The following is an 812,500-nucleotide window of genomic DNA, read 5'->3' on the forward strand; positions in this document are numbered from 1 at the left end:
CTCTGTGAGTTGCCACATCAAACAGAATTTAAAAAATGTGTCCCCATTTCCTCAGGCTTCTGCTCAAGATGAGCTGTAGTATTCCCAGGCCATGGTTGAGCAGAGAGAGGCAGAGGAGACCCAGGGTGTCTTGTGCAGCATGCTTGGTTTCCACTGATGGAGAGGAATGAGCATCTCCCCAGCCCCTGCAACTTCTGTCTTAATGAGCATGAACATCAGGCATGGTGGCCCTGATTCTGTGTCTGGGCTACATGAGACCCATGTCCCTAGGCCTGGGACACCCTGGTATGGCGACTGTACATCCCAGAATTTCCAAGACAATCTTAATTTTAAACAGAGTACTGGGTTGGGAGACCATGTGTCAGACTAGTGCCAGACAAATGTGCCCTGATTTCTGTTTCGGAAACTATGGTCAGCAAAATTGAAAAGAGTATAATTGGAAAGGACAGTAACTGGAGCCTAGGCTTGGGTAGGAGGAGGAAGCCACAGGGAACCTTCTTTCAATTTGGGTAAGTAGCAGTAGCTACTGAAGTCTCCAGAGCAGAAGAGCTGCCAAGCGCTTGCTATAACCCTGGTCTTTTCATAAACATCCTGGCCATGAAGCTAGGTTCAGGTTTGAGCCTCAGCCGCCCACAGCCTATCAGTAACCCTTAAACTAGTGGCTTCACTCTATCTCTGCAATTTGTGAACATGGAGCATGAACAAAACAAAGGTACCAATGCCTCCATAGATTGTTTTTAAAGTTAGGCAAGCAAGTGAGTTAAAGCCAGTCAACTCAGACTCTGGCTCACCCCCAGTCTTCAATAGTGGTCACTGTCCTCTTCCTCCTCTTCCTTTCCTCATCCTCTTTCTCCTCCTACTTTTTATTTTTAACCATAGAACACACTGTTCATTGTTGTTCTGTGTTCAATATGTTTTTCTGGTTCTCTGCTTGCTCCCCAATAAATCATGGGTTTATTTGATATCTTTCTAAAAATTATATTTTCATTTTTTTTGTATCTGATAGAGATGATCATATGATAGGGTTTGGACCAACATGATACAGATGAAAGCCACTGAGCCGATTCCAGTGAGATTCTTCAAAAGTTGATGCTAGAGGTGACAGTGGTGGGACAAGTAGGGTGCTAAAAGCCATGTGCTAAGACAGAATAAGGGATCTGGTGAGATGGCTCAGTGGTTAAGAGCATTGGCTGCTCTTCCAGAGTAGTCTTTAATTCCCAGCACCCACATAGCAGCTCACCGCTGCCATAACTCCAGTTCCAAGAGTTCTGACACCTTCACACAGACACACATGCAAGTGTAATACCAATGCACATGAAATAAAAGTAAATAAGTCATCCTACATGATAGGAGGTGACAAAATAGACCTGATAAGGCAAATCTAGTCTGTTGTTTTGTCCAGTGAAATTTTGTGACATAGTGTAGGTCCCTAAGCAGAAATTCAGTGATATAGACTTTTCAGAAAACAAAACAGAACAAAACAAAACAAAGCAACCTGCCAACAATTTAAAAAATCCAACTCATTCAAGCTCTCTCTGTGAGACCTGTGCCAACTGTGGCTTTCTTGTCCTAAAGTGTGATAGTGAAATAGATTAAGTCCTGCTCAAGGTATTTAACTGAGCTTTGGGATTTCTGGTTGTTCAGATAAGCACTGAAATGTGTGTTGCCCTTGGCCTAGATGGCTTTTAATCTACCAAGAGGTTGAATGCTTTGGCCTGAAGATTCAAGAGAGGGGATTTACCATGGGAGGTCCTAGGCTGTAAGTCACAGGGACTTCCTATCTCAGCAGGAAGGAAGGTTTATGTATAAAAGGAAAGTTTAAGTAGTCTGAGAAAGGGCATGGATAAGAATGGAATCAAGACAACTGGAACAGGTTTCTCTAGGGTTGGGGGGGTAGAATGGACAACAGGGCCCTTGGATGTGAGGAAGCTTCACTGGGCAGCTGATTCTACAGGAGAAATGTTTAGTCCCCAGAAGAGATCTGCTAAGAAAACTTAGCTCCTAGGGTTGACCAGATGGCTCAGTGGGTAAAGGTGTTTGACATCGAGTTCAATTACCTGTGAGTTCAATCCCCAGGACCCACAAAGTGGAAAGAGAGAACCAATTCCTCAAACTTGTGCTTGCTCCCAACCTCAGCCCACAGAAAATAGTAAAAGTTAAGAATAAAAGGACATTTAGTTCTTGGAATGACAAAACGGCACTTTAAAAACCATTGCCTGGGTTAGCTATTGTACTTTTTTCTTTTCTATAAGGATATCAGATGTCAGGATGGCAAGTCCCAGATGGGATATCTCCTTCAGTTTGGGCTCTTGTGAATAGGTATGTGGTACAAAACCCCATCTGTTGGTACAGAAGGTGTGAGTAAGAAGGAAACTGTGACACTTTTAGTCACTGAGATTTGAGTTGCTATCACACACGCAAGGAGACAGAACACAACACTGAGCCCACGGTGCCTCCTGTGAATGCGAGCATGCTGGGTGAGCCTGTCATTGTGGGGGACACTCTTCTTGTTGTCTGTGTGTTTGCTGAGGCTTCAAGGCAGACAGAAGGGAGGCAAAAGTTTGAGTTTATAAGAAATAAAAGATTTTTTAAAATGGGCTGTTTAGCAATTGAAAAGGAGACCACTCTGCTTTCTAACAGGGGAAAAATAAGTTGTGGCCTGGGGTCCAGGAGCCTGTGAAAATGGTGGCAGAGAGGAAACCTGATTCTTCCTATTTAGTGGTGCCATAGTGGTGATAGGCCCAGTTCACATACCATTTCCACATTTTACAAACATTTCTCAGTCACAGAGAAGACACAGGGAAGTGCAGCTGTGGTCCTGGTTCACAAGTACTTACTCCCAGGGATGGGAACATTGCTTCTGGACAGACACTTGGACACTTTCGACACTGGAGGCTGTAGTGAGGAGGTGCCATCAGTGAGAAAATGAACCTGGATGTCAGCTTGTCTGTGCCTGATCTCAGTGTCCCAGACTCTGGAGGTGTGGATGATTTCTGCCACTTATAAGCTAGAAAGAGAAAGAAAAAAAGAAGCAGGGATATGAGAAAGAAAGGGCTATAGAGCTACTTTATGCTACAAATACAGAAATCAGGGGGACTGGCAAGATGGCTCCACAGGTAAAGACACTTTGGTTCCAAGCTTACTGATCTCACTTCAGCCCCTGGAACACACATGGAAGAAGAAAAGAACAAACACCTAGAAGGCTGCCCTATGACTTCCACATGCATGCATGCCAGGACACCACACACACACACACACACACACACACACACACACAAACGTAAAAACCAAACAAAACAAATAAAGGATAGAGAGATGGTTGAAATTTTTTAGTTCTCTACTTACTCTGGATCTTAGGGATTTGATTTCCAAGTGGACCTAGAGATGGCAAGAAATGGCCAATCCAGTTACCCTACCACATAAAGGGTACATGGACATGACCCTTTGATCCTCTTGCCTTAATTGATTCCTCAAGGCCATTGTATCCATGGTGAACTGACAAAATGAAGGTATAATTTTTACTACACCTTAAAATTGTGTGTGCCTCTGAAAGAAGCTGTTAAGACACCAAGAAGGGCTAACTGCAGTAGGGGTTGGTTATAGGCCTCAGAGCTGACGTTGACTTCTTAGTTTGGCTCTGTTGTGTCTGATCTTCCAGCCTTCCTGCTTTACTTCCATGGATACTCAGCATCCCAAAGAATGCTGAAGTAGGCAAGAGAGGCACTGCTGTCCAATACCAGCCTCGGCGGACCCTCTTGAGCAACTTTTCTCACTGTATTATGTTGCAGAGATGTAAATTCTAAGGATGAAGGACACCCTGGGGAAGACACGTCACATAGATAGTCACCGTTGGTAATTTCTGGTATCAGCCCCTCTCAGTCATCTACTTATCATTCTCACAAGGTCAACTCAACCTTACCAGGACTGAGAATTGGAATTATCTAGGTCCTCAGGAGGGTATTATCAAGTTGCCCAATTTGTCTATTCTCTGTTAAGAGTTTTTAGTCAGTCATCTTGTGGAGAGTAAGTGCAGATGAGGTATGTCAGCAGTTATCCTTGGTACTGTGAACTTCTGCATTTGTGCTGATCCACTCTGTGATTCCATCCTGCAAGTGTGGATACATGTGACTTAGTGTCCAGATAAAGTCTATGGACAAGGTTGGGGCTCTCACACATTCAGCCCACAGGAAGTGGTCGGTAACCCCAGCCCACTGGCTTGCTCCTGAATGGGAGTGGAAACCCAAGACCTCAAGATGGGGACAGGGCCTGCTCCCTCAGGACCAGAGGGCATTGATGATGGTAGAGGGACCCAACCCAGCTGTTTCCTCTACTTTTGGTTCCTCCATTTAGAAGCACTGTGTTTGTGGCTTCAAATATATCCAGAACTTTGAGCCCCCAAAATAGGCAATTTGGCCAGGTTTCAAACCCACCAAAAAGCCCAGCTCTAAAAGTAACTGTGATCTGAGGACTTGAATTTCAAGTTCCCCCTTAACTTGGCAAAGGCTGACTCTCGGTTTATCTGCTTTCATCTTTTTGACTTCCCTAAACACCTTCCTTCTTTCTTCAACTCGTTATCCCAGCTGCCGTCTTCCACATGGTCATTGTTGAGGCATCTCCATCATGCTTGCCTGAAGTTATTGTGGTAGAGCCCTTATTGGTGTTGTATACTTCCATCTTGTGTCTTGGGATGGACTGCAGGTTTTGTGGTAGCCAGGGCTGTCCTTAGGTCTCTGTCCTTCCCCTACTGATATTTTCCCTAGAACCAATATTCATGGATCAAGATCAGGTTCAAGGTGGCTTAATTATAGAGTTAGGCACTGGCGAAGGTATGTCCAGCCAGAGTTCCAGTACTCTGGCTTTAGATTTGGTTAAATATACCTTGGAAGGAAATAAGTTAATAAGCAATGTAAACCCATGGAGAACAGTAGTTTAAGTTAAGGAGCTTTGTATAAAATACAAGGAAAGTTTATAGAAACCAACCAGGTGTTGGCCAGCACACACTAGGTATAGGCTTCGATTTTTCAAAACCTACTTTAATAAGGCTTCTTAAAAACTTAAACCTCCTTCTAGCCTACCACCCACCAGAGGTAGTGGGAAAGAATAGTTAACAGGGCAGAGGGGGATGTGGACCTGTTTAGAAATAGCTCTTTGGGGGCAAATTTTAATCATCACTGTCAGGATATCAGCAGTTTAGTTCACACGACTCAGCAGCCATAGCTCAACCCACTTACAAACACCATTCGTGAATCAGTAATGGCAGTTCAAATCAGTAGAAACATCAAGGCTCTGCCAACCAGCCCAAGTCCAAGGAAGTGCTAAGAAGCTGCTAGAATACATTGAGAAGTTTTTTGTTTGTTTGTTTGTCTGTTTTTTGGTGTGTTTCTCTCTACGAAGTCATAAAGAAATGATGATCAGCAAAGAAGGGAAAGCAAACCAGTGTCACAGTGTCATTTACTATCTGCTGGGTTATACTTATATCTTTTCTAAGCATCATGTGTTCTCATAATTGTAAGCACTAGCAAAACATCACATGTCCTTTTTCTAGGCAGCTTCCAGATAAAACACCATGGGTCTGAATCAGCAAAACATCCTCTCATAAGACAATTTCCAGAAAAACATCACATGACACAACTGAATCTCCAAAGAAACCAGAAATTTTCCACTTCAACCAAGTCTCCTGCCATTCATGTACCTCTTGACTTGTGGGTCTCTGTTTTGGATACCCAAAGAAGTTAAAGGTTGGACTTGGATACAAAGGGGCAGATTTAGAGTTCAGTTTACATGTACCTTTCACCTCTTGTTTCTGGAAGAAAAGAGAATGTCTATTAGCTGGGTATCTGTTACTGAAGACTGCAAGGCTGTTGGCTTCATCATAGACAGCAGCTTATGACATAGTTCTGGAGGCTGGAGAGACAAGGTCAAGGTGTTGGCAGAGCTGGCTGAGGTACAGAATGGATCTGCACAGATGCAAAGTTTGTGTGTGTGTGTGAATCCCTTATCATTAGTACACTAATCTTACTGCATTAGGGGTTGATCTTAACTGGCTTTATCTGTACTGACTTCATTTATGGCTAAATAGGATGCTATACTGGGTGCTCTGGATGGAGTACAGAATCACAGTTCCATCCATAAGAGAGAAGATAGTTGTTCTGAATTTACTGTTCTCCAGATCAGGATCTGCCAATGAGATTCAGTGTGGGACATTAACTGGCACAGAAAATAAACATCCAGGGGAATCTGAAGGCAGAGATTTTCCTTCAGCTTCTACCATTTAGCCATTAATATGTTCACCTACTGTCCACCCACCCACCCATTCATCGATCCATTGATTGATCCATCCATCCATCCATCCATCCATCCATCCATCCATCCATCCATCCATCCTCTTTTTTCATTTTTCCTCTATCTCCCAGTCTTTCTCCTTTAGGGTTTTCTAATTAGAAGCCCCAGCTATGTCAGACACACCACTAAAGTCCTATTCATGTATGATCCATGAGCCACTGAAGAGGAAGTATAGAAACACCAAAATGAGGTGTTGGGTATAAACCCTAGCCCTGCTCTTGTAAGCTTTGTGACCTGGAGAAACCTTCTCTGAACCTTGGGTTCTTCATTCAATATATAGAATAGTATATGGCCTGAATCAAGGGATTCTTGGCAATTTCTGACATTTTTATCGTTGACAGAGTAGAGCAGAACCAATTTTTAGGACTTCAATAGGCAATTTCCCTCAGATGGAAATCCAAAGCATACTCACAAGGATCAGCTCATCTGAACTGTCCCCACAATATGTCCAGACATGTGGTTCTCTTTCTGGATTTTGATAAAAGCTGTAGACTCTTCCTTGATTAACAAATGTACCTGGATGATCCTCACAGATGAGTGTCTGACTGAGGTGGATTGGTGGCTCCTTTCCAGCCTATCGGTGGAAGCCAACCTGATAAAACAGGTTCTTAAGAGAACCAATCCAAGGAGTTTGTTCACCCGCCTGTCTGTTCATTCACCAGACAGTTGTGCACCACGTGGGAGCAGGAGGAGTCTGGAGTAAGGCAGGATGATTTTCCTCAAGATGGGTGGGGGACACTCTGGTCACAAGAGCAGTATGACTTGCTGTTATGGAGAAGTAAGGTCATCTTTCTTGGGCAGGTCAGAGTAAGAACTAATTTATTTTTTAACCATGGGAATGAGTGGGCTCAGTGGAAGGGAGGATCTTTGAGTTGTAAAATGACAGATGAACTAAAGTGTGGGCTCAAATTATATGTTGATGTTTCTAGGTAGCACCCCAAGTGTTGACAGTTTATTGGTGTCTGCTTAACTCGACTGTAAGTAGTTAGAAGAATCTAAAATCCTATCTTCTGTGATAAGAGAAAGAATGAAAAAATTTTCCAAGGTGTTTCTTCAAAGTTATTATTCAACACCTTATACCAAACACATGACATTATCTGTCTGTTGTCACCCTTGTCACGAGGGGCCCATTGAGATGTCTGATACGTAGAGGTCAGTGCTGTGGAACCTAGGCCTAGCTTGGGTCTCTGTGTTCCACATCCACAGGGTCTCAGATGCCCTGGTAGGGCTTCCAGTGGAGGGACACATGTCCATGTGCAGTGAGTGAGGTCTCCTTCCCAATCCACCTTTTCTGTTTCCCACCATACTCCCTTGGAGGCCAAGAGCAGAGAGCCCCCGGAGTAAGAATGTGATAGTCTGTGGGGCCCATTCAGCTTCAGCTTTGTGGAAACCATATCTGTTTGGTTCTGGTTCCAAGTGTTTCAAAAGAAATTTTTTTTCTCAAAGACTTCAATTTCATCGTGGTTGGGCAGAATGGCTGGTATCTGAGTAGGGTGTAGATTCCGGTTAGCCCAGGGCTGAGGTCTGTTCTGATTTGAATTTTACAGGGAGGCTGTTTTCTGGCCTCTTATCTCAATCCACCCCAGATGGAGGTGGTAGGGGTCATGGCCTGGGGAACCCACAGTGAGGAGAAGAAGGAGGAGGAGGAGGAGGAGGAGGAGGAGGAGTAATAGGAGGAAGAGGAGGTTAGAACAGAATATGAGAAGTGTGTTCCTTTCTGGGCAGAAACATCAGGCAGGCTTTGGAAGATAAACAAAACTTTACTCTGCCCAGGGCAGTTTTTCCTTCTGTGAGTCAGAGAGGCTTGATCTAGTATGGGGTTCAAAACAGTGATTTTCCTGGTTCAGGCTGCGCCACAAGCTAACAGTGTGACCCTGAGTAAATCAGTTCACTTTCCTGGTACTTGGGGCTTTCTGTGAAAACCCTCGACCTTTATGGTGTCCCAAGCCTTCATAGATTAGGGCTAAGCTTTCTCATTACAGTCTCCCAGAGATATAAAAGCAGCACTGGATTAGAAAAAACAAATAGTGAAATAATAGTAATTACTGTTTTAGCTGCCGGTTGATTATCTGGAGACAGACTGAGGGGAGCGTGGCTCAAGTAGAAAGAACAATTGGCTGTTCCAAAAAATGGCCCTGAGGCTGGGCGCCGCCATTTTGATTTCTGGGGGAGGGAATCCAGTAGTTTCTCTTCCCCTGCCTCCTGACCAGCCACATACTGGCCTGCACCTGGCTTTGCCTCCCTCCTCTCTCTCTTCCTCTTTCCTTATTTATCCCTTTGAAATTTACATGAAGATTTCATTAGGAAACGTTCATTAGGAAAAAACAATTCAGAAAAAGGAAACAAGTGCAGTGCCCCTAACTTTAACCTCAAGGTGAGCACGTACCGACAGAGCTGGTCCCCTCACTCCCGCCCGTGCTTTATTTCAATTGAAAAGAGATCCAAGAACAAACAAAGAGGACAGAAGGGGAGCAAAGGCGGCAGGATAGCTGAGGAGGGAGGCTGCCTCTGGTCCAGTGACCAGTCTCTCAAGGCTCCTGAGAACTGCCTGGGTTGGGTCAGGAGTAGCAGGATGTGAGATCTAATGCATAAAGAAGGCAGAGGTGGGCTGGAGAGATGGCTCTGTGGTTAAGAGCACTGACTGCTCTTCCAGAGGTCCTGAGTTCAAATCCCAGCAACCACATGGTGGCTCACAACCATCTGTAATGGAATCAGATGTCCTCTTCTGGTGTGTCTGAAGACAGCGACAGTGTACTCATATATAATAAATAAATACCTTAAAAAATAAAGAACATATTAAAAAAAAAAAAAAAAAGAAGGCAGAAGCTATGGCTCACTCTCTCCTCAGGAGTCCCAGTCCTTCCAAGGAGGAACACAGCCTGCAAAATACAGCCTTGAGTTTTCTAAAAGAAAAGGAAAAGGAAGGAAGGAAGGAAGGAAGGAGGGAAGGAAGGTCTAATTAAAGAATGTACAGGTTTTCATTCAAGACTTACAGCCCAGTTGCATTCTGGTAATGAAAGAAAAATTAAAAATATGAGCAGGAAATAAAATTAATTTCAAAAAAAAACCAAACAAACCTGAAAGCGTGGATTGGGGTTCTCCATCCCCCGACCCCACCCTGGCCTGAGTTGACTGGTGCTCATTTCTCTGGGTCGTGGTGATTAACAGGACAGGAATGAGGAGGTGTGAATTGATTTTGGACCTGTGTGGGGAGCAGGGAGAGGTTGGCATTAGCCCGCTGGGCTGTGTTTGCATTTTAAGTTCTCCAGGGTGGCCACTTCCTGGACATCTCTGGAGGTGGGAAGTTGGAAGAACTGAGTACCTTCCCAGGGAGCTTCCAAAAGCAGTTTGTTTTCTCCTTTGCAGTGGGTGCGGGTTCAAACAGCCGCCAAGAGTCTCAGGGACACAGAGGCGCGCTGCAGAACTCAGAGGACCCTGCTGGTTGTCAAGTCCCAAATGCTTCCGGGAAGATGCGGAAGGAGCCGAGCTCTGAGGAGCTATATAAATTCTTCCCCTGGGCTGTTTTCTCCACTCAGTACAAAGAATCATTTAGCAGCAAAGACGGCTGCAAAGAAAGCAATAAATAATCTTCAAACGGGGAAAGGCCGCCGTCTGGGAGGTAGAGCGAAGGCCACGGTGCAAAGCATTTGTTTTATCTGAATTTCGAACTTGAGGCAGAGGCTGATTTCACTGTCATCTAAGACATGGATAATTAAAAACAAAGACATTTTTAAGAGGGATCTGAGGCGGCTCGCCCCTCCCCCTCCAGATCCTTCATCTCCATCCCCATCTCCCTTTCCCAGAAAAGGCTGGGAACACTCTTAAAAGTTAACATCATCCTAACAAGAGAAGACACGTTCTTGTAGAAAATTTGACTTATACTTTACAGCTTTGTAAGCATTTCAGTCAAAAGATGTCCCGGGTTCAGGCAGTAAGTCAAGACTGAATAGTTTCAACACTAACTTGGTATTCGGTGTAATTTTTTTTTTTTTTACATTTGCAATTAAATGCAGATTTTATGTTGCTTCATCTGACTGGACCAGAGGCTTTGGGACTTCTGGAAGCCGTGGTCCACAGGCGTGTCCATGTGCTGGTGTCAGGAACATCACGCCCAGACATGCTAGCTTGTGGAGCACTTCCCAGGACCCTTGAGGGCTCGAGAAGAACTGCTGTCCCCAAATCTTGGTCCCTGGAAATTGTTCTTCTGTGACTGTGTTACTCCTTTGTGATGGTTGTCTCAAGCAGAAGTTTTCGGGAGTGACCACTTCTGTGCGCATGTGTGGTCCCCGGCCTTGCACATGCCTGGCAAGTGTTCAGCCACTGAGCTACACGCCAGCCCTTGATATGTTTTTAGACTTCAGAAATCTAGAAGGACATATGATTTCATATGCTCCTGTATTTTGGTTTGGAAAGGAGCTGCTCTCTCTGGGTACATGTATGTCTGCAGTGATGTGGTGCGTGTGTGCATGTGTGTGTGCGTGTGTGTGTGTGTGTGTGTGTGTGTGTATGTGTGTGTGTGTGTGCATTTTGCATCTTGTTGAGTAGGGATCCTGGGAACAGAGGAAGGGAATATTGGTAAGATGGGTACCAGCCATGGGTCTGACAGGCTGTAGGATGTGGCAGTGACTGTACCAGAGAGAGATGATGGGAAAGTAGGAACGCAGGTGCTCTAACAACCCCTGTGAGCTTAGGGACCCAGCAGTTTTCAAGAAAACCTCATATGGCTCTTCCTCCTGGCAGATGCTGCGTAACCCTGCCTGTTACCAGAGGATTTGCACCCCTTGCACCTCCAGGTCTGTTTCAGAGGTGGTGACGTCACCCATGTAAGATCTGAACCTCCCTTCCCTCAGCAGGCCAGCAGGGTAGGGGACAGACTAAGCCAGGCCTAGAGTGACCAAGGGACTCAGTCTGGAATCCGGCTGGTCTTTGATGTGGGACCATGAGGATCTTGTTCTGCAGCGTCCCCAAAGGCTCTGAGGTGACAACAGTTCACTAGTGTTGGGGTCTGTGTCCTCCTGCCCACACCTCCTGCAAACCTCTGCTTCTGAATATACTAGAAAGTCAATGCCCAAAGCCCCATTCATCCCCTCCTGGAGATGTCCCAGACCTCCCTCAGCCCTTGCAGCTGCAGTCTGTCCCTTAGGCCTAGAAAGTGTCACTTGGGAGTAAAGGGAAGAAGAGTAAAGTCCCATCCTGGAGGCAAGAGGCTTTGGGCCAGGCCAAGTAGTGGACCAAGATATCGTTAGCCTTCAGCATCCCCATGTGTCAGTGTGTGTGTCCTCTGAAGTGGTCAGTTCAGTGCATTCTGAGCTTCTCTTTGATTGCCCCAGCAGCCTTATGAGAATAGCTGTAACATTTGGCATTCTCAAGCACCCCCATTTCATTTCTCTCCTGGCACACTTTTCTGCACCATCCCTAATTTATCCTAGAGCCAATCTCCTGCCCCATTCAGCTACATGTTTAATCATGCCAGCTAGGAAGGAAGCCAGGAGTAAGATTTACAGCCCAGTGACCAGCAGAGTATCACATACATTGATGCTCAGGCGGGGTCTTCTTGGAGAAGTTGAAAGCAGGACCTTTGGACAGTGAAAGTTAATTCTATTGTCAAGTATTTCTAACCCCTCTTTCTTCACAGAAAACAATATTAAAACACCGCCACCACCCCAGTCCTTGCCCTGACTTCTTTCAAGTTGGGCTTTTGATGTCGATTTTCCCCATTTCAAAATTGATACAGAATCCCCAAAGATAACCAAACTGCTATTTAGACATTTAAAAGATGCAGTTTGAGTTCCAGGCAAGAGAAAGGGGTGGATAAAAGAGATTATATGATAATGATATGGCTGTGGGAAGCCTGTCAGATAAAATGCGTTTTCTCTGGTGGGCAGGCTATTTCTGGAGTCTTTCTGGGTCCCTCCGCTGAGGGATGTGTTTATCCTAATGGGAAGCAGGACCAAGTTAGGCCGCAGGGCCATGCAATGCTTTTAACATCTTAAGACACCACAAGAGACGTTTGTGGTGGTCAGAGGATGCATTTAGTGTGCTCTTGGCCCTTTCGATGTGCGCTGACTTGGCTCTGACAGGATCTGACCGAGGGAGAGAAGTCTGAAGGCTGAAGTGGGGGAAAGTGTGTCTATCCAGATGTTCCTGTGAGAAACTTCTAGGTACAGGGAAAAGGTCTTGCACAATAAAGAGATGTTTGGTCTCAAGGCTTCAAGTGGAGCATGATCTATGTGCCGGCTGTTTTCCTGCTCTGTTCTATCAGTCACCTTGTGTTGACTTCTCTTACTGTCACAAGATGGCTACCAGTAGCACTTCCAATGGTGGAACCTGTTCCTTCAGCTTAAATGAGCTATTTTAAGCCACCAGCCTAACTAGCAGCAGCTAACTAGTTGCAAACACTAGACTCCCATTGTATGCTCAATGGTCTACCCAGAGTTCTAACACAACACAAGGAAGGAGCTTGGAATCACTCTTTCTCCTTAGGCTGAGGCTGGGGTGCTTAGGGGCCAGGCCTTGACTAGATTCTTCCAGGAGTTAGTTAGTTAGCTAGTTAGTTAGTTAGTCAGTTAGTTAGTATAGTTGGAAATGAAAGGTGTTAAGTGATCAACAAGTATTACAGATGGAAACTCAGAAGTGGACATCTAGCAGAGCCTGCCAAGGCTGAGAGACTGACCCTTCTGGTTCAGAGAGTTGATGGGGATTCAGACATTAATAGAATAATAAAAACACACATGTATACAACACACACACACACACACACACACACACACACACACACACATTACATTTCATCTTTTTTTCCTGTTGAATTGACACATTAATATAGACATATACTTTGCAAAGAATTATTGCTTCATGAATGAACTCCAGAAGCCATGTGTATGTTGTATGACTAGCCAACCTGGGCTCTGCCTCCTTCACAGTGGAAAAAAAATACCTACCTGCAGCTCCTTGCTCCTTCTTTGCTCCCCAGTTGCATTCTGACTTAAGTAGGCCTTGATGATATTCCCTATGAAAAATATGAAGGCTGACTTCTCTAGAGCTGTCAATCACTGCTCTGCTTAGCACAACAAAGTATGAACCTCCTGGACCCAAAAGATGGAGTTGAACTCTTGAACAGGAACTCATCTTAACTCATGACCCAGATCTGTCCAGGAGTTCTGGAGAATGAGCGGGGACAGTGCTAAGGCTAGAGCCCGTGTGCCTGAGATAGCTGAGACTGGGATGGAGAGACCCTGGTGGAAGGCAGACAGGGGAGAGATATTCTGGAGAATGGGGGGAGAAAGGAGGAAGAGAATGTTCTGGAAGATTGGTGGGCTTCAGTATCTTGGGTTAGACATTCTGCTGTGGTTCACAAATCTCACACTAGAGCAACCATGAGAATGAGGTGGAAGTTCTGAGGGTCACCATGGGAGGCAGAGGGATCACTTCTTAGGCCTTCTAGGCCCGCTTTCCCTATTCATAGAATAAAAGCCTTGCTATTTCCCCTGGCCCAGGAGTTCCTCAATCTTCTTCTCCAGGTCTTGTCTGAAGTGTGTCTTTTATTGTGTGAGAAAGATACTAAACCATGCATACCCAGAAAAAAACCTCTCTCTCTCTCTCTCTCTCTCTCTCTCTCTCTCTCATTCTCTCTCTCTCTCTCTCTCACCCCTATACAAAATAGTCAATCTCAAACTCTCATTCTCTGACACACACTGCCCCCTACCCCCACAGGATTTTTTTTCTAGTTCTGGTCTACATATTCCCACTGGGCTCTGTATGTACAGACTGTTCTTGACCTTGCATGTGAAAACAGCCACCATCCTCCAGCATCCCCCAGATGTTAAATGCTTTGGGCAGGAGAAGCAACTCCTTATTGCTCCCTACTCTTGTCTCTTCTTTCTGGTCTTAGAATAAAATAAAGACTTCATAAACCGCATCTCAGAGAGGAGTTTGGGGTTTGTGAGGTATAATTTGGATGATCCTGAAGTGTTAGGAAGGAGGCTCAGGGCATAGGTCCATCTCTTTTCTGGGCATGTAGTTTATCTCTCAGAAGCTGTCTCCCAGTGGAGGTGTTTGGCACCAACAGCCTGAGGATGTGGACTCCAGAGGAGAGTGAAGCAGTTAGCCACCTCCATTGACCACAAGATGGCAACAGAGCTTTGTCCTAACCCCATGCTTGAGGGTAGAGGTGGGTCCCGTTCTCTGAGCACTGGACTTCCTCCCCTTAACCCCAAGGTTGGAGTATCCTGAGTGTCTTCAGAGTGATCTGGGCAGTAATTGAATGTCCCTGGGTTTACCTTTCCTTCCATTTTCATTGAACTCTAGCCAGTCATTGCCGTAGCTATGCCTTAACTCTACAGGAGGTGGGAGACAGAAGGAGAGGTCTACAGGGTGTTTAGACCATGCCTAGATGTGCTGGTGATGTGGAATTTACACAGCCCATCTTAGAAGTTCTTAGTGACTTCCCATCTAGAAACCTCATCGCCCGAACTGAATAGCTCTCAGCAGCCTCACCAACTCTCTCTGGTTGGTGGTCTTTAATCATCTTTCTCATGGCAGCACATCTGACTCTTCTAGATGTCGTGGTTGGCAGCTTTTGGAAATTTTTGGAAATTGGGTTGGAGAATGGGGCCTTTAAAACACCCAGCACTGCCAGAATCCCACTTAAGCAGCTTGTTTCACTGACAGGGTACTTTTGTGGATGGCTTGTCAGGATGTCCACTCAGGAATTCATTCCCATGTGGTCATTGCTCCATCTTGGCCATGGAAAATAATGCCAGTGGGGAGAGAAGGTCAAAACAGAGTAAGACACCAGGCATCTTTAAGTTGCTCTGATGAAAGTTCATCACAAAGGAGAGAATGACTGCACTGATTTCAGGAACGGATGGTGCAGATAAAAGAATGATGTGAATGAATGGATAGTATGACTGAAATAAGGACAGGGATGAATGGATGATATGCACAAGAGAAGGGTTTGAATGAATGGATGATATGAATAAAGGAAGGATGTCAATGAATGGGTTTTGTCAATGAGAGAAGGGTTTGAATGAATGAGCAATCTGGTAAAGTGAATAAGGACATTTGTGACTGAATTGATATGAAGAGAAGTGTTTGATGGATGGGTAGGTGGGTGGATGGATGGGTGGGTAGGTGGATGGATGGATGATGGGTAGGTGGATGGATGGATGGATGGATGGATAAGAGGAGAATTTAAAGAAATGAGAAAAGATGGTGTTGAAAAGGGAATATGCATGAATGAATAAGTGGTGGAAATAAAAAAAATTGTGGGAATGATGTTGGGATGTGTGAATGAGTAAAGGATGGTGTGAGTAGAGGAAGAGGTTGGGTGAATGAATGGATGGTGTGAATGAATGAATGAATAAAGAAATGAAAGTTGGACTGAGGAAAATATAATCTTTCACCATGCACTTCTGACCACTCTGTGTAATGTGTATGTTGTTTTGCTGAGGGTCATGTGGCCTTACCAGTCCCCAGGGAACAGCAGTGTATAGACACAAAGAAGTATACCCTCCCACTGCTAGAAATGGCAGTGGGGAAGCCTCAGTGTGTTCTTTGCTTGCTGCAGTCTCTCTGCCTTATTGCAGGGAAGCTGTTGAAAGGTTGGTGCATTTCAGTAACAACGGATGTTTTACTTTTTAGTGTTCCCTAAGCCTTAGAGAGGGCAATATAAATGTTTTGTTTATTGCTGGCCCTGAATTATCACTTATTCTTGGCATCTTGGTCAGCTCCAGTCTCTGTATTTACCTCAATTCACTGTAAAGACTTCTTGAGTAAGGTTAGAATAGCTTCTGTGGTAGAATGTGGTGGTTTGAATATGCTTGGCCCAGGAAATGGCAGTATTTGGAAATGTGGCCTTATTGGAGTAGGTGTGGTTTTGTTGGAGAAAGTGTGCTGCTGTGGGGGTGGGCAATGAGACTCTCCTCCTAACCATATGGGAACCAGTCTTCTACTAGCAGCCTTCAGATGAAGATGTAGAACTCTCAGCTCCTCCTGCACCATGCCTGCCTGGATGCTGCCATGATAATGCCCACCTTAATAATAATGAACTGAATCTCTGAACCTGTAAGCCAGCCCCAGTTAAATGTTGTCCTTATTAGAGTTGCTTTGGTCATGGTGTCTGTTCACAGCAGTAAAACCTTAACTAAGATAGCTTCTGTTCATGGGTATAAACAGAGATATTTAGAAGGCGGTTTGATGTTATATCTACAGTTAATTATTTTACTTCGGCTATGACCTTTCCAGACATGGGTTTAGTTGACTTACAAGTACCAGGCATAGAGTCCCTCCTATGAAATAGGAGTCAAATCCACTGAGACAGTGGTTGGTTGCCTCCCTTAACGATTATGCCACTATTGCATAGGGGGTCATACTATGTTTGTTAATTTTTTTAATTTTTAAGGTTCATAGCTGCATAAGACTACTGATACCTTTCCTTTATCTGTTGTCTGGAACATACCTGATGGCATTTGAAAGTCAGTAGGGGATTTTCCTGCGCAGTTCAAGCTTGCTTTCTCTGTATTTTGCAGCCAGGCTGTGTGATGTCTTCAGTTATAGGGTTTTATCCTTTAGTTCTAGTTGGCAACTAAAAGAACTGACAAAAGCCCACAGTGTTTTGGAGGGCTCTATTTTGGGGCATTCTAGACCAACAACTCCTATGGAGGTGTCCCACACTGGCACTGGAGATTCTGTGGAGAACCCACTGCTTTGAGGAGCAGTATTATCTAGGCATGCAGTTTGGCTCACATTAGTCTTACTTTTATATTTTTAATTGGGTTACAACATACTAAGTTTCCACATGGCTCTTTGGACACCATTTTGGTTAACACCTTCCATGCTTAAACCCTTTGCCTGTTGTATTTTTTTCTCTCTTTTTCTTTAAGCTATGCCCACTATCCCCACTCCCTTAAGGCATCTCCCCCAATATCTTTAAGCAGAAACACAGCAAAGTAAGGCTATGTATTGATCAATTAACATAAATGTGATGGCTTAAGGCTCACAGTAACAAGCACTTGCATTTCATAGGAAGCAGACAATGTTTTTGTTTTTTAATGTAATAGTTTTTACTGATTCTTTGGATGAAGTGAACATTTTTGGTTTCTTTGGAGACTCAGTTGTGTCATGTGAAAGGATGCTTTTGCTGAGAACAGGGACATAGTGTTTTTCTAGAAGCTTCCTGGAAAAAGGGCATGTGATGTTTTGCAGAACATATGCTTGGGAGGACATGGGATGTTTGAAGAGGGTATATAAGTTTTACCCAACAGATAGTGGACTATGCTGTGACATTGGTTTGCCTTGCTACTCTTTGCTGGTCTTTACTTGGCTTTGCCAATGCTGGTCTTTGCTGACGAAGCCGTGGCATTGGTTAGCCTTGTTTTCTTTGCTGATCATCATTTGTAGTAACTTGGTAGAGAGAAGTACACCAAAGAACTTTGCGTGATACTCCTGTGGCTTCTTACAGCTTCCATGTGGGCTGATTAGAAGAGCCTTATGGTTTCTTCTGAATTGAACAGCCATTGCTGATTTGTGAGTGGTGTTTGTGAGTGAATAAAGCTACTGCTGTTGATTCATGTGAACTAAGCTGCTGAAACTGTGAAAACAAAAATTAGAATTGTCCCAAAGAACTATTTCTAAACAGGTCCATATCCCCCTCTTCTCTATTAACCTTTCTTTCTTCTCTCATAGGTGGTGGGCTAGAAGGGAGATTGAGACATTTCAGAACCCTTATTAAAGTAGGTTTTGAAAAATCTTAGCCTGCATCTGAAAAATTTACGCCATGTACCAGATCATGTTTATTTTTCAGCCCTTCCATTTCTGACCCCATCTCTTTGTGAACCCCCCACCCCCAAAGTAAAAATAAAAATAGAAATTTAAAAAGTTTGGTTATAGTTATCTATATACTCATTGGGGCATAGCTAAATTCTCAGTGGCCTGTCTCTTAAGTAGAACTGAATCCTTCCTTTCCCACACCCTTGCCAGAGCTGTTAATTATGGAGGGCATCTTCAGCATTCCCATCACACTTCATAAGATTTTCTTTGGTAACTTCCTGTATAGGATGTTACCTTTGGGAGTGGAGTGGGGTAGGGTGGAGGTTGTCACAGAAGCCTTCTGTGTCCTTCCCTCTCAACTCTGCCACACAGCCGCCGATATCACAGGAAAAGTGGCCTTCTTGCTCTTCACAGTCAACAGGAACATCAATCATGGTATGGTTTCAAATGACAGAAAAGAACAGAAATGGGCTGGAGAGATGGCTCAGTGGTTAAGAGCACCGACTGCTCTTCCAGAGGTCCTGAGTTCAAATTCCAGCAACCACATGGTGGCTCACAACCATCTGTAATGAGATCTGATGCCCTCTTCTGGTGTGTATGAAGACAGCTACAGTGTACTCATATATAATAAATAAATAAATCTTAAAAAAGAAAAGAAAAGAAATGACCAGAAACATGCCCTACCTCCCATTACAATAGGACCATGAACCCAGACATGGCCCTCACTGGCGGTCTAGCCTGGAACATCAACTCAGATAGCAGTGCAGGGCGCTCACATCAATTTGGCCCTCAGTTGTAACACTGGCAATGAATATCAACATGGCTTCCACTGAAGGCCATGTCTGGGGCCTATGGACTGTGTTACCACCAAAGGGTGTGTGGATGTCCTTGGTCTGTGCTGAAGTCTGAGGCCATGTTGATGTCTGCAGACAATGTTTCCTGTCCCATGACTTTATAGACTATAACCACTGAAAATAACAGCAACAGATGTAAGCTTGGCACAAAGATTAAAGACTAGAGCTGTAAATAATGAAATGTACTATCTCCTTTAATTTAGCTTTCTTTCCAATTGTCTCTCTTATAGGCAACCATTGTTAACAGTGTGGGTGCGGTATACCCTTCCACATATTTTTCTATTATTTTGCATAGTTACTATAAACAAAATAACACATTTTGGGAGAATTAGCTATAAAAGATAAAGGTAATCTGTGGTGTATTGCTTAGATTGCAGGTAAAAAACTTTTTCAATATGTCTTTCCTTTAGAGTTGTTATTTCTGGAGGCAGAGGCCCAAGATCCTGTTCTGGTGGATTTTTTTTTTTTTTTTAAGAATAAATCTCCCAAGATACAGAGCAGAAAAGCTGGCAAGCATTTTCTGTAAAAGTCTGATCAATGAAAGATATGGCCCTTATCACATGACCTTAGTTCTTGCTGATGAGGTATGTTGGTGGCCACAGGCCCTGTGCGAGCAAACAGCATTTCTAGGTTCCAAAAAAGCTTTGTTCCATTGCAGGAATTTAGTTTGGTTTCTATAATCATCCACTGGTGGATAGAACGGATGTTCTTAGGATTTCACTAGCACAGACTATCACATGAGCACGTGTGTGCATATGAGTCCTGTGCATAGAATCCTGTGGAGTAGCATTCTAGCTTTGGAATAGCTGATGAAAAGGTCAAAGGCCATAGACACTGAAGGTTGACCTATGACTTAGAAGGCAAGTGGATAACAAGGGCTTCTGGGAAAGGTCAGGACTTTTAAATCTAGACTTAACTTTCTATAAGTAAGTTACTTATTTTTCTTACTAGACTGAGAAATCTACCAATGTCTTCTCTCTCCCAGACAAGGGTGCTAGCATGTATGGGTCTGCTAAATAAAACCCCCCTTTAAGCCCCCTCTGCTGTACTGATGCCCAGTTGTCTTTACCACCAGATTAGAAGGGAGAGCCCAACAGCGCACAGCCTTTGAGAGACTGAGGAAGCAGTCTGGAATCAGGGATGGCTGTGTTAAAGTAGGATCGAGGAGAGGCGTAGGTGAGCATGGCCTTTGTAGAGACCCTAGACGCTCTGTTCTCAGGGTGGGAAAACCAGAGGAGATTGCTACAAGGCCATGCAGAAACTGGCGTGAATGCTGGATGCTTACCTCAGGGCCGCAGCAGATATAGGGAGATTGAGCTGGGCACAGGGGACCAAGCAAAAGGCAAGAATTTAGCCTAGTGTCTAGCTTGTAAGGGCCACTCGGGGAGAGTCTATTTCACGAGTGAGTCCAAGGAGATGAGGTAGCTTGGGCATCAGGTCGAGATGATCAGGATCAAGAGAAGGTATGAGTTGTGTGTGGCCGAATGTCGGCTAGTTGGCAGGGACCTTGAATGGTGGTGCCAGAGAAACTGGCCAGTGTTGGGACAAGGGACTATGTCAACAATAGGTATGACAGCTGAGCCTGAGAGCTTACTTTTAATTCTGCGTAGACTAAAGGTTAATAGCGTAAGTGGTACACACTGAGTTAAGAGGGGAAAGGCCGTCTGGTGTGTGCAGACATACTCAGTAGTGCCAAGCCATTCGTAAACGTGCAGAACACCGGGCACCTAGGAGTGAGTTTGTCGTGGTCCCCGTTATCTGGACTCTTGTTGGACTAGTAGTTAAGGCAGGTGAACCTGGAAGTTTATCCCATTGCTGAAGATTCTCAGAGACTTTGGGCTGAAATAAACCATCCCTCCCCCCAGTAGTTGTCTTTGTCAGCGATTTTGCCGCAGCAATGAAAAGACTAACCAGGGCTGAGATAGACCCTTTTGTGAAGCCTTCAGTGGAGCGAGTTATTAAGGACTTACCCCCAGGAACTGAGGGAGAAGCCTTCCGAACACATGGCCATGGGTCCCACCCCCCATTTTCCAACATCTCCATGCCTAGCCTGGCTTTCCGATTGCACAGGCCTGTTTCTACTGCCTGCACATTTGCTAAAACAACCCCTCCACACACTCCTTAAAAGAAATTCAACACTAAAATAATTTTCACAGCCTGTCCTGGCAGCTGCCAAGAATATATATCCCCAATTTTCAGTGCTAGCTCAAACGTACATTTGTAATGAACCAGTGTCTAGGCACTAAGTTTCAGGGGCTACATACATATCAGGTATATACTCTCCCTAAAAGGACTGAGTGCCCAGCTGCCCAGAGGGGTGGTGAGGAGTCACAGGGGTGTAGAAAGCAGCCGTGAGCCTGAAGCCTAAGGGGTCTTAGTGTCCATTTTGGGCTGCAACCCAGGGATAAGAGAAATAAAAATCCAGAGAAATCCTAGTTGGCTTGTTCCTAGCCCAGATGGAGTTGAAATAGAACAAACTCCTAAAAGGCTCCAAAGATAACACATGGTAGGTGTTTGTTGCCAGCAAATTCAAGGTATGTTGGCTCATGCAGCAGAAGAGAAATGTGTTCGTCCCCTTGGGAAGCGGGGAAGACAAGAAGACGGACGGCTGTTGAGCAAGAGAGCTCCCTGCCAACCATGAGTCGCCAGCTCTGTGAGGCATGGCTTCCCTGAGCCAGGAGGAAGGGGCCCAGACAGCCAGGCGACAGGCATTTTGTGATGTAGGGCTTGTGGCAGGCCAGTCTGCCTGGACTCTGCCATACCTTCTGCTACTCTGCCTGCCTTTCCACACCAGCCAGTCAGGCTCTGTCCCCAGTTCGAGCCTCCCCTTCACACTCACTGCCTCACCCGAAATGGCTTCTTCTCGCCCTCCTCCTGCTCACTCTCTACAGATCTCTGGAGGTCACCAAGTGGTCCATCTCTGCATCCGCCCCCTACGAGTTTGATGTTTCCTTAGCGGTGAACCCTATAGTTCGAGGAGACAAGCTAGCGAACACATCTCTAGACTCACCTGTCATATCCAGTGGATGACAAGGGTTTGCAGAAGCAGGATCCGGGTGGGATGGATGAGGGGTCAGTCATTCTGCTGGGGGAAGAAACACCTGCAGCTGTTTTCTGGGCACTGGGTGGTTTGAGCCCCTGTTTGATGTGCAGAGGCACCCAGGTACTTCCCAGAGTTGGGGGAGTCCTAAAAACATCAGAATCCTCCACTTGGCTATCGGTTGAGACTGTAAGCCCAAATAAATCCTTTCCTTTGGGCAAGCTGATTTATATCAGGCATTTGTCATAGCAGTGAAAAACTGCCTAATATAAGACCACCTTGACTAGCATTCTAATTCCTTTTTTTCTAATCAAAATATAATTGCATCCTTTTCCCCTTCCCTTTCCTCCCTCCTGCTCCTCTCACACTCCCCTCTCCTCTCGAATTCACCATCTCTCATTCTTTGACTCATGGCAGGAGCTACTCATCACATGCAGGAAGGGAAAAGACCTATATTTTCCTTTAGGGACACACCCAGTGACCTAAAACCTTCCACTATATGCCGCCTCTTTGTCTCACCACCTCCCAATAATAGCATGGCCCAGGCAACAGAGCCTCTAATACCTTTGAGGAACGCCAAGATCCATTTCTGGCACCCTGATTGCTCTGCCCTGCTGCACCAGCACATCGGATGTTCCATCTGAAGAGCCTGTGTGAGGAGATTTGCTTCTTTTTCCAAGTCTTCTCTATTATGGACTCCTAGGCAATGTTCATAGGGAGATACACACCAGGTGACTCACCTCAGCCTTGGCTGCTGCCGCTGAGCGAGAACAGGGTTTCCCATGGTTAACAGGTACCACAGACGTCTTGAAGCTCAGCCTTGCTAGTTCATAGATTTGGAAGCCAGGGCAGAGGAGGCTGGTGGGACATGGCTCTCAGGTCCTTTGATGAGCCAGGAGAAAGGTTGCATTAAAATCTAGCTGTACTGATATAAACTCTAATCTGTCTTTTCTTGAGATCCAGTGTATTTCTGAAACAAAAAGAGAACTGACTTTGAAAAAAAAAATGGCTCGGATTTAGTCACTTTCTGCACAGCCCTGGGAGGGATTATTACATTAGGCAACTTCCCAAACAGTCAGCAAGCAATTATCGAGCACCCTCTATTTGCCTAGAGTTATGGACTGAGTATACAACCTGGCTTATATCAAGAGTGTGGCGATGTCTCCTGGCTTCAAACAACGTTGTGAATCAAACCACAGAGAACATGACATCTGACCAAATATTGATCACATACCAGTCCAATTTCATAAAACTCACACACATTAACTAGTCCTTTCTAGGAAAAACAAATAATACTCTTGTGTTTTTATATAAAACAAAGCATACACATACATGACAGCCATTAACTCAAGCATGACTGGAAAATCTCAAGTATGTGGCAGCCGTCTAATTAAAAAGATTATTTCTTGCAAACCCGAATGGAATCTCCTTCTCCTGCTTCTTCCCCTCCCCTCCCCTCCCCTTCCCTCCCCCTCCCCCTCCCATTCCCTTTCCCCTTCTTCTTCTTCTTCTTCTTCTTCTTCTTCTTCTTCTTCTTCTTCTTCTTCTTCTTCTTCTTCTTCTTCTTCTTCTTCTTCTTCTTCTTCAGTCTACCATAAACAAACTCTACAAGGAACGTGAAGTTTGTTGTAAGACTGAGCATGTTAAGTTTCCAAACATTGCAGTCAGTCTCAGGATACGAGGCAATGGAAGCGTTGAAAACAGCTTCCCATCCACAGCTCCTGTCATTGTGTCACATCCACAGCTCCTGTTACACGTGTCAAAGACCCATTCATTACCGCAGACCCCCAGCTGCCCTCATGCAGAATCTGATAGCAGGGGAGAGTCTGGTGAGTCAGAGCCATGTATGTTAAAATCACCTAGTGGGTCTTCTGGTCCCACCACCAGACTAATCCAAACTCCAGCTTTGTCTCTTTTACATCCTCCACGGCTTTTCCCAGCCAAGGTTTCAATGAGTCAGGTTGTACCACGTTCCCTTGAGGAGTTACGAGGCAGCCAAAGAGAAGAAATTTTTCTCTTTTATTGAATCTAACTTTCCCTTTTCATCTTTTTCTGCTGCCATGTTCTTGCTGGGGCCCTTCAGACCACCCACGGTGCCTCTCCTCCCATGTGTGAGAGCAGTTATTTCCCAGTGTTATTTGGTCTGTGAAATGCTTTTGAATTGTGACTGTTATGGTTGTGGACATGTGGGGAAATGGCCCCTGTAGATCCAGGCATATTTTAGGGTCAGGTGTTTTGGTGTTATGGTACTTTTGGCGTGTGTGCGTGTGTGCGTGCAAACACACACACACACACACACACACACACACACACACACGTGCACACACTAATAAACACACTCCATCACACAACTTCCCACCTTCTCTACTCAACCCTTAAGCCAAACCTGGAGTAAGGGAAACCTCAAAGTGGAAATAGAGAGAGCATGTCTTTGATAGGAAAAGTTAGATTGTCCCTACGTTACCTTCCATTGTGGAAGTGGAAAAACAGGCGTAGAGACATCAAGTGACTTATCAAAGTCTGGCTCAGGGCACCCCAGGGCTGATGCTATGTCCCATTCTTCCAACTCAAGCATCTTGGAATGACCAAGATAATAGTGGAGGGTCAGGGACTAGACTTTTTGGCCCTGCTGGGTTCTATCACTATTTTAAATACAGGACAGCATGCATCAGCCACGTTTTTAGTTTCCAAATTTACACATGTGCATGTCACTTACCCAGATGCCCCAGTATCTAAGTCCGTCGGAGTCATCGGGTATAGACAGTCACAGTTAGCCGGGTTACCAGGGCTTTGCTTATGGGGAAGGATGTTGATCTGAGTCTCAGAGAGATCACATAGCTCCATCTTTATGGTTTTCTTTTGCTTTGGATAAAGAGTCCTTCCATTGTTGACAGTGATGTGTTTGGTACACCAGAATATCTGTGTTGGTCACCCAGAGACTGTCAGAAAGAGCCATGACCTGCTGCCATAATTAAGGTTCTCTCTAGAACTGTCACCTCAACTCACTCAATGGATCCAGCTGTGGCCCTTCTCTCCCTTCCCAAGGTGCTTCCTTCACTGAAGAGCCTGCCTTCTTGTTCCTGCTCTGCTTTATATGAGGGAGGGACAGCTCAGCTCTCTGCCACACACCCCCATTCTCCCAATTCCCTATAGACTTTGAGTTGGGTGGTTTGGGTGGTCCTCCAGCAGGCTTCACAGCCCCTTGCTCCCCAGAGAACTCATTGAGAGCTTCCCGGGGTTATAATCTCAGCACTTGAGAGGTGAAACAAGAGAATCAGGAATTCAAGGTCATCCTCTCAGGGTGAGGTTTGAGTTTGAGGTCAGCCTGGGAATGTGCGAGATGCTGAGTCAGGGAAAAGAAAGACAGTATTAGAATGTGTGTTAAATATGCTATCTTTACCTAAACCTTCACAGCACACATTCAATGGCTCTGTGGACTGCCCCCAGTCCCAAGTTCTCTATTGTTACACCTTTAAAGCTCGAAGTTGCTTTTGCCGTATTTCCTCTTTCCTCACTCTTTATGTGTGTGTGTGTGTGTGTGTGTGTGTGTGTGCACTATAGTGCATTTCTCCATGTGGTTTTGCCTGACCCAAACTCCTGTTCTCATCCGTACACAGCAGGTGCTTTATTAGCCAAGCCATTTCCCAGCCTTGCTTCATTTTTGAAACTCTTGCAAAACCCAGTGGGCTTTCTTAGTCCATCAGCCATAGCTCCTGGCCTCTTATATTTTCTTCCTCACTGTCTCTCTGGCTGCATTCAGCATAAATTCTCCCGTTCTTTCCACAGTCCTCTGAGTCTCTGGTGAACAGTTTTCAGTCAAGCATATCCACTGAAGTCTCAATTTCCGTTTTATTTTACTCCCAGGGTTTCAGAGGCTGCAGACGGAGCTCAGCTGGTAGAGAACCCTTCGAACATATAGGAGAGCCCCAAGCTTGTTCGCCAGCATCACATAAGCTGGGTGAGGTGCTGTGTGCGGGTAATCTCAGCACTCAGAGGGTGGGTACAGGACAACGGGTTCAAGCTTACCTTCCTGCACTTGGTAAATTCAAGGTTGGCCTGAGATGTTTGATACCCTGTGTCAGAAAAACAAAAGCAGCCAAACAACCAGACAATCCAACTAACCTACCAACCAACCAAACAAACAAACAACCAAACAACTAAACAACCAAACAACCAACCAAAAAACCCTACCAAAACCAACAACAAAGAAAAGCAAGGGCTCAAAGATTTAGTTTATTATGCATTCTTTGTACTCCTATCTTAATACCCTCCTACTTACAGGAAGCAGATTTATCTGTAGTTGATAATTCAAAGAATTGGTTGTCTTTGCAGAATCTACTGTCCATTGTTTTTACCCTAAGTCCACATCTATGACATGGAAATGATGTCACCTTTTAAAATACCATTCCTATAAGAACTGTGCATAAAGCCAGCAAAGTACCCATCCAAGGAGCTGGCTTGAACAAGGAGTTGTCTAATAAGCAGCCACCATTCTCCGAGTTGAAGTTAGTAGCATGGTTGGAGGATTCTACCATGAAACTCCTATCAGGACCAGAGTCTACAAATTAAGAATGAGAGAATTTAAAAAAAAAGGGGGGGGGGGAGCTGGGCATAAAATATGGGACATTGTCCCATGGGGTTTTGCAGTTACCTGCTGTCCTGTGAGACAGGCATTCATCCTATGCATGCCTGTCTTGTTAGAGTCTTGTAATTCTATTGTTGGTGAAGCCTCAAGTTAAACTCACTAAAAGCCATATGGGGAGATACAGCCAAGGCTTGCAGGTCCTGGTTCCTCAGGGGCCTCCATCCCCTGTTGCATGAGCTCCCTTTTCTCCGTAGACACTGGGTGGATCTGGAAGATTATTTTCTTCTCTATACTGAGTGTGGGGGCTTTGGGCCTATCCTGGGACTTTGGTCTTCTGAACCAGGCTTCCTGTGACCAGGAGTGGGAAGTGGGGTAGCCGGGCTGGACCCGGAAACCTTTCAAGGCCCCAGGAAAGAAGAGGAAGAAGGCTATGCTTCATGGAAACTTCCCAGTGAAGGGCAGTAGAGAGAAGGCAGGCTTCTGAGAGACTCTCATCACACCTGGCTGGTGCCAGCAGGCATTCCCAGAGCGATGACAGCCTAAGAAGTCAGGGCAAAGGAGGGCACCTGATGGGACAATTGAAATGACCCAAGGTGACAAAGGCCGTTCACTTTGCTGAAGGTCAGATTTATGCCAGTATGAATTGGTCCTCTAAGGTCTATTTAAAAATGTATTGAAGGGCTGTCTTTACTGTCTGTGTGTGCATCTATTCATGTGTGTGTGTGTTCACATGCTTGTGGATGCTAAAGGACAGCTTTAATATTGTTCTTCTACATGCTTCCCCCCCCCCCCCGCTTTTGTTTTGGAGACAGAGTCTTTCATTGGCCACAGACTTGCCAAGTAGGCTAAGCTGACTCACCAGTGAACTCTGGGGGTTTACTTCTCTCCGGGACCGGCAGTGGGATTACAGGTTCATACCTGTACATGCAGCACCTGGTTATGTGGGTTCTGGGCATCGAACTCAGGTCTTTATACTTTCAAGGCAGATACATTACTAACTGAACCATCTCCTCTCCCTCTCCCTCTCTGTCTCCCTCTTCTCCCCATTCCCCTTTCCCTTTCCCCTCCCCCTCTCTCTTTCTCTACCTTCCTGGGTCCCTTTCCTGGTCAGTGTGGCTGCCACCCTGGCTGAAGCTAGCAGGTACCCTGTGAATGGCAGCGCTGAAGCTTAGCCACACCATGGTTTCCAACACTGCGATTCCCTGAGCCAGACTTGCCTCCTAAAGATGTACCTCCAGGTCCCATGGAGGCCTTGACCCAGCTTGCTGGTGGACAACGTTCAGTCCATATAGGTTGCCTATTGCCCATCTGGCATGGGGACATAAGTTCTTCATGTTCTTCCTCTACCAGGGAGCTCAGCAGAAAAAGCCCCTCCCACCCAGGACTGCCAGGGCCGGTCCTTCCCAATCTCACGTCACCATGGTGGTTTCCGGAGCTGGTCTGTGGACAGTGTGCTTTTATCACAGCCTCTTCTGGGACTTTCTCTCCCCTCCCCCCTTTTCCTCTGATGGTCTGAGTCCCAGGATCCACATCTGGTTCATTTTGGTATTCTAAAAAGCTTTTCTGGCTAGAGGTTTCCACTTCCAGGAAGGCTGACCCAGAAGCGTGGGAGTCAGGCTGACCAGGGGGCCTGTGGCTGGTCATCTGCTGCTCTATTCCGGCCTCCCCCGCTCCAGGACACTTTTCTCTTGACTCACCTCTTCTTCCAGTATGGGCTGTGTTTGTCCTGACCAGCTAGACCACGTAGGGAGACATCTTGGAGAAACCCCTAACTCCTAGCCAGCTGGAAGGAGCCTCATGAGGAGTTAGGCATGATCTGGCCCAGGAACCCCTTATTCCAAACTCAGCTTTCTTATTCGCCTAAATCCCAATCTCTACTGTGATCCTTGAGAAAATGGTGGGCCCCAGTGTTACTTACTTTCTTAACTACACCATGACCTCAATTTCCCCAGGATTTTACAGATTAGAAGTGACTTGAAACTGAGCATCCTTGTTCCCATATGGTTGGTGCCCTCCTGAGGGCCCCGAATGCAGGGCTTCTTGACTCTGAGCCACTGCTGAGAAAGTTGCTAGTCTTGCACAAGGTAGCTTAATATTATATATATTAGGATATAAGTGTCTAGCCATGTGAGTGAACTTTGTTCTGGGCGCAGGCATGAGCATGTTTCTAGAGTTTGACATTCAACTGCATGAACTGAGTGGAGAAAGTTGCCCTCCCTAGCACAGTGGGTCTCATCCCATCAGCTGAAGGCTTGGGGAGAACAAGGCAGACATGAGGGAGTTTGTTCCCCCTTCCTTTCTGCACCTTTCAGACACGGAAACACTGATTCTTCCTGGGTCTCACATTTTCTGGCTTTTAAACTGTTATGAAAGTCTGAAATGCCCCTTATAGACTTATGCTGCCTGTGTATATGTGTGCTCGTGCTGTGTGTGTGTGTGCACACCCACACATGTGCCCATGGTGTGTGTGTGTGTGGGGGGGCAGAGGACAGCCTAAGCTGTTGTTCCTCAGGTGTCATCTATCTGAGGCTCCAGAGCTCCATTTGTTTCTCCTTCCCTAGTGTGTCACCACACTTGATTTATCTACACGAGTCAGGGAATCAAACTTAGGTCCTCATAATTTCAAGGCAAGGACTTTACTGCCTGAGCCCCAGGCTCATGTTTTGTACCTCAGCTGCTAGAAGAATTCCAGGAGCTTGTGTTACTTTCAGGACCTGGGGTCTGGCTGGCAGAGGTAGGGATAGAGCTTGAATGTAATGGCCTCCAGTTGCTCTAACCTTGTTCTTCACTTCCGGTCTAGCCTTGGTGTGAGCGATCCTCACCACACACTCCTGCCGCAGCTGCCTTCCCTGCCATGATAGATTGAAACCGTGGTCCTAAATTGACCTTTCCTCCTTTGGGGTGTATTATGGTCACCCTAAGGCCAAGGAAGCTTAGAGGTGGGAACTTAAAACATCATCTTGTCTGGGGCTTGCTGGCTGCAGAGCTGGGGCCTTCTCTCCCCACACCCACACTTGTTAGCTCTGTGTCTTGGGAGATTCTGTTCTATGATCCTCAGCCTAGCCTCCACTTCTCCCCTTTTGCCTGGGACTTTAATGTACAGATTCCTAGTCTCTGCACCTTTCATATAGCCACATAGCTCTGTTCTTTTTGCTTACTGTTCCCCCACATTGTGGCATGTGCGACCAACTGAAAACCACCAAACCCCAAGCTTCTTGTTCCCTTTTCTGTGCCAAAAATCAGCCCCTCCTAGTCCAGGACCTATTCACTAATCAAAATGAAAACCTAGAATAGGTTGTCTGAGTAGCAAAGGCCTTGGGTCCTCATGTGGTCTACAATGTGCATGGCCCCAATGGCTGTATCAATAAATGACAAGTCTCCATGGTGGTATCAATAAATGGCTGATCAGATGAATGAAGGACAAAACTGCCAAGAATTTTAACGTCCTATGCACACCCTCTGCTGGGGAGCGAGCTGTGTCTCTTCGGCATGGAAGGAGTGGGATCACTTGTCATGGAGAAATCTGCAAGCCCTCCCATGGCTGGGGTGATGTCACCAGCAATAAGTCACTCCTATAGCAAAGGTTCCCTGGCAGGAAGCCAAGAAAGAGATACTTCATCTCTGAGGTTTCCCTCAAACCCAAAGCCCCAAACCCGTAGCCCTGGTCTGATTCTGAGAAAACATCACATCCAATCGAGGGGTGTTCTATAAAAAATACCTGGCTGTGACCCCTCAGAAGTGTCAAGGTCATAAAAACAAAGGAAGACAGAGTAGCTGCCCCAGCCAAGGAGCCTAGGGAGCCCACATAAAGCACTGAAAGGTGATACTGAGCTTTGGCCTCTGGGGTGGGGTGAAGGCTCTGGAACTTAGTTAACAGAGATGTAGCAATGCTTTTTTCTTTTGACAATCGCACCACAGAAATGCAAGACAGTAACGTAGGGGAAATGAATTGGCTAGGAGGAGACCAGGACAACTGCTGAACTATCTTTACATATTCTTAGTGAGCCTAAAATAATCCCCAGTTTGCTTAAAAAGAGGAAGCAGGCTAACCCTGAATCTGTCTTCTCCCCCAACTCATCTCCTCTGCCTTCTCCCCTCCTCTCCACCCTTCTCTGTTTGTAGTGTACTTGTATTTGTGTGTGTGTGTGTGGGGGGGGGCACTGCACATGTGCAGAGGTATACATACAAAAGTCATTCTTCACGCTTGTGTGACAAGCCTTCCTAGCTGAGCCTTCTTTCCAGTCTCCTCTTGATTCATAAATAGTGGATACATACAATCTCCTTTCAGTAAGATTCACTGAAACATAAAGAACACTCTCAGAGTTAAAAAAGATGGCTATTAGGACCCAAACCTCAGAATCACCCACTATTTGCCAGGCTTGTCCAGAAGTACTTTAATGCTAGTGTTAAACATTATGGTTTGACTCTGAAGTGTCCCCTTGGGCTCAGATTTTGATAGTCTGTTCTTCAGCTGGTGGCTCTGTTTCAGAACCTTTAAGCAGGTGTGGCTTAGTTGGAGGAAGATCATTGGGGACAAATTCTCAGGGATGTGTTGTCCCTGCCTTCTTCCTCTCTGGATCTCTGATGCTGTGTCTGTCATGATGTGAAGAGGCTTAATGCTCCCAGAAGAGAAGATGCTGTGCCTCTCCGCTGTCACAGAACGCAACCTAAAGTGCTGAGACAAAATATACATTCCTTTAAGGAGTTTCTGTCAGGGACTATGGTCATAGTTGGGCAAAAGAGGAATAATACTCTGGGTGATCGAAGACCTTCATGATGGGGGCCTCGTCAGACACTTTTAACACATGGAGGGACTGAGGCATATGAAGATTTTTTAAAGGGTGTTGGCCAGGGCAGAGAGTAGCTGACAGGGTTAAAAAGTCCAAGAAACTACTTTAAATATCTGTAACACATGCACAAACTGATCTTCTTGTTGGGACAAACACCCGCGCTTGTGTGCAGCTGACCTCTTATTCTTACCGGAATGTATTGGTGTTGCTTTTGTGTTAGCTCTGCGGATCCATAGCCGATTTTCTTAATTGGTCTATGCCGCCACTCTCAACCAAGTGTGACTTTGCCCCCAGGGGACATTTAGCAAAATCTGGAGGCATTTTTGGTTGTCACAGTTGGGAAGCAGGTCGGGAATACCCAGGGCATCTGGTGGGTAGAAGTCAGGGAAGCTTCGACACACCCTATTATGCACAGGGCAGCCCCCATGGCACAACATTGTTGACTGTAAATTTTAATAGCATTGAGTTGAACCCCTCTTGTAAAGTACTCTCTAGCAAAATAGCAGATTCCTAAAGCAGCTCTGACATGTGGCACCGATGTGTCACTCAAACCTGTCCTTTCTCTCTTTTACTCAGTTCTTTCCAGCTCTTCTCACTTCTTGTTGGGCACCACCCTAGTTTCATTTCTGTTGCTGTGGTAAAATTCCCAGAAAAAGGCAACTTAAGAGAGAAAGGGTTTATTTTAGCTCATAATTCCAGCTTATAGTCTGTTATAGCTTGGAAGTCAAGGTGTCCAGTCACATCCAACAAAACAGAGAAGTAAATGCAAGTGTGGTTAATATTCAGCTAACCTCCTCTAGTTAGTGCAGGTCCTTACACAGTACGGGAACCCTTGCCTAGGGAATGATGCTGCCCGGAGTGGGCTGGGATTTCCCACATCAACAGTAATCAAGGCAATGTCACAGCTCTGCTCACAGACCAATCTGATCTGTAAATTCCTTCATTAATTTTTTTTTTTTTTTGAGCTCAAGTTGATAGTTAGAGCTAACTATCACAGGTCTTTACCCTTCCATTCTTCTCACAGGACACTGCAGCTCCCCAAAAGCACATTTTGTCATCTTCCTCTGTATACAGCTTACTTCACCTGCTTGTAGTACCTCATGCTTTCTGACTGAATTGTGTGTGCCTGGAGTGTCATGGGGAGATCCATTTGTGTATTGCCCTTGTCCTGTGTATGAGGGCAGAGACTGGAAAGCCACATCCCCAAAGCTCATGTCTAGTGCATCCTCTCTAATCTGAGGCCTCTCTTCTGTAGTCTGTCTACAGATCGCTGGGGGTTGGGTTAAAATGCAGATTTGGATTCGGTGGTTCTGGCAGTGAGACTTGAAATGCTAGGGGCTGGCTCAGCCATAAGAGCACTTGCTGCTCTTGCAGACAACTTAACTTTGGTGCTCAGCAGTCATGATGGGTGGCTCACAACTCCTGTAACTTCAGCCCTTGGAGATCTATCACCTTCTTCCGGCCACTGTGGACACTGCATTCATGAGCATGTACCCCCTTCCCCCACATATATACACAACTAAAAATAAACCCTAAAACACATTAAATAGACTTGAACTGCTGCCTCAGTAGCTGGGGCCTCCACCCTTTCCCCCTAACTTCCGCTTGGTAATTTTCCTCCATCGAGCATCTCATCGTCTTCTCAGAAGACTTGGCTCAAATACAGTTGCAGTGAAACACAGGCTCAGAATAGAAATGGTGAGCATCTACCGGGAGTCAGGTAGCAAACAAACAGGCGCATGCAAACCCCAAGGAACAAAGATGAAGAGTCAGAAGCCAACTATAGGTTCAAAGCCAAAGGCCCAGCCCCAGGAACTTCAGGCTAGTCAGGTTTAAAGGTCTTGATGGAATGTCCATTAGAAAGTCAGCTAAGCACCATCAGGGGTGTCATTTCCTCTCACAGACCAGGGACCCCATTTTGCTGCTCCGTCTCTGCTCTGTTCTCCGTCAGTGGGATTTACACACCTGGAACCGTGTGTGGAACTGGTCCCATTACAGTTCACTTCCTATACCTGACATATTTAATGCTTAGCTTTCAAGTAAGTGAGACCCCTGTTTAATGCAGGCTTGGAAAGATGCAGTTGGCTTAGGGATCCCCACCCCCACGGCATGGGTAGTATTGCCTATAGGAGGTGACTTGTCAAACCTAGCAGTCTCCTGAAGAGGGTGGAGTGGCCAGGGACCCCCAGGAGCTAAGGGTATATAATAAAGAAACTTTAACAACAAATGTATACAGTAGTTGTTCTTTTCTGGTTGCTTTGATACCCAATTAAAAAAAATACCCTGATCAAAGAAAATGGTTGGAAAGGATGTAGTTCATCATGAAGAAGAAGTCATGGTGGTGGGATGGTGGCTGGTCATAGTCAGGAAGCAGAGAGATGAATGCCAGCACCAGCTCACTGTCACCCAAGTCCATTGGTTGGTGGCACTCACAGTCAGTGTAGATCTTCTTCCCTTGTGAGATACCATCAGACACATCCAGACGTGTGCCTTCTAGGTGACTCTAATTCTGTCAAGTTGAGAATGAAGACACACCCTCATTGTGAACAGATACAGTTTTATTGTTTTTTTGTTTAAAAGGCTAGTGTCAAGAATAGCATGTGTGTAGTCAGAAATGTGTTCCAGAATCAAGGGAGGAGAAATTTTAGAAGGCACAGGATCTGCATGGCTAATGTTATCATGCATGACGGGGGAAGAGTCTGTGGGGCTTGACTTTGTAGGGTGCAAGGAGCCACCTGGCTGAGTGTGAGGCAGGCACACCCCATGGCTCTTAGGTAGGACCAGAGCTAAAGCTCCAGGGATTGGAGCTGCTGGGGAGAACAGTGAGGAAAACCCATTCTGATCTCCATGGTGGGTGCCCATCTGTGGGATAAGTGGGCTCTCGAACTTTCAGCACACAGGTTGGGGAAGCCTCTGAGCATGAGGGAGACCATGTTCGAAGAATCCTGCTCTCTGCTTCATGGGACCTTCCTTTGCTATTTGGCTAATCCCAGCACTCACCAGTGCTGCAAAGAGTCCAATACTTAGAAAAGTAAACAAAGAAACCCAAAGAAATCATCATAATTTTTTTGGGGGGGGGAGATTGTTTTCAAGATCTCAGTTCAAACTCAAGAGATCAGGACCCTGGTTCACCTAGGCTGGCTCTTTTAGCCTCATGCCAGGGTCACCAGGAAGTCAGCACTGAGTGGTTGGCCTGTCTTTGTCCCCTCTGAAACTACCTGAGCAGCTGCTGATTGGAGGACAGAGTAGAGGGGGCTCCTCAGAATTCCTGCTCCCCCCGCAACGGACACAACAGTGAACCCTGTGAAAAGCACTTACATTCACGATCTGTTTATAAATTTACTGACATTGATTTATGACCCTTGGTTGGTTCCAGTGTTAGTTTCTTTGTGGTATTTCTTTCTTTGGGGGCGTAAAAAAAGTGTTAATGTTATGGTTCATGTTCTTAATATAGCCACATGCCAGGAGCTACCCGGAAGACATCTGGGAACCCAATCAATGATCCACCGGCAGGAATCCAGACTCCGTTTACTCTGGGGGCTGCAGCTGATGTGGAGTTAATTCTGGTTGGGTCTGAGACAGCTCAGAAGAAGCTACTTGTGGCATCCTCAGCTCCGGCAAGGGGATGTTGATAGTGGTAGGATTTGGATTCCATCTTCTGCCCCTTCTGCCCCTTAGGGATACGTCTGAGACACGTCAGCCTGGTGTCTTCTCTGAGACATGGGCCACTGCCAATGGCTTGGAGTGGTCATCTTTGTGGGGTCCTATAGGCTGAGACTCCACCATAGTGGGTGTCTGTCACCTTGGATGAAAACTGCCTCACTCTGGGCATGCCTGGCTTATGGCACTTTCCAAGTGCACACAGAAATGGTTCCCCATCCCCCCGGCTTATCAGCCAGTTCAGCAGAAGGTTGAAAATAGAAACATGTAGGCTTCTTTAATAAGAGTGAGGGTTCAGGATCACCACTCAGAGCCCTATGCAAACATGATAAGGGAAGTAAGAAGAGAAAGTACCTTTCTCAGTCATCCTCTGTGTCCTTACACACACCAAGGAGAAGAGATGCTACTGGTCTCTAGCTCATCACCGCTATCATCTGTCTCCTTGCGTCTGCTATAGAAGAAAGCGGTCAATTATTAAATGTCCTCAGTGGTCAGGAACTTGAAGGGACCTACTTCATGGTAAGCAAATATTGTTCCTATATCACAAATTAAAAAAAAAAAACTGAGGCTTGGAGAGATAAAAGTAGCCTCTCCTTGGCTGCACAACCAATCCAGTAAAGGCAGAAACCTAGCCTGACTTTTATCCAGTCCCTTATCCCTGACCTTCCTGTTTATCCATTTGTCTGTCTTTCATTTATCAGCCATACGTCACACATATGTTATCTACCGTCCATTTGTCCTTCCAGCAAAGTCCTACAACACTGGCTGGGAGCCCTCAGAGCTCAGAACAGCCTTACAGCTGTAAGACCAGGCAGGCAGGGAGACAGACAGACTCCATCTCACCCCCCCCCCCCAATAGTCCTTCCTGAATCCTGCCAGGAGTCTTCCTTCATGGACCCCTGTAAACAGCAGGTGGCGCTCGAGTCGGGCGTAAGGCTGGGTCGAACGGAGCCTGATTTCTGAGTGGGCACAGAGGGCCACATCAACCACTCCAAAGGGTAACCTTGGCGACCAGCGCTGAGCAGGGAGCTTGCTGCTTGCTGTAGGTGGCCTTTTGGCGGGAGACAACGTGAGGACGCCGGTCTACACACTGTGGCCGCGGGCCAACAGGACAAGAAGGGGTGGGGCAGACTCCTGTCCCCGCTTTGCCTCCAAGGTGCACACTGCTCCTTGGAATGTGGGAAAGGCAAAGACTGGTGGTCAGAGCCAGGCCGTCTGTCCCTTCAGCTCCCTGGGAGAAAGATGTGTTGATCCGTTTTCTTCCCTTTCTCCACCTTCACTGACCAGAGCCATCTCAGTCTTCCTAGGAATAGTCAACTGTATGTATCCTACTTGTCCCCAGAAGTCCCTCCAAATACAGGGCGTTTCCGTTCTGGATACAGCATCCTCTAGATGGGTCCTCTCAGCCACAAGCCAGACAAAGCTGTGTTGGGTTAACTCTGCTGGGGTTGGCTTCAGATCCTAGAACCACCTTGACATGTCTTATCTCCTTCCTACACTGGGCTGCCCAGGGAAGGAAACCGTCTACAGTCTGAACTTTCTCTCATTCTTAACCTTCCAATGTCCTCCCCATCTCTACACCATGGATTCCAGAACCCAGATCTTGTAGATCTGTAGACAGAAGCCAGCTTCATCTAGAAACTACTGCATTACTCAACTAAGGGAAGGAAGAAGCTTGGGGGTGGGGAGGAAACACAAGAAATGCCATTTAAAGTTAATTACTGCCGGCACTGCTACTAATTGAAACGGCTCAGTTGCTTTCCACGTGTGTACCTGTGTGTGCGTGTTTCAAATGGGATATTGCTCAGTTTCAGCCGAGCTCCATCACGACTTAACGATCTGGAAAATCTCAGTCTAATAAACAAAGTTGGCTTTAAGTTCTATAGAAGAAACAAGCCTTACCCGTGTCTGCACATGCGTGTAGCCCACACGCCTGTGCAAGCACACACGTGTGTACACACAGACACACCAGAGCAAAACCACCAGAGCTTCAGCCCTCCTGTCCTTGCCTTGCCCTTCATAGCTCAAATTAAAATAGTCTCTGCCTTAAGCTGTCTTTTCCATTTTTTTTGAAAAATTAAATTTATTTTTAACAGTGACTCAAAAAATAAAATAAAATAAACACACCCCTCTGTGCCACTCCGAGGCCAGGTGCAGCCAGGGGCAAATTTTTACAGCTGAATTACATGACCCGAGAGGCGCAGGGCACATAATGAGGACATTGAGAGACTCCTGTGTCCAGTGTGTGACCGGTGCTGGTGTAATAACATCCCTGGAGATGGCGGTGGCCCCAGCCGCAGCGGGTGGGGCCTGGAGCCTTTACCCAGCAGGAGAACTCCTATATACTTTGGAACTCTTTCCTGAACCTAAACATTATTGCTAAGACAGGGATAACAGTGTGAGTCCATTGCTTCCAGCTGGGCTCACACATTTCTACATATGTGAGTTTCCACCGGGGCTGCAGAGAACACGCCAGATCCTATGCCGCCTGGGTTGGGGAAAGACCCAGAGCTCAAGCTCTGGAAACCTTCGGTTCTGGAGTGGAGCTGGTACACCATGGCTGAACGGACGTCGGCCGGGAGACAGGCGTTGAGAGACTAGTGGGCCCAGTTTCCTTGTAACTGTCCTGGAAAGCCTCAGTGTTGGGGGCCCCAGATCAGAGTCCCCCCAACCTCACCTGTTTGTAACCGAATTAGGAGCTAGGAGAGAAGGCAAGGCTGTTTACCATAGTAACTGAGATGGTTCTAGAAGGAGAGTCCTTCTTAGAGAATATTTTTGTGGGTAAAATTTACATAGCATGAAATTGTCACTATAAATATCAACAATTATTACTTCTATTAATTATTATGTTTGTTAAGGATAGTTTCTAGGGAATATCTTTTTTTTCCTTTTTTTTTTTTTTTTTTTTTTTTTTTTAGTATAGAATAGAGTTTATTCAGGGCATGGGGAGGGGAGTTAAGAGGGTAGTAGAGGCAGAGAGAGAGGAGAGAGAGAAGGGAGGAGTAGAGAAGTAGAGGCCGGTCCTGATCATGTGGAGAGGGTGGGGGGAGGAAATGAGCGGTGGAGGGCAAGAACTCTAGGGAATATCTTAATAACGGTTATTAGTGATATAGAAATGACTTATCACATCAGATAGCAATCAAGAAAATGTCCTACAGACACTCACAGACTAATCTGAAGGTATCTCAGATTCACAGCCAGGATTAACCAGTTCCATCCCCAGCACCCGCAGCCTGGCTGGTCACCCATTGCCTTTGAGCAGTACCTGGCTTGTTTGTATGCGTCCTTAGATTCTTCTCTCCCTGCACGAATCACAAGCCCCTCAAGTCACGTGAGCGGGGGATGGGGTGGAGGTGGAGGATGGGGTGGAGTGGGGGATGGGGTGGAGTGGGGGATGGGGTGGAGTGGGGGATGGGGTGGAGTGGGTCTGTTAGGTTCTGGATCTTTTGCCTCAGTCTCAGCTGGTGCCATAGCTCCACTGAGTGTTTCCCCTGCTGTTGCTGCTGTTCCTCCTCCTCTTCCTCCTCTTCCTCCTTCTGCTTCACTTCCTTCACCATCCCCATCTCCTTTTAAGACAATGTCTTACTATGTAGCCTAGGCTGGTCTTGAACTTAAAATTCTTTTGCTTCAGCTTCCCTATTTTGGGATAGAGATGTGCCTAGGTTGATCTCTCTCTCTCTCTCTCTCTCTCTCTCTCTCTCTCTCTCTCTCTCTCTCTCTCTGTGTGTGTGTGTGTGTGTGTGTGTATTCACATTTCTGCATGTGTCACGTTCTGCATTTGCATATACACGGAGCCCTGAGGTTAATGTTCTTTCACCTTACTCATTGAAGCAGGGTCTCTCTCCATCCCCCAGAGCCTAGTCTTGCCATAGTTCTGGGGGATCTCCTGTGTTCCCTTTCCAAGGTGTTAGTAACAGTCAGGCTTCATACGCACGTAGGCTTCTGAATATCTGAATCAGGTTCTCGTGGTTGCACCGCGAAGACTTTAGCCACCGAGATGTCTTTCAGAAGTTCTTTTAATGCACCAAGCTCTGGGGTGATACATAGGTTCGGGGCAACTCTCAGTCTCTTTTGATGGATTGTAGGTGCTGGAGTTCTCAGGGCATGCTGGGTAAGGGCGCCCAAATCATTAGCTGTGTCTGCTGTGGGCTCGGAGTAGCAAAAAGCAGTGAAGTGGGCGGGGCACAGACTTGCAGTGTTAGAGTGTATCCAACTGCCTCATCTTACAGTGGAGGAGACTAGGTGCAGAGAGGGGAAGTGACTTGATCCAAGGAAAATCAATTTCCTACCAGGACTTCCCGCCCGGGGCGATGAGCTAACACGTTGGCACCCGTCACCACAGCAGTGTGGAGCACGGGCTCCTTAAGACCGTCTTCCGCTTCCCTTTGAGGTGGTGGATTTTGACATGGGAGGACATTAAAGGGGAGGCGTGACTCAGAGCGTCTGAAGCCGCTAAAGAGCGTATTAAGTCATCGGCAGCTTTTTCTGATTTTTTTGGTTTTCTTGCAGTAGTTCGACATTTTACCCCCCTTTTAAATGTAAACAGAACAGATTTTTCCCCTTTGGAGAGAGCCAAGTCCCCAGTGTGAAGCAGGGAGGGTTTGTTCCCCCTTTCTTTTGACTTTACAACGGAAAGAATAGAGCCAAGCAACTGAATGTCATGAGGATTCGTGCTGCCGTTTCTGAAATCAGTCCCCGGGGTCTTAGCTGGTGCTCAGCCCTCATCATCCTTGGAAGTCGGCCACGCCCTGTCACTTTGCTTAGAGTCTTCTAAGTTTTGACTTCATTCTGAATTATTCCCCGGTCAGTTACTTAAACCTCAGGAGCACCCAGGAGACAGCCAGCTTCCCTGGGCTGGGACCATGACTTATTCATGGTGACCTTGAACTCTGCCCATTCACGGGTGCTCCAGTTCACATATGCCTGCACGCCAAAGCCATTTGTGGTGCGCCTCCCCTGCCATGCCAGAACATATTACAGGAGAGGACTGTGTGAGCCAGATGGGCCACACAGATAACGTGTGTAATGGAAATTCTCACGGAACGATGAGTCAGCCGGATTAGCCCGGTGGGACTTTTCTTTGTACAGCTTGAGGTTATTAGGGTGACAAATGGCTACCGACACAGGGTTCCCTCAGTGAGAAGGGGATGCTGGAGAGAAACGTCACCAGCTTTAATGTCATATTCCTTTCTTTTGCTTTTATTTCCCCATCTTAAATGTAAAACATTACAAATATCTGTGCAAACGGGAATTCTAAGAGAAGTGAGCCCCATCTTGCCCCAATATCCAAGACTGTTCTTACCTTTTTAAAAAAAGCTTTACTTAATTCAGAGGTGGGGGGGGGGAGGGAGAGAATGCATATGTGGAGGTCAGAGGTCAGCTTTTCTAGCAGCAGTTGTCTCTCTCTAATGTTTCTGCCACTTTGCTGTGTGAGCCCCTCCAGGAGACTCTCACCCGCCATCAGCCCACGGGGGGGGGGGGGGGGGGTTACAAGTGCTCACCATCCCGTGTTTTGCGTGGGTTCCTGGGATGTCACATAGAAACCAGGTTTTCAGGGCCAATGCCTTTCCTTGCAGAGCCTTCTTTCCAGCCCAAGATCACCCATGATCCTCCTCACCTCACTCTCTGTCGCTGGCCCGGAGGAATTGGAAGCAAAGCCTGGCTGTCACACCAGGTTATCACATATGTGAATATACAATAGCTCTGAAAGATAAGGAGTGTTAAGAAGATACTTATCCATCATTGTGCCTTTAAACACTTCACAATTTATTTATTTACTTTTTATTTTATTTTATTTTATTTTATTTTGCTTAAGACAGGGCTTAGTGTGACCCAGTCCATCCCCAAAGTCACTATGGAGCCAAAGATGACATCCTGTTGGTTCTACTTTTCAGATGCTGAGATTTCAGGAGTGTGCCACCATGTTTAGCTTCATCACATGCTGGGGACCGAACACAGGGTCTTCATGCTAAACCAACACTCCACCAACTGAGTTCACACTCGTCTCCAGGGATTCTTAAGTAGGGACAGTTTTACTCACAAGGGGATCATTGTCACACTGGGACAAGGTAGCTAACAGTGACCAGAGATCTTGCTATCAATATACCACTGCGCCTAGAACAGCCTCCCTCAGCCTAGCCCTAAAGACGAGAAAGCCAGAGTGTGCCAGGGTCTGTGGAGAAGGTGACTAGAGGTTTTACATGATTGGTGTGGGACAGTGACTTTGCTGAGTCCCATGGAGCCTGTCTTGCTCGGCAGCTTTCTCCTTTCAAGCCCTCTCCTCTGAACTTGGCCAGTCCCTAGAATTTGGGGATTGGATGGCTCATACTTCCTCAGCATGGATCCTGGGTATCTCCCAGCCAGAGGCGTTCTCATCAGGGGACCATCCACTGCCTTCTGCTGGAGCTGGCGTTAAAGGGCTCGTGGGCAAGAGGAAATCGTGTAACACAGGACCGTACCACAGTTGGCCTCTCTGCATGGCCTTTGTACATATCTACTGGGCACCTGATGTTTAAGCAAAATTCCCATTCCTTTGGTAATTTTAATTGGACACCAAGAAACTCGACATTTCCACAGATGCAAGCTCTCGAAGCTCGAACAGAAGTGATGAAATGACCCTTTGAAACGACAAACAAAACCAAAACCAAAAAATCCTCCTGTTTCTGGAGTCTGCCTGCTATCTGCTCACCTAGCTCCTTGCACCTAGCTCGTAGCACACCCCTCACATAGCACCTTGGGCCCCTTTCTCATCAACCATTGGGTTGGTGACAAAGCCACAGAGACAAAAGTAGGGGGCGAGACTCCTGCATGTGCAAGAAAGCAGTCCGGAGTTCTGAACCTTGGCTTTTAAGACAGGGAGCCCTTCACACAAAGGCCTGTTGAAAATAAGACACAGCCAGTAGCCAGACATGGGACGGACTTCAGAATAAGCAAAAGGAGTTGCAGGAGGCTCCAGCAGCTCCTGGGTTGTCCCTACCTATGCCATCAGGAGCTAGGAAAGGGGACGATGGCATGGCAGTGAGGGAGAGCTGTCTGCCGTCCCTCCTGCTCTTTGTACTGAAGGAACCCGGCGAGGTGAGCTGGGGAACAGATAAGCCCAGCTTTACAAGGTTAATGTGAACCAACAGGAAGGATTTATGGGGTGACACTACTTCCATGAATGAGGGCACATAGTGCAGGTGGAGCTAATGCAGTCTGGGAAAGTTTCCAGGAGGAGCCCATAGCTGGATGGAGCCCAAGAGGAACCGAAAGGAGCCAAGGAGACTGGGGACACAGGACGCGGCTGTTCTGACCTGCCAGGGTAAGGCCTGGGGCGTGGTGGGAAGGGAATACAGGTGGTAGGGGAGGGAGGGGGTGTGGGGAGAGAGAGAGCTCTGTGCCACAAACCAAGCTCTCAACACCCATCCTTGAGCCACAGGAAGCCCCAAAGACTGAGCAGGAGACAGCCATAATCAAATTTGCATTTTGAAAAGGTAATTCTGGCCAAAAGTGTCAGGAGGGGGTCACGGAGCAGAGTGAAGTGAGATTTGTTTCGAGGCTGGCAGAGACTCAGAGCCTGAGGTAGTGCAGACAACAAGGAAGGGAAAGGGGCCACAGGGTTTCCACATCCCAGAAGGCCCAAGGCAACTCTCTGTGAAGTGAGAACTGCTAACGTTGTCCAGGTCTCTGCTGGGTAAGCGTCTCTGCTGGGTAAGCCGTGCCCCGCGGCTCTGGGCTGTGGCTCTCCCATGTTCCCAGGGTGCCTTGCGGTTTACTCTGGTCTTTTGCCCAGAGCTCCATTTTTAGGGCAGGAAAGCCTCATATGTTTTAGGAAGATTTTTATAAAGCAGTTATAATGGCTGAGGTATGGCTCAGTAGCAATGTTCTTGCCTAACACATAGAAGGACCTGGGCTCTGTTCTCAGCACCACAAAAAGCAGTAGAATGGTCAAAACCCCTGTTCTCTGGGGGAGGACCTGGGACAGCAAAGCCAGTGTCCTGATTCTAAGTGGGAATCATAAAGTTTACATTCCAGCCACTGGAGACAAGGGCTCAAAGAAGGGTGGGGGTTCTCACTATATTTGAGGAAAATGTGTGTGTGTGTGTGTGTGTGTGTGTGTGTGTGTGTGTAGTATCTCTAATTACCCTGCATCTAACCTGATGATCCATGGTTAAAAGCTTTGAGATAGGACAGGGTAGGTGGCCTCAATTGATAATAGCTCAGACACACCGGCAATGGGATCTTTGCTAACATAATTTGGTGACAGCAGACACCCTAGCCAGTGTATGGACAAGTGTCATGGTCCCCTCGAGCAGGGAGGGGCCTGGAGACACTGCTCAGTGGTTAAAAGTGTGTCCTGCTCTTGCCGAGGATCCAAGTTCTGTTCTCCATATCCATGTCAGGAAGCTGTAACTCCAACTCCAGATGTTCCAACTCCAGATGTTCCAACACCCTCTTTTGGCCTCCTGAAACACCTGTACTTCTGAGCACCGAACCACTCACAGACGCAAATGCATGTGCATAATTTTAAAAAAATAATAAAAATTCTAAACCTTTAAAAAGCTTTATTTTAAACTTTATTACTGAATATAGCAAAGAAATAAATTAACCAGACTATAATTAATTGTAATTATTATAATTAATAAGGCTATAAAATTTTTGTTAAAGAAAGGAAGAGTGAGCTCTCTCTCATACACCATAAGTACACACTCTTTTAAAAATCTAGTGAGCAAAAGGAAAATGTCTATTTGCACATCTGGCTTGTTCTTTAAATAGCTCATTCCAAGAAAGGAATATATTTGCCATGTCTTAATTTATGTTTCTACCTTTTTCTTCCAGCAGGCCTGCAGGAGGGAGGAGGGAGGGGCTGGGCCTCGCAGGGATTCGGCAATGGCCTTGGTATGCCGCTGCCTACACAGCGGTATTTAACCCAATTACAGGATAATAAGGGCTCAGACAAATTGTCTGCAAACAGATATGTCTATGTGTAAACCCTTGACTTTGGGAACATGTGTCTGGAGCCAGAGAAAAGGGGTGTGCTTAGCCAGAGAGAGCTTCAGCTCAGAAACCCTCCCCACTAAACATGGACACTCTTGAGTTCAAGACAAAATGGTCCCCAGGTCCAAACTGTATGTTTATCCTAAAATCACACACACACACACACACACACACACACACACACACACACACACACACTTATGAACATTTTAGTATAAGGTGGAAGAATCTGTATCTTAGATTGTCCTGCGCGGGGGGGGGGGAGAGGATGCTGTACCCACTCTGAGACACTGGGGAACCCTGGTTGACTCAGTGTGACCCTCAGGCAGACTGTCACACCCGAGGGTTACCCAGCGGCTCTCCTCCCCTTCCTTCTCAGAGAGACCTCCTAATGTGATGCCTATTTCAAACCATTCATAAAGGCAGTGGGCCAGGCTGGGCAGGGAGAGGTCAGGGAGGGGTCAATTACAAAGGAACTGAAGCTTGTATCTGAGTAGGATTCTCTATTAGGCAGTAGATGAAGAAGAGCTCTGAAGATTAACAGACTTTGCCCTCTGTCTACGGCAAAGCAGGATGCAGGTCAGGAAGCTGGGAGCTGAGACAGAAGTATGTGTCCCACAGTATTTGCAGGGTCCCTTGGGGGAGTAATAGAGAACATGGCTTGTGGATCAGAAGTCTGTTCCTAGTGACAGGGAACTTTTCTGAAAATGAAGGTGACTGGAGTTTATTTTCCCTAGCCATTCACACCTAGAAGAAAACACCAACCAACAACCAACCAACCAACCAACCAACCAATCAACCAACCAACCAACCAAACAAACAAACACACATACACACTCAATCAAAGCACAAAGCTTGCCGTGGCAATGACCTGGCAGTTCGCTTGTGTGGGTGTGTGCATGTGTTCAACTGTGCTTGTGTGCTTGTGTGCATGCACAGGCGTGGGCTGATCTCCTCTCCCACCTAGCACAACTTTCTAGGGGTCTTTTCAGCTTTTTAAAGGATTGTTTCTGTTTGGTTTATGTCTGTATGGTACACATGTGAGGAAGGAGATTACAGGCAGTTGAGAGGCACTCGGTCTGGGTGCCCTAACCAGCAAACCATCTCTCCCGCTCCCCTGAGTTCTGCTTACTCAGGGTTACCTGGGTCATGCTTGCTCTGCTGGTTTTCTCCATCCCGTCATCTTCTGCTTCTCAAGAACTATCTTCTCTCCACAACGCGTCTGTCAGTTTATCAGCCATGGCTGAGAGTTGGCGCACATGCAGGTTGTGGAAGGCTGCTTGCATTTCCAGAGAGAGGAGTTCTGCCAACTTCAAGGGACTTCTGAGGCCTGAGGGAAGGGAGTCCTTTCTGGTGGGGACTGTTAATGACACAGTAGCAATATCCCCTGCCGTTTCCATGGGCATCTTAAATCAGGATGTCTCAGCAGGGCCTGGAGCAGGCCGGAGAAGAGTTCCAGAGAACAGGTCTGTCACTTCGTCTCAGAATTCACCACCTGGTTGGGAACACAGTGCAGCCTGCAGAGTTGGCGTAACAGGCATGCGTAGGGCCCTGGATCTGATATTCCAGTATTGTCTAAGCCGAGCGTGCTGGCACATGGGTAATCCCAGTACTTAGGAGGTAGAGGCAGGAGGATTGGGATTTCAAAGTTGCAGCAAGTTCAAGGCCAGCTAGGGCTAACATAAGACCTTTTTCCCCAACAAAAACAGAAATAGAAACCTAAAAACAATTCCCATCTGGTTTTATCAGAGTATATTATATACAGGAACGAGAACATCATAATGAGAGCTGTTATTTTTCATGATTAATATATGCAAACGAATCTCAAATTTTGACTCTCCATCTGAACTCTCCCAAGGTGTTCCCACCTCCTTCTGCCTGCTTCTACCATTTGGTTTAAGGTGGTTTGAGGTGGTACTGAAGTTTTAAATTGATTTCTAGATTTGAAGGAGCAGAGATGGCCTAGGAAGATGGGGCAGAGGGAAGCTATGTAGCTATGCTTTCCGGCAGGTGGTCTGTCTTTCCTCAGGTGTGAGGGCGTTGCTGGCCTGGGTGTCTCTATGCAGCCTTTGCTGACTGCTGTCGATTTCAAACTATGCTTACTACAAATGTCAGATGTACACTTCTCCTATAGGACAAAGCAAGCATTTAGGGGAGAGAGATGTGGAAGGGCCTAGAGTGGGAGGAAAAGATAGTGCTTCAAAAAAACGGAAGGACAAAAGCAGAGCTCACCTTCACAACACCCCAGCCTGGCTGTTTCCAAGGGATGGATTAAGCTATGTACAAAGCGAGATGTTCCATGCTGCCCAGGGACATGGAGCTTTGTGGGACAAGGGAAGGAGCTGTGAGCCTAGGGTCTCCAACTCCTCCAGGGAAACCCAGAGACAGAGAAGAAAGTACAAGGGAGAGAGAGTTTTACAAGGAAAGGAATAAGGCCAGAAAGAGGATACAGGGGAAGAGGAGCCCGGGTAGGAAGGCAGAACAAGGACAAGCCTTCTGATGCTGGGGTCTCGAGAGGTTCACCAGATGAGGGGCCAGGCTCATTGGGCTTGGGGACCTGGGGGGGCAGTTGCCTGTCTGTGCCTCAATGCCCCCATCCATAAGCCATTTTGCTGCCTGCTCCTTCACGGCAGGGCTCAGCATTCTTTCCACTAATCACTCATGAAAGCATAAAATTAAGACATTCTGGGAAGCCGAAAGAATCTGGTGTAAAATGTGTGTTTGGGGAATGGAAGGCATTAGAGGAATGCTCCAGCCCACTGCTGATCTGCTGGTTTCATCTCGCTTTCTCTCCAAATTAATGAATGAGTCACGGTTGTCTTTAGGCCTGTAAAATGCCTCTGAGAGGGAGGAGGGAGAGGAGAGAGGAGGGGAGGAGGGAGGAAGGGAGGAGAGAAGAAGGGAGGAAGGGAGGAGGGAGAAGGGAGGAAGGGAGGAGGGAGAAGGGAGGAAGGGAGGAGGGAGGAAGGGAGGAGGGAATAAAGGGAGGAAGGGAGGAGGAAAGAAGGGAGGAAGGGAGGAGGGAGAAGGGAGGAAGGGAGGATGGAGAGCTGTGCTCTGACAGCCTCATGTTCTCTGCTTTGTCAGACTTTTCTGATTTGTTGCTCTTTGCCTCTTCTTTCTGTCTGTCCTCAGAGAAAGACCTTCTCCTGTTAATAAGCAGCTGACTTGGTGCTGAGGAGATGAGTTAACTGGTCAAGTGTCGTCCTGGTGTCAGCATGAGAACAGGAGTTCAGATTCCCCAGAAAAAGAAAATTGCACATGGCGACTCCCTGTAATCCTGGCCCATGGGAGGTGGGGACAGAAGCCTTAGAGTAAGGTGGCTAACCAGACTAGCCAGACTACCAGAACTGGGGAGCCCTGGGTTCAGTGAGAGACCCTGACTCAGCATACAAGGTAGGGAGTGTTAGAGGAAGGCAGCCGACATCAACCTTGAGCCTGAGAGTACATGCATACACACATGCATCCACATACATGCATTCACACTACATATATGTAAACATGCATGCATGACACTCATATACTAGGAAAAAGCAGCTTGCTTGAATGTGTATCCCGTGTCCTCCTCCCACTAGGATGAGACTGTCCATCTGAGTAAACTCAGCTAAGTGGTACCAGTTCCCAGGGCCTCTGGCCATGAAGAAGTTGGAGGACATCCCACACACCTATCTACCTCCTCAATACAACTAAAAAACCAAAGACTTTCCTCAGTACCTCAATTGCTTCATGCCCAGGCATTCCTCACCCTGCCATGCCTGTTCTAGGTCCAAAGTGTCATTTGGCCTCTGGAAACTTTGCAAAGAGGCCATGCTATCTTGCTATTTCTGAAAACATCTCACCTTTCCCTGCTGCCTTTATGAAACCACACTTGCCATCCTCCTCTGACAGAGGGGGTGGAGAAGACGCAAGGTCTCCAATTTGAACAGTTTTGCATAGGACTGTGTCCTCTTCATGGACTTGCAGCCTCCCTGTGACCCTGAATGGTTCCTGCCTTCAGATGCCAGAGTGATAATGTCCTGGTCCTGCTCCTGTCTGGTCCCCTTGGATTTCTGTGACCTCTCAGCTCTCTGGGAACAGGGAAGAGAAAGGACCAAACTTTGATAAAATAAGAAGACTTATTTTACACAACACCTACTGTGCACTCAAGTTACACATTGTGCCCCCACTGTTGGGTCTCATTCACAGGGCGTCCTGAGGCTCCCAGAGGTTAATAAGCAGGCAGAAGAGGAGGAGACACTGCCCACATGGTTTGGCTAGCATGCAAAGCAGGAGCCAGCCACCCCCTGGGCTCCAGAAGCCCTTTCCCAAAACCTAGCTCATTTTTCTTCTTCCAGAAGGCAGAAGCTGGCAGCTCAGTCCTGGTCCGTGGCTCCGAATTAGAAGAACATTAGAGCTGGAGTCATGGGCAGCACTGAGAGCCAGGAGGAGACCTGCTGGGCCGGAGCGTCCAAGAGGAGAGGATTGGAGAGCAAACCCTCCTTCCAGTCCTCTTTCTCTTCTTAGCCAGTGGCTAAAGCGAATAAGATGACTGAGCCAAAATTCAGAGAGAACATTTGTGCCTTGCTAGCACACAGCCACAGGGCAACAACTTTGCAGGTGGTTAAATACGCATCCGATGAACTTCGCTGCAAACTCGACTTAATGAAAACATCTACCCTCTATGTACGTGCATTCTGTCTTTAGAGGTGCTTGCCTGTTGAGTATGGTCATTTTCTCAAAATAAACTGAGGGAGCACTGTTTATATACTGCAGTTTCAAAGCCAGGAGAGAAACGCTGATGTTTTAGGCAGGACGTGATTATAAAATAATGACGGTGTTTTTTCAGCAAACAGTAAGGACTCCAAAGACATTCCACGGGGAAGCTCCAGCCTGGCCCAGTAGAGCTGCCATGGTGCTCAAGTACCTTGCGGCATCTCTTTTGGAATGGCCTCCAAGTCCATTTGTGTGGGCCATGTGGAAAAAAAAATAAACCAAACGAAACTGCTCCATCCCACCTAATTATTAACCAAAAAATTTTATTAGCCAGTTATATTACTTGCCTAATTCACTGGGATCAGTTTCAAATGGTTTTTAGTTGCTTCAAAAATATCAGATCGACCCTTCGGCGAGGAGAACTCGCCATCTTTGAAGGCTCTTTCCAACAGCGCTGAGCAGACTTGAGCATAACTCTGATGTGGTTGGAATCCTGCAGGTGGGAAAGCCAGGCAGAGGTGGCAGGTGAGGTCACTGTGGTAGTGCTGAGCCTCGCAGGGTGGGGCCGCTCTGAGTGGTGGGAAAGCACTTTCCCAATTATCAAGTATTTCTACCCAGACCTTCTCTTGGAGTCTCACGACAGTGGGGAGGGTGTCAGTGATGGTCTTTGGATGAGTGGGAGGCTCAGGGCCCAGAGGAAGGTCCTGCATCCTCATTATTGAAACATCAGCTTGGGGACCCCTATGTACCACACCAGTAGGCAGAAGCTAGCCTTCTATAGGTAGTAAGGGAAAAGGGAGTGCGTATGGAGAAAAGAGAGGGCCTATGAAGAAAACCACACACTAATCACACTTGTTAAAAAGAAGATTAAGAGTGAAAATGGCTGAACCTGGAACATCAGGGAAGGTGGACAAGAGGGTTTGTGGGTAGGCATGACAACATTAGAGAAATGGCAAAGATTAGAGAAAGGACAGGGCTCGGCTAGTGAGGGCGGGCTGGATGCCCCTCCACCTCTAAAACCTCTGAGGAACATGAGTGAGGTGCGTCTGTTCCCTCATCCATCCTTGCTTTGAGTCCAGCTCATTGATACAGGCTAAGCTGTAAGCATGGCTTCCTGCAAGCCGCACCTGCTGCACCTGGTCTGGACCAGACTGCCCCACTGATGAGGAGCTGTGTCTGAGGTGATGAGGGGAGACCGCAGCTACACCTTTGACTCCCGTAGGAAAGCTGCAAGCTGCTCCTGTAATGTGAGGTGAAAGAGGGCTGGGTGTGAGCAACAGCACTTGAGAGACCTGCAAGGCCAGAGCGCAGTAATACTAGTTACGTCAGAAGACCGTCACGTCAAAACCGCAATCAGAGATGGACAAAGGTTTCAGTTATCCGTGACTGGATGGGTAGCACATGAACAGTGCATACCTCTGTCCCTAGTTGGGGTAGGGGGACATACACAGAGTGTGAGCCATTCACTGGCCCATCATCAAAGCCCACACAGGACTAACTGATCCCAGAGATAACCTTAGCCGTTGTCCAGTTTCTACCATTGCTAAAACCCTGAGACAAGGGAAATTTGATAGCTTTATTTTTCTCCTCCCAACTTTGGGGAGTTTCTCTTACTATTCTTTAATTTATCAAATTAAAAATGTTTCTCTTTTTTTTTCTGTAATAATTTTCTTACTTTAAGAAATCTTTACTTTTTGTATGGGTGGTTTTCCTGAGTATGTGCACCATATGCATGCAATACCCATGAAGGCCAGTAGAGGGCATCGGATCCCCAGAAACTGGAGTTACAGGTAGTTGAGAAACACCCTGTGGGTGCTGGGAATTGAACCCTGGTCCTCTGGAAGAACATCCAGTGCACACTGACCCATTGCTCTAGCTCTTGTATTAAATCCCAATGAAGGCTGCTTTTACTTGGCATACTCCCACGGGACCCCACATCTTTAATTTTTTTTTTTTTTTTTTTTTTTTTTTTTTTTTTTTGGTATGAGACAGGAACGTCAAAGCCATTGTCTCAGATTGATTTTTCAATGACCATAAGCATCTGGCATCTCGGGCCTATGGACATACACAACTGATCTGTGGAAGACTCCATCACAGTAAGATCAGCTGCATTTTTCACATTTTGCAGATAACCCCCAGGGGCTCTGAAGGCAGGAGGAGGTGAGCAGGCTGGGCTGAATGGAAGGAAGGGGTCCCACAAATAACTGTCAGAAGGTTAGGTTAGAGCACCAGGTCAGTCGGATTCTGGCCAGTCCTGATTCCAGGTGAAGAATGTGGCAAAGACTGAGTGTGGTAGTACTGGCCACTGACCAGAGCTGGGGCTAGAAGTATGCTTGGCTCTTCTGGACTTGGGACTCTGGAGGCTGGTGCAGCAAACATCTCCTAACTACATTCTTTGGCCCTCAGAGGGAAGGCTGATTGGTGGCCAGAGCACTGAGAGGTTCTTGTGGTACTAACACAGGTAGATTCTTTAAAAGGAGCCTGTACTGCAGCTGGTGGGGTGGCTCAGTGGTTAAGAGCACTGGCTACTTTTGAAGAGGATCCAGGTTCCACTCCCAGCACCCACATAGTGGCTCACAATTATCTTTAACCCTAGTTCTAGGGGGGATAAGACACCTTCTGGCCTGTGTGGTCACCAGGCACACATGTGGTTTGTATACAGTCAGTTTTCTCCTTCCCCTATCCAGATCCTGGGGGCAGGTTTCAGCTCGTCAGGTTTGGTGGCAGATCGCTTTATCTGGTGAGCCCTCTGACCCTGGGACCTTGTTTTAAAGACAGTCAGATCTTCTCTATGTCTGGAACTGCCACAGAACCTACTTTGTTACTGGCAGGAGCCTTTACTGACATAGTTCTGTTCTCAGGGTTCTTTAACTGTATATTATACAAGCCCCCAATCCCCACACAGACAGGACCTTTTCCTTCCAAAGTTCTGGATGCCCTGTACCAAAGGCTAAGATGTGAATGCTTTAACAGAGAAAAGGCTCCTCCTTTCTGAGAAAGGTCGAATCTTCCTGTGTCAAGCTCCCAGGGAAATATATTAAAGGAAACTATTTCAGTCAGTGGGCACTGCCCTCTCCCTGTGGCGCTCAGTGGTTCTGGGCCCTTGACTGGCCGCCTCTCCTAGGAAGGAGCAGCTTGGCTGACAGCCGAGGGCCAGCAATGGAAGCTCTGAGCAGGAGCACTCTGCCTCCTTCATTTCCTCTGCTCCTGTCCCTCTCTCTCTCCCCTCCCCATTTCCTCATCTCTTGCTCTTGCTCTTCACAGGTCTGGACCTCACCCTCACCCCTCCGACTCTCACTTCCATTATCACTGCCACTCACACCTCCCCCACCCTCCCCTCCCCCTCCCCCATTGCTCACTCCTCTCATTCTTCACCCCCTTTACCTCCCCCTGCCTCACTCCTGCCTCCCCCCACCCCCCAGGTCTCAATCCCTCACCCTTCACCAGCATCTATTCCTCATCTCCACTCAAATGGCCCTGGGATTATACAAATGAAATCCCAGGCTAGACTATGAGATGCTTGTGGTTGGAGGAGAACGGGTCACAGAGGCATCATGGGAGTGTGAGGCCTTCTCGAACTGTTGTGGAAGAAAAAAAAAAAGGGCATGACAACTCAACAGAAAAAACAGGGATGGACAGGAGAAGCCAGGGTGCATTCTGGAACAGGAGAAGGCCAGTGCAAACTCCAGCCTTCCTGCCTTCAGCCCAGGCTGTTTGCTAAACCTCACAGTTCCATGTCTGCAGACACTTAAATACAGTTGTAAAAGGCAGGTGTGGGAGTGGGGGTGAGGAAGATTGAGGGGACAGAAGCCTAGTGTCTCCCCAGTGCAGAGGATGCTTTTTCATAAATGGGGATAGGGCCAGCCACACCTTTCTCTTTAGACAAGGAGGTGACTTTCAGCATGAGGGGACAGAAAGCCTGTTACTTGAAACACCGTGGGGCAGCAGTCCTGAAAACCTTCCCAAGGCCCTGGGAAGATGAACCCAGGGCAGCAACAGAATCCTGGGAGCATCAAGCAGCCCCAGAAAGGCACCTGTTGAAACAGGTCTGCAGACTTCTAAAATGCCCTTCTCAGCCTATGGAGCCACACCTGCCTCTGTGCAGATCTGTCCAATCTGGACCAAGGTGCCATGAGTCACTCAGATGGCCCCCAGCTTTCAATCTACTTCCTATGCAGCGGGGGCCTCTGAGGACAAAGGTCATGGGAAGATCATCTCTCTGGCTTCAAGACATTGTTGCCCTGGGGCCAGGCAGACAAGGCTGTCTCCTTTCACGTATACCCAACCACTCTCCAGGCTTCTGTGGTGCTTACTGTGAACACAGTCTTTGGGGTTATATTTACAAGGTTGCTATGCTCTGGGGTGGGGGGAGCATTACTGCAGGGTCAGCATCAAACGCAAAAGGCAAGAGATGTGAGCTTCCATCAGACAAGGCCAGATCATTCTTCTGAGTGAGTCTCAACTTCCAAATTGCAGCAATTGCTTGTGTCTTGAGTATGCAGGCAATATGTGGGAGCTAATTGTCTCCTTCTACCACACGGGCTCTGGGGAATCGAACTCAAGTACTCAGGCTTGGTGGCAAGAGCCATTACAGCTGAGATCTCACTGGCCCATGTGGTTTCCTATTCTATCCTTCATTTCCATCCTCGAGTGGAGGTCTTAGAACCCAGAGACAAGGAGTAGCATAATTCATGGAGCTCCTGGGTGCTCTGCTGGGCCTCAGTTTATCTCTGCCAAGGTCAAGACAGCTCATCATCCACACTGGCCTCATTTTATCATGGTTCCCAGCCTTGCTTGACAAATGGTAGCATTTTTGTTTATTTTTAAAATAACCTCCACGTCCTTTAGCACAGCCTCAGCTGCCCAGTAGGAAGGTGGGGCACACGCTGGATATTTTCATGCCAGAAACAGCCACTTTGAAGTTCTACTTTATAATTTATTGAATAACAGTGACTTTTTAGTTTCTTAGACTGTAATTCACCATGTAATCCCGATTTCATGTGCTGTGTTATTGGTGGTAATTGTGAGTTCCTTTAATATAATCCAAGTTAGAAATATTAACGCCCAACTTGCTGCTCTTCTAGAGGACCTGCATCAGTTTACAGCACACTGGGCTCCTTATGACCACCTTAACTCTAGCTCCAGAGGGCATGATGCCCTTTTCTGGTCCCGAAGGTACCCGAATGCATGTATGAACACTCACTTGCATAGACACACACACAAACACATACATCATACACCCATATACCACATGGACACACACCACATACACATAAAACACACATCACATACATACACATAAACATACACATTCATACACACACCACATACATATACACATAAACACACCATATACACATGTATAGAACATACATATTACATATATATACACACTATAAATATATACATCACATGCACACACTGCACACATACTACACACACATATACACACACTATGTTCACACATACACACATACCACACATATACCACACATACCCAACACATACATATACCACACACACCATATACATGCTAACACACACATACTATGTATATATACACCACATGCACACACACACACACACACACACACACACACACACACACGTACCACAATACACCTCATACTTACACACATAAAACAACACACACACACACTATACCCCCACCACCACACAAATAAAAAATAGATATTTTAACCTTACAACTTCATTTTAAAAGACAGAGATACATGTACAGATTTTTAAAAGCATTTTAGCATAAAACCATATGAATATATTTTTGTCAGTACTTGATTTTTTAAAGGTTTGATAGTATGCATTGAAATATTACTAGTTACCATAAGCATAAAGTACATGTAAAACAAAATGTAACATGGAAATATTCAAAGTTTTCTTGGTGAGTACAGATTAAACATAATGATTTTTAAATACCAAAAATTGTCACAAGGCTATCTTCTTAGCTTTTGAGTTATTAATGATTTAAGGTCTAGGTTTACCCCACTCTGAGTGGGTGCTATACACTTGTTATTGTTTTTGTTTTGTTTTGTTTTCTAAGAATAACTGAGACTTCCACTTTGGCCTTTCATTTTTTGAGCTTCATATGATCTGCGAGTTGTTTCTTGGGTGTTCAGAACTTTCTGGGGCTAGTATCCAATTATCAGTGACTGCATATTATATCTGTTCTTTTGTGACTGAGTTACCTCACTCAGGATGATATTCTCTAGATACATCCATTTTCCTAGGAATTTTGTAAAGTCATTGTTTCTAGTAACTGAGTAGTACTCCATTGTGTAAATATACCACAATTTTTGTATCCATTCATCTACTGAAGGACATATGGGTTTTTTTTCCAGTTTCTGGCTATTATAAATAAGGCTGCTATGAACATGGTGGAACATATGTCATCATTGTATGTTGGAGCATCTCTGGGGTATATGCCCAGAAGTGGAATAACTGGGTCTTCAGGTAGCACTATGTCCAATTTTCTGAGGAACATCCAGACTGATTTCCAGAGTGGTTGTACCAGCTTACAACACCACCAACAGTGGAAAAGTGTTCCTCTTTCTCTGCATCCTCGCCAGCATCTGCTGTCATCTGAGTTTTTGATCTCAGCCATTCTGACTAGTGTGAGGTGGAATCTCAGGGTTGTTTTGATTTGCATTTCCCTGATGACTAGGAATGTTGAGCACTTCCTTAGATGCTTCTCAGACATTCAATATTCCTCAATTGAGAATTCCTTGTTTAGCTCTGTACCCAATTTTTAATAGGATTGTTTGATTCTCTGGAGTCTTACTTCTTGAGTTCTTTGTATTTATTGGATATTAGATCTCTATCAGAAGTGGGATTGGTAAAGATCTTTTTCCAATCTGTTGGCTGCCGTTTTGTTTTCTTGACAGTGTCCTTAGCCTTACAGAAACTTTGCAATCTCATTAAATCCCACTTCTCGATCCTTGGTCTTAGAGCACAAGCTATTGGTGTTCTGTTCAGGAAATTTCCCCCTGTGCCCATGTGTTCTAAGCTTCCCCACTTTCTCTTCTAATAGTTCTTCTGCCTCAGCACTCTGTTCTTCAAATAGAGCCAATGGCTTTGTAGATGGTGTCACCCGGGCAAGGAGCAGCCTGAAAGCCTTTGTTCCATGCCACAGAAAATGAGTAGAGCACTCTCCAGGAACGTTCAGCCAAAAGAGGCAGCCATCTTGATCATGAGCCCTGCAGACTGTTCTAGAAGGGATTATTGAGGTGAGGACTTTTAATGCAAGTAGGAAAGAAATGAATAACGTGTGAGCTGTACATGATCCATTGAGATCCCCTCCCAATCCCGTAAGTCTGTGATGGAGAGGGATTTGTTTATGGCTCCAGCTCTCAGTTGATGGGAAGGGACAGACAGTTACTTAATGACCTCAGGTATGCACAGGCTGGAGGTTGCAGGACCTAGATTCCCACCTGCCTGGCGCCTTGCCAGTGAGTGTCCTGGGGGAACAATGCCCCTGTGTTCTTGGGGAAGGGTGCCCTGTCAGGACCAGCCCAGAGGGTACAGAAAGAAAGTCTGGGCTCCTGGAAGAGGCTGAAGAACTAGCCATGTGGAGAAGATGGGCACAGCCAAAGGCTGATCCTAGACTTCCTGGGCGATCCTAGACTCAGGCTCTAAGATGCCTAGAATGCTGGAACTGGAAGCTTCCACATTGCTTCCAAAGCTCTTCAGTCAGTGACCAGGGTGCATGGACACCCCAGAACACCATCTTCCAAGTGTGTGTGTGGGTTCTTAGTGGATGGATAAAGCCAAGGAGTGGCTTCAAGGAGACAAAAGCCACTGTCCCTAACATAGGCAGGACCTGGGTGGAACTGGCGGGGAGGCTGGTTTGTGGTCTCTTGCCCTGGCCCTAGACTTTCTGGAGCCTCAGCTTCAAATCCCATAAGACCCCAAGCTGAGTCAGAGGCAGCTCAGCCTTCAGGCCATTTTCTGCAACTGGCTCTATCCTCAATGACTGTAGAAGTGAGACTTGCAAGCCTGGTTGAGTCAAGGTCCGGGTCAGTCATGTTCTCTCTGTCTGGGTGGTGTCCTGACCCCCATAAGCCACCAGAGAGTCTCCTGGAAAATCTACTCCAGAGCCTCAGCCTCTGCTATTTGCATACTAACAAGAAACTAGGCTGGCAGGGCAAGGCCCAAGAAGCTCTGAGGAAGGACAACATTTTTCTTAAGGTAGTGAGGGGAAGGAGCCATCCAGACCATGGACCATAGTGTCCAGGGGCAAAACCAGGTAACTGCGTTATCACACTCCAGCACAGTATGAACTGGGGAGGTGGCTCAATCAGTAAAGTGTATGCTTTGCAAACAGAGGACCTGAGTTTGATTCCTAGAACTCACCTAAAAGTACAAGGTATGGTGGTGGGTGTTTATCATTCCAGAACAGAGGAAGCAGAGCCATATAGATCCTTGGGACTCACAGGCCAGCAATACCTTAACCTACTGGGAAAGCTTCAGGCCAGGGAGAAACTGCCTCAAGACCTAAGGGCCTTTCTCCTTGTCTTGTAGGATACAACCCAGATACTGCCTGGTCTAGGCTTATTCCTAGAGACTCTAGGTACCTGTCTGTGCCTCTGAGGTCACCCAGGTTTGAGCAGAGTATAGGTCTTCATTGTGGATTCAAGAGAGCCCTTTAGCCATTGCCTTCTTCTAGGGCTTTTCTGCCTTACACAGCACCATGGACCAAGGCCATTGATGCTGGGATCTCTTTTCCAACCCAGGAGCTACATCCCCCAGTGTCTAGCACATGAAGGTCTCTGTCTTTCTAGTCTCCTGTGGAGTTTTTAATACACATGTGACTTTTTTTCTTTTCTAGGAACTTTAGTTAATAGTAACAGGACACCTACTTTAAAAACAAAAACAAACCTTAATCTACAGAGACATTAAGTTCCTTTACAGAATGAGAAGCTCAGAATGTGGTCCTAAGATGTCACAAGACCCAGGCTTTCCCCAGTATCCTGCAACGTCATCTATAGCTTGACTACATTGGGTTCCTCATTGTCGCAAGATGGTAGTCACAACTCCACACATTGCAACCTCACCCCAGAGCAGTCAAGAATGATAATGCAGGGTATTGTTTCAAAAGGCTGCTGCTTTAGGTATGAATCAGTGACATACGACTGAATATTCTATAAACTCATTGTTCCCATGCTGGGAAGCTCAAAACGACAGCTGATTAAACACAGCTCATCGACTTGTTCTCCCAGTAGTGCTTGTGACCTTTGCCTCTCCTGCTTCTATGTCTACAGCCCCTTTCTGCCCACATATTTATGTGGTATCTCAAAGAGTCAGACAATGTCACCCAAAGATTGTAGGTCCCAGAGATGGGAGTCAAAGGGACCCTGCCAAGCAAAACTTTTATCAGATTTAGAAAGAATGTTTGTAAATGGCTTTTCCTTCGTTTGATGATTATAAGACTTGGGAATGAGACTAAGTTGATAGAGTGCTTGCCTAGTGTGTTAGTTATTTTTTGTTTCTGTGATAAGACACTGGGATCAAAGACAATTTAAGGAATTACATTTTGTTTGCTTGTTTTGTTTTGTTTACAGTTCTAGAAGGATAAGAGTTCATCATAGCAGCATGTAGATATGGTGTCCAGAGCAGGATGCTGTGAGATTATGTCTTTAACTTCAAGGGAGAAACAGAGAATAAATGGGAAGTGGGATGAGGCTTTAAAAGCTCAAAGCCCACCCTTAGCGATATACTTTCTCATATAGCAAGACTGTACCTCTTTCCCACAACCTCTCCAAACTGAGCCACCAACTAGACACCAAGTGTTCAAATATCTGAGCATATAGAGGCTAGTTATCATTCAAACTACCATACTTAGTCTGCACAAAACTTTGAGGTCAAAAAGCAAGCAAGCAAACAAACAAACAAAAAAACCAAATAACCCTTGAGGTAAATCCTCAGTGTTGCATAAATTGTACACAGTGGCACCAGCAATCCGAACATCAGGGTAACAGAGGTAGAAGTATTGGAATTTCAAGGTCATCCTCAACTACATAGCAGGATCTAAGCTAGCCTGAGGTACCCTGTCTCAAAAAAAACAGAAAAGAAAAAGAAAACATAATTGTATGCCAAGCTTGTATCAGTGTCAGCCACTGTGTTTGAGGTTAACAGATACATCCCTGCCTTCACGAAGCTTATAATGCGGGAAGAGGTGGATAGGACCAGAGGGTCATGTGGATGTGTGTGTCTTCACTCTGCCATTGGTCCTGTGGGCTAGAAAGGTTTTGCTCTCAGTGGGTAGCAATGAATACTGGAGAGAAGAAAATGTTAGAGTCCTGCTAGTGTGAGCCCAGCAGGTGGTAGTAGCCTGCCAGAGACTGATGCCAACTATTTACTTGGGGCCAACAACTGCTCATCACAAAAGTGGGCCACTGCCATTGCAGGGCTCTTCCAGGTTGAGCTGGGCAAAGGGGGAAGGCTGAATTGATGTTAAAGCTGGAGCCCACCATCTTTGTTCAGTGTCACATGAGCACAGGATTCACCTTTCTGTCTCACCCTTCAAGTATACCAGGAAGCAATAGCTCTGACTCTCTTCTTGCAAGAGGGTCCTGGGGTCTGTGCACCGTTGAAAAACAGCCTGCATCTCACACAGGGACATGTGACAGCATCAGATGTCAGAGCAAATGACACAGCCAAGCCAAATTTAACTCAGCCGCTACAACATGTTTCCCAAGGGCAAACAAATGTCTCAGTTCCTAGTTGATGTCCCCCTTCTAACCTTTGGTTCCCTAGATCCATCTTTCCTTTACGTCCAATTCATACTTCCTCGGGAGGCAGGTGTCTGATGTATGCAACAACTGAGTATTCTGAAGCTCCCCAAATTCTTTTCCAAGCACTCCTCCTACCAAAGAAGTTTTCCACGATTTCCCTCCACCTGCAAGGCTGTCCAGTGCTTTAATCACCAGGTCCACTTACAGCACCAGGCTTGCCCCTTAAGCTGGGAGACTCTCAATTTTACTGTCAGTATCTTACAGACACCACACACACACACACACACACACACACACACACACACACACACACACACACACTCCAGCAAGTTATGATCAAGAAATAGCAAGGCCTTCTGGAAAGGAAGCTCCAACTGGTTCCTACTCTCCAATCCCAGGAACCTGTGTGTGTGTGTGTGTGTGTGTGTGTGTGTGTGTGTGTGTGTGTGTGTGTGTGAGCCTGTGTCTGTGTGTGTTTAGGGGGAGTGAAACAGTTTTTCACATTCCTGCTCCAAGCTAGACAGGGTCCTGCCTTTGCCCTTGGCCAGCTGGGAGACTGGGGTACTTTCTAGCTTTCTTCTCTGCCTCTCACTTTCTTCATACCCCAAGGAGGATATGTTTGCCCTGCAGCATAGAGGGGTATCTCTATACAGATGGGCCAGGTGCTCATTGGCCTTCCTGCTGATTCTGTTGCTACTGCTGCTTTGCCTATCATGGCCCACTGCTCTGCACACAGTAGGTGTGTGTATATGTGACAACAGCCCAGTGGAGAGGCCAGCAGCTGTCTGAAACCCATCCCTTATCTTTAGCAGCAGCATGTCCCCCACCCTTGCTTTGGTGCTGCAGCAACCATGATCATCTGGGCCCTATTATTCATCCGCCGACTCCTGTTCCCTGCTCTGGAAACGCCTTGTGAATCCTCAGCTGGATTTACACTCCGCCACTGCAACCCCCTCCACCCCAACTCAAGTCTGGGGGAGAGTACCCAGTGTGACATACTCTTTCAAGCCCAGCAGCTGCTTTGGTGCAGCTTGTCCCTGTATCCACTTCTCAGACCTGGGTCACCCTGTGGTTTGCTGAGGGTTAACCCTGTTTTCTCAAGTGCAATTCAGCCCCCCCCCCCCACCGCTGTGGAGCTCAGGACTGAGAGTGGTGCCTCGGGTGGGTTCCAGTCGCACTCTGGAGGACACTGCTTGAAAGAAGTCCCTTTCTGTTTTGCATCTATGCCCTCATTCTGCTCCATCTCAGTCATTCAGACTTGATCCCAGGCACAGGCCCATTAGGTCCCGACCTTTCCTGGAAAAGCCCGACCCTTTTTGGTGTTTCCAGATAGAAGGGCCTTGCCTCACAGTTGGCATGCTTTTTGGGGTAGCTGCTAGCAAACCCCACATCAGCGACATGAGGTTTCCGGTCTCAGATTCAGACTCCTGAGCGTGGCTCCTAACCCTTCCTGTTTCTGATGGCTGCTCTCATCCCTCCCTTTTCTTTGCAACTCTGAAGCTGCAGGCCACGCTATGATCCACGCCGCAGGTCTGAACTGTGACAGAATGACCCTGGTGTGCAAGGCTGAGCCTTGCTTGGTTATGATATCACCCTCCAAAGTCATGCACTTCCTTTGTCTCGGCTGGAAGTTTCACAGCCCTGTTAGTGCTTGGCTGCAAAGCTGCTGTCCTTACTCCACATTTCCCTAAAGGTGTTTCTGATGCCTGCAGACTTTTAAAGATGGCCACCTGGGCTTAGGTCCCATCCATGGGAGGTCTGTGCTTCTCCACCCCAGCTCTGAGGCCAGCTGCAGCTGAGGGATCAAGGGAGTTCCAGAGGCCGAGGCCCAGGATGCCTTTGGCTCATTGACATGCTTCTGTGGAAATCCCTGCAACCACTGAGCTAGTGTTCTTCAAATCCCCTTTAAATATGTTCAAGGTTTCAAAACATAGAAGGCAGCAGTGCAGCCCAGCCGTTCTCAAGCCCTTAGGAGGGAAGGAGCTGAGGTCCATCCACGCTTCACCAGCCTTCGCATCCCGGAGCTAGCGCCCTGTGAGTTCATACGTTGCAGCTTTCTGGAATGATGTCCTTGTCTTTGAGAGGGGACACAGAGGCCATACTAGCCACACAGCATCTGTAATTTGAGACTACTTTTTAATTTGTGCATGTGTGCACTTGGTCATGAGTGCACATGTGCATAGGATGCACCCCCCACCCCCCACGTGTGTGTGTGTGTGTGTGTGTGTGTGTGTGTGTGTGTAAGAGGGGCTGAGGTGGCATAAGATGGTCACCTTACTCTTTAAACATGTGTTTGTTTTGTGCATGTGTGGGAACAGGGATGCCCACAGAAACTCTGTGGGGTGGGTTTTCTCCTGCCACTATGTGGGTCCCAAGGATCCAACTCAAGTCGACAGGCTCAGCAGCAAGTAAGTTCCTTTATCCTCTGAGCCATCTCCCTGACCCTCCATCTTATTTTTTGAGACAGGCTTTCTCATTGAACATGGAACTCATCATTTCAGCCAGACAAACTGACCAGTGAGCCCCTGGGATCCTCCTGTCTCCACTTCAGGTTTTTTTCATGTGGGTGCTGGGGTTTTCTACTGAGATGTTTTCCAGCCTTGGCATGTTCCACCCTGGATCCTTTGGTCATCCTCTTCCTTCACCTGGCTCCTTCACATCCTCCAGGGTTCTGGCCACAAGATCTCTGTCTCTGTGGCTAATACTGAGGGTAGAGGATATGGTGACAAAGTGGTTCTTCCATTGAGACCCTCCCCCTGCTGTCTCTGGCCATGTAGTTCCGAGGTCACCTCAGCTTTGAACACATTCACAGCTGTGTCCCCATGAAACCATGGTGTTGGCACCTGGGGTACCAATCTGATAAGCAGCCCTGCCTACTAGACAACCCTACAGGGACACGACCCCACAGGGACACGAATCCCACGTGCTTACTGGAGACAGTGGTACCCCACTGAACACCTGCAGTGACTGTCCTTGTCCTGGAGACTCCGCTGAGCCACAGAGGGCTTCTGTCTTGTAGAAGCTGCTGATCCATCTAATAAACCAGGGACAGGCCAATGGGAGGTGTGAGGAGGTGGGAGGCATTGGAGGGCAGCACAGTATTACCATCTGGGCACAGCTGAGTTGCCTATAGGCCTTGGCATGGGCAGGGTGAGAGAGCTACTCTGCAGGTGTGCTCTCATGACACAGGCTTCACTGGTTCCATTCATGGCGAAGGATTTCTGAGAAGAAAGCTCTCCCCAGCCAGGAGTAAGCAATACGAAGGTCTCTAAGGAGCCTTCCCTCACTGAGCCCTCCCATCCGCTATGAGGCTCTCTCTGGAGGATGGAGGGATGGGTTAGATATATTTTGGAGCTTAGATATGCACACAGACACTCAAAACAGTCATGTAACCGTCACGCTCTAGCTTTGAAAATGTCATTTGCAAAAAAAAAATTTTTTTTTAAATGTGGCTGCAATGATGACATCCTCGTACACTAGAGGGAATCCTCCCGAAAGATGTGGCTGGAGGGGTAATGAGAGGCAGCAGACAGCCCTAAGCCTCTGGAACACCCTCCCTCTCGAAAGCCATGGGATAATTCATCAGCCATTGAGGAACCACAGTGTCAGCCGTGGCTGCCCCACGAGGAGGCTCAGAGACAGTTCGAACTGCAGAGTGAAGCCTGTGGTTTGCAGATGTCTCTCTGCTAAGCCAGCTGTCAGCACTCTACCCTGAGCATCCAGCCCCATTGGAAGGTGGGACCAGAGCTACCAATGGACTTCTCCAATTACTAACCCTAATCGCTCCTCAGGAGACAAAGGCAGGACATGCTCCTGGAGGCCAGAGCCACCTGGTGTGACTTCTCTTTCAGGGAAGGCTTAGGAAAAATGCAGTTGTCTGGAGACTTGAGCATGGACATGGGGCCTTGGCTGATGGGTAGACAGGATTGGCCTATAGCAGAAGAAAACAATCATCTTCCCCAGTTGATTCATCCCTAGCCTGGAAAGAATGGTCTTCTACTTTGAACTATGAAGTCCTCTGAGTGTCTGTATGTACGTGCATGCGTGTGTGCATGCGTGCATGTGTGTGTGCATGCGTGCATGCATGTATTCTGGGACTCAAAATCAGGTGGATGGCAAGGGGCAAGCAATTTATATACTTTGCTATCTCCTAGACCCAGAGCCTATTTCTGCACCATTCGCCACCATCTCTGTAATGAATCATGATTTCTGCATCTTTATGAGTGTGGCCCGTGAGTAGACACATGTGACTTCTAAATGCTGTAGACCTGGGCTGGAGAGATGGCTGGCTCAGAAGTTAAGAGTGATCGCTGCTCTTAGATAGGATTGGAGTTTCTGTTCCAGCACCCATGTTGGGCACCTCACAACTATTTGTAGTTCCAGCTCCAGGAAGTTGGACACCCTCTTCTGGCTTTCACTGGCACCTGCATGCACATACGTATACACATACATGTACACATACAGGCACACATACAGGCACACACACATGCATAGCAATCAATGTGTTAAATACTTAGTGTAGCAGATATGTGTGACTGACGAACACCTCGGCCTGTTACAATGTTTAAACAATGCTTTAATAATGTAAACAATGTTGCAATTGCAGTCTTAGGAGACCATTCAGGTAAAACACAGGTAGCCTGGAAACACCAGGCCTAAACACAAGTTCCCTTCCCCCATCTCCATCTTTTTTCCTCCTTCTCTCAGTCTTTCTTGGACCAAAGGTAGGTTGAGAATTTACAAACCACAGACCAGATTACTGTCACATACATACGTTCCCTGTTCATGTCCCTGATGCCTGGTGTGGCCCCTGCTTGTTTGCAAGAATATTTGCTGAGTGAATAAACATATGGTCACTCTCCCTGCCCTCGGGGATCATCAGCTGATAGGGTCCCTGAGGACAACGAGATTGGTGACAGTTAAGGGGGGGCGGGATGGTTCAGAAGCCCTGTGAGTACGTAGGGTAGATGTTCATGGAGTCAGATCAACCTTACTTGGGGTGATTGAAGGCTTATATGGGAGACTGAGGGTAGAAACATCCAGGATGGGCAACGGTCATTGGCTGAAGGCTTAGGGCACTGAAATGCCTCCTTAGGGGAAGCATTTCAGGGATCTCTGGTGCTAGATAGATGGGTTGAACCTGAAGAATAAAAGGACGAGCCTGTAATCTAACTAAGGTTATGTGGTATTCTGCAGGTAAAGGGTTTGTATTCCCAAGACAGGGGCGGAGGAGGAGATGTCCCACTAAGGAAAGGAGTCTCCCTTTATTCATTAAGCCCAGAGGCTATCGGATTAAAGATAGACTTCAACCTTAATTAGCAGAGTTTCCCACATTCCCAAACATCCCATCATATTCTCTGTGAAAATGGATGGGAGCTGGATAATTAGACAGATCCATGGATAAGCAGATGATAGGAAGGCGGGCTGAGCCTCTCTTGTAGTGCGGCCACAGAACTCTACAAACAGAGCTGAACTGTGAACTTTCTCATCGTTTGTCTAAGTGAAATGAACTTTCAGTGCCTACCGTGACCCCAGCAAGGAGGCATGCTGAGACGAGCCTGTGGGAGGGAACTCTCTAGATTCTAGAAGTCTAGACGATGACAAGGTGAACGGAGCCTGTGTGTTGAATGGCCTGGTGACAGAGCTGCTGGCCCGAGTCCCTCACCTCCAGACCCCTCTGTGAGGAAGCAATTGATGTCAATTGAATGGTGTGTACTGCAGGAACATGCAACCCTGGGATACACTCCCCCATTGTGTCACCTTTAAGAGGTGCCATATTCTGTTTAACAGAGAGATTCTCACTGATTTCAATGTCAGTCAGGGTGATATGTCTGATATGTAAAAGCCGGGAGGGAGTATTAGTATACTCTCTTGTGCAGAAGTTCAGGGTCATGTGGACAAAGAGTCAGCATGTGGTGAGACAGGAAGAAGAAGGAGGCACTCTTGGGGATGCTGAGGAAAGGCACCTAAGACCTTCTGTAAACCATAGCTTTGACCTTTCTCCCTCAGGCCACTATGTTTTTAACTTAGCAGGGTGAAGCAGACCTCTTATTCAAGACCTTCATCTGACCCAAACCTCCACATCTTTCTTCTTTACCTGGTGCATGTGTGCACTTGTATGCAAATGTATAGATGCGTGCTACTGTCTGCACATCTGTGTGTGTGTGTGTGTGTGTGAGCACTGATGTCATGCATATATGTGCATGTGTGTACACCTGTGTCTTGTCAGGACTTGGTAGGGACAGTAGAGGCTGAGAAAGTAAACGAGGCTGATAATTTGGACGGCATGGGCTCTAAGCTCCTTTCTGTACACTGGGCCGGTTGTCCAGTTGTGGTGGATTGGGACACTCAGACAATCTGAGGCTTCAGTGCAGCCATTACTCAGTTACATCTACTAGAAATGAGAGTCCCCCCCCCCAGGGCAGGCAGCTCCTTCTGGGCCCAGGCCTTCTGTCTTTTGTTTCTGGGTGCAAATGCCAGGAGTCTGTCTGTAGCATGGCTGGCCCGCAGCTCCTCTGGGTTGCTCACTTCCAAGGGCCTTTTGATCTTGCTGATTCTGACACAAAACCCCAGGATTCAGTTCTGGGGCTTTGATCTGCATAATAGAATCAGGCAGGGGGAGACTGACATATATGGAGAAGCCTTTTTGGCTGCCTTGGGCTCGGGGATAAGGAAAGCACAGACTTGGATATTTCGTGAGGGCGAATTCTGGAAATAAAAACTGGGACTTGGGAAATAAAAACTGAAGGATGTAAAGCAGGGAGAGATGATTGCTGAATCCCTGTCATTGTCTTACTGGCTCCTTTGGAGGGACAGACAGTGACTAAGATGGGCCTCTGCCATGGGATGACGACTTGACTTGCCTGCAGAGGTGCGGTTTCTGGTCAGGTCTGAATGAATGAAGCTCAAGGTTCCAAATCAGATTTATTTTTTCCCAACATTAGTTTGTTGGTGGTGGTGGTCTTTTGTTGTTGTTGCTGTTGCTGCAGCTGTTTTATTTTTGTTTTATTTTCTTTCTCTGGCCCCTTCCTCAAAACATGTTAGCAAGAGTCAGGCAGAAGATGCCCCGGATCTGGGGAAGTAGGCTGTCTCTCTCTCTTCTTCCATTAAACTTCGGAGGAACTGGATTGGTCCCAGCTCTCCCCTGAGCAGTTTCTTGAAGGATGGAGGTAGCTTTCTGCTTCTGCAGCCCTGTTCCTCAGTAAGAGTGCATCCAGTTGTATTCTCCTGTGAGCAGACCACGAAGAGCTGCCTTCATCTTCGCCTGAAATGTGTGTCTGTCCTTGGTTGCTGACACCTGACTAGGGTGCCCTGAAGACCTCAGGAGGCCAGAGAGTGCAGTGGAGATGTGGAAGCTGAACACTGGTGGCCTAGTGCATGATGCTCAGTGGGACTTCTCACATTAATGACTTTAGTCTTTTCCAACTTCTCTGCTGGGAAAAGGTCTGGGCCGCCAGGCTCTTCAGCATCTCCTTGGACTCTCAGGCTAAAGGTGTGAGCTTTGTTGAGCTTTGTGATCCACTCCTGGGGGAAAAGCATACCTCTGGGAAGTTTTTCTTTGCAACCAGGAGGACATTATCGTAGTCATCATGAAGACTATTTTCATTTCTTTCAACACTTCTACAGGTGAGCTGCACTTTCTTCATTTGAAAGGAGACTTATCTGTGAGAGCCGAATTAACCAAGGTTGTACATCAAGGAGCCAGGCTCTGAATCATGTGGGCCTGGTACCAGAGCCCAGGAAGTACCGTGTGTTTTGCTGCCATTCTGTGAGAACCAGGTGACCCTCCCAACATCTCCTGTGCTCAGAATCACTAAGCACGCATAGTGGTTGGCTTGGCTCAAGTGCAAAGCGTGCTGCCTCTGAGTTGGTCATGTGACTCTGGCTACATCTCCCCCGATGGTTGGAGCAGTCCAAGGCTCACTTTGGAACAAGAAATAAAGCCACACCAGGGGTCCTCACTCACAGGCTTGCTAAGTGAGAATGGAGGACGGAGAAGATGGAATTTGGAGTTTGGACAAAGATTGAGAAAGAACTGTGGGCTTCCATCTGGAAGGAAAGAAGTCAGCTGACTAGAAAGGGAATACGGTAAAAACGGCTTACCATCAAATCCTGTGCAATTTAATAAATATTTTATGTACTTACTGGGTGCCAGAGATCTGTCCGTTCTTTTCAGAGGGACTTCTCAGGCCAGTCATACTGTACATAGACACCCATCCACACACCACACCACAACACAGAACACATAAAACACAGTGAAAATCCAGGTCTGCTTGTGATGAAGAGAAAGAGAAACTGGGTTTGACAAAGTCCAGAAAACTTAAGATTCAACTGTTTGTTATCAGAAACCCATTCGTTCTAGAACACATCTGTCTTACTTACTGTCCCACTGCTGTGAAGAGAGACCATGGCCAACCATGGCAACTTTTATTAAAAAAGGCATTTTGTTGGGTTTGGCTTACAGTTTCAGAGGTTCAGTCCATTATCATCATGGCAGCATGGTGCTGGAGAAGGAGCTGATAGTTCTACATCTGGATCTACAAGCAGCAGGAAGACAGAGACACTGGGGCCTATCTTGAGCTTTTGAAACCTCAAAGCCCACCCCTAGTAACACACTTACTGTGGGGCAGTGGGCCTGGTCGAGATAATTTGAAGCCCCAGGGACCCTAAAAGATGGCAGGTAGCTTCCTAGTCTCTGGGAAGATCAGGCCCCTCTCATGCAACTACAGCCCCCCCACAGCCCCTTGTAGAGAGGTTTGAGTCACGTAGGTCATGCCCCAAGTCCCTTTTCTACAGATGAGGATATAACCACATGTCATGTAAGCTCAAGACAGAATCAGGACCACACCCCCAAATATGAAGATGAGGTATTTTCAAGATCTCAGCCCAAGCCAATAGGAAGTACCTGTTTTCAGACTATGAACCACCCCAAAACTGTATATATGAAGCCTGTCTGGAATTAAAGGTGTGCAGGAATTATTCCATCATCTGAGAGCTTCTGTCATAAGAGTTGTAACACCACCTCTTTGGAAGAGATCTGCTCTCCCGAAATTGCCACCGCCAGAGCTCTCCTGCATCCCCCCACCAGAGTCTCCCATTGCTGGTTCAGCCTGGCCCTGAACCCACACACCTAGCCTGACCAGAGATCTCTATGTGAGGTCTCTGGAGCCCAGCTCCACATTCTCCAACCAGGCCATACCTCCTAATCCTTCCCAAAGAGTGCCACTTCTTGATAACTAAGCATTCAAATACATGAGCGGCGGGGGTGGGGAGGTATTTTTATTAAAATCACCACAATGTTTTACTTGTAAAGTTTAACTATGGATTGAAAACATCCTCATATACTATGAATGTAGATTCTCAAAGGTTTCTAATTGTGCTTGCTTTCATTTTGGTTTTCACTTGGGAGCAAGATATGTACAAGGCTATCGTTGAACTCACAATCCTTCTGCTTCAGCCCCCTAACTGCTGGCATTGCAGAATTGAGCCAACATACCCAGCTTCTTTATCCTTGTAAATGTCTTTTAAAGCAGTCTCATATAGTTTGGTCTGACCTTGAACTCTTGAATCTCTGTCTCTCTAGTGCTGGGATTATAGACACACATCACCATGACAACCACCTTCCACTTTGTCAGCCTCAGTGAGTCTATTGTCTGAACACTGGGATGAGCAGTTTCCTCACTCTGGAACTTAGGTTGCATTTGGTTCAAATTCATCTGTACCCGAGTCTAAGTTGTCACAGCTTTTCTGCCATCAGTGGGGAAGGTACATGTTCTCACATTTCCCAGAACATTTGTGCAAAAACCATACTGGACAAACGTGGGAACTCTGGTGCAATGACTCATGGTTCTGGTCAGATGGAGGGTGTGTGGACTGACACCCTAGGAGGGGGATCCAGACCATGGACTTGTCAGCTTGAACTTGGACAGGGCCGGAAAGGAAAAATGTGGGGTTGAAGGTGTTAGTCACGAAAGAGAAAAGCACAGAATCAGGAAAAAGCTCAACAGGCAGATCTAGGCTGAGGCTTTGGTTCCATGTAAGGGTCTATTTTGATGACAGGATGTTGTATCCATGGGATGTGGGTTACCAGTGATTGCTCTCGGTGGTCACTCCCCCTGGTCACTGAGCCCCATGCCGCTGGTTGCTCGTGACCCCTCTCTCAGACTGCATGGTCTCCTTGAGAGGTGCTCCAAACCCAAGGAGGCCGAGTCAGCAGGGCCAGGAAGCATGGAGAAACCCTTGGGGAAAATCCAAATCCCAGATCTTATTCTGAGAACCTCCCACACGGGAAGGAAGAGGAGACCACGGAACTCAGCATTTCCAACCTCCATTCCCATCCACTGTGGTGGACAGCCAGGGTTGGTGTGTCTGAAGCTATATTTACCCTCTTATTTCCGGGATGGCTGACTTATGTGACACTGCAGTCAACTCAGCCCCCTCTGTGGCAATCACCAGGAAGCTAAGCCACAGCTGCAATCTGCTTACATTCAGCACCACCCCCAACACACCAGTCCCCAGCAACAAAGCTTCTGAACCAGCTCCAGGAAGGGTCACCCTGGGGCTTTCTAGGGTCAGGCCAGATATCCATCCTAATAGCCACGGCCTACAGAAGAGCTCCGAGGTCCATGGCTTCTGGGCCACTTCTTCCCCTTGCCTCTGAGTTGCCTGTCCCTGTGGTCTGTGGTAAAAATCAGTTCAGAACAGTGTTTCACAGCTACAAAGACCTACTTTGTCGAAGGCCGTCTCGCCCAACACTGTTTGGTGAACACCCACTCAGCACTTCCACCTGAGCGCCTCCAGGAATCATCTCTGCATTTTTCTGTCCACTTACAATGTTCTTCCAGAGGGTTCAGATGCCATGTGGTAAGAACAGTATGAATCCTCATGGTCCGAACAGGGAGATAATGGCGTTGAGGAAAGTCGATTCCTCACAGGCTGACTTTCTCCTTCTGCCTGTGTTGAACACTCCTGTGACACCCACGGCTCCGTTCATGACTGCTGTGAAGGGCAGGGGTGGGGTGGTAAAAAAAAAAAAAGTGGCAAAAACCTGAGTCCAGAGAAGTAGCTCAGCACACTGCCTTTGCAGAAGACCTGAGTTTGGTCACAAGCACCTCCATTAGGCAGCTCACAATCACCTGCAACTAGCTCCTGTGGACCCAACATGTCTTCCACGGGTACAGACAAGTATTTAAATACAAAATAAATCTTTTAAAAAAAAATTCGGAAAATTACTAGTGGTTTCTTTCGTGGGTGGTGAAGGGCTCCACATTTGTCTGGGCTGTGGGGAACATTCCCTTGATGATCCCTTGATTAAAGGGAATCCTGTTTACAGGCCAAAGGCTAGCCCACTAGGTACCCTTACCCCAAGCAAGAGGGCCTCCCTTGCATGGTGACCAATATGCCCTCAACTGAAAGTAACCATCTATCCAGGCTACTTTTTTCTTTTGTAGATGAAATGTTTTCAACACCCCCGAATACCACTAACTCAGAAGCCCCACCCTCACCCCCATTTAGACTGCCCTCAGAAAATTAACTGGGATCAAGAAGGATTCGGTGTGAGTCGAATGTTAAATCTGCCTGGCTCAGGGAGCTCAGGAGTTGGCCTGCAGCCCTTGGTTCACAGGCTGGGGCTTCCGGTGACCGTTCATCTGGGATTTGTAGCTACAGGTATTTGTTTCCCCCAAAAGAGCTGAGCGGAGCGGTGACTCACACACAGCTGAGGGAACAGGGCCAGCCACAGGTAAGGGCACCGCAGGGCTCAGGAGGCCTGGGGTGGGAGTGGCAGGGGGGTGAGGTGAGGCAGGAAGAAGAGAAGAGAAAGCTACAAAAATAGCAGACTCAAGGCTCACGGTTTTCATCCTGCAATAGTCAAATATTAGACCCTGTCCCAAAATAGCTCCCTTTGTGCTGGCTCCAAGAAACACGAAGCGAGAGGGAGCCGAACACAACGCTCTATTCATGAGAGCCTGGCAGATGCAGGCGGGTTCGCCACTCTATAATCCCTGACAGCCCTCACTAAATCACTGTGCTGCAGGTGCAAAGACTGCCGGGAGTGTGGCCTATGTCCTTCTCAGAGGGTACACTGTCCCCTCTCTGTAAGGCAGAGCTCTCTGTACCGGAGCTTCCCAAGTATAGCAGGGTTTGAGTAGCGCTGGCTGAGTCCCGGGTACCCACACACCGGCAAGCTGGGTCGAACTCTTGCCACAACAGTAGGCCAGCTGTTTACTGGACACTTGAGTAAATCCCCCTCCTAAGCTGAGCAGGTGGTGCAGTACCTCTGTCCCCCCTCCCCCCAAGGAAAGTGACAGTGTGGCCAGAGTGATTTTCTGACTAGAAGTGGAAGGCTTGGTGGGGTGGTTCAGGGAGTGCGTGGGGGGGTGGCCCGGTCAGATGTCCACCCCTCATTGTGCATTTCAGGAAGGCACATGGGGGACTAACCGCTCCGCTGCTGCACAGGGTGCCCTGAACATGTGAACTACCATGCTGGTGTGCTGGGTTCTCTGGAAGAACAGCCAGTGCTCTTAACTTCTGAGGCATCTCTCCAGCTCCCCCCCACCCCGTTTCATTTTGTTGAGATTGGATCTCATTGTTTAGCCCTGATGACCTGGAACTTATCACACAGCCCAGGCCGGCCTCCTGCCTCTGACTCTTGGGTGCTGAAGTTCTAGGTGTGCGCCATGACACTCAGCAAAATCTTTCTAAGGCACAAATGCCACTGAGAATCATAAGACGCTGGCACTGTCTCTGTGATGAAAAGGCACCCAGGGGAGACACCAAGAAACCAGAGCACCCAAAGCCTTCTCCCTGGGACTCCATCAGCAAGTCTTGATTGGCAGGTCATGAACAGATGCAAAGGAATTATGGTGTGGGGGAGACCTGTGGGAAGGGAAACTGCAGCATGAATGTATGAGGACAAAATTAAACTAAAACAAAGGACTTACATATGAGGCAGTTCTCAGTCTCCCCTGAGTACCTCAGTTTCTTTGTCTGTATAATGGAGAAGAGGAAAACAAAGCCAAACAAAACCACACCCAAGTCCATAAGATGGTTAGGAAGAAGGAATGAAGCCTGGAAATCCCGTCTGAGTCTCTGAAGTTTACTCGGAAGCTGACACTTCCTTATTACGACTTTTGGCTGCAGACAGCATCCATTAGGTGAAACTCTGCCAGGCTCTTCCAGGTAGTTTTGGTGTTTTGGTTACTGACTCAGTCCTAGGTGTGGTTCTTCAGGGTCATGGCAGGGGCCCCAAGGCCCTGGCTCTGTGAGGTCCTGGAGTTGTTTGCGGTGAGGAGATGTTGGTGGCCTGGTCTCTTGGTGCACAGTTGGTATTTGGACCTATGGCGAAGCCAGGTTTTCAGCTTCCCTAAACCCATTCAAGTCTTACACATTGAAAAACACCTGTTTAATGGGGAAGTACTTCAAGAAGTCACTTAGATAGCAACCATTTGAGGAGTCAGAAACAAAAACACAGAAGTCGTTCAAAACCACTCAAACCATTGACATTCAACCACCATGTTAACACACTTTGCAGGCAGACTGAAGGGGAAAATATGTAAAACTGAAGCTATTTCTAATGAATGTAGTTAAAATAAACGAAGAGGGGAAATAAAATTATTTCTCCCAACTAGAGGTTTTATAAAAGTAGAAAAAAAATCAAATGCTCTGCTTAAATTCTATAAAACAAACAAAACTTTTCAAAAGTCAATGCAAAATGGCAGGTATGTAGGTGGTTAGGTGTGAGTGGATGTGTAAGAAATGTTTTTGGAAAGAAGCCAGGACAGAGCTGGTTAGGACCAACAGGAGTTGATAGTTTTAGAAATGATGGTTTTAAAAGTCTGGAGCCACAAAGTTGAAACCAAGGACTTCAAACTGAATCCATCTAGACCCTCCCTTCCTTCCCTTCCCCTCCCCTTTCCTCCCTTCTCCTCCCCTTTCCTCCCTTCCCCTCCCTTCCCCTCCCTTCCCCTCCCCTCCCTCCTTCTCCCCTTTCCTCCCTTCCCTTCCTCTTTTCTCCCTCCCCCTCCCCTTCCCTCCCTTCCCCTTCCCTCCCTCCCTTCCCCTCCCCTTCTCTTCCCTCCCTTTTCCTCCCCTTCTCCCCCCCCCCCCCCCCCCCGCAAACAAGATCCCTAAGATCTTTAGGGAGCTTCTACCTTTCATAAATAGAAGGCAAGGGTTTTGGAGTTGTTCTAATTTCCCAGGACTTCTGTCTCTGTTTTGCAAACTGGCGGTCCTCTGTGTATTAGTCAGCCCTGGCTATCATGACAAAATGCCACAGACTGGGTGGCTTAAGCCACAGAAATTTATTTTCTCACATACCTCGAGGTTAGAAGTTCAAAATGAAGGTGTCAGCAGGGCAGGCCCGATTTCTCCCACAGCCTCACTCCTGCTTGAGGAGGACCACCCTCGTCAGTGTGTGGCAGCTCCCGTTCCCAGCATCCCTGGCACTGTTCTTTGTCTGACACTGGTCAGAGCACACAGGGGCCACCTTAACAGCCTCATTTTTAATCACTTTTGCTAAGCCCCATCACTCTGATGCTTCCGTTGCAAATTCCCGAGAACCAGGATTTCTACTCGGGGGCGTTAAGAGCACGCCCCACCCGGGACCCCATTCTTACTCTCTGCCCCTTCGCACTGGAGCTATCTGGGCTGTTTGCTCATCTGGTCCCTGTGCCATGGTGACTTCCATCTCTATAAACTTTGTGCTTTCTGGCTTGCCGTAGCATCGGTCTTCATGAAAGTCCTCTGTGTCAATTCAGCTCCTCCGCCCCAGTCTTCTGGTTTTCCTTACACATACATTCTAAGTTCTGTGAGCCCGTTATAAGGGACGGCAACACAGAAATGTCTTCTCTGACCCTGTGAAACCTTCATCTAGTCGAGAACAGGGGAGATTTGTCCATAATGCAAAGGTAGCTTTGCAGTCAACACCACCGGAGACTAGAGGTCAGCAGCAAACCTCAGCCTGGGGCCAAACCTGCCCCACCACCTGCTTCTATAATGAAGTTTTACTGGGACATCTCTGCAGATGTTATTTATGGATGCTTTTTCACATCTGCATAGTAGTGACAGAGACCATACACCACAGTATGAAAATGTTCCCCCCAAGTATAATTTAAGATGGGTTTTGAGGAATGAGTAAGAGCTGGTAAGAAGAAGGTGGAAAGGGGGCTGTAATATGTACAGCGTGCCAAATGGACAAGGCTACAAAAATTCAAGGCAAATTCAGGTCCTATTTTAGATCCACTTCTATTGTTCTGATAGAGTGAAGAGATTATTTTCGTGGACAGTTCCAGGTTGTAGTCTGTCCATCATTGCTAGTCACCCAGTCCTGGAGAGCAGCCAGTGCTTTTGAGTGCTGAACCATTCTGGCCCCTTATTTTCCTCTTTGTAAAGGTTACTTTATCATCATCACCATCATCATCATCGTCATCAGTGTGTGTGCATGTATGTATGCATGTATGTATGTGAAATGTGTGTTAAGGGTGTGGACATGCTACAGCTTATATATGGAGATTAAGGAGACAATGTGTGGAGTGAATTCTCTCCTATCTTTATGTGGGTCCCAGGGACTGAGCCCAGATCCCCAGTTTTGCACCTTCAAACTTTTTATAACCAACTAGCCAACCCAAGAGCTCCTGCCAACACTGTGTTTGTTTTACATTGTGATCAAACTGGGGGCTCACTGACATTGAGAACTGCCGCATCTAGGTGATGCAGAGAAGGCATAAGGGTGAAGCTGGCCTGGCTTTCTCAGTCTTCTCCCATGCAGCTCTGCCAAGCCTCTTGGAGATGCCCAAGAGGCTTTACTGTGCTTAGAAGCAGAGCAGGGGCTCTGGTACATTAAGGAGACAGCCTTGGGCAATGAGTCTTGCAAGAATAGCAGGTGCTGAGTGAGTCCTGACAGGCCATGGGAGCAGCAGAGCTCCTGACTATCAAACTCCCTTGGGTCCCTGACGGCAGGATGGAAACTGCTACTTAGGGAGGCTTTGAAGACACAAGGGGTTCAGTAGAAAAATCCCGTGCTCTTGGATCTCACCCTCCCTACTTCTTGGGGTTCCCCACATACCGAATAGGTCCCAAATGACAAGCTGCAATTGCAGTTGGAGTTGCTGAAGTTACAAGTTGTCCGAAACACTCCGCAACAAAGCGCATTTGGTGCAAAGGCGCCCCCAGGCACTTACAGACCTTCCCCCTCCCCCCGCCCCCCTCTCCTAAGCTGCATCCATACGGTTTGCATCCAAGAACGTGTTGTCTGTTTGAGGCTGGCCTTTATTCTTTACTGGCGGGTGCCAGTGGCATGCATCTCAAATGAGCAGTTGTCTGTGGCCCGGGCTGTGGCTGAGGCATATCTAATCAGGTTAAGCAGCTGTCATCCCAGCTGTCAGCTCCCGGGAAATCACGGCCTTGTCTGGAACCACACACAATCCAAATAGAAGGTTGGCCCTCAGCGGTCTCAGTTTCCAACAACTCCCCCTGACCTTGCTGTGGTGGTCCCTGCTTTCCTCTTTTCCCAAGTGACAATGTACAATGGGTGGCAGGGCTGTCTGAGGGACTAAAACAGCTAATTGCAGATTAACATCGTGGCCAAGCCACTCTGTTACAGGTTTGGAGAGTGTGCTGGCGGGCTTGGTCTGTGGGGGGCGGGTTTGGTCCCATGCCCTGTGATGTTTTGCTCATCTACACCCTGGGCTCCACAAAGCTGTTAATTTGGGGCTCTTCCATGTGGGTCACTGGGTTCTGGGCAGGAGGAATTTGATGGAATTTAGTGTGATGTTTTCTTGGCCCCAAAAGCCAGCAGGTCCTTTCAAAGTCATCTAATGTGCTTGCTCTCCTGGAGAGATGAAGAAAAGGAAACCAGGGCTCAGAGCAAGTGACGGGAAGTAAGCAGAGGCAGTAGTGAGGTGACACCTCTGTGTCCTGACCGCCTTTCTGAGCCACTCTTATGAGATGTCCATATACATCAATTGTTCGCAAGACAGAAAAAGCATAAAGGTTGGCTGGGAGATTGCCAGGCCCATGAAATTCAAGGACCAGAGTTCTAGTCTCAGAATCAACACTTTGAAAAAGGTGGCCATGGTAGCCTGTGCTATATATAATTCCAGTGCTGGGGAGGTGGGTCCACGAGACCCAGTGGCCAGGTAGCCTCACCAGGTCAACAAGAGACTCTGTCTCAAAGTTGGCATCAAGGAGGGAACACACAGATAGAGAGGAACACAACTAAGAAGGAGTTCAGGTTCTCTGGTTACTGTGTAAATCACACACACACACACACACACACACACACACACACACACACACACTCTACATGCACATGTGAAGAATAGAGAGGCAGGCTCAAAGACACGCTATGAACCTTGGCAAGCTATTCAACTCTGCTGGCCTCTGGTTGACTCATTTGTACAGTGAGAATTACAAGACCTGCCTATCAGGCAGGGTAAAGAATTAAACGATGCCATGACTTAATGCTCTGCTGTTCTGGTTTTTATTGTCAATTTGAAGGGTCCTCAGTTGAGGAATTGCCTGTATCAGATTTGTTTGTTGCCATGCCTATGAAAACTTGCCTTGACTGTGTGGGAGGGCTCAGCCCACTATGGGCAGCACCACCCCTAGGCAGATGGCCCTAAACTGTGTATGAAGGCAACCAAGAGACTGAGGTAGTAAGCAGCGTTTCTCCTTGATTTCTGCTCTGGATTTCTGCCTGTAGCTCCTGCCTTGATTTTCCTCAATGATGAATTGTCACCAGGAAGGACAAGAGAAAATAATCCCTTTCCTCACCAAGTTGCCTTTGGTTGTCGTGTTTATCACAGCATCAGAAAGCAAATCTGAATGCAGTCCTTATGATGCCTAGTGTTGAGTTTAATGTCCCTTCCTTACTGAGGGAATTTTCCATGTATCTCAGCATGTTCTGATGTCGGTAACAAAGGTACTGCAGACCAGTTGGCATGGAAACAGCAAACATGTATTACCAACAGTTCTAGAGGTCTGCCATGAGCTTGCTGGCAGAATCCATGTCTGGCAAAAGCCCCATAGTGTCAGAACCTCTTCTGTGTCCTCCTGTGTTGGAGAAGTTGAGGGTACCATCTGGGCTCTTTGTAAGCCACTGGCTGAGTCACTTCATGAGGTCCCCAGGTTGTGCTCACCTCACAAACACTTCTCCCAATGCCTTTCCTTTGGACTTATTTAGGATTTCAACAGATGAATTTTCAGAGATCATGAATACTGCAGGGCTCCTTGAATGTTGAGAAGAGCAATTCCTTGTATTGAGGGACAGTCTCCAAATGATTTATCAGTGGGGATAGATTCTGGAAATTGGTATGTAGGGTATGTGTGTGTGTGTGTGTTTGTGTGTGTGTGTGTGTGTGTGGTGAGTGTGCATGTGTATATATGTGTGGTATGTCTGATAGTGTGTGAGTATGTATGTATGTGTGGCATATGTATATGTATATGTATATGTATGTGTATGTGTATGTGTATGTGTATATGTATACATATACGTATATGTATATGTAGTATGGTGTTCTTGTGTGTGGTGTGTGTGTGAATGTTTTTGTGGTGTGCCTTGTGTGTGTGGGTGGTATGTATATATATATGTATGGTGTATATGTTTGTGTTGTGTGGTTTATGGTGTGTGTGTGTGTGTGTGTGTGTGTGTGTATGTATGGTGTATATGTTTGTGTTGTGTGGTTTGTGGAGTATGTGTGTGTATGTTTGGCTTGTGTGTGTGTTTGGTTGTGTATGGTAAGTTTTGTGTGTGGTGTGTAAGCATGTGAGTGTGAGTGCATATGTGATGTGTTTTGTGTGGTGTGTATAGTGTTTAGTTGTGAGTTTGTTTGCACGCATGTATGTGTGTGTGTATGAGATGTGTCTTGTGTGGTGTGTGTGTTTATGCATGTGTGTGATATGTCTTGTGTGGTATGTGTATATATGTGTGAGTATGTTTAAATGTGTGTGTGTGTGTGTGTTTGTGTATACATGGACATGTGGAGGCCAGAGGTCAATATCTGCTGTCTTTCTGTCTTACTTCACTTTATCATTGGAACACATTCTCTCACTAAATTTGGGGTTTGTCTTATTATCTAGACTGAAGGATGCGTTAGAAGCCCCAGGAGTCTGCTTGCCAGTATCTCCCCAGAAATGGAATGAAAACTGGCCCTAAACCATTGTTACTTTAAGACAATACTTTCTTAAAACACCGAGTTTCCCTTCTTGTTTCAGGTTCTACACAGAGGTGTGGGAAGAGAATGACATGGACCCACTTTACCAGAGAAGGAAGCCGCCTGGGAGGGCGTATGGCTTCCCTGCTCTCAGAGACAGGGTCAAAGGTTTATATGACCATAGGGAGGGGCCTTGTGAGTTTTAGAACTAGTTGAGCTTCCTGAGCCTAGTGAGTCTGCCTCCCAACCATATCCTCCTGGTCAATCTAAAGTACCAGCTTATTCAATGGCTGTGTGCTAAGACATTTGAGCTTAGCTGTGTGTAAGGAAAGGTTTTCAATATTATTACATGGTGTGCAGGATTTGGGATATGCAGACAGACTCACTACACAGAAAGGATAGAAAGGAATTTTATGCTGTGAACTTGCTTGCAAAATCAATGTTTTCATCCCTGAGAACTGAAACACAAAGGCATGGAAGGTAGCGGCCATCCAAGAAACTGGAGCTAGAGAGAAAGAGCATAGACAGTGAAGGGGGTGTCTGGAGATAATTGTTAAAATATGTACAAAGTTTATTCAAGGTCCGTATATCCAAAGTTCCAAGCGGGCTAGAATAAGAATAAATCAACCTCACACCACCAGTGACAAGGAATTTACACTTTTGGTGTAATGATAAAGAAGTCGGACGACCCCCTGAAGTTAAAAGCTTGTGGCAGACTTCCTGTCTGCAGCGGGAAAGGCCAGAAAAAGCACAGTGCTATCCCAGTTGAACAGAGGGGGAACCCGTTCATCTGAACTTCTTTGCCTAGTTAAAGTACAGTTCCAGAGAATTAGACCTTACAGTAGGTCAAAGACCAAAGAGAATGTATAGCTCACAGACCCTCACTCAAAGATCCGAAACACTTTGATTGGCTGGGGGAATCAGGAAGTGCGAAATAATTTATCGAGTAAAGGCAATAACAGTTAGGCAGAAGGGAAGAAACTAAGAAATATATTTACTTTTCTTCATATATGTGATATATAAACATGTATAGTGTTTACATACATATACACATACATATGTATATGTGAAAGTGAAACTTATATACCCATTTGTTTATGTCATGTATACATACATATATACTTACATGTACATTATGTATATACATTATATGTGTATATACACAATTTCCATATGACTATATATATGTGTGTAATAAAGAAATATAAATGTGTACTATAAAATAGTAGCATAGGAGATGAAGATGGTCATCAGTCAGCATCATATTCAAGATGCTTGTCTTGTTAGGAGGGAAGGGATATTCATTAGTTTCACACTTTTCTGGATTTGTTATGGAATATTGTTTGCAGTTAAGGATAGCTTAAAAATATTAATTACAACAATTCTCTGTTCCTTTTCCCCCTTCCAAATTCTCCCATGTATCCCTCCCGCTCTCCTTCAAAATTCATGTCCTCTTTTATTATTATTATTACTTTTTAGTTTTTAAATGATAGAAGCAAAATTTTATTAGGAAACTCTAGGAATCGTTGCCACTTATCTCTGAGGGAGGGGAAGAGATGGGTAGGGAAGGGTGCTAGTCTGTGATGTTGTCTCAGAGAGGAGGAAAAGTACAGCATTTTAAAAATAGAAATAGGGCTGAAGAGGAAGCTTAGAGGTTACTAGCACTTACTGCTTTGCAGGCCTGGAGTTCAGTTCCCAGTCTCTATATTGTGACTCACAACTTCCTATAACTCCAGTTCCAGGGGATCCAACCCCTCTTCTGGCCAACAAGGGCACCTGCATGCAAGTGTGGCACACAGTCTCGCTCAAGCATACATGCGCACACAGAAAAAGACTGAGGGGAGATGGGTGTTTTGTCATTGCAGAAGACTTGGGAACTCAGCCTTGGAGTGTGTCATTACAGGCACTTGTCTGAGTCCCAGGGCATCTGCTAAAGTCTCCAGGAACTTGAGTCCCGGAGCAAAGAAACGGTAATGAAGATGCTTTACTAAAAAATGAAAGATGGCTCGGTGGTTCAAAGTGCTGGCTTCTCTTCCAGAGGACTGTGGTTCGATCCACAGCTCGACAGTGCTTAAAAACATTTTGTAACTCCAGTTTCAGGGTAAAGGGCTTGGAGAGAGGGCTCCCTAGGCTGTGGGGAAGCCCTTCAACGGTGACTGTATTTGTTAGAGATGGCTCCAGAAAACTATCAGGTCTGAGTTTCTCAAACTTTTTCCAATCACACTGCAGACCAGCCAACATTTTTCACATTAAGGACAAATCAAAAGTGATTCCCCTTACCCCCTGCCCCAGGAAGGTTGAGTTGGTGGACATGAATAAAAGCCAATCAGATTCATGGAAAAAAAAAAGAAAGAAAATAGAGGAAATTAATTTTTAAAGAGCCTAACCAAACACCCTGTAATTTCTAGTGATTTCCTTTCAGGGAACCTGTAACTGCTGTCACTATAAACAAAGCAGAGGATAAATAAATAAAAAGGGAGAGTTGTGTTTTCCCCCCTGCCTTTCTGATGGATGGTTTACAGAGGCCCCGGATACAAGTCAGTCTCTAATCATTCCCAGATGGAGTCTGCCAGGCCCCAGCACTGGTGTTTCCCCAACACGCTTCTGCCAGAAGCACTGATGGTGGCAGGGGCTGGACCCTCATCCCTGGGCTTCTGCCACAGCCAGATGCAACAAACAGTCAGGCTTATTGACCTCATGACTACCGTGGAGTGAACCACTGGACTGTGCGTCCTCTTCCCTTCACGGCATGGCTGGGCTCCTGGTGACTGGCTTGGCCTCTCCCTGGGACCACCAAGGCATAAGTGCCTCTCTCCCAAGATAACCTTTGTCAGCAGTGCCCACATCCATGCCCCTGAGGCTTGCTGATGCTTGCTTTCGAGGTGGTGAGGCCTAGCTGGTCATATACACTCTCAACTGGAGAGAGGTCTTTTGCCTTTCCTGTGCTATGCCTGTGGGCATCTGGACCTGATACGGAGCCCCAAGATCTTCCTGGCTCAAGATGGGAAATCCACTCTGAAGCAACTATTTCAGAAAGACTTTTAGAAGATGGATTGAGTGTCCCTGCGGATTGCTCTCAGCTGGTATCATTGACCCATCTGCCAAGACTGTCCTCAACCTGTGTCACCATCCCACATGGCTCCAGATAACCACCTGGGTAGTGTCTTCTGTCTCCTTTCCCTAATGGATCGAAGCCTACAATGTCTGGTTCCACATGAGGACTTGGCAGAACCGGAGAGGGGGAGGTCCTGTCCTAACACAGAGGTAGAGGTTCCAAAAATCCTCCTCCTCTCCCAGCCTTCTTCTCCTTTTATCCAGTCTTGTGTAGTCCAGGCTAGCCTCAAATTCACTATTTAGCTGAGGATGACCCTGAACTTCTGATCGAGATTCTGAGCAATGGGTTTACAGATGTGAGTGACCACACTAATTTATGTAGTGCTGGGGAACAAACCCAGGGCTTGAGGAATGTTAGGCGGTCACTTTACCTAGCGAGCTACATTCCCAACCCTCTACATTCCAATTTCCATCCCCACGGTCTTAGCATCTCATTTGACTAGCATTTGATTATTTTAGGTGCCTGAGTCTCTTTTCCAGCATGGATGATCTGCTGGTACACCAGGAGACGGGAGCCTTTCTCTTTAAGGACCTTCAAAAACAATTTTGTTCTTGTTGAATCTCTCTTTTACAAAACAAATATCATGATGAGGTGAACTAAACGAATCTGAAACAGATGGGTAAAATTTCCCTGAAATACACAGAATTTCAACCCAGAGGGGAAGGGTGGGGGCCCAACAGGGAGGAGCTGGACTGCCACCAGGGACACGGTTGTCCTGAGCCTGGTGCTGCTATCAGGTTTCTAAAGCGCAGCTTCTGAAAGAAAACAAGCCATTCTAATTGACATAAGTGTATCGTCTCCCAACCACTCCTTTGGAGCATATGTCCCTGTGGAAGATGGAAATTATTTTGGAGATAAGCAGTTGCTGGAGTTGCTGGCTTTGGCATCCACTTGGTAACAGCTTGATGTGTGTGTGTGTGTGTGTGTGTGTGTGTGTGTGTGTGTGTGTGTGTGTGCAGAGGCCCTGATTGGTGGGCAGGAACGTGCTGAGCCCGGGAGGCAGACACATCAGTGGTTTCAACAAGAATGTGAAAATACAGTACTTTGTGACAAAGTTGCTTCGGGGCAGGCAGATCTCCCAAATCTGTTACAGATTTCTCTGAAATATGCAGGACTTTCATGCAGATGAGAGCGGTGTGTATTCCAAAGGCATATGGGACTTTACTAGGCTCAAACTATGGAAATGGAGGAATTGGGGGTATTGATAGGTTCCAGTAGTGGGCTCTGGGCTAGTTCTTGCTCTCCCTCTGAACTGGTGGCCCTGTACCACTCACACACATTGGCAGCTGGCTGTGAAGAGGTCTCCGGAGGGAGTCTCTGATTTCTTATACCCCAGAATCCCTGAAGTGTCAATCTCAACATTTATCCAGGACTTCACTCCCCCAGGGCTTCTTCTACCTCAGCAGAAGTTAAAATCAGAGTGTTTGGGGCTCACCCGTATGCTTGTCCAACCTGTAAGCCATGGGCCATATGCTTTGCAGGATAGCTACACATGTAACATGGCCCTAACACATTTGTAAATGATAAGTTGTGTCTGGGTGTCAAAGGGCTGGACACCCCTGACTCAGTATGTCTTAAGTTTAATGCTACATGGTGGCTTATCAGATACTTCACCGCAGACTCAACAATAGGCTTCTATTAAAACAAATCTAAAACATTAATTCATACTGAACACATCTCAAAAGAGATCTGGTCGTCTCGTCTCAGCCATTTCCCCAGGATGCAAGTTTCCCACATCTCCACAGAAGTTCTGTGTACTGAGGGGCCATAGTCAACCCAGCGGCATTGGTGTCTTCAGTGTGGAAGGGTTATCATCATATCCTAGCTGTATAGCTACTCCAGCATCTCACCTCACTATCCTCTCTGCCTTCCCACCACCCATCCCTCCACACAGATTCTCTGGGGCTCAAGATGCAATTCAAATAATGTCATTTTCTGCTTCCGAGTGTCTGGTGGCCTCTCATGGTTGATAGAATCCAACTCAAACGTCCCACTGTTGACCTTCTTCCTCAGCTCCTTCCCAGCTTCCTCCCTATACCACCAAGTGACTTTCCCAGCATCCAGCTCTCTGTCTACCTCCCAGACACTCAAGCCAGTCTCAAGCATATCATCAATGCGCATCACCAAAATTTTCTTTTAAAAAAATCCTTGGATAATTGGGAATTGGATCAGTGGACTTTATAAACAGCTGCCCAGGGCTTTTAAGTGAGGGAGAAATAAATATTATGAATTTAATACTCTTGATGTGTATTACTTCAAGGCACCTGCTGTAACATTTAGGCTTGCCTTCATAGTATGCAAATGAGGCCAAGAAACCTCAGCCTGCAGCTCTTGATACCCTTGGGCCCTAACTAGCATGCACACTACATCTTGTCATGCCCAGACATTCTTGGGTTCCTGGATATCCACCCCACTCCCCTTCGTTCCATGGGATCATTGTCATCCTTGGGGGTACAGGAAGCACAGTTGATTTTGCCCACACCTGGTGAGCAGACATCAGAGACCTCGCTGTTTGTTTCTATCAGAGGCTCTCCCTGCCAAAGATTTCAGACACCTTTTTCAAGCTGCCTCACTGGCGATGGGAGAGCTCATAGCTGTTGGAAGTAGCTGAGAAGACGTGAATGGTATTCCTCAAGGTGAGGGCAAGGTAAAAACAAAACAAACAAACAAACAAAACAGAACCCACAGTCCTCTTGATGCCTTCTTCCCAGACAGATGGACGGCGGTGTTAGGGATGCAGGCAGAGAGAACAGATGGGGCAGAGGTGGGCAGCACAGCTTGAAGACTTTTAGGTTCTCCAAGAGAGGGGACATGGCCTTGCTCATGGAGCTAAGAGATCTCTCAAAGATGCCAATCCATCTAAACATGTGTCATGAAGTCATAAGGTGCCATCTCCTGGGGTTCCTAACTTATAAATCCCCACCAGTGACTTGGCAATGAAAATGCCATTCCACAGTTCTGACACAGGAAACGGTCCCTGAGTGCCCATGTTTCTACTAAGGACCCTCTTACCCCAAGTCAGACTACAAGCTGCCACTATGCCACTGTTCAAAGAAGAGGTACCACATGGATGTCAAGTCCCAGTCCCTCTGACCCTGCTGGCAAGGACAAATTCCCTACCCCCTCCCTTAATTTTCTCATCTATAGGATGAAGGAGACAAAGATAAAAATATACCCAGAGGACCAAAAGTCACATGACAGGTTGGGACGTAATCATTCTTACAAACAGTAGATCTGTGCAGGTTGAATCTTGCACCTCAGACACAGACTAGAGTCTTCTCTTTACCAGATACATGAACTAAAACAGCCATCTAACACAGGGAGGGGAGGGTCTTCATGTTTGTTTCTTCTTCCAGGCCCAGGTTTTCATTTTCATTAATTTTCCCCCAATATTTTGTTTGCTGGACTTTTGGAAAAATCTTTGGTTTAGTGAATGGCAACCTTCAAAAACGAAACAGCGCTTGGGGTTTGTTTTGGCTCTTAGCTGAAGGGAGCAGCTTGGGCTAGGTCAGAACTTATAGTCTGGCTCTGTTCAAAGCCATGCCTTCTGCGTTGCTCATCGGGTTGTGCATGGCAGGAACAGTAGCACTGACCCTCAGCCCACTTACGGAGAGGGGCTTGGCCTTGGGCTCTGTGCCAAAAAGTGACTTGAAAATGGTGGGCTGCAAGCATCCCAAAACATTGCAGGATTTGAGTTCTGTCTCATGCTGTAGGACCATGTTTATAATTTTTGGGTCATTTTTACATGGTTCAGGGACATATTAAATATTGTGCTTTATATGTAAGCAGTGTAACAGCCACAAGCACAGAAGCCTGCAGCAGAACCCGGTCTCCACCTGAGAGTTTAGCATGTGTCTGCTCTATGCATATGTCCACTGAGGACTCTTACTTTCCAGCCTTGTGCTGTTTCAGGACCATGGAGCATGTGGGAAATGCTGGCCTTGCCCACTACAGTATTACATCAGTTAGTAAATATTACTTCAGAAAATGTAGCATTCACTCACTGGAATATTACTTACTTACAAATATCACTTCAGAACATGTTGGACTTACCTAACATCAGAAAACACTGGACTCATCCGGTACAGCATTTCTTAATGCAGTATTAATTAAAAAATGTTGGGCTCATTCTCTACAATATCGCTTGAGGCTTGTCTCAGCTATCATAGACTAAGAGAGTGTCTACTTTTTCAGTCACCTGATGGAACCTTGCAGACTCTCTTGACTTCTGATGCCCTACTCCAAACTCCAGAACTCCTCCCACCATGACTAGGTAGGCATGCCATTTAATGGCATCCCTAAGGTCCCTGGTAAATTAATGGAAACCCTTCACTCAAACAGTCGTTTTTGTATATCAAATACTGAATGGAAATTTAGGTTCCCAACCCTAAACACTTAGTAAATAAATGTGGAGTGATTTTCTTTACAGTGCTAAATTAGGCTCTCTTGGCCTCCTAGATACCCCATTTAGCACCAGGGAAATCCCCGTGAATGGTAAGAACCCACCTTCTCCTGCTCTAACATTCACACTCCTGCTGATCTCCCACAACTGTTTCTTGGATTTGTCCCTGCACATAGAGCCCACAGCCTAGGGAAATGTGGGTCCTCATTCATATTTTCAGGCTGCTGAACTCCCCCCAGTGGTCTCTTCCAGACCTTGCTAGGGAAGTGTCTCTTCCCTCTTCCTGGCTGTCTTTTCACTCCTTAAGTCACAGGAATGAATCTGTACACTTCATAGGTGACAAGCCCACTGTGGTTACCCTCTGACCCCTGCGTGTGCCTTCCTGATTAGTATCTGCCTTGGTATCCCTCTGTCTGCAACTTGGCCCCTCATGCATCTGTGATGCCCTCAACGTATGAATCTGATGCTCTCACACAAGCTCAAACTGCAAATGAGGGATCCTTTGTGATACCTGAGAATACCATACCAACGCCTGAACCACCATGATCTGAACTTTCAACATGATCTTAAGCCAGACACACGGACAAGGCACTTCAGCAGTCAACAGACTGATTTGCCAAAAGACACCAAATAATCATCACATCATCTACTTGCTGCTGTTTCCTAAGCTGCAGTCCTGTCTTCTCCGGCTGAAAACTGACCAAACTTGTATTTCTATTAACTAGGAGCAGACAGTGGTTCACATAGCATGAGGAGGCTTCCATGGCCTTTGATGAGGAGGCTTCCACAGCTTTTGAGGGTTTTCTTATCTTCATCTTTGTATGAAGGTCTGGCCTGAGATGGGACTCCACAAACTCTTACACATAGCAGTATCTTCCTTTGTGTCTCATCTTGCCACAAACTTGTCCCAGTGTCCTGCCATAATAAAGTTGTTAGCAAGCCTTCCACACTATCTCTTGAAGCCTGCTTGTGCCAGATTGTGCAGGGGTTAAGACTAGACTGTCTTCGAAGGTGTAACTCTTTCCATCCTGATTGGCATGGAGAGAAGTCTTCTCCTCCCTTCATACAGGCTGACCTTGTAGAAAGTGACATTCTGAACTTCTTAGCCCATATTTCAGAGGACTGGAGGTTTCACTATTGTGGAGCCCTGGAATGCCCCATGTTCAGTCAGACCACTCCACTAGAGTCATAAATCCCCAAAGCTCTTGTCTGTTTCCGCCATCACAGCCCAAAGATGAAGGGTTTGAAGGAGACATTAAAGCTATTCCACCTTGGTCCAACCTTCAGACTGAGGACTCATGAACACTTATTTAAGTGGTTCTTGCTTTGTGTGACAGTATTGTTACTCAGCCATCGGTAACCGCCAAAGCCATCAGCAGCAGGTACCATTCTCTGGTGGTTTGCATCCTTGACTTGAAAAGTGCTGAAGAAGTCAACAAACCTGCATAAGGAACTCTGTAGTCTTCGGGAGAAATCAGAATGGAAACCTCAACTTTGCTTGCCGGGGTGTCAAGAGACCATTAGGAGAAGTGCAAAGCCCAGGTTACAATCAACAGACAGGTGTGTGCGGTGGGTCTCCGGAAATAAAGACAACAGGGTGCAGAGATTAGGCTGGGGATCACTGAAGACCACCAAGCTTCCTGTACAAAGGCAGGAACTCCTAATTTCCTACTGAGTTAGGAGAGCAGCCAGAGGAACCCTACTCGGGTTCCTGACACAAGAAAACGGAGGTAAAGGGAAGGGTGGACTGCAAGAGAAACTCACTAGACAGCAACCTTAAAAAGTCTGATCTAACACAGTCTGGGGTAGAGACACTTCAACTCCTTAACTGAAAAGTCAGCTAACCTGGGTCTATTGATATCACTGTTTCCATTTCTGTCTTAAAAAGTTGATATTTCATCTTGAGGAGATTAAGCAACAGCACAATTGCCCCCAAATTGAACAGTACTAGAAGCCATAAAAAATATACCCCCCCGCCCCATTCATAGGCAGCACGGTTCTCTCTTTTCAAGCCCATACGGTGTGTGGCAACAGCACAGGGAAATAATTTTTAGCATATGAGGAAAATTGTCCTAGCGTCTCCCACAACCTAGTGTTTGAAAACAACCCTTGCCCTTACCGAATACATGAATGGCTAAACTATGGGTTTTCCTGAGATACAAAGCCTCCAAACGAAAATTGATTTCATTTTCTTTTTCTCTCGAAAACCAACAAATCAGAACACAAGTCCACCTTGCTGAACTTGAACTCCAAATGTGTGCTTAGGGGAAGCAGAGTTGACAGCCCAGAGACTTGAAGGTCCCATTAGCAGTCACCCACGCCCATAACCTTGTCTCTCTGGATTTCCTTCCATGACATTGCTCCAACACTCTTTGCAAAGAGAACTGACAGATGGATTCTGAGATTTGCATGCAGATCCTTCTTGATAGTCAAAATACTTCAAGATGTGCCTGGGAGGCCTGAGTGGTAGATTTAAGGGGTACTGAAGAGCCCGGGGAGTTTGGCCTCTCTTTGTTCCCCACCGTGGTGTGGTACCTGTAGGCAAGCCTGATGTCAGTGACCCCTCCCTCCTTTGAAGCAAGATTCCCAGCAAGGGACCATGGGAGATGGCTTTCTGGAGCATTTGGATGCCGAGACTCTAAGGAGTGAGTTAGGAAGAGTGTGTATCACAGTGAGTTTGCTTGTCTTGTTCTGTGACTCATGGCATGGCTAGACTTCATGTCATGACTAAGAAAGAGAATAAAGTAAAGTAAAGCCATTTATTCATGGGGTCATTCTGCCTTGTCATGATCACACAGTGAGCTTCTCACTTCAACCTTTCTCTTCAGCAGTCTGTCCTCCTGACGACAACTCTTTAATATAAACTTTAACAAACAAACATACAATCAAATAAATAAGGTGAAGATATCAGAAGTTCTATAAGTTAGGCTGTAAATTTTTTATTCCTCATCTCAAGTTGAAATTTCATGTTCCTTTCAAGTATACGTGCCTATGTCTGTGGAGGTCAGAAGAAGGTGCTAGATCCCTCCAAGCTGAAGTTATGAGCTTGCAACATGGTTCTCCACAAGAACAGTAAGGGCTCTTAACTGCTGAGCCATCTCTCCAGTTCCTCAAGCACAGTCTTTATCGTTTATAATACAGTGCAGATTTTTTACATTATATTTGCTTATGTGGAATTACAAGTTATAGATACGTTCATTCTGTGGGGTATTGTGGTAGCTGCTTTTCTGTTGCTATGATAAAATAGTGTGACCAAAGGCAGCTTAAGGAAGAAAGGGTTTATACTACCTTATGGTTCCAGAGGGAAGGAGTCCATAAAAGCAGGGAAATCGTGGCGGCAGCTACAGAAGGCAGAAAGATCACATTTCATTCACATTCAGGGTAGAAAGAAGGGGAGGAGTGAGAGGAAGAGATAGATAGATAGATAAATAGATAGATAGATAGATAGATAGATAGATAGAGAGAGAGAGAGAGAGAGAGAGAGATCTTGTTAATTCAACTGGCAGAGACACAGCTGGTGGCAACACCTAGAATTTATACTCTAAACAACACCGTCCGAAGGGTAGAGAATACCATCCTACCCACTTACAGTGACCTGGCAAATAAGTCTAAAAATTTACACACGTGGCCATAAGCCAAAAGATCTCCAAGAAATGAAGAGCCATAGTTTCTTGCTTCTCTGTCAACGGCTCTTGTTTGGGGCATTTCGTAATGAACGGGTGTTGATTGGATGAAGCCCCTCCAGCTAATGTTTGATCTGTAAAGCCTCCATCTCTACAATCTGGTGGTTCTGGTGTGTGCACCTCCAAGTGCACATGAGTTTGGACAATCCACCCAAGAGGAACTGCCCCAAGAACTTGACAAGAAGTTTGTCAGGTCTCCTTCTCTAGAGTCAAGATCACAGGTTTCTCTACTGTCAGAACAATGTCACCTCTGTGGAGTAGCAAGTCTGGTCTTCCCATGTGGAAAGCCAACCTGGTCTGTTACAAACTCTACTCCATGGAACGTATTTGGTTCTATGGCGGATTAGTGATTTGTCTTGTTTCTGCAACAAAATATCTGACAGGAAGCAAACTTAAGAGAGGGCTCATGTTACCTCTATTTATGATACCAAACTACTGATGCTGTGGACTCCATCTCTTGATACACATATGCAATGGCTTGAATGAGAAAAAGTCCAACACAGGCTGCTGTGCTTGGACACTCGGTCCCCCAGTTCTTGGCACTGCTTGGGGGAAGTTGAGGAACTTTTATGATGAGGTAGAGTCTTGCTGGAGTCTCTCTCTCTCTCTCTCTCTCTCTCTCTCTCTCTCTCTCTCTCTCTCTCTCTCTCTCTCTCCTCTCTGTCTGTGTGTTCTGTCTCTCTGTCTGTCTCTCGCCTCCTTCTCTCTCTCTATTCTCTCTCCCTTTTCTCACTCTCTCTTCCTCTCTCTGTCCTCCCTTATATGTGCACATGTTAAGGCCAGAGTTTGACTTTGGGTGTCTGACCCCATTAGTTTTCATCCTATTTTGTTTTAAATACAGTCTTTCCTACTAACCCAGGGCTTCTTTCTGGTTTAAGCTAGACCACGTAGCTGGCAAGGCCCTGGGTCTCTTGTCTCTCCTCTTCCAACCTCAGTGCTGGGATTCCAGGCATGCATTATTTCACCCTCCTTTACTTGAGTATTGGGGATTTGAACTCAGGTCCTAATGCTTTCACAGCAGGTTTCTTTCAGTGCACCTCTAGTGATGGAAACTTTAACTGAGAAAAAAATGTACCTAGTTTGGTACCCTCAGAACTCGGTGGGCAGGAGAGTAACTGTAAATACTGGGTAGAGCTCTTTCCACTTTTCAAATAGCAAGTTCTTGGGAGATTCCCTTTGCAAGAGCCAAGTAGGATGAGTCTCTTCAGTGGACAAGATAAAGCTGTCACCATAGCTCGTCTAGGGGTACAGTATAGCTCTCATTTTCCTGCATCATTTCCTGGATATAGCTAAAGGAAAGTTTATTATGTTAGTGCTTGCTTAGGTTCCTTATTTAACAGAAAATCTACAGGGGTAGTTTGAGTATGTTTGGCCCAGGGAGTGGCACTATTAGGGGGTGTGCCTTTTAGAGGAGGTGTGACCTTGTTGGGGGAAGTATGTCACTGAGAGGGTGGTCTTTGAGACTCTCCCCTTCTAGCCATATGACAGTCAAGTCTGCTAGCAGCCCTCAGATGAAAATGTAGAACTCTTAGCTCCTCTTGCACCATGTCTGCCTGGACACTGCCAAGCTTCTGCCTTGATGATAATGGACTGAACCTCTGAACATGTAAGTCAGCCCCAGTTAAATGTTGTTCTTTATATGAGTTGTCTTGGTCATGGTGTCTGTTCACAGCAGTAAAACCCTAACTAAGATAGAAGTTGGAACTAGGAACTGGGGTATTGCTGTGATAGGCTTGACCATGTTTTGTTTGGAGAAATGTGGATTTGGGAACTTAAAAGCAGCAGAATGTTTTAAGTGTGTTTTAATGAGCCATACTAGTAGAAGTATGGAAGACAGTGTTCCTGAGTATGTTTTGAACTGTGGGCCTAGCTCAAGAGGTTGCAGAGGAGAAGACTTGTAGTGTGTGACCTGGAGACTGTTTTTGTGGTATTTTCATGAAGAATGTGGCTGCTTTTTGCAGTTGTCAGAAGAGTCAGCCTGAGGCAAAGGTGAAAAGATTTAAATTAATTGCTTTGACAAGGAATGTCTCAAAATAGCCTGGTGTAAATTTTGTTGTATGATTACTAAAGTTCATTCTTATGAAGAGCATTTTAATAAAAGTAGCAAGCATAGAAAGGAAAAAATGCAAAATGTATGGTTCAAAGAGTAAAGGGGCATCAGGAAGTGAAATTAAGCTAAATCCTGTACTCAAGGGTATTAGGTGGAATTAAGAGAGTGGTAACTGTGGGGCAAGGTTCACCCAGCTAAACTAACTCTTTTGCAATTGCAGATGGGATAGCTATATCTAAGCATTATTAAGACCTGGGTATTGTTTTCATCTGGACTTTTAATCTGGAATGAAGCACAATCCAGAAATGAAGGGCACACCTGTGATACAGATCTTGAGGATGGAAGACATAGGCTATTGATCCAAATCTTGGGGAATCAAGGCCATGAAAAGCTTAGGCCCAGGCATGATGGCACACATCTTTAATCCCAGGAGACAGAGGCAAGCAGTTCTCTGAGTTCAAGGCCAGCCTAGGAAAGGTCAAGTTTCAAGTAGAAAAAGTTTAGGTCTAGGTGTGGGGGTACATGCTTTTAATCCCAGAATTCAGGAGACAGAACCATGCAGATCTCTGAGTTCAAGGTCAGTCTACAGAGCAAGTTCCAGGACAGCCAAGCTTAGGCAGTGAAGGAGTTGGAAACAGAAAATTGGTGGTAATGAAATAGAACATGGGAGCTATGTTCTAGCCCCAGTAAGCAGCAGAATCCAGTAGCTTCAGTCATGTGACTCTGGCTTTAGAGTGAAAAAATAGAAGGGACTACTGGGACAATTGATCCTGGTTAGTTGGAGGTAAGAAATTATTGGTGATTAAGAAGAGATCAGCATCACTGAGGGGAAAGCTTCTGAGAAGTATATTCTGAGAGCACAAAGAAGCTGTGTTCCAGAGATAACCAAATTTGTACCTCATGCTAGTAGCAGGACTTGGTAGTATGTAAGAATCACCCATATGGTGTTGGTTTTGAAGGTATAAAGGGGTCATAGAGAGCAGATGAGGCTTGGCACTGTGAGAGGCCAGGGAAGGCCATTGTTTAAAGTACAGCTTCAGTTGCAGTTGATGGCTCAGGACTGAAGGAGTCTTGCAAAGATGCTGAGTTTTGGCATCATGAAGGGAGCCTATAAGAGGCTATTGGTGAAGCCCAGTTGCAGCAGAAGATCCTAAGGTATTGAAGATGTCAGTACCTTGGGATGACCACAAAGAACAGCAGCAGCAGTGGAGTAGATCAACCTGAGCTTAGAGTGCCACAGAAGGCAGAGCTGGAGAGATGATCTAAGTCTTTTGGAGGAGCCCAAGAAGATCATGTGTAGATCCCAGACACTGAAATAAAAAGATGTAACATTGAAGTTTGCTTGTAGATGACAAGATGTTCAAAATGCCAGAGCCATGGGTTATGTGCTGAGGAAAATTGCTAACAGGGAGTAGAACCAGCCAAAGAGAATTGTGCTGCAGTCAACAAACCAGAAAGAAGTTGGATATTCAGACATCAGTTTGGAGTTTGCCCAGCTGTCTTTTGGTCTTGCTTTGGTCCAGTATTTCCTCACTATGTCATTTGGAATGGTGATGTATATCCTGTGATATTGGAGGTATGTGATCTGATCTTTGATTTTCATTTTATGAGAGATTATAATCAAGAGATTGCATGAATCTCAGAAGAGACTTTGAACTTTGGACTTTTAACATTGTTGATACTGTGATAGACTGCTAGCATTTTGAAGTTGGACTAAACATATTTTGCATTATGCTATGCCTTGTTATGGCCCTATAGACACACGTGTTTGAGCAAGACTATGGGGAGTCAAGGAGTGGAACATGTGGTGGTTTGAATATGTTTGGCTCAGGGAGTAGCCCTTTTAGGAAGTGTGGCCTTGTTGGAAGAAGTATGTCACTGTGGGGGTTGCCTTTCAGACCCTACTCCTAGCTGCCTGAGAACAGTCTACTCCTGGTTTTTGGATGCTGCCATGCTCCCACTTTGATGATGATGGGCTGAATCTCTGAAACTGTAAGCCAGCCCCAATTAAATGTCCTTTGTAAGAGTTGCTTTGGTCACAATGTCTGTTCACAGCAGTAAAACCCTAACTAAGACCCCCACACACAATATTTCGACCCTAACCCCATTCACACCAGTCTTTCAAAAGTGAAGGGACCGATCACAGCAGTCTCTCAAGCAAATGAGAGTCTGTCTGTGTTTGTACCAGTCATGGGCCTTCTGCCAGGACAGCAGGGGATGTGCTCACCTCCAGCCTCAGCATACAGAGCTGCATGCAGGGTGTCTAGAGTTTCCACGTGTAATGACATAGTTTTACACAACTTTTTAGAATGGACATGGGCTGGCATAGTATGTTCCAGAGCCAGACTGCATGTTAGCAGCAAGCGGCTATTGTTGGTATGCAGCTTCCTCAAGGTATACTGAGAACATTCAAGACAACCAATGCTGGTATGAAGCTCATATAAATGGATGTTTGGCTTATATTCCTTCACCCAAGGCAGATGGAATGACAGAAAGGACCTCAGAGTTATCAACTAGAGAGTGAAATTGTCCCATTTCTCATCTTTCCTTTTTTTTTTTTAAGCATTAAGAAGGATGTTTTCAATAAAGACTTACAACTAACATTAACAATGACTCAACACAGGCTATGTGGTGACTCTTTCACTAAAGGAACATGTAGACATTGGGTCAAGTTCAGAGCTCCAGAACCTATGTAAGAAGTTGGGCTGATGGCGTGACTGTGACCCCAGTGCAGAGGACACAGTCACAGGCAGGTCTGTGGAGCTGGATGGCCCACTAGTCAAGTTGGATAGATGAATTCTGTTTTTAGTGAGAGACCCTGTCTCAAAAAATAGATGGAGTTGGGTGTGGTGGCTCACACCTTTAACCCCTGCACTAAAGAGGCAGAGGCAGGCAGGTCTTTGGGAGTTCCATGTCAGCCTGGTCTACACAGTGTGCTCATGCACACACACAAACATACAGACACACACAGACAGACAGACAGAAACACACACAGCCCTCCTGCCTCAGTATCCCTGGAAGAGGTAGAGGTTCCTTCTAATCTGTCTTAGAAATTAAGATTCTTTAAACTATTAGCTATATTTTGGTATAGGTCCCTTCCCTTACAGTCCCTTATAGTCTTATTGTGTTTGGCATTTAAAATATTATTCTGGAGTAGGGTCTCTGTACTTCTGTGGGTAACTTGAAGGGTGCGTGGTGAGGACACTTGAGACCCCACAATCCAAGACTGTGCTCCCTGGAGACAGAGTCAAGGCTCGGTAGGCAGGATGGTCTGGGGGAAACATGTTACTCCAGTGTTACACTGTTCAATTCCTTTAGGAAGGAAAAGATGTTTGTGTTTACAGGGAGGCTTCAGGGCAAAATGTTAAATGCTTCTGGGGGCATGTAGATCTGTAACTCTAGGGGTCACCGTTGGTGTTATTCTCTGCTAAGAATAGATCTGTCCCAGATCTGTCCCTTGAGAAGTGAGACTTTGCTGAGCAAGGTCTGTGCCTACCCTCAGGGCTGCTGCACAGCAAAGCCCCGCTTCCCCCTTTAAATGGGAGCGCTGTGTAGGGAGGGTAAGAGGAGGAAAACCTGAGTTCAAACCTGAATTCTGCTGAGTAACAGCAGCTTCAAATTTATCACCAAACTAGGAGCTCCTGGAAGGAGGCAGCCATCGGGGATGAGGGAAACAGAGGGGGGTCCACTCCTTCACCCATGGAGACAAACCAAAGGAGGCCTGGAGGCCTTCACCCCGTCTTCCTTTTCAAATGAAGTTAGGAGGAGGAGCTGAGGTAAGAGCTGGAACTCTGTAATGATGGTCCCAGAGACATCATTGTTAATCTCAAAGATTCGAGGAGAAATATCATCTACTCAAATCATCATGGTCGATTAATTTAAAGCTAACTCTTTTATTCATGAACAAGGATCCTCTGTCTCCCCAAAAGCAGCATTCAAGGTCAGCATTGGATGTGATAAGACAAGGGTTTTATAGATCAGGGGTTTCAAATGGAGGATTTGGTGGGCAGAAGAGGTGATGAAAAAGAACATAAGCAGAACAAGTTAGTCACAATGGCCTCCTGAAACAAAGACATAACTCCAAGGTGGTCATAACAACCTTTTTAAACAAAGGTAGGGTTGCAAGATGATTATAATAATTTTTTGAAACAAAGACATGGTTGAAAGATGGAACAGGCAGTAGAGAGCCATTGTAGTTAAGGTTACAGGTGGGGCATAGCCTGATCCTTGAGAAACAGACATTTAATCACAAACAGGAATGAGCCTGACTTGTCTATACTATACAATGGCTTTCAAGGCTAAGACGGAAGCAGACTGGTTAATCGGAATGTCCACACGCAGACAAGAGGTTGTTTTTTCTGTTTGGCAACTAAATTGTGCTGACCTTTTGCTCTATACACGTTGCGAGGCAGGCTCTGCTGTCTTTCTTTTACAGATGGGGAAACTGAGACCCTGGGTGGGTAACTCACACAGCTTACAACCTTTAAAGGTGGGGTCTACTAGGAGGAAGTAGGTCGCTAGGGGGCGGGTGTTTGTAGCACAGCCCCACTTCCTGGCCTGCCCGGATGTAGCCAACAGTGTTGCTTTTCTGTGGCTGTGATAAAATCCCATGACCAGAGGCACCTTGGGGAAGGGGCTGTGTTTAGCTTAGCTCATGGTTTCAGAAGGCTTGAGTCTGCTGATGGGCACACCATGGCAGCAAGGAGCTTGGCAGGAAGCTGTCATTGACATTTCATCAGCATACTAGAAACAGAGACAGTGAACTGGAAGTGGGGTGCGGGTATAAACCTTAAAGCCATACCCCATGACTTCCTTTCTTCAGCAAATGTCCAGCTCCTGAAGGTTCTATAACCTTCCCCAAAAGTGTCACCCACTGAAGAGCAAGTGTTCAAGTATGCACGGGGGGGGCATTTTTCATTCAAACCATCACACAAGCAGCACCACAACTTCTGCCCCTACCATAGATGGAGCTCATTATACATTTCCACCACGATTAGAGGGTTGTATCCTCTCCGACTGTGAGCCCCAATAAGTCCTTCCTCCTTTAAGTTGCTTGGATGGTGCATTTGGTTAGCTCAGTGAGAAAAGATAACAAAATAAGTAAAACACACTGTTTCTCAGAACACATCCTGGTGCTTGTTGTGAATGATATCGTGGCTCCTGGTTCTCATGAAACACTGAGTGAGTTAGAGATGAGGGAACGAATGGATTGAGCATTGCACACCCCCCCCAAGTTTGTTTCCCCATCAGTTTCAATGGCTTCACTTTCTATGATACAGGAACTGTGTCTGAAAGTAGACTTCAGTGGGGATCAGCTTGGATACTTCTGTGGCTTCCCATTCTTAAAGCTGCTCCTCGGGGGGAGAGAGAGAGAGAGAGAGAGAGAGAGAGAGAGAGAGAGAGAGAGAGAGAGAGAGAGAGAGAGAGAGAGAGAGAGAGAGTGAGAGAAAACACTGGCATGTTCCCTTTGGGCATTTCAACTGTGTATGTTGTCCTCTTTCCTCCCCACTGAGTCCCCTGTGAGCTCACAGTTCTAGTCCCATGACCTATATACACTCTTCCTACTGGGTCTGGAGAGCCCTGTCCTATCTACTTCCTGACTGCCCACTGTAGGAGGGCAGACAGAGAACTCTCTGTCTCTGTGGAATGTAGCAGCAATTCTGAGTAGTGCGCTGGCCGAGAAGTCAGATCCCCTATAAACGTTTTACAGTTCAGGAAAGTAAACACGTGGTTAAGGTCTCTGTATAGGCAGTACCCATAGGTTCAGCTTGCTTTATAGAAATTCGAGAAAAAGAAATGTTGGTAGAGCCAATACCCTTGGGAGCCAGTTAAGGGGGCGTGATCCAGAATCCTCAGGGAGACCTTGGTGACTTGGGAAATAAAAAGAGGAGATCTATAGGAGCTGACTTCTTATTCTTGCTCAGAATCTGTCTGACTGGGTGATATAACCAGGCTTTCCAAGTTCAGGAAATCAGTTCCTGCATGGGACAGTCACAGAGTTTCCTAGCAACAAGGGATTTTACAAGTGAGGAGATAAGTCCCAGGAAGCTGCACCGTATTAGGGTTGGGGATCCATGTACGGTTGAGTTGAGTAACTCTCCAAGACTCTACTGTGTGCTGGCAGATGAGGAGAAAGCTGAATAACCACTTGATGAATGTGTACAAAGGAACATGGCTGTGAGCGAGAGGGGTCCAGGGTCCACTTCTAAGGTTTGCATGCTAGCAGAGAGGGAGTCACTGGGGTTACCAGTTGGAGTCCTGGTGCGTGGAGAATAAGCAGGAATACCCACAACCATCTATCTAGTAGGTGAATTCACAGCCAGTGCTGAGCACCTGCAGTTCCTAAGTACAGGTATAGCCAGCCAATGATGAGGAAGAATTGGTCAGGGCTACATGTGAACAACCTTGGGATGGAACAGCAGAGACCATAGTCCAGCCATTGGAGCAGCGTACTTGGATGGGAGTGCCTGCTAGAGATGGGGTGAGCTAAATCCTGGGGGTAGGAGAAGCAGGAAGAAGTGTAGAAGACACAGGTGGAAATCAGGAGTTGCAGTAATAGGAAGCTACCTGGATTCTGAGAGTGACTCTAGCTTTGATCATTGTGGAGAGGTTACAGTTGGGGTCCTGCAGGGGGTATTCATTACAGCTTTACCTAAAACCTCCCCACAGTAAGAGATGAGGTACGCGTGTCTACGCAGATAGCAAAGTCAAACTAGAGGAATAATGTCAGCATTCATAACCCTCTTGACAAACAAATTGTTGTCACTAGAAGGTCACAGTGTTGATAGGCTGAGGTTTCTTTTGCAAAGCAAAGGATGGGCATGTGTGTAGATTTCAGAGTAAAATACTATACCTGTCAGGCAGTTGGAATACTTTTGGCACTGTGGGATCTTGAGAGGGAGTTTATTTTATTTTATTTTTATATACTGCAAGTTGCTTTGCTATTTATTGCATAGTTCATGTTAGTTTTAATATCTGAAAAAACAAAACTCTTTAAAAGTACTTACAATAATTTTGTTTATTGTATGTGTGCACACGTGTGCCCTAGTGTGTCTGTGAAGGCCAAAGGATAACCTAGGGGACTCAAGTTCTTTTTTTGTTTGTTTGTTTGTTTTTTTATTGAAAAACTTTTTTTAAAAAACAAAGATAAATGTACAAATTTTTAAGCATTTTGCATAAAAGTATATGAATACATTTTAACGTTGTAATTAAGTATTTGTGGGTACATACGCATACACATATGTATATATGTAACAGTAATATAGGAAAAGAGGCCATTAATTTGAGGGGATAGGAGAGAAACTGGGAGGTGCTGTAGGAAGGAAAGGGGGATGTGATACAGTTCTATTTTAATTAAAATACATTCTTTTTTTTCCTTGAACTTCACAGTGTCTGTGAGTTGTTTCTGGGGTGTTCAAGTTCTTACCTTCTATCATATGGATCTCATGGGCTGAACTCCGGCTGTCGGACTTGGTGGCAAGTGGCCTTGATAGCTGAGCCATCTTGCTGCCCCCTCCCAAAGTTGTTGTTTTTAATCTAAGGATTCACCATGAGTAACCCTAGCCACGTGTTCCTGGTGCTTAGTCCACACCAGGCTCTGTTCCGTGTCTTTCCCATGGATGAACTGATGCCTTTCTCAGGGGAACTGGGACAGTGGAAGCAAGCTCAAGAAGGCTGGCAGGCGCCTGTGTCCGCAGAACTGCTGTGCTGAGGCCAAGCCACCTGCTTTCCGAGTCTTAATCACTGTGGGGCTTTGTGGCTTCCCTGGGAGGAAAGGGCATTCTCTGTGGCTGAAGCACATAGGAGAGGAGACACTTGCATTTTTAAAAAGTTTTTTTTTTTTTTATTGGATAGTTTTTGTATCTACATTTCAGATGTTATTACCTTTCCCTATTTCCTCTTTTCCCTGTTCCCTCCTCTCCCATCCCACCTCCCTCTGTTTCTATGAGGATGTTCCTCCCCCCACCCACCCACTCCCACCTCAACACCCTGGCATTCCCCTACACTGGGGCATCAAGCCTTCACAGGACCAAGGGCTTCTCCTCCTATTGATGTTGTCAGACAAGGTCATCCTCTGCTACATATGCGGCTGGAGCCAAGGGTCACCCAATGTGTACTCTTTAGTTAGTGGTTTGATCACTGGTAGCTTTGGGGGTGAGATCTGGTTAATTGATATTGTTGTTCTTCCTATGAGGTTGCAAACTCTTTCAGCTCTTTCAGTCCTTTCTCTAATTTCCCAATTGGGGGCCCTGTGCTCAGTCCAATGGCTAGCTGCAAACATCTTAGTCTGTATCAGTAAGGCTCTTGCAAAGCCTCTGACAAGACATCCATATCAGGTTCCTGTCAGCAAGCACTTGTTGGCATCAGCCATAGTGACTGGGTTGACACTTGGGTTTTTATAGTTGGTTATAAGGGTTGCCTAACACTTACCTACCTTTAGTAGATGAATGAAGGCACAGAAGGAAAAAAAAATCTCTCCTTTGTCTCTAGGATCTGAAACAACTTGAATGTTTCCCAGGACAAAGCTGCTTCTTCAAACTGAAGGTTGACGAATTGACTAATAGAACATCAGTGACTGGGTAGAGGTTAGAATGTTGCAAGTCTATACCCAAATTATTGTGGGTCATCTTTAGCCCTCTTATTAGCCTCTGATAGCCTTCCTCTGTACCTGAGCCAACGGGGTTGTGGGCATTTGATGTACAAACAGAACACTAGTTTTGCTGTTGTTTCTGTTCAAAGGTATTAACTTAGCGGAGAGCTAACTTCCACCAACCCAAATGTTAGTGTCACCAAACAGCATGTAACAGAGGTTTGCCCCACTTGCCTGTAAAGTGCCTCTCTGATGTTTCCCCCAGAGTGTTAGAAAAGCATATTGACTTAAGACTCTCTCTGCTCCTGCTGCCAGAACTTCAGAGCTCTGCTTCCACGCAGGAACACCGAGCTATCGAGTTTGGGGCCACCTAAATCTCTGTTCCCAGGCCATGGCCACCTTTACTTGACCCTAGAATAAATGATTTCTTAACCTCTTCGAGTTGAGAGCTCTGTTTTGGGGTTGACATTATGAAGGGGCCTGAGAAGCTTCCCCCAATGGCTTGACTTCCATCTCCTCTAGGAGATGCTGAAGAAGAGGCAGCTCCTTTGGGGGATGCTATCTGCTGAAAAAGCTGTCCTATCTTCCATATCCCCAGGAGCATGAAGGGTGGCCCAGGATATCCAAACTCTTCTCCAGCAACTATGATGGATATTTGTGGCGTTCAATGAGAACCAGAGCCCCCAGGATTCATGCTTTCCTGTGGCCCCTCCCACATTGGCTGGACGCTTAGTTTTCTTTAGCCAATGGGATGTTAGCAAGCCTGAAACAAGCAGGATCTTGGTAAGTGCTTACAGGATAGGCTTGTCTTAGAACCCGTCCATTAAGCTTGATCACTAGATAATGTAGGGCTCTGGAAGGAGGCCCTGAAGTTGTTGTCTATTTTGGATATTTCTCCCCTTTCAATCAAACTCTCAAATGGAGGGTAGCCGCCAAATGAGCCCAACTAGGCCACTCAGTGAAGTCCAGTCTACTTCCAGTTTCATGAGAAAGAGCGCGTCTTTGTTTTGAGTCAATATGTTCTGCGTGGCTTACTTGGAAGACACAAGTCTGGACACAGGATGGCCACAGTGGAAATAAAGGCTGACCATCCCAGCTGAGCCAGACATATGGGTCTTCTCTGTTTCTCTCCACCTTCTTGCCTTGGCACAAGGTGTTTCAGTGAACCCAAAGCTTACCCTTTGACTAGGATGACTGGCTAGCGGACATTGAGGATCTGCCTGTGTATTCAGTGCTAGGGTTACAGGCACAAGTCTTCTGATGGCAACAGCGGGCTGGGGACCTCTTGCCCCCGTGGATCCTATCCCTGGAGACCGGTTGAAGCCTGGAATGACGCAAGGGTGAACCTGAGGGCCAGCTACATCCAATCTAATGAGAGGGTACATCTCCCAAGGTTCCTCTTCGATGCTAAGACCCTGACTGGAGAGCTGAATCTGGCGGTTGACAGCAGAGAGTGGGGTTGGGGGATAGGGTGGGGGTGGGGCCTCAAGGGCCTGGGCACCCTTCTTGTAATGATCACCTCCTGAAATGACATCCAAATGAGGAGGAATCTTGTCTCAAAACAAGGTAGAAGGTGATAATTGACACCCAAGGTTGACCTCTGACCTCCACACATGCCATGGCACATGAAAACCCACACTTAAATACACACACACACACACACACATGCATGAACACACATGCACGAACACACACACACCTTATGCACACAGACATTGAAAATAAAAACTCAATATCCATTCTTTGTATCACGTCCATGAAGAGATGAACCACATCTTGTGCATTTGTCTTCTAAGCTCTGTCAGCACACCATGAACCAGTCTCTGCTGATACTGCACTCTCAGATCTGACACCCGGCTTTCCTCCTGGATGTGATGGTCTGACCAGTGATGTCTGTGTTTCCAGGGAGACGGAACAGGGAGAAGCTGGGACAAAGACAGTGAAGGGTGCACAAGGTACCCCAGACATGCCCCGGGAGAAGAGTCCCGCCACTTCTCCATAGCCTTCAGTCTCAGACAGGAATCCCTAATGCAAGAATTGGTTTTTGGGAGGGCTTTGGGCAGGGACCCTAGCCTACTTCCTCTTGTGTAAGCGTAAGGAGTCTGCATGCCCTTCTTAGATTCTTATCTGTGTTCCTATCACTTTGTGCTTGATCCAGATAAGTAAGACATTTTACAGTGTAACACAGAGACAGATGTATGAACTTAACCTTTTTATTTTCAATCTCTGTGTGCATAAGGTGTGTGTGTGTTCGTGCATGTGTGCATGTGTGTATGTGTATTTAAGTGTGGGTACAATTTAGTGGGCTGAGCTGTCAAAACATAGCAGGGCCGTTCAAACCATGTGCCACCCATCTCACTGTGGCCTTAAGAATGCTTTCTGTTTAGAAGGAAAGACCCTTGGGCATTCTCTTAGCCTGTTAGCATTGATGTCCTGGGGAAGGATGCTTGGATCTGGGGAGGGAAGAGCAGACAGGGAGAAAAACATTGTCAGCTTGTACTTGGTAGCTGTCGGGAGGGAGGCATTCTTCACATGTGTGATCCACAAGGGCTCCGAGGAGAGAATCTAAGAGCAAAGAAAGACAGCACCACAGAGAAGAGTGTGGCATGGTGCTGATGAAGGTGCCTGTCTATCTCCCTCTCCCGACTCTGCCCCCAGGGCTGCCCTGTCGCATATGAACCATAGAGTGAAATCTCGCGTCACTCTGGGTAGAAGTTACCACGCTAGGTACCGAAATCTTTACTGTTGCAGATTTCACAAGGAAGAAGGAGAGAAAGAAACCAACCCTTCAAATGTGATAAGAGCAGCATGCTAATAGAGATGCATTTTCCCACAGCAGAACTGGATGAGGCTGATTTGTAAGTAAGGCTCCAGCAGCTGGTCCCTGGGGCAAGGTGGCTGTGTGTGTGTGTGTGTGTGTGTGTGTGTGTGTGTGTGTGTGTGTGTGTGTGTGTGTGTACAGGGGGACTCGGTCAGAGGGATAAGAATCTAGTGGGCTGAGCTGTCAAAACATTTCAGGGCTGTGCAGACCATGTGCCTCTGCAGAGAAAATTCCATAATTGTGCTATGAAATGTGCTGTATTTTTTTTTCTACAAACCCCAAACTTTACACCCACAGAAAAGCTACATAGTCACTTGACATGCGCAAGGGGGCAGACAAGCTGCCTGACCGTGCATTGCAGAAGCTTAACAAGCATTTGATTTTGTATTTCATTGATTCCCCCAGCGTCCCTGAAGAATAAACTGAATAAATAGCCAAGTCCACAAGATAGAAGAGACCGGTCAGTGAATGAAGATGTGGAGATCCAAATGGACTCAGGAGCCTTCAGTCCCTGTCTCCTGTCTGGGCTTGTCCTGAGGCCCCCACACTGTAGGCTCAACCCTGAGATTTCCTTCCACTTTGTGACGAGGCTTTGGCCATATGAAACTGTGACCCTAATATAATTTCTTCTTCTCCCTCTTCTCCTCCTCCTCTTCTTTCTTCTCTTCCCTATCTTTTTCCTCCTCTTCCACTTCCTCCTCCTTAAATTAGTCTTTGTGGTTGGGGATGGTTCATTTTATAAACAAACAAGTCACAATAAATAAACAAATAACAATGATTTTATGTGTATGTGTGTTTTGCCTACATGTATGTCTGTGTACCACATGCATGCCTGGTACTCTTGGAGGCCAGAAGAGGGCATGGGATCTCCTAGAACTGGAGTTATAGGTGCTTATGAGCTGACACACAGGTGCTGGGACTTAAACCCTGGTCTTCTGGAAGAGAAGTCTTAACCTCTGAGCTGTCTCTTTAGTCCCTTACCCTGACATTTTCATAGAGCAGAACTGTTTTTGTTTCCCTGAAGACTATCTGCCCATAAGTGGGGCTGAGGGGTGGGAGAGTAGTAGTAGGTCACAGAAGGAATTCTTGGATGATGTTGGGGTGAAGGACCTCATGGGGTAAGGTCAGAGCATGCTAAGGTACTGTGATGGTTTGAATAAAAATGGCTTCCACAGTTCATAGAGAATAGCACTATCAGGAGGTGTGACCTTATTGTAGTGGAGGATGCGTTTTGAGGTTCCAGAACCTCAAGTCAGGCCTGGTTGCTTGCAGTCACTTCTTGCTGCCTGTGGATCCAGATGTACAACTCTCAACTTCTTATCCAGCACCATGTCTGCCTGCATGCCACCATCCTTCCCACCATGACAATAGTAGATGAAACCGAGGGTTTTATGGCTGTGAAGAGACACCATGACCATGACAACTCTTATAAAGAAAAGCATTTAATTGAGGCTGGTTTACAGTTGATGGTGGGAAGCATGGTGGTGTGCAGGCTGACTTAGTGCTGGAGAAGCCAAGAGTTCTACATTTTGACATGAAGTTAGCTAGAAGACTATCTTCTGCAGGTGGCATGGAAAAATCTTTGATTCCACACAGGGTGGAGCTTAAGCCTAGGAAAACTCAGGCTCACCTTCACAGGGATACATTTCCTCCAACAAGGCCACACCTACTTCAAGGCCACCTCTTCTAATTAGTGCCCTTCCCTCTGGGCCAAGCATTCAAACACAAGACTCTTATGGAGGCCAAACCTACTCAAACCACCACAGAGACCTACCAGTGGATTAAGAAGATCTCTTGTGAATCGCCAGCCAGCTGGCTGGTTAAGATATGGTGCCTCCACAGGGGCTGGACTCCCTCCTAGGGCACAGTCACAGACATTATCCCCCTTGGAATTGGGGATGAACCCCAAGGGTTTTCCTCCCCTGGTCCTGCTCGCAGGTGTGTTGCTAGCAATCCATGTCTGAATGTCTAAAGAATTGCTGTGGGTGAATGTCTCATTGTAGAGCTGAGGCACTTGGTTCCTCTCTTTAACCCTTCTGACAGCCTGTGAGTGACAGACCTAACCTCCAAAACAAGGGGCAGGTAAGGCCTCCAGACCTGCCAGTTATCTGGGGGAGGGTCAGAGCTGGCCAGAAATCCTCCTCCTGTTTGTGAGCCTTGACCCCTGGTTGTGAGGATACAGCTGGTGTGGAAGACTAGGGAAGGGGGTCCCAACCCTAGTAACGAGACCAACAAGACACTTGACCCAGTGGGGCAGAGCAAGCTGGTGAGTCAAGGAAGGGCTGTGGCCCTCGAGGGAAGAGGCAGAGTTTGTCAAACTGAGGGGCGAAGCTTATGGAAGACCCGAGACATTTCTTGGGTCCATTAGGAGGCTTCTTTAGTGTTCAAAAATGAATCTGGCACTGGCTGAAAGGAGGCAGAATCTATAGACATATCATTATAGTCCATCTCTAATGACACACAATCTGGGACATGTCATGACCCAGTAAGTGCTTGCCTGGCAAGCATAAGGGCCTGACTTTGGTCCCCAGAATACATGTAAGGATGCAGGTGTGGGGTTGGGGATGGTGGCAGAGGCAGACAGGTCTTTGTGAGTTTGAGGTCAGGCTAGGCTATATAGAGAGTTCCAGGACAGGAAGGACTATATTGTGCAGATGTTGTCTCTAAAAGCAAATTAAAACCACACACACACACACAAACACACACACACACACATTCGTGACCACACAATTATACTCATTCACACACACAAACATATACGTGAGCACACAATCACACTCATACATACACACATTATACACAGTCACACACACACACACACACACACACACACACACACACACACCTCCCCCTGCAGTTAAAAAAAATAAACATACATATTGCATTCTCCATCTGAGAACAGAGCCTAAGGCCGCTGGCAAGCAGACATTTGAGTCTTCCTTTGAAACAACTTGAAGAATTAGGCAGAATTAGCTTAGTAATTGGGTACAGGTAAAAGGCAGAGCCAGGAGTGTGAAAACCACTTGTTTTCCTGAGCGAATGAAGCATCCCAGATCTATCTCCTACCTCAGTCATCACACCTCTTGCTGGCCACTGGCCAGGTCACTGTGCCTATGGAATGTCCCCCAGCAGAGGCTCCAGGCTGCAGGAAATAAGCATCATTTTATCAAGGCTGACGTCTGCTCCTGCCCAGTGCTGTCTTAAATCACAGATTGCTCGTGCCATCTGCAGCAAATGCGCCGATCTGAGGCTCCTGCAAGTGAATTGTTAGAAACACTTAAATCATCACTATGTTTTTGAAGGGGAAACCCTTTCTGTTTGGACGAAGGGAGTGCTGTTCAATGCTGAGACACCAAGCGAGGGCTTCTTAACAAACCTTAAAGTCTTAGGTTCAAGGAGCCATCCTCCCACTGCAGGTAAAGCCCTCAGTAGACCTTCACTGTGCACCAGCCTTATCTGTCCAGGTCATTTGAAGTGACCCCCAGACTGCAGGGAGATCCATGAGGACAGACTGAAGCTAGAAGTTCTGTTACAAGTGGAAACCTCCAGGTTTCTGCTCCTCTAAAGCTCTTGGGGTGCAGGCTGAGGGCAAAATCAACCCAGAGACAATTCGTTTCCCAATCTTTACTGTCCCAAAACCAGAACAAAGGGATTCCTGGTATGGAGCAGGGGCAAAGGCAGGAGAAGAGCACCATAGAGAGGAGCCTGTGGCTACCCTGGTGATAAGGGTTAGTTCCCTGTCCCTTCGACACCCTCATCTCTACTCCAAGGGCAACTCTGCCACTGGATGGACTCAGGTGGTGCAAGATCAGAGTAGGACCAGCAGTCGAGGGTGGCTCAGGAGGACTGCCCAGGATGCAGGGCCTGAAGTACTAAGACTGGAGCACGTACTCACCCTCCACGGGGCAGAGGAGGAGCAGAAGGTAAGTTTGCCCATGTGTCTGCTCCATCAATCCTGGTTCCCGGGTCTAACTGGATTGGGGCTCCAGACAGAGTGGAGGCTGAAACCAAGGCCAGATTTCTGTGGCCTCTGTATTGTGCTTCAGACACATGCTTCAGATCTCTTCCTTCCTTCCTTCCTTCCTTCCTTCCTTCCTTCCTTCCTTCCTTCCTTCCTCCCTCCCTCCCTCCCTCTCTTCCTCCCTTCCTTCCTTCCTTCCTTCCTTCCTTCCTTCCTCTTCCTTCCTTCCTTCTCCTTCCTTCCTTCCTTCCTTCCTTCCTTCCTCTTCCTTCCTTCCTTCCTTCCTCTTCCTTCCTTCCTTCTCCTTCCTTCCTTTCTTCTTTTATTCCCCTCTCTCCTTCTCCCCTTCCCTCTCTCCCTCAGTTGTTGGGACTTTGTGGGGTAGGTCACTGCAGTGGCTCTTCCTGGTTGTCAACTTAACTGTATCTGGAATGAACCAGAACCCAGAACTGGAAGGCTCACCAGTGAGCCTGATCTTGAGGCTGGGAGATACCGGTTTCTGACCAGGATCTTGTCATGGGAACAGCTTCTTCGATTGTTCGTTAAACAGGAGGGGAAGATGTCAGAATGGAAAGTTTTTTTTTTTTTTTTTTAATATTTATCTACTTTATGTATGAGTTCTGTAGCTGTCTTCAAACATACCAGAAGACAACATTATAGATGGTTATGAGCCACCATGTTGAACTCAGGACCTCTGGAAGAGCAGTCAGTGCTCTTAACCACTGAGCCATTTCTCCAACCCCCAGAATGGAAAGTTTCAAACAAATACTACCCACTTGACTTAGACCCATCGAAGATCTCAAAACACAAGCTACCCAAGGACCGGAAGTATGTGGTGCGGCTGATGGCCCCCTTCAACTTGAGGTGTAAGACATCATCTACAAGGGGAGAAAGCTCAATACATGAAAGAAAAGTCTAGAACGAGGCCCACCTGGGCCTGCCAATCTTCTGATTCTACATCCAGTGCACGCGCTGCTTGGTCAAGATCACCTTCAAGATAGACCCAGAGAACACAGACTATACCATGGAGTATGGGGCCATGCGCAACTTCCAGGTTGAGAAGCTTCTGGAGGAGGAGAAGCACATGCAGAAGGAGCAAGAGGATGAGGAACTGAACAACCCCATGAATGTCCTAGAGAACCGTGCAAAGGACTCTAAGCTGGAGATGGACGTGCTGGAAAACCAACAAGAGCTAAAAGACCTGAACCAATGGCAGGCACAAGTAGACGTCAATGACTGCAACACTGCCTGTCTCAGGAGCAGTGGCAACAGCAGCAGGAGGAAGAAGACGAGGTTCGCCATTGACGGCTGGCATACTCCCAACTCTGAGGATGATGCTCCACCTTCCAGAGCACAGGCAGCCCCACAGCAATCCTTACAAGGTACCAAAGTCCAAGAATAAGGCAGAGGCCCTGTGCAGCAAAGCACAGTTGGCAGGCTTGGTTGTACCAATGAAGGTAAAGACATAGGCCAACAGGGATTTAGAGCATGTCTGGGTGCCCACTGCTGGTGCCTCCGAGAGCAGGAAGGTGGCCAACCCTACACCTCAGACATCTGGTAACTTCTGCCTGAGCCAGCTGGCTGCATATGGGGACAGCAAGGACAGTGACAGCTGAACATTAGTGATGCCCACAGTGGCATCATAGACCCAAGGAATGAGGAGATGGGATCAAGCGATCACTTTCAGCAAAGGCCTCAGGACCATTTCTGCTATGGGTTTTGGTAGGGTGTGGAGAAGCAATGTCCCCAGTCACCCAAGGACAGACAGCCTACTTCACTCCTTCAGTCCTTGAGTTATGTGGAGCTTGTTGGCTGGTCCCTTCCTGCCACAGACCTGAACACTCTCTGACATAGGACAGGAGGCAGGGACCCTGGATACCACCGCCCAATTATATACAAGGCCTGGGGCTCCACCCACATGCAACACAGTAGTACTGTAAAAAAACAAAAAAGAATAGAAAATCAATCAAAAAACAAACAAACAAAAGGAAGCAGAGTTACCCATTGTAAAGGTTTGTTTATGCTCGGCCCAGGGAGTGGCACTGTTAGGAGGTGTGGCCTTGTTGGAGCAGGTGTTGTCACTGTGAGTGTGGGCCTTAAGACCCTATTTCTATCATGCCTGGAAGTCAGTATTTTGTTAGAAACCTTCAGATGAAGATATAGAACTCTCATATCTGCCTGCACCATGCCTGCCTGGATGATGCCATGTTCCCACCTTAAAGATAATAGACTGAACCTCTGAAACTCTAAACCAGCCCCAATTAAATTTTGTCCTTTTATAAGACTTGCATTGGTCATGGTGTCTGTTCACAGCAGTAAAACCTAAACTAAGACAGCCCACCCCCACCAAAAAAAAAAAAAAAAAAAAAAAAAAAACTACAAACAAACAGATAAAACAAACCCATGGTCTCACACTGTCGTTGTAGTTGGTATAAAACTCACTGTAGCTTAGGTTATCCTTAAATGTACAGCAATTCTCTTGCCTCAGCCTCCTGGGTACTAGGATTATAGACATGAGTCAGTCCTTGTTTGTCTAATTTCTCTTTGGCAAGTTTTCAACTTTTCCTGGCTGTTCCATGGGGGAATGAAATCTGGTGGCCTAGTGGTTTGCTGAGCCTCTGGCTTACCTCCAAGCCTCAGACTCACACCTAGATATTTGTGTCAAATGAAGACCTTCCTTTCCCATAACCCCTACATGCTTTCCAAGGACCAGGGTTGGGAGGCTGTCTCTGGGTTCCTTCCTCCCCAGAAATGTGTATATTCAGGCACTCTCACCTTTCTTCCACCTCCTGCAATCTCAGAGTACCTCTGATTCATCATAAAAGGAAGCACCTTGGGGAGACTGGCCTGACCCACCTACCAAGCAGGGTAATTATCCTTACCCTAGTTTCTTGTGTATGCTTCTAGGAATTTAATACACAGCTATATATAAATATACTTTTAAATTTCCCCTGGTTTTTGAAAATAGAACACTAGAGTTGTTTTTTATTAATAATGTTCCATTTTTAAAAATTGTGCTATAAAGTGTCATGGTTTATATTTGTAATTGGGCAACTCTTGTTATTTGAAATAATGCTGTAAAGATGACCCTGAACTGAGAAGTCTAGGCTGCTTCCATGACAGGCTTCAAATTGACAGTTAAGAGTTAAGTTCTGTTTCCAAGAACTGGACAAGTCCAGGCAAGTCCAGGCCTTAGAAGCTGCCTACCACCTGGCCTGAGGCAAGGACAATGAGTCAACAGCAGTTTCCAGACTTCCTCAGCAACAGTTTCCAGACCTCCCCAGCAAGTTCCTAGTCCCCAACCTACCCCTGTAATGGAATGTCTGTAGAGAGTGATCCAACGTTTTAATATAGAGGTTCATAAGAATGCCATACCTGGGAATTCCCAAATGTGCTTTAAATGGGGCCTGCAAGCTCCCTTGGGCGTCTCTCTACCTTGGTAACAGGGAGACCCCAGCGTGCTGGGTTTCTGCAGAATAAAACACTCTTTGTGTTTACATGTATTTGAGTCTGAGGTGTCATTCTTCAGTGGGTTATGGACCCTTACAAACAAGTGCCATTTGAAATGAGGAGGACCCAGTTACTAGGCCAAATGTTAAGTTTACTATTAATTAGATTTTACTTTTTTTTTTCTGGTGCTTTCAATTTTCCCAATGTTGTCAGTGACAAGAAGCACCTTCTCAAGGACAAGCAGGAAGCAGATGGACAGAAAGCAAAGGAGGAAAGAGGGAGTCCCACTTCCTCCCCTGCCTCCTGTCTCATGACCTCTGTTGTCGCCCCCTACTGGCAGATTACAACGGAAGCCAGTGGCAAAGCTTAGGTTTATCTAGAAAATCAGAAGAGAGGAGAGTGGGGCTGGAATGAGTCAGTCATTAATAATTGGCCTGCTAATGACATCATAACGACACTTGAATTTGTCACTAAACATTTGGAGTTTGGCCGCCTGGACAGTTGATGGCAGAGAAACAAAATGCATCTTAAAGAGGCTTTGCCGTGCATTCATCAGACCATGAAGGAGGCCAACCATTTCTTTGTGTTTAGGCCACATTTCTATACATTGTTTGGGTTTTTTTTCCTGCGGCTGTTTGCATCCTTTCCAGCAATATCTGCATGAAAGTGAGCACAATAAAACCACCCAAGGGGCCAACAAGCGCAGTCTAAACATTTGAAAGAGCAAATGCAAAAGTACCCTAAGGTACATAAAAATTAAAGAAAAGACACTCAAGGTGGCTGACAAGTTATACCTCCATCTCCAAGATGCTCATGAGGTGGGTCAGGAGATAAAAAGTGTTTGCTGGACAAGTGTGAAGAAATGCCTTTCATGCCCATTTCACAGGTGGGAAGACCTGAGGCATCAATGACTTACCTGGGTTATCTGAATACTGAGTTTTACCTCAGTCTTTTGGCCATACTGTTGTTGATTTTAAATAACTCTCTTTATTATATATTGTTTTTTCATTTGCCAACATAAGATACCTGTGTTCCTACATTACAGTATATTCTCTTATACTTGCCTTGAAAGCACAAGAACCCAAGTTCAACTCCAAGAACCCATCAAACATGGTAGCACAGGCTTGAAATCCCATCATTAGGAAGACAGACTGGCAGATGCCTGCACTTAGTGGGCAGCCTAGCTAGTGGAGAGTTAGTAATTCCAGGCCATTGTGAGACCCTGTCTCGAATTTAAAATTGATGGGAGCCGAGGAAATGGCTCAGAGGGTAAAGGGCTTGTGAGTATGGGAACCTGGCTTTGAATCTCTAGAGCCCATGTAAAGCTGAGTGTGGTAGAATGCATCTGCAGCCTCAGTGCTCCTATGCAGAGATAGGAGGCAGAGATGGGAGAATCCCAGAAAGCACCACGGCCAGCTAGCCTGCTGTGTACTGCAGCAAACCAGCAAGAGACCCTGTCTCAGACAAGGCGGGAGGAGAGGACTGACACCTGAGATGGTCCTGTCTTCCACACGTGTAGAATGGCAATGCACACTCAAATACGCACCACACACGCACGCACGCGCAAAGAGTTTCGAGCTGGTAGCCATCCCGTCCTTCTCCTGCCCATCATGGGACCTGTGTTTCATCAGATCATCATGGATGCCAACTTTGTTACTTCAAAACAACCTGGCTAACTTGCCTCCCCCCAACCCCCACTCTATGTAAGGTTGGACTTTGCCCCACAGAAATTTTGTGTCTCAGAGTCCCAAAGTCTGTGGTCCTCAGACCTGTTTGTTGTTGGTTAGAACCTGTCTTTGAATCTCTTCTGAGTTTTGTATTGGTAATGAAACCAGTGCTGACATCCACCGGGGCCCCCAACACTTCTCATTGTCAGGTTCTGTGAGCCAAAGTCTCCCTAAAGATGGCTACAGTATTCCTTGGGCTCTCCTTTACATCATTTTCCTCTAACGTAAGACAAAATAAGTCACTGTTTCAGGGGTGGAGGGGCACTCACAAGATCCTTTCCCACAGCAAAAGAGAAGAAAATAAAGAGAAAAGAAGGAAACGGTCTCGCCTTCTTACCCTGTAAAAGACTGCTCAAGCGAGGGAGAACAGAGAGACCATCCTCCGAAGAGAGTCCCTCCCTCCCTAGGGTAGTCACACAAATTTTACTCCTCAGGACCTGGAATGTAGCTTAGGGGCAGGGGTGGGGGTGGGGATGGAATCACAGAAAAAGCAGAAAACATTAGAAGCGAGTGGCTTCTAAAGGAATCCAGACGGGGAAATGCTGAACTCTGTCGCCCTGGGCAGTCCAGATGTGGGTAGCTCCAACAATGGCTGTCCCAGGGGCCCTGGCTTCATGCTTCAGACTCCTGCTGTTGGCATCACAGACAACAAAGCCGGTTTTGCTGGCCCATGTGGTGGTGTTAACATTAGCCAGCTGGAAAGCAGGCGATCCGGTGGCATGTGGGGGACAGGTTTCCCTGACTTCTACCTTCTCCATGGACTATTTGGTGTATTTGAGTTTCATCAGTGACCCACAAGGGCTCTAGACCCTCATCAGAGACCTATGGGGGGTCAGTGACCTAGAGAATGAGCACCAGAAGCCCATATAGTAGGAAAGAGTGTACCCTCAGAAACCCTGCCCCTAACAAATGAGCCAACCATCTGGAAGCAACCCAGCTCTCTGCCGGTAGCTTCAGCAAAGGGTGTTGACAACACATTCTGTCTAGTACTCTCCTTAGTTCAACAGACAACAGAGCACAGTAGTCAAAGACCTGTCACATCACATACTATCCTGGAGACCTCCAGCAAATTATTTAAGCATTCAAAAAAAAATATCTTACTCTCCTCCCTTGTAAAATACTGTCGGATGGTGGTCGTCTAGGTGAGTAGTGATTTTGTTCTCCAGGTTGTTCAGGTCAAAACCAAGTTGTTGTGGCTGGGCTGCAACGCAATGGCATAGCACTGATCTTTCATGGGCTAGTTCCTGGGTTCAATTCCCAGCATGCCACAAAACAATACCATACTTGGATCAAGGGGCTTTGATACAGTCAGTCACTAAGGTGCTGGCTTTGTAAATATGGACACCTAAGTGCACGGTCCCCGCACTCAGGCAGAGAGCTGGGCCTGGTGCCACGCAGTCTGCTAGCAAGCTAGTCTTGCCAAATTCCTAAGCTCGGTGGAAAACCCTGTGTCAAAAAACAAGGGGCTAGGGGAAGGGCTGAGGAAGATACAGGACATCAACCTTTGGCCTCTACATTCATGTACATAAGCACAGATACATCCATGTACCATGCGTGCATCATACACATTCATGTACCATACACACCATGTGCCATAAATGCATCTTTCATTTCATAAAATATAGGTTAGATTTCTTTTCAGTGTTACCCTTCTTGGTTTTTCTGAGAGAAGATAAATACTGTCTTTATCAGCAAATCTTACCAGCTCTTGTCTTCTTGATGCATATCCACAATCTCAACATTTCTCTGGATTTTTGCTGTTTTCTCTCTGGTCTAAGCCCCCATCATCTGGTGCTTACAAGTTTCTGTCTCCTTGATCTCCTGCAGCCTGTTATTAATATAGCAACCAGAATAATCCTCACTAGGATATAATGTTAGGTCCCCTTTATCACATGCTCAGCTCAGCCTTGGGTCAACCTCTCAGCTAAGACTGAACCTTCAGAACTGATAAGTGTTTAGGGATAAATTATTACAAAACACTCAACAAATACACAGATTTTGTTTTTGGGTATCTTACTTGACAAATACCTCCAAATATAGAGATGTAACAAAAGCTTCAGTGTCAGAACCTCAATGCTAGCAGGTCTAACAGACTACGCTTAACCACCTGTCCCAACATACCATGCTAAGAATGAAACACATTGCTAACTCATATATAATCAACTCATTTGGAAGAAGAATAAAGAAAGGGATTCCAATAATCTCTAATTCATCTTTGGGGTGCTGATGTGAGTTTTAAGTAAAGGAATAATTAGGACCAGGGCAAGAGGTATTAAGTGGTCCTTGTCAAGCTGTGGTCCCATCTTTTATGGTCTCAGCCATAGTACTGTAGGGTGGCCCTATAAATTATTACTTTACTCATTACTGACATTGTCCAATGTGGTTCCTGCAAGATGATCTATTCTAGAATATAACCATATATAATTGCTCACATCTGAGGCAGGGAGGTCTGTCCTGTAGGACTTGATGCTTCCGGACTCCAAGGTAATCCCAAGGACACAAGTGTGGGACAGTGACTTATTTTTGATAGACAAACACTCCTTGGAGATAACCATGCAGAACCAAGCAGAAGGTTGTGCCAAAGTCAAGGAGATAGCACATAGAAAAGGCCGAGATGCTGGGCCTTCATCTTGCTCTTACTCTGAGGCCTCAACAGAAATTAGCTCTTTTGCATAAGTGACATCATCCTAGATTTTGTTACAAGAGTAGCTTTGGATGACGAAAGTAGGTAGCAGCTAAAAAGGCATCTGAGGGTGTGTTCCAGAGCGTTCTAGGAGTCTTGGATAGTCTGCATGAGGCTAGACGAGGGGCTTAGTGGGAAATAAGGAACATGTTCTTGGAAGCAGATCAAGGAAATCCCACAGTGCATTGGCAGGAAGTTTAGCCTTAGGCTCACCAGTAGTTCTACGGAAAGAAAAAGTACCTGAGGAGCTGTGTGAGCTTGCCAGCTGAATGTACTCAAAGCTATCCCCGCCTCCCACCTTGCCCAGCTTTTCATTCCTATCCCAGAATGCACCAGGAGGGACACAAGGTAAAGGAAAAATCGTTGAACACAGGAAGAAGCCAAGTTTGCTGATTCAGACATTTCTCTATATCCTCAGATGCCAAGTGATGGTAAAATCAAACTCCTGCTAGGAAGAGGAGCTTCAAAATGAGACCAAGGGTGTGGCAGTCACGCTCTTGGTTAAAACCAGAGAAAGACCCAGTGGAGAGCCTTAGAGAGCTATTCGGTTAGATAAAAGTTGATGAAATGTTTGAGAAGGTGTCTCCAGGGTCTCACAACCATACAGTAGGGTTTCTGAAAAGTGCTGGTTAATGTCCCCCATTGCAGAAGAAGTCCAAGACAGACAAAGACTTATCTCAAGAACATCTGAGTGTGTTGCTTTTGTCTAATGGGCAGAATGCCAATGACACTCATAGGAAAACCACGCAGTCCTAAAGATGACATAACAGATTTACTTTTAGCTGGGGCTGAGAGGGACAGAGGCAGGACAGATGGATCTGGACTTCCAAAATTCTGCTGACAAGTAGGACGGAAAACAGAACAGAACAGGACTCACAGTCTCACAGTCTGGCAGAAATGGCATTGTTGTTCTAAAGGGACTCTTGTGTCTCTCAGTCTGGCTCTTAGACTATGAAACAGTGGACCCTCCCCCGCCTCCAAACTGGGAATTTTCCTAGGAATCTCTTACAGAGACATCTTCCAGAAGTCTTATAAAGGTATTTCATACAGTTCTAGTGACTTTCAAACCACCTCACATGAGAGGACTGAACCCCAGAAAATAATGGGTCAATGGTGGGAAGGACCACACCTCACCAGGATGGCTTGGATGTGCATATCTCAGGGGAGCTACAGGACAGACTCTGAAAACCAGTCTCGAAGATGTCCCCTTATTCAGAGTCCCTCACTGAGAAATGCTTGGATTGTTCTATTTACCTTGCATGTGAGCTGTAGGACCCCGGACTGACCCAGAGACGCATTCTTAGACCTGTTCTTGGTGTCACTTCAAACTCCAGACTCCCCGTGGGATGAAATGAGGCTCTAGGCTTCAGTCTTCTTCCCCATTCCTCACTCAGTAAGACCTTCACATCCAATCTTTGTCGCAGATCTGCCTTTAAGAAATGCAACTGAAACACCCATTAACTATAAAGTGGTGCTTTAATTTTTTTAAAAAAGATGTATGTTTATCAGTTGCTTTCAATTTTATTTAGGTGTACTGCGTTTACATTATTCCTCTCTTCCCCCTCCAACTCATTCCCATTCCTCCTCTCAAATTCACAGTCTCTTTCTCTTTAGTTATTACTGTTGCATATATAAATAGAACTGTCTGGGTCTATTTAGTGATAGTTTTACGTGCATGTTTTAGGACTGATCACTTAATATTGGACAACCAATCAAGGGGCTTATCCCTTAGACAGTCTAATTTCTCCTTCTCGGTGTGGCTCTTTACCCAGGGGTAGAAACTAGTGACACTTCCCCTGACTGCGTTGGCATGTCAACTGGTGGTATTATTACCATCATTTTTAGACAGCCATATGGAGATTTCATGGATGCAACTTCCCTGTTATATATAAAGAGACTATCTCACAGCAGATGCCCTGGTCCTCTGGCTCTTACAATCTTCCCATCATCTCTCCTGTAATGTTCCTCAGCCTTAGGTGCAGGCTTTGTGTTATAGATGTATCAGTTGGAACTGGGTATCCCGTGGTCAGTTGCTCTCTGTAATTTGATAGGTTGCGGCTTTCTGTAATGGCCTCTGTCTGCAGCAAAACGTTTCGTTGGCTCCACTTGGTGAACTGGATCGGGCACAGAATGAGCCCCTCAGTTAGCCTGGGTGTGGTCTAATAAGATTTAGCACCTCAATGGGAAAATACTGATATCTCTATAACTATGGACAGCCAAGAGCCTGTATTAAAGTTAATTAGGTCCAATAAATCAATCAGGTCTCTCTGTATCTCTCTGTGTATAATCATAATGTTATCTACAGAGGACTGAGAGCTCTGGCAGATTTATCTCTGGAGGTATGTCCTTTGTTCTGTAAGTGGCATTAAAGAACTAAACTGCTTAACTGATTACTCTTGGTGTATAAAAAGGGAGTTGCTTTGTATTCTTTGAAATCTGTTGCATTAATGATAAAATATGGCTAATTTAGATTATTTTTAGCTTTTAGCCAAAAGCCAAAACCACCTGCAAATAATGAAAAACAGTGTTTAAACTCAACTCTGACCCCCTATGTTCCTTCTTGTCCCTGGGAGATGAACCATGGCCATCCATAGGAGCTGTGTATACACAGGTTTTGGATTTCAAAAAAGACATCTACTGTAGAGTAGCTGCTACATCTCTTCTAGACACCCTATCAGATTCAGGAACATTCTTACTGTCTTGTTCTGCAAACATCTTTTGTCTTCCCACTTTAGAACTTTAAAATTTCATCACTTTTTTGCCCTTTTATGTATTTTGAATCTATTTGTTGCTGTTGTTTGACAGCTCTGTACATTTGTTTGATGACTTTTGGTCATCACCCCTCTTCCACCTCAGCCCTGAGTATTCTCTCTTCTCCCCATGTTTCTCCCTTGGGCATTCTTCTTCTCAAGTCTCTTATTTTCATATCGGTTTTGTGTGTGGTCCATTGAGTTCCCTATGAGTTTCTTGCCTAAGCTTGGATGGGAGATTACAGCCTGAAGCAAAGGCAGCTTTCCTCTGGTTATACCACTGAAGAACAACCCCCACCCATCTCCACCCCAGCAACATTTAATTGCCAGTAGTCCCTCTGGGAGAGCCCTGGTGGATTTTAAGTAATCTGTTGCTTTGAGAAGCAATAAAATGATCATAACAGGTCTTCTTCTCTACTTGGTTAATGAGATCATGTGACCAAGAGCTTCCTACTTGATAATAATGTGTTGTGTTTTTCAGTTTGCTTCTAATAAGAAATCTGTGGTAGTTTGAATAGAAATGACCCCTTCTAGACTCATGGGTGTGAATGCTTTACCCATAGGGAGTGGAACTATTAGGAGGTATGGCCTTGTTGGAGGAAGTATCTCACTATGGGTAGTCTTTGAGGTCTCATATGCTTAAGCTATGCCCAGTGTAGCACACAGTCTTTTTATGCAGCCTGTGGACCAAGAAGTAGAACTCTCAGCTCCTTCTCCAATACAATATCTGCACGGATGCTACCATGCTCCCTGTTATGATGATAATGGACTAAACCTCTAAAACTGTAAGCCAGCCCCAATTAAATGCTGTCCTTTATATGAGTTGCCATGGTCATAGTGTCTTTTTGCAACAACAGAAACTGTAAGATCATTTATATTGTTGTTCCGACTCTAGGCATTTATGCTTAGGGATGAGGCTGACCTAGAATTCTCTTCCTTGGGCTGCCCTATCCAGATTTGGTGCCTATATGACTTTTGATTATTTTCTATTGCTGTACAGACACCATGATCAAGGCAAGTTATAGAAGGAAGGGTGTATTGGGGGATTACAGTTTCAGAGGGTTGGGGTCCATGACCATCATGATAGAGAACATGGCAGCAGGCAGGTGTTGGGGTGTTGGGGCAGTAGTTGAGAATTCACATCTTCATCCACAAGCAGAAGGCGGGGGTGGGGAGACATAAACTTTTGCAACATCAAAGCCCATCCCTAGTGACACACTTCCTCCAACAAGGCTACACCTCTTAATCCTTCCCAAACAGTTCCACCAGCTGTGGACCAAGTGATCAAATATATGGATATATGGGACCATTCTAATTCAAACCACCACAGTGACTTCTTTTGTTTTCTTAGAGAGAAGGAAATACTCCCTTTTCATCTTCTCTCCCCCTCCTCTCTCTCTCTCTCTCTCTCTCTCTCTCTCTCTCTCTCTGTGTGTGTGTGTGTGTGTGTGTGTGTGTGCGTGTGTGTGTCTGTGTGTCTGTGTGTGTCTTTCCTCATCCCATGTAGCCCAGGCTACCCTCAATCTTTTTATGTCACTGAGGCTGGCCCTCTGCATCTACCTCCTGGGTTCTGGAATCACTGGCACCTACCACCATTGCTTGGCTACTGTAAAGTCCCCTGGGTGGTGTCATTTCCTTTTAATATCTGACTGATGATACTTAGTAGTTATGTCAGGACCTAGCTATCCTGTGCTTGTGGTACTAGTGGAAGCTATGCTTTCCTTAGAATACCATTTTCATTTCTCTCTGTTCTGAAGTGTGTCACTGTAAGGTTGTCCATGATGTCATTCTCTGTCTGCACTGTGGACAGTTCCCCATTCTTCAGTACCTTCTCCATGGTTCACATGGCTTCCCCTCTTCAAAGGACTGGCTTTTCTCTCTAAGACTAGTAACTAATTTATGCCTTTACTTTTATTTTCCTCTTTTTTTCTTTCTCTGAGTTTATTATTTTTCAACTTAAAATAATTTAACGACTGCTTCAAACTCTCAAGTGCTAGGACATGTTGGGTGTATCACTGAGGATTCTTTTCCAACTTTTTTTCATTGTGTACTTGTGTGTGTGTGTGTGTATGTGTGTGTGTGTGTGTGTGTGTATGTGTGTGTGTGTGTGTGTGTGTGTGTGTGTGCACGCGCACTCGTGTGTTTGCTCCCACATATGAAGATCAGGGGCTAACACTGTTTCCCTCAACCGTGCTTCACCTTGTCTTTTGAGACAGGGTCTCTCTCTGAACCTATCACTCACTGACTGGCTCATTGCTGGTTAGCTAGCAAGCTCCAGGAGTCAGTATGTAACCCCACCATGTTGCACTCACAGGATCATCTGGCCATGCCCATCCGTGTAAGTTCTGGGGATCCCAATGCAGTTCGTTGTGCTTGCCCAGTAGGCACTTTACCATCTGCACCCTCTCCTCTGACCTCTAGCTTTTTAAGCTGAATGGCTGTCCTATTCATTTCAATAATTTCTCATTTTCTGAAGTAAACATGCAAAGCCATCCAGGTCCTCCAATTGCCTCTCAGCTGCACCTCATGAGGTCTGACTAATGGCTGCCCAGCTGGGCACACTCATCTCCTCTCACATTCAAATCCTTTGGCACATATCCCCTTACCAAATTGTATAGGGAGCATTGCCAGCACTTGGAGGAACTTATGCTACTCTCCCTTTAAATAGTGCTGGCTATGTGTTGCTGTGGTGATACCAGTTCACACCGTCCTTAGCAATCCTCATCTACACCAGTTCACACCGTCCTTAGCAATCCTCGGCTGCACCAGTTCACACCATCCCTAGAAATCCTTGGCTGCACCAGTTCACACTATCCCTAGCAATCCTCATTCACACAAGTTCACACCATCCCTGCAATCCTCGGTTGTACCAGTTCACACCATCCCTAGCAATCCTCGGCTGCACCAGTTCACACCCTCCCCAGCAGTCCTTGTCTACCCCAGTTCACACCATCCCTAGCAAACCACGGCTGCACCAGTTCACATCCTCCCCAGCAGTCCTTGTCTACCCCAGTTCACACCATCCCTAGCAAACCACGGCTGCACCAGTTCACATCCTCCCCAGCAGTCCTTGTCTACCCCAGTTCACACCATCCCTAGCAATCCTCGGCTGCACCAGTTCACACCCTCCCCAGCAGTCCTTGTCTACCCCAGTTCATACCATCCCTAGCAATCCTCCTCTACACACTCCTGAACAAGACCAGGTGAGCCGGGAAGGCAATGGTATATCTCCCAGCTCCTTTCACTGTTCTAGTGGCATCAGGAGAGAGTGTCCAAGCCCCAACTCACCATGTAGCTGACTGCCAACCTGTGTCAGGATGTGTGAAGACAAAGAAGGAAGAATGGCCTCCACTACGCCTGCTGCAGTCAAAGAGCTTTGAGTCCTGGGTTGTAATGACTCGAATGTTCTTCCCTAGCCTTGATGGTGGCGAATGGGTTCCAGGGACATAGCTGGCTGGTGCTCTGGGCTCCTTTCCCTTGTCTAGTGGTACCCAAACTCTGAAGAGCTCTGTTTCTCCCATCTCACAATCCCTCCTCATATATTAATGACCCTAAACTATGGCCTCTTATGTTCCCACCCTCCCAACCTGTTCATGACAACACAGATGTGCATGCCACTTAAGGTCCCGCTAGCAGGGGGCCATGCCATGACAGGGTTGCCCTTGGGGCAGTTTCCTGGAAGATATTTTAAAGACAGAGCCCACACCCAGAGCTCAGAGTCTTGTGATCTTAATTTGTGGCTTTGTCTGATGGGACCTGCTTCCCTTTGCAGCATCCTCAGGCTGTTTATTTGGGGAAAGGATATTCCCTGCCTTTCATGTCTGAGTTGTTTCCTTCTGAGAGTTGCCTGTGAGGTCTTCAGTAGACCCTGGCTCCAAGCAGGAGGGGTGGGCTCTTTTGGGAAGCAAGCCCTCCCTCGGGATAAGGAGTCCCACGGGCTCTTTCTTAAAGCTGTCCTTAGGGACCATCTCAGCCTCGGTTGGTGGGCAACCTCTCCGGACCTGCTTGAGAGCCTCAGCAGATCTCTTTGGACTTGGGCTAATAAGATTTTTTTTTCCTTTAAAAGGAACTTTCCATTGTTTGTTTAAAAAGTGAAATGAGCAATTTTTCCAACCGCAGGGGCGATGCTGGAAGAGGCTGTAATTTCTAGGATCCAAGTCAGAACTTAAAAACATGAAGGAGAAAATGGAAGGGAAAACCTTCCAATTAAAACAGGTCTCTTTATACGTCCCTCCAGGCTCTCTTGGGTGAGTCTTCATCGAGGGGTGTCAGCAGGATCCTTCTGCTTTTCCCCTCTGCCCCAAGCTCTAATGAGCAAATTCTTCCATTCTTTTTCACCAATAATGAGATAGATACCTACATCTCATTAGATACCAAGGGTTGTGAAGGAGATGAAGGTGCAGGTAGAGTTTCAGGGCTGCCCAGCCTAGCCCATACATACATACAGCATGCCACCCACGAACCACTGAGCCCTTGAACACAGGATGGTGCCTGCCCCAAGAACATGCAGACCAGCCTGGAGACAGCCAGGGAATCATCATCCCTTATGACCTGCTAAGGGAGAGAGAGGGTTGGATGGTCTGCAAAGTCAACCCTCGGAACTGTTGCTGAGCTGCTGTTTGTTTGCCTTTCTTCCTCCCGGAATCAAACAGTGGGTACACACCAGGTAGGGTACCAAGGTGAGGAAAATGGAATCTCTTGTTCTGGGGACCATGGATGGACCTTGGCAGGAGCCTCTTGCAAGTCTGGATCTAGGATGGCAGACTAGGATTTGTGGTGCAGGGGTGACCACGTCACAGGCTCTAAAGAAGCAGGGGGAAAAAGATTTCAGACTAGAAGCACCCTCTGAAATAAAAATCTCAGGAGAAGATTCCATGAAGCCTGGGGCAGGCCTGTGGCACAGAGCTTTGAGACAGAGAAGAGGCATCTGTGTGGTAAAGAGGGGAACTTGAGAGGGGGACGAGGGTCACCAGTCACTGTCCACAGACAGTGTTGCCTGAGCACTCTGGTTCATTTCCAGTCCTGATCCTACCTGCCAGAGCCTGCAACCTTTGGCTGGAAGGTTTATGAGTGCTGGCTTATTCTCTTGTGTCTTGGCTCTTGGCACTTTCCTTCATGTCCTGATTGGAACCAGGGAGGCTGTAAGTGCACGCTTCTTTTTTTTTTTTTTTTTTTTTTTTTGTACCTTGGAGTAAATTATACCTGCGTTCCCAGAGCAGGCTGCGGTGAAAGTGTCTCTTGTTTCCAGTGGCCCTACTCTACCCTCAGGAGACCCGAATTCCAAGCCGGCGCTACTATAAAGTTGATGAATGCGTGCCAGGCCCTAATCCAATATGCAATCACCCTTCTCTCTCCTCTTCTTTCTGCAGGGGGAAAGGAAGCTGGAGTTTTTAATAAGGTAATAGCGCCTCTTTTATATTTTCCTTTCATAAATTATAAGGAATTGAGAGCAGAATGCAGCAGCAGCTTGGCACGGCAGGGAAAGTCGCTGAGCCTGATGGGGTGTAAATTGGTGCACGCACGTTCAGAGAGCAAATTGGCAATGTCTAGTAAAGCTGCAGCCTAGTGGCTCCGGTCCCCAGGCCAGCTCACCAGAGATGCTAGAAGACACAGCAGTGTTGTCAAAGACAGCAACACACTGGGGGCGAAATGAGCCCATTGATGGGGGACCGAGCATGAGGCTGTGTCCCCCAAACCCATCAGTGCTGTGACAGTGAAAACCATAGAGAGAAAAGTAGCCACTGGTAAAGAGAAATGAATGGTGACATCTGAGATGTTACAGTGAATTGGTAAGAAGCAACCGGGCACTTACCAATGGGGCACAGCCTCAAGGATGCAGTGGCGACTTGCAGGGCCAGGAGGACACAATGGTGTTTATATCTGGTTTGAAAAACCAAATGCACACATGCATTGTAATGGTGTAAAACCTCGAGGATAGTACAGTGGGTAAAGGTGATTGCTGTCAGCCTGACACCAGTTTGAACCAAGGACGCACATGGCAGGAGAGAAACCTACTTTCATGAGCTGTCCTCTGATCTCTACACAAACATGCACGCATATGTGCATACGTGCACAGATACACAAACAAACAAACAAACAAACAAAAAGGCGTTGGAGAGATGTGGCTAGGAGCCCCTGCTTGCTCCTTCAGAAGAGCAGAGCTTGGATTTCAGTAGCCACACTATGCTCCCAACTGCTGGTAACTGAAGCTCTGAGAGATCTACTGCCCTCTTCTGGCCTCCATGGTCACCTGCACACAGGTACACACACACACACACACACACACACACACACACACACACATTTAAAACTTTTTTTTTTTATGTAGATACCAAATTCACAGTGGCGGTCCTCTCAAACGATATGAAGAGACATTCACAGGGGCCTGGGAGAATCTGGGGAATATCCAACCTGGTCTCATATTTTATGTAGCAGGAGGTATGAGCACTGTCTCACAAATTGCGAAGCAAAAACTAGTAGCCGGTATTTACCAAATGCCAGAGTGTGTTGGTACAGGACAGGTCTGCAGTCCCAACCCTGGGGAGTGGAAGCTACAGAGGCAGGAGTTCAAGTTCATCTCGGGGCACTGTACGTCGCCTGGACTCGTGAGAGCCCGCCTCAAACAAACGCATGAACACATCAGGTTAAGAAGCACAATGTGGATTATTATTGTGTTTTCCAATGTTGAGGGTTCCTGGTCGTTCTTCAGCCCTGTCACCGTGTGACTTTGAGCATGTCACACTCATGTTTGTTTCTCGGTTTCCTCCTCTGTGAGATAGAAGGGTAGCTATGAATGCAGCCAAAGGGATGGATATGTAGATGGCAAGGTCGCATACCTCTGATCAGCAGGGTCACTTTGTGGCTGGGAGCTCTGGTAATAGTGAAGGAAGCTTGGGGGTATTGTGGAATATGTGAACACACTGTGAACCCCGAGACTGTTATTTACTGAACAAACCTTTTTATTTTTTTAGTTGTGGTGTGACTCAGCCTTAGCCCACGCCTTTAATCCAAGAGCTTTCTGCTGGAATGTTGTAAACAGGAATAAATAAAGTCAACCATAGGTAAAGAGTCGGAGCAAGCAACCTGTTGACAGGAAGTGAACATAGGATTATCAAGAAAAACCATAGCGAATAAGAGGGAGTCAGGAGGATGGATAGAGAGACACACAGGAAGTAGAAAGGAGGGACATTCAGTCAGAAGGAGGTTTATTTGAGGCAGTGTGTGAGAGGGCCGTTGTTGCTGGCACATCAGTTGAAGAGGAAGGGCAACTGGTGCTTTCTCTGCCCCTCGGAGCTATTAGGTTTGTACCCCAGCATCGTGCTCCCGAGCCTTCACTGGTAATTGAACAAATAGAGTTTTGTTTAAAAACAAGGGGGTGATGATATTATGAACTCTCTGAGCACATGTCCAATGAGGTTGAAGGAAGGCACATAAGAAAAGGACACCCTGGCAAAAGGGCCTGTCTGTCATCTCTCCCAAGCCTGCTGCTCAAGTCTGCAAGACGGGGGCCTTTGTGGAGCATGGGCTCTCTTCTATGTATCAGAACACTGACAATTTGCTTACTGATGAGAAAGCTCTGGAGTCTGTACTTTTCTCTAGGAGGGGCTTTGTGACAACCCAAGAGATGGTGCCTGTAAACGTGCCATTTGCTGAGCCTAGGGCATTTTGGTTTCATCCTCTGTAAAGTCCTTAGGTTGAGCTGTCCAAATAAGCAGTTTTCTTACCCAGCCAGCTCTGTGCCTTCTCCCTTCCCATCTCCCATGTTTTCCGTGGGAACAGAGGCGCTTACTCTTCTAGCGATGCCTATATGTGAATCTTAATCATTCTGTATTTCTGAGTTACCGATTCTGTGGTAGGTATTGAGGGGCACAAAAGTCTTTCTCTTATAGTTTATATACTACTGGGGAGTAGTACAAATGAAAGACCAATTCATTAATAAGAGGATTTAAAAGGCTGTGAAGTGAGGGGTTAGTCCAGCGGGTCAGCAGAGGGGGACTACTGGACGCAGGAAGCCCTCTCCGAGGGAGTGAGGAGCCAACAACAGGAAGGAGCTGCACTCTGAAGGGTGGTGAGTAGAGGTGTAAGGAGTTCATGAGATGATTTTAGGAGCTTAGCTCACCAGTCTTGGGTTGGGGGGCAGCTGTAGTGATGCAGAGGTAAGTAGGGTGCTGTTTGTGCTTGATGTGGGGGTTGGGGGCAAGGCTGATTACAGATGAGTCTTTTCATTCTAAAACATTATTTTTAAGATATAATGATATCATTTTCCCCTTCCTTTTCTTCCTCAAACCATCCTATATTCCTGTCTTTGCTATCTCTCAAACTCAAGGGCTCCTTTAACTGTTGTTATATACATATATCTATGTGCATAGTACATACATTCATTTATATTCCTAAATATAAATGCTCAGTCTGTATAGTGTTACTTTGAAGTCTATTTCTAGGCTTAACATTGGTATTAGATAAGCAACTGGTGTGCTCAGTCCTGGGGAAGACCGTGTCTCTGACTCAGCATTTCTTAGATGCCTGTGTAGAGCTGAGACCTCATGGCCTTTCTGCCATCCACACTGTAATGTTGTTGTCCTTGTTCAGATCATGTTTATGTGGTCATGTTGGTGAGACTTTCTGAGTGTAGCTTCTCATACTACTAGAAGGCAAAGCCTCACAGCAAAACCATTTATTTTTTGGTTCTTACAGCCTTTATGACCCCTTTCCATCCTATTCCCAAGCCTTGGGTTCAGGAATTCTTTAGTGGATGTATCCATTGGGGCTGGTTTCCACAATTCTGCATTTGATTGGTTGTGGTTTTCTGTAATAGTCTCTATCTGTTGAAAGAAGATGTTTTCTTAATGAGGGGTGAAGCATACACTTATCTGTGGGTGTAAGGACAAATATTTACAGTGTAGCTAAGGATTATGCTGTCTTAGTAAAGTGGGTGTTGAAGGTTCTTCTCCAAGATGACTTCACTAGCCCTGGGTAGGTGACTACCGGGTTTCCAGCATTAGACATAGCTTCCCTCTTGCTGACTCGATTCAAGTCCAATTAGAGAACTGATGGTTACTGCCAAGGTATGTGTGCCACTACTGCACCTCGAGGGTTATTGTGCCATGCTGATCATTGTTGTTGATGATGGTTGTCAAGTTGTTGATATTTGATAGCTGGGTAAGGCTGTTGGTTGCTTCCCTCTTTGGAATCTTGCATGGCACCTTCAGGTTCCAGGAGCTAGTTCTCAGGGAAGGAACACTCAGGCTTGAGCACTGTGTCAGAAGTTGTATGACATCTTCAGCAACAGGGACTTACCTTCCACCCCTAGAGGGAAACCAGGGGCAACAGCAATGGTCTGTAATGTTTGGGGAGTCTCTTGGATAGTCACAACCAATAATAGAATCAAATAGAATCAAATAGAAACAAATAATAGAACCAAAAGAATCAAGAGACGGATTCTTATGTCTCGTATTGGGGTTTTTGTTAGCTTCTTTGGCCTTCAGAGAGAGCATTGTCAGCCTAGGCACCCTTGCATTTTGAGTTCCTACCTTTGGGTGAATGTTGGGTTTTTCATTTACTGCACTTGGGAGAAAAAGTATATGGCAGAAGATGAAGTCGTCTTCTGGCCACGTGGTGTTTGGATTAGATGTAGAAATGAAGCTGTTGTGGAAACAACTGGGTTTATCAGTGTGACACTGTTGACGTCAGGATTTGTAGATGTTCTGTTGAGAGTCCTGGAAGCAAAGACCTTGAACTAAGTCTCAGTATTAAATGCTTGCTTGGCAGAAGGGGAGCAGAGAAAGGGAAGGAAGAATGTGTGGGAAAGCCAGTCAAGGGTGATGGCACAGGACTGGAGCAGGAAGAAAGGCAGGTCAGTGCTCTGGAAAGGGAGGGAAGAAAGAGCAAAGTGGCAGCCATATTTGGAAGTGGTGACTTCAACAAGCAATGAGGAAGCTTCTGGAAATGGGACCCAGAGTGGGTGGAATTAGGCACATATCCAATAATCCTTAGGGAGGAGACCACATGGCTTTACTTTGCCACGTACGAAGGCACAAGGGCATCCTCCATTTGAGCTGAGCTGTGTGGTCAGGGTCTCTGAGGCTGCTCTGTGCTGAATATCAGTGGGCAGAGATACCTGTCACTTCTTCATCACTGAAACAACATATCTACTAAATACAAGTTAAGGAAGGAAGAAATGGGTTGTTTTGGCTCGGCTTGAGAACAGAGCCCACCATGGCAGTGAAGGCATGGCAACAGAAGCTTTAGATGGCCGGTCACATTTCATCTGCAGCCTGGCAACAGAGAGAGAACAGGCACTCAGCTTTCTCTCATTCATTGTCTGGGATCTGAGCCCACGGAATTGTGCCACCCATGGTCAGGGTGGGCAGTCCACCCCAATGAACCCAAATCTACAAAGCCTTTCCTAGGCACGCCCGGAGACTTGTCTCCTAGGTGATTCTAGAGCCTGTCCTATTGGTGACCTATAGTAGCCATAACAACCACTGCCTTCATTTCTTCCTATGTAAAGGCAGGTCCCGGGGTCAGGGCTGGTACTCTCTTACATACTGTTTTCTGTTCTGTGTTCTGATTCTGCTGTGTGTGTGTGTGTGTGTGTGTGTGTGTGTGTCTGTGTGTGTGTGTGTGTGTGTGTGTCTGTGTCTCTGTGTGTGTGTGTGTCTGTGTGTGTGTGTCTGTGTGTGTGTGTGTGTCTGTGTCTGTGTGTGTGTGTCTGTGTGTGTGTGTGTGTGTCTGTGTCTGTGTCTGTGTGTGTGTGTGTGTGTGTCTGTGTGTGTCTGTGTCTGTGTGTGTGTGTGTGTCTGTGTGTCTGTGTGTGTGTGTGTATGTGTGTGTCTGTGTGTGTGTGTATGTGTGTGTGTGTGTGTGTGTGTGTGTGTGTGTGTGTGTGTGTGTGTATTGTGAGGTGTATGGTTGTCCCATGTCTCTGCAATGGATGTCGTATCTTGAGGCATCACTGGCTGCAGCAATCACCAGGCTGTGTGTAGGCTGCTGCCGTAGTTGACCTGCAATGAGATTTCCAGCTGGGGTCCAGTGGCACATGGGGCCCAGGAGGCTGACTTAGCCGCCTCCAGAGCACATTGCTGCCTCGATTCATGGGCCATGCTTGTCCCTGCATGAGACCCTTCTGTGCTGTCTATTGCCCAGCCAACGAAATCACTGATTTCTGGGCTCTGGTGGTCTCTTTCCTCTTCTCTTCATCCTAGGATCATGGCATGAAGCCTGTCAGATGTTGGTCTTCTGTGTTTTCCTAGCTGGTTTTAAGAACTCAACAGTCTGTTTGCCTCCACACAGCTTGACTGTTGGGGCTTTGGAGTCTTGAGATTTTGTTGTTAGTGCCAGAGTGCATGATCATTTTTTTTTGATTCTCTTCCTTTATTAGGGAGGGGGAGACAGGTGGACTCCCAGGGCTTTCTGGCCAGCCAGCCTAGCCCATTCAGTGAGCTCCAGGGTAGCAAAGAGACCTTGTTTCACAAACCAAAGTGGGCAATGCCTGAGGAATGTCACTCCAAAATTGTCCTCTGGCTGCTCCATGTATGTATATGAACACACATGCCCACCCACAGAAATGCTCATGCATGTATACACACATATACACTAAGAAAATGGCAAAATATAATTATGCATTTGTACTGGCTGGTTTTGTGTCAACTTGACACAAGCTGGAGTTATCACAAAGAAAGGAGCCTCCCTTGAGGAAATGCCTCCATGAGATCCAGCTGTAAGGCATTTTCTCAATTAGTGATCAAGGGGTGAGGGCCCAGCCCATTGTGGGTGATGCCATCCCTGGGCCGGTAGACCTGGGTTCTATAAGAAAGCAGGCTGAGCAAGCCAGGGGAAGCAAGCCAGTAAGTGACATTCCTCTATGGCCTCTGCATCAGTTCCTGCTTCCTGACCTGCTTGGGTTCCAGTCCTGACTTCCTTTGGTGATGAACAGCAATGTAGAAGTGTAAGCTGAATGAACCCTTTTCTCCCCAACTTGCTTCTTGGTCATGATGTTTGTTCAGGAATAGAAACCCTGACTGAGACAACATTTAATAGTGGATCTACAGAGCTGAGCTTTTCCTCAGCTGAGGAAGCACAAAGAACCTGCCTCTGCCCTGTGCTTTTCTGTGGCTGAGGACCAGGCAGACGGAGACTGTCAACAACAGGAAGAAGAAAGCCCACTTCAAAACTTGTCTTGTGTGAGCTCAGAGACGTGGCAGGATTGCCGTGATTCCTTAAGAGGCTTAAAAGCCAGGTCTGGGGTCAAAGGTTCCATGGCCTCTGCATCTGAAAACAACTCAGAGTTTCAGAGAAAAACAACCTCCCAGGTAAGTCAGATGAGAGATGCCTGGAACCCTCAGCAAGCAACACAGCAGCAAATACTGCCATTTTATCCCTTCCTAGAACAAATGCTAATTCTCGTAGGTGCCGTGGCCTGCTTTCCTGAGCGTGGGACCAATAATTGGAAGGCTCGTTCCAGGTTTGGCTTCAGCACCAATTTCTGACGTGCATATAGACACCGCAAGCCCGTGGAGCTCACCCTTGAGCACTTCTGAGCTTCCCAAGAAGCGTCTAGAACTTCATCATCTCCTAGTATTTGCTTATCTTGTTGTCATGGCAAAGTAGACAGAAGTTACTGTATGTTTGTGTGTGCCTGTATGTGTGTGTGTGTGTTCCTGGGTGCTTGTATAGGAGTACATGCTTGTGTGGTTGTACATGTATGTGTAAATGGAAACCAAAGGACAATCTCTGTGTCATTTCTCAGACACTGTTTCCCTTTATTGAACAAGATTTCTTGCAGGCCTATAATCTGTTAAATAGGCCAATGAGCCCCAAAGATCCTTGGCTCTCCGCCTTTCCAGTGATAGGTTATGTGCCGTTATGTGTGGTGTGCTGGGCATTGAACTCAGGTACTGCATGGCACGTACTTCACCCAATGAGCTATCCAGGGGAACTGTTTGCAACTATGTACCATTGCTTCTAGACAAGTCTCACTTCTGTCTAGAACTCACGGAACTCTGTCTTTCTCCATGGCTCCATCTGTGTGGCCTTAACCACACTCCCTCACATTCCCATCTGTAAAACAGGAGCAGCCCCATCAGTCAGCTGAGGCTGCAGCAAAGATCAAATGAACTGTAAAGACATATGCATATGCTATACGTATGAGCTTAAGTCATTTTAAACACCATTCCTTTCCCTTTTCCACTACAGAAGGTTTTAGCCCATTTTCTGGTTTCCTTCGCTGTTCAGTCATCATAACGCAATGACAGGACACAGTCAGAACCAGGAACTTCTAAGTCCTTGAATCTTAACACAGCGAGAGGAAAATGATATTTCCTCTGGCTTGGGAGAGAACAAAAAGAGGATGATGAATGTAAACTGTCGGGGTTTAATTATAACATATAATTATATATTTATGACATATTAATACTGTTGTTACTTTTATTTTGCCCTAGAGAGGTATAAATGACCTAATTCTCTTTCCATTCTTCTCCTGGTTGGAGTTTTTGCTGGGTTGACTTCTCAGCTCATTTTTTGTCTTGTAAAACATCTCAGGTGATGAAACCTTGGCGTCTGGTGAACCACCTGAGGAAATTCTGACCTTCTGTGGAAAACAAGCAGTCGCTAGGGCGGTTGGGGACTGTATTTGTTTAACATCCGTATTCCTGCCTCGTGGAGCCCAGCGGCCTGTTATTTCCACTGGGCCTGAGCCAGTGCCTCCTTCCTCCCCACTGTGTTCAGCCTTGAACATTTCTCTGCGATTATGTTTCGCCGGAGGATTAGCAAAATGCAGAGGGGGAAAAACCGGAGAAGGTGCTTGGTCAGGGGCTCAGTGCTGTGTTCGCACAATGTGCCACTGAGCTAGGCTGATTAGCAAGCAGGCCAGGGGCTCAAGAGAGCAGGCTAGCTCTTCATCTTGGGGCTCAGGAACTATCAAGGTCCAGGCTTGTTCCTTTCTAAGCCCCAAGCAAAGCCAAACCAACAAGTGGTTCTCTAGCCTTACCAAGCTGTCAGAGAGCCGGGGACCAGGGCGTTAGACGCTGTGATGCCCTCTTTCAGAACTAGCCAGGCCTATTGTTGGGACCATCTTGAATAAGTCTTGAAGATGCACATTCCCCCCACCCCCTCACACAAGGAGAGACATTACCTCAGCTGCTAGAAGCAGAAGACAGTTTTATCGAATCCAGATTGATAAAACTGTCATACCTGAGCTCAGCTTTGAGAAGCAGAGAATGGGCAAGGGGAAGTTCTGAGTCAGGTTTTCTCTGTCCACCACCATGCTAAGGACTTCAGCTTGGAGCCTGGCTGTGTATAGCCAGGGGCGAGGCACTGGCTCACGACAACTTTGGAGCCACCCCACTGGTTCCCTTCACATCTGGCCCTTTCTGCCCCCAATTCAGTAAACCCTTGTAGAGGGTTTTTCTCAAGAGAGCGTCTTTAACCAAGGTTGGCCTCAAACATCAAATTTACCTAGTGTCTAAGAATAACAGGGACTTCTGATGCTTCCGGCTCTACTTCCTCAGTTAAGGGATGACAGGTAGAGGCACCATGCCCAGTTTATGCAGTGATGGGGATTGGTATTTTCCTCCTGTATTTATTCCTTCATTTATTTTGTGTTTGTGTGTTCGTGCACACCATGGTGTGGGGTTTGATTCTCTCCCTCCACCATGTGGGTTCTGGGGCGAGGATTCAGGTTATCAACTGTGGTGGCAGCAGGCACTGTCACCTATGGAGTCATTTTACAGGCCTACACGGCTCTTTTGTGAGGCCAGAGGGAAGCCACACTTTAGCAGGCATGGAAAAGTCACTGAGCCACTATGGAAGCAGAAACTCTAGGATCAAAGTTTTATTTATTTATTTTTTTTGAGAAGAAACTCTGAGCTGCTGGTTGCCTTATCTGCTCTGCAGCAGTCAGGAGGGTATGAGGTCCCCATCTGATTTGGTAAAATCTGGCTGATGGAAGAACCCTAGCAACCTGAGACGTCCGGAAGCCACCGGGAGGAGGGAGACACTGATCCAAAACTCACTGGAGGCTGAAGCAGGGCCCTATAAGGAGAGAGAAGGTTGGAGATGAGGCGATGGCGGAGGCCAGACTTTCTGAGAAGCTGTAGGGTGGGACAAGGGTTTGAGGGTGTTGATGAACAGTGTATATTTGACCACTGTGTGTGTGTGTGTGTGTGTGTGTGTGTGTGTGTGTGTGTGTGGTTTTAACACTGTGCCAAGGAGCTGAGATAACAAGAAGTGGGGACCCCGTTCCATTAGGATCATTTGGAGGCCTACCTCTGCCTCTACCACAAAGTACTCCCTCCCTCTTCTTTGAAACACTGTATTTTTATTAATTTCTTGAGATTTTCATACATGCATAGAATGTGTTTCGGTCACATGCACTCTCACTCCTCCCCATAACTCCTCTCAGATCCACTGTACTCCCTCCTCACCCCCGTGTCTCACCCTGCTCCTTCTCCCAGCCTGCTCAATTCCAATCTGTGCTGCCTATATAGTCACGGGTGTGAGGTCATCTGCTAGCATATAGGTGACCAACACAGGGCCATACCCTTAGGGAAAACTGACCCCCTTCCCCCAGAAGATTTTAGGAGCCAAGAGCTCCTTGGGGAAGGGTAGGGGCTCATAAGCTCTTCCCCATTCAATAAGGGAATGCTGACCTGCCTGGTCCTGAGCAGGTGTCTGCTGTGGGTTCCTGAGAGCATCAGTCAGTCATTTTAGGTACAGTCCGCCAGCATCCTAAAGGGCCAGCATTCACCTGAGCACAGAGCTCTGGGAACAGCTGTGAACTCAGTGTCAGAAGACCCTGATGATGATCCTGATGCTATTCTATCACTAGATCTGGGGAAGCATTGGCTTTCCTTACCTGGAAAGCAAGTGGGATTTGAATATGTGGAAAAAATGATGTAAGACCTATTAATAGTGTCCTGGTGGTTAATTTACATCAGCGTCCTCACCTCTGAACTCTGGGAAGATCCCTGATTTGTTTGAACTGTAACAGTGTGGCAGAAATTAACCCAATAGAAACAAAAAGAACCATTCAAAGAATCAACAAAACCAAGAGCTGGTTCTTTGAGAAAATTAACAAGATTGATAAACCCTTAGCCAGACTAACTAGAGGGCAAAGAGAGAGTATCCAGATTAACAAAATCAGAAAGGAAAGTGGAGACATAACAACTGAAACTGAGGAAATTCAAGAAATCATCAGATCCTACTACAAAAACCTATACTCAACAAAACTGGAAAATCTGGAGGAAATGGATGAATTCCTAGACAAATACCAGATCGTAAAGTTAAACCAGGACCAGATAAACCATCTAAATAATCCCATAACACCTAAAGAAATAGAAGAAGTCATCAAAAGCCTCCCAAGCAAAAAAAAAAAAAAAAAAAAAGCCCAGAACCAGATGGGTTCAGTGCAGAATTCTACCGGACATTTATTGATGACCTAATACCAATACTCTCCAAACTATTCCACAAAATAGAGTCAGATGGAACACTACCCAAATCATTTTTCGAGGCCACAATAACCCTCATTCCCAAACCACTCAAAGACCCTACAAGGAAAGAGAACTTCAGACCATTCTCCCTTATGAACATAGATGCAAAAATACTCAATAAAATCCTTGCAAACTGAATCCAAGAACACATCAAAATGATCATTCACCATGATTAAGTAGGCTTCATTCCTGGGATGCAGGGATGGTTTACTATATGGAAATCCATCAACATTATCCACCATATAAACAAACTCAAAGAAAAAAACCACATGGTCATCTCACTAGATGCTGAAAAAGCACTTGACAAAATTCAACACCCCTTCATGTTAAAAGTCTTGGAAAGAACAGGAATCCAAGGCCCATACCTAAACATAATAAAAGCAATATACAGCAAACCAACAGCCAACATCAAACTTAACGGTGAGAAACTTGAAGCAATCCCACTAAAATCAGGGACTAGACAAGGCTGCCCACTCTCCCCCTATGTATTCAACATAGTATTGGAAGTCCTGGCCGGAACAATGAGACAGCAAAAAGAAATCAAATGTATACAAATCAGAAAGGAAGAAGTAAAAATATCAGTATTTGCAGATGACATGATAGTATGCATAAGTGACCCCAAAAATTCCACCAGAGAACTTTTATAGCTAATAAACAACTTCAGCAAAGTGGCTGGATATAAAATTAACTCAAACAAATCAGTAGCCTTCCTCTACTCAAAGGACAAACATGGGGAGAAAGAAAGGTACACCTGGACCTTAAATCATTAATAATCCAATAGCTAAGAATATAGCCTTGTGGCAATTTTTGGTATTTAAAGATCATTATGCTTAATCTATACTCACCAAGAAAACTGTTTCCATGTTACGTTCTGTCCTACATGTACTTTATGCTTATTGTAGCTAGTGGGATTTCAATGCATGCTATCAAACCTCTAAAAGAATTAAGTACTGACAAAAAATATTCATATAGTGTTATGCCAAAATGCCTTTAAAATATGTATATGTATCCCTCTTTTTTTAAATATAAAGTTGTAAGAGAGAGAGAAAAAAAGAGCTGGAATTGGCCAACTGGAGATAAAGAGTTAGTGGCTTTGTACATTTAGCTTTTGAACATGACACTCACCACTCCCTGAGTTACCTTCCCTGGAACTTTTTTACATGCCGAAGTACATCACTAAACAGACATTTTCCTCTGGAGGCTGAGGCAGTCAGGTAGATAGGGATTAAGTCTCTACTTCCCCCAGGCTTGAAGAATTATTTTGACCCAAATGCTTAAGTCATGGGTTTCATGTAGACACAGCTTAACTGAGTCATTAAGAATTTTATTGGCTAAAGTAGGCATATATTTTTCCTAGTAGACGTCATGACATAAGCATAATAAAAATGTAATATCCAAGTAATCACTGTAATGTAATTACAGTTTGGTCATAAAGTAAAATTAGAGGTCTGAGATGGCTGTTTGTGGGGTGTGCACGCTAACGTCTGACTGCTGTCTGTGCTCGTCCAGTTCATCACAAAACCAGGTGGCTGCGGGCCCAGCTGAGCCAGCATTATCTGGGTCCCCTGTTTAGTTCATCTGCCCTCTCTGACTCCCATCCTGCCTGCTTTAGATGCCTAAGTGTGTAGCCACTAAACCGTGTTCCAGTTGTGTGTGGACGATGAGAGTGAATGTAAGAAAGATCTTGTGCTTTGCGGGAGGAGGGGCTAGAGTTTGGTGGATTCTGCAATAGTTATTTCTTCCTTCATAGTGTCACAAGCCTCAGCCACCTTCTGATGGAAGAGCCTGGCTCTGTGTCCCTTTGCATCTTAATGTGCTACAGTGGTAGCTATTCTAGTTTTTGGAGGGAAGAAAATTCCCCAACAACAACAAAAACCCATTTTACTCATTAGACCAAAATGTTACTTTAAAAAGTCTAAAGAGTTTGCCATCACTGGGAACCGTCTTTGGACTATAGTAGATGAGATTCTACTCTCTGCTGTTTCTTGGTATCGTGAATTATAACAGGCAAAATAGAAGAAAAACAAACAAACAAAACAACAAACAACAACAACAACAACCTCATTTGAGTCCAATTAAGGAAGACAGTGGATGGGGTATGTTTATCTAGCTTTACTTTCTATAATGTCGTTTTCTCATCACTAACAAGGCTTGAAATACATTAAATGGAAAATGAATCTCCCACCACCGCACCCGGACAAGACTTGTTATGCACCATCACGTTTTCAGTGTGACCATGCTGACAGACACCTGCTACTTGGCCACTCAGTAAGCTGTCTTGATTGTCAACCCCACTGTCAGGGTCATGGGTGGGTCTTTTCAAGTTTACTCCCTGATGTGGATTTTCTGACAGCATGCTAGCATTGCTCCATTTTATTATGTCACACATGCCTCATTGTGCCCCGTCTAGAAATTAACTGTCAGTGTGTGCCCCAGTTCTGCTTGAGTTGTGCTAAAACACCATATAGTAAATCTAACTTAGGAGAAAGGGTTTGCTAATCTTACAGTTCCAGGCTACAGTCTGTCATTTTAGGGAACTTGAGTCAGAAACTTAGAGCCTGCTGGTTGAAAGCAGAGAGAGACGGATGCCCGTGTGCTTGGCTCACTTTCTTAACTCTTACAAAACTCAGGACCCCAGAAGGGACAGGTATTCATATTTAGCATGGGTCACCTCAACTCAGTTAACTCAGTTAAGAAGAGACTGACCTCATCTGGTGATCTCTCACTGACATTGTGTCAATCTGGCAACAGTTAAAATGAACCATGACAGCACTTATGTGCAGGGAAGAGCGCTGGGCCAGACGATGTATGGAGGGAGACCTTATGTGCACGGAAGACTCTGACTCCAACCTGATATATGGGATCAGGAATGAGGAGCTTTCATATAGGCTGATCTGGGTTGCTGGCTCTTACTTGGCGTCTACTCTTAGGCTGCTGAAGAAATGTTATTTTTTTTCCTTAAACGTCGTTCTCATTAATCTTGTGTTAAGAGGGGTCTAACCCTGTTGGGCACGCAGGTCGTTTCAGTTCCAATTAGCATATATTTCTGGAGGTGTTGAGTGGGTGAAGGGAAGGGAGCCCCAACATCTCTAAACTGCTGACCTCTAGGGACTTGTAAGAAGGGTGTCTCTGACATGCACATAATACAACTGACTCTCAGAAAGCTCTAGTCAATGGGAAGTTATGGTTGGCCCCGATGATTTATGCTAAACAGAATAAACTATGATGGAAAACATAAAGTATTACTAAGCTTACACTTCGCTCACTCAATACAGATGAAACTCAATCTTTTTACTTCAGTAGTAGGCATTTAGAGTCTCTATAGGAAATTGGGTGTGTGTGGGGACCCTGCTTGCTGTGGGGACCCTGGTTAGGACCTGAAACACCCTGAGGTCTCAGGTCAATGTTTACCTTGTGATCTCCTCATGTAAAGAGCACATGATAAGAACCTTGGTGTTCTAATGGTTCTAAGGTAACTGAGGGGCTCTCCTGTTCCTGAGAAGCTGAGCAAGAACGTCAGAGATGGTCTTCAGGAGCCAAGCTGATTGACCCAGCATCAGCAGTCTGGCCCCCTAACTGCACACCAAGAGAATAAAAGAAGTTTATTTTGGGAGCAGATGGGTCACCACCTAGACCCGTGACAAGGACAGAAGCAGAAACTATTGAATTGGCTTCATTTTCTCTGACAGACACACAGAAATAACTTGTGTTTACCAACTGGAAAAGCACACAGTTGGCAGAGAAGGGGAGGGGCTATTTTCAAGCTCCTGAAAGCATATAACAACACGAAGTTTCAAAACTATAATTAAAAGGTATTTTTAAAAAGTTTTGATTGGGCTTCCTTCAAAAACAAGGCACTGAGGGCTAAAATAAAATCCTGACAGTTCTGACTTATACCCATGGCTTCCTCTTACTCCATATTGTGTAAGTGCCCCCTATAGCAATATCAACAATGAGCAATGTGTCTTAAGGTCACCAAGTAGGTCATGAGTGTTTAGTGGATGGGGAATCCAAGGCCCAAAGATAAAGCTACCACACACAGCTTTCTGGGGGTAGGACAGGACGTATGGCTAGATTGAATTTGTGTATGTGCCTGTGTGTACTGTGCATTCACTTGTGTGTGTATGTGTGTGTGTGGGGGGGTGGGTGTGTGAGCGCAGATGCTGAGATTTTGTGTAAAGGTCAGAGGTTGATATCAGGTAACTTTCTCATTTTCCCCCACTTTATTTTGAGACAGTTTCTCTCACTGAACCCAGTACTTGCCAACTATATAGACAGGCTGGCCAGTGATTTCCAGGGATGTACCTGGCTCTCTTCTGTCCTCAGCTAGTGTTATAGGTATAAGTGATCATGATTAGATTTTTATATGGGTGCTGGGAATCCAAACTCAGGCCCTCATACTTACATGGAAGACTCTTAACCAAGCGAGCAATCTCCCCAGTTAATTAGCCTGAATCTCACAGAGTTAGAGGACCCAGACTTGTAAAGTAGCCAACTGCCCTGTTGGTGCAGAGCTGCCCTAGAGGTTCACACAAGCATCACTGTGAGCATCAGCACCACTGTGTTCCTCAGTCTTTCTTCTATTAGTGTCAGTGGCTTCACCTGAAGACTAATGTCATCTGCAGTTTCAAACACTGTGAGAGCGAACTGAAAAAGGTGTTGTGGTCTAGAGAAATCAAGAATACATGAGTGTAAAAAAAGAATAATTTATTCTAGACCAGCATAATTCATAATATTCTAAAAAACAAGAATAACTCATAATACATAAAAAAACCTGTCGGGGTTGTCTGAGGTTAATTAAACTTTAATGACCCAGATTTCATAAGAACAGCAACATTCAAACAAGGAACAATCCAAGAGGAGAATGGGCAAAGGCCATGATTAAGCAATTCAGAAAGGAACATGGACTCTGGGCCAATGAACACATCAGACATGGTCTACTTTGGTGGTACTCAAAAATACAAACGAAGGCAGGCTCCTGCACTGAACTGGAAATGATCAAAAGGCTAACACAACATCAAGGACTGGTAAAGACACAGCAGGGCTGGTTTCCAAGCACTACTTATTAACATGCAGAGTATTAAGATCTGAAGAGAGCTACTTGGATAACTGAGATAGAGCACTTCCAAACCCGGGAATTAAAGTTTCAAACCCAGAGGAACGTTTCTAGTTCATTTGTCAGTGCGACAAACATGACAAAAAGCAACTTAGCAGAGTAAAGGGTTTATTTTAGCTTCTAGGTCATAGTTCAAGTCTTGGACAAGGCAGGAACTCAAAGCAAGAACTTGAAGGGAGGCCTGCTTGCTATTCCACCCAGCATTGTCTCTGAACAAAAAATGAATTCACAGCCAAAGAAAAGCAGCACGAACCATGCAGGAAGCCTGTTTGCTTGTTAGCCAAGGGCTGGCTGCTTATTCTTAACTAGCATAACTAATCTTAACTATATCTGTATAGGGAATGGAGTTGCCCACAGTGGGCTGGGCCCTCTGGTATTAACAGTCAAGACAGCCTCCCACAGACTTGTCCACAGGCCAATCTGATCGCCCAATTCCTCAATGGAGACTCTCTTTGCAGCTGACTCAAAGCTGTGTCAAGTTGATAGTTAAAGCAAATTTGGGCAGGAAGCAGAGATTTTTACAGCCTTCACTGTGAATCAAAGATGTTTGCCAACTCTGCTGTTCATATCATCCACAGCTTCTTTACTTCTATTCTCCTTAATCTGAATTGGTTTATAACTAGCTCTATGTTTGCAAAATATAACAGAAGAGAGGTTGTGAAGCACCCGAGACAAGTCTAAAGAGGCATGGCGCTGTTTCCTGTTCTTGGAAGGCAGTTGAATTTGAAGTCAGTTAATTTGAGTTCACTATACTGAGAGGAAGCAAAGGTTGACAAAAGCTAGGAGAAAGGCCATGTTGAGGGGCCACCAAGTCACCATTTGAATAAGGACAGCCTTTTTGGTCCACCTAGGCTGTCTGCTAGTTGAGTCATTATCCAATGAAGGCAAGTAGAACAGAACTATCTAGTCAAGACCTATAGAAATCCTGACTCCAGAATTAGGAGAAGCCACTGCTAATCATGTGTTAACTAAATGAATCACGTGTTAACTAAATGTGTTAAATAAATTTTGGGGATAGTTTCCCAAGTGTCTTACTTAGTTTGGGTCTCTATTGCTGTGGCAGAACACCATGAACAAAAAGTAAGTTGGGGAGGAAAGGGTTATTTGGCTTATGCTTCTACACTGCTGTTTATCACCAAAGGAAGCCAGGACAGGAACTCAAACAAACAGGAATCTGGAGGCAGGAGCTGATGCAGAGGCCATGGAGGAGTGCTGCTTTACTGGCTTGCTTCTCATGGTTTTTTGAGCTTGCTTTCTTGTAGGACAGAGGACCACCAACCAAAGGATGGAACCACCCACAATGGCTAGTCCCTCCCCCATCAATCACTAATTAAGAAAATGACTTACAGCTGAATCTTATGGAAGCATTTTTCTCAACGGAGGTTCCCTAACTCCAGTTTATGTCCCCTAACTCTAGTTTGTTTGTCAAGCTAATAGAAGACTAGCCAGCACACCAAGGAAGTCAGAAGAGGGTACTAGATACCCTGAATCTTGAGCTATAGACAGTTGTAAGCCATTGGACATAGGTGCTGGAAATTGGCAGTTTCTTAATCAGAAAAAATAATACTCACTATAAAAGATAACTATAGTGTAAATAGGCAGCTTTGCCCTCCAGGCAAGAAACCATGGCAGGCAAAGGCAATATGGGTTGGCTTGTGGGCTGATCAGTACTAGTGGTGGCCATTGGATCAATCAATGGTTGCTGGTGGTAGAGCTTACAAGTATCTCTTCTTCACTAAGATTCAGCATATTTACTTAAATGTGGAACAATTTACACTTTTGATTTTCTCCCCTTTCCCATTTCTTTACTGTTAACATGAGTTAATTAATTATTACTGGTTACAGGGTATTACAGGGGGAGTGAAATTCACAGAAAAGACAAAAATATCACACAAATAGATTTTTCATTGAGTTGTGTAACAGCTTTATTTTTATTGAAACCTGTGTCCAGTATACAATTCCTGTACCTCCGAAACCATTCTTTGTGACCTATATAACTGTGGCCAGTTTACATTTCCCGTATCTCCGAAACCATTCTTCTTTGTGACCTATATCTTCACTGTACCAGCAACTTTGAATGGACCAATGTGGTTATCACTTATGTGCAGCGATTCAACCAACATAGATGCTTTGCTTAGATCTTACTAACTTTTCTCAAATTTCCTTCTTCCATCCAAGACACCACATCACACTCCTTCTGTGTTTCTTTTGGTTCTTGTTGGCTCTGATGATTCCTTAGACTCTCTCTCCATCTCTCTTCTTTTAGTGTTTATTGGCATGAGTTCAGGTGTGTACATGTCATGACGCACGGGTGGCGGTCAGAGAATGAGTTTAGTCATGGAACCTCTCTTTCCAACCCCTGTGTCGTTTGTCGATGTGCATGTCAGGAAAATGGGTCAGCAAGCTTCTGGGGTCTCTTGTCCTCAGCCCTCATTGATGCTGGAGGAACACCGAGACTGCAGATGTGTGCCATTGCTCCCCACTTCCCACGGGTTTGGGGGATCCAGACGCAGATCCCCATGACGGCACCGCTGCTCTGTCCCTTGAGTAAAGGGTCTAATTTGGATTAGAGATAAGAGTTCATCTTTGGGAGAAGTTCGTACCTGAAGTAGCAACTAGAAGGCAGACCACCTTGCTATTGCACCTAGCATTGCCTCTGACGGAGGAGCTCATTTCACAGCCAAAGAAGTAGGGCACAAATAATGGAGGAACACGGCTTGCTGACGAGGGCTGCTTTACCCTTAATTGGCTTCCTTATGTATCCACACGAAGATCTGTCTGTCCTCAGCTATCATAACTTTAATCCCAACAACAACAACAACAACAACAACAACAACAACAACAACAAAAAGAGAAACAATCTAAACTTGGTGAACAGAAAAACAAACAGCAGATGATGGAATATTTCCTGTCCAAAGCAAGGCGCTGCTAATACGCAAGGCGAGGGGCAAAGCCTCAGAAGCATTGTGCTAAGTATAAGAAGTCTGACGTCTTGAACACCAACCTCATAGGGAATCGCTGGGTTTTTGTTTTGTTTCTGTGCCTTTTCCCCCCCATTCTGGAAATGATAAAAGCCACTGGGACAGAAAACGGGAGCAGTTGCCAGAAGCCAGTGACAGGATAGCAGATCAATTACAAAGGGACCCGAAAGAAGGCTTTTGGAATCTTGTCTCTTGATTGTGGTGGTGATTATACAACTGTGCTCATTTGTTAGAATTCATGGAAGGTACCTTTCATCCGAAAGTGTTTACTGCTACGTGTAAATGATACTACTTTGAACTGATCCCTTTTCAGATTGTATGCCTGATGCCCCATCTAAGGAACTTTGCAGCCTGTGACTTGACAGATGCTAGCCTGGCACGTCATACAATGAAAATGTGAATAAGCAGCGAGACGGTATGGCCATAAAGTCTGATGTAACGTTGTTGGAAACCCAACCACACGCAACTGTTTGCACTGGCCTTATGTCTTACTGTTGGAGATGCAATGTGAGTTATGAAGCATCAGAACTGTGGGTTTCCCTTATTAATGTAAATTCTTATAGTTTTTCAATTTTGTGTGTGTGCCTGCCTGCCTCTCTGTATGCACCATGGGCATGCAGGGTCCTGAGGAGGCCAGAAGAGGGTGTCACATCACTAAGAGTAGGAGTTTAAGGTGCCTGAGCTATCTAATGTAGAACTGAACCTGGGTCCTCTGCAAGAACAGCAAATGATCTTAAGTGCTGAGCCCTCTCTCCAGCCCCTCAGTGTAAAACTTAAAACAAGAAAACAAGTAATGATTATTGTGCATATATGTGTTACTCACACATACATGAGTATGTTCACTCCACATGTATGGAAGTTAGAGGGCTTTGGGAATCTGTTCTCCCCTCTCATTGAGGTCTGGGGATTGAACCCAGATTGTCAGGCTTTTGTGACACATGGTCTTGTCTACCTAGACATCTGGGTTCCAAAATATAAAAGGTTTTTTTAAAAAGTCATCTTGACAAACATAGTTGAAGAAGGTCAGGGGTCTTGGGGGAGGGCTCCTGTCGGGAGCTGAGACAGAATGGTGATAGATTTGCTGGGCTTTGCAGAAGTAATGAAATTCTCTCATTTGTTTAGCAAATGCTGACCGGACACTACTATGGTGCCAGGTAGTTCTGCATAGCTGGATACAGAGATGGATGGAGCAGACTTTGGATGTTGATTGCAGAGTGCACATTCTATATGAAGGTGACTGGAAAATAAATTGACGAAAATGGTTTGCTATAAGATTGTCAGGGTTAGAGTGCAGAGGGGACTGGTATGGGGAAGTGGCATTCTGGGCCAGACTTTGGCATTTCAGTATCTTAAAGGGTGGCCAGAGTGGTCTTTCGGAAGAAGTGTTCCTTGGTCTAAAACATGAAGCTGTGGGAGCCATGAGGGAGCTTTTACGGGTGAATGCTTTCAAACCACGAAGACCGTGGTGTGCTAACATCATCTGGTTTGCTGAGATTCATTTTGCTTCACAATAATGATGTAAGAGTGCCATTGACTAGGATAACTGGTTATGACAGATCATAAAAATGATTTATAGAATAAATATAATCTTCATTTCAACTGAACAAGAAAAACGGAGACTGGTCAGGAAGAAAACCACACACCTCCGTAGTCTTCTATCCTGGCCTTCATCTCTCTCCCCCGTTGCCCTTCCTCTTCCACTGTCTGTGACTCTGGGAAAGCTGTTACTAATAAACTTTTAGTATCATAAGCTGGGAAAAGGGGGGTTAGAAAATTCAGGAGGAAATAGCCTGTTCATACGAAAACAATAATCACATAATATTTATCGTCTGGGGTTGAAATGTTTCAAACATGTAAAGTAATAAAATACCAGGAAAAACAAAACTTCCTAAAGTTAAAAATGTCATAAATTTCTTCCAAAATAAGACATGAAAAAAGTTCAGGTGATACTTTATGTCAATAAAATATAAATTACTCTTGTGTCTAAATTAAGATCATCCAAAGCTTTTGGGGGACAAACACTAATCAGAAGACACCGGCAGGCACCACAGACACGCAAAGCAATGACTGTTTGCCTGTGTGTCGATGAACCATTTGTTAAGGAAATGCTTGGCTCACAGTTCTCTCTTTCTCAGACATGGCCACGAGTAGCCCAGGGTTGCCTAGAATGCATAGAGTGCGTTTGGAATTGGAGGTCCCCTCCCGCCCCAGGACAACCTAGGGTGTTCTTTCTTTCCACCATAAACAAATCAAGGAATCTTGTTTGCCACCATGTATGCCAAGCTAGCTGGCCTGCGTGCTTTGGGGAATTCTGTTTCTGTCTCCCTATTACTGTAGAAGCACAGGGAGTACAGATATATTACTACATCTGGCTTTAAAAACTATTATTTTTCTGTGAATGAGCATTTCGTCTGCATATATATCTGTGCATCACATGCATGCCGGATACCCATGGGGGTCCGAAGAGGGCTTTGGTTCCCCCAGAACTAGAGTTACAGATGGTGGTGAGCTGCCATGCATGGTCTGCAAACTGCGTTTTTAATGGGGGGCTTTGGGGGATTCAAATCCAAGTCATCCAGTTTGCAGACTGAATACTTTTCCACGGAGTCAGGTCCTCAGCTCACATCTGTGGTATTTACAGTCTCTTGAGTGCTGGGGTTTGGGGCATGTATCATCACACCCAACAGGCTCACCCCCTCCCTCTGACTACCATGATCTCAGTGAGTGTCCTCTTTGCCCATTAGGCTGGAGAAGGGACCTGGAGGCTTTAGAATGGTTCACATACTGTTACCAATGAGGTGATCCCCTACCTCACAAGGACCTTTAAATAAATGTATATTACATGAAACACAGTGGCACATATGGCTTTATTTAAAATAAGACGACCTGTCTGGACAGAACACGTTTCTATTTATTCTATAGAGACGTTGATCTAAGTGGTACTATGACTCTGTTTCTACAATTCCACAAGTCAGCTTACATCCTGGACTTCTAGTTTAGAGTAACACTCCATATTGCTTGGCTTGCTTAAGTGAATGAATGTAGACACTTTCAAGACACTGGCAAGTAACTCTTTTAAAGATTTATTTATTAGGTATGCAGCATTCTGCATCGGATCCCATCACAGATGGTTGTGAGCCACCATGTGGTTACTGGGAATTGAACTCAGGACCTTGGGAAGAGCAACCAGTGCTCTTAACCTCTGAGCCATCTCTCCAGCCCCTGGCAAGTTACTCTTTAGTGGCAAACTATTGCTTCTGGTCTCAAAATTTCCACTTTAAGCCCTACATTTGAATATTTGGTTAAGTTCAGTGGATATGGTCTTATCACTGCTAGTAAATGGAATCTCATCCTAAATACTCATTGTCTTTATAGTAAATTGTTGGGAGAAGTGAGACTGTACTGAGGTGCACCGTCTGTAAATGAAGATGTCTTAGGAGTGTGAAATTCGTCTTTAAGCATGTGCAGATTCAGATAGTACACAAAGTTCTGCAGCCTGCAGCAGTGCAGTGTTCATGACACTCTCCCTTTATGAAGAAGGCCTTACCCTCAGCAAACAGGATTCAAGTCACAGGGACCTACTCACAAAGGTCACGAGAAACCTGATGCATGGGACCTGGACTCGTTCATCTCCACTGGCAACCTGACTGGACTTAGAAACACCTAGGACACAAGCACCCACTGTGCTGGCTAACATTGTGTCACCTTGACACAAGCTAGTTATTGGAGGAAGACTCAGTTAAGGACCCATAAGGAGGAGTTGTAGGCAAGCCTGTTGGTCATTTTCTTAATTGGTGATTGATGAGGGGCCCAACCCGTTGTGGATGGTGCCACTTCTGGGCAGGTGAGCCTGGATTCTATATGAAAGCAGGGTGAGCAAGTCATAAGGAGATAGCCAGGAAGCAGCACTGTGAATTCTTATCGGCTCTTGGTTGAGTTCCTGTCCTGACTTCCTTTAGTAGTGATGAACAATGCTGTGGAAGTGTAAGCCACGTAGACCAAATAGACCCTTTTCTCCCCAAGTTGTTTTTGGGTGTGGTGTTTCAATGCAGCAATAGAAACCCATATATATATAAAATTATGTTTATGAAAAGCTGTTTTCAGAGGGGATCTGTCACCAGTGGTTGGAGTCTGGGACAGGTGCTTCTAGGTTTTCATAAGACTGAAATAAGAAATCACAGACTTCCACAAGTAGCATAAAGCGAACTGTATTCCATGCAAACACACTGTACACAGAAATACTGTCAAGACTGACAGCAGTCCACATGAGTGAGTGTGCTCGAGGATACTGATTATCATCTGGAGTGTCCTTTTATGGGGTTCAAGAAAAGAGCTGCTTGGTTGATAAGAAATATAGCTTGGATGGGTCTTTATTTTGACTGGCAGTTTTTGTGTTATATACCCATTTCTGTGCTGTATATATACTGTCCTATAATGTATCTGATTTTAATCATATACATACTAATTATGTAAAGGCATATGATGGGAAATACATCCTTCCAAAAAGCACTCAGAGGACAGTTTACTATATTATGCATGCACCCAAACCAGTTCAGGCTGGATTTGCTGTCCTATCCTTTACTCCATATATTGGAAATAGAGTTGAATATAAACCATCCTGCCTTGTTTAGGGGAAGAGACATTCATCCAGTTATTTGAAAGGAGGAGTTGTGTGCATCTTAAGGAAGGTAGAGGTCCTAGGTTGCTAGCAGGTTGTTAGGTGCAATGTCCAGGGAGAGATACGCACATGGTACATGAAGGTAAGAGTCCTAGGCTGCCAAGTGCATTGTGAGAAGAGGAGTTTATGTACACAAAGCCAAGTAGAGTTCCAGGTCACTACTCTATTCCCTATGCTAACCTGCCTAGATTTGAGGAAGACATAAATGTCTTCCCCAATACTCCATAGGACTGGGGTCCTGACTAAATAAGAAAAGAAAAAAGAGAAATCCAGCTGAGAACTGGCATTCATCTATCTGTTTTCTGACTTTGGACAGTGTGACCAGCTGTTTTATAATGCTGTCACTGTGCATTCTGGGTATGAATGTGAACTAAGTTCTTTCCTTAAGTTGCTTTTTCAGGTGCTGTATTACAGCATCAAGACAATAAGGAGGCCAGGGCATGCTGGTCTCTGATGTCTTGTACTTGTCTTTAAGGAAAAAGGAGTGTGATCCTGCAGTCAATGAGATTTCCGGCAACTAAGTTAAGCAAGCAGTAACAGTAGGTTAAGCAAATCTTTTTTCAAAGGTTTCTAAGCTTGGTGTAAGTGAATTTCTATCAGCAAGCATCAGATATTTATTAAATGAACAATCTGTGCACATGGGGATAAAAGAGAAGTGTTAGTTTAAGATTTGCCCACAAGAAATTAGTTATTAGGAGCAGGCTAAAGGCATGTGAAGAGATGACTGTAACATTACCCAGGAGGACCGGGAAGAAATTGGTTCAAAGAGTTTGTGGAAACAAAAGATGCCATTGCCAAGCTCAGGAAGAAATAAGGGGAGGAGCTAGGAAGGAGAGCAGGGCACCACACTGACAACCCAGGGACAAAGAGACAGTAGAATTCCCCGTTGTTCCCTCATACATGTGGGGAACTTTTGAGACTTTGCTCAGTTCCACACCAAGTGCAGAAGAGAGGCTCACCCGGAGCCCGTGACCCTCAGAACCATCTGTGGGTGCCAAAGACTGTGTGATCCACCTCACCTTTCTGAGGTGTTTTTAAAAACACATTCCGGTTAGCATACACAATGAGGGGTTTGGTAGAGCATTTTCTCTCATAGATACTATTGGACTTGGCTCACATTTGCTCCCTCCTTTATTCATGGATACATATGTGCATGCATTTTGTATATAAGGGAAGAGGTGATATATTTTTCTTCACATCATCCTATCTTGCCCACCCCTTTCTCTTTAGACAATTCTTCCCTTTATAGTACCTCTTACTTGTACTCTCTGTCTATCATCTATTTATCTGTCTGTCTGTCTATCTACCTACCTACCTATCTATCATCTATGTACTTAGAGAAAACTTGCTATTTTGAACATGGCTTATTTTGCTTATGATGATCTTTGTTTCCACCCATTTTCCTGCAAATGATAGAATTTCACTATCCTCACTGCTTAGTAAAATCTCACCATGTGTTTGTCTCCTCTGACATTTGTTTGTTGATGGGTGTATGTGATGGTCCCATAGCTTGGCTTTGTGAATAATACAACAGGAAGCGTGGTGGGCAAGCAACTCCATGGTAGGCTGCCTTGTTTCCCTTGGGATATTACCAGAAGCTGTACAGCTAGGTCAGGTTGTAGTTTCATTTTAGGGTTTCCATTTTTTAAATCTCTATATTGACTTCTAGAGTGAGACCCAGAACATTCTACCCACCCATTGAGTGTGGCTACGACTACTTGGCTATAGTTTAGAGTTGTCTCCTAACTCTTTGACGTGGAATCCCACACACACTCAGGTCTTCTGTCTGCATATTCCTGTGGTATCATGAACATGGATGTTGACAGCCATGCAGATCCTGCTCATGCTGTGCTAAACTGCTTAGAGGGAACAGGGCTCCTTGACTCTTTACAGGTCCTGTGGAGGCATCACAAGCCACACATTTGCTGATGGTTGGGGACTTCCTGGATGAGTTACACACATACAGGCCAGTGGGGAGTTATCTGTGGTCAGTGAACACATAGGAAGCTGACATAATCCTTGAAAATGAGGTGGCTGAAGGAAGCCAGTCCAAGGCCTCTTTGCATCATATGCATGCTGCTTGTCTGTGGAGGCCACAAGAGGGCACTGGACACCCTGGAACTGGAGTGACAGATGGCTGTGAGCTACCATGTGGGTGCTGGGAACCCAGTTCCTCTGGAAGATTGGCTGGTGTTAAACACTTCTCCAGTCCCTGGGGTTGCTAAGTATAGATGAGAGATGAAAAAGATTTGTTATGCAAATTGCACTCAGCCACTTTCTTTCCATTTTCCTGTTTATCACTGTACATTAAATCCTTCACACACACACACACACACACACACACACACACACACCCTGGTATTGACCCCTGCCTGCACGTGAACAACCTGGAGCTTACTCTGGGACATGGATAATTTGTGTGAAAACATACATGAGCAGCCTTTATAATCCGTCTTTTGGACACCACTAGCAGTTAGAGGTTTTCTTTGTCACAGTTTATGTGAGGATCCTCTGTGGCATGTTTATTCATGTACATGTATGTGTGCAGGGATGTGTGCCTGGGACAGGGGTCAGAGGATGCCTGGGCATACTGCTCTGTCATTCTCTGCCTTACTAAGGCAGGTCTCTCTTGGTTTGGCTGGCAGTCAGCAAAGCTCAGGATTCTTCCTGTCCCCAGCCTTCACTCCTGGTTATTGGACTTTTTCTGAAGGTGTTGGAGATCTGAATTTAGGTCCTCTTGCTTGCTTACCAATGCCTCAGCATCCATGCCCCCACTTCTGCTAGACCTTAATACACATTGCACTATTCATAGTATTTACCCTAGGGTTTACAACACTAAAGAGGAATTGGCATTCTATATAATTACTTTATGATATACATTTTTATGTTGCTTACATAATGCATAAAGACTGTTTTGAGCTGCAAAAGACATTTTCTTGTAATCAAGTATTTCTGGTATGAGAAAGGTTTTTCTCTTCATTGTGTTCCCAGAAGTTTCTAGTATATTCCACACTGCTTAACAGTGATATCAAAGCACTGGGTACAAATGTCAGTTCCATTCTAGATCAATCTTTGTGAAGCACTTAACTTGCTAAGTTCCTGAGTCTGCTTTCCTGCCTGTGGGCCACACTGTGTGCACTTCAGACTGTGGTGGACCTTTGAGAAGGGTCTCATGAAGCACTGCTCACAGGGCCTTGCTCTGATTAATATGCTGCACCAATGAACCTGCTGACATGGTCTCTTCAAATTTTAATGTTTTTATGTGCTTGTGTGCATTGTGTGAGCATATTGGTATGTGTGCACTGGTATGCGTGTGTGCATGTGTGTGTATGGGTGTCTACAGAGGCCAGAAGAGGACATAGGATGTCTTGCAGCTGGAGTTACAGGCACCTGAGAGCCACCCCACTGGGGACCTCCTGATAAACATGACATTTATTTTCAGGCCCACATATCATAGCTTTTGGTAGCAAGCAGATATGGTCCTTCCCACCCATCCTCCTATGTCCTTTCCTAGTTTTACTTCTCAGTGTCATTATGAATAGTGACACTACTCTATTTTACTTCTTCGTGTCACTGAGACTAGAGACCGGGCGCTTAGGAGCAGGTGAGGGAGCATGAACATTGGCTCTCCGTAGAGCCACAGCCATTTATATGTGATGTTCTTGGTCCAAAATTCCCAAGACTTAGGACAGCTCGAATGCTTGATACTTTGACTCATTCTTTAAATCCTAGCTCGCCCCCCCCCCCACCCCATGGTATTGCTGTCCTACTCACAACACTTGAGACTCACTGAAGAGATATGACTTTGATATTTGTGTTTCCCAGGGCATCTGGCCCTATTTAACCATCACATCAACATCCACCTCCCACAGCATGGCTTTGTTGCTTAGGCTTGGCCAGATGTCCTTGTAGAGGACCTTTCCTTTAATGAACACAAGGCCAGGAAACTGCTGGAGTCCCTGCTGCTCACCACTGAGCTTGGATTCCAAACAAGATAGAGTATTGCTGGGGACCCGGATTCATGGAGGGTGCTGCTCTGACACACACTGTTCGCTGCCCTTAGACTATTTGTAGAAGTGTTTATGTACTATGAAATGCTCAGCCAGAGCATACAGGAAACCATAAAAGAGTTTATGGGACGTATACATGGTTGATGGGAGAACTTGAATGTGACCTGGGAAGGTTCTATCTGAGTTGCAGGAGGCAGATGAGAACGCATATGCTCTGTGCTGATATGTCTCATGAGGCGTTATATGAGACTGAAAGCAATGCCTAATTTGGGCATTATATTGAAAAAAATTAGTAAGTTTGAACTTTATAATTTCTAGACAAATAAAATTTTTTTTTCAGAGCACAGATCTCCAGTTATGTTTACTTATTTTCCACATGGTAAAACATTGAATTTGGTTTGTTTACTATTTTTAAAAACTAAGAATAGACAGTATCACAGGAGCTATACATGTTGATTGAAAATATTTGCACTTCTGATGGCTTTTAAATAAAAACCTAAAACTAGAACTATCATGTGTGAAGGCACACCCTTCAGACACAACCCTAAATGGGCATTTCCAGAAAGTCACGCTTCTGAGTTTAGGCAGTAGGTTTCTGCTTCCTTTACCCTTACCTATGGGGCAACATCAATTTTCCAGAACAGAAGCAATTTACTACCTGTGGGTTTATTTACTTTCACATTTGATTTCTAAAACATGAGGGATTAACAGCAGCAACAAGAACCCACGCAGGGACTGTTTGTGCATTCCTACCTGATGCAGAGTTGAGCTCCATGTGTAGGAAGGGTGTTCACTGGCACAGTCCTTCAAAGATTTCACGATGATGCTTCCACACATATACTTTAGCTGTATCTATAATTATAATGAGTACCATTAAGAAGTAAGCAGGAGAGCCCTGGCGTGTCTTGCTAACAATCTAGTGAATCCAGGGTGGTGAAGTGTGTGCTGAGGCTGAGGCATCACAGGGTCTCATGCATGCTCTCTTCCTGTCCTTGTGTGATCCAGGATGGTCATGTTGCCTGTCTAGGCCAGGTTTGTTTGCATCTACAAGTGTGTGACAATTCCCAATGGCCCTCCCAATGCCTCCTCTAAAGTGATATGTGACACTTTAATCTGAGGGTATGGTTTATGGAAGTCTCATTTGTGAGATTATTATTTTTCCTTCTGCTAAATTTTATCTTATCACTGCTCACAAAATGTTGTCTTATTTTGATTTGAGTCTTGTTTAAAGGGCTATGGAAAGAGTCTATGTATAGGAAAGAGAAAAAATTAAAAGTATTAATGTTGACTGATTATGGACATATGTTGGCTTGTTCAGGACAGACACAAAAGACCTTGTTTCATTCTACCTTCAGCTTTCTGGCTGATGACGAAAAGCAAAAGTGATTATGTGAGCTCAGTGGGCAAAAGCAGATTTTATAAATAATTGCCTGTCAGACGATTCAAGATAGACAAACACACCGCAGACCAACACAAACACGGAGCTGTCGTGTTCCTGAGAGAAATGTATGCTGTCTTCCTTCTCCGGGACTGTGAGGAGAGTAGGTAGAATAACATGAAGGGGAGAACAAAACCTTGCATTTTATACCTCGTGCAATTTTCAAATATATAATGTGGGGCAGAGAAGGGTTTTCAACAGGAAAAATCGGCCCCTGAAAATGTTAGATCTTTTATAAGCCTGGCAGATGGAAACCAAATACAGGAAGTGCTGCCATTTCCAGAGTAAGGATGTTTAGTGCAGGGTTGTAATTTTCCATGATTAGGGACGCCAAGGGGAATAAGAGTGACGATAAAAAGAAAAAGCATAATCATACTTTTTGATAGGCACGGGTGGAACAGCAAAACCCTTAGGCAAATTTTGATATTAAATATCTGCATTTTTATAACATGTACATTCTTTTTTTCCCATTTTTTTTGTTGGATATTTTCTGTATTTACATTTCAGATGTTATCCCCTTCCCCCAATCCCATCCCCCCTTCCTGTTCCATTGCCTCCATGGGGTGCTCCCTCTCTTAACCACTCCCACCTCAGCACACTGCATTTGCCTACACTGGAAAAATGAGCCTTCACTGGACCAAAGGCCTCTCCTCCCATTGATGCCAGAGAATGCTATCCTCTGCTTCATATACAACTGGAGCCCTGGGTCTCTCTGTGCAAACTGATTGGTTGGTGTTTTGGTCCCTGGGTGCTGTGGTGGGTTTAGTTAGTTGGTAATTTTGTTTTTCCCATGCGGTTGCAAACCCTTTCAGCTCCTTCAGTCCTTTCTCTAGTCCTTCATTGGGGTCCTTGCGTTCAGTCTGCAAGCATCCTTCTCTGTATCAGTATTGTTATGGCAGTGTCTCTGAGGAGGCATCCATATCATGTTCCTGTAGTAAGCACTACTTGGCGTCAGCAATAGTGCATGGGTTTAGTGGCTGCATATAGAGTGGATTTCCTGGTGAGGCAGTCTCTGGATGATCTTTTCTCCAATCCCTGCTCCTCTATTTGGCCTTTTATTTCCTTCCATGAGTGTTTTGTTCTCCCTTCTAAGAAGGACTCAGGCATCCTTCTGGTGTTCCTTCTCTTTGAGCTTCATAAGTTGTGTGAGTTGTTTCCAGGGTATTCAAGCTTTCTGTGTTAGTATCTGCTTATAAGTAAATACATACCATGAGTGTTCTTTTGTGACTGGGTTACCTCATTCAGGACGATAGCTTCAAGTTCCATCCATTTGCCTAGGAATTTCATGATTGCATTGTTTTTAATAGCTGAGTACTACTCCATTGTGTGTATGTGCCACACTTTCTGAATCCATTCCTCTGTTGAGGGACATCTGGGTTCTTTCCAGCCTCTGGCTATTATAAATAAGGCTACTATAAACATTGTTGAGCATGTGTCCTTGTTAGATATTGGAACTACTTTTGGGTATATGTCCAGGAGTGGTATAGATGGGTTCTTAGGTAGCACTATGTCCAATTTTCTGAGGAACCACCAGACTGATTTCCAGAGTGGTTGTATCAGTTTACAACCCCACCAACAGTGGAGAAGTGTTCCTCTTTCTCCACATCCTCACCAGCATCTGCTGTCACCCGAGTTCTTGATCTTAGCCATTCTGACTGGTGTGAGGTGGAATCTTAGAGTTGTTTTGATTTGCATTTCCCTGATGACTAAGGATATTTCTCAGCCATTCAGCATTCCTCTGTTGAGAAGTCTCTGTACCCCATTTTTTAATAGGATTCTTTGATTCTCTAGGGTATAGATTCTTGAGTTCTTTGTATATATTAGACACTAGCACTCTATCAGATGTAGAATTGGTAAAAATCTTTCCCAATCTGTCGGTTGCCATTTTGTCCTTTTGACAGTGTCCTTGGTCTTACAGAAGCTTTGCAATTTCATGAGGTTCCATTTAACATGTACATTCTTTTTCCTGAAAATGGTTACTACACATCAGAATAACCACAGTGGTGAATAGCATGGTGCAGCAGGGCATGGTCCACCGAGGCTCAAAACGGTTTGTTCACACAAAATACTTCCTTCTTGTTTCTCTAATCCAGAACACTCACAGAATTAAAGATATAACTTCCTCCTTTACAATTCATATTTAACCAGAAACTGTACTGTTGCATCTGCTGTACTTTAGTTTATGCCCAAGAGCCACGCTTCCTCTTTTACTAGAGAAACTACAGATGTCAGACGGCACCCCAGCAGTTCCCAAGTAGAGAGAACTCTGAAGGGATTGAGATCTTTGTGCTACTAATTTTTAACTGTGCTATGAAAGCGCATGGAAGCTGTGTGTGTGTGTGTGTGTGTGTGTGTGTGTGCACGAGTGTATATGTGTGTGTGTGTGTGTGTGTGTGTGTGTGTGTGTACATGAGCGTGCATGAAGACGGTCTCTTCAGTGACTGAGGTGATGGAAGAGGAGGGGAACCGGTAGCTTGTCCCACCAGTAGAATCTCTGATATGTGTGTGTTTGTAAAATAACTGTCTCTAAAACACAGAGACAATCAACAATATAGAAAACACAGTCGGTAGGTCAGTGGGAAGGGTACACTGACTCATTTGAATTTTGTCTCTTTTGTCCCAAATCTGAATCATAAAAATGCATCATATAAAAGGCAGACTAAACACTGGAGGAAAAAAAAAAGCACAACACTGCTTTTAAGATTTATGAGCTGAGGGCAGCAAATCCATGCCAAATTCAAAATTCAAAGTTGTGTGTGATGTACATTCTTGTCCACCTACACACCATCCCCAACATCCTGCCATTAATTAGCAATGGCCCATTCAGTAAACAAGGCTGAGGAGGCTGGGGAAGAGCTGGAGTCACACAGTGGAGAGTCAGAAACAAAGCAGGCCACTCCCGAGGGCAGGAGAAGGTAAAATCGATTTTATTTTCAGGCAGGACAGGGAAGAATGACTCGGGTGAGCCACTCCCTCGTCGTCAAGGCAGGTACAGCCATGGTCCCTCAGCAGGCCAGGAATGCCATCCCACTCCTTCGGTAGGCACTCTGTCAAAGACAAAGGAATCTGCAATGAATTATCGAATCAAGTCGAACAAGGAGAGGAAGCAGAGGCTTTCTTCCTGTTTGTAGACTGCTGGCTCCGAGCAAACAGGGAGCTTAATATAAGTATTTCTGGTGGCACAGCTACGGCCGCCATTCTGTCTGTTAAAGTCAGTGTGGTTAACAAGTGGTTAGGGAGGCTATTTTGGGGAAGTGGGTGATACGCAAAATAAGGCATCCCATTTTGTCCTGTTAATGAATTGGGGTTGGTTTAGCCAAGGAAGATGTACTGGGTCTGTTTGTCTTTTGGAAACATGTGTTCTCTATTCAACGTGTTCCACAGTCTGTTCTAACTAAGCATTGTAATAGTCTATAAATTACTGACTCATTACTGTCTTCCCAGGCCTAATTTATAGTCTGGAGTGGAAGGCTGTGGGAACAGACACTAAGGGAACCTTTCCTCCTCTTTGCAGTACGGCAGACTCAGGCATACTGCACAGTACCGTGGCATGGAGAACCCCTCTCTGTAGACGCACATGGAGGCAGACATACGGATGATCATGGCAGGTAAACTGTCGCTTTCAGCACTGGACACTGGTACAGTGACACAATGCATTCTAGGTAAAGAAAGCAACACCCCACCTTTCATCTCCTGCTGAGGATTCTGCATTGTGGAGAGGGAAGACCTGACCAATGGTGGCCTTTCCTGACTGTGGAGTTTTACTTTGTGAAAAAGTGAATCATGGCTAAAAGCCAGGACTGAGAACGAAAACCCCTCCCTGGCATGCTGCACATTATTTAACTGGCAACAGTCACGTTTGTATTTTTAATTCATACCTTCAGGTTTTTTTTTTTTTTTTACGTATTTTTAGAAAAATGTACAAGTGTAAAAACCCTATCAGGACCTCTTGCTCCTCTCAAGCTAGCAACCCTGGGCTAGTCTGGAGCTGGTCACTTCTAGCTCAGTATCTTTACTGCAGCAGTCACTTCGAATCACTGTGAATGGAGGGCATTCACAGAGGCAGACAACCAAGACAGCTGAGTGGGCTTCCCACACCTGTCTCCTCAACCTAAACTGCCACAGCAGCATACTGCTAGATGCTCTTGTGCCTTGGGGCCAGGAGCCAGGCCCCATAAGAGGACTTGGGCTGCTGTGTCCTTTACTGGGTGGGAGATAGTCCTTGCAGGTTTTGTGGCTTCAGGGGCCATAGCCACTGACAATCACAAGGCTGAGCCCATGTTTGCTTACGTCATGACATCCAGTTGAGGTCTTCTTTTCAACCAATAGCATTGGGACTGAGGCTGTTGGTGCAAACTCCCAGTGTTGTCTGCACCTGTCCATTGAGATTTAGGAAGGTTCTAGCTCACTGTATAGCTCCAGGAATGCAGCTGCCAGTGGCCCAACCTCTAGCACTCTGTGTATACCCAGATGAAACTAGGGCAATACACATTCCCAGCCCCTAGCTACCATGGGCAGGTCACATCATGTCTTACAGGTACAGTGTTGTGGCTATTAATGTTTCCAGTCTTGTCCCTAGCTGAGCATTCTCCATGTAATCTGAGGACAAGCCCATCTATGTTATGCTTCAGTAGGGCAGACACCAAGAATACAAGACTACTGTGCTCAGCCTGAGGGGTCTAGTGAAAGTCTCCTTCCTGTCTCATGCCTCCAGACATGTAGATATATGTGCTATAATCCCAAATGTTACCTGCACATGCCATGGGAGACCCAGGGGCAATTTCTTCCACAACCCATGAACTTGGGGCCATATCTAGTGACAAAGTCTGTGATGTTATGTATGTCCTTTAGGACCAGGAGGTGGTCCATGGCTCTGTGAGACTGGATAACAGTGCTACTAGTAATATTCTCCAGTCACGCAGGACGTAGGGTAGGTCTTGTTTGTGTTGTACAATTTTGAACCTATAGATGCCAGCATTACTTGTAGTTATCCTATGAGATGTGGGGAAAGTCACAAGCTCTGGCATCTCCCACACCCATACTGAGAGCCTTTCACATACTATGACTTGGGGACTCTGGATATTGACATCCTAAACATTGATGTCTCTCGTGATTCCTCAGTACATACTCTATACTATTACAGCTATGCCAACAGCCACAAGCCCTGTACTAGACATGTTTGATTCTGCAAAGGCTGAAGACACACATCACTGGAAGCCCAAGTTTATTGCTATGTCTTACAACCATGTTCCTGAAATGTTTTATGAACAGTTACAGTTTAGACTATAGATGACAGAAAGACAAAGAAATGACCCAGATGTTTTGAGCTCCATTAAAACTAGTCTCATAGTTCTTGTTATAAATAACCACCTAAGTACCAATCTAACTGGCATCTGAGAACCTATTTAAATGAGAAACAAAGCACAACCCAATTTCAAAACTTCCTACAACAGCTACTTCATAAAACTGTAAAGCCAGACACAAAGACGTCAATATACAATGCTGATAACACAATAGGAAACAAGATTCTTCACAACAGATTCCAGTTTAAAGAAAATCTACAAGTCTCTAAAATATTCAAATTTAATACCCCTAAGTAAATTCATTGGGAAAATGAATACTGATAAATACTATGATGAGAAATTCACCAAGGCATAGAAGTTAAGAGAACTGCTGGAAATTTTGGAGCTAAAACTTTAATTAGTGAAATTAAAGCTAAAGCAGAAAACTTACATAAAAGAATAAGCAGAAGAAAGGATTTCTGAATTTTAGAATTAACTTAGCTCAAAAAACAAAAACAAAGCAAAACCCACAGAAAGAAAGCCCACAGAACTTATAGAACACACTTAATGAACTGTGTATTGCACTATGAACTATATACTACAGACTATGAACTATGAATTGTATTTTTATAAAGTGAGGAACACGAAAAACCATGAAAACCTATCACCAAGGAATAGCTGGAAAGAACCCAAATCTTCAAAGAGATATAGTCCTCTACATATAAGAAGCTCAAAGGACCCTGACTGCATTTAAAGAAAACCGATTTTCAATCAAAACTTATATATCAGGCAGAAGGCTAAAAAGTTTATGACCAAGAGAAACCTGACATTCAGCAGAAAAAAAGCATCAAGCTACATCAAAGTTTCAAGCTCATTACGCTTGTAGCAGATCACAACAGAGCCACTGTAGCTCAGAAGAGGGTAGGATGCCATACATAAAACACTGAGGGAGAAAATGGACACCCTGCCAAATTAAGAATATTATATCCACCAAAATTACCTGCAGAAAGAATTGACCATTACCAGCTCAGCCTTACAAGACACACTTAAGGATCCAGGATGACAGAGTGCCAAGACTACCACACAGACCTACTAATGTCCCAGGCTGGAGAGCCGGCTCAGTGATTCCAGCTCTCACAGGCCTGCATTCAGTTCCGAGTCAGACAGCTCACAGTAACCCGTGACTCCACCTCCAGGGATCAGATGCCCTTCTCTGGCCTCCAGGAGAGCTGCATGCACATAGAAGGGCAGAGAATCAAGCCAGTGTGACAGAAACCACCCAACCATAAATAACTAGAAAGAGGTTAGAAAAGAACAATTTACAACCTTCCCTCACACCCTGAATACAACAACAACAACAACAACAACAAAGCAAATAAAAGGAGAAATTTCATGCTCACCAGTAATATTCATGATGATAAATGGGTTAAGTTCACCAACCAAAAGTCAGGGAATAATGAATGGATTAAAAAAATACAAGAGCCAACTCTACACCACCTACAGGAAATTTACTTCTCTGGTAAAGATTAAGGATTGGAAAAAGATATACCAAAACTATGAAACAAGTTGGCAAGAGTTGCTATACCATTAGAACAAAGCAGACTTTAAATCATTAAAAATGTACTGCCAAAAGTTAAAAAAGGTTCTGATATATTGGTAAAAGGATCAATTCAGCCATTTAAATACATATGGACCGAATCTGGCATTTCTCAAATATATAAGAAAAATATTAATAATAAAAGAAGAGATAGATTCTAGTACAGTACTAGTTGGGGAATCCATCAGTCCACTGTTGTCAATGGGCAGAGGATGAAAGCTTAAAAACTTAAACAAAATTTATGTGTATGGATGTTTTGCCTGTTTGTATGTATTTGCACTTTGTATGTGTTTTCTGCCCTCGGAGTCTAGGAGAAAGTGTTAAACACTCTGAACTGGAGTTATAGATGGTTATGAGCTGCCATAGGAGCTGAGAACTGAGCCCCAGGCCTTCTGCACAGGCGGAAGGTGCTCTCTCCTGCTCCTCCACAAGGAGGCATGCTAGTTGGATCATATTGTAAAGTACAAGGACCTAACAGACATTTACAGAACATTTTACGGAGGAGGCAGAATCCACATTCTTCTCATCAGTACTTGGAAATAAGTAAAAAACAAAACACAACAACAACAAAACCCTGGAATCACACTATCTGTTTAGATTCCAGTAGACCAGAACTATGAACCACCAAGAAGAAAGTATACAGTAGATGCTAACAGATGAATGTACTGAAAGAGCCACAGGAAACGGACACATCTGAAGCACATGAACATGCTAACATCACGGGTGGGAGATGAGATGAGATTAGGAAGTCCAGAGCAAATTCCTATGTCAGAACAAACAGAGATGCCTCAGAGATAGATCCCAACATCCACCTCAAGGTCTCTGAGAAACAAGAATATAAAAACTCCAACCTTAGGAGGAACGAAGAAGGAAAGAGCAGAGTAAAAACTGAGACTGTTGTTCATGGAGAAGAACATTGCTACCCGGAGTGCTATACAGCTTTCGAACAGTTCCTACCAAATCCTCAACAACTTTCTTCATAGAAAGGGAAAGGAAACTATTCTAAGCTTCATTCCTCACTCTCTTCATGAGCTCCTTCAACTCTATCTGTGCTGGAGGCAGAACATTTCTGGATTGAACAGACTGAACACTGAATCTGCCTTCTAAGGCTGGTGGAGATGTGCTCACTAACTCTGTGGGGAGCCACCCGGAGACTGCAGAGAGAATTGTCCTATATTACACGTCAGCGGCTCAACCTTGACAGCCCTCAGCTATGATGCCTCCAAGAGGCTTATGGGAGAGTGACACTTTCAGCTCTGACATTTTACAAGCGCAATTGGCAGCTCTTTATGTAACTGCATACTTGAAATGTAGAGGGAGGTATGTGGATCTGTGAGGGAAGAGAAGCAGGTTTTTCCTACAGGAATGGCTGGAATGGTCTCTGCTTGGGAAGGGAGGCTCAGTGGGAGACAGAGCCTTGGCTAGTTTATCTGAGAGATGCCCAAGTTTAACTTTCCCAGGAGGGTGTGATGGTCTCTCAGTACTGCAAAGGAGCCTTTTCAGAGATCAACCAACTTTCACAGCTGGCTTATCACCACCCCTTACAGTTCACAGGCTTTAGGAAAAACACCTCCAGGAGCCACAGCTTAGGGGAAAGAGTTAAGAGCTGAGCCTGGCTTCTGTGAGTTCTTTTCTAGTTCAAGGAGACAAAGGAGCCTGTGGACTCAGCAAAGGGTAAGTCAGTCATCCAGTTCCCCAGGGTCCCCTGCCCAGAACCACCACTCTGGCCTTTTGATGTGTAATGGACGGGTGCAGCCTGTGGCGGGGAAGCATGGGAACATCCCAGATTTGGCATCTTTTCCTGTAAAGGAAGCAACTCTACAGGAAGAGGGAGGAAGACAGAGGAAGACAGCGCATCTCCGTGCCATCTGTGAATTTCAAGTATTTGTGCTGTGAATGTAGAAACTAAATTTAAACACGGCTGGTGAAGCCTTCCAATACACACATTCTCATGGATGGCTTTGTGGGCCTCTTTCTTCTGCTGAACCTAGGAATAAATGCCAGGCCCACATCTTTCCTGGTTACACGGGAAGCCCACCCACACCATTAGACCTTCCAGCCCCAGCCAGCTTGCTGCTACTGCTCTGCCCTGTGGGCCCCGCTTCTATCAAGCTGCTCCGGCTACTTTGTTTCTCTGTTGAGAAGCTCCATATTTTAGCATCTCTCAGAGCTCGCTGCAAAGATGGCAATGAAAAGCTGTGCTTTTGCATTTCTGGTTGTTTCTGTACCTTTTCAGATTGAGAATGCCGCTGATTCCCAGTGTTTGACAATGTCTTTCACCTGCACTCAATGAACAGTCCCTGGATGTTAATCTAGAGAGGCACACAGACTCCACAAACTGCCACGGGGGCTATACTTTCAGAATAGTACCTTGTTTAGTTATCTACATGGATAAGCCAGTGAAAACACTATTTCCAAATTGGTTTACCTCCATTTTTCATAGGTTATACCAAAAACACGTACCCCACATTCCAGTACACACTGCTGAATATGTTCTGTATGCTGCATTTCCTAAATCTGCATCTTCAGATCAGAGTTCTCCCTCCCCCTCCTTCGATCAGACTCTAATTTAATTTTACCCTCACTTTCCCTGATTTCTTCTTTTTCAAACTTTTCATACAAAAGAAAATAATTCTAGTGTCCCAGGCCTCACCCCCACAAATACGTCACTGCGCACAAACCTACCAATGGTGGCTTGGGTTCTACTGAGTTTCTATACATTTGCTTGCTCTGATTTTAGCTGATCTTTACTGAGCTCTGCTCTGTGTAAACACAGTGTGCTATGGTGTAAGGACACAGAGGCAGAGCCCTGTTTCCAAATGCACATCAATGCTTTCACTACCACAGAGAAAAATGTCTGAAAAAGAGCCATTCTCAAAGGAGAAAACAAAGTGGCCTTTTGTTTGCTTCTAATCTAAACAATATTTAATTTTAGATACAAACATGAAAAAACATGAGTTTTTTATATTTCTTAAAAAGTGGGAGGGAAAAAAGTGGCAATATATGGTTTGTGAAGCACTTTTAAGTCCATATCTAGTTTGAGTCTTACCACAAACAAGTTGAAAGGGTCTCATATTTTAAATCTGTATGTCTAGTGAGTGGTAGATTTAGGATTTAAAGCATGGGGCCCACATCCTTTTTCTATTCCATATTCTTACATTAAAACAAAATATCCCCTCCCCTAATCTGGCATAATTTATTCTATCTGGATTACTCTTGAAGCATAGCAAACTTAATTCTTGCTAAACATGACTCAGGGAATAAATTAAGATTTAAAGTCCATTAGGCTAAGAGATATTTCAGTGTGCAGGGATGGTTCGTGGAGGTCAACTACTGTTCGCTTGGAGGTATTCATGACCAGAGCATACTTTTCAGTCTATGCTGAAGAATACCATGTAAAAAACTACAAGGGGCACTTAAGGAATGAACAAACAAATAAGCAAGCAAACAAGCAAAGAGACCTTCAAAGTTGGACAACATATGGGTTGGAGGGAGGACTTGGTTAGTAAAAAACCTGGGCCTGGTAGTGGGTTCTTGTAACTTTAGTGCTGCGGAATCAGACAAGCAGACAGATCCCTGTGGTCTCATCTCCTTGATGAATTCTCAGCTACAGCCTGAGCTCCAGGCTAGTGATAAACCTGTCTCAAAACACACACCCACACCCACACACCCACCCACACACACACACACACACACACACACACACACACACACATACACAGAGAGAGAGAGAGAGAGAGAGAGAGAGAGAGAGAGAGAGAGAGAGAGAGAGAGAGAGAGAAACTACTTTAGAGGTAAAGTGAGGGCTGCAGAAGTTGAAGCATGGCTACATCACTAATAGGACCTTACGACTTTTGTCCTTAAATAGCTACTTGAAAACTCTGTTGTGACCATACAGCAAACAGTATTTCTCAGTGGATAACCTAGTATGAACATCTGATGAACTTAGTGTCCAGGGAACAGCTTCTCTCCAGACAATTGGTGGTTCCTTCTGTGTAATGTTTCTCATATAAAGCTGTCTACAGACTACTTGCTGTGTTTTCCTTCCCAGATGCTGAGATGCCACCCTGAAGGGACCCAGCTAGATCACTAGCCACAACATGTTTAATACCATAGACAAAGGCATTTGGAAAATCAGTCCATGAAACTCAGTTGAATAAACCCTTTGCAAACAGCTAGAATGAAGGCACAATAGTTGGCATTAAATTATATCTTTGTGAACTTCTATAGCCCAGTTTTTAACAGATGAAGACAGTAATGCTCAAAGGAACCCATCCATGGTGCTGTAGGGAGAGCCTGGGGGACCCTGACCCAGACTGGGGCTCTTCATAGACACTTCTGACTCTGCCTAGGGCTATGTATTTGTCCTTAACAGGGAAAACAGATGTAGGGAAAGAAGTATTTTTTTTTGTTTTGTTTCTTGTTTTTTTGTTTAAGAGCTCTTGGGAGTAGAACAAAAGCAGAGGGAGTAGGGATGGTACTTGATGCCCCAAACAGTACAGCAAGGTAGTTGGAAGCTTCTGTCCCATTTCTAACTCTTGAATAAGATAGATTCACAATGCTTGGAGGGCATTCCATCCCCGAGTACTACAAGAAATAATTTTGATAAATAAATGAAATATCCAAACATCTATCATTGAGTAGGGAGTTGTTCAGTTTCTATGGGCATGTGGGTTTTCTGTTGTTGAAGTCTAGCCTTAGTCTGTGGTGATCTGATAGGGATGCATGGAATTATTTCAATCTCCTTGTATCTGTTGAGGCTTGTTTTGTGACAAATTATGTGCTAATTTTGGAGAAGGTACCATGAGATGCTGAGAAGAAGGTATATTCTTTTGTTTTAGGGTGAAATACTATATATATATATATATATATAAAATCCACTTAGTTTATAACCTTTATCAGTTTTACTGTGTCTCTGTTTAGTTTTTGTTTTAATGACTGGTCTATTGGTGAGAGTTGGGTGTTGAAGTCTCCCACTATTATTGTGTGATGTTCAATGTGTGTTTTGAGTTTTAGTAACATTTCTTTTATGAATGTGGGTGCCCTTGCATTTGGGGGACAGATGTTCAGAATTGAGTTTCTCATGTTGAATTTTTCCTTTGATGAATATGAAGTATCCTTCCTCTTATCATTTGATAACTTTTGGTTGAAAGTCTATTTTATTGGATATTAGAATGACAACTCCTGCTTGTTTCTTGGGACTATTTGCTTGGATGATTTTTTTTCAGGCTTTTACTCTGAGGTAGTATCTTCTTTGTTATTGAGGTGTGTTTCTTATTTGCAGCAAAATGCTGGATCCTGCTTGTGCAACCAGTCTGTTAGCTTATGTCTTTTTATTGGGGAATTGAGTCTGTTGATGCTGAGAGATATTAAGGACAGATCATTGTTGGTTTCTGTTATGTTTGTTGTTGTAGGTGGTATTATGGGTATGTGATTCTCTCCTTTTGGTTTTGTTACGAGATGATTAATTTCTTGTTTTTTCTTTGGTGTAGGTACCCCCCTTGTGTTGGAGTTTTTCTTCTAGAATCTGCTGTAGGGCTGGATTGGTAGATAGATATTGTTTAAATTTGGTTTGTCCTGGAATATTTGGTTTTTCCATCTATGATAATTGAGAGATTTGCAGGGTATAGTAGCCTGGGCTGGCATTTGTGTTCTCTTTGTGTCTGCATGACCTCTGTCTATAGGCTCTTCTGGTTTTAGGGTCTCTGTTGAGAAGTCTGCTTTTATATGTTACTTGGCCTAAGATAAAATTGGATGAGGTTTCTGCAGTCAGTGTATATATCTTTAGGACATTTGAGTCATCCACATGCTTCTTGTCAAGTCTTATCAGGACTGTGCCTGGAACCTGACTCAAGGTTAGATATGTATCATAGCCTGCCTGGATCTGTTTGGAGTTGGCCAGTTGGGTTGAATGCAAGTGACAATAAAAAGGTTTGGATTATATTCCCACTAAATGTAGGATAACTATGCCACAGAAAGCTGCCATGGGCAGTCCACTGAGCACTTCCCTCCACAGGGGTGAGACTGGCTATACAGCCTTGCACAGCTCTGCTGGAAGGGAACATTAGGGATGCAGTGGTTTGAGCTGGGGCTATGAAGGTGGGTACATTCCTGAGTTTTACAAGTAGATGTGTCACGGGTCAACTGAACTGGCTTCCTCTCTGCTTCCCGGTACTCCCACTCTCTACACTAAGCACCAGCCTTCTCCTTTAAAACACCCCTTTCATTCAGCTTTTAGTATTTACACTAATGGTTTAGTAAGCCTAGAAAATGTGTGTTTATGATGTTTCCATAGAGACCCTTGCTCATACTTGCCCCCATTGCCTTCCCTCTGTCCCTCATTTTGGTCCTCTCACCCGCCCCCACATTTATATATTACCTAGACTTTGTATATGAGAGATAAACATATACTGTTTGTCTAGGACTAGTTTCTTTTACTTAGCAGGACCTTCAGAATTCCACCCAGTTTCACACAATTGACAGATGTCTGAACAAAACTACATTGTGCATATACAGCCTTTTTTCTATCTTTCTTCTGGCAGCAATACTGGGAGATTATATCAAATTGTGTCAAACTCTAGAAAGATTGCCTCAAATCCTCAGCACCCCTATATACTCAGACTCAGTCATGTCCCTGTGGGTTTGCTGCATTTAACCTCTGAGCCCCTTTCCAGTCCCTACATTTGCCTAAGATGACTGTCCTGACAGCATATTTCTTTGCTTTAATACAAAAATCTTGAAGCTCTGGGACTTTGTCTCAAAGCAATGTAATAGTTTCTTAAAAGATAAAGCGTGCTTCCTTTCCTTGCTGCTCTGGGTCTGTGTGTGGCCAAGAGATGTAATTATAATGAATGAAACTGAATGGTGGCCCGAGACACTTAAAATCAAAGTAGAAATTATGGCTGAACTTCATTAGCAAGCCTGAATATGAATAGGCACAGCTTGTTTGTAACACTGCCATGTGACTTTTCTCCTTTGATAACTTTATTCCAATTCTGATATTTCAGAAAATCTAACCTGAACCATATGATGGATAGTTTTGTAAATATGCAAAGCTCTTCATTAAATGTTTTCCCCTTCTAGATTTCCCTCATGTTTTAGATACACTGTGAAAAATCATAGTGGCAATCGGTCAGATAGCACAGCTTTGATTTAAGAGCAGCAAAGGAACGTGCCCTTTAAAGAAGAGGTCTTCTTCAGCTGGCAGTATGGAGGAAAAAGCTATAGCATTAAAACCTATTCTATTGCAAGTACTCAGGGGCTTATAAACCTAGAAGGACTTGTCTGCTTGCCTGCCTCTGGAGATAAGTCTCACTATATAACCCAGGTTGGCCTCAGACTATTCTTCTGTGTCAGCCTCCCAAGCAGGGATTACCAGTGAGTATTACCATATGCTGACATTTTGTGAAGGTTGTGTTCTAACTGTGTCTTAGATTCTTACTTTATTAAATGCTTGAGATACTGCCAAGTTAGTTTTGTCTTCTAAATACAAAATTTGCTAAAAGTAGTTATTAGAAGTTATCATCGCTAATTGCCCAAGTCATTTCAAATAACCTAAGAGATGTGTTAGTTCTTTTGTTATTTTTCTTATTAAGCAAAATAATTAAATGGCTGATATAACCCATATTGTCTTTTAAAACAAAAAAATTTTTTTTTGTAAATGTCAACTTGAGCAATTTCATGGGTGAAGAAGTATATAATTCCCATGTAAACACTATTACTTCCATAATATAGTATAAACCTAAATACACTAAAAGTTAGTAATTAATGCCAGTAATATGAAGCTTTATTCAGATAATTTTTAAATAATCAAAATACAGAGGTCTATCGTTATCCCAAGTAGCACACACATCTATATGTAAAAAGTACCAAACTGGCAGGAGTTATTAACAGAAACAACAACAGGAGTGGGCTAAGCTGAACCAACCATGAGTTCTCATTTCTCTTAACTGAACAATTTGCTCCCCTGAAGGCATAGAATTGCTATTTGATTTATCTTTTGAGTTCTGGGTATAGGCAATGCTTAGGGGTTAATCAAATGCAGCAGCCCATCAGAAAGATCACACCCTCCAATGGAGATGGTGTCAGCCCAGTGCAGAGCTACTAGGCACACATAACCAACATATGTAACACTTTACCTTAAAAGAATGAAGATAAAAATAATCATCTTTCTCTTCTATTAGTTTTAGTGTATCTGGTTTTATGTGGAGGTCTTTGATCCACTTGCATTTGAGCCTTGTCCAAGGAGATAAGAATGGATCAATTTGCATTCTTCTACCTGCTGACCAGCAGTTGGACCAGGACCATTTGTTGAAGATGCTGTCTTTTTTCCACCGGATGGTTTTAGCTCCTTTGTCAAAGATCAAGTGACCATAGGTGTGTGGGTTCATTTCTGGGTTTTCTATTCTTTTTTTTTTAAATTGAACAACTTTATTTTAAAAAACAAAGATAAATGTACAGATTTTAAGCATTTTTGCATAAAAGTATATGAATACATTTTTGTCAGTACTTGATTTTTTTTAAAGGTTTGATAGAATGCATTAAAATCTTACTAGTTACAATGAACATAAAGTAAACTGGAAATAGTCAAAGTTTTCTTGGTGTGTAAAGATTAAGCATAATGGTTTTTCATTTTCTTTCTTTTTTTTTTGGCCTTTGTTTTTTCTTGAACTTCACACAGTCTGTGAGTTGTTTCTGGGGTGTTCAGAGCTTTCTGGGGTTAGTATCCAATTATCAGTAACTGCATATTATGTCTGTTCTTTTGTGACTGGGTTACCTCACTCAGGATGATATTCTCTAGATGCATTCATTTTCTTAAGAATTTCATAAAGTCATTGTTTCTGATAGCTGAGTAGTACTCCATTGTGTAAATATACCACAATTTTTGTATCCATTCATCTACTGAAGGACATCTGGGTTCTTTCCAGCTTCTGGATATTATAAATAGGGATGCTATGAACATTGTGGTGCATGTGTCTTGTTGTATGTTGGAACTTCTCTGGGGTATATGCCTAGAAGTGGAATAACTGGGTCTTCAGGTAATACTATGTCCAATTTTCTGAGAAATCGTGGGTTTTCAATTCTATTCTATTGATCTACCTGCCTCTCTCTGTACCAATACCAGGCAGTTTTTTTTTTTTTTTTTTTTTTCTTTTTTCTTTTTATCACGAGTGCAGGTTGAGGTCAGGGATAATGATTCCCCCAGAAGTTCTTTTATTGTTGAGAATAGTTTTTTCTATCCTGAGTTTTTTGTTATTACAAATGAATTTGCAAATTGTTCTTTCTAACTCTATGAAGAATTGAGTTGGAATTTTGATGGGGATTACATTGAATCTTTTGGCAAGATGGCCATTTTTACTATATTAATCCTGCCAATCCATGAGTATGGGAGATCTTTCCATCTTCTGAGATCTTCTTTCATTTCTTTCTTCACAGACACAAACTGAAAGTGGGGGAAGAGCTTCAAACACATAGGCACAGGAGAACATTTCCTGAACAGAACACCAATTGTCAAGAATTGACAAATGGAACCTCATAAAATTGCAAAGCTTATGTAAGGCAAAGGACTGTCAATAGGACAAAACAGATTGGGAAAAGATCTTTACCAAGCCTATATTTGACAGAGAGCTAGTACCCAATATATATATATAAACTCAAGAAGTTAGACTCCAGAGAACCAAATAACCCTATTAAAAATGGGGTATGGAGCTAAACAAAGAATTCCCAACTGAGGAATATCGAATGGCTTGAGCACCTAAAGAAATGTTCAACATCCTTAGTCATCAGGGAAATGCAAATCAAAGCAACCCTAAAATTTCATCTCACACCAGTCAGAATGGCTAAAACTCAGGTGACAGCAGATGCTGGGGAGGTTGTGGAGAAAGAGGAACACTCCTCCACTGTTGGTGGGATTGTAAACTGGTGCAGTCACTCTGGAAATCAGTCTGGCGGTTCCTCAGAGAGTGGACATAGTGCTACCTGACGACCCAGCTATACCACTCCTGGGCATATACCCAAAGGATGCTCCAACATATAATAAGGACACATGCTCCACTATGTTCATAGCGGCCTTATTTATAATATCTATGAAGAAGCTGGAAAGAACTCAGATGTCCCTCTACAGAGTAATGGATACAGAAAATGTGGTACATTTATACAATGGAGTATTACTCAGCTATTAAAAACAATGACTTCATGAAATTCTTAAGCAAATTGACAGAATTAGAAAATATTATCTTGAGTGAGGTAATCTAGACACAAAAGAGCACACATGGTATGTACTCACTGATAAGTGGATATTAGTCTAAAAGTTCAGAACACCCAAGATATAATTTATAAGCCATATGAAGCTCAAGAAGGAAGAGCAAAATGTGGATGCTTCAGTCCTTCTTAGATAAGGAGCAAAATATTCATGGGAGGAAACAGAGGGACAAAGAGTAGAACAGAGACTGAAGGAAAGGCCATCCAGACACTGCCCCACCTGAGGATCCATTCCGTATGCAGCCACTAAACCCAGTCACTACTGCTGATGTTGACAAGTGCTTGCTGACAGGAGCATAATATGGGTGTGTCCTGAGAGGCTCTGCCAGAGCCATACTGATAAAGATTAAGATGCTTGCAGCTACCCATCAGACCGAGCACTGGGATCCCAATGAAGGAGTTAGAGAAAGGACTGAAGGAACTGAAGGGGTCTGCAATCTCATAGGAAGAACAACAGTATCAACCAACTAACCTCTCCGCCCCCAGAGCTCCCAGGGACTAAATCACCAACCAAAGAGCACACATGGGCTTGGGGCATGGCTCCAGCTGCATATGCAATAGAGAGTGGCCTTGTCTGGCATCAGTAGGAGAAAAAGCCCTTGGTCCTGTAAAGGCTCGATTCCTCAGTGTAGGGGAATGCCAGGGTATTGAGGGAGGAATGGGTGGGTGGGAGGGGGAGCATCCTCATAGAAGCATGGGTAAGAGGGATGGGAGAAAGAGGAACTGGGAAACAGATAACATTTGAAATGTAAATATATAAACTATCCAATAAAGTGCAAAACGTTATCTTGTTAAATACAGAAAAAAAAAATGATAAAATTTAACATCCTTCCATGGTAAGGAGAAAGGAAGCATAGAAGTGTCATAATTCATCAAATAAGGTCTGAATAGGACAGGGCAACAGCCCATACCATGCATCAGAAGCCAGACAAGGATGTGTAGCCACAGAACTCACAAAGTGCACTTCTACAGGGTTTAGCAATTAGGAAGAAAAACATATTAAAGGCGTACAAATAGGAAAGGATGATGTTAAATGGGATGCTTACAGATGGCATGATACTGTATATACATGAACCTAAAAATGTCACAAAACTTTTGAATTGACAAATTCATTAGAATAGCAAGATGCAAAATGAGAATCTAAAAATAACTTTTCTAATGAGTTTCTGGGTAAGAAATCTTGAAAGCAATTCCATTCACAGACTAGAATTTAAAAAGTCTTATTTATAATAGCCAGAAGCTAGAAAGAACCCAGATGTCCCTCAACAAAGGAATGGATTCAGAAATTGTGGTACATACACACAATGGAGTACTACTCAGCTATTAAAAACAATGCAATCATGAAATTCCTGGGCAAATGAATGGAACTTGAAACTATCATCCTGAGTGAGGTAATGTAGTCACAAAAGAACACTCATGGTATATACTCACTTATAAGCAGATACTAGCCCCCCCCCCCCCAAAAAAAAAGCTCGGAATGGAATACCCAAGAAACCATCCACAGAACTTATGAAGCTCAAAAAGAAGGAAGACCAGAATGTGGATGCTTCAGTCCTTCTTAGAAGGGAGAACAAAACAGGGAGGAAATACAAGGTCAAATAGAAGAGCAGGGATTGAAGAAAAGATCTACAGAGACTGTCTCACCTGGAGAACCACCCCATATGCAGCCACTAAACCTAAGAACTATTGCTGATGCCAAGAAGTGTTTACTGGCAGGAACCAGACATGAATGTCTCCTCAGAGGCTCTGCCAGAGTCATACAGATACAGATGAGGATGCTTGCAGGTAAACATCAGACTGCACACGGGACCCCAATGAAAGAGCTAGAGAAAGGACTGAAATAGCTGAAAGATTTGCACCCTCATGGGAAGAACATCATCATTATCAGCCAAGGCACTGAGGTGGAGAGGGAACACTTTCATGGAAACAAGTTGAGGGGGAGGAGGGAGGGAAGTGGGGAGGGAAGGGTATAACATTTGAAATGTAAATACAGAGAATATCCAATAAAACTTTTAAAAAGTGAAAGAAAAAAATCCTAAAATTCATATGCAAACACCAAAGATACTAAAGAGCCCAAGGAAGCTTGAGAAAAATATAACATCTGATTTCAAGGTATACTGCAGAGTCAAAGTATGCAAAACAGCATGAAACTGGCCTAAAACATCAGACAGTAATGGAAAACCTAGAAACAAATTTGCACATCTATGCCAACAGATTCTTGACAAAGGTGTCCAAAACATACACTGGAGGAGAGGTTGCTTATTTAGCAAGCGGTCCTGGAAAAATGGAGTAGCCACATGCAGAAGAATGAAACTTGATCTTAATCGTTCACCTCATATTGAAATGAACTCAAAATATATCTAAACTCTTAATGAAAATGAAATCTAGCTAGTTCCAGCAAGATGGGTAGAGTGGAAAGGCACCATTTTAGCAAGATAAGACAGGCCTGGCATGCTTCTGCTGACATCTGAGAGACAGTAAAAAGGAGGAATATTATTTTGGCTGGTGCTTTGAGAAGCTTTGGTCCATCATGGCAGAGGGTCCTCAAGGACTGCGGTCCTTATCTCAGCTTTAGCTGGCTTTTTCCACTTCCTTCTTTTATTCCAACTGAACATTCCTAGTGGGACTGTGTTGCCTACGTTCAAGGAGCCCCTCAGATAGTCAATCCCAGACATACTCTGAGTCTCTTAAAATACTTAATGAGTATATCTATAGGAATACCTGCTTGCCAACAGTTGATATTAACTTCACTGTACAGAAAATGAATTATAATCCAGGTTCTTAAAAAGGTTATAGATAATGAACACAAAACCTGATGTGAGATTAGGATACAGTAGTTACCAGCATATTTGGTAGCCATATAAAAAGGCATGTTTTTGTGTGAACCTGCTGTCAACCATCCATCCATCCATCCATCCAACCAACCATCCATCCATCCATCCATCCATCCATCCATCCATCCATCCAATGAATAGTGTAACATATAGCAGGGAGAGCAGGGTCATAGGGGTGTTTCTTCTGTGGGAGGCAGTCTGATGGGAGAAGACACACCGAGCAAGAGCTGACAATCATGATGAAGGTCAGACTAGAGTATAGCAGATATCAGATTAGACAGCAGAGGTGGATGGTGCTGGCTAAGGAAGCTTCTAGAAGGAAGCAACAGAGCTGATCCCCGAGCTTCGGGTGTAAGGTAATGAATAGGGAAACAAGAATGCTCTAGGTTAAACTCCAAGGACAAGCTTGGTTTACTCTTCTTAAATAATTATCCATGGTGAATACACATTAAATCTAAGACTCCAACACAGAATGTTTGCACTGGAAGGCTATGAAAGTCACCTAAAACACAGTCACGTTATACAAGCAGTCTACTAATTGTGCTGAAACACTGTTGTAGAGCCCAGCATACTTCTGTATATTGATTTAAACTATTTCCTCGCATGTATTTGAGAACTGAATGAAGAAACAGCTGTGGACTGACAATGGAGGGCATGCTTCCATGCCTTCGCATCCTCTCTGCCCAGTCAGATGTTCTGGAAGCACTGGGAACATATTCTTTTAACCTGCAAATATCACACCCTTATGCTTCTCTGACACATTTGGACCAATAGAATTCACCATTGGCATTTACAATTTGCCTTAGCCATTTTGAAGTTTTACCTCTAAAAAATCATAAAGTTTCCTATGGTATGAAAGCTTACTTAGAATAAATCTATCATGCTAAGTGACTAAATATTCTGACATATATACCATCTCAAGACAGATATGGCATCTGTGGGAACCTACAACACGGTACAGTAGGAAAGTGCTCACTTCATTAGGTTCTGTGTAAATTCTACAGGTAGGTTTGGGACCCACAGGCCTAGATCCCCTTGTCATGAAATAATCTCAGCTAACTGTTTACCAATAACATTATTTTAAAGATAACAAGGAGGTTTAGATTTATAAAGAATAACTGCTCAGGTACACTTGCATTTTTAATAGAGCTAACTCTAATTAAGAGTAATTTCAAAGTAATGTAATTTTATTAGTTAACAACAGTTTGTTAAAAGGCCTAGGCAAAATCTGACAATTCTAGAGAGAGTCGGCCAAAGCTAAGATCAGAGTTATGCTTATAAAGGGCCATGCCTGACATTTCATGGAATCTATGGTCTTGGAAGACGGGAAGAATTCTCCCTTTCTGTATTCTGCTTGTGCAGCCTTTAAACAAAGCAGAAACAGTTTTCCACAAAGTGCCCTCAGGCTGGATAGTCTCCACCCTGGAGTGACTCAAGGAGCAACTTCAACCAGGTTGCCAGAGAAGTTTTACAAAAGAGCATGTCTGTGCCTCTCCAGAGCATTTATCGGTGGCAGTGATGGGCAGACAAGTCCTACTACTCACAGGACCACCTGGCCTCCTGTGACTGAAGCCAGCATCCTGTCACCAGAGCTGTGGGAGGTGAGAGGAGGTGAGGGAAACTCTCAGGCACACACAGCTGCCAGGAGAAAAGATGGAAGAAAAGGAAAACAAACGTAAAGAAGTATAGTATTTCAATCAAAGTCTGAAAATTTATAAAAGTGGTTTTGGTCTCTATATAATAAAAATATTTATCCAAGAAACTCCTAGTCGGGTGTGAACATCCTACTTCTTGTGAGATTTTGTTTGGCAAAGGGCTGCAGAAAAGTGGAGTCTAATACAGAGCATGTCTATAAACAAATTTATTTAGTTAGTACAGACACACACTCACTAGAGAATTTCAGCAATTACGTGTGTAAAACTATTTCCTATCGTGGTTTCCTTTGGTGATTCTGCTAATTTACTCAATCCAGGCCATTTTCATGCACTAACTGTTCTATCTTTAGCAATTCATGTGGAAATGAACATACAGAGACTCTGCCTTCTTTCCAATTCAGATAAGCATAATTATATGGAGACATTAAAAGTCAGGCTTTTAGTGAAAAAAAAAAGATTGTAATATCTTAAAACAAAATATAATTTAACTCTGGAGCAATTTAGGTCTGGATATGGAAATATTTAGTAAAATTCAAGTCTGAGTAAGCATCAAGTATGCACATTTGCACTTCACATTTGTAGTTATGATTAAAATTATAATAAGATACAATACAATTTAAAGCAGTTACGAATCACATTGGCCATGGCCCAGAGCATGGGTGGGCCTTGCTGGGAGAGTATGTGAGGACTCTGCTATTCAAAGGTGACCTAAACTCGGGTGAGCTAGTGTTGACCTGCAAGCTTCTAAAGTCTCCAGAATGGGGTCTCATCATGGGCATCTCGAAGTGGGATGATGCCAAAGATCTTCTTCCTGATCCCTGCTCCATCTCATCTACCATCAGTTCCACTGTAGAGACAAGCCAGATGCAAAGGAGCAGGCAGACGGAAGGGCCCTACAGGTTTCCCCAGCTAGTGATTTTTCAAAGACGCTGATAACAAAGAGGTAAGGAGGGCAAGTCTGTGAACGTGTCGCTGACCAGTGTCATGGTGAACTGCTTCCCTTGTTCTTTCCAGTTTGTTTCAACACAATAGCTCAACATGAGAAAATGACTCAACAAGGCCATTTGTATGGTCCATACAGTGCTGCTAACCTTCTAATGTTTTTATAAGCACAAGTTAATTAGATATAATAGGGAGTTTTGTTCTGACATCTCCATATAAGTCCATCATGTATTTTGAGCACATCACCCATCCCATTACCTATTTTTTGCCCCCCTCCCGCCTCTCATTAATACCTATCCTTATCCTATGTAGGCTCCTCTTTAACTTTTATGTCTTTTTCGGGTGTGTGTGATCCAATGAGTTCTCATTATGACTGTGGCACTTTGAAAATACACAGAGACTAAAGCCAGTACCAATTTTTGGCCTTGAAAGAAAAAGGCCTGTAGAGTTTTAAAAGCTATTTCTTTTTGAGGCCAGGACTCATGTAGGTGCAGGGTGGTCTTGACCTCTTTGATCCCAGTTGAACTGCCCAAGTGTTGGAATTTCGTGTCTAAATCACATAGCTGGCTTTACGCCATGTTGGGGATCATACCCAGGGCTTCATGCCTGAGAGGCAAAGTACCAACTAGGCTGCATCCCTAGCTCCAAAGCAAGGTTCTTGATAAAGGAGTTAACAACAGTCAGTAGGATTAAGTCCTTTTATTTCTGGCCTATTATTCCTTAGGATCAGTGACTACATCTTTGTATAAGAGGGTATTAAAATACACTATAATTCAAATGCAATATGCATTTATGATGTCTTAGGACAAAAATTTCTACCCATTCATTTAATTTTTTTGGTAGTATTTTTAAGCTTTTGCCTTTGTCTCTCAGTGTTGATAGTGCCTGAGTTAGTGTTTAAATATCAGCTATACAGCATCACTCTTTCCCCTAAGGTCACTTACTCTTTTATTACTTGTTTCATTTCACAGGCAGGATCTTAATTCATTTCGTGATTTAATTCTTTTCTATGTATACTCCACTCAGCTTGAGTAGAGTAGGGTTACTTCTGGTAGCCAAACAGAAAGTAGGCATTGATAAGTCTTCAGTGACAAGATTAACTGGATTTTATTAATTAGCTTTTCTATACCACTGGAAAATATTCAAGACACGTTTTCCCTTTGTAGACAGAATTCAGTGTATGTTTAGGCTCCTGGGGAGCTAACATGGGGCTCAGGCTCATATGCTTCCTGGCTGATATCTACTTATAAATGTGTATCTGCTTATAAATTTCTTCATTAACTTGCAATTATTTATTAAGTGCTATTGGCAGCCATAAAAGAGTGGGGATACATTATGAATATGTTTATGTATTCATGTATGGGAAGATATACACATGTGTGAATGCAGGATAGATGCTATGAAGATAAATACAGTTGTGTGAAGGGACTGAGATGGGGCAGACATTGCCGCCTCTCTCATAATATGACACTCAAAATGGTACTTGCCTGGAGTCCCAGTCCAGAGGAAGAGGCAGGGAGATTTCTGTGAGTTATAGGTCTGGCTGGTCTACACAGTGAATTATAGGACAGCCATGGCTACATAGAGGCTATGTATCTCAAACAGACAGACAGGCAGGCAGGCAGGCAGGCAGGCAGGCAGGCAGGCAGGCAGGCAGGCAGACAGGCAGGCAGGCAGGGAAACAAGCAGGCAGACAGACAGGCAGACAGACAGGTAGGGAAACAAGCAGACAGATAGGTAGGCAGACAGGTAGGGAAACAAGCAGGCAAACAGACAGGCAGGCAGACAGGTAGGGAAACAAGCAGGCAGACAGACAGGTAGGCAGACAGGCAGGCAGACAGGCAGGGAAACAAGCAGGCAGACAGGCAGGGAAACAAGCAGGCAGGCAGATACACAAGAAGAAAGAAAACCCACAAAGTGAATAAAGTAAGAAGAGAGGCCATGCAGACACCAAAGTTAGACACCTGTGGTTCTGGCATACAAATGCAACGACAGAACATGGGTGAAAAACTCAAATTATATCTAAGTAAAAGCAAACCTTTGTAAGTGTGACAGGAGCATCAAGAGTTCTGCTTTCTGGAACTTTCACTTTCCTATATATATTGTCTATGTGAGAGACACTTGGCTTTGGAGAATTAGTGAAACAGTCATGGTTTTTATTACACAGAAGCCTTGGGGTATTAATTTTTTTTGGTGTGAGGGCAATGTAATAGGGAAAGGTAGAAGACATTTGGATAGATATGTGTTTGCTAAGTTTACAGTGCACATGTATGAGCATATGTGTAATTATGCATATGTAAAGCCTCAAAGGAAACAGTTTTAAGAATTATGTTACAGCCCCACTAAGACTCAAATGAGTACCAGACATGCCTTCAAGTCCAAAGCAGAGGATTTTCTAATAGTCAGAGATCTGTGCAGATTGGCAAGGGCTGAGTTGAGCCTAACCCATTTATATTTGAAAGTAAGAAATGAACCACTTCAATAACTCTTCCATTTTCTCTTTTTAACCCCTGAATATGGTCAAAGTGGTTAAATTCTCTTTCCACAGGTTTGATGCATTTCAAAAAGTCCTTTAAGCCATCAGTGCCTCCCTAAGAATCTGACTGTCCCAAAGTCAACAGGGGAAAAGGTATGACATATATGACTTTACATAGTCACCTGGGAGGGCAAGATGTGCACTGTATATCTGGGACATTAATTCTCACTACTGGCCTCGATGTAGCACTGTACAATAGTACCTTTAAGGGAGTCTCTGTCCTTTACATATTATGTGTCACTTACACCTTCTTTGTGTGTGTGTGTGTATGGTGTACGTGTGTACAGACATGTATGTGAGTACAGAGGCTGAAGTCAGCATCAGGTGTCTTTCTCCATCACTTTCCACCTGCTTGTAGACAAGTTCACTCACTGAACCTGGAGGTTTGGCTAGACTGACTGGTCAGCAAGCTCTTGGGATTCTCCTGTCTCTGCCTCCCCAGCGTTGAGATTACAGGCTCATGCTAATACGCCCAGCTTTTAGGTAGGTGCTGGGGATCCAAGCTCAGGTCCTCTTGCTTACACGCTTTACCTGCCAGGCTGTCCTCCTAGTCTCTTTGCACTTTTAAAATTCTGGGATCCTATTTAGAGCTCTATTAGCCAAGGGTACTGATCAACTTTTTCAGTGAGAAACATCGAGGGCGTTAGGAACTTCGGGAACAACAGACATTGAGTCAAGTCTTATGAAAACAACTTGGGTTAAGGAAGAATGCCAAAGTAGTTCCATGGAGATAAGTCCCTGGCATTAGTTTACTGATGAGCTTGTCAGGCTGTGAGGCCATGCAATGGATCTGAGATTATTCTATGCAAGGGGAGGAATGGAGGAGGGCAAGAAAGAGCCATTGAAAAGTAGGCAGTGACCCAGTAAATAACCTTCCACCATGTTCATGCAAGAAACTCCAGTTAAACTCACTGTGTGTGTCTCTCTCATACGCAGACATGAACATGTGGGAACTTACTGGAAAGAAGGTTTTCAGTGGAAAGGGGAGAGAAGATGAAAGAGGATAAGAGGGTGAGAGGCCAAAATCCCCAATACACATGCATGAAACTGGAAATAAGTAAATACATGTCCACTAACTTTAGGAAAGAAACACATCATTTGGCAGAAGAGAACTGTTAATTAGGTATATTGTGGCCATCCAAATGACAGGTGGGTGAGGTAAAATAAAAAATATTCATACTGCTAGCAATATTTATAGATATTAAGAAATAAAAGCCTAATCATGTGACAGATACAGCAGTGAGTTCTTTTAGAAAGACACGAGTTGGGGTTACAGAGATAGCTTAGTGGTTAAGAGTACTTGCTGTTCTTATACATACACATAAACAAAATAATAAATCTTAAACAGGCATTCTCGGTGGCATCAAATTATAATTTGTTTAATCAGGGCTCTAAGTGATATATTTGAAGAAGCCAAAATGAAAACACCAGACAGACAAAAACAATAATGTCTTCATTCTGGTGAAAGGAAGATGCTTCAAAAACCCCACAAGTAACATCAATCTCAGTAGTGAAAGTCTGAACGTTTCCTCAAAAGATTAAAGTAAGGATACCCACTCTCACCTCTCCCAATTCACCATCAACACAGGATACCCCGTGTCACATCTCCGAGTTCACCATCAATTCAAAGAAATCCACTCTTACCTCTCCAACTTCAACATCAACACTAGTGAAAGAAGACAAACAGAATGAATCCATGGAAATTCTAAATGTTGAAACAAAGTTGCTTCAGTTTACAAATACAATTGTCTATGTCAAAGAATCCACCAAGACTTAGTTATAATTAGTTAGAACTAATGAGTTTAGCAAGGTTATAGGGTACAAAGTCAACAGAAGAAAAAGAACATTTAAAATACTATGCTAGAAAAGAAATGAAAATGTATAAATCACAAGGGCACGGGAAACACAACTTAGGGAGATTTCACTGCAGCATGTGTAAGATTTACACCGTGAGAGTCCTCAAGCCAAGGCTGAGAGACTGACGATAAACAGAGGGGATGCTCGTCACAACCGTTCCTTTCTACATCTCAGCAGCTTTTCTGAAACAGGGAGGACAGATGGCTGACTCTGAAGGAGAGTGACAGCAGGACTAAGACTGAGACAGAGACCGAGCAAAGAGTAAAATGGAAAGGACGACAGGATCTGATTGGAAGGATAATAAAGTATTAACACATGAAGTACATGTATGGTTGCCCTATAGACAGGACAGTAGGTTAGTGGACTATGTCCACAAAGGTGAGGTCACAACTCATGAGAAATTACAGTCTTTCAAAAACCTGACGGTGCGACACTTGGACACGCATATGCACAGATGAGCCTTTTTCATAACCATATACTGTATACGAATAGAAATGAATAGTAGACCCAAACATGAGCACAAAGTTTCTAGAAGATAACAGTTTTCTAGGAGAAAAGCTCTGTGAACAACAGTAAGTAGTTTCATCGCTAACACACCTACAGAAAACAAGATAAATTGAACTGCTTTCACACAGAGAATTTAAGAGCTAGGGTGACCAGTAGCCAAGGACCTACATGCCATGTGTGAAGCCCTGGGTAGACACACAGCACTGAAAACAAACAAAAACAAACAAGAGAAATCAAAGTGTATCTGCATGAAGATTTGTATATAAATGGGCACATGATTTATGCAAATTTCACTTATAATTGACAATTCCTGGATATACTTCAAAATGCACATTATGGAAACAAAATGTTGCCTATCCCAGAATGGAATACTTTTATAATAAACCTAAACGGTATGTGTAAGAGACGGTGAGTTACAATGGGTTGTGCTAGTGAAGGAAGTCAGGATCAGAGGAGCACACACATGTGGTTCCATCTGGATGGCATTCTAGCAAAGGGAGCACAGTAAGATCAGACAATGGATCAGTGGCTCACAGGGGTGGAGCTGATGTGGGGTAGACAGACATGCAGCAAGGGAAACACCCAGTGTCGACTGTGACAGCGGTTTTAGCTGTCACTGCAAATTTATACATTTGTCAATGCACTGTCAAATAAACATTTGTCAAAACATCAAATTATATACTTAACTTAAAAGAGTGACTTGTATTGAATGTAAATTACACCTTAGTAAAGTGAGACAAAAATAACGTGGGTTTGGGGGATGGCCAGCATTTACACATTACAAGCAGAGTGTTGGGACTTGATGAGTCCTAGAAAGTGGAAAACAATACTTAGTGTCTAAGGTGTTGGTCATCTACCTGACAGTACATTGTGTTTTTATTCAAAGGATCTACTTGAATAAAAAATATAAGGAAAGAGCTTTTTCTAAAGACTTGGGTAAATGTGTATGTAATCACACCATCAGTCTAATTAATTTTGCCATGCACTTACTGAATGTCATTTTCTAGGCACTATGGTGGAAAACAGATACCCTAGGCATAAGATAGGGTGTCCTGGGACTCACAGCATACTAAGTCACATGTGAGCACAGAATGAAATCAATGGTTTCTCTCTCTCTCTTTCTCCCTCCCCCCAGCCCCCATTTATTTATTTTGAGACAGGGTCTCACTATATAGTTCTGGCTATCCTGGAATTTGCTATGAAGACAAAGCTGGCCTTGAACGCACAGAGAGCCCCCTAAGTGCTGGGATTACAGGCATGTGGCTCTCCACCTGGCTGGGATCAACTATCTTTGAACTGTCTTATGTAGTGTTTGAAATCAAATCCTAGGGGACTGCTGCTTGAGAGGCCAAGTGAGAGGTGTGCTATGGAGTTCCATCTTTGACCTCTGGTCCCCTTTCTTATCACTTCCTAGCTCTGCTCTTTCTGAAAACCTGGTCACCACCATCAAAGCTTCAGTGCATCGAAAGCAATCAGCTTACTGGTTACAACAACCCAGATTAGCATCACAGAAATACTCCAGGAAATAAGAGTTGTGAAAAGCACACCTGCACTCTGGTTTACAAATGTCCGGTGGCAGATATCTCAGTCTACAGCTATTCCTGTAGCTGAAACTGACTTCTAAATAGAAACTTCATACTTATGGAATATTTGAAATACCTGTTATATTTCTTCGATCTATTCTGATGAGCCAAAGGTCAAAGCTCCATTGTTCCGCTGGGTCTCAGTCATTTTCAGTGCCACTTTATTAGATACACATCAAGCACTGGCTGCCACTTTGTGCCACACAGTTCATCTTTACAGACTCCTAGAGGTCTTTTTAAAAATCCCCCTGGCTAAGTGAGTTATCCCAACTATGGCTGGTGAGACATTAGAGCCACTTGGGGAATTCAAAAATACCCTAAGGCCCACATGGCATCCTACACGAATGCTTGGGCAGGGAGCCACCAATTTTAGTTAAAAATATCATTTATCTTTCAGGTCCATTCCCAGGCTTAATTCTTTGTTGGCTTTATTTCTTATGATAAGTAAAATATGTTAGTAATATTCTGTGTGCATTTGTGTGATCTCTGCAATTGCTGTTTGGTTTTCTTTGTCCAGGGTTGGGGATAGAACCTATGGCTTCAAGAATGCTTGGCAAGTGCCCTACCATTAGGCTTCACCTCTAGCTTGCAAACAGCTTTTGCAAACTAGGGCTTTCTTGTGAGCTTTCTTATAAATGAGCCCCCCTTTTCAAGGACTGGGAGATATTAAAGGTGTTCTGACTGCTTGGCTTTTGAAACACTTGGGCTGACACCAACAGCCACATACTTGGGTACTTCTTACAGTGGTTTGCTGACAAGGCTCCTCCACAGGCTCATCCCATATAAAACCTGGTGTAAGTCTGGCGAGCAGGTGAGGCTACTACATTGATTCTAAGTGAACAAAGTGTGACTCAGGAATGGTAGCTGACTTATGTAAATCTCACAGCCCCAGTCTCCCTAATGCCCAAGCCTACTGTCCCCATTGCTTCAGTCCTCATGCCTGTGTCCTCAGGGATGTTCAGACAAAGGAACTCAGGATGCTGATTGGTTTACTTTTGTTTTCCTGAGACAGGACTATACCATGTAGTCCAGGTTGCACTGGAGATCACAATTCTTCTGTCTCAGACTCTCCAATGCTTCAATTATAGGCATGTGTTTGCATGCCTGGCTTTCTTTAAAAGGTCATTTTAGTGTAAACAACTGAAACGAATAATACCTTGTGACTAGCTTCAACTCAAACTAAGTTGTAGCTGACACCCTGGATATCACACATGGGGAGGGTTTAATGTACTTTAATGAGGTGCCTGGGAAATGGCATGTGGCCAGAAGGCACTTGTTGAATGAATCAGTGCAAAATTGTACTGTACTTGTTTCATTCCAGTATGCATGAGCCCTCAAAATGAACCGAAATTGCTACCCTGGTTTGACCCACCTCTAACTGGAATAATCTAGAGAAACGGCTAGAGAATGTAACTAAGTGTTCAAGGTGAATTCATCTTCAAATAAGACAAGAATAGACTCATGGACAAGACACACAGACACTGTCCTCTGTTCTTCCTGTCTGGCAGAATCATCTTAGGCAGTAACCGTATATGCTGGAGAAAATATTAACTGAAAACAGCTAACAGGACCTCTGTATGAAATGAACAACACCGGCCAAGAAGAAATAAAGGCGAGGGGCCTGAGCAGAGCTGGATGCTGCACAGTGGTACATGCATGAAAGCCAGAGTGCATTGTGATGGGGAGGTGTTTAGCTGGGGAGAAGATGTGTCTGTACATGTGTAATGATGCTCTTAGCAGGCCTGGCCCAGAGCCCCATTGGCTGACATCTGGAACAATGCATAGATGCTTCTTCTTGGACTGTGGAGTCTGGGAAGTTGCAGAGTGGATCTGAGGCCAAGGGTTGGTCAGAGAGGACGAATGGAGTCTGGGAACCAAAGTGCTAGTTAGTGGAAGGCCAACTTCCAAGAAACAGAATTTTAAAGTTAAAAATTGCTCAAGTAAGAATACACTTGGGCTCAGATTAAATTTTAACCAATAAATGATTTAAAGAGGCCTAGGGGATAGTCTCATTACTGAAAAATAAAAACTTAAATAAAATAAACAGAAAATTGCTTGACTCATAGCCTCTTCCCTCTCCCCCCCCCTTTTTTTTTCCTTTCTGATTTGTTCAGTTTCTTTAAGTCTCTCAGAAAGTCCCTGGGGAGATTTTAGAGGGACACACACATCTTGACATATATTAGGCAGGTCAAATCCAGATGTATGTTTTTTAAATTAAGATGGCTTATTTAAAGCAATAAGAAGCTGCCACAGAATAGCCAAAATTATAGATATTAGAGATGGGAAAGGCCCATTAGATCATCAAGTCTGTCCCTCAGGGCTAGTGCTGGAGAAGCAATCGAAATAAAATGATCCACCCTCTCTGACGGCTCTCTGTGGCTGGAAGACATAAAGCTCTTGAGAAAGCAGAAATGAATTTTGGAAGGTATGACTAAATACTGAACTTCTTTTTTCAGTTATTTGGCTCTTTGTCAGGAGAATCTGGGGCTATTTTGTTCTGGGTCTTACATGTTCTTTATCTAGATATGAATCAGTCAGTCAATTAATGGACCTTTATGAGTATAAAGATACAGATGCTAGATCTATCTATATCTGTATCTATAGATTACATTCTCGTATGTGCAGTGAGTTCTATTTCATGGCTTTCCATTCCTTCAATTGTAAGTGATTGTATTTATATTCACAGTAAGTTATTGGCTTCTGCAGAGACACTTTCAGGTTATGGTTAACAGTTGTTGGTGTGGAAACTGCACCCTTGAGACCAAGTCTTTTGTGGAAACTCAAGACAGTGTGACTGTTGATGACACACAGGTAATACATATAGGTATGAACTTAGCTCATGTGAAGAAAGTTTAAACACACATTCCATGTGGAGACCAGAGGAAGAGGATTGTCTTTAGCTTTACCTGACATAAATAATTTCAATAATTTAAAATACCTGTAAATAATGCTTTTTAGGCAAATGCTAAGAAACATCTGTAGATGACATTTACCTAAATACAGGAGCGAAATAGAGCCAAATCACTAAAGAACTAATCGCTAAAGAACTCTGAACTGGCTGAATGAGCTGGAAGTGGATTTGCTCACTAGGAAACACTCTTAGAACACTGTTTCAACCTGTGGGTCTTGACCCTTTGGGGGTCCCATATCAGAGATCCTGCATATCAGATATTCACATTATGATTCATAACAGTAGCAAAATTATGAAGTAGCAATGAAATAATTTTATGGTTGAGGGTAAGCACTCCATGAAGAATTGTCTTAAAGGGTTGCAGCATCAGGAAGGATGAGAACAGCTGTCTTGTCTTGTGACTGACAATATCAACCAGCCTTGGGCCACTGCATGTATGGCTGACAGTGCAGCCAGGCACACAGTTATGGGGGAAATTAATCTCAAATTGACTGATGAAGGTGCTCATTCTCTGAGAAAAAGAAATGTGACTTCTTTATCAAAGAGCCATCATTCTACAGAACAAGGTCTCCTTGAAGGAATTAGGGAAAATATTCCCCCTAATGCCTTCTAAGTAGATTTTTATTTCCTACTATTTGAATTAACATTTTGAGAAATGGGTTAGAATGATGGCTCAGCTGTTAAAGACTAAGGCTCACACACAAGATGTGACAGAATGAACCCACATGGCTTATTATAACCCCGGAGTAAAAATACACTTGAAGCTCAGGCTACGAAACAGTATAGTTCCTTCTTTGATTTAGTTCACAAAATGTACCTAGAATTACTCCTACAAAAAGGCTGTTCCTTGAGCCCTACATGGACTCAACTAGCACTGACTGTCTGCTGTTCTCCAGCAAGTTTCTATGAGACAAACAACTTGCTTAAATGAGGCCCTAATGAATTTCCTCTGAGTTTGGATGCCAAGTAAAAGGGAAAAGCCATTGCTCTCAGACATTGTTTCACGGTATAGACACCATGTCTTGCCTTTCTCAGTTGTGGCAAGGATTTTGTTATGGTTGTCAGTGCTTCCTGGTGAGGGAGAAAGGCTTGGAAGAAACAGACAAGATTGGAGGAAAAACAATTACTGGGGTGACACTAGACAAACCCTGTCACCATCATCTTTTCCAGCTTGCTTTCTTCTCCTTTCAGATGCCCTCTTCTGCTAAGTCTCCTCCTCCCTTCCCTACCCCAATTATTCTTTGGGCCAGAATCTCCTGCCCTTAAGTTGCCTGTGGACCCAGCTCTATTCAGTGTTCCCTTCAATGCACATGTCCTTATGTTCTTCTAGTCTCTATTCAGGACCACAAACACATAAAAGCAAAAACATAAGCATTTCAAATACATCTGACATGGGATTTTAGCTATTCCTTACAATGAAAGGCACATAGAAACAACTCCATTAGATAAGTGTTTCAACTCAAAGAATTTTGTATAGGATCTAGAAACAAGACTTGTCTTCAAATATCTTGGAGACAATCTTACAATCTCTACCCCTTGAATTCTAAGATCTCCATAGAGAAAACATAGTATTTCCCACTCTAAAGGACAGAAGAAAGAGGACATAAAAATATGTCCATGGGGCAATGACCTGGCTCAGTGGGCAAAGCACTTGCCACAAAGTTTGATGAGCTGAGTTCAATCCACAAGATTCACATGGTAGGAGGAGGAAACTGATTCCCCCAAGTTGTCCTCTGACTTCCACACATGTGCTGTGACAAGCTGAGTGTGCATGGGTGAGCACACCCACACACAATACAAATTAAATCTTATTTTAACATGTGCCTGTCAATGTACCTGCTAGAATGACAGCCACTGACTAACTATCCTATTGTAGCAGCTGCTGTCCATGTGATGTCTGGAAAGGACCAGAGGAGAAATGCATGCTTTCTGACTTTACAGCTCTTCTTACCACAAAGACTTTGCTCAACTGTCTACTCTTTCTGAGGACAGTCACTAAAGCACACTCACTGGTTCTGCTCCCTTTTCAAGAGGCTGCTGTGGAGGGCCATCTCTTGAGCTGGCCTGAATGGACTGACAGATGCTTCATTCAAAGCAGCAGGTTTTGAAGTCTATATGTTCCCCATGGAAACAGATATGTGCTGGCAGACAGCATGTCCCCAGTGTACTCAGAAACAAACATAAGCAGGCACAGCGAGACACAGAAGGCATGGTCTGTCTTCATTTGCTCTCCTAATGAGACTACCTTCTTTATTGGTAGAATGTTTTTTTTTTTTTTGCACATGCCCCCCCCCCCCCCCAATGCTGACCTGAAATGTGCCATGTTTGATCATCAGGTAATTCAGATTTTTATATACTGCAGTGACTCAAGCATTACCCCATAGCAAAGGCTACTGTGATGGAGAGGGTACATATGTGATTGGGGAGAAGCTATAAGGCATCAAATACACCCACAGGACTCACACTGTGCTGGCTAGCTTATGTCTAGTTGACACAGGCTGTCCTCAACTGAGGAAATGCTTCCATCAGATTGGCCTATTGGCAAAGCTATGGGACACTGTCTTGATTAATGATTGGTTGGGGAGGGTCCAGCCGACTGTGGGCAGTATCCTCCCTAGGCAGGTGGTCCTGAGATATAAAAGAAAGCAAACAGAGCAAGTCATGGGAAACACATTAGTAAGCAGCACTCCTTTGTGCCCCCTGCTTCAGTTTCTGCCTGGACTTCCCTCAGTGACAGAGTGTGACATGGAAGTTGTAAGCTGAAATAAAACCCTTTCCTATCCAAGTTGGGCTTTTGGTCATGATGTTTGATTATGTTACTAGAAACCCTAACACACACAGACACACAGACACACAGACACACACACACACACACACACACACACACACACACACACACACACACACACACACTCATTACAGTGGGCACATGTGGGTTTAGTTTTTCCTGTTTTGGTTCAAGGACAGCTGTTGGTTCCCCTTCCTTCTGATCTATCTAAAAGGCAGCCAACCATTTATCCTCTCATTATTCTTGTTTAATAACAAGACTGAGAAGCCCGTACCGCCCGCCACGAAGCCTACACAAACTGTCTTTAACAGTGGCTGACAGCCGTGTAAGGAAGTCTAGTCCATGCTTTCAGGTCCCCAGGGAGGAAATGGCTGTTCTCAGAAGAGAGCGAGTCTTTGATGATGTGCCACCTTATGAGGAGAATGGCAGGTTGGGTGTCTTTTACTGTATCTTCTGCCTTTTTGAAAAGTTGCCCAAAGAGTTCCACACAGAGTTGAAACGAAGCTACTGGTGTCAAGAAGCTAAGATCTTTCTCATGCTTTGCTCGATGAGGAAGGAAGCTGTTTGTACTTAGCTCCCCTCACTTCTCCAGCCTGAGCCAAGGCAGTGAGGAAAGGGGAGTGTTTATCCCTGAACAAAACTCCCAGTGCTCTGCCCTAAGCTCTGGCAGTCAAATGTGGCTATCACAGCTCTAAGACAGATAGTCTCTTCTCTGGGAGACTACACACTAATTATAATGCTTCTGCCCGAGGGAGCTCACACATGCAAACCATTATGTAAGTAGAACTGCCTTTTCTTTAAGAATATTCAGGATCATTCGACATGGTTTCTTCAATGCTACAAAATCGGGCCAAAAATGAAAATAAACAGTTTCAAGTATTTGCAACCTAACTCCCTCATGCATTTATGGAAATGCAGTCACGGTGCCCTGAGTGGTGGCCGGAGCCTTCGGGAGCACGGTCTCTCTTGTTTCCAGTTCTCTAGTACTTGTATTCTAGCCTATAGCAGGCCAGCTTCACTGGGCTATCACAGGACAGCAGCCCCCGCTATAACTAAATAGTCGGGCTTTGAGAGACCCAATGCACAACAGGAAGCAGCCAGCAGCTCCTTGTAAATTAAACAAACTCCCTATAAATTAAACATGGAAACACATGAGCACAAATGTGGGGCACGGCAACATGACATGACTTTTCAAAGCAGCCATTAAATGTACGGTGCTGCTTTTCCTAATGACATGCTGCGATAATTTAAGGCTAAGGCGATGATTCTGTTGATTTAACAGTTTAACATGGAACTCATAAATGAGAATAAAATCTGCAATAAAGAAGTCACGGTCGCTTTAACATTCATGAGTGGAGAACTAGGTGTGTTATTATATGAGAGAAAGGTATATATTTCAATTCTGTCAACATTTTAATGCCATAAACTAGCCCAAAACATTTGGGTTGAACAGTAAAGCCATTTCAGGTTCAAAGAAGCATCTTTGTATTAAAAATCCCAGCATTTGGTGGAGCACCCTTGTTTCGTTTTCGCTTCCATCGTCTGAGCATCCTTTCTCATACCATTTCCTTTATGTGATGTTCTGACAAAACGAGAGACAGAACACACTGATGCTCCCTTATGGAGCACAGACAACGACCATGCAGGGGGTCTAATCTAGGAAGAGGATGAAGGCAGAAGAGAGGAGACTCTCCCTGATCCATGTGGGGTGTGAGGTGAATGGCTGTTAACCGGGGTGAGCAGCCTCCATGGAGAGATCTGGCTACTCTGTTCCTCTTCATTCTCTTTTGTGAGACAACATCTCACGTACCCCAAACTGCCCTTGAATGTGCTACAGAACTGAGTATGACCTTGCTCTTCTGTTCATCTTGCTCCTCACCCCCAGTACTGAGTGAGACTCCAGGTATGCATCACACCCAGCTGTGCAGTGCTGAGAACTGGAGCCAGGTCTTCATGCACTGGGCAAGCAACTGAGCCACAATTCTGGGGCTGCTGTCAACTGTTTGCATTCACTGACTTGTTTTCTACTAGGGAAAAAAGGATCCATATCAACTCTGTGTGTGTGTGTGTGTGTGTGTGTGTGTGTTCTGATTTTGCTCCTGTTTTTCTGTGTCCCCCAAACTCCACTAGTCCTTTAGGACAGAAGAGATGACACTTTTCTTAGGCTTATCTGGATTAAAACAGACAAAGCTAGGCTTTACCTAAGTGTGCTCAGTCCACAGTACCCATTAAGCCTACTCACTGCACTAGAGCTGTCCCCATCCTTGCCCAGAGCCTCCTTAGATAAGGGGAAAGCCTTTCTGAAACATGACACTAACACCTGACACCCTGTCACGAGGCCAATAAATATTCACTAGAAAACTTAGTAACACACTGATACTGGCAACACTACCCGTAAAGGCTAAATTGATTAATTACTTGTTATGTGCTAAGCACTACTCTAAGTCCTTGTTGGGGCTCATCAAAATGATAGCCCAAAGTATGACACTCTGAATGAAGGGAATCTGAAGCAGAAGGCCTTATGAAAAGCCTTAGAATTAAGTTGTTTTAGCCTTCACTGTTGATGATGAAGGGGCTCATGCTGATGTTTCCTTATATCTGAGGGTCTGTTCTCTAGAAAGCATGTATTACCTTAAACTTCCTCCTCAGAAATCTCAAAGTATCAGACAAGAGAGATAAAGGTCTCTGTACCCACAGAGAGACTTGGCTCACAGTGAGGCCCACTGTCTCCATCCCACAGCTTGCTGTAACTTCACTCAGAACATTTTCCCCTAGGGCCCATCTCTTCTTTGAGATTATTAATTTCTCTTAAAAATCTTTTGCCATCCTCATTGTTCTTCTGAAATTGTGCATATCCAGGCTTATGTACATCAGCACAAATACCTTTTCTCTGTCTACTGTCAGTCATCTCAGCAAGCCCCCAGAGGGCTCAGGGGACATTTATTCCACCCCACATCCTTCACAACAACCCTATAAGGTAGGTACCATTTATTATTGACTTTACCACATATCAGAGAAGAAGGAGGTAAATACAGAGAACCTCTTGGGTCTTTTGACTTTCTTTGTTTTGATAATCACTTTTAAACTTAGCTGAACTTATGTGCTAGAAAAAGGTAACCTGGAGAATAAATGCTAGTCAATAGACAAATAAAAATAGGTCAATCCATCCATACACACCACACATATATACACCACACTACATATATACCATATACATGTACATACATATATACCACACATATATACACCATACACACCACACACACACATATACACACCACACTACATATATGCCATATACATGTACATACATATACACCACACATATATACACCATACACACACACACACACACACACACACACACACACACACACACTCCCACAGTATTTTTATATGGTTCCAGCTCATGCCCTGAACTGTTCTGTAAGTTAGTTCATCCAGATGCTAACCCACAACTGGAATGAAAAGTAAAGTTTTATATTTTGTCTATTGTCATGATGGAGTGACAGTCACCCAGTCACATACGAAGGCACCAAGGTCACTTTTCTTTAACTATGTGAATAAAACCTGCTTCTATTGCTGTTGAGACTTAATGATTGAGATCTTTGCTTTCTTTGCTTTATATATTGCTGTATATAACCCCTCTCTACACAGTGACAATGGCTGTGAGGTACATTCTGTTTGGATAGACCATGATAAGGGTCCTCAAAGAAAATCTGTAATATTATCATTATTTTTATTAGCTTGATAACATGAAGCTAAAGGTAAAAGGGAAAAACAATATGGAGCTGAACAGGATTTCAATTTGTGAGTTTCCAGCTCTTCTGGACACTGCCATGGTGAATTTGGATTGGGCCTCTAAGACTTTCATGATTCTAATCCAATGCAGCTTCAAGGACAGACTGATCTAAAGAGAAACAGGAGCCAGTCCCACTAAGTGTAAGTGAGTCTGTTCTCAGCATACTAGCCTAGGCCAGGATGTTTTGTTTTTTCCCCTCCAGAAGAGGGTGATTCTGAGCCTCTTCCTGAAAGGTATTTATGATGAAGGAAGGATGATTGCTCCAGAGCTCTGTGAGGTGAATCCTCATGGAAGTGAACAGAGTTTAATTTTCAGGTGGGAACATTTTTAGAGTTTGCTGGAGATTTTTATTTCCAAATCTCCAAATTCAACAATTCTTCAGCCTCTGTAAACCTTCAGATGGAAGGTCCAATATTTAGAGTAAACAGCGTCCCAGCCTCTCCTTCTGAGAAGCTTTCTTTTTCTCCCCTGTCACAAAAGTGTTAAGTCCTGGCAACTGGAATACAGAACCTCTTTGTGGTAAAGCTTCATACTAAACCATGCTGACTGTGTTGCTAATGAGGTTACTGCTTAACAGAACCCTAGAAGGACATTGAAAAACGAAAATACCCTGACAAACGTGTTGACCAAAGGATGCCAACAACTCTCCCAGGGTCCTATCCGAAATTTAAGGATTAAAAAAAGTAAAAATAAACTGTAGTGTATGTGAAAAATCATAACATTGAAACATAAGTCCATTTATCTTCTAACTATTTTTCTAGTTCTCGTCCAAAATTTTGCTGGTTATTAAAACAAGCCTGTGTAAATATGAATGTTCTGCTTTATAACTTAACTCCTGTTTCTTGTCCTTACGATATAATAATGTCATTGTTTGTTATATCACACTTATTCTTAAAATGGTAGGGCTTGATTTCCAGGGTTGTTTGACACAGCGAGGAAGGGTTTTGCTGAAGTACGAGATGGGAAAATGAAAGGCCAATTGGGAATCTAGGAAGGCTCAGGAGCCCCGAGGATGCTACAAGAGTGCATACTGGCACTGTGGAGCTCTTCACAGTGGTTTCCTTAGTGCTCTGTGGACTCTGCATGGTTGTGCTATCCACAGATAAGACGATGGGGCACATAACTGCACGGACATCAGTGAAGTCATTCAAAGTCCCAGACTGGGGCTGGTAATGGGCAAACAACATATCCCATGAGCATTTTCCCTCTGCCCTGGGTAGAAAACACCCACTCCTGCATCTCTTTGGAGCTCTCCATAGTCAACTACTTTGTGTACCTAACACTCCTCAGTCATGAGGACCACCAAAAATGAGAGCTAACAGCAGCCTATTAAATGCCACAGTGCTCACAGATAAAGCACAACGTACACTGTGATTGGAATTACAGACTGTAGGAGCCAGAGTGGGCCTGAGGGATAATTTAGTTTAACTTTCTCATTGTACAGCTGAGCCTGAGTGACTTTTCCAAATGTTATTCAGCTACTTAATGGCTGGGCTGGGAGCATAACCAGGTCTCCACACTGCAATTCTGCTGCTTTTGCCATTAGAACAGGATCCAGCCTTGACACACTATTTAACAGGGTCAGTCACCCAGGCACCATCAAGCCTTAATGGGAATGGATTCCATTAACAAGAGGTCCTAGCAGAGAACTCTCTGTACTGAGTTCTCTAAACTTCAGGCTGAGGGATAACTCAGCAGTGGCATGAGAAGGCCCAGGGAACAGGATGAACTAAGAAGAGAAGAGTATGTTAAAAAAAAAAAAAAAAAAAAAAACTCCATTAATAAGATTGATGAGTATATAGGGAATGAAGAATGTCTTTTTAGTATTTTCTTTTATATACTATATTTGTGAAAGGGGAAATTTCTCTTTTTCTCTTTCTCCAATATCATATATTTAAAAACTACTAGATTGGAAATTAAGGGACAGAGTTCTAGTTTGGGTTTTACCATTAATTCATGACTACATTCTAGCCTTCAACCTTAGGTTTCTAATCTACAAGGGGAAGGGATTGGCCTAGTTTACTGCTTTTTATTGATAGGATAAACACCATGACCAAAAGCAACTTGAGGTGGTCTATTGGGCTCACACTTAATGATCACGGTCTACTATGAAGAAAACCAGAGTAGGGACTCAAGGTTGAACCCTGCCACAGAGGCCATGCTTATAGGAGTCAGCTGTCAGGGGCTGGCACCATCCTGTGGCCTGGGCCCTCCCATATCAATCATTAATCAAGAAAATTCCCAAAGACTTGCCTGAAGTCCAATATGACAGAGACAATTTCTCAGTGAGGTCCCCTTTTCTAGATGACTCTCGGCTGTGTCACATTGACAACAAAACCAAACCAAACAAAAAACAAACAAAAACCCCAAACCAAAAACCAGAAACAGCAACAAAAAACCCCAGCATGGGGTTGTTTTTCCAAGGTGGGCTGAGAAAAGCCCTGGGTGTGGCAATGTCCTAGCTGGTGAGCCAAGGGGAACATAGAACAGTAAGGAGAAGCCATACTGGAAAGTCTGAGTTTCCGGTTCTACTACTGCTAACATGGTAGTTTTGCTCTGATCTGATCTTAGAGCAGCATGTGAGCTCTTATCTGGAGAACAGGCTGTGTATCTGGAGTTAACTAGGCCCCTCCCATCTCTGCTTGCCTTATCACCTCCTCCTTCACACACACACACACATACACACACACACACACACACACACACGCACGTTAGTACTTTCCAGTGCTGGAGGACTTCCTGGTCTCACTCTGTTCACACCTCCTTGGAACTTGATATCTGTGCATGCTTCCTGACTATTAAGCCCCTCCTGTCTGGCTAACCAATTCTGGCTTTTAAATTCAACCAAGGCAACCTCCTTTTCTCGAAGCCTTCACTAATTTAGAACTGTTCATTATTTTTTCTTTATCTCACCATTTGCACCTGTGTAACAGGAGTGATAAATTTCTGTATGAAAGTAAATTTCCTTCCTCCAATGATAGAACCTCTGCATGCTCTCATTTCGCCCATAAAGATTACTATGGCCACTGATCATTATAAAGAAATAATAAAATTCTATACTGTGTCTTTCTTCTAGGCCATCATTGTCTTTTATAAAAGTTAAAATATTAGTAGTGCAAAGTCCATTAAAGACTTGATGAAGAAATACAATAGAAATTCCTTGAATGTGACAAAATATTTAATTTCAAAAATCCTGAGAAAGTTGGAATTATGCACAACTTAAACTTCTCAAGGTTTAATCTTTAAATGAATATCTTAATTGCAAGGCAAGTTGGGAAATGAATCTCAACAAGGTTTGACTATATGGAGAGAGGAAGAGAGGGAGGGAGGGAGGGAGGGAGGGAGAAAGGGAGAGAGGGAGGGAGGGAGAAAGGGGGAGGGAGAAAGGGAGGGAGAAAGGGGGAGGGAGAAAGGGGGAGGGAGAAAGGGGGAGGGAGAAAGGGGGAGGGAGGGGAGGGAGAAAGGGGGAGGGAGGGAGGGAGGGAGAAAGGGGGAGGGAGAAAGGGAGGGAGGGAGGGAAGGAGAAAGGGAGAGGGAGAAAGGGAGGGAGAAAGGGGGAGGGAGAAAGGGAGAGGGAGGGAGAAAGGGGGAGGGAGAAAGGGGGAGGGAGAAAGGGGGAGGGAGGGAGAAAGAAAGGGGGAGGGAGAAAGGGGGAGGGAGGGAGGGAGAAAGGGGGAGGGAGAAAGGGAGGGAGGGAGGGAGGGAGGGAGAAAGGGGGAGGGAGAAAGGGGGAGGGAGAAAGGGGGAGGGAGGGAGGGGGAGGGAGAAAAGGGGAGGGAGGGAGAGGGAGGGAGGGAGGGAAGGAGGGAGGGAGAAAGGGAGGGAGAAAGGGAGAGAGAGAGGGAGGGAGGGAGAAAGGGGGAGGGAGAAAGGGAGAGGGAGAAAGGGAGAGGGAGGGAGGGAGAAAGGAGGAGGGAGAAAGGGAGAGGGAGGGAAGGAGGGAGAAAGGGGGAGGGAGAAAGGGAGAGGGAGAAAGGGAGAGGGAGGGAGGGAGAAAGGAGGAGGGAGAAAGGGAGAGGGAGGGAAGGAGGGAGAAAGGGGGAGGGAGAAAGGGAGAGGGAGGGAGGGAGAAAGGGAGGGAGAGAGGGGGAGGGAGGGAGAGAGCAGGAGAGCACAATATGCTACTTGAAAGTACTTATAAAAACTTTAAAAAAGAACTGAAAAAACTATTAGTTAAGGAGAAAATGAAGTAATAAAAGTTACTAAGACACAGAAGCAACACAAACTTGTAGGATATATTCATGTTATTTCTTTCTTTTCCCATTTACTACATCTTTATTCCATACACATTATTTACTTCTTATTATTGTCAGGAAGATCCTTGTGAGCACAACAGATACAATGCTTCACAGCAGATGGCAGACAATTACACAGCAAGGACAGCACATGCTCCATGGAAGGGTCAACAAGGCCTGTCCAGAAAGAGGACATCTGAGGCTGTGCAGGGCAAGATCATCTACGCTGTATCCTACAGACACAGAGAACATGCAGAATGTTCTCTAACCTTCTAAGGTGTTCTGCTGCAAAAGATTTTTCCACAGTGTTGGTATGAAAAGCAACTTTTGTATAGCTCCTGTGAGGTGTGTGTGTGTGTGTGTGTGTGTGTGTGTGTGTGTGTGTATGCTTGCTTGCTAATAAAGAAACCCCTTGCTTTTATTACTTCCTGTGTTCTTGGCTTGAAGGAGGGATGCCCCAGAAGGACTGCATGAATCGTGGTCACTGTTGAATTAGGGGAGGAAAGGAGAGATGAAAACTGGTGAGGGTAGAGAGCTTTACTATGTGTTTACTGGGGTTTGGCCCTTTCTGTGCCAGTTGGTGTCATGATTCCTTTTCTGGTTCGGGGTCAGTACAAAAGCTAAAACCATTTGCATCAAATTATATCCTGAGAAACCTTTGGGGCACATTTATTATTCTCCAGTTTCCAGTGGCTGAGAAGTAGTTCTAAATGATTCTTCAGCTGGTAAAAAGGTAGCTTTCAGAAAGGCAGGTCTGAAGGAGCAATTCAAATCAGCACAAACACAAATCATTAACACGAACTTCTCAGTCAGAGGAAAGAGGCATTTTTTTTCAGACATACATAGTATGTCTGAATCCCTTGTGAAGTCCTTGTCTCAAAGCTAAGGCATGAGCTCCGGTGTGGGAGGCACCTCCTGTAATCACACTCATTTAAATGGTATCTTAGGGGCTTAAGGATGGCTCAGTGGTTAAGAGCACCTACAAAGGACCAGAGTTCCGACCTAAGCACTCATTCTAAACGGCACACATACCACCTGTAACCCAGCTCTTGGGGATCAATGCCCTCTTCTGGTCTGCATGGGCACTATACTACATGGGCACTACACTACATGCACACTACACTACATGCACACTACACTACATACGCACTACACTACATACGCACTACACTACATGGGCACTACACTACATACGCACTACACTACATACGCACTACACTACATGGGCACTACACTACATGCACACTACACTACATGCACACTATACTACATGGGCACTATACTACATGGGCACTACACTACATGCACACTACACTACATGGGCACTATACTACATGGGCACTACACTACATACACACTACACTACATGCACACTATACTACATGGGCACTACACTACATACACATTTCCCCACTCAAAGCCCAGATACACATAATAAAAGCAGCCACAGGAAAAGAACCATTATCATTATGAAATGTGGGCCCAGAATAATGAAATAAATCAACAACTTTTCACACATTTGCTTATAAAGATGCTTTTATTTTTAATAAAATTCATATCACAATAAAAGGCACTAAATAGCTAGCCTTCAATTCAGAAAATGTAAAAGTGAGTATCTTCTATTCACTAAAGTAAGTAGAATTCACTGTATCTGCAGAAGATGAAGCTAGTGAGAATTCCAACATCCTTTGCTCTTTGTGGTACATTTTTGCTTTTTTTTTTTCTTTTTAAAAAGCTGTAATAAGCAATCTCACTCCTGATTCTGATTTGCAATCACAGCGTCCATAACAAATGTGCATGACACACGGTAGAATCTCATTGGTTTACACCCCTGTGCAAACCACAACCCCCCAGCTTTCAATCAGGCAAAGGCCTCTTTGCCCAAGTGCACATTAGCTGCTGGCTCAGGAGGGCCTATGGCATGGCCGCCTCCCCAGCAGCAGGCACCGCAGCAAGGCGCTCATTAAGCTATTGGGTTTCATTCCAGTAACCGTTCAAATACATTCTTCATTGTACCATAAAGTATGCTTGTTTCATGCTAGAACTTTGATTTTCCTCCTCCCCCTTCCTCTCTACCCTCGTTACCCCAACTTCCACGCTCCCATTTTGGTATTTTTTTTCCCATGCTAACACACTCACAGAAATTCAGCTAATTCTCAATGGGTCTCTTGGTCATTAGTGCAAATTAGTGAGGTTTTGCTGAATATGGTCAGACTTGATTTGCCAAGTTCTTTTCCCGTTAAGGTTTTAAGCCCATGTGTATTTCAAGGGAAATCTAATTTGTAGGTTTCGGATTCATTTACACTCAGCTCACAAACGTGGTTCTGTGAGGCCTCCATCGCTGGTGTACAAGAAGCCACAGGGGCTGGTTTCTCTTCCTTTTAACAAGTTCTTGTTAGAATGTTTGCTTTGAAGTAGGTATTTAGGCCATGCTGGAAGCAAACAGAACTAAACCCCAGGAAAATGTAAAGTAAGATTTAAAAACCAAGTTCAAAAACTTTCTTGCCCCAATAATTATAGCTTAAAAAAATCTCTAAGGATGGAGCCTTCCATTTAGTGTTTTAAGGATGATGTCACCACTAGCCAGCTTGGATGGGGCTGTGGCACACAGTGCTTTGCTAGGTGACAAGGTGGACCTCTGCTTGGCCCTGCCCTGGGTCTGAGTGCTGAGCAGGAGGACCACCCATGGTGTCTGCCACTGGCCAGGGATCTGCAGCCACTGTGTCCACAAGTGGTCCCCTCACTCCCAGTCCCCTCTTTGGAGTGTCTGCTGTTGGAATCAGCACTGCACATCCATCCCTCTTGCATTCTCAGCCCCAACAGGAGGTTGCTCATCAGTTCCCAATGCCTGTTCTGGGCTGGAGCCAAAACCACACCCCTCTTGCAGTCTTTGGAACCCGTGCTGTTGCACTGGTCATTTCCTCGGGATCTGTATGTTCCCTTTGACTCCTGTTTGTCACCTGTACTGCTCTGAATGGAAGAAGGTAAAAGTTACCAGGGCTCACTTGGCCCATTCTGTTGTGCCCCGAAGCAGGAAAGTGCTGCTGGGTCCTTCTGCCCACAGGTGCACCACAAAATTCATTAAATGGCAGAGACTCTCACCAGCTATTCAGAGAATCTGAGGAACCAACTCTCAACACTACAAGAGGCTGCTGTGTCCTTTACCTTCAATAATAGCCCCTCGAAAGGCAAACAGGTATCACCCCACAAGGAGAGTGGTGCTACCACAAGAGCTATCTTTGCAAGTAATTTTCTCCAGAGGTAACCCCTTCCAGTACCCTGGAGTTCTTATCTGGGGATTCTAGGAAGATATCCATAAATATGACTCAATGCGGTGACTCTGCTGCATGTAGAATTCTAAGCAGTAAACAGTGTCTGAGCTAGAAACCAGCAGTAATAAGGAGCCAGAGGACTCAGCCAGACTTTCTATTGCACTTGCTTTGAGAAATTGGCAAATTATTCTGGGATTAGCAGGAGTGGCCTGTGGGCAAATACTCTTATTATATTCAGAAAACTTGTGTGTTTGTCCATCCATCCATCCATCCATCCATCCATCCTCTGTGTAAATGCAGAGAATTCTAAAAAGTTATCATACCCATAAATAGAAATGTCTCTTTTCAACTTGCAAGCACACGGCTGCAATCCATGAGGAAATAACTCCCTTATAACCACTAGTCAGGAAATGCTTACATGCACTATTACCTACCAGTCTTTAACGCGGTGTCAATCATATGGCAGGGCCTAAAGTTTTCTCTACCACACGGGAAAGCAGAGGCGAGAAATGCCTCTTTTCCATCTCATCTTCAAACTTATACAACAAAGATGGAGAGCAAAGTGCAGTAGGAGGTGCTGTGTGGCACTGTGATGTCCACAGCCCACCTCCGGCCCAGCCTGTCACCCTCTTACGGATCACTGTGGTCTTCTTAGTGAATTAATTTTATCTGCTAAACAATGCTCAAAGAAATAACTCAGTTTCTGCTGATAGAACAGTATCACCTGCATCTGCCACACAGATCTTTCAACCAGGGACAAAGACCAAAGAGATTTTCCTAGGAATGGCATGCTCAAGATTTGAACATCACATTATAATAAGGTAATTTGGAGAAGAGAAAACTCAGTTACCAAATAAAAGTAGTAAAGTGTAAATATATATATATTGATGCCTGCAACTCTGGAGTGCACATAGTGGGGCAGTTTATCCCTTAATAAAACTAGAAAAAAACCCTAAACATGTGGTTCTGATTTATACATATGGATTGTGCGTACTTCAGATTTTGCTGTGTGTTAAGTCACTTATTCACTGTAACATGTTGATCATGAAGACGGATACATTTTTGAAAATATTAGTAACTACATAATCTGCCAGTGCGTAGCTATACTATACTTCCTATGTATTGGGATGAAGACAGTTGCAGATTTTGACTATTGTAATAGCATGGCAGATGCTAGTAACTCTGGCTCGAAGGGATCGATAACCTTCTGGTCTCTGTGTGTACAGGTATGTGCATGTACTCATACAGACATATACATGAACACATAAATAAAGTTTGGCTGGCAAGATGCTCAATCAGGTAAAGGGCCTTGCTGCCAAGGCTGATGACTTTAGTTTGAGTCCTAAAAGCTGCATAGTGGAAGGACAGAAGTGGGTTTTACAGCTCATGAAATTTAGTTACTACTTCTGTCTAACTCCCAAAAAGGAGCATGCTGGGAGGAAGATATAGTTCTGGAGGAAAGCACCTAAGGTAACTAAGGTAACCCCTAAGGTGACCATATTTGGACGTGGAGCTTAAGGGTCCTAACATGACAGGCATGGTGGCCTAAAAAGAGGGAGCCGTCCATACAAACAGAGAGAGATCAGGCCACTGCAGACACAGTGAGAAATGGGTGGGTCAACTGCAGTTCACTGACTTAGCATCTTGACCTTGGACTTTTCAGCCTGTAGCACTGTGAGAACTGAAGGGGAAGTCATCTCATGCGTGGCCATAGTATTTATTAGGGTGAGCGCACAATTAATACAGCGTGCAATTTACACATCTAGGGTATGAAGTTAGAAGCCGACTGCTCGAGCCAAGGTCATTGATCAAGCTGTCAAGCCTCCTTTCACACTTGAGCAGGCAGACATCCACAGGTCATGTGACTGGTCCGAGGTCCTTTAGAAAGACTTGTGGCAGAGACAAGGACCAAGTGTCTAGGCCTCTTGACTTCTGTATTTTTCAGTACACTGCATGGCTTTAGCAAGTCAAATCCCTGATCAGGTAATTAGCAGCTAACATATTAACTTGTTCCCCTTAATAAAAGATCTTTCAGAGGTTCAGCTCTATTTTTCTGAATAAATTGTTTTTCTCATATTTTAAAAGCATAAATCAATCTATCCATATAGGAAGAAATTAGAGAAATCTTTTGAGTGAGCACAAAATGTAGGTAAGATACAAAAGGAAAGTGCAGAGCCCACGCTGGGACATACGTTTAGGCAAATGTTGGCTCAATTGTTCCTTTAGAGCAGAGGCCTGTGTGTCCAAAGACACTGCTCATGTAGGTGACTTGATTCCTAATGGCTGCCTATTTATAACAGAGGCACTCTAGAAAAATAACTAAAATGCATTTGCTTTCCAAATTAATCATTTATAGTCTAATTTAGCAAAGCATTACATCTTTATAATATTTAAAATATCAATTTTGATAAAACATCCTTATAAATAGACAAAGAAAACCAGATTAATAAGCATATGTGCCTTTACAGGGCAATAAAATAATACATTTTCATAACATTTAAAAATAATATGAAGTATAAAAATTGAACAATATTTTGTTTTAAGCAGTTCTTATAGCCATTTTTATTTTACTTTTCCATTAGGTAAAGCTAACAGGCCTGAAGATAAACACTGTTAATGATGCTGGCAATGTGGACGCATGCCAATGACAGGCACAGTGCTAGACCTACTCCCAGCAAGCATTTCTTAAACGTTCTCCCTCAGTTAGACTCACAGAACCCTATCACTGGATGGAAGGTCCATCAAAGAACTCCATTCTGTCATTTTTCCGTTTTGTATTTCGGTCAGTTATAGGTTGAGCCTGTCGCTATATGATATGACAAAGAAGTAATGAAGCTATTTGTCACCAGTCTTTTTCAAGAGTGTGCTGCAAGTTCAGCGGTAATTCAGGATGAGTTTCAAGTGTTTTCGGCAGAGGTGGCAGCACACTTGGGAGAGCGAGCTCATTCCTTATTCACTCACTCGAGGCAGACCTACGACCAGGGAACAAGAATCTATTCCAAAACCAAACCATTGTTTTATGGCTCTCACAGGTGCCATCCAACCTAAAGTGAAATTCATCATATTTATCCATGTAAGTGGGAACACGGCCATGCTAGCAAGGTAATGCAGAATGGATGAGCTATGGCAAGTCTCCTGGGTAAAGCAGGAACAGTTGTTTTTGTGGGACTGACTTAGTTCTGAAGAAGGCTAATTATCACAGTCCCATGAATGCTTAGGGGCTCAGGGACAGGCCATGTGCAACTTTTCACTCCTTCCTCCTTTCTAGAATACACCCTATAGAAACACTAGCATTCTGTGATTGAGAGTCTTGCTGTTCTGAAGCTTTGATAGTCATTACTTTAAAGGCAGCTAACACATTTTCAAAAGACACTGTGCAAATGATGTATTTTAGTGACTCCTAAGCTGGGAACTCAAGTTCTAGCTCTATCACTGTCTGTCCTGAGAAAAATAGCTTTTGTGACTCTCGGCTACTTCTGCAAAAAAGCTTCACCTTCCTCCTTTCCTCCACCTAACTTACATAAATAATGTAATGAATACTATTACACTACATTATATTACAAAGAGCTTCACCAAACTTAACTCATTCAACCCAGACAGCTCCACAGAAAGGCCTATATTTGCCAATACTTTCACACAAGGAAAGTGAAGCCAGAGAGACTGAGTAGCTTGCTCAAGGATAACAGCAGGTCAGAGGGTTAAGCAGAGAATCAGTAAGATGACTGGTAATTTTGGCTGTGGCAGGACGGCAGGCACATCACAGTGGAGCACACATGGCCATCTTCACATTGGGACACAGAAAGAGAAGAGGCCACAATCTTCTTGAAGCACAGGCTTTTAGTGACATGAGACCAGAACGTCCACTACAGTCTAAGAGTGCCCTTGAGACTGAGGCTTCAATGCACAAATCCCTGGGGGTCATTCCAGATCTAAACTATAGCAGAAAGGACCTTTCACATCACACAGCCCAGGCTCTAACTACAAACAGGAGTTCTCCAACAAGCACCAAAGACTCCATGAAGTGTAGACATCAAACTAGGCCTTCCACTTATTTCAAGGTAAAATGTAATGACACCTCTGTCCTATTTTGCTTTTATCATGTTTTATCACTGTGTGTGAGTGTGAATGTGACATTCCTCTTAGATAAAAAGAAGGGAAAAGACATGTACAATTCCCACATTTAAACAAGATATTAGAACACATCAAACAGATTAGTATTTCAGAGATAGTAGGCAGAGCAGCTAGAAAGATGGCTCCCACCAGCTGTGTGGGTCCCAAATGAGGGCACAAGGACATGGTGGGACCATTTCATGTACTGTATGAATCTCTTTAGGTCACAGGGTCAGAGCACCTTTTATACCTATTTCACATAGTGCTAATTTCATCAGTGAGTACATGATTTAAAATGCCATTAGTCTGAAAATCAGACTGGGTAAGCCTGAGGCTCAGAGAAGGCAGACTTCCTGGAGTCAGGACTGCAAAGCCTAGCTGTGATGATTCACCCCAAGGTCTTACTAAAGGACTAGTTGAAGGTCAAGGATTAGGGAGCGAGCCTGGCTAGACAGAGAATTGCAGGCCTCTCTCTATGGTGAGCATATATACTCAGTAGCTTTGGGAAGAGCTGGGTTTAACCTCAATTCTTTCAGCAGTCTCAGGTTTATTTGTCCAAGTGGATTAAAAGAAAAAAGTCTGAATTGCCCTACGGTACATTAGTCATCCTATAGAAATGAACTGTTAGAAAAATGTTCACTTAATGTTGGGTGTGAACAGAAAGTCAACTATGCCCAGGACTCTATGGCTGTGGTCCCTATTAAACAGAGATCTCTTGTAGAATGACCCGTTAGTACAATGATAAAGCCTGACACCCAGCATCTGTAGCCATGGAGAAAGGATGACACTGCAGGCAATGTTTTCTGGGGCTGCTCTGGTATGTATTGGGACATCATTTAAAGCAAAATCGTGAAACACTGTCATGAAGATAAATGTCAACCTTGTGGCTCCCTTTGCACAGTCTCCATGCCCAGGAGCCCTGGATCCAGCCTCAGCACTCGGCAGTAGAAAGTCAGCCTCGACGACACTGTGTAGTGAGCCTGGCACAGCTCATCTTCAAACCCTTATGCAACAGGTGCCTTTGTCAGGCTTTTCTGTGGGCTCAGCTCAGTCACTCTTGCCTTGGGTAGCCACTGTCCATTCCAAGTTTCTTTCCTGGACTGTTTCTTTTGGGATAAGCCAGCTTCCATGCAATGGGAACACTTCATCAGTGCCTGTGCAGAACTGAGGCCAGTAGACAAGGCCCAGAACTAACTTGTCAGCCATGTAACTGAGCCACCTTAGGGGGAATTGTCCACCTTAAGGAACACATGGCTAAACATTATGGTAAACTCCATGCCAGAACTGCCCAGCCAAGATGGTCCCAAGTGCTTGGCTCCCAGAGATCACGAGACAATAAATAATCACCCTGTCTTAACAGACTATGTTCTGTGTTATCTTACTACAGATGAAATCAACATAATGCAATACTATACACAAGGCTTATGACAGCCAACCACAAGAGCTTGTGACAGTTTACTGTGATTCTCCTACAGTTAGCCAGCTATCAGGTTTTACAGACTAGACTATGCCACTAACGATCAGAGATGACAAAAGCTAAGGGTCACATCACTGTATTCTGAGTTGCCGACCTTTCGCTGTACTGGTATTTTTATTTTGGGAGGTGACGTCTTTCAAGATGATCACATACACAACATGGTGACTGTTGTTTGTAAAATGCTGATGTCACTGGCTTGCAAAACCCATGATTTGCTTAAAAAAGCAATGTATATTTATTTATATTTTCTCAACAAAGTTATTAAAGAGCAAGCTTGCCCACTTTTGAAAGAAAGTTAGATGTTATGGCTGTGAAGAAACTGGGCAGAGTGCGGTGGTCTAAAACAAGGCAGATTTGACAGAGCAGCAAGAAAACAAATATCTTTGCCAAAATCCATTTCAGGGACTTTCTTAAGAAGGGAATCTTAATAATTTTCCATATGTGCAAAGGGCTTATTTTCAACCAGTACAAAAACACAGCAAGATTTTGAGAAAGATCATTTTTTTCCCCTCAGAAAGCACTAGGTACTGGGCACCGAATCTCAGTTACACACAGAAGAGAAACAGTCCACATGAATTCACGGAGCTTGTCTGCTTGCCAAAAGCTGCTATTTCACACTGGTCTAGGAGGAAAGTATTTAAGAAGACTGCCAACTGTGTAGTCCTGCTTCCTAAATTAGACCCATTCCATGAAAAAGGAACCTTCCCTTTACACCTCACAGTCTTCACTGCAGGCCAATTCTGAGTCCAGGTCTCTGCACAAGACTGGGGAAGGGTCAGTTTACACAGCTCTTGATACACCATGTGTGTAAGACTTCAAAACAGCTGAGGTAAAGATTTCAGAAAAATCATCAAGATTCTTGGTAGACGGAACTATCCTTTGGCTCAGCCTTCCTGTGATCTGATACTTTCTTTAAAATAATAAAAAGAGAGATTGAATTAGTGTGGGGGGCTGGAAGAGGGTATGTGTCCTCTGAGAAGTATGTACAACAATGAGCTGTGTCTATACCTGGGTCCTCTGGAAGAGCTGGAAGGGTTCCTAACTGCTAAGTCATCTCTCTTATCTGTTTACATATCCTGAAGCATAGCAATGAGAATATTAAATGATAAGCCTCTCATCTCTGAACATTTATCTTCTTATTTCTAGCTATGAGGAAAAGTAATATATGATTTATTGCAAGCCCATTGAAGTCCCCATATTCTTTATATAACAGAAAAGCAAAATAGCCGAAACCCAAACCAATCCCAAATGCACAGAAGGCTCCAAACAGCCAAAGCGCCCGTGAGCAAACGGCAGGAGGCTCACAGTTCTCCTGCAGAGCCACAGCAGCACAAGCAGTACGGTGCTAGCATCAAACATTCACCCGTGGAAAAACAACGGTGGACGGAGAGACAAACCCACACAACAATGGCTACTTGAATCTTGACAAAGGTGTCGAACACTGTAAAGAAAAAAAAAAGACCATTTTTTTCTTTAGCAAATGGGGCAGAAAAGCTGAATACTAAAACTGATTTAAAAAAAAAAAAAACTGGATAGAAGGACTAAATACCAACCTCCCACACTGCACAAAACAGACAAAAAACAAATTAACAGCAAACAATCAAACAAAAAACTACTCAAACTGGAGCAGACACCTTAGTGCAAGACCTGAAACTCTGAAAATAGTAGAGGAGAACAAGAAGAAATAGGCAAAGGGTTCTAAGAAGTCCTCTATAGCTCAAGAGAGAGGAGAAGGGTGACAAATGAGACCATGGATTAAAAAGCATCACCAGTAAAGGGAGCAACCGAGCAGATGAAGAGCAAGTCTCTGTCAGGAACTAATCCAGCAGGATAGTAATATCCAAACTATACAAAGAACTAACAGTAAATGGCCAAGCAAATTGGACAGCTCCCGAAAGACATATAAATGACCAGTAGATATATGAAGGATATTCAGTAGCCTTAGCCATTAGAAACTGCAAATTGAGACTACATGGAGACATCCTCTTATCCAGTCAGAATGGCTACCATGTAGGAAATAGCCAACACAAATGGTGGGGAGGGTGTGGGGGACACGGGATCCTGATATACTATTGATGGGTCCAACCACTATGGACTTATGTACATATACATGGATACAAACCACTCAATGATTTAATTATTTTTTCTTTCAATTTTAGGATGATGAAAGAAATGATAAATGCCCTGTAGAAACTATAGTTGAAACTGAACTTTAGTCTTTTCTTAGGCTGGTTTGAATATGGCACAATGTTCTCTCATGCTACTTGGCATGGCTGCATGCTTACATGATCAATTTACTTACAATTTTACAAGTTATGGTGGCAGTTCACTCATTTTCTCCCCCTTTTTTTACTTACTTGAGGGGTAACCAGTTAGATACTGGCTTTTCCATATTGCAGATAAGCAGAGAATCATAGACTTGTACTTAAAAACTAGACACGGGCTGGGAAGAAGGCTCACCTGATAGAATGCTTGCCTTGCAAACATGGTGATGTGATACTTGTGATATCTACAATGGGAGGAAGAGACAGATCCCTTAGGCTTGCTGGCCAGCAAAGGTAGCCTACGTGCAAAGCTCCAGGCCAATGAGAGATTCTTTCCATCTACCCATCGCCCATAAAAATCACCTCAAACCAGGTGGATGGCTACTAAGGAGTCTCTAAGGTTCATGTTCAAAGAGTTGGGTAATTTAGTTTTACAATAGGGCTACATGACAGAAATATCTGTAGGCTATGAAATGATTAACTCTTTGGAGTGTAAGTACCATGGTTAAGTTCAAAACATGGTAACACTGAACTAAACAGTGAAATTTGGACCTTCAAACTTCTGGTAGAAAAATTAGTAAGGGCTTTTTAGAATGCATACTGGTAGCTTATGCTGAAGGCCACAAGGTGTTCTCCAGGAAGAAGGCTGCTGCCTGCATTCTGTGGCTGAGCAGACACTTCCCTATGTCTCTTCTAACTCACTGTCCTGGGCAATCACAGGTCAGTTCTCTGTCTCCCTGGAAAGCCTTACTTCCTCCCCATTCTTTCCCACAGCCCAAACCTATAGCTGTGCTTCTCACCCTCCCATGTTAGGCTGTGGTTTGTTCTGGTCAGACTATCTTCCCAGCCTCCTATCTTTCCTCCGAGGTTCCTCTACTGTGTATGGGGTTAGTGTCAACTATGATTTCTAGAGCTTTCATATACCCCTGTGTGTGTGTGTGTGTGTGTGTGTGTGTGTGCCTGAGTGCAGTGTGAGTGTGTCTTGCTAAGGAATGAATTCCCAGCACCATGCATGCTATGTAGGCATTCTACCACAGGCCTCCATTACAGGATCCTTTACTGCTTATAGTTTGTATTTCAAAATCAGTAAGCACTACTTTAATGTCCCAACTAAGCTCTGATGACAAAACGGAAACCGTTCAAACATGTATATCCTCTAACTCACTTCATAGAACTTAAGTGAAATATCAAGAAACAACAACAAAGCTCCCTGCATCCCAACACTGCTTTTCTAGCAACAGCGTACTCTGACTTATAAGACAGGAAATATTCTCTGTAGACACAGGCTTTAAGAATATTGTGAGCTTTCTCTTTCACAGTTGGGCAAATACTGTAATTTCCTTGTTCAAGTTATTTTTTAAAATTTCATTTAGAAAAGACATTTTCTTCTAAATGAAGAAGGAAACTGTTTATTTCTTTTGTAAGTGAAATAGCCAAGCAGAGAGATGATTGTGGTAAGCTTCCTGTTTGTTTGTGTTGTAAGCGATTGCTAACATTATTGGTTAGTTTTTGTTAACAATATTTACACCAACTATTGACAGTGTGATTCAAAACTGATTTCAGTGCCCCACAGACACAGTTTACTGTTAATCTGAGGATCCACTGCTGTTGGACCTCTTCTACTGTATTTTCCAGTCCTTAAAATTAAATCTCTTAAGCTGATTTTAGTCAACAGTCTCATACTAGGGGTTTGACTGGTTGCAAAGTTAAATTTGTTCTTTGGCCAGACCCAGAAAACAAGATAATTAATTTTCAGATGACTCCAAAGGACATCATTACTGGCCAAGTTTTGACCTTAACAAGTTCAAAAGTCTACACTACTCTGAGGCACTTGATAGACGATACTATGATTTTGCTTTCTTTTTCTCAGCTCTGTTGATGGCATTATGGTGGCTTTGCTGTTGTGATATTTTATTATTATAAATAAAGCTGATTTTAAATTCTCGTTTTTGAAAGTTTAATAGGATATTATTTTTTTATAAAGATTTATTTTTAGGAGTATGTTTGCTTGCATGTATGTATGTGAACCATGTGTATGCCTGGTACCTGTGTAGGACAGAAGAGCATTTGGATTCCTTGGAACTGAAGTTAAAGACAGTTGTGAATCATGTAGTTTCTGAGAACAAAACATTGGTCCTTTGCAAGAGCAGCAAGAGCTCTAAGTGGCTGAACTACCTCTCTAGCCTCTAGGAGTCTAGTATCATTTTTAATAAGAGCAGGTTGAATGACTAGCCAGCTGCTCACAAAGAATCCTGATATTCTACTTTACATAGAGACCTACAAATAGATAAATTTAAGAGTGGCATGAGCTCTTAATGATATCACATCCACGTGAGTATACCTGGAAACCAGAATGGGAATATGAAGCTAAAAACCAGCTTGGCACTGTACACTTCAAAGCTGTTTCCCGCTACACTGCATTACCTTTCACTTAGGGGCAGGCCAAGCTACAGACCTCCAGGACATACAGAAACAGCAGTCTTTTCTTGGTGGATGGGATATGGTATAGCATTTCAAACATGAAAATGGTCATCTTAACCATTTATAATGAATTATATTATATTTTGGGCAGGGTCTTGCTGTGTAGCTCAGGTTGGCCTTCAACTCATCCTCCCTCATGCAGCGATCACAGGTGTGCTGTGCCCCCTTGTCAGGCTATTTCATTTCAAGTGTAATTTCAATAGTTACTTTTAAAATATCATCACAACCAGGACTACTATTTTCTATAACTTTTCCTTTACCCCTGACCAAACAATCTCTATTAATAAAGGAATTTTTCCTTGCTGCCCCATGTCTAAAAACTTATGATCTGCTCTCTGATGCTCTGAATTTGTCTGTCTAGAAACTGCATGCACGTAGGACCACGTGGCAGTTGTCCATGTGTGTCTGAATAATTGCATTCATCCTCATGTTTCCACGGTTCTTCTGTACTGACGCTGATCTCCCTGGCCAGCAAGAACTAACCCTGCCTCTCGAGAAAGTCAGACTCTGAGAACTAGGCTTCCTGTGGTGGAGGCTGTGGGAAGAGGCTTCTTCTCTTGTCTTCGTCTGCCTATGGGGGATGGCATTCTTGCAGCAGCTGGAGCATACAGGGGTACACTCCTTTACCCTGTGTTTCCCTGGACTGAGACCTTGAGACTCACCCTTCCACCCCATTTCCTTCACAGTAGGTAAAGTGTCAGCATCTCTGGAGATAGCTGCTTTTCTTTGGCATAAAAAGGTTAATTTTCCTCCAGTGAAGGAACATGTGGTGTCCCATCTTCAACCTGCTGCTGTCTGGTTTTTGGTTTTGCCACATGGCAAAAAAAAAAAATCCTACAAGGTGGGAATTTCTTAACAGAGGCAAAAAGAGAAATGCTTCACTCAGAATATGGACAACCTGTGTGTGTAGGGACCTGAGATATTTTGTAGCAGCATGTGGGGTAATTTTCCAAGAAGAGTTTGAAAACAAGATGTCTAGACTTTTCTCCTAATTGATGGCTATGCATAAAAATGCATCATAAAAATGTGTCTGAGGCTGTACAGGGTCATACCACTAACAAAGGCACTTTTATCAGAAAAGCAGGGCTGTCTATGATCTGCAACACATCTGTGCTAGTATGAAAATGCTTTTGCTAGTTGGAGTTCTTCAGATCCTGTCAGCTGGCTGCTTCTAGAACGGATTATGTTGCTTCGGTCCCCTGCCACAGCACGGCACAGCTTCCTTCCTAAAACTGTGGCTTCAATACTGACTGGTAGTTAAACACAACTCCAGTTCCTACTGGAAGTTTTCAGTTTAAAAGTTATGGCCATGCGAACAAAACATTACTTCATTAAGTACATTGCAAAGAACAATATTCTAATCCCAAACTACTTTCACTCCCAAGATGAAAAATGCTCCCAAGAACATCTGTGGAAATAAGATTAGTTTTGTGTTAAAGTTAAAAGCACGGAGATCAGATGTTTTGTTTTTACTCTGCATAATACCACGGGCAAAATGATAATCTCCTTAGTGAAGTTCAAAGATTTGTCCTGGAGTCTTGGAGTATAGCCCTCCCCTCTATCTTAGTACTGAATGAGGTGCTGAGTACCAAGTCAGCCCACAGGTGGTTAGCTCCAGCTAAGACTGCAGCCTGATGGGAGGAGCAGAGGCTGGGTCCATTTCCTTCAATATGACTGACACAAACATTTCACTTTTACACGGCCAGAACTCCTGAAGAGGCCCACAGATGGATGGCAATGCAGTCACTCATTCTTCTGGCGGCCCCGAGGGTCTCTGTAAACTACTGAGAGGTCATAGACCATTCACTTATATAGGCCAGGGAGATTGAAACTGGATTATGCCATTCCCACCATTGTTCTATAAATCTGTGCATCTATTTGCTTGTCTTTTATATGATGCTCAAAGTAAGCAAAATGAAACAAAGTATTGTTTGTTTCTGGGAGGCTCTATATGCTTAGTGCACTCCCTTCATCTCACCAGGACTGATGAGGAACAAGTTTCAATCTGACTGGGAAATATGAAATATCTTGGAGGGAATTGGTTGGAGACTAGTACTGGATCAGGGAGAGATAGTCTATAATCTGAGAAATATAAGGGATGGGATCTGCATTGTTCCTGTATAACCAACATTACCAAGAACTCCCAGGGTCAGCAGACCTGCAAGTCTTCAAAGGAAAATTTCTCTAGAACTTGATTTTTAAAGAAAGTAACAACACTTAAAAGTGGTGTTCAGATTCATGTTAAGATAGTGGCAGAATTCTCTCAACCAAAGATGCAAGAAATGCTGGATTCCTGTCAGGAAGAACAGCCTCAGAGAGTTTGTTCATGTAACAGTACAGTATTTCTCTTTCCACCAAGGGAACTGGAGAATACCTTTCAGTTTCATATGACAGCAGAGTACATAAATGCCAGACACTGGGAGCAACCGATAGCAGAGATTTCCCATCATTCTCAGATTGGGAGTGGTATCCACACCTGTCTTGAGTAACAAGATCCTTCTTCAATAGACTAACTCAGTTGACTAAAGGTCATCTTAGTCACTAGCTTAAGTATTATCAGTGGACAACTCTGAAACTACATTTTCCCAGGTACACAGAACAGTTTAAGACTGGATGATGACACTCCACCAGGAACAACCCCAGGCTCAGTGACAGTGCCAGTAGGAGTAGCTTCCAGGTAAGGAGCCTTTTGCACCCCAAGTTGGAAACCTACAATTAAAGCAAGTTGACAATGCATTTCCAACATTCAGTTTTTCCTTCCAACCTAAAGTTTCCAACTCCTCTAAGCTCTCGTTCCTGGAAAAGCTTCTGGCAGTGACTTTTTGGAAGCCACAGTTTCTGCAGCTTTTCATCTTTTTACCATACCCTTCTGCCTCTAAGCTTCCCTCCCCACATGTGGTTAGTAATGCCACCACGGCCGGAAGTGAAACTTTGCTCAGCATGGACATGCTTGCCCACACAAAGGCAAACATGCAGAGCAGGGAAGGAGTCTAGCATTCAGGGATCTCAAGAGACTGTGTTTCTGGCTTAACCACATTATCATCATTCTATGTATGCTAAAAAGACACAGAAACAGAAATTTTCTCATCAGTCATAGGAAGGCTATCCAGTGGCCTGGGTCTCCACCTCCTGCTCATGTTACGCCAGGGCCTCCCCTCTATGCTGCTCTGGAGGGTATCACCGACAAGCTATTACTATAATCTGTACTTTTGAATTTTGATGATCTTCAAGGAAAATGCTCATTAGTACTTTTTTTTCTAGAACACTCTATACATTGGGATTGTGCTGGATACTTTCAAAGGTTCCTAATACTCATAATTTTTACAAATGATAAATAAAACTGTGACTCAAGCAAGTTGACTCAAAATACTGAAAATCCATTAAAGACAGTAGAATGTAAAACAGTAACTCATACGAAATAGCATTAATAAAGACTTGGAGGCTAAACTCGCAGGAATACATGCACACATGAGCTCTACATCTCCTTTAGGGATCTCAGTTGGAAAGCTAGGGCTTGCATCTCTGTGCTCAGTTTCTAACAACAGAAGCCCTGCTGGTGCTGCCTTTCTGAAGAGCACGCTGCAGGCCTGACTGACAGCTTCACCTGGGCAGAGCACTGGTGCTCCATGTAAATTTCCAGGACTTTAAATGAGTCTGGGGAGTCCTTTGGAATAAATACCTCCAGGCTTGGTGGGACCACTGCCAACCAGTCTCATTGTGTGCTTTGCCTGCAATCATTTGTGAACTAGGATGCTGGGGTTTGTGGAGTCAAAGTATTTTAAAATGCTTCCACTACATTTTATGCACAACCACGAAGTTTAACATTTCCCTCTACTATTGTACGAAATGGGGAAGAGCAGATAGATGTGAAGTTTCTGAAGTGAGATACGAGCACATAAGTCAGATTTAAAAAACTGCATTGGTGGTGCCAAGTTTTAGCATCTAAGTTGGTTTCCTTACCAGCAAACTCACTTGTTAGGTAAGTGAACTAGGGTGACTCAATGGTACAGTTGGTAATCTACATCAGTTTAGGTGGCATGTTCAATAATGGATGAGCTTTTAGAAAACAGGCTTAAAGTGCTGCATCATTTTGTCCTGCTGAAGAATTGGCTCTTAAGAAATGGGAAATACTTTGAACCCACCACAAACAGCCACCTTCAGCCACCTCAAGCCACTAGCATTGCTCCAGGGAACATCCAGGTCAGGGCCTCAAAAGCTTGGCCCTTCTGATAAAACTTTTTTGCTTGCTTTATTTCTATTATTTTAATGTGAAGGGCCTTGTTTTTCTCTGAGAAATGAAAAGATGCCTTCATATCAGATTCAGCTCAAGATGTAGCCATATCTGCAGAAGAAGGGATCCCAGCATCAGTGGATGCCAAAGATCCCTTTTCTCTTGCTTTGGTCTTAACTTGGCACAGTGCTTCAGATGGTATTCATTTGGAATCAGGAGATCGATGACATAGCCTGTCCAATCCTCCACTGTAAGTGGCTTTGCTAGGAGTGGGTATGGGCAGAAAATATAAATTCTTCTGTCTGTAGGCAACCAAAAGCATACCAACTCATCTTGGAGTAATTTAACCAATAAGATGATTTAGAGGACAGTTCAGTGGCACCATTTTTGGAAGGCAAAAGCTTAGCAGAAGGAACATAAATCAAAGGTGACTGGCAGGTAAAGGATATATGCAGCAATCAGCCAAGCCATGTGCACACTGGCTCAAATTCAATAAGATCATTTATAACATTTTTAAGGCAGAAGTACACAAAAGGGGGTCTGGTGCTAACTAAATCCACAGATAGCTTACATGCCACCGAAATAAACACTTCCAGATGCGGGTGTACAAAAACCTTTTACAGAAAGAAATGTTTTCTTTCATAAATCTGAAGGAGGGACTTTTAGCAGAAAGGGCAAGAAAAAAAAAAATCTAAAACTGAGACGAAGCCTCTCAGGGCTGGAAGTGCTCGCTGAGCGCTGACTTGGAGCTGACGGTGGGCTCTGCAGCAGTCTCCAGCCAGATGCACTGAGCTAGGATGACACAGGTTCCAGAAAACCCAGGGACAGAGGGCTCCCACAGCCATAGGTGCTAATCCCAGACTAGGGTAGGAAGCTGTTGCACATATGCCTTCTACACTGGAGCAACACTCAGACCCCGGCTACATTACAGTTATCTTTGAAGAATGCAAGACCAAATCCATCAGTGGATTAGAAAGTCTATTTGTTTATCAAACCAGCATAATACGTGGGACTTTTGGGTCAGAAAGGAATATCTCCATAAAAATCAAACAGAAAGCTAGAGTATCTATTTTTGTGTTTAGGTCATTTATGCATTAAGCACTGTTCATGCTCCTTAGCAAGCAAGCCTCCAGGGCACCAACCAGGAATCCTCTGGAAATCAGTCTCTGTGTTGAGTCTTTAAACTCGAGTTCTCAGCAGGCTGCTGCACACCGACTTTAATCCTAAGAGCATGCTAACTGTGTGCATGGTGGCACACATTGTACTGGCCACACTTTGTTCTCTCATGAAGAGTGCTGCTCCACTTATCCTGTAGGACAAATAGTTCCTGAACACAGTCTGTCTTCTTCATTTTCATTATTCTGACCCCAGGAGAGACTCTTCTGGCTTCCTATTGCTACACTGTGCAGTGGCCACCTCTTTGGTGTTTATCTCGGGAACTCTCCCTATTGCCATCTGAATTATATTCTCTAATACAGGACTGTTCAAATCCACTCCTTGCCCCCCCCCCCCCCAACTAAAATATCTCCTTGATGACATCAGCTATCTAAACTTTTAAGATAAGCCTAGGTAATCTTGCTTTGAATTAGAATCCTTCTGGGGCTGGGGAAATAGCTCCCTTGGCAGAATGCTTGTTGAGTATGCTCAAGTCTCAGATTTCATACCCAGCACAGACATGCACTGGCATGCTGGAGAAGCATCCCCAGCACTTGATGAGGAGGTGGAAAGAGGATCAGAAGTTCAAAGTCATCCCTGGCTACATAGGGAGTTTGTGGGGCTCTTGGAAACTTGAGCTTCTCTGATTCCTGTCTAGGCTGACTCTCACATGTGCCTGAGCAGCCATACTGCCTTCCTGAGTCTTCCTAGATTTCTGTTCTTCCAGCCTTTTAAAAACTGTCACTCATTTGCCTTTGCCTGGCAAATTTGGTTCAAATGTAAATGACCCTCTAAATGCTTCCTGGTTTGCTCAGGCATGTTGAAGCTTTTTCTGATTCCTAGACACTCTGCCTTTTAGTAACAGGAGCAAGCAGGAGCACAGTCCCCCTTTACATCAGCCACATCAGCCCCACATATTTTTAACATGATTTGTAGCAAGTATTTCCTGAATCAAGTGGAGACACAGTAGCTATAGGGAGGTTCAGGATATGGATGATGCTAACATTGACCTTTTATACTGTGTCATGAAGTAGAAGTACCAACACTGTCAAGAGGACCACTACCATACTCAGAAATCAAGTGCTGCCTTTAGAAATACATGAAATGAGCTTCATTCTGTCATTTTAAGTGTGGCTTTGAATTGCACCAGTTCTGGTAAGTGATGAAGAGTAAGCTCACAGCAGCACACAGAGAGGCTTTGCCTCTTTTCTTAGCCATTTGTGAGTGCACTGTGTGGGTGAGACATCCCTTGCCTAATCGTTAACACTGAAGTGAGATTGGTTCAGTGCAAGCAGGGACCCTGTCTTTAGCTAATGGTCTCCCAGAGACAATACAGACTCTAGGATGGCTTTCTTTTCTCTTTTTTTCCTCTCACCACAGACAGCATGCCTAGATGAGAAAGGCTTATCAGGTATAAGTATTTCCTTATTAAATGCTTACCTAATTTTAATGATCATCTGTGTTTGGGGTGGGACCTGGAACATAGAATATGAGTCAAAGCCAGAAACAGAGTCCCTAACTTCTCTACTGGAAACCCCGAAGTCTGTGTAAGTGGTTAAATTGGAATTGACAGCAACCTATACACAAGACTGAACTTCTGGAGCCAGAGAAGGAACTCAAAACCACCTCCCTGGTGCCCACCAGGGGCCAGGGCCCCAAAATCACCTTGAATGCACCTGGGCAAATTCAGAGTCTGACACCGGGCTCTCTCATGACCTCTGCCAATAATCAGTCAAGATGTTTCCAGAACTGGAGCCTACTCCACATGCTGGGCCCATGCCCAGAATAGCAAGTGACTCCAACCAGTAGGAAAGCCTACCCAGGTGCCAGGGAGACTTCACATCTGACTGACACATGGGTTCTGAATTTTCTCTTCTCACAGCTTGAGGTCATGCAGAGGCAGCATGTGGGGGTGTAATGTTCAATTCCTGAATACACAGCCTAGGGGACTTGGTCTAAATCAAACCATAATTGCAGCACCAGTCAGGAAACCAAGGCATGCTTTTTCCTCTGAACATTTTTCGTACTTTGCATATGACCTTAAATATATGCTGGGTATTGTAAGAGCACCTATCAGTCTTGGTGTTGTAAATTCTAAATTTAAAACAGTTCATTTTTGTTGTAAAATTAACAATGCAACTAAATTAGTAAGTTAAATACTAGTTTAACAGTTCATATTTGTTGAGCAAAGCATGTAATACTGTATTAGAAAAAAACTAAGTTTCCTTCTCTGAAGTTATTTTGATAATTCTAGCATTCTGTGGAATGTTCCTGTGTTTGATTGACTATCACTTTTGTGCTGCCCCAAATGTCCTGTTGCTGAAAACACACACACACACACACACACACACACACACACACACACACACCCCTTTAAAGCAGCCCAGCTACATTGGGTGATTAAATTAATATGAGATGCTGACTACCACCACAAAATAAAGGTCCAGAAAAAGCAAATCACTGTAAATGTTAGAGGAAAGTACTAGTTTCTGGTAACACCAGAAGGTTTCCAAATGGGCCCAAATACTTTTTTGTTAACAAACTCCCTGGTTTCTCCAGGTAAGGTAGTACTGCAGGGGCCAGGTAAAATGAGAGTTCTCTCTTTCTCCTCTCAATCTTGCTGAAGACACCATCGGAACAGAATTATGAAGCACTGGCTCCATTTGGAAATACAAAATCCTGCTGTTAGGCTTCCAAGAGCAGAAAAAAGTATGAGTAATGAAGTCATCTAAATACTGGCTGTGGGGTGGAGTATGAAGGTGACATTTAAGTGTAACAACCAAGAAACCTGAGGATCAGCAAGTAGAAATGAGATTTCAGAGGTGCCCCAAACATGATACCTAAAGTCATACAACAAATTCCACGAAGAAAAACTAATCAAATGCAAAATGCAAGGGAAAGAACTGACAATGACTCAGAATGGCTGAAGTGAAGGCCTACCTGCTTCGTTAATTGACGTTTTGGGTGTTAGACATGCACAGCTGCAGATGGCTGTTACAAAGCCATTGCTCATGAACCTTCGTGGTTGGTGATGTTATGTGTGGGGTCTTCATGTCCAAACCGGGACTTTGTGTTACTGCTTTTATAATCTCGGAGTGCAGCAGGTTGTTACAAATGTTCTTTAGGTTGATCCCGAATGAACTGATAGAGACTGTGCAGCAGGCATAAGACCTGCACAAGTTCCAACCAGACACAAGCCCAGTGGGGAGTGTACGTGGACAGAGCACCCCTACCTGAGAAGTGCTTTGTGACTGATGCCTGCTAGGAGAAGGAAAGTCAGTGTTTTCCAATGGAGGGAGTGTCACCGGGCGTATTAGCCACACTCCCAGAAAGGCCCCATGCCCAGGAGTAGTTGGCCAATAGAAAATAGACTCCGTAAATTTGGGGTGTGATTTTTTTATTTTTCGTCTTACTCACTATATTTGTTTTGATTTTAATTTTTTGTACTATCTCCCTCCCGCTTCTGAGAGAAAGGAGGGGAGCAAAAGAATATGATCAAAATATATTGTATGGAAAAAATTCAATAAAAATTAAAAAAAGAATATACTTTACTCTAGGTTCAGATCTAGCTCAAAGCAATTTTTATCTAATAAACACACAACTAATCCTCCCTTTAACACTAATGATGCCATATGGAAATGCTTAATTACAACACATCTGGAAAAGAGAACAAGTAACCCATGGCCTGGGGTGTCTACTCCCAGCCAATATCAGAACAGATGAGGAACTTCACAGACAGCAAAGACCCCACTGTACCCCAGAGGGTAACCTCAGCTGCAAGTCTGTTCTCTCCCACAGTCTAAGGAACGGCCCAGTCTGAGTCACAGGATCGGGCAGACGGTTTCATGGTATAATTATAACATAAGTCTCCCTTTTAAAATGAAAACCTATCTCCTTAAATTGAGCCGATGTGTAGGCTATGTATATTAGCACTGTGGACATCCTGGCACACGTACTTCCTATACTTACAGGTATTTTAACTTGCTGGAGTATTGACACTTGAAGCTGAAGCAGCTCCCACGTGGCTAGGCAACGGGTGGTTAGCCTCCTCAACACCGTAGGCTGTGTCCTAAATCTCCATGCAGAGGCTGGGACGGTTTACCTCCACGGTCACCTAGCTTCAAGCTCAAGCACAGCTCACAGAAGCAAAGGCTGAAAATGGTTCATATAACACCAGCCGCAGCTTTGACAGCCAGAGAAGCTGTCCACTGGGTGTTGATGACCAATTCCCATGTGTGATGCCTACATCTGTTTCAGCTTCTCCTGATAGCCGAGTAGAAAAATACATTATCCCCCTGAGTTTGTATAGGATCAGGTAACTTTCTGTGGAGCTAGAGAATGAGAGAATAAAGTTCCACATGTAAGCATGATTATAACCTATGTAACTAACTGTACCCCTAGACGCAAGCCCCTTTAGTTGTCTTAAATGCTGAGGCAGAGTCACAGCTCTCAGAGAGTGTAGGCCACAAAAGGCTTTCCAGCCTTGCAAGTGCATGACAGAGCTCATCCTGTGATGGCTGCAAATATATTTTATTTTGTCATTTCAAATGTGCGCACGCACACACACACACACACACACACACACACACACACACACACACACACCTGAATATATATATCAGAGTTTTGGGGATGGTATATTATTCAGCTTTATAAAAGAATAAAATCTCAACACACTATAATATAGATGAATCTTCAAAATACTATGCAAACAGAGCCCCCTTTCTGAAGGTCAAACCCCATTTCTTGGAAGCAGAGAGGGAGCTGGACACACTTCCATGAATATTAGTAAAGATATAGGCAAAGGCTATAGGATGAGCACTTAGAACTCTCACACACACACACTCACTCTTGAGGCTACTGAAATGTCAAGTCTTCAGCTCTCCATTAAAAACAAGCCCTGATTATAAGCCTTCAAATTATTTAAAGATGTGAAAGCCTGTCTGCAGTTGAGCCCTGTTCAAAGCCAGCACAGAAATCATTTCTTCTTCTTCCAACTCAAAGTATGTTTAGGAAAAGGACATCTGATAGAAGTGGCTGTGCCAGTCTAACCGACTCTAAATACAAAACGCTTCTAGCAACGTTCGGATACATATAATTTGACAAAAAGTTTTGTAAACTTAAGCTTTGAAAAAAATAGAAACTATAAGCTCCAACAAAAAGCTTAATATGTAATTGAAAGAAAATAATATTTTGTAGAAAAAAGTTGCCCTTCCAAAAAGAGACAAAAATGACTGACTTATTTCCCAAGAGAATTATGCTACTTTTATACAACAAAATTACAGCCGCCACAAATTGCTTTCAACAATTCCATCGCTTCATTTGACCACTTGAAAATCAAGATTCCTTCAGATTATAAATATAACTTTTTATAACTCTGTTATTACGCACCGTGAATGGGGAGAGAGGGCCAATCTTGTGGCCGTAGCGTCGAACCGCCTCTCTGATGTGGCCAGGCTGGATGGCATCGCTGTGAGCCTCGACACCACAGGCCGCAGTGCTCTGGGACAGAAAAACACATAAATTGTTACTAAATCAAAAACATACAACAGAACTACAGTGTATAAAATATGAAAATAAACCTTTATAAAATGGACCATTTTCCCTTAGGATGCACATCACTGTCACCATGTACTTCATCTAAAAAGAAAGTTCCATTAACAAATCAAAGATGACCTTTCCATGACCCTGTCAGAGCAGACACACCAAATGCAGTTTTTATGCCTCTAATATTTCACCCAAGCTTACATGTCAGGTAGGAAAGCACAGCCACTTGTGTGCTGGCAGAAAGTGTCACAGGGACTTGTTGCAAGACCCACAGGAAGCTCTTTAAAGAAAAAAAACTCAAACATTTATTATTATAAATGTTTCTTGGGAGATTCTTGGGCATATTTTTGAAATGATTTGAGTCGTGAATTTAAAATGAAAAATGCAAACTGGCCACATATTTGTCATATTGGCAACTGTCATAGAAGACCATTTAATTTGATTCCCAATATTTAAGGTGTCTGTGTGATAAAGAGAAAACCTTTGTATTTTATCCCTTCTATGAAAGGCATATTTGAAATCACAAAGACATAAGAAAGAGAAATACTATGAACAAACTTAAGAAACTATGTGTGTGTGTGTGTGTGTGTACACACATCCTCATATGTGTGATATAGTTTTAAACAATTAAGATGCTTTGTGAACTCTCCTAGTTGGTGTAGGGCCCAACTACTTGGGTCCAGACCATAGCCTATCTCTTACCAGCTTTGTCAGTATCTCTGGGTATTAGACATTTTTTTCCCCATCTGTAAATTAGGACACTGTAAATTAGTAATTCTGGGCACTTTATAGTATGGCTGTGGAAATGAAATGAATTGAAATGCAAACCTCATAAAGTTACAGTGACATGCTAGAATGCTATTATTGGGATCAGATCACATTTTAAGGATAAAAAATGACACAATATGCACTGAAAGCTAACGGAAGCAGCAGGCATCAGCCCATCAACTGTACTAAGAGAAAGAACTATTCAGTCAGTCTCCGTGTTACTGTAAATGTGTTCTAGAACCCATTCATAGAAACCCAGTTAACATTATTTGTTTTCCTGACCTAAAACTACTGCAACATTTAGAATAAGTTTTACAAGTTTGGCACCATAATTCTTCATAGGAAATGGAATTCTGTGTGTAGACCCTCTGAGGATCAGTGTCAAGTACAAAATCCTACATATAAACACACACATGAAGAGTTAATCTATTGCTGTTTGGGTTGATAACCAGTAGGATTGGACAAAGGAAATATGACACAGGCATTCAAGCAACAGAGATGACACCCTTTATGGAGCCCTTCTGGAACCACTCTCACAGTGCAATTCCTAAGATATGTCCTATGAAAAATGATAAGATGCTGTGTTGCTGCTTATCGAAAAGAAAGACTGAATAGTGTTTATCCAATTAAGCATGGGCCATCTCTGTGAGGGTTTTGAACACAAGACCTCGGTTCTCCCACGGGGTGAAGGGCTGGCTAGAAGACAGGCCAGAGGAAGACTTATTTTCATTATCAGTCTTCCCTGAAATTTGAAAACATACTTTTAGTCTACATACAAATTAGCAAAACAATAAACGTTCCTGCCAAACAAGGATATCGGCTAGTTCTCCAAGCTGAACCTAACAAAGACTATTTTGTAACAGAGTTCAAACAAGCCCATCGGAAGCCACAGAGAGCTTCTACCTCTCCTGTGTCCACATCAACATGGACTAAGATAACTTCTTAACCTCAATTTGATAATGATATAAAAGAATACAGTATTTCTTCGAGTTGAGTCCATTTCACACTTGGAATAGATATAAATAGAATGCAACTGCGAATCCCAGATGAAGGCAAAGCCTCTTCAGTGTGTCTGTCCTGCTTTGTCCTTCACCCATCTGCCTGAAAAGCTGACGCCTGTCAAGGAGGGGAATGTGTGTGAGCACTGAGCTGAATTTAGATGATAGAGGGAAAATCTTCCAGGTGGAAGTCAAGAGGAAGAAACAGACACCAAGGTCAGCATCCTATGTGCTAAGTGAAGTCCTAAGCCTTCCTAAGTATAATTCCCCTGTGGTATTCCCCTAAATTCACCGTTTCCTGTTTGCAAATTGGATTTAGTTTTTATTTCTTAACTCGTGGTAAAGGCAAGAGTTCTGCTAAGTTCACCAACAAATTTGGTTCTGTTTGTATAAGATTTTGCCTTGAACCTCTTAACTTAGCAATGGCCATGAGATAGGACCTGGGAACACTCAAGTAGCAGAATATATGGCCTGAATATACCGGTCTGCTCCAGATTTCTATGCTGAGATCTTAATGTCCAATGGCTTAGGAGGTAATATGAGGGTGGAATCCTCACTCCTACCCCCATGTGAGGTTAGATGACTGTGCACAAACCTATATTCATACAATCACTAGTCAATGAATTTGTCAGCACCTTAAATTTGGATTCTCTAGTCTTTGGAATGTGAAGAACACATTTCTCTTGCTTTATGCCAAAAGGTTTATAGAATTTTGTTCTAGTAGTCTAAACGGACTATGGCAGAACATAGGTTAAAAATGACCTCTCCTTGCTAATTAAAAAAAATTTACTTATTTATTTTTTGCATATAGGTCTTTTGTTTGAGGAGTCAGTGCCTCACAAGAATGAAGTGCCAGAAGAAGCCAGAAGGGGGTGCTAGATGTCTGGAACTGGAGTTAACAGAGGGCTGTTAGTGGCCATGTGGTTGCTGAGGATTGAACCTGGTCCTCTGCAAGACTAGCCAGTGCTCTTAACCACTGAGCCATCTCCAAACCTTCCGACTCCTGTTTGTAAATGTGGAGATGACATACACTGAATCACGCTATCCTTAAAAAAATGAAGTCAACTTTGCCTTTATAAAAACTGGAAGCATGCATTTTTGTGAAAATGCCATTCAATTTTCCATTTTATGAAGTGTGTGCTCACCTGCCATTATCAATGCCTGCTAGCATTAACATGAATAAAGTTACCACGTGCATTTCAACATTGCCTTGGTTTGCCATTGAGTTCATTGAAAGAGACACTTGGGACTTAAGGGTTATAGTCCTCGTAATATTTTCCCATTTCAATATGGACCTTATATCAATACCCAGCTTCTTACCAAGGTGCTTAGGGTCTGTTGGCATTAAAGATTTATTCCATGTTTAGAAATTGTAACTCAGTAGTGTTTCCAATATTTTCTATTCTTCTTCAAAGTTGTTTAGGAAGAATAACACTGAAGGTATTTGTTTTTTGTTACCAAGAATTGTGTATATGCCACAAACACACAACGAGTCTTAGATTTATTTATCAGTTATTTGTCCATTCTTACTGCCTCCATATTTTAACTATTGCCCATTTCTGAAAGAAAAGCCAGCGTACTTTGACCAATAAGGGTACTGTTGCCTATAGCGCATTAGCAGAGGTGTCTGTGGGTCAACACTGAGATTACCTCCTTCAGGGCTGTGGTAAAAGCCACATGTCAGGTCTTCTTCCTCTTGGCTGCATTCATATGCCAACTGTGTATTTTTTCATGTCTTATGTTTCTTTGCTCAGGGACTGATGCCAAACAGTGGATGTTCAAGCCTTAGAGGGAGTCCTCCCCATTCCTCAACTGCTACTGCACAAATCCCTTAGCAACTTGAACTCTCAACTGTGGTAGATGGAAATCATGAATATATAATATACAAACTTCTATTGGCCCTGGATCTCTAGAGGTGTCTGTGTCTGTGCCTGTGTTTGCTATGATTCTTCTAAGATGAAAAATTCTGGACAAGGTAAAGAATGTTTTTCAATCTTCCTCTTCTTAAGAGTAACTCAAGGTTTAAGGGCTTTGAGCCTCAGGCAACTGTTTCTTATCCTCTCTCCATCTACACTGGTCCATTAGATCTTATGCTACATTTGAAAACTCTCCTAAAGAGAAGCATGGTGAAAGCATAAGGTCCCTGTGCCAGCCACCATGTTGTCTGCATCAGGCGCTTTCCCTGGGCTGCTGTGCTCATGACCCTCTCAGATTCTCATCCTGTTGAGATTTGAGGCCAAGGTGGATACACTTTGACCCAAAGTCATAGTATACATAGCATCATTTTCTCATCTCAGTTTTGGGGAGATGGTTTTGCCTAAATTAATAACCCTACATAATTAGAAAACATTTATCTTAAATTATGGATATTGAAACTGGAACTTAATCAACTCAAAGATAGGAAGGAATCACTAAATCTAAAAATTCGAATATTTTAAACATCATCTTTAAAAAAAAACTTTTCCAATGTTTACTCCGTTTAATAAATAGGAGTAAAGACAGAATATCTTCAAGGTTAAATAAACCACAGAGACGGCTAAATATCCAACCTTTTGATTTCTGATATACAATGCTTAGGGTATACCCTATCTTTTGTAATTTATCCACTGGACATGACACTATATATTTTGTTTTAACACAAGACATCTTGTGAAAGATACACACATTATGAAATGTTAAATGAAGTGTAAACAGATGTGCTGTCTCACTAACATTAGTTATTATTTTTCAGTAAGCATGCAGCTTTCACATTTTACATTTTTCAAGAATCTTTAACTATAGTCAATTTGCTGTACAACTGACCCTTGAAAGTTATTCTTCTTATGTGGTAATTCCATATCTCTAAGAGAATATATTGTTTTCCATAAAAAGAATTGTACAATTATGCCCACATAACTGACTGTGAGAAATTTTCAGTGAGGAAATGACAACACAGACAAGCAGCTGACTATAGAAAGTTGTGTGTAGATATATAAAGAAAATTAATTAATGTTCTTAACATGAAAAATTATCAGTTCTAATATGAATGATTTCCAATTTAGGAGAAATCAGATACAGAATAGAAAACCTAGACTGTGAAATACTCCGAATTTAATAGTTTTAATAAGATCAAGAAAGAAGTGCTTAAATGTTCAAGTAAAAAAAAATTCCTAGAGTTTCCGAAATGTATAAAGAACTATTCTGCATATGCACATTATGAGGTTAATTATGGCACATTCTCACATACTTTGGAAAGCACGCAGAGAACTGTGCAGCACAGGAGAGCAATAATACATGCATGTTGATTTTGAATATAAAACAGTGACAGTGGAATGAAAAATTCAAATATTGAAAGACAAACCTATCAACCTAGAGTCTATAGTGAAATATGTTTCAGGCATAAAGAAACAGATACTTTCAGGAAAATGGAAACCAAACACACCATTACCTGGTAGTCTGCACACAGCCTGAGTTGAACTGACTGATGCCATTCGACTGAGAAGGGCACCTGACTTTAAGGCAGTAGTAATCAAGATGGAAAGACTGACAGAGTCCTCACGGAGAAATCACTGAAACAGCTGGAGGCCCTGAAGAAAACCATCTAGATATGCAGCCCCCTGACTTAGAACAAAGCTGCAGTGGTTCTGAGTGACTAGAAATCCATGTATCAAAACAGAGTGTGGGGGCTGGGGAGGCTGCTCAGTGCTTAGGAGCACTGGACGCTCCTCTCGAGGACCCAGGTTGGAGTCCCAGTGCCCATATGGCAGCCCATAAAGACCTGCAACTACAGTTCCTGGGGATCCTGCACCTACGTCTGGCCTTCAATGGCACTGCATGCATGTGATGCACAGACATACACATAAAACAATTTTAAAAGTCTTGCATAGGCCCTCAGCTTATACAGTATATTGTGTCCGTTGCTTTGCCCACATTGATAGAACTACAATCTACATCCATAAAGCCTACAGGAAATGATACTATCATCATGACCCAGGAGGTGGAAAGTTAGGAGTTAGACTTCATCAGAAATTCAACTTATCTTCATTAAAAGACATTGTAAAGGGGCAGGCAGGTATGGTAGCACACACATAGCACTTGAGAGGCTGAGGCAGGGGCATCATGAGGTCAGCATGGGAGTCAAAGTGAAGCCCGACCTTTAAAAAGGTACCATAACGACAATCAGCAGTAAGCCAAAAGCGGAGAAAATGCATGAAAAGCAGCAACCAGACATTGCCTAGGATGCATTCAGAACTCTTCAAGTTGGTGCTACCCTCGCCCCACACACAAAATTCCTCACCAGTGCACGTGTATTACAACTGCTATGGTAAAGCTGCTGATAACAGCACACAGGGAGAGTTGGGGATCAGGATTTGGGGCCATGGGTGGGGAAGGCAGAGAGAGGTGGGAGAGAAAGAACTGTGGGATGGGTAAAGGAATGGCCGGATGGATAGAATACATGCTGGCATAGTAGTTACAATAAAATGTCTACTGTGTCTATAGAGTGTAGGTGTAGTGTTCACACTAGAATTCTCTTAACTTCTCTTTTTATAATAGAAAAAATCTTGTTTTATGCATAGTGATGGAATGCAGTTCAAAAATGGAGTCATGTGAGATTTCTGAGTGTAAGAAAACACCAAGAAATGAAGACAAGTCATGTGACCTCAGTTATTCACAAACATGAAACTGTTCCTTGATTATGCTTTTGTGCCCCTACCAGGTGAAGAGGACAGGTGTGAGTTTACGTCACATATTCATTAGCACGGCCTATCATTATTTGTTTATGTGCCTCAGAAAAGCATGCTTCTGCCATGTGTGACTTCCCCACCACAGGCAGCTTGTCCCCGTGGTTAACCCTCCCGTGATAAATTGTCTGATATTCTGAAGAAAGGTGGCTATTGTGAGAGACTGGTTTATCTCATTTATCAGATTCATTCTACCAGGTCCCACCACCACCTTTAGAGAGGTACACAGCACATAAAAGTTCTTTCAGGTCTGACTAGAATCCATTGACTATGGGTATCTATAAGCTGTGAAAGAAAAAAAAACCAAAAACACCACAGCACATTCTTCATATATCTAAAAACATATTTCTGAGCCTCTCCATTCTTTCTTAAAAAAGAAAGAAAGAAAGCCAGAAATACAGATAGAAAGAAAGGCACTGACCTTTTTCCTCTTCCTCTGCTTGGTTTTGGCAGAATCTTGTCCTGTGCTCCCGTTCCCCAGGGAACCAGATGCAGCTCTACCTGAATGCTGAGACCCAGAAGAGGGAGCTGTTGGTGTAGGAGGAGGTGTGTTCTCAGGAGAGTCTGGGCTGGACTTCAAACAGGAGGACCCCTGTACAAAGACATAGGGCTTTGAGATAAACTGACCAGACCTCCTAGCAACAGAGAACTACCATTTGTATTAATACTATTTATAGTTTAAAACATTTATTCTTATTTATTCCATAGAAATGGATGTCTTTCCCCTAAAGTTCTAGTCACAATTGTTTTAATCTAATTATTCAGACAAAAATAAAAATTCTTAAGTCACTGCTTCTGACAATTCTGCTAACATTGTTGGATACTTGTATTTCTACGTGAACTTTTCCTGAAGAGTCATTTTCCTGAATAGTCTCATCTACATGTTCCTCATTCTACTAATCACACTAACCATAACTCTCTTTATGGGTCAACTGTTCTCTATAATGAATGCAGTGAAAGACTTTGCAGACCCTTTGATCAGTTCAGGTATGGGTCTCAACAGTGTTTCCATGATTGGACTGTATAGACACACCATCAAACAAAAAGAATAAAGCAATTTTGGTTGAGTATCTTTTGCCCAAAATGCTTGGGATTAGTTTTGTTTCAGATCTTGGAGTTTTGAAAATTTATTTTGGAATATCTGTGTAACTCACAGGGATCCTGTCTACATATGCTGAAAAAAAGATCTAGAACATGTAAGTCTTACCACTGCCCTCACATTACATTTGCTAGTCTGGTGTCAGGAAGCCAAGCATAGCCAGCTCAGTTCCATAGGCAGTTAGTGTTTAAGGACGAAGCCTCTTTAGATAAGATAGTCTGACAAATACAGAGACGAATGCTCGCAGCCAACCACTGGACTGAGCATGGGGGCCGCAATGGAGGAGTTAGAGAAAGGACTGAAGGAGCTGAAGGGTTTGCAACCCCATGGGAAGCACAACAATATCAACCAACCAGAGCTCCCAGAGTTCCCAGGGACTAAACTACCAGTCAAACAGCACACATGGAGGGACACATGGCTCCAGCCACATATGTAGCAGAGGATGGCCTTGTTCTGTATCAATGGGAGAAGAGGCCCTTGGTCGTGTGAAGGCTTGATGGCCCAGTATAGGGAGAGAAATGCCAGGTCAGGGAAGCAGGAGAGGGAGTGGGTGGATGGGGGGACCCTCACAGAAGCAGGGAAGGGGGAGAAGGGATAGGGGTTTCTGGAGGGGAAACCAGGAAATGGGATAACGTTTGAAATGTAAATAAAGAAAATATCCAATAAAGGAAAAGAAAAAAAAAAAGATGAACCCAAACAACCTGGTGACTGATTCCAATATATTGGCACTAATGTGGGATTTTCCAAAATTATCTCTTTGAACATGTCCTGTGGCTAAGAACCCTGAGCTAGTCTTTGATATTTCTAAGTTGTCTGTACAATCCCAGGTTTATAGTTCTTTTAAAATAGAGCTTCCTAATAGCTTTCTTTAATGAGTTTCTTAGTTTCATCAGTTACCTACTTCCATCCCTCATTCAACTGTTCTTTCAATGCCTCCAAGGTCCAGAACATTCTTTCTCCTTCTCCCTCACCAGTTCTCATACCTTCAGTACTCTGATTCTGACTAGCGTATTCACATGCACACAACACAGAGGTTTATTTTAATTCTCTCTGTTGCTCATTTGGAAGTCAGTGTACACTAACTTGACTTCTATGCTTGTTCACATACTTGCTTGTTTGTTTTACAAATCATTTGATCTCCCTGGACCCAGCTCCTATCATTCTCCAGATGCCCTGCTGGCCCATATTTGGCATAATCCTTCATGTTAGCTGCTGATTTGCAATGCTGATGAGTGAGAATTCTGCTTTAGCAGGGCATTATCTCTGTGTTTTATCAGGTAATAAAGGGCAGGAAGGAAGACAGTCTCTATGAATGTGTACTTTGACTACCAGTCACAGGGGAGAGGGGGTGGATGCCAGGCCAGGAAAAAGCTTGAGGCTGACACTGACAGTCTGTTAGGATGCTCTCTGAGACTCACGCTCTAACCTCCCAGAGAGCCCAGGAAATCCAGTACACATAGGACATTTTTTTTTCTCAACTGCTCTTTAGTTGGGAAGAGCGCCTGTGGTTGTTGAGCAGTTGCCCAGGGCGGCTCGGCCACCCTGGAGAATCAAGCAAGAGGGATGGGGATGTTGGGGGTGTTTTCTGAGACTTGCAAGCAATCACTTGAATGTTAAGGGAAAACTAGGTTGTTATGTTCACAGTAAATTTCCTCAATTAGAAATGTTACAACAAATTTGTCTGATGTTAATGGAAAGCACACTATACACATACTCATAAAGCATCAAAGACATTGCAAAGGGCACTCTTTGACATCATAATTGGGGTTTGAAACATAAAGAAAATAAAGAGTGTTTAATCAACTAAGTAAGCTTTAGGAACTTTTAAAAGCATGGTGACTGATAATGATGTATGACCTTTTTAATGGGTATAAACATTTCAATCCCTGCTTGGATTTCAAGCCAATATGATTCTCCAAAGGCTATGAAAAGAAGTTGGGTTGACTTCTGGCTTGTTCATAAGATGCTATATGGGCGTATGTCATAGTGTAGTCCTACACATTGTAGCAAAGAATTCATAACTTGGGGTCCATGGTGAGTCCTTAGACTAACACAATGGTCCTAAAAACACAAGAGTTTAAAGGGATTTACAAAATTTCCCAGACACAATAGGTCCTTGGCATAAAACACATCCCAAGTACATCTTAGAAACTACTTGAGCTACTATCCTCACGCAGGGAGAGTAACAGAGAGTAGATTGCACTATTACATGAGCTTTGCCATGTTCAGGTTATACATTTCAGCCAGCTAGTGCTAAACTCACTCCATAATTATACATGCAGATGTGAGTCTAACGTGTCTTCTTTCTTCTCCATGGACATTATTGTGAATGATAGGAAAGTACCGTTTTTGTTATTAAGAAACTCAAATACTGAAAATGTATTCAACATATTCCGTTTCATTTTTGATTGTCAGGCACATGGTGTTAGTAGAGAATATTTTAGAAACTGAGAGTGGTGCACAGTTATGCAAAAGGTCATACCTGGAGATTTTCCGTCCCTACAGAAAGTGTTCTAGCAGTACAAAACAGATCTGACAAGAGGAGACAATCTTCAAACTAAACGTATATGGAGCTATAGCAATATAAACTGTTGAAATAAATTGGCAAATGAAATGGAAAGTTATAAACTACAGATAGGGATTATTACATGATAAGAATCTCCCCTCTGTTCTCTCTAGGGTCTCTGTACCTCTTTTCGCATGCTGAACAAGAACTATACCACTGAACTACACCCCCATCCCACTCTCACTGTTTGAGATACAAAGAAATGACTTTCTCCATCTTTATGTAATTACATAGACCAGTTCTTCACATGTCTCAAAGTAAGACATGTTCTGCAACCATCCATTTGTCACCTAAGGATTAGGAAAGACAGTGAGGCCTAAGGGTGAAAAAAAGGTCATCATATCAAGTGAATACTCAGGGCTTGGCATGACAAATACTCAATGATTATTTGTGTAAATGATTAATATATTAAGGGTCTCCAAGTAAAGCTTATGCAATTCTACATAATCTTTTGAAAGTACTAATGTAAACATGTAACAAAAGCACAGATACTCACCTCAGCAGAGTTGTGGTACTGAATGAAGGTTGCAGAAACGGCATGGCTGAAGGGGTCCCCCGCTTTGGATACCATATCTTGCCTCACAAGAAGAGCCAGATCCACCAACTGAAGAACAACGTAACAGATATAAAGTCACACAGCTAGAAATAATCATTAATGTCACAGAAGAGGCACTCAGTAACATGCTCACGACAGTACTGATTTTAATAGTGTCTCTCATCCATTTTGGACATGAACACAGCCTCTCACTGACTGGTAATTGAACTTACAATCACAAATGACATGTTTGATTTTCTTAGAGAGCAGTTTTCAAACTTCATTTTGTTATCAAAAGTAGTATTTTAAATATGGAATTCTGGGCTGTGAGCACTGAGATTCTAGGCTAGTCTAGGGATGTCCCCTCTCAAAAGGGGCTAACATGAGGCTGATTCTGTGATCCAGAGACCAAACCCAGAGTGAGCTATACCTGGGGTGCCAGGATCCTATACCTGCCTATCTCCAGAGATCAGAAGGCTTCGTAGACTTTGAAAGTCACCTGTTTCAAAGCTCAAAATAAGTTCTTAAACACATCCATCAAGGATTAAGAGTTCAACATGAATATCATAACTAGTTAGAATAAATTTGAAGGAACAGATGTTTTAAATACATCTGTATTAATTCAGTGAGAATTTCATACATGCAAACAATATATTTAGTTCACGTTCACCCCCAACTCTTCTAACTTCTCCCAGATTTAGTCTCATCTCCCCCCCACTTTGTTGTAGTAACCCCAGTCTCCTGGGAGTGGGGACACCCACTGGCACATGCTTAACCTACTAGGATCATAACCTTAAATAAAACTGATTCTCCTTTCCTTAGAAGCCATCAATTGTCAATAACTCTTCATGGAAGGGTGGGGTATGTGAGTCCCTCCACACCTCAAGCTGGGATGTAAACTAGATTAGGTCTGTGCAGGTCTAGACACAGTCCTAAAAAAAAGCAAAATTACAAAACAAATTAAAAGCTTATGGCCCGGAGAGCTAGCGAGGCAAAGGAGCATAACTGGGTTAGATTCTAGAACTTATGATGTGTCTCAGGAGCAAATGTTTGGGGTTCTCACTCCAGCTGTGGAGTCAAACAGTTGCCATGGCAGCGGGTAGAGATCAGTGGGAGCAGGCTCGTACCTGGGCCACCGTCTCATATGCCAGATATGCCAGGATCTCCATAGCGATAACATTGGGCTTGATCTCCATGCTGCTGCAGTCCAGCCAGTCTCGAAATTTGGAAGCTTTTTTGGCTATTTATTAAAGAGAGAACGGAGAGTTTTAATTTTTAATATATTTTCACCTTCACATGACTGTCAGAAATTGGAAATATTCCTCCTAAAAACTGCATATGAAAAAAATAACACTGACAGAAGTAATGTTTAGAAAGTTTGTTTAACATCTGAATTTTTTAGTCCCAAGAAATCCAAGTTGGAAGCCTTAGTTATGAAGCACTGCAATGGTTTCTTTGCACAAGTCCCTCACACACTTGGATCTTCTCTCTGTGGGGGACGGCACGGTTGGTACGTCACACCTTCGAACCGTGCTGTCTCCCTGTTTAGCCGTACCTTTCATCATCACAAGTCTTATAGTGCTTCAGAAAATGCTACCATTGGCCAAGTTTTAGTTACCATCATAGAGAAGCAGCTTTCTTCACGCAACCTTTTCTTGTTGAAATAAAATTCTGGAAGAAAAAGTTGTGATGAAGGAAGACAGAGAAAGAAACTGTATTTCCAATCCTTCTCAAAATGTTACTACTACTAAAAGAGGCTCAAAATTGTGAAGTGAGAATTAAACAAACCATGGCTACCCTGAGATAACCCCGGCTGATGTCTGCTGACTATGGAGATGTCCAAATTCTTAGGCCTGACTTTGCAAACCAAACTTACTCCCTCTGGCCCCAGAGGCTGTGAGTGTCTTCAGTCTGTGTGTGGTTCTCCTCTGCTCCCCACCAGTCCTCTTCACACCCATCCTGAGAATCCATGGAAAAGGTACACTTCTCATATCATTTATGGAAACAGCCACAGGTATTTCATGTGTGCACAGATTTCTCAGACCATGGTGTAAGTTTTTGTTAGCAGAGAACATGCCTCAAATCTTTAGACACCTAATCGGACCATGCACATATGGAACCAAGCAGCACACAGTCCTTTTGTGAAAGGCCTGCAGCTGCCCCAAAGTTAGGCAGAGTATGACTGGACTTGCTTAGACATTACTATGTTAACTAGTAATGTAGAGGGAGAAGGACAGATAGTATAGATTTTTATCAGAAGTGTAAGGGAATCATAAAAACAAAACATTGATTATCCTGTGACAATGGGGTCTTGCTGGTCTGTAACAGTCTCACCAATTCAGAGCATGGTGTTTGGTTCTATGCATTCCACATACAGGAGAGTTTTCTTCTAAATAAATCATGAGGACATGAAGCCCTGCTATTGATGCTCATGTCCTAAGCTGTCAAATGTGGCAGAATTATGATAATCCCCCTTAAAGCTATCTCTCTAAGTCTTCAGTACTCTGACATGCAACATTCCATCTTGCCAGAAAGCTGGAACGGCTCACAAACGCTTGTTCAACATCTGTGGAATACTTCTGAAGTTCAGGTTAAAAGGCAGCAATTTGGCAAGATCAATAAAATGGACCTTATGCCTCCATTGCCTGTGACAGAGCATTAGGAACACAGAGGCACACAGTGACTACTTTAAGCAACCTGCTTTTAAGGTAAGAAAAGGATCATTATTAGTTTTCAGTCCCACCCTATAAGTGAGAGTATTAGTAATGTCTTTGTAAGAGTGTGATCGCTCAGACTGTAGATGTAAGTACCCACTGTTTTCCCCCCAAATAAAATGCCTTCTCTTAATAGACTCACCATATCTATAGCAAATTAACAAATAACTAAAAAAAAAATACATCTTTAGTGAAATGCCAGAGTCTATTTACAGTTGTAAACACCGTGTGTCTGTGCGGGATATGTCGGCGTGTGTACATGTGCCCTAGTGCACATGTGGAGGTCACCCGGTGTGCGCAGTAGCACTGACCTCAGGGACTGCTATGAACACATACTGAAGAAGGCGGCTCCCAGCAGTGTCCTGGGAATTCATCGAAGAGCCGCACATTCCACCTGCACAGGGATGTTTGCCGTGGCAGAAAACAGATACCCCCACTCAGCCTCCATAACGAAGCTTCCAGGGATGCTATACGAGCAAATGTTCTTAAGTGACACAATCATTCTTCCCCACAGAAAATAAAATTATGCATAATATGCTACTTATTCTGTAATTTTATCAGAAGGAGAAACTATTAAGTTTCATCCACTAGGATTTTTGTGTGTGTGTGTGTGATTAACACACCAGAAAAGAAATAACAAACCCAGTTTTCAAGCAAAAGATGCACAAGACCAGACCATCAATTTCAGTGTGTGATAGCACTTCCATTTTTCTTGTGAATTCTGTTTAAAATATGATTTAAAAAATAGTTCAACTGCACTAAATGCTACTTTATGAGCTGGAGATTTATGCTTATAAAATACTTGAATGCCGTATTTAAACTCCAAAATTACCATACAAAACCCTCTCATTTGCTGAAATTGCCATGATCTGAAGTGTCATTTACTTAATGCTTCACAGATGTCCCATGCCAAGTTGTTAGTCAGATTGGAAAATATATTTTGTTAGAAAAAAAACTTCCAAAACATGTTTTCTTATATTTTACTGATGCTGGCATGGGGCAGTACGGTTTGAAATGTGTCATTTATCTGCACTTCATGATCTAAGAAGCTGGTCTCATTCTTTGCCTCCAAATCAAATACATGGTTATCGTGACCACACAACTGCTTTCATTTAAAGACATCATTGTTTCTATAACTTTTCAGATCAGGGTCATGTGTAACTGTGTCATAGCTTTAAATGAACTCTTCATTGCGCTTTCTCTTTGACCTTCACCCCAAGAGCCCTAGTCATCACAGGGCTGATGCAGACTCCCACTGTTAGGGTCTCAAGTGCTTTTCCCCAGCTGCTGTTCAGTGACGGGAAGACCCTGGTTTAGTGGCGAGGTCACTCCCGTGGCAAAAAGCAATGACTCATGGCTCTGGCTAGCACTTAGCACATGCTGCAGTAGGAGGCTAACAGCAAAGTGAAGCACATGACAGAGATGTCACTGTATGATAACCCGAGTGTGCATAAAGGGAGTATGGGGCTTATAATTAATATTGGGGGCTTTTGAATGTCATGACTATTTATGGTCTCTATGGGTCAAGTGCAGTCAGCAATAGTGTATTTCAGTAAGCATGACTAAGAAATGGGGAACTAAAGTAAGAATAGTAAGAAAAAAGTAACTGTTCTGACTAGAGAGGCCATAAGAATAGTTCCATGACTGTCCCTGTGTGCAGATGCTTTACCTCTCTGACCACTGTTAATTGTATAACAGGACAGTACAGCAAAATCTTCAGGCTTCCCCCAGCATAGACACTGTTTCTGTAATGACTGTAAGGATGCATGCACTGAATGCTCCAGTTTCTTAGAAACAGAAAGCATGTCACAATCTAGCATACCTGTAACACAACTCACATATCTGTTAGTGAAGTTAAATGTGTACTTACAGAAACTTAGCTGTCGGCTTTCACAGAATTCTGCATATTGAGCTGAATCCATAGTTCGAGTCTGTCTTTCTGCTCTCTAATGAACGAAAAGAAATAAATAAGTAAATAAACCCCAAGTTTTTAAAGAAACAGACTCTTAGCATACATTTCCAGAGTAGATATTTAGGCTTTTTGTATCATTTTCCAGACCTTGATCTAAGGAAGCAGTTAAGTATGGTGACAGACATGGAATATGTTATATAATCATGACAAACAATCAGAGCTGTGGAAACATGAGTCTATAGTAGACAGTGCACTGCCCTTCCGGAGGACCTGAATTTGGTTCCCAGTGCTCATATCCGGTCAATCCCAACCAACTGTAATCCCAGCTCCAAGGGGTCTGAGGCCCTCTTCTGGCCTCTGCTGGCTCTATGTTATTAAATTAAAACTCAATACTTGCTTACTTAGCCGTCACACATCTGATGCTTTCTATTTATCCCATGCTTTAAAAACAAAAGCGAATACTGCAGGGAGGAGAAGGCAGACATCAACACCATTGTTAACTATCACAGTCTATCTGTTTTACACTTGTGGTGTGGCGACATAGAACAGGAGTCAATGCCTGAGATCCATATATCCCCCCTCAGAACAGTGCCAGAGTTAACAGTCAGTCTTCTCAGTTACAGAGAAAACAAGGGGAAAGGTAAACACAACACAGCTCCTCTAATCTGCGTCCACGGATGATTCACAGCTTGAGCTAGCTGCACTCGTGGCTTTCGTGACCCGGTCCAGCAGATGTTTGCTCCGACACTGTCTCACAGAGGTAGCATAATTATACTTCACCCATGGTTTGGTGGCAAAGGCTATGACCGCTTCCGCTTCCTTAGTAAGGGAAACAGCTTGAGATGAGACAGCCTGGTACTTCTTGGAAGGGGATTCTGACCAGTACCAAATATCCCTGAGATTTTAATTTTTTTCTGCAGTGGAAGGACTTTCTGTAATGTTTTCTCACAGCTGTGAATGGCCTCAATATAGTGTTTCTAATGGCTGCGTCATTTTTTCTTTCTTGTCTGATGTGGAATGGTCAGGTTACAGGTTTGTTACCTGATATGCTTCTCAGTGCAGAAAAGACAGATGAGGTGGGGCAAGCAAAATGGGAGCACCTACTGGTTGGGTTCCTTAAGAGCACTGTTCTTCTTGACTCCTCCTCCTCTTTTCTACTTTCTGACCCCCTTCTCTCCCTTCTTCATTTCTCTCCAACAATATATCCTTATTAACACAAATCTAGACTTGATCATTTGCCTGCTTGGTTAAAGTGTCATTTCTGAGTACACTAACATAGGTCACACACACACACACTGATGTGTAATTTAGTTTCTTTTATCTGCCTATTTATTCACATGTAGTGTATGTATGGGGTGTGTACCGGCACATACATGTCTGTAGCCATCAGCTGACAACTTTGGGTGCTGGTCTCAGGTATCTTCCACCTTTAACTTGGGAGAATTATCTTCCAGAACTTCAGGAGCTTGCAGGGACTTGCCTGTTGCTACCTTCATCCTCCCATCCTGTGCTTGTTGGGATTACTGGCATACTCAACCAGGCCCAGCTTTTCTCTGGGTACTGGGGATTTGAATGCAGGTCCTCAGACTTGCATGGCTGTAACTTGCCAAATAAGCCATTTCCCTAGCCACTGGTCTCTTGTTTTACTGTGACTCAATCAATAACTATTTGCTGATGAAAAATAAAAAAAAAACAAACAAACAAGTGTTTGTGTTCTGAACAAAGAAAGTAGGTTACCAACATGCTTATTTAAAACTCTTTATACTGATAACACTATACAATTCTAATGTATTTATGTAAGCATGTGCATGTGCACCTCTGTGCGTGATTATAGTGAGAACTTCTCAAGTTTAAATTTCTAAGTCTTAGAAACATATCTGGCACATACCAGATAAGCAGTGAGCAGTCTGAATGAGCAAATGCTACACTACTATTCAGTAGGTCAGGTGTGTGCCCTGCCCTCAGTAATAGGACTCCTACCCTCTCTGCTTTGCTAGCCTGGAACCAGCCACCACATTCCCTCAACACACGACTAGACAGAAAGCACTTAGACAAAGACATGACAGTCCTAAAGGAATTACTCAGACTTTTCCTCTACCTAATACTTTTCTTCTTGCCCACAATCAAGATTTGGCTGCAGTATATATGCTAAGATAGTTGGTGTGTCTGCAATTAGGACTTCTAGCCTTTTAAAGTAAGGAGAACTTATCCTAGGAGATTAAGGTTGCTAGGGTGGCCAGCTTTAACTAAATGAAGTGTGTGGCAGTTGGGAGATTTTGTCCTTGCAAAGCCTATCATCCCAGGCCATTTTAAAGATACTCACAGACATGTGAAGGGCCTTATGTTATTACAGCTTGTCGTCTTACTTCCTGACACCCTCTCCAGTACCCTTTCCTTTTGTGAAGCTCATCTCAGTTCTTTCCAGTTCCTTTAGCACATAAACTCTCAGCTGTGGAGCATCAGGAAGCTGGCCCTAGAGTACTCACAGGAAGCCTTTATCCAGTGCCTAGGACACAAACTACTTATGCAGGGTGGCCGACTCCAGGAAAGATTCATTGGCATGGTATGGTAGAGCCACTGGCAGCTTAATGGTAGAGTTGAAGAGCTTGTTCAAGCCTCTTCATTTTAAAGATAAGGAAATCGAGGTTGGAAGAGATGTGATTTGACAGAAGCACTTGATATTTATGTTATCAGAGCTCTTTGTAGATTGTACTAAAATTTTAATTCAGTGCCCTTGTGGGATGATCTATGACCAGGAATTTCAAGAATTATGACCAAATCATATGACTTCTAGAACAGGGTAAGCAAATTTTTAAATAAAGTTCTACTTAAAAGAATCAAGAGACTGTCCATATATTAAATAGTCATAGCTTTTTTTTCTTTTTTGTGGTGCCAAAATTCATCTTCCCCCTCTGCCTTCCTTCAGCACATTCTGCAGTGTATGCTGATGGATTTTTTTCTAATCCTGGTAACAAAGAACTCTCTAGGGGGGAAAAATCATTTAATTCGTACAACATGATTGAAATAACAGTGTCTACTCTACACAGAAAACACAACCTCTTAGATAAAAAAACAAAACAAAACTCAAAAAAAAAAAAAAAAAAAGAAAGAAAAGAGTAAACCCAACAGTCTAATAATCCCTCCTACAAATAAAGTTAATAGCTAATAGAGACAGAGTTAGGAGTGACGCTTGGTTCTTAAAGTGTTGACTCAGGCACATGACGTTTCCTAGAGAAACTGACCTGTGTGCACCGTGAGAACCATAGCAGGAACTCCCTCCATGTTCTGGCTTCTTCTGAACAAAATGCCAAACAGTAAGCTTAATTTTAAAAGTGTCTCTTTAAAGGGGAGTTATCAAGTTTACCTGATTATTCATTATGGTTACAAACTGGAATTTTAAAAAAGCCTATTTTGTCTGGGTATGCTCACAAGTATCTGTGATCCAAGTGCTTGTGAGTCTAAGGCAGGAGAAACATGAACTGAATATATAGTAAGATCCTCTCTCAAAAACTGAAGCAAGTAAGCAAGTACCCACTCCAAACTAAACCAACCCAACCCAACCCAACCAAACCAACCAGCCTAATTCAACCCAACCCAACACCACCTTTGTGTTCTTTAGAATATGAGAGGGGCAAATCCCTGATGAGCATGGATGAACAATGGTTAGTGGCTCAGCTCGGCGTTTATCCACGTGGGCATTCTTTTGAGCTGAGAGCCAAATGAGCACAAGGTCATCTGCAGATGACTCAAGTTGTGTATCCTCAAGGCCAGGTCCATATATGACTTTATTTCCTTGAGTATAATTGACAACATTGATCCCCAACATTCAGAAAAATACACAACACAGTGACTTTTTCTTCCATTAAAGCTTGTGGGTATTCTTATATAACAAAGAGCCTATTTGGAAAGCATTGCCTTTGAAGTTATTATTGCTAGAATCTTCTAAATATCTGACAATATTTTAACAACTGGTATAGGTTTCGTAATTTTAATTTTTTTTAAAGGTAGAAGGGAATGGTTATGTTACTAGCCACCCATTTTATTACCAAGGAGTTTTGGCTTGTCCTGGTTACTGTATAATGAACTGTGAAGGAAGATTCCCATGTCAGATGGGATCATTTTTTGGATCCTACATAAATGAAAACAGGAAAGCATAATGTCTGCAGTTAATCAGTTTTATGTAGAGTTTGTTGTTGTTTTCAGTATCTTGAACACCAGACTCTCAGTACTTAGCTGTTAATTTGAGTTTTAGTAAGGATTGATTTCAGAGCAGAGTTAGTTGCCTGTGTCTTTGAAGTGCACCTTTGCAGTGGCAGCATCCAGCATCTGGGTGACTTATGCAGCACACAGCTCTCACATTCTCCACGTGCTTTCACTGGGGCGTGCTCAGAGGTTACAGAAGCTATGTGCTGGCATATTTCCTGGAAGCTTCTCAACACACATATCATCTATTTCTCTTGAGTAACTCAGAATCACAGAACACAACTTTCAAACACAAACAAAAGTTTATCTGCTCTCACTTCTACCCCTCAAAACAAGCTTAAAACAAAAAACAAAAAACAAACAAACAAATAAAAAAAACCCTCCTATTTTGATTGCTCTTAGGACTTTCATAACGGAAAGGGGAGCCCTTACCAAATGGAAAGAATCATGTTCACAATAATCTCCTTACATTGGATCAGAACAAGATAATGAATTTGAAAACCCCACTTGAGTGGCTGGTGTGGGGAGTATTTAACATGACAATATGTGAACTATGGGACAATTGCAAAAAGACTGTAGTAAAGCACACCCAATTATGAAGAAATGTCCCTTACATCATCTTTTAAAGAGATGTCTAACAGGCAGGCTTGTATATCAGCTACAGAGAAACCTCAGAAGCCTAGTGTGTGTGCCCATGAGCACCCCACCCCCACTGCGCACACATATTCTGCCTGCTGTGACAGCTTGTGATTGAGTAGGCTCCCTACCATATCAGATCAGACTTTCTCCAAACACATGGCCAGAGTTCCTTCTCTGTTTCAAAGAACACTCATCTTTTTGCAGTAAATGGGTTGTTCAACCCACAACCTATCCTGGGGATGACTACATTGTATAAAAACATAACAAAAAGACTCTGGTATACAGAATGCCCTGGAGTAGACCTTCCTTCATCCTTAGACTGAGTTCATAGCTCTGCTTCTTAAGTTAAAATGAGTACAAATGGCTACCCACAACCCCTCCCCAAAATAAACTTGATCTGGCTCTGGACCACCCCTACTTAGGTACACACTTCTTGAATTTCAACCAGAAAAAATGTTGGGATTTTTGTTGTTTGTTTATACTAGCCTGGAATATCTGTCTGTGTTCTAGAGCATAAGGATTATAGTTATGTACCACTATGCCTAGTAATCAAAAAATAGATAGATTAAATAAATAAGTAAAATAAATAAAAACAAGTTTAGAAAGAAATATTTGCTTTTGAGGTAATTTTGCTTGGCTTACAGAAGTCATAAAATGTACATCTATGCACACACACACACACACACACACACACACACACACACACACACACATGTAACACTTAGAAAACTAACTTACAGTATTGAAAGATAGTCTTAAAACCAAAAGTTGACTCTATTTTGATGAACAGTTTTCATGGAATAATAAAAATACAGCGCATTTTTAATTTCATGGCCTTTTTTTTTTTTTTTTTTTAAAGCAATGGTTTCTAGTGGTATTAATTTGTTCACCAAGAATGGCTTTTATAATATAGCAATTTTCTGTGTCACAGGCATTAGGAATGAATTAGAGCATGTATGCAGTTTCCCGAAGGAGCAGCTGTGGACTCCGGGGCATCGGCAGATTCAGAAGGACGCAGTAATGGGAGGGAGGGAGTGAGCACAGAGCAGCGCTGACACAGAGAGCATTTGTCACTCAGCCACAACTGAGTCCTTTCAGCTAGACGCTCTTTTTCTTTTTTTAGTCCATACCTGTGGATTGAAAAATATTAATCCATCTGACTAAAGAATCTTTATTTTCTCTATGTATTTTAACCTATGAAGAATGAACATAAATTGGTTATATAATAAAAACAGACATAAATATTAAAAGTTTGTATTGAAAATGTCTGCTTAAGTTCTTTCATTTGTGCTTATTAGGTAGGCAAGTAGTGAAGAAAATTAGATACAAAGTAAAGGATTTCTTTTCTGGGACAAAATGTCCTCTTTAATGAAAAGTTATTATTAAAACAAAACACAGCTTAAGTCCACCCATACTTCGATGTAAATCCACATTTAGTGTTAGTACTAATTTTATTACTGCCCCTGAAGTTGTAACATGATGTGAAATAATCAAGCTGACAAAATAAAATTCATGTAAATGTCTGTCCAGCTCTTTAAGGTAGTAATAGGAGAAGGGTCCCTTTACTGAATGAAGATGCTGTAACATCTATTTGTGGTTTTTCTTTTCTCAGGAGGAGGTGTTTGCATCAAAAAAGTATGAATCCTGGCTAAATTATGGGAGGTCTTTTCTGGTAACATTACTGAAGAGTTTCAGAGGTTTACAGCCTATCCACATAGGCTGTCATGGTTAGTTCTTGGAAGGCAAATATGAAAAGGATACCATTAGGTCCTGTATGCTTGCAGCCTGGATGATATGCAGAGAGATTGCTGCATGGTGTGTAGCTCTGGCCTTCCCCCTAACTGTGTAAGGTAACTTTTTCTGAACTGAGTTGACCGAGATCAAGCTTTTCAACAGAACTACGTGCACATTTGGTTGAGTTGGGTGGGCTACTGCTGTAGTCTGAAAAGCGAACAACCTTTCAAACCTTTCGAAGAGGAAAGGGTGTGTCCATTCAGCACTCACCTCAAAGAGAAACCTTGAAAAACTGGGGCTATCAGACCACTGAGCAACAAATCTGAAGCACACGTGCTTTAAACAATCAAAGAGAAGCCTGGGCATGATGGCTTATGCCTACAATTCTAGCATGCAGGCTGCTAAAGCAGAAACCCTGTAGTAAATGTGTGCCTGTCCTGGGCTACAGAGAGTCTCAAGCCAACCTGGCAATAGAATAAGACCCTGCCCAACAAAACAAAACAAATAAACAATGCAAAATTAACAATACAAACAAAATAAACCCCCAAATCCAGAATAAAATGGCTCACAGCCCTGCCCTCTCCACAAATGACCAACTATAAATAGAAGGCTGACAAAGTCTACTACACTGTATTCTGCTGAAGAAATGACATCACCAGAACAGGGGAATTTTCCAGGCAATGGATCATGGAGGACACAGAGACCTTACAGCCCTGATAGCACTTGAGAACAGAAGCAAACCACACCAGGCTAAACTGTTTACTCCCTGGCGGGAACACTTACAGCCATTGTGAAGCTAACCTTTCTCTCAGTCAACTGAGCTGTTGCCCTGAGTCAGAGAGGACCAAGCTCACCAGCCAGAGCATGAGGCACAGCTGGCTGCAAACAAGAACAAAAGAGAGAAAGTGATTTTCTGATACATCGAGACTTAGTCATAGAAACTAAGAGAAAATGATGGTTTTCACCAAACATGACTGCCCTGAGAACACAGCAGTAAGCACAGGATCAAAAGTACTTTTGTGCCAAATACAAGAAAAAATTTTCTAAATATTAACAGGAAAAGCAGAGTCATTCACATGATCAGAAAAGTTGGTACTTTTAATACTATTTAACATACTTTTCTTAAAAATTCACTAATACGTTTTAAAATACTGGTGTGTGTGTGTATTCCTGTGTGCACATACATGTGCACATACACACAGAGGTTCAAGCATATAACCCTTGGTATTCTTCCTCAGGCAACATCTACCATTTTCTTTTTTGAGACAAGGTCTCTTACTAGACAGGAGTTCAACAAGTAGGCTAGCCTGGCTGGTGGAAAGCCCCAGGGATTTCCCTGTCTCTGCATCAGGATTATAAACTTCCTCTCTTTTTATGTGAGCTCTAGAGATCAAACTCGATCCTCCGGGTCCTCTTGCTTCGAGACAAGGTCTTTATAAATTAAGCTGTCTCCTCAGAAGTAAGGACAGTTTTCAGAATGCAGAAGCCATGCCTGGATACACGGGAGTGTAAAGCCTTTGGATGGGCAAGTCTGCTGGGGAGTGATGCTGTACAGAAGCCCTGGCTCTGCTTTTCGATCCTCTCTAGGTACTTCCAGAGACCCAAGTACAATGACCGCCTCTGAGGCTTCAAAGAATGCAGAGCAGCAAAATCCTCTGGAATCATAAATGCAAAACCCATAATTATGGTTATTTAACAAAATGGGTTCTGTTAAGATAGTTGATGATGAAATCCCCATTCTCTTAGATGTCAGTGCCCAAATTTTATTCAACTTTTACTTATGAGTAAATGTATTCTAACTGTTATTTGATTAAATGTCAGTGGCCATTAGGCCCAACTCTTAGGTAAGAAGGCTTAACCACTGCATGCCCAGAGGGTGTAGAGTGAATTACAAAGAGAAATAAAGAAGAGTGGATTGTTTTAGTAGCTTGGCAACTGTGAGGCAACATTTCACCTTAAATAAAGTAACCACAAAAGCTTTACAAAAAGCTAGAACAACTTTGGCAGGAAGAGGAAGAGCTCAGAGGTGGGAAGAGGGGTGAAGTCAAAAGAGAAGTGTCAAACGGGAAACAGCAGCTGAACTGATTTGCAACCTCATGTTCATCCCCTCAACAACAATCCCAGCAAGGATGAGCAGCCATTGTTATTCTGCCACACGTGGAGAAACTAGCACTCTTTATGGCTTACAGTATGAAACTATTTTGAAGTAATTTTAGTTTTACAGAATAATTATAAAGTAGCACAGAGTTCCTCCAGACTGCAGGCCCAGTATGATGACTCCAAATACATTGTATTACTTTTCAGTTGCTGTGATAAAACATCAGAACCAAAGCTATGTCAGGAAGAAAAGGTTTATTCTGGCTCATGGTTCCAGAGGGCTAGAGTCCATAATAGTGGAAATGGCTTGGTATGTTGGCAGGAGAAGGAAGCGGGCTGGCTGCATCTCATCTGTACAAAGGGAGCAGACAGAAAGCACTGTAAATGGGCAAGGTTAACCTCAAGGGCTGCGCCTAGTCAGGTACTTCCTCCAACAAGGCCTTGCCTCCTAAACCCTACCTCTCTAAACAGTGTCACTAATGGGGGAACAAGGGTTCAAATGCTCTGCCCCAGTGACCTGACATTATAAAAGGGGCTGCTTGACTCCTCCTCTCTCTTTTGCCTCTTGGAGACTTGCTCTCCCTCACTTACCCCTGCTCTTCCCTTCTCTTCCCCCTTTCTCTTCATGTGCTCATCCCCCCCTTCCCCCTTCTGTTCCCCTTCCCTTCCCCTGTCTCCCTCCATGTGCTCTCCTCTTCTCCTCTACTCCTCTCTTCTCTCTCTCTCTCTCTCTCTCTCTCTCTCTCTCTCTCTCTCTCTGTCTCTCTCTCTCTCTCTCTCTGTCTGTCTCTCTGTCTCTCTCTTTCTCTCTCTCTCTCTCTCTCTCTCCCTCTACTACCCTCTTAACTCTCCCATGACTTGAATAAACTCTATTCTGTACAATACTCTCATGTGGCTGATCCTTCATGGGGAAGGGATTCCCAACATGGGCCCCCCAGAGGCACCTCCATGGGCCACATCCCCCCTATTCTCTTCATCCTTTTCCTAACATATGGGGGGCATTCTCATTCAAACACACATACCTTAGCTGATCATGTGACTTATAGAGAATAAAATCTGCTTGGTGCTTTCACAAAGTTTCTTTGTATCAAGACGTACTGCTAGAAAGAATTAAATCCTACAGTATAGCAAGTGATGAAGCTACAAGGCTATCAGATCCTAGAATATTCTTTCTTCAGACAAGATGTGTTTTTTCTGATCAACCAAAATCACCCAGAGTCTACTGCAAATTAATATTCTATGTTGCAACTGTAGAGGCTTAAAAGACTTGAAATAATCTTAGAAAATTACACCTGAAATGTTATTTAATGGTTTCAAGAAGAAACTGGCTTTTGTTTCTGCAGAATGGAAGACCTTCCCAAACCTAAGCCACAGATAATTTTAATAAGACCTAGAAATGTATTTGTAAATGAGCATAGAGTTTAATAAAAAAGAAGAAGTGCTGTAGAATTATCACAAAGGAGTACACACATTATACGCCTACACACACTCTGTCACCTATGGAAAGCAGAGGTTATACTTTCTGAGTCATTTTCTGAAGGGATGGCAATCAGTAAGTTGATGCCGCACACACTGGAAGTTGTGTTTCTGGTCCTAGCACTCTGCTGTGAGGATTATCTACTGTATCACATCAGGCATCCCAGGCATAGAGCAAAGTGGGCATGTCCCAGTGCATTGCATGCTCTCCTTTGCAGTGTTATCTAGAGAAAAATCCAGCCCAGATGGTACTTATTTTCTATAGCACAGATTTTAATTTCACAAGTAGCAGGGTGGATATTTTAATTAACAAAAAATTCAATAAAAATAAAGACCTAAAATCAAATCCTTTCCTCTGTTTTCTTCCGGAACTTAAGAGGCAGGAAGCCCTGTAATAAATACTGGATGATTTCTTCAGTCTTTTGATGTCAGTGAGTCTTCAGGAACAAAACTTCTCAAATTAACATCTCTTAGGCAGAGATACGTTAAGACATTAACACTTGTCCTGTGGTTATGACTATCCTTTGAAAATCAGAGCCCATGAAGAGGTATTCCTTCAGAATAAAAATAGATTTAATTTGTCAATTATCTGAGACAGTACTAAACTAAAGGGGGGAAATCACTGTCCTGGAGGAAGGGTGAAGTGGGGCTCAGCAATGGGCAGTGAGAACATAAGAGGCTCCAGGGGCTGCTGTGAGCCCTTTCTCCAGCTTCCTCCACAAGAGTCATGATGGGACTGCCTGACAGCTAAGTATCTGCATCTAGATGTCAGAACAGAAAGGTGTGTTTCATATTTGACAACCCATGAGTTTGCTTCCTGCATAAATTAGAAACAGTATGAGACAGAATCCCAATTCTCTGGTATCAGGCAACATGGGTTTTGAACATTTTGGAACAATTTACCTTCGCCAAGTATATACTTTTATTTTAAAACTAAACCAGGTTTACTTGAAAACATGACTTATTTTCTAATAGTAGATATATTCTAACTTACCCAGATAGGGTTTTTCTAGCTGAGAGTATTAGAAAAACAATGTACATTTAAAGTAAGCCTAACTAATAGTTGCTTAAGCAAGAGAGAAGTTCATCTTTCCTCACATAAATGAACACTGGTAATAGTCTTCAGATTTGACCCAGCCACACACTAAGGTCATCAAAGCCTCTGCCAATGCTGGCTTTGAAGGTTTAGGCTATAGCCTTGTCTTTGAGATTCATAATGGCTTTCCAGTCTTCACACTCAAATAGTCAAAGGTAAGAAGGAGAGAGACTGGACTCCCCATCTTTAAAGAGACTACTATGAAGTCCCACGGTGTCTTTGTATTAATTTTTCATAGGTCATGACTAAACCCAGATGGAGGAAAGAAGAGAAATGTGGTAGCTCATCTGAATGGCAGTGTCCAGCTACAAGCTAGATGTTTGGTCCCAGGAAAAAGAACATGAATTCTGGGTAGCAGGCATCTGTATCTGCCATGGTGGGTGGCAATTGAGGAACAAATCCATTAATTTTATGTGTCCCAACTCACTGATTCCATAACAGATTTTTGCAGTCATAAAGATTTCTAGTAAGTCTCAAATGAAACATTGCTCATCAACTTTTAACAATTTAAGTCTACATATTTTTAAACTTCATGAAGTTTTCCGAGGAAATAAGGAAAGGGGACCAGAGACAAGCTGCTATCAGCACTGTCCTAACTTTAGAAGATTAAGACACATAAGTAAAGGAAGGCACAGACTTATTAATGTTTACTGCCTTCATATTTTAGGTTGGCTAGGACAACTCAAGGAAGTGAGTGATATAAAAAGGAGTGAGCAACCCACAGACACTTAAATTTCTGTCTCTTCCTGTATGCACTTTTGCATGAATGCCATCTGGTAGGAGGAACCATTACTCTTGACCTGTTCTATTCAAGCTCTTTACTGGAAGCCTAGACAGAGCAAAAGGAATCCCAGCAGTTTCCAATTTCACCTAAGAGACTTTTATTTTGAGTCTATAAAGAAAAAGCGTAAATAAAGGAGTTTAAGACATATCTGCAGAAGACTAGACAGTGTTACACAGGCTGACACCATTCTAGTCCAATCTATATGTACTGTGAAACAGGGTCACTGAATGTGACTACTTCTAGATTTCTATGCTATTAGAGAAAGAAAAGAGAGTTAGATGAGAAAGCCAAAGCCCCCTATGAAAGGTTTTTGTCTGTCATATGATGAGAATGCTCAGGTAAGTCACCTCACCTTGACACTTATGCCTAAGTTCTTTATTCCTTGGTACAGCTCTTAAGATTCCTGGTTCCACCTGTATCCTATCTATTACTCCAATTATTCATGATTATGGGTTCTAAGAGTAAGATGTAAAAGATTAGGTAGTCTACTCAGGTCCACACTGGAAATCAGCCTCAATCTATTTCTACCAATTTTTTGTATAGAAAGAATTTCAATGAAAGCATCTATCAGATTCCTAAAGATTTATTTTCATTTTATGTGTATGGTGTTTTGTCTGTATGAACATATGTATATATGCATGAACATATATATGAATTTATGTATGTAGGTAGGTATATAGGTATGAATGTATGTACACCATGCATATGCAGTTCCCAGAGGCCAGAAGAGGGCACTGAATCACCTGGAGGTAGAGATGCAGATGTGAGCCAGTTTGGGAGTTGGAACCTGAACCTGAATGTTCTGCAAGAGAAGTAAGTGTTCTTACCTGCTGAGCTTCTCTCCACCTCTATATTTGCTTCTTAGAATCTGGGGAATCCATATCTCAAGTATGATGTGAATAAGCATTTCTGTATGACACTGTATGTGCCACGTCAGTTCTGTATTAGTTTTCCTTTCTCTTAACTGGACCTCAGAAGGCAAGCTTCTTTTTGTGCTTCTAATTTAAGGTATCAAGAGGTCTGTGGCATTTGTAAAGGAAGAGAGCTTGTGACATTAAGAATCTGCATTTCAGAGCTAGAGAGATGCTCAGTGGTTAAGAGCACTGGCCATTCTTCCAGAGGACCTGGGTTCTATTCCTTGTGCCTACACAACAGCTCATAGCTGTCTTGTAACGCAATCCCCAGGGGATCCAAAGTACTTGTCTAGCTTCTAAAGGGGTACACAAACAGGTAATCACCACACACACAAAAATAAACCAACAATTAAAAAATAATCTGAGTTTTCACAATAGAAAGAGAAAGGAGAGAACACAGGTAGCTTTGTAAGTGGGAATTCAACAGAGCCAGTTACCGACATGGCTTCAAGTGGCTCCTTCTCCAGAAGGTGCCTGTTGGAGTAAATGTGGTCCAATGTGAAAAGTGAACAGTATGGGAGATATACACTACCATGTGAATCATACAGAGGCCAGACAATGCAGTTGGCCTTTCCAAGTAAGCAAAAATTACATTGAAGCTTTTTTAGGAAATAATTTCATTTGAGAAAAGTTTGTCTAGACTATTCAAGGGGACGTTAATGTTCTTTGCAAACAAGTGTGAAAAAGCTTGAAACAGATGTTTGTGTCACATAAGCACATTAAGAGAAACCCTTGGCAACCAAGTAAGCACTGATGTTTGTCAATCCCATCAGCTTCTCTCAGAGCAGTGCACCCTCAGGGACGTCAGGTAGGGTCGAGGTTGGAGAGTATTAAGAGAAACCTTGGCTTCCTGATTTTACAAACATGATAATGAGAAAAAAAGGAAAATAAATAAAACAAAATAATAAACAGCCCCCCCCCCCGGCTCCTCTGAGAAAAGTACACTATGTCTGGTATGTCCGTAACACTTCAGAAAACAAGCTGTAAGAAAATGAAATATTTCCGCTGACAAAAGAAGATGAATTTAAGGGTTCAGTCTCTTGGCTAACAGGAAAATTAAATTTAAGTCTGCAGAGAAACCAGTACAGCATTTAAATATTTGCTAGAATAGCACAGTATTTAGTACATTTGATGAAACATTTTCCTTAAGATGTGGTATAGTTCTTACATGGAATAATTTTTAAGAGAAAAAACTCAACGGAAGCACGTTTTACTTTCTTCATATTCTGTGGACTTTAGTGGGAGTTTTATTTATGCTCACAAGCTATACTATTAAGGTTAACAGAGCCATATCCTACTCCTTCAAATTTTCAAAGTAGATTGCAGTTATAATATAAAATTTATACCCTGTGTGCATGCTTGTGTGTTGGTTGGTTGTAGTAAGCAGCTCAGGCCTCCCATTCTGAAGCTTATAATACAGTCACTGAGGTCTACGTGATATAGCGTGACCTTGCCTTCCACCCACACTGCCGGGTCAAACAGAGGCCATTTCCTGAGCCTTTAGACTGAATGCAGAGTTGGCCTGCTTCTCTCAAGGTGATGACACTGAGGACTTGAACTGCTTGTGGTTTGTTATCTAGCCTCCACATCAAACAACAAAAACACATGGCTCATTAGGTGAGCAATAGGAGGCCAGCCAACATAGAGAGAAAACCAGAGTTTTGGGGTTTTATATTCCTTTTCTTTTCAAGTGTTGTTAAAATTATTCCATTGGTGTTTCAGATTCCAAGGCCCCAACACCTCTATTTCCATCTTTAGGATGCATAGAAGCCATCTTCCAACATGAGAAAGTAGTCTGTGGAATTTAGAAGTTTTCTAAACAATGTATCAACTAATGCTTTGCATGGAAGTGGAATAGGTAGTTAAAGCTTTATGGGACCTGCAGCCTCTAACAGAGACCCGTGCCTCTGCTTACACAGTCTTACACCACCCACATTCTCTGCATCCTGCACTTGTATAATGATATAATGTATATCGTATTAGCTAATGGCAACACAACTGACACTTACCTTTTAATTAGCACATGATAGCTGCCATCTGGACACTGTCAGAACACTGGATATAAATGATACGACTGCTTAAATATTATGGCCAAATTCTTTACTCAGGGGGAAATCCAATCTCTCAAATAACCTTATAAGCAATCAGCAGGAGGTGTCAGATTTTATTTAATAAAATTACCTCTAATACCAGAAGTGTTCTGTTTCTGAATAAAATATGCTTGATAATGGTAGACTTCTACTTACTCCATAAAGAGCTAATCAATTTGTATGACCTCAGACTATACCTAGTATCTGCAGGCACCGGAAAGACTATGATTAATTAAGACAATTTTGGTGCTGGAGAGATGACTCAGTCAGCAAAGTGCCCAATCAGCAAGCATGAGGACATGGGTTCAGGTCTCCACACCTACAGAAAATCACTACTATTCCTGAGGTACACATGGCTGTAATCCCATTGCTGGGGGACAAGAGTGAGACCTGGTCAGATACATGAAGCGCATTGACCAGTCAGTCAAGATAGTGAGCTTCAGGCTAAGTGAGGGATTCCATCTCAAAAACACAAGGTGGAAAGCAACTAAGGAAGGAGTCAGAGGATGCCAGTTCCTGCCCTTCACGTGCACATTCACACACGTGCACGTACAAGTGGTTGCTTTTCCAAAGGACGCAGGTTCTATTCCCAGAAACTACATGGTAGCTTACAACCAACTATGTACTCTAGCACCAGGGAAGCTAGTACCCTCCTCATGGTTCCTCATACAGCTTCATACATGTGTCACACACACAGAGGCATGTACATGAGTAAATATGAACTTTAAAAATGTTGACTATTTTTTTTTTTACATGTGTGAGTTCTTGGGCCAGTTTTACAGTTCTAGGCTCACAGTTCCTCCTTTGGAGCAGGCCTTACATTCAACCATAAAGCCGGTAGTTACCACACTCATGCCAGCATTGTACTCCCGAGTGAGGGAGTGAGGGAGTGAGGGAGGGAGTGTGGGGAGTATTTTGACATTCTATGACAAGGACTAGCATTAGGCAAACTTTCTGAAAACATCATTTGTCCTTGTAATAGTTTCAGCTTTCTGTTCCTGAACTGCTAGGATGAGTTCTATAGACAGGAGATACGTACAGCATGAATTTTGGTAAAGGCCTATGTTCAGTTATTGAAAGGAACACTGGTGACCTGGTATAGTTTTCTTTCAATGTGAAAACAACCTCTGAGCAACACTGCATTCTGACTTCTGTTTCTCCATACTCAAGAGCAGGCCAGTGAGCTCATTTAAATCATCCCTGCCTTCTACTCCTTGGGGACAAGAAATAAAGTTCGCTCTTTAAGGTAGATATTAGAAAGTAAGAGCTCATAACATTTTAATAAAAAAAGATGAACACTAAAACTGTTAATATGCACATGCTAATTATTGAGAATTTCAATGTAAGAGTACACTTAGATCAGCACATATTAATTACATATAGTAATGATTGTATTATGACACTTTTATAACTGTATATAATATATTTTGATCATATTCAGTCCTATTGCTTTTTCGCCTCTTCTCATGCCCACTGAGAGCCCTCTCTCTTCCTAGCAGTCCCCTTGCTAGTTTCTGTTTCATGGCTACAGTAATGGTATAAGCATACAAGTTTCAGGATTTCTACAAATGGCAAAAACACTGCCCCAGTAACTAATCATAATGACTATATTAGTAATGGGAACAATGATGGAAGCAATATGGCTTTTAATCATAATTAATTCTCATGGTCTGTTAGTGCAGTGCATGAGGCAAATAAATTAAATAAATACTCTTTATTGCCAACTATTCAGAGTAGTTTCCTGGGCAAAAACAACCACAGTCAGCATATTGCTCCATCTGAAAAAATGGAATCTACTAATTAAAGCTGGAATTGGTGCCTGGCATTGCCAACAGACATATTTGGGCCAGGGCAAGTCAACAACTAAGTGGTGTTGGGAGGTAAATTGATGGCACCTTTAACTAAGCAAACAGTACTACCAAGACTCCAACAGGAAGTCAGCCAAATAATGATAGCCTTTCACAACTGCACAGTAGGCAGAGATGGTGAGAAGAGACCCACGACCAAGCTCACAAGGGTGTGTGCCTTGTAGCCTCAGCCTTTTATAACCTTGTGTTATTCAGAAGGGACTGGCCTTTTATAGTTGGAAAGTACATTTTAAAAAGCTGAGCAAAGAGATAACAGTATCTGCATAGCCAACTGTTGTAGCTCAGTGTGACAAATCCTCAGTCTGGTGTGGCTGAACATGTAGTCTTCAAATGGGAATGCTGTTTAGGGAGGCTGTGGTACTGTTAGGAGGTAAGGTCTAGGTGAAGTAACTGGGCCACAGTGGGACAGATTTCCAGTAGAGCCGGGATCTATTTCTAGGCAAACTCTTTGTGTCCCTCGCCCACCAGCATATTATTAAGTGATCTTGTTCTCAGAGCCATGGACAGAAGCTGGTCTAGCCACCATGTCATTTGTGATGCAACTGGGAGCCCAAGGAAGTCCTTCCCATTGGGCATTCTATTGCAGTGATGAGAAAATAATTAATAACCTAGCTAAAAGTATAGCTATGTTACTCATGATGTAAGGACTAAGACTGAAGGCTTCCAGTGTTTGAATGTGTGCATGCTCACAGGAAGCGTGTTTAGCAAGTTAACTGGTGGAACACTAGGGCTACACTGGAATTCATCACATACTAAAATATCTGAGCAGATGTTGCCAGATGAATGCATGTGTGCTGGATCACATGTTGTGCAAGTGTATGTGAGAGAGAAGGGTAATGAAGGTAGGGGATGAAGATGGAAAGGTTGCCTGAGCAAGTTCTTTTTGCATGCTAAAAGGCTTTCCTGTAGAAAAGGGAGACTGACAAAATGCTGTGGCAGACAGGTTCTCACCTGCTTTTAAGTCAACGCCATGAAAAGTGTCAGACATATCCATTAACACAACAGAACACTTTAGTCACTAACACACTCCACTGAACCCAATGTGATTAATTTTAAGTGAGGGATGTGATGGTCTGGAAATAAGCTGATGTCTACTCTCAGGTTGCTCTGTGTGATTTACCAGAAGTAGTGGTAAGAACTGGACTGAAGGTAGGCCCTCAGCATAGAGTCAAAGAAAAGGGTGGTCTGTACTGAAAAAGCAATGATTTGCTAATTCCACTAAACAAACCGAGGCACTAAGGAGATAGAAAACTTGCCACAAAATGGACTTACTTTCATATTTAGAAATACTAACTCAGAGATTAAACCAGTGAAGATAAATAAAAGCCAGACTATATAACAACAATCTGCCCACCTACTGTGGGGAATGTAGGTCAAGGAGAAAGAATAGGGGAAATATAATCCACAAAATATTCAAGGCAAAAATATGCTGGTTATTACAGCAACCACAATCTGAGAACTATAAACACTAAATGTAAATTAGTGGTAAATCCTGTGGCGTTCTTAAATTCAATGATATTTTAAAACTCTTCTCTGCCAAGGTGTTTTATAAACAAGTTGGTGGACTGATCTCTAAGAGAAGCATTTCATTTAAAAAAACAAATTAAAATTACTTGAGACAGAAAATATTGGTTCTAAAAATTGTAATTGAACAGTGTAATAGGTTATGTGCTTAGCAAACACTGATGCAGAAGTCAGCCCAACAGCCAGCAAGGCCTGACATGCACGTGTGCCCTGCACGATGAGATACTTATAGTGGGGGAGTGCTGGCATCTGTCTGTACCCTGACACGTGACTGTGTCTCTTCTGTGATGTGGAAAAAGGAGAAGGAACAGCCAGCCTGTCTCTGTATGTTGCTAAGTCCAAACTTTAGAAAGCATTCTTTCACCAAGATCAAGGACCCTTGCACTGCCACGTGCCTTCTGACTTTGTTAGGAAACAGAAGTTACACACGTTCAGTCTCAAGACTGCTGTCTTTCATTTTGCTCCCTGGAGGACTTAGTAAAGAGGCAGGAAGGGAAATTCCATTCAAAACTAGTAAAGAAGATTCTGAATGCCCTAAAGGCAGGAGACACTGGGAGTGGTATTGAACTCTCCAGTCAGAACCAGAGTCTTTTCTTCAGCTTAGGCATTTCATTTAAAAATCGAATTTATATTATCATATTATTATTATTAATTATTATTATCATTAGATATATGTGTTCATTCATGTGCTACACTGCATATGTGGTGGCAGAGGACAACTTGGGGAGTCCATTGTCGCCTGGGTGAGGCAGCAGACATGCTTACTCCTCTACCCATCACGCTGGCCTCAGCCCCAGATTCATTTTGACAGATATAGCACCAACAACAAAATTTAATAGTCACTTCTTTTGTGATTTCTCTCTTTTCCAAATTGAAATCAGCATCTTTACAGAAAACTTTTAATAGAGTCTATTTCTTTTGAAAAATTCACATTATATGTCAACATTGAAAAAAACCTTTGCAGAATCTCAAAAGAGAAGACCCTAAGATCTTATTCCTATCTTATAACTGTATTTGGAGACAGCAGTTTCTCCCCTTCCACATGTCCACTGCAACTGTTGACATCTTGAGCCACAGAATTTTTCAGAAAGCCTGTTTGAAAAACAAAAGCCTTAAAAAATCCTTTCATACCCCTAAATTGATATTTAGATTTAACTCTATTTTTAAAATGTTCTTATTTTATAGTAAATTATACAACATTCCTTGGGATTCTTTATTAAAATGCACCTGTAAAGTCAAAAGACACCTGAACTGTTTTATTCTAGATAATGGCCTGTCTTAGCACCTGTGCCATGATCCCTGACCTGTGTTACACACATAGGACTTTAGCGGGTAAGGAGATGTTAACATACCTGGTAGAGCAAACTGAATTCTGTCTTCTGCTTTTCTTTAATAGAACCTTTATAGTTTTATATTCTTTTTATCATGTAAGACAAGTTCAATGTTATCTTATCAAGTTTTTAAAATTCCTAGCGGTGTTCCTACCAAGACCACAGGAATTGCATTAACCTGATGAATCACACTGGAAGCCAGTGGGACAGTTACAAGGCTGAGAGTTCACAGCCAGGAGCACAGAATGCTGTTCTTCTTGCTCCTCACATTTGGGACACTTCATGTCTCTCTCTGCTTCTTGCTAACAGGAAGTCTGCTGCACATAAAATTTTCTTTCAGCATTTGCAGACTGTCTTTGTACTCACCGCTATATTCTGACAGTTAACTAGGAGACGGTACTATTGCTTTTTAAATCAGTATCTACCTTTATTAGTTTTGATTTTTTAAAATTTTAATATCAAGGCTTACGTAAACAAAAAGTTGACATTCCCTAAAGATGATGGTAAATTTTTAAGCCCATTGTTTAATCTTGAAGGTATTTTTCCTTCAATCCTTTTTCCTACAATGCTAGCCACTGGTTCTGTCTCATGTACCTCAGATAGTTCTTTAAGACAACAAATAAAATATATCTCTAGTCCTACAAACATGACAAATGGATATTAACATAATACACATGTATGCATACATAAACATGCATGCATTTATACATACAGACTAGAAATGCAGATTTCTAGGATTGCAGTCTTTGTCTCTGACATTCTAAAGGCTGAGCCCAAGGCCTTGACACATGCAAGGCAAACTGTTGACCTTGGAGTCACCTATCTTCATTGCCAAACCCAAACCCACTGCCATTTTAAGCATGTTTGTAGTGTTTTTAAAAAATTGTTTTAATTGAGGGTTTAATTGTCTTTGTAAATGCTTATCTTACCACACCAATCTTTTGTCTTTTATGTTAAATTTTATTAGAGGTGTTTACAGACTCTTAGTTTTAAAGGACATTTATTTTCATTTATAATGAAAACAAATCATGCTGAGACTGTTAGAAAGAATGCACTTTACAAACAGAAGACAGAAGTCCTCTGAGCTCTCTAGCTCCTTTTTAGTGAGGTTGCCTCTAGAAAGTATGGCCTCAGGAAGCTCCTGGAGACATCTGATTTCTCACATTATTCAGCCTTAATGAGACACTGCTTCCTGGAAAACCCATGGGCAGTTCATTTCTCCATAAGCAAATGAGTGGCCACCTGCAGTCTCATACAATTTAAAACTTACTTAAAAATCTTTACACTGCCTTATATTTTATGTATACAACCTTGCTTTCTAAGTATATCCTACTGGATGAAAGCTTTTAGGGACGCCTCCCTGGCTTCTGGTTTACTTAGCCACACCTACCTAACCAGAATGAAAAAGATTCAATACACAAATCATTATCAAGGCTAAAACACATCTGCCTTTCTTAGAAGTGGCTATCTGAAAAGGGCACTGTTATTTATATGAACATATGCTTAACGTTTCTCCCCCTTTGTGCTTCATTTCTCTAACATACTAAAAACAACACAGAGGAATATCTATGTCTCTATCCATTTATTGATTGATTGATTGATTGATTGATTGCTAAATTGGAGGGAACATCACAGGCCACTTCAATAGTGACCTCTCCGTGCTACACAGATAGGCAAATGTTGGGAATTTTGTTAAGGAGAGCAAACAGGTTGAGATGGTTAACTATGATGAAGGTGGACTGCCAAGGTAAAATGAATGTGAAATTTCAGTTTTCTTGTTTCTGGCCCCATTATACTTAGTGGCAATGAAGTAAATTCCAAGGAACTCAGGACCAGGCATGCATATATTATCAGCTCAAAACCATGGCAAAGAACATGCTTACACATGCCCACTTGAGAACATACACCCACTCATATGATATTTTCAGAAGCAGTGAGGGTCCCAAGCGAGTCTTTACGTTTGTAAAAGTTTGCTCTACAGCACTTCATTTATATTAGAACAACTAAGAGAGGGAGGGAGGGAAGAAAAGGGAGAGGGAGCTGGAGGGGGGAGAGAGAGAAGGGGTGGGGGAGGGCAATGGGGGGGGGAGGCAAGAAAGCTTGTAATGGTGCAGCTCTATTGGTGGGTCTGTACCATTTCTTCCATTCTAGGAGAGAAGGTAGGGCTCAGTTTCTGCAAGCATAAGTGATGCTTAGAGGGAAATTAAATCACAGAATGATGCCAAGGCTGATTATTCGACTCAGTTTAAAAGCCAGAGATTGCAGTCTGTGAGTCCAAAGTGGTTTCATATGGACTGCCACAGCTGCGGTTTACTCTTGAAACTATAACCTGTCAAATTAGAAGCAGGCAAGGCCTCTGCTCTTAATGGTTCCCCTTTCTACTTGTACTGTCTGCAGTTATGTCTACAAGTCTATCATTTTTTATTCATTTCAACTATGCCATGTGGATGAGTAAAATATGGAAACTACTTGTCATCTTGGCAGAAGAGGATTCTAGGATGTTGCGGGCTTAAAGAGACTGTCAACCTCAGCCTTGCTGTACAGATAAGGCTGACTTGTACTCTACATGTCCTTGCCATGTTTTGCTGCTATTTTATTATCCTCTTCAACACTGTGCAGTGAGTAAGACAATACCGGACAGTGGTTCAGATGTGTGAGCACTGGCATTGTTCCTCTTTCTGGAGACCAGGCGGAACTTACTGCTTCAATGCACTTCCTGCTCTACTCTGCTGCTGCAAGCCTGGTGTTTCAGCACCTTGATTCTCTTCCTCAGCTGTGGGCTGACTTGTTCAGTGGCGATCTACTCCAGTGAAACTGAAAAGTCGGGTGGTCAGATTTTACATATAATGTTGTAGAGCTCTTCCTTACAGGCTCCCTCCACACACATCTCATGATGTGAAATATTAAAGACTAAGTGCAAACATGTCCCTCCCGAAGCAACACCATAAGTGAAACCATGCCCTTCAAAATCATATCCTGTTGGGGACATAATGACATCAGAAATATATGCTTATCATCTGCTTTAGACAACTTAGCGTACTTTTGGCCCCTGGCAAAGTTGAAGTAAAACATTTGCAGTTGCCTCAAAGCAAGATAACCACACTTTTCTAAGGTAATTGATACCTCAGAGACTACTGCCTTCAGATCACAGTTCAGGATCTAGGCATGCTAATTCTTTAAAGAATGTTGTTAAAATTTACAATGCATAGATGTCAACTGGGATCCTTCCAAACTTTAATGTGAAATAATTACCCGGTTTAGCATGTGTAGAGACCAGGATGCGATGGGCATTTAGAAACTCCCTTGGAATTCTGGAATTAGCTCTTGCCCAATTTAAAGGGAGGGGGAAGTGAGACTCCTTTCTGAATGCAGAAGTAGAACAGTTGCAGTAAGAACTACAGACACTGCCGAGTATGCTAGAAGGCACTCAGGTGAAGTCAATCATTACTTTCAGTTTGTCCTGGAGTGTATTGAAAGGAAAAGTGATCTAAAGTACAGATAGCTAAAGTAAACACAACACATGCAATTTTCATACTCATTGTGAGAACATGTGTAGGAAACGCAAATATGTCACGTGCGTTCTGTGACAGTGATATAAAGCTTATAGCTTCCCTGGACCACCTTAGCCGGAGACGCTGACCGCAAGCTGCCAACAGCAATCTGAAAGGCAGCTTTTCACTCTGTGTGCCAAGAAAAAAGCTCTAAGAATTACCTTTGCCCCAGAGGCAACTGGATAATTTGGAACAAAAAACAAATTAAGTAAATATTTAATCTAAAGTGGCCTGAATAGAATAAAGTGCATCAGCCAGTGTCAGATCCAGAGTAAGGAAGGCTCGTCATTTCCAAAGAAGAAAACAGACTCAAAACGCAAGATGTTTCTCCAAGTCAAGTCCCTTCCCAGCTTGCTCCTGAGTGTGCTGCAGACAAAGGCACTGACGTGGGCACGTCAGGATACAGTCAAGGACACTGGACAAGAAGCCAGAGCACTGGCACAGTGCTGGGCAGGGAACCGCTAGGAAATACAAGAATGCTGTACCTCCATTCTTTCCTGTTTCACATCATCGAGTTCGTTGTCTTCAAACATTGCCAGAAGCTCTCCTGTCTGGTCGATGGAGTTGATCAAGTCCTGAGCAATCTTTTGTCTCTTGTTTGTGCTGCTGCTGCCACTCAGTTTTTCTTCGGAGGATTGGGAAAGAGAAAAAGAACAAATGCACTGAGCAGGGTTCATCAGCACCAACCAGCACGGCATACCCTGCACGTGAAAATCACGCAAAGCCATCTTTACAGAGAAAACTCTTTCTCTAAAGTAAGTCACACAGAAATCAATCACCCATATGACAAAATAAAAAGCACACTCAAAACACCGTATTAATTACCACAGTGAGTGTGAAAGGGCCGACTGAATCCCGTAGGAAAGGAAGAGAGGCTCTCAGGTCTAATAAGGAATACTGTTCCATAGAACTTACAAGAGAAAGAAAACATAAGCAGGAAAAAGCGGGTCCACTAGGTAAATGCAAGCAAAGAAGGAAGATCTGACAGCTCCTAGTGTTAGAGAACACAGTCCACAACCAGAACTGCCACACAAGACAGCATGGAATATTATCTGATTGAAGCAGGAAGACTAAGAGGGATATTCTATAGACTCAAGATAAAAATAAACCAATACAAAGAATGGAAACTTATTAAGAAATGTAATCAATAAAAGATACTTGAATACATCTATTTCTGGGTACAAGTTTCCCAGAGTGAAATGTTACAGGGGCTTCAAGTTCCATCAAAAAAATTCTGAACCTGTTTTCTCCACATTTCTCCTCAGAATTCCAGGGAAAAGTCAATGACTCTAAAGTGAAGTATTATACAGTGAACATCATAGCCAACAGGAAGTCCAGCATCTTCTCATGTCTGCCAGCTACCCTGGGTGCCTTTCTGTTTTATTTTCTATTACCCTGTTGCTGTCTGTCTGTCCACTGCAAAGCATGTTTTGCCATAATTTAATGTTATATTAAATTATTTTACCTTCTGACTTCTCTCTACTTCCACAAGTTTTTTTTTCAGAATTACTGTTTCCTTCCTTTTGTTTTTCAAATTCATGTGCCAAAATTTTATTTTGTATACAGTAAATTTTACATTTAGTGTCTTTAAAATGTATGTATATCAACACTAATAACTACGTTCTCCTGCTACATTGGATTGTGTCAGACCTTGAATCTCTGGCTCTGATTCTGTTCTTGGACTTCCTAGCTTGTGTCAGTCACCAATATACAAAGTCCTCAGTGACACCACAGGACTGATGCATACATTAATTCTTTGATTCCATCCTTTCTCAAGCTGAACATGGATATTCCTTGCCCCATAGGGAAGCTATGATATTCTGTATGATTCCAAGAAAACATTATTGGAATGATACCCAAAACACCATGAAATCAGTAATTTTGATATATTTAATACGTTTTGATTCCATTGTCCTTTCTTGTATTTACTCCTTTCCTGTAGTTAATATTGATAAAATGATCGCTACTCTAATTCCAAGGACCCTTTTCCTGGAGCCCTGCAAATAACTATGCAAAGGACTGTGATAGTCATCACAGTTCTAGGGTGTTTATGTTGACCCCACAGATTTAGTAATATGCTTCCTAAGTAGTTAGGATGGGGGTTATTACTTATTTAAAGTGAAAGATTAATGAAATGGACCCTATAAACTACCCACTGTTAGTTCAAGTGTAAAAGTGAACTTGTTTTTTTTTTTTTTTTTAAGTATTCTGTGGACATAGTAAAAAAGCAGAAGCTACCCTTGACAGTCCACTCTAAGGAAATAAGATCTAAGCACACATACTCTGGTATTTTGATAGTTTATTGTTTAGTTGTTACAGCTGTGCTACACTAAACCAGTGGTTCTCAACCTACCCAATGCTGTGACCCTTTGATAGAATTCCTCACGTGGAGGTGCCCCAAACAATAAAATCATTTTGTTGGTACATCATAACTGTAATTTTGCTACTGTGCAACCCTTTTGAAGGGGTTATTTGCCCCTGCAAAGGGGCTGTGACCCACAGGCTGAGAACCACTGTAATGAACAGTATACAATCTTCTTTATAACTTTTAGGTGTTTTAATACAGAATTCTATGAATAATACGAGTATTATCTTGTTTTCTTCACATTTATATAAACATCCACCGAACACTGGCTAGGCAGTTGATTTTGTGACCTGACCTTCTCATTAATCTTTTTGTTCACATTTGCGATCTTTCTTTATTTTTTAATTAAGTCATATGTTGATAAACTTACCATTTCTTCTCTCTGTCAATTTGAAATTATAATGTTCTTTTCTAGTCTGTTATTGCTTTATTCTTTTCTGTTTCTATTACTTAAACTCCTGCTTTTCTTTTCTTTTAGGGGTATGTATTACATGTGCACATGGTGTGCTATGCACGTGTGCTGGCGTGACTGCTTGGCTATCTGTGCACATGTCAAAGGCATCAATGTCCTCCCCTACTACTCTCTGCTGTACTCCTTTAAGGAATGGCTTTTTTCTTTTCTCTAAAGATAAAACCCTAAGGGCTGGGGACATGGCTATGTGGGTAAGGTGTTCACCATGTAAGTCTCATGGCTTGAAGTTGGATTCCCAGAACCCACATTGAAGCTGGAGGTAGTAGTTTGAGCATCTGAAGTCGCAGTGCTCAGCACTGCTCTACCAGGAGATGGGAGGTGGGGGCAGGAGAGGCTCCAGAAATGCAGAGACCAGCTAGTCTAAAGCAGCAGCAGTGAATAAGCTGGGACTAGGGAAAGGACTGATACTCAGTGTTGTCTTTTGACCACACATGTGCCATGACATGTAGGTGCCTGTATGCAACACACACATGTACACACACCCACACAGAAGACAAAACTATCACGATATGTATTAATATTATTTGCTTAGTTGTATTGAGGTTGGAATAAGCTAAGGCCCTGGCACAGTAACATGAGCTCTACAATAGAGCTACACCCCTAGCTGATTTAAAAGCAAAATATAATCCAGAAAGTTACTGCAAAGAATCATAAAGGAGTTGTTAAATGTTAGTTAGCAGTTAGTAGCTAATACAGATTAATGAACAAAATATCAGTGAGACTTGGGGAGTGAGAAAGAACTAAAATGTTTTTCATTGAATGATGATAGTTATACCAAATAAAGATGACTCAAGTATTATATGATGATCTGTGGTTTGCTATAAATATGTCAATAAATTCTTAGAATGAAAAATATGGTTCTAGTAAAAAATAATTATAGAAAACTTTTTCATAATTATGTACCTGCTAATTTATAGCATAGTTTTTACATTTAATGAAGATAGGAATAAAATTTAAGTCCATCTTTGTCCAAATTATGCAGTTTTAAACAAGGGATTGCTAAGAAATTAATACATTATCACTTCAGGTTAGAGTCTGGATATGTATCTTAATATAGCAGCTAGCTCTTTAGATAAAAGATACAAGCTGAAGCCAGAAGCTGATGAAATCAACGTTGAAGTTTTTAGAAGTAAAGTCATAGAAAATCATAAATTTGTTTAAACATTGTGTGTGCATGTGTGCATACAGGCATGAGTTTCCTTTTGGTTTTAGTGTGATAGTTTGGTCTCGGACACAGTAACTGTTGCAGATGATAATGTCATACAACAACCTTAAGAGGTTTGACAGAATACTTTGGATGATTCCCTAGTGCAACCCTCTGTTTCCAGCTCCAGGAAAACACTACTGTCTGTTCTTCCTCTCTTGCTACTTGTCAATCTGAGATCTGTGGTGGGCTTCTTCTCCTTAATTCACATGTGAGCATGACAGTAGTGAATTCCAATTCATTGCCCTAGATACTTCTTGCATTAATACAAGATACAAAAAAATTATCTATGTCTTTATGCATTGGCAGATATTGGGCTGGCTCTAGCTTTCTGTTATGAAAGATGCTGCTTTTCATGTTCACATGAAGTTTTTTTGTGTGAACATCTCTCTTCATTTGGCTTTACTGGGTGTTGAATGGCTGGTTCATTTTGGCTGTTAATCATTCTGGGATGTGTTCTGAAGTGCCTGTACCATTTTATCTTCTTCCTAGCAACATAAGCTCTATCTTCCTACATCCGCTGCAACATTTGCCTTCATCTGTCTAATCACAGACATCCTGGTAGGTAGGCACAGCCTGCTACTGTGGTTTTGATTTGCATCTGTCCTACAGCCCAGCTACTGGTCATCTTTTCTGGCATCTCATGGCTGGTGTTTAGCTCTGCTGGAAGGCTGTCTCTGATTGTTTGTGCACTGTGAACCTGCTGCATTATCGTCTTTATGTGGAATTGAAGAGTTTGTTAAACATTTAGGTTACAAATTCCATGACAAAATATATACATGAGGATTTTCCAGTTCTGTTATTGTTGCCCATTCTTTGACACATAACAGCTTTAAACTTGACCAATGCGAACTCAACATCAGCTTCATTTGCTGCTGTGCTTCTGGTGTCCTGTGCTTACAATACTGTCCTCACATAGGCTACAACACTCACTCCTGCTTCCTTTTATTCTGAAGGCCAGAGAGATGGCTTAGTAGGTTAAAATGCCTGCTGTCACAATTGATGACCTACAATCAACCCAGGACCCACATGGTGGAGGGAAGAACCTATTCCTGCAAACTACCTCTGTCTTCTATACACTCAGTACACTTCGATACATGAATACACCATGGAATACACCCCACACATGCATACAGAAAACAAGTAAATAAAGATATAGTAAAAATGGGAAAAAAAGATGTATTTTGTGCTGTTATAGTGAGCGCCTAATGATCTTTACTTAGGTTTTTTTTATTCTTTGTTATTTTGGGGGGAGCATAATGAAGTACGGAGGGAGGGGTCGAATTATTTCTTTTCTATGTAGATTTCTAAATTTCACCATGTCTCTAGTTGAAGGAGATGCTTGTTCCAGATGAAACTGCTCTGCAAGCCCTGTCAAGCATCACTGAGTCTCTTTGCGAGCCTTACTTGTGCACTCAGTCGTGATCACCCACTGACTAGCATGTGTCTGCCCTTCAGTTCACCATATCTTGTGCATACTGTAGTGATTTACAGCAGTTTTGCTGAGATGGTTCCAACTCTTCTGGGTCATGTACAATAAAAAGTGGATCTTTTTTCCTTTAGCATCTCACATCTCCACATGAATAACAGAATCAGTCTGTTCATTTCAATAAAAAGCTGGTATGATCTATAGTTCCACGTGAGGCTGGCTATTAACAGTGCCATGGGTTCCAGCTATGAACACTGGCTGCCTTTCTATTTCTCCGTCCTCTCTCTCTCAAGAGGTAGTTTCTGTGTAGAAATCTTGCAAGTCATTGGTAAAATTCATTGTAAAGTTGTTTATTTTACATGTTGTTCTGTAAGTCTTCCTCACATAACTTTGGGTTGTCTGTCTTGAGTATAAGAGAAGTCTACCTGTTTACATATTTATCTTGTAATTATCTGAAGATTCACTAAAGTGTCTACTAACTGCAGCACTAAGTGCATTAAGATAATTTGAGGCTAGAGAGAGGATTTTAAATCATACAAAGCTTTATGCTGTCTTTCCTAAGTCAAATACATACATATGATCCTTTCTAATCTAACACTTTCACTTTTTTCTGCCTAACACCATGCTAAAACCCTTTGTGCAATACTGCACAGAAGAGGAACAAGTCATATTCTCACCGACTTCTTGATTCTAGGGAAGGAAGACTCCAACCTTTCACTGTAAGTATGCTTCTTTCTGGGTTTTCTTGGTCAGTGTAAGCAAATATAAAACACACTGCAGACCGGGAGGATTAAACAACACACACTTACTTCTTTGAGTTCTACAGGCTGGGTCATCCCAAGTCAAGGTTTTCTGGGATCTAATAAAGGCCTCTTTGAATAGTAGGATGTGAGGTTTTGGTGTCTCTTTTTAGAAGTACACTGATCCTGTCCATGAAGATTCTCTTTCTCTGACCTAACAACTCCCAAAGATCCACAAATACCGTCTCTGATGGCTCACATAATTATCTGTCTATATTACAATGTGTAACTGTATAGATAATTTTGAGTTTATCCTAATGGAATTCATTAATTTGTTAAGGTACTTGGACACGTATTTACAATCTTCTCAAATCAGATATGTTTTCATCCACTATTTCTTTGAATATTCTGATTCCCTTATCTTTCTCCCTCTCCTTCTCTTTGATACATTACACTGATGGAGTATACACACCTTCTCTTCTGAGTTATGAAGATGCTCATATACATAGTGGAACCCTAAACTTCTTTGAAGCACTGTCTACTTTCTTACTCTTCATCATTCTTTAGATTATATAATCTTGAATGTAATTTCATCAGGTCTTCTGCCAATTTAAAGTTTCTGTTGTGCTAGCTTTTATCTTCCTTGTTGTTCTTGGGTAATTAATTGTGTGTGTGTGTGTGTGTGTGTGTGTGTATAAAATGTCACAGAATTTTTGTTAGAGGACAACTGCCACAAGTCTGTTCTCTCTTTCTATGTAGGTCCAGCAATGGCACTTGAGTCATGAGGTTTGGTAGTGCTGCCTTCCGAGCATATGTACATTTAAACTCCAGTATTATACACTTAAAATTTAATGTTTCTTGATAATGTATATTTTGTGAGGCATGGTTTTCATACTTACCTGTTCTTTTCTGAATATTATTTCCTTTATCTCTACATGTTTAGAGTTTTGTTTTTATTGCAAATGGACATTTTAAATGACATGCCACAGTAACTCTGGCAAACATTTTTTCCTTTTGGTGGGATTGGCTTGCTTGCTTCTTTGTTCAGTGCACTGGCTAGACTGAGCCATCAGATATCTTTATGCTGAGCAGATGTCTCATCAGATGTCTCTGATGTCTCTTACCCCTCCACGGTGCAGGCTTACATGTGCATTCTCGTCTATCTCCAGCTTTACGTTGCCTTTGGCTTCCACTCTTCAAGCTTTCCAGCAAGCTTCTAGCTGGTCTGACTCTCAGTACCAAGCATGGCTACAAACTTCCACAAGCTGGCTGTGCTCCCGTTTTGTTTTGTTTTTAAAGATTTAGTTTTATTATTTTAAATTATATGTAGGTTTGCATGTGTCTGCATGTGGGTATGTGCATGTGAACACGGGTGGCCACGGAGGGCAGAGGCAATAGATTCACTGGATCTGGAGTTATGAATGCTGGGAACCAAACTCAGGTCCTCTGCAACAGCAGTAAATGCTGTTAGCCCATGAGCTACTGTTTTCATAATATTCTTGGCAATAAAATGCTCCACATTTTAGTGTACTAATGTTGACCCTTTTGTTTTGCTGCAGCCTCAGAAGGGCTGTTCTTAGCTATTTCTCTGTCTCCTCTCTTAAACATCAAGCTGGCTACTCTTTGCTTAATGGATCTCCCAGCCTTCAGTTTGTTGCCAGGATTGCCGCTTCTTTTTAAATAAGGTCCTAGGTATTAAAGTCCACATGTTCTGCTCCAAATAACTTCCTCAAGGAACTGCAGAGTTCTCAGTCTTAAGGTCTGCCTCTCTCTGTGCTGAACCTTGGCACTATATTGACCTGGCAGAAAGCAGTTCACACTATGCAAAAATGGACCTGAGAGTTTTGTGCCCTATGAGGTCCCGGAAGAGAATATGACACAGTTAAATTGCCAACAAGGAAGTACTTGAGTCACTGCCAGACTGTAGTGACAACATACAGGTAGACTGTCCTGACATGGTTCGGTACTGGTGCTCCCACCTTCAGGTGAGCAACTTGTCTACTTACCTTCCAGGAGGTCGTCCTCGTCAATTCCTTTGATAATCTTTGACTTGTAGTCTCGAATAAACATGTACTTTAGAAGTCTTCTAAGTTTTTTCTATTGAAATATAAAGTAAGAGGTTTATAATACATTTTTCTTTACTGATAAAGAATTGCTTTAAAAATTAAATTCAATAGACTAGTGCCTGACGTTCACTGGGGAAACACAATTCTCATGAGTTTGATAGTATAAGTGGAAAATATGGCCCTGCAGTCACAGCTAAAATGTGTGTATAAATGCATTTTCACATGAGTTCATCCAGGCCTGCCAGAATCAAAATAACAGTTTTGTATATTTTAAAAAACATCTTAAATTCCTTTTGATGATTTCAATAAATACCATATTGCCTTTGGTGAGCCAAGTGTACTTATACTTTGGAATTTTGTATATATTTGGAGGCAAAAATTATGTAAAATAGGCTTATAAACATCTAGACTTGGGGTTTTCAACAATTTATTTTTATGTTTCATGTTTGATACAAAACTTTGCTGTGTAGCACAGGGTAAACCTGAACGTATGATCCTGTTGCCTCTGTATGCCCAGTGCTAAAGTCAAGGGCGTGCACTACCACACCTGGCCTGAGCACCTTTTCATAGGATAGTTATGGAAAATATCTATAAGCCTGCAAATGACAGCTAGGTCCTAATGGTGGCCTTCTGGGATTTAGAAGATGATAGTAGCACTCAACTTTAAGCAACTACTAAGGCCTTATGGCTTATTCTGTGCTAATCCTAGAAAGTATGAGCTCTGGTTCACAACCTTCACTTGGGCTTCGGAGAGTGGTGAAAACACGTCTGTAAAGCTCTTTCCATGAATATCACTCAATATTTTCAATTTCCCTGAAATGGGAACAAATTCTTTTTATTCAGGGACTCTGGGGTAGAGTACAGCTCAGCAGGGCTGAAAGCAGAGGACCCTCCGAGGCTCATTCTGTCAAGTGCAAGTGAAGGTAAGTCCCTCCTCACATGCCTGCTGTCTGACTCAGGGAGGCTGCTTCCCAATGTGTAAGCCCAGCAGGTGGTCGAGACCAGTTGACTACAGACCCCAACTGCTAAGGACAGACAGGGTGCGTCCCACAGAGGGATCAGCTTTTTCTTTCCTCTTTGCTTTTATTCTGCTCCTTACTTCAGTTTTACTCTGCTTAGTATTTTTTCTATATAAGCTACTTGACGTTATTTTTGGAATCTTTCAGAATATAAATAAAATTATTTGAGAAAGATGAGAAAACTACCAACTATTCTGCTACAAGTATTTTGTTGGTCAAAATATTCTGGTAAGAGTCCTAAACACTAGAAATGCACCGTCAAATGGCATATATTCTGGAAGTTTCTATATAATTTAAATGGCTATTGCCGCCACAAGAGGAAGGAACACCAATATGGACGGTGTGCACATTTCTATGTCTATCAGTGAGAAGGGAACGTGGACAAGATAAACTGGGGAGAGCTAAGCAGCTTGTTGTTATTTTTTTTTCCTCTCCCCAGCTCCCCCCATAAGAAGCCTTACCCAAGGCCCTGATTTTTGGCAGCAGTCTACAGGACTCCCTGGGCACAGCAACACTGCAGGTCCTGAGCCCCTTAAGGATCTCCAAGTACAAAATAAACCTGCAATTCCTTTGCTGTCTTCATAAAGTGCTCCTTCCCAGCCATGCCAGGAGCCATCACAGAAACCATAGAAACCATGGATCCTGTCAGGTTCCTGGTCTTTCATCTATGCTACAAAAGGCCTCAGGAGCCTCACCTTTGATATAACTCTTCCTACATCAACTCTCTTTTCCTGCCTGTCATCCAAACTCTAACATTTTCCACATCTTAAATGCTTCAAGCATATCACACAGACTGCCTCAAGCAGACTGCAAGCTTTTTAGTATTGAATTCTTTTCTTTTCCTTTACATATTCTTCATATCAATAGTCGGTTGATTAAAACAGGTAAAGTAGCATAGAATTTAGTCAACTAGCTACTCATGAAAATTATGACAAAAATAAACATACAAAAATCAATCAGCTTTAATGCCTTAATAGCCAGAGTTCAGTTTTCATTATAAAAATAAAGATAGTAGTTTTTAAATAACTTGTATTAATTTGCTTATTTTTATAAGTCAGTGAAGAGAATAAACTTATATTTCAATTTAAAAATGATTCTGTGAAAGTATGAATTCTACTAGTATTTAGGTGCAAACAGGGAATGAATATGTTACTCAGAGGGACAGCATTTCTATGGACAGTGCAGAGCTGGTGCCAGGGAAATGAGAGGGGAATAGCAATGTCTAACAAGGACAGGGGACAGGAAGAATACGTTAATGCAGCTTTGCATAATAGATGTATTCATGGGAGAAACAATTCCTGGAGTTACTGCAGCTTGTGCAAATCCTGACTGCTAATCATCGCTTCAATGGTTAGGATTATCATTTGACAGCTCTAACAAGGGTCAAGCATCAGGCATCACATTAATGCAATGAAATTGTTTTATGGTACCTTATCTTTTCTCATCAAGAACAGAAGATCTTCAGCAGAGATGACTCTTGCTCCTCGAAGCTGAGAGACTTCTGCAGCTTGCTGTAACTACAACAAAGGAAACTGCCTCAGAAATATAAATTATATATATATATATATATATATAGTACAATCACAATGTCTCAAGATGTAAAGCTCCTACAATAAAGATGTGGGGCTAACCTAGCAATAATGTTTCTGCTTTTTACAGCAGAGCTCCCTGTGCTTTAAGATATCCAAAAATGCAATTAAATTAGCATATGAGCCTACCTGTAATAGATACAATAAATAGAACTCCTTGATCTCTTTCATGCAAAAGAGAAATCGTATGCGGCTTCCAGAAATACATTAATACACCTGAAAATAATTTTATGAAATTTTATCCTTCCTACCCATGTGTGCAATGGTTTCACTCAGTATCACTAGTTGAATAAGTATATTATTAATCTGAGCTCCCATGCTGGTATGATGTGAAATAGGCCCATTCAGTACTTTAAAGATCAACAAAAACAGAAGCTGTTTCTAATATCCAAAGGGAAAAAAATACTTTTCGCTTTGGCAAGTCTTCAGTGGCCAAAGGATTCAGTCCATAAATCATAATACTGGACGGCATTAATTTCTTTCCACACTAATTACACGCACACAAAAGTGAACTGTATCTGGGATGCACGAGGCAAAACACACCCCCTGGAAAGCTAGATTCCCTGAAATGTCCATCTGGGCCTTCAGAGCTGCAAAGCCGAGTTTTCAGGAATTCAGAAGCCCTAGAAACATAATCTTACTTGAAAATGACCTGGAAAATAAAAGAATGTGAAAAACGATAGTTCTAGTTTTTGGCAAAGGCAAAGTCAGTTTCTTATTTTGATTAGTTGGAAGGAACATAAAATAGGTCCATCTGAAAAAAATCAAGATGCTGGAGCACATGTGAGAAAAATGTGCCTGTTGAGTTTCTCCAAATGTGATCAAACTGTGCTGATTGCACAGAACCAGCTCCCCCATCTTAAGTATTATAAACACATTTACATGAGAGCCACTCCTCCAGCAGCATGGGCCTTTCTGTGGGATAAAATGACACAGGCCTCCGAGTGCTCCTCTTTAACAAGCCATGCTGCCATCTTCACTATTTGGAATTAAATGGTGCATTTGTGCTGAAGGACCGCCGCATGAATGTTTAAACAATTCTGCTAACTAAATAAGCTTCAAACCATCTCTGAATGAGCAGACTATAGAAAGGACTCTCAACTCCTCCTGTGTCGGCTTTCCCACTGGATTTCCTGGATACTGGTAGTTGGTATATAAACAGAATCCTATCTAAATATAGAAATTTAAATTTAACTGTGAGCCATTTAAGAAGAAACCTTAGGAGGGGATTGAAAAGATGATATATCTTACCCAAAGAAACCTAGCAGTTTTAGCCATGAACATACTTTCCCTTGAAAATGGTTAGAACGTCAGGGAAATGTTTATACATCAATTTTTCAAACAAAAATATTTCTATCACAGTCTAGATACACTCAGCCCGTGTGGAGGATACAAGCCACCTATGCATTTCTCTGGACACACACAGAGAAGCAGGAGACAGACGGTTTATAAATACATATACTTTTCCTTTACCCGAAGAAGTGGTGTCTGCATGAAAACCACTACAGACATCAGGAGTACTCATGCCAACAAAGGACCAGGTAAAGTATGTGTCTCCAGTAGCCTCCCCAGAAAGTCAGTGGTTCATCCATATCCACAGCCCACGTTCTTTACAGCACGCTCCAAAATGACAGCTTGTAAACACAGTACCAGAAACATAACAAAGTAATAAAGACCGAAGAGCTCAACATTCTGTACCTTTATCCAAACCATTTGTTATAATAATCATATATATATATATATATATATATATATATATATATATATATATATATATGCTCACTTATAAGAGGATATTAGCTGCAAAGTAAAGGATAACTGTGCTATGGTCCACATACTGAAAAAAGCCAAGTAACAAAGATGGCTCAGGCAGGGGATGCTCAATAGATATCCTTGGGAAGGGGAACTAGATCAGGGACTGCAGTGAGGTGGGATGGAATGGAACAGGAGGGATAGGTGGGGGAAGATGGAGGGAGGGAGTAGAGGGAGAGACAACTAGAACCAGGGAGCATCTCTGGGATAAGCCAGGAACCTAGTGCAATGGAAACTCCCAGGAATCTATCCCAAGCCTGAACTGGCCACCTCCTGAAACCAGGAAAGATATCCAATGGAGGGACTGGGACACCAAACCAGGGACAAAACCTCCAATCTTCAATTTGTCCTGCCTACAAGATGTGCTGGGGTAAAGGTGGCACAGAAATTGTGGGAGTGGCAACCAATGATTGGTGCAGATTGATACCCAGGCAATGAGAGGGAGCCTTGACACTGCCTGGAGGGTCAGGATCCAGAGGCTGGATAGCCCAGAGACCTAGGAAAGAAAATTATTCCTAATGATATTCTATTCTCATTAGATAATAGATACTCAGACTGGTGCCTATCTTAATTGTCATCAGAGAGGCTTCACACAGCAACTGATAGAAACAGACACAGTCTCATAGTCAAACATGAGGCAGAACTCAAGGAATCCTGTGGAGGAGGAGGAAGTTTTATAGGAGCCAGAAGGGTGAAAGAAAACCCACAGAATCGACTAACCTTGTCACATAGGGGCTCAAAGAGACTAAACCACCTACCAAGGAGTCTGCATGGGACTGACCTAGGCCTTTTGCACATGTGTTACAGTTGTATAGCTTGGTATTCTGTGCAGGACTTCTAATAGTGGAAGCAGGGGCTGTCTCTGAATCTTGCCTATTTGGGGACCATTTTCTCATACTGTGTTGCCTTGTCCAAACTTAATAATAATACAAAAAGAGAGGATGTGCCTAGTCATAGTAAAATCTGATATGCCCTGTTTGTTTGATACCCATGGGAGACCTGCCCTATTCTGAGGAGAAATGGAGGAGTGGATAGGGGGTCAAGATAGATATGAGGTGGGGAAAGGGGGTAGAAGAGGGTCCAGGAGAAGAAAAAATTCTTCATAAAAACTATAGGGTATTGGTACAGAGACAGGTAGGTAGATCAATGGAATAGAACTGAAGACCCAGAAATGAACCCACACACCTATGGTCACTTGATCTTTGACAAAAAAGCTAAAACCTTCCAGTAGAAAAAAAAAATTCCAGCATTTTCAACAAATGGTGTTGATTCAAATGGCAGCCAGCATGTAGAAAAATACAAATCGATCCATTCTTATCACCCTCTACAAAGCTCAAGTCCAAGTGGATCAAGAAAGTCCACATAAAACTAGGTACACTGAAGATAACAGAAGAGAAAGTGGGGAAGAGTCTTGAATGCTTGGCATAGGGGAAAATTTCCCGAACAGAACACCAATGGCTTATGCTCCAAGATCAAGAAGTGACAAATGGGACCTCAAAAGTTGCAAAGCTTCTGTAAGGCCAAGGACATTGTTAATAGGAGAAAATGGCAGCCAACAGATTGGAAAAAGATCTTTACCAATTCTATATTTGATAGAGAGTTAATATCCAATATATACAAAGAATTCAAGAATTTAGATTCCAGAGTATCAAATAATCCTATTAAAAACAGGGGACAGAGCTAGGCATCTGGTCCTGAGGTTTTTTTTTTTTTTTTTTTTTTTTTTTTGGTTGGAAGACTTTTAATGACTATTTCTATTTCATTAGGGATTATGCTGTTTGGATAGTTTGTCTACTCCTGATTTGACTTTGGTAGCTGGTATCTGTCTAGAAATCTGTCCATTTCCTCTAGATTTTCCACGTTTGTTGAGTATAGGCCTTTGTAGTAGGATCTGATGATTTTTTGACTATCCTCAGTTTCTGATGGTATGTCTCCCTTTTCTTTTTGGATTTTGTTAATACTCTCTCTGTGCCCTTTGGTTAATCTGGCTAAGGGTTTATCTATCTTGTTGATTTTCTCAAAGAACCAGCTCCTGCTTTTTTTTTTTTTTTTTTTTTTTTTTTTTTTTTTTTTTTTTGATTCCTTGTATAGTTCTTATTGTCTCTACTTGGTTGATTTCAGTCTGAGTTTGATTATTTCCTGCTGTCTACTCCTCTTGGGTGTATTTCCTTCTTTTTGTTATAGAGTTTTCAGATGTGTTGTCAAGCTGCTAGTGTATGCTTTCTCCAGTTTCTTTTTGGAGACACTCAGAGCTACGAGTTTTTCTCTTAGCACTGCTTTCATTGTATTCCATAGGTCTGGGTATGTTGTGTCTTCAATGTTATTAAATTCTAAAAAGTCTTTGAATTCTTTCTTTATTTCTTCCTTGACCAAGTTATCATTAAGTAGAGCATTGTTCAGTTTCCATGTGTGTGGGGGCTTTTTGTTGTTTTGTTGTTATTAAGACCAGCCTTAGTTCCTGGTGATCTCTCATCCCTGCTTGGAACCTCCTTTTCACCTCTGCTCTCTGTCATCTCACCTCCTTATGTGGATAGAATATGCTCCTTGACAGGTTCTTGTCTTCTTTCTGAGCACAGACACAATGGATTCTTAAAATCCACTTCCCCTACGTGTAGCTTCTCTGTCATCTGAGATGCCATTTCTATTGACTTCCCCCTTGAGTATGAGTTATGCTTTGCTCGCTTTATACATTTTTCGGTAATGTGTAATTTTAACGGATGCTGAAACCAACAGATTCTCAGGACTCTGGGTTATATGTTTCTTAAAAGAATACTGACATTTCCATAAGCAGTTAACCCAAACAAACATAAATCAGAGCATCCATCCCTCTCCTGTAGTTAGCTGTGGATAAAAAATATGTATGATTTTTTTGAAGAAAGTGTCTTTGGGAAAGAAATATTTTAAAGACGGATATGTCTACAATGTATTTACATAGGGCTGGTAAGATGGCTTTGTGACTAAGAGCAATACCACCTAAGTTTGGTTTCCCAGGTCTCAATATGGTAGGAGAAGAGAACTGACTTCAGGTAAGTCATTCTCTGACTTCCACGTGTGCACAGCTCCTATCCTCTGGAAGAACATGCCATTAATGGCTGAGGCATCTCTCCAGCCCTGCAGACACCTCTGATGCATAGAATCACATGGTAAGTTGGCTCTCCATTTAACTGTCCTATTTTTCATGTATTCTAAGTATTACATCACTTAGCCCCCTAACAAATCTATGAAAGAACTGCAGGCAGATAAAACTATGTCCCTAAGTAATGGACGTGTGGCCTCCATCCAGATTATTTGTCACTTCAAGATTATTTGCCACTTACAATACTGGAAAATATTATCACTAGTAACACCTTGCACTGCAAAAGAAAAGACTATATCCATAAAAACACTCCCGTGAACAGACTTACAATGTTCAATTTATGACAGTGCGCCCTTACACTGGCATGAAAGCCACACAGCCAGCAGAGACTGACTTAGATCTGGGTCTTTCCCGAAGCTTGCAGGATGCAGCTTGCTGGGCAACTGTAGCTATCCACGGCTCTCAGATAGCACCTTGATGTGAGGGGAACAGCTAACACTGTAACCAGCCTGTAGCTAGACCTGTGTGGTAAAGCTACTATGCCCAGTAGACTGGGTGACACATATCTTCAACTATTGATCATTTCATAGGAGCTAAGCCTATTTCAAATGGAAAGAGCATCTGGGCTTATCTCACAAAACATTTTCATTTCTGGCAAATGAACAGTTGCCAAAAAAGGAGGAAAAAGTGTCTGAAAACATCCAAGTTAGTAGTTCTCACAGACACTGTGAATCAAGTCTGAGAAAAGAATCACATCTACTGCTGGACAAAGTCATCCTTCCGAATACTTCAGATAGAGGATAAATGATTTAAATTTCCCACCCATGTTCCTTCCCCTTTTCTTCCTTTTCTGATGACTGGTCTTCTGCTCTTAGACCTTTGAAACATAAAAAATGATCTAAATTGGTGAAAGATATGTGTGAATTTTTAGAGTTCCATTCTTAGTAAGTCAAACACATTTAAGTGTTTAACGATATGATGAAGCTATAATCTTAAGTACCTCGGGACCAGAAGAATTCATATATAAGCATGTATATATAAAGACACAGACATACTAAAGTAAGAAATTGACATGCTACAATCCACGTGGGCCTGCAATAATTTGGAAATTTCTAATCTGTAATCACTATGTATTCTTGTGTGAAGACAGCAGGCCAGACGTAGTGAACATTTTGCTTATTCATATTTCAATGAGAGAGTAGTTGGACAGGCAGCAACTATCAGGGGTTTCTCTTACCTTGCAAATGAGGTATTTACAAGAAACTTTCAAGGCTCAACTATTTTAGATTTTTTTTCAAATTTTAAGGAAAATAAAGTACATTTCAGTTGATAATATGTTACTGTACTCTGTGCTAAACTTAAATATATTCCATTACTGAGCTAGATTTCAGTTCAAATACTGTGATGCTTGGTTCCTTGCAGTTGTCACCTTGATACATGTAATGTCACTTGAAAGAGGAGTCTCCATGAGGAAGTTTCTAGGATAGGCTGACCTCTGGGCACACTTGTTTTTAATTATTTGGGTTAATTAAGGTGGACAGACCACCATGAGCTAGCCCTGGCCTGAGCAAGGAGAGAACAGCAGAGCGGGAACGTGCTGCACTGACTCGGCGCGCTCTGCTCTGTGACTGCAGCATCTGCTTCAGGTTCCTACCTGTGGCTTTCTATGGTGGTGCACGGCAACCTGGAACCATGAGCACCAAACTTTCCTTCTCCCTGAATGTGTTTTTGTTAGAGTATTTTTATCTCAGCGACAGAGAATGAAAACAAAGACAAATGCTGTCCGGCTAGCTTAGTGTCATTAATTAGAAAAATACTGATTTATATGACTTTATGCAAACGACTGGTTTGCCTGCATGTATCCAGTGCAGGTGGGCCCGGAATGGAAGAGCCCAGAAAAGAGTGCTGGATCCAGACATTTGTGAACTTCTCTGGGTGTTGGGGACCAAACTTCATCTTTTGTACGGAGCAAGTACTTTTAACTGCTGGAAAAGCTCTGCTGCTTCTGTTATTAAGAAAATTAACCATTGAAAGTGAAATACAGTGAATTTAGCTGTTTAAAGGAACATAAAATGAAGTTGCAAGGAGACGAAGCCTACTTTGAGTTTGCATGACATAATTTACACCTGTCTTCAGGCTACCCGGCAACTGGAAAGTAACTCATGTTGAAACCCCAAAGATGCAGACTTGATGTCATTTTCATTTCTTAACATTTCCAAACTCTTTTGGTCGCCTACAGTGTCCGCTCACCTCCTGGCACAGTGGTCCCGCCTGCAGCCACTCCCATTACTGTCTCTAACATCTCACAGACATGGAGTTTGTCACTTCAAAGGACAAAAGCAGAACAGACAAGGTTGCATTTCTTTTTCCGGAGTTCTTTCGAATTTTCACAAGATGTCCGATTTACTTCTCTCTCGGAGGTTCGGGGTAAGCACAGGTCTATGGTGTGCTTCCATCAGAGTTCACTACACTAATGAGCAAGTGGATCAAATGACAAGGGAAGGGACACAGAAGAGTACTTCCTAGAAGAGAACCACGTGATCTCAGACAGGGCATCGCTGTTCACTGGGTTTGGCAAACTGTTTCATAGTATTGACTATTCTTGTGACGATAGATGGAGAAAGTGGCAGTTTCAGACTTTCCCAACGGCAGTTTCTGCTTTTGAGACTCAGCCGCAGTTACAGGCAGAGGACAGGAGCCTGCACAGACGCTCAGTTACAGTGTGGCTTACCATGCTGGTACGGTATGTCCTGTGGAACACCGCAGAACACTGAGATTATTAATTTTTTACAAATACAGCCTAACTCAGTGGGTCATCTCTGTTACTGCAATACATAAATCCATTTCACAGGCATATGTCTAAGGATCTTCAAGAGCTATTACATTAGGAAACTTTCTACAAAGCATTATGACATTTTTCCTCTCATAATGCATGTGATTTGATGGTTACATGAGATAATGCCATTCATATAGTAAGTCTCAGATAAATGCCAGATGTTGATTTAGAAATTAGAATTGAGATTTTGGGGTATCATAAGAAGTTTCTAACCTTTAGTATTCATAAAAAGTAAAAGAACATTTCACTTACTTTACTAAAAACAAGGAGTGGAAAGAGTACACATGAAGCAATGTGAAGAATACTTGTATGCTTAGTACATCATACATAAACACATATAAACACGAAACACAGGCTTGGATCACTGCCACGGCTGTCTCACAAGATATGAGTTAACTGCAATTTTAATTTAAAGGAACAATTAGATTGGGTCCTTTTAATGAAATAACCATTCTAATAACTTCACGTAAGCCACTTTCCCTGAAATATAATGCATACCTTAATGTGCATAAGGTTTTGAAGGTCTAATTTTAGGTAGAAAACATTTTTGATCCTAAGGTTTGGCAGGTAGGAACTAAAGGGGGACGAACACTAATGGGCAAAGATTCTTTTGCTTTTATTTTTCAATTCCTGCATTTAAAGGGTGTGGTTTACAATTGGCTCTATAATGAAATGTTTGCATCAGTGAGTGAAGAGATCAAGAATCATAAAAGTGGGGCTGGAGAGATGGCTCAGGTTAAGAGCACTGACTGCTTTCCCAGAGGTCCTGAGGTCCTGAGTTCCCAGCAACCACATGGTGGCTCATAACCATCTGTAATAAGATCTGATGCCCTCTTCTGGTGCGTCTGAAGACAGCTACAACATACTTATAAATAAATGAATAAATCTTTTTAAAAAAAGAATTATAAAAGTGAACTTGGTGAGATGCAGATGGGAGTCAGCTGCACAGTGAATCCACTTAACCATGCGAGTGGGAATGTCAACCAGCCAAATTAACTGGATAGAGGAGGAAGTACAGCATCAGGCCTGTCTTAGTAGTAAGCATAAACTATTTACCATGATACACAAATAAGCAGGTGGTAGTTAACTACTTCAGGCTTCTACCCAATAGTTCTAGATAAATTTGAAAGCCAAAGACAGTTGTGAAATGGCCTCACAGCACTGCAGTTCCTACTGAATGGGAAGCCTGAGCTCTTGCCACCTGTCATTGCTTTCAGCTTTCAATAGAGATGCGATTTGTGTATGCTTCCTTTCCAGCCTCTCAGAGAAGGCAGCCCCTATGCAAATTTCATGTCCAAAGGCTGCTTAGATAGGAAAAATGATATATGTTGTATATAGTTTCATCCTATTGTGTACAGTGTATGTAAAGCTAGCTGCAAAGTCAGGTTCCTATGCCAGCCCATCCCTCACCATGAGGACATTAAGGACTCAGGGGATAGACAGCTTAGATGACAGAATGCTCTGATCACTGTAAAGATGTATGTGACTAATGCAGGGTGAGCTATGGCCCCTCTCAGCTGGGGCAGTGGGAGGCAACAATGTACAGGAGAAAAGAGAAGCAATTATGAGAAAGTCTTTAGCTACGGGTAATGAAAATCAGAATGGGGATACTGTTCTAAGAGTCCTTCAAATTATAATGCTAAAGCCCCAGCAGTATCCACACCACCACACAGGGTAGGATTCCTTCAGCCTTCTAAGACAGAAGAGGTAGTTCTCCCAGGGAGTGGCTCTCAACACCTCAGGAGGTTGAAAGGCCCTTTCAAGGGTATTTCCTAATTGTTAGCATTTTGTGTAGGCAACTGCCAGGTGTGCTGTTCACTGCAGCCTCTCTCTCTGTCCTCTAGCTCCTCCCTCCTCTCTCCCCATTCCCCTTCCTGGGCTCTCTCCATGTGCTCTGGTCCTCCCCCCCCCACCCTATCAACTCCCTTACCCATGCCCTGAATAAACTCTATTTTATACTATACTGTCATGTAGCTGGTCCCTCAGGGGAAAGTGATGCCTCCCTCAGAGGGACCCCCTCTTCCCCCACACCTGATTGTACATCTACCAACCTATTTCTTCTTCCTCTATATTCTTATAAAACACTAATGGCACTAGAAAACACATTTATATTATAATTCGTAACAGTAGCAAAATTACAGTTATGAAGTAGCAATGAAAATAAGTTTATGACTGGGGATCATCACAACACACACCATGAAGAACTATGTTTAAGAGTCACAGCATTAGGGAGACTGAGAGCCACACCTTACTCTGTGGTGCTACCAGGGTGCATTGGAAGCCTTCAGCTAGCTCAGTGCTATCATTTCATGGTTGAAGGATCTCTCCACAAGGAGAAGGCTTTTCTTCCAGGATGAAACTGCTCATTGCCTCATATAAGACTGAAGTATAACTGCATTTAGGCAACAAGAGAAAAGTCTAGTGAAGATAATGGCTTGCGAGGCAGCAGCAGGGGACATCCATAGGAAGAAGGCAAGCATGAGAGGACATCTGTGTCCCACTGTGTGCATGTCATCAATGCCATAAACACTGTACTGCAGTAACCAAGACAAACTAAGCAACCCAGGTCCTGCTTCATTTCAAGGGTGCTAGCATGAATAAATAAAGTTTTAAAAAGTAGAAAAAAGAAATTGCCCCAAACTTAAGGTGACCCAATGTTGCTTATTTCTTTTCCTGGATTGCCAAGAAAGTGAGCTGACGGAGGGTGAATCTTCAACGACAGGATTTTATGAATGTGGCAAAAAGGAAACGGGTAAGCACATGTAGGTTAAAAGGCCTGTTCTGTTAAATTCAACTCTGGTCTCTGGTTTGTTCATCAACTAGAGTTACTGAACACCTAAAACCCAGGTCAGGGAGCTGAGAATTGAAACTCAGGTGAATTAGAAGTAAAGCAAAGCAAAGGAAGTAAGTAAATGCATGGATCAATAAGAAAATCAGGGAAAAAAAGAAAACCAAAACAGTCTCAAACAGTCACAGGGCTTATAAGCTTAAGGTTGTTGTTCCCTTTTAGTGACAGGGTACAATACATTATGGAAGTACTATGACTGTAATAAAAATCACACTCTAAAATAAACTAGTTGAGTGAGTGAGCCTGTGATAGAAACCAAGGAATTCAGTCGGGAAGACCATAACTTAAGCTCTGTGGAGGAATATATTAGGATCCCAGGTCTGCCAAATTACACTAGACTGATTTGAAGAGTCTTAAAGACACTGTTGCATATACTAAAAATGTCCACAGAAAGTATCTCTGCCCATTGCCAGTTAGTTAAAGCTGTGAAACCATCTGGTGCATTTCTACCCAAGGGGCAAACTAAACCATGTCTACTGGTCTTTAATCATGATTTGAAGCAAATCTCTGTTTTCAAATTTTATCTGGCTGAACCCCAACTAATCTATGTTTATCCAGGCATCATTGAGGCTGACTTTGTAAGAGATTTTAGTTGTTTGTTTGTTTATTTATTTATTTGCTTATTACATCCGTATCAGTCATAATTTTGGAGGAAAATAGGCAGCACAGTAGAGATCACTGGCAAAGAACTTACCAGAGTAACTAAAAGTCAGCTATGGCTGCTTAGTCCCACCCACCACGCTCAGCATACAGGTCTAACAAAAGCAGAAATCTAGGCTTAAGGAGTAAAGGGCAGGCAGTAGTCACCTGTGATTAGAAGTCAGACAAGGATACCTGATAGGGATACAACCAATGTGACCAGACATTTATTCACTTTTGGATCTCCCTGGTGTCTCTTCCAAGTCAAAGTCAGTCAGAAGGCAGAGGGCATAAAGGATCTGCTAAGAGAGACTTACTTAAGATGAAGAACAAAGAGAGGTTGGAGGGATGAACTGAACATATCCAGAAACACATAACTCTTCAAATCTATCCCCCAACTGCTTAAAGTAGATGCTTTTCATCCCCTTTAAAAATTATTTCTGTTGAGAGAATTTAAAATAGAAATGGGTGGGAAGTGTCCGCTACCAAATAAACAATGTGGTCCAGTGATGAAAACTGTAATTCCAGATTCCAAGAGTTAATTTAAGAAAGGGCACCAATAACAAGTAACAAGAATAAACCAGGGAATGTTGAGTACACTACAGGATGCCTGACATATTTTAGATATTCTCTGTCTGTCTCTCTGTATCTGTCTCTCATAAGTTGACTTCTCCATCTTACGGCATGGTGTTTCTTTTTCAAATACATAGGTATAAACAGTATATGCATGTATGTGTGTTCACATGTATGGATGGATGTATACATATGAACACCTAGGATTGACATCAAGGGCTACTGAGATGACCGTACACGTATACTGCTTTTGTGTGTGACCATAAGTACCTAAGTTTCGGTCATTAGTACTCAGGTAAAAGCCAGGTGCACTGGCAACTCTATAATCTCACATGGGGTGGAGGACAGTGGACTTGTCAAGACAGGATTCCCGAGACTTCTTGGTCAGCCAAAATGGCAAGCTCCTGGCTCAATAAATAAGACAGAGACCTGGTGAAAGAAAGACATCCAACATCTACCACCACCACATGTGAATACATGGCTGTACTATGTGTGTGTGCATTATGTGTGTATGTGTGCACACACAACACACACACATACACACACACTCACACACACACACAAGCACACACATACACACCTATTATGCATGGGTTAAAAAACAAAATATCTTTGATGAAGACCAAAAGACCAAGTTGAAAATGCATTAAATTACAGTTTCCTGGAGTATATACTTTTCATGGAACTGATCTTTAAATAATCAAATAGCTATTAAAAGCTCTATTTCCAAAGTATCATTTCACCTTTGCTAGATTAAACTCCTAGATATTTCTAAAGAATACCATGCTTCCATTTTTTTAAAGTGTAACTTTTAAGTTAATGTTCATTGCCAAGGCCGCTGACATGAAAGGGCTGCTTCATGTCTCTCTGGTGTAGAGAAAGGGTCTTACTTAAACTCTGAGAAGGCACAAGACAAAATAAACAAGTCTGATGAATAGAAGTTTTTAATTGCTTCTGAAAAGTTATGAAATAAAATCTATTATTTAATTACATTGGATCAAAAAGTGGAAAGGCAGGATGCACTGAAGTGACAACATGTCTAAAAAGAAAGTATTCCATGTCCGCTACAGATGGGTTTGACATGTGCATGAATTGTGTAAACATTTCAAATCCACTTTATGAAGGTATGAACTGTTTTAAATAAAAGAGCAACAAAATAATGAAACACTAAATTTAGAGGAGAGAATTAATATTTGTTTTACTCTGGTGTTTTTGTTCTGAAGTAGTTTCCATCAGCTTACTTAGAGAACAGAAGAGAGTGTCCTATGCATAGTCCTGTACTATGTTTGCACGGCTAAAATAACAGTATTAGGCCGTGGAGAGATCTGTCTTAAAACATGAGGGATCGAACAATTGAAGTGAAGAAGACATCCAACAGCAATGTCTGCCCTTCACATTCATGTGTACATGTCACTGCACAGACATGTACATGAACACACAGGGTGAAAGCCTCTATTCATATTTCTATAGGTTGTGACTAGATTAGATTTTCTCAACCCTGGAAAAGGCAGAGCAAACTCCATGCATCCAAACTTCCCTCATCTGTAGCAAATAAAGCAGCACTCGAATTGATAGAATGAGTCATAATGGTAGGGGTCAGTTTACTCACCCCTTCTGTCCCTGTCCAAACCTCTTATTCTTCCCACCCAACCATTTCTCTGCCATGTGCCCAATGCTCATTTGTCCTTGGAACCTGCTGTCCTATGAGGCTGGAATAAACTTTCCCAAAGTGTAAAGCTAACTTCAACCACCTTTTAACATTGAACACACATCTCACTGAACTCTTTCCTAACCCCTAGTTCTCAGAAGGCCCAGAACACTGTTCTTCTTGTTGTTGAATTTGTTTGTTTTTAAGACAGTCTCACTATATTTCACAGACTAGAATCAAACTCCCAATCTTCTTGTGTCAACTTGCTGAATGCTGGCATTCTGTGTGTGCACCAGCACTCCCATCGCACAGAGCATTACTAGGAACATAAAGGATGGCACTATATATCTCAGTGAGCTTCCTTGCCCAGCACCATCACTTACTTGCCGTCAGACTCAGATGCATCCTGTCATTTACACTTGCATAGACACTAGAGCTGTCACTCAATGTGACCTTAATGCTGAACGTGCCTACGCTATATACCAAGAACTTAGATATGGCCTAACAAACCTCCTAACATTTTAGTATTGAGAAAAGCATGAGATTGAAATATCTTGATCAAGAACTCACAGTTAGTAGATGACAAAATCCAGAGAAAATCCTGCCCTGGCTCAGGGCAGGCAAGCAGAGGCTGTCAGCTGAAAAACACTGCCTTAGACTAGAATCACTGCTCTTAGGCTCTTAGATGGCAGAGTTTCCAGGTTGAAAACATAGTCATTTGCTTTCTAGCCAAATAAAGACTCATTTTTAAAACATGCAAAATGGGGTTTCAGTTTTAAAAACAAATAATAATTTTAGTATTTCAAATTGCCACTGATGCACTTCTCCAGACTTTTATAATCATATAAACACAGTTTGATTACTCTGAGACAGCAGTTCTCAATTTCACATTGTGGATTAGTTCACGAGAGGAAAAATGAGTACCACCAATTGCACTTATAGCCACCATAGCAGTAGAAGGAAACTTCGACATTATTCATGGGAAGCATGGCATCTGAGAAAACACTTTAGAAATGTCATGAGTAAATTATTAATCCATGCTATAAAACAGACTACAGACATGGTTATATTGTAAACCCTTGAATTTTAAGTAGACCACCCAGGGACTACTGGGAGACCATCCACAGCCTGTGGGAACCACACTCAGGGAGTCCCTATTAGAAGAAATGAAACTGCTTCCTCCTCAGTAATTTGGTTTCTGTGTGCGTATGCTAGGATACAAGGGGGTAAGCACCATCATGAGGCCAAAAATATCAAACTATTAAGCCTTCAAAATTCTTCTAAAACACTGTCCTAACCCCAAAAGTGCCTTGTCTATGAGGGAATCATGTACTTGAACTTAATGAGGCTGTGAACACCTGACACTTAAGAATGTATACACATGTACATGACATACACACATAAACATAATGCTTAAGTTTTCCCCTTTAACACTAGAAGTATCAACTGTTCTTCATTAAAATTTGCCTGAAATAATTTTGTCTACTATACCTAATGTCAGTTATGCAAGAAACAGATCAAACCAAACCAATGTGCTTTTAAAATATTCTAGAGGGGGAGGAGGGGTGGGAGCAGGGTAGGCAAAGGAGATAACATTTCAACTGTAAATACATAGAGTATCTAATAAAAATTTTAAAAAATTAACCCATAAACTCCATGCAACTTTAAGTAACATGTCTACAGAGAACTTCATGTCACTCAGAACTGATTTGAATATTTACATCTAGGAGGAAAAAGAAGAGATACTTTTCTGTATGTGTTGTATTTTATAATATGTCTCTAAATAAAATGATTTTATTTTATACTGTGAAGAACATTCTAAACAGCTGTACACTTGTGTCTACACTGCTGTCATCACTAAAGGCTTGTTGCAACCACTTTCTCTGTCAATTTCTGAGCTGCAGAAAAAGAGCAGCATAGACACTTTCCAGTAAAAGACCCACATACTTACTGGATGATGGATATGTGCCAGGAAACCAAACATGCAACAATAGCAAGAAAACCCTTGGAAGAGAAGGAACAGAAGCATGGAGCATTCAGAAGTTAATCCAAGTAAGTATGGAAACTCAGTAAAAATGGTTTCGATTGGCATTCCCAAACACTAAGGGAAAATTCTACTTAAATGGCAAAACATGATATGGAAATACCAATATATTAGAATCTATCCCAACTCAACAGAAACCGCCTGAAGGAGTATTTTAGATGCACACAGCACAGTTCTGCCCTAGCTTTATTCCTGTCACTATGATTGTGATTATTCTGACAGAAGCACATAAGAGGCGAAAAGCTTTTCAGATTGCAGTCCCAGCTACAGTCTGTAACTGTCAAAGGCCAAAGTTCCAAGAACCTTAAGCAGTTATTCAGATGACATCCCAAATCAAGCCTGACAACAGCATATGATTGTGTACTGTTTCCACTCGGCTGGATTCTCTTCCACTCTTCTTGAGCCCAGGACTCACTGCACAAGGAATGGCATCACCCACCCTGCATGAGGCTTTCTCCCTGTTGACACTTAATACTGATATGGAATCACTTCCATAATATGGTGTTAGATATAATAAAAGTAATTAAAGGATATATAAAGATGTTACCCTTGTGAATTTATTTGTATAGATAAGTATATATAGATATACCTATATACATAAACATATGACTTGATAATATATGTATATGTATATACAAATACACAATTACATATTTGTAAGTAAACACACATATATACATTGGTTAATTTTCATGGTCCACTTGGGTGGATTAGGAATCACTTTGGAGAACCTTTGGGCATGCCTATAATATTGCTTCCAAAGGGGTTTAACTGAAGAGTGGGTGGCACTGTGCCATGGGCTGGAGCCCAGGAAGAAAACTGAAAGAGGAGAAAGCCTCCCTACTGTCTGCTCTCATCTTTCTCTTTTCATGACCATGTGACATTATGGAACCAGCTGCCTCAAGTTCCCACTGTCATGTTGTCCCCTTTGGTAACTGGAGAAGGTGACTCTCATACACACATAGACCCTTGAAAAGAATGGGGCTTTCCCAAGAATGCCTTTTAATTGCTCTTAAATACCTAACAGTGGCATTGTAGAAGCTCAAGGTGACAGTATCTTTGTAAGACAAGCAAAACAGATATTCTGACAAGTTTGCATCATCCTCCCCAATGACAGACACTCTATCTTTTCTTCCTGTGTGGGCACTGCATTAGTGAAGCAGCAATAACACACTTAGAGTACTATTTGCCTGGCAGAATGGAAATCCTAACATTTGCATAAACGTACAGGACCTCATGATAGGAGAAGTAAGGTAAGATTGTATGTTTTTACTCAGGCTCACAATAGAAATATTGAAATCATATAGAGAAGGGAAATGGTATTTACCAGAAGCTAGGGGAGAGTAGGACTTGGGAATATGTTGGCCAAGAGCTATAAAATATCTATAAGGCCCTGCGGTATCTAGCCTGTACTGAAGAAAAGACTGAGAACAGTTGTTGGGGAGGATGATTCACAACATATCATAAAATCAGTTTTCATTTTTTTATAGGCATCCTGTTATCATGGGGCCTTACAATTCCACTGGTATGTATTTATTAAGCAAAAGGACCAACAGGACCTTCTGTTCTCCGAGTTCATATTGCAGGCGTTACAGTGGCATTTTTGACTTTCCTGCCTGCTCACTATCTTTACTGTGCATTGGCAATGAACCCCAACCTACTACTGTGAGGCCAGTTCAGGACGTAAGCCAGCTGCTAGTAAGGTCAGGGGCATGGTTACAGCGGACAAATGCTGTGGTCTACTCAAGCACCTTCACTGCTCGGTGCTCAGTGCAGATAGGACAGTACAACGGAAACAAGAGAAACTTTACTCTTCACTCCATCTCCCCCCTGAAGGCAGCATCTCCCAACTGTGCTGCCCTGAGGTACAAAGACCCAGTCAGTTCAACAGTTCAAATGCGTAGAAAATACATCTGTTGATGAAACAAGACCAAGAACTAATAACCTCAATAAGAATGTTTGACAGGAAGATATATTTAGCACTTATGCTTTTAGGAAAAGAAATCTTTTGTGAAAAAGAAATTATACTTGAATCCCATTTGCATGAGACATTAAAACAAACAAAGCAGCTCAAGCAGAGATGACCGAGTCCCACCCCACTGAGTCATGCCGCTCTGTCATTCAGCACTGGCTCTGAAGCGCCTCAGGACAGCAAGCAGGCCTTGACAACCATGGCTTCAGGTAGGAAAACAGGATCTATGAGAGCTGCCTTGACAGCCATCCATGCTCATGGGTTAGTAAGCACTGTTTCAGGCAGAGAGACAGACACAGACAGACAGAGGCAGAGAGAAAGGAAGACACAGAAAGAACACTCTCATTTGAAATGTCAAGAGGTATAGCTGTAAGATCATCCTGAGTCATGGACGTTTCTTCAAAAGTATTTTACATGATAAAACACAGATATAAACAAGTTAATAAAATATTAAAAAGAAGAATAAAAACATAGCTTGGCTTTCCATAATGAATAGTTTCATTTTTGTGCAGAGAATAGGCAAGCATAATAATAATTTGAACACATAAACTACATAGACTAATACAAAAATCTGCTCTCAGACTGTTGGACATTTAAGTCTTAGTAACTGGAAGGAAACCATATAAATGCTAAAGTGAGGAGAGAAAAAAACAGGTGCCGTGGAAGTCCAGGGAAAACCTACTCTAATTGGCACATTTGGCAATATCCCCAAAATTCAAACATTCCATTCTGGAGGAAGAGTGTTTAGTATTCAAACATTCACAACTCATAAGTCTCAGAAGGATCCCCAAACTTACATGGATTCAAGGGCATAATGGATTCTTAAGGTTACATAAGCACTACAGACAGCTAGGGAGAACAGACTTTCTGACCTGTAGTCTTAACTGCAAGTCATAGTGAGAGCTCAGGCAATATAGCTGCCATGCCTTGTCACTCATGCTAGAGTGGGTTCTTTGGTAATACAGCTGCCTCTATGTTATCTGTGCTCTTGAAAGTATACTGGTACCCATCCTTTTGTAAGTAGGACCTTAGCCCTAAAAAAAAAAAAACAAAAAACAAAAAAAAAACAAAAAAACAAAACAAAACAAACAAACAAACAAACAAACAAAAAACATTGGTTCACCCAGTTAGAGTTTGGTGGAATCTTATTCTAATCTGCTATGTGTGGATTGTCCTGCAGCCATTTGTATTTTGATATTAATTCTACTTTCCCAAGAAGGGCCACCTAGTCATGTACTCAGGTGACTTCATCTGAACCTTCCTATTTTAATTAGTAAAATAAAGGCAAGAGATGGTGTTTGGGCAGGGGAAGGGAGATGGAGAAAGAGTATCAGAGGTGAAGGGAAGAGAGAGCGAGGGGGAGAGAGAAAGGACCAAGATGGAGATGGAGAAGGATGAACTGGATCCAGGTGGACTTAATTGGCATTAGGTAGTTATTTTAAGGAATTTATAAGTCTTTTATCTCATATAGAAGGGGGTTTGTATATTTATCCATTTGATTTAATCTTATTGTGTAGAGGGTTTGTGGATTGAGACTTTGATATATCAACCTATATTAAAAAAAAAAAAAAAAAAAAAAAACTGTTGGGCCTTAGAGTTGTCTTTATGTTGGGCGGTAGGGTAAAGAAATATGCCAGGGCAGTAATTCCACCAGGGACAGAGACAGTTGGGCAGGAAGAGTAAACTGCCAGAGAAGGGAGCCGTTCGGAGAATGTGGCTTGCAGACGGAGTGACAGTCTGCGAGCCCGACTCCATACTAAAAGCGGCGGAATGAGACTGTGGGCCGATAGAGATAAGCCAGATTCTTTTTAATATTTACAGCAACAGCTATGAGTTTCTGGGTGAATAGACATTAGTTAACATCTCCTCAGGAAAACTCCTAGAGCATGGGGAAACACACTTTAAGCTGAGGACTATGAAGATAGAATTTAAAGAAAAGGAAGCATGTTATCGGGACAGCGGAAGAGTGAATGAGAAGCATGCTCATCCACAGGGCAGCGTTCCTTCCGAAGTTCCTGTCAGGAGCAATGTGAGAAGACCCGCACTGCTGCTTTTCTCCAGAGCACTTAGTTCTGGTACGGCCAAGGCCTCTGCAGGGCACTGACAACGATTACTGACCACAGGATCTGAAACTCAGTAAAGGACACTAGGAGGTGGTGACAAGGGTGGGGCGCTTGCTTGGGCAGAGTGATGTGAGCCTGCAGTTATTGTTAACTACAGGTCCAGCATCTAATTATGGAACTGATGGCTGAAGCAAGATGGGGAACAGTAACTGGGTAGGAAAAGAGGAAATAAAAACTGTAGTTCTCATTACTGATGAGATCATGTGCAATGGCCACACTAATGACCAAGAATTCTTACAGCAATATGATGGTCTGAGAGAAAGTTAGCCTGGTAATTAGACCTTTTGAGGAATCTGGGATAATGGAGTAGGAAACAATATGTTTAGTTATAACAGGCAAGTGAATAAAAAATCCTTTCAGAGACTGAGTAAAGACTTAAGATGCACCTTTTACTAGTTAATCCATAAGGTAGAAAGATAATGACATTATAGTGATAGATTTTTTTAAAAGTATAATTATGCCTTTAAAATAAGATTGCTATGGTCATTTGAGTCCTGTTATTTAATTCATTAATATTAACCAAGGTCATGTGATTTTTATCAGAAGGTGAAAGAGAGCTATAACAAAATTTCTCAAAAAATATGGAGAAATGTCCGGAATATAAATTCCAAATTATAAATAGGCATCTTAAAATATCTTTGTAAAAATTCAACCCTATAAAAGAACTTCTGGGTAATGTACGTTTCGCAGTGGATGATGATTACCAGTATAATTAAACACCTTTGACTCAGACACTCTTATGTAACCCAATTTCAATTTGGACCAGCAAAACACATTTTCCACATAAACACAGCTCTTAGACTGCCCCATTATTACTAACAGACATTACCCTAGTCTAATTGTCTATTCAAATCTCGAGTGGGTCCTGTTCACCACAGCAGACACTGGGGATGCAGGATGACTAAACACAACCCTTATCTTTGAGTAGACTGCAGTTTCAACTTCAGGACAATACAAGCAGAGTGAAGAGTGGAGCAGGAAAGAGGATGGCTCAGAACCATCAGTAAGGCTGAAGGGAACATGATGGTTGTGGGGGTGTCTGTGTGGAAGGCAGGAGTCTGCACCTGATTTCTCTCTCCACAGTTTGCCTTTACTCAATGACCTCAATTTCTGAGCAAACAGCTGCTGAAGCCAGACTGCCACACCTGTCTAAACTTAAATTCTACTCACCTCTGTGACCTTTGTTATACAAGTCTATGAAACTGCCAAACAGCAAATGCTAAAAACCCTTTTCCCACCATTCTTCATCCCACATAAATAGTGTCTAGGGCAGACTAACCGTTGCTGTCTGGGAGGCACTGAAAGCACGTTCAGAGCTAGAGGCAGAGGTAGCTCAGTGGGTATGAACACTAGCCACTCTTGCAGAAGACCTGAGTTTGGTTCCAAGCTTTCCTATACACTCACACAAATGTGTACATACTTAAACATATATTAGACACACTTCCACATATGGAAAGTCAGAAATAATAACTCAGACGTTTAGTTATAGTATTAGAATAAGGTCCATAAAGGTGAAGATATTTGCTTTGTTTTCAAGGAAACATTGCCTCCACCTACAACACTTCGTGGTGCTCATTGTTTAATGCATGACTGGGCAGATAAATGAACACCAAGTATTGTTATTAATACTAAAATCAAACAACGATGCTTACATAGATGTGGATGCATACTCCTCAGAATCCTCAAATGTTAGACTTGTGTTAAAAAAAAAATCTATTTTGTTAATACTTGCAAATACCCAGTGCAGGGGCTTTTCTTCCACAATGAGCAATTCTCTAGCCTTCTGGATATCAAGTAGGTCCACAATGAGGTGATTCAACCTGACTGATTATTTGGAGCTAGCTCAAGCCTCATGTCATGGCGTAGTCAAGGAGATGTATAGGGAAATGTCCCTCTCCCTCCCCACCCATCCTTGAAGCTCAGAGGAAGATGGTTTTCAAACATGGTCTCCCTCCTCCCTCCCTCCTTTCTGTTTGCTTCACCTAGCAGGCTGAGCAGTCATATGAAGGAAATGCCTCACATTCTGTAACTTATCTCCCACTTACAGTCACTGGTCCTATCCTCTCTGCCAGTAATCACCATAGGTGCCCCACGGGTCAGAGGCATTTACAGTTTCTTTATCTACTTGACCTAATTCACCAGAAAAAAGCATCCAGGATCTACTTCAATCTTCTTTTTATTAAAAACATACAAGCAAGTAAAACACACACACACACACACACACACACACACACAGACACACACTCCTCACACCCTCTAACCCAGCAATTGCTTTTCTGTTTAATTAAGAATAAGAGGTGCACCTATGTGTGGGGATCACAGATGACACTCGGGATTTAGTTTTTCATACACAATGTAGCGCCCAGAGATGGAAATCAGGTTGTCAGAGTAAATAAAAAATGTACTTGTCTGCTGAGACATCTTCTCAGCCCAGCCTTCACACTGGAATCCCATTCATGAGAAGATGAAGCTCCTGTATTAGAAGACAGGTGAAGCCTGCCACCACATTATCAGGACATTGTCATACAGTGTTCTCCTTTTCATCCCCATAGAGAACAACTTACAACCCAGGTGTGTCCTGTGGGAGTACTGGATGTCTCCACAGCCAAGGTGATTCCTTGTGTCCTTGACTACTCCCCCAGGATCATCAGTCTGCCCTTCCCTGACAGAAAAGGAGCAGAAGCTTTTGAACTTGCCTATGAACTTTTTTTGTTTCCTTTGCACCCTAAAAATTCTGCAGGTACTTTTCCTCTTTAGACATCTTTAATTTCAGTGGACATTCAGAGGGCAGGAGGAGAAATCTCTCTTCATTCCAGCAGCCTCCTTCCCCATGTTCACTAACTAGGGAGCTCTCAAAGCCCCTGCCTAAGGGTTTTTACAGAGGTTTCTCTCTGTAGATATGACTAAGCTACTGGGGATTTAGTCTACCCCCGAAGACCCTGCTCTTCTCCAACCCCTGTGTCTAAATGCAGCATGTGAGCAAGAATCTGCTCTGCAAATAATTCACTGCAAACTCAGAAAGACGTAAAATGAGCATTTACAGGGCGATGTGAAAACCAGTGGGATGGAGATTCCTGATGATTTTTATCTCACTCTGTGATTCTGATATTCCTAATATAAAATAACAGAACTTGAAGGATAATGGATTAAGAAGGACAACAAATGTCTGCCTAAAAGAAGAGATAAACTAATAACATAATTGAGAACAAGCACTTCAGACTGACTAAAGGCACAGGGTAGTTGGGAAGCATTTGCCTAAGAACAAAGACACAAAGCCTGAATGAGGGTTAACATCAACACACTGTGTAATAGCTGGAGAAGGGTTGATGGTTTCTTACTGAATTAACCTGACATCCTACTGCTGCTCTGAGGAGGCTGTCTTGGGGCACTGCTAGAGTGACACAAGGACTGTAGAATTGTGGTGTTTCAGCTCTCTCTCCTCAAAAGCCTGCAAGAAGTCTTTCCACAAATCCCACCAAACCATGACTGCACCAAAACCAAAAATTAAACGTGGAGGTCTACAGAAAAAGGTCTATAGGGTTCGCTCCAAGTAATCCCCAAATACGCCATTGGAAATTGAGAATGAAGTCTCCTCTAACTTCTTTGTCCTCCTTCCCTACAGCAAGCAAGCCATGGACCTAAGGCATGCCAATCAGTCTCCAGTCACCCTCCCCTTTCCCCTAAAACTTCAAGTAACAAGTGTCCTGCTCAGGACCCAAATTGAAGAAAGAATGACAGAGCCATCAAAAAGCCAAGGAGGCAAGCTCTACCATGCCTGTGCACTTCATTGCCATTAAGCAGAGCATCTTCCCTCTCTGGCCAATTACACTTTTCATTGACCACGATAAAAATTAGCACATTCCCCTTTTCTTTGGGTGTTCACTTTGGAAGGTTCTTATGACATGTAAAAACACATATACCATAAATATGAGTGTTTCCTCCTTGATGTGTGTTTTCCTTTCCAGGATGTCAGCCATAACTGTGCAATGGTTAGGGAAGAGATTGTTATTGTCTGCCATTCTACAGCCCAGGAAATTTGACAAGATGGGACTACCTTATAGGAGCACTTTCCACATGCAGATAGCCAGAAGCAAAAGTAGGAACCACCAGAGAGGCCTGTGTTACCTACCCACCTCCAGATTACATCTGTGCCCCCCAGAGTGACTACAAAGAAGACACAGTAAAGGCCAAGTGACAAAAATACATAAGCTGAATGGGAACCATGGCACATAGAGGATCTAGTGCCTGCCAGAAAATCCCACTGACAAGTTGAAGTCGGCTGACCCCAGTATTAGTAATGAGAAGACAAATTTAATAATATAACAGGATGTAAAGGCAGAGTCGATAATACTGGTGCATCAGAGTGAAGGTGGGTTTATAAACATGTCATTAAGTACACAATGCAGAAGTAGTTTCCTTCTCTAGAAAGCAACCTAGAGAGGACATGTATGTTCAACTAGCAGATAAAACCTAAAAGTTCTGTTTGTTTGCTTTATCCTGATCTATTTGCTGTATCTTATTATTTTTAGATGTTTGTTTTCTAATGAGAGAGAGAGAGAGAGAGAGAGAGAGAGAGAGAGAGAGAGGGAGAGAGGGAGAGAGAGAGAGAGAATATGAAAGATAAGTTAGGGTTTAGATGGGTGAAGAGAGGAGGATCAGAAGGAATTGGGGGATGAGAAAAATGTCAGAATACATTACATGGAAAACACATTTTCAATAGAAATCTTTAGATAAGCTATTTTCCATAGTAATGCATTAGAATGTTTTTTTTTTTTTTTTTTTTTTTTTTTTTTTTTTTTTTTTTTTTTTTTTTTTTTAATAAAGCTCACACACTATGCTATACCTGAAGCCAGGTATCCTAATGTAGAAAAGGGCACTAGTGAAACTCAGAAATTCAACGTAAAGCTAAAATGCATTGCTCTTCATTTACATCATAAGAATTCTTAGCTGCCACTTGAAAGCAGAACAAGCAAGCAAATTTAAAGGATTTTCTCTGACATCATTTTTCCTACTAGAGACCCATTCCTGCATCTGTTCCTCCTACCCATCAAACTAATGTTCTAGTACCATGTTTCACAATAGGAAGACAGTATTAGTACTTTAGCAATTTTCTAGGGATTAAAAAATGACCTTATATAAGCATGATATTATGAAAGAACTAATAAAAATGAGGCAGGTCAATACAAAAGCAAGTAAGACAGCCAAATTATCAGAAATACCCAGTTTAAAAAATTAAAATTTACCAAATCATGCCCCCTCACCCCCAACCCCTTGTGGTGCTTTCTTCTTCCTCCCAAGTGGACTGTGGCGTCGTCACATGGGCTCTTCAGCTTGCTGACCTTTCTGAGGACTGTTGTCATGGGTATTCTGTACTTTCTCCCCTTTTTCCTTTTGGCTAATATCCACACATCAGTGAGTACATACTGTGCATGTCGTTTTGGGTCTGAGTTACCTCACTCAGGATGATATTTTCTAGGAAAAAAGAAAGAATTGAAGCCCTGAGGGCCAGCAGAAAGAATGGAAACAGGTGGGAAGTAGAAGGATGAAAGGACCTTCCAGAATGTACCATAGACCTGGGAGGTGAGAGACCCTCAGGTCTCAGGGGGGTGGGGTGGGGGTGGGGATGGGGGTGGAGAGACTCTAGATGAAATGCCCTACAATGGGAGCTTGTAGAGCCCAGATCCAGCAGAAAGACAGGGCATCAAATGAGAAATGGGGTTGCTATCCCACAGTCAAAACTCTAACCTATGATCGTTCCTGTCTGAAAAAATGCAGGGATAGAAATGGAGAAGAGTCTGAGGAAAAGAAGGTCCAGGGACAGGCCCAAAAGGGGGATCCAGCTCAAGGGGAGGCCTCAAGGCCTGACACCATTACAGAAGCTACAGAGCACTCACAAAAAGGGACCTATGATGACTGCCCTCTGAAAGATCCAAGAAGCAGCTAAAAGACTCAGATGCAGATATTTGAACCCAACCAACAAACAGAAGCTTCTGACCCCAGTGGTTGAATTAGGGAACAGCTGGAGGAAGGTGGGGAGGAGGCTGACCCTGTAGGAGGACCAGCAGTCTCAATTAACCTGGACATCCGAGATCTCTCAGACACTGGATCAACAACCAGGCAGCATATGCAGCTGATAGGAGGCCTCCAACACACATACAGCAGAGGTCTGGGTTCAGTCAGAGAAGATGCACCTAACCCTGAAGAGACTGGAGGGAGTTTAGAGATCTGGCTGAGTGGGTGGGATGGGGACATCCTCTTGGAGACAGTGGGTGGGAGTTGGGAGGAGGTATGGGATGTAGGACAGTAGAAGGGTGAACTGGGAGGGAAATAAAATCTTGAGTGTAAGATTAAAATTAATTAATTAATTAATTTAAAAAATTAAGATTTTAGAATACTGGAACAAAAAGGTACTGAGAAGACAGAAATACTTATTCACATTAATATAACAGTGTTTTCAGTAGGTGTGTGTCTCTCATTTGTGGACTTAAAAGAACATTTGGATGACTGATAACTAAATATTTTATGGAGCCCAGAATAGAAGGTTTAATTATGGGGTCTGTGAGCAGAGAGCGTCAACATTCCTAAAAGCCAGACTTGTGAAGAAAGGCCGTCTGTTGACAAACTGTTGGGAAAGCCACGGGAAGGAAAACAGTATAGCTTTAAGCACAGGATCCAAAACAAGAAAAAAGAAAAACAAGAAAAACGTACTTAAGCAAACTAGCAGCCAAAGCAGCTCCAGACAGGACTTACTCTCGATGGTCATTATCTGAGCATGTTATACTTAAAAACTGCCTAAAAATTATGCACATGAAGTAATGCTATCCAGAGAGATGTGCGTCAGCTATCTCTGCTCAAACTACCTTTGGAAATGCAAATGTACAAAAATTATAGGGTACTTAAAATTAATGTGAATTTATGGAGTACTTGCATAGGAAGACAATCCAGGTTTTAAAATCTCTGTAATAGGAAAGAGTAAGATGAGTAGACTTGAAGCAGGAGGACTATTTGGGGAACTTAAAATCAACAGCTGAAGAGAACTGAGCCCCAAATACTTTATACCCCAGTATCACCTGCCATCCTGTAAGTAAGTACATCTCATTTAGTTCACCAGTCAACACTGAAGCTTCCTACCTTTGTCCTCATCTAAACCTGGAGTGATAACAGTACAATATGTCTTTTTGAAATATACCCCGATTGTCTAAATTTCTGTGAACACCCCAAGCTCATGCTTCTTTAGTCCTTTGAAATGGACAGGAGGCTTGTAGGGCCATGTGTGAGCTACCACTGAGCTATCTCCAAGCCTTGTCATTCAGGTAGATTTGATCTCTCCCTTCGTTGACTATATATAATTTCATAATTGGTTCTTACATAAATGGCATCTCATGGACGTAGACAAGAATCATCAGAGGGTGAGTTTTGTGTTTCCCTCTGCTTTTATTTCCGTCCTCATCTTAGCTCTGTGACTTCTCTAGAGTATGAAATCAACCAGTGGAGTCTGACATTAAAATACGGTAAATTCAGACATTAAGTATTATTTATGCATTTTAAATGGCTTGTTACACTATATCATAAATCTTAACATTTTATGTATATAACAGAATCTTTATGTTGTTTCTACTACTTATCTAGTTTCAGAAAACACTTGATTCAAAAATATAATATAGAAGCTATTTAATCCCAGCACTCTGTAGGTGTGGTAGTGTAGGCAGGTGGATCTCTAACTTCAAGGCCAGCCTGGTCTACAGAGTGAGTTCCAGGACAACCAGGGCTACAAAGATGCACTTTATTACTATTTATCATCTCAAAAAGCCAACCAGAAAAAGATAAATGGAGAGATACAATATGGAAAATTCCAAATATATATAAGCTTTAAACTATGTGTCATTCTGAGTAACGCAATCAATGCTTGTGTGGACCCCTCGGTCCTACCCAGGGTACGTGTGCTGTCAGTCACCTGATATGTGACTATCTTGATAATCCTATTGGGTGTTATGAAAACAAACACTCCTTCAATCTTTCCTAATGTACAGGGCTAATTCTACATTACAGTACCAAGGTCACATCTTGAAATGGCAGCACCAAACTATGACAAATCTTCACAAAAAGGGAGAGGGGCAATTTGACTTTTTCCAAGAGAGAGATGGTACTCACAGGTTTATTTGGAAAAGTAGCATAACTGCCCCAGTTTCTCAGTGCTGTTGTTCATCTCTTAATGTACATAATTTATATCAACCTTTATCACAGGTATATATATATATATATATATATACATATACATACATACATACATACATATATATATATATATATATACATATACATACATACATACATACATACATACATATATATATATACATATACATACATACATACATACATACATACATATATATATATATATATATATATATATATATATATATATATATACAGAAAAACAGAATTTTTTGGGGGGAACTGCATCTAGATTTAGGAAACCACTAGTGGAACATGTGTCCACAGATCAGCAACTACTACTACATAGTGGTCTAAAAACACATTATATGTGAATATATTAGTCTAATATTTAAGTTGATATGCAGAAATGAAAGATTTCCAGCCAAGCAATATTTGAAAAAAATATCCACTGTTCTAAATTCAGAATTACATTCCAAAACCCATTGATCCAATGTATCTTTTTGGCAATGACTGAAATTCAAATTGCAAGGGATACAGCTGGGTAACAATGCCTTGCATGAACACTTACACATTACTAAAAGTAAAGTATAATTTGATATCCAAATTTTCTTAAGCAGTTTGAATAACATCCCAAATCAATTCACTAGTAAGTACATCTTAAGCAAAAATTCCTTGTGCAAATATATTTTTTTATGTAGTATGTAGGGTGTAGTCAAAATATACAGATGCCACTGTTAAACCAATCATTTAAACAGAGCCCATGGCAAGCTTAAAAGTTTTTATATTACTTACTATAGGGGAAATTCAAAACATCTTTCCTACAAATTAAGCAAGTCATCATAAAGAGCACTGTGAACAATGGGAATGGTGAGATTATAATCCTAAGGTGGTATAAATGCTTTTTAAAACCATAAACTGGGAGTAGAGTGGTGGACTTTATAATCCCACAATTCTGAGATTAATTTCTCCTCAGTGGGAGGCAACAAGAGCAGATGTCACAGCCCACACTGAAGGCAGCATCAGAGCTGAGCCATCTCACAAGCATGTGCACTGCTGTGTGCACTGTGGTTCTCTGAGTACCTCACGGAGCTGAGCACATAGCAGAGGGCTGGCAAATACCTTGCAGGAAGTGTACACATCAAACAGTGAAGCACAAACTGGAGGACAAAGGATATTGACTTTGTCTTCATGAAATGATAAAGTTAGTAAAGACGACAATAAAATGCTTTTTGCACAAGTAAGAGGCATTAATAAAACCAAAGTCTAATGCAATAGATGTTAAACATATGAAGTGTTCAAGCCAGTAGAAATATCCTGACAAACTGTTTGGGTTTAGTGGTTCATGTCAGGAGAGGGAGGAACAGGCAGGGATGGTTTGGATTTGATCACATGGGCTACTTTCATAGTTGTAGGGAGTGAGTCAGGGAAAGACGAATCTGCAGTCTTAATACTTGGTAGATTTATAGGCATCTATAAATTGGTACAGCACACTTGAGTTGGCTTAGCAAGTGTTTCCAAGGGAAATACATAAGTATATGTAAGGCAGTGGAAGGAAACAGTATATTCATGGCTGCCTTCTTATTTCCTAGAGAGTTCCTGTGAAGGGTTTTAGGATTAATTGCCCCAGCACTTGACCAAAATAATTAAGAATATATGAACATTGGACAAGGAGACCATAAAAAGAAAACCTAGTTTAACTTGATAAAATGACATCTTCAGAGAAAGTTTCTTTCAAGAGTCACTGCCCAGGTTCTGTTAGGGGAAAATAGTATTTCTAGGATAATACAGAGACATCTTCTTTCTTGAATGTCTACAGTAATTTCTCTCACACAAAAAAGACAACTGTTACATTTTACCTTTTGAGTCCATTTGTTTTTTTTCTTTTTAGTAGTAATGAGGGCTGAACCTAGGATCTCATGCATACTAGCAAGCAAGTGCGTTCCAAGGAACATTCCCATCTGTATTTTGAGCAGGGTTGCCTCCACTGACTGTGCACTCTCTGCATTCAGGAAGGCCCAGCACTTTGATTCTCCTCCTTTCACTTTGTAGATGACTGGGACTGCAGACTCAGTGGACATTGAAAGTGTGGTAACGTGCCCACAGTGGCTGGAGAGGTGACGAGAGCAGGTCAGAGCAGTTCCAGCTCCAACACCACAGTTCAAAACTGCCTGGGATTCCAGTTCTGGGGAATCTCATTCGCATCACAGTTTTGTCACAGAGGCCATTGTATAGAACCAGATTTGAAGTGTCCCAACGCAGAGACTCTACTTTTCAACTTTATTATCTTATTATGATGGCATACATTATTGTTTATACCACTTAATGTGGAAATTTAAGAATTATCACAATAAGAAGCTTACAAGAATTTTATGAAGTTTGCAGATCATGAAGGAGACTTCTGATTGATTCAGACCATGTGAGGCTAGTGTAGAAGCTACTCTGACCTCAGCAGAATTTGAGGGATGTGTTTCTGCTGAAGGAGTCAGATATATGGGCAACAGCTGGGGAAACACAATCCTTTCATCTCAGACTGAAAGCAATGAAGCAATTTCTTTCTCTACACTGCAGTGTTGACGTGCAAGCAAGAGTAAGCAGCAGTGTAGCGCACACAGCTCACAGCTCTGACCCACATCGTCCATCACAGGCAGCAGGGCAGCGCACGCTGAGCACCTGAGCCGGAGAAGGAGTGTCCTTTTCAGTCGGTTTCCTTCTCTTCTTCCCTCCAAGGATGACCAGTATGGTCACTGTACGCATATACTAAATATGAGTAGGCGTTTAAGTGATCTCTGGATTTGCTCTGGTAGAAAAAATAAAAGGAGGAAACTGGGTATCTTCTCTCTCAGCAGGTTACTGTTCCACAAGCGTCTCAAGCTTGTTGATAGGAATGATAAAAACAGGAGACATTCATCCCAGTGGCCACTATTCACTCACTGGGAGAGAAAACAATGATTCCCAAGGCTCAGATCAAATCTAATTTATGAAATCAAGATCAAATTTGGTTTTCAAGTTGTTTACCAAAAATATCTAAGAGGGTTGAAGGTGAGGAATCTACCCAAATGCAACACAAGTCCCACATGTCCCATCTCTACCTTTCTCTGGTAGACATTCAAATATCAGGAACCTGAACATTTAGGCTTTTGCATGCTGTAAGCTTACTTCTTTTTTTTTTTTTTTTTTTTAAACCTACTTCAGTAAGGGTTCTTGACTGCCTCAGCCTCCTTTCTAGCCCACCAACCAGAGGTAGCAGAAGATGGTTAATAGGACGAGGGGGATGTGGACCTGCTTAGAAGTAGTTTTTTGGAGTGATTCTAATCTTCATTGTCAGGATGTCAGCAGTCTAGTCCAAAACATCAAACATGAATCATTAGCAGAAGTCCAGTCCAATCAGCAAACACTAAGCATGAATTAGAAATAGAGGTTCAATCCAGAAGACATCACAAGGCTCTGCCGAATCAGTAGGAGTTTACAAAACTAGCAAGAAGCAGCCTGAATACCAGAAGACATTCACTGGCTCTTTCTGCCTATAAAGTCAGGAAGATCAGTGAGGACCAGCAAAGTGCTGCAAGGTGAACCAATGCAAAAGCACCGACCATTGCCCATTAGTTGTACTTATTCTTTCTGAACATCGCACTCAAGGAGCGTCTGCCTCAGAAAACATCTGCTCCTGTGTCTGCTTCAGCAAAACATCCTCTCACATCTTCTCTTAAGATCGATTACAGAAGAACATCACATGACACAACTGAGTCTCCAAAGAAACCAGAAAATCCCACTGCAGAATGCTTAGGACCAATGAGGACTTGGCCACCAGAAAGGGCAAAAAAGAATCACCTGTCTTAAGTCCAATGTGCCATGTATATGTGATAAGTTACTATGTACCCATGGGCTATCTCAGTTCACACAGTAGTCTCAGAACCAACCGCCCCAAGTGTTGCAGTAAATATTAAAAAATATAAATGGTTTATCTCTTTACAAGCCCTGAGGTCTCACTCCTTAGGCCCTACCCTGATACAGAGCCATGAGCACCTCTAGAGCCCAGTCTGAGCCAACATGGCCCAATTTGTCTGCACAACTCCCTTCCCTCAGCTGTTTTCTACCGCCTGTTCTCAGTCTCTATCCCGGGGTATTTCTGTACCCCAAAATCCCACACAAAAACAACTCTACAGCCTGATAGCTTTTCATACAGGTTTAGATATTCAACTCTCAATCTGCAAATCCTCTACACAACAAGATTGCATCAAATAGACAAAGATACAAACTCTCCTTCTATATGAGATATTAGACCTGTAAAATCCTTAATGTTCATAGCTTTTTAACACCAATAAATCCCACTTGGGTCCAGCTGGTCCTTGGGAAGCTCCATGTAGCCATGATCTCTAACCCTGTCCTCAGCCCTCCTCAGAGCTCTCAGCCCTCTCTACTTCCCTGCCCAATCACTGGCTTTCCTTTATTTTACTAATTAAACTGTGGAAGGTTCAGTCGACTAATCAGCCCTTCTTCAGGAAGTGGAATTAACATTAAAATACAAACAGCTTCAGGACAATCTACACTCAGGCTCCTATTCTTTAAGATTGTAAGGTTTGTCTGGGGTAGTAGAATGTACTGCAGTGGGTAGAGTTCTATCTTGAATGTTAGCATCTCTAAGTCAGCCTTCTTAGTCTTTTTTTTTTTTTTTTAAAGATTTATTTATTATATATAAGTACACTGGAGCTTTCTTCAGACACACCAGAAGAGGGCATCAGATCTCATTACAGATGGTTGTGAGCCACCATGTGGTTGCTGGGAACTGAACTCAGGACCTCTGGAAGAGCAGTCAGTACTCCTAACCACTGAGCCTTCTCTCCAGCCCTTCTAAATCTTTTCTTCATCCCTCTCACAGGGGATGCCCACAACAACTTTCTATCGCCTGTTTTGCTAAGGGATAACTTCCCCTCACCCAGACTGCCCTTCTTCATTTGGCACAGATGCTGCTGGTACTCCCATATACCATCTAACTCTGACTTTGCTGGACCCTGGGAACCAGTTTTCCTACACTTGCAATCTCCTGTGAGATTCTCCTTGGACCTGGCATGCTAATGACTTGTCTACAATACCCTATCACTGAGCTCCTAGCCAGAAAGGTTTGTTCGGTAGGGGCTACTGCTTGGGTGTAGGACACCATTGCTGATTCTTGTCAAAGAACTGCCATGTTTTTCTTATATGGTCATCAAAATAATGCTATGAGATTAGAAGTAATGTTATTCCTACCTCACAATAAGGAACCTGAGGCTTAGAAAGGGTAGGGTCTTGCTCCAATGTATACTTCATAGTCTGATTCCACATGCCCTGCATTTAGAGAAATTAACTCATGTATAGCAAATATTTCATTAAAGCTCTAAAGCTACTAAAAATGAAACCATCATTGTTTCCCATCAACCAATGACCGGATGGTTAGAGTGCTGTCCTGTCAGTGTGGGCCGCAGGTGGTCCTCACCAGTGTGAGGGCAGACTGTTCTCATCTACAACCTGAGAGCACAGCATGTTAACATTTTTATGCAGCAGTGGCATTTCCTGTTATATTTCATAAAACTAGTGATTTATAGACATAGAAACATTTATGACATAGAACACCAAACAAGGAGACCCTAGCTTTAACCTGAGCAGAACTGAGTAAAACATTATAGTCAAGTGTTTTAGAAATTCATTTGGACATAAATTCGCCCTCAGCAAACAAATGGAATTACTTGGTGTGAACGTTTAGAGTTATGAAGCTACTGGGTACAACCTGCTGGCATGCAATGGAAGAGGCAGGCTAGGAGCTTCAGTATGGTGAGGTCTGATGTGAACTAAGCCCTAAGCAGAGTCCTGCAGAAGAACAATTCCATGCAAAAGAGCTAAGGAAACAGAAGTGTTGATCAACTACACTTACAATTGGAATAACAAGGTCATTTCTCCAAGATTCCTCCCCTATCCCCTAATGTTGGGAAACATGAGTAACAGATGTTGTAGAAACAGCTGGATGGAGGAAAAAGGGCCAATAGCAGACTTACTTTACTTCCATAAAGATACCATAAAGCAAATAAAAACAGGCTCCATTAGCTTATCTCACAGTAGGACTACACAAACCATTAAGAGTTGTACTAAGAAGCACAAAACCTGAAAAATCATCATGGAAATGAGGTATATGAAAGGCAATAACCAAATTAATACAGCAGGAATGGTGCCATATACTTGTAATCCAAGCATTTAGGAGGTAAAGGCGGGAGGTCAGGAGTCAAGATCATGATCAGATACACATTAAATTCAAGGCCAACATGAAACTCGGTTTTAATAGATTGGGGGGGGGTTGTTCCATAGCATAACCTTACCGAAAGCAAACCAAGCAGACAAAGAGCAGAAAAAACAACAAAACCTAAATCCCTCAAAGTAAAAACACAATAATGTAACAGCACTTCAGTATAATGCTGTGAATTTAAAGTAAACACTGAGATGAAGGCGTCACCTGCACAGAGTACTCTCCAGCCCTGTAATACATTCATGCGAATCTAGAAGGGCCACAGGAATTACTCTTTGGAGTACCGAAAGTTATAAATAGTCATTTCATGAAAGCATATAGCTATATTCCCTCAACTGAGCACTTAAAACTTTTAATCTTATGCTAATGTTATCAACACAAATGGAAATGTTTATATAGTGAACACATACATGTAGCATCTAAGGGAAAGTGGTAAATAGGACTAGTTTCTGTAAGGAGATTTAGTAAGTACACACCTTCTAAGCTTGGCTCTACTTATTTTTCTGTTAGAAGTGACTATGTGTGAAGCTAACAACAACTCTGGCTATAACAATAGACACAGAGCAAATAATCAGCCCTTGGAGTTTCCCTCCTAAGGAATATTAACTTGTTAACTCTCAGGAGAGATCATGGCTCAGCATCCTTTCAGATACCTCATAAGCTCCTTAAAATGATTATGTCACTGTTTTGAAAAATGGAAGCTATAGTTACAGTATGTTGAAAATTATTTGTCTGTTTTCAATTATTACTCACTTGTGGGCTACGTATTTCTAATGCCTTCCTCCAGTCTGTGAGTCCATTAAGGTTGAGAGCAGAGACCAGACACAGTGAAATTTGATGTTATAACAAGATGGCCAGAGCTGTCCTAACAGGAACAAAACAGTAGTCACAACTTGCCAAAGATTCACTGCCTCTCATTTTCCTTGTTATGGTTGAGTCACTGTATTATCTGGCGCTCTCCTCACCATAAAATTGCATCTCATGATAAAAGTCCTGAGTAATGCAGTGTTCCAGATGGTTTACGTGGCTGGGTGGTAGGAATCTATGCCTTCTTGTTATTCCAAAATTGTTCTTTATGTAACCCCCTGCTTCCAGATAGAAGGGACAATGAGTACTGGACAGTCCCCTGCCAGTGTGTGAGCGCGGCTGAGAGTGGAGTCCGACTCCTCCATGTCCACAGTGCTTCTGAATTTGACCCACAAGTAAGGGGAGTCCTTCAGGTTTAACACTTGGACTTCCTTCTTATTAATAGTGACAATGTGAAATTATGGTTTATGTGCACCTAGTAGTATAATAAAGGCCATGTGTCAAAGTGAGCATTACCAAAGTAATATTCAACATCTCATATAATTAGTGCACATGATACACTTAATAGCCTGAGTTGGTATGTTGCTACCTTTACTGATCTTGTCATTTTAAGTCAGAAAATTATATTTCAACTTAATGATTTTGACTCCATTTACACATATTTAGAGTTCAAGTCAATAAATGAACAATTGTTTTTCTAAAGCATATAAAGGACAGATATAATGATGTTAATTGTATTAAAATTTCCTTCCTGCTAATCAGAGAAACAATTAACAAGTGTTAACCATAAAATTAAAAGCACTTCACATCAGTCAGAATGGCTAAGATAAAAAACTTAGGTGACAGCAGATGCTGGTAAGGATGTGGAGAAAGAGGAACATGCCTCCACTGTTAGTGGTACTGCAAGCTGGTATAACCACTCTGCAAATCAGTCTGGTGGTTCCTCAGAAAATTGGGCATAGTACTACCTAAGGACCCAGCTATTCCACTCCTGGGCACATATCCAAAAGACTCTCCAACATATAACAAGTTACTATATTCATAGCATCCTTATTTATAATAGCCAGAAGCTGGAAAGAACCTAGATGTCCTTCAACAGAGGAATGGATACAGAAAATGTGGTACATTTACATAATGGAGTACTACTCAGCTATTAAAAACAATGACTTCATGAAATTCTTAGGCAAATGGATGGAACTAGAAAATATCCCGAGTGAGGTAACCCAGTGACAAAAGAACACACATGGTATGCATTCACTGATAAGTGAATAATAGCCTAAAAACTTGAATACCCAAGATACAATTCACAGACCACATGAAACTCAAGACGACGACCAAGTGTGGATGCTTCAGTCCTTCTTAGAAGGGGGAGCAAATTACTCATAGGAGGAAATACAAAGTGTGGAACAGAGACTGAAGGAAGAAAGGCCATCCAGAGACTGCCCCACCTGGGGATTCATCCCATATCACCAAACTTAGACACTACTATGGATACCAAGAAGTGCATGCTGCCAGGAGCCCGATACAGCTGTCTCTTGAGAGGCTCTGCTAGAGCCTGACAAATACAGAGGGGTGGGTGCTCCCAGCCAACCACTGGACTGAGAGTGGAGGTTTCCAATGGAGGAGTTAGAGAAAGGACTGAAGGAGCTGAAGGGTTTGCAACCCCATAGGAAGAACAACAATATCAAGCAAGCAGACCCTCCAGAGCTCCCAGGGACTAAACCACCATCCAAAGAGTACACATGGAGGGACCCATGGCTCCATCTGCATATGTAGCAGAGGATGGCCTTGTCAGTCATCAATAGGAGGAGAGGCTCTTGGTTCTGTGAAGGCTAGATGCCTCAGTGTATGGGAATGACAAAGCAGGGAAGCAAAAGGGAGTGTGTGGGTAGGGGAGCACCCTCACTGAAGCAGTGTGGAAGGGGAAATGGGATAAGGGGGTTCCAGGGGGGAGACCAGGAAAGGAGATAACATTTGAAATGTAAATTAAAAATCCAATAAAAGAAAAAGACTACACTAACTTTAATAAAAGAAAAAATTACCTTATTTTTTTAAGCTTCAGAAATAGGCCATGTGCATGGAAACCTAATGCTGATTGTATAAAGTATGAACTATGCAGAAGCTTTTCCAGCTGGTTTTGATTGGCTTCCTTTGTTTAACATTAAGAGTTAACTTCCAGAAGACACATACATGTTACACATCCTACAGGTAATGATTGCCAGATGCAGGCACTCTTTCTGTTACTGTACCTGATATCATAAAAGATTTAATACGCTGGAAGAAGGACAAAAATATGACTCAGGGGGAGTTTCTAGAGGACCTTGTGAGGACCCTGTGACACAAAAGTTCTTCCCAACTGCACTGACAGAAGATTCTTCAATGCATGCCTGTAGAGGCGAAAGGCTAATAAGGGTATCTTCCTCAAGTATCCTTAACTTTATGTTTGAGAGATTCCTTGACGTGGAACTTGTTGCCTGGGATAGACTGGCTAGCCAGAGAGATCCAAGGATCCACTGTGCGTGCTTTGCAGGCACTGGATTACGAACGTAAGCCACCGTACTTAGCTACTTTGATGGGTGGTGTGCATCCCAGGCCCTACCATAGCGGCTCTCTTGTGGATTATGGGGACTGAACTCAGCTCCCCATGCTTGTATGTCAAGGACTTTATCAATCCGATAACTTCCCAAACCCCACTTTTGTGCAGTGTATATGGTTAAAGATTTTTAAAACTAAAGTCAACACTTTCAATTATTAACTCCTTGTTGTCAAATTGATGAAGTTGCAGCTTCCTCAGGTTCAATGAATCATTAAAAACCATCTATGGAAAAAACCTAGCAAGTCCTGGAACCCCACAAGTACAATGTCTTGTCAGGTTTTCAGAAATAGCTCTTATGCCCCGAAACTAATCTCTGTACTGACACTGGCCTATCATCTAACAATCGAAGGTGAGAATTGAACTCAAAACTTTAAATAGCTCGAGGTGCCAGTGCTGTGTGGTGGGCTTTTTCTATCCTTCTTTCAATTTCTTCCTTTTCTCATGCAGGTCAGGCCAGAACTGTTGTCCTGCCCATGCCTTCTGACATCGAGACACTGTCTCAAGTCATTGCATGACATCACCACTTCTAATGACAGCATCAAGGTTCTTCCTTCCACAGTCCCCTTTTTGCTCTTTGAAGCGCTATGACAATACTGTTAAATATTGTATCTTCAGAACCAGTATGTTTATTGGTGAATACAACTTTTCCATTAGGGATCAGAACCTCTCCTTTGGGACAGAAGTCATATTCTACAGTCCCTAGCATAGGATTCCAATACTAGAGGTGTTGAAAACTATCTGAGAATAAGTAAAGGAGGGGCTGCAAGATAGTTCTTCTTGCAGAGGACATTGGTTTCATTACTCACACCCAAATGTAGGCTCAAAATTGTCCATAGCTCCAGTTCCAGGGGACCCAGCACTCTCTTCTGAGCTCTTTAAGCAGTGCACACACAGAGAGACATATAGGCAAAACACTCATATTCATAAAATAAAATTAAATGAATATTTTTGAAAAGAATAAATAAATGAATGAAACCCCATTATTTCTGCAAGAATAAAGAGCCTACATGGTACAGAATATATACATAATATTTTCAAACATGTAATAAAGTGTTATATTATTCTTAGAAAAAAAATGGACTTAAAGAAACATGAGATTAAAAGTGACATAACTATCTTTCTGCCTAAAAAATCATACAATTTAAAGATGTATTTTCAGGGAGAAAAGAAGAAATCAAAACACTCCTAGAAAAATGAGGAGAACCAATAGTGAGCCAAAACTTTGAGAAATTCTTCAAAGACAGAAATTAAATAAAATCAGATGGGTGGAAGAACTGACTGAAAAACCACAATTTCAACCATAAGAAAGACAGGACTGCCAGGTAAGCTGGATCCATCCAGGGAGGCTACAGATGGTAAAAAAAAAAAAAAAAAAACAGCAGTCTGTGACTCCCACAGAAAAGGAGGTAACTTATCTAGAAAGGAATCTTTTTTCCCCCCTGAGAGTAGAGATAAGCCTGCAAACAACTGTGTCTCAAGACCAGGAGATAGTACCCTAAAGGCTATGTGACCCTAGAACCTCACAATTCTCTGCCCAGTCTTGAGCAGATCTGCACAGGCTCTTTACTTGGTCCTGATATCAGATAATGCTCCCAGCATGTGTACCTTTAGCTAGAGCCTGGATATTAGGATCAGCGTCCACACACGATGTGATGCTTTAGCATGGGAGTGGGGGACTGGACAAGGAAGGGACAGATCACAGGGGGTGTTGCTTTCCAGCACAAAACTCTTTGGGATCATAGAATTCTAACGTTTAAGCTGGAAAATGAAGATGTTAGAAAAATGTATTGTTAAGGTAAGGAAGGGGTTATATAGCACAATTGATTTGATACATAACTTAAAGATATTTAGCTACATTAAACACTAGAAGAGTCAATGCTTACTTTCAAAACCATAACTCACACTTTATCCTCTCCCTGGCTATATAGTGTATACAGTATTTAAAAAAAAATAAAGAAAAGAAAAACCCAAAGATAACTACCTTCTATTTTAATGAGATATATAAGAATAAAGCTTAAACACATACAAAAAAATTCAGCATAAACAGAACTCTTAATAGCAAAAGATCGAACATCAGAATGAAAAATGAACGAGTACCACCCTTGACTGACTTGAACAAAATACTGATGAGAAGTAATGAGATAAAAAAAAGTCACATGGGCAGAGATACTGAAATTGGAGATACTTGTGAATCTTGGTAAAACAAGCATAGGACCTGATACCCAGCATACAAATGACCGCTGGGCAGGGAGAACATGTCTACAACCACAAATCAGAGAGCCTCAAATTCACTGAGAGACCAAAGGAACACAAATGAGTAACTGCCACAGGGCAGCCTCTGGTCTGTATATAACATGTTCACTCAATATGCACAGGTGTACAGATCAACAAGAACACATACATACCTCCACATGCACTAATAGGATCTGACAAACATGTTCACTAAGAGGAATAAAGATACTAAATACTGAAGGGATGAACAATTAGAATACAGAAACATATGATAAGAATTATATAATGAGATGGATTCAGTACAGCATAAAAAAATTCATTATCAGAAAGCCTACGAACCTTGAACAAAGATAGCCATGGGGAAAGAATTGCATGTTAATAATCATAGACACTGAGAGCAAAACAGGTATGAAATGTAGCAGTCTCTAAATAAAACTCCTAAGATATCAGAAGAAAGCAATCTGCTTACATTTAGTAACAACTAATTAATATAGTTCTTAACAGAGATATGGTAAAGTCCTTTCCCACTAAACCAACTGTTCCACATGAGTATCCAGAGTAATTTATATATATATATGATAGAAAATATAGTTGGAGGCTATAAGTAGGCAGGTTATTCAAGTGGCTCAAGATATGTGAAAGGCATTTATCTTATTAGTAGCTAGTGACATGAAGTCGACAGAGCAGTGGGGTTCACAATATGGAACCCACAGGGTGCACACAAGTCCTAGGTATGAAGAATCCCCATGCAGATAAAACGGTCCAGTGTTTCTCAAGAGCTATGTGGTAATACATATCAAAACACTCACTGTACAGTGTTATACTATGGGAGATTTGCCATGGAAGGCTATATGTTCAAAGGCTATCTATGGAAGCACCCTTCATTTGATGTAGTAAAAAACTACAAGGAAATGTCCATTTAAAAAACAGGTGGTTGTGGTAAATATGTACTGATATTCGATTAATTAGTGAAAATTATTAAAATAAGACGCAAATAGCACAAAGTGAGCAATGGGGTTTGTACTGGGGGAGAGTGGCATGGAGCGTTACAGAGCAATGGAAGGACAGAAAAAAATAGAGGAAAAAGAAAGGGGTTTAAGGGAGTTGAACAGTCAGTACAGAACCTGCCATGGGCCCTAAAGTCAGGTGTCAGCACCCACATGCAAAGTGGCCCTAATCCTGGTGCTGAGGTGAGAAAGGACTGCCTGTGCAGGGAAATCCCAGGGATATCCACTGAAAACAACCTAATGACACGGTAAGACTAGGTACAAAACCTCACAAGGCTAAACAAGACAACCCCGGAGGAGGAAAATGGTCCTAAGTGCAAGAGAGTCAGAGACACCCCTCACTCCCTGTTGGTAGTCCCGTAAGAACACAAAGCAACACGACCAAAGATATATGAGAGGACACACAACCCACAATGGGTTTGTGTGTGTTCCCTCGGTCACTGTGAGTCCCTGTGAGCACTGCTTAGTTGATTCTGTGAGACATGTTCTCATGGTGTCCTATTCCCTCTGGATCCTGCAATCCTTCCTCTCTATATTCTTATGGGTTCCTCTGGTTCCACCTAGTATGTGTCTGTGGTTCTCTGCATCTGCTCCCATCAGTTGTTGGATGATGCCTCTGATGATGATTGGGCTAGGCACTGACCTATTGGTACAACAGAATATCATTAAGGTGTCATTTCAATGACTTTTTTTCCAGTCTTGCTTGGTTCTAGCCTAGGTCTCTGGGCTATTCTGACTATGCCCCTGGTCATTCAGGCAATGTGGTATGGGCCTCAAGCTGGATCAGTAATTGGATAGCCAGTCTCACAAGTTCTGTGCCACACCAGCACATCTTATGGAGAGGATGGATTGTAGGTAGAGGGTTTTGTGGCTGGGTTGATGTCCTAGTTCACTGCTAGAAGCCTTGCCTGGTTATAGAAGATGGCCAGTTTGGGGTCTATATCCCCCATTATTAGGAGACTTCACTAGAGTCACTCTCATAGATTCCAAGGACTTTATCTTTTATTTACAAATGAGTACATACCATATTTGTCTTTCTAGGCCTTGGGTACCGCACTCAAGATGTTCTTTCCTAGTTCCATCCATTTGCCTGCAAATTTTATGATGTCATTATTTTTAATAGTTGAGTAATAGCATATTTTGTAATGTATTCTTCAATTGAGGGACATCTAAGCTGTTTTGAGTTTCTGGCTTTTATGAATAAAGCTGCAATGAACATGGTTGCACAAGTGTCCTTGTGGTAGGACAGAGTATTATTTGGTATAGTTCGGTCTTAAGGTAAGCCAATTCCTGATTATTAGAAGAACTAACTACCATATTGATTTCCATAATGGCTATACCAGTTTGCACTCACACCATCATGGAGGAGGGTCCCTGCTCTGTATCCTAGCTAGCATCTGCTGTCACTTGTGTGTTTGATCTTAGCCATTCTGACAGGTGTAAGATGGAATCTCAAAGCAGTTTTGATTTACATTTTCCTGATGAAAAAGGATGTTCAACATTTAAGTATTTCTTTAAGTGTCAGCCATTTGAGATTCCTCTGTTGAGAATTATGTGTTTAGATCTGCACCCTAATTTTCATTGGATTATTTGGATTATTGATGTTTACTTTCTTGAGTTCTTTATATGTTTTGCATATCAGCCCTCTGTCAAATGTGAAAGTGGTTAAAATCTTTCCCATTCTGTGGACTGCCATTTTGTCCTACTGATGGCACCCTTCACCTTACAGAAACCTTCAAGCTTCATGAGAGCCCATCAAGTGTTGCTTTTAGTGCCTGAGTTATCAATGTTTCTGTTCAGGAACTTGTTTAGCACACTAATGTGTTCAAGGCTATTTCCTACTTCCTCTCTTGTTATGTGTAGTGTGTCTAGTTTTGTGTTGAGGTCTTTGATCCACTTGAACTTAAGTTTTGTATGGGGTTACAGATATAAACCTCATATACACAATATAAAAGGGCTTGATAAATAAATCAGGTAAACAACATCCTTCACAATAGCTATAAATAATATATCTTGGGGTAACTGTAACCAAGGAAGTGAAAGACTTAGATGAAAAAAACCTTCAAGTCTTTGAAAAAAATAAACTGAAGATATCAGAAGATGGAAAGATTACCCCTGATTAATAGATTGATAAGATTAACATGGTAAAAATGGCCATTCTATAATAAACAATCAACAGATTCAATGAAATCTCCATCAAAATGTTTCACACCTTGAAAAGACAATACTCAATTTTGCACAGAAAAAAAGAAAACAGGATAGACAAAAAATTTCGGTGCAATAAAAAAATTTTTGGAGGTCTCACCATCCCTGATCAAGATATATTAAAGAGCTATAATAATAAAAACTATGTGGCAGTTGCATAAAAAGACAAGTTGCTCAGTGGAATTTAATCAAAGACACAGATGTAAGTCCTGATTTTTCATAAAGAAGTCAGAAATACACACTGGCAGAAAGAGAGCATCTTCAATGAATGGGGCTGGTGTAATTGGATGTCAGCATGTAGAAAGATGATCAGGACTTAATACAAAAATAGACATCAGAATGGTCATGATTGTTTCAAAGTGAATACTACTGTTAAATGTGATGGCTTTTCATGTATACTACAGTGACCCAGGTGCACTCACATCACTGAAAAGCAAAAGCTACTTTCCCTACATGAAAATCAAAATGAGGAGAGCCACAAGATGGAGGCCAGGGGACAACAGATCATTTCATGATAATATTCAAAATTTAGTTAGCTAATAAAAATAAATTTTAATTTGATAAAATTTAAAAATTTAAAAATTAAGTAAAAATAGTTTGATTTTATCCTTCCAAGAGGTCTATTTTTCTACCACAGTCAATTAAACACCTTTAGCTCATACATTTATCTGGATCCTTGCAGCTCCCATGCATGCTAATTGGCTGGAAGAGTGACCATGTAGAAATTGCCTTCTAATCACAAGCTGCAACATGGGTACATTTTCCATAGGTAAATAAAATGCAATGGTAATTAATTTGAGCAACTATATATATAGGCTCCCTTATATTAAATGCTAACATTACTTAGAAATCGCAATAGCCTCACTATATCTCAAGGTCTAGTTAAGTCTTAGGTATAACCATCCATTACATATGGTGAGGTTTGCAGTAGCAGGTATGGCTGCAAGTCAAGTATTTCTTCCATATTTACTTTGGTTTTCAATGTAAAATGTAAATAGTCTACCACATTAAAGTAGAATTTAAAAATAAGGGAGAATTAGCTGAACGTGCATTATCTAATATTTAAAAACACTTAAAACTGTTAAGAAAATCCTTTTAAAACATGTAGATCCTCAATTCTATATATCCTGTTCTGTAACTTCATCTTAAAGATAAATATAGAATACTTCAACCACTGTTTCGTAAAAATGTCTTTACATTGTTTTTTAGAGTGATAAAGACATAATAGAATGTTCAGCATTTGAAGGTTAAAAGCGAGGAAAGAAATGTTTTTCCCACTGCTACAGAAACTGTCCTTGGTGATATAGAAAAAGAGAAACAAAACGATAAGAGAATTATTCACTTATCTGGAACAGGGTTTTAAGAGCCAGTGCTCACACCAGAAACTGACATTGTTACGAAGCAAGGACACTGAGGGATAAAACTGGGAAGAGATGGGGAACAAGAAGGAAACACCCCTAAGTAGAGTGGTGACTGGAATGAGGCTACGTGGGCACCTGTGATGTCTGTGGGAACATGAGCACTGAAAGTGGGGTGGAGCACCAGGAAGGTATGGATGCCACGAGGGGATGCACCCATGTGAGCAGAGCACTCACAGAGTGAGGCATCTCCAACTGGAATTCAGAAAAACCGGTTGTTCAGAAGGAAGCACACGGGCAAATTTTCTTTATAATTGTATGTATAATAAAAGAGAAGGCATGTACTAATTTTTAAAACATGTAGATTGAAGAAATAGCAACACAAATTCACCAAATCCAGCCACTTTTTTTTTCTTTAAAATGTATGGATGCTTCTCTCATACATTATATTTTTTTTAAAAACTTTACTTTAAAAAAGAAAAATAAAAGAAAAAAATTTTAAACATTTTTGCATAAATGTATACAAATACAATTGTGTCAGTCCTTGCCTTTTTTTTTTTTTTTTTTTTTTCATTTTTTTAAGGGCTGATACTCTGCATTAAGGTGTTACTAGTTACAATGAGCAAAAAGTACATGTAAAACAGGATGTAACCTGGAATTAGTCAACGTTTTCTTGGTGTGTAAGGATTGCCCATGACTTTTTTTGTTTGTTTGTTTTGTTTTGTTTTGTTTTTTTCTTGAACTTCACACAGTCTGTGAGTTGTTTCTGGGGCAGTGCGAGCCTCTGGGGTTAGCATCCCACTATCAGTGACTGCATATTATGTCTGTTCTTTTGTGACTGGGTTATCTCACTCAGGATGATATTCTCTAGATGCAGCCATTTTCTTAAGAATTTGGTTAAGTCATTGTTTCTGATGGCTGAGTAGTACTCCATTGTGTAAATGTACCACAATTTTTGTATCCATTCATCTACTGAAGGACATCTGGGTTCTTTCCAGCTTCTGGCTATTATAAATAGAGCTGCTATGAACATTGTGGTGAATGTATCTTTGTTGTATATTGGAGTGTCTCTGGGGTATATGCCCAGAGGTGGAATAGCTGGATCTTCAGGTAGTACTATGTCCAATTTTCTGAGGAACCGCCAGACTGATTTCCAGAGTGGTTGTATCAGTTTACAACCCCACCAACGGTAGAGAAGTGTTCCTCTTTCTCCACAACCTCGTCAGCATCTGCTGTCATCTGAGTTTTGGATCATGGCCAATCTGACTGGTGTGAGGTGGAATCTCAGGGTTGTTTTGATTTGCATTTCCCTGATGGCTAAGGATGTCGAGCACTTCCTTAGATGTTTCTCAGCGTTTTGATATTCCTCAATTGAGAACATTTTGTTTAGCTCTGTACCCCATTTTTTAATAGGGTTGTTTGATTCTCTGGTGTCTAGCTTTTGTAGTTCTTTCTTTACCTTGGATATTAAGCCTCTATCTGATGTGGAGTTGGTAAAGATCTTTTCCCATTCTGGTGGCTGCCATTTTGTTTTCTTGACAATGTCCTTAGCCTTACAGAAACTTTGCAATCTCATTAAGTCTTATTTGTTAATTTTTGACCTTATAGCTTGAGCCATTGGTGTTTTGTTCAGAAAATTTTCTCCTGTGCCTATGTGTTCTAAGGTTTTCCCTACTTTCTCATCTAATAGATTCAGTGTATCTGGTTTAATGTGGAGATGTTTGATTCACTTACACTTGAGATTTGTACAAGGAGATAAAAAAGGGTCTATTTTCATTCTTTTCCATGCTGAGTGCCAGTTGGACCAGCATCATTTGTTGAACAGGCAGTCCTTTTTCCATTGAATGTTTACGGCTCCTTTGTCAAAAATAAGGTAACCATATACGTGAGGGCTCATTTCTGGATCTTCTATTCGATCCATGTGCCTATTTCTGTACCAGTACCATACAGTTTTCAGGACAATTGCCTTGTAATATAGCTTTAGGTCAGGGATAGTGATTCCCGCAGATGTTTTCTTGTTGTTGAGGATGGATTTCGCTATTCTAGGTCTTTTGTTATTCCATATGAACTTGTACATTGATCTTTCCAACTCAATGTAGAAGTGGGTTGGAATTTTGATGGGGATTGCATTGAATCTGTAGATTGCTTTTGATAGGATGGCCATCTTTAAAATGTTGATCCTTCCAATCCATGAGCATGGGAGATCTTTCCATTTTCTGAGATCTTCCTCAATTTCCTATTTAGAGGTTTGAAGTTCTTGTCATATAGGTCCTTCACTTGCTTAGTTAGAGTCACATCAAGGTATTTCATAGTTTTTGTAACTATTGTGAAGAGTATCTTTTCCATAAATTCTTTCTCCACATGTTTGTCCTTTGAATATAGGAAGGCTACTGATTTGTTAGAGTTAATTTTGTATCCAGCCCCTTTGCTGAACTTGTTTATCAGCTGTAGGAGTTCTCTGGTGGAATTTGTGGGGTCACTTAAGTACAGTATCATGTCATCTGCAAATATTGATGTTTTTACCTCTTCCTTTCTGATTTGTATCCCCCTGATCTCCTTTTGCTGTCTAATTGCTCCAGCCAGGACTTCCAGTACTATGTTGAATAGGCAGGGGGAGAGTGGGCAGCCTTGTCGAGTCCCTGATTTTAGTGGGATTGCTTCAAGTTTCCCACCGTTAAGTTTGATGTTGGCTGTTGGTTTGCTGTATATTGCTTTTATTATGTTTAGGTATGGACCTTGGATTCCTGTTCTTTCCAGGACTTTTAATATGAAAGGGTGTTGAATTTTGTCAAATCCTTTCTCAGCATCTAGTGAGATGACCATGTGATTTTGTTCTTTGAGTTTGTTTATATGGTGGATTACATTGATGGATTTCCTTATATTAAACCATGCCTGCATCCCAGGGATGAAGCCTACTTGGTCATGGTGAATGATCGTTTTGATGTGTTCTTGGATTCAGTTTGCAAGGATTTTGTTGAGTATTTTTGTATCAATGTTCATAAGTGAGATTGGTCTGAAGTTCTCTTTCCTTGTAGTGTCTTTGTGTGGTTTAGGAACGAGGGTTATTGTAGCCTCAAAAAATGAGTTAGGTAGTATTCCATCTGATTCTATCTTGTGGAATACTTGTGGAATACATTGGTGTTATGTCCGCAATAAATGTCTGATAAAATTCTGCACTGAACCCGTCTGGACCTGGGCTTTTTTTGGTTGGGAGGCTTTTGATGTCTTATTCTATTTCTTTCGGTATTATGGGATTATTTAGATGGTTTACCTGGTCCTGGTTTAACTTTACGATCTGGTATCTGTCTAGGAATTCATCCATTTCCTCCAGATTTTCCAACTTTGTGGAGTATAGGCTTTTTTAATAGGATCTGATGATTTCTTGAATTTCCTCAGTTTCAGTTGTTATGTCTCTACTTTCCTTTCTGATTTTGTTAATTTGTATACTCTCTCTTTGCCCTCTAGTTAGTCTGGCTAGGGGTTTATCAATCCTGTTGATTTTCTCAAAGAACCAGCTCTTGGTTTTGTTGATTCTTTCCATGGTTCTTTTTGTTTCTATTTGGTCTGTTTCTGCTCTAAGTTTGATTATTTTTTGAGGTCTACTCCTCCTGGGTCTATCTGCTTCCTTTTGTTCTAGAGCTTTTAGCTGTGCTGTCAAGTTGCTGATGTATGCTCTCTCCAGTTTCTTTTTGGAAGCGCTCAGGGCTATGAGTTTTCCTCCCAGCACTGCTTTCATTGCATCCCATAGGTTTGGGTATGTTGTGTTTTCATTTTCATTGAATTCTTGAAAATCCTTAATTTCTTTATTTCTTCTTTGACCCTGCTATTGTTCAACAGAGCGTTGTTTAGTTTCCATGTGTATGTGAGCTTTTTGTTGTCTTTGTTATTGTTAAAGACCAGCCTTAGACCATGGTGATCTGAGAGGATGCATGGGAGTATTTCAATCTTCTTATATCGATTGAGGCTCATTCTGTGTCCAATTATGTGGTCAATTTTTGAGAAGGTGCCATGGGGTTCTGAGAAGAAGGTGTATTCTTTTACTTTAGGATGATATGTTCTGTAGATATCTATTAATTCCAGTTGGTTCAAAGTCTCTGCTAGTTTTACAGTGTCCTTGTTCAGTTTCTGTTTCCATGATCTGTCCATGGTGAGAGTGGGGTATTAAAGTCTCCCACTATTATTGTGTGGGGTGAAATGTATTTTTTGAGCTTTAGTAGGGTTTCTTTTATGAATGTGGGTGCTTTTGTATTTGGAGCATATATGTTAAGGATTGAGAGTTCCTCCTGACAGATTTCCCCTGTAATGAGTAAAAAGTGTCCTTCCTTATCTTTTTTAATAACTTTTGGTTGGAAATTTACTTTATTCGATATTAGAATAGCCACTCCAGCTTGCTTCTTGGGGCTGTTTGCTTGAAAGTTTTTTTCCCAACCTTTTACTCTGAGATAGTATCTGTCTTTGTCTCTGAGATGAGTTTCCAGTATGCAGCAAAATGCTGGATTTTGTTTACGTGTCCAGTCTGATAGCCTATGTCTCTTTATTGGGGAGTTGAGTCCATTTATGTTAATAGATGTCAAGGAATAGTGGTTTCTGTTTCCTGCTATTATTGGTTTTGTAGGTTGAGTTGTGTCTGTGTCTCTTTCTTCTTTTGATTTTCTTGCTTAGGAGTTTTCTTGTTTTTACTAGGATGTAGTTCCCCTCATTGTATTGCGTTTTCCACCAATAATTCATTGTAGTGCTGGGTTTGTGGTCAGATATTGTGCAAATTTAGATTTGTCTTGAAATATCTTCATCTCTCCATCTATGGTGATTGATAGTTTTGCTGGGTATAGCAGCTTGGGCTGGCACTTGTGCTCTCTTAGAGTCTGCATGATGTCTGCCCAGGCTCTTCTAGCTTTCATAGTCTCTGTTGAGAAATCTGTTGTAACTCTGATTCATCTGCCTTTATATGTTACCTGACCTTTTTCCCTTACTGCTTTTAGTATTCTTTCTTTGCTTTGGGCACTTGGTGTTTTTACTATTATGTGTCGGGAGGAATTTCTTTTCTGGTCCAACCTATTTGGAGTTCTGAAGGCTTCTTTTCTGCTCCTGGTCATCTCATTCTTAAGGGTAGGGAAGTTTTCTTCTACAATTTTGTTGAAGATATTTACTGTGCCTCTTAGTTGATATTCTTCTCCCTCTTCTATTCCTATTATCCTTAGGTTTGGTCTTCTCATTGTGTCCTGGTTCTCCTGGACATTTTGGGTTAGGAGCTTTTTGTTTTTTGCATCTTCTCTGGCTGTTTTGTCTATGTTTACAATGCTGTCTTCGGCCCCCGAGATTCTCTCTTCCATCTCTTGTAGTCTATTGGAAATGCTTGCTTCTGTGACTCCTGATTTCTTTTTTAGGTGTTCTACCTCTAGGGTTATCTCTTTTAGTGTTTTCTTTATTGTGTCAATTTCCGTTTTAAATTCCTTCTTCCATTCCTTCATCTCTTTGGTTCTGTTTCCTCTAGTTCTTTGAGTTCTTTGAGTGTTTTTCTTGTTTCCTCTTTAAAAGCTTCTGTTTCTTTTTGTTTTTCCTCCTGTTCTTCTTTAAGGATCTCTATCAGCGTCTTGAGGTATGATTTTAGGTCTGTGTCTTCTTTTTCTGGAGTGTTTAGCATTCTGCTCTTTGCTGTGATGGGAGAGCTGGGTACTGGTGTTGCCAGGTTGTCTTGGTTTCCTTGGGATATGCTCTTTCGCTTTCCTCTTGCCATCTTGTTGTCAGTGATATGTTCTTGCCTTTCCCTTGTACCTGGTCTGTGTCCCTGGATCTTCACTGGTCCAGGTGGCAGATGGTCCGAGCCCTGTTCTGTGCCCCAAAGCTGCCAGGTGGGAACAGAGGTCACAATGGATCAGGCAGGGCAGGGACGTGCTTTCTGTGTGCATTCAGCAGAGATCTCTCTGCTCCCTGGCTGCTCAGATCCCCTTCTCACCAGTCCAAATCCAGCCACTTTAACACATATTTTTACACATTGATGGCCTGCTAGAGAAAGCTGAGGATGAGAGGACGATGTAGAAGTTTGGATCTAGCAGTTTGATTTACTAGGCTTAGGAAACAAAGCCACTTCTATATCAAAGTAGTTCAAGAGCTCTTCTAAAGGCTGTAGGCAGTTACATAGGAAACAGCTGATAAAAATATCCCTAGTTTGCAGTCAGAGGTCATCTAATAATTTCTCATAGCTAGAAACACGAAGTCAAAGCCTAGCTTCAATGTTTTAAGGCAGGCTGCCTTCCATTAGGGACTAATACAGTGGATTGAAAGCAAAACTTGGTCACCATTCTGAAAATCCTGTGACACTTATAATTATACAAAATCTGTGCTACCCATGTCCTACAGTTGGAGAAAGAAGGCCAGGATTACAACACACCTGCTTACAGTAGGATGCACGGGAACTTCTAAATCCATTTTCAAAAGCCACTCAATAACCAGGGAAACAAAACAAAACAAAGTGTCCTGACAATGAACCTGGTCATCTAAGAGCTCTGACAAAATACCCATTGAGCTTCGAATTTATCTGAGTTACTTTTCAGTTGCTATGATAAAATACAATGACCAAGACAACCTACAGAACAAATAGATTGTTTTGGTCTTATGGTTTCAGAGGTTAAAAGTCCATGATGGCAGGGACAGAGGCTGCAGACAAAGAGCCTGGAGTTGAAAGGTGAGAGTGCACATCTTGAACACACACACACAAAAAAAAAAAAAAAAAAAAAAAAAAAACTAGAAATGGTAAGAGACCTCAAAGCCCACCCCTCAGTGACGTATATTCTTCACCAAGGTCATATCTCCCTAAATAGGCACCAACTAGGGAGAAAGCACTCAAATGCATAAAAATATGGGGGGGGGGCACTTCTGATTTAAACATCCACAATATTGTTTCCCTGCTGGCTAACACATCCATTCTGTACCTCATGAATCAAAGAAACTTCCTTACTGTCAAGTCCTGTTAGCAAAATGCATTTAGAAGACTGTGAATGAAATAAGCGATGGCTACTCTAATGGATCAAAGAGAGTAAACAGAAATTCACTGGGAAGGAAGGACTCATGGTGCAGAACTATACAGGTAGCAGTCTATTTGTAAGGGAGGTCAAAGTTTCAATGTTAAAATGAGTTTGAAAGTTGGTGTGTCCAATCTTCATGGATGACTTTGAAGACCTCAAGGACGAGCAACTGCAGAAGTGGTGTGTGTGTGTGTGTGTGTGTGAGAGAGAGAGAGAGAGAGAGAGAGAGAGAGAGAGAGAGAGAGAGAGAGAGAGAGAGGCATTTACTTATTACTTTTATGACAAACCAAAAATACCCTCCAAGTGCCAGGTCATTTGATTTATGTATCGTTATATCCACAATGCCAAAAACAACAGCAACATCTCAGTAATTGTCACATTCCTCAGCACAAAGATGAGATAGGCCATAATAGCATCTATCTAATCAGCTCCACCTCTTATATGCAGACTCATGTCAGGAAACAGGCAGGGTGCTCCTAGCAAGTGAGATGAACCCTTGAGACTACACTGTTTAAACAGTTAAGTCTTGGGAATGTAGCAAAACGAATCACAGTAGTTGCAGAATGTTTGACTCACAAGCCTGACAAACCTATTCCAAGCTCACTGCCTACTCAAGCCATTTCAGCCAATTTTGGCACCTGGAACAGAAAGGGAAAGACTAGGTGTATTTTCACTTAGTTACATATTCACTAAGAAAAACAAATTAAAGTGAAACAAAATAGAAGCAAGCCAACTTCCCAATGAAGAATGTCAATATCTATTCACACTGATAAAATACCAGAAGAAAACAAGTCATCTGACATTCAATTTTTCCTACTTTCAACAAGAAGACACAGTGTATAGTTAAATATTTAGAAGAAACTACAAATCTATACAGAAAAAAGTTTTATAGACAATGTTTATAGAATGTTCAATTTCTATTTCAACATAAAGAGTCTGGAACATTTCCAAATTGATGATTGAAACTTATGAAGACTATGGACAAACAACATCCCCCACAATAACTGTCTGAACTATCACTCCTGGAAGTGACAAGTTCTTCTCAAGAGATGATGACAGAGAAATAACTAAAGAAACTGAACAACTCATTTCCAATAATGTGGTTCATTCTTGGGAGAACTTTATAATTCTGAAATTATGGCCACATGCTCACAAACAGGGTCACATGGGCAACATAGGAGAAATGATCTAAAGTTAATGAAAACTTCTAATGATCACTGTCTTTATGCCTTTTTTTCCCCCTGCATCACCCCAGGCATCGTTCCTGGGAATCAATATAAGATGACTTATGATTTTCTACTCTATCCCATCTGAAACCATGTCTACAAAGTCAAGTAACCAGGAAGGGCTTGTCTGAAGAGGAATAATTTCATTTATCAGGGAAGATGCTCATGAATATAAAACCTGTATGTAAGATGGAAAGAAATAAGGAAGCAAAACACAGCAAGAACATAACAAAAACACCAACTACTATGTCCAACATTTAAAATGTTCAGGTCTTAAATACAAAAATAATGCTCTTTTTAAAGAGACATTTTATTTTTTTTGAACATTCTGAAGTTTGCAAAACAATTATATTATGAACAACTTTAAATTTAGTCTTCTTTGCTGACGTCCTAAGCTTAAACATCAATGTTCAATCTTAGTAGAAAAGTGATCCAAATAGTAATCATGGTTTACGTGAATGAGATAAACAGATGGCTGGAGAAATGGCCCAGCAGTTGAGGGTGCTGCTGTTTCACAGGGTCCGGGTTCAGTTCCCAGCACTCACATGGCTGCTTACAACCATCTGTGACTGTTCTAGGTGACCCAAGCCCTCTTCAGGCCTCTATGGGCACTGTACACACGTGGTGTACATACACAGGAAAACACTTGTACACAAAATAAGTAAATTAAAAAAAAAGAATTATTGAGCAGACTGCATTACACATACTAGTCACCCATGTCTCTGCTATAAAAACAATTAATGTATACATTTACACCACATTAGACACTTATGCCTTCCTCAATTTGTGATAATCTAAAACTCATCTAGTTCTCCAAACATTGTCACTACAACAGTTGGGGCTTTAAAATACCAGTTTCCAAAAGTGTGGGTTGCAACTAGACATGAGGTTGTAACAAACTTGACAACAGCAGAAGCTTGTGAAGGTGTAACAAACAAAAATTAAGTTGACATCAAACATGTAATCAATCTGAGGTGTGTCTGGCAGTGGTCCCTGCTGTTGGATGGGGCAATTCACAATCACTGTGGTCCTGGACTAGTCCTGGTGTCACATCAAGAAACACCAACACTGCGTGAAACACCTCCACTTAGACTGGAAGCAGGACTTTCTGCCCATGAATGGTTTGCCTTTCCAGAAGCACTATTCTTTACCAACAGCAAGAAGACTTTTACTGTCCTGATCACCACTTTTTCTTTTAAGAATAAAAATTTTTTGGGGGATATTCTCTGCATTTACATTTCAGATGTCATCCCCTTCCACTAATCCCATTCCCCTCCCCCTCCCATTGCCTCCATGAAGGTAGTGGTAACAAATTAGTCTATCTTTGGACTGCACTGTGTTAAATGTTTGATTTTAAAAATCGCTATGTTTACTTAAAGTTCATAACCAAATCATGGTTTATAATTAGAAAATATTTTCCAATAATTTATCAATCAACATTGAAAAATGTTGAAGATATTCTAAAAATGCAATGTTATACATTCCTCTGATTTAATATTTATGTAAGTTTTTTTAAAAAAGCACATCACACTTCCATTGTTTAAATATTTTAAATAAGTGATAAAACTGTATGAATAAAAAGAGAATTGCTTTAGTTTTTTAATGATTTATTGGCAGTGACTACTTGATTTGTTTACCATAGATATACAGCTGAAGCCATGTAAAAATTCCCTGGGTAAAAAAGGGATGGAAACTGTAAGAAACCCTGAATCTCAGCAATTCACACACAACACGGAAAGCACCACCCTTCAGATCTCCCAAGCAGTCTTGCTTTATCCTCTCAACAAGTAAAGGTCACAACCTTGCTTATTTCTTCAGAGCTTGCATAACTGGGCATGGGGCTGTTATCTCGATGACACAAAGAACAAACTTCACACAAGTGTCGTCATCTACTGAAGCTGAGGGTGGAGGCACTGTGCATATTACACAACACCAGTTACAAAGCAGATTCTAAGAATCCTTGCTTTAAGACTCCTTTCAATTCCTTCGATCAGTTGATGCTTCTGATGTATTTTATCAATTGCAAAGTAGCATACCAGTTGGCTATGATGGTGTCTCATAAGTCACCAGATAAGCTGTGACTGCAGGGTAGGAAATGAGATGGAGTGATCTGTGTTCTGGGAACATCTACAAATTTGTCGAATGAAAATTTATCTCTATAGCTACTAATAACTAAAATTCAATATTTGAATATCAGAAATAGTGAACACTAGGTGTCAGTGTAAGAAACGAAAAAATATTTTTAAAAAACCTGTTATTTCCAATCAGGTGTATAACAAAAGATATCGAAACCAGCTGCGGCCACATTTACTTATAATTGTATAATTTAGCTAACAAGCCAATCTTCTTTTTAAACACAAGTTCCTGCTCCCAAACCACCAAGAGTTTAAAGTCAGGTTGAGCTGATTATTAGATGTTACTGGTGATTTGTGAACTCGCTATAGAAGTCAGAGCAAAATTTCACTTCTAAGAATATATTTTGAAAATAATTTTGCTTTAAAGAAATAATATTTTTAAATATATAATGCATTTAGTATTAGTATGGTCTAAATGTTTTATGCTATATGATTTTAGAAAAGAAAATTGCTTCGAAAATGTAGGGTAGCTTTTAAAGGCTATTAGGCATAAACGCTCTTCTGGCAAATGAAAGGGTCCGGCTTCCAAGCCCACTGTGGCAAAACTAGACCTAACCCTGCCCCCATGAAGAAAGGCTAAATGAAAGGCTCCCACATGAGTGTCCAGATATTAAAAGATAAGATGCTCCAGGGTTTGGGGCACACACCTGTTACTTAAATTGCTGAGACTGAATGAAGTTTGAGATGAGCATAAAATGCATAGCTAAGATCCTAATTCGAAATCAATAATGTTTTAAATTTTAAAACGAAAAACAAAAACATTAAGATACTTGAAAGTTAATCCACAAACCAGAAGATAAGAGTCTTGAAAATACACTCAATTCTTCCCAAATTCTGGTACTCATTGAGTATTACTAAAATAACTTGGGGTTGATATCTCCCACGTATAATCCCAGCACTTGGGAGGCTAACGTGAGTGTGATGTTGAGGATTAAAAGCCTGGGCTACAGAATGGGCCTCAGTCTAAAAGAATAACACCAAAATTAAAGTACAACAGCTACAAATCCTAAGGGCATACCTAGAGCAATAGACTTCTCGGGGTCAAGGCTTTGAAAAAATGGAAATTATGTTAAAATTCATAGAGATGATTATCACTAGTAATAATCATGAAGATCATTAATATCAATACAAGGCATCATATTTTATAAAGTTTTGTGTTACAAGTATTTAAGAATAAAATAGAAAACAAATACATCCATGGCATAGAATTTAAACGCAGGGAAGTGCCTCCAAAATACACACAACTTGGGAATAGAAGGTCTGTCTGGCTTTTCTGTGCCTTTGCTCTGAACATTTAGCCCTATGATTAAGATTTTGGATGTCAGTAATTAAATGCTTCCATTGGTAAACAATATTGAATAATGCTAGGTGATCTACATGTATTATAATAAAAATGCGTATGAGGCTGGTAAACTCCAATAGATTCACAAGCAGAGATTCCTGGGGATGACAAAATCAGCTCAAAACTTGCAAAACTATCAAACCACAAAGACAAAAATTCAAATTCAGTGATGTGTGCCCCCCTCCCCCACAAACCTGCTTGATCAGCACATCCGGCTCATGGCTCATAGTTTATAGAACTTGTGGCTAGGGCAGAAGTAACAAGAAGAGGCACATTAGGAGGAGGGCTCTTAAAGCATGAGCAGACCCAGAATGTGCTAACTCCTATCTCCACCACCTCCGCGCTGGGATGAACACTGATAACTGTCACAGCAGTGATGGCTGGCACACACTATTGAACGCATCTCTTCTTCTCCACAGGATTTAGTTTACACTAGTTTAGTCACACTAGTGTTTGTAAATACCATGAGAAGCAGAAGCTCAAACTGAGAAAATCATACTAATTCAAGAAACTTGTTATTGTTCTTGACAAGAGAAAACTACACAACATGATCTTAAAGAGCAACAAGAAGACATTTTGATCTTTTATCAGTGCCAGGAAGGTGTCATTTATCACAAAACGCTTCACAAGAGCAGCCTGCCTTAAGACAGGTGTGTGTGTGTGTGTGTGTGTGTTTGTGTGTGTGTGTGTGTGTGTGTGTGTGTGTGTGTGACAGGAGTTGGGGGAGGGAAACAGTTTGAGGAAGTTGGTTCCCTCCATGTATCATGTGGGTCCCTAGGTTCAAATTCAGGTGATGAGGCCTGACAGTAAGCGCCGTCCTTCACCTGTTGGGCCATCTCACCAGCCCTTTTTGCTATGAAAAGGTTAACTCATATAACTCAGATACAAAGGATGAATTAAAACATTAGCAGCTTTGTAGCATTCTGATAAAGCTGAATTTCAATGTTCCTCACTATTAGGCCTCAATGTTTCCTTCCTAGATTTCTGTCTTTCAGGTGATGTCACAACTTTTGTTTCTTGTAACCACATAGCTTCCCAGACAGACAGCACACTCCAAGGATGCCACCCTTCTTCACTGTTCCAAGTTACCCCTCAGTCCCTTCATCTGCAAACTCATATTTCTAAAGCCATGATCTCTCCCCGTCACCTGTTCTTGCAGGCCTTGCACTCCAGGCAGCTGCCTCTGCCTAATGCCCTGCATCAGCTGTGCCTCGATGGCCCTTATCTCTAGCAATGACACTCCTTACTTACATCCTGATGTTTCATGTAGGTTTGGTTTTATGGTGCTCCCTACTCCTTAACCTTTCATTAAAAGTCATTTTGATCTTATCCAAGGAAGATGAATGCTTCCAGCCTGAATACTGTAGTATCCCCCTTATATACTTCTCTGGGAATGCCATTGAGATTTTTACTATCTATACAAGGAACCAAGTTGTCTTGGTTTTCTCCCTGTCATTCTGAACTTGCGGCTGCCTCCAGCTCTCTGTAAGGTCACTCTGTGCAAAATCAACACAGGCAATACTGCAGGTTTCTAAACAAGCCTACAGTATTTCACCTGTCCTTTTAATATTCATATATATATACCTTCTGTCCTACACATGTAGTCACCTCAGGGTAGGTGACTATGTGTGTATAGTGTGATTTTTATATAATATGTATTATATATATGGGATATGGAATATGCATGGTATATGCAATTTAAAATTCAAAAATATCCATATTAAAATAACATAAACTTTATTTCAAATTTTCAATCTGAATTGAAAAAAGTTTTCTTAAATATGTCAATTGGTAAAATCTTGGTCAAAAGATAAACATTCTGAGAATGTTTAAAGAGCAGTTCTAAAAATGTTTATCAGTAACCTGTTGCCAACAATGTACTTCTAGTTCTACTGGAAAAGAAGTAGTGAGTGTTGGGATGAGTACTTCACAAACTGCTTCTTACTTAAAGTACCTTTAATTTAAAGTTTTTCTGCTTTTCTTTTGTGAATCCTTAGTAAGGAGCAGAAGGAACAGACTATGGTAACTAGCTGCTAGGGAGCTGCTGACAGGAAACAGCATAAAGGCATAATGTACCCATAGTTGCTATCCACAGGTAACAAAATAGGTGTTAACTAACTGATCTGTAAATAAAATATGTACAATATATCCTGGCAAATACATTTGAAAGACTGAAAGGTTCTTGATTCCCAACCCTATAATTGGATTGGACAGTAAAATCTTTTTCTTTGAGTATGGAAGTTTCCCTTAAGCAATTTTTAATAGAAAGATCTCTAGACTTAAAACATATAATATTAATGTTCCCAGTAAAGTGTTTGCCCACATACATTGTGAATAATAGTAGTCCATGGCTTATACACACACACACACACACACACACACACACACACACACCCCACTTGGAAATAACTATGTTTTAGTCCAGAAAAGACTCTAAGTTCAGTATCTTTTTATGAAACAGAGAATGTGATTTATAAATTCATCTACAGATGTAAAACTGGCTAGAAAAATTTAAAACCATCAGTATAAAAATTACTACCTACCACAATGTACTATAGTAAAAATTGTAATAAAAAATAATGAAGGATGTAAATTCATTCCATAGTCTAAGTGAATAAAAATATGTATCTTAAAGAATCAGTATGTTGTATAATTATAAAATATTGAGATTTGAGAAATTAATGATTGTAATTATAGTTACATAACAAAAAAGTAAAACTAAGGCGAAAGTTTTTATGTTGTCAGCCTACATAGATATAGGTTATTTAAGAATGTGCAAAATATGTGTGAATGAGTGTGTTCATGTGCACACCTATACAAAACTTAATATAAAAAATCTTCAGCAGAAAGGCTGATGAACAATGTTTTAATGGTCTTATATGGCTCTTTTCTTTATAACACCCATGTTAACAAGAATAACATCAACACTGGGGAAGAACAATGAGAATTATCAATAAGTAAGAGACTTACAAAGACTGTGGAAAGGATCTAGAAACCTGGAAGTAATCTGTCAGTGCAGAGTTAAAGAGAGTGCAGGGAAGATGGTGCCTTAATGGGAGGATGTCTGCTTGCAGAAGGAATGACAGAATTTGTTCTAAGACAGACAGGCCTTAGAATATGTTCTTGAAGTTAAAGACTAGAGGAAAGAACAAAGGGGCTTACACAGAGCCAGGAGGGAAAAAGGCACTGAGAAGGCACATATTAATCCCAGTGTGTGAGGAACAGTTACTCTTCTGTGCACTTTGAAGCTTATTCAAAGCCTTTCTGTAAGCTAAGGTTATTATTAATAGTAACACTAATCCTGAAAATGTGATTACATATGAGAGCTATCAACAGTTAAATTTCTTACTATTTGTTTATAGATTCATGTGATGAAAATACAATATGACTTTTAAATGCCATGTTAAAGAATTATATTTTATGTGTAAAACAAGAGGCTTGTTTTTTAACTTTAAATGCAACACTGAAAGCAGGTATGTAGCAGTGAGAAAACACTGGCTGACATTGTAAAGGATGACTCCTCCATTGTGGTGTCTGTTCAGTAAACAGTCAAGTCACACAAATCTCTGCCCATCTCCACTAAGTGATGCAGCTTAATCTGGGGAGTGAGTGTGTCATGGAAGACAGGCATCTCTCCAGTTAGTCTGAGTTTACCCAAAGTCCAATAAATATGCTAGGCACTCAGAAGAAATTTGTCAGAAATGAGACTATAGGAACAGACAGCACCCAAGAGCACCAGGAATACAATACTGCAATGGTACATAGTCTACTTATGTGTCAGGGGAGGATTCAAGCAAACCAGGACAAAAGCCAGAGAGGACCCAAAAAAAGCAGCCTGCAAGAAAAGTCAGTCAGAGAGTGAGCAAGGCCTAAGCTAAGAGCTGAGCCCCCAGCAAGAGTGCAGCTAGAGCCCTTGTAATCTGCAACTCTGCCACAGAGTAAGAATTTACAAAGTGAACTGAATATTAGTAGAAAGATATACATGAAAAAATGAAAGGAAATGTTAAGAACAGTAGAAGGACTAAAAATTTGTTTCCACCCAACCCTCCTGGCTTATGCTAACATTCAAAACTGTGAACTCAATAAATCCTCTTCTGAGCGGTTTGTGACAGGAACTAGGAAAGCAGTTAATGAATAGATTACTTGATAATTAATAATAATTAATAGTAAATAATTAATTGATTAAATAACTAATCTCATAATTATCCTGGGAATAAGAGACATAAAATACATAGACAGCCATTAAAAATCAGATTGGATTTGAACTTGAAGGAATACTTGCAATACAATAATGCAAATCGCACACAATTACCAATTGTGCACTTCTCTAGGTAGTGAAAGGAAGAAGGGATCAACCTGGAGAGTGAAGGGCAGGGAAGCTCAAGACTGAACAAGTCTTACGTCTTTCTGGTAAGTTTTGAATTCCTTGGGTATTTCTGACCCATCTGTTATGTAAACCACACCCGTGAGTGGCCTGTTTTAATGACCACAACAACCATTTATTATTACTAGTTGCCAAACAGAAGGGACATTATATCATCTTTGCTATGCAGTGTGACTTGGCAAGAACTGTGGTGTCTGCAGTTTCATGTCCCTATTGTGTTCTAATCTGACATGTTTAGGCATATGAAATAGCCATCATACCCTGTAAAATGATAATTTCACTTTGTGCAAAGTTACATGATTTCTCAGGTACAAGTCAATGTGAAAATGCTATCATTCAGAACTATAACAAATATCATTCAGAAATATGGGCCTAAAACAAAGGAAAAATGTGAGCGCTGGGCTAGTGCTTCAAGGCCGTGATTTGGGTCATAATGGCCAAATATACGCACGGCCACGTCGATGACTGTGCTCTTCTAATCTGTTCTAGAAGGGAAAAAAATCAACTGCTTTTCGGATTTTAACCTCCCAGTTTTCATTAGTTGGCAAATTTTATAACCTACATGCAGAAATGATCAAAAAGCAATCAGTGAGGCCTAAGCCCTTCATAACTATAAAGCCGAGCAGACAGAAGAGACTTACTTGGAGTGGAGGGTGACTTATGAGAGTACTGAATAGGAACTGGGGTATAGAGGGCAATGATTAGATAGGAAATGGATGACAAAAAGTGGGGGAGACAAGCAAATTTAGGGGAGAATGTTAAGTTTCTAGCTAGACTGCCCACATGCCCATGTTTCCATCTGTTTTCCTGTCTCCCTTCCTTCCCTCCATCCTACATTCAAACATACTTACTGTGCATATGTAGTATACAAGCGTGTAGTCCTCCTGCCCTGATCTCCCAACCTGGAGACACGCCGCTCCCACCCCCATTCCCTGTACAGAGTTACAGTGAGTCTTACTGCAAAGAACTTCTTAGATGACTTGTTATGGAGTCACATGTTGGTTACCTTAATCTGCCATCTTTAGAACCAGAAACATGCCAACTTCCAACAATAATCTATATTGAACAACTATTAACAGTCCACAAAACAATGGTGAAAATGAAATCTTGAAAGGTGAAAAGGCGTATACTTAACTGACCATTAAAAAAAAGAAAGAAGGAAAAAAAAGACACAGGACAAAAGGGATGGGACAAGTTATGACAAACATTAACCTCAAGCACTTTCCATCGCTGGTTGGGTAATTCTATACAAACAGATCGAAGATGGGCTAGAAAGAATTCAGAATGGAGCAAGTGCTAGGTCTTGGGAGTTAGCATTAACCTTTCAAGTTGAATATTTCAGCCACATATGTTAGGTCCTCAAATAGGAGAATAATTATTCTAACTGTTAAATTATTATGTAAGGTTAAACTTATTGACTGATTTATATAATCTTCATAATTTCTATTATATCTTCATGTATTTAAAATGAAGAGAATGCAGTTCATAAACTGTTGAGGTTTTGTCTTTTACTATACATTGTAATGCTTAGTGTGGGCCCCCATGCCTGGAGTCTGTAAGTAGATTTGTGACCCTGCCACCACATTATTTCTGATTGGTAAATAAAGATACCAACAGCCAATAGCAGGGCAAAAGAGACATAAGTGGGTTTCTAGGACTTGGGGTCTAAGAAGAAACAGAGGAGAAGAAGAAGGTGCAACAGAATTAAAGAGAAGTGGGGAGGGGAGGGGAGGGTAAGGGAGGGGAGGGGAGGGGAGGGTAAGGGAAGGGAGGGGAGGGGAGGGGAGGGGAGGGGAGGAGAGGAGAGGAGAGGAGAGGAGAGGAGAGGAGAGGAGAGGAGAGGAGAGGAGAGGAGAGGAGAGGAGAGGAGAGGAGAGGAGAGGAGAGGAGAGGAGAGGAGAGGAGAGGAAGAAGAGAAGCCACCATGGGTTGGAAGTCAAAAAATGTGACCCCGAGGACTGGTCAATTAGACTTAAGAGCAGGCCAGGTCTTAAGATGAAACATAGTAAGTAATAACTCAGGGTTCTAGGTAGGAAAGTAGATTTTAATAACATAGAGGGTAGGTTTTTGCCCAGCTCTTGTGCTGTTTAAGGCTTATAGTAAATATAAAAGTTGAGTGTAATTTTTATCCAGGAAAAAAATAGTCAAAGGTGGAGTAGAAACCCCAGGCTGGTATTAAATAATTTCTATAATAATAAACCTGATAACATGCATTATTTATATAAATTAGTCTAATGACATTCTTTTAATACAAAACTGAAATCATTCCATTTGATGTTCATTGAGCATTTAAATGTACATTAAAATTTAACATGGCTATTTGTACTCTTTAAGCATTACTGGAAGTTTTTATGCTATCTTTAACATAAGGGTAAAATTTCATATTATTAATATTTTTACATAATAACTATATCTTGTTTATCTAATTGATAGTCATGTCGTTAATCCTTTGGGTTTAAAAATAACCTGGCAATTTGATAGTCTGGCCTTCCTTGAAAACCAGTATTCTAAACTGATACTTACAAAGCTGAGACTTGCACTACTGAGATGTCAAAGATCTCCAGGGCATATGTAAAATAGAAATTCCTGATCCTAGCCATGGCCTCCAACAAAAGAATCTATAAAGCATTTTCACCCAACTGGACATGAAACACTGACTCTCTAATTAGAGGGTAAAGTGTGTGCTGTGCAATAAGAAACCAGGGTTCAATTACTAGTGCCCATGTACAGAACAAAATAGCTGGGTACCATGGTACACAACCTGCACTCCTAGCAATCAGGAAGCTAAGGCAAGGGGACAACGCTTAGGCCTCACTGGAAAGTCACTCTAGTTGAACTAGCAAGCTGCAATTTCAGAGATGTGTCTCAAAACATAAGCTGTAAAGCAATTTAGGAAGGCACCTGACGTTGGCATACATACATATATACATACATACTACAGACACGAGCTCGAGTGGGCACACACTCTCACACACACACACACACACACACACACACACACACACACAGTCACGGTATGCGGGGAGAGATAGACAGACAGAGGGGGGGATTGTAACTCTACTGAGAGAAGATATATGAAAGGTATGTATAAGGGCATTGTCTATATAACCCTTGAATCCCTCTAAAAGAAAAAGTAGAGACAATGGAAGACCAGCATAAGAAAACAGAGAAAAAATATTAACTGCCAACCTAGAAATCTATTGCCTCTATATTTTTGAGGAGAATTCCCATGCCCTTGAATTATCCTTCCATATTGGTTAAGCAGGCTAGAGGCTTTAAGGATCTATGCTATGACTGTTTGAAGCCATATTTTTTTGGTTTATCCTATTTGAAATTAGCACTGCATCTTAAATTTATAGGTATATGTTTTCGCTATATAATTACAAAAGAAAAACCCCCCTTAAAAAGACAATGAAGAACAATAAATCCCTAAAACTTGTGTAACAAGAACTATGTCAGCCTTAAAAAAGGAAATGTTGAAATCACCTAAAAGGCACTAGCATCTTGAACAATGTACCCCCGTTCTTACAAAGAACAGTCTAAAATGCACTTCTAAGTTATAAACTCATGTCATTTCAACAAATACACATAGAATTGCTATGTAAGATAATAGTAATATTTTCATTAAAAATAAGTAAACAATTTCCCCTCCTATTTGGGCTACTTTGAATCTAACATTACAAGGGGGTGTGTGGGTTTTATAAATGTAACATTTCTCTTAAAATAAATTACTTGAACACCAGAGCCTAGAAAATGGCAGTCTGATAACTACGAAGGCAGCTGCATGGCTCATGGGCAGGCACATGTGTGTAACACAGATATTGGGACAAAGGTAGTTTACATCCAGGTAAGGTAATATGTATTTTCACCAAAAGCCTTGCACTGGATTGTAATAAAAAATGTTGTAATTGTTCATTGTTCACTTCTGGAATTCACCATTAAATATTTCCAGGCTGTAATCAGCTGTAGGTAACTGAAACTTTACAAAGTGAAAATATAGACAAGAGGAAATGATTAGACACAGACACAGAAACACTAGACGAAGGCAGGGTCGTAGAACCTAAAATCTCTGGAATATGGCATATGTAAGACACACAGAAGAAGCAAAAGTTGCCCAAGTACAGAAGCAGATGAACTGGTAAAGAGTATAAACTAGAACTACATCTCCTTCCACACACATCACTGTGCTGATAAAGAAGGCAGCTGTAAGTCAGAGGGAAAAGCAGGCTTTTAATGAATGCTGATAATAAAAATAAGGAGCATGTGTCCTTGTTATATTTTGGAGCATCTTTTGGGTATATACCCAGGAGGGTATAGCTGGGTCCTCAGGCAGAACTATCTCCAGTTTTCTGAGGAACCACCAGACAGATTTTCAGGACTGGTTGTGCCAGCTTACAACCCCACCAACAACAGAGGAGTGTTCCACATCCTCACCTGCATCTCCTGTCACCTGAATTTTTGATCTTAGCCATTCTGACTGGTAGGAAGTGGAATCTCAGGGTTGTTTCAATTTGCATTTCCCTGATGACTAAAGATGTTAAACATTTCGTTAGGTGTTTCTCAGCCATTCGATATTCTACAGTTGAGAATTTTTTTTTAGCTCTGTTCCTCACTTTTAATAGGGTTATTTGCTTTTCTGAAGTGTACCTTCTTGAGTTCTTTATATATATTGAATATTAGCCCTCTATCAGATGTAGGATTGGTAAAGATCTTTCCCCAGTCTGTTGGCTGCTGTTTTGTCCTATTGACACTGCCCTTTGCCGTACTGAAGCTTTGCAATTTTATGGGGTAAGACATTGGTGTTCTGTTCAGGAAAATTTCCCCTGTGCCTATGTGTTCAAGGCTCTTCACCACATTCTCTTCTAGTAGATTTAGTGTGTCTGGTTTTATGTGGAGGTCTTTGATCCACTTGGACTTCAGCTTTGTACAAAAAGATAAGAATGGATGGATTTGCATTCTTCTACGTGCTGACTGCCAGTTGAACAAGCACCATTTGTTGATGATGCTGTCAGTTTTTCATTGAATATTTTTAGCTCCTTTGTCAAAGATCAAATGAATATAGGTATGTGGGTTCATTTCTGGGTCCTCAATTCTGTTCCATTGATCTACCTGTCTATCTCTGTACCAATACCATATAAATTTTAATTACAATTCCTCTGTAATACAGCTTGAGGTTGGGGAGCATGATTCCCCCCAGAAGTCCTTTTATTGTTGAGAGTAGTTTTCACTATCCTGTTCATAGGAACCTTATTTATAATATCCAGAAGCTGGAAAGAACCCAGATGTCCTTTAATAGAGAAATGGATACAAAAAATGTGGTACATTTATACAATGGAGAACTACTGAGCTATTAAAAAGAATGACTTCATGAAATTCATAGACAAATGGATGAAACTAGAAAATATCATCCTGAGTGAGGTAACTCAATCACAAAAGAACACACAAGATATGCATTCACTGGTATGCAGATAATAGCCCAAAAGGTCAAAATACCCAAGGTACAATCCACAGCCAACAAGAAGCTCAGGAAGAAGGAAGACCAAAGAGTGGATGCTTCAGTCCTTCTTAGAAGGGGGAACAAAATATTCACAGGAGGAAATACAGAGACAAAGTGTAGAGCAGAGACTGAAGGAAAGGTTATCCAGAGACTACCCCACCCTGGGATCCATCCCATATACAGTCACCAAACCCAGACAACATTGTGGATGCCAAAAAGTACATGCTGTCAGGAGCCTGATATAGCTTGTCTCCTGAGAGGATCTGCCAGAGCCTGACAAATACAGAATCAGATGCTCTCAATCATTGGACTAAGAATGAGGTCCCCAATGGAGGAGTCAGAGAAAGGACTGAAGGAGCTGAAGGGGTTTTCAATCCCATAGGAAGAACAACAATATCAACCAACCAGACCTCCCCATAGCTCCCAGGGACTAAACCACTAACCACAGAGTACATATGGAGGGACTCCAGCCATATATGTAGCAGAGGATGGCCTTAACAGGCATCAGTGAGAGGAGAGGCCCTTGGTCCTGTGAAGGCTAGATGCCCCCGTGTAAGGGAATGCCAAGGCGGGGAGATGGGAGGGAGTGGGTGGGTGGGTAGGTGGGGGAACACTCTCATACAGGCAGGGGGAGGGATAGGAGGATTCCCAAAAAGGAAGCTGGAAAAGGGGATAACATCTGAAATGCAAGAAAATTATTAAATAAAATATTTAAAATATAATTTTAAAAAGTGGAAAACAGGGAAAAAAAACCAAAATTGGTTCCATATATCAAAAAGAAAATTTGAAATAAAAAAAAAAAAAAACTAGAAAACAGATTTCTGCTACTCCTTGTTCCAGAGACAGCTGCATCTTCTTGTGCAGTGCTAGCCTTGTCCCTTACAAAAGATGGTGAAGGTCAGTGTGAACGGAATTGGCCGTATTGGGCAACTGGTTACCAGGGCTGCCTCCTGCTCAGGATCTGGCAAAGTGGAGATTATTGTTATCAACGACCCCTTCATTGACCTCAACTACATGGTCTACATGTTCCAGTAGGACTCTACCCATGGCAAATTCAATGGCACAGTCAAGGCTGAGAATGGGAAGCTTGTCATCAATGGGAAGCCCATCCCCATCTTCCAGGAGTGAGATCCCACTACCATCAAATGGGGTGATGCTGGTGCTGAGTATGTTGTGGAGTCTATTGGTGTCTTCACCATCATGGAGAAGGCCGGGCCCCACTTGAAGGCTAGGCCAAAAAGGTCAGAATCTGTGCCCCTTCGGTCGATGCCCCCATGTTTGTGACGGGTGTGAACCATGACAAATATGACAACTTGCTTAAGATTGTCAGCATTGCATCCTGCACCACCAACTGCTTAGCTCCCCTAGCTAAGGTCATCTGTGACAACTTTAGCTTCGTGGAAGGGCTTATGTCCATCCCTGCTACTCAGAAGACTGTGGATGGCCCCTCTGGAAAGCTGTGACATGATGGCCCTGGGACACCCCAGAACATCATCCCTGCATCCACTGGTGCTGCCAAGGCTGTGGGCAAGGTCATCCTAGAGTTGAATGGGAAGCTCACTGGCATGACCTTCTATGTTCCTACCCCCAATGTATCTGTTGTGTCTCTGACATGCCGCCTGGAGAAGCCTGCCGAGTATGATGACATCAAGAAGGTGGCGAAACAGGCAGCTGAGGGCCCACTAAAGGGCATCCTGGGCTACACTGAGGGCCAGATTGTCTCCCGTGTCAACAGCAACTCCCACTCTTCCACCTTTGATGCAGGAGCTAGCATTGCTCTCAATGACAACTTTGTGAAGTGCATTTCCTGGTATGACAATGAATATGGCTACAGCAACAGGGTGGTGGTCCTCATGGCCTACATGGCCTCCAAGGAGTAGGAAACCCTGGACCACCCACCCCCTAGCAAGAACACTGAGAGCAAGAGAGAGTTAACTGAGAAATAGTTGTGCAACACCTAGTCAGTACTTAAATAGCCTGAGTAACCATGAGTAATAAGAACAAGAATAACACTAGGAAATAACAAACTAGGGGAGGGAGGCAGGTTTTCAACTGAGGAGAATGCGAAGTAATGAACAGGAAAGATGAAAATAAAAAAGTCATTCCTGTGCAAACACTAGAGTAATAATTTAAAAAATTCCTGATGAGTCATAAAGTTAATCATTGAAACGTATTCAGGGAAAGAAATTATTACATATCTATAAAACTACATATCCCAATGTATTTCACTAACCTAAATATTTAAAATAATGCTAATGTGGGTCTGGAGTACAGCTCAGTACTACTACAGGCACTAAGCTGCAAAAAGCCCAGCAAGCAAACAACTACACCTGCACCATGAGTAAATCAGCAAACACCACCTCCAAAGGCTGATCCATAAATGTCACAGTAAGAAGTATCAGTGACAAAAGAGGACATCCTTGACACGCCTCACTGAATAGATCCCATCACTTTCTGAATGGTCTTATTACAATATGTGACCACGTTCTAATGGAAAAGCAGAGCAGTAGACCGGAAGAATACTCTGCCTCTAGAAAATGTCTGGGTGCTAAAAGGTCAGGAGATACTGAAGGCTTAGCAGAGACAGAAAGATGCAGCCATGACAAGGCAATAGCCTATCAGCCAGTGTGGTGTCCTTGACTGCACCTCTGCAAAGAAACAGGGATTAGTGGCAAGGAGGATGGAATGCAAATAAGGCCAGGAAGCTCTTGTGCCGGATGATGTACCATTTTCATAATTGCTATCTGAGATACTGACACTGGAGAGAGCTGAACGGCATCTCAAAACTCTATACCAGTTGTAGAGATTTTCATTAGGATCAAGTGAATTCTAAAAAACCTCTGGTAAAAAGGATGCACATCAACAACTGTTTAAAGTACTATTGCTATGGCAACCTCCCACTGTTAGAATGTATCAGGTTATGAACTTAAACCAGTATTATTATATCATATCTCAATAGCGCCAAAAATCTTGCTGTTAATTAAAATTTTGTTTTTAATGTGCTGAGTTGAAAACACAATAGAAGCAGAATTAAAAAGATATACCGAATACAGATGGTTCTGTGTGACCTTACCAGGTTAATTAGTTGTGTGTGAACCACATCTTCTACCAAAACAGCTGTTTCATGGAGAGGCCTTCTAGCATCACCTAAGGAAAACCTGCCAGAAAAATAAAACACACCACTATTAGGAATGCAGACTGGGTACAGCAACTAATTAATATATACTTCTCATTGTCAGGGTTAGCTGTATAAAAGATGCAATAAATTGCTCTCTCAAACAATCCAACATTGCACACTCACTTCTAGACTAAGAAAATGAATACCTTGTCTATAAAGTGTAACATCCAAAGAAAGTATATTATTACATGCGCTCGTTCTTGTTTATAGAGTATTTTAAAAGGAGATAAACTCTGTCAAAATGCAATGTACAACTTCACTTCTCAATACACACAGTAGGACGCTTACAATTTTACTTTAATGGCTCACAGGCATTACTCCAGCTCCAGGGGATCAACACTTCCAGCCTGTGATGGCATCTACGCGCTTGGATTGGTAGGCACAAACAGATAACCATGTACACACTTACAATTTTAAAAATAATAAAAAAAACTATTTTTGGAAGTGGAAAATACCACCAGCTATAGTACAATATGAGCATCAAATATACACGTAATAAATCTCCAACTGGAAATGTAATAGCAGAGCAACAGTAGCATAAGATATGAAATACAAGAATACATGGACATAGAAAACTTGCTTACCTATGAAAATGGCATCATCTATGATCTCTACACACAAGCAGAACATAACAAATGATTTACAGTTTTGTTTACAGTATCTGTATATTAGATATGCAGGCTCTCACACTCTTAAAGAACATGTGAAACTGCACAATGAACTCAGGTCTTACTCAAAGCCCGCATTAGCAGAAAACGAGACTGTACAAGCACAATGGCAGACTGGCTGCCGCTTGAAGAGAGAACAGTTGCCCTTATACCTGTATTTAAGGCATATACTTAACTCACAGAAACCAACAAACTGGACTAAATGAGCACAGATTTCAAGGTGCAAATCCCCCAAAAAGGTAGGAAATACATTTGGAAGAATAGAAATAAAGATGAGAAATCAGTCCCCATCGTCCTTTTACCTATTTTAGGAACCAGGAAACTATCCATCCACCCAATGCCCTTTACCCACCAAGCATAGAAAAGATCAAGAAGAAAATCTTCCATTAGAACTTTTGCTGTAAGCCATCAGTACCTGGTGTACAAAGCTGTACATGGTCACACGTACATGGTAGTACAAGCTGTAATCCAACCACTCAAAAGGCAGAAGCAGGAGGATCACACATTTTCAAGGCCAGCATGGGGCAGAGACTGAGGTCAATGTCAGTCTGAACTATACACAGAGAACTTGTCCCAAACAAAACAATAAAAACCATAACACACAAACAAAACAACAACAAAAAAAGGATGAAAACAGTGCTAGAAATTGCAGTTTATGATGGCAGAACATTTGCTCTTTCTATAGAGACAGAGATAATGAGTAGAGCCAAGCATTCATCTAAAGTGATGTGCATTTACACTGCTCTCAGGTACCTGGTATCATCCCTTTAAGAGCACCTTTAATCATAGATGTGACACCATTCCCATGAATAATATGTAACCAATCATTCCCACATATACTACTAAACAAATCAGCATGAATGAGATAGCAGGACAGTCAACCACAGAGTAGGACCTACACACACCAAAATAATAGCAGATTACTCATCTCATTTAAATATTTGTTTCTAAACTTTCACATCCTGATTACAAAGGGAGGAGAGCTGAGTAAGCTGGAATTGATAAGCTACTAAAAAGAGGTGAGAGAGAGATAAAATCTATTGATAGTCTCTGGCAGCTGAGCCAGTTGACCAAAGAACTCAAGGTACATGAGTAGATCTGCTCCTGACATGGCCTGGAACTAAGTCCAGGAGATTAGGAGAAGCTCTGCTGAGGGAATGTGTGTCCTAGGATGCTGAGTTGCTTTCAGTAGTGACCCTGGCTATAGATGTTAGTGCACATGATGTCCTGCCTTATGTTAATGCTGTGTTTAACAAGTTTATGGAATCTGGAGTTCTTTTTTCCCCTAAGCTCTGCTCCTTTGGGACATTACCCTATGCCAGGTAATATATTACTTTGTATTAGACACTGTGTGGCCACTGGTTTAATGATGACTTTCTGTCTCCACCACCATGTTTCGTTCTTATCTTCGAGGCCCTCAGTTGACCATACTTTTATAGGCTGCATGTCACTATAATTCCCATGGATTTCTCCCAAGCATAACGAGAATGAATAAACAAGCAACAGCCCTAGCATGCAACCTAGTCTCCAATCTGCCACTGGACAGAGAGGCAAAGCACCAGCACCATAAGATTCACCCGGCATCTTCTGACAGACCATGAGCCTGAATGCCCACTATCCCCAGGGTAGATGAAGAAGTCTAGACATGATTAGTCATTTAAGGCAAAGAGTTACAATTTCCCTCTTCAATTTTAATGTTTCTAGGCTTTACAATTTATCTTTTTCTCAGGGGGAAGACATAAACTAAATTAACAAAATATTTGTGATAGTCAAGGCAATGAGTAAGCCAATCTATCAAACCAAAAATCTAAGACAAAATATTTCCTTGTAATAAATGTTTCTGTTGCTTGCTTGACATGTTAAGATCCATCTCCTGTATATAAACTTCTACCAAGTCATGGGTCAAATGTTCTCATATATTTTCATATACTCAAATGTTCTCATATTTATTAGAAATAGATGTTGTGGTGGTTTAAATAGGTATGGTCCCCATAGATTCATGTGTTTGAATACCTGGCCACAGAAGTATCACAAGTAGGACATATGGTCTTACTGGGGGAGGTGTGGCTTTGTTAGAGGAAGTGTGTCACCATGAAGGTGGGGCTTTGAGGTCTTAAATGCTCACTCTATATCCAGATGGAGTATATATATATATATATATATATATATATATATATATATATATCTGCTGCCTGCAGATCAAGATGTAGAACTCTGTTCCTCCAGCACCATGTCTGCATGCACAATGCTATGTTCCCACCATGATGATAATGGACTCAACGTCTGAAACTGCAAGTCAGCCACAATTAAATGTTATCCTTTGTATAACTTGCCTTGGTCATGGTGTCTCTTCACAGCAATGACTTCACTCCAAATGACTTAAAGCCTTTGGCAAAAGGATTCTGAGTATGCTCCAGCCTAAGATGCTAGAACTTCAAAGCCATGTTCTTCAGTTTTAAATAAGGATGATGGTTGTAATGACAGCAAACAATGAGGCTTTTAAAGAATTTGTTTACACTTTCAAAAAATATTTCTTGTGTATCTATATCAAGAACTGGTTTGCTTACAAACTAGGGAACTGATTTTTCTGATTAATAAACTAGTGAGTGATTTTTCAGTTGCTGTGGTATTAAGCAGTCACCACTCCAAGTCAACCAGGAAGAATTCCTTTCAATAAACACATCTCTAAAAAATGAACAGTATGTCTTCTCAGAGACTCTTCTACAAAGGATGTCTACTTCCAGAAAAACATTCCTGGACCTCCATGCTTTCTCACAACAGGAGACTCAGCATCTTCACCTCTAAGAAACTTCCTACACATTATAAGATGCAATGATCTGATTTCGCTGTTTATTTCCTCTGCTGAATGATCTCAGTAATTCTGATAATGTTTACAAAGGTTGCTCTCCTAATCCTAATCAGCCTTATCCCTCTGCTTCCATTTTTACCACCTGCAATATTTTTAAACCGGAGTCAAATTCAAAGACTTGCAAAATGGACAGTTACATATATCACACTACAAGAGATCCTCAAGGCATCTTAGTGCCTGTGCTCTCTTTTGCACTCAAATTCGTAGTTTACACACGTTCTTATCAATGTCTATTTCCCTTTAAGCCACAAATATGCATGGAGTGGTTTGCATGGGAGGGCATCATTGCATGTGCTAATTCATGGACACCTGTTCTCTAAGCTGCCATTACTGTTCCTGTCTTCTGCCTCTAAGGAAGATATCCTCTATTTAAGTAGAATTGTGTTTCTTTTGTGATTTCCAAACATCAAGCTTAGTTGAAAATACAAAATCCTACTTTCAAAACTATGAAGCATTGTTTTCAAAAGTTTTGTTTTGTTTGCTAAAAGAATATCTTCTTAGAAAAACAGCTTGATATATTATTTACATAGCCTGAAAACTTGAATGTTTAAAGTACACAATTTTATAATGTTAAGTAAACTTACAGAGTAATGTGCCCATCTATAAAATCTAGTTATAGAACTTTCTCAAGAACCCCCAAACCTTTTATCCCTTGACAATAACCCCTATTCTCATCCCTGCTCAGGACAAATGACAAAAAGACCTAGGTGAGGGCATTCCTCAGTTCTTAGCATGTGAGTCTGTGGACAGCAATGTCCTCAGCACTGAAACAGGCCTGCTGAAGGGAGAAGAGAAGATGCTGTACATGACCAGGCCAAATGACCTGAGAGAGTCAGAAGATTCACAAGGCTGGATAAGCAGAGAAGCCTTGAGGCTCTAGTCCTAGAACTGCCTGTTTACTGTGCAGAGTGGCTTTCTTGGGCAGTTACTAATACAGCTGACTTGGACCTCAGTAAAGCTCCCAGGTTCTGGTAACCTAGACACGATGAATTATTACTTCTTTGACCTGTAGTCAGCACCCTTTCTAGAGTGAACAGACATTATTAGGCACCTCCCTCAGTAAAGGCTACAGCATTGGAGATTATGCCAAAGACCAACACAGGAATCTTCAGTTTAATCACAGTAGTATAATATTCCCTTGGCTATATATTAAAGCCTACGTTTTGATTTGAATACAAAAGTTACCAGTTTTTAATAAATAACTGATAGCAACAAGGCAGCCCTCTAACTGATATATTGAACAAGTCAAATACAGACAATAAATCACACAAACAACACTTCTGTGACTGTGAAGAGCTGAACTGTCAGGTCTGTCTTTGAGCTAGTTTGCCATCTTGTCCACTTAGATAGGATGTCATATAACATGGAATATCCTGCTGAAATTTCTATCCTGTTCCATAGCAATACCCCATACACAAACTAGTTTTTGTACTATGAACCCATTCAAGTCCCTAAGTAATTAAAGATATAGACTTTACTTGAGACCAGTTTATTTAAAGTGTTTATTGGGTGTGGTGGTGCATACCTTTAATCCCAGCACTCAGGAGGCAGGGGCAGGTTCTGAGTTCAAGTTAGACTGGTCTACATTAAGATCTTGTCTCAAAATAAATAAAAACATTTAAAAATATTTTAAATAGAGAGCAATTTTAAACAGGTTTCCTGAGTATACTCATCCTTCCCACAACATTTTTAGAAGGGAAGCAATATTATGCCAAATAAGTTAATTAAACTTCTTATAAGAAATACCAGATAATAATTTATATCACTATTTAATTAATAAGAACTCCATGCCTTGCTTGTCTCCGAGAATTCTATTCACAAAAGCCAAAGTATTAGTCCAGCACAATACAAGAGTGTGTAAATGAAAACAGAAATAAACACTGCAGTCATGGTAGAATCACTAAAGATATTTGACAATTAATTGTTCAAATATCTGTGACTGCCAAAAGGAAAATACATAATACATTCCATTTGCTTATTCAGAAAAGGATTCAATTTAAATCATGAAACATGCAAGACAACTGTCTTTATAGACTATATAAACTAAACAATGATCAGTGACTTTTGTTCAGAGAAAATAGAGAAAACATTTATCTCTAGTCTCAACAATATCCCTCAAACCAAAATGAAATTTTGTATACTCAGAAAAAAATGCAGTTTCAATTTATTCTCCAGAACATGTATAAAAAGCGATGACATGAGAAAGATGTTAAGATATAATTACATGTTATGATTCTATTGAGAATAAACATATAGCATACATTAAATGATCTTTTGGTTTCACTTTAGATTATAGACCAGAATTTCAAATTTTGGTATGCATAAATAACCTTTTATACAAGTCTACACAAACTATCATTATAAATCATATATTAAAATGTACCATTGAAAGCTATGTCTGTACTTTAACCATGAACAGATGAGGGCACTGAAATATACTAAAAATACCATTAAAAGGTATTGTCTCTTGGTATCCTCTTGGTATCTGCAGAGCACTGGTTGGAGGTTTCACACAGACAAAATTAAAGCCCTCATGTAAAAGAGGACAATATTTCCACAAAGCCTGTACACCCTTTTGGGAGATTAGACCCTACAATATGAATGCTACATAATAACTACACAGGATTGTTTAGGAACTGATGGGCAGAGTCTAAAGATGAATGCACAGATATTAAACTCACAGATGTGCCAGGCCAGGTGTCCTGTGCACAACCACCTGACTCCACGTACAACCATCATCACAGATACCAATTTTGAGGTAATGTGCTTAATAATGACTTACATCAGCATAGTAAATCAAAATGTGAGTGAGGACCTGTATTATAATTTCCTTAATGATAATGATTAATAAAGTTTCCTCTTTCCATTCCCGGTCTAGATAATGGCCGGGCACATACTCAGTGAAGAACATCAGTGGGATTTCCAGTCCCAGTATTCTTACTACAAGCTCTAAAATTAACCCAACTACTTTACAATATGACATTTCATCAAAACCTTAGACACTTATGTTTTTTTCAGTTTCTACTCTGAGAAAACTGAATGAGGTAAAAGATGATATGAGCATAATCCAAACTGAACAGGCTTCAGGATGACTTTTTGACAACTAAATGCGGGCCATGCAGAAATGCCAATCTGTGTAAAGAGCACAGCAGCCTCACTCAGGAAGGTTAGTGAGCACCGGAAGGTCAACACCACTCTCATTAGCAACCGTGGGGGAATCTAACTGGGGCAGAGAATTACCTTTCAGCTCAAATGTCAACAGATGACTTATCTCTTTTTTTTAAATATTTTTATTGGATATTCTCTGTATTTACATTTCAAATGTTATCCTCTTTCCTCCATTCCCATCCCTCCTCTCCCTCCCCTGCTTCCAGGAAGTTATACCCTCTCCCAACAACCCACTCCCACCTGAGTGCCTTGGCATTCCCCTACACTGGGAAAACAAGCCTTCACTGGACCAAAGAGCTCTCCTCCCATTGATGCCAGACAATGCCATCCTCTACTACATATGCAACTGGAGCCATGGGTCTCTCCATGAGTGCTCATTGGTTAGTATTTTAGTCCCTGGCTCTGGAGGGTTTGAATGTTTGATAAAGTAGTTCTTCCCATGGGGTTGCTGAGTGCTCTTCCAGAGTTCAGTTCCCAGCAACCACATGGTGGCTCACAACCATCTGTAATGAGATCTGGCGCCCTCTTCTGGTGTGTCTGAAGACAGTGACAGTGTACCCACATACATGAAATAGCTTATTTCTACTCAGTTGAGTTTAGGTCCTAGAGAGACAGCTCAACAGTTAACAGGCTAGCAACAAGCCAGAGGGTAGATAGCATCTGTAGCACCCATGTGAAGGCCTGCTGGGTGTGGCATCAGTCTCTAATCCCAGCCCTGGGGGAGACACCAGGGTCCTGGGAAAAGCTAGAAAGCTGGACTGACATAAACAAAAGGGCTCTGGCTTCAGAGAAAGGCCCTGTCTCAGAACAAGGTAGTGAACAATAGAAGGCAGCATGTGCCAACCTCAGGGTTATATACTTGCATACCATACACAAAACAAAAACTCTAAATGATTGTGTGCTTACTGCATGTTTTAACATTGTAAAAAAAAAATCAAGTTATGGGTTTAGAGAGATGGTTCAGTAGTTAAGAGCACTGACTATTCTTCCAGAGGTCCTGAGGTCAATTCTCAGCAATCACATGGTGGCTCACAACTATCTGTAATGGAATCCAATGAACTTTTCTGGTGTGTCTGACACACTGATGGTATACTCATAGACATAAAGTAAATAAAACCTTTAAAAAGTCAAATTATGCAATAAAGATTCATGGTGTGATTATATGCAAATTCCAGACATTTAAAAAAAATTCAGAGTTGATGAGTGTGAAATGTGAAAGGGACAGAGCTGGAGTGACTACAGCTTCTCATTCTCATGCTTGGGTCTTAAGACAGTGCGCATAGGTCAGAAGGAAGGCCTTGTAAGGAGAAGGGCATGACTAAGTTTAGACAACCTGCTAACAGAAGTTAAAAATATCCTTTACTCACATTAATGCTAGCTTATCATGTAATACCACAACTCAGAAGGCTGGAATAAGAGAATCACTATGAGTTCAAGGTAAGCCTGGACTGTGAGTGTAGACATGTTTTAGCTACATAGTAATATTCATTCTCAAAGCAAACAAAAACAATTAAGCTAGTTAGTAGTAGAGCACACACCTTTAACCCCAGCATTTAGGAGACAAAGGCAGGACCCTGAACCAGGGATATGTGTTAAACCCTATCTCAAAAACAAAACAACAACAACAACAACAACACCCAAATATCTATACATATAATACACACACACACACACACGAACGCACACACACACACACACACATACACACACACACACACACACGAACGCACACACACACACACACACACACACACACACACACACACACAGAAATTCCCTGGTAGCCCATCCCTTGATAATGACCTATGGCAAATTAACCACTGCTGAGAAAAGAATTATTCTTCCCTAGGGATGAGTTAAGTGAAGTGACTGTCCAACACCAGGTGGTCAATCCTAAGAACATACAAATGAAATAACAGTGGACAGACTGAGCAGGAGTGTGTGTGTGTGTGTTTGTATAAATGTAACAATAATAATTAAGAAAAAAGAGGACATAAATCTGAGAGGGGAAGCCATTAGAGAGTCTGAAGAGGGGGTCTGATATAATTACTATAAATAAAAATTAAATATATTTAAAAATGTACTTAAAATTAAAAGTGGATTTGGGGGCAAAAAATGTATACAACCATAATATAATGTAAATGCAGGAGTATAAACTTGTTTAAAAATAGAATAAATCACCACATAGGTAACTAAAATAATTAGGATATAAAAATATTGTTTCTATTCTGCAAAATGATGTTTCTAAACTATAAAGAAGTAACAATTAGTATTGTTAAAGGTTCACAGAAATTTTTTTAATTCAAGGCAGTATGTATGTGTGTGTGTGTGTGTGTGTGTGTGTGTGTCTGTGTGTCTGTGTGTGTGTATTCATTCTGTTTAAATTCCATTTCTATGATTATTTCAGACTCAACGAACCAAGATGTCTACTACATACATGTGTGTGCACATTTACATACATACACCAAGATCTACAGAGAAGTTTAATTGATCTCACCTATACCCTCTGATGAATGAAGTATAGGTGAAACCAAACCCTCAGCCTCTATGCAGTCTGGGCACTCCTTAGGACTTGCACAAGGCTTGCTTCCAGTCTAACAACTGTATTGAGACAACAGATATATGAAATTCTAGAAGAATAAGCTTTAAATCATCTACTTTTAAAATATACTAATACATTTTTTAAAGTCGTTTTAATGAGTGAGGGGAAACATGTTACAATTCAGGGGTCATTTATTAATTCACTTTTCTGGAACAGGGTCATAAAGTCTTTGTTAAAAACACAAGCTCACCATAGCACCAAAGCTGCAGTGTGTGAGCAGGCACAATCATGGTCTGGTTCAGCTGTGTGACTGGGCTCTGACTCCCAAATGAGACCTGGTAGAGATCATGAAATACTACTCTTCTATGTAAGGGCCCCAAGAATCTAAAGCTGTGAAGAACAAAGGGCTTCTTAGTTAAACAGGCTGGGCAAAAACAGGTAGCTCCGCTAAATACGTCTGTGTTAACTTGACACGAGCTAGTCTTTCAAAGAGGGATCCTCAGTTGAGAACATGCCTGACACTGGTCGGCAAGCCTGCAGTGAATTTTCTTGGTTGATGGGAAACAGTCTAGTTCACTGTGGGAGGGGTCACCACTGGGCAAGTGGTCCTAGGTGTTATTAGAAAGCAAACTGAGCAAGCCATGGAGAGCAAGCCAGGAAACAGCATTTCTCCATGGCATCTACTTCAGTTCCTGTCTCAAGTTCCTGCTCTGACCTCCCTTAGTGACGAACTGTAAAGCTGTAAGGTGAAATAACATGTTTCCTCCCCAAGTTATTTATTATCAAGGTGTTTATTGTGAAAATAAAAACCAAATTAAGACACCTGGTACCTTAAAATAGGACCATCCTAAGCATAGGATCTTTACAAAGGAAATAAATTGAAAACAATGACATTAAAGCAGGTTCTAATATGATATCAATATCCTGATTAAAAGGGAAATAATACAAGAGACTCACAACGGGAAAAGTAACATGAGCACTTAGGAGAAGCCAAGTGACTGGTGTCAAACTGCTGGAAGCCAAGGAATGTAAGGACCTCCGTCAGAAAAGCACAGGGAAACATCAGTTTCTGCCTCAAAGACTCCACGCTCATTGATTTTTACCTTGTTAAGACAAAACCTCCTGTAGCCCAGGCTAGCCTGGAAGTTGTTATATAGGTAGCCAAGCATGATGTTGAATTCCTGAACCTAATCCCTCCAAGTCATAAGTGCCAGGATACAGACATGTGTCACCATACCTGGCTGACATCTAAACCCTCAGACTGGAAAATAATTTGCTGTTGTCTCACATTTTTGAAACTTTGTGTAAAAAGTCCTAGGAAACAGTACAGAAACAAGTCAGCATAGTCTAACACTGCAGGACTCAAATAACATCTGTCATTATTTAATGACCAAGTAAATAAAATGACTAAGTCCAAAATAAGATGTGGCACAGATTACACATAGTTGTCAAGCTAAAATTAAGTCAACTTTCTATACATGATACAGCTAGGAACTAAGTCTCTTTTTATGTCCCCAAGACGTGTGCTAATAGGCAGAAGGAAAGACTATTTACCCATCTTGTCTTGGTGTAAAATAGAAACATCCTGAATGAAGACATGAGTTCCTCAGTTACTAAGTCCTGGATCTTCAATATCCAAGATGTACCATGGGGCATGAAGTCTAGTTGGTCCTGAATAAGTCTGGCAGTGACCTCTAAGAATGCTTTCATTCCAAACAGAGGGAACACAGGGAAATGAAAAGTTCATTTAGATCAATGTCACTTTTGTTTTCTTTTTCTTTTTTTTTTTTTTTTTTTTTGAGATTAAGTTTCACATTAAGAAATAAAAGAACAGCTTGAGGAGACTCAGCAGGTAAGAATACATGCTCTGAAAGCACAGTAATCCAAGTTCGAAACCCCTGCTTCCACCCAAAAGCTGGCCATCGTCATGAGTGCCTGTCAACCCTAGTGTTGGGGGGACAGAGCAAAGTGGATCCCAGAAGCTCACTTGCAGGCAGTGTAGCCAAGAGTGAGCATTGGGTGCAGGGAGAGATACTGCCTTAAAGAAATACGTTCGAGAGTGATGGAGACATGCACTGCTCCTACCTAGCCTCCATCTGTGTGCATACTTGTGCACATCCTGTACACAGAAAGTGTAAGAAAATGGACTGTCTGTTAGTTACGCTTTCACATGGTCATGGAGGTGTCAGGAGGGGTTGGTAGCGCAGCCCCACTCGATTATGGACACAGTGATGGAAGAGTAAGAGAGGCAATGCTTACTCAAGACATTGTGTAGAAGTAAAGGGAGACACCACCACAACCGCTAGCCCAGGAGCTGTGGCATGGCCTTCTGTGATATCTTATTTGGGCATCAGTGACTTAAAATTCTTATAGAAGTAGAACATTATGACTATTAAAACAGACTCAAATTATTTATACTATGTTTTAAGAGAACCTGAAAATGTGAGCTCACCAGATTAAAAAAAAAAAAAAAACAAACAATAACCACAACAAAAAACCCTGCTTTAACTTTACCTTGAGATTTGTTTCTACTACTCCAGAGGAGAATGATCAATCTAGGCATATCAACCATTATGACATTTTATTTACTAATCTTTCCTGGAACTTAATCTGTCCTCCAGGCTTTAGTTTCTATAACATACAGAATTAAAATATGATAGCTTGTTCTAAAGCAGGCTTTTAACAATCATCCTCAAATTGTAATGGCCTAAACAAACAAACAAACAAACAAATACTTGCTCTTGGCATGTGTGTGTGTGTGTGTGTGTGTGTGTGTGTGTGTATGTGTGTGTGTGTGCATTCACATGTTCAAAGGAATAACATTGGTAAAAATACCAAGTACTATGTACCTTACAGTATTTTAAAGCAAGGGTGAAAGTTATGATTTAAAAGATTTCTAGCAAAAAAAAATTCAAAGCTGTATTACTGTTTAAATCAAAAGTCATTTCTAGTTTCTGTTTCATCCATTAAAAATTCGTTTGAAAAGGAGATCTGCATAATGCTGGCTAGAATTTTCAGAGGATCGTGGAACCATAACACCTCACAGTATAAATGTGCAAACTTCTGCCCTACGTCTGGATTTCGATGTGCACCATTTCATGCCCCCTTGGATGTGCACATTTCTGCTAAAGGGCTGCTCATCAAGCACAGTGACTGAAAACCTGCACTACACTCTCAAGTGTGCAAGGGAGTAAACACCCACTGGAAAGAGCCCTGATTTACAGGGTGGCCCATTTCAAACCTTCCCATTTAATAATGTGGCTGTGCACAGGGCCTCTTTTAAATGGGCCACCCTGCATGAAGCTTCGGTCCAAGATAAAAAATGTCCTCCCTCGAGAATTTTTAAAAACCCAAAACACTGTAGGTTTAGTGGTTATTTTTAAGGTTTGAGATGGTTTCTTTGGACTCCTTTGGAACTGAAAAAAGATGGATACACATTTTAAAAATGAAATGTTACAACCACACATCTGTAACGAGAACTGGTGCCAGTGGATATTTTTAAAACAAATTAAAACAGTGTATTTTTTTTTAAGTCAGGCAAACGGCTGCTGCACACACAGCTCACAGTAACTACTTTTCAGCAAACCTTCAGAAGGAATTTCCTAAAGATTTATAAGATGTTCTGAGATTGATAATTAAAGGCTCCCCCAAAAGATATAAATGATAGCATCAGAGATGTTAAGTTTGCCCTTAAAGGGAGAGACCAGTGACTTAGAATAAAAATGCATGGCAGTTACAGCAGGCAGAAAGTATGGCAAAACAGCCTTAGAGCAAAGCTTTGCTGGGGGACTTTTCCCTCTTCATGTCGAGGACTCAGAAATATGACCTCAGTGCACACATGGAGAAAACCACAGTGCTCCACAGTGCTCCACACTGCTCCACAGTGCACACATGGAGAAAACGACTGTGTTCCACAGTGCTCCACAGAGCTCCACAGTGCTCCACAGTGCTCCACAGTGCTCCACAGCACTCCACAGTGCTCCACGGTGCACACATGGAGAAAACTACTGTGTTCCACAGTGCACACATGGAGAAAACTACTGTGTTCCACAGCACTCCACAGTGCTCCACAGTGCTCCACAGTGCTCCACAGTGCTCCACGGTGCACACATGGAGAAAACTACTGTGTTCCACAGTGCACACATGGAGAAAACTACTGTGTTCCACAGCACTCCACAGTGCTCCACAGTGCTCCACAGCGCTCCACAGCGCTCCACAGTGCTCCACAGCGCTCCACAGTGCTCCACAGCACTCCACAGCGCTCCACAGCGCTCCACAGTGCTCCACAGTGCTCCACAGCGCTCCACAGCGCTCCACAGTGCTCCACAGTGCTCCACAGCGCTCCACAGTGCTCCACAGTGCTCCACAGTGCTCCACAGCGCTCCACAGCGCTCCACAGTACACACATGGAGAACTAAACTCCTAATTTAGAAGGGTATGGAATGGGGAGAAAAGGAAAAGGCTTGTCTTAGGAATATTCTGACAAAAAGATAATTCTCAAACCCTGGGTCTGGTTCACTTTCCTCCCCAAACCAATACTAGCAATGAACAGAAAGTACAGGGAAGATGAAGGGTCTCTGTGCCTGACACTCTTCATAGGAACCTAACATTATGGCATCATTTAATCCCACTACAAGAAGGTAAGAACTGAGACTTCCATTTTACAGATGGGGTAAGTGACACATTAAGATGTTACACAGTCTGTACAAAGTATGCACATAGAAACAAACACATACACAAAGACAGGGAGGGAGGGAAAGAGAGACAGAGAGACACAGAGAACAATGCAGTGTTCCATGTCAAAGTAGACTCTAAAGAGAGGCCCTTAAGTGTAGAAGGCATGAGGTACATGTGGTACTTGTGCCCACAGGTAACCACGAGCAATATTAAACATGGAGCATTGTCTCTTCAAGGAAAGAAATGTATAACCTGTTTCCCTCCCAGAAGGCGGGATGGGTGTGGTCAATGTCCTAGTGACATCTGTGCTCTCTGTATGTCCAGGCCACATCTGGCTCCCTCAGACTTGTTTATCTCAGTCACCCTCCAGATCTTTAACATGAACATTGCTTCTCAGTCAATATAATTCCTATTTATGGAAAAAGACACACGTACGTTACAAAGAGTTTTGATATAATCATGCCTTAAGCTTTATTGTGTGCCTGGGGTTAAGTTAATTATCTGCAGAAACCTTTTCCGCCCAAAACTATGCTGTGCTAAAATAAACTACCTGAGGTCAGGATCTTGAAGTGTGGACCAACACTGGCTATTAAGTCACATTGAACCAGATTCCCTTCATACATTGTGTGGCTCATTAATCTGCTGGCTGTGGTGTTTGGAAAGACACCCCACAATTAGATCATTCTCCATCTCTAAATGGAACAAGAGCACCAGATTCCTTGATAGTATCTACCTCCACAGTACTGTTTCTAAGTATTAGATTGTCAACATGATATATCCATGTTTTCCTAGGAGTCATAGTCAGGGTCTTCCTCAAGCATAACATGTAGGCCCTTGTTACCGACAGACTCCACAACGGTGGGCTCACAATATTCTAGCTAAAATACTCTAAAACAAAAAAAAAAAAAAAAAAAGAAGGAAAAAAGGTAAAACTGAAACTGTATTGACTGTGTATAGGCCTTTAAAATTTCCTGATCATAATTCCCTAAATAATTAAGTATACAGCATATTAAAGTAGCATTATAGTATATTAATATTATTTAAAAATCAAGAGATTATCTCAACTATATTGAAGCAGATGTGAAGATTATATAATGTAAATGCTATGGCCATTTTCCCTAAGGGTCCCAAACATCTGTCGATTAGGAAAACCACGGGATCCTCCAAACAATCCCCTATACCTACCAATGGGCAGATACAACATATTCATTCAACATACATGTATTAAGCACTTCTTTGTGTCTTTCACTCTTCTAGGCATTTGTCACTAAGTATAAATGGAAGAAAAGAACTAAACCCTTATCTGAATTGTCTCACTTTTCAAGATGGAAACTGAGTCTAACCTAAAGATACACACTTTAGACAACAGCCAAGGATACTACAACTATGACCTAATGAATTTACACACTTAGATAACTGTCAAGGAGCAGTAAGAGGAGTGGGTAGGAGTGAGGCCAAAAGGAGGATACAGCTCTGCACAGTCAAGCAAGAGGCCCATATCATCAAACACCATAGGAATAAATGGTGGAGGGAGCAGCTAAATCAAGGGAACCACACGGCTGAAAATGCACAGAATGCCACAGAAAATGCAGAATCAGAAAGGATCACCACAAAGTAGGAAGCTACTGCTGAGTGTGCATCAGGGTGCCTTACTATAATTTATATTTCAAATATTAAACTGTTCACTATATTTTACATTTCCAGGTGCTTATTGGTATTTTGTATGCCTTCCTCCCTAAAAAAGACATAACTAAAAGATATGTTAGTTCATATCTTTTGCTAAGTTTTTATTGGTTTAACCTTTTTGATGGAGGAGTAGGGGGTAGAAGCTTTATATTCTATTCTTCTGTGGGCATACACACGTAGACCTACACATATACACAGAGACACACACAAACACACAATTTGACTTTAGTCAGGCACAGGAATTGCAAACATCTGTTACTAAAATAAATATCTCTCCATTACAGAATCAGCTCGGTACATTTGCAGAAAGGAAAGGCCTACACAGGTGGGTCTGTTTCTGGACTCTGCTCCTAACACCAATCAAACTGTATCCTGCTGCCAGTCCTGCACTGTACTGACTCAGTAGCATTTTACTTTGTAAATTTTCAAACTATGAAGCTTGGAATTTTGTCCTTTCTTCCCACTCCCTCCCACCCACCACCCACTGTGTGTGTGTGTGTGTGTATGTGTGTGTGTGTGTGTGTGTGTGTGTGTGTATGTGTGTGTGTGTGTGTGTGTGTGTGTGTGTATGTGTGTGTGTGTGTGTGTGTGTGTGTGTGTGTGTGTGTGCGTGAGAGAGAGAGAGAGAGAGAGAGAGAGAGAGAGAGAGAGAGAGAGAGAGAGAGAGAGAGAGAGTGTTGTGCCTGCCCATGATGCACATGTAGAGGTCAAAGGACAACTTGAAGAGCCTTCTCTTTCTACTAAATGTTCTGGGCACAGACCTCAGTTTATCAGGCTTGGCCTTCCTTCACTGAACCATCTAATTGGTTCTGCTTTTGATCTTCCTTCGAAACTTTTGGCTGTTTTACAGAGCAGAGATGTTAATTTCTTTCTTTCTTTTTTTAATTAACTCAACTACAGTTTTAATTTATTATCAAGATAAATACGCCAAATTGTAAATAACAAAAAATAAATTTAAGAAGCATTTTCTCTCAAAAGTCATAGGCTCGGAGCTTTGATGTTTTCTGAAGGTGTTATAAATTCTAAGGTTCTGACTTATAGAAAAACGGTAATTTACATCTTACGAATTTACATTAACTTTGTAAATTGTGATGATGATATTCTTGGTCAGGTCTAGCACCTTTTAAAGCATTTTTAACACACAAGATTTTACTATTTTCTCTATATAAAATATAATTTCAAATAATGAGTGGCTTCTTTTCCAGGGGGAATGCTTGCTATCTGTCTTGCCTTGCTGCACCCTGCGAGAGTTTCAGTCTTCCCGAGAGAACTGGCTCTGTATTAACTGTGTCCTAAGGAGGCTGGCCTTATTAACTGTTTTGAGCAGAGTTTCATTTATAATTCACTGGTTTAATATACAAGTTGACTCATGCTTTATATGGGTGGATCTCTATAGCGCAGGGATGACACACACATGTCTACTACCTCTGCATTTCCTGTATTAATACTTATCACCTGAGGCAATTTAAGGGTACCTCTTTAGCCTTCAAACCTGAAAGTGATTCCTGACTGTAGACATGCATTACAGGAAGGGGGAAGTACATATAGGAATATGTGTGAGTACAAAGAAAGAAAGGTAGAGTATGAAGCAGGAGTCTCAGGTTAGCATCTCAGTGTGGAGGCTGTCATGGCCACTGCCTAGGCTTTTCCTTCTGAGAGAACACAGATAACAAAGGCTCTAAACTTCAGAAACAGCCGAGTAAGCACTGATCAGGGTCTTTGGGCTAGGAGAAAACACAATCAATCCCAGATTTTAAGATTGCCCTCTAGCCCTAGGAGGAGAAGGAGGCATCGACTGGGATGTAAAGTGAATAAGATAGATAGATGAATAGGTAGATGAGTGTGTGTGTGTGCGCGAGCGTGCGTGTGTGAAAAAGATTGTTTTCTAGCAGTAGTTGGAGGAGAGAAGGGAAGGAAAGGCATTCTGCTGGATGGTGTAGTTTAGGGAATCTAGAACACCATGAAACTTGTAGGCTGGCACCAGAACACAGAAGAGATAAGTATAGAAGATGCTGTGGGGGTAGAAATCCAAATTTCCCTTCCAATGTCCCTTCAGATTGGCCTCTTCTTGGTCATCATGTTGAAAATACTAGTTTCTATTATACTCTTTTTCTTGTACCTTTTATGTCTAGGTCAGATGGGGTGGTACAAACATCAATAACTAGGGAAGCTTCACAAGTGCTGACACTTCCTTCTGCTAAGCAACTCTGAGAAGAGAGCAGCACCTCGGGTACCACTATGGGCATATTGCAACAATGAGTGTGAGTGAGTAAGTGCCTTAAGGAGGTTATAAACAGAAACAAAAGCCATTCACGTACAAATTGTCTGATGGTCATGAATTAGCTCCAATTACCTTGTAAAAAGTACTTAAATATATGGCCATGTAAAACCCTCTACATATACTGCACTGACTTAGTTTTTGCTGACAGGATATGGAAAAACATTATCTTTCACATAACTGAAAAGCCAAGAAAAACATGATTTTATCTTCATATTTCAGGCATCTTAGAATAACAATTTTACTCCAACAAGACAGTAAGAGAAACGAACAAACATGAAGGTTATTATCTTGCCCAGTTATCTTACTGTATTTACCTTTTTTTCTAAGTTGGACCCTGTCTTTTAAGTGCTCTCTCACAATACACTGAAAAAGAGAAAGTGGGGAAGAGCCTCAAATACATAGACACAGGGGAATTTTACCTGAACAAAACACCAATGTCTTATGCTTTAAGATCAAGAATTGACAAATGAGACCTCAGAATGGCTAGGATCAAAAACTCAGGTGACAGCAGATGCTGGCGAGGATGTGGAGAAAGAGGAACACTCCTCCATTGTTGGTCTGATCGCAAGCTGGTACAACCACTCTGGAAATTAGTCTGGCAGTTCCTCAGAAAATTGGACATAGTGCTACCTGAGGACCCATCTATACCACTCCTGGGCATATACCCAAAAGATGCTCCGACACAAAACAAAGACACATTCTTCATTATGTTCATAACAGCCTTGTTTATAACAGCCAGAAACTGGAAAAAACCCAGATGTCCTTCAACAGAGGAATGGATACAAAAAATGTGGTACATTTACACAATGGAGTACTACTCAGCTATTAAAAACAATGACTTCATGAAATTCTTAGGCAAGTGGATAGAACTAGAGATTATCATCCTGAGTCACAAAAGGAAACACATGGTATGCAGTCACTGATAAGTGGATATTAGCCCAAAAGCTCAGATTACCCAAGATACAATCCACAGACCACATAAAGCTCAAGAAGTTGGAAGACCGAAGAGGGGCTGCTTCAGTCCTTCTTGAAAAGGGGAACAAAATACTCACAGAAGGAAATACTGAGACAAAGTGAGGAGCAGGGCCTGCAGGAAAGGCCATCCAGAGACTGTGGGGATCCATCCCATATACTGTCACCAAACCCAGACAATACTGTGGATGGCAAGAAGTGCATGCTGACAGGTCCCTGATATAGCTGTCTCCTGAGAGGCTCTGGCAGAGCCTGAGAAATACAGAGTCGGATGTTCTCAAACAACCATTGGACTGAGAATGGGGTCCCCAGTGGAGGAGTTAGAAAAAGGGTTAAAGGAGCTGAAGGGGTTTTCAACACCACAGGAAGAACAACAATATCAGCCAGCCAGACCTCTCAGAGCTCCCAGAGACTAAACCACCAACCTAGAGCACACATGGAGGGACTCATGGCTCCAGCCACATATGTAGCAGAGGATGGCCTTATCAAGGAGAGGAGAAGCCCTTGGTCCTGTGAAGGCTCAATGCCCCAGTGTAGAAGAATGTTGGGTCAGGAAGATGGGAGGGAGTGGATGGGTGGGTACACACTTATAAAGGTAGCAGGAGTGGGGATGGGATGGAGGATTCCAGAGGGAAAACCAGGGAAAGGAATAACATTTGAAATATAAGTAACAAAAAATTCCAATAAAAAAATTTTTTAAAAAAAGTAAAGTGTTCTTTCACAAGAAAGTATAAACATAAAATGTAATCAAAGCTTTTTAAGGTATGAGGTAAAAAGGAATCTTTAGTTATAATTACTAGAGTTGCCATATCAAGGCCTTAGTAACAGCTGGCAACCAAAGCCTTTTATATAGTCATGCTGCTTCACCCAGACAGAAAGGGTTTACTGTTAATCTACTTAGAAAACAAGATCTGGTCTGAGGAGGCAGTTTCTTTGCAACTCACAACTAACTTAAAGAAAGAAATGCCTTGGAAGAATATATTTGTTTTATCTGTATCAAAACATGGGTCATTTCATATCTGGATCATCCATTCACTCAGATTTCATTTACTACTGGGGATCATCCTTATTTATGATTTCTATAGGTCCTGGGGATTCAATCCTAGCACTGCAAAATATATATGCACTGCATGTTAGCATTTGAAAGACTGAAAAACTCTTAGAAACAAATGCATAAATTATAATGCTTAATGAATGTTTCTTTAAAAATAAAATAACTAAAAATGGGTTGGACAGGTCACACTTTTAAGCTCAGCACTCAGAAGATTTCTATGGATTCAAGGCCGGCTGATCTAGGTAAGATATGAATGAGTTCCAGGCCTGGTAATGATACATAGAAAGACACTCTTAAAACAAACAACCCTGAAAAGGAAAAAGAGAAGAAATTCTTTAAAGAATGTGTTTGGTAACTTTGGGAGCCAGGGAGATGACTCAGAGGTTAACATCACATTCTGTGCTCTTGCAGAGGACCCAAGTTCAGTACTAGGCACCCACATCAGACAGTTCCCAAGCTCCTTAAACTCTAGTTTGGTGTGATCCAACGCTCTCTTCTGCCCTCCTTGTATGCCTGCACTACTATGTAGATGACCCCACTCCACCCCACAAAACTAAGAAGAAGATAATATATTCTTAAAGAAAGATAGGAAGCCTGAGTGTCTGCTTTATGGACCCTCACAGTTCCTATGGAAACAGTAGTGTGTAAGCTAGATGATCTGGAGAGTAGAAAACAAAGCATTTCAATATAGAAATCAGTGAGTCTGAGAAGGATAGCACATCAAAACTCAAAACAAACAGTAACTAAAAACAGAACATTACTGGGAATATTAGAACGTATGACTAAGGTCATTCCTTCAAAATTCTATACATACATAAAAACTGTAAAGTTTTCTTATAAAGATAGAAAATCAGTTTTGCATTATTAACAATTAGTTGAGATTGTTTTAAAAATGAATCACAGAAAAGAAGTTAAGAAGAGTGAGATTTTAGGTCGCAGTGCTCAAGGAAGAACTCTGAGGCCTCCAACAATGGGTCTAATGGCTGTTAGTTACTATTTCTAATGAACACTATATATGACTGAGCATTTTGTCCATGAATACGAAAATTCCCAGTTCTAAAATATACATTTTACAGTAAATTATTTATAGGAGATTCAAATGAACAAGGATAAAGGTATACATATACTGAACTTCACAAATTAATGCTTATATGGGATATTATAAAATACTTCAAATATAAAGACAATATACAATTAAAAATCTATCAGTGATTAGATATTGAAATATATTTTTTAAAAAGTAATACTTTTCAATGCTTATGCAAGATATTAGTAATTCATCCTTATGACTATATAATATAGAAAATTATCAACACTTATATGAGATCCCAGGACAAATACGACTAAGACACACAGAGCTTTAAAAACAATAGTCCATGCTATTTGCAAACATAACTTGTTTTCCTTAGTGTCTAAGCAGAACCAAAGAAACCTATACCACAGAACAGAGGCACCTGGTTTTTTTCTTATCACAGGATGACAAATGCTTTCAATCCCCTAATAGCACACAGACATCCTCAACATTTGTATAGTGTTTTTTAACTAACAAAAACGGTTTGTCCTTCCTGAATTCTAGAATGGTCAAGGGCTCAATGCAAACACTTCTTAGAGTACCTTTGCCACTCCATTTAAAGAGACAGGCTCAAGAACACATTTCACAACATAACCACTCTCTGTTTCTTTTGTTGATCTAATGCTTACATGGTTGAGTGTGATTTCAAAAAGGTTCTATAGTTCACCTTGGTAGTGCATGATTGAAATCCCAGCACAACAGGTTGAGGAAGGATGAGATCACAGAAGAATCCAAGAGTTCAGGACCAGCCTGAGCTGCAAACCAGATAGTCCCTATAAAACCAGACCAAAGTGGGGACTGAAAAGAAACCAGAGAAAAGAGTATCTCCGGGTTTATACTCACAAATATAACTGTATGTCAACTTCTGCTTTAGTAGAAAAATAGTTTTTATCAATACAACAAAGAAAAGATTTTATGCACTAATCATGTTATAGGAATTAAAAACATGGGGACACATATTTAAAAAGGCTTGCCTTTCCATATATATGTATGTATGTATGTATGTATATATGTATATATATATATGTATGTATGTATGTATGTGTGTATATATGTATGTATGTATATATACATATATATATATATATATATATATGATGAATGATGAAAATAACTATTAGTTTTATTTTTGACCAGTATAATTTTTAACAATTTCTAAAGACTTTAACTTTTTAAAATAAATTCTAAAATTAATGACAGTTTTTCCCTTCCCCTTTTTTCCCCACGGTTCCAGTAAAATATAATGCTAATTTAGGTAATCTAGTTAAATTTTTTTAAAAAGATTAAAAAAATGAACAACCATCAAAGTGTTCGCTTTAAAAGCATGAGGGCCTGAGTTTTCTGAGTATGGTGGCCTGCACTTAGACTAGTGATACTAGAGAGGCAAAGATGGGCAAGACACTCAGGGCTGGTTGTTCAGCCAGCCTGGTCTCACCTTGCCTATAAGGTTAGCTCTGAGCCATTGAGAGGATCTTATCTCAGAAACAAAGTGGACAGCTGGGGGAAAAACCTCTGGTTTGTTCTGTCTTCCACACATAAAACCCATGCATGGAGACCCACACAAACACATCCATTTTCATATACAAACAAACAAGAATTTGGCAATGCCATCCATAACTGATCAATGTAGATTTGATCAGAAAAGTGCAAATAACTTAAATGAAATGAAATGAATTCCCCATACCACCCAAGTATCAGTCAGAAACCACTTTTTAAATGAAAAGCATTGGTGGGAGTCTGACTCCTTTCCTTAGATTTGTGGTGTGTGTGTGGGGGTGGGGGGGAGAGAGAAAGAGAGAGAGGTGGTACTTGTATAGGCCAGTAAAACACATTGGATCTCAAGAGCTAGTTATAGGCAGTTGTGAGATGCCCAGTTTGGGTCCTAAGAACCAAACTCAGATCCTATGGATAAACAGGAAGTAATCTTTATGGCTGAACCACCTCTCCAGCCCTGAGATCCTATCTCTTTAAGATGGTAAAATGTACAGTTTCTACATGGCTTGATCATAAATGTAAAACTATAGGGCTAGGAATGAGGCTCAGCTATTAAGATCTACCTACTACACAGAAAGCCCTAGGTCACTAGCAGTGAACACACCAATGCTCGGTGCATGCCTGTGATGCTAGCTGGCACTTGAGTGACGGAAGCAAGAGGATCAGAAGCTCAAAATTAGTTTCTGTTTCAAAAAGGAGCTCAAATCAAGCCTGAGATATACCAGACCCTGCCTCAAATAATAAAAGCAAAATGGATGGGGATGCAGTTCAGAATTTAAAGTGTGTACCAATGTAGATGGAACCCTGAATCCAATTCCTAGTTCCCCATAATGGTAATATAAGGTCTATAATCTTTCAATGCCATCATTGGCTATATAGTGAGTTCAGGGACAGTATGCGCTATATAAAACCCTGTCTCAAAGATAAATAAATGAAAACTGTTTATAACTTTGAAACACTTTCTTTTCTGTGAGCACTAAGGCCCTAATACAGTTAGCATCTCGCTGCTTTTTCTTTTGTTCTTGTTGGTTAGTCTTGATCTCAAAGTATTTTAATTATTTATAGAAGTGAAATATGAACAGATTTCAGTTTGGTCATGAGAAACATTATCAGAAAGGCAAAATTCAGCCTATCTTTTTTCTTGAAAGTGTGAGATTATCCTATCACATCCAGCCATACAGAAGAGTATCATGGTCAACAATCTCACTACAAAAGAAGTCTAGGTCTAAAATAAAGAATTTATGGTATAGCTATGTGAGAAGTAAAACATACTTTAACATACTGTTTGAGAAGAAGACACCGAAAGGCTGCCATAAACCATGGTATGTTAATAACATATTAATCTAGTCACTAAAACCAAGGGCATTTACAATAACACTAATATGTTTCAAATAAACTGTCATTTGGCAGACTGAGATGTGAGTCATTTACATGCTTATCAATTAAACTATAAAATAACTAGAACACAGTTTACACTAGAAATTACTAATGAGAAGCAAGACTCCAAAGGCAGTGATTAGAAGTTTCTAGAATATCAAGGATGTCTACCAAGTGATCCACAGCAAATACTAGGAAGCAGGATAACAGCAGAACTTTAGGGTTAAAAGGAAAATGTATCAGACGTATGAACAAGTGATTTCTTGAGAGCAGTCTAAAATTAGATGACCAAAAATGTAAGCACTATGGCTCAAGTGTGGAGATACAAAGATTTTCCATGAAAACGAGCAAGTATAACACATATAGATTCTGCAAGCTAAGCAAAACCTGAAACTGAAAATATTGTTTTAGCTGGTAAAACATTTTTATATGTAAGTGAATTATGGTGTTTCCTAACTGTCTGAAGTGCATAGTGAACTGACATTTTAAAAAATCTGTACAATTTGTATGCTTCAAAGAGAAAAAAAGAGTAAGAATTGAAAGTGTAAAGCCAAACAAGCAATGGACACAGGACAAGAACTGCAGTCTAAACCCACATCTCCACAGCCCCAGCTCAAGGTCAGCCAAGGTCAGCCAAGGTCAGCCACAGGCAACCCCCATAAAGCCATCAACAAGCACAGGAGCTTCCCCACCTCTGCAGTAGGTACGGCAATCTTTAAGTTACCATGTCCAGGAGAAGGCAGTTCCTGGGACTTAACAGGAAACTGATGATTATTCCTCAGAGAACAGTAGTTCAAAATCACGCTACAAATGCTTGGTGGAGAAGGATGAGGAGATGGCTCAGTCAGTAAAAGTAGAAGGACCAGGATTCACTTTACCAGCATGTAGGCCAAAATCCAGGCATGGTGATGCCTCTCTATCACCCTGACAATAGGGAGGTAGACACAAGCTGATGCTTAGAACCCCAGAGTTGGCCAGCCACCTACCTAAGTCAGTGAGTCCTAGGTTCAGACACAGTAACTGGTCTCAGAAGGAGCACACCGACAGACACAACTAACATGAAAAATGAATCTCAGAGATCCCCAATCCTAAACAAAGAACTTCAGGAATGTAAGGAAAGCAGAGAGATAGAAAGGATTTCCCCAGGAGAGTCCCTAATTGGTTATACAGTACCAAATGGCCATCCCTGAAATTATATAAGTAATAAATAAGCAATAAAATACAATCATATACATATATGCTCCATACATACTGAGACATTAATGCACTGAGACATTAAAAAAATGTATGTACACACTCATAGATAGATAGATAGATAGATAGATAGACAGACAGACAGACAGACAGACAGACAGACAGACAGATAGATAGATGGCACAGACCAGCTCTTCAGAAAACTCTGAGAGCCTTGGTCCACCAATCTCACCCTCCCTTCTCTCCCACAGATGCAGAGAGATGCACACGAAGCACTCTGCCTTGCTCAAGTTCAAGCTCCTTGAAGACATAGTGCCTTCCATGATGCTGACTCTGCTTACAGCCCCAAAGCAGCCATTTTTTCAGCGCGTAAAACCTGTCCTACTGGTCTAAACTCCCACATTATTATGCTTACGCCACATAAGGATATATGTTTGTGTTCAGTTCGATGCTATTTCCTATTACTACTTATAGTTTGGCTTATTTGAGTCTAATATTGTTATTGCAGAACAATATGTTGAAGCCAGGAAAAGTAGGTATTCTATCTATTGCTTCCTGTTTATCTTAAGAGAAAGATACTTATACACAGAAGTACTAAATAAAGACTGAGTAGCAACAATGGTCAGGAATGTACAGGAGTAAGTGTAACTCTTTAGGATGCTTTTCAAAGATAGAAGTAAAATAAATAGATAATGAATGACTGAAGTGATAAGGTAACACTACAATTTGCTTTAAGAGGCCAACCTCAACACCAATCAATAGGCACAGTCTTCAGCCACACATTTGCATCTAAGACAATTTCACCTGAAACCAACACTGAACCAGGGGAAAGAAAGCATGATGCTGTTCTAAGGACTTCACACTTTGATCAAGAAAAATAAAAGCCTGTCCATCAAAATTTTACTATTTTTGTTTTATCCTAAATGCCACCAAATACACATCCCTACTCTTAGGCAGGAGTAGAAAGACAAATTCTAGTGATCCTCCACGTTTGTAAAGTCATGATGAACTTCTGCACACTGCACACTTGAAACACTGCGCTCAGGATCTTTACAAGAGACAACTAAGATGATAATCTGAGCCGTCCATGTGCACTCCTCCTGCAGTTAAAGTCTAAGGAGACACTGCCCTCCTACTTTACCTCACCCAACTGTGGCAGGAGAATAAAGACTCTCATGATTGCTTCTGAAATACCCCCCACAAGGATCATGAGAGTGAATCATAGGTCCTCAGCCTATAGCCATTCCCTATGGGGAGAGGAGGATTATGAAACATTTACAAAATAGAGCCTATCTATAAGAAGCAAATATGGAAGGTGGGGGGGGCAGGAAGCAAGGTCTTACAGCCCTGTTTTGCCTTGTTGCCTGTTTTCTTCCTGCCCCTAGATCCACCTAGATTTTAAGCAAAACCCCTTACATTCCTGCTCCCACAGTGAAAAGCATCCCATGACCTCCATCCAGCATGTGTTCCTCACCAAAATGAACTGGACCCTCAAATTCCTGGCCAACATAATTCCTTCATCCCTTCTGCTGCTTCGTGGTAAGAATTAGTCACTGGAGGAGAGAAGCAGCTAACACAGAGAAGCCACTGGGCAGCACAGTACACTATAAATGACTTTACTCACAATCTAGCTGGATGGGGCAGCCTTAAAAAGTCAATCTGCATCCTGATCTCAGGGTGGTGCTGGTGGTGGTGCTGTGGTGCTGGTGGTGGTGGTGGTGGTGGTGCTGTGGTGCTGGTGGTGGTGGTGCTGTGGTGCTGGTGCTGGTGGTGGTGGTGGTGGTGGTGGTGGTGGTAAAAAGGAAAACAGAATCTACTAGATTAGTTGTCTTTAGGACTGAAGATCCATACAGTTATATGACAACTATGTAGACAAGTATTTTTTAACAGCAACAGGTCACTATCTGCTAATTTAGCATCTGTGTCAATCTTAGAGACCCTGTAACAATAAGAACTCACTACATTTAAGGCCTAGAGAGACAACTCGGAGGTTAAGAACACTGGCTGCTCTTCAAGCAAACCTGGGTTTGATTCCCATCACCCACAAGATAATTACAACAGTCTGTAACTCAAGCTCTGGGGATCTAGCTGCATCTGTGCCCTCTCCTGGTTTCTATTCTCAGTGCTTATGAAGTGCCCATTTGGTGTCTTTTTACCTCTGTGCTCCAAGGAGCTCTGGGCAAGTTCTAATGAGTAGAATTTAGTATTTTTCTTTAATTCATTTAATTTAGAGATGGTGATCTCACTGTTGCCCAGACTACTGAATTTGATTTTGTTTTCCTATAAAACCTCAAATCTGGCAACTTCTCCAGAAGACCACACTGCTGCCGTTTCCTCTTTCTTCTTTCCCCCTCCCTGTCTGATATCTAAAGATGTACTACCTTTTATAATTAAAGCACACACTTTACTTAACAAACCCAACTCTGCTCTGACCAATAAATAAGAAAATAGAATCTGAGACCTGGTACTCTCACCTATTTCAGCCTTTAAAGAAGGAGGGGGGTGGAATTTAATTTTACTTAACAATAATCCTACAATTTCTGTAATTTAAATCTGGCCTAGCATTTCCCCAGGAATTTCATAGCTGCTACTTCCGTTGACATTAAAATGATAGTATAACTTATTTTAATTTTCTGTTCATCATGGATAGTGTATAAATATTATGAGTCCAATATTGATAAAAAAGTAGCTTTAATATTCAGACATCCTTGAAATCTTAAGCAAGATTTTCCTTCCTTCATACTGCATAAGAACATGAAGCTGCCTTCTACACACTGGCACTATCTTGCATCTTGTAAAGTCTGAAATGCTTCATGTGGCACCAGCCATGTTGGTACAAATGTCACAATTAAGTGTGAATGGAAAAAACCCAGGAGTACCTTAAGGATGTGTAAAAAATTCAAGGTCAGACTTAATACACATCATTGGCATTGGGAACCCCAATACAGCAAAGGTACAGGGTCCCAAAAGGGCCTAGTAAGCCAAATCATGCATCTGACAACGCTAAGAGTGCTCTGTGATGCAAAGACCAGCCCAAACAACCGTCAGAGCCACCAGTCTCCATGTGGACCTGAAAACCTGTGGTAAGCCTGATGGCCTGAGTTCAATGTTTAAAACCTAACGATGTCCCCTGACTTCCACATGTGCTGAGTAACACACACACACACACACACACACACACACACACACACACTGAAATGATGAATGTAAAAATATGAAAATTAATAGATGAATCATAAGCATATTTTATATTTAAATAAAATCATTAAAAACTGAAAAGAAAAAATGGAAATATCCTGTCCACACAGTGCTCTATACATGGTAAGGATTAGACACATGCCAGCGACTGCTATCTGAACTTCGGAAGTATTTGTATCTATATTCGACTCCCACAGGAGCTTTAGCATGAGGAAAACAGCAGTAAGACTTCATTCCACTGAGGCTGTTCCTAAAAGTATACATGGCAGAAGGGCCAGCGATGATGCTGATGTGCCTGCCCTAAAACAGATACCTTATTTAAATGCTCTAAACTGTGTCATTTCACATCTTCAGTTTTGTTTGCTCAGAATTTCACACAAACAAGACATAAATACACGTACGAAAAAAAATTGCTGAAAATAAAGGTAGTACCAAGACTGAGCAAATGTAAACAAATATGGTAAGCACACCTACACAGAATCAGCACAGGCTATTTTTATCCCAAAACCCCAAAACCACCATGGCATTTTTATGGCTTATGACTGAAGAGAACCTTTCAAACCAAAATGTCCCCAATTTGAACAGTAAGTCACTTCAGGATTGATAAAAGATGAGAATTTAATATACTGCCAATATGCTGGCACCATCAAACTTAGAAACGTCACTGAATGTTCCTTCCTGGTTATAAATTCATAAAAATTTCAAAGATGGGATTCTGATGGGGTAAAGTATTTGTATGTATTTTTCTCATTTGTATTACCTATGAATATCATTCTTACATTACCTTTGAATGCTTCTATACTGATGGTGATTCAGATTATAAACTTCCTCAAACTAGAGATTATAATTTTATAATAAAATATGAACCAAATATATTCCCCAAAAGCAACAGAAAAGTGAAGATAAATTCCCAATAGCATGACACACAAATACTACTTGAGAAACCAAATTCTCAAATTTTTCAACAAATTAAATGATCAAAAATCACCAGGGAAGCTGCCAGTAGAAAGCCACGGAGATCACATTGAACACGAAGAATGGGGATTTCTGAGTATTGGGTAAAGGACTTATAAACAACTGAAGGCCAATCTCCTGATGCCACAAAGTGAGGAATTGTGGGTAAATTCCTGGTGAATTTCTTAGAAAAACACTTTAATATCTGTTTACCAAAACAGGACTGTTCTTAATTCTTACTTCTTCACACATATTTAAATTTGTGGTTACTAGAGAAAATACTATGTCTATATAAACTTAAATAGAACAACTTTTTAAGCACAAAGTTAGCGCTGAAGCAAAATTTGGTAAACCGTTACGTTTTTCCAATTATGTACACAATGTAAAAGTCATTTATTGTTAAGTGTGAAATACTAGTGAGCTGGTGAGAGGCAGGGTGACAGGCCTTATAGACATGTCTCCCTGCTTTTCAACATGTTGGCTGCAGTATCATCCACCTGTCAGGGTGCAGTTTCAATTAGCAGGGACTATGGAACACTAGAGCTGCCTCTGAACTACCACAAAACAGTCAGGGTTTGTGGAGTGCTACCATCACTGACATCCCCATATCTAGTAATATGGTTTCATTCTTTCTAATAGTTCGAAATCTGTGCCAGTAAGTCACAGCTTCTCAATGAGGGCTTGAAATGGGAGGGTTAAGGAGCACTGGGTCAATGTAAAGTCACAGAGAGCTACCTATGTACCTATAAAGACAGAGGCCTGAAAGTCTCCTCTTACAGAAGGCATCACAGATGGCTGACCATGCAGAGCAGCATTGACCACAAAGCATTGTTACGATTTCCTTCTGTTTACTCTACAACACTCTATTTTTACTCAATTGTGCCTAATACCACAAAGCTATTAAAACATGTTACATTTCTAGCAAATTATAACAAGTAGCTATGTTGGGAATTTAACCTAATAATTCTTATATTCAGTGATATATGGAGCTTACCTGGTCTATTGTTCTAGGTCTTTTAAGCAGTGACTAGACATTTGCTGAAACCTTCATTTACTCTCCTAATATGATTCATCTTAAAACAGCACTTCTTTGTCAACATTTTTGCCTAGAAGCCAGCCTGAACTATATACTCACATAGAACTTTCTACCATTAGTTTAGAATCTAGTAAAAGTTGTTTAGTGTGCATGTGCTCATATCTTAGTACAAATGTAACCTTTCCCTATTAGATTGCACCTTTAAATACCAGAGGTTGTTCCTTGCTGTCTTAGAGTTTTATTGCTATAAAGAGACACCATGACCAAGGCAACTCCTATAAAGGAAACCATTTAATTGGGGTAGAAAGCGCAGCAGTGCACAGGCAGACATGCTAGAAAGTGAGCAGTGTTCTACATCTTGATCTGCAGATCTTGACATAGCTTGATCATATCAAAACCCGCCTCCATTATGACACACTTCCCCCAACACGACCTATTCCAGGAAGGCCATAACTCCTAATAGTGCCACTCCATATAAGGCAAGCATTCAAACAACATGAAGTCTGTGGGGGCCATACCTATTCAAACCACTACAGTTTCCAAACTTTTGTCTCTGCAACCTCATACACAAGCTCTTTAAATAAACTAAAAAGTTGTTGAAGACAATAGTACCATGCTTTGAAGCTGATGTAATAAAAAAGATAGATCTTTGGGGCAACTTATGACAGATCTCAAACTCATATGTGACCTTATTCAGAATTCCATAAAAGCAATGCATCTTCCCTGACAAAAAGGTAGGTAGTTCTAGGATTTAAAACTTCTGTTTACATATATCATTATATATTAGAGATTTATAAAGCATAACATCACTAATAGATTCCTTTAGGATTAAATGAGTGTTTGGGGTAAAGACCTCACAACTTGTTCCTGATGAGTATTCCCAACTAGCATCTCCTAATAACTTGATCAGACTTCCACAGGGGCTCAGAACTGAAAGTTAAAGTTGACTTCATCTACTGAAAGTGCTTTACAAAGTGACTATATAAATGTACACTTCCAGGTACAGTACAATGACAGTACAATGACAGTCTGTCAGGGAAGCAGGTGTAGGAGGGGCCAGCAGGGGCTGTCAGGGAAGGAGTCTCAGAAGAGATGAAACACAGACAGCTGAGTGAGCGCATGAGAATACTGGGGAGGACAGGCTGGGGAGAGAAGCCCAGAAGGCTTGCCATGTGCTTAGATATGCTTTGTCTCTGGTCCAGCTCGCTTCTCATGGCAGTGGCCTCTGCCTCAGTGCTGACATCTAATTTATGTCATTCATTTTTCCTATCCAGCCTCAGGCGATCAAAAAAATAAATAAGAGATCATTTTGCCTTGTTTACAAATGAAACTATTACACAAAAACAAATTTTGGTCTTTAAAAGTAGTGGGGAAATGTAGAACTTCATCCATTAGCTTTGAGGAGGGAGCAGAACATCTCAGAAAGAAAGGTCTGGGTTGCCATGGTGTTTTCAGTCATGTATTGTGATGTCCTATCAGTTAAAGGAACAGTAGCTCAGGGCCTCTGGCAGCTTTTCCTGCTTGGACCCCATCCTATAATATCTCTTCATTTGTGTCTCACACCCTATAAAACCTAGGAAGTGAGAGAAAAAGAGAAGGTACTATATTAACTTTCCTGAACACTGATTGTGAGGCCACTGAGTAAGAAAACTACAACTCCCACTGGTCGTGAGACTGTGAGGTAGCTAAAAGCAGTTATCAGACTTTTCAGCATCCTTAGGCCTGCATCACCTTTTGAGGCCACCCTGAACAAGCTAACCTCCCTCACCTTCTTTGGGGGAAATTCTGAGCACTTGGAAGATTTGGATTGACAAATTCATCTAAAGATACCAGTCAACTAAAAGTCAAAAGTCTCCACAGGCATAAAGGTTCCTGCCTCTCAATGTAGGTTGTGTGCACACACAACGGCAGCAAGCTACGTGCCACCAAGTGACAAGAGGACTCTTGACTACTAGCGTGCCAAAGCAGTCTTGCCATGATAAAAGAACAGTGGAAATGACAAGAAGGATTCAGGCGGTGCAACAGGGGCAGAAGCAACACAGTGAATGGAGGGACGGAAACATTACTGCTCAGCAGCAGAGAAAGAGAGGAAAGAAACTGAACGGCGAGTGCAGCACACATGCCAGGCCAGAGACGGTAAGAACAAAATGTGTAGACTCTTCCCCGGGGAAGTGCTGCCAAGAATTGTGCATGATATCCCCGCAACACAGAGAAGGCAGCAGGTAAAAAGGAGCGAACAGGTGAAAATCAAAGACCACCAGGAACACATGCTTCGAGGGAGAGAGCTGATAGAGCAAAGACTCGAGGAACAACTGAGGAAAGGCCAGAGCCAGCTCCCTTCACTGGAGAAGCTCAGCAGGGTGAAAAACGAGATAAAGGACTTTAAAAAGGCCAGTGCACACCCACTTCTGCAGCTACGCACTAAAAGTCTAATTAAGTTGGAGAGTCTTTTGGAGATGTCTCAGGCAGGAGATGAAGGGAAAGCAGCTATAAAGCCTCATCAAAAGAAAGGGCTCACCCTCCCACCATTTTTGAGAAGTCATGTAGGAAGAATCAAAGATCAGTAAAATTTCAGTGTCTTTTGTGAAAAAAAAAAAATACTAGAAATTAAATAAAACCTTTTGAGAACCACTGTGTCATTCGGCAAGATCATGCAGTAATTGTGGCAACCCATCTTGCTTATAAAAGAGCTAGAAGGGACAGAGATGGCTCAGTGGTTAAGCACTTGCTACTCTTGCAGAAGACTCGGGTTCAGTCCCCAGCACTCATGCTGCGGCTCACAGCCAACTGTAACACTAGTTGTAGGGGATCTGATGCCCTCCTCTGATCTGCACAGGCACCAAGTGTGCTAATGCATACACATACTTGCAGGCTAAACACTTCTACACATAAAATACTTTTAAAAATAATGAAATAAATATTATTCTCCATATTCCGCATTTCTTTTGAGGTTTTCTTTTTAAACCAAAGCACAAAACATTTTTTATAATCTCCTAAACTTGGGAATTAATTGTATTTTGTACATCCATAGAACAACAACAAAAACAAAACAGCCAAGAAAAAAAAAGAATATGCCTGTGAGGGGATTCAGGAAAGTAGATACTATTTTTAAAAATCTAAATGCATAGAATGCTTTAAGAACAAAGAAAAAGAGCACTCATTTCCATAAACTACAGAGTGGCATGAATTACTCAGAATCTTAAGTTGGAAGGAAACAAATTCTATGAAATAGTCTTTAAAATGCAAATAATGTGATTTTAGTAGGAATGCATTTTAGATTAATTTCAACTAATCAAACTCTCACAAGACAAGCCTCAAAAGAGCCCAGGAGCGAATCATATTCATTTGGCCAGTTTACAAAGGAAACAAGGGTGGTGGGCGGAGCAAATAGAGGAGGAGTGGCTACTGGAGTGGTGGGCTGGTAAATAAGAGAGGAGTGGCTATTTGTCAGACGAGACAAAATAATATCATGCCCAAAGCAAAAGACCACCCAAAGACAGGATTCCTGGTGAAGCTGAGGAGATCAAAGCAGAACTCATCAGCACCAACAAAAACAATTCTCTTCCAGAATTTATTTACAAAATAAACCAAAAATCATACTTTTTGAAACCCCTTACTACATGAATACCACGATGACATGTTGATTAGAAAACCATTAAGTAGTAAGCCCTTGTTTCTTCATATCTCACACTACAAGAAACAAAAATGGCCACCTTTAGCATGTAGGGGATTGGAAATATTTTCTGAAAAAATTACTACAGAACAATCTCATAGGAAAAAATTAAACTTTTTAACAGACGTCTCCTGTGGCACTAGGCCAAGAATTCCCCACATCATGTGGCCCTTTGGCCTCACTTCCTCACTATTATTCTGCATAAAATACTGGGAAAGTTCTAGAAGTTTTCAACAAAGAACTGCTTTTGTTTTAAAGAACTTAAGTTCTTTCATGGAACAAATGGGATAAAGCTCTTCAGTGGTGAGTGAGAGTTAATGCATACTGAAACTCTGAGAACGATATAGTAATGGGGTATTTCCTCAGAACGAGACAAGAGAATGAAAGATCAATGGAATAAAAAGAATCCTGCAGAATCCTTGAAAAATAGTCAAACTCCAGGAACAGGTTGGGATCTGGCATTTTAAATAAAACAGAGTCTAGAATTCTAATTTCTCCCAAAGATATCAAATGAGTTGAATGCAAGACTTCTCAAAACAAAACACAGAGAGCACCTTTAAGTCCAATCATTCATTTTCCTGAGTGCTTATATATTTAAATTCTACAAATAATCATTTGCTGAAATATGTGATGGAAAAACTATGTAAGGATGTCTGATCTTTCATTTGCACCACTGGACTGACTTGGGAGTAGATCTTCAAGGAAGAATAGAATAAGATCTGAAACATGTGGTCATAGTTAAGATGTAAAGAGAAGATGCCTACTGTTGTCCTAATGGCTGATAACGGACTAACAGAAGGATACCCAAACAGGCCTACAACTCCGCGAGAAACAGCTCATAACCAGAGGCCTATGGCCTCCTTAGAAGAGGTTCTGATGAAGTCTGGTGTGGTGGTGCACACCCTTAGTCCTAGCAGAGATAGGCAGAGCTCTGTGGATGTGAAACCAGCCTAGTCTACAAGTTTTGGGATACACAGGACTGCATAGTTAGTCTTTCTTTCAAAAAAAAAATGTGCACATGGCAAATACATACATAAAAACATAGTCAGCAAGTACAATTAAGTAGTTGAGAATGAAAAGAAACTTATTAGTTATCTATAAGGCAAAAAAAAAAAAAAAAAAAAAAAAAAAAGGGACCAAATCCTGAGATTTGTACCAACATAAGTGAGACTTAAGACATTGAGTGGAATGAACCAGGCAGGGAAGAAACCAACCATTGCATGCTTTCACCTATAGAGAAAATATAAACAGGCTGAGCTCAGGAAAACAAAAGAGCAGAAAGATCAGTGGCCAGTATTGGCCAAAGGGGGAAACACAGAGGGAAATAAGAAAAGGTTGGTTGAGGAGTGCAAACCATGGCCAGGCAGGATGTCTTAGGCTAACACACAGTGGGCACTTATAGTTAACATATAGTGTTCTTCAATCCAGGTTTTGAATGTCCCTCCCAGAAGCAAGCAAGTTTTAAATGACAGGTAACCTACACATATATGAAAGATCAATATACAAAGTACTAACGTACCCAACAACAGACTGAGATACAGAAAAACAATTATCAATAAACCTTTCCAATAATTGTACTACGGACAGGAAAGAAAATTAATGCACTGTTACTATACAATCGACAATCAAGTTTCTTGGCATTTACCATTAGAAATATAGAACTTCAGGTGTACTATGTCCAATTTTCTGAGGAACCGGTAGACTGATTTCCAGAGTGGTTGTCTATACCACTCCTGGGCATATATACAAAACAAGCTCCAAAATCTAACAAGGACACATGCAAGTGTGTGCAGTTAGGAACAAAAGTTGCTCTTGTACACCATAAAGTCAAAATAAGAGAATGTTTATAAATCTGTATGTAAGTGTGCATATTGTTTAATAGAAATGCTTTATAAATGCATACTGATGAATTAAGAATCAATTGGGGAACAGGACATTAGCATCAGAACCACTCCTATACTGCACCTTTTCTGCCCAATAAAATATATTCTTCAGGCGGGGTCTAGCCTGTTCCCAGAGCTTAAATCAGAGTAGCAAAAGCTACACATTACAAATGCACAATAATCAGAAAAGTTTGGAGTCATAAATACTTTTGCAAATTCAGTTACAAATTTGAAATTTGTTTAAAACTGACATTTTAAAAATGATTGGTTTTAAAACTTTAAGATTATATCATAATAGGACTATTCTGTAATATAAAGTTAAATATCAAGACACTGCATCAGATTATTGTCCATATATCTCCAGAACTTAACACTATGTGCCGCAAAAATACGCACTGAAGAAGTGTAATATAATGTATATATCCCTCAGAAAAACCCAGTACTTCATATAAGATTAGGAAAGCAAGAATTTGATCTTCAAGATTATAAATAAAGAATTTAAGATGAAGAAAACTCATAGATGACATGATTTTGACACACATCAAAGAGATGTTAATTCTCTAAGCTAAGACACTCTTGAAATTATTTTATCTAAGTAAAATTATTTTTAATAAGCATAATATATGCTACACACACATTATACATGTGTGTTACATGTTCCATTGCCAATTCATTCATTAGCAATCACTGACATGAGACAGGAACAATGCCAGACCCTCTTACCTCCCAGCACATAGACCTCTGTGTTCAAGGTCAGTCTGATCTACATTTTGCAGGCCAGCCATGATTACATACATAATAAGACCACCATCTCAAAGTTAATTGATTAATTAACTAACTAACATAAGGACCATACAGAAATCAGTACTATCATTTTGGTCTTTATATGGATTATGTTGATGTTTATCAAGTGACATGACTTCAAAATCAAGAAGATTCTATAAGCTCTACAATTTACAGTTATTTTTTATTAAACTTATTAGTGCCAAAAGCAGCTTTCAATCATCATTTATAGTATTAACTATACTCTTGTGAGGTACCATTTTTCAAGTGAAGTTTACACATGTAATACTGAGAACTTGTACGTTTTCAGTAATATTGATTATTCATTTTTTTATTATTTTTATTCTTATACACATTTGTGGGTTTTGTTTTAAATGAACTGGTGGATAAAGGCCCTTTGTGGCAGCAAACTGGAAATGGGGAGAGAAGGTGGATATGGAATGAGGCTAAGTTATTGCACAAATAGTGGCCAAACAATCGTGTGATTTTGTAATAATGGAATGGAAGAGAAGAGAAGAAAAGGTGTAATGGTCAGAACTTCTAGTCAGTGTTGGGAAATAGTCAGTGAAGGGTTTGCCAGGCACCAAGAAGACCCACGTTTGGATATCCAGAACCTACAAAGAGCCATGTACATCAATACATGCTTATAACCTCGGTACTGGGGAGGCAGAAGCAGGAGAATCCCCAGGACTTGCAGGTCAGGCTAAGCCAAATCTTAGGCTGATTTTAGCTTCTGGGTCTATAAGAGATGCTTTCAAAATAAGGTGAAGAGTGATTAAGAGAGACTTCCATAATTGAACTCTGGCTTTCACTCACACTCACACACACACACACACACACACACACACACACACACACACACACACACGCACGCACACACACACACGCACACGCACATAAACATACATACAAATAGATGAAATAAAAAGTTCCCAGTTGACGCACATAAACATACATACAAATAGATGAAATAAAAAGTTCCCAGTTGTGCAGATGGAGGTGAAGAGTGTATGTGTGTGTGTGTGTGTGTGTGTGTGTGTGTGTGTGTGCGTGTGTGTTAGCCACCTTGATAGGCCTGTGTAGTGCTGTCAGGGCAGAGGAGGGAGGAACTTGCTTGGGTTTTCCCAATATCCTGTGAAAACCTAGAGCCTTGACACTCAGGGACCTAGGAATGTTACTGTTTGTTTTCACCATGAAATGGAAAAACACTGCTGACCACTAAAAATCAGTGACACGCTCTTACATTACGGTAAGAACACTTATTTGCAGGGCAGAAAAAGAATTATATCAAAGCCATCATTTGGATTCTGAATGTCATGTTTCTTTTTTATTTATAAAAATATCTTGGCTTTATGATCGCATTATATTTAAATGTTGTTTGGAGTTTCTATCTAGAAGGCTAACAACTTGGGTCAGTGAGTCTACAGGTAGGGAAGGAAGTACCGTGAGTTGCAGGACTACTGTTGATAGGTGTTGGAACAGACTTTGCCTCTTTGCTTACTCAGTTTTCTCACTAGTATGAAAATGTTAAGGACAGTCTTAACTGTGGGGGTGCTGGGGAAGAGAACAACTATGAATTGGCTGAGCCAGGCACCTAGCATATAACAATCATTTACACTCTGGGAAGGGGCTGGCACAGGGAAGCTAACTGTTCTTTCCCTCGGTCAAAAGCAGACCTTGGATTCAATGTTTTAATCCATCACATGAAACAAAGGAAGCCTGATGTTCTATGGGTGGAAATAGCCCCCCATTTTTAAAAATGGAGTAGGGGTACTTACACGGCTTTAGGATGTAGGCTACCATTCTAAAAATACTGCCCCGCAGCTGTTTAAAATTTATTTTTTTTAGACCATAGCACCACTGTTTGGTTGTTTCCAATTTCTCAGACCACAAATAGTAAAAGTGTACTCAGTCTACTGCAAACATAAATAGCAAATGCACGCTTCAGCACTTTTTAAAGGATATGGAAATTGGCAACAAAAACGCAGTTCATGTTGAAAATTTACGACAGCCTGCCATATTTCTTCAGAAATACAATCAGGTAGAAATTAGGAAGATCTCTACCAGCTGGGTGGTATTTTTATGTTTTTTCACTTATATTTTCGCTTGCTGAAAGACTTTCTTTATGCAGCTTCTGGCACTTGATAAAATAGAGCAATGGTACCTTTGCTAAAACCACAGTCTCTCTGGTTATGTTTAGCATTACACAAGCATCCTTCACCTTAGATATCCTTTCACATCAGGCATTTAATTGGACATGCACTGAAAAGATGATCTTTTTCCAGAATAGTATACTTTCTGGATATCATTAACGGGCAGAATTGTGTTTTTGAAACTTCACAGAAGTATTTGGTTCCAATAAAAGGTATTGTGAAAATATAGAGAAAAGGCATCAATACAAAACAATTCAGACTGACCTGCTGTGTAGCTACAAACAAAAAGAAGGAAGCAAAACGCAAAGGAATATGTTAAAGGTCACAACATTAACTGTTTGTCTCTTAACTGTTCTGGGTAGTAAGAAAAATACAACCTCTGCTTGTAGGTTTCCAGAAAGAAAGAAAACATTCACGGTGTGTGAGGTTGTTAAAATAAGTAATATTTAAAGTCAAATTCAACAAAGAAAAATGATTTTACACTAGGAATAAATATTCAGAAGTCTATCTCTTACTTCAATGTTAACATGTCTTCCTTTGCATAGGTAAATAAATACTAAAAGATTTAAAACCCATAGAACTTAACAGTAAAGGAGCAGACAATCAGATGATTAAATACTTGAAAAAAATAGACCTTGGTAATTTTAGAGAACTTATTTATATATTTTGCTTTTCTTAGAAAAAAATAAATGAATAATTCAAAACATGGTGATTTGGGGTATGGTGGCCCATGCCTGGAAGAAAAGGATCATTTGTGCCTAGGGTCTAGCCTGGGCAACATAAGAACCATTTTCAAGAACAAGCAAACTTTAGTGACAATATTCTACACTTCAATCTACTTATTTAAATGAGTGCAAAGGAAAGTAAACCTAACAAGCTATTTTAAGGGGTCCCTTTTCATCATTAGCAACTGTGCTTCAAGATAAAACATTTTCACACTCACTGTGTACATTTTTTTTCACTGCATGAGAGTATTTATGTCACTTGAAACATACAAGTTCAGTATTCGACTACAGAAAAATTTAAATTTAAATTTGTGCAGTGGAACAAAACTAAGATTAGCTGAATGAAAGAGACATCTAAAATGTTTTTGAGTGTGGGTATAACATGAATGTATTGCTTTCATCCCACTGAAAACAAGATTAAGACTGAGATCTGCTTTTTGTGAAGCCCTTTTCTACTGGCTAAGCAGTGGCTCTTTCCAGTCTTCCATTAAACATACGATTTTTGCCAGGTAATGCTGAATGAAAAATAAACCTATAACTATCTTGAAGAAAGTAGAGGGATCAGATTATACCACAGCTTATGGAAGGTAGACATGTGTTTGTCTCATCCCCACCAGGACTGAGAATATAAACCTGAGTCTGGCTGGGTTTTACCCTATTTCGGGATGCTGTATAGAAGACACGGGTTTGACAGTATGTCAAGCTTTGCTTCTAGGGCGATCTAGAAGTCTCTCAGGGGTCACATCTATATCTTTTGGTCTGTTCAATTATATACCTAAGGTTAGCTGCCCAAAACAGCTCATTAGTGCTTTCGGATGTCACTTAATCATCTTTTCCTAAAAATAAGAGTGAATCTCATCAATATGAAAGCTAGAAACAGAAAAATATTTTTCAAAGGGATTTTAGAATGGGAATTTATGTTCTAGTGATGCAGTTTTCTGATTCAAAACAAGATCACTTTTATAAAATTTAACGTTATTAAAATTCAGAACAGCAGAGAATAAAGAACGAAAGTATAAGTGTCTACTTAATTTGCTACAATCATAAGTTCTGAAATGGAAAGAAATACAGAATTCAACACCAGCAGCTAATGGAACATACAAACCTTACAATTTAAAACGAAAAAGCTTCCTCCTTATACTGTATAATCACTTTGGGCTAAAAGAACATTTTCCCCTTAAATTAACCATGAAGAACGAAGAGAATGAAAAAAAAAAAAATCACTGCCAACACATTACAAGGACGTACTGAATATTCAACGTATGGAAACAAATCTAGATTGGGAACCTGGGAATGGCCACACAGAAGTCAGCCATGCCTCGTCTATAACAACACACAGAGCCTGCATCTCTGAAGGTAGAAGCATTGATCCTGAGAAAGCTCCCAAGTAGTGAGCTGATTACAGCGTCTACAGTTATATCCATAGTATGTGAGCGATCTGAGGAAAAGCATCCTCCCTAAAACTATGGCACTGGAGACCCCAACATTTTAATTACGACCATGCAGTAGGCATCTGTCTGTCCCTTTTGAGGGTGCTCATTAACCTCTACCATCACTATTACCGTGAGCTCTAGAAAACAGGAAACCAATCACATGTTTAGAGTTACAGAGAAATGTGAGGAAATCGTTACCAACAGACCGGTGACAACAGCTTCATCTTTACAAATGCTTTCATTGCTTTCTCACGGTTTTAAATCCTAACGAGGAATTATATAGTACTACTACTTTAAAAGATAGATGTTTGAAGACAAGTTCTTTTAAATCAGAATAGAATCAAATTTGTTTTGTTTAATTATATTTAACTGAAGGTAGTGATCTACATTTCTTTTAAAATAATTTTAAATGTTCTTGTTTAGCTAAATATTTATACATGATTAATAGTTACTTGCAATATAGCAAGTTTAATTTTTCTTGCACCCTCCTCCCAAAAATTACCATCAGTTTAAACTACTTTTTTCATACCATTTGGAAATAAAAATTACATATAAGTAATGTAAGAACTATTCTATCTGCCCACCCAAGGAATTAGCAATTAAGGTATGAATTTTCATGGTCAGTTACATCTATATTTTATGAAAAAAATTTAATATTAAGACTTCCCTGAACTTTTTTATAGAAAAAAAAAAATCACTACTTCGGGAGCAAACAATATTTTATGGGGACTAGGAAAGGCCTCCTTTTCTTGGATCCCAGGCAGTCCTGCAGTGAAGCCTCCCAGGGCTGGAATGACAAGGCAGGCATTTCAACAGGGAGGTAATAACTGCGGGAGCTCAGCGGAGCATCCTTTCATATTCCTTAAACCACTGGTAACCCAGCAACAGTTTCTGTTTCGCTGTGAGTATCCTATCTTTAACCATGATAGGCCTATCTCCTACCTGTCAGCAGCACCAGAAGTATTCATAATTCAGAAATGTTTTCCTTTTTAGCAATGCAGGATTTTGAACTCCGACTTAAAAAAAAAAAAAAAAAAAAAAAAAAAAAAAAAAAAAAAAAAAAAAAAAAGGCTGTGTTTCTTTAAGACCAGAGCCTTATTTATGGGAGTCTGTGGCTTAACTGAAAACAATTTTTCTGTTCCAAGGAAAGTCAGTCAGTTTGAGTCTGAAATGTACAAACTAGCATCCGTCCGCCAATAGAAACCTATGGTAAAGGCACCGAGATCAATGTTATAACTCTCATTAATTAAGTCAGAGACATAAAATTAAAAGCCAAACCAGAGAAAATAAAACATAATTTTTAAAATTACAATGCATCATAAATGTAAATACTGTGCAGCATCTCTTATTTAGGTCAGCAAAGAACTTCATAAAGCCACAGTATGTGAATATGGTGAGTAGCAGATTTATTACACCCTCGGCCACCACACAATAAGCATTGAGAAATCCCTCAGTGCCACTGTACAGTTTGTTCACTAAATGCTCGTGTGTACTTTACTTATTTCTAGAATTGCTGCAATATTAAATAGAAGTTTAAATTTGATATGTTAATTGAAAATAAGAATGCATTAATGAAAAATTAATCCACAACCAAAATGTCTAGCAAATAGCTACAGTACATACATATCACACAATCTTAAAATCACGTCCTTATGTATGTAAGCTGGTACAGCTACCTCACATCCATGATAAGGGAGCCCGCCAGGAGTGTGTGAGGAAGCATCTAGCAGTCAAAATGTGCTGCTGTGACAGATGAGCAGAAACGCGAGGGAACATCAGCAGCCGAGGCAGAAAGCAGACGGCAGCGGGATCTAGAGTCCCTGCCCGTGAAGGCCTACCTACCGTTGCACACATCACAGCACCACAGGAAGCCTTAACACAGAAAGATTTAAAACACACGCACACACACACACACACACACACACATTTGTAGCATTTACATACTTGGCTACCCACAAAACTTGTAGAAAATTAATCTAGTTGTAATAAATGACCATTCTCCATCTTTTACCACCTATATTAAAATTAACAGGATGAAGTGAGCTACTGGTTATAAGTAACCATACATAAAGATTCATATAAGTGCAGAGGTGTCACTGTGTGATGAGAGGATGAAGATTTCAATCTAAGCAAACTTGTTAAAATCAAAACTGCTGTTCTGATTGTATCTCATATACAAGAAAATAATGACAAATCTATATCATTCCTTATCTTAATCTATTGAATTTTTCATACTTAAATAACACAGATAACATAACCATACATTATTAAACATAACCAAGCACTATTACACTTTATTGTAAACTAAGAGTTATTCTATAACTGTCTTCTGTCTTAAAAAACAAAACAGAAATTCTACAGCTAAGCTATAAGAATTGGCTATAAGAAAATATTCTCATTCAGCATCTGAAACATGAGCCTTCCATTTAAATGCTGGTTTGCTGTTCACTACAAAAAAGTAGCTTATTTCTTTTTCAATGAATAATGTTCCCTATTTAGATAAATACGGGAAGTAACACCACCAACAGAATTTGATTATCTATAATGAATGTTAGTTACTCCATGTTCCCTTTTTAAACAATAAATTAACAAATCAACACGCTCTATAACATTTGTATAAACGTTAAAATACTACCTATCAGAAAGTGGAAGGCATAATGGGGTTAATTTTAGACTGTGCACAGTCATTCCCCACAGACTTGTACTGCCCAGTATGGACTAGAATGAATGTATTGGACACGCGATGTTACTCAGAGGAAAGAGGGAGCATCTAGCCAAATCTTCATTCATATCTAACATTTGTGGACGCCACTGTAATTGAAAGACTGTTTCCAAACAGATAGCTACAGACTTCAGTTTCCTTTAGAATAATATGCCTTCACTTCTGCTCCAACAAAAACAGTCATATCCTTAAGCTTTACCAAAATGCCTTATGCTTACTTTGTAAAATATTACCACGTTGTTTTGCTTTAATTTACAATTAGTTGAACTAATAAAATGTTGTTCAATTTTCCAAATTATGTTAACATGTTGGAACATGGTAGAAAGGTGTCTAATCAACATTTTCTACCAGTGATGTTCCAAGCTTTCAGATTTCACTTGCATTGAATTTATCTTCATGTAACTTCCTAGAATGATACAAATTATATAAATTTTCAATTACAAAACTGATTATACCTCCTCCTAAAAGAAGATCAATTTTATAAATCAAGCTGCCATAATCAATGCTAACAGTTTTTACATATTCTCATTTTCTAGACCTATACAATAATTAGAAATTAAATAAGACAACTCATATGCTATTAAGTCATGATATATCATAACAATATCTAATTGGTGATGATGCATTTTTTGAAACTTGTATAAAAGAAGGCAAACATGTTAAAAATACAGATAACTATGAAATAAAAGGTTTTAAAATCATTATTTTAAAAATAATAAAATTAAGAACACAGAGAAAAGAAAAACAATAGAAGCCTTTACACTTCCTAGTTAGATATTAAAAGCTAATATTGTGACAACACAACTTTAATCTACTATTTAGCTGACAGTAAATTCAAAACCATTAATAAAGTTAATGGGAACTTAATCACATCGGTTTTACTCAATGATGTTTTTGTACTGAACAGTCAAATGTGCCATTTAGAAAGACTCCCTAAATAATTTTATTCATAAACTTTTCCTAATAGCTAATACTATAAAAATGCACAATATCAATATTCCTCAAAAAGATCCATGAAACAGCCTGGCCATTGAATACAGAATACTGACTGAGGTGAGGAAAAAAATCTCCATTCAAAGTAAATCCCCAATTCAGGCGATGGGTTTTATTTTCTCCAAGTTTCAGGTACACATATTCAGCGCTTTGAAAGAAAATGCAGTGCAAATTGGAGACATCTTGGCGTTTATGAATAACAGCCTCTGTGTTGTATCTACTGAGAACAAAGCATCTGACACACAACAATAAGAACAAGTCTTGTCTGGTGCTTTGGAGAAAGATTCCAAAGTGATTTAAAGCACTGGTCAAAAATCATGAGAGAATATGAAGGTGTGGAACAGATGGTGACAATGACACAGAATGTGAAGACAACATAGCAAAAGACATGAAGGAGACACCTGAACCTAGTAAACCTCAATCCTCTGTCTCAGCCTCTCTCTCCCTACCTGTGCTGCAGCTGCAGCTGCTCCTCCTCCTCTTCCTCCTCCCCCTCACCCCTCATTCTCTGAGCTCAACTACATCTTTCTGAAAGATGTCCTTGATCATCCCTCCATAGTAGTTCTCAAGCACAAGGCTGTGCTTTCTTTAATAAACTGCAAGTTCCACGGGAAGAAATTTTAAATCGCTCTTATGTTCTACTAGTCCTGAAGCTCGAGACAAAAGTCTAAAAGAATAAGTATTTACTGACTGCTAAGGCAAGAAAACAGGGAAGATATGAAGACCTAGGTGAGCTGGCATTCAGATGACAAACTGGGGTAACCATAAATGTAGAGGCACACAGATGATCCTGATTCCTGGTGACACTCCTACCTCACATTCCCTTCATCTCTGCTTCAGTCTTCTCTTCCAGAGGATTTTACATATTGACTCTCACAAGACTCCATGGAAAAGGGGAAGATGTTTGAAAGCCGGTACGCTGAGTCATGTCCAAACCCTGATGGACTCACAATGTCCTGTCTTCTTGCTAGTGTGGCTGACAGGCACCTAACAGAAAGCGCCCCAGCCACGCAGGCTGAGCTCAAAGCACTGAGCAACACTCCTGGTTCTCACATCCTGCCTGTTCTGTGCTGGGGATTCTCTCTTCCTCCTCTTGTTCTCACTGCTGCCCGCTGAAATAAACGGCTTCTTCCTGGAGTTAAGCAGCTGCTTCTAGATTCCAGTAGGACACTTGATTGCAGGACACCTAAGTCCAGTGACCCCTTAAAATACCCACATGCTGGATTTCTCAGAGTCCTGACGTTTAACCAATAATAAAAAAAAACTGGTGAAGGATTATGATTTAATATCCTAACAAAACCAAAGTTTCTCACTTGTTCTTTAAAAAAAAAAAAAAATCTTCCTTTAGAATAGTGATTCTCAACCTGTGAGCCATGACCCTTTGAGGGGTTGAACAACTTTTTCACAGGGGTTACGTGAGACCATCAGAAAAAAACAGATCTTTACATTATGGTTCATAACAGTAGCAAAATTACAGTTATGAAGTATCAACAAAATAATTTTGTGGCCGGGAGTCACTACAACATGAGGAACTGTATTAAAGGGGTCACAGCATTGGGAAGGTTCAAAACCACTGCTCTAGAACCTGCCCAAACCATTGATTCAACACATTGGCTTCCTGTCTTTATCAAGTTCATCTGTTCCCTAAAAGAAGCACTCACTTAAGCAGCATGTGTCGTCCTCTTCATGCACATAAAGACCTAAAGCTGCAGGGCCCATGAGTGGAAGCGTGCTACTTCAGCTCCAGGAGAGATTTTTAGTTCTTCCTCCATTTCTGTAGTGTGTATGTCCACTACAGGGGGCGGCACCTACAGTGTGCATATTATAGATAGACAGCAACCAATGAACTGAAGGTGACAGCATCAATGGTAGTGCTGGTGATAATTCATGTCACCTTCCAGCTTTTTCTCATAGGCCAGCTCTCTTCACAGGGGCCATCTTAGCACAACTATGACAGAGGATTCCACACACACATGTGACTGAGTAAAATTGATATTTCATTGTATTAAGTTTTAGCTATCGTGTTTCTGCTTGTTCAAGATGCCCTCATTTAATAACCATTTTCTGGAGTCCTGCCATGTCCAAAAAGAATCTACCATATGAATAGTCAAATATATAACATACATCATGACAGATGTACTAGTCAGGTCCACATACTAGTGAAGGGAACAGATGGAATTTTAAATGTGGTGACTTATAAAGCCTTCAATGACGATGTAATACTGAGGCAAAGACATGAAGGAGGTAAAAACGGGAGTATGGGGATTAAAGGGCTTTGTAAGTACAGAACGGCCCTAGGGCAGTTCAGTTGTAGTGTTCTTTGTAGGGTTGTTAGTCAATGGTACCAGGATTTCCGCCAGCACTAGGAACAAACACCAGAAGCCAGGAGTGAGGCCATGTGCATAGCATGAAACATGCGGCGTTTACTCCTCTGAGAAGAAAGAGTTCTAAACTGGAGCAAAGGAACCTCACTGGGATTTCTGAACTTTCTCTGGTCATCATGTGAAGATAACAGTGAGGAACGAAGACAGGACTAGGGGTTGGGACTTAAGGGAAGGACAGATGGGGTTTTCTTTAAAACTCCAACGGAAAGGCAGTGGCAGCCACTAATCCAACGTGAGCAGATAATGGATATACGATGAGATACTGAGATGCTGCCATCGGTGACTGCGAGGAGACAGAGTGGACAGCCAAGACCCCAACCTACACCTGTGATCGTGACTCTGCTTCCAAGTTACATAGGCTTTCCTTCTGTAGCCTGCATTTGTGTGCTTGGATTCAGCTTAGTTCCTACTTACCTAGTATCAACTGATGACAGATGTGACCTAACATTTTGGGTTGTCTATCTGCTTCTATTTTATCATTGTTGTGTATGTATGATACATGTAGGAGGCAGGAATGAACCAGAGCACACATGAAGAGACAAGAGGACAACTCTGTGACATTGGTCTTCCCGCCTTTCTGTGGACCCCAGAGATCAGACTCAGGTTAGGCTATTCCAGTCATGACTTTCCCTGATTGATAGGCCACATTCCCAGCCCCCTTACCTAGACTTTTGGTCATAGTCTGATGCCTTGTCTTATTGAGCTCCTGATACTTGGCTGCATTTCCTTGGCTTCTGGCTTCTTCTCCCACTCTCAGTCTTAACAGGGTAGTACCTTTGGTTCTCAGTCTGTGACTCAGTTTTCAAGTTATATCTGCCTAGAGTTCAATTTTCCTGCCTCCTTCATTTAATAATTTTTGTCGACATGCTGGGGACCACACTGATAAATCTAGTCATTTTGTAATCTAAAGGCATTTAATTGGATCACATTCATAAATCCCTTTTAGCATGTATAGTAGTAACACATTCATTAGCTCAAGGATTAGGACTAAAAACCTCACTAGATGCCATTATTCTGTCTACCACAATAACTGAAGGGTTGAAGAGTATGGGTTGGTAGTACGTTTAGACCCATCGTTCCAAGATGGCTACCAAAGCTCATTCTCAAGCCCAGATTCAAGAGGACAACAGGGTAAAGTGAGATGAGCCCTCGGCTGACCTTCCTTTGATACACCACCCCTAAAACTTTCCCACCACAGTGACATTCAGTACATGTATATTAACTGCACTGTTACGTTTCCCCTTCATACAAAAAGGGAAAAAAATCAAAAGAACTTGAAGGTCTTCCAACATAAACAACTGCAACTGAAAATAATAGCAAAAAGAAAAGCTGTAAACACACAAACCTGAGCTGAGAAAACTCTAGTTTTTGTAAAAATAAGTACTTTTATTTCTTAACATTCTAGGTTTTTATACCATGAAGACAGTAAGGTCCGACTTGCCTCCTCAGACACACACCACACACATGCATTGAGTGTGTACCAAAAATCCTGCCTTCCTAACAAACCTCCTTGCTCAGTGATGGTCCTGGGACGCACACTTGTCCATCCCACGGGCTCTTCATGCTATAACTTCTTATCATGAGAGCATCCCCAATTAAGTTTCTAACATGAGAACTTTGAAACACACAGCCCTCATCATCATTAAGATGAGGAGTAAGGAGATGACTCAGTGAGTAAAGTGTTTGCCATGCGAGAATGAGGCTCTGCCATCTGAGGAACTACAGTACTAAGGTAAAATGGCAGGTATGGCAGGACACACCGCTAAATACCAGCACTGGGACATAGAGACAGGGAGAACCTTAGGCCTTATCTTCCAGCCAATGTGGCCAATCAGCAAGTTCAGGTTCAGTATACAAATAAAAGATTCCTATTTGTTTCTTAAACACATTCAAGTTACCTGTGCCTGAACCACAAAATGATACTAAAGCCCAATACAAATGATGATGGTGGTGATGATGATGATGAGGATGATGATGAGGATGAGGATGATGGTGGTGAGGATGGTGGTAATGATTATAATGATAATGATTATGATGATGATAGTGGTGGTGGGGGTGGTGGTCTGTGTTTATCTGGCTATACTTAGGCTAATTAAAAGAAATAGTCTAGTAACAAGGTTTAACATACTCCTGTCTTCTACTTCATTGCTCACTGAAAATCGTGCTTCAGTTTGTGTAGTTCATCTCTTTCCTTATGCAATTTTTCAGTCAGGCCCATTGGTTACTTTCTTTCTTTTAGCTGAAACATAGCCCCTGCTGTTCCCACTTCTTCCATTCAGTCATCATTCGGACTCCATCACAAGATGTCCCTTTTCCTAGAACCTGCTCTTCCTGTGGTCTCAGTTCTGACACTAGCCTTGAAGATCTACGGGTACACACACAGGGTTGTGCCATAGATCCACAGCTTTCGAGGTCTTCTGACTTATACTAGACTTTTCCACACTCAGCCTTGGTACCCTCTTATTTCCCTTAGCTTGAGAATCTCCACACACTGCCCTACATGACAAGTCAGGATCCCCTCTTCCAACAGCTCTCTGAACACATACACTCTAGCGTTCAACTGACCCAAAGTAGCCATCTAGACAAGAGCACAGCAGACACGGGAGGGTTATATATAACCTATATACAAAATCCACTTCATATAGATGCCTCCAAACAAAAATGAACTATTTGTAGTTTACAGGGGGAAACATAAATGGCTACATTTTCCAGTGTTCAGTATCAGTAAAAAAAAAAAAAAAAAAAAAAAAAAAAAAAAAAAAAAAAAAAAACATGTAGATCAAACAATGTATTGGTAAATTTCCAGAGAAACAAATATTCATAGCCACTGTTAATGAGCAGAGATAGAATAGTCAATAATATTTTTAACCATGGGACTGAGGAGCTGACTTAATCAATAAAGTGACTACTGTGCAAGCATGCAGACCTCGGTTCAATCCTGAGTCCCAGCACCCACATTTAGAAAAAAAAGAAAGAAAAGCCAGGTGTGATGATCGGTGTGGTGTGCATAACCTCTCAGGTGGGAAGCTGTGACAAAAGGATCTCATGGGCTCGCTGCCCAGACAAACCTAGACAAACACACAAGCTCCCAGCTCCATGAGCAATCTGTCTCAGCAAAATGAAGTAGACAGCAATAGAGGAAGACACCCACATTCACAGGCACACACATACACATGCACACTAAAGCCATTAGTTATAATTCCAAATTTCCACCCTGTGAGAACCCTGATCTCACTTATGGAATTGAAGTTTATGACTATCTTAGACCAAGTTGTTACAGCCGAAGAAGCAGACCAAGCGCTAAGTCTGTAACCATGTAAGTACCTGGTGCTCTTGGCCTTAATCACAAAAGAGAAAATGTAAGGGCTGAAGAGATGGGTCAGAGGCTAAGACATGACCCTTTGGTTCTTGCATAAGGACCCAGATTTAGTTCTCAGCACCCACAGATCAGCACGCAACCATTCCCAGAGGCTCTAACTCCATTCCCAGGAGAGCTAGAGCCCTCTTTTTGACTTGGAGGGCACTAGACATGCACAGGGTACACAGACATAAATGCAGGTAAAATACTTAGGCACATAAGACAAAAATAAATCTTTTTTAAAAGAAAAGTTAGATTAAGACAATGGGCTTGATCACTAATTGCCTATTTTACTAGGAGAGTTACTGGATTCTCATGACTCAATACACCTTGGGGAAGTTTGAAACTTGGTACTGAATAAAGACTACTTCAAAGCTCCTAAAAGGCATTTAAGTTTACATAAGTTACTACTTAAATGTAAACAGCCATGCCAATAATGTCATTAGCATTCAAAATAATTCCAAGATTGTGAAATGAAAAAGAGTTACCATATTGAAAGCAATTAGCTCCAGGAAGAGAGTGAAAGAATAAAGCAATGTATAACTGAGCGAGCACAGCACAGTGTCAAAGAGGGCAGTGACCACCCAAGTACAGAGCAGCTCAGAAGGAAGAAATCAGTTCTCTACAACACCTTAGGAAAAAGTCTAAATGTGACCACACACATGCCCAATTCATGAAGTTTGAGAGGAGAGAAAATAACTGGGGGAAAATTATCTAAAACTTAAGCAAAAGAATAAATTATGCCAAACAGGAAAGTCACATGACCGACGGCAGTAAAACCTGAAGATAATAAAATCAGCGGAAAGGAAATCAGCTCTAACACTAAGAAATATGAAAGGAGTGAAAACATTCCTGTCCAATGGTTAACTCTCAGGAGGGGAGGAAAAACACTGAAAACACACCGTCGTAAAATATGGATCATAGAGTACTGAATAGCTTAAAATGAGATGTTTGCAACCCACCACTTACGGATAGTCAGGAAAAACACATTTATGAGGACACTAAGGGTGGTTGTTAGATACCAGTTCACAAAGCAGAGTAGGAAAAACAAGTGCCAAGAGCATAAACAGCCCGGATTTCCTGCAGGGTGAAAGCACTGCCATGGAACTATCTACTATGCCTATAATCTCAACAATTGGGGGAGGAAGAGATAACCATTGGAAACCAGCCTGGGCTACATAATGAGACACTCTCTCAAAAACATAAGTGGAAGAAAAACATTTAATTAGCTGCTTTCTAACACTCCCAAACAAACTGAGAACACTGTACTTACAAGAGCTGGCACCAGTTTGGTGGTTCAGTGGGTGGGGCTTTAGTCCCTGCTGCACATGAGCAGCTCCCATGCAAACCAAATAAATAAAGATGGAGATGAAGACTAATTATATTGTGACCTTTAAGATGTGTCAGCTTTTAACTCATTAAGGGTAAAAAACAAAACAAAGGAACAAAACGCAGCTAAGAGCTCTAAAGCACTGCTGTCATTGCTTTTCTATCAAATGCTGTTTCTTCAGTGTGTGGTGGCAAACCAGGGAAATCGACTCATTCCCTCTCAGAACAATAGAGGTCATTTATACAGTGCTGTGGGAAGGTTTTAATACCAAGACACGTGTCTGGATTATACAGCACAGTTACTTTAATATTTTATTCTATCTAGTATTTTTTTAATAAATTAAGAAATTTGTACTTTAAAACTGGAATAGAAAGTCCTTAATAAAGTACTGGATAAAAGGAATCTTGGCAAATCATTTACCAACCAAACACAAAAGATTGACATGTTGGCTATATGCTATAAAATGACATTCTCCCATGATTTAAAGTTACATTTAAATCAAAACAAAAACTACAAAAAAAAAAAAAAAAAGACCCTAAAGATAAAGTTAATATTTAAGAGAAAGTGTTAAGACAGCCTAAGTAGAAATGAGAGTGTGGGGCTTCACCTGAAATCAAAATGTTGTGGTCATAGCCTCCAAGTCACTCACTATAATGTAACACCCAAAGCAATCGATATCAAATTATGTACCATTCTATTACTTATAATATAATCATAAAATGCAATAAAACCTACTGAAAACCAGAAGGGAAAAACATTCAAGCACTAATATAGGATGGAAAGAAATAAGACTAGAAGAGTACACAGAAAAAAATTAAATGAAAAAAAGCACGCTTTTTCCCCCTAGCGCAGCCGACTCTGCAGGTCTGCGTGAAGCCACGGTTGCGGGTCTCTGTTCCACGGGATGGGGTTCGTGAAAGTTGTCAAGAACAAGGCCTACTTTAAAAGATACCAAGTGAGATTTAGAAGGCGGCGAGAGGGTAAGACTGACTACTATGCACGAAAAAGACTGGTGATCCAGGACAAGAATAAGTACAACACACCCAAAGACGGGATGATGGTTCGTGTAACAAACAGGGATATCATCGGCCAGATTGCATACGCCCGCATAGAAGGGGATATGATCGTCTGCGCAGCATGTGCACATGAACTTCCAAGGTACGGTGTGAAAGTCGGCCTGACGAACTATGCCGCAGCCTATTGTACCGGCCAGCTGCTGGCCCGCAGGCTTCTGAACAGGTTCGGCGTGGACAAGCTCTATGAAGGCCAAGTGGAGGCGACGGGAGACGAACACAACGTGGAGAGCATTGACGGCCAGCCTGGAGCCTTCACTTGCTATTTGGATGCAGGTCTTGCCCGAACTACAACTGACCATAAAGTTTTTGGGGCCCTGAAGGGAGCTGTGGATGGAGGCCTATCCCTCATAGTACCAAACGATTCCCTGGTTATGACTCTGAAAGCAAGGAATTCCATGCAGAGGTACATCGGACGCACATCATGGGTCAGAATGTGGCAGACTACATGCGCTACCTAATGGAGGCAGATGAAGATGCGTGTAAGAATCAGTTCTCTCAATACATCAAGAACAATGTAACTCCAGACATATGGAGATGTATGAGAAAGCTCATGCTGCTATCAGAGAGAATCCAGTCTATGAGAAGAAGCCCAAGAGAGAAGTGAAGAAGAAGAGGTGGAATCGTCCCAAAATGTCTCTTGCCCAGAAGAAAGACCCGGTTGCTCAGAAGAAGGCGAGCTTCCTTAGAGCTCAGGAACAGGCTGCTAAAGCAGTCTTCTATGAAGATTTTTTCATAAAGACAATAAACATATTGATCAAGCAGCTTTTTCTGTGTTAAGCTGTTATTGTGAGACTATAGGAAATAGTGTGAAGTTACAAAAGCAAAAGTGTAGCTAGTTTAATTTATTTTACCTTTTCTCTTGTTGCACCATGACCTGCCTCTGCTGGGATTAAGGGCAAGTGTCATCACACCTGGCTGAGATTCTATTGTTTCTCTTGACAAAACAAGTTTTTTCCAGGGAAAGCCAGCTTACATGGGCTCCTACAAAGCTCTGAAGTGTTTCTTGGGTTTGTAGTCTTCCTTTCAGATTTTCAGATCTGGTAGCAGCAGCATGAGCATGGGGACATTCATTTATTACACCCAGGTGATTAGTGGGAAGAACACCTCAGGATCAGTCTTGAAAGTGAACAACTGGTGCTAACCCATAGCTTTAAAGGTTTGAAAACTAAAATTCATGGATATGTTTCTTTTTTTTATGGTGCATGCCAGATCTGAAATTACATAGGGTCAAATATTAAACTTTGCATATCAGGTTCATGTGGGAAAATACTAGGTGATATTTATGCCCACAAGGAGGAAGGACTATCTTCCTGATTTATTCTAGTCTTATTCTATCTTGGCTGAGGTGGTGTACATCTTTATTACCTCTGCCTTACAGTGTCTCCAGCACTAGGGCATCACACAAGTCAGGTAAACAGTTAACTGCTTATCTAGACCCCCAGCTTTAGAATAATGAATTTCGGTCACGGTGGTAACTGCGTCTTAACTTTAGCATGCAGAATATATGCTGAACCTAAAAGCCATTCAACAGTTCACTCCCATCTGAAGTTAAGATGTGTAAGTATACAGTAAATCATGCTATATTAGATTAGCTTTTTAATAAATGAGTCATTGGAATTTAAAAAAAAGCATAATATTAAACTAAGCTTCATACAAATAGATAACATATACCATTTAAGAGGCTAGGGTTGGATAATGTATATAAAAATAACTCTTGTTTAACAGATGTCTAAGATAATAAAGTATATTAATTATCCAAATTATATATTTTATAACATCTAAAAGTATCAAAATATCACATCATACTCCACAAACATAATGTAGCTAATGGATCTGCTCTGTACAGAGTATATACTTATTAGAATTTCCAGTTATACCCTTCCTGGGAGAAAGAGAGGGAAGTAGTGTGGACACAGGAAAACAAAAGAAAGACAAACACATACCAATACATAAAAAGCAGAATAGCAATATTGATGTGAATAAATTAGATTTCAGAGATAATAACAAGACATGAAAAAAGGCATTGTGTTAAGACCAAAAAGTCAACTCAGTAAGAAATGAACAATTCTATGAATGCTAACCTGTTGTGGATTGAGTTTAATGGTTGCAGTATGTTATTTGGGTTCCTGTATGCTGAGGGTCCCTCCCTCCAAATGGTTCTGATTGGTAAATAAAGTTGCAGCAGCCAGTGGCTGGGCAGAGACAGAAGCCGGACTTTAGGATTCATGGACAAGGGGACCAAGAGAAAAGCAGAATCACCATGCTGAGGAAGTTGTAAGATCAAGGCTTGAGAACTGCAGGAAGAGATGCATATCAATTATGTAAGAGCCAGGGAAGAGTGACCCAGCCCCTCCCCCATTGGGTCAGGGGTAGCAAAGATGGAATATAGATTTTACTAAGTAATAACTCAAAGTATCTAAGGAGAGGGAGGCGTTAACAATTTGGAAGTTTGGAAGTGGCCCAGCCAGTTGACCTGACTAAGGCATATTAAATATAAGGCTCTCTCTCTCTCTCTCTCTCTCTCTCTCTCTCTCTCTCTCTCTCTCTCTCTCTGTGTGTGTGTGTGTGTGTGTGTGTGTGTGTGTGTGTGTGTGTGTGTGTCTTTCATTCAAGATTACAGAGCATTGGGGTAGGTAGCAACGAACTCTGCTGGGGAGATTAGAGCAGATTAGTCAACTACAATACTAACCATATAACAGACTGTCAAACACATACAGAAGTAGACTCAAAAAATGTAGAATCAAACAGCTAGAGGAATCGGTTGAAAAGCTATCAAGGATCTAAGAACTTTAAACACACACCAAGAACAAAACATTGAAAACAAATTATAACACTTTACCCTACAGCAATGGTTCCAGGAGGCTCCTTAATACATGTCCTGGGCTATAAGACAAATTTCAACCAGTCATCTGTTTATTCATAATGGGATGAAACCAGAATAAATAAAAGAGAAAAAATCCCTAAACATGTAGAAATTAAACAGAATACGTCTATATAATTGAAGGGTAAAGAGAAAATCATGAAAAAAATCTAAACATGCATAAAACGAAATTAAAATTGTAACATAACTTATTAGGTGTGTATATATCAGAAAAGGGCATAGGCAATGCTAAGAGAATAAGGAAAAGTGTCTGAAAGAAATGACCACAGGCAGGAGAGACGCTAAGTGGCTCAGAGTACGTGTTGCTCTTGCAGAGGGCCTGGGGCTGTTTTTCAGGACACCCAGGAGGCTCACAGTTGCCTACAATCCCAGCTCCAGTGGATCCAATGGCCTCTTCCAGCCACACACATGCATACACAGAAATACACAGTCTCAGAAACGAAGGTAAATCTTCACAATAAATCACCTCACAGAACGGGAATGATGGGCAAATAAACACAAAGTGGTGGCAAGAAGGGAACACCACACAGATCTGAAAATACAAAAACACTCAGGGAGAAATGGAAAAAGGATAAATCTCCTTTGTCCACAATAAGTTAAAAAAAAAAAAGTACAAGTCACAAACAGAAGAAGAAAAAAGGTTTTTTTTTTCTATGAATTTTATAGCCATTTTCATAGATGATGAGGGAAAATTTAGAACATCAAACATAAAATATCACAGCTAATAAAATGGACTAATTCCCTGAAAACCATTTGACCTATTAAACATAAACACACACACACACACAAGTAATCAGCATACTACTGTAAATTCTAACCACTGCTACAACAAAGCAAGAAAAGGAAATGCATCTAAATTTAAAAAGAACTTGGTATTTCTGTTTGGAGACAGTGTAATAGTCTAAGTAGCAAAGGACAAAGAACATCTATTACGAGCAAGTGAATTAACTAAGCCTCTAGGAGAGGAGGTCAACGCAAAAAAAAAAAAAAAAAAAAAAAAAAAATAGAGCTACCTCTAGATAGTACCATAGAACATGTGGAAATAGAAATCAAAACACTACTTGGAAATTATAATTATCCCCAAAACACCATTTTTTAAAAATAAAACTGTTGTATAGCAAAATGCTAACAGCGAAATCAAATATGAGCTTAATATACTATCACTGCGTTCCTGGAATAGAAAACTACATATGCTAAAGACATAAATTATTATCAAATTAATCTATAGGTATAATGGAATGTGCATTTTAGTTCATCGGTTGTTTTTGAAAGACGTGGGGAAGGCTTGTTCCAAACTCCACCCTGGGGATAGACAAGCAAATCTTTGAATGATGACGGTGCAAATGCTCCCTCTTCCCAAGTCTATGCTCAGGAGCTGCTGAGCCCTGAGGGAACACGAAGATAGATGGCAGGGACAGGGCAAACCCACACAGCTAAGGGGCTGCCATCAAGCTCACAGCCGTCACTCAGGAAAGGACGGTGTATTTACCGCTCTTGTTGTTACCAACCAGAGACAATCTGCAAGATCTAGGAGTAGGCATGAAATTAAGGTGGATCCAAAGGAAAGGATAAATAGGACATCATAGAAATTAAAAATGTTTGCTTTGAAAAGTAAAATCCTCTTGTGGAAATAAAAATAAACTACAAACCAGAAGAACACTCAAACCTAAAAGCAACATAACCAACAATTCAGTAAGAAACTAAATAAAGCCTAAAGATACATTCCTCTAATTTATTATAACTTTAAAAATACATTGCTATAAATATCAAATCATGATATAATTATTAGAAACACATTAATCAAATTTGGAAATCTACTAAAACTGTACTATAAAGTTCTAAATTCCTTTTTTAAATGTCTTCATCTAAAATATTAATATAATTTTAACCAAATGACATTAAGTTATATTACAAACCTGAGTAAAATGATAATTGTAATCAATTATATCAACAAACCATAATAAAATAAATGTGTAAATATGAGAAAACTATGGCTCAAAATAGGGTGTATAATGACACTGTATCAAAAGAAGTATTTTGAAAAAAAAAATCCATAAAAGGAAGTATCTTTTCTGTTGAATTCATTCACGGGATTGAAAATGGTGTGTATCATTACACACCATTGATAGGCACACATAATGTGCAGACATCATTAAAAGTAACTAAACACCTCCCTGTTGTTCAGAGGCTTTCCTGCCTCAGTTGCAGACCCTGCTTAAGAGTGCTGTCATTACCCACATGGAAGTAAGTCCTCCCCTGAAGGACTGCAAGTCCTCTCAATGGACATGATCTATGTGCCTGCGGGCTTACTCAGAGCAAACTATGACATGTTGCAGGGATGTTTTGCACCATGCACACACATTTCACGATTAAAACAAAAAACAGCATGAAGACATTGTGCTGGACTGCTTCTAATTACCAATGGAAGGCAGAGACCAAACCACAACATACTATCATAATCTGAAAATAAAATAAAGACAACAGCTAATTTAAAACTATATTTAATGCACTTCAAGGGTCATGTCTGTAAGTTAGACTATTTGTGCACTGCAATAAATTCAGGAATAACAAGTATGCTGGTGTGCATTTCTTTAAATTGATGCAATGTCGGAACAATTTAGCTTAGTGTTAAATGCCTACATAATCAATACTATGAAGAAAGAATCTTACCAAAAGAAGCAGGCCAAATACCGCCTCTTCATTTAATGCTTACATTATGAAATTTCTTACGAGCCATAATAATATTCTATGTTCAGGTAGGAAGTTCATCCATTTCACACAGACAGAGATGAGCTGCTGGTTTTATGCTCCTCCATAAGCTGGCGCACAGCCATTCTTTAGAGATGGGCTGGCTCCAGAACATCATTGTCTCAGAACCCAGGAACAAGGCTCCTCTCCAATGAGGCAGGCTTTGTGTCTATCATATACAGTAATATCTGCGCACACACACAAGCTCCAGCATATTTAAGTCTCTAGATTACTGGACACGTCTTATAATGTAACTGCTGTGTAACTGCATGGCAGAGAGTGACAAGAAAACCACTACATACATACTCATTGTAGATGAAAAATCTTTTCCTTAATATTTTGAGCTTGTCAACTGCAATATAGAAGCTGCCAGTAAAGAAATCCAGCTGTGTTTTGTCCCCCAAATCAGAAAGTTTGCTGGACATATGCCATATATCTCATTAAAAGTAAACAAGAATCTACTTTTTCACAGTAATATTTTAAATAAAATATGCAATTTATTATATTTCTTTCTCAACATCCTTATTACTTAAGTCAGAAAACCTCTAAAATCACATGCCAAAAATAATCCCAAAAGACACAGAGAGTTATTGCCTTTGTCCCGTCATAACTGTGATGCTGCCAGTAGAACTGAAGTTTCCTGGCAACAGACATAAAACAAAGGGGTTGAAAAAATAACACAATAGAGACAAAGTTAATGTAAACACTGTTGGCCTCCTGAGACCCCAAGATGTGATCTTCTTCGAAGGTGAGCAAATCATGTATTTGGTGTGCTCTGAGAAGTGTGCCCTGTCATCCGCTCCTGACTCTGCATATGGGTAGCTGTGGTTTCTTAAGAAATATAGCAAATTCAAGAAATACTGGTATCTCTCCATTGATATACACGTATATTTACTATTAACACTGTACATTTTGCTTAAGACTTGTCCCACTATAAGGAGGTATATAATCGTTTTTATTGTCTGTAGTCATCACTGGGCAGGAACTACTGATACACATAAATTGTGTACATAAAAATAAAACTTGTTACTAATACAGTGATAACTTTAGATCTTCTGATGGAAGTTAAGTTAAAAGCACATCTGGCTCTTATAGAACCAGTATCCACACATGAAGTTCCCAATATTCCTGCAACTCTGGCTCCAGAAGATGGAGTGTCCTCTTCTGGACACCAAGAGCTCCTCCACTTGCACATACACATAAACACAGGCACACGCACACACACACATGTACACTTTTTAAAATAATAATTTTAAGCCTGTATTGTTGACACTATATTTTTGCAGATATAATAACTGGAGCCTAAACTCAACTATTTTTCACTGTTACCTATGTACCACCAACATACACCTACTAAATTAAAAATTGTATTCTAAGCCCAGCCTAATTCTAAGCCCACATTTTCCTATACCAAAAAGCTGCCACAAAGGAAAATGTTTGAGCTTCCATTAAATATTTTAGAACAAGATTATATTCAATTACAAACTACATACTTTATATAATAAATATATTTTATTAGTATATAAATTATGTAAATAAACAATATGTTCAATTCTAAATTCCCTTCAAAACAGCTGCCATTTACTGGACAGTTAATATACCTTGTATCCTAATTTGCCCTTTCTGTTGCTGTGATAAAACACTATGACCAAAAGCAATTTGAGGGGAAAAGGTTTATTTGGCTTTCAGGTTGTAAACTTGGTCTCTGAGGGGAATCAAGGTGGGAGTTTGAAAGAGAAACCAATCAAACCATGCTGGTTCCAACTGCTTATGATTAGCTTTCTCATGGAGTCCAGGTCCACTTGCCTGGGAGAGGTCTGTCCACAGTGGGCGGCCCTCCCATATCATTAAGCAGTCAACAAACATCCTATAAATGTGCCTACAGCCTAGGCTAACAGAGGCAGGTCCTCAGTCGAAGTTCTCTAGTCTTGGGTGTGTCAGGCTGGCAACCAAGTCCCCATCACACCCTGTCACTTAAAAGGAGAAAAATGGAGATGGTGCAGTTTTGACACACCTACGTGGAGTTGCCCACCCATGAAAACTCTCCACGTATACCCTCAGTGGAAAGTCTGCTCCCATGTAAGAGCAAGTGCTGCCTGCTTGAAATGCTTGAAATGCTATGTGAAGCTCACATTCTTCTACAGTTACCTAAGTCTGCTCAACCCAATACAAAGATTTAAAATTCATTTATTCTTCAGTAACCTACAATTGTTGGTTCCAAACAGTGGGCATATGGCAAGTTCCTGATTTTTAACTTGGCTCATTTTAAAATTATATAATTATTTCAACTTTGGAGAAGCACTGGTTGACTGAAATACTACATACTTTGTGGCTTTTTAATCTAATTTCATCATCATGCCATTGTATTTCTTTTTAGCAGTAAACAAACCCACCTATGAAACTATAACAATTTCTGAGTGTTTTCATTTAATTAAGTGAAACTCTCCCAAAGAGATCTCTCTTCTAATTGGAACCTCCTTGATGATACACTAGAGATTTTATAAAATATAACATTCCCATGTCCTTAAAATCCCTAGAACAGGTAAGATAGGAGCCTTTCTTCAATTAACAGCTGAGTGAGCCAGATGTCCTGGAAAATGCTGCACCACCTCCGACTTGAACCACCTCCCCCTCAGGAATGCTTATCAGAGCCAGAGCAAGTGACACAAAAGTGAGCTTAGGTTACAAACAGAGACAAAGGAAGGGAATTGACACCATAAAGGAACTCGGGCAATAGGGATCAAAACTATATAAACTACATGTGCAGAATACTTTAAATTACTATGGGAGGAAGCAGTTTCTTACTGTTTTTATTTTTCTAAATCAATATACGGGTTTATTCAACTACATTTTAAACTTAATTAGCCTTCCCTACTCTATAAACACTAATAAATTATTTAATAGCAGAAGAGCTTAAGCAACTGGGAGATGGCTCAGCAGGTAAAAGCCAAGTATGATGTCCCGAGTTCAATTCCCGGGACACACATGGTAAAAAGAGACCCAACTCCCACAGACTGCCCTCTGGCCTCCACAATGATGAGTGAGCACACACGCGCATGTGCACACACACACACACACAAGTAAATAAGCAAACAAGTAAATGAATGAATAAATAAATAAATTGCAAACATTTTAGTTTAAACTATCCATAAAAAGCAACTGCACCCGTTCTCCACATACATATGACTTAATGCTCACTAAAGTACTTGAATTCAGAATAAATTCTCTTCTGAAAGCTGCATGGCTCAAGTGACATTACTGAGAAACAAACTTGTACATACTAGTCTAAATACTATTAAGGATAAAGGGTAGCTGTTAAGAAATAGAAAATGTAATCATCTGTAATTTGATTAGCTTTTATATTCAGAGGAAAATCAGAGTCATCTTCTAAATGTTTGTGCTATCTGCATTATGCTGCTTTGAGTCCATGAACACTATTATCATTTTTGTGGAGAAACTGATAGAAAACAGATCAACTGTGGTAAAATGATCCAATCCATTTGAAAATTTGCTTCCCGTTTTTCTTCACAAAAAGCCTAGCAAACACATGACTGTGTCCCACCTACACTGTGCACTGTAGACTTACCAGCAGACACACACTTTCCATTTGTAGATCAAAGCAGTCCACCTAGTACCAACAGCGGTAGGTACAAATCAGACACGGAAGCACAACAATAAGGAGCCGGAGCAGAGCAGACAGACAGAACTCGCCAGATACAAAGGGTAAGAAGCAGATGACAGAGAGGCAGAATCAGCAAACAAAAAGACAAAAACTAATGAGCAGGGAAGGGGACAGAATAAAGAAGAATGGAATTAGGAACAAGCAAGAACAAAGAGCAAGCAGTCTCTTTTGAGGACAAAATGCAAGGTTACACAAGAAACCAGGGACCATGTGGATGGTGTTTCACTATATCCAACTGCCACTGGGTATGTTTGATTTGAGCTGGTCCCATTAGGGCTCATGTACTGGAAACAATGCTAACAGGTTGGCCTGGAGTTTGCTATGTCATTTGACCAGCCAGAACTCAATAATAAACTCAGACTCAACTTCTGATTGCTGGGTTTACAAGCATGTGTCACAGTATCCAGCTACCTGATAGAGTTTTAATGTAGAGCTAAAACCTACTCACTATACCTTATCTACACCTAATCTACATCTAACAATCAATGTCACTAATTGTTTCAACCTTAAGCTCATCCTTTTCCCAAATGTATTCTAACAACTTTTCCAAATTTATACTTTCATCATTAAATCCCGCCCAGAAGAGCATTCTCAAGGCAGCACCAAGTAGAACACAAGAGCTTCCTGAAACTGCTGCCTGCCACATAGTATAAAACCCAACTTTAGCAAATTCCTCAACACTACTGTTGCAGATATGGTAGTTACAATGTTACCATGTTGTTTAAAACTCCCACTTATTCTTTTCCCTTAGATTGTGTTGTTACTCCTATTAAGTTTTTTTTTAACAACAATGCACTTTGATACTAATGTAATTTCTACTTCTTCCCAAAGACTTAGGTTCATTCCCTTATCTTCCCAATATTTTGCCACTTTTAATTATTGAATATAGAAAGAATTTAAAATGAGTTTATGCAATGCATATATTTTTTAACTGATGGTTTTGGCTAAAATTTGACTTAATTAATCAATACAATAAATGTGCATAAAAGCACAAAACAGCTCTGTCCATTGTTCTCTAGCATTTGGAATAGGGAGTTATATTTGTTTTAATTTTCACAAAAACATTCAGAATTTAAATTTTCCAATATTGGTAAAATTATAATTAACTATAGATAGTACCTGTTTTTCTTTATAAATGTACACAATTCCAGGTATTTCTTTTTCCTCTGCTTCTCCTCCTCCTCCTTTTTTCCCCCAATGTATCCACCTTGGCTAACAAGAGAAATCATACTTCTAAATTAACACCACTACGATGAAAAACTATGATGATTTCCAAGTAAATTGGATCTTTCTTTGTGTTTCACTGTGGCATTTTCTTGGGACTACAGAACTAAGCCCCTTTTCATGGTCCTAGGGACCACTCCTGCAATCTTCTTTGAAAAAGTAGCCTTTGCCCATTTCCACCTTTGGTTTGTTCTTAATGTTGAGCTTTAGGAGTTCTCTACACATAAATGTGTTCTGGGTACTTAGCTGTCTTCAGACGTATGTTTGGCAGGTATGTTCTCTTTCTATGGGTTCCTCTCTTCCTTTCCTTCATACAGAAAAGCTTTTAATTTTGATGTCTAGTATTCTACATTTACTTTAGCTATTCATGGTTTAAGTATCAGGGCCACAAGATCCTGAAGAATGGAATCTTATGAATATTCTTCTCTATACTTTTTTTAGACTTTTATAGCATTAGCTGTTGGTTTTAAGCTTTGACATAAGTAATTTGTGAAATGAACCTACTTAAAAGTAAGACACCATATCAACTTCTAAAATAATAAGAATCTTACTAGTCTATAATATAAAGTGATTTACACTAGAAATCTATTATATTCTGTTGATATAGCTTGGGCTATTTCACCTTGAAGCCAAGCCTAGAAAAAAAAATATTTATCTTTTGAAAAGCTGTGTCAGGTCAAGATGAAGGTCACATCAAAATCTAAACTCTTACATTGCCAATCTTTTTGAAACACAATGGCTCATCTTTCCATATAAACAGTCCAGATGCACTGTACTTACACTGGGGGGAAAAAAGCAGCACTTCATTGGAATATTTCACATGTATACAAATTTTTTTCTTATTGTGACACTTCAAAATAATTTAAAAACATTTATTTTATCACAAAACACATACTGAGTTTCACATAATTTACAAAAAAAAAAAAAAACCTCACATGCACATCTAAGTGATAAACATAATGTCATTAGAAGATTATCTAATAAAGCCATCAGTGATCTAAACAGTCTAATCCAGGATGGACACTGTGTCTCCGGAATAGAAGACTGGGGATAAGGATGGAAAGGGGTTTACTCAAGGCTCAGAACTCACACCCTAGTCATTGTTCCCAGACTGGACAATGATCCTTTTCTTTTTTTAAAGGGGGGGGGGGTCCTGTGGTCTAGTGGCATAATGCAGTTACAACCACACCCTAAAATAAGAATTCAGCAGCAAGCTCAATATCTTGTTAATTCTAAAACATCTTTTTAAAAATCTTCACTTACAGGTACAATCTAGGAGGAAAACAGAAAGGCTACCTAAGACCAGACAATAAACCAAAAGATACATATGAAACCCTCTATAATAAACTACATAATCTTTGCAAGAACTCATTAAAAACTTACCAAGATTAAAAACATCTCAGGTCACAAAACAAATGTAAATACATATAAAGCAATAGAAATCTTACAAGAAAAAGAAAAATATTTTAGGTGAAATATAAATAGAACATATCAGTATTTATTACATATCCATAGAGTAGTGCTAAGAGAAAACTTTAACATCAATGTGCGCATACTACAAAGGGGCTTAAGTCAGTAATCTAAGGTGCTGACTTAAGGAAGTAAAGAACATAAATCTAAATCAATCAGAATAGGGGACAGAGAAAACAAAACTCAATGAGACTAGAAAACATTTCTTTTTGAGAATCAACAAAAGCAACACTTCCCTAATCAGCAAGATGAGCTACTATAACAGACCCTACAAATACTCAAAGTATATTAATTAATAGGATACATTTTTTAAAATATGAATATAACTATGGATAAATTCTAAATCCTTTCCTTTAGTTACCGAGCTGTAACCAAACTGCAGAGTCTGCATCTGTTCACCACACTGAAAAGTTATTGGCCTTCCTTAGGCACTAAATCCTGACTCTCTTCCCTAGAAGATTGTATGAATAGTGCTCACTATGAACTTCTTCTCTTGGTGGAGTTGGAATTTCACTAGCAATGGCTAGTTAGGCAAATACCAAGTAAATGACAAGGCCTAAATAATAATTTTTTAAAAAGAAAACAAAAACAAAAACTGGGCACAGTGTCTGGAATCACAGCAATAAAACACAGAAAGATCACAAATTCTATACTCTGAGGAATACAAGATGAAAAAGCTTTCAACGCAACATTATAAATTAAACCAGATACATATACATATATCACTGGATGAACAACTAGGGCATAAGACAAGCTTGTAAGGCTGGCTTAACACCTAAATATCAACACCATCTACCACATTAACACCTAGAAAAAATAAATGGCATGCCCTTATCAGCTGAAACATGGAACGAATTTGACAAATTTAAGTGTCATGATTAAAAACCAAGTAGTCTAAAAAAGGTCTGAACATAAAAGTGTTGTAACTACAAGACTGTAGCTGATGTCATGGCTGCTGACAAGTGACATTAACATATAAGCTGGGAAGGAAAGTATTAACATCTCTTGTTTATCATCATTTCCTAGGTCTCTGTAAGAAATCCTAGATGAGACAGTAAGGTTAAGAGAGGGAAAAGAAAGCACAAGAAGGAAGTAATGAGAGGAAATGAGAGGAGAGGAGAGGAGAGGAGAGGAGAGGAGAGGAGAGGAGAGGAGAGGAGAAGAGAGGAAAGGAGAGGAGAGGAGAGGGGAAAGGAGGGGTGGGAGGGGAGGAGAGGGGAAGAGAGGAGAGGAGAGAAGGGGAGGGGAGGGGAGAAGAGGAGGGGAAGAGAAGGGGAGGAGAGGGGAGAAGAGGAGGGGAGAAGAAGGGGAGGGGAGGAGAGAAAGGGAGGAGAGGAGAAGGGAAGAGGAGGGGAGAAGGGGAGAGGAGGGGAGAAGGGGAGGAGAGGAGAAGGGGAGGGGAGGAGAAGGGGAGGGGAGGAGAAGGGGAGGGGAGGGGAGGAGAAGGGGAGGGGAGTGAAGAAGGGGAGGAGAGGAGGAGAGGGGAGGAGAAGGGGGAGGGGAGTGAAGAAGGGGAGAGGAGAAGGGGAGGGGAGTGAAGAAGGGGAGGGCAGGAGAGGGGAGGAGAGGGGAGGGGAGGGCAGGAGAGGGGAGGGGAGGGCAGGAGAGGGGAGGGGAGGGCAGGAGAGGGGAGGGGAGGGCAGGAGAGGGGAGGGGAGGGGAGGGCAGGAGGAGAAAAAAGGTTTAAGAACAAAAAGGAAAAGAGGTGGGAAAGAAGACTTAAAACTGTTCCTGTGTACAGAAAAGACAATTTTCAATACAGAAGACCGTAAGGTACCTACAAAGGAGCTAGTTCCCAGAACTTGTAGAATATGAGAGGTTAGTAAAACTGCAGGATAAAGGCAGAAAACATAAATACAGATCTAATTTTTATATACAACATAAAGCAACTGGAAACAGAAACTTTTATTAATATTTAATATATGCTATAAAATAAAAACTATGTGAAAACTGAACACCAAAACTTACAAAAATTTGATGAAAAAAGAAGTTTTATATTTTAAGTAAAAAACACAGTATCATAGCTGGGAGGGTTAGGGTCATCATCTTGGAGACAAGTGGGAGGAGGAATGGGAGGAGGAACTGTAGGAGGGCGGACCGGAAGGTGGTAACAGCTGGACTGTAAAAAAAAATTATAAATAATAATAATAATATCTTGTTTCATAGATGGAATTCTCAGTATAGTTAAGGTATCAATTTCTTAAACATGAACAAATCAATCTTAATCAAATCTCAGACTTCATGGTCGGCAGAGACAAATTCTGAGCATCATTCATTAGATAATAAAACCAAAAATAGAATAGTTTCAGATAAGTTTCTTAAATTTAAAACTCCATCCCAAGACATTTTCTTACCTACCATAAAGCTTCAGGGATCAGGTTGGTGAGGTGACTGAAAAAGGCTGGCTCTCACAGGCAGGGAGGAAGGCAAACCAATGTGCCCACTGTCCTTTATAGAGATGCAGCAGCCACTCACAGAGATGACAGCCTTGACTGCAGAACTGTTGGCTTCTTATATGCAAGAACATGAGGGGGCTGGAGAGGCTGCTGGGCAGTCAGGGTACTTCCTGTCTTACGCAGGCCTGTGTCTGAGCGCCAGCACCCATGAAGGGACAGACAATCATCTGCAATGCTAATTCCAGGGTATCTAATGCCCTCTCTGACCTCCTCAGACACTACATGTGCATAGGATGCAAATACATGCAAGAAAAACACCCATGCACACAAAACACAATAAACATTCTTTTTTTAAAAAAATCAACAATGACCTATGCATTGTAACTTATACAAAAACAATCCAAAATAATCATGAGCTTATACCTAAAATAATACATTATAAAAGTTTTGAAACAAAAGAAAACCTTTGTGATCTCTAGTTAAACAGACTTCTTAAACAGAACTCTGAAATCTTAATACATAAAAGGAGATCCAAAAAAAAAAACAAACAAACAAACAAAAAAAAAAAAAAAAACTGGATTTAAACAAAACATAAACCTTCGGCTCTCCAGAAGACTGTGTTGGAAGAATGGAAAGAAGCTACAGGCTGAGAGACAATCGTGTCAGCTGCACTTCAGAAGGATCTCTAAAGTCCTGGACTCCAGAATATTGTTTCTAAAGCCTCAAAGGCTAAAGCCTCGGCCATCTAATCATAAATAAAGGACAGTGAGCAGGGCGTCACCTGCAACAGCAGCAGTTCCAGACAGCAGAGGAGCACACTCCGGATGGAGGTATGTGCTACTGTTAGGCAGTAAGGAAATTCAAAATGGAAGCACAGCATATCAACGCTGCTCACCAATTAAAGCTGCTTCAGATTCTTAGACCACCGAAACCTAAAATAACCTAGCAATTCTAAGTGGCAAGCGGGGTGCTGAGGGCCTGGAATCTCAGTCACTGCTGAGTGGAATGTAACTACAGTACCCGTGTGCAGAACGACTTGATGATGTCTATAAAACTGAGCACAGGCGACCTCATGATGTGGCATGCTGCCCTAGGAACCTGCCTGGGCCCCCAACAGCAGCAGAGGAGGCTGGGCAATGGGAACTCTTCCTTCCCTGTGGGAAGAATGCTGGGCTCAGGTGGCTGGGAGCTGACTTTATGTTCATCAGTCCTCACTTCCCACATTACTAAGAGAATAACCGGTCCTACTGTGCGCTTACTCTGTTTTCCTGAACTTCATCTCCTTGTCTATTATGTAAATAAATGATATGTAAGCAGCACATGATGTCATTTATGAAAGAAATGTATGTCTAGTTAAAAGACATTTACCTCCGCCCTGTCATGAAAACAGGGAAAAAGACATGACACATATCCATGTAACATGAATACAAAGGAGCACAAAGGAAAGGAGGGACAGACATTATTGAGAACACGGCATAGGACAGAAAGCTGAGTAGGAACTTTAACCAAAAGGAAACAAGTCAATAAAATCAAATTTATGCAACAGAAATTCTGACAAAATTTCAGAATTTTAATAATTTAAGTCCAAAATGCAACCCCCAAAGGACAGAAAGCTCGTGTTCTGAATGCTTAGCTCTGACCCTACAATGCTCAGAGGCAGAACTTTAGAAAGCAGTTGGTACATGAGTGCTCTGAGCTCCTCAGTGAATGTAAACTCCTGGGGTCATAAGCTGATGGACTGCTGGGAGGAGGTGGCAACTTACAAGGCTGAAGAGAACTGAGGGTGCCTGAGAACATGCTCTGAGAACTGTGCAGCTTTGCCTTCCTTTCTCTCTCCCCTCCTTCCTCCCTCTCCTCCTCCCCACTTCTGTTCCCTCCCTGTCCCCACTTCCCAGATGCAATGAGGTAGTAGCTAACTCCACTACATACTCCCAGCCATGATGTGCCTCACAGAATCATAAACTAAAAGCTCGAAAGCCAAAATATACCTTTTCCTGTTTTAAGAAAGTTTTCTGCCTCCACATTAACCAGGTGCTTTGGGGCCTCAATGGGAAGCTCACTGGCACAGGAGCCTAAAGCAGTCTCAGTGGGACTGACAATCAGACCACAAGGCAGGTTCCGGCAGACACAGTTCCCAGGTCCACTTTCTAACCTCCCTACAGACTTCACCATCTCTTCACTGCATTTGTGAAAGACTAAAGGGTCATGGTTGGGAAAGGACACTAGAGGGAATCTGACTGGGAGCAGCAATATAGACTTAGGGTTAAGGCACTGAGATGCATCAAACTAAAGAGAAAACATAAAGAGAAGTCCACATACTACATTCTAAAAAAGCTAATAACTTTACCTCAGGATCAGCAGCTAAAATATTCATACCTGCCTTATAAGTCCTAGATAACTAAAGACTCTTCTTTTTTGTGAAATATTGAGAGTAATAAAAAAATAAGGCTAAAATTAATGACATTGAGAAATCTCGAAGAAAAATAGCCAGGCCCTCCGCCTGGTTACCCTACAATAAAAGTCCATCTCTCAGATAATTTGTGAATGTTCGTATTGTTACTAGTGGGGACACACACACACACACACACACATACACACACACACACACATAGACACACACACACACACACACACACACACACACACATACACACACGGGGGGGGGGGGGGAGCTTCAGTCCTCTTTAAACTTTGGTTGACAGTCTTAGTAAGCTGCCAGACTGACCTTTGAACTCATTCTATAGTCCAGACAGGTTCTGAGCTTCTGAGCCTCCCTAGCTCAGCCTCCTGAGCCACAGACAGAATCAGCCCCCACATACATTTGAATGTCTCATTCTTAAATATGAATAGGCATAAAATAAGCATTTAAGTAAACACTCAAGTAAGAAAAAAAAGATACCCCAGAAATCAAATTATGCCCAGGGGGAAAAAATAAAAAATCAAGGATGCATTCAAGAATGATCTTAGGAGAAAGATCAAAAAAGGATGGAGACTAGGCTAGACATAATAAGAACCAGCTAATATCTACAACTACTGAATAGCAGTGATTCCTGAAAGATAAAAGAGGCAAAAGGAGCCCAGAAAGCAAGGCTGTGGGAGAAGCAGTGAGATTTCTAACTGAAGGACACATGCATCTGGCAAGGGAGCTGAAGCTGCCCAGCACAGGCAGCAGGACAGAGGTTCCAGGCAGCATAGGGTGCGTGCCCGTCCTTCCAGACACTTGGGTCACAGTGAAATGGAGGTCTCCCATACAATGGTGGAAGGTAGGAAGGAGTGGAAGGAGGTTTGCTGGAAACTGACTTGGCACCTAAAGTCACGGCTGCTGGGCTCCATCAAATGCGAAGAGAGCACACTCATCATCTGTGTTGCTTACGTGTGCATTCTCCACTGCAGAGCTTGCCTTTGGAATTTGTTATGTACAACCTTTCAACGAGAGTCAACATCTAAATTATGTTTTTCTAAAACAAATTAGCCTCTTCTGCAGACATATCTAAATGACTCTGGAGCGGGCAGGGTCTGACAGTAGAGAGTCAGAAGAGGATTACCATTTTGCTGAGGGAGTCCCAGAGGCACTGGGAACTATGAAGAATTGAGTGGCTGTCAGTTTCCATCTGAACAACAATGAAGTGACAGAGTGTTCAAGTCCTAAACTCTCCTCTTCAGAACAGCAAAGTAACATCAGGAAATTAAAATGTGAAAGGTGAAGTCAAAAGATGAAGTTTTCATCTAGAAAAGGATAAATAAATGCCACTACAGAACTCAAATATTTCTCAGAAGAAATTCAATATATTTTCACACAAATGAAATAAAGCCAGAGACTGAGTGAATTACTCTTCTATCAGCCTTATGGTCTCCAACAGCTTACACATACGGATAAAAGGAATAAAGTGCCAAGAAAATTAAGGCAAACCCTAGGAACAAACCCTGCCCATTATATTAAAATTCATTTTCAAGAAGTTACCCTGAGACAAAAAGACTTTATAAATGGAGATGTGAGAACTGCAAAGACCAAGCAGCTGACTAGAAGGTAAAAGGATATAAGCAAATCTAGCTCTGTGTCCTAAAATAAAGGGATGGAGGACACCCGAGTCCCAGTTCAGTGACTGGAACAATCAACTCTGTAACAGAAGGTGTTTGTTTGGGCTTATGACCTTAGATTTTTCAGCCCATTATTATGATCCTATGGTGAGGCCATGATGGAAGACTGTTGCCAGGAGGGGAGAAAGGGCTCCTTCTCACAATCCTCTGGGGACATAGTGACTTGCCACCCTCCCGTGAAGCTCCAACCCCTCCTTCTAATGCCAACTGTGGGCATTGTGGGATACTGCAGATCCACACTAGAAAAGATGACAACACACATGTGTTTTATTCTCAGAAATGTGCTCCATATTAGTCTATGAACATTTCCTGTGATCCCTACCATCAGTAGACATTAGTCCCACTTTATAGACAAGCAACTATGCCACAAATTGTCAAATATACTACCTAAGGTCATGAGGAAGTGGTCACTTGCCACAGAATTATCCTAAAAGTTATTTCTATCACAGTTTGAGATTTGAAACTTTAATTCAAATGGGTTGCTGATGCTTTGAAGGCTATAGTGGTTCTACAAACACCATGAAGCAAAATAGCCTATGGTCAAAGGCGCTCTCACCAAGGGCCTCTGCACCTTCTTTATCACTCAGTTCATACCATGTCAGAAGCACGCTTCTGGGCTACAACTTTCCCCAACACAACTGCAAACCTAGAACAGGCACCTAAAGTATAGATTCTACAGACTTATGAGCACTACAATAAGACACAAGTCTATGAAAAGAAAGGCATGCTGTTGGCAAAGGTACATAAAGGAACGCAGTCCTAACTGCTTCACGGAATTTACTTTTGCATTCAAAAAATAAAAAAGCTTTTTGAGCACTCTATCCTGTCAATCACAGTTACTGGTAAGCAAGAGGTTGGACCATAGTGAACAGCATTACACATCAGAAAATGAGAAAGCAAACCAGGACACAGAGCATGGTGCACTAACGACTACTCCTGGGGAAACTGCGAGCAAAGCCTCTGGCCTCATGAGTTCTTGGCTGGAAGAGTGAGAAGAGCCAGCAGATGAAGAAAACAGAGTAGCTCCAGATCTAGTCAGTCATCTGACAGCTACAGATGGATGAAAAGGCAAATTCACCTTCCACTGGTTATACCATCTTGGAATGACATATGAGCAGACTCAGAGCTTCTACTTGCTGGTATGATTTATATGAGTGTGCAAAAATCATGTCAGTGACTAAGAGACTTTCCCATTCTCGTGTATTTTCTGTTGTTGTACTAGAACAATGAAGAAAAACTGAGTTGGGGAGAAAAGTGTTTTTCTCATCTTACCCTTTCTCATCCATCACTCAGGCAAGCCATGACAGGAACTCAAGGTGGGAACCTGGAAGCAGGGACTGAAGCAGAGACTGTGGGAGAACGCTGCTTACTGGCTTGTACCATCCAGCATCAGAGGTGTCATCCATATCAAATATTAATCAAAATAATGCCACAGGCATATCAATCTGACATGGGCAACTCAAGTGAGGTCCCCTCTTCCCAGGTAACACTACTTTGTGTCAAGTTGACTAAAAGAAAAAAAAAAAAAAAAAATCAGTGCAGTAGCTAAGGAAGCAACCATTTCAACAGAACACAGAACCCAAACTGAGAATGAAATCTCACTGTGGAGTTCAACTATCAGAGAAAGCCGCCAAAGAAGAAACAGTCATTTGCATGTAGCATACACCTCCAAAACACACAGAAATGAGTTCAAAGCTGAAAAGACAGTCAATAACCACTAATAAAAATCAAGATTTCAAATGAAAGAATATCGAATTATCTTTGCATGACATATCCTTCTCATAAAACTTTTTATTCCTTAAGTTTGACTTAATATAATGTTTAGGGGCAGATGAAATGGCTCAGCAATCAAGAAAGTGTGCTGCTCTTACAAAGGACCTGAGTTCGGGTCTCAGCATCCACATCTCATGACTAATAACTGCCCATGTACTCATACACATGTACTCACAGACAGACACATAGACACATAACTTAAAATAAAAACCAAGTATTTAAAAACATATAAAGCTTTAAAAAAACAAAGTACTTTTTATATTACCCTGGTATTTATATTAGAAGTTAGACTTTGGAAATCATGTTTTAAGCACAGAATTCATTTATAATGGACAAATGGTTTCCGTTTTCCATACTCGTACAATATGTGTAAAGAAGCATTTCTGCTCCACAGAGTGCTACTGCATATTTTAGGGTTGCCTTCTGCAGTAGGCATGTGGACATGGGATGAGTTTAGCAGATCATTTACTTTTACAACAGAAATACTTCCAAAGTATTCGTGTTGCTTCCTCATTTAAAAAAAGAAAAATGTTTTTAAAACTGGGAACCGGCAATTGAATAAATAATTACAAACCAGGCTTGCTTTAGGTAGAGGGCTTATCATGTAATTATAATGATGATCATTTACAAGTATCCAAAATGACTCCAGCATTTTAAAGAGCTAAGCAGAGTTATTTTTAAAATCAAACATATGTGCTTTTTCTGTTTATGTCTTTGGAAAGAACATTCTGCATAATGAAAAACACGACCAAATTTTTCACAGTACATCACTATAAACCCTGTAATTGACTTGTGGGGTTGGTTTACTCTATATCTATTTTTGACCACGTAGAAAACAGCAATGATGTGGTGAAAAGCCCAAAATGCAAGTCCCATCGAAGGCTGAGACTCCACTCTGATTAGTACAAAAGTATCATGTTTGTGCTGGGAAGTGTGCCCATCCTAACAGAGAAAGTTTTGCTGCACAAGAATCTCCTTTTTCAAAAATCAAACTGCAGGAAAAGCAGATGACTAGTACCCGCTCTGGGCCTGGGTCGGAACCTGGAGATTTTTATACCGATCCCCTCCATGAAAGGCACTGTAAACACTGATCCCGTAGAAAATACAGGTTCGCTCCAGTTCCTCTGCTGGAAGAAAACTGGGTCTTACAATTCAACGCCATATACTGACCTTTGACCTATGATTTAACATTGAATAATTACGCTCTTCATGTCTTCACACAGATTAAATAAAGAATTTAATCTCCTTCCAAAAGCTTTGAACCTAGTTAACTCTGGCAAAACTAGTTTACTCTTCCTAACAAAACCACTGTTTTTCCTCATTGACAAAAAGTCTAAAATGCCTCTGAATGAGTGCTGCTGGCTTCATCAATAAAATTTACATATTAGCAAGTAAAATAAACGAAAAGAGCAAGATGTGGTGTGGTTTAAAAATCAGCCCTGCAACACCTACCACAGATTTATCTCCTGTGAGTTGACTCAACCATTCCTTCTTCTCAGTAAATAAACTTAGGTTCCGCACAGGGTACTGCCGAGAGTTTTTCAGAGACCAAGTGAAAGACTGTTTCAGATGGAAACGTCCACATTGACAGCCTGCCCACTCTCGGTAGTTATTAAAGGGCCCACAGCACTCTGTGAATTAGTTGTGGTTTACCTAAATAATCATGGCCAGAACTTCCAAGGTCACTGGACACTTGGCGCACTATCCGAAATCCGTGCACCTTGAAAACCAGAACTCCTCTGAAAATCTAAGCTCAAGTAGCAACTTTCTGCCCGCTATTGATTAAAAGGTATGTCATATTTAAAGTACACTAAAATTCCTAAGTCAGTGATTAACATTTGGTCTCATAATGCAGCTAATCACCCTTTCTCTCTATATTTTAATGCAAGTAATAAAACAATATGTGGCCTACCTATATTCAACAACATCTCTAAATAAAAGAACTGTTACTAAGCCAACCAAATAAAACATCACAATCTAACATCTACTCTCAAAGTAAAGAAAGGCTGAACCTGGTAATAGTTTCATATGTCACTACAAAGAAATCAGCCAAAGCCTTGGTATTCATCAAAGTCATGGTCTCAGCTCTCTCTATTCTTTGTAGAAAGCTTCTCTAAGCAGATAAAATTGACTACAGCACATCACCTAAATTACTCAATGAGTTGGGTAATATTTGCAATAACATAAAATGAAAGCTAAGACTAAGACATATTTTTTAAAAGATTCAAATAAACAGGCATTTAAACAATAACTTCTTTTATAAGAAATTGAGTGTGATCTTTTCAAAAATTACAAATTATTTATACATCAATGTCTTCTTAAAATCCACTCATTTAATAGAGGAAGAAGAGAGATGAGAATAAAACAAGGTTAAAACTAACAGAAAACATAGACTTACTATGTGCAAGGCAGCTTGTTATTATATCATAGATGCTATTACTATTATTCCCTTATAATCCACCTCTAAACCGAACCCTCCACCATTTTACAGGTCCATATCAAGGCAATGTAATTTCAAATATCTTTGTACAGCAGTAAGGTAGCTACGAATACAGTCCAGATCTATGAGGCCCTAAAGAATTGCCATTGATTTTACATGTTTAAAATATAACTTAACTCTGCCATTTATAAAAGATAACTTATGCCTTTTAAGATAGTTAACTACACCAAAATTATTGAAACAGAGACTGCATCCAGCAAATCATTTGAGTCCCTGCATCCTGTTCCCAGCACCTTTATATTGGAGGAAGCGCTCAATTTTGAGAATAACACATAGATTCTACAAACGAAGACATTATTAAGATGTATATGGCCATATATCTGTTAAGTTTTCAAGGGGAAAACAAAAAGAGATTCAGGCAAATAAACAGAACACTAGATGACCTGCAGTTAAATGTGGTATTTGAAGGTGTCTCTGCTTCTTTGCACACTCCAAGTTCATGCAGAGTCAGAAGGTAAACGGAGACTTTTGGCATGAGCACAGTGTTCCCCAGAGCATGGAGTCACTTCGATCTAAAGAGAACCGTGCTGCCCTCGGCCAGCGATCACTACAGAGGAGTTTGCTCTCTGCACAACTGCTGGTGACTCCTGACCACACACTGCTCTGGGGTCCTCTTCCTTTCTGACTTGCTGCCACCATTCTCTTTATCGGTCTGTCCTTCTGTCCTCCTGTTCTTACCTCCTCTCCTCTTTCACACTTATCTATTTAAAAAAAAATTAGCTAGTAACCAGACAGGACCAGTCCCACCCAATGTGTGTTTGACAGCTGCAAACTTAGGGTGATTCTTTACTACATCCTGGCTTTTTGCTTTTGAAACTGTTAAAATCTGCCTTGGATCATAGAGAGAAATAGGGTCTTAAAAAGTAGAGAGACAGAATCAAAGAGCCATGGAAATACACAAGAGAGGCCTCCTGATGTGCTGCACAAAGACAAAGTAAGCTAACACTGATTTGGACCCCAACATCCTCCAGTTCAGTAAAAGACATAAACACAGCTCCTTCTCTCCCAACAGATACACGTTTCCACATACAATTGTGATCAGGACACAAAAGCACCATGGTGATTTCAGATTGTTACTGTAATTCATTTTCTATTAAAAAGAAAAGATTCCATGTGAATATTCCACTAAGGAAGATAATACAATGGAGTTATCAGTTTTACTTAAATGTCTTATTACTTTGCTTAACTATTTTCCATCTAACATAAAGTAAAACTCAAACCCATATCAAGCAAGTGAATTTGACTTACTGAAAACTGGTTTTATTTCATTACCATGAACATAGTGGTGTTCGATGAGAGGTAGGGCTCTACTCACACTGAATTAATTACTAAAAGTAGAAATGATCAGTCATGACTCAATTACTACTTATGATTATTACTTATTACTTATAAAGGCATAAAGTTATATTTTAGAAAGGTCTTAAACTCTGTTATATAGTGTCCTCATAGACTTTTAACTTGTGTGTGTGTGTGTGTGTGTGTGTGTGTTTTTAAGGTAGATAAAATTCACCAGCCAACTTGGGATTTTGCTCCCTAAGCTCTTCAGGAAAACTGACATTACAGTAAAGACAGAAGAAGAAGCCGGTCATTAGTAAAAGGACATGCAGTTTCCTCAGTACAGCCTATGGCCTCTGCTTGTCTGGATAATCTTTTACAATCGTGCCTTTGCTCTAACAAATCTCATGGGGAAGCTTTAACACATAGCTGCAAAGCTACACAATCTGAAGCACAGCGAGCAAGGGAGACGGGAGTGACGGGGTAAGACACTGACGGACCGGTCAGCTGTTACTAAGCATCCCTACTTGTTAAGCCCCATGTTGGCGTCAAAGGCCCAATTTCAAACAGGATACCTTCTTAAGCATGAAATGCCTTCCATCACGGTAGGTCAGAAATAACGTAACTGAAGGACCGTGTTACAACTGGCAGGGCAGAACAGACAGGGAAGGAAGGCACTGATAAAAGTCTGGGAGCAAACAACTTAACTGGCTTTGGTAGCTGGGGAAGAGAATATGCATTTGAGTGGTGGAAGACAGAGCCTGAGAAGTGTATATAGACAGAAACACCAACGTAATCTAAATTATAATAAAACAGTTTGAATAAATATACATTATTACATTTCAACTAAGCCATTACTCATGCCCTGTTGTGAGTGCCATCTGTCTGTATGTCTGGCATGAGGGTGAGGTGGTCATGTGGTATTTAACTCTCTGCCTGTGCTCTCTTCCTCTCTTTAATAAGCAGGTAGTTTTGAAAAAAAATCAGGATCAGAAACGAAGTTGGCTGAAAGGAAAGCATGGGCATTCCTCTCTAGCGCTCCATTACTCCAGTCTTTCCATGTCTGCTTGTGAGACTCGGTCTGTAGTGCCAGTTCTTCCTTCTTGAACCTGAGAACCAGAGGTGAGGATAGGAGATGATGTCCCAATAGCAGAATGCTCTTAGGTATCGTTATATACTGAATACCTAGCAGTCAAATGCATCTTCACTTTTTAAACTGTAAAGAGTATTTGTTGCCATCTAATGTGCTTGCCTCATGAAGTCTTGATGAGCTATACATGAAAAATTAAAGCAGATTTGAATATAAATGTTTAATGAATAAACTATATAGACCTTGTCAATGTAAGCTAGAAATCTCCAGAAATCCACCTCCAAAATTCTTCTCTTTAGTTTTCCAGACTAGAGTACATAACCCACCCACATGCCTTCTCCACCACCCCTACTTTTCCTAGTGAGGTTAACAGAGCTCAGAACATGGGAACATCAGTGACCACCTGACATACATCCAATGTATGAAGGTTCAAAGTCTGATGACTCCAGGTAGTCTCCAGAGACCTTTATACATCCATATCCATCACTAAGAGACTCCTGTGTGGTCTGGATGAATAAAGCATCTGGTCTCAAATTCTGGTGCATTATGCTGGAAACCATACAGGGACTATCCAACAAGCCCTTCTAGATTTTGACATCCTAGAGAAAGAAAGCCACAATTATTAGCAAATCTTTGCATATAGCAAAAACAGGAGGAGTAAGAAATGTCAGACTAAATGACAAATGCCTAGCACAAAGACCCAAAGACAAGGATGAGACAAATAAATCCCCTCCCGTATGTGCCCCATATATTTCCCACTGAACTTGATCCAGTTCCAAAAGCAGACATTGTGAAACACAGAGGGATGCTCGCAGGCCGTTTCTCTCAATGAGTCAGTTCTTCACCTGGTCAGAAAGCACCGCCTGCCCTGAGAGGAAGGCTTTTCCAGAATAGATAGGCTCTCTCTTCTGGTTTTATGGAGCATCAATCCTTACACAAGTCTTTCTTTCTCTGCTCCTCTTCTCACTAAGCACATCTTTATCCTGTGTGATTTGGGATTATCCAGATACTTGTTTTCCATAGGAACTATAAATTAATATTCAAACAGGTAGTGGCCCTTAATCTATTCAGATATACTGACTGGCCTTCATATAAACATAAGTCATACTAAGCATGCTGAGTGCTAACTGCAGACATTAAAAATTGTATCATATTCTATTTTGTAATACACAAAAAGTACAAAAATAAGTGGGTGGGGATGCGTAATTTCAAATATTTGGGCAAAGAAAAAGCTCTCTATGACTAAAACAAGATGGCAAATGACTTCATCTTCTTTTGGAAAATAACCTCATTATGACAGCTTGCTAACCAACTTGTTTCCAAAGCCACTAACAGTAGCCTATAAAGTCACAGCTGCTACTGTTGCAAACTACTAAATGTTGATTTCATTCTCAATGTCAGTTTGAAAGAACATATGAGTTCCTCAAAGCAGTACAATGCATGAGCAAACATTATATTGAGAAGACTACAATGAGAAATTTATGCCTTGCTCAATAAAGATGATTATAAAGGATGACGGACGCCAGACTGAATAGGCTTGACTGAAATTCCTAGACAACAGGGCATTTAGGGAGGCTAGACGTCATTAGAGAGCATGACAGTCAACAAGCACCTATTGTGATCTTCAAGCCATGGGAACATGACAGGCTATGTGCAAGTTCCGAGAGCCACCTTATTTCAAAAGGAATGCTATTTCTGGAAATAATAGAAATAATTCATGAAATTGAAAACTCAAATCCCAAGTATTGTGGGAAAGAACTGTCAACTTAAACTGTGCTTAAGTTAAAATTAAAGTTTGTTTTTTCTTTGTACTTGTTATCACATACTATTTCAAACATATTAAAACTGCTTTGAAATATTGACCAAAATTAATCGACTAAACCAAATTATAGTACAATCATGGAAAGGAATACTATATAGCCATTAACCAAGACATTGGAGACAATATTTATAGTCCACATAATAGTCATGATATTTAATTTAAAAAATGAGAGAAACCATTGAAGTTTCATTTATGTTTTGTGTGACAGAAAGAGAGGTACATGGTACAAAGGTTTCCACGGTGTAGAACTCTAATCTCCATACTCACCTTTAACTGTTTAAATATTTTAACTTGTTCATGTAATGGGTGCCTCAAAATTTACTTAAGGGAAACCCAACTATTGACAACCTGCTCTCCTGGTGGCTACTTGCTGACCTTCAGTTGTGTAGACACTGTGATTGGATTCCTTTTAACTCCTCCTCTCCTTGCAAAACCCACATTGAACCACTCAGCAGTGTCTCCAGTGAACCTTTTAAATGTTCCCAGATTCTAACCATGTAACTACTTCTTACAGTTACTCTCCTAGACCGGGCCCCTCTCACTTGAATACCACAACTGCCTCCATTCTGACAGAGCCCCCAGCACCACCAGCAGCTGCACAGGGTCTGCTATCAACACAGGCGTGAATGAACCTTGACACATGTCACTGCTTTGCTGACTTGACTAGTCGGGAATGAAGACCTTATGAAGATGTTCGGAGCCCTGCAAAACAAACTCCAGTGCATCTTTAGTCTCATTTTTCACATGCCCACAGCCTATTACCACCCAGTCCATGCCAAGACATTAAAGAAACTGTGGGAGGAGGTTTTAATCTAACAGTAGCCAACTGAGTTGATGCACAGATTACTGCCCCAACAGTGGAGGACTTTGAAGTGTCCTAAGCAAAGCACAATCTTGGGTTATTTGAATTTATTTCCCCTTAGCTTCACTGTCCTGCAGTGATTCACACATGCTAGTTAAGTGTCAAATACAGAACATGCAGTTTTCCTGAGCAGCACTTCAAGCCTCCTCGGTACTTACTTTATGCTCTTCTATGACGTCATTCCTAACATCAGTCCATCTGTGTATGTCCGCAGGTGTGTGAGTGCCACAGTGCATGTGGAGGTCAGAGGAAACTCGGGGTTTCTGTTAGCATGCAGGTCCAGGGGATGACTCTCAGGCTTGGCAGCAAGTGCCTTTATTCATCAGCACTATCTTTTTATTTTATTCCAATTTTATAAAGAATCATGTTCGAGTTTATATTGCAAAATTCCAGGAACATACTAAAGATTAAAGTAATGATTCAAAACTGGTTTTGTTTTTATTTTTCTGTTTGGTTGGGTTTTGTTGCTGCTGCTGCTGCTGCTTTGGTTGCTGTTTTCTGAGACAGGGTTTTATTATACAGCTAAGACTGGCCTGGAACTCACTATGTAAACCAGGTTAGACTCAAAATTTACAGAAATCCTCCTGGTCGCAGCCGGCCAAGTACTGGGACTGGTATGAGGCATCACACATGGATAGTTGTATGAGCTTTTTATTATTATTACAGTTATCTATGTGTGTATGTACATGTATGCATACACAGAGTGGTGCTATAACACACATGTGGCATTCAGAGAAAAGCATGTGACAGCTAATTCTCTCTAGCATGTGGGTCATGGGCAAAAAACTCAGGTTATCCTGAATGCCAAGCATTTTTCCCAGCTGAGCCACCTCCTACTCGGCATCACAGTAAATCAGAACTGAATCTTACTTCAAGGCATGTCTTAGGAACAAACAACTAAGGTGGAGTGAATCTATGATTTAAGTCTGATTTCAGTTTAAACATATAAAAGCATCTCCACAGCTCTTTATAATATTCCAAATGTTTTATCTGCCAAGTTATTTGATCAGTGTAATCTTGAGATGAGTTCAATTCCAGGCAGGACTGTGTGTACACCCACATGAGCAACTACAAGTAAGTGAGTGCTGGCAAGCACGGAAAGAAGTGGGATCCAAGTGAGACACGGGGGAAGGGGGTCCCCATATCCCCTTGGGCATGGGGTAAAACACGGTTGAAAGCACTGCTAAAATCACTTTTCCATAAATAAGCGAAGATGGTGAGGGACAGGGCAGCTTGACTCTCTCGTTACCACCCACTATCCTCTCTCACACCGTAGAAGTGAGAAAGGGGATGGCCGACCAGCCAGGCCACCCTCCTGCCTGCATCCGCTGAGCAGCCCATGATGCCTTGAAACAGCTCCGTAAAGACTGCACCTGACTTCCCTGATAACCCAGGCCTAGTCATAGCTCTTTAAAGCAGGTTGTATCATTCTTTTTGTAACCATAAACCATCTGCACTTTAGCCAGAGGTAGACCACTTCCCTTGATGGAGTGACTATGATTACTGGCAAGGCTGTGATTGGTCCAAAGTGAATGGTTATGATTGGCCAAAGAAATATCTAGGATTGATGCAAACATCTCTTTGGGGCTATATAAGAAGGCTATAGAAAGCCGCTTGAGGAGCACTGTTCTGTACTATCTCCCTTAGTATTGCAGCATCGGGTCTAATAAAGTAGCTCTTACGTGGTATTGTTTTGGCTACTTTCAGATGAAGCTGAATTGGAATCAAAACAACAGCAGTGAAAATAAGAGAGGCTTGAGTGCTAAACAAGAGCCAAGTTAAGGAAGCAGCACTTAGGAAAAACACACCACATAGGCACACGTGGTATGCCCACCTAGTCATTGCTTATGACCTGCAGACTCCATGGGTATACAAGAATCTGACAGTTACTAGAGCCATGCAAACCCAACACTGTAATAACAGAGCTGTGAGTCTTCAGGTCTACAGGTTAGAGGTGGGTAGCTATATTATACCAGTGTGTTGTGTAACAGTGCCTACTACTTAGGGAAGAAAATGTGACTCCAGGAACTACTACTGCCTTGCACTTGGTACCTCTGATTCTGACACTGGACTTCTGGGTTTGGCAGAGGAAAAGTTTTGGTGGCATTGGAGGTACCCCAGAAGCTCATACCCAGCTTCTGATACCTAGTGTGGAGCTCCCAAATATCCCTACTAGTGCCAAGCCCCAGGGCCCAGCTTCTCAAATGCTGGGCTTCAACAACTGCTTGACAGCTGAAGCAATGGCACAGTGGCAGTCTTGGCATGGCTGGCTGCCTGACAGATGAAAAGGCGGTAACCCACCCGTGGTCATCACTCATAGGCAGGCATCTGCTCTAAGACTGCTTCCAGTATGGGGGAGTAGGGGGAGGGTGCCTGTACCTAAATGATCCCAGCCATGCCTGGGGCCATACCTGAAGAGTCTTCCAGATGCCCCTGCTCCTGCATGCTGTTATAGGCAGGCAGCCTAAATCACTCTGGCAGTAGCCACTAATAACAGAAGGAGCAGCTGAAGAGTTCAAATGTAGCCAGGACAAGAAGAAAAGTCTGAACAGAGGAGAAGATAGCAGAGAGCTGTTGAAATGCTGAGGTGCCAGAGAGAAGAACCTGAAGTCCCTGGACACCAATGAGTTCCACAGAGCTAGTAAGATATCAGTGCCAAGTGTCTCACAAACTTCCCCAAGAGCTGCCACACTAGCTGCTTTCAACGTTCATCATACCTGAGTGTTTCACTGGGCTGTAACACAGAGGCACCATTTGCTGATGCTTCCACCTACCCATTACCTCTGCCTGCTGTCATCGAACCTCAGGGAAGGAAACCTGCAAGATACCAGCATTTGAAGGGCTTCTTGCCTAGCCAGATACAAAGAAAAGCCCCTCGACCAGATGAATGGTAACCCTAGTACACTGCTGGCAGACCAGTAAACTGAATCAGCCTCTTTTGAAAATAGCTTCAACCTCCCAACAAGATTCAACACAAAATTATTACGAACTCAGTAATTCCAGTCTAGGTATTATCAGTGACTGACATCACTGATGGGTGTGTTGTTTGTTTGGGGGTTATCAAGGCAAATTAGAAGTGGCTGCTTACTGGGCTTAGGAGTATAATATGGATTGGTGAGAAAGCTCTGATTCCACAGTTTATGCCCAAAGCTTTGTGCTAGGGTGTCTTGATCTAATCAAATACAGTGGAAGGAGCAAACATTCTGAAAACAAGTCCTGACAACCACATTTTGGTAGTTCTGGGTTAGTAAAACACAGGCTGCTATACTTTGACAAGTTTGACAAGGCTGTTGAGGAGGAAACCTTTTCACCTTTTTAACAAAAACTGAAAAAAAGTATTCATTGAATAACGAAAGAAAGAAAGAAAGAAAGAAAGAAAGAAAGAAAGAAAGAAAGAAAGAAAGAAAGAGAAAGAAATCTAATTTACCAGGAATCAGTTCCACTGTTAGCAGCTTGTTCAGAAGAGATGGCTGGTAAAATCTTGGAGGATATTTGGGGGGGTGGGGGGTGGTAATTTATCTTACTAAGAGCCCACTGGAACTTCTCCTAAAAAGAAAAGGCTCTGAAATTAGATAATGAATATTTAAATAATATTGAAAATATACTTGACTTCAATGAATTATACACTTTATTGTAAAAATGTGTACTTGATAATAGTTTTTAAAGTAGAGGGAATTAAGTTCCTGGGAAACAGAGTCTAACAACAAATCTGCACATGACTGAGGGAATATTTCCATGTCAAACAGCCCAGGAAAATGGGTAATGCTGTGGAGTCAATTCAAGTCTAGCCTCAAACTGGCCCAGGATGAGCTGTGACGTGTAACTGGCACCAGGGAGCCATCATATCTTGAATCAAGTCCAACCCTTTGTGCCTATATATCAGCCAGTCACCTACCACCCTTGGGCAAGTGGGAACTGAATACTACAACAGTTCTGGAGAGACGGTGAAAACAGAGCTGTGAGTCTTCAGGTCTACAGGTGAGGGGTAGGTAGCTATGTTATCCCAGTGGGCTGTGCAACAGTGCCTACTCTAAGGGAAGAAAATGTGACCCCAGGAACTTCGCCATCCCCTTAGGGTCATGGGGTGACAAAGGAATGGGAAGATTCCAGCTACATAAGTGTGGTATACTCTTTATTGCCCTCCAGGTTCATACATGTTCTTGCTTCTATCCTCGACTTAGGCTCAGAATTTCCTTCTTCTTTGAGACTTTATTTTTAGAGATGCTTTTGATAGGCTGGTTTGAAGAAGAGCATGGGCGGTGGCCTTCGCTCTTTCACAAATAATTTCTGCCATCATGTCTTCCTTGCCAAAGCCCTAGTTTATTTAACAAACTGACAAAGGTGTGAAAACCTTCCCCCATGCACACGTGTACACACACTTACCTGCTCAGTCTTTACACTGTCATTATCTTGAAAACAACCACAGGGTGACTTACAACTGTCTGTAACTCCAGTCCCAGGGAATCTGATAGCCTCCTCTGGCTCCCTTGGGAAGTAGGCATGCACAGTACACAGACACACATGCAGGCAAAACACCCAAATACATAAATTTATAATAAAGATGATGATGATTATTATTAATGTCTCTTTAAAAAGAAACCCTAAGTATTACAACAAAAATAAAGACAAGTAAATAAAACTTAACATAAAAATCAAGACACTAAGAGTTCATTGTTTAAAAGATGAACAAACCCTTAGCCAAACTAAGAAAAAGAAAAAGCTCAAACAAAGAGACATTGCCACTGCCAACACATGGACACACAAATGACACAGAAAGACTAAAAATGATCACATTCCCAGACACAGCCTATTCAGTGTCAATCGTAATGGCACACAAAGGCCAGACAGACAATAAGATGGGGACTGAACCAGTACTAAATGGCCTCCATCAAAGAAAAGCCCAGGACTAGATGGTTTAAGTTCTGAATTCAACCAAACTCAAAATAATAATACCTATCCCCCTATAAAGATTTAAAAGAAGGAGGAAGAGGAAGGGAAGGAGAAAAGGGAGGAAGGGAGGGAGGGAAGGAGAGAGGGAGGGGACAGGAAAGATGGGGGAGGAAAAAATATTTCCTTATAAGACCATATTTACTGTGCTGCTTAACAAGGGCATAACATTATAGCCCAGTATCCCTGAAAAAATATGCAAAATTCTAAGCAAAACAGCAGGAAGCCTAATTGAGCAGCAGGTTAAAAGGATCACTCACTTAGCTAATAACCAAGCAGGAATTAGCACTGGAATTGGCAAGAATGGGTGACATACAAGTCAATGTGTGCATCAACAAAAAGGTGACCATACGATCATATCAAAATGCTACATCTCCGCACAGTAGAAAATACTAGGAAAATTAAGTACAGGAGGAATACAGTTTAACAAAATAGAGGCCACCACATAGAACAAACCCATAGTTAACACCAGACTTAACATTAAAAAGAATGTTTTCTCTCTAAGAAAACACAAAAGGAATGTTTTCCTCTATAAAAACAGGATTCAAACTCTCACCACCTCTTAAACATAGTACTAAAGTCCCAGTCAGAACACTTAGGTAAGAGAAAAAAACTAAAAAGACACCTATGACAGACAGGAAGAAGGTAACCTCTTTTTGTTAAAAGTGTCATGAACCTACTTATAAAGACATAAGATCCCACTTTTAAAAAGCAATTAGTACTAACGCAGGTGTGGTGGCACACTCCAATTGTGCCAGTTCCTGGGAGGTGGAGGCAGGAGAATCATGACCTAAGAGTCATGTACCCTTAGCTACAAAGAAAGTTTGAGACAGACTCGGTTAAATGATAGTTTGATAGACTTGGCTATCTCAAAGCAAAGAGGAAACAATAACAGGACAACAAATTTAGGACTAAGAAACAAATTTGGTGAAGTTGCAGAGCATGACTCATGTAAAAAACCAGTAGGATTTTATATTCCAGTGATTTAGAAAGTCCTAGTCAGGACATGAGCTCACTGGAAGTCTGAAGTGTAATCAGCGAGTACAGAGTGGTTAGCACTAGCTCAGGAAAAGATCTACATACACACAAACTGCAGCTCAAGATGGGGAAGCCTCATACTCTTAAGGAGGGGTCTCAAGGCAGAGCCTCACTGGAGGAAAGTGAACATAGGGCACAAGAGAAAATTATCTCCTCTGCTAGCTCAACTACTCCATGAGTAAGACAGCCTGCCTTAGATTGTCTGACACACTGAGGATTCATCAAAAAGTTACAATTATTTAAAAGGTCAAATAAAACATAAAAATCTGCCAGACACTAAGCCACCAACCAGACAGCATACACAAGCTGATCTGAGATCCCTGACACTTACATAGCAGAGGACTACCTAGTCTGGCCTCAGTGAGAGATGTGCCTAATCCTCAAGAGACATAAGGCCCCAGAGAGAGAGGGGAAGCCTAGTGGTGGGGGAGCATACTATCAGAGACAGGGGTGGGGAGGAGAACTATGAGAGGGGAGACCAGGAGGATAATGGCTAGATTGTAAAAAAAATAAAAAATAAAAAATCTAAAAAGACAGAGGGCCAAAACAGCACAGTGTAAGTCTTGAAATCCTTACAGTAGAGATTTTAAAATAATTCTGAATATTGATATGCTAAGGGCACTAACTAAAAACAGCAGCCATGAAGTAGGAGTGTAAGCATGCAAGAGGCCCTGAGAGAAGCAAAAGGAAATGCTGAGGAAGGAAGGAGTTTCCAAAGAATCAAGCCACTTAAAAGAAAGGAAGAATGTTTTGGCAGACTCAATGGGAGCCTGGAAATGGAAGAGGAAAGAACCACTGAGCTGAAAAAAAGTCAGAGGAAACTTCCACAGCTGGGAAAAAAAAAAAAAAAATGAAAAAGAAAATATCTGAGAAGTCTGGAAAAAGTACTTCCCTTAAAAACATATCATCCACAATGTTGATGCAAGAGGGAATAAGAGAAAAAGGAAAAAGAATATTTAAAGTGACAGTGGCTCAAAATCTTCCACACATAAGAGAAATGGAGCCAGTTCCAGGAAGGCCAAAAGAAATATACACAACACACACACACACACACACACACACACACACACACACACACACACACTAGATAGATAGACAGACTTCAAACTACATTTGTGCATGGCTTAAAGATAAGCTTTTAAAATGTGTTTTTGAGAATTTCATTAGTGTATGAGCATGTTGGAGTGTAGCTATCAAATCCAGAGGGCATATCTAACAGTACATGAGAATTATATGGGTCAGTTTGTTATTCAACTTGGGCTATAAACATGTATAACATGATACTCCATGAAATACAGTTAGGGAATTTTAGGAGAATGCTAAACATTCATTTATGTAAACATTTAAAAGAAAACTATTGTTAAAAAAAACGCACAGTCTTTCTATAGAAGCATTAAAATAAAGCTGCCCTAATTTTCTTCTCTGTTGCTATGATAAAATACTGACCAAAAGCAACTTGGGGGAGGAAAGTTTTTTTTTTTTTAGGTTTACAGATTACAGTCTGTCATTTAACAAAGCAAGGACAAGAGCTCAAAACAAGAAACTAACTTGCTGTCTCTAGATTTCTCAGCTAGCTTTCCAAAGTGTGATGGTCCCTCCTGTATCACAATCAATATAATTTCCCCACAAACATGCCCACAGGTCCATCTGATCTGGCATTCCCTCAATGGAGACTCCTTCATGGGTGATGCTTTCTTGTGTCACTCTGACAATGAAATCTATCCAATACAGATCATGTGCAGATCCTTACTGTGAACTAGCTAAGAGACTGAAACGTCCCAAGAGAGCTGGTGAGTGCTGAGCCAATGTGAAGGCCCAGGACATTATTGTGCACTATGCAGAATTATAAATTATAAACACAGTGTCACATGTTTTCACAAATAAATACTAGGCAATATTTCAAGAAGAAGTGATATCAATTCACTTCAATATGTCCCAAATAATAAAGGCAGAAAAAGTATTTCCTAACTCATGCTATAATGCCAATACCACCCAAACTCCAAAACCAAAGAAACACAAATAATGAAAACTACAGAACAGTACCTTCCAAGAATACACATGTAAATATTACCAATGTAGCATTAGCAAATCAACTTCAATAATGTCTAAAAAAGGTATATACTCCAACCAAGTGTAGCTTCTTCCAGATATGCAAGGCTGCTTTCAACATTCAAAATGTTGACTCTCCTGATCTAAGCCATCAAATAAAATAGGTTCCAGAAGTCCTATTACCCTATTAAGACACATGGGAAAAGAATTTGATATGATCCAACACCATCAGATTGAAATCTTTTCAACAAATTAAGGGAAGATGAGAAGAAAGGCAAAAGAAGGGGACTGAACAGAGGGGAAAGGAAAGGGAGTGGGGAGGGGACAGAAAAGGAGTGAACAGGAGAAGAGAAGGGGGGGAAGAGGGGATATAGCTGTATATGAAACTGTGAGAAAGCAAATGCTTTGCCTTTCAAACCAATTGACAGAGGACACCTGACCTGGTAGCTCAGGCAGATACTCCAATTACTGGGAAGACAGGTAAATAGCTCCTAAGAGCTGTTAGTATGGTTTTCAGTTTAGGGGGAGACTGGACAAAAGGCACAGAGTTCCCATAGGCTCCTTCTAGGCAGCATCTGGTAACAGCTTGTATTGGTGCCTGGAGGTATTACAACTGATGAACCCAACCAGTATGGATAGCATGCTGTTCATTAGAGCTCTTAGAAAAAATGCCTTTGTGTTACACAGTTCTGTAGATTTTGCCAATAAATACTGTCATGTGCCCAACACTGGCTGTGCTGTGCAGAGCAGCTTTACTGTGTGGCCAGTGAGCCACCAGTTCAATCCTGAAGCCCAGAAGCTTCCCCTCTTTTACTTTTGCTGATTTACTTTTCCTACGTCTTTACAACTATTTAGCTTATGTGCCAATCTTCTGACCTTCCTCTGCTGTTTTGGCACTTTGAGAATGTGCTGTGGATGGATTTTCACATACATTTGTTTCATTTGTCTTTTAAACTGCTGAATGCTGCAATAAGATATATACTCAAAAATGAATAGTCTCTCAGAAATATACACTCTTTAGGAGTTCCTGACTTTTTTAAATGATGAACTTAAAAACTAAAAGGAGAAGAGTCCTGAGGACTTAAAACAGTACCTACAGCGCAAAGTATATAAATCTGCACTCAGTGATTTATTATTAAGTAACACACTGTTCAGCAATATTTTTTTTCCTTCTGACCAAGTAAATGTTGGAACTTTAAATGTCAAAACTGTTTTAATTTATTAGTTTTAGGTGCTTATCTTCCCTACGTGATTTATTAAACAAACATCTTCTAATCACTTTAAGTATGATTAAAGTGTACTTCCTGCCTTCTAATCTACTAGATTGTTTCACCACAATGATACCTTTTGAGTCTATATACTGACTTTTTACTTTTTTTCACATAATATAATTTGATCATTTTCTATTCCCTTTCCCAACTTGTCCAAATGCCTTCCCATTTCCCTACCCACCCAACTTCATGTTCTGCATTGGTATGGTACTTTTTGTCATTTGCAATTTTTGTTCGTCTGTTTTGATTTAAGATGTTTTTTGTTTTGAGAGAAAGCACAGTGATTGTTTTTTAAACTGCATTGTAAGTGAGCAATGTGACCTCCCATGGAAAGACTCTGGAGGACTCTGTTGGAGTTTCTTTGTGTCCTACCAGACAAGCTATCTTAATCATTACTCGCAATGACTTAAATCTGTGTCATCTCACTAAATGAAGGTCTGAGAAACGGTTCATCCATTAAGAATCCAGACTGCTCTTACAGAAGACATGAGTTCAGTTCCCAGTACCCATTTCAGACAGCTCTTAACCTATAAGCCTAGCTCCACTCTGTTCTCTAAACTCAAGAGGCATCTGCACTTACTTACTTGTGCATATTCTTGTGTCTCTCTCTACACTTACTTTTACACACACACACACACACACACACACACACACACACACACACACACCATACAAACTCAAATAATATTGGAAAATAACTGATAATTATTGATAATATTTCAATTAAACATTTTTGCTGGAGCATTAAACCCAACGAATTCTCAAAGAAGAAATACTTCTATGAGTAAGGAATACAACATTTTTCATTTACTTTAATGATTATTCCTTAATTATTTCATTATGTTTTTATTAATGATGATGAACAACTGGAGTAAATATAAATAGGGTTGCTTCTAGAATATGTAATAAATAAATGTTGCTGGTCAAGATGATTTATTTGTATTCCAACCTCATACTTAAAAGTTTTCTAAGGTACTTCACAAATATACACAACATAATATTTATATGATGAATAAAAATTGTACAACAAGGTCATTGGCTGGGTCAATTCATCAAATGGTTACAAAGCACTGTAGACAATGTTTCACTTTAATATGGATTTGTAAACAGTCTAAGAATAAGAAACATGACCATGACTACAACTCATTCTTGCTTCTTCTGTAGTTGGTATCCACTAGCCCACATAGCTCTCTAGGAATAACAGGACAGGTGCAGGAGCCAAAGCCTGGTTTGTAAATAAAGTTTAGTGGAATGCAGACACATGTGTTCATTTAATGGCTGCCAGCTTTGAGACTGCAACCAGAGCTGAGGTGCTGACAGAAAGTCTACAACCCCTAAGCCAAAACTATTCATTATTATCTGCCTCTTTATAGAAAAGGTATGTCACCCCGTGGAAGAATTCAATACCTCTGCGTTTGACAGGCTTCTGCTCCCTAGACTAATTCTTGAAAATGTAAGATTTAGAAGTAATAATACAAGCTAATGGTAATTAGTTGATGTAACTGAACTGTTTATTTTTATTTTTATTTTACATGTATGGATATTATGTCTGCGTGCATGTCTGTCTATCACATGTCATGTACCCACAGAGGCTAAAGAAGGTGTTGGATCCCTGGAACTAAGAGTTACAGACACTTGTAAGCCTGGATGTGGCACTGAGAACCAAACCCTGGTCCTATGCAAAAGCAGCAAGAGCTCAACTCTGTCCATCTCTACAGTTTAGAAGGAGGTTGAAAGTCACCAACATAGTGCACGGTGACTTTTAACCTGTGTGCTGCTCCTGCCTCAGTCTCCCCCTGCACACATGTGCACCACCATGGCTAGAATGAATGAACTTTTATACACTCTAGAAGGACCCAACTTAAAGGAAAATGATATACCATTTTCTCTATAGGTGTCCAGCCCTGAGATGTTGCACTACACACTTCAAGTTTAAAGTTAAAAATGTAAACTGAAATTATTAAATTACTAAGTGTAACCCAATCTATTCCTATGAATTCATTTTTAATTTTTTCTTTTCTTTATTTCTCCTCCCCCCATTTGAGGCAGGGTTCCTCTGCTTAGCTCTGGCCTTCTTGGCAGTCCCTTTGTAAGTTAGGCTGGCCTTGAACTTAGAGATCTGCATGCCTCTGCCTCCCAAGAACTGGGATTAAAGGCCTGTGCCACTACCAACCACACAGCTAATTTATTCTTTATATACTACACAAATGAATTTTGTAACTATTTCAATTTTAAAATTCCTAAGTAACTCAAACACAAAAAGCTTCATTTTCAAAATTTACTGTTTAAGTAGAAAAATAAATGTCAATATGTCCCTTTGCACAGATTCAACAGCACACACTGTTTATGTGTATATTTGTTCAAGTATGCCACTGACTTTATTAGTAATTCATCGTGTACTTCTTTTAAGAGTAAGGACTGTTCCTATGTAAGTCAATATTATCATTGTCAACTTGATGTACCTTAATATAACTCACTGGTATGTCTATATCCAAACTTCCTCAAGTTGCCTAAAATTAACCTGAGTGGGTTTTTTTTCCTTTATTTTATTGGATATTTTATTCATTTACATTTCAAACGTTATCCCTTTTCAAAGTTCCCCCCTCTCCCATCCCTCTTCCCCCTGCTTCTATGGGGATGCCCCCCTTCCCACCCACCCAACCACTCCAACCTCACCACCCTGGCATTCCTCTACACTGGGGCATTGAGCCCTCACAGGACCAAGGCCCTCTATCATTGATGTCCTAAAAGGCCATCCTCTGCTACATATGCAGCTGGAGCCATGGGTCCCTCTATGTGTACTCTTTGGTTGGTGGTTTACTGCCTGGAAGCTCTGGACGTCTGGTTGGTTGATATTATTGTTCTTGCTGTGGGGTTGCAAAGCCCTTCAGCTCCTTCAGTCCTTTCTCTAACTCCTCCATTGGGGACCCCGCTCTCAATCCAATGGTTGGTTGCAAGCATCCACCTCTGTATTTGTCAGACTCTGGCAGAGCCTCTCAGGAAACACCTATATTAGGCTCCTATCAGCAAGAACTTCTTGGCATCCAAAATAGTGTCTGGATTTAGTGTCTATGGGATGGATCCCCAGGTGGGGCAGTGTCTTAATGGCCTTTCAGTCTCTGCTCTACACTTTGTCTCCATATTTCCTCCCGTATTTTTTCCCCTTCTAAGAAAGACTGAAACATACACAACTTGGTCTTCCTTCTTGTTGAGCTTCATCTGGTCTGTGAATTGTATTCTGAACTTTTGGACTATTATCCACTTATCAGTGAGTGCATACCATTTGTGTTCTTTTGTGACTGGGTTACCTCACTCAGGGTGATATTTTCTAAATATATCCATTTGCCTAAGAATTTCACGAAGACATTGTTTTTAATAGCTGAGTAGTACTCCATTGTGTAAATGTACCACATCTTCTGTATCCATTCCTCTGTTGAAGGACATCTGGATTCTTTCTAGCTTCTTCATAGCTATTATAAACAAGGCTGCTATGAACATAGTAGAGCATGAATCCTTGCTATATGTTGGAGCATCTTCTGGGTATATGTCCAGGAGTGGTATAGATAGGTCCTCAGGTAGCAATATGTCCAGATTTCTGAGGAACTGCCGAATGATTTCCACAGTGGTTCTATCAGCTTGCAATCCCACCAACATTAGAGGAGTGTTCCTCTTTATCCACACATCCTCTCTATCATCTGCTGTCACCTGAGTTTTTATCTTAGCCATTCTGAATGGTGTGTAGGTAGAGTCTCAGGGTTGGTTTGATTTGCATTTCCCTGATGACTAAGAATGTTGAACATTTCTTTAGGTGCTTCTCAGCCATTCAGTTTTTCTTTTTCTTTTTTCTTTTATGGCATAGCAATTAATCTAGGTCCACAGATACAGCTAACCTTTAAGAAATCAACACCAGTTCTTTTTTAAACAACCTATTTATATAGTGTATTCTCATTTCTCTATGAACTTGTTCACTGAAAAGCCAGAAGTGGCTTCCCCAATCTTCATGTGCAGGAAGGACATCAGCCACAGGGGAAAATGAGGCCTGTCTGTACCTCTGTGGATCATATTGGGAGAGCAGGGAAAACACTAACTTCTCTTGGAAGGTTAGAATTACTGTAAATATATTCTTAAATATATGTACTAATCAAGTGAAAAACCTTATGAATTGTTTTAATAAATTTATTACAAGTAGTAATTATAAACACGTCCAAATTCACCATTTTATTAAAAGAAACATTTTTGCAGAAGTCTAGAGTTCACTACTGGTCACTAAAAATGTCAGTTTTTGAAGTACCAAGTATTTCTTTCTTAAAAAATCTTGTAATTTTAATTACAGTTTTGAATTTTGAACAAAGCTTTAATCATCTCATAAAAGACTGGTACGAATTATGCCTACATATTAAGAAACTGACTTCTTAGGCAATTTATTTCAATACTTTTAAGCTTTTACTAAAATGTAAAATTTATAAACATTATTTATAATATTGATTTTTAAATACACTTTAAGAAATAGCAATTTTTCCTAATATTAATATGATCAGAGAATATAAATATTTAAATACTTCTAATTGTTTAAAATCTTTAAGTTCAAATAGAGTAATTTTTAACTACTAAAACGTCTGAGAAATTGAGACTTCTAGTGGGAATACTGTCAAATTTGTAAAAACAAAAAGATCCGTATTCCACTGCTTCATTTTCAATATTCTTTCTGTATTGTTAATTATGCCTGAACTCACCATAAATTATACATAAAGCTTAACAGAGACCTCAATCCACAATAGCCTCTTCTGAACCCAATGAGAAATCTATACACAGCAATGAAACTGGCATGCAAATAAAAGAACTGTCAAGACATGTGCTCCTGAAATAACCCTACCAGAACTATGCTAAAGGCTGTGTGTGGTCTCACCCATATATTTTGGCAAGATGCACTTTCTCCAACCACAGTAAGATTCATCCAAACGCAGTGGCACTGGAGAGCCTCTGTCTCACCTGTCAAACTTGAGAACATTCTTCCAAAGACCACCATGAGTCCGTGGAGAAAAGCCACCCTTCGACAGCTGTTATTGATAAGCATCTTCTAAAGGGGGGTAAACTCCAACAATTAAGCAAATCACCCTTAAAAGAGATATAGATAATGCCCTCCCCAGATCTAAATGCTGAGATGTTCCAAAATAAAATATAGACAATCCATACATCCCGAAATATGCAGAGGCCATTCACACGAGATACACTCTTTCATAGTCGTCTAATAAAAATCTCTTTACATTATTTGTCAATTTACAAACTCTATGTATCCTTTTTAAATTCTTGGCCAACCTCCTTTATAAAACCTTAAATTTCATCTAAATTATCAAGGTATTAAATTCATCAAAATTCATCAAAAGTTTGACAACTAAAAACTCAACAGCTGAAGACTTATAAATGGAAACACTAAATATATTAAAAACTGATCTTTTTATAAGATATACTGATACATTTTTAGCCATATAAAAGTTTACTTTGCTTTACCCTGACTTCCTCAAGCTTGTGGACAGAAGGGCAAGGTGTGGATACCATAGTGAGTGAGACAATTACTCAGAAAGAAGTATGCCTCAGTGGGCCTGATTTAAGCCCTGCCCACTACCCAACAACAAATGATAAATCAGACTTTTTTTTAAAAAAAAAAAAAGTGCACCTGGCTCTCTAAAAAACTTACATAAGACCAACAGTATCTAAAATTGTAACTCTGTTGTTGCCTTATGGTTGACAAGGCCCCTCTAACTCTGTTCAATACTGGAATAATTCAAGTGCTTGAACAAGAGAGTGGTGGCCTATAAGGTCTTTTCTAAGACAAGTGACACCAATTAAGTTCTCACTTCAGAATAATGTCACCTGCAGTCAAGCCCTAAACCACAAAGACAAAGTGAAAATCAGGGTTCCCATGTATTAGGTTCCCACACTTACCCTTACTGCTCAAGCACAAACTTTAGTTTCGCTTTTCCCTAGATACACTAACTTGCATAGCTAGGATATTATTTTTCTTTGGTTTGGTCAGAAGCATGTTTGATATAAATTTTATTAAGTGGTAGTGTATGTAACATTGCATTGTGGGTAGTCGTTTCCTGCTTTAGTCTAGCCACATCCTCAGCTGTCATACAAGCATGTTTCCCACATTTTGTGCAAGTTGTCACCTTTTCTAAAAAAATTCTTACAAAAATGACACATTTAAAGATGAATTGCTTTAATAATTATAAGAAACATAAAATATTTTATACAGGTACATTACAGAAGTATAGATGACCACACTTCAGAGAGAAATCCCAGAAGAAGTGAGCCTGCCAATCAGAGTGCTAATGTCGTGCAAAACAATAAGCCCAAGTAAAACAGCATAAAGGAACGAGTCGAGGGACAGACTGGCAGAAATAAAACATTCCTGGACAGACCTGTCAATGGTCTCTAAGACCTGAGGTTCAGTACAGAGCAGTGTGCACAAAGGGCTACACTTCAGCCCTATCAGGTACTCACTAGTGACTGCTAAGATGTTAATATTCCTCAAAAGGATTTTTATAAAGTTCTGAATAGATAGAAATGTGAAACCATGAGAAAAGAAAGTAAAAAGGCCTGCAGCTGGAGTAGAGAGGAAGAAGAAAGTATCAAAAATGAAGGAAGAGGGACAATAGGAGGAGGAGGGACAGAGTGAGGGAAGGAGGGAAGGGAGGAGGGAGGAGATAAGATGTGTACAATAACTTAGGAGATTCTTTCTGGGCATTCAATCTGCATATCACATCACACCTAGAAAGACCACTGCCAGGAGTACACACACACACACAAAATCAGTAAACAAGAAAATTGTGCTACTGGTTTTTTTTAATAGCATCTAATTTAAAATCTCATAGCAAAGTTCAAAATAATACTCTGTACTCACAACCAGATATGAATTGTTATACATGTATATAAAGAAGTGAGAGTTAGCATCCCATAATCATAATTTAAAATATATAACTATAGTGTTTTGCCAACCCAGAACAATTTCATGCCTTAAAAAAAAGTCTGATAAATGCTAGGTAAGCTTAAACAGCTGTGTATTAAACCTGAAAAAAGAAAAATTACCCACCAAAGGAAAACATAAATGACTAAATATTAAATTAAAATGAATTAGGAAAGTATCTAGCCCAAGTCTCATAAGCAGAATATTTTAGGCCAGAGTGGGCATCTCAGTTTGTTAGTCATTTTCTTACTGTTTCAATTAAAAGAATAAAAAAGCAACATATAAGTTCAAAGTAACTCTTTTTTAGAACACAGATACTGGTGTATTGTATTTTTAGAATACAGTATTGGTGAAGTAGGGCTACTATTAAAATATAAGCAGTAGCTGAGCAAATAAAAATTAATTTAAATTGTAACATTGAAGAAATAAGTAGTAGTTAAGATAGTTCTATACCATTACATTAAAATGTCTTGATATTTTAAGAACTGGCAATTTTGAAAAAATTATTAAATTGTAAAATAATAAGAAAGCAAGACACTAATTTCATGATTTATGGCTGATTTCAAATTTAAAGCTATATTTCACCGTTGTCACATGAAAATACAAATTTATAGGGTACAACTAAATAAACTTGTTGCTGACTTCACAGCAGTTGCCAGCATATCCCCCAAAAGGATCACATTTAAAAGGTCTTTAAAAAGAGCCTGTGGTTTCCATTTCTCAATATAAGCCTGATAAAAGTCTCTAAACAAGCGCTTTCTACCATAGCTGGTTCTCTCTCTCTCTCTCTCTCTCTCTCTCTCTCTCTCTCAATAGCAGCCATTTCTAACGAAATGCAGTCAGTATCAAACGACTTACCAGCATTGTCTTTTAATTTCTACAATGTACAGGTTGCTCCTGAGTCTAATTTGAATTGGGAGGGGGATATGTGGACAAGGAATGCACACATTTAAACCACGAACATTCCTGTTTTTATCCTGCTAGAATTTGATGACTTCACACAATACAGAAAGGCCACTTTCAGTAGTGCCTACTAAACTCTTGTGTTATGAGAGTAAAGACCTTAACTCACAGACACCGGAAATAAGGTTAGGTTACCTGAAAAGGAGACCATGTAACTACAAGGTAAATGAGATGGTGGTAAAAATTATTCAAATTAATTTTTGGTCAATTTGAATGACATATATGTTTTATTTTTTTAAAAATTAGGGGCAAAATATTCCATGAAAAATTAGGACTTAAAAGACCTGGGCACTCTAAAAGAAAAGCATTTGCTTACTATCCTAAAGCAAGTACCCAAACATCTTCCACTGCCAAATGCTGCTATTCCATGTACATATGGAACTAAGTTCAGAAACACCACAAATTATATGGACAAAACCCTCCTTTTATTTACTTTGGATAATAGAGATAAAGATCACACTGGCACACTTTATTTATGAAAGAGGATAATAGAGTAACTTTTTCTCCTCTGCATGAATAATGACCCTAAATGAAAACTTCAGTGTAAGATCTGTTTTACAGTAAAACATGAGTCTAGCCTCAAAATCAAGCAACAGAATGTATTTCTGTGGTTTTGTCATTAAAAGTTTATTCTAAAAAAATTTTTAAAAAGCACCTAGACACTTGAAAAATAAGGGGTTAAAAATCATTCCCATATCTATCCAGTATATGTAGAAAAATGTAAAAAAAATCTTATAAACATGATTTCATAAATAATTGTAGCTAACAGGAAGCAAAAGCAGATAACGAGCTATGCTGGGTGGACAGACACAAGGATATTTTACTTCTATCAGCCTTCGAGTGGCCCCCTTTTACCGCCATTGTGCACCTCAAATAATTATCTGTCCTTCTGTGTCCCCACCCACCACCACAGTCATCTGTTCCACGCCACTCCTAGTTACCATCACACTAGGACGGAATCTAACATGCAAATTCAGAGTGGCGTGGATAAATGGCAAAAAATGCCTAGGAAATTGGTGTGCTCGCCTTTATAATGTTTGTTGAAAAATCCTCCATCGTTCCCAACTGATGAAAACAGGAAGCTCTATTCATAAATGTGAAATTCACTGCCTATGATATATAATCATCCTAATAAGAAAATGAGCTCTAGACATACATGTCCAAGAGGGCAAAAGAAGAGATAGTTTCCCAAAGATGGTTTCAATTTTCTTCTGAATCAGAATTAGCAAATCGAGACGACTAACATACCCTGTCTGCGAGCATTATTCCTTACTACACACAGCATTTTGTAATTTATTTCAAAGCTTCCATTATAAACAAAAAAATACAGTTTGTTAACCCGCTCTATTCTGAGCTATGGAAATTACTGAATATTTCATTATATATGCAGGGCTGCAAACCAAAGTCTTATTGCAGTCACTGTCCAAGCTGACTAAGGAATTATACAAACCATTTCTTTGAAAGATAAAATCCATACAGAAAACTAACATTGTTCCAACAAACTGTATTCTGCAATTTTTCACATTTGTTTTTTTAAGATCTTCAAAGTGACCATGGGATGATGGTAAAAATAATATAAACAATACTAATTACATTTAATCTTTATTGTAAAAGCTGCCACCTAATAAAAAAATCAACTACACAGCCATGATTTAGTATTTGTAAAGGAATCCCCAGGCTAACACTTTTGTGACAGCCAATTACAGTCAATCCCGGCAAGGAGTTTGCAAGCAGACCTTTGGAGAGGTAAACTTTCTTACAATGAGTTACAGATCCACAAGCTTAGGAAGATAAGCAAGAAGGAAGCAGCCACCCTGGGGAATCCGCAGCAGCCCTGCAAGTGATACAATCCCAAGATGTGAATTACTGCAAAGCAACACTGTTGTTCAGAATGCCACACACTCGCCTGAGACAATTTTGCTCACTTTTCCATAGACATAATAATGAAGGAACGAACAGGAGGAGGGGGAGAGAAAAGAGAAGAAAAAGCAGAGGGGAAAAGGGGGAGTAGGGAGGTGGCAGAGGGAAAACCCTTAGCTGCAGAGTTCTGCTCTCCAAATGCTTAACCTTACAGGAGTGTGGGCTCCTTCAGCATTTGTATTCTATCCAAATCCTCATGAGTCACAAAAATTAAAAAGCTATAACCCTTCTGAATGCCAGGAAGGCCTTACCACAAGCCTTTTGTCAGAGAGGGAGAAAGGGAGGCAGGGAGGAGAAAGGAGAGAGAGAGAGAGAGAGAGAGAGAGAGAGAGAGAGAGAGAGAGAGAGAGAGAGAGAGAGAGAGAGAAATACCCATAAGTAAAGAGACAGAAGGAAGGAAAGGGAGAGGACAAGAAAAAGAGAAAGGGAGGGGAGGGGAAAAGGAGAAAGATTGAGAAAGAGGGAGGGGAGAGAGCAAGGGGGAAAGCCACAGTGGTAGGCAGTCCTACTTTACTTTGAGTACTGTGAGGTCACAAACCACATGATTCTGTCTCTCCAGTAATAGTGCTTGCAAAAAAATAGGAGTTTTAAAGCTTTTGCTTTTTTGGATTGTGTGAATGCTTCATTCGCCTCACAAACAACCACAGAACCACAAGTGCGGTGCAAACTTTCTCCAGGAGGACAGCAAGAAGGCTCTGGTGTTTAAATGGTTAATCTCTGCAGGTCACTACCAGCCACCGAGACCAACCGAGTCAGTGAGTGCTCTAACCACAGTCCATGCAGTGATAGTAGGTCCTTCAAAGATTTGCTCACTCCTTTTTGTTTTGTTTCCTTGCTTTTCACATGTTACCAGCTACATAATTTCTTGACAGAAAAAAATAAATATAAAGTCTATGTACTCCAGGCATACTGTACAACTAAAACAGGGACTGGGTATGGTTTGTATTTTCAGTTTAAGGCTGCAAGCAGTATTTACAACAGAGGGCACAAGTTCTATCTGGAAAAAAAAGGAGGGACTATGGCGTCAAACAGCCTCTTCAGCGCAGTGACACCGTGTCAGCAAAACTTCTTTTGGGGTAAGTGCTACCTTATTTTAAGTCCTTTTTCTCTGTGAACCTGTTGAGCATGAAGGTACAAGACTTAGCCGGGCTGTGAGCTTTCCTAGGTCACAGCATGTTAAAGATCATGATGATGCTATTTTCTCTCACTAGAAATTGAAAAATGAAATTGCTGTAAATATTTGCACTTGGCATGTTAACTCTCAGGGTAATGGCTTAAAATCGACAAAATGAAATGAGCTCATGTTAATCAAAATGTTTTCCAGTGTAACAGAAGTGAGGATGTTAAAAACAGTAAAAGCTTAATATTCCCACGAACTTCCCTAGAATAAAACTGGATGTGAATTAATCAAAGTATTGTTAAGTTATTGACTCGGCAGCTCCCTATATTGAAACAAATTTCCAAAAGGAAGCAATTTTACAAAATAGCAGACCACAGAATTATTGAAACATTGTGGTCTACGGTGTATGACACAGGAGTAAACCTGGAGGAAAGTTAGCACTTTCAGCTGCTCCTGAAAGAATTCTAACGATTAAAACTGTCTTCAGATATCGCTATGAGCCTGTTTCTAAACAATTTTCTGTGGCTGAATCAGACATTCAACTAGAAGAGACGCATTCTCAGGACATCAGAGCGGTCTGAAAAGAGCTTCAGTGTTCAGGACATTGAATGTTCATGAAACTGAACTTTCCTAATAATTTTAAATTTAATTTTATATCTACACACTATTGCTCCCACACAGGACTTGTTACAAACATACAGCAAACACTGAAACCTCTAAGATTCTTTTGAGCACATTCTTAGACCTACCAAAATGAATACCGTTTTTAGTCTCATGAAAAATAAACTTCACAAGGATACCCTGAAAAATTTAAAAGAGCCATGCCGACAAAATCATGCTGAACTTTTAAAACAAAACAAACATAATGCAGTCTCTTAATCCTGAGTTTTCAGCAAGTGCTAATACAGAGATGTAAATGGGTTCAATCCTCATCAGCTGTCATGGGAGTGTAGTAAAATGTCCACTTACATGATTCTCTTCATGATATCCAACATGTCCCAACTACACAGCAGATTTTTAAGGCTGTCATTTTGGCTTTTAAATAAATCCTTAGCTGCAGAATTTTCAAACTAGCGATTGGAGTTCCCATTCCTCCTCCTTCTCCTCCTCCTCCTTCATACATCTTAACTGGCTCCTAGGACAGGGCTTGTCTTAGCTTAAGTCAGAAAAATAACTTAACCTAAAAAAGGGAAGGGGGTCTCTTAAAGGGTAAAGGAATATACTTCAGGTTTTTATTTTTAAAATGAGTGAAATTGCTATAATGACTCCCACAGCTACCAAAATCAGGTCAGCTCAGTTACAGTATATGCAATGCAATAGTCATAGAACAGTTGGTAATCTCAATAGTGAGCATAAGCATTACTTTTAAAAGTTCTATCTTAAGGAAGCAGAAAATAACTGCAGCTACACTGCACTGTATCCCAGGAAACCCACATTACACGCACAGTTCACAAAGGAGGTGTATTAGTATCACTGAGAAACAAGAAAACCTACATTAAGGCTATTGTTCCGTGGAGGGATTACTTGGGGCGGCCAAGAAACACAGCTAAGAAACATTTCAGATCTGGAGGCAAAACTGTCACAAAGAATGTCCTTGCTCTACCATACAGGAGTAGGGGTGACACTCTTAATGACTACTGTACACTAAAGTTTCCAAATCTGACCAAGTTTAAGAGATAAATCAAGGCCATCTTCTACAGCATGAAGAATTTCTCTTGTGGAAGTGAGTCTCAGTTTCCCTGCCTCCTCCTTCTCCAAACAGTACCTTAGGAAAGGCTAGAGAACTTAAAATGAGCCTCCTACACCAGACTAATTACAGGTGCGGAGTGGACAGTTGTTCCAGGTTATCATCACGTCACATGCTCCCCGTCCCATGTCTGTGGGGCTAAAACCTCCCTTCAAGGTTACGATCTCAGTGCTGGGCATAACAACCTACCTGTGCAATGTCCTAAGTATGCGTGCCAATTTTTCAAAATGGTTAAAGGAAGTTTAGGTAAGGGACAAAGCATGCGTTTACTGAGTATCTCACCTCAACCACTGGGCAGAAGGGAGGGAGGGAGGAACAGAGGGAGGGAATGCAAGAGAGCAAGTGAAGAGATGAAAAGAGAGTTCCAGTGTCCTTGATCTCTGCTACTTTAATCAAGACTTTCAATCTGTGCTACTCAAAGCCATTACTTAATATGAATCAATCCTGTTGAAACAGAAGATTGACTCAACAAGTATCTTAGCATTACGGACTCATTTGTGAAATCACGTAAGCTGAAGGGTCACATTTCCACATCGTCTCCTTATAACAGACCAAAGTCTCTGATTAAGCATAACGTGTAAACAGTCATTTCCAAAACAAAAGTTGTGGTCTCTATCAACAACAATCACTCTGTAATTTCAAGATTCCCTAGTGACCAAGGTTTGTAACTTGTTTCCTAGATAATGGAGATTAAGTTCAATAATCCAGAGAGAAAAATTAAAAAGAACAAGCATTGAAGGCTACTCTAATATTTATTAAAAACTAAAACTGCCAAGTAGTGTCCAAAAAGACTACTTTCCATTCTAATAAATGATTCAACTTTATAAAATTAATACAGGTTTCAAATTTAAATTATAAGGATGTTTTGAAATATAAATGAAATTATAGAAAAAGATCGGATCAGTTAAGTCTGAGTGAGCTTCCTGATACTTTCTAGGAACAAGGCATGAAATATACACAATTACATTATAGTATATTTTAATTCTTTTAGTAAAATAAAAATAATTTATTCAATTACACCCTTAAAGCTAATAATCACCGATGGTCAGACTTGTTTCAGTCAGCAGTGTTAAGTCAAATTCTGTAAGGTAGAAATGTTCCAGCTTATTAAGAGAAGACTGTGGGGTGGGGGCTGACTCATGGACGGGACTAAGATGTTATCACGAACACAGAATTAATCTTTATTGAATAGAACCATTCACAAATCAAATCTCACTGTACTTCAATACTTTCAAGCAGCTCTAATCAATTACAACCTTCTCTGGTGCTTCAGAACTCATGTGCTTTCAATTTTACACACTGGTGGTCCTGAAGTACTATATTGGGCAGAGTTAAGACATTCTGGATCACAACTATTTTTTTCAAAAATATTCATCTAGAGGGCTTTATCCCCACCTCTCAGGAGCTGCTTTCGTGCAAACTGTGGTAATATTTTTATACTGTGCTTCCTTGTTAAAGCAAAAGGTTAGGGGTTACCCAAATACCTCAACTATATACATATATTAAAAAAAGAAAAGGTAAGTATTCATATCTAAACTCCAATGGGACTGGCTTCTTTATTTCTGCATTTCCGATGATTAATGAAGCCCCCATGCACTTGAAGACTGACTGCAGAACAAGGGCACATCTCAAAGTCCTCTCCACACTTACACCTACCACACCACAGCACCATCCGACTTCATACTTGTGCAAGACACTGGTGTGTGACAGGCAAGGTCAACATGAGAGCTATACAAATTCATCCTGAGCATTCAAACTGCAAACGCTATCAGCCAAGCCTTTGGAGACATGTTTGTATAAACGGTTCACTGAAACGGTAAACCTCTGCAGTGTCTTTCCAAAAATATTATAGATGTGGCCAAATAAATGCCATCAATTCAAGGTGAAAGAAATCGTGTGACAGAAGCTAAAACTGTAATTGTGACAATGCATGACTGTTTTTCACAGCCGGCCAGACCTGCAATTCAATGTACACTGGCCAATCCAATGCTAGTTTAGGCAGAGACTTCCTAAAAAGGTACCTTAATGAATTATTTTTTCCCTCTCCTACACCAATGAACAAAGTTGTATAACTCTAACTCAAGATTTAAATTAGTCAAAAACAAAACTGGCACTAAGCTCCTATATTAAAAATAACAGTAATCTTTAATACTTGATATTTTCTAAATAAATATCAGTAAAATATTATGATAACCTCAAGTGTATAAAATGTAATGGTTTTAAATGAATCTTTATAAAGTTTTCTGCATAATATACACCTCAACAAAACCTCTTGTCATTTTAAAGGGACAAAAGTATTCACTGACTAATGTGTCACAATCCAAATAAAATGAGGAAACTCTATACCTTATTCAAAGGGAGTTTCCATACAATTTTAACCACAGTTAACCACAAACTTTTGTTCGTTCAACAGAAAACACAAATAACAGACCATATAACTCTTTAAGACCTCTAGAGCAGCCAAGTTGAAATGTCCCTTTATTACACTGCTTAGAGTATCTTCAGCTTACATGGAGCTCTTTGGAATTTCCTTCCCATACTAAGGTCATGGGATTCAAGATTTGCAACACTGTTGAATGGATGTAAGAAACACCCTATAAAACATTTCAAGCTCTTGCTATTATTAAACAGGAGTTAATTCTAAAGCCTATTTTTTCATAAGCTTTAGAATAAGCGTGTTTTCTCCCACTAAGAAATAGAAACTGTAGCACTTACTGTAATGCCTGCAAATGAGATGAGCCATAGAGCTCAGACTCCTTCAAACACTGCTTGTTATGGAAGTACTTAATATTTCTACAGAAAGAAAAATGTGTTGAGTGTGCTATTCAATCTCTTCCTATAAATATTCCAAATTGTTATTAATACTCAAAAATCCAGCATCTAGAGGTTAGGGGTGGAGCCCAGGAGTACATTATTTACCTCATGTGCACAGGCCCACAATTCAACCTTCAGCAACACAAACTTAAAATGATAGGAATTTTTCAGTCCAATATACACCCAAGGAACAAAAAACATAATGTGAGGGTTACTGATGAAAATAAACAATAACTGTTATGTCCTTGTTTACATTTTTTCTAAGTCTATTGTTTAGAAGAAATAATTTATTAACATACAAACAGAAATGTAATTTTCTAGAATGTTTAAGAGTGTTAAAATTATTACATAGATGTTAGAAAATTTACCAAGCTAATACTCTTGTCAGAATGCATTTAATATGATTTTTGAGAACTACTGTAAAGACTGTGACTGCTACTAATTCTACTGCCATTTCTTCTTAGAAGTTATACATCAGAGTGACATTAAACTAGTGACATTCTTAATAAGGTAGATCTAAACATTATATGCAATACAATTAATTTTGACTGCAAAGTCAAATAAACTAATTTTATCATTCTTGCTTTTCAGTAAATTAATTTTTCTACACAAAGAATGTTGGGCCCTGTATCACCAACTACAAACATATATCTACATAAAAGATTAAATTAGAATTCCCAAAACTTAAATACACATTTATAACTCCCTTAAAACTACATGAGACTTGACTGTGCCAAACCATTATTTATGTATTTCTTATGGTCAGCTATCTCAGAACTAAATTTATTTTGTGGCTCAGTAAAAGAAAAAATTAAAAAAAGAAAATAATGCTAACCAAAACCAAATAACAATTAACAATAAAGTTTTAAAACATATATATATATATGTATGTATGTATGTATGTATGTATGTATGTATGTATGTATGAATGTATACACACACACACACACACACACACACACACACACACACACACAAACATTCTTTCTTTGTAAGAATTACAATAATAATGTTGTGGTATTCCACAACCTTTATATGGACATGGACATATTTTTATACGGAAACAAAATCCCTGCCACATATATTCAACTTTAATTTCTTCTTAGCTATCCATCTGATTTAAAATTTTTATACATGGCATACATATATGCACATGCACTAGTGACTATGAAGTTTGAAATAATGATTATAAAACAAGAACAACAACTGTAAACTATATAATGAAAGGACTGTTTGTATTTCTTGGAAAACAACTATTTTCTATGCTGACAACACTTTGTACACTACAGTAAAATGTCAATCTATAAAATCAAAATAGAGACTAGGCATCAATGAAGAACTGTGCTATTAAAACAATAAATATATTTATAAATTCCAAAGATCTTATTTTCTAATTATAAACCCAAATAATCACTAAGTTGCTGATATCAATCAGTAAAACGAGTAAAGGAGTCATTACAGTTTACACCAGCCAATCCCATTTCATAGACATCTTGGCAGTCACTAAACAAATACATCTTCTGTACATCAACTCATTGCCCATGTAACCTGGGTAAGTAATTAAGACACTAGATTTTAATTTTTGCTGTTTTTAAACAACTGCAATTTTCTTTTAAATTTCTGTACTGAATTTCTCAACTTAAGACTGAATTCCCAAGATATTCTTTAAGTGAAAAGTGATATTCTTTTACAAATGTTGGAAATTCATCATTTCCAACATTTAATTTAGAATTGTTTCAATAAATCTAAGTAGCCTGAGTGCACTTTGAAGCAGAAAGCAGGTTATTACGTCAGTCATATTATATTTATTATATTATATTATATTATATTTATTATATTATATTATATTATATTATATTATATTATATTGTATACAATATAACAATGCACATTATACAGTTAGTAGTTCAACCCTTGGCTTTATCACTGTGACTCACCACTAGAAAACAGTGTCCTAAAGGGAAAAGGAAAAACTCTCTTCTCTTAGAAAATATTTTATATACAGCTTTAAAAGAGTTTGGTTGTTTTGTGTTGGGTATTTTGTTTTGTTTTTGGAGAAAACAACTCTTTGTTTCCTAGACTTCTACCATACTAGAGCTATATATAACACAGAAAGAAAACTTGTTTAGGGTAACAATCCACATTATGTAAGTCAGTTTTCTATGAGCCTTGAACTGAACTATGAATGTATATCAGGGCTGGAGCCCTGGCCATATGTTCAGAGTCCTGGGATCCTTCCCCAGCAAGATAAAACAAGAGGGAATGAAGGGACATGAGCTTCGGAGAGTAAGGCCCTGGACACTCAGAGGGTTAGAAGTCTAAGAAACCCCACTGAACAGCAGTGCCTCAACAGTAGACAACTGACAGAACCTAGTAAAACGTATGGTTTACTGTCATGAAACTTATAAATCTTTTATGTGATTCGGTTTTTGGAAGAAAAGCATTAAAATTTTGCTACTACTCTTTCAAAATTAAATTTCACACACACACACACACACACACACACACACACACACAAAATTTAATAAGACAATCAGGCAGATACTACTTTAAAAACTGTATTGCAGTGTATTGGTAAAGCAATATAAATAGGAAATTCAGTGTAATACAACTTTTGCTGATTATTTCACAACAGAAACTACTTCTTCATATTCCCTGACCTCCAGGATTCTAACAAAGTTCTCTAATCTCACACTTAGTATGACTAAATACATAGAAACGTACACACACACCTTATATTGCTGTCTGTCTCTATAATTTAGGAAGAAAATTTATTTTTAAAAACTTCACTACTCATATCTACTTAAACTTTATTATCTAAAGTAGATATTAATCAGAAATCTCTTGAATGAATTTTAATCTTGATGCACATTATAAACGCACATTACAGAAAGGATGAGTGCTCTGCAGTTGAAAAAGAGGCACGAGGAGATGTATTTTAATTATCAATCACAAGTACCTAGGAGGTTTTAAAGCACCCACTGAATTCAAGTTTTATTTTTATTTTCTTATACAAAACTTAAGTAGTTTTAAATAAAACAAATTATTGGTCTTAAATTATTAAATTACTTACTAATTGGTTAAATGTCTCATAGAGGTAATAAATTTCTTATTGAGATGAATCCAACCCATTTTCGTGGCTTTAAAGTTAAATTGTGTACCCCTACAAACAATGTAACACAAAATTTTGTCCCAAGTATTTATTTATAAAGTAATTATATTACATGTTTTAAAATATGATAGGAAGAGATTTTCTATAGTAAAACTTCACTAAAACTTATAATTTAAGTTTTCTATTTATTTCCTTTTATGCTGATATATGATCACTAATTTTTTAATAAAAAATACTTAATACCATCAATGCTACCTCCTTTAAAGGAAACACTGAGGGAAAATGTGCCCTTATTTATTCTAACTTGAAAGATAACTTTTGAAAAGTAGCTATAAAAATAATGTGATCTGAAAACTCATACTCAGAGCATCTGAAATAAACAATAAAAATACAAACGGGAGCATATAACTACTTAAAAATAATGCAAAATCACTCTGAAAATAAAATACACATACACTTTTAACACAAATTGACTTGAGCAGTTTAAGAAGCAAGCTTTAATTTGAACACAGTCATACACTGAGTACGGAATTTTCTTCTAAACTGGTAAGACTAAAAGAAGTATTTAACATCTAAATTCATCCTCATAATACGTGATAATTCCTTTAATCACACTACTACCATGTTTCTAAATCCTGTGGAAGGCTTGACCATTGCACTTTCCCTGCCCATACCTCTTCCTTATTGATTACAGTGTACCTTCAGCACTTGAGGAGACCGAAAGGCTCCAAAATTCTAATACATTTAAAATACATAACTGAGTCACCCTTGTGGGCCTGCTGCTCTAAAAGCACCCGTTTCTAGAAGGCAAGGAAATCTTGGTATTTAAAGCTGATGCTTCTACACAAGAAGGCAAGTCCAGTCGGTTCCTGGCTACACCATAGTCATCTGCTCCAGGAGCTCAAGGGTACCCAAAACAACGGGTTACCTGTTCCAGCCAGGCTGAGGAATGTGGCCAAATCATTTTTATTGATTTAACCTTTACAGGAATGCTACATATCCTCAGAGCAAAACATTTTGAATGTATTTATAATATGATACACTTCTGAAAAGCCATGAAAAAGAAAGCTAGGAACAAATCTAGACAGCCTCCACCCTTGGTTGTTAGGAGTTTATTTTTATTTTAAACATTATCAATGGACCTAAATACAAAATAATTCTACTTGGGAAAACTTACTTTGGCACGGCTGTATTAGAAATCAAAATTTATTTCAGAGTAGAGAAGGTTCGTTTAAGTAAGTTCTAACTTTAAGAACTACAACCTAACTTGACAATGATAGACAAGTATTTAAGATTCTAAAGGTTCTTTTGACACTGGTACACATTCACCGAGAAAACAACAAACAAACTAAAACTTAGGGGGCAGAGTCCTCACTGGGTACGCTAAAGGCTGTACTCTGGCTGCATTCTGGGGGTTTACAGAGAAAGTTCTGGGGAGCCTATCTCTCTGCTTCCTGCACATGGTACTTTATAAACGGCCGCGGCAGCTAATGCCTACACTAGGTTCATTTGCCAAATAATAATTCACAGCATTATGCTTCCTCACATTATGCTCCATCATTAGTTAACTTGAACCTCACCCCTCAAAAAGTTCTACTTTCACCACACACTGTTCTCTTCCAAATGCAAACAAGTTTTGAGCATTTCCAGATGTAGCAGACCCTCCCTCCTTCTCCTCCCTCCCTCTCGCTCATATAAACACACACACACACACACACACACACACACACACACACACACACATTCATCACACGCAAATTCTCAAAGAACTGTAAATAGCAATATACTGAAAGCAGAATCACTGCTCACTACCTCAACATCCATGTGTTTGAGAGGGGAGCTGACAGGGCTGCATCTCCAGTGAGGTCCTGAGCATTAGCTACCAGCAGAGGCTGCAGGTAGCTGTCACTAGGTAAAACAGCAGCACGCTGCAGTAGCAGACAAGATTCTGCTGAACAGGGCTTTCTGAAACTCTGACAGCTACTGAGCTTGCAAGAATCAAGGCAAATGTTTGCTTTTTCAAACTATTAGCTTAGTTTTAATCCCAGGTAGCATAACTGGAATTCAACTACATTATTTTCATCTTGTCATCAATTTTTTGATATAAAACATCCTAGCATGCATGAGACTACGCTAAACGAAAATCAAAATCATTTATATGCAGTCTGCTTCTCTGAAAGAAGTCCCGTGAGACATTGGAGGCGGCAGGAGTGAAAGTTTTCAGAAAGAACTCAGTCCTCCACAACCCTCAAAACAAGGGCTTCCCTAGATGCTCCCTGGTTGCTCTGGAGACTCACCTCACCCAGGGTCTCCTGTCACTTCAGAGGCTCACCACTACAGTCAAGTTATTTACTGTAAAAATCATGCAAAATAGACAAACTGCCTTTAATACTTGGTCATCAGACTTAAAAAAAAAAAATTCCAGAGTATGCTCCATTAAATGTTCCCAGAGCCACACTTGGCTGTTCTGGTCCAATGGCACCATATCTGATTGATCAACAGTTCTGCCTGAGGCATAGGCCATGGAAGATGGGCACTGAGACAGGGACAGCCTTGCATGCTTTTATAGACACAATCCTAGGTAAATTAAAATATGGGAGCCCTGGCTACTGAATTTATATTCAGAAATAAGCTAAATCAAAGATGTAGAACATTCATGGCAAACTGTCTCCAAAAAAAAAAAAAAGAAAGAAAGAAAAAAAAGAAATCGCAGTTTGTTTATAATAAAACATTACACTTCCTTTCTTTTCTTTTCTTTGGTCTATAGCTGTGACCATAAGTAATAGTAGAGAAAAAAATAGAAACAGAGATAACTTTGTAAGATGAAAAGTCCATAAAGTCACTATTTTTTCCAGTATGTTTTAAAGTACATATCAATCTATACCCTAAATACTTTTATTTTATGAACATACTTTGAAAACACCCCGTGCCTAACGCTGCTGTGATTCCAATGGAGTGTATGAACACTGGCAGCTGAAACTGCACTATTTATCTGTCACCTCTCCTTGGTGAGTCTGTTTATCTATTAGCTTAGGGCTTGAGCAGTCCTGAGCCAGGTGCTGTGCTAATCCTTTGAAAACACTGTTTCTTTTAATTCTCACAACTCCCTTCTATGATGGGTCCCCTAATTACTCAGATGAGGAAAAAGAATGAAGTCCTGAAGCTTGACCAGGGCCCCACAATTGAATAGCAGACAAGCTAGCCCAGGCCTTTATACTCTGGACAGTTGCTTTACAATATTACACTGGCCTTAATGAAGTCACTTCCTGATCCTTCATTTCTTCTGTACTGGCTCTCAGAAGCATGACCCTCTATACTTTGACAAAATATTAAACAGGTAATCTCTGTGTCTCCATCCATTCTAGTCCATCACTTTACATAAAAATCATCATGGAATCGAAGCAATTAAGAAAAGGAAAAAGGCTATCAAGGAAAAAGGTTGTCTAGGTTTGATCAGAAAATGAGTTTCAAGAAATTTGATAATTCTTAATCACTATAATCAGTAGTCTTAGGCAAGGTCCATACCACCCTTCATGTGATTAGTAATATCATTTAGGAATCAAAAGTTCAACTTTTATATCACCAAGAATTTACAGCTCTCTTTATTTACAACCTAAAAACGATAATGGCCAAACACCTGGTCTTCCAACAGGGGAAGTGGGGAACACCCTGCCAAGATGGCCACGGGGGTTAACTGGTGCACATTTCTAGAGACACGAGAACTGACTGTAAAAGCTATCTGGGGCTCTCCAAAGCCCAAGAGCATGCCTGTACCCACCCTTTACTTCCATGAAACAGTGACCAAGCTGACAACTTAAAAAGCCTAAATAAAGAAGATTCACCTTCTAACATAAGTACATATACAAATGTAAAACAAATGTACACTTTAGAAAAGCAGAAAATTTTACACATTAGTTTTAATTAGAAACATCCAGAAAAAAATGTTAGTCATGGGTTTGTCATGATGCCTTCCCTAAAGTGTACAACTCAAGGCACTGGACACCAATGATATGGGCAAACGACAGTATAAACACAAAACTAACCTGGAAATAATAAAGTTCTGTAGTTGTAGTAGTACTGCAGTTCTGATTCCGCTGCCTGCCTATCAGTGCATGCGAGAAGTTAGAAAAAGATGCCATGGGAAAGAGAGGAGATTGGTCTGGGTGAGGCAATTCACTGCCTTTAATTTAAACCCCACAGTATTCCCACTTACATTATCGGAAGCCACAAAAATGGCAGAGCCAAAAAATTCTGTGTGTAGCCAAAACACTCAAAGAAACAGAGAATAAACTTAAAATGACAAATGTCTCGGCACTCAATAATATTATATATATATGGATGATAGGACTAGGCACTAAAGATGCATATAGCTCAGTGCTATAGCATATATGCATATAGGGTGTTTGCCTAGCATGGATAAGGCCCTGGACTTGATCGCAGCATCCAAAAAAAAAAAAAAAAAAAACCCAATAAATTGAAAATATCCCAAATAAATTAGCAGAACAAGTCGGCAACAGAGGAACTGGGAGAGGGGAAGTGGGACTGCAATTCAGACAAAAGTCCTGAGTGTGCTAATGATTGTGAGACAGCAAGAGGTGGAGAGGGTTCTATCATTGCTAAAGCTATGTTTATGAAAAAACATAATGCTAAATTATATGAGCCACAATCTCAGCTCTTTAAATTATATAGTATGTTTGTATGCATACTTGAGGAATCCCAACATAGTAACAAGAGCTATGCTTACACCTAAAGACAGGAACATATACTACAGTATTACAATTCAGTTAGCAGTGGGCTCTATTATTTGACAAGTTCGTTTTCCTGAATCAGTATAAAACCTTCATTTTCCCATGTTCAAGTTGTAAGAACTAGAGCAACATTCCCCAAAATAAATCATATTCTCAGAATAAAAAAATAAATAAAGGCCCTGATAGAAACCTGACAGACCAGCAAGGTCTTAATTTAATGTCTGACTCTCGTTATATTAATATAACCTAAATCAAGAACAAACTATCTGAATTTTCTCATCTATAAGCAGCCCCTATCCCCCACAGTTTCCCATGACGACTAAATAAAAAGTAAAGTGCTTACATCTTATCTGACAAAACTTGTAGAGTTACTAAGTACAATCAGCTTTCTAATCCTTCAATTCACAGCAGCACACTTGACTGCTCAGTTTCCCCACTGTGAGCACACAGCATCAGCACCAGCATCAGCACCAGCACCAGCACCAGCAAGCATGGAAAACTTGTTAAGTGTAGACTACAAGACCCTCTTTTAAAGGAGGGCCTGCACCTGAGTAGGAGAAGCAGAAAAGCCTCGGTGTTAGGCCTACTCCAGAAAACACTAAATAAATCGAGGGTCCAGCTGCCCACTTCTCAAACTGAGTAGAGCATACAATAGCTTTCTACTAATCCTTCATTCTGAGGGACTCAAGAGTCCAGAGGGAAAAAGTGGACCTAATTCTACTTCAAAACATAACTTTTCCCATGTGGAGAGAAACATATGTCCCCTTACCCCTGAAGTTTACCCACAATGACCTAGCACTTGAACAGCAACAATCTCCTGAAAAATGCTGTCTCACTGTTACTCGACACATCCTGCAATTTATGAAACCACATAATGATATCAGCTTGTGCTCCAAGCTATCAACAATTTCTCATCAGATAAGTTTTCAAGACACCTTGAAGGGTTTTTTGCTTTTATATTTCAATTGTGATTATAATCATGATATTCTTGTACATGCATGTCTTTCCACTGTGTGCAGATGGACATATACATACAACCTTCCCCCTTCCCTCCCCTCTCCTCACATTGCCCCTAAGTTCCTAGCACCGCATCTGCACAGTATTCCTAAAGCAGTAGCATGTGGTTATGATCCAGACTGTTTGCTGCAGCTGAGTAAAATCATGCTGTTCCTAGCATGTTTGAGACTCTCACAAACCACTCTCTAATCCTCACTCCAAACTCTAGCCAGCAGAGGTCCCAAGCTGGTGGGTAGACTTTTGCATCTAGTCCTCTCTCTAATGATGTTTTATAGCACTTTCTTACTGGGAACCCCCTTCTCTTGCATAGTTACTGATTGAAGAAAAAATGTTTCTGTAGATAGGATACTGTCAAGCCTAAGAGGAATTCAAGTTCTGCTTATTGGCATGCAGGGTGATGTGAATACAGAGCTGCTGCTATGGTCAGCAGGAAGTAGAAGGGCTGACCACTAACTGCTCCAGCTGCTTTCCCCAGAGTTCCAGAAACTCATCTAGTCAGCCTGCACTTGCCTTGCCTATGCTTACACCTTTAATGCAGATCTGTTCTCAATTCCAAATATGTTCTCTGCTGCTCATTCACACGTATATGAACTTTTCCCCCATCTATGTTCTGTGAGTTCTGCCCTAGATCCTAAATTTTCAACAGAGAACACAAATCTGGAGCCTTCCCTTTGAATGGCATCTGGTGTAAGCAATCAGATGGTTAGTAGTTTTATTACGTGTGACCAAGGCATTGTAAAAGACTACAAGGAAGGGAATGCTTACCCTACATTTAACAATATTAATTGTTAAATTAATATATTAATAATTAATTGTTAAATTGGAATATTAGGAGTATCAAAAAGAGAATCAAAAAGCAAGTTAATCCTTAAGGGTCACAAAAACTGTATAAACCAGTACTTGGTTTTTGTCTAGGAAGACTCAAGGAGAGAAAAAAAGAAAATACTGACTCTGTAAGGTGAGTCAAAAAAAAAAAAAAAAAAAAAAAAAAAAAGAATGCCTGAAAAGAGAAAAGGAAGACCGCTTCAGAAATAAGCAATGGCATAAGTCCAGTGGAGAGCCAACAGGGGAGACAGTGAACTGGAAGCATTAAAACCCTCTGCATGAGGCTGTAACTGGATAGCTCAGCTCCTACATGCCCTATCCTCTCCTCAAGCTTCTCCTTACAGGCTTACATATCTCTCCATGAAGCCTAACTGAATCAGAACCCAACAAACTGAAGTCTGACAAAAAAAAATTATATATTAAGATGGTTTTGAGAACATGAAACAGAGAAACTACCCATTTACCTATGCTGCATCATAAACATTTTGAGGTAAAAATGTGACACAAACTGTCAAAAATGTCGGATATTTTCAACGAGTATTAAATGTAAAAATAATCAAGTACTACAAGGAAATCCAAATGTGCATTGACAAGACAAGAAAAGAGCACACCTGGTGTCTTTAAAAGACAGAGCAAGCTGTGGAGGGTCAAACTCTTTACCAAAGCACAAAACTGTAAAATCAGTCAGAGACCAACAGTTTTAGAGGCTCAACTTTATGAAATTATACTCATTAAAAATCATTTGAGTGTTACTGTATCCATATCAAGAGCAGTGTGGGACATTTTACCATGTATTCTTATCACAAAAAAATAAGCAAACATTATACATGTCCAAAATATCATATAATGGTTTAATATTGATTTAACATCATTCATTTTAGACATTACTCATAAAATTAGAAATAATCAATTATAAAAATATATTTATATAAATCTAAAACCCTTTTTCTGAACTCCACTTTGTGAATTAGTAGTTTCAAACATTTCCAAGCGATGATTCTATTCAACAGCAAATTTTAAGATGCACATAGTATCTCAGACACTGGGGGAGCAGCTCTCGCTGCAGAGAGAATGAAGGGAAGGCCTTCTCCAGGCTGGTGATGAAATTCCTATAGCTCCACTGAGAACAATTTGAAAGCACCAATGTTAAAATCAGACTTGCCACCAGCACCTCGGTATTTTATATCTACTATGGACATAGTTAATGTCACTGGGTGCTGACTACAGAATAGTGTCCCATAGGCTTCCATGGAAGAGATGTTCTCCCGCCTCACCTCTAAAACCTAAGACACAGTTCATGACTAACTCAATTGTGCTGAGACAGGACACAGTGATGTACTTTTCCTGCTACTGTTGGTGGGAAGAATAAAACTTCTGTCCATTTTAGCATTGGTGAAGGACTTTCTGTGCCTTTCTGTGCTCTTACACCTCCATTAATGGTATGTCTCTACTACTTTAGGGCTTCACTTTGATTTCCTTCCCCTGCCTTATCCTGCTGTGTTGTGATCCTGCTATAAACAACCCTGAGAGCTACCTCAAATCTTTTTTGGAATTAAGATACAAACGATAAAGTTCATTGCTCAATCTAATACAATTAGCCTCCAATTGCTCTAGATTAGTGGTTCTCAACCTGTGGGTTGCAAACCCTTTGGGGAGCAAATAACCCTTTCACAGGCACCACCAGAAAACACTGATATTTAAGGTTCATAACAATAGCAAAATTACAGCTATAAAGTAGCAGCAAAAATAATTTTCGGTTGGGACTCACCAAACATGAAGAACTGTATTAAGGGTCACAGCATTAGGAAGGCTGAGATGACTGCTCTAAGAAAAGACCTCAGACTTTCTCTTTTAACTAGTTCATAAAAGCACCTTTTATTTTCCTGAATTAATTGTCATTGCAGAGGCTTACTGCCTCCATCTGCTAACCTAAGCCTAGTCCTGAAAGCTTCCAGCCTCTGTGCAATCTAATCTAGGCCTAGAATGTTTTCAGCCTGAGATTTACTGCTGAATAAGCTCACCTTTTCTTTTGCTTTCTCAACTCTTGCTAACTGGTCAACTCAGTTCTGGCTCAAAACTCCTTTCCATACTAAGTGATTCATGCTGGCTTCTCCTGAATTGCTCTGCTTGACCTCGAACTAGTAATCTGTTCTAGTCCTCTGGCTCCTTCATTCTCTTGCTGGTTTTGTCTTCCTTTACCACAGGAGAGTTGGGCATTTCCGATTCTGTCAAACCTTTCTCTCACTCTGTCTGCCTCTCAATCAGTCATTACTTTCAAGGGTGCTTCCTACTACAAACTAACATTACCTTTGTTGTTTGGGTCAAAGATGCATACAAAGGGCCTGTCTGAATTCTGGCCAGAGGGATTAAAGGTGTGTGCTAAGGCTGAGCCACTCCACAACTAGAAACAGCTTTTTTTCAATAAATAGCATGATCTCAGGGTTCACAGTGTAATCAAATATCCTGCAACACTGGTTCACTACTCCCATCAGTCCCCAAGATCTAACAAGCTAACCTGTACAGTATCTGCAATTTGTTGCTCTGCATCATTCCTGGTGCCACTGTCTGTCCCCCAGCCAATCCAATTCCTATGGAGCTACTTAGTTGACACTTGGCAAACACCTTAGAAAGGTTTCCTATGCCTAGACAAAGGGTTAAATCCCCTAGTCATCCGTTCAATTTGCCACATTCCAATATCAATCACCAGTCTTATCAGTATTTTCTACAAACAAATTTCCTTCTCTAGTAAGCTACCTGTACCTCACTCCTAGTCCAGGACTTTGTCATGTGTCCTCTTTTACTTGTGATGTTCCTGACCTGTCACCCTCCCCTACATTTCTGAAGGTTTAAATAGTGCATATCTAAAGAAGGAGATCAGACAGCGTTAGTTTCATGGGATTCTTCCTCCCAGCAGAAAACCCTCTTAGCCACCTCTATATTACCACAGGAGAACATCAGTAAGCTCTCTTTACATGCTTATGATCTTAATTGCTGGCCATTCTGTCTCAGTGTCTTCCTGTGGGTAGGACCCTCCTTACACAGTGTCTAAGTGTATTTAATTACTAGCTGGTGAGTCCAGGAGAACCTAAGCTGCAGAAACCATTTGTCTCCTACTGTGTTCTGAGAAGGCTCTTTAAAGTAGCCTACTGCTGTGCAGATTGGATAATGTGATAAGAACTTCACCCTCGAAGCAGCCACACAGACACCTTCACACTCTGCCTCACACTCCACAAAGACAGAAATATGTTATTAGAGATTGTGAGGTAAAGTTCTACCCCAGTGACTTAAAACCAATGTTTTCTGCATAAATCTGTAATGTCTCTGTACCTAAGTACACATCTATAAGGTAGAAAAGGCAAAAATTGCCTCATGCAATCATCAAGGATCACAAGACACATAAACACATACATACTGCATCAGCAACACAAACACGCAAGAATCCCCATGCCCTGTTCTTACATATCACCTAGCCTCATGCCTGAAGAACACAGGAACTCAACACATACATTGTGTGGGCGGCTAGGCAAAGAACAATTGCTTAAATAGAAAGAAAAAAGACTTAACAACAAATGTGGTAAGTTATAGAACAAGACCTGCTAAAGAAATTTCTTAAGAAAAATACTTTTAAAGACCATTATTATGATTGTAAACAAAGAAGAGTGGTAGGAACATTTGTAATTTAAAAAATTACCATGTTTTCAATAAAACTCACAAAATCTGAGTTTATGACCAAAGAAGCTAATATTAAAGATGTAATCACTACATTAGACAAATCATGTGATTTAGGCAAACTCAGTAGTTTAGGAGTAATAGAGATAAATGAACCTACAGTAAACAACTGTTTTTAAATAAAGTCTATTTCATTGATTCATTTTCTTATAAAGATATATCTCCATGTTTTCTCACATTTCAAATGTGAAGCTTTACAACTTTATTTACGATCTTTGGGTAATAGATGTACACAAAGAAATACCTCAACATACAACACAATGATAGGAAATGAATCCAAGAGGAATGACTGTATGTCATTTGGGGCAGGGTGACATCCAATATAGAGATAAAGATAGATGCCCTACATTTCTTTTTTCAGGGTTTGAAAACCACATTTGCATATGTAAAACAGTGCACTTCAATAGCCACAGTCACCTGAAACTAAAACGCCAATCAGATGATACTACATCACAGCTTTCAGAACACCTTGACCTTAAAGTAAAACCTTTAATATTTTAACTGAGTTAATAAGAATAAATGCAACAGGCTATACTTTCCATATATATTAAAATACTAACAGCAAAGGAGAATGCACATGGCAGGAAAAGATAATAAAAAACATAATCATATGTGACTGCCTTACATGGAGAAGGGTGGCAAATTTCCTGAACAAATCATCAAAGTGAGGTTAAAATAGGATTCACCAAGCTTAACTCATAATGAGGACTAAACTAGAATCTTCATTAACTTCATAAAAAAAACATGAAATCTCACTACTCCATGAAAGCTAAAACAATACACAACAAAATGGCACTGCTTAAAGATAAAAATAATTTTAAAGGAGGTCCCAAAAGCAGACGGAGAGTTATTAAGACTGTACATCTAATTATCTAAGTCTTAGTCACTGTTCTATTGCTGTGAGGCAATACCACTACTAAAGCAACTCTTTTTTTTTTAAGACTGGTGATTACACATTTTTTTAAAGATTTATTTACTTATTATATATGAGTACATTGTAGCTGTGCTTCAGACACACCAGAAGAGGGCATCAGATCCCATTACAGATGGTTGTGAGCCACTATGTGGTTGCTGAGAATTGAAATCAGGCCCTGTGGAAGAGCAGTCAGTGCTCTTAACCACTGAGCCATCTCTCCAGTCCCCTAAAGCAACTCTTATGAAAGCAAGCATTGAACTGAGGACTGGCCCTTGGTCCATTATCATCACACCAGGGAGCATAGTGCTAGACCAGTAGCTAAGGGTTACATCCTGATCAGAAGGACAGAGGCAGACTGGGCTCTGCATTGGCTACACCTACTCAGCAGAGTTTCACTCCCTGATGACTAAGCAATCATAAAAAGGAGCCAGTGAGGGTTATTGTTATTTAAGCCAGCATATTAGCATAGTCAAAGTTTTGAAAAAGTACATTGGATAATTTTTTAAGCCATACCTCTTCTATTTATTAGGCTTCATTAATTTGATTGCCAATCTTTATTTAAATATTAAAGTCCTAGCATTTCAGTGTAAAACAATCTAAAATTAGACAAAGGGCTATCTATCAGTGATGTAAATAAGAAAACAAAATTTTTAGGTCATAATCAATTCATGTTGCTAGTATTCTCTCCTATTGGAAATGAATTTCTTCTGATTTGCCTCTGAAACAAAGATCCTTGTTTTAAACTAATTTTAAGTAAAACTAGAAGGTGACTCAGATACACTCCATTTTCAAAGGTTTCACATGTCATAGGAAAAATAACTCTTGAGCCAAAACTGCAATCAAAAGTAATGCCACAGCCATAACACAAAAGTGTATATAATTAGGTCAAAGACTTTAATGTACAATACTGTAAACTCTCAAGAACATGGTCCCACAAAAGCAGTAGCAGGTCTAAAAAATGAGACATGAACTATTCTAAGAGAATTGGAATGTGAAGTACAGCATCGAATTGAGGTCCTCTATGCTGTACTCACTGCTGGATATACAGAGCCATCCCATGGTGGACAATTTTTTGAATGAATAAACAAAAAGCATTAGTAATTAGTATACAAGAATATTCTAGAACAAATGTGGTCTAAGATCCAATCGTTACAATATAAGGATATTACCCAAAATAGTAAATGGCCTGCATTAGATGATTCCAGTGTACACCACTGAATTCCAGTCTCATCACAGGAAAGCAACTTACTTCACAGAGCAATAGCAAACAAAGCTGGACACCTAGAGGCACTACGGTGGACTAAATGTTACCATTTTAAATGGAGGGGAGAAGCTGGGGAACTAACTCCAAAGTAAAGAATCACTAATGAGAAAAATGGCTGGCTGCTGGGAACCGCAAAGTATGCCAATGTGTCTGCTAAAGACAACTGATGGAGCAAGAGGGCCTTAGAGCTTGCAGGGTGAAGGTGCTTTTATCAACTCCATTTCAGGTTCCAACTGCATAAAACTTAAGACATCCCAGTAATGCTGAATGAAGTTTTCAGACTGATCTATAATAGCTGATAACAGGACTTAAAGCAAATAAAATTATTATGCCCGGGATTAATAAAAATGCTTCCAATTGTATACATCATTCATCATTAACATGAGTCCAGGATTGTAGTGCCGTCTCAATAGAAAAGCAGAATGAAAGACCAAGTAAGTGCTGACAAGTTAAAAAATAAGAAAAAACAAGAATTGGTCAAATGATAGCAGAGACGGCTGAAAGGAGTGGAAAGTTGGTAGTCAAATGACCAGGCATTAAGTCCTGAACTGACTAAGTCTGGGACGAATCAGTCATTTTCTACGTCTTCATAAATCAATAAATAAAGACAGACCTAACCAGTTTCTAAGGTTTTCATTCAGTCAAAATAACTGACACTATTGAAAGCAGTCCCCTTTGTCTCTGAACACCAGATCAGGGTGCTAAAGAAGGAAAGTGCTGAAATTCAGTTCTATTCCTATAATCCCACAAAGTCCAGTTTAACACTGTCACTTACAGAGCTCTACTGAGGAGGTACCTTCTCTGCAAATGATTCGTATGCAATATCTGACTTATCTGCTTTAGAGATGAATATTGTTCCTGCATCTAATAACACTGCAGAAAACAGTTGGATTCTGCCCTATTTGCCAGACTTTACTTCACCACCTCTTCCTCCCACCACCCTCAAGGTGTCTGTAAATACAGAAATTCAAGGAAGCAGTGAAGAAGACTTAGGTGAACCTGAACTCTAAATGCAGAGAGCCACACTTAAAAATACTTTCATGCATATAAGTAAAAACCCAAAAGCAACATAGTAAGAGGACAGAAGGAGAGTCACACCTGAAATAAAGCATCATTTGAGTTTCTAATGTGAAATGGTGGTCTAAGGACTATCCGGGCTCCTGTTTCCTTCTTCTTCTACTTGGAAACTTTTAAGATTTCAACTGTTGCCTCTCCCTGGAAGCTGTACTCCCAACCACAATGTCAGTACACTACAACTTCACATTTACCAGACCCTAGGAGAAGCCCTAGAAACAGGGAAAGGATGAAGACAATATACAACACTGTCAGAAACGACAATGAGGCCTTTGTGGGAATATCACCATGTCTTTCATAAGAATAGTGCCCAGAGTCAAACGCACAGATGGGACAGCACAGGAAGTCAGAGCAGACATGAGGAGAACAGCTCAGGCCGATGACCCTCTAAGCTCTGAGCACTACTCATGTTCTATGTAAATGTACAGAGTGCTGAAATCTCCAATCCTTCTCACACTTTATGTCCAATTTGACCAACACAATTGTGTTAGACCTCATCCCCAGGCTGGACCCTCCAACATGTCAAATTCATAACTTCCTATGACATTTGCCCTTCAGATTCCCACACCAACCCAGTTGCCCTCACTGCCCAGTCCTATGCCCAGCAGAATGCAGCTATAGGAAAGGAGAGACGGGCACCTGCCTTCGCTGAGTGGCAGGCAGCTTATGCTGCAATGAACATATGCCCGTCAGCTCTCTCTGCCCACTTCCTTTGCTAACATGACAGCCCTTCACAGCTCCCGTCAAGCTTCCTACCTCCCATCATTGCCAGCAGCCTGGCCTACACCTGCCAGGGAGTAAGACGGTGAGGTCTTGAATGAGAACAATAACTCAGCAACTAAAAGGGTGAAGACAAACTATGCAAATAGACATGTCTTTAAAAACGGAGAAAACTATACAATGTATGTAGAGCAGACCTCCCCGTGACCCCTCGGTAGCACCCTAGAGTGTCGGCAGAGGAAAACCACTAAACGGTAGTGAAGGAGACCTGGTGTTCCAGCTGTGAGAACTCAACTCTCCTGCATGCTGCTGACCTACAGGAGAGACCTCCACTGGACTGCCCATAAGAAGCCCCATTCTACCACTCTTCTTCTGTTTAAACCTGGATATATTAACTATACTGTCTCTGAATTCCACTGAATGGACACTGACATATACTACTCTATTAGTCAAAATGCAACATTATAGATCTACTTTTAAAATTTAAACTGGCCACTTAAAACTCACCATTTCTGCCATTCAAAAATAAAATCGCTACCATGATTTAAAATTAAGGTGATAAATTGGCTAGATTTTTGCATACTGCAGTCACAGCACAATTCTACACTCAAGCAAGAAAAACAAATATTAAAGAAAACTGAGAAGTTTTTTGGTCTCTAATCATATACTAGTTAAGCAGCCCACTCATTAGTCTGGTTGTTTTTACTGTTTCTATCAGGAGTTGTTTCAAATAAACTTTCTAAATGTAAAATTACTTCATTAATCAACTTTAAAAGTAAAATGGATTGCAAAGACCCATGTCTGAAATCTGAGAATATAGCAAAAGAGCATAAAAAGAAATGAAAAATGAAAGCCCTTAAAATTTGCACTTAGAATTTGTTTTGGAGCTTGTTGAAATGATTCCTAAAAATTCATCTGGAAGCATAAAAACAAGAAGGGGCCAAAAATATTTTAAAAAGAAAACTTCTGTGGACAGACTTGAACTATAACACAGAATATTAAAACACATTAAGAAGCTACAATAACTACAATAATGCAGAGCTGGCAGAGAAAAAGAGCACTCAGAGGACCAGCACAGAGGCCAAGGAGCCACGTTACCATCTGATAAAGGCAGAATCTCAGCTGTGAGGGAAGGAAGGCTTATAGAATTTGTGGTGGTAGAACACTAGCAAATAGACTTAAAGCAAACTTGCTTTCACTCAGAGCCCGCCCTGACAACATAAAACAACAACAAAATGGACTAAGTATTAAACTGGGGAAATCAAACCCTGAGTCCAGGAAAGTGCACAGGGATTGTGCATAAAGATTGAGAGGACTTCAGGTCAAAGTATAAGCAAGACTGTAAAGCTGACTTCGCTACATTTTTATAAAAAGAAAACGAATACACTTTTAAATCACTAACAATCCTTAAAGAAACTGAATGCTAGGTAAAAGGAAATGCCAAATGGGATCCACAAGACAGGAAACTTTTGAAATATTAGAAGTCCCTAATAAACTCCAGGAAAACAAGTAGATGATAAAACCTACGCTAAGAATAAGAACATTTAAATGCACATGCGTGCGCGCGCGCACACACACACACACACACACACACATACACACAAAACGTAAGTGACCAAAATATATTGAAAGTCAGTGGCCAAGCTGTTAAACAACACACCATCATGTCATGTCTCTACTGTTGTAGATTTGGGCAGTTGTGGGGAGGCTGTTCTCAGAATGAAACAGATATGTAAATCAGTCCAGCTCCCTTGGGCAAAAGCTAGTACCAAAAAAGGCATTAGACTGAAAAAGTAGTCTTCTTTGACTTCAAGGTAATAGGTACCAATATTTTATTTTATATTTTTAAAAATACTGGAAAACCTGGGGATTAATAAAATATAAGAACACACAAATTGTTCATAATATACTAAGGGGGAGGCAGACATTACACAAACACAATAGTAACTAAATACTACTAAGAACCATTAAAAAAGGAAATAGAAAAGCTAGAGCGATGGCTCAGCAGTCAGGAGCAACGACTGCTCTTTCAAAGGACCCAGGTTAGATTGTCAGCACCTTCCTGGGAGCTCACCATGTCTGTGACTCCAGTTACTAGTGATCCAGCGCCCTCTTCTGGCTCCCTCCAGCATCAGGCAAAGAAATGGTGCACAGACATACAGGTAGACAAAATACCCATACACACAGAATAAAATGAGAAGGAATCAGCCGCCACACAGCCACAGCCCTGGCGTACAACTTGCCCTTGGCCCTGGCACAGATTACAGCAGACTGTCTGTTTCTCTGCCTGTGTGATCTTTCTGCCTCCTTGAGCTTAGGTAACTTGGTAGCTGTTCAGTTTTGTTAAGGGATGTAGGGCTTTCTTCTGTTTGTTAGGGAAACCACTTGAATTAACAGAACTGGACAACTTTGCAATTGTAACTGGACAACAATTGTAACTGACAACTAGATACTTGTCAGTGATACCAACCCTTGGAAAAATACTAAGTAGTGTTCGCCAGTTAGAAAGCCTGCAATCCAAAGGCAAACAACTTACTACTAGTTAGTTAATATGGAAAATGGCAGCTGCAGGACTGAAAACCAACAAAACAAACGAGTAGAACTTGGAAATGGAGCTTGGAAATCGCAGCACTAAGAATTCAGAGTGAAATCCTCCCAGCATGTGGGGATTAAGTCTGCACTTCTGCTTCTGAAAAATGCACACAAGGAAGACTGCGTGTCCTATACAGACTTCGTGTGCATATAATCTAAAGCCTGATGTTTTAAATAGGAAGTATTAGCGAGCTTAAAGGATCCCCTCATTTGGCTTTAGCTCCCTTTCTGAGGTGAAATTCGTAAGGGGAAACTCAGCCTCTCAATGATGAATGTACTACTAGGAGCGGCCTCTCCCTCAGGTCTGAAATGAAGGAAAAGCGCACACTTGTTCCAGAGTCACAGCCAACAATAACCTTTACATTCTGAATCCAGCCTAGGTAGATCGCTAGCAAAGATGTGTGCAAAAGTATTTAATACAAAGTGCTGAATTTAGTTTTTCTTTTCTCTTTCCCAACTTTCTTAAATGGTCTTAGGTCTATTGGATACAAATTTAGGCATAGCCACTACAAAGTTTCTATTTTCTTTTTATACAGAGCTAGTTTTGCAGCTCAGAGGCCAACTTCTGCAAAAGCTAGATAGCAAATATTTCTAGCCTCATAGTCCACACAGTATTTGCCACAAATACCTAGCTCTACTATGCATCAGAAAGTCAGCAGTGAGCAAAGGCTATAAACAAAGGAGCATCACTGAGGCCAGGGAAAGGTCAGGCACTGAAACAGTTGCAATGTGCTGACTCATGCTGCGCACCACCTGGTGCTCACCTACTCATACATTGTTTTTATAAATTCTGTGAGATTAGCTTTAAAATACTTGGTTTTTATTAAAAGGAAAGATTATATAAAACTGTGAAAGGGTAATTATTGTTAAATTTAGATAAAGAATACATGGGGTTCATTATGCTATAATTTTAAGAATCTGAAAACATCCAAATTAACAGTTAAAAAAACACTAAGTAAATCAATTTAGTGTCACAGAAAAAGAAAACTGGTATTTATCACATATCATAAAGTGTCCTTAATATTTTAAATATAATTAATGTACCATAACATAAAACAAAATATAACAAAAAGTCCATTACAATATAATGAAAACTTAAAATATATAAATATATAATCTCTTAAAGTTTTTTATAATTTAAAATATAGGCAGGATCACAAAATTCAGCTTCTAAATTAGTGCTTGTCCCCATCTTAGGAGTCACAAAGTATTATCGGTTTTTAGTTTTAGAGCAAAATTTTATAAGAAAGAGATTACATTTCACATTTAAGTTTATTAATTTTCAAATGAAAGCCTACTTAAATTTTTATTTCTCAGTTTTAAACTCAGAGAACTCAATATCTATAGATAACCTATTAAACCAAGGTTCTCTAAGATCCTCAATAATTAAAAATATAGAGATGCTGAAAGCAGAGTCTAGGATACTATGATGTTAATGCTTTCTTTTTTCCCAAGCTGCTTATAGGAATGGACTCCTTTCTAACACTGTAATGGGAAGAGGGGTGGGAGGAGAAGCTACAATCAGCTACAATCGGGACCTAAAGTTAATTAATTAATTCGTTTTTAAAATGCTTTCAATGTTACTAGTTTCTTTGAAGTATGTCTCCTGAGCATCTGAATGTGATCAAACTTATCAAGATTGTACTTTGAAGGGTCATTACCACACAATAGAGTTAACCCAGTAAAAGGGCTATCAATACACACGTGAGGAAGGCATTTCAACGTTCACAGAAATAAGTCTTTTAAACCGCCTGATAAATCATTGGAAAGAAGTGATGTTGCCTTGTCGCCTCTCCCTGTAGGATCCCTGTCTCCTGAAGCACTAAGAACTCAGTCCTTACAGGGTTCCCTGTCTGCTTTCCCATCCAGTTAAGAAGGTTGTCTCCTCACTGCAAGCTGGCAATCACCTTCAGGAAGGATTCTTGAACAAATGTGCAGTTTTACAAAGATTCAAGACATATGGTTTTTTTAATGCTTTGTGTTCCTTACAACAATCTAAAATGCAATGGTTCAAATATTATCAAAATTTAAAACTACTTTGAATCAGGCTCACAGAATTAGGAAAATTAAGAAAAGCTGCAAACGTCTCCGAAAACATTTTAACTATCCACATAAAGGAGAGCTAGTACTCAATTTTCAATACAGTGCACCACCGAAGCCTTATCCAGTCTGCCTGCCTTACAAGGAACTATTTAAATGCCATGAGATTGTTTTACTTTTGTTAAATACAGATTACATTAAGCTAAGGTTTATACGTTTTGTTCGGATTTCATTCTTCAATACTGAGCAGTTTAAAATGGCAACCGTAAGACTGTGTAAAGGCTACTCACATCATACTCTGCAACTCAGCAGCAAAGCTAACGGTCTTCCCTGCATGTCTTCCAGACATCGGGCTAGCTGCAGTGTTATTCATCTAGATTAAAAGAAAAAAATAATAAAACTTACACGCATGCTTAGCTATAAAAAGTACACAAAATAGAGGCAATTTTAATTACTTCAAAAAGAAAAAAAAACTTTCAAATTTCTGATTAATTTTAGTTTTGTATAAGTACAGTTTCCTTCTACTCAGTGTCTTTATTCAAATGAAAAGAAGTACAGTGGGGGAAACTGCTTAGTCAGTTCAGGCATCAAACAAGTGCCTATGTGACTTCTCCACACTCAGCTCCTACTCTCTAGTGAGCCAGGAGCTGGAACACTCTTTAAACTACTTTGGCATAGCTCCACAGTTCTCCAGAGTGTGGCACTCCACCCAGAGTCTCATTAGCAATTCCTCAGGGAGGGTCCAGTAGCCCCTTAACACACGTTCCCCCACTTTCACCCAGACCAATAAAAACAAGTCACTTAGGGAACTGGAGCTGGCTGTGGGTACAGTGCTTTGCAAGCACAAGGACCCAAGTTCAGATCCCAGCACACCCATGAAAACTGTCTCAGCAGCAACTCCTGTAACCCAGCACTGGAGGAGAGAGAGGCAAGGTGGATCCTGGCTGCTCTTTCTCTAGCAAGGAAGCTTAGCTGAAACGGATGGAGCTCTGGAATTTGAGATGGCTTTGAGGAGAACGAACCTACCCTGCATTAATATAAAAGGAGAATAGAACTATTGCTATGGGAGGCATGACGCAACATACATAGCCATTCCTTAGCCGTTCCCGGACACTGAGCACCGGAAACAGGAAGGAATAACTACTCTGAAGAGTTTTCACACAGAAATACTAAAGTTAGTAAAATGAACAGTGTGCAGAAGTCACTAAACAAAACAATGTGTTAGCAACTTCTGCCCTCCCCACACACGCATGCACCAGACATGAGTGTGCAGTCTCTCTCCCTCTCTCTACTTGGGAATACCAGCGAAGAGTCCACTGAAAGAAGTTCTTATAATCTAGTTCTCATTTAAACCAAAGCCTAGATTATACTAGAAATTCAACCAACAGATCAGAAGTAGGCATTATAGTTTAAAATCTTATGAGCAAATAACTCGTTCAATTTAAAATATGGCATTTTTCCTTATTAAATCAGGCTGACATATCACGAGAAAACTAGCCAATCATAGCACATGCCTTTTTATTTACTGTACTAGCCAAAGAACAAGCCAAAAGACCATAAAAGTCACTGAAGTGGGTAAAGTATCTCTACCATATAATAAAGACACAATAAATATTACTTTCTATGTTTATGTAAACTTTGGAATACCATTATTTCCCATAAGTTGCAAATGAGAAATACTTTGTAAATTCTAAGGACAAACATACAAACCTGAGAACATATGCTAGAGTATGTGACAGGGGTTCAGGCAATAGTCTAATGGTAAGGCAGGTTCTAGAGTTAGTGCTACACAAAGGGGCAGGTGGCTGACACCCCTGCAGAAGTCAAAGCAGGGGCAGAGAAGAGAATTTCCTATGGTGACAGGTGAGCTGAAGATGATGGGGAGGCTGACTTGAGCATAGCCTATATTAACAGGAGACAGCCTAGAGATGCCTTTCCAAGTGGAAGCATGTGGCTCAATCCTGTGCATGGCCTCTCTGCGGCCTACGGAAACACTCTCCCACTCTGCACATCTCAAAGACAGAGCTCACTATCTCCTTGTGCATCCGTGTTGTTGATCAGCTTTCCCCACACAGTTCCTGGCAAACCACACAATGTCTACATGGGTGGCAGTCTCCTGAGGCCGTCTGCTGATTGCCAGACTCTCAGTAACCAAAGAAAACTTGTTTCACGGGATTACTGTGAAAGATATGAGATGAAGTGGAAAAAGAAAGTCTTACATGAAGATCTTATTTCAATGTTTGGCTTCAGGGGCCTAGGTTCGAGTCCCAGCCCTGCCACTTTGTGAGATCTTTAGAGAGGTTTCTTCACTTTTTCTTTGCTTCCATTATCCTTTCTATAAAACATGAACAGTGGCCCTACTTCTTAAAGACTATTGTGACTATTTAAAACAATCTTGACAAAGTAAGTACACAATAAATGTTAGCTAATAAAATAAAGATGTTTAAAATACCCCTAGAGCTGACAAAGGCTTTTATATAAATTTAGAATACCTTTACTTTAAAACTGCAAGTCTGAAATGGGTTCTTTAATTAAGAGACCTCCAGAATTCAACGAATATTAAACATTTTATAAAATCCTTTGACACCAACTGCTAGGCACTCTACCTAAAACTCCATCTCATCTTTAACTCTCCCTGTACTCCATGATGTACAAGACAAGAAATGGCCTTCCTTCCCCTCCTGCTCTACCACTATGGCCTTCTACAAACTCTTTTACACCTAGTTCCTTCTCCACACGGCTGTCAAATTCACTTTCATAATACGTCCTTTTAATCTGATCAAATGTGTGGAACACAGTAAAAGTCACCAGGGAATCGAGATGAGGGTCAGGCCTCAAGGACAGAACCCATGAAAGATTGCTTCAGAAAAAGCTACTGTTCCCACCTGCCTAAGATGGGCCATTTCTGAAAAGGTGATGACACAAAGATCTACAGCAAATAGCACCTTAGTTATAGCATAATAAGTATGTAGATATACTTATATGTGACTATGTCTAAAATACCCCAATACTCCTTCCTCTCGCTTATGCTGAGGGCCCAGGCTAGGGCAGTGAGCATGAGCACTCTGAAAGACAGGGAATAAAAGAATGCTTCGTTCAAACTCAACCTACAGCCAAACACATAACAAAACCTAGTGCTAAGAAAGACTATCACTTTCCTTTAAGCCTAAATATATTCTGATTTAGAAAGGAAACTACCTACAGTCCCTTGTTCCGTTTTGGTTTTGAGACAGTCTCAGGTACTCGGTCCAAGATGGCAGTGAACTTGGAAGGTGGCCTCCCTGCCTCCACCTCCTACATGCTGGGATTCCGGGCATGTGCCTCCAAACTCCAGCTGGAAATTTGGATTAAAAAAAAAGGCACACCTCCAGCCCATGACTAGGGAAAAACAGGAGCCACAGATTTCTACAAACAGGCCAGCAAACACAGAACAGTCTCCCTTTTTCAAGGACCTCCCCCAGGGTTCTTCAGGTTCCAACACAAAGCCTGGAGAAGTGTTAACCTCAAGGATAATGTACTAACCTCAGCCTCCCAAAATCAGAATTTGAGTTGACCCACTTCACATTTGATATGCATGCCATTCTGTGGGATTATATACTATGGCCAAAACTTTTAAGTGAGACACCGCTGAAACAATGTGTCCCTCTCTTCAGTTTCAAATCTGGTCACCTTGTTTTTAACTCTCTGAAGAGCACATATTTTACTAAGATAGGCCAGGCCCTAGGTATGATGCCCAGATGTGTTTTCAGTTGTCTCCCCATTAGAAATGTTTCCTGTCAAGGGTATTTACTGGTAAGAGGTGAAGGGTCCACATTCAAAGTCATTACAAACATGATCAGCCTTTCAGAGACAAGTTACTTAATTTCTAAACCAAACAGGTGAATAACATTTTTCTTGGCATGATGAGCTGAAAGCTCATTACTTTCCAAAATCTTTCCTGTACCCACATTTTGTTTGATGATTTGGATAATTACTTCTTTAGACATTAACTTCTTTACACATCAAAGTCTTATCATTCTGATGCTCTATTTCCTTTCTTCTAGACATTAAAAAAAAAAGTCTGTTAAAGGCAGAAGCACTCAAGTCAATTTTCACTAATAAATACAGTTAACATGGAACTGAAAACCTACTGTAATCTTCTCAGTGGGTTAATGTCCTGCAGTTGTTTCGGCTCTCCTAGGAGATGCAGCTGCTTGCCATATTTTACAAAATGAATTCAGATGTGCAGATTGAGACCCAGATCATTTCAGCATGCCAGTTGAAATGTGTACTCCAGGAAAAAGTTCATTTCTGATTACTATTGCATTAACCGGATCACTCAACCAATAGCCAATGCCACATCTGGAAATTCCCATTTCAGAAAATAAAAATGTATGTTTACTTCATTTAAACATATATATGTGTGTGTGTATATACACATTCGAGCGTGCAAGTTTCCTTTCAGTATAAGGTATTGCTACCAAACACAAAAGGTTCTTCCTTGTGGACAGGCATCACAAAGGAAATCATGCAAAATGCCGCTGGCTATGCTACTGGGTGTCCATTAAAGAACATACTCTTGTTGACAATGTGACCAAAGAAGACATCCATGAAAAACACCTTTCATCATATTCCTCAAAGACTCTGAATTTCTGTATCCTAGCAGTAATATCAAACTCTGGGCTCTAAGTCTAATGGCCAACCAGTCATTAAGAAACACAATGGAGATGACCATTTCTTCTACTCTACCCCTTGTGAGGAACATTAAGTCCCATCTACAGTCTCAATTCTAGTATCTCATAACCTAGACATGTCACATAATATAAATAAGGTTTTATAATTAGTAACATTTTATAAAACCTAAAGGCAGGAAAAAAACCCATAGGTGAGTCAACATTATTACATACTCCATTGTTGTTTTGTTGTTTAAAAAAAAAAATCAAGTTACATCATATCTAAATTTCTACTGATATGAAAGTTGCCAAATGATCAATCACCACAAATGCAAAACCTCAAAAGGTGAAGAGTATTTATAAAGTATCTATAGCATGCAGAATAACACAAGTTTTCTAGATGTGGGCAAAACAGAGCCAGCGTCTTCACCAGAATATGGCACAGGTGGTGGTGAGTAGTCCAATTCCTGACAGAGTCCTCTTTCCATTTGAAATCTCAGGAGCCAGGACATCGGTTTCTCTCAATTCAGCATTCTGGCCTTCCATACGGCCATCCTTTAAGCTTTAAATCAAATACATCAGGCTTCAGCTTGAAGCTGCACGCATCCCAGCATAGCTATGGCATGTTCTTAAGATAATGGTATCATATCACGATGTCAAAGGGTTGAATATCTGTAGCTTATAGCATTCAAGAGTTTCTCTAGACCAAAGGTCCAAACTTCCAATTCCTTCTACAAAGCAGTTTCAAAGGCCTACAAGCCACATGGTCAGGTAGCTGCAGCAAAAACCTCATTTCTCAAGTACCAATTTTCTCTCTCTCTTAATACTATGACAAAATGCCTAGCAAAAGCAAATTAAGGTAGAGTTTATTTTGGCTCACAGTGATAGGGGATACAGTCAGTCATGATGGTGAGGACATAACAGTGAATAGTCATACTGACCCACTGTCAGGAAGCTGGTGTTCCAGGTTTGTCATAATAATAGATAGTCACACCAACCCATTGTCAGGAAGCAGATACAAATGAATGTTGGTGTTCCAGGTTTTCTTCCTCTTCCCCTTGTATTAAATTTGGGACACTATCCTATAGGGTGGTGCTACACGCATTCAGGTGTGTCTTCCCTCCTCAGTTAAAGTTCATTTTGAACACCCTCACAAACATACCCAGAATGTGTCTTCTAAATTATTCTAAACCAAGTCCCATTGGCAATGAAAGTCAAACATCACAACTAGAAAATACTACCTCAGTGAATGTGAATCATTTTGTTTTCAGTCTACGCTTCTGTCCCATACTGGATCCCTTCTCCACCAACTGGCAGATGACTACATCTCTTAAATGACTTGAAACAGAAACTCATCGTTGATTTATTTCCCTTCACTCTCTATAGAAAGTAATGTGCCCTCTATTCCCTCTTCTTACCATAAGACAATGTCTTTTTTAAAGCCCTAACTATATGCACTTGGGATTATTCATAATTACTGGGTGCTTACTAAAAGCCAAACATTCTTCTATGTCCTCAGGAAGTAACAGTGACTAAATAAAACCAGGAGAAAGAGAAGGAGAGGGAGAGGGAGAGGGAGAGAGAGAGGGGGGGGGAGAGAGATGCATCACAGATGAGGAGTAACACTCAACAACAATTTGAATTAGTGCTATAAAAACAAATTAAACAAATGGATTTCAATTACAAGATGACAATTAAGACCTGAGAATAACACAAGAGGTGGTGCTCATGAACAAGATCCTGAGACCACTGCAGGTAGAGTGGAGTGGGTAGAGGATAAAAGCTGAGAGTCCCAAGGAGAAAGTATACTATAATGACCTTGAAGGTCATTGGATGTGAAATTTTACTGGATGATAATATGACCGCTGTTGAAGAATTTTGAATGTGTGCATTTTTTAAAGATAGTCGTAGGGAGGCTTCCCCATAAGCAAGGGTGTGACCCAGGAAAGCAGAAGCTACTGAAATTGTTTGGCAATGGTTCTGATTAGACAGGAGATCACTGTAGCAAGTAGAGATAACCTATTTGGAATACAGAGATAACTTGCAGGTGGAGTAGACACTGGATATAGGAGAAGTTGAAAATGACTGAGGCTGGGAACCCTGGAAACTAACTAAAAACACTACCATTGCCTCAAAGCAGAAGGGGGGGGTGAGAAAAAAAATTCCTTCAGTTAAGACCATATTAAGACAACTATTAGAACCTCAAGAGGAGGGTATCCTACAAAGCGTTGTGAGAAGTGTTAAAAGGGAGATATTGCAAGGCTGACAAATTAATATCTTGAATGCCATGGTGAGGGGAGTTTGGTTGTTTTGATTTGGTTTGGCTTGTCTTGGTTTGGTGACAATGTCTTGCTTTATATCACAAGTTGACCTTGAAATTCCTATGTAGCTCAGGCTAGCCTCAAACTTTCAATCCTCCTATCTCTGCCTCTTAGCTGCAGAGATTAGAGGCATGTATCACCACACCTAACTGAACAGGTGGACTTTATTTAAAGGCCTAACTAACCAACATACCAGAAGCTATGAGGTCCAACTGTCTTCTCAGCTTCACTCTCTCCATCTCTCAGGAATAATTTGTCTGTCTCACAAAGATATTCTAAAGAACACAATGCAATGGGGATTCACAAAACATATTTCAATTTAAAATAAGATTTTTTTATAAAACGGGATAGACCTATTATTCAATGACAGAGCACTTGCCTTAAATACATGAGTCACTAGGCTGAACTCCCAGTGATGTGGATATAAACATGTATACACACACACAAAATAACAAGACATTTTCATATCCTTGTTAGCTAATCATGAACAATTACCATTAACTTACACAAATCAGAGCTGTATGCTACAAAGACATGGGAGAATCTATTACATGTTTCCGTCCTTAGTCTATTAGCCCTATTAGCCCAAATTTCTATTCCATGTGACTTCATGCCTACTCTTCTTAAAACATTTATTCTAAAATTTTATTTTATACAATAAAGTATACCTAAACTGTGCCATAGCTGTAGCTGGCAATTCTTATGAAAAAGTCAGTGACTGGTGTTTTTTTTTTTCAAGTATGTAGGAAATCTGGCCATTACATAACAATCCTAATAGTAAGTGGTTTAGCACTAAACAGGACTTTTCTTTTTTCTTTTTTGTTTTTAATGAGTAGATATTTTTAAGCATTACAATTCTCTTTTAGTCTAGAATTGTGTTTTACAAATAGTCGACCTGAGGAGAAATCTGTTATCAGCTAGTATTAAACATGTACAAGTCAACGAAGTCTCTGATGGGGTGAAAGCGCTATGTGGCTTGTGGCAAGAGACAAAGAATTGATGGTTTGGGGCTTTTGCTGCAATAGCTCATATTTTCATTTTTTTCCCATAATCACCATACCAGGCCAGAATTTCCCCACCACTGATGAGAAAACTAAAAATACTGGTTAAAGGTCTCAGGTCAAATTTAAAAAAAAAAAAAAAAAATTTTAATGTAAGGCTAAAGAGATGGATGGCTCGGTAGTTAAGAAAACACAGTGCTCTTCCAGACGACCCAAGTTGGTTCCCAGAGCCTACCTCAAAGGTTCAAAAGTTCCTGTAACTCTAGTTCCAGGAGGACTCAATGCCTCTGGCCTCTGCTGAACCCCACACAGCTGTGTGTGCATTCATAATTAAAATAAATCCTTTTCAAAAAGAAAAATGGGGAGCTTTGACTCCAAGTACCTGACAACCTGACCTATGTAGATACATATCTTAAAGAAAATCATCAATGGAAAACAATCAATGCCTACATTTTTTTTCATTTGTAAAAGATGCATATCTCTTGATAACTCTAAGAGTGTCAGGGGCTGACTGACACTCCCATTATGTTATCTGAAAAACTAGTAGCTGTAAATACTTTGTTCAGATATTCTTTGCTGAAAAAGAAAACCACAGGCAGATAGATGGCTAAACAACAAAGATGTAATGTGAACCGGAGGGAGGTGACCAAAGGATGTGAGAAGGTTCACACCAGTGTGAAAATGACTAATTTCACCCAAACCCCTCAGTTTTCAGGTGATGAAAGTGCAGCCCAGAGGGGTTTCTTGAACTGCCCAAGAACACACCATTATTTAGTGACACATGCTGGGACTAACACTGAGGTCCATCCTGAGTCCTTTCTACTATACCACAAGAACACACAAATAAAAGTGGCTCATAATTCACTCACAAGGCCTCCACAAGGTGTCTGTCACAGTGAACTTTGTTGGGAACTATCTGCTCATACCCACCCACAGTGGAGCAGGAAAGAGCTGAGCTCTGGAGTTCAAACACAGGCTCTAAGGCTTATCATGTGACCTTGGGCACCTCACACCACCTCTCTTCCTCAGTCCCTCTAAAGTAGAAACTTAAACTACTTCTCTCCTGGAGTTCATGAAATGATGCCTAGGATCTGACGCACAGAAAGAGCGAAGTTCTTGTGAGGCGCGAGGCACGGCTTTTTAAAAACATGCCAGGGTTCTCATTAAGCAAACTCAAGAAAGGAAGTGGATGGGTGGGATGGTCTCCTCAAGACTAAGCCAGCAGGACCACAGGAGAGACATACAGGGCTCAGTGGCAAAGCTGCTGACATTTAAAATAGCAAGTAAAACAGCTCCTCCTCTTCAGTATGGATTCAGTCAACACAGTGCAATGGCTGAATTCTTCCTCCTACTGTACGTGAACTCCAAGCAAAATCAGTAAAAGTCTAATACGTGAAAAGCAAGTTTCGGATTGATTTCCTATATCTGACCTCAGCAAAAATAACATTTTCAACAGGAACACTCAAATCTTCTGATCTTGCTGTACTGGCCTATGTGTAGTCCCTTACACCAAAGTCGATTTGTTTTCTTCTTTCTCAAAGAGAACCAACAATCACACTACCCATGATTTCTATGCAACGTAAAAGGTTAAGCTGACAGAGGCTAAAGTAACCAAGTCACTCTCTAGCCTTACTCCAGATATGGCTTAAATAAGGGCCACAGCCTGGACGTCGTCACTGTTTTCAACATTTTGGAAGCTGCAAAATAGCTAATCACCCCATGACGAGCCTAAAAAGTGTGGCCATGTTAGCACTGTCCAAACTGGAACATGTTTGATTATATGAAAGGTTCTCCAGTAGCAAGTGCATAGCTATCCCAGAAAAAATTAAGACCAACTCGGTGTGCTGTGCGTATCATGAACTATTCTCTGCATATGAAGTAATTCATAAACTGTAAGCTGCCATTCCAGAGCCAACGATTATCTTCAGCCTTGAGGCCAAGGCCAACATTTTACAAATATCAGACAGGAGTTCTGGGTACAATCTACCATGACGGTTTTGTTTTGGGGTTTCCCCCCTTATGGTTTATTTTCAAGGCCTGAGGGCATAGCTTAGTTAACAGAGCATCCACTTAGTATGTGGGGGGGCCCGGGTTCAACCCCCAGCACAAAAAGGGAAGAAGGGAAGAAAGGCAAGGAGTGGGGAAAGTTTTATTCTTAAGATTTACAAAACCTCAGATAAAAATAGTTGAGCATATATCAAAGAAAGTGGTCTCATGACACATTTATCTCCAAATTTCACTTTTCTCTTCAGAAGTTTAAATATGAGTGCTAAAATGATTCAAAAATTGCTCAAAGGCTACTACAATTTAATAAACTGCTCTATAATACAAAAAGTTAAGGGGGGGGGCTCGCCATCTTCTAAATGGTGGGAAAAAAACAACAATAAAAAGAATTTAAAGTTTTCTCTAAGAGCTAACCAAACGGTAAAAGACAATGGAAGCCACGGATAATTAAAGAAAACTCTAGTTAGCACTGTTGTCTTTCCAACTTAATCTGTCATTAGCTTTAGAACCAGAGTCAGAGTAGTTGTGCTTTAATTTGCTAAGCTGTAAATAAATACTTGCAGATCTACACTTTGGATGAAAGGCATATTGAGATATAATTATGATTCCTTAAAGTATAAATATCCCAAAAGCCGGCCTCTTTGACTTAAAACTCAACTAAATAATTGCAACCAGCTCTCAATACCTGTGGGAACTCATGCAATAACCACCATGCATGGGACTACTTACATTGTAATTAATTTGCTAACCAATTAAAAAGCAAGCTCAGCAGGGACACCAGCCACATTTCAAGTGCTCAGTAGTCACCCGCACCTGGTGGCTACCATATTGGTAGCCCACAATGTATAACATTTCCAGCTTGGCAGAAAGTTCCTTTGGGCAGTGCAGCAGGGGGGAAGGATGGGAAACTTGGAATAGCATGGTTAATTAGGTCCGGTTGTGCAAAGCATTATCTAGAAACTGTCCCTTAGTAATCAAATTCCGCCTCTCTGAAACACACAGAAATTCCACCATTTGTTTCTTTCTTTAAGTGAATCTTTTAACAGTGAACTGCTCCTCGAAAATACTGAGAACCCAGGTCTTATTCCAGATAAATATGTACCCGTTTCTTCCTGAGTTTCTACCAACTCCACGGACATGAAGCTAATTTTAATCCGGGTGTACAGTTCAACACTGCTACCTGTCTGAACGTCAAATATATTCCACTGTCCCTATAACTCTTATCACTTGTCACTTCAACTGTCCTGACTTTCAAAAGAGAAGGCAAGATGGCAATTTTCTTAACTTGGAAAGCAAATGTAATTAATCACGACTGACGTGATGTAAGTAAGCTCTTCTCCCATAAACCTGAGTTTTGAACTAGGCTGTGATGATCGCCATCTACACCCCACAACACCAACTAAATGATTTCTTTCCCCAGGGTTCCCAGAGGCGAGCTCTGACAGCAGCATCGCTATGTCCTCTGTCCCTCAGCCTGCACACTGCACTTCCTTCCGCTAACACTACTTAGCTTCCAAAAGTAGAGCTTGCCTTCCTGAAGGATTCCCCACCCATCTGGGTGACACGCGAAACGGTGCCTCTCCGCCTGGCCCCCGAGGCTCCCCTCGCCTCACGCCCACCGGCGACAGGGAGGAGCCACCGCGCATCCCACGCTCGGCGGCCTGCACCCGGCTGGGCCCGCAGCCCGGGGCTAGACCTTTGGCTGCCACATCCCTGACGTCCCCATGACCTCGCCCCACTCCCCGCCGCCCCCACGCGCCCCACAACCTCTGCTTAAGACACGTGGAGGCACGGCTGCGCGTCCCGCGTGGAGAATGAGAGGGGACAGAGATGGCGCGGTGTCTGCGGCGGCGGCCCCGGGACACGATGGGCAGTGGGGCGGGGAGTGGGGGGCAGAGATTGTAGAGAGGGAAAAGGTGACTGAGCTAGGCTGGGGGTTGGGGGGAGTAAGATGGCGAGAGAGCCACTATGAGGGGCGGGGCGGGGTTAGCGAAGCCTAAGGTGACTACCGGGACTGGCCAACCCATGCGGCGAGAGCGCATGCGTACTCGGCTAGATGGCGCGCGCGGTCGCGGGACTGCTTCTTCTACTTCCGCCACACTCCGGGGGCGGGGCTTTGTGCTCTTACCATGGCGGACAGAGGGCCTCCCAACCGCGCGCGTGGCAGAGCCTCAGAGAGGGAGTTGGGATGGGTAGAGTGAGGGGCTGGGCTGAGGTTTGCCCAGTGCAGATTCTGCAGCCTTTAGGAGTGAGCCAGAAGAGCTAGGATCGTTTTTAGAGTCGGTGACCAACACCAGGAGATTATCCATACAAGCTTAGGGTGAGCAGAATTGTTTCAAATGATGGGGGTGCAGAGTTCAGAAAGACCCGCGCCTCAGAGAAGCACTGTGTTGGGGCTCATCCTGTTCTGGGACCTGGAAACACCAGCTTCATTCCACCCCACCTACTCGTCCTTTACCCCAAATCAAAAGCCTGTGACAACTGATTTGCAAAGTTCTCCCCCGCCCCACCCCAGTTCTTGTCTGCTAAGTTCAGTTACTTTAAAAAGCATGCTTTTGGTTGATACCTTTCACTGTTGGGGAGGCTTTAAGCAGTGGTGGTTTTTCCTAAGGATTTGGCATGGTCCTCATAAATCTTGCACCGCCGGTATTGGCTTATATGTATGACTTCTGTCTTCCCATGTTTGATGGTTGCAAATGTAGTTATTTTGTGTATAGCTGTCTTCAGACACACCAGAAGAGAGCATCAGATTGCATTACAGGTGGTTGTGAGTCATCATGTGGTTGCTGAGAATTGAACTCAGGACCTCTGGAAGAGCAGTCAGTGCTCTTAACCACTGAGCCATCTCTCCAGCCTGCAGGTGTAGTTCTTTAAAGCACTCAAGACAATGCTGCGTGACGCTTTCACGCCTCAGCTGTTTAGGAAAGAATACATCCATTATCCTGCCACCTCAAATATTATTCTTATTATTACTATATTATTTATACTATTCACTGTCTTAGTAAGGGTTTCATTGCTATGAACAAACAACATGACCAAGGTAGCTCTTATAAGGACAACATTTAATTGAGGCTGAGTTACAAGTTCAGAGAGGTTCAGTTCATTATCATCAAGGCAGGAGCATGGCAGCATCCAGGCAGGCATGGTACAGGAGAAGCTGAGAGTTCTACATCTTCACCAGACAGCTAGGGCGGGAGTCTTATAGCCCACACCCACCCAACAAGGCCACACCTACTCCAACAGGGCCACACCTTCTAATAATGTCACTTGCCCTGGGCCAAGCATAATACCATCACATTCATCTTTACCAGGTCTTTTCTAGCTGCCTCTGTTAATGTCTTGCCTATGAATGTATGAGTTCTGTAATAATCCTAGTGTCTTTAAAACAAACATTCAGCTGATTATCTCCTCTCTGAATTACCTTGTACTTAGTTCTCTCTAACTAACAGACACTTCAATATTCGTCAGGTACACTTCCAAGAGTAAAGGATGAGGAGTTTCACCATGAAGTGTAAGATTCAGTCTTACTCTTCCCTAGGCAGAGTGTGTGGTATATGGGAAAGTACCTAAGAATTGTCATTACTTCCTTAAAAAGTAAGATTAGATTAGATACAATAGTTAAAAAGTTGTTTTGTTTTTTGGATTTTTTTGTTTGTTTGTTTGTTTGGTTGGTTGGTTGGTTGGTTGGTTGGTTGGTTTTGGTTTTTGTTTTACGTTGCCAAGAAAATAGGGAGATTGAGCATTGGAGAAGTCAAGATCAGCCTTGAGTACATGGTGATTTTAAGACCAGCCTGAGCTGTCTTAAGATTAAAAAATAAACTGTTGTGAAAACAGAAGACACACTATCCAAAGAAATAAAATTCCATGTAATCATTTTAATTAAAACTGTTCAATTAATATCACACAGTCATTTCACCTCCAGAGATAAAGACCAGATTTGACTTATAAACAAATTATAGCTGTTAGGTCCAAAAGAAACTCGGGACAAATGGCTATCTTGTGCCTATTAGCAAGCCAAAGCACATGCTGGCCTCCAGGATTCCTTGGTATCACAAGAACCTGTGGCTCTTCTCAGAGCTGCTCATCTTGTGTCCCACCCTAAACCTTTCCAGCTGGCTTCCCTCACCCAGCATCTTAATAACCCTACTGTTTCAGCTATGCCCCCTCTTTACCTCCTCTCTCTAGGTCTCCATGGCACAGACTTTCTTAGTCTTCCTCTCTTGCTCTCCCCATCCCTCCTTTCACTGCCACAACCAGTCTGCTGGTCATGTTTAGTCCGCTGCTTTCTCTTGCTGCTCTGGACTCTTCCAGATGCCTCTGGCTGTGCTCTCCCTCATACTTACAGTAAAAACCTTCCCCTCCCCCCATGCCTTGTAGCAGCCACGTCCTGCATTTATACAATAACAAAGCTAAACAAAGCTCTTGCTGAAGTTAAAGCTTTGCAGACTATTGGCTCTCAGGAAAAAGAAAATTATTTCCAAAGTGGGTGGGGAAAACACAGCATGAGGCCAAGTGACATCACACCAAAAGAAGAAGAAAAAGAAGGAGGAAGAGGAGGAGGAAAGAAGACAAAGCAGCAGCAGCTTGGCTCTAAGGCCTATTTTCAATGACAAAAGAAAGAAGCCCTCATTCTAGAAAGGACAGCAGAAGCCATAGCTAATAGGGAACATCTCTGTGTGGAAGCCACTTCTTCACATAGGGTGGTTCACTTCCAATGACCTGCAAGTTTTGCTCTTGTCATCCAGGATTTTAAATTGTTAGGACAACTATGAAAATCTCACTGTAGAACGTCCTAGGGAAGACTGCACACTGTTTAGAGTTGCATACACATTTGTTGCTATATTCAACTGCTTTTCTGACATAAGAAACTTTTTTTGGGTATAATCTCAAGAGCAACCTTATTTTGTTTTATAGGCTAAATACTTCCTGGCAAAGTTTCTTAACATCATTAGGCATCTGTGTTTATATCTATAAGACAAGACATTAAATCTGCAAGCTACTTAAAAGTCTATGCTCCCTTAAAATAGGAATTCCCGAAAGTTAGGTCCTAAAGTTGTACAGAATCAGTTTAACATGTTCGCTTTCAAATGGAGGTGAATATAAAGAGCTCTTTAGATACATGAAGATATCCAACTCACTTTATATATTTCAAAAGAAAAGAATATGAATATGAAAGAAGTAATTTGTTGATTCATTAGAAAAAGTGATGATGGCATTTGTGCATAATCAAACTGACTGCTCCTACCTTTCAATTGCATTCATATGTTTCAAAGCAGAAAAAGCAACATATTGATAAGACATATTAACAGTCGCAATACTTGGTAGCTTTGGAAACTGAAAGAATGGGGGCTGCAGTGATGGCTCAGCAGCTAAGAGCTCTTGTTTGGAAAGAATCCAAGTTCAGCTCCCAACTCTCATATATGCTGGCTCACAACCATCCATCCATAACTCCAATTCCAGAGTACTTCACACCCTGTTCTGACTTCTGAGAGCACGAGGATTGTATACGTGGTACACATATTTTCATGCATCTGAAACATTCAAAAAATAATATAATTTAGTCTGAAAATAAAAACTAACCAGAATCATCCTCCTTGGAGACTTTTTGTTCTATCCAGGCCTAAAACAAACCAGCATCTTTTAAAAGTAGTGCTTGGTCACTGAGAAATGGTGATTTTTTTTTTTTTTTTTTTTTTTTTTTTTTTTTTTTTTTTTGAGAGTCAAACTAGGAAGGGAATCTTAAAACATCCAACTAGGAAGGGAATCTTAAAACATCCAACTTTCAATGAGCTCTGGGACTCTCCAGGTAAATGGGAACCTATCCTCATGGAATCCAGTGTCTGATACTCTCCTAGAAGCAAACAACTTTCACTTTGCAACAAATATTTACCATGTGTCTGATGTGCCCTAGAAGCAGCTGATGTCATAGTCAAACTTACAGCCCAGTAGGAGAAATCCTATAAGCAACTAAATAAATAGCAACATTCTATATAGTACATGTGAAGGTAGCAGGTGTTACCAGGAAGGGGAAAAATGTAAAGTGGAAGAATATGGGATGAGGGAGTTGCCATTGAAAACTGGCAATTTGGGGCCAGACAGACTGAGAAAATGCCTCTGGGACGCTGAAGTTCAGAAGGCAAAGCAGATTGCTACAAATGTGGGAAGGGCCAGGCTGAGTCAAGTCACTGAGGCAGGATAGGTCTGATGAGGTGGAAGATCTACCCAAAGGTTCTGAGCTGTAGAGTTACCCAGAAAGAAAAGTATGTGCTTTGAGGCCAGAGAGGTACAAGGAGAATCCAAAGGAGAGATGACAGCTAAACCTTCAATACCAAAATCTTCAGAGGACACTGCCCATTCAAAGCACAACAAAAGTATGCTTTACATTGTTTTTAAGAAAATGTGAGGAAGTCTAAGTCTCTTTTGATTTAAAATAAGAAAAAAACAAAAACAAAAATAAAGTCTCTGGAGGGGGACATTAGTACCTGAAAATAAGGTGGAGAATTCAAGTGGAGTCCAGTATATATAATATCCAGTTCTTCAGTGTGTTTTAGCGGAAATATAGATGTGAAATTGAATGTATTTTGGTGAATTATTCAAATAACTGCTTTCCTCTCCTGTTGCATATGGAAACAGAGCCAAAAATTAATTGATGCCATGTGCAATATACCACAGTGTGGCTCATGCAACCTGCCCTTCCTGCCTCACACCCCATAGCTGAATGCAATAAGCCTATTTTAACTAAGTAATGCTCAGATCAAGTGTTAAGTAATAATCAAAGAATGTAAAAACAGGCTTAATTTCTAGCATCTACAGTATATATGTATATATATGATATAGCATATATATGATACATATTTTTATATACATAATATACGTGCCCCCTTTTTTTCTTTTCCTAGAATCTTTTTGAACAACCTCACTAACTCGGTCAGGTATACTGAAAAACAGATGGGCTCTGGGGCCACATTTTGGCCACAGAAACTTGCTGTTGTTCAGCCTCTCTGAAAGTAAGCATCCTCCTCTGTGTATTGTTGCAGGCTTCAGATGGAAAGAGTTCCACCCAACTGGAAATGCTCCTTGGTGAGCAGCTTTTGCTGTATTCCTGTTTTTAATGATCTATTTGCAAATTTTATAACTTTTATCTTCTAGTGCACTGAGTTTAAAATATAAAGAGGAATCTTGTCTCATATAGGAGGGTTTGTTTCTGATAATATAATAAATGTATATGAACATGACAGTTATTTTTTGTCTTCTCCTTCTCCTCTTCTTCCTCCTCTTCCCCCTCCTGCTTCTTTTTGAAATAGTTGTACAGTTCAGGCTAGCTTCAAATCCATGATTCTCCTGGCCTGGACTCTGGACAAGCCTGGAACTTTTGATCTCCCCTGCCTAAGAATCCCCAGAATCTGAGATTGCAAGCATATACCTTCATGTCCTCCACCAATGAGACAACTACTCTTTTTGACAAACATGTATTGAGGTTCCAGTAGGTACAGGAAGCATTCATTGTTTTATTTTTCATTTAGAGACATAAAGATTGGTAACAGAGGTCCTGTCTTCCAAAAGACTTGTTGCTATTGAACTAGGAAAGCCAAAGGCATTGTGACAATATGTAATGTCTGCTGAGTTCTCTTTGACCTTTGGCCTATATGTCAGAGAGTCTTGAACCACCATTCTAACTCACCAGTAAGCCTTATACCCAACTGGAAAGTTCTTTGTGTCTCCTTGGGGTTAATGTTCTCCCCTCTGGCACTGAACTCCACTTGATGCTAAATCGGTAAAGTTTATGGATGAATTGCTGTGTGTGTCACTGTTTTGGTACCCTGCCCCTTTCAACATTGTACTCAAAACTTCTTGAGTCACAAACGCCCATACCCTGTTCATGCTGAGTGTTTTGGTCATCTCTCTCTCTCTCTCTCTCTCTCTCTCTCTCTCTCTCTCTCTCTCTCTCTCTAACTTGAGATTCTAGAAACCCCACTCTTTGAGGTTAACTGGCCACCCAGCTGCTTGTACTTTCCTAAATTATTTGGAGTTCATTTCCTTTGCAACTGTCAACTCTAATGTTAAGTAATCCCCTTTCTGTGAATAAATTGTAGAAGATAGAAAATTAGGGAGTAGTCACCGTGGGCGTTAGATGTGGACTGACACAGAAAACATAGGCGGCTTCTCTCTATGTAAATTTCATCCTTCAGTTGAGGATAACAATTTGAACTCCTAAAATAATGCTATTGTCACATGAGAATGAATGTAAAGAGTCTCACACATTGTTAACACTTAATTCTCATTAATTCGAATCTTATCACTAAGACAATGAGTCAGAACTCAAGTCTTGGAAAGTGAGTCATCTGTGAACACAGTGGGGAAAGATGACGTAAGCAGAGGAGGCAGCATTAGGAAAGTCATGGTGTATTAAAAAAAATCGCAAGTCCAGCATGATGAGGCACAGAGTCTGGAAAGAAATTTGTCAGGGTCAGATCAAAGAAGTCTTAGACATCATAATTGAGAGTATGGGCTTTATGTAATTAGAAATTGGAAGTGTTGAAATGATTTTTAAGGTGATGTCATGATTACAGGAGTCTGTTAGAAAGATAGAAGTCACCTTCAAGTTAGAAGAAAAAAACAGAAGACACGAACAGTTCAGTAAAGAGATAAAACAGGCAGAGCTGAGCCAATGAGGAAGGAAACACAAGACGATGCTAGGAGAAACAGAACAAGGAACATTGTAGGACTCAGTTACTGACAGGTAATACTTGAGAATAAGAACTGAAGAGATGTCTGGATGGGAAACACACTTGCCACACATGATTAAGGATATGAGTTTAAATCCCCAGAAATCCTGTAAAAACCCAGGCAGGGGAATGTCTTCCTGTAATCCTCATGCCCCACAGGCAGATGGCAGGTGGAGACTGGATAATTCATTGAAGAGTCTATGCTACCTAACCTTCCATATGTAGCATTCAACTACAGAAAAAAAAATTGTGACTGTATCTCAATCAAACACTGAAGGTTATCTTCTGGCCTCCACACACAGAGAACATTCTATACATCACAGACACACACACACACACAGAGAGAGAGAGAGAGAGAGAGAGAGAGAGAGAGAGAGAGAGATAGTCTAAACTCAACAAGAGAATTCACAAATGATTCCAAGGTTCCTTGGATTGCCACATAGATAGCAATACCATTTATCAAGACAACAAGGAAGATTAGGAAAGCCAGTTTCAGACCTGCTATGTTTTATGATGACTGCACAAAATCGCAGATAGCTCTAAGCAGTAGTCAGTTGGAATAACCCAACAGTGTTAAAGGCAAAACCTAGAGCAAAGACTAAAGTCTAAAACCACAGGACTAAATGGATGAACTACTTTTCTAGTGCCATGCTAGAACATCATGGCAAAGACAACAAAGAAGAGAGGGTTATTTGGGCTTATGGTTCCAAAGGGTCAGAGTCCATGATGGCATAGCAAAGTCATGGTAGCAGAAGCAGGAAGGGCTTACATTTTGAACCACAAGCACAAAGCAGAAAGAGTGAACTAGAAATGAATCAAGTTTTTTAATTCTCAAAGCCTACCTTCAGTGGCATACTTCCTTCAGCAAGGCCATGCCTACTCAAATAGCACCTCTAACCAAGGACTGTGTATTCAAAAAAAAAAAAAAAAAAAAAAAAATCTAAGCCTATTGGAGACGTTCTTATTAAAACCACCACAATAGACATGTAGCTTGAGGAACCAGATTCATTATTTTACACTCATCACTCAAATATGATGCTTTGCCCCATTCTTATATTCATCTGGAAAAAAGGAAGGAAGGAAGAAAGAAAGAAAGAAAGAAGAAAGAAAGAAAAGAAAGAAAGAGAAAGAGGGAGGGAGGGAGGGAGAGAAGGAAAGAAGGAAAGAAAGAAAATAAAGAAAGAGAAAGAAAGAAAGAAAGAAATGTTTTCAATAGGATCTCTGTGGATACAGCTAAAGCCAAACAATGAAATAGTCAAGAGAGCTCCTAGAACAAGGACAAGTGAGTCTGGGTCCTCAACACATGCAATGAGTGAGGCAGACAGTCTATAAAGAGCACTGAGAATGTAGTCATTTCCTGATGTCAGGAGAGCAGTGGCAAAGGCACATTTATGATACTAACACATGAGTTAATGTCAACTGGAGTTAATGTTCAAGGTAGGCTCTGGCCAAAAAAAAAAAAAAAAAAAAAAAAAAAGAAGAAGAAAGAAAGAAAGCTTTATAGATAGGAAGAGAAACTTGGTTGTTCTGACTTAAGGGAAAAGTAGATAAAGAAAACCCTTATTCTTTCCAAAAACTGCTCGCCATGAGGAGACAGGGTATCTAGAAACACATCTAGAGATGAGGGGAGAAAATTATGTTCAAAACATTTGAGCCTATTTGTGGGGTTTGGAGAAGAAACTGGCCAAGAGAATAAAGCTGAATGCTTAGGATAGAAGAAAGCCAATGATAATTGCATTGGGAAGTTTATATAGTACTGGATCCTGGAAGAGACAGCAGAAGGCTCTGTGGAGTCCAAGAAGTAGCTAAGACCTAAAATGGAGAAGGTAGACTAGGAGAAAGAAATGAAGAGGAAGCTGTCCATACAGGTTGACCTTAGTTTTTCCTAATATAGGAGAGAAGCTACATGAAGAAAAATGGGGGGTGACAAGGTAAATCTTATATAAAATGATCTAGGGTGGCTGGGCCACCATGAAAAGTGGGGAAGCATGGGAGGCTGGCTGAATTGAAGCTAGTCAGTACAGAGCAGTGATTCTAACATGGAATTACAACATCTGCTTCTTGTTAGAAAGGAATACGTGGTCCCCATCCCACACCTACAGAGTCAGAAACCCCCAAGGGCAGGCTCTGTGGTCTGCCTTAGCAAAGCCCTCCAGGCGATTTTGAAGTACAACCCCTGGGAAATGCTTGCATAGAGTTTCTACAGAATCTGTGGCTTCCCTAACCAGCAAGCAAGGACAAGGTACAAACTGTGATACCCAACCATATCCTAGGCAGTTTTTTTTTAAGTAATATTTTCCACATTGCAATAAAAATACACTTACTTGGCATGTTAGGGATTCTGTAAATTTCTATGTCGAAACGAGTGCCGTACAAGGTTTTAAAAATCCGAACAGAGAGATTCCTTTCATCTGAATCTCAGAAAGCACTGTTTTTAAGAAGTGTCTCACTACTCAAGTTTTAAACTTATAATAGAGAAATAATGAAATTGCCATTCACTTCCTCAAAAAATATTCCATGACCCAATACTGTAATAATAGTTCTTGGATTTTGCTTGGGCACTGATGTCATCTCAATGTAAGTGATGGTGATCAACTCTCGTGGGGGACATCTTTATGAATGAAATGTTCTCAATTTTAAGTTTCCCTCCCATAAATTTATTTTCGGGTCTTGATTCTGGCTACTGCCTATCTGGCAGCAAGTAATGACCTCTGGCAAAATAACTGAGCGAACAGAAAATGGTTGTTAATGAACTTGGAGGTGACCTGTTAAGCATAGCCCACTAGTGTCTCCAGAATGAAATGCATGTTCCACTGAGCCTTTTGTATGTCATACCAATAGTAAAGTCATTTTCTACTACTATTTCTTCAACAATGTTGTCAGGGTTTAAATATTTGGAGCCTAGTTAGGAACTATTTTCACTATCTGGTGAATGTTCCTTTGAATACCCCCAAACAATGGAAAAGCCAATAGACTCATAGTCTAGAAGGATTTTAAGAATTTATTTACATGCTGACTTATCCAGGTGTGTCTTACATAAAGAAATATGGGATCTAGGAATCCGTATTTAAAAACCAGATGTGAGCAGGCAGAAAACAATGAGCCACCCCCCCACCCCATTACTTTTACAGATAAGACTGGGCTCCATAAGAATGTGGATGGAGAGCAAACAATGACTCACAGTAAGGAGAGCTAGTAAGCCTGAATCACAACCTGATTAAAACACTGTGTAAATAGGGAAAAACATTGTCATGGAACAATGCAAACGCAGATTTAAACCCATTAGCTTAGCACATTCCAACACAGTGGGGGTATAAGTGGAAAAGATGAAAAAGTGGAAGAATTGGGCTTTCTGGGTCCCTGTACTCTGAAGTCAAACTAGGTAGCTAATTCTCCTTAACCTGATGCTACGTGACCAAGCAATCTTTACGTTTTTTCTTTTCTTAACTCCAAGAATGATGGGATGATGTCTATGAATAACATTTTACTTCTAAATATGACACTAGACGCACTGGAAAGTTTCCATTTCTGTAGCAATCGTATTGTCTCACTCAAATCAGTAACTCAGCAGTGTGGGTTTTATTTGGATCTCAAGTGTGCTCATTCTAGAGGGGAGATGTGTTGCCTGGTAAGAGGGAAGGAACAGATTCCAGTTCTGAATTTCACTCTGAGGGGCTCCGGCACCCCATCGTAGCAGCAATCCAAGCCAGATACCTGCTGTATCAGCCAGCTTTCCATAACTATAAAAAAAATAGAGGGACAATGAATTTGTAAAGAGAAAATATGTATTGTGGGTCATATTTTGCAAGGCCCAGTCCAAGATTAAGCAGGTTCATTGATTTAAGTCTCTGGTGGAAATGCCAGATGCATGGGCTGGGAGAACATGCTGGGAAAACAACTGCTTACCTCTTCAGGAAGTAGCAAAAGAAAAGAAGAAAATTCGGTCAGGACCCCAAGATTTCCTTCAAGGACATGCACCCACCCAGTGACCTAAAACCCCATCAACTCTACCCTCTAAAACTCTATAGCACCGTTAACATCAATCTAGATGCTGCAGGCCTGTAACTCAGGTGTGGACAACAAGAGGAAACAGGTGCTTAGTCACTTCATAAACGGACCCTTCGCCCCTCGAAAGTCCTTGCGAATACAGAGAACTGAAAGACGGTGAGAATCTGAGTTCGGTCAGAAATGCAGTGTTGATGACTTCTTCGGGTGTACGTGCCAGCAGACTAGGAAGATCACTCATTTCAAGAGTTTAACGAGTTAGATGATGGAAAGAGATTGGTAAATGGAAAGAAAGCTAGTTGTAAGGTTTTCCCCCCCATGAGAAGGAGAGGCAGTGGGGAGGGGGAGGAGGCCAATAGGTAGAGAGATATATTAGGTACAGTGGGGGAGGCAGATTTCTGGGAACGCAGGTTTCTAAGGTGTTGGATGTGGGAGGCAAAAAGCACACATCTTCTGGAAAAGACATCAGAATTACTCCGAAGTTTAATATTTAGACACTTCTTTTACTTACTTCTTATTTGGGGACTACTGGGAACCAAACCCCCAAACTTGCTCATTCAGGCAAGCAGTCTTCCACTGGTCTACACTGATCCGCAAAGCGGGAATTGCACCATGAGTCCTAAAACGTGGGCCTAAGGGAGGGAGGGAGAAGACAAGCAAAGGCATTTGAAACAGAGAGACACAAAACTCAGTTGTTTCTGGTTTTCTTTACCTTACACCACAGCCTATGAAAGTGAGCCTTTTGTCTTAAAGTTGATGTGGCTGCAACAAAACACCACATCCAAAAAGCAAGTTGGGGAGGAAAGAGTTTATTCAGCTTACACTTCCACACTGCTGTTTATCACCAAAAGAAGCCAGGACAGGAACTCAAGCAGGTCAGGAACCTTGAGGCAGGAGCTGATGCAGAGGCCATGGAGGGTTCTGGCTTCTGACTTGCCTCTCCTGGCTTGCGCAGCCTGCTTTTCTTATAGAACCAGGGCCACCAATTCAGGGATCACATCACCTGCAGTGGGTTGGGCCTGCCCACATTGATTACTGAGAAAATGCCCCATAGCTCCATCTCATGAAGGCATTTCCTCAACTGAGGCTCCCCTCTTTCTGATCACTATAGCTTGTATTAAGTTGACACACAAAACTAGCCAGTATACCTTTTAAATAAATCGTACACAATTGAACTCAAATCAGTTTAATGTGAGAAAAATGTTAATTCTAATACTTCAAAAAGAATCTTTTTTAATGAAAAAGCTTTCTTTCTTTGGGGGTAGGGGTGCTGCTTTTGGTTTGGAGTGTTTTTTAAAGGTTTTGGGTTTTCCTATACAGAGTCTTACTATGCAATTCAAGATGGCCTCAAACCCACAATCCACCTGTTCCATCCTTCCCAGCACTGAGATTATGAGGATATAACACTATGACTAGCTATGAAAAGATTTCCTAATTAAAATAAAGATGTGAAACCTGAGTAATTATGATCTCTTGACAAGTGCAAAGGCTTTAGAATAAGAACCTCTTCTAACAGATATTATGGAGCAAATTTGTTGAACCAAAATAGTTTCTTAAAAAAATTGATTACACAAGAAATAACTAAAATTTTAATTTTTATAATTATGAATAAACTATTAAGCTATAATTCCATACATTCACCACTTTGGCTATACAATTCACTGGTCTAATTAATTTATTGAGTTGGGTGACGATCACAGAACCTAATTTTAAAACATCTTTACTTCCTCAGTAAGATCATATATGCCCTCAGTAAGATCATATATGCCCTATATGATTACTTTTCACCCCTGATTCCAGCCCTTGATAACCACTAGTCTACTTTCTCTCTCTCTTAGACAAGTTGGGGCATCTCATAAACAGAGAGAATTAGCTTTTAGTTTCTTGGGGAAACAGGACACGGGAGATATAATTAGTTTGGATTCACGGTTTCAGAGTTCTACCTTTCTCCATGGTGGAGAAGGCATGGTGGAACAGAACAGCTCACCTCTCACTGGAAAGTGTGTGTTGAGAAAGTGCAGGTGGTAGTGGACTTCCTTCATCTTTCTCTTTTAGGCTCTCCAGGTCTTGGGACAATTGGGTGACATCATGCACACTCAGGATGGGCATACAATTCGATGAGACCATGTAAGCCCAGGGTGGGCTTCTCCCTTCATTTTTGTTTTCTGCAAACAGCCCCAGATCTAGAGAAGTGCTCTATTTTATCTCTCAGCTGTTTCTCAACCCACTAATGTTGACAAGATCACATATCACAGGGAGACAAAATATGAGGATCTGAATATGGTATCTTTCACTTAGCATGATGTCCTCCATGTTCATCCATTTTGAAATACATGAGTATTTCACTGACTTATAATGACCACACAGTGAGACCCATTGACTAGACATAACACATTTTATTTACCCATTCACAAACTGATGGACATCGGAATGCTCTCCACTTTCTTCATATGTGCTTTGGACAATGCTTGTCTTTACTTCACGTTGCAAACCTGGGAGTAGAACGTCTGATTCACATGGTAAATCTGTTTCATGATTAAAGAAACAATCTAAATGTCTCCCAAAGTCACTGCACCATTAACATCCCCACCAGCAATGTTTGAGCTTTCCCGTTTCTCCACCCCTCATCAATGTTTGATCTTGTCTGTTTGATCACAGGAACCTTAGTGGATGTGAAATGGTATCTCCAGTAGTTTTATTTGCATTTCCCCAATGACTAATGGTGCCAGGCTTAGGATACTCAAGAATGTCATTGCTGATCCTTTAGGAAAATGTCTCTTTAAACTGTTTTCACTATTTTATGAAGCTAAAATTTAAAAATGATTGCTAAGTTGTGTATATCAAGTTGCTTTGGGATGTTCTAGTTTTGTCTTTGAGATAGGTCCTTAGTATGTTGGCAAAGATGCCCCCAAACTTCTGTGATCAAGCCTTTTTGCCTCAGCTTCCCACATAGAACTCTGCCTTTGATGACCTCAGCATAGACTAAAATCTTTCTTACTTTAGTGTTCCCTCCATCTAATGTTGACCCTAGCCTTGTGCATAGAACACTTCCAGACTATGTGGATTCATTTTTCTCCTTTGGACTTAGCCAGTAGCTCCATTATTTACCTTCTACATGGTTCTTTGTGTAGGCATTTTGGGATGTCTGCTGAAGTTGAGTGCTTGATGCCGTTTTCTTCCACGTGTAGATGAGAGACTCCTCATTTTTATTAGACTTCAGTTTTCCCCACCTGCTAACTAAACTTGTAAAGAATTGTCATGAGGGACTGGAGAGATGGCTCAGTGGTTAAGAGCACTGACTGCTCTTCCAGAGGTCCTGAGTTCAATTCCCATCAACCACATAGTGGTTCACAGCCATCTGTAATGGGATCCAGTTCCATCTTCTGATGTGTTTAAAGAAAGCGACAGTGTACTCATGTATATAAATTGAATAAGTAAATCTTTAAATTAAAAAAAAAAAGGAATTGTCACGAGAAGGTAAGAGTAACCACGAAAAACTCAAAGAAGTTCTCAGATGTAATCAGTGTTGACTAAGCAGGACCTGTAATCACAGCAGCTAAGAGTCTGTGCCACCAGCCCTCAGCTATAGTTTTGATTAATAGAGGTTACTTAGCTACTCTGTTTCTTCTGAAGGAATTTTGCAAGCAGAGCTGGAAAGATGGCTCAGTGTGTAAAGTGCTTGTTGCACATGTTGGGACCTGAGTTCTAGTAAAAAGCTGGATGAATCAATGTGTGTCTATGACACCCAGTGTGTCTATGATCAGGTCTCCCCAGCCCATCTCACCAAACAGGGAACTCCAAGTTCACTGAGAGATACTGTCTCAAGAAATAGGGTGGAACAGGATTAAGGGAGACATTCTTCTAACAATCTCTGGCTTCCACACATACATGGACAAGGACACCACATCTATGCACACATGTACATGAATTCACACATATATTATGCACATACACACACTTGATGCATATTCAAAATTATGAATATGAAAAATATGTGAAGATTTTAAAGAAACTGTATACACAGTGTGGCATCTTCATTACCCACTTTTAAATAAATATTTTCAAATGAAAATTTCAAGTTACCCAGCATAACTTGACATAGTCTAGCTGCATCTATTCCCAAACATATAAAAAACAATTTTTATAAATCACCCTATATTCCTGTGTAAATCAATCAGTTCCCCAGATGAGCTCTTGTGATCTTTACACAACTTGTCATCTGTAGCTCCAGCCTAGGACTTCCTTCCTGGTCATTCAAGGTCTCTCTCATTGCATGCTTTGTGGCATATGCTTTCATGGAAGCCTTCTTAAACACTCTTCTCTCTCAGTCCCTTCCCACCCAGGAAATCTGTGTGTCTCCCCAGGCATAGCGTTGTTACCTTCTTTGCTACAAGATACTTGACAAAAGACAAATGAAAGAAGCATCTTTAGTTAGAATTTTATTGTTGTGATGGGACACCATGACCAAAACAAGTCTTATAAAGGACAATATTTAATTGATGCTGGCTTACAGTTTCAGAGGTTCAGTCTATTTTCATCACTGCAGAAGCATGGCAATGTCCAGGCAGCCATGGTGCTGGAGATGCTGAGAGTTCTATATCTTGATTCTGGGGCATCAGAAGGAGACTATGTGCCACACTAGGTGTATCTTGAAGACAAAAGATCTCAAAGCCCGCCTCCACAGTGACACACTTCCTCCAACAAGGCCACACCCACTCCAACAAGGCCACACCTCCTAATAGTTCCACTCCCTATGGGCCAAGCATTCAAACACATGAGTCTATGGGGACCTTATCATACAAAGTGAGAGTTAATCCTGGCTGCCAATCTGAGGGCTTGGTCCACATTGTTGGGATGTCATGGTGGCAGAAGCTTGAGACAGGTAGTCCCATTGCTGACAGAGATGAAAGCTTGTGTTCAGCTTGCTTCCTCCTCCTCCTTCTATTTAGTCTGAAATTCATCTGAATCCACACTAAGCTAATTAACCAAATAAACATAAACTAGATAAGCTGTCTCAGATATGCCTAGAGATTGTTTCCATGGTGATTTTTAAGTTCTATCAAGTTAACAAAATTAACCATTACAACAAGTATTTATTAACTTACATAAAATTAAATTAAGTATTAAACACAATTGGTATTTAAAATAAGTATGGAAAACAAAAATATGAACAAAAATCAAACATTTAATAATAATGATCCAAAGAAATTTACTTTAAAGCAATTTTAGTATACATATTTTGTAATTAAATAAAGGTGAAAGCAGATTTGTGTAGTATTAAGATCAATACAATTATTTATGTTTGGAAACAGAATTAGATCTTGTCTGAATACTTGACATCTTCAACAGTTTTCAGAGTTGATTTAATAGACATCATTGTTACCAGGCATGATGGCAAATGTCTATAATCCTTGCAGTTGGGAAACTGAGTCAGAGGCAGAGGGATCATTTTATTTTGAAAGCCTGCTTGTTCTGCCTAGCAAATTCCAGTCCCTGTCTCTCAAATAAACAACAACCACAAAGGAAAAATATATAGCTAATTTTGGGCACACCACTTTGTATAAATATGTAGCACCAAAAGAAAAAGTATGTTTAAGCCCATTTCAGAAATTATTGAAAAACTACCCCCTAATGCCAAGCTAAAATTCACTAAATAATTTTTTTGAGACAGGGTCTTACTATGTAATGCTGGCTGGCCTGGACCTTGATATGTAGACCAGGCTGCCCTCCCTTCACAGATACCCACGTGCCTTCTGCCTCCCAAGTGTTAGGATAATGGTGTGTGGTGATTCCCAGAACATTTTTAAAAAATAAAATACAAATCAGTAAGTCAAATAAAAAAATTTTGAATCAAACTTTCTAAAGTATTTCATTCCAAAAAATACACTAAATTGATACTTTACCTAATGAGAGATAATGGTAGGAAAATATGAAAAGTAACTGTAGTTAAACCATTGTTTAACTGTAAGAGAAGAAAAGCTCGTATGTACAATAAAAACCCTGCAAATGATAGCATACTATATAACATAGCTTTGAGGCTGAGCCGAGCAAGGTTCAGTGGTACTGCGTGCCGCGAGAGAGTGCACAGTATATTGCATGTCTGCCGTGAAGTGGTGTGCCACAACATGCGTGAGATCTGCCAGAAACACCTAGGGTTATATATTTGATTCTCAGTTAATTTTTGGTCAGAATTCTACTACTGTTGACAAAAACCTCACAGCTGCCACATTCAATTTTCTGGCCCTAATTAGGGTCACAACCCACAGTTTAAGAAGCTGGACTCCATAGCAGCTCTTTTTAATGCACCCAACAAGTTAAAACTTGCTTGGCTCCAGTTTCGATTCAAGGAAACAGAGTCCCGGTGGTGTGGCTCCATCCGCTTACCTTGTGTCACAGTCAACAAAAAGCCCCAGTGAATCTAGTGACTGGTGACTCCTGTGGGGTGTCTCTTAAGGCAAAAGAACTGTTTGAAGTTTATGTCTACAAAAAGGGAAGAAACTAAAGAGTCATCGCCTGCCAGGACTGTGAGGGGGGATTGCTGAGAGAGAGTTGGAGATTTTGTGGATAGGAAGGACATCTTGAAAAAGTAGTAACTTAGTAACATACCTCATATGACATTTTCCTTTGGTCTTTCTCTCTGCTAATGAATAGTCTCTACAAAAATTGGGTAGGGCTGCATTAGAAGCAGATGGAGGACCCTGTTCCTGGTTTCCCTTCTCTCCTCTTCCTATTGCTTTTTTCTCTCATCACTCTATCTCTGCTTTGCTCTTCTTTTCCCCATTTAAAGGAAGAAGGGAGGAAGGAAGAAGGGGGGATGGGGCAGAGAGGAAGAAAGGAAGCAGGAGAGAAGGAAGAAGTGTTGGTGGGGCTGGAGAAGAGAGAGAGCTCCTGGCAGGAACTGAGTCTCTGGCACAAGTCAAAGTCTTCTTCCTCTCTTCTGTGTTCTCTGCCCCCTCCTCCACCCCTTTCTTCATCTCCTTCTCCACCCCTCCCTCCATCTCCTCCTCCATCCCTCAACCAGTGCTATCTCTAGTTATGGGACACTTCTAGCTCCAATAGATGGTACCCCCCTCCCCAATGGTAATCTGTGCACCATCTGACATTTAGCTGTAAGATACAGGTAAATAAAACAGACTTAGATCTCTATTCCTGATGTGCGCAAAGTCCTCTGCTCATTCCCAGGTCTTCTAATCCCCAAGACTTAATGGTCCTTTGGGTGCCTCTGCTTTTTGAACCACTAAATGGGGAGTTCTATTGTATTATATTATCCCTTATAACTATGAAACAAGCACTCTATACCTGTGAGCTGGGGTGTGCTTTAAGGAACATGTCTGTGCAGAACATGTATGGACTTTTTCTCATTCTTTGTTAACACAATGTCAGCAGACCACATAGCATTTACACTGAGGTTATGTATTGGCTGTTCGAACATCTACTTGGATTCCAAACTGGTCCTGCAACCAGTATGTAGACATCGATGGGGAGACTATGGATATGTGTGTAGAATCCACCCTATTCCCCTTCTTATAGTTTTAACATACCACTTGCACAAAGGCTTGCATGTGGTAAGCTTTATTTACAGGAAGGAGGGATGAAGAATTTCAGGGTGACATCATAAACCTCTCAAGATGGAACACTAATGCAAACCTGTGTTCATGTAGAATCTAGGTGGAGAGATGGCTCATTGCCGAAGAGCACTTGTTGCTCTTGCAGAGGACCCTAGTTTGGTTCTTGCATTATTATGCATGGCTCACAACAACCTGGGAATTCCAGGCCCAGGGGTCCAAACACCCCCTTTTGGCCTCCACAGACTCCACATGTGTGTTCACACACACACAGGCCTGCTCATATACATGTGCATACAAGCGCACGTGTGCACACACATGATAAACAAGGTTCAATTTTGTTATTGCTTAACATTTTCCTAATAATATACTAGAGAAACATAGGATCAAAACTAAATCCCTCAGGCGTCCGCCATGCACCCAGCGTTTCTCCCCACAGTCTCTTCTGCTCTGGATTAGCTTCTGGCACAGAACCTCTGCTGCAATTTCCCCTCATTTATTCCTAATGGAAAGTGGTTCCTGTTGTGTTGTCTTCTAACCACAGCACCTCGGGTCCTATCTCGAGGTGCTTAGGGTCCTTTCAACCAGTTAAAACCTCCATAAGTTGTTAGAGCAAGAACCATCTTCCAATACACTTATAGTCTTTGCTCTCACGTGTGTTTGTCTTTATACAATCCCTCAAAGTCTGAGCTGTCCTTAACCTTACGGTGTAGCCAGGAATGACCTTGAGCTCCTCACCCTCCTCCCTCCATCCCTCAGGGTGTGTGCCACCATGCCTGGTTCCACACCTTCACCGCTTCAGATAATGTCGTGTATACACTGACTGTGTGGCCTAGTAAGTTCTCAGAGACCATTTCCAAGTTACCTACTGTGAAAAAGAGGTATGTGTTTTAAGTCAGAGCCACCTCACTAGGTTTCTGTGAGAATTAAATTGGATAATACGAGCTCAAAAAGAACTATAACCAGTAATTGAAAAACTGGACAATGAAAAGAAACAGAACCTGTTTGTGTGACTGGATTGGGACTGACTATTGGGGGCCCTGACTTTCTGACTAATGAGCAACAGACACTGTAAGGTGCTTAATGTGGAATCCCTGACACCCAAGTCCCCTCTCCCCATGTCCACGTGCAGTCCTGATGTGCAATGCCGTTAAACAAGATGGTTTAGATGACGCTGGTGACTTCTCCCAAACCCATCTGGCACACCCCATTTTCTTCCCAGTGACCCTAAGAAGGCCCAGGTTTCTACCGACTTTAATGCTGGGCGTTAGTGCTGTGGGTTCTAGTGGTCATTTGGGGAGCACCGAGCAATGTTTCATTCTGCACCCTGTTATAGTGTAAGAAACACATGTGTGGGTTGTAATGACACCCTTGGCGTCTGCGGGTACAGTTCTTGTGAGTGTTCCCCTATCGCTTGTCTATTTGCCCCATGAAGTTGTTTTAACCACTTCATTTTCTGGAAGTAACTTAAGCATCCCTTATCCCCCCTGACTTGTCTATGTCCTTATTTGACACGGGTAGAAACAGGGATGATAAAAGCATTGTCTTGGCTACTGGCCAATTTTACGAACAGCCTCATACCGCTCTTGAAGTTGCAAAAATCTACATGATTCTTGAAAGACATGTCAGCCTGTCTTCCAGAGAAATTCATTTGAAGCTCACATGCAAACAGAAAATGAAAGCGATTTTGAAGATCCTCGAGATGCAGTTATCCTGGCCGATAGTGATTAGTTTCTCACCCATTTCTCGATTGCTATTGCAGAAGTTCTACAGAACATATTATAAAATGCCAAAAGCTCGGTTATAAAAAGGCTTTTAAAATCTTGGATATGACAATTATTTCTTAAATAGCTACTTAATGACATCCTTGTTTTTGGTAAAAACTAGAGGATGGGAAACTTTAAGAGCAGCACAGTTTGAAGGAGTACATATTCGCAGCACATTTTCCTAAAGTCACAAGACTCATACGCATATTGGGGATACAGCTTATACTAGTACACACGAGGCCCTGGGTCCAACCCCCAGCACTGTAGATAAGTAAACAAACCACGAGAGCATGGTCAGAGTAGCACCTTTTCTTGTTCCTTAAGTCTACTGGGAACAAAAAGTGAGATTTGGGCATTTTCTATTCATCTTCAGCAGCTAACCAATTTCGATTAACCATAGCTTCTTTGTGACTCTGATTTATTGATTAGTAGAGGTCTGTTAGACCCAGCTGACCAATGGTGAGGCTTCATGGCAGTAGCTAGGATGCCTTTGCTGTGTCTGATTATCTTATTGCAGCCTTGAAGTCAAACTCGTGGTTATTGGATGCCCACTGTTTTGAGCACTGGGTGTTTAGGGGAAACAACATTCAGGACATCACTGAGCTGACAGCCTCCACGTGAGAGGAAAGAAGAAGGGAGAGGTTAGAGTATAAAGAAATAAATAACATCAGAGAAATATACAACAGATGGGGAACCCTTAGAGAGATGGAGAGAATCCAGGGCAGTAGAGGTTCTGATGTGGGTCATGGGGCTATATACAGTTGCTACTTGTTGACATAGTCTGTGGAAACTTGCCTAGACAGTGACTTTTTTAACATGGTGGGGAAGGGGGCAGGTGGGTATCTTGGACCAAAGTAGGACACTGAAGCCAAGTGTGAAATCCCATTTCCTGGAAATTCTTCCCTCCTCTGAAATGTCCCTGGTTTTTCTATACTCCACATTCTCTTAAAGGACGCAGAGTTTCTCTAGGGGAGAACTGCATAATTTAAGCGCCCACTCAACATTTCCTGTAAACTTGGTTATAATCAAGATATAATTGCTATGAAATAGCGTTTTTTTTTTTTTTTAAATGTTTATTTGTGTGTGCCTCGGTGCACATGAGGAGTCATAGATGAATCTTTTGGGCCTCAGTTCTCTCTCTCCCCTTCCACTGTGTGGATGCTGGAGCTTGAAGGCAGATCCTCAGGCTTGGTGACTGAGTTTCCTCACTCAGCTATATTACAGGATTCACTGTTTTAAAAGCCAAGGGCTGGAGAGATGATTCCATGTGCAGTGCTCACAAGATGACCTCAGCTCTGATGGATCTGATACCTTCTTCAGGCAACCACAGGCACGACACATGCACAGTGCTCATGACATGCACGCAGGCATCCACACACATCTAAAGTAGACAAATCTAAAAAAAACTTCAAGAATATATGACTTAGTAGCTTTAAGCATGCTCTGAATATTAGTGGGAATCAGTACAGCCAAGTGCCAGACTTCTCCCATTATCCTTTAATGAAGTCTCATACTCAATAATATTCATCTTCTTCGGTCCACCAGCCCCTGGCAAATCATAATTTCTGTCTCCATGGACATCCCAGCTATGGGCTATGCTGGGTTTTTTGTTTTGTTTTGTTTGTTTGTTTGTTTGAAGGTCATTTTCTCCCCCCAAAACCTAGGTCTTCCTAGGAAGAGGGAATCTTAATTAAGAAAATGCCTCCATTAGATTGGTCTATGGGTATTTTCTAGATTGTGACTGATGTGAAAGGTTTCCACTCATTATGGGCAGTGTGGGCAGTGCCAGGGGGTCCCAGACGGTATAAGAAAGCAGGATGAGCAAAGCCATAGGGCAAACCACTGAGCAAGCCACTTAGCAGCCTTTCTCCATGGCTCCTGCTTCAATTCCTGCCTCCAGGTTCCTGCCCTGACTTTCTTCGATGTGGAAGTGTAAGCAAACTAAACCCTGTAAGTCTCAAGGATGCTTTTGGTCAAGGCGTTTTACCACAGCAACAGAAGGACATGGACATTCGTTATAAACAAATACAGATGATATGCAGTCTTTTGTACATGGCTTCTCCTTTTACTATCATGTTTTAAAAGATGTATGTCATTTTTAATTGTGTTTGTGTCTTAGTCAATGTTCTATTGCTGTGAGCATGGCAACTCTTACAGAGGAAAGCATTTAGTTAGGGTTTGCTACAGTTCAGAGGTTTAGTCCATTGTTACCATGGCAGAAAGTCTGGCAGCATGCAGGCAGACAAGGTGCTGGAGAAGGAGCTTGAAACTTCTATAACTGGATTCACAGGCAGCAATAAGAGCAAAAGCCACTGGGCCTGTCTTGGACTTCTGAGACCCAAAGCCCTCCCTTAGTGACACACCCACTCCAAGACCACACCCACTCCAGCAAGGCCACACCTCCTAATTTCTTTCAAGTAGTACCACTTCCTAATGAGGAGGAATTCAACTATTTGAGCCTATGGGGGCCATTCCTATTTAAACTGCTACAGCGTATCTTTATGAGTTTAGACTTGTGAGTGCCGGTGCCCATGGAGGCCAAAGATGTTGGATCCCCCTTGAACTAGAGTTAAAGGTAATTATGAGGCATGATGTGGGTTCTGAGAGCAACACTTGAGTCCTCTACAAGAGCAGCAAGTGCTCTTAACCACTGAGACATCTTTCCCATCCCACCATGTTTTCAAAACTCAACTGTGCCACAGTATTTATCAATAGTGCATGCCTTTTTCTGTTGTTGAATTAATATTTTTTGGATGGATATAACACAGTTTTAATTCATTCCCTGGCTGAATGTTTCCCACATTTTGCTTTTTATGATTATCCACACACAGGGTACAAGGTTTTTAGAAATATTTTTGGAGACTGTCATGCACATATATTTTATACACACACACACACACACAACACACAGCTCCCTCCCTTCTTACTTCTAGCTCCTCCTATGTACTCCCAATTCTTGATCTCCTCTTCTTTAATAATTATTGCTTTGTATATGTATATATATACATAACATGTGAATTCATATATACATATATATATATATATGTCAAAACAATTAGAAGGACATGATACTTATTATAATAATAATGGATACAATGGTACAGTCTCAGACTTGAGTGACAAAACACATGTTATATTTTATGTTTAAATAGCTGTAAAGAATCTTATTTGCAGTTTATTGTAATAATTGACAGTTAAAACAGATGTGGCTTTTCTTCAGATCTATTGGCTACAATGTAAATATCACAATGAGCTGAGACCTTAAAGTCACCTTTATTCACTAAGAAAATGTATGAGCAAGATCTTTGTCACTCGTAAAATTTACCTTCCTTATTTTTAATACCACTTTATTAATATCTGTTATAATACATTTTAATGTATGTACTATTCCTTAAGTAAGTAATTAATAACACTTGACTATTTCTCAGAAGGAAAAAATGTACACAAATTGGAATTGTATATTGTTAACTGTCTTAGGTTATATAAGTTTTGATTAAAATATTTCTGAGGGTTGGGCATAGAGCACACACCTTTAATTCTGCCGGTCAGGAGACAGAGACAGGAGGCTATCTGTGAATTCAATGCCCACCTGGTCTACAGTTGTAGGACAGTCAGGGCTACATAGTGAGTGAAACGTTGTGTCAAACAGAACTCTGGAGATCAGAGAGATGCTTAGTCAGTACAGTGCCTGAGCTCATGCTGCCACACATAGAAAGCTGGATGTGGTGGGAGCACCTATCATTTTTGCACTGGGGAGTCAGGAACAGGAACGTCCCTGGGGCTCTCTGGCCAAGCAGTCTTGGTCAGTCAGTGAGCTCTAGGTTTAGTTAGAAATTTTGTCTCAAGGAAACAAGGTGGGGGGGGGGAGGAACATAAAAAGAGACCTGGCCTTGACCTCTGACCTCCACACACATCTTCACATATACATGGACACATATGCATATGACATCAGACATTTTTTAAAAAAGTGTTCTATTACTATTGCTACAGTATATAATTGGTAAAAATATGAGCTATACTTGCTAATATTTGTTGTGAATATTTAGTCCTTTGGGGTATGTGTCTTTGAAGGTAAGGTGGTGCATTTGGTCCCTTGATTAATATAAGTTTTATACGGCAGCCAGGAGATACTTTAATTTAATCTTTTAAAGAATTTTAGATGGGAGCACTGTTTACATTATATCCTCCTCCTTCTCCTTCTCCAACTTCTCCTGTGCCCCTTGATTCTCTTCTGGATTTATGGCCTCATCTTTAATTGTTACACACAATTACAAACATGTGCATGTTTGTGTGCCCCTATTGTGTGCATAAGAGTGTGTGTACATGTATGTGAGTGTGTGATGTGTGTGATTGTGTATGTGACATATGTGTGTGATGTGTGTTTATCATGTGTATGAGTTTGTGTGTGTATGCACATGTGTGAGTGTGTGTGTTGCGTATATGAATGTGTGTGTGACTATGTGCAAGTGTGTGATGTGTGAGTGAGTGTGAGTGAGTGTGTGTGTCTTGGGAGGTTTAATGTTGACTGTTAAGTGTCTTTCTTTATCACTGTTCATCTTACTTTCTCACACAGGTCTCTTGCTGAACCTAGAGCTTGACATTTGTTTAGCTATCTGGCCACAAAGCCCCAGGACCCTCTTTGTCTCTGCTTCTGATCAGGGCTCTCTAGGGCTAGCCCATCCCATGATTCTCGTAGATACTGCACAGTGCCTGTTTATGGAATAGAGCTCGAACATCTTCCCATGACTTCAGTGGTCTAGATGGTTTATGTTTGAACAACAAGAATTAACACACAAACAAAAATAGCATCGTTCCTCTCACTTTAGAAGCTCCAATCCTGTACATTGATGGCAAAGATCCTAAGCTTCAGGAACATAAAGGTTACCCTTATCGTTTCCTTCCTAAATGGTGACTTGGACACAGTAGGCATTTTGGTGTTGAAAGACTTACAGAATCTTCACACAGAGACCTCGCTGAGGCTGTAGCATGGGTCTAGGTCCGGTTCAGGGTTTTGCAGTGAGCCACCTAGCTAGATTTCCCAAGTTGTAGCTACATCCGTTCTCATAGGATGTGCTCTATAGAAACAGACCCTACCCCCACCCTAGGTCTTGTTGCCCGTGAGCTTAAAAGGAGACCAAGGATCCAGTTCAACAGAAAACCCTTCTGAAAGTCAACGGTCTCCCCTTTGTGACTTCCATCCTGTACTCTCTGAAGGAGAAGTTCAGAAACCCGAGCAGCTCATATTCAATTTATCAAGGCCACATATGCTTTTCATATGATAGAATAATTTCAAAGGTGGAGTGAGTGACTGAGATGAATTCGTTTCTCTGTGCAGGCACGTGCAATCCGAATGACAGGCAGATTGCTCAGATGGACACCCTTCACTTCTCTCTGTGACAAGCGCAAAGTAACTCCCCCAGTATTTTCTTCCAGTTTCATCATTTTAACATGGGCAGCCGAAAGGTGATGGTTCCAAGACTTCAATGTGTGTGCCAGATCTCTGTCTGGAGGGAATCTGTCTGGCCGCATTTGTAAATGCTAGCACAGGGAAGCTGAGAACTGAAAGCCTTTCTATTTATGGTATGTCCTGCTGCTCACGGGTCCTGGTTCTGATAACTCTCCACAGTCCAGTTGTTCCGAAGCTGCCTTTGAAAAGAGTTTTTAGTTTTCAGGGAGACCACCTCCATCAGGTTCCACGGTTATGGGCACACTATAATCACTCGTTAAGGATAAACACCAGCAGTAGGTCAGGAACAGGAGAAGAAGAAGACTGGATTCAATGAAACTACTAGATGCAGCCCTACACTTCCAGTAGCACGAGAATAATCCATTTTAAGCAGAATAAATCAGGCCGATTCTGGAAATATTCCTTGAATCTGACACATTGTGGGAAGCCTTACATAAAAACAGTCATAAGGTCCCCACATGCAATTTTATATTTGGAGGCTTGAGTTGTGGGTGACTCATTGTGTGTACGGGTCCTTGGATCCAGATCGCCAGACAGCAGACTCACCTCCTCAGCCACCTCTAACAGTCCCCAACCCAGTATTCTTAAAAATCAATCTCCATACCATAGAAATCCCATGATGAGTCAAGTATGTACATTTAAAATGAAGTGGGGATCTAAACCTTAATTTCCTATTTCTCCTTCCTCCCCCTAAAACCAGCTCTACCTAGAGCTGCACCCAGGAGGCGGCTGGGATAGAATATGAGCAAGGACAAGGGTGTGGCTGCTCAAGGCAGCCTCAATAATCTCCCATTCCCAAAGATGCACACAGTGAGAATCGTGGTACCAGCACCCAGTGACTGATGTAAACAGCCCAACCAAACAAGTCACAGTAGCTTACAGACTGTGTATTTATGTAATATCCCTTTACAGACAAGGACACCACTTAGTGTTTCTAACTCGAGCCCTCCCCCTTTGATTTAGTTACGTTAGCATTAAACAAACAAACAAAAACCCCAGAAAACTCAGTAGACTTCAAAGGTCCTGAACCTTCTTTAGAAGCAATAATTAAACAAACTCTTAAACATTGCTTTTGCATCTTTCTTGTGGAGATTGAAGATGCATGTGGCATATTAAAAGCCTTAAGAAAATTGGCAATATTCTATCCATGTATTTTGTGTAATCCCATGCTGTGTTAGTTTTCTTTTCTTTTTTTCATAATTCTATTTTTTTAAAGAATTATTTTTTTATGTATATGAGTACACTGTTGCTGTCTTCAGACACACCAGTAGAGGGCATCAGGTCCCATTAAAGATGTGAGCCACCATGTGGGTGCTGGGAATTGAACTCAGGACCTCTGGAGGATCAGTCAGAGCTCTTAACCACTGAGCCATCATCTCTCCAGTCCCTGGCTTTATTTTCTAATGGAGTCATAGCTTTGCTCAGTCCTCTGCTCACAGGCAATGTGTGCCTACTGCGGCTCTTCTTCCCCTTGGTCCCTACAACACTGTACCTTTCTGATCCCTTGAACTGTCATTCTCTGTCACAGGCTTTTGGTCAGATCTGGGTAGGGTCATCTTTGGAGTTTTTTTGTCTGTGATTTTATTTATGTATTTTTTAAAACAATTTTTATTTTATTTTATTTTATTTTTTTGAGCGCTTTATACATGAGCACTGCAGCACCGCTCCCATCCTTCCCACCCTTCTCTCACTCCTCCAGTGCCTACCCACTCCTAGATTCCTAATTTCTACATCTTCAATGATTATTGTCACACATAGACATGTATATACACATATACATCCATCTGTCTCCATTCACTATTGCCGGTAGTTATATATCATGGGCTCTAGGAGTTTATAAAATATAGAAAGAGAACCCCAAAAGAAATAAATACTGGGTAGTTTCAGTCTGTGCTCGAAGACATCCATCTTTTGTCTCCGTCTACATCTTCTTCACTTAAATATGTGCATCTTCTAAGTGCGCTTGTCTATGAGGTAGAGATGAAAGTGCTCATCAAATGACACAAAGGGGCAATCCAAGCAGAAACCAGTGTGGCTGAGGACATGCTGGGAACTGGCACATGAGAGCTTTAGCACAGCCAAGTCGAAGGAAGAGAGACCACAGAGTAACCTGAGCAAGAAAAGTTGAAACAATAAGGAATTGACTTAACAAAGGTAAACGAAGTCTAAGGGATACAGAAAGTAGCAGCTGGAGGGATGACTTAACTGTTAAGAGCATTTTCAGAGAACCAAGTTTTGATTTCTAGCACCAACATGGCAGCCTATGCCAGTTGTAACTCTAGTTCCATGGTATCTGATGCCCTCTGCTGGCCAATGTGGGCACTACCTAGCACACTCACATGAAAGCAAAACATTCATACACACACATAACATAATCTTTAAACACATACAAAACAAAAGAACAAACAACACACACACTGACACAGAGACAGAGAGACTGAGAAACACAGAGAGAGCTGAGCCTAGTGTCAAAGACCCAGTTCCAGCCTCTCTGGAGGTTGAGGCAGGAGGACCTTAAGTTCTGGGCCTGACTGGGAAACAGAAAAATGAAGGTTAGCCTGAGTAACTTAGCAAGACCCTGTCTAATAAATAAGTAAATAAAATAGGGAAAAGAACTGAGAATACAGCCCAATAAAGTAGTAATGACTGGGGGAGGGGCAGCAAAGTTCAGTCCTCAGGACTGAAAGCAAGGGAGAGAGAGGGATGATAGAACACTTCTATTCTCCAGGCAACCAAGGAAGAGTTCTTGGCTCTGTGCGTGCAAAGCTAAGATCCAGACCTTCTATGGTTCAGAATACTGGAAGACAGAAAGCTTGTCTAGTGGCATCTGGACAGAGCTGTTCCTTAGAGGAATATTGTTTTGGACAACCCAGATGGGAGGGTCTACAGTGTGGGGTGGGGGTGGGGGTGGGAGCTACCGCTGCTAACTGTTTTTGGTCGGTATGTGCTGCTTGCACCCAGAAAAGCTGGACACTCTAGCTTTGCTGTAGCACTTGGGTCTGGAGTAATTCTCTTCCTCTCTCTTTCGTGTGCATGTGTGTGCACATGTGCATACGTGTGTGTGTGTGTGTGTGTGTGTGTGTGTGTGTGCACTGCAAAAGGCAGGAGCTAGAACTGTAACCTGCATTACACCACAGAGACTTGCTGTAGGCACAAGATAACCAGAAGGAAAGTGGTATGTTAGGACAGTCACTAAAAGTTGGAGGAGATGGCGGGACCATTGTCTATGGGGCTTGAGCCTAGCTAGGTAGGAATAAGTAAATGTTTTCTTCCAGAAAAGTCTAATTGCAGGGAAGCTCAGGTGGAAACACCCTAGGCAGTTTCTGAGGGTGAGACCTGGAGACACGGAACACCACTCACAGTAATGGACTGTGTGTGTATAGTCAGCTGGTAGGAAGAGCTGGACTCTTGACGCTCGGTTTGTTTTTCTACTTCTTTAGGTTGCAATAGACTCTCCGACACGGTGAAAATGGTCTTTTGTGCTGTGCTATTTGGACCAAAGATGCCACTGTTTCTATTTCTCTCATTATGTGGGCATGACACGTGGTCCGCCCTAGATCCAAAATGAGGCCTGGGCACCTTGGGCACAGGGATTGGAATTGAACAGCACTGTCTTTGGTGAGTTTAGGGTGAGAGGAGAGCATTTGATAAGATTCCTACAGGAAAGAATTCCTATAGGAAACCTTTAACTTCAGGGGTTCTTATATGTTTCATCACAGACCCCATAAACTTTGTATGTAGGACATTCTGCTGTTGGTCATTGCTACCAGCACAGACCAAGAGCCAGCCACCTCCTAAATGCCAGCAGGCTAATTTAGGAAAATTAATTTCACTTCTCTAACTTCTGGAGAATGAAGTAAGACTAAATTTTTAGTTTCTCGGTCTTTAGGTAACGAGGATATTATTTAGGAAGTTGGTGTTTTAGTCAAACAAAATATAAGTCCCCGTTAAGGGCATCCAGATTCCATGGGAGCTCCATCAGTGTGGCTCTGAAGGATCATATGGCAAGCATCACCCATTTTACGACAGCACTGTACCCTTATGAGCGCCTGAAATTGACCCATGGGAATGTTAACTAGAACAAGGAAAGGTTTATGATGCTAAGCCCTCCGCTACAAACATTTCATCTCCTTTTACAGCCATGCAAATTGTTACAGCTCCACTGACAACAGGAAAAATTTACTGGGCTTAAAACAAATCAGGCAGCATTTAACTGTCTAGAATTAAAATGGAAAAACATGTCAGAAGGCCGCGGAATCTCGGGCGTTCTTAAGCCGTCTTGAAAGTGCGTGTAGGACTCGTGAACACCCTGCCCACTAGAACATTCTCGGTACATCCGTTTGTGTTTCTTGTGGCACTATGGACAAATGGGGGGAGGGCAGGCAATGAAATGAGTGAATTCTACCTGTGCCAGCAAGGTTGCTCAGTGGTTAGAATGCTTTCCATGTGCTGGAAGGATGGCTCAACAGTTAACACACTGACTGCTCTTCCAGAAGACTTTGGTTTAATTCCAAGTTCCCACATGGCGGCTCACCACCATCTCTAACTCCAATTGCCAGAGAGACCTTCTTCCAGCTTCTGAAGGTACCAGACATTCAAGTGTTGCAAGATATATAAGCAGACAAAACACACATCTACATAAAATGAATAAGTAAAAATTTTTTTACCGGTTCTTGCTACGAAAGAGAGAGGATGTGAGTCTGGAGCCCCCCATTTCGAACTGGCTAGTGGGTTTGAGACAATCCAGGGTGGTTCTGCAACACCAGCCGACACCCTCTCTCTGCATATTCACATAGTGCAGCCACAGGGTTTACCCATGAATGTGCGAACACTCATACACATCAGCATGGACATCACAGCACATGGAGCGGTTAAAAAAGAATCTGAAGGCCGACTTAGTCCACTGGCTCTGCTATAACTGCCGGTTCGGTAACAGCACTTATCCTCTGGGCTAGCCTCACACAGTCAAACTCCCAAAGAAAACTCTCCAAAGATCTTTCTGCTTTTAACACCTCCCCTCTCCATACCCCCCCTCCACACACATTCACAGGAGCAGAGTACTCAGGGTGGTCATAATTTTCCATTGGCCATCCTACTTCATTAATTGGTTCACTGAAAAGTATTTTAAGATTTTACAGGGCCTTTCTTCACTTTTCGTCGTGAAAAAAGAAAGTATAGTAAATAGTGTGGAAGGAATTAAGATGGAAAAGCAAGGGGAGAGAAGGAGGGGGGGAGATGAGGAGACAGAGAGGAAAATTGTTTTAACGTTACACTTTCTTTGGAGAATTACAGTTGCCAGATATTATCCCAAAATAGTTATATTAAACTTTAAGAAAGGGTTATGCTTGTACCATTCACAGTCATCAAATCTTCAGAAAAATATTTTAGTGCTGTAACACACTACTGAAAAGAGTAATATCTGTGAAGAGAAATCTAGTGGGTGGTTTTTTTAGAAGGACGAGTGTGCGCGCGTGTGTGTGTGTGTTTGTGTGTGTGTGTTTAAAATATGAGTATAGGGTGTTTGTGTATAGGGAGTGTGTGAGTGTATGTGTAGGGTGTATATATACATACATACATACATATATATATATGGTGTGTGTGTAGGATATATGTGTGGGTACATGCATGCCTGTGTTGGCCAGAGGTCAGCCTCTAGTATGATCTCTCACATGTTATTCACCCTGTCCTCTGGGACAGGCTCTTACTGGCCTGGAGGCCCTTGAGTCAGCTAGGCTGTCTAGGCAGCCCGTCCCAGGGATTAGCCTGTCCTGCCTTCCCAGCACTAGAGCCGAAGTATCATCTTATTCTGATTTTTGGGTGGGTGGGGGTTAGGCATGGGCTTCGGGACCTTAAGCCCCTGCACTAAGCACTTTACTGAACGAGCTGTGTTCTCAGTCTGCCCTTGGTTAGGGCATTTTCATGAAGAAGAGAAAAATCTAAGTTGACACCCAAGCATTTCATAGCAGCAGTAAGGATGCATGTGCAAAAAGTTCCACATTTTTCCTATGCCTTTACTGCAAGGGGAAGTTTGAGGGAAGGGGCAGTGGAAATGTTTCCTACTTGAAGTGTTCAGAGCCAAGATCAGGCCAGTTCCAGCTGAGCGCGAGAGTGCTCTTGAAAGCAGGCTGAAATTCACTGTGCCAGATACCTGAGCCGCTGTTAGGGCATTCAGTGGAAAATTTCATTTCCACATTATAAATAACTGTAGGAGATTTGAAGGGATCCAAGACTGGGAACTTCCAAGAGCTGCTTACATTAGTTCTACTGAAATGTTTAATGGAGGGAGGATGCCCAGGAAGGCTATAAAGCTGAATTACCGGATATGATTAATTAAAATAAATAATCTAACCATTGATTAAATTGCCCTTAAAATCCCTAACCATTGAGGCCTGCATGTCTCATTATGCATCAAGTAAAAAAAAAAAGGGGGGGGGGGAATGGTGGTAACTAAACAGCAATGGGAAAAGCAAAGGTTCCCGAGATAGAATTTCTTATATCCAAACGACCCTAGCATTCCTTGTTGGAAAAAGCCCCACTCGGGGAGCTCCTGTTTGAAACATGGGTAGTTTCTCGGTTCTGTCAGTTTCTGGAAGTTCCTTGTTCTGTGGGTTTCCTGGGAGGAGGGCGGAATACCCTCCCCTAGCAACTTTCCCTCTCTCTGACTCCAGACACTCCATTTCTGGTGACTCTCCCCTCTTCTGCAGTCCCCAGACACTTAAAAGGAGAAGCAATGAAAACAAGCCATCTCTGTTGGCTGTGCCACCAAAGAAAACTGTCCCACTAAGGGCAGGAAGGGTATGCATGTAATTGTGTCATGCCGTCAGGGTATGGATTTGTGAGGATACAAGTTAGTGTGGGTACAGTTTCTCCCTCAGATGGGTTAGGAAGCCTGCTTCCTTTTCTAGGCTGGGTGTCTGTGGCTGGGGAGATTAGCACACACATGCGGTGAGGCAGTATTCAGGCTTAGAGCTCTCCCCTGTGATCAGAAAGATAATTCAAAGAAGCACCCTTTGCACCTGTAGTGTATATTGATAAGGGATAAGTGGCTTCAGTACTAGTACTAGGGAGTACTAGGGCCACAGAGGCTAAGCTAAGAGGAAGTCGTGCGTGTGTGTGTGTGTGTGTGTGTGTGTGTGTGTGTGTGTGTGTGTGTGTGTGTGTGTTGTGTGTGTGTGTTTGACAGCTAGTTGCTTTTCAGTGGCACAACGAATCAGGCAGTGGAAGAAGAGGAAGACTGAGAGGCACAGGGAGGTGGCTAGAGTCTGAGGGGAGGATTGGTGGAAGAATCCCGAAAGAGACCAAGCAAGAGACAAGGGAAGACAGACAGGGGGGCATCTCTGTAAGTGGCGGGAGCAGAAAAGGGTGGCAGAAAAAGTGACTCACAGAGGGGAAGGGCATAGGGGTGCGCCCCGTGTAGTCCTTAAGCCCCGTGAGAGGGCATCCAGTCACACCCATTCCTGCCCCCTCTTCAGTCTCCAGAGCACCTCTCTCGCACAGGAACATAGGTCCTCAGGTCATCTGAGCACAGAAACCCACTTTTAGTACTTGCCAGTCGCACAGAGGCGCCAACAGCCTCTTTCTGCACTCTCCCGGTACCTTTTCTGGGCTCTGCGGGGCGCGCGCCGCGTGGGGGGGGGGGGCTTAAAGAAAAGCACTGCGCTTCAAAAACCAATAGGGATAGTCCTGAAAGGTCTCTTGCAGAACTTGGGAGGCGTTTGCACCCAACAACAAAAGCACCAATTACTGGCTGTGTGAAGAACTTTAAATAATGACGAATAGTGAGAAATAAGTTACCCAGCTATCCCTCTTCTTCCGTCCTCCAAGTTTTCATTGATTTCACCAAATCAAAGTTGTGTCCACTACCTTGTTAGGAGTCACCGGGATTTTGGTAAATGATTCTATTTGGAAGCTTTGGGCGTTTTAAAATAATCAGTTAAGCAAGACATAAAACAGAACATCACGCGAGAGGTGAGCTGTCCGATATTGGATATTGCTTCTGCCTGGTTCTTGGGGTGTAGCAGCCTCCGGCGGATTTCCTGGCTTCTGTGGGCGCCGCAAGTTGTTTGATTTGTTTTGAAGGCTCAGAATTTGAGGCTGGTCGGAGACACCCACGTGCTTCTGACTCCCATCAGCATAATGATCGCCTTAGCTTGAGTCGTGTCTATATAAACCACAAAAACCTAATCATTAGAAATCCCAGCCTCCAAAAACCACATTTTAGGTAAAAACTGCTGCTCTTTTCCCTCCGCACCCCTTCATCTCTCGACCACAACCTTTTGGGGATTCCAAAATCGCCTATCCCCAGAACGCCGGGGAAACAAATACATAAATAAATAATTACGAAACCAGTTTTTTGTTTTTGATTTTTTAAAAACTTTTATTCCCTCAAAGTGGGGAGCGGCGAGGAAGACAGTTAAAGACACTAGACTTAGTCTGAGACGAAGACTGGACTTAAAAGATTGGAAAATTAATGGATAACCTCTGTGTATTTCCCCTTTCTCAGCAAGATTTTCCCCCCAATTTACAACTTATTTTAATTACCAAGCTGTCATTTTGTAGTTTTTTTATTTAAAAAAAGCATTCTTATTCTCCAGTCATGACAGGAAGGAATATATAAGAAAAGTGCCAGACATCCGTTAGAGTTTCTAAAACTATTTTGATAAGTCCCCCTGTCACCCATTTTTGGTGTCACCTAAGGGGGGAAAACCCACCCCCGAAGCCTGTAAAAACCTGCCCCCCCCCCGCCCCAGCCAATGTGGGGTGGGGTTGGGGGGGAGGGTGAAGAATGCTCAGAAGTCAAAGCAGAGACTTGAGAATTTTCCTTCCTCTTCTCCTGAAGTTACAAAGAAAAATTATCGCCAGCAGGAGCAGTCCGAGGGTCTCCGACTTCTCAGCTTCAGCTGAGAAGGGGTTCTTGGTCCTGGGAGTGAAAGGGGAGCCTAGGACGCTGGCGGCGATGTCCTAGGCGGGAACCGCCTCTCTCCAGCTTCGGGCGCCCAGCGCTGCGTGCCGGCGCTTCTAGCGGCCGGCGGGCGGCGGCAGCGGCTGCGATCCGCAGGCTCCAGATCTGTCGCCCGGGGATCCGCTCCCCCCCACCCACTTACCTCCCGGCACCTTGAAACGCGAGGGGGGCCCGGGGAACTTTGCAAAGAGCAGGAGGGACGAGGCTGCGAGTGAGAGGGCGAGAGGAGAAGCGGGGAAGGAAGGACTCGGTGGCCGGAGGACTCGGAGCGCGCAGCGGGCCCGGGGAGCGCGCAGCGGCCTCGGTGGTGGAGGAGGAGGCGGCGCGGGCAGGCGACGGCGCCGCGAACTGGGCAGCCGCCCTCGACTTGGCGGTGGCGGACAGCGAGGGGCCACGCGCGCCGCCCGGATGGACTGCTGAACCTGCGGGGCTCCACTACCGAACTGGAACCAGGAACGGGTCGTCAGCGCACCCAGCACACGGTGCCCCAAGGGACCCCCCACCGCAAGCTGCTAACTTCAAGTCCCTTGCCTCGGCTGGGACAAACACGCCCCCGCGTCCCGCTCGCTACTGCTACCGCCGGGGTCTCCCAAGCCTCCCCGTGGAGATCTGCGCCTCTCCGGTGTCCCCACCCGCCACCCCAACTGTGCCCGGTCGCCAGCCGCCTGCCCCCAGCAGACTCCTCCGGGCACTCGGCTTCCTCGAACTTGATTTCTCACCTCCTCTGTCCCGTCACCTCCATCCTCCCCCCTCCCCGTCTCGCCTCCACCCCCTCGATTTCCTCCTCCTCGCCCCCCATTTCCACCCTCCTCCCCCTCCCCCGGCCACTTCGCTAACTTGTGGCTGTTGTGATGCGTATTCCCGTAGATCCGAGCACCAGCCGGCGCTTCAGCCCCCCCTCCAGCAGCCTGCAGCCCGGCAAGATGAGCGACGTGAGCCCGGTGGTGGCTGCACAGCAGCAGCAGCAGCAGCAGCAGCAACAGCAGCAACAGCAGCAGCAGCAGCAACAACAGCAGCAGCAGCAGGAGGCGGCCGCAGCAGCAGCAGCGGCAGCGGCGGCGGCAGCAGCGGCGGCGGCGGCAGTGCCCCGGTTGAGGCCGCCTCACGACAACCGCACCATGGTGGAGATCATCGCCGACCACCCGGCCGAACTGGTCCGCACGGACAGTCCCAACTTCCTGTGCTCCGTGCTGCCCTCGCACTGGCGGTGCAACAAGACCCTGCCCGTGGCCTTCAAGGTAAGAGACCGGTCACCCCCAGCCCCTGGCTGGGCCCCGTGGAACCTTCCCACTGTGGTCTCGGTGCTCATGGGTGCCCTCCAAGGGTCTAGCTTTGGTGGCCCCACTCAGGAGACCTAGGTGGCCCTGACCTACGTACCCCGCAGCGGTCCCCGCGAGCAGATCCCCCTTCTCACCTGTGCGCCCACTACCATCTCAGCCTAGGTTCCCTTGTTTGCTCATCCTTCAGGTCCCCCAGGCACGGCTCTTGCCTCTTCCCCTATTGGGGCTCCTGGGCCCCAGACGCCTCGAGGTGCCCATGGTGAGCTGCAAACTTTCTCTAGCCCCCTTCCCCCGGGGGTCCCCGCATTCCTCCCGGGCATTCCGGTCCCCTTTCTCTGGGATTCCGTGCGCTCCTTTTCTCTTTTCCCTGCAGCCTCAGGCCGCTACCCCGAGATAGGCGTCCCTTTCCCGGAATGGGTGCCATTTGGCAGTCCCGGCTGCTCCTGGGCTTGGCCCGGATACCCGTGGGGTGCCGGTACCGGAGGGCGCTCGCGCCTGGGGCAAGATGAGGTGCCAGTCGTGGCGCGTAGGTTGAGGGTGCTCAGTAAACTTGGGAGAGCGGGGACGGACGGGGACATTCGCGCCCTCCTTGGCCGGCTCGGGTTCCCGTTACTTGGAGGAAGGCGGGGCCGCTGGGGTCTCGGCTTCTGAGGAGGCCCGGCAGCTGCAGGGGTTCGGGGCGCTGGGTCCCCGACTGCGGGTGTGTGTGTGAGCGTCGGGGAAGGGGATCAAGGCTTAGGCTGCCTCCTCCCTCCTCACTCCTCCTGTGGAGCAACTTCGGTTGGTCAGAATGAAACAGAGGTGAAAACTTTATTTGCTTTGAAAGAGCCAGAACCCCCAGATCTCCCTTCAGCTTGGGGAGATCTGTGGGTGGCTCCCGCCGGAGGCCTGGGCTCAGGGGTGCGCTCCCACGGCCTCCTCCTCCGAGTCCGTTAGCTTGCCAGCGCCGATGGCGGTGGGAGTCACGCGCGCTGGCCGCTGCCGGCAGGTTGAAAGTGTGCGGGTCCCCAGACTCTGGCCGTATCTATGATGCAGTCTGGGGTTCCGGCGCCATGAGAGATGGTGGTGCGGAGCATCCCTCCCACCCCCCACTTCAAGAAGAGTTTGTGATGGATGGGTGACTGTCCATTCTCGCTGGTCCAGACGCTAGGGATGGAGTTGGGGAGCCAACAAGAGAAATGAGTCCATGGGTACATCCAGTTTTAGTGGGTGAGCCTGGGACCCCGCATCTGTGTAGAACAGGTTAAGAATGGTCTAGAAAGGAAAAAAAAAAGGCGGCATTGTGCCAATTCCTTCATCTAGGACTCCGGTGCCAAACTCCCACGGGCCCCTTGCATTTCCCAGTTGTTGATCACCCCGTACCCCACGCAGCAATTCAGATTCCATGTGTGGGTGGAGCAGCAAGAGGGGCCCAGGTCAAGCAGAGCAGTTATCTCTTTATGTCCTCTATCTGAACAGAAATCTGAATGGATTGTTATGGAAGGGGTGCATTGGCGCTGGAGCGGGGTGCCAGTTTCCTTTTGTAGTTGGATCAAACAGTGGTCCTAAAAGAACACACATCGCGTTTCTCCTTTTATGGGAGCACCCATTTTGACGATTAATGTTTTCTTCCTTGTGATGTGAATAGGTCAGATATAGGAAACATTGTAAAAAAAGAAAAAAAAAAGAAAAAAAGATATTTCCATTGAGAGGTATTTTATTTTACAATGTTTATCAGTCAGAATTTTCTAAGTACCCTCTATGAGGGTAGGCATTATTTCAAAAATAAAACCTTTCCCCAAACCTAGATGAAAACAGGGGAAAATACAAATAAGTAGGTATTTTGTGTAACGCAAGGGCATACATTAAACTATAAAAATTAATTTTATTAATTCAGTGTTTAGTAATCTGTGTACCCTTCCGGTGCTGAATGTGCTTAGGGGATAGCTGTCCTGAACTTACACGGTGCATCGATTTTTGAAACAAGATCTGGGTATAAAGACAGACTATTATTCAGTTTGAACTTTTCTTAGATATGGAACCTGGATTTTCTAATTAGTTTCCAAAACTACCTTGAAAGTGAATTTCTTTCCTTATTGTTAAGCCTTCTGATCACAGAGTACATTTTTCTTAAGCAATAAACAGAGCATTGACAACACAGGACTTATTATATTACAATTGTAATAAGTTGAGTTAAAAGATCATTGAGACCCTAATACTTTCATCCCTCTGCTTAAAAAACAATATGGCTATCCGGAGGTTCAGATTTTTTGACAGCAACTTTCATAATTTTCATTTCAACGGTGCAACAACCTTTTCAGAATAACTTGCCTTGGGAATAAATGCACGAGCGTAGCAGGCTTCTTATCCTCTTTCAACATAATCAAATGCATCTGCACTGAGGAAATGCTGTGAGGAAGTCCCCCCTTTCAAATGTGGTGACAGCAATTTGGCTGTCATATCCAGAGCTATGTACAAAGTAAGTTATGGTATTGTTAGGTGAAAAGCAGAGAGCTAAATGCTCTTCAAACATGCCCCGCCCCACTGAAAGATATTACTGAGAAATTTAGTGTTCAAATCAACACAATATTTATTGAGTCTGTAGTTTAGGTCTGTGACACGAAGTTCACCACAGTCAACAAGAAATGAATTCAGTAAACTGTCTTGATATCTGATGACTTAAAATAGTGCTTCCCCATGATATGGACAATAGACTATATTAAAAACAGCAGAATCTATTGGTATTGCTATTCTGCATGTAATATAATTTGGGGGGGTTTAAACGAGTTCTCATTTTATTTGTATTCGACATGTCAAAAATACAAAGCAGCCAGTGGTCTTCATGCAAAGTTATTTGTTACCATTGCACTTTTACCAAAGTTGTGTAGTTTTGAAACAGTCAGTCCTTCCAGGTGTCAAGGAAATGGAAATAAATATTTTTAACATTTCTTTCAGGTGTATCTCACTAAAACCTTAAAATAGTTTAGGCCTACTATTCGAGGATACCAGGCTCTTTCTGTCATGGATGATTTTAGTGCCAAGACAGAGCAATTTGCAAATTCAGCTTAGTAGTTGATGGTTGGTCTGGTAGACAGGGAGTGTAGAGTGTGTCAACCCTGCATCTAGTAGCACCCTTCTAGGTAGGGGTCTGTCAGCATCTCCGCTGTGAAGCCTGGTGTTCAGGGTTCATGACTAAGTTGCCTTAAATAGCTTTAAGCTGAAACACTATGTTGACATTCAGATGTTTATCTTTAGAGTTAAAGTAGTATAGGCCCATATCACCGTTTTACGTTAGAGAACACGAGATCATACATATTCACCAATATCGCATTCATTCTAGTAATGTTAAAGAAAAACATCGTATTTAAGTACATGATCGAAACCTCAAAGTTAATTTTGTACTTATACTATCATTTTCAGTGTTGCTGAGGTTTTCAAATGATGCGATTTTTGTTTGAGAATGACTTGTTGGCAATTACTGGCTAATTTTCCTTCTTTAAAAGCACGTTTGCAACATATATATATATATGATACAAACCACTGAGTATCAGTGGTTTGTATCTTTTTTATGTGTTTAATGATCAGACTTTGTATCTTTAAAACAATCTAATTATAGCTTAAGAAGGAAAGACATTATTGAGCTTGTCAAATCTTTATTAAGCCTAATGCAAACTGTTTTTGCAAAATTATGTCAATCATAACACATCAGGTTGAATGAAGACAGGGCACATTTTTTTTTTTTTTTTTGTAAAACTCATTTAAAGGGAAATATTGTAAGGCTGAATATATACATGTATGTATTTACATTTGAGGAGGTATGGTGGCTCTGTTTTTTTTTTTTTTTGTGTGTGTGTGTGTTTTCTTCTTTAACATCACTGCTGTATTTTCAGAATTCTCAGATAGCCAGTGTTACATGATCTAAGCCACTGTGATTCATGACATACAGATTGCTGGCCTAGAAGTTTCGTCAATTTTTTTGTTAGACATATATTTAAATTTTTTTTGAGATGATACATTGTACCTGTTTTTCTTTTAGAATTTAATTCCCCCGGGTTTAGAAAGCCTTCCTGGATGAAATTCTGAAACCACACTATAGTATTTGTTGAAAACTTGCTGTAGTTTATTTTAAAAGGATAGTTTTGTTTTTGCTTCTTGCAATTATTGCATTGCCTCTCTCTTTACTACAATCAAATTCTATCTTGCAAATAATTCCATTCCATCTTACTGCACTTGCATTGTGCCAACATAATGTTAATCTGTCAGAGTAATTGATTAGCTTAGACTGCACTGCTGTCCATAGAAATATCATGGGCAATTTTCAACTTCCAGCCTGGTAAGACCACAGGAACAGAGGTCTAAGTTAAGTTTATCATCGCTCCCTTGTTCAGAGTGAGGCCCAATTCAGTCAGAATGGGACTCATACAAAATCTAAACATCACTAGAGTTAAATATTCTTTAATTTCATTCTGTACAAACTGCATATTGTGTGGTTTGAACGCTGGCACAGTGGGGTGAACTAAATTAAGCAAATTCTTTCTCAATTCTGAGACAGCAGAACAGAAAGTGACTTCTCTCTTCTCTTGCTTTTCTTGACTTTGTAAATGTTATATTTTAAGAACACCTAGAAATGTAATTATTATGAGTTCATTATAAATTATTCTTTGCAGAACAGTACTTCATGTTGGGTCGCATGGGAAAAAAATTCAGTTCATGCCTCGGCCTAAGCAGTTAAAGAATGCTCTCTCTCTCTCTCTCTCTCTCTCTCTCTCTCTCTCTCTCTAAAACACACTCTTTCTCTTTATGTGTTTCTTTCTCTATCTTTCTTTCTTTCTTGTTCTTTTTGCTCTTTAGAATGTTTTTCCATTACTTGGGTTTGGTACAGATGAAATGTGTAAAAATGTCCTCATTCTTTGGTTTTCTTTTAGATAAATATGGTTGAGAATACTCAAAGGAAACTTTTAAGCTTCAGACATCTACTTAAAAAGTCTCAAACATGTAATTATACTTCTGACTGATATAAAGTTAAATACAGCACTCCCCCTCCCAAGACACGCACCACCCCTCCTCAGAAACAACAGTGGTCAGTCTGGTCTAGTACAATGAACGGTAGAACATACAGCATATTTCAGTCAGCCTGTCAGGAAGATTGTCACTGTGTGTGCTGGCAAGTTCTCCAGGCCCAGTTCTAAGCTAAAGAGAATGTGCACGAAAATTTCTGTTTTGCCAAATATGATATACAAAGCAAACCTGTATTTAATATGATTATTCCACTGCTTTAAAAAAGTGGATTTACGTATCTCACTCTTAGGAATCTGCTTTCACATGTTCCCTTAGTGAATCAACTTTTGCTCTCTTTTAACTAAAAAATAAAAAGGTCCAATATGTTAAAAAATATGTAGTAAAATAATAATGTCCCAACTCTTGAAAACCCTTAAACCGAGGCAGATTTCTTTATCATTTTTTTTTCTGAAATACATACAACTGGAGTGAAACCCACGAGGAGCAACCCTTTGCCTTTTGACAATACTGCACAACATTTGAGGTCGTGAAGTGTCACATACTCAGTGACACTCTTAAAGAATGCTTACCACTCAGGTCACTCTCTTCATATTACCAAAGCCAAGATCACTATATAGTGACATCTGTGTTTATGTGGCATCTTCTACGTTTTACAGCTTATAAATGATTTCCAATGTATATTTAGAAACCCTGGTTCTTAGAGACAAAATGGTTGGTATAAGGGTCATCGTAGATATATAGGAGAATTAGGGGAAATGGAGCCTTTTGCTTTTTAGTATACATAGTCTCTTCTAAGATAGTATTGCTTTCTTTCACCTTTATTAATATTTATTTTTTTCAAAGGAAAGCCAGGCAGCAGGGGTTAAAATACAATCTGCTGAAGGTACAAGATGCCTTCATATTCAGATGAACACTGGCAGACACAGTCAATCATTTCCGTATTTTTTAACGTGCATTGTTTTGGGGCATCAGAGAAATGCCCGACCTGCAGGAACCCAGCATTTGTCTTAGTAACCGCCTCTGCCCCACCGGAGCTGCTAGACCAAGGTGACAGAAAATCTTGTTCTCAAGGGATTTGCTTTTGACCTAGAGACTTCTTAAGTAGAGAATAGCTGTATATTCCAGGTAATACTGGTCTGCAGTGAGAACATGAGTCTGAGTCTGCGGGATGCTGACTCATCCTATAACTGGTTCCCTCAGCACTTTAGCTGGTAGCCCACAAAGCTGTTGGCTGCTGAGAACAGTGCTTTTTATGAAATGATTTCATTTACTTGTTTCATAGACACACACACATACATATTTCACATGCACACACAGATACACAGATATATATACACATGCAAACACACACACACATAGACACATATACATACATAGGCATACCCTCAGACACACATACATTCATAGACACACACACATACATATTTCACATGCACACACAGATACACACATATATATATATACATGCAAATACACACACACATAGACACATATACATACGTAGGCATACCAACAGACACACATACATTCATACACACACACACACGTATATACCCATGAACAGACACAGACACACAGATATATACACACATACACAGAGACACACAGACACAAAGACATACACACACACAGACACACACATACACATGCACACACAGAGACACATACATACACATGCACAGATATAGACATATAAATATACATGCACATACAGAGACACACATACATATACATGCACACATACAGATACACAGGCATATATAGTCACACACAGACACACACACATACACATGCACAGACATAGATATACACATATACATGCACAGACAGAGAGACAAACACACAGTCACACAGACATACATATTCACATACACAGATATACACATATACATGAACACACACAGAGACATGGTCACATATTCCTCCTTCACATATAACTGTGTATTTGTAGGTGTGTGTATGTGTTTGTACATTATTATATGAGGCTATGGAGTTCCATGGCATGCATGTAGTGATCAAAGAACAGCTTCAGATATTGGCTCTTGTGTTTTACACTGTCCCAGGCAGCCTGTCTGCTGTTTGCTGCTGTGAACCAGGCTAAATGACTCGCCCCCCCCCCCAATGTCCCAGTAAGGGTGCTGGCATGAAAAATGTCAGACCTGCATCTTTTTATGTCTGCCCTTTATGTGGACTCTGAAGATTTGAATCAGCCCCCACGATCACATAACAGAGAGTTCACCCACTGAGCCATCTCATTAACCCCTATTTAAAAAAATACTCATCAAATACCTCCTAATATGCCAGGCACTGTGTTGAGAGTTGAGGGCTGTCAATAAACTAGATGAAATGAAGGCCATTCCTTAAACCTGGGACTAATTCATTGAAGAGGCATTACTCATTAATCGATACATAGTAAAAGTGAGGGTGACTAGACACAAAAGGACACTGGGAATGTGAGTCCTACAGGATAAGAAAAAGCTTCCTGATTTTGAACTGAACAAGGTATGAGGTTGGGGAAACTGAGAAATGTTCTAAGAGTCAAGTTAGAGCAACAACAACAACAACAGCAACAGCAAAAAACCTTGGTTTTGTTTCATTGTTATCCTGGCTGGGAGAGACAATGTGGGGGTTGCAGGATTTGGGGTAGGGATTACAGAGAGGGAAAATTCAGTTCTGAAATATAGTATCTGTTTATCAATGTATAAGGAAGACACTTTCAGGAGAACACATAGCAAGTGTGTTTGGGAATATCTAGACTTGTTATATAGAGCTTTCTGTTTTTGATAACTGTGAAATTTTCATGGAATTTGAGGGTAGGTAACATTGTCAGAAAGCTTACAAATAACAAAATTAAATAAGTTTAGAAAACTATATTAGGGGGTTGGAGAGATGACTCAGTGGTTAAGAGCACTGGCTATTCTTCCAGAGATCCTGAGTTCAATTCCCAGCAACCACATGGTGGCTCACAACCATCTGTAATGGGATCCGATGCCCTCTTCTGGTGTGTCTGAAGACAGTAACAGTGTGCTCATATACATAAAATAAGCAAATCTTTAAAAAACAATATTAGAATAATGCCAAAGAATTGGTTAATGGTTAAATTTTGAACAATAAAACCGGAGGGTATTTTGTTATCTATTTTTAAAAATTTGTACGTAGGTACATGTTCCCATGTACATATATTGTAATCTTACATTTAATGTTACAATGGTAAATGATTCTATTTTTATTGGATATTTTATTTATTTACATTTCAAATGTTATCCCCTTTTCTAGTTTCCCCTCATCACACCCCCTGTCTCCTCCCCCTTGCTTCTATGAGCATGCTCCCCCACCTACCCACTTCTGCCTCACTGCCCTTGAAAGCTCGGAAGCAGAAGTGGGAAAAAACATAAAGTGGGGTGTTTGCTAGATAGACAAATGCACAGGGGTGCCTTGTCAGAGTGGTTGCTCTCACTGTAGCTCTTGCCAAGTTACTGTGAAATCTCTGGGCACTAGGTGAAGAAATGGGAATAGGCTGGGCAGAGGATCATAGGAGTTACTGGAAGCAGGGTCTTGGTAGTGGACAGAGAACAGAGTGGCCAGCATTCCATCGGTAAGGTTGCATGTTAACACGGAGTGCACAGCTAACCTGGGATAAAGTGATTCTGAATGTGTTAGCCTCGATGACAGATTATCCCGTATCTGTTGGAGACTGTGGGGACAAAGGTGTCATTCCAATATGGTAGATGACATAATATGGGATTGTGGGTATGAGTGTGTGCAGTCATGCATGGGTGTGCATTTGGAGGTCAGAGGTCAATATTAGATGTCAGTGTTTGCAGCTGTCTTTTGGGGGGGTCTTTCTTAGGATTTGTTGATTAGGGTTAAGATGGCTGGCTAATCTGCCCTAATCTCCTCTTTTCTGTTTCCCAGCTCTGGGATTACAAGTATCTAGCATAGTACCTGGCTTTTTACAAGGTACCTAGTGATCAAACTCTGGCCTACGCACTTGCCAGGAAAGCACTTTACTGACTGAGCTGTCTCCCCAGCCCAGGATACATTTCTTGATTGTAGAACTTAGTTGTCACGATCGTTTTCATCCCTGGATAGGTCTCTATTCTCAGACTTTATTCTCTTGATAGTTTTGACTATCCCACTGGGTCCCACACAGAGATGTATGCAGTATTCATTCACAGTGTCCTTTAAAAGATGACCATTTAGCCCCCAACTGATCTGTATCCAGTATTTCAGCCAGGACTAGGATTTACACTTGAGTCCTTTTCTAAAGAGCTAATTGGTACCTCCTCCCTTCCCTCTCTTCTCTCCCTCTCTTCCCCCTCTTCTCCCCTTCCCACTTCTCCCTTTCCCCCCTCCCCAGTCTCTCTCTCTCTCTCTCTCTCTCTCTCTCTCTCTGTGTGTGTGTGTGTGTGTGTGTGTGTGTGAGTTTGCTCAAGTGTGTGAGCCATCCGAGTACATATGGAGGCCAGAGATGGACATTGACATATCTTCCTCAATTGCTCTCCACCTCATTTAAAAATTACATTTATGTGTATCTGTGCACACCCAAGTCCATGCGGAAGTCAGAGGGCAATCTGCAACATGGCTTCTCTTTCATCATGTAGGCCCCAGGAATGGAAACACAAGCCATCAAACTGGATGGAAAGTGTTTAATCCAGGGAGCTACCCCTTCCGCCTTAGGTTCTGAGACAGGACCTTTCATGCAATCTGTAGCTTGCAGATTACACTAAGGCCAGTGTCTGGCAAGCCACTAACATGGTCTGTTTTCTACCTTCCAGCAGTGGGGTTGCAGACAAGCTGCCTTCCCCCAGCAGCTCACATAGGTGCTGAGGATCTAAATTTGGGTCCTTATGCTTCCATAGCAAGTACCGCCCTCCCCCCATCCCCTTCTGTTTGTAGCTCAAGATCACACCCCAGGGCTCTTGTGGCTGTAGACAGGATATGCCTTAATATGTACGGTGCAATCTACAGATGGGGCATAAGCCTTTTTTCTGAAGTATAATTCCTTCAGATAGCCTAACATAGGGATTTAATACAAAAATGTACATATATTCTGTGAATAGCTGAACAATAAATAAAGGCAAATTTAGCTTGCTTTCGAAGTGGGTGGACCCTGAAACACCAGTGTATTTGAAATGGTGTCACAACCCAACTACAGATGCCTCCCTTCTGGTCTGCCATCTCTGGACCACAGCATTAGGGCCCTGATAAGACACCATTTGCAGCGAGCATGTATTCTCAGTCGTTAAGTGTTTCTGATGTGCTACTGTTCCTTCTGTATTTCCTGTTTTACGTAGGTTGTAGCCCTCGGAGAGGTACCAGATGGGACTGTGGTTACTGTCATGGCCGGGAATGATGAAAACTACTCTGCTGAACTCCGAAATGCCTCTGCTGTGATGAAAAACCAAGTAGCCAGGTTCAACGATCTCAGATTTGTGGGCCGGAGCGGACGAGGTAGGCCTCTGATTATTAATACAGATCATGGGATCAGCATGTTAGGCTCTCTGATGCAAGTGGACTTGTCTATATGTAAAAGAAGTAGCATCTTCTTTTTTACTGAAACAACCACCGGAGGTTTGCTTAAATAAATCCAGATGCCCTTGAGTGTTCTCCAGAGTAGTTAGACCTTTTTTCACTCATTTCATTATATAGAGAGTCAAACAGTGTTTTCAGAAGAACTTGCTCCTAATTTCATGGGGGGTTAGCACGTACAGTAGGGAAAAGAATGTTTGGAGGATCAGGTTCTGAATTATGAGGAGTCACGTGACTGGAGTGGGCTGAGAGGCAGCGGGAGAGGAAAGTGATTGCTTTGGAGACATTTCCTGACTGAGACATTTCCTCAGCTTACTCTGAGTTGATATGGGGACAATCCGTGCTCTCTGGTCCTTTAGCGATGTCACCCGTGATTGATTTCAATTACTCTAGTAATAAGAATTGATTAAAATATTTATTTAAGCTTTTTTTTTTTTTTTTGACAAGGTCTTATTGTGTATCCCTGGCTGGCCTGGGCTACTTACTATGTAGTCCAGGCTGGTTTCAGATTATCAGAAGAACGACTGTAAAATCATCTAGAGAATCCAATGGTTTCACAGTATTTAGGGTCGTCAATTATCTGAATCCACATTAAGATATTAGGATGGTGATTTAACAGAATTACAAAGCAGGAAATAATCCTTTAAAGGATATTTCACCAGAATTTCAGAAATGGAATTATTATTTATTGCTGGAGTCTCTAAGGAGATCAATCCTTTGTTTTTATTTACTTATTTGCCAGAGAGACTTCTATTGGCTATTCACCTATCAGAAATATTATGCTCATTCAACTTATTGGATCCCACATTTCCATTTGAAGTATTATGCCAAGAAGAGAATAAAATAAAGTGGGGGCACTTTAGGACTGAGGCGAAGTGAGACCGTGGAGCCTGCGCGTTCGCTGCGTTTGAATCGGAAATGAGAAACACCACTCTAAACTGTGTCTAATAATTACGCTCTCGTTTGGATCATACGTCAAATTATTACCAGTGTAAAAACTTGATAAGGGAAATTTAAGCAAGGCTGTTTCCGATGAGGAGTTCTAGTTCCTTTCTAGGAATGGAGCCAAGTCCTCCAACTTAAGACAAAAAAGGATACATGCTAATGAGATGCTGTCGCTGAAAGGTGGTTTCAACCAAAATGAGGTTCAGAGCCTCTGAAGGCACCTAACTGGGGGGCTCCTCGGCTCCTCTGTGCTCCTTCATGAGAGGAGGGACTAGATTTGGAGGCTGTGGGTGTGTGCTCACATCCACTCACTCTTTCCTTTTCTCTTTTTGCTTTTGTTTGTTTCTTAGTTACTCTTGCAGGGTGGTGATACAGTTAGAAGTTTCTCCTTTTTCCTCCTGCCAAAAAAAAAAAAAAGTAAACATAAGGAGGCACCTGTATGCTCTAAATGTAGACATGATGACATAGCTGTATGCTCTAAATGGCACCTTTCTTCTTTTGTTACTGTTACAGAGTAGTGAATTTTAATATTTAAAGGATGGGCTGCTACTCTTAATTTTGTTTTACAGATCCAAACTTGTGTTTTCATTTATTGTACTTTTGTGTTATATAGATGCTAAATCACATGTTATATAGATGCTAAATCACATGTTATATAGATACTAAATCACATGTTATATAGATACTAAGTCATGCCCCCTCCCTTTTTTTCCTGATCAGTTTGACTAGAAACTATGGCGGAGTGATAGTGTACTTTGTAAACCCTCAACATATTTATTTAAGAAACTTCAAAAGGAAACAAAGGGTGTGCACTGTTTTACTATATTGGCTTTCTGAGTTTTGGCTTGTTTCCCAAATAGCAATTTTTATATTAAAAAAAAAAAAAAAGACAGACTTAACTGCTTGCAGACTTTTCACGCATGGAAGATGAAGGAAGCCTCTTTTGATGAAGTGTAATTATGTCCAAACAGAGCTGACCCCCTCCCCCTATATTTCTTATGATCTTAACTGAAGAAAGTAGGATTTTTCCTTTGAAGCAGCCGGGACATGGTAGAGGAACTGAAGTGCTCCAGTCTGCTGCCAGAGGCAGGATGGAGAAATTGGTCCAGACTTGTCTTCGAGACTTGGGGGAGGGGGGAGGAGAGGGTGGAGAGAGAACGAGAGAGAGAAATTGATTTATCACTAATAATAGATTTTATATTACTGTATTACTTTGAATAAGAGGAAGCAGGGAGATTAAACTGAAATGGAGAGAGAGAGGAAAACAGAATACATCAGTAAGAGGCCCCTCTCGATGAAAACGAGTCAGGTTTTCAGTGGCAGGAAACCCTCTAGCGTGACCTGCTTTTGACAAGATCATCTCCAGCCTCCTCTTTGGTTCTTGCCCATCTCCATCTCTGGTGCTAGGTCTTCTCCGCATGCTCTGTCCACTGGGATGTCTCTCGAAACTTTACAAGATCTCTTTGATGGTGTTCATCAGAAAAGAGAAACAAAACAAAGCCCAAGTTCCATAAACATGATGTTTCTTTTTACCTTTCTGGCGCTGAAACCTAGACTCTCTGAAATTGAAAACTGGCCCCAGATTTATAAAGTCTCCACATTTCCATGTTTTCATTCACGTTTGCTTCCTAGATCATCACAGGACCACCACCACAGGACCACAACATCCAAAAATGCCCGATATAAAGTACAGCATCACTGAAACCTGAATGAAGCCACGCAGTGTGCCTTCCCTTTTCTCCTTGGTTTTTTACACAGGCGTGTTTAAAGTGACTTTAGCCATTTCTCCTCCTCCTCTCCCTCCTCTTTCTCCTCTTTCTTCTCCTTCTTTGGTGCCCTTCCTCTCTTTTGACATCAAGCTTGCTGCTTTTAATTTACAAGTCTTTTAAAGCATTTACAGTGCACAGAGCACGGTGGTTTGTCAATTTAAGGCACAACCCTGCTTACAGTCTAGGCCTTCTGGCTCTTCCTGGCAGCCTTTAAGGCCAAATTGGAATTGTCTTCCAGTGACAGTTTCTGCTATGTAGCTAAGAAATGATGTGGCTTTGGGTGGTAGTTCGGGATTAGCTCCTAGATGAAGCTGTGACTGATATAACCGGCATTGCCTGAGAGGATTCTGTGTGTCAGGGGGTTATGAATGTGTGTGCATATGTGTGCTGGCACGTGAACCTGTGTGTAGTGTATGTGGACGGCAGAGATGAATGTTGACATGCCTTATTCAGTCTCTTTTCAACTGCTTTCTCTTTTCTCCCCAGACATGGTCTCTCAGGTAGCTGACTGTGTCAACTAGCCTGGGTGGCTCTGTATTTCCCATGATCCCCCTGTACTTTGCTCTCTAGTGTTAGAGTTACAGGCACACATCATACATCACATTACTCTTTACTTTTGGTTTTTTTAATCTGGGTGCTGAGAATCTGAACTCAGGACTTCTTTACACCATAGCCCTTGGAGCCACTGTTTACAAAAAAAAAAAAAAAAAAAAAAAAAAAAAAAAAAGTAGACCTGGGGACTAGAGAGATGGCTCTGTGGCTAAAAGCACTTGCTGCTCTGAGATTGATTCCTAGTACCGCACCTGGCTGCTGACACTGATGGTCACCTTAATCCCAGGAGAATCCAGTGGCCTCTTCTGACCTCCAAGGGCACCAGGCATACACGTGGTGGGCAGACATACCCAAAGGCAAAATACCTATGCACATAAAATTATATGTAAAAAATGTAATCCCAGATCCCTGGAAAGTGGAAATTGGGAAACTTGTTTTAAGTTAAGGAAATCATGAATGCCCACATAAACTTTTGACTCCGGAAACGCAGCATTATTGTGCCACGAGCTAATTAGTGAGTCTGGTCAGAGCTTCTGGAAAGTTCTTCCACACTGTAGCTAATCAGCAGTGCAAAGAATCCCTCTTGACTTTGCTTTCATTGTTAAGTACAGTTTGAGCTTTAGAAATCCACTCTGAAAGATGACAGTTTCTTCCCCAACCTTACCTCTTTTTAAAGCAGACTTTGTTTGTTTGTTTGTTTTAACATTTATTTAATGTGTGAATGTAATGTAGCTGTCCTTAGACACACCAGAAGAGGGCATCAGATCCCATTACAGATGGTTGTAAAATACCATGTGGTTGCTGGGAATTGAACTCAGGACCTCTAGAGAAGCAGCCAGTGCTCTTAACCACTGAGCCATCTCTCCAACATTGTTCTTTGTTTTTTTAATTTTTAGTTTTGTTTACTTATTCATTTACACACGCATACACACATGTTTATTTTGCTTTGTGTGTATGAGTGTTTTGCCTTGTATGCATATCTGTGCACCACGTTGCATGCCTGGTGCCCAGGGAAATGATGAGTCTCCATGAGGGTCCTGGGAATCAAACCTGAGTTTTCTGCAATAACAAGTGCTCTTAGCCACGGAGCCAGTTCACTGGCCCTAAAGGAGTTTTCAAAAGGGAAGGCTGGTTTATCTTTGAGCATTTTGATGCTCTGGCCTTAAAGAATAGTCTGTATCTGGGTTTGTTTCTATTTGGAGTGTGTTTCTCTGACTTTGGGAGGAGTATAGACAGCTTGTTAACCCAAGCAGCTTGTCAAGATTTAAAATGGAAACACCTCCCGAAACAGTCATAAACCATTCACTGACATTATCACTAGCAGATCCTTCAAAGATGCGCAGGAATAGCAAGCCATGGGCATCTTTGATGTATTAACATTAGCACCGGGTTAGACACTGTCTTCCAATCATGGCCTTGGGAACCACTGTTAGAAACGGAATCCTGAATTTGTAGACTACTGATCTCACCCAGAAATGGGTTTTAAAATAGATTTTTTTTTAAAAAAAGAATTTTATATATATATATATATATATATATATATAATATATAATATATATATATACACGGTAGCTGTCTTCAGACACACCAGAAGAGGGCATCGGATCCCATTACAGATGGTTGTGAGCCACCCTGTAGGTGCTGGGAATTGAACTGATGACCTCTGGAAGAGCAGTCAGTGCTCTTAACTGCTGAGCCATCTCTCCAACCCTTTAAAATGTCTTAATTCAAATTAATATTGAATCCAGAGACTCAGCCATTGTTTTTAGTTCTTAATATGGGTCTCCCCCTCAACTTTTTGATCTCAGTTTCTGTTGATTTTGAGATCTTTGGGACTAGTTTAGACTCCTCGCTGTCTTATTATTCTGGCCAGTGTTAATATTTACAACAGATCTTCTGTTAGGTACAGAGTCTATCTTGTATGTAATAACTACAATGAGGTGCATCAGTGAGGTTTATAAATTGATATATTCACCCATCACTTTAGTCCATTTAGGTTTGTTATTTCCCCAGGCACAGCAAGCGAATGGGCACATACCTAGAAGTCAGTTACTTATTTCCTTTTCATATTCTGCAGCAAAATCAGAAAAAAAAAAAAAACCCTCATTTTGGTTTTCTTTTGTCTTCATTCCTTCCCTCTCCCTTTCCTCTATACTCCCTCCTTTTCTCTGTTCCTCCCACCATCCCTCCCTCCCTTCCTTTTCTTTTCTTCCTCTTCTCTCTTTCTCCCCTCCCTTGGTGCCCTTTCTTTCCTTTTCTTTTTTCTTTTCTCTGTGGGAGAATTAAATCCAGGGCCTTATGCAGGCCATCTATCTTTGAGTTGCATGTCTACCCTGGGATATTTAAGCTCAGAAAGATTTGAGTTTAGTTTCTGCTGTTTCCCATTTAGTAACTAACTGTGTGACCTTGGGTAAATGACTAAGCTTCTCTGGGGCTAAGGCTTCCTCATTCGTGAACTGGGGTGATGACTCTAACTGGGGAAGATTAAATGAGATAATGTGGTTGATGTGGCCGGAGCTTACTGAGTATGCTGGTCAATATACATGTCTTATTGCTGTCCCTTCCCACATCCGTGTGTCCCTTTGCCTCTTAACCCCTGTAGCTCTGGATAGCAGTCAAGGGGTCTTAAGACTATCCACACACAGTAACAAATGATGTGTTTCTTAACCAGATTTTAGCAACTTACATGGTCTGGTTTGAAAAGAAAAGCCATTCAGTAGACTTGACAGCCAAAGACCTGTTCTCCATTAAGCCTGGTGCAGAACCTGTTCCATATTAAGCTATGAAAAGATTGCATTAAACTTCACATTGCTACATATTGTCTAAGATTTGTGTTTTGATTTAATACTCCCAGCTTTCAGTAGAAGGGGAAAAAAAAATCTGACCAGAAAACAAAGCAAAACAAAGGGAGGCTTTTATCTGTTAACAGGGGCAGAGACTTGAGCCCTGGGCTGGGCTTGCTGATGTTTTATTGACTCACTGACTCACGCCCACCTTTTCCTGTCTTGTAACAGTTTGCAGTTTTGACTATCTGACATGACTAACCATTGCGAATCTAACTGATTACAACTGGCAGTGAGGCTGTAGAAAAGAGACCCGCCTCTCCTGGAGACAGCAGACATTTAGATTCCTTCCCGAACTCTTCCTTGCCCCCTTGACAGGCTTCATCACCTTTGAGCTCATTAATTGGAAGCATTGGAGGGAACGCAGCGTTGCAGAAAATATCTTCTAAAAGTAAAAAATGTTTGCACTGAGAGGTGTCATGCTTATTTAGAAAAAAAATGTTACTCTAGGGAGATCCTTTAAGGGATGAGATGTATGGTAGGGGAGAGGTGACTTGGGAGGAGAAAGACTGTTCAGAGGTGAAATCATGCACCCAAGGCGTATGAAGGCCAGGACTGGAGACATGGGCTCCCTTTAAAATGCTTGCCATAACAGCTTTCCTCTTTCATCTTCTGAAGTTCACCTAATCAGTTCTCTCTGTGCTAAGGCCATGTGATGTAAAGAACATCACCAGTAATAATTTACCATTGTCCTCTCAAGGGGTCATGACCTGATACTAAATAAACACTTCTAAAATTGTCGGCCCTCACACTGCGATGCACTCCTCATGTTGGAGAAAATGAAAAAAGCAGAGATGCCTCTGGAAGTAGCCCCAGAACTTTGGTTCTGCTACCAAGGAGATTGCTTGGGGGTGGAGGTTGAGGCTGCTCGCATAGAACCTCAGGAAAGATGTTGATCTTAATCAGGAACAAGTTTACAGGTGTTCTTTCGTAGCTATTAGGTTTCTGTTTTGGGGCAAGGATTCCTGATTGCTCCCTGCCTCAGAGACTTTGTGGTGAGATTTGGATGTCTGTATTATTGTGGGGTCATCAATGCCACCCATTTATTGTCACCGTGTTTCCCCTCTTACATCTGCAGGCAAGAGTTTCACCTTGACCATAACAGTCTTCACAAATCCTCCCCAAGTGGCCACTTACCACAGAGCTATTAAGGTGACGGTGGACGGTCCCCGGGAACCAAGAAGTAAGTACCTGCCTTTTGATTTAAAATGCTAACAGAGTTTGTGGGGACCCTGCGAAGAATTCATTCTGAAAGAGTTAGTGTCACCGTCACTAAATATGGCCTTTGTAAACTTTATATATTTTATTTTTGCATACATTTTAGGGGAGGGCAGTTCATAGAGCTTTACAGTTAATAGAAAATAAAATTATAGCTTAGCCTCTCCCACAGAATTGCTTAAGTCTTTATATTTTTGGGGAACAAGTGCATAGCTATTCAGTCATGATAACTTTTAGCTAAGAAACTCCGCTCATCCCTTCTGTGCAGTGGGTGGGGCCAAAGAGATCCACGGGTTTGAGGAAGCAAATTATAAACGTTAAAATTTTAAGCTTAGTAAAAAAGCATTTGTGTGTGTTTCCCATGGCCCAAGAATGCTTTTTTTCTTAAAGCTCGCCCACTCACTTCCCTTTATAAAGAGCACAGGGCTTAATTACAAAGAATTTGTTTGCAAATGATAACTTGTTTCATTGTTGCAACATGGTTGTCTGGCCATTTTTCTAGTAACTGTTTTAGATCGTTTCTTTAACAGAAAGATACAGACTAGGTTTATGTTCGCCTTGGTTTCTTTGTCTATGTATTGTAAAGCTTTATCTGGTGCTCAGCTGAAGGTAGGGTTTCTGTCTGGGCCAGTATTTATTCTTTTTCCTGAATCTGGGTCAGACCTGACTGACTTCCACTGCCGCCCACAGGGACTTGAGCAAGCTTGGCATACATGTACAGAGTAAAGGTTATTCGAAGTTGAAGTGGGAAGAGTTCTGTACCACGTAATAGAAAGTAAATAGCATAGAATGTTCTGCCTTTGCTGGCTGAATACATTGGAAGTCCTAGGTGTTGCAATTAGGAAGTTAAACTTGGCTTTTGATGGGGCAGGCAGCAATGGAAGGGTTTGTTCTCACATCATCTCCCCCATAGACAGCGAGGACTGATTGCTTCCTTCCCCAGAAGTAAGAGAGGAGGTCTAGAGGGCATTGCGTCTTCCTGTGCTGTGCATCTTTTAGCAATAGGATCAGTTGTACAGTAGCCCCATCTCTTATGCCCGTCTTTGACACAAAGGCTTGCCTGAGCAAGGCAGGTTTTCTGCCCCAAAGAAGTCTTTGAGGCTCGTTTCTCTTCCTTTCATGTGTAAGGCTTTCTTCCAAATTCCTAATGTTGGGTCAGTGCTGGCCCTGGCTGTTCATTTTGGGAATGTCCTATTAGGTATTTTGGTTAATCTCTCTCTCTCTCTCTCTCTCTCTCTCTCTCTCTCTCTCTCTCTCTCTCTCTCTGTGTGTGTGTGTGTGTGTGTGTGTGTGTCCTCAAATCTGAACTCTCAAGGATCAGAGATCACACAGCACAGATGGAGAGAGCACATCAGGAATGTCTTGGCTGGTTTGAGCTTTACTAGGTCTTTTCTGGATTGTCATAATCAGGGTTGATCTCCTTCTGAGGCTAGACATCTTCCAACCATCGACCTGACAAGTCCTTGCTGGAGAGGCAGTCCCCACCCCCCTCCCCAATGCATCAAGTAGTACAATGGCCTTTTAATGTTTATTCATCACCATTAATATTTGCCTTCAAAAGATGATGGTTCCTGCCCATCCTGGCTGCTTTTTTCAGCACATAGAAAAGCCACTATCGTGTGGGCTTGTGAGTGTACATGTGTTGACTGTTTGATGGGTGCCTCACAGTAGGTGGGAGAGAAGCAGGGAAGGGTTGGTGCCCACCCATTCTAAAGGAGGCACACAGAAAGAGAGTTGGCTGATGGCTTGGTACACTTACTTCTGATTGCAGCGTGGATGGTAGGATCTCATTTCAAAGAGATTGGTTTTGGGCAGCCTGAATTAGCAGATAGATCTACTGGCCCGTCAAGACAGAAAGTGCCCTGAGGGCTGTGGGGGCTGGGACTACAGGATGCATGTCATAGGTGTGATCTGAATGTGTGCTCTGGGTAGGCCTGAGGGGATGGGGTGGGAGGCAAACACAGATCTAGGAATGGAAGATTGCCTGTCCTTGTAGCATTTCTTATACAATGCTATTTGAAGATGTAATGTCATTTTCCTGCCACCCTATGGTCGCTTGCCTGAACCCAGGGATGTATCTGGTATGAGTGACTGGTTAATCCTACAACTTGGACATTGCTGGATCCTATCCTTCTTCCTTGCTCTTGGCTATTAGTCACAAGGACTCAACTTTGCCATTTTACTGCCAAAATAGTCTAAGCCATTACGAAAACAAGTGGCCACAGCTGTGTTTAAATAAAACTTTATTTACCGAGCCAGAGAGATGGCTCATCATTTAAGTGTGCTCACTGCTCCTGTAGAACACCCTGGCTTGGTTCTCAACACTCACATTAGGTGACTCATAACTCTAATTTCAGGGGACCAGAACTCTTCTGGTTTCTGTAAGCCCCCACATTCGATGCATGTACACTCAGCTAGGCACATACACATACACATAAAGAATAATAAAGGTATCTTTTTTAAAATCCCTAAACTATATATATATATATGACAACAACGGCCAGTGGCTAGATGTGACCCACAACTTGTAGTTTCCCATCTTTACTCTAGATTTCCAAGTGGTTTATTTTTTCAGCCATCAATAGAAAAGGGCATTAGTAAAGTCTTCCCCACCCACAGAGAAAAAATATTCAATACAGTTGATCTCGTCTCTCTTCCCTCCAATTAGAATTCCTGTAGTACCCGTGATTTGCCCTCTGAGAAGTGTATTTCTGGCTCTTACTTGAGAGGACTGAGGACATCGCAGTTGTTGGTTTCTGTTATCAGTGGAATTCCCCGCTCTTCCTTTAAAGACCTTTAAATACCTGAGTATAAACTGAGACATTGTTTCTAGTGGCCCAGATGACTGGGTACTGACATCTTCTCAGTTCTTTGGTTGGATCCGTCAAATTGCTTGGACTGAAATCCCAAAGCCAGCATTTGTTTGCTTCGGACACCAACGTGTCTTCTGCATCAGTTGCTGTTAAGAACGTTAAATGATACATGGTATATAAACTAGATAGTGTGGTAGCTGTCATGTAGTAAGTGCTCATTAAACGCCAGCTATTGCTACATTAGTCTTCTCCACTGTGAGGAGTTTGCTGTGAACTTTTAAGTATGCATCCAGGAAACAGGTGCCATGTAATCTGCTCTCTGAGGTTGTCCCTTCCCCCCCAGAATAAAGCTTTACTAATTTTTGCACAATAGTAAATGACACTGATCTGTGTTATAAATTGTGCTTGAAGCACATATTTATGTCACACTGCCTGGGGAGAGCTGTGCAGAGCCGACGAGTGACACTTTTGTAGGCTACAAACTCCCAGGCGGGGTGCTGTGTGGTACCAAATCCCACTCCGGGGCCCTACTTATCAACAACACATCTGCCAAGACCTGCTTTTCAGTCAAAACTGAAAGAGCTCATCCTTGCGTGTTTTCTGTCTCTGGCAGCTGAGCCAGGCCTGTCGCGTCACAAACAACTCCCTTTCTTAATATACACATCTGGCGTTGGCAGTTGGACTCACTTCATAAGAGCACATGATCATCACTCATTACAAGATTAAAAAGTACCCTATAGCATCATTGATGTTTTTCAACTTTGATCTCCGGCACTTGTGATTCATCTCAGTTATAAAATTTCCCTTTAAAGCAACATAGCCCATGACTTATTAGAACCTTCATCTTAAGTAGCGTAAACACGAGAACGGGCGCACGTTCTTTGCAAGATGCCATTTCTTTCCTTGGCCCAGCTTATCATTTTAAGACATGACATCATGCTGAGGATCCCAAATTTGTAAGTCTTGTACGGAGGCTCGACGCTTTGACCTTCTGCTGGCAGCTTAGCTTGGAAGAGCCAGTGCCGTCTGTTCGCCAGCAGGAGAAGCCAGTGCAGCGGCGGCAGCCACCGTAATGCGTTTGGACTTCTAACTCTTTTACACATCACGTCCTATTAGGATCCTCTGGCCCGCTTCCTGCCCTTGGCTTCAGTGCCAGCTTGACTTAAAGAATTTCTGCAGGGAGGTGGAAACCCAGTTAGCATGCCATGTTGTCTGTCTAGTTAGGGAAGTTTTGAGTTAGTGAGGACTGATGGAAATAGGTATTGCAGACTGAAGAGCACGCGGAAGGTAAGTCACTATAGTTAGAATCATCTGAATCATCATGCTGAGTCTTCAAAAATTGCCCCCAAGCAACGACTTAAAAGAATCACTAGCTTTTTTTTTTTCTTTAAATATATATATTTTTTTACTATTCCATGGGCTGGCCTGAATCAACCTGGACAGTTTTTTTTTTTTTTTCTCATGATCTTGTTTTGGGTCTGACCTGGGGCCACAGTCAGATGGTGACCAACACTGAACAGTCCAAAATGGTTTCATTCTTGTGTCTAGAGCTTTGGCAGGGACCCTGGAAAGAGGGGTCTCCCTCCCCCATGGTGCTTCAGGGACTCTCCCCCTCTACATGATCTCTCTAGGAGTTCTCACAAGCTGTTGCTGGCTTCCTGCAAGGCCATTCAGGGTTCCTGAGGTGAAGTTCCGTAGGCAGTCCCTAAGGTGAAGAACAGAGGCTACCAGGTTGTCTTGAAGCTTAGGCTCAGAGCGAGCACAGTGCTTCCACACTGTCTTAGATAAGTGAAGACACACGTCAGTCACAGACTGAAGAGGAAGGGTCCATACAAAGTCAATGGCTTGAGTGTCAGGTATGTGTAGTTTCCCAGACCATAGGTGTGACAGGCTTGTGCGTGTGCTTAACCGATGAGCGTTTGACCGGAAAAAAAAAAGTCCCTTGACTTTAAAATTGGGCTTATTTAAAGTTCTGGAGTGAGACTCCACATTCCAACCCCAGTTTCGTGGTGAGTTGAGCAGATTTCAAAGATGAGTCGTTAGTGAAGGGTATTACTTTGCGGTGCTGATATTAATCAGCATATTAATATCAAAGTGAGCCACATCCCTATCCACAGGAGAGAAGGAAAGAGACAATGTTACAATCCTGGCTTGGGGACATATTTCTGCAGCAGAAATATGCAACTACAGGGAGCCAAGCCTGAAGGTGGCATAGCCTGTGCCATCTGTGTCTGACACGTGGCACGTGGCGTGTGTGAGTGGGCCTCTAAGCATGTCAATGTTAGCCTCCAGGAGGTAACTATCTACTCTCAAAGAGAGATTAAAAAACCCAAGCCTATGCTCTCTGCAGGACTTTATTCGCTGTGGCTGGCCACTTTCCCCTGCCAAGTTGGGATAATGGAGAAGCCCTGCAGGACCCTGCCTTCCCCGAACTGTTCTAACCCCTTTCCCGTAGGTGCAGGGCACTGGGGGGCAGCACCTTCTCTCTCTGCCTGGCTCTTCAGTGTCTACAAAGCCACTGTGCTTTAAGAAAGCACAGGGCACTATTAGCCTTAGTATTCTGGTTTGTGTATCCGGGAACCTGGGACCCGAAGCCAAACAGTTTCCTTCTCCTGTTTTACAAATTTTCTGTGGTCCTCAATGCATTAACAAATTCAGTTCCCCAAAGAGGTGTTATTCCTCTGTATTATTATTATTTTCTTAAGATTTACTCTTATTTATGTGCATGCATGTCTGTGTGTGGGCATGGGAATTTGCAGAGGCCAGAAAAGGACATTGGAGCTTTTGGAGCTGGAGTCACAGGTCACTGTGAGCCTCCCGATGGGGGCGGGGTGTGCTTGAAAACCCCAACTTGGTCCTATGCAATAGCAGTGAATGCTCTTAGCTGCTGGGTTATCTCTCCAGCCCTTCCTCCATATTCTTGAGACATGTCTGCTGGCAGTTTTACCTTACCACACTGAAGGTGGGGATCAAAGCAGCATCTCCTTGCTCTCTGTAGCTCTATTGGGTTCTGGTCTGTCTCCTAGGCCTAAGAAGGGCTGGAGAGGATTGGATGGTTAAGGCTTTCTCTTCCTCCTTCCAGATAACATCAGGGGTGGCTCACCTCTTTTCTCTGCCATTACATTGCATCCTCCTTGATCTTTCTCTGATGGCTCTCTGTGACTTTTGCTTGTTCAGGAACCGTGGGCATTTAGAGCCTGACCACTCCTGAACAAAGGTGGGCATGGACAGAGAAGCTGTGTTTCATGGATAAAGCATAGAGACACTTTAAGGATATATACTATTCCCCATTTCCACCTTCCTGATGTTTATGAAGGCACTGCCTAGGTCTGCTGCTCCCACTGCCTGTGGCCTCAAGTTCAGTACTTCCTGTAACATCAACAAAAAGCCCTTAACTTCTCCCCCTCTTTCTCTTCTTCCCTCTCTTTTTCTGTGTCTGTGTGTATATATGCAGGCACATGCACATGTATGTGTGTATGTATTTGTATATGTGTGTGTGTATGTCTATGTGTGGGTAGATGCACATACTCACATATGAATGTATGTGTGTGTATGCGTCTACATATGGCACATGTATGTGAAGTTCACATGCATACTTGTGAGCCTGTGTGAAGGTCAGAGGTTAATGTCGTTTCTGAGGCCAGGTCCCTTACTGAGCCTGCAGATGAGTTCCTTAGGATCTTCAGGTATCTTACTGCTCAGCACAGAGATGAATGAGTGTGTTCGGCCTTTAATGTGGATGCTCTAAACTCAGGCCCTCACATTTATGCATCGAGTGTTGACTAGTAGACTTTCACCTGGCTTAGTCACTGTTTTCCAAGGTGCCCAAGTAACGGAGATTACAGGCAAATCCCATATTTTGATATTTACAAACTTGTATCTCTAAGAAGCAGCTTGATTGGTAGAGAAGCCAATCATTTGGCCCCTACTATATATAATATCATTTAAAACATTTAGTAACAGCAGGAAGATCCCTTCCCCCACCTACTCCCTCTCTTTAAGGAAGCGGTGCTGGAAGCCGGCTCTGGTGTCTGGTAGAATTTGGTGGAATGTGCTCTCCAGAAGAGCAGTTTTAAATCTCTTTCAGTCCTTTTTTTTTTCTTTTTCTGTTGTTGACTGACTGTCAGGAGCTGGGAAGGTGGCCAAGAAGGAAATGACACATCGAGAGGCATTTTGCGTTGTGCAAGAGTCTGGGACTGATGCAAGGCTATATGACCTGTTTACACATTCCTTCGCTAGCAGACTGCATGGCAGTAATTTAATTCAGGAGCGCATGGCATGCCGCAGCAAGGAGCCGTGGCCTTAGCATCCTTTCATGGCAAATTATCGCAGCCGTTAAGACATGCTCATGTCCCTCCTGTGCACTCCCCTGGCTCTCCCCGGTCTCGGCTTTCTCATCGCCTGGGACTGGAGTTCGCAGCAGCCTTGCCGGGGAGGCCTGTTTTCCACATGCATCCATCTCAGCTGATGTATTTATTTCTAACTAAATATAGCGTTCAAATGATTCCTGTGTTCTAGGGTTCCAAATCCACACACAGGCTGCATCCGAATGTGTCAGTACTTTGTCAGGTCAGGAACAGTTCATTCTTAAAATAGTGCTAGGGACTGAAAAAAAAAAAAAAGATTTTTTTTTAAAATAGGGAAGGTGCTTATTTGCTTATAAAAATGACTTTTTTTTTTCTTCTGAGAGACAGTTTGTGATAGATCACCGAGAGATCCCTTTGCTTCTGCTTTGTGCCATGTAGAATTATACCCAGTGGCAACTCAATTTGTGTAGAATAATTTATGCTGACAGATGATAAGGGGGAGTCATTGTTTTACTTTTTTTGTGTTCATAATTGTTCCTAGGTAGGATTTTATATGATGACATTTATGCCGTCAACAGAAGCGTGGCGTTCTCTGCGTGTAAAATTTACATTGAAGTTTTAATTTGGGCAACTTCTGGAAAAGTAATTGTTCTTGACTTTGAAGTGCTTTGGGAGATGAAGAGAACATAAAAACAGTCCTTAAGTATTAATTCGATCTTTACAAATGATGGCTAAAATAAAGACCCTTCACGGTATGGCGCCCAAGTAGCAAATGAAAGGCTACCCTGTGCCTCTGGAAACTTCTCTACTAATCTGCTGTTCACTGGGGCTTAAAATCTATGTGCTAGCAGACCAAAACCTTTCCATTAAAAATCGAAGATTGAGGCTTTAACTTATAACGTCTCCGTTAAAGGATACGTCGGGCTTACCAGAGTATACGGGTCATGAGTCCCTGGTCACCTTGGAGACCATGGACACCAGCGTTAAGCACTGTAGTTGGCAATGGGTCGGCGCTCCCAGTGAGCTGCATGTACTGCTCACGTCTGGTACACCACTTCAGAGCGTGTTCTGTTGCTGCTGTTGCTTTTGCTGTCATTTTAAAGAGTGGTTTTCTTGAGGGGGGGCCTTCTATATTTTGAACTTACCATTTTTTTTTGTTTTTGTTTTTTTTTTTTGCGAAGATTTTCTGTCATAGACTTTTTCTTGTTTAGTTTTATTCTAGATAAACATTGATGTGATTATAAAAAGATAAAGAAAAGATATGTCCTGGGTTTCGGCACCAAGGTTATGAAGAAGATAAAGAGAGCAGATATACTTTCTATGGAGGTGGGGGGAAAGGGGGGGCATTTGGCAGGCTCAGGTTGGGCATCCCCTCCCCCCGAGGGACCAGCCGCATGATGGTATAGTATAGAACAGCATTTATTCAGGGCATAGGGAGGGGAGTTAAGAGGGTAGTAGGGGCAGAGAGGGAGGGGGAGAGAAGAGGTAGAGGGAGAGAGAGAGGAGTAGAAGAGAAGAGGCCGATGATGAGCACTTGGAGAGAGAGGGGAAGGGAACGGGGGGGGGGGGAGGGGACAAGAGACCAAAAGGTCAAGAAAGCAAGAGAGTGAGGAGGGGACATGCAGTCCCCTTTATGGTACCAAGCATACTTGGCTGTTGCCAGGTAACTGTGGAGTAGAGTTTAGGCAGAATGCTAACACACAGAGCGTTCCTTCCCCTCCATGAAGGAAAAACAATCTGTAATTCTTTCCTTTTACTGATTACCTTTACCAGCGAAGTGTTCATAATCATCTTAATAGAATTAATCATGCTGTCTGTCCTTGTAAAGCAAAGCGAAACAAAACAAGACAAAAAAGTCTACATGTCCCAAACTACAGTTGCCATCTCTCCTAGTGAGCGCCATTTTAATTTCCTCTCATTTCAGACTTCGGGATTAATCCCCAGAGATATAACCTGTTTATACCGATCTTACATTACCTGTGACATTTACTGATCGATTTACCTCCCACTCCATTCTGGCCTTGCTTTCCCTTCTCTAGATCTAGGTCCTTCAGGTTTTTCTCCAATGACAGCCCATGGGTAGCTGGTGCTCAGTTTTGTTCCTGAATGTCAGCAGTGGGGTGCACTGGCTTCCGTTAAATAACGGAGGTGACTCGGGCTCAGTCTGTCTGAGATCCACACTCCCAGGTGATCTTTTGAGTTGAGACTCTCAGGCCCTTACCGACTGGAGTAGAGTTTAAGAGAGTGGAGTGTGGGGCAGATAAACTCTCGTGAGAAAGAGAAAAGGGAGAGAATTTAAGTACCTACAACTGGGAACCATGAAGACATCATCAGTGGGTCTGAGATCAGGAATCTCATCTGATCATCAGGGGAGCTGAGAAAAGATATTCCCTAAGAGGAGGCAAAGAAAAGGAGAGAAAGGAAATCTTGCTTCTTCATTTTGGCTAGACCATCAGTTGCTATGGGGTTTTCTATCCCCATTTATGTTAAAAAGCTCCATCATTGAACCTGAGCCTCAGATGTTCCCTACCCTCTGACCCACCAGAGTAGCCATCATCCCATGCTTACGCAGTATGCTTCTGGCCATTTTAATGACAGTCTAGCCTCAGAACCAAAAGATGCTTCTTTTAGGTGAAAGTGTGTCAGATGAAAGGGAGGTCAGAAAGCAGGTGTGTGGACAAGGGTCTTAGGTGAGCTGTCTTTGGGCAAGGTAGGTAGTGTGACTGCAGTGCGGATTGGTGTCCCTCTCATTGGAAGCAAGCAGTAGCTGGTCGGGAAGAGGTCAGCTGAGCTCCACTCTGGGTGAATATGCTAGCATAGCTTTTGGTAGGGAGGATGGGGGCTCAAGATTGCACACACTGTTCTCTATGCCTCCTTAGGGATTGGGAGTAAGCAGTAGCAAACCTTGGCTCCCGAAAGGTGATGCCCGAGGTACCCAGATGCATACTGTTGAGCACAAAGTGAGGAGAAAAAGAGGTGCATAAACCCAAAAGGGTTAGCCTGGGCTTCTAATCCTAGAACCTTGATTTTGGTTTCACTGTCTTAACGATTTGGCCCAACCTGAAGTGGTTATGTGTTGTACCCCAAAGATAGCTTAAGAGTCTCTCAACAGGGCGGTACCCTGTCTGGGCTAGTCCAGATTGGAGGTATGGCTTTGCCTGTGCCAAAGAGAAGTGGATGATGTGGAAGACCCTCCTTTGAAGACCTGCAGACATCTCTAAGCTTCTCCCTGGTTCTGTTTTTTCATCCTTTAAATGTAAGGAGACGTGAAGGCAAGTTCACAGTAGCTGGGAGTAACTCCCAAGGAATGATCATAAAGCACTTGGCACCCATGAAGGGCAGCGTGAATACCAAATAGTAATTATGTAGCGCCTTTCTGCCAAAGACTTCCAAATGCTGAGACATTACCTCATCGATTGTCTTCACAGCCCTGGCAGGGAAGCATTGGGCATTTTACAGGGAGGGAAACCGAGGCACGAGCACCTTAGAGCTAATTTTCCTTGTGTCACTCTGCAAGTCAGCAGATGATTTATGGCACCGGGCAAGGATCCCAGCTCTCTTTCTGTTCAGTTCTCCACCACGAGAACCACGCTGAGGCCTTTGTAACTGTAGTGGTGGAAGCTCCCAGTGTTGAGCGCAGTGCATTCCTAAGGACTGTCAAGACGTAGGTGCTGTGAGCAACATGCTCGAAGTCTGACAGATAAAGGAACACACAGAAGCATGAGATCTGTGTGCGTCTGCTGTGCCCTGGATTCACTCAGCAGCATTTCTGTAGTACCTGAAAGACTTCCATTTTGTCAGGTGACATTAGGAAGTTGTAGAAAATAACCAACAATAATTGAAATAAAAACTAGCACCACCTTCAAATAACTACACAAATAGGAAATGTAGTCAAGTATGTGTGTGGCAAAAAAAAAAAAAAAAAAAAAAAAAAAAAAATCCTTAAGAGGAAACATCAGAAGAGGCTGGAGGGATAGCTCAGTGGTTAAGAGCACTGGCTGCTCTTCTTAGGTCCTGGGTTCAATTCCTAGCAGCCTCCTAGCAGCTCATAACCATTTCTAAGTCCAGTTCCAGGGGAGCCTCTTCTGGCCTCCTCAGCCACTAGGCATGAAAGTTGTATGCAGTCATATGTGTAGGCACATACATTTATAACATAGGTTTTGAACAGTTGAAAAGAAGAAATTAATGATTACCGGAGATGCAGATGTATTTTGTTGGCAAATCGCTTGCCCAGCAGGGAAGAAGCCCTGGTTCAATCCCCAACACTGCAGAGATCAGGACCAATGCTACAGACTTAATCCCAGCACCCTGGAGTGAGAGGAAAGAGGATGCCTTCGAATATAAGATTAGTCTCTGGTACAGAGTGAATTTGAGGCCAGCCTGGGCTACCTAAGGAAAATAGCAATTATCTATTTTTGAGTGATGCTGTTGATGCTGGGGCATGTGTCACCCAGCCACCTTTCTGAGCTAGAGTGCATACTTCAGTGACATAGTGGCATCGTGAAACATGGGACTCTGCAGAACAGAACAGTTGCTTTGAAGCCAAAGGACAATGATTACTGGAAGAAAAAGTCCTTTGCTTTAAGGCAAGAGGTCTGTTGTGGTTTCCAGATCACTGCTACCTCAGGCAAAGCCTGGTCTTGCCTGAACGGTGTGAGGCTAGATGGTCTGATGAGGTTCCTTTCTTCCTCTAACCTGTGCAACCACTAAAAACACAACCTTTCTACATTATAGCTGACAGCTTGTGTGTGTGTGTGTGTGATTGTTAGAGGCACACTTTAAAATCTAAAGATTTATTGAAGTGGGAACATTTCTTCACTGACACATTATTTCCGAGTAGTCGCTAACATTTTAGGAATAGAGTCTAAAGAAGAAAAGAGTGGTTATGGGGTCTGAGGGTGTGGCATAGTGGGTAGAGCACTTGCCTGGCATACACAAAGCCCTGGGTTCAGTCTCCCAGCACTGCATAAACTGGTTATGGTGGTGCATGCTTGTGGCCACAGCACTCAGCAGTAACAGCAGATCTTCGTCTTTGAGTAAACTAGTTACTGAAGCAGAGATAGATAGGTAAGAAGAGTGAGGTTTATCAAGCGTATCTGTTTACAGACCGCGGCGACAGAGATCTTACATAAGTAATAAAAAGCCAGTGGGCAGTGGAGACAGGGAAGAATCATTCCACAGTGGCCCAAGGGAAGGCTCATGGCAAAATACATTGTACAGAGGCCTTAACATGATCAATATCAGAATTGAGTATCTGATTTTGATAGGGAAGAGAGGCCTAATGGTTGAGAAGAGGACATTTAACTAAAAAAGAGTAAGTAGGGAGGGATGGTGCACTCTGAAGCCATGCGTTCAGTGATCTTCCTGTGGCTGGGCAGGCTGGAGTTGAGGAAAAGGCATGGCCTTCCTGTGTCTTTTCTTTGCTGACTTCAAGCTTCCCCATCCTGAGGAGGTCTTTGAGCTTCCAAGGACCATATGTGTGTAGATGCCGTGTGTGAAGGATAGTGCCTTACACCTCTCTTGGATGACAGTCAGTGGATCTGATCAGATTAACTGGATACTGTGGAGAGCCGTTAAGACCCAACTTAATTTGGAAAGGGTGTAAGCAAGACCTTGGAGAACTCTGAGGCAGTGGAGTGGGTGCCGGAGGAGTGGGGGATACTGGTCCGAATACTGGGTTCCAGGCAGCATGTGGAGGGGTCTTTTCCTAAAAATAAACCAGACATTGCAGCAATCAGTTACTTGTTGAAGTGAATTCTCCTGGGGCTGCGCACATGTAACACACGAAGGTCCTGGGCTTTTCTGGACAATGAGAAATAATTCCAAAGATGAGCGGGGCTTCAGAACACGTGAGTGACGTGGAATACTTCAGAATGTTTAGTGGGGAGCATTGCTGGTGATTAAAGGGCTGTAGAATTGGACCTATAAGGATAAGTTAAAAGACTTGGGATTATTTAGCTTCAAGAAGAGGAGACTGAAAAAAATGACTTAATAACAGACTTGGAAATTATGAGACTTATTAAGCTCTGTATGGTGGCCAGCTGTTTTGTTTCTGGGGAAGTCGGAGAAAGAAGAGCGGGGTCACTTAACTGGAGCATGAGGGACTTGGGTGAGATTTAAGGACAGTGTGTTGGCTGAGGGAGAATTGCTGGATAGAATGGGTTCTTGGAGATTGAGGGTTGGAATTGGGGGACTCCAGATCCCATTCTTAGCAATCTTTTGTGTGCTTAGGACAGGCAGCAAGAACGCCACTTTTTTTGCTTCTAAAATCAAAGGCCTGATTTCTGTTTCCCATTATGGTTCTGAGGCTCAGAATCACAGGGGTTTGTGGACATAAATGATGAGGGTAATTTGTCTTGCTTCAGTGGCCATTAGAATCTTTAATTGAGAAAAATATGACCCGAAAGAGGAACAGGTCTGCCATGTGATCAGAAAAAAATCACTATTAATAACCAGAGAAGATCCATCGTGAGGAATTTAGGACTCTGGGTGAGAATGGTCTCTTGGCAGAAACATTTGGGTTTATTTGATCTGTGTGTTCTAGGGACCAAAGGTAGTGTTTTATGAAGTTGGTTCATGTTCTCCCACTAAGAGAAACGAAAAGCATTTCCAGGCCACACCAAATGTGGTTTAACCTGGATCTTGAATGATATGATCTAAAAAAAAAAGAAAAAATCACCCTCAAGGAATTCGTGGTCTCATGGGAGGATAGGAGAGATGAAGTAAGCGAGATTTGTTTCCCCAAACCAGAAACTTGCATGGGTGTTAAAGCTGGTAGAGGTAGGTGCAAAGCCACTGGACAGGGCAGAGCTGCTAAAGAAAGGCTGGCTGATCGTGGAGTTCTTTAACTCAAGGCTAGAGACTCCTGGCAGCAGAGACTGGATCGTTTGCTGAGTTGTTTTGTTGCTTTCTCAGAGAACCGGTCATGTGTCACATGTCTCAGAGAATACTTTACATTCCCTACCCCTGCTCCCTGTGTGTGTGTGTGTGTCTGTCTGTCTCTGTTTGTGCAAGAGTGAGTGTACATGTGTGAATGCAAGTGGGTCATAGGCCATAGGCGGACTGTAGAGGACAGCCTCAGGCTTTTGTCCTTACCTTCTTGTTTAAGATAAGAGTCTTTCTTGTTTGTGCTGTCTACACGAGGCTAGCTGCCTTGTGAGCTTCTGGGTATTTTCCTGTTTCTACGTCCCATTTTCTATAAAGCACAACACCACAGTGCCCTGCTTTTACACGGGATCTCGGGATTTGAACTCAGGTCTTTGATCTTGCGTGATAAGTGCTTATCTGTTGAGCCATCTCCTCAGCCTTGTGCTTTATTGTTCAATCCTCTCTTCTGCACCAGGCACACCTTTCTGAATCTCTTTTGTAATAGCCTATTAGCATATCTGCAGATGGTTTCCTTTAAGCAGCCAGGATGGCTTACTGATGAGATGCTGAAAAACAAAGCACATGCATGTATGCACGTATAGCTTGCAGATGAGTTCTTTGCTTTGAATTAAGTGGGTCCAGTTGTCTCTGAAGGGGAAAAGTAATGAGATGACGAAACAGGCTTTGAAGTAGGTGACACAGAGAAGGCTGAGTGGGTGTGGTGTTAGGCGAGAGGAAGGAAAAAGACTCTGAAAACCTATTTCTCTTTCTTTCCAAAATAACTTGGGTTTCTGGGACCATTGAGTGCATTTAGACCCTGAAGTCAATGCCTGGGTCATCATGACAGAGCCACCCACAGTCAATTCAGGATCAGAAGTCACAGCCACTTCCCTTTTATGCCTGACTTGCTTCCTTGTCTGTGAACTTTCCTTGGTGGCTTTGGTACCTTGGGTCTTTATTTAGTTCTTTGAGTGGTTTCTACATTTGGGTCTCCCCTGTCCCTGCCATGTGACTTATTTCCAAGAACACCACCTCCAGGGATTCTTAAGTTTGCAGCTGCTGGCCAGCCTGAAAGGGATTAAGGCCCTTCTCTCTGCCTTGAGGCAGGCACAGTGACAGTTGGAAAGAAGGCCAGTTGGCAAGAAAGAGGGGGTCTTGCTTGGGTTATTTTAGGGGTTACAAATATTGTCCATCTTTATTAAAAATAACTCTTGTCTTTTCCTCTTTTATTCTTATACACAAGGGGGGGGGAGTGGGCCAAGGGTTCTTTAGTTCCTACAACACCATCATGAACTGTAGCTGACTGCTTCCCTGAGGAGTCAACACGCAGTTGAGTATAGGGGTTAATCTGAAGTGTCAGAGGAGTTCACAGTTCCCCCAATCCTAACAGCTCTTTTTTTCCCAAGGAATACTGTGAGACAGCTCCTCTGGTTTAGGCGGAGCTGTGGCGGAGGCCTAAGTAAGAGCTTTCGAGGTCAGGGCCCTGCAGAAGGTTGGCTGTGTGGCTGTGAGAATGTCCGAATCTCAGCTGAGAAGGACAGAGGCTTCAGTGAAGGTCTGGAGAGCCAAAGGATCAAAGGTGCACGATTTAGACAGGCTGTGACGGTCCCGTGATGGTCCTGCATGTTAATGCTGTGAATTCCCCTCGGCTAATTGCACACTGGTGGCACAGTCTGGATTTACAGGACATTCTTTAAGGCCAGAATTTTAATATTCTAAATAATAAGAAAAATTTATTTGGTTCAAGGTGTAGAATAAATACCTGCTGTGTGTGTGTGTGTGTATAAGTATGTATGTGTCTATATGTATGTATGTGTGTGTATATTTGTGTGTGCATGTGTGAGTTTCATGTATGTGAGTGTTAATGTGTGTGCAGGTGTATGTGGAGGCCAGAGGTCGAACATCAGGTCTTGTTCCTTAGGAATCACCCATCTACCTTATTTTTGTGACAGGGTCTCATCTCTCATCACTTCTCAGCCTTTGGCTAAGATCAAGTATGAGGCAGGGCCTTTCACTGAAACTGGAGTGCACTGATTGGCTGCTCCTTAAGCTCCATGGTTCTACCTGTCTCCTCCTCCCCAGCACTGGGATCACCAGGTCCAGCCATTCACGTGGGTGCTGGGGATGGAGCTCAGTTGCTCTTGCTTGTGCAACAAGCACTTTAAGGTCTGAGGCATCTTTTTCCAGCCTCATTTTGTGTTTTATGAGCTCATTTTTGCCTCTTCTCCATATGATACTCATTGCTTCTCTATTTCCCTAGACTTTCTTTACTGGCGCAGCCTTTCCTTAGTAGAGCCCGAATACCTCAGGAATGAAGGATGCTTTGTCCTTGGCTATCTAGAAAGGGGCTAAGGGTGAGTAGAAAGTATGAAAGCTGCTTAATTATACTTAATTTGCACCCTAGTAGCCCAGGGGAAACACTGAATGGAAGTGAACTAACAGAGAGGTACTTTGCAAGATGAATGGACACACACACACACACACACACACACACACACACACACACACACACACTTTTTTTTCCCCCTGAGGGTTGATCACTGTCAGTCACAGCTCTGGAGAAAACATGATGGGGTATAAACCCCCCACCTCATTCCACTTTGTTGAAAAATAGCAACTGAACTGGGGTGGGGGGTGGGGAATCTAATATTGAAAGATAAAGTGTAGCTTTTGTCCCATGAGATTTGTGGCACAAACTGACCAGAGGAAGGAAACGTGATGGTCTAGATAGATGACTTCGGTTATGAGCACTTTTGCTGCAGGCTAAGAATGCAGTGAGTCATTTATGGCCTGTAAATAAAAACTTCACAGGGAAGGAAGGACTCCCTGTATTGGGAGAAGTAGCAAGAACTTCTGGACAATTTATACACGCTGACTTTTGTTTCTTTTAAACTGGGACCAATTCCTCTACAAAGAAAAAGAAAAACTTATCAGATGATTCATTGTTAATATCTAATTCGGACTTGCTTTTCAGCCCAGCCTAGCCTGGCGTTCACTGTGTGGTCTAGGCTGCCTTGGACTCTCAGAACTCTGCTTGATTCAGCCTGCCCAGTGCCAAGATCCCCAAGGTGAACGGTGGCCTGGTTCTAGCTGTATGCCATCCCTGGCCAGCTCTTGGGGTTGATTTAGTCAGTTTTCCTGTCAAGAGAATGTCATCGTAGAACGTTTTAGTGAGGCTGCTGGACAGCTTATGGTTTGCCAGCTATTTAGCATGACTTTAAAATATTAGTATTTTATGCATTAGGCTTGTGTTCCTCAGCCTTTTCCACTACTTGGAAAGAAATACCCAATGCTCGTCATTGAAAGCCCTCTCTTAACTTTTCATTTTATTTTTTTGGTTGGTGTCCTGATCAGTGTTCCTAATGTAAATTGAAACTGATATTTGCATTAGGTTTTTGTTTTTAGTGATACCAGCAATGAGAATGAGTCAACCTTAAGAAAGAAAAGCTGCTTTAATAACATGTCCTTATCCTTCACGTGTATGTTAATCGGGTGGACATTCGAATAGAGAGAATCTCTTAGAAGCGACAGTTGTCAATTACAGAGCCAATAGCCAATGAGCTGAGGCAGGAAATAGGAGGTGGGACACTGGCAGGAAGAGAGGGGATTCTGGGAAATATCGAGAGACTAAAGTGAGAGGCGAGCGGAAGACGGAGGGAGAGATGCTGAGGGAGGCTTGAAGGAAGAAGCAGGTTAGGACCGAAGGAGAAGTAACTAACCATGTGGAAGACATAGAATGGGTTGAGTGTTTAAATAAGTTATGGGCTAGTCAGAGAATAAGCCAAACCAATGGCCTAGTCATTTAATAATAAATAATTAGTCTCAGAGTCATTGCTCTTGGCAACTAAGTGGCTGGGAAGAAAAAAAAAGCTGATTTATTTTTTACACATTCATTTTTGGCTTGTTCTTGTTTAGGGCCTTTGAGTGCCAGATGCTGATGAAATAGCTTTGAGAATCCATTGGAAAGGATGCCAACAGAATGGGGATGAAGCTGAGAGGAGGGCTCATTTTTAAATTTGAGTCATCTGGCTGTAGAGGGCTTAATATGTAGAGAAAATGAGCATGTCCTCACCTCCCGATGTCATTTCCAATAACTTCTGAAAGCCCATAAGTCCTGTGATACTGCCAATCACGTTAACCATCCACTCCAGCCACCATCACACTGAGTTGCCTATAGTTCTGTCTCCAGAACACCCTGCTCTGAGTATCCCAATCGTGGTTTAACCATGCCATCTTTTTATGTACCTTCTCTGCTTTCTTCTCTCCTTGAGACGCCATACATACCCTTCCTGGGTAAAGCTGCTCCGCTTGGCATCAAGGGTCCCTGAACACATTTGAGTTTGAATTTTGTTCCTGGATTAGTTATTTTTCATTGCTATACCCAAATACCTGAAAAGCAACCACTTAGAAGAGGAAGACTTTATTCTGGCTCAAGGCTCCGTTGGTTCGTCATGGTGGGAAGCTGTGAGGACAGAAGCATCTCCTATTAGTGACCTTGGAGGCTTCTTGCTCACATCCTATCAAATCATTGCAGAAGCAGGGCAGAGGTTGTTCCTCAGTGGGCCATCTTTCTTTTCCCTTTTTATTTAATCTGGGACTGTAGGTGATGGTGCAGTGATATCCAGATTTAGCTCATTTCTTTATTCCCTTAATTCTCCCTGGAAACCTTACAGACACACCCAAAGATGAGCAGCCTCATTAACGTCCTAGATAGGTGTTTTTGTTTCAAAACCCAGGTAGGTTAGCAGTCAAAATTAGCTATCACAGGTTCTACAGCTGAACGGAGCAAAATCAAAATCCAACCAAACCAAACCAACCAGCCAGCCCGCCAGCCAGCCAGCCAACCCCCCCACCCCACTCATCTAATGTGAAGAACCTTTCTGTGGCATGGGGAGGATACAGTGTAATGTTTGCTGCCTCATGAGAGCCTCCACTGGAGCATTCATGTCCAGTGTTTCTTTTACAAAGGAGGAAACTGAGGTGCTACTTGGTAGCCTTGTTCTTCATAGATGGAAAGTTGACCTTGCTTTCTTTACATCAGGCAGTATCTGTTCTAAGACTTGAATTTTCTGGGGATAGTTTTCCTGGGGGAAAACTATCAGAGGTTAGGAGGAGTCTAAATACTTCAGAGACCCAAATATTATTTTATCTGTCCTTGGCACGAAGCATGAAGTGTGGAGGTCTGGGAAGTGTGGCATTCTGGGAAGGAAGGCATTATGGGAATCCGCTGCACATGGACCCCTGCAGGTACCAGTAAGCCACATGCTCTACTTGGGGAAACTGGAATAAATAGTCTCACCTACTACATAGGGCTTGCTTTTATTCTCTTTTAAGATCTTATAGATTAATATGCTACTGTCGAGAGGCAGGAATACCCTCTATTTTTGATAGATGCTATGGAAAATGTTTTAGTTTTGTAAGTTATAAAATTAGGCGATTAAAAAAGGCATGGTGTTCGATGTTTCTGGTTTCATTTCATATAGCACTTAATTACTACATAAGGGAAACATTTGTAAAAGCTGCAGGAAAGTCAGAAGGCATAGACCTCATTTTAAACACAGTGGCATAGAGGACTTATTTCATATTTAGGTATAATTCCTATAGTATCTGCTCCTACATGGATGCTGATATATAGGAATACATTTGTGTATACTTCATATTTTATATGTTCTTTTTCACCTTCTAAGCTGACTTTGTCTTTGGATGACAGTAGCCTGCTGTCTCCTGACCATCCCTCTCAACTCAAAATGAGGACTCATCTGTTTAAAACTTACTTTGCAAAAATCAGTGTGAAGATGTCACCAATTCCCATTTCCCTCACAGTGTTCTAGCTTGCTGCATTGGTCATTTTCTGTCATGCTTGCCTGCCTAAGAATGTAACTTCACATTTTTGAGTTGACTCCATGTTTACCTTGTGTGTTCTCTCGTCATCTTGTAGTGGATGCTTCCACATGCACAGTATGTCTCATAAAACTCCAATCTGCTATGCTGGGCACCACTGACAGGCTCCAAGAGACTCTTGGGTCCTGTCTTCAAACTTCTTCAGAGTTCTATCTGTGTGTGACATCCTTTGGAGGGGTTCTTAGGTGCTCTGTTAGTCCAATTGTGCCACTTACAAAATCTATTGTGAATACTATGACATCACAATAACCCCATGGAGTAGACAGAGAAAGAGTCTTGCCAGCAAGAAAGAAGGTTTGCAGAGTCAAGGGCCTTGACAGCCTCACACATCTCTAACACACCCTTTAAAAGTGGTTTAAAGTAACTATGACTTAAGTTAAACCTTGAAATTTCAAGCTGAGGATACAGAAAGTATTAGGAAAATGTCATATGCAAAATAATTTAAGATTGCTCCAGCATTTGTATGTGTGCGTGTGTTTGTAGGACTTACGTAGAGGTGAGAGGACTGAAGTCAATGTGGGGAGTTAAGTATTAGTATTTTTACAGTTATTGTTTTTTTTTTTTTATTCTGATGGAGCCTAAAACAAGAGGGCAAAGTCTGTGTATGGAGGATTGCCTGGTCATGGTGTCTTGATTGTTATTTGGGACTAGAAGCAAATGGCATAGCTAAGTCCCACCAACAGCGAAGGCTGAAGCTTGGATCCATAGTAACTAATCCCATGAGTACTTCTTTTCCTCCCTTGCTTGTCTCCACAGAAGATGAGTGTCTAGGCCTAGGCAGGGGATGGGAAGATGCAGGTCGGACAATGTGTCTTCTTATTCCCAGAGCTCGAGAAACATGAGCAATAGTAGGTTGTAGACTCAAGACTCTAAGATGTGATGTTCATAGGGACGCCTGGAAAGCTTACTGCTACGGCGTATCTAGCTTGGCAAATGCTTTTAAAAAATATATATGCTATGAAATCTATCTGTAAGTCAAACAACTGTTGTTGCTCTCCATTCAGAGCTTTTGAAAAAAAGACCAGTCTTTAGTGGTTGGTTTTCTTTTAAAATACAAAGCTGAGGGAAGAAGAGGTGCAGCCCAGGGCTGGCCTCAAACTCATGACCCTTCTGCCTCTGCCTTCCTAGCATCTCCTACCGGTGTTTGCCACCACAACCAAGGGCTTGTCACATAGGCTAAATAAAGATGAGAAAAAGAAGTTAGAACCCTAAACTTCAGTCTAGATGTTACATAGAACAATGCAGGGCACTGGTGACTTAGATTAGGAGAGTCTGAGACCAAGAAAGGTAAAATCAGAGGCTCAGCCAACCACTGAGGTGAACCATCCTACCAGCTGGACGATGGTGTGTGCCTTTAATCCCAGCACTTGGGAGGCAAAGGCAGGCTGATCTCAATGAGTGAGTTCCAGGACAGCCAGAGCTACACAGAGAAACCGTGTCTCCAGCCCTCTACCTCAAAAATAATGGTCTGGCAAAATGCACATTTGGGGTTCTGAAGCATGTCTTCCCATTTAATAAGAGAAGTGCACGGGGGTGCTCTGACAGAAGGTTGAAGTTGATGGCAAGAATGGTATTACAGAAAACTTAACATCCGACATTGTCTTTGTGCTTACGTGTGAGTTCCTGCGCATGTCTGTGCAAGCCAGAGGTCAACCTTGGAAGGATCCACAGGTATTGTCTACTGTTTTTGCTTGCTTGTTTTTTGAGTCTCTCATTGGCTCAGAGCTCCTCCCTTAGGCTGGCAGCTTAGCAAGCCCTAGGGATCTCTCTGTCTCCATGTCTCCAGTGCAGGCATTAAAAGTCCATTGGCAGAGGTTTCAACCTTCCTAATGCTGCGACCCTTTCATACAGTTCCTCATGTTGTGGTGACCTTCCTCCAACCATAACATATATTTTGTTGCTACTTCATTACTGTAATTTTGCTACTGTTTGGAATCGTAATGTAAATATTTTTAGAGCTAGAGGGTCACCAAAGGGATCACAGGCCACAGGCTGAGGACTGCTGGTACACTGGACTATTTTCTTGTTGTTTATTTACTTACCGCGTGTTGGTTGTTTGTACCTGGGTCCTGGGATGGAACTCAGGTTAACCAGTGTCCCTGTGCTTGAACAGCAAGGGCTTCACGGAATGACCTCCTGAGCTCAGCATCTAAATTTCCTGATGAAGCTAAGTGGAGTCCGGGTTTTACGTTGGTAATGTGGAACGGGAGGAAGAGGCATAGGCTACTGTGTGGGCTGAAAGCATGCACTCTCTGGCAGTGCCAACTCATTCAGTGCCCCATCTGTGTCAGTTGGTAAGCAGGGTCACTGCCTGGGCTTCTTATTCTTTCTGCCCAGGGGAAATTAAGTCAACAAACAACTGTCGATATTCTTCTTCTCCCATTTTCTCCCTTCCTTTATTCTTTCCTTTCTTTCTTTCTTTTTTCTTCCCCCTTTCCCTCCCCTCTTTTCTGCCTTTCTTTTCATTCCTCTTTCTCTCTCCCTCCCTCCATTCCTCCTTCCTTCTTCCTTCCTTTTTTTCTGTCTTTTGTCTATATAAGGTATTGTCTTCATTATCTTTAGTGCCAGAAAAACAATCAGCCTTGTTTTGACTTTAAACACAAACCAAATACTGATTCTTTTCTTTATTATAAAATTTCTCATCAAAAAAATACACAAACACAAACTGCTTACAGAAATCCTCAGTTTAGCCCAGTGATCCAGTCAAGGTCGAAATACTGACTTTTAGCAACACTCTGATGTGACAGTATCAATTAATCAATATGAATGTTCTAAAATCATCTAATACCTTGAGATTCTAGATGTTCTAGGTTATTAGTGTTTTGGGCTAGAGGTAGCAATGGGGAAAAGGTAAAACCAAAAACTACAACCCAATCAACCAACCAACTAAGCAAGCAAGCAAACAAAACCCAAGCAAAACACAACAAGCTCTGATGATCTCAGGGCATCAGTTCTGCCTCTGAGGAAAGCTGGCTGACAGAGATGCCTCAGAACATTCTTTGTTCCTCAAACCTGCTGGAAACCTGTAGCTTTGCTCTTCTCCCTCTCCTCTTGAGGACTCTCTTGTCCCCTTTGTAACTGTTCAGTCCTGTTCAGAGTTCAAATCTCATATCCTTTCTTCATCCTAAGCTCTTAGTTTGACCTTTCTGCTGACTTTACCGTGTTTTTATTTATTTATTTTATTATTGTGGTTTTGTTTACATTTTGTTTCTGTTTATAGACATTGATTTTGGTTTTTTTTTTTTGGTGTCATAGACCTCTTTTCTCACCAGAAAGAGACTACATGGATTCCTTTTCTTTATTAAAGTCTTTACATGTAGCATTACCTAAAACAACAACACTCAGAGCTGCTCTGTGATGAGTGTATATAAACGCTCATCCAAACCCTTTCTATTTCTTAAATCAGCCAGGCAGCAGCCGGCTTCTGAAACTATTCTGCATATGCTATCCCAACTACATACAGACTGAAATTTGAAGCATGCTGTTCTCGTAAGACATTAAAATATGGCTAGAAAGATGTCAATCAATCAATACAGTTAATATTGAATTGTATGATGCTATTTTGTGTTCATTGTCTTCAACAAGTATTTATTGGGCTCTACCATAATTGGTCAGAATTTAAAATATTTTTTGAGACTTTCACATACTGTATTTTGATCATATTTATCCCCCTGCCCCAATTTCTTCCAGATCTGCTCCTACCGCCCTTCCCACTCAACTTTGTGTTCTCTTTAATAATAAGCGCAAGCAATGAAGTCCAGCTTGCACTTGGCTGTGAGGAAATGCACTGGAGCTTGGTTCACTTACAGAGCCACACCCTTAAAGGTGCTCTTTAGTTTGGGACTCCATGATCACCCTCAACACTCATGCTGACATTTTGTCTGGCTTGAGTCTGCACAGGTTGTGTATTCTGTCATAAACACTGAATTCATATGTGCAACAGCACTGTTGTATCTGGACAACACGTTGTATTTTCCTACTGCCTCTGGCTTATACCATCTTTCCAACCCATTGTCTACAGTGATATAGCCTAGCCTTGGAGTGGGGGTGGGGATGTGATATGGATGTCCTATTTAAGGCTGAGTACTCAACAGTTTTATTTTCTGCACATTGACTAGTTGTAGGAAGATGTTATAAGCTATGACAGGGAGTCTCCCTTTAACAGACCTGCTTTCTTTTACTGTGTTGGAATAAAGAAGACAATAAGCAAAATATTCATATATATTCATATATTCATGTATGTATTCATATATATTCATGTATATATTCATATATATTCATACACATACACACACATATATGAGATGCTAAGTGCTTTAAAGAAAAAAGAGGCAGAGTTTATAGCTCACTTTCGTACATGCATTTTTATTCAAGTGTGGTAGATGGGGCAACATTTAAGCAGAGAGCTGAATCTCATTAACAAGTGAATCATTTATAAGTGTCCGGGAGGAGGATGTAGGCAGTGGGTCCAAAGCAGACATTATAACCAAACCCTTTGGCTTATTTAAGGCCCAGTAAGGAGGCCAGAATGGTTTCAGTAAAGTGGGTGAATGGGTAGTCATGAAGCTCCAGAGGTAGGTGTGCGTAGACACGGTACTCGAAGACCTAGATTAACTAGGGTTCAGGAGTGTCGAACTTGTGGCCCACAGGCTGCATGTGCTCCAGGCTATCAACACATTCTAAACTTACTTAAAACACTAAGAGCTATTTCGTGATTTAAAAAAAAAGATTTATTTTAGTGTGTGCGTGTGAACGTATGCCACATGTGTGTGAGTATTCTTGGGGGCTTGCAGAAGGTATTGGGTCCCATTGGAACTGGAATCAGAGGCAGTTGTGAACTATCTAATGTGAATGCTTGGAAACCAACTTGGGTCCTCTCAAGTGCTTAGAGTGTGAGTTTAAATGTTGAACTATCTTTTCAAACCTTCCTTCCCTCCCTCTCTTCCCCCCTCCCTCCCTCCCTCTTTCCTTCCTTTCTTTCCTAATGTGGTTGCTCATTCCTTGAATGTGGACTTTGCAGTGACAATGTCATGCTGCAATGCTAGAAGGTTGGCTGTGTCAAGCCTGGAATGTGCTATTAGAAGCCATAGAGCATAAGAAATCATGTTAGATAGAAGAGAAAGCCGAGGACAGAGCTCTGGGAAAATACTCACTGAAGTCAGATAAAATCCAAGAGCTGGTGAGGGGCCCTGAGCAGGTGCAGTCAGTGACATGGGTAGAGCTTCAGATGGTATATTGTCCTGGAAGCAAGGGCCTCAGGGTTGTAGAGGTGTGTCCTCTATAGTGTTTAATTTTCATTTCTAAAAAGTGTAATTGGGCTGGGCAAGATGGAAGCCATGAGAGACCTTGACCAAAGGCATCCCAGTGGAGAGACAGATTACTATTCAGTGATGGTGAAAATAGTGGGCTCAAGGGATTTAGACAGTGGCTTCCAGAGTGTTGGCTGAGAGGAACCCAGGGAACCGAAGAGAGGAAACAGCATGAAAGGAAGTCCATTCGGGCTTTGGGTTACAGAACCAAAGCCATACTCTGACACATGGCCCTTGACAAGCCATTTTGCATTCCAGGGCTTCAGCATCTCCATCAGAAAAATGTGAATGATAAAATCTATTTATAATGAGAGTCTGGTTATAGTGGTGATTTTAAGAGAGAGAGTTTACTAAACATTTGTCACTCATGAGGGGCTGGGAGCATAGCTTTGTGGTAGAGTAGGGGACCCTAGATTCTATCTCTGCATGATCAAAGCAAGCCAACAGAAGAGCAAAAGAAAAATTCCTAAGCATTGTCATACAAACGCAGTATCCATGTGTGTGTTAGTGTGTGATAGAAATGCTAAAGGAAAGGTAAGCACTTTGGAAGAGGGTGAGCCCTGAAGAAGATGGGGCTCCTGGTGGAAGGAAGCATTTGTTTAAGGAACAGGGAAGAGAGAAGCCAGGGACTTGATCTTAGCAGCACTGGGTCCCTTGCTTCCAGGACACCATACTGTCTGGAGCTCTTCCTAAGTCACTGGCTGTGTCTGTGCAGGGTCCCTTAGCAGGGAAGAGGCTAGCCTGGTACAGAGATGGTGCAGAGGGGAGACAGCTATTGAGGGGAGTCCTGAGTGGATGGAGAAGGCAGAACTCCTGGATGGTTAGCTACTTAGATCTTCAGCAGGCTAATTGAAAGGGTGGATTCTGGATTCCTACCTTATGCAGAATTGTAGGGATTCCATCTACAGAGGAGCCTCAGAATTTTGAATCAGAGAGGCTATTTTTGTTTGGTAGGAAAACAGGAAATACAGACTGGAAGGAAGACACAGGAAGTAAGGAACATACAGAGGCAAGGAAGCCAGCTAGAAAGCATTTCCAAATCCTGAGTGTGTTGAGGATGCAGGTGGAACATTAGAAGGTGTACGTGCCACTGATGTCAATGTCAACATCAGGGAGAAGAAGGGTGAGTGTGAGGCTGTGAGGGAGTGTCTTAAGGCAAAGCATGAAATAAGTTGTAAGCCACCAGCTAGTACATGCTTATTGCATACCTACTGTGTGCCATCGTTCTTTGACTTCGGTCAGCACTCTTCCAAGCACCATTCTAGCTCAGACTACAACACAAAGTATAGCAGGAAGTGTGTGTGTGTGTGTGTGTGTGTGTGTGTGTGTGTGTGTGTGTTGGGGGTGGGGCTGAACCATTTCAGGACCAGGGTGACCTGATAGTCCTTTTGATTAATGAGAAATCTTTGTCTAACTTTCTGTGTGCCTATGATGCAGTTTGCTAAAGGAGCTAGTTGTATTTAGTAAACGCATTCACAATATTAGTTGTTTTTTTTTTTTAATGTGATAGGCAGTGTAACTCAATTAAGCCTTAAAATTGTTGCTGGGGCAGCTGTGTCTGGAATGCGTGACTAGATCTGGCTTGTCCAACTGCTGAAGCCTGAGCCATTTCAGGCACTTTGGTGACACTCAAATAAGTGAATATTCAGATATAGACATTAAGTAAAAAAGAACATACAGAAAACTTTAATTAAAGACGAAGGGGAGAGAGGTCCTTTTTAAGGCAGCCAGTGTTAATCGAGTTGAATTAAACACATGCAAGCATTTAGAGTGCACAGGGTACACTGCATTTATTGATATTGCTGTGTGAAGTAACTGATGTGTGTCCTCTGATCACTCAGGAAGTGCTGGATCCTTAAGAGGGTAACAAAGCCGTCAGGACTGATGTGCCAACACCCCTTCTCCATTAAGCTAATGGGCGTGGTGGTCTGCTTCTGTTTTTCCTCCACACTGATGGTCTTGTAGGGTTTATGGGCTTTGGGAGGTCTGTAGGAGACCACTTCTACTGACTACAAACCACGTGAGGAAGAAATAACGGGTACTTGCTGCCCTGGGAGCTATCGTTTGGGGTGACTCTTTAGTGTTCTTGCTATGGCTTTAATGATTTTCATGGTAACAGGATGTCACAGCAGTGGAGTTTTGAAAATGGTGGATTTGCAATGTCATTGAAATGATTGACGTGAGTTTGGGTTTTGAAGCAGATGTTCGGTGGCTGAGATTAAACCCAAGCAATGGTTTTCGAGGTTAAAACCCAAATGTGTACAAGAGTAAACATTTCCCTTTCAGAGCAGATAATTTGAACACGAATGGATGAAATTTAAGCAAGTGGGCATTAACTACAACTTCGCTTTGACACAGATGTCTGGAAAGCATCACAGCACCACGCTTTCTGGAATCGGTAGCATTATATCCTCTCCCGGCACACTCTCATAAGAAAAGGTTTGAAAAAGCCCAGACTTGCAGCCATTCATTGGAGCATCAGGCTTCGGTCTTACGCATCAGAGTCTGAGTGGTGACGCACACAGGGCCAGTGGCTTCCCAGAGCAGATGCCACCTCGGTGTGAGATGAACATCCTATGGCCAGACCGTCATTTGTCATTGATCAGCGACTTCCTGAGATAAGGACACCTCCCTAGATAGAGTGTCTAGTTCTCGCTTGGTGGTCTGGTAAACAAACAAACCATGCTAAGAAAGAGCAACATTACATCACAGGTCTGTTTTGCTCCCCTCCACCTTTCTGTTTGAAAGATGCAGTTTCACTACGTAGGCATGGCTGACCTTAGTATTCCTTGAATTCCCAGAGATCATCATCCTTCTTCTGCTTCCCAAGTGCTGGGATTAAAGGTTTGAGCCACTACACCTGGCTCGATTAGGTGTTTTAGGTGCCCTTATTTCTCCAAGCAAAGGGAACGCTTTTCTTCTGCTGGGGAGAAAAGCATTTGCAATACTAATGTCTATAACGTCGTTTGGTCTGTCCTTTTTACCCCTTCTGTTTTGCCAACAGAGTTGAAAGTGATGCTTTTTCTCTGCCTCAGTACCACAGTATGAAAGCAGAGATCTCTACGCAGCAAAAATTGATTTTAAATATTTAAAAAATTATTCTCCTTTTTTCCCCACACTCTTTTCTGTTCACTTTATCTCAGTGTGTGAGTTTAAATATAGATCGTGTTTTGAGACAGTATTTGCATCTGGATCTGATTCCTGCAAGTCAGTGGGAATACATCTTTGTGTATTAATTCCGGAGGTAGGATGAACTGGACCATGAGTTGGAGTCTTTGTATGTTACACTCAAAGCTAGAAAAGTGTCACAACGACCGAGGCAGTTTCACTCCTACATAAACATGTTTGCTTCTCTCCCTATGAGGAACTGTCCCTTCACCACGACGAACAAAGTCACAGCATAGCATCTGCTCCTCGGTTGGTAGTAGTAAAATGTTTGAATGAATAAGAGATGTGCCTGGCAGTTGCCAGACCACTTGCACTGAGTAGAAACAGGATTTGGAACGCTTAAGAGATGGCCCTGCAGTGCGTGTTGTTTCTGCAGGGGACCTGGGTTCAATTCCCAGCACCAACATGGTGGTGACTCACAGTGGCCATTCCAGGGCTCTGACTCAATCTTCTCACCTCACACTCCTGTATGGAGGTGGTGAACATACCCCCCCCCACACACACACCCCTTTCAGCAAACCAGGATGATAACCTGAGACTAATGGGAAACGAAACCCAGATTGCCCCTTTCATTTGTTGAAGGTCAGTGCTGAGAAGCTCCATCTAAAGTGGCTCTTGGTGGCAAGAGCTGCCACAAACCAGATTATTGAGCCCTTTGCTTTGCTCTCTATGGAGCTGGAAAAACCAGCTCTGGCCAGTGTCTCGGTGTTATCCAGCTCTTACTTTTTTTTACCAGAAATGAAGGAGTTTCCTCTTTAGAATACATACGCAGTTGGGCAGATCCACAGCTTAACTCTCACTTCTCCTGGGTCAACATCCCCACACCACCAATTGCACCAGAAAAGGTCATTCTGATAGCATGGGTGTCCCGCCTGTGTCCCTGCCAGCTTCGTGGACTTTTAAGTTGTCTGAACAAAATACTGGCTAAGTGTGAGCAACGCCGTCTCTCATTGCACAGTTCTGTAATGGCAGCCTGCGTATCTGGGGCATTTGTCTGAGCTACGGCCTCTTCGCTGCGTTTGAAATAAGTATCCTCTGAAGGCTGTAACCTTTATCCCTGAGAAAATCAGACTTGCCGTTCTCTGTGCCTGAAAGGTAGATGACTGTCTTCAGAGTTTAAAATGTGACTCTTTGTCTCAAGCAGAGCTCCGTATAATTCTCCCAGTGGGTCTGGAGAGAGCAGCATGCCTCTGCAGTAAAGGTTGTCCGGTGGTAGTGTGTCTATGCCTTGCCTAAGCAATTTCTTGTGGACATTTGGTAGAGACTCAGAAATTGTCTTAAGTCCCCGTGTTGCCCCTGTGGCTTCTTTAGAAGCTCAGGAGAATCATCTAAAGGCACAGAATGGCAACGAGACGACTTTTACTTTATTCTCTAGTAATAAGAGCCTTTCACAGTTAATTACAGTATATTTGAAGGCACTTGCCAACAGGTAAATATTATCAGCCATGAGGGTTCTGTTCTTAGAGGACTCTAATTTTAGTGCCATAATTCCTAGTCTAGCATCAGTACTTGAGCTGAGCTAGTGAACAAACCTCTTCAAGCTATGAAAACAGAAACAGAAACAAGGTAGCTCCCTTTAGTCAGTATGGGCATTGTTTTTTCTTAGAGTCTTGCCTTTTGTGTCTTTAGGAACTGGGGAAAACCACTGGTAGCTTTAATCTTGAGGTTAAATTGCTCCGTGGACAAAAGTTCTTAACTTGGTAGTATGACAACCTGAGTTCAGATCCTCAGAACCTGTGTAAAAGTTAAATGACTATGATCCCAGCATTTCTATGAGAATGTGAGAAACAGTGCTAGCAAAATTCCCAGAAGCCCTGGTAGCCTGGGGTAAGAGTGGGCAAGTAAGGAAGAGACTGTTGCAAATAAAGTAGAATGTGAGGACTGACAGCTGAGGATGTCCTGTGAACAAGACACACACACACTCATACACACACACTCATGCACACACAAAACACACTCAGACATACTCATACACACACTGATACACACATACTCATACACACACAAACACACACTCACACACACACAAAAACACACTCATACACACACACTTATACACATATACACTCATACATATATACACTCATACACACAAACACACACTCATACACACATACACACATGCACATTCACACATGCACACACAAAACATGGTTCACACACACCCATATCAGCATACAAGAAAGTATTTGTCCATGCACACATACACATAATGCATTTATTTGTGCGTGCACACACATAAAGAATATTAACAGTATCTATCACTGTTTAGGATTTATGGTAACCCTATAAAGTTGGTAAGGATGCAATCTTAATTTTAAAATGAAGGCAAAAGCCTGGAGAAGTTAAATCAAGCACCCAAGTTCCCAGGTTAAGTGAGTTTCAGCACCAGAGTGTAATTCACTATTCTGGTCCAAGCCTGGCTTCTGGGATAGAGCTCTGGCTGGTTGAATAGCCATAGTTTTGATCCCCAGGAAGGGTAGGTGACTTGGCTTCTCATCACAAGTTGCTCTGCTGACCCTTCAAGTATTCCAATGCTTTGTAGCTTTTAGGACACTACAGCATGAGTCACGTGCCTATCTTTATTTATCTTATGGAAAGATAAAATCCATTTTACAAATTAATTTTTTTGTTAGCAATGTGTCTGAATCAGTATAATTTGTCCACCTGAGAAGTTTACTGTATAATGTCAGAATGACAACAAAGGCCACTTTGGTTCTTTTTTTTTTTTTTTTTTTTTTTTTTTTTTTTTTTTTTTTTTTGTGGGACGGCAAAGGAAAATACACAAACAGTCTCCATAACGTTTTCTTGTTCAGTGGGTCGGATTTACTGCCCACAAGCATCCCTTTCATTTATTGCTCTTTGGAGCCAATATCTAATTTCTCTCTCTCTCTCTCTCTCTCTCTCTCTCTCTCTCTCTCTCTCTCTCTCTCTCTCTCTCTCTCTCTCTCTCTTTTCCTAACCACTGAAGTTCTAGAAAGAGTCAAACTTGTTGCCTCCACTTCCGCATCGCCCACTCCCTCCCTGTCTCCGGCAGTCTGGGCTTCCACTCCCCCACAGCTGCCTGAAGGTTGCTAGCCCCGGCCCACACTTGCTTTCCTCTGCTGGGCTTTGGCATTCATTTCCTTCTGCAGTCTCTATCCCGTGGTCGCCTCCTCTTTTAAGGGCTTGTCTTTTGCTATTCTTGCTGACACCCCCTCCCTGTCTGGCCTCTCCCCTTTTCTCTTGGGCTTCATCCTCACCTATGTGGGCATGAGCAGAGATCCTGAACTTGGCTTCCTGCCTTCCTGTTTCCTCCCTGTTTTTTTACAGTACTGCCGTGAATAGTCACTTTGATTTTTGTAAACAACTCTCAAATCCCTATTTTTCTTTCATCATCATCATTTTCAATTTCCACCTCTTTCTTATCCTTAAAACAATCCCCACAAAGTCTGTTTGATCTCCAAATAATCTCCCTGTAAAAGCTACCCCTTCCGTGCATCAACAAGGAGTTGTAATAAACCAGGATTCCTGGTGCTGCCTAGGCTACCAGTGTCTGCCTCTCCCCTTAACATGGTCCTCTCACATGGTGTTACAGCTCAGGTTTCTCAAGTTTCAACTCTGATTGTGTCACCATGAGGCTGGGGTGTCCTGTTGTGATATCCTCGGGGTTGTTCAGTATTTATATCATTCAACTGGTGACAGGTTTCTCTGTCTCTTTCCCTAGGCTCAGAATAACTCAGCACCACCTTATTTCTGTCAATCCACTAGACATATTCCAATGGTTCCAGAGTGTATTAAAGGCAGCATCCTTCCTAATACCAGTTATTTAATAGTGACCATTTGTTATCCTGAGATGAAACCGCTATGTTTTATATCTGTTTAAACAATTTTCAAAAGATAAATATGATGCTGTAACTGTAGTCTGAAAAGACAAGAAAGAAACATCACTTTAAATAAAATTCTTTTTACTCATTTTTTTGATACCTAAGTACTTGGAAGAGAATAGTCAATTCCTTGCAAGATATAATTGGACAAACCAGGTGTGTAAGCATGCTTGGAGGCACCTTGAATGTGGCTATAAACTGAGGTGGGTGCAGGTGTGTATTAGTGTCTCAAATGTCAAAGGCGCTGCTGTTGCTGGTAAAGATTTTCTGAAATGTAGAACTCTATTCCTTGGGTTCTAGATAATTCTAGAGAACATAATGGGTTAAAAGAGAAATGTTAGAATCTAGGCTCAGTATAATAACTCATTGTATTTGCATATTTGTTGGAGTATTTTTGGAAGCTGTGAGAGATGTGGAAAACCTTCCCATTCTGGAGGACTTGTCCATGTATCGTAGTACAACCGTGATCCTCAGCCTTTACCCATCAGGTTACAGTGGGGTTATCTATTATGTGACAACCAAAACTGTCTCCATGGATACCAGAACTCCCACAGGAGTTTGAATAATCTGTGCTGGCTAGGGAGAAGCTTTCTGAGGCTCTCGCCGGAGTGTTCCCTCCTCTCCTGAACACGCCACGCCTCTTATTGCACTTTGAATTTTGAGCTTTGCCGGCTGGTTTGAAAAGGCTTCTTTCCTTTCTACCTTTTAAAATCTTAACCTTTGGAAACCCCAGCTCCTGTTTTAAATGGTACATGTAGAATCGACCTTTGCTTTAGGAGGGGTGTCTGTCTGTCTCAAGTCTTGCAGTACTATGGTTGCGACACTTTACAATTCTTAGTACACGACACCTCCGGACAGTTGTTATGTGCTGCTAGTACATTACCTACAAGCTGTTAAGTTTATGGAGCAGACACACATGTTATGAGGGGTTGTAGTTTAATATCTTATAATAAGCAGCATGCATGCCTAGTAGGTGTTGAGTGATGATAACTTGATCATGTAGAAATAATATTTGTGGAAAAACAAAAAGAAACTTTGCTTTGGATTTTAGCATTTAAAATGTATATCATCATCATGACATAAACTTCTAATAGTACAACTCAGAAGGAAAAAAAACCAAGGTTAGTGGGTCTATGGCTTGGTCTTGGTATTTACAAATACATGATCATTGGAGCTTTTACTAAAGATAAGAGCTTTCTCTCTCCATAGCTAAATGAAACCAGTGTTCCAACATTGTAGGGAAAATGGATAAAGTACCTCTCCTTCATTCAGTTCTGAAATGTCCAGATAAAATCAACTTTGAAGTCAATCAGCAGGCCTGTGCAGTTTCCCTTCCCCCCCGCATCCCGCTTTTATTCAGAAACCTCAAAACCGCTGTGGGTAATTCCCTCAAGATCCCCATCTCGCACATCCAGTCTAATGGGTAAGGAGGAGTTCCCAGAATCCAACACGCTCTGTAGTTTTGAGCATCCCTCTCCAGCGAAATGATTAGGAAAGCCCAGTGCACACCACACCCACCTTTCATCTCTAACTAGGGGAGCGTGAAGCGTCTGTACAGTTTTTCCTGCCATGGCTTCACTTTCTGTCATCTGAACTCCATCGCCCGCCAATCCTCAGCCTCCAACCAATATCCGTCTGAAAGAAATCAGACCCGTTCGACAATGAAAAACACATTTAAGCTACTGCACATTCCTGCCGCCACTGCTGCTAGAAATGTCGAAGATCTTTTTCCTGTCAATAGAGCTGCAGCGTGTGAGCACTGGGCAGCTTCCATGGCTGTGTCTTCATATCTAAAGAGTTAAATGGTAGTCGCTAGTCAATGAATGCATTGTTAGTGTTTATGATAAGAAACTTAACAGCTCTTTGTGCATAGTTCCTCCCTGCCCCCTGAAGTAGGAAGTATTTCTCTTTGACTATGGAGGCCTCACAAAGCTAGCCAAGAAAGTGATATGGTCAAATGACATGATTAATTTTCATTACTTTCTTCTATCTCTTCCCTCCGATCCATTTGAGCTTTGCTTAGACCTCAGCTTGATAGGAAAAAAAAAAATCAGTCTTTGGAATGATTTCCTCAATTAAAACCAACTCTTCTTGTAGCTCAGGAGACAACATTGAGTACAGAGATATGCTCTGATTCCAGAGACTTTACCTAGAGCCAAGAAACTCAGAAATTCCTGCCAGAGAGTGCAAGGGAGTGTGTTAAATGTGGAAAAGTGAAACCAGTACACAGATGTGGGGTTCCTGTGATGCTGGCTCTTATCCAAGACTACCTTTCAACCACATTGTCCTCTCTCCGGTATCTGGAGCATTTGTCAGAATTTCTAATGAGCTTTGTCCCTTGGGCCTGTGCCCTCTGGAATACCAAGGCTGGAATTCGTGTCTCACGTCCAGTCCGGTTTCTTTCTGCAATATAACTCAGCATCTCTTCTTCAGTGCTCAGAGTGGAGCACTTCAGACTCTGTAGTAAATGGATCTTGAAATATCTTTGTAGACACTGACAGTTGAGCATTCATGGTCCAAGAATCTGAAATCTATAAACTTTTTGAGTATCATGGGTCTTTCAGTTTTTCCAGGTTTGGGGTTTCAACTTGAACACATCTCCAAAGACAAACTATGTTCTTATATTTCTTATATTGTCGTATGTTCTTATATTTGTTGAAGACCCCAGAGGGGGCCCGTGGCTCTTGGGAAGGGAATCAGCTTTCCAGACATTCCATGGGTTCATTTCTAACCCCCTTTGTCAGTTCAAATCCCCACACTTGAGATTTAGTAAAATTTTACATAGCATGGATGTTCTGGGTACTTGCGATGTAGCTTAGCTGCAGGGTGCTTGCCTAGCAAGCAGGAAGCCCTGGGTTTGTCTCCAGCACTGTCTAAAATTAGTAGGTCAAAGACATTCTCACAAACAAAACAAAAAACCCATGATACTGTAGTAATCATGAAAATAAAGCTTTTCCCCCTAATTAGTGCCAAGGATACAGTAAAAGCAACCCCATCCTCTCCCCTGCCCACACACAGGCAGGGGCCCTTTGTAGGGGCCCTTGTAATTTAGCGATAGGGTCAGGAGATTTCTACCAAAGTTTCCCCAACTCTTTTTTTTAGCATATTTGCTCCAACTTTAAATTTTCTGTGGAGTGAGTCCTGCTCACCACAGGTTTGTTACATTAAAACAAGCCCAGAGCAAAGGAGGCCCTGGCTGTTAAGGAGTACATGTGTGTTTATTCTGAACCTATAGTGCTTACTGATACTTATGAATATGATTCAGAATTGCTCTATTTTTAAATTCATAGAGAATGTGTTTTATTATGCTGCTGTCTCCTCCCATTCCTTTTCCTTCTTATCTTTCTCCTCTTATCCCTCCTCTCCTTTCTCCCCTCCAACCTCATTGCGGAGCCATGACAGGACCCATACCTCTCATCATTGGCACCTTTGAAGCTATTCTTGGTGGTAGGGATTGGACCCAGGGCCTTCTACATGCTAAGCAAGGGCAACACCAACCTCAGCCTTTAATTCAAATGGCCAAGAAGATAGTTGTTACTTAAAAAAATATATTTTAGGATTTCTGTTTAGGGGCACATGCGTGTTTGTGTGCATGTGCACCTGTGGTCACTTGTGTGAGTGTATGCATGCATGACCCATTGAGCATGTGGAGGTCAGACAGCTTTGTAGAGCGTGTCTCTTCCTTACCTTTGCATGGAGTCGAGGATGGAAGTCAGCTTGTTAGGCATTTGGCCGATGCATTCACCTTGGCTCTTTCTTACTGGCCTTTTGATACGCTGCTAAGTTAGGAGGGCATGTTTTTGTTATTAATGGCTAATTTTCCAGGTTGATTTTCCTTTCTCTGCAAGGGACTCTCCATTAGGACCATTTTTCTTTTATCTTTAATGACTTAAGCTTAGTATGTGTCTTAGTTAAGGTTTCTCTTGCTGCAACAAAACACCATGACCAAAACCAACCAACCAACCAACAAACAAAAACCAAGTTTGGGAGGAAAGGGTTTATTCAGCTTACACTTCCACATTGTAGTCTATTGTTGAAAGAAGTCAGCACAGAAACTCAAACAGGGAAGGAGATAGGAGATGATGCAGAGGCCATGGAAGGATGCTTCTTGTTGGCTTGCTCCTTTCAGCTTGCCCAGCCTGGTTTCTTATAGGACCTAGGACCACCAGCCTGGAGGTGGCATCATCCACAATGAACTGGGCCCTCTCCCATTGGTCATTAGTTAAGAAAATGCCTTATAGCCAGATATTATGGAGGCATTTTCTCTATTAAGATTTTTTTTCAGATAACTCTAGTTTGTGTGTCAAGTTGACATAAGACCAGCCAGCACAACTGACCCCATGTCAACCTGACACACAAACACATCGCTATTAAACCATATCTCTCTTGTCTTGGTCATCCCCAAGATCTCACATTAAAACCATAAATAAATTTAAAAGGCCTATGGTCTTTATACATTTGAACACATTAAAATGTCAGTGTCTTTAAGATATCCAGTCTCTCTAAGAATCCAAAGTCTCTTTTAAAAGTTCAAAGTCTTTCAGATGTGGTGTCTGTAAAAATCAAAATTAATTTAAATACCTTTTTCAAGATGGAAGGACCAGGGCACAGTCACAATCTGAACCAAGCAAAACCAAACTCTAACAGTGTAAATAATTCAGTGTGTACTTATCTGGGATTCATTCCCAATCTTCTGGGCTCCACTAGGAGCCTAAGTCATTTCCCTAGCTCTGCCCTCTGTAGTACACATGGACTATCTTATAGGTCCTGTCTGACTCCTTTCTACTGCTACTACTGCTCTTGGTGGTCATCCCATGGTACTAGCATCTTCAAAATGCTGGGGTCTTTTGCTGCAACTGGGCTACACTTTCACCAATAGCCCCTTACAGATTTTTTTCATAGTTTCAAGTCTGAAATTCTTTGCATAACCTCTTCAGTCCTGGGCCTTCAACTGCTTCTTCACCTTCACTAATGGCCTCTCCTGGCCTCTCACTGTGCCAAGCCTCAGCTGCTTTCCATGACCCCTTCATGTGTTTAGTATCAGCTGGGTGATTCTTACATTACTAAGTTTGGTTTCCTTAAGGTACACTCTCAGCCACGTGGGACACAGCCTGCTGTGCTGATTCTGAGAAAACACTTCCTTAAAGATTTCCCCTCCGTGATACTGGTCTTTTTTCAGTCATTGCTCATTTCTTAGCTCCAGCTGGCCAGCATCAATTATCCCAGTAACACAAAGGTTCACGTCAATGTTGTCAATCTCTTATCAGTTATGACTGACTCTTTAGCCTCAGCTGACCAAAAGGACAGATTCTCACTAAGTGTAGCAAACAGCCTCAGAGGATTCATTAAACTTCCCCCTGAATCTTCCCAAGCCAGGCCTCCATCTTCCACAGTGCTCTCAACATTCTTATCTCCCACGCTCTACAGAACATCGGACTTGAGGTCTCAACATTCAGTAGCTTTTCTAGCCCAAAGTTCCAAAGTTCTGCCACAATTCACCCAAAAAACATGGTCACATCTGTCACAGCAATACCTCACTCCTGGTACCAACTTGCCTTAGTTAGGGTTTCTATTGCTGTGCCGAAACACCATGACTAAAAGTGAAGCTGGGGACCAAAGGGCTTATTTGGCTTGCACTGTGTGTGTGTGTGTGTGTGTGTGTGTGTGTGCATGTGAACATGCAGGTGACCTCAAAGGCCCAAGACGTTGGGTCTCCTGGAATTGGAGTTAGAGGCAGTTGTGAACCACCTAATATGAAAGGTAGGAACCCACTGAGGTTGTCTTCAAGAAGACACACTCACAACCACTGAGCCATCTCTCTAGCTCCCTTGTTTCCTTCCCTCTCCTTCTGTTCCTAGAGCTCCGCTCTTAGTTCATTCTTTCAGCTAGTATATACTGCCCTCAAATTTTGCTGCTGAATGTTTAAGGAAAAGAAATCTGATATATATAGTTTAAGTAGATTTGTTTTTTTCAATCATTTAAGAAAATTCAACCAAAATTTGCTTGGTAACATAGTTTTTGTACTTGGCAAGGGTGTTTGAAGTTTTGTTTTTTGTTTTTTTTTTTGTTGTTGTTTTGTTTTTTTTTAAGAGGCTTCGAGATTGACAGTTGTGTTTTTATTTATTTTTATTATTTTTATTTAATCATCCCCTTGATTGCTCAAAGCAAACATACAGAAACCTCTGGTATTTCATGAGCTTTCGTGAAAATAAAGGTGGGCAGAAGCGTTTCTGGGAAATCACTAAGCAAACTTCAGGGAGATTAGGAAATGTGTGTGTGTGTATGTGTGTGCATGTGTGTGTGTGTGTTGGGTCCAGTTAGATGTGTATGATGTTGAAATTTTGGCTCACTCTCACCTGAAAAAATGTTCCTAGATTTTTTTCCTGTCACCCAGTGTGTCCCACAGTTCCACAGGACTGTTTGTCACACATGCAGATGCTCTGCTGTAGAAGATATTCCTTCAGCCAGCTTCTTGGCGAGGCAGTCTAAAGTAAACAGCCCGGGAGAAGGCTCCAGGCCTGCCGTGTGGTTAACACTGACTCGTACCTGCTTCTCTCTCTGACCTTGGCAGTGTGGCCCCGGATTTTCCTGCAGGCTTCGTCTCTATTTTTTATTTTTAAAAGGGGGGTTGTGATTTAGGTTCACATTAGTGAAATTCCTGCAATCATTTAGAGAAACATCACATTTTCTTGCTTTCGTTTTGAAGAGGGGTATTTTAATATTGACTCAAAGAGAGATGGGTGGGTTTTGGAAAGCAGAGTTCTTAGGGGGAGAAAAAGATCTTTTTGTAATGTGCCAAAGATGTTAGCAAAATGAAATGGTTTCCCCAGTTCATTTTTGGACTTGATATTTAATAGTCTAAAAGTGAGAGCTAGTTCATTTTGTAGCCAGTTACGGTACTAAATTTCAGAATCAGGGGCAATCTGGCATGAGCTCACGTGTTCAGTTCTTAAGAGAATGTTCTTAAAGGGTGGTCTATGAAATTTGTATTCTTTGGTTTAAATCCTTAGTTTTCCAGCATTTGTGTTGTCCAGCTTCTGTGCAGAATGGACGTTACTTTCCCATTCTTTTGATTCTTTTAAGGTTAGTTGAATGTTCTAGACCTTATGTAAGAGAGCGGTTCTCTAGTCTCCCCTGCTTTCTGTTTCTTTGCTCTCTAGTCCTCATACCTCCAACTGTGCCTGAAGGATTTCCAGGCATTGATGTTGACTTTGAGAGATGCAGGGCTTTCAGTCAGTCAGTCAGTCAGTAAGTCAGTCAGTCAGTCAGTCATTCAGTCAGTCAGTCAGTCTGTCTGTCTGTCTCTCTCTCTCTCTCTCTTACTCTTTTTCTCTCTCTCTCCCTCCCTTTCTCCCTCCCCTCCTCCCTCCCCCTCCCTCTCTTCCTCTCTCCTCCCACTTTCTTCCTCCTTCCTCCTCTCCTGTTTCTTCCCCTTCCCCCTTCTCTGTGTTTGGTATGTTGGCATTTATGAGTGTTTCTGTGATAATTAATTGCCTCTGTGTCTGTGTCTTATTGATAATTGTTAACTTGACCTGTCCATCTCCTTCCTTTCTGTTGAGTTAACATGTTGTAGCCAAATGGAGGGGGTAATGGTACCTTGAGTAGGAGACAGGTGCTAATCTTCCAGGAAATTTACCTAGCCGTCCACCCGCTAAGAGTGTGCTACATAAAAATGGCTTAATGTCTCTTTGAAGGTCTCAGAAGCCTGTGAGGACCACACAGAATGGGCTTCACTGCAAGTTATGGAGAGGACTTGTCTGTGTAATTATTTTACTTGGATTGAGAGTCAGCAGCCCTCTTTGGGTTCAGGAAACGAACCTCTGTTAAAACCATATGGTACTAGTCTCGGAAGAGATGTTCATAGCCGGTCATTTCCCTCTGACACTTGGAGTCAGGGGTTCCTAAAAGGAGTCCCATGTACTGGGGAATGCGTGTCAGCTTTCATTCAGGGTTCTGCAGACACTTTTGGTTGCAAAAGGTGGATGTTTCCTTGGGTTTTCCACAAATGCCATCATGGTCATTGGGTTGGAATAAAGTCCCAAATGTCCCTCTGAGGAGAAGCTGGCTAGCAGGAGAAGCATGGCAGCACTGGGCATAAAGGTTTGAATCACTATCAGGGCCAAGGGATTCTGTTCTTAAAAGGAAAGAAGCTGTACCCTTAGCCAGTGAAAGGTAGTTTGTGGACACTGGAAACCTGGCTTGAGTGTGGGGCAGTGGTGTTATGTCTAAACCCTCGGTGCAGAGTCAGTTGCTTCTACCAATTTTTGCCTTTGCCCAGCATCAAGGAATCTAAAATTGTCCTCTGAGCATCCCCCACTCCTGTGCTAGTGTGCCCCATATTGGCTCAGACAGAATAGAAGGTCAGGTCAAAAGATGTGCCGCTATGCCCTGTGTTCTGGCGAGGGGATATATGAAAATGAATGAGGTCATTAAATAATGACACCATGTTACAGTTCTCTGCCACCTTTAAGGACACAGTGCAAGGTGTGCATTGTGATGAGTTGCTACAGACTTTCTCTTTGGGAGATGCTCCTGGTTAGTCTTTGCTAGTGGGCGGCTATGAGCAAGACACTGATACTTGTCGATGCCGCACCATAAACCCAGAATTTTATCAGAATCCATAGAGCTTTGTTCAGGCTGTTGGTGAAGCTAGAAAGTGGAAATGTCTTCAAGAGTGGTACCAGACTCCAGTAGACTACCTACTTCAGAGTCCCTCCCTCCTTCCTTCTCTCCCTCCCTCCTCTCCCTCCCCCTTTCTCTCCCTCCTTTGCTCCATTCCTCCATTACTTCCCTTCCTTCCTCCCTCTCCATCCTTCCTCTCCTCCCTCCCTCCTTCTCTCCCTTCCTCCCTCTTTCTCTTCCTTCCTCCCTCTTTTCCTTTACCCAATCTGTATAGTCCAGGCTGGCCTAGAACTCATATGCAGCCCAAATTGAGCCTCCTGTCTCAGCTCTCCAAATAATAGGATTACAGGTGTCAACCACCACACCTGGCTAAAATCAGCCCTTTATTCTGTAGCTAAGTAAAAAGCAAGCTGTCTCAACTCTGTAAATGGCTGAAAGGTTTCTTTTTTTTTCCTGGGTATTTTTGTGTTGATCTTGCCTTTTCTCCCTCCTCCTCCTTCTCCTCCTCTTCCCCTTCCCCTTCCTGCTTTTAAAGATTAAGTGGCTGGTAGCAATTAGACTTCGTTAGTCCCTGAATCTTTTATTTATTCAACAAACACACAGAGGGTTTCTACCAAGCATAATTTCTAAAGTACCGTAGGAGTAGATGGCCTAGTCATGTCTGACCCATCGCTTGAGTAAGAAAGAAACCAAAGAAGAGACTCATGACATCTACTCTGAGACATAAGCTGTGGATGTTAATGACTATGGACTGAGTGGCAGGAAGCATCAGAAACTGAGAAAAGCCATAAGGCGGGGTTGGGTGGGGGGAGGGGAGCGCTCAGGAGCACTTCTCTTTCATTTGGGAGCTCCCAGGGGGTCTTATTTAAGATAGTAAAGCGTTTGAGTAGAATCTCAAGTATGAGAAACGTGGGTGTATAGAATTGTAAGTAGATAGTCTATGCCTCTCAGAAGGCCCAGACTGTGTATCTTTCATTTTTTGTGACCCTCCCCTCCCCACTTCCATCTTGTCCCCAGCTCCCTTTACAGGTCTGTGGATGGAAGTTATGATGTGGACATGAATGTCATGTGCTTTCGATTTGGCTCAGGTGGCTCCTTCTAACTCAACCAGCACCTGTTTCCCCCCTCAATTAGTACAGGACCTACCTAACATTCACTGCTAACTTCAAATGCCACCTTCTAAGGACTGTAATCACCTGCAGTCGAGGAGCTACACCTGTGTGCCTAATCACACCTGCACTGTACCTATGTACTGTGCATCATCTGAACTCGGTCCACCCATGTCCGTTGGACTTTATTTCCAGGCTGGGGTGAGGGAATAGAAACGTGCTGTGAAGCGGTACATGCCGTTACAGACCCGGTGACAGCCAAGTTATGTTTAAAGAATTGTGTTCATCCTCCAAATGCCTTTTGAAATTGTTCTAGAATTTAGCAACCTCTGGAGCTTTGTCTTCGTATAGGAAAAAGGAAGGGATCCGAGCATCTTCCAGGTCTCTTTACGTGTGCTTTTTTGGCCTTAAGATTGCAGCTTTGTAAATGGTAGCACTCAGGTCCTTCACCTTGGACCCCTGCCCCGCCTTTCCCCACTGCAGACAGACACTTCTCTCTCCTGATAACAGGGAAGGGGGCAGGGAGAAGACAGCCTGAGGCCACATCATTTGTTCCCGATTCCCTTCAAACTCTTTAGAGTAACCAACTCTATTATAAGAAGTGGTCAGATAAGACCTGAGATGAACAAGGATGATGGACATGCTGAACTGCATAGAGAAAAACCTACAAGGGCTTAACCCTACATAAGGACTATATATAGGCTTTGGGGGAAGGTGGGAAGGGGAGGGGGTGGCCTTTCCTGGGGAAGGGCACACCTGTTGGTTGTTTAGTGCTAGTTGGTAAACCCTGAAAACTTGCATACAGGTGGAATTACATACATTGAGCAGTATATATATATATATATATATATATATATATATATATACATATATATATATATACACATACATATATACACACACACATATGTATATATATATTTGTGTGTATATATATATATATTTGTATATATACACAGTGTGCATTCAATAACAGTCCATGAATTTGAAGAAGAGCATCAGTGAAGAGTAAAAGGTTTGGAGGGAAGGGGGGAAGGAAGAAATGTTGTAATTATTATAATCTCAGAGACTATAGGAAATGGTAAGCTTCAAGGATGTTTGCATTCACTTTGTGATCTTTGTATGCTCTTGGATCTTCAATGCTTGCTCTGAGCTCAACATTTCCCTGTGTAGTATTTAAGCCAGAACCATTTTGCTCACTCTAATCTGCGCAAACAAGAGCTGCGGAGCCATAATCTCACTGGTGACTTGGCCCAGAAAGGACTGGCTGCTGTATCTTGGTGAAGGTCTTTAGGTCAGGTATTGCCATGTCTGTAGTCTGGCATGGCCACAGGCGACCTCTGTGGGATCTTATTGTTACTCTGAGTGGGATTGTAGGATGACATCCAAGAGCAGCTAGAACGAGAGGCTGCAGCTTGGGGGACACTAGACTTGTATTTCGGCAGTTTTACAGACTTAAAGTGGCTCGTATCAACCAGATCGCTTGGGAATTGGGTATCGAATGAATAGAGGAGAATCTTAACCACCGTGAACAAATGTATTTCATCCCCTTGCAGCCAGGATAAAAGGCTCTCCCAGGAAGCTCCTTGGGGCCTTTGTAGCAGGAGCAGATTCAGAACTATTTCAGGGCCTACTTACGTGTCTGTTCTCCACAGCCATCCTTGCAGGGAACTTCTTCCACCCATTCTCGACCCATTTTCCCCAGTGACTCCACGTGCACATGAGTCTTGGAAATGTCACATACTCCCCCTCACTTCCTGGTGCCCCCACTTGCATAAGTTTCATGAATACTACAAACACGTCTTAAGCGTAGCATTTGGGATTTCCAATTTCCACCGAGGCCAGTCTTTTCTGCCCAAACACCAACGTCCTTCCGGGTTTGCAGGTTTGGACCAAACAGTAAGCGCATGCCTCATCCTTTCAGCTTCACATCTTTTAATTATCTTAACGTGCTCCTGCCCGTACTTCTGATCACGTCTCACGTGCTCGCCCTCGTCCCCGGGAGTACTGTGTGAGCTTCATTTAGACTCAGCATTTATCCTCCTGGCCTGTAATAGAAAAATCATTTCCTATCTCATTTCATGCCTCTTGCTAGTCTCGTTGCATGGCTACCTTCTTCTGTGAATAACATGGTCTCCTGAGCTGGAACCAGCTCACGGCACACCCTTGCTGTATATATTCCAGCAGCACCTGTTATTTGTGGGATGGAGTTCAGACAGCGTGGCGTGGTGACAAGGCCCTTCAGCATCTGATCTGCCCAAGTGCCTTCCACCTGCAGTGTGCTGGCCCCGTGTCAGGCATGCCTAATTGCTTCACTCTACCTCCCTTATCTCTGTGCCTTTGCCCCTGCTGTGGCCCCTGCTTGCAATGTCTTATGTGCTTGCTTGATACAGTTCTGGTTACCTTCGGAATCCACACAAAGGCTGTCTCCTTTCAATGACGGGAGCCGGCTCCATCACTCTTGGGAATTAGGCATTTATCTTTCTGGATCTCCTCCAATTATTTGTTCCTGCTGCTTCCGCACTGTTTGACCACACTGTTCTACTTGTTGGCTTTTCTGGAGCGACCTTCAGTGTCCTGTAAGCTGCCAGGTACAGGATACATTGTCTGGAAATGGTAACTAGTGAGTTCCTGTTCTACTAGCCTGGTAGTTTTTTCTCCTCTTATACATCCCCCCCGCCATGGCATCCAGTGCTACAGATTCCTCACTTGACAGATTAGAATGTTGAGCCACAGAGATGAAAAATATTGTCTGTGGCATGACACCAAAGGCATCAATAAGTAGAGACAGTTTCAGATTGATATGCTCCTTACGAAGTCACACCCAGCTTTAGAAGCAAGCCTGTCTGTTGCCTTACTCTTTCAAGTACAATGTTATGTTCCCTCTCTTCCTCCTCCCCACCTGTGTTTGTGTGTGTGTGTGTGTGTGTGTGTGTGTGTGTGTGTGTGTGTGTGTGTGATAGTTTAAGTATGGTTAGTAAGACCTGTTAGGTCCCTAGGCCAGTTAATATGCTTAGTAGTATATGTGCTGAGCAGAAGGAATATTAATTTATGGGAACATTTTTGGTATGAGGCCCACAAGATAGACAGCATCCGGAGAAAAAGTAGTCAGACCCCGACCAATTCTTTAGTTGTTTCAGGTTTAGTTTTGCTTTCCCAGGGAGCATGCACCATTTTTGAAATCAACTAAGGCACCAAATCAGGCTGAAGACTGGGAACCTTATATATAAAGAAATGTATGTCCAGGGGGCAGAGGTTTCTTGGTGTCTGTTTACAAAGCGCATTGAAGCAAAGCATGTTGAGCCTTGAGACACGGTATCTTTCTGCAGTGATCTGATATCTAGAACTACCCAGAACTCAGCAAGTAGCATTTTTGTCCCCTTAACTGGACCATACCTCTCCCTCCATACATATACATGGATGGGGATGGTAGAGAAGTAATATCAGTTTTTACTCACGCATGTACATGTCTGGAAAATGCATATATTCTATGTTTCCTATCGACAAACTGTCAAAAAACGATGATTCAATATGAAACCCACAGACAGAAATGTACAAAATTAGCTTGCCTTTGAAATAAAAAAAGTTTTAATTTGAATTGCTGGTAGTTTTTTTTTAAACAAACATTAACAGATCTCAACCCACGTCTGCTTTAGCTAGTTAACAATGGACTTTTCTGATATCCTGTGTCTTGAAAGGGAGGCAAAGCTTGCTGCCTTCCAACACCCTTGAAGAACTTACGCTAAAGTTCCTTTAATAAAACTCTGACTTGATCCTACTCAAATACCTGGCACCTTTCATGACAGGGTGGAATGTAAGAATACTTTAGCAGTTCTGAGTAGGAGCGGAAAACTCTGGTAGTGCGGGCATGATGGTGTAGACTCTTGAGTTCTTTAATCGGCGTTCACAGAGCATAAGAATGTTGGGATTAACACAGCAGACTCCCTTCATTACGTGGCTGAGTGGAGCAATTATCTGTCTATCAAGGCTAGTAAAGTGTGCAGTGTTGTTAAGGAAGGGTGGATGGATGGGTGGATAAATGCTATTCTATTGCGAGAAGGTGCTGGTGTATGCTGTGATCCTTGGAGCTTCACTTATAAAAATAATCCCTTTTATTTGGGGGTTTAGATTGCTGTACCCTTGCAGCTTAGGGAGAAGTGACTGTTTTTCAGCTCCGTGCTCATCTGAGTTCTCTTAGAGGATTGTTTCCAAGGCATCCCTTGTTTAATCACGTTGAAACAGTCCGCTGCAGACCTGCTGCACTGGTGCGAACACAGTGGTCCCTTAACGTAGTAAAACAGACTCTGTCAGACGCCATGCACACCCCTTATTGTCTAAGCTACCGTTTCGTCTACATCTGACCTGAGGGGGTAACAGCACAGCTCAGTCAGCCTGATCTGCCAGTCAGAGGACACTGACATTGACCCCCATGTGTCATCTTGATGTCCCGTAAGCAGAGGAGTGCAGAACAGCGTACAGTGGGGGAAGCCTTAGACTAGATTAAAGCTAAGTACTTCAAATCTGCCTTAATGGCTGTTTATATCTTCTGATTCTTCATTCCTTTCAAAAAGTAATCAGGTTTTGCAAGCGCTAAGAAATATCACTTCATCTTGCCAGCTGGATCGGGTCCAGCTTAAGTCAGAAATCTGTCCCCCACACCCCATTCTTTTCCTTTTCCTTCTGTGATCTTTACTGCCGTTCAGGCTACAGGAGCTGGCTGACTTTTTTCCTTGGTTGCTGCTTTTGAACGTTCTCTCCCCCTCACGGAAATGGGAGAATTGAGAAGGATGTCCCATGGCTGTGGGGAGCAATCCAGGAGATGAGTGTTTCACACTTCCTAATCCTTCCTCTTCTCTCTCCCCCTCCCCTTCCTAAAACACGTGTAACCAGGCCATAATCGGGGAAACCCAATATGCATATGAAGAAAACTGAGTCCAGGATCCAGGGACCGTGTGGCTGCCTGTGGGCCGCTTGTCACCAGACACTTTGAAGAACAGTGCCATCCATGTTCATCTGGGTCCCTGTCAAACAAGCAGCGGTGCTTTTAGTTCAACCACAGGAGCCCCCTCCATTGGTTCTGTAACTGTCATAGAACTATGGTATACACAGACTGAAAGAACCCAGTGCACCTGTTTCCAGTGTTACATTAAGTATTGGAGTTAAGGGTAGACAGGGAGAAGAAGGGGACCTTCGGTGTATCATCCAGATGGCAAGGTATGATACTGGAGATTGAGGTGTCCCTAGTGGGATGACATGTGTCATGGTCAAGAGAGTCAGGAGGACTGGGGACAGTAGCAGCAAGTTCTCACCCTTTCAGCCTTTGCTTCTCATTTGGTCGTTCCTTTTGTGACATTTGGTCTATAAAAAATGAGGGTTGAATAAGGACAGGGGAGTGAGAAATAAGTCGATAGTATATTTTTTCCCCTGGGAATCAATTAGCTGTAGAAAGGAAAGGAAAGAATTTGCTATTGGACCAATGAGATACCTTGCACGGTGCTTGCTGCTAAGCCCGAGTTTCATGCCCAGGACCCCACAGGATAGAATGAGAAAATGCACTTCTGCAAATTGTCCTCTGATCCCCATAAGTGTACAGTAGGTGTGGTCATGTCTGTATACATGTTCTCTCCTCTGTCCCTGTCACCCCCCTTTTATGCAGTCCCATTATATTTCCAGATGGTCTTTTCTGTACATTTTAAAAAATCTTTCTTGTCAGGTCTAGAGATACGGCTCAGTGGTCCAGTGTTTGCTTAGCATGAGCAAGGGCCTGGATTTGATCTCCCATCACGGAGGTGGCAAGGGGCAGAGGGGGAAGAGTGGGAGGGAGGCAGGAAGATGATGATGGAGACAGGAAGGAAGGGAGGGAGGAAGGGAGAGAGAGAGAGGACAAAAGTTAAATACAACCTCGTTTCTCTGTTTAAGCTCTCAGGAGTTTCCTTCTGCTTAAATATCTGAAATTCTTTGAGTTCAGTATTCCAAGTCAAGATAAGATGTTTTAAGCTGCTTTGTTGGACTTTATTCCTGAGATGTGACAGGTTGTGGGCTAGCTCCATAGCTCCACCTGGTCTCCCTCCCTCCTACCCCGAGATTTATGCCTTGATTGATGGGCTTGCCACATCCCCAGAAGGTAAAAGTTATAAAAGAACTTGAATTTCTGTTCATGCAAATTAGTATAGCACTGGCTCTTTCATTTGCATATTTCTTGAAAGATCTTGAACTTCTCAACTTTCAGAAGTGTGGGTTTTGAAACGGACAGCTTACCTGGAAGGCCCTCACTTCTCTCTCATATTAGCTAATTGTTCATAAAAAAAAGCTTGCATATACAATTAAGAGACAGGACTTTATGCTGCTAATCTAGTCTGTGGCCACTTATTAAAAGCAAGCATATCCAACTTTTAACATTAAAAAAAAAAGAACTAAAGTTCCTAGAATATTTTTATGGAGTCCATGGGCTAACTCTATAATTATGTCTGCGGAGTAGATTATATTTTTCTTTTCCATAATTATATTTTATCCAAGAGACTGGAAGAGCTTCAGCCCTTTCTTGGGTAGAACAATTCTTTCTGTCTTTTCTCTGGGTAAACTCTGGATAAACTCCTGTACACCTGACTCCGTCTGGGGGCTGGGGGTCTCTCAGAGATTCATAGTAGAGATTTTGCTTGTTTTTCTACAAGAAACTGGTTTATATGCCAAGAGGGGCCCTGAGAGCGAAGCTCATTTTATGAAATGCCATTAGGAGAATCTTCTGGAATGAGATTTGCTTGTTTCGTGTGGTCCTCTGTTTCCAGCCACATGCTAAAATCACTCTAGAGCTGTGTGCCACCCTGGAGCTGTCCCATGTCTACATGGCTCTTCTTATCAGAGAGAGTTGGTAGCCTTAACTATGAAGATGGTTTCTAGGTACTTCATCATTTTAATCTAGAAATAGTTTTGGCCTAAACCAGATAGTATTTGGTTGGGAAAAAAGATGATTCAGCAGCCTTTCCCAACAGAGATGAGCAACTCATCAATTTTACCGTGGGAAATGCCTCCTAGCTCTTTTCCCCCTCCTTTCTGCCTTCCACTGGACAAAAGGAAAACTCATTTCAAGTTTATCTCGGTTCTTTGTTATTTCAATTGGTGCTTATATGCATCTCCATTAAGATTGTGGTAGATAGAGCACCGGACAAGCATCCTCAAGGGATGGCTAGTCAAGGTGAGGGATCTCTATAGAAAAATAGGCTTTGAAATTCTGTGTGAATATTCAATGTCAACCTGCAGCAGACTAATGCTCACTGGACGCCTCCTGCACCCAAGCCAGCATGTAGTTGGGCTATGCTCAGCCACCAAGCTAGAAACCAGGGGGAGTCACATAGACAGAAAACACCAGTGTGGTATGATGACTCAGTCCAGTCTTGGGAGTGCAGCCAATGAGTGGATGTGTGTTAAGCTGAGGGGACAGCTTGGACAAAGGCATCAGACTTCTTTGAAGAGCGATGGATGAACCAGTGTGAGCAGCTGAAAACAAGAGTAACAGTACACACACTAGGGCCACACTTCTGTGTTCTTCTTCACTGGGTTTAACAGGGTAAGGTGGAGCGGTACCTGGATAGATCCAATGGATTTGGGCAGGTAAGTATCGTGAGATTTGGAGTGGAAGGGGGAGGGGCAAAATTGTGTTAGGGGTTGTGGAAGCTCACACTTTTGTTTTTAGTAGGTGAAGTAACTAAGTCCCAGAGTCCCTTCCTGGGGTCATATGACCAGATACAGATAGTGTCCTTTTTATTTTCCACTCAAGATTTTCATTCCCCTCCCAGTCCACCCTCTTTCTATTCCACATCCTACACCTCCTCTCTGCCCCCCCCTGAGATGTCCCCACCCAACCCACACTGCCAGACTTCTAAATTCTCTGGGGTCTCCAGTCTCTTGAGGGTTAGATGCATCTGACCTGACCCAGTCCTGAGAGTCCTCTTCTGTATATGTATTGGGGGCTCATAGCAGCTGTTGTATGCTGCCTGGTTGGTGATCCAGTGTCTGAGAGATCTCGGGGGTCCAGGTTAATTGAGACTGCTGGTACTCTTACAGGGTCGCCCTCCTCCTCAATCCTCTTGAATGTGCTAGACTGTGCTGCTACTCTGATAGGAGCCTAAGGCCAAGACTTTAAGGAATTCACTGCAGTGGGGTTGGGAAACAAAAACTCCTTTCCTTTAGACCATGTAGGAATGGCCCTGACTGGACAACATGGGCTCTAGGGAAAGGGACAGTCAAGAGTATGTACACTGCATTTGGGGACCTAGAAGACAGGACATAAGGGATCCAGGGATGAAGCTGACTTGGGTGGTCTGGGATGAGAGAGAACAAAGGAATAGGAGAGCACGGGCCTTAGATTCCTACACTCAGCACAACAGCACTATGAGGACCTCTGAATGCAGATAGGACCCAGCATTGCTTCTCTCGAGGACATTTTCATTTTCACATCTATGTAGGAGTAGCGAGGCACAAAACCTTTAACCTCGAGCCTCAGGCATCATAAATTATTTGGTAAATGTACCACAATTTCTGTATCCATTTATCTACTGGAGAACATTTGGGTTCTTTCCAGCTTCTGGCTATTATAAATAAGGCTGCTATGAACATAGTGGAACATGTGTTCTTATTATATGTTGGAGCATCTTTGGGGTATATGCCCAGAAGTGGAATAACTGGGAGTGGTATAGCTGGGTCCTCAGGTAGTACTATGTCCAATTTTCTGAGGAACCACCAGACTGATTTCCAGAGTGGTTGTACCAGCTTACAACCCCACCAGCAGTGGAGAAGTGTTTCTCTTTCTCAGCATTCTTGCCAGCATCTGCTGTCATCTGGGCTTTTGATCTTAGCCATTCTGGCTGGTGTGAGGTGGAATCTCAGGGTTGTTTTGATTTGCATTTCCCTGATGACTGGGAATGTCGAGCATTTCCTTAGGTGCTTCTCAGCCATTTGATATTCCTCAGTTGAGAATTCTGTGTTTAGTTCTGTACCCTGTTTTAAAAATAGGATTGTTTGATTTTCTGGAGTCTAACTTCTTGAGTTCATTGTATATATTGGATATTAGAACTCTATCAGATGTGGCATTGGTAAAGATCCTTTCCCAGTCTGTTGGCTGCTGTTTTGTTTTCTTAGCCTTACTTTGTAATCTCATTAAGTACTACTTAGCTATTAGAAACAATGACTTTACAAAATTCCTAGGCAAATGGATGGATCTAGAGAATATCATCCTGAGTGAGATATCCCAATCACAAAAGAACAGGCATAGTATGCAGTCACTAATAATTGTATACTAGCCCCAGAAAGCTCTGAATACCCAAGAAACAACTCATAGACCATATGAAGCTAAAAAAAAATTAAGTGTATAGCACCCTCTCAGAGTGTGGTACACCTAGACCTTAAATCATTAATAATTCAAGAGCTAAGAATGTAGCCTTGTGACAATTCTTGGTATTTAAAAATCATCATGTTTAATCTATACACTCCAGGAAAACTTTGACTATTTCAATGTTATGTTTTGCATTACATGTACTTTATGCTCATTGTAACTAGTAAGATTTCAATGCATACTACCAAACCTTTAAAAAAATCAAGTACCAACAAAAATATATTCAAATAACTTTATGCAAAAATGCTTTTGAAATCTATACATTTATCTCTGTTTTTTTTTTTAAATAAAGTTGTTAAAAAATAAATAAATTATTTGGGTCAGCCCTTGACATTGCTTTCCTGAGTCTGCAGAATCAGAACGCCAAGAGTAAGCTCTTGTCTCAGCAGCGGATTTCCAAATAAGTCATATGGAATTGAAGTTTACTGTAGAGGGAATGGCCTAAAGGTAACAATCCATATTCCAAGAGACAGGATGGCACTGAACACATGCCAGCTCTACAGTGCACCCTCTCCCTGCAAACACACAAACCTTGTTGGGTGGAATGCTTGTGCCACTGTTGGGATAAAGGGGTTTAAACTAAGGGGCCCTGTTAATTTGTGCTAGAACTGCTTCAGAATAATAGCTCTGCTGACCTGTATTAGACTTACCCTGGAAAAAAAGGTGCAAGCCTTCTCTCTTCACTTAGAGGATCACAATATCCTGGAGCTATTACGTCCTGTGGTTTCAGGCCTCTTGAGCTGTCCCGTACTCAGTGACAACGTCATTAGTTAGGACTCCGCTCTGGGGAAACCTTCATGCACAGCAGGCATTAGAGGGCTACCTAATACCATTTGTAGGTCAGGAGATCTGGCTTTAGAGGGCAGCTCTCTACAGTGTATCACATAGCTTTAAGAACCAATGCCTAGACAGTGTAGATTATGGGTCCAAAGTTTTGTGGCTGGGTTGGTGTCCCTATCACTCCATTGGGGTTCCTGCCTGACTAAAGGTGGCCTCTTTAGGTTCTATAGCCCCAATGCTGTGAGTCACAGCTAGGGACATCTCCATTGACTCTTGGGCATCTCCCTTATTCCAGGTCTCTCTTCCTGGAGCTGCCTCCTACCTCCTCACCCCTGTCAGTCACAGATCTCCATCTATTCTCATGGCCACCTGGCCATTCCTCCTATCCCTCTCACACCTGATGTGCAGGGTTGGAGGTACCCAGGGGTACCCCTCACCTGCTCAGATAAGAAAGAGATGGGGGATGGGGAAAGAATTGTGGGAGGGGTGCAGTGAGAGGGATTTAAAGTGAATAAGTAATAATAATAAGGAAGAAGCAATAAAACTCTTAATATACACATCTAAAATAGAGTAAGAAAGGAATAAAATGAAAAGAATAATAGAAAAAAACCAATGCCTAGCCTTCAGTTACTAAGCAACCTGAAGAGGGTGTGCTTGGGGTTAGATTAAAAGCACATACGTGTTTGACATCATCTGGTCTCATACGATATTTATCTTGCTTCTGTCATGTGCCTTCCAGCAAGCTGTCCCTCTCTGCTGATCCTTGGTCCTAGCAGGGTGGACACAGTGGTCTCCACGGCGGGAATTTCTGCTTTGTGAATACCAAAGACTCCCTCGTGCTTTCCCCGGGGGCGTTCCTCATCAGTTTTATTTTATAATGAGAGAGCTTACAAACACGCACGGAAAAGAGTGTACCTAATACAGGTGTGACCTCTTAGCACCTTACACGTTTGTTTGGCCACACCAACTTCATTTATTATTTAGCTGAACTATTTTAAAGTGAGCCCTAGACATCATGACGTGTGACCCTTAAGTATATGTCAGTGTTCCTGAGAACTGGACGAAAATAATCATATAAAGAATGGTTTAGTATATTCAATAATCCCTATTCTAGGGTTCGCAGTTGATCTCCAAGCTCAACGCCTACACTATCGCCTTCACCTCAGCCATTCCTGTCACCCATAATGGCTGCCTTTCTCTCCCACTGCACTCTGAGCTTCTTGAAGTTAAAGACATATCTCATTCCCTTTCCCATCTCCTCCTGCTTACAGTGCCTGATGTGGAGCACATGTGGCAGAGATGGAATATTCATAGACTGGATTGGATGACCCTAAGAAGGGCAGGGTGGATCCCTAATGGGGCTTTTTCCATTCCATGTTAGGCTGGACCAGGCATTTCACTGAATACCCTTCATGAAATACGCCCTGTCCAGTCTCTTCCTGGTGTATCTGGCCTTCTGGAGGAGGAGCCATCTAACTGGCCAGGGTCACTCATGTGGCTAGACAGTTCTCGGAACATTGTTCTCGGAAGCTGTGAGGCATGGCTCAATGTCTTGGTTATAAAAACTGAGCTAAGTGGGCCGTGCTGTAGTGATGACTCTATTTGTATTGTTCATAGACCACACACTTCCCAGTCTCCTCATGGTGATTTCAGATGCCTGCGTTTTGAAAGCAGAAGTTACAGCGGCCATTTGCTAACCTTTGTGTGCATAGGGATCAGCGGGGCTGTTGGCTGCAGTGTGGCCCAGGGCTGCAGCAGTTCCTCCTGTGTCTCTGCTATGAGCATGTGTGAATGCTGTGACCTTTTGCTCATGCTTTTCTTCTTGTGGGCCTGCGTCTGTTGCAACAAAAGTCATATTCACCCACGTCCACTGGGGCTTTTTGAAAGAAATCTTTTCTGAAAACTACTTTTTGTTCTTTCCCATTTAAAATTCGGTTTTGCTCGTGATGTCCCCTGAATGGGTGGGTTCTGCCGTACTGCGATGTCCTAAAATAAGCTGGTCAGCGATGGGAGGAGAAGAGAACATTAGGGCTTCGAGATCAGGAAATCTAAGCATTAGTCCCACCACTAACCATGTGACCTTGGGAAAGCCATGCCCTCCCATGGGAACTCAGGGTCCTCTCAGGGTCCTCATCCACAAAAAGAAGTACACTGCTTTAAAATGTAGAGTTCAGATTACATCTGTCTCTCCGGTTTTAAACTGCTTTCAACAGTGCTTGAGGATCACAGTGAGAGAAATGGGAGTTTCTCAAAAAGCAAGTGAACTTTAGCATAAATGCATGGCCACTAGTCCGATTTTCCAGGAAGCACCAATCACAGCCTGTTTCTAAAGAAAGACTTTGGCTACTGGCTTTGTTGATGTTGCAGACAACCATGAAGCCTTTTAAGGGCCAGTGTTGTAATTTGGTGCACTGCACCAGTAAGTTTTCTTCCAGTCACGATGTTCCTCTGAAAAGCAGAATCTTTTCACCAAGTCAGTGTTTGCATAAACATTTACTGAGCACCTACTGCAATGCAAGCACTGAGTAGGTTGTAAGAACCCAGCTGGTCACAAGAGACAGGGCATTCATTCTTGTGGGATTTTGAGTCTTTGAGGAGGGACAAATAAACATACAAGATAATTACAGATTGTGACAACTGCTACAAAGGAAGTAAAGGCTGTGCTCAAGAGCGTGGGGACATCTTCTAGTTATGGGAAGCAGGGCTAGGCTTTCAAAAAAGGTAGCATTTATTCTAGATTTAAGCAAGAAGGAGAGGGCCATACAGATAAATTTAGATTTTAATCTTGGGAGTATAGGGAAGTCTTGGCATGGGAAACTTCAGAGCAGACAGCGTCAGACCCGCAGAGAGTTAGACAGGCTCTGAGGCTAGGGTTGCACCTGGAGAAATGCAGAGAACAGAGAAGCTAGGAGAATGTATCCAGGCAGAAGGGCCGGCATTTGGAGTAGGCTGAATGTGAGACACAAGGACGAAGGAAAATATCTACACTCTCGACTGCCAGCAGCTGAGTGACGTCCACTGACATTAGGGACTAAATTGGAGCAACGGGCTGTTCTGGAGTGGGTCTCAAGAGTTCTGTTTTGAGTATACTGAATTTAAGACACCTGTGACATTTCCCAAAGGATCCTTCAAGGAAGCCATGGGAGATAGAAACCTAGAACTCAGGACAGAAGACAGGGCCCCATCTACAGATGGAGGAGTCAGTGGTGTGAATGTGGAGTTTGTGCAGGATCTTAGACAATCTTGGGCAGTGCTTTTTTAGGCCCTGCCTTCATATTAGATGACCTGGAGCATTAGAAAGATAACTTTCCTCCAGAATCTACCCCCTAAGAATTTAATTTAACCCATCCACTCTGGGACCTGGGTGCCCATATCTTTCAAAGCTTGAGAGAGACTTCCTGAATTCAGCCAGTCCAGAAGGATGACTGCCTTTGGGAGAAGGTTCAGCTAGAGGAGAGGTTCCAGGATGTGCTTTTATACAACGCCCCTCCCTCCCATATCTATGTTTGATTTGTATGAGCACATGTTTTCATGAGTGTGTACAGGTAGGTGTTCTTGTGTGTCTGTTTATGTGTAAAAGTTCGAGGTTGACATCAGAATCCTTCCTCAGTTACTGTCCACCTTAGTCACTGAAGCAGGGTCTTTCCCTGGAACCCAGAGCTCACTGGAATGGGATAGTCTTGATAGCCCACATGCTCTGGAGATCCCCTGTCAGTCCCTGAGTGCTGGGATTGTGTGAGCCCTGTGTTCACCCACACTCACTAGGTTCCAGGGATCCAAACTCTGGTCGTTTTGCTTGCATGGCAGGTGGGTGCTTATCCACAGAGCCACTCCTCAGATCCCAGAGTCTTTCCTTAGAGCAGTGACGGAAAAATTGCTCACTCTTTGCAACTGCCTGATGCTTGGAATAGCTCCTCTCTATTCCAAGTGAGTAAGGTTTAGTCCTCCAAACAGCAGGACCAATTACCCTGTCCTTGTCTCAGTCTGTGATGCTGTTGTTTCTTGTGTTCTTAGTTTCTGGAGGGATTGCCTGGTGCTGATGATTGCAATGTGTCTTTCAGCCCGTCATTTGAGTACCCCGTGATGTGGTTTAGCGGCAGCCACTATTCGTCATGGTTGAAAGATGAAGAACCTGCTTGGCTTTTGTTTGGCATTGTGCTGTAAGGATCTTGTTGTGGTTGTGGTGGTTGCTAGGAGAGGATAGAGAAACACGGGAAATGCATATGCTTTTCTATATTGGCATCCTCTGATAGATACTCTATACATTCTTCTAGGATATCTGCACATCCATGGTAGCTGTCTTTGAGGATAACTCTTAAAAAAAATCATTGGGCCTTTAAAAATGTTATCTGCTTTTTACATTTTTCACACCAAAGGGCTACTCAAAGGCCTTTTCTCTTGTCTGCATTCTCCTAATAGAAACAGCACTAGGCTAAGAGTAGAGAAAAATGTGCCCATACATTGCACATGCCGAACACACAGTGCAGTGTTTAAGGTCTGTATGAGATTCCACAGCCTTCTCTCTAGTCTTTAGGAAACTTGCCACTCGAGAAAGTGGCTCATTAAGGAAAAAGCTTACAGGGACAAGTTCATAAGCTTTTAATAGTTGTGTTAGCATGGGGCGGGGGGGGGGGAGAAGACAGAAAAGAAGAGGAGGAGGACAAGAGGAGGAAGAAAAGATATTCTACGAATCTATGACAAGTATTTGTAAAACAATCCCTTGATTGTGAAACTGGTTAGAGCCAGGGAGCTATACAGAGAAGTTCCGCTGCAGCCATTTATTTATTAAGATAATGGGTGAGTTATTGTAATTGAACTTTGGCTACTCTTTCAACTTATGTTGAAAACTAGTCTTGATCCCTCACTGGGCTTATGTCTTAAGTGTTCTAGACACACTGAGTCAGCCGAGGCAGCTCAGAGAAGAAGACAGAAAGCCAGCATTCATGAGACCTCCTGATGAATAGGAAGCTCACTTCCTGCATGTCTCACATCGTGCCCTCCTGGCCAAGCTAGTTAATAGTTACAGGCCATGGCCTAGGTACCCTGCCTGGGCAGACCTCGGTCACTTCATCTATGAATACTTTATTAGTTGGGGTATAGGAGCTGTTTTGGGCCACCTCTAAAAACCTTTAGGTTTCTAAAATCTATTTGTAATCTGCATAAACTAGGGGAAAATGACAATTAACAACGGATTTCCTTTGTTTTTTTCCTGATCATGTTTTCAACTAGGTCTAGTCTTTCTGTTACATCCAATGCCCAAAACACACACTGGCAGGAAGTAAGAGGTGGGTGCATTTCAGTTAATGGGCCCAGTTGGAACATGCTTGGCTGTGGACACAGCTACACTCATATTACCAAGCCTTGGCTTCCTGTCTGTTTTCTTTGGGCTGGGTAGGCAATGAAAAAGGAGACAGGAAAATACATTTTGGGGCAAATAAAATAAGGAATTTGTCTTATGAAGACAGCTTATAGCTGGGGAATTCTAATGCTCAACTTAACCCTCTCCTGACACATTTGTCCCCCTTGTCTCCACACAGGGGAAGGTAAAGTGTCCGAGCACTTAAGGTAGTGACAAATACCCATTCCTGGCCGAGGCTATTTCTAATCCATGTTCAGTGTTTTTCTTGGATGAATAATAATGCAAGTTCCCCCAGTTTTGCTTCTGAATGCATCTTCTCATGTAGTTGTCATCCCAACACCATGCCTCACATCAGCTCCCGTTGCTGAACACACATTCTAAGGTGCTGAGCAGCAGACACGCGCTCCCCAGCACAGAGATCCTCTCCTGCGAGGTGCACACACCCGGTCACTGCACCAAGACACTGCCACATCCCTTCTAGTGGATGAGTTTGTGATCTTTGAAGATGTTGCAGTACTTTGATCTATTTTTAATTTGCACATTTCTTTAATACCCAGATTTCCTTTGCTGTATAAGTTGAATAAACCAGAAGAAAAGGTCTGTCTGTCTGTCTCTCTCTCTCTCTCTCTCTCTCTCTCTCTTTCTCTCTCTCTGTCTGTCTCTATTTCTCTCCCATCCCTTTCTCCCTCCTTCCTTCCCTCCTTCTCTCTCTCATCTCTCCTTTCTTCACTTCTGCCTCTCCTCTCCCCTCCCTCCCTCTCTCCCTCCTTCCCTTTCTCTCCCCCTCCTTCCCCCATCTCTCATAATGGGTGGTCACATTTGCAGTCACCCATTTGTTTCAGCACCACTTTCTTTCATAAAGCTACAGTGGTAGATTTAAAAGAAAACATATTCTGTATGATTTCCTAGGGTGTATTATATGTGTTTGGGCCTTGGCATATCTCAAAATACCGAGATCCCTTTTGAAAATCTGACTCTCTTTGCTTCTGTTTCTTCTTTCCCACCCATCTTCCCTCTTCCTCCCTCCCCCATTTCCTGCCTTTTCCCTCTTCCCCTCCTTCTTCCTTTTCATTTCCCTTTTTAGAGTTCTAACTTTTCAGCAAGGAGTAAGTAGGTAACTATACTATAAAAAAGAAGAAAATCACGACAGTTATTCTGGAAACTGGCCCTCCAAAACTGTGTTTGCCCACGATTCTGCCCCAGTTTTGTAACAGCGTAGCTGACTCCTTGAGCTTTCTGATGGGCTCCCCATGATGAAAGAAGAAGGGATTCCTCCAGAGCACCCCCAGTCTCCTCTCATTGGCAGGGCTAGAGGAAGCGCCCAGACAGTTCCTTTTGAGCTCTTGACTCCATGACACCCTTGGGACCCCCCCAGTTCTCCAAATACAGATAGAATTAGGAAGGCCTGTCACCCTACAGAGATTAAAGAGCAGTTTGCCTACACAGATGATAATCATTATGAGTACCGGTAATTTCTTGGCTTGAACCACCCAGTATGTATGTTCACATATCTACATAGTGTGATCAACTGTTCAGTTAATTAATGTGCTTTTATTTTATGATTTGCTGTTTCCAGGGCACAGACAGAAGCTTGATGACTCTAAACCTAGTTTGTTCTCTGACCGCCTCAGTGATTTAGGGCGCATCCCTCATCCCAGTATGAGAGTAGGTGTCCCGCCTCAGAACCCACGGCCCTCCCTGAACTCTGCACCAAGTCCTTTTAATCCACAAGGACAGAGTCAGATTACAGGTAAGACAGACGCGTAGGTTTCACTTGGAGTCTGGCAGGCTGGGGGTGAGGGGCTAACTAGATAAGATGTGTTCATTTTGTGACTTCCAGAGCTGTGATTGGCTCATGAAAAACTTAAGATTCGAAGATACGGATTTCTTCCTTTTTGTTATGACTGTTTTAACATTCGATAACTTCGGGATGAAAATGGAAGTTTCCGCAAACACTGGGCTTTACGGTTATGTCACGTGCACTGCGGCGTGGCGGGAAGAGCTAAGCTGTGGGAGAATGTATGATATAAATTCTATATTTATCAAGGTGGTTCAGGGGACAGCATCACACGCTGACCATTGGAAGATTAGTGTTGCTGACTTGGGTTTGAGCTTAAATTTCTTACACGTGTAACAGTTTCATTTAGTTTGCTTCAAAATAGCCCAGGGCTAACAGGAAGCCTTGACTGGTAGTTAGAGGTTAGGGTCAGTGAATAGTTCTCAGGCAGACAGACCCCATTTTGGATTCACAGTTAGCTCTGGTTCCCCGCATCGCATTTCTGTTTGTTTCAGGGAGCCGGTCACTTGGTTTCTTCTTAACACCAACATCACATCATCACTGGCTGTGATGCCTCAAGATCCCAGTCTTTTTGGTTTTCTATCCCACCGGTGCAAACATAGATTTTACTGTAGAATCACTTCGATTGCTTTGAGGTCCCATCGAAATGTGTGGATCGTGGCAGATCTTTAATTTGCATATCAAAAATATCAAGAAGTCAAAGAATATTGCATCATCTTGTTGTCTTTACTAGAAACACACTAGACTAATGAGAAAATGAGTCAAAACAAAACATGTAATAAACCCTAAGTGTGTAATTTTTTTGATGGCTAGATTTTCCTCTGGTGTGAATATACTTAAGTATGCATAACAGTCTCAAAACAGAAATGTCCATGAGCTGCTTCTTTTCAGTCTTCTGCCCATGTTATACAGATATATTCTTGGATATTTTCTAAGAGTAGTTTTTTTTTCTATATGTGGGTTTGTTTAGTAGATAAATGTAGTTACACAAAAAGTAATATGGAATTGTAAAAACCAAAACAAAACAAATAACATGTATCAGTACATTGGTGAGCACAGGGTATTGGTCCCATGGAAGACGCTCTGTGTTAGTGCTCTGTGCCAAAGACCTTGTTTTAACTTGCCTGAAACGTTAAGCAGTATTCGTGAAGGAAAATGACCAAAAATGTGTACTAGATGTGTCCTTGATGAAAGTGCAAGGGTGAGATTCACACTAGCTTGTGAATGTGACGACTTTAAAGTACTAGACTTTAGTTGATTAAAATTTAAAATAGTCATTTTATAGTAATTCTTAGACTCTGTGTATGTGTGCGTGTGTGCATGTGTGTGTGGGGGTATGTGTTTATATACTATTTGTAATCATGAATACTGTATGCATGTATACATTTGTATATATTTGGTAACCACTAGGCTACTGAAACTTTTTATTTCTATGTTCTAATCTTGTTAATATGTTAATGAGTAATGGTTTTAATATTTTGCTTATTATTTAACATGTATGAGTGTTTGTCTGCATGTATGTATGTGTAGTGCATGAATGTGCTGCTCTCAGAGTCTAGAAGAGGACATTAGATCCCCAGGAACCAGATGTCCTCATGCACCATGATTTTCATGGTAGTCTGTCTAATGAGATATGGACTCCTCCTCAGATCTTGTCTATCTTCCCAGGGAAGAGCTTTTGTCCAAAGGCTTCTCCCCATTCTCTGAGCATTTGTAAGGATGCCCTTGTTTCTCAGCTTCTTCGTATGCGTGTATGTGTTTCTCAGCTTCTGTGCATCTGTTTTTCTTCTTCGGTTAGTGTGGACTTCTCCGAAGCAGTTTCACTAAATATTGACTTGATGAGAATCCAGTAGAGAAGATGGAAACAAAAAAGACATGTATACATGCTATTGTTGTTAGACTGAGCTGTGCTTTCTAACTTCTCATCCAGGCTGTTCTTGTTTCCTGAAGTTGAACTATGGCAGAAATTCAATTTCTACACGATTCTCTGCTGTTAGACCAGATGGTTTCATACCACAAGGAGCTGTAGCGCTCACATTCTTGAGGCTTGCCTAGAATGGTAACTTCTTGGCATTTCCAATTGCTGTTCTAGTTCATATCATCCTCTGTTCAAAGCTGTTTGTCAAAGGGTTTGATTCTCTCTCATTAGCTTGGTTCTCTTGAGTTGTTTATCCCCAAACAGTGGTCATGTTGTATGCTCACATGAAGTTCTTCATCTTGCCCAACATCAAAGGCAGATGACTTTTTCAGAGTCCCGGATCATTAAAATGAAGTTTAAGGGAATCGTCAATGCTTAGTGTTTCATAATTAGCCTTTTCTAGTGTCCCTTGCAGTTCCTAGGGCTAAAGGTTCTGGCCATATGGTAGGCTGGCTTCTGTGCTGTGCTAGGCTGGCAATGCCGCTCTGTTGATGTCGTTGATGGCTCATGTTCTTTCTGCCTGAGGGACCAGGGCCTCCGCACAGCTTCCTGAGGAAGTTGCTTCCTCCCCACCTCTTTTTATCATTCTGACATCTGCTGCCTGTCTCTTGGCACCAGGAAACACCTAGCCTGTTGCAAACACCAACTCCTTTTGACTCAGCATGTGGCAATGGTTTTGGAGGTTGAAGATGCCATGCTAGGAGGTGTTCCTCGTGACAGCTGCCACTGTAAATTCTCTGTATGACACAGCTATACGTAAATGTAATTCTGGTGATTCACGTCCAAGGGCTCTGTGGGATAGAATATTGATCTCATCATTGGAAGGACAGTATTTCTTATATTTCTCTCTTAATCATCCATGCAGGAAGTTCGTTGAGGCTTAATGTTTTGCTAGACATCATTGTAAGTGAATTAAGTAGATGCCGTTTTTGTAATGGCTTTTAAAAATTTAGAAATTCAATGTTTCCTATCTGCCATCTAGTTCACGTAATCTTCTGTGCAAATATGTTTTTATAACAGGGCCTGGTCCTCTCTCATTAGCTTACATTTCAGTGACATTTATAGCCAATAAAGGAGCGGGATGAGAATACAAGACATCGTTTCAAAGTAAGTGTCCAGGAACATAAAATGAAGTACCTAGTACGGAGCGTCTTAGGAAGGGAAGGGACTAATTTTTATTGTTAAGTTAGAAAAGGAGTCTTTGGAGCCAGGACTGTGAGGAGCAGCATCTAAGCTGTGGGAGGACTCATGCAGAAAAGAAGCCCAAGGCAAAGCTATGGAGGGCCCCAAAGGAGATTCTGTGCGCAGTGCAGTGCCACTGAAGGATGCAAACCAAGGGCAGGGTGTTTTCTAATCACCGACAAGATTACGTGACACCTGCAGGTGCTCAGTATAGGGTGCATGCTTGGCATGGGCCAAAGGTAGAAGGAGGCTTATGTTCACGGTACTGCTCCAGGAGCTGATCTGCTGATACTGTGGGGAATGTGGTAGAACTTGGGGAGGTTTGACCCGAGCAGCTGGAAGAGAGGGACATCATTTTATGTATGATGTGGGGAAGACTTGAGGAGGGTATGAGTCATCTGTTAAACACTAAATGAAAATTAAATTTCCATGCACGTAGGTGCTGGAAGTATATAGGATAGTTTTTGTTTGTTCGCTTGTTTCTTTCTTCTATGACTTCTATTTTCTGTCGTCCCTCAGCCAGGACTAGATTCTTCAACAACGACTAGGTGGGCCATCGTAGCGTTCACAGTGGCTTTCTCCTTGTGGAATGCGCAGGCTGCTCATCTGACATTTCACTCAGTCTCTTTAGTTATGTCGTTAGAGTCTTGCATTCTCCTGGCATGTCCTCTGTACATTCTTTCTTCCAAGCCTGGACCACTGTCCACCGCCTCTGCCCGGCCTCGTCTGACCCACTCACTAGGCTCCCTTGCCACTTAGTGCAGTGCTCCATTACATCACGTTCCACAAATCCTTGACCACACGTTGTCTCTTGCACCAGGCATTCCACTTTTCAAAGTCTAGGGCCATGTTATATTCATCTTTGTGTCCCTATTGTCTTCAGTAGTGCCTAGAGCTTGGCGATAAATGGATAAATAGGTCATTGATTTCTTCAGGAAGTATGATGGAATGTTATCCTGGACTTAAGTCTTTCAAGTTTCTATTTGATTGGATTCTTATTAGCTATCACTTATTGTTGCATATCACAAGCCAGGCATTGTTCCAGTGAGGTTAAGTCACATACCCTTCACAATGGGTCTTTTAGGTAGGCAGTATTGTTGTAACACCTGAGGGCCAGGGAAAGAAAGTAGCTCACCCGGGATCCTACTTACAACTACTGACTGTTAAATAAAGAATTTAAGAAATGTCTGCATAGTTCCAGGGCCAAGTTGAATATTGTCTTGGGTGCTGGAGATGATGCATTTCTTAAAGGAAAACCTCAGGAGTGTCCGGTCTGTACTTAAAGTGCTTTGGATACCTTAAAATGTTCTGCAAATAATATGCTTTGCAGATGACTGAAGTTGATTCCATTGGTACATTGACTGTATCTGAGTGTCAGATTTCTGGTGGACAGTCACCTATACCTCTGTCAAGTTGGCCATGTCATTAACCGCCTAAGTGAACATGTGTCATGTGTGACTACTTCCCCTTTCTGCTTCCACTGGATTCCCAGGAAAGATAGTGTCCTAAAAGAGGTACATTAGGAGTATCTGGCAACAAAATCATTTTTAATGATTGAAGTGCAGTTCTAGAAAGCATGCGTTCTTAGTAGTAATTTAAGAAATAATAGCAGGGGGAAGAGAAACAGTTTGCCAGACAGTCTAAGGTCATATAAATTGCATGAGCAGTTACCTTGACTGGGGCTAGGTCATTGTTCCCCAGTTCAATCTGAATCTGTAGTCCCTGGGCAGGGCAGGCGGTGGGGGTGGGGAGAGGGGCAGGGATAAAGCTCCTTTAGAAACTAAGTGGCTCTCCTGCCAACTATGCTAGTGGGATTAGCCTATGCACGGTTGGCTGACCTAGGTTCAGTCCACTGTTGCTTGCCCTGAAGCATCTATTAGAATAATCCTCTCAGAAGTAGGACAGGACAGCTGAATAGTGTGTGCCTCAATTTGTCATTTTCTTCAAGTGCAGAGCGACCATATGGTTCTGGAATGGGCGACAAGCCGGAGGTAGACATGGGCATGGGTGGTGTGCCTGAGAGGGAACCCAAGGGAGGCTCTTGACACTCAGGCAGAGTGGCTACAGACTTCCACAGTGTGGATGTGGAGAGGGACATAAGCCAGTGTGTCCCTATTACCCAGAGGCACCATGGAGCCTAAAAGAGGTGAGGCCACCAACTCAAAAAGAGACACGTCATTGGCAGGAGTTGTGTTTTCCATTGGTGGTACTGTGTTTGAGTTTCTGAAGTCACCGTAAAGTCCTACCCAGGCTTTTTCCTTTGAGATCCATTGGGCAGGGCATCCAGGTAAATAGGCTTGCTGCTTTGTCCGTGTGTGTGCCAGAAATCTCACTGGAGGAAACTGCTGATCACAATTCCTTTTAAAAAACAAAACAAAACACTCAAATCCTGTGTGTAAACACTGTCTCATGTCTGTTAGCTTTGGGAGGCAGCCTCTGTGTACAATGAAGGTGAAGCATGAATCCCCCTCTTTAAAGAACAAGGTTCTTGGGAGGAATAGCAGCTACAGGCTTATGCTGTTGCTTAGGCTGCTAGTAATAGCCACAAAGTAACTTGTAGAAGGTGCTCGGATTTGTGTGTGGTGGGATTCCCTTATTCTCTGAAGATTCTTCTAGAATCAAAGAGGGATGATTGTCTGAGGACAATCAGCTTCTTGTCCCCAAGACTCCCTCTTTGTCTTTTCTTCTTTCTAGACCAGAAGATCCAGAGCATCTAGTAATAGCAAGAGGAGTCTGTGAGCCACATCTTGCTTCATTCTGGTGGACTCTGTCTTTAGGTTTCTTCCCAGAGAACATGTTGGTTTCATTCTTCCATTCTTTGCCACAGCATCATCTTTTTTCCCCTTATAGTTTTATGTTGGTTTTACATACATGTATGTAATATATGTATATATCATCTTTTTTTTCTTATAGTATCATATTGGTTTTAAATACATGTATATAATATATGTATATGTGCATGTATTTAACATACATATACAAGCATGTATACACACCATTTTTCATTAGTAATTGCCTAGGGACCTTGCTCACCACCTTCCACTGTCAGGCACATCTGCCCTAGGTAAGGTAGACTATATTTTTTTAAAGGTTTATTTATTACATATTAGTACACTGTAGCTATCTTCAGACACACTAGAAGAGGGCATCAGATCTCATTACAGATGATTGTGAGCCACCATTCAGTTGCTGGGATTTGAACTCAGGACCTCTGGAAGAGCCCTTAACTACTGAGTCATCTCTCCAACACCCATCGATAGGCTATATTTTGGTCATCCTTAAGTTTCTGGGGCTTCCTGCAGAGACCTATTGTGCATTGCCCAATGTTAGGTGAATGACAGTAATAATTTATTGATGTATTTTCAAGCCAGAAACATATTCTAAGCCAGTCTTAATTTGATGTATTGAACATGTAAATTATATGCATATATACATATAATACTCAATGCTAATTGTATGTAATATTTTTCATTTAATATATAAAAACATACCCCAAGAATAAAATTGCATGAGACTACTTATTTATGAACATCGAATTAACTTTTGGAGGCCTCATTCAATCAGGATTTGCTTTCTCATAGTCTAGAAACAATTAGCTTTAATGGAATTGAGAAACAGCTTTGGCAGGGGTTATCAGTGCTGACTTATCTAGTGACTAAGAAAACTGGAGCCTGAGGAGATTTCTGAAATCCACCAAGCTGAAATAGGAAATCTGTACGTCTGGAAGTGAAGCTTTGACAGGGTGGTTTTAAGTGGGAAGGGTGGGAGGCTTTGGGGGGAATGTTAACTTATGTGTGAGATGTCACCAGAGTGGATGGAGGGAAGGAAAAAACTTAAAAACTTGATCTAATTTTTAATTGCTGGTTGTGGTGACTTTGGGGGATCACATGTGGCTTGCAGTCTGTGGGAACTTTGCTGTTGGACTAACCCACCCCCCACCCCCAATCCTGTCTCTCAAAATTGACTAGAGCAAGTGCTGTGCTCAGCCCCTTCTTTGATATTTGTTTTATGATTCAAATTCCTCATCCAGAGATTATTCCTCACACCCGTAACCTCATTGTGAAGCTTGGAAAGATGACTTCCAGCCCTTCTAGGCTGTGGTAAAAATAACAGATAGATATAGGGCTGGATTACTAGTAGATGTCTTCTTCAAAGCAGGCTATGGTTTGAATTCATGACCTCTTCACTACTTATACATCAGAGAGGAAGCATCTACCTTGCCAAGATTTAGGTCCACAGCAGGCAGGTGAGCTTTCTACTAACTGGCTGCCCTATGAGTCCTGGGGACAAATTTTAAGTAAGCCTCTTCATCCTTTTGAGATCCAAGAACAGTGCTTTGTATACAGGCTTTTGAGCAGGATTTCAGTGGTTTTTCAGTGGACTGGGTGCATGCTGAGACAAACAATGGCTTCAAAATATTAATTAGAACTAAGAGTTTTGCCAACAACTAAGACATTTTCAGAAAAAGCAAGATGGAATAAAGGGTTATAAATCCAATCTATCTATCTACCTGTCTGTCTGTCTGTCTGTCTGTCTATCTATCTATCTATCTATCTATCTATCTATCTATCTATCTATCTATCTATCTACCTACCTATCTATTGTCCTCCATCTTTGGTACATTTTAGTATCACCTGGTGAAGACCGTTAAAAGGTTCTTCAGCTTTGAATCAGAACACAGGAGGTGAGGCCAACAAAAATTCCCTGTCTGACAACCCAGGGTCACTTTGCCCATTAAGGGCCAATCCTTATGCAGCCCAGGCAATGTCAAAGAACCACATTCTTACAGTGAGATGATGTGTTGAGCCACTTAGCGTCTTCTGCTTGTCTTTGTTTTCCCAAGTGCCGCTTCCTAGACTCCACCTTGGTGTTCGCTTCAGCTGCTGTTTGCCCTTCCCTGTGTCTGGCCCTCAGCTGGATTCCTGCCCTTTTTCTGTTATGATGCTGTCAGAAGGGAGAGTTTTAAATACACCACTGACTGTGCCACCCCATTAAACAAACAGAACAGAACAGAACAACAACAACAAAAAAGCCGGAATGACCTTCCTTTACACTTATTGTGAACGCTGGTGACCTGGCCCCTCCCACTTCTGAGTTCTCATCTCAGGCTATGGTTCACACTTTTGTCAGGCTCCATATCTGTCAAGTCCTCAAAGAGACCACACTGTCTCTTTCCCAGGAACTAGATACCTGCTGTCTCTTTGCCCACCCTGTTAACCTCACACAGTTACCTTCTGGGCTTCTGCCTCCTGACTAGGTCTTGACTTAATCACCATAACGTTAGGAAAGCTCTGTCTGATGCCCAGGTTTCTCCTACCTTCTGTTCCTATTGTGCCATAGCTACTCCTTATAACTTACCACAGATGAGAATTTGCTTAATGTCAGTTTCTCCTTATCCAGCCATAAACTCCAGAAAGGAGGGATTGCTACTCCCATTTTTATCTATCACTAATATTCCTAGAGCCCAGTACAGTACCAGAACAGACAGTAGTTTTCAATGGATGGATAAATACCTAGGGCAGGGGGCACACATCTACCTGAATATAAATGTCACCATGCCTGGGAGGGGTGACACTCCAGGTACCCTATCTGGCCAATTTGATGGACACCAGCTCAACCTGTATTTACTACACCCACATTGATTTAAACTGAGTATCGTGCTCCTTGGCCAGTACCACATCCTAGTTCAGATTGTGAGCAGACCCTTTGAACCTTACTTTTCCCTTCTGTCCTCTTTCCCAGAGAGGTCCAGGCTGGGGAAAAACTAAGGCCGGCTTAGATGTGACATATGCCAGAACCTCCTGAGTCTTCTCTTGGGGTTCTCTTTAAATACGGACAGCCTGTCCATTTCTGTCTCATGCAGCCCAGTGTTGATATCAATACAGACATACCTGTCATCTCTTACTGAGAAGCACAGCTTGTTTCTGATTTTCACCACTTCCGCTTCCTGTTCTAAGATCTGATATCTTTGGCTGCACCTACCATTTCTTAATCTCTTCCCTGCTCTTGTCTCCAGGGATTCATTAAGCCCCACTTTTGCATTGACAACCCCTTGGTTTGTCTACGTAGCACCCAGTTTTATCCAAATGGCTTGCTGCTCTTTCCCAAAATTTCCATTCATGGCTCGATGAATCAGTGGGTTGGTTTCCTGCCAAGTGCTTCTGTCTGCTAGCTTTCTTGGTTCGGGGACCAGATGAAAAGCCAGAATCCTATTCTCGGGCCTTCTCTGGCATGAACCAATCTGTGATGGAAGGTACCTCTCTGACAGTTCCCACCAGCTGTCTTTCATAGTCATCTCAAGTCAGCAACTGCATGGCTTCCGTCCTTTCTGTTGGAAGTGCAGTCTCCAGGCAGGACTGAGCTGGGAGCTCACTTTCCAGAGCAGGAATCACAGAACTTTATAGGCAGGAAACACTCTCCCATAGCCATTCTTATTCTGAGAGAACAGCAAGGCTCTGACCATGTAGGTTGCTGGTCTATGGCAGCACACACATAAGTGGAGGAGCTATTCGTGTTTAGAGAGAGCTGGTCGTTCAACACGAGGATATGAATGGAGTGAGACAAACCCATTCTGAGAATCCAGTCTAGCTGGAAGGGTTTGTGGAGAAGGCATAGCACGTAGCCTTGAATATTCCGTGTACACTGTTTTGAACTTTAAAAGCATAAAAATACGGGTGAATGTGAAAATATGTCTATTGTGACAGAAATGTGAGGGAAAGAGGGCAGACAGTGATTAACTGTTAACATAATTGGCCATGTTTAACCCTAGTAGTTAGTGGTCAAGGGGCAGGGCTCTAAAGTGGGCTGTGTTTACACTTCAATTTAAATAGTCCATTTTTCTCAGGGAATACCTGAGTTTCACACAATCCTATTTGAATACCGAGCAGGGAAAAGTGGATAAATGCTAAGAGCTGACGGGGCGGGGGAGCGCCAACTGTGCTCCCCATCTGTAGCCGTGGCCACGGCAGACACACTCAGTGGAAATCTCCTCCGTTGTCTTGTTTTCCAGGCACATCTGTAGGCAGTGCCAACAGGAAGGACGTTTGTGTGCTAGCCCAGGCTTTGCCATGGTTCCCTGTTTCCTTTCTTCTCTATGAGAAGCTCAGCACCACGTCCAGGATGTGTCTCCTTGTGATTCTTAGGAAAACCAACCATTATACACTCATAAGTGACCAAAGTATTTATCTAGGAGGACTTGCTGCCATCAGCCGAGTGATCTGGTTCCCTTATCTCTCTCCTACTGGGCTTCAGTAAAGCTGTCTGCCCGTCCCACTCCTTCCCCTGACATTAAGAAAGTTCCACATGTTTTCCTATAGCCAGTTTGAAGGGTCTCTCCCTCGTGTTTCTTATTCTTATAAGGTTCAGTCATACAGACATGGGATTGTTGTTTTGGACGTTTTGAAGGCAGACAGCCCCTCACATATCAGCCGAGGGAGGGTGCAGCTGCCCTCTGCTCTACTTCCCCCCGAAGGCAGCCTGCCTTCCTGGTGTCCCTTTGGATGAGTGGCTGTTTGCAGTTTTGCTGATGGAAATCAGACACCCAAGCTTCCCCTTCCCAGTTGCTGTTCAGCAGCATGGTTCTGGTGCCCTCTATGCTGCCATGTTTGGGGTTTATAAAGAGGAAGGCAGCATACGTGTTCTTTAGGATCTCAGAGGTGAGGCAGGGACATTGTTGGAGGTAGAGAACTTAGAAAAACTGCTCTGTCATGGCACTTTATGGTTCACAATGGTATTACTGCTGGATATTCCTGGTGGCAGGCAATCTAGAGCTTGCTTCCATGCAGCTGGGGGCTTTTCTTTCTGCACTCATCCGTGTCTCTAGGACCACCCACATCTCTGTTGCTCTCTCCCCTCTGCCATTCACCATTCCTGTCCATCATGCCTGTAAGGACAACAGGCAACAGGCCATTATTGGAAAGACCTGATTTTTCTCTCTCAAATTTATGTTAGAAGTCAGATTTGATTTTCAGTTCCTGCTAAACTCCTTTTTCTTAGGCGGCAGGAGTTTGTGAAAAAGTAATGGTGAAGTGATACTGTAATATGTTTGGGATAATTTGCTATTTCAGATTTCTCAAGCACTTGAGAGTATGTGCTCATAAATTGTAATGCTAAAGGTTTTGTTCCTAAGCATTAATATTTGTATAAAAACATCTACACTTTTGAATGCAGTGAGGAATTTTGGATACTGCAAGTTGTAGTTTTAAAGCATCACAGGAATATCAAAAGTTTAACAATGACTGGAGACATGGTTCAGTGGTTAGGAGCATTGCTACACTTCCAGAGGACCCAGACTAAGTTCCCAGCACCCACAACCATCTGCAACACCAATTCCATGGGATCTGATGCCATCTTTTGGCCTCCTTGGGGACTACATACATTTGGCTCAGATACACACATGCAGAGAAAACACCCATACATATATAAAATAAGATAAATAAATCTTTAAAAACAAATCTTAAGAAGCTCAGCATCAGTTTTGATTTCTGTTGATGTCTAAAGAGAGATTTTTTTAGATGCTTTTGTGTAGTTTCCACTCACCCAGGATGTAACCTCCAGGCACTTTAAGGTTTTGGGCTTCAAAATCAACACGATTCTTAGTTTGAGGTCAGCTCCTGATGCTTTTGTCCTATTCCCGAAGACCCAGAAGAACAAGCCACACCATGAGGCTCTGGTGGGTTTAGACAAAGGCACTGAAGGCTGAGCTGATTCATGGGTAACTAGGTCTGTTGCAGAGCTAGGCTCTTTATTGTCCTCAGTCGGGATTGTAGTGATACCTGCTCCAACTCATCGGAGTACAGAGCGAATCTCAGAAGGCTCAGGTTTCTCTAGCAAGTGCTGTTCAGAAAGCACTCATGAGAACCAGTTAAGGTGACTTATCTTCACTGTAGGCTTTAATCACTGTATATACACACACATTCACACACACTAACATACATACATATACACACTAATGCACACTTAAACATATATATGCATACATACACACAACTCCTGCACAAGAACACATACACACACTCATATACACATACATATACAAAAACATACACTCACACATATATACACAGTCATACACACACAATCATATCCACAAATAAACACACATACACACATGTACACATACACACACATACATAAATATACTTGTGCACACACACATATGTTGTTATCATATATTTAAGTTAGAATTACACATTCTTAGGAAGCAGATATTTTAGCTCTTTTTCTCTCACAAAACCAGAAAGTAGGAGGCTATGCTATTTGAAGAGATTGGAATTTCTCTTCCTGAGATGAAACCAAGTTCAAGAAGGAGCAGGGTCAGAGACAAAGATTCAGGATATCTGCATGGCAAGCAGAGGCAGCCTGACCACGTGCTGAGTGAGATCTTCACAAGCTTGGGAAGGAGCTGTTTTGTTTCTCCCTGTGTTGCTGATGGAATTGAAGCTTAGCCAGGCATGTCCTTTGTCTAGTCAGTGGTCCAGAAATGGAACCTGTGAGATCAATGGTTTGCTTGCCCATTCACTTAGTATTAGGTAAGGCCTGAGATGTGGCTACTCAGAATACACCCCTTCAACATGAAGTTGTTGTTCCTCATACCTTATCTAGTGAATACACTGACGGTTCACATGCTTCATTTTTCTTTAGTCTCTCTTGTGCCTTCCCTTGCCATTGTCATATGATCTTAGGCTGAGGACTGACCTTGAAGAAGATTGGCTGAGCTATAGCCAATCCTCTGAGAGACAAAGGGCAAAGCGTTCTTCCCTTGTTTGGTGTTAGTGAGAACATCCTTGGGAAAGGCTTCCACTCAAAGCAAATTTGTTCTTTAATGGACCGTTCTAGTTGATATTTTATGTACGCCGAAATTCTATGTAAAACCTTCTCAGTATAATAGAGCTCTTTCATAAGCTTAAGAGAAATTTAGAATGATTAACTATGACATTTTATTATTATGGCATTTATTTAAGCCACCCGGAGTCCATTGCTGAGTGGCTTGCCTGCTCAGTGCATGCATTTAATTATACCATCCGATCTCAGAAGTATTTAAGAGCTGCGCATACAGAGAGATAGTCCAGATAGTGTAGAGTCAGATTTTTATTTCTTTGATAATGGTGCTGATTTGCCGTTTACTGTATATTATTTGATTTTGGCCACGAGGGCTTAATTCAGAGATGGTATTGCCACCTTCATTTAAAACGGGCACCTCTATGAAGGATGTCCTACATCACAAGGTGGAGCCTGCCCACGGGGGTTGAAAAGTGCAATGATTTTCACATAGGTTTTAGGAGTTATCAAAATGCTTTGTTGTCGCTTGGTCCCCCAGCTGTGACAGTAATTATTACTGTATCCATTTCACTGGCAGGACCCTTTGGCTACTAAATAGGTGCCAGGAGAGGCAGATAGCGCATCGGGTCTGGCATGGTTCCTGTCATGCTCATGAAACCCAGTCAGGATCATTGTTCCCATTTTACAGATAAGCCACTGAGGCTAAGTGTTTAAGTGACCTACTCAACACAGCAGAGAGCTGTAAACCTAGCCCAGTCTGTCTTCATAGCCAGTAGGCATAGCCACTTGGCGACTATAGCTTCAGCGTGCTATGCAGCTGATATCATGTAGCTACACAGCAGACTGGCCTTCCACTGCGCACTGTCTTACTAGAAGGCCTGTTTATTTCTCACACTCTTGGGCCATTTCTCTGCACAAGGAAAACAACCAGGCTCACGTCACAACCAAGCACCCTTAATCCCTCCGTGATGTATATGTGCTTGTTAAAGTTCACATTACATCCCTCAGTCCTCCGTCCTCCTCCCAGTATCCCCCTCACATAGTCCCTCCCTCCTTCTCTCTGAGAAGAGGGAAGGTACCAGCTCACCTTAGCACATCAAGTCACTGCAGGACTAGACACATCCTCTCCCACTGAGGCCAGTTACAGGAGCAGGATTCACAGGCAGGCCACAGAGTCAGGAACAGCCCTGGTTGTTGCCTGCCCTTACCCTCACCCCACCCCATGAAGGCCAAGCTGCATATTTGCTACGTATGTGCAGAGGCATAGGTCCAGCCCATGTATGCTTTTTCGATGGTGGTTCAGTCTCTGGGAGTCCCCAGAGGTCCAGGTTACTTGTCTCTGTTGGTCTTCTTGTAGAGTTCCTGTTTCCTTCCTGTCCCTCAGTCCTTCCCCACGTCCCCAGCTCTTCCACAAGACTCTCCAAGCTCCATCTATTGTTCCTTTGTGATGTTTTAATCACCATCTTCATTTCTTGGTTTTTGTTGGGATTTCCTTCAGTTTAGGCAGGCAGGAGTACTGCTTGCTGAGGAAGTTGTCTGGCACAGCTAAATCTAGACTTTGCAAACCTAACTTCTATTCCTCCAGATCCTCCTCTTGTAGCTGTGTGGCGGTTGTTCCTTTCATCTGTTGAGAATGTGCTTGACTCCAGCCCCTTGCCTTTACAAGACAGTTTTCCTGCTCTGTAAGGAGCCAACCCTCCCCCATCTGAAGATGGTTTCCCATTTTCTCTAAATAGCAACTTACATTCGTGGTGGAAGGCAGAGTTATATCAGCATCTGAGGATAACAAGGACCAGTCACTCGGAGTTGAAATGCTGCCAATCTGTCCGATCTCAACCTTGGGAGTCTTAAGGCATAGAAATTCATTATTTTTAACCATCAAGTATCTCTTAGACTTCTGAAGAAAGTTTGTTATTATTAGGGCTGCCTTTCTCTTGAATCTCAAACTCAGGTAAATGTTTCCTAAAAGTTGAGTTGAGGGTGTCCCCCCATATCTATTAATGTCAGTAAACATCAGATAAATATCCAGATGTATTTAATTATTTCCACTCAAGGAAGTATGTCCTATTTAGATAATCTTTAAATAAATTGTTTCCAAACTGAACAAATAAACAAGAAATAGCTGAAACTCAACAGCTTCAACTGCATAGAAAAAGAGGCTTTACAAGAAAAACTAGTCCAGGAAAAGTCCACATTTTATATTCATTTATATTTTGAGAAATAAACCTGAATTGACTGTTCAGATATGTTTTTTCTTTTTTTTTTAAATTTTTAAATTAAGCTGTTGATTTTTCAAAGAATAAGAGTCAATGGAGAGTTTGATACCTGTCCCAAATGCTACCTCTGATGTGTTTTAAGTATCTTTTGTTTGCTGTTTGTTAGCTCTGTTTTAAGACAGGGATGTAGGAACGAGGGCTGCAGGAATGGCTCCGAGAATTGGGTCGTATACTGCACGTGCAGGGGTATGGAAGTTCAGTTCCCAGCTGGTAATGGAGGGCTTCCAACCCTGCCAGCTCCAGCTCCAGGGGATCCAATGCCCACTTCTGGTCCTGCAGGTACCTGCTTTCATGTTAGCACTTGAGGGCATGCACGTACACGCGCGCGCGCGCGCGCGCGCGCGCGCACACACACACACACACACACACACACACACAGAGAGAGAGAGAGAGAGAGAGAGAGAGAGAGAGACAGAGAGACAGAGAGACAGAGAGACAGAGAGACAGAGACAGAGAGACAGAGAGAGGAGAGAGAGAGAAAGAGAGAGAGAGACAAAGAGACAGAGAGTGAGACTTAAAACTTAATCTTAAGAAAGAGATGGTGATACACTGTCAAAGTCTCTTCCTAAATAGTTTTCCGTGCAATCTCCTATTCCCATAATCAGGTTATTATAATAGTCCCTTTATGGACTCTGTGTGATCAGGGCCAAGTGGGGGCCCAGTTATAAACAGTCTAAAGCCTATCTATATGCAAATGCCCCAACTGTCCTGTAAAAAGCCAGCTCTGTTCGTGTTTAAAGTTGGCAGAACAATTTTTAAGTTTGTATTTAAAATCAATTAAGTGAAATTTGCTTATGATTCGGTTAGTTTAATCTTTTGAGAAAGATTAAAACACAGTCTCTATGTTGGAAATAACAAGTTTGCCTTCTTATCTCTGTCCAAATCACCCCGAACACACCTGATTCTACCTAATCCAGGAAGCTATGCAGGGTTGGGTCTAGGTTGTACTTGAATGGGTGACCCCTTGGAAATACCAAGTGGTATAGGCTCAAAGGGGGAAAACAAAACAAAACAAAATAGCCTTTTCTTTCCTTATACAAATGGATGCTGGCCTTTTAATAAACCTCTTAGCCTTCAGCTTCCATGTCTTGGAACCCCAGTGGAGATGACATTGTTGGATCTCAGGAATCAACCTTCTTCAGTTTTCTGCTTAATATTTTTATCATCAGCAACTGTAGGAAGCTCTGAGCCACAGCTCAGACACATGACACTTGGGGGGGGGGGCGAGTAAAGCTTTTTTCTATTCTTCTGCTGGCCTCATCTTCTTGCTGTCAGGAACTCATTATGTTTGCCCTTAAACTTGGATGTCAACATAGCTTTTTCAGTATTCAATCACGGATGGTTTTTAAATTGACTTTTTGTCTTTTCTCAAAGGTTATTTTCCATTTCAGCTTTATCATTAGATAACTATCCTGCTTTCCTCCTTTGTAGTCAGTGAGGATGCTACCTCTCCTCTGTTCTCTTCCCTATCCTTGTCCCTTGACTTCCCCATTAGAAAATGCCACTCCACTGACTTCCAGTGAGAAAGCTCATTGCAGGAGAAGCACAGAACCAGGCACTTTAAGATGGAAGAAGCAACCCCCAAATATGGCAGCCAGATGAGCAACAGTTAAAGGCGCAATCTCCATCTTTTGGCAAATTATACAAGTTAGTTGGTAGAAAAAAAAATATATAATTTAAAAAGTGTGCTCAGGGAAGGATAATTTTGAAAACACAGAAAATAAAATAAATTACGCTTTTTGAAAATAAGCAAAGTGGATTGTTTTCTAAATGGCCACTGGACTTCCCAAATAGAAATATTTATGCATAAGAGAGACAAATGGGCCTTATGCTCACCCCCACACTTCCCATTTTGTCATGTTCATTGAAACGTCAAGTCTAGAGAGCTCTGGGCTTTTTGAGGCCTAAAAGGGAGAGGCTGTGGGAGATGTTTCTTCTTATTATTATTTATTTTAGAGTCTAGACTTTTCTTCTGTGCTGTGTCTTAAGTTTTGGGCTGCATGGTTTTCAGGCTGCAGTGGCTGGAATACTGGACTGGTTTTGTGTTTCATCTTTTCTTTCTTTCTTTCTTTCTTTTTTTTTTTTCTTGCCAGATCCCAGGCAGACACAGTCTTCCCCACCGTGGTCCTACGACCAGTCTTACCCCTCTTATCTGAGCCAGATGACATCCCCGTCCATCCACTCCACCACACCGCTGTCTTCCACACGGGGCACTGGGCTACCTGCCATCACCGATGTACCCAGGCGCATTTCAGGTAAAGACCAAGCTTTAACTAGAAGACCACCCCTGCAGAGGGGCGGGGGTGAGGGGTGGTGGTGGATCAAGCCTGGCTTATCTATGCTGTTCACAGTCACTGTCTTATCGGGGACAAGTGACATCAGGTACTCAATTCTCTGCATTTATGGGGCTATCAAACACTTGAACATTCTTAATTCAAGAGGTGCAAAATCCACCAGAGACGGCATGCTTTTCTTAAGATAACCTTCAATGTTACCCAGTTAGTGCCCTGTTGAGTTGTATTCTATTTGAGGGGTGCTGTCTTACAGCTAGGACCTTCTTCCAAAGGTCACATGCCTAGGTCTTCCTCTGCTTGTAAGACAAAGGACAGACTGATGGTTCACCCTCCATTCCTAAAGCCCGGGCTCCACAATAGCTAGTTCCAAGCTAGTTCCAATACTTACGAGAGAGACCTAGGCATTCACAGCACTGAGAGCCCCAGTCGACCCTTGAAAGGCAGCATGCAGCAGCTCAAGACCGAGGCACGCTGTCACTCTGTGTGGCAGCCCCCCACACTCACAGCTTTATCACCTCAAAGACACCCAAAGCTTGGGGATCATAGTGGAAGTGTGTGTCTGAAGTGACCTGGCCACCTTCTTCTCCTGCCTGTAGAATCTAGCAGAGGGAGCCAGAAAATTACAGTAAAGACTTCTGACAGACATGGAGAAAGAGAAGCTAAAGGCCCTCATCCAACCATACGAGTCCCATAAATAAGGAAAGCAGTCTCTCCACTCACTCTGATATGTACCCCACCCTCATTAATAATCAGATATGACTTCACAAGGCCACACAGGCACTGTGTCTCTTGTCATCATTTGCCAGCCTTTAAGCCCCAAGCACCTGTTTTACTCCTGGCCAGGTTAATGCCTCTCTCTCTCTCTCTCTCTCTCTCTCTCTCTCTCTCTCTCTCTCTCTCTCTGTTTCTGTTTCCATCTCTCTCTCTCTCTCTATCAATTCTCTGCAAAGCTCGGAGCCGCTACTCTCTCCGCTGAGTCGCCACTGACAAGCTGAAGCTCCACCAGCGGGCTTCCATTAGTCCACTCTCCTTTGTTTCTTTCAAGTTGGGAGGAGGGAAGGCTTTGTTTCTCAAGCGAGTAGCAGGAAAGGGCTCTCTGGGCCCAGTGCTTCACATTTTCTGCAGCAGCTGGACTCTCCCGGGGTGAGTAGGGATGGGAGACGGTGGAGGGAGAGCTGGAAGGTTCTTTGGATAACCATGTTAACCGCATTTTATTGACCAGTGCTGCCTGTGTTTATGAATCACATGACATCTCTTGGGAGCTGGGCCAAGGATAGTATAGTATAGATATTTCGTTTTCCTCTCTTGACTGAAATCACTATCTCCTTTGGGCAAGACATCAATCAGGAATACAGGAGAGGAAGAGGAAGACACACAGGGGGCTAGAAATTGCACAGGGGTCTGGGATTGACTTGATTTTGATTGTCTCACCAGTATTTGAGATGAGGAATTGGTTTTACATAGAACCAAAGTTCCTCTTGGACTTGTGCAAGACTTGTGTGCCTTTAGAGACCCTTTGGGCTTCCATCAGGCCAATCAACCTGTTGAAACAGATTTTTTGCTCTCTGACCAAGCTCCAGTGGGGATGGGGCGGTGGCTCAGCCTTTAAGAGCACCTGCTGCTTTGAAAGGACACAAGTTTGTCTCCCAACACCCACACTGGGCAGATCAAAACCACCGATGACTCCAGTTCCAGGAGATCTGATAGCCTCTTCTCATCTTCTTAGGAGCCAGGCACACACTTGGTACACATACATACACTTGGGCAATTACACACACACAAAGAAAATGAAAGAAGTAAATCCGTAAAAAAGGAAAGAGCCCCAGAGGACAATTGTAGCTGTAGAGACACAAACCTACATCAGTTTGTTAACAAGGTGTGTTCATATATAGATTCACCATGGAAACTGCTGTATACAGCCTTGAACAGATGACCACCCAGTGGGCTAGGCATCAGGGTTTGCCATTCACAGATATGATGTGGATCAAGCTGGTTAGTTTGTTCTTGTCACTTCAAGTATTTCCATGAAGTGACGTTATAGCTCTTTCTATTCTTCAGAGGAGGTAGGAGCTGAAGTTGACTGGTTATACAGCTGTTTATTGATCTTAAGCCAAAGGCAGGAATGTGCCCCTACTTTATACTGGTTTAAAAGGCAGTTCAGTCCAGTTTTGTCTTCTTCTCGGAGCATCTCAGTGAGTCGTGACTAGTAAAGGAGTAACACGGAGCCAAGGTGGGAGGTTCTGTATAAACATTACAGAGAACAGAAAATCCCTCCTGTCAGTGTGTGGAGAAACAGGAAGGAACAGGCAGCTGTGGACTGTCAGGATCCGGGAGAACCCTCCACCTCCTGACCTAGCTCCTGGTCGTGGGGCTGTGCCTGAGCCGGAGCACTTCCTGATGGGCTCAGATCAGACCTTGAGGAGGGAGTGTCTTCGGGATCATATTGGAGAGACCATACTTTTGTGGGGTACTAGGGGCTGAATTGCACAATTTCTACTTTGCTATTATTCACCTCATTATATAAAGCTGTCCTCAAGATACAAGAGACTGACCTTCCTACAAATGAGACTTGAAGGGTTTTTTTTTCTCTCTAGAAAATAGAACCCTTTAGATGCCTATGTGTACCATGCCTAGTCCTCTGGTCTGTCTAACATAGACAGTTATCATTTGCCTCTAATATGGACAGCTCAAATGCTAACTTCCATCACCATACCCCAAGAAGTCCCATGGTCACCTTCATGATGCTTCTGGGCCACATCTCCCCATCCAAAGAGATACACAAAATACTTGCTGATGTTGTTAGGCGACCCACGTTTCTGCCTCACACGAACATCAGGAAAGCTCCTTAACTGACTAAGACTTAGGTTATAAACCTTTATTAAGAACTGGGAAAGTATGCACTATTCAGGACAGACCTGACACACAGCATGTGACATCATAGCTGATACAGGAAGCTAAATTGTTTTTAAAGTTGTATATCTGTATGTCATTTGCAGGCAAGGCTTGGCTTAAGTTAACTTACTAAATAGCAAGCTAACTTTTTAAAGGAGATTATTTGCTTAATAAAAGTGACTCCCCACAGAATATACTTAAAACAGAAAGGGGATTTTGAATATTTAAATGAGTTAACACTCCTATGGACTTAAAAGAATCACTTCATAAAATATATATCACATAGAAGAATTAGGAAAATATTTACATTATTATTATTAATATTTGCAATAAATATTTGCAGAACTAAACTCTGGACATTCATAAAAGTCTCTAGAGTATCAAGAGAAAAATCACATAATAAATTGAAAATCTTAGGTTATACTTATGTTTACTAGGGGTGGGAGGGTTCTGTTCCAAGAACAGAAACAATTAGAAAGATGAGTTTCTAAGAAATTACAATTCATCCTAAAATGCTCTTCAAAAGAGATTGTACCTGAAGAACACTAGAGGAGCGGGGTTCTTTTCCTCTTGTGTGTGCCCTGGCCTCTAACTTTTCAAGTGTGGATTCAGTTCTAGAACCTAAGGAATTATGCCCTTAGTACACTCCGTCTATGTTCCATAGCTTTCTTTCTGGAAGCCAGGCAGGAACATGGCAAGATCTACTAAAATGATGGAGGCCTGCTACCTGTGCTCCCCAGTTTATTACAGAGAAAGCAGTATTGCTAGATGCCTTGAAGTTCATAGGCACAACATAAAAGATCAGGGTGTTTCCCCTTACTCTCAGGCAGCCTTAAATAGTGCTCAAAGATCAAGAGTTGTTTACAGGCTTGTAAGCAAACACTGTTCGATTTTCATCTAGCTGACAAAGGGGTCCTTCCTTAGAGTGTACTCAGTTCAGTTATCAAGTTAGCTTATCAGACACCAGCCTGGTGACTCACAGCAGCTCTGGACACCCAGAGCTTCTTAACCCACCTCCTATATCACAATAACTAAGACCTTCTACAATAAACTAAGTGTGGGAAGCATCCTGACCACAGGTGGCTTGAAAGTGACCTCACCTCTTGACTCTCCTCTTTAAATATCTTAGTATCAGAAGCAGTTTCGCTCAGCTTTGAAAGGCCGTCGAAGAGCCTTCCATCTTAGGGGTTCTCAGTTGCGTCCCTGTGATATTTCCCAAATTCAGCACAGTAGGTATTAACCCAGTTTTTTTAAAAACAAAAGTCACTGACAATTATTGTATCAATACCACAAGATAGAGAAATTGCCAGTGGGGAACTGGAGGACCATGTGATCATTCGAGATGTGTCAGGAGGATCAGCCCATGTAATTTAAAATCCAGTGGCATCTGATGGAGCTCATTTAAAAGATGCTCTCCATGAATCAGGCCCTGTCAAGTTTCCTGAGTCCAGACTTTAAAATTAATAGCTCCAGTAGTGTGTCCCATCCACAGGAGCCCTGACTTCTGCACAGCCAAGAGGGAGCAATGCCTCTCTCTTACAGAAAAGAAAAAAAGAGAACTCCAGCAATTAACACTAATAAACCAAAAAGTTAAAGCAACCTTAATAAAACACGAGCGATCCTCCATTTTTTCCTGTGGACCTACTTCTGTATTAAGAGCCTGTTTGGTAAACACCTCTGCCACAGCAGCCACGGACAAGTAATTACGTTCTGAGAGCTGCTCTTATTTTGAAGAGGGTCTCTGTTTAAAGCCATAAAGGGGGAAGTTATTAAATTTAATGGACCCTAAACAAAGGCAAGTCCCATGTGTTCACAATGGCATGTCCCATATTCCTCTCCTCACATCAGTGGAGATTGAGCTGGGCATTTTCAAATTTGTAGGTCAGAGTTCATCTTGCCTTCCCTAAAAATAGTCTGTCTCCCAACAAGAGCAGATGGCATTTTAATCCCTCTTGAACCTCAATTTACTCTAGTGCTGGGAACAAAGACCTGGTTTCCAGTCCTACCCTGTCCATCGGAGGATGCTGGCACAGGCTGTAAGGCTGACTGAGCCTGTTTGCATGACTCACTGCAGTTGTTTGTAGTTAGCCTTGGGTACCCAGCTCAGAGTGTGACCTGGGTATGTGGTTTGACTCTTACATTTTAAAATACATAGATCTAGTCAGTTGTTGCCAGGGCAGGGTGGGGGTGAGATTTACCTTGGACACTCGTGCAAGCACCCACACAAAGGGCAAAGATCTGTAAAAGAGAGGGGTATGCTTATGCTGAGACAACAGGCACATGGTCACACAGTTTTCCATATGGTTTGAGGAAGCCTCTCTCACAGGAGTGTGCGAACCCTCTCGCCATATATACTGATTTTCTCGGGACACGGTGGCTGCTGAGGTCCGGGAAGACCATGGGAACAGTTTAGCTGAAGAAAACCTGGTTTTAGTTTCAACGGCACTAGGAGTCTTTGTACACTTCTCAGATGTGTCCCTTGGCTTATTGTGTCTCAGTGGCTCCATGGAATGAAGTGACTCAAAATTGCTTATCCGTGTGTCTTAGAATTTTACAAGGAGGAGGGAAAACATCAAGGCTTGCCAAATAAACCTCAGGGAGAAAACCAAGTTGTATTATTCCCTTTGAAAGCATGTATCTTTTATGTCTTGCTTTATTACAACTGAATATCGATACACTGTTATGACATTGAGCACACAGTCTACCTTAGGGCTCAGCTTGCCATTATCCAGTTCTGTGGGCCTTGCCAATCCTATAATATCATGTACCCCACCACTGCAAACTAATAGAGGACAGGTTTCCTACCCTATCCTGCCCCCCCCCACCACCCAATAGCACTCTGTCTTCCTTCTTCCATGGTCCTAGAAAACATAGATATCTTTACTGTGTCTATGGTTTTCGAAATAATTGAGATTAAAAATATATATGGTAGAAGAATGCAATATATTTTATAGAAACATAAATATTCTTTCTGCACCTCCTGATCTTCTTTTGCCATAAACTCTGTTCATGACATTTTTGTTAGAAAACCTTTAAACACACACACACACACACACACACACACACACACACACACATACACATACACACACATACACACACACACACTCCTCATAATTTGGCCCGTAGATAGACTGCTTTAGGTGATTGTTCATATAGATGCAAACGCAGAATGGACTTAGTTAAAATCATCGTCAATTTATGTGCTTTTTACCTGCATTTGCTGCTCCTGGGTAGAGGTGTTTATTCCCTTCCTTTGTCAGATACCTGGCATCCCCAAGAACTCACTGCTGCTTCCCACTCCCTGCCAGGGCTTTCCAGGCTGGTGTGCACAACCCCATGGCTTCCTCCCAGGCTTCTGACCTCCAACCTGCACTTTCCTCTTAGCAAACCTGGCCTCGAGCCATCTCTAAACTGCCCATGCCTCTCCAGTGTCCGTATCTTTCTGGGACGATATATAGTGCATGCTTACCAGCTTCTGAGGAAACCGTGGTCCATCTCTGCTGCTTCTAGAAAACTTACCAGGGAAGCTGCATGGTTGTTTTCAGTCACATACATTACACAGAGCACTCTCTTCACTCAAAGACATGCGTTTCAAGAACAGTGGCTATGTCTTCCGCATTCTTGGATCATTGTAGCCTATGGTATTGTAGCCTGGCATACAGTTGGTGCTCAGTGTAGTACAAGGAAACAACAATGCGCAAGAAAGAAGATAGAGAGAAAACAACAAACAAAGACAGGAAGAAAGACAAGAAAGGCTTCTGCAAGAATTCTGAGCAAGGGTGGGCACTTGTTACCAAACCCGACAACCCATGGACCCTAGATGACATTAGGGAGAACTCACTCCTGCAAGTTGTCCTTTGAACTCCACATTTATGCCATCGTATGTGTTTGGGTGGGGGGAAGTCATGCAGACAGACTGACAGACACACGCACACACACACATACATATATAAATTAATGTGCTTAATTAAACAAGGAGGGGGGAAGTTTGTTTCACCTGGAACAACAAAAGGACAAAACTAGAGAGACTTTTTTTGCTAATAAGGACAGGAAATGACACGGCCGAAGTGTGCATAAGCAGTATATATTTTTATCTCCAGCTCCTTTTGCAATGTGTTTCATATTTAGAGCACATATCAAGACTACATCTGTTTCCAGAACTTTCTGCTAACAGTTAGTAATCATGCCAAAACATACTCTAGGTCCAACTTGAAACTGAAGGATCAAATAGAATTTTTGATTCCTAATTTTGGGTCTGACATTAATTACGGCCATCAGGCAATAAAGTGTCAGGGACTTTTCTGAGAAAATGATGGACATCTCATGAACTCAGTGGTGAATGGAATGAGATGCTGCTCTTCCAGAACAGAGCGAATGCTCTCTCTTCGACAACTGTCATTTCTCATGGAACTTCACTCTTCCTGGTGCCACATTTTCCTGAGGTTTTTCACATAAGGTTTTATGTCACCCTGTGGTCCCAGTTAGGGACCCCTGGGTGTGCTACCATTGCCTTTCTTTATGCCTGGTACTCAAGAATCCAACCCCATCTTTCCTCAGCCTCTGTGCTTACTGACTGCAATGGCTGTTTGTTTAAATCAGGTGTTTTCCACCTGCTAAGAACGCCTGAGAGTTAAGCTGACACCCTACGTGTTGTCAGCCCTTTACATTCCTTCTTGGGTTGGATGACTTCCTTCACTTACTTCAGGTCACTTCAATAAGTGGCTCCCATGTCCCTGAAATGTGCCAAGGCAGGCAAGGAATGGCAGACAGAGAGAGGAGAGTCTTCGTGTTAGAGAGACATCATCCTTCTCTTCCAGGAGACAAATCATGGCCAGCTAGGAGATCGATCACAGTCATGTTGAGATGCAGCCCAGGATAGGCCAGCAGAAGCCACAGATGCTTGGACACTTAGTGAACAGAGACCTCCTGCTCCGCCCTTCTGCTCTACTAACTTATACTTGTAAGCAACTGAAAGCTAATGCCTTTGGGGAATTAAAAACAGTAGATATTTTTTCTTAATAAAAGATTACCCTTTTATTCTGAATTAATGATTTTATATTTGCAACTTAAGAAGTTGCCTATATTATGTTTGGCTTCATAACAATTTTTATAATGATTTTTTTATATCTAACAGGAATGCATGAAGTCTTGCCTTTCCTTAGCTAGATTGAAAGCTCCCTGAGGACTCAAACCAGGCTCCATGATCCTTTTCTATCTCTGTAATTCCTACTTGCACACCCTGCTTGCTTGCATATATACCCTTGGAATGCCCTTACCTTCAGCCTGAAAGTCTGCCCAATAGACAATGCTGTAGGCCTAGGGGCTCAATATACTGAGGGTTACTTGAGACTAGTTATGCTTCTAGAGATGGGGTCCCAGGGGCAATGAATTGCTCTTGCCATTTACCTGAATATCATAGTCTGTAAGTACATATATTCCAACAGGAGATGTAGTGTGGAATCAGCCGACTTCCTTTTAAAAAATTTATTTTATATATAAGTACACTCTAGTTGCTTCAGACACATCAGAAGGGGTGATGAGATCTCATTACAGATGGTTGTGAACCACCATGCAGTTGCTTGGATTTGAACTCAGGACCTCTAGAACAGCAGTTAGTGTTCTTAATCACTGAGCCATCTCTCCAGCTCCTCGACTTCCCTTAATAAAGTGAAACAATGCAGTTTGAACTGTGCTTTAACATACAGGAGCCCATACATTTGTAACTCACTGCAGTTAGAATAGACAGACGTGCAAATACTCATGACATGTGCCTGAGTTTGCTTTCTGTTGCTATGGTAAGCACCATGACCAAAAACAACTTAGGGAGGAAAGTGTTTATTTCATTATATACTCCCAAGTAACAGTTTATCATCGAGGGAAACCAGGGCAGAAACTGAAGCAGAGACTATGGAGAGATGCTGCTTAGTGGCTTGTTTGTTTCCTATGGCTTGCTTAGCCTGCTTTCTTAGGTATCTTAGGGCCATCAGCCTAGGAATGATACCACCCACAGTGGGCTGGTCTTTGCACACCAATCATTAAAAAAGACAATGACCCACAGACTTGCAAATGGGTTAGTCCAAAGGAGGCAGTGACTCAGCTGAGGTTTCTTATCTCCAGGTGACTCTAGCCCGTGTCTCTTTGACAAGAGCTACTTAGAACAAGAGGTGTGTCTCTTGTCTATGTAAATAAATACAAACCAGGGCCATGCATTCTAGGAAGAACAGAGACATTGAAGTCCCTTGCTCTTGGCATTGCTGCCTCATTGAGATCTGACTTCTTAACAAACAGCTGTACCTCATAGTTGGTCGAGATGCTTCAAGCTCTCTCTCCAGCCAAAGCGGTCTGGTTCTAGCTGTCTGTGTAATTAGTAATAGTGCTATAATTAATGGAATAATAACAGCTAAAACAATGGTTCAAAACACATCCCACTCTGTGCCAAGGAGGATATGGAGTCATGATGAATAATCAACACATTGATGTGGTTGGCCACAGTCAATCCGTGAATAATTAAGAAGAACCCCTTCTAAAGAAATAACTGTGAAGAAATAAAAACAGACTTAAGGGAAAAAATTGATAATAGTGTTGTGCTTGTCATCATTTAAGAAATTGACCCATGTGCTCCTTGACTCTACTTTAGGAAAATACTATGTAATCATTATGGTTTACAGGTTCATAGAGAACTGACTACATGATTCTCAAATGGAGAGTTTGGTCTGCTGGGCATTTGACTGAGAAAGTTAAAGTTCCCTGACCTCAAAAATTGCCAGGTGTCAAAGAATCCCTTGAAAGGTTAGTAAGACTTCCCTGGGCCTCTTTAATTTAATAAGTAGTTGAAGCCTTTGAATAGGGCAGTGCCTCTCCAAAAGGGGCATCGAACCCAATGCCGAGTAAGGACTAGTTGCTCAATCAAATTGTGTTTACATGGTTTGTCAGGAAAGCATTTTTCCCATGGAGCAGGCACATGCCACAGCCACTGACCAACCACAGCATCACTGAGAGCGTACTGTGCTAGGAGACTCTAGGATTTGAAGACTGTCTTCTGAGTGTGCCTCTGGGTTCTTGAGCTGATGGTTGAATTTCTGTGAATCTTAGTTTTCCTCATGAGTGAGCAAAATTTGTAGGGCTAGGTATTTTCTAGGGTCGATCATAGAGCTTTGGATGTTGGTGACTGCAAATTAAAGCCAGAAAGTATAGGGTTTTTTTTTTTAATAAGGGAAAGATGTAGTAATCATATCAACAGTAAACCAAATACACTGTCTCTAATCCCCATGAAGGTGAGGGGGAATAATTCATCAAAAAACTCAATCACCATTAACACGTTCCAGTAGATGTCCAAGAAAGCTATGCTTTGGCATTTCACTTGATTATGAGGGCTAATTAATACCCAAAATGTTGAGCATTCAGATACTATCGACTGATCCCAGCTGAACTGCTGCTTCCTAATGTAGGGCCTCGGAGGTGTCTGTATCAGAATCCATAGACAGACTGCACACTGAAGACTTAATTCTTTTTTTATTAAGGAAGTTAGCTTTGTTGTCACATTTGCATGACTTTCTGTGGCTGACTTGTGTTTGTTCTCTTAAGAGTGAGTGCCTAAAGTGCAGGAACAGCTGGTTCTCCCTCGAGCCGAAGCCCCTCTCTATAACCTCAGCTGCTCAGGCAGGAGGCAGAAGGATCATTTGAGACCACAGATTTGAGGCCAGCTTGAGGAACACAGACCCTGATCTCAAAAATGACAAGACAAACAAAAGAAAGAACAAATTACTCTTGGAGAATAGGTGAGAACAGAGGACAGACCTCCACTGATTAGATGTAATCACAGATGCAGTTAAGGGAAACGTGATTTTAATCCTAATAGCACTCTTGCTAAACAGTTGATGTGTGTGTGTGTGTGTGTGTGTGTGTGTGTGTGTGTGTGCGCGCGCGCACGCCAGTGTGCAGGTGCCCCACAGAGGCCAGAAATCCTGGATCCCTTTTATAGGTCTCATTACAGGCAGTTGTGAGCTGCCTACCATGGGTCCTCTGGAAGAGCTGCTGAGTCAACTCTCCAGTCCTATGAAAATATGTCTTAACCTAAGTTATTACCGATGCGAATCCAGTCATTCAGTGAATCTATTCAACTTGTAGGAAGGATCCTGATGAGCAAGACAGAAAACCTCGTGGAGCTTTTGTATTGTCAGATGCCTTGGTGACTAAACCCTCAGTACTGTGAGCCAGCCCCCTTGGGAAAAGTCTGGATTCCACAGCTAGTGAGGACACTGAAGCTCATTGTAGGCCAAAGCAGTGGCAAAGACAGATTTCAGTGCCATAAAAGGCAACAGACAAGGTGCATTCTGGGACTGAAAGGGCCCTGATTGTTCTCTTTCTCCTAAAATTCAGGTTGTATGTTTGCAGAACGTTCATAGATTTGCATTCAGTTCCTCTGACTGCTTTAAGGTCAGCACACAGGTGTGACCAAGCCAGCTCTGCAAATGCTCACTAGACAGACATGCTGGGAGTCGCTTGCAATGGCCTGAAGATGACCCTGGGTGAGGAGCTAGCAGTGAATTCAGTCTCATAAGCTGGCATCTTTCATTTGGAAAAAGTCACAGTGGGGGGAGCCTCTGCATGGGCACAGAGGACTCAAAAGTCAGGGATGAATCTTCAGAAGAAAGGCCTCGACCTCAGAAGAGCTGGGACCTCGTTCTAGGCAGGGCCTAGACGACAAGCTAAAACCAGAGCTTTAGGTTGGCAGGGCTGATGGCATTGACCTTGTTGTGAGCCTCTACTCTCTCCTCAGGTTCTTTGGGCTACAAAGAGATTTTCCTCATGGTAACAAAATGGCTTAGAGGCCTAGGCAATTTCAACTCAGCACATATCCGTCTCACTTGATTCCCAGGGCCTAAATAGTTAAAGGAGAGAACTGACTCACACAGTCTGTCCTCTGACCTCTGTCTCTCTGAGCCTTAATACCTGTACACATCCCTCCCTCCCTTCCTCCCTCCCTTCTTCTCACCCTCTTTCTTTGCTTTGCTTTCTTCTTGCTTTGACCAAACATTTGAAGAAGGCAGCTTAAGGAAGGGTTGACTTTAGCTCACAGCTCCGAAGGATGCATCCATCTTAGCAGGAAGGTATACGGTGGGAGGAGCCAGAGGCAGCTGGTCACAAGGCTTCTGCAATCAGGGACCAGAGGGATGAATGGAGTGCTCAGCTCCCTTCCTTCTCTAGAACCCCAGCAAAAGGAATCGTACCCCCTCCCCCAACACACCAACCCCGAAACTCGATGTGCCCACAGGTTTGTATCTTGATGAGTACAGAGTTTGTTAGGCAGACAGTGAGAACTGACCATCCAAGACAATGAACGAGGGCTACCGTTTAAAAAAATAAAACCAATGGGAAGAGGAGGCAAATCAGAATGACAGGTAGCAGTTGCCCAAAGCAAACAGCAACACGCACAACCTGGGTGATCTACTGGAAAGAAGGGTGTCTCCTTCCCCCGGAGCCAGGATGGTTTAACTCATTTGTAAACAGCATTGTATCTTTTGCTACATTTCCGTTTCTTCAAAGCTAACCCAGTCTGAACGACCTCCTACTCACATTTTAATAAGGTTAAAGTTCAAACTGCAAGGTACAGAACGTAGCCTGACGTTTTGGGAAAAAAGAACTTCCTAGGGATTTATAACAGTGTGTGGAAGACATGAAGTCCCCTCCTCCTAACATGGGAATTGGACTTGCCTATATAGTCCCTCCTGGCCACTAGGCTTTGGTACAGCCCTCTCCTCATTATGTTACTGCAGAAGGATTAAGTTAAGAACAGATCAAAGGGGCCCGAGATAAGAAACGGAAGATGTGTTGTGTTTTGCTCTTTGTAGACTTCATTTTTAAAATTTTTGTCTTTTAAAGTGTGTGTGGTGTTTGTGGTGTCTACTCTGTGTTTATTAGTGTGGACGTGTGCATCTTGTGCATGGGGATGTGTGTGGAGGCCCAGAGCTGACAGCAGCCGTTCTTCTAGTCACTCTTCACCTTTACTTTTATTTAATGTTTTATTGCTTGTGTTTCATAAATTAATATAATAAATTTCATTTTCACCTCATTTTCCTCTCTTACTCCCCCTCCAACTGCCACCCCCTTTCTCACCTTTATTTTTTGCAGTGGGCTCTCTCAGATATTTGGCTAGGCTGGCTGGCCAATGAGCGTCAGAGATCTGCCCTAGCATTGTGGCTGTAGGCATAGTGTCTGGCTCTGTGGTGGGTCCTGGGGATCCAAACTTAGATCTTTATGAGAGTTAGGAAGGGACTTTACTGATGAGCCATCTCCCCAGCCCCTCGTAGATCTATAAGTTGCTGTTTGACCTGTAGGCTTTGGACCTGCAAAACTATGACTTAGACCGCAGGTAGCATGTCTTATGATTTCCCTCTCCTCAGGAAGAGCCACTGTATCTTTCTGTTCCTCTTTGCTACATTTTAGTTTCTTCAAACTGAACCCCAGTGTAGAAGTCTTCCCACTCCCATTTTTATAAGGTTAAAGTTCAAACTGAGAGGTACAAAATGCAGGGCTAAAGTTTTGGGGAACAAAAAAATCTTCCTAAAGGATTTATAACAGGCCAGATAAAAGTGTACTAGAGGATCCCAACTTGGAGCCATTCATGTTGAGAACAGTTACCTAGAAGTGAGGTAGGCAGATAGAGTAGGCTTCAAAAAACATGACTCCTACACAGATTAGTTTAGATTCCTGGAACCCATGCACAAAGCCAGGCACATGCCTATAACCACGGGGAGAAAAGGCAGGTGGAAGCAGAGCTAGGCAGACAGATTTCCCAGGCTTGAGGAAGACAGGGAAAGGATGGAGAATGTGATGGGTGATGGGGAATGTGATGGATGCAGGTCCTGCTTACAGTCTCAAATGGCTGCTCTCGAAGAGGCCAAGGGACCTGTAGCACTGGTGAGCACCTTCCGACGGCCTGTCCAGCTGCTGTCTTCTGAGGATGTTCCCTACAGCTGGTCCAGTTAGGAGGGGCAGAGATTGTAGGGGGTGGGGGGTCAGGTACAGCAGAACCCGAAGAGCAAGCCTAAGGATCCTTCCAGGAAGGAAGGGGCATTTTCTAATTCAGGAACTCTATATTAGAGACCCAAGACACGCAGACCATCTGAGATGCTAGCTTTTCTAATATGTCGGCCTTAGAGATCAGCATGTTCATTAGATGTAGAGATTAGAAAGAAACATCATAGCAATCAAGTAAAGTAACACATGTAACACATGCTGCATATAAAAACATAGCACATTTGGTCCCTGGTATCCAAGTGAGGCTTGTTCTAGAACCCTCTGTGAAGACTCCGTGCTTATTCCGTTATATAAAGTGCTGTCCTGCTTGTGTGTGACCTGCTCCAGTGTTCCTGTATAAGCAATTCTCAGATTGCTTGTATTGTGTTGTAGAATGTCAGGTCCATGTAAATAATTGTTTTGCTGTATTTGGGGAAAATGGTAGCAAGAAAAAAAAAAAGCAGTCTGTACATACATTATAAAAACTACAAGGCTTGAGAGATGGCTCAGCAGTTAAGAGTATTTGCCGAGCTAGCGGAAGACCCTGGTTTGGTTCATAGCATGTGTATCAGGCAGCTTTCAAATACCTGTAACATCAGCTCCAAGGGCAACCGATGCTTTCTTATGGCCCCTTAAAGCACCCACATACATTTACATGGTGCATATTATGATGAGCAGGCTGCACACACCACTAAATAAAAGTAAACCATGAAGATAGCTGTTGTTGTTAACAAAACCCGTAGGAGCAGGAGAGTAAGACACAAGTCTTAGTTTTCAAACACACAGTTTCCTGCTATTCTTTTCTCATAGGAGTTTCTATCAGATCCGCCCCCCAGTGTGCGTGTTGTGTTATATATGTATGTGTGTGTGTGTGTGTATATATATATATATATATATATACATACATGCATGCTCAGGTGTCATTTCTCAGGTGTCCCCTTCTCCCTTTTGGTTGACATAGAATCTCTCATTGGCCTGGGACTTTGCTCTGTGATAGCTGCCTAGTGAGCCAGGGGATTCCTGTCTCCCATCTTGCCATTGCCAGGATTATAAGCAGTTTTTCACAGGGATGCTCAAAGTCAGATCTCTGTGTTTGTGAGGTGAGAGCTTCAATGGCTGAGACATCTCCCAGCCACAGAGCATCACTGTTGACAGAAGTCCCGAGGGAATCATCTTAGGAGGACTTTGCATCCCTCTCTTCTTTCCAGGCCACACCTGGATTACACTAGCAGTGCTTGGAAAGTACCCGTGGTCTTGCCAGAAATGGGTCCAAGGACTCCATAGACAGGCCAACCCCACACCATTGCTAACCGGAAACGGTGGCTTTCAGTTTTGCAGAAATGAAGTTTGGTTGCAAAGATTTAACATAGACACATAAATGCAATCTGAAACTGTGAAGCTGCTGCTAAACTTATGCATAACATAACTCTCTCTATGGAGAGGGGTAGAGGTGGCAAATCTACCCATAGACCAATCTTGCCAATCCCGGTCCCCATTTTCTTTTGGTCTGTGTTACACACTTGGTTAATAATTAGATTTTGTTTGTTTTGCACAGTGAATTGGCTGCTGATTGATTGCCTCATCCTAAATGGTGACACTGTTTTTTTAGTAAATGAGCAGCATTCTTGACAAGCAGAGCACACCTACACATTTGGTGGGCTTTTTATCAGAGAGTCTCATAATTGTCCAATGTGTAATAGAGTGAATTCCTACCTTTTCTTACTGAGGAATCTATGTAACTAGGAGGGGCAGGGACTCCTTCATTCTGATCCTTTGCTTAGATAGGACTAAGACCAGAGCTCACGTTCTTTCCTGGGCTACCCTTGCAGCCCCCAGGCATTCTTCCCATCCTGAACACAGCCATGGTAACCGATGAAGAGAGAGACCTCACCTAGAATGAACCCATCCTTCTTCTTGCTTCTTGCCTTACATCTCATCCTGATGAAAGTTATGTGAAGACATGAGATGTGCATATAGATGTGCATACATGAGTCTATACACACATGTATGAATATGTGCACTTGCAGGGGTCAAAAGAAGTCACTGGGTGTCCTGCTCTGTTACCCTCTGCCTTGTTCCCTTCAGGAAGAGTCTCTCACTGAACCTAGAGCTATGGTAGCTGGCGGCCAACAAACCTCAGGAATCCTCTGGTCTCTGCTGCCCCACAGCTCTGGAACTATATGTCTGTACATGTCCATAGCTGCTCATTTAACTAGGTTTTAGAGCTGAACTCAGCTCCTCACACATGTGAGGCAAGCACTCTTACCCACTGAGCCATCTTTCTAGCCCTGAGAACATATTTTTTGCTCTGTGGCTCGACAGCATCTTCCCTCTGGAACCTTCTGGGTCCATATCTAGTGTGGGCTCTATATTCTAACTCTGTGAGAAATAAAACTTGGGTTTTGATCTTAGCAGACAGAGACTGCCCAGTGTTTGAAGGGCTACACTAGTGCAGTCTGCACCTGCCTCTTGTCCCACAGTCCCTCAGGAATGCAACAGGCACTCTTCCCCTCTCATTAAAACAAGCAGCACCTTAATATACAGTTAGGTGTGTCTGTTTATCCTTGGGAAAAAGAGGGCTCCATGTTTTAAAGTCACACAAGGGGTCGGGGCAACCATAAACTGATGCTGAAAGTGGTCCATTGCTGGTGAGTTTATTGCTATAGCACCAAGAATAAATACTGAATGAAGCCCTCTGGAGGTGTGTGTGTGTGTGTGTGTGTGTGTGTGTGTGTGTGTGTGTGTGTGTGTGTGGCGCACTAGTGCGCATGTGTGCAGACTGTGGAATGTTATCAAAAAGAGAAAGTGAAAGGAACCCCACTTGGTGCTAGTATTTATTTATCTTCTACAAAAAGGAGAATTTCACTATTTGAGTTTTACTCTTTGGAGGCTTTTTGCCAAATACTTAACAATCTGTAGGGCTTGATTTCTCATTAAAAAAAAAAATGCTGCTCTGAGAACAAGAGTCTGTGTAACTAGGATGTGTTTGTTTTTGTTTAAGTCATTCAGAGGGGGAAATCGTCTCTTGTCCATTGTTAAAAGAGAGGTTTCAATCAAAGGAAAAGTCTCCATATTCTAAAATATACAAACAGTTCTTTGAAATGGATGCCAAATCAAACTCTAAAAGGGACATTTTTCTTGCAGAAGTTTTGAGTTAATTCTGTGTGCAAGGCCGGAGTGGGAAAACTTGGAGACTTGTCGGAGGAATGAATTGTAGTAACACCACACTTAGCTTCCGAAGTTACATAAGGAGCTCTGTCTTACAGTCATCCTGAGCTGAGCCACTTGTCCCTGGTTTTAAACTAAATCTTAGTAATAAAAGGACAGGAATCCTTTCAGACTAAGACCGAGTTTCAGTAAAGTAGTAGGCGAGACTTTGGTTTCTGAGGACATTGGATCTGAGCAGTCACTCCTACTGGCTCTCATGGATAAAAATTAGCTGATCATTCTTGGGGTTTGTTTCCTTTCATTGTTTAAGATGGTGTGTTTAGTTAAATAGCCCAGACTGGCCTCCAGTTTGCTATCCTCCTGCCTCAGCTGCCCGAGCATTAGGGCTGCAGGGATGTGCTACCGTGCCTGCTTAAGTGTCCTCCCTAACATTGCTAAGAGATGATTAATCCCTAGGGTGAAATGCACTCTTTTCTCTCCAAGTGGCTTTTGCACATGGTGTTTATCACAGCAATAGGAAGCGAATGTGGACACTTGTTTGGAAAGGAAATCTGTGTGGTATCATGTCAGGAATTCTATGTGCACAGAGCTAGTAGATGCCAGCAAGGCAAGCCCAGTGTGGAAAGGGGATACCATTTCACTTGTGCCCCACCAATAACTAGCTGAGTTGTGGGGCATCTTTCTGTCTTGACAAAGGCACTTCTGTGAACAGACACCATGACCAAGGCAACTCTTATAAGGATAACATTTAATTGGGGCTGGCTTACAGGCTCAGAGGTTCAGTCCATTATCATCAAGGTGGGAACATGGTAGCATCCAGGCAGGCATGGTACAGGAGGAGCTGAGAATTTTACATCTTCATCTGAAGGCTGCTAGGAGAAGACTGGCTTCCAGGGAGTTAGGACAAAGACCACTCCCACAGTGACACACCTACTCCCATAGGGCCACACTTCCTAATAGTGGCACTCCTGGGGCCAAGCATCAAGGATGTGTTGTTCATAGGATAATGGATCTAGGCAGGACAGGGGTTATAGCTTGAGGTGCACTGTGAAACTCCTGGGTGCGGAGGGAGATCTGTGGATATGGGGATAACTTAGATGAGTTCTGTGGGCTCAAATCCACATAGGACTAGGATTATAGGAAAGGCAGCTGCTCATACAGGCCTAAGGGAGAAGGACACACAAATTGTCACAAGGACAACTTGTCACTGCATAATTGGCAATGGTGATGCCATACTTTTTCCCTCACGTGTGCGATATCTTTCATCTATATCTCTGAGAAGGCCTTCGGGGTGCTTAAAGGAAGCAGGACAGGGTCTGATTCCAAAAGAACTTAGGTCAGTGAAGGGGAAAGGGTAATGTTTGTTCCTTTGCAAACCCATACAGAGTACAAGAAAAGACTCAGGAAGCATGGCAGATGAGGTTGCTAGGGCCATGGAGGGGAGGAAGGAGATCCTTGTAGGAAGGGAGGAGGGAGCGCCTGGTAGAAGGGGAGGAGGCAGCTCCCAGTAGGAAGGGATTATGAGGCAGATTTTGAAAGCTGTTTGCAATTTCAAGAAGAGAGGAGGGTTCAAGGACAGGAGAAACTAAAAATGAAAACCAAAGTTGGACACCATGAGCAGGCCTGTGATCCTAACTACCCAGCAGGCAGAGACCAGGAGGAGTCCCTCAGGAGAATGAAGTTCAGTTACCCCCAGAAGGCCTCAGAGTGAGTTGAGGGTCTACAGGGTGAATGATAGAGACCCTGTCTCAAGATATAAAGTAAAAGAAGGCTAGGGATAGCTGGCTCAGTGGAAGAATGCTTGTCTAGCATGTAGAAGGCTCCAGGTTCAAACCCCAATATGGAGGGAGGGAGGGAGGGAGGAAGGAGGGAATGGAGACCAAGGCAAAGGAAGCGGGGAGGTGAGGGCACCAGAGAAAGCAGAAGGGGTCTAGGTTGACCTGGAACATGTAAGTCACAAATGAGAAAGAAAGCCAGGTGGTCATCTGGATCTAGGTTTGGGGCCTTGAGCGGTTTGTGCAGTACAGCATGCTGTAGGGTCTACATTGGCTCATCAGCATGTTGGTGCTCTTAGTCTATCTTGGAGAACCACAGGTTGTATTTTGCATGACTCTGTCTTGGAATCATATGCCATCCAGAACCAACTCCTGCTTCCCCTGGCTTGTCTTGCAGATCAGTGTGAGATTTGTTGGAAGATGTCTTAGTTATGTTTCTTTTGCTGTGGTAAAACACCATGACCAAGGCAACTTATAAAAGAGTTTATTTGGGGCTATGGTTCCCAAGGGTTATGGTCCATACTGTCAGGGACAGCAGATAGCAGACAAGGTGGCCGAAGTTGGAATCTGAGATCTAACATCTCAAACCAGAAACAGGAAACAGAGTCAATAGGGAATGGCATGAAGCTTTTGAAACCTCAAGGTCTGTCCCCAGTGACACACGCCCTCCCACAAGGCTACACCTCCTAAAACAACACCAGCAACTGGGAATTAAGTATTCAAGTGCACATGGGGGTATGGACCTGCAAGGGGCATCTCATTCAAACCACCCCAGAGGGCTAGTCTGAGGCTGGGTTGGGCTCTGATGTGGAGGGGCCACTTTATAGGACAAATGTCATACTCTATCCAAAAAATACAGTCTGTGTATTAGAGGATAGTAGAACTTAGCCTCCGTTTCCTATGTCACACGCCTCTCTTCCCAGGCAGAGTCTTTTATAGGAGACCGTGGTTGGACCCTTGGGCTGAGTGTGTGTGATCAATCAGTAACTTCAGCTTTCAGTCTCCATTCATGGGTTTTCTAGTTTGCACATGATAATCGGTAATGGGTAAGAAGAGGAGACGCCGCTGTTTGCCGTGTGCTTTCACCGTTTTCCCGTGGCAGGAGCCAGGGAGCCTAGGGACTATAAAATATGATTTACTTTGGCTCACACGGGACATCAGTGATATTGACTATATCCAAATTCAAGAGCAGGGCCAGTTATGGCAAAAGGTGACGACAGCTCCCACTTCCCTATGTCACATCGCAGCTCCCTCCCCACAGCTGCCACTGAGAGGCAATCAGGATCTTCTTTATCATCAGCCTTAGCCAGACAGGCTCTGTTGGAGTTGACCTAAGGGTGTTCCTGAATCCCCACACCCTAGCAGAGATGGTGGCAGTAGGGTCACACAGTTCTAGGGTCAAGTTCTGGGCCACCGTGTACTCATCTGCTTGACTGTAACCTTAAGCAAACCACTTCTTTGAGCTCTGGGTTTGTCATTCTTTCAGTTTGTCATTCAGAAAATGAGGTTGGTGACAGTCGCCTTTGTGGAAGATTCACAGCATAATGTACATAGCAAGGGTGTCGTGGAGGTCATCCTATCCACTGACCAGAGCTGTGGTAACTACGCTGCCTCAGCTGCTGCCTTGGCCAAGCTCCCCTCACACCGAGGGATGCTGTAAAGATCTGATCACTTAGAGGGACTCATATACGGTTGGGGAAAAGCAGAGCCTGGTTGGTTTGCAGTCACCAGATCTGGCTCCCAGCCCATCACCCAGCAGTGGCATGGTGGACCAGAGTGTCCCCGCACCACCGTGGGTTTGGGCTCCCAGCCCATCAGCCAGCAGTGGCATGGTGGGCCAGAGCATCCCCGCACCACCGTGGGTTTGGGCTTGCCACCAGGTCTGATGAAACGCTGCTCAGAGTTTTCCACTGTAGCACTCCAGAGGGCAAGTGTTTCTCTGACCCATTGGTACCCATAACTACCCCCGGGGAGAGTATTTTCAAGTCTCATGTTTTATCTAAGGAAAAAAAAATCATGTGAAGTTTTGGTCCGTTTTAATATAAGATACTTTAAGCTACGAATATCACTTAGCTGTCCGGTAAGAAGCCTTTCCACTTGCCTTTTTCTTTTGTTCCATGGCTTCCGATCAGCTAAGCTTTGGTGTCTAATATGTAAAATGTTAACCCAATTTCTGCTTTTAATACAGTCCAAGTTAACACTAGCTCAGCCATGATAAAGTACCAGGCTGCTCTCTCTGTATTCTAGGCTTAAGAAAAAAGAAAGAAGGAGGGAGGGAGGGGAGAAGGAAGGAAGGAAGGAAGGAAGGAAGGAAGGAAGGAAGGAAGGAAGGAAGGAAGGAAGGAAGGAAGGAAGGAAGAAGGAAAAAGAAAAAGATTTTCTTAGCAACAATTTATCATTTAGTTGCAGTTTTTAAAATGATTTTAATTGACCACATATGCTATGAGTTGCTCTTGTAGACTCTGCCTCCCGCCCTGCGCCCCGCCTCCTGCCCCTGCGCCCCGCCTCCCTGTACCCCCTCCTGTGGGCATGCGCACTTCGCTGCTTTCAGCCAGGATGTCAGAAAATTAATTACGCTGCTCCGGGTAGATACCATCACAGGAAAGCCGCCCCAGATTCAAGATAAGATTACCGATATAGAAGCTGTTATTTTTAGTGGGGGAAGACTACTGCTTTCCAATCTCCTTGCCTCATTTTCCTAGTTTCTCCCGTTTTAATCCTGGCTCCATGTTTTCGTAGCCATAACTCATTAGTGGTTTTTAATTTTTCTGAAACTGAAATAGGGTCTGAAAGGGTGGATCCGCCCCTCTTCCCTTCTTTTTCCCCTCCTCTTTTTTTTTTTTTTTCCTGGCTAATCGGAGGAACGCGGCCACATCTGAAGCCACTTGGCTCATTATGAATTTCATGGAACCTGATTCTCTGAAAGTGTTTCCATATGTGTGTTCCCAATATATCCCATCCCCTCTAAATGGGAGCACAGACGTGTGCATGGGCTGGAAATGGCTTCAGGATGTGACAGAGCAGTCATATGACTCGCGGCACCGTGGGTGGCCCCTTCTGAAAGACAGGGTGTCCTGGGTGCTGGCCTCCTTCCTGCAGCGGATCTGGTTTCAAAGACTATCCACCCTTCCTTTAAAATGTTCCTAATCAAGGCCTAGCGAGATTGTTCCCCCTCTTCCCGGTCCAGTCTCTCTCTTCACCCTCACAGCCTTTGGCTCCTTCCTTCTCCTTTGCTCTGGGTCCTTGGATACACACACACAAGCTCACTGATCTTTTACGGTCTGTCCCCTTTCCCTTTCACAGAGCGGAAAGGTATTACTCCAGCAATATCCTTAAAACTGGCGTGGGTTTAAAGAGTAGTTGCTGCTTCTTGAGATTGCCAGGGTCCCCTGCCCTTGTCCCCTCTCCTTGCTCCAGAGTAACAAACTTTCTTAGCCTTAGGACAGGCTGGCCTGTCTGATTCTGTGAGTGTGTGCCGTGAACAGCACAGATCATTACAACATTGAAAGCAAATATTTATACTGGAGATTGGAGGCACTGTGTGTGTGTGTGTGTGTGTGTGTGTGTGTGTGTGTGTGTGTGTGTAAAACCTTGGAGCTTGTTAGTCATTTTATTGTCTTAAATATTGGCTCTATGACTGATTCCGATGTTTCCTTCAGCACAGTCTTCTGCATTCCCCTTAAAGGTGTGTTTTTCTAATTATCAGGCAGTGAAGTGAAGTCGAATGTTGTTCCGCTTACTCATGTTTAGTATGAAGAAATCACTTTGGAGACATGGTACAAAATCCCTTTAAAGTCTCAGTGTGAAGATGCAAAATAGTATTTTATGTACGATCTAACATTGATCCTCGATCATGTCTTCTGGAGACCAGATCGATATTTGTTTGTCCAGCAGTATTTTCGAAGCACCTGCTTTTCCATTATGTATTGTAGAGTGTCTAAAGGAAGTATGGGATGGGAAGAGTCTCTTGGGAAAATCCTGCCTTTGAAGCATGAGGACCTGGGTTCAGATCCTGAGCACTCTTGTAAAAGTCAGCTCTGGGGGAGGTAGAAACAGGTGGACCCCTGGAGCTTATTGGCTGATCAACCCAGCCTAATAAGCTTCCTGTTTAGAGAGAGACTCTGTCTCAAAAACCAAGTGGAGAGTGACTGGCTGAAGAAGGCACTGAAAGTCGGTCTGCCTCTGCTTGTAAACATGCATATTCACACACACACACACACACACACACACACACACACACACACACACACACAATACACACACTAACAAAGAGAGATGAGACACACACTAGACACACACACTCACACACACAGAGACATACTCTCTCTCACACACACAGAAGGAGAGACAGAGAGACAGAGGAGACACACTACACACATACACAAGAAAGAATACACACACACACAAGAGAGAGACTACACACACAGACACACATACACAAGGGAGAGAGAATACACACACACATACACACACACACACACAAAAGAGAGTTCATTTTCTTAATATGTTTTCTTTTTCCAAGTTAACAAAATAACGTTTTAAAGTAAACCTTATTATAAAAAAAACTTTGCAAATAAGTAAAAACATCACACACCAAAATTAACCAGACCCAACGTCTATACAACTTAATGAGCTTTTATACAGTTAGAATTGGCATTCAGAATGGAAGCTGTGAGTTAAGTTTTACACTTTTATTACTGAATCTATTTTATGCACTTATCCACCATCAAAAAAAACCAAAACAAACAAATAAACAAACAACCCAGGATAGAATTAGACCTAGGAAAACAGTCATCTTTATATTCTGTCTTCTAGCCCATGCCCATTACCTACACGAAGTCCTTCCTGACCCCTTCCTATTTATCTTGTTCTGTTAATCGCAGTTCCTGTACCCATGCGCACATTTTTCCATATATACATATATTATTGGCTACATCCCACTATGAGAGACTGAAAACACAGTTTCTTTTTTAGATGGTGTGATCTTACTTAATAGTATATATTCCATCCATTTTTCTTGCAAATTTTAAATTTTATTTTTTAGAGTTAAGTAGTATTCCATTATAATACATATATATATATATATATATATGTATTATACATATAATACATATATATATATATATAGATAGAGAGCAGTCTATATATCTATGTTAAATAGTATTCTTATATATATTAAATGTGATAATATATTTATTACATATATCAGATTTTTATTATCCAGTCACTTGTTTGTTGAGGGACAACTAGTTGATTCCAGCTCTTTGCTCTAGTGAACAAAGCAGGAATTAACATGAAGTATAGTCAGATGGAATTCTCTGCACATACACTGAGGAGAGAGAAGAAGCTGGGTCACATGGCAGTTCTGTTTTCATGGGTTTTGTTTGCTTGTTTGTTTGTTTGTTTTGTTTGCTTATTAAAGAAATTTCCAAACTGATTCCCACCATGGCTGTGCTAATTTGCTCTTAAAGAACATTAATACCAATGACCATGTTTTCATTTAAATGGCTTGGTAGTATTTATGGACACAAATATCCCAGGTATGCATAATAAGAAAGTCATATGAATTTATACACCATGGGAAGTGGGTGTTCTTCTCCTGGTCATGACTTCCTCAGCTGGTGCTTGCTTACCTTGCTCTGGGAACCCTGTGTGGGGTAGCCACAGCCAAAGTCACCCAAGAGCCCCAAGCTCGTGTCCAGTCCACAGGAAGCATGCAGTCCTGAAGGGCAGAAGGGCAAGATGTAGAAAACCGTGCGTGCTCACAGAGGCTCATCGTCTTCAGTGAGATACGCGGTAACTTGGCTGTGTCTCCCCAGAGCTGTTAGAGCTGTCCGTACTTGGCTGAGGGATGGTCAGCTCTGGTTTAAAATTCTGCCTCTTTGCCTGCGAAGGAAGAGATGGGAGCAGAATTTCCCTTCCTCTGCGTCTTCTCAGAATGCAGATCTAAGGGAGCTCCAGGCAGATCCTGGGCCCTTCCCACCATCACTTCTGTCCCATCAGTCAGTTGGGGGGTGGGATGCGGGGATGGGGGGAGGTGTTGGGTTTGCACAGGAGGACACTTTAGAGTTCCTGTTGTCCCTGACCCTCACGGATTCAGACTCTTGAGTCTTGTCTATCAAACTCATCTACGCTTCATTCTCGTTGACTTTTTCTTTCCCTTTCCCTCCAGTTCTAGCTATGGAACATGGGGTTCTTTCCCAAGCTAGGCAAGTGCTAGTACCTTTGAGCTACCCCTCACCGCCATCAGTGATGATTAATGACCCTGATATGCTGGCTGTTTACACAGGTGCAGATATTCAGAAAGATTCAAGTTTTACCCCCACTACCTTACTGACTCCAAACAAATACCATGGCTTTCATGCCAGTGATGGACCTGGGCTCATGGGCAGGGACAAGTGTGCCCACTGTCTGGAAGGGCACACATGTCTGCTCTGGTTCTCCCCATTTCCCTGCTTCATCTCTTCGCCAGGGTCTTGCCAGTATGGAGCTACATGCATACTGGCTCTTAGGTAGAGTGGGTGTCAGGAAGGAAGGGACAGATGCTAATAAAACAGGGACACCAGTTTCTTAGTGGCAAATGTTGCTGGATAGGTGTTCTGTCTGAAGTCTAAGGTCGGGTGACTTGATGAGGTCTGAGAACATCTTTGCGTCCATTAAAAAGAGCATTTAGCAGGGTTTTAGCTATGCAGTGTACTTAACTTACATTTTAGATTTAATGTCAACATTGCTTATGCTTCTTTTTTTTATATAATATTTTTACCTTTCATTAAGACAACATCTTCCTATGTAGCCAGCCTAAACTGGCCTCAAACAAACTATGTTGTCTCTTCCGGACGCAATGTCATGAAAATCTTCCATGTGCCCCAGCCTCTGTAGTCCTGAGACAACAGACGTGAGCCACCCTCAGCTTGTTTTAAAAGAGAGAGAGAGAGATGTATTTATTACTTCCATTTTTATGCGAATTGCATAGCAACATTGAGTTTGTGTGCATTATACCACGTGCAGGTACCCTTAAGGCCAGGCTGAACAGTTCAACATCCCCTTGAACTGGAGTTACAGTGGATGCTTTAACTGCTGAGTCATCTTCTCAGCCATCCCTAGCAATTCTGATGCCTGTCCCTTCACTGTGCTGTGACCGCACTGGGCCTGTCACTGAGGTGCTGATGCTTACGCTCATTTACTTGTTTTGCCTTCAACCACCCACATACTTTTCTCATTCGAAGCCTCTTACAGTTGTACTAGGTTCTGGGAGGAATGTGAGAGGAAAAGAAATCCTCTGCCATCCAAAGCTGACTCTAGTTGGAGAGAGCAGACCAAGACACAGCTAAGCCTGGAGCAAGGGCTCAGAAGAGCAGCCTAGGAAATGACCAGCGTTGGAAGGGACTGAAATAGGAAGTTGTTATGTAAGCAGGCAGTTGGGATGAGGCAGCCAAAGCGTTGAAGCAGAAGAAGCCCGTGCACCACCAGGAGACAGCAGCCCTGCGTAGGTCTTGTGTGGTCTGTGTTCCCAGGAAGGACGTCTCGTGCTAATAAAAAAAAGTTCGTGGGCTTTATTTGAGATTTGTTGAAGCAAAAGCGCCTGCCCTGTAACCAGCCCTAACAGACCGCTGAAGTTAGCACCTCTCGGCCAGAGCTTCTGGCCTTCCCTGCTGCGCAGTGATGTCCTTACACGCAAGGACCAGCTCTGAATGTGCTAATTTAGGTTGTTACATTCAAGGCTCTTTGTATTTCTTCTGCCCTTCAGCTGGGTCATGGCGGTTGTACTAAACATTTGTCAGTTCTACTAAATATTTAGTGAGGAAGCTAAGTGGCCAGTTTCCCAGCTGATGCCCCTTACTGACAAATAGTCCCTCCATTGTCTTTAAACTCCAGGTTGCTTTTATTATGAAGACCTCCTTGCCTGTTTTCAAGCGACAGCTGTTTAGTGAAGGTATCCTAAACAATAAATGTATCTTAAAGTAGGGCTTGGAAATGCAGATTATTATTAGCACTAGGCTGTAGCTCAGCGGTAGAGTACTTGTCTAGTATGCTTGAGATTGTAGGTTTGGTTCCCTGTACTTCAAAAAGGGGGGGAAGGGACCAGAGAGATGGTTCAGTGCCAATGGCCTCTTTCAGCCTTTATGGGTACCCACAAATGTACAGAACACACACACACACACACACACACACACACACACACACACAAAGAGAGAGAGGAGTAAATATTTTTTTATTAAAAATCAAGTGATTATTCCCATTAGCAAGCTCTGATGAGAGATCTGTGCCTTCAACAGCTGTCTTTAATTGTGAGGCAGACATGATCTAGGGTAAGTAGCAGTGAATGAAAGACCTGTGGTATTAGCAGCCCGAAGAGCCAAGTCCAGAGGCTCTCTTGTAGCCCCCTTGTCTGGGTTCACACACTTTCCCCTTCTCTGAAGACTCCCAGAAACCCAACTAAGTAGAGAGCCTGCCTGGCCTCTTTCCTCTTACAGACCTTTCAGAGAGAGGCAGAGTGTTCTTACTTTTAACATTGCCTTTGTTTTTATTTGGGCCTCACGGGCACTTTATTAATGTATTCTTCCTAGTAAGTCTCAGCGCTTGACGCTGCTGCCGCTGCTTTCACAAGGGCAAGGCTCTTTCAGCTCCTCCTGCTCTTCCTTACGGCAGCCACATTTGTTTGCAAGCTGTCCAGCTGTGGTTGGGAGTGGAGACAGCAGCTTTGGAATGAAGCGCATCTGTAGGAATCCAGGAGATCCCAAGGGACCAGGGATGCAGCTCTTGACCTTGACCTCTTGACCCCGAACCCATCCCTCTTGTACCCTGGGCAACTGAAACTGGTTGCTCACTGTTTATCAGATTAGATAGACAATGCTGCCAAAGTAGAGCATTGAGAGGGTTCCAGCAAACTAGTAATTATCAGGGTGATACTGGGGTACCAAAAGAGTCCACTTAAGTAATTTCCATTTAGACAGGAGTAGTGAGAAGAACGGGGAGGGGGATGTGGTGAATTCAGCCAGACTCTTGGAGGTTAAAGGATAATGTGCACCGCCTGTTCTCTCTTAGAATCCAAAGGGCGCTGTATACTGGCTCTGCTTCTTTCACTGCAAGACTGGGTCTCCTTTGGGTCTCAGCTTCTCTAGTTGTCAGGTGTAGATTAGATGACAGTCCATTAGACTTTTCCATCAGAGTGTTTGACCAGCAGAAGGCAGTTTATGGCTAACTTGGGAGATCATGGGACATAGCAGAAGACTGGATAAACAAAGTTTTATGGAAGCCATTTTTAATTTATCCAGAAATTCGACAACATGTCATAGTCCCCTCCCTGTCATGGTTTTCAAGTTTACTGTACAGTGTCACTCTGTCCCCCGGTTGAGTCAAACTATTGTTATCTTGTGGTTTCACTGACTCCTGCTGGCCTCCAGGCACAGTGAGAGGCCATTTTGAAACTTTGATTTTGTTTTGAGATAGGGATCTCAGTTCTGAAGCCCCAACTTGCCTGGAGCTCACTAAGTAGTCTAGGCTGGCCTTAAAGAGACCATAGTCCAGCTCTGGGATTGCAGGTTATGGCCTCCCCATAACAGGCTACTTTGAAAACCATTAGAATCAGAAGATCTCTCGTGGATGGTAGAACCTTCAGTTCCCTGGCAGTTTTGATTTTTCAGCACAGTTTAATGTACCTCGTACACAGACGAGATCATCCGTGGGCAACAGCAAAGAGAATGGCTTTATTCAGTCAGTAGCTGGGAGCTTTAGGATGGCTTTGGGTTGCCCTGAGACTACAGGCCTTTGATTGGAGCAGGGTGTGTATCTGTGGGTAAGGTTGGGGTGAATTTGCATATACAAATTAGATCACAACACATTTGCATATGCAAACCAGACAGAGGTTCATTTGCATATGCAAAATAGACAGGTACAAGAACTTCTAGAACTCTCCCAGGTTTTTATCTTGTGGGTAATTTTTTTTTTTTAAAAACAAGTCTAACTGACATTTTCCATAGTCAATTCAGTATGTTTTTAAACTTTTTAAAACAAACTGCTTGTTGCTATAACAGAAAGAAACAGTGTCATTGTCAAAAACACCCAAAAGTGAGGTCTAAAACACTGCCACACTTGTACAGCTGGATTACAGGTTCACGTGAAGAATCACTCAGGGAGAGAAATCGTAGCGGCAGTTCGTCCTACTGAAGCAATGATTATAAATAAGCTGAGGTTTCTATTAGGATCCCTTCCACCTGCCCACCACACATGACAATTTCTTATTATTTCTTTGTGCTCAAAACTCACGTCTGTCTGCTTCAGAAAAAAAAAATGCTCATTACCATAAAATGACTGAGAAAATTCCAGAAAATGCTATTGTTCATCGATTACAAGAGTCTCTTCTAATCCCTTTCAAATCTACCTTAGTTCACTCGTTCAAGAAGTGGATCCTCAACACATCACAGTTTCAGGTGACTGGAAGCGTTTGGTTAGATACTTTAACCCCAGTAGACGCTTGTCCCACCGTTTCCACGAAGAGAAATGAACCCAACCAGAGCTCATTCATTGAAAGATGCCCCCCCCCCCGTCACTTTGTGCTTGTTAACATTTCTCAACCCCAAAGCTACACCTATCTTGGCATATTCTGCTGAGTAATCAAAACATCAGAACATCAGCAAAATGTAGCAGCTAAAACAGAGAGGTGTGTGGTAGGAAGAAATATAAAGCTGTACCGGAGTTTACTAGAAGGGTCCCCCCATAAAGACTTTTAATGAGATTTCTGCATCAAAATAAGTGAAACCATATGGAATGTTAATTATTCTTAAAACATGGTTTTAAGGGAAAATAAATACACGTTAGCAGCCTTAGGGGGAAAAAAATCAACGTGTCTATCTGTGAAGTCTGTGCTTCCAGGAAGGGTAAATGTTGACGTTGTAAGTGTGACTTCTTTCCGTTTTAAATTACTCGGGCTATTCTGGCTTTCTTCACATGCCCTGGGTATTGAACTTAATGCACATGGAAGGGGCCTGCCTATATCTATTAGGCAGAGACCTCAACTTCACCTAGACGCTGTGGGGCAAGAGGGCTGCTGAGAGCCACCTGTGGCCTCTGCTTGGGGTCTTGTTTGAGGTAGCTCATAAACACAGGCTAGGGAGGCGGGTACTGTCATCTGCTCCTATGTCTGAGTCTGACACCGTCACTATTTTATTTCCACCTTTTAAACCCCAAGCTTGTCAGAATTTCATTTAGGGGGATGGGACAGTGAGGGAGAGGCCAGTCAAGGAAGGAGGGGTTGGTAAGAAGCAGACCAAAAAGTGCCCGGCTGCATGCGTTTTTTAGCCTGTCATCTTGAAAGTGTTTGCTTTGGTGTTGGAGGCAGCTCGTTTGCTGTCCACCTTCTGCAAATGGGCCTGGGGATCCTGGGAAGGCACTAGTGAGGAATGGGGACCCCCCCACCCCATGTCCCAAGGCCCTTGTTTTTCCTCCTGCCTTGGAATTAATGACATAGACCAGATGTCAATCCTAGAGCTGGAAGGGAACTTAGAGTTCATCCCCTCATTTTCCAGATGATGACACTGCCACCTCTGACTTCTGCCTCTGGCCTTCCTCTCTCAGTAAGAAGAGCCAGGCAGGTGAGATTTTACACAATTGCTGGGCTGGGCTGGGCTGGGCTGGGCGGGGAGGGGCTGGGCTGGGTGGGACTGGGTTGGGCTGGGCTGGGCTGGGCTGGGCAGGGCTAAGATGGGCTGGGCGGGGCTGGGCTGTTTTATGGCTACTGTCTTCTGGTTTATAAGATGTGAGACAAAAGGTTTTGTTAACTCCTATGCTGCTTTCAAGCAGTCACTATGTATGACAAATGCATTTCACACACTGAATCCCTGCATATGGTGAAGATTACAAACAATGTGCATTTTAACAAACACTACCACCCTCTGACAGACCCTTTCAAGACACATGGCGGGCTGTCAGAGAGGAAGGATTGAGTACAAATCAGGCTGAGGGACAATTATGATCTTCAGGATTTGCCCAGCCTTTTCTCCTACAGCTAAAACCTGTCGCAAGTCAGTGAGGGGGACTTTAGGAGACATCACAAACTTAGCGTGTAAACATGGATGTAACTAAAGGGCTTGTCGTGATTATAGTGAACCCCAAAATCACAGCTTTGAGTTTTATCCATTTCAGAAAACTAATTTCCATGTGCAAAGTCTCTAACCAGACTTTCAGGAGTTAGACAGCAGAGGTATCTGCCAAGGAGACACTGATCACTTGTGAACTTTCTAGCAGGGAACCATCTCTGCCTCTAAGCTTTGAAGAACCCAGAGCTCTCTCTGGTGCAGAGGACAGGGAGCTGGCAGGGAACATCTCTTAGCTCAATCTCTCCTAGGCATTAGGCCCTAACAGAAGCTGCTCTGGGTACCTGGCCTAAACCAGGTCCCATGTTACTCATCAGGCCTCTGACTGTCAAGGTCTCCACCCCATCCTCCACCCTCCCACCACATCCTCCACCCTCCCTTTCGATGCCTTCTTATCTAGTTTATGACTCAAGGGAGAATTTCTGAGGGTTAGACTCTTCCCGACACCCCCAGAAAAAGCTAGATAGTGTTAGATTACTGAAATCTGCTTTGATTTCACTGTGACTAAGATGAGGATTATTAAGAAGATTTTAAATTCTCTTAAAGGTTAAAAGAAATAGTAAGTCGACATTAAGGGAATCTAAATACAAAGAAGCTCCACCAAAGGGGAACACGAATAAATCCCATTGCTTTGGATTTATTTATTTATTTATTTATTTATTTATTTATGCATTTATTTATTTATTTATTTATTTTTACACTGAGTTAGAAAAAAATCAGTTGGTCTGATTTAGTAAAAGTTTCACTTCAGAGATCTGTAGTGTAGTAAGAAACAAGAAGGGAGGGAAGGGAGAACCAATGAAGATCCAGCCTTAAAGTCTGGTGAGTGATCCCTGTCTGCAGTTGGGCTGGCCTCCACACAAGGCCTGGTGCACACTTGCTTGTAAAAGCCCTTTGGGACTTTCCGGGTGTGGAGAACAACCGTAAGGATTAATAGCATTGCATCTGTAAGGTAACCACGTAAAGCCCGAGGCGAGCAGTGCCTTTGGAAATCTGTGTGTGACTTGCTGATCCTCGGGAGAAAGCTGAAGTTTTCCTCTTCTTTTTTTTTTTTTTTTATTTTAAATCTTATAACGTTTCTATCATTTTAATTGATATTTACAGATGTTTCCCCCTCCCCATCTTCTGTTATAATTTTTAGGTGCTTCAGAACTGGGCCCTTTTTCAGACCCCAGGCAGTTCCCAAGCATTTCATCCCTCACTGAGAGCCGCTTCTCCAACCCACGAATGCATTACCCGGCTACCTTTACTTACACCCCGCCAGTCACGTCAGGCATGTCCCTCGGCATGTCCGCCACCACTCACTACCACACGTACCTGCCACCACCCTACCCCGGCTCTTCCCAAAGCCAGAGTGGACCCTTCCAGACCAGCAGCACTCCATATCTCTACTATGGTACCTCGTCAGCATCCTATCAGTTTCCAGTGGTACCCGGGGGAGACCGGTCTCCTTCCAGGATGGCCCTACCATGCACTACCACCTCGAATGGCAGCACGCTATTAAATCCAAATTTGCCCAACCAGAATGATGGTGTTGACGCTGATGGAAGCCACAGCAGTTCCCCAACTGTTCTGAATTCTAGCGGCAGAATGGATGAGTCTGTTTGGCGACCATATTGAAATTCGTCAACCATGCATGGCCCAGTGGCATGCAGGGGCCACATCCCACATGTGTTAATATATACATATATAAAGAGAGTGCCTATATATGTATATTGATTAGCCATCTAGAAGATTTCTCATTCACTCCTTAGTCGTGATCTTGCAACCCTAAGAGCGTGGGGACAGTCATAACTGGGTTTTATATTGTTTACTATTTAAGATGTCCCCCTCTACCAAGGAACAAACTGTCAAAGGTGTTATCTGGTCTGGTTTTGTAAGTGACCTGTTCCCAGGCCAATTCAGAGAGGTTGATTCTGGGTCCAGGAGGAAGAAGAGCCACTTCCTCCCCGTGCTTTGAAACCACAGGCCTCTGCTGTGTGGAAGTCTGTGCTCTCTGCAGACCGGCTTACAAAGCCAGATGAGAGGCGGCGTGGCTGCTGTGGCTGCCGTCCACTCTGAATACCTGTTCCAAAGTTTTCCTCCAGACTTGATGCAGGTACTCATTTGAACTTTGGAGTTCACTTTTTTTTTTTTTTCTATTCTAAGAAAGTGACTTCAAAAATACTGATCAGGACAGATTATTTTATTTTACTTTTTTATACTCCCTCACTTCCCCCATTTAACCAAAAATAATCCCCACTCCCCTCCCCCATTCCTCCTGCTTCTCCCTTTATGCAAAACTGAAAATGGCAATATCTCATTATAGCCATAATGATATAGAGTTTGAGTTGGCTGTGTGTTATTTGTTTTATTTTCTTTTTTCTTTTTTAAATTATGAATATGTGTAAAATCTGAAGTAACTTGCTAACGTGAATGGTCATATAACTTTAAAGATTATATTTATAATTATTTAATGACATTTGGACATTTGGAACATTTCTTAGTGTAATATGTTGACTTCGGTCTCTAAAAGTGCTTCTTCTTAAATAACAAGTTTCTTCAGTGGGCTAGAGCCATATCGGAAATATTGCTAAGCAATTTCAGTTCCTTCAGGCATAATGTGATTTTTGAAGTTTTCATGATGTATGAAGGAAATGCTATGTTTCTTTCTTTCAGGTGTTTGCCTCTGACACAGCTTTGCCTTTTAAAGCAATAATTAGGGATTAAAAACAAAACAAAACCCACCTATAACCCTGCAGCCCTTTAACACTTAATGTAGCCCCTTCACTAGCATGAAATGCTGGAGACCTGTGGTTTCCTAATTTCTTCATGTTGGGGGTTGGGTGGGGGGTGGCCATTATGACTCTTGTCATATTAAAAAGCCAATCACAAGTGATTGGTTGAACTGCAGAAAAGTGTTCTGTGGTCTCAGAGTTGAGCAAAACTCTAAATTGCAGGCTTCGTGGTTGAGAGCCTAGGCAGCTGAAAGCCACACGTGTGGTAAAGGCTCAATCATGGCACATACAGCCTAAGAACACAGACACATTAGGAGTCTGCACCTACCAACCTTACCACACAGCCATTCAGGGGAACCCAAAAGTGCCTTACTCAAAGAGCCCCCCCCCCCCGCAGTCCCCCCTCTCCGAAAGCTTTCCAGGAAGTAGAATGAAGTCACTGTCCTAGGGGAGTGACAAAAGTAGCAACTGGTAGCTGATGTCACAGAGCCTGTGGGGACCTCCAGAAAGCCTTTGATATTAGAGGCTCTCACTAGGGAGAGCCAAAAAGAGCAGGGAAGGCCATGTACCAATTGGTGTCTGCCATTGTATGTGATTGTGAGCTCCAGCCCTCCTAGGAGGATACTCCAGTGATCATTCCTGGCACCTCATGGCCAATCCCTGAGTGTGACTCCCTAATCCAAGCCAGGGATCATTCAGTGACACCACCAGGCAAATCCCAGCATTCCCCCTGCACAAAGTGTTTGTGGGGGTAGGTTGGGGTGGGGCCACCTTCATTTGAATCCTGGGTCATTCTAAGAGTTCTGCAGGCTTTTGCCCTCAGCCCCTACACTCCTTTGCTCTCTGTTCCTTCTCAGGTTGACCTTTGTCTCAATGTGGGACAGTCCAGGGGTAGATGGGGACCTATATGTGCCTCCAACCTGTGTTTTCCTCAGAAGTCATCCTGACTCCTTCTGATATAAATCGAGGGGGGAAGAAACCTATCTTTCACCAAACCAAAACACTTCGCCTTCTAAAGGTCGTGTACCAAGTAGACACAGATGGTCAGGCCACCTTTGTGTTTTTGAAGATGGAATTTGTAACTGATGCTATTTATTGTTTGTGTGTGGTAGCTTGAAGCATACCACAGTCCACGTGTTTGTCTGATACAGATTTCAGCAGCATTTACAAAAGTCAGTGTCTGGTTACACTCTTCAGTTTTCATTAATCGACATGAAAATGTTACCATCGGGGCCAGCTGCACCCTATTTAATTTTTCTAAAGGCGCTGTATTTGTACATTATTTTTTAACGTTAAAGGGGCTTCTTAAAGTTTACAATAGTTATTAAGGGACTAGGGGGGATGCAATAGTGCCTAAATGTTATTACAGTGGCTGCAGGCAGCAACCCAGAGACATTTTTGAAAACAGGTCGTTTCCCTCTTTCCTCCCTTGTTTGGGAAAAATCCAAGTGCTTTCTTCACCTTTCAGTCACCTCCCTGGGTGACTCCCGTTACTTAGACCAGTCTTCCCCAACCCTCAACTAGGGTTTAAAATCCCCCTTCCTCTCCCCTATTCTCTTAAACTCTTCGTTTGCACTGGGTCACATGTATGATTTGTGGTTTTAAGACCAAAGCAATGTCTTGTCACTCTTCTGGAACTGTTTACTAACCTCCCTGGGCTCAGATCGACACGGTTCTCTAAGGAGCACACACGGCAGGAATTCACAGTGGAACCGACACAGCCATATTTAAAACAAAACAAAACAAAACAACAAACAAACAAACCCTCTCCAGTTGTCTCAGAATTTTAACCTAGGCCACAGTTCCTAATGGGCACCATGGCTTTGGTTTCAGGTTAGGAAATGATGCCCAGCCCCTAACAGGAAGACTTGACAGATTCAGCTAGTTTGCTCTTATCCTTCACTCCTAGACCCTAAGAAAACGAACAGGAAAACCATCTCCATGCCATTAGAGACTGTCCATTGTAGGTTCATAAGGGAGGGGCCATGCTGGGGGGGGTTCCCTCTACCCCAAGGAGAGGCACTGACTGCCCTAGTTCAGATAGTAATAGCAGAAATCATTGCATCCACGGTATTTGGAGGGTAATGAACAATAAAAGGCGATTCTCCCAAACCTTGAATTTGTTGTTCTTAAACAAGATGATGCATCTAAAACAAAGAATTTTTTTTCCTATGTGGGAACTTTCTTCGTTGTCTGTTTACTTCATGTTTACAAATAATTGTTTGCTTTTTAAATGCAGTACTTTAAAAATATATCAGCCAAAACCATAACTTACAGTAATTTCTTAGGTATTCTGAATAAAATTCCATGTCTTTCGATATGCCTACTGTTCTTAGGTTTCTGCGGAACAACGCCAAAATTGTAGCATTTTGTGTAAATACAGCTTTCGTCCTTATTTTTTATTTTTCTGATTGCTATTGCCCGAGAATTGCTTCCCATGCACGTATTGTACAAATTCTGCTTTGTGCCACAGGTCACGATTGTGGATGAGTTTACTCTGAACTTCAAAGGGGCTATTTGTATTGTATGTTGCAACTGTAAATTGAATTATTTGGCATTTTCTCCCTTCATGATTGTAATATTAATTTGAAGTTTGAATTTAATTTTCAATAAAAAGGCTTTTTTTTTCCTTTTGGTTTTGTTATGTGTGTATACTGGGTCTTTTCTCGTCTGTGTCTGACACTCACTCCTGCCTACATCTAGGATGTACCAGAGCTGCAGAACAGCAGGTTTCCTTCCTGTATCTCTTGAGAGAAAGGAGCGTCTTAGTGAGCACTGTGCCCACTTGTTTGCCTTACATCTGGAGGAGCAGGCAGAGACTCTAACCATCAATGTGTGTCCATTGTGCCCATGTCTGAAGAAGGGGGTACCCATGCCATCTTGCGGCAAAGCCCCTGGATGAGCCAGGCTGCATAGACCCTCTGAGGACAGGAATTAGATGCAGCAATTAACCACCCTCCTCCCAGCTGGCCTCAGATCCCTGGTAGCCCAGATACAGGGAATTGTCTATTTTCCTTCCCATATCTCTTTTTGGGTCATCAGAAACAAAAACCAAAGCCCTGTGGTGAATAAATTGGCCTAGAGAAATTCAGCTTTAGAAGCTAGGGAACCTAAGTGTAGTTTGAGGACTTTTGTTTTGTTTTGGGGCCAGTATTTATTTTTGGTAAATCCTTCCCCTTCCGTGAGGCTGAGTTGTTACTTGCTTCATGGCCCGACTGTTTGAGTTTCCACAGTTCTAATTTAAGGGTCCAGAGACTATGGTCTAGAGATGCTGGGTCACTGGCCACATCAGCTCCTTTATCCCGATGGGTAGAGGCCTCCTGTAAGAGGGTTGTTGTCCAAAAAAAATCTTGAAAACAGCTTATTTCTAAGATGAGGAGACATCCAAGAAGAACCTGCCTGAACTTTGATGAAGGAATTTGTGTGTAGCTTTTTCAAGATGAATATTTATTTACTTAAACATTTGTGTGGCTTTCAAAGGCACTCAGGAGGGGACACAGAAGCAGTCTAGTCTTCCTTATTTCGTCCCTAGCCACATCTCTTCACCCCTCTGAGCTGTGAGTTTCTTGCTTACTATCAAGATAGGCCAGGCAGATCTTTGTTGTGCCCTGAGCCTTGTGGTATATTTATTAGAAGCCCCAAATGGATGCCAAAAGTACCTCTCAATCTCAACCACCAAAAATACCCTTAGGCATCACCAAATGGGCAACATCTCCGTGGCTGGAGTCTTTGCCCAAACTCTTAGGTGGAACTGGTCAGAGGGATGACTGAGCTGGTTGGAGGGGATGGTTGAGCTGGTAGGAAGATGACTGAGTGGTAGGAAGGGTGCTGGCACCTAAACCAAAGCCATCAGCAGAAGCCTGAGGGGTTCCCTGGTCATTCATGCATGTGGTTGTTTTCCATCCCTTCAGGTGACAGACCTCAAGAATGGGATGGAGCATTCCTGGCTTAGCTGCACACCTTTCCTTCTTCTCTGTGGGCTCTGGGCAGCACAGCTGGGTCTGCCACAAGGCCAGCATTTCTCCTGGCTGTTCTGTTTCCTCACTGTAACAGCAGGCAGAAGAAGAAAGTCAGCTTTTCAGTGCTTCTGACCCCTGGTGTCCCAAATATTTAATCATGAGACATTTCTGTGAGAGTGGGAGTTTCCTGTTAACTCACTCTCAGCCGAGACTGGCCCAATAAACACCTTAGCTCTCTGTTACAGAGTTTATTTGGCTGGGAAATGGGTATTGCCATGTAAACAGGAAGCCCCCTGAAGTTATTATCTACAGATGTGGTTGAAGAGCCACATGTTTGTATTTATGAGACTTGAAAACAGTCTGGAAAACGAGGGAGAATGGCCGGGGAGCCCTTGGTCACGGCACAGGCCTTACAGCAATGCGGGCTCTCCCCACCCCCATTCCTTTGGAAAATGGACCACAAACAATAAGCAGACAACCAAGAGCCATGGGGGAACAGCAACTGGCTCCCTTGCATTTGTGTCACAAGTTCATCCACCAAAGGCCACACAGATTCGCTCCTAGTATCAGTTCTGAAAGACATGTCTAATCTGCTTGCACCCAAGGGCTGCTCACCTCTCTGCTCACTGCAATAGATTCCCCACCCATGGCTGTCTTCTTCCCTTCTGGGCTTTCTCCTTGGTCTTGGAGTTAAGAGAGGCCAGGTAGGGCAACAAATGGACTCTTCTTTCCATCTTTCCTACGCATCCCATAAGCCCCCTTGGGACTTCCTAGGTGCTTCTCGGCCATAGCCTTTCAATCTGGAGATATTGGGACAGAGAGTTTGAAAGGCTGCTCCTCAAAACGTAGATTAGGAGATGGTACAGGGGACAATAGAGTGTGGTGACGATGAGTATCCATACAACGGTGCCCGAGGGGAGATGGGGGGGATAGAACGCCATTAGAGGAAACTGAATTGCACCCTCCTAGGGATGGCATAGATTTGCCTGAGGCTTAGTAACTTGGTTTGGGGGTTGGCTTGGGGGAAGCGGTGCTATCCCACAGTTACTAGTTCTTTACACGGATAAGGGATACAGGGATTCGCTTTGAGTTAAAGAGGCCCAATGAACTTGACATGGAAGAAGAGGCCACTGCTAATTTTTTGTAAAGCTTACATTCAGAGGCTTCTTGTGACTCAACCCAGCCCTGCTGGTCAGAATTGCACAGCCAATCAGAGAGGAGAAAGATGCAATTCTCGAAACTTGCTTAACTTTGACTAAGACTTACGCCATTTTCTCATCTTGTCACAGTGATATCTGGCCACCTAGCACATTTGTTTGTTTTGTTTTTAGACTGTTCTATTTATTTAACATTTTTTTTTTAGCATTTAGAATCTTGCTTGCTTCTTTCCTCTCACCTCCATGTACGTGTGCATGGTGTGCATGTGTATTTGAGTATGTGTACTTACACATATGTGGTAAAGATGTGCGTTGCATGAGGGGCCCATGGTGGACATATGGAGTCACTTCAATCACCCTGCACTTTATTCATTGAGGTGGGGTCCCTCATTGGAACCCAGAGCTCACAGAGATAGCTACTCTGGTTAGCCAGCTTGTCTTGGGGCTCTCCTCTGCCTTCCTTCTCTCTACCTTCAAGGTACTGGCATGACAGAGTGTCTGCCATGCCCACCACACTTTCTCGTGGGTTCTGGGCATGCAAACTTAAGCCAGTTTTCATGATTCTGAGTCAGAGACTTTATCCACCAGTCATTTCCACAGCCCACTTTTTAAAGGCTATGTGCTCTTACCAGCTCATTTGGGCCTCATGCTGAGTCACTAAGAAGTGAAATATCTCACCCGCCATTTTTATAAAACCAAAGAAGCAAACAAACACAACATACAGAAATCTCTCTCTCTCTCTCTCTCTCTCTCTCTCTCTCTCTCTCTCTCTCTCTCTCTCTCCCTCTCTCTCAACAAAATTCTGCTGAAAGACAAAGTGACAAAGAAATTCCACTTGAGTTAGGACCAGAACAAAAATACAACCAGTCTTCACGTGGCTTTGTGCTTTATAGGTCTTAGGGAACTTGCAGGGAATCAGAAGTACTGGAGTTATCGTGAATGTGGGGGAAGGGTAGAGAAGGGCAGCCATAGTGAACTTAGAGATGGTGTGGTAGGCAGGGGTTCTGAGAGCTTCTAAAGTAGAACCTCACAATGGATTTATTTAAGTGTACTACAGATGGATTATTTAAAGCCAGCAAAAAAAACTCACCCAGCACAGTACTTACAGGGGCAGGGATACTGATGAAATGGTTTAAGGTTTTAAATATCTCTGTCATCCTCTCTTCCCTTAGTCAAGCCATTGGCTTGTTTTGGAACACCATCCTTTCAGCCAGTCAAACATATGACCAGTTTCACTTTCTGTCTTCCGCTCCTTCTCATTGTTCTGCCTGGGGCGGGGGGGGGGGGGGTGCGGAGAGAGGCTCTTGGCTTCTAGTGCTCCAACCTTTGGCCTAACTTTTCCACTAGAATTTAATCTTTAACATTATAGACCATGAGGGTCATGATGGTTTTACTCCTTTGTCGGGGTGAAGGAGGTGTCTGTGGGCAGAGAAAATGTGTCCGGGTATGAACATGTCCTTGGGGCATCGGCAGAGGAGAAGTTCTATGATTACCATGAAAGAGGATTCTCACTGGAATCTTCTAGAACAGGTGGCACAAGAAAGAGGCTGGTAGGATCAGCTTGCAGTTCTGAGCTACGGGAGGCAGAGAAGTATCTAAGAAGGAAGCAAGGAGTTAAGTGGTTAATAGGAACTAGGGCTTTTTATTGGCTAATAAAACCTCTCAAGTATATATATATATATATATATAAAACATGGTTCCTTCAGACTCCTAGCCCAGTGCTCAAAACCAGAAAAAGACAAAAACAACAACAGAAATCTGGTGCTTAAATACCCAGTGCAGCACAAGTCTTGTTTACTTTTTCATTTCCGCAGATGTAAAAAAAGAAAAAAAAAAGCCTTCTAGTGCTTGAGATTTATCTCTGGAGCTCAGGAGGTTCTTGCCTCCTCAGGAAAGGAACCCATAAGTCCAGCCTCCCTCTGTCTCGGGAGAGGCAGACCCATGGTGGAGGCTTTAGGAAGAAATCATCCGCATGGGGTAAGGAAGACATCTCTGGTCCTGAATGCAAATGATCTCTGTCCTTTTATTACCAGGGTACTGTTCTCCCGACAGAGCGGGATGTTCTTGTTTTTAATAATAGCCAGACCAGATGCTAACTGCTCCCCAGCGACACGCTGGATGAGCGAGAAGGCAAACAGCTGATTCCTGTTAAGAAGAACACCAAGAGAATAAGCCAGAAAGTATGAGAATTCTCTGGAAGCTTTTGCTTTGTAAACCCCTGTTTGGCAGAGAGATCACAGAATCTGAGCTGGAAACAGTGTGTCCCCCACTGCGCCTGCTCCCAGTCCGGCTGCTTACTGGGACTCTGGAGCCTTTTGCTTTTGCTATGCAGCCCTGTTCTGAATTACCCAGGGGGCAGACTCCAGGTTCCTCCAGAGGGAAGGTCTAAAGCTCTGGTCCCTTTGACTTTGAATGACTGTAGAAAAATATTCATCAGTAGGAGGAACTTTTCACTGGCTCTTTTGCCATAGAAAATAGTAAAATCCTGACCACGAGCCAATTTTTAAAAATGGCATCTTTGTTCCATCTTTCGGGCTCCTTCTTCCCCCTGTCAGAGCCCATCAATCTGTCAGATGCTATTTTGTTTTAGAATATGAGCCATTTGCAACAGGCTTTCTTCTCCCCCTATGTCCTGTCAGAGATAGCATGGAGCTTCTTGTTCTGAGAGGAGCCGGGTTGCCCTGATACTATTTCTGGGAGACTGAGGTGCCTGGAGGCAGGGGGTCTACGTAGAGCTTTATAGTCTTGGGATTTGGCTGTCATGGCCATATGGGAGGCTCATCCCAACCATCACTTTAAAGGCACTTTGTAGTCCTTCCTGTTTGCTACATTGTCAGTACCCTAAACATCCTTCTTTTCCAATGGCCTTTCCTTCCCTTTGATGCAGAAAGAGCTCCCAGACCTTTTCCTCCCATGCTGTACTTGGTTTCCAGGTAGCCCGGATGGTACCAGGGGGGAGGGAGCAATGGCAGCTTAAGGCGCTCCTCTCCTAGGATGCCATTGAAAGCTGATGTTTCAGTTTCTCTCTGGAGGAGGTCAGAGGTCAGTTCTGGTAGCGGTCACAGAGTGCCTTGGGCACCTGGTATTCTTTGCAGTGTTTCTTTTGTTTTATCTCCGTTTTTCCCAGCAGCCCCTGAAGAGATTAGCAGTGTTTCTGTTCCCACTTCACTGATAGGAAGCTGGGGTTCAGACTTGTCCCGGGTTACAGGGCTATTAAGTCTCAAGCCTAGATCTGTCTGATTGCAAAGGCAGTGCGCCTAAGTCCTGGCTTTGCACACAATCTCCTTTCTCATCTATATAATGGGGGCTATTCGAAGTAATGAATTAACGAGATACAAAAGTGCCTTGCAAGGTGTCTGGCACGTAATAGGTGTAAAATAGAGGGTACCTATTATTGCTCATGATAATTAAGATGATTATTTTAAAAAGCATACGAAAAACCTTTCAATTAGTTTGAATCACAGTAAAGCCAGAGCTACAAGTGGGACACTTTTATGTACAATCTTAACATTTAAAGCATCTGAAAGTGACAGTTTTCTATAGAATTTGAGCCCCTCCCCCCTTTAAAAAATTATGTGTAGTGGTAAGGACCAAACCCCAAAGTCTTCCGCTTGCTAGGCAAGGGCTTCACCACTGAGCTAATCCCTGATTCAAATCCTGTATTTTGTCCCCCTATCCCCCATCAAACATGAAAACTACTTTTGCAACAGGCTTCTTAGCATAGGCACCTTCTTCTCTAAGCAACATAGAGCCCTCATATCACATCAACCATAAGCGTAAAGCACATCTACACATTCAGAAAGGAGACCTTGAACCTAATTTGACCCCAGCTATCCACGGTCTCTTCCAAGGTTTTCCATTTAGTTTCATATAAACAGTGCTACTGGCAATAAAAAAAAAAAAAAAAAAAAACAAAACTATTATAGAACTCTATTTGGCAGGTGTTGGATTCATTTAACAGGAAAAAGAAAGGTCACAGCCAAGAAATTCTTGTCAATCAATTCCAACTCTTTCTCCTCTGAATGACTGCACCCCTTTCCTACTCCACACCTGCCTTGGGGAGTCAAGGGTGCACAGAAAAAAATAAAACCCAGCAGAAGACCACAAAAAGATGTGGGTTCCAGGTCTTCAACCCCTATTAACTAGATACATGACCTTGAACCAGCCATTTCACCCCTCTTGGCCCCTCCTTAAGCATGGACCATAATAAATTGCCTGCCAGATGGTCTGTTGAGGGACTGTACAACGTTCACCTATAGACTCGAATTGGCTTTTAAAATGGAGACATTACAGGGACTTTTAAGAGCCAGTCAGAATCTGTCAAATGTCAGAGAGAATGGGGCCCATTGTTTCTCATGGCACTGGAAAGGTGGTCATTTTGTAGAGGAAGCGGAAATGAAATCCCGAAGAGGGGAAATCATTTCTGCAAGATCACACTCTGTGGATGCAGGACTGGAAAGCAGGGCTTTGGGTCTCTTTCCATGCATCTCCTGTGCTCGGTCACCTGGGTAACAAGCCTCTCGTGCATCCCATTTTCCAGTAACGCTTGGAATTTCATGCACGGAGTCAGACAGGGCCACGGAAACTTTCTTGTGCTCTTCCCAACACACAGATTCTGTGTGAGGCTTCAGACAACCGTCTTAAAGAAGGCACATTGCCTTTTCAAACTCTAGAAATGAGCCTGCCAGATCTGACGTAGCAGAGAGAATTTAGTATGAGGCAGTTGAAGCCGTTCATCGCTGGACACGGCTTTCCTATCCATTGGTGACACATCCATTCGCTGATTTCCTTGTAGTGGCACAGTTTTTCCAGTGCAGGACCCTTGTCTTCCACTCCCAGGGCAGTTTTTCTGGCCTTGCTATGAAGACTCTTGTGTTACATTACATGATGGTGGGCAGGGTGGGACCATACTCCATGACAATGAAGACCACCTCATTCGTTTCTCCTATCTTTTTCCTTTTCTGTTTGCTTGACCTCTGATCTTCAATCTCTGATGCCTCTTCAGTCTAAGAAGCAGGGAGTAAAACTACGCTGATAGGTCAATGAGAGCCCACTACAGGCCGATGATGTCATCAGACAGAAGTTACGATGTAATTCATGTAATTCATCATAGGACCTCCCCTCCTAATTCAATGACAGACACACTGTGGTTGTGCCAAATGCTAGGCAATTTGAGTGCTTCTGTACTGCCGGGATGGAGGTGGAATGGGGCGAGGAGGAACTCAGCTCTACCCTATCCATAGTTAGAGGAAAGAGTAGCCATTGCTTTCTCTCTCAGTTCTCTAACCTAATCTAATCTTAGTAAAGGGTTACATTCTTATTACAGTGAGCTCAAATATTGACTAAACACTTACCAGACATGATGGATATGAAAATGAATGAGACATGTCCCTGCTCCTAACATCATCTGCCCCTAGGGACTGATAGAGACACTTCTCTATACACAGCAGAGACATGATCCAAGGGCCATGGAGCTACCAGCTCCTGGGAAAGATTTTGCATTTGAGCCTCATGTGGATCAGTCACTCCCTGCCATCTTAGACCTGAAGCTAAACTGGTATCCACCTCGTCACTCACTGACTCTTCTTTTAAAGAGCTGTGGTGCTTCATATTTCCAAACTTCCCTTTGGAGGCCCAGCATGCCCTGCAGGACTTCATTTAGATACCTCCAAATCCATTCTAGCTATGATTAGGCCGTGTCTCACTCCTTTCATAAAAATGAACAAGCCTTGACTCTGACCCTTTAAAGAACAAGAGTATTTGCATTTCAAGAGACATTTTCTGGAACCATTCAAGCCTCATCTCCAACTCTCCTTTCAAAAGCTTCTTTGGAATGTTTTTTTCCCAGCCTCTTTCCTCTTCCATCCCGGAGCCTGAGCATCCTTGTAGCTGTGTCTCTCTGTGCAGCCAAAATCCTACCCTCATTCCTTCTTGCCCAAGCACCCTATCCAGATCCCTTGAAATAAGAAAGGACTGTGTCCTTGGCCACCATGGGTTAGGGAGAGAGACAGGGGTGGCTGGGTGTCTGTGTCGTTGGCTTTACCCGAGGCTCATTTGGCGACATACATGGTTTCTGCTTCTATGGGAGCCAGTTTATTGATGAATGGAATCGTTATTGGGGCTATCAGAACAAATCAAACATATGCACATATCCATAAACCCATCGGTGCCCCTCCCAAACCACTGGCTGGTGGACCTCGTTCTATTTCCAACCCTGACATCTTGCCAAGTTGTCGTTCTTTCTGGCCACATCAAGTTCCATCGGGTTTGAGTTTATTGGCTATGCAGCAAAGTTTATGTTGTCACAGAAATTAGCCTTGATAGACAGGGATATGGCCAGGGGATCAGGAGAGCTCAGTAGACTCATGCTGTTGGCATGGCTTAGATGTTAGGGTGCCCGGAGTCCTCTCCAAGAAAAATCAAAGTTGGCTCTTTGTAGCAGCAAGCTAGTGCAACAAGACACTCCTGAGGGACAGGAGCCTGGATGCAATTGTGAGCTGTCCAGTTCCCTTTCTACGCATCTGCCAGCCCACCTTCCTCTGAACCACCCCCCCAACCCCAGTGCCAAAATTGTTCCCCTTACAATGGAGGTAAGACTCAGAGCTTGAGGTTAAACTTCTCTCTCCTACATTTCATGGTTAGCTTTCGTAGGTTCTTGGCTGGTTGACAATGTTGGATAATAATTCAATATTTCTTACTGAAATACTTGACCTTATTGTTAGTTTTCGTGACAAGGGGAATTTAAAGGAGCTGCAAAAAATGCAAGCGAGGTGCGGCTGAAAAAGGCCAGGGTCCGCCACAGAGCGGTGAACGGTTTCTTTTCCTGACATCTATAAAATTTAGGTGAAAACAGGTCAACATTGATCTTGGCAAATGGGAAAGCCAGTTCTATTGTTAGCAAACGAGGTTCAGATAGAAATTCGAGTCTGGTTCAATCAAAACCACATTTGCTTTTAGAGACCAGCGATGTGCTTTCTATAAAAGAAAATGAAGAATATTTATATAGACACAAAGTAAAAATATTCTTGGCCCAGCAGATCATTTTGTAAGTATCAAATCAGCTCAGTGAAGCAAGGGAGCCTCTTTCCTGTTCTCTCAAGGTCCGCGGGCCTCCGACACTCTGTGTCCCTCTGCTCTCCGGTTTGAACTGGCAAGGGTTGTTGGAGATAAAAACCAAATACTAAGGTTCTGCATTGCCTGACAGAGGGACTTCTACTAGCTAGTGGCTGAAAAAGAAGCAGAGTTGTCTTTTCAAATAGAAGCTCTCCTGATTTTGAATGAGGTTTATGGCCCCTTTCAGGGTCTTATCTCAAGAGCCACCTGTGACAATTTGGAGCTCACTGAGGAAGGGCCTCTAAGAGCTTATGCACTTGCCAAGCCCCCCCCTCCCTCCTTCCCTTTCTTGCTCCCTCCTCCTCCTCTTCCTTCTTCCTCTCTCTCTCTCTCTCTCTCTCTCTCTCTCTCTCTCTCTCTCTCTCTCTCTCTCATTTTGTCCTGGATTAATCAGAAGACCTTGTTTTTGTAGGAGTTAGAATAGCCCCAGAAGGCAAGACCTGTAACTTTTATAGACTATCCCAACAGCACATAAAGCAACTAAGACTCGGAGACTCTCGGCTGGGCTAGGATTCTAGAAGCTTGGCTCTTTTCCAGGAAGTTATTTTATTTTAGTTGAGGTGAAATTTGCATAAAATAGATCAAAATATTTGAAAATGGATGACTGTGGGGCACCACTTTCAGATTTGTTTAGTTACTTTATATGGATGGACGTTTGGCCTTCGGGCACATCTCTGTCTGCTTGGTGCCCACGGAGGGGAGAAAAGAGCATTGGGTACCCTGGAACTAAAGTTACAGAGGTTTGCCAGCCACCATGTGGGTGCTGGGAGCCAAACCTGGTTCCTTTGTAAGAGCAACACATGCTCTAACCACTGAGCTGCCTTCAGGCCTCCCTCCCCTTCATGGGCACTTTAATGTACTCTCAGTGTTGGGCATTATCCCTTCTAAGTCTAAAACACCACCTTAAAATGACGTCAGACACAAAGGAAGCACTTCCTCCCTATTTTTATCCTAGACCCAGTTTGCGTGTCTATGTCTATGTATCTGCATGCGGAGACCACAAGACAACCTCGGGTGTCATTTCTCGGGCTCTGCCCATCTTCATGTTTTATAGATAGGATCTTCCACTGACCAGGAATTTGCCAAACAGGTTAGGTTGACTGACCATTGGGTCCCCCAGAATCCAGTTTTTCTGTATTTCCCCAGCTTTGAGATTACATACAGGTTCTGCCATACCCAACTTTTAAAACTTTGTTCTGGGGAATCAACCTCAGGGCTCCTTGACTGCAAAGACACTTTTTACTGATGGAGCCTAGTCCTGAATCCAGCTTTTGATACAAATCGGTCCATTTAGCTTAGTTCTTATACAGTGTCTTGTTAGGGCTCTGTGATTTTAAATAAAACCTGGCTTTCTGTTTTCAGGGAGGATTGGGAGGGAGTATTTATTACACGGAGCCGCAGAGACCCTTAGCTCAGGCTAAATGTAGGGCATGGGAGAGCCAGGGTCTGGACAGCATTGTAACATGTTAACATAGTATCAGCCTTTGAGGCCCTTCGTGGGGGTGGAGTGGGAATCTTCTGGGGAAGCTATTCCTCAGCAGGAGATCAAGAATCTTTAAAATCCCCTCTTGCTCTGTCTCCTGCCCACCCCTCACCCCAGGAGGCGCCTTACCTCTTTCTTTGTGTTGGGAGACATCCAAATCTGGCAGGAGGCAGCCCCTGCTTGCAAAGTGGGGGAGGGCAGCCTAACCCAGGTATAGAAAGAGCCCTCCAGGGGATGCTGACTGCTGCCTCTTTTCAAATCGTACTTCAATCCATATTGTCCCATAAGGTTATCATTTTCAAATGGCAAACAATATCGGTTTCCTTCAGTTTCACATCTAAGTGTCAACCTATCTACACAGGCTATAGGTAAGACTGTGAATTTCCTGCTTAAGATTAGGGGGGAAAATAAACAAAACAAGTTGATGGAGTCCTTAGGTGTGTTCTCAAAAGATGGAGTACTGCCTTGGATTTCTTTTCAAATGCTCTGTGCCTCTTTGGGATGGGGCTGTGAGGCAGAACTGGACCTGCTTGCTGATAGTCCTCATCGGACTTGGGTAGGGGTGGTCTCTCTTGTTGGGATCCATTTGAATCTCAGGATGGCTTCAGTGTGAGACAGAAACGGGAATTTAGCAAGCAGAAGCCAGTGTGGCTCCTGAAGGTGTTGTCATAGACCCTTAAAAAAAATCTCAATTGTTTGGCTCCAGGGGAAGGGGGAGGTAGAGTCCTGCCTTGGGTGCACATGGTCAAGGGAAGGCTTAATGGACTTTTGGGACTGGAAAAGTTTAACCATTTAAAAGGTTAGTGACTTCAACCATTTTTTTAATGTTTACATATAGATAAACTAGAGAATGCACTATAAAATTTATAGGATTCGTAAAGCAAAATAGGACTTCAAAATGATGGTCTTATAGGAGATCACTTTGGGCCAGACTCAGACTATCTCCCCAGATCTGAGGCAGTTAGGTAGCTGCAAATGAAAAAGTATTGGTGAATCTTACGACTGTTTAGGATGCATCCTGGGAAACCTGTAGCTAAGTTACATCTTGTAGAATCCCCCCCCCCCATCATCCTTCCATCCAACCAGCTTCTCCCACAAGCCATCAGGCCTCTCCTCTGTGAAGGCATCCTAACTGTCTTTGACCCTGGTTGCTCTGACATGGTGAATGTACCTGACCTGCACTGTGACACTCTATTAGTACTCTTATATCTAGTGTTAACTATGAGATCACATCATGGCCTAGTGGTCTCAAACAGCAGCCATGCATTTTTGGGTCAGGATTATTGGCAGAGCTCAACAGGGTGGTTTTGCAACACAGGGACCAAGCTGTTGTCCTACACTTGGCTGCATGCAGCAGAGGCTGGACTGGGAAATCCTAGAAACTTTCTCTCATGGAATGGGCCTAGTTCTTAGTAGTCTTTTTCTCCTCCCCATTCTTCCCCTCCTGCCCTTTCTACCCCTCCTCCCCCTCCACCTCCTCCCCTTCCTCTCCCTCCTCTCCCTTCTTCCCTTCCTCTCCCTCCTCCTCCCCATCCTCCTCCCCCTCCTCCTCTCTTCCTTGTTCTTCCCCTTCTTCCCTTCCTCTCCCTCCTCTCCCTTCTTCCCCTCCTCCCCCTCCTCCTCCTTCCCCTCCTCCTCCCTCTCTTTCCTCTCCTCCCCCTCCTCCTCTTCCTCCCTTTCTCCTTTTCTTCCTCCTCTCCCTCCTCCTCATCCCCTCTTCTCATGCCTGGCTGGCTTGGAATTCCACAGTGTGGTAGCCTCAGGGTTGTCAGAATTCCTTCATGGTACAAGTTTCCAAGTAGCACAAAGATAGAAACTCTAGACCTTTAAGATCTCCTCTTGAGAGAAGACTACCTCTACTGTGCTCATGTTGGTCAGAGCCTGTCACACAAGCCAGCTTAGAGTTATGGCAGGAAATACAACTGGCACTTGTAGTTGAATCTCCGTGAAAGTCAGTTCTCAATGATCCATGTCGGAGCTTCCTGGGACTTGAACACTTAATAATTACTCCTGTAGTATCAGTTACAGATGTGCAGAGAAAAGAGAGCTGAAGCAGGAAGCACCCCTACCTAGCCAGGTATCCCGTCATCAAAACACAAGGGCAAGAGTCATATCTGTGATGGGAAAGGCTTATGCAGTGTGGAAAAGGATGGGTCCCTAATGTTTTGATAAAACTCATTATTTGCTTCCTTGAGTTCATAACAGGTGTCAAATCATTGAGGGACCCTATTAAGGAGAAAATAACAGTGTACGCCCCTTACCAGTTTCAAGCTCTGAAGGTAAGAGCTGGGAGGTGAGATTCCTCTAGAAATGCCTAGGGTGCCCAGAGGCAGTTGGTTTGGCAGGGCTGGGCTGCTGTCACTCAGAGCCACCTTTTGAGGGAAGCAGAGCGAGACTCCTGAGAAAGAGGCTATTGTTTCTTACCCTACAAACAGCTGATGGCAGCGCAAAGGAATGCAGCTTGGACCTTCCCTTATAACTAACTTCGTAGATTACAGACTAAGGAATGAGATTCTGCAAGCTCTAGGACGTAAGGGAGAATGGGAAACAAGGCAGAGGAGACTCGGCATCTTCTGTGGGGTACCTATGCTGATCGCACACTTCTAACCTACCCCCAGTGCCAACTGTGGGGCTCACCTCCCCGGGTCTCATGTCCTCATAAGGGCAATGGGAATATTGGTTCTCAAGGATTTTTTTTTTTTCTCTTAAAGAATACATGAAGTGAATTCAAAGGGCTATGTGGTGCTTGCTGTAGAACAAACACATGATGAATGCAGACTTCTTTCTGACATGTTGCAAAAGGAAACCTTAGAAGTCATTAAGTCCAATTTGTAAATGATCACACTGAGCCCAGTGATGCAGGTCAGTTATATAAGTTTAAATGGCATCTTGTCAGATCCCTTTTATTCCAAGCTCTTCTGCCTATTTCAGAGATGTCGAGACTCCCCAAAGGATGTATGTCATGGTCTCATGTTAGGTGTCTTTGGGCATAATATATATTCCATATGACCCTAAGGAATGTAGAGAGTCCAGAAGGGGACAGGTTGGCTTAAGAAATGGAGGAAAACAAATAATCAGGTCCAATTAAAATAATAACAACTAACATGAAAATTTCCCGATTTATATTTAGGGTAAAATATTATTTTAAAGGACAATGTTCTGAACAATAAAGTTAAAAAAAAATAGAAAGTCTGTTTTTCCTGACTGACTCTTCTCCTTTATGGCCAAGTCTACTGCAAATAATTCTAGGGGCTACCAATGTTGCCTCCCCCTTTTCAGGTAGCACTGGGAATAAATTTGGTGACAAGGAATGAGGGCATTTTGGTCTATGGAATTCAGTTTTCCTGTTCAGCAGTGAATCATGGGGCCAGGAGACTACAAGATATTGTACTGAGGCTTTGCTTTCTCTTACAGTAAGCAAACCACTCAAGGAAAAAAAAGGAATATATAATGTTCACAGGTTCTGAGGGTCATGGATACAAACCAATACAACAGGGGTATAAGTACTCTTTGGTGCGAAGACCTGAACTCTCTTTAAAGCAGCGTTTTTTTTTTTGTTTGTTTTTTGTTTTTTGTTTGTTTTTTGTTTGTTTTTTGTTTTTTGTTTTTGTTTGTTTTTTAAGCCAAGCATATTGGTGCATGTTATCCTAGAACTGGGAAGGCAGAGAGGAGATGAGAGGCTCCCCAGCCAGACCTTGCCTAATGCAGGCTGCTAAAAAAAGACTGTCTCAAAGAAGGTAGATGACATTCCGAAGGATGACTCCTGATGTTGTCATCAGACTTCCATACATACCTGAGCACACCTGCACATCTGTACACAGCACACCTGCAGGCACACACACACACTCATACACCGAGAGGGGGCAGGGAGAAAAGAGGAGGGACAGAGAGAGAGGGGAAGGATACTTGAAAGATTTCGACTAGAATCTTCTGAAGAGTCACTGATAAGTACCTGGGCAGAGCTGACTGAGGGAGGGCTGCAGCTGACATAGAGTCTTCCCCGAGTTATTAGACTGCTTTTCTGGTGGACCCCTAGAACATATGTCCCAGCCAACCTTATGACAACATCTCAGAAGTCACCTGGCTTACTTTCTCCATATTAAATTGGTCAAAGCAGTCATGTGTGTATCACAAGTTAGGAATAGGCAATTTCCATCCAAAGGAAGGTGTGTCAAAGAATTTCTACCATACTACTCAATTGTCACTCACTGTGGACAGAGAGGCCATGACGATGCTGCTCCCAGGGGAGGGGGCTGTCTAGGAGATGGGACTTAGACATGGATTGATTGGTTCTCTGGGTTTACGTGGATTTTCTGTTTCCCATACCTGCATCCTGGAACTGCAATCACCTACCTTTGAACTGGAGTAGGACTTCCCCAGTGGACACGAAAAGATTCTTTTAATCAGAGCCTTGAGCTGGGTATTGTAGCTTTATTGCCACAGATGCTGGTGGTGCAGGGACCTCTCCCCAAGAACTGAGACTAGTGACCAGTATTAGGGAGGAGGCTGGGCCCCTCCCTCTAGCCATTCCCACCTGTGTATAGACCCAGATGAAACACTGTACTGAATCTAGAGAACTAGCTCTAGAAGCCTTCAGGGATTGTTGGGTGAGGTCAGGGTATTCAGGAGGCTGAATGGAGGGAGAGAGACTGTGTGAGCCAGCCAGGCAGACTGAGTCTTTAGCAGCTGAAATAATGCCCCATGTATGGCCAGGCAGCACCAGCAGCAGCATGGGTCTACGGCCAGAAATACAAACCGCTGTGCCTATTATCATTATTTCTGAGTAATAGTGGGATGTGGAGGGGTGCGAAATGGAAGGTTTAGAGCTTGTTGTGTGCTAGGCACTCTGTGTCATCAGTCTGTCCCCTTTTGTCCTTAGAGTAAGTCATTGAGGTATTATTCCTAACCTAGAGTTAAGATCTAGGCTCAGAGGGGGTTGGATAATTAGTCTCAAGGCCCAAAGGGCAGTTTCCAAGTCAGCCTGGCTTCAGACAAGAAAGCCACCCTCTACTCTGCCAGTGTTTCACGGGTTTCTTTGGCTCTAGCGATCGTAGGGATCTTAGGACTTCTATCTTCAGACTTCCTGCCGCTTGGAACCTTGACTCTCCCCAAAGTCAGAGCTGGAGGGAGTTTTCCTGTGAGGTGTGTGAAGAGATGGTGCCTTTTAATGAAATGGAGGAAACCTACATGAGGTTTAAAAACGCAGGTCGTGAACCTCAGGAGATCAGTCTCAGCTGCTCCTTAGCCACTGGTAAGAAATGTTTCCACTGTCCCCAACATTCTACCGCACAGCGGTGGCTTAGTAAGCACAGAGAGAACGGTATTTTATAACCCATGCCACAGTGCACTCAATTCGTGTTTTTAGTGGTGCATGAAGTATTTGATTTTCTCCAGGCCTTTCTCTGAGGTAACATAACAGACTCCATTTTCACAGCATGTGAGAGTTTAGGAATTATAAAGCACTCCCACCGTTGGTTTTATTTAACGTGATCACCTTGCAAGGTAGGGTAGGCAAGGATAGAACTGGTAAGGTAATAAAAGTTCCAAGAGGCCGAGCCACTTGGCCACAGTCCTATAAACAGTGAGGAGAAGAGCCAGGATTACAAAACAGCCGCTCTCACGGCATTTCCCAAAGAGGGAACCGGCATCTGCTGTGCCTGGAATTATCCTCGAGGCCAAATTAGTAAATCCAAAGCAATTTACCAGAACTAAGTGTGATCGAGGATATAGATACATGCATAGGGCTGATGGTGTTGCCTTTGCTGGCTGTGGTGAAAGCCAGCAGAATATGTAAAGAGTAACCCACTGACACTTTCTTATGCATTTTCCATAAGATGCAGGGCGGTGGTGGATCCTGGGAGTCCGAAAGGCAGATGAATAGCAAAATATATGGTGTATGGTCAGGTTGTAACAAGGGCTTTGTGTAAACAAGGAAACAAAGGGGGAAAGAGTGTATGAAGATACTGTTTTAAACAGGACTCCAAGGGAGAAGGGGGCAGACTATGAAATTGTCGTGCTGGGATTACACTTTATGAATACGAGGTAGGTCCTCTCCCGCTGAGCTATAGCCTCAGTCCAGAAAGTTCCTCTTGAAAAGGACATCTTTTAGTAGAAACCTGAAAAGCTGGAGAGAAGGAACTGTAGAGACAGAGCTGTTTTGGACAACAGAAGTTGGGCATGCAGAGATACCCTGGGCAAGCAGAAACCTCATTGTCTTTTTTCTAGTACGAGTACAAAGCAAGCTTATCTTCCTTACTGTATTATATACATCATTGCCTGCTTCCCTAGTGGGATGCCTGTGCTTGCTCTAGACGCACTGGAGAAATGGGTGCTAACTACAATGCAGCGAAAAGCAGGGGAGGCAGGAGAGGACACTAGGGAGAAAGCAGGAGAAAAATATGGCTGACCAACAGACTGAGGGCTTGGGGTTCTGTTCTGAGGTGGCTTGGGAAGCCCATGGTATGGTGGACAGAGGGCATGGGCTACCTAGCTTTGCTTGTAAGATTCTTTTAAAGCTAACTTTTTATTCTAAATATTTCATAGATTCAGAAAACTGGAATCAATTTTGACAGTTGATGGACATAGATTCTATAATAGTTACTACACCTAAATACTAAATATGCATTTCCTAAGAAACTTTGATAAATCAATCTTACCTACTGTTGTCTACTCAATGAAATGATGTACAAAAAGGCAAAATAATACTATGCTAAATTTTTATTTCTGACAACTACAAGTACTTATAATTACAATATTTGATAAATAGAAATACATAAATTTTAAGTACTAAGTAAATATGAAGAGTAACAGTGTAAGTTAAATGTAAATTTAATATAATAGGTTCAATTTTGTTCTTCAAGAATATTCTTTATTGCTATTTGTCTACATTAGTTTTTATTGTTAGGTTGACACAATATAGAGCCACCTGGGAAGAAGGAACCTCAGTTAAAGGATTACCTATTAGCCTGTGGCCATGACTATAAGAGATTTTTAGGCTGATAATAGACATGCGAAGGCACAGCCCACTGTGGGCAGAACCATTCCTAGGCAGCTGGACCTGGGCTAATTTATTTAGTTAGCTGAGCAATCCAGACAGTGAGCTAGTACGTAGCTTTCCTCTGTGGTTTCTACGCTGTGTTCCTGTGTTGAGTTTCTGCTCCAAGTTTCTTCCATAGTGGACTATTAGCTGGAAGTATAAGATGAAATAAACTTTTTTCTTCCTGAAGTTGCTTTTGGTCACAGTGTTCTATCACAGTAACAGGGAGGTAAACTGGGATATCATTTAACAACATCTCTTTGGTTAAATCAAGGTGTATGTGCCAGAAGAAGAAGACCAGACACATTGAGTGTCTTTTTCTATGGCTCTTTATTTTGTTTTTAGATAAAGATACACTACTTTTTATGTTTGTGTCTCGTGTGAGTACTTGGCTCTTTGGAGACCAGAAGAGAGTGTCAGATCCCCAGGAATTGGTGTTACAGATACTGTGAGCCACCATGTATGTGCTGGGAATTGAACCCAGGACATCTAGAAGAGCAGCCAGCACTCCTGATTGCTGAGCCACCTCTCCAGCCCTCTCTATCTTTTAATTTTGTGCAGATCTCCAGATACAGCTCCGTGAAGACAAGGGCTTGGGTGTCTGAGAAGACCGGATACCCTTTAGAAACATCTAAGAGGTTTTGAGAAGGAAGGTTGAGGATGACCGAGAGGACCTTAGGTGCAAAGCTAATGGCTGGGATCACAGATAGGTTTGGGATTCAGATTTTTTTAGGATGGCTTATGGGGCTACATGGTGCAGGAGGGCTTTGAGCTGAGAATACCGCTATGGTAGAATGTGCAAGATGATGTCACCTATCTCTGTGTTCTAGCTGCTTCGTTCCATTTGCCCTTGTCCTTATTCTGGCTTTTCCTGTGTCTCTATTCTGTGACTGACTGGGTTCATCTGTTCTCTAGCTCTCTGCATTCCTCTCCCTTCTTTCTGGCCTTTCTTGCATAGCTCTGGTCTTGATGACTCTATCTAAAATGTGGAACTCTGGGAGAAGAAGGAAAGCAGGAGTCTGTGCTATGAAGGAAAGGCCTCCATAAAAAATTTGGAAGGAAAATATATAAGCCAAGACATCTGATAATGTAGTGGTTTGTACTTTTCTTTTCCATGTGTGTGTGCATTTGTTATGTGTGTTTGCACATGCATGGGTACATATGTGTGCATATGCCCGTGTAGGCCGAAAGATAGAATCCCATCTTTCTCTGTTGCTCTTCACTTTATTTATTGGAACAGGATCTTTGGTTGAACCCAGAGCCAATTTCTTTTAGTCTATCAAGTCTGATTGTCCTGGGAATCCCCTGCCTCTGCCTGCCAAGTGCTAAGATCACAGGTGGCTTTAATGCTTACCTGGCTTTTATACAGTTCCTGTGGATTCTAAGTTCAATGCTCATACTTTTAGGTTCCTTCTACAAAACCATGTCTCTAGCCCTCAACACTTGCCTTTAACCCAGTTTCCTGACTCTGAGAAATTCTGAGCAACTTTTCCTGCAGTGTCTGCATGCTCCTTTGTCTCAACAGGGATCCAGAACATTGAAAGGCTTCAGGCTTTGCCACACCTCTCTTCAGCCTGAAGTGTGACCCCTCCATATCCTAGTGAGGGACACTAGTGCTCTCATGTAGAATGTCTCTTTGATTAAAATTCGGGCAGTTGTTTTGAAGTCCAGAGAAAAAGGAGAAGTCAGGTCCATGTGGTGTCTTGGGTAGGGGTGACAACAAAGACTTTGAGATCTGTCTGTCTGTCTGTCTATCTATAGCTTGACTATGGTGTCTAGCCTCATAAATAGCCCAGAGAGAACACAGTGACAAATGGGTGGTAAGGAGGTAGGTTTTATGAAGCAAACTTGATGTTCTGCCATTTCCATCCTACTTACAATTGTTGACGGATGTTTCACAACCAGCCATGTCTAAGAATAAAGGAAGAAAATAGAATCTATTGGGTGTAATATTTAGCATTCATTTTTAGTGATGCAGATACCCCCCACCATGGCCAAGTTCATGCTGCTAATTTCTATTGGCTGTTACAGGTTGCTGGCTTAAGGACAGCCCTTCTCTCTGCTTCCACAAAGTGCTGAGGATGGGTTTTCTTTTTGGGGAAGACGCAGGAGGTCCTGGGGACTTTATACGATCTTTAAGTCATAAATGCTGAGGGTAATATGATTACGTGGTTGATTTCTTAGGGGACATAGGGACGAAGAAGAAAGTTTTTGCAAGGAGTTTTGTCTGGAAAAATACAATTATTAGTCAAGGATCTTGCATACTGACTGAGTATGGCTGAAGTATGGTTGGAATTTTCTGCAGTCTTAGAGTCTAAAGATGCTGATCCTGGTCTAGGCCCTCAGTTCAATGCTCTTTGACTGCAATGACTTGATGTTGGGACTGCCTGGTGGCAGAGAGTAGAATGTGACGTTTGATAAGCCAAATATAAACATAAAAAGTAGAGAAAGCAAAAAAGATTGGTGGGACAGTAACTCTTTAAACATAAGCCAAGGAGGGTTAGGTCTGAAATGAGGTAAAGATTTGAGATCTGAAGAGTCTGGTATTAGAATATGAGCCACTCAGCTATGAGACTGAAGCTCCAGAGAGTGTTATGCATGAGTAATGGAAGCAGGTGGCTTAGAAACAAAAGTATCCTCCTCTAAAAGCATTCCTGGCCAGTGGAGTATGTTCAGAGCTAGGACAAGCCTGAGGCTGAGTTTAGATCACTGACTGTAGGAAGCTCTCAGGGTGAACCAGGTACACACAGAGCATGTGTCTTCCCTATTGAGTTACAGCATTCTGGTGGTTCATACCTATCTTCCCACTGTTGTTCAGTGAACTTTGGGGTTGGAAGGTTTAACTGATGCATGGGATCGATACCTATTCACACCATTCAACAGCAGTGAGGGCAGGGGAGCATGCATAGAAGAGAGATGCATATATACCTTCTTCTGAACTCTGATTGGCCAGACAGGTCCTGTGTACCAACTACTGTAATAAAAATCACTGAGCTAAGGAAGAAGAAAGGATGGCCTAGGAAGTTAGGAAGCATTCAGGTTCAGTGTGGGAGGCTTTGTGACCCTCTATGGCAGTTTGTGGGACTCAAGCTCTGCTCTGTCCTAAATAAGCTACCTACACCAGGAAGCTCTTGAGACTTCAGTTCCCATAGCAACACACTCTGTGATGCTGGTGCCACAGATAGTTTTCAAGATTTTGTTTGGTCCTCTCTTTCTGCTAAGGTTGCCTATGAGGAGTACAAGGGTAGCCTAGGTCTAACTTAGCCTTCAGACTCAACCACTACATCACCCCATGTTTTCATCACCCTTGTTATACTGAATAGAGGATGGTTGTATCTTTCATCCAAATTGCTTCTAGTCTGGTTGGAACCAGCCAGTTCCTGGCACCATTATGTTGACTTACCATACTATGTGCTCCTGACTCTCACTGTGCCTGGGTGAGGAGTCAGGAAGCTTCCTGAGCTAGGTGTACCGCACTATACCTGGACATAGCTACTGTGTTCTTATATTGGGACTAGGATAAAGGACTTTGAGAAAGGTTTAGCCTCACAAGACTCCTGATGTGAAATGCAGCTATTCATAATTTTTCTGTTCCTGTGACTTCTTCTTTTCTGCACGTGTGCACAGTGTGTTTGAGTATATATCTGTTCAGATGTAAGCATATATGTGGGTGTGTAGGATCCATGTAGGTGTTTATGTACATGTGAATGCATATCTATGGTGATATCAGGTTTCTTGATGGTTCTCTGTCTAATATATTGAGGCAAGGACTCTCACTGATTCTTGGTCTTGCTGATGTGTCTAGTCTATGTGGCCAGGTTGCTCACAGGTTCCCTGTCTTCTACCTTCTGGGTACCAGGATTACAGTCTGGCTGCTGCAACCCAGCACATCTGTCTATGCTGGGGATCTGAACTCAGCTCTCTGCTTCAGTTCCCTATGGATCCATGTACCCAGCCCCCTACTCTGTCTTTTAATTGGTGAGACTTGGGAAACATCCCCCTCTCCTTCTGCCCGTGGGACCTGATGCCCAAAGTGCATCTTAACCCACACTCCAAGGAGCCTCATCCTAGAAAAGGTTGCCATAGTTCCAGGAAACACCGGCTTTCCATAGAATCCCAGTTCTTCCCATGTAAAAAGCACAACCACTATCTAATGTTTATTATGGAATTCCTGAATAGTGGAAACAGGATCATGGAGAAAGATAAAAAAAGTGCTACAGAGAACATTTGCCATCCCCAAGTGGGGACAATGAGGGAGGCAGCAGAAATGGGAGGGGGAGGAAGCAACAGATACAAATGAGAGTCTCTGCTGTGCCTACAGATAAGTAACAGGTGAGAGTCAAACAAGGAGCCATCACAACAGCCCACAGCAGCCAGCCTTTCAGCTTAGGAACTAGTAAAATGTCTTCTGGAAAATTCTGCCATAGTATTATGGCCTGTTGGCCACACATGGAGCTCATGGGTGGCACTCCCATGTCCGAGGTGCAGAGACTGAGATATAGCATCAAGGCAATGACCCTTTGGGCTTGCTAGAGACACTCAGCCTTCTAGTCAGGACAGCAGGCCACACCCTAGCTCAGCTCAGCTCAGCTCTTTCTCTGCTGTTTCAGCTCTAAGCCCTCCTTGGGTCTGCTACCCATCCACACATGCTACCAGCCCACCCTGTGACTGGCTAGAAGGAATATCTGCCAGTGTGGCAGGCATAGAGAACAAGGTTCTGAAGAAAATCTGGGTCAAGCATGGCTCCATGTACTGCCTACTGGCCGTGGGCAAGTATTTATGAGCTCTTTGGCATTAATTACTTTTATGCCACCCCACTGTTATTAAAGTGAAGCACACACAAGATTAAGTAGTGAATCCCCCTGTCTCAACTCCCTCCCTTGAGGGCATGTTGAAAGAAATATATCACTACATTGCTAGGGTGACCCTTACTCATGGTTTGCACAGGAAGAAATCTCATCTGGATAAAGTCAGCAATAGACCTTCATTTCATTCTCAAAGCATTCTAATTTGACTGATACATTATACCTTCTGGGATTTAGTGATCACTTACAGGCTAAAATGTAGAAGGACTCCAGGAGGCTGGGAACTTACTCCAAGATGCCTGGATCCTTGGAACCCCAGACGAGTCTTTCTCTGTCCGTGGGGCAGCACTTTACGTCTATCAGGCCTGAACCACTTTCCAGACAAGAATTCTTCAGTTAGTCCATTAACAAAAACAACAGCCCTGTTTTAATTTCAGCAACGGCCTTGGAATGAAAAGGCTACTAATTACTCCAATTAACCGAGCACATTATGTGCACATGTTCAAACAGATATAAAAATACCACCAATCTGGGTCCCGGGCTTCTCGAGACGGTGGAATGTGTAAACATTTGATGGAAGGAATTGTGACTTCAAGGGCCATACAAACGAATCGGTCTGCTTGTTTGCACGACTGCCTACTTGTGGAGAGCTGACCAAGAGACAAGGAAGACACCAGGGTGCCTCTCCTAGTTTATGTCTGCAGTTATTACCCAGAGGATACAGAACAAAGAGACTCCTATTTATAGCAGGAGTCTGAAGCGGGCAGAGGAGAAACCTAACCATGAGAAAACATAAATAACGATTGGTTTTTTTTTTTTTAAATAAAAATAAAAGTAGTTTACCAAGAGGACAAACTGTCTTCAGGAATATATGTAACTCCTTTTTCTCTAATTCTCTACACACAAGGTTTTTTAATGTTGTTAGCTAGGTCGGCAATATGGCTCAGTGGTGTGGGTGAGGGCGGGCCAGTTCCATGGGCATCGGCTGCTTTACTGATGGAGTCTAGTTCTAGGGCAGGACAGACAAGTTTCAGGGCTGGGGGTGCCCCAGCAATTCCTAAAGAAGCAAAGCCACCAAAGGTCACCTTCCCTGGGTGTTGCCATAGTCTGGTTATTTCACAGGGCTTACACCTATATAAGTTTTATAAGGAAGCAGAGTGCACAGCACAGTGGGGATAATCAGAGAGGGTTCCAGCAGCTGTGGAGATAGCTCAGCAGTTAAAACAATCTTCATGAACTGAAAAGACCCGAGCCCGGAGCCCATGCAAATGTTAGGAGCCTCCTACATGTGATTTCAGCCTGGGAATCAGAGACGGTCGATCCCCAGAGTGAGCTGGCTAATGAGACTAGTCATTCAGTGAACTCTGTATTTGATTGGACGACCCTGACTCTGTGAATAAGGTGGAGCAAACCAACTTACCGTCCCAAATTCAAACACTATACATGTGTACATGGGCACACATGTATTCAAGTCAACGACAAAGATGTAGTCTGTTGTTATTATTATTAACTTCAAAACTAAAGATTTTGGAGAGATGATCTGTCTCACCATGTGACCCTGGCTGGCCTGCAACTTGCTATGTAGACCAAGTTGGCCTGGACCTTACAGAGATTCATCTGTTTGGGTTTCCTGAGTGCTGGGACTAAGGCACGCACCGTCATGCTGGTCAACCTAAAACATTTTGTTCTTCTAAGTCATGAATATGAAAAAAAAAATCACCCAAATACTAGTACAAGTCTTAGAGCAAAACTAAAGGCTGTCTTATCCCAGGCTTCAATAGTACAGAATGTTAAATTAAAAACCAAAAGGCTTTAGCTAGAGGTGCTTTTGTTTTGTTTTGTTTTCTTAGAATTTCAGAGTTTTTAGTAAAAATTATTTATCATGTGCTCGAGGGTGTGCGTGTGTGTGTTTGTATACACATACATGAATACACTAGAATACTTGTGTCACATCACTTCCGTGGAGGTGTTACCCCGAAGCAGGGCAGAATGCTGACACTACTCGCTGTCAGGTTTGGCAGCAGGAGCCTTCCCCTGCTGGGCCACCTCACCACCCTTCAGCTAAACTTTGCAAGTCCCTTGACAATGTTGGGTTCCTGTCTAAGGCTTGCTTCAGCTCCTCACGTTGGACCAGCAATTCTTTCCAAGTTAAGCTAAAGTCCCAGTGTCTTTGTTGTTTAATTGGAGGTTCCCTTACATTATTTATACTAACCAAACAGTTTAGATTCATTTTTAGCACCTTATATTTTTAACAATAATTTTCCCTTGCCTGCTCTCTTTTCCTTTATTCTTGGTCTGCATTATTTGGTTCCAATTCCCTCTGTATCATGAGTTCATGAGTTCTAGTTTCTTCTACTGGTCACCTACAATTTTAATCTTTTGTGTTTAAAAATAATAACAATTAAAGTTGGAAGATTTTCTCAAGAAACACAGCTTTCTTGATTGGGATGGCTCATCTGTAAGTTTTATGTGTTGTTTTTCTATTAACCTGGATTTTCTCTTGATTTTAAAATCCATAAGCTGGTGTTTGATGCTCTTGCAGAGATGGAAGTTCAGTTTTCAGTAGCCTCGTTGGGTAGATCCCGAGGGCAGATCCTAAGAGCAGATTCCCAGGGTAGATTCCAAGGGCAGATCCTAAGAGCAGCTCCCAAGGGCAGATCTCAAGAGAGAATCCAGCTCTAGGGGATCTGTGACTTCTGGCTTTGGAGGCATCTGCATTCATGAAGACACACTCCCACACAGATGAAGAAAGTGTATACATGTATGTGTGTGCACACACACCTATATTATATATAATTCAATATATGTATATGGTTAATTCCTTAATTAGTTAATCTCCTTAATTAATTCTAGAACTAATTAATAATGCTGTAATATATTGATATATTATTAACAATATGCAATATAGTCAGAACTAGGCATTACTACTGTTTGGCTTTCTCCAGATGCTGCTTTGACATGCCCATTGTTTATTTACATTTCAGATCTACCTTCATTGATCATTTTCTTTCTAAAATGAACAAATGGAGTCTTTCATTTCTTCCTCTTCTCCTCCTTCTTCTCCTCTTCTTCCTCCTCCTTCTCCTCCCAGAAAGGTACTTTTTCTTAGTACTCTGTGCTGTTATTTATTTTTAATTTCCCCTGCTAGCCTTAAGAATTCACCTGTTGGCTTGTGAGTCTCTTTCAGATAATCTATCTGCCTGTTCTCTCTGAAAACCCGACCCTTTTCCCTGCCCCACTCTGTGGCTCTGTACTTTTATTATGATTTATCTAAGGGTGAATTTCTTTCATTGGTTTTGTTTGTTTCTTTGTTTTTAAGACTCAGTATTTTCTGAGCCTTTCCATTCCGTGTGCTGGTATGTTGAATTAATTCTGAAAATTTCTCTGCCATTATCTAGTTAAATAAATACTGTTTACTTCCATCTTTCTGAGCGCTTCCTGTAGAGAATCACCACACAGTCCCCTAACCACATTCATAGTTCTCATTGCCTGTTTCCCACTGTCAGAATCTGTATTAACTTCTCCGGTCTTCCACTTCATCTGTCTTAGTCTAATTGAAAATTATTTACACAGTTTTTTTTTAACTTTCAGATTTCTGTTTGCTCCCTTTTCAGACATGGTCAGTGTGAAAGTCCTCTCCTTCCTCTGTTGGTCATTCGATCTTTCATATCTTTAGAACATGTAAAGCATCCTGGGCTTTGTTCCACTTAACTGACGGCAGTGCTGTGGTTTCTGAAGGTCTGGCTTTAGTGTTTGCTTCTGTTATCTCTCTCAGGGTGGCTGATTTGTGTGTTTAGTGATCCCCCGCCACCCCAGTTGAACTCATTTTCTTTGCAATTTAATATGTAGGAATTCTTTGAGACCTTACTTTAAAGTATTTTCTTCCAGGAAAAGTTGGGATTTGCTTCTGTCAGAAGCCTTGAGGGTATCAGGAACTTGGAGCCAATTTAAATTTTCAGGGTTTTCTTCCAGTCACACTGTTTTGTGTATGTTAAGGCCCCAAAACTCATAAAAGTGCAGATCTGTAATTACAAATGAGAAGGGAGATTTTCTAAAATCTTTTTTTTTTCCTTCTCTACATAGAGGTAGAGTCGGCCCAGGAGTGCATTTTCATTTTCTTGCTCTACAGGGTATGTGTTTTCCAAGTGTGAGTGACGCCCTCCAACGATCCTGGAGTGTTTGTGTGTGTCTACTTTTTTGCTTGTTGTGGGCGTCAGGGTTCATACTTCTGTGTGGGAAATGCTGGCCAAAGCACTGGGTGGTAACTCTGGATGTGGGATTTCTGGTCATTTTGAGATTTTTTTTTTTTTTGCTACCACACTCAAATAGGTATGTTTTAAAAACTCTCTTATAAAGTTTTAATGAATATTTACTTATATTTATTTTTTCATGCTCGAGTGCTTTGCCTGTGTGTGTATGCACACCATGTATGTATGCCAGAGGCCAGAAGAAGGCTTTGTATCACCTGGAACTGGAGAACTGTTTGTGAGCTGTCCTGTGGATGGTGGGACTTGAACTGGGTTTTTTTCAAGAGCGGTGAGTGCTCTTAAACACTGAGCCATCTCTATGGCTGTGTGTGTGTGTGTGTGTGTGTGTGTGTGTGTGCGCGCGTGTGCGTGTGCGTGTGCGTGTGCGTGTGTGTGTGTGTGTGTGTATGTATATACATATAATGGTTTTTCAAGACAGAATTTCTCTGTGTAGCTTTGGCTGTCCTGGAACTCACTCTGTAGACCAGGCTGGCCTCAAACTCAGAGATCTGCCTGCCTTTGCCTCCCAAGTGCTGAGATTAAAGGCATGTGTCACCACCACCTGGCACTCATATTTTAACAATCACTTTCAGTCACTCTAATCTGATGGTCTCTTTTAAAATCCTTTTGCTCAAAAGGTAAGACATATTTTTTTTTTGGCATTTTTGATATTGGGTGAGTTACCCTTTAGGTTTTTTTTACTATCCTCAATGAAGACGATGATCCCCGTAGCATCACCCTTACTGTGAAGAACAAGGTACTGCATGTGAACAGTTTCTTTGTAGAAACCATTGGGTGGCAGTTACTCCATCAAGGCTTTTATTCTGCTGCAACTGTTGTCAGTCCCACAATGCTGTCCCCTCGCAGCACTTCAGTGCCCATGAGACCAGCTTTTTAGATTTCACATACAAGTTTGGTCAAGTAGGACATGTCCTTCCAAGCCTGGATTATTTCATGCAACAGAGTGCTTTCTATCAGCGATGACAGGATTTCATACTTCCTGTGACTGAACGGTAGTCCATTATGCCCCACTTCCCTTATCTGCTCCTGGCCAATGGAGCTCCAGAATGCTTCCATCTCTTGGCTATCGAAAACTGGTAGTACACGTGGCTGTGGAGGTGTCTCTCCAACACACTCATTTTCATTGCTTTTGGAAGGATGCCCAGTAAAGGGGTTGCTGGGTCATTTGGCCATTCAATTTGTAGTCTTAACATGAACTTCCCTCTTCTTTTTCATAACGGCTCTACTTAGATACATTTCCATCTACAGTGTACCTGGGTCCACTTTTCTCTAAGTCTTCACCAGCATTTGCATATTTCTTGATACTGGAGAGAGGCAATACCTGATTGTGGCTCTTGAGAAAATTAATTCTATACCCATATATATAGCATCTACAGTTTGTAGAGAGGGTTTTTAATTTATTATTTTATATTATTATTATTATTATTATTACTATTATTATTTTGAAAAAAATCAAACCCACCACTCTGAAATGGCACAGAAGAGAGATGAGCTTGCAGGCATGAGTCTTTAGTGATTCTTTGAGCCATGCTTTTGATACGTGTTCGTGTGTGGGCTAGAAGCAAGGCTCCAGTTGATAACCCACGTCAGAGCCCTTAGTGGAAAGACTTCCGTTCTGGGCAGCTTGTGTGGCCAAGCTGAAAGAATGCCATTTATTGGAAGTAAGGTGCTACATACACACAATGAGGTGTTATATTTATTATTTCTATTTTAAATCATCTACTGAAGAAAGAAGACGGGGAAAGAGTTTTTAATGCGGTCCTGGGTCACACTGGGTTCAGAAGCCCAGAGGGGATCACAGCACAGTTCTGGCTGTGATACACATGATCTTGGGTAGGTGGAGAAAGTTCCTAGTGCATTTTCCCCATTTGTATTGCAGGACAATAGGTGTAGCTTTAAGGAACACATTTTAAATTCTGCGCTCTCACCTTCAATTTTCATCCACATCTCTGGGGTACCGTAGTTCACTAAGTTCTAAGACCCATGACTACAGTGGTGGGATAGATTCCCGCTGATTCTGATGGCAACCATTGAGAATCACTATCCTATAAACGAGCAACGTAGTCAGAGCCTCAGTGGAAACAGCCCTTCAGGTGGCTTTGGTGCTCTGGCTTGATGAGACAGATGCTTGTCCATCTCGGAAGCGTGAATGGAAATGAGAGGCTATGGCAAGGTGCCATTGTTGCCATCTAAGGAGGCAACTAGTCGGATCCAACGCATCTGCAAAGTTGGGCACAAAAGCTCGTTGCTGTCTTTCTAAGAAGAGTCAACAAGTAATTCAAATCTATCAAAGGAAGTGCACCAAACCCTAGGTCCACAATGCACCAGAGCCTGAAAGCTTCTCAGAGTTGCTCTATCTTCCTTAGAGGAGGAAATCAGCAAGTGTTGGGTTTGCTGACACACTCCACCCGGCAGAGGATGGTCATGACAGTCAAACTTTGCTGAGTCCCTTGTCAAGCTGTCTTCCCATCAGTACCCGCTCCAGTGTGTAAAGTGGAAACCTCATCATTGTTTTTCAATTGAGGACTGTAGTAGTTCCTTTCTCCTTGTGATAGAATACTCGATGAAAGAAATGTAAGGGAGAAAGGGTCATAACTTTGGCTCATGGTTTGAGGGTAAAGCTATCATGGTACAGAAAGCGTGGTGCAGAAGCTGATGGGGTGGCATCTGTAGGTTGGGGAAAGGGCGGCTAATGCTTAGGTCACACTTTCTGCTTTGTGTGTATCCTAGGATGATAGCCCATGGGATGGTATTTCCCACAGACAGGATGGATGGTTTCTACCTCAATTAACACACTCTAGAAACCCCTTCAAAACACAAAGACAGAGATTTGTCTCCTAGATGGTTCTAGATTCTTTGAATTGACCACTGGTATCAACCTTAATAAGAATGTTAAGGCTGAGAGAAGAAGAGAACAGTGCTCATAACACAGTCAATGTAGAAATAATAGGAACCAAAGCACCATGATCCCAGCACCCACCACATGCTCTGAGAGCGTCCTTGTTCCTTCTTAAAGGAGATCCCTGTAACAGGAGTTATAGCCTCCTATTTGAATATGTTTGGAAAGGCTCGGTCCCTTCTCCTTCTAACACTGTCATCTGTGGGCTAGCTTGTGCTCAGCCTTGGTTCCAGTATTCAAATAGGAGAAGATACAACAGTCCTTTCAAAATGCAACTGTGATTCGAAGTTATGACAGCTAGTGTTTAGAAGTACCTAGAAGCTTCCTGTGGTACAGGATTTCCTCAGTGAGCTGTCCAGCTGAGAAGGGAGTGACCTCATTAGCTGATGGTAGTACTCAGTAGTTCACTGAGATCTCTCAATGGACCCTCTCACTTCCCACAGTAGATAAATGAAGGTTCAGCAGTCATATGTCCAACAGTACCGTTAATAATAAAATGGGTGCTCAGTGCTGCTTTTATTTTCTCTGCAGGAAGTTTGTCCTGTGCCAACCATCCTTGACTCTATGGAACTAGGCACTTGACAGATGGAGGCTGGGGAGCCAAAGCTTCACAGCTGCACATGGAGCTCTGAGTACTTTGTGCATTTGGTTGACAAGGGCCAGGTGCTTTGAAAATGAACTCTGTCTTTACTGCTAAGACCAAGTGTACTACTTTTGAAGCTTACATGACCCAGTGGAGGTCATGGGCGCTAGTTTTGCTCTCAGGAAGGCCTGAAATCTGGGTCCTTTCTTATCAATACTAAATCATGAGGTATGTGGCCAACTGTCTAATCTCCCCAAACCCCAGTTTCTCTCATCTACAGACAGAATATAACTGAAGATATCCTGTGGGAAGTGGTCTCTGTCTACACCCAGTAGTTAGCACAAAATAGAATCAAATATATTTGTTGCTAAGGAGAAGAAGCAAAGAGGCCCTGGCTGGGGAAGAACAGGTTTTAAAGAGGAAAACGGTGAAGGAAGCTGGGTTCTTTCCTTTTTTTTTTTTTTTTTTTTTTTGTTTGTTTTTTTTTTTTTTGTTTTTTGTTTTTTTTTTTTTTTTTTTTTTTTTTGCAATTTTAGTCAGTGTATAAGATGAGACCTCCAGGTTCCCATTTTCCCCTTTCTCAGAAACACCCTAGTGCATAAACTCTCCCACCAAACACAGCCTCCTGATGTGGCCTTTCCTATTGCTCACTCTTAAAAAGAGCTACTCAAAGGTGTGGCATTTTAGGAGGGACAGTCCCTCACATGAGGTGGCTGCCGAATGTTGGACCCCCAAGAAGTGCGGGTAAGGTGGTGGGCTGTTGTGAGTGTAAACCCCAGAGGTGGGGCAGCTGGGAGAAATAGGAGGGTGACCTGAAGTGCAAAAGACAGGAGAGAGGTCATATTTGGCATTCACTGAGGCTCAGCCTCTGTAGCCTGGAAGCATGGTCCCTCCCACAGGAGCATCAGCAGCTCTTCCTTACTGCTCAGAGACTATGCCCACCATGGAAAATGGGCCTACCATGTCCCTCCTCCCTCTTCTTTCTAATCACTGTGTCAACCCTCTTTTACCTGTTTACTTGGTTTGTGGTTTGAACTTAGATGTGGTTAGAGAGGTGTGGTCTGAGGACAACCTCTCTAACCTACTCCTCCACCCCAGAAATGTCCTACTTTTTCTCCAACTAGAGTATGACAAGCCTGAGGTAGCAGATTGGGGGTGGGGTGTTCTGATTCAGCTTCCTGTGAGATGGTTCCACATACTGGAATGTATGAAAAGCTGCCCGTTGCTGGGGAAGAGTTGGTCCGGGCCACAGTGAGAGTTTCAGTCACGTATCCCTGCTTGTGTTTGATAAGGATGGTTTTAGAGTACCAAGAGTCAGCTTCTCAAGTGCTTATTCCAAACCTGTCACAGATGTGGAAATGGAGATCTGTTGTCCTGTTCATTTGCCACTGGGTCAATGACTTATGTGTCAAACTTCTGGGGTTAGGGGGAAGTCGTGATACTGCTGAAATGGTCTGGCACAGGTGGGTTTTTTGATGGTAAGAGAGATCAGCTAACCCCTAAGCCTTCTAAGGTCAGAGAATTCCAGAATGAACCAGATGTTACTGACCTGGGGGTATGCACCACACACGCTACCAGCGATTCAGTGGCCGTAGCACATGTGCCAGGAATGTGTGGACAATGCTGGGTGCTAGTTGTCTCCTTCTAGCCGTTACAGACAGGATCTTTGTGTTTATCGTTGCCTGTGCCAGGCCAGCTAGCCTCCCATCTCTCCCCAGAAGCACCAGATCACAGACATGTCCTACCTTGCCACTTGGCTTTTTCTGAGTTCCACTTATCAGAACCAAGACCTCATGCTTAGGTGGCAAGCATTGCACCTACTGAGCCTTCTCCTTACTCCTGACCTAGACTTACATATACTATTCTATAATTCTTACCACATTTCGCCAGGGAATACTAACAGAGTTGCTTTCCCAAGTCTCAACCAATCTGTAAAAAAATTGTTTATTTTCTAAAGCACTTCACTAAGGCCTTGTATGTAAAAGATGTTTAGTACATCTTTTTTTTAATGTAAAAACACAATTAAAATAACTTTCATACAGTGTAGACTATATATCACAGAAAATTTATCACTATATACATCACAGTGAGCATCTACAAATGCATGTTATAGGAGTTTGCAGAATGCAATTGTGTGTTTAAGCCGTTTATTATCCCAGTATTTATGGATGACCATAGAAAACATTCTGCGTATGTTACTCCACTTTTCAGTCAGCGCCCATTTATGGCAGATAGATATTTTCTAATTTTTTTTTTCATCTAATAGCTTTGTCATTTTGTAGGCTGAATGGGAAAAATTCACAAAGAATGAGTTCAATATGAAAACCATTCACCATATCAAAGGCGGTGCAGTGGAGACAAGGACCATCAGGAAAGCTGTTCTGGGAGGCACCTGGGTATCTCTGATGGAGAGAGAATGCCTGTCACCTCATGCTGAGGGAAGGAGGCTGGCCAGGGGAATTCTGACAGGGGGAGGCACATGTTTCCATCTAGAGGCAGATAATGAATAGTCACACGTATCTCTGTGGCCCTGCTCACTTGTGCTGTTATCCATAAAAACATCCTTATATATACACTGATAACATGGTGTGTCTCAATACAACTTCGTTGCCACTGAAACTTGGATTTCATTGAATTTTTTTTACATATTATGAAATAGCCATTTTTTTTAATTAGAAAAAGAATACTTTAAAATGAATCTTGGCATTCTTGGTGAATTAAAAAATAAAAATAAAAAGGAAAGAAGTGCCTAGGTATAATAGAATGCTTATTGTAGGTAAAATGGGGAATGTAGCCAGAGGCGGAGACGTCTAGGATAGTCCAGAGTGAGCATGACTCTGAACCATGTGAGAAGAAGGAAAGGGAAGATAGGATGGGGGAGGGGAGAGGGGAGAGAAAAGAGGGGCAGCCTAGGCCAAGACACTGGCCAAGGTAGATCAAAATAACTGGGTAACCAAAATGGCTGGATTATATAAGGAAGGGCAGCTGGGGAAGGAAAGCTCAGTGGTGGGCTGCCAGCCATACCCTCTAACAGGTAGGGACTAAGGGATGCTGGGAGAACCTAGTGGTCCATTTCGATCTGTTAAATAGGCACCCCAGCTTTGTGTCCCTGGTTTGAAAACTAATGCTTGGCACTCTATTTTCCTAGGGCGCAAAGTTTGCTGACATACAGAGACAGTGTTAGGCAGAGGGAAAAGATCAGCGGTGAAGAAACCTCACAAGTTTGGAGGCCCACTAAGAGTCATCTTCTTGATGGCTGAATGGGAACTGGAAGGTGTGAGATGAGGGGGTGGAAAGCAGACACCCACTGCTGATGAGGCTTCTTGTACCTCTACAGGGCTCGGTGTCAGAGAGGAAGGTCAGCTGCAGTGAGCCTTAGAAACAGATCCAGTCTGGGCATGTGCCAGAACTGGAACCATGGTTCAGACTATGTCATGTCTGAACATCTAGTCATAGGTATGTTCTGAGTTATCCATCAAAAAGATGCCCCAGGAGAACACAGTCCCACCCCCTGGGGGAATATCCAAGGGTTAATGCAGCTGACCAGCTTCAGGTGGAGGACAGACAGACAGACATCTGTGGGATCCCAGCAAAGCCAGATCAGGAAGTGTCTTCTCCAAATTCCGACAAACAACCTGCCTCTGGATTTTCTTTTTTTTCTACCCCACAAGTTTGATTACTGTGTGGTGTCATCGGTCCCTTCTTACCTCATGCCCAACTCTCTCATGACTGTACAGTCAGATCACATGATCTAAACGGCCCTGTTCCTGCCCCTCCCATCCTGATTTAAACCATTTTCTTTCTTATGTCTTTTGCTCCTAACTTCACACACCACCCGAGACCCCCACCCTGCAATGGCTTGGTGCAGTCAGAGGACAGGATTATATTTGCCTTCGGTTACTTTAACACCATGCTGAAATCACACACGTACATCAATGAAACACAACCGGGCCTCAAACCCCCGTGGTCTGTTTTCTATGCCTCATGCCTGATCTTAGCCTGGCTCTCCTAAGGGGTTTACCACATTTCCTGGAACATGGTGTTTTGGTGCAATACCTACGTCCTTCAACCCTATCAGTCTCCCAGCCTGCAGGCGCCTTTCAGCCTTTGCAGTTGAAGTTGCTCAACCAGGGCAAACATGGGGGGGGGGGGGGCACTGATCTGCACTTGCAGACTTGCTTAGCACTTAACTGGGGGGGGGGTTGTTTCCAAACTGACTCAACTCACTGTCCTGGTTTGTAGGCTTAAATTATGAAGCAATTAATATACAGCACATAAAACTGTCCAGTCTGTTTGTTCTTGCTGTCATATAGCCAGTAATGATGGCAGGGACTGACTAATGAACGGCCTGAGGATCTGTGTATACACACAGAGAGAAGGGGGTAGGGCAGGGCATAACAAATGTAGATGCTCATGCCTCTACAGGAGCATCCCCTTCATTTCCTAAGGTTTCTCTCATAAATAGCTCAGGTCTCCCTCCCCCACTCTCTCCCCTCTTTTTTTCTTTCTTTCTCCTTTCTTTCAGACCTTTATGAAATTTAAGCCCTGTTTCTCATTTAGCTGCAAACTCTTTAAGAAAAGACATTTTTCATACTCCGGACTTGCCCCAGTCTCTCCTAACCAGCTCTGTGCTCTGCACTGGGTCTTCCATGGTTGGCAGACTTCCAGCGACAATCCTTAAAAAATCCCTTTACAGTTTTAAAGGAGAATACAAGCTCTCATTTACCACTGGATCGAGTCAGAAAATAAAGCTTAAGGCCTTGACAGGCCTGGATATTTTTTTGAGGCCTAAGTCTGATTTATGGTGGTAGCCAGCAAACCAGGCTGGTGAAATATTTGCTGCGGCTCCCAGGGATATGGAAAAATGAAGTGTGAAGTTCTGGGGAAAGCGGGCCACAGCCTTCCAGTCACTAAACACTCCCACCAAGTTGGCAGGGGAACAGAGTCTTGGGCTGCAAGATGAACCTCAAAGGAATAGAAGAGGAGAAAAGGCCCGTGCATCGTGTCAAAATACTGCCAAGGCTTAGCGCTGGCCATACGTTGTGTGACGCAGGGTGGGATGTTTATGAGGGGCTTTAGGGAGGAAAGAGAAGAGAAGTAGTTTCTTCCTCCTTTATTTATTCTGTTTTCTTTACAGCTCCCCTGTAGGGGTTTCTGTACAAGCAAAGAAATTAAGGCAGCAACAGGAATGTAGGAAGTTGCTTAAGCCCCCTCCATAAAATTGCTCTGATTGAAAAATACACCCTGACTAGAGAAAAAGCTCTGGCCTGCCTTAGGGCTGATAGCTTCTCAAAGGGGAGACAGACACACGACTTCCCCAGCCACTGGGTCCCCGGACCTCTGAGTGTGGCATCTGAGGTGAGCATTCCCATGAAAAGGGAATTTCCTCGAGATAGAAGGGAAGTGGGTTTTCCCCTCAGAATATTCTCGAAATGAGTCACCGCAAACATATGCCAGGTGAAACACTTGGTGTTTTCCCCCTCCTTTCATCAGTTAAATAAATAAGTAAATAAATACCAGAATATCTTTAAAATAATTTTTTTCAGGTTTATGAATACCCATGGTCCCCTCAAAGGACTTTGTCTACGTGCCAATGTTATTCATACTGGAGAAGGGCGATGTTCTGTGGACAAGCTGTTGGTTTCCTTTCTGTTGTTTCCTAAAATGAGAAAGCAAAGCCAGAGAGCTGTGTTGTAGATCGATATATTTGATAAACCAAGGACAGACACGGAAAACATGTAATTCATTTTCGTCCTCGAGATAACTTATCATTTCACAGTTTGATTCATTTTGAGATTTAAAATCAATCTCCACCCTCTTTGGTCTGCTAGATGGAGATTTATGTTGCAGTGAAGTGTCGGGGTCAGTTAGGACAGCGTCAGTAATTATCAGACTATTCATTTATATCCACAAACAGTCATCCCCCTGCCTCTCACTAACCACTAATATACACACCTATTCGCACTAGAACAGGCTTTTGCAGGCCTACTCTGACATCCCCATAAAAACTTCCCCACCCATCTACTCCCTCATCACACAGCTAAACTTTGAGATAATCTAAGTCAATAACCATTCATGCTGTCTGCCATGGTCAAGGAGAGTGGGTGGGGTGGAGGGGTCAGGACTGGAGTAGGCAACAGAAATCTGCTCTTGGGCCTTAAGACACTCAGTTTGACGTAGGGAGAAACTGCACTTTAATCCATTTGCTGTCCGAGAAAAACTGGCTCTTTAAGATCACAAAAGCCAGTTGCTTCTGCCCCTACACAGATACACTCCCTGGGGATCTGGACTCTCACGCAGAGAAACTGAAGTGTATCCTTGCTCCCTAGGCACGGTCACAGGAACTCTAATTTGAACTGCAAGTGTCTGCCCTGAGGGAGGGGGTGTGCCCCTACAAGGCAGAAGTCTCACTCTGTAGAGGGAGAAACAGAGGCAGGTAGGGGTGATTTGCCCAGAAAGCAAGAAAGCTGGAAGCTGAGAGTTCCAGTCATTCCAGCCCCTGCTCATTCTCAGCCCATTGCTGAGCCTGAATCCCAGGTCTCTTAGCCCCTGAGCTCACAAGATCTCTACCCACCTGGACCCACGTTTTACACGAGGTAGGGTTTAAGACAAAATCACAACAGCAGGTCTAATTTGAAGGGGCTTAGGGAAACTCCTGTGTTTCATCCTTAGGGGACTGGCCAAGCAGATTCCTGCTCTGGGGAAGTCTGAAATGGAGGGGCTCGAGGGAGCAAGCAAGGTGGCTGAACCTCCCGTGTGACTGGCTGCCCTAGTGCTTACTAAGGCATGTGCTAAAAACCATTCTAGAAGGTTCTTTCCTCTGTGGTGACTTGCCGCACACATACAGGTTTTAAAACAAACACCCGTCATTCAAATATTTTAGCAAATGTCCTGGCTTCTCTCCACTACCAGAATGAAAGTGAAGGTGAAGTCATTTGGGAGTCACTAGAGGAGAGTTCTCACCCACCATGGCTGTCCATAGATTTAAATGTCTCACAGGAGACCCAATTATACAATAATGAGACCCCAATTCACCAAAGCATCGTATTTTCTGGTCTTTTTCATCACTCACTCTACCCAGTCATTTAATGATGAGTTTAGGATATGATCTCTTCCCACAGGCACGGCTCCCACCTCTTCTATTTTTATTGTACTTGGGTCCTGGAATTTAGATGGCTTAAGTATCCAAAAAGAACATAGGCAGGTTTTGCTAGCCAACTTGCTAATTGCTTTTTGCACAAGACTTGGTTTTTCTGCGACACAAAGTTATTGGATGGAAAGCTTATGGGAGCTTGTCCATCTTTTGATGGCAGAGATTCTATAAGATGCTTGTTCCCTGTGATATAATGCCAAGGAAGGACCCCAAATCCTGTGGGGTGCGGCAGGTGATTCTCTGTTCTCTGTTTGCTCCAGAATAAATCCTGTCTTGTGTCAAGGTGCCTCACTCTGTGGGGTGTGTGTGTGTGTGTGTGTGTGTGTGTGTGTGTGTGTGTGTGTTGTAGGCTAGAGGTTGACTTTGGGAACAATTCTCATTTGCTTTACACCTCATTTTTGCTTGTGGGACAGAGTCTCTCATTGAGATGGGAACTTATTTTGCTAGGCTGGGTGGCCAATGAGCGCCGGGGACCTGCCTAGCTCTGCATCCCCAGTACTGAGGCTACTGATGTGTGTAACCATGTGTGGCTTTCACATGGGTGCTGAGAATCAGAATTCAGGTTCTCATGAGCTTCCAGCAGGTTCTTTATCAAGTGAGCCATCGCTCAGCTCAATCTATCCTCCCGAGGCAACAGGAAATCCCCTCGGGAGATACCATAGGTCTTGACTGTTACATCTTTACCTTCTTGGCACACCCTTCTGAGCTCAACAGCCTTAGCACACCTCTGGAAGCACCTACTCCCCCTTCCCTTTACAACCATCCTTCTTGGAGTCCTTCCTTTAGGATCCTTAAAGACATCCTTCCAGTTTATCTCTGCTCATCTATCTCCCATGTCTCTCATCTGTGGGGTCTTTTGTGAGGCATTTCTCCCAAGGGAGAATTTTGGGGAAAGAAAGCAATGAGCTCTAGGGAGAGACCTTTCTGGAAAGAAGCAGTGTCCAGTTGCTTTCCTTGTCACAGAGACCCCCCAAGCAATGCATGTATGTGTGTGTGTGTAAAAACAAGCCACCCACATACTTATCCATCTGCCAGCAGTGAGCGACCACAAACAAGTCCCCCAGGGGAACACGTAGCATCCACTTATTTGAGTTGAAAGTCGAAGCTCCAGTATCTCCGAGGAAAGTGAGCCTGCCTTGGCTAACTGGATTGATGGCGTCACTGCTGTGCTGTCTAGGTTGTCCATCAGACAATTACTGAACAATGTAATCTGTTTGCCAACAGAGCACACAGACTGTCAGGTGGCAGGTCCTCTATGACATCTGAATGCATCATGAAGAAACTGAGATGTCATCTTAAAGCTGCAAAATTTTCTATGAGGGTATCTGCAAACAAATCATTAAGGGATTTGAAGGACGGCTAGAGACAAAGGCAAGGAGGAAAGCTTGTGCCTAAAGAAGACTTGGCATTGGAAGGCACTCTTAAAGTTGCAGGAAGCTGGGTCTCTGAGAGATGGCTCAGGGGTCAAGAGCACACACTGCTCTTTCAGAGACCTGGAGTTCCCAGGAACCAGGCCAGGCTGCCCATCCCTGCCTGTATCTCTTGCACCATGGAGTCTAACACCCTCTTCTGGACTCCATGGTGCCTGCACTCATGTGCACACCCACACACAGATACGCGTGTAGAAACACATTTAAATATATATTATATATGATATATGTATTTTAATTTTTACGGTTAAGGGTAGAAATCAAAAGAGAGGGGGAAATTAAAGAGAAAAACTCTGAGAATGGTACTTTTAAAGGGAAAGTAGGAAGGGAATCCCAGAAATGTGCTCTCTGGGTGGTGGGTTCGGGGCAGTGGTGTGTGCAGAAGCTAAGGCTGTGTCAGCCAAGATCCGTGACATCACCTGCATCTGTCTAGTCCCCCACTGCCCCTGTGGATTTGATTGCTGTTATTATGTCTTGGTGAGCTGTCTGTCCTCTCCTGTATGAGAGAATATGTCAATTGCTCAGGTATGTTTTCTCCATGGGGATACTTGATTTCTAGCAAGGGGCTGGCCACGGTAACACATGGCTATAATTCCAGTGTTGGAGAGGCTGAAGCTGAAGGAACTGTGGGTAGAGAGGACATGTTGGATTGGATTACATAGTGCAGAGAGTTCTGGATCAGCTTGGGCCATAAAGAGTGAGCTCTTACTTCATAAAAATACCTATAGAGAGTATCTGTTGGTAAGAGTTTAAAGGCACTTATTAATTACTTAATGTGTGTATATACACGAGTGTGTGCAGGTGTATAAGTGTGCATGTGTATAAGTATGCAAGTGTGTAGATGTGCATGTGTACACATGTGGAGGCTAGAAGGTACCAGCTCCCATGAAGCAGGACTTATAGGTGTTTGCAGGGTGTCTGACTTGTTATGTAGGTATTGGGATCTGAACGCTGGTCCCCATGATTAGACAGCAAGTACTCTTAACCACCGAGTCATCTCTTCAGCCCCTCTTTAAATCGAATTATAAAAGGTATTTCCAACTCGCTTACCAAATCACTGACCCGATCTGTTCATTTAACTCGTTTCACAGCAGGCGCCAAGGACAGAGTGTGTGTTAGTTAGGCAGGTGGCTCTGAAGTTGGGCAGCGGAGTGTCGCATGCTGGCCTTAAAACATGCAAGCTGAGGTTCCTTAAACAAACACTTCATAAAACAGAGGCACTTCAGACACTGCAAGGAGCAGCCAACACACTGCAAACGATACACAATTTAGTACCCGTGTAATGCCCGAGGTTGCTGCCTAATTTACTGCTATCTGGCCTTTGCTACACCCTCATTAATCTGTCAGTTGAATGAGCTCTAATTATGCATCTTGTGACCTAGTATGCTATAGCACACTGGGTTTGAGGGGAGATAGATCTTCAAGATTTACTGCACGATTGCTGGTAATCTCAGGGGATCTCCAAAACTGGAGGGGAAAAATAATCTGCCTTCTTCCAGCTACCAGGAATGCCATCCAAGGCACGGAGAAGCGGATGCACATGGCAGAGGAGCTTCAGCTTAGTTCAGGATTCAGTGCGAGTTCACAGCCTGCAAAATAAGTCATCTTGCCATGTGGCCTTAATCTGGGCGCCCGGAGTCAGGAATACATAGCATGCTCAGTTTTCGTCCTTTTGAATGGTTGTTAAGAAGGAGCTTCATTATTGCCTCCAAACTGCTGGTCGCATTCTGCCCTCCCCTTCCCTAGAGTGGGCTAGACCATTTCTGGGATGGATATGGGAGTGAGGAAGAGGATTTGGAGGAAGGGAAGGGATTTGGAGGGTACTGCTTTTGGTTAAGGTGGGTTGTTTGTTGAGGCGATCTTTGTTATGTTAATCATCCTCAAAGTCCTTGTGGCTAGGGAATGGCTCAGTGTGCAGAGTACCTGCTTTGCAAGCAGGAGGACCTGAGTTCAAACCAGAGTCACCGGGTGTGGTGTCATGAGTTGGTGATGCCAGAGTTAAGGAGGCAGAGACTGGAGAACCCCTGGGCTTCACTGGCCAAGCTTGTCAAGAGTAAAACCAATTGGTGAGCTGCAAGAGTCGAAGTTTTCTTCCAATCATCACATGCAAGTCCTCAAACACTTATGTTCATCCTTATATACAGACAGACATGCACATACACACACACATACACACACAGAGATACACACATATACACAGGCATAGATATACATACACACATATGCACACACAGAGATACACACATACAAACAGGCATAGATATACACACACACATACACACATACACACATATGCACATACATACACACATATACACAGACATGCACATATATACTCACACAGACAAAAGACACACATACACTCATGTGCACACACACATACATAACATACACAGAGACACACACATTTTAAAAATATCCTAATAGTTATTTGTTGGAATCCATATTTAAATTTTTATTACATTTATTTGTTTACACCATGTACATGTGAGTGTGTGTGTGTTGTGTTGTGTTGTGTTGTGTACTGGGAGACGTATGAATTCCTGGAAAATCTGGAATCTCTATTCTTTTCCCATCTGCTTCCCCCCTCGCCTGCGTTCACTGAGCTCTCAAACATGGGCTCGCCACATTTCTGCTTGGTGTTCTCATCTGAATGTCTGGCCCTCCTTCACACCTCTGCACCACCAACAGGCTGTGGACAAGTCATAGTGATAAAAGGCTTTTAGGCGCATTAGGATAGAGCCGCTCACAGTAGAAAGATTCAGAGCCCACCAGCCCTCAAGGAACTTGAGGGCCTCCGGGTAGGAAGACATGTCCCCAGCTGCTGCTGTATGCTTGCTCTCTGGAAAGCACAGCTGTGGTGACCTTGGGATAGTTTGTCAAACCAAACATTTTTCAAAGGGCAAAGAAACTCATCTCCATCTCCCCAAGCATTCACTGTCTTCGTGTCCTTTATCCCTAATGATCAGCGTAACAGAAATGACTGCAGGATATGATTTTTGATCTTCACAGGACAGGCTGTAGGCTGACTTCCAATTTCTGTATTAAACCCCATTCCCTTTTAGTCCAGTTTCTTCTGGGCTCATCTTAGTAGCATTCATATAGAAAGGAAAACACTTCACTCCATTGCAATGCTACGGACTAAATAAAAAATACCAAGCCTTTAGTGTTTGGTGGAAACTCAGACAGGCCCCCAGGCACTGGTGAAAAGGATCATGGGATCTTTAAATGACCCCAAACATATAAGACTTTGGGTTTTATGGACAACCCTTAAAATTCTCTGCCAGCAGCCCCTGACTTTCCTTTGACCACATCGGAAACCGAGTTCTCTAAACAGAAACTGAAGCCATGACGTGTTCTGTCACTTTGGTGATATATCTCTCAGAATATTATAAACTGGGTAGCTAAGGTTTTCATTGCCTTGGAGACGTCCACAGCCAGAGATCTAAGGACAGAAAGTTCACGTCTTTCTCCATTAAGAAATTCAATTCACATTTACTCTGCCTCAGGCTTTGATTAATATTCTGGAGTCACTGTGCAGCGGTCTTTAGGATTATGAAAAGTGATTTGTCTAATCTACATGTCAGCTCACTTTGGCAATCTATGTAGGGGAGAAAAAAAAAGCAAGCCAAGCCGACACTCTCTGGCTATTCCGTTCAGAGCGTTCTGCCTAGCAGTTGCCTTTCTCTTCTGGATGAGGAGCAACTTGATCCATGGCGTGTGGCATGACTGTTGTCATCATCCGCAGACCAATTCATCTGCGGGACTTCACATTGCACGTATCAGTGCTGAAAGTGGCTTCTAATGAAATCTCGGGCAAAATGAAGTTAATATGAAAAAATGGACGCGGGAACATCTGCTTCTGGTTGCAGCTGGCTGGGGGAATCATGGCTGTGTAGGATTTAGGTCACCACATAGAGCTCTTGACCTGGTGGATAAATTATGGGAGCCCTGACTTAAGACTGGACAGGAAGACTGGTAGATGTTTTAGGCTGCCACCCTGTCTTTTCTGGGTGTGAACTAGCCTCCCTCTGGACAGCTTTTCCTCTCTTGGTAACCTTCAAACCATCCCACCCTTATAGCCACACGTTTACCTAGATCCTGTGAATTAGCTTACCTTGAACTGGGTTTGTACTTTCTGGTGTAGCTTCCTCTACAAAAGTGATATGCTTATCTGTTTAAGATGTGGCCAAGGTGAAGCTGTCGTTTTGGTCCACTCTCTGGAGGCTTTGCCTCACCTCAAAGTGTTAAACCAAGTAGGAATCTTTTGCAGTGATCTGTTAGGGAGATAGTTGGAGCCACCAGGTATTTTTCTACACATCTGTGACATAGAGCCCACAGGCTCTTGTTAACTTCTAAACACAGGCCTGGCCCTACCTCAGGAACCTTGCTTTCACTGGTCATTTGGATCAAAAGGCAGTGTGGAGGCATTCCAGTTGAGCAGCATGTACAGGTAGGATGAGGGTCCTTGTGGGCCACTTTAAGCGTTTGGGGATCCCTTCTAGCCTGTGTATAAGCCAATTTGTAGAGTGACTTAAAACAGTCATTGAAACGGTCTTAGCAAACTTTACTCTCTCAGCACTCTTTGAAAGAAGCAAGCCCGACTTCGTGAAAAGTCTCTTCCTAGTGTCTTGTTTTGCTTTTTTCTCCCTTGGGTGGGTTGGGGTGGGAATCTAGCACTTATCAAATGCTGATATCATATCTGTTTAAAGTTGCCATCTTTGCTATTTTCTAAATCAAGGTACTCCCCCACCCTAGTTTTCTCCGTTGGTTTACATCTAAATCTTTGATCATGATTTTTCCTCAGTGCTCTTCCAGTTAATTTTTATTTGGGTATCATTTAAACTTGAATCTGGTCTAACGGCAAGCTCTTGAGTCTGGTCTGTCTTTGGATCCTGCCTCTACTATTTTAAACTGAGGTCTAGCTTCTCGATCTTGGAGGGAGCATGACCAGGCCCCTTTTTTCTTTTCTGGTATTGCTATGGGGATTAAGTTGGAAGTGTAGGGGCTGGGAATATGGCTCAGTGGCTAAAGTGCTTGTCTCATATAGCACATGGGCCTGATTTTAGCACAACCAACACAAAAGCCATAATTCCAGTGCTACAGGGGCAGACAACCAGAGCCCCAGGGCTCACCATTTAGCTAGTCTACTCAAAATGACTGGCTCACGTGTCAGTGAGAAACCTTGTTTCAAAAAGTAAAGAGAAAAGTGGTAGAGAAAGACCCATAGTTGACCTCTGGTACACACACACACACACACACACACACACACACACACACACACACACACACACTTGCATACACATGTGCTCAAATGTGTGTACATATGCAAATACTCATTTAAAAATACATGAGCACACTGTTTGGTACTTGGAGCATAGGTTATGTACAATGACAACTAAATATACACCACATGTACTCAAGAGAAAGACAGAGTCACCAGAACTAACAAGGCAACAATGTTTATTTCTGACATGGCTCCTCAGTATATACAGATGCTCCAAGTAGGCATCTCCAGAGCCCTGAAGCACCAGGAGCCTTCAGGTGTGGTTTAGTAGCTCTGCCAGCACTAGCTTTGATCTGAGATACGCGGGTCATGACTTTAGCTAGGCAAGCACTTATATTCTCCAAAGTCTGGTCTCCTACCTTCTCATCGGCCATGATACCATCTTCTAGCATTATGAATGTTACATTAGATACAAAGCAGAATTGGTGGGTGGGCCGGAGAATGGGAAGCCTGTCAATCATTCTCCTGAGTGGGGTTCCTCAAGCTGGCTATGTTATTACACTTAACTTTAGGGAAAAATAAAACCTTAAGACATACAACAAAGTGAGCTCCACCCATGGTGTCTGTCACAACAGCCAGAGCAGAGCAAGCCGGTGACGCCAACAGTCTTGCTGCTGGGTGGGATGACGTTCAGAAGAACCCAAAGAATGATCTTGGAGCACATGAGTATGAACGGTTCCTACTGCAGCTCTCCTCAAGCTGGGGTCTTGATTCGGCAAATGTCCTGGGATGTGCTTCTCTGTTGCTGTGATAAACGCCAGGAACAAAAGGAACTCAGGGAGGAGGAAAGGGTTTATTTGACTTCATTTTCACGTCCCTTACTGAGGGAAGTGGGTGAAGGAACTCAAGAAGGAGCTGAAACAGAAACCATGGAAGAACATTGCTTGTTGGCTTCTTCCTCGTGGCTTGCTCAGCTCCACTCCCAATGAAGCTCAGGACCACACGCCCAGGGATGGCTCCACCCACAGTGGGCTGGACCCTCTCACATCAATCACTAATCAGGAAAATGCCCCCACAGAGTTGCCTTCAGGTCCCTGTGATGGAGGCAATTAACAGATGGTCATTTCCTCTTCCCAGGTGACTCTAACCTGTGTCAAGTTGACAAAGACAAACAAACAAACAAACAAACAAAAACCCCAAACTAACCATCACAAAAAGTAGCAGAAAAGAAGCAGATAAATAGCCTCAGTGGCCACTTTTAATAACCCGGAGGTTGCAGAAGGGGAGGCACACACTCAGGAATACCAGAGGGGGCGCTTACTAGCTGCACAGTTTTGACCAGACATGTGGTACTCGAAGCTAGGCTTAAAAATAAGCAAAGGGACTGGAGAGATGGTTGAGTGGAGAACAGTACTTACTGCTATTGGAGAAGCCCTGGGTTGGCTTTCCAGTAACTGAGTTGAGTGACTCCCAGTGACCCCGTGATACACTGTTCTCTCCTGTCGTCCTCAGGCATCTACACTCACGAGCTCATTCACAAGACACACTCACAGACAGGTAATTGAAAACAAAGTCTTTTTAAAAAGGGGGATTAGGCGCAGGGTCAATGCAAGTTCTAGGCGCAGAAGAAACCTAAAGGCAAGGCGGCTGCTGCAGCGGAGGAGCGGAGCCGCGGACTGCGGAAAGGCGGGCGAGTCATCGCTCCCAAGAAGCACGTTGTGCAGCAGCAAAAGTTGAAGAAGAGCCTGGAAGTAGGGATCTGGAAGAAGATTGAGCATGACGTGGTGATGAAGGCCAGCTCCAGCCTGCCAAAGAAGCTTGCACTGCTGAAGGGAGCATCAAAGAAGACAGGGGCCACCACCTCTGGCAAGACACCATCCTGAAGGCACTGGGGCTTTGCAGGTGGCTGGACTTGAGGGAAGTGGATCCTGCTCCAGTCCTGGTGGCATCTGGAACAATGGGCAGGCGATGGTAAAGCCTCAGGCTAGCTCCCAAGTGCTCAGAGTGCTCAGCTTCCTTTGCTGTTGTGATGGAGTGTGATACACTCGGCTCTGTTGTCTCTCCAACGGTTTTGTGGGGAGTGTTCGGGGACTAGGTGGAAATAACCTCTCCCCAGGTGCAGGGCCCCCACCCCAATCATCTAATGTCAGCCACATTGTCTGTACATGAAGAAGGGCCCTGTATCTCTAGTGAGGCACCACCTCCTCCTGTCACACCACAATCCAGAGCCTCTTGGGGACGCTCCAGTGATACCCAATAAAGCTGTACTCACAGAAAAAAAAAGGGGGGGGGGGTGATTAAAAACAAAAGAGAAAAAAAAATCAGCAAGTTAACATTGCCAGGAAAACAGCTCTGATTAGGGTTAGGCAAGAAAGTGACCAGGTAGCCAACTAAGGACCAAAGTATCAGCATCCTTGCAGCCTTGAGAGAGAGATGGGGAGAGAAAGGGAGGGAGAGGGAGGAGAGGGGAGGGCAGGGGAGGGAGGGAGGAGAGAGAGAGAGAGAGAGAGAGAGAGAGAGAGAGATTCAGACTCCAGCTTTTTGCTAACATATTAACTGATATGTTCAATTTTCAACAACAACGAAAAATATAAATGACACTCAAAGAAAGAGAAAAGCATGATCCATACACAGCAAGAAGAAAGAAAGCAGCTCAAACAAGCTGTCTTTGAGGAAATCCAGATTTGGGAATCAGCCGGCAAAGACTTCAAAGCAGATACAATAAACATGCTTGAAGAACTAAGGAGATCCATGTTTAAAGAATCAGAGGCCAGCGTGGTGACGACATATCAAATGGAGAGTGTCAGGGAATCAGACCGAAGCTGTGGAGCTGAAAAGCTCGGCAAGGGAAATGAAAAATTTACTGACGTCCCCCTCAGCTGCAGGTTCGAGAAACAGCCATGGAGGGACTCTGCAAACACAGAGACTGAAGTGGGAGCTGCAGGAATGATCAAACTCAGGAGAAGGGAAAGACAATAGCAAGAATAAAAAAATTAACACAGCTCAGAGACTCTTGGGCCGACTGTAAGGGCTTCTATACACAGTGTGAGTCTCAGGAGCCACAGTAAGGGAGAGAAGGCAGACAAATATTGGAAGAGCTGATGGCTTTAAGATCCCAACATGATAAGATTAATTGAGGCAGACGGCAAAGCTGGGCACAGTGGCACATCCCTATATCCAAGTCAGGAGCTAGAGATGGGAGAGTCAGGAGCTCAAGGTCAAGTTTTAGATTCATAGCAAGTGTGAGCCTGGGCTACATGAGACTCTGCCTCAAAATAAAATAAGATAAAATGGGATAAAAATAACAGGTGCTGGGGAGGGGACTCCGTGCTTAAGAATATGCACTGTCCTTGCAGGGAACCCATGATTAGTTCCCAGCTCCCATGTTGGGGGGCTCTCTCCTCATTGCCTGTACCTCCAGCTGAGGGGCATCCCACACCTCTGGCCCAAGCAGGCTCCTGTACTTACGTAAACCACATCAACCTCATAACTACAAAATAAAATTAAAATCTTAAGACAACAGCAGCAAATCAACGCTGCCAACAAGGAGTGTAAGAGAAGAGAGACTTCTAGAGATAACCGAGTATGAGAGACGAAAGCATGAGAGACAGCCAGAGAATGTCATCTCGGATATGCAAGAAGGACATAGCTACAGACCAATTTCCACCACCAACACTGGAAACTACACAACTTAGTAAAAGTACTAGGAAAAAAAAACAATCAAGTGTATTCTATTCACCAAGCACTCTTTCAAAGAAGGTGAATTAAGTCCTTTCCTGAATGAACAAATAATGAGACAGTTCATTGCCAGCAGATGTACTTTAAAAGAAATGTCACCAAAAGTCCTTTAGGTTGAACCAAAAGGACACCAGAGGGAGAGAGACTTGAACCCATGAAAAGAAATTAAAAAAATAAAACCCACCGGAAAAGGTAACTACACCGATAAATATGGAAACTGTATTTTGAGTTTCACTTTAAAATTTTCTTATTATATTTAAAGGAGAATTGCACAAAACAATATTTATAAGGTTGGATTGCTGGACATATATAAGGATTTTATATCTGTATATATGAGATGTATAAAGCTGCATGAAAAACATAAGGAAATAATGTATATAAAGTTGTATAAAATGTTCTATATGCGTTTATATAAAGGAGCAAAGAAGAGGGTGAGACTTACAGCTACCAGTGAGTAAACTTTCAACCTTGTTTTGCATTTTATTAGGCTTGACCTGGAGGAGAATGTGACCAAGTCCTGTACTGTGGGGTGGGGGCGGGGCATAGCTCAGACAAGTGCTTGCTGTACAAACCTGAGGGCCAGAGTTTGATCTCCAGAACCTAAGATAAAAAACGCCGTGCCACGAATTTTATAATCCCAGTGCTTCAGAGGCAGGGGCAGGGCTGCCTCTCCAGTCAGCCCAGCCCATTTGGAGAGCATTAGGTCCGTGAAGGACCATCTCCAAAAACAAGTCTGATGTAACCTAAGGAAGGACACCTGAGGTTCTCATCTTTGGGTCATCCCCCGCCCCCAAATGTATACATTAATCCCGAGAGTCACAACTAAGACAGAAATCTTAAAAGTGTCTTAAAAGCCAATAAAAAAACATTAAAAGGGAATGCTACAAAACATCTAGTTGATAGCGGAGAAGGTAATACAGGAGGAATTCAGAAGAAAAGAAAAACCGCGGCAGAGGCGAGCCCGGCACCCGTGTAATCAGGTGGAGTGTAAAGGCTGCCACGCCCCGTCAAAATCCGGGAGATACATTTTAGATCGAAAAAGATTGAAAAAATAAAATAAAATAGTTATTCCACATGAAAACAAATTCCAAGGAAGGTGGGACTAGCTATATTGATCTCAGGCAAAAACAGACATTGGGATAAAGAAAGGAAGCAACAGGGATGATTTGTAGAATCAGTGGGGAGATCCCTGGTGGAGATGACGTCATAAAGGATTAAATGTAAAACACCGAAGGACAGAGCCCTAAACTGTAAGAAGTTAAAGTTGACAGAATTGAAGGGATGCAGAGGTAATTCAACAGCCATACTTTGAGACCCTGGCACCTTAACAATGGAAAGGGCAGACAGACAGACGAGGAAAATGTACCGAACAATGGCACCCACTCAGCTGACCAGCTGACATCTTTTGGAGCATCCTGTCCAGCAACAACAGGGCACATGTTCTTTTCAAGTATGTAGAGAGCACAACCCGGGGCGAGTTGTGTGCTAGACTCATAAAACACAGCGCTGATAATCTTTAAAGGATTTAAATAGCACAAAATATTTCTCTGACATTAAACATTATTTCTAAATAGCCCTTGGGTCAAACTGAAGTCACTAAAGATTAGAAAAAAAAACTAGACAAACACACACACACACACACACACACACACACACACACACACACAATCAGAAGTAGAAATACATGTTATTAGAAAAGTAAGTAACAGGTGAACTTTTCATCTCATATAATACATCCCTTAGAATATACTGACCACTGGCTTTTACAATATCAAGCTTCACAATCGTTACTGATAATTTCAGGACATTTCCGGTCTTCCAAAGAGAAATCTTGTAGCTATCACCCTGGCTGTCTGCTGTCTTTCATTTCCTCATAAATGCCAACCTAATTTCTACATGTGTGTAGTTGCTTTCTTTGAACATTTCACTCATTTTTCCATGCAATAAGTAGTTTGCAAAGTCTGCCCTGTTGTAGCGGCGACAAGCATGAGGCTGAGTTACACTGAACAGGGAAGCCACATTCTGCCTTTTTAACCAGTTCATAGATACTTCTAATTTAGGCTACAATATATACTATTTTCATGGAATTTGTGTGTGTGTGTGTGTGTGTGTGTGTGTGTGTGTGTGTGTGTGTGTGTGCATGCGCACACATATATTTCCAGTTATCTTGGATAAAAATCTAAGCATGGAATTGATAGATTATATAGGAATTCTGGGCTTCCCTTCCTCAGGGACTGTAAGTGGCTTTCCTGTGTGTGAAGAGCTCAGCACTAACTTGAAACTAGGTGAATGGCAGAAAGGTTTCCTTCTGAAGTAAGCACCCAGACAAGAATGTGTGGGCTTCCTGCACTGAATGTTCTGCACAGGGAAACCAGGTCAGAAGTGGTTGTAAAGTAGTCAGACTCAAAGGAAGAACTAGAACCCTTCTGTCTCTAGTTGACATAAACCTGTAGATAGCAAATTATAAAGAATGCCCAGGAAAATATTCAAGGCTAATAATCTAGTTTATCAAAGGTGTAGCATACGCAGTGGACATGTAAAAATGAAAATTTCTATATATTCTCCGTGAGTGATTTAAAATTAAATTAAGATAGGGGTCAGTTAGTTGGGGGATCCATGGTAAAGGCTGCTTGTCACGGAACCTGACCACCTGAGTCTGATCCCCAGAACTCGCATAGTAGAAGGAAAGATTTATTCATGCAAGTTCTTCTCTGACCACATAATTAGATACATTTTAGAAAATAAATTTGGAGAATAATGATCCACATAGAGTTAAACAGGTGAAAGTCCTTTAGAATCCATTTTAAAAGGAGTCTATAAAACGTCTACAGTGACAAGCACAAAAACCTCATTGACGGAAATTAAGGATGACCTCAAAGAGCAGGAGGTTTTTGGACCAGCTCATGTTTCTGGACCAGAGAGCTCAGTGTGCTAAACAGCAACTCTCCTCAAACACTGTGGATTCTAAGTGATTCCTGCAAAAATGTAGTCTTTCTTGCATATATGGGAACAGTAACCCTAATACCAATATTAATGCTTCTTTAAATAAATAGTTAATTTACAGATTTTTGACAAAAATAACATTCTAGTGTTTTTGTTTTGAGGACTTGGCTTTCAGAGGTCCTCATGCCATGGTTTCTTGAGTGTTGCTAAAGAGAGTTACAACATCCACCTTTGAAAAGAGGGGGGAATCTAAATAATGTACCTTAATTCACATCTTAATCTAAACATAACTAAATAAGATAAATTAAATAAAAATGAAGAACAGTAAATAAAAAGAGGAGATTAATGAAAGAAAAGGAAAAAAAATGGAGAAATCTATAAAGCCCAAAGTTGACTCTTCGCAAAGATCCAACAAAGCTGACCAAACAGCAGGTAACCTGGCTGTGGACAAAGAGGAAAGACTCTGAGCAAACCTACAATGGTCTCATAGAAAACAGAAGGAATAAAGGACGCTGTGAATAGGTTCATGCCACAGGAGAAGAAGTCTAGATGAAATGGGTAAACCCTGAAAAAGAAACCAGACGAAAACAAGGCGTAAGAAGAAGAGAAAATCTGAAGTGGCTTATAATAAGCAGAGACATTCAACTGGTGGAGAGGAATCCTCGCATAAAGACCGGAAATGTCTTTAGTACTAATGACCACTTTTTCTCCCCACCCTAAATGGGTGCCTGTTTTCTTTAGCAGTTCCAGAAAATAAGATTTCAAGCTTCTGGATGTGATTTCTGTGCTGTGTTGGTTTCTATAACTATGTACACTGATGTGACCACGGGGGCCAGAGTTTCCCTCTCAGAAGAAGCATAGTTTGGGACATATTTTTAGTAATATTTGGTGACAAAGTGAGTCAGGCAATCGGAGACATTCAAACCTTAATCAGCTTCTCAGACTCTACTGTGTGCAGAACCAGTCTTTACCAATGTTCATACCATACCCATGTAAGCACACATATGCATAGGCGCACAAACATACCACACAATGCACAAATACATATACAAACACATATTAAACTTCCACACATGCATACACATGCACTCCGAAACCAAGCAATCAAAATCCCTGCATTCTTCCAAAGATTGGTCAAAAAAAGGGTCACATTTCCAAGTAACAAATGAAGAAACTGATGTTAAAGGTCAAAGACAGTGTCAGACGAGGGAGGTAGAATGAATGCTTAAACCTGTCACTTGGCTTTCCAGCTAAGACATCAGCCACAGGGCTGAAGCCTGGGGCCTGGGAAATGCCCCAGTTTGCTGTTGATCACAACCCAACTAATTGTCTCTGTAAGCCACAAGAACACCAGAGAACAGTCCCTGGACGCCGAGGAGGCCCATGGAAAGACTTACTGGTCTTGTCCCACTGGCATACTGTGTTCTTGTCCAGCAGACCGGTGACCGAAGCTTCTCCGGGGTGCTGATTGGCCATGCAGCTGGCTGATTGGAAGTAGCCGTTGCAATTAGCAAAGAAAATATTTTCTTTTGTGGCCTCAGTGTCCAATTTAGGGAAGCGGCAGAGACTCTAGAGTAAACGTCATGAATGAGAGGGAAGGGTGGCTCCAGCAGATTCATGAATCAGAAACAAGGATTCAAGATGGAAAAGTTAAAGCACAGACTGATTACACCCGAAGGGGCAGAACTAGAGTCCAAAATGTTTTACATAACTTCGGGCCATACATGTGATAGTTCAGGTGGACAATTTTCTATTAAAGTCATTACCAACCCTGGCTCAAATACACAGAAACACCTAGACAAACATACAATTATTGAAAGAATTAGAGAGTGTCTACGATCTCTCTCCCTCCACCAGTGTCTCTCTGCCTCTGTCTCTCTGTCTGTGTCTCTGTCTCTCCACCAACTCACTCACAGGCTCACACACACATACATATTTTTGCGTGAATAACTTAAACATGCAAAATCAGTGCTAGAATACTTTCCACTTGAGATGACAACCTCTGTGTGGGCACACTAGATGTGTGTCCAGTGGGAAGTTGCCAAGAGCTTCTAAAGTGGAGACCTGGAAAAATCAGCGTTCTTTTGGAAATTATAACTTTGGTTAGGTTTGCTTGTGCATGTGTGTGTGTGTGTGTGTGTGTGTGTGTGTGTGTGTCTCCCCCTCTCTCTCAGTGAGAGAGAGAGAGAGAGACAGAGAGACAGAGAGACAGAGACAGAAAGAAACAGAGACAAAGAGACAGAGAATATGTGTATGTGTGTGTGTGTGTGTGTGAGAGAGAGAGAGAGAGAGAGAGAGAGACAGACAGACAGACAGACAGACAGAGAGAGGTGGGGAGAGAGGGAGGAGGAGGAGGGAGAGAGAGAGTGAGGGAGGGGGAGAGAGAGAGAGAGTGAGGGAGGGAGGGAGAGAGAGAGAGAGAGAGAGAGAGAGAGAGAGAGAGAGAGAGAGAACTATGAATGGCAGGTGGCAGGCCAGGCAGATTGAAGTTCTCCCTGACCAGTAAGTAGCCTTTGTAGAAAGACCACTCCCTCTCCTCTCTGTGCTGTGCATCTCTCTGTGGAAGCCAGAAGTCAACAATCTCCTGAACATGTGACTTAGAAGAAAGAGAAGTTTAACTAACCAGGGGCTGAGGCCCTAGAAAAAGGATGATGCCAATTGCAGAGAGCCACGAAAGGGGATCTGAGGACAGGTGGTAGGAACACCTTATCACTTCAAGGAGCCTTGGATGAATGAGTCTTCTGCTTGCTCAGTCGCTTCCAGGAGGTGTGTGGCTGCACACAGATCGCAGAACACACTCTAATCCAATGGTTGTTTTTCAGGTTAGACAAGGTAGATTTCCTTTCATTGCTTTCTGCATTTTTCTTTTTATCTTAGTTAAAGGGTGTGCCTGGTTTTTCTGCTGGGAACAATGGCCCAATTGTCAGAGGCCTTGTGTGTGTGTGTGTGTGTGTGTGTGTGTGTGTGTGTTTTGCCATGACTCATGGTTTTGGAAGTCTCAGGGGACAGATGATATCCATGAATGATGTCCCAAGGGTGTAATCAAGGTGAGTCACTCTTAGAACCAGTTTGATCCATCAAGGGGTGCCAGCTGCACCTGGCATCCAGCTGAGTATACTAGATGTCTTCTTCCTGTACTGGTTTGGGGTCAGAAGTGCATTTTAGAGGGCTTTCTAGTGTCCCTTGAGGTTGAGAAAGCCTCTGCTTCAAGATTTCTGAAAGCATATCCTTCTGAGCAATATGAATGTGCCCATAGTACCATAGTAGCAGGAACGAAGAATTATTTTATTCACTGCCATTCTTTAAAGTAGTTCTCATGTTAGAATTTCCTTCTCTTATCATCTCTGCTCACAGAACATCCCTTAGGCTGGAGGGGTGCAGGCTGCCAATCGGCTTCTTTGCGCCTCTTACCTCCCTGATAGTCATTTCCCAATCATGGTTCCTGGTGTGCTGACACAGGTTATATAATATTCTAAAGCCCATTCAGCAAGGCAGGGGCAGAATGGGAGAGCACACCTGGGTGTCAAGGTTAATAAGCTTTCATTGTAAATTTCCCCCCCTATTCAGGCAAGTCCAAGTTCCTGATGGCATCTGAGACTTAATTAGCTATTGAAGTGTGTCCTACCATGCCCTTGGCAGAGAGCTGGCCTTCCAGGAGCTTGATTGGTTCCTTGTTCCTCAACCCCACATCACCTCATTCCCCAGGCTCTTCTAGTTCTCAACCAAGTCATTCTTGCTGCTTGTGCCTTCTTGACTTTGTCCTGGATACAATGATCTTGGGACACTTAGATCAGTCTAGCTGTGACTCTGCTTCTCCTGTCATGCTCTCAAAAATCTTCCTTGCCTTGCTTTCGAACCCTCCCACCAATCAGACATGCTACCGTCGTGATGCTTAGGTAGCCGGCCCTCCCTGCGTAAAAATTCAGCTTTGAAATAGCTGCCTGATCTCGTCTCTTAGAGAGAAGACAAGGAGCCTTGAGATGCATGGCAACCCGAACATCTGGCTAGCGGCCGGGAGTGGAATTCCTGGACGGGCTCCTTGCTCTGTGGTCTCTGGGGTTTGCTTGCTGAGTAACTCCACATCACATCACTTCACAGATAAGGAAGATGTCATCCCCACGGCATCTCTGATTTCGGCACAAGCTTCAGAAAACCCCAAGCAGCTAATCTAGAACACAGTGTTTTAAGCTGCTATAATCACCAGCCAACTTTGAACATATGCCCTGCACATGTGGGCCCTTTCTCCCCAACTCTAGCACTCTGTGGTGGTGGTGTTTCGTGTTTTCACTCACAGTGTCTATGGAAGGCGCTCCTGCTGGATGCTGGGGGCAGGCAGCATTGAACACGAGACCTAAGGATACCCGAGGATGGTGCTCCTCCGGCGGACATTGGGCTATCAGCCCTGGGATGCAGGGGCTGAATAGAAGTCAAGTGTTTGGTCTCTTCTTACATTAGCAGCAGCAACACATGAGAGTGTCCAGGATCCCTCTGGGACTGTGTGTTCTAATCTGTCCCAGTAGCTTCCCCCAGGGCTGGAGGGATCAGTCTATTGGAGACTGAACCAGGATCCACTTGAGCCAGGCTGGAACAATGGGATGAAGCAGAGAGATTAATGAGATAAAGTTTAATGGGGGAGAGATTTAAAGTCTCAGGCTTGGGTTTAGAAAGTAGCTGTACCAGTCAGGGACAGGGAGGGTTGAGCACACAGGGGCACATGGGAACGGGTGTGAGATGTTTAAGTTAATTGCAAGACGGAGGGAGAGCTTTTTCAGGAAAAAACAAGTGGAAAAAAAGACTGAATGGGTAGAAATATAGTTCTGAGAATGATCTTATGAGTCAAACCAATGCGTGAGAGCTGGATTCTGTCCCGGGCCCATCCTTAAGAGGGCATCTGACAGCCTGGAGTACATGGGGGTGGGGGTTGGGGGCTGCCATGGAAACCTGGGGTACCTACCTTGGAGCAGGAGGAACAAAAAATGACCCTTTCCAGACCTGAGTAAAGGCCATTGTAATAGGATGATTGCTTCCTAGAGAATTTTCTGGGACAGAACCAACCAACTAACCAACTAACCAACCAATTCAAGTGTGAGGAATCGGGGTTTGGTTGAGCTGAAAGGAATGAACCCTTCATTTTTCTCTTGAGAGTTTTTCCTTTCCCTTTCTGCTTTCCTCCCTTCCCCCTCCCCTTCCTCTGCTCTCTTCTCTGCCTAATTTGGACCCCACTTCCTAACGTTATCTCTTCACAGAAGTCATAGAGGAATTCTTGTTAAACTTACACAAAAAAGAACAATCCATCAATTAAACACACACACACACACACACACACACACACACACATGAACACAGGGGCCATCTCCCTCAGATTCCCCCATGGTCCATGGGCAGACTAGAATGATCTCGAGGTTATCTAGTGTGTGAAGCCAGGCTGCCTGGGTGTGGCTCTGCTTAACTGCTTCCTCCAAGCAAAGCCCTCACCAAGTTGCTCAAACCCTCTTTATAATCTGAGAGACAGAGCTAATAATAGGACCTCTCCTTTCAGAGGGTTGTGACCTAAGTGAGCCCTCCATGTGTTATGCACTGAGAACAGCTCCCGGTGGGAGGTAAATTCCTCAGAGGTGCTTGCTTTCCTTTCTCTGCTGGAGTCCCTCACTCCGCCCCCCTCCTCTTCGAACAATCCTTTTCTAGGGTTTCTTGTCTGTCCTTTCCAAGTTTCATAACACTCACACAAGCACACATGACTATCAGGTCTTTTTTCATTTTTTAGTCCTGAAGTGAACACACGACACACGTTGTTCTTTTTCTTTTTCTTTTCTTTTTTTTTTTTTAAACTTGATAGTGTATCTTGGAGATTTTTACTCGCCAGGACAAAGAGAACTTCCTCATACTCTGTCGCAGCTGCACATATACGGAAGAACTTTGAAACAATTACAGCCTGTCTTAAGACACAGCCCTGACTGGAGGCATTCATTCAGGCAGGGACGAGACAGTGGCTTCTCTGGATGACGGGACTGAGATTTATGTGGTAGTGAAGGAGTTGGCTAGGACAGGACCAGAGTCCCTGATCTTTCCTTTCATTTCCAAAGAACAATTAAAATGGAGTCAGAAGCTCCAACTGGTGCTTTATTTATCTGAGCCCTTGACCTGAGGCCAAGCCAAGGCTGGGCCTGCAGGGCTAACCTACAGCATCTGGTAAAGCAGTGGGAATTGAGTGAAGAGCCGATTTCATCTGCTCAACCCATCTGAAGCCAGCAGAGGAGACAACTGTGTTGTGTGGAGATCCCGAGCCAGCCTTTAGACAGCAGTCTCACTGGGACACATCTTAAATTCACCACTGCTGACCTGACTTGGTGTGGTGGCCAGCAGGCCTGGGTTTTCAATAGTCCTACCTCCTGCTCTTCCCTGACTGTTGAACTGGAAACTGCGTTAGCTTTTCTCAATCAACTGACAACTTAACTGCCTGGAAGGAGCTCCCGTCTTATAATTAGAAGGAGAAGCTCTGATACCTGTGGTAAAAAGTCCCCAGAAGCCCTCAAAGGTCCCTTAAAGAGATCTGCAGAATGCAGGCCCTACTGAAGTTGCCTGTGGCTTTCCCAGGCACCAATTCTTTGGGGGAAAGCAGCTAAGAAAAATGTTCTTTCTTTATTATGCACTTGGGCAAGTGTGTGTGTGCGTGTGTGTGTGTGTGAGAGAGAGTGTGTGTGTGTGTGTTGTATGTATGTGTTTGTGTGAGAGAAACATAGACAGAGAGACAGAGAAACAGAGGGAGGGGCATGTGTGTGTCAGGGTTGGGACCCAAGAAGGTACTAGAAAAAGGAAGGCTATTTATTGGGTCACGTGGCTCCAGACACTAAGTGGGTTCTCAGCAGTGTGTTAAATACAGCCAGCTAGCAGAACCAGGTGGGAAGACAGAAGACATCACTAGCTGCCAAGTCGGAGTTTCCCACAACATTCATGAACCACCCAAATAAACAAGGAAAAGCAAACTCACTTCAGGATAACTCACCAGAAACACCCTCTAATCCTCTTCTTCTGGAGGGAAATCCACAGTGAGCTCTGGTTCTACAGTCTGCTGCAAGTCTCCCAACCATGAGGCCGAGCCTTACCCATTTCAAAGAAGGTCCATTCAGTAATAAGCCACACATTTTAAATGTGTACAATTTGATAAGCTTTGACATACATAGACACCCATGAAACCATTACCACAGCTGAGCTAATGAATCTATCGATCCCAGTAGATTTCCTTTTGATAGTCCCTCCCTCCTGGCCTCCTTAACTTCCCTACACACAACCAATCATGAATCTCTTTTCTTTTTTTTTTTTTTTTTTTTTTTCAGTTTCATATTCTTTTTTTTTAAACGACTTTATTTTGCAAAACAAAGATAAATGTAAAGATTTTAAACATTTTTTGCTTAAAATTATACATTTTTGTCAGTACTGTTTTTTCAGACATTAAAATAAATTTTACATAAAACCATGTGAATATGTTTTTAGTCAGTACTTGATTTTTTTCAAGGGCTTGACAGTATGCATTGAAAACCTACTAGTTGCAATAAGCGTAAAGTACATGCAAAACAAAACGCAACATGGAAATAGTCAAATTCTTCTTGTTTTGTGAATATATGTATATTTTTTGTTTTCTTTATTTCTTGGACTTCATACAGTCTGTGAGTTGTTTCTGGGGGAGTGCAAGCCTCTGGGGTTAGCATCCCACTAACAGTGACTGCATATTATGTCTGTTCTTTTGTGACTGGGTTATCTAAATCAGGATGATATTCTCTAGATGCATCCATTTTCTTAAGAATTTGGTTAAGTCATTGTTTCTGGTAGCTGAGTAGTATTCCATTGTGTATATGTACCACAATTTTTGTATCCATTCGTCTTCTGAAGGACATCTGGGTTCCTTCCAGCTTCTGGCTATTATAAATAGAGCCGCTATGAACATTGTGGTGCATATATCTTTGTTGTGTATTAAAGTGTATCTGGGGTATATGCCCAGAAGTGGAATAGCTGGGTCTTCAGGTAGTACTATATCCAATTTTCTGAGGTATCGCCAGACAGATTTCCAGAGTGGTTGTATTAGCTTGCAACCCCACCAACAGTGGAGAAGTGTTCCTCTTTCTCCGCAGCCTCGCCAGCATCTGCTGTCATCTGAGTTTTGGATCTTGGCCAATCTGATTGGTGTGAGGTGGAATCTTAGGGTTGTTTTGATTTGCATTTCCCTGATGGCTAAGGATGTCGAGCACTTCCTCAAATATTTTTCAGCCATTCGGTGTTCCTCAACTGAAAATGATTTGTTTAGCTCTGTACCCCATTTTTTAATAGGGTTATTTGATTCTCTGGTGTCTAGCTTTTTGAGTTCCTTGTACACCTTGGATATTAGGCCTCTATCTGATGTGGTGTTGGTAAAGATCTTTTCCCATTCTGTTGGTTGCCGTTTTGTTTTCTTGACAATGTCCTTAGCCTTACAGAAACTTTGCACTCTCATTAAGTCCCATTTGTTAATCTTTGACCTTAGAGCTTGAGCCATTGGTGTTTTGTTCAGGAAATTTTCTCCTGTGCCTATGTGTTCTAAGGTTTTCCCTACTTTCTCATCTAATAGTTTCAGTGTATCTGGTTTAATGTGGAGATCTTTAATCCACTTACACTTGAGCTTTGTACAAGGAGATAAGAACGGGTCTATTTTCATTCTTTTGCATGTTGAGTGCCAGTTGGACCAGCACCATTTGTTGAATAGGCTGTCCTTTTTCCATTGAATGTTTACTGCTCCTTTGTCAAAAATCAGGCGACCATATACATGAGGGCTCATTTCTGGATCTTCTATTCTATTCCATTGATCCACTTGCCTATTTCTGTACCAGTACCATGCAGTTTTCAGCACAATTGCCTTGTAATATAGCTTGAGGTCAGGGATAGTGATTCCCGCAGATGTTTTTTTGTTGTTGAGGATGGATTTCGCTATTCTAGGTCTTTTGTTATTCCATATGAAATTGCACATTGATCTTTCCAATTCCATGAAGAACTGGGTTGGAATTTTGATGGGGATTGCATTGAATCTGTAGATTGCTTTTGGTAGGATGGCCATTTTTAAGATGTTGATCTTTCCAATCCATGAGCATGGGAGATCTTTCCATTTTCTGAGATCCTCCTCAATTTCTTTCTTTAGAGGTTTGAAGTTCTTGTCATACAGGTCCTTCACTTCCTTAGTTAGAGTCACACCAAGGTATTTCATAGTTTTTGTAACGATTGTGAAGGGTACCTTTTCCCTAATTTCTTTCTCCACATGTTTGTCCTTTGAGTATAGGAAGGCTACTGATTTGTTTGAGTTAATTTTGTATCTGGCCACTTTGCTGAACTTGTTTATCAGCCGTTGGAGTTCTCTGGTGGAATTTTTGGGGTCACTCAAGTACACTATCATGTCATCGGCAAAGAGTGATGTTTTTATCTCTTCCTTTCCGATTTGTATCCCCTTGATCTCCTTTTGCTGTCTAATTGCTCCAGCCAGGACTTCCAGTACTATGTTGAATAGGTAGGGAGAGAGTGGGCAGCCTTGTCGAGTCCCTGATTTTAGTGGGATTGCTTCAAGTTTTTCGCCATTAAGTTTGATGTTGGCTGTTGGTTTGCTGTATATTGCTTTTATTATGTTTAAATATGGGCCTTGGATTCCTGTTCTTTCCAGGACTTTTAACATGAAGGGGTGTTGGATTTTGTCGAATGCTTTCTCAGCGTCTAGTGAGATGACCATGTGATTTTGGTCTTTAAGTTTGTTTATATGGTGGATTACATTGATGGATTTCCTTATGTTAAACCATCCCTGCATCCCAGGGATGAAGCCTACTTGGTCATGATGAATGATGGTTTTGATGTGTTCTTGGATTCGGTTTGCAAGGATTTTGTTGAGTATTTTTGCATCAATGTTCATAAGTGAGATTGGTCTGAAGTTCTCTTTCCTTGTAGGGTCTTTGTGTGGCTTAGGTACGAGGGTTATTATAGCCTCAAAAAATGAGTTGGGTAATATTCCATCTGATTCTATCTTTTGGAATATTTTGGCGAATATTGGTGTTATATCCCCAATAAATGTCTGATAAAATTCTGCACTGAACCCGTCTGGACCTGGGCTTTTTTTGGTTGGGAGGCTTTTGATGACTTCTTCTATTTCTTTAGGTGTTATAGGGTTATTTAGATGGTTTACTTGGTCCTGGTTAAACTTTGGGACCTTGTATCTGTCTAGGAATTCGTCCATTTCCTCCAGATTTTCCAATTTTGTGGAGTATAAGTTTTTGTAGTAGGATCTGATGATTTCTTGAATTTCCTTAGTTTCAGTTGTTATGTCACCACTTTCCTTTCTGATTTTGTTAATTTGGATACTCTCTCTTTGCCCTTTAGTTAGTCTGGCTAGGGGTTTATCAATCTTGTTGATTTTCTCAAAGAACCAACTCTTTGTTTTGTTGATTTTTTCAATGGTTTTTTTTGTTTCTATTTGGTCTATTTCTGCCCTAATTTTGATTATTTCTTGCCGTCTACTCTTTTTGGGTATATCTGCTTCCTTTTGTTCTAGGGCTTTTAGCTGTGCTGTCAGGTTGCTGATGTGAGCTCTCTCCAGTTTCTTCTTGGAAGCACTTAGGGCAATGAGTTTTCCTCTCAATACTGCTTTCATTGCATCCCATAGGTTTGGGTATGTTGTGTTATCATTTTCGTTGAATTCTAGAAAGTCCTTAATTTCTTTCTTTATTTCTTCTTTGACCCTGCTATCCTTTAACAGAACGTTGTTTAGTTTCCATGTGTATGTGGGCATTTTGTTGTCTTTGTTGTTGTTAAAGACCAGCCGTAGACCATGGTGATCTGAGAGGATGCATGGGAGTATTTCAATCTTCTTATATCGATGAAGGCTCGTTCTGTGTCCAATTATGTGGTCAATTTTCGAGAAGGTGCCATGGGGTGGTGAGAAGAAGGTGTATTCTTTTACTTTAGGATAGTATGTTCTGTATATATCTATTAATTCTAGTTGGTTCAAAGTCTCTGCTAGTTTTGCAGTGTCCTTGTTCAGTTTCTGTTTCCCTGATCTGTCCATTGGTGAGAGTGGGGTGTTAAAGTCTCCCACTATTATTGTGTGGGGTGAAATGTATTTTTTGAGCTTTAGTAGAGTTTCTTTTATGAATGTGGGTGATTTTTTTATTTGGAGCATATATGTTAAGGATTGAGAGTTCCTCCTGACAGATTTCCCCGGTAATGAGTAAAAAGTGTCCTTCTTTATCTTTTTTGATAACTTTTGGTTGAAAGTTTACTTTATTCGATATTAGAATAGCCACTCCAGCTTGCTTCTTTGGGCTGTTTGCTTGGAAGTTTTTTTCCCACCCTTTTACTCTGAGATAGTGTCTGTCTCTGTCTCTGAGATGAGTTTCCTGTATGCAGCAAAAGGCTGGATTTTGTTTATGTATCCAGTCTGATAGTCTATGTCTCTTTATTGGGGAGTTGAGACCATTTATGTTAATAGATATCAAGGAATAATTGTTTCTGTTTCCTGCCATTTTTGCTTTTTTGGGTTGAGTTGTGTCTGTGTTTTTTTCTTCTTTTAGTTTTCTTGTTTAGGAGTTTTCTTGTTTTTACTAGGCTGTATTTTCCCTCCTTGTATTAGGTTTTCCACCTATAATTCGTTGTAGTGCTGGGTTTGTGGTCAGATATTGTGTGAATTTTGATATGAATCTCTTTTCTATCACTGTAGAAGCCTCTGTATGTTGTAGAAATTAATCAAACCATATGTACTTTGGGGAATGGGGTTGGGTACCTGAATTCTCTCAGCTAAGTGTAATTATTCAAACATTTAGCTATGTTTTTTTACATGGGAATGGTTCTTGCCTCTGGTTTGGTTGTTTGAGGCAGAGTGTCGCTTAGCCCAGGCTGTCTCACCCTCACTACGTAGCTGAGGATAACCCTGAGCTGCTGCTCTTCTTGCCTCCACCTCTCAAGCACCAGGGCTATCGCTGTCACGGCTGTGTATGTGGTGCTGGGATCAAACCCAAGGTCGAATGCTTGACAGGCAAGCACTTAACCAACTGAGCTGCCCCAGGCTTCACGTCATCCATCCATCATTTTTCTTTATTGTTGAGTAATATTCCATTGGTGGCACAGGATATTTGTTTATTTACTCACCCATTGATGGACGTCTGTGTTACTTTCAGTTTTCGGGTGCTACAGATAAAGATGTGATGAACACTCACACACGTGTCTCAGGGTATATACTTGTATTTTCTCTTTAATTAATTCAAGTGGCACACACATTTCTGTTTGTTTACAGGGAGACGTTTTAACACATCTACACATGGCGTAGTATTCAAATCAGAGTATTTACCTCCTCAAGCACCATTTCTTCAGACATTTACTTCTAACCAGCTCACAGAGTGGTGGAATAGTCTCACATGCTTAGTTTTTGTCCAGTAACCCTGTGGGTTTCCACCCCTTTGGGGGTTCAAATGACCCTTTCCTAGGGATTGCCTGAGATCACGGGAAAACACATATTTACATTACGTTCTGTAAGGGCAACAAGACTACAGTTAAGAAGTAGCAACAAGAATAATGTTATGGTTGGAGTCACCACCACATGAGGAACTGTATTAAGGGGTCGCTGCATCAGGACGGGTGAGAACCACTGTGCTAAATGTAATTTCTTCATAATGAAAACATTGAAAGTTCCTTCTTGTAGCTCCTTGTAGTTACTATATTATTTACTTGTTTGTATTTACACACTTGAGCACACACACACACACACACACAATGTGACTTACAAGTTTTTTCCTGGCTGTAATTTGTTCCTTTCTCTTTCCTTACATTTTTCTTTATATTATTTATTTATTTATGTGTGTGCACATGAGTGAGGGACATACGTGCGTCCCACAGAGCACATGTGGAGGAGGTCAGAGCACCACTCAGATAAATTTGATCTTTTTAATTTTTTTCCTACCACTGGGTTCTGGGATCGAACTCAGGTCATTAGGTTTAGCAGCAAGCACCTTTTACCACTGAGCCACTCCACCGGCTCTCTTACACTTCCTTAATGCTGCCTGTGTAAGAGAAAAAGCTACATGATGTCCAGTCTGCTTTTCTTCCTGTGTAGACACGTGTTTGACACCAGGACTGGGAAACCTTTGCTTATCCTAGCATTGCAAACATCCCCCAGTGTCCTTCAAAACTTCTAGGCCTCTGAGTAATTTTGAGCTAAATTCCATGTGGTTCTCAGTATGGACGGAGGCTCACATTGGCGCAGGCATCTGTAATGGCTGCAGCAACATTTGAAAATAATTTCCTTTCCCTTTTGAGACGTCTTTGTGTCTATGTCAGTAGTCAATTAGCCATGTATCTGTGGGGCTCTTTGTTTTGTGAGCCTGAACCCCACTTGCCACAGCCCTAGTTCCGAGGCTAGCCCAGGGTGGTGGTGGTGGCTAGTGCTTAGTTCCTGCTGTAGATTTCCCTGGCCTGCCTCATTTCCACCAGCTCTTCCTCAGTTCCAGTTTGATGCAGCTGTCTGGAGGGACAGCAAGAGACAGTAAGGAGGTCAGATGGCCTGAGAGGGCAGCTCGGCCCCATGGTGTGGTGGGACATACCAGCTGACTCCTCTTCACACTGTCACCTCAGGGTCAGCTGGAGTTCCTGAAAAACTCAAGAGAACCAACCAAGCTTCTCACAGAGCCAGCCAGTTTCAGAGGAGATACCTAGAGCTTGGGAAGCTCTGACTAAATGACCTAATTGTTATCTTTAGCTGTAGCTGTGGGACAGGATTGCCCTCAGCACCTCAGGAACCTTCCTGAGCAGCGAAATGAGAAAGAGCTAGCTCCATGTGCACCTGTGTGATGTTCTAGGGGACAGAAAAAGTCAGACAAAATGAATAGCTAACGAAAACTTGTGCAGGTGCAAGTGTGAGCATGAGTGTGTGCTAGCATGGGTCCAATGGTGCATGTGTGTGTGTGTGCGTGTATGCACGTGTGTGTGCATATGGGGTGTGTGTGTGTGTGTGTGTGTGTGTGTGTGTTACATTTGAGTGTGTGAGTCAGTGCTAAGTGTCTTCTTTACTGCACATGTCAGATTGCTCACATTTCAAGGGCTTAGAAGCCACATACAGCTTGTGGTTTTCATGCTGGACAATGTTTTGTTTAGTTTTCTTCCTTGCATTTCTTTTCTTCTATGCCCACCCCACCCTTTTCTTTAAGTCTTTATTCAGTTGAAGAATCCATAAGTCTGTATACTGGATTCCTTTTTTTTTCTTTTCTTTTTCCTTTCTTTCCTTTCAGCCTCTCTGACAGAGGATAGGAAAGCGGACCCTAAATGGAACAAAACTCACAGGGCAGGTTGGTTGACGAACTGGGAAGAGATGGTGCCCTTTGAAATCCAGTTGTTAGGTACAGCTGTTTATCAAAGCCCAGTCGCATAAGCTTTCTCCTGGATAAACTGCATGAGACCATAGGTAGCAGATGCCCAGAACTTGCCCCTTCCTGATTGCATCTCACTATTCTGAATGATCTTGAGGCAATTTCTAGCTCCTGGACCCCAAAATAGAAACAACTCTTCCCGACGACTTGTCTCAGCCTGAAATTGCTACAAGTGTTTATGCCACAGAAAACAGCAAGTGTTAACCAGCCTGGACTTTTCCCCAAGATGTACCTGCAGTTAACTGAGGCCAGCACCCTGTAGGGGACACCAGGTGGTACCAACTCGGCGAGATGAGACATACCAGGCTCGCTGTGGACATGAAGCCAATGTGAACTCCAATGTAGTGAGTGAAGTCAGAGTGAACTAGGTCCTTGGCCCTTTCTCTCCTCCCATTCCCAGGGGAGAAAGGATGTTTGTCTTGTTTGAAGCAGCAAGTATCATTTCTATTCCCCACATCCCATCTTAGACTTTTCTGTATTCAAAGTTCTAGTGATATTAGCCCACAATGACAGCAGATTCTCACTTATAAAATCATTCTTTAATCTCCCCCCAGCCCCAACTATTCTAAAGGTGTTGGGAGATGTTAGGAAAGGCTTCACCATTTATATGCCAGTCACAGGATTCCCTTGGAATATATTAATGACTTATTTTTAACCTCTCATTTCCAATATTTTCTATAACGGTGTTCTAGTTTTCAGAAAGCTAAAATTTAAAGCAGCACGTTATGTATTTTGGGGCATCTTTGAGGTCTTGTTGAGGTACAGCCAGCTGGTGCTAAGAAGTGGAAGAGAAAGAGAGAGATTTAGCATGAAAGGGCTTCAGCTGAACCGGATGAATCCTGGGGCTGCCCAGCGTTTGGGGATGAATCAATTAAAAGGAGGTGAAACGGGAAGGCAGCCGACAGGTCTCTGCAAACCCTGGAGCTTTTCGGCTGAGCCACCCTTCCTCCCACACGAAAGCTGCTATCCATCCTTGGAGATGACATATGAGATGTCTGTAATGAATATGGATTTGGTGTGACTTCATCTCTTTGCCAAAGCAGCTCACAGAACTCATTCCACTATGGATGATGCTAAATGAGGTTTTAAAAAGTGTATTAGAGGCTAACTTTTGAAGTTGTTAAGATAGATCAAGAGATGTATTTGGGAGAAGACATTGGGGACCACTCTTTCCTCGTGCCCATGGTTGGAGCCCTGTTTTGATGTGTTTGATTTATTTGGGTGAGAGACCACAGGGATCTGTCTTGAGAGGCCTTTGACTTTTAAGGGATTCGACTAGTTGAAACCTTATGTGTCTTAGAAAGAAAGCTCTTTTATATCACGGAGTCTAAAACTTAGAGGTAGAAGAGACCTTGGAGGTCAGTACAGTAAACCTAATTCAGATGCCCATGGCCTTCCTGCATGCCTCAGGCTACTGTCCAGCTCAGCCTGGCATGTATCTTGAAAAGGTTTAATCCATTTCCAGGGGAGCCCATAGAAAACTTTGACCCTCAACTTGACTTCTTGTAATGGCCCTAGTTTTGGAAGGTGGAGACCATTGGGGTAATAATTCAGATCAACCTGACTATTACTGATATTTGCCCATATATAAGTGCTGACTTAGGTAAGTTGGAAAGAATCAAAAGAAATACAACAAGGATCTCAAGATTCCCCTCAGTTGGCAGAGTGCTTGCTTAGCATGCTTGAAACGCAAGGCTCCATCTCCGGTACCACATAATCTAGGTGTGGCAGACCATGGATGCTATCCTAGCACTGGGAAGGTTGAGACAGGGGGATCAGAAGGTAATCTCAGCCTGTCCGAGGACAGCCTAGGCTACTCGATACCCTTCCTCAAAAAAAAAAAAAAAAAAAACTTAAGTAAATATAACAGAGAACCCGCTGTCACAGATCTCAGTGACAAATGCTCCACCAGACTCTTAGGCAGAAAATCAGTCCAGAAGGGAAGAGAAACATAAACAGTTGTTGGTGTCTGGTCCGGCCCCCGAGTTCCATGGAATCCTCACAGGATTGTACAATAACATCACTAAACCTCATTTCCCAATTTAAAAAAAATGTAACGTTCGACTCAATCCCCTCCATAGTCTATCAGGGACATTGTCTCCCACAATCCACCTCCCTCTTCCAAAATGGTGGCTCCGGCTTCCATCTTCCAGGTTTGGGCTAGTCAGTAAAAAGAACGGCAGGGTCAGAGAGCTCTTAGTTGTGCCTCCTACCCACCCTACCCCACCCCACCCCCTCCCTGGGAACAATATTGTTGATTTAAAACTAGTTTGGACAAAGCGTTCAGAAAGAAACCACAGGCAACCATCTCGGGGAGTTGGCAGAGGATGACCCCGTGACCTCAGAGACTCTTTCCAGCTCTAATTTTTATGATTCACTAATTTACCCCACCGTGCTCAACCCTGTCCGGGAATCTGGAGTTCAAAAAAGATGCCATGCAAATTGCTGGAGGTAATGAGAAGGCTGCAGGCATGGCAGGGCCAGAAGTGTGGTTTTCAGTGAAATTAAACACAGGAAGATATTTTAAAGAAGCCGGAGACGCATTCCCTCGCCTCCTTCTAGAAGCTTCCATGTTTAGGATGGGATGGTAAATTTTAGATTTGCTCTTTTCAGTGGTTTGACTGGGTTTTTGCTATGTGGTGACTCCCATGAAGCTTTCTCTAACTCCTCTGGAAATGAGTTAATGGGTTTTGGGGGTGGGATGCCTACTAGGGTAAAGGTGCTTGCTGCCAAGTGAGATGATCTGAGTTTGATGCCTGGGACCCACATACTGGAAGGAGAGAGCCGATTCCTGAAAGTTGTTCTCCAACCTCTAGAAGTACTCCAGCCCATAGCCATGTGCCCCCCCCCCCAACACTCGATTTGAAAAATACTAGCATTTCCAGCTTTCAAAACGGGCTGATATAGATGTGTCTGTTTATGGTGAAGCTTGTTCTTTGCTCATAGAGTTTATTTTGGAGCAAGAAGAGACACCGAGAGAACACCGAGGTCTTTCAAATATGTCTCCTTTTGAGGTCAGAGCCAAGGCATGGACAGGCACCTGGCATTCAGTAAATCTCATGAACTTCAGTGCTTTCTACTTTGCCCTCAATATGAGGACTCTTGTCCTTTCAGGATCTTTCTTCCCCCCACAGACATTTTGCAATATGATGGTGTACAATCAGGCCACTCATCTACAAAAACAGTATTACGGGAAGGCCCACAAGCCAAGAACCTTGGGTATTCATGGAGTGCCATGAGAGCCGATGTGGTGGGGAGAGGCAGAGAAAGGGTGGGCAAGTTCTGGGCACCCCCATGTGGCAGCTGCTTCGGTGGTAGCACATTTTCTTGGAAGCCAGTTTCGCAGTGCACACCGTGTGTGGTATGGTTGGTGCCGGATGCCACGTGTGGCCCCACACTGGTGATTGTGGCATATGATCTGAAGCCAGCTGTGCAGTGCCCGTGGTTGGTGCAAGTGCTATCTGTGTGTGGCACCACACTGGTGACTGTCCCGCAGTATCTGTTTCTGCTCTTGGATACCACGTAGACAGGTGATCTTGACTTAGCAATCACCCTTTAGACAGATTGAGTTTCTGCATGTGGGGATGGTGTAGATACAGCACACACACCCCCAAACCTGTAAAACATACAGAAGAGACAGTAGATCCATACACTTTATCCTATGATCCCCGAGGACAAATGCCTAGAGGGGGAAAAAAAAACCCTCAGTTTTAACCATCAGCACTCTTGAAACTATAATTATTCCTTGAAATCAAAATCATAATTACCTACTCTTTGTTTTTCTCCAAAGATGGAAAGTTGAGCTGGCAGGACATATAAGCACGGGACACACAAGAATGACAGCAGGATTTGCTTCTTCTCTTTCTTTGGTTTTCACAAGAATCTCCACAAAGTACGTGCCATAGCTCACACTATGCAGATGGGAAAGCGGAGGCCTCGGAGCAGGATGGATATTGAATTGAGACCCCTAGTTCATGCTCTTTTCCTCATATGTCATTGACTGGATGTTCCCTTTGTGTAGGGTGTGTTTGCATATGTCCCTCTGTGTGTACATATAAGTGTGTGCATGCATTTATGTTTGTATGTGTGGGTCTCTCTCTCTCTCTCTCTCTCTCTCTCTCTCTCTCTCTCTCTTTCTGTGTGTGTGTGTGTGTGTGCCTGTGTGTTGCAGAGTTGTTACTGAGCCCTTCCTCAGTCATTCTTCACCTTCCTATATGAAACATGGTCTCTCACTGAATGTGGAGTTCACCAATTTTTCTAGTCTAGCTGTCCAGTAAGTACAAAGATTCCCCTGCCTCTGTCCCCACAGTGCTGGGATTACAAATGTGTGCCATTGCATATGGCTTTGTTTTAAAGGTCACTTCTGGGGACTTGAATTTCATTCCTCATGCTTATGAGGCAAGAACTTTACCAACTAATATCTTTTCAGCCTCTAAATACTCATTTTAAAAGATGATGGGAAATTAGAAGCCACAGAAAAAGGAAGAAAGAGTCGTGGGGTAGGTGGAGATCTGGCTCAGTAGTTAAGGTGTTGGTTGTTCTTGTAGTAGACCCAGGTTCAGTTCCCAGAACCTCGTGGTGCCTCATAACCATTCGTGATTCCAATTGCAGGGTATCTGATGCCCTCTTTCTAGCATTCACCAGTAGTAGGACACATGCAGAACACATACATACATACATACATACATATTTACATACATACAGGCAAAACATTCAAGTACACAAAATAGAAAAAAATTAGAGATAAAAGCACATGGGAGAAAAATATATTAAATACCCATTATGTACTATTTATTAGGTTAGGTATTTTCACATCTTTCTATATCCCAGACTTCGTTAGCTTCCTGTAGATGCTGTAACAATCTTCTGTAAAAGATAAGTTAAGTAATAGAACCTTGTTCCCTCATGCATAGTTCTGAAGTCTGAAATCAGCACCACTGTGCTAAAATCGGGTGTTAGAAAGCCTGGACTCTCTAGGTGGATAGGGAAGGATGTATTCTTTGCTCATCTAGGTTTTCGTGGCATCTGGCATTCTTTAGTTTTGAGAATGTCTCTCCAGTCTTTGTTTCTATGGTGACATTACAGTCTCCTCTTCTTCTCTGTGTCAAATCACCATCCTTCCTCCCGTCTCCATCCACTTAACAACATGCTTATTATTGCATTTAGAGTTCATTCGGTTTACTAGGGAAACTCATATAACAAAATATTCAAGATTATCAATTCCTAGAGCATGTCTTAGCTTCTTTACCTGTTGCTGTAGAAATATACTCTGGCAGAAGCCACTTAATAAAGAATGGCTTCATTCTGCCTCATAGCTCCATCAGGTGGAGAAGTTATAAGGGCAGAAGAGGAGGAGCTGGAGGGACCTGGTCACAAATCATCCATGGCCAAGAATCAGGGAAGAATGAGCACATGCAAGTGCTGTGCTTGCTTTCCCCAGTTCATGCTATCTAAGATCACATGTCCAGGGCATGGTCCCAACTACAGTTAAGAGCAGTCTTCCCACATCAATGAATGTAATCAAGGTCACACACACACACACACACACACACACACACACACACACACGCAGAGGACCATCTCCAAGTGATTCTAGCTCCTGTCAAAGTGATGTTAATCACATAAAAAACTTTATTTGGGCCCACAGGATTGGAGGTTATAGTTCATATCTAACTGATATCAATTTGGTTTGGTCACATCAACCTCACAGTGGCCAGAAAGCAAAGAGAGATAGAAGAAGAAACTGAAGTCCCACAATCTATAATCAACTTCAAAGGCATGCTTCCAATCAATGATCCTGATTCTTAAAGTTTCCACTGCCTCTTTATAATAGATAGTACCAATGGTTGAAGACTAAAAGCATGTCTTAACACATGACTTTGAAGAAACATTCCAGATGAAAGTATTGTCCTCTTCATATTTGGGATTTTGGGTGCTTGTGGTGGTTTGAATGAGAAATGTTCCCCATAGACACAGATATTGGAACACATGGCCCTCAGCTGGTGGTACTGCTTGGGAAGGCTGAGGAGGTGTAATCTTGTTGGAAATATATCACTAGGAGTAGGCCTTGAGAATTTATAACCTCACCCCACTTTGCACTCTCTGCTTCATGTTGTGGTTGAGGATGTGCTCTCTCTGCTTCTTTCTCTGTTCATGTGCCACCATGCTTCTCCTATGGCCTCTTATTCTGGAATGGTGAGCTGAGATAAGCTTTCTTTGTTGAGTTGCTTCTGGGCAGAGAGTTTTAATCACAGAAAGAGAGAAGTTAAGAAAGCGACAGAAGGCTGCATTACACATCTTCTAAATGCACAGGGACTCATGTTGTAGAAAGAAAAATTTGGGTGAGATGTGGAAAGAACCTATTGGAGAAGTGAGTGAGGGGTTAAATAGTCTTTTCAAGGAGTTGAGATATAGATTAGGGTTGATCTGAAGCTGGAGCTGCAGAACACATCATGACTTTCAGTTTATTCTTGATCTCTGCACAGATGACAACTGTTTTTTTGAAGAAAAAAAAATCCTGTGAATTCTATTTGGAGCTTGAACTTTTCTTTTGACTTGAAAGTTAGGCACTCGGTCATCCCACCTCCCCATGATTTTAAACCCAGGGTTGTTGAGCTCCACCCAGATTAGTTCACCATGACAATGTTTACAATTTGGACATTTGGGCACAAACATTCTTTCAATCACTAAAGACTAGATCCTTGGTATTAATATATAATTCTCCATTTCCTTAACTCCCCACCTCCTCAGAGTGCTAAAGATGAAGGAGATAGTTCAGTGGACTGCCTGTTTAATTTACCTGAGATGGGAAATCAAGAATGAAAACTGTGTCAGCATCTTATGTCTACATGGTCTGGAGCCAGTTGTTTCCCCTCTGAAAAGTGGGATAACAGAACCCATCCCACAGAGCTATTGAAAAGGTGGCATGAAGCAATCATGGGAATGGTTATTGTTAGGTTGTGTTTAAATCCCAGCCTTTCGTACCCAAATCAGTCACACTAAGTTATTTTGAAAGCAGTGTTTTTCTAACTATTTGACCATGATGTATTGGGAAAAAATGATTTCATATCATAACATTACAAACATACCAGTAAAAAAACAAAGTCTTCGTGATATACTCCAATGTTTTCTATTCTCGTTCGTTGCAGAAAAAGTTGGTTTTAATCAAGAAGACAGATTATAGGACCCACTCACAGCCATAGCACAGAGTGTCACAAAGCATTGCTTTAGAACGTTTTAGAAACTATGCCAACTACAGGTTCTGCCCCTTAATAACTTATCAAATACGGCATTTTCAAAAGGAGGCCCCCTTTCATGTGCAGAACTGGCCCCATCTCCATTCACATCACATTTTAGAGTTTCAAGTGATTTTGCTTACAACATCCCATTTAATGTTTAGTCTCTCAGAAGATGTTTGCTTTGTAAGCTTGAGAAATTTTGGATTTGAGCTAGTCATGGTCCTTGTCTGATCTCCTTCTGGGGAAGGACTGAATCAGGATGGAAACCAACTCAGGCATCTGGATCCAGGCTCTCTCTATGCAGAATCAAGTTGAAAGAGCTCATGGCTTTACAATTGAGTAAGAGCACAACATGGACTACAGTCATGGCCAAACCTTCTATTTTCTGTTCTCTGACATATAACACAACATGTGGGATTATCTGAAAGCTTTCTCTAAGAGAGGCAACCTATACCAACAACACTGGCTTTGTGGCTGGCATAGGTGCTCATTACATCTTTCTCTATTGTCTTAGCTACTTTTCTATTGCTGTAATAAAACACCATGATGGAGGCACTTTATAGAAGAAAGAGTTTGATTAGGAGCTCAAGTTTCCAGAAGATTGGGGTCCATGACTATCATTGTGGGGAGTATGGAAGCAGGCAGACAGTCATGGCGCTGGAGCAATAGCTGAGAACTTACCTCTTGATCCACAAGCTTGAGGCATCGAGAAGTAGCAGGAATGGTCAGAATCTTTTGGAACCTCGAAGCCTGCCCCCAGTGACACTCCTTCTCCAACAAGGCCACACCTTCTAATCCTTCCAAACAGTTGGTCCTCCAACTGGAGACTAAATGTTCAGACATATGAGCCTGTGGGGGATAGTCTCCTTCAAACCACTACATCCATTCATTCATCTACGAAAGAAGTTCATAATTAAGACACAGTAACTGAGTGTCTGTAAATATTATGGTGAACAGGGGAATTTTTTTTTCAAGTTCTCAGATGGAAGCTCATGTAGGCAGAGGCCTAAGTGAAGGAAAAATAGATGTCATATAGAGATGTGGAGAGACATTTTCATCAAATGCCAAACAGCCAAAAAGACAAAAGAGGAGCAGGGGATGAAGTCATAGAAGGAGCAAGATCACAAAACATCGAAACCACTTTGAGGACTCTGAAGTTTATCTACCTTGCTCTTTGGAAAAGGAATCTATGAAATAATGTACAGACAGGTGTTAGGCTGTTTCTGTTTGGTTTCTGTGCACCCTTATCACCATCACTGGTGGCACAAATCTATAGCTCTGGTTTAAAAAGCAAACTTAGTCAGCCAACCCATAATCCTCTCTCTTCTGCATGCTCCTCCTCTCTTTCTCTTCTGCATCCTTCTCCCAATACTTGGACTGGTTGCATCTATTTATCTTCCAAAGACCTTCACAAGTAGCACTGTCTGCTCATTCCTAGTGAACCATGACTCTTTTGTTACTAGCCATCGATGTCCAGAGTATGCCCTAGAAATCAGAGGAAGGGAGGGACCAGGCGGTTGGAAGTCTGATTTGACATCTAGCAAAGGATGTGATCAGAGCTGTGTGGATCTGGTGACTACAGCTTTTTTGGGTCAGTAGGGATCTTAGTTATTTCTCTATTGTTTTGATAAAGCACCATGCCTAAAAGCAACTTATAAAAGAAAGCGCTTTGTTGAGCTTGCAGTTTCAGAAGTTAAGCATCCATGATGGTGGCAGAATGAAAGCATAGTGACAGAAATTGTTGGGAACTCACATCTGGATGTGCCAGCAGGAACAAAGAGCACACTGGGAATGGAGTGCAGTATGTATCTTTTGAAACTTTAAAGCCCACCCCCAGTGATACAACTCCTCCAACAAAACAACACTTTCTAATCCTTCCCAAAAAGTTCTACCAACTGGGAACAAAGTATTCAAACATATGAGCTGTGGAGGCCATTCTTAACCAACCCACCAACACCAGGTCTCACTATTCTCCTTGTGTAACTAACTCATTAAATGGAGATGACTTTCCAATTGTAGCCCCCATTGGCTTTTTCCTCCAACGGTATGATCATGTCTTTCTCTAGTGACCTTTTGGAGTCTAGGTCATGTGTGCCTCACTACAATCCTAGAATCAGGCTCCTTACAGTGACTCTCCATGGAAGCGGTCAATCATGCATTCTATAGGCTGAGCCTAGCCTGCTCTGTTGTTTTAGGTCTTCAAAAATATCCCAGTGAGCTGTGCATTAGTATCTAACTAATTTTATAAAGCAGAAAATTAGCTATGTGAAAGATACATTTCCTAAATGAGATTGAGTCTGAATTCAGACTTAAATCACTAGCAGGTGCTTTAATAACGGCACCCTGAAGTGTTGAACAAGCATGCTTGACAAGTGTATTCTCTCATTACATTCTTGACTAGCATTTTCCTCCCTTTCAGTTTTCTTTTCCTTTGGGAGAAGACACATTCTGTATTCCGGTTCATTTCCCACAGATCTTCATCCCTCCTCCTCTTTTCCTTTCTCCCTTTCTCCTTTCTCCTTTCCTTTGTTTTTGTCCCCCTCTCTCTCTTTCATCCTTAATGAAGTACAGTTCAGTATCATGAACGAATGTGATGGATGCACAAGTAAGCAGTCAACCCACATTCATACCTGGATGGCCTGCAGGAGCTGCTATGTTCATCACATTTAGATAGCGCCCCCTACAGGCACTTTTTAAAGTCTGTGTAATTTCATGCACCAAGGAAAGAGTCAATTATTCCAAGGGGTGTCAGTGGGTTCTTGCAGATAAGAGATCAATCACAGAGGTATAGTGATTTATTGGGATTATGCTAGCTAACAGAGAGCCAGGAGCAGGACTGAGGACCACCCTCCGAAGTCTCATGTGTTGTCTGCTGTGTGACATTACTTCTTCAGGTTGCTTTTAATATGTAACAAAACTGTAAACCATATGGATTATATTGTCTGTGACTCTCTAAGTGGCTTTCAGGCAGGGAGCAGAATTCTAGGGGTGAAGATGAAAAACTCATACTTGAGAAATTCTCATTCTGTAGGAAGTGACCTAGTTTATTTATTTACTTTTGAATGTGTATGCATGTAATGTATTCGTGTATGCCCACACATCTGGGGGTGGGCTGAGGAGGTTCATGTGCAGGTGTGTGCATGTGAATGTGCATGTCACATGACATGTGGAAGTTTGAGGATGCTGATGTCGAGTGTCTTTTGGCATTACTCTCTACCTTACTTATGGAATCAGGGTCTCTTGCCAAACTCAAAGCTTGCTCTTTCTGCTTGTCTGGCAGTCAGTGTACTCTAGGGAGCCCCCAGTGTCTGCCTACCATGTTTTGATGTTACAACTGACCACTGAATGTACTTGGCTTTTAAATGGGTTCTAGGGAATCTAAACCCTTTTGGTAACTCTTGCACGGCAGGTGCTTTGTCCACAGAGGCACCACCCCAGCTCTTCTCTGATTATTTTAAGTGTTTTCCCAAAGCAACATTAGCAAGAATTAGCAGGATCAATAGTTTTTCTTCTTATCAGTGTAGAGACATGGGACCAGAAAGTCTTAATCAGCCGGGGGAAAAAAGAAGCAAAAACCTGGAATATGGAATGTTTTTCCTTAGAAGCTATAGGCTGCACTGAGAAGTCTGTCTCTCCAACACCAACAGGGGCCCAGAGAAACTGTAAAAAGAGGAGGCCCCTAAAATAAACATGGTGCAACCATGTGATCAAGATGATCTCACCCCTCAGTTGGCCTCACCAGTATAAACCAGCCTTCACCTGCCAGTCATCCTGAGAATCTTCCAGTAGCTAGTCCATTTCCAAAGTCACAGGTCAGATGGCCATAGGGCTAACCGACTGCTTGAATCTACTCATTATTTCCTGACTCCAAGATCACCTCTGCCCCAAGTCCCCCCCCCCACAGCTATCAAGTGCTTTCAACTCTCTGGGCAGAATCTCCTTTTCTCTTGGGCTGAAGTTCTCTGGGCACATTCTTGAACAGAGTTCAAACTGACAGCATTTCCCTAAAACAAGCAACTCCCTGGATGCCCTGGGAAGTAGTGCGACTACTGGGGGATTAACATAGCCAGAGCAACGTGGCTCTGGTCCAGGAAGAAAATGTATGTGCTTAAAAAAAAAAAGGCTGGCTCAGAGTCTTGGGAACCCCATAATCAGAAGCATACTCATTCTGACAGTTTCAAAAGACCCAACACCCACCTCAGGACGAACTGGCAAAGGTTCAGAGAAATCCACCCCCTCTTTTGTCTTTTGGATGGAATGCAAGAGCCGAAGAAGACTTCCTGCCCAGAAGGCAGAGAAGGGGCAACCCTCTGCTACCCTACCCTGACAATGTAGGGGGACATTGAAGGAGGCCAGCCATTCTTCATTAATCTTCGAATGGTATGATGTAGTCATGTGTCATAAGGAACTGTACGATGGATGATTTGACATGGCTCCTGAGTTGTTGAAAATCTAGTATCTAATCTTCAGCCATGCTTTTGATTGGTTCTTTCTCTGTTTTGTTTTATCCTTCGGGGGAGCTACCCACAGGTTGGAGTGTAGGTGGCTCTTGTCAGGACCCGACATGCAGGGGTGGAGCAGGAACTGAGGAGGCTAAGAGAGACAAGACTTCTTTTCCAAGGTTGAGGCGAGCATGCACCCAGCCAGTGGATGGGTAAAGGAAGGACATGCAGAGATGTTTTGAGCGTTGAAGCAAGTAAGATCAGAAATGCTGTCAGTTGTGTGCCTGGAAATAATAGCCCAGGTTTGGTAGAAAAATCAATATGGCTCTAAGTGTGTGCTTAGTTACTTACCTTTGGGCTCTTGGTTAGTTTTAGTAAGCTTGGCACAGGCCTAGGCCTTGTGGGTGCATACCTCTTTCTTTAATAAATAAAGATTGGAGTTTGAGATCTGAAAGAGGGAGTGGCTAACAACTACTGACAGAGACTCTCTTGTGGTCAGCATCTAATCTATATGCCAGAGGGTTTTCTTCCTGAGAGTTGGGTTCCCAGGTCATTTTGGCAAAGGAAAATGAAGAAGCTGCTTGTCTGTCTGGTCTGCTATGATCCATATTTTTTGTAACTGAGGATACTCATAGATGATTTTAAAGTACCAAGCCACACTGAGCTAACTTTAAGGTGGCAGGGCTTCTGGGATACAAATGCTCAAACATTTCCTTAGAAAAGTTGATTAAAAAAATAACTGGTCAAATATTGAGACGAAACTAGTTTTGTTGGTTTCCAATGGCAGTCACCCTGTCTATGAAGACTCCTAATAATGAACTCTGCTTGGTTATGAGGATTCAGCACTTATCTGTACCTGTCTGTCTGTCTGTCTGTCTGTCTGTCTGCCTGCCTGTCTGTCTTGCCTATGACTCCTGTGATGACCAAGCATGAGTGTGGCCCTCACACCAAGCCAGTGCTTTGAGGTCAATGCTGAATTGACACATCAGTAGCTAGTCCCCATTCCAAACAGAACACCATGCCACTGGTCATCCAACAAACATTTGCATGGGTTTCTACTTGCCAGAACCCATATTGGGTGCTGAGGAAAAGATCTGAGGCTGGCAGGAAAGATGATCTGGATATGGACATGAAGGATTTGAGGAGCAGCAGAGTCAGTGTGGCTTAGAGAAAGAGGAGGAGCAGGAGGAGGAAGGAAAATATCTCTGAAGATATAGGACAAGGCAACCTTAACAATGTAGGTCAAATGATGCATGTTCACCTCTCACACAGCATCGATAAGAGCGATCAGAATGTTTGACTCTGCAGAGACTTGAGGAAGAAAGACAATGTGGTTTTTCCCAAGAAAACACATCCTACCCTCTTGTGAAGTCCTTGTGATGGGGACTGGTTGAAGATGAAGTTGAACAACCCTGCCTAACCATTAGCTTGTTTCACCAGATTCTCAGCATATTTTGATGAATGTGTGGAAGACTTTGACTTTGAGCAATACATTGTAGCAGGGAGAAGTAGACACCTATGACCAAGTCTCAAGAAAATATCCAAATGTATAACTACTGTTACTGGTTAGGAGGAGGAAGATGAGAATCCATTTCCCACACGACCTTGTAACACCACACCAAGGCTGGGCACACAGATGATTTGATTTTCCTCTTCTGTAAACTCTGTGCGTAGTTGTCTACAAGTAATAATAATAATAAAAAAAAAACAAAAAAACGCTGGCCCAAGAAGCTTTAAAATGCTTGGAAGGAAGTCACTTCTGGCAAGTTCAAATCCCTGGGGTGGGATGCATCAGTATCAGCCAATGTCTCTCTAAACAATAAAAGTAAAAAAAAAAAAAAAAAAAAAACCTGTGAAATAATTTACCAGAGGTAATTTAATACGAGAAATCAGTTGCAAAGGGTTTTTAGAAGAGTTGAGAGGGCAGCCAGGGATGGCCACACAGTCCCAAATTGTTGGCAAAACTGATAGCTGTTGAAGCCACTACCTATCTTGGGCCTGGAGAGACCACAGTGTCACTCTAGTCAAAGAAACCTAGCTGTCATTTAGAAGCTGTTTCCCCAATGAATCCAACTGGCTCTGGGCTGCACGAGGAAGACATAGCCCCGGATGAAGGTGGCTGTCTAATCCGGTTTCTCCCTCCTAGCCCCTCTTTTCACCTCCAGCTTACGCACGAGAAAAACTGAGCGGAAGCAGGGAAGACTCTTGATAGTTTATGGAGTCATTTCTTTGGATACCAAAGAGTGGGCAATCAAAGGGCAAATCAGCGAATGACCAGAATGACACCCGTGGATCCACCACCTTTCCCAACATTCCTACCTTCACTGCTTTATGCTATAGACTTACAGAGCATGGGTGCTCCCAGCTTCCATAAGTGGAGACCCTTTGGGAGACTGGTAATGAACCATTTCCACCCTCTCTGCTGTGTTTTGATTCTTCTAGAAATTACTAGGCTGCCTACTGAAGGCACTAAACTCCCACACTTCAGACACTCATTTGCATGAGTGAAGCACCTGTGAGAACTCTTCCTGTGGTAAGCATCCGACCCGATACACAGACTGGGCATGGAAGAAAGTAACCAGAGCACCCTGGAGAAGAGACTTGGAAGGCAGATGCAAGGTCTTCTGGGTACTGAGTTACAGGCAATGGGGCCAGGCAGATGAAGGAGAGAAATGGGGAGACTGAGGTTCACCTGAACCATGGTGTCTTGTGAGCTTGCAGGAGATGAGACTCCAGGCTGGGGTCACATTATGGGTTCTGTGGTTCTATGAATAGACAAGTTCCCTGAGTCAGTTGAGGTTTGAGCCATAAAGTGAAGCCACAGGTAGCTGGTAACAGGGTGAATAGGGTTTTGTTGTAGATAGTACGTGCTTCACACCTTTCTGGGACCTGTGGAACCTTGTTGCCTAGCATGGTAGGAATCTTATTGTCAGCTGAAGATTGTGTATGAAGCAGGGCAGAGTTCCAAGGATGGACTAGAAGTCTATGAAGGTGAGCCAGGTCCACGCATTACTCCTTCAGTCCATTTGCAGTACTTTAAGGAACTCCTTAGACTGAGTGGTTTACAAACATCTACAATTTATTCCACTAAGTTGTAAAAACTGGAAAGTTGGGGATCCAGACATCATTAGGTTTAGCATCTGGTGAAGACTTGTTTTCAGCTTCCTAGATGGTACCATTCTGTGTTCTTCTGTGCTGAGAGGAGCAAATGAATTCCCATCGATCTCTTTTTACAAGGGCACAGCTCTCATGACTTAATTGCTTTTCTAAGACTCCATTTGTTAATGCTATCACTTGGTAGCACCCGTGAGACATGTCACATATGTATAAATCGTTTAGCTCACTGATTTTGCCGCGTTGACAATAGAAGCAACGTTCTGAAGCAGGGAATGTTCACCATGATATTGAGGACTCAGGTTCATCTCTGTTCTCCAGCTAAGTGGGCAAAGGAGGGGGCCAGGAACAGCAAGGGCAAGTCCCCGGTCCTTCCCAGGACATGACCTCCTTCCTAAAGGAAGGGAAACACCATCTCTTCTGCCCCTGTGTCCCCTGTGGACCATTGTCACCTGAATCAGAAAGAAAAGGGAATTCTGGGAGTGCCAGTACTAGCCTAGTATCTCATTCCAAAGCCAGCATATTTCAAGAAGACCCTATAGACTGATTGTTGGAGAGAGATTCCTCTTTGGATAGAGAAATGAGCCTTCATTTCCAAGAGAAGATGATTTTGTTTTGGATATGAACAGCAATAAAGTTTATGGCCTACTTTCTGGATGGCTCCTGCACTCAGAGACAGGCACTGACCCTGAAGTCCTTGGATATCTGGAATATCCCAGCTCACCAGACAGCTGAGGCATTGTCTCTCCAGGAAGTTGTAGGCTCCAGGATGATGGGGGGGCACCTTGGTCTATCACACCCCTTTATGCAGGACACCCCTACCATGGTGCTGTGAGGCTTCATCAGCTGGGGAAGGGGCTTTGAAGGGGAAGCATGTACAGCAAATGCTGTCATAATTACACACAGATGCCTGGATTCAGGCTGGCAGACATTCTGCTGACTAACGGGAGAATTTGTTGGATTTGGTGGAGACCTTTTCTCCTCATTACATTTCTAAATATTTTGCTTGTCAACTGTAAACAAGCTCATTCCAAAGGGGGAAAAATTAAAAAAAAAAAAAAAAAAAAAAAAAAAACAAAAAGACCAAAAAAACAGATAGTCTATTGGTACTTGTAAAATTGTTCTCATTTCAGAGATCATTTCCAGTTCTCCTTTCTCTTCAGCTAGTGTGAGCCAAAAGAGGTTTATTTAGTCATCTAATTTTTCTCAGGACAGAGATAGGGGACTTGGCACACCTTTTCAACCTATTTTTCCTTTACACCCATTTCTGAATAGGTGGACAAGATGTCAAAGATGTTGGCCATCTTTGTCATTGTGATAAATGTGTCATTTGGATTTGTGGTGATGGTAGTGATGCATGCATGCATATCTAGGTTTCTGGATGCTGGGATCCCAGATCAAGTTCTACAAGGACCGGAAGTCAACCTTGGGTGTTGTTCCTCAGGCATCAATCGTATCATCCATCTTGTGTCTTTAGACAGAGTCTCTCATTGGCCTGGGGCTTGCTGTCTCTAGGGACTCTGCCTGTGTCTGCCTTCTCAGCTCTGGGAGTAGAAGTGTGTAGCACCATCCCTGGTACTTTATGGATAGTTTTAGAGGTTCAAGCCCAGGTCCTCAGGCTTGCTTTAAGGGTTAGGCCATCTCCTGAACCTTTTGTTTTACTTTTATAAATGAAAAACTGAGGGTCTGTGCTGTCCCTTTGGTGACACTACTGGCTTGTACTTCTCTGTCTGAATGCTTCTTTCTTTCTTTCTTTCTTTCTTGGTTCTATATTACATCTTTGAAGTAGGTTACAAGGACAACAGATTGTGACAGGTATATATGCTGGTAGATACTGTCTCTCTATGTATCCTTCCATTAGGATCTGGGGTTGGATCTGATAAGATGACAAGGAGACAGGAAAGACAAATCCTTCAAGCAGCCAGAGAGACCCTATCAGTCAACACAGGAAAGAACCAAGCCAATAGGTAGAGATACCTGAAAGTAAACAAGAAAACAGACATTTAGGTGAGTCTGGGAGTCACCGAGAGGAGTAAATAGATTTGGGGGCCACTGACAGGGAGTTGAATTTATCTGTTAGGGAGCTTGTAGCAAGATGTCATAGACAGAGTGACTTGACAATGAATTTATTTTCCCAGAGCTGGGAATGCTGGGATCTAAGATGAAGTTGTTGGCAGGATCAGTCTCTCCTGAGGCCTCTCTCTCTGGCCTGAGGAAGGCTGACTCTGGCTAGGCTCCTTAGGCTGTTTCCCTTTGTGTAGGCATTCCTAGTGACTCTCAGTCTGCAAGGACATCAGTCATACTTAATGAGGGTTCAACCCTGGTGACCCTAATCACCTCACTTAACCTCAATTTCTTTTTAAAGGACCTGCTTCTAAATACAGTCATGTGGCAGGCCATGGGGAGAGACCAAAGCCTTAACCTATGGGCTAAGGAGGAGACTTAATTCAAGGGCCAGCAAATTTTAAGCATACCCTCTGCCCACAACTGGGTGTTTTCTGAAAAGAAAAAAATAAAAGTTTTAAATTGCTTTCAAGTGTATTTGTTTTCTGCTAGTTGAATGATTTTGTCCTTTTTGTTGTTGGTTTTTGTCTGTGCATTTGTATATGGGGTCCTCAGGTATCCCAGACTGACCCCAAAGTTGCTATGTGGGTAGAGATGACACTCCTCTTAAAGTCAGAATCCTGCTACCCTTTCTTGAGTGCTGGGATTGTAGGCATGTGGCAGCATGTCTGGTTTTTGCTGTGTAAGGGATCCAACTCAGGGCTTCGTATGCACTTTACAAACACGTTACCAACTGAACCCCTTCCAAGATGTTAGTTATTCTGAAAACGACACTATGTCAAGCCTTGGCCATGACGGCCTTGGGGTTTGGACAATTATACATAAATTTAGGTAACTTTCACCCAGTTCTCTAAGACATAGGATAGCCTGCATGGACCGGAAGTTGCGCTATTTAATCTCTCCCTTGTAATTCAAATGTGAACAGTACCTCCATGAAGAGTCTAAATTAGAACAGCAAGATGGCTCAGCAGGCAAAGCAGTTGGTACTAAGCCCAAAGAGCCACGGTCAGTTGCCAGGACTCAGATTGTAAACGGAGAGACCGACTTCTTCAAGTTATTCCCTGACCTCTGTATGCCAACGGTGATGCATGGATGCTACCGACACGAATAAATACATGCCATCACATACCTGTAAGTCTAGGTAGAGTTTTGCTGTTCAGAAATCTAGTGTCATACAACCCTGATACTTTATGGGTGTGAGTTTGTAGCCATGTGTAGACTTCCCACTTAGAAAAATTGCAACAGGCTCAGCACGACCAGTTTTGGCTTTGATCATTCCCCAAATAAAACCTGTCATTTAGCAACTGCCACTTGGAAGTATCCATAGATGTTTGAAATTATAAACCACAATCTGGACGCAGGGGGAGGCAGAGGAGGAGGGAGAATGTCCACCCTCCAGCACCACCGTCTTCCTCTCTAGTTACTCTGGGAGCTGTGGCAGAGTTGAAGGACAGCCTTTGTCTGTCCTGGGGCAGGCCACAAGGGCGGTAAGCCCCTAACGCCAAGCTGCGACTCCATGGTGGGTGTTCTCCACTTGGAGCAGCTCAAGGTGGGATCCTACAGGATTGGTGACTTTATCCCTTCAGTGAGAGAATGTGAGGATAGAGATCAGGCTTTTTCTGTAGTGGGGGAGGCCATGGCTGTTGCTGATGGACGTGCTCGAGACACTGGGTCATCTTGAAGTGGTTATTTGCAGGGTTCATCCTCAGATCATGTCTTGGATATAGAACATATACAGTAGAATGAGGGAGGGGCGGAGAGGGAGAGAGAGTTGGGGTGGGGCTACTATCTCTTAAATCTCGTGCTGGGAGTAAATGGGTGGAGATACATATCTCTTATTTATTTATACAAGGACAATTTCCAAGCTCATTAAATTGCTGTAGCCATCAATGATGTACCCATGCTAACCCCATACCTACTCCCACAGGAGGATGGCAGTAAGAGGTGGGTCTAATCTTACAAAATATCACAGGAGTCTGTACACATTTTCCTGGTATAGGCCTAGACTTTAGAAAAAAAAAGCCATTCTTATTATTTGCAATCTACCTATCTATGATGGTTTTTTAATAGGTCAAATGATTTAAATCTAGGCCTTTAAAGCTCTGCCTGATTTATTTGCGCAAGGAAATCATGTTTTCTTTGGAGCATCTCAATGAGGGCATAATTACAGAGTTGCAAATACCATGCTCTATTTAAGGATCTGTCAGCATTTCCATAATAAACCTCTATTTTCAGGAGACTTGAACACTGCCAGAAAGACACAGACACTCAGGCAGGGACACAGAAAGACAAGCCTTCTAAAACATATACGCTTGGTGGTCCCATCCGGGGACTTCGTTTTGATCCAAATCTTTGTGTGTGTTTGTGGCTGCAGCACATTCTTCCTAGCTCATATGGTCCTGCCAGTGCTGTGCCTGGCATCACTGCCCTCTGCCCAGCAGGATTCAGCTGGAAAGCAGTCTCGGGTGGTAACTGGATGCTGCGGCGCTCTGGGTGGCTGGCCAGCTCCCTTTCCAGACCCCAGCCGATTGCCAAGTTGCACTTCAGCCTAAAGAAGAGAAGAGAGACCAGAGGGAAAAAAAGGCCTTGCTACTGCTGACTTTCCTTCCCCAGCTCTCTCTGCTTAGCATAGCTTATGCATATGCTTACTTGGGTCTTGAAGAATAATATATTAATAGCAACATTAAGTACGGTTTGGATGCCTGGCACTTTCCAAATATTGCATTTGTAAACCTTACAGTGATCATGTAGAACGTTTCCCTAATGTTCGGACGATGAAAAGAGGCAGAAAAGGAGGCGACTTGCCTGGCAGAGGGCTGGAGAGCAAAGCTTGGGGGTACTGAGGAGGAGGCGCAAGCTTGCACACAACAGACCATCTGTCGGCAGGTGGTGGGAACTACCAATCAGGAAAAAAAGCCTCCAGATCAGCCACCTCCTGAGGCATGGTTTCATAGGTTAGCAGAATTCTGGTCGAGGGCTAATCTTTTATTTATGTATTTATTTATGGATGTCATATGGGCTCTGCATTTCTCAACAGTACTGAAGCAAAAACTGTGAGCTTTGTTGTTGTTTTGTTTTTAAGGGGCTGAAGATGACCCTTGAGATTATATAACTAAGAGGTGGCAGGCTTCCCAGGTCTGGAAACCTGGTTCCTGACCATTCTGCTTTATGGCTTCACGGGAGCCAGTCTCCCTCCTTTTGGGAGGCACAATATGAATGGAGACAAAGTCACAACTTGGGATCTTTTTGCCCTACGTGGGAGACCCTGTGTCCAGGTTGCCCATGGCTCCTCTCCAGGAGTTTGTACACTGACATTTTGCAGAAGAACAGGTAATAGACACCCTCTGGCACAAAAGCACCAGAGGTGGAGGGAGACCACCCTCCCTACTGTGTTCGCAGCCAGCTCTGGGGGAAACTGTTTTGTAAACTCTGGTTCCCTTGTGGGTGGTGCGATTGAATTCTTTTCTCTTAACTTTTCTGGGATTGGTTTTGAGTTGCTAGTTCCAGCTGAAGCTGAAAGTGGTAACGTAGTCCAGCAAAAAGAAAAAAAAAAAAAAAAAGAATATTTTTTTTTAACCAAGAAAGCATTCTTTCTGCTGGCGAGATGGCTCAGTACTTAAAAGCCCGCACTGCTCTTGCAGCGGACATGGGTTCCGTTCCCAGAACCCACATTGGGATGCTCACAGTTTTTTGAAACTCCATTTCCAGAGGGATCTGGTGCCTCTGACCTTTCCAGGCACTTACACCTTTGTACAAGCCTGCACACATGCACACATGCACGCACACATGCCCAAAAGAAAGCTATCTTCCTGTGGCTGCAGAGATACTTTGGTAGGTGAAGTACTTGTGTGCAAGCATGAGGACCAGAGTTCGAGCCCAGAGCCCTCATAAAGCACAGGGTGGTGCAGGCTAATCATCCCAGTGCTGGGGAGAAGGAGGAAGGAGGAGCAAAATAGTCGGCCTAGTCTAAGCAGTGAACAGAAGGCTCTAGAAAAACTCTGACTCAAAAACCAAATGAAATAGCGTAGATGGGGAGCCAGGAGGAATGGCTCCTGATGGCAGTCATTTATAGGTACGGGAACACATGTGCATGCACACTGACACATGTGTAACAGGCACACACATGAACAGGCATAGGTACCTTCGAGTATAGCAAAAAAAAAAAAAAAAAAAAAAAAAAAAAACCACCAGAAAAGCAAAGCACCAAATATTTCCATTTTTTTTCCTGAAGCACAATCCAGTACCTTAGTGGGGGAGGCGTCTCACCCAGAGGTCCTAGGCCCTCAGTACTGGGAAGGATCCCCTGACTGTCAGAGAGCAGAGCACGCTCAACTTCAGAGAGGTTTCGAGGTCTGCCTAGTCTGCCTTTATTCAGCACTAGCTAAGGAGTCTGTGTTGGGCACTGCTCTCATGGGGAAAGGCAGCTTGCTTGGCATGGGAAGATTAGAGTGTTGAAGGAATTGGGGGTGGAGGTGTTCATATTAGCAGAGCTCTCTTCTATGAGACATCAGTAGTGTGTAAGCATAAATGTTTTGCAACCTACTTTTAATAAGGGTTCAACCTCTCTTCTAGTCCACGTCCCGGCAGTGGTGGTGAAAGAGAATATTTATTAGGATATGGGGGAAGTGGACCTGTTCAGCAATAGTTTTTTGGGGGTGAGCTCAATCGTCTTTCTCAGTAATTCAGTCCCGTAACAAAAACCAAATATAACTCAGGAACTGCTGACCAGGCAAGCAGATATACCACACATGAGCTGGCAGGTTCAGTCCAGTATCTTAACAGGCAGACAGCACACACGAACCAGCAGCTACAGTCCATCCTTAGCAGTCAGATACCAGGCACAGGCATCAACTGGCCTGAGGCAAGGTCACAGAAGCAGTGAGCTGCCTCAGGAACCTCACAAGCAATTCCTGGGCAGATTTTTCTCAATGGCATTACCACAAGTTGAACTCAACAATGCTATGTAAGGTGAACCAATACATGTGTGTCAGCAGAAAAATAGCGAGGTGCTCATCTCCCACTGTCTGGGGGTTCATATTTATACTCCTTTATCACAAGTCCTTTCACGTGTTTGCTACAGAAAAACATCTTTTCACCCGTGTCTGCTTCAGGACAGCAATCTTTCACTTGTGCCCCAGCAAACCATCATTTGACATAGCTGACTTTCTGAAGAAGCTAGAAGTTTCCACTCCAGTAGTCTTCCTGGGAAGAGGAAACAAAGTGAGTGGCCAGTATTTGGAGCAAGTGCTGCACAAGGCTTCAGTCAGCCACCATTAACAGCATCTGCCACATGCTGGGCCTTGAACTCAGAGCTGGGTATTCAGTGAGGCCCCAGATAATGTGGTTCCTTGCCTCATACCACTGAAAACTGAGTCAAAGATCAAGATGAACAGATAATCACACTCCCAAATTGGGTTCTTATTAATTATGGTCTTTAGAGAAAAATACAGTATCCTGTGCGAACAAAGAGATTAGATATGTGCATCTAATTTCTGTGTATCTAGCTATAAGCTATAGGATGCCAAACTATCAGTGGCTTATATAAACAGATTATATAAAAAAGAAATCCAAAAGGAAGCATTTGCCAGCATTGGACCAGTAAGATCATCATATTTCTGGGCTCTGTCTTTAACTCCTTCTTGTCATCTTTTACCCATAGACTCTTCCCGAGTTGGCTTGTGACAATCTCGATGGTAATGGTTGTGCAGAATAGTGACATATATGTGGAACACACACACACACACACACACACACACACACACACATCCACCACAGCCACAAGTTTGAACAGTTTCTCAGGCGAAGAAACTTGCCCGAGGACATGTCATTCGTTGTCCCTTACTGTAGGTCCTTAGCTTGGTCCCATTGCTTGTTCTGTTTGGATGGAGCTGAATCTCTCTGCCCCCTCCCACAGCTACTTCTGGAGTTCAAAGCCACACTGTGGGAAGCAGACCAGCCAGAAAGACTGTTGGCCACAGCAAAGCTAGGACTGGCTGTGGGGTCCACAGGTCCTTTCTGGCCATGACATGAAGAGAGGTAGAAAGAGCAGTATGTAAGGAGAGATAGCCAACCTTATTTCTAAAGAGCTTTAAAAAGTCTGAATTCAACTGTCTTTGAGTAACTCTCTCCAACACTGACTCTGGGTGGTGTAATTGCCACATGGAATAAATAAATGAACATTGGCCATCACAGGATCTCATGATACTCAGAGTTTGTTCCCCTCGCCCCCACCCTAAATTCTGCTAACCATAAGGGACACTATAGGTTCTGTTTTAGAGATGTCAGCATGCAGGGTCTGTCATAGCATCCTGGCCATTCTTGGGTCCTTGAGTTGAGTTATCCACCCTCCTGGCTTCTTTTCTTTTCCCTCTTAGGCCTGGGCGCTAAAGTTGTCTGTGGCTTGTAGCTGGACTGGTTGAATGTGCAGGCAGGCCTGCCACCTTGGCACTGTCCTGTAGTCAGGGAGCCCAAGGCCCACCAGCATACAGCCCTGACTCTTGCTCTATGCCAATGAAAACCAGGGTCACGCACCGTGAGCTGGGGAACATGTGCAGCGAATGGCATTTACCAGAAGTTCCAGGGCTTTATGAGCCCTTCCTTGAAGCTTGCCTGCTCCGAGTGGAAAATTTTTGTTTTCTGTGTTTTTTTTTTCAAAAAATAAAAAATCTTTGGGTGACCTCTACAGCACCTGCTGCCCAGCAGAGATCTGGCCCGCAGGGCTGCTTCTGAGAGTGACAGGCAAAGAGATATGTGGCAGGCAACATGGCTGCAGGTTCAAAAGGCCAGAAAACAGGGTACAGGCTCCAATATGCAGGCTGGAACACAGATGTGCGCTCTTTCTTTCTTGTAGTAAATATATCCCTGTAAGGTTAGGCACAGATTCCTCATTTTCATAGCTTCAAATATCCCAGATAGGATATTCCTTTTTGTGCAAAAATGTTTGATAAATGAAAAAGCCTACCATCAAATTCATCTTCAGCATGAATTTAAAATTCCAAAATAGTTCATCCATATCTGTTGTTATCCTATGTTCTAAGAGGTTTCTCCAACTTTTGGCATGTAGCCCATGAGTGTCTCAGTGTAGCTGTAGATGTGACCAAACACATTTGTAAACAATAAGGTCATATGCCAATGGTAGAAGGTATGACACCCCTGGATAGACGGTATAAAGTGATGTAAGAAAAAAAAAAAACATTGGCTGATAAGCCAGTAAGGTTTCAATTAGTTGTTATCTTTTCTTACATGTTTTCAAGAGCTAAAATATTTTTCAATGCTTGTTTTAAAATGAGAAAGCAATAAAACCATGCATGATGCAGAAATTAAGAAAAGATACAAGGACAACACCTGTGCTTCAAAGTTAGTGAGTCAATCTTCCCTCTCAGAGGTAACCCTGACTGAATACTGGAAGTGTAGCCTACGGAAGAAACAGAGAGACGATGAAGGTTGTCTTCAATCAATGGCTAGAGAGCCATGAGCTCTTTCCTGATAGCCAGTTGCTGGTGACCCAGTTGGATATTGTGCTCGTAAAACTGAGTTTGTGATGATCTTTGTACTCAAAGGAAGACTTGGTCTCAGCCAGTTTATCCCACAGCTCAAGTTTCAACAGATAATTGTGTCAGGTGAAGTTGGGATTAGCTTGCTTCAGCAAGGATGACCAATGGTATTTCCAAAGCATCCTGGGGAAGCTGAATAGAGAAGAACCTTCTATAAGGTCTGGACTAGGTTGACTTTTCATTGAGGGATACATGTCCATCCCCTGCTCTGCACCTTGCCTGGTGAAGCAATCTGAGAACTGGTCCTACAGCAGTCTCCGAGGCAGAGGAAACAGGCAAGGATTGACCCATTTCTGGCCAGGCACTGGATAAAAAGAGGAGAGGTCAAGGGTCATTTTCCCCCTTAGCCTGACACCAGATCCTACTGAGGCTTTTAAAGAAGCCTCTGTCTCACGATCAGGATTCATTTCCACTGTCATCCTCAGCGGTGCTCTAGGCTGGCTGTCACTTCTGGACAAAGTGCCTGGCTGGTAGAGCCTGCCCTGTACAAGAAGGGCTTGGCTCAGAAGAAGCATGGATGGCATAAGCTAAGCTGATGGGTATGGTTAGTGTCAGACTTTGGAAGTCTGGGCTTGTGGAAGACATTACACATGAAGTTCAACAGGTCAGTCTCTGAATCTGTAGACTAAAGGGCTCTTGGAGACAGGTGCTTACCAAGCCAAGAGACCATTTCTTCCAAGTCCTGGAACAGTCCCGGAGGCCATTCCTTTTGGATTATTGGGCAACTCTGGCTGGCAAGGCCTCTGAGTCACTCCCTTCTCTCTGGAACTCTGTTTTCCTCTTCTTTGAAGAGGTATGTGGTGGGAGGTAGACTAAATTCTCTACACTAGGCTGGGATGCCTTTGGCAGACCTTGTTGCTAGGTTTTTCATTTCTATAAGAAAAACCACAAGATCATCAACTTAAGGGAAGAATGGTTTCTTTGGGCTCATGGCATCTAAAGCTTTGGCCTATGTTTGTCTTGATCCATTGCTTTTAAGCCTGTGACAAGATGGGTACAGTATGGTGAAAGACAGAGGGTTACTCATGGTTACCCTCACAGTGGACAGGAAGTGGGGTCTGGGGTCAGAGATTAAGGGACCGTTCCCAGTGCCTTATTTTCTACAATGAGGCCCTGCCTCTGGGTTTCTACCACATTCTGTCAGTGCCACCAAACAATGTCAGAGACCTCAAGATTCAATCTTTTGTCTCTGGTCCTACTAGCTTGGTGCTAAGCTTTTTATATACAAACCGTTTTTGGTGGATGCTGCATAACCAAACCATATGTGAAGTCAAACTGCCTTGTTAAGGGTTTATTCTCTCTATGAAGAGAGTCATGATATGCAGAAATGCCAGAATATCTCAATGTGGGGTGAGCTCTTACTTGGTGGCCATGAGAAGTTGGTGATGGGGATGTTGTATCCTCTCTCTGTCTTTTGCTGTATATTTGAATGACATCTCTTCAGACAGACACTTCAAACCTTGGCTCCCAACCTGTCTCAAGCATACTTTGTTTTCTACTGCGTTTGTGGTCTCCTGGATTGAACATGGCTCAGCCTTGTCCCTCAGGAGGCAGATAGTAATCCAGAGGCACCATACTGGGAATAGAAAGCCCTTGGGCCACAAGGGCAGACATAGCCCTTGACCTAGGGCTAGCCTAGACTTATTTGTCTGCAAAGACTGGCACTGTAGCCTGCTTGTGAGACCTGACACTGGAACCTATGGACAAGTCCTATCTGCATCTTGGACAATATATATGAGAAACAACAGAGACCTTGCCAAAAGAAAACTTATACACGTGGAAACAAGGTTTCCCTTCACTCACAGATAGTGACAGGCATCAGAGGACATTTTGCTATGATGATAGAATAAGATGAATGTGATTTTCTTATTTAGGGTCTCCATTGCTATAAAAAGACCCCATGGCCAAGGCAAGGCTTATAAAAGATGTTTAATTGGGGTTGGCTTACAGTTTTATCAGTTTAGTCCATTATTATCGTGGCAGGACGCATGTCAACATCCAGGCAATCATGGGGATGGAGGACCCTAAAATTCTATATCTTGATCCAGGTCAGCTAGAAGGGTCTCAAAGCCCAGCCCCACAGTGATACAGGTACTCCAACAAAGCCATACCTCCTAATGGTGCCACTCCTTGGGTCAAGCATATTCAAACCACCACAGTGGTTACTTGGGGCCACACCCAGCAAACTTGTAGAGTGCACTGCCAAACTGCACAAAACTCCAGTTGGTTTTTCAGCACAGCCAAATATTTGCAGTGCAAAAGATTGATGGAATATGCTGGCTGTTCAGGAGCTGGATGGCTGTTCACCCTGAACATCCTTAAGATGACTTTGTGATTTGGTGACAGTCCTGTTTGATCCCTCCATCTCTAAATAAATTTGGATATACCAATAACAAAAAACCCAGTAAAATGTAAATGTCTCTGAATCCATCTTCCCCCCTGGAAACCATCTGTAGGAAACAGAAATTTTCTTTTTTTTAACCTCTAGAACTGAGCTGTAATCACAGTTTAGATTTTTCTACACTACACTAGAAGGCACAACCAGCTCCCCTGCCCTGCCTTCTTTACTCCTGGAGTAACAGGGTCTCCTATGAGATGATTATCTCCACTGTTGGCATAGTAGGCATAGCACAAGGCTGATCAGTTTGCTGTAATTAAACTTCAAAAGGGGGCTGGGGTTCACTCTTATCTCAGGCTTGCTCCTTAATTCCTTCTCTAGGTTCCTCTGTAGGTGGGAAGTGCCTCCTGTGGTCTCCCAGGAGGGCAGGAGCCTGCCTACTTACTGGAATGCCTTTCTCTGTACTTCCTCCAAGACAACTCTTCCCCCTCTGGTTCTCTGATTTCTACAGGGAGCTAATTGTCAGTGACCTTTTAAAACAAAAAATCCCTTCGGGTGTTCCACAAAGTCAGAAGGAAGAACCCAGTGCTAGCAGGAAGATGGGGTGGGGGTAGGGCTCACCTGCCACTAGTGGACCCATGTCTGGGGGGCTGGCAACAGGGAGCCCTGTTTCCCAGCCTTTCTGGAAGCCTCCTTGCTCCCACTGAGGCCAGCACAACATAGGCCCCCATGCTTTTGTATAATCTTCTAAACCTCACATGGAAGCCACAGTGGCTGCTTTTGTCTCAGGTAATCACCGGATGGAATTTTATTTTTTCTTCCCAGTACCAGCTACTGTGGAACTCATAAGGGACGTTTATAACCCTGAGGTCTTTATGTGGCCTTCGATTAATAAACACGAACCCACCTTTCTAGACTGACTGGGAAACCATTTTTCCCCCTGTGTACCGCTTCTGTGTGCAGGGCCCATGAATGGGGGCTTTCAGAACTTGGCCTTTCATGGCCAGCTATCAAAGTGTTGTTCATATCCAAATGGACCGCCTGGAGGTGCGGCCTGGGCCACCACCGCCCAAGTGGCCTCCCAGGGCGCTGCTCTGATGGCCACGCTGGCCACAGCAGCAGACTGGTGACCGCCCAGTTTCTTCTCTGGGATGGATGCCGACCCACCAGGAAGAGGTTGCGGACCACCGGCAACTATTCTCCACTGATCCCTAAAATAACAAAGCTGGTGTTTACCCCCTTTTGTGGTCTCCTATTTAGACCCTTATTTAGGGGGAAGAAAGAGGTAACCTTTTAAAGTTTTTTTTTCTGGTCTTATATGTTATCTGTTCTTTCTGTTCCTGTCATCTTTACTTATACCTCCTTCTCTCTCTCTCTGCCTTTCTTTACATCCACCGTTCTATCATGTCAGTGTGAGATTGCTTCTAGAATCTTCTTCCATGTGCTTCTGCCCCAATCTCTGAGCTGTGAAAGCTTCTCTGGGGCCACAGAGAGAGAAGCAGGTAGCTTCAGGCTTGAAAATGGGAATGACAGCTAAGTCCTTTGGTAAGACATAGAAGGCTGTGTCCCAGGACTTGTCCGGAACTCCAGGATCTGAGACTGAGGAGGTCACAAGGGGTCTAGCTGGATAGACCAGAGGACATCAATATGGGAGTATTCAGTACTGACTCTCAGCACTTGGCCACACTGGGTCTGAATGCTGTCTAAGGAAATCCAGGAGTGAATCCTGTCTAAGGAAAGAGCTCTTCTCTTCTGAGGTTCTTTGACAAATGTGGGGCAAAGTGTCTGAGTCAATCTAAAATGGAGGGACATCTGGGCGGCCACTCCACTGTGTGTAAGCACGCGGGTCTGAATGACATCTTCGCAGAGAGGAGATGCTGAAGAGCAGAAGTGGATTTCCACTCTCACAAAGATCTCAGAGCTGGAGAGGGAGCCATTACTTACACAATGCTGATGAATATACGTTTTTTTCTTCACTGCATTAGAGGGCATTAGGGCTCCTTGGGTGGAGTTTCCTTCACGTCTACCCTAGATACTTTTTCCCAGAGAGCAGAGGAGAAAAACTGTGCCCCCCACCCAAGCCCATGCCTGCTCAGAGACCACCTCCTGCCCGACTATAACACGATTCCTGGCCCTCCTGGGAATCATGGGAAAAGATCAAGATGACAGGGCTTAATTCTGGCAGCAGTGGCACCACAGGATGGAAGGTAGAAGGCTCTCTGCAAAGCAACATCCATCTTTCAAAGTTTGAACTCTGATGGCACCTGTGGGAATCCTCAGCCTCCCACATGGCGGGCCTCATACCCCAGCATGTCTGAAGCTCCCAGAAGCTAGAAGTCACTCTTCCTTCCTTCCTTCCTTCCTTCCTTCCTTCCTTCCTTCCTTCCTTCTTTCCTTCCCTTCTTTTTTTAAATCTAAGTTTTAGGAAACAAAGTTGTCTGGGGAGAAGTGTGTCCAGACCAGAATGCCCTTTGAAAACTTGCAACTGAGGACTCAGGGCTCCACCACAAGCCACGCTCATGGAGATTGAGGAGGACAGGGCTAGTGAGTGGGGGCTTAAAAGACGTTAGAGCAGGTCCAGGGAAGTTGGAGGCAGGAGGGATGGGACTATAATTAAGCTAGTCTCAGGCCTAGTGCCAGATGCTTTTGTTGTATGGTCAGGCACGTTGGTGGTGAATGCTGGAGAGGTGGTGTTTGACAAGGGGTGGTAGGCTCAGGAGTTTGGTGTCTCTTCATTATATCCATAGTCAACCCATACCCCAAAGAACCAACCAAGTCCTCCACTTGCCAAGTTCCAGAGGTGGCAGCCAGGCCTGCTAGACACTACCCCTTATGCTTGAACCTATTCTGAGGACATAATTCAGGAAGACTGGCAGACTATACAGCACAGTCAAAGGGATAGCTGTCTCTCAAAATTTTCCTCTCACACTCACCCTTCCACTATGTGTATACACACACACACACACACACACACACACACACACACACACCACATACACACAATACACACACCACAATTACATCATACACAACACATACATATGCACACACCATGCCACACATACCACACACAAATACTATACCACACATACATACCCACCATACCCTCCCCATACCATGCATACACTACACCACACACACACTACACATTCAGACCACTCACTCCATACATATACAGCATGCATACACACTACACACATATACTACACCACACATACATATACCACACCACACACACACACACACACACATATCACACACACATACTACACACACACATACTACACACACATACTACACACACACATACTACACACACACACACACACACACACACACACACACACACACACATACACACACAGGAACCATACTCTCACAAATGTTTTAAAAGTAAAGTTTTCATGAAAAACGAGAAACCCCCTCAAGCCCAGCCTCTGCCTCACACATTTATCCTGTCATGCTGAGGTTCCCAGAGTTCTTGCAGCCGGGAAATCCTTTAGCTTTGTAAACCTCAGAGCATGCAGATGCTAGGTGACCCAACTGACATCTCTCTGGGGCTGTGTGTTTCAGCCCCTACTACTTTCTAATCTCGTGGCTGTGACCAAATAAATACCTGAGCCAAAGAGACTCGGGGAAAAACAGATTTTCATTTGGACTCATAGCCTTGTGAAGGTGTGGTCCCAGGGTTAGGAGTGAGGAGCAGAAGGAGGCTGTTCAAATGGTGTTTCCTCTGAGCAAGTGGGGTGAGAGATACGGTTGCTGTGCTCAGTGATCTTTCTGTTGGGCCTGAGACTGGGAGCCCACAGGACAGTGCCATTCACATTCAGAGTGAGGTTTCCCTTGTCCACCAAACCTCTCTGGGCATGCCCTCACAGGCATTACTAAATGTGTCTTCTAGGTCATTTGGAATCAAACTGACAATGTTAGAAAATGAATGTTATCCATCGCACGTCTCCCGGGAAACCCAAGGAAGCTTCCCAGCTAGGAGAGGGGGATGGGCTGTGGGGAGAGAGAGTAAATGCTGTTGGAGAAGGGGAAGGGAAGGGATTTTACAAGCAGGAGGTTCTGGTGGCTGCAGGAGGAAGTTGCCTGGCTTGGCCACCTCTCCAGTCTCCATTCATTTACTTCAACCCTCCCTTGAGCTCACCCAGCAGAGCACTAGGCCTGACTGAATTCTTAGTGAGGGTGATGTGGGTGGCCAGAGCTATTCGAATCTCCATAGGAGAACAGCCCCTGAAGGACCAGACACCCTCCTCTGGGACACTTCTCTCCTCTCCAGGATGGCTGGAGTCAGGAGTCATTGCCCTAGTCTGCCCCAGGTCTTAATACCCACAGGCAGAGGGTTGTGTGGGGAACAGAGGGAGCATGTGACTCTTGTCACCTGGGACTTGTCTTCGTCCTGTTAGCTGTCTTCCTGTCCTCGGGATGAATAGGCAGAGTCGGGGAGTTTGCCTGGAGTGCCACGTGTGTCTCTGATCTGGGATGTGCTTCTTCGAGCTTGCGGGATGACATAGCACTGGTGGGAAAGGCAGCACCTGTTCAGGAACACAGCTGCAGCCAGGACAGCAGGCATTCTTAGCTGCTGCCTCATGGGCACCCCAAGCAGCTGCCTCGTCTCATTCCCATGTTCCCAAACATAGGAACTTGTGTGTCTATGGTGCCTGGAAGGCTCACACAAGGAGGGAGCCAACTTACTGCATCCTGGGCTCCTAAAACTAAGGCTCTGCAGTGTCCCCAGACTTCTGTATGTGAGCTCTGGATATTGTATGTGACTCAGAGTTAGGAGACAATGCGGTTCTGTTTTGGCCAATGATGGAAGAGACAGAAGCAGAATTTGCAACAGAGAGTTCAAAGTCCAGTTTGTTTTAAGTTGTGAAACCAAGGCTAAGTTTAAAAATGAGAGGTGAAGGTAGAAACAAAGAGGACAGAGAAAACAGGAGACAGAGGTGGGAGAGGAGAAAGGAAGGGCCAGCCTGTGGCTAGTGCCTGGTAACCGCATCGAGGAGAGGCTTGCACTGCAGTTAGAAGAAACAAGTCATGCTGGTGAAGCCTGAACAGCTGGGCTCCATCCCTGGCATCCACATGGCGGAAAAGGAACTAAATCCAGTCTCCTAACAGACAGGTAGATTGATAATTAATAAAAAAAAACTAATTCATGCAATTTTCAGATGTGTTTTTTTGTTTTTGTTTTTTTGTTTTTTGTTTTTTTTTAAAGAGAGCAAAAGAAAAAGAAAATAGTGGAACTAGGAAAAACAGACCAAGAAATCATCTAAAGGCACTGTGAAGACTTCATAGCTCACAGTACTATTTCTAAATAACCACAGACACCAAGAAAGGGCCCCAGGCATCACCCAGAACTAAAGAGAGTGCCTGCTCCCATGGAAGGTCTTTAATCTATGGACCTTTAAAGACCTTAACAAATTTCTAATAATTAAATCTCATCTCATCTCCATGGAAAGGAGTGATGTGTGTGTGTGTGTGTGTGTGTGTGTGTGTGTGCTGGTGTAAGTTAACTCTGACAGAAATTCTGAGAGAAAATATATCCAGAGCTCACATTATGAGCCGGTCTAATCCATATTCTACAGCCTGAAGTCCCTCTGGGTGGAATTTCAGCTCATAGGACCCGCCTCACCCACTGCCACCAACCTGCACCTTGACAAGCAAATAGCAAAAGACAGGGATGCTTGGATAGAAAAAAAAGGACATTTCTATTAGTCGTAAATAGATAAATGAAAATATACCAATTAAAATTTTAAAGAAAATGTTTATAATCTTAATGCATTAAGATTTCGTTTCCTTTCTCCTCCAAATACTCTCTCATTTTTGCCGTAGAACATTGTAGAGCATTTGCCACAGTAGAGCACTGTAGTGATTTGGGACAGAGGGTCAGTTGGTAGAGCATTGGCCTAGCACACACGAAGCCTCGCAGTTTTATCCTTAGCACTACAGAAACCAAGCTTGAGATCACAGCACTCAGGAGGTGGGGGCAGAAGGACAAGGTTGAGGTCCCCCTAGGATGTTTAGCAAGTCTGGGGCCAGCCTGGGCTCTACCAGGAGACCCAAACCCTTTCTTCTTTTTTCTAGAATGAATGAGAGGAAACATGGAAATATGTTTTCGTTAAAGGTAGAAGGACCCTGGTCCCAAACTGTGCTTTGATTATATGACATGTCACTGGGTTTGTAAAATGCTCGCATGGGTTACTCTCAGCTTCACAGACTCTCATGGGTCTCATTTGAGTACCTTTTAACTTTAATTCCAGGACACTTTAAAATGTGTACATATGGGTTTATGTGTGTGCACACGTGTGTGAGTGCGTATACATTTGAGTAGATGTTTTGTGTGTATATGTGTGTTTGCATGTGTGTGAGTACACATTTATTCATCCTTTGGTGGAGTCCAAAGGATAAACTCTAGTGTCATTCTCAGGAACACAGTCCACCTCCTCCGAGACAGGATCTCTCATTGCTCTGGAGCCCATCAATTAAGTTAGGCTAGCTGGCCACCCAGCCTCTGGGTCTTTTAGTTTCCCTCACAGGGATTTCAAGTCACCAAGCCTGGCTTTTTATGTGGATACCAATTCTGCTTGTGAGGCAAGCGCTCTCTCTACCTGCTGAGCCACAAGTCCTACATCTTTCAGAGGATTCCATTGACCCAAAAACATTTCCTCTCTAAACCCCTGGGAACAATTAGCCACATCATGAACACAAACAGGTCTTAGCCAATCTTAGCTGGCAAGGGCTGGCCGGCCCTGGAGGTCACCCGGCACACACATGATGCTGTGATGAATTAATTTACTTGAGTATCTCCCATTGGTTGAAGTTGTGATTCTGTGTGCCTCCCTAGCCTTGAGGGGGATGCTATACAACCTCAGCATGTCAGACAGGGTGGATCTGAGGACCCCCCCATTCTTCTATATTCTTATTATCGTCTTTTCTATTACACAGATGCCCCAAATGTAAAGATCAACAAAATCATAATGATTTAGACATTTAAATAATTAAAAGAAATGATTAAAATCAAACATGAGCTTAAGTTTGAAAGGAGGCCAAGGTTTTTTTGCAGACATGTTAGATCTACAGAATTTTTTTTTTTTTTTTTTTGTAGATATGTGGGACATAAATAGCACAATGGAGTCTTGGGACAGTATAGTGGCAGAGACAAGGAGGGAGGTGGCCTTCTGCCTTTTTCACCCTGGCTACTCAGCAGGCTTTTCCTGGTGCTCCGAGGATGAGGGGAGCTGGGAGGCACTTTGAGTCTTTCCACGTGTCACAAGAACATCTCGTTGACTCACAGCCAGATCTGGAGGAAAATTCACAGAAGTCAGGAAATTCCCGGTAGATGCTCTCACTTCACCCTCTGCTAACCCTGCAGAGAAAGCATCGGTGGGGTTAGACGGCAGGCCATTTCTAAAGGGGAAAAAGAACCAAAGCCCGGCTGTTACTGCTGCATGCCTGTGGCAGGGCATGGAGTCCTGACAGGTCTGGCTGCAGTCACAGAATCAGCCTCGGCCCCTGTGACCCCGGGGGCAGCCAGGCTCAGGCCGTTCCTTCTCTCCTGTATTTTTCCTTTTTTTTTTTTTTTTTCTTTGCAGAAGTTTCCCCCTATTCGTGGGCTCTGACTCCCCGGTAGGGACCTGCCATCTTTTCTTCTGGGCGACGCTAGATGCCCCACGGCTCCTCTTCCAATGGACAAGGCCAAATTTAGAGTCGGGGCTGCTCATTTGAGCTGTGTATATAATTGAGCCTGGCACGGAAGGTTATCATTAGAAGAATGGCATGGAAGTGCAAGAAAGGGGAGGCCAGACCCAAATTAGAAAAAAAAAGGACCGGAGGGAGAGACATGGAGGTGAGGCTGGGAGGTGTGGCTTCAGATGGAGCCCTGAGAAAGTACTGGTTAAGAAAAGTTTCCTCCTAGGACAATTAAGGAAGCTCGGGGTGGGCACTGCTGTCTCTCAGGACTGCATTAGGTCTTGAGAGCAGCAGGCTCTGCTCTGGACCTGTTTTCAGAATATCCAATTGACACTCAAGTACCAAGTGTCTAATTCTGTCTCCCAGTAGAGGAGAAGGCCCTGGAGGACCTCGGTCTTATCTGTTCCGTGCTCCCACCCCCTATTCTTCACTTCCTGAGAATCCTTATGTACAGCTTTGCTGTTCCGATCTTTGGGGAAACAGAACCCATCATCTCCCCACATCACCAGATGGAGTGTCCCGCCGTCCAACCGAAATGTGGGCAAGAGGTTGGCAAGGGCCACCATGGGATTGATTGGGGTGCTTATCTTGGCAGAGCTGGAGAGTGTCCATGTGCTCGCACACCTGTCACTGTCACCTTTGCCATCTTTGGAGGTCGCTGAGGTTTGCTGTGTGAGGGAGGGGCTTCAGGAGGCACTAATCCTGTGTGGCCAAGCACAGAGCTTCCCAGTCCACCCAACTGCCCTGGCCGCCTTTCTTGCTTGCTGACTCATGCCAGGGTTGGCACAGTGGGCTTCCGGTTCTTTCCCAGTGGCTCGCCACTGTCTCTCCTACCAACATTCCTAGTGGTGTCCTGGCTTCTTATGACCCTGGGTTCTAATATTCTTGGGCTCCTTCAGACTACCCAGGCTGGCTGCTCTCCAGCCTGTCTGGCCTTGTTAACAGCAGAATGCCGTCTTTTACAGCCTGCTCTTTCCGTCAAGTTCACCGGGAAGCCTGCCTTTTTTACAAGGGAGATGGCCCCTTGGATGATCTCTTGCCTTGGTCGGCAGAGAGCCTGGGCCTCCACAGGGTCCTCAGGACCTAGCCTTGGAATGGTTTCTGGGTTTTTTTTTTTTTTTTTTTTTTTTTTTTGTTGTTGTTGTTGTTGTTTTCTTTTTTAGTGATAGTTTAGAAAATGAAGTTCAAAGGTGAGGGGCTCTTTGGGAGGAAGGATTAACTGTGACGACTTGGGAGCTGTTCAACCCTGGAAATGAGGCTGAGGAACATGATCTATTTTGAACATTCTCTCCCCAAGCCAAGGTTCGTTATGGTGTAGGAAAGGCTTCTCCATAGGAAAGAAAAATTCATGGCAAAGAATATACAGGTTGCACAAAGGCCTTGTGTTCTCCCACCAAAAGTGATTCCATATAACCACATGGAGTCGCTGTCCGTATGGTCGTGTTCGCAGACACGTGGAGATATCTCCCGTATACTGAGTACCAGCTATGTTAGGAGTAGCAGAGTAGCCCTGTCTAAGTGAATAGAGAATGCTTATCTTGGGGCTTTAAAAAAAGGCCATAAAACTCACGCTGGCTTTAACCTGCATGAAGATGCATAAAAGCTACGAAGGCTAACCTGAGCAGGGGCAGTACTGTCACACAGGGTGGCAGCAGGAGTTTTTTTTTTTTTTTTTTCTGAAATTCAGTCTATTCCTAGAAAAACAATTGCTTCAAATACCACAAGCCTAGACCCATTTTGTAGGTCCTCTGTCAGAGTGTCTTGGGTGCTCAGAAAGGCCACATGTCTTCGGATCTCTTCTTTCTGCCACCAGCCACCAGTTGGCAGTGAGGGGAAGCTTAAAGAAGCAAATTATGTCTGTCTTGTGCCTACTTACACTCTACAGTGGCTTCCAATGCCTGTTTAAAGTTGGCATCTCCTGACCTGTCCTTGTTACAGCTCCCCCCCGTGTGTGTGTGTGTGTGTGTGTGTGTGTGTCTGTCTGTCTGTCTGTCTGTCTGTCTCTCTTTCTCTCTCTCTCTCTCTCTCTGTGTGTGTGTGTTCTGTATATGTTTTTGCATATCTGTGTATGTGTTGTATGTAGCTTTTGCTACCACACCTATGTTCCCGGGCTGCCCCAAGTCTGTTTCCATTTCTCTCCCCCAAATATCTTGGTTCTCCTCTTCTTGCCCTCTCCTCTGTCTTAGCCTGTGGGAACCTAGAAGTCCTGCCTCTTTCTTTCTGTCCAGGTATTGGATGCTGGCATCTTTATTCATGGATCAAAAACCAATTGGGGGCAAGGACCTTCAGCGTCAGTAAACACCGATTCCCAATTAAATCAAAGCAGCAAAACCACTCCTCTACATGTATGTGGGGGTATGTAGGAGCCATAAATTGTTGTTGTGTGTCTTCCTTCATCGATCTTCACCCATTTTTTGAGACAAGGACTCTCTGTGAGCCTAGAGCTCATAGACTGGGCCAGACTAACTGGACAACAAGCTCCAGGGATCTGCCTGTTTTTTTTTTTTCCCCCACTGGAGGTGGGGTTGTGAGAGTGCCATCATTTTTATGTTGGTTTTGGGGATCTGAAAACAGGCCTACTCACCAAGAACTGCACTAGCTAAGTTTTCTCCTTCATTCTTCTTTCTATGGAACCCTCTTCTTTCATCTGTAACCCAGCCATCTCAAAGCGAGCTTGCTTCTCTCTTGGGTTGTGTTTGTTACAGTGACCAGATTTGATGCCTAAGATAAGAGAGACAAAAGCAGACATGGTGGGGTGGGGATGGCACTTACTGGCAAGGTAACCAGAAAAGGAGTTAAGAAGGTGATTTTAAGCAAAGGCTGAATGAGTGAAGAAGGTGTGAGGGACACAGATACCTGAGGGGGAACATTATTGGCAGAAGGGACAGCAAGTGCTAAGGCTATGAAACAGGAAGATTCCTGGCACCTTCAAGAACCACTAGGAAAGGGATGAGGTAGCTAGGAACCTGGCTGAGGTCCATGGAGGTCTGGAGCACATATAGTTTCTAGGTGCTTTTAGGGCCCTTGCCAATGAACATTTGTGGTCCCAAGGAAACATCAACTCAACTCTGAAATGCTTGCATTGCAAACATCTTGCTTAGGAAACATGGAGGTTTAAAAACATCATTTTCTTCCCACCTGCATCTACACAAACTAGATTCTTTCTGCAATATGGTCATACTTTGATAATCTAATACTGAGTAAAATAGTGCAGTCACAAAAGTGAGTACCCAAATATCATCTGACTCGCTTAGATGAAGTTTCTGACTAGACAAATGCACAGAGACAGAAAGGGCCATGACAATGACCTGGTGCTAGGGTGTGGGGAGACTGTTTACTAAGCACAGAGCTTCAGCTGGGGGGATAGGAAAGTTCTGGAGAGAGATGCTGGTGGTGGCTGCATGGTGTCATCAATGTACCCAGTATCACTGAGCTGCACACTTAAGAGCAGCAGCAATGATGTCCTAATGTGGAATATAGGACATGACACACAGTAGACAATTCACTCATGACAGTAAAATAGGGGCACCTGTGACAAGAGAGGGGGAACTTGAGACATCTCAAGTCACAGTTTGGCCCAGGCATTGGAGAACATAGTTAGTGTACACTTTTGTAACTGTCCATAAAGGAATTGAATGAATAACCTGCTGCTGAGGTTGCTATGGATACAGTGTGTGCGAAGCACCCCAGAAGCTCCCTAAGGATAGAACTGCCCCTGTGGCCTCAGCTAGCCCACCCCATGTGAAGATGCTCTTTCCTTGCTTCTGTGAGGCAGTTTGTTAAACAGCATTTGAATGGAAAAGAAAGGGATACAAATTGGAATTCAAGTACACACACACACACACACACATACACATACACTGGCCCATCACAAATGTTTCTTCTGCACTATCTCGTGGCTCTAAAGCGCCTTTCCTATCCACGACAAAGTAGCCTTTCTAGACATAAGCTACTTGCTCTGGGTCAGGGTGCAGGGTACCTTCGTTAGCCGAGCCTGATTTCTCAGTAGTATTAATTGGAGAAGCCATGCCAAGGTTGGCCACAAAGATTAGTAGAGAGAATGAATGATTTTGTACTTAGTAAGAAGTCACTGAACATGGGTTATTACTGTCAATGTGCCCCGTGTCATCTTGGGGGCTCTAGACGGTCTCACGCCTGCTTCAGAGCCCTCCTGTCCTCCTCTAATGAGGTGTCCAGGCCCCGCTCCCCCGCTGAGCCATGCTCCTGGGAAATGTCTGCTGAGAACTCAGGATGAAACTGAGTCAGAGGTCTGTATAGACTTGACTCACCAGGTCTTCAAACCAGAAGATTACCCCGTGGGGCTCATGGCGTTCCTGGAAAATTCAAGACGTGAATATTATTGGGCTGAGTTCATCAGACACTTGTTCAGCCCTCCCTTCAGTATGTCTGCTGTTCCAAAGAGAGCCGGCAACCATCTGGCCAGGCCTGAGCCATCAAAGGCAGAGAGGCCCAGATGCAGCACTGAGAATCTCTGGGCCTTCAGACACCTCACCCTCTTCCCACAGACCTGCTCTCCTGCAGGCCTGGGGCTAGAGAGTTTCCCCGCCCTCCAGGCTCTAGGGAAAATGTTTCCAAGGGCTGCCTCTGCTGAGGTGTGTCACAACAACTGAGCTTTGCTGGAGGCCTGGGTGTGGCTGGGAAAAGGCCACCCAGACTCCAGAGAACAAGAAAGGGAAAGTTTCCAGCCTGGAGCCTTAAACTAAGGCCATTTCTCCCATCTTTCTTCCCCTACATCCCACATCCTGACTCAAACAATAGGACTTGTCCTTTTTATAACTCAGCTGGCCTCCAGAGAGCTACCCAGAAGCAAACATGGCTGCTTGGTGGTGATTCCTCATCCCTGGCTGTAATGGTTACAATGTAACCTACCTAACCTGTCAGCTCCTGCTCTACCCAAAGCCTGCCCTCTGTTGGATCAGCATGTCAAATACACAACTGAGCTACCCCCTCCTGTGTGTGTGTGTGTGTGTGTGTGTGTGTGTGTATGTGTGTGTGTGTGTGTGTGTGTATGTGTGTGTGTGTGTGTGTGTGTGTGTGTGTGTGAGAGAGAGAGAGAGAGAGAGAGAGAGAGGGAATAGGGGGAGGGGAGGAGAAAGGGAGGGGAAGGAAGGAGGGGGAGGGGAAGAAGGAGAGGAAGGAGGATGGGGAAGAGGGGGAGCGGGTGAAGAAGAGAAAGGGGGATGGGGAGGAGGGGGAGGGGGAGAAAAAGAGGAGAGGAGGGGGGAAGGGAAGGGAGGGCAGGGAGAGAACATATTCTAAGAGTTCTCATGGTAATAAGTTCTCTGTTTTCAGCTGGTGGACAAAGCAAACTGCTTGAGCTCCAGCCGTGGAGCCAAAGAACAGGACCTCAGGAAGGTAGATGGAAGAGAAGACTGTAGTGTTTGCTCTTCTTTAGTTCTTGTGCAAGATTGACTTGAGCACAGCCAGCTCTCTGTGAGGAGACTGAGTATGTGAGCTTTCCTCTGAGTCGATGTCTTATTGCTGTGGTATAGCACCAGAGAAAAAGCAACTTAAAGAAGGAAAGGTTGCTCTTGGCTCAAGGTTTTCGGGGTTACAGTCTGTCGAACATGATGGGGAAGGCATGGTTGCAGGAGCTTGAGGTTGCTGACTGATCACATTGTACCCACAGTTTAGAAGCAGAGAGAAACAGAATTCTGCAGCTCAGCTCCTTCCCCATTTTTGTCCTTCCTCTTTTTTCATTCAGTCGAGCACCCTAGGCAATGGGACAGTGTTACCCACATTCAAAGAACATCTCTCTCTTCAGTTCAGCCAAACAGGAAACAGCCTCACCAACATGCCCCGTGGTGTGTCAAATCTTAGGTGATTTAAAATTTGATCAAGTTGACAGTGAATATTAATCATCATAGTGATCAAGGCTCAGTTAAAACGAAGGAGAGAGAAGATATGGGTGACAGTTTGTTCCATGTGCTACATCCCTCTCCAGAGCCTCTTGTCACTTTGTGCTCTGCCTTTCCAAACTTGCTATACAGCCAAGGATGAGTGTGAACCTTTGATTCTCTTGAGAGCTAGAATTACAGGTAGATACCACTACATCAGTTTATCACAACCCCTGCCCATAATTGCCTGAAAGCCAATCTTATAAAAGAAATTTCTCAGTTAGGTTCTCTCTTCCCAAGTGACTTCAGCTTGTGTCAAGCTGACAAAACAAAAAAGACCAAAAACAAAAAACAAAAACAAAACCAACCAACCAACCAACCAACCAAACAAACAAACAAACAAAACAAAACAAACAAACAAACAAAACCAACCAACCAAAACCCCAACAAAACAACAAAAACACCTAACCAGAAGAGAAGGTACTTCAGGGAGAATTACATACAAAGGGCTTGGGGGAGTGGCCAATATCTCAGGTGAGGGTCCAGTGATCTCTTCCATCCTCTCCTCTGAGGGAGCATCAACAGCAAAGGGGCCCATCTCAGCCCCATCTCGCAACAGCCAAAGCTGCTTTCGTGAAGGTAGCCATCTAGTCCAGGGTCTGAGGTGCCAGTCTTGACCAACTTGGTCCTAATTTGTTTTTTATCAGGAATGCCATGGACAACATTAGTTTGAAACCACTTCACTAGAACATTCTGTATGGTATATTTCTCTTTGACTTTCACAGAGGTATTTGGTCTGTCACAAGGATTAGAAATGCAAAGCCAACCAATATCTTTCTCAAGAAAGTCAGTGTAAACAGTTTGCAAAGTTTCTCTTTAATCATTTCCAGCTCAAGGGCAATTACTGGCCACATACACACATGCTTCTTGCTTTGTGTGAAAGGATCTTAGAAGCATGAGGAAACTTGAGGTGGGGTTGAGGAGAGGCAGTTCAAGTCCAAAGAGCCCAGGAAACTTCTCTGAAGAAACCTTCTCAGGCCTGGTAGTGACTTTGCTCAAACGTTGTTAGCTGAGAAATGAACTCATCTCTGGTCAGACATGATTCTTAACTACACACACTGGGTGGCTGAGCACCCAGGGCCTGTAAACAATGGAAGGACCTAAGTCAGGACAGATGAGGGATACAGCCTTCACCATATTTTAGAAAGGACTTCTCTGAGGGCCAACCCACTGTCAGACGGAGCAGTCTCTTGAAGAGAAAGGAGAGCTTCCTTCTAGAGGAGATGATGCAAGCTCACCTGGTTGTTCTCACTAGACAGCCTTCTTGGATGACCACCAAGGGACTCCAGAATGTTCTAGCTTTGTAGAGCTTGAGATCACCAAAGAATGGGGCAGAAGACACAGGACATAGAAACCAAGAACAAATCAAACACTTGCAGGAATTGAAGGAGGGCCTTCAGACACTTGACTTCAGGAACCTTCAGGACCCCTTATAGAGTGATCATGGAGTGGAACATTTGCTCACAGGTAGTGAATGTGCTTGTTTTGAGGCAGCTGAGGTGTGTCATCTACCTGGACGTGGCTCCCTTGATGGGAGGTCAGTAACCTTGTTGTCATGTCTAGTCCTAAAGAGCCACTGTGTGCTTTCTATCCAAAGGTTCAAGGGCTCAGCAGAGGGCTAACTCAGGGATGTGCTTGGCTGTGACACACATCACTGTCACTGGCTGCAGATTGGACAGTGTATTAGTCCCCAAAGGTCACTGGAACTTCTTAGATTAATGGTGAAATGAAGCTAAATCTCCAATGAAGAGAAACAGGCCTTCCTAGTGTTCCACAGTATCTTCTGTCCCAGCAAGAATTATTATGAACTCTTTCAGTGATGTATTGAAAATGTGCTGCTCCAGTGTTGCTGGTGTGTGTGTGTGTGTGTGTGTGTGTGTGTGTGTGTGTGTGTGTTCATATGTTTAACACAGTCCTGAGATCCTTCCTTGGGCTCCCACACTGCCCACTCTCTTCATGGGATACTACCTTCTTCACAGACCGTTCCTCCTTGCTGGATATTCCTCTGAGTTGGCAAGTCGACATGTTTTGTTAATTTCCTTAGCATTTAATGTGCGGCTGGTCACGGAGATAATAAGGATGCCCAAGTAACCTTTTCCTCTTCTTATTCAACAGATTCAGAGCCCAGCACCTTGGACTCACAATCTTCCACCACCCTGTTCCTGTCCTCAGAGGAGCCTGGCCCCTCTACAGCAGCTTTGCCATCTCCTTCCTCCTCCTGTGAGCCCCAACCCTTCTCCCCAAGCCCCGCCATGTTACCGTCTCTCCTGCAGCCTCTGTCCACTGCCTCTACAGTCCCAGCCCCCTGTGTCCCTCAGCGCACTGGGCTGTACACCATTGTGACCTCCTCTCCAGAGGCTGCACCCCACCTTGTGGACTGGCTGCCAAGCTGCCCCACAGCCACATCTCCTGGTGTCCGAGGCAAGGATCGTGAGCGGCCACAGACCGTGCTGGCCCCAGCCCCAGCTTCAGAGAGGGGCCACAGTCAGCACCCAGGCCCTGCCAGGGATGATCATGCTGTACATCTTGGAACATCCCCACCTCCCTGTGCCCCTCCAGCCACTGCTGCCACCCTGGAGGCCAGTGTTGGAGACATCCTGGTGGAGCTACGGACAATGAATGGCCACCTGGACATCATAGCAAAGGCCCTAACTAAATTGGCTTCTTCTCTGGTGCCCCAGTCTCAGCCTGTGTCTGAAGCACCAGATGCCAATTAAGGGAGTTGGATCCCGAAACAAAGGGATGCTGAGGGTACCACTCATCCTCACTGGTTCCTCTGAACCTGTCTCTGCTGGAGACAAACAAAACCAGTGGAAGAGCCAGTTATTCAGCTTGGTTTGCTTATAGAATGGATGTCCTTGGCCTATCACTCAAAGGATAGCATGTCTCCTACTGACTCCATGACAAACTATAGCCTTTGTGTTTCTTTTCACCTTCAAATGCTTCTCTCCTGTTTTAAGTCCCTGGTAGAAAAAGCACCTTCAGAGGTCCTGGGGCAAGGTGATTAGAAAAGCAACACTTGCTTCCGAGTCCACTGAACCCTGAGCCAAGCGAGGGAGGGAAGAGAAGGTCCAGTCATCAAAAGCACCCTGTGCCCCACCCCAGCACTCCTTTCTTGAGACGTTAATGGTGTGTCCACTTCCAGTGGACTCTAGTAGGTTTCGCATATCTCTTTTTAAAGTATCTTTAGGAAAAACAAATTGATTTTTCTCATTTATACCTACATTTTGAAGAGGTTGGGAGATAGGGCAGGAGGAACAGAAGGACATAGCAGAAAAATTCTCGGGGGAGGGGTATTTAATTCTTTCTTATGAATAAGAAAGTATTTTGTGTGGAGAATAAAGTGTGTGTCTATACTCTCTGACCTCTGGCTTTTGGATTCTTCTCCTCTTAAAGGCTCTCTTCTTTCTGGTTGTTACCTCCCCACCTCCAACCCACCCCAGTCCTGGAGTCTTCAACTGTTTTCAATACTTAGGACAAAGAAGAAGCTGAAGGTTCTCATGAATCTTCAAACTCCCAGTTCTCCCTAAATTGAATACATTTATCTTTTCTTCTCTGAATCTGAATCCTAGTGACAGACAGTGACCAGTGAGGAGGGAAGCTAGCATCCCTGGCCTCTCTGCTCCTTAGATGCCTGTCACTTTCTCCAGCGGGGACAACCCAAACTGTCTCCAGATGTTGCCAGTGTTCTTAGATTGAGGTCCACTGACCTAGGCAGAAGGTCATAAATTTGCAAAACCTCATCTTCTCCCACAGTTTAACGTCTCTCGACAGTGGCAGGTTTCTTCCCCACCAGGCTTTTTGAATCAGAACATGGATGCTGTCAGCCCATGAGGTAGAAGACAACCCAGTACCTTTTCCCCTGGAAGAAACTTAGGGTCTGAAAGCATACCACACTGTCACTGAGCATTTTTAGGGTTCACAACCGGTACAAGAGCTAACCGCAGGGTCTGTTCAGTTTTTTCAGTTTCTAGTACTTCTCAGACCTTGATGGGAAGCACCCATATGGATGAGACCCATTGAAAACTCAGATCTGATTGTACAGCTCTGGGGTGGGGTGACAGACTCATACCTCTAATCAGCTCCAAGGACGACAGTTACAGTTTCCCAAGAAACACTTGAAGTTGCAAGTGAATTATGTCCTCCCAGGAACTTGAACTTGAGTCTGTACTCAACAGCTGCCTAGACTCTAACATTGAGCTAAACATTTCTGATAGCTATTTGATGGATCTGTCTCTCTTTCTCTCTTTCTCACTCCTGCCCTCCCCTCCCTCCCTCCCTCCCTCCCTCCCTCCCTCCCTCCCACTCTTCCATATACCATGTGTTTGTATTTGCTTTTCTCTCTCTTTGTGTTTGAACCATCTATTTCTAAAATGCTTTTGGTGACATTCATTTCACCTCAACACATTAACAAAGTATCCAGGGACACAAAGAGAAGTCAAATCCCATCCTCCAGGGTCTCCCAACCTAATAACTCAAACTAAGGGGTCATCAGGTTTTCAGGCTGTGGGAACGTAGTAGTCACAGTGAGGCCAGGCTTCCTTCTTGTGGGGTTGACTTTGGGGTTAACTTATTTAGGACCTTTGATCCTTGATCTAGTTGTTTGTGTCAAGTGGGACCATTGCCTCTGCAGTATCAGACACTAGGGTGAAAGGATGTGACAGTCCAGAGGTGCTACCCAAGCACCTGTTTATAATCTCTATACTGTATCCACAGGAGGCCCTGATACAGAAGAGAATCCCATCCTCAATCCCTTTCCTATGCCTCTGTCTCTAAGGGATGCTTTTCCTTATCATTATTTCGTATTTATTTTTTCAGACATGGTCTCACATATCCAAGGCTTCACTTAAACTCATCATGCAGCTGTGGTTGACCTCGAATTTCTGATCCTCTCGCCTCTGTCTTCCACACATTGATATTACAGGCCAGTCTACCATGCTGAGTTTATGTAATTCAGGGGACCAAACCCAGAGACTCCTGCACGATAGTCAAGCATTCCATTCCACCTGGACTACACTCCATCCATTATTTATTTTATCCCATTTCATCTCTCTCTCTCTCTCTCTCTCTCTCTCTCTCTCTCTCTCTCTCTCTCTCTCAAGAGAGCCTGTGTTCCCAAAGAACTGTCTGAGGCTGACCAATGTGGAGTTTCACCCTGACAGAATGTCTTGGTACCTTTGTACTTGGTTGGTTTCAACAAACACTCAAGACTAGAAAACCTATTTCTCACACTTCTGAAGAACAGGAATCTGACAGTTGTGGTCCTTGGTAGGGGTTTCATCTTCACTTCTGAGGTGCTGCCTTTTGGTATGGTACAACACACCTCTAAACCTAGCAGTAGGGGTATAGCACACCTCTAAACCCAGCAGTGGGGGTATAGCACACCTCTAAACCCAGCAGTGGGCAAGCAGAAGCCAGAGGGTGAGGAATTTTTTGCTGTCTTTGGCTACTTATGGATGCAAAACTAATTTTCCACACTTGAGACCATGTCAGACACATACAACAAACAGATAAGCAATATTACTCCCTTGCTCTGTCCTCATGAGCTAGAAGGGCAGGAAAGGCCTTTCTAGGTCATCCTTTCCCTCTTTGAAGGGCACCATTTCATCAGTGGGAGTGGAAACCTAGATGGGTGTAGAAGCTTACACCTTTAATCCCATCACTTGGAAGACAGGCTGGTGGATATCTGTGAGCTCCAGGTCAGCCTGGTCTATATAGCGAGACATTGTTTCAAAACAAACAAAACGAGGCCAGAGTGAAATGCAGACGTATTCTCCAGTTCCTTAGAGTCTTTGTCTTTTGTTATTGTCTCATTGATTTGTTTTTATCAAGTTTTAACATATACGGGTTTGAGAAGCATAATGCTTTGCATTCTAAGCAAAAACCCTCCGGGACTAGGCTGGACTACCTTGCTTAATCAGAAGGATATCTACACTACAGTTATCAGGCTCCTGTGCTGCATGCTTCCTATACTGGACCTCATTTAGTGCTTCAGATTACTTTGTAGGCAAAGGGAGTACCTAGGACCTGTACCCCATTTCACTGTGGCACAGAGAGGCCATGTGACCTGTCTGTGGTCCATGCCTGGGTTCCTGGCTGTGACTTTCCCTGCTCTTTGAGCTGCCTTTTGGCCACTGTCTTTCCTCTTGGGTGGCAGCAAATGGACTCCCTGGAGCTAAGAGGTCCCTGAGAAGTGAGAAGATGCCAGGAAGCAAACAGGAAACAGGAAAACAAGGCATCTCAGCATCTCCTCTCTCTCCACCCCTTTCTGGCTACAGTGCCGATGATGTCATACATCCTGGGTTTGGGGAGAATGGGAAGGAAGTGCTGGAGGACTGGACAGTTGTGCCATGTGGGTGGCTAAAAGTATCCATTTCCCATTGGGTCCTCTGAGGTGAAGTTTCTCACCACACTACATGCCCCCAAACATCACCTGCTACTAGTGTATGTCATTTCCCTCTTCCCGTGCCACCTCAGGACACCTGATTTAAACAACCAACTCTGTCCAGAGGCTCAGAAAATGTCAGGCCCTCCGAAGGTCTCTGTACTGATCACATCAGAATCTGGAGGCTCAGGCATATTGCTACCAGGTTATCAGTAAGCAAGGATATTTGTCTGCACAGGCTTACTCTGGCCTTTGCTTCCATGGAGAATGTTGGCTAAAGAGCTATTAAGCCAGAAAGGCCTGGCTTGTCTATACTGTGGCAATTCCTGGCTCTCCTGGACTGAAAATCCCCAGGGTTACTGTCATCTCAGAAGTTAATTGGTGAGTTCTGAGCTAGTGAGAGATGCTGTCTCAAGGAAACAATGCAGATGGTATGGGTTGCTTGTAATGGCCAGGCACCTCCATATATGGGCACACATATACAAGTGCACACCCAAGGATTATAAGGTGAATGTACAGGGCTGGGGAGATGGCTCAGTCAGTAAAGCCATTATCTTGCAAGCTTAATGATTTCAGTCCGGTCCCTAGAACTCACATATAAAAAAGCCGGGTGGTGGTGTAGACTGTAACCCCAGTGGACGGTCTAATCCACTTGGTGAGTTCCAGGCCAGTGGGAGACTCTGTCTCTAAAACAAACAAACAAAAAAACAAACAAACCAAGGCAAATAGTATCTGAAGATTGACAGGAGAGATTGTTTTGTGTCTTCTGCCCACAGTGCATGTGCCCCCCACTTACACTACAAGTATCCCTGCATATGCACACACACACAAATAACTAACTAACTAACTAACTAACTAACTAACTAAATAAATAAATAAATAAATAAATAAATAAATAAGCAAACATGAAAAGCCTCTGTGTGGTCACCAGAAAAGTCTTACATGGCTCTTCCCTATAATCCAGTAACCTAGCATTTTCCTCCTAAATTTGCAAGGTACTTCCAGGCTTGCCTTCCCTTGGGAGGATGCTCATGTGTAGGCCTAGCCACTCCTTCCTGCACTGGCCCCGTGTGCTGTCTACGCTCTCCGTACAATGTCCAGTGCCATCTGGGCATACAAATGGTGCTCAATAAATGTTGATGGAAGAAACAGCACCAAGCCTATCCTGTCCAAGGCGTGGCCCACCCCTTGCTTCCAGAGGGACAGCTGGACCAAGATGAAGGCTTGTCCAGTGGCCAGTCCTAGTTCTGGCCTGGGAGGGAAAGGTCATGACGACCTGTCTCCACTACAGCTTCCAGGCCTCGCCTTTGCTTGTTTTCTGGGAGCCTCAGTGTCTGCCCACAATGGCATGGCTCCTTCAGCCACCAGGATTCTTGGCGCAATGTACAGGGCCACATAGCTTGTTTCCGTGGTGAATATGGCAAGAACAACCACCCATCCTTGGCGTTTGCTTACTCCTCTTGAGTGTCCCTGAGTTGGGCTGTGCCAACTACTCCACTCCACAAGGGGGAGTTTTCTGTTGTGGGATAGTCACCTCAAACTTGGCTGGGCTTTGAGCAAGAGAGTAACGAAACTAACATTTTCTTGTAGTCTTTTTTTTTTCTTTCTTTCTGATGTTCCACTCCATTTCCAAAAGGGGGCTCAGGTGCCTACAAGGAATATTAAATTTGGAAGGAAACTTGGGTATCCTCAGACCTCCTTCGTCCTGAAGATGGAGACTGGAAAGGTTACCAAAGCCAAGTGACTTGTTTAGGGGAACCAAGTGAGCGTGGAGCCCCCTGGGACGAAACCACCTGTTACCTAAGGCCTGTGTTTCCTCTACTGTGGTACTTTTGTTCTCCTGGAAGGAGGGTTTTCAGGGTTATTCCCATCCCAAAACATGAGATATGAACAGACAGGAGTGCTTGGAGTGGTCAGTTACCTCCCCTCCCACAATGGACAGACATACAGATGGGCGTACTCTCTCTCTCTCTCTCTCTCTCTCTCTCTCTCTCTCTCTCTCTCTCTCTCTCACACACACACACACACACACACACACACACACACACACCACCTTACACTCAAAATGTTTATGTGTCGCCTAAACTAAGAATCAGCAGGCTATGTTTGGTGAAGAGCTTTTGTTAAGCCCACAGACCCAGAAAGACTTTGGAACACTTAAACTGCTGCACAAACACCAAATTCCTGAACAGAGACTATATGTGATACCCAGTTAAAAATAGCTATATCCTGGTTCATTCTGGCAGAAGCTCGACAATGCCTGGTACAGATGGTGTTCAGTTGTTCACAGGGCCATGGTTCTAACTCTTCCCAGACTATGGAGAAATCATCCTTACAGATAGGGCTGCCCACCTTCCTGGGACCAGATCAGCTTTTCTCTGTCATCCATCAGATACCAATGGCCTGTCTTATACTTTATGTTGTTGCTATCTCTCACCCCCCTTCTCTCCTTCTCTCTCTGATAAATTACAGGAAATGCTTTAAGGCAAGTAGAATGAATTAGAGACTCAAATGTTTGAGGAGGTGACATAGCTACCCAAGGTACCCTAGCGGTGGCCTACCTAGACAGAAAGTGGCTGAGATGTTGCCTGGGTTGGATTGACCTGCACCAGGGACTGCAAGCAAACATCAGCCAACAGCATCACAAGGAAAATGTCTTTCCTATAAGAGAGAAATATCAAGATGCCTGCAAGCGGGTTACCTCTGTTTCCTCCCCACCATGGCAAGATCTCAACGAGTTCCTGTCTAGCCAGGCCACGTGTTTCTTTTTAAGTCACTGAGCCAGAATAGCCACAAATCAAGCCGGAAGTGCATGATAACCCACTGAACTCTGCATAGCCTCGACTGGGCTTTCTCTGAGCAAATAAACACCAACCCCAATCCCTGCAGCTGGGAAGTGTCCAGTGAGATTCCAACACAGCTGCAACTTCAGCTTCAGGCCAGTAACTGCCATAGTTGGAGAAAGGAAAAGGCAAATAAACGTGACAGGCTCACAGAGCCATAGGCAAGCCTGTTGGAGCATTCCTGCAGGCAAAAATGCGTAAACGTAGAGGTTACATATGAGATGGTGCCAGGAACTTTTAATGCACAGCTCTGTGGAGGCAGAAAATGGCCCTTGAACTCCTCTCTCTACAATTTCAGTTGTCTTGGGCTGCTGTTGACTCCAGGCAGGGTGGCAGCCAAGAAGTATTTCATGGGCTCATAAATATAATAATATCAGACCAACAATAGCAACAAAGCCCCTTCTCTAACTGATTAGGCCCAGATTGGCCATCCCATAAATCAATGCTTAATCAGAACTCTTAAGTTGTGAAACAGCGTGTCTCAGATCTCCAATCTGCATAAGGAGGTCTTAGAAAAACAAATCAAACTGTACATTTTTTTCTCAAGTTTATTTTTATACCTCCAGCCATTTTTTTTTTTTTTTGAATTCACCTTGAAAGATCTCCCTCTCTGCTTCCTGGTTTGGCCAGCATCTCAGGGTAGGAAACAAGAGACCATCCTTCATCCTGTTATGTTTCCTCACAGGACCGATCTACAGCCCTGCCCTACCTCCCTGTCCAGGTCTATCTGAGCCAGAGAGGTGTTGGCATGGCCTTTGTCATCTGTGCCACAAAGGCAGGAAGGTCCAGATGTCCTCCCAGTGATGGGCATGTGGCAGGTAGTCAGTTCATGTTTGTCTGCTGAATGTTAGCTTGGGGTTGAATTGACTTAAGGGTGATGAATTTTTGTATTAAAATGACAAACACAGTCATCCTTTCTCTTCTTAGGAGAGCAGGTCTCAAAGTGCTACCTATGGGAGCTGGGAAGATCGCTCAAGCCTGGTGATTTAAGTTGAAAAACCCAGAACCTTCATAAAAGCTAGAACCCAGTGCTGTGTATGTGTGTGTGTGTGTGTGTGTGTGTGTGTGTGTGTGTGTGTGTGTGTGTGAAATCTCTGCTCTCCTATGGGGAGATGGGAGGTGGAAACAGAAGAGTCACTGAAAAGTTCCTGGGCTACCTAGCAGTTGTGAATGACAAGCTTCAAACAAAGCTATCTTTGCCTGGCCCTTCTTTCCCTCTTCCTTGCCCACTCTCCCTTTCCCTCTTCCCCTTTTCTTCTCCCCTCTCTTTTTTTCCATCTCTTCCTTTCCCTCTTCCTCTCCCTGGCCACCTCTCCCTTTCTCTATCTGTCTCTCTATTTCTGTCTGTCTCTCGGTGTCTGTCTGTCTGTCTGTCTCTCTCTCTCTCTCTCTCTCTCTCTCTCTCTCACACACACACACAGACACACACAGATACACACAGTTTTTTTTTTCCTTAAGTGCCTCTTTACCCTCCTTGTTGGACAAAGGCCACCTTGGGGGATTTGGAAGTGGACACAGTTGTTTCTGCATGTGAACAGAGGATAGAGTGTGCTTCTGGTAGAGTTCTAAAGCAAGAAGTAATTCTGAACACCCTTGTTCATCACACCATCTCCAAAATACTCTCCAGTGATGTTCTTCTGCCTTTGACAGCCCCATTTCAGGGACATACCAGTCACCACCAGTTCCCCTCACCAAGGACTCTCTGTTAGGGGCCTGAGCGAACACTTCACGTGCCCACCTCTACTCCCATTAAGAACTTTTAGGGGTCTGCCATCCTGGGCTGGGAGGTCTTATTTCCCTGGACATTCCAACCCCCAGCATATCCACCACTTTTCTTCCCAGGGCAGAGGACACACAGCCATTTACACATACTGTGTGGTGGTGTCCTGGCTTTCCTCGGATCCCAAAGACTGGAAGAAATCTCTGTCTCAGCAAGGCACCCCAGTTTACTTTAGAAACTGAGGCTCAAAAAATGTACACCGAATCATTTAAAATTTGGCACAGGCTTATTGCAGCCCACAGACCCCCTCTCTAGCTCAAGCCTTGGCTGACTGCACAGGTAACACAGTTCTCATTTGGGTCCTCACAAACTGGTCATAAGCAGGAGCTGGTTGAGGGTGTTATCAATTTTCTGTGAATACTCTCATTTGTTCCCACGTGTTTCTCTTGCTGCCGGACAGGATTGTAGACGGACCAATGCAAGATCCCAGAGGAGGCTCTGTCTTTTCCAGTATGAGCCTCTGGAAGGGAAGGAGACCCTGATAGCGATATTTGACATATTCAGTTTTACACACCGTGAAGAGCCATGGCATTCCTACAGTTGACGAGACAGCACATCCTGTTTAGACTTCTCACTAAGTCAGCCTGACCTACATTTGAAGAACTCTGCTACTGTCTCTCTACCTTGTAAGGAGACATTTCATCACTAAATAAGATATAAGGAAAAAATTCACATGATAAAAGACAATGCTCTGAATGGGAACTATGTTAACGAGTTATATATCTGGACAGAAATTGACACCTATAATATATACATAGCAGGTCAACTGAAGGCTCATAAGTAGAGGAGGGGAGCTTGTTGCTAAGTGAGGACCCGAGTTTCATCCCTAGGATTTACCTGGTTAAAGGATACAAACAACACCAACAAAGTTGTGCTCTGGCCTTTATGTGCACTCCGTGACAGACACAGACACATACCACGTACACACAAACACATAGTCAATCAGTGAATTGCTTGATCATCAAAAATGGATCATGGACTAGGGTCTCCAAAGAAGATATGCAAAGAGCACGTAAATACATGGACAGGTACTCAGCGTCTCCACTCATTAGGGAAACTCCAAATAACGCCATAATGAGTCACCACTACCTTACCTCTGTTAGCATGCTACTTACAGTAACAATAAACAGAAAGCTGTTCGTGTTGGCAGTGGTGGAGAGGAGGTAGAGTCGTCATGCAGTATTGGTAGAGATGGAGGGGAAGCTGGGGAAGAACAACATGACCTTTCTTCCCTTCTCAGTAACCTTGCGTGGACCTTTGCTGCTCAGTCTTGCAACCCGTTTAGCCAACAAGACAGAGTGAAAGGAACTACGTGCTGGCCCCAAATCTGGGCCTCAGAGACCTTGTGCTTCTTTCTGCTCTCTTGTCTAGCTTCCGTTGCCATGAGAACCTGTTTGCCAGCATGTTGGAAGAGGAAACACTGAAGGGCAGAGCCTAGCTACCACATTTGTCCCAGGCAAAGCACGTTTAGATCAGCAGAATATAGAACAACCTTAGGACGTGGGAGAAAGCCCAGTCCAAATGAGCAGAGCCTCTAGCTGACCCCTACCTGACCCCTAGCAGACACATGATGATCACTGTTGCGTGTCTCTAAGACTCTGCATTTCTTAGGTAGCATTACTGTGGAAGTAGGTGACTAACATTGAGAATTACCCCCATGTAAAGTTTCACATCACTTCCCTTTCCTGGTTACAACTAACTCTGCATCCTCCCCATCATTTAGACACTGTGAAATGTCTATTGTGAGTCCATTTTTTCCCCTGTAGCCACCCACCCAGCAAAAATCCTACATTTTCCAGCTTTCCTTGCAGAAAGCTGGTGTCATGTGACTACCCTGGCAAACTTTATCCAAACTGGGAATCCTGGGAGGAGGATGGAGACATGCTACCCTTTACCTTTCTTACAGCCTGCAGTGAGAATTCATCATGGATTTGACTTTATAGTTTAAGGCCAGAGTGACTGGGAAGGAAGAGGCAAGAGCTGGGGTCTGAATGGCATGATCACAATGCCAAGCTTGGGTTGCCTGTTTAAGGTCCTCTCCTTCACAAGAGAGGAAACAAGACAAGACAAAACAAAACAAAAACATTGTTTTTGTCAGTGAAATATTTTAGTGAATGAAGGAACTATTCCATCAAGCCTTAAAACCTGAGTTTGATTCCTGAGAAGGAGACAACAGACCTCTGACCTCCACACGTGTGCTGCGGCATGTGTACATGTCACACACATACCACACATACATCACATATACACGTGAACATGTCACATACACAACACACATACATCACGTACACACATGAACATGTCATACACACAATACACATACATCACATACACACATGAACATGTCATACACACACAACACACATACATCACATACACACATGAACACATCACACCCCCATCCTTACACACATATGTAACACCTGCCTACCCACCATGAGCATATCACACACACCATATACACACCTCACATATACAAATGAATCCTATTTCCCCATCAGTTTGTTTCTGGCCTTCTCTGACCTTCTCTTATTGTGTTCTTGACACTATACTCTAGAGCCTACATTTTCTTCAATTGAAGATGACAAAACAGTGAAATAAACATGTGTTCTGTAGACATGTCACAGATAATAGGACTTCTAGTGCTTGCATAACTTCATCAGTTTTGCCAGAAATTAAATCACCCTCTATGTGCTTACATCAGTGCCTAGATTTCAAAGCTTTTGTTGTCCACTAGACCTTAAGTGACACATTTTGGATTATTAATGAGCCTTGGTGTGGATCCTACATGAAACTGGAGCCCATGGGATAAGCAAGATGTCCACAAGCTGGGAGACGGGCTGAAGATGGTCCCCAGCTCTTTAAGAAAAGATGTGCTCTATGTCCCCATTCCACCTGCTTCTGGTGCTCAGGATACAATAGGCCTCCAGCCACAGGTCCTACATCAGTGTGCGATTTTAGCTCTGAACACACCACCACAACCATACCTCACCACAGCTGAGGACAGGGCAATATGTTGCCCTTTGACCCACTTGTGTTCCATTCCACAGAGGAGTCTACCTTGACCAGGACTACTTACATATGCACGTCTCTTCAGTAAGCTCCCTACCCTAAGGCACTTGAGCAGTGACTACCTTGTACAACTGGACCCAGGGAGGCCCTGCCAAGGACAGTAGATCATGTTTTATTAGCAACAAAGAAACTCTGCCCTAGGAATTGGTAGGGTGACAGACCTTCTAGATCTAGCCGTGTAGATCCAGATGCCAGTGGTCTGTCTAGGTTGTCACCAGAAGCCATGCAGATGTTCTGGGAGTCAAACTGATCTGAGTGGCCTGTGATGCCACCTGAGGCCATGGTGATGTTCATGGTCCAGGCTACCTCTGAGGGCCATGTCTAGGTTGGTGGTCCTACTGCAGCTGGGGACGCTGTTTGAGGTCTTGTGAAGCCATGTGGAAGTCCATTATCTGTGCCCCTACAGACTGTAAAGAGCAACGGAGTTATGTTTGCAGCGATAGCAGTGGGTGCAGATGCATAGCTGAGAAAGAGGGACATGGAAAGTTTCTATGACAACCCCCTCCCCCACTCCCAAAGTAGCAGCCTAAACAGGAAGCCATTGAAGAGAACTCATAAAAAGTTTGATAAAGGGGCCGACTGGTAGCTCTCCACAATGGATGGGTGGGGGTGCAGGAGGGGAAGGACTTGATTCTGTTTAAAGGGCAGGCCATTGAGAGTTTACCATGCTCTGGTGAGTACATAGAGAAGACAAATTGGGCTGTTTTGTTGTGGGTTTTTGTTTGTTTGTTTTACTTTCTTAAATTTTTAAAATTTCGTTTACTTTTTGGGGGGGTTCACAAGGGGTGGAGGTACATAGACTGAGAAATGAAGTGAAATTCCCAAAAGAATCAGTAAAACTACTATGTTGAAAAAAAAAATCTGATTTTGTTCAAGCTGGCACTTAAGATTCTCAGAAGTAAAGCAGCAATTGGGAAGTTCAGAAAATGGCGAAAGCAGTTCCCATTTCCCGAGCCCATATTGCGTGGCAGAGAAGAGGCACTTTCCATGGGTATCTCCCGAGGGTCTCACAGCAGCGTGGCAAGGTACACTTTGTTAAGATCCCCTACTTAAGGATGAAGAAATAGATCCCACATAGTTAGGTGCAATGCTCAAGGTCTAAGCAGAAGGGACATATGCTTGTTGAATTCCAGGGTTGTATATGTTAGGAAAAAGTTGAAGAGAGAGTGTGTGTGTGGGGGGGGGGTATGGTCTTTGGAGGTTGGGAGAGGTATGGGGGCAAAGGAGATGCCTCTGGGAACCCATATTGAGAATCCCTTTCCCCCTAAGGTACCAGCCACATGGTGGTATAGTTAAAAATAGAGCTTATTCAGGGCATGGAGAGGGGAGTTAAGTGGGTAGTAGAGGCAGAGAGAGAGAGAGAGAGAAGTAGAGAAGCAGGAAGCAGAGGCTGGTCATGAATGGGAAGAGGAGGGGCAATGGGGAGAGCAGGAGAGGGCAAGAGGACAGGAAGCCAAGAGACCAAGAGACCAAGAGAGAAAGAGAGTAAGAGGAGGGGGTAAGCAGCTCCCTTTATAGTGCCAGGAAACTGGGGTGGAGCTTACCTGTCTGTGGGGTGGGGTTTACAGAATTCCTACAGTATATTTCCTCTTTTCCCTAAAGACACAACCTCTATGCCATTAACATCAGAATCTTGTCTTGGTTGCTAGAAGATTCCAGTGGATGGGTTTTCATCTCCTCCAGACAGTGATTCAGGGACCTAGGTTCTCTGATGCTCAGAGGCCAGCACTGAAATATCTGTTTCTCAGGGCTACTGTCACACAGGAAGAGTGAGCATTCTGGATGCACCATTATGTCTTTTTTTGGAAGCACAGTCACATGGTCCCGACCTCAAGGCAAGAGAAATGTCCAGGTGCTTGTGGGATAACTAGTCAATGCCACTGCATCTGGCTACCCCTGTGTTAATGGCAGATCTTTAGAATTCCAGGCTCTTACAGTGTAAGTGAAATCATCTGGCCTGTAAGAAAAGTCTGCAGGTTTTCTTCTTTATCAAACTCCATGAAACCCATGGATTGTCAGGGTGCTGGATGTGACAAGGACCCAGGTCACTCCTGCCACAGTCATTTCACATCCTCACGACTTGATATGAACAAGTCTCCAACAACCATTCTCCCCTGCACAGCCTAGAGAACTGAGGCAGGAGACTGTTTTTAAACTGAAGTGTTCTATGCAGCTTCTCTAGTTAGCCACCTCTATTTCTGATTTGGAGTAAGTTGCAGCTCTGCCTTTAGAGAGGTGCATCCATTTGGAAATACTTACCAAGTAGCACTGTTGTCTTAGAACCTGAGGACAAGGAGAAAATTGGCTTTGCCTGTCCTAGTGGATGTAGATGTGAGAGCTAATGTGTGATATCCTGGAAGTCTGGGACACCTTTATTGACTTCCTCATCCTTAGCCCCAGAACACACCACCTTTACACAATTCTGCTTCTACCTAGTCATTACACTCACACACCAAGCCCTTTCATAGTGGTTTTGATTATTTTTATAATTCTTGTGACTCATCTACATATCTGTCCTGGTCTTTGGTGTTCATAGTCACTGTCGAATGTAGAGACACAGTGACACTTAAACTTTGAAAGGGCTTTTGGTCACTCGCTCAGCTTGCAGCCTCAACTCCTTAGAGCTGTTTTCACTCAGTTGTTCAGCTTAGTCCCTTTATACACACAGCCAGACAGGGTCCCCAGATTCTGTATAGACCAGCATTCTTCCCTCTGTAGAATTATCTGGGCAGAAATGAAGACATTTGAAAAAGACACTTATACCCCTCCCCCCAACTAACACAGAATTGAAAGAGTACACCCCAAAGAAGTGGAATTTCCCCAAAAGCCTTGTGCTGCAAAGGACTGGCTGACTCGTTGATGTCAGCCAGATGAGGAGTGTGTCTGCAGTGAGATGCCACATCGTTCGGACAAGTTTGCCCACCACATCATTGCAGGGACCATAAAGCAGAGACAAGGGTGGCTCAGGGATGGAGACCATGCCCTGACCAGCACTGCTTACTTTTGCACCCCTTGGCCCCTGTTTAAACCTAACTCTCAGGTTTAAATGTCAGGACCTTAAAGATAAGTTTGGGGCTCACTGGGTCTCTTTAGTAGCCTGTGAATAAACCTCCTTCACTATAACTTGACTCTCTCATTGGCATGTTGGGAATAGCTGGCCAAGCCTACCTTTATAGGGCTGCAGGGCTTAGGTTCCAACTCTAAAGTCCACGATAATGTAAGTGACTCATCACATGGACCATTCCTTCTGTGACTTTCCTACTAATTCCCCTTTCCTTCGCTCTCTGATGCCCGGCATATGGATCCACTATTTTGCTCATCTGGACCACACTCTTCCATTTTTCAAGGCATATTCTGAGCCTGGATCCCTCCAAAGAGCATTTCCTTCTGGGTCTACTCTGAACAAAGTCTGTCTCTGTCTCTCATGCTTCATTCATTCTTGTCACCTCCTGTGGATTCCACACAGGAGAACAAGAGCATCTGACATGCTCTACCTTCCAGGAACCATGAAGGGGCAATAATTTTACCACAGTGGGAGACCCATGTACACTTCAGTGTGGCTACCCCTAAGAAGGATCTCCAGGGAGAAGTACCCAGGGGCTCTATATTCAAAGGCACTTGAGGGAGGGGAAGAGACAAATATACTCCCTTGCTAAGCCCTACTGATTATGGTACCAGGTGCCCTGCCTCCTTCTGTACTTGGTTTCTCTGTGGTCACTTGACTTAGATTTCTGTCTTTCTGATCCTGGTAAGAGGCAGAGTTATTTCAAAAAACATGGCAGGCAACAACAGACTTCAGGAAAAGCATGTTGGGAATTTATCAGGTAGAGAAGTCCTGTGCTGGAGGGATCAGACCCTGGAAGTCAACTCCTAGTGATTTTATGGACTAGAATAAAAAACAATGGATCTGTTTGTTTGTTTGTTGCTCTGATTTTCTGCATCATTAAGGTGCTCACACACTTTACAGAAAAACGGCATTTGTTTGTGAGTCTGGGAAACTGTGTTTTCCCTTTGCCCTGACTGTCACATAAAGATGGGATTCTGTCACCGTCAACCTCCACTGCCACAGTAGGCCATGCCAGGCGCAGGCAGCAGAGCCAAGACTCTTCAGGGGCCAACTGCACCTTCTGTTCAGATTGTTCTTCTCCTGGTTCCTGTGGAGGACATTCTTCTTCTGGAATTCACTGTGGGAATCAATGCAGGGTGGTCAGAGACCAGGAAGTGCATGGGGTTGAATGGTGAATTGTACTAGGGAAATCTTGGGGGACAGAATCAGGGCCATTTCCAGTGACCATGTTTATATGGTACATGGTCTTAAGAAGGTCTTTAGTCTGAATCTTCTAGTCTATACCAAGATTGTTACAGTTAGAAGCATGTTTTCACCTTTACAGTAGAATACAATTTAGCTATTAAAAAGAATGCATTATTAATAGGATAGTGTGACTGAATTTTAAAGTAATTACACTAAGAAAGCAGTCAGAGGGAAAACAAAATATCTTGCATGATTTTATTTATTAAAAACACTTCAAAATGCTAATAAGTGACTGTAGTTATTTGGTGAGGTCTGGGCCACTGGGAGACCTTATATTAAAGCACACACACACACACACACACGCACACGCACACGCACACGCAGACATGCAGGAAGGGCTCCCATAAAACTCACAAGGTTGACAGACATTTTCATTCTCTTGACTGCAGCACTGATGGTAACGATTTCACAAGTTTATTTTTATTTACTTATTTATTAAATTTTAGTTTCTTTCTAAATATTATCTCCCCCTGGGTTTATGTAAATGCTGAAAATAATAAAATTGTGCACATGAAATAAATTTAGTTTATTGTATACCAATTCTATCTTTATGAGTCCGTCTACAATTTTCTTAATTATGTATACATTTTGACTCAATAATTCAGTTTCTGGTGAGTCCCTGAGGAAAAAATTGAAGAAGTATGCAATTTGTGTTTAAGGTTGTCAGCGTGGGGCGTGGGAGGGTGAAAACAGTCAGAATGCACAATGAAGGGTCTGGCTCAACAAACAGTGTAATACATCCCAGATGGTGATGGGCTAGTAGTCTATATGTTTAAAATAAAACCACTAGTTACTGTGATAAAGAATCCGTGTGCCCTGTGGTGTAGTGGCCTCTCTGTCACAGAGCAGTGTGAACACCATGACAGTACCATGCTAAAAATAAAGAAGGTTGCAGATTTATACTGAATTTATACTGCCACAGTAGGCCATGCCAGGCGCAGGCAGCAGAGCCAGGACTCTTCAGGGGCCAACTGCACCGTCTGTTCAGATTGTTCTTCTCCTGGTTCCTGTGGAGGACATTCTTCTTCTGGAATTCACTGTGGGAATCAATGCAGGGTGGTCAGAGACCAGGAAGTGCATGATGTTGTTTCTAGGTGTTGGGTGGAATCCTCATTGTTTTTCTTCTTTATGCTCTGTGCCCTGTTCCCATTTCCTTCTTCTGTCATCTTTGAAAGAAGGCAACAATGTAGGCCAATAAACTGTCTCCTCCTCTCTTTCCTTCTCTTCAATCCCTCACCTTCTCTCTTCTTCTTTCTTCCCCTCCCTCCTCTCTTCTCCATTCTCCATTCCCTTCCCCTTCCTCCACCCTTCCTTCTCTCTCCTTCCTCTCCTTCCTCCCTTTTTCCTCCTCCCCCACTCCCTGTCTTCTCTCTTTCTCCTCCCTTCCTTCCTCCTCCTTTCTCTTCTCCTCCTCCATTTCATTCTCTTTTTTCTCTTCCCCTCTCTCTCCTCCTTTAGTTCCATTCCCTCTCCCTCCTCCTGATCTCTCTTCTTCTCCTCTTCTCCCCCCTCCTTCCTAATCCTCCACCATGAATTGACCATTCCAGTAGATGCAGTTACCCCAGGAAGCAGAACCTTCAGTAGCTATACTTGAAGTTGACACACTTTGAGAATAGCTACACCGTTTATTGAAACAATGATGAATTAATGCCCAAACAGATTTTGCTTGTTTTAAAATATATATTTACATTTATTTCTTTATTGTACGTGTGTGTGTGTGTGTGTGTGTGTGTGTGTGTGTACAGCACAGGTACCAGGGCCTACATGTGGAATTACTTGCAGAGGGTGCTTCTTTCCTTCTACTATGTAGGTCCCAAAGCTTTGTCACAGGGATATCTCACTGGCTCTGTTTCCTTGCTGTTGTTTGTTTGTGTTTGTTTTTCTTAGGATAGGGTCTCATGTAACCAAGGATAGCCTCAAATTCATTGTGCAGCTAAAGATGACTCTGAACATCTGAACTTTCTGCCTCTATCTCCAACGTGCTAGGATTACAGGCATAAGACACTGTGCCTGGGTACAATTTAAAGCTCCTTTTTATTAAAATCATCACCAGTCTCACTAGAAAAGCACAAGCTGAAAATTATAAATAGATGTTTTCACCATTTTGAATTTTTACTTTGTACTCTTGAATTTTATCTTTGGCCACACACATCATCAGTTCTTTGCTAGAAGGTACCTGTGAGATACCCAAGCCCAAGAAGTATGGCTGTCCGTCAGGAGTCAGTGTCGCAAGTAAAATCATGGTCCATGAAGCCATAGCCAGTTAGCTAAGCTAACAACTCACACAATGGCATACACAATCTCCTTTGAGGAATGGCTCTGTTTTGGTTGTTGGAAGAGGGCTTTATGACTATTCTCAGAGGATTAAAAAGATATGCTCAAGGACCTAGACTTAATAGAAGTATTCATTTATATAGCATCCCCAGGAATCATGAAACTGAAACTTTTATCAGTGAAAGGGTAGCAGAGGAGTCTAGTGACCACCAATGCCACCAATGCGGGTAAAAGGCACTTTGGAAGCGCAGTGCTCTTGGGGATTTTAATTAAATCTGATATTGTTACATTCCATATCACCACCGACTTTTAGAGAGCACTGCTGCTTTGAGTCTGGTGTGGCATCAAACAGGACACCTTCAATGAAATGAAAGCGATGTGAAACCAGTTCTTCCTTATGCAGCCGTTGTCTGAGTGGGAGCACATCTGGGAAGACACACTCAGCGTTGTCCTCCATTGCTTTCACTAGGCTGGTATAAATATCAACCGCAAAGTGGAGTGGCAGGGAGGATGACAATAGCACTCACGTGATCCTGAGAATAGTGCGGACGGACGGGTCTCCGACCTCCTGCATCTTAAAGCACATTCAGAAGGGCAGATGAACAAGTGACGCCAGACTCAAGTCGTGAAGTGGAATATAGTGTGCACATGTGTGAACGGAGGGGGTTACAACTACAAGGAGAACTGAGTGGCAAGAGCGAGCCTGTGGTATGTGTGTGTGTGTGTGGGGGGGGGGGGAGACAGGTATCCAGGAAGGAAGAACAGCAAAGGTAGACGACCTGCATGCTTGGGATGCTGGTGGAACAGCAAGAATCACTGGAGATGTGTCTATGGGAAGTTGTAGAGAATGAAGTCACAGAGTGAATATGAGCTAGGCTGTATGTGTACTTCCAGAAAAGTCCTAAATATGGACTTCTGTGTCAAGGGAGTTGGAGATGCCTAGGAGCCTGTAAGCAGAGGCATGACACAATTTGATTTTTCGTTGGAAAGAGATCAAGTTGAATGGGGGCTATGGTTAGAGTCTGAGTCGCTGGCACACAGTGGGTGTTTAGCAGGAGAAAACAATCTGTATTTCTGTACCTGTCAGGGAACAAGGGATGTCAGCCAGCATTTGACCCAGTAACAAACAGCCCCAAGAACTCAGTGGTTTAAGAAAAAAAATTGAGTGTTCTTTCTTGCCTATGTCTTCTGAAAGCCGTGTTGGCTGTAACTCTGGTGAAAGACAGAAGTGAGTTAATAGTGGGAACTAATATAGTCTAACAGGGCTATTCTCACAGTGAGGACATCATCAACTAATTACAGACTGACCTGAATTAGAACATTTGACTAAGCCTTTTGCTCACCGGGCCAGGCAAGGGCCAGCTTACCAGAAGGAGGCCGCCAGAATTGAGTCATCCACTTTTGTATACAAAAGACAATGAATATGATTCATACCAAAAGACAGGCTTTGGCGTGAAGGGCTTTTTACCCTGGGAGTGTGGAGCTTATCACAAGATCACTCAAAGTGTCAGGTGGGGGCCATTAAAGGAACCATGTTTCTGACCCTGAAAGAGGGCCTTGGTCACATTAAGTGTGCTCTAGTCCGTTTTCTGTTATTATAACAAAAAGACTTGAGGCTGGACACTTAATAAAGAAAAGAAACACATTTGGATCACATCTGTGGTTACTGGAAGGTATAACATTAGCTTATCTCAACTTATATGAGGGCTCCTGCTGCTATGTTTCTTAGTGGAAGGATCCTAACTTTGTGTGTACATGAGAGCGTGCATATGCATATGCTTGTGTGTGTGTGTGTGTGTGTGTGTGTGTGTGTGTGTGTGTGTGTGTGTGCATACATGCCCATGCGTATGCCTGCATGCATGTGGAAGCCAGAGGACAACATTGGCTGTTTGTCCTCAGTTGCTGTTATTTTGAGACTGTGGCTTATAGTGACGTAGAGATTGTTAAGTAGGCTGCTTGACTAGCTGACGAGCTAGCCAGAGACCTGCCTGTCTCTGCCTCCCCAGCACTGGGATTACAATTGCATGCCATCTTCATATGGGTTCTTGAGGGGGCAGACCCGAGTCTTAAGCTTTGAAGGCAGTAACATTACTGAATTAGTTCTCCTGCCAGATCCACGGCTAAGACCCTGCTTGTAAAAATCTCCCAGGGTTCTGTGATGGAATAGCCTGCTCCTATCCCCCGACCTGTTCACACAGATATCCAATCCTGTAGAAAACACAATGAAGACACTCAAACTGGAACAAAGCTTTTGACTACTGATAGCAGAAGTCCTTGATGGGAAAGAGGTCGTGTCAATCTGAATCTTGCATCCTACTCTAGTAATCCTTGGAGGGTGGGCCAGCGGCTTCTTCAGGCTTGTCCATTTACTCTAAAAGAAAGAACAGTCTTTTAACAATTGGAAGTCAGGGGCCTGGGAGCTAGCTCGGTACATAAAGGCATGTGGATATGAGTTCAAGATCCAGAATCCACGTGAACCAAGACAAGCAGAGTTCATGCACTTTACACCCCAGCCCTGGGGAGACAGCATCAGGGGGTCCCTGGGCATGTTGGCTAGCCAGCCTAGCCTGACTGTGAGAGATCCAGTGTTGTTGGTCATTTGTTTTTAAATGGAGGTGTGAGGAAAACTGGATATCTACCCACAGAAGAAAGAAATTGAATCATACCATTGGCCTTGTTCACAAGTAAATTCAAAGTGGATCAAAGACCCGAATTTCACTTCTGAGGGACTGAATCTGCTGGAACAGAAGTAGGGCTGCTCTCTCATAGAAAGCTTTAGCAAGACCTTCCTGGACAGAATTCCAGCTCCACAGGAGCTGGTTTCGGGAATCAACCAGGCACTGCATGGAATTCCAAAGTTTTTTTGACAGCCAAAGAAACAACAGAAAGACCACCAGCAGAACATGTGGAAAATCTTTCTTACTTCAGAACTGACAAAGAAGTTCAAAAATTAACCCAAAACTCCCCCAACTGCCAGCCAACAAGCATGCTAATGAAAGGAACAGACAGCTCTCAGAAGAGGAAACACAAACGGTAAATAAGTATTTTCAAAAGTGTCTGACATCCTTAGCATCAGGGAAATGCAAACTAAAACTATTCTGGGACAGTGCCTCACCCCAGTCAGACCTGACCTCAGCAAGAGACTGAACAACAAATGCTCTTGAGGATGTGGAGGAAGAGGAGCCAGTTGTGGAGAGTGGAGAGTGCGGACCAGCGTAACCATTACAGAACCTAAAAAATGAAGCTACCATATGACCTAGGTGGACCACTCCTAGTCACGCACTCAAAGGACTCCGCATCCCACCACTGTGGTACTTGCAAATCCATCTTTATTACTGCTCTACTCCGAGTAGCAAGAAGAGAGGCATAGCCTAGAATCCCATCAGCAGACTTTTGAGCAAGGAGAGTGAGGTGTGTATACACAATGAAATCTTACTCAGCTGCTAATACAAATGCGATTACGAAGCCCTCCTGAAGATAGGTGCTCAGGAACCCATCTGGGAAGTATAATATTAAGCCGGGGGACCGAAATACAGAATGACAAAATCAGATGTTTTCAGTCACACAAGGATCTTTGTTATGTATAAACGCATGTATGTTAATGGGTGTAAATGTGGGTCAAATCTAAAGTAATAGAAAGGAAACCAAGACAGGGTAAAAAAAGAGGTTCTGAGGAAGGGGTTGGGAGGCACAAAAGAGCAGATGTGACAGGGGACAGGTTAGAAGGAGGAGGTGGGATGGAGGAGATGACCTGGAAGATCCAACCCCCTCTTCTGACTTCTGGTAAGAGGTAGGCACATGATGCACACACATGCAGGTAAACCACTCACACACATAAAGGGAACACATCTTAAAAATGCCTTAAAACACCCCTTTAAAGACCTAAAGTGGACAGCTTCTAAAGACCAGCACACAGGGTTGACTGCTGGCTCTACACATAATTGAATATGCACTTGCACCAGAAGATACTCATGCCCCCTCTCCCAACCCCTCTAAAGTCAAGACAGTAGAAAGGTCAATAAAGACTGAGCCACACAGCAGCAGCCTGCTCCTGGCCCCTGTACAATGCCTTCTTCTTTGGGTCTGGCGGCTCCGTGCCTTGGGCTGATTGTGTGCAGACTCCAGTGTGCTGGGCAATGTGGATGAGAAGTCTGAGTGTCTTTCTTCAATGAATGTGTCAGAGCTACTGGGAGTCCTGGCTGTTTTCTCAGCTTTGCACCGACTCCCTTGCACTTGGCTGATCTCTAGTAAAACTCCATCTAGAAAGCCCTTCAACCTTTCAACTCTGGCTCTCACTGTATCTGCTTCTGAGAAGAGAAGCGCAAATCTTCCAGACGCTGGAACACCCATGTGCAGGTTTCTTACTATTAGGTGACTGTGTGGTAACAGAACCATTAGCTCTTACTCACTTCTGAGATTAATGATGGATCACAGCCACCCCTACCTGGACATGGGTGGCAGTCTTTTCAGGTCTTGTCAAGTTCAGTTGGCTTGGGGACACCTTCTGGGAGGGAGGCCTTGCTGGTTATCCAGGGTGATTTATAGCTCCACTAAGACATCTCACAAAGGAGAAATGAACAATCAGGTATCTCTGTCAAGAAAAGGCATGAACCCAAAGCCAAGAGGATGTGAGAGGCAAGCTACTCCCCTCAAGGAGCTTGTTGGGTGGCAGCCTTAGGAGTCACATCTCCGTTTGGCCCACCAAACTCCTGGATGCTTCCAAATCAGCCCCTGCTTTTGATTTAGTTTCTGTCTTGGTCTTTGTTTTTTAATTTGTGTTTGTGTGAATTCATTGTTTCCCAGTCAAAGAACCATGGGAGCACAATGGGTTTTGGAGCGAGTGAGGGTTTGGAGAGGTCTCTCTGGGTGTGCCTGCTGCTCCTTCTTGGGGAGTGCTTCAGTGATTCTAAATTCATTTATAACGTTGTATTGTGTAGAATCCAGAGAGATTTTTGAGGTTTCTAATCAGAACTCACTGCCCTTCAGTAAAGAGAACAGCGAGACTCCAGAGACAGCCCAGGGAAACTGGGAGCCATCCAGCAAAGGAAATATTGGGAACAGGGATAAACTCTAACCGGAGATGGACTGGTTTCCACAGATCTCATACAGCAACTGGTTTATGTAGAGATTGTGCACATCAACTAAGAATCAGGAAATGGGTTAGGTTCTGTTCCGGATCCTCCAAGTAATGCCTGCAAGAAGTAGGCCAAGTAATGCATTTATGAATATGATTCTGTGTATCTGCTTTAAAGCTCCACTGGCCATCTTGCATATGTGGGAATTTTTCTCTAAACCAGTGTTGATGAACTTAGAAATCTGACTTTTCTGCCTCTTTCCTGAGAGAGTCTACAAAAAGCTATCTCTGTGTAGTGGAAGGGCAGCCTTATTAGACTAAGTCATCTGTCATTAAATGTTCATACAAAGACAACGCTAGAAAAAAAGAAAATAAGAGACATCCTCCAAGTGATGAAGTGAATTCAGTGCCTTCTCTCTACAGAATATGTCCCAGACACTGCAAATGACATTTGCTTAGCCAGTGTGATTGGAAGAGAGGTGCTCATGAGACAGAAAGCAACAGCACCTCATAGATGCCTGCTGCCGAGCGGAGTAGGATAAGTCCTTCATCAGTAAATAGAAAAATGGCACATGAGAAAGCAAGAACATGCTATCTGAAATTGTCTTTGGATGGAAGCATTTAGTTTATTTATTCATTTTTATTTGTATGTATGTGTGCCATGTGTTATATGTGCATGTGTGCTGTGTGCTCTGTGTGTGTGTGTGTGTGTGTGTGTGTGTGTGTGTGTGTATGTGTCTGTGTGTGTGTGTGCCCTTGGAAGCCAGAAGAAGGTGTTGGATCCCTGGAGATAAAGTTATAAATGTCTGTGAGCTGCCTGAGATGGTTCTGGAAACCAAAACAGGTCCTCTTCAAAGGCTACAGGAACTCTTTGCAAATACCTTTGTCTAGAAAGCTACCTCCCACCCTCCAGCTTTTGGAGACTCTCCTTAGGACAGAAGGAGAGGAGAATTTCTGAGTCTGTGAATATTTGTCAAAATTCAGCATTCTCTAGAAGCAGCAGTCCTCAATCTATGGGTCACAACCCTTTGGGGGCGTGTCAACCAAGGGTTGTGTAAGACCATCAGAAGCCATGTGTATTTACGATATGATTTATCACAGTAGCACAATAAAGCAGCAGCACAGATAAGTTTATGGCTGGGGGTCCCCACAATGCACAGAACTGTGTTAAAGCGTCGCAGTATCAGCAAGGTTGGGATCCACTGCTCTAGGGGCCGGAGCCGAAGCTCAGTTGGTAGAGGGCTTCCCTGGCATGCACAGAGCCCCAGGCTCCATCCCTAGCACCGTGTACATCAGGTGTCAGTGCGGACCTATAATTCCAATGCTGGGGATACAGAGGAAGAACAGAAGTTCAAGACCACCCTCTGCTACACAGTCCTGTCTGCAGATGGCATAAATTCTGCCCCCAGAAACAACCAGAGATGTGGTCTCCCCTCTTCTCTTTCCTGTCTCTCACCCCAAATTCATAAAAAGGAATTTAATTCTGCTAGTAAGAATCATGCCAAAACACGTGGGGGAGAAACTAAAGTCTTTCTAGAACACTCCAGGGGTTTGCATACATTAATTCTTCAGGCGATAGTAGAACTTTTATGGAAAGAAAGAAGAGACCTATATCTGAGCTGCTTTTAAAAATTTCAGGTCAACATCAGAGCAAACCCCTTTAATTTGAAAAAGATGTCAACACAATTGATGGCTTCTGGAAGGAGAGGCAGCTCTCTTTAAGGGTGTGGTCTATAGTAGATCCATCATACTCCAGTGAATAGTCCCACACCCTTGAATATACAGGCGTCACAAATTTGACATGCTGGGTTAGTGAAAAGAGGGAGAACAGAAAGCCGGTGGAGAGTAATGGAGTGAATTTTGTGCACATTTTTCAGAAACTCTCAAAGAAGTAATAAGATTTTCATATTAAAGAACGATGTTGAAGGCCGAGCCCCAAACAACTGATGAATGGAAGACAATGCTATGTGATGAGGAGAATGTAGCATTTGGAGCCAGACAAAGCTGAGTCAAATCCAACACATTTAGACAATCCGTCCGAACGGCTTAACCTCATGTCTTTGTGACTTACTTTGAATTCTATGGCTATCTTATGTGTGTGTATGTCTGTGTGCCACATGTGTGCCTTGTACCAGAAGAGGGTGTCAGATCCCCTGGAACTGGAGTTACAGATGGTTGTGAGTGGACAATGGGTTGGATCAAGGTCATCTGACAGATTAGCATGGGGTTTTAGCTGCTCTCTCTAGCCCTGATTAGTCTATGTATCTAGAGAGTCAACTCAAGAATGGTAATGCTGCATGTGATTTAGAAAACACAATACCACTTTATGCCTGGAACCAGGACCCGCCCCCACTCTGGCCCCGCCTTTATCTTTCTCCTGTCTCTCCTTGAGATACTGGCCCAAACCTAACCATGCTTTTTCTGATGCTGTGGGATTCCATACTCTTTCCTCAAAGCCTCCTTTCCCTTCCACGCAGCTGACCTCCATTCCCACTTAACACAAACACCATGGTTCTCCTCACTTCTCTCTGTATTTCCTCTCTGGGCAAGTGCACAGAGAAACAGCTTGCCTGCCTTGTCATTTCTTTCTTCTAAATATGAATTTTTAAAAACCTGCCATGTTGGAATATATGTTGCCCTCTGATGGACTTTAAACACACACACACATACACACATTTTAGGACTTGCACAGAATTAAAGTTTATTTTCCTGCACATGTAAGAGTCATATGAGGAAAGGAAAGGTTTTCTTCTGTGTGGTAACTCAGGGCTCTCGTCTGAGACTCTACAATGAAACCTAAAATCCTCTACACCCAGCTAGAGAAGGGAGGGGTGGGGCCGGGCTAGTGTCTTGAAAGTTACTTGCCCTTAGAGGAGAGACAGGTCCTGGATAAGATCTAGGGATCCAGACTTCCCCCACTACTGTGGGAACCGGGGAATCGAGTCCTAGCTTACAGCTGCCTTTTAGCAATAAATACTCTCCAGACAGAGATCCATATGGTTTCTTACCAACAGCTCATTCTTTCTCCAAGAGGGTTCCATCAACTGTAGGCATTCTTAATGAGTGGATATGAAGCACCCAGTCAAGTGAGCAATGATTGTGTTGGATAGAGAATCAATACACTGCAAAATACTGACAGATGGTAGGAAAATTCAAAACCTAACAGGGAGAAACCAGTTCATGATGAATTGATGACTAAACCAACTTACAAGACTCAGTAGTATTTTGGGTGATGCTTTTCTCTGTCATTATATTTGACATCAGTGTGTCATGCTTTTATTCACTGTTCAAACAAATATTTGTTACACTGAACACATGCAGGACGTCCTGTGGGGCCTCCGGTCCGAGCTGTGGCTGTGGTAGGTGAGGGGCCATGTATAAAGATAACATTCTTGTCTTCGAGATTTCCATCTGGTAGGGGAGGAAAAGTCCCCTCCCCCAAAGGACCATCAAGATGATCAGCTTGGGCAGTTGCCTTGGAGGTGCTAACTGCTGTGGGGTCTGAGAAAAGATGGGATGGTTTCCATTAGTGTGACTCAGCTGCCCTGGAACATTCTAGATACATTCAGAGTGTGAGTCTGTCCTTATCTTCTTGTTCCTCCCTACCACCACCACTTGTTCCATGGAAACTCCCAGGTCTGATTCTCAGACCTTCTACCTGCTCCATCCAGTTTCTTGCATCTGACTCCTTAACCCCGGGCCTTTGGTTTGTTTCTGCTTCTATCCTGTTTCTGCACTGGTGTATAATGGCATTGCTGTTGCTGAGCTTCCTTTCCTAGGTATGGCTCCGGGTCCTAGGTATCACCCTGTCTTCTTGGATCCTTTCTGTCTTGCAGTTGAAAGCATAGAGAAGCACACCAAGGATAAACTCTTGCTCCACTTGGGCCTTGAAGAATTACAAAAAAAAAAAAAAAATGTCGTATAGGCACAAGGTCCTCATCACTAAAATGCCGACTGAAGTTTAGCTGGAACCATCTTAGTCACATCCGTGTCTAAGAAGGCTACTAAGGCATGTATTGGCTGCTAAGCTCACTGATAGCCACGGTGATGCTGGCGCAGCAGCTGAAATCACATCTATTTAGTAGATGTGAATGATGAAGATGAGAGAAGCCAAGTGGTTTGCCTGCAGTTCATTAGCTGGTCAGTAGACAGACAGGCGCTCTATCTTGCTTTTGGTCCTTATCCAGCTCTGTTAGCATTGCCATTAAAGTATCACGGGGATTCCAATGAAAGGACTGAATGATTTCAAACTCACTTCCATTCAGTAGACAGTAACACCACCCAAGAATATTTGCAGTGCAACAAGGGACTTCATGAAGATTGTGGAATCCTTCACAGTCCGAGGAAACTCTTCTGTAGTCACTGTCAACTGCATATTATCCATATCACACTCCCCTGGCAAGTCTATGGGGGGAGATGGGGGCAGGAAGATCATTGGAGCTGGGTGTTGTGGAGTACGGGTGCCAGTGTTTTCCAGACATAACAAGCTTGTCTGTGTAAGAACCAACAACAGCTGTGTCTGCAGGTGTAAGACCTACCTAAGTTCCAGCCAATCAAAATCCCAGCACAGAGGGGCAAGGGCCCATGAAGTACCAGCCATAGGAGGGGAGCTACATGAAGTTGATGAGTGCTGGGGGACAGAGAGTTGTTTTATGAGGGATGTGACCACGCCCCCCCACGGATAGGTGTTCATGTTCTGGTGGGTGGCCCTACACCCATGTACACTCAGTAGGTTTAAAAGAGTACATATGAATGAGAAAGGAGAAAATGTAGGGGTAACAGAAGGTGGAAGGGAGGGACTGGGACTGGATTTTTATCTAAACACTTGCAGAACATTCTTAAGCAATAAATGATTGTTTTTTAAAAATCGGAATGATGACTTTCTATGCAGATACTGGCAAAAGATGTGTCTTAAAGTCACAAATCTAAATCTCATTAAGTGAGGAGAAGATGGGGACGGGGGCTGTGTCAATGAATCTCTGGTGTGGGGCAATCTGAGAGTAAAGACTTGTCCCCCTGGATCTACTGGAAAGCAAGCTCTAACTCTGGCAGGACGCTCTGTGATTATAGACCGCATCATGTCCTCAGCTGGCTGTGACATTGATCCTGCAACAGCAAGGTCGCAACAGTGGTGAAAGTGTTCCCTGCTCAGTCTTGCTGAACTAACCTTGGGTGGCCCTTTTACCGTGTCTCTCTCCCCTCTGGATTGCCAGGAGGAGACACAGGCACCAGGGTGTGTGAGCTTCGCTGAAGGCTGAGGATGGACTCGGAGAGAAAGAGAAACTGTCATGCACAGTGATTTGATGGGGCAGAAGAAGCTAGTTATTGGGAATGCAAGAGACACATTTGAGTAGGTCAGAGATCCCAAGGATGTAACTCAGTTGGCAGATTACTTACCAGGCAGAAGGCCCCCAAGTCAATCCCAGGTGCTGGATGAAATCTGTTGGGTGTAATCTACCTGGGAATTAGGAGTTCCAGGACGGCCTGGGACAAATAAGAACTTGTCTGGGAGATGGGGAAGGGGGCAGGAAGGGGTGTTAGTAGAAGTTAGTGAAGTTGTGAGTTGGTGGGAGAGATGGAGACACTAGCTCAGGACAGAAAGGGGTAGGGGACCAGGGCACACATAGGAAGGTTATACAAAGCCTACAACAAGGTTTTGCACAGAGGCAGAAGCTGGAGAGAAGCTACCAGCGGCCTTGGAAGCAGTAAGTCATGGAAAGAAGCCAGAGAAATGTCTTTCAGAATAAACAGCGACCAACTTCACAGGCATCCCAGGGCCTAGAACTGTCTTGTGTGCGCACACAGCTCTTGTCTGACTTGTACAGATGTATTCTTCTATTTAGACCAAGTTCTGTCCACATGACTGTCTCTTAGCTCTGGCCATGAACATGTGAATAAAATGTTTTTTTCATCACTGTCCACTCCTGGAATGCCAACAAAATGTATGTGATTGGGAAACAAACAAAGAAACAAACAAACAACGAGCGAGAAAACTTGTGAGCAGGGAGAATGGGAAACTATGGGCGAGTGGCAAACATGGCTTCTGACTCACTTGGTGAGAACTGAGCAGTCTCTCAATGCCCTGGGGCCTCTATTTTCAGCAAAAGTTTGTAAAACAGGGAGCAGACGAAAGCTTGACACATAAGGAAACTTACTGTTGGCTGAGGGCGTGGGACATCGAAAACAGGACGCCTGTTTTAGAGCAGGCTTCAGAGCTGGTAGGGGTGTCCAGACACCTACATTTCTGGGTTCCTTTGGTCCTGTTCGGCAAAGGGACTGGGACATGTGGCTAAAAGAAGTTGAGGGTATATGTGCATCTCTGAGGGTTGCTGCGGGGGATAAAAAAAAAATTAATGTCTATTTTTTGCCAGGCAGGGGGATTACAGCAGTGGACAAAGAAGGTAGAAATCCCTGCCTCACCTCGTTCTTGGGTTCCAGTGGGCAGAGAAGGGGGGTATATGTACAAAGAGTTCACCCACAGCTTGGTGACTGGTGATTTGTGACTGAGAATCCCGGAACAACCAGGAGGCATAGTAATGGTGGTCCAGCAGTCAGAGAAGTTGAGGAAAGAAATTACTTTGAAGCGGGGGATGGGATGAGCTCTATGGCTTCTCTGGAGAAATAGTTCCAGTCAAAGGAAAGGAAGATACAGATGCTCCAGCGGCCTTCCAGGTCTGTGTGTTGCAAGGAAGTCCAGGAGGATGGAGCCCGGTGACAAGGGAGATCGGAGAGCAAGAAAACCTCCATACTGGTCAGCTGAGGCAGAGACTGGGATTTTAGTGTGATGAGGTGGAGCCTTTGCAGGTACACAGAGCAGGTCTGGGCTCGAACCACAGCTGAGCCAGATCACGCTGGTGAGATAAAGTTGTGTGCAGAATCTCTTCATACACCTGCAAGAACTTAACATGTAGTAAACGTTAGCTGTGGCCATTTAGCCCCTTGGGAAAAGGGAAACTTGGGGTGGCAAAACGGTTTCTGTAACATGTGGGTCACATCTGGCTTCTATAGCTTCTCACACACCGGCTAGGGATAAAACGGAGGGTGGTCAGAGTATAAACATGCTTTTGGAAACTAGCTCATGTCCTTGAAACATAGTTACTAAGTGTCCTGATCTTGAGATTAATGTCCCACAGGTGGGATGGACATGGGTCCAGCCCCTTCTCATTTGTTGGATGCTGGAAAGAAAAAAAAAAAGCTAGTAAGAAAATTGACATGGGAAGGCAAGTAAGAAGGGAGTCATTACCTATCACCTGAGTGAAACCTGTTCCTCTAGGCAGTGGGTGTGCCTGGTACAAAACAGTGGGACAAATGATTGTCCCAACCCAACAGTGGTCAGTTCAGTGAAGGACTGATACAGGGCACTCTGCGATACACTGACAATGTTTATCCAGACGCGTCTACAAGGAAGGGACACTTTAAACAGAAGAGAAGGAGAAGGTAGATTATGGGATGAGGGGAGAGGGAACAGCATGTAAAAGCCCTGTGACAGGGAATAGGTCAATACTTGTGCCTGAAGAATAGTAACCAGGGCTAGGGAGGTAGGAAAATGGAGAAGTAGGAAGTATACACATGGAATATGTAGGATCAAGCTCTTATTCTAAGTTGTGAAGGCTTATCTCTGTCTCTTTGTCTGCTTCTCTCTCTCTCTCTCTCTCTCTCTCTCTCTCTCTCTGTGTGTGTGTGTGTGTGTGTATGCGTGCGCTATGCATATCTTTGCTTGGGAACACATGTGTAGACTTGAAGTTAATGTCAGGAATCATCCTTGGAGCCATAATGTCTCCAGTCAAACCCAGAGCTCCCATAGCGCTAGTCTCAATAGCCATCTTACTCCTGGGACCTCCGTCTCTGCCTTCAGAGACATGGGGTTACAAGCAGATTGCCACACTCAGTCAGCAGGTATGTGGGCTCCAGAGTCTGAACTCTCTGTCCAGCACTGACTTGTGCAGCAAGGCTAGGGAGTGCATTTGCAAAGTGAGGGTGATTCAATGGGTTGATATTTAGTAACTCTGGCTGGGTGGCCATAGTGTCCTGTACTTGGGACCTGTTGGGAATTCTTCATAGCATAGGGTAGTCAGATTGCTGCACACTAGGGATAGAAGCACAGAAGGAAACTCTCCCTTCATCTCCATGTCTTAAAAATCCAGAGAGCCAGGCATGGCCATGCAAGCCAGAACTTGGTAGGCTAAGCCAGGGGAATGGCCATAAATTTGAGATCAGCCTCTATATACATACATAGTGAAATTGAGGTCAGCCTGGACTGCCTAACAAAACTCTCACAAAACCAAAAGCAAACCAGATAATCTGTGGATGGCAGTTCATCTCTGTAACTCTAGCATGTGGGGACCAGAGAAAGGAGGGCCAGGAGGAGTTCAAGGTCACCTTAAACTACTTAGCAAACGCGAGGTGAGGCTGGCTTATATGAGAACCTGTCTCAAAAGCAAAAACAAAACAAAAAAGGAAAAGAAAGACAGAAGGACAGAAAGAAAGGGAGGAAGGAAAGAAGAAAGAAAAATCTAAATCAACAAGAAGAAAAGCAAAGCACCCCCTAAACAAACAGGAAACCCACTCCCCGACTTTGTAAATTGGATAATGAGATAGCATCCCCTCCACTGAAGTGGACAAGATTCTCCTTGTTACCCCAGGTGGCTTGGGGGATGACATGGGATAGTCATTATTTGAAGTTTCATTTCAGCTCCTTATTCGGCAGGCATCAACATGACTACTTTCAGACCACTGCTCACAGAAAGGTCTCTGGTGAGGGGCGGCCCCTTGCATCAGGTTTCCATTGCACAGGAGCACTCCAGGGAGAATGTGAAAAGCAATGATGGCGTGAGATAGGAGAAACCATGACCTTTACCTCAAGGCTTAGCCCACTGGCTGATAATAAGAACTGAAAACACGGACAATTTCAAAGAGCCCGAGTGGAGGGAATTGTGGCAGGCGACTGGAGGCAGATGAGATGAGACTCTTGCTTTGTATTAACACATGCCCAGGGTTAAGCTTGAAGAAACACAGTTCCAAGGTGAATGAGTATATATGTAAAAAGAGAAAAAAGTCAAAATCTTGAGAAAAGTGTGGTGAGACCTGCTTGGATACCGTAGATCTGGTGACATTGGTCGTGGCTACATGAACTTAACTGTAGACCGTTGTTCCTCTGGCTGTTGTTAACAGGTTGTCTGTTGGTCTGCAATGTTCTGCTGCTAGGTATATACATCAGTATGTATGTCTGGGTTCTTCTCTCCATTTCTTCCACAAGGGAATGGAGATGGTCTGAGTTTTTTAAATGGCAGAATCCTGGAAGGTTCTACACATGCTTCTACCATTCCATTCATGAAAATCAAATCTTTTTCTTTAAAAAAAAATAATGGTTGGTCTGAAAGAATTCATCTAATGCAACTGCAGAGGACAGAAATGATGATGATGATGATGATGATGATGATAACAACAGATGTCGAGGGGCTGGGGAGATGGCTCAGTCAGCTTATTTTAAAAACCATGAGAACCCGAGTTCAATAGCTAGAATTGTGTGGATTGTCTTCTGGCCACCACACACTGCACACATATGCATTTGTACATATATACAGACATACACATGTACACACATACACACACAGAGAGAAACAGAGACAGAGAGACAGAGTGAGACAGACAGACAGACAGTGCAAATGCATGTGTGGAGATGGAAGATTTATAATCAAGCACTACTGAGTCCCATTTGGGTTCTGGTGTTGAACGTAATATAGAGGAGGGCGAATGTTGTACTATTCCTCCTTACCATATGCCCCTCAGGACAAATATTCACACTAAGGTGCCCTTGTCCTTGGAAAGTATGCCCTTGTCAGAGACACAATCACATAGTAAATTCACTGGGAAATTGTGAGCCATGACTCATGGTTTTGTTTGTTCTGCCATTGTGAAATTTTCAAAAATATTTTAGTAAGATTGAAACCGAAACCTTAAGCATCGCCTCATGGGGAGTCCTGAAAGCTTCATAGTACCCCGTTCTTCTGAGATACCCTGCAACTCTAATCACGAGGTGCCTTGGCCAGGGACTTACCCTGCTGTGACTCTGATGTGCTAAGGGACTAGCAAATTGCTAGACAGAACCCTGCTGGGCCTGGAGGCACTGGCTCTAGGCACCCACTCCCATTAGCCTAACTCTAGCTTGCCCATAAAGAGTCTTCTCCCACCTCCTTTTCAAATACTGCTCCATACCCAGAATCTAGCCCTCCTGGCTGCGTCTGCATCCATGCTGAGCATCCAAGCCCTTCGCCGCCAGGCACCATGCTCTTGTTGCCAGTTGTATTCTCTTAAGAACTCTGATTTTGAAAATGTAGCTGGTCCAAGTGCTGCTCCAGTCTGCCTTCCAGGAAGGAGAGGGCGACGTCATGTGATCTTTGCTCACTAGTGTCTGAGCCCTGCGACCTCAGAGCCATCTGATGAAGCTCTAAGCTTCCCCAGATAGTGCCTAAGGATCCCCATATGGAGCTAGGAGATCTCTGTCCTCTAACTGGGTTAAATCCAGGAGCCATCTTCTTTATCTGTGTAGCCACACAATGAGGCCATTTCGGGAGGCTCTGAAGCCAAACCCATAGACTGGAATTCAAGTCGATTACCTACCCACTGTTCCTTTAACTTTCTGTGTCTTAAGTACTTTTTTTAAAATGTCCTCCATTTTCCCTGGTTCTTACACTCTTTCTGCCTCCTCTTCCTAATGGTTCCCTGAACCCCGAGGAGCTGGATTTGATGAAAACATCCTGTCAAGGGCTGAGTGTTCCAAGGTCTCTGCATAATGTCTGGTTGTGGGTCTCTGCATTTGTTCCCATCTGCTGCAGAAGGAAGCATGCTACATGCCGAAGATGGCTGAGCAAGGCAGGGATCTATGGGTATGATAGAGTGCCATTAAAATCGTTTTCTTGTTATGTTTCCGTTTAGAACAGTAGTATCTAGTTTTACAGTAGGTCCATAGGTTGATTAGTCTCTTGTACTTAGTCATTTAAGCAGTGTCAGAAATGGGTTCCATCCTTTGGAGTTGGCCTTAAATCAAATCAGTTAATGGCTGGCTACTCCGACAAGCTTTGTTCCACCATTGCCTTGGCTTTCTTGCAAGCCGAACAACATTGTAAATGAAAGCATTTGTAGCTGAGCTGGTGTTTAAAGGTCTAGTTTGGTAGCTTGCGGAATAACCTTCTGTACCAGGGACACTAGAATGTAGGGGCAATGTTAGCCTGATTTCTTATATCACTCAGGTACCGGGAATGTCACCACCCCCAGTGGGCTGGGCTCTCCCACAGCAATCATGAATTAGGAGAACACCAGAAGGACTTGTATGTGGGGTTATCTGGGTAGAAGAATGGTCTCAATTGAAGTTCTTTGTAGATAACTCTAGTCTGTATCGAGTTGGCAAAAACCTACCCAGGACACTTTGATAATTCAAAAGCCAAAGAACACTGTAGCAATTTTATTAGCAAAGCCTTGGTGTCTGCCAGGTGACACCTCCCGAGAGCCTAAGCGTCAGCCACCGCTCTCAGTGCTCTTACCCAGCATAGGCCACCTGTTCCTTCCAGTGGATGTACAAAACTAGCATGGTGGTCCATGTCGATTGTCAAACTGACAGGATTTCAAATCTCCCAGGAAACAAACCTTTGGGCATAGTCTGTGAGGGGGTTTCCAGATTGGGAAACTTGGGGTGGGAAGCTCCACCGGGCCTGTGGGTAGCACCCTTTATTCCAAGGTCTGGGGTCTCAGTCTAAATAAAAAGGAGAAAGTGAGTTGAGTAGCAGCATCCCATTCTTTCTGCTGATGGTACACACACTCAGATGTAACATATGAACGTAACATGACGAAACTATGTTATAGGTGCCTCAGCCTCTGATTACCATGACTCCCCTACCCCACCCCTGCCATGATGACTGTATTCCCTTGAACTGAGAGGCCAAATAAAATCTTTCCTGAGGTTGCTGTGGTCAGGTATTTTACGGTATTCAAGCCGTAAGGAGCGTGACAAATGCCACTCACCCTCGTATTTTAGAGACAAGAAGATGGACCGAGGTGAGCTGCCTCTGCTTTCTTCAGTTGAAGCTGACTGATGCAGTTGGGATTCGAACCAGCTTGCTCTCGATGCCAGGGTGCTTCTCCTTCTGCCCCTGGATCTAGTAATGAACCAATGATCATTTGTTTCTTGATACTCTGTGGCTGTGCTCTCCAAACACTACTAAGCTTTAGAGAAAAAAAATTGAAAATCCCCACCAGGATAGACTGAAGCAAATATACTATTTTTCTTGAGAATTTCCCCATGTCATGCACCATTCTTCATTCATCCGGGAGAAACATTCTTGGGGAACGAGTCCACCCTCACAAACCTCCAGCCACACACGCTGCCACAGAGCAGGGCAGGTGCCTCTGGTTCCCATGGAAGCTGTGACATAAGTCAGAGACCTCTCTTCTTAGCCCTTCTCCACCCTTTCCCCTCTGCCCAGGAGAAAGGCTGGCCCTGGAGGATGCTGAGAAACTAGAAGCAGGCTTGCTTTTTAAATCAGGAGTCCCTACATCTTCAAGAGGACATAACAAGATAAATTGCTTGCCCATGGCTTCTCCCTGAGATGTTGTGAAGGATATTCACCTTCTCTTCCAGAGCTACTTCCTCCAAGATGCCTGGGGGGAAGGGGGAGCTTTCTCTGGGTTCCTCATTCTCATTCTATACTCCCCTCCAATAGGAAACAGGAGGGGAGAAATCACAGCAGTCGGAAATTCGAATGTACCTTTTTCTCTTGTGGCAGAGGCTTAGCAAGTTCCACTCACTCTCAGAAGATGGTGAGAGATTGCAGACCCAGCTGCCAATCATGTTTGAAGAGAAAGGTTTTAAACATCACTGTCAATGTGAAAAAAGAAAGGGGTACTGGGCAAAGGAAACAGACATGTAATTTTTGTTCCGTTGCAGGTGGTCTTTCTCAGTCCTTGATGCCCAGGAAGGGAAAGGACAGGGGGCAGGGAAGGGAACAAGCTTTCTGGGTTAAGGGGCCCTTTTAAAATTGTTGGTCTTGACAGATACCAACTTCTGATAGCTGCTAAAATAGCGTTGCCACTTGGAAATGGGAGGAGACAAATCATTGGGTTAAATGCACAAGAAGATCACAAAAGACTTTCCTGTGTCTGTCCAGACCTTTCAGCTGCGACCCACGGAATCGCCATTAGTGGAGGGTGAATTTGAGGGGTCCTGGAAGGGAAGGACACATTTCCTCCTCTCAGAGTCTGTACACTACCAGTGACCGGCTCAAAGAAAGCCGCCTCTATGCAACACCGCCCTCTGCTGGATTCTTGCATGGAGCACAGCACCCTCATATCTCCCCTGCCGCAGGAGAAGCTCAGTGGAGCCCATCTGGACCTTAAAACTCACTTGGGGTTGGCCGAGCTGATTTCCCCTGCCAGATCCACTACAGCTTCGCCTAAGATGAATGGTCCCTAAACACTTTATCCAGGATAAGACACATTTCCCGGGGCTGGATGGATGCTGCGTAACACGGAGAGTTAGAACTTCAAAGGGTGAGGAGCCTTGTAGAGAGGGGAAGCTGCTCAAAGGCACACGACTGTGAAGAGTTGTGAAAGCTGGCCAGGGACCTTCTGCCTCTCCCTTTAGAACTCTCTATTGTGACAGAGGAGTTCATAAATGGTCAGGGTAGATGAGTCTAGAGCTTTCAGTCATGGAAATCACTGGGCTATGTAGGGAGGAGCTGGCCCCTTAGACAGGTGCTCCTTCTACGGGACTCTTCCTCTGGCTGTGTCTATGTGTGTGTGTGTGGGGGGGTGGTTATATGGCTCCAATTTCACTGAGGGAATGAAATCAGAATTGGTCTGGTCTGGGGTCTCTGATAAATCACAGCCTATATGTCAGGTGACTGAAACATGACAATACCTCTATATCCTTCTCTTTCCTATGGCTACAAACCTTTCCTATAAGAGTGGCTGTCTACAGTGGTCTGTCCAGTAGGGTTTTCTGCAATGAGAAAGTGCCCCTCACCTGCACTGATCAGCTCACGGCTGTGTTTGCCACATACAACCAACTGGCTCTCGAAGCAGTTGTGCCAGGGGAAGTAGATTGAGTTTTATTTAACTTTAATAAAGTATAATTTCAATTTCACTTACATTTAAAGAGCCATATGTGTTTCATGCTGCCCAAGGCAGGACAGAATGACAGGGAAAATTGTAGGCACACGCCTCTGCCCATCGAGAATCAACAATCCCAACACAGGTGACATTTGCTTCAAACCTTTTGCTCTTCCCAACTGAAACCCTGAAATTCTCTAGGAATCTCACTAGAGTCAATCTCTCCCTGTCTTTGTTCCTGTCTCTGTCTCTGTCCCCATCTGTCTGTATCTCTGTCTTGTGTCTCTCTCTGTCTCCTCTCTCCCTCCTCCTCCTTTTCTCCTCCTCCTTCTCTCTCTTTCTCTCTTTCTCTTTGTTTCTGTCTCTCTGTCTCTCCCTTTCTCTGTCTCTGTCTCTGTCTCTCTCTCTGGTATTTTTGTGACAGGGTTTCTCTGTGTAGCCTTGGTTGTCCTAGAGCTTTCTCTGTAGACTAGGCTGTCCTGAAACTCATAGAGATCTGCCTGCCTCTCCCTCCCAAACACTGAAATTAGAGGCATTTGCCGCCATGGTTCGGTCACTAGAACCTTCCTTTACAGTTATACATCTCAACCCCTTTTTGCAACATGGTGTGGCTCCTGGCTATATTTTATCAAATTGTAACCCCATCCAAGACTTTTTCTGGGTTTTATCTACTTCTCACCCATCAAAGAGAGCAAGGAAATAAAATGGAGGGGGTTGGGGGAGAGCAACCTTTTGCGATATAATGAGAGCTTCCAACACGATGTATATGGCTGATCCGAAGGCATTTTCTCTGAGGATTCATTGAGAAGGCTACACATATGCTTCCTAGTACATCTACTTCCCAAGTGCCTTTCTTCCTTTTAACTCCTATCTTTAAACATATATTTTTTTAAATGTCTTAATAAACACCAACTCTGCTTTGTGGGACAATGGACCATACCAGGAAACTTAGTAAGCTTGAATAGGTCCTAGACCCCAGCACCCAGGTACCCACCCCAGACTGTAGGAGCCTCCCTGCTCCCTACTAGATAGATTCCTGACCCGGCTCACTGTAGTCTTCAGCCCGAGGGCTCCCAACTCTGTTACCTTGACCCAGTGGTGCCTGGATGTCCAGGACCTGGATGTCCACCCCGGGGCCTCCCTCATCCTAGGCTGTATTTTGACATCTCCTGAGCCATGTCTCGGGTGCCTCACTTGAGTCCAGCACCCGAACACAGAGGCACAGGGTGAAATCAGTCTAGCATATCCCTGTTTTGCCTCCCCAGTGGCACGTTCACACCCCAGCGGTGGGGTGGAACGCAGAACCATGCTGATTCATAGTAGCTCACCCAGAACTTCCTTTCGGTCTGGCTTCGCTTGCATCAAAGTCTCTAATGGGTTAAAGGGTCTCTGAAGGCTTCTTTGGGTAGAACTTCTTCCTGTTGCCCACAGTCAATGAGCTGTGGACATCATAGTCCATCACAGACTGAATGAGGCTCCCCACTACCCCCTACAACTTCAGAATTAGCAGGGCACTTGGGGAGCCCAGGATAGAGAATGTAGCCATGGGGTAGCAAGAAAAAATCCGGGGGTTGGGTTTTGTGCCAGAATAGTCCAGTGGAGACTCTCTGCTACTCTCTCCTCCCTGTGAAATGCAGAGGTGGGATCCTTCCTTATTTTTTTGCCTCTGAGGAATTGAATTATTCATTATCTTTTCCTCTCTGGAGATATTTTTAGGCAAAACCCACTTGCCATGAGCTTGATCTTTTTTTTTTTTTTTTTCATGATAATGTTTTAGAGGAGAAACTTGTTAGTCATAACGTATCAGACAGCTAAGCCCGGAAGGAAGTCACACTGAGCTGACATATCTCTACCCAAAGCAGATAGACTTGACCAATTCATCTGCCTGATGGTATCAGAGGCAGACTCCTGTGCATTATGAAAGACTTTAAAATGAAATATCTGGTGTAGCAATGACTTGTCCTGGAGAGAGGTGATCAAACATCGATTCACCCCAGGGAAGGCATCAAGGACAGGCCAGAAGAATGAATCCATCTAAGTCTAGTTTGGCAACCAATGCGTTCGCTGGGCATATTTCCAGGAACCGGGGTGAAGGGTTGCTGTGGGAGCATGGTCAGTTCACAAACAGCGGTGTCACCAAACATCACTGCCCAGCATGGACACTTCTATGTAACTATACAGAGTCGTGTCTCAAGGAACCTCTATCCTCTATGTTCTTGCCTAGCATTTCCCAAGAGTAGCTGGGGTAGAGTAAAATATACCTGGGCATGTTGGAGGAAGTGCTGGGGTTCTCAGAACATCTCTGGGTGGCTCGCCTCAGCACTCACTGAAATGCACTGGCTTCATCATAAGAGATAACACGTTGGTCCACCCAAAATATGGAAGCTAGAAGGCAAAGGACCAACATGGGGCTGCCTAGCCAATGGCTGGCAGCCGTGGGCCACACAGCCAGCACAGCAACAACTAATGATTGTGGTCATGAATGTGACCAGAGTCCATTACAGACTGCCTGTGATGAAGGCACAGGCCCTGAGATAGCCTGTCTTTTCTATACCTGTTACCTGGTGCCTCTTTGGTGGAGAACACTCTGCCAGTCCAACCCCAAGCTTCTCTTTCCTTGGCCCTCACCTTCCCTATCCACCCACTGCTGACAGCTCCCGTGTTCAGGCTTCCGTTCTGCAAAGAACTTTCTTACAGTCATTCCATTTCCCCAGGACTCCTGGCAGATAGGTTGAGCCGACCCCTTGGTTCTGTTTCTGGGATGCCTAACCTGAGACCCATGGAATTCGTGACTTTGCCCCTGACCTACTGGACTAGCCAAGTAGGAGGGGGCTCTTCTTGTGGCCACTCTCTTGACTTTTGGTCCCAAAATGTCTTTTCTACAAAGTTGATGCTCTTTGTGGCTCCCCCACCCCATTGTGGCTCTAGGAGTTAAAAATATATGCTCATTCTAGTGTGATGGTAACATTTGTCTATTTGGTGACAGAGGTTACACAAAGTGCAGGGAGTCAGAGGAGAACCCTCTGGAGGCAGCTCTCTCCTTCCACCATAGGGATTCTTGGAATGACACTCAGGTTGTCAGACTGGGCATCAAGCACCCTTACTCTCTAAGCCGCCGTTAGCCTTCCCTCTAGTTTTTATAAAGGGCGCTGTGCTGTACCTATGGAGATCTCCAGCTCTCGAAATGATTCTAACTGTGCGGAAGCAGCGTGGCCCTGGGTGGCATCTGTGTGGGGCATCTGTTCTTCAAGAGTCCTTCTGGTCTCTCAAGGACAACTCCAGGTTTCCTTGTGCCGCTTTGGCCAAATAGGCGCTCACAAATGAAGGTGTAAAGCAGACACCAGGGTCAGCACGGGGACTTCAATCCCATTGTAAGTTTTACAGTAACCCATCCCTGTCTAGTCAGGGTGGGGCTTATTGCCAGAATCGTTCACGGGGCTGCTGCAAGAACACACTTCATTGTTTTTAAAGTAAACATTAGTTGAGCACCTACTATTTGGCAAACATTGTCTTATACACATACACCCTCATTACCACTTTAAACAGGGCTTCCCTTTAAGTCTGGTTGTGTTTGGGGAGGGCACTGTGCATCTGGAGGGGGATTCCAGAAATCACAGTCCTCTCTTGACTCTTCAGAATTTATTTCCCAGGAGAGAGTGTTCCGTTGTTTGATTTTACGATTTATGATGATAAAAGATTCTTCCCCCCTCCCCCAACACACACTTTTCTTCTTCTATTAAATGCGTGCCAAGGAGGTGTGTTCCATGCAAGGTAGACAGGAGGCTGGAATGAGAGTCTGTGGTAAGGGGAGCTTAATGGGGAGAGGGACAGCCACATTAATAAACTGAGATCATAGAGGAACTGGGGGTAGGGGCAGGGCCTTTGTTGGAAAGATATTAATAGGGGTAATGCTTACATTCTTAGCTGGAGAAACCATTTGATCTCCTGAGCATAGCTCTGGTGTCTCTCATGAAATGTATTACACGTAAACGCTTCTCTGCTCACAAAGTCATTTGTCACATCCAAGACTTGAAAGTTTCTACAAAGCCCAGAGCCTTGAAAAGCAAGACAGGATTGGCTGGGCCATCGCAGTTGAACCGAGAAGGAATGTGCTTTGAAAGGCTCTGCAGGAGGAGACCTCCACAGTCAAGTGAACGAGGGAGGACGTGTTTGTACGGACACCAGCTACGTGGTTTAGGGGGACAGATGAATAAGAAAACCATCAACTTGTTGCTGAGGAAATGGGTCCCCAGGGTCATGACTCAGGCACTTACCTAGAAGCATGAAGACTTGAGTTCGAGTCCCAGCACCCACTTGAAAAGCCAAAGGGTGGTGTGTACCTGTCATCCCAGCACTGGGGAGACACAAGCAGAAAGATCTCTGGGGCCGTTCTAGTTGAATCAGTGAGCTCCAGCCAGTTCAGTGAGAAAGTCTTTGTGAAAAACTAAGGTGGCAAGGAATTGAGGCAGGCACTCACCATCATCCTCTAGCTTCTATGTTCACACACACACACACACACACACACACACACACACACATGCATACATACATACACACAAATGCACACACATGCACACACATATACATGCATGCACCTACACACACACACATATGCACACACACATATATACACACGCATGCACACACACATACTGCACACCTGTAAATTAGATTACTATAATGTGCCAGGAAGAGAAAAGCATGGTTAAATCCATTTTGCTCATCTCAGTTGGATGACGATCCAACTAAGCAAGGTAAAGGAATGACCTTTAAAGGTGGTGTTGGGTTGGGGAAGGAGGGTGGATAGAGAAGATGAGAAAAGGGAGTCTCCAACCATCCATCCACGCCCAGACTAATAATGTGTATTCCAGCAAAGACAATGGATGGCCATTCATTGTATTTGTGTGATACCATAATGAAGAAGGTCAGGTCATAAACACTATGAAAAGCTAATTGGTTAAAAAGAAAAAAATCTTCCCTCATGGGGATAAAGTTCCAAACAGCTGAGCTACTTTTGAGTCAGATTCTAATTTTGAACCACAGATTTCAGGAGCACCTGGTGAAAATGTCCCTGAAATTCCCCGGGAGAGAAAAGTTCCCCTGGTGCCAGCAGATGTTATTTATGGAGTTAAAAGGAAATGGGGTAGAAAAGGAAAGAACGCTTTAGAGGCCGAGTAGGTCTCATCTGTCCATGGGAGTGTCACTGGCATCAAAGCCATGGTCCTTCTTTCAGCCTGTAATGTCTGTGTTGTTCCATATAAGGACAACCAAGAGAATGCTGACCAATACACACTTCGTAAGGTATTGGAGAGGACTGGTCATTTGTTAGGGTGCTGGGAAAGGCAGGGCTGTTGCCTAGCTACAGGATGGTAAGACTGGTGGTCAGGAGGATGGAGGAAGACAGCCCTCTTATCCACCTAATCCTCACAACTAACTGACTAGCTGAGGTAGGAAAGGCAGACAAGAGAGAGGAGATGGCAAAGAATGGGACTGGGAGCAGGGAGTCGGTTCTCGTAGGGCAAGGAACAGTAAGTGGTAACCTCCTTGACGCCATAGTACTGAGAGAATGCCCTCTCTGTTCAGAGGCCCTGGAGACCACTTAGGACTCTGTGTAAAGTGCTTGGTACATGTCTTAGTCACTGTTTTATTGCTGTAAAGAGACACCATGACCAAGGCAACTCTTCCAGTAGAAAACATTTAACTAGGGCCTTATTTTCATTGTCAGCATGGTGGGGAGCATGGCTGCAGGCAAGTGCTGAGAGCTACAACCTGATCCAGAGGCAGCAGGTAGAGCAAGAGAACTGGACCTGGTATGGGCATTTGAAACCTCAAAGTACTCCCAGTGACACACTCCCTCCAATAAGGCCACCCCTCCAAATCCTTCTCAAATAGCACCACTCTTTGATGCCTAAGCATTCAAATATATGAGTCTATGGGGGCATTTTGTTCAAACCACCACATTCCATTCTTTGACCCCCATATGCATGGGACCATATTATAATGAGAACTCCCATAGTCTATCATCCGTCTCAACACTGAGTAAAGTTCAAACTCTTCTGAGACTCATGTCAATCTCTGAAGTATAACCCCGGTAAGATAAAAATTTAAAATAGATCACATACTTCCAATATACAATGGCACAGAATATATATTACCATTCCAAAAGAAAGGAAAGGGGTCATCGTGAGGAAATACTGGACCAAAGCAAGACCAAACTCTGCATCTCCATGTGATTTCAAAGTGCTTTTCAGATCTCCAGCTCCTCTCATGGTCGTTGACCACAACCAACTTTTTTCTCTTGGGTTGGTTCTACTCCATTTTTGATGCCAAACCTCAGTGGATTTCCTTAAGCATGGAGAGAGAGAGTTCATAACCCTCCTTTTCTACCCTTGACTCAACCAGAACCGTGTGGCCAAACTGATGCTTGATAGGGCTGGAACTTGGCTCCCTTGTTCCTATTCGAACCACCACTATTGGAAATAACCACCTTCTCCCTCGATACCACTCTCCAAAATGATGCAGCCACCATTCCCCCTGCATTTATAAATGAACATGCTGGGTCCACAGGGGTAGAGAGTCAAAGCAAAAATCAAGCAAAAATCAAGACCCACTGTGTGTGCACTGGGAATGTATACAAGCTATGTGGATTATCTCTGGTCCTAAAGTAATACTGTGCTGGTGAATGAGACGCGTCTCCAGCAGGCTCACATACTTCTAAACACTGGATGCCTGGTTGGTGACCCAGTATGGAGAAGCTATGGGGCCTTTAGGAGGTGGAACCTTGCTGGAGGGAGTGATTCTCTTGGGGATGGCTGATGTTGGGGGTGGTGGTGTCTGTGTCTCTGACCCACTTACAATTTAATCTCTCTGCTTCATGTTTGTGGGAAAGCTTATGAGCATCCTGCTCTTGCTCCCACCTTGTCCTTCATGTTCCTGTGGACCCACAATCTCTTCTTCCATAGGTCACTTCTGGTCATGATGTTGTATCATAGCAGCAGGAAATCAACTAACACAAATACAAGCTTAAAGTCAGATTTTAATAGAATCTTTTCATCCAAATGAAAGGAGAGCTGTTATGAGGATCCCCTGTCCACTTTCCAAGTTGGGGTACATGGCAGTGCTCTCGGGACTAGAGGAGGGCAGAATTATTAATTAATGGACAAAATTGGCCTTCACATTTATATTCCTGTATGTTCTGTAAATCAACCTTTCTCCTAGAAAGATTCAAGGCATTTTATCTGCAACATTGAAATAAACATATATGACTTCTTATTGTAAAGTGTGAGTGAGTGTGTGTGTGTGTGTGTGTGTGTGTGTGTGTGTGATTATTGTTGTTCTTTCATTGCCACACGACCGGAATGTTGGGCAGGGTATTAATCAGGGTTCTCTAGAAAACAAAAAATAAAATAAAACATAATTAATGTATAGAACAAATATGGGGCTTTATTGAAATGGCTTACAGACTATGGTCCAGTTAGTACAACAATGGCTGTCTACCAAGGAAGGTCCAAGAATTTAGCAGTTGTTCAACCCAGGAAGCTGAATGTCTCAGCTGGTCTTGGCTCTAATGTCAGTGAAGCAATGAAATTGTCATGGAGTGTATGTGTGAGCATGTGAAGGCCAGAGGACAACCTCTAGTGTCATTCCTCAGGAACTGTCCACCTTTGTCTGGAGACTGTTTCTCACAGGCCAGGGACTTTACCAAGTACTCTATGCTAGCCGGCCAGTAAGCCCCAGAGACTCACTGTGTCTCTGCTTTCCATTTTGCCACTGTATCTGGTTTGTTTCATTTCTGTGTAGATTCTGGGAGTTGAGACCAGGACCTGGTATTTGTGAGGCAAGCACTTTATGGGCTATCCATAGCCCAGTGGGATGGGGTTTATAGCTGTAGCAAATAATTGGGTTTAGAGGAGGTGGTGAGTGTGAGTGTGTGTGGGGGGCTTGCAATGACATTAGTGACCTTGCAAGGAGAGACATCTCCCTTTCTCCTACCTAACATGTAAGAAGGTGGCTATTGATCAACCATGAAGAGGGCCTTCACTAAGGACCCAGGACCTCTAGATGAGAAATTATGGTTCTGTTATTCCAGTTTCCCAGACTGTTGTGCCATGTTACAGCAATCCAAGTTGTCCAAGACCTCATATCAAATTCCTTTGGGGAATTTAAAAGATGAGAGCCAGGGGGACAAAAAGACAATACTATATATAGAACCATTGTTACAGTCGATTTAGGAAAATCCCACAATAGAAATATAAACAAGTATGGAACAATTATGCAACAGAATTCTATACGTCAGTGAAAAGGAATAAAATCTCCCATGCCACTGACATAAATACTCAAAATTCTAGGGTGATATGTGTAGTATAAACCCATTCAGAATAACAGACAACTTAATAGTTTATCATTACAGATCTATATATGTTTATATATACTTATTAAAATTAGGAAGACAATAGCAAGGCTTAAGAAAGTCAGGAGGAAGGGCTACTTTGAGGAGAGGGTGAAGAATATAAGGCGTGTGAGGACACACAGGCTCACACTTCATAGGGCTGTGCATTCGCCTCAGTGATGGGACCATAGTTTTGTTCTATTTCATTTCATACCATCTGTATGGTGTTGTGTATACTATTATATGTGTATATAAAACACTTTATCATTAGAAAAACAATCTAAGCAAGCAAGAAAACGTAATAAAAGCATAGGTCTTGGAGGATGGCCAACCTGGGCTCTGCTCCAGACTATGCTGCTTGCTGTATGAACAAGGCTCTTCCCTTTGAGACACATGGAAGCCCTAAAACAGAAGTCTGAAGGGAAGCCTGGGAGCAGGGCAGTGGAGCCTGCATACAGCAGGTGTGTGTAATGTGGAGGTTATCAAGGGCCACCTCCGGAGACGTTCAGTGCTTCAAATTGTTATTAGAGGTTCCCAGGTGTGAGGAGTTTCCTGTCACAGTCTGGAGCGGGTTGTCTCTTCTTTGGAGACTATAACTCCTGGAGGCAAGAGCGAAGAATGAACCAAAGAGGCGGGAGTGAGGGAGCACAGACCTGGGAGGAGGAAGTGCGAAGGTCAGAAATCCAAGGGCTTTGAGCACATGGTGAGAGTCAGGGTAGCTTGTCTGTCTGTCTCTGTGTCTTTGTGTATGTCTCTCTCTCTGTGTGTATACACACACACACACACACACACACACACACACACACACTCACACACACACACATCAAGCAAAGAATACATGAAAGAAGGGACTAAAAAGCTCTCAGTGATGGTGGAGAAGCTCCACACGATGGTGAAGATGACCTGGAACAACTCAGAGAACAGGTTCTACATGACGGCCATCCAGGCCCATACCACTTTGAAGTGTCAATTTTTGCAGAAAAGTGCCTCAAAATTAGGCAATAGGGAAAATCACGTACACCTAAGATTCTGTTTGTTTGTTATTTTAACTTGTGTAGTTGAGTTAAAAGAAATGAACAAGGAGATCTGGGAAGATGGCTCTGTCGGTAAAGTGCTCGGATTACGGTTTAGATCCTAGCACCTAGACAGATGCCGAGCATCTTGACAACTGTCTGCAATTTGTACTAAGGGCATGGAAACAGACCCTGCAGCCTTGCTGGCCAGAAACGGTGAGTCCCAAGTTTAGTAAGAGACTTACTCTCTTGAGAAGAGGTCTCATGTCGAACCTGGAGCAAGGCTGGAAGCCAGAAAAACAAGGTAGGTCTCTCTACACCCATCTCTAAACAGGCTTACACATGACAACACCATTTCACAGGGGTTCTGGGGATTTGAACTCAGGTCCTCAACCTTGTATAACAAACATTCTTACCCACTGAGTCATCTCCCAACTCCCGTATTGATTTTTGTGACTGAGTCTCTCACTGAGATCTGGAATTTGCCGATAAGGCTGGGCTTGCAGCCGCAAACCTTAGGGACTTCCTGTCCCTACTTTTCCAAGTGCTGGGGTTACAAGTGCATGACATCATATTTGTAGTACCTACAAGACTTTATGTGTGACATTTGTGTGCAGCTTGTCCAGAGAGTATTTGATCCCTGGAACTGGAATTACAGGCAGTGGTGAACCGTCCAGTATGGGTGCTAGGAACAGAACCTGGGTTATCTGCAAGAGCAGTAACCATTCAGCCACCTCTCCTGCCCCACACAAGACTTTTGAAATAGGGCCAGGGGTGGACCTGGTGGATCTTGAAGATGGGATGAAGTTCTGCAAGAAGTAAGGGAGAGATGGGGAAGGACATGTTCAGTAGCATCAGTGAGGTGCGTCTGTCCTACATCCATCCTGTCACACTCAGAGTCAGGTGAAGGACTGCTGGACCTCTAAATCCAGAGGCTGACATTCTAGGGAGTGTGAGGGGTGATGGGGGTCGTGGGGTTGGTGAAGATTCAGGAGTGGGGATATAACACAGGTCGGTACGGCTAGCCTCACAGAGAAGTTGCAGCGGAGGAGGTGGAGGGGAAGAACAGGAGCCAACAGCCAACAGGCAGCTAGCAAGGAGGCTGCGGCTGCTCGGGGCTAGGGCGATGAAAACATGACAAATGGTTCCAGAGATGCTGCAGACGGATCCTCAATGTGTTCTCCCCTGGAGGAATTTTCTGGTTTCCACAGGGGACCCTATCTTAACCCAAAGGAATGAGACTGAGGACAGCTACAGCGTGGGTCGCAGTGAACAGGCGGGAGGGGTGTTTGGGGGTAAAGGGTCTGAGGGGTCTTTAGGGGCTCTCTCTGTGGTTAACTCTCTGTAACTGTAGAAAAACAATCCAAAAGGCCAATAAGAACAATTTAAAATGTATGCCTATAATTGCAGCACCCAGGGAGCTGAAACAGGAGGATCGCCTCTAGTTTGAGGTCCGACTGGGTTATATAGTGAGTTCATGGCCAACTACAGAGTGTTATCTTTTCCTAAACCAAGGGCTAGGAATGGAGTTTAGAGGGTAGAACACTTGTCTCCTTAGTTCTGTCGCAGTGTTAAATAAACCAGGGTTTGAGGCCTACAGCCCTAACCCTAGGGCTCTGGAATCAGACATCGAAGGTCATCCTTGGCTACACAAAAAGCCCAAGGACAACACAAGCTATATGAGAACAGGTCTTGAAAAGACAAGAAGAGAGACGAAAATAAGCCATAGAGGGCTGGGGGTGGTGGTGGTTCAGCTGATAAAGCACTTGTGGCATAAACTTGAGCGCTCAGATTGAGGGTGGGTAGGATGTAATCCTTGTACACAGGAAGCTGAGACCAAATCCACAGAGCAAGCTGGCTGCCGGAGTAGCCAATAATGCGAGATCTGGGCTCAGTGAGAGGCCCTCGTTCAGTGAAAGACTTTGATTCAATTCATAAGGCATGTCCACATATGTGTACTGGTAGAGACCCGAGGTAGTGATTCTGACTGTCTTCATATGTGTGCATGTGTGTGTGTGTGTGTGTGTGTGTGTGTGTGTGTAGGGAGAGAGAGAGAGAGAGAGAGAGAGAGAGAGAGAGAGAGAGAGAGAGAGAGAGAGAGAGAACGATGGTTACCAGTTCATTGCCATCTAGAAAGACTCAGAAAGTCAATGTTCCCTATGACCTTGGTGTCTAGGCTTGACATATTTAAATGAGATACTGATATGAAATCCATTGGCTAAAATCAAGAAGAAACTCTTGCTATAGAGGTATGGGGTAGAACTCCTCCACTTCACCCCACCCCTGCAAGAGAAACTAACTTGACAGGTCAGAGGACTGGCTAATCCTTGCTGCAGGTCCAACATGGGGAAAAAAGAATAAAGATTTGAACCTGGGCCTCCCGGTGCCTTGTATCCTGCAGCTGGAGCTGGGTTCTAAATTCTTGACTTTAAGTTCTGCCCAGGGATCCCCAAGATGTGGGTGAAAAGATTCTAACTTGCAAAGCAGTATCTGAAGAAAGTCTTTGAGCTTTCCCCCTCTCTCCTTCTCTCACCCATACTAGCCCCTCTCTCAAACCCCTCTGAAACTTGGGTACCATGGGTTACCCCTGAACTCTTGTTTTTCTTGATGAGGTCTTCAGCTGCCTGCTCTCTTGTCCAAGCGAGTGCAGATGAGACAGAGAAACTCAGTGCCCTTTGGCATCTCATTAGAGGAAATAAACTCGAAAAGGAAACCTCTGGTTAAAATGCTTGCAATGTTTCTTTAAAATACACAAGCACATTCTAAGAGCCACGTCACTTGGCAGTCTGCGCTTCAGGCTCCAAATTAAACAACAGTGTTAGTGAATTGAGGTAATTCATTCAATCCATCCCAGTGTAAATGTATACAAGTATCTGTGGACAGTGGGGAGATGTTTACTCGACTTCCTGGGCCTGGTGACCAGGGTCTATCCCCCCTTCCAGCTCTGCCTGGTGGTGCTCAGAACAGTCCCCTCTGCCTTGTGCAGACGTGGAAACTCTCAGCCAGGGTGAGCGAGCTCCCAGCCAGGGCTTCTTGTTCCCAGCTGAAGAAAGACTGTTCTACCTGTGTTCTCTCTTTCCTCCCTGATGTCTGGGCACTGGCTGAGGGCATTGGTCACTGGACACCCATGTATGGGAGGAAGAAAGAATGGACAGAGGCTAGACTTCAGTACTCCTTCAAGCCAAGCACACTAATGCCGTTTTGAAGAGATACCATCAGAAAATGGGAGCATTTGGAGATAAAATATCTAATATAGGACCGTTATACAATATTCAGCCGTGAAGGACATCTTTATTTTCCAGGCAAGGGAAGGCAAAGAGAGACAAAGTCACCTTCGTAACATTTCACAGACAACAGAGACAGACCTGAGATCCACACCAAGGGCTCTAGCTGGCGACTGGGCCAGTAACTGGAGATGCCACAGTAGGGGTTTCAGCTTGAGGTATCCAAGATCTGACTCAGCAGCCTGACAGGTGTTTTCTGTTCTTACAAATGAGGGTACTATCTATGTCACATACAGGGGACTGGGGGGGGGGGGCTGCCACTGGGAAAACATGGCAGAGGAAGAACATGAATGTGGAAGGGGAACAGAGGACTGAATGTGGAAGCGTTATTCAGTCTACAATGTATTTGACTGTTTTCGTTGCCTTCATTTATTTTGTGTGTGCATGTGTGTGCCTATAGTGTGGCACCTCTGTAGAGGTCAGAGGACAACTCTGGGGAGTTGGTTTTCTTCTTCCACTGTGCGAGTCTGGAGCATAGAACTCAGGTAGGCAGACTGGTAAAGGGAAAGATTTGAAAGTGTGTGGATGGCATACATTCTTCCTGCCAGGCTTTTGGAGCAAGCCATCAGTCCCAACTCAAAGAAACCGATATTTAAGAGACACAAATGTTTGCCTAAGGTGCAAGACTCAAGTCCTGTTCTCTGATTTCATGACTCAAGCTCTTCTGAGGGATCTCTTTATACTAAGAGCCCATGGGCTTCTGGGGACACGGATACTATAATGGCCTTTGTTTTTCTGTGTTTTATTTAATTTTCAACCATCTGTGACTGCAGAGGGACTTGAACATAGTATGACAGTTGACCTTAAACATCAACTTGAAGGGAATTAGAATGATGACAGATCCATGCCTCTGAGTGTGGCTATGATCCCAGAATAGTTCAAATGAGGTGAATAGACCCACCATGATTGTGGGTGGTACCAACCCCTGGTTTGGGGATTCCATACTGAACACACAGGAGAAAGCCAGGTGGGCACCACATTCTTTGCTCTCTCCCTCTGCTTCCAGACTATGGATACAATGTGACCAGCTGCCTCACAGTCCCACTGTCATGATTTTTTTCTCCAAGGTGGACTGTATCTTCAAACTGTGAGCCAAAGGAAATCCTTTCTTCCTTCCTTGACCATCCTTGGTTGGCTATTTTGTTGCAGCAGAGAGACAGAACTTACCCAGAAATGGTTGTGTTTCATCTTGACTTAAATGAAGCCCAGTGGGCGGAGAGTCCCAAAATGTAGGAGAAATGCAAATGAATACCCATTGAGTTTTCTAGTGCATCTAGAACAGTCCTGGAGTAGGGCCAATAAAGTGAAATGCCTACAGTCAAATCCTCAGTGGTTACTCAGGATTTTCTACTGTCTCTTTTTCATGGTAACCCTGTAAGAGAGCTAGAATGAACTAGAGAAGTCATCTGACACACTTGTTTTGCTGCTTAGCAGGTAATTCATTCCCTTGCAGTGAACATTCAGGCCAACTACCCTCTGTAACTTTTTATAGCTGAAACCAGATAAACTGGATTCACATTGCAAACAATACTTATTAATTGCATGTGTACACATGCATGCATGCGTGTGCACTTGCACATATCCTATGGCATATATATGGAGGTCAGAGGACAACATGTAATATTTTGTTCTTTTTTTCCACCATATGGGACCCAGGGATCAAACTTAGGTCATTAGGTTTGGTGGCAAGCAAGCAAACACCTTTAATAACCCAGCCACCTCACTTGGACACTACTCCCAATTTTTAATTGCCACTTATTAACTTCTCAGAAAACCCCTCTGCACATCTGTGGGGTCTGGCTTAGTAACGGAAGTCTCTATTAAACTCGAGGTGTTAACCAGTCCGCTAGAGACAGTATGATTTGAGTGAGCAAGAGAAATGATAGGAATGTTTAAAAGTCATTAACACATCAAAAATTCAACAATCACCTTTCAAGATTGTACAGAGAGTCAGGAACTCAGGTTCAATTTGGACTCTGCTGATCATCATCATTGTCCCAAGAGAGGGGTTCTAGAAAGGTCAATTATTGTAATATCTGCTCTGTGGACAGTAGGCCCTGATTTCCCCCCTCTGTTTCCTAGGTTGGGCCTCTGGGATAAGCTATACACAGGCAGTGTGGGTCCCAATTCAACTGGATTCTGGCTGGGCAGAGAGCTGAAGAGGAATTACAGGATGCTGGAGGTGGATCTGGGCCAGCCTGGGAATGCAACTGGGGAGGGTAGCCTGCCTACCCTTTCTCTCATCCTCTACTCATCCTGAAAGTGCATCAAGACTTGTGGTTTAGGCTCAGTTTATCTGCTATCAACATAAAAGTCAGAACTTCTCCTTCAAGGAAGGACAGCTGCGTTCATTGAAACCGAAAGGAGTCGCCCCAAGTCCCTGTGAACTGAAATCATGGGATTTCACACAGATCTGCCTCATCTTGTGCCCACCCTCTGCCCTCGCACTGTATGTCATGCTTACTCAGGGACAAGGTAGAGGCATATGGTTTTCCAACTGCCAGGCTCACAAAGTTGCCTAGACAGCAAACTTGTGCTCTGTTTGCTTGCAGACTGCCTAGAGACCCCAAGACTTAGGCTTGGGAGGTGGTGACCCCTGGATTAGACATATGGGGCCAAGCAGGAGGATTGTTTCAATGAGGGTATAAGGCTCTTACACAGAGAGCTTGGGAAATTTCTAGGATACACATAACCGGAAGGCCTCTGGGGTGGTAGGGAAAATGTCTGCTTCCTTTCCTTCCTTGTCTCAAGAGTCTCTCTGCTCCCCTGAAAAGGCTTAAAACTGTAGATGCACTCAGATGTGGCCGTTTCAAGACTAGATGTGGATGCAATTCTAGAAATTGATGGGAGCAAGTGATCTATTTGGAGGAAACTAGTAGGTGATTATGGGATATGAGTTGACTGTCTTCATGGAATGGCTGCCTTAAAAATGTTCCTGCTATAGACCAAAATGGGGAAAGTAAGCCCCAAATACCTACCAGGAAGAGAACAGAATAGAACACAGAAGGTCCACTGAATGCATAAACTAGTTTCCCATGAGCCGTGTGAGTGGCCTAGAATAATTCTCTACGAGATCAGTATTCCCTATGGATAGATTTCTTAATCACTGGACTCCTTTATCAGCTATGGGTTCGAAAAGGATGCAGGGAGACAATTAGATGTGTACAACTATTAAATTCCATCTGTTGGCACCACTGCATGCATCCTAACAACTCACCGTCTTGATAAATGCCAACAGGAACCAGTCAGAAACTCATGGACAGGTCTTAGGTCAACTTCTAGAAAGGAATGAGACCCTTGTCTCTTACCTCCCTCATACTGTCTCTCTCTCAAGGCAAGCCTAAAAAGATGGAGAAGTTACTTGAAAGTTCCAGAGGAAGAGCTGAGGATGGCTGTGCTTTTTAATTATTGGACTAGTTGAAAATATCCCAATATGCTTATGAAATAGATGGCTGAGCAATTTAACTCAGGAGTGGGAAGACTGAAGTATGAACGTTCTACACATTTCCTCCTTCTCCCCTTCCTTTCCTCATACCCTCACCCCATTCTGCTTTGAGGTTTCTGTTTGTTTGTTTGATTTTGAGAAGGAGTCTCACTCTGTAGCACAGGCTAGCCTTGAGCTCAAGCTGACCCTCCTGCCCTAGTCCCCTGACTCCTGGAAGTTACAAATGCACCTCTATGTCCAGTGATATTTCATATTTCTAAGTGAGGTCTTTCTCTTGTAAAGATGAACTTGGCACAGTGAACTTGAGAAAGAGGATGTTCTACGGTACAAACCACAAGTGACACAGTCAGGGGACTCTTGGCTCATCTTAAGCTGAAGAAAAACGTGTTAAGCTGAACTCAGTGACCATAGTCTAAGCTGTGAGTGAAGAAGCTGGAGTTGCAAGTCCCGTTTGAATATTTTCAGGACAAAAGAAAAACCTCAGCGGGGCAGCTGTTCCTTCTTGGTTGTGACCCCAGTTATACCAATAACAGCATAATTCATGGTGCATTATGGGGAGAGAGAAATCCTACTATGAGCACCCATCTGACCCTGAGATAACTTGACTTAACATGGGTGTAGGCATCATGTCACATTCCCATGTAAAATATAGATACCCAATGTGATACTTAAGTGAACCGGTTATAGGTTTCTCTTTAATGTGTTTTCAGTCAATGACTTCAGAGACATTTGACATTATTTCTGGGGAGGAGATTTCCTGCCTCTTCCACAGTATTGATGAAAATCTGGCTGGGAACAATACATCTTCTGTGAAGTCCTCTCCACAGAAAGTAGAGGAAATAAATCTCCCTTCTCACCACTGGCTCTGAAGGCAAGCTGAAGAGAGCTCAGAGGTTTGGGGGGATTGACACTCAAGGGGAGAGGGGAAAGGGTCCTCAGTGTGGAGCAGGCTCAGGGGACCTGGAGGAAGAAGTCAATCTGGGGTCTGCTGCAGAACACTGTGAGGATCTGAGCTAAGGCAGGAAGAGCACAAACCCTGCCACCAATAAATGTGTCACTCTTACCTGTCAAGCGGGCCCCTTTGGTGAGAGTCACAGTGGTGTGAAATGACAGGGCTTACTTGCCTTAACTCCTCGTTTTATGGGCTGGAGGAAACCCATCAGCCTAGTAGCCATGTGAAATTTGCTCCATGTGGCTGATTCACTGCATGGGTAGAGATGAGTCCTGGGCCCTATGTCTTAGTTATTTTTCCTTGCTGCTAGGGCAAAAACATTAGACGAAATGAGACCTAAGGAAGGAAGGGTTTATTTTGGCTTGTGGTTTGAGGGTGCAGTCAATCATGGTGTCCCCGTGACAGTACAAGTGTAAGTTGACCAGTCACACTGTATTCATAGGCAGGAAGCAAAGAGATCTGCATGCTTGCTGTGCTTCTTGCTCGCCTTTGTTCAGTCCAGAATCTCAGCCCGTGGATGGTGCTGTTCATGGGGTATCCTTCCTCAACTAACCTAATCTGAACTCTCCCACACAGACACATGGCCCAAGATTTGTCTCGGTTTCAACCACTGCACTCAACAAGCCTCAGAAACGGTCCTCGGGCAGAAAAGTAAGAATCCCAGCGAGGCATATCTGAGATGTTCCACAGCTCTGATTTGGGTGAGATGCTCTGGCTCAACAGCAAGGGTAGAAATAGGGCAGAGCAATTGGCTGAGCCGATGGGTTTCCTTTGTGACCTAGGACATGGTGCCACAATGCACATGGAGAAGTCAGAAGACGACTCCCCAAATGTGGCTCCCCTCTTTCCCCTTTCACAGTAGTTCATGCCACTTTTGGGCAAGCTGACTCATTTGCATATTCATCATGTGATACTCCCTGTTTGTATATACAGTTCCCACATTCAGGAATCATGTCTGGCCCTATAATGTATAGCACATAGTAGGTGCTCTTTCAGTGTTTCTGGATTCAGAAATGGATGTATTTTCTATGGATCAGGTACTATGCCAGGGCTTTCTCTAATCATGGATGCATTTCCTCTAGGCAGACTGTGTCATTGCTACTTCACACATGTAAAAAAAAATTTTTTTTTTCAGAGATCCAAGGCTTAATGGATTTAATGGGTTGCTAGAGGCTGTCTGGGCAGCTTGGGGAATGAGTCCCTTAAAGGTCACTGGCAAAGGTGCAAAGAGAGGCTAGAACGCTGTTGCTTCTTCACCCTCCCTCTCCTGTCCCCTCTGTGGTCAAGGTCTGGGCTTCCAGAAATTTCTTTGAAGGAGAAGCCCTGCACTCTGCGGTTCTTGAGGCCCCTTCTGGCTTTGCTGTGGGTTCCTGCAACCTGAAGTTCCAAACAGAGGCATTTGCTAATTTCCTGAAGAAAGCGCCAGGAAGTCTTGTCCCTTGGTAAAAAGCTGTTCGCAGTAGGTGAGAAAAGGGGAAGTTTTCAGACCACCACACACTTGGAGGTTTCGTTTTTCAGTGTTGTGTGGAGCGGACAAATAAACCTGAGTTAGCTCTCCTCCCTGCTTCCCTCCTGCCCTGGTCCAGCCTCCTCCCTTCCCTGCTCCGCCCCCCTTTTCCAGATTCCTGTGAGTGTTTTGGTTAACTTTATCCCCTCCTGTGTTAGTGTTGTTGTACCACATATTAATGTAGGGCTTCTGTAGCCGGCAGGAGAAAGGTTCAGTTACAGTAACAAGCTACAAGCTGAAGGGAAGGGGCTGCGGTTTCTGGCTGGTCTTGTCCCAGATATCCACCCTCACATCTGGATAAGCGATCATGTGACAGCTCAGAAAGCCAGCAGCATAGCCTAGATATCATAAAAAATGGGGTCTGTTAAATTAAAAAGGCTTTAACTACTGGCTCAGTTGGTTTGGGGGTCTTTTATTTTCTCCCCTCTCTTTCTGTTTCTCTCTCTCTCTCCCCTTCTCCCCCCACCCCCAACCTCATGTCTGTCTTTTTTCATTGCTCCGGAATGTGTTGAAAGATTTGTGATTGCTATATACTTAATTTAATATCGTGAACCCATCATATTGTAAATTTGTTTGCATGCTTTTCTGAAGTCTAGCCAGCTCTTCTCCATTTTCCTAAGTTAACACAGGGCTTTGTCAATTCTGGGATCAGGACTTGGTGTCCTGATAATAAACACTCCAGAATAAAGTCTCTCTCTCAATTTTCCCGATACCTCATCCTCTCCTTGCCCTATCCCCCCTGTGCTTCCATAAAGACAGACTTCAAACTCCTGGCCAAAACATGCCTTCTTTTTAGTGTCTTTAAGGAAGGAAGATCTTGTACGGTAACTGACTTTAAAATAGTTCTAGTTAATAGAAATGTCATTGTTTTTGTTGGAGAAAGTCCAGAACAGATTGGAAATAAAACACATCTTGAGATGTTAAATAGCAAATCCAGCCTTGGTTCCTACAACCAATAAATAAATAAATACATACATAGAAGGAAAGAAAAAAAAAAGGAGAAAAAAGGCTTTTATTTTCGTTTTCTTGCGCAAATGAAACATTCTTGTGTTGCCCACTGGACATACCCTTCTCTCTGATTTACCACGATTGCAGAAACCAGGATTAAACAAGGCACTGCTTCCAAAACCAAAAGTCTGTTTTTTCAAGCTATCAAAGAGAGAATAACTTTGGAAGGGAGTGCATGATGGGAGACGAGAGGCAAGCAGTGCCTAGCTTCTTGTAAAAGTATAAACAGCCAATTAGGCAAAAAGCTCTCTCCCAGCGCCCCTGCTATCTGCTGGCCATAGATCACTTTGTGATTTAGACGAACGAATAGAAACAATACTAGCAAAGCCCTACCAGCTTTGGGTCTCCTACACATCACATTGTCTTACTTTAACACATGAACCAATCACTTCAGTATTTCCCCCCCTCATTAGACCATAGGCTTCCTATGAGCCCCCATCTCTGTGTCTTGCTCACTCTCTGGCCTTCAGGGTGCAGAGGAATGAGGGGACCTTTCATATTGCTATTCATTTTTCATATTGGGGGCCTGTTTGCTTCTTCAGATCAACACCCTATGTCTTTTTATCTGGGCTGGGCTCCAGAACAGCAAGTGTCACCTGTGTTTCTAGGGCCCCTATGACCTATGCTAATGGGCTCCCATTACCTGTGTCCATGGCACTTTGTGACTTGCACCCAAAGGCTCTCTATGATCTGTGGCCTCAGGGCTGTCTATGACCCATGCCCATGAACTCTCAATGACATTTGTGATGGAATCTCTGCAATCTTTGCCCATGGTACCTTCTATGACTTGTCTTTATAGGTCCTCTATAATCTGTGCCTATGGGCCCTCTATGACCTGTGTTCATTGGCCTTCTGTGTACATGCGCTCTATATGACCCCATGACCTATGTCCACAGTGTCTCTATGATCTGTATCATAGAGGGTCCCTATGACCTGTGTCTATGGGCTCTTATTCCTTGTATCCCTTTTGAAGCCAACCTATTGAGGTTCTCAGAATAAACCATCATAGCTGGTTTGATGCTGTAGCTCCTGTCAGCTCCCTTCTAGTTCTGATCCCACAGTCCTGAACTGTCTCTGCAATAGTCCTACCATAAAACTCATAAACACCTTCATTGAGGTATCTCTTTCTTCCTTTATATCTGATTGAGATCTTCACGAAAGCAATTAAGATTTATTGGCTAAACCAATAAGATTCCACCGTTAGAGTTCCATGCTTGTGGACAGCTGCAGTGAAAGTGGTCCATCTTCTCCTCCCATAACTGAGTCTTGAGAGATGCACTGACCGCACCCCCCCCCCCCCAGCCAACCTAAAATCTCCAAGTACATGCTAGAGATGCTTTGTTCCACTGCCAAGCCAGGAGCCATTTCAGTCCATACTCATGCAGATTTCTTTCGTGATACATGATGTGATTAAAGAAACTGCTGCCTAGGGAAGGTAGAATCTCTGTAGAACCTGTTCCTCCTGTCAATCAAAATTACTCATTCCTCATCCTGCACAAACTGAAAATCACCCACAATACACCACAGATACAGGATGCCAATTATCTTTTATCCCGAATGCTACCTGATAGGTTCTTCAAACATGGCATTCCAGAAAATTCTGAAGCAATCCAGTGTTAAGGAGAAAAATGGTCAAGGTCGACTAGTAATGTCCACGATGGATATAGAAGTGAAACGTATTGTGAATATATATAAACATATATTTACAATATCAGTGTTTGACATTACCATGTCAGGTGGCTGGGTGAGCAAAAAGAAAAAGAAAAAAGAAAAAAAAAAACAAACAAACAAGCAAACAAACACCCAAAATTGAAACTCACACCTTCTAGTAGGAAGCTTATCTTTGCTCCACTTCTGTGGCTCTGTGTTAAAACTCAATGTTTTCTCATGAACTTCTGATATTCAGTAACTGCCTTGCCTTCCAGACAAATCACCCCAGTGGTGATTTGATTAGACCAAGGCGCAGCTCACCAGACGGTGCCTGTTTTCATTATTTACAGTCAATATTGTATTTTCTGGGTTAGAAAATACAAATTAAATGGAAAGGTTTTCATCTACTTGCTTGGCACATAAATCACAGCCCACAGTGACTAGACAGTTCCCAGACTTAATTAAGATGAAGGCTCGCTAAGCAAGGGATTGGAGAAAAACCTTTCTCCACAGACCTATCTCCTGCCCTTTTAGAAGGAAACAGACACACATCAGGGACGTTATTCTCTGAAGCCTCTTGATTTAGTTACAGTCTGTTGTAGTTCTGTTCTGAGCTCTACCCAAGACGTTAGATTGATGTGCAGATTCCCTGGCATCCAACTTCCGGTATCCTGGCAATGAGTTCTTCTGTGATCAGATTTCCTGGTGGTCCTGCTTGGCACCTGCTGCTCCTCCTTACTGAGTCCAGTCTCTTTCCTACCGTCTCAGTTAACAGCCCTGGGCAAATCACCTGTGCCCACTCCTTGGGCCTGCTGGGAAGGGCTTAGACAATTAAGCGACAATACAGGTGTTCTGGCTTCAGTTAGAGTTAGCTCCCGAAGAACTGAAAGCTAAAAACATCAGAAGGCAGAAGCTTCTTAATGATTTCAACAGCACCCACCTGTTTTGCCCTTACAGTTAGTTACATAGTGACAATTTCTGCAGCAAGAA

At 42.7% G+C, this 812,500-nt stretch overlaps 3 protein-coding genes and 2 pseudogenes across 10 annotated transcripts; 4 read left to right on the forward strand and 1 right to left on the reverse strand.

Moving 5' to 3' along the window:
• Positions 1–155,454: 155,454 nt before the first annotated feature.
• On the reverse strand, positions 155,455–477,783 carry SUPT3H (SPT3 homolog, SAGA and STAGA complex component). 3 transcript variants are annotated; one of them, XM_080917255.1, is made up of 13 exons: positions 477,586–477,601; positions 473,007–473,088; positions 466,131–466,213; positions 338,287–338,371; positions 269,221–269,307; positions 266,712–266,802; positions 258,981–259,120; positions 235,147–235,222; positions 231,690–231,802; positions 230,524–230,631; positions 226,784–226,954; positions 219,720–219,830; positions 218,575–218,659 (listed from the first exon to the last, which is right to left on the reverse strand). In XM_080917255.1, the coding sequence occupies exons 3-13, from the start codon at positions 466,211–466,213 to the stop codon at positions 218,582–218,584; spliced, it is 1,143 nt and encodes a 380-aa protein (XP_080773381.1). In that variant the 5' UTR covers positions 473,007–473,088; positions 477,586–477,601; the 3' UTR covers positions 218,575–218,581. The 3 variants fall into 3 exon arrangements, with proteins under 3 accessions (XP_080773382.1, XP_080773381.1, XP_080773380.1); XM_080917256.1 differs by lacking the exons at positions 218,575–218,659; positions 473,007–473,088 and adding an exon at positions 155,455–155,596 and having other exon boundaries at positions 477,586–477,783; XM_080917254.1 differs by lacking the exon at positions 473,007–473,088 and having other exon boundaries at positions 477,586–477,783.
• Positions 370,679–371,200, forward strand: LOC308420957 (uncharacterized protein ZNRD1-AS1; the record flags this gene model as incomplete). The annotated part of the gene is made up of 1 exon (XM_080917210.1): positions 370,679–371,200. The coding sequence occupies one exon, from the start codon at positions 370,679–370,681 to the stop codon at positions 371,198–371,200; it is 522 nt and encodes a 173-aa protein (XP_080773336.1).
• LOC308420858 (large ribosomal subunit protein uL18-like) lies at positions 390,975–391,923 on the forward strand (annotated as a pseudogene). Its single transcript has one exon. The product of its transcript is annotated as a large ribosomal subunit protein uL18-like (transcript).
• RUNX2 (RUNX family transcription factor 2) lies at positions 439,126–640,752 on the forward strand (the record flags this gene model as incomplete). 4 transcript variants are annotated; one of them, XM_080917249.1, is made up of 8 exons in its annotated part: positions 439,126–439,198; positions 513,177–513,547; positions 523,885–524,041; positions 531,307–531,411; positions 590,512–590,685; positions 607,983–608,144; positions 638,566–638,631; positions 640,274–640,752. In XM_080917249.1, 8 exons carry the CDS (start codon positions 439,141–439,143, stop codon positions 640,750–640,752), a joined length of 1,572 nt encoding a protein of 523 aa, XP_080773375.1. The 4 variants fall into 4 exon arrangements, with proteins under 4 accessions (XP_080773375.1, XP_080773376.1, XP_080773377.1 ...); XM_080917250.1 differs by lacking the exon at positions 638,566–638,631 and having other exon boundaries at positions 439,141–439,198; XM_080917251.1 differs by lacking the exons at positions 439,126–439,198; positions 590,512–590,685 and having other exon boundaries at positions 513,161–513,547.
• A 44,885-nt stretch (positions 640,753–685,637) lies between these two features.
• On the forward strand, positions 685,638–690,845 carry LOC308421161 (leydig cell tumor 10 kDa protein-like; annotated as a pseudogene). The gene is made up of 3 exons: positions 685,638–685,801; positions 688,101–688,188; positions 690,558–690,845. The product of its transcript is annotated as a leydig cell tumor 10 kDa protein-like (transcript).
• The last annotated feature ends 121,655 nt before the right edge of the window (positions 690,846–812,500 follow it).

Source organism: Micromys minutus (assembly GCF_963924665.1).
Source record: "Micromys minutus genome assembly, chromosome: 5".
NCBI classification, from domain to species: Eukaryota; Metazoa; Chordata; class Mammalia; order Rodentia; family Muridae; genus Micromys; species Micromys minutus.

What these genes read in the sequence shown, in the direction of transcription:
- SUPT3H (XM_080917254.1), bottom strand. Translation starts at nt 466,213, where the DNA reads ATGAATAACACTGCAGCTAGCCCGATGTCTGGAAGACATGCAGGGAAG. An exon ending in ACACACAACTAATTAACCTG is followed by an intron (nt 269,308 to 338,286) that starts GTAAGGTCACAC and finishes CCTTTGTTGTAG; the next exon opens with TTACAGCAAGCTGCAGAAGT. An exon ending in CATATGAGACGGTGGCCCAG is followed by an intron (nt 230,632 to 231,689) that starts GTACGAGCCTGC and finishes GTTGTTCTTCAG; the next exon opens with TTGGTGGATCTGGCTCTTCT.